Genomic DNA, 1,153,433 nt, shown 5'->3' with positions numbered 1-1,153,433 from the left:
ACGGAGACGTACTCGTACGAACGTGTCTTGCTATTTCAGTCAGTCCCGGTACAAAAAGTAGTGAGGTTGACTGAACTAGCATGATAAATACAAACGTTTCCGAGAAAATACGATGGAAAACAATTACCTAAGCACTACATCTGTAAGCATTTATAATAGGGTCTTGCCATGATGCCGAGTCTACGGCGCACTAGGGTTGTGCTAAGTTCGCGGCAACTTTCATTTTGTAAACGTCGACAAATACATGACACGTTACATGACCATACATATACATTTCAAACTATAAAAAAAGGAAATAAATTTTGAAAAATAAATGATGTTTAAGATAGAGCAATTTTTTTTACATTTTTATTAAATTGTACTGTTTTTTTGTTTGTGGGGCAGAATACACTGTGAATTGTTTAAATCAATAATAAACTATTAGTCGTTCTGTGAGTTGTACATATACCATATCCATGGCTCCATAATTTTGATAAATTCCAAAAACTGAATCGACCAAAGAATTCATACAATTATCGAATATGCTCTCAAAGTTTCAAAAGAAAGAGTGAAGTCGGGTCTACCGAGAAAAACGTAAATCGATTTTTTTAACTGCCTCTCACACTAACACCTGCCTAACACTTGATGTACATTCAAGCGATAGTGAGGCAGATTACAAAATTTCGATTTTTTATTTTCGCGGTAGACCTTCAGCCATACCATTTTTGTTTAAGTTGAAATTGAGACGCTTCGCTCGTATTTCGCGCTCGCTCGGTCAATTAAAGTCAACGAGATTTTTAAAGTTTCCATGCTCCTCGTGTAAAAAGTTCGGACACCGGTAAGTAATTGATATATTGCCATTTATCAAGTTTTACTTAATTTAACTTGTTACAGCACCCCTACTTCAATTAGTACGATATTGATTTTAACAGACTTGGAAATAAGCTATTGTATCATTTGCTTTCGGGATATTTACTGAAAGTGACACTAATAAATAGGTACGTAGTGTCAAAGTAGTGTTGAATAGGCAAGCTTTTTTGATATAAAACCGGATAAGTAACTATTTCTCGGACTACGTAAAAATGAGGGTTCTGTGCTTTTTTAAGATACGAAAAAGCAATAATAATCCGTCCCTGTATCTGTCAATATTTTCCTTGATAAAATGACTGACGTTTGCCGCCGCACTACTGCCGTAACTATGACGGTTCGTTCCGTCACTTATATTTTCTGTGGTTTGACCGCTCATCTTTAAAACAATTTTCGTCACCACTATAATAACCATTGTTTTCTCTTTTCGAAATATAAATAGAGCGACAAAAGTCAACATCTAAAACTTCCACTACATAGTCAAACAAAACGAAAAGACGATGTTCAAATCAAACTAAAAAAGTCAACCGAAATCGAACGATTTAGAATTGACCACCATGTGCGGGTGAGCACATTTGGAACTAATTCAACCACTCACTGATTTGAAGGAAGTTCGTCAAGGCAGCGCCATTTTGGGCGGCAAGTGTAAAGTTGTCGCGGCACAGAGAGGTACTTGGGAGGGAAAGACCAACACGCGTATTTGAAGGGAGCGAATTGAGTTTCCATGTCGGTTGTTGTCTGAGACATCATTGGGTATATGTGAGATTGGTTTGAATTTATTTTTTTTAATTTGAAGGGTAAATAAAGTAATACACGAAAAGGGACTAGAGTTGACCAAGAAAAGACTGCAACGATTTTGATAGCATACGCAGTGCAAGTGTTATTTATACGTCATAATTTCATAGAAGGCCTTCACTCGCTGAGAGGTCCTTGATAATCCCTACACGTTTAATTTGCATGTACTTTTTATTGATGTAACTTATATCCCATCAAAAACATTACATGTAAAAAGGTGCAAGTCTCGCAACGCTTTTACTACAAAAAAGTTTTGAGATGTAATGTGAAACCAAGTCGATTATTTTAATCAGTGCCAGGGGGTGTTAAAACCGTATCAATAAGATATCTTTAATTTGTAATACGTATAATGACTTGGCCATCGCACGGCTGCATAATGACAAAAGGATCATCGTCACATATTAAAAATAATTCTAATTGAACATAACGCTAGCGCTAATTGCAGTTTGAGCATTACACATATTTACGAGTACGGTACGAGTAAAGCATTATGTGCGATTGCCAAGTCATTATGGGTATTACAAATTAAAGATATCTTATTGATACGGTTTTAACACCCCCTGGCACTTATTAAAATAACCGACTTGGTTTCACATTACATCTCAAAACTTTTTTGTAGTAAAAGCGTTGCGAGACTTGCACCTTTTTACATGTAATGTTTTTGATGGGATCTCATCTCTTTTTGTAGGCAGTCCTTCTTTTCGGGTACCTACTCATACCCATACTATGTATACACATATCATAACTAAACATATCTTCATTCATACTCACATCGTACATCGTAGTGTACCTGTACTTTACCTACTATTTGTAGGAACTGCAACAGTAACTTTGTAATATCATATATTTATATGGGATTACAAACTTACTTATGCAGTTCTTAGATCTTTAAAACGTGACTGATATTGCAATATTTTTAGGTTTTCCCTTTATGTGGCCCTTAAACCCTAACTCTGTACCAAATTTCAGCTCTGTGAGTTTATGGGAAGTACTAAGTTCTATTCTGATGATCATGAGTGAGTGAATGAGTGTCATAAATGCGTAACTTTGCTTTCGCTTAACTTCGGAACTAAATGACCTACAGACTTGAAATTTTGGATTTTAAGTATGTGATTATAGCTTACTGGATGACGAAAATTTCTGCGTTCTGGTCTTATCCAGAGGTTCTCAAATAGGGGCCTGAAAATGCGGCGAAATGGTTCCAGTAAAGGATAGTACGGCAGTGTTTGCTTTGCGCTCGACTTGGCGGGGGCACTGCCGTGCCCCCAGATTATTAAGGAATTAAAAGGCTAATATAATATAATAATTAACCTAATATAATAATTTAATAGAAGTTTGACGTTTAAAATAACACTTGCACGGCGTGTGCTATCAATATCGTTGCAGACTTATCTTGGTCTAACTCTAGGCCAGTTGTCTTGTAAACGAACGGCATTTTTATCTGACTGACGAAAAAGAATGATCATAAAGTGAGTTTTAGTAGTTTTAATTAGGGTTTCGTAGCCAAATTGGCCAAAACGGAACCCTTAGGAATAAAATACCTACTTGACAATTCTTCCCAACGAGGGGAAACCGGCGGGACAAACGTTAGATTTTAATCGATGTGAATGATTTATATTTTACAATTCATTATTATTCGATTGTTCTTGCTGTTTCATTGTAAAATTTCCTTTCCCTTTCTCTGTTTTATTTCATACTTATCTGATGGTTAAAAATATAAAAGGGGTAGAGTAGAACGTAAAATGGTTACCTAAAGGTATAAATATAAGTTATAAGGGTCAAACACATTTCATAAATAGGTCTCTTCTGTAGACAATATAATAAAAATTAGCGTCTCAGGTACATTTTATTATGTTTTTCTTAGTTATCTTTTCTTAGCATCTTTCTGCATAAACAAAATGTATCCCGCCTGTAATGGTGCAGGCGGGATACATTGGTGTTTTTCAATGAAAAGACACCTCAAGATTGTTTAAGTACCTTATTTATAATGCAAAAAAAACTAACTATAGCCAATACCATGAGGAAATTTTGAACACCATATTTTATTCGCTAGAGCACTAAGTAACACGTATCAAAACCCGCCGGAAATAAAACCATTCCCGTCTCGTCAGGGGCAGCACCGTGACGGAGGGCCAGAGGGCCTACCGCGAACCACGTTCGACGTGTTGCCTCTCTGCGGCACTTGTAAATTCGTACGTAAGTGTGACAGGGAGGCAACACGTCGAACGTGGTTCGCGGTAGGCCCTCAGAAAGAGCGTTTCCACCCCTGACAGCAATTAATGCTTTATTTCACCTTTGCTGCTGGCTTAATAGTAGTCAGGTATTGATGGCTGCGGTTTTATTTTTAGGGTTCCGTAGTCAACTAGGAACCCTAGTTTTGCAATTATGTCCGTCTGTCTGTCCGTCCGAGGCTTTGCTCCGAGATCATTAATGCTAGCAAGGTTCAATTTTGCATGGATACATAAATAAATCATGGCAATATAATGGATGGTAAAATAAATATTAAAAAAAATTTTAGATACATCCGCTACAATTTATTTTTATTTTTTTTAGTTCTATTTTTATGATGTGGGATGTCGTTGGATAGGACTTTCAAATTTAATAGGGGTCTTCAAAAAACATTTTTTTGTTAAAGAGAACATTTATGTGAAAATTTCGTTTGAAAGAAAAAAACTGTGTCCCGAAGAAAGAAAAAGTGTCCGAAAGAAAAAGGGGGGAGCCATATGGGTCCAAAAATTAAGAAACCCTAGAAAAATGGAAGAAAAAATCGAAGGAAGGAAATATTTCGTCAAACATTTATGACAAATAGGCCAACATAAGAATATTTAACTAAAGTAATTAATGTTAATCATGTAAAATACACCTCTTGACACTATTTGGTGGAGTGCAGTTTTTAGTACGGTAAGTATAGTCCGACAAGAAATTGTAGAAAATTATCGAGGGCGCCACTTCCTACGTAACTGTCACATTTCTGACGTAAAATGCTTAACATGGCAACAATTTAGTATGTATTTTTTTTAGTTCCATTTTATTTAATTTCTACTATTTTATGTCGCACGTCGCACTTTATTTAAACTTTGTTTAAATAGCATTTTACACTTTTTACTAGTTTTTTTGTCACACTTATTTTTATCGGCAGTTATTTCTTCCTAGGAATGGCTTCCGCATCGGTCAGGGAATCGAAGGCACTTACCGTGCGCCATAAATGTCATGATGCTCTTAAAATGTTTACTGCGCTCGTCTTGTAGTTAAACGTTTTACGAGGATTACGAAACAAGGGACATTTGTCGTTAGAATAGCCCCCTATTAGACATTTTTAGTGGTAATCCGGCAAAATATTGAAAGCTTTTAGCCTGTTTAGAAAAAAGTAAGCAGTGGGATTCCCTCACTTATCTTAAGGTGACAGTCCATTTTCAACGACAGCTGCACTACTGTTCATTTTACTATGGAAATTTACAGTAACAGCGACGCGTTTAGTACCAGTAGTGCTGCGGCGGTCAGAAATGGAATGTTACCCTTAAGGTGACGTTCGGATTTAGACTGCACCAACATTACTGCAGCAGTATTGCAGTGCGACATTACTGCCGACTAACTTATTGCCGTAAATGTCAAAATCGATGTTGTTACCCGAAATTTTGACATTGGCGGCGGAAATGCAGTCGGCATTAACGAAGCGCTTCAGCGCAGTAATGTTCTCGAAAAATCGTAAAATACCCAATACACAAAACGACTTGAGAAAGTTGAGAACAAGCACGTTAAAGGCCGAAAAGTGTTCAGAATTTCAGAGCTAATTGCGGATAGAATGCAAAAACACTAAATGGCGTGCTTTTTTTAACTAAAAGAATTAACTCTCGCCACTTGGCAACTTTACAGACGGCTGTATTTAGTTCCAACCAGAGTACTTATAAATTTACGTGTAATTTGCTAGAAAAATAAACTATTTCTTTCATTGACATTTTTTGCCTGCAATGTTTAGGCTGTGCGGTCTAATAGTATTTAAACTGAAATATTTTACATTTGAACATTTTAACACAAGTGCGAAAAGTAGGAAATTCTCAACGGGGGCCGATAAACTATCCCTTTGGTCGTGTTTTAAATCGACACGAGTTGAAATTAACTATATATTCGCACTTGTATCGTACAACGTTTTACAGTAAATATGGCCCTTTAAGTTGTTGATATAGGCACGTAAAGGGCTAATTACCGCACTAGTGCGGTAAAGTAGCATCATATGTACCGTAAATCTACTTAAGTATAGTACTTTAATCAATTTACTCCTCTGTTTGTTACCGACGCTTTTTTATTAATTTAACTGGATAATTTCCAGGCAATTTTTTAACATTATCTAATGATAATCTGATGATAATTCATAGCAGCCGAATGACGCCCACGGGCACAGGGGCATAGAATTTAGTTGTTTTTTTAATGCTTTTTATTTACTTATCATGCGGTCACATGGTAGGTCATCAGACGGACAAAACATCCGTTTTAGATTATGTGGATGAGATTTGAAATCAACATTCCGATTGAAAATGCAATGTTCGTTTTAAACTTATTTTACATGCAATAAAGAGACTAATTCAGATGTGTCAATTTGTGATGGTTTTGATATTGTTCTAATACAATCAAAGCCGTGTCGTAGAATAATAATTGGTGCACATGAAATGCCTAATGACATCAACAACAAATTGTTAAAAGCAGCCTCCATGTCTGCTCTTATTGTAATGGGCGAAATTCTAACTAAGTATAAGTTTTTCTATTTACATGTAATCCAGTGACATATAGGCAAATATGCAATACGATAAATAAATATTGCAAAATGAAAAACAGTTTTTCGGCTTTGCCAAAAAAGTAGGATTTATCCATCCAGCATAAAACGAAAAAATCCTCTGACCAAATATCTAAAACCTTTCAAAGCGATATTTTCGAATATTTACACTAGATTAGAGGTGCCACGAATATTCGGCAACTATTCGGTATTCGGCCTATCTGTTGGACCTACCTAAAAAAAATTACACACTAAAAATAACCAAAAACAAGGTATATTTAAGAATTAAAATGTATTCTTGGAAAGTTGTTAAATACGAGGACCCTTTTTTAAGCATTTGTTGATTACAAAATACCAATATTTTAATTTTTTTGTGGGTCTTATTTGATTGACCCTAACAAATATATTAATTAATCCTGTTCAACAAAAAATATATCTTAGCAAACGTTGTGCTTTGTTGGCCAGCAGTTTTTATAATAATTGTGACTCAAAATGTTCGCATGTCATGCCGAATATTCGGCGCTTCGGCCGAGAGAGGGCCCGAATATTCGGTATTCGGCCAAAACCACTACTCGGGGCCTCTCTACACTAGATCTGTCAATAAAGGTGAGGACAAAAGGGCCCAGCAGAGATAAGGCACGCTGTAAACAATAATGTGATGGGTGATTGGATATAAGGTGATACAAGGTCGTATAGGTCTATAGATAGGTTTCATAGGTTAGGAGGTGATACTCTTTCTAAACACCGAAGTCTATATAAGTAGTCGAGCGATAAGGCGCAAGGTTTCTAAACAGGAGGTCACCGATCGATTCGAGAACTCTTAATTTGGAGACTTTACCAATTATTCTTTGGTAAAAAAAAATGCGAGGAAATCGGACTAATCTCATTAGCTTTGTTTTCCCATTTAGAAGGTCTAATGGCAGTCGCAATTTTTATCGGTTGGCTGTAACACTTAAAAAGGCAGCTACAGACCAGCTTTCTTTCCACCGCGATACTTTAACCTTCCTTTTACGTCAGTCGGACAACGAGGTGCAAACTACAACCATAAACCATACAAAGGTTCATCATCATCATACTTTTGCGGTTTAGTCGTAGTCGAGCGAAGAGGATCACAAGAAAAAGTTAATATAGGGCTTTTAATAAAATCGTTCTTCGTATTTTCGCAGTGTATTTTTCGTTCTGTCAAACAATTTACATTTCATATTTCAAAAAGGTTTGTTTAATCAAGTCTCTCTTCATTTGACCGGTGCTTCGTTTACGTTCGGAACTATTTGCGTCAGTTTTGTAATTTAATAATGGGAAATGCCGATTTAATAACAATAACGACCGGAACGAATTAACGACCGGTCTGGCCTAGTGGGTAGTGACCCTGCCTGTGAAGCCGATGATCCTGGGTTCGAATCCCGGTAAGGGCATTTATTTGAGTGATGAGCACAGATATTTGTTCCTGAGTCATGGGTGTTTTCTATGTGTAGTCACACATTAAATCATTAGAAATGACTTTTTTATAGGTACTAAATAATCAGTGCAATCAAACACATTTATATATTTATCTCTTACTTAATTATACATATAATTTAAGCAGTAAAGCCCTGGTAAAGCCACATTCAATTGCCTTTCTACCCACGCCACGTGGGAATTTATCAACTTTAAGTATTAGATTTGAGACCAGATAAGCCTAAAAAGCTTACGTATTAAGCCGATCCAATAAAAGTCTGGGCCTAAACCCTTTGATCCAAAAAACATTGCCAACAAAACTCCTAGAAGGGTCTCATTAAAAATCAAGTTACTGTAAAACTTAAAAGTACCTTTTAGACCAAAATGACCGGCCGAAGTGACTGGAAAATAGAATTATATATTAAAGAAGCATAACATCATAAATCCACATCTGTCAGACGTTCCCCAGGGATGATCTTTTTGCCCACTCGCTCTCGGATGGATAAAATATCTTGCCCTAGTATATCGTGACCTGATTTTGAAGCATTTTAAAAACGGCATTAATTTAAAGCTTTACAACGCTTCAGTTGAAACAAAAGAATATGCAAAGTGGTGTTGTTCAAATTTGAACGTTATTAAAACGGCTTAAAACTCATACTGAAATGAAAGTCTCTGAGTCGGCTTCTGCATGCATCGGCATTACTAGAGATGAATACTTTATGCAATAAAATTAAAAGACAAAAATACTTACGTTAACGTTTTAGCAAAACATTTGAAAGGAATCATCTGAATTTTAAAAAGCTTTAACCTCTAGCGTCCCACGTTCCCAATACTAATTGTACAAAATCATGATTAAAAAATCCTTATTAAATGGAATAGAGTGGCATTTGGTGTGTTTCGTTCGATTTCAAAACTTTCAACCCCGAGACCACCAGAATCTAAAGTGACAGTAATACTCAGGAGCAAAAAACACTTACCATCTTGTTTGACAGTGTTCCCCAAAGGGCCGCAGCTCGCTAGGCACACCAGCAGGATCCACCTCAGCATCAGACCCTGGCTGCCGCCCCGCTGCAGCTCCGGCTGGTTGTGGAAGTGTCTGACCGTGGGCTTGTGCCGACCCGCCATCTTGGATACGCAACTGTCATCGCCGGTCACATCACTAGCGGGACACTGGGCACTTCGAAATTCGAACACTTTTGAAAACTGGCAACACTTTTAGTTGATCACTTTAAACTTTATGTTTGATGCTTTTATATCACTTTTGTTATACTGTGGACAGAATTAATTCAGTATTATTACAAATGTTTTGTTTGTAAAGGAACGTAATGGTTTCGGGCGTTGTTTGAACGGTTTCGATTAAAGTTTAAATTATATTGTTTTCTGGAGTTTGATTCGTTTTAATAAGTGAGGGCCCAGATAATGATTTGATTATGCTTAGGTAAATTATGTTCGGAACAGTTGCTTCAAACGAGAAAGTTAATGTAATTTAATTTGAAACAGACGAGTTAATGTTTTATTTCGTCTTAACTAGAAAATAAACATTATTGATAAAATACTGTCTCATTTTTATTATAGATGAGATATATTATTTGAAAGAAATAAAAACGTTTTGGAATAGGCAAATATAACCTAATGAACCGATTGATGTCGACTAAATTTCGTCTACTGGGACAAGAGACCTACTTATATTATAATGTACTCTGAATATTGGTTCAATATTAATGTAATGCTCATCTCAGCTAAATATTGCGTATTAATTAGTGTCTAGGGATCGCCCATCGATCACTTTCAACTAGATTAACTTTATGCATACTCTGATATTTAATTTCGTATATTAAACTTGCTATATTGGTTTACGTTAATCGGTTAGAATTTAGAATATACTTTTGGTTATGGATATAATTTCGTTATTTGCTTATTATAAAATTAATTCAGCTTAGAAACAAATTAAGCGTGGTAAAATTCACTGTCTTGGGTGGGACTTGAACCCACGACCACCGGATCGCTAGCCCGAATCCATCTGAGCTACCAAGACCTTACCCAATACAGCGAATATTTGCACCATATATGAACCTTACAGGAAAGTTATTATTGGTCAATAAATCTTTGATTGGCATGTATGTAACGCCCGTGGCACACATAGTAATGTTTTTCATCACACTTATGAGGAAAAAAGGGAAATAAATAAAACTTCCGCCTAATTTCGTAAGTACATTAAAGCCCTAGGTCGAACTTTAGGATTTACGGACCGCACCACCTATCAAGTGTGATGAAAAAATATATTACAGCCCTAGGTCGAAATTTAGAATATATAGACCGTATCGCTTACGTGTAACACCTTTTACGAGCAACTGTGATGAAAATTGGTTCAACCGTGTATGTTACGCGACAGCAGAAAATACCAAGGTATTAAATTGGTGATTACAGGTAGCGTGCCCTATCGGCGAAGTGCCCTCTATAAATAAGAACCCTAAAACAGATCGCTGATAACCCAGCGCTTAGGTGACCAAAGTGCTTTCAATTTTTCAGCTTTTTAACCTGAACTCTTAAAGGTAATGGCGAATGGTCACTTACTATGATTTATTTTTAACTAGCGACCCGCCCCGGCTTCGCACGGGTTGACAAATTATACATAAACCTTCCTCTGGAATCACTCTATCTATTAAAATAAACCGCATCAAAATCCGTTGCGTAGGTAGTTTTAAAGATCTAAGCATACATAGGGACAGACAGACAGCGGGAAGCGACTTTGTTTTATACTATGTAGTAGTGATACAGGTTAATCAAGCATTATGCTTTATTTATTTTTGAAACAACGAAATACTTGTGGATAAAAACATAATAAAATATTTGGATAAAAATGATTGCCAGTTCACAATTTTTGCGAGTTGCGTTGACTTGAGAGTTTGCGAAATTGGAGAGATTTTGATTCCGTTCGGGAAGTGCAAGTTTTGCCTGTCACAGCCCGTAATTGATAAATTTTAAAGTACCTGACTATAATTAATACGACATATTGTAAGCAGTATGGTACAGTCAGCGCCAATTGTAATACCTACTCTTCCAAATAAAGATGTATGTAGGCATAGACTAGGAATCCTCTAGACGGAGTTTAGAGCAATTATTTCATGAAACCGATGCTGCCAAAAATACGGGGGTGCGGGGGGACGAGGTGAGCGAATCCCGTGCTGTGATTGGTCCGTTCAAAGACAGGGACCAATCACGGCACGGGATTGACTCGAAGATGCAGTAAAACTACCGTATACTTGGCAGAGGGGGTAGCGTTACTATGCTCAGTCTAGAGGATGTCTTGTCTGTGTATGTAGGTATTTCTACAGCTCGCGTTCAAAAGTATCTGTCACAGTCTAATTGTTCTACAGAGGCATATCTTTTATTGGTAAGTTATTAGAAAATGGTACGAGTATATGCTTTTGACTCGCAGTTTGATCCGTCACTTTTGATGCTGACTGATACAGTTAGGGTGTATGATATAATTATTCTTACTACCTACTTCGTATCACTTGTATTATTCGTTGATCGCTGACTTAATATCAATGAGAAAGCACCATGGTATAATAATATACTCCCCCTGGTACTCTCTTCCGACTTGACCTTGACCACGTGACTGACACAAGGCTACGTCATCATGCGACAGCGCTATATGATAATATGCGATAGCGCTATATAAAGTGGCAATGTTATTGTGACGTAGGCTTGTGTCACTCTGGGAAGAGAAGACCATGTTTTATTAGACTATGGGAAACACCAGATAAAACCTAATTTCTTACTAATCGTCGGTCGTTATTATGTAATAAAGAGATCATATTTATCTATAAGTTCTGAAATCAAAAATTCCCATCTCTCCACAAAATCGATTAAGGTCAAATCCAAGGTCACCCGTAGCGACCGATTGCCTATTTCAATGTCACAAAGTCCAAATTCCCATGACAACCGGCATGGCTACCTCCAATTTACATGGTTGAATACACCATAACCACATTTTCGACCCCGATTCCCCGGATAATATAGCTATTTTATTTTTCCAATAATCTGTTCGCGTGACTAAGGGTATAATCTGTACCGTGCAGTTCTCATGACCTTTATTTATGTGAGGTTTAGGTCAGTTTTCGCTTGTTCTGTGTGTTGGAGTGAGAATTTATCGAAAAAGTTGTGTAACTATGAGTTATCGGACTGTACCTACTCTGTAGGTAGTTCATTTGGAAATGTCGCGCGTTTTGAGTGTCTGGGCTATTATATCTGGTGTATGATGTTTAACGTGATTCTAGAAGTAATATGATTTCGTTTTGATAGGTCTCCTTTGATTATGCTGATTGGAGGTTGCTTAGAAACGAACACGTCTCTTTAAGAGGGCACTCTGAAAGTATTTTTAAGAAGTCGGTTTGCTTTTTGAAATCATACCTTTGTCCATTTAATACAACAATGTTATAGATGGTTAACCAAATCTTGTCAGTAGAAAAAGGCGCGAAATTCAAATTTTCTATGGGATGATATTCCTTCGCGCCTACATTTTTCAAATTTGCCACCTTTTTCTATTGACAAGATCTGCTTGACCAAGTATATAAACTTATTCATTGAGGAAAAATGCAGATACTGGCCAGCTACACGTCATAAAGAATATTGTCAAAAACATCATCAGTGTCATTCCATATTCTTTGAAAGAAATACGTATTCAGATGTAAAAACTAATCTGGTAAGTAATAAATAGGTACATAAAGTGTCGTGCAACATAAAAGACGTAAACTATTCAGAATACTCTGCATATGAAGAAAAAACAACAAAAACAGTAAGCCTGTTCATCAATCATTTTCTATTCCTTCTAAATTACCGTCCATTGGTGTTACCACTACTATGTCCAAATAAATCCAGTCTCGGAAGCTCACCTATTTGGAAATATGTTATCTGGTAATCATTTCTACGGGAATAAGAAAAAAGTAGGCGACATTGACTACGGCTTACCTAAATACCCAAACATTTGTTCAATGGATCTAATTAATATCATCTGTTTCAATATAATACTTAAAGCAAAGCAGCTAACCCTAACTAATTTCAAAAGTTCACTAATGAAGACATAATACAGTTCAAACCGTTCAATAAACCACCTTTGCTATAAAAAAACAACGGATGCAATATACTAATAAAAGCCCCTCAAAAAAGAACGTTCCAAAAAAACTCAGGTGCGCCCGGGATATAAACATCAAAATACCGAAACACCTTTACGTCATAATTAGATTTCGAAATCACTGGCCCAATACCCAGAAAAAACCCTCCAAATGGGCAGGTAAGAGGCACAAAAGAACGGGTTATTCATGCCACTTCAAGCCGGGTTTCATGCCGGCTTCGTCCATTCATGCCTTGTCAAAACGAGCGAGTGGACATTATTCGGGGCCGTCTGATCTTTTTACGTTTGAGGTTTTTGTGAAGGTTATATTTATTCGCATTTGATAAGTAGTTTACCTACTATTATTGAGTTTTTGGAAGTGAACAAATATTAGATTTATGTATGACTAACATTATTTTATAAAATATGTTGATTCGTAGTATTTTACGTAGAAATACATACTATTATGTTATTATCTCTAGACTCGAGAAATTTCGTAAAGCCGTAATCCGGGTAGCCTAGTGATTATGGCGTTTGCTGCGAATGCAGAGGACGTAGGTTTGAACTTCATAAAAAAAAACATTCATTCATTCAATCCCAGCCCCGGACACTGGAAGCCTTAGCTACTTTATCTTTATTAACTCACATTTACGAGGGGTGTTCAAAATATTCTCGGTATGAGAATGAAAACAAACAAGTACGAAAAGTTTGATATTTTTATTTTTCAATATACTCCCCCCCTATGTTCATACACTTAAAAGATCGATCAATTATTTTTTTTAATCCCTCGTAAAAATATTTTTTATTTTTCGTGTAAAAAAGCTCCTCCACTGCCGCCTTCAATGCTTCATCGTCAGAAAATTTATTTCCACGCAGATCCTTTTTAAGATTGGGGAGCAAAAAGAAGTCGCTGGGGGCTAAGTCCGGACTATACGGTGGGTGAGTAACAGTTTTAAACCCACATTCAACAATAGCTGCCTTGGCAATATGAGCAGTATGGACGGGGGCGTTGTCATGCAGAAGCAGAATACCTTTGGTTAACTTTCCTCGCCTCTTTTCTTTAATTACATCCTTTAATTGACGGAGAATGTTAGCGTAGTACTGTCCTGTGATATTTACACCTTTTTCTTTATAATCGATTAGTAATACTCCTTCACAATCCCAAAATATCGTGGCCATGACCTTGCCAGCTGAAGGGATGACCTTGAACTTCTTGGGATGAGCTGAACCCTTAATGTGCCACTGCATGGACTCTTGTTTACTCTCTGGGTCATAATGATGAACCCAGGTTTCATCTCCAGTAACTATTCTTTGCAGCACCTCATCAGGATTTTCACCGCACAGGTCAATAAAATCGGAACAACAAGCTACACGCATGTCTTTTTGAAGCCGAGTCAGCATTCGCGGAACCCATCTTGCACTTACTTTTGACATATTAAGATGGTCATGTATAATATCATGTACGGTACCAATAGAGAGATTGGTTACTTGTGCTATAGATTTTACCTTCACTCGACCATCTTCCAATATAAGTTTTTCCACTTTATCAATATTTTCTTGTGAAGTAGCTACTACAGGCCGGCCAGGTCTAGGGTCATCTTCAATACTCTCCCTTCCGCGTTTAAACGCGCTTGACCACTTTTGAATGGTAGATAAAGAAGGAGCAGACTCACGGTAAACACAATCCATTTCCTCTTTTATGGTTTTTTGATTTTTACCCTGTTTTGTCAAGAATTTTATCACGCATCGATGTTCTAATTTAGTTAACATTGTCAATTCGCACATGATGTTCATGTTTGTTCAGCAATTGCAGAAAAACAAAAGACTATCTCGGTTCGAATTATACTTTTTTTTAATGTCAATGAATAAACCTTAGCGGCCAGTAACGAAAGAAATTTTAGAAGAGGTCGTAAGATATCAATACCGAGAATATTTTGAACGCCCCTCGTATATACGGGTCAAGGTAATAAAAATAAATTTCGCGATAGACCCGTCTATAAATGTGAGTAATATGCGTTCAAAACGCGAAAGTTTTAAATATTATACTTTATCTTTATTAGAAGTTACACTCTAATAATAATGTATGTACTTTGGTTTTCGTCTACATAAGAGTCTCTATACAGGGTGATTCATGAGACGTGAGCAGGACTAAGCCTACACAATCAGTAAATGTAAAAGAATCGTTCACCACAATATTTAAGTAAAACAAACATGCTTTTTTTCTGTTGTTACACTTTTTGGTAAGGACAAATTTAATTATCTACAATCAATACCTACCCTACAACATTTAAATAACAAAGATAAAACCTTTTTAACCGTTATGACAGCACTTTGAGTATGAAGAAAATAAAATGTCACACTTGAGTGAGATACGATTTTTCAAAAGTAATAAGACCCCGATGACATTCAATTTGACACTTGTTATGGATAAAACAAAGAGGGTGACCATTAATGTCGTAAATAAATGAAAACTTCTTTTTTAAACAGGTTAAAATAAATTTAAGTTAATGTCACAATTACTGGTACGAAACAGTTCTTTATAACTTACTGTATGCGTAGGCTTGATCCTGCTCACGTCTCCTGAATCACCCTGTATGTCACATGATTTTAGCTACCTAAGTACTTTCTGCCAAAACCAAACATTTAAAAGGTTCGGAAAGAAGTTTTCCAGAAGGGCACAAAGGTGCAAAAAGTAATAAATAATTCGAAGGGACCCTGAGGGGAGGAATAGGGAGTAGAAATGTGAAAAGTGTGAAAAATTTACGCGAAAGCTCGTCATTAATATTATGGTTCTTTTAATATTAAATAAAAAGTAAATCCATTCAAGTCTAATGTTCATTAATGTATGTGTAATATAATTAATAAATCTTACGAAAATAATAAAAAAAAAGTTAGAATATAGATAATATATAACACTTTTATGTTATTTAATCGTATTGAAAATCGATTTACATTTGGTCATGTAATATTTTCCCAATATGTAAATCAGCATGAGTAATACCATCAAAGTAACTAGGTATACAGGGTGCCCAGTAATTAATGGATAACCTTCTAAGGCTTCTAACCACCGACAGGGCACCTTAGGCTGGTCCAGAAAATGCACTTATAGGTCTAGTAAAAGTTTTGGTGGTTTTCGAGATAATCGCACTTTTAGTAACTGTTAGCTGTTAAAAAAGACAGAAAAGTTCGATTATCTCGAAAACCACGAAACTTTTACTAGACCTATAAGTGCATTTTCTGGACCATCCTAAGGTACCCTGTTGTTGGTTAGATGGTTATCCATTAATTACTGGGCACCCTGTATAATAATAATCATTTTAGCAATAATGGTATAACGCATTTGAGTGTATTATTATATATAATAAATATAATAATACACTCAAATGCGTTACCCTTACACCCTTAAAGGTGAAATGGGAATGGATAAAATCTGTCAATTTAACGATTTAGGTATAATAAAAGTGTGTGTAGAGCATACATTTTAGACCAAAACAAATCTCTACTTGTAGAGCAAAATAATAAATCTCAACTGTATCTTTTGTTGTTTTGTATTTACCGTTCGAAGAACATTCGTTACCCGACTGCGGAATGCCAAAGAGGTTCATGTTTCGCTCCTTTTGTTGGGTGTTAAATTAAGCAGATGTTACTTGTGGGTTTTTGCTCCCGTTGCATTGACAATGAATTGAATTGTCTGGTATACTATTCTGTATGTAAAGAGTTTGTATGTTTGAGAATCCCATGGAGTTAACTTTTTAGGGTTCCGTTGTCTTATATATAAACAACGGAACCCATGGATTCATTGCTTTCTAATTAGGAATAGGAGAAAACAAAAATAAATGCAAAACATTAAGTTATAATGAGGTTTAGGTTTTTAATTAAAAATAACAACAGAGCCAATTTGATAATAAGTACAAAAGCAAGGAAATTTTATGTAGTCGTAGGTATATCAAGCCCCTTAGAATTGTAGAAAATACCGTTAAAAGAAGAAAATAATCTCATTAGTTGTAGTTTTCGCTAAAAGAAGTTTAACTTCTAAGCAAATTTTTTTTCTTTTTACAAAATTCATTTGTACCTACCTAATTCGCTTAAAAAAGCTAGACATCTATAGACACAGTGATGCACTTACATTCATTTAAAGTAAAATAAAAACAATATGTTTTATAATATTGGCTTATATTATTTTCATTTTAACATCCAATGAGTTTGCCGCAACCATTTTGAAATGAGTCGGTCACATGACAGCGACGGGAGCGCTGGGATCGACAGGACAATAGTATAGTTCAAGCCCGAAAATCAAATCTATCTTATATCTTTAAACGAGCAATTCTTGTTTATTTATTTATATATATATATATATATATATATATATATATATATATTTCGGCGATCTCGGAAATGGCTCTAACGATTTCGATGAAATTTAGTATATGGGGGTTTTCGGGGGCAAAAAATCGATCTAGCTAGGTCTTATCTCTGGGAAAACGCTAATTTTTGAGTTTTTATATGTTTACCGAGCAAAGCTCGGTCTCCCAGATATTAATACATAATTATAGTTAAATTTATTAATTTTGTAGGTTTTTACTAGCTTACGTAGCCTTTCTACGCAATGCGATGATGAGCTTTGACTCTGTTTCTGCAATTCGTATTGCTTTTATGTGGGTCTCATTTGTTTCCCTAAAAGTTTTAAGTCATAACGTATTGTTTGCCCGCATTTTCGTTAGTCATAATGCATTTGTAACGCGTCACTTTTCAGGATTGCCATACAAAAATCCTGAAAAGTGAACGGTTTCAGTTTTATGACTAATGATGATAATATAACAAACAATACATTAGGACTTAAAACTTTATGGGAAACAAAGCGACCACCTTTTTATGTACATAGTTGTTCGGAGAGATAGATATGACACCATGCGATGAAGAAATATTTGCTCTAGTCTTAACCCAAACCAATAGGGTATATTTCTGTTTTTTTATTGTTTATTCTGTCCTAGGGTACCAACCTAACCTACCAAACCTGACCACCAGTACCAGTTAAACCCCAAAACACAAAAAATACATCAGTCCTGAAAAATGTTTTTGTAGGTAATTAAAAGAACAACCTTTTTCCCAGTCTAGACATAGGATATTATCCCATAATATTTGTTAATTCATTATTTCGTTATAGTTGAGGTAAATAAATTCGTTCGTATGGCTGACATTTTCTACGTAGCAAAAAAGAACGTATACGAATACGCGTATTTACTTACCTCTTTAGGTGCCTACATAAAGTTTTTATACCGACACCCATTTTTCAAAATTTCAAACATTTTATTTTGAAAATCACGCAACAATAAATCCATTCGTAAAATCGCATCGCTACCAACTAAACATTCTGTTTCGAAAATTCGGCACTGTCCGTCCTAATGGAGTGATGGATACGTTGTCTCGGCTGTCACGCTTCGGATGAATTAAAAAAGGGCAGATATGCTTGCAATTAACTTGTCCTGTAACGTCTATCGATTGGTTATTTTTTTACATTTGACGTATTTTTATTTTATTTATTTATTTGTTTGTGAATGTATCAGGTACTTATTTATTTTAAGTGACCTAATGTAGCTTTGGCAAATATGATTTCATATAGTCTATCCAGCTCTGTCCATCTCTGCAGGTCGCATTTCTCAGCGAAAATATTCGTGAAGTTTTGTCGTGTCCTAAAGTCACTTGCCCTAACTGGTTTGTCCTAATGGGCACATCCCATAACGATCAATTGTCATAACGATTATTTTCCATAATGTAAGGTTCTGAAAAATGGTTAGGTTTTAGAACTTGCTGCCACAAAAGTGGGTCAGATTAGGGTTCAACTGCGACCCTCGCAAAAAAGAAAATATGCATAATAATATTAGGATAAGTAATCAATATTAGGATAACCAAAATTAGGGTTTTTAGTGTTAGGACAACTGATCATTATGACAAACACAATCAGGGAATGCATCGATAGGAGAAAAGACTTTAGGGATTTAGATATAGATCCAGCTTTTAGAGTCCTAATTTAAGATTTATGTCGGCATTATAAATGTTTGTCTATACCAAATTCAGCTTCCGTATTTCCGTAAGCGTTATAGAAAACAGTTAGTTACTGATATAACCCGCGGGAGGAGAGACCGACAGACAGACAGACGTCGACGAAACTACAGGACCTAGTCAAAGGTTCCATGCCGACTACGGAACCTTAAAAACAGTAGATCTTTCGATTGAAATATTATTACAACCCTTTGTGATCCTATATTCCACGCGGCAATTGTCAAAAATGTCACGGCCTTGGAACATCCATTAATTTTAGCCTAACAATCGCATGTACAAATAATATTTGTCTGGTGATAGCGACAAAGGACTGTCGGCTCATTACACTATCTTTGTACGGTAGCCTGAATGCCCTGGATGACCTCGACACTTAGCACCTAATTTATAACCTGAACTAAGCCTTCACGACAAGTGGGAAAGGTATTGCTACTCGTAGATTTTGGGCTGTAGACCTAATTTATGATGCTTCAGGTATAAGCACGAGCGACTTAAGCTAATGGGCAAGGTAAACATATACAATAATTGAAAAACTACTTTATTGTGAAGAGAATAGACATTTAAAAGAAAGCTTATTTAACACATTCAATACCGAAAACCCGACTATCGGATAATTTATGATTTCGTTCCCAGGCCGGACGACCCGATAGTCGGGATCGTGGTACTACAGCTTAATAATAATATTTTTTGTGGCCTGGCGCGGATGTCTTGTTTGGCTGGGTGGCAATGAATGTATTAAATTGTCAAAGTAACCAAATTTTTGCATACCCACGTACCTAATGTAATACCTAAGCGTTTTTATGCAAGTATTATGTTAAGAAAACTAAGGTAAACACGTTATAGATGTATAATTTTGCTGGACGTCTCAGCGTGATCGATCTGACGTCCAATTTCCCCGAAATGAGTATTTCCAAACTTATTTCCAAATTGCTTGCGTGCTGAACATCGTCCCTTCTGCGTATAACGAATACTAAAAATAGGTTATAATTAAACTTATTCCATAGCCTGCATTGTGTCAATCTTGGACACGCTTATAAAAATATGCCTAAATTGAATGCTATAAATAATTATAGAACCCCGCTATTAAGTGACGATTGAATAATTTTAAATCGAAATCGACCATACGGGTAAGCCAATGTGATTATGCAATATTGAGTAATTTATGTGATAATTTAAAATCAATTTAATATAATAAATGTATTGTGTAGGTATGTCGTGTATACTCGTAGTAACTCACTTGATTAACATTGAAGTTGTGCGGTTATTATGATTATGACACAAGTAAATATTTTAAGCATGCATCTTTATTTATACATATTGTCCATGAAAACCATTAGGATACTAAAGTCATTTTTTTTATTCGGTAGACTATAATAACATTTAATAGTATGAAATGACATGATGTTCATACTATGAAATGTCATTTTAGTCTACCGAATAAAAAAATAGACTTTACTTTATCCCCATACATGAATATTAAAATATAGAGTGTACGCGTTGCTTTGAGATAGAAATAATAATATAACAAAATAAAATGTGAAATAAAGATAAAAGATTTTTATTCGTGACGATCACAAAACATCTACGAACATGTACAGACAACAACAGCAAGAAAAGAAGAAATCAATAAGTGTGCATCACGAAATGGCCCAACTCAAAAATGCTTTGTTGATTAATTTGTTTTATACTCGAAAAACTTTAAGTATGTCCCCTCTCTGATTAGTGACAACGGCTAACTGGTGCAATGTTGGGAACATGCCGTCGGATTTATAAATAGCCCCAGAGGCTCATTAGTCTCATTACCCATTCAATCCCCACTTGGGTATTGACCCAACTAGGAAATTAACTTTTCTGAATTGTCTCGGGTTTTGCGTACCGTTCGTATCAGTTGCAGAATGCTGGCGACCGTTTTTAGGGTTCCGTAGCCAAATGGCAAAAAACGGAACCCTTATAGATTCGTCATGTCTGTCTGTCTGTCTGTCTGTCCGTCTGTCTGTCCGTCTGTCTGTCCGTCCGTATGTCACAGCCACTTTTCTCCGAAACTATAAGAACTATACTGTTGAAACTTGGTAAGTAGATGTATTCTGTGAACCGCATTAAGATTTTCACACAAAAATAGAAAAAAAAACAATAAATTTTTGGGGTTCCCCATACTTCGAACTGAAACTCAAAAATTTTTTTTTCGCAAACCCATACGTGTGGGGTATCTATGGATAGGTCTTCAAAAATGATATTGAGGTTTCTAATATCATTTTTTTCTAAACTGAATAGTTTGCGCGAGAGACACTTCCAAAGTGGTAAAATGTGTGTCCCCCCCCCCTAACTTCTAAAATAAGAGAATGATAAAACTAAAAAAAATATATGATGTACATTACCATGTAAACTTCCACCGAAAATTGGTTTGAACGAGATCTAGCGAGTAGTTTTTTTTAATACGTCATAAATCGCCTAAATACGGAACCCTTCATGGGCGAGTCCGACTCGCACTTGGCCGCTTTTTTTATGTGACGTCAAAGGCAAATAAGTTTACAGCCCACTAGATGGTAATATCACTGCAGTCTATGGGCGCGTGCAACTCTAATGATGCAGCAGACCCAGTAATATTCCTTTTTTGAAGAAACCCAAAATAGTGATTGTTTCACCTGACGATCTCAACGGAAGGTTAGCGCTGGAAGTCGCCAGCATCATACCGAGATCCTTTTTCGTGGCAGTTTCTCCTTGATATGTTTTTTTTCTTATTCTTATACCTTTCTTCTTTGTGCCTGTGATTAAGAATAAATACTTCTTACTTTTACTAGTCACTCCAGGAGATCTCAACATAAAGTTAATTCTTACCAGCAGCGTTCGCAAGAAAAAAAATCTCCTTCTTTATTAGATTTTTTTCTGCTTTATACGCGACAGCCACGCCCATCACGCTGTAAAATATTTTTTCAGGGTCGTGCACACACCTTTAAACCCCTACCTTATAGTTGTCATGACAAGTCTTTAGTCTATTCCCCAAAAAAGAATTTGTGCATACACGCAGTATCTTTTTGGCGATTTTACGGTACTTCGTGTAATGACCACTTAAAAAATATTGAATGAAATACAGTGTTGCCAACCTTATTTTAAATGTCATCTCTGATAAATAAGTGAACCATAGACATGTTTTTTTTTCAATTTCATACATTCATTCATTCATTCTTTTCCCGCCCGTACCCTCTATTTTTGCTACTTACTTGAATTAAAAATATTTGTGAAATTTACAATTTTATTTCAAAGTAAGTGCTTGGTCGTAAAAAAAGTATTGTATGCAACGCTGTTTAATTGAGTCAAAAAATACTCGTGGCGTCTTTATTAACAATTTGAGGCGAAGCCTCACGCCTCACACCACTCGCCTTTTTTGACCTCTCTTAAACAACGGTTGCATAAAATACTATTATTATTCTTCGTCGGTCCCCCATTACTGAGGCTAATATTGACCACTTGGCTCTGTAGTTCCTGCGATTCGTCTCTATCGGTCTCCCGTAGCCTCACCACTTGTTAGAGTTTGCCTGAGGTGGCCTTCTGAACTGAACATGGAACACTTTATTTATAGGTATGTTATTACATATTTCTATTATCCAGGCAGGTAAAATAAAACTTCTCTTGAGATAAAGGAAATTTTCAAACACATGCAGCACCTTAGAGAAAACTGACTGAGACTGTGTGCAAGTAGTAAACCTCCGTGTCCCAGTGAATATTCTAGCGGTATACAAGCCTTAGCCGAGCTGTTTGTCCAGCGGCCTGCATTTTATGATTCTCCGAAATACCTTGCACAGGACTTATGTGATACTAGGTCAGTGTGGGATTAAAGGCTAGGGCACACCGGACGCGTACAAATGATATTTTTGATGTGAAAACTTCTTTAGCGGCGCTGTGCATTTTTTGAGATGGGGAAAAAATGTTAAACTCGCGACAGATCACGTGACCGTAAGACGGACACGTGACCTGATCGAACAATGTCATTGAGTTTTTCTTTATTGATTTAAATGCCATCTAGTGAGTTTCGCTCTAACTGGTATTAATATATGTAACTCGAGTACTAACAGTGATGTGCTTAGGGGTTTCAAGTAATGCGACGAAATAACGCTAGATGGCGTTAACCTCAATTATACAGACATTTTGAACTAGTCATTGAGTTTTCACTTCTGCCGGCACTCCCGGAGTGCAACTCGTTGTTTTTTTTTACTTTTGGAGGCTTTATATGGTAAATAATTGAGTTTTTAATGGTATTATAATGAGTAAATTTATTTTATATTAACGCTGACGACCTATCCCAGGCTGTGGGAAAGAAATGGGTGGAAATAGCTTTAAACGAAGAAAATGGATTGAGTTGGAGGAGGCCTTCACCCAAAGAGTGGTTCACCACTAAGTAAAGGAAAATAATATTAAACCTACAAATGTAAACCACACTTGTGTGAATAAATGGCTTTTTTATATTATTTATTTATTTTATATTAAGCTTATTCATATTGATGAATTGCCATAACCGGGGCCAGTGGCCAGAACCGCCACCTGGTACTTTGCGTACGTTATGTACTCTGTGGTATCCGACGCATCGGACTATAAGCGATGCAGACGCCATCGGTGTGACAACTTTTCTGATGCATGCTGATGACGTCATACGGATTGTCGATCAGTGGACGCATCCCGTGATTTATTTTTACAGAAAATATTCACGTTTCCGCAGAATCAGGAATCTCTCCAGCTAATCCGAAAATAGCGTATTGCGGATCGGACATAATAGTGTGTTGTTGATAAGTAAAGGACATTCGTTGCCGCACTGTCGCGATTAGAATGTTCAATCCGTTGAATCATTTCATCAAGGATATTGACAGTGACAACGCTCGCATCAACGCCGCAGCAGTAATTAGCCGGCCTAGCCAAGGTGACAATCGCTATCGCTTCGCCATCGAATCGCTTTGTGTCTCTCTATCACTCTTCCATATTAGTGCGACAGTGACAGTTGCGTTTTGATCGCTACGGAGCGTTAGCGATTGGCATGTTGGCTACGCGGCCTGCAGTAGGTAATCAGCATCAGCAATACTGCGGCAGTCAATCCAAATGTAATATAATGACATTACATTTAAATAATTACATTACAGCACAGAATAACTAATAGTACTACCGTACAGAAAATTCACTTCTTCACAAAAGTCAGATTTAGGTATAAAATTACACCTATATCGCTGCCTGCAAGCAAAATTGAAACTTATAACCGCGCACGAACCGTGAATCTCCTTTCCGCGCCGCAGTTTTATGACCGAGCTGTGAGTGTTGGCACGGGGTTATCACTTGACAAGTTTTTATACCTAAAGTCTATTTTTAATTCGGTAGACTAAAATGACATTTCATAGTATGAAATGACACATGATGTTCATACTATAAAATGTCATTTTAGTCTACCGAATAATAAAATAGACTTTATACCCACCGATTTATTATTTTTAAGATAAATATGTAGGAATTACAAGCTTTGATTATGTAAACATACATTTTTTATCCGGAGATAGTATCACGGAAGTAAGTTTCGAAGCCATTGTGTATTTTCAATTTTGCACGAGCGCCACGTGACACGACTATCGTGCGAGCCGAGCGGCAGCCCACTGCCATACGCCTGTCCGATGGGCGATGACACCCCCCTGATTACAGTGTAGTGATCGGAACATGATAAATGAATAACATTCCTAAAAATTCAGGCACCTTTGATTTTGACATTTGCTGCAGCAATACAGTTGGCAGCAATGTCGAGCCGCAATACTGCAACAGTAATGCTGTTGCAGTCTGATTCCGAATATTACTATATCTGACAGTATAAAGTCCGTCCAAAGAAATTTCATCTACGCAATCTTGAAATTCTTAAACCATATAATGGAAATCCAGATGTTCCACATACATAAACCAATGCCAATACCATAAACTAGCAATTGCAATATTAACTATAATATCAACAGCAACCCTTTCCCTAGAAGCTATTGTTAGAAAACCCATTGTAAATGCGACCGCTATATATGGTTGTTTAGTTCTGTTTGTATTTGCTTAGCCGGGGCCTTTTCTAAATGGACATCGGCTGGTTTATTGTTGTTGCTAGTAAACCGTTCTTAATATTTTCTACTACGGTTGGGTTGTGCTTCACATGCAATTATTTTGGTATGATTTAGATTTAGATATTTATTCTCATAATATGAAGTACAGCCGTAATATAACCGTTTTTAATATTTTCTACTACGGTTGGGTTGTGCTTCACATGCAATTATTTTGGTATGATTTAGATTTAGATTTAGATATTTATTCTCATAATATGTAAGTACATATTTGTTATTTGAAAAGTGTATTTGTTATCTTTATTTCGTTTAGTTTTGTAAATTTAATGATCCGTTTGACCTCTGCTCTTTTATAGTTTGATTCCAAAGCTACTAAACTATACTTATCTATTAACATTTTTTCTTGAATTTACGAGGAATCGTTGTAGGTATCTATTTATACTGAATGGGGGATACAATAATACAAATCAAATTGAAACATGATATAAGAATATGTACCTACCTACATATAAATTTTACCGATTTCTTTTCTTAACATCATAAATATGCTTGTACGTACCTATACATAAGTTTAACATTTTAAACAAAATTAATTCAATACATTTTAATGTTTTTAATTTTCCAAATAAGAATATGTACTGTTTTCATGACCCTCCTCTAAAATGATCTCGCCTTGAACTCTGGTAGATTCGAGACACATAAAGTTACATAATAAAGATCATTGTTTCAATATTCCAACTTATTACCAAGGGGACTCCCAATACGTCACAGGCAAACGTCACAAATCAACGAATGTGACAAGTTTACACGCTCCGTTTGCTCCAGCTTTACTTTTACGTCTTTCCTTGACACGTGCCCCCATTAAATGGCACCAACAATATCTTTGCCGCTCTAAAAACCCTTATTATATAGGGTGAAGGGTGGTTATTGTGTAACTGGGATACACGATTTGTTTGTGAAACTATTAGCTGTCAGTTGTCTGTCACAAACTACGCGTGGGCACTTTTGCGCTCGACTACACACCTGTTTAGGGTGCTTGGGGAATGATCTTTTAAAATGGATCCATTGGCTTTGGAATTGAATTTTGTGAGCTTAAATGGCCATCTGATGGGGTGATCGATCACATGTAAAATTCATTATTCTGACGCTGATAATAGGCTGGTGTATAATGTGTATCCCTGCCATAATCTATTTGCGTCTAGCTTTAACCTTGAATGATAACTGTGCCTTGTTAATAAATGCATGTAGAATGATATTACACTTAGTTGGAAATAGTAATATGCAAGTTGCAGAGCATTCTCAAAATTTCCGCAATTTCTGAAAACTTTCATGAGAAAATTCTGGGTTTGAACTAAGAAAGGATTTTTCAAAATTCATCCCCTAAAGGGGGCGTGCGAAGCCGCGGGCAAAAGCTAGTAGAAAATAAATATGAATAAACCGTTTTTTTCCTTTTGAGGTACCTATTCAACCCTAAAAAAGAAGAAAGTATCAACAATTAGGTACATTATTATAACAAAATATTCAACGTACAAGCACGGCGTACATTTCAACTAATACCATTATGAAACCGGCAACGGATAAAATGAGCAGGTGCTGGTAAAAAACTAAAAAGAATTCAAAGAGATACATAATTTTACGAAAGAAGAATTCTTCGAGCTCATTACCCTAAATTGCGGTAAGATTTGAACGCATAAGGATGGAGTATAATAACTGAGATGGAAGGATAAATTAGAGTAATTGTACTTGTAATAATGAAATAGAGACATGCAGCTTTTACCTACATTATGAGGGGAGAACAGCGATGCAGTTGTGATAAGGCTTAAATTAATGAAGAATCATGATGCACGTAGAAAAGTAGACACGTAATGCTTTTGCTTGTGTTGTTGATTTCATAACTTTGCTGACTTTTCTAAAGCAAATTCTTATGTTTTTTTGTTCTAAAAACCACTAAAGATTATACATAAGTAACAAATATACGGGATAGTGGTCAGCGCTTGGACGTCATCCTTCATTCAATTTCATCTTCTTCTTATATACTTATAGTTTAAGTTAATTCAGGTCCGTTGCAACAAAAATATTAACTATAATCTATAACGTTCTCGGCACTGTATTGTCAATATTATATGTAACATTTTCCAATGCATCTTTTTTGTAATGACTGTTTGTGCCATAATAAAGAGAAAAAAATATATATATAGTGAAGGATGTCCCAAAAAGGACGCAAGATTTCAATTTGCCGCCATTTTTGTATTTTAGTGCTGGCAACCCTAAAAAAACTATTTGACAGCTGAATGTTTAGGGTTTGTAAAAATGGCGGGTTATACGAAAGATCAACGCGTTTTTATTATTGAACAATATTTCAAAAGTAATGAAAGTTTGGCGGGTATAGTTCGAAAATTCCGTGCATAATATGGTCGGAATATTGACTTGACTTCACAACTGTGAGCAGAGTGGTTGGAAAATTCAGGGAACTTTTTACGGGGTTATTTAAAGTCTAAAGTCTATGCCAATAAGCCCACAACCACTCATGCTTTAAAAGAGGAAATTCGACGCTGCATTGGAGAAATTCAGCCGCATCTATGCAAAATGTTCATAGAAAATGAATGAAAAAGAGTGCGTATGTGCCAGCAAAGCCTAGGTGGACATTTGCCTGACGTATTATTCCACAAATAACCCTATTTTATGTATTTCAAGATTTTATATACAAATATATTATAACGAAAAAAAAATGTGTTTTTCATCAATTTCAAATCTTGCGTCCTTTTTGGGACATTGGGTATTAGTCAGATGTGTCAGATGTTTTGAATAGAGAACAAAGCACATCGTAGCTGTATTTTTTTCAGCAAAATTCATTAATTTATACCAAAATCCTAGACTTCGTCCAACATCATTCAGGTTTCTAAGCTAGATGCTAAAATTAGACTGTACCTACGATACAGAACAATGGCCTTCAAAATTTATCGACAGACAGCATTTTGTGCTTTATAATGCCCAAGACAGAAAAAGGTACAATACAACAATTAATCAAGATTAAAGCAAATGTTCAAACAGATCTTCAAACATCCATAATATTGTACTTAGACCAAGGTGCAGTCAAGATCTTATCAATCGACCCAATGTAATATTCAAAAGACATTCAAATACTTTTAATTCCTCCAGAGCCAACGAACGCTACACTAAGCACAGAACCGGTCAAACTATTCTAAAAGATCTTATGTTCATGGGAATATAATAAATAGATACGTCTTTTTATACTAGTGAGACACAAAACCGGTCGAAATGTGGATAGCTTCCGCGCAAGAAATAAGTCGTGGACGAGATAGTTTTGTTCGACTCTTGTTCTATTTTGTTGAGTTCACATGCCTTTATTCTCGGCGTATTGGTTTTTCTTACAAGATTGTTTTATTAAGCCTTTTATTGTCCAAGTTTTTGGCATATCCTCCATTATTTTGGGAACATTGTCTTCTCAGGCAAATCGTAGATAAATTATTTAGGGAGATTTTAAAAGTGAGCCGTGTTTTGTAAGTTTTCTGTTTTATGTTTTTTTTTTCAAATAAGACAAATCAGAAGAAAGAACATTTACAAATTAAAGAATCATAACAAATGTGCGTAAAAAACTAGAACATATTGCAATATTCATTATTTTCATGTTGCAATCAAATTGATAATAGATTGTCAGAGAAGAAGTGAAGTTGATTAAAATCCCACAATAAAACGAACAAGAATAAGTCATTCGAGATTTTTTTCTTCAACGAACACAAATCAAACAAGAATAGACAAATTACCGATGATAAACCAGCAATGCAAAGGCAGGTTAATGTCAGGAATAGAGCAGGAAATTAGAGCAAACAGACCCATCTTCACAAAGGAAATTGGTGCCTAGCCCCTTCGGTCCGTTATGAACTGCGCTAATACAATTACTGGAGTACAATTTTCGAAAATCGAAATAGAAATGTCATTTAATGCGGGACAAATGAAAGCAGGATTAAAGATGTTGATGTTTTAAAAGCTTCAGAAGCTTAACTATAGAAATATGGGTTTCTACATTACGTTTATGGATTCTATCAAAGTAAATGCAGCATTAGCAACCGTTCGGAACAAAACGATCATAACAACCCCCGGAAACCAACCAACGACCAAATTTGCAACACAAATCGCACTGCAGTGTTAGTGCAGAGTTTTTGTGTACGGGTTAAAATGCTCTTATTAGCATATTCCATGGATTCCCCGTCAGTGCGGCAAAATCCATGAAAACATTAAACATTACACTATCTTACACATTACCGATTAAAGGACGATGTTACAGATTTATCGGTGTACGAAATATTGTTTCATGTCATTATTCAAGCGTGGGGGTTGCGAGCGCCACGCTTAACACGCTTTGAATCCAAAGCTCACTTACACTAGAGTGTGATTTTTACATATTTGTAGCACTGTTAACACTGTTTTTTTGTTGTTGGTTGTATTTATGTGGTTTTGTGTACGGGTCGCGGCGCGGCGTGGGGGCACGGCGACGGCGCGCAGTGGACTAGCGAACCCCGGCGAGGGTTTTAGCCCGGCCGGCAGACTTGTATGGCGCGTTCCGTTCCACGCAAGAAGCTATTGATTGAATTCGTTACTTTGAAATGGTGGTTTTATTAATTTTAAAGCGATTAAAGAGCTATTTTTTTTGCAAAAACTGCGTCAACTGAATTGTCATTATACAACAATAATGAGTGGTGTACCTAGTAAGTAATTAATAACCAAGAGTCCCGTGTTTGTGAGTAAATAAAAGAAAAGTATCCTTTCTTACTATCTATTTTTACTTTGAGTGCATTAAAATATGATAATATGAATATTATTAATGCAATAAATTAATTCGATTGTAAAAAGTATATTAGAAGAAGTATCCTTCATTTAAGTTGAAATAGCTTTATTGCAATTCTTATTTTTCTCAAATTTAAAATTATCTGCTTGTTTACGAGTAAATAAGTCATAATAATAATTATTTACTCCTCCCTTTATCAAAACCAAAACGACTACAAAACTCGAACCGATAGTTGCGCAAAACGAAACGCTAAAAAGAATGAACGGCTCTACACCGCTCCCTTTCTCTCAATTATAGACAGAAAGTGACAGAGAGATGCGTGTTCCAACCCTGTACCCTGCTCAATGCAGGGTTATCAAACACCCAATATACATGGACCCCTCACTCCCTTCAAAAGCCCGTTTACGCCACGGTACAAGAAGGGTCTGAGTAGAGTGGTTTTTAACTATAGGGCTGCTACTTTAGGGTTCACAAATTAGGAAGGGGAAAAATGCCCAAACATCAGGTTTATTGACATTTTGTTAGCGATCATTAAGGATAGCCCCTCGCAGTTATCGACGTGTTGTAAAAAAATAACTAACTTTTTTGTTAATGGCTACGAATTAAAGTTAAATTAGAATCTTAAGTAAGGGTCGTAAGTTTCGACCAACGTACCTTGTAGGCAGATGGTGTATTTTTCTTCGGACGTATTTCATAAATATTCAGTATTTATTTTAATTAGCGCAAGCGGTTGAGCGTACCTGCAATACAAAATTATTGGTAGGTATATTTCTGTGTAGGAGACCTATTTTTTTCGACGGCACCGTACTTAAACAAATAATATTATTTTTTAACCCCCGACACAAAAAGAGGGGTGTTAGTTTGACCGCTATGGCACCGTATCTTTTAAACGGGTGAACCGTTTTGGATGGGTTTTTTAAAGGTTTTATCAAGATTATCTCAATTTGTCCATCCGTTTCATTATATAAATTTTCGCGCTGCGTACATTGCGCCATAAACAGTGTAAAAATCTATATCATCTGATGATGGCACAAAGATAGAAAGATTTCTATCTTTGTGCCAGCTGGTTTACCACGACTCGCTTAGGGTTCGTTGGGTCCGCTCGCCAACCTAATCTCAAGTATCGGCGCAAGCGAAAGCCTGCCATGTCACCTTCCAACCCAGCCCGGCTAGCACATGATTGGCGCGACAGTATCTCGCGGCGAGAAAGACTACCCGTCCCTCTTTTATTAACACAGTTAAAAAAGACGGGTAGTCTATCTCGCCGCGAGATACTGTCGCGCCAATCATGTGCTAGGGGTGCTGAGGGGTCTACTTTATCTTAAGGTGACGGTCCATTTCCAACCGCAGCTGCACTACTGTTCATTTTACTATGGAAATTGACAGTAACAGCGACGCGTTCAGTACCAGTAGTGCAGCTGCGGTCAGAAATGGAATATTACCCTTAAGGTGACGTTCGGAGTTAAACTGCACGAGCATTACTACTTTTTATTTTTTTATTTTTTACTGCAGTATTCCAGCGCAACATTACTGCTGACAGCGCTGTTGTCGCAAATGTGAAAGTAGATGTTGCCCGTTCTTTTACATTTGCGGCAGCAATGCAGTCGGCAGTAGTATGCGCCGCATTACTGCAACAGTAATGTTGGTGCAGTCTGAATGTGAACGGTACCTTTACTCCGATTTACCGCTAGGCGACTAAATGCACAATCATCGGCAGGCTCAGCAAAAAGATTATTCAATTATTTTGATCCAGAAAACTTATTTTTTACTTCACCCACTCGTAAAGACTCTCTTTATTTTTCAAATTATTCTTCACTCGGGGGCGAAAGTCTTCGTAGGTAACTTGAAACCCACGCAACGCTCTTGATTCCACTTTAAGAACCGCTCGCTACGCTCGTGGTTCAATTTTGGAAACTTTAGTTTGCTCGGGTCGGGTATCAATATTAGGACGAGTAGTTAAACAACAACTTTGCCCCCTTGTAAAGTTTGACTGTTACTTGGCCTGGCTCTACCTAGGCTACCTACCTAATATGCGCACCGTCGTCTCTCTAGGCACTGTTTACGCCATCTGTTGCCATCAAGCGACATTAATGTCGGTCTCTTTTCGGAAGACTCTGAAGTAAGTAAGCGTCGTAGTTCATACGTTGTCCGCTAGCTGGCGCTCCTTTACTATTTCGAGAATAGGGTCTCATCTCACCCACGATTGGTTACGGTCAGAGTGTACCCGAGATTGAAATCGATACAAAATTGAATATATAGCTGGTCAACCAAATCTTGTTGGCGCGAAATTCAAAATTTCTACGGTACGATATCCCTTCGCGCCTACATTTTTCAAATTTGCCGCCTTTTTCTACTGTCAAGACCTGGTTGACCAAGTTTAATTGAAAATATCTGGGTGACCGAGCTTCGCTCGGAAAGCATAAAAAAACTCGAAAATGCGCGTTTTCCCAGAGATAAGACCTAGCAAGATCGATTTTTCGCCCCCAAAAACCCCCATATAGCAAATTTCATCGAAATCGTTAGAGCCGTTTCCGAGATCCCCGAAATATATATATATATATATATATATAAACAAGAATTGCTCGTTTAAAGGTATTAGATAGTACAACGATATAAGAAGGAAATTCGCAACGGGTGGCGATAAATTGAAACATGACTGAATGGAGTGTTTTAAAATTAAATCGACACGAGGTGCGAATTACCTTTTTGCAGGTGTATTGTACAACGTTTTAAAGTACATATATGGCCCTTTAGATTTTACATACGTACGTATTGTCCTTAATCCTAGGGCGGTAAAGTAGCACCATACCATACTGTAAAATAACTTCAATCTTAGAAAGTTTTATTTTTAAATTATATATCCCCACATTGACCTTATAATAAAAATGAAATAGTAACAGTGTAGTTAGGGTTTGCACGACGGATCTGAAATGTATGGGAAGATGCGCGGATTCGGATCCAGATCCGGATAATTTCATACACTTCGGATCCGGATTGCAAACCCTAAGTGTAGTAAAGTTGATAGGCTTGTTATTTGATACTTTCGTTTTAAATACAACTTTTTCGTAAAGTACTATCAAAATGTACTTACGTAATCAATAATCATGTAAATACAGGTGCTCAACAATGGGAGTGTTCAGATATTTTGAGCACCTCGGCCGCTCCGATATATTGATGGTGACTTTATACATAGGTACAGGTATGAAGCCCTCATCAACATTTTGAGAATGGCCTCATTTCAATTATTGACATGGACGTAACTTAATGGATGCTGATTAATGACAGCCCGTCTATTTTGTTAAAAACTATGTTACTTACCTATAGCTTTCTTTTTTGGGTTCCGTACCCAAAGGGTAAAAACGGGACCCTATTACTATGACTACACTGTCCGTCTGTCTGTCTGTCACCAGGCTGTATCTCATGAACCGTGATAGCTAGGCAGTTGAAATTTTCACTGATGTATTTTTGTTGCCGCTATAACAACAAATACTAAAATCAGAATAAAATAAATATTTATGTGGGGCTCCCATACAACCAACGTTATTTTTATGCCGTATTTTGCGTAATGGTACGGAACCCTTCGTGCGTGAGTCCGACACGCACTTGGCCGTTTCTTTTTACTTTGACGAGGAACTGACTAATAAAGAGCATTAGGATGATTTCTATGAAATTAGACTAGATTTGCACTTGCAGTAGTGGCATGAAGCAATAGAGTATAATTTGATTATTTTATTTCCAAAATACGGTAAAAAAGATATACACTTGCTTTTTACAGTATCCTTAAAACGACTTAAATTATCACATAGTTACAACACCTATATTATAAAATATAATTTCTCTAAACTGACTGGTATAAAACATTGGTATTCAATAGATGTACCAAAACGGGCATAGGCCCACTTCCACTGGGAGCTATAAAATATACTATAATATACACATACACGAGAAACACAGTAAAAAAAGTGCTTATACACAGTGATTAAGTGATTATGGTATATCCGACCATACTCTGAGGAGTGAATATGTTGGTCGTACTGAACAACTTTTACTAATAAGCCCAACCCGAAAACGCAATAAAAATATCGGCCGTCTCATACATTTCGTTTTAAAAAAATTTTAACGAGCACAAACGTCTGCAAACGATGCTATTAAGCTTAGAATAAATTTAAATGAGGAAAAATTACTGCCTTGGATGAGACTTGAACTCACGGCCTCTGGATCGATACTCCAGCGCTCTGCCATCTGTGCCAGCAAATCTTTCTACCATATGGGGCATTATCTATAAAAAGGGACCTTATTGTCGATGGCGCTTACGCCGCATAGCGTCGCGCGGCATTGTATTTATATCGCAGCATCATTAAACGTAACCGCCATCGACGATAAGGTCCCTTTTCATAGATAACGTCACATATTGTTTTCTAGTGAACGCCTGGATTTTTTTCGTGATTTCGGGGATGTCTTCACAGTAAAACTTGTTCAGCCTAACCTACATAACAAACTACATACAAAACCATCCTGTATGAAGGAAAAAGCAGGATTATTTGTAATATTTTTCAGTCGGTAACCGATGTATATTTTACATGTACAAAAAAATCAATAACAGTAAGGAATCAAAATTAAAAGTTCCTACCTGTGTGTAGGTACGTATTACAAATTATGTTACAATATTTTAAGTTTCTGTTGTTGTTTTATACAAAAATATGTACACGTTTTATACAAAAAATGTAGTTCTTATAACCAAACAAAATATCACATTGTAAAGTTATATCCTACGACAAAACAAACTACTTATGCTTGTCATAAATAAATATTTTTTTAACCTTTTCATCTATTATTATTCTGTAATTCCTAGAAGCAATGTATATACAATAACAGATCAGTAATAAATAAAAAAAATTGCATTATACGATGTGAAACGATTATAGATTCCTCTTACTGTCAACTCTAAATTAATCAGGATTTCATGAATATTAACCATAAAATATATTAACCACAAATTAATTATATTTACAACTACCTATCTAATTAATTGAGCATAACCATGGACGGAACTTATTTTTATTAATACGTATCAGTACTGGACGGAATATTGAGGTAGTTTGGTAAAACAAAAACTATATCCATTGAGCTTATACTATGGATATATCCCGATTCCACCCATTTTAATATCTGTACTATAAAATAACCGAATAAACTGTCGCACGGATGTTTCTATATTAATACGAGTAACGGTAACATTTTCGACTTTTATTTGCGCTTGCATGAGTTTGATGATCGTGCGGAGGTAGCAGTGCATGTTCTAACAAGAGATGACATTTGAACCGAGTGATGAGAGTATAGGCCTACCGCGTACATCGATAACCTATGTTTGGTTATCTGCCTCTCTATCGTTCTTGCATATTCGAGTGATAAGGATGTAAATAAGGAAATTTTGATATTCGCTGATCGCGTTCGCTCAGGCCAGTTATTGATTACTTAGGTGTACGGATCTGGAGGTAGCGCCATACTTATACGGGTCGGCCAAAGAATTAAAATACACTCAGGCAATAACAATATAGTTAACAGAGACCAACTAGATTCTCAAAACAGTACTTAAGTATCTACACATGCGTAAGTATTTCAAATTTCGACATCTAAGACTAAGTGTCTAAATACTTGTCTTATTATACGTAGGAATATAACAACGCGAGCGTCGTTCAGTGTTGGCCGAAAGTTAATGCAAATTGAAAATGCTGGCCATTAACCATTATAAATTGAATCGTAAACTATAATCGTCCGATACGGTTTAAGGTTCAATTTATAATGGTTAATGGCCAACATTTTCAATTCGCATTAACTTTCGGCCAACACTGCGTCGTATTCGTATCAATGTGTTTGATTGTTTTTTTTATGTAGCTACTGTGACTGTGACTACTAACATTTAAATTTTAAATCGGTTATCGTATAAATATAAGTTTTACGTACTTTCGAAACTGCATAAATTCAAGATCGCTAGAGTGACACTTGTAAAATTTATAAGAGTATCAAATACGCCTCTCATACAAAACGCTACATTAAATACAGCGACGGAGAGGAATAAAAACGATGTATTTTATTTACAGGTACTTATTTACAATACTACACCTTAAATTATATCAACCATAGCTCACAGTGGAACCAAAGAAAAATATGGTACACAATTTTATAAGTTATTTATAAGGAGATATTTCGGTACATACCCCAACACTATTCGTAATTTTCAAGATGGCGAATTTTATTCGCAAATTTTAGATACAAATCGACTGTTCGCTAGAAAAAAAAATGAAATACACGAGTATTCACATAAGTAAATACGGAATTCAAATGGTCACACAGATAAACCAAATTATAACCCTTAAATGCATAGTGTTGCCAAATGTCTACAAAGCATTATACAGCTCACAGATTAAGGGTTAAACAAATTCTATTTGTTCCTGTATATGATTTCAATAGTAAAACTAATAAATTTTCCGAATTATTACATAAATTTACGCAGTATTTTAATTTATAAAAATTACATTTGTTTATAGACGAAATGTCGGAAAACTTGGAAAAACCTGGAAGTTGATGATTTTTAGTATGTGATTTTGGGCAGATTTTTCGGGGTTTGTAATTATTTTATATTTACAAACTTTATCATAGGAACATAATAAATAGTGTACCTTTCTGATGGCAGTTAAGATTTTTCCTATACCCCTTACTAATAGCTATATATTTCCAAAAATATGATTTAGCCCATGCAACTTTTAACACTGATTTCGCATTTACTATTTTTCCTAGAAACGGCAAACAATTATGTGATACATATATTAATTTCGGGCAAAAAGAAAAAATCATGCATTTAAGGGCTAAATCCCACGGTTTGTCCCGCTCTTACAATAATAATAAAAAAAAAATGCAAATATGTCGATGCTAAATTTCGTCATACGCATAGGTAATGGTCTTGGCATTGGACCTTTCTTTTAGAATTCCTACGACCATGAGCTTAATAAGGGCCCTGATACAGTTAAATTAAGATAAATTAATTCAAAATGTCGTGACTGTTGACATTTTGAAGTCAAGGGCACGAAATTCTCCTTACGGAACTAAAGCAAAAAGGTGGCTGTAAATGATTGCGTTTTTATCATTTATCGCTGTGGATAAAACTACACATGCTGACAGGTAAGCCACACAAACTTATTTTGCGATAAAAACGCGACCATTCGGTCCACAAGTCTTATTGCACCTTTTGTTTTTCTCTGACATCACCATTTAGGCATCCGTTTTTGATGTGACCATTGCCATTCGGAATTTTGCCGTTCATCTGCAATCCATTTGGAATTTTCCCGTTCATCTCCTGGCCGTTGGGAATTTTCCCGTTCATCTCCTGGCCATTGGGAATTTTGCTGTTCAACTCTTGGCTAGTAGATTCCTGGCCATTAGGAATATGGCCATTTTTGGCGTAGCCATTAGTGATGGTGTTATTGTTGGTGGGTGGCTTGGGTTTTTTCTTGTAGGCCTGGATGTAGAAGTTGGTGAAGAGGACGATGAAGATGGTGGAGTGAAGCACGAGGCCGAAGGCGATGATCCTGGGGAAGTGACACATGTTTGGTTAGATTAGTAAAACAAACTGAATGAGTACCTACTTAATTTACTTATTTATATATGAAGATTCAGATTCAGAGCAGACATCACGACAATCTTCATGTTGGATATTAACATAGTAAAAGTATAATAAAAAGTATAGTAACCAGAGTTTTTTTTATATATATTATAAATGTGCTTACTCATCTACCGACTAGGCGAGGCGAAGACGTGGCCTACGATGGAGCGAGCCTGCCCAGAAGGTGCCTGCAGTGTACGCATTATGGACGCTTTTATCCCCGTGATAAAGTAAATATCATGACACTGTTTTTATCATGCTGTTATGTAGAAAACGGTGGCCGTGATGTCCATACCGATTATTTGTGCTATCCAATAGAAAAAAGTTGAGCTAGACCAATCAACGTAATGTCAATGTGTGGAAATCTATGAAATTATGACCGTTTTTATGACACCTCCACACTTTGTGATATCAAAGTGCGTGCAGAATTAGCTTATACAGACTCTATATAAAAACACCTTTCGTAAATTCAACCCAATTTTTACCTTAGTACAATGAAATAAAGTGCAAAAATGAACACATCTTTATTCTAGAGTGCACAGGCACTAAGCCCGCAAGGAGTGACCGCTCGCTCTCCTTGCTCGAGTGCGCATTGCAAGTGCATTCTCCATTGCAAGTATTGCAACTCTTTTCAACATCCTGATTTGTACACCTCGAGAGACAAGGGCATTTATTAGAGATTTGGAAAGGAACTGTTTTAGTTTAATTGAGCGTAAGACAATTATTTGAATCTATTCGTTTTTTTTACAATTGCACAAAAAGGAGCGTAATGTTTTCAAGGTTCGTGTCCGTAAATGTGTGAGTTTCGTTATTCCACCGTAACTTGTAAATTCCTTTATTAATCCAGTTGTATGAGGAATCTTTAAAATCCTTACTTTCACCCAAATGTCTTATAGGTAAGTTATGTATTGTGCCGTCATTATAAAAAATCTTCTGGTACAACCGGTCCTTATTCAATTTACTACCTACGGGTCTATTTAGCTATTATTAATTTGTGTACGCCTTTTTGATCCTTACCTTGGATACCCGCAGTCGAAGAAGAGAGCGCTAATGGAATGGAAGAGCACCATGTAGAACTGGATCTGGAAAAAGCAGATGAAAACGTCTTTAATTTTTTTTTATTGCTAGAGTTAGACCAAGATAAGTCTGCAACGATTTTGATAGCACACGCAGTACAAGTGTTATTTTAAACGACAAACTTCTATGAAAGTATGACGTAGGCATTAATATAACACTTCCACTGCGCAATTCGAATTAAATGAGAGAGTCGTACCGTCGCTTCACAGGGTATATAAAAAAATTAAAAATTTCTCGGTTTTATTTTTAATATTTCCCATTAAGCCTCGATTTTTTTACGTGACAATTTCATCCCATAAAAATAAAAAAAATAAAAATATATAATATTCCAATTTTGGAAACTTTCATCGCATCAATATTCAGTAATCGTACCTAGATAACGTAAAATGGAAAATATCGACGTCTTGGTACAGTTGGTACTCTTGGTTACTTAATTCTTCTAATTGGTTAAGCGATCGTAAATTGGTCTGTCAAAATTGGTATAGCTCATTATAAATACGACCTGCCAAAATGCAATACTTTATCTCTCTCCACAGATTGACATGTTGATCGATTACTTAAGAAAGAAAGTGAAACTAATAGTTTGGTTTGTACCATCGCCAACACTGTTAACTGTCCATCGGGAAACCTTATTACAAAAGACATAAGGTCCACCAGACAGTTAAGAGTGTTGCTGTGTTGTATAAAGCTGCATGTGTTAGTGATGGCGTTTAATTTATACAATACACATTTACTAGCAACTGGCCGACTTTGTCTGCGTCGAAATCATAGAGATAATATGTAAAGTAGAGACGCTATCTCGAACAAATTCTGTCCGCCATGTGTCCGCCATTTTCGGCGTTTGACGTCTGTCACTAAGGTGAAGAATAAGCGTATCTAGGCCAGAGGCGAAACTGTTATGACAGCTGCTCATATTCTGCCTACGTACAGCGTTTATTTTTAATGACCTGCAATATTATACGACGTGAATATATAGGTGATACCGAGCAACTTTTCTAATGAGATCAACCACTAAAACGCAAATTTAAATATAATTTACCTTATTTTAAATTACTTATATATCGCACGAGTGAAAACGAGGATACTTTCCTAAAATATTATTTCTATACAATATTCTAAGTACATACTAGTATCACAGACTATATTAAATTTTTTAACGAGTCATCACATTTGCTATTTGATTCTCGGTAACAATTTTGCACTTACCATCCTTAATGTAGGTACCTAACATAAATATATTATAAAATACGTTATTATAACTAAAACATTCAATAAATAACGAGAAAAATATATATTTCGTAACTTTTATGCAATTAACCCACAACGTATACAACCATTTCGTAGGTAGGTACCAATGTGTCACGTCTGTGAAAATTAATCTTTGCGCCGAAGAAAATGGCTGCCAGCCGCGAATGTTCGAAAGTGACGTTTCGTGATAAGCTAAATAATACTCATACTCATCAATCAAAGGTTTGGTAGGATTCCTCGAGGAGCTGGGCTGGCAGGACTAGTCCCTATCACGCAAAATAGGCGCAGGACGTCGAGTTGCGGAAAATCGCCCGTACTACAATACAATACAATACAATACTCATACTCATACTCATATTTTATTAATAATATAAATTACAGGTCAGGCTTACATGACTAATCTACATTGTAGGTAGATAAATACACAATTTTCATATTCAAACATTTGAGAAACATAATTAAATTAAATTTACAAGTCAATTATTGCAACATTATTTACTGCTATTAATAGTAAATCAACAGTTATTCCATTGCTTACCGGTGAAATGTTATTCCATTCCTTTTATTATATTTTCTTGTGCTATTGTTGCAACTTATTAACACGCACGAAGGCATTTTTTTTTAATTTTCTGTACAGCCAAAACCAAACTAACTTCCCTACAAATACTCCAAAATAAGATAATCAAAATTCTTTTTAACTATCACCGTCTAACACCTACCACATGTATATATGCAGAAACTGGCCTAATGAATATTAAACAATTGTATATGTATAGTACCAACATTCTAGTCAGAAAAATATTAAACAGTGCACTCCATACTAACTTAGCCTTTATGACGAAGAAGCAAATATCCAAACGAACTACTCGTCGTGCGAGTTTCATTGTATTACCAAAGATAAGAACACAATTAGGTAAAAAAATGTTTACGTATGAAGGTGCACAGCTTTATAATAAATTACCGTCTGATCTGAGAGGGGCAGGCTCATTCAATGAGTTTAAAGCTAAATTATCGCAGTACATTTTAAACCACTACCCACCTTAAAAAAAATAGTTGTGTGAGCGTGTACCTCTCGTCTCGAGCGACTTTGTATGCTACCGTAGATATAATTATTTTTACTTTATAACTCTGTTCTCGTGTAAGTGACTTGTATGTCTTTTATGAGAATAAATATCTTTAAACCTAAACCTACATGTGTGGCAAAAACTAAAAAACCAGTGCCTACGCCAATTCCTGGGATTAGTTGCCAAGCGGACCCCAGGCTCCCATGAGCCGTGGCAAAAATGCCGGGACAACGCGAGGAAGAAGAAGAAGATGTGTGGCATCTCGTCAGTGGTCGGTGACGTACTAAAAGCAAAGAAGTGCATGCACTTCTCTGAGGTGCGGAAACATTTTGTTCGAGATGTCGTCTCTTGTTATATAGGTACCTCAATGGTCGAAATTACACTAAAGGTGATATTCAGATGTCAACTTCACTTGCATTACTGATGCGACATTACTGCGATGGCAGTAAAGCCTGTAGCTATAAATTTTCTTTTTTTTCGCAGCATTAGGTACTTACCTTACCTATATTAATGCGGCAAAGGAAGAACGGAACGTTGCATTGGGGTAATTTCGGTAGATTTATCTAAAATTCTAACTGACAGGTCGATATCGTCTGGCAGACTATTAATCTGTCAGCTCCCACGGCTCATATATGAGCCAGAACGCTTATGGTGACGTGCCAGTGGGCCCCTTAATGTATACTATATTGGAAGCACTTCATAATTTGGCAACACTTAGGTACGTTACTACAACGCTTACCAAGGCATCTTGCAAACTCTTGCTATAGTAGATATTGCTTCTAGTTTAATATACCTTCCCGATTTAAAAAACAGAAGTTACTCCAAAGCACGATCTGTGTGTCAACAAATTGCTATACAAATCCGTACCGGTATTATTGCGTTAATGATATTAACAAGTAGGTATCTAAACATACAAAATTTCACATTAACGTGATTAGTTAGAAAACCGGATCCACATTAAAACACTTGGTTATGGAGTGAGTTAGTGGGTTTATTTGATAACAAGTAGAGACAGACACATAAAAAGCTCGTTTGATTACAAACATATCACGTTGTTTTGAATAAAAGTGACGTTCAGATGTCATCTGTTGCGGTGTCGTTGTTGCCGATGTTCGCCGCCGCATTATTTATTTATTATTTATTTAAACTTTATTGCACAAAATATATACAACAATCAAGTCAAGTGGCATTACTGCCGCGATTTGAAGTTCGTTCCTTCACTAATTTTATCAAGAAAATAGACAGATACAGCGGCGGCAACAAAGACGCTGCAACAGTACCTACCTAATGCAGCGGCAGTTCCGAACATCAATAGAAGTGAATAGAACAACGTGCCAACTAGAGTCTAAATATATGAGACCCACAACATTCTACGACTCTTCTCTTTCCGCACAGACTCTACATTAAAAATGTCTTCTACATTTTTAATTATTTATAAACGACGAAAAAAACCGAGGAGGTTCTCAAGTCGACGCGTATTTTTTTACATTTGTAAACCTAAAAAAATACACTTTTCACGCGTACCTAGTCTCACCCGTTACTGTTGAAGTTGACTAAACTACGATAAAATAAAATAAAACTGTAGATTATTAAGTCAATCACAATCGGTAAGCTGAAAGATTTGGCTATTGGTATGATGGTTGCGCTATTATCGCATATCGTGTAAATGAACATATTAGTAAGAACATAAGACGACCATCATATGCAACGCCGTTAGAGAAATGCCGTTCCAATGATGTGATTGATTAATAGATTTATTAGTAGTTGAAAGGATGTTATTCTTGAATGCTACGGCAGGGGGTGGGAGGGTGGAGAGGGGAACTGGGGAAAGGACGGCGTTCCGCCGAGTGTCGAAACCTGAACGACAGAGTCATACTGCGGACAGAGTGGTACTAAGCATTTTTATGTGCTTATTAGTGATTTCCAGTTTTTTATGTGCTGTTCAGGGATTTCCAGTTTGTGTACCTACTTAGGCCTACACACATACATACACAGTAAAACTGGCTATAAAGATTCTGAATGGACTAAAGCAGAGCGTATTAAATTAACCGTGAAAAATTTTGTGACAATAAGTTGCAGAGACGAGGAGGCGTATTCTGAATGTAATAAAAGGTTTAGAATTTGATCTGAACTTGCTATGGATATGATCTGTGTCAATAGTGACGTCACTTTGTTTTGTTTTTAACGCATCGTTTTTAATCCCTGATGGAAAAAAGAGGGGTGTTATATATTATGTTTTAAATGTAGTTATCTTACTGGGGCTTATCTGAGTCGACGAATGAAGACAAATGTTTTTTTTTTTTGGTTCGATCTAATCGAATGTTGGCGGTCAATGTGGATTGAATTCGATAGATGGCGCTGTTTATAACATAATAAAATATTTCTTGAGTTATTATACGTTCTGTTATCACTTATCACTGAACAAATTTATTTACAAATTTGACATTGCCTCACTTTGGTATTGCAAATGCCATGTAGAACTAGCTTATCGCAGTATGACTGACGCGTCTGTTCTCCGCGCATATCCTACTTGCGCAAGAGCAGATCCCGTCGGGCGGAATGCTAGGCGCGGTCTATCCTTATTGGCGGAGCGTTGAGAAACTTATCGCTAGATACTTCCAGTTCAAATAAATTTAATTCTTGGGGCATTCTAGAAAAGTTTCGAGTACGTCACGCTATTTTAACAATTCTGATAAAGCTAAAAAGCCGATATTTGGTATGATAACGTTATATATCGGAGCGGTCAAGGTGGTCACAAATATCTGAACATGCACTCTAGCGCCTTGACAATAGAGGCCTGTTTAGATGTTTGTGAACACCTTGGCCGCTCCGATATATCTGATGGCGATTGTACTGTATTTTCCTCCTAGATCTAGCTCGTTACCTATCAATTTTCCTGCGTAAGTAACTAAAACAAGGCTAGGTTGGCAAATCATCGTTTGCGAAATTTAGAAGTAAATGTCTAACGTACGTTTTACAAGAGCGCAATGGAAATTAAGTAGTCCTATTAGTATTGCGATAGGCTGCCTACCTATTGCTTGTATGTGTGTTGCTATATGATGCCAGGGTAACATTCGGATGGTAGCTGAAGCTGCATTACTGTTTCGACGTTGTCGCGGGTGCTGTTACTGACTAATAAAAGTTTTATTGGTTGGTGACTGGACCGATTTTGAAAATTCTTTTTTTGTTTGTATGTACATATATGCATACAGATTGGTCCCGTCTTTTTCAAAACCCAGTTCTGATGATGGAATCCATGAGGAATCGAGGGAACACCTCAAATCTTAAAGGCATACATATAGTGATATTTGTGTTTTTATTAACAAATCAAGCATATACATTTAAAAAAAGTGACATTTGAGGAAGTAGAACTGCTGATGATAATCAGAACGGAACTCTTCAACGACGCATAGTTCACGTTTGGCGATTTGTCCTCTTCGTTATGTTTGTTAAGCATGTTAAGTTTTTAAGCCACATTTTTGTCAAGTTTGAGTTCTGATGATAGTAGTTAGTGAAGTCGGTTTTTTTCTTTTAAAGATTATATCAAAGAAATTGACAGTGTCAGAAAATCGACAATTGACTGATCATATCCATAACCGTTTCTTCCTTGTCAACGCCACTGTAATGTCGCAACAGTAATGCTGCAACAGTAATGACGCAACAGTAATGCTGTCGTCATCCGAATGTCACCTTTAACGAGTCCTTTAATTAACTAATCTTTAAGTTATTATCGGGATTGTGAATCTCATTCATTGACGTAAGTATTTACGTTCTTTACGCGTCAGTAACTGAGAACATCTTACATAATGTGTGCAATTTAAGGAAAACGCAAGTACATTGTTCTTATGTACTTAGCTTAGGTACTCAACAAGCTCAAATAAATACATTTCATTTCATTTCAAAAGAAACACGGGTAGATACTCGTACACTTCACTAGCTCGTTCACTCGTTCACTAACTGTACTTACCATACACTTACTCTTTCCCATTCCCTAATATAGTAAAGACTAATAGTAATATTAGGTACTAGCAAGTAATTATAAGTAGTAGTATAGTATACCGACTTACTGAGATTATAAATGAACAAGATTATTTTCGAAAATAAACAAACTTAGGCAGTTACTGACGTGCATTTTTCTAAACGATCACTTCTCATCCTTGTGTTACTAAACATCCTCGCTGCTCTCGCCCGTTTAATTTAATTCTCAACTGGCCCTATTTCTTGCCCTCTATATAATGTAATAATATACCGAGTAAAATCTGAGCCAAGTTAACACGTTCACTGCGATAGAAGGTCTAAAGACCCCCTGCTAGTACTCCCGGGCTGTGCGGGAGCAAATATTGTGGTTTCGCTCTGGTGCGGACCTCGTAGCTTATAGAATTGTATAGGTAGAAAAGAGTCCAATATATGGTTCGATTTCTATTATAACGTAGAATTTTTTGACACTTTAAAACACGCAGGAGGTCTTAAGGCCTCTCATCGCACTGAGAGTGAAAAGTGTGCGTCCAGTGCGGATAGGGGGTCTAAAGACCTCATATAGGTAGTACGGGCTTATCCGCCCCCTACCGCACCTGTCTGTGTCTATGATAGTCGAACTACGACCCAGTGATATGCACGCGTCTATGAGCAATGTACGTAATATATAGCATTTGCTTGTGAGGTACGTACATTCTAAGTAGTAAGCGTCAATTGTGTTCAGTATTTAAGTTAAATACCCAAGAAGTGCTGTTGGTCAGTGAGTGATATTAAAAATAAGTACTTATCGAATGTGATGAATCATGGGTCGTGTAAACAAGAGATGTCGGAGAATTCTACAATTAGCACAGAATCAGAATGAAGTGCAAGACGAAACCTCTGTGCCAAAATATCGCCGAGTTTACCAAAAAGTTACTGCAAAAGCGAACACAGTAAGTGAGCCGTCTTCTAGTAGAATAAAAATCCTTGAAGATATTACTATACTTCCAGACGGGAAGCCAATAAAAAAATTAAGAAAATTAAATCTTACTGCAGTGATTGTACAAGCCACTGTGTCTTAAATGTTTCTATAACAGTCATATGTGATTCACTTACAGTACCTATATATATAATAAAGTTTTTTGATTTGTCGATAAAATGCATTTTTATTAGAAACATCACTAGAAGTTAATACAAATGTACCTCAAATTCAGTGCTGTAAGAGGTCTAAGAGCCTCCTAATTATTTTTTGTCATTATTCCATATTCTGACATCAGAATTTCGGGCGAAGCCAAAACAAGACAAAATAGTCCTTTAGAAACAGCATTATATAAGTATCATTCACTAATTTGTGAATTTCATGAGAATAAAAGCATTTTAATATTCTTGTTCCTTGAGTGGTCTTAAGGCCCCTAACCGCACCGGTGAAATGGTACAGTTAAGGCGTAAAGACCTCTTACAGCACTAGTTGAAAGTTAGCAATATTTTGAGCCGCAGTGAACGTGTTAATCAGGAAATTCATTGCCATAAGAAGAAAAGGCCACATTTCCGGTTATATCCAGTTCACCGACAGACCACCATTGCAACTTGATTACTGGCCCAAATAATATCCTTACGACCGTTGACAGGATCATTACACCTTCCGAAACAATAAAAGACAATATAAAAGGTGAGATTGTAACCTTCGGAACAGATTAAAAGAAGCCGCATTCGAAATTCAAATATCTCAACTTGATTTGATGTATGAAAAAGTCAATATTAATTCGCGATTTCGTGGTTGGTCCCATAACAAAAGCAGCTCAGTTAGCGGATAGAATCGAACCCTGTATTTGAAGCCCCATGGTGGGAAACACGCTGTATACTGAGTATTTTTCTCTACATTTAGCCATATTGTGCAAAATGATAAAATAGGACATTCTGAACATTTACTAAAGGACCAAATCAAAATCAAACTCGAACAATCAGATGTGCCGGAAATTACAAAAATACCCTATGCAGTAGTGCATGTAGTATTTCTACATGCACTACGAGACATGTCAAACCAAAATATACTGTGAATTTGTTCATTCGAATGTGACTGAAGTTGTTGACGACTTCACCCTATGATTATTAAGGTAAATAACACGAAATATCAATTTTCTTTCCTGTCAGTGTTGAGTTACAGTTATGGGCAGGTAATTGGTTTTCTGGCGTGATTCCGGTATCTTTACAGGCCATATTTTGAGTTTCCTTAAAAATTTTAATAGTCACACTGTTTTTGTAGCGATTAATCAATTTGTTGAAAAAAATATGGTTGCCTGTAAAGTCGGTTTACGGATGATAATTTTGCGTGATAACGTCATAGGAAAACATTGATGAAAAATTGCAGACTTTTATACGTTACCATGGAGATCTGTCCACAACGTTACCATGGAGATCTGTCCACAACGTGACACTTTTTTGTGCGTGCTACCGGTGCTCATCGACTTACCAATAAGACGTTATCACGTCAAAAATAAATATTGCGTATCAACGTAGTTCAATACACTTACCTACTTAAGTCAGCGTAAAAATTCCAAACATTATCAGGGCTGCGAAAGCGGGATATATGCGTAGTTTTCGTTAAGACTCGAATCTTTTAAGGCCTCTGCTGTAGAAAAACTCAGTTTTTCACGAAGTATACTGCCATATTGAATGCCAGCAACTCACTTGCAAATATTGGATATAATTCGAAATGGTGGAGCGAGGTCTACATCTCACAGAGACGTAGTAACTTATGGCCACAGACAGAGAGTGAAACACTTTGGAGCAGACTATCTGAATCCGAAGGAATTCAAAGCGCTGCCATGGAGCTCCATCATCTGACACATTGAGATGGTCGAAAAAGGTTGTTCTTGAGGGGGCACAAAAGATCCCGATGAGTCAAAGTGTAAGATAAGATAACTTATGGCCACAGGCTTAGAAACGGCATTGGACAGAGTAGCATGGCGGTCTTTGGTGTCGGAGGCCAAGATCCACTTGGCGTCGTAAGTATGGCCACCAGAAAATAAATATGAAGGTCACTTACCAGCTGAACGGTGGTGAGATGCTTCTTCCACCACAGATATTTCTGCATGTGTGGTCCCATCGCGGAGCACATGTAATACGTGTACATGATGATGTGGACCAGGTTGTTGACGATGTTGGAGAACGTGCCGTGGCCACCTAGAAACACAAGCGGGTAAGATCAGTGAAGGATCCAAGGAAACTATAACATATCTCAAGGGGCATTCGAGAAAAATGTCGGATACGTGACGCTATTTTTTAACACTTCTGATAAATGTAATTTTTTAACTAGCACAAACGTTTGCGATCGATGCTAGTAAGCTTAGAATAAATTTAAAAGTGGAAAAATTACTGTCTTGGGTGAGACTTGGACTTTATATAGTGGAAAGATTTGCTGGCTACGGATGAGGTCTTGGTGGCTGAGATGGCAGAGCGCTGGAATATCGATCCAGAGGTCGTCAGTTCAAGTCTCACCCAAGACAGTAGGTAATTTTTCCACTTTTAAATTTACTTCTGATAAAGCTAAGAAGCTGATATTTGGCATGATAACGTACGATACGCGTCGCTGTAAAAGTTATATGCGTCACGTCTCCGATGAAGTAACCTTTTTGTAAAATACCCCTCAATGGGAATAAGTAGGTAGGCAAGTGAGGAGGACTCACCAATGAAGGCTCTCCACATTTAGATTGCAACTGATAGAGCATTGCAACAGCGGAAAACGGGTGATGTCTTTATCAATTTCCTTAATAAATCCATTGCTGTTATTGCCATTTTGTCATGATGAGTTGATGAAGATTTTATAATAACTAATCACACTGGTAATAAATAATTTTCCATTGTACATGATTATCGATGCAATTATGGTAAACGTATTAACTGGTGCTGGACGCGGTCCCAGTACATGTCATCTTAAAACTTAAGTCATTGACAATAGAGGTGACAGCAGGGTGTCATCTATTGGGCATTGGCATGTCGAGCACTAGTACGTTTACCTTATCAGTGCCGCTTTGATTTTTGAGATTGTTTTTATTTTTGTTACCCACTATTCTCGCGCAGCACTAGACGTACCTACCTACATAATTATAGATACCGAATTTCTAAGCGTATGCTGAGACGCAGGCGACGCGTTGCAGTTCATGCATTGCAGCGCAGAGTAGATTTTGTAAAGTATGGAACGTCCTTGAGATACAGCGTGCGTAGCTAAAGGATGTTCTATACTTTACAAAATTTGCTCTGCGCTGCGCTGCGTGAACTGCGTCGCCTCATATGCTAAGCCTAATGGTGTGATAGTACAGTAAAGGCAGGAGACTTGGCTCTTCTTCCAAAGCATGAAATAATAAATGTTTCTTTCTTTATAAAGTGACTGAAGGAATTTTTGCTAACCAGCAATAATTTTGACAAGCACCCACGCCTCGAAAGGATTGAGGGAGTTGTGGTATAGATGAAGCCAGGGTGAATACGAAGAACCAAAGGATAAATGTACTTTTACAGTACATATGGGGCTACTTTTCCGCACTAGTGCGTAAAATAGCACTTTTCGTGCGTATGTCGAAACTTTAAAGTGCCATGTACTGTAAAACGTTGTTCGATACACGTAACACAACAACGTAACAATACAAATAACAAATAACAAGAATAACAAGAATGTGAAACGCAATTTTACCGTAGATGATACTTATTATTTCATCTTCATCTCGCAGTCAAATATATGCCGAAAGATGTATGTAAAATATCCTATAGGCGCAATTATTATACGGGCAGTATAATTTCATACCCGGGTTTAAATTTTTTTTCCTAGCCTATCTGAGTGTCCCACTGCTGGGCAAAGCTCCTGGTTCGGTGTTTCCTCTGGCCAGGAATCTGGTTCAGGAATCTGTCCAAGTCATCCATCCATCTCCGTTTGAGCCTGCGTCGTCCACGTCCCTCTACCGGCATCCACTTGGTGGCTAAGCTAGCCCACCTCTCCGGATGCATGCGGTAGACGTTGAATTCTAGATATTTTTAAATAATTTTTGCTTACCACACAGACCAACCCCTATAGACAGAGCTTATAGGACGACTCGCGGTCATCACCCGTATGGTGCATAGGTCAAATATAATATCGCACGCGCGCCGCTCCGATCAGTAGCGACCAAGCTTACGACCTGTTAGCAGTGTGCACGTGTCTAAGAAAATAAATCGTAAACTATTGAATTCTTGAGGAAATCATGGGATATTGCAGCGTAATATGGTGTGGCAAGTCATCTTAGACTTCTACTTACAAAACAGATGGAATTACCTTCGACGGGAAAGTCAATTTCATTATTTCGTTGAAAATTGTTTCTTGTCCGCGGGGTTCATTTTATAGTGGTCAATAAGCTCAGGGCGAAGTATGTCCGTCCCTTTTCGTCAACTTGAAAATGCAATGTGCTATCCCTTTCACATTACGACTAGGGATGCGACGATGATGGTTTCGTCAGTTGCGCGAACTTCGTGCCTTCGTTCGTACCTACCGTATTGTACCATTTTAAGAAATATAAAACAAAACTGTGATTCTCTTTTACTTTTAATTGAATATAATAATGTAATTAATCTGTAGTTTTAATATAATGGTAGTTTATCTTAAATATTAAGTAGGTATACGTATTTTCGTTTTTTGCTAGTAGTATAATCATTATAGAGTTCTAGTTTTAAAATAAGAAATGGGTGAGTTTTTTTAGAATCGCGTAGGTGCGCAGTTAGGTCTCATGTCACCAGATGGGCCTCATGATGAACTTCAAAGAAGTGCGAGGGAACTAGGTGTTGGTTTGTGATAGGCATATGTTGTGTGGGTTTTTTAGAATCCTCTAGGGGAGCAGTTAGGTCTCATGTCACGAGATGGGCCTGATCATGAACTACAAAGAAGTGCGAGGGAACTCGGTGTTGGTTTGTGATAGGTATATGTTATGTGGGTGTTTTAGAATCCTCTAGGGGAGCAGCTAGGTCTCATGTCACGAGATGGGCCTGATGATGAACTTCAAAGAAGTGCGAGGGAACTCGGTGTTGGGTTGTTATAGGCATATTTTGTGTGGATTTTTTAGAATCCTCTAGGGGAGCAGTTAGGTCTCATGTCACGAGATGGGCCTGATGATGAACTTCAATGAAGTGCGAGGGAACTCGGTGTTGGTTTGTGATAGGCATATGTTGTGTGGGTTTTTTAGAATCCTCTAGGAGAGAAGTTAGGTCTCATGTCACGAGATGGACCCGATGATGAACTTCAAAGAAGTGCGAGGGAACTCGGTTTTGGTTTGTGATAGACATACGTCATCATCTTCCCCGCGTTGTTTCGGCTTTTGCCACGGCTCATGGGTACAACTAGGGTGGCAACTAGTCCCGAGAATTGGCGTAGGCTCTAGTTTTTACGAAAGCTTCTGCTATCTGACCTTCCAACCCAGAGGGAACACTAGACCTTATTGGGATTAGTCCGGTTTCCTCACGATGTTTCCTTTACCGAAAAGCGACTAGTAAATATCTAATGATATTTCGTACCTAAGTTCCAAAAAACTCATTGGTACGAGCCGGGTTTCGAACCCGCGACACTACTCAGAATAACAAACCATTTCCATTTTAACTGAGAAAAAAACAATGCACCCAATTTTTTTGGCCTATTTCATTATGTTTTTAATAGAACACTCTATAATGACCGTAACAAAACGGAAAGTAAATTGTATGAACTTTCGGTGACAAATTTTGCTCGTATTAGGATTGAAAGAGAGCGCGATTTTAAGTGGAAATAATATAAAGATCTAAAGTTTAAAATGCAAGATGCGGGAACAACTTTAAATATAAATGCCATTATGTTAAGTAAAATTTTTAGGTTTTACCTACATTTTTACATTGCTAAAATATTATTAGTCAATAATATTCTTAAATAAGTTTACTTTAAGTACCTAAACTAAATGATAACAATTTTACCACAATAAATTACTGTACCACTGTACCACTGTCCGTAATGAACGTGTCCCATCCCTACGCTGACACGTGACATCGCGCCATATTTGAAACGACCAATCGCAACGCCGTGAGTACCCCTCCCGCACCTCACAGTTTGGTGAGTTGCGTCGCGAACAAAATGACCAATATTAGGTTTCTATAGGCGGTATTCTATGGCTTACCAGCAATGAATTTGACGAGCATCCACGCCTCGAACGGAGTGAGGGAGTGGTGGTACAGGTGAAGCCAGGAGACTTGGCCCTTCTTTTTCCGAAGCACGAAGAATATCGTGTCCGCGAACTCGGACAGCTTGGAGAAGTAGTACACCCAGCATAGATGCAGCATCTGTGGGAAAAAAGTAAAAAAGTTTTTAACAAACTTTCATTTTTGGTACAAGCTTTTATCGCTGACTGTACTTTTCTTTCCACATACAACTAATACCCATCGAGACATTTCTAAAAATCCCAACACAATTAGGTTGCGTTGTTTCATCACAGAGTTCCTATGGCCACCTCCTGTCTCCATCATCAAATCAGCTCTATGGTACCATAATATTGCATTGTAATCCGACTTACCGAGTATGCAAATATTCAACTTCATCGGAAACCGGGATGTGGGTCAAATTTAACTTGCAAGATTTGGCGCGACAAACATACATAGTTACATACTACAATGCAAAGTAAGTAAAAGCTTTAAAAAAGAGCTAGTACAAAAAAGCGTACCGTAAAACGGGGTGAGTAGGTTTCGCGGGGAGAGGTGGGTTATGAATGGGGAGAGAAGGTTTGAGAGGGGGGTGAGAAGGGATTTTAAGGCTACTGCTACAAAAATAATGTATTCCAATTTAAAATGGAGCTATAGTAATACGCATAATAAAAAAAAAGCGATCCAACAATCTTCCAAAATCACCTTTGTATGAAAACCCCTCTCACCCCAAATACGAGGCACTACGGGGTGAGGTGGGTTTTCCTCTTTATCGTCAAAGTTATGAAATGGAATAAAATAAAAACTAAAATACAAACGTCCAGAACACATATTATATACACCATTCAGTTTTCATATGTAAAAATAAAATGTTATCGAGGTTTAAATTTCATTTTTGACCCTACTCACCCCATTTACGGTACGGTACTACGGTATTCTTTAAATTAAATAAAACGCACATAGATTTATTTCATATCACATAAGATATACGTATTTTATTAAGGTGACTTGTTAAAAACTGCGAAGACAAATTCTTAACAATACCTAAGCAAAAGAAATGCATTAGGTAACTATTTTCTTATTTATTAAGTAGGTAAACAGGATTTTGAATGATGAAGAAAGTTTCTTCCAAAATGTCTTTTAAATAATGATGAAAACTCGTTTCTGTTACGCAAATGATTGCGAATGATCAATGAGTTAAATTTCACTTTTCATCCGAAGTCAAGTGACATTGTGGCTGAAACAGGTTTTATAGCATCCATAAATTTCATAATACCTATAATGATTTGCGCGGAATCCCGCTAGTTCATACAAATTATTTTTGTTTATAATGACGAGAAATATAAAATAAAGGTTGAGTGTCAAACTCACGAAATTATTCTAACTAACGCCGTAATTTCGCTTTGTACCTTAAGATATACGAAAAATGTTAACCCTTTTTTCTAACTTAAGAGGTTTGGCAACATTAGGTAGACTTAAGGACTTTTTTAGCGAAATAAATACATAGATTTTTTTTTTACTAAAAGTGGTTGCCCGTTTGTATGGTAGCCGCCTTGCAGCGCCAAGCCCACATCTTGATTCTGAGAAAGCTTTCTCTGTGCGTGAACTTGACAGAGTTTCATCACAATTGACAGGAAAACACATGGTCTACGTATGAACGTAAACCTACTAATAGTACTAATGTATGTTAATATATGAGAAAGTTTGTGTTTGTAGTATACTTATTTATTTGCATGTTTACATTTTTGGTTTTTTGTTACTAATTCACGCCAAAACGTCTAGACGAGATTTAGCAGACATATCCAGTATTGAGCACTAGGTACTATTATTTTTTTATAAATTTGAAACTAAATATTAAATATGAAATAAACCTATGGAATCGGATTATATCGTGTTTAACGAATTTAATAATAGGTACATCTCGACGTTTTATTTAAAACATATTTGGGTCAATTTCTGAACACGATTTTTTTTCTGTCCGTGATGAAAATCGCGGGTTAGCATCAGATAATACTTACCATTTTTTTTTTACATAAAGAAGTCACACTTTCACACCGAGTTCCATATGAATTCACTGATTAATTATTGGTTTTTAGAATACACTTAAAAATACCTAAAGGCTCAAATTACTGCTCCCGTGCCCTGTCCGGAATCTACTTTTGAGCATAATGAAAAATCCTACGAAAAATTCTACATTAGTATCACTAATTTAGTGTCAAATACTTAAACTAGATGATATTTACTATCACTGAGCACATACACTATTAACTTCATTGTGGTAAATAACTCGTGATCGATGTTTAAATTTTGTCCGAGCGCGCGAGTACAATTTCGTCGGCAAAACTCACAGGGCTCTGACAGCCGACGTCTGTATTTGAACCGCCTCGTGTCCCGCCTCACCTGTACTGGCAGTATTCGGCTGTCTTTCAAAGCAAACGGATGTACGTCAAGCCGTGGCGTGTTTGAGCAAATCGCGTAAGTATTTCGGAATCCGGGTGGGCGACAATTTTTTTGTAATTTCGATGCCCCTTATAAATTTTATTTTCCACATAGCTTTTCAATAACAATTGTCATATTTAGGAGCCCTTTATGTATCTTTATGTAAGCGATAACATAACAGTTTGGTCAAACACGATTTAAATTTTTGGCGAATTTTTTTATTACGAATTCTAATTTCCGTGCCCTAATTCCCATAGCAAATTTACCTAAAACAGCTGATTAAGTGGCACGGAAATTAGAAAGTATTACATTTATTGTCAACAAATCTTTTATTGGGGGCACTTTAAGTTAATTGGCAATGTTTACGTCATATTATTATTACATTGATGTATATTGGCATTGAATATATATTATATGTAATAATAATATGACGTATATCTTTCTATTTTGCATTTAAGGAAATCTTAAAGAATGCACAAAAATTTGTGAACGGTTTTTTAGTATAAGTACTATAGTACATACAGGGTGGACCCGAATAACCCGGGCAATTTTAATACGTAAGGTAAGGTGGGGTAAGACGACACCGGGGTAAGACTATCACTTGTATGGAATCCTTGTACTGTTAGTCTTGCCCCACCTTACCTTATTCATTGATCATATTATAACATTAAAATATTATATAAACATAAAACTATTTCTGGAATTATTACATATTATAATACCTGTACCTAAGGTTACATGAAACAAAATGAATCAAATTTGCAATGTTTTTTTTTTGTAAATTTGACAGCTGACAGCGTATACCGTATAAAGTTTAAATATCTGGGAGACCGAGCTTTGCTTGGAAAACATATACCTACCTAAAAACTCAAAAATGCGCGTTTTCCCAGAGATAACACCTAGCTAGATCGATTTTTCACCCCAAAAAACCCTCATATATGATCAAATTTCATTCGAAATCGTTAGAGCCGTTTCCGAGATTCCCGAAATATATACAAGAATTGCTCGTTTAATAGATTAGTTGTTATAAATTAGCTTTTCTAATACAAGAAAAAATAAATATATATCCTATTCTTACTATATTATAAATGCGAAAGTATCTCTGTCTGTCTGTCTGTTATCTCGTCACGCTTAAACCGCTGAACCAATATCATCTTGATGATATTTGGCATGGAGATAGTTTGAGGCCCGGGGAAGGACAAAGGATCTGGGGGCACGGCAGTGCCGCCGCCAAGTCGAGCAAAACAAAGTGGCACGGCCGTACCATCAAATCTCAATAACATTCTATCAAAATAACATTTAATGCACTTTACAATCCCTTAGTTTTGTCACTGACACAATCACTCACGATCATCATTATTTTAAGGTACTTCTAGCATACCCAAATTTGAAACGTAATTTGGTTTTAGCTTTTTAAGCCAATAAAAATCTAATAATACTGCAATATTAGTCACGTTCTAAAGATCTAATAACTGCATAAATAAGTTTGTAATCCCATAGAAATATATGCGATAACAACGTTACCTTTTAGTTCTTACAATTAGTAGGGAAAGTAAAGGTACACTACGACGTACGATGTGAGTATGAATAAAGATGTGTATACATAGTATCAGTATGGTATGGGTATGATTACCTGAAAAGAAGGACAGCCTACAAAAAGAGATGGGATCCTATCAAAAACATTACATGTAAAAAGATGCAAGTCTCGCAACGCAGTTCTTCTACTACAAAAAAGTTTTGAGATGTAATGGGAAACCAAGTCGGTTATTTTAGTCAGTGCCAGGGGGTATTAAAATCGTAATACTATTAGATACCTTATTAGGGTTCCGTAGCCAAATGGCAAAAGACGGAACCCTTATGGATTCGTCATGTCTGTCTGTCTGTGATAGTCTTACCCCACCTTACCTCATATGTGGTCAAACAATTTTTTGTGTTATGAATTTATGAAGGCAGCATATTCGATTTCTTCAGATTAACTTACACAATAACTTCTTCTCACTGTGCCCCTATTTACTTATTTCTTAGTATCATTTCCTATACGGCCATATACCAGATCATACACCTTGTACCTATCTACATGCAGATACATCATGACACTTTTTAATTTAATGAATAGTTTTGTATGTATGTATGTAAGTAGGTATTGTTTTGAAATATGTACATTTTACTAAGAAAGAGAGATTAGTTGCCATTAAAATCAAGGAAACGGTTAGTCAAATACGTAGTTTTTAGTGTATCATACTTTCGTAGATTTGTCGTCCGAAACTAAAATTAAAGAAGGTAAATATGTTCGATGCCGCTTCAGTATGGTTAAAGTACATTATTGTAGATTAAAATATACATAAATAATAGTTTTAACTACCAAAATAAGTTAAGAAAACAATTCCTGTGCCATGTTCTAATTTCCGTGCTAGTAAAATCTAATTCCCATGGACACACTAATTCCCGTGCCCTGACCAAATTTTTAAATTGAAATAACTTTTATAGCTTTATGAATATTTTTACCCCATAAGAAAATTAATGTTTATTATATTTTTTATCAAATTATCAGCATAATTATTTTTGTGTAATGTTAGTATTTCAAAATTCCATGGAAATTAGACAAAAATGCTCGTTTGGTGAAATTGACCCATTTCTTACATATATAACTAGAGTTTTTTCTTGAATAAATTAATTTACATTTAAAACTGTCAGTTTTTTGGTAATTTATTTAATTACCTCGATATGAAGTCCTAGTCCTAGCCTAGTCGGTAGTGACAGTGGGTATCTACGAAGCAGAAGGTCCCGGGTTCGAATCCTGCTAAGGGAATTTATTTTTGTTTATCAAAAATATTTTTTTTTCTGAGATAAGATATTTTCTATGTTTTTATAAGTATATAGGTACCTTCACATACATACATACATACATAGGTACATTATATGTACCTTCGTCTGACTAAAATCTACAACTCAAGCTTTATTGAGCTTACTGTGGGACTAGAGCGATCTGTGTAAATAGTCCTATAATATGTATGTATTACCTATTAATAATTATAATATGCCAAGCTTGGACCTCTAGCAATGGTAGGAATGTGGCTGGTGTCATTAGTGTAATTTAATTATTCCGTGTTAAGTATGTTAAATGCCGTAGCAACCGGCATTGCTATTATCACTCGAACTGCATCTTACGAAATAATTGTTATAAATAAATAAATATAAATATTACAGGACATTCTTACACAGATTGGTTAAGTCCCAGAGTAAGCTCAAGAAGGCTTGTGTTGTGGGTACTCATACAACGATATATACAAATACATAAATATATAGAAAACACCAAAGACTAAGGAACAAATATCTGTGCTCATTACACAAATAAATGCCCTTACCGGGATTCGAACCCAGGACCGCGGCTTCACAGGCAGGGTCACTACCCACTAGGCCAGACCAGTCTTCAAAAAAGTAAATAAGTTACGCATAAGCTAGTAAAAAAGATAAATATTTAATAGCGTAGCGGATTTTATCTGTAATGTTTTACAGTTCATTTTAATCAATAATCGTGCCTCAAAACCGTTGCGATGCTCAAGATACTACTTTTCGAACCACTCTTTACGCTCGTGGTTCAATTTTGTAATCTTTCACTGTCTCGGGGATATTAGCATAAGAGGTTAAACAACAACTTTGCCCCCTTGTTAAACAAATAAAGTAAAATTGTACCGAATATTCAGCTCTCTTGCACTCAAAGTCGTCACCTGCTATAAAATTCAATCTGAGTAAAACTAGATGAAATACAATTTACATTTCAAATAATTTAACTAAAATATTTACATAATAAAGACCTATCTTCCCTTATTAATAGTTCGTACCAAAGGCTCATCTTACACTGGTCAAATATGACAGGCGGCAACTACTTACGGTACCATAATAAAGACCTACCTTACCGTATTCGTAGTTCGTACCAAAGGTTCGCCGTACACTGGTCATTCGACATGACAGGTGGCACTTGACTTACTGCTTGCTCTTTTTAGGGTTCCGTACCCAAAGGGTAAAAACGGGACCCTATTACTAAGACTCCACTGTGCGTCCATCCGTCTGTCAAAGTTGAAATTTTTACAGATTATGTATTTCTGTTGCCGCTATAACAACAGAAAAAGTGATAAATGCGGTTTGGAGTTGACTGTGAGCCATATTTTAATTGAGTGTTTATCATATAAGGAAGAAAAAGAGATTTGTAAGTTGCCTAACAACTTAAATGATTGTTTAAATTTTAAACAATCATTTAAGTTGTTACGCAAATAAGTTTTAAACTTTAAATGATCGTTATTTACATGTACTTAGATTTATAAGATTAATAGATATATATAAAAAATTGTAATTCTCTTGTAGTCGCTAATGACCTTGTTGTTAAAAAGCGACCTTAAATAAATTAATAAAAAAAAATATATATATATACTAAACATAAAATTAAATAAATATGTATTTAAGTACAACAAACGTGATTTGTTTGCCGTTTTTTGCGTAAGACGTAGACGGCGCGCGAACTCGCATGCGATTCATAGTTACATTGCGTTGCGGACTGTTGGTTACCAATTAAACCGACCGATTGAAACCGTAATGAAACTCGCATGCGAGTTCTCGCATCGTCTAAATGAGCCCTAATGGTATGGAACCCTTCGTGCGCGAGTCCGACTCGCACTTCCGGTCTGGGTTTTATGGAATGCGGCACTTTCTTCCTTGTTTAAGGCTGGCGGGCCATAGTGTCGCGGCAAGGGCCTGTTTTTTTTATTTTTTAAGCCATTTCCGTGATTGCCGATTGTCTAGAATCCGGGGGCACGGCAGTGCCCCCGCCAAGTCGAGCAAAACAAACAGGCACGGTGTAACATCCTTTTCTCGAAGCGATTCAGGCCATTTTCGACGTCCTGTAATTTTGTGCTGGCTGAAGCTAGAACCCTGAATTTTCAGTGACATATAGGGCATGTTTTAGATATATTCTCAAAAACATTAAATCGGAACTTGTAGTTTAAGAATTATTGTACGTCAAAGTTCCTTAGTTTCGACACTGACACACTCATTCACTCATTCACTCACTTACGATCATCATAATTCTAAGGCACTTCTAGCATACCCACAAGCTTCAAATATTAAACATAAGTATTTTTCAGCTTATCAAGCCATAGAAAACCTAAAAATATTGCAATATCAGTCATGTTTTAAGGATCTAAGAACTGCATAAGTAAGTTTGTAATCCCATATAAATATATGCTATTACAAAGTTACTGTTGCAGTTCCTACAAATAGTAGGTAAAGTAAAGGTACACTACGATGTACGATGTGAGTATGAATAAAGATGTGTTTAGTTATGATATTGTATACATAGTACGGGTATGAGTACCCGAAAAGAAGGACTGTCTACAAAAAGAGATGAGATCCCATCAAAAACATTACATGTAAAAAGGTGCAAGTCTCGCAACGCTATATAATGACTTGGCCATCGCACGGCTGCATAATGACATAAGGATCATCGTCACCTGTTAAAAATAATTCTAATTGAACATAACGCTACTATAGCGCTAATTGCAGTTTGAGCATTACACATATTTACTTACGAGTACGGTACGAGTAAAGCATTATGTGCGATTGCCAAGTCATCTATAAAACTATCACAACTATACAACTATCGATTAGATTCAGGGCCAGTGCCACTTTTGCGATTTTTGTTCAAGCATTTATCTATTAATAATTATGTATAATATCTGGGAGACCGAGCCAGGACCGAGCTATGCTCGGAAAACATATAAAAACTCGAAAATGCGCGTTTTCCCAGAGATAAGACCTAGCTAGATCGATTTTTCACCCCCGAAAGTCCATATGTCAAATTTCATCGAAATCGTTAGAGCCGTTTCCGAGATCCTCAAAATATATATACATATAAATAAATAAATATACAAGAATTGCTCGTTTAAAGAGATAAGATAAGATACAACTATCGATTATATTTTTTTGGTTTATAATAATTTGTACATACAAGTCGCAAAATCAGGGCTAGTGCTACTCTTGCGAGTTTTGTTCAAACATTTTACAATGATGGGCTTTTTTACAATGATGCCAAAAATAGAAACCTATTTGATGGCTCTCAAATATCTTTGCTTGTGTGTGTGTGTCCAAATATAGACTCGACATTTTAGCTATGAAGTGCCAAAAGAAATCACCCAACAAAGCACGATGACACAACACTTTCGACCAGCGAGGTCTGAAAGAAAGTAAAGCTTGTGCCGTTGCCACTTAATTGACGGTCAAATCGTCGGTCATCGTCACAGTTAAATTTTGCTAAGAACGGTTCCTCGCCGTATGGCCCTGGCTCAGAGAAACCCACGTGTCATAGGACCTATCTTACCTTAAGTATGAACGACTTCCGGCCGTTATAAGAAGTGAACTGTGTGATCAAGCATTCAAACGCCGATTAAGAGATTTTTTGTTGGATAAACCGTTGTACTCTGTTAGCGAATTTTTATGAATGATGTATAGATTTTGACGATCCGCCACAGGAGATACTATCTTGACATTATTTTAAAAATCTTATCATTCTGTAAGTATTTGATTTTTAATTTAATATTGTATTGATTATATTCTGGTGACATCCTTGTTTTGACGATCAATTATAATGTAATCTGTATTATGAAATAAATAAATCTATCTAATCTATCTATCTATCTATTAAAAGTAGGTACTTGGGAAGACCGACTGGTGGCCGCCCGGTAGGTCGGCCCAGATACCGCTAGGGAGACAGTGTGGAAGCGGATCTGCGTCAGCTTCAAGCCGATAATTGGCATGAAACGGCGCAGGATCGGGAAAAGTGGTGTGCTCTTATTTCGGAGGCCAAGACCCTCTTTGGGTCGCTGAGCTTGCTTTTTGTCTACGTACAGTCAGCAACAATAGTTGCTAAGCGGGCGAGGTGTTCAAAATGATCTTGACGCGACTTTATTGTTAAGAGAATAAGAGCGCGTCAAGATAATTTTGAACATCTCGCCCGCTTAGCAACATCTGCTGCTGACGGTAGAACTCATTACCAATGTCCAATCTGTGGTCCAACCAGACGCAACACTTTCGAATCGCGAGTCTGCGCACGCGCGTTGGAAAGTGTAGAGCTTGTGCCGTTGGACAAACTTGACCCATTGATGCCCTTGCGCAGGTAGATGCGTCATTCATTTTCATAGATGGTAGGATCCTATAGATGTGCTATACGCGTGCGTGCGCGAGGGACAAAACATACGCATGCGACACTATGATTGGTCGGATTTATTTGTCGCCCACCATAACCTATACTAAATTTAAATGTGGGGAACAAAAAAATGTGAGACTGTGACAAGGACAAACAGTTTAAATAGCGCTTTCGCTGCTACTCCTACTCCTCCTAAAATGGCCCTAACGATTCCCGGATTGCAATCCGGATTGTTACCCGAGCAAAGCTCGCTCTCCCAGGTATTGCTTCTAAAACAGAAAATTTCATGATGACTTATCTACGCTATAGATGACTAAAACAAGATATATATTTGCGTAAGTACTTACATTTGAAATTCACACACACATAATATTGACAAACTTGAGTGTTGGAGTGTGTTCACGTGTTCAGTAACAATTGTTTAAATTCTTGTTTGTTATGGGTCAAATCTGGTGTTTACCTATACTTTCATTCATAGATGAAGAAGACAAGAATTTCTTGTTATGAAATACTTTGATTCTGAAATCATTCATTTTACAAACTAGAGAATACCTATAGGGTTCTTTAAAATAGCAATGTATGTGCAGGATTTGAAAGGCGTTTATAAATAACACTGCAGTTGGACAGGCGCTCATAGGTTACGGTAACTACTTACCATCAGACGGGCTGTATGCTTGCTTGCTACTGATATGGTGTAAAAAGTGAGGGTAGATTTGTCCATTTAGGGATCTGTGTTCATTCTTAGTTTGTTTACTGATTACTTCCTTCAAGAAAAAGTTATAGGTACCTATATAGGTATAGTTATAGGTATCTACATGAAAACATTCGAAATGGTAACTTACTCGTACCTACACTAGGTACACAAAAATATAGTTTGTAATTCAGGGATCGGATACCGGTATTTTTTGTATGGGAACGGAAACGGTATTTTTTCGTTCTTTGCTAATTACTTCATTTCTAATTGGGCAATCTAATAATACGAAGTCGTAACCTAAAAACACAACTGAGACCTACATTTCGAGTATAAAATAATTCGAAAAATATGGTTATTTCTAAGTTTTTGCAAAAAACCGGTTCCGATACCAACTTGGTAGGTATTTAAACAAATACTTATGAACTTGATAAAAATAAAAATATTAGTACGCGAACAGCTAACCCGCCAATGGACGGACGAACATTAGTGATGGTTGGTGACCAAAGTGATGGTTCCGTTACGCTAAGCGTTGATTATAATATGCCATTTGGTTACAAAATAGATTCAGTGAGTTTTCTTACTAATGAGAGAAAGATTAGACTAGGTAATGAAGATTGTTAAAATGTTCTTAAGATCTTTATACTAATTAATCTTTTATATTTAAATACCAGTTGCAGCGATACCTTTACCACATACACCGTAGCGATGATAGTTTTTTTGGGCAAAACCAAAAATTATCTTTTAACAATTTTCGTTAAATGATTTTTCTATTACCTACCTAAATGTTTAAAAGAAAACTTTAAAAAAAGGATGCCATAAAGCACTCTCTAGTAGCTGTTTTTCTTCAAGGATTATCGGAATGATTGGACAAAAACAGTTGGTATCTGATATCAGATCGGACAATGTAAAAAGGCTCTTAGATAATATAATTATATTTAAGTAATTATTTCATTTAACAAGAATTTGTTAAAAGATGATTTGTTGCACCGTCGGGATACAGTTTTTTTCTCCCATTACAATGGTCATAACTGCCGGGAGATTGTTTCGGGGTCCCAGAGACCCTTACTAACCCCAGTACAGGGACCCGTACTTAACAATTTTTTTTTTGAAATTTTGAAATCAGGCTATAGACGGTAGTCGGAAACCAAACTAACAACCAGGGTCGCAAACCTTCTCATTCACGCTCGCGTGGCCGAAGGTTAGGGTGAAAGAGATAAAGAGATGACCCCGGTCGTCAGTTTGGTTTTCGTCTACTATAATAGTAAAGGAGAGTGAGCTTAGAACTTACCCGTCTCGCCTGTTCGCTCTCACTGTAGTCAACAGGCTGACACGCCAAACTGTAGTCGCCCCACCATCCCGACATTAGGTGCTGGAACAAACACATATTATTTCTTTGATGCCTTAACACTAAGATTTGCACGACGGATCTGAAATGTATGGGAAGATCCGCGAATCCGGATCCAGATCCGGATAAGTTCATACATTTCGGATCCGGATTGCAAACCCTACTGAACACGAAAGGGGACGACTGCCCCGAAACCGCCTTTCGATACAAACGTATAGGTAGTCCTCATTTTCCTCTCTGGATATTAACATTATTAAAAATATTTTGACACAATTTCCCCTAGGTTTGATTTTTTACAAACTTTTATTTAGCTTCAATGCGTATATATAATTATCTCTTTGTACGTATATAGTGCTTCAAATCTTGTAACTTAAATTTGAACCACTTCCTGGTGTCTGATTTAGCTGAAATTTCGCATACAATGCAATGCAATAATAAATATGCTAACATGCAGCTGATCTGATGATGCCAAAGGTAGCCAAAGGAACTCTTCGGTGGAAAAACATAAACACCAGAGTTTAGGCTCATTTGTAAGGTCTCGAGAAGTACTTGATAGACATGCAAAGTTGAGAAAATACAGTCGGCAATAAAAATGTGTTAGAAAAATATTTTTGACGGTTACTTGTTTGTAAGTTAGAGTGCCTGTCAAATACGAATTTACCTTACAACTGTAGACAGCATGAGTGCATATAACTGCAGTTGCAAATTCAGTTTCGGTTGACCGAATGCAACGCCGGACGCGGGCAGCCGGTCAAGGCGATGGATAGTGCACGCACTGCCTATATGCCTATCCTATCGTAAACACTAGAGAACTGTGCTCTCGAGAAAAAACAGCCTGTCTAAAAAATTATATGATTTTAAAAAGCCGCTAATATAATTGAATATTTATTTGCTTCAGACAAACGCTGGTGGCCTAGCGGTAAGAGCGTTCGACTTGCGATTCGGAGGTTGCGGGCTCAAACCCATGAGTTTTGGGAACTTGGGTAGGTACATATTTACCAGTGGTTTTCGGTGAAAGAAACATCGTGAGGAAACCGGACTAATCCCAATAAGATCTAGTTTACCCTCTGGGTTGGAAGGTCAGATGACAGTCGCTTTCGTAAAAACTAGTGCCGACGCCAATTCTTGGGATAAGTTGTCAAGCGGATCCCAGGCTCCGATGAGCCGTGGCAAAATGCCGGGACAAGGTGAGGAAGATGAATTGCTAATGGTAATTTTACAGACGGCAGGCAAAACTAATAAAATGTGACAGTGAAAGTGAAATGGGCCCCGCCTGGTACTTACTAAATTCTTGTTAGAATAAAATAAATAAATTATAAATGGCCTCAATGAATAATAAAAATCTCCAAAGATCCAATAACCCAAGGGTTTAGAGCGTTACCCACGGATCGAGAACACTATGTCGTGTGCACAGTTCCGGTTTTATCAAATGGAACTAATGGAACTATCAACACAATCTTCTAACCATTGTTAGACCCTATTTCTTCACAATAAGGTTCAAGTTCGGTCAGAGAATGGAATTTGTCTAGCAGCATCTTCAATACAATGGCGCGGTTCGATGCAAACCAGTTCTCGATCACTTTCGCCCGAGCTCCAGTCAGAACGTGACCTCCTCGAACTTGGCGATTCTAGGCTATCATTACAGTGAATAGGAGCTGAAAAAAACTACCTACTCTACATTTAACCGCTTCCTAAGCTAAACTCAACAACAACTTTTTCCTAAACATCTTGGAAGGCAGAATTGAAAAGACAAGGGAAGAAGGGAACCTAGAATGACTTATCTCAGCCAAATAAAAAATAATGCGTCGTATGAGGAAATTAAAAGACTGGCACAAGAAAGAAATGATTGGCGATTACTCCACCAAAGCTCTTAAGTTATGATGATGATGATGATGATGATGCTAAACTCACAGATCTAGAATGACGATAATTGAAGCGTGTAAAAGGGAAGCGATGTGTGCGAAAGAGGCAGACTACAAATCAAATAAAAATGTGTCCAATGACACTTGACATTATTCCAATTTTGGTCACGCTTTTGATCATTGACAGGCAATATTGTACATTATGTATCTGTGGCTAAACTATACATGCATTAGTCGATGGATAAAGACGGATACTTGAATTGAACTTGTCATTATAATGCCATACCCACCCGTGTTCATACATAGTTGCACTCAAGGGCAAATACGGCATAGTTTGGTTTTCTATTCTTCTACTTAACTTCTGACAAATAGCTTCTGAATTGAAATGTGTATCTTTCTCGCTGGAAGCTTCTGCAACAAGTTTCTTCTTTTGTTTCTTTCTTCCTTTTAAGGATTCCGGTTCGTTACAGCCAAATATCATAATTCCCTTTTACATATTTTACTAAGTATCAAATGGTCTTAGTGTAAGGCCTGATTGGACGCTCGAAGCGGAGCGTTCGGCGGGGCGTGCAGCGTGGCGTCGGGCTCACGAGTGATTTCAGCAGCGTGCACTAAGGCCGCTCCTATACGCTCCTACACTTAGTTCCAAAATGCCTAAATTCCCAAATTGACTTATTTTCATGATAATAAAATGTCATAATAACATTTACACATTACATCCGATATCCAAATTGTATAGTTGGTAAAATGAACAATAAGTTCAAATACCGAATTATTATCAAGACTGAAAGTGAAAATGCATTAGTTTCATAAGTAATTACCAAAATTCAAAAAAGCCTTTTGTTGACAGGCCCAAACAGCAAAATGACACTGTCTCATAATACCTAAAATTATTTTAACCACGCAGTATTTTTAGTGTTACGTATTTAATGTACAGAATAAAAATAGTAACAAGACGAAAATTGGGATGACGTTGACAATTAATTTAATTACTTATTGCTTAAAAACTGTAAACTTCAACATAATTTTAAATATTTTCCATAGATACTGAGTTTTAAATATTTTGACAATGTGACGTTTTTGTATCTAGTTAATTTGAGTTTTAGACATTTTGGGAAATGGTATAATTGAAAATTCATCAAAACTTAATCAAGTCAAGTTTTAGATATTTTGGGAAATGGTAGAATTCAAAATGTATCAAAACGCGATAGAATCTAAATGAATTATAGTCATATTAAGTATACGGTAATTTAAGAAGTAGGCGTAAGTCATTTAGAGCTTTAGACATTATGAGAATAATCTGTTCTGACATTCTGATATTTTAGGAACACGTTATTATGATAATTTGGCTGTAACGAACCGGAATCCTTTTAAGTTTTTAATTTATTTTGTCTCACAGATATGACCTTAATGTGCAGCATTTCGCATTTCTAGTGATTTCTAGTTCAAGTTGCATCTCATGGATGCGGCTGAGAAGACTGGCATCCTTGACACCGCTGTGGTTAGAGACACGTTCATGACACGGCACTGCTAACCTCTAAACCAAACTAAGTGGTTTAGTGGCCGTAAATATTGTCGGTTGTGAACTGACATTTGTTTAGCAAAAACTTGTATGCAGATATAGCTAATATGACCATGGTTTATGGATAAAGGGGAATCGGAGATCGAAGGGTAAAAATGTATAGACAATTTACGTGATCATATCCAATATGCATTATTGGCCAACGAAGTGTACGTAGGGGCATAGCTGTGGTTGATATAATAAATTGCGTCAAAATATTTTCAATAATCTTAATAAATGAGGACTGCGTTTGTATGAAAAGGCGATTTTGCGCGGGTCCTCCACTTTCATCTTAATGCAATTGTGGGGGTTTTATTTTAGTAACTGCTGACTTTAAGTTAATGTATTATTGGATGCAAAAGATATAGCTATTGTTTAAAATAAAAAAATAGAAACTTGTTGTTTAGGTAACGAAACGAGCATTACAAGAGTTAGAAAAAACATAACTAAGTACATAAATAATCTTTGTTTAAATATTTTGTCATTTATCACTTTTACACTTAAGAACTTACAAAAGTAATGATGAGTTCTTATAAAAAATAAAAATCCATTATAAGATACAAAAACCTACAGTCATTGACACTAACGAAATCAGGCTATCATTTAATATTACAATTGGAATTATCAATCTAAATTATGCGATTTATTCTCTTTAAGCCTAAATTGATGAAAACGCAGTAAATACTGTCAAGATTGCTTATCGTATTGAATGCTCTCGTTGTACAATCTACTCTGTTTTACAGAAATCCTTGTCTACTTATAGTTTGTATACCTAAGGAGATAAAAATGGCGTTGAACGTTTTTAAATACTACGAATTGGTTAGCAGAGGCTTGTAACTTAGCAAAGTGCTCAGTTCCGTAAGATTCGTTCTTTAGAGTTGATATATATATTCGTTCATCCCTTTGGGCACTTCGCGGCCTAAAATAGTATCGCGTGTATCGTCTGTCATCGTTACTATTACATACTTTCAAACAAGTAAAAGTGACGATAAAATTGTAACCAACATAAATTTGTACAGCACTAGCGGAGTAACATAACTTTACATTTAACCAGAAGCTCAAAGAAAATGTCGCAATTGCATGAAAATTACGCAAATCTTATTGTATAAACCGCTACTGCTGTATGTCCTGAGGGGCTACCGCGAAAACCGAATTTCGCTAATTGCGGGGATCTTTCTCTTTTACTCCAATGAAGGCGTAATTAAAGTGACAGAGAAAAATGCCCGCAATTTGGAAAATTCGGTTTTTGCGGTAGCCCCTCTGATTTTACACAGGTCTTTAAAATTACCAAAAAACTCACCTCATAAAACATGTAAGATGACAGTAAAACTTGGAACGCATTATACGCCACCAAGGTATTCTTCAACTTAAAGGGCTTTTTGTTCTCCATCCATAGCGGGCCTATGACCATGACGACAGCCAGGTACGCTATGACCATGGCCAGCGTGGGGAGGGGCGTGTCGAAGAGGAACCATCCTTGGACCCGAGGATCTGGAAGAGAAGGCTTTATAAAAAAACAAAAAAGGTAATGATGGATTGAGGTTTGAGTTCTTAATATGTATAAAGTATGGTCCTAATTGGCAGCACGTATAACACTTGGCATGCATTAAGGTTTTTCGGGTACAGTAAAAATTAAAGAGGAAACAAATCTTCGTTAACGGTTGAAATTACAAGAAAACCAACCACTTCCATTTTTTGGTCCTTAGATACTAATGTTCATGGTTTCTGCCGGATGGGACTATAATTTTGGATTTTTTTAGGGCACAAAGCCGTACCAGTTCGCAATCGGGATTAAATGCGGGTACGTTACTGACCACGGGTACTAAGTAATTACCTTTTAATTACACAAAATATACTGAAGCAAAGATTTCTCATAGTTGTAATTACAGATGTGCAAGTTGCGGAAAGTTTCCATAAAATTCTCGGTTCATGAAACTTTCACTAGGAAATATGGGAAATTTAAATTTGAAATTGGAAAGTTTCAATTCTCTTACAAAAATGTAAGAAATTTTCCGAATTATTTCTACGTTAAATTTAATTTCCGAAACATTTCGCAATTTTGGAAAGTTTCCTTAGGCACATCAGTAGTTCTAATACTAATTAACCTAACGTTACATCTTTCCTGTACCCCTAGTGTAAATTGATTTTTATTTCAATATATAATATAAAGGTACATATAAAACTTAAGAACTAAAAGTGTAAATTACATTCGATAGGTAGCGTGACGTAACGTATGCGTTTGCGTTAAGTCTCATTTATATTTTGAGTTTCCAAAACGTCCCGCTTGGCGCGCTATTCAATATCCCATAAAAATTAGACATAACGCGAACGCACGTTCATCAATAAAATTAGGGGAATGAGTGTCAGTTGAATTTCTTACATATGCAGTATCGGTAGTTAGTAATTCAATAAATTATCTATCGATAAAGCATCATAAAGCTATCTCACAAACCAACCATGGCTAGACGTGAAAGTCACGGACGTAACGTATCTGCCCGCTTTACGTTTACGTAATACTGCGTAAAAAGATCAGTGAAATTGTGAGGTTTATATGTTTTATTATTCGCAACTAGCGGTTTGATATAACGGTGGTTATGTAGAATTTTACCTTTCTAGTTGAGTGAGACAGATTTCTGTGGCATTATCATAATAGGGCAAAATAAGGTTTATCGATAAGTGGTCGATAAAAACACATTTAGTGTCTATGGCGAGAAACCATGTGTTGCCTGATAAGCTATCAACACAGTCAATCTTCTTGTAGGTACAATAAGGTAGCATTGAAAGCAAAAAATTCATCATTATAACTACAGATTCTCTTTGTTTAAATGATCATTTCGCGCATACGAAAGTCTCTTTCACGAGCAAATTTATTTAAGTGACAACTTTTGGACTTATTTGTTAATCTATGTATTACATTTCTTAAGATCGGACACAGACACTGTGTCAGTACACGTCAAATCAGTGTTAAGAAATGTAACATCTAAAAGTAAATATTGGAATTAGAAGTTATTAAAGAAAACAAACCAAACTACGACATTATAATTTCCAAATTAAATAATTACAATACTTCAAAGTCATCATTAACGATTTTTTTATCACATTTTGAAAAGTAGACAATCAGGATTGTACATATGGAATTCCTAAGAGGCTTTCTCTAAATTATTTAAAAATATTTACATATCAATATACTTAAATGTAAACCTCAGTCCTGTTCCCACACAATATTCTTCCAGTAAATTTTCTTTAGTCTGGAAGGATGCTGATATTATTCCCCTATGAAATCTAATCCTTCTACCGTATTAGAATTCCGTCTCATTTACACTGTTCCTTTTGTATCTTAAGGTGACGGTAGAGGTGGGTAAATTTTCAGATTCTGTCAATTTACCCCATTTCACACACAAGCGCACTTCACGCACACTACCTCACTTTACTGGGACAGGTCACTGACCCATCAAGTTTTTTTTTAAGATAGCGTTTTGAGTTTAGTGGCCTCCTTTTAGGAAAAGCGTTCCATTGAAAGAAGAAAGAGAAACAATACATTTAATCTTGCTTTCCTTGTCTGTTCATGTCACACGTGACGTATTTAAATTCTAATAATTCATTTGGTTGTTGACAATTTTCTACATTATGGCTTTGTCGAGATACGCGTTTTCTAAAGTTAAACCGAATAAAACCAGATGTCATTAAGTCAGATGTAAAATTTTATTTACTACTCTATACGACTTTTCATAAGGCTCAAAATCAATTAAATAAGAATTTAAATAAATAAAGTTCCGGCAGGGTGCAAAATTTAATTAAGGCGGACAAAATAAAATTTGGAAACAGTGTTGGCTAATGTACCCCTAATATCTTTACCGATTTACTTTTATGTGGTATATTCGCCTTTTGTTTCACTATTAAATTAATACAATTAAAATAAAAAATATTATACCGGTATTCCACCGGTATTATTTCAGTGCTGAAGCGATTATCTTCGATCGTAGCCTTGATAATGTAGGTGTTGATAGTTACTTACGGCGGTAGGAGCGGCAATGAACCCCGTGCAGAGTAGAACGTGAGGTGCGTTGGGATAAGTGCATATATCTACTTATAATTCTTTGGCTGGTTGGTAACCCTCTATATTTTATTTTTTGTTTTACTGTTATTAGGTTAAGGGAGTTTTAGGGAGTGAAAAAAAAATGATTTTCGTTTTATGCGCTCGCGTGATTGCCGATGGATTATAATTACAAAAGAACTTGTTTTCCACGCATCGAATGTAGATCCCTATGACACTTCCTCCAAGTCTTCTCCAATAATGTTTATGCCGTATTTTAATTACCTACCTTAAATGTTACATTTCTAAATATTTTTTTTGTGCTATACATACTTCAAAAAAATCGCTGGAGGCCTAGCGGTAAGAGCGTGCGAATTGCAATTCCGGCTCGTACCAATGAGTTTTTCGGAACTTATGTACGAAATATCATTTGATATTTACCAGTCGCTTTTCGGTGAAGGAAAACATCGTGAGAAAACCGGACTAATCCCAATAAGAGCCTAGTTTACCCATAGGGGGTTGGAAGGTCAGATGGCAGTCGCTTTCATAAAAATTAGTGCCCACGCCAATTTATGGGATTAATTGCCAAGCGGACCCCAGGCTCCCATGAGCCGTGTCAAAATGCCGGGACAACGCGAGGAAGATGATGATGATGTGACACATACTTCCAAAAAAATCTACAAATATTTTACGTGACAACTGCTTATAAGTAAATATTATGTACGTAGGTACACTTATAAAGTATAAAGTAGAAAATATCTTAAAGGTACATAATATAAAAACCGATCATGTACGAGTAGGATTCACTATGGGTTCCACAGTTACACATTTTTATTGCATATTTTTTGTTTAAGACCAACTCACCTATTATAGGACATAGGTCTTCCATTAATCTTTTGGCGTTGAACTATTTTTAACCGACTTCCAAATCTAAAAGGAGGTTATCAATTCGGTTGTTTTTTTTTTATTTTTTATTTTTTTTTATTTTTTTTGTTTTTTTTATTTTTTTTTACTCCATATCTCCGTCATTACTGGACCGATTTTCAAAATTTTTTTTTTTATTGTATGTATATGCATACAGATTGGTCCCGTTTTTGTCAAAACCCAGTTCTGATGATGGGATCCATGAGGAATCGAGGGAACTCCTCAAATCTTAAAGGCATACATATAGTGATTTTTGTGTTTTTATCAACAAATCAAGCATATACATTTAAAAAAGTGACATTTGATGAAGTGGAACTGCTGATGATGATCAGAACGGAACTCTTCAACGACGCATAGTACACGTTTGACGATTTGTCCTCTTCGTTATGTTTGTTAAGCAAGTTAAGTTTTTAAGCCACATTTTTGTCAAGCTCGAGTTCTGATGATGGGATCCATGAGGAATCGAGGGAACTCCTCAAATCTTAAAGGCATGCATATAGAGATTTTTGTATTTTCATCAAAAAATTAAGCATTTTCATTAAAAACTGTCGCATTTGATGCAGTGGAACTGCTGATGATGATCATAACGGAACTCTTCAACGACGCATAGCTCGCATTTGGCGATTTGTCCTTTTCGTTATGTTTGTTAAGCAAGTTAGGTTTTTAGGCACATTTATGTCAATCTCAAGTCCTGAACATGGGATCCATGAGGAATCGAGGGAACTCCTCAAATCTTAAAGGCATACGTATAGAATTTTATATATCTTCATCAGAAAATCAAGCATTTACATTACAAACTGTGGCATTTGATGAAGCGGAACTGCTGATGATGATCAGAACAGAACTCTTCAACGACGCATAGTACACGTTTTGTGATTCTGAATTTCGATTTTGACTTGAACTGGGCCCCGGACTCCGGACTCGGACCCGTACTCGGACTCGGACCCGTACTCGGACTCGGACCCGTACTCGGACCTTGATCCGGAAAACCACTATGATACCTAAACTAAACAAACCACTATGATTACCATAAAATGTATACATATTACCAAATAAAGTATAAGCGCCGTTAAGTGGGTCCAGGCTAGTAGTTAGAGAAGTCGGTTTTTTTCTATTAAAGATTATTTGTATATGTATTTATGTAATACAATTCTGAGTTAGGTTATGGTACATTTTTGCTCACCTACTTATAATTATGTATTATATCTGATATGTCACATGATACCAAAAATCGCCGCAAAGTTAAAAGTTCATTTATTTACGTTACTCATCTTCGGATCACCGACTTACTACTTCCTTACTTGACATATGTGTACTAAATTTCAATTGAACTACTCCAGTAGTTACGGTGAAAATTGGCTTTAACAAAATGGCAGACACACGAGTGATCTTATAAGGGAGATTATTTTCCTTGAGTGAATGGTATGCATTTACCCCAATGCACCTCACGTTCCACGCGGCGCGGCGTAATCTGGCCCCTATTTCACCACGGTGACAGGTACGACAAAAACATCACTGTTATTGACGCCATAGGCATCCATGGACTACAGTTACCGCTAACACTGAATTAAACTTTCACGATTTTTACACATTATTAAATTGTACAACGGAACCGCAAAACGTTCAAGCGGATAAACAAGACCAAGTGCGGGTAGTTCGAAAAACTCGCGCGGTTAGAAGATGCTGATGTCAACTTAAGCCAGTCTTCTCCGAGACCACGGGGACAACGCCGTCCTCGAAACGTCGGAGGTAAATCTTAAAACTTAGATACGCGATTAAGTCCCGTTGTACAATTTAATAATACAGTTACCGCTTACCATCGGGCGGGCCGTATTCGTGTTTGCCACCGTCATTGTACCTATTATTAAAAAAAAACTTTATTATATCGGATAAAACAGACATTTCTCTCGCGAAAAAATCTTGTGACAATTGTCACAAGATTTTTCAAAGAATTTTCGGTAAGTCTTGACAGGAAATGAGTTCTGTGTCGCAATTTCGATACAGTTGCCGTGTTTCTTGTGACAATTGTCATTAGCTTCGCAAAATAACAATTTTTTAGTGGCAATATAATGGAGTTTATTTATTTATTAAAATGTTGGTGGCAAACAAGCACATCGCCCGTCCGATGGTAAGCGGTTACCGTAGCCTATGGAGGCCTGTGACGTCAGCAACAGTGATGTCGACAACTGTCGCACCTGTCACCGTGGTCGTGGTGAAATAGGGGCCAGTAAGTACCTAATAATCGCAGTGGTCTTAAGTGTCACAGACCCTACTGGCGCTTAAGTCCTTTATGACAATTTCTGCCTATTTTAAATTGTTCAAAAAAAAAGAAACCGAATAATTATATCGGACTACCGAATTTTCACGAGAATAAGTTGAGAAATGTGATATGCAAAGGAGAAGAATTCGGACATACGAAAACATTTTTGCCCAAACTGAAACGGAGACCTTCGCCAACGCTCGGTCAATGATGGTTTAGGTACAGCTAGCTGCAGAGAAAAGGTACCACCCCTGCATACAATTATCTATCTGGTCGTACCTTTTCTCTGCAGCTGACTGTACACCTATAAAAATGGTTGTCCCTGCTCTAATTTTATACCGGTGCCGTACTTTGTATTTCAACCGGTATAGTTTTACCTTCAAAACGAACCGGTATTGATAAATAATAACGGTACCATACCGCTTATACCGTAAAGAAAGCATGATGCAGTCTCTGCTTTGCACAATTATTGTGTGGACAAAATTCTTATAATCACCGAAACATACATACCTACGCACATAATGTCATTGAAATAAAACATTGTTATTTTATAGTAAATTTATATAATACTCGATATATACACATAACAATAACCAGACCGCAGCGGTATTAGCCTGTAAGCTTCATCTCTTGTCTCCAAATCCGCAAAAACTAGTTAGTACTAAATGCTGGTCTTGCTGTTATTTTATTCTTGAAGATTATGGCTTGTTTCTTGATTATTGAGAACAGCACGTAATCGCACACATATAGACGGAACGAACGGCAACAAAGTAGGTGTAGACACTAAGACTTTCAGGTATTAAACGAATTACGCTTCGTATTAATAGGTAAGTAATATTTAAATGAATATATAATATTCTCTAACGTAAATACAAGATTACAATTGACATCAAATGTCATTGACGTACAGAAGTCATATACTTTTTTTTAATGACGCAAAATTGATACCAGCATAATGAAAATCAATCCCAATCAGTAAAACGAGTCTTTAAACTTTTTTCATTTTAAGCGGGTTTTGAAGGAACAAGTTATTTAAATTCAATTGTAATCGTATTGTTTTAGGATAGTTTACTGCTGTTTTCGATCGTTACGACCTGTAAATAACAACAAATCAAATTTTAAATAAATTTATTTACCCTATTTTTTGAAATAAAATTTATCTACTGGTATACATTTTCGTATGCGTATATGATGAAATGTCTAAATAATGACAAAAACGAGCTACGACGACGTACACGTCTGCTTCGATCCAAGGCCAGCGGCCATCTGACTCGAAGAAGAATTTTGAGTGATGTCGTCAATGTATGGAAATTGTACGAAAGTTTACATTTGGGATTGAATTTCTGTGTTGTATTTGTGAGTAAAAATATAAGTAGATAATAATTTGCTAGTTTAGTTATCTAGCTTTCAAAATCACACAACAACTCAATTACTGTTAAAGGCAAAACTGTAATGCGTGTTGCTCAAACGGAACTCCATATTTTGATTTTTGGATACTTTTAGTGTCGATTTGTAGAGAATTACAGCAAATAAAAAATATTATGCCGTGAAGAGCCGGTACACGGCTTCTTCGTGAACAAATTTACGTATAATTTAATGCAGTTATTAAACATTTCTTGAACAAATTGATTGCACAAAGTGAGCTCTAAATCGAAAACGTCATATACCGTCCCCTTAAGTCACATCTTTCTTTACTAGAAATAACCAAAACTCTTACAAAATCTGGTTTCCTATTACACTTTCAAATTTTACGATTAGGCACTGTCGGGTTACGAATGTTAGCAATATGACAGTGGCTAGCGTTGTTGCATTTTAGCAACGCTTTTGACACTGTTCATTTTGACATTCTTCTGGCAATTTTATGTTATTTTAGCATAATATTATTATTTTTTTTTTTTTTTTTTACACAAGCATTATTATATCCTGCAGTTATTGAGTGATTTCGTAGTTATTGGTCTAACTAAAGGGGCCCACTGATTACCAGTCCGCCGGGCGATATCGGCCTGTCAGTTAGAACAAAAATTTGACAGTTCCGAACAACTGACAGGCCGATACCGTCCGGCGGACTGGTAGTCAGTGGGCCCCTTAACTGGTAGTTGCAACGTATAGCGATAAAATCTCGTTCTTCCGAGTGAAACATATTGGTTTGCGTACCGCAAGGCTGCTTACTGTCTCCACTTCTATTTTCTATACTTATATTATAATCGTTTACTCAAATGTTATCTTCATTTAAATAAATCACTTTTAGGCCGTACCTTAAAATTACTCTTCATCTTAAATGATCTGTACTCTGTTATCTCCATAACTAACAGTGAATTGGTGCGCATTTCAAACTGGAGCAGTAGTTATGGTCTGAAAGTTAGCCCAGTCACACAATCTATCAACATTGGCAGTGCGGCGTTAATATCTAACAAGAGTGGGCTTCGTAAACCTCCCACCAATTATGTTTAATGGTGTTCTGATTTCATAATCTCTGTAAGACAATAACCTTGGAATCTATACTCGCCACCATGCACTTTATCGTCTTGATAGTAAAGGCTTTTTGCTGGATTGCATAGATTTTTTAATATTATTATAATATGTAGTTTTTGTAATTCGACACTTAGAGACTTTATATATCCCTATGTAATTACTTTAGATTGAATTGATATTTGCGGTTAGATGTATTTTATTTTTGCTTGTATGTAAATTCCATGTTGACGTGTAAAAGTGCCCTTTTGGCATATTTGCTGAATAAATGTTGATGTTTGATTTCAGTCGGCAGTAATCTGTATCTTTAGAAGCCACAACGCAAGACGGTCCGCCAAGTTTTACGAGTATTTACGAGAAATCATAAATTGTCCCTACCAAGAGTGCCAAGTTGGTGCAGCAAACTTAGAGTAGTCTTACTATAGATTAGACTGACTTTAGTTAGTACATAGCGTGCTATATTTTTTAATGAAGTAACCCGAAGGCCGTCCGTCGACATTGCTAACATTGGCGTCATAATTTAGCACGCGGTGACCATTCATTCATTATTTTAATTCATTCAACTGAGGTAAGGTCATGGAGTAATTAATAAGTGACCTGAAGATATTGTTTGAGAACTAATGATAATAAGTATACTTTAATATACTTATGTATAATTGAAATTTACAAAAGGATACTAAGATTGTTTGATGCATGTGGAAATATCACACCGAGTTACGATTAAGTGGCGTAAGGCTCAGCATCCTTTTTTTAGGATGACTAAAGGTTAATCTATATACATATTTTAGTACTATACGTCGTTATACTCGTTATGAGAAAAGATATTTAGTATTTCTAACAATTTTTATTGTTTTCTGAAGTCTATGGGTAAAGACTTCAGAAAACAATAAAAATTGTTAGAAATACTAAATATCTTTTCTCATAACGAGTATAACGACGTATAGTACTAAAATATGTATATAGATACGGTACGGAACAATGGTGTTCCGGATGTTTGGGAAGTGTACGCGAGTTGAAGTCAACACGAAAAGCCTCTTTTGACACTTTAAAGAGTGCTCACTCCATACATCAGTTAGACTATTAATTTCAGTGTCTACATCTAGCATCGAGTAGCGGAACTATCAGTACTGCTACTTGACAATAGATGTAGCACCGACCGGAAAGTCTTATCTCAACAGCATAAGACTTTCCGGTCGGTGCTACATCTATTGTCAAGTAGCAGTACTGATAGTTCCGCTACTCGATGCTAGATGCTAATAGTCTTTTTGGTACTAAAACTGATGTATGGAGTGAGCAATCTGTGTATTTTTTTCTCTATGCTTTAATCAAATAGCGTGCTTTGGTATCGAAACCCCTAGTGAAAATTTCATACAATAGTGCGTGACAATGGCGTTTGCAATTTTTTGGCCTAAAATTGTCCAACTTTGATGCCAAATATCTCGAAAACTATGAACTTTGAAGTAAATATAGGATACTATATTGCTTAAAGCCGTTGCTGTTAATATGATAAGCTACAAAACACATTATAAAACTAAGGGATTCAGATCGAAGGTCATTGGCGTGGGGGAGTCCCTTAAGGCTTAACTTAACTGACATTCCTCCACTTCCATCTGTCAGTGAGTTAAGCTATTTTGAGTTCACGAAAGTTGCGGTCTAGTTGACTTGAGTTCACACACTTTTATAATGTTGGCTGCTTATTAAAATCACTTTCATTTTGCTTTTGGTTGAATTAAAAAATCTTAAATGGGTCTTCTTTAATGAGTCTTCATTTTTACGTTTATGATAGTAATTAATAGTGTAAAAGAAAAATTTAAATTTGAAGAATTGGTTGGCTTTTAAAATTAATAAATATTCAAACTAAATTTTAGACTCTTTTTAAACATAGCTGATAATTATGAAAAGGAAAAAGAAGCAAAATATGACTTAAAAGATTTATTCGGTGCTAAATCACAAAAAAAATATATATAAATATTTTCCGATATTATAATATTTTATTATTTTAGGTACAGTTTCAATTCCATATTTTATAGAAACTATCTCAAATCTATCTAAAAGTTTTGACAAATCGTACATCAAATGACACTAAAATCTCAAACCATCGAATAGGTATCTAATAGTTAAATTAATTTAACATCATATTCAAGAATCAAAAATGTAACCCGGTTTACGCCGCGCGCTGCCGGAAATGAACTGCGATTTGACTTTGATATGGTAGGGAAGTATGTAATATCACATAAAAATAAGATCGATAACAGATTTTTAAAACCCGAATGCCCGTGGGTAAAAATACATTCGTATTGGTTTGTGACACATTTTCCGATTGTACGTTATTCTACGTTCACAGACGAGATGTCTGAGGCATCTACGCTGTCCGCAAATTATTGGCAAATCTGTTTTTACAAAATTTAAAATGTAGTTGGAAATAAATATGCTGACCTTGCATTTATACTGGGTCAACCAAATCTTGTCAGTAGAAAAAGGCGGCAAATTTAAAAAATCGCGGCACTACGTTTGAATTATTCGAAAATCGTGTGTCATTTATATCTTATCTGTGGAACTGTTTTGTTTACATTTCATCGTTGTTCTATGTACATTGCTGCTTTTTGTTAGTTTCCTAGGGATACCATACTTTAGTTTGCTTTACATTGCTACTGACATATCCGGCTTGACAGACTATAATGACGTTGTTTTATATAGTGGCCATAGTGGCTTAATCTCGAAGCAACCAGTTATGAGAATAATTCTATAGTCCCTAAGACACAAACTTACAGATAAATAAATTTAGGCACCTATTTAATAGCACCTATAAGTAATTTTTAGAAACCATGACATGACATGACATGACTAAATACGATAGGTTCATACCTACTATGAAATAAAAGTGTTTTGGAAAATGAATGACCGAGACGTCATTCAAAAAATGAAATATTTTGCTGACATTTAAACAAATAAGGCGTATGTAATATTACAATTTTTACAAACAATAATTATTCAAAATAAATACCTGACACTTTTTCGGCCGCCAACCAGTATTTTTCAATAATGGTGGTCCAATTGCTGTCTGAATAGTAGTCGTCGATAGCGATTTTCACAAAACCCGACATTTTCGATAACTCACTACACTTGTTAGTCACTACACTGCACTATAAGCGAACGAATTCAATAATTGTCTCTATAGGTGTCTTGCTGTTGCCGGCAACAATTTGCCGTTCTGAAGTCGTCACCTGTAACAGAAAAAAGTTAGGTTACCTTTTTTGCTTGTATTGGTTATTACAATGAAAAGTTTGTTTTTCAAAAACAAAAGTTTTTTTTATATGATAGGGTTTTTCGGATATATGTAAAAACACCATTGTTTTTGAAGACAATAAGAATATTGATGTATGTAAGTTTAATTAATACTGTTCTTCATAATGCCGTTATAAATGTAATTTAAATATCGATTTATTGTTTAAAAAATTATTAAAGATCATTCGATCATAATAGTAATAATATTTGACACAATAGGTGTAATTATAAATAAAAAGGTTAGTTTTTGTAACGCAGAACACTTTTAGTTAAAAATTACATTTTCGCACCTATATTTCGCGACTGCGTAATTCAGCATTTTTACACTGATTTTACGAAGCCCATTTCACGCGCACGTCTCATTTCTCCAAATGAAAGCGAAAACTTGAGCTTCCCGCGAAAGTGCGCGCGCGCCGCGAACTCAACCACAATTGAATAGCCCGCCACCGCTCGACCAATCACGAGACACGTCACGCCATGCTACCACAAGGACGAATATCATTTGTTGCATCAAGCGGAATTGAATTCTATTACCGCTGTAAACAGATGATATTGCTGCGAGCGGCTGTGCGGGTCGCTTGACCGGTTTGGCGGTTGCATGTGTTTTCCAACTGCCCGAGTTTAATACTTTTACTGTGATTTTTCACGGTTTCTTAATTTAAAAAAAAACTTCCCGGCAAATTTACAAACTAGCAGAATATATTGATAAACTTTAAGATCACACAACTATTAAAAATAAGATAAAATAAGACTTGTAGTATCCTCTGTGTAGTACACAGTAAAATCGTGTCTGTACTTGGGAAGGTTGCGGCTGCACAAGAGATTGTGTCCGAACTCTGGGCCCGTCTTCAGACCTTCGCGTAGCCTCGGACAACGCGATTGTAATTGTGGTTTCGAAAATTAATTAAGGACAACGAATTACTATGAACTCGTTGTAGGGATATGAGTTATTATGTTATTTATGTTTAATATGATACGTTTTGAAATTGGTCATGGGATTTTAAGAAAACGTTAATGCTTTTGTCTTAACCTGTTCGTGGTTTCAATTCTTATACGATTTACGATAAAATAAAAGTTATTGTTTTCGGATTAAGTTTTCTTTTAATTTCTTGATTCAATAATGGAAAATATAGTCTTACAAACATGCAATCTGTTATTTTTACAATGTGAGATTTATTTATTTATTTAAATTTTATTGCACAAAATATATACAACAATGTACAAATGGCGGACTTAATGCCAAATGGCATTCTCTACCAGTCAACCATAGGGCCAAACAGAGATACCTTCAATTGGTGGTGGTGGTGAGAGAGTTATCTACATACATATTTTTAAAAATTAGATGCTATTCACAGCTCCTTTATTGAGTGGTTAATAAGTAGAGTATCGTTTATTCGAGTAATTCTGAAAAGTTCAGGATTATTAAAACTAGGGCAACTTCTAGACAGTAAGTCAATTAAATTATACAAAATAGCATCATCTAGAGAATCATCCATATCTTGAGACATATCCTCAGATATTCTTAACTTGCGCATCATTTTACACTAACAAAATAGACGCACAGGTGGCGCTACCGTCGGCTTTCACTTTTTTAATGATCATGAGTCCGTAATATTTTATTCTATTCTACAAATGGTATCGGATCATTCAGAGAGACTCCATTGTATACTTAACCCTACTTTTCTCATTTTTAAATTTATTCAATACCAGTAACTATTACGTAAGTATTTTGAGATGAAATAGTATATTTATTATCGCAATTTTCTACACGCATCTTAAGCATTTACCGTAACATCATCCGTAGTTCCGTACGTTCACTCGCAAAGTTACGGATGCAAGTCTACTTATATTATCGGTAATAATTAAGCACATATGACAATATTGAACTTGTATCTAATGCGATGTAATCACTCAGCAACTAAGCTACATACAGGGTGTTTCCTGTAACAGGAGCAATAAATTAAACTAAAGGCTGTACTCCTCAAGCTAACCAACATTTGTTCAGCAACTTTAAAAAATTATGAATCCTTTAGACTTGCTCTTTTCATACAAAATAAATATTGCCTTCAATGTACGCTGACATCAGTATGTTTGACGACTTTGACGTTGCTTGTCACGCTTTAAATATAACAAAATTTGCAATACTTACATTGCTTCTTAGAATAAACTTTAAAATGTAATAAAATTCAAAACATGAGTTATTTTCAAAAGTTGCTGAACAAATGTTGGTCAGTTTGAGGAGTACATCCTACAGTTTAATTTATTGCTCCTGTTACAGGAAACATCCTGTATATCTATGCCTATTTGCATATTTAGCTTGGGAAAGCTCACTGGCCGCATGGCAAGTAAGCGTAGGGATGGGCGTATGGCCACGCGTTGGGCGGACAGAATAACGCCTGAGATAAAGGTCACATTGCAGAGCCATAACCGCGAAAATCGAAGTTCGCAAATTGCGGGCATTTTTCTCTTCCATTCTAATTACGCCTTCATTGGAGTAAAAGAGACAGATCCCCGCAATTTGCGAATTTCGGGTTTCACGGTAGCCCCTCAGGCTAGCATGCACTGTGCCCAAGATAGAGCGGCATGGAGAGCACTGGTGAAGTGTCCACAGTCGTCACGTCCCGCAGCCATGAGGATACGACAAGGAAGAAGGGACATATTACGAGTATGATTAAAAAAATATAATTATATATCTTTCGGATTGGATGCAAAGATACAGGGATCGGAGCCGGTTTTGTGCAAAACCTTCGAAATAACCATATTTTTCGAATTATTTTATTCTTGAAATGTAGGACTCCGTTGTGTGTTTAGGTAACGATTTCGTATTATTAGATTGCCCAATTAGAAATGAAATAATTAGCAAAATAAAGTTACAGTTAACGAAAACCATAATTACTCGGGTTGACAATTGTCAAAGGATTGGTACCTATATATTTATTTACGTATGTTTTTAACCCGGTTGAACCTAAGCTAAGTGTCAACAACTAAAAAAGGTAATTATAATAAAACTGCACGTGTACCTATATGAAGGGGAATTCCTTACGTTTTTTACAACAATTACGCATTACAAGTAATTTTTGATCTCAGTTACAAAGATCATTATCGTTAACTATTATTTCCAAGATCTGCCGATACGTCTTCATTTCTGAGTCATAAGTGAAACGTAGATAATTATGCACGGGAATCGTCAAATGATTATTGAAATTTTAATATTATTATTTTTCCTGTCCCGGAGTAATGAGGTCCTGGGTTCCAATCCCGGTAAATGCATTTAATTGTTTGTTACCGTGGGACTATTAGGTCTGTGTAAGATTGTATGGAACTATACGTAATTACTAATTAGATACCTATTAAAACATTCGTGTGATGTTTTTATGAAACTTGCTTTCAGTTCGTTTCAAAAACCCACATTCTCTTTTAATGCCTTTTATTATGTAGGAACAGTGGTGTTATACGTACCACAATTATGATACATGTTACCATATTATGTCATAAACTAATATAATTTATATAGTTAAACAGCTAATGTTATGAATTATAGTATTTTATGCAACCGTTGTTTAAGAGAGGTCAAAAAAGGCGAGTGGCGTGAGTAACAATTTGAGGCGAAGCCGAAATAAAGACGCCACGAGTATTTTTTGACTCAGTTAAACAACGTTGCATACAATACTTTTTCTACGACCAAGCACTTACTTTGAAATAAAATTGTAAATTTAACAAATATTTTTAATTCAAGAAGTAGCAAAATTGGAGGGTACGGGCGCGAAAAGAATGAATGAATGAAATTAAAAAAAATCATGTCTATGGTTCACTTATTTGTCAGAGATGACATTTAAAATAAGGTTGGCAACACTGTATTTCATTCAATATTTTTTAAGTGGTCATTACACGAAGTATCGTAAAATCGCCAAAAAGATACTGCGTGTATGCACAAATTCTTTTTTGGGGAATAGACTAAAGACTTGTCTTGACAACTATAACGTAGGGTTTTAAAGGTGTGTGCACGACCCTTTAAATGACAAATAAAAGTACGGGAGTAGAAAATATAATTTAAATGTCTCCACCGAAAGTACGACACACAAAACAATTCACAACAGCATCACGGAAAATCTTTTAAACATTATAGCCGATTGAAAGTTAATGATGATCTTAAGTCCTTTATTAAATGCATACCCGTATTATTATATGTACTAAGAAGTACAATAAAGTGTTTAATCACGTTCGTAGTATAAAATAATGGCTATATATAATATGGCTAATGGTGGGCACTAAATGCAAACCCACGTAGTGATACGAGACCTTTGGATGGCAGTGTCAAGTGCACTGAGGAAGAAACTTAGATATAATTCATTAAAAACCTAGTATCTCAAGATAGTTATATAAGTACCTATCTTGATATGTTTATAGTGAGTTGATATGAACGCGATTCATCATACACAACACATTATCTTGTTATTAAGGTGTGGAAGAAATAATCAAAGAAATAAATAAATAAAGAAGAATTAAATCATCTACAGTCAGCTAGAAGTAGTCAGTCGACGTTAAAAATATGTTTACACTTTTCCACCTTACTCCCTTGTAATAAGGCGAAAATTGTAAACGTATCTTTGACGTCGACTGTATAAAACACAATGACACCGGTGTCATTGAATGTTGTACTTCTTGCTGGCTGTCCTGCCTTTTATATTAATAATTTAATATAATAATTTGCTAGAAGTGTGACTGTGGCTACCATGACTAATATGACTTTTTTCTGACTACCATGGTATTCAGAAAAAAGAAAACGAAATAGTGGATTGTCACAAGGGAGCAAAACGACATTATTACGGCGAGGGCGTACATTGAACCCTGAACAAAGCGAAGGGTTATATAATAGAATCCAGAGCGTAGAGACGAATTCAAGTGTTAACGCCCAAGGTGGAATTAATTTTGCTGTTATGTGACATGTATTGCTTTTCACATCACCTATGAGGAAATTATTATGTTTCAAAATAGTATGCAAAGATGTATGCAAAAAAGGAAAAAATAGTCTCCTAGAACAGAAAAGTGCTTCTTTGATCCCTCCTAGCACGGAAGAAAAGTGCCACTTTGATCCCTCCTAGCAGAGAATAGTTATTTGTTTTACAAGGGGGCAAAGTTGTTGTTTAATCGCTCGTGCTAATATAATGTTTCAAGCAACTCAAAATATGCATTTGATTACTTTGCCTCACATGTGAATAAAATGCAACTTTGCTATCGGTTTTTGAACAATCAAGAGAGCCTTTACCAGTTGGTGTGGTGAAAAGGGTTTTGACGCAAGTGCACCAAATAAATCCACACATCCGCACATCCGGACAATTTCGCCACACAGCCTTGCTATCAAAATATTTATACAAACTAACAATTTACCTTCACACACATAATCGCCGAACATGAATCCACGTTTTGCTAAAGAACCGAGGGTCAACTTTCATAAGTGTTGTGAAACTCATGTCAATATTGTGCTAGCTGTCAATGTCAATTTAGCTATAAAGCCTATCTGGGTTAAGGTGGCCGAGTTTGGGTGAGCTTTAATAGAATTGCAATTAATAAAGACGTTCGATACGGAATGTGTTTTCATTTCCCTAGATGTCGCTGTACTTTACTAAACTAGCTAACGATTGTCTAACGTAGAGCTTATAGGGACCGTGCGCGTTCAGGGCCACCTTGCGGCCTGAATCGGAAACATATGTGCACATGTACATTGCCAAAGCAAGTGCTGCCATCTACCGTTCTCGTCGGTATGTTTCCTTGTGCATATTAGGTTCTGCCATCTTGTGGGCTACATCGGAAGCATAAACGACACATTTACGCCTCGCGCCAAATCTGACAGCTCCTGTGCTGCCGCCTATAGTTCATGCACGGGGCCTATATCAAGTAAGCTTACTGATGTGCCTAAGGAAACTTTCCAAAATTGCAAAACGTTTCGGAAATTTAACGTAGGAAAAATTCGGAAAATTTCTTACATTTTTGTATGAGAATTGAAACTTTCCAATTTTAAATTTAAATTTCCCATATTTCCTAGTGAAAGTTTCATGAAATTTCCGAGAATTTATAGAATTTTATGGGAACTTTCCGCAACTTGCACATCTGTAAGTAAGCTCCGTAAAACCACCAGGTAGGGTTTGCACGACGGTATGTGAAGATGTATGGGAAGATCCGCAGATCCGGATCCAGATCCGGATAATTTCATACATTTCGGATCCGGATTGCAAACCCTACCAACAGGTGAATACTATAACTATGGTCTATAGGCTCTATACGTCTATAAAATAAATCTTATATTTTAAATAGGTAATGTACCTAAACAATAATTATTTACTAAACTATTGTGTTCGCGTTGACGTCAGAATATGCAAAAAACACTAAGTATTTTATTTAACCTCTAGCCTGTCTTGTACTAAATTATGCCTGAACAGTAGGGTGGAGCGTCGTTGTATGGGAAAAAATAAAAATTTGATTATCAATGTGGAACCAGTACAAAAACTTGCAGTTTGTCATGTAGATTGTAGTGATTATAATAAGTTTCAAAATAAACACTACTTTTAGCCCTCTACCCAGCCGCTAAAGAAATTAATAAAGGTAAATTTTCATCAATTATTTAAATATACTATTTCACTAATATATGTACATTTTATTGAAATTATATAATACTTAATAAGCGTATAATAAGTTATTGCCGAAAGTTTTGTGCCTTTTTCAATATTTATGAAATGATAAAATTTCAAACTTTCATATTAAACAGCAATTTCATGCAAAACAAGGAAAATGCTAGTGTATAAAAATTATATGAGTTATTTTTTTAGACGTTCTCGTGCCAAAGTAACGGTGTTATTTATTACGTAAAGTATCATTTTACTGCAAAAAATGGGTTACTTATATGTTTAAATGAGCGTCAAATTATGTCCTTCGGCGTCGCTTACGCCCTTTTTGGGTCATGTTCACACGTATGTTAGGCATATATTTACTTTTACTAGTAGTATTTTTATTATATTATCACGTTCAAAATAGTTTTCACGGTTCTGTAATAGTTGTAAACTCCAATTTGTGCACAATATCCGGGTTAAAGGGCCTTTTCCATAAAACCTCTATTTACGTGGTTTTCCGGTGTCATAAAAATATACGTTATGAACAAAAATAGGTATAGGAATCGAGTATATCTGTAACAAAAAGATGTTATTTAATGAATCAAACTTGTTATAAAAAAAATAAGCATAAATGAAATTTATTATAAATATGCATAATTATTGCTATATACATATAATCGAATAGTAGAGGGCTAAAAGTATATACCAATATTTTTTTTATTTTTTCCCTTAAATAATAAAAAAATTGACATCCTTTTAGAGGGGTTCCATTGCTATATTCAAGAATTTTGGATTTCGCTCCACCCTACTGAACAGTTATGCGTAAACAAACTAGGTACAATATTTCAATAAAAAAAAAACTGTACAAGAACACAGTTGAAGAGAAGAGAAACTGCCGTATTCGAACTTCGAGATATTCACAAGAGACGACACGTACTAGATCCATTCTAGATACGTTATAGTTTAGATATCAACTAGTTCTCTTTTGCAGCGCAATTCGTGCAACCAATGTCACTTTTACGTTAGATAGAGTTAGATATCTATTAGATGTGAATTGGATCTCTAAGTCATGTCTTGTGGAAATCGTTCAAGAGTATCTCCAGAATCGCGGAAATGTCAAATTTGACAGGTTAGATCTTAAACATATCGTTATCGTATCTTGTGACAAGTTTTTTAATGGTATCAGTCGATTCAGTTTGTTAGGACGACCAAATGACCAAGACGACAGCGACAGTCAAAATCACACAAAACGCCGTTATACGGTATTTGATCGTGATGTCACCATCACGACCACGAAGCCATCTTGAAGTATGGAAAACAAGAAAATTGCTATTTTGGCAGAGAATGCCATTTGGCATTAAGTCCGCTAATTGCAAGATTGACCAAAAAATTCGATGCATAACGTTTCAGGTACAGAAGACATCAACGGGAGCCCAAGGTGAACTTAAGTATTTAATTCATCAGAACCCCTAGGTGTAAATTTCATTCGATAGCGTGACGAGCGTTCGTGTTTGCGTTATGTCTATTTTTTCCATACAAAATGATACTTGACGAAAACGCGTACGTCACGTCGCGGTATCCAATGAAATTTACACTAGGGCAGGCGTGGCTCACTCCGCGATTTCGTCGCTTTGCAACAGGTGGCTACAAGTACATCCGTTCCACACCAATTTTGGTGGTTAGCCAGAAGCCGCGCGTGGCGCTGTCGCCACCTAGCGGCCATATCTGTCCTGATCGTAACAGACGCGTTTTGTTAGAGAGTGAGTCTTCTGTACCTAGTACTATTATTTATTCTGTGACTAGGGGTACCACTGTTGTAAGCAGGTTGGGTTAGCACTTGTTCTCTAATTATAACCAGTGACACCGTCGATTTAGAAATACTTAACTGGGACATAGTTCATGGCACCAGAGGGGTTACCATCGCATTTGTGAAGCGTTACGTTACGCGTAACTTAACTAGTTTTAAATAGTTTACTGTCAGTTATAAGAATATCGAAAGCATTACATTTTTGATACAAGCTTTTATCGCTGACTGGACTTTTCTTTCAACAAAACTAATCGAGTTAATTTTTAAAAACCCAAATACAACCAAAAAGTGAGCAAAATTAATGAAACTCAAGAAAATATTTTGAAGTTACGCGAATCCGTGCGTAAATCAGGTATTTATAAAACAAATGGGATCACGACCTCATCAATCAGTACTACAAGGAAATAAAAACAATGTATTTACTTTGCAATATTCATACCTACAAATTGACATTTTTCCATAATTCACGTGACGTTTTTTGCCACAATAGGCGACGTCAAATTTTGATCCCGAGCGTAAAATAGCAACTTTGACCTCATTAGGTGCGGATGAAAATTGTTTTTTTACTAACTACCTATTATATCTTTATTGTTTTTTCCTGTTGGGGCATTTTACTACGTAGAATGTTTTACCATTTTATTTTCTCGTCAAAACAATAATTGCGTTATTCTAAACGTCTGTCAAGCCTTTGCTAATCTTTTGTCCCTATCTGTCATTTCGACATTAGTGTTTCTTAGAAATAGCCAAAATTTAATAAAGGTTTGCTCATTTTTAGGGTTCCGTAGCCAAATGGCAAAAAACGGAACCCTTATAGATTCGTCATGTCCGTCTGTCTGTCTGTCTGTCCGTCCGTATGTCACAGCCACTTTTCTCCGAAACTATAAGAACTATACTGTTGAAACTTGGTAAGTAGATGTATTCTGTGAACCGCATTAAGATTTTCACACAAAAATAGAAAAAAAAAAATTTTTTTTGGCGGTTCCCCATACTTAGAACTGAAACTCAAAAATTTTTTTTTCATCAAACCCATACGTGTGGGGTATCTATGGATAGGTCTTCAAAAATGATATTGAGGTTTCTAATATCATTTTTTTCTAAACTGAATAGTTTGCGCGAGAGACACTTCCAAAGTGGTAAAATGTGTCCCCCCCCTGTAACTTCTAAAATAAGAGAATGATAAAACTAAAAAAAATATATGATGTACATTACCATGCAAACTTCCACCGAAAATTGGTTTGAACGAGATCTAATAAGTAGTTTTTTTTTAATACGTCATAAATCCCCTAAATACGGAACCCTTCATGGGCGAGTCTGACTCGCACTTGGCCGCTTTTTTTATTACAAGCTTTTTATTAAATTTCAATTTATGTATACTATGTATGTACGGGTCAAATCTTGCAAGTTTTTGACCCACTTCCCGATTTCAAAAATGAAAAGTACAGTCAGCGATAAAAGCTTGTACCAAAAATGTTATTTTTTTTACAAAAGCTTATTATGACAGTTAGTTATTGCATATAACCTCTAAATTTAATAGTCTTTGAAATATAAATATATAGCTACTATTTAATAGTTTTCTTTTTTGTCAAGAAAATTATAAACAAACCACATTACACTTTGTGCATAATCATTAATCAGCATAGATGTAAAACATTTTAGTACTTATACTTAGATAAAAATAATCACGGGAAAAAACATTTATAGTGGTTATAAACAGATTGACATCACATCCTCATGTGTATCCTGGAGGCCAATTCAAACTTACATTTTGACATAACAATGATGCCATTTTGTTCTCACTAGCCCATGCGTCTCACTCGCGCCAATACATGTACGGACATGTACGAGTGAAATGCACGCGCGAATGATAACTAAACGATAGATAAGATTAGATTTAGATTAGATTAGATCTAATATCTGGGAGACCGAGCTTTGCTACCCATATACCAAATTTCATCGAAATCGTTAGAGCCGTTTCCGAGATCCGCGAAATATATATATATATAAATAAATAAATATACAAGAATTGCTCGTTTAAAGGTATTAGATTTATTTCACAACATATGATTACAGTACAAATTACATTAATGCCAATTTATAAGAATCTATATTGTGATCGTCAGAAATACATTTAAATAATAGCAAGATACTTAATCCAAATAAATTCATAATATGAAAAATATCATTTTGATCAGCGCTGGAAGTTGCCAGCTACATGCTGTTGCTGAGATATTTGCGTGACACTTCATTATTTTTACGTTTTCTTAAGTATTTATGAATTAAAATATATGTTGTATTTTTAATGTCAAAGTGTGTTCGAGTTGGCCTTCGGTCTTACCCTGCTTAGTGAACAAAACACATAGTAAAATCCTCAAAATGTCAAGAGTCATTATACTAAATAATTTACTTAAATGTTATCTTGTTATCTGCAAGGTTTTGCAAGACTGCATACAAAATATGATGCTGATCATATCATGATGTACGTTTGTATTACATAAACAATGTGTATATGAGAGGAATCTAAATGTTTAATTACTGTTAATTAGTATTTGTGTAGTAAATGTAACGGCTCTAGAACGATTTTTAAGTGATACTGTACATTTACTGTAATTAATTGCTTTTAATAAGAAACTTTTTTGGAGCGACATTAGTCTTCATGGTTGGTTACATTTTTTTAGTGCTAATTACCCATATTTATTTCATACCAGCTGAGGTACCCGGCTTCGCTCAGAGAGTTGACATGTGATTGTGTGGTAGTTGTAAAAAAATCAAATGGCCCCAATATTCCAGCATATTCCACAACATTCGAGAGTGTTCTGGAATATTCCATAATGATCTGGGATGTTCTCGAACATTCTACAACATATTCTGGATTCTAGGCTATATCCGAATATTCGACAACATTCCAGAATATTCTGGGTCGTTCTCGAACATTCGAACCTCATGACGGATCTTGCTCTATATACCTACGCGTACCAATGGTAGCTCCGCTCCGACCCTACAAAAAAGGCTTCGAATGGTTCAGAATATTCCAGAACATTCGAAAGTGTTCTGGAATGTTCCACAATGATAGCTATTCTAGATCATTCTCGAACATTCGAAAACATTCCAGAATGTTCTGAAATGCTGTGGAGTGGAATGCTCTCGAATCCTCCCAAATGTTCTGGACTGTTCTAGAAATGTCTAGCCTCCGAGACCCGAGACACCACACCAGGTACACATTTTGTAGGTATATATTTCACGATCTATTCTGAACTTTCGTCTATTAAGTTAAGGTTCTATATTCAATAACAATACGACTGCTTCTGGGACTGGGTCTGGGCGAAACTTTCAGCCCTTATATCTTCAAAAGCACACGCTTCAGGTAAAAACGGGAAACTTCTTCATGGACGGAAGATAGAGGGCTACCACACCATATAACTTCCTTGATCGTATCGGGGCTCATTTCTGAGTTTTAGCGGCACGCACATTGTACACTTCCTTTTATTATATATATTGATTAAATATTATTTTTACCCAATGGCAGTATAAAATTTTATCAGATAAAAGTATATTGTTTACGATAATGAAAGAGCATGCACAGGTAAGTACCTACCTTTGTCATTGATTTTTTAAAGTGCATTTAAATAGTATTTTATATAATCGTGATATAATGGAGAGCTTTTCAGTCGAGTACCGTGTTTAGGCAACGAAGCTTACTGAGTTGCCTAAGTTAGGTACGAGATTGAAAAGCTTGATTATATCACTATTGTATACAATACTCTTTCTACGAGTCAACAAAAAAATACTTAAAACTAGTAGAAGAATCATATATGTAGGTAAAAAAACCAAAAGTATACAGCTAAGATGCGCGAGCAGCCGCGATACCTTCATACTCGTACGCGACACGCTTCGCGCTTTCGATTGGTCAATTTCATTATAGTTGACTAAACTGTATCGAAATGAATATTATAGTTGACTAAACTGTATCGAAATGAATATTATAGTTGAGTTGGGGTCCCATAGTGAAAAAAGTATGCGATTTCACTTTGGTATACGAAGTCTTAATTCAAGCATTGCAGTCGACGAGTAGAAAAAAAAGTTAAGTTATCCTTATAGATGGCGTGGCATACAAAAACGCTTGAAATATAATACCTAATGCAAAAGATTTGAAAAATAATGCAATAGATTAATAATAACCCACCGGTCCTACTAAGTATCCATTAAGAATGTGAATCTCAAAAATCATAATATTCATATTACAAGAGGTTTTGTAATTCGGCCTTCTGAGGTTGGCCAGTGGACCGGACGGCCTCGCGGTCGAATTTTACCAAACCCTAGCTACGAGTATAACGGTCACTGCCATCTCGTTCCAAATTTATAATCATAGTGTGTGTCCTTGACAGACAGATGGCGTGACCAAAAAAAATAAAGAACCGCTGTAATCGAACGATCTCATGTTTTTACGCGTCAAATACGATTGTCTTTGAGTTTTATGATACTGCAATTGCAATTAATGCAATTGCAATGCATTAGCCCTCGTAACAAATCGTATCGAATTATAGCATTAAAAAAAACAACGGGTTTCACTCCGGGAGTGCTGGCAGAAGTGAAAACTCAATCACTATTGCAAAATGTCTGCAGCACTATGTATAATTGAGGTTAACGCCATATAGCGTTATTTAGTCGCATTACTTGAAAGCCCTAAGCACATCACTGTTAGGGAAACTGGGGAGGGTTGATCACCCCTTTTGTTTTTAGCATACATTTTCTTAACTATTTGTAGTATTGAAAAACTTTATAGACCATACGATTCAGAATTTATCTCTTCATTAATAGTTTGAATTAGAACAGATTTGTGCAATAAATTAGACCATTATTTAATGAAAACCCATACTGTTGACTTTTACCATGTGTCCCCTATGTAAGGGAGACTTGTTTACCCCTGGTCGGGAGCCTTGATCCTAGGGGGATCAAGTGACCCTGGTTCTTGGGACACATGGTAAACAGATTTTTACCATGTCTCCCCATACCAGATTCTCATTGATTATATAACTAGGATCGCTATTAGCAATGCATCTATAATTTGTAAAATACACAGCAAACATATTTAAATTGCATCTTCCATGCTTTGAAGTTGTATTTCCGGTAATCAGAAGTCTAAGCCGAAGGGATCAAGTCTTCCAGATTTGGGGACACTTGGTAAAAAGATTTTAAGCGGCAATGTCATATTTCGAGGGTAGTATCTACATTAATTTATTCACTTTATCTACAGAAAATTAATATATGTAGATATCTAACACATATTAATCCATAATCTTATACTTTTAAAAAACAATGTAATCGTATTATCCATAAAACAACATAAAATAGGGAATCAATTTTTGAACCAAAAAAAAAGTTAAAAAAAAAACAAAAATCTAAGTTATTAACATAACATTTCTTGTAACAAGCTAAATTTTTTAAAGTTATTATTAAGGTATTTTTTAGCGTCAGATACCTACAGCAATTTTAAATTTTTTACCTATCTCTGGTCGTTATTGTTTACTATAATAAATAATTTTAGAAATATACTGCTCACGTTTCGAGGACGGTGTTTGAGCTGCATAATCCTAAAATCCTTTCTATGGACCGTCGGTTCTATAGTACATAAGGTCGGAAAGCCATTGAAATAGCATTTCATCCATAAAAATATTTATGATCTATGAATCATTTTGTAAGTACTTAAATTTATTACAATGTATATACTTGATCGCTTTGGGGGTGACATGATCCCGGAATCATATCTCCCCTGAAGAAAAAGACAAAGTCTCCCCATACATAGTAAGATTATAAAACGTGCCGTACTCGAAACGTGTGTTTGCGTATATCAATGTAATCCAAGTTAATCATCACTTCAATAAACAACAAATAAAATAAGCACACTCACTAACATCATTTCCATCTCATATTATAAAATAAATCCAGTTAAAGCTTACCGAAAATTTAATATAGTACGTAGAAAATCTTTCACCGTCCGCCATTTTTGAAACACTGACTTTTCCGATACAGTGCCATGACAGAACGTGAAGTTAGGAACGAATGAATGAGTGTTACCAGTGCAAAAAAATGTATCTCGTTTGGTTTGATTAAAAATGAAGTTTACCAAGTGTCCCCTAGGGATCGACCCTCCCCACCCTCACCTACTCGAGTTATATTAATACCAGTTAGAGCGAAACTCACTAGATGGCATTTAAATCAATAAAGAAAAACTCAAAGACATTGAAAAGTAACAGTTTTTCGATCAGGTCACGTGTCCGTCTTACGTCTTACGGTCACGTGACACCTCTCGCGAGTTTAATATTTTTCCCCATCACAAAAAGTGCACAGCGCCGCTAAAGAAGTTTTCACTTCAAAAAACTTGTGTTACGTTAAGTGTTAGGTAAAATGTAATATAACGGCTGTGGCCTGTAATACGAGCAAAAACGTACAGTACACTGTACTAATAAATAACGCCAGCAAAATTGACGATATTAACGCTTAATTAATTAACTGTCCATCGCCATATGTTTTGCGCGTGTCAAATACAGGCCAAGAATCTCAGTAATCGGCCAGTACATGCCCATTGTGCAACACGGCTCGCTCACGCAAACGGCAGGATATTGCGTTCGAAGGACTTCGAAACCACGAGACGGACTATTGCTACTTCCGATTCCTTTCGATTCAGGAACTGTTAAATTAGATAATCGGGTGTTACACAACTGTTACAAGAGTTTTGTAAGAACACCCTTGAATTGAAGAAAATCTGAGACCTAGACATTATTTCACGTTTTTATTGCGTTGTAATAATTTTTAAAGAGGATTTTAAAATACTTATAGGTTTTCTGTTGTTAAGTCTATTGAAATGTGGATATTATTCATATTATTTTTCAAGCATATTGAAACCTTGTAGGGGAGATGTGTGCAAAATGGTCCCCTTAATGGAAAAACTTTACTGTCTTCTTCCTCGCGTTATCCCGGCATTTTGCCACAGCTCATGGGAGCCTGGGGTCCGCTTGACAACTAATCCCAAGAATTGACGTAGGCTTTAGTTTTTACGAAAGCGACTGCTATCTGACCTTCCAACCCCGAGGGGAAACTAGACCTTATTCGGATTAGTCCGGTTTCCTCACGATGTTTTCCTTCACCGAAAAGCGACTGGTAAATTATCAAATGATATTTCGTACATAAGTTCCGAAAAACTCATTGGTACGAGCCGGGGTTCGAACCCGCGACCTCCGGATTGCAAGTCGCACGCTCTTACCGCTAGGCCACCAGCGCTTCGCAAGCGATACGCCCGATAGCTAAATAACACAATTTACATATTGGAAACGAGGAAACGCCGCCAGCGTAATGGGCACCATGCCACAGGCGGACCTGCTGGATGTGGTATTCTTTTTATGATTTGGTTTTTATTTTATAGGTAAGTTTCTTTTATTTAAGTAGGTAGGTATATTGTAGCCTAGCACTGTGTCTGTGTAAGATGTCCGCTAATATATATTATTATTTAAATATAATTCTAATGTCATTGTACGTTCGGATTGGTCTGTTACAAACGGTTAGGTAGCGATATATTTTACATATTTCATCAAAGAATGGGCTAAAACAAGCAGTATCTAACTGTGAACTCAAGTCCAAGTTCAAAACAGCTGCTTGACAACTGAGCCAGTACCATGAGTCACTGACAGTGTCAGAACTGACATATTCGCTATCGAGAACGTAATTTACTTTCTATACATCTCGCTTGCATTAATATGCGAGTACGAGTGAGATGCATAGAAAGTAAATTACGTTCTCGATGGCGTTTATGTCAGTGCGAAACTGGTGGTAGCCGCACTGCAACTATTTTGCATTGTTCTCTTACGTCAAACAAATTATTCACGAAAGTTTCACATTTAATAAAATAATATTTGGAAGAGGAAAGAACAAGAAATGATAATTAACATGTTGAACGTAGGGTTCAAATACAATACCTATTGTATGCGACCATAAAAAAATACAGTTATAAATATGAACAAGGGTTTTTAAGAGGTTTTGTAGTGATATTTAATAAAAACAGTTGAAATAACCCTATATGTAAAACAACTGAAAAACCTTGTTCAGTAGCTGCAGTGACGCTATTTGGAGTGATTGCCGCTAAAACAGCACAGGAGAGATATAAATTAACTATTTTATAAATAAACAATGAGTATAGTTAGACATATCTAAAAACGGGAAAAGTATACAACTTGCAAAAATAAGCAGTAAAATTTAAACTTAAAATGAAAACAAAAAATATTTATATTTAATAATATACAGTCAACAACCCAATTGGACTTACACCCTCATTGGCCTTAGCGTCTAATGCAGACGATTTATGGTGTAAAACCGGAGAAATATCCTATTACACCGCCTGGGACGAAATTAAGGAAACGCAGGGATGCGCAGCACCTGCATTACCCTCTCGGCTTCACTGTCTTATCCCACAGGAAAGGCGAGCCAATACGTGTAGAGACAGGTAGGCTGCAGGAATCTGCCGCTTATTTCAGGTTGGACCTTACTCGCGCCTTACGGAAACTCCATTCCGGGTTTTATTTTGGAGTATCCTTCTCCTAGATGGATTGCAAACCAATGCTAAGAGGACGACCATCTCCCCTGTAACGAAATACCTTCTTGCTTCGTGGGCTTAGTCGCCTCGTACGATACCCTTATCCTATGTGAGGGTTGGCGCTATTCTAAAGCCGGCCACCACACGGCTTACACCCTATTGCGTATATTATGTTATTATTTTTTTGCGACGGTAAATGAATTTTATTTTTATTTTGATTATATATTTTGTTACCTTAACATATCACTAAAATGTTGCGTGGTTCTTAATATTTCTTTTCAATGATGGTTTAAACTTGGTTAGCGAAGGTCAGGCGTTGTTTTTAAGTTAAATCTTGAATTTCATCAGCGGCCGAAGTTACTAAACCAAACTAAATTTCTTGAGCTGCTCAAATGTAAATTTAAATGAATGAGAATGAATTAATAATTTTGTTGAAATGATGTTGAATTCTTTAATATTTGTGTGAATATAATTATAATTTAACGCTATATTATTGCTTATTTTAAGTTACTTTCTTCTTTTGTTTAATGCTTGCACCTTCTACTTTTTCTGTTTGGCCTGATGGTATATAAGTAGTGGTAGTGAAAGAGAATGCCTTCTGGCATCAAGTTCGCCATTTGTACTTTTTTATATTGTGCAATAACTTTTTCCTGTTTTGCCTGATAATATATAAGTAGTGGAAGATAATGCCTTCAGGCATCAAGTTCGCCATTTCTACTTTTTATAATGTGCAATAAAGTTTAAATAAATAAATAACGTGTATGAAAACACTCAAATTAGAACAGATATTCGAATAAACGTCGGCCCTGCCGGGATCCAAACCTTGAACCGCCAGATAAACTAATGTACCTTCTTATTACTGCTAAAGTTTTCATGTAGAAACCCGGTTTAAAAGATTTAATTTAAAATGTAATAAGATAAAATGAAATTTTCTTTAAAAAAACTTTTGAATTTTGTTTAAATAAACTACAACAATAAAATTATTTAATGTCAAATTTAATCAAAACAAATTGATATAATTTGCTTGAAATGATTACCTGTTACTATAATCGGAGTTAATTCATGAAGAAAAATACCGTTTCACGGGAAACGATTTCACAATAATAACAACTACTAACTATACAACAATTATAAATTAAATTATACTTACCCAATAAAAGTCAAGACAATAATCACCTTCTCAAACTAATTTATTTCGCACAAACTAGCAGAGTCAATATATACATCGCACCATTAAAACCAAACTATCGATTTTCCATTTCTATAAACACACGAAAAAAACTATATTTATGTGTGTATATCCGCTACTAAATAACTACTAGCACACTTTAGACATTTAAAACTTCATATATGTGTAAGAGATAAATCAATAAGCAACCCTTGACAGAGTTGTATGGATGGCTTGCCACAGAGTACTGAACGATACCAGAGGCGTCACTCCTAATTACTCGTAGAGGGGATCGAGACTACGCTTCTGGCCTTGCTTCGTCCGTGTTATCGGAATTTCATTACTAATTTTTGCATAACTCTAGTTTTGCAATATTTAATAAGTATACTGAATAGCTGGTATAATAATTAAATGCGTGTTCATTATTACGAGATCGAGAGTCCGTCTTAGCGATAAACTTTGGCAGCGTCTTTCATACTATATCACGTGTTAATTCACTCCAGAGTTAGCTTAGACTGTCTCTACCGTTATTTTATTGAAGTGAAAATTTCTTTAGCGGCGCTGTGCACTTTTTGAGGTGGGGAAAAAATGTTAAACTCGAGACAGCGTAAGGCGTAAGGCGTAACCCTCTCTTTCTACCGCGCGGCGAAAATTTATGCTTGAGCCTGCTGTTTCGTTTTTATTCACCAAAGACCTTTAGTCATAACGTATCATAATCAGGTCAATTATTTAAAACTGGACTTTTATATTAAGCAATAAAGCTCAATGTTCTAACCTTGTACGGGCTGAGATATGAGGATCTCACAGTTACATTCTAACTTTATATCACTCCAATATAATTCAATAAAGCTACATCTTGATGAAATCGCTAATATAAGCGAACTCTAGTACTGGTGAATAAAACTCAAAATATCATGACCAAATATATTTAGATGCGAGGTCTGCAAGGTAACTTTACAATTTCTATTCGAATTTTAAACAATTAACGCTACAAATTTAAGCTCACTGCCGCCGAGTTTGTTGCCGGTCCCATATTGGGATACCCTCCTCCAATTGAGGGGGGATTTAAATCTTCTCGGGGCAGAGGTGTAGGGTTGGAGTCTACCTAGCTTTATTTGACGTTCATAAGCGTATTGTAATTATGCCTACTTGAATAAACTATCTTTTATCTTATCTTATCTTATCTGGCCAGCAATTTCGGAACTAAAGTTTTTCAATAGAAAGGAGGATGGGTCAAATTATACATAGTGTTGCAGACATTTTGGACTAGTCATTGAGTTTTCACTTCTGTCGGCACTCCCGGAGTGCAACCCGTTGTTTTTTTTATGTAGAAGTCAAACAACAAAGCATAATTCCAATAACATTAGACATCATTCCGATTTTGTGGTCGCACTTTCGATATTTGACAGGCAATCTTGTTCAATCATCTCACGGGATTGTTACGATATTTAGGGTCCTAGCTTAATTGGTTGATCCATACATACACTATGGAATGTCCAATTTAGCTAGAACCATAAATGGCGTAACAATCACGGAGCGTGACTGTACATTCTAGTCCTGTGATTCTTACAGAACTCCGACCATAAGTTTTGTTTTGGATCAGTGATTATTTACTGTTCTATTTACTTTCGATTTCGCGAGTTAGGTATACATAACCTTCAACTTGTTCAGGTTATGAAATAACTGGTCTTTTTCATTGACAACGCTTGATCAATTACTTGGCTAAGGAAATAGGTTCATTTGTGTAGTTTTAGCAACTGTATCGATTGGTTCATCATAGTGTAGGCGCTTTGCACTTGCAATGTCACGCTTGACCAGGTTTTTCCTTTTTTTGGAAACGTATATGAAAAGATACACATTTTTTTAAGCTGATTACCATTACTGCAGATATTTCTTGATTTACTTCCGCTTAATACTTTTTTTTTAAAGAGAATATACAAATTTATATTACAAGGCGACAAAATTGTTGTTTAACTTAACTCCTCGTGTTAATATTGATACAAGAGCAAGCGAAGGATTCCGGAATTGTACCACAAGCGAGTCCTCCTTCCCTCCTCAGTGAGAACGCACTCCTCAAAGCACGAAAAACACCGACGTGGAGGAGCGTGTTTATACGTATGTATACATACACGTCAGTAAGGCAGCGCCCTCTGCTGTGTGTAAAACACGTCTCCTCCTCAGTGGAAACGCACTCCTCAAAGCACCAGAGACACCCTTGACAAGGAGCGTGTTAATACGTAAGTATACTTACACGTCAGTAAGGTAGCGCCTTCTGCTGTGTGTAGAACACACGTCTCCTCAGTGAGAACGCACTCCTCAAAGCACCAGAGACACCGATGGCAAGGAGCGTGTTTATACGTATGTATACTTACACGTCAGTAAGGCAGCGCCCTCTGCTGTGTGTAGAACACGTCTCCTCCTCAGTGAGAACGCACTCCTCAAAGCACCAGAGACACCGATGGCAAGGCGCGTGTTTATATGTATGTATACTTACACGTCAGTAAGGCAGCGCCCTCTGCTGTGTGTAGAACACGTCTCCTCCTCAGTGAGAACGCACTCCTCAAAGTACCAGAGACACCGATGGCAAGGCGTGTGTCTATATGTATGTATACTTACACGTCAGTAAGGCAGCGCCCTCTGCTGTGTGTAGAATACGTACTCCTCCTCCTCAGTGAGAACGCATTCCTCAAAGCACCAGAGACCGCCGATGGCAAGGAGGAGCGTGTACACCGCGTAGTACACGAAGTATATCAGGATACTTAGCAACATCGCGTAATACCTGTAACATTAGGTAGAATATATTATTACTACTAGGTATGCTTCCGCCTATAATTTTGCTTTGGCCTATAATTATTAGCTTAACCTTAAATAATATTAATAAGTGGTATTTCAAAACACGAAGATACTATGCTTTATAAAAATGCCAAGAAAAAAATGGTTATAATTCAGAAGGGTCTGTTAATTCCTTTTTTAATGATATATAAGCGTAGAAAAAAAACTATTAAAACTAAAAATTACGAGTTGGAAATTGTATATGGGGAATAGAATGAAAACATACCCGCTTGAAACCTTCTTATTCGATACGATATTGTTGATCTGTAAAGATAAAAAAAACAATACGTAGTTTTAATTCAATTATCTCAAAGACTTCGCATGATAACACCTGTTTGCATAAACAGAGAAATTTAAGGGCGTAATGGACATTTCTCAAAACAAATTTAGTCCTCATTTCATCCCTGGATTACAATAAAATACTATATATTTATTGCATAGGTACCTATTGACCAGATATATCTTTTTCATGTATATTTTCTTGATTGTTGTATTGTAAATAAATTATTTTACACCATGCAAGAACTAAAGCACCAGAAGATTAATAGATAACATGGACATCAGTTATTTTTAGACACAATTTCTATTTTAAAATCGGTATATAACTATAAAGAGAACGTAATTTGATTGTGACGTCACATGCTAGTGTTTCATATAAATCCCATAGTAGCAAAATCGTTTTGACAGTTCGAAAAAAGAACCTGATTTGACTAGTAAGTACTCAAATACCTTATAAGAGGCTTCAAAATTTCCCGTTACCTACATCTACATTCATATCAAACTAAGTTTTTCGCAAATACTTATGTAATTTTAACAGCAAAAGCAAGACGAACCGCGTTTATTTGAAGAATTTTATTAGATATTAGTAAGGATTAATTCTTCTGTTAAATTATTAATCGGGTCAATCATTATTGTTGTTTTTTGCGTACCTATATAAAATCATATATTTTTATACATAGGTAAGTACATATGAATATATTCATTGATCCACTATCCTCTTAAGTGTTTTTTATTTCATTTTCAATAGGTTATCTGTAAATATTAACATATAATATATTTAGCTTTTGCGTCCGAGGATAATACCCTCATGAACATTGAAAATCGGTCAATTAAACGGAAATTTCCGTGTAAAGTGGTTTGTTTTCATTGTTTCTGAGTTAATATCCTAATCACCTCATTACTACCTACGGTAGTTTCCCTTATTATATTCCTTTTGACTCGTAGCCAAATTGCAGTGACTATCGACTTCGACTATTGATGCGTCATTTGAGACGTCAACATACAAGTAATTGCACTAGGTAATCTATAGGTATCATAGTAAGAAATATAAGGTATCAATTACTTAGCTTTAAGATGAGTAGTAAATTAACTTATGCCCGCGATTTCTTCAGAGTTGAATTAGTACTAATACATACATATAATCACGCCTATTTCCCGGAGGGGTAGGCAGAGACCACGGATTTCCACTTGCTACGATCCTGACATACCTCTTTCGCTTCCGTTACTTTCATAACATTCCTCATACACGCTCGACAGTTTAGGGTGGGTGCTCTTGACCTGGCCTTTTTTTTAGTACTAACATGTACATTCATGATAATTATATTTCATCCCCTTTTGAAGCTGTTACGGAATGATTAATTTTAGACAAAATTTTCTATTTTATAAATCGTATAGAACCTTCGAGCAACACCGGCTTCCGACAAGGAAGGGAGGGGCCCAAGCGATATCTTACCGTACAAATCTTTCTGCCATTTTTTGCGGGGGGAAAGGTGCACACAGTCGCACTTCTCACACACTTACATACAAAATCAAATCTGTAATGACGACACAAATACATAGAAAATGACACCCTACACAGACAAATCTTGCACACCTCCATCTGTTTTTGTGTACGGACGAGTCACAAGTGTCACAACACGCACACTAACACATTTTCATCAAAGAATTTTATTGTTTTCTGAGAGATGAGAATTCGGATTTGTCGCTCGACCGATCCGCAATTTGTACTGGGCGAACAAAATCGATAAATCCAACAATTACATGAGACTAAAATATAATAATTGTGTTTAAATGTAATTAAACGTATGATACGTAAAAAAATATTACATGTGAAATGTAACACCTTCATTTTGTAAATTTGATGTCCCCGACCTCTTTTAACAACAAACCGAGCAATTAATTAGGCATTTTTTCTGCTGCTGTGTTCACTCGCGCGACTGGACTCGGTCTAGTTCATGGTCTAATAAAACATGGTCTTCTCTTCCCAGAGTGTCACTTGCCTACGTCACAAAAACATTGCCACTTTATTTCAACATAACAAGTTACATGGGTACATTATATCTATGGTTAATAAGTTAAAATATTTCTTTATAATTTTATAATTTTCATTTATATGTATTGTATCTTAAATTTTACAATAACACGTCATTTTTAATTATTCGTTAGCAATATCTTCCGATTCACGAAATAAATTTCAGACGTTCGGGTAGTTCTGTTTACACTACTGGCAACACAGGATAGCGCTGTTACATTTGACAATCCGCCATTTTGTCCCTGACCGTCATCCTTGTCGAACGCGTGTTAATTGTTATTTCCTTCTCGCTCAGTGTCAGCAGTCGCAGTGTTTTCCAAACTTTTCACGTCGTAAGCTTGGTAATTAATGTTTTGTTACGAAAATGGTTGGCTGCTCTATTCGGAACTGTAAGAGTAGGAGTGAAAAGTGCAGTATAGATTTGTTTTATTTTACTATGTTTCTACATGAATAACTTAAAATTAATGCCGTTAAAATAATTTTCACCGTTGGTTAAAATTCTCCCACATTTTAAAGTTTGAGAACCTGTAAACAGCATGATAACGTAGGCAAGTGACAGTTAGGTCATTCGCGAATCTCGGAAGAGAGTACCAGGCGGAGTATATTATTATACCATGGTCTAGTTGAAAATCCGAGCGCAACTAGTTTTATTACCCACGCTAGATCAGTTGATCTTGTACCTACGCAGAGGGGAAATAGTGCGAATGCTGCCTCCCTTCCGTATTGCTTTAAGTATAGAACTATAAAGAGTAGGTAAGTTAACGGTGACGTTATTTGCTACCTGGTATTTCATATAAATTCCATAGTGGAAAATTGTTTCGACATTTTGAAAAAAGAAACTGAGCCCGTACCATGAGTCACTGACAGTGTCAAAACTGACATTTACGCTATCGAGAACGTAATTTACTTTCTATACATCTCGTTTGCACTAATATGCGAGTACGAGCGAGATATATAGAAAGTAAATTACCTACGTTCTCGACGGCGTTTATGTTAGTGCCAAACTGATGGTAGCCGTACCTACTGATTTCACTCGTAGACAAACTGTTTACTGTACGAGTATATTTCGGTAGGTAGGTACTTACGCATGAAATAAAAAAATGGAAAAACACATATAATAATTAACACGTACTTTAACGTAAAAGTGTCGAAGTAAAATAACTAATTGACGTAAATTAAGAAAACGTAATGCTCAAAATCTCTGTTACTGACGTAAATTTAAATACGTTTAAGTACCGAATAGTTAATTACAAGTTCAAAACACTCAGTCATAAATAATAAAAATGTTAAGTATTGTTTTCTTAAACAGGCTTTTGCAGACGCGTAGAAAAAAAAACGTTTTCCTTGCTTTGAGTTGGATTTAAAAATACATAGGTATTAGGTATACAATAATGGACATAAAGTATTTTTTTAACGATTACTCTGTGACGGTTCTCTGAGATAAAAACAAAATTTTTTTTCGCTGCCGCGCAGTTAAAAATACTGTACCTATTAAAGAGGCGGTAGAGATGACTTACACTGAATTCATCTTTTACTATAGTCTAATATTGGTATAAACTAGGTATAGGAGGAGTCCGGGAGACTTGCCCAGGAGGGCCAGACTTGAACCATTTTTACTTATTCAGATTCAGGCAAAAGAAAGACACATGCCTGCCAAAAAACAATATGGTTCGAGTCTCTCTGGACAAGTCTTAAAATGCCCAAATTCAATCGCGATATGTCAAACGCGAATTAGTGTGTCAAGGCTACACTGCTAATATTTGTATAAGTAATATAAGTATAGATATTTTTGCACGAAGCTCCTTGGCCCTTACGAAACGAAAAAGGTATTCGGTTAGGTATAATTGAGATGATCTTGACATTACGACGTTACGTAGCATTTGTTTTACTGCAACTAGTGCGGCTACCACCAGTTTGGCACTGACATAAACGCTAGCGTTTCAGTGTTACGTTCACGCTAGCGTGAACGTAACACTGACTCCGGTCCTGGGCAGCTTGGGTAACCCCCCTTCGACCCCATCCCCTATACACCCCAGCTCTTGCTCCACAGAACGCAAGGTAAATTTAGGGCGACCATGTTTCCGTCTGCCGGGTCAAGTCATACATATATATTATTATTATTTGTATCTCCTTTTTTGGAATCATGGGCCTATAAATCCCGGTCTTTTGATAGGCTTGCGTGGGGATATAGATCCAACACGTAAAGGCCCTTTGGAGAGCTTTAATGTAGATGTCATGTAGAACGCCTGCTGGGAACCGTTCACAGGTGCAACAATAGACACCCATGAACCGGTCTCAGATGGCATTGTCTATTGTAGAAAAAGTGAACAGTTTACCGGTCTATGGATTGAAGTTGGGTGGACAGTGAGACTGATGGGTTATTGCAAAGATGTCGGACACCTGCCATAACACTGTTAACTAGTACACGTTATCGAGGCAGGTATATTATTATTATTCAGAGCCCACTGTGTCCCACTGCTGGGAAAAGGCCTCCCCGACTTTTTCCACTGGTCTCTATTTAGTGCTATATCTGGCCAGCCTCTCAAAAAGGAGTCCAAGTTATCCCGCCATCGCCGACGAGGTTTGCCGGATCCCGATCATTAGATATATAGATATGTGACGTTATCTATGAAAAGGGACCTTATTGTCGATGGCGCTTACGCCATTATTAACGAAGCTCCGATATAAATGCCGCGTGACGCTGTGCGGCGTAAGCGCCATCGACAATAAGGTCCCTTCTAATAGATAATGCCCCATATAATGGTTGAAAAATTATCAAAAGTGTCCAACATCCAACATTTCCGGTAAAAAAAAACATTTTTGAAACTTCAAGTCCCTACTTGTTTTTAGAATAAATTCCAAGAGAAACGATAAGACGGTAATACGTCGAAAGATAAGTTTACAAGCATTGTCTCATTTCAAATATTAACATAAGTAACTGAACTTCCTGTGTTTTACCGACATTGACAGAATATATACATATTTAATAGGAATCTCTGTGCTTAAGAAAAAAACTTTAACGAAGTGTTATTGGTTGGTAATACCCAAAATTAAAACATAACTGCGCTCTAGAGTTTTGTCCGGTGACGTTCGGATGTCAACTGTAGCTGCAACTGTTGCGAGGTCATTGTTGTCGCCGCTGTATCTGTCAATTTCCTTGATAAAATGAGTGACGGAATGAACGTCACAATCGCGGCAGTAATGCGGCGGCGGACGTCAGTTGACCTCCGAACGTCACCGACATTTTTTCAGTGCATGCTTGTATGACATCTTCATTAGTCATTTTGTCATTAGGTAGTTTTGCGTCATCATTTTTTTATAATTCATTATATTTTCGGCATTGTTCAACAGAGTCGTTGAACGATGGACTGCGTTTACAAAAGTAGCTTAAACAAAAGAAATAAAGATAAAAATAAAAAATATATCCCTTTTTTTCACTTTTTTTCTTCTTCGCTTTATCCCGGCATTTTGCCACGGCTCATGGTAGCCTGGGGTTCGCTTGACAACTAATCCCAAGAATTTACGTAGGCACTAGCTTTTACGAAAGAGACTGCCATCTGACCTTCCAATCCAGAGGGGAAAGAAGGCCTCATTTTCACTATAACGTCACAATTATAATAGTATTTTATGCAACCGTTGTTTAAGAGAGGTTAAAAAAGGAGAGTGTCGTGAGTAACAAATTGAGGCGAAGCCGAAAATTGTTAATAAAGACGCCACGAGTATTTTTTGACTCAGTTAAATAACGTTGCATACAATAGTTTTTTTTACGATCAAGCACTTATTTTGAAATAAAATTGTAAATTTAACAAATATACTTTCATTCAAGAAGTAGCAAAGAATGGAGGGTTATGGCGGGAAAAAAATGAATGAAATAAAAAAACATGTCTATGGTTCACACATCTGTCAGAGATGACAATTAAAATTAGGTTGGCAACAATGTATTTCATTGAATATTTTATAAGTGGTGATTACACGAAGTATCGTATAAGATACTGCGTGTATGCACAAATACTTTTTTGGGGAATAGACTAAAGACTTGTCTTGACAACTATAAGATTGGGGTTTAAAGGCTGCACGACCCTTTAAATGACAAATAAAAGTACGGGAGTAGAAAAAACCGGCCAAGTGCGAGTCGGACTCGCGCACGGAGGGTTCCGCACCATCAACAAAAAATAGAGCAAAACAAGCAAAAAAACGGTCACCCATCCAAACAGTACTGACCCCGCCCGACGTTGCTTAACTTCGGTCAAAAATCACGTTTGTTGTATGGGAGCCCCACTTAAATCTTTATTTTATTCTGTTTTTAGTATTTGTTGTTATAGCGGCAACAGAAATACATCATCTGTGAAAATTTCAACTGTCTAGCTATCAAGGTTCGTGAGATACAGCCTGGTGACAGACGGACGGACGGACGGACGGACAGCGGAGTCTTAGTAATAGGGTCCCGTTTTTACCCTTTGGGTACGGAACCCTAAAAGGGTTTTAAGATTTTGTGGTAACGTGATATTCGTTCTGAATACATATTATTTAAGAACAAGCATAGGTAGTGAGATATAACATTTGGCTACCATTTTAGTTAGTTGGTCTACTAGCACACTTAGAAAATGACGTTTAAATAATAATAAATCAGGAAATTCATTTAACCCACTATGAACTGCGTTTAGTTCAAGACAACTTGAAGGGTGATACGAAGTAACGAAGTATCAATTTCATCTCATTTTGACATCATTCAGCCCAGTCAGAACTACGAGTAAAACACATTAATAACATAGCGAGACGAGCTAGACTCCTTTTTAAAGGAATGGCCAGAGACTGCACAGGATCGGGAAGACTGGAAAAAGTGCAGGGAGGCCTTTGCCCAGCAGTGGGACATTATAGGCTCCTAATAATAATAAAGTAAATAAAACCGAATTAAATGTCATATACGAAGGTAAAAGTGACCAATCCAGTGCCAAGGGCTAAAATCGAACCAGCGTCTGCTGCATTCGCATCAGATTCCTAGACCGGTCGACCACCCGGCCACTTTGGCATGGGTCGAAATTTTCCAAATAAATATGTATATGCTAATGCATATACATATTTATTTGAGGGCTAATGGCGCCCGCTGGCCATCCCTAAGGTAGAACAGTATGATTATCACATCCTAACCGAATCAATTCAGGTGATTCCGGGCTATAGATATTATATAGGGGAAGCCTTGGTCACTTTTTCCTTCGTTTATGACATTTATTTCGGTTTATAATTTATATGCATAGTAGTGTTTCTACTTGAAAAATAAAAATAGAAATATATTTATAGAAATTATTTTTTTAATTTTTCTAGGAGTGTCAATAACATAATTTTAAGTTCGAATGCATTCTAACCCGCCGTTAAACTTTGCAGCATGACTCGTCGTGACCAAACCAGTCGGTTGCTCAATTTGATTCAAAGTAAATATGTATATAAGTTTCCACGAATAGTTTAATTCAGTAAATGGCAAACTTTATGGCAAATATTTATATATAGTGCGTGATTGAATTTTATAAAATTTCGTGTGAGAGAATTTTGTTTCCCGTACAGTAAGCAAAACTTAGCTTTATATAAGTATTTATTTAATATTTATTGCACAAACGAAAAACTTATCGTACAAAACTTAATGCCAAAAGCATTCTCTACCAGTCAACCTTAAGGCAAAGCAAAGAGATTGTGGGCGGTGCTACCCTACTACTAATAAAATATAAAACGCAAAGCTATAGGTATTAAAATTTAACATACGCATGCATGACCATCAAAATATACACAATACATATTCATATATGAATATATATTATATTTTGTCATCATCTAGTATCTACCCACAAAACAAGCAAACGATGAAAAATTTGGAAAAGATTTAATTTTCTACAAAGGAAACCGGTCTCTTAAAAGTCAAGCTTCGCTTGTGTGCCTTAATGGTGAGGACTCTACAGAATTAAATCTTTATACCAACACTCATAGGCAAGTCTCAAAATTCAATGTCTAAATCACGTTTCTATGATATACCTGTGCCCATATGCAGCATTATTTGTAAACAGACAACTATTCATAAGTACAAAAACAAATTCTCTGAAAAATCTCTCTAGAGTACTCGGGTACTATGTATTTTGTATATATGTGTTTGTGTGGATTAGATATGCCAGTGTCAAATGTGACGTTTCTTCAAACAAAAACAACAATTTTGACACTGAGACATCTAATCCATATCGTTTCTAGATCTATTAATTGACGTATCTTAAAGTCGAATCCGGCCGCTAGACTTGACTCAAACCTCAGTCAAGTCTAAACTATAGTGGGATTATTCGTATTTGCATTATTTGACACATTATGACTGACGTACCTATATAGAGATGTAACTAACCCAAATCGATTGTCACAGCAAGCGATTACGATTGGATGGCACCTAGACTGAGGTATCGAATTGTGACGTTTAATGAATTTTTATTTGAGATTTAAATAAAGCTAGAATTATATAGTTAATGAATAAAGGAAAAGAAGATATAATAAATTTAATAATGCTTTGATATAAATATCTAATAACTATTGTAATATGAATGATTTATAACAAAATTTACCTAGATTTAATCATGTTTAAAAATTTGACGTGTAAAATGTATATTTTATGAATAAAGCATTGAATTGAATTGAATTGTTGCGACCTAAAATGAAAAATTTATATCGATTTACTTAGACGACTACGGATTTATAACGGTGGTGTCCGGTCAACCCTAAATTAAAAAAAAAAGACATAGAACGTAAACTTTCGCAGTGCAATTGTCTTCCTTTGTAATTTCGATGTGCAAGACATTTTACGTTGTATTGCTGTTGTGAGTGACATGTGTCAAATAATGCAAATACGAGTGTACAAAGTATAGTTAAACCTTTACCAACTGCGATAGTCTCGAACATTCAATTTCTAAATCACATTCCTACGACCTATTTGCAGCGTGTTTTAAGACAGATAAATTGAGACGCAAGCGCGTAGCGAGCGTGTCGAAATTTGCGAATGATGCAAGAAGTGGACACTGCTCCTACTGCCCGACGAAGGTTACTCTGTGGGCGCGGACCGTAATCGGGTTTTTACCCTACAGTTACTAAGTTCCGTACCTCAAATGAAAAAAAACGGAACCCTTATAGGATCACTTGTGCGTCTGTCTGTCCGACCATTCCCCCCCCCCCCCCCCCTTTATCTCCAAAACTACTGGGTCTAAAATTTAGAAAAAAATACAAAAAATTGTTATTTACATATAGATGACAGAAAAACTTGTGAGTCGGACTTAATTACTTAGTTTTTGATCCGACCCCTGGGTTTTTTAAAGACATTTCATTCACGTTCCACATAAAATAAATTATCAAAAATTGGGTAATGTACCCTTGGAACGCGAGTCCGACTCGCACTTGACCGATTTTTTAATGCCGGTGGCAGACAAGCATATGACCTTGCCTAGTCAGCCACCGTAGCCTACGGACGTCTACAACTTCTTACATTTCTCTTACATTTGGGTCTTACATTTCGTTGCCAATCTTTTAAAAACCTGTACTCCTTTTTTGAAGATCGGGAATTCTTGCTACAGTATAGGTACTGCTGTATCTGCAGTATAGGTGCTGGTGTGCTGTATGATTTGCTGGGGGGCTACAGTATGGGTACCTACTGTAGCCTCTAGAAAAGACAGGGAGTTCATTCCGCAGCTGGAAACTGCTGAACCGATTGAGATGAAATTTGGCATGGAGATAGTGTGAGGCCCGAGGAAGGACAGATTATAGTTATTTTTCAATAATTATCATCACCGTCATCTCACGCAAACAAAGTCGCGGGCAGAAGCTAGTATTATGTATGTATGTGTAAACAAGTTTACACAAAACATCAGAAACAACAGAGTAAAATATGTAAGTGTATGTACAAAGGCGAACATATCCCTAATAGAGATCTCTTCCAGCTAACCTTTGAGAATATGAGAGAGGAACTAAAAGGTGAAAAACAAATAAAAATTAACAAACTATATTAAAATTTTGGACATACATAAAGTAGTACATATTATTATTTGACTGTAAAGTCTCTCAAATCCAAAAACATTTAAAGTTTCCCATACCGATCAGAGTGGCGTCATTGTCACGCACAAAACGATTTATGGCAATGATGAAAACTTATAGAATTTTTTGACCTTATCACACATTGCAGATGATTTGAAACGATCTCAATAATATATGCATACCTAATGACAATGTTGTAAACATATCCAAATATAGTTACAAGAATTATGTAAGTAACACAGTATAACACATGTGTAAAGATTTAACGTGGAGTCTGTATGAAAGTAGTTGGTCTAATAACATATACGTTTGTTGCCTAAACGCTTTAAAACCTGTACTGCTTACCATATTTTGTAAGTCATGTAAGTCATGTTACACTTTAATTCTTTGTGCAGGTGTACAAGACTGTTATGCGCAACAATATCTTATTACTTTACCTACATTTATTTCAAAAAAATATTTATATTTAAGGAATTAGAAAATATAATTACAGTTAGAATCATGAAAAAGCACCTCTACATGATACTTACTTTTGACGTTATTACTTGAGTTGAGAAAAACATGGGTACCTAGTACCTACCTAACTAGATACCTATAAAAAGTGTATTGAGTAATAACGATATTAAATAAGCATATAAGTAGTAAAACAATACGAATAATAATGAATAATAAAGGATTAGGTAAAAGAAAAGATAGAAAATATAAAAAAAAAAAAATACTTTATAATACATTTATTATGCTATTTACATAAGTCATATTTTTTTTGATAAAAATTATACTATTAAATAATATACGTTACAGTACATATGGTGCTACTTTCCTGAACTAGTGCGGGAAAGAGCACTTTCCGTGCGTATGTCCAAAGTTTAAAGTGCTATATATAACCTACTGTAAAACGTTGTACGATACACGTGCGAAATAGTATATATCTTTTCCGCACTTGTATCATAAATAACTATAAAAATACATACACAAATAGCTGTAAACATATTAATTTATATTTGAATTTAAATATAAATATTTTAGGGAAAAGAATCTATAACCCACAGAATGTAAATAAAATTTACACTTTCTCTCAAAAATAAAAGTCATTTAAATCCTTTTCGCTTAGCCAGTGACACCATAATGAATTAAAACATAATGTAGGTATAATTAAATAATATTTATATAGAAACAGATTCCAGTTTGTTACAGCCAAATATCATAATAACGTGTTCCTAAAATATCAGAAGGTCAATACAGATTATTCTCATGTCTAAAGCTCGAAATGACTTACACCTACTTCTAAGATTACCGTATACTTAATATGACTATAATTCATTTAGACTCTATCGCGTTTTGATAAATTTTCAATTTTACTATTTCCCAAAATGTCTAAAACTTGATCATGTTTTGATGAATTTTCAATTATACCATTTCCCAAAATGTCTAAAACTCAAATTTACTAGAATACAAAAACGTCACATTGTCAAAATATCTAAAACTCTGTTGAAGTTTACAATTTTTAAGCAATGAGTAATTAAATTAATTATCAACGTCATCCCAATTTTCGTCTTGTTACTATTTTTATTCTGTACATTTATAAATACGTAACACTAAAAATACTGCGTGGTTAAAATCATTTTAGGTATTATGAGACAGTGTTATTTTGATCTTTGGGCTTGTCAACTATAGGCTTTTTTGAATTTTGGTAATTATGAAACTAATGCATTTTCACTTTCAGTCTTAATAATAATTCGGTATTTGAAGTTTTTGGGCCCGATTCGGATTTTGAAATAGACATCTGTTAGATATCTTTTAAGATACGATAACGATATGTTTAAGATCTAACCTGTCAAATTTGACATTTGCGCGATTCTAGAGATACTCTTGAACGATTTCCACAAGATATGACTTAGAGATCCAATTCACATCTAATAAATATCTAACTCTATCTAACGTAAAAGTGACATTGGTTGCCCGAATTGCGCTGCAAAAGAGAACTAGTTGAAATCTAAACAATGACCTATCTAGAATGGATCTACTACGTATCGTCTTTTGTGAATATCTTGAAGTTCGAATACGGCAGATTGTTCATTTTACCAACTATACAATTTGGATATCGGATGTAATGTGTAAATGTTATTATGACATTTTATTGTCTTGAAAATAAGTCAATTTGGGAATTTAGGCATTTTGGAAATAAGACAATTTGAGATTTATTAAAATAGGTATGTAAAAGGGTATTATGGCTGTAACGAACAGGAATCAAGAATTTTAATAAATATATTATAATAATCTAATGTTAGTAAACAAAAGCGTTTATAAATATAAAGGTCAATAAAAAGGGTGAAGGTCGTCAGTTTCGACGGCGACCTTGAAAGAAGCATTCAAGATATCATAAATGTGACGTCACAAACGTTAATGTAAGGTCATACACTAATAGGCTTGCATTTCTCGCCGTACATGGGTAAGTTGAATGCCTTCGATAAAAAATCAATAAGTGATACAATAGTTCCGTTAGGTACATAGGTAGAAGTCGGGCTAAACGATACTTTAGGGCAGGTGTAGGGACTTTGCAATGTCAAAGTGTGAAATGTTACAAACGTCAATTTCTATGAAAAGGTACTCGTGACGTATATATTGAGATCACTTTTTTCTGTGTTAATTATATAATTTCCTATATTTCAAAATTTTCTAGTCTTTTTAAATAAAATATTAAAAACCAAGTAGGTACACATATTAGCTTTAGCATAATACACACTCAATAAAAAAACTACCTACTCGAAACAATTATCAATGACGCAACAATGCATCCTATTGAATAGGTACATTTTTATTTATTTAACCAAATTGAGAACCTCCTCTTTCTTAAAGTCATAAAAAAAGAAGACTGCACATGTAACAAAGGAAGAATAATTATTTCGACATAATACTACACACAACTTATGACCAAACAGTATACCTATGTACCTATTAATTTTAAAATATTGTTATGAAAATTACAAGTCAAAGTAAGTCAATCTTCCTTAATATTAAAAAATATCCGGGTTTTATTATACATAAATAGTAAACGAATATTTCCTCAATAATTTACGTATTTTATAAAATGTACTATTCACAAATTCAGTAAATAGAATACATTACAATTAAAACATAATAATTATATGACAAATAATTAAGGAGAGCAAAAAAAATATATGTACATATATAGTCATAATAATATATAAGAGGAACATGTTACACGAATCTCTCGCGGCTTCCAATATATGGATAGACTCAAGGAATGGTATTCAAACGAATTTTAATAAAATTTACCATTAATAAAAACATTATTTCGAAATTATGAAATAAAATGTTATAATTATGATATCATCTGACTTCCCCACCTCTCCCCATCTATCACCACTAGCAATTAATGTCACTCATAGCTGTCATATCCTAAAGTTGGTCTCAAATCATTTTAAAGTAAACGTCACACACACAAGTCGGTCACACACATGCAATACCTACCTTTAAAATGCATTATCCTCTTTTGCATTTGAACCCTTTCTCTAAACCTAAGACAGAAAAAATATAAAATCATTTAAAATAAAAGGTGAGTCCTAAAATTTCTGGACCGCCACGAAACCTTCAGTCGCGAGAGGTTCACTGGAGGTGTAATGGAATTTTTGGGGGGTGTACTGAAATCTTTCAGACAAATCGGGATAGAATCTATCACTTATATATACTAATTGTATTTAGCACAAGGTTTATTTAATCTTACGAGTATAATATATAAAAATTATAAAATATAAATAATAAAATACACGAACAGTTTTAACTTGTAGGTCATGGTCGTACACAGTGGATCTAATATTCTTTTTCTGACCAAAAGTTAAGGACACTAAAGCAACATAAATGGCCACATTTTTAGTACAGTCCATCGACCTGATTCGAAATTAAAATACGTCAAAAGTTTGCTTAAGATACGACAAGGATCGGATGTCAGTGTCAAAAGTGACGTTTCTTCAAACAAAAACGTCACTTTTGACACTGACATATCCGATTCATATCGTCTCTTTAGCAAATTTTTGACGTATCTTTAAGTTAGGATCAGCCCGCAATTTTTTTTTAATCAGTTTAATATGACATAAATCACAAACAATAATATAGCACTATTATCCCTTTCAAAACCGAACGCTAAAATTAGTTTTCCCGAAGCCTTATTGTAATTTGTAATGACAGGTTACGCATTTGATCACCAGTGTCAAAAGTGTCATCAGCCTGAAACGTCACTTTTGACACTCGGTCCGCTTCAAACATTAATATACGTCAAATATTACGTTTAGATATGATATGCAAGTGTCAAAAGTGACGTTTCTTCAAACAAAAACTTCACTTTTGACACTGACATATCTAATCCATATGGCATAAGTAAGTACTATTTTACGTATGTTAAAGTTCGAATCGGGCCGACTGACAGATCACAACCATATAAAAAATAAGCCTTTCGCATATGTATAACTAAAGTGTCATTCTATGCAATTTGCTAACTATGTAAACAAAGCGCCATATTGAAATTGTCAAAAAATATGAATTTAGGTACTAGTGACTTTTGTTTACATAGGTAGCAAGATCCATAAAATGACACTTTATGTTAAAACTGTTCGTGTAAAAGCCGGCTTTCAATCTCAAGGTCAAGTGTAAGTTGCGCAACTCACCCCAAGGCCGCCGCGGGAGCAGTTGAGTGGTGGGCCGTGTGCGCGGCTCGCTACGGACTGAGAGCTCGCGGCGCCCGTGCAAGGGTTTCGCAAGTCTGTCTTAACTAGTGATTGCAGCGAGGGTTTCAAATGCAAGGTTGATTCATTTGAGGGGAGGGTGGAAGTTAATAATAATAGTAAATTGATCGACATTTCTTAATAAAATTTTAGATCGAGATAGAGTTTTATGTAAGGTCCTGGCAAAATATCAGCGATGTGGCTTGCCGCATCATCTTGCTGAGCCAGCGCTAATTCTCTGCCACGACACATGGTTATGTCCTTTTATGTATTTTTGTTCATAATCGTGTAATTATATTAGTTTTTCTTTTAATTTAAGCTGCATGCCAATCTTTAATAAATCACTCTTTGTAATTACCATGTATGTTGTGGAAATGAATAAAGTGGTTATCTATCTATCTTATCTAGTTAGACCGAGACAGTGATTTTAATAGTCTGATATGCAATAGCGTTAGCCTTCCACGCTCGTATGAGAAGCAGCTGACGTTCACGAGCCTTCATGATGCAGTTTCCTGAAACAAATCACGGTATATCACCTGTAGGCCTAGCACATGATTGGCGCGACAGTATCTCGCGGCGAGATAGACTACCCGTCTTTTTCTAACTATATTAATTAAAGAGGGACGGGTAGTCTATCTCGCCGCGAGATACTGTCGCGCCAATCATGTGCTAGCCTGGCTGAGAGAAATTTGGTTATGAACACTGAAATGACACGACTCGCCTCACAATGCATTTCGCGCGTGTCAAATCGTATAACATTTATGAAATATCAAATCGAGTTTTTGAAACTTCAAATAAGCCTTCGATTGAACTCTTTAAGTTTCAGGCAAAAATTTCGTTTTTAAAAACACATTGCATTATTGCCGCCTCTATTTTGGTACCGGCTTATTCTCGTGACATCTGTATTATTAATACTTGCAAAGTTTTAAAACTATACGGCTATTAGAAGTTTAAAATAGGTAAACTGACAAGATAATTATTATTATATTGTTCACAAGTGAAGTTAATAAATAGTATAAGTGTGTAAAAAATGATCATACACTTAAGGAAAATGCGCTTAAGTAATTTGACATGTACATAATATAACAATCATTACTTACAATAGATCGACGCGACCGAAGCCCTCGTATACCTACACCTACAAGTTCCAATACTAAGCGGTTGAATTTATATACCTAGAGATTTTCCTAGCACGATCTTCTTGTTGACAAAATAAAAACATCGACAATCGTGTTATCAATAAGTACCCCTTCAACGTTAATAAATAATAATTTCCCATTGTGTTTATATTGTAAAATTAACTTTATTAAATATACTTAAAATATTATTTAAAATATTTATACAAAACAATTATTCTTTATTGCTCACCAATAAAAAAAATCGTAACATACAAATAAAGCATAACTTAAACTATGGTAGACAATAGGGCTAAAATGGCCGGTTCTTTATCATTTGTCACCATGGCTGTCACGTTCTAACAAATATGTAAGTTGCGAATGTGACGCATAGCATGACAGGTGATAAAAATGTGACCATGGTAGCTGGTGACAGGAGGAGGATCGCAGATGGTATTTATGTATTTAATTACAATAGGTTGTTTTATACTCTCTTTGTAATCTAATATTCTTCCAAATAAAAACATTCTGAGGCCAGACACTGATCGCAATTAAGTAATTCCTATTAGAATATAAATAGTCTAGACTAGATCTAGCTAGACATAACATTACAGAATAGTTGCATCAAAGATTAACCTAATAATTGATGTGTAAGCCTAATCGTTATATAATCAAAACTGGTATCAAAGAATCTCAATTTTGTATAGTATGTCTGTAATCTTTTTAGGGTTCTGTAATTTAAGGAGCATATGAAGAATATGGTGGTGGAATTATTCGCAAAAAACGCGTCACTGCCGTATTCGAACTTCAAGATATTCACAAGAGACGACACGTACTAGATCTATTCTAGATACGTTATAGTTTAGATTTCAACTAGTTCTCTTTTGCAGCGCAATTCGGGCAACCAATGTCACTTTTACGATAGATCGTGTTAGATATCTATTAGATGTGAATTAGATCTCTAAGTAATATCTTTTGGAAATCGTTCAAGAGTATCTCCAGAATCGCGGAAATGTCAAATTTGACAGGTTAGATCTTAAACATATCGTTATCGTATCTTGGTGATGTCTAAAAGATATCTAATAGATGTCTATTACAAAATCCGAATCGGGCCCTCAGTCTCGGGTGCTTATTTGGCAGATCGGTGGGCTGGTAGCCCAGGGTCGCGAATTCTTTTCCTTTGTTTCTAAGTATTAGACCGAGTGTTAGCCACCGTCCCAGTGCATGTCAAGTCAACTTCAACAACTGTCATCACATGACTCACTTCGATAACTCATACAAATAATTACATGATGTAATTTACAGTTACAGATTTTTTACAGTTTTTATCATATTTAAAAATATGTTTCTTGGAATCAAATAATAAAATCTCCTTTCATATGGATTCATATTATAATAATACCAGTCGCACTTACTTTTAGGCTAGATTTTGTATCATATAACACACCAAAATATATCAAGGCTAAACTTGAAATCGAATATGACCTAGTGAGTACGAAATACTAACCTATGTATAGGGTGATAGTTCAGTATACTATGAAAAAATTAGTTCCAGTGAAATTCCGCAACATGGCGCGTGATCATTAGACCCCGATGTCTTGTCACACTGACATTGCTTTTCCGTAGAGCGTGAATGTTTTTTTTTATCGACCATCTCGATATCGATGTTGATATAATGCAATTGCATTTTCGCCTTTAAGTCTATGCTCAACACTGACCATCCAGCCTCTAGACTCAACTTAGGCCAATTCTTTCATGAAACCGATGCTGCCAAAAATACAGGGGTGCGGGGGACGAGGTGAGCGAGTCCCGTGCCGTGATTGGTCCGTTCAAACACACGTGGGCGTCAGACAGAAATATCTGCCGGGCGCTAGTGATGTGACACGTTGAATAATAACATTGTCAATCACGGTCAATAATGTAATAACAGTAATAATATGCAAGCATGTTTCGAATGCTATGTTGATTCGTTCGTTCGAAAACATTAACCCATAACGTTGTGGTTTCGTTAGCAGGTGTATCTGCTTTATATAATTAATTTAAAAATAAACTATTGGTAAAAAGGCGTCTTATGGGATTTAGAGAAGCGCGAGACGAGACGAGATACGGATGCGGATATTCGCAACATCCCTGCTTGGAAGCACTTCATTCACGCAGCTCGCCCTTCGGCCTCGCTTTAAATTACTGAGGGTTGCACGCTTGGGAGTCGGGGTGAAGGCTTCGGGCCTTCGGCGGGCCAGCCTTCGGCCTCCCAGCCTGATATTCGCCCTTCGGGTTCGCTTAACCTACTTGGAAATTTTCCTTTGCCCGTGTCCGCCGTCATTTTGAGTGTTAATAAAAAATAATTCACATACTAATCTTGGGCCCCCAAGCTCGCCGCATGCCAAATCTCAACGCGCTCAGACCAACGTGAAAAAAAAGACGGCCATTTTCATAATCATAATTCTTTATTGCAACCATGGTATTACAAGGTGTTCTTATGTTAGTTAGTACATTTTGAAACTTTTTAAATGCAATTTGTGTTGTCTCGGGCCCTCTATGGCATTTGGTCGAGCACCCCCCACCTATCTCTCACCTTTGAAGCTTTTCATAAAAAATAAGTGGCCATTTTTACCGCCATATTGGTTTTATTAAAAAAAAATCCATAGGAATACAGCTAGGTGACCCCGAGTTTTCGTGACCAAAATTTTAGCGCGCTGGGAGCATTTTGAAAAATGATCGCCATTTTGAATCCGCCATTTTGAAAAAATAATGGCGGCTTCAGAAACTGTCAGCGTCCCTCTATGACATTTGGTCGAGCATCTCCCACGTATCTGTCACCGTTTAGTAACCAAAAGTCGGATAATCCGGTAGACCAAAAGTCGGATTTTTCTGGAAGTCACCAAACCACACCCTCTATACGAACGTATCAAAGTCAAATACCCCAGGAACCCCCTTCTGGGAGAGCAATTATGTCAATTAATCAGTCGGGTTGCGGCTTTATATACAGGGTGGATTTTCTTTTTGGCTCAGTGAGGGCAGCTACCAGATCCCGTACTGCTACGAGAAATCGGTCTTAGGAGACCTTCCCTCGATTTCAAATTAGATCCCATTCCTATTGAGGATCAAAAGCTTGTATGGAAGCAAAAAAAAATTCCGGCTAGAAAAGCCACAAATCGAGGAAAACTTTTCCCATAATATTTGAATGAAAATGAAAACTTTTATTTTTCACATGCTACTTTTGTATGCCAATCGATTCCATTCCTATACAGTATCAATAGTTTCCTAGGGGTCGACTTACGGTAATGTACTAAAAAGCCACAAATTAATAAAAACTTTTTCCATACATTTACTATGGAGAAAATGTGAAATTTTATTCACAATTTTCTACCTCGCCCATCATTCGTACAGCAATGTCTTCATACAGTATTATGGTTCTTAAATTTAACAGGACTGGACTGATTGGCCAGATAGAAAACTGTGAATTAAATTTCACGTTTTCTCCATAGTAAATGTATGGATAAGTTTTCTTCAATTTGTGGCTTTTTAGTACATTACCGTAAGTCGACCCCTAGGAAACTATTGATACTGGATAGGAATGGAATCGATTGGCATACAAAAGTAGCATTTGAAAAATAAAAGTTATCATTTTCATCCAAATATTATGGGAAAAGTTTTCCTCGATTTGTGGCTTTTCTAGGCGGAAATTTTTTTTTGCTTCCATACAAGCTTTTGATCCTCAATAGGAATGGGATCGATTGGCATAAAAAAAAAGTTTGTCAAAAATGACCTTTTCTCGTATCCTGTATGTTTTTTCCAAAATCTGTAAATGCCAATCTTCATTAATTTGAAATCGAGGGAAGGTCTCTTAAGACCGTTTTCTCGTAGCAGTACGGGATCTGGTAGCTGCCCTCACTGAGCCAAAAAGAAAATCCACCCTGTATTCGCGGTATCCTACTATACCCACCCATTAAAAACATCCTGTATAATTCTATTAAGAGTTATTACATGGTTTAAATCAAATATTTATTTGTTATTATGTAAATGAAATGTTATTTAACACAATCTAACTGAATGAGGTTTAAATTATTTGGCCGAATGTTCAAGTATCATTGCCATGTTGGCAGTCGTACACAGAAAAAAAGCAAAAATTAAAAAGTTAAACCGACGCCCACTATTCTCAACAAAAATGGAATCAAAATAATGCATTTTAAATTGCAACCGTGTGTTTTTGTATAAAATTGGTCTTGTGATTAATCTTTGCAATGTTTTTATAATCGCTAAAAGTAATACGAGTACCTATGTAGTGCTGAATTGACAATATCGTTTATGTTCAAGGGAAAATTGTTACCTGACCGTAAGTGTAAATCTCATATTATTTATTTGTTTTATAGTGAATTTTTCGCAAATACCTATGCGATTTGAATTGAATTACCTTGTCAATAGTAAACAATCACATTCTATGGATATGGACATCACTAGTTTGGGCTTAGGAATGTCACGTAATAAAAGACAAGAAAGGATGTATACGGATGCAGCGCGATAGAAAGCAGGGCTTTAAATACCGTTAAAAAGTTGGTATCGTTACCACAAGGTGACAGATTTAACGTTAAGTTGTAACTAACGTTAGACCAGGTACCGTTAGTTATACTACTCTTTACCGGTAACAAAATGGTAACGTTAGCAGCTGTCAATTTGAGCTAACGTTAAGTCAAAGGTATCGATACACCATTGTTAACGTTAGTAGGTAACGTTAACAGCTGCTTGTTTACCGTTTGATTAACTGATAGGTGCCATCATCGTTGACAATCGAGCGAATGTTCATTCACTCTCAAGCAGAGATGGGCAATTTTAATAACAAAACTTCCGTGAGACAAAGACATATTAAATGGAGATGGGCATTTCGTAATTGATTCCTGGTTCCACGATTACTCGAAATTACTTTGTAATCTGATTACCGATTCCCAGATTACTTTGTAATCTAACAATACCGAATTACTAATAGTGGAGTCAATATAAAGTTAAAGTTACATTAATTGCACAGTAAAATGTTTCTACACGGGTGAATTATATATCATATTGAATACCCGTCTGCGAATTAACAACTTGATATCTGTTCCCGTTTTTTAGAAATAACATTTTTTTTATTTTATACTACCTAAACAGTAATTTCTAACTAGAATTTTTTTGAAGAATGGGCTATGAAGCTTACACGACTACACGGTCAGAATTTCTCCCGACAATAATATTAATTATAGATTTAATGAAAAAAACAATAATTTTGTAAGTTTTCCATGACCGAGAATATCCCACACTGAGAGAAAAGTTTACTATTGTGGTTAATTTAATAGTATTTGTTTCGATCATGTTTAATTTATCTGCCCGAGGAACTGCTATATTCGCAGAATAGCAGCATGATTTTGGAAACAAACAGCAAATAATGTTCTACACAATTAATGGACACTTCTAGTTTTTTGGCAGTACATAACTGTACAAGTTATTGAAGACTACATACTTATTTTTCTCGCAATAATTAAATCAATTTCCAGCATAAAAAGTCAATGAAGTATGCTGTATTTCCAGGCTTCCACAGAGGCCAAGTCAAACTTTGTTTAAGATGTCAAAAAGATATCATTTTGTTATCATTCGCCCAACCGTCTCGCTCGCACCAATACATATTTCATCTAGTTCGAGTGAAATGCACGCGCGAATGATATAAAATGACATCTTTTATAACAAAGTTCGAATTAGCATCAAGGTATATTAGGAAAATATACCTTATGACTTATGGCATTGCGTTAAGGTTTAATAATTCAATGCATAAAGTGTCTGTGTTTATGTGAAAAATGATAGGTGTCAATTTTTATATCTATTCACAAAACGTTTAGAATACAGGATGCACAGTCAGATATAAATAGACCCTTAAGAGCCAACAGGAGTGGTCATTTCTCCATACAAACGTACTCGACTGTTTCCACCGTGGGTTTTGAAGCTAGAGCAATGATTTTTTCAACACAGATTAATATTGTCAATATCTGTGTCGGACCGTTTTGCTTTTTTTGATATTTTTGTTTTTTAAGGCGCTAGAGCCCTTCAAAAATGGCCAAAATGGCCTAATTGACTATACCGCAATGAGAGGCGTGCTATTCAACTGACATCAATTAGTCAAAAAAGCAAAACGGTCCGACACAGATAATGTCATAATCATTTAGATTTCCAAATTTGGTTACGATTGGTTAGGTTTTGGAGGAGGAAACAGTCGAGTACGAAAGCTCGATTTTTGATATTTTTACGCAGGATTTTTCGCCTTGTCCTTATCGCACTAGTTTTAGGAGCCGCTTCCGTTAGCGAGACGGGTATATTTACCTAAAATATTTAAATCTTAGCTCCTGTTGGCTCTTAAAGTCTTACAACTATCTATGATACTGGATCTCAAGCTTATTTGGTTAGTAAGTACCGTCCACCAAGTTATACTTCGAATAGCCACCCGGACAAATTCCAAAGCTAATTTCGAATTTTAAAATTTGACAATTCACGAGAAGAGTAACGTAACGTCAAAGGATATGTTTGTCCCTTTTCAACGATCCTGTCATCGGATGGCTTGAGTAGAGAAACTAAAAGAAGCAAATGTCAGCAATTCGTAACGCTTAGTTTTTGTTAGCGATAGCGCATCGCGACATGAGAACTAGTATGAGCCTGGCCCTCGATTACGTATAATTGCAAGGAAACTTGGGATCAAGTTATCTTAGTCAATTTAGAGCAGTTGGAAATCAACTCATTGTGAAATTTTTGAACGTTTTCAAATAATTTGTTGGATTAAGTAGTAAAAGTGTTACAGTATGTTATATATTTGTGATCTACTCACAAGGCCCTTTCATTTGGTACCCCACATGGTATGTTTAAAAGAAAAATGGTAAAACTTTGCATCACAGTAACTACCCTCACCACTTTCGCGCTTGTCATCTCATATATTTGTGTTCAGGATATTATACTGAATGCACTGATACCAAATATACTCATATCCGAGACGACATGAGCGTAAATTTTTCTAGAAGACTTTTCGAGAAAAGGCCAGGCTACAATATCTTTACAGGTTGATTGATACTGAGTGTATTAACACCATGTTCACCCATATCCAAGACGATATGAACGAAAAGTAACCTAAAGCCACCCTACCAACATTTTCGTAACAATGAGAGATTACACTGATTTAAACTTTCACGATTTTTACACATTATTAAATTATACAACGATACGCGATTAAGTCCCGTTGTATAATTTAATAATGAGAGATTATTTCTTGGAAATAATGTTGTAATATAAACTCCTTGTAGAGCACCTACCTGCGAAGAGATCGTGCTGTCAAAGTTGTTAATGATTTAATATAATATTGTTAGTTAACTAAACTTTTATTAATGCATCATTTCATCTTATACACCGCGGGATTTAATAACCCGAAAGATTTAAACCACGTATTTTTGACGACAGTACGAGTAAATAATGTTATATGAACATGGGTCCAATTATATATTTTAATTAAACTACTATTTCAGTACAAATTAAATCATATTAATTTACCGCTTCTTTGTGAACAAACCTTTATTCAGAGAGTGAGCGAGTTTAATTAATCTCAAGTAGAGAAACAGAGAGCGAGCATGACATTTCACGAATCACTCCGATATCATACGATGCACGGCGAATGCAGTGACATGTGTTCCATGACAAGAAGTGTCAAGTTATGTCTAGGATCATGTTTACGTTGAAATTATTTCAATTGATTGGCACCTCAAAATACCACAAATTGTATCAAAACTTTATTAATTACTACAACAGTAGGTACAGTGCAGTTATTATTGTTGAAACTTTGCGATAAAATCTTTTCCTTTGAGTGAGATAACCAAAGCCATTAACCATGATTATATCCGAAAGAAATCATGTCTCTTATTGTTTTAACTCATACTACAGCTGGAAAGGGATGATTACTTTGTTAAAATCAATGAATGACCTTTTGTTAAAATATCGATTATGCTTATCAGTACGTATTTTAAATTCTCGATGTGTTGATTTATACTGAGTAAAGTAAAATAAACAACTATGTTAAACAATTACGCTTTTTTATTAATTTAATGAATTCGGTTTTCACACCTGAGGATGCCGAAGACCGGGCAAAGTGGAGAAGGCTGAGCAGGAAAGCGGACCCTGGCGCTAGACCGGGAAAACGCTAGGTTGAAGAAGAAGAATGAATTAGGTTTTCGAAGTGTGTACCACCGTTTTCAGCACAAAGATTTAATTTTAAACGGATTTCATTATTTAGGTTTACAAAAGTGTTCTTTATTTCTTCGGAAGCCGTTAGAATTTTTATTAATAATTCTTCTCCAGACTTCACTGGTGTTGAGTATTCCTTCCTTATCTTTCAGAGTTCCCCATAGAAAAAAAACCAATGGCGTTAAGTCGGGTGACCGGGCGGGCCAGGTTAGGACGTTGCTTCCACGGCCAATCCACCTCTCAGGGTATTGTTCGTCTAGCCAATTTACGAACTGGGAACGAGGCTGAAGTGGGTCCGTCGTGCCGGAAGCACATAGTTCTTCGGGTTTCCAAATCCGTACACAAAGTGAATATCCGCTAAATGAGCCGGAGGATAATGCGGCATGGCGAATTTTATTTATTACAGTCAATCAAATTTAAAGATTTTATCTTGCGCATATCTTGACATCAATTTCGTCATTTTCGTCAAACTATCAGCCAGTTATCGTGAAGGTAAATAGTTTGCACTCTCGTGATTGAGAACAGAACAAAATTTCGTTAGAAGTTCGAATTTGGCTAATAACCATGCAGTTAGTGCGTCTGCGTGTAAAATTAGTTGGTGGCTACGTCACGCATAAGGGTGTGTTAGAATTGAGATTTTTTAACTTGTGATTTGTTTTAAATAATTAATATCTCTTAAATTAAGGGTTTTTGGACTATGTGTTATATAACTTTATATACTCTAATTAGGATCTAAAATCGTTGGTTTAAATCTTTCGGGTAATAACCCCCGCGGTGTATATAACCCTATTACCCTTTGAATGACCTTTTTCACGTTTTCTACAGCAATGCAGTCGACTGCAGCAATTTTGAAGCGCCACATTGCTACCGACTGCATTACTGTGGTAAATGTCAAAATCGAAGTTCCTGTCTGGATTTTGGCGTCCATTAAAAATAAATAATCAAAGGAGGTCATCGATCAAATGGCCCGGAGGACAAGCCATCGTTAACTGGTAGAGAATGCCTTATGGCATTAAGTCCGCCTCTTGTACTATAAGGTTTTTCTTTTGTGCAATAAAGATTAACCACTTTATTCATAAACTTTACGGGCCTGATTTAGTTCAATTATGTTTATCCCTTACTTACAAATACATAAGTTAAAGTGACAGATAAGGACAAACGATTATTACTATTATTAGCTAATTGAAGTTTGTAGCGCGTTTATGAATAAGGGGTTAAAGAAATAAAATAAATATAGATGATGACAGTAATTATATACGCATTTTATTACGGAAAAAGATTTAATATTGGGTGTAAATGAAACGGGAATTGGAAATGTAAAATAAAATGATATTAAAATCTCGAGTGTCAGCAGGATGATACAGCCGACGCAATGTGGAGAGATTTTCAACTATACTGCAATGAAAAAGCAAAACAATATTTAGGAGTATCTAAAGGTGCCATCTATAATAACAAGGATACTAGCTGGTGGAATGAAGAAGTGAGAGAAAAATTGGAAACTAAGAAAACACTCTTCAAACTATGGCAACAATCGAAAGACGATGATGACCACCAGGCTTATAAAATTGCTAAGAAAATCGCAAAACGAGCCGTCGCACAGGCCAAGGCAACTACCAGGGATGATTTCTATGCTAAACTTGAAACTGCTTCACACGATAAAGAAATCTTTAAGCTGGCAAAACGTAAACACCAAAGTAGTAGGGATACTGTCACAAACAAATTTATCAAAAATGCACAAGGAAAGCTACTAACATCAAACGAAGACATCAGAGACCGCTGGAAAGAATACTACACAGAATTGCTAAATGAGGTATTCCCTAGTGAGGCTCTACAAGATATCCCTGCTACAGAAGGCCCTGTCCCATGTATAATGCCTGAAGAGATAACTCTTGCAATCAAACGAATGGCAAATAACAAAGCCTCTGGCCCTGATGATATCCCTGCTGAATTCTGGAAGCGAATAGGAGATACCGGCGTACTGTTCCTGACGAAACTTTTCAATAAGATCCTGGCTGAGGGAATTCCCGACGAATGGCGAAAGAGCTTTCTCATCCCTTTCTATAAAAATAAAGGTGATATAAGACTCTGCGGCAACTACAGAGCTATAAAGCTAATTTCACATTCCTTCAAAATATGGGAAAGAGTCATCAACAAAAGGCTACTTGAAATAACTAGCGTCACTGAAAACCAATGCGGATTCGTCGCCGGTAGATCCACAACTGACGCCATACATTCGGTCAGAACACTGATGGAGAAGTACAGAGACAACAAAACAGACCTGCACATGATATTCATCGACCTAGAAAAGGCTTTCGACCGGGTACCGAGAGAATTAATTTGGCACGCTCTAAGGGCCCAGAGTGTCCCCGAGCATTACATAATGACTGTCAAAGATATGTACCACCAAGTATCAACCAAAGCGCGAAGTCCTGCCGGAACAAGTGATGAATTTGATGTAAAGGTTGGTGTGCATCAAGGTTCCGCACTCAGCCCTCTACTATTTAATATTGTAATGAACCATCTCACCTCAAATCTGCAACGAGCGCCGCCATGGGACATTTTATATGCGGACGACGTCGTCATCGTAAGTGAAGATGTCAACAACTTACAGCAGATTTTAGAAAAGTGGAGGGAAGCTCTGGAAACATCAGGTGTGCGAATAAGCAGAGAGAAGACCGAGTATATGCACTGCAACTTCAGTGGCGTCAACAGCAAACACACCATCTGTCTGCAGAACACCCAGCTAAAAGAAGTGGACCATTTCAAGTACCTAGGGTCAGTCATCAGTAAAGATGGGTCAATAGACACTGATGTCACCCATCGCATAAATACCGGGTGGATGAAATGGAGAGAGCTATCCGGCGTACTATGTGACAGCCGAATGCCCGTGCGCATAAAGGGACGAGTATACAGAGCAGCCGTCCGATCGGCCATGACATACGGAGCCGAATGCTGGCCACTCAAAAAGCAGCACGAAAATCAATTACACTGCGCAGAGATGAAGATGCTCAGGTGGGCAGGTGGTGTAACTAGGCTGGATCACGTCAGAAACACACACATAAGAGGCACCTTCAAAGTGAGACCTATCCCAGATAAACTACAGGAGAGCCGTCTGCGGTGGTACGGACACGTTATGAGGCGACCATCCGACCACATGACCAGAAAAGTGCTAGACATCCAAACCAAACCCCGAGGACGAGGAAGACCCCGAAACACATGGATGTCCGTAGTAAATAAGAACCTTAACGAAGCCCAAATCAACCAAGAGACGACCCAGGACCGAGCTGCCTGGAGACGCATGATACGGAGGGCCGACCCCAAATAAAATGGGAAAGGGCCAGGCAAAGAAGAAGATTAAAATCTCGAGTGTCGGATTCATGTTTTGATATATTTTTTGTATTTTAATAATAGTTTGGATTTATTAAAAGAATGTGACATATTTTGTGGAGATTTCTTTTTAAATATAGTATTTGCAACATAGGTTATCACATCTCAAAAAATCTCTGGTGTGAGAATTCATGTAGAGCTCTCATACATTATGAACTGTGCTGACCAGACTATTTTACAAGCAAGCAGTAACATCAATAAATAGGTGTCTCATTTAATATAATCCGACTAAATTACATTTCAGCAACACCTCCATATTTCACAAAAAAAATCAAGACATTATCCAACCTATATAATCTTGACGTATATTATATCAAAGACGCCTGTACCTAATATAAACCGACCAAGTAACGAATTAGCTATACCATCATATTTAACAAACTAATTTATGACGTTTTGCAACCTTCTTATTTTGGCAAATATATTCCGACACAGCCGGGTGGTATTTTATCTGTCCAATCTCGGTCCATTGTGTATTTGCGTCTCACATTTTGCTTAATGAGAGAGTAAGACGCAATGCATATTGGACAAAGATCTTAAACAAGTAGAATACCACCTCTTTCATTTGATAAACATAAAGAATAATGACAAAAGACTATGAACTCTAACTACTAGAATTAAAGTTGAGTTTTACTAACGTACATAATTATCTTTAATGTATTTTGACTGATTCTATTTCAATTTGACAGAAGCCCTGCCGTATTTATGGTCAATAAGGTCTACTGGCCTTAAAATTGTGTATGAAATTACAAGCAAATAGCAGCTTAAAGAATGATAGTGTTAACGTTAGTTTGGTAACGTTAGTTTATAATGTGAATTGGGTAACGTTAACACGCCCTGCAATAAAAAGTAAAATTACCGGTAAAATTAACGTTAACTAGCTAACGTTATAATAATGTTAAGTTATCAAGTATCGTTACCATTTACTACCGGTAATAAGGTATTTTTATGATTTTAACGTTAAGTAACGTTACTTTATAATGTGAATTGGTAACGTTAACAAGCCCTGATAGAAAGAGACTTTCTTAAAAGACGTCATCGAGTTTCAAGCGCTGTCAAATTTGATGAGCCGCTTAAATTAAAATATTTTTTTATCCAAATCTCTAAAAAATCGGCTTACCTGTGAAATGAAATGCCATTTTTTTGTACACCAGAGTTTTTAGTGTTCTTGCCACACAATTTGACACAACAATAATGCATTTTTGATAGCAAAAACTTCTTCGAGCTACCGAAGTTTTTAGACCGAGCCCGGTCCGCCGACTGAAGTAAGCGGTGTAGGCGTGACTCGAAGATGGAGTAACGCTACCGTATGTGTGGCAGAGGGGGTAGCGCGACTATGCTATGTCTAGAGGCTGGATGGTCAGTGATGCTCAATCACAATGAAAACTTCTTGATTAAAAATAAGTAGATAACCTCATTGGCCTTACGTGAAGCGATAACCTGAGATCAATGATTTACCTACTTGGAAGCGCTGGTGGCCTAGCGGTAAGAGCATGGGACTTTCAATCCGGGGGTCGCGGGTTGAAACCCCGGCTTGTACGAATGAGTTTTTCGGAACTTATGTACGAAATATCATTTGATATTTACCAGTTGCTTTTCGGTGAAGGAAAACATCGTGAGGAAACCGGACTAATCCCAATAAGGCCTAGTTTTCCCTCTGGGTTGGAAGGTCAGATGACAGTCGCTTTCGTAAAAACTAGAGCCTACGTCAATTCTGGGGATTAGTTGTCAAGCGGACCCCAGGCTCCCATGAGCCGTGGCAAAATGCCGGGATAACGCGAGGAAGAAGAAAGAAATGATTTGTGTTGCAAGTGCAATTCAATTGCATTAGATAAACATCGATATCGAGATGGTCGATAAAAAAAAAGTCATTCACGGACAAACACTCTACGGAAAAGCAATATCTGTGCGACAAGAAACGGGGTCTAGTGATCATATATTCCTGTAGAGCTAAGTGTAAGGCCTGAGTGGACGCTCGAGTTGGGCGTGCAGCGGGGTGGGGCGTGCGGCGTGCATGTTAAACAAATGCAAACGTATAGGAGCGGCCTTAGTGCACGCTGCTCAAATCCTTTGAGAGCCCGACGCCACGCTGCATGCCCCGCCGAACGCTCCGCTTCGAGCGTCCACTCAGGCCTTACACTAAGATGGCGGCTCTTTATCATTTGTCACCATGCCTGCCACGTTGTAACAAGTATGAAAGTGCGAAAGTGACACATGACAGGTGACATATGCGACCATGATATCCGTGCTGGTCAGGCTTTAAACAACAAGTTTGCCCCCTTGTAAAACAAATAACAACTCATTATCTCGAGATGCTTACGCCATAACTGTCAATTTAGCGATTCTGACATTTGCGAAGTGATTTTATCGTGCGTATATGTCAGGGCTCGGATGACGGCTGTCAAGACATCAGGAAGGGCCGAAGGGCAACAGATACATCGCGGCAAATATTTAAAATGGATCTGGAGACGGAAGTTTTCCTATAAGAGCCAACAGGAGCTAAGATTAAAATATTTTAGGTAAATATACCCGTCTCGCTAACGGAAGCGGCTCCTAAAACTAGTGCGATAAGGACAAGGCGAAAAATCCTGCGTAAAAATATCAAAAATCGAGGTTTCGTACTCGACTGTTTCCTCCTCCAAAACTTAACTAATCGTAACCAAATTTGGAAATCTAAATGATTATGACATTATCTGTGTCGGACCGTTTTGCTTTTTTGACTAATTGATGTCAGTTTTGAATAGCAAGCCTCTCATTGCGGCATAGTCAATTAGGCCATTTTGGCCATTTTTGAAGGGCTCTAGCGCCTTAAAAAAACAAAAATATCAAAAAAAGCAAAACGGTCCGACACAGATATTGACAATATTAATCTGTGTTGAGAAAACCATTGCTCTAGCTTCAAAACCCACGGAGGAAACAGTCGAGTACGTTTGTATGGAGAAATGACCACTCCTGTTGGCTCATAACAAGTTATATTTACGTTGAAATATGAAAAACAACATGTGTGCCTTAAAACTTTTCTGCTCATTTTCACCCTAAGAGACCAACTTCTAAAATATTTAGATTCGAGGATAAGTATGTCTGCATGGTCCAAACCAGAAACTAACTAATAAAAAGTAGTAGCAATTAAAAACATTGTATTATGTATAGAGTTATAGGTGACACAGCTCAGGTAAGCAGGAAAGCACATCAAATATTATATGTTGGTAATTAATAATAATCAATCAGATTTATATAATATGTTTTCCCATTTCTTTTAATAACTTTATTTTCTTTTCTTTTTGTAAGAATTTGATATGTTTTCTGAAAGAGCTACGATTTTGTATGATTCCATGTACATATGTATATTTTCTAAATCAAATTTCTATTACACCTTATGTGTATAATTGCATGAATTCTATAGTAATTTAAATTGTATTTTTTCCCTTATTTTCTCGTAATGCATGTTAATTATAAGATGTAATTATTTTTGAAAAGATGTGTCCCGCCGAGTTTGTTGCCGGTCCCATATTGGGATACCCTCCTCCAATTGAGGGGGGATTTAAATCTTCTCGGGGCAGAGGTGTAGGGTTGGAGCCGGTCTACCTAGCTTTATTTGACGTTCATAAGCGCATTGTAATTATGCCTACTTGAATAAACTATCTTTTATCTTATCTTATCTTATCTTATCTTATCTAGGTTAGAAATATATGAATGTCAAATTCTGCCCACTCCCACCACGCGAAAGTCGCAATAAATCGTTAAAAGATTTGTAAAAAAATTAAATCATTAATTTATATATACATTTTCTAGCACGTATTTATTGTAGGGACCAATTGTGTTTCCTTACTTCCCATCTTATCTTATAGTTTTCGGGGGCCCTTGCGCATACACTTCGACCCATAGGGATCTCTTGTGCAGTTTCGTCAACTACCTACTCAAGAGCTTTTTCCACCATCTCCATGTGCCGAATGATGGAGCTCATAGTTGAGCCTTGCAATTCATTTTAAACAAATATGTAGTCATAAACTGTTTTTCCTTAAAAATAAATATTCCTTAAAAATAAAATAAAGTTGTGTCTGATAAAAACACGGCCTCTATCTTGTCCGATAAGGCTCGAAGGGCCCGGCCACATGTACGCGGTGCGGCGCCGCCGCCGCCGCGCGGCGCGGCACCGCAGAAATCTGCGGCGCCGCAAACCGCTCTGCGGCGACGCCCGCCGCAACGCAAAATTTTGCGGTGCCGCGCTGCGGCGCCGCAAAGCGGTGCGCGGCGCCGCGCGCGGTGCCGCAAAGCGGTGAATTTCGCCGCGCGCGGTGCCGCCGAGCGGCGTGCGGCGCCGCAGATTTCTGCGGTGCCGCGCCCGTATTTTCTTTTGAAATGATTTGCATCTTCATTCATTATACGAAGATATGGGTTCAGCCAAAATTTTCTTTTCAATTGTTTTTTTATTTCTGCGCCTTCTTAATAGCGCTGGCAGTACACCGAGAAATTCAGTAAAATGCTGCAAATGATGTTAAAGGTATGAAAATCGGTACGATTGATCTTTAGGATATTTGAAACAATTTGACCCGAAGCACCATTAAAAAAAAATGAGATGAGTTATCTTTTTCGGATTCCGTAGCCAAATGGCAAAAAACGGAACCCTTATAGATTCGTCATGTCTGTCTGTCTGTCTGTCCGTCTGTCCGTCTGTCCGTCCGTATGTCACAGCCACTTTTCTCCGAAACTGTAAGAACTATACCTACTGTTGAAACTTGGTAAGTAGATGTATTCTGTGAACCGCATTAAGATTTTCACACAAAAATAGAAAAAAAAACAATAAATTTTTGGGGTTCCCCATACTTCGAAGGGAAACTCAAAATTTTTTTTTTCATCAAACCCATACGTGTGGGGTATATGGATAGGTCTTCAAAAATGATATTGAGGTTTCTAATATCATTTTTTTCTAAACTGAATAGTTTGCGCGAGAGACACTTCCAAAGTGGTAAAATGTGTGTCCCCCCCCCCTGTAACTTCTAAAATAAGAGAATGATAAAACTAAAAAAAATAGATGATGCACATTACCATGTAAACTTCCACCGAAAATTGGTTTGAACGAGATCTAGTAAGTAGTTTTTTTTAATACGCCATAAATCGCCTAAATACGGAACCCTTCATGGGCGAGTCCGACTCGCACTTGGCCGCTTTTTTGTATGGAATTTAAAAAAAAGTGTTTTGAAACCTATCGTGTGTGGTATTAAACGAAAGGGCTTTCTGAGCCGATTCCAAAAATATCATATCATTACATTTCAGTCATTTTTTTTAGGGTTCCGTACCTCAAAAGGAAAAAACGGAACCCTTATAGGATCACTCGTGCGTCTGTCTGTCCGTCCGTCTGTCACAGCCTATTTTCTCCGAAACTACTGGACCAATAAAGTTGAAATTTGGCACACATATGTAAGTTTGTGACCCAAAGACGAACATGTAACGTAAATAAATGAATTTTAAATATGAAGGCCACTTTTGGGGGGTAAAAGAGAAATTTAAAAATAAAGTTTTTCAAACTATATCGTGTTACATATTAAATGAAAGAGCTCATTTTGAGAATCTCAAATATATATTTTTTTATAATTTTAAGATAAATAGCAGTTATTCAAGAAAATAGGCAAAAAATGGCCATTCCCCCCCCTTTATCTCTGAAACTACTAGGTCTAAAATAATGAAAAAAATACACTATATAGTTCTTAACCTATAGATGACAGGAAAACCTATTAGAAATGTGCAGTCAAGCGTGAGTCGGACTTAAGTACTAGTTTTTGATCCGACCCCTACGGGTTTTTTAAAGACATTTTACTCACTTTTCAATAAGTTGAAATTTGGCACACATATGTAAGTTTGTGATCCAAAGACGGACATATATGTAACGTAAACAAATGAATTTTAAATATGTAGGCCACTTTTGGGGGGTAAAAAAGCAAATTAAAAAATAAAGTTTTTCAAACTAAGATATCGTGTTACATATCAAATGAAAGAGCTCATTTTGAGAAAAGTTTGTAAATTTCTGTACCTAAAAGTGTTTCAAAGTAAAGTTTATTAATTTAATTATTAATTAAAATTTGGAATGATCATTTTAAGATAAATAGTTTAGCAGTTATTCAAGAAAATAGAAAAAAAAATGACCCTTTCCCCCTCTTTATCTCTGAAACTAGGTACTGGGTCTAAAATATTGAAAAAATACACTAAATAGTTCTTTACCTATAAATGACAGGAAAACCTATTAGAAATATGCAGTCAAGCGTGAGTCGGACTTAAGTACTTAGTTTTTGATCCGACCCCTACGGGTTTTTTAAAGACATTTTACTGACTTTTCATTAAAAAAAACATATTGTTAAAAATTGTGTATTGTGCTGAACCCTTGGAACGCGAGTCCGACTCGCACTTGGCCGGTTTTTTTTAATTATAATAAAAATAATTTTCAAAACATACCAAGTTTGGGCTTCTCCAGATACAATACCGTTCAATATTTTTTTGTAAAATATACCTCAAATTATACCTAATATCCTATTATTCCTATTATCCTATTAGGATATTAGGTATCTAACCCTAAGAAAGCAATTTTGAAAATAATTTCATCAAGTACTTTTTTTTAAATTTTTCAATTTTACAAAGTGTGATCTATGAATCTCTCAATTAAATATTTAAATAGAAAGCATAAAATTAATATAAGTATAACGGTTTTTCCAGAAAGTCGCTTATATCTCGGAATCTATAAGTCGTAGTAAAAATTATTTATGTAAGAATTAACTGAAAAATCTCACCTTTAACCCCCCCCCCCCCCTTTCCCCGAGTTCTCCACCCCCCACTTATGAGAACTTTTTCTTACTTAAAGCTTAGATATTACCAAAGGAACATGTAAACCAAGTTTCAATACTCTTATTTTACCCGAATGACATTATGAGTATAATTCGGCAGGGGTATTATTACACTTTGTAAAATTGAAATAGTATTTTATGCAACCGTTGTTTAAGAGGGGTCAAAAAAAAAGACGAGTGGCGTGAGTAACAATTTGAGGCGAAGCCGAAAATTGTTAATAAAGACGCCACGAGTATTTTTTGACTCAGTTAAACAACGTTGCATACAATACTTTTTCTACGACCAAGCACTTACTTACTTTGAAAAAAAAATTGTAAATTTAACAAATATTTTTCATTCAAAAAAAATAATACTTTAAACAAGTGGAAATTATATAGGACATATATGTAGGTAAACAAACCAAAAGTATACCTACAGCTAAGATACGCGACTCGGCCACCGCGCCCCGCGCCCCACGGCCGGATGGTCAGCGACACCTTCTAGTAACTCATGAGGCCCTGGTACTTGCTCTTAGTTAAATTACAATTTTGGATAGTTTTTTTTTTCTCGATTTTGGCCACAGTAGCCTATGGAGACTAACAAGCAACGCTAAGCGGTGTTCGTAGTCTATGGATCTTGCTATATTACGGGTGTCACATGCGCGTTTCTGACTTCTGAAGGAATTTTATTGTTTCTACTATAGAACCTAACGAATATTTTGTAAATTGGCAGCAATGCACTTAGTACTCATCAATCAATTAAAATTAGGTTTGCAACAATGTATTTCATACAATATTTTTTAAGTGGTGATTACACGAAGTATCGTAAAAGTACCAAAAAGATACTGCGTGTATGCACAAATACTTTTTTGGGGAATAGACTAAAGACTTGTCTTGACAACTATAACATAGGGGTTTAAAGGTGTGTGTATGATGACCTTTTAAATGACAAATAAAGATACGGGAGTAGAAAAAATTAAAACAAATATACTAAATGTAAATATTTTCAAAATTGCTTTATTAGAATTAGATATGAGGATATTAGGTATAATTTGAGGTATATTTAACAAAAAAAAAAAATTAACGGTATTGTATCTGGAGAAACCCAAACTTGGTATGTTTTGAAAAATATTTTTATTATAATTAAAAAAAAATGACTCAAATGTAATGATGTGATATATTTTTGGAATCGGCTCAGAAAGCCCTTTCGTTTAATACTACACACGATAGGTTTCTAAACAATTTTTTTTTAAATTTCATACAAAAAAAAAGATGACGTCATAACTCCTCTCGTTTTTTTTATTTGTTGGTGCTTCGGGTCAAATTGTTTCAAATGTCCTAAAGCTCAATCGTACCGATTTTCATACCTTTAACACCATGTGCAGCGTTTTTTGGCGAACCGCTATCGCTATAACAACAGCAAGAGCAGAACACGTGTGAAGGGATCCATGTCTGATTAAACAACTGGTAGTCGAATTTTATTCTTTACTATGCAGCTTGACATCGTACGCGGCGCCGCACGTCGCTTGGCGGCACCGCGCGCGGCGAAACTCACCGCTTTGCGGCACCGCGCGCGGCGAAACTCACCGCTTTGCGGCACCGCGCGCGGCGCCGCGCACCGCTTTGCGGCGCCGCAGCGCGGCACCGCAAAATTTTGCGTTGCGGCGGGCGTCGCCGCAGATTTCTGCGGTGCCGCGCCGCGCGGCGGCGGCGGCGCCGCACCGCTGACATGTGGCCGGGCCCGAACGGTCGCGAACTGTAAAAACTTGACATTTAAAGATCTTTATTAATTTCCCTGTCAACATAATTCCATCGCCTCTTTAAGATCAGGAAAAATATCCAAAATACTACAATAAATTCAGGACAAATTGAAAATAATTACGATCTCAATCGCACTATCGTAAATAAAGACAAGCATCCATAATTATTCTCACCAATTACGTACTGAATAGCAAAATGTCAAATGTGCCTGTTTATGTATGAAACTTACGCCCTATTGCTTTCAAGAGGCATCAGATTATCATAGCGTAAAACAGCGAAGACGTCGCGAAAAAAGCTGCCGGGTCGTTAAGATTACGTGACAATCCGTGTTGAGTGTAAACTTGACATGGTTTGAGAGAGGTGTGACCCGATGAGGTATGATTTGTGAAATAGGCAAACAATTAATACAGGTGGATGCAAGGTCGTTTAACTCTTTTTGAAAGGAAACATAAATCAAGTTATTTTAGGATACAAATGTCCAATGATAATGTATTTGACATTGACATCATTCTAAATAAACATTACTGTCGCATACCTATATTATAGTCGACGTCAAAGATATGATTACATTTTTCGCCTTATTATGAAAGAGTAAGGCGAAAAAGTGATTCCGGTTCGTTACAGCCAAATATCATAATAACGTGTTCCTAAAATATCAGAATGTCAAAACAGATTATTCTCATAATGTCTAAAGCTCGAAATGACTTACCTACTTCTAAAATTACCGTATTCTTAATATGACTATAATTCATTTAGACTCTATAGCGTTTTGAATTCTACTATTTCCCAAAATGTCTAAAACTTGACTTGGTCATGTTTTGATGAATTTTCAATTATACCATTTCCCAAAATGTCTAAAACTCAAATTAACTAGATACAAAAACGTCACATTGTCAAAATATTTAAACTCAGTATCTATGGAAAATATATAAAATTATGTTGAACTTGTAGTTTACAGTTTTTAAGCAATGAGTAATTAAATTAATTATCAACGGCATCCCAATTTTCTTCTTGTTACTATTTTTATTCTGTACATTTATAAATACGTAACACTAAAAATACTGCGTGGTTAAAATTTTAGCCTACATATTATGAGACAGTGTCACTTTGATCTTTGGGCCTGTCAACAAAAGGTTTTTAGGGTTCCGTAGCCAAATGGCAAAAAACGGAACCCTTATAGATTCGTCATGTCTGTCTGTCTGTCTGTCCGTCTGTCTGTCCGTCCGTATGTCACAGCCACTTTTCTCCGAAACTATAAGAACTATACTGTTGAAACTTGGTAAGTAGATGTATTCTGTGAACCGCATTAAGATTTTCAGACAAAAATAGAAAAAAAACAATAAATTTTTGGGGTTCCCCATACTTCGAACTGAAACTCAAAATTTTTTTTTTCATCAAACCCATACGTGTGGGGTATCTATGGATAGGTCTTCAAAAATGATATTGAGGTTTCTAATATCATTTTTTTCTAAACTGAATAGTTTGCGCGAGAGACACTTCCAAAGTGGTAAAATGTGTGTCCCCCCCCCTGTAACTTCTAAAATAAGAGAATGATAAAACTAAAAAAAATATATGATGTACATTACCATGTAAACTTCCACCGAAAATTGGTTTGAACGAGATCTAGTAAGTAGTTTTTTTTTAATACGTCATAAATCGCTTAAATACGGAACCCTTCATGGGCGAGTCCGACTCGCACTTGGCCGCTTTTTTTGAATTTTGGTTATTATGAAACTAATGCATTTTCACTTTCAGTCTTAATAATAATTCGGTATTTAAAGTTATTCTTCATTTTACCAACTATACAATTTGGATATCGGATAAATAAATTAATAAATATTATACAGGACATTCTTGACACAGATTGACTAAGTCCCAGAGTAAGCTCAAAAAGGCTCGTGTTGTGGGTACTCAGACAACGATATATGTAATATACAAATACATAAATACATAGAAAACACCCAAGACTCAGGAACAAATATCTGTGCTCATCACACAAATAAATGCCCTTGCTAGGATTCGAACCCAGAACCGCGGCTTGACAGACAGGGAATGTGTAAATGTTATGTTATTATGACACATAGACTAGGAATCCTCTAGATAGAGTTTAGAGCAATTATTTCATGAAACCGATGCTGCCAAAAATACGGGGGTGCGGGGGGACGAGGTGAGCGAATCCCGTGCCGTGATTGGTCCGTTCAAAGACACGGACCAATCACGGCACGGGATTCTGACACTTTGACTCGAAGATGGAGTAAAACTACCGTATATAGTGGCAGAGGGGGTAGCGTTACTATGCTCAGTCTAGAGGATGTCTTGTCTGTGTTATGACATTTTATTGTATTGAAAATAAGTCAATTTGGGAACTTAGGCATTTTGGAACTAACACAATTTGAGATTGAGTAAAATATGTAAAAGGGCATTATGATATTTGGCTGTAACGAACCGGAATCCTTTTCTCGAAGCCATCCAGGCCATTTTTATATCTTTGACGTCGACTGTACCTACATAGGTATTATCATAGTTTGCTTTATGTGTTCTATAAAAAAAGGTTATAGGTATTCGTGAGATTCACATCAACAAACCTGCATGGAATAACATCTATTACGAGTACGTACGTCGTACAATTGTGATGAAAATGTATATAATACATAGAATAATGATGAAACACCTCAATCAAACGACACAATACTTGCCCTTTATTTCATTGACTTCTCAGAAGACAGTTTCAAATGAAATCCTCGCAGTTTACCTAGGTTTCACAAGATGTTACATGTGCGAATCGAATTGTTCAACAACAGACGTCCTAGGGCTAAGATGGCCGGCTCTTTATCATTTGTCACTATGGCTGTCACGTTCTAACAAATATGTAAGTGCGAAAGTGACGCATAGCATGACAGGTGATAAAAATGCGACCATGATAGCTGGTCTGATTCGAACTTTAGGATACGTCAAAAATTTGCTAAAGATACGATATGGATCGGATAATGTCAGTTTGTAAAGTGACGTTTAAGTCTGAAGAGACGTTTCTTTTGACACTGACATAGCCGATCCAAGTCGTATCTTTAGCAAATTCTGATGTATCTTCAAGTTCGAATCAGGCCGAGAGTCGGCGTGTTTGTAAAGGGTTTATGGTGTGCGTATTAAATACCTAGATTTGATGGTACATACGTATTATATTTGTGGTCTTAGTTAAAGTTTGTAACTGGTGAAGGGGTAGGAGACATACCCAGAGTCAGAATGAAGCGTTTGTTTTTTAAAGTGTATAATTTTATTACTTAACATTAATTACATCTACATTTATTCAATTGTTCTTTTCTTTTTTTTTCTTTTTACTGAGGTGTGCCAATAACGAGTATTCTATCTATCTATAATTAGATAAAAGGGAAGACACATCATTTACCAAGTTAATAACAATATTATTCGTGTTAATTAATACCTAATTATATTGATGTTACATAAATAAGTTGGATTCGAATTCACGACCTCCGAACTCCGGGTTGGACACCACCTTTCCACTCAGCCACCAGCACTCACTATATTTAAAGTGCCTTCATGATAGTGAATAGAAACTAACTTCACTAGAGTAGTTAACATTTGCGTAGGCACTTTTTACCATAATTAAATTTACCACAGTACATCATGCCCACAAAGTGGTAAATTAAAAAGTAGAAAAAACAAAGTTTTGTACATAACACAAAAAAATGGTTACCTCGCCTTCATGTAAAGTGGGGATGATTTTATTTTATTTAACCCTGTGTTGTGGGGTGTCATTAGATAGGTATTTCAAAAGAAATAAGTTTTTTCAACAACCATAAAGTGAATAACTTCTTAAATGATACTCAATTCTATGGCTGCAGCTCGATGCAACGTTGGCGCATGCGCAGCGTCGCCATTGTCCATATCGCTGAATATAAGTTCGTTTTTTTTAACATTAGAAATAAGGTAAACAATCTTGACGTGTCTTTTAATTGAAAAACACATTTTAAAAATAAGTTACGGCAAATATGTAACAATTATGAATCTAATACGATCATTTATATTCTTCTGCTTTCATAAGTAATAGTTTTTGATTTTTAAAAAGCGTTTTTCAATTAAAAGACATGTCAAGATCGCTTACCTTCTTGCAAGTTCTTTCTAATGCTAAAAAAAACGAACTATAGACACCGATGCTCAAAATCAAAAGACGCTAGTGTGGGGTGACGGGTGACCCTAACTACGAAATTCTATACTCAGCCTGACCCGACATGCTCTTGACCGTTTTTTTTGTAAATTAAGTAAATATCAATTCAATTGTTTGTGACCAGTGTAGCATAGAATAAGTGAAAAAAAGAAAACTTTTAAACGTTTTACAATTTTTACTTTTCTGGCTAGTATGTTCAACTAGCAATGTAGAAAGGAATAAGTTTTACAGCCAGAGCATTTATATTTATTTATGTTAGTATAATTGGGTCATTCCGGAGAAGTTGCCACAAGGGAGAAATAGCCTACTGAAACAATTCATGGAAACGTTTAATAGATATCTCGAATTACTATTTAAGTATTTAGTAGGTTCCGTTTCGTACGGAGCTAAGCTACATCCAACGTTTTGAAACTGTAAGTTTCTTAAAAAAAAAATTCAATCAATAGATGATTGACGTTACACTCATAATAAAAAAAATAAACTATGATTTCTATTTGGATTGTTTGTCGCTATCGCTAGATTAAGCAATTATTTTCTGAATGTTGACTTTGAAATTATGTTGATTTAGACCAACACGATATTCACTCACGAAACAAAATGAAAAGTCAGGCCAAATATTTAAAAAAACGTAAGTTTACGCGATAAAGTCCCGCATTCGTTTAAAATTATGACTTTGAAATTATTTCATGTAAGTAGTAAGTTTTGTATAGGATTTTTATTTAAAAATAATTAAGATGTTTTCCCTCCAGAGAGAAAAAAATATAATTATTATTAGTGAAATCATAAGAAAATCTTACTTGTCTGTTACGTGACAAATCTATCTAAAAACCCCAATGCTAAATATAAAAATGGTTAGTTTTATATTATAAGGCGTTTTAGACAAACTATAGCCATTTATCCCAGTACGGTTACCATCAGTTTGTCACTGACATAAACGCCGTCGAGAACGTAATTTACTTTCTATACATCTCGCTCGCACTCCCACATTAGTGCAAACGGGATGTATAGAAAGTAAATTACGTTCTCGACGGCGTTTATGTCAGTGACAAACTGATGGTAACCGTACAGTATCACAGTACACAGGTACCAATTCCGTAGGCACAGTCAGCAACAGAGGTTGCTAAGCGGGCGAGGTGTTCAAAATTACCTTAACACGCTCTTATTCTCTTAACAATAATGTCGCGTCAAGATCATTTTGAACACCAGGCCCGCTTAGCAGCTTATGATGCTGACTGTACATGTCCGACAATGATAATAGATAATTAATTATTTACTTCCTGACCTTATGCATAAAATAACGCATTACAAATTTCAAAATCATTTAGTTAATTTTCAACCTTACATCTTAGTAGTACTAAATTCGAAATTAAACTGCACTGTATTTCGACTGTTATCCCTTTCTAGCGCATTGTTAGGTGTTAGTTAATAATATTAACATACAAAGGCGAATGACCACTGAAATCACTAATCAATCTACTTAAAAGTCAGCTAATGAGCTAGAAAACATTTCAAGTTTAATTTCAGTATAAAAGCAACCGTGACTATGTTAATAGGTATTTCGAAATTTCTCTGTTGATTTTCTGATAAATAAAACAGATAAATAAAAATAGATTATTGTTTATTTTAATAATGGATTATGTAAAATTAAAAACTGCATATGAAGTGAACAGTGAACAAATAAGTCTTATCGATGATAATGGTGAGCAAATTTATTGAAATTTTTAAATTAAGGTAAGGTGAAGTAAGATGGATAACGGGGCAAGATTATTATATGGAATTTCCACACTTCCTTTATGCTCTAGAAAACAAATAATTTTAGCAACAAAACTTCCGTGAGACACAGACTTATTAAATACACATAGACACATTTCCTCGATACGGAGTGAAACATGTCGAGCGTTTTCGACTTAAAATAAGTGAGTGACCCGTTTTTATATAATTTAATAAAACAAACAATTATAATATTGTTACTACCTATGCCCAATTGGTCTAATACGATTTCCTATAGTAATAAAATACTAATAATATTATGCCAGTCAAAATACGTGCTACCTGTTTATTATAATAGGATAGTGTGCTGACAGCCATGAAATTTTAATTACTTATAGCCATAGAGTGTTGGTGAATTTAGGAAACTAATAACAATAACAAACATGGGACCTTGATTTTTTTTTTTTTTTTTATACCACATAGGTGGCAAACAAGCATATGATATTTGTATTTAACGTCAACCGGACGAAATATAAAACTAAAATTATTTTTAACTAAGTAACTTACGTATTATCTTACCATGTACCTACGGTACGTTTTCTATCCGATTTTTGTCTCATCTTATTGCGTAAAAGGTGTTATTTTTCTGTAATCAATCCATTTTATGTAGTTGTGAAAATAAATGTATTTTGTTTTACAGATATCATCAAAAGATGGAGTCTCACAGAAACCTCAATAGGTTTAGGATTAGTTCTAGCTCTGTATCTATTGGTAGTTCTAAAGATATTGCCAAACTATATGAAGAACAGAGAACCATACAGCTTAAAGAGTATTTTAACCAAATATAACGCTTTTCAAGTCCTGTCTTCGGCGTACATCGTATTTCTAGTAAGTATATAACAATGTTATGGTAATTCCAGACATCAGTTATAAATACATACAACACACACTACCAAATGTAACGAGTATGTGACACCGGAAAGTCAGTAGATGTGTATCAGAATTGTATACCTTCTGTATGGAAGGTCATTGAGTATTCACTTATTATGTTTTTCAGATATAGACGGTCAAGCAGATCTTGTCAGTAGAAAAAGGCGCGAAATCTGGGGGCACGGTAGGGCCCCCGCCAAGACGAGCAAAGCGAAGCGCAAGGGCACTACTTACCTTTTCTCGAAGCGCTTCATCGTTTTTCTGAACCCTCTTAACTTGGGTTTGGATTATACCAGATAAACAAAACTCTCGGGATATGATGTCAAGAGTGGACTTATTAAGCATAAAAAATTTAAATTGCATAGCTCTTATACTTAAGATTTTATTAATGTCTAAAAAACCCCGATTTCGTCACTGACTCACTCACTCACTGTTGATCATCAAAACCTCTAGGGTACTTCCTGAAGTCCTAGGAAGCTGAAATTTGGTATGTGAGATAGTATTAGTCCACAAACAACAACAAAATTCAAAAACTTTAAATTATTAGCCCCTAAGGGGGTGAAAAGGGAGGTGAAATTTTTCATGGGAAATCAATAACCGCGGTACCGATTTAGTTGAAATTTGGTATGGTATGTAGATAGTTATTGTTATGGAGAAGGATATAAAATAGTTTCAACCCCAAAATCACCCCGTAAGGGTGAAAAGGGGTGGAAAAGGCGTTAGGGGAAAAAGGGGGTTGAAGTTTGTATGGGGAATCAGTAAAAAGCAGATTGTATATAAAATATGCCCCCAGGTACGTATTTCAGGATTTTTAATAGTAAATCACCCGCAACCCTTTAAATCAGAAGATTGTCATAAGCAACTTACAAAAAGATGTGAAATCCCACCAAAAACATTTTCATGTAAAATGTTGCCAAGACGAAACCATAAGGCTCGCACTGACAAAAAGTTATCAGATCTCTTGTAGAGCCAAGCTTCTAACTCTACAGGCCCTACCTTCACAGACTCTACACCTTAGTCAAAATATGTGGCTTGGCCGTTTCAATATTACAAGAACTATTTCATAATAAAAAATAATGAATAGTGAATACATTTTTCACCTAACGCCCATGTGACGAAACGGTCAAACCACATATTTGGACTAAGGTGTAGAGTCTGTGAAGGTAGGGCCTGTAGAGTTAGAAGCTTGGCTCTACAAGAGATCTGATAACTTTTTGTCAGTGCGAGCCTTATGGTTTCGTCTTGGCAACATTTTACATGAAAATGTTTTTGGTGGGATTCAAATTTTCTATGGGACGATATCCCTTCGCGCCTATTATTCAAATTTATTCAAATTTGCCGCCTTTTTCTACTGACAAGATCTGCTTGACCAAGTTTATTACGTTATTTAAATTTTTATACTATTTTGCTTATTCTATATTGTTCCATGTTGCCCGGGGTTCCATTTTGAAGACATTGTAAATTATGTCATTGTTTAAAACGTTGTGTTAAAGTTGTTATTTTTGTACTTGTTATTGACTAATTATTATAGTTATTTTTCTTCCGCAGTACGCCAGATATATCGTGAAACATGGCGTCATCACTACAAGATGTCCCCAAGGAGAGGACCTGCAAGGAGTATGTTTGTATTCAAGTTATTTACTTAACTAATCAAAGTCCCCCGCCGCGTCTGTCTGTTTGTGTGTATGTATGTTCGCGATAAACTCGAATACTACTGAGCGGATTTTCACCTATCAATAGTGATTCTTGAGAAAGGTTTAAGTGTAGGTATAATTTGTTAAGGTTTTGTGTAAGCCGGGGCGGGTCGTTAGTACCTAATTAATATACAAGGGCAAGAGTCCTGTATGATTTTGTAAATAGGTACTTACGATATGAAACCCCCAGCGTGCGTGGCTTACTCTACGAATTCGTCGCATCGCTACAAGTACCTACATGCAGCCCACACCAATTTTGGTGGCTTGCGTATAGCATAGTAGTTGCCACCCACCGCTACGGAATGGGGACGCCTGCTCGCGCTCGTCGTATCTGTCCTAATAGACGCGTTTTGTTAGAGAGTGCATCTTCTGTACCTAGTACTATTATTTATTCTGTACCCCCAGGTCATCAAAGAGATCTACCCCTACTTCATCGCGAAGCACCTGGACCTCCTCGACACGGTGTTCTTCGTGCTCCGGAAGAAGGACAACCAGGTGACATTCCTCCACCTGTACCATCATACGGCCATGGTGTCCTGGACGTGGCTGCATCTGATGTATCACCCGACTGACCACTTTGTGGTGGTGGGGCTGCTTAATAGGTAATTTTAGGTCTCATTATCTAAAATGCATGTCATATTTGAAAGGAAAAGTTACCAAGACCTATCTACTCGTAGGGCAGGAATGCAACCCAATGAAACAACACTGCAACAGCTCAAGTGTTCTTAAGAGCCAACAGGAGTGGTCATTTCTCCATAGAAATGTACTCGACTGTTTCCTCCGTGGGTTTTGAAGCTAGAGCAATGATTTTTTCAACACAGATTAATATTGTCAATATCTGTGTCGGACCGTTTTGCTTTTTTTGATATTTTTGTTTTTTAAGGCGCTAGAGCCCTTCAAAAATGGCCAAAATGGCCTAATTGACTATGCCGCAATGAGAGGCGTGCTATTCAAAACTGACATCAATTAGTCAAAAAAGCAAAACGGTCCGACACAGATAATGTCATAATCATTTAGATTTCCAAATTTGGTTACGATTGGTTAAGTTTTGGAGGAGGAAACAGTCGAGTACGAAACCTCGATTTTTGATATTTTTACGCAGGATTTTTCGCCTTGTCCTTATCGCACTAGTTTTAGGAGCCGCTTCCGTTAGCGAGACGGGTATATTTACCTAAAATATTTTAATCTTAGCTCCTGTTGGCTCTTAAAATGCCATTTCCGTCATTACATTAGTGTGATATTTCTTAAATTTTCTTGAAGTCTCATACTACGTCTCTTTTCCGCCCCATTTTAATCCGCCCCATTCGACAACATCAAGCATTCGTTATAATTATCATTATGTAATTATTTGCTTGTTCAACAGTCTCGTCCACGTGATCATGTACGCGTATTATGGGATCAGTTCCATGGGCCCAGAGTATCAAAAATATGTTTGGTGGAAGAAACATGTCACTAAGATTCAATTGGTAAGTCTAGTGTATTAAACGGCCACCGTAGCTTATACACATATACCTTATACACCAAATAAATCACACTCGTTTTTTGAACAAAATACTGTGACAGGAAACTCATTCCACAACAGTAGCGGTCGCGGAAGAATTTATTTTTTGAAATCGCACAGTGTACCTATTAGTATTTAGTTCAAATTACGCTATTATTTTAAATTACATAGCTGGTAAAAGCGGTAAATAAATTCTGTATTGATCGACAAATATCAGTCTCGTCGAAATTGCTAAAACAAAAATTACAGGCGTTTATTTACATTGTAGACTTACTCGTAACTGTTAGACAATGGTATTTTTGTAGTAGCAATAATTCATTGTGTACGATGTGCTAAGCCTAAATCTAATAATTTGGCCCTCGAGTTTGACAGCTGAAAATGTCCTTACAGCGCCATGTATTTTACCTAACTGAATACCTACCTGAACCTAGTACCTGTGGTACCTAACTGAATTGCCAAACATCAACTTTTTAAGTTTTAGTTACCGGATAATGTAGGTACAGTCACCTGCAATAATAATATTATGTTACTCTTCGAAGGCCGTATAAATATGTTACATGCTCTTATGCCTCTACAAATAAGATCGTGTCAGATATTTTTGCGGCCTTAATTATTGTGTAACATATTATTGCAGGTGACTATACAACGCTGTACAAATTCGAAGGACCAATATGTACTTTCGACCCTTTTCTAGCTAGCACTTTGGTATTATAGTACCAGTAGCTAATTAACCTATAATCACATATCCTCCTAAAGTGTCATTATATGGAACTTGCTAACTAATATAAACAAACCGCCATATTGAAACTGTCAAAAATATGAATTTACTAGTAATGACTTTCGTTTACATAGTTAGGAAGTTCCATACAATGACACTTTAAGGCCTACCATCTTGGAGCCTACCTATTCCTTGGAGGATACAACTAAACGGAGTAGCCATTAACAGGCTTTCCCCTCTGTCGAAGATAGCCGGCCAACGGTCATACACAATGTATGGACTGACGTTTATCTGACATGGCTATTTTTACGTTACGCATACATTTGACGTTCCCCTCCCTCGCAAAAATCGGCAGACTGTTTTGTACAGAAAATTACAGACATGGCGTCTCCGTTTGATTATAGATGATAGAGATGATATATATCCTCCAAGACCTATTCCCATATACTTAAAAAAAAATTGAAAGTGTAGGAAATTTGGTTGAATTTCTTATGTTTTAAAATCAAACATAATTAAAGGAATACAAACTATTACTTTGTTCCAATTTCCTATTCAAATTGCATTGAAGTATTTAGTACCACTGATAGGACCGTGAGCCTTATACAAGGTGTCCCAATAAGTAGTGATATACTGAAGCTGGGAGGTAGAGGATCTAGAGGGCTATCTGAATCACCCCCATGTATGTTCCGCGATTTTTCATATTTTCGGAGTTATGATTTTTTTTATTAGGGTTCCGTAGACAAATGGCAAAAAACGGAACCCTTATAGATTCGTCATGTCTGTCTGTCTGTCTGTCCGTCTGTCTGTCCGTCCGTATGTTACAGCCACTTTTCTCCGAATCTATAAGTACTATATTGTTGAAACTTGGTAAGTAGATGTATTCTGTAAACCGCATTAAGATTTTCACACAAAAATAGAAAAAAAAACAATAAATTTTTGGGGTTCCCCATACTTCGAACTGAAACTCAAAATTTTTTTTTCATCAAACCCATACGTGTGGGGTATCTATGGATAGGTCTTCAAAAATGATATTGGGGTTTCTAATATCATTTTTTTCTAAACTGAATAGTTTGCGCGAGAGACACTTCCAAAGTGGTAAAATGTGTGTCCCCCCCCCCTGTAACTTCTAAAATAAGAGAATGATAAAACTAAAAAAAATATATGATGTACATTACCTAGTAAACTTCCACCGAAAATTGGTTTGAACGAGATCTAGTAAGTAGTTTTTTTTTATACGTCATAAATCGCCTAAATACGGAACCCTTCATTTAAATAAAAAAGCATCAATCGTAGTATTTATTTTATTTATTTCCTTTTTCACCTATCGCCGAGTACGATACCATACAAATTACCCAGTATGTTTTATTTTTTTAAGCGCCCTTGAAGTTGTGAACATACTGGGTAATTTTATCTTTCTTGGCATTAATTTTTTTTTAATTCCATTCAAAGATCTAACGATGGTAAATGTTACCAAACTGAATTGGCCTATTTATCAGCTTAGCACACAAACAAAATCAAGCATCTACCGCAATAATTCACGTCACCATAAATAAAAATCTCATCGTACTCGGCGATAGGTGAAAAATTAAAAAAAATCATAACTCCGAAAATACGAAAAATCGCGGAACATACATGGGGGTGATTCAGATAGCCCTCTAGGTCCTCTACCTCCCAGCTTCAGTATATCACTACTTCTTGGGACACCTTGTATATGCAAAACCGAAATGTAGGTACCTAACTATTATGTGTCAAACATAAGGTGTATTCGGGTATTTCCGAATGACGAATAGTGGCGGATAGTTCCGAAAGCTGACTATTACTACAACGGAATATGAGTGATTTTACAATGATTTTGCGGGATTACCCGATTTCCGGAATTACCTGAATAAACCTTACTTCATAAATTTCATAATATTTATTTTATTTCCAGGTACAATTCATTCTAGTAATTTCTCACCTGTACTACCAACAAAAGTTAACCCCCTGCCCGCTGCCTGCTTTCTTCCACTACTTCTGCATCTTCAGCATCGGTTCATTCTTCTTCCTCTTTCTTAAATTCTACTTCAACAGTTATACAAACAAGAGAAGGAGAGAATGAAAAGATTAATAAAAGGGAATCTGCGATTGATTATTATTGTATGTTTTTTTATTATTATTCTCTTTATTTATTTATCATCTTAAGTTAGGTTAATTTATAATATGGATATAAAAATAAAATACAAAAACACTTACAAAAACAATACAAAATACTTATAAACATATTATAAAAAACCTAACCTAGGGTGCCGCCAGCAGCGGGGCAAGGCCCAAGCTGCCGGTGGTCAGGGCTGCAGAGAGAGGAACCGGCGGACTATCCGCGCCGTGTCCAAGATCACCGCCTTCTGCATCTGACCCTTGATCCAACCACCTAGCGAGAGTCTCTCAAGATGTTGGTAAAGACTCTTCGCTATTAGACCGTTCACTGAAACGACTATCGGGACAATGATCGTCGAATTATTATTATCTGTTATTATTATTATTATTAACCCCCTTTTTCATAAAACTTTACAGGCCTGATTTAGTTAAATTATGTTTTATCCCATTCCAACAAATACGTAAATCAAAATGACAGATAAGGACAAACGATTATTGGCTAATTGAGGTTTGTAACGCGTTTTTGAATAAGGGGGTAAGCCTTTAACATACCTCTTCACAAACATTAGTACCTATCTACACAGAAAATAATGTACCTAGACTTGTTCTATATTTTGTATTTTTTAAGTAAATACATATATTATATCATATATCAGCTTATATTATTAACACAAGGTTCCAAATTCAGTTAAAACCAAAGAAAATATTTGAGGTATCCAGGAGGTATTAATAGGAAAGAAATCTTTAGGTATTTAAACATTTTGAACTACTAACTTACCTAACAATTCCAAAAGTTCTTAACTTAAGCCCACTTGCAACATCCCACTAACCCGGGGTTAAGCGGTAACTACTTGGTAAGTAACAATATATTAAATGCTTTTCTACTTATTAATCTAAAGTTAAAATTTACCGATAACAGGTTTAGGTATCGATGTTTTAGTTATTGAAATATGCCAAGTTTGCAATTACGGGTTCCAGTAGGCATTCTACATGACATAAAAGCTCTCCAAGGGGCCTCTACGTGTTGGATCTGTGTTCCCACGCAAGCCTATCAAAAACCTGGGATTATAGGCCTGTTATATCCAAAGAGAATTGATTGTAATAGAGAGGGAAAGTCTAAATAAAACGTGCCACATCCAAAATAGATGGCGCTGTAAGTAATACCTCTTTAGTCTTTAATATGTTCTGTGGTACTACGCAATTATTAATGATCGGACACCGGTAGCATTATATCAATTATATGTCATTTTGACGTCCAACGTAATGACTAATTGCTCGTTTAAGGGTATAAGAGTATTACGTTGGAAGTCAAAATCACCCAAAAGAAAAGATGAGTATAGTTTATTTTGTTCTTATTTACTGACAAATTTGGTTTCACCAACTATATTTATTATATTATGAGTAATAGGCTTACCTTCCTTATCTGCTGTTTCCTGGATGCTTTTAATAAACTTCATCATGTCAGTTACTGGGACCTATCTTATAAAATTATAATATTGTCTTTGTAAATTTTGCGCAAGGGCCACTCCACACTAGCGTCTTTTGAGCGTCGGCGTCTAGTCCGCGCTATGGAATATGGCGGCAACCATAGAGGCTGTCTAGAGGCCGACGCTCGGGAGACGATAGTGTAGGGTTGGTCTAAATTTAACTTTTTAAACACTTTCGAGATAAAAATTACCAGCGTGGTTTGAAAATTAGTGTGATTTAACTTTATTTTAATTGTGTATCGCGTAAGCTGCCATCTAAGTACAATTTAAACTTTTTTAATTAGATGAAGCAGCTGTCACAGCAAATTTTTCAGTGAAAATGCTGTAAGTACTTACCTATTGTTTGTCTTGAAAGAATAAATGTCCTTGAAAAATCCGAGTAGCATATTTGGATAAAAAAGCACTATTCTTAATTCTGAGATGGTTCTGAGGAATAATATCCTTATTCTGGTCTTAATAAACACAAAATCCCACTTGGCGACAAAAAAAATATATATGAAAAATCCCATTGAGTTACGGAAAAATCCATACGGTTTCCGTAACTCGGTGGAAGATTTTGTAGGACATACAGTGAAATTGTATGCTGTACAGAATAAGGAACTCTATCTATCCACAAAATCATCATGCCAAGTATGTAGAAGTAATTAAGTATGGAGCTCATTCATAACTATGCATTCTTACTGCCAAGTTTGTGCAAAGTTAGCGTGGTCAGAGACTAGTAAAATTTCGAAGGGCCAAATGCGCGTTCTCAACGCCCAGCGTGCGCCAGCCTTAAGTCTGATTTAGACGGCGCACGAACTCGTATACGGTTTTAGTTACATTGCGGACCATTGAGGTTACATCAATTCAGCCGACCGATCAAATGACGGAATGTAATGAGTTCGCATGCGAGTTCTCGCACCGTCTAAATGAGCCCTAACAAAAGTTACAAGCACGCTTTCCATCTTGGCACGTAAGAAAACAGTCGCTCTCCGTCGGCCGAGAGGGCCGGGCGTCATTCGAAATTCAAAATTAAACTTTGTATTCGAAATTCGAAACTTCGAGTTCGAGCCGCGAGTGTTTTGTTTTCAGTGCTTCGAAGTGTTTGTTTTCGAGAAGGAGGCAAAGGTTGGTCTTAAAATTGAGGGTGAAGGTATTTTTATTGTAATTATTTGTATTATTTTTTATGATCATTTATTATTATTATACTGGGTCAAGCAGATCTTGTCAGTAGAAAAAGACGGCAAATTTGAAAAATGTAGGCGCGAAAAGATATCGTCCCATAGAAAATTTGAATTTCGCGGCTTTTTCTACTGACAAGATTTGCTTGACGATCTATAGGAATCCTATAGGTGCCTAGGTACTTTATTTCTACCTAACTATTTATAACACGATAACGTGATTTCTCAAAGGTATAAATATATTGTAAGGTAAAAATATAAAAAAACAATAATACCTATTAAGTATAAATATGAAATACCTATAGGGTATATAATATATTGGCATCAATCTTAACTTATTGGTGCGTTTAATCTTCATTTAAGTTTTGATTATCATAATTTCAAATAAAAATCAAATCTGCTTTTAAAATCTTAAAAAGTCTGCAAAAATCCTATCCTAAGGTGATCCTGGTAGGTATTTATGTGGGTGGCCTAGGAAAGTATCCTAGGATGTCAAGTGTCAGTACCTACTTAAAAACATTGTTTATATACCTACTTAGTCCTAAATTATTGCAGGTAAGCACAATAAAGTATGGCTTTTACGAAACAGAGTAATATTTATTAGCTATCAAATTGATTTTTCACACCACCTATTCGGAAAAGAGCTTTTTCTTCCCTGCTAGGAGGGATCAAAGTGACACTTTTCCTCCCTGCTAGGAGTGATCAAAGTAACACTTTTCTGTTCTAGCACACTATTTTTACATTTTTTTGCACATATTTTTTCAGCTTAAATAATCTGTTTAAGCATCAGATTGTGTCAACACTAAGATTTTTTTATTTTCCTCATAGTTGATGTGAAAAGCAGTATGTGTCACACGGTATCAACATCATTTCGTCTTGGGCGTTAAAACTTGAATCCCTCATTACGCTCAGGATTCTATTGTAGAATCCATCGCTTCATTCAGGATTCAATGTACGCCCTTGACGGAAATATATCATTTTGATCCCTTGAAATACAAACTACTATTTTTAACACACTGGCGGGAAAGTTGCTTTTAACTATTTCGACCGCTTATAATCATAAGAAATACTTTTCTACCTCGCAAAACGCGGTAATGTTTATCGGGGATAGGTATCTACACCTAGCAGAAAAAGTGCATGGCCGCTTTTCGAATGAATTCATTCATAATGTGTCTATAAAATTTTGCAGCTCTCAGGAATTTGATTTTGTTATTTTGGTACCTTGTCACTGTGACCATGGCAATATACACCGAGCTCGGTAATAATCGTTAAATTTAAATAATCACGATTATTTAGCAGCGGCACTAGTGTGCACGTTGATGGGTTGGGAGGCTGTATCTGAAAAATAATGAATATTAACATAGGTACATATATGTTTTTTGCTTTACTAAAATAAATAGTTTTTCTTTAAAAACTGCTTAAGTAACATCAATTTCAAGGGCTTTGGATGTTGACAACCCCTTAAGTTAATTTCTTAACTTAAAGACACCAGTATTCTAATTAATTCCATTTTAAAGATAATTCATAATTTATTTTTCACCTCAGCAGCTCGAACAAGGGTACTTTGCTACTTAAAAACAGTGAGCAAAATCGCATTTTGCTCACTGAGAGAGACAAAATGAGCAAAATGCGATTTTGCTCACTGTTTTTAAGTAGCAAAGTACCCTTGTTCGAGCTGGTGAGGTGAAAATTTAATTGTTGGTATACCTTAAGAAAACATGAGTGAATAGAGGTAAGTGATGAAGAAGGAATACATTTTTCGGGTTCTCTAATATGTTCTCACTGCTGAGGTGAAAAGTTTTGTGAACAACAAGAGATCAAAGTTTGATATTTCTTCGAGTGCTTATTTTGAGTCCCGTGCAAGCGAAAGATTCTATACTAGATTCACGAGCGTAGCGAGTGAATCTAATTTAGAGTCTTGAGCGTAGTAAGGGACTCAAAAGCGCACGAGATGTAAATAACTTTGATCTCGTGTACAAATAACTATTTATCTGAATAGGCCAATACGCGCTTGTGTTTTGCCTTAGGGCCTGTTTACATTTATTGATAAGTGTTTAGTTTACGAGTTCAATACATTTTTGCTAGTAAATAAACACAAGGACTATCAAGGACTATCGATTCTCGAAATGACATTTATATGTCAAAGGTTTCAATTGTTTGGTTGAGTTTAATACATTAAACAACAGTTTAATACATGCCTGAGTTACAACAACTTTTGTATGAAAGATAATCAAATTTACAAAAAATATCTTACGTGACTTAGATTCCTTAAATGTAGGTACCTACTTAGGCATACGCCGAAGTTAACGGAATTCAATAAAAACGACATGTTTATGATAGGCGTAGGTAAGGGCCTGCATAATAAGGTTAATGTGTTACTAAGTAGCACAGAGATCAAATTCGTTGACTACTCGGACAGGTTTTTGGGCGAGTTGAGAGAGAAATTTGTGATTGGACTAGAATGTCACAGGTTATAAATGTTTCCGTACAAAAAAGCCGTTATTTTTATTAGAATAATCACTTGATTATAAAAGTCGTTTATTTAAATAAGACTGCATGTTTAGGGCTCCGTACCCGAAGGGTAAAAACGGGACCCTATCACTAAGACTCCTCTGTCCGTCTGTCTGTGGCTGTTTGTCTGTCCGTCTGTCCATCACCAGGCTGTATCTCATGAACCGTGATAGCTAGGCAGTTGAAATTTTCACAGATGATGTATTTCTGTTGCCGCTATAACAACATACCTATACTAAAAACAGAATATAATAAATATAAGTGGGGCTCCCATACAACAAACGTGATTTTTATGCCGTTTTTTGCGCGATAGTACGGAACCCTTCGTGAGCGAGTCCGACTCGCACTTGACCGGTTATTTGTTATAGCCTTACCTAGTTTACCTACTAGCCCTTTGCTCGCATTGGGCAACACATATAAAACAAGTAACGCAGTCTGTCGTAACTGTATCCGTGAAACTAGCGAGGCCGTGCGTTGCACTTCCCTGATGAAAGAGCTCGCTCGGGCGCGACGGTGTTCAATGTTACCCACGTTACCCCTATGGCCCGATTTGAGTCAAGATTGTGACTTTACTGCCGAGTGAAGAGTCGAGAACAAATTGTGTTGTCAATTTATAATGCTGATAAACGGTGTTTGCCACGCGAAAGATAATTATAACGCATTTGCGGGCCCAGCATGGTTCCATTTTTATCGCCAGTCACTATGCCCGTCACTTTCGCACTTACATACTTGTTAGAACGTGACAGGGGTGACAAGCGATAAAAATTCGACCGTGCTACCGCCGCTGAGGACCTAGACAAGATGACAATCGACATTCTACAAACGCCAAACAGTAAGATATAGTCACATACGATTATCGTATGATGATACGATAATCGTATGATGATACGATAATCGTACCTTCGAAACTAGTTACCATATAAATAAATTTATGCCACAATAATTTATTTATTTTCCTCGTTGAACTACATAACTACCCAAGTCATAAATCGATCACTTTTGTGTTTTACTAATGAAAAATGTTTATTTATATACTGAAATAGATGCCGCATAAGAAAAAGTGACGAAGCCCTCCAGTGGTGAAGGCCGGATATAATGTATTATTATAGTAATGCGACTACTTAAAAACACACATCAAAATATTTAATAAAATAATTTGATTTGTTTTAATTTTTAACAAGCAGAAACGTCTGCGAACGATGCTATATATAAGCTTAGATTAAATTTAAAAATGGAAAAATTCACCCAAGACAATAAGTTTTTAATTTTATTCAAAGTTTAATAATTTGATTTGTTCCCAAAGTTGTGCAAATGTTTATTTGTTAACAATATAGGGTACAGTTGATAGGGATGTTAACAGTTGTAAGAAGCGCTGGTGGCCTAGCGGTAAGAGCGTGCGACTTGCAATCCGGAGGTCGCGGGTTCGAACCCCGGCTCGTACCAATGAGTTTTTCGGAACTTATGTACGAAATATCATTTGATATTTACCAGTCGCTTTTCGGTGAAGGATAACATCGTGAGGAAACCGGACTAATCCCGATACGGGCCTAGTTTACCCTCTGGGTTGGAAGGTCAGATGGCAGTCGCTTTCGTAAAACTAGTGCCCACGCCAATTACTGGGATTAGTTGCCAAGCGGACCCCAGGCTCCCATGAGCCGTGGCAAAATGCCGGGACAACGCGAGGAAGATGATGAGATGATGATAGGGTACAGTTGTAAAGGTTGGAGTCTTCTAGTAAGTTTGTAAGTATAAAATACCAGTGAAGACCCCGCTCTTCCATAACATCAGGTGTAGAACTTGTAACAAATATTATGCATATGTATATAACATTATTTACGGAAATATCATTCTTGCCTTCAACATAATGTGGATGCATCAGAACAACGGAAGTAATTGCATATTATAATGTATTATAATCGTTTTCCTCAATAAATAAATTCTTTTCCGAGATCTATTGATCTAACTGAATCCTGAATATTAGTAGGGATGATGGTACCAGTGCACACGGTACATAGACAGAGTCACAGGCTGGACATAATCATATAATCTAATACCTTTAAACGAGCAATTTTTATTTATTTATTATCTATTTATATATATATGTATATATATATTTCGGGGATCTGGGAAACGGCTGTAACGATAACGATGAAATTTGCTATATGGGGGTTTACGGGGACGGGCGAAAAATCGATCTTACTAGGTCTTATCTCTGGGAAAACGCTCATTTTTGAGTTTTTAAATGTTTTCCAAGCAAAACTCGGTCTCCCAGATATTCATACCTTTAAACGAGCAATTCTTGTATATTTATATATTTCGGAGATCTCAGACAGGGCTCTAACAATTTAGATGAAATTTGCTAAAATCGAGCTAGCTAGGACTTATCTCTGGGAAAACGCGCATTTCTTAGTCGTTATTTGTTTTCCGAGCAAAGCTCGGTATCCCAGATATTAATATTTAATTTCTGCTTGCTGCGAGAATCTTATTTATATTAAGGAAAAATATCTCCCACAATCATCTAATATCTGGGAGACCGAGCTTTGCTCGGAAAACATATAAAAACTCAAAAATGCGCGTGTTCCTAGAGATAAGACCTAGCTATATCGATTTTTCGGCCTCGAAATGCCCCGTATACCAAATTTCATCGAAATCGTTAGGGCCCGGCCACATGTCAGCGGTGCGGCGCCGCCGCCGCCGCGCGGCGCGGCACCGCAGAAATCTGCGGCACCGCAAACCGCTCTGCGGCGACGCCCGCCGCAACGCAAAATTTTGCGGTGCCGCGCTGCGGCGCCGCAAAGCGGTGCGCGGCGCCGCGCGCGGTGCCGCAAAGCGGTGAGTTTCGCCGCGCGCGGTGCCGCCGAGCGGCGTGCGGCGCCGCAGATTTCTGCGGTGCCGCGCCGGTATTTTCTTTTGAAATGATTTGCATCTTCATTCATTATACGAAGATATGGGTTCACCCAAAATTTTCTTTCCAATTGTTTTTTTTATTTCTGCGCCTTCTTAATAGCGCTGGCAGTACACCGAGAAATTCAGTAAAATGTTGCAAATGATGTTAAAGGTATGAAAATCGGTACGATTGATATTTAGGACATTTGAAACAATTTGACCCGAAGCACCATTAAATAAAAAAAAAACGAGATGAGTTATCTTTTTTTTGTACGGAATTTAAAGAAAACTGTTTTGAAACCCATCGTGTGTGGTATTAAACGAAAGGGCTTTCTGAGCCGATTCCAAAAATATCATATCATTACATTTCAGTCATTTTTTTTAAATTATAATAAAAATAATTTTCAAAACATACCAAGTTTGGTCTTCTCCAGATACAATACCGTTCAATATTTTTTTGTAAAATATACCTCAAATTATACCTAATATCCTCATATCTAACCCTAAGAAAGCAATTTTGAAAATAATTACATGAAGTATTTTTTTTTTAATTTTTCAATTTTACAAAGTGTGATCTATGAATCTCTCAATTAAATATTTAAATAGAAAGCATAGTTTTTCCAGAAAGTCGCTTATATCTCGGAATTATATATCAAGTTTCAATACTCTTATTTTACCCGAATGACATTATGAGTAATTCGGCAGGGGTATTATTACACTTTGTAAAATTGAAATAGTATTTTATGCAACCGTTGTTTAAGAGGGGTCAAAAAAGGCGAGTGGCGTGAGTAACAATTTGAGGCGAAGCCGAAAATTGTTAATAAAGACGCCACGAGTATTTTTGACTCCGTTAAACAACGTTGCATACAAATCTTTTTCTACGACCAAGCACTTACTTTGAAAAAAAATTGTAAATTTAACAAATATTTTTCATTCAACAAAAATAATACTTTAAACAAGTGGAATCATATAGGACATATATGTAGGTAAACAAACCAAAAGTATACAGCTAAGATACGCGACCCAGCCACCGCGCCCCGCGCCCCATGGCCGTATGGTCAGCGACACCTTCTAGTAACTCATGAGGCCCTGGTACTTGCTCTTAGTTAAATTACAATTTTGGATAGTTTTTTTTTCTCTATTTTGGCCACAGTAGCCTATGGAGACTAACAAGCAACGCTAAGCGGTATTCGTAGTCTATGGATCTTGCTATATTACGGGTGTCACATGCGCGTTTCTGACTTCTGAAGGAATTTTATTGTTTCTACTATAGAACCTAATGAATATTTTGTAAATTGGCAGCAATGCACTTAGTACTCATCTGTCAGAGATGACAATTAAAATTAGGTTGGCAACAATGTATTTCATACAATATTTTTTAAGTGGTGATTACACGAAGTATCGTAAACGTACCAAAAAGATACTGCGTGTATGCACAAATACTTTTTTGGGGAATAGACTAAAGACTTGTCTTGACAACTATAACATAGGGGTTTAAATGTGTGTGTGTACGACCTTTTAAATGACAAATAAAGGTACGGGAGTAGAAAAAATTAAAACAAATATACTAAATGTAAATATTTTCAAAATTGCTTTATTAGAATTATATATATTTATTTATTTATTTAATCTTTATTGCACAAATGAAAATACAAACGTACAAAAGGCGGACTTAATGCTAAAATGCATTCTCTACCAGTCAACCTTCGGGCAAATCAGATAACTTGTAGGCGGTGCAATATCATGTTATAATTACAAAACTAAGTAGGTACCTACTTTTACACAACTAAACAAATACAATGAATATAAATAATAAATAGATATAGATATGAGGATATTAGGTATAATTTGAGGTATATTTAACAAAAAATTTTTAACGGTATTGTATCTGGAGAGATTATTTGTTGGTGCTTCGGGTCAAATTGTTTCAAATGTCGTAAAGATCAATCGTACCGATTTTCATACCTTTACCACCATTTGCAGCGTTTTTTGGCGAACCGCTATCGCTATAACAACAGCAAGAGCAGAACACGTGTGAAGGGATCCATGTCTGATTAAACAACTGGTAGTCGAATTTTATTCTTTACTATGCAGCGTGGCATCGCACGCGGCGCCGCACGCCGCTTGGCGGCACCGCGCGCGGCGAAACTCGCCGCTTTGCGGCACCGCGCGCGGCGCCGCGCACCGCTTTGCGGCGCCGCAGCGCGGCACCGCAAAATTTTGCGTTGCGGCGGGCGTCGCCGCAGAGCGGTTTGCGGTGCCGCAGATTTCTGCGGTGCCGCGCCGCGCGGCGGCGGCGGCGCCGCACCGCTGACATGTGGCCGGGCCCTTAGAGCCGTTTCTGAGATCCCCGAAATATATATACATATAAATAAATAAATATGCAAGAATTGCTTGTTTAAAGGTATAAGATAAGATAAAGTCAAATAGAATGATACATCATACATGTAGATAGTATGAGGTACGTGGTTTCGAACGGAAGTAGGTATAGGTACACTTAGAAAACGAGGTAGTATTACGGGAAACCCACGTTTTGACGTAATCCAATCTAATCTCTAGTTAACGATGGATAATGACTGGTCTATGTATTACTGCATTAAGGTATATGAACTGCATAGCTTACAGGCGTAATCTAATTTTAATTATAGGATTAATAGGATGGATTCGATCTGGATTAGATATGGATGGGATCGGTCATTGTCAAAAGTGACGTTTTTGGTTGAGTAAATGTCAATTAGTGTCCGACCGAAGGTTCGGTTTCGGTTTCGGTTTCGGCCAGTTTCGGCCAAAAAATCATGTTTCGGCTGTAGTTTCGGTTTCGACCAAAAAACGGCCGAACCTTTCGGCCGGGCCGAAACTTACGAAATGGTACTTCGGACAAAGACCAAAAGTTGGGGAATAAGTAGGACAACAATATTAATACCTACATATACTGATTCATGTATATTAGGTACAGACATTAATTGGTTTATTATAAAACGAAACTTACGAAATGGTACTTCGGACAAAGACCAAAAGTTGGGGAATAAGTAGGACAACAATATTAATACCTACATATACTGATTCATGTATATTAGGTACAGACATTAATTGGTTTATTATAAAACACAATTCCACTAATGAGGGCGCCACTGGACGGTTGACGCAGTCTTAAGAGGCTGTCAATACCTATAAGTGAATGAGATAGCACTGTCGCATGTTACTGGGCCCTGGGCAAGATAATAATAAGATAACTAGCCTCACTTTTTACCTCAATTTACCATTGGTTTGTGTTCCACATGTCCTCTACTTCAGCTTAGCCTTTGGCCTCGCTGCGCCATGCTCGGCCTGCGGTCTCGCTTTTGAATACAATGGACATTGGTTGGAGTCTGTGCTCAACTACTTATCCTGAAGCCTTAAGCACGGCTTTGACTTCGCATGAAAGTTCGCCTCAATGGGGCACTTCGGACTTTTTGGCCCAGGTGAAGATCGGTACCCGGCCCAGGTGAAGATCGGTACCCGGCCTTGCGATATTGTTAACAAAAAATTTCACGCTCGCTGCGCTCGCGTTTTTGGTTGACCCTGTGTCTACATGTTAGCTTGACTGGTGAATGAATAGAGTTAGACCAAGAAAATTCTGCAATGATTTTGATAGCATACGCAGTGCAACTAGTGCAAATGTTATTTATACGTCATAATTTCATAGAAGTTTTGACGTTTAAAATAACACTTGCACTGCGTGTGTTATCAACTTATCAAAATCGTTGCAGAATTATCTTGGTCTAACTCTAGTAATTTTCATAAAAAACTGCTTAAGTAACATCAATTTCAAGGACATTGGGTGTTGACAGCCCCATAATATGTGTGTAAAAGCGGTTTTATGACATTTTTTCAACGATTTTAACAAGTCTACAAAAGTTTCGGTTTCGGTTTCGGCCGAAACTAGAGCCAAAGCCGAACATTCGGTTTCGGTTTCGGTTTCGGCAAAAAAACATGTTTCGGTCGGACACTAATGTCAATTGACACTGACAGATCAGATCAATAACTAATCCTTTTGGCGTCGACCCTTCCTCGCACAAAGAATAAGTAGTATAGCGATACAGCGAGGAAATGCTGCCAGCATATACGGCACCATGCCGCAGGGGAATAGTTTTTAGTTAAATAACTAAAACTATTTTAAGATTAGTTTTATTTATTTTTAGATTTAGATTTAGTTTTTAAGTTTTATAGGTAAGTGTATGGAATAAAAGTTACTAATTATCCAGATCTGATTCACATCATCTTATTAAAATGCGAATACATCTGTTAGACATGCACTCATACACCATGGTTTGTCAGCAAAACCAAAATCAACCGTCCTCCATTTAGGTACAATTCCTAATTTGTTGTTTGTAAATATTAGCCATTTACACTTGAAATCACAACTTAATTTCAATGAAACTGCAACAAATCAAATACTTGTTCCAATTTTCGACTTCTGACAACTCATCAATTAGTAATAATAATAAAACACATACAATAGCAAAATTAACCGCTAACACAATAAGTTATGCACTTTATACGGTGCATTTTGCATTAGTAGGTAATTGATGCTTATTTGTAGAATAATGCAGTCAAAGTTCAAATAAGTGCATTTTTAAAACTGCCAATCATTGCCTTCAAGCGGCCTCACTGTAAACATAACCCGAGTAGGTATATGTATTTCTAAATTCCGTACCTGAGAGGCATAACACTGTAAGTCCATTTTTTGTGATTTTCGGTTTTTTACAGTATCGTACATAATTTCTGATGCTCCATCGATCCATAAAACTATATTTATCGATAATACAACCAATTCCAAATTTTTCAAATGCATTTTACTGTAAGTATATAACCCTCTGGGAAACATTTTGATGTAGGTAAGTGAAATACAGTAAAATGCTACTAGGTTCATTTTAAGGTATGTCCAGAGAATTTACGGTTCTGAGTGCACATACACTATAATGCTAGGCATATTGTAAGGCATTTTACTGTATGTCCTGACTAAAATTGAAATTTCCATATAAAGTTGATTACAATGGTCATTTGCAAACGGACTTGTTATTGTTATAAAAATGATATTACAGTATTTTCAATCATGTTAAGGATCTTTAATATTACTGTAACTCCTCGAATTTGAAATAAGCTTCGAAGCAGAATACTGTATGTGGGGTAGTTTTTTTAGTTTTATTGAAAAATATATCTTCTAAGTACAAAATCATAACTCGAAAGTAACACATATTAATGTCAAGTATATTTACTGTTGATTAATTAAAAAAAACTGTGACACAAACCTCTTGTGTGTCATTTTATGTTGTTCGAAAATCCTTTTGTAACACAAATCTTGATGACACAAAATCGCTTCTCCTGTAAAATTACTAAAATGGCACTTACAGTGTTATGCCTCTCAGGTACGGAATTGTTAAATTGTACCTATGTATAGGTAGTCACACAACCGAAGCAAAAACGATTCTGTCACAGGGGAGATGGTCCTCTTAGCATTGGTTTACAATCCTCTAGGAGAAGGATACTCCAAAATAAAACCCGGAATGGAGTTTTCGTGTAGGATACAACCTGAAATAAGCGGCAGATTCCTGCAGCTGGCCTGTCTCCACACGTATTGGCTCGCCTTTCCTGTGGGATAAGACAGTGAAGCCGAGAGGGTAATGCAGGTGCTGGGCATCCCTGCGTTTCCTTAATTCCGTCCCAGGCGGTGTAATGTCTAAAAGGTCCCACTGATTAACAGTCCGCCGGACGATATCGGCCTGTCAGTTAGAACTAAAAGTTGACAGCTCCGAACAACTGACAGGCCAATATCGTCCGGCGGACTGGTAATCAGTGGGTCCCTTTACACCACAAATCGTCTGCAATAGACGCTAAGGCCAATGATAGGTAGTCAAAAAGCTTAGAAATTAATTTATTGAGTACCAAAGTTTGGCCTACGGGTAAGTGTGGCTGATGGCCATCACATTGGGCCTCTTTACACTTTACACATTTATTAGTGCTTATTGCAAGTATAAAACATTTACATACCACTAAACGAAAGTAGCAAGTGACACTAATCAATGTGTAAACAGGCCTCAATGTGAAGGCCATACACTTGTCTCTATGTCACATAGTCGTATAGTGACAGCAGCATGTTTCTCGGTGGTTAAATTCGAGGCACAACTTTTTCTTAAAATGTAAACTTCCAGAATTAATTAATCTTTAACTAAAACTTTAAAATTATCTTAAATCATTTTTAATTGACTATGTTGCAAGACGTCCATTTTGAATGTTTTACATAAAAATTCGGTTAACTGCATCGCATTATGCACATTAACCAAAAATACAGTTAGAAACAGGCGTGTCGAGTTATTAGGGCCCATGCTGTATAATGAAATCAAATTCGAGTTCTACAACGGTAAACCTGTGAAATTACGGAAGAAATACGACCCAAATTAAGCATTTTTAATAGATACCTACTAGAACTATAAAACTCATAATATATTATACATTCCGTGGCTCAGAATTCTAATAAACATGCATGCACCAGGCTGGCTAATTTCACTACCATCTTCTAATCTTACATATAATTACATCCACAGACAAGACATCCTCTAGACTGAGCATAGTAACGCTACCCCCTCTGCCACAAATATACCTACGGTAGTTTTTCTCCATCTTCGAGTCAAGTGTCAGAATCCCGTGCCGTGATTGGTCCGTGTCTTTGAACGGACCAATCACGGCACGGGATTCGCTCACCTCGGCCCCCGCACCCCAGTATTTTTGGCAGCATCGGTTTCATGAAATAATTGCTCTAAACTCCGTCTAGAGGATTCCTAGTGAAGTAGTCAATGATTACATCCCTAATAATTCCAATCGTTCACACCAGTATAATTAGACCTCCATTTACATATAGTTGTAACTGGCTTACCTATATATCTACTTAATTTCGACCTTATAACCATTGTTTTAAAAACACGAACAACAAAGACTAAGATTTCACTACCATCTTCTAACCTTGCATAATGCTACCTTTGCATAATTACAGCCCTAATAATTCCAATCGTTCACACTCGATCTAACTGACGCTATCACTTATATACCTACTTCATTTCGACCTTATAACCATTGTTTTAAAAACACGAACAATAAAAACTAAGATTTCACTACCATCTTCTAACCTTGCATAATGCTACCTTTACATAATTACAGCCCTAAGTTATTCCAATCGTACACACCAGTATAATTAGACCTCCATTTACATATAGTTGTTACTGGATTCAAGGCTACAATTTACTGACGTGCAGCGTTACGTAGTGTCGGCGCTGCGCAACGTGATGATCAAATCAGCAATTAGCGAGTAAATGACACTACGACACGCGAAATCTGTGATTGGTCCGAATGATATTTATTGTACGTAACACTGAAATAAGTACTCTTGTACAGATTATATAAATACATACTACGGTTTGCTGTTCGAGATTGATGTTTACAAAGTGCGGGAACAAATGAAACTTACTATAACCTCCTAAGACCCTGCGTACAATTTTTTGTACATATTCCATAAAATATTTTAAACTTTCATTGAGTACTAAAATATTTTAAACTAAGGGTTCCAAATTCAAAAACAAAACAAATGCTTCTGGATCTGAGGAGGATAAGTCGATATCGATAAAATTACGACCTTAAGAGCATTTAGTAACTGGAGACACCTTGTCTGTCACTTTCTGTACAAAACAGTCTGCCGATTTTTGCGGGGGAGGGGCACGTCAAATGTATGCCATGTCAGATAAACGTCAGTCCATATAAAAGTTTGCACAAACGTGCAAGGTTTTCGGCAGGATTACGACGTAAGACACAGGTGGTACCGTTGAAATTTTTAAATATTACTGTCGCTATTTACAACAGAATGAACTGAATTATTATTTTATGTAATTTTGATTAGTTCAAAATGACCAGTCAATGTCAGAAGTCAGGGTTTTTTACTTAACCTTCTTTACTTTCGAAGAAAAACTATGGAAACATTTAAATTTTGTGACAAAACGGCGCAAATCGCCTCTTTAACTTTAACTGCCAATAATGTTTAGAATGTTGTCAACTTTAAATAACAGTAGAATGATCTGACCACTGCGTACAATCGGACTTTGGCCGCGCTGCGCGAGCGCACGTATTCAAAGTGATTATTGACAAATTAATTACGTTATTCATAAACGCTTTACACAAGCCTCAATTGACTTAACCCTTCTTTGCATGGCGATGGAGTCCCACGAATTAATAGTACATACATTAATTACCATACAACTGCGAATTACCTTTTCGTACGTGTAGAACACACGTTTTACAGTACATATGGCCCGTTAAATTTTCGACATAGGCACGTATTGTGCTAATTACCACATTAGGGCGGTAAATTAGCACCATATTATTGTGTACTGTAAAGGTACTTTTGGAGGTGATTGATATTTAAGACTGTCAACTTTCAACACTAATCCATTTTCATTTATATTTACATAAATATTATTTAGCCTATGCAACTTCTAACACTGATTTCGCAGTAAAATTCGATGTTATAATTTATTAAAAAAATTCTCAGAGTCACAAACAATTACTTGACACATATATTTATTTTGGGCAAAAAGAAAAAAACATGCAAAGAAGGGTTAAGTATTTCTAAGAAAGGTATAAAATATAAATTAAAGGCTGTGTAATGTATCTGTCATTCTGTGACACGTTATGCGTCAGCGCCTCTATACTGCACTTTCACAAAAACAGGATACTTGAGTAAGACGGAAACTGATCTAATAATAAATTAACGAACAGCCATATTCGAACTTTAAGATGCGTCAAATATTAGATATAGAAACGATATGGATCGGATATGTCAGTGTCAAAAGTGACCTTTTTTTGTATCTTATATTTGGCGTATCTTAAAGTTCTAATATGGCTGGAAGTTTGTTACTGGACATTAATATTATCTTGTGAGTGTTTGAGGTCAATCGTAAGAGAGTTACTTTTATTCTCGGCTTTAATCGAGCTTATGTTTTGTAATTAAAAATCAAAAATCAGGAATTGTACCTTAAAAGTTGGGTACTCAAAATGCATCTGGCTAAAAACCGCACTGAGAAATAACTTTGTGATGAGGAGTATTCAACTAAAAAGTTAAGAAAATATCAATATGGCATTCGTTGTTATTTAATAACGACATGTTACAAAAAAACTAAAATGTTACAAACAGAAACAAGTGAAACCACGGATATTACCCGTTCATGGACATTTTCGACAGCTGGTAATAATGGGGAAAAGCGAAAGTAAGTTACGTGTGCACTATTAGATTATTACGATGATATAATCATATCATACACATATCATGCCGTTAAGTGAGGCCTTTATGTTTTAATACCAACGTTTCTTTTCTTTTGGCATTTTGAACACGAGATAGTTAAGCATCGCTTCGTGACAAAAATACCGCTGACGGAGTTGAAAAGCTGCAAGAATTGTGCTGGAAGCGTTATCTCCTCTCTGTACAAAATGGGATAGAAAGTAATCCGAAGCAGCTCTGGTCTTTTATAAAAGCTCGACGGGGCGGTTCTGCATATCCTAAATCCTTTGAATACCAAGGTCAAACTTTAGATGATAACGCTCAGATTTGTGAAGGTTTTAATAATTTTTTTCACTCCGTATTCAGCTTGCCTCTCACGGTTTATCCTGACACGCATCTTGCGCCACCGTATTGTAACAGTGAGCAGATTGTCTCGGCAGTAAATATTTCGCCTGTTGAAATAGAAAATTTACTTCTAAATTAAATCCCAATGGCGGTGCTGGCAGCGATGGGATCCCCCCCTTTTTTAGGGTTCCGTAGCCAAATGGCAAAAAACGGAACCCTTATAGATTCGTCATGTCTGTCTGTCTGTCTGTCTGTCTGTCCGTCCGTATGTCACAGCCACTTTTCTCCGAAACTATAAGAACTATACTGTTGAAACTTGGGAAGTAGATGTATTCTGTGAACCGCATTAAGATTTTCACACAAAAATAGAAAAAAAAAACAATAAATTTTGGTGGTTCCCTATACTTAGAACTGAAACTCAAAATGTTTTTTTTTTCATCAAACCCATACGTGTGGGGTATGGGTTATATAGGTCTTCAAAAATGATATTGAGGTTTCTAATATAATTTTTTTCTAAACTGAATAGTTTGTGCGAGAGACACTTCCAAAGTGGTAAATGGTGTGCCCCCCCCCCTGTAACTTCTAAAATAAGAGAATGATAAAACTAAAAAAATATATGATGTACATTATACATTACTATGCAAACTTCCACCGAAAATTGGTTTGAACGAGATCTAGTAAGTAGTTTTTTTTAATACGTCATAAATCCCCTAAATACGGAACCCTTCATGGGCGAGTCCGACTCGCACTTGGCCGCTTTTTTACTGCGCTGCAGCATAATTATTATTTTATTATTTGAAGCCTTACGTGTCCCACTGCTGAGCGAAGGCCTCCCCCTAATTTCTCCACAGATCTCTTTCCAATGCTGTGTCTGGCCACTCCATCAAAAAAGGAGTGTAGTTCATCCCGCTATCGCCGTGGGGTCTGCCAAATCCCCCATTTGAATTTTTGGGCTCCCACTCTGTCCTACATTGCATATTAAAGGGTTTAGATATCAGTTTGGCAACCCATTACCTCTTACCTGAATAAAAAAAATATATCTTCTTTTTCACACTTCCTAACATCTTTGCGATTTCTCGGCTGAAGTTGCTTCTAAAACCCTGAATCTTTTTTTATTTATTTATTCCACATGCAATTTCAACTGTTTATGTTTTTTAGTCTAAAACGATATTCGCTCATGCGGTAGCCATTATGCCGAGTGCGGTTGGCAAAACGGTTGCGGTCCTAAGTCCTGCGTTTAGTGGTTGCAATAATTGGTTACCCTACGATGTGTCATTGACCTAGATGTATGGAAAAATACAACGTGCGCCCGAATAACTTGACACACTTCTACCATAATTTTTGATGCCCAATTTCAGTGAAAAATTGTTAGGGAAAGGCAAAAACAATTAGTTTACGAGTTATTTTCAAAATTAGCAAAAATATTATATTTAGGCAAACAAATAAGTAGCTACTCTCTAATCATACGCTACGCGCTGTCAGTTGTAATTTTTTTATTGCAGTAAATCGGACTATACTCATAAAAAAATAACAAAAGTAGGTACCTACTTTAATGTTTATCATTAAAAATATTTATTCAGATTTAAACAAATAAAACTAAACATAAATAATTAAACTAAGAACTAAACAAACTAAACTAAAACTACCTACCTAAAAAGTAAAAGCCTACAAATAGAAAATTGGTAATAAAATAGGAAAGGTTAAATCTATCACAGTAATAACAAACTTTTTACAAGCCTTCTTAGGAATGTGCTGACATAGACATATCAGCCACCATATTGTCTGTTACAATACCTATAGTATAAAAACCTACCGTTAACAGTCACAAAGGTTGACATACAAACTAAATTACCTCTAAAGTACAGCTAGTATATCGTTAACTTTTAACGGTATTTAATCGACTTCGAAAAGAATTCGAGTTCTTGAGAATCATCTCCATCCTGATTCTGTTGGGACCTTTTTAGGAGGTACAGTCAGCTGCAAGAGTACCTGACCCCCCTCTACGTAAGAGTTTGTTTGCAGGGGGAGGGAGGATAACTATCTCTGCAGCTACGAGTAGCTGACTGTACCTATGTTTCCTGATTTATCGAACACGGCGGAACCGATTCGAAAAAATCTTCTTTATTAAATGGTTAGAATCTGAAAATGGAGGAAGCTCTAAATTACACGACACGGTATAGCGATTTGGATATATTATTTAACCGTTGTCTAAATTATTGTCTTGTTTATAAACCAGATAATTCTGAGAAATAGAGGGAACTCTTCGCATATTACAGGCATATATTGCGCTTTTAAATAAATGTGTTATTAATTTGATCGATACGATATGATATTAGCTCATAGTTCAGTAATACCACAGAATAAATAATAATACTACAATACGTATATTTTAAGCAAATTATTTCCTAATAACATATTCCATTTGGTTTAAGTATGTAGATGCCAATATTGACTTAAGTATTACGTTCGAACAAGTACCTAAATATTATATTTAACCAGTTAATCTTCGTCAGACTCACATATGGTATTAGCTTATCTTAGATTTGTTTCCAATTTAGTGATCTTAAGCGTGCACGGCTCACTAATCGATTACAGTTAGATCATTCATTTCATGAACATAATTTTTTTAAATCAAATTTCTATAAAGAAATGTACCTACAGTGTATAATTGCATGAATTCTATAGTAATTTAATTTGTATTTTTCTTATTTACCTACTCGTAATGCATGGTAATTATAAGATGTAATGTTTTGAAAAGATGTGTCCCGCCGAGTTTGGTGCAGGTCCCATATTGGGATACCCTCCTCCAATTGAGTTAAATCTTCTCGAGGCAGAGGTGAGGAGGTTGGAGCCGATGTAGATAGCTTTATTTGACGTTCAAAAAGCACATTGTAATATGCCTACTTGAATGAACTATCTTTTATCTTTATCTTATCTTTACTGATAAGCGCGAGGTAGATACAGTTTTTTTATGAGGCACAGGAGTAGACGAATCGCCCGATGGTGAGCAATTACCGCGACCAATGGACTCCCACAACACCGGAGGGGTGGTAAGTGCGTTCCCGCATTTAAGATGGGAGTACGCTCTTTTCTTGAAGGTTTGAAGGTCGTGATGGTCCGCAATTCCGCAGGCGGCAGGCGAGTGAGCCGCGCCCCCCTTAAAGTGCGCCCCCACTTTGAAAACCCCTGGTCTAATGTCTTCAATTAGATCTAATATTTACTCTCATAAAAAAAACCATCAATAGGTAATAGGTACATAATTAAAGTATATCGATTTATTGAAGCCCACGGTGTATGTTTTTAATTTGTGAGAACGTTATTTAACATTGACATTGATCGGTATTTATCTTTTAAATTAAGTAGTATCTGTTCGAAAAGAGAAGAGTCGTGGAATGTACTGGGCCCCATACATTCCACGACTCTTCTCTTTCCGCACAGACTGTACATTTGTATTACATTATCAATAGTTTACTTTTCAAACATAACGACGAGTTTTAGATGACTTTGGATTTGACATTGACTCGAGTTTACTATTGTGTTCATAAAGGCGTATTCTGATTGTAATAACAGATTATGAATTTGACCTATTACCAGTACAATTTGACGGTACGGTTTAACCCGTTAACCACGGGTTACTGGAATAGTGCAAGTGGGCCTTGGTGTTAAAAATATTCTTACAAATTCACATCCTCTTATTTCAATCTGTACCCATACCAAAAGTCACTGACACATCTTGCTCGCACTAATATGTCAGTACGAGTGAGATGCATACAAAGTTACGTTCTGGATAGCGTTTATGTCAGTGCCAAACTGGTGGTAGCCACACAGCAGCAGCATAAGCTAGCTCAAAAAGTATGTTTACAAACTGCTACCAATTTTTTGGCAATGCTCTTGGTCTAGTTTATTTTTATGTGACTGCTACATAATGCCTAATATAGTTATGTACAGTTACATATATACATACACTACTTTATCTACGCACATTATTACAAGCTCTTTATGATGTGTTTAGCAAACACAGCACCGTACCACAGAATAAATAATAGTACTAGGTACAGAAGATTCACTCTCAAACAAAACGCGTCTTTTACGAAAGATGTGACCGCTAGGTGGCGCAAGCGCGAGCAAGCGGTCGTTCCATAGCGGTGAGCGGCAACTACTGTGGCTAGACACCATGGTATAATAATATACTCCGCCTGGTACTCTCTTCCGAGATTCGCGAATGACCTAACTGTCACTTGCCTACGTCATCATGCTGTTTACAGGTTCTCAAACTTTAAAATGTGGGAGAATTTTAACCAACGGTGAAAATTATTTTAACGGCATTAATTTGTAGTTATTCATGTAGGAACATAGTAAAATAAAACAAATCTATACTGCACTTTTCACTCCTACTCTTACAGTTCCGAATAGAGCAGCCAACCATTTTCGTAACAAAACATTAATTACTAAGCTTACGACGTGAAAAGTTTGGAAAACACTGCGACTGCTGACACTGAGCGAGAAGGAAATAACAATTAACACGCGTTCGACAAGGATGACAGTCAGGGACAAAATGGCGGATTGTCAAATGTGACTGCGCTATCCTGTGTTGCCAGTAGTGTAAACAGAATTACCCGAACGTCTGAAATTTCTTTCGTGAATCGGAAGATATTGCTAACGAATAATTAAAAATTACGTGTTATTGTAAAATTTAAGATAAAATACATATAAATGAAAATTATTAAATTATAAAGAAATATTTTAACTTATTAACCATAGATATAATGTACCCATGTAACATGTTATGTTGAAATAAAGTGGCAATGTTATTGTGACGTAGGCAAGTGACACTCTGGGAAGAGAAGACCATGTTTTATTAGACCATGCTAGACACCAATATTGGTGTGGGCCGCATGTACTTGTTGGTACTTGTAGCGACGCGACGAAATCGCGGAGTGAGCAACGTCTGACCGTACGCGTACAGTCACCACACGGGATTGTTACGCCATTTAGGGTTGGGGTTTGATTAGTAAGATGCCGTGTTAACAAATTCTGAACCTAGTTTGGTTAAATAGTTTGGCAAATAAAACAGAGCCTAATAGTTTACTCGTAGTTCATTCTAATGTGCTTGCGGTCGGCCCGCTCAAGTTGGTGATTATCTCGGCACTCCTGCGCACTCTTAGGCCGTACAATGTCGCAACGCACTCGCTGCGCTAAATAGCATCATAGAGAAAATAAATATAAGTAAAGAAAGAGATGGTAACCCCATACATCCAGTTTTATATTAAAAACGGATCACTCACGTTCTTAACAGTTAAATATTAAGAACGTGAGTGATCCGTTTTAATATATTTCATTTGTCTGACTGACAGTTCTTAAGGCTGCGTTTCCACCAGAGATGTGCGAGGATGCGTAGCGAGAGCGAGGGATGTGTTTGTTAAGAACCAATACAATCACTACACGCTGAGCGAGGAAAACAAACGAAGTGATTGAATCCTCGCACATCTTTGGTGGAAACGCAGCCTAAAACTAAATTCCGAGATAAACGGACCGTGAAAAGCGTGGGTAAATCTTATTCACGATCCAATAAAGGAACAAAAAAAACCGGCCACGTGCGAGTGGACTCGCGCACAGAGGGTTCCGCGCCATCAACAAAAAATAGAACAAAAAAATCGTGTTTGTTGTATGGGAGCCCCCCTTAAATATTTATTTTATTTTATTTTTAGTATTTGTCATTACTTATAGCGGCAACAGAGATACATCATTTGTGAAAATTTCAACTGTATAGCTATCGCGGTTCATTAGATACAGCCTGGTGACAGACGGACGGACGGATGGACGGACGGACGGACAGCGGAGTCTTAGTAATAGGGTCCCGTTTTTACCCTTTGGGTATGGAACCCTAAAAATACCGAAGTCATCCCATAAGTGTTCCGTGAACAAAGTTTTGTACGGAACACTAAAAATTACTAAGTTTAAACATTTTTTTAAATCGAAGATCGCAAACAAACGACCTTGTAAAACATCAAACATCGCATGTAAAACATTGCATTGAACCACTTTTAAGTACATACTTAATACCTAATAAATAGGTGTAGCAATGCATTGCGTTGACTTTTGACCTGCATTATTAGCTGCATGTTACGTCTTCCTGCAATACACAGAAATAGTACAAAGTACGGACTGATTGTTTTAGAGATTTTAAATTATCTTTTAATGATAAAAGAATCAACTTTAGTTAGCAAAAAGGTCAAAGACGTTGAGAAAACCGTCTTTTCTTTGGACAATATACAGAGGGGCTACCGCGAAAACCGAAAATACAAATTGCGGGGATCATTCTCTTTTACTCCAATAAAGGCGTAAATAGAGTGACAGAAAAATTGATTTCATTGATCAAAAATTTAATCAACTTTTGATATCACAAATGTTCATACCTATTGTCATAATCATAATATTCATAAAGATAAAATAACAAAAAAAAATATTTGCTTGGTAAGGTTTTTTATAATTTTGGCATTTATTAAACAATACGTGACATTTAATTACCGGCATTTTTCTCTCAACGGCCCATTAGCCTAGATCATAATTAGGTTCGTCCTAAGCACTATAAGCTAACACCTGACGTTTCCCCCTGGTCTTTGGACCGAGGTATTCAGGCCAACAAGCCTAGGCATTTCGTCACAGTTGCCAAAACAAACAAAACTAGCCTGTATTGCGATAACGTCAAAGTGCATTAGAAACGCATGAATTAACTTGGCTTGTGTATATACGGTTAAATGGGAAGAGCCATGGTGTGAATGAAAGTGTATAGTATGGAGGGGTCTTCTTAAATTGGCAGTAGTTTTACTACATCAGGTATGAGCTGAGTTGCAAAATGTATTGGTTTGGTATTGGTTAAACAGGAGAGTATGTTATTGATGTTTGAAGTAAGATGAGCCTTTTTGGAGCTACAGTATTTTGTTTAGTTCATGTTTTGCTTGAGTAAGTGAGATTTTAATTGTTTATGCTAGCTTTTGACCGACTTCCGAAAACGAGATGTTACTCATCTTTAGGTAATGTATTGTTTGGAAATTTTTGCTCAATAGGTATTTCGCCATGGAGTGTTGAGTTTTTTTTTTTTTTGTAAACCGACTTAGCTATAGAGCCTATGTATGACCTGGTTTGACTTAAGATATGGACAATCATTCGGCTGACTCAACAGCACATTATAAGTACCTATAGTATTGTCATCCGAAATACAGAAATATACTAAATTTCAGCTCAAAACTGATGTTCTAAAGACTGTACAGCCACTGCAAAGTGGTTCAAATTTAAGTTACAAAATTACAAATATACACGGTGAAGGTAAACAGTGTGTAAAAAACAATATTGTATAAATCAGAGACATACGAATTATAATAATACACCGTAAACTTTATATCAAACCGTATACAAACGTCATAGCGCGCCCGAATTGGGTGAAAATCAAATAGGCCGCATTGCCTCCCTTATTAAACGGGAACCGTGACTTACCGAAACTAACAAACACATTTTTAATTCCAGCAAAATTAAGCTTTAACTCTTATTGTTAAAGTTCAAATTCAAAGCGAGGGAAAGCGAAAGTTAGGAGATTTTGAAAGTAATGTTTTTCAATATGGCCGTCATAGGGAGAGGAGGAAATTCTCCCACCCTCAAAGCTCGCTCAGTTTCATTCTGAACTTCGACACGGACGCACGCGAGTTATGTGCCAAAAAGTCCTAAAATACTTCCATATTGTGCTATGATTCGGTACATGTCTTCCTATATCCGTAGTGACGGTACGTATTTGTCCTATTTGTGTGCTTTGGAAAGGTCAAGGGTTATTGAGGCCTGCCATCGATTTGATGCGGATTTAAAATGTTCTATTGATAGGCATAGGGAAATGGGCTCACGTTTTGGTACTACAATACGCTCCAATACTTTACTTATTTTATTTACCATGTATATTTGTTTTCGTGAGTTCCCGATTTTGAGGCATTAGTACATAATTATGCCATAACAAATACTTACCATGCTATAATACTATTCGTTTGGCACCTTTGATTTTCTCTGCAGCTGACTGTACAGCATGGCAAGTCGTTTTATCTTCGTAGTATTACTGCAGCAGTATTGCAGCGCGACATTACTGCCGACTGCGTTGCTGCCGCAAATGTCAAAATCGTTGTTGCTGTCCGGATTTTTGATTTTATGGCAGCAATGCAGTCGCAAATGTCATAATCGTCGTTACTGCCCGGATTTTTGACATTTGTGTCAGCACTGCAGACGCAAATGTCAAAATCATTGTTGCTGCCCGGGTTTTTGACATTTGTGTCAGCAATGCAGTCGGCAGTAATGTCACGCTGCTATACTGCAGCAGAAATACGACGATATAATAATAAAATCCAAGGGCGCAAAATTTTGATAGGTATTTTTAATTTTTTTAGCTTTAGTTATTAGTTGTAGTTAATTTTAGTTTTATATTCATTTTATAACACTTATTACCTATACATTAAATGAGTTATTAATTACAAAATATAAATCGGGCCAAAAAAATAATAATCCAATTGCATATTATGTAAATGATTTTATAAAAACAATCGATTTGCACTAAAATTATATCAAAATAAGGTAATTATATCTTCCTAAGGCCCAAGGTCCTACCTATAGTACCTATTCAGATCGATGTAATTTAAACCATGTTCAATTGGAACAGAGTCGCTTTTGCTTTGTTTCGTTCAATTTTCAAACAACGCAAAATAAACTCTATTTCCTACAATTTAGGTTAAAATTTTGGATGTTTCGTTTGCCTCGCCTTGGGAGGATATTCGGATTCGGACTGAACCACGCACCGTTACTGTTGCAGTATTGCGGTGCGACATTGCTGCCTCAAATGTCAAAACCAATCAATGTTAATACGAACGATACCTTTAACTATTGGTTAACACCTTTTTCTGTCTGTCTGTAATTTCGCAATATACTTACCTAGTTGTTCCTTTCGTGAGTTTCGTGTAACGACGACTAAGCAAATATAATAATTACATGTTGTGTCAAAATTGGCAACAAACTAGCAAGTTAAAATAATGTATGTAAATATTATATGAGTAAACGTATGTAAGCGATATTTCTCTTTGCATTGACAACCTGTGCTACTTTAGTTCAAGATGTTTGTTTAAGCACACATATAACCTTTAGTATGTAACATAAGTAGAAGGTCACATTTTTTTAAGCGCTTGCTATTATATTTAGAATCAGGGATGTTGCGGATGCAGATTTTTTTTGGATGCGGATGTCCAGATTAGGTACTTAGAAAACGTAAAATATTACATTTTTAGTATTTTTTTATTAAAAAAAAACGAAACGTTTAGTATTTGAGCAAGAATATAGGTGCGTTATATTTAATAAACGGTAACTTGGCCGACTTTTCTGGATCTACCTAGACGATTTCGTTATAGGTAATGTCGAAATTACCTAGCACTTACGCCGACGCTAAGACGTTCCTGTACCGACTTGTCCGACATCCGCATCCGCATAAGCTCCGCATCGATTTTATGCGGATGCGGATGCAGATGCGGATGTTGAAAATAATGCGGAAGTTCCGCGGTTGCGGATGCGGATGTTCGCAACATCCCTGTTTAGAATAGCAACTTTGTTGTGTTAGAAATATAAGATAATTTATATCATTATTATTGGCAAAACACTTTTAGCCATCAAACTATTTATATTTTGATACCAGTTGTTAATATTAAATAAAAAAATACGGTCATTGATTAGCTTTTTACCACAGTATTGCATTGCGGCATCCGGTGTAATATATCCTGTGTTTTTGTGATACTAATTAACCTAATAAATAACGTATGTAAGATAAACATATATCATAACTAATTAAATAATAAGAAAAGAATTTACAACTGTTTAAAAGTGGTAATAAATGTGATCTTTGTTTAAATAGTTGTAACACCACGAATGGATTGACTTCCGCGGTCAATATGGCGTCATCTGTGTAAAATTACGGCTGTGTTGTTTTGGTTAAAATATATTATTGTACTAAGCAGTGAATAGTGGTTTAATTTTATTATCTCAGAAGTGTCACGGAACATCTACGTCCAATATAAAGGTGTAGTATTTGCAATTTAACCGTGTTTTGACCGGTAAGTGCCAATTGCATTGTTTATGTTTACATTTCTATGAACCGGCTGGATGCCGGCTAGTGCAACCGAAAACGACCAACCTTTTTCCCTTCTTCCAATGGTTTACATTTGTTTTGAATGAATATGCTGATTAAAGATACTATTTTATTTCATTATCTAAAACATACTTGTTAAGATTTGTATGTTTCTCTTGTTTATTTCGGAAGTCTAAATTTGGTCTAATCGTTTTTTTTTGTAAACAAAGTGTTCATGAAAAATGGTGGATCAAATTGAAGTTAAGTACATAGTGATTTGCATAATTTAATTATCAAACTGCAACGTATTGATAGTTTCAATTTTATGAACTATTTCCGAGTATAGCCGAGTTATAGCTAGATGCTGAAATTGCAACGTTATTGCTGGGAACGGAGAGTTCAAATTACAATGTCAAATAATTTTGATATCGCAGTTTTCACAATTTCGCATGACATTGTACTCGGTATGTTTTAAGTTTATTTACTTATTTTGCATTAATCTGTAATGTACAAGAAAAAAATCATCGAGGAGGCGGATTTAAATAGGTATTTATTCTTATCCAGTAATCCGTTTTCGATCAAAATTGTTGTTCGAATTACAAATTTTGATACATTTAATTTTGCTTGCATAATGATAACCGCGGACAGTATCATAGTTAAGCGATTGAGACAGATCGCGTCACCTATTTTACCGCGGACTGCTAGTTTAGTAAGTATTGTTTGAAGTTTTATCACGCGTAGTAAATGGGTGAACTTATACATTACGGACAGCGGGGAAGTACGTGCATTGTTTCCGTCGGCAGTCATGTTAAAAGTTGTAAAAGCTTATGGTTACACAGTGTTCCCTTGCTGTGGAGTGGACCTTATGCGCAGTATATACATATACCTATAAATATTATATATACCTATATATGTAGAAGCGAAGTTTGGAATACAGAAATATATAGGTACAGATATATAATAATTCTGTTTATCATTGGAGTTGATGCTGAAAATATGCTAGTACCTTTCATAGAAACATTTTAGATAATGAGGTACCTACCTATACAAACTCATTTTAAATTTATGTCCTACCCATCACTAGAAATCTATAAGTTGTAAATATAGTAGCAAGAAGGTAGTTCGTCTTCATTGTGTTGATTATGTTGAAATCCTGTCGACTACTTAAAAACTTACTAGACTAGCCTATGGCCTAGCATTATGATTGTGCATAGAAAAATAGAGTCAGCAGTCGCATACAGTTTTACGATTTTCATTATCTTTACTTTTAAATCTATGGGTATTACTGATAAGTGATAACTGATAACCATCTTTAAATTGATTTGGTTGTTGAAATAATTATTCAGATTTATATTTATACCTATAGTTTTTATCAGCTACAGTTACTTTTTGTCAGTAGACAAAGTTCCAGTTGAAAGTATATTGCAGTAGCGCCATGTTGAATACAAGCATTAAATATATTTTCAGTAATAATCAAGCTTAAATGATTAGCGAATACCTATACATACGTATGACATGTTTTAAAATAAAAGTTGTACTTTAATAAATTAGAATAGTACTTTTATCTCTGAGCTGTTCTATACCTATAATTTGTATCTTCTAATTTAAGTTTCGACAATTTCCACAAACAGTCAAGAGCTCATTTAGTTACCGTTTTAGGTGGTGTTAAGTTGTGTATGTGTGCGTAAAAACGTATGTGTGCTCTTTTAGGGATGTGAAAAGTCGAATTTAATCATGTTATATATCGATAAACGCTACACAGCGGAACGAAATAGCGATTAATTGAAGCTTCAATATCTTCGTTAAAAATAAACATAATTGAAATGCTAATGGATAATGAATATATTATAATATCATAATATAATTCAATTATTGCGGAACACATATTTTAGTAGGTATTTGTGTATTGTAATTAAAAATTTGAACTTTCCCTTTGTTCCCTGATGCGCGACGATAAAATCGTGATCTGATAACCTCCATAAAGAATAGAAGTGTTTTTTGTTTATTTTAGTTGTCGTTAAACCTTTCAAGTAAAATTAAAATTGCAAGAAATATCGATAGTTTATCGATATGACTTTATCGACATGGCTACAGCAAGGTGGATTCACATTGTTAATCGTACACTAAACAAAAGTGGTAACAGTGACAGCTCGCTTAGACTTTATCTTTAAGTACCTATATTATATCTATGGTAATGTCTATTTGAGCACAAATTTATAGTGCCAATAGAGGCGCACTATACTAGCATTATTATGGTCAAAGAAATTGTTACAACTGGAAATATAAAAGGCGTGGTCATTTGTAGGCCAATTTTGAGACTCAATAATAATCTAATTACAACAATTTTGACAGCGAATATATCTGAATTTGTGTGGGGATATGCAAACAAACAACAAAGATTTATTTAAACCAGTACTTTGGAAGATTACATGAGTTTACTTGAAATCAAAGCTTTTTATTTGAGTCTACGAGATCCTGACCTGCACGGCAGCTACAACAGGCAATTTTTACAGTACGACTATTTGGCAATTGTTCCATTACTACTAGTGCCTAGATCCAAATTGGATTTATAATATAAATTTTATACTTATAATGTTTTTTAGACTGAGGAATGGTTCTAGAGTTCTCGATCCGAAAATACATAATAATAATGTTAACTCAGCAGATAGATAAAACTGTGGATAGGACTAGCCTCTAATTTTGAGCCTGGTTCTGAAAATCAATTTCAGATTATGGTTTCGTAAAAATAGTTTGTATACATGAAATTCATATTCATGAGTTTGCTGCACACGTGTTTCATTTTAATTTAAGTTATTGCTAACGCAATTCCTACCAAAGTCTAACCGATATATATCAATATATCTTTGTGTATGTTTCGTAAGTAAAGTGTACTATGTTTAATGATTTACATGTCGGAATTGAGTACATACGTCTGAGTGCTGAGACAATATGGTTGGAGGCCGCTGCATCCAGTGTGTGTACGCGGTACCTGGAAGATAACTCACCACCACTTCACTGCGCTTAGTTGAACTGAGTGCATACATCCGAGTGCTAAGATGACATGGTTGGAGGCCGCTGCATCCAATCTGTGTGCGCAGCAGCTGGAAGATAACTCACCACCACTTCACTGCGCTTAGTTTGGCTGAGGCTGCTACGTCCAGCGTGCGTACGCGGTAACAAGATCTATTTGAAACGCTTGCTTGAGGCCGATACCCCCTGTGCGGGTACGCGGTAACAAGCGTTAGGACCTCTGAGGCCGATAGCTCCCTGTGTGAGAACGCGGTAACAGGGGTCACCCAATAAGCTCGCTTGAGGCCGATAGCTCCCTGTGTGAGAACGCGGTAACAAGCAGCACCACTTACGCTTGCATGAGACGGATGCTCCCTGTGCGGGTACGCCGTAACAAGTGTGATAGATCGCCTGAGGCCGATAGCTTCCTGTGTGAGAACGCGGTAACAGGGATCACCAAATAAGCTTGCTTGAGGCCGATAGCTCCCTGTGCGAGACCGCGGTAACAGTAAGTCAAAAGCATTTATTTGTCCAACAGGTATATATACATAAATACAGGCCCCATATACATCATCATTGTATCACTATGTTGCACCGTAAGGTGAACAATTTTTCATTTATGGACTGTGACTGCATGCTGTGCACAGTTACCATTAATTGTCAAAATCATTTAACAAAGTTCACTTACACTATAATATGTTTCTCAACATTTGTTACAATTACGCGCAAAGGGTCAATACTTGCCATATTGATGTGTGAATAAGTTATTTGTTTCAAAATGTCCATAAAAAGAGTTATTAATTTCTTTTGTGTAATTTTTGAAAAAAAATGGAAAGCAATGTCACAGATCTATAGCTGGCTAAATCTTGTCACCTTTTCTCTAAAAGTGGTTTTACGATACCTATTTTTAATCGTTCTGGGAATTCTCCCATTTCCCCTTCCTGTTTGGATTTACCAAGTTTGATTTGTAAAGTACTTGTTAAAAGCTTGCGCAATTTTCTTTCCTTTAAAATATATTTTATTCAATATAGAATATAGTATCCAATTTATTAAAAATATATCAAAAGTGACTATTGTTTCTCGGAACCCTATCTGAGGCCGATAGCTCCCTGTGTGAGAACGCGGTAACAGGGATCACCAAGTAAGCTTGCTTGAGCCTGATAGCTCCCTGTGTGAAAACGCGGTAACAAGCAGCACCACTTGCATAAGACGGATGCTCCCTGTGCGGGTACGCCGTAACAAGCTCACCATACAGCCTGTGTCTGTACACTTAATTTGCTACAACTTACCAAACACCCTTACGGCCTGTGTGGTTATTGTGGTATATAATGATAACAGTACAACTACAAATGTTAGTATACCCTGTGTGTGTACTTTGCTACCACTTACCAAACGCTCTTACACCCTGTGTGTGTATCGTGATATACGTAATGATAACTATACGCATGTTTTACACCCTGTGTGTGTACTTTGCCACGACTTAACGAATACTGTGACGTCCGGTCTGTATGACCTGTAATTGATAAATGACAACCTTTAAAATTACATCCTGTATGTATACTATGTGACAAAACAACCTTCGAGACACTGTTACATTCTGTGTGAGTCTGACACTGTTAATTTCTGTTTCTGAGGTCTACGTACTACGCGCCGAGGATGTTCCAGCTTCGATCGCGCCACTAGGCCACTACACTAATTTCAACTCTTTTGTGGCGAGCGTACCGCAACCGCTGCAGGGGACAATCGAGTGCGCCGATTTATGGTCAAAAGGTGTCGTGTTTCGGAGGTCCCGCGGAAAACTGCCGGATCCGACACAAGACTAGACGATTCAACGGAGCCACGCTGTTTTGTCCCCGAAATAGTGTTAACTTTTAAGTTTATAAAATGTTATGTATGTTAGTCTGTAAGGTATTTGTAATATAGCCTTGTTGCTTGTCTGATTTAAATTTTAAATTAATAAATAAATAACTGCCAAAGACTGTAAGGACAATCTAGTGTGTATGACTGGAGACAAGATGAAAAGTCACTAGATTCTACTTATGTTACGTTTACCCACATCAAGTTAGCGACTAATTTGTGTTTAAGAATAAGTGTGTAAAAGTGAAGGATTTTTTTTTTACCATTTAAAAAAAATAGAGACTATGTTATCCCAGTAGTATTTTGTTAAAATAATACTGAATGGCATAATACATAGACCAAAATGTATTTTTTTATTATAATTGTCAATATGTGTTTGTGTTAGCAATAAATAATGATATATAATTGAATGAGGACATCCAATCTGTTAAGGATGGCCGAAAAAGTAACAAGTAACTTAGTAAGATTTCTAACTTGCTTTGTTTTTGTTTTTTTTTTTTTGTTTTTTATGACATCAAAGAATGTAAAAATAAGTTTGTCGCTTAACAGATAAAGCTTTAACGCATGTTTAATTGTTCAAATTTGAACTTTAATAGCTGTCAATACAGTTGAATATTATAACTAACATATTATACTTACGGTTTCATGTGCGGTAAAGTGGTTAATTTCTGTTCGTAATTGTTATCTACTTATACCATACTTTATCATCTTCATGTTGTATGATAGATTGTTTGTTTTATGTGTATTTAGTAATAGATTTATTTCATCCTACTAACATTATGTACGTTTATCGATTTCTGCGAAAGGTAGTCTGGAAGAGATCGCTTTTTGGAGATAAGACCGCCTGCTGTTTACCTCTACTTCTTTTGCAGTTTTCTTTCTGTATTGTTTTATTGAAGTGTGTAATAAAGAGTATTTATATTGTATTGTATACAATACACAGTGCAATTGGGCAGCGGAATTGGTAACGCATTGGACCGGCAATCCAAGGATGTGGGTTCGAGTCCCACGTTGGCCAGAGTTGATCATCGTTAATATTTTTTTTCATTGTGATTGACATCTGTATTTACAATTTATAGAATACACAGTATTGTCTCATCCTCGTAATTGTAGGACACGTAAATTAATTGTATTTTGTAAGACAAAGATTTCGATTATTTTTCTTACCTACGAAGTCCGTGATAAGTAGCATATCATTGTCATGCTTTATTTTTATTATTATATTCTTAATTACTTATAATTAATTATTTAAAATTATTTATAATTTTATCAATAAATATCTCAATCTCAAATTCTTAGAAGATAAATAGCGTATATCTCTATTGCCTAGGGTCAGGCAAAAATTCAGGATGGCCGATTGTTAGAAATATAAGATAATTTATATCATTATTATTGGCAAAACACTTTTAGCCATCAAACTATTTATATTTTGATACCAGTTGTTAATATTAAATAAAAAAATACGGTCATTGATTAGCTTTTTACCACAGTATTGCATTGCGGCATCCGGTGTAATATATCCTGTGTTTTTGTGATACTAATTAACCTAATAAATAACGTATGTAAGATAAACATATATCATAACTAATTAAATAATAAGAAAAGAATTTACAACTGTTTAAAAGTGGTAATAAATGTGATCTTTGTTTAAATAGTTGTAACACCACGAATGGATTGACTTCCGCGGTCAATATGGCGTCATCTGTGTAAAATTACGGCTGTGTTGTTTTGGTTAAAATATATTATTGTACTAAGCAGTGAATAGTGGTTTAATTTTATTAGTTGGTAATTCGGTAAAGTGCTCAAAAATGTGATAACATCTTCTAACCCTAGTATAAAAATGTTAGGTAAATCAGATAAACATCTAAGTAATAAAAAGTTTGTCCAACATCAAGCATCATTTGAATAAGCAAGCAAATTTACGTCTCACTTGAAATAAATGTTACCTACTTTGACTTGTTCTAGGCGCCATGATTCCTTTTTATTTTGTTCCGCATTTATTTCCAAAAAACACGATAGAGTGTAAGCCGGATGTGTAACGTCATCACGGTGACGGTTTAAGTATATATTTTATTCCACTGACTCTAAAAAAAATATTTTTATTCTTTCCAGAGTTCAGCTAGTTCGTGCCATCAAAAAATGCGGGCCTGTTCAACGTGACAGTTCAAAAGGAACCACCAAGATGTCGTTCAAACAGCTCACAAACAACACTATCGCTAAGGTCTACAACCATCTGTTTGTGGAACTAGCAGGTATTTACAACAATAACAACAAAGAAACATAACAAACAACAGCAACAAACATCGACATACAAACAACAAACAACAAACAACAAACGAGTTCATGATGTCAAAAATACTTACTGGATAGGTATAAGTCACAACAAACAAAGAAACAACAACTAACAAAGAACATGATATAACGAGGACCTTCTAGATAGGTATCTATAGCTGTATATTTAGTTATAATTTCGGTTTATTTAGAAGATCTACTTTACTTCTACTAGGTTACTGGAAATGTGATCAAAATTATCTGCCACTGCCACTTTTACAAAAATATGTCCACGATAGTGATTTAGAAAAAAATATTTTAAAATAAGTAATGTAATAACGATTAACATTTTAATAAAATAATTATTAAACGAAAGTTCCAAATGGGTCTATTAAAATTTTGAGTAAATTAAAAAAAACTTCAAAAAAAATTAGTCAAGGAACAAATTTTTACCAAATTCTCCATCTAGATGTCCCTCAAACAGGACACGAACAACACTATCGCTAAGGCCTAAATACAATCATCTGAACAAGCAACATTAATAAACAGCAGCATACAAACATCAAACCAAATAATACGCAAACAGGATATACAAAATAGGTATTAAACAACAATATACAACAACAGAACAAGATGCAAAGATGGCCTACTAGATACGTATTTATAAGTACAGGTTATAACATTTCCGTAGATTAAATCTAATCTAAACATCTTAAGTGATTACGAACAAATTCAAACAACAACATGATTATAATATGTAGGTAGTAATTTATGTTGAGTTTATGTGACTGCTACATAATGAAAGGCATGAAAATACGAGTGTGGGCTTAAGAAGCGAACGAAGTGAGTATTATACTTACACGATGAAATTAAATCCCTGATCAGGAGATCAAAAATATTAATCACCTTCCTAAATCGAATTCAATGCGCCGTGATGCCGTGATTCCCTTCCTCTTAAGAAATGAAACAGACCGAAACCCACACAGGTGATTCACCTCGGTTCTAACACTATAATTTAAAGTCCAAAAGTCATGAAAATAATAGGCTAGGCTAGACAATCTAGGCACTCAGGAAACTATTAAAAGGTTATTGACATTATACTTTTTGATCCACTACGGTTGACCGTGATTACATAATGTCTTTTAACACAATGGTTGTAAAAAGCGTTCTTTGCCCACGTGTGAAGCGATACCTTTTGTTGGGTAACCATAATGTTCTAATAGGATTGTTTAACAATTGAACGCTAACTGGTTACAATTTGCAGCGGTTAGCATATCAGCCACGTCTGCACTTGAAAACTCTTTTAAATAAAATGCTTGATTCCTGCCATTCATACATCCTCTCTAGAATGAAAGATCAGATTTGACAGTTGCTTTCGTGAAACCTAACACAGTGTATTTTGTAGAAGTGTTTTAAAGGCTATTTTAAAAGTTTCTAACCCCATTCCAGTAAGACTCACTAAAACCGTTTCATGTAATCTTCCAGATCCTCGCACCAACGACTGGTTCCTCATCAGCAGCCCGATCCCCGGGCTGACCATCCTCTACCTGTACCTGAAGTTCGTGCGGACATGGGGCCCTCGCTACATGGCCGACAAGCCGCCCTTCCAGTTCCAGAAGACCCTGATCGTCTACAATTTCTTGCAGGTGCTTGTTAGCTGCTGGCTGTTCCATGAGGTAAGTTTATATGTACCTTCTAGACCCTTGCACTGACTGGTTTCTCATCACCAGCTCCCAGGGCTCATCATCTTCTACCTGTACTTGAAGTTCGTGGGTCGTTCGTTCTGTCGTTTTATGTAAGTAACTACATAATACTTTTATAACATATCCCTCATACACGCTCGCCGAAACGCTTGGGGGCGAAAGTGGTATGTCAGGATCGTAGCAAGTGGAAATCCGTGGTCTCTGCCTATCCCTCCGGGAAATAGTCGTAAATATGTAAGTATGTACTACAAAAAGTTAAATACGTACTAACAGTTTTTTTTTCAAATTTCAGGGGCTAGATGCGGGCTGGCTTCGGACATACAGTTGGAAATGCCAACCCGTCGACTTCTCAGATAGCCCGGAAGCGATGCGAGTAAGTCACACTCGGCGAGAGCCTCTATGTCATTTCTCAAACAAATAACGCATGCTACTTTTCTATTGGGCTACGTGACAAAAAATCTCAGTGTATCAATATCAATCGATCCTTTTGCAATTCCAGGTGGCCCGAGGAGTCTACGTGTACTTCCTCGCGAAGATGTCGGAGCTCCTGGACACGGTGTTCTTCGTGCTCCGCAAGAAGGACCGCCAGATCACCTTCCTCCACATGTACCACCACACCGTCATGCCCATGATATCCTGGGGAGCGACTAAGTAAGATATACACGTAGTACTTCCTAGCGACTATGTCGGAGCTCCTGGACACAGTGTTCTTCGTGCTCCGCCAGATCACCTTCCTCCACATGTACCACCACACCGTCATGCCCATGATATCCTGGGGAGCGACTAAGTGAGATATATTAACCTTTTAAAGGGCATTCCACAGAAAGGTCTACTTTAGATAAGACGAGAGAAGAGATAGATAAGAGCTTTAAGGTAAGACCTTAAGTACCTAATAACCTCCAGATATCTGTCTTATATTCGATTGAATTTAAAACAAGTTATCAAACTTTATCATGCCAAAGATCGGTTACTTAGCTTTATCAGAAATGGTTAAAAAAAATAATGTCACGTACGTAACGGCTCACCACGTTCGTCACGGTTCGTAAACGTATAAGCGAAGTCTTCATCACAAGTATTTACAATACTTACTAGGAGATTCCAAGCATAACTAATTATGAATTGTATAATGTTGTAATCCAAATACTTAAACAAATTTTCATTTTTTCATTGTTTAATTTTAAAGTTATTGTTTAATAGTACTTTAGGTTATGGAATAAGGGCTTTTTGGAGTAATTACCGCCCAGGAAATGTAAGTAAGTAATATTTATTAGCACAAACATTAACAAAATTTCATTGAGACGAACAGAACATTGTGCTAAAAGGTCCTCAGGATTTTTAGGGTAATGTTGGATAGCTATTCCATTTTCTCATATAAGTAGATGAAAAGTCACACTGGATATCAATAATTACAGATATTACCCTGGCGGGCACGGCACGCTCATCGGCGTGATCAACTCGTTCGTGCACATCATCATGTACTCGTACTACATGCTCGCCGCCATGGGGCCCAAGTACCAGCGGCTGTGCTGGTGGAAGTCCTACATTACTACTTTACAAATGGTCAGTATACTCAGTTTTATACTTCTACGGGGTCAAACTAGGTTACAGCGTATGGAAAGCAAATTGTTGTTGATATTCCACCCTGCCTAGAGTTTGTGCCGTGATCGAGAACATTTTCCATTTTCTATGGTTATGTGAAATCGAGAAATTTAACCAAACTATAAGGAGAATTTCAGCATAATTCCACCTCTTACTAGGCAGGAATATCGGTCGAGGAAACCGCTGGAACATTCCGCCATTGTCGCTCACGAACTCTATAGGGCATGTATGAACTGTAGACGGCAGCACAGAAGTTCCCTATTCATTGGCGCGAACCATTATGTCAAGTTTCCAGTTTTAGATTTAAAGCCAGATGGCAGAACTTACTATGCGAAATAGAGCCAGCTTGAAGTATAGGGGACAGCACGTGCTTAGAAAGCTCCTCCAACACGCATGGTCTCTATTTATCTAAAAATGCCGGAACCTGAGTTGTAATCTTAAGTATACCTTTAAATGAGCAATTCTTGTATATATATTTATTTACATATATGTATATTTCGGGGATCTCGCAAACGGCTCTAAGATTTCGATGAAATTTGCTATATGGGGGTTTTCGGGGGTGAAAAATGTATCTAGCTAGGTCTTATCTGTGGGAAAATGTTTTCCGAGCTTTCCCATATATTTAAGGATATTTTTTTAACATTCCATTACAACTTAGAGGCAGTAAACGTGTGGAATGCATTGAAAATATTGATATAATAATTAAAAATTGTTTTGTTCTTCTTCAGGTCCAGTTCTGCATAGCATTCCTCCACTCCTCCCAACTGCTGTTCTACGACTGCGGCTACCCTCGCTGGTCCGTTGTCTTTACTCTTCCCAACTCCATCTTCTTCTACTACCTCTTCTGGGACTTCTACGACAAAGCCTACAAGAAACCAGATGCCAAAGGTGCTAAATCTAACGGCCGATTGAAAGAAAATGGCGTCAAAGGTCATAAAAAAATTGAAAGCAACGGGATTAAGGACAGGAGTAATGATAAGAAAGTGAAGTGAATTGTGTCCAGGGGGGCGTACTGCGAAAACCGAAATTCGCAAATCTTTCTCTTTTACTCCAATGAAGGCGTAATAAGAGTGACAGAGAAAGATGCTCGCAATTTGCGAACTTCGAATTTCGCGGTTACAGCCCTGTTTATCGCGCACGAAAGAGCCAAGGCAGTTTAACCCTTGACTCTTGTCTTATTAAAAATAAATGCAAAAGGAAGGTCGAAAATCGTTGTTTCTGACCTAAATTGCGCAATAAAGGGTTCTATGCAAAAATTTAATGATACAAATTTCGTCTGCGTTGTACATGTACCATTTAATTTAAAATTATTTAGGGTCGATTACGACATTTACGACAAAAAATGTTTTCAGGGATTAATGATTTGATTTTTTTTTAGGTAAAAATTGTTTAGGCCAAATGCGCAAAAATATTAATTTAAAAGTCACCATTTAAATATTGCTTAAGACAACTAATTAAAACCTTAAAAAAATACTAATACACGCCATGTAGATTTGTAAATATGTTATTCAACAAGGTACATAATAATTAATAAAGCACAATTTTTATTTACATTGTACATAAAGGCATTTTAAGTATAATTAGAATGTTATAAATATAAACGCATGCTCATTGCTCAATGTACTTATTTAAAATGTAATATTAATTGTATAATTGATTATAATCATTTTCAATGTGAACGTATAACAATGACGTCAATGTCAAGTTTGAGAAATTAGATAGTTTTTGGTTTTCAAAATTGAGACGAACCTAATTCGAGCCCAAAAGTGTCATAAAGTGATGAGGTCGCTCCCGTATAATGGACATTATGACTTATTAATTGCGGGTCACTCACGTTCATAAATTCGACTTAAATTTCGTGAGTGACCGGTTACATATTTTGATTTGAGTCGCGAGGAAGTTTTTTAGACATGACACTCAGTTCTCTTATACATATTTTAAAATCCGTTCCTATTTTTCGGTAGCGACGTTATTTGTCATTTTCTCGAGTCAACTTGGGAACAAAATCGTCTAAAGCAGCGACCAAATTCACGTAAAATCATTCAAAGTGAACCAACGACACACAAATAAATAGAAATATATTTACTATTTGTGCCGATGTTACAAAAAAAAAATGCAAAAACTTAATCACGCTTACCGATGTGAACAAAATGCAAAAATAATTTGTAATGATAATTAAATTAGAGGCATAGACACTGTAGCCACTTTTGGAAATTAATGGCTCCTCTACACGATGGGCCAGCGCCAGCCACTCCAAGGGACGCAGCCATGCGGTAGAATGAGATAGCAATATCACTTGTTCCCTCTAACGCATAAATGCGTCCCTTGGAGTGGCCGGCGCTGGCCCATCGTATAGAGGAGCCATAAAAGTGAACTGCAATTGAAAAAAAAACATATAATGGAGTTACCAGGCGTATTGTGTGCTTATCTTATCATTTTGATAAAAAAACAGATAAAACTCTCATCTCACAAGCATTGATTTCCAGAGGGCCTAGCCAAGATGTCAATCGTTTGTGCCGTAGCGAACGAAATGGTAATGTCTCTCTATCACTCTTCCATAAGTGCGACAGAGAGACATTTCGTAACATCTATGACTAGCAAAACTTCCGTGAGACGCTGACATATTATATATACTAAACCGGGTCACTCATGTATATAAACTAGACTTATACGTATACACCTTATATATGTGAGTGACCCGATTTAATATATTGAATATATCTATGACTAACCTGCAACTACTGGTCTAGAATGCCTATTAGAATACAAATACACAGAATTCTTCTATAAATAAGTGTAAGATAATATTAAGAAATTGTAGATAGATTTTTAAATATACTATAATAATGTATACAAATTCTTCCAAAGCGGGATACAGGACTCTCTGCCTATAGGAATAAGGTGTTCTTTAGGGAATTGCTACTATTCAGAAATTATATAGGCGAATGGTGAACCAATGTCACTTTTATGGCTGGTTTTAGTTTTCTTTTTTTCCTGGAAGTCTTCTGTGCCTACCTATAAAGCCTGACAACATTATATTTGTATTCGCTTTAAGCAAATTATACGTATATGGCAATAATGTGCATTATGCGTACACCATGTACTTATAGTAACATAAAATGTCAGTAATTATCATCTGAACAAAGGACTAAAGTCTATTTTTTTATTCGGTAGACTAAAATGACATTTCATAGTATGGAACATCATGTGTAATTTCATACTATGAAATGTCATTTTAGTCTACCGAATAAAAAAATAGACTTTAATTTCAAAATTTTGTTCATTGGAACGCTACACAATCCTTAGTCCTTTTATTTATGTAAATATTTTATTATATTCAAAATAATTTTTCGCCCAACTTTAACCTTTTTTTGGCATTTTTGAGCTAAAATCGTTGGTGTGATGACTTTTAACGTCTGTCAAAGAGTTAACTTGCCACGTAGGGTTTGCAATCCGGATCCGGAATGTATGAAATTATCCGGATCTGGATCCGGATCCGCGGAATTTCCACATTTCGGATCCGTCGTGCAAACCCTACTTGCCAGTAAAATAAATTTGTACCGCTAAAAATCTGCAACATGGCGAAGGCTAAATCAAATCTTATAAGGGTAACTATAGGAATTAATACCATTACCATTTCGTACCTGGTCACAGTGACAATAGTATGAGGTCTCTAGCGCCGTCATATTGATTGTCATTGTGACAAGGTACGAAATTGTACGGAAATTAAATTATTTGACTCTACGATGCTCGGACCGTAAAAGGAGAAAAATAAAACAGGCCCATTTCAAGTAGGTATATTATTATTTTTAAGCAGTCTTCCTATTTATAGAACATTATTTAAATAAAGTTTAAAAAAGTTTTTATTTTATTTGCGAAGACAAACGTCAATTAGATATTAAAACGCTGCGAATCAAATTTTACCATATAAATTGTTTTTTATTTATTTATTTTGATTTAATCATACTTAATAGATTGTACACAAATGTTTTATCTATGTACGAATCTTTTAAAGCGATGTTCGGTATTAAAATGTTACGAGAAGACTTCTTGTTTTTTTATTATTGTAATTTTTGTCCTACTTATTATATAGCTGGAGCCCGTTTCTCAAAAGCTTGTAACTTGTGATACAAGCGGATATCACTTTTTGACAGCTTTTGTTACAAAGGGATTTCCACTTGTATTACAAGTTACAAGCCTTTGAGAAACAGGCCCCTGGAGCAGTTTCACAATAGCGTTTTTTTTCTGCGCGTATACGGTTGCTACAATTGGCAAAAGGCGCGCTAATACGCGCTTCCAATTACGAACTTATAGGCGCGTAAAAAACGGTAGTCTGAAACCGCCCTTACGTATAGACATGCTTCCATGCTCTGATTTTATTACCTATATACTTACTTAAAAAAAATATTGTACGGGTCACTCACGCCACGCAATAGTTCTCGACATGTTTGTTATGTTTGAGTTTTATATACTGGACCCTAGTTGGGTGGTTATACAGTAATAAAGTAATGTGGTACTGGTTTATAGAAATATACATAGATACCCCTTGGTCTTCGTACATTACTTAGTTACATTACCAGCATTGTACAAAGAAAAAATATTCTTCGTACACAACCGGATAATGTACCAAGAAACCTTCATTACTTGCTGAGCCACTGTTGCGGGTCAGGAGTATTCCCAACTGTCTTAACCTAAAAGCTGAGCTTTCAACATGAGACTAAGAGCGTTTTAAGAACTTTTAAGAAGAACGTTTTTGGACTGTTTTAAGATGAAAATTACGCTTATTTAAAAAAAAAAGTTTATTCACAACTAAAAGTTATTCCTTCTTCTTTGAATATGTTTTCATGTAGAAATGGCTGAAAAGCAGCAAGAAGAATACTGCATTGCAGACTACGAAGATATTGAAAGACTTCTGTGGGGGACAGTCGGAGACAAATATAGCCGTACTGTAGTGGATTATTACTGACACGAACTGTACCTGAAAAAGGGAATAAACAATTACCTAAGTTAAGTAATTACATACCTACTTTATACTTTCACTGAAGTGAACCCATCAGATGTGAAAATAAAACCATTTCCATACACAGTGATTAATAATATATTTTTTAAATTAAAAAGGCAAATAAGTGAAGTACCTATAACTAGAAACTGAAGATCCCACCAACAAACTCATTCTTGAGTTTTGTGGGGCTAATGTGTAAGCAAACATAACATGTATCATTATATCTGTCAGTTAGAGATATCTAATTGGTAGCTAATCTGATTTAAGTGTGTAATAAAACTGAAATAAAATAAAACAATAAATATATGTCCATATACATACCAACTGAAACGTCGTCAAATACTTCTTCCACGTCAAATACTTCGTGACATTCGGTCCGAGACCCGCCAGCCCGTAATACGTGTACATGACCACATGTACCAACGAATTGAAGAAACCGGCGAAGATCAAAGCGTACGTCGGCCAGTACTTGACAATCCCCCAGGTGGCTATGACCATGATCGTATGGTGGTACATGTGGAGGAATGTGACTTGGCGGTCTTTTTTACGGAGTACGATGAATACTGTGTCGGCTAGTTCGGTTATTTTGGCGATGAAGTACATCCAAATGCTGGTGATTATCTGGAAGAAAAAAACAATGATACAATCTGCACAAGTGTTATGTATCAGCACCAGCACTACCAGGGGCCCGTTTCTCAAAAACTTGTAACTTGTAATACAAGTGGAAGTCCCTTTCTAACAAAAGCTGTCAAAAAGTGACATCCGCTTGTATTAGAAGTTACAAGCTTTTGAGAAACTGGCCCCAGCAGGTATCCTGCTAATATAGTAGATATTACAAGTATGCGGCTTCCAAACTTGTAACTTATAAATATTTAAAATAAAGGGAAAATGGACCAAAACTTTCAGATTTGTAATATCGATAAGATTAATTTCGCTAAGACTAATGACATTTTAATATACCTGAACAACTAGATCATTACATTTGCAACTATTTGAATGCGATTGTTCGAGACCAATAATTAAAATTGTGTCAAGTCACGTACGACTCATTTATTCTAGTGAATTAAATCGCTGATAATATTTAAAACGGTTATTTATTCCTTAAGCACTTAATCTAGAGTTCTGCGGGTATTTTAACAACAAAACAGTTATGGTACAGAATAGGCGTTGACTCAGCATAAACGCTGCGGAGACCGCAACGCTGATCTGCCGTTAGTACAATCAAATTTAATTTCAGTACCATTTCGTACCTTGTCACAGTGACAATCATTAAGAAAGTCGCTATGGACCTCATACTATTGTCACTGTGACAAGGTACGAAATGGTACTGAAATTAAATTTCTTGACCGTACCTTTACACACTAATAAACGTAATGCTTACCTCTTTACGAGAATAGTCGTTTGTCATGAGGCATTTCTTCGGGGTAACGCCGTACTCATGGATATTCTTGAAAAACTGAAATAAAATTAGAATTTAACTATTATACTAAACAAATATGACTCCGCCTTGGCCACCGGTGGATTTTGTCACATTTTTTTTTGGTGTATGATATCTATTGCAGTTTATAGTTGCGTATCTGTTTCTCATTGTTTAACTATGACTATACAGTATATGTAGGTATAGTCTGTTAAGCTGGATATGTCAGTTGCAATTAGGGTATGCACGACGGATCCGAAATGTATGGGAAGATCCGCGGATCCGGATCCAGATCCGGATAATTTCATACATTCCGGATCCGGATTGCAAAGCCTAGTTGCAATGTAATATATGGTAATATATTACATTGCAAACTAATCTAATATATGGTATCCCTAGAAACGAAAAAAAGGCAGCAATGTACATCGAACAACGATGAAATGTAAAAAGTTCCACAGATAAGATATAAATGACACGCGATTTTCGAACCATTCGAAAGTAGTGTTGCTAACCCGCTTTTTCTACTGACAGGATTTGCTTGACCAAATAACTGTATTATTGATGTATTCAATTTCGCAATGATCAATCATTTACTAATGATTGAGAGTTAAACCAGTTGGACAACTTTTTTAATCAATTACCTATGCGTATCCAAATTCACTGTTATTCCAGTGACGGAATATTATACGGATCTAAGTATCAGTGACTTCGGAAAACGGACCATATGACTAATACTAAACAAAATTATCTGACACATATCACTAATTAGGTAATAATAGACATTTCTCCATAAATATACCCCGACCGTAGTTTTGAATATTACAAATCTTTTCGAGTGATGGCGCCATACCTTTGGCCTACTCTGGCTAGTCTCGAGTAGATGGCGACACTTTTTGGTATTTAATATGTAAATCAAACACATATCAGTGAAAGAATAAGGATCAAAGTCAAATCAAAGTTTTAATTTTCTGTCGAAAGATGGCAGTAAATTTACTGTGACTACATAATTTACCATCACAATAACTCTCTTTACACTCTATTCTCTTTGATATTAGGTACCCAATACACTTCTCGCTAAGGCGGTTTTCCGATATAAGGATCCGCATGACGCTCCGGTTTGCGAGCAGCTATCTTGCTAGCTAATCGCTATACGTGCATAGCGGTGTCTCGCTCACACACCGTACCCGCCCGTCAAGTCTCGTTATGGACGATCGACGGGTTAAAGATCAATGACTTAAATCTTTTACTCTTCATTAGACAATGGTTTCGATGACGTATCGGTTTCTCATTGTTTGATTTTAAGGTTGAATAGTAACAAGTTTCATTTAATGATAATAGTACCTAATACTGCGTATAGTTGCCATCAGATATATCGGAGCGGCCGAGATGTTCACATAATCTGAACACGCACCTTGACAGTAGAGGCGTGTTCAGATTTTTGCCCCGTAGCCAACATGCCAATCGCTAACGCTCCGTGGCGAACGAAACGCAACTGTCACTGTCACACTAATATGCAAGAGTGATAGAGACACAAAGCGATTCGATGGCGAAGCGTAAGAAATTTTCACCTTGGCTAGGCCGCTCTTTTTATTTTTACTCTTCCTCAAATCGTTCCCGCACCGAAAACCCTGATGTCTAGGTATTAATAATCTAACGGCCCGATTCGGATTTTGTAATAGACATCTATTAGATATCTTCTAGACATCGCCAAGATACGATAACGATATGTTTAAGATCCAACCTGTCAAATTTGACATTTCCGCGATTCTGGAGATACTCTTGAACGATTTCCACAAGATATTACTTAGAGATCTAATTCACATCTAATAGATATCTAACACGATCTATCGTAAAAGTGACATTGGTTGCTCGAAATGAGCTGCAAAAGAGAACTAGTTGAAATCGAAACTATAACGTATCTAGAATGGATCTAGTAGGTACGTGTCGTCTCTTGTGAATATCTTGAAGTTCGAATACGGCAGTAACTTTCTTACCATTTGTACTAAATACGCAGATATCGCCACTTGCACCGCATTGTACACCAACATAGTCGTAGTAAGCTTATAGGGATGTCGCTTCCTCATAAAAGCGGGCCCGACTCGTAGAACGAAGGCCAAATAAGCTGTCAGTATGACCAGCATAGACCCTGGACTTTCCATCAGGGGCAGCTGATCAATTTCCGGGTCTGAAAAAAAAGTAAATACACTGCAAAATGTCTATGTAAAGTTACCCATTTTTTTGGCCTGGAGGATATACAGGTGATAATATTAAAAATTTCCATCACGCATTTAAAAACCCGCGGAAACGCAGCAAGCGTGACACCGTTGTGTCGGGAGCTATGTGGGATGGGATCTTCGATTAGTTTTAGTAGGTTTTTTATAGGTTATAAGTTAGTGTAGGTTTAGTTTTCGCTAAATAATTTCTTAGTTCTCAGGTACCGTAAACTCGGGTTACTTTGACCCAATGAAGGGTAACTTTCACCCACATGAAAACCTCATTTTTCTCATAAAAACATAAAAAACGTCTAAGGTTAGCTAAAACCAGCATCATGGCACAGAATAAATAATAGTACTAAGTACAGAAGACTCACTCTCTAACAAAACGCGTCTGTTACGATCAGCACAGATATGGCCGCTAGGTGGCGACAGCGCCACGCGCGGCTTATGGCTTTCCCCAAAATTGGGGCCGAACGGATGTACTTTTAGCTACCTGTAGCAAAGCGACGAAATCGCGGAGTGAGACACGCCTGATCATGGCATATTTCCATAATTATAGAGCAATAATATAACCTGGAACGAGTAAATCTCAACGGCCAAAGTTACCCTCCAGGGCTAAAGTAACCCGACTTTGCGGTATTAATAAACATTATATATATTTTTGACATTTATATTTTCTAAATATATTTTTGACTTGTTAAAGCAATTGGTAAAATTGATGTTATCTATGTAGGTACTTATATAATAGTATTTTTTTTTCCTTTGGTGCAGCACCTTCCAAGTCTCACAGAAACTTACATGAACTTTTCCTTAAATCCCAATATAGGTTTCTGGCAATTGTTATGTTCTCCATGTTGTATGTTATTTATGTTGTGACCTAAAATAAAACATAGGGAAAACCGCTTATTTTTCTGGGGAAAGTACACAATTTAGGAAAAAAGTGTCAAAGAAAGAAATAATCCTTATTAAATTCCAAGGGATCTGGCGAGCGAAATTCACAAGTATATTTTCAGAGAAAAATCGACACGCCATATATTTTGTTTCCTTCTACTTTCCTGGCTGTACGCCCCTTCTTAAGAAACACTGCACTAAATAAAATTATCCGTAACCTACCTGTGGTGAGTCTCGGCTGATACTGAAGCTAATCCGATCTTGCAACTTATATCAGCCAAACTAAATCTCATCATAATTGACGCTAAATTATTAAATGTGTCCATCTTCTTTGCCTTAGTCATTTGAATAAATTTGGGTTTTTAAGTATAAAAACCCAAATTTAATTTGTCGTATGCTTGTGATAAGTATATCACAAGCATACGACAAATTACCGTCTAATAGTAACATTTCAAGAGAAACTTCGGATGTGGTTAACCTATGTCTATATTATTTCATATCATAACCTACCACATCACAGCCTTGAGACTATTGATCTTATACAGACTCCTTGTTTATTCTACGAGAACTGTATGACTAATACTTAGGCCCAGCGTAATCTAAATCATCAAAATCTTAGTATCTAGATGTGGGGGAAGTACAGTCACCACACGGGATCTACGCCATTTAGGGTCCTAGCTAAATTGGTTGTTCCATACTTACGCTATGGTTGATCCAATTTAGCTAGACCCCTAAATGGCATAACAATCACGGAGCGTGACTGTACATGAGTCCGCGCACCAAGTGCGTCGCTAGTGAGTGGCAGCTACCTCTCCCCCTAGAGAATAAAATGTGTAACTAAATGTATGCCCCTCCCTCTTCTTGCCATCGGCCATATCAACTGCCTCCCTCTAGTCCAGTGGGCAAACTTTCTTCATGGGGGGCCAGAAAGCTTTCTAAATTTCAGAGGAGGCCAAAATTGCAGCACAAATGCATTATTGTTATTTCGCGGGCCATATACGTAGTCTTTTCTTTTCTTTCGAAGGACCGGCAGGCCAGATAAAATTGTTTCGCAGACCGAAATTGGCCCGCAGGCTGTACTTTAACCACCACTGCTTTAGCCCATCAGTTGGCGACATCCTTGCCATGCACATTACTATTCCACCATTTATATATATTTTTATAATTAGGTGTAATTTTGCCACATCCTGTAGCTGCAGATTGCATTGCATTACTGTAGATTGTATTATGAAATTTATTTTGGAAAACCAGAATTACACTGATTTAATCTCAGCAAGTTTTAATGTGTCCACAACTAAAGTATACAAAAAAACTCGTTTTATTTATTTATTTACTTAAATAGTGTATAGTTCTTATTCTTACCCGTGCCTTCTTGCATGAAGCGGAGGTCGCGGGTTCAAACCCCGGCTCGTAGAAATGAGTTTTTCGGAACTTATGTACGAAATATCATTTGATATTTACCAGTTGCTTTTCGGTGAAGGAAAACATCGTGAGGAAACCGGACTAATCCCAATAAGGTCTAGTTTCTCCACTGGGTTGGAAGGTCAGATGGCAATCGCTTTCGTAAAAACTAGAGCCTACGTCAATTCTTGGGATTAGTTGTCAAGCGAACTCCAGGCTCCCATAAGCCTTGGCAAATGCCGGGATAACGCGAGGAAGAAGAAGAAGTGATTTGAATCGTAACAAAAATTACGGGAGAACACCAAATATTCGCACAACTGAGCACCGCAAAGAAGTTGAAATTTAGTAGGTACACATGAATCAAATAAGTTATTAATCGCAATTTTTATCAACTCACCAAAATCAAATAGATCCGATCCGTAAATAAAATAAATAGAAAAATGACACTTTTCCGGCCGTTCATGAATGACTGACGTGACTATGACGTGACGTTGATTGGTCATTGTCATGGCGATGGCCTACTTTTTAAGCATAGATTAGTATAAAATATGTTATTGTTTTTAAGTTAAGGCCATAGAAGTTAGGATCCTATAGAAGTGGTATACGCGTGCCTCCGTGAGGGACAAAACATACGCAATGCGACGCTATGATTGGTCGAATTTATTTGTTGCCCACCATAATCCTTACTAATTTACGGTGGGGAATAAAAAAAAATGTGAGACTGTGACAAGGACAAACAATAATAGCGCTTTCGCTGCTACTCCTACTGAAAGATACATAAGACTATCCCGTTCTGTCAGTTATCCTCACCACTCATGCCCAATCCAGTTTAATACTAGATTCATGGCGATGGCCTACTTTTTAAGTTAAGGCGAAAAGTTTTTTGGCATGTTATTAGGGCACTTAAGCGCTTTTTAAATAGATTGATCGAAAATTTGCAAACAACTCAATTTGCATTAAACTGAGATATGAATCTTGTCTGAAAATGTTACAGTATGTTATGTATTTGTGATCTACTCACAAAGCCTTTTCATTTGGTAGCCCACATGGTAGAGACAAACCAAAGAAAGTCTGCAGCGCTAGATTAAAAGTAGTTTTTAAAAATCAGTATGCGACAACACCACAGAAAATGGATTAAATAGTCTTGATACTTGTGAAATTTCTACCATATTTACCGTCTATGAAAAAATTAAGCTGTATGCACAGCTTAATTTTTATGGTACAGTAGAGTCCGGTTATAACGACGCCCAAGGGACCGCTCATATTACGTCGTACTAACCGGACGTCGTACAAAACGAACTGCCAATTTTAATCTATTTTTTAACCAAAATAATTACCTCATTTTGTATTTATTAATACTTTTGCGACAATCAAAGAAAAAAAAAAACATTTCCTTTAAAATATTTGTTTTCGTTAGTATTACAACACTTTGTCTTAAATGGAGAGACTTGTGTGTTTAGAAGAAGCCACTTTTCAAGGTACGTGTAGTCAACCCACTCGTCATCCGCAAATTACTCGAATCCCGTTGTAATATTAGGATTTTAAATAAACAACAACCATATCTAGTTTGGTCTAAGAATGATTTATTCTTCTGTTCAATCCATAGACACAAAAACATAAAGGTCAAAGACAAACTAAACATACTCTACATCTCCCTTTTCAACATAAAGTAAAATAATAAAATCTAAAGGTTGAAGAATTAAATAGTACACACATAATCGTTGAGATGCCTAGGAGGTCTAACATCTCTGTTAGATCTTCTGAGAGGCATTGGAAGAGCAGGTGCCTCAGTAGCACTCGTCGACTCCATCTCAGACTCAGGACTTGCAGCTGGATTCAAGTTAGTAGCAGGTGACTGCTGAACAGCGATCTGAGACCAAGCCGACTGTACATGCGGTTGGACAGGCTCTCTATTACTTTTGTCCACTTTGATGAACCACGAGTTCCTAGTTTTTAAGTTTCCATAAAAGTCTTTTATTGTTACAGATCGTGGATTGTTGGTGATTTTGTAAACCGTACCTGGTTTCCAAATACTACTATTTTCATTTTCTTTATATACTATCTTTTGCCCTTCCTCTAAAATGTCACTTCTAGATTTTGTGTGTTGATCGTAGTATGATTTATTTTTATTACAATTATTCAGTAATTTATGTTGTATATCATTATGTAGTTTTGGTCTTAATAAAGCTTTATTTATTGGAAGTTTGGTTCTACAGAGTCTATTGAATAACAGCTCAGAAGGGGAACAGTTAAGACTGACAATTGGGGTATTTCTATATTCTAACAAGAACAGCTCAATATCAGTTTTCGTTTCAGCAGATTTCTTTAGAAACCCTTTACACGTCTGCACTGCCCTTTCTGCAGCTCCATTGCTCTGGTGATAATGAGGACTTGAAAACACCGTTTTAAAACCCCATTCGACGCTAAAATCCCGGAATGCTAATGAGTTAAATGGCATGTTATCGGAGTATATAACTTCTGGTATGCCATGCGTTGAAAATATACATTTCAAGACAGAAATGGTTGTCTCAGCTGTTTTACTATTGAGTTTGTGTAACTCGATCCACTTTGAATAGTGGTCGAATAAAGTAAAATAATCATTGTTACCATATTGCAAAATGTCCACGGAAATATGCTGAAAAGGCAGTTCTGGTAATTCTCTCATAATCATTGGTTCTTTCATGTTGTTATTAGAATGTTTAAGGCACACACTACAGCCAGAAATGAAATTGTCTATATCAGAAAACATATTCTTCCAGTAGAATAATGTTTTCGCTCGAGCTTTGGTCTTAGACATGCCGAAATGACACTCGTGCAGTTTTGTCAGTATTAGTCTTTGTAGAGATGTTGGAACGTAAAGCCTATGGTCTATAAATATCAAGTCATCCTCAAAGCAAATGGTTTTTCGGATGTCGTAATAGAATTTCAGTTCAGTCGGTACCTTAGATACGGAAGTTGGCCATCCTTTTTTTGAAGAAATCAATTAATTTCGATGCTACAGGATCTACTTTTATCTCTTGTTTCAATTGAGATAGTATTGCATCTGAAACGTTAACACTGTGAATTACTACATTGAGATCACTATCACAGTCTTGACTAGCCGTGGAGCAGGCTCGACTTAATGCATCTGCTATGTGCATTTGTGTACCTGGTACATGCTTCATGGTTAAGTCGTATTTACTTAATTTTAATTTTATTCTCTGCAGGCGAGTTGACGGAATGTCATGTAAGTCTTTTTTCATTATGGAAATCAGCGGTAAATGATCTGTCAACATAATAACTTTTTGGCCATAAATAAATGAGTGAAACTTCTTACAAGAGAATAATACAGCAAGAAATTCTTTCTCTATCTGACCATAATTTATTTCAGTCTCTGTTAAGGATTTTGAGGCATAATAAACGGGTTTATTATCCTGCAAAAGTACACAACCTATGCCTGTCTTGCTCGAGTCAGTCTGAATCACGATCTCTTTACTGGGATCAAAAGTCTGCAGAACGGGATTCGTCGATAAGATAGTCTTAATTCGCTCAAAGGCATCAGTATGAATTTTTTGCCAGTCAAATATCGTGTTTTTCTTTAGTAAATCTCTCAATGGGCTAGTAAGCGAAGCGAGATTGGGAATATATGGTCGTAAATAGTTAATTAGTCCTAAAAGTCTTTGTAAGTCAGACTTGTCATTGGGTCTGTCAAAATTAGTTATAGCTTTAATCGCGTCGTCATCGGGTCGGACTGTACCATTTTCAAATATTTGCCCTAAGTATTTAACTTGTCTAATCATGTATTGAAACTTCTTTTTGTTGAAACGAACATTACATTCCCTCGCCTTTTCGAACACTTTAGATAAGATGTTATGCATTTCTTCCTCAGTTTCTGAAAAACATAGCACATCATCGATATAGTTTACAACACCATCAATTGAGCTAAACATGTCAGATAAGCGTTTCTGAAACACTTCTGACGCTAATACAATGCCAAAAGGCAGACGATTAAATTTGTATGTTCCAAACATTGTGGAAAATGTACAATATTTTGAGGAAGTCTCAGTCAAAGCAATGTGCCAAAAGGCGTCTTTCAAGTCTAATACTGAAAAGTATTTAGCATTCTTAATTTTCGCAGATAGATCTTCAATAGTAGGAATATAACAATAATCTTTTACTATCGCGTTGTTAAGATCTTTCGGGTCTAGGCACACTCTAATAGACTTATCAGGTTTTTCAATCACCACTAACCTGTTAACCCATTCCGAGGGTTCCGTGACTTTGCTTATTATGCCGAGACCCTCAAGTCTTTCCAACTCTTCTTTTAATTTTGGCCTTATTTTTAGAGGAACTCTGTATGGAGGTTTGGATGTAGGTATAGTATCAGCTTTTAATTTGATTTCATAAGGATCATTAAACTTACCCAAACCTACAAACAAGTCCTCATTTTCACGAATTAATTGTTGTTTTCTATCATCAGTAGCTTCGATAGATGAAACTCTTTTTACTAAATTTAAACGAACACACGTATCTCGAGATAGAATCGGTGTAGCGTCCTCTTTTCCCGCGATGCAAAACGTTTCAGAGTACATCTTGCCATTTACTTCTATGTTGAATGTTGCTAATCCTTTGACTTGCGTTTTGTAGCCATTCCAGCTCTCGAGTGTCGACACCGTTTTCTTGAGGGGAACAGGGTGTGAAGATATGACCTTTTCATAGATGTGTACTGGTAAGATGTTGACATCAGCTCCTGGATCAAGTTTGAATTGAACCGGATTGTTTCCAGGCAGTATTACCTTTTGGAACCACGCCAACGAGTCAACAGACATGTCTGATGTAACAGACTCTACATAGTAATCAGAATCATCTTGCAAGTTTACCTCATTTGATGCGACTTTGCTGGAACGACACATCTTAGCGAAATGATGTCTCTTCTTACAGTTGACACACGTCTTGTTATACGCCGGACATTGACCGTAGATATGATGGTATCCACAGTTCGAACAGGTCTTCTGGGTACTTTTAGGCACTGTGACCGCATTAACATCGGGTTTGTTGTCAGTTATATCTTTAACATGTACATTCGTGATCTCAGATATTCTGAGCGATGACACCACATCGTCCAGGGGTGGGTCTCCTTTCTTTATCATCTTTTTTTGACAATCCGTGTCACTCGAACCTAATACAAGACGGTCCCTTAGAATTTCATCTTTATTTTTGAAATCACAATCATTGCATAACTGTTTTACGTCAGTCAAATAATTGTCAAAAGATTCTCCTGCTTTCTGATTTCTATTATAAAATAGGTACCTAGAATGAAGTATGTTCTTTTTGGGGTTGCAGTATGTTTCAAATACCTTTAATGTATCTTCGAGAGTTTTCACCTCTTCCGACTTTACATCTAGAGTGTTGTAGACGGCAAGAGCCTCCTCACCAATTAGATTTAGCAAAAGTGAGATTTTCCTTGCCTCTGTCACTTCGGAAAGACCCGCGGCATTCAAGTATATATTGAATGATTGCTTGAATTTTCTAAAGTTTTCACTTAGATTCCCCACCAGGGATAACTTGGAGGGTAAATTATATCCTGTAGCCATACTTGACTGCGCCATGTAATATTAGGATTTTAAATAAACAACAACCATATCTAGTTTGGTCTAAGAATGATTTATTCTTCTGTTCAATCCATAGACACAAAAACATAAAGGTCAAAGACAAACTAAACATACTCTACACCCGTAAAATAAAAAGTCGTAATTCTTGGGGATCTAATCCAGCTGACGTTGTTTAATCACACAGCTCCTATGTCCATATCCTGTGTCCATAAATCAGTTCGAAGGTACCTACCAAAATATTGCATTGTACCTTACTTATATACATAATTATGTATGTAAAGTTTAAGCTCAATTGAAAAATGGGAATTGGGTTTTATTTAGTTTGCAAGATTACGAAAAGTCACATGACTATTTCTTCTTGCTGCGTATAGGCAAAAGGGGGAGGGGAGTTAGGTGCGCGGGACGGATTAAGCTTCATACCAACTATTTATTTGTAAAAACTACGTCGCTCGTCGTTGTAACCGGACTTGACGGACGGATTTTGAGTCAATTTCCGTCGTTAAAAGCGATCGGTCGTTATAAGCGGAGTCGTAATAAACGGTTGTACTTTCATAGTAGCTCGTACTAAAACCAAACAAGTGCCTATACTTACGTCGCTATAAGCGGTTGGTTCTTATATGCGAAGTCGTACTAATCGGACTCTACTGTAAAATAAATTTCATTCCAACAATAGATGTCACTATTAATATGTAGACATATACTAATATTGATAAATAATATTGGGAGAATGTGACATTTGGCTTCATCAAAATTAATAAGCTTTTGTAATATCCGCGACGGCGGTAAATAGGTACAGAGGGCCTACCGCGAACACCGAAGTTCTCAATATGCGAGCATCTTTCTCTTTTACTCCCATTAAGGCGTAATTAGATTGACAGAGAAATTGCCCGCAATTTGCGAACTAAAGTTTTCGGAAAAACGAAATAAACCATTAAAACAATAAACATATATTAAAAATTAATTTTAGCTTTAACTAGTAGGTACCCATGCCGTGAGCATAAGCATGGAGGTTGTGGGTTCGAGCTCAAAACCCGGCTAGTACCAATGAGTTTCTCGAAATGTTAGAGGAAGTTCATAAGTATGCCTATACCTATTAGGTGTGTTCAATTTGCTGTGAAACCTTTGTCTAAACCAATATTATATTATCTATCTTAATACTTCACCATATGTACCTACATATGGTGAAGTATTAAGATGTTTCATTCCACTTACCCGTCATCAACTCCAAATTTTGTAAACATTGTCGTTTTTCAGCTTGAATCGCCTCGTGCTGACTTTTTACAAGTGTAAAATTATTCGTCATGCGGAAACTCCCGCACGCCGGTTTTGTAAGGTTTCACCATGTTTATTCCGTTCATCACAAAACACAATGAATATTTAAACGATTTTGACAAACACATACCATAGTGCCTGACGTTTACTGACTGCTTAAAAACATTGCCATATGTAGTTTTTTAATTCGATGTCAAATTATTGCGCTGCAGACTTTCTTTGGTTTGTCTTTTTTTTTTCTACCTACCTATGTTTAAAAGAAAAAAGCAAAAAGTTTGTACTGCCGACTTTATGACGTCACAGCAACTACCCCCCACCACTTTCGCGCTTGTCGTCTCATATATTTGTGTTCAGGCATTACACTGAATGCATCGATACCATATTTACCCATATCTGAGATTGAGCGAAAATCGAGTTCTAGAAAACTTTTCGTGAATGGGCCGGGCCTCTAGTATCCCGTTGTGATAAAATAATTTTTGTATCACATTTAACGTGCGACAAGTTAGTAGACAAAGTCAGAACTGTAGCGAACCTCTTTGATTCGCTTACCTCCGCCTGCGAACGCAGGCCGGTAAGCCAATTTTGATGACTTGTGTCAACTCATGTACTGATCCATTATTCTTGTGTTTGTCAAATAAAAATATAATTCGTTTTTATCTATCGTAGATTTATTATTTAGTTTCTCAATATTAGTGTCCCACAACTGGTGACCCGACGTGATACTACAGAACTTCGCCTTAAAATTCTAAATTTTAAACCGTGCGCAAATAGAGTTACTTTCACTGCGCTTTGGATGGGTAAACACACAAAAACCATGGAGTAGATACTTATTACTACTTAAGGGGCCCACTGATTAACAGTCCGCCGGACGGTATTGGCCTGTCAGTTGTTCGGAACTGTCAAATTTTTGTTCTAACTGACAGGCCGATACCATCCGGCGAACTGTTAATCAGTGGGCCCCTTTACTTAGAAGTAACTTGACATAAAAAAACTACTTACTAGATCTCGTTCAAACCAATTTTCGGTGGAAGTTTGCATGGTAATGTACATCATATGTTTTTAGGGTTCCGTAGCCAAATGGCAAAAAACGGAACCCTTATGGATTCGTCATGTCTGTCTGTCTGTCTGTCTGTCTGTCCGTCTGTCCGTCTGTCCGACCGCATGTCACAGCCACTTTTTTCCGAAACTATAAGAACTATACTGTTAAAACTTGGTAAGTAGATGTATTCTATGAATCGCATTAAGATTTTCACACAAAAATAAAAAATAAACAATAAATTTTGGGGGTTCCCCATACTTAGAACTTAGAACTGAAACTCAAATTTTTTTTTTCATCAAACCCATACGTGTGGGGTAGCTATGGATAGGTCTTCGAAAATGATATTGAGGTTTCTAATATCATTTTTTTCTAAACTGAATAGTTTGCGCGAGAGACACTTTCAAAGTGGTAAAATGTGTCCCCCCCCCCCCTGTAACTTCAAAAATAAGAGAATGATAAAACTAAAGAAAATATATGATGTACATTACCATGCAAACTTCCAATGAAAATTGGTTTGAACGAGATCTAGTAAGTAGTTTTTTTTTAATACGTCATAAATCCCCTAAATACGGAACCCTTCATGGGCGAGTCCGACTCGCACTTGGCCGCTTTTTTAGTTTTATCATTCTCTTATTTTAGAAGTTACAGGGCACACATTTTATCACTTTGGAAGTGTCCCTCACGCAAACTATTCAGTTTAAAAAAAAATGATATTAGAAACCTCAATATCATTTTTGAAGACCTATCCATAGATACCCCACACGTATGGGTTTGATAAAAAAAATTGAGTTTCAGTTCTAAGTATTATGGGGAACCCCCAAAATTTATTGTTTTTTTTTTCTATTTTTGTGTGAAAATCTTAATGCGGTTCACAGAATACATCTACTTACCAAGTTTCAACAGTATAGTTCTTATAGCTTCGGAAAAAAGTGGCTGTGACATACGGACGGACAGACAGACAGACAGACAGACATGACGAATCCATAAGGCTTCCGGTTTTTGCCATTTGGCTACGGAACCCTAAAAACGGTACTCTTACGATTACGATGCGTCACTGCGATTCCGTACCGTCACCTGTTTTTAAGTAGCCGTATGGTCGCACCTTTATAAATGCGAAAATAGCTCTGTTTGTCTTTCTGTCTGTTACTTCTTCACGCTTAAACTGCTACACCGATAAGTAAGTATAAATGAAATTTGGGAGATAGGTTGAGGCCCGAGGAAGGACATTATTTGCTATTAAAAGTATTTTTTACAAGCTTTTATTTAACTTGCCCTAAGTAAATTACGTTCTCGATAGCGTACTTATATGCCAATCTTGACACTGTCAGTGACTCATGGTACGGGCTCTGTTGGTAACTTGGTTGGTTAGTTTGTTAATGTGGGTCAAATCATGGAAGCTAATTAAATTTGACCTATTTCTGATTTCCTATTGATCTGAAAATTTGCATTCAAATGTAAGTCAGGTGACAATGCAATATTATGGTACCATCGAGCTGATCTGATGATGGAGACAGAAGAAGGCCATAGGATCTCTGTGATGAAACAACGCAACCTAATTGTGTTTGGGGTTTTAGAATTGTTTCGATGAGATTTTTTTTTCCTGCGGTAAGAAATGTAGGTACAGTAAGCGATAAAATCTTGTTCCAAAAATGATTTTATGGCAAAAACTTTTTTTTTTAACTTATCGTTGTCTGGGTACCTTTCTTTCTTCCTTCCTTCTTCATGGAGCGTAGTCAATTTGTATAGGATATCCTAATAGCACCTACTTATAAAAAAGAGAAACTGCCGTATTCGAACTTCAAGATATTCACAAGAGACGACACGTACTAGATCCATTCTAGATACGTTATAGTTTAGATTTCAACTAGTTCTCTTTTGCAGCGCAATTCGGGCAACCAATGTCACTTTTACGATAGATCGTGTTAGATATCTATTAGATGTGAATTAGATCTCTAAGTAATATCTTGTGGAAATCGTTCAAGAGTATCTCCAGAATCGCGGAAATTTCAAATTTGACAGGTTAGATCTTAAACATATCGTTATCGTATCTTGGCGATGTCTAAAAGATATCTGATAGATATTTATTACAAAATCCGAATCGGGCCCAAAGGGCCTGTATTTGGACGATGACACAATATAGAAAAAGCGGCCAAGTGCGAGTCGGACTCGCCCATGAAGGGTTCCGTATTTAGGCGATTTATGACGTATAAAAAAAAACTACTTACTAGATCTCGTTCAAACCAATTTTCGGTGGAAGTTTACATGGTAATGTACATCATATATTTTTTTTAGTTTTATCATTCTCTTATTTTAGAAGTTACAGGGGGGGGGGGGGGGACACACATTTTACCACTTTGGAAGTGTCTCTCGCGCAAACTATTCAGTTTAGAAAAAAATAATATTAGAAACCTCAATATCATTTTTGAAGACCTATCCATAGATACCCCACACGTATGGGTTTGATGAAAAAAAAAATTTTTGAGTTTCAGTTCTAAGTATGGGGAACTCCAAAATTTATTGTTTTTTTTCTATTTTTGTGTGAAAATCTTAATGCGGTTCACAGAATACATCTACTTACCAAGTTTCAACAGTATAGTTCTTATAGTTTCGGAGAAAAGTGGCTGTGACATACGGACGGACAGACAGACGGACAGACGGACAGACAGACAGACAGACAGACATGACGAATCTATAAGGGTTCCGTTTTTTGCCATTTGGCTACGGAACCCTAAAAACATATTTCTAATATACTTTTAATTCTTTGAAACCAGATCATTTCATGACATTCAGTTTTAATTTTATGTTTACTTAAATATAGCTCACAGTTTTTATACATTAATTTTAATAACTAGCACACATTTACTCCAATAATGATGAAAAAAGATTCTACTGAACGTTTTTCGTACTTATAATAATTGAGCATAATAATTAGAAATTGACTAATCAGACTTAAAGTAATAGTAACACTTATAATAATAATAAAAAATAGAGAGCCTTTGATACAGGACTGCTACCGCGAAAATCTAAATTTGTACATAAACTATGTCCATTTCTCTCTTTCGTTATTCGAGAGACAGGGATGCGGATAGACAATTTTCGAATTTTTATTACTGCGGTAGCTCCCAGGGACAGCTAAAAAAATTTAAAAAGTCAGGTGGGTTAGTATTAATAGTGTGAAAAGTGAAAACTATGTAACAAGTGTCCCAAGGTTTGTTCCATTCCGTTACCATTTATCTTAGACTTTTCATGACGGTGACGGAGTGGAAAAAAGAAATATGTGTGCAAATTTTGCAGAACTTATTTTCTCCTGTTAGGAACTAAAGGGCTCGTGAATCGGAGTAGAAATAACTTATGTTTCCAAATTACAAAATCGGTTTCCTAACATAAGTATCCACTTTTATTTACAATAGGGAGTATTACTGCAATGTTCTGCCTCCAGAGTGTAGCACTAGTCCCTTTCGTAATTAATACTTAATAGAGTAACTTATACATACTACGCCTTAAACTATTTTGACAAGTTTTCACAGACAATAAAATATGAAATTGATGCATCAAGGCGGTTTGTTTACAAAGGGCCTACCGTGAAACGTGAAAATCGAAATGTAGTAATTTGCCTCTTTATCGCTCGAATATGCAAGAGTGATAGAGAGGTTGGATAACGAAATTTTGATTTTCTGTTTCGCGGTAGACCCTCAGATTGAGATGGATTGTGGTAGTGGCGCCCCATACGCAGAGTTTTGCGTAATATTCCCTATTAGTATGGCGATGTGGGTACTACTTAAGACCGGACAACGTCGTTATCTTTTAATTTTATATCACTAAAGGGGCCCACTGACTAACAGTCCGCCGGACGATATCGGCCTGTCAGTTAGAACAAAAAGTTGACAGGTCCGAACAAGTGACAGGCCGATATCGTCCGGCGGACTGGTAATCAGAAGGGCCGCTTTAGGGAGGGTTGCACCAAACTCAATATCATCTCAAATTTTAACAAAATACGACTACGTTTAGTGCAACCGGCCCTAAAACTTAAAATATACTGGTAATTTCAAAAGCTATATAACAATTCGATTAGAGTCTAACTAAGCTGACTCTGCATGTCTTCTGTAATGATAAAGTGTGGAAATGTCATCAGTAAAGTCAAATTTCTATGAAAATATGACGTTATAATGACACTCCCACACTTTCTTCTGTTCAAGTCGGTGAACATAGCGTAGATGGAATCTTATTGCACTTTAACATCTTTCTCTTGTATCATACAAATACCTAAAGGATTACTAACATTTAGTCTAGTCTTTGAATTTTTCTTAACATAGCTTTGCTTGTAAAAATTTGCGAAAAGGACTAGAAAGAATAACGTGTTGCAGACTATGAAAATGGCGACTCCTTTAGAAGGAGGGCATTCTGATAGTTTTACTGTTATAATGTACTGAGCGACGATGGAGACGAATTGTACCTGGAAAAAGGAAAAATAAATTTAAGAAACCAAGTAAATATAAAAGCAGCAGAAAGCGCAGAAATTTTAAAAAGTAAAAGTACCAAGGTAATAGGAACAACTCAAGCAACGCAAGCAACGACTAAAATTGTACGGTTAGTACAAACTAACCTACTTTTACTTTTTAAAATTTCTGCGTTTTCTAATAAAATCACCGTACACTGTCTTGTGACAGTGTACGGTGATTTTATTAGCTCTTGTAAAGCGATAGCTGGCCTTTACAAGAAGCACGTGGACTACCGGCCGTTGACTCCAAAATGGTGGTTAAACCCGCTTCAAGGTTAATTCTCCATTCACTGCACTGCACCACATTAGTTTACTGTACTAGCTATCGATATTACACTTTAAACAATATCAATGAGCAAAACTAACTATGAAGATGGCGCTCGAACCGGAAGTTCCAAAGGAAAACTGTTCATCCAAAATCTTAATTAAATTATACCCACCAGCTGAAACGTCGTCATATACTTCTTCCAAGTCAAATACTTCGCCACCTTAGGCCCCAACGCAGCCAAGCCATAATACATGTACATGAACACATGTACCAACGAGTTCAGGAACCCGATGAACAGCACCGTCTCTGACGGCGAGTATTTGAAGAACGCCCACGTCCCGACCATCATGATCGAGTGGTGGTATAAGTGGAGGAATGTCACTTGGTTATCCTTCTTTCGGAGTACGAAGAAGACGGTGTCGAGAAGCTCTGTGATTTTGGCTGCGAAGTATAACCAAATTCCGAAGACGATCTGAAAATATTTAGTTGTTGTTCAATTTGACTATAGTACTGGACGTATTTGGGACTTTTAATAATAAAACTTCCGTGGGACACAGACATATTACATATAGTAAAACGCGTCATTCACGTATTTTAAAGTTGAATATTGCTCGAAGTATTTCGCTTCATGACGAGGAGCTTCAACGAGAGCACGCGTTGGCAGACCGACGCAGACTAACCGAGTACCCGTTTTAATATTATTTAACATATTTAGGACATTTGTGGTGTAGCAAACAGTTATCAAAATAAATGGATAATTTGTTTTAATTGTAGTTGCAAGTCATGGAACATTTTGCGAAAAATACAAGTATTATAAGGTTATCTAAAATATGTTTACGGAGGATTGTAAAGACAAACAAATGAAAATAAATTATTAGTGAAGTTACTAATGTTGACCGACCGGTCTGGCCTAGTGGGTAGTGACAGTGACCCTGCCTGTGAAGCCGCGGTCCTGGGTTCGAATCCCAGTAAGGGCATTTATTTGTGTGATGAGCACAGATATTTGTTCCTGAGTCATGGTTGTTTTCTATGTATTTAAGTATTTGTATATTATATATATATCGTTGTCTGAGTACCCACAACACAAGCTTTCTTGAGCTTACCGTGGGGCTTAGTCAATTTGTGTAATAATGTCCTATAATATTTATTTATATGAAAATAAATCTATTACTCGTAGAATCGTAGAAGGTTAAGTGGAAGAGATCCCATACAGGGATAAGTTCGCCTTTGTTGTATTTAATTTACTCTGTAACTATGTTTCTCGTGTTTTTATTTCCATGTGCAATAAAGTATATACATACATACATACATTATTAGAAAAATAAGTCATTGCTCTTGAAAATTCATTAATACTGTGAACATATTTAATTAATTACTGAATAGAAGCAAACAGTTACAAACCTCCTTTCTCATCCTTTCGTTAGCCATATGACACTGTCTAGGCACCAGACCGAGTTCCAATATTGCTCGAAAATACTGAAAAAAAAAAAACTTACTATCATCGTGACTAGGGTGACTGTGACTGATATAGTTATTGGCCACTTTATAGTAATTGGCTTGTTTCTTTCTGATTTGTTAGGAAAGGCCAATATAGTGGCCAATGACTAGCATTATAATAAAAAGTCTGGTAAATCTGCACTGTTAAGGGCAGCCAGCAAATGCTCGATTCGAATGTAATCATTTTTAGGTACTTATAGTTTTGAACTGGTTTTGATACGACCTTGACACTCGATTTAGTGTTTGATACGCATCTCACGCACTTAAGTTCACATGCACCAATCAGTGTACGCTATCTTCAAAGTCGTATCAAAATCATAACACATTGTTGAATCCGAATCGGGCTCTAGGTCATCACAGGAATGCTACGTCTACGTACCTTCACCACCCACTCTGTCATAAATTTCATAAATTCATAGTACACTCTATAAACTGCACTTTCGTGACTTCGAATTAATTTCTATTTATCGTTTATCGACTTGAGAGTCCGCAGCGAGCTCGATTATCCATACAAACGTAGTTACTCTCTCATTTTAAAATTTATAATTAGAATTAAAATAAATTTAGATTGTTCTGAAACGTTGTACTTACAATAGGAAAAGGTTTAACTATGCCTGTAATTAGTTTATGTAGCTTCAGATGCCTTAAAAAAATAGAGTGAATTTTAGTTTCTCATACAAAATTTGAAATTTGTTTTTGCTCTATTTCATTCGTTTTATAAGCCGGAGTTAATAGTTATAAACTCAATTACAAGCATATGCTTGTAAGTAGTAAGTTGTGCTATGTTTATATCTTTATACCTCATTTCTTTATATGTGCAAAGTTTCCTTACAATCAAATACGTAGTTCTAAAATGAGAACGAAACTCCTTTTAATAATATTTTTGAATGATTCATAGTTAATTTCATTAGACTTATATCGACCGGGATATGAACCGTGATTACCTTTTGAAACTCCGTTTCTATGGGAAAGAAATCCGGCCGAGCTTACTGCGGCCTCTTAAGATATAATTTTGAAGTCAAATGTAAGTTTGAATTGGCTTCCCGTCCCACTATTGCCACATTCCCGCTCTTGACATTTACCTTTTGTACTAAATACGCCGAAATGGCCACCTGTATCATATTGTATGCAAATAGCGTGCGGGTTAGTTTGTACGGTGGCCTCTTCCTCATGAAGGCCGGCCCTAGCTTCAGCACGAAGAGCAGGTATACGGCCAGGATCATGAGGACTGGTCCAGGGCTCCGCATGAGGGGTAGTTCGTCGATTTCATCATCTGAAAAATTGAAAATTTGTTATAAACTGAAATAGATGTCAAATAGGGTTACTGGCTACAGTTATTGGCCACTCTTAACAATAAAGCTTGAATTAGCTTGTTTCTTTGTGATTTTTTTGGGAGTGACCAATTACTTACTATGGAGTGGCCAATAAATTATTAGGTTTTAGATACTATTTATATTGATCTTATACCGCCACCATTCTATTTTGTGCCAGATTATTTTTGTTGAAAAAATATTTTAACATGATAAGTATTTTTATACTCATTGCTACCGTAGTATTAGCAGAGTACTAAGTATCCATGGAATAGAAAAGTCTATTATTTGCTCTTGTTTGTTCATATACAATTGTTCAACACAAACCTTAATACAACACTGCTCATCTCATCAAAAAACCATGCCATCTTACCCCACATTACCTTATTATAAAATGAATAAAACGTGATCATAACATATTTCAATAGCTAATGAAATATAGTTTGCATTAGGAAGTTGTACTTACTAAGATTAACAGGGTACATTTGCAACGTCTTATTCATTATGGACTATAAGCCTTTAGATATGTTTGAACCAAAAAGAAAAAAATGTCCAGGTAGTTATTTATATTTTAGGTATTTTCATTTCGTCACCACCATATAAAGAAGATCTTTCTATGGGAAAAAGTAACGAAATGGGAAAACTTGGGACACTTTTTTTTTTCTTATCGTGCGATCGAAAGACAAGCAACTTAATGTTTATAACGATTTTAATTACACAATCTAGCAATAAATAATTTGAAACAATTAAAGGTAAGAACTCGACTGATTGAATATAGTCATCTTTTTAAAGTATTTATCTCTATGATTTCTACAAAAAAGAAAAATGCAACGTAAATATTTCTAGGAATCCGTACACGCAAAAGTTTCTAATGCAACACTATCTGTCCGTCTGTCTTTCAGTGGGCTGTATCTCAAAATTACCGGTAGATGTAAATAAAATCTTAGTAACTACTTCAATCCTTCGAACAATATATTTTTCTATTGCCGTTATAACAACAAATTATAAAAACAAAATAAAAAAATACGTAAACCACCCGTCAATACTTTTTTGTGTTTAGTTATACAAGTTACAATATCTATACCTAACTGTCAAATTCATATATGTAACCCATTAATTAGTTGTGATGATAAACTAAAATATACTGCATACAAAAATTTAAAAAATGCGGATAAGCGTCAGTTCTTCAAAAACGACATACTTAGGTCACCAGATAAGTTTTGCAATAGACAAACGTATGAAACAAAGATCACATACTTTTAAAAACTATATTTCCATAGACAATGTGTGGCGGGAAAATATTTACTTCCTTTTTAAATTTGCTTATAAAAAATAGATTTAAACTTTGAAAATATCGGCGAGGGATAAAGACAGAGACGACTTCAATATTTTATACAATATTTTCATTTTATACGAAGTGTGCAAAACTTATCACTAGATTCATAGACCTATGTACATTTTAATTGTACGGAACCTTTGCGGTGCGGGTCTGACTCGAAATCTTGATTAGAGCTATTCGGGAGTACCTACCTATCAATATGTTAGACAAGCAGAAATTACCCTCCCTCCATTGTCAGTTGGATTAAGTATGTAAAAACTCATGATTAAAAATAAAGGAAAAAGTACAAATATGAAATGCCAAGGCTAGATTTTGATGAAAAACTGCAAAATCAACAAACTGCGATTACGTGCAATCGTGAATTACAAAACGGCCTCCTAGCCCAGTGGGTAGTGTCCCTGCCTATGAACCAGGAGGTCCTGGGTTCGACTCCCGGTCAGGGCATTTATTTTTGTGTTTATCACTATATGTTTCTGGGTTATGGATGACTGGATGTGTTGTGTGTATATGCATTTATCTATGTATATTGTCGCCTTGTACTCATAGTAACCTAATTACAAGCTTTATTTAGTTTAGGGCTAGGTTGATCTGTGTAAAATTGTCCTCAAATATTTATTTATATACTCGTAACCCTACTAATTATAAATGCGTTACTTGATTTAAGAGATTCCTCTCCACGGTCAGGACAGGTCTCCACGGAAGACCAGCGTCAAGATACCTAAAGGCAACTTGACAATTGAGGACTTTGAGGAGAGACCTTTTCAGTGACGTTTATGCTTTGTATTAATATAAGTGTAACAATAGATCTAAAACATGACATCTTGACTCAAACACACACATAAAACATAATTATAGAATAGACCTACTTAATTTAAATACAAAACAATAGAATATATAAATTAATTTAAATAATTGACATTGAAATTAGTGGGCGTTTCGTAGAAAATCTACTTAGATGCAGAAGTTTCACTATTATGTTTCAGGGATGTTGCGAACATCCGCATCCGCAACCGCGGAACTTCCGCATTATTTTCAACATCCGCATCCGCATAAAATCGATGCGGATTTAATGCGGATGCGGATGTGGAACAGTTCGGTACAGGAACGTCTTAGCATCGGCGGAAGTGCTAGACTGCTAGGTAATTTAGTAATTAGCCAAAAAAACCTATTAGAAATTAGCAGTCAAGCGTGAGTGGGACTTATTGTACGGAACCCTTAGAACGCGAGTCCGACTCGCACTTGGCCGGTTTTTTGAAATAAAAATTACTAAAATGTAATATTTGACGTTTTTTATGTATGTACCTATCTTGACATCCGCATCCGCGGATGTGAGTCTTTAAAAATCCGCATCCGCATCCGCATCCGCGGATGTCAAAAAATCGGCATCCGCAACATCCCTGTTATGTTTACTCATAGATATTTTATTCAATTAAAAAAAACATTGTCTGAACTCGGAAATACGATAAAAAAATTGTTAGGTTTGTTACTACCTATTTTTTTATAATTAACTGGTCGGCGATTACGTAAAATTATCAAATCCAATAAAAAAAAACATACAAGTACAATAAGTTATTTCCGGCCTTTCCAAATATTTTTACTATATCACACTATATATAGGTATATTTTACTCACATTTGCTTTTCGAAAGGTCCCAAGTGGCGAAGTTTTTAAGATTGAGCGCGGTCGCCATCTTCCCACTCACAACTGTAAAAAGAAACTTTATCACTTAAAATATAATGACTAAAGTGACCAGTGACACGAGCGGTCAATACTACCGCCTTCTAAACTGTGCTCGTAAGAAATGGCGGATCACATTAACTTTTGCCTTAACATTATAACTGGTACTAGTTTTGGCTAGCGGCGTGAGTACTTTCTTTTGGAGGATTGGACTTTCAAACGACAGTAACGAACAGTAGACGGTCAGTAGGACTTCACTACATAGTATACTCGTACTTTTAAAACAAAGTCGCTTCCCGCTGTGTATGCTTAGATCCTTAATACTACGCAACGGATTTTGATGCGGTTTATTTTTTAATAGAATAGAGTGATTCAAGAGGAAGGTTTATGTATAATTGGTTAACCCGTGCAAAGCCGGGGCGGGTCGCTATTATATATTCTCAAAAAAATAAAAATTGATGGTAAATTTATTTGGCGTCTTTAAAAAAACAGTAAGTTTGTGTTTTTAAAATTCCGAGAAATTTCGGCTTCTTTTTCTTCGAGTGCTTCGGATATCTGAAAAACTAGATGGTACATGCAGTCTCAAATCCGCTTGCACGAAATTCCGTACATGAACGTACTTTATTTCAACCGTATGAACTAGAACCCATCTGCTTTTGACTGCTCAAACTAAAAGCATTCGCTGTTTTGTCGATGAAGTTAACAATCGTGTTTTAAATAAGCGCTCGTGTAGGGAATTTTCCGCAGACTTATTAACTTAGGAAAAAATAAACCAATTCTAGTTAAAATTCGACGTACTTGTACTTCCACATTGTTCAAATAGCAAAATGTAAAAAAAAGTTAAACCGCAGCTAAAAAACTGTGTGCCAATACCTTATAAGGCAGATTGTAAACATGGCGTTTTTAGGGTTCCGTAGCCAAATGGCAAAAAACGGAACCCTTATAGATTCGTCATGTCTGTCTGTCTGTCCGTCTCTCCGTCTGTATGTCCGTCCGTATGTCACAGCCACTTTTCTCCGAAACTATAAGAACTATACTGTTGAAACTTGGTAAGTAGATGTATTCTGTGAACCGCATTAAGATTTTCACACAAAAATAGAAAAAAAACAATAAATTTTTGGGGTTCCCCATACTTTGAACTGAAACTCAAAAATTTTTTTTTCATCAAACCCATACGTGTGGGGTGTCTATGGATAGGTCTTCAAAAATGATATTGAGGTTTCTAATATCATTTTTTTCTTAACTGAATAGTTTGCGCGAGAGACACTTCCAAAGTGGTAAAATGTGTGTCCCCCCCCCCCCCTGTAACTTCTAAAATAAGAGAATGATAAAACTAAAAAAAAATATATGATGTACATTACCATGTAAACTTCCACCGAAAATTGGTTTGAACTAGATCTAGTAAGTAGTTTTTTTTTACACGTCATAAATCGCCTAAATACGGAACCCTTCATGGGCGAGTCCGACTCGCACTTGGCCGCTTTTTTCTCGTTTTTGTGATTTTAAACATTCGTTGTTCTTATGAGTGACTCATGTTCATGTTTATTTTACAACCACTGACATTGTCACACCTAAAATGGTATTCAATAGAAATTGCAGAAAAAATAAAATTGCTGAGCATTTATTTTGCACATATTTTTTTTATAAAAAAGTGTCTCAGGAAAAATGGGCCGTGTACTTTTCAGGATGATCCTATCGCAAAGAAAATTGTTGTGCATTGTTAAAAAGAGTTAAGAAAAGGAACTATAAAATAAAAATACTCTGAAAAACCACGTTTGTGAATAGAAAAAGGCGCAAAACTAAAATTTACGCGACCACTTTTTTTCAGTTGCCTTTTTCTACCGACGCAAATGGCTTGCTGATGTCTACTGTAGTTCTATTACTTTTTGAGATTATAAATGTGTAGGTAACTTACTCGAGGTACGCCCTCTGATGCTGGGCGTAGAATGATAACGATTTACTATTCCATATAGGTTTATTCTATCTGAAATTGTAGTAGAGTGTAAAGGAACCTTAACATTGATGTGTAACGCTGCCTTAACAAGACTAACCTGACAGCTACGACATCTAGCCCCGCGCTCTTTGCTATTGACAGCTACATGCATAGGATCTATCTCTGTATCTAAAAATGTTAATTAATTAGAAAGGTGATATAAATACATAAAATAAACTACCATTGAAGATCTCAGACATTGTTTTATTGAAGAACAATACATAACGCGTAAACGCCATTATATATAAGCTAAGTTGCACGTGTGGGTAAAGGATGATTCACGCTAAATCGGGCCGAACCCGGGTCGCGTCCGACACGTCATTTTCTATGACGGCTGATCGGTGATCACGTGGTGCTATTCATAGAAAACGAAGCGCCGGAAGCTCTGACCCGGCCGCGGCCCGGTCTAGCGTGAGTCATCCTAAGGCATGGTAGGTAAGGCAAAGTAGGTACACACTACAGCTGCCCCATTGAGGAAAAAATACTTTATTACCTATTCAATAATATTTCATTAAATTGTGCATCTATTATACATAGCAAGCGTACACAACGCATTTATTTTCATGGCCTACGGTACAATACTTAAGTATTTATTAATTAGCTCAGGATACAAGGAAATTACTTATAGTCGAGAGTGGAGGCCCTAAACGACGGAGTTGCATGAACAAAAGATTTCGTTTGGCAGGATTGGTCCTTAGGACCCAATTTTTGATGTAAAATTTTATTGCTCTCAAATTTATTTTATTATCTATATTATTTAAGCTACTAGGCCAAGTTTGGTATCGTTTTCATATTAATCGGGGATGCCGAATTCATTTATGATATCATAATGACACCATTCCGAAGTAAAAATACATAAAATTATAAATACATACCTACTTTTTTCAAATTCCTCTTCACGCTTAAACTGCTGAACCAATTTAGTTAAAATTTGGTATAGAGATAGTTTGAGTCCCAGGGAAGAATATAGGATACCTTTAATCTCAAATATAATCCCTTAAGTGTGTAAAAAGTGAGGTGGAAATTTGTATGGGGATTCAATAACCGCTGAACCGATTTAGATAAAATTTGGTATAGAAATAGTTTGAGTCCCGGGGAAGAATATAGCGTCGATGCGAATCAAAAAATCGCTATGTGTTTTTTTTACGATTTTTTGATTTTGGCATATTTTAATTCCTTTTTCAATTTCCCGTCGACCTATATCAATATTTTTTTTATATCTATATTAGTTTTGAAAATAACTAACAAAATGTGTACAAAAAAATAGCTATGTCTTTTTTTTGCACATAACGAAATTAAATGCCTTGTTTTCCGTCGAGGGTGATGGCGATAATGTTGCACATGGCGATTTATTGACCCTAAAATCAGCTATGTATCATTTCTAGTGCTACGTTACTTTGGCAACAAATCGCTATGTGTAAACTTTACGCATGATGATTTTAAGTGAACCAAATTTAAGTCGCTATGTAGCAAAATTCTGGTTAAAATAATTTATATTGTAAAAATTTACGAATAAAACTGTTTATTTTCTACATAAGCATCATGTAAAAACCATTGATCTACCAGAAAAAAAATACAGGTGCAACAAATATATTACAAACACGAAAATAAACAGTTTTTTTCGTCTCCTGTAAAGTAGCTAAAAAATACATGGCGATTTTTTTATTCGCACCGACGATAGGACAGTTTTTATCCCAAAAAAATCCCTTAAAAATGAAAGGTACGGTGTAGGATAGTATGGGGAATCAATAAACGCTGAACCGATTTGGATGAAATCTATGTCTACATCTTTGATTTTGTTGAAAATGATACTAAACTTGACTTAGAATCTAAACTTATTAACCTCAGACGTCGCAGACGCTTAAAACCCCCCCACCCCTCACCTGCATCAAAAATCTGCGTGACTCTACTTCTTAAATCCATCCTTGGGTCCTAAGGACAAATCCTGCCAATGGAAATCTCTTGTTCATGCAACGCCGTCGTTTACCGTTTTTGTTGTTGAGCACACTCGACTATTACTTTAATATCCCACTAAAACACTCAAAAACTTAACCACATAACTCACACACAGTGAAATCTTCAATATATAAGATTTTCAGCGACTTTTAGTTGGTCTAGCTAATCGTCCTTTGAAAAATTTATCTGTTTCAGTTTTCCCAAACACTTTGCTATTGCACTTTTCCAATATCAAGTCATTATTTTTAATACCACTTAACGCAAACGCGTACGTCACGTCAAGCTATCCACTGAAATTTACACCGGTTACCATCAGATTGGCACTGACATAAACGCTGTCGAGAACGTAATTTACTTTCTATACATCTCGCTCGTACTCGCATATCTGTGCAAACGAGATGTATAGAAAGTAAATTACGTTCTTGATAGCGTATAATATATATCAGTTTTGACACTGTCAGTGACTCATGGTACGGTCGTTACTCCGAGAAGATCCTCGAATCCTCGAACTCGAAACATGTTAAGCGACTTAATAAATAGGTAGGCGAGTTTGAAATAATGTTAATGTAGCCGCCGTGCAGGTCAGGATCTCGACGACTCAAATAATAAGCTTCGATTTAAAGTAAACTGATGTAATCTTCCAAAGAATATACTGGTTACAAAGGGTTCTTGCCAAAACGGTTAAATGTAGAAGTGGTGTAGTTATTATATGGAGGCTGATGAGAGAGTGATTTGCAATATTTAATCAGTACAAAAGCTGGTTTAAATTTAGGTGCCTCTAATTGGCCGCGATACAAAGTATGTGGAGCGCCCCTAATTGGTGCTTAAGAAAAAGCTTCCGAATACTAGCCGAGCCCGATGGCCGCGTTTAGCTACTGCATTAGGAATATAGGTATTGAGATTTTATACAAATATAAAGGTTGCGTTCGCAACATTAATATGTCAGATCCGTGTGCGAGATAATGTCATTACAGAATACTTAATAAACAATTCAGTTTGTTTACCATTAATGCTTTTAACTGATTGTTCTTATCTGACTACAAAAAGGTTTTTGAATGGCAAATTAGCTGTCTCAACATATATCTACTTACAGAGTAACAGCCGTCATAAAATTAGTAGTAATAAAATTGATTAACATGTACAAGTAATCGAGGATAAGTCAGCAGGCTATTGATGTGTTTCTATTTTATTTTTATTTAATAAATATTCGAAAGTGTGAAACAAGTGAAAGTTTTATTCTGTGTATTTTGGAAAGTTAGTTTTATTTATGAGTATAATATTTTTTTTTTAGACAATAGCCTGTGTTCGATACCATATTATCGTGTTTTACCATACGCTTAAATATATGACAAACCAAAATCAATATTTTTATTCTTATCTTTTATGGATGGGTACCTAGTGATTGATTCTCAATTCGAATTGAATGTCAACGTGATAGTCAGGGGTCGGACAAAAAGTGCCGATGACGTAAAAATGACGTAATCTTGCACACAGGATGATGTTTGAGTTTGTATTTAAACTTCCGTGTGACATGTAGTAACAAAGTAGTATTAATGAAGTAACAAAATAATCGTAAATAAATCCATGGAATTAATAATACAGGTGGTAGGGTGATGTAGTGAATAAAATAAATGTCTTCGTTGGTATATCTTGATTACAGCAAGAGCAGGGGCCTTATTCGACATGCCACTTTTGACGTCGCATGTTGAAGTTCATTTGAATCTGAACAATCATGGGTTGTCGAATAGGTAAAGTGTGTCACCTGTCAGTGAATCTCATGTAAACAAATCATTTCATCGCTAGACTTGGTTGTCTATTGGTATGGCCGCCATGTTTGGATTTATGACATTTAAAAGGGGATTCTATGGCATAGAGTAAACTGCATTTCTATTTTCTATAGTTTTTTGATTCCCCTACTCGACGCAAGATGGAGTTAACAGTCAAATTTCGATCTTGGCGTTATAAAAATAAACCGCAAGAACATGACATGCAGTTGCGTTGGTGTAGATCTATCATGAAAACGAATATATGACAATTGTCCAGAATTAAAAAAAACTTGACAATAAACATACAGCAATACATATACCACTAAATGTCAAAAAGAAAACAGATTTAGTATAATTACTAGGTAACAAATTATATATAAAGTTTAAATTTTAAACCAATCGTCGTGGGTCCTAACCCCGGCTCTTAGCAATGAACTCTTGTAACTTGTGTGAAAAATATCATTTGATATTACACCAATTACTTTATGGTGAAGTAAAATATCATGAGTCATGAGGTAGACGGAGTAGCCAGTAGCCACAATAAGCTATATTTTTGTCCTCTGGGTTAGATGGCAGTGAAATAGGGAGAGATAGTGAAGAATGCGGCAAAATAAGCATTTATTGTGTTGTTAGTAGTTAGTAGACTAGTTTTTTTTTTCTAAAAATGAAAATTGACGCAACAGCAAGCTCATAGCCCCCTATGAGCCAGTCTGTTAGGTGCAGGCTTAAGGGCTAATCCCGGGGGAAGCGGAGCGTCGGCGACTAGCTGGTGCATCTGCTTATTAACCTCTTCTCACTTTTACCTCAGGTCCTTTGATTAATAAATTAAGGTAAAATTCGTAAGAACTAGTGCCTGTGTCATATTCTAAATTGGACGCTATGCCTAATTAGTTGTTATAAATTAAATACAATAATTATTTATTTAATTAAATTTATAACAACGCAACGTAGGGTTATTCATGATGAATTTTAATGGCTTATATAAGACAGCGGTCGTATATTGCCTCAGAAATTTGGATTTTGTCAGTTTGAATGAACAGCAAACTGGAGACATTGAGATTAATTTTAAACTTATTATTTTAGGTGTTCGTAACAAATATGGTATTGACAGACATTGACGGAAAATCGCGAAAACCCGGCCAGGTGCGTCGGACCACGCAAAACGGAGGAGGATTCCATACTTACTTTACTCATTTATGCCCTGAGAGAATTAAAAAAATCAACTAGTCTACAATCGGCAAAAATAGCCTATTATGCTTATGCCTACTCTTGGCTCAAGTACGGTATTATACTTTGGGGAAATAGCACAGACGCAAACGATTTATTTTTACTCCAGAAGAAATGCGTACGCATCCTCGCGAATATTAGGATTCCAGATAGCTGTAGACCATACTTCATCAAGTACGAAATTCTAACACTAACTTCGATGTATATTTTCGAAATTTGTAAATTCGTAAGAAAACATTCGGACCTATTTACAAAGTTAGTAGACCAGCCCCGACGCTTCGAAACAAGGCTTAAGCATGATCTAGCATTGCCGTCAACTTCTAAACTAAAACTTCATAGTACAAGTCCAAACGTCATGGCAGTTAAAATATATAATCACCTTAAAAACGACATCAAAGCTCAAACAAGTGACAAAAAATTTAATAAAATGTTGAAAGACTTTCTAATAAATAAATGTTATTACGACTTAAAGGACTTTTTCGATGATAATGTTACAGGATATTCTAAATAATTTATTATAATTAAAACAATGACATTTATAAATACTTAGCTAAATAATAACTAAAAATTAATCTTATTATATGAATATTGTACATTAATTATATAAGCTAATACATTTATTAGGAATTTGAACCTGATTTTGAGATAATGTAATACATACAATATAATTTTGTCATATAATAGAAACAAATTAATGATAATATGTAAATATAATAATATTGTTATAAGAAAGCTATGCTGTGCCCTTACAGGGTCCATGTGAGACATTGTACATTTATACTTGACATCTATACTGTACCATGGTTGCAATAAAAAATTATGAATTATGAATTATGAATTACTTCTTCTACTATGTATCCATATGCCAAAATAGCAACAAAAAAGCCGAACAAAAATACCGTTTCTTCGCAGCACTAGATTTCAGTCCTTTTTTTAGAAAAGTAATATGTTTAGGTACATAATATATATATATATATATATATATATATATATATGTAAGTAATTTTGTTATGTGAAACTTATATGTTGTGTTACGAGACTTACGAGTAGGTAACTTTAAACTTTAACAGCCTAACAGATCCCAATAAGGCCTAGTTTACCCTCTGGGTTGGAAGGTCAGATGGCAGTTGCTTTCGGAAAAACTAGTGCCTACGCCAATCCTTGGGATTAATTGTCAAGCGAACAATAGGTTCTCATGATCCGTGGCAAAATCGAGATAACGCGAGGAAGAATAACTTTGTCACAAGAATATTTGGCCAAATATAAATCCTTACTCTCGTGTATTTGACCTACCTACTCGTATTGAGTCGTATTTTGCCACCTAGTAGCCTCGAATTGGTTGTTATATGTGGCTTTCCATAAATTAAGGGTCCTTATGCTTCAATAAGGACGTTTTCATGGGGTCCCGTTGTTTCCCATAAAGTTTTAAGTCATAATAGATTTGTTTTATGGCAATCCTGAAAAGTGACGCGTTTCTGAACCAAATGAATTATGACTAACGAAAATTCGAGCAAACAATACATTATGGCTTAAAACTATTTGGGAAACAATAGAGACCCCGTTTTCATCTGAAGTTGCAATAGAAATTGAAAAAGCCACATTTTTTCAAGCTTTTACTTAGTTTCATCTGTCCCGTTGGTTGTCTGTCTGTTCCAATGTGGTTCCAATCAAATCATGCAAATTAAATCCCAACAAAAACATAAATGTGAAATGAGAGCCAAGTTCAATATTGAGAATACGTGTCGTTGTTGACTCGCCGACAAAAGAATTGAGATCTATATGGGTGCCAAGTTCTGTGCTGTGTAGAAAATCCTGAAATTATAAAGGATTTGTCTTGGCAGCAGCAGTTTGCCTAAGCTGAAAAGGAGACCCTCGCTAACGCGCGGTTAATTGTCAAAAAGTTTCAGTTTCACATTTTTTCTTTTGTATACGCCTTATAGTCTACTTTCATTCCAAATATCAAGTTTCTAAGTAATCTAGAAGTGGGTTAGGTTTTTGGTCTATAAGTATTTTTTTTTTTCCATCGATATATCAATAATTTCCAGTTTTCAGATTTTTCCCTCTATATGCACCTAATAGTCTACCTTGATGCCAAATATCAAGTTTCTAAGTCATCTAGAAGTGGGTTAGGTTTTTGGTCTATAAGTATTAATTATTTTTTTCCATCGAAATATCAATAATTTCCAGTTTTCACATTTTTCCTTCTATATGCACCTAATAGTCTACTTTGATGCCAAATATCAAGTTTCTAAGTGATCTAGAAGTGGGTTAGGTTTTTGGTCTATAAGTATTAATTATTTTTTTTCCATCAAAATATCAATCATTTCCAATTTTCACATTTTTCCTTCTATATACACCTAATAGTCTACCTTGATGCCAAATTTCAAGTTTCTAGGTCACCTGGAAGTGGGTTAGGTTTTTGATCTATATGTCAGTCAGTCACAAAAATGCCGGTTTTTAAACGTTAATTTATCAATAACTGTTTGAGCTATGTTTATGAAATAGTGTATTTTGAACAAGCTAAGGGACTTGAATACATGTGCCAAATTTCATGTGTGTAGGTTAAGTAGGTTTCAAGTTGTGAAGGGGTCAAAAGTAGCTCGAAATGGTTCGTGTAATATTACACACGGTTGCTGCGTCGCCAGTTCCTTTTTCTTCGAACTTGGCTGGACACGCTACCGCGTGTCTAGTTTGACCCACTTCTCGGGTGTTCAATGAAGCTGAAAATTTACATAAGTACATAATATGTAATATGGGTGACAATACAATATTTTTATGGTTACCATCGAGCTGATCTGATGATGATAATACAGACAGTGGTCTTTTAAGTCTTTTTAACTTTGTGATAAAACAACGCAACTTAATTATATTTGAAAATATTTAAAGAAAAATACAGTCAGAAATTAGAAATTTTGTTATCTAACCTCTCTATCACTCTTGCATATTCGAGCGATAAAGAGGCAAATAGCTGAGTTTCGATTTTCGCACTTCCCGATAGGCCCCTTTGTAAACAAACCGCCTTGATGTGTCTATGTCAAATTATTAATTGTCTGTGAAAACTTGTTAAAAAAAAGTTTAAAACAAAGGCGTAGGCAAAGAGTAGTATAATATGTATATAGCTGGTCAACCAAATCTTGTCAGTAAAAAAAGGCACGAAATTCAAATTTTCCATGGGACGATTTCACTGGGGACGATATCCCTTCGCGCCTACATTTTTCAAAATTGCCGCCTTTTTCTACTGTCAAGATCTGGTTGACCAAGTATACCTATATAGCGCTGGCGGTACACCGAGAAATTCAGTAAAATGTGCAAATGATGTTAAAGGTATGAAAATCGGTACGATTGATCTGTAGAACATTTGAAACAATTTGACCCGAAGCACCAACAAATAAAAAAAAAACGAGAGGAGTTATGACGTCATCTTTTTTTGTAAGGAATAAAAAAATATTGTTTAAAAACCTATCATGTTTGGTATTAAACGAAAGGGCTTTCTGAGCCGATTCCAAACATATATCACATCATTACATTTCAGTATTTTTTTTTTAATTATAATATAAATAATTTTCAAAACATACCAATTAAGTTTGGGTTTCTCCAGATACAATACGGTAAGTTTTTTTTGTAAAATATACCTCTAATCTTATACCTAATATCCTCATATCTAACCCTAATAAAGCAATTTTGAAATTATATACATTTAGGTTTTTTTTATTTTTCAATTTTACATAGTGTGATCTATGAATCTCTCAATTAAATATTTAAAAAGAAAGCATAAAATTAATATATAACGGTTTTTTTTCAGAAAGTCGCTTATATCTCGGAATCTATAAGTCGTAGTGAAAATTGTCTATGTAATAATTAAGAAAGAATTAACCGAAAAAACTCACCTTTAACGTCCCCCCTTTCCCGAGTTCTCCACCCCCCACTCATCAGAACTTTTTCTTACTTAAAGCTTAGATATTACCAAAGGAACATGTAATAGTATTTTATGCAACTGTTGTTTAAGAGAGGTCAAAAAAGGCGAGTGGCGTGAGTAACAATAACAACAAACAACAACCGAAAATTGTTAATAAAGACGCCACTAGTATTTTTTGACTCAGTTAAACAACGTTGCATACAATACTTTTTCTACGACCAAGCACTTACTTTGAAATGCAATGAAATAATAATAAAAATGGATGATGATGATTGTTTCATGTCCTAATGTGATAGGTTGTTCAGTGCGTGGGATTCTTAAGGGGAACGAAAATTTTATTATTTTTGCGCTACGACGCACGGTTTAGGAGATACAGCCCTATAAATATTTTTCTTCCTCTTTTTCTTTTTTTTTCTTTTTTTTTTTCTTTTTTTGTGTTTTTTAAATCTTACTTAGGGGTTTCTTAAAGGGGAACGAAAATTTGATTATTTTTGCGCTACGACGCACGGTTTAGGAGATACAGCATTATAAAGTTTTTTTTTGTGTTTTTTAATCTCTTTTTTGTGTTTTTTTTTAATATGAATTAGGGTTTCTTACAGAGGAATGAACATTTTAATATTTTTGCGCTACGACGCACGGTTTAGAAGATACAAAAAAAATTATGGTATTGTATCTGGAGAAGCCCAAACTTGGTATGTTTTGAAAACTATTTTTATTATAAATTATAATTTAAACAAAATGACTGAAATGTAACTATGTGATATATTTTTAGCATTGGCTCAGAAAGCCCTTTCGTTTAATACCATACACGATAGGTTTCTAAACATTTTTTTTATTTCATACAAAAAAACATGACGTCATAACTCCTCTCGTTTTTTTTATTTGTTGGCGCTTCGGGTCAAATTGTTTCATATGTCCTAAAGATCAATCGTACCGATTTTCAGACCTTTAACACCATTTGCAGCATTTTACTGATTTTCGCGGTGTACCGCCAGCGCTAGAAGTGGGCAGCAAAGAGTAGTATAATATATAGAACAGTCAGTCAACGTTTGTTCCTAATAAATATAACATTGATGAATCAAGGCGGTTTGTTTAAAGAGGGCCTGCCGCGATACCAATTTCGTTATCTGCCACCATTAAATTTCGCTCGTATATGCAAGAGTGATAGAGAGGCAGATAACGAAATTTCCCCCCACCCCCCTTTGGATGGTTCTTGTTTGAGTTATAATGTCACTGTATTGAGGACTCAACCTTTCCATTTTTAAAGTGTTTTTATATCGACATGACACTGGCTACTGTAGTAAATGCCAAAAAAGAAAAAAAAAAACGCTGTCATAGTAATCGTCAATCGAAATAAACAACGTAATATCCAAGAAAAATTTGCAAAATAGTATATGATAAATATGTAAAACATCATTAATTATCGAATTAAGATTACATACAACTTTGTGTAAAAAAAATTGAGGCAATTATACAGCCCGATTATACGGGTTACATTTTGAAAAAGATGATTATCTTGGAAAGAAGAGCAAATATACATAGGTGAACATAATGGTGAACAAAGGTATAGTAAAATAGGTAGGGACATAATTCAGGGTTTGCTTGTCTGGTCCACGCATGCTGTACCTATCACGACCACGGCACGGCCGTCTCCTGCTAACTTTTCGCTATAATAGTAAAATCATAGGTCTAATACCTATGATTTTAATATTATAGCGAACAATATTTCATGTTCATGATCTCGAATTTAAGACTTTAGCTTAGATTTATGGCGTGCGGCCTAACGCGCGTTGCCTCTATGAGGAGCTGTCAAAGCGCTTTATGCTTTTGATGATGCGGATCAGCATTCTTATCCAGCGGGGCAAGCGGCCAGCCTGCAGAAGGGCACCCTACCGCACTTGGTAGGTCACTACACTCACTACCAGGATTTAGGGCTAATAATTTATTTATAAGTTTTTAATACCTTTAAACGAGCAATTCTTGTATATTTATTTATTTATTTATATGTATATATATTTCGGGGATCTCGGGAACGGCTCTAAACGGATTTAGATGAAATTTGCTATATGGAGGTTTACGGGGGCGCAAAATCGATCTAGCTAGGTTTTATCTCTGGGAAAACGCGCATTTTTGGGTTATTATATGTTTCCAGAGCAAAACTCGGTCTCCCAGACATTAAGTTTTTAATTTAAGTGTTTTTATCATGTTTCATATTTAAACTTACAGATGTGAATCACCAGCAGAGTTTTTGGAGAGGTGTGGTTTTCTTATTTCCTGTTACCAACCTGTAACACCATACCTACCTAAATATCAGAAAATAATAAAGTGAAGAAAATTAAATAAAGTTGAATGCTTAAAAACTTTTATGTTTTATTAAAATTAAACGAAAAAAAATGTGTAAACTGAAATAGATCTAATTTTTTTATTTGTAGTTGAATAACATATATGTATTTAATCTCCTTTAATTAAAAATCATCTCTGAGTAGATACATATTAAACAATAGGTACTTTTAGGTCTTGGTAGTAATGTTAGGTCTTATGACCTACTGTATTTGATTATATTACTTACCAAGACCGGAGCCTAACCTGTCAGTCACCAACTATTTTGATGCTCTTTGTAGGTAGCATCAAAATAGTTGGTGACTGACAAAGTTACCAAGTTACTAAGGTAGTAGGTACCTATATAGTAGGTAGCAGTAGCGCAATATTTAGTCAAAATATTTTGACTAATTTAGATTATTTTTATGCCAAAAAAGTAATACAAGCTATTCATGTTCCACTTAGTAATAAAATACGGACTTTTCTGAATATGTGGTTTACGAAATGTGTTAAGGTACAACTTGTGGTTTATTAACGTGGTTTAGAAATAGGCAGCTTGAGTTGAGAGAGGTGATGAGTAAATTGTTTCATTTTTTTACGATTTTGAGCGTTTATAGGAGAATGTGTGGAGCAAGCATTATTTGACGTGTAGGTGTGGGTTCAACAAAAAGATCGCTTGTTAATAAGGCATTCTTGCTGTTAAAATTCAATTATTAATAGCCTTTATCGACCATCAGCAATGTAGTCCCTTTTTGATTGATGGAAATTGTCACGTAAGTTCCACTACTCGCCGCCGCATCGCCTACAGCGCATTCGTTAGTCTATCGCTCACAAGATGTCATTAATTCATGTAAACTTACGTACTGAAAAAAAAAAGTTTTACTCTTTGCTATAAATTACCCTTTCGCACGTCAAAAACTCCAAGATGGAGCCGAAGGTCATAGAGAAAAAAGTCTACATTTGGAATCATTACTTGTCAAAATTTGACATTAGCAATCCACAGTTAGGTGACAACCAAACCAAACCATTATAAACCTTAAAGTAATAATAAAACAAAGTTGTTTTTTGTTAAATTATTGTTTGTACCAAATGAACTTCAGCACTTGATGAACTTCAAATGAACTTCAACAGTTGAATTTCAAATGACGCGAAATTTGACAGTTGCACATGTCGAATAGGGGCCCTGTATACGTGTTTGTCACGTACCTCCAAAAACGGAAAATTGCCACAATATTCGAGTACAGATGACATTTTAGAGCGTTTTCTTATACATTAGTAAATATACATGTTAGCTAAATATAATCGTGAAGATACAATAGCTAAACAATAACGAAGTCAATTTATTGTTCATCTGATTGACAATGTGTCAGTCAAAAACGTACTTACTCATTTCAAGTGGGGATATCGTTTAATAAAGAGGTTGATAAATGATAAGTGATAATTGTTTATGAAAATCAAAAATACTATTTGAAATCATCCTATACTACTATAAATTACTGGGATTAGTTGCCAAGCGGACCCCAGGCTCCCATGAGCCGTGGCAAAATGCCGGGACAACGCGAGGAAGATGATGACTATTTGAAATCATCCTATAAGTGGTTTGACGTCATCCGCACTTTTTGTCCGACCCCTGGTGATAGTGAATATCTAAGTGCTGATGCCGGTGTAATGTGGGTTTTTATTTAGTTCATGCTTATATGTACAATTACCTAATTAAAATTAAAAAGTTACTTGATGGAATGTATCACTTAAAATATTGATTATCCCGTGTGCCGACCGGTTGGCAATAGTTATTTGTACTACAAGAGATCAAAGCTTGATATTTCTTCGAGTGCTTATTTTGAGTCCCGTGCAAGCGAAAGATTCTATAGTAGTACAGTAGCAAAATGCGATTTTGCTCACGGTTTTTAAGTAGCAAAGTACCCTTGTTCGAGCTGCTGAGGTGAAACATGAATTGTCAAAGAGGACAATTCAAACGTACAATTTGACATCTAAATGACATCAGAGTAATGTCATTTTGCTATCGCCCGTGCGTCTCGCTGGCGCCAACACGTGTAAAAACAAGTAGGTATGCGAAATGCACGAGCAGATGATAACAAAATGACATCATTTGAATTTCATTTAGATATCAAAATGTAAGTTTAAATAGGCCTCAAGTTCGTTATTGTACGGATGCGCCTTAAAACGAATTTACGGTCATTCGAAATGTGGATAGTCATTAATTGGCGCCTATATAGCAGTTGCAAATTACGTAACATTAATGTTTTAATAATGTCTAACTATGTCACTAAGTACTAAGTGCGCATAATTTGCATTATAAATCAAGTAACCATTTATTATGAAGTAATGCCGCTAATTTGGAATATTAACTAGTGATATTGCTTAATGGTTATATTTTTAAGTGTTTAAGGGCCACCGCTTAGCCACTAACTAGGAGTTAACCGTTAACACAGGGTTAAATTGTACCGGTAACTCCGGATTTATTATTATTAAACAAGTGCGAGTCGGACTCGCCCATGAATGGTTCCGTATTTAGGGGATTTATGACGTATTAAAAAAAACTACTTACTAGATCTCGTTCAAACCAATTTTCGGTGGAAGTTTGCATGGTAATGTACATCATATATTTTTTTTAGTTTTATCATTCTCTTATTTTAGAAGTTACAGGGGGGGGGGGAGACACACATTTTACCACTTTGGAAGTGTCTCTCGCGCAAACTATTCAGTTTAGAAAAAAATGATATTAGAAACCTCAATATCATTTTTGAAGACCTATCCATAGATACCCCACACGTATGGGCTTGATGAAAAAATTTTTTTTGAGTTTATATCTAAGCCAAAATTTATTGTTTTTTTTTTCTATTTTTGTGTGAAAATCTTAATGCGGTTCACAGAATACATCTACTTACCAAGTTTCAACAGTATGTATAGTTCTTATAGTTTCGGAAAAAAGTGGCTGTGACATACGGACGGACAGACGGACAGACAGACAGACAGACAAGACGAATCCATAAGGGTTCCGTTTTTTGCCATTTGGCTACGGAACCCTAAAAATACCTAGTTAAAATGAGAGGGCAGTGCACCGAAATCAATTACGGTCTTGTCTATTATGTACCTAAAAATTAAAAATTAATTTGTAAATAATTTAAGACTCCTTAACTCAAAAACCTTTTTAAGTTAAGATTACTATAGTTATATATAGATTAGTATACTTATAGTTAAGTTTAGTATTATACAATGTCTTGTTACTGAAATAAACAGTTTAAAACTTTAATTTTTTTTAACCGGTTACCGGCGCAGAATGTTTTCGGAAAACCACTATTCACCGTACAGTCAGCTGCAGAGAAAAGGTATCCCCCCCCTGCATAGAAGTTTGCATACAAAGGTGCTAAGCGAATAGTACTGCTGACTGTACATTTCTGGTGCTACAAGACCCGATCCGGATCATCATCTTCCTCGCGTTGTCCCGGTATTTTGCCGCGGCTCATGGGAGCCTGAGTCCGCTTGGCAACTAACCCCAGGAATTATGCTAATTCATGCGCGCTGCCGACCCTAAAACTCCGTACCCTCGTTGAGCTCTGGCAACCTCACCCATCGGCAGGATCACACTATGAGGTCTAGTGTTATTTGGCTGCGGTTTTCTGTAAGGTGGATGTACTTCCTCAGTAAGGCTCTGCTCTAGATCTGGATGACATCCGCTGTGCTGTCCGACCACACAAAGCGAGATGACATTAAATGAGGAATGAGTTGCCTCCTGAGGTATTTCCTTTGCACTACGACATGGGATTCTTCGAGAAGCGGGTATTTAAGGATGGCTCACGTTAAACCGGGCCGTGTCCGGGCCGGAGCTTCCGGCGCTTACTTTTCTATGACAGATGACAGGTGATCACGTGGTTCTATAGAAAACGACGCTCCGGAAGCTCCGGCCCGGACACGGCCCGGTCTAACGTGAGTCATGCTTTAGGGTTCTCAAGGGTCGGCAACGTTTAAGTGGCTCCTGTCATGTTCCTTATGTCCATGGGCGACGATGACCGCTTCCCATCAGGCGGCTCGTCTGCTCGTTTGCTGACTATTACAAAAACCTCTCGTTTGGGCGTAGTTTAAGGACATACCCCATACATTCCAGCATTTTTTGTAATACCATCTTGACTTTTGGGTACAGAAAAGCCGAATCTAGTATCAAACGCATGTATGACCTAGTCTAAACAAGCTTAAATTGAAATTTTTAACAGTATAATATTACACTTGACTTGATCCCGATAACATTTGAGTTATAACGGTCTTCGAGTACAATAGAGACACAAATATACTTTCACCTCTTGACCCACTTCGGAATGTAACAAGTGTTTGGATAGATCCAATGACTAGCATTTGATCTTTAATAAATTTCTTGATTTCTATAGGTTACTAGAACAGCTAACTTCTAGGGGGCTAAAGTTAGAATATACAGGGTGCTTCCTGTAACAAGAGCAATAAATTAAACTAAACGCTGTACTCTTCAAACTGACCAACATTTGTTTAGCAACTTTAAAAAAATATGAATCCTTTAGACTTCCTTTTTCATACAAAATAAATATTGCCTTCAATGTAAGCTGACATCAGTGTGTTTGACGTTGCTTGTCACGCTTTAAACATAACAAAATTTCTATGAAAATTAAATAAGGACGTAAGAATAAATAACACGTTTGCACTGCGTGTGCTATCAAAATCGTTGCAGACTTTTCTTGGTCTAATTCTAGCTTCTTACCGACTGGGCCAGTAAGGCTGCCTTACCAGTGAGACGGAGATGAGAGGAAACATATCGTCGTCTAGTACCTACATACAAACACATCAAGCCTTATTTGAGTTTACTGTGAGACGAAGTTGGTTTGGTTTATGTAAAATTGTCCTATAATATTTTTTAAATTTATTTATTATACGTACACATAATTATGTTTCCAAAAACTTATTTAAAAGAATAGGTAGCTAATAGGTTTCATTCATAATTCCGGCTATCGGTCATGCATAATGCAAATGATACAAGTACACTTAATATCATTACAAAATGGAAAGTTTGAACTACTTAAATAACAATTTGATGCTAATTTGAACGACATTCCGAAGTTCACGGTCATCATACATGACAATCGTTTTTTTGCGGTAATACTATAAAATTATTGTTTTTTGGCATATAAAAAAACGGGCCAAGTGCGAGTCGGACTCGCGTTCCAAGGGTTCCGTACATTAAGTCCGACTCACGCTTGACTGCACATTTCTAATAGGTTTTCCTGTCATCTATAGGTAAATAACTATTATTTGTATTTTTATCAAAATTTTAGACCCAGTAGTTTCGGAGATAAGGGGGGGGAGGGGGATTGTCATTTTTTGCCTATTTTCTTGAATAACTGCTAAAATACTAATCCTAAAATATTAAACAAAATATATTTGAGATCCTTACAATAAGCTCTTTCATTTGATATATAACACGATATAGTTTGAAAAACTTTATTTTTTAATTTTCTCCATAATTACCCCTTCTCCAGGGCTGTCACGCTGACGCCACGTCACCGAAGTGTCAAAAAAGAAATTGAACTTTATGCATATGCACGTAGGTCTATGTTGGTCTGCGATATGTGACCGATTAATCGGTCTTTGGCATTGAACCTATGGTGCGGATATATCGGTCATTGGCGTCCAAAAGGTTAAAATTCATTTATTTACGTTACACGTCCATCTTTGGGTCACAAACTTACATATGTGTACCAAATTTCAACTTAATTGATCCAGTAGTTTCGGAGAAAATAGGCTGTGACAGACGGACGAACAGACAGACGAGTGATCCTATTAGGAGTATGGGTTCCGTAGGGTTCCGTTTTTTCCTTTTGAGGTACGGAACCCTAAAAAACCCAAAAGATCTAAAATATGAGCCATTGGTATGTTAAATAAACGTAATTTTATTATTAGAAATCCTCTTTAAATATTAATTAGATACCTATAACGTAAATTTACTCCCAAAAGTTGCTTTTAATGCACTATATGTGTTTTTTCAGAAAGCGCATTATATTAAAGAAGTTAACAATGAACTGCAAAACGGTTCAAATTAAAAATAATAATAGAAAGTCCAAAAAGATTTACATCTTTTTAAGTAATTTTTTACTAGGTACATCTTTTTAAGTAATTTTTTACTTAAAAGAAAAGTCGAATTAATATTCGTTTCTTACCTACCTATGTGCACATCTGTCAAACAGCAAAAATTGGCAGCAATATTATAAAAATGTTCCTACTTTTTTGTAAACCATACACAATTAATTGTATGACTGTTAGCACTTTTGCAAAACAATACACTATCATTTGTAACACAACATATAATTATTAAAATAACGCTGTCCATAGTAATCCAGCGTGCAAATGCTACTAGCATAATGGACACCTTTGCACCAGGAACGTCAGCGAGCATTTTGTCTATAATAAATAGTATTAATTTAATTAAATGTAACTTACTTGCCAAAAATAGACGAATCAATATCTGTTTACTCGTAAGCAGAATTCCTATTTATTTTGTTGTATTATACTTGACACTAGTTTCATTTTACACGTCAGTTCCATAAAAAAAGATCACTCTATCTAAGGTATGACGAAATCCACTATCGCTTAAATCTGTTTCGTTTGACCATCAATCCCGGCCTTGGACAAAACAATTAGTGACCTATGTCACCCTGTATGCACTGGCGAGCATTTTAAGGTACACACTTGACTGTTAGCTAGCAATCTTGAACCTTATTGCGAAGGCTCAAAGTCCATCGATGGTCAGTTAATAGTTTTGATGTGTATTTGAATAGCCCTTGCGTCAACTTCCTCCGTGTTATCAGTGAGTTTTTAAACATGGTTGGTTTCTAAAAAGTTTGCATATTTTTGGGAATAAACTCCACTCTAAAAAAAATTCAAAATTAATATTTTCTTAAATCCTTTACGATTGTAAGTCCTCGGATTGAAGGTGACAAAAATAAAACTGTTAATAGAACTCATTCAAAATTTTCCAAATCGAACTCATCATAAGTACCTAGGTAACCTAATGGAAGGTAATTTTTTCAAAAATTGTGCTTATTTTCATTCATTTCATGTATACATTTTTTTGCGGTGATAATGGGTACCTATGATGGTGTGGTGTGTGGACGTTTTGACAGTTTATTTTATTTATTTCTAGAATACCTACACATAATAGTAGCTTAATGTTTTCCATTCATTTCTATTATTTCTAATACTTAAGGATGACTCACACTACAACGGTCCGGGACGGGGCCGGAGCATCCAACACTTCAGTTTTGTTTAGAAAGCGTCACCTGATCGCCGTCACCTGTCTTAGAAAAATATATGTCAGGCGCCCCGGCCCGGGCCCGGACCGTCCCAGCGTGAGTCATCCTTTAAGGGGGAGTTTCAGAGGTACTTTATAAACTTCTACGTAGACTGTTGAGGAAAAAAACGATTAACAATAAGTACTTACCTCAAAATATGAATGATGGAAACAATATGGACATCCTCAATTAATTACATGACGTCAACTGACATTTAATTGCTTTAAAATTGTGAAAATTTACCCGCGTTGGTCTGGCGTTGGTTTAACCCTGCATTACGAGATTATGTTCGATTAACAAGTGATTGTTTGAAACTGTTGGGGTTTTTTAAAATAACAGTTTTCATTTTGTTTTAACAGTAACATTTCAAAAATGTTGTGTGTAGGTTAACTGGAAGAGATCCCATAGAGGGATAAGTGCGCCTTTGTTGTATTTAATTTACTCTGTAACTGTGTTTCTCGTGTTTTTATTTCTATGTGCAATGAAGTAATATATAAAGTCTATTTTTTTTATTCGGTACCTAGACTAAAATGACATATTTTAGTATGAAATTACACATGATGTTCATACTATGAAATGTCATTTTAGTCTACCGAATAAAAAATAAACTTTACATACATACATGTAGTCGTACACACCTATGTTCCTGGTATACAAAAAAAATACAAAATACAAAATAGTTTATTTGGTTTAACTTATGATACACTTTACATAAAAGGCTGGAGTCTCCCATTAAGTAAAACAATACTTGTGTCGGGAGAGCCCGCTCTTCCATTAGGAAATAGGGTAATAACCAACAAACTGTACTTAACTAAATCAATATACAATTTACAAATTATTATATTGTACTTACAAATTATTATACTTGACTTACATGACGAACATGTCGTACTTGACTGTACATAAGTCCATTCCAACTTCTGGGCACTTGTCTCAATTGAATCGAACGACGGGATTGATTGAGTATAGTCAAATAAAATAAAATCAAATTTGTGACTTTATTTACATCTACTTACATACATTATAATAACTCACACTAACAAGCATAAATAAAAATTAAGTCTACACTTATTATCTTTCATACTTATTTCCTACCCTTTTTTGAATCCCGTTAGCAACATTACTTTCTTTCTCCTCCTCATATTCTTCTCTTATTCTCTGTAATTTGACGCCATTTTCTTTAGCATCAACTTTCACAGCGTCAACTTTAGGCTTCTTGTAGGCTTTATAATAGAAGTCGTAGAAGAGATAGTAGAAGAAGATGGAGTTAGGAAGAGTCATGATGACCGTCCAGCGAGGGAAACCGCAGTCGTAGAAAAGAAGTTGCGAGGAGTGGAGGAACGTCAAACAGAACTGGACCTGAGGAAGGAACAGATTTTTTTAAATGTAAACAAATTTTTATAATAAAGGAAAAATTTAAAAATTGCAAGTGAAAGACTCGAACTTGCGATCTATCGGTACACCGATCAGATCGCTCTTAACCGACTGAGCTACCGAAGCTTACCAGAAGCACAGAATAAATAATAGTACTAGGTGGGTACAGAAGATTAACTCTATAACAAAATGCGTCTATTACACCAGATATGACCGCTAGGTGGCGCAAGCGCAAGCAGGCGTCCGTTCCGTAGCGGTGCGCGTGTCTACTATGGCTAGACATCAAAATTGGTGTAGTCCACATGTACTTGTAGCGACTCGACGAAATCGCGGAGTGAGCCACGCCTGCCAGAAGCGTTAGAATCTTTCATTCCTATGATTCCTATCTTTTTGTTCACAAGCCTTCAGGGAGGCGCGTAGCGACATCTACCGTAAAAATGTTCTATCTTAACGGCACCGGACTTGGCAAGGCAATGCACTAAAGTTATTTTAAAATTTGCTTCCTCTAAATAAATACAATCCTGTTTATAAGCAAGTCCATTGTTTTTGCTCTCACGATCACACGATCAAGGTTTGAAAGCCCGATTTTAGGAACTAATACGAAAGTTCAATGTCTTGGCTTAGTGAATTGTCTTAATTAACAAAAATAACTGTAACAATTCTTAACTTGAAAGGTAATAAAATCTAAAATGAACTTTTAAATACTTTAGCTTACTTGAAAGGAAAATGAAAAAATCAACAACCATAATAGGCGATTAAATTTAGCTAGCTAGCGAGGTGAAACTTTTAACTGGCTTATAAGAAAATTCTTTTTATTAACAAGCTTTTATTAGGTCGACTTGTATGTAACTATGTAATGGAATCTAAGGTAACTAATTTAACCATCTTCCAAGGATCGTAGCGTCATGAAAATTGGCAGCTGTATGTTTTTCTGATGACAATACAATAACATGGTACTGTCGAACTGATCTGATGATGGAGACAGGAGGTGGCCATAGGAACTCTGTGATGAACTGATGAAACACCGCAACCTAATTGTGTTAGGGGTTTTTAGAATTGTCTCGATGAGTATTAGTTGTCTGTCGTAAGAAAAGTACAGTCAGCGATAAAAGCTTGTACCAAAAATTAATTTTTGGCCAAAAACTTATTTTAGGTTATAAGAAGACGACAAAAACGCATCTCAAGCGGAAAAGTGTGTTAGCCGTGATAATATGAAAGTTGCAAGTATTATCCTCCTAAGACCCTGCGTACAATTTTTTGTACATTTATCCCAAAAATATTTTGAAGTAACTAAGGGTTCCAAATTCAAAAACAAAACAAATGCTTCTGGATCTCAGGAGGTTATAAAAAAACAACTTACCATTTGAAGTGTAGTGATCTGCCGCTTCCACCAGTTCAGTTTCCTCTGGTACTCAGGACCAAGGGCAGCCAGCATGTAGTAAGCATACATAAAGATGTGGACGAAGGAGTTCACGAGGCCGATAAACGTGCCGTGCCCGCCGGGGTAGTATCTGAAGTAAGTATTTTTTATGATATAGGAGGCAAACGAGCAGACAGATCGCTTGTTGGTAAGCGATTACCGTCGCCCATGGACCCTCGCAACACCAGAGGGGTTATTAGTATTTTGCCGACCCTTAAGATAACCCTTCTCTAATAGTGTTAAAAAAATTGATATTATTCGAGTTCAGCACCAACTTTTGGCCGCGTTGTTCTATCCTCTATTATAGAAGCTGATAATAAGTAATTGTATGTTTAAGTTGTTATGATTTGTTTACAGATCAGGATCGTCTAAAACAATTGATTCTGGCAAATTTGTGCCAACTGTTTGGTCAGACCGCCATCGCCATAAAAAGAAGGTAATTACTTAGTCGCTCCCCAGGATATCATAGGCATGGCAGCGTGATGGTACAGATGGAGGAAGGTGATCTGGCGGTCCTTCTTGCGAAGCACGAAGAACACCGTATCCAGGAGCTCTGTCATCTTCGCCAGGAAGTATATGTAAACACCCCGGGCCACCTGCAATCAGGACAATTTGTCGACTTATTTTGGGAGAAAGAGGATCTCAAATCTCAATTCATTTCTCTCCAATTTCTCGAAGACAGCTCGACCTTTTATTTTGTTAGACAGATACACTTTTGATGATTTTGTTCAATGGGGTTGGCTGGTTGAACTAAGGTACCGGAAGATTTGAAGGTTTCGCCTTTATGTTTGTTACCCGATTTCTCTAAGGCTGGGCCATTTTGAAAAGTTTATTTTTAAAGATATTAAAACTTTAAATAATTCGTTACACTCACTCTCATCGCCTCGGGGCTGTTAGAAAAGTCCACTGGTTGGCACTTCAAATTATAGTGACGAAGCCATACCGCATCCAGACCCTGAAATAAAAAATACAAATCAATAAACAACCAATATCTACTTGCTTAATTGTCACCATAGACCGTCATTCCAGGTGATTTCAACAAATCGAGTGTGCCGTATGATTTTTGATTTGAATAAAAAAAATTGAGGATATACTTCATGGTGGCAGAAGTGCTGAACCACCACCAGTTTTTTTTTTAAATTTTTTAATTTCCAAGTTTTGCCCATTCGAAGTTAACAGTGGGGTTAAATTCCTGCTTGTACAAAATCAGACCTAACTTTTTTTCTATAAAAGGTAACGAAATAATTATTACTTTTTTTGATTAGGTAAGAAATGTGGATATTATACTGTATGACAAAATTTTTCTGAATTAACTACAAAAAAAATGGTGACCACCCGAAATGTATACCTAATTGGTCAATTATTGCAATTTTAAATTGGTTCTTGTGCCAACCCTGGTGCATATCAAATATTACTTTTTTCTGAAATATAAAGTACTTGCCGTGTTCATCTTGTAAAATAAATATAATTGTGTTAGATCAATTACTTCTAATAGAAAAATATAAGTGAAAATTGAGAAATTCGAAAAATGCTCATGTTTGACTCTAAAAAATCCATGTGGAAGATAAAATAAAAATTTTATTTTAGTCAGCAAATATAGCTGATATCTTCGTTAATTAGATTTAGAAAAAAAAGTTTTGTTATTTTGCCTATTTTTTGAAATATGATTTTTTTAACATGCTACTTTTTACAACTATCGATACAAAATGTTTTATGTTATAAATTAATAAAAATGGGACGGTAATTGGTCATACGGATATTATTTACGTTTTTTATGTTCAAATAATTTTTTTGACATGGCAATAATTTCATTTGTAAATTTAATGAGGGTAGAAATTCGACAATGCACTGTTACCTGACAAGGATTGTGAATCACTTGCGAATGTTTCTTAATTTAGCCGTGTAGTGAATAACCGACGCCTCAACCACGCCGTGGTACTGACAAATGGTGTTTATAATTGTAATACCTGTACGTTTAATAAGAAGACTTCTGTCGGTTTCACTTATTTCATTTATTGTTTTGAGCCATGATGACCTCGAAAAAGTCGTTTGATGACAATCTTCCCCTCCAAATATTCCAATTGAACAAGGCTCCATTGTCGAAGTAATTGAATTTTCAAATAAATACTTCTTCTTGTCAGTGATATATAACGAACAGTCAACTATTAATAACACAAGCACTTACTACAAAGAGTTTGCACCACTTCATTATCTCCTAGATAAATACGATTTCCTATAGAACTTCGATAAGGATTATTGGGCCGTTTACTTATGTTCGTAATTTAGCCATGTAACATGCAAATAAAGCTTGTTAACAAGTCAGGAGGCGTCGGTTATTCACTACACGGCTAAATTAAGAAACATTCGCAAGTGATTCACAATCCTTGTCAGGTAACAGTGCATTGTCGAATTTCTACCCTCATTAAATTTACAAATGAAATTATTGCCATGTCAAAACAATTATTTGAACATAAAAAAACGTAAATAATATCCGTATGACCAATTACCGTCCCATTTTTATTAATTTATAACATAAAACATTTTGTATCGATAGTTGTAAAAAGTAGCATGTTAAAAAAATCATATTTCAAAAAATAGGCAAAATAACAAAACTTTTTTTTCTAAATCTAATTAACGAAGATATCAGCTATATTTGCTGACTAAAATCAAATTTTTATTTTATCTTCCACATGGATTTTTTTAGAGTCAAACATGAGCATTTTTCGAATTTCTCAATTTTCACTTATATTTTTCTATTAGAAGTAATTGATCTAACACAATTATATTTATTTTACAAGATGAACACAGCAAGTACTTTATATTTCAGAAAAAAGTAATATTTGATATGCACCAGGGTTGGCACAAGAACCAATTTAAAATTGCAATAATTGACCAATTATACACTTCGGGTGGTCACCATTTTTTTTGGAGTTAATTCAGATAAATTTTGTCATACAGTATAATATCCACATTTCTTACCTAATCAAAAAAAGTAATAATTATTTCGTTACCTTTTATAGAAAAAAAGTTAGGTCTGATTTTGTACAAGCAAGAATTTGACCCCACTGCTAACTTCGAATGGGCAAAACTTGAAAATTAAAAGATAAAAAAAAACTGGTGGTGGTTCAGCACTTCTGCCACCATGAAATATATCCTCAATTTTTTTTATGCAAATCAAAAATCATGCGGCGCACTTTTTAATTCAAATTTGTTGAAATCACATGGAATGACCCCATAGGAAAATAACAAGTGGAGTTGACTCCATGGACTGGTCCGTACAAAATACGTGGACAGCTGGATTGAATCTAAACGTGGTACAGGAAAAACTGATGTTCTGATATGTCATGATCCTACGTACTTATAGATTTATTTTTAAATTTTTAATTTGAGTTTTTGAATAGATTCAAGGAAGAGGCAATACACTGCTGAATTACCTACACAAAAGATCGCCATGGGTCGAAGTGTATCCGCATGGGTCCGCAAATATTTAAGATCATTAAAAAACTAACTAATTTGGCTCAGCGACCCAAAGAGGGTCTTTGTCTCCGAAACAAGAGCACGCCACTTTTCCCGATCTTGCGCAGTTTCCTGACAATTATCGGCTGCCGCTGATCCGATTCAACGCTGTTTCAGCGGTCTCTGGGTCGACCCACCGGGCGGCCCCCAGTCGGTCTTCCCAAGTAAGTCCTAAATTAGGATAAGATTCTGCTAAATGTAAGTAAATTCATTATCGTTGCGCTAAAGCACTTAATACTGGGGGAATTCTGAAATCAGAAGAAATATGGCTTTCCATTAGATAAACCCTCAATTATGCTCCTATACCTTTCCGTCAAAAAGGGTCCATAAGGGAGCAAAAGCATAAGGAACTTTTTCTAATGGAAAGATACTGATGGTGATGCACATGGAGCATTATTATAAGGACCCCTGTCTGTAGAAAGCCACAAATGATAAAGAAATACCTCTAATCACCTCATATACTATCCAGCAACTGACGCAAACTTGCAGAAAATTGTACACCACCAGGGTCTTCTGAAGCTGGAACGGCGACTTGTTGGCCATATAGCGTGGGCCCCATTTGTTCACGAACTGAAGGTACAGGAAGATGATGATCAGACCTGGGATGGGGCTGGAGATGAGGAACCAGTCGTTGGTGCGGGGATCTGGAAATACAGGTGGAATTTCAATTGTTAACATTTCTTACTTCATAATTTGAATTGTGAACAATTCTTACTCCATAATTTGAATTGTGAACATTTCTTACTTCATAATTTGAATTGTGAACAATTCTTACTTCATAATTTGAATTGTGAACAATTCTTACTTCATACCTAATTTGAATTGTGAACAATAATATTCTTACTTCAATTAGCTCAAGTTGTAAGTGAGCGTTTTCCAAAAAAAAATTACATTTCATTCGAGTCAAAATTTTGTATGAAAAAATATTTTTCCAGTGCGTCACGTTCATACAAATAAAAAAATTATTCATACAAAAATGTGACTATCTGGAAAGGAAATCTTGGGACACATTTTTTCATGTATGAGGCGTGAATGTACAAATGATTCTGAGTAAAATGAGCCCAAGATGTCAATATTTTGAAGACATGAATGAAATGTAATTTTTTTTGGAAAACGCTCAAGTATTTTTTGATTTGCGTTTTTATTTTCGTATCTACGAGTAGAGTCTGTGTGGAAAGAGAAGAGTCGTGGAATGTATGGGGCCCAATACATTCCACAACTCTTCTCTTTCCGCACAGACTCTACCTACAAATTCACGTTTTGCGTTTTTCATGAAAATGAATAAGACCATTTTCACCACACCATTTCTCAAAAATTGATGTTATCCACAAGAATGGCAAGGTAATATGAATAATATGATGCAAATTTTGAGTTGTTTCCTCGTGTTGCCTGCTGGTACCTATAGGCTTTTAAATGATGATTTTGAATGGTAAATATTCAATTAGCGTTCATTTGAATCTGATTTGTAATTTTAGTCGTATTTTTCTCGCCTTGGTGTGGTAAAAAAATTATGTTTCACGGCAGCAAAGTTTGCTTAACCCTCGTGCCTAAACTGTCGCAACACTTTTCAAACCACTCGCTACGCTATTAATTCAATTTTATCAATATTAGCACGAGGAGTAGAGTCATTTGTTTTACAAGGGGGCAAAGTTGTTGTGGTTTTGCCCTCTTGTAAATCAAATGACTATAAACTCTTAGAAAATTACTGGCTGGATTTACGATTTAGCATTTACTATCAATAATTAGTATATCGAGTCAAGTGGTCAGGTGAAACCTACATCCTGTACACTTTAGTTGGCCAAATCTTTATGAGATCTTAGACTCCTGATTCAAGGTAAGCTGTGGTTGCCGAATGGATCTGACGTCCGACTTTCAATCCGGATGTCGCGGGTTCAAATCCTGGTGCCAATAAATTTTCGGAACATATCTACGGAATATCATTTGTTATTTACCATTAGCTTAAGTGGGGAAATCTGCATACATTCCCGAAGAAATTCATAGGTGTTTGTGAAGCCCCAAACCCCAAGCTAGCGTGGGAACTATACAAAGCCCTCTCGCGCTTGAAAGGAGGCCTGTGCCCAGGAGGGCTGTGGGAGGAGGCCGAAACGATATTCACAAAAAATAAGGTGCTTACAATATTTAAGTTTTTCCTACAGATTTTGTTTGCGAGAAATCTCGAAGCTATAATTTCAGATAATGATGAAACCACATTATTAGATTATTTTAAAATTTGATGACTAAGAGTACGACTAAGCGTTTTATAAGTCAATTTTTTTGAAACTGAAGGTCGTATCCTTCAAAGTTTTTTTTGTGATAAGACTAAAATATTCTTCAATAATAAATCAATACAACCTTTCCCCCTATGTAGACTGATGTGAAGTTTAAAGTACATACCCGCTAATTCTCCAAATACATATTTGTAATATTGAATAATAGAACTAGTTCGTATGCGCAGCATGTTCCTCTTGTTCGCTATATTGTGGTAATTCTAAAGTTTGCCCTGTAGCCTGTAGATAAAGAAACATTTGAATAAAAGTAAAAGGATAACTAACCTTTCAAGAAGCTATTGACCAGCATAAAGGATGTCTCACGCTAGGCCGGGCCGGGGCCGGGCCGGAGCTTCCGGCGCTTCGTTTTCTATGAAAAGCACCACGTGATCACCGATCACCCGTCAAAGAAAATGACGTGTCGGACGTCTCTGCCGGTCCCGGCGCGGTCTAGCGTGAGTCATCCTTAATTTGTGACATCATTGACACAAGGTAGCAAATATAAAAGTCACGTAGGTAGTTGAAAAATTAGTATCCGTATGAATAAAGTTACAGCTATAAGGTAAATGTGGCTAATTCCGTCCATTAGCGTTTTTCTCGAACAACGAACAAAATTGATAAATTCATCGACAAAGCAGCGATTGCTTTTGGTTTCAGCAATCAAAAGGAAATGGTTTTTTTTTCTTCGGTTGAAAATCAAAGAAATATACGCTCGTGGACGTTAGCCACATTGACCTTAGTCAAAAATATATTGACACATATCAAGGCTTTGGTTAAACTAGTGACAGGGGCCCATTTCTTAAATGACGCGTATTCCTCCAACTGTTTCCAAAAATAAGCAGGAACTCTAAACAATTTTTACAAAATTACATGTAACTTTTGTAAAATTTAAACCCCTAATGTTGACAAAATAAATAGTTCTCAAAACTTACTTACTCTTGTTCAAAAAAAGTCCAGTGTAACGAAAAAATATACAAGTTAACTAATTTCACTTATACCTTTATAAGATATTCATAATAAGGGTTATAAAACCGTTAATATTGATTAAAGTTTGTTCACATTTTAGTTACAAAAAAAAAGGAATTAAAAAAACCCTATACACGTCAATGTTTCCCGAATTTATAACGAAATCTAAAACCGTTTCGGTAATTCGTAATTGTTCCTCTACACATTGGCCCAATCTAGTGGTCCAATATGATGGGCCAACGTGTAGAGAGGGTAGTGGTGTCGGTTGGCTTATGGCGCGGCGAATGGCGATGGGATGGCCGCGGTGTCGGTTTTTCGGCACACATCAAAGGTAGTGGGCCAGCGCAGCGATGGCGGTACGCATCTACACGTGGCCCAATCCACAGTGCGCGCTAGAACGCGGTCGAGTGTAGACGTTTGCGCTCAGTATCAATTTACGGTTTTTTTATTAAAAATGATAAGTACATGGCCTCATTATGGAAGTAATGAAGGAATAGGAAATTTACGCAGACAGTACATTTACAATTTAAATAAATAAATATAACAATACATACTAATAGTTAAATAAATGAATATTAGATACATATATACATAGTAAGTACCTACACTGCACAATTTGCACAGCTATGTTGGTAAGTTAGTAACAAAATTATAATATGATCTAAAATAACTTAAGCAAATTGTATGGTAACATGAAATTAAAAAAGATATTTAATTAATTTAATTCTTTAAAAAAGTCTAACTTTCATTTTTTTTCGGGAAGTATGTATCATCAAAAAACTCCTGCAGCTTCTACGCCATTTTTTCTAAATTACTTGAAGAAAATATTGGTACGTACTATAGATAAATTGCTGCAACGGCTAATGCTTCCACGTCCATCTTGGAAACCGGATAGATCACAACTGAATGTCGCCATCGTGTAGTTGCGTTCCAACCATCGCATGGCCATCTCGCTGGCCCAGCGCTGGGCCATCGTGTAGAGGAGCCATAATAAGTAAGTTATTTGCGTCAAGATGGTAATGATTTCTGTGGATGACCTCTCGCGCCCTAGTCGGCGGACAAAAACAAAGAAGCAAACAGAGGTGTACAAGGTGCAAAAAGGCTTAAGAAAATTTACAGTAGTACGTAAATAGTTAGTTAGACCGAGGTAAGTCTGCAACCATTTTGAAAGCACACACAATTTCGAAGATTTCGGAAACGGCTCTAACGATATCGAAGAAATTTGCTATTATGTAGTCTTATCTCTGGGAAAACGCGCATTTTTTAGTTGTTATATGGGGCATAATGATGTGGTGATGATGATGATGATTGTATTTTATTACTTACTAACAAATTTTGTAAATTCAGCTGTAAGCGCTGCGCGCCGTATGGACGGTCTAACGATCGGCCTTCGGCTGCAGCGCTGACAGCCATGTATTGCACTCGCCGCCCGCTGGCGCATTGAGTCCCTAGAGACGCATGATTGTTATTCTTGCTGTCAATCTAAAATATTTTTTATTCCGCTATTTTTGCTTTCGCTCTTTCTCCTTCCCAATTTTATTATTAGAAGTATTTTAAAGGCACGTTTACCTTCCACTTCTACAATCTATAAAAAGGGACCTTATTGTCGATGGCGCTTACGCCGCACAGCGTCGCGCGGCATTGTATTTATATCGGAGCATCGTTAATAATGGCGTAACCGCCATCGCCAATAAGGGCCCTTTTCATACATAACGTCACATATAATCTAGTAGGTTGTATTTAACTTTTAAGAAATTATTGTGAATGATAAAATACTGTAAAAGTATAAAACTCTGCCCTTTAACAAATTTTACAGATACACTTCACTTTAACTTAAGTTTACTTATTTTTATTTTCACTTAACTTTACCTATTTCGCTTTTACTGAACTGTGACGAGGTGTGCAAAGTTATGTTGAAGGGCAAAGTTGTATACTTTTACGGTAATTAATTGATATCGCCACTAAGATACCGAGTCGAATCGGAACCGTTGTTAAATAAAGAAGATACCTGTTATAACTGTACCATTACTCATACAACCAAACTAATTAGTAGTTATAGGTACCTATTTAAGTCTTATTTATTTAAAACCTAATGGCCCAGACGGTCAATGTACTATTATAATTTTAATTGAATGAGCCGTCTTATAAAAATTAAACGAATACTTTTTTAAGTGAGTCCTAAACAGCTGTATATACCTACATTTCCTGTATATACTCGCAAGTATGGGCACCCTATGTTGTAAAAATAGCTAAATATTTCCTTTGGGCTAGGTATATTGTTTGAGTTAATGAAAACTCCCATAATTTATTAACATTTTATTTCATCTTATCATTTAATATTATTTTGTACTATATTAAACAACTTAAGTAATAAAACAAGGCCACATTAAACTGAGTGATTCATTAACTATACATAAAATTATTTTAAAATATATATACATAACATTATATTTTACAATGTGTCAAAGTTCATAAGAACTTAATTGCTTCCAAAAGAAATAGAATATAATATGCCTGTCTTTTTTACAACTTCTTTCCTTATCAAGGATGGGAACTCATTATTGTAGTACTACTAGGGAATGCTCCCGGTACTGAGTTTGTATGGCGAGAACCGGGAATTCCCGGTTCCGGTACTGTATTTGTATAGAAAACCAGTACCGGGAGCACTCCCTAAGTAGGTACTACTATACCTATCGAGGGCCGGAAAACATGAAAATTTCGTTATCTGCCCCTCTACCATTCAAGGATGCAAGATTTGGTAATACGATTTTACGCATCTTAAACAATGTATATTTGTTAATGTATACCAAACCCTGAGTGCGCACCATCGTTATGTACAGCCGCCATCAGATACATCGGAGCGGCCAATGTGCTCATAAATATCTGGACATGCGCTTTAGCTTCTTAACAATAACGCATTGTTCAGATATTTTTGAACTTTTACTAAACTCGATACGTTTTAAACCTTTAAAGAATAATTTAACCAATTATACAATATCGTTAAATTTTTCCTAAAAAAACGTGTTAATTTGGCAGTAAATACTTTGTTTACAACCAGCAAAGCTCGTTAAAAATTACGTCATTTCGACGTCATTAAATTATTCATGAAAAATCGGACGGTGTGTTTCAATTTAGGAGAAAAGGTGGAAATGGCGAGGGAGAAAAAAGTCTACTAGATCAAAACATATATAGTTATTTTTCCTTAAAAGATCCGCGGAAATTTTCATCTTCCATCCACAATATCCTCGCAATAAACAGTACAGTATATTACGCGACCCTTAATCTCCCTTTACCGAACCCTTAAACAAGCCAACGACCTGTAATGTTATATGACATTACTTTACAGCTCTCTTAACTCATAACCCCCTAAATGTAATGATTCAGAGTCTTTAATGATAAACCATCTTTTCGCGCACTTAGGGCCACCCCACATCTAGCGTCTTTCGAGCGTCGGCGTCTGGTCAGCGCTATGGGAAATGACGTCGCTGCGCAGTTGCGTCGACGTTGCATCGACGTTGCGTCGAGCAGCGGCCATGTTGTAGACGCCGACGCTCGAAAGACGCTAGATGTGGGGTGGCCCTTATTGTAAGCGTTTTTTTGCAAGACTTCCGCCCTTACGGCTTTTCCGAACGGCCAGTGTCTAATATGAATTATACATAAAAATCTATCAACATACAATAAGTCCTTACTTAGAAATATTGTGTAGGTACAAATAAACAGGAAAATTTCATAATTTGTACAGAACAGTTATTTTGGCAAGAAACTAAAAAGTACATTACATGCCGCAATGGCAAGATTCTTAAATAAATTTAATCTTGGTCATAATAACTAACCTATCTTAAGTACAGTATTCCGCTAACCGGTTTACCGGATCCGGTGAACCGCATAGTTTAATACTCAGATTAATTCTTACTTCAATTTGACTGTGCGAGTCACTTTTTAATAACGAATTAAGTTAGTGTTTGGAGTTACAGTTCAAATCATTTTCGAACTGTACTTTTCATGCCAGTCACGTTTTAATAAAAGCTAAAAACAAGATCTTTTAAACTAATTATAAGTAGGTAGTTTATTTTCATATGATACAGAAAGAAACTTATAGGGGGCAAACTCATTTCCCTTCTGCGGACAAAACAATTAATTTTAACGTCCTGGGTAACCGGTGATAGTTTTTGGACATTCATAAGTGCAATGTAATATACCTGAATTAAAGACTTTTACTTTCACTGTGGGTCTCAATAACTGAAAAAATATATCCCGCCTGTAAGAGTGCAGCGTAAAAATAAGCTTTTGATTAGCTTTACTTTGAAATACCTACAGGAAAGGCGAGAACAAAGTCAACCACACATTAAAATGTGTATGACCCACAAATAATCATTGTTAACCTGAAATGCTATTCGCTAAACAATAACTGCGTAAGCCTATCATTTCAACAATAAAATTCTTAGCATCTACATTATTTAAAATTGTGCGGTTGGCATATTAATATTAATGTAATTTAAATCTTAAAGCGTATCGTCTCACTGGTACGTTCAATATTTCAACAGCATTCAATATTTTCTGCACTTTAACTACGATATGCTGAAACATCTTTTCATCAATAAAATTTAATAGCACAATCAACATATTTTCAGTGACAGAATTGACACTAATTCAATTAAAAATAAAGTCCATTTTAAGCTCTATTTCATACGTCCTTAATTCTAAAACAATTTTTCCTATTTACTTATCAATCGCTCCTAAATTATTTCGTTTATCATCGCCATCACAAAATTCAGTCTCAAAAAACCCGGAACTAACCATATTGTTCAACCATAAGAATCATTTATTTATTATACTTTCGTAATCTAGTTCTTCACACGCTTTGGCTGTGCGCCTAGTAAGGAACACCTTGCCTTTCTTAATGTAATCTCCACAAGCTTTATCAACTGCACAAGGAACATCTTCTACATTGGAAATATCCTTACAATCATTTGTGCACACCCCTTTGTTCTTTCCCGCTGTGATTCCATTCGCTTCAACGCCATTTTGTTTGGTCCCGTTTCTTTGTTTCTCGAATTCGTTCTGTATCTCCTTTTCTCCGCTTTTCTTCTTTTTGTAGCTTTTGGAATAGAAATTGAGAAAGAGAAAGAGGAAAATGGTGACGTTGGCCGATATGAAGTAGGTGAAGCCGACCGCGTACTGACATCTTGGAGAGAAGTGAGTCCATATGCAGTAGGCGAGCATAATCACGAATTGTACCTGGAAGAAAACAAATAATTATTAGAAAAACGTTAATAGGAGCAGGGGAATCTAACATGGTAAGACATTGATCTATGAAATGCAAGGAAATTTTTCGAAGCCGCTTCAGTATCTTGCAGTGTTAAGCCAAAGCGGTCAATCGTAACTGTCAAAATCTTACCAGCTGCAAAGTAGTGACATATTTCTTCCACCACAAATACTTTTGGAACTGAGGCCCCAGTCCAGAGAGAAGGTAATAGGAGTACATGACGATGTGGACGGCAGAGTTTAGGAGGGCGAGTATGGTCCCTTGGCCGCCAGCGGCGAATTTGAGGTAGCTCCAGGAGTAGAGAGCCATGATGCCGTGGTGGTATACGTGGAGGAACGTCACCTGGGGAGAAAATAATTTGTTAAAGATATAATTTACCTTTCATTTATAGTGCAAATGCTTAAAATACTATGTGTCTTCATGTAGCCCAACAGCAAGTAGTATTTTACCTCTGGTCCCTATGACAATCATTTTTATGTGGAGTAGCTGTCACATTAAATCTTTGTAGACATTTTTTGGGAGTTTAGCACACACATTTATATAGAAATGTAACATATAAGTTGGTAGTAAAAACATATTCTTGAAATATTTTTTATATTAAATCCACCCAAAAGTGATGAAGGAACTGTCACAGGGACCATCATTCGACGCGACAGGTATAAGTGATGAAATATGTATATAGTGTGTCAAAGGACTGTCTTATTTCAAACATAGACAGAGAGAGTCATACTATCTTTGCCTGACACTAGTACTAGCACCCAAAAGAAAAGGATGAGTATAGTTTTTTTTGTTCCTATTTACTGACAAATTGGTTTGACCATCTATACTTAAATACCTAGCCCACACTCTGAACTAGCCCCAAGATGCCCCAAAGGAAGTTATGACTTATGAGTTATGAGGGTCCTTTATTGGGAAATTATTTAATCGTCTCGAGAACCATTTCAACAGAGCGTCACTAGTATCGATCGTTACTCTTATATTTTTCGGAATGCAAGTGTAATCTTTTAGAGTGTGAGATTTATTAAAGTGTCCTATTCTGCTAAAGGGATTTTATCTAGCTTAGTTACGTTACGCTAATGTCGAATTCAATTAATAATTCGCCTGTTCACATGTTTTCCATTTTTAGAAGTACTAAAAATTCAAAACTGGTGGGATGGTCGCTTGACTGGCTTACCTGTTTATTCTTTTTCCGAAGCACGAAGAACACGGTGTCGAGGAGTTCAGTGAACTTGGCGAAGAAGTACCACCATCCTAGCTCCAAAAGCTGCAAAAAACAATAATAAAGTCTAAAATAAATTTAAAAGTGGAAAAATTACTGTCTTGGGTGAGACTTGAACTCGCGGCCTCTGGATAGATACTCCAGCGCTCTGCCATCTGAGCCACCAAGACTTCATCCATAGCCAGCAAATCTTTCCACCATATGGGTCAAGGGGACCCGAGCGACATCTACCGTAAGAGCGGTACAAAAAAACAAAAGGGGGGCAAAATAATAAAGTCTACAAAATAGATAAAGGAATACAAATCTTATCATAAGATAATACAAATAGTACAAATCATATTTTGTAAATAATATGTTGTGACATATAATACGGATTATTAAGAATAAATATATGAATATGAATGAATATTAATAAATCTGTAATATCTGCCTAGCTTTTTAGGCCAACTTGCGCCTTGCAAAATAAATGAGCAATTGCGCTTTTATAATAAATGTAGCTTATTTATTTCTTGTGGCAACTGTGAAAAAAAAAATTAATGTACCTGTTTGTTTTGAGTATTCGATGGATATCTGCACCCTGCATAAAGGACACCATCTCGGAATATGTTCAAATTCAGAGCCTGGAAAGAAACCAACATAAAATTTACTAATTTTCCCAATGATTTATAACTCAAGATAGATTATTAGGCGTTCCAAAATTGAAGCGCTTAACTTGTGACAAATCGGACAAGTTGCCTTTAGTCGCGGCTGGACAAGTGACATATGTGCACGTGCTAACGAGCTCCCGCACACCGAAAAAGAAAGAGACGAGCTTATGTTTAACAACGAGTGTGACAAAGATGGATGGAATGAGAAAATTAATAAAAAATAACAGATTTCTTCGTAGGCACAGAAATAAATATGGAATTATTTTTTGTGCTCCTCAAGTATGAGTATAACCTATCTATGGTTATATAATATCATTGAATTTTCCCGTAAGTTCGGAAACGGATCGAAATAAATACCTACACCTTTTAAAGTAGCGATAGCGATAATCTCAAAACTACTGATCGGATTTTCATGAGGTTTTCGCGTATCAGTAGAGTTATTCTTGAGGAAGGTTTAGGTTAGGTTAGGTTAGTTAGTAGTTATACTTAATTTGTAAACCCGTGCGAAGTCGGGCGGATCGTCACCAAATAAATTGTACAAAAAAGACATGTAGGTACTTATTGTGGGTGTATCTAATATAATGATTTAACTTAAATGCCTTTTATATGGGACTCATCAGGATTACTGTATTGTAGAACTAAGAAGTTATATCAATATTTATGTAATACTTAAACAAAGTGCTTGGCTAGAAGGATCTAAACAGTGTAAACAATAAGTTCCATGGATTGGATATAATTTCAAAGGCAATCATCAGTTAACTTCTATAATTACCTAGTACTAGAAAGTACCTTGTAAACCATCATTACAGACAGCAACACCTTCGTGGCATTGTAAATACGTGATGAGTTTCGTGATCCTGAGTGGAGGCCTATTCTTCATCAGGCTGGGGCCGACGAAAGATTAGTTTATCAACTAGACTAGTACCTTGTAAACCATCATCACAGACAGCAACACTTGCGTGGCATTGTAATACGTGATGAGTTTCGTGATCCTGAGTGGAGGCCTATTCTTCATCAGGCTGGGGCCTACGCGTACAAAGATCAGGTACGCGATCACCACGCAGAGGATCGGGATCGGACTCGACATCATGAACCATGAATCCACTAGGGCACCTGAAATAAATAAATGTATGGTTATCTATACTATAAAAATTCAACTTAAGCTTTAGAGCTAACCAGAGGCCTAAAGAAAGTCCCGATAATACTTGACGTTGGCCAAGGTAACAGAAAGATGTCACGAAAAAAGTCAGCAGTCAAAATGGAATACTCAGTCGCGTGGTCGCGTGGTCGCTACTCGCTAATTGTATAACTCAGTAATAGGTAAGTAACTAGAACTTTTTCTAGCAAAAACGATGGATTGACAAAATAAAATAAGTTTTTGGCAAAAAATTCATTTTTGGTACAAGCTTTTATCGCTGACTGTACTTTTCTTACGACAGACAACTAATGCTCATCGAGAGAATTCTAAAAACCCCTAACACAATTAGGTTGCGTTGTTTCATCACAGAGTTCCTATGGCCACCTTCCAGCTCCATCATCAGATCAGCTCTATGCATTAATAATATTGCATTGTCATCCGATTTATACATGCATGCAAAATTTCAGCTCAATCGGAAACCGGGAAGTGGATCAAATTTAACTTGCAAGATTTGATTACAGACAACGGGACAGGTGAAACCACTGGGTGAAACTAAATAAAAGCTTGTAATATCGATATATTAATATGAATATGTATAATGGACAAAACGAAGTACTCACTTTTTCCAACTTTCAGGGAATCAAGGTACCGGTCCACCTTTTCAAGGTAAGTCATTTTGATCCCTTCACCTGAAAAACACAAACAAACTATATTTATTTTATGAGTCTAGCTGTTATGCGTCAATAGATTTAACAGTTTTATTCTAAAAATTGCGTTGACGTTATAATATATGTGGCCAGTTACATTTGAGGTGAAAAGGAAAAAGTTTGTTCGAGTAAAAAGCATACAGCGTGTATGTTGAAATTGAAAATATTTAATTTATTTACAATTTTAAATACACATCGTAACATGTAAATATGAAAATACAAAATAAATAAAAAATGCAAGTTAGTCTGAATAGATCCTTCATATGTCAATATTTTTTTTACAGTGTCATTATAATAATTACAACCAATAGCGAAAGAGCGACATTTGTAACTTATTTAACCATGAACCTAGTATTTTAACTGGATAAGGCATGAGGGGATTGAGGGGTGGGGGGAAATGACCGAACGGGATAGTCTTATGTACCTATCTTTCAGTAGGAGTAGCAGCGAAAGTGCTATTATTGGTTGTCCTTGTCACAGTCTCACATTTTTTTTTATTCCCCACCATAAATTAGTACCTAAGTATGGATTATGGTGGGCAACAAATACATTCGACCAATCATAGTGTCGCATTGCCTATGTTTTGTCCCTCACGTAGGCACGCATATAGGTACCACTTCTATAGGATCCTACCTTCTATGTATTTGACCTTCAACACAAGTGGTATAAAAATAATAATAATTGTAGGCTGATAATGATAAAATAACTTATTTGTGGAATTTTCTAATAACGTTCATAACACTCTAACCACTTGTCAAACAAAAAAAATTTTAATGTCGCTAGAGAAAGACCTGTGTTAATTTGTATATTAATAATAACACACGCTTTCTTATTTGGAGAACAAAAGATCCCTTATTTTAGTTGTATCCTATACACGTATTCAAAAGATTTAATACATTGTCAGGCATCAAATTTTATATGGACCACTAATATTTCAATAACATGTCATACACTTGTTTGTTACTCTTTATCACTTTCTGACAGCTAACTGTAACATCATTTGTATTGTCAATGTGATACCAAATCGGTTAATGTGTGTGTCATGTTTAACTATTGTCTTTGGGACAAAAGTTGACTATGAATGGAATGTATGAAAAAAACACTTTATTATTCGTTTCATACATGTTTTTAAAGGTTGAGCTCTCAAAAGGGTATAATTACTTATAACGGGACCATATAAATATAATAACATTAACCCGTGGAGCGCCCTACCAAGACACGTGGTACCTCCATACTATTCTTGGTTCTAGGCGCTCCACGGGTTAAGGACTCAAAGAAATGCTTTACCATGTACCTTAGAATAACCTAATCTTGATCTAAAATGTTAGTTTTGAAATTAGTACCCACAATACATTAGAGGACAGCACAGCAGTAGGACCTACCATGTTGTTACCAACGCTGTTATAGTTCGTTTTTTTAGCATTAGAAATAAGGTAAACAATCTTGATGTGTCTTTTAAATGAAAAACACATTTTAAAAATACGTTACGGCAAATATGTAACAATTATGAATCTAATACGATCATTTATATTCTTCTGCTTTCATAAGTAATACTTTTTGATTTTTAAAAAGCGTTTTTCAATTAAAAGTCATATCAAGATCGCTTACCTTCTTGCAAGTTCTTTCTAATGCTAAAAAAACGAACTATAACTGCACGAGACAGAGGCAGACGCAGAGGGGGACTTTGTTTTATACGGTGTAGTGATATTACAATTTGTCAAGTCACATTTTAATCAACCATGCCTAACATGTTGATATAGCAATTTAAGTCACTTAGCCACTCTAGACGCCCTAGGTAGCGGTCTAAGCCTATCGACCTGTACGTTTGTAGGTCAGTTTCCCTTTATCAAGTTGTTGTATTGACATTATTGTCCGTTTCTCAACAACATCTAAGCACGTTTGATTCTTATTCCCAAGGCGTAAGGTCCTAAAATGTGTATATATTTAAGGTTACTTTCCCTAGTGTATTAGGGAACACGGTCAATCGATGTGATTCAAAAGTGGGGAAAACTAACGGTACAATAGTCATTCAAACCCTTACAAATCAAGAGTGATGAAGAGGTTTGAATCAATTTTATTCTTGCCGGACATGACTAGAAATGTATACAGGTTGAAGTTATTTAGGTGATAATATTGTAAATTTGTAAGTAATGTACGAGTAGAGTATGCTAATCTAGCTCTGAGATAGAGAAACGCCAATATCAACGAAATATATGAATAGTTATTTGTTTCGCGAGAGGGTAAAGTTGTTGTTTAATAATCCTTCGCGTTAATTTTGATACCAGAGTATGCGAAAATCCCACAACTGAACTGACTGACTGTTAAATAAAAGCTAAAGTAAATAGGCGTTATTATACACCTATACTCATTATTCTCTACAGTCTACGTATACCGCTTTATCTCAATTACTCTGTACCCCTAGTGTACATTTGATTCGATAGCGTTACGTACGCGTTTGCGTTAATTATCATTTTGTATGGGATTTTGAGTTTCCAAAACGTCCCGCTTGGCACGCTTCAAAATCCCATACAAAACGAGACTTAACGCAAACGCGTACGTCACGTCACGCTACCGATTGAAAATTACACTAGGGTTTCTGTTAATTGGTCCCCCTTCCACCCTCATTTTTCTACACGCCCACTCACTATAAATACAAAGTACGTCATAATAAATTTAAGCAACTAGGAACTTATAGTTCGATGACGCACCAGTACAGATTTATTTATAGAAGTAATCACTTAGCGCTTATCGTGTTTTAAATATACAGGGTGGAATACCTTGGCCACCATTATCATATCAGCCAGAGGACTCTGCTGGACATAGGCCTCTCCCAAAGAGTGCCACAATGACCGGTCTTGCGCCACCCGCATCCAGCGGACTCCCGCAACCTTTACCAGGTCATATCAGTCCATCTTGTGCCATCCCTTGGCCATGATAATGACAAATTCAAGGGTGACTAAATGGGGTTGGCGACTGTCAAAGGTTTTTATAGATGGCGCTAGCATAGGTAAGGTTGTATCTGGTTTTGTTCTATGGGATTTGGCTTAAACGACTTCCAGGCCTTAAAAAAAGAAATTGATAGTATTCGTAGGATTGATAAGTACATGAATGAATGAATGAATGTAATTTCATTTGTCAACACCTGACTCGGCCAACCCCTTGTTTTTCCGAAGGGGGTCAGGGGTCCTTTTGTTTCCCATAAAGGCTTAAGTCATAATGTATTGTTGTGTTTGTCATATTATCATTAGTCCTAAAACTGAAACCGTTAACTTTTCAGGATTTTCGTAAGGTTATCCTATAGATAGGTTAGGTTAGGTTTGTTTTATGGCAATATTTATGGAAAAGTGACGCGTTTCTGAACCAAACAAATTATGACTAACGCAAATTCGGCCGAACAATGTATGTATGTATGTATGTATGTATGTATGTATGTATATACTTTATTACACATAGAAATAAAAACACGAGAAACATAGTTACAGAGTAAATTAAATACAACAAAGGCGAACTTATCCCTGTATGGGATCTCTTCCAGTTAACCTTTGAGGAAACGAATAAAACAAAACAGAAGTAACGATGAATGACAAACAAAACAATAGTGTACAATCACTAAAGTTAATGAAATGCAAGTTTTGAATACACATTGTTACAAATAATATATATAAACATAAATAGAAATACTTAAATAAATAAAAATAAAGCGTACATATATAAATATAACCTAAATTAAATAAATAAATAAATAAATACTCAATATATATCATAAAACAAATAGATATGAGCTCGAACCAGAAAAGTAAAGGAAACTAAAGAAGTACTAATCGAGGAAAACCGAATTACTTATATATCGGAAAGCCACAATTTTTTAAGCCTCTCCTTGAGTGATGCTACAGATTGGGATTGCCTCACGGACACCGGTATCTCGTTCCATAGCTTCACGGCGTGGACAGTAAAGGATTTTTTGTATGTGCGCGTCATATTGGGTGGAACTGCGAGTGAAAGGTTGGCGCTTGATCGAAGACGGTGACCACTACCAGCAGCTAAGTAACTAAATTTTTCGGAAAGGTAAGGTGGCGAAGCAGGATTAAATAGTACATTGAAAAGCAATGACAGGACATGCACATCTCTTCGACGACGAATCGGAAGCCAGCCAAGCTGAGATCGGAACTGGGATACATAATCAAACTTACGTAGACCGGAAATGTATCGAATACAAATGTTTTGCAAACGCTCGAGTTTGTCTAGTAGCTCCTCATTAAGGTCCAAAAAAGCAGAATCAGCGTAGTCTAACAAAGGAAGTAAAAGTGAACAAGCAAGAGTTATTTTAGTTTGAAGAGGAAGGAAATTTTGAAGACGTTTCAATGAGTGAAGAGATGCAAACAGTTTATTGCTAATGTCAGAAACATGAGCTGACCAGGACAACGTTTGATCAAAAATGATGCCCAGGTTCTTAACTGTCGAAGAAAAAGGGATAATTGTTCCGTCAAAAAGCACTTTGGGTACCACTATCTCCGACAATTTGGACACAAAGTAGGGACCACCAATGACAATCGCTTGCGATTTCTTTGCATTAACTCTTAGACCAAAATTACTCGCCCAGCAACGAATTGACTCAAGGTCGCCATTGATTTTATCAACTAAAGATGGGAGATCATCGATGCTGGCCGCCGCGTAAATCTGCAAATCATCCGCGTAAAGGTGGAAGCTACAATTTAAAGACTCAGTAATGCCATTAATGAAGATTGAGAAAAGGAGAGGAGATAGTATCCCTCCTTGGGGGACACCAGCAGAAAGGTCACACCATTCGGAGACCTTGTCGTCAACCTTGACACACTGGCGTCTCCCAAACAGGTAGCTACAGAACCAATACAAAGCTGCATGTGAAACATTAAACGTACGAAGGATATGAAGGAGAATATCAAAAATATCAAAATCAACCGTATTAAAGGCCCTACTAAAGTCTAAAAGTACGAGGACCGTGAGCTTTTTATTTTCAATGTTAAAACGAATGTCATCAGTGACCTTTACCAAAGCTGAGACAGTGCTATGCCCGGGGCGGAAACCTGACTGAAACCGACAATGCGTTATGACTTAAAACTTTTTGGGAAACAATAGAGACCCTTTACCGAATTCCCCTTTGGGTGGCTCTCCCTGTATGTTTACACTTTGACAGAATCTAGACAAATTAAAAATCAATTAATATTAAAGATAATTATCTTTTAAGGCTATTTATTTCAAGCACAATAACCCCGACTACAGGCTGAACTTTATTCAGGTCAAACCTAATAGGAAGTTACTATTTCAAGTTAAATAACATGTTAATTTACTATCATTACTATAACCTGTGATTAAAATGGTATTATTAACTACGAATAAAATAGAATAGGGGCCGGGGGTGGTTTACACCCTCAGTTGGCTATAGCTGGCTTTAAAAATATATGTGACGTTCCTAGAAAAGGTACCTTATGGCGGATGGCGCTTACGTCGCATAGCACCGCATTCGTATTGGAATGTTGTAACAGCGTAAGCGCCGATCGCCATAAGGTACCTTTAGAGATGGAACGCCACAAATGATCGACTAAAATACGAATAATACCAGCATGGTTGCCCATTATATATGCTCGTATTACTTGCATGCGAAAGCACTACCCTCCCCTGAGGAAGTTGGGTAAAAAACGGACCACATAGTCAATAACAGACCTAAAGTTTTAGGTCAAAACAAATCTAACCGCTCATTAAAAATGTAGGTTAAACAAGGGCTAAATTGCGCCAAAAATATCTACTCAGCTCCCGTCTTATTACCACGCAGTAAGGTCGAAAACGGTGTACAATCTTTGACGTTAACTTTACATCGCGTGACTTGAAAGAGCCATCGGTAAAACAAATGAAAAGCGATTGTTGAAAAGCCTGTTTACCGTATTAGCTGTAATTTGAGTCTTATGTTTATGTGAAAATATGGTTGAATTTAGTAACATGTTTAGTAAGAAAAACAACACCTTTAATTTTGTTTATATTATACATTTCTAAATCTAGTGCGGATTCACGACGTTAGTTACCTACCTACATTATAATAACATGATGTATGAAAACAGTTTAATATGTACTACTTTTCGCTAACTACTTATTATGGGTTATATTAAAATACGTTTTTTTTATCAGACAGGCCAATTCGAACGAACACCTGACATCAAACGATATCTGAATGGTGTCATCATTCAGAAGAGAATATTTTTTCTTTTACAGTAAACATTTAAAAATAGTGTCAATTTAGGTGTCAAAAGGTGAGACATTTATGACCTGGGTTTAGACCAGGGATGTTGCGGATGCAGATTTTTTGACATCCGCGGATGCGGATGCGGATATTCAAAGGATCACATCCGCGGATGCAGATGCGGATGCGGATGTCAAGATTAGGTACTTAGAAAACGTCAAATATTACATTTTTAGTATTGTTTTATTTTAAAAAAACGAAACGTTTAGTATTTGAGCAAGAATATAGGTGCGTTATATTTAATAAACAGTAACTTGGCCGACTTTTCTGGATCTAGACGATTTCGTTATAGGTAATGACGAAATTACCTAGCACTTACGCCGCCGCTAAGACGTTCCTGTACCGACTTGTTCGACATCCGCATCCGCATAAGCTCCGCATCGATTTTATGCGGATGCGGATGCAGATGCGGATGTTGAAAATAATGCGGAAGTTCGGCGGTTTCGGATGCGGATGCGGATGTTCGCAACATCCCTGGTTTAGACTATTGAAATGTCCGAAAGAGGATGCAGGTACTAAACATTATAAATATGTATAGAGAAATGTGTGCCCAGACATTTGATTGTCTTGTGACTATGTAATGTCATTGTAAATGTTTTTATGAAAGTCGTAAACCTTTGGTTTTCTTGTCTGACCCTTTCTTGGATAGATGCCATACTTTATGGAGCGCAAACTGGAAGTCAGAATAATAAATTACCTTTTTCGGGTTCCGTAGCGTAGCAACAATGAAAAATGGAACTCTTAAGGTGCGACTCTCCTCTCGTCTAAGATCGCTCAATCTTTCGAGAACTAGGTACAGTCGCCATCAGATATATTGGAGCGGCCAAGGTGCTCACAAATATCTGAACACGCCTCTATTCAAGGCGCTACAGGGCGTGTGCCGAGGTGCTCAAAATATCTGAATCTCGGCCGCTCCGATATATCTGATGACGACTACTTACTTACGATATCGATTTGAAATTTATAAAAGTAACGATGAAAGCAATTTATTTTACTCTAAATATAATACAGGATGTCCCAAAACAAGCAGACATGTAGTAAAGGTGATTCTGAACATGGTAACTTGTTTTTATTACTCACATATATATATTATTATTCACAACCTATAGTTATTTTTGTGTAGGTATTGGCAATTTTAGTTTTCATATCATTTAGCGTTTTGTCATTTACGTTTTTTTATTTGACTAATTTAGGATTTTCGCAAATACAGAAACAAACATATTTATTATGTTCTTTTTAGTTAAAAATTTGAATAAAAGTTCAAGATAAAGTAAAGTGAAAAGCATTATAACAGCTTACTTACTTAATACCTATAGGGTTCAGAAATGTAAATAGGCCGTCAAATAGATTTGTAAATACGTGTAAATAATTAAAGTACACTTTGAATAATCGAATAGTACACAATGGAGCGGGGTTAGCGGTTACGAAACGAAATAGATTAAAACAATGATTGATTACTTAGTCTAATGTTAATATTTAAGGAGAATCGCCTTGGATTCATTGATTTCAAGTTTCATGATTTTCACTCAGCCATTTTTACTCAATTAAAATAAAAATATTTTTTTTACAAGCAGAAACGTCTGCGACCGATGTTATTAAGATAGAAGGTGCGATCCAGAGGCCGTAAGTTAACTGACAGGCTAATATCGTCCGGCAGACTGGTAATCTGCAGGCTGATATCATCCGGCAGACTGGTAATCTGGCGGCAGACGACAATCTTTACATTGTACATGAAGCAATGGCAATTAGATCTGAAAACGGCCGTGAGGTGTTAGTTTATTTATACTTACTCGAAGGATTGGCGAGTTGTAGCGGCAACGGGCTGGCCATGTTTGCTTGGATGTCCGGAACATGTGAGTCTTCACTAGGCTGATGCCCAACGGAATGAGACCTGATAAAAGACGGGTAAAAGAGATGATAATGTGGAGAAGAATGTCTATTAAATAAAGTGTCATTCTATGGAACTTGCTAAGAATGTAAACAACCGCCATATTGAAATTGTCTCTGAATGACAATTTACTAGTAACTTTTATTTACATAGTTAGCATGTTCCACAGAATGACACTATAGGTAAGACTGTTTACAGGGTTTCTCGTCACTTCTAAGTCTTGCAGTTGTACAGGTGGGTAAAGGATGACTCACGTTAGACCGGGCCGTGTCCGGGCCGGAGCTTCCGGCGCTTACTTTTCTATGACAGATGATCACGTGATGCATTGCATAGAAAACGAAGCTCCGGGAGCTCCGACCCGGACACGGCCCGGTCTAACGTGAGTCATCCTTTAAGCACAAGGAGCGAATATCTTCCTTTATGACTCTGACTGAGAGAAGTATAAAAACACACTTTTTATACAGCTGCACCAATGCAGATTTCCTCGCTATGTTTTACCAAAGAGCGACTTGTAAAATATTAGGGCCCAGTTGCACCATTCCACTAACCCGGGGTTACCAGTACAATTAGACACTGGGTTAACGGTTTAACAGCTTAACGCCGGGTTATTGGGATGTACAAGTGGGCATATCTGATAGTTTCGAGAAACGCATCAGTTTGAGCCGGGAGTTGAACCCACGACCTCCAGTTCAGAAGCTCTTCATAATCGTATAGATATTTTGTATTGCGTGTTTGTAGCAAATAACCTCGCTCGGTATGAAAACCCTAGGATTTATCATTTGCATAATATCGCAGAGCCAGTACAGTCAACTCCAATAATATGTTACTCTTCGAAGGCCGCAATAATATGTGACACGGTCTTATGGCTCTACGAATAAGACCGTGTCACATATTTTTGCGGCCTTCGTTGTGCTACATATTATTGCAGGTGACTGTACGAGTAGGTACTCCAGTGTCGTTAATATTTTCTTGAAGAAGTTTCAGTCTTGACTCAAAACCATGAAATGACATCCTTTACTTTTGAATGGCTAAAGGATGACTCAAGCTAGACTGGGACTGGGCCGGGCCGGAGGTTTCGGCGCTTCATACTCTATAGAAAGCACCACGTGATCACCGATCAGCCGTCATAGAAAATGACGTGTCGGACGCCTCGGCCCGGGCCTGGTCCGGTCTAGCGTGAGTCATCCCTTATACTTCCACATGTTTTGTTTCCCAAAAAGGATTTTGGGTTAATATTTTCGTATTCAAATATTTCTGTTTATAATGTATTCCAGGTAACAATAGTATTCTTTTATTTATTTATAAATAAGTAGGTGAGTGTTTTCCAAAAAAAGTGTACATTTCATTCATGTCTTCAAAATATTGACTTCTTGGGCTCATTTTACTCAGAATCATTTGTACATTCACGCCTCATACATAAAAAATGTGTCCAAAAATTTCCTTTCCTGATCGTCACATTCTTGTATGATTTTTTTTTTATTTGTATGAACGTGACGCACTGGAAAAAAAAATTTCATACAAAATTTTGGGACACATTTTTTCATGTATGAGGCGTGAATGTACAAATGATTCTGAGTAAAATGAGCCCAAGAAGTCAATATTTTGAAGACGTGAATGAAATTTACACTTTTTTTGGAAAACGCTCAGGTACAAAGGTTGTTATAAGCTACGACGATAATACGCTTATTCCATAATTTTTAGCATATTATAGATTTTAGATAAAATCAGCGGAAAATGCCCTTCATATTGTATGTACCTATTATAGGTATTTTTATCTAGGTATTGTTTTATTTATTAGTGTTATTCAGAAACGCACCACAAGCCTTAATAATTAACCGTTTGTATTTGTGATTAATCTGTCATTGTGACATGTATTTGCATTTTAAAATATTTTAAAATAAGTATTTAAAATATAAATTAACTAATTGAGGCTTGTGAAGTTTTGGAAATAATGGGGTTAGACTTTATATCTGGCCGATTGAAATAGGTACTTAAGAAACATTTAAAATTTACTTCAAATTATCATAAAAAAACTTACCTAATTATTGACAAAATACAAAGTTTCTACCTATACTATATGTATATATACTAAATACTAGGTCTGACAGTGTTCTTTTTGTGAAAGTAAATTGTTTTATGATAGTTCTGTTAGTTTTGTCTCTACTTTTACAAGCTCGCATGTCAAATCAAATTCAAAGATCCATAAATATTAAACAAGTGAAATTACCTATACTAATGTTGTTGTTGTTTGATTACACTAAAGTATTTAAATAAATATTGCTTACTTTATTATTCAGGCTAAACACATTTTTCAGTTAAAAATTACGTAAGTTTTCCTTTATGCTCAAATTGAATTAAACGTTACGTAAACATTTCCAGCAATAATTTGGTAAACTCCAGTAGGTAACTGCCCTTTCTTCTAATTGTCTTTTACAACAACTTCCCAAATATAACAACACCTTTAAACAAAGATTATTGTCAAAACGAAAAACTGTTTCCATTATTACCCAAATAATTAATCAAAATTAAAAAAGTCACTGTTTCACGATCACACTTTACTAAAAGTACTGGCCGTTTTCAGCCATTACTTTTTACATTTAAAAATTATACTCACCGTTCAAATTTCGAATCAGCCGGTTGTCGAAATCGTTCGTAACGGGCACCGTGCGAGCGGTGCGGTGATGTAGCCGGCACTGCGGTACTATCGACCGGGCTGCTTATAAAATAAGCACGCGATAGACATAGTTCCTTCAAGACTACAGGAGTTCTAATTTTGAATTAATAATGTTGTTTTATTCTAAGGTAACCAAAATAAGGTTTTGTACTTATATAAAATGTCATTTTGTTCAGTTTTTATATAATATATAAGCTACATTTATTTAGGATAAAAATTAAGTAATAAATAGATGATTATCCATTTACTGATAATATGTAAGTAATAAGCCTTATATCACAAGAACCTTATAATAATATTATAAGTAACTCCTTTCAAAAAAACCTTAGTATTTCGAATGGTAAGCGATCTAAATTGGACCGTTTAACACAATAAAATTTGAAATAAGTACCTACTTATAAAATATCGTCAAAACGATGTTGTTGCCAGTATTTTTAAAAGTTAGTTTAACACACCAAAATTTGTGGAACATACCTACAATAAGTGTGCAATAATTACAATAGTAGTTTATTTATACTAGTGTAAGGTAAACGTCTGTGTTGGGCGTAATTAATTACTTGTGTAATTTGATTACTAATCGAATTACATGCCATTATATTTTTTGTAATTTAATTACATGGAAATTTGATTACATGTAATTCAATTTGCCGTGTAATCTGCAATTGCGATTACATTAATTCGTAATTTAATTATTCGATTACTTTTCGTTAACCTTTTTATTCATTTGCAAAAATTAACAAATTTACTTGGAGTATTATAAAGAAAAACTTTTTAAAAATCCTCTCTTACCTATCCAGGTACACAAACATTGTATTATGTATAGAGTTATATGTGACACAGCTCAGGTAAGCAGGAAAGCACATCAAATATTATATGTTGGTAATTCATAATAATCAATCAGATTTATATAATATGTTTTCCCATTTCGTTTAATAACTTTATTTTCTTTTCCTTTTGTAAGAATTTGATATGTTTTCTGAAAGAGCTACGAATTTGTATGATTCCATGTACATATGTATATTTTCTAAATCAAATTTCTATTACACCTTATGTGTATAATTGCATGAATTCTATAGTAATTTAAATTGTATTTTTTTTCCTTATTTTCTCGTAATGCATGTTAATTATAAGATGTAATTATTTTTGAAAAGATGTGTCCCGCACAGTTTGTTGCCGGTCCCATAATGGGATACCCTCCTCCAGTTGAGGGGGGATTTAAATCTTCTCGGGGCAGAGGTGTAGGGTTGGAGCCGGTCTACCTAGCTTATTTGACGTTCATAAGCGCATTGTAATTATGCCTACTTGAATAAACTATCTTTTATCTTTTATCTTTAAAACAGGTACCTGGTATCTGGTATCTGGTATTAGGTATCAGGGGTTGTGCACAAATCACGCGAGGTATTATCGGCTACTTTGTGACTTTGTTATTTTTCTATTTTCGTTAAATAGACTATATTCTTTCATCATCTTCATTCTTTATTCTTTATTATTTTCGTTATAGACGTATTTTAAAGTGCGGAGTGAAGGTTTATGTTTAAGGAAACCGAGAAAAAGTATCTACTCATGTGGTAGGTATTTCTTCCTAATTTCGTTCACTGTTAAAAAATTACACGTGAGGTCTCTTTATAAAAAAATGCTTGGATTTCTCATTAAATTATTTTCCCTTGTACAAATTCTTAAATATAAAATCTCTTTAAATATAAAAACATTGTCAATAATGCACGATTGACAAATTTAAAGTTCATTCGACATTTTCATCTGAATTTGGAAATAAAGATATTGAAAATTTGCATTCAATAAAAGTAATTGTAATTGAGAAAAGTAATTAATTTAAGAATATAAGAATATAATTTATTCGTAAGCACAGACAATACATAATATCAAGGAAAACACAAAATAAGATTAAAGTGCCACGAAATGGCCTCATCTCAGCATGTTGCTGGTGGCTTCCAGCGCTGGTCTTCCGATAAAATTGTAATTTCAAAATGTAATTAAAAATGTAATTAATAATTACATTTTGTAATTGTAATCGTTAATCGAATGCGCGATTACTTTCTACTAGGGCTCGCGGTCGCGTCCGGATTTCGTGCACCCGTTGCCGGGGCCCCGTTCTCGTGCTACACGAAACCGGATTTGTGGCCCGTTCGGAATGGGTAATTAGGGTCCGTGTAATTAAAGTCCGTGTACCCGTGTTACCCGTGTGTCCGGATCCACGGATATTAATTACACGCGGGTCCGGCCCGTTCTGGACGTACAATGACGATCGGACGCGTTCTTTTTAAGAGCGAAGAACGAAAATTAGTCTCAAGAACGAAAGATAAATATTTAATACTGCCCGCTGTTGCCCGCGACTTCGTTCGCGTGGATTTGTATGTTGGTGGTAATATATTTTACATGAGAATAAAGCGTTATGCAGCAAAAGATAGCAGTCTTCTTCTTTTTAGTAGTAGAGTAGGTACAACAGGCTGACTTAATGCCGCTAATGGACCTAATTTCAAAATTAGTAATTAAACTTTTTTTTGCGTTCCTCTAAATTTGTCCATGAGTGGAAAGAAATAAATATTTCATTTTTCACAGTTTATAATGAACAATAACAAGCAATACGAAAAAAAAACAGAACATCAACAACTAGGTAAAACTATAAATGCAATTCAGATTAAAAACGTTGACCGGCGGTGTGGCAAACTCAAACCTTATTAATGACTAATGACTCTAATGAGTACTTGTGAGTTCAAAAGCTGCCCCCTCTAAAATAACTGAATAAATACCACTCTTACCTTGTTTGTAAAACAGCACGGCTAATACTTCAACTTTCCAAACAAAAGGTATGCCTGGTAAAATACCAGTGTCAAAGGGAATCAGGGTGTCAGTGTCAATATTATTAGTAAAAATTGCCACGGGGAACCATTATTCTCTTTACCTGCACGTGCGACGTTAATCATACTTACTTCTTTACTACAAAACAAAAGGCTGCTGCCCTATTATGTAGATAACGAATAACTCAATAGTTCTTTCACTTAACATGACTTCAAAGACGTTTTATTTATTTTAAGTACCTATCTCTATCAATATTTAGTACAGGTAGTTAGGTACCTAAATACTAAATACCATAAAAATAATTAATAATTATGAAGACGATATCCAGTTGCATCTGTCTGCCTATAATAGTAGTAGTCGGGCTATTTGCAACATAATATACTGAGCCTTCTTAAACTTGGTAGTAGACAACCTAGAGAGGAAACCTCATATGATTAAACTTATACAAAAAACACTGTACATAAATAATAGGCGTTAAAGCTGTAACATAATTAAAAAAAAACCTTTATTATTCTCTTAGATAATCTATATATAACAATAAAAATCTGTACATGAGTTTTCTAAGTTGTAAGCCATAAAGTTGTACATATTTTTTTTAGTTTTCTTAAAATAAACTGTTTAATTTTTTTTATAAAACTAGTAGTGTGCCGAATTATGGTCTTACAATACAAGAATACTGTAGGTACTAGTTTTGTATTCAATAACGCCCTTACTCGAATATAATCATTATAAATATAACCGATGCAAAAAATATAACTCGACATTGATTCAAATATATTTAAGTACCTAACCCCTATTCGTACGCAATATAACATAATTTTTAACATTTTATAATGAATAAATGATACCTAGGTACTTATTTCTTTCAACTCAAAACTCAAACCGGCCCGCGTGGGTCGGTCCACTCGGTCCGTCGGCGCTGTGTATTCAATACCCGAACGGAGCCGAGATTCGGATCCGAACGCACTACACGGGGGAACGGACTACACGGGGAAACGGACTACACGGGAACGGACTTCGACGGGTTCGGGTAGTTCGGACGCTTAGCACCGCCGGGGCTAAGAACACGGGCGCACGGGTTGGCGGGTAGCACGGATATCGGGAGCCCTACTTTCTACATGTAATGGAAATTATTTGTTGAAATTACATTTTGTAATTGCAATTGTTAATTTATAATTTGATTACTTTTTGCCCACACAGGTAAACGTACTAGTGCTCGACATGCTATACAGGATGGATTTTCTTTTTGGGTCAGTGAGAGCAGCTACCAGATCCCGTGCTGCTACGAGAAAACGGTCTTAGAAGACCTTCCCTCGATTTCAAATGAATGAAGATTGGCTTTTACCGATTTTGAAAAAAAACATACAGGGTGCGAGAAAAAGGTCATTTTTGACAAACTTTTTTTTGAGGATCAAAAGCTTGTATGGGACCAAAAAAAATTTCCGGCTAGAAAAGCCACAAATCGAGGAAAACATTTCCAATACAATTTGTATGAAAATTAAAACTTTTATTTATCACTTGATATTTTTGTATGCCAATCGATTCCATTCATATCTAGTATCAATAGTTTCCTTGGGGGCAACTTACGGTACCTAATGTACTAAAAAGCCACAAATTAAAAAAAAAACTTTTTCCATACATTTACTATGGAGAAAACGTGTGTGTTTGGGCTCAATAGCTTTGCCCTGACGAGCACCATCGATCTAGAGTCCAGGGCACAGATTATATTATAGTTCTATTTGTTCGCGAAGAAGACATTTCTTTCGCATACAGTTTGGCATAGGTATTCGAGCGCCGGCGACAAACTAGCTTGCTTTTCTACCGTGAAATCCGAGCTCGCGCGAAGAGTTCCATTGGCCTGTCCGGGGTATCTTGATGGAGTGGAGCGAAGATGGCATAATATAAATAATCGGATTTCGGTATTGACCCCGACGAGGCCATCAAACAAAAAAAAAATATGTGGAAGGTAGTCAATGGTATCATGGTTTTAAATAAAAACAACTGGTTTTAACAGATTCAGGGCCAGTTGCATTTCACAAATAAAGAAACATGTTTATTTGCAGTATGGACGGGCCCCGACTTTCCCCTAAAAACGGAAATAGTACAAAAATACGACAATTTGTGGGCAGCAAAAATGTAAACAAAACTAATAACCGTATGTCATAAATTGAAAACTATCAAAATTATTCTTGCCTGCGTTGAAACGCGCTTAACGTTGCCGGCGCTCGCGTACCGAGCGCCAACGCCATCTATCGAGTGTTATTTCGCGAAATCGTTGAACGCTCTAAGGAATAAGGGCTCTTAAGTTTCAAGATGACACTTACTGGGACCGCGTCGAGCACCAATTGAGTAAATAAAAGCTGAAAATAGGTTGTAGACCGATGATTGTCGTGGGCGGTAAGCGGTACTATCACCAGAATCTCAAACAAGCAAACAAACTATAGTCGGTCAAAAATCAACAACGAAGAACCTACCTACCTATCTACTGATCAATCATTTGTACACTCTGCAGGGAAGATCGTCTTAATAATATGGAGAAGTTTCATATTTTCTGAACTATACTAGGGGAGACCGAGGTAGGTAGAAACAACATCAATTTTAAGACATGTATAACTGTTATTGAGATGGAAAAAAGTGAAAAAACGATGTTTAATCGCGTCCCACCGCTAGTCCCTCAATATTCGTTCTTGGCTCAAGACAATTATAACCTCAGGAAATATCTCAAGCGGTGCTACGGAATAACAAGAACTGCAAAGCCAAATGGTCACGATCCTCAGTAACGAGGGATCTAGGGATCTGAGGTGTGTCAATTTACTCAGTGTGTCAGATTACTCTTTAAGTAATCTATCTATCTATCTATCGAGGAAGAAGTCTTCTGTCAACGATTGTCATCTTGGTTGAGGATCATATTTCGAGGACCAATAGGGAGTATTACTGCAATGTTTTGCCGCTAGAGTGCAGCACTAGCGCCTTTAGTAAACCATATAGTCTGTGCGGAAAGAGAAGAGTCGTGGATATGGGGCCCAATACATTCCACGACTCTTCTGTTTCCGCACAGACTCTAGATTTATACATACTGTCCCTTAAACTGTTTTTGACAAGTTTTCACAGACAATCAAATATGACATGGATACATCAAGGCGGTTTGTTTACAAAGGGCCTACTGGGAAATGCGAAATCGAAACTCGGCTAACTGCCTCTTTATCGCTCGAATATGCAAGGGTGATAGAGAGGATAGATAACAAAAATTCGACTCTCTCGTTTGCGGTAGACCCTTAGATTGTGACTTATTGTGGGAGTGGCGCCCTCTACGCAAAGTTTCGCGTGATATTCCCTATTCCAATAAGGCCCAGTTTCCCCTCTGGATTAGAAGGGCAGATGACAATACGATGATTTATTTAAAAGGTCAATGCCTGAGCCAAATTCATTGCATTGTGACATATTCAGAGTTGCGACAGTATTTACATATGTAGACAGTCGCGGGGCAAGGTAATTCCTGCGGGAGCAGATTGTGGGGGGTGCGTATCTGTAATTGCTCTGAATGAAATGAGATAAGGTGTATTCGGGTATTTCCGAATTAACGCGAATAGTGGCGGATAATTCCGAAAGCTGACTCTTACTACAACGGAATATGAGTGATTTTACAATGATTTTCGGAATTACCCGAATAAACCTTACGTACTCGTAGAAACGAAATATTTTAAATAAAATAATAAAAGTTTTATAATGCATGTGGTTTAGTTTTATTGTTTAGTTTGTCTATTTATGTCCCATCATCATCTTCCTCGCGTTGTCCCGGCTTTTGCCACGGCTCATGGGAGCCTGGGGTCCGCTTGGCAACTAAAGTCTTTTTTTCTATTCCGTAGACCGAAATGACATTTCTTAGTATGAACATCATGATGTTCATACTATGAAATGTCATTTTAGTCTACCGAATAAAAAAATAGACTTTACGAGCCGGGGTTCGAACCCGCGACCTCCGGATTGAAAGTCGCACGCTCTTACCGCTATTAGGCCACCAGCACTTCCCTTGTCTTTTTATGTACCAATAATGAAATTTATAAATTTTATAATACATAACAATTTGTCAAATGAAAAACAAATACTGTCGGAAGAAACATTCAAAGGATGACTCACGCTAGACCGGGCCGGGCCCGTGCCGAGGCATCCGACATTTGTCATTTTCTATGACGGCTGATCGGTGATAACGTGGTGCTTCCACCACGCAAAATAGGCGCAATATTATGACGTCGAGTTGCGGAAACCAAGCCCGCGAAAACCTATAACCTATAACTAACGTGGTGCTTTTGCATAGGAAACGAAGCTCCGGCTAATAATAAATAATACAGAAATAGTACAGAAGACTCACTCTCTAACAAAACGCGTCTGTTACGATCAGCATAGATATGGCCGCTAGGTGGCGACAGCGCCACGCGCGGCTTATGGCTTTCCCCAAAATTGGGGCCGAACGGATATACTTTTAGCTACCTGTAGGAAAGCTACGAAATCGCGGCGTGAGACACGCCTGGCTCCGGAAGCTCCAGCGCGGCCCCGGCCCGAACTAGCGTGAGTCATCCTTTAAACGAAGTTAACAAAAAGGTTTTTAGCGTTAAGGCTTACTAAAATTATAAGGAACCGATGAAATTGTGATATATTTAATTGCAATATTTGATAAATTTCGACATGTATGTACAGTCACCTGCAATAATATGTTACTCTTCGAAGGCCGCAAAAATATGTGACCCACTCTTATGGCTCTACAAATAAGATCGTGTCAGATATTTTTGCAGCCTTCGGTGTGTAACATACAATACTCGAATACAATACTCTTTATTGCATACCTTACATAGTTCTTGTATGTAGTATGTAATATATTTTTGAGAGGGCACTCGATATAATATGTACTTAGGTAAGTGAAACAAAATCAGTAAATATATCATTATGTAAGAGCCGGTACAGACGGACTGCTATCAGACTGCAACTTGTATGGGAACTGCACGTGCACACCGACGTTGCAGTTGGCGTGCAGTCGGCATGTTTTAGTCCTCTGATGGCTTGTGGCTTGTGGCAATGGAAAAAAGCGGCCAAGTGCGAGTCGGACTCGCCCATGAAGGGTTCCGTATTTAGGGGATTTATGACGTATTAAAAAAAACTACTTACTAGATCTCGTTCAAACCAATTTTCGGTGGAAATTTGCATGGTAATGTACATCATATATTTTTTTTTAGTTTTATCATTCTCTTATTTTAGAAGTTTCCCCATACTTAAAACTGAAACTCAAAATAAATTTTTTCATCAAACCCACACGTGTGGGGTATCTATGGATAGGTATTCAAAAATGATATTGAGGTTTCTAATATCATTTTTTTCTAAACTGAATAGTTTGCGCGAGAGACACTTCCAAAGTGGTAAAATGTGTGCCCCCCCCCCTGTAACTTCTAAAATAAGAGAATGATAAAACTAAAAAAAATATATGATGTACATTACCATGCAAACTTCCACCGAAAATTGGTTTGAACGAGATCTAGTAAGTAGTTTTTTTTAATACGTCATAAATCCCCTAAATACGGAACCCTTCATGGGCGAGCCCGACTCGCACTTGGCCGCTTTTTTTTTCTATTTTTGTGTGAAAAACTTAATGCGGTTCACAGAATACATCTACTTACCAAGTTTCAACAGTATAGTTCTTATAGTTTCGGAAAAAAGTGGCTGTGACATACGGACGGACAGACAGACGGACAGACAGACAGACATGACGAATCTATAAGGCTTCCGTTTTTTGCCATTTGGCTACGGAACCCTAAAAATGGGTAGGTATGCAAAAAAAACATAGTACCTAAGTATATACTTAGGGGCTGTCCATAAATTACGTCATCCATTTTTGACGATTTTTTGAAATGACGTAATTTATGAATAGCCCCTTACCTTACATAATTTTATTATTTTCATTTACAATAGGTAAAATTATTTATTGTCACCTGGGAGCAATGATCCGATATAGGATGTTGAATACAACAACAGAACACTAATAAGTAAAAAAAGTACAGTCAACCAATTTGATTTCTAGGCCACTCTAGAACCTTGTCGCTTTAACTACTCGATAATTACAACATCAGATAAGTACAAGATAAACGAATTGATTCATTGTGACATGGTTCTATAGTTCAAATTAGTTAACCCTAACTTTTTGAAAGGCCATAGGTTAGGTTAGGTTAGGAGCTATAGGAGCACTTTTTTTCCAACGGTCATTCGATATCGGATCGGACAATATGAAAAACGCTCAACGCTCTGAGGCCCCACCCTTTGCCCGAACATGCTAATTGTGAGCAAAATTCAGCGCCTAAATTATTAAAACTGTTAATAAATACCTATTATGATACGTTGTCATATCCATACTTAATATGTGACGTTATCTATGAAAAGGGACCTTATTGTCGATGGCGCTTACGCCATTATTAAAGATGCTCCGATGTAAATACAATGCCGCGCGACGCTGTGCGGTGTAAGCGCCATCGACAATAAGGTCCCTTTTCATAGATAATGCCCCATATTATAAATCCGAAAGTCTTGTCTGCCTTTCTGTCTGGGTGTTAGGTACCTCTTCACGCTTAAACCGCTGAACGAATATAGTTGAAATTTGGCATAGAGATAGTTTGAGTCCCGGGGAAGGACATAGGATAGCTTTTGTGGAAGGATGTCGGAAATCATCCCTAAAGAGATTCCAAAGGCTTATAATGTTACAATTTATCTAAAGCAATGCTTAAATGATTGCTATTACATTTTATCCAGGCGCTATACTTACTCTAGCAGATGTTACTTACTGATTCCACCCAGACGAAGTGGCGGGCTTAAGCTAGTTAAACTATAAATGAAATACAGTCAGTATAAAAATATTTTAATAAACAATAAAATATATTCTTAGTTTACTGTCATATTAAAAAAGACTCAGTGAGACGTCGGGTGGCCATGGCTAGCTCATTCCTAGGCCAAGGAATAGGCATCGCTATGTAGCGAGAGAATGTGGCCAGCCTCATGGACACCCTTCCACAGGAGACATACATACAGGCCTATTATGGGCGGTTTTATCCACGTGACAAAATAACCGTCACTTTTTAACACCGTGGGACAGAAAGTGACGGACACCGTTTTGTCACGCTGTCACGTAGACAAGAACGACCATCATATCCGCACTGCGGGCTCAGCACGGTTCCATTTTTATCGACTATCACTATGCCCGTCACTTTCGCACTTACATACTTGTTAGAACGTGACAGGCATGGTGATAAACGATAAAAATGCGACCGTGCTACTATCGGAGGTGCATGGGTAGTAAAGTTTCTACTTTATTTTGTTAGCTTTCATTTATTTAGTTTATACCGAGCACAGACAAGACATCCTCTAGACTGAGCATAGTAACGCTACCCCCTCTGCCACTTATAATACGTTAGTTTTACTCCATCTTCGAGTCAATCCCGTGCCGTGATTGGTCCGTGTCTTTGAAAGGACCAATTACGGCACGGGATTCGCTCACCTCGTCCCCCCGCACCCCAGTATTTTTGGCAGCATCGGTTTCATGAAATAATGGCTCTAAACTCAGTCTAGAGGATTCCTAGTCTATGATACCGGGTGGGTTCTGTAACAAGAGCAATAAAATAAACTATAGGCTGTACTCCTCAAACTGAGCAACATTTGTTCAGCGACTTTAGAAAATAACTTGTGTTTTGATTTTTAGTACCTACACTTTAAAGTTTAGTACATTTTGTTATCTTTAAAGCGTGAGAAGAAACGCCGATTACAATGATGATAGCGTACAGTCACCTGCAATAATATATTACACAATAAAGAAAGGCCGCAAAAATATCTGACACGTACCTATTACTTATTTCAATTCAATTCTAGTCAATTTCAATTCAATTCAATATATTTATTTCAGACTGCATAGGTCCATAAAATTGTTAATATTACAAGTACTTACATTTAATTTTAAGAGTTAGTGCCTACATGCTAAACATACATTAAAATAACTAATAAATATATTATAATATCCACGGCACAAAACTAATTAACATGTAATAAAAATATGTCAAAATTAAAATTAAAACAATTAAATTCCTATTTATTTAAGATTAAAAATGAGAGGTCTGTCGCCTGTATGCAGATAGTTCCAACCAGGGATGTTGCGAATATCCGCATCCGCATCCGCAACCGCGGAACTTTCGCATTATTTTCAACATCCGCATCCGCATAAAATCGATGCGGATTTAATGCGGATGCGGATGTGGAACAGGTCGGTACAGGAACGTCTTAGCATCGGCGTAAGTGCTAGACTGCTAGGTAATTTAGTCATTAGCAAAAAAAACCTATTAGAAATTAGCAGTCAAGCGTGAGTGGGACTTAATGTACGGAACCCTTGGAACGCGAGTCCGACTCGCACTTGGCCGGTTTTTTGAAATAAAAATTACTAAAATGTTATACTTGACGTTTTTATGTACCTATCTTGACATCCGCATCCGCGGATGTGAGCCTTTAAAAATCCGCATCCGCAACATCCCTGGTTCCAACGCCTCATAATAGCTAGGGCACTCTCACTTTTCAATAACAGCACTCAGGAGGCTATTGGTACTCTCTCGCACTCGTGCACTCTGCGCATCAGGGAGGCAACACGTTTCCGCAGTAATTTCAATTTTTTTTTTTACTTATTATATATTCATGATTTCAATTAATTTTAATTTTATTATAAATCTTGATCTCATTGTCAAAATGTTGTGTTAATGATTTATTTTATTGTACTACTAACATGTAGCTGTAATGTATTATGGTACTAACAATATTGTATGGAATTTTTAATATTCTGAAATAAAGATTTTTTTTTTGTTATTTATAGATCCATACGAGCGTGTCACATATTTTGCGGCCTTCAAAAAGTAACATAGGGGAAACTGGGGAGGGTTGATCACCCCTTTTGTTTTTAGCATACATTTTCTTAACTATTTGTAGTATTGAATAACTTTATAGACCATACGATTCAGAATTTATCTCTTCATTAATAGTTTGAATTAGAACAGATTTGTGCAATAAATTAGACCATTATTTAATGAAAACCCATACTGTTGACTTTTACCATGTGTCCCCTATGTAAGGGAGACTTGTTTACCCCTGGTCGGGAGCCTTGATCCTAGGGGGATCAAGTGACCCTGGTTCTTGGGACACATGGTAAACAGATTTTTACCATGTCTCCCCGTACCAGATTCGCATTGATTATATAACTCGGATCGCTATTAGCAATGCATCTATAATTTGTAAAATACACAGCAAACATATATATATTGCATCTTCCATGCTTTGAAGTTGTATTTCCGGTAATCAGATGTCTAAGCCGAAGGGATCAAGTCTTCCAGATTTGGGGACACTTGGTAAAAAGATTTTAAGCGGCAATGTCATATTTCGAGGGTAGTATCTACATTAATTTATTCACTTTATCTACTGAAAATTAATATATGAAGATATCAAACACAAATTAATCCATAATCTTATACTTTTAAAAAACAATGTAATCGTATTATCCATAAAACAACATAAAATAGGGAATCAATTTTTGAACCAAAAAAAAGTTAAAATAAAACAAAAATCTAAGTTATTAACATAACATTTCTTGTAACAAGCTAAATTTTTTAAAGTTATTATGAAGGTATTTTTAGCGTCAGATACCTACAGCAATTTTAAATTTTTTACCCATCTCTGGTCGTTATCGTTTACTATATTCAATAAGTTTAGAAATTTACTGCTCACATTTCGAGGACGGTGTTTGAGCTGCATAATCCTAAAATCCTTTCTATGGACCGTCGTTTCTATAGTACATAAGGTCGGAAAGCCATTGAAATAGCATTTCATCCATAAAAACAAATATCGCCGGTTGAAAACCAAATATCGTTATAAGTGTTGTTTGTCGACCGAGTAACATCCCCTGTGTGCAAAACGTTTAACTTGATAAACAAGACCAAGTGCGGGTAGTTCGTAAAATGTTGATGTCAACTTTAGTTAGTCTTTTCAAAGGCCACGGGGATAATTCCGTTTTCGGAGTTCGGAGTCGGTTGTATAATTAAAAACTGAATTATACGCCATTAAATCCCGTTTTAATAAACAATAATGAGTCAAAAACCTTGAAAGTTTACATCAGTGTTTCTCTGGTCGTAATTTTGCGGCATGATTTACTAAAGAAAAGAAAATATTTATGATAGCTCTATGAATCATTTTGTAAGTAAATTTATTACAATGTATACTTGATCGCTTTGGGGGTGACATGATCCCGGAAACATATCTCCCCTGAAGAAAAATACAAAGTCTCCCCATACATAGTAAGATTATAAAACGTGTCGTACTCGAAACGTGTGTTCGCGTATATCAATGTAATCCAAGTTAATCATCACTTCAATAAACAACAAATAAAATAAGCACACTCACTAACATCATTTCCATCTCATATTATAAAATAAATCCAGTTAAAGCTTACCGAAAATTGAATATAGTACGCAGAAAATCTTTCACCATCCGCCATTTTTGAACCACTGACTTTTCCGATACAGTGCCATGACAGAACGTGAAGTTAGGAACGAATGAATGAGTGTTAACAGTGCAAAAAAATGTATCTCGTTTGGTTTGATTAAAAATGAAGTTTACCAAGTGTCCCCTAGGGATCGACCCTCCCCACCCTCACCTATTATTGCATGTGACTGTACATTGAAGTTAATAGTTAATTTGCATGAATAATAGGAAGTCTAAAGACTTCATAATTGTTAAAACAAAACGTTATTTTACAATATACCTATTACGAGTATGTTTTAATTATTTGCTAGTGGTACACGGCCCAAACGGTATTTATTTTAAGGCCCAAGATACACTTGTACTCGTAAGTCTTAGGTACTTACGTAAGTAGGGACACAGCTATAGTACAGAATGAGAGATAAATATCGTTATCTCATTCTAACAAATAGCTTTGTCCCTACTTACGTAAGTAAAACTTAAAAGTGTACCTCGGGCCTAACGGAAATATTTTAAATGTCATGATTTTATTGAAATAAATAGGTAGTATTTATCTTATTCAAATAAAACAGGTCAAGGAAAAATACAATAATAGTATGTTGTGTTTTGTTTCTAGGTGGAGTCATAATCAGGTGATATCATTTTGTGAATAGCTATAGCCGCTATAGGTATAATATAGCTAAATAGTGTTAAGTTAACGTTGGAGAGCCTAGGTCAATATAAGTACTAGGTAAGTATAAGTACCTACAAAATACAATAATATAATTTTATTGCAAATGTTATATGGATTTTTGTATCTTTAAGCGTGGGGACTATAGCCCAAGCCCTCTCGCGTATGAGGGCTGTGCCCAGCAGTGGGACGTATATAGGCTCAAATTAATTAATTTATCTTTATTACTACCAAATTAATTTATTATTTAATTTGTTTTAAATATTATTTAACCTACATACTTTATATTTTCTCTCATAGGCTATTGTGATACTTATTGTTTTAATACAAATTAGCTTAAGACGAACTCCGTTTTTAACACAAAGAGTACCGAATCGATAGGGCTCAACATTTACTAAAAAGTGGCTCAAAATTAAGGCCTCCACAGACATAACCGATAGATGCATGAAATTTGCGTTAAATTGCGTCATTTGATTTGCTGCAATGTGAGTGGAGCCCTTAAGCATCAGCTCGTATTCGCTATTTATAATTATAATTAACTTAAGAGTAAGTAAAGTAGCACTGGCGGCACACCGAGAAATTCAGTAAAATGCTGCAAATGATGTTAAAGGTATCGTACCGATTTTCAGACCTTTAACACCATTTGCAGCGTTTTTTGGCGAACCGATATAGCTAAAGAGCATAATAACTACGGAGCTATGTGGTAAACGTACTAGTGTTCGACATGCTAATGCCCAATAGATGACACGCTGCTGTCACCTCTATTGACAATGACTTAAGTTTCAACATGACGTCATGTACTGGGACCGTCTCGAGCACGATGTCTCCCCATCGAGTGCCGTAAAACGGGGTGAGTAGGTTTCGCGGGGAGAGGTGGGTTATGAATGTAGAGAGAAGGTTTGAGAGGGGGGTGAGAAGGGATTTTATGGCTACTGCTACAAAAATAAGGTATTCCAATTTAAAATGGAGCTATAGTAATACGCATAATAAAAAAAAATCGATCCAACAATCTTCCAAAATCACCTTTGTATGAAAACCCCTCTCCCCAAATACGAGGCACTACGGGGTGAGGTGGGTTTTCCTCTTTATCGTCAAAGTTATCAAATGGAACTACCTAAAATAAAATAAAAACTAAAATACAAACGTCCGGAACACTTATTATATATGACACCGTAAGATTGTGAACCCGTTAGTTTATAATCTAACGTAGGTTAGGTTAGGTTAGATTTTAATCTCCCTAGTGTCAGTTTATAATGTAACCAGCGAGGTTATATGACGAGTGTTTACAATTTTACGGTGACAGATACACCATACAGTTTTCATATATAAAAATAAAATGTTATCGAGGTTTGAATTTCAGTTTTGACCCTACTCACCCCATTTTACGGTACTGTACGTTTACTTGGCTATAATTTAAAATACAGGACCTAGGTGCTAAACTAAATTATTCTAAGATATAAAGTTAACAAAATCTACTCTATTTTTTTATGAACACCATTTTTCCCATTTTTAAGATGAACACCCTTACTGTGACCATTCTGGAGACCGTTATGACCATTTTGCAGACCGTTTAGTTTCGCTTTGTTAGGTTTGATGTAGGCTTTAATATAGAAGTCTATGAACAGTATAAGCATGAAGAGGTTCTGGGGTAGGAAGACGGCGGCTATCCAGCGGGGGTACGCACAATCGGTCTTCCAGACCAGGGTCGCCATGTGAACTACGATCATTAGGAACTGCAACTGCAAAAAAAATGGTGATGTTATCTTCTGTGTTATCGAATTATGCACATAAAAAAGTCGTCCTATTGCCGAGGGCACACTGAAGCCTATCTTCTGATTAATACTTGGCTAAAAATCGTTCTCAGCGACCAAGACGTTTAATTAACTTGAACTCAACTACGGGTTTTCTTTACGTCCTACATTTTGACCCATTTTCGTATAGGAGGTGTTGATCAAACTTCAAACTTCAACATTTATTCAGGAAATAGGCCACAAGGGCACTTTTACACGTCAACATTGAATTTACATACAAGCAAAATAATAATAATAATACATCAACAATTATTAAATACAACTGCAACTACCAAATCAAACTAACGTAATACAATTACTTAGAGATGTATAAGGTCTCATAATGTCGAATTACATAAAAAAAACTATAATAATAATATTAAAATAAAAACAAAACAGATACATACATGGAAAAATAATCAGATAAATCAAAACTTATTTAGAGGTGTAAATGTCTCTAAAGTCTATTTTTTAATTCGGTAGACTAGAATGACATTTCATAGTATGAAATGACATTTTATGTTCATACTATGAACTGTCAGTCTACCGAATAAAAAAATAGACTTTAAGTGTCAGAACTAAAAAATAACATAGTTAACAAATTATCCTTATAGACCGGGAGCCACGAACAGGTTTCCATGACCAATCGCCTCCCAGGCGATAACTCCTATAGTGGTTAACGGCTACGTATGATGAATCCTCGTGGACGTCAGCTGCCGCTCCGTTGGTGGGTTGAGGAATGGCAGCAACCGAAACACGTAAAAAAAAAAATATTTTCAGTCATCGCCTCCCGTTTGATACTTTGCCAGATGATAGTTTAGGTGCTATTGTTAATAAAAAAAATCGTCAGCCGGTTGTATCGCGGTGGAAACACCGTCAGCTGGTCACATGAACATGTAAAAAAAAATTTTTTTTTCAGTCATCGCCTCCCGCTTGATACTCTGTCAGATGATAGTTTAGGTGCTATTGTTAATAAAAAACATCGTCAGCCGGTTGTATCGCGGTGGAATCACCGTCAGCTGGTCACATGAACATGTAAAAAAAAATTTTTTTTTCAGTCATCGCCTCCCGCTTGATACTTTGTCAGATGATAGTTTAGGTGCTATTGTTAATAAAAAAAATCGTCAGCCGGTTGTATCGCGGTGGAATCACCGTCAGCTGGTCACATGAACATGTAAAAAAAAATTTTTTTTTCAGTCATCGCCTCCCGCTTGATACTTTGTCAGATGATAGTTTAGGTGCTATTGTTAATAAAAATAATCGTCAGCCGGTTGTATCGCGGTGGAATCACCGTCAGCTGGTCACATGAACATGTAAAAAAAAATTATTTTTTCAGTCATCGCCTCCCGCTTGATACTTTGTCAGATGATAGTTTAGGTGCTATTGTTAATAAAAAACATCGTCAGCCGGTTGTATCGCGGTGGAATCACCGTCAGCTGGTCATATGAACATATATTAGATTTTATTTATTTATTTGCTTGATATATGTTCATGTGACCAGCTGACGGTGATTCCACCGCGATACAACCGGCTGACGATGTTTTTTATTAACAATAGCACCTAAACTATCATCTGACAAAGTATCAAGCGGGAGGCGATGACTGAAAAAATATTTTTTTTTTACATGTTCATGTGACCAGCTGACGGTGATTCCACCGCGATACAACCGGCTGACGATCTCTTTTATTAACAATAGCACCTAAACTATCATCCGACAAAGTATCAAGCGGGAGGCGATGACTGAAAAAATATATTTTTTTTACATGTTCATGTGACCAGCTGACGGTGATTCCACCGCGATACAACCGGCTGACGATTCTTTTTATTAATAATAGCACCTAAACTATCATCTGACAAAGTATCAAGCGGGAGGCGATGACTGAAAAAATATTTTTTTTTTACATGTTCATGTGACCAGCTGACGGTGATTCCACCGCGATACAACCGGCTGACGATTTGTTTTATTAACAATAGCACCTAAACTATCATCTGACAAAGTATCAAGCGGGAGGCGATGACTGAAAAAAAAATTTTTTTTTACATGTTCATGTGACCAGCTGACGGTGATTCCACCGCGATACAACCGGCTGACGATTCTTTTTATTAACAACAGCACCTAAACTATCATCTGGCAAAGTATCAAACGGGAGGCGATGACTGAAACCAATTATTTTAAATTTTAGATTGTATTTATTTATTTGCTTTATAAATTCATGTGACCAGCTGACGGTGATTCCACCGCGATACAACCGGCTGACGATTTTTTTTATTAACAATATCACCTAAACTATCATCTGACAAAGTATCAAGCGGGAGGCGATGACTGAAAAAATATTTTTTTTTTACATGTTCATGTGACCAGCTGACGGTGATTCCACCGCGATACAACCGGCTGACGATTTGTTTTATTAACAATAGCACCTAAACTATCATCTGACAAAATATCAAGCGGGAGGCGATGACTGAAAAAAAAAATTTTTTTTACATGTTCATGTGACCAGCTGACGGTGATTCCACCGCGATACAACCGGCTGACGAGTTTTTTTATTAACAATAGCACCTAAACTATCATCTGACAAAGTATCAAGCGGGAGGCGATGACTGAAAAAAAAAAATTTTTTTACATGTTCATGTGTACAGCTGACGGTGATTCCACCGCGATACAACCGGCTGACGATTGTTTTTATTAACAATAGCACCTAAACTTTCATCTGACTAAGTATGAAACGGGAGGCGATGACTGAAAAAAAAATGTTTTTTTACGTGTTTCGGTGGCTGCCATTCCTCAACCCACCAACGTAGCGGCAGCTGACGTCCACGAGGGTTCATCATATATGGCCGTTAACCAGTATACGAGTTTTCACCCGGGAGGCGATGACTGACGAAATTTGCGCCTGGCTCGTGGACCATTAGAGATGTATAGGGTCTCCAAGAGTCAGATTTTTATAACATAGCTACATTATTAAATAATTTTCAAAAAAGAAGGAGGATTAAGGATGACTCACGATAGACCGGGCCGAGCTTCCGGTGCTTCGTTTTCTATGGAAAACACCACGTGATCACCGATCAGCCGTCATAGAAAATGACATGTGGGACGCCTCGGCCCGCCCGGTCTAGCGCGAGCCATCCTTTAGGGTGAAAAACCGTTGGAACACACGACAGAAATACTTTCATGACATGCTAAAATTATAATCATCGGGTGAAAACAGACTCCTTATTATTTATAAGTGACCATGCTCAGGAGATATGCCCATGTCCGTATATAATGACGAAGATGCATGTCTTCACTTATTGAACCATTTAGAAATGCAATGGCTACATCGAATTGCGTGAGAGAAAGACTTTTATTTGCTGCAATGCTTAAAATTGAGCGTATGGTCGCCATCCTAGCAACAGGACTGAAAGTTTCAAGAGTTGATCACCCCGATCCAATACCGTGGTCTCCTAAAATCAACGACGAATCGATCTTTCTGATACTTACAATTTGCATCTGCGTGATGTATTTTTTCCACCACATGGATTCCTTCATACTCGGCACGGCCACGGTCAGGAGATAGTACCCGTACATGATCACGTGGACGAATGAGTTGATCACCCCAATCAAGGTCCCGTGGCCTCCTCAAATTGATCAATAGAACATTCTCCACGTTATACTTACAATTTGCATCTGCGTGATATATTTTTTCCACCACATGGATTCCTTCATGCTCGGCACGGCCACGGTCAGGAGATAGTATCCGTACATGATCAGTGGACGAATGAGTTGATCAGCCCGATCAAATACCGTGGCCTCCTAAAATTGATCAACAGAACGATGTCCACGTTATACTTACAATTTGCATCTGCGTGATGTATTTCTTCCACCACATGGATTCCTTCATGCTCGGCACGGCCACGGTCAGGAGATAGTACCCGTACATGATCACGTGGACGAATGAGTTGATCACCCCAATCAAGGTGCCGTGGCCACCTGAAATTTGAGACAAATGTTTATGAATTTTGTACTTCTCTTCGGGACTCCGATTCAAAAGTTTCAAAACTACACGGAAGATGTATCTCACTCCAAAGTCCGTGTGTGTAAGTTTGTATTTATATATTTTTCGCTCTTATAATGAAGTGAAAGAAATTGAAACAGGCAAAAACGAAGATCGCGATAGATCCCCTAGGGAAGACAGAAACATATGCGGTATAAAGTGCTGAATTGGTTACCAAATGGACAGAGATGGTAAAAGCAGAAGTAAATGTCTTGTCACAATATTAACTGAACTTTCGACCAGTAAATAGATGGTGTTGAAAATTTAAGGAAAGCAATTTGTATTGTCCGTCATATGGTTTTATTCTTCCATAGTATATTTTTATAAATAAAATTACCTGGGAAGTATGTGACAGCGCCCCATGTCAACATAACCATGCCCGTGTGATGGTAGACGTGTAAGAAGGTCACGTGGCTGTTTTTCTTGCGGAGTACGAAGAATACCTGTAAAATACCAAACTTCAATACTGTACCCTCTAATATCATTATCTTCCTAGCTAAAACGCTTGGGAAAGTGATATTTTCTAGAAGTTTTGAAGGTCGTATCCGTCCGGAAATAGCGCGGGCAACAGTGCTTTCCTTAGTATAGTTGTCCGAGACAGGCAGTTGCAGTTCACGTGAGGAAACCTGGTGAACGCCCAGAAAACTTCACCCAAGAAGGGGTCATACCCTGAGTGGAAGAAGAGGAAACAACAAAATACATTCTCCTAGACTGCAAACAGGTAGAAGTATACAGGAGCAAATACCTAGGGACTCCGTGCACACTAAAAGAGGCATTTAGCAACCTAAAAACATTGCTAGGCTTCAGGGGGAGCTGGGGTGGTTAGAGTAGCGCTACCTCGTTTCACGCAAAATAGCACAATGGTTGTTGATTTGCGGAAAATGCCCAGAAGCACTAACTAACTATCAGCCATATTCGAACTTTAAGATACGTCAAATATTAGATATCTATTAGACATCACCAAGATATTTGAGTGTCAAACAAGTGTCAGAAGTGACGTGTCTTTAAACAAAAATGTCACTTTTGACACTGACATATCTTGGTGAAGTCTAATAGATATCTAGTTCAAAATCCGAATCGGGCCCTATGACCCCTGAGTTGTAAACCTTACTGCTGTAAACTTACGGTATCAGCCAGGTCGAGGATCTTGACGAGGAAGTACGAGTACACGTATCGGGCCACACGCATGGCCTTCTCGTCTGTGGTGTAGTCTACGGGCTCACATAGCCATTTGTAGTCAAACGCCCAGGCGTAGATTAGGGACTGGAAATAAATACATTCTTGATTATGCTACATTATATATTATTTATTTTTAGTTTGGGCCATATACAAATTAAGAGATTTAATATGGTCCAGTGACACAAAGCTACATTTAGCCAACTTTAACATTATATATTCATTAGGTTTTTTTAATGCGTCCTAATTTTCTATTCGGAACTCAGAGCATTTAGTAACTGGAGACATCTTGTTTGTCATTTTCTGTACAAAACAGTCCGCCGATTTTTGCAGGGGAGGCGCACGTCAAATGTATGTCTATTTGTTTGTAACGTAACCATATCAGATAAACGTCAGTCCATACAAAAGTTTGCACAATTGTGCAAGGTTTTCGGCAGAGGGCTGCTCTTAAAGGCAACTCGGGTTATTAAATGCTCTAAGATTCTGAAATATACACGGGTTATAGTGTTTAAACATATATGTAGAGTTAGACCAGAAAAGTCTGCAACGATTTTGATGGCATACGCAGTGCAAGCGTTATTTATACGTCATAATTGAAGTAATAGAAGTTTGACGTTTAAAATAACAGTTGCACTGCGTGTGCTATCAATATCGTTGCAGACTTACCTTGGACGAACTCGTATTTTTGAAGTGAAAACTTCTTTACAGGCGCTGGGCACTTTTTGAGGTGGGGAAAAAATTATAAACTCGAGACAGCGTAAGGCGATCATGTGACCGTAAGGGGCGTAAGGCGATCACGTGACCGTAAGGGGCTTACGCCCCTTACGGTTTAGATGGCCACTCATAATTTAGATGGCATTTAAATCAATAAAGAAAAACTCAATGTTATTTGACATTTATGTTGCGGACTCCTTTTCAAGACTCTTTACCTATGTTCAAATAATTTGACGTTGTCATGGCAGTATGTAAATAATCATGTCAATGAAAAAGTGTAATCTTATTTGAGAATGATAATAATATATAATAAATAAATAGAATACCTCCGCTAAACGTATGTATCGTGTTACCGGGCGTCGGTAACATAGTGAGGTGAGTGTTCACTTCTATCGGCACTCCCGGAGTGCAACCGTTGTTGCTTGTTGCTTGTTATTTTATTTTAATACTATAAACATATATTTCACTTACCCCTATAAATATCCGTGCACATATCAGCACCTGTAACGCATTGTATACAATAAGGACCTTATCCAAATTGTAGGCAGGCCGGTTCTTCATGTAGGCCGGGCCCCATTTCAGCACGAACATTAGATACAGGCCAAGCAGTGTCAGGCCCTGGTAGGGCCGGGCGCAGAGGAACCATTTGTTTGTTCTAGGGTCTGTAATTAATGAAAGTAATTACTTTTCTATTAGAGCAGGGGTCGGCAAACTTTTGGAAATAATAGGTAGTAGAGTCTCTACGGAAAGAGTCGTATAATGTAAATATGGGCTCCCTTACATTACACGACTCTATTCTTATTCCGCACAGACTAACAGTTTTGAATGATTCAATGATTTCACTAGACTTATTAGGCCTTAGATACGTCTTGTAAGTTTTACTTACGTAAGTAGGGCCAAAGCTATTTGTTAGAATGAGATAACGATATTCATCTCTCATTCTGTAGTATAGCTGTGTCCCTACTTATGTAAGTAAAACTTACAAGTGTATCTTGGGCTTTATAATTATCGATCGGGATGCGTCGAAATATCGGAAGCTCCAAAAAGACTAGAAGAAATACTTTACTACTACTAATATTTCTATATATCTCGCTCGCACTAATACGCGATTACGAGCGAGATGTAGATATAGAAAGTAACTTACGCACAGGCTAGCGAATATGTAAGTGTCAAAGGTGGTAGCCGTACAGGAATGTTTTTTACATTTAACTGATAACTGGCAAAATGGGACGGACAATTTGTAAACCTTATTACAAAGAAATAAAACCCTCCAATGGCCTGTTAGCAAAGTATTTCTCATGTTATAAGCATGATACTGCAATTACTTAGAAACTCGCTTTATAAGCGTATTCGCCGTTAAAAATGTATGCGTTTACGTCTTTTTTTATGTAGTATATGTATGACCCCTTCGTTGAACGATTAACCTTCTCGAGTGGTGTTTTAAATGTAGCTCATTATCATAGTTAATTGAATAAATGGCTACGTATGACTGTATATTTCAATCAGTTTACGTGCTTAGCCAGGAATGTTAAGGTTACGTTTCTATTGCGACTTTAATGTTTTTCAAACTCGAAGGGTAGGATGACACCTGGCATCTCCATATAATGGGGTCGGCAACTGTCAAAGCTTTACATAGATGGCGCCATCATAGCTTGCCCATTTTTCAATTAAATTTGGCTTACAGGGCTGGCATCTGGGGCATTAAAAAACAAAAATTTGACTCAATTCTAGGGATTGTCAGGGCAAGCTATGATGGCGCTATCTGCTAAATACTTCGATCGGCCAACCCCATTTAGAACCTAAAAAGCTAAAACTCGCAAAATTGTATTGAAGGGTCAATCAACTAGGTATTTCTTGTTGTTATTCTGTCCCATCAGCGAGGAGACAATAGTAGCATAGATTGTTAGAAAACTGCTGTACCATGTTCTACTATCATGTCCCGTTATGGAAAGGTCTTATAACTACCATAAAATGCAAGTTTGTTTCATTTAAATACGAAAAACCTAGAGTTTTAAGAGTGACTCGATCAGGAGAAAAGTTGATTAACCCTGAAATGACAGGTGTCATCCTACCCTTCGAGTTTGAACATAGTTTGAAAAACATTATACGGTGTTAAGCTGACGTTCGGATGTCAATTGCAGCTGCATTACTGTTGTGGCGTCGTTGTTGCTGCAGGAAATTGAAAGATACAGAACTGTCAATTTCCTTGATAAAATGAGTGATGGAATGAACGTCATAATCGAGGCAGTAGGTAACGCGGCGGCGAACGTCACTCATCACAAGGAAATTGACAGACACAGCGGCGGCAACAACGACGCCGCAACAGTGCAGTTGCAGTTGATATCCGAATGTTACCTTTATACGAACCAATGATGAATTGGTACCGCAAAATGGGGTGAGCAGGGATTACGACGGCAGTTGGGTTATGAATGGGGAGAGAAGGGATGACAGAGGGGTGAGTTGGTTTTACAGGCTACTGCTACGTAAATTATATATTCTAATAACAAATCAAGCTATTACAATGTTCATAATCCCAAAGTGTCGATCCAAGAATTTTCAAAACTCACCTTATAGTAGGAATTCCCTCCTCATTTCAACTACGGGGTTAGCTGGGATTTCCTACTATTTCGTGTTTATCTTTAAAGTTATGAAATGCTACTACGCAAAATCATAAAAAAAAAACCGGCCAAGTGCGAGTCGGACTCGCGCACGGAGGGTTCCGCACCATCAATAAAAAATAGAGCAAAACAAGCAAAAAAACAAGCAAAAAAACGGTCACCCATCCAAGTACTGACCCCGCCCGACGTTGCTTAACTTCGGTCAAAAATCACTTTTGTTGTATGGGAGCCCCACTTAAATCTTTATTTTATTCTGTTTTTAGTATTTTTTGTTATAGCGGCAACAGAAATACATCATCTGTGAAAATTTCGACTGTCTAGCTATCACGGTTCGTGAGATACAGCCTGGTGACAGACGGACGGACGGACGGACAGCGGAGTCTTAGTAATAGGGTCCCGTTTTTACCCTTTGGGTACGGAACCCTAAAAACAAAATACAAACGACCGGAACATAGGTAATAATACAGTTTTATCGAGGTTTGAATGTCAGTTTTGTCCCTGCTCACCCCATTTTACGGTATCTAATTATCCAGCCTTAAATTCAGTAAACTGATTTTTTTTCGTAAAATACTATCACTATCACAAAGGCGATATTAGGAAAGTCATTAAATCATTTAAATTTCGTAATAAGCAGATTTTCTGTCATTTACTGTTGTTTCACGAAGTAGGGCAGCAAAACATTGCGGTGTTCTCAATAAGCACCGCAAATGTCAATTTACCGTATGCGAATCCCCTCATTACCTACGGATAGTTGCACTTGTGGACGTGATAGCGCGCTAACGACAGTTTCTGTCTCTTTCTGGCGTTGGTAAAAGTGATGCTTTCTTTATCACGTAGATAATGCACTCAAATTAATGTATCCTTGAGGAGAAAGAGCCGATTTCTTCATACAAACGTAGTCCCCATTTTTTCTCTCTGGATATTATAATATTACAAGGGTTAAAAGCCTTTTTTTGAAAATTGTTTATGTTCCTAATTCGTATAGGTAATACTAAAAAAAAAAACAAAAAAGTCAAAAGAAGGGGCATAGCTATGGTTAATATACAATAAATTATAATGTATGTATGTAACTAGGAAAATGGGGACTACGTTTCGTTTGTATGGAAAAGCCATCGTCCGCTAACGTCTTAAAATTATACCTCTCGCATCGCAACCCGGATCATAGCCCGGTTTTTTGGGGGCAAAAACGAACCAGTGATGAGTTAAATATCTACTTAAAAAATGTTATTGATATCTAAATCATTTTAACAAACAATAATTAAGCAATTTCTAAATCATTTTAACAAACGTGACTCATAAACTGAAATTAATTGAAATTGGTTTCACAAGATGTGTCTTTGATGTGGTTAACCACATCGTGCTAATAATGGAATCTTGAGCGTTGCGAGCGTTTCAAGGCACGAGGGTTAAAAAAACTTTGCCACCGAGTGAAACGCAATTTTTTTTCTACATTATTAAAAATTTAATTATTTACAAATTCTCTGGTGTAAGTATATGCTATCTTTGAAAGGCTAGGCGCCTTTGACCAACGGCACTACTTAAAAAAAAACTTAATATAATTTTATTTGTTCTAATTTCAAGTTTAAATAGATAAAAACTTACCAGTAAGCTCTTCAAACACATATCTGTATCCCTGCCAAGCGGCTTTCAATATCAGCGCCATTATACACAACCTGCGCGTGCGCTCACCGTGAAGATTCTACCGCTAGCGGTTACCTTGCATCACGGCCCGAGCAGCTCAAAAACTATAATCATACTGAACTAACACCCAGCTTGATTGAGTGGAGCAATGATTTAATTTACATTACATTAGTTGACAATGCGTTTTTTTAAAGGACTTGTAGTTAAGGTTTTAAAGAAACGACTTATTGGTGGTGGTGCAATAGACATTTAATACCGATATTCGATTGAAAATCGACCTAGAAAAGTGTATACCAAAAATAGAAGAAATTCAGAATGGCGGCCATTTTTTACAAATTTGATCCTTTACCGTATCTTTCGGATCCTCAGATATCAATATTCATCATGATTACAGTAAATTTTCCGTCAGAAGTACCGTTTTCGAGCTACAAGCAGAAATTTATGCACGCCTCCTGGGGTTTGCGCATAGGTACTCGCATTACACACATTAATAGGACCAAATTAACGATTTCCATCTTGCTGGAAATTTATTTTTATTTCATTCGATAGCGTGACGAGCGTTCGCGTTTGCGTTATATCTATTTTTATATGGGATTTTGAACAGCACGCCAAGCGGGACGTTTTGGAAACTCTAAATCCCATACAAAATGATACTTAACTCAAACGCGTACATTACGTCACGCTATCGAATGATTTACACTAGGGGCACTGGGCTACTGAAACTTAACCGATAACAGCGAATATTACAGTATAATATCCTTCAGAATACACTTTGGGGACGCCTAGAACCTAAAATAAACCATAATTTGACAAATGTCTTCTTGATATCCTGTATATTCAACGCGTATTACCCTTTATATCCAACGGTTTATTTGCATAGTAGTAATGCCACATTAGTGTTTAATCCAACACGTGGAAATAACCTATATAATTTATGCAGATTGAAGTTTTATACTGTATGTTAATAAAAAAAAACGTTCGTCACCTTTCTAAAACCACCTTCACCTTATTGATAGAAATTATAGTCTGACCATGCTAAATCTGCATGCCATTTGCAAAGAATCAAAAAAACACAGCACGTTAGCCAAAACACAGTTTAAATTTGAATTTTGTTACGCAAGTACAGTGAACAATTGAATAGATTTTCAGCAGACAGTCCTATTCTATAAATAGGTATTGTTTCCATTATCGGAATTAGCAAAGACATAAATGATAGTACAATCCTTCGTCGATGAAAATAGCAGAAAAGTCGATGTCGATGAAAATTTTACGGATGACCCAAAAGCAGGGGAAAATATTGTTGCTTCAGCATAAAAGATAGTCAATTGTGAAGTACAATAGTTACTCTTAAAACAAACTGGAAGTTGAAATTCTATGTTCATGCGGTCCCAGCGCGCACAAGTTGTTTGCAGAAATCGCAAAGACTCTGGTTGACGTACCTAACTAGTGACCGAAGAGCTGGCGGCTTCCTCGCACAACGTATCAGCATTGCGATATAACGAGGAAATACAGCCAGCATCCATGGTACAATGCCTCAAGGGCCTATTTTAGATTTAAACTAGTTATTAATTTAGTTTAGTAGTACTACTGTATATATATTCATATTCATATTCCTTTATTAAATTCCTTTATTCCGTTTTTATATTTTACTAGCTGTTGCCCGCGACTTCGTACAGTTCGTACGCGTTGTTTTGTATATTGGTGGTTACATATTCTACATTAGCTTAGAACATTATGCAGCAAAAGATAGCAGTAGGGACTGTTAATCATTTGTTAATTATTATACACAACCTGGCTACGAAGTTTCGAGCCCCTAACTGAATAAAATTGTTCTAGATATAATCCCTCTCAACTTCCCGCATATTTTCAAGTCCACTATTTAGTAAAACCTACTACCTAACTACCTATTTACGAAGTTTGAAGTTCCTAGCTTTAAATAAAATTTGATCTCTCTACCAACTTTCAACCCCTTCTTAAACCTTTTAGGGGATGAAATTTTAAAAAAGCTGAAATTACTTTTCATGTATTCTAATAATATGCCTTTATACAACGATTTGAATCGTGCCGCACTCAAATAAATGTTTGACCTCCACACAAATTTTCAACCCCTTCTTTACCAGCTTGAGGGATGAATTTTCAAAAATGCCGAAATTACTTTTTTTGGATTCTTATAATATGCCCTTATACAAAGATTCAAGTCCCACACTCAAAAAAATATTTGATGTGCATACAAACTTTCAACCCCTTTTTCACTACCTTGGGGGATGAATTTTCAAGAACGCTGAAATAATTTTTCTTGTATTCTAATAATATGCCTTTATACAAAGATTCAAGTCCCGCACTCAAAAAAATGTTTGATCTCCGTACAAACTTTCAACCCCTATTTAACCCTTTTAAGGGATGAATTTTTAAAAACGCTGAAATCACTTTTTTTGTATTTTTATAATATGCCCTTATACAAAGATTCAAGTCCCGCACTCAAAAAAATATTTGATGTGCATACAAACTTTCAACCCCTTTTTCACCACCTTGGGGAATGAATTTTTAAAAACGCTGAAATTAGTTTTCTTCTCTTTTATTATAATACCTTTTTACGAAGTTTCAAGTTCCTAGCTTACAATAAAATTTGAATCCCAAGACAAATTTTCATCCCTTTTTTAACCCCCTTAGGGGTTGAATTTTTAATAATGTTCGATTAATGTAATTTTTTTATTTTATATTACGCGTTTATAAGAAGATTCAAAGAATTCGTAATGGATTCCATCTATCAACCCCGTTTTAACCCTGTTAGGGGATGAATTTTTAAGAACGCTGATATTACTTTTCTTGTATTTTAATAATATGCCCATATACAAAGTTTCAAGTCACGCACTCGAAAAAAATTTTGATCTCCATACAAACTTTCTACCCCTTTTTCACCACCCTAGGGGATGAATTTTCAAAAACGCTGAAATTAGTTTTCTTGTATTTTAATAATATATCTTTTAACGAAGTTTCAATTTCCTAGCTCAAAATAAAACTTGAACCCCATGCAAACTTTGGACCCCCATTTCACCCCTTTAGGGGATGAATTTTGAAAAATCCTTTCTTAGTGGACCCCTAGACCTTATAAGGAACCTAATACTTGCCAAATTTGGACTTTCTAGACCCAGCGGTTTGGGCTGTGCGTTGATTTAAGTCAGTCAGTCAGTCAGTCAGTCAGTCAGGTCTTTCACGTTTATATATATAGATTAAATAGGCTACGTCAGTCACCTGAGAGCTCACGATCGTCGTTCTCAGTAGCCAGTACATACTCAGTCGGAGGCCGAAACCGGCCTGGACAGGATGATGATGATGATGATTATATGTGAAGGAATTTAAGTAAAAGTTGACTAATTACCTATTTATTGTTTTCATTACGTAGTAAGAGGCCGTTCGAAAATATAAGACCACATTAGACTGTTACATAAATGGTTGAAAGGTCATATGTTGAAATGAATAAAAGTAGAGTCATTTACCGACCATCGACCTTCATTGTAACCGTTTAATTAAACTCACAAAAACAATTGATAATTATTTATTCACCATTTCCTACTTTATTGGTATCGCCGTCCGTTTGAAAAAAAATACGTTTTTTTGTTTTCTGAAAATCACTGTAAGTAACCAAACGAATACAATGATACGGAATGAAGATAAAAATCGCTTGAATCTATTTGGCATCATTTATCTAAGTCCTATTAGTACTTATATAGTCGCACTCATAGTCAATTACATTATTAGAATAAATATACTTAAGGCACAGAAACAGTTAATACATTTCATAAAGCAACACACTTAGATATTGACCATTGATATACTATATGTGATTGCAATAATATTTACGAATAGTTAGCTGTGTCGATAATTATTTAAAGACTGTAGGTAGTAAGTTTTGATCTAAGGGTCTATCGCGAATACCGGAGTTCGCAAATTGCAGGCATCTTTCTCTTTTAATCCAATTAAGGCGCCATTAGAGTGACAAAGAAAGATGCGAACTTCGGTGTTCGCGGTAGATCCTCTGCATTAATTAAGTATGATACTCAATTAATGTTTAATGTCCATCCGTCTATAAGCTAACTCTGCCCTGGCTATGAAATGACAAAGTCTGGAAGTACCGCTCTAATATTCATATTTTCATGGCACCTATTTTCATTTATGATGGCACTCAAAACTTTGTTACTACAAAGCTTGTGCAAAGTAGGCTTGGTTAGACTTAACATTTTCGACGCCGTGTCAAACACAAAAGCTGTCACTCACGTCACGTCACCGAAGTGGCAATACTGAAATTGAACTTTATGCATATGCGCGTAGGTCTATGTTGCTCTGCGATCTGTGACGGATTAATCCGTCTTTGGCGTCGAAAAGGTTAACTATAAATGCGACTTATAAACGTAAAACATGATGGTAGGATTGGATAATACAAATAGATCTGTCTCCGTTAAAATGGCTTTCTTGTCATACAAAAAATACTAGTAATACTTATTATATCTATTACAAAAACTACGCATTGTGCCTTTAGTACTTGTTCAAATTCAAATATAATATTTTGTCTTCAAATAGTTATACTTGCTTATTACTATCATCAAACAAATAAGACAACACAATGTATAAATAAATAATTTTGATGTCATATATAAATTGAGCAAATCGTTGATAGTAAAATTAGACTAAGAATAAAATTACACTTAAACTAAGCATATATTTCAAACATCACAAAATACAATTGTCTAAAATAAAACCTCGTTACAATATAAATGGGGTATTAAAATATCTGACTGACTGTACAATTAATTTAGATTGCCACCATCTTCGCCTTTACCTTAATTTTATTAGACTAAAGAATAAAAAACGAAGTAAGATTAACATAGCATCACAAACTGTATCCTTACGCTACGGCTTACGTAGGCGGACAACGCGCGAACGCGGCGGCGGCGCGGCGTGGCGCGGCGCGGCGAGGATGAAACAAACCGTTGATACGTGTATAGGTACCTATGTCCTACTCGTACGTGAGCGTTTAGACGCGAAGCGGCGCGGCGCGGCGCGCGGTGTTCGCGCGTTGTTCGCCTACGTAAGACGTAGCGTTACTTAAATAAGTCTTTTCGCTAGCAATCCTTTTTTCCTTCGGCAACATTAGTTTTTGTATCTACTTCACTTGTTAGTTTAACATGCTCATTATTTACATTGCTGTCTACATTTTTAACTTCTTTTTTGACGTCTCCGTTTTGAATAGGTTTTATGTGTATTTTAATGTAGTTTTGATAATAAAAATTTCCGAACATGTACAAGAAAAGTCCAGCGTTCAACGAGAGCAAAAAGTTGATACCCTTCGGGTAGTTGCAATCACCGAACATGACTGAGAAATTGTGGTAGAAAATAATGCAGAACTGGATCTGAAAAAATAACAAATATATTATTTTTACTTTGATAATTTTATTATTATGGTAGAATGGGGTTCGCTGGTTGAAGTATTTCAGTACAGATGGCGCCAGAATAGGACCTGTCAATCCACGAATCAAATTCTTGTTTTATGCCTCCTCTATACGATGGGCCAACGCCGGCCACTCCAAGGGACGCATGTATGCGTTAGAGGGAGCAAGTGATATTGCTATCTCATTCTACCGCATGGCTGCGTCCCTTGGAGTGGCCGGCGTTGGCCCATCGTGTAGAGGAGCCATTATTTAGCGTCCAGTTCAATCCAAGTATGCTCTTTTGACTGCCCGATCTTCACCCATCCTTTTGAGGTGGCCTAGCTAGCGAAGACGATGTGTATTGGTCTCGTCTTATATTTCGGCTAGATTGTGACAACCAAAACTTACGAACTACTACCACAAGTTTAATAGTTATAGTGAACCATATTAATTACCACCTATATAAGGTTGATTTTTGTTTCATTATTTTCTAGTAATAGTAGAGGAGTTGTATGAAAATTTGTATGTGAGGGTCAAAATAATTCCCACAAAGACGGGGTTTGATTTTTCTTTGTTTGTATCTTTTTGACATACTAAAAATATATCAAAATATATGCATGCAAAACGCGTTTTTTTGACCACCAAAAATGTTAACTTCGAAAATTAAATAAAAATTTTATATATCGTGTGTGGTATCAAATTACAGGAAATTAAATAGTGAAAAAGGTAATGACGTTGAATAACAATATGGTGGAAGAAAAAGTTAAAGCTTGTGTAGTGTTCAAAATCATAATTTTAATTGCGTTTTTTTAGTTTTTCGTAAATAACTTTTAAACGGTGGCGCATAGCAAAAAATGTTCTTATACATAAGTAATTTGCATAAAATTGCCTACAAGAAAGATTCAGTACAATTTTTAGCTAGGATCAATATTCAAAGAGATATTAACGCGGGAAATTTAATTGTAATCACTTCTAAGGTCCCTTTTTTTGGTTTTTCATAAATAACTTGTAAACGGTGGCCAATATAAAAAAAAATGTGAAATGTTAATAATCTACACAAAATTTTCTACAAAAAAGATTCAGTACACTTTTCGCAGGAATGAATATTTAAAAAGATAATAAAGAGGGAAAGTTAATTATAACAAATTCTAAGGTTCCTTGTTTTTATCTTTTCGTTAATAATTTGAAAAGTATGACTCATAGCAAAAAAATCTTATACATAAATAATAAACATAAAATATCCTACAAGAAACATATATAATACTTTTCGCTAGGATCAATATTAAAAAAAAACCAAGGCAGAGGGGTAATTTAATTACAATAAATTTTAAAGTCCCTTTTTAGTTTTTCGTAAATAACTCGTAAACGGTGCCCCATAGCAATATAGGTTTTTATGGATAAATAATTTACATAAAATTTTCTACGTAAAATATATTGAACACTTTTCTCTAGGATCAATATTTAAAACGATATTAAACGAAGAAAGTTAATCACAATCAGTACACAGGTCACTTTTTTTTAGTTTTTCGTAAATAACTCGTAAACGGTGGCCCATTGCAAAAAAATATTATACATAAATATTGAACATAAAATTGTCTACAAAAAAGGTTTAGTACACTTTTTCGCTACGATCAATATTTAATGAGGTATTAAAGGGGGTAAGTTTTTCTACATTGTATTTTTTTTTTCAGTTTTTCAGCCACCACTTGGTTTTTATTTTTATTATTTTATAAAATCAACCTCATAACCTTTTTAAGCGTGCATTTCCTGTAATTCGATACCCCACACGAATTTTAATATTTTTTTTATTTTTCTAATTTCAAATGTCAATAAATGCGTTTTGCATGCATATATTTTGATATATTTTTAGTATGTCATAAAGACACACAAAGAACTAAAAACATCAAACCCCGTCTCTGTGGGAATTATTTTGACCCCGAAGGCTATATCTCCTCTAGTATAAGTAGTGGGTTTTGGTTGTCCTTGTCACCTGACGATTTGTTCTATTTTAGCATTCTTTCAGATCCTCCAACTGCCATTGTCTCTTTGAACAAACAATAGTAACAACAGGTATAAAACAAATGCTTACCAATTGCAGTGTAGTAACATGCTTTTTCCACCACAGGTACTTCTGGTACTGCGGGCCCAGCCCCGAAATCAGGTAGTAGGTGTACATGATGATGTGGATGAAGGAGTTGATGACGCCTAAGAGCGTCCCGTGGCCTCCTGGAACATTTACATTAAGGTTGTATTTAAAATCACGGATATTGCTGGGTAGCCTTAGGAGGACATATAATCTTTAAAAAGAAATCAGGTAGTAGAAGTACATGATGATGTGGATGAAGAAGTTGATGACGCCTAAGAGCGTTCCGTGGTCTCCTGGAAGATTTATATGAAGGTTGTAAGATCGGACATTGCCGAGTAGTTTTAAGGTACTATTCGAATGCAGACTATATCAGCATTACTGCTGCAGTATTGCAGCGCGACAATACTGTCGACTACATTGCTGCCGCAAATGTCAAAAATCCGAGCACCCATCTTAGACTCTCCAGTAATCCCTATTACAATTTATCCAGTAATCCATTATCACATCCTGATCCCTGACGTACCGTACAATGGAACTATAATATAATATGTAGGTAGGTATATGTATTATAAAACAAAAATAAGGTTTTCAGAAACATTCCGCAACAAAAAATCCGGCGAATAGATGGTCAATGTCTCTCCCCTTTTTGGAATCAGTTAAAAATGAAAGTAAAAACTATTATAGAACTTTTTAATCAAGAACACGCCGTCCTGAAGTGTCGTAAATAGGAGAGAAACGGACGCGAAAGTTTTGTACCAATTAAGAAAATTTATACATTTTAATTGCTATTTTACCTCCCTAAAAAACAATAATACTTAATAAAATGCACGCCTTATAAATGACCAACCTTGAAACCCGAGAGTTTGTAACGGAGATAAATGTATAAGTATGTACATAATTACATATATATATATATATATATAAATGTAACGTAATATTTACCTGGCAAGAATTTCACCCCGATCCAGGCACAAATGGGCATCATGAAATGATGGTACAGGTGCAAGAAGGAAATTTGCCGATTCTTCTTCCTCAACACGAAGAAAATGGTATCCAAAAGTTCGATGATCTTTGCCATGAAGTACCACCATACTGCTGCTGCCATCTGTAAGATAAGTAGTGAAACTTAGTGACGTAGAAGCGAACTATCAGGGGTAAGCAGTAACTTCTTGATAGGTGTTAACATTGAGACTAAGATGGCGCTGTACATCGCATTACAATTTGCAGTATACTTAGAGACCGTGCGTGTGAAAGGTCTGCAATCTCGTGATTTGAATCGAAAAATAAAACAATTGACGCTTTTAAGCAGGTGCTGCCACCTACACTTCAAGCTGGCTCTATTTCGCATAGTAAGGTCTGCCATCTAGTGGCTTAAATTATAAATGGAAACTAATTGACATAATGGTTCGCGCCAATGAATAGGAGGCTTCTTTTATAGGTGCCGAACAGTGAACGCATATAAACCATGGAAGTATTCTGTCCGCTCAATTATGACCCAACGTAAAGTATTCGATTGTAGGCGGTGCTTACAGAGTGTTCGATTGGCAACTTCAGTGCGGCCGAGATGACAGTCAGTGACGGATGACTAAATTGGTTTATAAAAACTACGTTTTTTTGTAATTAAAAATGTCTTCATGTGTCGTGAAGTGGTGCAGAAGTTGTTTTAGTTCATATCAAGGACAGTGGAATCACCTTTCACTTGTAGTAAACAGATAACTTCAGTAAAATTTGGAATTAACATGACGACATTTTTTTAATACTACCGTGCTAAGCTAAAACGTAACAACTGCATACGACTTTCATAACAAATACGACTTTTTAAATTGCGAGGATAATAGGGATGGTTTTATGCCAAATGAAGTAGACTATTTTATTAACTTATGATTGGTTTAGGTATTTTCTATATACAGTAGAATCCGCTTATAATGACATTGAAGGGAAGTAACAAACATGTCATACTAAGCGGATGTCATATAAAGCATAGTTGATAAACTTTTTATTTTATTTTTTCCAAATTAATCTCAAACAATTTTGTGAGAGATGAGTTTTATTAACCTTATACCAATTATCAACTTTCACCGAGAGTAAAAACTAAAACAATTTAAACGCCACAGACGTCCTCGCAGGGAAAGATGTGGGGCCGGCCACGAAAACCAGCGAATTTGTCAGTATAACCGGACATAATTCCATAAAAATAGTATTTATAGGTCGAAGTTATCTTATCCGACTTTGTCACAAAGAATTTCATATGAAAACCAAACTTCGCACAGTAATTGCGTCATAGTAAGCGGTTGGTCAGTATAAGCGGAGTCATAATAAACGGATTCCACTGTAATTATAAATGTAGTAATAAATTCCTTCTTACAGATTTGTATTTTCCTTTTTTATTTCATGAGATGGAGCTATAAAAAAACTACCTAGTTATTTCAAATTAATAATCAAATTTGGTATTGTCATTTTACATTACTTTCCATTCAAATTCCCACAATATGCTATTCGCAGAGAACTATGGAAAAAAGCTGTCCAATTAGAGAGACATGAAATTGAGTGGATGCCTGGCAAGATATATAATGTTCTATTCATGAGATAACCCGTGAGATAATCATATCCGGTCTCCTATATGTAGATACATTTTTTTCTATCACGCTTTCACTGAATTAATTTAACAAATACACACATTATCTCAAAATATTGATCATTTTAATCCACCCTCTACTGTCACATATATGTAGGTTCTCTCTCAAGCCATTTCCGTCAGTAGAAAAGAGCGGCGAATTTAGAAAATGTAAGCGCGCGAACGGTTATGGTCCCATACAAAATTGTAATTATGCGCCTTTTTCTACTGACAAACTTGCTTGACCGGCTATATACATATAAAATATTTCCATTGGAACTGAAAGTGGGGATTTATTGTGACTCCGCCTGTTCAAATGTTTTTGACCCGATTCGTGTACCTACCCATGTAAATTTTGCAGGCTGTATAGCCTGTCCGATTTCTAAGATCAAGTTCGCCATACATTTACTATGGCGTACTTGATCTTAGAAAAACGGACAGACTATACCAGTACGGCTACCATCAGTTTGGCACTGACAAACGCCGTCGAGAACGTAATTTACTTTCTATACATCTCGCTCGTACTCGCATATTAGTGCAAACGAGATGTATAGAAAGTAAATTACGTTCTCGATAGCGTAAATGTCAGTTTTGACACTGTCAGTGACTCATGGTACGGGCTCTGAACGTGACTTCGCACTGCCATACAGATTGATAATAAAATATACAAAATACTTATTATAGCGGAATACATTTATACCTACAACAATGAATATTTAATTATGTTGAGTTAGTCTGTCATTTAATTTCATAACAACATTTTAACTAGTTATCTTTTAATCTGCATTAAATTATTATACGTGAATTATTTGACTGGTTCTTCAATGTATGGCATAAACCTATCCCTGTCCAAGTCATATTCTAATCAAATATGAACCGCGAATTCTCAGCGGCCAGTACGTACAGCAAGAAGGTTATTAGCGGATTAATGGCGCTGATTGGTAGTTATTGACATTATATGCATTTCATCTACACTTAGCTGTGTACGTTAGTGTAATAGAGACAGGCTCTGTAAACGTATCGTCTTATTTAAATGTAGGCGTAATTGTGTATGTGTGCTAATTTGGCCCGAGAATTTGAACGGTAATGTTCCCAAAGGCGGTTTCCAGTTATATGCTTTCACTGGTGCCGAATGATACCGTGGTAAGTTTAAATTAGCAAATTCCAAACAGCATGGCTTGGTTAAATTAGAGGTTTTTTACAGTATAAAAATCGTAATTTGTGAATTGTGGTAGGTAACCATAATTTTAGAGTCCAAAAGGTGCTGGTATAGGAAGGTCCGAAACTATTAGTATTTTAAAACACGGTGGGTACGGTGAGAAGTATCATTTCAATACAAATTTTCGAGACTGATATGTCACCTTACCCATTGTGCTCAAAAAATACTAAGGTTCATTTTTTTAAAGAATTCATAAGACTGGAGTTATATAAAATATTACTCTAGTCTTATGGATCCTATTCTTATGTCAATTTGTGTAAAAATGTCCTATAATATTTATTTATTTATTTATTTATGTTCTTATAGTTGGTCACATCAAATTTGTCAGTAAATAAGAACAAAAAAACTATACTCATCCTATTATTTTGGGTACTAGTACTAGTGTAAGACAAAGATAGTATGACTCTCTCTGTCTATCTTTGAAAGGAGACAGTCCTTTGTCAAACTATACTTACCCTTTTTGCTTTGGGCGAATCGGAATAGTCCACTGGTTGGCAAGAGAAGTTATAGTCATTCCACCACCCGGATACTAAACCCTGAAAAGAAAAATATATATATATTTTTTTTTAATTAAGGGTATTACATTTGATGTGCAATAAAGTTTTTAATAAATAAATAAACCAATGACGACGGTCTAGGTGGCTACGTTCTTAATCTAGTTTTTGGTCTACCAGCCAATCCGATATTTTTTTATCGTTGACTTTTGTTATTTTGATAAAATTGTATTTAATTACCTCCACACCGGCACCATGCCGCAGGGGAATAGTTTTTTTTAAATATTAGTTTCATTTATTTTTAGATTTAGTTTTTAGGTTTCATAGGTTAGTTATTTAATTTATAATAATTAGTTATTTATGCTTCTAATAAATATATTAAATGTACCCCTTTGTTTCCCATAAAGTTTTAAGTCGTAATTCGTAATGTATTGTTTGTCATATTATCATTAGTCATAAAACTGAAACCGTTAACTTTTCAGGATTTTCGTAAGGTTATAGATAGGTTAGGTTAGGTATGTTTTCGAGCTAGAAGACCCTCAAGTGTTCCGAGGTGTCTTCAGCGGAGTAAGCTGCTAGAGCAGCTCCATATGGTGAGCTCGCAAGAGCATCGCCGACGGGGTATCGGAGGTCTACAATAGAGTTCCCGAAACCCCGCCTACAAAGCGCGCGGCGGAACACCCCAGGGGGTTTAGTCCGTGGAAGTCGGACATACCCACAGGCCCTCTCCCGGGCCAGTGGGATCCATAAGGGATTCCCCCTGGGTCATCAAAAAAAAAAAAGGTTAGGTTTGTTTTATGGCAATCCTAAAAAGTGACGCGTTTCTGAACCAAGTGAATTATGACTAACGAAAATGCGGGCAAACAATACATTATCACTAGGAAACAATAGAGACCCTAAATATGTACACATAATTTTTTTTTAATAATTACCTCATAAACCAGGAATATAGACATCAGCACTTGCGAGATATTGTACACGACTATCGTGTTCTTGAGGTCATAGGGTTTGCGGTCCCTCATGTACCGAGGGCCCACTGAGGTACAGAAGTACACGTATGTGGCCAAGATGGTCAGCAGGGGTCCAGGGCCTGACATCAGCGTCCATTCCTCCGTTCGCGGGTCTGAAAGAAAAAACAATTAAAATTAATAGGGATGATGACACATGTTGAATTTTATAACAAAATCTAGTAAAATAGATACCAAACGAGAAATTTATCACAATAAAGTGGATATTAAAATAAAATATTGAAAAATTACAAAAATACAGGACCTGAAAGTTTCAAAATTTAAAATTTAAAAGTTTCAAAAATATTGTGTAGCAACTATATACATTTAAACGCAATATTTCACCGACAAAAACGCAATTTTCTTGTTTTGTCCATGCTACAAGATGGGCTCCCAGAGACCTTGACGTCACGTTTCCTTACCGTTTTTCTTAGGGCGTTTCGCGAGTGAAGTGCGACTGTCGGCTTTTGACTACAATTTCTGACTTTTGTGTTAAAAGTAACATTAAAGTAGCATTAAAGAATGCAATGGGTCCCATATAGACATTTGATCCTAAAAACAAACCCGATCGATTGATACCATAAATGAAAATTAGTCATGTAGCCTATTGTTAAAATGTACGTAAATACGTTTTTGATACAAGCTTTTATCGCTGACTGTACTTCTTTTTCCACAGCTAATACTCATCGAGACAATTCTAAAAACCCGTAACACAATTAGGTTGCGTTGTTTCATCACAGAGTTCCTATGGCCACCTCCTGTCTCCATCATCAGATCAGCTCGATGGTACCATAATATTGCATTGTCACCCGACTTACAATCGGAAACCGGGAAGTGGATCAAATTTAACTTGCAAGATTTGATTACAGACAGACAACGGGACAGGTGAAAGTAAATAAAAGCTTGTAAAAATAGTACAGGAGCCCGATTCCGATTAAATAACTATACGGTTTTGATCTTAATTTTATGAGCTATTGATTGATTCGTGCATGCGAAATGTAGTGAAAGTCGTCGTGAGATGCGCCAATCACCAGAGCCCGTACCATGAGTCACTGACAGTGTCAAAAGTGACATTTACGCTATCGAGAACGTAATTTACTTTTTATACGTCTCGTTTGCACTAATATGCGAGTACGAGCGAGATGTATAGAAAGTAAATTAAGTTCTCGACGGCGTTTATGTCAGTGCCAAACTGATGGTAGCCGTACAGGACAATCTTCAAGGTCGTATTAAAGTCATACCAAAACAAACAAATTGTTAAATTAGAATCGACCTCCTGGGCAAAACATGCACCTCGAGTAGACCGTGAATTTGGGATTCAGCAAATAAAAATGTTTAGTGTGTTTTCTGCAAACGACACGTTATTTGTTTTTACATCTTGGCGGGAAAAAAAAACATTACAACGAATAAGTATAGTTTTTTCTTCCTTTACAGATTAGAGTAGGCATTTGAACAAATTAAAGAATTTATTGAAAATATTTTAATTTGTGTTATTTCAAGTAAAACATTAATTTTTTCACTTTTTAACCGCCTTCAAAAAAAAGGAGGTTCTCAGTTTGACCCGTATGTTTGTGTTTACATATATCGAGTGTTCCTCCTAAGAATAAAATGGCTGTGACATACGGACAGATAGACGAACTAGCACTATACGTGCGTATGACGAAAATTTAAAGGGCTATATGTACTGTAAGATGTTGTACAATACACGTGCGAAAAGGTAATTCACAACTCGTTCGATTTTCGAATTAAAACACTCGTTGCGAATTTCCTATCGCACTTATATCGTAATGTACTAATTTGGCTGTGTTACCAACCTAAAAGAGAAACCGCCTTTTTATTCAAAACGGCCATGTACCTACCTAACAATTTCAGTTACCTATTCATACAACCTATTTTCGTCATAGTGAAAGCACATAACTTAATATTAGACGACCTTGTCACGCCAAATTTTGATGGTAGTAGATAAACACAAACATTAATTAAAGTACTCAAAACCGTGTAAAAACTAAATTCTAGGCAATCTTTATAATGACTATTATCTTTAAGACATCTAATGGATTCGGTGCAATGCCACAGGGTGTTTCATAATTGCAATTTAAATGATTGTTGGAAAGGCAAACACTAAAAAAATTGTTGGTAATAGCACTTTTAAGAAGGCCTTTATTTGAAGCCAGGAAATTAGAAGGGGACCTAAATTAAGGCGCACCGCGCGAAATTTGCGAGAGAAGAGATGGCCATCGCGCGGGTTTTGTCTTTTATCTCTATTACTCTTTATTATATTTTTAAACATAGGTAATTACATACGGTAGAATAATTGCAGCGATTAAATTGTGCTATCGATGGTTCTTCACGGTCAAGTGGGGTTAAAGTATGACGCTGTCATAAAATAACTATTATCTGCACATACATAGTATACCTAACTTCTTATAACTACGCTTTTCGTAAAGGCAACGTGAGAGCCTAGAGGCCGAGTCTGTTTTGACAATTTGTTATTGATTCCATTAAGAATGTCATGCGCACCGATAAACCAAAAATGTCTAATGAGTTTGTCAAGGCCGTATCAAAACAAAGTCAAAATCTTCACCAATTATCAAATGACAGTCGGCCTCACTGATATACTACGCTATTGTCGCTATTAGCTAGGGAGCTAGGCAGGCAAAGCAAAATGCGTAATGTATACGGCACCTGCGCTTCCTTGCGCAACGTGCGACCTTGACCGACGCCCGCGCATGCTCAAGCTTCGTAACGGTCGGGCGCACAAAACGCATAAACGCATTGACGTTATATATATCTCAGGACTGGCTTTACTGGCTTTGCCAACAAACTGTCCTGCAGTTTGGCAGAAGAAAAAAATATGTATGTTAGGGTTTATTTCATCTGAATAAACGTTTTTTTTTTACGGGCAATAAGAATGGGGCCAGTACAGCGGTGTGACAACGCTACAACGCGATTTGTTGATGAGTTCGCATCACGCGCGCGATTGGTCGCAACTAGTTGCGTTAGACAGCACGATTGGCTCGAATTCGTGAGTGATACCGCTGAACTAGTACCATTTTTAGTGCACAAAGCCAGTTCTGAGATATAAGTCAATGCATAACGCAACTGCGGATGCGTTATACCAAGTTATACTGAAGCTTCATGAGTTATTATATTAATCAATGACCTTGATATATGAAAGATTGCAATGAGATTGATACACTGTGATTGTGTAAGTGTAAAAAAGAGAAGGTTAAGGTTACAGTCGGATGGCGAGTGCAGAAGTGTAACAAAAAAAAAATGCTTTTATTTCGGACATGGTATCCATATTACACAACACAACGCAAATAAATTTACAAAACACAAAAACAATAAATTAACATACACATTCAAGTGATTAAAGGTACCCTTCACATTCCAACTGCACCAGCGTTACGGCTGCAGCGAATGTAGAGCATCAAAATTGAGTTTAACATTTGCGGCAGCAATGTAGTGGGCAGTAATGTCGCGCTGCAATACTGCTACAGTAATGCATTGCTTTCCATTGTTACATGAAAGCGTCAAAAAGGGGAATTTCATTTTCAAAGTATAATCATAGGTACTACGTATATAACTGGCACACAGAAAACCAGTATTTTGCGGCATGAGTAGTTGTTGTTTTGACAACGAAGCGTAAATCTCGCGACCAAAACGTGTAAGCGCCATGAATTTTCGGGGCTTCCGATGTTTTGGTCACGTGGTAGGTACAGGTTGCGATTACGACAATTTCATTGCATTGTATTGCAATAGCAGAAATTCATCTTAAATTAGACATTTGTGAACAGTGCCTTTACACCTATTGAACTGACGCTATTATTTGATTATGTCCAAATAAATCTTTTTTCTTTTCTATTATATTCTATTCTATTTTAATGCATGACATCGATCCAACACAGCCATCTAGATTGCATAAATTTATGTTTATCTAATAGGTTAATCAAGGAAGTTTTATTATAATAAGGATATTTATTTTATCCTCAGGTTACTCAAACTCACATCGTATTTAATTTTAATGTATTAGCAAAGATCGCCAGGTCACGTTCAATTCAAAATATCAGGAGAAATAAATAACTGTACAAAAAAGTATCTGAACAGGCTGGGTGTTCAAAATGACCTGAACGAGCTTAAAAATTGTTAAAGTTGAACACTAAAGTTGTGTTAAATTAATTTTTTATCAAGCAGAAACGTCTGCTAATCCCCCTAACGCTCATATATGGTGGAAATATTCGCTGTATTGGGTACGTTCTTGGCAGCTCAGATGGAAGAGCACCGGGCTAGCGATCCGGTGGTCGTGGGTTCAAGTTCCACCCAAGACAGTGAATTATTCCACTTTTAATTTCTTTCTAACCTTAAAGTTGTGTTAGCTAGGATTCAAAACTAACTTAATTTAACGGCGGCCTCCTAGCCTATACTCGTACCATGCGTCACTGACAGTGTCAAAAGTCAAAACTGACATATACGCTAGGTATCGAGACCGTGATTTACTTTCAACTTACTTATAGCTACATACATTGTCTCTACACTTGTACAAATACAGGTAGATATGTATAGAACTTCACATACTTACACTATTACTTGAATACAATGATTAGTTGCTGAAATTGAGGTTTACGAGCTTACCTGGTAATAAAACTCAAATCAAATGACTATGGCTTCATCATACTTTGTAATTTAGGCATTAAATCATAAAATAATAAGTGTAAAAAGGTTTTATCTTTAGTTTGTACTTGACATATAAATGAAATAAATCATGAAATCGCGAAGCGTCTAGTTGACGTAACTGGTGACCTGGAAGAGCTGGCGGCTTCCTCGCACAGCGTATCAGCATTGCGATACAACGAGGAATGCCGCCAGCATCCTTGGTACAATGCCTCAAGGGCCTATTTTAGCTTTAAGCTAGTTATTAATTTAGTTTAGTAGTTGTTGTTGTTGTTGTCTGTCCTAGGGCACCCCGGAGGTGCATAGGGCCTCCACAAGATCCTTCCACGCCTTCCTGTCTTGAGCAACCGTCTTGGCCTCTGTAGTATCATGTCAACCTCAACCTATATATCTTACTGTCAACCTCAACCTATATACTTACTTACTTTACTCTATGATGTCAACTGTCAATGTCATGTGAACATTCTGAATAAAACTACAAGAATAATAAATATGTTTTAATATAACATTCTGGCGACGACGACGGAGCTATGACCGCACGCGTTGATCGTTTCCAATTCGATTCGTTCGATAACAAAACAGAAGACTGGGATTATTATATCCAGCGCTTCGAAATTGAACTACAAATTCACGGCCTCGACAAAGAAACTTCTGAGGATAAACGAAAACAACTTCTTCTTTCTCGGATTGGACCTGCAGCCTTCAAGGTACTCGTAGATTACTATCGACCAGTTGTCGTTACTACGAAGTCGTACGATGACTTAAAGAAGGTGCTTAACGAATATTATGGGAAAAAAACGTACGTTCTCTCAGAAAGAGTTACTTTTGCGACTAGACACAGAAAAGCAGAAGAAACAATCACACAATTCATCCTCGAGCTAAGATCATTAGCGGGATACTGCGAATTCGGAACCACCCTAGACGAACGTATAAGAGACCAACTGGTAATCGGCATCAATAACAGCACATGGCAGCAAGAACTTATTAAAGAACACCCAACAAACAGTGCTAAACTCTCCGATGTTATAGCCACAGCAAACAAGCTTGAACAAGCAGAACTACAGAGCCAACGTTTAACGAACAACCCCCAGATGGGTACTGAACAACAAACCGTTAACAAAATAAGGCCCAAAACTCATCGGCCTACTCAACAACAAACTCCTAAAGTAAAAACATGTATGTTTTGCGGACGTGATTTTCACACGAACATGAATGACTGCCCGGCAAAAGGAAAACGATGTAATGCCTGCGGCAAAGAAAACCACTTTTCAAGCGTCTGCATAACCAGCGGTAGGCTCAAGTTAAAACAGAACAATACCACTAGACAAATAACAAGGCAAACAGACAGCGACGATGACAATTTTGATGAACAGAGCATACACACATTTGCTGTGAAGAGACACAACAACCCAACTACAAAAATTATGATACCAACTCAACTCAACGCAAAAAGGGTCGAAATGCTATATGATCCAGGAGCAGTGCATTCCGTAATTGGAAAAAACCTATGGAATTCTATTGGACGTCCACCACTAAAGAAATGCAAGAACCTTATGGCTTACACGGAAGTAGAAATCGAAACATTAGGAACATGCGAGATAACAGTTAATGCTTTTAACATTCAGAAGGTATTGACCGTTTACGTTACGCTACGAAACGACATTCCACTTTTTGGGCTGGATTGGTGCTTAAGTTTCAAACTACCTTTGCCCCCTGGAGCCAGGCTGTGCAATATAAAAACACCTGCAGCAATAACCTCAACCCAGCACGACACAAAACATAACAACGCAGTACAGAACATCCTTCAAGATTTCAAGTCACTCTTTGACGGTAAACTTGGAACTATAAAAGGGCATAGTGCTAAGATTCACATACCTAACGACGTGACGCCCAAAACATTTCGACCTCGCCCGGTACCACTCGCCTTACGTGAACAAGTGAACAGCGAACTACAACGACTAGTCCAAGAAGAAGTTATAGAACCAGTTGACACTATGTCGACTCCAATTGAATGGGCCTCCCCAATTGTCATTGCAATTAAGGCTAACGGAAGCATCCGCATTTGCGCCGACTTCAAAGTTACTATAAACCAACATGTCCAAACCGATGATTATCCACTTCCCAGATTTGAAGAGATTACATCAAAATTGTCTGGAGGACAACTGTTTACAAAGATCGACCTGAAAGATGCATACCTACAACTGATGATCCATCCAGAATCGCGGAAATACTTAACGATTTCAACACATAAGGGCTATTTTCGCTACAAACGCTTACCATTTGGAATTTCCTTTGCGCCGGCCGTTTTTCAAAGGACAATGCACCAGATCCTCAGTGGCATTGATGGTGTTGTTTGTTATCTTGACGACATTCTTATAACAGCCCATAACTTAGAAGAACATCTAACACGCTTAAAAACGGTACTAAAAAGGCTACAAGACGCCGGAGTGAAAAGCCAAGTAAATAAGTGCGCTTGGTTACAGGAAAGTGTCACCTTTCTAGGACATAAAATAGACGCCAGCGGTCTACACCCGACGGAAGAAAGAATCAATGCAATTAAGAACATGCCTATTCCGGCCAACACAACGGAACTCCGAGCACTACTAGGCTCGTTAACATATTATGGCCGTTTCATAGACAGCCTTCACATGAGATGCGCCCCATTGTACAGACATCTAAAAAAGAACCAAAGGTGGAACTGGACCGAAGAAGACACAAGAATAACGAACGAACTCAAAAACATCCTGACGTCATCGGACACGCTCGTACACTACGACGAAAACAAACCGATATATCTCAGCAGTGACGCATCAGAGAAGGGACTTGGTGCTGTTCTATTTCATAAAATCAACGAGACGATGAGACCCGTGGCGTATGCTTCGCGAACACTCTCCGACGTCGAACAACGATACTCGACTATCGACAGAGAAGCATTAGGGATCGTGTATGCTGTCACGAAATTCCACCAATATCTTTATGGTAGAAAGTTCATCCTGTTAACTGACCATAAACCCCTGGAAAGGATTTTCAGTCAAGATCGAGAAACACCCAAAATCGCTAGCAACCGGCTCCTTAGATGGGCCATGATCTTAAACAGCTATGAATATTCTATCCATTACCAGGCAGCACGAGAAAACACCCCCGCCGACGCACTATCAAGACTACCGATCGCATGCAACGACACAACACTAGAAGAAAGAACCGGGCTACCGCAATTCGCCCACTTACTACATCTGAGACTCGAGAACATTAAAGGAATGTTGAATGGAACAAAACACGAGCTACAAAAACAAACACTCAAAGACAAGACGCTCAACATTATCAAAAATTATATCATAACGCATTGGCCAGATAAGAAAGACCTTTCCAACGAGCTGCACACGTTTTATGAAAAAAGGGACCAGATATCATACGAAGACGGAATCTTACTTTGGAACGGAAGACTCGTCATACCAGAAACACTCCGACCACAGATCCTGGAAATGCTACACGACGGCCATAACGGCATCACAGCTATGCAGTCACTGGCACGTCTTCACGTATATTGGCCAAACATTGACAAAGACATATTAACTTTCTCAAAAAGGTGCAGTCTATGTCAGCAGTCCAGAAGCAACACGAATGAAGCTCCGGTGTTTCCGTGGGGAATACCAGTCGAGCCTTGGCACAGGTTACATGTAGACTACGCGGGGCCATTCTTAGGTCACATGTGGTTAATAGTTATAGACGCCTATACGAAGTGGCTAGAGGTTGTGCCGATGAACGTTACAACGACGAGGGCAACAGTGCAGAGATTAAAGAACATATTTGCTACATTTGGAACACCAAGATATATCGTAAGTGATAACGGGCCGCAATTCACTTCAGAAGATTTTAACCATTTTTGCCAAGTTTCAGGCATTACGCACATTAAAACAACACCCTATCACCCAAAAACGAACGGATTGGCGGAGCGCGCAGTGCGCACGTTTAAGGAGCGAATGCTAGCCAGTGACAGGAGCCTTGACCTCCATGAACGCCTTAACAGCTTCCTTCGAGGATACCGCAATACCCCACGGCGCTCAACAGATCGATCGCCCTACGAAATGATGTTCGGAAGGTCAATACGCACTACTTTCGACCTGTGGAAGCCTGACGTAAGAGAGAACATGGAAAAGGCACGCCTCAAACAGATACTGAGACCTACCAACAAAGTAGTTGTGCCTCCGGTATATAAACCTGGCGATAAGGTTTGGATAAACAAACCTATCGGTAAGGGGTCTGACCCTGGAACAATCATTAAATGCAACGGACCTTATTCTTACGAAGTAGAACTCACGAACGGAGTACATAAACGCAAACATGTAGATCAGCTTCGCCTAAGATATGAACAAGTACCAAAGACAGCCATCGACATAAACCAACAAACATCTCGACATGTGCCCGAAACTAGACAACCCGAATCTGAACAAGTCCCAAGGAGAACGATCAAGATCAAAAACTTTACATACTACAGACGTAACGTTAACACTCGAGAACAGAGTGGCGACCATGGCGAACAACCGGCCCCAGTAGCGCCCAACCGAGATCACCCAGACGGTCCCATGCCCCCACCGGCACCTGTGGCCTCCACCAGCAGGGATACAGGCGGAGGAGCGGCCGAGCCGCCTGCGCCACCCTCACCGCGCCGGTCGGGACGGAAGACGAAACCACCGTCACGTTTTGGCTTTTTCGGATTATAGACAAACAAGCCTTTTTTGTGAGAGGAGGAGTAATGTAGTATCATGTCAACCTCAACCTATATATCTTACTGTCAACCTCAACCTATATACTTACTTACTTTACTCTATGATGTCAACTGTCAATGTCATGTGAACATTCTGAATAAAACTACAAGAATAATAAATATGTTTTAATATAACAGCCTCGTTCCAGTTCAGTCCTACGGCTGTCAGCTCGTTCTCTACGCTGCGCCTCCAGGTGTGCACAGGGCGTTTACGGGCTCGCTTCCCGCCCTGAGGCCGCCACTCGAACGCGATACTGGCGTTGTTCGTATCTCCTCTTCGCAGGGTATGACCGATCCATCACCACTTCCGAAACGCTACTTCTTGGGCGATCGGAGGTTGTCGGCACATACTCCACAAATCCTCATTTCTTATGGTCTTCGGCCAGAATATGCGGAGGATCGACCGGAGGGACTTATTGACAAACACTTGTAGCTTGTTTAGTAGTACCACTGTATAAAATAATATGTTTTATATAAATAATTTGTTATTTTGATTTATATCATTCTGATGTCAGTGTACGTTCAAATTACCACTACGACTACGTTACGACTGGTCTGGCCTAGTGGGTAGTAACCCTGCCTGTGAAGCCGCGGTCCTGGGTTCGAATCCCGGTAAGGGCATTTATTTGTGTGATGAGTGACAGATATTTGATCTCTGTCTTGGGTGTTTTCTATCTTCTTGAGTTTACTGTGGGACTTAGCCAGCCTGTGTAAGAATGTCCTATAATATTTATTTATTTTATTTAAATTGACCTGTGACTGTGGTAGGTCTTATTCATATAATATTCATAACTACGTACATATAAGATCTTGTACAAACGTTATATTATTACTAATTAACATATTCAAACAAGTCACGTTTAACTAGGTGAATCACGGTAGAATGCATTATGCTCAGAGTGCATCAACTACATTTATCAGCTGGTCATATTTTGCATATTTATTCGAAAACAGAACCACCAACAAGGTACATGCATAATTATGTGTACAAGTACGACGGGTTCTAAAATTAATTATACCTACATAATTTTATACGTAATTGTATGCCATTAATTCAATATATTAGTGAAAAAAAAAGTATATTAGTAAACTACACCGTTATTAAATTATGTAAATATTTTTGCACAAAAGCAGATTTTAATGTGAAGACTGCTTCAAAAAATGCGATTTTTTTTTAGCGAACAGTCTATTATTTATATATTAATTCGTAGGTAGGTATGGCACAAATACAATCGTTCATATAAAATAAATAGCTAAAAGACGTATCTATTATACGCCAAATTGCTCGATCCATTGGGTAAATAAACAATCTAAAGGGGCCCACTGATTATCAGTCCGCCGGACAACATCAGCCTGTCAGTTAGAACATAAAGCTGACAGTTGCGGACGGAGTTTTTTTTTTTGTTAAGTGTACCTATAGTCTGTCGAATCGGAACTGGCCCCAAACTGCTTATCCTTTGTCTATTGTTAAGTGAAACCGCACGTGATTCTACCTGCCTAAAAAAATAATTGGGGCGCTTTTACCGGTTATTGAATTACCACTCTATGGAGATTGCAATAAGGTTAAAAATGAACGAATTGAAAAATAATTTGCCATTGCGTGTGGCAAGGACCACCCAAGAACTACGGATTTTTCGCAGGTAGCGGCACGTGCGGTTTCATTTAACAATAGACAAAGGATAAGCCGTTCGGGGCCAGTTCCGAATCGACGGACTACAACTAAATAACAATTATAATACGGGCTATCACGGGCAATGGCCGGGCTCAATGGAGCTGCCTTCGAAGAAGGACCTGAACTCACGGCGTCTTAAGCATTTTTTTTTGTCACGTACATAGCTTATGGGTATTATTGTTGTTACCCAATTTTATCGATCCGCGGACTGGCGCCATTTTGCTAACGACTCTTTAACGATCGTGGCAATTTATCGCATAACGGCGTCTAATATTTAATTCCAAGGACCATTATAATTATGTTATTATGTTTTTAAGTCATTTGACCTGATGATTAGCCATTGATGACAACCGCAAAATGCAGGTGCGAAAATGAGTCGAGTTTTTGTAAATGTTTGAATTTAAGCGCATGTATTTATATACTGGAATAGATGTGATTTTCGAAAGAAAAGTGACTAAGGCCAATTCCTAGGGCTGGAATCGAACCAGCGTCCTATCCATTCGTGACCGATGCCTAGACCACTCGGCCACCCGGGCCATGGCGGAATGAGTCAAATTTTCTCAAGTATCTCTTGCATGTATTTTGGTCTAAAGGGGCCCACTGATTAACAGTCCGCCGGACGATATCGGCCTGTCAGTTAGAACAAAAAGTTGACAGTTCCGAACAACTGACAGGCCGATACCGTCCGGCGGACTGTTAACCAGTGGGCCCCTTAAGGCCTTTCCTGACTTGTCGGTGGTAGTTAAGCCATCTTTTTATGACTGGTTAGATATCGAAGGTGCGGTCCCGTCTGACATTCAGCCACGATTGAAAATTGTGTAAAAATATTTTAAATGGCTATTAAATATTTTCAAACATAAACAAAACAAACACAAACAACAATTAATGACTTCATTTAAAATAAGCTACTTATAACTCCCGTGGGAGTAAAATGGACTTTACCTGCCGCTGCACATCATGCGTGAAATAGCAAGCTTACCGAGCAAGTGTTATGAAAACTAAGTATGTAATAGGATTACCTATGACTATGACTTCATCTAAGCAAACATACATAATACGTACCAATTCTAAATATTATGCAAATATTAATGTATGATGTACGATACGATGAGGTAGTAGGAGTTATACGCGAATCATTCACCCGGATTTTAATTTAAGCATTTAAAAATTTGTATGAAATCTGTTTTACGCTCCTAATTTTACAATAATCAAGAAATCGAAAAAAGATATTATAAGATCAAAGTCGGCACGTTTTACGGTATCTTAATAATCTTAATAGTGTTAATATTAAATTTGTTAACGCTGAACCAATCGGGTAAATCCATTATACAGGGTGTTTCTTGTAACAGGAGCAATAAATTAAACTGTAGGCTGTACTCCTCAAACTGACCAACATCTGTTCAGCAACTTTTGAAAATAACTCATGTTTTGATTTTTATTACACTTTTAAGTTTATTCATCATCAATATTAAGAGGGCCTGGCCCTCTGTCGCTGCAGCATTTTCCATTCCAGCCTATTCTGGGCTTTCGTTTTTACTTCCTGATACGAGTGGCTACAGCACCATTCTTTTATCTGTGTCATGTATGATATTCTAGGTCTTCCTCTTCCTCTTTTTTCCTCAATTCTGCCCTCCAATATGATTTTGTTTAACCCTTCGTGTCGGAGTATGTGACCTATACATTTGGCTCTACGTTTTTCAATGACGTGCATTATTTGTCTCTTCTCTTTTGCCTTCTCTAGTACCTCAAGGTTGGTGCGCTTTTCTGTCCAGCTGATTTTGAGCATCCTTCGCCAACACCACATTTCGAATGCTTCTAGGCGCCGGCGGTCTTGTGTTGTGATGTTCCAACTTTCACATCCGTAGAGGGCGGTGCTCCAAATATAGGTTTTAATTAGGTTTTTCCTTATGTTTATGTGGATTTTGCTGTTGTAAATATGTCTATTTGAAGTAAAAGCTTTCTTTGCCATTGCCACCCTAGTTCTTATTTCTTTCTCGCTTCTGCCTTTTTCTTCGATGATGCTTCCCAGATAAGTAAATGTGTTTACTTGTTGTAGTCTTTCCGAGTTGAGAGCGATATTTACTCTGGGAGAATTGGTTTTGCTTGTCACCAGAACCTTTGTTTTCTTGACGTTTAAGTTTATTCTAAGACGCAATAAATAAATAAATAAATAAATATTGGGGGACATCAAAAGAGGATTCATAATTTTTAAAAGTTGCTGAACAAATGTTGGTCAGTTTGAGAAGTACAGCCTTTAGTTTAATTTATTGCTCCTGTTACAGGAAGCACCCTGTATAATACGATGCCGCTTTTCCTTGTTCCTTATCATCTGAGTACCTATGTAGTATGTGCCTATATATATATCAGCCATATTCGCGTCAAATATTACCTATAGAAACGATATGGACATTTCTTCAAACAAAAACGTGTGAGTCTACCGCCAGTTTAGCACTGACATTTACTTGCGAGCGAGATGTATAATAGAAAGTAAATTACGTAGATTTTAGCGTATAAATATGTCAGCTTTGACATTGTCAATTACTCATGGTACGGGTACTGAACAAAACTTTATACTCCTAAGTCACGATGTACTTTTAAACGATGTGTTTTTGAGGTTCCTGGTTCGTCGTATTCCTGTTTCGTCGGATTCCTAATTCGTCTAAATGTGCTAAAAATGCTAGAAAAAGTACGATCACTGGTGATTACATTAAATCTTCATATTTAGGTAGTAAATACTGGTTTACTGCACGACATATTTAATTATATGTATATAATTCCGACGAAACAACAATACGACGAATCAGGAATCCGACGAAACAGGAATACGACGAAACAAGAATACGACGAACCAGGAACAAACCTTTTTGAGCTTGGAATAAAAGAAAGTTCTAAATTCAAAACTGCAAATATGACTGCGAAGTAGGATGTTAAGTATTGTTTAGATTAGAGAGTAACGTGTGCAGGTCATTTTGAAGTTTTTGAACACTTCAGCAGCTTAGCTACTTTTGCTGTACAAACTAAGATATTTAGTGAATAACTTACCGCTGTTTCGCTCCATAAATCGCTTGTACGAGTCTATTATAGACATGTTGAATGGAGGATTGGCCACCCCTGAAACAAAAAGGGTTATGAGTTATGAAACATATCCTTTTTTAATTGGTTTATTGAACGGATAAAAAGTTCATACGAATAATTTCGCAACGCTCGCAGAATTCGCAGATCGATCCCTGATCTCTTATACCAAAGAGAATAGATAGTATAGATTGTATAAAGGGTCCTGTCATAATTAATTTTGTAGTCACAGTAAATTTACTGCCATTAAAACACGATTAAAACTCAAAATGAAAATGTAAAAAACTACCATAAAATGTATATGTCGTAGTCAGATCGTATAATCCGCCGTATTACATTACGGCTAGCCGTTTTACAAAACAGGGGCGTTTTGAAATGCGGCGGTTCGACGATTAGCCGGATTGAATGCGGCTGAATGAAAATCCGCTATACATATCTTTCACTGATATCTTTGTGTTAAAATTGTTAAATATGAAACGGTGTTGACAACGCCATCGCCATCTAGCCGAGCATAGGCCAAAGGTGTGTGCGCCATCTTTCCGAGAATGACTTTTTCTTGATTTCCGAGGCACGTTTTTTCCTTACACTTTATTCATCTTATACGGAGTTACATATGTCTTTGCTAATACTAAATTAAACATTTAAGAAACAATTATTTACTTTTTGCGTTGTAAAATGCATTGCAAAATTGTATGCTCAATGCCAGACATGTATTTCACATTGAACTGATTGATAGGCAGTGAACGCATATAAACCATGGAAGTATTCTGTCCGCTCAATTATGACCCAACGTAAAGTATTCGATTGTAGGCGGTGCTTACAGAGTGTTCGATTGGCAACTTCAGTGCGGCCGAGATGACAGTCAGTGACGGATGACTAAATTGGTTTATAAAAACTACGTTTTTTTGTAATTAAAAATGTCTTCATGTGTCGTGAAGTGGTGCAGAAGTTGTTTTAGTTCATATCAAGGACAGTGGAATCACCTTTCACTTGTAGTAAACAGATAACTTCAGTAAAATTTGGAATTAACATGACGACATTTTTTTAATACTACCGTGCTAAGCTAAAACGTAACAACTGCATACGACTTTCATAACAAATACGACTTTTTAAATTGCGAGGATAATAGGGATGGTTTAATGCCAAATGAAGTAGACTATTTTATTAACTTATGATTGGTTTAGGTATTTTCTATATACAGTAGAATCCGCTTATAATGACATTGAAGGGAAGTAACAAACATGTCATACTAAGCGGATGTCATATAAAGCATAGTTGATAAACTTTTTATTTTATTTTTTCCAAATTAATCTCAAACAATTTTGTGAGAGATGAGTTTTATTAACCTTATACCAATTATCAACTTTCACCGAGAGTAAAAACTAAAACAATTTAAACGCCACAGACGTCCTCGCAGGGAAAGATGTGGGGCCGGCCACGAAAACCAGCGAATTTGTCAGTATAACCGGACATAATTCCATAAAAATAGTATTTATAGGTCGAAGTTATCTTATCCGACTTTGTCACAAAGAATTTCATATGAAAACCAAACTTCGCACAGTAATTGCGTCATAGTAAGCGGTTGGTCAGTATAAGCGGAGTCATAATAAACGGATTCCACTGTAATTATAAATGTAGTAATAAATTCCTTCTTACAGATTTGTATTTTCCTTTTTTATTTCATGAGATGGAGCTATAAAAAAACTACCTAGTTATTTCAAATTAATAATCAAATTTGGTATTGTCATTTTACATTACTTTCCATTCAAATTCCCACAATATGCTATTCGCAGAGAACTATGGAAAAAAGCTGTCCAATTAGAGAGACATGAAATTGAGTGGATGCCTGGCAAGATATATAATGTTCTATTCATGAGATAACCCGTGAGATAATCATATCCGGTCTCCTATATGTAGATACATTTTTTTCTATCACGCTTTCACTGAATTAATTTAACAAATACACACATTATCTCAAAATATTGATCATTTTAATCCACCCTCTACTGTCACATATATGTAGGTTCTCTCTCAAGCCATTTCCGTCAGTAGAAAAGAGCGGCGAATTTAGAAAATGTAAGCGCGCGAACGGTTATGGTCCCATACAAAATTGTAATTATGCGCCTTTTTCTACTGACAAACTTGCTTGACCGGCTATATACATATAAAATATTTCCATTGGAACTGAAAGTGGGGATTTATTGTGACTCCGCCTGTTCAAATGTTTTTGACCCGATTCGTGTACCTACCCATGTAAATTTTGCAGGCTGTATAGCCTGTCCGATTTCTAAGATCAAGTTCGCCATACATTTACTATGGCGTACTTGATCTTAGAAAAACGGACAGACTATACCAGTACGGCTACCATCAGTTTGGCACTGACAAACGCCGTCGAGAACGTAATTTACTTTCTATACATCTCGCTCGTACTCGCATATTAGTGCAAACGAGATGTATAGAAAGTAAATTACGTTCTCGATAGCGTAAATGTCAGTTTTGACACTGTCAGTGACTCATGGTACGGGCTCTGAACGTGACTTCGCACTGCCATACAGATTGATAATAAAATATACAAAATACTTATTATAGCGGAATACATTTATACCTACAACAATGAATATTTAATTATGTTGAGTTAGTCTGTCATTTAATTTCATAACAACATTTTAACTAGTTATCTTTTAATCTGCATTAAATTATTATACGTGAATTATTTGACTGGTTCTTCAATGTATGGCATAAACCTATCCCTGTCCAAGTCATATTCTAATCAAATATGAACCGCGAATTCTCAGCGGCCAGTACGTACAGCAAGAAGGTTATTAGCGGATTAATGGCGCTGATTGGTAGTTATTGACATTATATGCATTTCATCTACACTTAGCTGTGTACGTTAGTGTAATAGAGACAGGCTCTGTAAACGTATCGTCTTATTTAAATGTAGGCGTAATTGTGTATGTGTGCTAATTTGGCCCGAGAATTTGAACGGTAATGTTCCCAAAGGCGGTTTCCAGTTATATGCTTTCACTGTTGATAGGTAATGCAATTTTAGAGAAAGGATATCTGACTACTCGTTATGGTTTGATGACTCCCGAGAGATTATATTATCTTCGTACATTTGTCTCAAGGTTATTTAAAACTAGCTTTTGCCCGCGACTTCGTATGCGTGGATAAGTAATTCGGGTACCTTACTTTTGAAACAAATCTGTTTTTATTCATCCTTCGTTTCATCCCCAAATTGTTCCATTCTATAAATTTCCACCCCATTTTTTACACCCTTAAGGGATGATTTCGGGAATAAAAGCTATTCTATATAAGGATATCCCAACATCTCAAACTATCCGCATACCAAGTTTCATCTAAATCGGTTAAGCGGTTATTGATTCGCCATACAACTTTCCACCCCCCTTTTCACCCTCTTGAGGGTTGAGTTCTGGGATAAAAAGTATGTCCTTTCTCGGAACTCAGAGTGTCTGTATACCAAATTTCAACTAAATCGGTTCAGCGGTTTAAGCGTGAAGAGGTAACAGATGGACAGACAGACACACTTTCGCATTTATAATATTAGTATGGATTAGAGGTTTTTAACTTTTTATTAAAGATTAAAACAAGTAACAAACAACAAAATACCCTTAAAATAAAAATTATAACTAAAATTAAAAACTAAGTCTAAACTATAAATAAAAAATTTGGCCAAGCCCGAGTCATAGCTCGTGGCATTAAGTGTACCTACCGCACGCATCGTTATATTTTATTTACAGAGATTGTTTGCCTGTTTTTAGATACACTGACTACACTGAGCATGCTCTTGGCCGGTTTTTTAGCTTCTACGTTTAATATTGTCTTCGGTTACCGCGATAGTTACTCATAAAATAAATATATATCGCATATATTGAATGTATACTACATCAAGACAGACAAAAGTAAATAAATTCAATATACGCTATATAATCCGTTTTAATAGTTTTATTTTTACCGTGGCGGTAAGAGATTATTATTAATTTGCATAGCCTGCATTAGAAGTACATCGCGGGTTACGACGGTAATTTGTATTTTTGGAAAGTAGGTATCCTATGAAACTCAGTGACACATTCATCCTCGATGTAATCATTCGCAAGTATATACGAAAAAGCGAGCCATTGTATCCGACAACAATCTAGAAGATAATTTATCGCTACATAGTATAAAACATAATCGCTTCCCGCTGTCTGTCTGTTTGTATATATGCTTAGATCTTTTAAACTACGCAACGGATGTTGATGCGGTTTTGTTTAACAAATAGAGGAAGAGGAAGGTTTATGTATGAAATTTGTTAACCTGTGCAAAGCCAGGGCGGGTCGCTAGTAGGAATTGTAGCCATTGTAGGAGTCAAAATGGCAAAACTACAGTGCAACGTTACATCGAAGCGCTCAGACTCGATAGGTCCTTCCTTAGTATTCTACGGTTCACCATTATAGTTCGGTATTCTACATATACTACTTCAATTTGAATTAAAAGAACTTACTATTTTGATTTGATTTTGTTTCTAGTTCCATACCATATATACATAGACTTAAATGTTATATAGAACTGTTAAAAATGTAGAGTTCATCTAAGCTAACAAAGTGAGAGAGTGTAAGCAAAATTAATTTAAATTACATTTTATGGATGAATCCTTTTCGCTAAACTACGTTCAATTGATACTGAATTCAGTACAAGTTTTTGTAATTCAGTTTTTATAATGTACTTCTACTTCTAATGCAATATAAACCGAATTAATAGATTAATATCTGGGAGACCGAACTTTTCATGGAAAACATATATTATAAAAACTCAAAAATGCGCGTTTTCCCAGAGATAAAACCTAGCTAGATCGATTTTTCGCCCCCGAAAACCCCCATATAGCAAATTTCATCGAAATCATTTGAGCCGTATCCGGGTTCCCCGAAATATATAAATATACAAGAATTGCTCGTTCAATGTTATCTCTATACTATACGCCTTACTAACTCTATGTGCTTTATTGTGAAAAAACAAAACACAACGACAGTGAAGAATCGAATTCTTAATTTAAATTTTTACAGATAAACTCCAATAACAAATATGATACTTACTGAGCACATTGAGATAGTCTTTTGGTTGGAAAGCCCGTTCGAAATTTAAACTTATTAGCTTTTTAACAAGGTTGTATTTTGCATATCTTTTTCTCACTCATACTTGTAGTAGGCTATTCAGAAAAAAATTAATATCCCACAAAAATAAGCAAGGAGAATTAAACTTTGTGTCAAGCACATAAGTCATAAATTGTAAATGCCAAAGTTGGAAGTAAGGATCTTTCTCGCTAAAACTACTTCCTTATATGAAATGACCAGTGTTAGCTAGTAACCTTAACCCTAAGCAACCAAAGATCAGGCTGCAGTTGAAAAACTAATAAAGATAAAGTTAAGGTGATAATTTTCCCGCCGTCCCGTCGACTGTTTTAGTTGGGTATTGACTGGTCAGCTGCCTGTTAGCTATAGTTTTCGCGAAAATCGCCAGGACAGAGGTGAAATTTTTTGTATGAAAACTTGCAACTTTAAATGCATTTTTTAGCGAAACCACTGCACTCTAAAATGAATTCAAAATCAGTCCATCGGCTCAATTTTTTGCAAGCTTTCCAATGGTACCCGACACGATTCTTACAAATAAAAAATAATTTCAGCTGACCCCTTTCAAGCCCCAAATATCCCCCAAAAATAATAAGTAAGCAGTTTTGACTTATTCATAATGTTATTGCTGGTAATTACTATAACTGTTCCAAATTTTAGCTATCTACGTAAAACGGTTTCTGAGAAAAACACATTTAACTGATTTGCAAGACCGATGTGATCCCATAAGTGTACCGCGAACAAAGTTTGTGCGGTACACTAAAAATTTGGCCTAAATCGCCGCCTATTGGCAGCGTGCCCAGAAGGCTGGCAGCATTGCCACGTTGTATGGCAACGCTGATCCGCTGTGCTAGATATGACCCAGCCTTCATTAGAGGAGTATTAACAGCAACACTGTTATATTGAATTTTACACGTTTTATATAAGGGCAAACGACATGAAAAGATCGCACTAAAACTAGTAGGTATATGTTTGCATGTCAGTTGTAGGTATCAGAGTAGCTTCATTCGGGATACATTCCGTAATAACCGTATTAATAATAGTATAATTAAGTTTTGAGATTTACCTCCGACGTTTCGAGGGCGGCGTTGTCCCCGTTTTATAATTTAACACGACTTGTATTGCGTATTGTAACATCTTATTGTAACTTATAGGACAACCAAGGTAAATACGTCACTTGAGGTAAATGCGTCTTTTAAAGATTTCTTCTAAACGAAACATTTTACAATTATTGCAACCCTCTCTGTTTGAAGTGTAGTCACTGAACTTTTAGTGCAGGCGGCTATAATAGTTATACTATGTTGCGTTTCGAAGATATTCTCATTCATTTTATATTCAGTTCATTAATCTTAGCAAACTCTTAGAAACCTCTGTTAAATTTCGTCTCTTTCTAACAAACAGAAATGTTAAAATAGCGGATATGGACAAACAATTAACGGTTTGTTAGATTTGACAAACTTTTGTGCTCATAGGGGCCCACTGATTAACAGTCCGCCGGACGCTATCGGCCTGTCAGTTAGAACAAAAAGTTGATGGTTCCGAACAACTGACAGGCCGGTACCGTCCGGCGGACTGGTAATCAGGCCCCACCTTAACGCCGCTAATGACTTTTATTGACTTACCGATTTTCGTTACTTTTAAAACGACCAACGTTTTATTGTAAACTGAATTAACTTGTTATTTTATAACATTGTTTCACTTAAATACAAACAAATTTCACAACAGATAAATTTCCAACTTCAGCTAAATGTCAGACCCCGACTGCATCCAAATTTACAATGACCACAATGACACGTTGATTGATCAGGTGTCCCTAATAATTACACTATACCTACGTGACTTGCGAAGCATTTCAAATATAATTAAGAATTAAATCGTTAACTGCAATTAATAATAATGATACTAAATTCTCCTGAACGATGAGTAATTTATCTTGAACATGGAGCATTTATTTTCTAGGTTTTGTTTTACACTTACCAGACTGACTATATAGCAAAAACCGGACAAGTGCGAGTCGGACTCGCACACCGTGGGTTCCGTACTTTTTAGGTATTTGTTGTTATAGCGGCAACAGAAATATATCTGTGAAAGTGACAATTGTCCTAGCTATTACGATCCATGAGATACAGCCTGGTGACAAACAGGCAGACGGACAGAGGAGTTTTAGTAATAGGGTCCCGTTCTCCCGTATCTCACACGCACTAATACGAGTAGGCGAGTACTGGCGAGATGCATAGAAATTAAGTTAATCACACGCTAGCGAATATGTCAGTGTCAAACCGGTGGTAGCCATAGAGCTCATGCATGTTAAAAGTCACTTTAGTTTTTCCCCTCGAAACATTCCCAGCGTTACACTTACACCACGACGGGAAATGCTAACAAACGAATAGATAATTATCTTATATTTTGATTAGTAACTATATCAAACAATACGCCATTTCCCACGAAGGAAAAACTGAGAATTACCGCTCAAAGGAAAATAAAGCCTATGCTTCAGTGAAAGGGTTTATTTTCCTTGTAAAATTCCGGTGAGATATTGTTCCAGTATCGATGTAGAAAGATTACTGGAAATGTCTCATTAGTTTTTGCCGTAGTTTTAATTAGGGTTGCATTGGAGTGATTGGTAATTGTAGCGGTTTTGCATTCCGAATCAGTTTGTAACATTTTGGAAGAATGGAAGGAAATGGAACTTTTTTTTAACCTTTTTAGATTTACACATCACAAGTTTATTACCCTGTTAGTAAGTATGTAATTATGTATGTTAGTGAGTGTGGGTCAAATCCTAGAAGCAATTTTGACCAACTTCTCGATTTCTGATTAATCTGAAATTTTGTATTATGATTAAGACATGGAGCTGATCTGATGATGGAGACAGGATGTGGCCATATTGTGAGAACGATGAAACGAAGCAAAATTGTGTTTGGGGTTTTTAGAATTGTCTCCGTGAGTATTAATTAGTTGCCCGTGGAAAGAAAAGACAGTCAGCGATAAAAGCAAAAATAAAATGTTTGCCAAATACTTATTTAAATCGTTTGTCCTCCTGATTCTGAGTAGAAATAACTCAAAAATTAATGGTTTTTAAAATAGACGTTTGGTACCTACTCCTTTCTCTGAAAATGCTAACATAGGCGTATAAATAAAGATGGTATGTACCGTATGTACGTATCAGTAAAATGAAACAGCTGATCGTGGCCTTGATAACCTTATTGAGGCCAAGTCCGTTAGGCGTGAAACACATTACTCTCCATTTTCGGAGTCGGTTATCACCGGCGTGTCACTGACACGTAGTATTTTAATACTTTGTAGTTGTTATTGTTAGGTGGCACCCGCTAAGACTTTGAAAAGGAGTGGTGGTGATTTACTGCGCATGACGCGAGCGTTTTTTACATTTATAAATTTTTTACACACTTACCTAAAGGTTGTCTGGAAGAGATCGCTCTTAAGCGATAAGATCGCCTGTTGTTACCTCTATCCAATTGTCTTTGTTTATGGTACTGTACATTTATTGTAAACTACGAGTATGTGAGGTGTGCAATAAATAGTATTGTATTACCTATATTGTGGATCAATAGTCTTAATAATTTAAATAAATTATATTTTATTTAATTTGTATAGCTGTAGTATTATATTTAATTTAAATTGTATAGCTTATAGTTCCATTAGTTGCGCTGTCTCGAAAGGGTTTCCACGGAAGACCAGCGTCGGGGACTTCAAAGGTTCCTTGACATGAAGCTGAGTGGAGACCATTTCAGGAACGCTTTATAACCAATCTATGTCAGTGTTTTTATTAGTTAAGTTTAAATTAAGCGTTTTTGAATAAAGCTTTTTCTATTCTATTCTATTCTATTCTATTCTATTTAACATAAATTTATGCCATATCCAGGAGTTACTATAAATAGAGTATTTTCTATATAGTCTGGACTAACGTCTATAAATACTGCTATATTTGCTTCAGTTGGGACAGACATTCCGATACACTGGATATGTCGTTCACACGTTTAGTTAACTTTTCATAAAGAAATGGTCCCATTACCCTGGGATCATTTGTACAGTCAAAGATATGTTTACATATTTCGCCTTATTACAAAGAAGTAAGGTGCAAAAGTGTAAATATATGTTTGACGGCTACTGTACATAGAGCCAGCCTTTTACGAATGTTCGTGAGGCGAACAATAACTGTTCTATTTTACCTATTAGTGTCTGACGGACATTCAAACTTGCAAATAATAAGTTTTTTGCTTCTTACCAGGGATGTTGCGGATGCAGATTTTTTGACATCCGCGGATGCGGATGCGGATATTTAAAGGCTCACATCCGCGGATGCGGATGCGGATGCGGATGTCAAGATTAGGTACTTGGAAAACGTCAAATATTACATTTTTAGTATTTTTTTATTTAAAAAAAAATAAACGTTTAGTGTTTGAGCAAGAATATAGGTGCGTTATATTTAATAAACAGTAACTTGGCCGACTTTTCTGGATCTAGACGATTTCGTTATAGGTAATGACGAAATTACCTAGCACTTACGCCGCCGCTAAGACGTTCCTGTACCGACTTGTTTGACATCCGCATCCGCATAAGCTCCGCATCGATTTAATGCGGATGCGGATGCAGATGCGGATGTTGAAAATAATGCGGCAGTTCCGCGGTTGCGGATGCGGATGCGGATGTTCGCAACATCCCTGCTTCTTACACACGATTGGAGTCCGGGTGTATTGACCGTAAGGAAAACGTAACATAAGGTGTTAATTTTGTGAGTAGCTACATACAAAGTTTTGACTGATGACTATTTTTATTGTTCTTTAGTGTAATTGGTACTTATACAATTTATTAGATATTACAAATAAAATAAAGAAAAAATAGGGAGTTTAATTAGGTAAAATTAATCTTATCGTTTAATTTTTTTATACAATAAATTCCATATAATAATTAAATTAATTGAAACTATGTTTCTTACAATTTTAAATTAATTATATGCGGACCACATCAGAAATAATGATGTAATGTCTGTGCGTTTTCACCGTATTCTGACGAAATAAATTCCAAATTTGCCCGCATTTCGAATACTAACAGAAAAAAATGTAATTATAATTACGCAAGGGGTTTCCGGTTAGAGTTTTTATTTGCGGGTCATACATTTTAATGTATCGTTAATTCGTTCGCGTCTTTCCTGTAGACATCGCAAAAGTTAAGAGAATCAAAAGCTAATTATTAGGCTGGACCCTTACCGGTTGTATTTTTTCAGTAGGTACTGTATTCGAGCCTCAAGTATCTAACCTAGGTAGGTTAGGTAGGTACAGATCTACGCCTGGTTAGTTGAGTGTGATGGTGTCTCGTAAGATAGATTTAAGATACATACATATAAGTAAATTTATGTTCCTAATGCTAACTTAACTTGTTACTAATAATTAATGTACCTATTTAGCTTAAGATTATTTTAGAGCGCACCGCCAACAAACTGTCTCACAGTTTGGCGAAACATTAGATTAAGGTACTAAAATACTGTATTTTTTTGTAAAATTTCCAATAAAAAAAAACTTGAGACTCGAATAAACAAATCGTGATATAATGCACCCCGGATGTAAATTTTCATTGAATTGTCCACGGAAGGGACCTTTCTGAAATGTGTTTGAACCTTCCCGGATACGGCCTATCGTATCCGGGAAATTACGAGTAGGAAAAACTCGGACAGAAAAATCATTCCTAAGTGATTCCGATTATAACTAACATATACCCAATTAGTTAAATGACACATCTACTATATTTTAATTAGTATTTAATGACTTAAAATATTGAATTGATTGTGATACAAGTATGCGGTGGGAACAGATATGCCGACGACTTAAAAACCCATTTAACAGTGGCGGTGTCTCAAAAATATTCGCAGGCAAGCCGGAGATAACTTTGCTGTTGTATAAAAAGTGCTTAACCCTTAATTTGGCGCAGTCAAGTATACTTAACACTTACTTTGAAAAAATTTAGACATGTTATTTTTTACATAAATCCTAAGTTTTTAATTTCTATGTATTCTTTAATTTATAAAGAATAAGGAAAAAAATAAAATTTTACGGGCAACTATGGTATATGTTAGTAGTGAATCAACATAGCGAGTAGAAGCTCGACACGGCGTTCTATCCAGGTATTTGTTATTTTTTTTTCGATTTTATTACACGAAATTTTACTGCATATACTATTATTATATTTAATTATAGTATTACGTATACTTTACATATCATACCTATTCGTCAAGTCAAGTTATTTCAATGTAATAAGCAAGCGATCACAACTGTTAGCATTTTTAACAAATGTTTATGTTGCGATATTTTGACCGCGCCTGGTTAGTTAAGCATTATTGACAAAACGTTATATTACAGTTTTAATAATTTGACAAATTTCACTGCCTACCTTTATATTTTGCCATAATAGAAGAGATTGAATGCTATAGTTTGATTCGTTATACATTTATAGCTTAGTATGCAACAAAGCGAACGCTATACACGTTTATATACACGTTTTTTTTTTTTTATAAAACTCCGTTCACTTTGGCGTATGGATGTATATTCAAGGAAACTAAATGATAACTTAAAAATGGAGTTAATTGGAATACCGGTGGTCTTTGAAAAAATTACGTAAGTTAAGCTCAGAAATGCACCCCTAAAATTAACGTAATTAAAAAAAAAAACACTGTAGTTTGCATGATAATGGCTTACGCTGGAAGGTGTTTTTTTTTGCTTTTTAGGTTTAACGTTCGAAACGCCTATTAGATCTACTGCATTTTCCTATAACTGATTAAATAGTGTGATCTCGAGATCTTTTTGGCCTTTCGGGTTAGATTAAATTCCAAAAAAATGTTTTTATTGTCTTTGTTTCGATACCCTTTTTCGGAATTTGTTAAGTATATTTAACACACTAGGTTTGACGAGCATGCGTTTTTGTTAAAAATACTTTACATTCGATTTTCAGGAAATCTTACAGTAAAATATTTTTTAAACATTTTTAGGACATATTTAAAGGTATAATAATACATAAATGTGCACATAAAAGTCAAAATCAAGTTTTTTATTTTCTGCCAAATTAAGGGTTAACTTGCTTGAAAATTAGGCAAGGTGATGGGAATCGAGTTCGTAGAACTAGGCCCCTATTCGAGATGTACCTACAACTGTCAGATTTCGCGTCCACTTCAATTCAACAGTTGATTGAATCGCATGTTCATCAACACGGATAATATCATTTGGTACAACCAATAATTCAACAAAATTCAACTTTGTTTTATGAGTACTTTAAGGTTTATAATGGTTTGGTTGGTTGTCACCTAACTGTGGATTGCTAATGTCAATTTTGGCACAGGATAGTTCCGAATCAACGGGAGTACAACACGATACGTCAAATTCAACGTCGCTAGTCGAATACCCCTCCTGCGGGCGCAGCATGGTTCCATTTTTATCGTCTGTCACTATGCCCGTCACTTTCGCACTTACATACTTGTTAGAACGTGACAGGCATGGTGACAAGCGATAAAAATGCTCGCTCTACCACTGGTACAGTCCGCATCAGATATATTGGAGCGGCCGAGGTGGTCAGAAATATCTGAAGACGCCTGCCTACCTATATTATTGTCAAGGCACTAGAGTGCGAGCGGGTATTTATTTTTGAGCACCTCGGCCATTCGTTAAGATAATCATACAATAATAAACAGAGTTTATTCATTATTGTAAATATAAGTAGGTACGTAAATATAAGTAAGTGGTATAAATATAAGAACGATTAGCTGTCTAATGCTATTGATTATACAATTTTAATTATTATAGTACCTACGATGGAAGAGTATGAGCGTAACACAATCATGTTATGTTATGAATGTCAATACGCATAATTTGACCGTTTACATACTAAATATATGACGTTCACTGATCGCTTTGCGTATTTAAAAAGTAAACAAAGGCTTGAAAACTTTGAGATATCGCAGGGGGCTAAATTCGTCGAAATCATTTCTTTTTACAGAACCCCTAGTGTATGTCTGTAGGTATGTGTATGTCTATTTTTGTATAGGATTTTGAACAGCGCGCTCAGCGGAACGATTTGGAAACTCAAAATCCCATACAAAATGACACTTAACGCAAACGCGTATATACGAGTACGTCACGTCACGCTGTCGAATGTACACTAGAGGTAATACACAGACAGACAGAGTTACTGTCGTATTTATAATATTAGAGTAGAGATTTACAATAAATTACTCAATTGCGTAAGTAGCTAATACCTTACCTATAGGTATTTTTTGGTCAATCAACTACCTATCTATTAGTCTTTTCTTGGTCTTACTCTAACAAAATTTCGAGTCTTTCGTTTACGTTGACCCTTAGATTGTGACGGATTGTGGAAGTGACGCCCTCTGCGCAGAGTTTCACGTAATAAAGAATTGAAAGTGTTTGTAAAGTCCGAATCAGGCCGAAAGAAACGTCAGTAAGTAAGACCATCTCTTTAATCCACTGAGGACATCTAACAATGAATACCTGCCTTGGCATTAAGTAAATTGCTTAATAGCTGTTTGGCTAAGCCTGATTGCTACTTCGGTATAAGATTGAGTATCAAAGACACTATAATTTCCTATTTTGAAGTCTATTGAGCCTTTTGTTTTGTAATGTACCTATGAAAGAAACAATGCGGGTTTTCCATACGGATTTTTCTAGATGCTTTAGGGTTAGGTAATTAAAATGGATAATTATTGTTTGTGTCTATTTGAGAGTAAAAACGATTCTGCAACTATGAAATTTATATGAACACTAGCATGTGACGTCACAATCAAATAAACTACTCTTTATAGTTTTATACGGGTTTTAAAATAGAAATTGTGTCTGAAAATAACTGCCGTCTACGTTTGTCTAATAATCTTCTGGTGCTTTATTTCATGCATGGTGTAAAATAATTTATTTTAAATACAGACAAATACCCTATAGCAACAGAGATGACAGCAAGGTGTCATATTGGTCATTAGTACTCATTAGCATATCGAGCACTGGTACGTTTACTTTGCCTTATTTATGAAGAGTCACACGAACCCGCAGTCAAAAAGCCGCGCCCAAATAGGGAATTTGTCATTTTTTTTTAATGTTAGTCGATCGAGTTTTTTTTTATTCGAATGGTACCATTATTTTTTCATAATCATAATCATTTATTTGCACATAAAAAGGAAACCCTATTTTGAAGTTAAAGAAAAAAAAATTGAAACTTTAAGGTCTTATATTTTTTTACCCATGTGTTTTTTAAGTTTCCAATATATTGTGATAAATTGCTCATTTTCTATCTATTTAACTAGATCTAGTTTCAACATGTGTCAACCACCCTATTGAAGTTACGCTCTCATTTTAGAACAACATGTAGTTATTTTCTACCTTCTCAAGCCTAGAAAAAAAATTGGCGCCGGGTTTTCTCACTACTGCGCACGTAAAAATTTGAAATTTTGGAAAAAACTAAGTAACTGGCGTAGAGCTGAAAAAAAATTGCCTGCGCAATTTTTTTTTAGCTAGGCATGAGAAGATAACAAATTATTCAACCTATCTGCCATTTTAATTTGGTAAACGATGTACAGTCAGCAGCAATAGTTGCTAAGCGGGCGAGTTGTCCAAATGATATTGACATTCTTGACGCGACCCACTCTGGTCTTGCAAATCGGTTAAATGTGTTTTTCTCAGAGACCGTTTGACGTAGATTATAGCAATTACCACCACTAATATTATCGATAAGTCAAAACCGCTTATTGATGAGAATAAGAGCGCGTCAAGGTAATTTTGAACAAGTCGCCCGCTTAGCAACTTCTGCTGCTGACTGTACCAAACAGCCTGTATGTCTGGCTGGTATTAGAATTTGATTGCTGGACATTGTAACTCAAAGAAATTAATTATATTCAAATAAAAAATAAATACAAATGTATGGTGCCGTGATTCGTGGGACTTTTATTAAACAGGTTTTGCTGCAAATGCTTTTTACGTCGATTGTTAAAAAATAATGTACATGCGTTCTTAACCATTGTATGGGAGTTAATTGTGCTTGATTAAAGATAATTTAATTGCATACATGAAATGGCTCGCAGTGAAAAAACAGCCAGGTGGCGGAAGCCTAAAAAAGACCGGAAAATAGGTATTTTCCGGTCTTTTTTAGGGTTCCGTACCCAAAGGGTAAAAATAGGACCCTATTAGGTACTAAGACTCCACTGTCCGTCCGTCTATCTGTGTGCCAGGCTGTATCTCATGAGAGTCATGAGCCATGATAGCTAGATAGTTTAAATTTTCACAGATGGTGTATTTCTGTTCCCAATAAAATTAATATTTAATTGGGACTCCCATACCCATACAACAAACGTGATTATTTTTCCGTTTTTTGCGTAATGGTACGGAACCCTTCGTGCGCGAGTCCGATTCGCACTTGGTCGGTTTTTTTAATGATATAGGAGGCAAACGAATACTTAAAGGTAAGCGATTGCCGCCGTCCATGGACACCCGCAATACCAGAGGGTTTGTGAGTGCGTTGCCGGCATTTAAGATGGGAGTACGCTCTTTTCACTTGAAGCTCTTTTGAAGGTGGTACTTACCGGTCTGGAAATACCTACCGCAATCTTTAATGATTTTGGTTGTTAACCGACGATATGCTTGATATGCTAATTAAATGTTTAGATCACTCAAGTTATATCACATAATACGATTGTGGTAAAGTGACGCACACACATTAATTCAAGCATGCTTGATGTTGTTTATCCTCTATAACTTTGTTTACATAGTTTGACCAGTTGAAAATAAACCTTATTATCTATATCATACAGTTGTATGTTGATTATAATTTTTATCCACTTGTAACATTTTGAATTTATTATTTACATTGTTGAAGCGTTTAACCTAATCTGTGCAATATCATGTGTTTATGTAATAGAAGGTATTTTTCTGTATTTTATTTACTTACTACTTACATCATAAAAAATAACTAGTCAACTAAGCGCTTTCCTGGTTACATCTTAAGTTCGGGGTCCGTTGTGGCAGGCTAATCCTAAAGGATTGGTGCTGGCACTAGTTTTTACGAGAAAGACTGCTATCTGACTTTCCTACACGGAAAATTATAGACCATAAGTGTTTTTCTGAACCGGAAAGTGGCTAGTAAATATAAATTATGTAATGTTTTACGAGTCAGGGTCCGAACCCACAACCTTCAAATTGAAAGACCGACGCTTTCAAATTAGAAAATACCTAATATAAAACTTAATATCCGTTCTTTTCGTAAAAAACATGGGAATTGATTGAAAACATTTGAAATTATTAAAAAACACAAAGCATTAGGTACTACTTTGTGTTTCTATTTTTTATCCAAATTGAAATCGTTCTATTTACAAAAAAAAAAAAAATATTAGCAAAGCTTGTACTATAGGGATGCTAGGTGACGATATACATACCTAGGTACTTAATATACCTATAGATAAATACAAACTTATACGAGTATACGTAGAAAACACCCATGACTCAGGAACAAATATTTGTGTTCATCAGTTCATCACACAAATAAATGCCCTTACCGGGATTCGAACTCAGGAGTCTCAGGATCATCGGTTTCACAGGCAGGGTCACTATCTGCTAGGCCAGACCGGTCGTCAAATATTTATGAAGTCTGGTGTTTATAAATAGCTCCTGATTATTTTAGGGCTTAATGTTATGACGTAAATGGCGCAAGGCATGGTTAGGGTTAAGGTAACATTCCATTTCCGACCGCAGCTGCACTACTGCTCCGACACTACTGCAGCGGCCTGAACGCGTCGGTCTTATTGTCAAATTCCATAGTAAAACGAATGACAAGCCTGACTGCACGTAGGATGGTGATGTTTGCGTATTTGGTGTATCATTGCACTCATTGCAACTGCAGCCGCAGACCGCACGTCCAATCTGTCACTGAAATGTCTTTGGTTACAGATACTAGTAGTTTTAAGCAAAGAGGATATAACCACTATGTTCTAAGGAGTTTGTTACACCCACGGATAAACAACCCCGATAGTACCTAATGTTAAGGGTCTTCTTTTTCGTGTAGCATTAGCATTATTGTCACTAATTCTTCTCGTAAAATATGCAAAAGTAAATTAGTATTTTTATTTATACATCTGACACTGACACATTATTCATAACTTAACATTGACAGGCAACTTACGAATGCTGCTGCGACTGCACGTCGCAACAGCAGCAGCCGGCGTCGCTATCGCCGCTGCAGTACCTAATGTCGCACCAGTAACGTCGCAACAGTAGTGCAGCTGCGGTTGGAAATGGACTGTCACCTTTATACAAATAAACATTAGGAACAAGGTAGCAAACAAAAACTAAAAAGAATTATAAACAGTGGAAGAAAACTAAATTTTTATAATAATTGTTCTAGAATTGACGTATTTATAACACTATAGTGCGACACAATTCAAGGACGTTAATAGGAGTCTGTAGGAATTATGCAATAGCGTCGATTTCGCTCTGTTTTTTACTTTTATTTGTTTAATTTTTTACTTTTAATATTTTTTGTGAAATCTGCCGTGACGTTTTTCACCTGATTGCACTTTCCCATTTTGTTATTAGTATTTTCTATTGTTTGTTTATGTTTACGAATAAAGTACCTACTTCTCCTACCTACAATATTACCTTGTTTATTGCACATTATGGAAAATAACTCTAATACGGGGTTATCAACTAAAAATATCTATCGGCCTTATTCGAACTTTAAGATACCTTGTACGTCAAAAATTAGCTAAAGATACGATGTGGATCGGATATGTCTGTCAAAAGTGACGTTTTTGTATGAAGAAACTTCACTTTTGACACTAATGTAACCGACTAGGTAGATAATATACCTTATCTTGTGGCATACCTGGGTGTGTAAACTCTTCTCATTGGCTGTCGCCGTTTATATTTTCCATTAATTATAACTGCAATTGGGGCATTATCTATGAAAAGGGACCTTATTGTCGATGGCGCTTACGCCGCACAGCGTCGCGCGGCATTGTATTTATATCAGAGCATCGTTAATAATGGCGTAAGCGCTATCAACAATAAGGTCCCTTTTCATAGATAACGTCACAATTAATTATTCAACTATTCATACTTGTCGCCGGTTGATGACGTACTTATGTTCTAGAAAAACCTACAAACAGACTTGGTTAAAAGGGCAGAAAAATAAAAGGAAAGCGATATGGCGCGCGGAACTTGTGAGTTGAGACATGGTTGAGACGGAAGAAATGGCCATTACGCGGGTTACCTTTTGTCGCAATTACTCTGAATATAATATTTCTGTTTAAAATTTAGCTTGTCAGGTCCCTCGGCTATAAATCTAGCTATTTTAAATGTATGCAGTATGTATGTATGCAGGGTCTTGTTGCCTGAAATGAATTTTAAAATAAAAAATAAAATCAATAAATTTCTTCAACCAAACACGATATCGCACCGAAGTGATCTCTTAGAAGCATTGTTCGAATCGGGCCGCTGCATACTTACCAATCTAGACGCGATCTTTGAAACTTAACGATATAACAATGCAGCTATTAACCAAGGCCAGGTATTTAATTTGATAATGGGAATGGGCAGGTTTTCCTGTAAACTGTACCCCTAGTGTGAATTTCATTCGATAGCGTGACGTGACGTACGCGTTTTGTATGGGATTTTGAATCTCCAAAAAGTGAGCTTGGCGCGCTGTTCAAAATCCCATACAAAAATAGATATCGCAAACGCGAACGCTCGTCACGCTATCGAATGAAATTTACACTAGGGCAGTGGTTCCTAACCTGGGGGTAATTACCCCCGTGGGGATAAAACTGGTATTTTACGGGGGTAATAAGCTAACCTAATATAACAATACAAATACACGTTTAAATTTTTTTAATACCATTGGGAGGAGGGGTAAAATCAGGTTCCCTAGTTAGTCATAGGGGTGACTGGACTGAAAAGGTTAGGAACCACTGCACTAGGGGTTCTGTGATGTGTGGCAGGAAGCAGGAACATATACGTAGGTATATTTATCCATAGAAAATATTGGGTAATTTTTTTTTTACTTATTTTGACAAAAGCTAAGCAATTAATTAGTGTTATATTCCTTAAGAATTAATGATTCCGGTACCTGCATGTCTGCCTGCACATAATAAAACAGGCATAGGCATACATTAAAGTCAATGCACTAAAGTAAAATAAAAATAGGTCTCATTCCTGCAGTAATCCAGTTTGAGTCCGGTAACACAGCTGCTATTTTTATTACACTGAAAATTACGTTTTCTACAATATAATCAGTTCAATTATCGACCTTACCATTCACAGATTAAAGTTCAAAATGATTACGTAAATTGTGCTCGACAATGTAAACAACTTACAAACGTAAAAAAAAAACTTTGCTACGAGTTCTTGTAGGGTAAGTGAGTTGAGTGCATTTAGGTAAGACCTTTTACCATAGGTTGGGTCATTTTTTTTCTTTTATTAGACCTTGCCCTTTCAAAACAATATTCAAAATATTAATAGCAACATAAAATAAAATTAGTGGACACTACTTATTTACTACTTTGCAAGCAATGTTTTTTTTGCATATACTTAGGTAAGTATATATATAAAGGTTGGTAAAGTCTTTCACGCTAAACTAGGCCGGGGCCGGGCCGGAGCTTCCAGCGTTTCGTTTTCTATGGAAAGCACCACGTGATCATAGAAAATGACATGTCGGACCCCTTGGCCCGGGCACGGCCCGGTTTAGCGTCAGTCAGCTTTACGATTATTTGCAGCAGGTACATCTGATACTGGACTTGGGGTAGCTCCAGCCAGAAGTTCCTGCAAGGACTAGGAAGAAGAGACTACGAGGGGAGGCGAAGTTGAGGCAAAATAGTACTTGGGGCTCGCAGCATGACTCTGGTGACGCAGCTGTAAGGCCTGAGTCGACGCTCGAAGCGGAGCGTTCGGCGGGACGTGCAGCGTGGCGTCGGGCTCACAAGTAATTTGAGCAGCGTGCACTAAGGCCGCTCCTATACGCTTGCATTTGTTTAACATGCACGCCGCACGCCCCGCCCCGCTGCACGCCCAACTTGAGCGTCCACTCACACTTAAGCGACAGCGAGTCGGAGCACATTGTCAGCGTCACACACATGATAGATAAATTAAATTGAGCAAGTTATTAATATGTAAGTAGTTGTTAAAGAAAGTTGTAATGGATACTTCCATCCTGCCTTGCCTGACTTACGGCTGTCAAACCTGGATATTTGACCACAAAACTAAAACACAAATCCAAATTACACAAAGAAAAATGGAAAGAAGTTGTTTAGGCATCAAGCTCAGAGATAGGATAAGAAACACCGAAATACGTAAGAGAACTAACTTTAAAGATGCTCTACATTTTTCTCAAAGCTTGAAGTGGAAATGGGCCGGCCATATTGCAAGATACAGCGATGACAGATGGACATCAACTGCAACAAAATGGGCACGACCTCATGGCTCTAGGGGCAAAGGTCGGCCAAATAACAGGTGGCAAGATGTAATAGTCTCAATTGCGGGCCAAAATTGGATAAATGCAGCAAAAAATAGAGACAAATGGAGTTCTATGGAGGAGGCTTTTACCCGAAGGGGGTCCATATAATATAAGTTACCTAGGATTTTTTTGTAATTAATATTAGTTATCTAATTCAATTATGGCATGAAAATATGTTTAAATTCAACTTCTGCACGACATTCTAAATTTACTAATATTTATCTTATGTTAATGATTTTTTTTTTAATTGTCTTAATTTGTAACTTATTATTTTCTATGGAATAAATAAAGCTTTTTATTTATTATTTATTATAAGTAGTTGCTATTGTAGTTTTTAAAAGATTTTATTGTTGTATAAAATCTATCGCGGATGGAGTATCGAGACAAACCTTACTGGTTTACCGATACTTTTGTAATTAAGTTTAGATATTGTGTTGTAATTACCTGAATAAATGAAATAAAAAGTTGCAGAATTTACATCTTCATTATTTACCAAAATTATCTTCAGTGATAGTACCTTTTAGTTTTTTTCAATGAACAATTTTAATAGGGAACCTACCAAATATTTAAGGCGGAGGTGTGACAGTGCATGTGTCAGATGTTACGATCAATTAGAAGGTTGGTGCATTTTCCTTCGAAGTGAAATTACGTGTCTTTAACTATATATAAATAAAATAGTTTGAGATAGGTATTGCTTTGGTTAGTAGGTTCAATTGGAAGAAAATACTTAAAAACATACTTTTTTAATGCATAATATATCAACCTGGTGAAATTTAAGTCGCATCAATTTTTAAACATATTGTTTTTGTTATAACTTATCTTAAGGTAATTTCTACACTTGTATTTTATTAACAAATATATCAGAAGTTATTTTAAAATAAACGCGCAGCTATCCTAAGATTGACAACTACCCGCGTTTTTTGCAAAAACATTTTTTGTAATAAATAGGTAGTAGGTTGGTATTACCTACCTAATAGGTAGTGCCTGTTCCAGCGTAGATATAAAATAAAAATAAAAACTTACCATTCATTTTTGAAAATAGGTCAAAACACACTCCAAAAAATGTTCACTCACTCACACAACACAGTCACTGGCCGAAAACACGAAATTCGAAAACAAATAAAATTAAAAAAAAAAAACAGCCAGAAGCGAGCGATCAACGCACGGGATCCAATCAAAATGCTGCGACTTCGCTTACTGCCTGTTTTAATAAACTCAGGCGCAGGGTATATTATTATCACTTACATAGTACGAGCGAAGGCTTACATGACCATTTTAAGTGTGCTCTGTGACTATGCTTAGCTATTATGATCTGAAGGTCATGCTAAAATGGTTAAATCGAGAAATTATTTGTCCGCCGCTTGCGCACCGATGGAAATATTATGTAACCAAGTGCCATTCATATTTTGGCGAAGTACGATCAAGGACACAAGGAGTCCCATGAGAAGGTATTTTATTTTTGACTTATGATTTTTTTTTGTTTTGACGAAAACTATGTAAGTACTTATCTATACCTATTAAAATTAATGTTCGTTCATTCATTCATTCATTAATTTATTTATTCAATAACAATATTAAATAATATAACAAAATAAATATGATAACTTAAAAAGAAATATTAAAACTTAGTCAAATCATACACACCGCCGCAATTAGGAAGTCTAAAATCAAATAACATGACCAAAACATTTTTTACAGTACATATGGTCCTATTTTCCCGCAATAGTGCGTAAAATAGCACTCTTCGTGCGATGTCAAAAGTTTATAGGGCCATATGTACTGTAAAACGTTGTTCGATACACATACGAATAGGTAATTCGAAACGAGTGGCGATAAATTAAAACACGACCGAGGGGAGTGTTTTAAATCGACACGAGTTGCATATGGCACTTTAAAGTTTCGACATACGCACGAAAAGCTATTTTACGCACTAGTGGACATAATATGATCCTATTTTCCCGCAATAGTGCGTAAAATAGCACTCTTCGTGCGATGTCAAAAGTTTAAAGGGCCATATGTACTGTAAAACGTTGTACGATACACGTGCGAATAGGTAATTCGCAACTCGTGTCGATTTAAAACACTCTCTTCGGTCGTGTTTTAATTTATCGCCACTCGTTTTGAATTTCCTCTTTTTCGCCTATCCTAAATATCCTATCGTAAATAACTATTTTACCATAAAGATTAAGAAAGAGAAAAAAGTTATTTTATGTTAGGCATTTGAAAAGCGGATGTTAGATGTAAGTACCGAAAGGACTAAGGGCCGGTACAGACGAACTGCAATACAACTGCAACTTCATGAAAACTGCACGCCGACGTTGCAGTTAGCGTGCAGTTCCCACACAAATCGCTCGAATAAGCAAGAACGATAGAGGCAGACTTTTACCAAATAGATATGGATTTTCGATGTTCGCTCTAGGCTTTTATCCGACATGAATAGAACAAAGTGTTGGAGAATTTTAAACTTATATTTTCATATAAATTTTACACTAATGATGACCAGTGATCGTTAATTTTCCAGCAATTTTGGTGCAGCATAGTAAAAATAAAGGATTTTCTTGCATTCGCTCTAGGCTTTTATCCGACATGAATAGAACAAAGTGTTGGAGAATTTTAAACTTATATTTTCATATAAATTTTACACTAATGATGACCAGTGATCGTTAATTTTCCAGCAATTTTGGTGCAGCATAGTAAAAATAAAGGATTTTCTTCATTTTTTTTCTAGGGAGAGGATTGGTTAAGGTTAATATTACTGTTATTAACCCTAATTATCTATTCCACCTAGAGTAGGGCATGCACATGCTTTTAACCAACAATGCAGCACCAAAATTGCTGGAAAATTAACGATCATTGATGATGACACACTACCATGCAGAGTTAGGCTGGTCCATGTCTCATGAACACATCAACAAAACAATGATTCAACTTTTAACCGCCTTCAAAAAAAAGGAGGATCTCAGTTTGCATGTATGTATGTATGTACATATGTATGTATGTATATGTATGTTTGTCCACGATTATATTGATTGACATAAGTACATACTATGAAGGCGTGTTCCGATTGTAATATTAGGTTATGATATGAATCTGGATTTGTATTAAATTAAATTATGTATTTTTTATTTATTTATAGGTACTTTTAATCTTTATTTGTAAGCTTTAGCTGTAATTCAATTTGTAATATGTACCTATCCTTTTTTTAGTTTTATCAAATAAAATATGTAATTACATGAATTAAATTTTATTTGTAAGCTTTAGTTGTAATTCAATTTGTAATATGTACCTATCCTTTTTTTAGTTTATCAAATAAAATATGTAATTACATTAATTAAATTTTATTTGTAAGCTTTAGTTATAGTTGTAGTTGTGTTGTTTGTTTAAGTGGGGCGCCCGGGCGGAAAACGTCCGTCTGGACGTCCCAGATACCGCTGGAGTGACGAAACCCAAAAAGACCTGTCCGCCCTTGGAATACCCAACTGGCGCGAAGTGGCACAGAATAGGGTAGAGTGGCGCTCTCTTGTGTCAGAGGCCAAGATCCTCTTTGGGTCTCTGAGCCAGTGATGTATGTATGTATGTAGTTGTAATTCAATTTATAATATGTACATATCCTTTTTTTAGTTTTATCAAATAAAACATGTAATTACATTAATTAAATTTTTAGTGCCATAACAGAGTACCTAAATTGGGCACCTTGGCTAAACACTGGAATCGAACTTAGAAGGGCCGGATTGCAAAACTTTTAAATGCAACAATAACTCATGGTCAATTATCAGGAAAAATAAACAACAGTGTTAGTAAAGATTTATCATGTTCGTTGGCCACGGTTCTTAAATTTTTTGGGTTCCGTAGCGTCAACGGAATGCTATTACATATTTGGTTCCGTCCACAAGCTCTTAAAGCCACCCCACACTAGCGTCGCCCGAGCGTCGGCGTCTAGTCAACTCTATGGCAGTTGCTCGACGCAACGTTGGCGCAACTGCGCAGCGACGCAATTTTCCATAGCACTGACGCAGACGCTCAAAAAACGCTAGTGTGGTGCGGCCTTTACCGCTAGGCTACCAGCGCTCCTTCATCTCATTTTCATTAATTTCATTCTTTGTCGAACGAAAATTCCAAATTATGTCGGCCACGTTTGGTCAACGTTTGTTGACTTGCCGACATAGCAGCGAACCGTTGTCTCATTCTAACTAATCGCTCCATCTCTCTCTATTGGGCCGATATATCGAAAATGATCGCAAACGTATGTAAGGCCTTTACAAGTGTTCTGAAAGTCACTTTACGTTTACTACTCACTCTCATAATCAGAAGTTGTAAGTGAATCTGTTTTCGTTTTCGTTTGTAACGTTTTTACGGAGTTCAAACGGTCAATGACCCTGAATGAGCGCGTTCGCATCTTAGCCTTGCACTTTAAAATTACAAACTCACAAGTGCGGTTGGTAAACATGTTATAAGGTGTGTTGGGGTAAGTGCGGATTGTTTTTAACACGCTTTTATTAGGTCGACCTGTAACTATGTAACTATGTACTTGCAAGTTAAATTTGATCCACTTCCCGGTTTCCGATTGAGCTGAAATTTTGCATACACATGTAGGTCGGATGACAATGCAATATAATGGTACCATCGAGCTGATCTGATGATGGAGAGAGGAGGTGGCCATAGGAACTCTGTGATGAAACAACGCAACCTAATTGTGTTAGGGGTTTTTAGAATTGTCTCGATGAGTATTAGTTGTCTGTCGTAAGAAAAGTACAGTCAGCGATAAAAGCTTGTACCAAAAATGAAATTTTTGCCTAAAACTTATTTTACAAGTTAGTAGGCCTTCACAGGTTTTTTTCATTTTGCACAAGATGTCGTTTTTATTTTGGCAGAGAAGGAGCGGACGTCCCCGGGATAAATGTTACATCTTAGAATAATTTTAATGTTACAAAAGCAAATAACTTACGCAATTACTTTTTATTTCTGAATTATTTTACTTCTAATGACACTCGACAACATTTATTTTGATTTAATTTGGTCACACACTTAATATTTGACAGGCAATTTTGTACATTGTACTTGTAGATCTGTGGCTTGGGATAATTAACCTATATTTTATAATTTTTTTAGTACACAAAAAATACGCTTTGTAACTTTTCCCACTCTTGATTAGGACTCATTGACCCCTAACAGTAAGCTGGAGCGGTAGGCCTCCCCTCAAAGCCTGCACGGTATTAGACCGCGAGTCCAGCGACGGGACCCGCTGTGTGGTGGACCCTGGGGTCACACTGCACACCTGCAGGACCGCCGCCAGCCCGGCCAGCGACTGCATCTCGCCCAGTTTCGATCCTGCACACAGAACATTATAAACTTAGTTACTTTACTTCTTCTTATTTGCGTCTATCAAGTAGGTACCTACTTCTCTAGACCTTTCTAATGAACCTAAACTCGTTGAAGATGTGCAGCACCCGTAGATTGTAGGTACCTAATAACTCAATTATCACTAACTACACACAGACAAAGAGATCCAGACGCGGAAATAGCATTGGATTGGGCATATCCTCAGGAAACCCACCTATCCAAAGTGGCCCTGACCTGGAAGATGCCCGTCACACGGAAAAAGGGTCGCCCTAAATCTACTTGGCGCCGTTCTGTGTAGCAGGAGCTGGGTGTATTGGGGATGAGGTGGGAGGAGATTACTCAAGCTGCCCAGGACCGAAGTAAGTGGAAGGAAGAGATTCTAGCCTTACACCCCAGCAGAGAGTAACAGAATGGAAAGAAGAAGAAGACACACAGACAAGTTCCATTGACATACCTATGCATGCTCGGGGTCCATCTCCAAACGGCAAATACACATATTTATGTCGCTTTTTTACTTTTTCGGGATTAAATCGCTCTGGCCGAAACTCCCGCGGGTTGTCGAAGTACTTCTCATCGTTCTGCAGCGCTTCCAACGGGATTACAATCTTTACTCCGGGATCCACGGTCAGGCCCAGCTCAGGGAACGTGTAAGGCCGAGCACACACGCGATTCAACACGCCCAGCGGCGGAAACATCCTCATCGCCTCCTTGAAAGCCATGCTCAGTAGCGTCATCTCCGCCACGGCGTCGTAGCATAACTTATTATCATATTTCCGAAGCACTTCATCGATCTCCAATTGTATTTTTAATTGTAATTCAGGATTAAATGCAAGCTGGTGCAAAGTATAACTTGTGGCCAACGAGGACGTCTCAAAACCCGCGCCAAAGAATACGAACACTTGGGCCACCATCATTTTCAAATCCATTTCCATTTCCACAGTCACAGGCTTTCCGTCTGGGTCCCAGCGCTCAATTGATTCTCCTACGATTTTTCCCTTGCCTTCTAACTCCAGAAGCAAGTCTATGAAATCATGGCGGCCGGAGGGCTTGCACTGTCTAATTTCTCTTATATTCTTGACGAAACTGAAAAAAGCGTCTTCTAGTTTCCGATAAAATACATGAATGTAGGATCTTAGCGGAGGGAAAAGTTCCCACAGCATGTGCTTTATTATGACCGGGAGTGGTCTGAAAAACATGAGCCTGCCGATCTTTCTGAATTGGGAATCTTCGTTGCCAAGGGAGTCGGTGTCGACGCCGAAGCCGCAGGCGCCGATGAACTCGGTGGTAAAGCGCGCCATGAGTTCGTGCGCGTCGCAGGTGTCGGGGCGGGCCGCGGCCGCGCGGGCCACGCCCTGCAGCCGCTCCGCGCACCGCACCACCAGCGGGAACATCGCCTTCAGCCGCGCGGTGGTGAACGCCGGCGTCAGCCGCTGCCGCGTCAGCTTCCATAGGTCGCCGTCTGCGTGGAACAGACTCGCGTGCAACGGCTCCACCTCCGGGTTCCTGCCGAGGCCCCGCGGATAAAAATATGCAAAATTATTGCTTATTATATCCCTCACTATATCTGGGTCTCTTATGTATAGCTCGGGAGTGGAACCTCTGTAGTATCCGACAACTTTCTCGTTAGGGAACCGGTTATATAAGTTGTTAGCTATCTCTGTAGAGCTTTGTCGTCCGAAGAAGCCCTTGAAGTTATTTCCGAACAGGAACACGGGCGGGTCGTGCTTGACTTTCCTCTTGGCCCAGTAGTCGTAGTTCCGAGTACCGAAATAGTATACAAGAATTGCCAATAATACTAGCAATACAAAAATCATGTTCACTGCTTGCAAAACAAATGGTAACTGAGTAGAATGAATGGAAAATATCGATATAATAATTACTGCAAAAGATTATGCTATTTAGTGCCATAAGCCTTTAAAAAAGGCACATTAAAGGCATTATACACGTTTTGTTAAAGAAAGTCTTCGATGTAGTAGAAGATCCCGCTTTGAATCGGATCTAACTGTAGTTTTCTTGTGTAACAAGAAATCAGATAAACTGTTAAATAATTAAACTAAGTTATTTGTAATATTTCGCTTGCTCGGTTATCAATATTAGCACGAGTTTTACTCATGGCAAACAAATAACTATTAGAACGTGACATGAAAGATCATAAAATAATACTACCTAAATATAAAATGCTCACGACCAGGGCCCGTAAAATGCATAAATGATTTACAAATTCATATCCGCAACGTCATTTTCCTTTACTTTATGTTGGTTATTTTAAAACACAGTCATTTACAAAGGCCCACCCAGAATAGCACCCGGCCCAGAAAATCCTACGCTAGCAGTGTTTCCACTCATGTATCTATAGATAATGAAATCCCCTGCACCAGAGGACCTTACCGGGAACACCAGGCGTCTTTCCCTTTTACTTCAACTAAGGCGTAATTAGAGTGACAGAGAAAGATGCTCGCAATATTCGAATATCAGATCTATAAGTACCTACGACCCGGAGCATGGATCACCATAATATATATTATACATATATGATAGGCCCTATCCCTAAAGCTTTGGTTTCCTCCGAAAGCGGTGCCGTCATATAGCGGCCGTCTCCATACAAATACTACGACATCCATATTTTTAGCCGTATTATTTAGTATGGAGACGGCCGCTATATGACGGCACCGCTATCCTAGGAAAACCGGTCGTAGAAAACGTTACTCGGTCGAGTAAAAATTCCATACTTCGTTTTACTGTCTCGCTACTCTACTCGGTACGTGCGATCCTGGCATAAGGGCCCACGCACACAGAGATCAGAGAGCGGTCTAAGCCGTCTAAGGTCTAAGCCGGCGACCAAGTTTGGCGTTTTTTTATTGTTGGCACACATGTTGTGTGGCGACAACCTAATTGTTGTGGTTGTGGTTAGTTTTACGCTTACCGCGTCAGCTAAAATTGTTCATTTGCTAAAACCTTATTAGTTATTATCTTGTGCTCGACGGTAACAATACCTACCATTTACGCTTAAATGTTTATTTTATTTTATTTATATTTTCACGTTCTTATGCACAGGTACTTACAGAAACGTATTATGGCTCGTCCGTAATTTCAAAAAGAATAAAGTGTAAGAATAGTGTCGAGAATGTACAGGGTGGCCAAATACCTAAGAGGTATACACATTATTTTTGAAATTTTATTCTATAAAACATAAAAAATATTAAGTATTCCTTGTTAAATATAATATGTAGGGTCAGCAATTACACATGGAAAATAATGTCAGACAAATGTCCACCTCTAGCAGCATGGCAGATGCGAACCCTTTTCACCGCGTTTTTCATCACTTTTTCACACATTTCTGGCGTTATCTCAGCGACAGTGTTTCGAATATTTTGTTTTAATTGCTGAAGGTTCGTTCACTGAGAGAAAAACTAACAAAAATACACTTATAATTACAAAAATAAAACTTAATCCGGGGACAAGGAGAGTCAACTAATAGGAACAAATTGACTTTTGCAATTTCTATTAGTTGGATATACAACTTCTATATTTGTAATTTGAAGTATGCAAGAGTAATATCAGAAACTATGAAATTGTAATCACAAGTATGCATTTGTGATACCCGCAACTGCTGGTTTTGTTATTCCGAGAGGTGCTTTAGCAATATCGGAGGTGATGACGTCATGGGTGAAAACTAACCATTTTGTAATTCTGAGAGCGCTTTAGCAATATCGGAAGCGAACACGTCATGTGTGAAAACTAATAGTTTTGTAATTCTGAGAGTGCTTTAGCAATATCGGAAGTGATGACGTCATGGGTGAAAACTAACCGTTTTGTAATTCTGAGAGTGCTTTAGCAATATCGGAGGCGATGACGTCACAGGTTTTACTAACTGTATTGCGATTCCAAGCTAGCTGTTGTTATTCTAGAGATAATGACGTCACAGGCAAAAACTAAACTGTTTGCAATTCCACCGCCCCAAGCACAGGTGCGCCGCGAGGGCATGTCGGGCGCGTGGTAACTACCCGTCTCTATTTCTGTCTGTATGAATAAAAATGCAATTGGTAGTATATCTCTGTGCTAATAGAGGCACTATAAAAGTTTGTCGAGATATTGTACCCATTCCTTTCTTAATCATACAGTCAGAAAGAGACTAGTAGTTATTACGCGCGCAACATGCTCTCGCGGCGCACCTGTGCTAGGGAGATAGGAATTGCAAACAGTTTAGATTTACCTATGATGTCATTATCACTAGAATAACAACAGCTAGCTCGAAATAGCAGAACAATATTGTATGTATCTTTAAAAAATATACTCGAGACCTGTGATGCTATCACCTCCACAATAATCAAGGGTTTTATAATGATTTAATAAGATTTTTAAATATAAAAAAAAGGTAATTATAAACAGTGATAATTTTGGAATCACCGATCTGATATTTAATCTTATAGGTCTTTATAAAACCCGTAGTTTTAGTGGTAGGGTGAATTCTACTTAAACAAGAGATAAATGTCATTATTTATTATGTAAACATACAGTCATACACACGTAGGAATACAGACATAGTTATTATAAACATTAATGATTATAGATTACACTAACTAATACATCTAATGAAATTTCGTTGTCGCTGTTACACACACACAGTCATCATCACGGGCCTTTCCGTCTATTGCAGACGATTAATGCATTGCTGTTAAGACAACGGGTTTGGTGACTGTGGAGGTCGATGCGTGGGCGGCCCCACCCCCCCCCCCCCCCCAAATTTTTGACAGAGAAAGCTCATGCCACCTGAGGTTTCAGTCCCGGTTTGCTTTCTGCGACACCTTCTGCTATCTAAAGCATTAAATCAGGCTTGGTCGCATATCCTTCTCCCCTCCACAACACGCTTGCGCCATCCATCACGGTCTTCAGCTAAGGCTTCCCAGGCATGGTGGTCGATTACAAATGCTGACATGTCATGTCTCGCTTAACACAGTCTTTAAAGCGCTGCATCGGTCTTCCAACGTTCCTTTTAGCATACGCAACTGCACCAAGCAAGACACGTCGAGGTCTAGAGGGTTCCCATCCGGTGCACATGCCCCAGACACCGCAAGCACAGCTGCCCAGTCTTGCCGCTCTTCTTAAACACACACAGTAGGTCGCGGGTTAATATGTTCATGGCGCACAATATATCCTAAATGTATTATTTAACTTCAGTATATTTTAAACAAAGAAGACACGAGACACGCCCGACACAGCACTAACTCTAACCAAATGAACGAACGAATACTAAGATGGCGCCGCGTTGTGTGCAGTGCTGCCAACATTATAAACGTAGGAATCAATGGCGTTTTGTTAAAAATATTAAATTCATCCTTGAGTCAACTCTATTTTGTAATCACAGCAAAAGCTGTGTTAGAAAAGATAGGGTAATATTTATTTAGGTTTGCAATATTTATAAAACAAGTTCTCTGGAATAACATTATATCACTTGAAATAACAATTCAGTTGTTTAAATTGCGACATTACAAAGTTTACTGGTATTTAGTAGATATACTTGTTGTGTTTATATTCTTTGTTGTATCAATCACTAAACTAGTTTTGTAATGCCTACACAACGAATGTTACTGATTTTAGTAAAATTTACTAACCTCATTTAGCAATTGCAGTCAAAATAAATGTAAACACAACAAATATTTTTTGTACGTATCAAAACGTTCGTTGTGTTGGTATTACAAAACTCGTTTGGTGATTGGTACAACAATGAACATAAACCCAACAAGTCTATCTACTAAATACTAGTAAACTTTGTAATGTCGCTATAGTAACAACTAAATTGTTATTTTAAATGTGGTAATGTTATTCCCGCGAACTAGTTTTTTAAATATTACAAAACTATGTAATTGAGACATTTACTAAAATCATAACTTGAAATCACAGATGCTTTTTCCAAAAATCGAAAACTTAATTTGTAAAATTCGGAGAACTTTAATAGTAATGAAAATGGATTGTAACAAATACTGAACTTTATTTAATGCTCCATTTACTAAAGTCTGTTTGTTGAAATTAGATTTAGGATTACTGAGGTGTTTGTAGAAATAAATAAATTTTACAGAAACAGTGAAACTTCCATAATTATAACTAAAACTTCATTTTTTCCGCCAGTACAGAACTGTTTTTTAATTCCTGGTGATGATTTTTCTCTCAGTGTTGGCCTATTAGCATAGACACGTCCCTTTAGATAGCCCCACAGAAAAAAGTCAGGAGCTGTTAAATCAGGCGATCTTGGGGGCCAGTCAATGTCACCGTTTCTCGAAATTAATCGACCGGGAAACGTTATTTTTAATGTTTCTATTGTTTTTAATGATTAAAACACGTTGTTCCGTCGTAAAACGCTCCATAATAAATTTGCCGTATCTACACAAACTAATTTTCATGCAATAACTGTCATATTTACCGCCAAAATAAAATGGCGGCAAAAAAAAGTTGTATACCTCTAAGTTGGCCACCCTGTATTTAATTGTAGTGTTTCAAATTCTCTTTGGTAATTTGTACTGGCAGCGCCATCTATGCGATGCATTGTACACCACGTAGACTGCGTATCAGCGCTCTCGTTTAGTGTTCGACAGCAGAATAGGCGAACAGTCACAGTAATTTAGAAAGTAGTTCACCGGCTTTCAATTAGATGGCGCTGTTATTTAAAAAAATTAGTTGTAATTACTCCCACAATAAATTATTTTAAACATTACTTTATTAATGTACATACTGGATTGAATACTTGATTGATAAAAATGTTTTTAAATGTACATACTTAAAATAAATGTAAGTAGGTACCTATATCTTATAGGTGTACCTGCTGCTGTACCTATAGCAAACCTATACCTAGGTATAGTGCATTGGGATAAATCCGAAGGCGGGATAATTTTGAAAATGGCAAATATATATTAACCCTTAATCGAACACTTTTTATGAGATTTTTGAATTGAATTGAATTGAATTGAATTGAATTGAATTGAATTGAATTGAATTGAATTGAATTGAATTGAATTGAATTGAATTGAATTATCATTTATTCACAAGAACATATGGTACATGGGATGTTAAAATAAAGATACTGAACCTTAATACATTCGGCCGTTAGGCATGTGAAAATTAGAGTTGTTTTAACCTAGTTAACTACTTATTCTAGTGCATGCATATTATTACTTATTTAAATATGTAATAAAAATAATCTATATTATATAAAGCCGAAAAAAGTTTGAAAACTAAGAATGGTTTTTAGGTAATTTGGGTGCGTAGATTACGAAAAAATATATATAAAAAAAAATTAAGTGGGGAAAAGGGGGGTTTTGCGGTGGGAAATAATTTCCCGTTATCCGTTATGGAATAGCAAAATTTTGAATAAGTGGGAAATAGTTTCCCATTGTCCGATACGGTTACGAACTTTTTACTAGTTAGTAGCTCCCCCCGGCTTTGCTTGGAATTCAAGTATGATTTTTTAACGTTATCTTCAAAAATCAAAGAAATATATAAAAGAAAAAAGAAGATTCCGATTTTTTTGTGTAACAGACAAACGGGCATATATTTTTATATATGGAAACAAATTAAAAATTAGGTGTAGAACAAACACTGGAAAATAAATTCCCACTTGATAAAATCTACCAATTTTTTTGTAAATCGTATGTTCAAGAACAAACAATGGGAAATAGTTTCCCACTTACTAAAACCTTAAAATCATGGCTTCATGGCTAATTCATATCGTTATTTGACATATGGTCACAAATGGCGGCCATTAGAAAAGTGTTGCCATTTTTCAAATTCAAAATGTTACTAAGATTTTAAATCTGTATGGTTTGTATCGCTGAGTGCTGCCATTAAAAAGATAAAAAATATTTCGTAAATTAGAACGAAGTGGGAAATTATTTCCCGTTATTTGATTAAGGGCTAAACTAGAAACACGCTACTGCAACGCTTACATGGCATCTTGCGTACTGTTGCTACAGTAGAAAATGTTTTTAGTTTAGTAGATATTTGCTATTTTCAAAATTATCCCGCCTTGGGATTTATCCCAATGCACCCTAATTGTGTTTTTAATTAAGTTTACGTTTGTTCTTCTGTAGAGAACCTTCTCTATTACAAACTTTTATTTATTAAAGTCGATTAAAATGTAGATACGATAGGTACCTTACTTTGATCTAATTTATAAGAGACAAACACATAGGTACCTATGTTGCTAAAATAACAACCCTTAATTTCGCCGTATTCGTGTAAAAACCCTAATTAACCTCTTCTTAAGTCAGTTAATAATGACTTAATAAACCAATATGACTAGTTTAATCTCACCACCACTCACTTTTTAATTTCAAGGAGAGCTGTTCGTTAAATCCGAGGCAAATTGGGTTTCTTGGTAATTTAATCTGCCCCGAGTTGTTTTTTACGCTAAGACTTTCCCGCCGGCTTTAAAACGAAAGGTCGTAAGTGCTAGTTGTTTGTATGGACGATACGACGTTTTTAAAGGAAACTGTTGGCTATTAGGGGGCGCCTAACTGAGTTCGCTCGTTACGCCAGAACTGCGCTTAGCAAAACTTGAGTGAAAAAACCGGCCAAGTGCGAGTCGGACTTGCGTTCCATTTGACTGCACATTTCTAAGTAATAGGTTTCCTGTCATTTATAGCTAAAGAACTACCTACCTATTTAGTGTATTTTTTTCAAAATGGTAGACCCAGTAGTTTCGGTGATAAAGAGGGCGAATGGTCGGACAGACAGACGCACGAGTGAACCTATAAGGGGTCCGTTTTTTCCTTTTGAGGTACGGGGCCCTAAAAAAGGGAGGTTGTCGGGTGATGCTTAGTGCAGGGTTCCGTAGCAGCCGTTAAGTCTGACTAGAATAGTTAGGTATGCTAGAGTTCAAAAAACCGGACAAGTGCGAGTCGGACTCGCCCATCGAGGGTTCCGTACTTTTTAGTATATGTTGTTATAGCGGCAACAGACAGACTCTTCGTGCGCAAGCCGACTCGCACTTGGCCGGTTTTTTTAACATAATGCCTTGTAATATCATGTCTTACTAAAAAATAATTACCTAAACTACGCTTGTAAGTACCTAATTTATGAACAAATCTATCTACATGTGGATCACTATTAAGCATAAATAAATACATCTATTTTCAGTCCATAAATATATATTTATTTGAATAGCAACTTGAATTTAGAATTTATCACGCAAAAATACAGTAAGCGTTGATTATGCAATTAAAAATTAAATTAAATTAAATTTATTTAAGACCAACAAAGGATCAATTTCGTTAGTGACACATTTTAATGTAAAATGTGTCTTAAATCTTACCACTAAAAGATAGAATATTAAATGCCATAGCATTTCATTTTGCATAAGCAACGCAGGGTGTCGACAAAGCACAAGGGGCCGATTTTGAAATTCGACCGCTCGATTTCGTGTATTTCATTCAATTAATATCTCCACTACTAGGCATTTAAATTCTACTATAATTTAATTGAAAACAAGTGGCCACTAGATTCCCAATTCCCAAGATTAGCATTTCACCGTTTTCCAACGATTTTTGATTGACGAAATTGAGCGATCGAAATTCAAAAATCGCTCGCAGTCAAAAAGACAAGTCTAGTATTTTTTCAACAGCCATCAAAACGCTCGAAACCGTTTTGACCTCAAGTTCCAAAGGTCCACAGATGTTGACCCTCAACGAGAAAAAGTATCCCAAGATTCCCAAGTTTGTACCGAAATTACTGTTCCAAACCATTCGGGAATGAATTATGTGGCAACTTAGTTAAATGAACAAACAAATCGGGTTCGGTGGCAGTTAGGCCAGTGGAATCATCTCAATTTTGGGAATGAGTTTATAGGGCCAGGGGCAGCGGCTGATGAGTAAAACAAGCAAAAGGGTACCGTTAGATGGTAGACTTAGAGTAATTTACTCTGTAATTTTTGTGCTCCTTATACATATATGAGTATAACCTATTCATAGTTATATAATATCACTAGCTTTTGCCCGCGACTTCGTCTGCGTGGAATTAGTGACAGCAGTTGAAGTATCTAAGTATAGCGCCTGGATATTACGAATAGCAATCATTCAATTTGCGCATTGCTTAGGTACTTCAATTATCAGGCAATTCAACTCTTTCCATTCCACCCCCCAATGCCTTCAGGGATGATTTCCGACACATAATAACTATGTCCTTCGCCGGGACTCAAACTATCTCTATGCCAAATGTCAACTAAAGTTGTGTCTGTTCAGCGGTTTAAGCGTGAAAAGGTAACAGACACAGACAGACAGACACACTTTCGCATTTATAATATTACTATGGATTGCATCAGGATTAAATTTTCATATAGAAGTATGTTTGAATAAGTTTCGAATATACTTATCTATAAATCTAATTCTAAATGGAGTTAATATAATATAAACGTTGATGTATGGCTAATGGGAGTGGTCCGAGCAGCCCATCAGTCAGACCGTACTATTCCGTGATTATTACATTACGCGTAACCAGAGGCTGGTTAATAAAACAGACTGACAACCCCTATAACGCCGTGAGACTCGGTATTATTCACATTTTAGCCTTGTGCGTTGGGGGTAGGCGGATAGAAAAGAAAATGGTGGGATGACTAGAATGCAGTTTATCTACAAGAGAAAATACAAGTGACAGGTTTTCCTCGTCCTTCGCCCCGAAAAGCGTAGGAAAAAGGTAGGAAACTATACGATAGGCCAATGAAAAAACTTTGCGCGTCCATACGCATTGACAACTTTACTGATATTTATTACATCGAAACTAGCCCGATTGCTGTCTACAATGAAGGTAGAATACAAGCATTTTAACCCTTCGTATGTACAAGCACTGATCAGTGCGAACGAATTTAAACCTATTGTATTCAACAATGGATTTAAATTCGTGCGCACTGATCAGTGCTTAGACATACGAAGGAAGGGTTAAGCATAATAATTAACATATTTCTTAGTAAGGGTTCAAAAAAGTAAAGTACAATCGGAGATTACGGAAGTTAACGGCCCTATTCGGATTTTGTAATAGACATCTATTAGATATCTTTTAGACATCGCCAAGATACGATAACGATATGTTTAAGATCTAACCTGTCAAATTTGACATTTCCGCGATTCTGGAGATACTCTTGAACGATTTCCACAAGATATTACTTAGAGATCTAATTCACATCTAATAGATATCTAACACGATCTATCGTAAAAGTGACATTGGTTGACCGAATTGCGCTGCAAAAGAGAACTAGTTGAAATCTAAACTATAACGTATCTAGAATGGATGTAGTACGTGTCGTCTCTTGTGAATATCTTGAAGTTAGAATACGGCAGTATGGCTGGTTTTAGTGTCGCGCTGACCGTCGGTGCGGGGTGCGGAGTGATTCGCACAGCGTTTTAGAGTAAAGCTGATGATGGGTCATCCGCGCGGACAAGAACTTCATTCATACAGTCATGGTCACCGATCCGGTTCGACCGATGGTGGTGGAGCGATCCGCACCGATCGTGGTCAGCGTGACTATGGTCCGACCGACGGTCAGTGCGACACTAAAACTCTTGATATTAATAGTCTCTGGTCCCTATACCATTATTCAGCTGCCATATTCGCCGTAGAACCGATAATAATTATCGATAGCTAGCAGGTTTCTACACCTAGGATTAAAGTATGTTACGATTATAAGTATTATAAGTATGTTACGATTCATAAGTGCTTGTTGCTAGGCCTACATGAATAAAGATATTTTTGACTTTGACTTTGACTTTGAAAGACAACTTCAAACTCGTCAATGAAAGTTGATGCTGGGATTTTAGCAATTACTCTTAACTATTAGTTCGCCCCGAACTGAGAACTCGCGTCGGCAAACGATCAAAATCCGCGTGCGATTTATTGCAAGGTCTGTGGAGCCCTTAACTGATAGATTTCAGAAGTCACCATAGAGCATGGAGGATATAAGCAAACGGAGACGCCTTTTGTTTATAATTTTCTGTACAAAACAGTCTGCCGATTTTTGCGGGGGAGGGGCACGTGAAATGTACCTATACGTAACGTAAAAATAATCATGTCAAATAAAAGTCAGTCCATACATTGTGTATGACCATTGGCCGCCTATTTTCGACAGAGGGGAACGCCTGTTAAACGCTACTCCCAGTGCCGGCCCGAGTCCTTGATCAGGATAGAGCGAAATCGGGTTTTGATGGCGCCCTTCGTTGAAGTTTTCAAGCATATTTTGGGCCCCCGCCACACTCGCGTCTTTTAAAACTTTTTTTTTCTCCTTTGCCATTTTGGCGCCCCCCTTGCCATCCGGCGCCTAGAGCGGCCGCTCCACTCGCTCTACCCTAGATCCGGGCCTGGCTACTATCCGTTTGGTTATATTCTTTAAGGTCACGATCCTTATCGTTAAACATACACAGACAGGAGTTTAAAAACGGATTGCCGTTTTTACAACATTCTAATTCGTAAACATTTATTTTGCTCACCTAACGAAATCAACATTGTGTTCACGTCTATAGAATTGCACTAAAGGCTGCGACCTGCCAGCTGAACCATTTTAAAATATGAATACCTATTGTGAAACTTCTTGCCGGATACTGAACTGGCAACAATAACTTGTAACAGCTAGTTCCGGCACAGTACACGACATTAAACAGTATGCATAGTAATAAATTCCCCCAACAGGATAAAGATAAAGACTGCCTATATTTTTCAAAACGTTTCATCGTATTTTCAAACCCTAATAATTAAGCTTATTCGCAATACATTACCACATAGGTACATCACACGCTAAAAGAAAGAATAAAATTTTGGATTCCTTTAAATAGTTTCTGCTTAGTATGAAATTAACTATTTGACTACTTAAGGCTTAATTGTTACTGATTAATTCTCCTTGCCCCCTTCTTTCCTAAACCCAACAAAACTGGAAAATTCCTGCTCGCTCTGGCCAGGGAAAGCACGAGTCTCGTAAAAGCTAGGTATTGTAAGCAGGGATCGGATACCGGTATTTTTTGTATGGGAACGGAAACGGTATTTTTTCGTTCTTTGCTAATTACTTCATTTCTAATTAGGCAATCTAATAATACGAAGTCGTAACCTAAAAACACAACTGAGTCCTACATTTCGAGTATAAAATAATTCGAAAAATATGGTTACTTCTAAGTTTTTTCTAAAAACCGGTTCCGATCCCTGATTGTAAGTAATTCTGGTTACAATAAAAAAGATGGAGATTACAATCAGTATTACTTACGAACACTGAATACTTGAGTCGTCATCACAAGCCAAGCCATGGAATATCGCCAGGTCAAAAATATGCTTGCATTTTAAGATATTTACTGACTTCAACACTTTTAACTGACCCACCCATATGTATTTTATAATACTATAGATAGGTATATGTATTTGCAATAAAGTTTACGAATTATAAGTTTAAAGGAAATACAAAAATCACTATAATATACATAAATAGATATGCATAAGGTACTCTATGGTTTATGATAGGCGCTAGTGCTGCACTCTGGCGGCAGATCATTGCAGTTATACTCCCTAGTACGTACGCTGTGATCTTATCGCGATGTCTACACCTATACAGCGCAGAGAGCCACTATAGTATTATAATTAAGTATGTAGTAAAAAGTGCTAAAATGACAGCATCAACTTTCATTGACGAGTTTGAAGTTTGTCTTCAAGTTAAAACTTAACAATGTGGACGACGGTAAAGTTTAACCGACATATTAGTTGAACATCCTTTGACTACTGCTTTTGAACGGTTTACTGCTATGAAGCCAGTTTAGTAAATTAGATGGTAGCCGAAGTAACTCCGGCACTATGCCCCAGATAGCGGCGCTCGCAAACTTGGTGACTTCATTAAACGTCCTCAAAATGTCACGGAGAGTGGCTTCTACACAATTTTGTGTAGACACATTGAAATTCTACAGACTTGTGTTAGGTCATAGAGAAATATAGTAAGACAAGAGTGCTCACTCCATACATCAGTTCAGACTATTAATTTCAGTGTCTACGTCTAGCATCGAGTAGCGGAACTATCAGTACTGCTACTTGACAATAGATGTAGCACCGACCGGAAAGTCTTATCTCAACAGCATAAGACTTTCCGGTCGGTGCTTCATCTATTGTCAAGTAGCAGTACTGATAGTTCCGCTACTCGATGCTAGATGCTAATAGTCTTTTTGGTACTAAAACTGATGTATGGAGTGAGCACTCTATGTATTTTTTTCTCTATGGTTAGGTATAAGGATCAACTATTTCTTGTTTTATCCAGTCAGACAGTACCCCTAGTGTAAATTTCATTCTATAGCGTTGAGACTCATATTGTACCTATGGGATTTAGAGTTTTCAAAACGTCCCGCTTGGCGCGCTGCTCAAAATCCCCTATAAAATGAGATTTAACGGAAACGAGTACGTTATGTCACGTCAAATGAAATTTACACTAGGGGTTCAGATGATGTTTTATTCGAAATGAAACATAGTAGTATGATCAAAATGCTGCAATGCAGGTCATACCTAACATGTGGTTCCTAAACAACTCTTAGAGATTTTCAATAGGTGTATAGATAAAGCAGTTTGTCTATACATAATTAGGCATTAAACTCTCTTTCAGCTCATTTCATAAACCCACACTCGTATTTTAATGCCTCTCATTTTGAAGCAGTCACGTAAACTACTATATTAAAGTGAGATCACAGATGTAGTTAAAGGGTATAGCCGGGTAAGCATGGCCAAACTGCCCTTAGCGAAAAAAACAATTTCCTTTTACTGGATTATTAACTTATGTATATGTAGTGCTTTCACCAAATATTAAGCCTGAAATGCTTCAGATTTAAAAAAAAATGCAAAAAAAGAAAAATCATTTTTATTTTATTACAGCCAAAGTAATAATCCGATTTCTTTGTAATTTGGGTATGTTGTATATACAATTAAGGTCGCTTTCTGAAAAAAATAATATTGAATTATCTCTTAAAATAATAGTAAAAAATTGAGATGAAAATTTTCAGAAAAATAAAAAAAATACGTGCGAGATAGCGACAGTTACCAAATTTACATATTTTATGTAGAATTTAGTAATGTTTAACATATATTTTTTTCAAAAATTAAAATCGGGATTAACAGTGTGCTTAACGCGAATTTGTAACATCCCATAATACTCTCTCTTCATACAAGCAAAGCTAAGTAGTCATAAACGAATGAAGTATATTGTGAACGCAGTCTTTACGAATTTGAATTTAGAATGTGACGTATTTTATTCATCAAAGGAACAGACATTTTTCAATCGTTAACGCTCTGTATAAAATTCGTGCCTATTTTCCTGTTCCCGCGCTTTTTTTAGGGTTCCGTAGCCAAATGGCAAAAAACGGAACCCTTATAGATTCGTCATGTCTGTCTGTCTGTCCGTCTGTCCGTCTGTCTGTCCGTCCGTATGTCACAGCCACTTTTCTCCGAAACTATAAGAACTATACTGTTGAAACTTGGTAAGTAGATGTATTCTGTGAACCGCATTAAGATTTTCACATAAAAATAGAAAAAAAACAATATTTTTTTGGGGTTCCCCATACTTCGAACTGAAACTCAAAATTTTTTTTTATCAAACCCATACGTGTGGATGGATAGGTCTTCAAAAATGATATTGAGGTTTCTAATATCATTTTTTTCTAAACTGAATAGTTTGCGCGAGAGACACTTCCAAAGTGGTAAAATGTGTCCCCCCCCCCCCTGTAACTTCTAAAATAAGAGAATGATAAAACTAAAAAAAATATATGATGTACATTACCATGTAAACTTCCACCGAAAATTGGTTTGAACGAGATCTAGTAAGTAGTTTTTTTTTATACGTCATAAATCGCCTAAATACGGAACCCTTCATGGGCGAGTCCGACTCGCACTTGGCCGCTTTTTAAATGTCTGAATGCCGTTCGCCCTAGCCGCATACAGCCACGGAGTTTAAGGTCCGCGCTCAGCGAAATAAGTCGCGTTCTAAATTCAAATTGCGTTTGGAATATAACTCTCTAGTATAACGTACAAGTTATTTTGTATGAAGAGAAGGTATTATGGGATGTTACAAATTCGAGTTTTTAACACTGTTAATCCCGATTTTAATTTTTGAAAAAAATATATGTTAAACATTATTAAATTCTACATGAAATATGTAAATTTGATAACTGTCGCTATCTCGCATGTATTTTTTTTATTTTTCTGAAAATTTTCATCTAAATTTTTTACTATTATTTTAAGAGATAATTCAATATTAATTTTTTCAGAAAGCGACCTTAATTGTATATACAACATACCCAAATTACAAAGAAATCGGATTAGTACTTTGGCTGTAATAAAATAAAAATGATTTTTCTTTCTTTGCATTTTTTTTTAAATCTGAAGCATTTGAGGCTTAATATTTGGTGAAAGCACTACGTATACATAGGTTAATAATCCAGTAAAAGGAAATTGTTTTTTTCGCTAAGGGCAGTTTGGCCATGCTTACCCGGCTATACCCTTTATCTGAGTTTGCGGCAGCTATAATAAGTATCTACCCTCTTACAGTCGCCATCAAATATATCGGAGCGGCCAAGGAGCTCACACATATCTGAACACGCCTTTACTGTCAAAGCGTAAGAGTGCGTGTTCAGATATTTTCGAGTACCTTGGCCGCTCAGATATATCTGATGGCGAATGTACCATAAAATAAATTGCAACTTTAAATGATCCCATCCCTCCCCTAATCCCCTTAACTCTGTAAACCCCCAAACTCCAAAAGTGTCACAACACCATTGGCTAGAGCGATAGATTAATGGCCGTTCCACCTCCGACCGCGGCCATCATTAGTAACAGGAGCTTATAAAACTTTCATTATTCACGTTTTTGACAGTGATATGAGAGCATTAATCCTCTGTCAGGTTAATTGAAAGCCTTATTTGGGAGATAAGGACGACTAAACTTATATTGTAAAGACCCTTGTATAATTTTTACCTAGTCATCAAAGAGAGCGTGACGACATTGAATGAATTAATTTCGCGGGCAAAGGTGTCGAGCTAAGGAGTGCTCCCGGTACTGGTTTTCTATACAAATACAGTACCGAAACCGGGATTTCCCGGTTCTCGCCATACAAACTCAATACCGGGAGCATTACCTAGTGTCGACGGCTACAATTATTAAAGGTACTAGATACAACATAACTTAAAAATAACTTTTTCATCACACCAGTAAAGGATCTGTTTATTCTCCAAAAACTGATGAGAAAATTGCATTTTATACAAAAGGGTGGAAAAGTATAATTTTGAGTTGTTTCCTCATGTCGGCTGGTAGAATTTTATTGACTTTTATGTGATGATTTTGAATAATAAATATTTAGGTAACATCAATCAGGATTTTATATGTAATGTTAGTATATGGGTCCCTCGCGTTGGTGTGGTAAAGTTAACTTTTATAATAACTTGAATCATATTGCTGACCAATTAGCTCTAGTACCTAAAACATACGTGAAGGCTGAGGTTCAAATCTTTATTGATATAAATAAATCCTATATTTTTTTTGGATTTGACTTTTCTTGAGCTAGGCAGCTGGTGCCCTTTGCTCGTTTAATGGCTTTAGCGTCAAGTGCACGAGAGGTGCACCGAGCTTTACAAACTAACTTACAATTACTTAAATCTAACTGTACAGGTTGCAATTTACAATTTAGGCCCTTTTGAGTCCCTGAGCCTTAAGGGCTCAGAGCAAAAAACTCATAGGGGTCATCCAGTGAGACTTGAATTTGGGTGTTTTCCTGGACATTATTATTATTTACAACAGAATTACTAGCAATATTTACATTTTTTATGGAACGCTTTGGTGCAGATTTTTTCCGTCTCTTGACCCTGTTACACAGTATGTACTCTAGGGGTGACGGAACCAGTATAGGAGCAGTAGGAACGCTACCTGGAATACCCAATGTGCCTGGGGGTGAAATAGGTGATGGATGTATGGAGGGGGAGATTATGAGGGATGATCCTTAAATTAAAAATCTCATTTTATTAGTCCTTTAGGCCTTAAAATATTCATTCCATTTCCATCCGATTAAAGCATCAACAAATTCATGTGAGATTGTATTATCGACAGCGCCGCTTGACACCGCGTTGACGTGGTTTGATGAGGGTCTAGTCATATTTTGATTGTTATCTTTACTTGCCGAATTTATATAGCAATAACCAGTATAAATGAAAACCTTGACATCCGTAACAAAAGCCTACCCTACATCCTAGAGTAATTTTTGCAGTTTTGGAGTTGGGACCTTCTTTTATTCCATTCCATTATAAATAGTTCAAAATTTGATTTGATTTTGTCCTTTTAAAAGGGCATCGGGACTTAGGAGGAGATCCTCCTCCTCCTACTTGCTTTGTTCTCCTCATTGCTAAGGAGTGAGGGTCGTGACCTCCTATGTGGATCACATGATTCCGGATTGCAGATTTCCAGAGTCACTGACAGTGTCAAAACTGACATTTAATACGCTATCGAGAACGTAATTTACTTCCTATACATCTCGTTCGCACTAATATGCGAGTACGAGCGAGATATATAGAAAGTAAATTACGTTCTCGATGGCGTTTATGCCAGTACCAAACTGATGGTAGCCGTAGAGGCCTTTTGATCTCTTGCGACTTCTAAGTCACCCCGTACCAATACGTCATAATTTCATAGAAGTTTGACGTTTAAAATAATACTTGTACTGCGTGTGCATGGTTGCAGACTTATTTTGGTCTAACTCTAACTGCTTGATAAAATTAGCATACCTACAAATATACGGCTCGGCGATGGGAATATCAGTATTAAGGATGACTCACGTTAGACATTATTATAATCTGTGGTTAGACGCCGTGTCCGGGCCGGAGCTTCCGGGGCTTCGTTTTTAGGGTTCCGTGCCTCACTACGAAAAAACGGAACCCTTATAGGATTACTCGTGCGTCTGTCTGTCTGTCCGACCATTCCCCCCCCCCCTTTATCTCCGAAACTACTGGGTCTAAAATTTTGAAAAAAAAAATTACACAAAATACCTTTGATGATACCTATAGATGATAGGAAAACCTATTAGAAATGTGCAGTCAAGCATGAGTCGGACTTAATGTACGGAATCCTTGGAACGCGAGTCCGACTCGCACTTGGCCGGTTTTTTTATGGAAAACATCACCTGTCATCTGTCATAGAAAAGTAAGCGCCGGAAGCTCCGGCCCGGACATGGCCCGGTCTAACGTGACGTGAGTCATCCTTTATATTTCACATTTTTCCCCATCGTCCCTTTCCATTTGAGGAAACAAAACACCGAATATCAAAGCTCACCCACATCGTAGAGGTTTTAGACGTCACCTGTACGGTTACCACCAGTTTGGCACTGACATCAACGCCGTCGAGAACGTAATTTACTTTCTATACATCTCGCTCGTACTCGCATATTAGTGCAAACGAGATGTATAGAAAGTAAATTACGTTCTCGATAGCGTAAATGTCAGTTTTGACACTGTCAGTGACTCATGGTACGGGCTCTGCACTCTTTGGTGTATGTTCTTTCACATCGTACAACGCATCACTACATAGTATAAACAAAGTCGCTTCCCGCTGTCTGTCTGTCCCTATGTATGCTTAGATCTTTAAAACTACGCAACGGATTTAAATGTGTTTTTTTTTTTAATACATAGATAGAGTGATTCACGAGGAAGGTTTATGTATGTGTTAACCCGTGGGAAGCCGGGGCGGGTCGCTAGTTGAAGATAAATTAGTCGACCGTAATATACAGTGTGTGGCCTATAACGCGGGAGAATAATTAAAACGTAGATTCTACTCCTCAAACTAGACAATGTTTGTTCAGCAATTTTTAAAAATAACTTGTGGTTTGTATTTTAAAACACTTTAAAATTTAATCGAACACGCAATGTATCACGAAATTGATTATGCCTGTACGGTGACAAGACTGACGGGCGATGTCAATTAGACGGAATTTAAAGTACATTGAAAATATTATTTAGTTTGTTTGAAAAAGGGACAATTTTAAGACTACATAATTTCAAAAAGTTGTCGAACAAAAGTTTTATTGTTTGAGTAGTAGAATCTACGTTTTAATTATTCTCCCGCGTTATAGGCCACACACTGTATAAGACACTTTACGGAAAGTTGTATAACTCCACTTTTATACATGGTGTGGCCCGATTTAAGAGTTTCAATTAATGAAAAATTAATTTTCTGTTATTATACAGGATGTTGCCTGTAACACGAGCAAATAATTAAAACATATATTATACTCCTCAAACTATAAAGCTTTTTTTCTACTCCAGCACTTAAATGTGTCAATTAAATGACTGACAGTGATATCTAAAGCAATGTCATTTGAATGATTTGTCTATAGGCTCATAAGATGACTGCTAGCAGTCATCTTATGAGTATAATACAACTGCTTTATTTTTTTTAAAGATACAAGTTCCGATCATCTTGATTGAAAGAGGTATGTTTTCATTTACAATAATAACTCTTTTTTTTTAAATAATAACTCAATTTTTTTTAAATAATAACTCTTTTTTTTTCAATAATAACTCTTTTTTTTGCTGCAGCTGTCATAGAAAAAGTAATGTATGCAACAGCTCATAATTGGTTCTTAGACAAAGAACCCTTATTATATCACTGTTGCATAAACTACTATTGTTTAACAACTTTTAAAAATTATGAATATTTTAGACTTCCTCTTTTTCATACAAAATAAATATTGCCTTCAAATAATTCAATGTACACTGAAATCAGAGTACCTATTTGACGTTGCTTGTCACGCTTTAATCATAACAAAATTTGCAATACATTGCGTCTTAGAATAAACTTTAAAGTGTAATAAAAATCAAAATATAAGTTACTTATTTTTAAAAGTTGCTGAACAAATGTTGGTCAGTTTGAGGAGTACAGCCTACTGTTTAATTTATAACAAAATAAATCGAGCCAGCAATGTACTGCAAACATTATGAGTCCAGTCGGAATACTTATTGAAATTGACATTTACGATCGTTTTCAATAATACCGATTTAAACTTTCACGATTTTTACACGTTATTAAATTGTACACCGGGACTTAATCGCGTATCTAAGTTTTAAGATTTACCTTCGACGTTTCGAGGACGGCGTTGTCCCCGTGGTCTCGGAGAAGACTGGCTTAAGTTGACATCAGCATCTTCTAACCGCGCGAGTTTTTCGAACTATCCGCACTTGGTCTTGTTTATCAGCTTGAACGTTTTGCGCACTAGGGATGTCACAGATGATGGGATGTTGACAGAGGTCAAGACACAACACTAACGATATTCGATTTATCGACTGTCGATATATCATTAATACGCCATTAAGTCCCGGTGTACAATTGAAATGCATCAAAGACATAATAATGCAGCTCTTAATTAAATGTTAAGTTGTTAAGTAATGTAGAAATATGTGAATATTTCTACATTACTTAACAGTTTTCTTATCAAATAGGCCCGACGACGGACAAGGACGAAAAGAGTGAATGATCAAATGATCAAATCAAAATCAAATTTTGAAAATTTGAATACGCCTTCGGGTGACACTAGACATTTTACGACGACTACTTTCAGCTGTGAACAAGATTTAGTTAAATAAAAAGAGAAAAAGGGTGTAATCAAGATTCAAAAGGCCGTATCTTATCTTAAAGCACATTGAGACTGAGGGCTGTATAAGTGAGGCTTGTGATAGATCCCTTTATTTAGACCTTAATTTGAAAGTTACTTGAAGCAGTGTTTTTTATTTGTTTTAAATTCAGCAAGCCCATACCTACAGTATTTTTACTATTATTTAATGATGTCATCTCAACTAGGTACCTAGTGTAATTTTAACACAACTCAACGAAACGCGGAGAATTATAATTATAATAACAAAATAATAAAAAGAACTACAAAATGGTGGCATACATATTTTGTTAATTCAGTAGGTACGTTTTGTTTTCATGTTTTATTCAATATGAATTTGTACCTTATATTATTTCAAAAACGGGTCCAGGATGTAGAAATGGGAAAAATGTCGCCAGGGAAACTTGATTGTTAACACATTTACTGCTAGGTCCCCTCTAAGACGGGTTCTTTGTTCTGTTCATAAGCACTTTTCGCTACATACGGTTTTTCCAGTGTTATCGGCTACGCCTGTAGCGCGTAGCTCACGTTTACAGTAAATATATTGAGAGACCAAGAAGGTATTTTTGTACAGTTCTTATCTATTCTGGATCTAACCGTACATTCAATAACCTGCAATTCCCCATGAAACACTAGGTGTGAAATTTTGTTCAAAACTCGCAAAGCCATAACTTGCTCATTCTGTAACTATTCCGTACTCGTTATAACACCAAAGCGATATGAGAGCGTTTTCCAAATTCGAAACTAGCTGGATGCTTCGGAAGTTTAACGGTCAGTTCAGAATTTTGAGGCGAAGCGTGGAATAGTGAACGCTGACAACCACAGTAAGGGCCTGTACAGACCGACTGCAACCGGACTGCAAACTGTATGGGAACTGCACGCCGACGTTACAGTTGGCGTGCAGTTGGCGTGCAGTTCCCATAGAAATTGCAATCGGGTTGCAGTACGTCTGTATATGCGTATATTTTCGAATATTTGATCCGTTTACTAATGTTTGCATTATTCAAATTTCAAGTAGAAGGTTTGAACATACGAGTACCTATTATAGCCCTAATACCTAAGAAACCTTTGCTTTCAAGTCCATTTATTGTGTGATTTCCAGCATAGAGAAATAAGGACCTAGGCGTAGAGTGCTCACTCCATACATTGAAAAATAAATCTATTTATAGGTAAGTCCAAAAAATTAATCGACAAAATAAATCTATTTCATTATTGTACCTGCTCACAAAATGTCACGAAAGTCGGTAAGAATGAGACCTGTAGTCCCTGTAGAGGAGAACATCATCCGGACATACTAAAACATTTTTGGTCAAGCTGAACCAAAGACCTTCGCTAGCACAACTAGATATACCTACTGGAAAAACTACGACACTCAAACACCCACTGGTTTAATACATAAAATCTTTTGAGAAATGCACATTTCCACCCGCCATTTTGCTCAAATCGCCACAAATCTGATATTCAACTGCGCTGCATATTATTGCCTATATGGTCGTTGAGTACCTATGTTGCTTGGGCAGCCGCTACATGGTGAGTAGGCTGAGAGACGAAGGTAGTTTTAGGAACTTATCATGTACAAGTATACAAATATCAAAACATGTAATTATGTACCTAAAAAGTATGATGTTCAAAGGAAGTATTACTTTCTTTTTTCGAAAATATATATAGCCCACTATAACTTGGAACTTTTTAAATCAAGAGTGACTAGACAGTCATATCTTCTAGGTAATGCTCCATCCTAGACCATATAGGCAGTTACCATCAGGTGACAGTGTGGGCAAATGCTTTCCTTTAGGCAATAAAAAAAAGAATATTATGAACATCACAGGCAATTTAGTCAGGTTAATTTCGTATGCTGTGCCTTGTACCTTTACCAAAACATGGTTGGGCCTCGGTCTGTCGACTGATGGACATTGCCGGCCATTAAATCAGCACTTCTATAAAAGAAAGACATCCGTATTCGATTCGATATCTGTAAGTTACCCCCAAAATATTTAATACAGAGTAGCTGCCCGACTCCTTTACAAAAAGGTGGTCGGGTCTCGGTCTATCGATTGATAGACGAGCTGGCAATCGAATCGGCAGCCGGAGCAATCGTGGTTCTTTGGCCTCGTTACGAGCCAGTTGAAAATGCACTTGAATTCCGGATGTTATATGGCCATTTTGCGCCTTTTGCGGTACATTTTGCAGCAAGTTTGATGGTTTTGCTGTCCTTAGGTACAGGCGGTACAGTCACAGTATTAAATATCGACACGGACAAAGTGCTAAAAATATGTACACATACCTACACTCTACCTATAAGGGCAATAAGGTCGTGTATATCAGCCGTAATGTAATACGGCGAATTATACGATCCGACTGCGACATATACATTTATTGGCAGTTTTTTCGTGTCAATATTTAATACCTTGACTGTCATGGTGTAAATATAGATGATAGTCGCTGTTAAAAAACTAGATCCTGCACCGATTATACTTTAGATCCACATATACACTGCATTATTCGACTGACAGTGGATAAGTACATAAACAATTATTTATTTGATTATTATTTTGAATGGCGCCCCGTTGGCCTCTGGCCTCTACCTAATACTTATCTAATATTATCTATTCATTTCAGCAATTGACTTTATGTATTTACTTTAGATCAGTTCTAAACCGGACTCCGGAATCCTTCAGAAAGAAAGATGAAATATATAACGGATCTACCCAAGTGTTAAAACTTCTGCAATACCATGCAAATCAGCCAAAATGTATGAAACAATGAATTAATTTTGTAACACTGATTTAAATTTTCACGATTTTTACACATTATTAAATTGTACAACGGGACTTAATCGCAACATCCCTAGTGCGCAAAACGTTCAAGCTGATAAACAAGACCAAGTGCGGGTAGTTCGAAAAACTCGCGCGGTTAGAAGATGCTGGCCAGTCTTCTCCGAGACCACGGGGACAACGCCGTCCTCGAAAGGTCGGAGGTAAATCTTAAAACTAAGATACGCGATTGAGTCCCGTTGTACAATTTAATACTTAATTAATTTTGTGTTTTTGGTTTCATTAAAGTGTTACAATATCAGGTATAACTACGTATAAGTAGTAGACGAGAAAATTCTGTGTTTCAGAAACTATAAACTTTAGATATTAGTTAAATTTTGTCATTATTAACTTGGTAATCCATTTTAACATTCCTAAACTAACCGACTAATCAATTGATGCTCTTAACAGAGACACGTAAATAACAAAGATTGGTTACCATACAAAGTTACGGTCAGTACTCGTATGTCTAAGGGGAAATATGTTTAATGGAATGGTAAATATAGTAACTCAGGTAAGTAATACTCTAATGCATCACAAATGAAAACACAATTATAATGTACAGTTTTATGTACTTTGTAACAAATTTAATTATAAATCAATACACAGGTTACGCAGTAAGCAAATATTGTGCCCCAACAGCCATTATCGGTTCTAAGAGATTTTTTTTTTCAGATAACCTACTTCAAGTTTTAAAAGCGCTGGTGGCCTAGCGGTAAGAGCGTGCGACTTGCAATCCGGAGGTCGCAGGTTCGAACCCCGGCTCCTACCAATGAGTTTTTCGGAACTTATGTACGAAATATCATTTGACATTTACCAGTCGCTTTTCGGTGAAGGAAAACATCGTGAGGAAACCGGACTAATCCCAATACGGGCCTAGTTTACTCTCTGGGTTGGAAGGTCAGATGGCAGGCGCTTTCGTAAAAACTAATGCCCACGCCAATTACTGGGATTAGTTGCCAAGCGGACCCCAGGCTCCCATGAGCCCTGGCAAAATGCCGGGACAACGCGAGGAAGAAGAAGAACTTACTTCAAGTTTTAACTTGCTCAGGATGCCTAATAAACTTGATCAGGATCGCGCTTGCGCTGGTACGGCCATGTCATGAGAAGACCAGATGAGGGACAAAATCCACGTGGCAGACCCCTAACTACATGAATGTCAGTTATTAAAAAGGATCTCTCCAATAACAATTTAGATCCAGCGACGACCCAGAAACGATATCTTTGGAGAAGGAGGATTAGGAGAGCCGACCCCAATTAGAAATGGGACAAGGCCGGAAGAAGAAGAAGGATGCCTAAGGTAAGATGCTAATCATTTGTGCCGTAGCTAACGATACGCTAAAAATGTCTCTCCGTCGCATTAAAAGAAGAGAGATAAATAAAAATATATTACCGTTCCGTTCGCTACGGCGCGAACGATTGGCATCACGGCTATGCCCTCAGTTCTATTGATCATCGCTCGCTTTCGATGGTCCGATGGCGTTATAATATAATCGGCAGTTGTTATTACTAACACGTCGCTGTTTCCAAGTCCACCAAACTCAGATAAGCGTTCAGACATCGTTTCTTAGTTTGGCAACATAAGTTACGAGCGGACGCTGATCAATCGTACGTCAGCGTAAGTTATGGCCGATCTTAGGCCTCCGCAAATAGGTCGCCCGGCCAATGCATACAGATTTAAAACGTATTGTCACCTTAGTAGTGCTGGATGTGGTACTGATATACACTCTGAAAAAATTTATTTCAGTAATATTTAAGAATAAGATTGGCCCCATAGATGACCGATGTCACGTGCTGGCAAACATCTCCTAACAGCATTAGGTTAACCAGTTTTGTGATGCTTGCGGACAGATGTTCTCCAGCCACACTTTCGAAATCAAACGATACCGTTCTGGCAATTTTACAGGCCATCTTAAACAATTTCGGCGTTGCAATCCTCAACTTGCCATGCACTGCCATGTAACCCACGTTTGTTAAAATCAGTTCAAATATATTTATTTCTCTAAGATTATAAATCACTTATACGAGAAACAAACAGAGTTTTAGTAATATTAACATAAATTACAGGTAATCCATAAACGAGCATAACATTTTTTTTTAATAAAAATGGATGTCGGTATTTTTAAATTCACTTAATTATAACAACTTAGTAACATGTTGGTTAGCGACAGCATAGCCGATAGCGTGCGGCGGGCATGCATTGAACCGGTTGTAGCAACTATTATAAGGCGGGATGCATACTAGGGATAAGTGCATTGTTATGATACTTGTTTTGTGTAATTATATAGTTTAAGATGGCTTATACGTTATTAATAATATTTTAATAGTCATTGTTAATAGTTTAATTAGTAGGTTATATTATTAATGGTAATTAGGTATATACGATAAATATTATTATTGTAATTTTACTTGATTAGGTATTTAAATATATTTTTGCTTGATTTTTTATTGCATTTATGATTATTATGTTAAGTATGTCTGAAGTATTATTAGATATTAGTTTTTTTTTTATATAAGTACATATATTTATGAATAGCTAGGAAACGAGGTCTCATCTAGTCATCTTACATGGGGCCTTTAAAAATGTGGCATTTAAGTTTCTTTTTAAAAATAGAAATTGACTTAGAATTCGTTATATCCTTTGGTAGATTATTATAAAACTTAGCGCCTTCATAACCAGGGCCGGATTAACCCTAAGGCAGAGTAGGCAACTGCCTATGGGCCCCGCCTCGACTAGGGGGCCCCGCCTCGGCTAGCCGCGGGCCGCGCGCCAAAAAAAATGTGTTTCATATGGCCAAAATTCATAAATATTTTTTTATGGTACCTACTTATAGCTAATGTCTAATATCAGTTTCTCAGACACACAATCATCAAATGATTATGTAAATTATGTTATTTTATAGCTTTTAAGGTCTGTAAATCGAGCTCGAATTTCAGGCTCCCGAGGGCCTAAAACCTCATTAATGAAACTTCGGCCCTCCGAGCAAGTCTTGTCTGACACATATATTATTGTTGAGTAACATTTGACGATTGGTTCGACCTACGGCGTCGCTTTTTAACAAATGTAAACATTGATTTCAGAAGCTTGGCCTTTTGCCTCGCATGAAAGCTCACCTCGCTGGTTAATAAGTACGCTTCGGGCTTGTTCAGTAATGTGGAGATTGCTGAGCTCGACCTTCAGCCTCACTTTTTACCTCAATTTTTGGTTCGTCTACCAAATCTCTTCTTCAGCTTAGCCTTTGGCCTCGCTGCGCCAAGCTCGGCCTGCGGTCTCGCTTTTTAATACAATGGACATTGGTTGGCGTCTGTGATCTAGCTGAGCTTACCCTGAAGCACGGCTTTGACCTCGCTCGCCTCACTGGGTAACTTCGGATTTTTAGGCTTTTAACACGCTTTCACAATTTTTTCACAAAAAATTTCGCGCTCGCTGCGCTCGCGATTTTTATTGCTTTTCCGATTTACCCTGTACTTACATGCTAGTTTGACTGGTTAATGAATAATCATTTAAACACTTGTAAAATATTTATTATTAGGTTAATTTTAATCATGTGGCTCGTATGGTCGGACAATCGCTGTTCAGCCTCGCAAAATATTTAACTACTTATTGAAAAAAAAGAGCTCTCCCCACACTGGATGCAAGGAGGAATCGGCAAAAAGTAATATAAAAAACTTTTATATTACTTTTTGTCCAGGCAAGAGCGAAAAACTGAACTTATGTACCTATGCAAAATTAACTGTAAGGGGGCCCCGAGCATTACATTGCCTAGGGGCCCCGACATGCTTAATCCGGCCCTGTTCATAACCAATACTTTTCCTGCCATAGTTTGTTGTTCTTGGCATTTTCAGACAAATATGGTGAGCACGTCTCGTTAGGTGTTTTAAGATGTTTTTATTGTTAGCTTTTATTTCGAAATTAATTTGTGTGTGGATGCTCTTTTGCAATATTTTATGTACCAGGATGCATGTGTTGTATTGATAATTTTGGTTTATATTCAGAAGTTTTGTTTCTTTGTATATTTTATTGGTTGATGTTAAGTGATGATAGTGAAATAGTAATTTTATAAGTTTGTTTTGTGCTACTTGTACTGATTTGACATTTGTTTTCGCAGCTGTACCCCAGAGTTCAATTAGGTAGTCAATGTGGGGTTTTACTAAGCAATTATATATTGTGTATCGCACTTTCAGCGGTAAGCACCTGACTATTGGTCTAATGGAACCTCTGAGACTTGATATTTTTGTGACAATTTTTTCTAGGTGCGGTTTCCATGAGAGTTGCTTGTCAAGTATCAGTCCTAGATATTTGACTTCATCTACTTCTTTGAGAATTTGGCCATTTATACTTAGTGGGGTATGATCTAATATTTTTTTATTTTTGGCAGCGAATATTATGTAATCTGTCTTAGTTGCGTTTATAGTCAAAAGATTAGAATGAAACCATTTCTCTAGTAGGAGTAAATCCTGTTGAGCTTGACTGACCACCATTTCGATCGAACTACCGAAGTAGAACAGACAAGTATCATCAGCATACAAAATACAGATTCAAAATCGACTGGAAGGAAGACCTCTTTATAATATAGGCCCTTGGCTGGCTAGAGGCAAAGAGAATAGATAGTATAGAGGGGTCCTGTCATAGTAAATTTTGTAGTCTCAGTAAATTTACTGCCATCTAACGACGCACGATCAAAATAAAAATGTATAAAACTGTAAGAAAACGTCAACGCCATCTAGCCAAGCATAGGTCAAAGGTGTGTCCGCCATCTATCCGAGAATGACTTTTTCTCGATTTTCGAGCCACGTTTTTTCCTTAGACTTTATTCATCTTATACGCGGAGTTACTTATGTCTTTGCTGGAGGTTATATCAAACGTCCCTTCAAAAAAACGGGCGTTTCCAGTATTTTATACATATTCGCTATATCCGATACAACCCAAACTTGACTAATGGACAAAGGGCAGTTCGGTTATGAGTTAGAGCTCGATCCGATTTATGTGGGTTCTTGTTTATTTATGTATTAGATGAATTGTGTTTGGAACTTTCTTGTGTAAAGGGGTTTTGCGGCATTTACTTGTGAAGAACCATGGAATAAAGATTGAGAGAATTTGAGACCAGGGGGCCGATTTTTGAAATTCGAGCGGTCGATTTCGTGCATTTCATTTAGTAATAATATATCTCCACTACTAGGCATGTAAAATTCTACTAATAGAATTGAAAAAGAGTGGTCAATACCACTAGATTTTCAATTTCTATCGCTCGTATTTCAAACATTTGCATTTCGCCGTTTTTCACCGATTTTCGAGTGACAAAATCGAGCGATCGAAATTCAAAAATCGGCCCCCTGAACCCCTAGCGTAAATTTCATTCGATAGCGTGACGAGCGTACGCGTTTGCGTTGTCTATTTCTGTATGGGATTTTGAACAGCGCGCCAAGCGGGACGTTTTGCCGATTTCTGTAAAATTATCCCATATTTATTTATTTATGGGCGAAAAGGGGTTCGAATTTAATATGAAAGTGGCATATGGAAGTAAACTAATTCTACACAAACAGTATCACGAGTAGACGCTAGTAAAATACTATATTACGAAGTTTCCTAAAATTTGTAGCAAAATGCTCATATAATGAGTTTAAAAGTTGAGGTTAGCGCGGATTTGTTTAAACGATTTGCGCCAAAATGGCGAATGTAAGGCGAACTTCGCATTCGACTTGTTAAAGACACATTCTGAGATATGAGAAGCTGAACAGTTTTGGTCTAGCTTAGAACAAAGCAGTCACTGAAATGGTAGTTTATGCAACAGTTATGTAATAATGGTTTGTTGTTATGCAACATTGTGATACTGAACTGTGTTGACGACTATTGCTGTTTGTGGTGTTAATTAAAATTAGAGTAAGCTATAATTTTTAGACTCTGGTACTAATCAGATTTAGTATACTTATGAAATATAATAATTTTTGAGTTTACTTAGCATGACCAAAAAATATTACCAGCCAGCGAAATACTAAAAGTTTATTTAGATTGTAACTGCTTTGGCATTTCATTATTTTGATACCTACATAAGACACCGCAAGTTTTTTTTTAAATAGCCTATATTCTGTCCCACTGCTGGGCAAAGGCCTCCCCTGTCTTTTGCCTTTCGTCACGGCACGTCTTATTTACTGAGAAACAGGCCTTTAGCCTGGGCCATTAGTGGAACATTAGTGAATAAAGTACCTACAAGACCATTTTACGCTCTTTCCTTAATTTCATAAAAAGAGTTTTTTTAACCTATATCAAGCGTATGCGTAAGCGTACAATCATATCCATTTCTTGCTTAAAATATCATTTACAGTACATATGGGGCGGCTACTTTTCCGCACTAGTGCGTAAAATAGCACTTTTCGTGCGTATGTCGAAACTTTAAAGTGCCATATGTACTTACTGTAAAACGTTGTTCGATACACGTGCGAATAGGTAATTGGCAACTCGTGTCGATTTAAAACACTCCCTTCGGTCGTGTTTTAATTTATCGCCACTCGTTTCGAATTTCCTCTTTTTCGCACTTGTATCGAAAATAACTATTTAACGTGTGCCCGCTGTTCATTTCTGGCCGGTTTCCAAGCCGGTCCTCTTGTTCAGCGCTGATATCTGCGAGTGTAGGTACCTTACGGGAGCTCCCATCCGAAACTTTGCCGCGCCCTACATTCTGCTGAGAATGTTCAATATTACGAGATTTTACACTGCATTTAGCATACAAGTGTTCTAGGTATACAATTTATAATGTAATGTTTATTTACATTATAGGTATAGGTACAGTCGCCATCAGATATATCGAAGCGGCCAAAGTCTTCACTAATACCAGGGGCCCGTTTCTCAAAAGCTTGTAACTTGTAATACAAGCGGATGTCACTTTTTGACAGCTTTTGTCAGAAAGGGACTTCCACTTGTATTACAAGTTACAATAAGCTTTTGAGAAACGGGCCCCTGAACAAAGTCTCTTATTATTATGAAGTTCATGTTCAGATATTTTTGAGAACGTTAGCCACCTACTTGTATAAAGAATATGTTGACTTTTGACTTTTTTGACTGAGCGAACTCTGTGCGTACCATAAAAGTATAAAACTTTGCCAGAAACTGTATCTGTATTTTTAATTTATTTCGCTTTTACTTAACTGTGACGCGGTGGGCAAAATTTCATACTTTCACGGTACTAATACCTAATCTGTGATCTTACCGAACTGTCATATTCAATAAAGGTTTTTGGCAATGCTTTGTTCATGGACCAATCAAAGCGAGTATAGTACGGCTCTTCTGAGGTGAACTTTTCGCTTCAAACCGTAATCTTTCAAACAAAGGCCATTGTCTCTATTATCGCAAAAGCGCTTGCTCCCGACTTGGCACGTGCCAGTAGAACATTCATATTGAAAAACAACCGGTATCGTCATAGTATTAAGGTTCAAATTTAATGTCACTGATATTCTAGATATTACGTTTTGGTAGTGTAGGACGATAAACCGCCCCGAAGCGATACGGCGCTCATATTATTTTGATACTTAGTGTGGTGTTAAAAATGAAACGCGGTTATTTATTATATTGTTTTATTTAAATTATTAGCTTGCGGTGGTAAATGTAATAATTTACAAAGGTGCAGCTGCAAGCATTGTTATTTTTTCTTATCTTTAAAATAACGATACTGTGAAATTAGCACCTCTGATGTGATGCCGACGCATAGTAACAATAAAAACACTGATAAGGCAAACATGGAGCTTTGAAGCGTACAGCTTTTCTAACAAAACGTCACGTGTCAACGGTCAGAAGAAAGGTCGGTTATAATATAAGAAAGAAATTGATTATATCTGATTTTTTATGACACGATTTTATCTACAAATACAAATACAAATACAAATACAAATACAAATACAAATATCTTTATTTTCCAAATTGACATGACATGAAACCTTAGTAATTAAATTAAAATTAATTACAGAATATGTACAACAGCTTCTTAGAACAAACTAGTAGTACGTATAACTGTTTATATACCTACATGGAAAAATTTTGATTATACCTATGTTAAACTTATTAATCTTAAATTTAGATTTTGTTATATAACAAATATACAACGCTTTATCATAAATAACCGTGTTTCATTTTTAACACCACACTAAGTATCAAAATAATATGAGTGCCGTATCGCTTCGGGGCGGTCTATCGTCCTACACTACCAAAACGTAATATATAGAATATCAGTGACATTAAATTTGAACCTTAATACTATGACGATACCGGTTGTTTTTCAATATGAATGTTGTACTGGCACGTGCCAAGTCGGGAGCAAGCGCTTTTGCGATAATAGAGACAATGGCCTTTGTTTGAAAGATTACGGTTTGAAGCGAAAAGTTCACCTCAGAAGTGCCGTACTATACAATACGAGGAAATATACCACAAAGGGCTGCTTGAATCAAGTAATGAGTACGTCACTCAAGTGGCCAGTGCAGTGAAACCTGGGTAAATGGAACACTAATAAATAACGGTAAAATAAATCGTAACGTGGAAACCAAACTCAATAATAGCAAGAGATTGGTTGAGTGATTGGTGATGGTGTATAATCTCTTAAAATTAGAACTTTTAAAATAAAGTTGCAGGCGTCGATAGGCTACGGAGACTGCTTACCACCAGGCGGGCTGTACCTATGCTTGTTTTCCACCGACGTAGTATTCATAAAAAGAGGCCGGTTGTGATTAATGAAACCCAGTCTGAATCCACTGCTATTAAACTAGGAGTACCCCAGGGTTCCATTTTAGGTCCGTTTTTATTCTTAGTCTATATCAATGACCTTCCATGTATCGTAAATCATTGTGAAATTGTGTTATTCGCGGATGACACATCTTTAATTTTTAAAGTTAGTCGAAACACTGAAGACTATACAGACATAAATAGTACCATGAATATAGTCTCAAATTGGTTCACAATTAATAATTAGCTGTTAAATTAAAAAAAAAAACGAAATGGATTAGATTCACATTACCTAATGTAAAAACCACTAGTGGCAGTATATTTATAAATAATATATGTCTAGAAATGGTGGATGAGACTCTTTTCTTAGGTTTGACCATAGATAAAAATTTGCAATGGAGTCCCCATATATCTTCTCTAGCAAACCGATTGAGTTCAGCAGCATATGCAGTCAGAAGGATTAGGCAACTAACTAACGTAGAAACAGCCCGAATGGTGTATTTTAGCTACTTCCACAGCTTAATGTCATATGCAATTCTAGTCTGGGATAAAGCTGCCGATAATATACAAACCATTTTTGTATTGCAAAAAAGAGCAGTGCGGAACATATATAAGTTAGGGTCACGTGTTTCACTAAGAGAACGTTTCAAAGAAATAAATATACTAACAATGGCATCACAATACATTTACGACTGCATATTATTATGCTCTAAAAAATTTAGGTACAAACCTTTCAGAAAATGCACAGTGCTAGAAATAGTCACAAGATAGCAATAATTAGATCTCGTGTTAAAAGAGTGAAGAAATCTTTTCTAGGACAGTGTATACAGTTTTACAATAAGTTACCAAGGGAGACACTGGATTTACCATTTCCTGCACTTAAAAAATATGTCAAATCTAGTCTACTGCATAAGGCATATTATACAGTCGATGTTTATATGAACGATAGAGATGCATGGCCGTCTATTAATAAATGAAATGTATTTGTAATATTTGTATCGCTAGTAAATTGTAATTGTTGAATTTTGTATTTTGTAAGCTGTTATTTATTTTTTAATTTAATTTTAATTTATTTATAATGTAATTTGACGATGCAAAAGAGATTGTAAAATCCTACTTGATTAAATGAGATTCTATTCTATTCTATTGAAATATTATATTTTTATTTGGGACCTTCTGTTGTGGTATCTGAATATTTTCCTATTAACTCCTCCATTATAACAAAATTGAAAGTCCACTGAGATTCCATTTATCAAGGTTTCACTGTATAAATAACTTATTAGTTAATAATTACCTCACTAGGAAACAATCAGGCCTTGCAAATGATTAGGAAGGCTGTCAACTGCCTTTCCGACTTAACCCGTCAAGTTTACTGGACAATTACCTTAAGGTTGCATTCGAATTAAGACAGCACAGACCCACCGTTACTCTGCAGCGTTGCATGACTGCATTGCTGCAATAAATGTTCATCTAGGATCACGACAATGATCATGTTAAGTACCTATTAGTTTTCATCACTACATAGTATAAAACAAAGTCGCTTCCCCGTCTGTCTGTATGTATGCTTAGATCTTTAAAACTAAGCACCGGATTAAGATGCGGTTTTTTTTAAATAGATAGAGTGATTCAAGAGGAAGGTTTATGTATAATTTGTTAACCCGTGCAAAGCCGGGGCGGGTCGCTAGTTTTATAATATAGGTATCTTAAAAAATGTTTTACATGTTTCATATAATGAGTGAATTGCAAAAATTTTTTACGTAATTAAGCGCAGTTAAAAAGCTGTGATTAGTCTTAACTTAATTCATTCATTTGTGTTATTAAAATTAACTATGTAAATAGTACCTATTGTATTGTATTTATTGTACTTATCGTACACATATAAGTCTATAGCATACACTAATACACTTTCATGCATCTAACTTAAATAGATATGGCTTAACTGTCGTAACACAATGGAATCAATTAACTTTCGACTAATTACAGGCGCTTAACTATGTACCTAATTATTTTTTTAAGTGAAAACTTTAGCGGCGCTGTGCACTTTTTGAGGGGAAAAAATGTTAAACTCGAGACAGCGTAAGGCGATCACGTGGCCTGATCGAAAAACTGTTACATGTAATGTCATTGAGGTTTTCTTTATTGATTTAAATGCCATCTAGTGAGTTTCGCTCTAACTGGTATTAATATAACTAGAGTACTAACAGTGATGTGCTTAGGGGTTTCAAGTAATTAACGCTAACGCTAGACGGCATTCATCTCAATTATATATAGTGCATTTTGGACTAGTCATTGAGTTTTCACTTCTGCCGGCACTCCCTGAGTGCAACCCGTTGTTTTTTGCAATTCACTCTAATATTACTTACCTAAATTACTATTGCGTTGTAGCAATATAGGCGTCAGAAAATTTGATTTTTCATTTCGCGATCGATTTAAATAATCAAGTTAAAAAAATGAACTTGGAAAAGGGCGTAGTTATCGAATTACAGTAACTGCGCAGATAAATTCGTTTACCAGGTTTATTAGTATTCAAGTTGTTTCTTGGCCTTTTTAAGAAATAAAAGCTACGACTTCTTTTTATACTTTTGTAACAGAAATACCTACAGGGCATTTAAAAAAAAGAATCTAATATACTACGAGTATCTCATCAGGTGACAATCAAAACTCACTAGGTACTTAATTAAATTACAAAAAAAAATACAAAAACTGAAATAACTTCTATAGTTCACTATGGATCTGAACTTGTGGTAATAATTAGTGCGTTTGTAATGAAATTTGTTTGTTTAAATTTGAACTTTAATAGCTGTAAACAGAGTTGAATATCATATCGGTCATATGTGGCTTCGTATGCGGTAAAGGTCTAAAATTTTGCAAAGAAGTGCAAAGTCGTGATAGTCAGCGCAAAAGAAATCTTACTGTACAAAAGTTGAACTGAATCTAAGGCCCACTTGCACATTCCACTAACACGGGGTGAAGCGGTTAAACCGTTAACCCAGTGTCAAATTGTACTGGTAGCCAATGTGACTTCTGCCCTAGTAGCAAGGTCGCATTTTTATCATTTGTCACCATGCATGTCACGTTCTAACAAGTATGTAAGTGCGAAAATAACGGGCATAGTGATAGTCGATAAGAATGGAACCGTGCTGAGCCCGCAGGTTTAACCGGTTAACCCCGGGCTAGTGGAATGGTGCAAGTGGCGCGAAGCCTCATATAAAATGCAACTAAGAAAATATCTGATTGTAAGCGTATTAAATGAAATTTCAATTTTATAAAGAAACTAGCGACCCGCCCAGCTTCACACGGGTTAACAAATTACCTACACATAAACCTTCCTCTTGAATCACTCGAAGTATATATTAAAAAAACCGCATCAAAATCCGTGGCATAGTTTTAGAGATCTAAGTATACATACAGACAGACAGACAGGGAAGCGACTTTGTTTTATACTATGTAGTGATTCATCGCTAAAGTATGCCAACACAATTTGAATAGTTCCCTCGATGTCTTCAAAATCTCATCTTCATATTCTGACTTGATTACAATGGGACCAACTAAAAATCATACCTTTTCAACAAACACAATCGAAAACGGTCTGCAATCGGTGACATACATAAAACAAAAACCTTCCGATGAATTACGAACCTTCTTCTTTTTTTAAGTCGGTTTATAAATTATGTGCAAAAGCAGTAATCAAGTCAGTCTGCTCGCAGTAAATATTATAAAAGAACAGGCGAGTTATAAACGCTACCTTTGACTCAAAGCGGGTGGGAAAATCCAATAGGTGCAGTCCTTTGTGGCCCTCATCGGAATAAAACAAATTTTCGCAGCAATCCACTATAGGGGAGCCGCAAACGAGGCGACATGTTCCAAAAATTGTTTTTTGTTTATTTTTATTACATAGGAGGCAAACAAGCAGACGGATCACCTGATGGTAAGCGATTACCGCCGCCCATGGACACCCGCAACACCAGAAGGGTTTTGTTTAAATTACCAACGTTTTACGTCCACCTATTTATACGACGGTTGCTAAAAAACATTTATTACTCACTAGCGACCCACCCCGGCTTCGCACGGGTTAACAAATTATACATAAACCTTCCTCTTGAATCACTCTATCTATTAAAAAAAAACTGCATCAAAATCCGTTGCGTAGTTTTAAAGATCTAAGCATAAATACAGACAGACAGACAGCGGGAAGCGACTTTTTTATACTATGTAGTGATTATGATCATGATCATGGTAAGTAGTTTGACCACCATGGTAAAGGTATCTATTAGTCTAACTACATATCTATTTATAAGTACCTACCTACCTTAAAGAAGTTTTCACTTCAAAAATGTAGGTATGGATATTAATCCCTTATTATTAACCCCCTATTAACCCCTTTGAGACCGTAACTATTTAGTTGCTTCTTGTGTAGCCGGCCTTTATTAAAGTTAACCTGAATTATTCATTTTATCGTATAGAGAATTTTCATCGCATTGATTTTAATAATTTGAACGAATTATATGCAGATTGCTTATCATTACTATGGGATGAAATATAACTCTGCAGTCTATGCACGTTTTCATAAGGTCTTCAAGGTCCTTCGGTCCAAAAAAAAAAAGAATAAAAGTGCCGTACTACTATATCACGTGACCACATCTCCATACAAATCGTAGCCCCCATTATCCTCTCTGTTATATTAACATTAACATTATAGAAAATATTGATGTAGGTAATGAATCTTAATGTATAGTAACCACAGCTATGTCCGTTTTTTTAATTTACTAGATATAAGAGTTAAAATTTTGATTTTGTGGAAGAAAACTGTGTGGCGGGTTTGTGGAATTCGTTTTTTGCTCTTAACTCTTATAATAATAACCGAAGATTCTACATTACTTTTCAATAAACTGTCCATATCCAAAGAGGAAAATGGGGACTACGTTTGTATGGTGAAGCGGTCGTCCACTATCGTCTAAAAGGGCCCACTGATTAACAGTCCGCCGGACGGTATCGGCCTGTCAGTTGTTCGGAACTGTCAACTTTTTGTTCTAACTGACAGGCCGATATCGTCCGGCCGACTGTTAATCAGTGGGCCCCTTTAATGCGATACAGCCTATAGACTGCCCGTTCATCTGCCCCTCCCACATTCACGGAACAGCCTTAAACTACCACCCTATAAAGACCTCAACACATACGCACGTCATTTTTACAAGAAGACAGATAGTGCAACTCCTATATACATCTTCTTATAACACAAACTTAATAATACCGTTCTCAAACTAAGTTACACTTCAAATAGGGTCCTAATGGGAAGGTCATAGAGGTGTTAATAATGTCAAGGGGGTGTTTAACTTAGTTTGCGATGCAGTAGTTGGTATTCCGGCCACGGAGAGTTGGCATGGCCCCTGAATAGATATCTTGTGGAATGATATGGCCCTCTCGTTGCCAATAAGGAGTGATTTATATTTAAGTACTCGCAAATCCGCCGTAATTTTAAGATTGTAATCAAAATTTAGTAGGCAGATAAAACATTATGAATTTTGAGATTGAAGTTTATTTATTTTTTCTAAATTAAAATGCATAAGCCAATTAAGTAGGTGAAATAATTAAATTATGTAAATCTTTATTGATAACAATTGTTGTGTTTTGCATAGGTATTTATATAATTCATGGTGTATTATGTATAGAAAAAGAAGAAGGAATACATTTATAAGCAACTAAAATCATCAATAAATTACATGTTTGAAATAAATAATAAAAAACCAGCCAACCTAATAACCTACCTAAATGTATTACCTACATCGAACACAGGTAACAGGTTTTTTAGGTTATTAAAATTTTATTATAACCCAGATTGCAGAGCCGGAATTCCAAACCAGGTAAAAAATGTACGCCTTAAAATACTTGCAAAACGAATTGTCTATTTTCATTCATTCGCTTGTTTCCTTGCCAAAACTAAACGCGTACGTTTGGTTATTACAATTTAGCTATGATTTCATGTACCGCCTTACCAACTTATCCGTACTCTCAGTCTTTAGCAGTCTCGAAACACAATCTTAACACAAACGTTTTAAGGTTCAAAATCTCAAGAGAACAAAAAGTTTTTAGTTTAAAAGCGGCGCTTGGAACAGCGGAGCGTATAGGAGTATGTTGCGTTTTTCTTTTGAGGTCTCTGTTTCAAGACGTTAAGGCTAAATTTGTATATTGCATAAAGAACGTATTATACGATAAATACTAGAGATGCCACGAATATTCGGCAACTATTCGGTATTCGGCCGAATAGGTACCGCAGATATTCGGTACCTATTCGGCCGAATACCGAATAATTATTTGCACCTACTTAAAAAGAAAAAAATACACAAAAATAACCAACTAAGTAGGTATATTTAATGTTTTTAATCAGGGAAAGTTTTTAAAAACGTAGACCCTTTTTTAAACATTTGTTGATTACAAAATATGTTATTTTTATCATGGGTCTGATTGGATTGACTTTAACTACCTACATTAATTAATTCTGTTCAACAAAAAATATAATCTTAGCAAACGTGCTTTGTTGGCGAACAGTTTTCATAATAATTGTAACACAAAATGTTCGCATGTCATGCCGAATATTCGATGCTTCGGCCGAGAGAGGGGCCGAATATTCCGTATTCGGTATTCGGCCAAACCACTTTTCGGGACATCTTTAATAAATACCGTGGCTGCGGTGATATGGGCCCTCGTAACACTAAATGGGCCGTTTAAGTACGAACACGGGTTAACTTTATCGTGTGGATATGATTTGAGGTGTTGATACGAGTAGAGACGATAGTGCAAGCCATTTTATGTACGCCATTTGTATGCTGGGTATGCGGAAAAAAGATATAATGCTGTAATAACGTAACGTCGGAAATAAGTCGCATATCAATAAATCTTATCTAGTGATTCACGATAACGAGGAACGATGAGTCATAATTATAATAATATACTTTGTGTGACAAGTTATTTATACTTTATCTCTAAATTCTAAGTTCCTTCTTTAGAATATAAATAGGTACTATAAATTTAATACATTAACAGGCAAAAATCACATTATTATGTTTTATTAGATTTAGACCCTAGTTGAAAATGGGATCATTTAGATATAAATTTGATGTCAAAATGTAAGTTGGAATGAGCCTCCTTTTTTTCTTGAATATGTTTGTACGGGTCAAATCTTGCAAGTTAAATTTGACCCACTTCCCGGTTTCCTATGAAGCTGAAAATTTGCATACGTGTGTAAGTCGGGTGACAATGCAATATTATGGTACCATGGAGCTGATCTGATGGTGCAGGAGGTAGGAGGTGGTCATAGGAACTCTGTGATAAAAACAATGCAACTTAATTGTGTTTGTGGTTTTTAGAATTGTCTCGATGAGTATTAGTTGTCTGTGAAAAGAAAAGTACAGTCAGCGATAAAAGCTTGTACCAAAAACATTATTTTTGCCAAAAACTTTTCTTGAAGGTTTTTGATTAAAAGTGCCGCCAGTAATGCTCCTTGCGCCACTCTCCCCACGTTGACAGTTTGCGAAGTAACTACGATGGCAATTTCCGGCTGTACCGACTTTTAATATAAACGGGTTATTGAAAGAGCGGCGTCGCGGTGACAATAGGAATAACTATAGCGCAGCCGGCGACTCTTGATACTAGGTATCTTATTTAGGTTTACGGGAGCGAAAAGTCGATCTATCTAGGTCTTATCTCTGGGAAAACGCGGATTTTTGAGTTTTTTAATGTTTTCCGAGCAAAGCTCGGTCTCCCAGATATTAACACTTTAAACTCTCGAGTTGTTGTTATTGTACACATATTTCACTGTTGTTATTAAATATTAGGGTGTATAGGGTGTTAGGGATGATGTTGCAGTAAAATATCTAAGTGTGCCTTATAAAGGGTTATAGATTTAGATATTTATTCTCATAATATGAAATTACATTATAAATTATGCTAAACTAATCTACATGAATTTATATTATGATCGTCATTAACATTAACATGATATTATTTATTAGATACAAATTAAAAATGTCTTAAAAATAATCAATCTTCTGTCAACAATTTTATCAATTCATGTCAAAACAAAATACGGGAATAACTAAGTACAAGTATCTCTTAATGATCGTCATGTTCTAAAAACAATAAATACTAATCTATATACCGGGTGTGGTTTGTAATACGAGCAATAAATTAAACTGTAGGTTGTACTCCTCAAACTGACCAACATTTTATTCAGCGACCTATAATTCTTTTTAGTGTTTTGATTTTTAGTAGGTATAGGTAGGGACACTTTAAAGTTTGTTATAAGATGCAATGTATTGCGAATTATGGTTTAAAGCATGACAGGTTGACAGGAAATACAACGATAGTAGCGTACATTGAAGACAATATTTATTTTGTATGAAAAAAAAGAAGTCTAAAGGATTTATAATTTTTAAAAGTTGTTAGACAAAAGTTTTGTCGTTTGAAGAGTACAATATTTTTTTATTATTTGGTCGTGTTACGGGTTACGGGCCACATCCGGTATATTTTTTTTTTCATAAGTATTATACATAGCCACAGCCTGTGCTGTGGCAAAGTATCAAGAAGTTGGGATGAAATATAAAAATACTGAGTCATGTATTTCCAATAAATGGTCACCTTCGCAAACAGTTCACAAGAGGGTTTTACCTAGTGAAACATTCGAACGAATTCTGCCATTGATTTGATATCGATATGTTGTACCTACTCGCAGGCATCTCGCTCGCACCAATGTATTAAGTCCGAGCGTCCGAGCGAGTGATGTACCCCCCGCGATCGCGTGGAAAGATGGTCCCTGTCATAGGTCATTCATTTTTAGACGGAGTAAGTAGACAGACACGTAAATTTAATGACTATTTTTTTTTTGGAAATTTAGCATATTTATTTTATTAACACGGTAAAAACATGTGTTACTTTATTTAGCCCAACCAAAAGATATTTAAAGGAACTGTCATAGCTCATAAGCGATGTCAAATTGACATTAATTTGCGAATTCGAATCGGGCTTCTGGTATTGTAGGTATTTTTCCTGTCTATCCTTTCATGAAATTCTAAGACGATGTCTTGAACTATGAGGTAACGATTTAGTACGTGGAGACTAATAAAAAAGTGAAATTTATAATAGGGGAGAGTGGGACAAAATGGGTATGGCAAAAACATTCTTCTTCTTCTTCCTCGCGTTGTCCCGGCATTTTGCCACGGCTCATGGGAGGAGCCTGGGGTCCGCTTGGCAACGAATCCCAGTAATTGGCGTGGGCACTAGTTTTTACGAAAGCGACTGTCATCTGACCTTCCAACCCAGAGGGTAAACTAGGCCCGTATTGGGATTAGTCCGGTTTCCTCACGATGTTTTCCTTCACCGAAAAGCGACTGGTAAATATCAAATGATATTTCGTACATAAGTTCCGAAAAACTCATTGGTACGAGCCGGGGTTCGAACCCGCGACCTCCGGATTGAAAGTCGCACGCTCTTACCGCTAGGCCACCAGCGCTTCGTATGGCAAAAACATTAACAAAATAAATTAAATACATTAACAAAATAAATTAAATATCTGTACATTTACAGTCCGGCAAGAAATTGTAGAATTAAAAAGTGGCACTGGCAACACTCTAATGTCGCCCTTTCAAATCAATATAAGAAAACAGGACGAAACTACAATATTGCCACTTTTTAATTTCTAAAATTTCTTGTCCGGCTATACAAGATGGAACTCAGTAGCTCGAGGGAAAAAGATTTCATTCCCAACTTCGTCGAAACCTAACTGACTTAGAGTGTTTCGTAATTTGTTTGAGAATTGCTAAATGACTAAGGAGGAACTTTAACGATAGAAAAAAAAGTTTGAGAGTCTTTAAGGGCCTACTGCAGCCGCGTCTGGCGCTTCGTAAACCACGCCCGCTAGTTCTTCCCTCCCCGCTAACACGCACACATGGAAACGCTTCGCGCCGCACGTGAAGTTTGTTTTACCTTTTAGCACCATCTAACGTTACAGAAGTTAACTACCATTATACGCGGTCGCTGCGGTCGGCCAGAAACTTAAATTCGGAAAAAATTGAAACAGATGGCGTTGTTACTTGTTCATAATAGCAAACAATAAAATAATTAATTCATAAACCTGCATATTTATTGTTGTTTTGGAAGATGTTAACAGCATAGAAGCAGCAGCGTAGATAGCATATAAGTTAAGAGTACCTATTGATAATAAGAAAATAGCACAAGAACAGAAAAGAGATTATTTTTCATAAAATATGATGAAAACTTGATTACGCTCACCTGACTTTTCGGTCACTAAATGCAAATTTCAACCTTATTGTTATGGGGTTACAATACCCCTGGGGTTGCAGGCGTCCATAGTCGTTATTATTATAAATGCTTTTGAACCCTCGAATTTTTCATAGGTACAGTCACCTGCAATAATATGTTACTCTTCGACGGCCGCAAAAATATGTGACACGCTCTTATGGCTCTACAAATAAGATCTAACACGATCTACCGCAAAACGGCCTTCGGTGTGTAACACATTATTGCAGCTGACTGTACTCGTATTCATTGTATAGGTAGGTATTAATATCTTTTATCCGATCGATTTGAATTTATTTGAAATAAATCACAGTGTTTAGTAATTATATGTTTTATTGAATAAGAGATTATTTAGGTATGTAAGGAATACAGGGTGCCTTTTTGAAACACTCATTTTTAGGGTTCCGTAGCCAAACGGCAAAAAACGGAACCCTTATAGATTCGTCATGTCTGTCTGTCTGTCTGTCCGTCTGTCCGTCCGTATGTCACAGCCACTTTTTTCCGAAACTATAAGAACTATACTGTTGAAACTTGGTAAGTAGATGTATTCTGTGAACCGCATTATATTTTCACACAAAAATAGAAAAAAAAAAATTGTTTTGGGGGTTCCCCATACTTAGAACAACTGAAACTCAAAAAAATTTTTTTTCATCAAACCCATACGTGTGGGGTATCTATGGATAGGTCTTCAAAAATGATATTGAGATTTCTAACATCATTTTTTTCTAAACTGAATAGTTTGCGCGAGAGACACTTCCAAATTGGTAAAATGTGTGTGTCCCCCCCCCCCCTGTAACTTCTAAAATAAGAGAATGATAAAACTAAAAAAAATATATGATGTACATTACCATGCAAACTTCCACCGAAAATTGGTTTGAACAAGATCTAGTAAGTAGTTTTTTTTAATACGTCATAAATCCCCTAAATACGGAACCCTTCATGGGCGAGTCCGACTCGCACTTGGCCGCTTTTTCTGGATAATTTTGAATTTCAATTGTCAGGGGTGCCTACATTATTTTTTAATACATTTTACAACGACAACAAACAAAAGTTCAAATTCGCCGTATTTTTATTACCCGGGTCGATCGCAACAAAATAGAAAATCATGTTTTTCAAATCATGTTTATCTCAAATAACCAAAAAGTCAATGTGACTAGAACTTAAAAACGAACTGAATTATTTTAATATGTCGATTTTTCTTGGTGACCCAGGAGAATTTTTTTTTATCCCATACAAAAAGAGCGTCTCCCAATCGCGTATCGGTTTTGGTTTTTACTTATAAGTGTGAAAAATATATTCTACCATATACGAAGGATGTGTGTTTTTTCATGTTTTATGTGTCTTTTTGTACAATAAAGTGTTTTACTGCTACTAATATATCATATTAACGATTAACTAAAAAGGTATTTACATCTAATTTAACTGGTAAATTATTAAAGTCCGCTAAAATTCATATATATTCAAAAAATATTTGTTAATATGTCCCAAAATCATGGGTCATTTTTTAAGTCTCCTGACTTACCAAACATATCGCAACGAAGGCAAGGGTACAACGCAGCATCGTGAACCTAATAACGTAACGTTTCAGTTACTTTTTTAGTCGCCGACCATTTTATCCGAGGTACGAAAAGAGGTATTAGATCTATCCTGGGTCTAATATGTTATAAAAACATAGTTTTTTGAAAAATGTTCGTAGGTAGTACACAAAATTTACATTTTCTTTTAAATCTGATTTGGGTCATCGTTCTCCCTGGTGACTTTTCTGGTGACCCAAGAGACATCAATTTTATTATGACTCAGGAGACTTTTTTTCTATGCACTTTGATTTTTTTGATGCGCTAATTTTGTAATATAAAATAACTTTAAACTGCTGATATACTTATATCACTTTGCTGATGAGTGGAAGTGGAATTTAAACTTAATTTATTGTTCTCTCCCTTGACATTTTGGCATACATTTGACATGCTGCAGTGCACTCCTAACGTTAATAAAGACATAATTTTTAGAAAAAGCTTTAGGAAAACTCACTCTTGAGCTTAAAACGATTAAGTCCTTATCATATTATGTTAGATTTTTAGTACAGACCCCAAATCAGTGAAAATGTGTCTTAGCCAACTAAATTTGTCTCTGGGAAAAGTACGATATCCCTAAAAATTGTACGTACATTTCGCATTTTTCTGAAGGAACGGAATTCATAAATTGGGTTATTATTATTTTTTCAGATTATTTGATTGCATTGACATATCACCAAGATAGATAGAACATTTAAGTTACCAGAAGAAAAGCATTTGTGTTCTTTTATACAGTGTGGAAAAAGTAGGTTCGATTCCCGGGCGCGACTAAGCGAATTAAAAAAAAAACAACGTGTTGCATTCCGGGAGTGCCGACAGAAGTGAAAACTCAATGACTAGTCCAAAATGTCTGCAGTACTATGTATAATTGACCCATCCTCCTTTCTATTGAAAACTTTTGGTTCCGAAATTGCTGGTCAGTGAGCTTGTTTAAAATTCGAAATTCAAATTTATAGCGTTAATTGTTTAAAATTCGAATAGAAATTGTAAAGTTACCTTGCAGACCTCGCATCTAAATATATTTGGTCATGATATTTTGAGTTTTATTCACCAGTACTAGAGTTCACTTTTATTAGCGATTTCATCAAGATGTAGCTTTATTGAATTATATTTGAGTGATATAAAGTTATAATACTGTGAGATCCTCGTATTTCAGCCCGTACAAGATTATAACCTTTTTCATGTAATGTCATTGAGTTTTTCTTTATTGATTTAAATGCCATCTAAACCTTACGGTCACATGATCGCCTTACGCTGTCTCGAGTTTATCATTTTTTCCCCACCTCAAAAAGTGCCTAGCGCCGCTAAAGAAGTTTTCACTTCAAAAATCTTTGAATGCAGTTGTTTGTTTAAAAAACAATAATGTTTCATTTAAGTAAAATGAGCAAACTTAAGGTTTAAGGCACTTTCCCTCCAGGGCCCATAATTTTTTTCCACCCGGTAGTAGGCAACTATTTTTTTCGACTAAATGAAGTTTTATTAGATAAATCGTTGATCACATGGTTCGTTTCACACATCACATCAAATCGTTTGTCATCACAATCAAAATTTGTCAAAAGTAATGAAATTTATGCCAAAAAAACATAAATAAAACATATAAATTCAACAATTTTTTTTAATAAAAATCTTTCTCGATGATATAAAAAAGAACATCGACAAATTATGTTCAAAGAATTAATATCAAAACAGATGTCATAATTAGGATTGGCTACTTTAAGAAAGGGACAGAGAGATTTAATCCTCTCGCTCTGCACGTTTTTCTCATTCCTCCTTGTCAAGCCAAAATAAACTATAAAATGATAGTAACACAGTACATTGTAATATTCACTTTTTCCACGGTATCATGTCATTGTAAATTACTTATGTGAATAGTGGCGTGCGACTTTCAAACCGGAGGTCACGGGTTCGAACCCCGGCCCGTGCAAGTGAGTTTTTGTAAGTAGGGACCTTTTTTAGTGGTACTTAAATATAATAACTTTTCGTATTATTGAAATAAAATATTTTATTCAAACTTAATAATATAATAATTCAAACGAATAATATCTATTAGTTTTTAATATTTATTCAATTATTTTAAATTATTTGAGCATGAAAAATACTAAATAATTTTTATCATTACAATAGAAAAAAGCAAAAAATATATTCTTATAGATATTTTATTTTCAAACAAAAATAAAGCAAAAAGTTACGGTTAGATTCTGATGGCTAAATACCAAACAGCTACCGATACATTTCCATATCTGTCGAAATTTCCTAACCCGTTGTAACTGACAAAGAGTATAGATTTCGACGTAGCATGACGTAGCTAAGCAAACACGCACACATGCGTAACGTATAGGCCTGTAAGAAGGCACCATCATAGGTTTACCTCCGATTCCGTTACTACTCAATGGAGTTACGACTCAACGTTTATTGGATATTAAAATTTTACGTAATTCGGAGCGCTGCGCGAAGTGACATAGGTCTTACCTCTTTGAGGCACGACGGCCATCTAACATTACTGGCATAAAGGATGCATTTATGACTTTGACGCATGACGGAAAGAGAAACCGAACTGCGTAAAATGGGCGTTTGCTGTTGAATTCATAAAATCAAAAATCGATAATAAATCCATCGGTAAAGGATAATAAGTTAATATTTAGTTCTTTGAAAGTTAAGACGAGATGAAAACCTTTGCTGTAAGGTGGATTGTGCTGGATATGGATGTGTTTTCTAGTTGCACGAAGCTAAAACCGAAAAATGAACACGTAAGTTTGGATTTATTTTCTATCGAGAAAATTTTAAGCATTCGTGTTTCGACTACTACGAAATCACTTATCATATAGTCAAGAAACATATATCCGAAAATCACTACTGTTTGTTTCCGGGGCTAGCCACTGCCACGTTTCTAAGATCCTGTTATTTTTCGATGCACGGCCTTAAACCTGATAAAAACTTATTTGAAAAGGGAACCTTCTGAAATAATTAAGTACTTTAACGGTCTTCTGTAGCTGGCGGTTTTGAAGATTTTCCTTAAGAGGAAAGGCTTCTCCAAACAAACGTAGTCCTCATTTTCCTCTCTGGATATTAACCCTCGGTGGGCGAGTCCAACTCGCACTTTTCCGGTTTTTTAAGCTCCAGTTAGACTTTTATAGTTACTCTATAACGTTGCCTCCATATATGGTAGGATCCTAATAGATGTGGCATACGCGTGCGTCCGTGAGGGACAAAACATAGGCAATGCGACACTATGATTGGTCGAATTTATTTGTTGCCCACCATAATACATACTAATTTATGGTGGGGAATTAAAAAAATGTACCGTGAGACTGTGACAAGGACAAACAATAATAGCGCTTTCGCTGCTACTCCTACTGAAAGATACATAAGACTATCCCGTTCGGTCATCCCCCCCCTTCTCATGCCTGATCTAGTTAAAATACTAGAGTCATGGTTGCCTCAGAACATAAATGACAACACACATGCATCGATCTTTCGCGCAGATTCGTTCGGACGTTATCATCAATCACTCGCTTCTAATCAGCTAGCACGCCATGGGACTTAAACACATTAGGTGGATTAGGCTGACTTTACACTGAAAGCAATGATTTAACTTGTCTTGTGACAAATGTACAAGTTGCCTTTAGTCGCGGCTGGACAAGCGAGAAATGTGCACGTGCTAACGAGCTCCCACACACCGAAAGAGAAAGAGACGAGCTTATGTTTAACAACTATACGACAAAGATAGATGGACTTGCAAAATTTATCAATAATAACAGATTTCTTCGTAGGTACAGAAATAAATATGGAAGTATTATTTCTGCTCCTCAAATATGAGTATAAGATTTTCTAAGTATGGTTCATTATCTTCCTTGCGTTGTCCCGGCATTTTGATACGGCTCATGGGAGCCTGGGGTCCGCTTGCGGGGACTGCCATCTGACCTTCCAATCCAGAGGGTAAACTAAGCTTTATTGGGATTAGTCCGGTTTCCTCACGATGTTTTCCTTCACGGAAAAGCGACTGGTAAATATCAAAAATATTTCGTTAGTCCGAAAAACTCATTGGTAGTACGAGCCGGGGTTTGAACGAAGCGACCTCCGGATTGAAAGTCGCACGAAGAGTTAAAGAGATCTCTCCATTTCTCATGGAAACTCATCATGAAAACTGGACTTTGTCAAAAATAGCCATTAAAAACCTTACTTGCTAACAAACATAACGAACAGTAGGCCAATCAAATTAGATCCAAAAAACCTTTTTGATGAATGAATTCCCAGCAAGCTGGAAATCGTTCCTTCCTTTTGGGAGCCTTGGGAGATACATTTTTCGTTGGATTTTGGCAAACCACTCGATATGGAAGGAACCCACCATCAACACACGCACTACCAGCAAGGTATGATGAATCAGACATTGGTGATAAGGCGTTTTCGGATTTTAACATGATCATACCAAAAAAAAAATTAAAATGGCGGCCATTAAAAGAATAAAGAATAAAGAATAAAGAATAAAGATTAAAGATCAATTTATTTCAGCAAATAGGTTACAGATATACCAGGGGTCTCCGCACTAGGCAATGCCTGTATCGCGGGGAACCAAATTACAATTAAATATCGGAGCTGTTACATTACTTGTAACTTTGACTACGAATTTAAAATATTAAGCTACCTGTGGTGGTGGGTAAAATTATTTAATTGTGATTAGGGGGTGGGTTGTGATTAAAATGGGACCCATATTTACATACATCCAATAAAAAAGATAACGTTTGACAAATGACGGAGTTCTGAAGTACATACCTACTTTATTTATTTACTTGGAGGATATAATCAAACGGAGACGCCATGTCTGTAATTTTCCGTACAAAACAGTCTGCCGATTTTTGCGGGGGAGGGGAACGTCAAATGTATGCGTAACGTAAAAATAGCCATGTCAGATAAACGTCAGTCCATACATTGTGTATGACCGTTGGCCGCCTATTTTCGACAGAGGGGAAAGCCTGTTAATGGCTACTCCGTTTAGTTGTATCCTCCAAGTTTATTTATTTTGAAGTTGGCTACTGGTTGGTTTGAAGTTGGTTATTATTTTATGCATGCATTTTATCATATTGAAAACAAGTGTAAGTAATCGCCTAATGTGAAAACTCTAATGGATACCTTTAGTAGCGTCGGAACAATGAACTTTTGAATTCTGTAGGTACCATGGCCCACATTGTTAACAGTCCATTTGTTAAGTGTCCAGTCCAGCGCGCTGTTCAAAATCCAATACAAAAATAGACATAACGCAAACGCAAGTTAAACGCTCGTCATCGCTATGGAATGAAATTTACACTATTTACTTACTCTGACATATTAACAATGACTAGAAAGCAAATGACAACACAAATACATCTAAAGACCGAGACAAACGGCCTGTCATTCACTATAGCAGTCATTCATCAGCGCGGGAACGCTCATCGATCACGTGTCCCGAATCTCGTCTCTAATCAGGACAGGCTTACACACGTATCCTTGGTTGTTCATTTATTATATAGGTTTTACAATACCATCCTCAATTGTCAGTATTGTATGGCAATAATTACCTACCTACCGTAAAAGTAAATAACTTTGTCCACCGCGTCACAGTTCAGAGATAAATACATTTTCAAACACACATATATCTATTTATAACTCAGAAACATACCGACTAAACTAGGAGGCCATCAAAAAAAGAAAAATAAATTGAGCTTTTTACTCTTTACCTTGGTATAATAATTCCCAGAAATAATTAAATTTTCACTTCAGATCTTATTGAGATATAAATAAATTACCTTTCCTATTGCAATGTTGGAAACCAGTCAGTAGAAATATCAAATTACGTCAATTCAAAGCTAAAATTGGAAGACTTTAAGCAGGCCTCTTTTCTGTGGGCATTAAGAAAAAGGTACATTTTACTAAGGCTTTCAATAAATCGCAAAAAAGTTTAGGTGTTGCATACTAAAGTTCTATTTGACACAATGTATGGAAACAAGGATTTTTTTTCTGATTTTTGAGTTGCTGCTATAGTAAAACTTGATCATATAAATCGTTTTGTACAATTTCTTATATCACCTAAAAACTGTCCCCGATTATATTATCTTTGAATAAGAGGTTTGAACATGCTTACCAGCTAAACTTTGGAATTAACTGTCGTTATCGCCAACATTTTTACCTAAAGCCCTATGCGGCTACAATCAGTTTGGCACTGACATAAACGCCGTCGAGAACGTAATTTACTTTCTATGCATCTCGCTCGTACTCGCATATCAAGCGCGACGTTTTAGAAACTCAAATTCCCATACAAAACCATCCTAACTGTAATAATGTTTTTCTTACGCTATCGATTTATATTTGTACAGAAAGTTTGCTTCAATGAACAAAAGCGTAACTTTCCGTTGCCTCGAGCTAAGATCGAGTAAAGTACGTAAGTGAAGACAACGTTTTGTGTATAATAAAGGCTTTTGTTTTAAGAAGTAACGGCTTAATTATTATTGTTGGAGAGAAAAATAATGCTCCCACTAAGTAGTATAATATTATCCCAAAGTATGGATTCCACGGAAACTCCATTCCGGGTTTTATTTTGGAGTATCCAACTCCTAGATGGATTGCAAACCAATGCTAAGAGGACCATCTCTCCTGTGACATATCTCTCTACGAGGCGCGAGTATAGGGTCCAACCTGAAATAAGCGGCAGATTCCTGCAGCCGACCTGTCTCCACACGTATTGGCTCGCCCGTCCTGTGGGATAAGACAATGAAGCCGAGAGGGTAATGCAGGTGCTGGGCATTGGTCTCATGGGTGGTATCAGATGGGTATATTTAGGCGTACCGATTACATAATCTAGTTCATAACGAGTATATTATATTATTATGAGTATAGTTAATAACGTTACCTTTCAATCTCATTTACAAAAGCATTTAATTTGAAACGAAGATCAAAGATAAAATAATCAGGCTTTGTAACAATATCTCAGAATCCTGATATAATGGAGCTAAATCGGATAATTCAATTAAAGTCCAATTCAAACGAAATGAGCAGCCTAATCTCTCCGTTTCATTCGTACGGGAAACTGTAGTCTCGGGAGAAATTAATCGCGCGATTTGGGGTGCGATTCTTGGAATGCGCGACTAATTTGTGATTATAAATCTGGGTGATCTACTTCCCATTTGTGATTCGGCGTTTATTCATTTTTGACGGGGTTCATTTCTTGGTTCCAGATTTATCAAATATCAAGTTGATTTTTTGTTAATTTATAGAGTTCTCAATCTCGTCGCGCTAGAGAAGAAAGAGAAAGAGCGGAAGAAAGAAAGCGGAAAGAGAAGAGTCGTAGAATGTATTGGATCCCGTACATTTCACGACTCCTCTTTCCGCACAGACTCTATCAGCTTAATAGGGTAGGTTGGAGAACCTAGCAACATTAGGTTTCTTAAAGCCTGGGAGCTCTGCTAGAAGGATCAGAAGTCAAACTGCGGTCTCATAATTACGTTACGTGTTCGATAGGTATAGCAAAATTTAATACTTCAGCTATATTTCTCAGAGTTTATACATCTACTATTAGTAACTCTTTGCTACAAAAATACGTAGTCATCACAGGCCTTTGCGTCTATTGCAGACGATTTATGCATTGCTGTTTAGACAACGGGTTTGGTGACTGTAGAGGCCGATGCGTGAGCGGAACGACCTCCTACATTTTTGGCAGAGAAAGTTCATGCCACCTGAGGTTCCAGTCCCGGTTTGCTTTCTGCGACACCTGCTATCTAAAGCATTAAACCAGGCGTGGTCGCATAGCCTTCTCCCCTCCACAATATCACGCCATCCATCACGGTCTTCAGCTAAGGCAGTGTTTTTCAAACTTTATGGTGTCACGGCCCTTTATGACCACTAAAAATTTTTCGCGACCCCCAAACCCCGTTTCTACATTTTTCTATCTAGTACCTATAACAAATTTGGAACCACAGACCAGTGTTTGGAACGCACCTTTCTATCATTCACTCAGTTACATATGCGTTTTGGCTGAATATCCCCATCTAGCAAAAGAAGCCCTTAAAGTTTTGATCCTATTTGCTACTTCATATTTATGACACATACAGACAGACAGACGAGTCATCCTATTAGGGTTCCGTTTTTTCCTTTTGAGGTACGGAACCCTAAAAATGGAATTGCTTTCCATAAGTTTCTCTCAAAGCTGAACTTCGCGACCCCCTTGGACAAGTGCCGACCCACACTTTGAAAAACACTGAGCTAAGGTATGGTGGTCGATTTCATACGCTGACATGTCTCGTTTAACACAGTCTTGAAAGCGCATCATCACATACACTACATAGGTACATACTACATAGGTATTAGTACATACACACTAGTAGTCCCTGGGGAAAACCTCAGGAACATAATGGCGCCTGAAAGTTTTATCGCACGCTTTCAGAACAGCCCCCCGGATTAATATTTAATCCGCACCAAATTGTGCAGTATCTACCGATCGAGCTTTTATTTCACCTTGCGATTGGAGCTGTAGGAATAATTTCGGTTTTAACCCGTTTTATGTTTTTATCCTGTATATTAAAACCGTCGAAACTATTGAGCCGATTTTAATGATTGAAGTTTCTGTCTTTCGGGGTGACATATGATAGACATTATTAAACGACAATAATCAGAAAGAACACTGGTATTGATACTTTTTAAATACGCATCGCGTTTGTGGACCATAGTTGTGGTACTGTGGCCCGTTTCTCAAAAGCTTGTAGCTTGTAATACACCGCTTGAATGTCACTTTTTGACAGCTTTTGTTAGAAAGGGACTTCCACTTGTATTACAACAAGCTTTTGAGAAACGGGCCCCTGGACTACCTATAGTTGGGTAGTTTTATTATAGTATAATAATAATATGACATTAAAGCTCTCCAAGGGGCCTCTACGTGTTGGATCTATATCCCCACACAAGCCTATCAAAAGACCGGTATTTATAGGCCCGTGAAATACAAAATGGAGTTACAAATAATAATAAAAATATGTATTCTTTACTGTGCACAATGAAAAAATGGTTAAATACACACCTATACCTATACCTACCTATGCACCTATGGTATACCTATGTACCTATTATTATCAATGAGAAATCATCAAATCAGTAACATTTTTGTTAAATTTTGAATGTCTCTTTTTCAGTGTAATTAAATAAAACGTCTATTACGTTAAGGGTCCTTTCAATTCGGAAAAATTTATCCGTTATCGGAAATATAAGGTTTTATAATGCGTTTAAAAACGCATCATAGGTACTTAGTAGGAAGATTGAATTGAGTGAATTATTGGTATACGTACTGTCTGTTATTAATATTGCAGTTCATTGAAAATAAGAGTTGGCAAAATGATTTTTATGTAGGTACCCTAAATTCGCCTTTAATACATAACTTCGCCTTAACTAGCATTCAATCATGATTCCACTATAACTTGAATAATGGTGATTATGGATTAGTAATTTAGGTACGTAATATTTAGGAATAAGTTTTAAGACTAGGTACATTGCTGTCGTAAATGACATAAATTCGAGTATCAAAATTGAGTTTAACATTAGCGGCAGTAATGCTGACGAGTGGCGACTTACTGCATAAAATATTAAATCTAATATTTACTGCAGTTATTCAGACAACTGTGACATTGTTGCCAACTGCGTTGCAGCCCAAAATATCAAAGTCGACGTTTTTGCCCGAATTCTTGACATTTTAATTTAATTATTGCAGCAGTACCTAATGCTGGTGCAGTCTAAACCCGAACGTCACCTTTAATCCCAATCTGAGTACCGGCGTACAATCGCGTTTTGATCCAAATCATCTTATCCGTGTATCCCCAATTAACTATACAGGGTATACTAAAATCGGGCTTATTTCATTAGCCCTTAAATCAGGGATCGGAACCGGTTTTTTGCAAAAACTTAAAAATAACCATATTTTTAGAATTATTTTATACTCGAAATGTAGGACTCAGTTGTGTGTTTAGGTAACGACTTCGTATTATTCGATTGTCCAATTAGAAATGAAGTAATTAGCAAAGAACGAAAAAATACCGTTTCCGTTCCCATACAAAAAATACCGGTATCCGATCCCTGCCTTAAATCACTAATAAATCCCTCGGAGCCCGTTCCGATTGCGTCGCAGATTTATCTCACGGTCGGCGTGAGATGCCTTTTTTTGGACACCCGTTAAGGCTTATCCTGTATAAGCAGATACAGATAATTGCTTTAATTAACTTTTTGATTGAATGAATAATTAGAGGATTTCCTTATTGGATTCAAGACCGTCACTCTCGTTTTTACCTAAAATTATACACTGAGTATCTAGTTTAAAATCGTCGACGAAAAAGATAAAGAATGTCATTTAAGCGACCGATAGTGAAACCCGTCCTTGTTAAAGTAACAGTATTTGGATACTGAATGTGTTGAATTTATTGTTTATTTCTCTCATTATTTTTATATAATTTATCTTAAATCGCGTATAAAATATACGAAGAACCAGTCGATCGATATACAATTTGACTAATAAATAAAAAATAATGATTCTTCTTTTTTTTTCGCAAATAGAAAGCGCAAAGCGCATACGTATTCCGGCCAGGCCCTTTGCTTTACAATATTGGAGACCGTAAGTTTTGGTTTAGGCGGAGTATGTCACTTTCTTAGGAGGTCATTTTCGAGTTAGGTCACGTTCTGAGGACGTCACTTTCTGAGGTCGTCACATACTGAGTTCGTCACTTTCTGAGGTCGTCACATTCTGAGTACGTCACTTTCTGAGAACGCCACTTTTAGTGGACGTCACATTCGGAGTACGTCACAATCTGAGTACGTCACTTTTTCTAAATTATATATAAGTAGGTAAATAAATAAAAATGTGTATATAACTTTATTATTTCGAGTAAACAAAAGTGCGCAACGGCACACATTTCTTATGTTAATTTATTTAAAGTAGGTAAATGAAATAAAGGTGTAGCACCCCACGTGCAAAAACGGAACATCTAGGGTCACTATATTAAAATAATTATTAGAAATAATTAGTTGGGTCTCACTTAATAGCTGGACCCGAGTCGTTTGTTAGAAGAGGGTGTGACGATACCAGTATTAAAGTTCCTTATTTATGGTTGAGGGAGTTTGTTTCGTAATGTACTACCGTAAATACTATTTTTATTTTATTGACGACCGGTCTGGCCTAGTGGGTAGTGACCCTGCCTGTGAAGCCGCGGTCCTGGGTTCGAATCCCGGTAAGGGCATTTATTTGTGTGATGAGCACAGATATTTGTTCCTGTGCCATGGTTGTTTTCTATTTATTTAAGTATTTGTATATTATATATATCGTTGTCTGAGTACCCACAACACAAGCCTTCTTGAGCTTACCTTAGCTTAGTCAATTTGTGTAAAAATGTCCTATCATATTTATTTATTTATTTGTTTTATCCGCGACGCTAAAAGAGGTGTCTTATATGTTTGACGCTAATGTCTGTCTGTGTGTGTCATCGTAGCTCTTCAACGGATGATCTGATTTCGATGCGGTTTTAGCTGCGGGCTTATTATTATTCACTTTATTTTTTTTGATCTTAGGTTAGGTTATTTTATAATATGGATATAAAAATAAAATACAAAAACACTTACAAAAACAATACAAAATAGATATAAACACATTATAAAAAACCTAACCTAGGGTGCCGCCAGCAGCGGGGCAAGGCCCAAGCTGCCGGTGGTCAGGGCCGCAGAGAGAGAGGAACCGGCGGACTATCCGCGCCGTGTCCAAGATCACCGCCTTCTGCATCTGGCCCTTGGTCCAACCACCTAGCGAGAGTCTCTCAAGATGTTGGTCGAGACTCTTCGCTATTAGACCGTTCGCCGTTTATCATTATTAAAGACACTAAATTAAATCAGACAACCGAATGAAATGTCGCACTTTAATCCCACTAAAAAGGTAAAAATAAGGTATTTATAACATAACATGTAGCCCGTGTTAGCTTAAACAGACCGGTCTCTACAACTAATCATTACTTGCTATAAAAACTCGCACCAGGGGCCCGTTTCTCAAAAGCTTGTAACTTGTAATACAAGTACTTTATGCCTACTTGAATAAACTATCTTTTATCTTTATCTTTATCAAGTGAAAGTCCCTTTCTAACAAAAGCTGTCATAAAGTGACATCCGCTTGTAGGTATTACAAGTTACAAGCTTTTGAGAAACGGGCCCCAGTAGGTAGGTTTACAAGCGAGCAATAATTATCAATTTTTAGTTTTTAACAAGCAGAAACGTCTGCGAACGATGCTATTAAGCTTAGAATAAATTTACAAGTGGAAATTGAAAGAAAAGAAAGTGAAAGAAAAAGAAAGTGAAAGTTTTGAAAGTGGTAGATGTCGCTACGGTCCCCTTGACCCATAATATGGTGGAAAGATTTGCTGGCTATGGATGGGGTCTTGGTGGCTTGGATGGCGGAGCGCTGGAGTGTCGATCCGGAGGCCGTGGGTTCGGGTCTCACCCAAGACGGTAATTTTTCCACTTTTAAATTTATTCTAAGCTTAATAATTATCAACGAAAAATAGAAGACCCGCGGGCGGGCGGGGGCGGAGGCGGGGTTCAATCACAGACAATCCAACCTCTAGACATAGCATAGTCGCGCTACCCCCTCTGCCACACATACGGTAGCGTTACTCCATCTTCGAGTCAATCCCGTGCCGTGATTGGTCCGTGTCTTTGAACGGACCAATCACGGCACGGGATTCGCTCACCTCGTCCCCCCGCAGTCAGTGGGTTCAATATACGCTATATAATCCGTTTTAATAGTTTTATTTCATAAAAAATAGAAGATCAAATTAATGTTCATTTGTTTGTTAAAATCGGCTTAAAGCTTGGAGGATATAATCAAACGGAGACGCCATGTCTGTAATTTTCTGTACAAAACAGTCTGCCGATTTTAGCGGGGGAGGGGAACGTCAAATGTATGCGTAACGTAAAAATAGCCATGTCAGATAAACGTCAGTCCATACATTGTGTATGACCGTTGGCCGCCTATTTTCGACAGAGGGGAAAGCCTGTTAATGGCTACTCCGTTTAGTTGTATCCTCCAAGGCTTAAAGGATCAAAAGATAATTCGGTCGCAAGAGGACTGAGCCTGTTGCCAGACATTAATGATCCCAGCATCTAAATAAGGGATATATTTTCACGGAAATTTAACGCCCCCGTTATCGTCAAACGGGAGGTTGTGATTTTTTAACTCGGACCCTTAAACTGTGAGCTCAGTCTTCATTTAAATAATTGAAGTCAACACCCAGTCGTAGAATTTATTTTGTTAATTTATATAAAAGGAAAATAAGGGCAACGGGAGATGACCATTGACCGTATATTAAGGATGACTCACGTTATACCGGGCCGTGTCCGGCCCGGAGCTTCCAGAGCTTCGTTTTCTATGGAAAGCATTACGTGATCACCTGTCACCTGTCATAGAAAAGTAAGCGCTGGAAGCTCCGGCCCGGAACGGCCCGGTTGGCCCGGTTTAACGTGAATCATCCTTTGTAAGGTAAGACCGTCTACTAACAACTCTGTCATCACTCCACTTACTTACACAAGATCAGTTAGTGTAGAAGAAGCGAAGCTTTTCCTTTCTGACTATGTCTGAGCGACGTACGTAAAAAAATACAAAAGTTATTAAGCTTAGAAACAAATTAAAAGTACTTAGAAAAAAATCACCTTCTTGGATGGGACTTGAACCCACGACTACTGGATGGCTAGCCCAGTGCTCTGCCATCTGAGCTACCAAGACCATACCCAATACAGAGAATATTTCCACCATATAATGAGCATTAGGAAGGCTTTAATTTACTTCTCTTCCACTTGAATTTAAAGTGGAAAGTGTCATTGTTTGTGAAAAATATGGCAGTAGTCGCTAATGGGTCTGCGACTATAGAAAATAGGACGCGACTATCTGAGTGGTAATGTACAATTCATATGTATACGAATGTAAAAACTAATCCCGGTTTTATACTACACCACAGAGCTCCGAGATTAAACATAAGAAGAACTTAAAAAAACTTAATCAACTTTAACATACCTATTTAATTGACTAATTATTTGAATTCTATTATTCTCCATTTCAGTATGAATAGTTAATTATTTTAATTATCGGCCGGAAAACTGAAGATTAAGAAAAAGCGCCATCTACAATTTTACAATAAAAACATTGCGATAAAGAAATCTCATCAGACACTTGATAAGCACCAGACGTCAATACATTGTAACATCAAATTACATTTCTAACAAAACTACGAAACAGATAAAACACACTCGAAATAAGACCTTAGTATATTGAAATAAGATTACTTTCTCAATAACTACGTTCGTCCCTGAACGTAATGGCACAAGTACTTTAGCGGCAGTGCAAACAATTTAGAACACTACGACATTGGCAATAAGGTTTCGTTATTTTTTTTTAATAAAACCTGGCTTTTGTAGGGTATAATAATCCACTGATTCGACAGCTGTTGTGCGACTTGTGCGTTATTCGCAGAGTGAAATAATAATGTTCCTTTTGTTTTGATTTTGTAGTAGTGGAAATTTAAAAAAAAATGTGTTTAAAATAGTACAGTCACCAGAAAAAGATTTGTCATGCTACTTCAATCAACCTCAGTACTTTTTGTACCGAGACTGACTGAAATAGCAAGACATGTTCGTACGTTTCCGTGAAAATACGATGGAAAATAATTATCCACCGATTAATAATTATAACCGATCGAATCAGTAAAAAAAAAATGACCGAATCATGGCACAGATGCCATTTTTAGAGTTCCGTACCAAAAGGGTAAAAACGGGACCCTATTATTAAGACTCTGCTGTCAGTCTGTCCGTCCGTCCGTCCGTCTGTCTGTCACCAGGCTGTAACTCATGAACCGTGATAGCTAGACAGTTTAAACTTTCACAGATAATGTATTTCCGTTGCCGCTATAACAACAAACTAAAAACAAAATAAAATTAACATTTAAGTGGAGCTCGCATACAACAAACCTGATTTTGCAGTTTTTTGCGTAATGGTACGGAACCCTTCGTGCCCGAGTCCGACTCGCACTTGACCGGTTAAGGATGACTCACGTTAGACCGGGCCGTGTCCGGGCCGGAGCTTCCGGCGCTTACTTTTCTATGACAGATGACAGGTGATCACGTGATGCTTTCCATAGAAAACGAAGCTCCGGAAGCTCCGGCCCGGACACGGCCCGGTCTAACGTGAGTCATCCTTTATTTGATGCAGACATCAACAAACGATATTGACTGCATAACGTTAAATTTACTTATTGTCTGTATTGTCATACAAAACATACCCATCCATGTTGTCAATTCATCGTTCAAATTTAATATCGCTTGTTCGGCCAAATGAACCGATTAAACAATGCACTTCATATGATAAAGCGCACAATTTCAGGGATGGTGCACTGTAGTTTCAGACCGGAGGCTTTAGTCGTGTTAACGTGAAAATTCATGGGAGATTGAAACATAGGTATTTCATTATATCGAGTCACTTTACACCTCTAGCCAAAAGTATGGAAGCATAAGGCCAATGTGGCTAATTCCGTCATAGGGACTATTCCGTCCACGAGCGTATATTTCATTGATTTTCAATGGCAGGAAAAAACCCATCTGCTTTTGATTGCTGAAACTAACAGCAATCGCTGCTTTGTCGATGAATTTATCAATTTTGTTCGTTGTTCTGGATAAACGCTAATGGACGGAACAGTGCCTATGAAAATATGTAAGACAAAGATAGTATGATTTCTGGCTATGTTTGAAATGAGACAGTCCATTGACAAATTACGTATAACCGATCAAGTTACTTACTAGAGATAAAAAACAAAATATAGTTGACAACCCTATGTTAAAGAGGGCACTGTTGTATAAAACGTGAGTATGATTTTACCATTGTTAGTTGAAGTTATGGTTTATTTGCAGGCAGATAATATGATCATATTATTGTGTAGCTACTTTGCTCGAGACTTTGATCCATAATTCGAATTTTAAAATTCTGATGTTGTGATATGTTATGTTGATTATGCCGATTTATTCATCTCTCTTTGTTTAACTTAAACGATCAAACAAATATGTACTCTTATAAACAATCCTCAGTGAACCTCTGTAAAATTTGCGTATTTTTAACAATCAAAACCGTTGAAATTACAGATACTTACATACGAACTAACGGAGTGTTAGATTAGAATAAAGTTCCATTGAGAACTTAAATTTCCACAGGCAAAACCGTTGCGTAGAAGGTGTGGCCTTGAAATTGTATACAAATATTATTCAATTGTTATACTATTTCACTAAGAAAGTATTTATTGAAATTAAGCCAAAATGGGGGTAGATAATAATGAGTTTAATATTTTGAACTTAACTCCACCTACAAAATCCCGAATGGAGGCTAGTTAAAATAGATTACTGTACGTATTTTAATTCATTCCAAAAAGCTTGATAACTTAATACTCAACCGCTCGGCAACTGTAGCCATTAAATTTAATATTAAAGAAAACTTAATTTTCTTCCGCCGTCGAACAAATTTCGCGCGGAAACCCCCAACCACAGACAAGACATCCTCCAGACTGAGCATAGTAGCGCTACCCCCTCTACTACAAATATACGGTAGTTTTACTCCATTTTCGAATCAAAGTGTCTTTGTGTGACGTCCGTGTCTTTGATCGGACCAATCACGGCACGGGACTCGCTCACCTCGTCCCGCGCACCCCAGTATTTTGGCAGCATCGGTTTCATGAAATAATTGCTCTAAACTCCGTCTAGAGGATTCCTAGTCTATGCCCCCAACGCTCCCGGGGTAATATTTAGGCTTAAGTGGAAATTTATTTTCCCGGGTATTCGGGCCCAGTGCTAACTCACCGTGGATAAGGCGCTTTAGCGTACCTATTTGCCGAATAATGGATTAAATGAAAAAAATATCTTTAAATAGGTCTATTTGGGGTTAGGGTAAAGCCTTTCGATAAGCAAGTTGGGAGAATGGATGACGTTGATAAAATAGGGAAAAGTACTGAAAAGTACTGAAAATGTCTATATAACGTTGCCTGGCATTGTTCGAAGAAGGCTTATTGGACTATCCTAATCGATGATAAAAACATAAAACAGCATAAAATAAATTATGTAGTACACGAAAGAAGTAATTTACAAAATCAGTTAAGTAAGTAGATTCTACTAGATCAGATCAGAAGTACTCGTACTTCATACTTTGGCAGCACTTACGCTACTACAACGCTTACCAAGGCATCCCGCTTACGGTTGCTATATTTACCAGAAAATGCGTCTAGTTTATTAGATATTTCGTTATTTTCAAAATTACCCCGTTTTCGAAGTTACCGCCATACCATCCCGCTTACGGTTGCTATATTTACCAGAAAATGCGTCTAGTTTATTAGATATTTCGTTATTTTCTGCACTTTTATTTGTGTACTGTCCATTTTACTCAGTAACAACGAAATCCGTTTAAAAAGGGATTCACAACTGAACCAACTGAAATAAGATGAACTGAGAGCCTGTATCTAACAACTGTTGTGTTATTCACGACGGCTTACCGAATGAATGCCTGCAGTCGTGCGTTTAGGCAAACCAGTCTGTGCGGAAAGTGAAGAGTCGTGGAATGTATGGGGCCCAATACGCTCTTCACCCTTTATTCTTCTCTCTTTCCGAACAGACTCTCTCCAGAAGCATTTTCTAAAGATCATTGGTAAAAAATGAATTAAAAAAGGCTGGATAAATATTTATCGATGTAACGTAAAATTTTTTTGCACCACTATACTATACTAACTAACATTCATCCGATCTAAGACGACGAGGACGAGGACGAGACCAAAGTACAAAAATAGATGAACTAGGACAGAGCTCTCTCTGGCGTAAACGTACAAGGAGACCCGACCCCAGATGAGCTGGGAAGAGGGTTGGCCAAAGAAGAAGACTATAGTATACTAACATTACTAATCAAATCTAAATGAAGGCTTAATGCAAAATCATTGCTATCCACCAGACAACACGAGGAAATAACTCAAAATTTGCATCTAATTACTATGGATAAAATGCCACTCTCTCATCATTTTTTGAAGAATAAGGAGACTTGAGCCTAATCTTCGTCTGACTAAAGGATGACTCACGTTATACCGGGCCCTGTCCGGGCCGGAGCTGCCGACGCTTACTTTTCTATGACAGACGACAGATGATCACGTGATGCTTTCGATAGAAAACGAAGCCCCAGAAGCTCCGACCCGGACACGGCCCGGTTTAACGTGACTAACGTTAGTCATCCTTTATGCTCGCCCACGACACCGACACCGAGTGCATGTTAGGACTCTGTCTACGTAGTAGATAATAGGTTAAGGCTGTGGGTGGTCAGTTCAGTACCCAAGTTAGCTCTAACTTGTGTACGTCTGCAAGCATTTTAAACGACAGCGTATGCATTTCAGCCATTATGCCTAGCCACGGAGCGGTAATGAAGTGACTGTGCACGCACGGACACCGCTAACATTTCTACGCTGTTGATATTACATAAATAGAACCTTGTTGCAACGTGCTAAGGGCGTTAAAGGAGCACGTATAAGTTGGTCTGACCTATAACGCGGAACATACGGAGTGGTAAACCGCTGAGCTCCGCAAACTTATTATACGTGTTTATTTTGCTTTACTCTGTCATCATCAGAGATGTACAAAATGGTTTTAAAAAAGCATTTAAATACAAAATGCAAAATACTTTTCAGATTTACTATTTCAAATGCAAAATACCAAATAGTTTTGCGTTTTGTATTTCAAATGCTAAATGCAAAATAGGTATTTTCAAAATACTTTTTCAAAATAAAATACCTTTTGAGCAAATCTCAGATATTTTTATTTATTTTAGGTATTTATCATGAGAAATAGAGACACAATGCCGAGCCGAACAAAAACGTCTAATATCATGGCATGGCACCTTATGCATGACATTTTGGTCATATTTATCAGTACGCGTATCAATAAATTCTGTTATGGTATTAATAATAGTCCGTCGGTTCCTCTCTCTGCGGCCCTGACCACCGGCAGCTTGGGCCCTGCCCCGCTGCTGGCGGCACCCTAGGTTAGGTTTTTTATAATGTGTTTATAATATTTTTGTAAGTGTTTTTATATTTTAATTTTATATACATATTGTAAAAAACCAACCTAAGAAGAGAAATAAATAAAGGAAATAATACTCACTTAAAATAATGTAAAAAACTAGACTAACGAAAAGAGAGCCATGGCTCCATTTTGTGACTTGTGTGGCCATTTATTTCGGTTGATTGTGCATCTAGTTCTTATTTTATTATTATTACACTTTTCTTTTATTAATAACAACTGGACTGGTATTGTTAAAAAGTGAAAAAAACATAAGTTTTTATTTATTACGCTTTTTAACAATACCAGGGGGCCGATTTTTGTATTTCGATCGCTCGATTTCGTCACTCGAAAATCGGTGGAAAACGGCGAGATGCTGATTTTTGAAATACGAGCGATATAAATTGTGAATTTAGTGGTATTGACCACTAGTTTTTGATTCTATTAGTAGAATTTACATGCCTAGTAGTGGAGATATTACTGAACGAAATACACGAAATCGAGCGGTCGAATTTCAAAAATCGGCCTCCTGGCGCTGGCGCCAGGCGCTAGCAGGTGCCTCTATCGGTCAAATTCGGCAATACAAGCGTCATTCGTTCATTTCATTTTGTTTGACTGGTAATGTTGGCTAAACTTAATCACAAAGTATTTTGCATTTTGAAATGAATATTAAAAATGCAAAATACGTCTCGAAAAGTATTTCAAATAAAATACAAAATGGTTTTTACTAAAAGGCATTTAAATGCAAAATACAAAATAGGTATTTTGCATTTTGTATTTGCATTTTAAATAGAAGTATTTCAAATAAATCGCATCTCTGGTCATCATTACCTACTAAGATCCTAGTTTTTTTTGTGGCGGCTCACTAAACGTAACCTTCCAATAGCGACTGCATTGCAGCGTAGAGTTGCTGCAAGTTTCATTACTGCAAGAAAGGTAAATCTGAATATCAATGTTGATAAAAAAATGAAGAAGAATGTTTATTTTAATACCACGTCGGTGGCAAGCAAGCATACGGCCCGCCTGATGATAAGTAGTCACCGTAACCTATAGACGTCTGCAACTCCAGGGGTGTTGCATGCGCGTGGCCGACCCTAAAAAACTAGGATCTTGGATTTTATCTTAAGTAAAGGGAATTACATATTTCGAGTGATAGAGAGGCCGATAAAGAAACTACGATCGATCGATTTTTCGAGGTAGGGACTCTGTCTGTACTTATGCATTTCGTTTTACTACGTCATCATCAACTGTCAGCATTATCCCGGGTGTTTTATGGCTCACTAAAGGTAACATTCCAATGGGACAGCATTGCAGTGGGTAATGGCTCCATCAAGGATTAATTTGTAATAGATCTGATCTGTCAGCTGTCAAAAGTGACATTTCTTGAATCAAGAAACTACTATTAAAAGTTCTAATGCCGCCTTAACATTCAGCGCTAATCATGACACATTGTTGTTTTGCCTCTATGAAGCATTTCCGATACATACCGGGAAACCCATGTTATCAGCTACGACGTAGCTCAGCGGTGGATGTGTTAAAAATTTAAAAAGCCCAAGCAACGCCGCGATGCGCAGTGTAAAATTGCTTCGTGTGTTTCCGGGTACGCTGTTGGTTAAACGATTTCAAACTCTATGCCAAAGTATTAAGAGCATTCACACGGAAAATATTATGTTGGTGATTGTCGTGTAAATATGGCGCGCGAAGTGACAATGACAACACTGAAATGAGGCGACTATTTCCTTCTTTGAGGGCTATGTGTCTAAAGGTATTTTTTGGATTCAATTTTGATACTAATTGTAAGTTTGAATCCGAACGTGACCTTAACGCTAGAACGACGAAATTGGACTTGTTTTAATGTCAAGTTGTGACATGGCTTCCATTACTGGGAATAAAGTGTTTCTTTATAATGCAAATATAATGGAATTTTCCGTTATGAAATATAATTATAACAAAGTCTCTGATAGAAAGATGATTAAATTTATATAAGTAACTTACAGTCTGGAAAGGTACAAACTGTCGATATCTAATTAAAATAAAGCACTCAATAAAATCCTTGTAATATAGACTTTATGACTATTACCACAAGGTATAAATTTAATCGCAAACTAAAGATAGTAAGGAGGCAAAGTCTATTGTAAAAAATTGATAAGGTTTTCTCATTTTATTTTATCTGCCTCTGATCTGGTATTTGGCAGATCAAGAAATTTCTATTTTCATTTTCCACAGTAGGGCCTTAGAGAGCCAAGCCAAAATGACAATCGTTCGCAGAGAAACGTAATGAAACGCTATCTGTCTCTATGGCACTAATATGGTAGAGTGATAGACAGAAAATAGCGTTTCGTTTCGTTTCGTAGACGATTGTCATATTGTCAGCGTTAGCGACTCAGTAAATAAGTTTAAAAACATATCGAAATCGTTTAAATAGAATCGGGCTAAAGGTATATTTAATATTCATTATTTAGATGAGATAATAATATTATAATTTGGAAAGATTTCGTTTCATCTTAACACCGATATCGACTCAAGTTCAAACTGAACTTGACATCGTTAAATGACTTACCTACATACATTTAATTAAATAGTATACAGTCTCTAGGGTAAATTTATATCTGACACGAATTTGTAAGGTCACAAAATCGCGTCACATATTTTTGCGGCCTTCGAACAATAACATTTTATTGCAGGTGCACACGAGACCATATAAAAAGCATTTTCAGAGCACATGTTGGTAATTGTAAGAAAATACTATGTTGTAATGGCAGTTTTATGTTCTACGGGTAGCCTCACTAAGCTTCTTAATGGCGGCGTTACATTATGTCCTAATTACAGTAAGTACATTGTTGCCTTTCACGACCGTGCCAAAGGCTGGCTAAAGTTTTATTGAGTTTCCTTCAGGGGTCGGAAACCGGTTTATTTTTCAAACCGGTTTCGTTCATTCACCCGGGAACGAAAAGGATTTCGTTTCCGTTTGCGGTTACCGGTTTAAGAACTGTTCTATTGAGATACGATTTATGCCAAATTCGTTCGCCTTCCGTTTTCGTGGAACGAAATTAACCGGTTAAATTGAAAATATCGAAGCGAGATAGAACGAGTGAGTATTGCTATCTCTTTCACGTATGACAACGTGTTTAACCGAGAGTCTCCGAAAGCCAAGAGTAACCGGTATTTTATCGTTCCCTGCGAACCATACAATTCCGTTCCCTCTTCTTACCGGTTAGGAGAGAGAACGTAATTTTTTAGTTCGCGTTCCATCAATTAACCGGTTTTTTAATGAACGAAATAATGTAACCGTTTAGGAACGATACAGGTATTTCAATACCAGTTCCGAGCTCTGGTTTCCTTACTGTCTTAGAATCGAAGTGTAATAATTGAACAGCTGCCATTGTAGAAAGTTGCTGGTACGAAGTTGGATTGTTTTTAAGTTAAATTATTTTTTAATTTGTTGCGTTCAGTACGACAGTAAGAAATACTCGTTTATTTTTAGTTTTCTTGGCGATGTGAGTAAAAAGTTGTTTGAACTAAATAATAGCAATCCGCATTTTTCCAGTGTGGGGACTATAGTCAAAACCCTCTCGCGCATGAGAGAAGACCTGTGCTCATTAGTGGGATGTATATGTATAGGCTGAATTATTATGAATGATTATTTAATAGCATAAAGGATGACTCACGTTAGATCGGGCTGTGTCCGGGCCGGAGTGATCACGTAGGTAATGATTTTCATAGAAAACGCAGCTCCGGAAGCTCGGCCCGGACACTCCCGGTCTAACGTGAGTCATCCTTAATTCCATAATGTCTTTTGGGTAGGTATGAAATTTCGGTATATTGCAGTAATTCGAACTTCAGTAATTCCAGTAGGTACTTATACTTTTTGTACTTGCGCGTAAATAAAGTGATCACTTGATCAGCATCTTATGAAATCACAGATTTTTCTTAGCTTCCCACCGCTGCCTATCTTTTAAATCTGTGAAAAAAAATTCTCGGAAACAAACTCAAAGTTTAAAGTAAGGGGAAAGTATTTAAATGAGAGCCAGTAATTATGCGTAAAGTTCTTCTTTAGAAGATAAAGAATGATACAGCGTACTGTTTTTTTTTTAAATTTAATATACATGCTTCTGCCCGCAACTTGGCCTAAGTACATAGATTTCAATTGATACGAGTATTCTATAGTATATCCTTCGTCGGGACAGCCCACAGTTTTATTAGCATTGAAATATTATTATTAATGTATAGAACCGGAACAGAGAACTAGTATAATGAATCCAAACTCGGTTTAGCAGTACTCAATCCTTTTTATTCCAATCATTAACACTCCAAATGTAGATGGACAAGCTTTCACAATTATTCTTCTACACCACGTACTCAACAACTCCTCTCCTTCAATTCTCTACCCAGAATGCCCCCCCAGCGGCTGGGGCCCGGCCGCACAACCGATAAACTTTCTCACCGGTTGGTCAGCCGTGCTTGCACCTGATTGGCCGGTTTTGCAACCGACCAATCACGGCAGTCGCTGTGTTGTCATCATCAAATCTGATATTTAAAAGTATAAGAACTACTTTACACGATGCTACATGATAAACCATAGACAACGATTTGTTTTACAGTAAATACTTAAAACTGGTCTACACCATGCAACATAAGTGACAGCTAGCTGTATGTTTCTTAAAATAACCTACTCGTAATTAAAAATCATCACATTCGGCCATCCGTTCGAGTGCAACTCCCGGTGCATGGAGCTTATTACTAGCAAAGAAAGCCGAAAACTTGTTACATATTTATCGCAATTTACCACTTTACTATGAATTAAAATTACACTTAACAATAATCATCACATTCGGCCAATAATTACTTTTCATTTACAGTGGCCGATTGACACTGTTGTTGCAGTTTAGCCAAAGGGACATTATCGTCACTGTCGTAATCGGACGACTCCACAGAAGAATCACTTGATTTTTCTGCCGTGGTACTGGAGGATATAGTGTTTATCCACGGTCTGACTCGATCTGCGGCAACAACAGTTTCAAACGACTTACTTTTTTTGTTGAATCCTGGAACATTACTTATCTTGTACCTATCATTACCAAGAGCTTTTGTCACTTTGTAAGGTCCAATAAATTTAGACAATAGCTTACTACTATTACCTTTATTATAATAATTGGTACGTGTGATCTTAACTAGATCTCCCTCTTTGTAAACGGCAGCGGGTGCTCGACCACTGTCATGACGCAACTTTTGTTTTTGTTGAGCGGCCTCTATATTAGCGCTGACACTATTTCTGATTGATTGTATGTTTTCTACTGACTCGTCAGAACCGATACCGAGTTTATTAGCCAAACCATCTGGGAGCTTGCAGCCAAATAGAGCCTCCGATGCCGTTTTTTGAGTAGATGCACTAACAGTGTTATTTATACCCCACTGTATTTTACCCAGCCACGTGTCCCAGTCACGCTCATCCTTACCAGAATTGTGTTTTTTTAACGAATTTAAAATGGTCTGGTTGAAGCGTTCCGCCTGACCGTTTGACCTAGGGCACGCGACTGCGTTCAATACGTGTTTTATCCCATGTAGATCACAAAACTCTTTAAATGTCCTTGAAGTGAATGAGGTCCCTCGGTCAGATATGATTCGGGAAGGCAATCTAAAATCATAAAATGTGCTTTCGAGAACCTTTATCGTACTTTTAGTTTTTGTATTCTTCACGGGTTTTACAAATACATATTTGGTATAACCATCAACCACAGTCAGAATGTAAGCGTTCCCCCTTTTACTTTTAGTAAACGGCCCCAGATGGTCGATGTGAACTGTATGGAAGGGGACGTCCACCTTCTGAATGGGGTATAAATGGCCAGCTTTCTGATTCTTAGCACTATCCTTATTATATGCGCACTGTATACATGAACGTACATACTTTTTTACAAATTTGCGCAATTTGGGGAACCAGTACTGTGCCTGAACTCTCTCAATCGTTTTTGTTTCACCTAAGTGTCCGATGTCATCATGATTTGCCCGACAGATCTGAAACCGGGCGGCACGAGGAACTACAAGACATAATTTGTCTTCTACCCGTCTGTAAACTTTGTGCTCCTTCACGACAAAGTTTTTCTTTATGTCCTTCGACTCCTCGTCATTGCCAGGTTTTAAAATCTTAACTATCCTTGCGATATCGGGGTCTGTCATTTGTAGAGTTAAAAGCCAATGCTGGTCAGTGTTAATTTGATAAACTGTCATTGTCGAGTTGTCGTTAAGGTCCGTTAAGTTAGTATTGCGGCTTAATGCGTCAACGTGTGCCATTTGAGCACCGGGTCTGTATTCAATATCAAATGTAAACTCGCTTATCTGAAGCCACCAACGGGCAATGCGTGGTACGAGATCGCGTTTGGTTAGTGTAGTCCTAATTGCATGACAGTCGGTCACTACTTTGAAGTTGGTCCCTAAAAGATAAACCCTAAACTTTTTTAAGGAGCATACTATGGCTAAGGTCTCTAACTCGTAAGAATGCAGGTGTCGTTCCTCGGGCGTAGTTTGTCTACTGAAGTACGCGACTGGCTTCAGTACTCGAGGGTTCTCCTGCCATTGTAATAATATACCACCTACGCCCAAGGAACTGGCATCTGTATGGAGTTCGGTGTCTAAATTAGGGTTGTAGAGGGCTAAAATCGGACGCTCAACTAGTTTATCTTGCAACAATGTAAATGCCCTCGATTCTATCTCAGACCACTGAAAAGGAACATCCTTTTTTAATAGATTGGTAAGAGGTCGCGCTATCTCACCGAAACCCTTAACAAATTTTCTGAAGTATCCTGCTAGCCCTAAAAATTGACGGACTTCATGGACAGATTTTGGAACTGGGAACTCCTTAACGGCCATAATTTTATGCTCGTCTGGACGTATTCCATTGGAGGAAATCTCATACCCCAAATATTTTATGACGTCATCAAAAAATGTACATTTCGACAGTTTTAGAGTCAATCCATATTCTCGCAAAAGTTTCAGAACCTCCTCTAGTCTTTGGAATCCCTGTTCAAAATCTTCCGATGGCACAAGAATGTCATCTAAATACGCTAATGCTGCATCAAAACGTTTTGAGCCAAGCATCTTATTTATGAGCCTCTGAAAAACCGCGGGCGCATTAGCGAGGCCAAACGGCATCCGTTTGAACTCGAAATGACCGTCTGGAGTCACAAATCCTGTGTAGCGACGACTTTCCTGTGCCATAGGAACCTGATAATAACCTGAGGCGAGATCTAACGAGGTAAAGAAACGATTACCGCTAAGATTGTTCAACTGGTCCTCTATAAGAGGGAGGGGAAAACAGTCCTTTCTAGTCTTATTATTTAATGCCCTGAAGTCTATGCACAAGCGCTGTTCTCCGGTCTTTTTCTTTACCATCAAAATGGGGCTTGCAAACTCAGATTCGGATTCCTGAATAATATCATTTTGTAGCAGCTCATCTATTATACCACGCACTTGCTCCCTTTCAGAAAAAGACAGTCGATAGGGTCGATACACTACAGGCCTATCATCGTTCAGGTCAATGGTCATCTCAACGTCTTTTGCGAGCCCTATTTCACTGAGGTTCATAGCGAAGCAGTCGCGGTACGATTGGAGCATGTTATAAAGTCTATCTACATTTTCATCGCTAACACCTTTTCCGACTTTAATTTCTGCGCGTTCTAACGGCTCCATAGTAGTCACGTCTTTGATTATTCGATTGACCCTACAAAACGATTTTTCTACAAAAGGCGCAGCTCGAGCTAATAAGGTATCGTTAGAAATTACCAATTTGTCGGGTCGACAATTCGTTATGACCAGGTGACCCTTCCCTTGTTCGATGTGGTAAACTCCCTGATGCAAGTGATACTCTCTGCCCGGTTCTGTACAAGTATACCCTTCCATGTAAACATCACCAGAGTAAGCACCGTCGTTAGTACATACTTCAACCAGTCCTACTACCTCGATCTCATTGGAGCCTACACTCACAAGCTTAATGCTATTATCTTGTCGGGGTAAGTCCGCCGTAGACGGGCTTTTGTAAAATAAAAGCTTGCGACAGTCTTTCAATACAGCCACGCCGGGCAACTCAGTAAAATCTTGGCCAACGAGAAGAGGGGCGCGTAAGAATCCATCTGGGACTACAAGTACTTCAACCCTAGCTTCGACTTCATCAAGTTTTAACGTAATAAAACTCTTGTATAGTGGAATCACCGAGCCTTCACCAAAGCCTATAATTGCAGGGAGTTCACTAAAACATTTCGACAAATTTAACGTTTGGGCCTCTGTTTCGCGCATAAGAGTGCTCTCACTACCAAAATCGACGTAGGACACGAAGGTTCTATCGTTGACTAAAACCTTCCTATAGAATTTGTCATTAGGATTGTTGGAGGTGGATATCGTCAAAGTTTTTCGTTCCCCGCTAATAGTTTTATTGTCGTTCGACTGTGGTGGGGTTAAGGGATTGAGTTTGCATGCTGCGGAATCGTGTCCCACCCTAAAACATTTTTGACATTTAACTAAAGGATTTGGGCACTTATAATAGGTATGTCCCTTCGCTCGACAGTTAAAACAGGTTACTCCTACCTCACTGGATTTGGACGTATGATTAGAAGCACGACTAGGCTGAAAATTATCATTGCGTTTCCTGACATATGATGGCATTTCAGTGGCTCTCTGAGAATTAAGAAAGTTCAGGAGGTCCTCCGGTTCTTTACAGTTCAACGCTTGCGCGCCATTCCTAACGGATTTGTCTACGATTCCATGTATCACACAGTCTACTGCTTTTTGGCCTTTAATCTCGCAGCGATTTAACAGAGTAAGTTTATCATAGAAATATTCACGCAAATTCTCGTTATATCGAGTGGTGCGTGCAAGCATTTCCTCCAGAAGCCGACCATAATTTTGCTCATTGGGGAATGCCTTTCGAAGTTTCACTTGCCACTCATCCCAGCTATAATTAACCGAAGGCAATGCCTCAAACCACTTTTTTGCAAGGCCAGCAAATTTTTGGAGAGCAAAATGTATGGTCTGCTTCTGATCCCACTCATATATACTAGAACACTCATTAACCTTCCTTAGCCAACTCTCCGTACTTTGTGCTTTGCTAGACGGGTCGAACTCTGGTATTACGTTGTTCATATGATTATTATTCAGATGATGCAATTTCACTTTATCACTTCCGCGAAGGGTAGACACAAGTTTAAGTACCTCGTCAACAGTCAAGCCCGCAATCGGTGGCTCGCCTACAAGTTGTGTCGTCGTCTGTTCAGGCTGCGACGTCGTCGGTCCTGGCAGCGATGTCTCCAGCTCAAACGGTGCCAAGTCCTGCGCTCCTGTTGTGATCTTACTTGGTTCGACCTCTTCAATTACCCACGCGGTTGCAGCGACATCATGTGCGGTTTTGCGAACCCGTTTAGCGGCGGACAGCGGCGGCCGGCCGTAACCTCCCTTCCGCTTACGACTCCGTCCCTTTTGCCTCGCGTCATCGCCGTCATTATCCATTATCTCGGAAAAGGAAAAATGAAGTTAATAATATTGCGAATAGCATAATTGAATTAATTGATAACGGATGTGATGAGACACACATGGCCTCCCTAAAGGTTTGGAGCATACATAGCTCCAGCAGACATACATGGCTTGTAATAACTAAGGAACATACATAGCTCCCTTCAGACGCACATGGCCTGTAATAATTATGGAACACACATAGCTCCCGACACACATGGCCTGTAATAATTAAGGAACATACATAGCTCCCTTCAGACACACATGGCCTGTAATAATTAAGGAACATACATAGCTCCCTTCAGACACACATGGCCTGTAATAATTAAGGAACATACATAGCTCCCTTCAGACACACATGGCCTGTAATAATAAAGGAACATACATAGCTCCCTTCAGACACACATGGCCTGTAATAACTATGGAATCAATCAATCAATAAGTTATTTGTATTATAAATGAATATTTCGCAACAATTTGAATCGATTTAGCTAATCCCCTATATAGGTAAGTATCGTTTGAATGTTAAATTAAGGTTTCGAATAAATTTAGAACTAAAAAACATTTAGTTATTTAGTTTAAGTTCAGTTCGAGTTGAGTTTTAGTTACTTTATTTTATTTTAGTAATTATAGTTATTTAGTGATTTTAGTAATTTTAGTGATTTTAGTAATTTTAGTAATTTTAGTAATTCTAGTGATTTTAGTTATTTGGTGATTTTAGTTATTTAGTGATTTTAGTTATTTAGTGATTTTTAGTGATTTTAGTAATTTTAGTAATTTTAGTAATTTTAGTAATTTTAGTAATTTTAGTAATTTTAGTAATTTTAGTAATTTTAGTAATTTTAGTAATTTTAGTAATTTTAGTAATTTTAGTAATTTTAGTAATTTTAGTAATTTTAGTAATTTTAGTAATTTTAGTAATTTTAGTAATTTTAGTAATTTTAGTAATAATAGTAATTATAGTAATTATAGTAATTTTAGTAATTTAGTGATTTTAGTTATTTAGTTATTTTAGTTTAGTTTCGTAAAGTTTTAGTAAAATTTAGTTAAGTTTAATTAAGTTAAGACAGAACTCTCCAACCAAAGTTATTAATGAAATTAAGTATCATCAGTGAGGTGAGGAGACAGACACTCCTCACTTCGACAAAGTCGTTCGGCTCAGCATTACTCCGAGGAATTATTACGGTTGGCACCACTTGACGCCCTTTTGCATGCACGACCACAGATAAGATAATGACTTGAATTTTGACAACCATAAATAGCCGAAAGGGATAGTGACATACATTAGAAAGGGATAGCACGATTCATCCCTGAATGAATCGCTGCCAAACTTCGGTCATGTAGGAAGTGTCCTTTCCGCACAGTAGTACCATTATTTATTCTGTGGTATCATATAATATATAATTATTTTAATAATTTAATACAATTAAGGCCGTGCATCGAAAAATAACAGGATCTTAGAAACGTGGCAGTGGCTAGCCCCGGAAACAAACAGTAGTGATTTTCGGATATATGTTTCTTGACTATATGATAAGTGATTTCGTAGTAGTCGAAACACGAATGCTTAAAATTTTCTCGATAGAAAATAAATCCAAACTTACGTGTTCATTTTTCGGTTTTAGCTTCGTGCAACTAGAAAACACATCCATATCCAGCACAACCCACCTTACAGCAAAGGTTTTCATCTCGTCTTAACTTTCAAAGAACTAAATATTAACTTATTATCCTTTACCGATGGATTTATTATCGATTTTTGATTTTACGAATTCAACAGCAAACGCCCATTTTACGCAGTTCGGTTTCTCTGTCTGTCATGCGTCAAAGTCATAAATGCATCCTTTATGCCAGTAATGTTAGATGGCCGTCGTGCCTCAAAGAGGTAAGACCTATGTCACTTCGCGCAGCGCTCCGAATTACGTAAAATTTTAATATCCAATAAACGTTGAGTCGTAACTCCATTGAGTAGTAACGGAATCGGAGGTAAACCTATGATGGTGCCTTCTTACAGGCCTATACGTTGCGCATGTGTGCGTGTTTGCTAGGCTACGTCATGCTACGTCGAAATCTATACTCTTTGTCAGTTACAACGGGTTAGGAAATTTCGACAGATATTGAAATGTATCGGTAGCTGTTTGGTGTTTAGCCATCAGAATCTAACCGTAACTTTTTGCTTTATTTTTGTTTGAAAATAAAATATCTATAAGAATATATTTTTTGTTTTTTTTCTATTGTAATGATAAAAATAAATCTAGTATGTTTCATGCTCAAATAATTTAAAATAATTGAATAAATATTAAAAACTAATTGATATTATTCGTTTTAATTATTATATTATTAAGTTTGTTTGAATAAAATATTTTATTTCAATAATACGAAAAGTTATTATATTTAAGTACCACTAAAAAAAGGTCCCTACTTACAAAAACTCACTTGCACGGGCCGGGGTTCGAACCCGTGACCTCCGGTTTGAAAGTCGCACGCCACTACAATTTCACATAAGTAATTTACAATGACATGATACCGTGGAAAAAGTGAATATTACAATGTACTGTGTTACTATCATTTTATAGTTTATTTTGGCTTGACAAGGAGGAATGAGAAAAACGTGCAAAGCGAGAGGATTAAATCTCTCTGTCCCTTTCTTAAAGTAGCCAATCCTAATTATGACATCTGTTTTGATATTAATTCTTTGAACATAATTTGTCGATGTTCTTTTTTATATCATCGAGAAAGATTTTTATTAAAAAAATGTGTTTAATTTATATGTTTTATTTATGTTTTTTTGGCATAAATTTCATTACTTTTGACACATTTTGATTGTGATGACAAACGATTTGATGTGATGTGTGAAACGAACCATGTGATCAACTTTGTGTCTAATAAAACTTCATTTAGTCGAAAAAAATAGTTGTCTACTACCGGGTGGAAAAAAATTATGGGCCCTGGAGGGAAAGTGCCTTAAAACCTTAAGTTTGCTCATTTTACTTAAATGAAACATTATTGTTTTTTAAAGAAACAACTGCATTCAAAGATTTTTGAAGTGAAAACTTCTTTAGCGGCGCTAGGCACTTTTTGAGGTGGGGAAAAAATGATAAACTCGAGACAGCGTAAGGCGATCATGTGACCGTAAGGTTTAGATGGCCAATCATTTAGATCAATAAAGAAAAACTCAATGACATTACATGAAAAAGGTTATAATCTTGTACGGGCTGAAATACGAGGATCTCACAGTATTATAACTTTATATCACTCAAATATAATTCAATAAAGCTACATCTTGATGAAATCGCTAATAAAAGTGAACTCTAGTACTGGTGAATAAAACTCAAAATATCATGACCAAATATATTTAGATGCGAGGTCTGCAAGGTAACTTTACAATTTCTATTCGAATTTTAAACAATTAACGCTATAAATTTGAATTTCGAATTTTAAACAAGCTCACTGACCAGCAATTTCGGAACCAAAAGTTTTCAATAGAAAGGAGGATGGGTCAATTATACATAGTGCTGCAGACATTTTGGACTAGTCATTGAGTTTTCACTTCTGTCGGCACTCCCGGAATGCAACACGTTGTTTTTTTTAAATTCGCTTAGTCGCGCCCGGGAATCGAACCTACTTTTTCCACACTGTATAAAAGAACACAAATGCTTTTCTTCTGGTAACTTAAATGTTCTATCTATTTTGGTGATATGTCAATGCAATCAAATAATCTGAAAAAATAATAATAACCCAATTTATGAATTCCGTTCCTTCAGAAAAATGCGAAATGTACGTACAATTTTTAGGGATATCGTACTTTTCCCAGAGACAAATTTAGTTGGCTAAGAGACATTTTCACTGATTTGGGGTCTGTACTAATAATCTAACATAATATGATAAGGACTTAATCGTTTTAAGCTCAAGAGTGAGTTTTCCTAAAGCTTTTTCTAAAAATTATGTCTTTATTAACGTTAGGAGTGCACTGCAGCATGTCAAATGTATGCCAAAATGGCAAGGGAGAGAACAATAAATTAAGTTTCAATTCCACTTCCACTCATCAGCAAAGTGATATAAGTATATCAGCAGTTTAAAGTTATTTAAGATTACAAAATTAGCGCATCAAAAAAATCAAAGTGCATAGAAAAAAAGTCTCCTGAGTCATAATAAAATTGATATCTCTTGGGTCATCAGAAAAGTCACCAGGGAGAACGATGACCCAAATCACATTTAAAAGAAAATGTAAATTTTGTGTACTACCTACGAACATTTTTCAAAAAACTATGTTTTTATAACATATTAGACCCAGGATAGATCTAATACCTCTTTTCGTACCCCGGATAAAATGGTCGGCGACTAAAAAAGTAACTGAAACGTTACGTTATTAGGTTCACGATGCCGCGTTGTACCCTTGCCTTCGTTGCGATATGTTTGGTAAGTCAGGAGACTTAAAAAATGAGCCATGATTTTGGGACATATTAACAAATATTTTTTTGAATATATATTAATTTTAGCGGACTTTAATAATTTACCAGTTAAATTAGATGTAAATACCTTTTTAGTTAATCGTTAATATGATATATTAGTAGCAGTAAAACATTTTATTGTACAAAAAGACACATATAACATGAAAAAACACACATCCTTCGTATATGGTAGAATATATTTTTCACACTTATAAGTAAAAACCAAAACCGATACGCGATTGGAATACGCTCTTTTTGTATGGGATACAAAAAAAAATTCTCCTGGGTCACCAAGAAAAATCGACGTATTAAAATAATTCAGTTTGTTTTTAAGTTCTAGTCAGATTGACTTTTTGGTTATTTGAGATAAATTACAATAACGCTTAGATTTGGAAACATGATTTTCTATTTTGTTGCGATCGACCCGGGTAATAAAAATACGACGAATTTGAACTTTTGTTTGTTGTTGTAAAATGTATAAAAAAATAATGTAGGCACCCCTGACAATTGAAATTCAAAATTATCCAGAAAAAGCGGCCAAGTGCGAGTCGGACTCGCCCATGAAGGGTTCCGTATTTAGGGGATTTATGACGTATTAAAAAAAACTACTTACTAGATCTTGTTCAAACCAATTTTCGGTGGAAGTTTGCATGGTAATGTACATCATATATTTTTTTTTAGTTTTATCATTCTCTTATTTTAGAAGTTACAGGGGGGGGGGGGACACATTTTACCACTTTGGAAGTGTCTCTCGCGCAAACTATTCAGTTTAGAAAAAAATGAAGTTAGAAACCTCAATATCATTTTTGAAGACCTATCCATAGATACCCCACACGTATGGGTTTAATGAAAAAAAATTTTTTGAGTTTCAGTTCTAAGGGGAACCCCCAAATAAAATTTTTTTTTTCTATTTTTGTGTGAAAATCTTAAAGCGGTTCACAGAATACATCTACTTACCAAGTTTCAACAGTATAGTTCTTATAGTTTCGGAAAAAAGTGGCTGTGACATACGGACGGACAGACGGACAGACAGACAGACAGTCATGACGAATCTATAAGGGTTCCGTTTTTTGCCATTTGGCTACGGAACTCTAAAAATGAGTGTTTCAAAAAGGCACCCTGTATTCCTTACATACCTAAATAATCTCTTATTCAATAAAACATATAATTACTAAACACTGTGATTTATTTCAAATAAATGCAAATCGATCGGATAAAAGATATTAATACCTACCAATACAACAATGAATACGAGTACAGTCAGCTGCAATAATATGTTACACACCGAAGGCCGTTTTGCGGTAGATCATGTTAGATCTTATTTGTAGAGCCATAAGAGCGTGTCACATATTTTTGCGGCCGTCGAAGAGTAACATATTATTGCAGGTGACTGTACCTATGAAAAATTCGAGGGTTAAAAAGCATTTATAATAATAACGACTATGGACGCCTGCAACCCCAGGGGTATTGTAACTCCATAACAATAAGGTTGAAATTTGCATTTAGTGACCGCAAAGTCAGGTGAGCGTAATCAAGTAAATCTGTTTTCATCATATTTTATCAAAAATAATCTCTTTTCTGTTCTTGTGCTATTTTCTTATTATCAATACTCTTAATTTATATGCTATATACGCTGCTGCTTCTATGCTGTTAACATCTTCCAAAACAACAATAAATATTCAGGTTTATTAATTAATGATTTTATTGTTTGCTATTATGAACAAGTAACAACGCCATCTGTTTCAATTTTTTCCGAATTTAAGTTTCTGGCCGACCGCAGCGACCGCGTATAATGGTAGTTAACTTCTGTAACGTTAGATGGTGCTAAAAGGTCACACAAACTTCACGTGCGGCGCGAAGCGTTTCCATGTGTGCGTGTTAGCGGGGAGGGAAGAACTAGCGGGCGTGGTTTACGAAGCGCCAGACGCGGCTGCAGTAGGCCCTTTTATTTTATCTCATTTTTATTACTTTTACTTTTATCACGCATCTGTTACGATTAGGACAGATATGACCGCTAGGTGGCGCAGGCGCCACGCGCGGTCATAGCTAGTCACCAAAACTGATGTGGGACAGATGTACTTGTAGCTACTTGTTGCGACGCGACGAAATCGCGGAGTGAGCCACGCCTGACACAAGCCAGTTCGGCTACTTTATTGCTAAGACTGACTAAATTTGACTTAAATGAATATAGGGTTCAGTTTACATTATGCCTTCGTTGATCAATTTTGATGTTAATGGATTGTCACAGCCTGCGGCAATTGGTTTAACGTTGTATTTACTCATACTTGAACCGGATCGAATTGACCCGATCCTGTAATTAAGGTGAAATCAAAGAACCATTAATAAATATGAAAGGTTGTAGCAATCCGGTAAATCATAAGAATAACAGAACAATAAAATCACATTTCACAGTTTAACGAAATATTTTGAATGAAACTTTTCAGTAATGTACCTTATTGGCGCGTAGATAGTCCAACTTCTGAGTTATAATGAATCCAAACTCGGTTTAGCAGTACTCAATCCTTTTTATTCCAATCATTAACACTCCAAATGTAGATGGACAAGCTTTCACAATTATTCTTCTACACCACGTACTCAACAACTCCTCTCCTTCAATTCTCTACCCAGAATGCCCCCCCAGCGGCTGGGGCCCGGCCGCACAACCGATAAACTTTCTCACCGGTTGGTCAGCCGTGCTTGCACCTGATTGGCCGGTTTTGCAACCGACCAATCACGGCAGTCGCTGTGTTGTCATCATCAAATCTGATATTTAAAAGTATAAGAACTACTTTACACGATGCTACATGATAAACCATAGACAACGATTTGTTTTACAGTAAATACTTAAAACTGGTCTACACCATGCAACATAAGTGACAGCTAGCTGTATGTTTCTTAAAATAACCTACTCGTAATTAAAAATCATCACACTAGCATTTTGAGTTGATGTCGTTTTGACATCAAACCAATAGAAGCGGAGCGTGAATCTCGCGACCTATACGCGTATGCGCCAGGGATGTTGCGAACATCCGCATCCGCATCCGCGGAACTTCCGCATTATTTTCAACATCCGCATCTGCATCCGCATCCGCATAAAATCGATGCGGAGCTTATGCGGATGCGGATGTAGAACAAGTCGGTACAGGAAAAAACTAAGAAGGAAACTAAAAATGTAATATTTGACGTTTTCTAAGTACCTAATCTTGACATCCGCATCCGCATCCGCGGATATGAGCCTTTAAATATCCGCATCCGCATCCGCATCCGCGGATGTCAAAAAATCTGCATCCGCAACATCCCTGGTATGCGCCATGAATTTTGCGGCGCTTACGACGTTTTGGCCAGTTTTGACGATATTTCTGTGGGCAATTTATTCCGCAGATTGTGAATCTCATAATTTATTATAATTTTTATAAACGTCAAAAACCTCGATACGATTCGGATCTGTCTGTGTCAAAAAAGACGTATTTGTTTGAAGTAACGTCACTTTTGTAACTGACAGATTCGATCGATATCGTATCGAGATCCCATTTCTGACGTTTATTATTATATTATATTAGAATCAGGCCGTATAAAGATATATAAGTATAGATGGTCAACCAAATCTTGTCAGTAGAAAAAGGCGCGAAATTTAAATTTTCTATGAGACGATATCCCTTCGCTTCGCGCCTACATTTTTCAAATTTGCCGCCTGTTTCTACTGACAAGATCTGGTTGACCAAGTACCTACATGCCAACATAGATGTGCTATTCAACAACAAAAAAAAGTGGCTGTGACATACGGACGGACAGACGGACAGACGGACAGACGGACAGACGGACAGACGGACAGACGGACAGACAGACAGACATGACGAATCTATAAGGGTTCCGTTTTTTGCCATTTGGCTACGGAACCCTAACAAATCTTTATATTACAATCCCTCGATGTGTAACGCGTGAATTGCCTGTCAATAACAATTTATTTAAACGTACGCGGAATGACAGCCAAATCAGTGAGTAACTTCGATATTTGTATTTGTAAATATTCAATCGTTCACGAGTGTTATGAGTTGCTTATGGGTTTAGCTTTTTAGGATTTTTTTTTGGGTGCTAGTACTAGTGTAAGACAAAGATAGTATGATTGTCACTGTCTATGTTTGAAATGAGACAGTCATTTGACAAACTATAGGTATATACAAATATATACAGTGAAGCTAAATAAAAATATGTAGAAAACGGCAACATTGTACGTGTTATTTGCAAAACCAAATAAATCCTCGTGATTAAACTGTCCTTGTTATTTTAACTGCACAAAATAAATCCCTGCTATTTCAAGCTGCGAGGTAAAATAGGAGAAATTCATCTAAAAGTGTATATTATTCACACGCATGTCATAGCTTATGGTGTACGGTAAATGCGATGAAATAAATTGAAGGGATGTTTACAAAAACAACATAACTGCTTAAAGCGGTTGATACTTTTTTAAGAACATTGTTAATCGTTTCAGGTGTCAACCAGTGTAGTCAATTATGTTGTTTTTGTAAACATCCCTTCAATTGTGTTTGCTGCAACGTATGTTTTGGAGCAGAATGTTTGTAGTCGGAAAAATAACGTTGCTATGATATATTATCTATTTCAGTTTATAACGTTGCTATTAGTTTTGGAAAATAAAACCTTTGCACGTTTTTTATGGAAAATAAAAATTCCGTAAATATATTCTATTGAGTCACTTTTAGCTGCTTACTAAACACTACTTGATGGTGACGTCACGGTCACGACGTCGAACCAACGAAGTATTATGGAAAAAGAGAAAATTTTTGACTGTGCAGCGATTATGTATAAACATTATTTTCTAATAAAATGTTAAATTATGAAAATTTGAGGTCTTGTGTTCTTGCATCATTTTCTTGTATTTACAGCGTTAAATTGCCTACATTCTACTTGGATTTAGTTATGAAATGAAATACGTGTCATCATCTTTATTAGTAGGTAGATGAAACATTTAAAATATTTATAAGTTAACTCACGCCAGTCACTACAGATACTATTCTCATAGGTATACTTATTGAATCGGTCGCTTATTTAATAAATTGCGTCCATGTTTATGATTTTTACTCATGTAAATTATAATAATAAAAAATAAAGATTTCAGCAGGCGTATTATGGATAGTTATATCCACGTGATACAATAACTGTCACTTTTTAACTCCGCGGGACAGAAAGTGACGGACATCGTATCACGCCGTCCTGCTGCCCCTCCTGCTTACCTGCCAGGGGGTGGCGGATGGCTACCGGGCTCCATTAGCTTAGTTTTACGTATATTACATCTGTGCCAAGTGAATTGATTCGATACCAAAATTTGCACCTCCCATACATTGGGTGACACTACTTCCCGGAGTACAACCATCATATCCGTACTGGGGTCGAAAAGCCTGTTGTAGTATGTATAAAATAGTGTAGGATGCATCATTAGGTACATGGCCTTATATTGTGCAAAAGAAACAAAATTTCCCCCGTGTGGGGCAACCTTGCACCTGTTTAAATAGTGTCTAGGTACTGTAATTTTCTTACGCCAACTAGAAAATCGGGAAAACAAAAAAAGCTGTATTAAAAATACCACGTTTTATTGAATAATAACATTAACCTTAAAACATTTAAGTATGCTAATAATTTCTACTACCTATTTCAAAATCTCACCCTGCTATAAATATGGGCAAGTATAATATACTAATTATTTACATACGTCCTAGGCGATCGATGAGTCTTATACTATCAGTATTTTTTTAAATCTCTTATCTAACTTAACATTGGCAACTGCAGCTGCATCGAAATACTTGCCTGTTAACTCGGGTGCTGTCACTGTTCACGCAGTAATCTACGAACTTCACTCATATCCAGTAACCCCCTAGTGTAAACTTCATTCGATAGCGCGACGTGACGTACCTACGCGTATCCGTGAAGCGTCATTTTGTACGGGATTTTGAGTTTCTAAAACGTCCTGCTTGGCGCGCTGTTCAAAATCCCATACAAAAAATAGACATTGCTGGCAAAATGGCAAGTTCTTAGCGTCTCTATTTTGTTAGTTTCATCAGATTTCTTATGTATATGTATGTATATGTATTCTAATATGTTATATGTATTATATCTATTTATTACTTATATTCATTGTATTTGTTTAGTTGTGTAAAAGTAGGTACCTACTTTGTTTTGTAATTACAACATGATATTGCACCGCCTACAAGTTATCTGCTTTGCCCGAAGGTTGACTGGTAGAGAATGCATTTTAGCATTAAGTCCGCCTTTTTTAATGTGCAATAAAGATTAAATAAATAAATCAAACGCTAACGCTCGTCACGCTTACTAATGAAATTTACTCTAGGGGTTCAAGAAATTGATAGTAACAGCTCCGCAACAATAATGCAGCTACAGTTGCTATCCGAATATCACCATTATGCTCTAGATTCACAGATAACAGCACTAACATTTATTTGCAGGATAAAGGTAATGGATCAAGAAAATGATACAGCGGCAGAAACAAAGACACCACACAACGACAAGAGTATTGCAGCTACAGTTGAAATCCGAACATCACCTTTATACAAGCTTCTGGTGACCAGAAGACTGGGCACTACATTGCTCAACAGATCAGCACAGCTATCCAGCGTGGCAATGCGGCCAAGCTTCTGGACGCTACAGATGTAGTGCATAATAGGCTACATGATTAATTTTTTTTTTATGGTATCAATCGATCGGGTTTGTTTTTAGGATCAAATGTCTATATGGGACCCATTGCATTAAAGTAACACAAAAGTCAGAAATTGTAGTCAAAGTCCGACAGTCGCACTTCACTCGCGAAACGCCCTATACAAAACGGCCAGAGGCCGTGACGTCATCACCCACGTTGTAGTATGGACAAAACAAGAAAATTGCGTTTTTGTCGGTGAAATATTGCGTTTATGTATATAGTTGCTATACAATATTTTTTTTGGTGAAATGTAAGGAATCGAATGGTACCCTTGTAACAGGTATTGTCACTTTTGTTGAGCTGCAGACTATCGGTGGTTTTTCTCAGGGATCATAGGTTCGACGCTTTGCTGTCACACAACCCGTCTGTGAAATTCCTTAAGAAATATACTTACTAAACGTATTTATAACTAGGTATGGGCGCCAGCACGCTGTACAGCGTACAAAAAAAAGGTTAAGCTAGAATGAGATAAAGTAAACTATTTCTTTGAGCTTGAGACAGTTATGTATTCTAAAAAAACTATCAGTTAGTATAAGAAGGTAGTACAGAGGATAACCTTACGCTATTATTATGTATCTAAGCTTAATACTATTACAGTAGACTGGTTACGCAGTCTAGATTAAAGTTTATCAATTTCTAATCACTAAAGTATGCACCGAGCATTCAAAGTCTATAGAGAGGCCACTGTCGTGTTTGCTAAAGTTTTAAAATTAACTGAGAGATTAGATTGGACCACACCTGAGTCACGTGTCTGTAGCAGAAGGCAGTGGAGCCGTGGCCACGCTGTTCCAGTGGCGTGCCGAGGATGCAGCCAAAAGTCGCGGTGACACGCGTCGAAACCGTCGGCGCGCGTCCAGTTGGCTGACTCCCACAGTCACGCCAAGGTCGCGGTGAGCAGCATGGACCACGAGCCCAAGGCTACAGCGGCATCCAGCATTGACACGTGCCCGGAGAAAGAGTAAGCGTGCCCAAGTAACGGAGTGGACCGATGGGTGGATGGGTAGATAGGTAGATGGGTAGAGGGACCGGCATCAAAGCTAAAGAAAAGAATTATCATAAGAAACATGTGACACCTTGACTATGCATGTGCATTTCCTGCCATATTTTACAGAAATAAACCCAGCAATAATTAAAACTCCCATCTTACTTCATGAATTTAGAGGAAAACTTACAATCTGCCACGTGGTCATTTGCCGCATATGAACAAAGACGAAAAAAGGAAAACTACACTCCCTACAATAAATATGCGAATTCTTACCCGGATTTTCATTGAAACTGTCTGTGTGTATAAAAAATAAGTTTTAATTTGGCCCTTCAAGGAACCACGGTACACGACGCCATGCTTGTGTGTGCTGTAACAAAGGAATGGAAAATCAATAACGTTGCAGAGACTGAATTATATTATTGTAACACTAAACTTTCGAGTTGCTACTTACCTTGCTACACGAAGTGTGGGTGCATGTTTTTAAGGGATGCCTCCCAGGACGAATTGACTCCAGACCACGACGCTGTTCGCTCACATGCCGCCGGATCTCAAGTGATGAGAGGATCGCGTTCGACAATCGATTTCCTTTCATTATTTTTTAAAGCTTGCGTCTATGACGCGGAGTCGAGAAATTTTGCCATGTAGCAATCGATGTCCCAAAATATTACAAAACAACAAATTAAAAGACTAATTATATTGCGTGTCAATATTTTCGAACTATTAAACCTAAATATTTAAACTATTAAAGAAGATATCTAAAGTTAAAAAAAATAACCATAAACAATATAGAATTATAGTTGACTTTCACCTGATCGAGTATCTCTGAATGCCAACAGATGGCGTTAAAATTAATCCGTGACGACAGCTATTCCGCCACTAGATGTCGATAGGAGTATCATAACGGGGTCAATATTACCACAGTATTTTGAACCGTTACACCCTGACTTTTATCGTTTTTGGAAGTTAAAAAAAACTTAAATTTTGAAACTTGAAAGTCCTGTATTTTTGTAATTTTTCAATATTTTATTTTAATATCCACATTATTGTGATAAATTGCTCGTTTGCTATCTATTTTACTAGATTTTGTTATAAAATTCAACATGTGTCAACATCCCTATTGTTTTTAATCTTACTCTCTCGGAAACGTTTGTATTTATCATGCTACTTCAGTCAACCTCAGTACTTTTTGTACCGAGACTGACTGAAATAGCAAGACACGTTTTTACGTTTCCGTGAAAATACGATGGAAAACAATTATGCACTACAACTGTAGCGCACTACTGTGGAACGATTTATACTTGTGGTTGGATAATAGAATTTTCTGTATTTCGACGATAACTATTTATTGTCCTAAATGAAATGAAATGTATTTATTTGTCAGAATATGGTACATTGATGTGATCTTAAATTTGAATAACAAAATATTAATGAAATTTAGTCCTTACTAAATGTCATCTTGGGAATCGTTATAATGAAAACACAGAAAATTCTCATTTATGGCCCGCATCGGCCCACGGTGTGCCCATGCCCTTTAGCCAATTTTTTTAGGTTTAACTTAATATTTACATAGTTTATTGTACATATTTCATGTTTTGCTGTAATTGTACTCGTACATTCACCCCTATAAACTACATTCTCTAGGCTCTAATCTAACAACGTAATCTTCTACAGGTTTCATCATGATGTCGAACTTAACTCTTAAAGGCGTATCATACTCCGATTGGTCCAGGCCTTTGAACGGTAGAACCTTGTATTTTCTAAGTAAATTAGCTAAAGCAGTCTTCATTGACATCATTGCGTAGTTATAACCTGAAACAAGAGTAGAATCAGACATCAATTATAGACAGATAGCAAATAAACTGAAAAAGACGTCATATACGAGAGAAAAAGTGGCCAAGGCCTCCAGTATCCAGGGCTGGACTCGAACCTGCGGCCTCAGCATCCGCGCAGATGCCTCGACCACTCGGCCGCCCGGGCCACGGGATCGGTCGAATTTTATCAAGTATATGCAATCTCTTAAGGGCTTACGGTATACCTTCTGGCGGCAGTTAACAAAATGTCTTAGAGGACCAGAATCGAGAACGCCGATGAGTTTTTAACCGAGATTGGGAGAAATATGCAGAGCCGACTGTCAACCTTCACTAGTTTTTTTTATAGCTATTATTATACTTGTAGGTCCTCGCTTTCAATACGGGCGGCCTATAACTATTATTATATTCGTATTTATTTCTGGATAATTAACAATGTAGTACATCTCGCTCGCTTGCCAATGTACGCGAATTTAGAGCCGCCATAAAAGAAAAAATCACCAACTGTCACGATGACACTTCATATATTTTGCGCGCGCCGTAACGCATCTGTCGGGGTTATTCGTCGACCGCCATTTTGGTAACATCGCCTCGTGATTCATTTCTTTGTTTTTGCTTATTAATATTGTTTAAAGTGTAATATTGATAGCGTATTATGCAGTAAACTAATGTGGAAGTGTGCAGATAATGAAAAAATAATCATGAAACGCGTTTAACCACCATTCTGGCGTCAACGCCGGGTAGCCCACGCGGGTTCTTGTAAAGTCCAGCTATCGCCTTACAAGAACTGAGAACCCAACTACTTACCGAACAACGTCGTGCTCTAGAGCATTTATTTTGGTATTTCTACCTCTAACCGTGGCTGGCTAGAGCCCTAGAGGCCATAATTTTATACTTTTATACCGTACACTGGCTGAATTTTATTACAAATAATCAAAATAATAATAATTCGATCCCACGTGGGATCCACTTTGACGTTGGCGAAATCATCGACAGTATCGATGGAGCCATATTACCCAAAGATTGATTGAACGCATCTGTCGCATAGTTATTAAAAATTAAGTTTTATCGAGTAATTACTAGTTTTTTCCATGCAGTTATACCTAAAAGGTCTATATACAGTGCAATGTGTACATGGAAAATGAAATTTGTAAATATCGCAACGTAAGTACCACGGACTGTGGTAAGTACATTGTACAGCCTTGTACATCTTTACGGACAGCATTTGTCAGCTAGTAAACAAAAGTAGTTTTCATTTTCTAAATTCTTGCAGCTAGAAGGTGCTAAGAGTGCTCCCGTGGGGAAACTTGGACTTCTGATACAAGTCATGTACTTAACCTCACTTTATTATAGAGTACCTATACAAAGTTTTTATACATTCTCGTGTGACGAGTTTGTCTATGTCCGTGGGACATTGTTCGAGGTGTTGGCTTAAAGATATTTACATACTTAACCTCACTTTATTATAGAGTACCTATACAAAGTTTTTATACATTCTCGTGTGACGAGCTTGTCTATGTCCGTGGGACATTGTTGGAGGTATTCACATATCGCGTAGCGACATTTTGTGCTTCGTTCTATAGAGAACATAGACTTAGGTCCGTGGGACATTGTTTTAAATGTTGGCTTGAAAATATCCACATGTTGCGTGGCAACATTGTGCTTTGTTCGTGGAACGAAGGTCAGATCTTTTTCAACTCACTTTGACTATAATATAATGCTTATTGCATAGCAAGGAGCCCTTCGTCCGTGGGACGAGCACGAGTATCACTATTCAATAATAAAATGGATTAAATGTGAAGAAACACCTCATCCGTGGGATGATAATTTGTGAATGGGAAAAGTTTTTTATTTCAATAATATAAATACGTACATACAAAACTTAAGAACTAAAACCTGTTCTGAGCCATGCCGGGTCCAAAGGCCCCAATCACACTTGCAGCGTTACATTTGTGAATTGTTTTGTATTACCTAATAATTTCTTATAATGACATTAGCACTTGAAATTCAGTGCATGAATTTCGTCACACTCATGGATGTGATCCTGTATCATTTACAAGCATATTCTGATATAGATGATATTCTGTCATTAGCAAGCCCGCTAGCGGCATTAAACAAATTGTATGCTAATTAAGCATCTACTTACTGTTTACAAATAATAACAATATTCTGGATGCTGTTGGAATAATGCCTCTGGATTAATGTATATGCTAAGCATTTATAATATATGCTGAACCCTTTTAAGGCTTAAGAATGGCCTACCATTTTTATTATTTCTTTGCTAATCAAAACTTCTGTAACCTGCACTAATACAATAAAATAAATAAGTGCCGTGGCAGTGTACAGCACACACATACTAGTGTACAAAAGAATGCTATTTAACAGCCTTTATAAGGACTAGATCCAAACCACTGCCTTATTGTGAAGGTCATATCCTGGGGTTAATGGCTTATACTTTTTTCACTCTTACAAGTTTACTATAGCTTGAGCGTGTTTCATAATAATATATCATATTGTGTGAATATGGATAACTTGTTCCCTTTTCAGGCAGTTTGGTAAATTGCCATACAAGTTTACTAAAAAATTCTAATATCATAACATCATAACATAACCCTTCAAGGGCTACTAATTTATTTTAGCCAAAATGTCACAATTATAGTGTGAACAAAATTATGAAATGTCCCCGGATAGCTCAGTCAGTTGAGCATGGGAATTTTAAGTTCTTGAAGCCCAATTGCCTTCGGTGAAAATGTTCAAAAGATATATAAAGATATTATATACTGAATTAAGTGAGTTTATTATTACTTTCAAATGTAAGATAATGAGAAGTATGTTGTATAAAATACAAGACTGTAGGTGAACAAGGATACAATACCGAAACTATACCTACATATGAAATCTTAATCAGTCAGCCATTGGATGGATATTTAATATCAATTAAATTATAGCCCAACGCTTCAAACTCATTTATTTATCAAACTTTCAGACCTTTATAAGCCAGTGGTAACATTTATTTATTTTTTGGAACCCTTTTACAAAATGATAGGGTTCAGTTTAGCACAAGTTCATGCCCATTAAATGGCAGACTTGAATACATTTGTGATAAGAAAGAGAAATGGTTAGGTTGGTATGTAATATAATATAAGTAGGTAGGTAGGTAGATAATTAGTTAGGTTTATAGGTAAGTATGTAATAACTATATTACATTTCCCAACTTTTGAACAGTAGTGTAGTAACAAATCTCTATAGCAGAATCCTTGACTTTTTAAAACAGTAACGGGCTTAGCCAAATTAAGCCCAAAACATAAAATGAAGATAATATAATTACTTACGTATTTATTTATATTTGTGTTAGAATGTTTGATACCTCTTGGTACTGTAAATTTACTTTGAACGGTTGGGGGGCTAATGATAATGGGTCAGGTCCATCGGAGACAATTATCAATAGTAGAGCTGAAATGAAAGAAGGATTGGATTCCGAAAGTAAAATTATGCTTTATGCCCATTTTATGCCATAATGAGCAATAGATATTTTTCTTTTATCTCTAATGATCTAATTAATCAATTATAAATGTATAAATAATCAGTAGTGAATTGAAACAATTTCAAAAGTATAATAAAATGTACAACAGATCATTTTGTTGCATTTATATGCTTTTCTTTATACTCTCTGTACGAATATGATCAGAAAGATCCAACAGAAAGTGGATAGATAGTTACACCTCTCAGCAGTCTTACGACTGTTCAAGCTGATCTATGAAGATATTTTTGGGCACTTAACAGAGCATTATAGACAAACTGTCGATCCATAATAACTCATGACTATGTTATATAAATAGTCATTTTCTGTTTTTCTTAGTACCTATTTAGAATTCTCGAGGTGTATGCATATGTACAACATACGAAGTACGAACATATGTCACTTACAAGTGATTTGCGGTTTTTATTATGGGATAATACACGAAACGTCACAGACCGATCCACATACATATGTGTGGTTTTATAATTCACACAGTCCCTAAATAAATGTTTTACATTATTTTACCTAATTACATGTTGTTTTGGTTTAAACTGCTTATTTTGTTAGATTCTGTAGTGGTGAGAAATACTAGAACAAATAATTGAAAGAATGTTACCCAACAGGATCATCTTTTTATATAAGTACCTCTAGATATTTATAATAAGTACTTAAATAAAATATTCCCTATGCCCATGTCCAGCAGTGGACGTCCTATGGCTGATAGGATGATGATGATGAGGAAATAAATTATTAAAATATAATACAAAGTGAAACTTGTTGTAGCTAGGAAAGCAATTTATCGTATTTTAAGTGTAGGCTATATAATTGGTAATACCCCGTTTAGCATAATTAGCAAGTAAGCAAGTGAATACTTACTTAGCTTAGTTAAGTACTTAACAATATTTTAAATAAGGGTACTTAATCCCTTCTAACGTAAACTATCTGGTGTTAAGTCACCATGTAGTAACAAATTTACTATATTTAGTTTAAACAGCTCCAAACATGTCTCAAGATTCTCCAAACGGGGAAAGAAGAGTTTATTCGGATTAGAATATGGACATGCAATCAATTACGCTTAATTGCATGCATGAGAAGCAATGCGAGTATATTTAAGGGTGTATGACACGAATAATAAACAAGGATCGGAAATTCGGATGCTTTTATACCTAAACTTAGCAAACTCCCGGAAAAAGCTCAGCAAGTATGGAGTCGGCTTCTTAAAAATATTATTTTAATTATTTAAGTTCCGGGATTCCGGGATCGTATAAGACATCACGAAATAGCGATAACTGTCAAAATATTTAGTTTATGACTATTTTCAGCGATTTTGTTAACATACCTACACGTTGGTAAACAAATTTAACTACAAACAGGGTGTAACAAAAAAATTACCGCATACCGCATATTTTGTAAAAAGAAACAGCTGAAATATGTTATTTAAATACTTTAATTCGTATGTGTATATGTATCCTAATTGCCGGTATTCCGGGAAATCCCGGTAAATTTATTAGCAAAATTAAATTGAGTCCGCCTCCATACTACTCAACAACAACGCGGTGTAGGTACTGAGGCTAAAGTTTAGGTATAAAAGCATCCGAATTTCCGATCCCTGATAATAAATCAACTTGAGAATTTGAAACTAAGATTACAGGGTTAGTTACTTCGGTTTGTTAGCTGTACGTCCAATACGCAGTTCGTCCAAATGATATTTCAATTCGCATTTCGTCCAACACGTATTTGGTCCAACATGCATTTCGTCCAACAGCGTTTCGTCCAACGCGTATTACGTCAACACGTATTTCGTCCAACCGCATGCCGTCCAACATGGATTTAGTCCAACACACATTTTGTCCAGTAGGCATTCCGTCCAACTCGTATATGTAGAAGTCTTGTCAAGAAAAATATAATTATGCGTCTCTCATTACTGCAGCCACGGGTCATTTATGAAAATTCGAACCGTTTGTCCGAGTAACGTACGCCTTTGTACGACACACCTGTGCGTGAGCGGCGCGTTTTCGTGAACCTTGTAGGAAGACACGAAGGTGGACATTGGGCTTTGGGCTGTAGCCGCACGCGTCAGTTGACGTATTTGGCGGTCAAGGGGTTAATGGAATGGAAACAAAGATTCATTGATTAGCGAACGAGCGAGCGAAGCGAAGTTCTACCAATCAACTTGGAACACACGGCTGGCTAGAGAGAGGCACGTCCCGGCGTTTCGATATTTCTTGACTGAACTATCAGAGGATAGTTTGTTACGCTATAACTAAATATAGTATATTTGTTCTAATTCGAACGGTAATTTTACTCAAATGGTACCTTTCCCTGTCACTGTCACAGATATATGCCGCGTTCACACAACTTATTTACATGAACGCGACATTTCCAAGCATTCCCTTCGCAAAGTTGTCAGCTCGCTCGCAAACCAAAGAGTCTACCGCGAACACTGAAGTCCGCAAATTGCTGCATTTTTCTGTTTAACTCCAATTGTACGTAATTAAAGTGACAGAGAAAAATGCCCGCAATTTGTGAATTTCGGTGTTCGCGGTAGACCCTCAGGATGGAACTGTCGCATATTTGTTAATCAACATTACGTAACGAACGTCAATGAGGAATTTCACATGCTCAAATGTGTGTTGTGTAGGTATTTATTCTTATCCTAGTCTTCCTTAGTCTTGTCCCAGAGAGCGGGACGAGCTTCCACTAGTGAAATAAAAAAGTCGACATCTAAATTGTCAGCCATTTTTGTGCATTAATTAGCACGTGAGAACTATGCAACAGCAAAACAATAACTACCGAGCGGTGCGCCGTCCGCCGGTGTGGCGGCACCGTGCCGTCGCACCGTGCGCGGCACCGTACACGGCACCGTGCCGCGGCACGACGCCGTGCCGTTACACGGTGGCCGGCGCCGCACCGTGGATATGTGGCCGGGCCCTAACAACAGTAACAACCCGTTAACGGCTCCGACCGCGGGTCCCAGTAGCACCATATCATCGGCGTAGCTGATATTATTGACATTTTCTCATTTCCCATATCCTTTTAATAGACGAATTACGAAATGGACGAACTCCGTAATGATGAATCGCGAAATGGACGAAATGCAGAGTGACAAATCGCGAAATGGACGAACTGCGTATTGACTAATCACGAAATGGACGCATCACTTATGGACAAACTGCGTAGTAGACGAATGGACGAAATGCGATTTGGACGAACTGCGTATTGGACGTCCAGCTAACAAATCGTTACTTCATGTTTCAACAAATAGCTAGTACATTTATTTTTATGTTTACTTAGAATAGCAAAACTCTTTGAAGACCTTAGCTAAGAAAAATTAATAGTGTCAAGATTTTACTTACTGGGTGATGCCCAGAACCTATGACTATTGACACAATTTTAATAAAATGAAATTATGTATTTATTGGAATAAACGAATACAATATAAGAGAAAAATATGGCATCATAATGTCTTAAAACCTTGTCTTACGTATCTTAGACAAGTAACAAGAAAGTACAAGGTATTTTAGTAGCCATTCACATGTCTTCTTTCTTTTATGGAGGCTTTATATCATACATTACTTAGATGCTATTTAGTACTAAAAGAGGGGGTAATAATATTTCTATATTTTCTTTACATATGACAATTATCATGTCTCACATTGGATAAGGTAAAGATCATAAGGGCAGGTCTCACCAGTGAATTTAATGTTTTAATATAATGGAGGGATGCTTCAGATAACTAGTCTGCTACTTTTGTTAGATACTTATTTATTAGATATATTTACATGTTCAAAATTTTGTATACAGTAAATCTTTGATTCTCAAAGTATTTACCTATTAAAATAGCAGACTCTAATTTTATTGTTGATAATTCCCATGTCATAGGAAGGAGAATTTTTATTTTAACATTGATCAACTTTAAGATGTCTCATAGCAACTTATGTTTAGTTTACCTTTGATGATATATAGAGATAGGTATCCATTATATATATATAGATATATAGATATATATGTATATTCTTACCAAAAAGACAAGTGCTTGTTTTTGGGTAGATTTTTGAGATATTTGGTTTTTACAAATTATTTAATTCTCTTCTCTAAACATCTACATTGTTAATTATCCAGAAATAAATACGAATATAATTATAGGATTAAACGAACTTACCTGAAGTGAAGTTCAATCCTGATTATATGAAGTATTTATTTCTGGATAAGGGATATCCCCACCCTCCTCGAGTAACCATGGATCCATGGTTACTTCCCAATTAGTGTATGAATACTCTAAACTATATGAAGTGTCATCGTGACAGTTGGTGATTTTTTCTTTTATGGCGGCTCTAAATTCGCGTACATTGGCAAGCGAGCGAGATGTACTACATTGTTAATTATCCAGAAATAAATACTTCATATAATCAGGATTGAACTTCACTTCAGGTAAGTTCGTTTAATCCTATAATTACTTCGTTCCATTAGTTTCTCACCAACCTTCACTAGTTGAAGAGGCACTAAAGAGAGAGAAAGAGAGAGAGATAGAGAGAAAGACAGAGAGAGAGAGAGAGAGAGAGAGAGAGAGAGAACTTACCAAGGCAGTTTCTAGGAGCGTGACTGAACGGCGTAAACTGGACTGGATGCTTCAGAGGACCCTCGAGGAACCGCTCCGGTCTGAACACGTCCACGTCGTCTCCCCAATAGTGGTTGTTGCGGTGGATGCCCCAGATGTTTAGGAACACCGAGACACCTTCAACCAGGGTTGTGCCGTTTGCTGAAGAAAAATAGATCTTATACTTATACATACTATCCAATGTTCAAATATTGTATATGTGTTCAGTTTCATTTTTTAGATTAGTTTTCCAAAACGGATTGATCTTGTGCCTTTAACCTTTTGTACGCCAAGTCGTTAGTAGTCGTGCCCACCGCGTCATGGACTCCTACTTTCGAGTAGGGTTTACATTTAGGCCCCTTTCACTCGGGATCTTTGCGTTTGAGTGATGTTTGTGTTTATGACATAAAGCGTTCTAAGGGGTAATCGCAACGCATATAATTTGCACCAATAGTGACTTTCGCCGCCGCATATCTGACGCGTTATGATGTTAATTCCGTCACTTATTTTATCAAGGAAATTGACAGCGGCGGCTACTGAACCGCACGTCACCTTGAGTGACAGCAAGGCCCCCTTAGCATTCAGTTTCAAGGAAATTGGTTCTTGTACCACTTTATACCTTGTCATAGTAATAATTAATATGCCAGCTACAAGGGATCTCATAATATTGTCACTGAGACAAGGTACGAATACCGTAATATAAAAAATAAGAACTTACGCAAGACGACATCATGGTTGACTTCTCTTACGATGACGGGAACTGGAGGGTACATCCTAAGAGATTCCTTGATCACAGCTTCCAAATATTTTAGACTCGGTAGGTCCTGTACTGTCAGAGGTCGGTCTGAATCGCCAAATACTTCATACAGTCTGTGGGAAAAAAAAATGTGGTGTAAATCAACATACACAGTCAATTTTTATTCTTAATTTAATTCTTGTGATACTTGTGAAGGAAATTTATTCTTGTGATACTTCATAACTTGTCACAGGAAACAGAATGATAGCTGCTATTAACAATTTGCGACAAGATATGTATCATCATCATGGTGGCCTTTTGGTGATCCAATCTTGGATGTAGGCCTCTCCCTTTTCTTCCACTCCTGTCGAACATGTACCAGATTCATCCAGATAAGTACATTACACAGGATAGGTATACATTTTTATATTAAAGGAAAATTTTAAAAATTCACCGCTCTCTTGCGCATGAGAGTAGACTTGTGGCAGGAGTTGTTGGAGCTGATTTTTTATTATTATCTTGTACTCACTCTTGATACACTTTAGCTTGTATCTCCTGGAACCTGGACAAGAGGACAGTCGTGAACGCCGTGCCAACAGCAGAAGTGTCAGTTCCAGCCATGATGAGCACCATGGTTTCCTCGCAAAGCTCCAGGTCCGTGTATCCCTTCTCGCCCCCAGACTCCATTATCAGCATTTGTAGGAAACTGCGTTTATCATCTGAAAAAAAAACGGGGTCATTAAGGAAATGATCGTCCATGCTCTTTCGTCGCTTCTAACAGTTCTAACTCATATTTGACGACTGGTCTGGCCTAGTGGGTAGTGACCCTGCCTGTGAAGTCACGGTCCTGGGTTCGAATCCCGGAAAGGGCATTCATTTGTGTGATGAGCCATAGAGAAATATAGTAAGACAAGAGTGCTCACTCCATACATCAGTAAAGCCCTTGCTACACAGTCGCCGACAAGCGTTCAGACCGCGTGGCCTTGGTCCGTCCCGGACCGTGTAGACAGTTGTTTCCAACAAAATTTGACCAAAACTGACCAAGGTCAGACGGTTAGAAGGCTTGTCGGCGACCGTGTAGCAAGGGCTTTAGACTATGAATTTCAGTGTCTACATCTAGCATCGAGTAGCGGAACTATCAGTACTGCTACTTGACAATAGATGTAGCAGTACCGATAGTTCCGCTACTCGATGCTAGATGCTAAGCTAGTCTTTTGGGTACTAAAACTGATGTATGGAGTGAGCAATCTATGTATTTTTTTCTCTATCCTCGTGCCGCCCACCATACAAAATTATAGCCAAGGAAGTTTGAATCTTGTTGTATTTTCAATTGGGTTGAATTTCATTTGTTCGAAAATTTTACGAGACAAATGAAATGCTACCTACTTTGTAATGAATTATGGTTGGCATTCCATTGAAACCGAGTGTACATCCTGATGTACATTGGGCGGCACGAGGCTATGGAAGAGCACAGATATTTTGTTCCTGAGTCTTGGGTGTTTTCTATGTATTTATGTATTTGTTTGTATATCACTACATAGTATAAAACAAAGTTGCTTCCCGCTATCTTTCTGTATGTCTGTATGAATGCTTAGATCTTTAAAACTACGCAACGGATTTTGATGCAGTTTTTTTTTGTACCTAGATAGAGTTATTCAAGAGGAAGGTTTTTATATAAAATTATTATTAAATAAATAAATAAATTGTTAACCCGTGCGAAGCCGGGGCGGGTCGCTAGTTATACATATATATTATTATGGTTGTCTGAGTGTCAACACAAGCCTTTTTGAGCTTACTGTGAGACTTAGTCAATCTGTGTAAGAATGTGTGTTTATTTATTTATTATATGCCCGATATTTTGAAGTAATTGAGGGTCACATTCACATATATATGTGCATACGCCTTAAGAAACAAGAATAACAACTTTCTATGTTTTTGCAGCAAGTGTGAGAACCGTGTCAAGGACAGCAGCAACACTTAATATGACTTCGAGTTTATTAGTTTTACATGTTGTATTTTGTTTAAAACATACTGTATAAATTACTAAGATATTATGTTTTTATTACTAGCACGAAGTACAAGGTGACACAGAAATTAAATTCCTTAGCCGTAGGCTAATAATTTAAAAATCGAATAATTTAGAAAAAGTAGGCTAAATAGTGTAAATATTAAGGATAAACTTGAGTTGTGTTTGTTTATTAATCTACATTTTATTTCATTGGCAACCTACATATACTTAGGCCAAGACACGTTTTTAGAGTCGCGAACATACTTTTTTGTCGTAGGTATATGCGCGCACTGACATATAAACACATACGTTGTACTTCTGCGACAAAATTATCGCACGACTAAAAATCGTAGTGCCGCTTGGCCGGGTACAAGGTAGCCCAAAAATACATTCACAAAACATTTATAGAAATATTTTTCTTACACATCTTTTACAAAATGTTCATTTCACGGAAACGAAACGTATTGTCTTCAGAATATTCATTTGTTTTGATACAAACGCAAACATTTATTAAAATTACCAAATTTTTGTAAACATATTCTTGGGCTAACTTCATTAACAGTCGACTCCATAGGTATTTGAAATAACAATTTACTTACTCTCATCTACTCCATGTAAAGCCAGGTCATCCCTCTTCTTCTGAATGAGATCATTAATAAAGCCGTATATAATTTTTCTATGTTTCACAAATTCCTTATAAGTCGGTGTCGACTTATATATGATGTCCGGGTGTAGCCAGGGTGTGGCGATTCTCTGCGACACCATATCCGCCAGTTTTTCGAATGATTTAAGGAACGGATGGTCGGTATCGAATTGGGATCCTATTTGCACTCCCATAACGGATTCTGAGAAAAAAATATATAATTAGGTTTTGTTTTTTAAAACCGACAGTTTAGACGCCTTTGTATGTATTTCAATAGGGAAATAGGGAATATTACGCGAAAGTCTGCGTAGGGGGCGCCACTTCCTCAATAAGTCACAATCTAAGGGTCTACCGCAAACGAGAGAGTCGAAATTTTGTTATCTAACCTCTCTATCACTCTTGCATATTCGAGCGATAAAGAGGCAGATAGGTAGCTGAGTTTCGATTTCGCCCGGTAGGCCCTTTGTAAACAAACCGCCTTGATGTATCAATGTCATATTTGAATGTCTGTGAAAACTTGTCAAAAAACAGTTTAAGGTACAGTATGTATAAGTTACTCTATGGTATACTTAAGTCACTAGTGCTGCACTCTGGCGGCAAAACATTGCAGTAATACTCCCTATTGCAGTGCACCTTGATGTATTTAAATTTTCCCATTTAAAAGGTCATTCATTAAATTCACAAAATATTGTGAAACTGAATTCGCGGTTTAATCCAAAAAAACTGTAGTCGGATAAAAAATATGTGTGCTATCTGTAATTTTGGAATAACTTCAGAAAACATACATTATAGGGCCACTTGCACCACCCCACTAACCCGATGTTAGCCCCGTTAAACCGTTAACCCAGTGTCAAATTGTACTGGTAACCATGGTAACTCCTCGTTTAACCGGTTAACACCGGGATAGTGGGATGGTGCAAGTGGCGCTAGGCAAGGAATAAATGAAATGAAAACTTACCACAAATAGAATCGAACGTGTACGTAGTAATATATTTCCACACAGAGACATTTTCGTACACGGTTTCCTTCAGCTGTTTCGCCATGATGTGACTCTGTTTGTCGAACACTTCCACGAATTGGTTCAGATTCTTCATACTGAAGGTTGGGGCTAGAATCTTCCTTCTGGGACGCCAAATGCTTACTGCAATAAATATTTCAATATGTTAAAGTCGAATTCGGAGATTAAGTACTGAAAAGTCGGGTTACGTTGACCCAAGAGCGGGAAATTTTGACCTACATATTTATTTAGCACATAAAAAAATCATTTGTTTACATTACATGTCCGTCTTTGGGTCACAAACTTACATATGTGAGCCAAATTTCAACTTAATTGATCCAGTAGTTTCGGAGAAAATAGGCTGTGACAGACGGACAGACAGACGCATGAGTAATCCTATAAGGGTTCCGTTTTTTTCCTTTTGAGGTACAGAACCCTAAAAAGGGTGTAAATAATAAGGAATATAAAAACAGAAACTTGCTTGGAAATTGGGAATTCAATACTCGGGACGGGTTATACTGAAAATTTCTGGATCCATTATGAAATTATTATTATTTATTTAATTATGATTAGATATTATTTTTCCTGGGACTTTGAAAGTATTTGTGAAATAAATAACTAATTTTAATATATTATGAAAGTTTTAGTTAATAATTCCACCATATTATCTATACATTGTTTAATTTAAAAAAAAGGCACTTACCAGGTGCAAATATACTTCCGTTTCCTAAAACTGTCCTAATGAACTTCATTGTGAAGTTATCTTTCTCCACGCATGACTTCATAATAACTTCGGCTGATAATGGATCAGTTACGACTGAAACATACAAAGCAAAATAATATAGAATACCTACTTTAAATAAATTTCAATAAAAAAATAATTCAATACGCGACTTTTGTGTTCATCTAAAATTTTAGAGTCAGATGGCGAAGGGTGTATCATTTGCCCCTTAAACTGAAAACCTGACTTCTTAAGCTGCCTTACCACTGAAGTAGAGATGAGAGACGTGCGGAAATCAAACAATATTTTTAGCATTGTTTGTAACCCATATCTCTTCTCCGCTTCTCTCGATTTCAACCAATGCTACTGGTTGATCGTCTCTTCTTATCTCCTCATATTTGTGTCAGTGGAAAGGCAACGTAAATCGTTATGTATCATTTTTACTTACTTAAGTATAGCTTATGGACCAACCAAAATGTGGAAAGTCCGCCCTGAGCGGTGGCGATTCGTCCCGCTTTTTGAAATAACTGCATAACATCTGAGAAAAAAAAATGTTTTTTTTTAAATTAACGTTTCATATTTGTGTGGTGAGCATAAATCGTTGTCAATATACCGCAGTAAAAAAATGTTAATGTATTTTTAGGCCAATCTGTATAAGGCTGCGTTTTCACCAGAGATGAGCGAGTATGCGTAGCGAGGGATATGTTTTTTAAAAACCAATAGAATCACTGCATGCTGAGCGAGAGAAACAAATGAAGTGATTCAATTAGTTTTTAAAAAACACATCCCTCGCTACGCATACTCGCTCATCTCTGGTGGAAACGCAGCCTAAACCCTTTTGATTACGCCGGGCCATTCTGGCGCACCATATAAATCGCGAAACTCTGTGTTTTTTTTCTTCTTTAACTCCGTTAATTTCGGGGTATGGCTAAAGTAAAGTATGGGTAAAGTAATATTTAAGGAAACTGCTTAAGTTTAGTGTAAGGCCTGAGTGGACGCTCGAAGCGGAGCGTTCGGCGGGGCGTGCAGCGTGGCGTCGGGCTCACAAGTAATTTGAGCAGCGTGCACTAAGGCCGCTACTATACGTTTGCATTTGTTTAACATGCACGCCGCACGCCCCGCCCCGCTGCACGCCCAACTCGAGCGTCCACTCAGGCCTTACACTTATGCTACCTAAGTATCTAGCACTGAAGATAGAATTTGAATTAGATTGTTGTTTCTAATCTAGCTCGGTCATTCAACCGCGCTTATCACAGCATAATTATGTACTTAGAAATGTTAATTAACGTTTATTTCCTTTGATAAAATTATAGGGCATCATATTGCTAAGATAATTTATTAGATAAATTTAATCAAACGGGTCACTCACGTTTTATCACTAGCTTTTGTTTGTTTCTAGGCCAAATCTCGCGAAAGATAATTAAACCAGTTTGCAATGTACAGTCAGTCACATAATATTGTTATCGAATTTAAACTGTTGTGAGACATACTAACATTGAATAATTTTACGGTCTGGACTCACTTGTTTTTAGTCACTCGTGCGACATGTTTCGGAGAGCCTAGGTCTCCTTTTTCAAGCTCTAACGGAAACGTGACTAAGCACTAACGTGAACGCTGCTCGCACTGTTAGTGCTTGTGAAAGGAGACCTAGGCTCTCCGAAACTGTCGCGAGTAACTAAAAATAACTGAATTCAAACTGTAGAATTATTCAAAATAATTACGTTACTCTTCGAAGGCCGCAAAAATATATAAGATAAGATTAAAGATAACATTTATTTCATTGAAAAATATCCAAAAATTAAAGCAATCTTATGATAATTATGCTTCAATAGTTACTTAAATATTATAAATGTACAATCATGGTTTAGAAAAGTAAATAAAATAAGATCGTGCCAGATATTTTTGCGGCCTTCGTTGTGTAAAATATTATTACAGGTGACTGTACCATATAGCTGTTTGGGTTCAGACTATACCAGCATTACTGCCGCAGTATTCTAATCATAAATATACAAATGACGATATTAATGTTAATACCTACGATAGGATTCTTTTTTTCAAAAAAATAATTACATAATATATTTTATTCAAAAAAAATATACCTAATGTAGGTATTTTATTCAAAAAAATTATAATATGCGTAGGTACGCCGTGTTTCTTTCGACTTTCACTTACAAGTAGGGTTTGCACGACGGATCCGAAATGTATGGGAATATCCGCGGATCCGGATAATTTCATACATTTCGGATCCGGATTGCAAACCCTACTACAAGATATTGTAGTCTTAAGCCCCATGTAAGTAGACAGTTTACAAACTTGCATGCGGTTTTCGTTAATTGTAATTTCGTTTTTGTTAAAATACTGGTTCATTTTACTTTGTATCGAATATTGCATGCAACTTCTTCAACCTTCTAAATGGGGCTTACGTGATACAGGATGCTTCCTGTAACAGGAGCAATAAATTAAACTGTAGGCTGTACTCCTCAAACTGACCAACATTTGTTCAGCAACTTTTGAAAATAACTCGTGTTTTGATTTTTATTACACTTTAAAATTTATTCTAAGACGCAATGTATTGCAAATTTTGTTATGTTTAAAGCGTGACAAGCAACGTCAAACACACTGATGTCAGCGTACATTGAAGGCAATATTTATTTTGTATGAAAAAGAGGAAGTCTAAATATTCATAATTTTTAAAAGTTGCTGAACAAATGTTGGCCAGTTTGAGGAGTACAGCCTTTAGTTTAATTTATTGCTCCTGTTACAGGAAGCACCCTGTATATAGTTTTTTATATCTTTATTAGCATAATATATCACTGATATATTATGTAGTAAAGATATAAAAAACTTGCCATTTTATGACAGGTATTTATGTAAATGGTCGAATGTAACGACATTAATGTCCCTGACCTGACTGAGGTATACATTGACATTGATCTTTAGATTCCTTTCTATATGTATTTTTATTTAAATTTGAATAATTAATGTTATGTATTGAATATTAATTCCTTCGTTTAAAGAAAAGTGTGTGTTTAATATTTCCATGTCACTTACGGTTGTATTTTGTAAATATCAAAATAAGTTACATATTAAAATTTCAATTTAATAGTTCAGTTAAATTGAAATTTTAATATGTAACTTATTTTAGGTACTCAAAATTTATTTTTTTGTAAAAAAAATGTTAATAAAACTGTTTGAAGAATACCACTATTTCACTTGATGGTCTCATCGGAAGATCAGCGCTGGAAGTCGCCAGCAACATGCTGAGATGGGGCCATTTCGTGACACTTTATTTTCATTATGTTCTTTTTGTGTAATTACGTGTGTCGTCTGTGTGTTTACGAATAAAAAACTATTCTATTCTATTCTATTATTTTTAAAATAAAGCTTTAAATACAATAAAAAACCGGCCAATTGCGAGTCGGACTCGCGCACGGAGGGTTCCGCACCATCAACAAAAAATAGAGCAAAACAAGCAAAAAAACGGTCACCCGTCCAAGTACTGACCCCGCCCGACGTTGCTTAACTTCGGTCAAAAATCACGTTTGTTGTATGGGAGCCCCACTTAAATCTTTATTTTATTCTGTTTTTAGTATTTGTTGTTATAGCGGCAACAGAAATACATCATCTGTGAAAATTTCAACTGTCTAGCTGTCACGGTTCGTGACTCGTGAGATACAGCCTGGTGACAGACGGACGGACGGACGGACGGACGGACGGACGGACGGACAGACAGACGGACGGACGGACGGACGGACGGACGGACGGACAGCGGAGTCTTAGTAATAGGGTCCCGTTTTTACCCTTTGGGTACGGAACCCTAAAAACTTACCTTCATGGTTCCCTCCCAACAAATGCGCGTGCCCAATAACCGGCAGCTCCTGCAGCGCTCCTGAGGAGATTTCCTCATTAACCTTCCTTATCCTCCTCCTCTGCCATCTGAAGTACACCGCCCAGAACACACCAGCAACAGCCAGCAACTGCCAGAACATTTTAACACTTTCAGCGCCCCCTTCCCAATACAAAATGAACCCGCTCAGCGGGTTTTTGGCAGTGGATGTTTTAAATAAACACTTGCAAAAGTCACTGTTCTCAACCGGCACTTAACTTAACTTTATTAATTAATTAGCTCAAAATAATTTTCTCAATTTTTTTAACGCGACTGTTTGTGATGGCGTCTGTTGTAAGAATCGCTTGCGCCAGTCCCATTTCAGTTATAAGTATAGATAGCCGTCGTCTGCGTCCGTTACTGATGTTGACGTTGGCGTCTACGTGACGCATCCTGCGTAAATTCAAAAGAAAAAACATCCTTCTGTTGATGTTACTAGCTTCATTAGGAGTATGATGGATGGATTAGCCACGTGATAAAACATGTTACTGTTTAACACCGCGCGAAAGGAATAGACATTATCACCAGAGGTCAGCGGGGGTGAGCTATTTTCCTTATAATATGACGTAAGACATGTCAAATTATAAGGTAAATAGCCCTCTACGTGATAATCAGAGGTCGGCACCTCTGATTATCACGTATACGTAGACAATTTTATCACGACCTATAACAGTACTGAACAACTATGCTAGTGTAGAGTAATATTTTTCTTAAAAAACTATCCTATTATATAGTCCGCCTAGGCAAACTTTGCACCAACTTGAATATTATAAAATGTATGCCAATGTCATGCAGAGTTAGCTCTTGGTCTAACTCTAGCTGCCCGATTTGAACTTTAAGATAGGTACGTCAAACATTAAGTCTAGATACGATAATTTGGATTAGATATGTCAGTGTCAAAAGTGGCGTTTTTGTTTGAAGAAACGTCACTTTTACACTGACATATTTAATCCATATCGTATCTAGACGTAATAATTGACGTACCTGAAAATTCGAATCGGACAGTAGTAGGTCCTGCCCCGTTCAAATCATTTCCATGCTTTTTAGGGTTCCGTAGCCAAATGGCAAAAAATGGAACCCTTATGGATTCGTCATGTCTGTCTGTCTGTCTGTCCGTCTGTCCGTCTGTCCGTCTGTCCGTCCGTATGTCACAGCCACTTTTTTCCGAAACTATAAGAACTATACCGTTGAAACTTGGTAAGTAGATGTATTCTGTGAACCGCATGATGATTTTCACACAAAAATAGAAAAAAAAACAATGAATTTTGGGGGTTCCCCATACTTAGAACTGAAACTCAAAAAAATTTTTTTCATCAATCTATGGATAGGTCTTCAAAAATGATATTGAGGTTTCTAATATCATTTTTTTCTAAACCGAATGGTTTGCGCGAGCGAGAGACACTTCCAAAGTGGTAAAATGTGTGTCCTCCCCCCTGTAACTTCTAAAATAAGATAATGGTAAAACTAAAAGAAATATATGATGTACATTACCATGCAAACTTCCACCGAAAATTGGTTTGAACGAGATCTAGTAAGCAGTTTTTTTTAATACGTCATAAATCCCCTAAATACGGAACCCTTCATGGGCGAGACCGACTCGCACTTGGCCGCTTTTTATCTAAATCAGTTTCAGTAGTTTAAGCGTAAAGATTTATCGTAAAGGTAAACAATGAAAGCGCAATTTCACTGTATGCCCTAAAAAACCTTTCTCTTTTATTATTAGTTACGATTTCGTATTTATTCCGTCCAGAATGAAAAGCTTCAAACCAGCATAAATTTCTCCAAATCTGACAAAAAAAAAATCAATAAAATAAAAATCCACTCATCGAGGCCCAGTACCCACTACGGGCAAAGGATGACTCACGTTAGACCGGGCCGTGTCCGGGCCGGAGCTTCCGGAGCTTCGTTTTATATGGAAAGCATCACGTGATCACTTGTCATCTGTCATAGAAAAGTAAGCGCCGGAAGCTTTGGCCCTGACACGGCCCGGTCTAACGTGAGTCATCCTTAAGACTTTTTATCGTTTATCACATCATATGTATAGGGGAGTCGGGGGCGTAATGTAACAGGGGTAAGTATAGTAACGCTCAATTTTGACGGGGAATTAAAAACATTTTAATTCATGATTTCAATCAATTGAATATTAATATGAAAAACATAGGTATAGAAACAGAGACATTTATTTTATGTATACCTAACCTGAAACCCGTTCTGCCAAGCTCGGTCCAAAGGTCACCATCACGCACGTACTGTATGGCGATGGAGACCTGTCGGTTGACGGGTGTCATGGCCATTCTTCTTCAGCCGGTTGTCTAATAATTCTTTAAAAAAATTCGCGCTTCTCGGTTGGTCGTAGGTTACTTCTAGTGCAGAGTAAAGGTACTGTTCGGATTCAGACTCCAGCAGTATTACTGCTGCAGTATGCTGTGAATCAAGTGCAAAATAATTTTGATGGCGATATTATTGAGCCGAGGGGCTACAATATAGGTACCTACAGTATTCTTAAAAAAAAACCGGCCAAGTGCGAGTCGGACTCGCGCACGGAGGGTTCCGCACCATTAACAAAAAATAAAGCAAAACAAGCAAAAAAAACAAGCAAAAAAACGGTCACCCATCCAAGTACTGACCCCGCCCGACGTTGCTTAACTTCGGTCAAAACCACGTTTGTTGTATGGGAGCCCCATTTAAATATTTATTTTTCACCTCAGCAGCTCGAACAAGGGTATTGCTACTTAAAAACAGTGAGCAAAATCGCATTTTGCTCACTGAGTGAGACAAAATGACATTCAAGTGACCTTAATATTCAAATGTCATCTCAACATGCGGGGTCTAATACAAGTTCGAAATACTTGGATTTGATTATCTCTGTCCCTTTCACGTCGTTAGCAAAAAGAAAGAGACAAAAAATTTACAAACGACATTCAACGGTATATTGACGGTTTATAATAGACCCCCGAAAACCGTCAGAACGCATCGTTCCAAAACACATACAAGTATGAATTCTTAATATGTAATTAATGAAAATAAAGTTTCAGATTTGATAAAAACTGATAAAAACACTATATTTTACGTAATTTATTGTACGATTAAAATAATGAACTCAAAAAATACACAGTATATCACGTAAAATAAATAATTATACTTTTAAGAATCTCTACAATAGTTTACAAATAGTAAGTATCCGTAATTCGGACGGTATCTTACAATGTTTTTTTTTACAAAAAAAAAAGTTGCCGATTCAAATGTCAATCAATTGATGGTCGTTGTTTTCATATATTACCTATTTTACTGAAATTTACTACGTTTGTTTGTTTGTTTTTGTGTTTGATTGTGGTAATTATACTTAATTGTTAGTATATCTTAAAAAACATGACTAAATAGGTAAGTGATGAAGAAGGATTACCTACATTTTTCGGGTTGTCTAAATGTTCTTACTGCTGAGGTGAAAAGTTTTATGAACTACACGAGATCAAAGTTATTTACATCTCGTGCGCTTTTGAGTCCCTTACTACGCTCAAGATTCTAAATTAGATTCACTCGCTACGCTCGTGAATCTACTATAGAATCTTTCGCTTGCACGGGACTCAAAATAAGCACTCCAAGAAATATCAAACTTTGATCTCTTGTTGTACAAATAACTATTATTCTGTTTTTAGTATTTGCTGTTATAGCGGCAACATAAATACATCATCTGTGAAAATTTCAACTGTCTAGCTATCACGGTTCGTAAGATACAGCCTGGTGACAGACGGACGGACGGACGGACGGACGGACGGACAGCGGAGTCTTAGTAATAGGGTCCCGTTTTTGCCCTTTGGGTACGGAACCCTAAAAAATAGTGTACACAGGTTTTTAAAGGGTAGGGTTAAGGGTTAAGGTTGTAACATCTCTGGAGTTGCAGGCAACCATAGGCTACGGTGACTGCTTACCATCATGCTTGTTTGCCGTCGACGTGGTAGGTATATAATAAAAAATGCGGCAGAAATGCAGTCGCGCTACAATACTGCAGCAGTAATGCTGCAGACTACATTACTGCCTACACTACTAAAATATAATACAATACAAATCCCTACTCCTTATTGCTACTTTCTTGATAAAAAAATACCTTTTTGACGTTTTGTGCATTTAACGACCGACTGCTTTGCTGCTGAAAAGTCAAAATCGAGGTCGATGCCCGGATATTTGACATTTGCGGCAGCAATGCAGTTGGAATAAGTAGGCACGAGTAGCCTTAAGGTGACAGTCCATTTCCAACGACAGCTGCACTACTGTTCATTTTACTAAGGAAATTGACAGTAACAGCGACGCGTTCAGTACTTGGAGGTAGTGATGGGTAGGACATCAATTTAAAATGAGTTTGTATGAGTACCTCATTTTCTAAAATGAGGTGTTACAATGTCTTACTTCAAATGAGGTGAGGTACTAGCATATTTTCAGCGTCGACTATTCCATTAATTCCAACAGCGACATTTTTTTTAAATGTTACATATTTATTTTATTTATTTATTTTATTTTTATTTTTCAGGAGTACCAACAGCTACAAAAACATTATACAGATTTAGGTAACAATACAAAGCCAATTACAGGTACTCACAGATAGAAATGGAATAAAATGTATTCAACACTTCCGTTATAAATCAATAAATAGTTTATTTAATTGGAGTGTAATTCTGGAGGTTAAGAGGATATTTGAGGGGTTCATGTCACTGAGAGGCGGTGAGTGGTACAAACTCAACGCATTTCTCGGTGGACCTTTTGTCGTTGCAATAAGGTTTGTAGTTCGGTAGTTGGGAGTGTGGACCATTACTCGTTTCTTCATTTGAGACATTTGAGTTTTGAGTGTCGGCGAGCAGGCGAGCACCTAGCGCCTCGCGCGATCCAGTGACTTTCTTGCGAGTTGTGAGGAGTGTATGAGTTTTGAGGGTCGCGAGACTCGCGTGTGAATTTGAACGGATAAGAGTTTTTTTTTTAATTTGAAGTGTGTGATTGATTTGTGTGGCAAGAGGTGTTTGTGATGCGCGCGAGTAAATGAGTAAAATGAATAGAGGAGTGAAGTAAGACATTTTTGCGGTACGAAGTACTGCGACAAATTAACAAAATGAGTGGTACAAATGAGGTGCCTCACGAGTGAGCGACTCAACACTACTTGGAGGATACAACTAAATGGAGTAGCCATTGACAGGCTTTCCCCTCTGTCGAAAATAAGCGGCCAACGGTCATACACAATGTATGGACTGACGTTTATCTGACATGGCTATTTTTACGTTACGCATACATTTGACGTTCCCCTCCCCCGCAAAAATCGGCAGACTGTTTTGTACAGAAAATTACAGACATGGCGTCTCCGTTTGATTATATCCTCCAAGGTTCAGTACGTAGTGCAGCTGAGGTCAGAAATGGAATGTTACCCTTATAGTCAGCGCAGTGACGACGTGTGATTCGGATGCAGTGTGCCATTGCCATGTGCCTAAAACCATATTTCTTCAATTATTGAAGTGAAAACTTCTTTAGCGGCGCTGTGCACTTTTTTTAAGTGGGGAAAAAATGTTAAACTCGAGACAGCGTAAGACGATCACGTGACCGTAATATTTAGATGGCCACTCATTTAGATGGCATTTAAATCAATAAAGAAAAACTCAATGACATTACATGAAAAACTGTTACATGTAATGTCATTAAGCTTTTCTTTATTGATTTAAATGCCACCTAGTGAGTTTAGCTCTAACTGGTATTAATATAACTCGAGTACTAACAGTGATGTGCTTAGGGGTTTCAAGTAACTAACGCTAACGCTAGATGGCGTTAACCTCAACTATACATATAGTGCATTTTGCACTAGTCATTGAGCTTTCACTTCTGCCGGCACTCCATGAGTGCAACCCGTTGGTTTTTTTTTCCAACTTGGTAGAACTGTCATGAATGTATGTATCTATGTAAACACTATTGTACATAAGACAGGTTAAGATACAATTAAAAAGAAAGTATACAAAGTACAAAGGCGAACTTATCCCTATAAGGGATCGCTTCCAGTCAACCTTTGAGCAAACAGGCACCATAATTAGCCCTTTAACAGGTAGTGTATAGCACATAGCAAATGATAAATAAGTATTGATTGTTTGAGTGATATTGAGTAAATAAAACTACCACAAAATGTCATTGCCGTCCGTAAAGTCTATAAAGTGGGTGATTTCAGAACGTAAAAAAATGGGAGGTGTCAATACAAATTTCTTTGACATTTTAGTTGTCAAGTTCAAATCGACAAAAAATGCCAGATTTTGTACGTTTCTCTCGCTATAAATGTTCGCTACGCCGGGTAAAAATACTGTAAGTATTTTGTGTTGTATTTTTTGGTAAGTAGATTATTAGATAATGTAACATGTGTAGTAGGTCATAATTTACCGTAGTTATTGTTTACTTATAAAATATTCGCTCCAAAAGTTTGTGGTTCGTATGAACCCCTTGCCCGTTTGGGGCACGTTCTAGTGGTTTCTAAGTGGCCACTGCCCTGCAGGGAGTTTACATGAAATTTAAGGGTAAGATTTATTACTATGAATCAACCGTCATGGTACTAAAGTAATAAAGTATATTACTTTAATACTAGTGGTAGTAATTTATTTATTAAATTAAATACTTATTGAACTGTTAATCTTAAGAGCCACGACATCCGCGCGAGCCAAGCAAGTGCATACAGTTAGTGCATTCTGTGACGCAAGTGTAAATGTGACGTGCATGTTACTTACCTTTAAAACTACTCTGTATAGCTAACAAGGCAGTGGCCATATATGTACCACGTAGCACCGTTGGTAACGGGCAGTGGGCATATAAAAACCACCATTTTTTTTATTGAATAAATGATAAAAAAAACAAGAAATTACTTTTCTTTTAACGCTAATATCTACCCGAAGCAGTAATCAAAAGTAAAAAAATGCGTCAGGCCTGTTTACGGGTTAGACACGCGAAGTTTGAGACCCACGGTTTAACAATAGGCTGAGATGAGAGGTCACAGACGTCACAGTGACTCTAGTCAATTCTAGCAATATTTAATGAAAATGTAATATTCAAAAGAAAAATCATTTATTTACAAACAAGATATATACAATTATACAGTGTATTACTAAAAGAAATTAAAAACCAGCTTAAATCTAAAATAGGCCCTTGAGGCATTGTACCAAGGATGCTGGCGACATTTCCTCGCTGTATCGCAATGCTGATACGTTGTGCGAGGTAGCCGCCAGCTCTTCGGTAAAAGAGTAATATTCAAAATAGTAAAACGTCATCGATTTTTCAACTACAAGGTTATATGCTAACGCGAAATTCCAATGATTCCGCGAAAACGTAAATTAAAGTTTTAACAAATAAATATTATTAATATTATTCAGTATTCAGCCTACTGAGGTTATAATACTAGGTATTTGACCGGTTTTTTAGGGTTCCGTCCCCAAAGGGTAAAACGGGACCCTATTACTAAGACTTCGCTGGCCGTCTGTTTGTCTGTCTGTCTTTCTGTCTGTCTATCTGACACAGGCTGTATCTCATGAACCGTGATAGCTAGGCAGTTGAAATTTTCACAGATTATGTATTTCTGTTGCTACTATAGGTAACAACAAATACTAAAAACGGAATAAAATAAATATTTAAGTGGTCTCATACAACAAGCGTGATTTCTTTGCCGTTTTTTGCGTAATGGTACGGAACCCTTCGTGCGACAGTCCGACTCGCACTTGGCCGGTTTTTTTTTCCTATTATCTGTACGGTTACCATCAGTTTGTCACTGACATAAACGCCGTCGAGAACGTAATTTACTTTCTATACATCTCGCTCGCACTCGCATATTCGTGCAAACGGGATGTATAGAAAGTAAATTACGTTCTCGACAGCGTTTATGTCAGTGAAAAACTGATGGTAACCGTACCGGTCATTCTATCTATTTCATAAAACTAAACAAGTTTATATCCACACGCATAATTATCATAACCTCCACTGATGCATTCCAAAACTGTAAATTATTTTGGTCGATAAAAAAATCTTGTCTGTGAAAATGTTATTATTCCGTAAAACATAGATAGGTACTTATAGGAGATTCAAAAGATGAAGCGAAGTCAGCTGGGAGAAACACAAAACCGTGTTTGCGTCTTTCCTGTAGACATAGTTAAGGGCTATAAAGGTATGAGATAATTAATTAATTATCTCATTTAACCCTTACCAGGCGTGTCTCACTCCGCGATTTCGTCGCTTTGCTACAGGTAGCTAAAAGTACATCCGTTCGGCCCCAATTTTGGGGAAAGCCATAAGCCGCGCGTGGCGCTGTCGCCACCTAGCGGCCATATCTGTGCTGATCGTAACAGACGCGTTTTGTTAGACAGTGAGTCTTCTGTATTTAGTACTATTATTTATTCTGTGCTCTTATCCACATGAAAAGGTATGTACTCTTTTTAACCGACTTCCAAATCTAAAAGGAGGAGGTTATCAATTCGGTTGTATGTTTTTTTTTTATTTTTTTTTATGTTTGTTACTCCATATCTCCGTCATTACTGGACCGATTTTGAAAATTTTTTTTTGATTGTATGTATATGCATACAGATTGGTCCCGTTTTTGTCAAAACCCAGTTCTGATGATGGGATCCATGAGGAATCGAGGGAACTCCTCAAATCTTAAAGGCATACATATAGTGATTTTTGTGTTTTTATCAACAAATCAAGCATATACATTTAAAAAAGTGACATTTGATGAAGTGGAACTGCTGATGATGATCAAAACGGAACTCTTCAACGACGCATAGTACACGTTTGACGATTTGTCCTCTTCGTTATGTTTGTTAAGCAAGTTAAGTTTTTAAGCCACATTTTTGTCAAGCTCGAGTTCTGCTGATGGGATCCATGAGGAATCGAGGGAACTCCTCAAATCTTAAAGGCATGCATATAGAGATTTTTGTATTTTCATCAAAAAATTAAGCATTTTCATTAAAAACTGTCGCATTTGATGCAGTGGAACTGCTGATGATGATCATAACGGAACTCTTCAACGACGCATAGCTCGCATTTGGCGATTTGTCCTTTTCGTTATGTTTGTTAAGCAAGTTAGGTTTTTAGGCACATTTATGTCAATCTCAAGTCCTGAACATGGGATCCATGAGGAATTGAGGGAACTCCTCAAATCTTAAAGGCATACGTATATAATTTTATATATTTTCATCAGAAAATCAAGCATTTACATTACAAACTGTGGCATTTGATGAAGCGGAACTGCTGATGATGATCAGAACAGAACTCTTCAACGACGCATAGTACACGATTTGTGATTCTGAATTACGATTTTGACTTGGACTGGGCCCTCCTCGGCCGGACTCGGACCCGTACTCGGACTCGGACCCGTACTCGGACTCGGACCCGGATCCGGACACGGACCCGGACCTTGATCCGGAAAACCACTATGATACCTAAACTAAACAAACCACTATGATTACCATAAAATGTATACATATTACCAAATAAAGTATAAGCGCCGTTAAGTGGGTCCACGCTAGTAGTTAGAGAAGTCGGTTTTTTTCTATTAAAGATTATTATCTACCTACTTACTGCAATGCCCACAAGCTGTTAACTACTTATTGCCAACAGGAGAGAAAGCTGTACAGTTAGAACGAACACAAGTTTACTCACCGTAGCCACTTGAATTTTATGTGATGAGAAGAACTGATGTAATGTGGAGCGACGCTTCGCAGGTGCTATGGGTGTTGTCCTCGTATAGAGATCCGGTTTGCGGAGATGACGTGCTAGGGCCATCATTACCTAGGGTAATGTTGTATTAAAAACCCTTGGCAGCGTGTCACACTACAGTTGTCTGATTATCACGAATTGGCAAGGTGCGAAGTAGGAGGAGGGGGAAGTGGCGCTGATCGTCACAAACATAGGTAACCTTATGGAATGTCCGACATTAGTACTAGCGGCAGCCGATTGAACTAATTTTACTCCATCTAATACCTTTAAACGAGCAATTCTTGTTTATTTATATATTTATTTATTTACAGGGTGCTTCCTGTAACAGGAGCAATGAATTAAACTGTAGGCTGTACTCCTCAAACTGACCAACATTTGTTCAGCAACTTTTGAAAATAACTCATGTTTTGATTTTTATTACACTTTAAAGTTTATTCTAAGACGCAATGTATTGCAAATTTTCTTATGTTTAAAGCGTGACAAGCAACGTCAAACACACTGATATCAGCGTACATTGAAGGCAATATTTATTTTGTATGAAAAAGAGGAAGTCTAAAGGATTCATAATTTTCAAAAGTTGCTGAACAAATGTTGGTCAGTTTGAGGAGTACAGCCTTTAGTTTAATTTATTGCTCCTGTTACAGGAAGTACCCTGTATATATATTTCGGGGATCTCGGAAACGGCTCTAACGATTTCAATGAAATTTGCTATATGGGGGTTTTCGGGGGCGAAAAATCGATCTAACTAGGTCTTATCTCTGGGAAAACGCGCATTTTCGAGTTTTTATATGTTTTCCGAGCGAAGCTCGGTCACCCAGATATTAAGATTTAACGTAGAAAGTCCGACAAAATGAGGGCAGCACCAGTCGTGCACCTAGCGAATAGGTATAATGACAACAGTCCGCGCATGTTTGAAACAAATATACTTAACATTTAAGGGCCAACGCAAAATTATAATACTACGGAAATCGTTTGACTATCTATATACTTATACTTGATCAAGCAAATCTTGTCAGTAGAAAACAGCGGCAAATTTGAAAAATCGCGGGTTAGTAACAATACGTTTGAATTGTTCGAAAATCGCGTGTCATTTATATCTTATCTGTGGGACTGTTTTGAGTACATTTTATCGTTGTTCGATGTACATTGCTGCTTTTTGTTCGTTTCCTAGGGATACCATACTTTAGTTTGCTTTACATTGCTACTGACATATCCGGCTTGACAGACTATATAATATATGCGCACGTTAGTTAGTTGAAAATGTTTTGATGTAACTATGAGCAACGTGGTTCTTACCAGAACCCCTAGTGTAAGCCTATTTTTGTAGCCTATTTTTGTATGGGATTTTGAACAGCGCGCCAAGCGCCAATGGAAATTTCAAATCACATATAAAATTAGACTTAACGCAAACACGTACGTCACGTCACGTTATCAAAAGAAATGTACACTAGTACCACTACTACCACCAGTTTGGCACTGACATAAACGTCATTACGTTCTCGAAAGCGTTTATGTCAGTTTTGACACTGTCAGTGACTCATGGTACGGGCTTAGGGGTACAGAAAAAGTTGTTATATACGTACTTGACATTCACAAGCACCCATATTTGGCACAATACAATATTTTATTACACTTTAATATCCTCCTAAGGCACAAGGTCCTACCCATAGTACTTATTAACTTTGTTATTCAGACCCAGCTCCTTCAACAATTGTGTAGTCATAGCGTACCACGACCACGGTCCTACCAGTAGGATATTCGACTTAATAGAAAACCCATCATTTTGTTTTCAAATTTCGCGCTTGTCGAAATTGGCGAGTACGAACTTCTAAAGGACTGTTTTGTTTTGTCTGTGAGCCGTTTAACAAGTTCGTAAAAAAAAACAAAGTGCTGTACAAGGTGCTGTATAAGTACAATAACATTAAAAAAAGTCTTCTAAGTACTTGGGTCTGAATGAGTATAAAACAATAGTACTACCTGGTAGGACTAGGGGCCGTACTGACTACATACTCAATTTTTCATTGGGCCTTAAGGGTTACCAGATACAAATTTAGAATTTCCTGACAAAATTCCTGATTTCCGAATATTTTTCCTGACATTCATATTTTGACGAGGGGGTCCAGTTGAGCCGATAGCCGCATCAAATCGGTACACGGCCCTAAAAGTGCAATTGTATTATTTTGGTGAGTTAGTAGTTAAATTTAGTCCGATTAAACAAGATGTTTTACCTACATTAATTTTAATCACAGAGGGAGAGGATAGGTACTTCTTATTATATTGTTATCTTTGCAAATGCGAATATTAGACATGATTTATCATTTATTATTTTTTTACAATGTTTTTGGATTAATTTAAGTAAATAGAAAGGTACTTTATAAAAAAGTCTATCAATTCAAAAAATTCCTGACATTTTCGTGTTCCGTCCCCATTCCTGATAAAAGGCCAAAATTCCTGAAATGTCAGGAAAATTCCTATCATCTGGTAACCCTACCTTAGGAGGATATAGTATTTTGAAGTTTCTGTGTGTGAATTCTGTCACTATGCTGCCAGTGCTGCCGCGGGCGGAGTGAAGCAATTCTACTCAGGGCGTTGTGGAGCGTGTCCTTACTTTATGACTACTAGTGGCTCTTACTACTGGCTGTTAGCTGTGGGATTTATGATCATAGCTTAAAACCGATTAAAATATGGCTACACCATTTTAAAATTTTCAAAACTTTCAAAATTTTGAAAGACATTCGTTAACGGTTAGCATAATATTCGAGGGGGTCAAATACCTATGAGTACCTATGTTATGACTAAGCATATTTTTTCAACGAATTTACCTATATGTATGATGACGATAATTTTGTTTACCTTTTTTGCGATGTTTGTTGCCGTCCGGTCAGGTGGTGGAGGGGTAGTAAAAAAAAAACCTGTATTTCTGGTTTGAAATGTTTCCGGGACGTCTTTGTGACAGACTAGTGCAATCTGCGTCGAAGCTTTGGATTAAAAAAATGTTTTATACCCCTTGCATAAGGGCCGATAGCGATACAGATGGACTGCAGTTTACCTGCAGTAGTAGCAGTTGGCGTGCAGTTCACATAGGTTGCAGTCGGGTTGCAGTCCATCTGTACCGGCCCTAATGGTCCCTATGACAGTCCATATTCACGCAAAATGTTTGTAGACATTTTCTTGGAAATTTAGAATAGTATAGTTTGTAGCTTTCTAATAGAGCCCGAAGGCTAATCCTATTGTCTATTGTTCAGTAAAACCGCACGTGCTACTTACCTGCAAAAAAGGGTCCTAATTATTCTATTTGGCACCTGAGCGCGGGCTAGTCCAACGCTCAAAAAACCAGTGTAGGTGCGCTTTCCGATAACGCGCCTTTGTTACGCATCTCGATGACACATTTTAGACTGGTTCTGTAGCGTTCGACTCGCCGGCACTCAGTAACCGAAGTACCGATTTTTTATGCAGGTGGTTGTGGCACGTGGCACGAGCGGTTTTACTTAACTATTAGAAAGCTACAAACTATAATTTATTTAGAAATTTAACATTTAATTTAATTTTTTTTTTAATTATGTCCAATCAAAAAAGACTTGAAATATTGTCATTGCGACCATCATTCGACGCGTGCGGTAAATTATGAAAAAACATAGTTACACTTTAGCTAATAGGTATCCAAAGCCGGCTAGACAGCTTTTAAGAATTTCCCTAATGGCCAGCAAAGTCCGTATCCGGGACCGGTCTTTTATTTATTTTATTGAGGCTACATTCAGATGTCAACTGTAGCGTCTGGAGTAGCATAAAGGATGGCTCAAGTTAGACTGGGCCGTGTCCGGGCCGGAGCTTTCGGAGCTTCGTTTTCTATGGAAAGCATCACGTGAAGACCTGTCATCTGTCATAGAAAAGTAAGCGCCGGAAGCTCCGGCCCGGACACGGCCCGGTCGGCCCTGTCTAACGTGAGTCATCCTTTAAGGATCCGGAACGGTCCGGGTCCGGGCCGAGGCGACCGAAACTTCGGTTTTGATAGAAAGCATCACGTGATCATCGAACATAGAAAACGAAGTGTCGCACGCCTAGGCCCGGACCCGTGCCGTTCTATCGTGTCATCCTATAAGGTGACATTCGGAAGGCAACTGCTGCCTTACACATTGATGCGGGCGACATCACTGTCAATTTCCTAAAATTAATGACGTTCGTTACCGCATTACTGTGATTATATTATAAACTTCAACCGGTCACTCATTTTATACAGTTTATACACCAGGCGGTCTAGCATGAGTTGCGTTCTCACGCGCGACTCCATACTTGAAGTCGCGCAAGATGTACCGTATGGAGAACGCGAGAACGCAACTCATGCTAGATCCCCTAGTATAAATTTAATTCGTTAGCGTTTGCGTTAAGTCGCATTTTGTACGGGATTTTGTACAGCGTGCCAAGCGGGACATTATCGAAACTCAAAATCCCATATAAAATGAGACAACGCAAATGCGTACGTCACGTTACGGTATCGAATGAAATTTACAAGGGGTCTACCTAGGGGTAGGTACAGAGGCGATGTGTATATTATTTTTTCTACTCGTCGACTGCAATGCTTGAATTAAGACTTCGTATACCAAAGTAAGATCGCATACTTTTTCCACTATGGGACCCCAACTCAACTATAATATTCATTTCGATACAGTTTAGTCAACTATAATATTCATTTCGATACAGTTTAGTCAACTATAATGAAATTGACCAATCGAAAGCGCAGAGCAAGTATCAGGGCCTCATGAGTTACGAGAAGGTGTCGTTGACCAACCGGCCGGTGGCGCGGGGCGCGGGGGCCGGGTCGTGTACGAGTATGAAGGTATCGCGGCTGCTCGCGCATCTTAGCTATATACTTTTGGTTTTTTTACCTACATATAGGTATGATTCTTCTACTAGTTTTAAGTATTTTTTTTGTCGACTCGTAGAAAAAGTATTGTATACAATAGTGATATAATCAAGCTTTTCAATCTCGTACCTTACTTAGGCAACTCAGCAAGCTTCGTTGCCTAAACACGGTACTCGACTGAAAAGCTCTCCATTATATCACGATTGTATAAAATACTAGTTTAATGGCAACATCATTGGCCTTAGCGTCTAATGCAGACGATTTATGGCGTAAAACCGGAGAAATATCCTATTAGGTACACCGCCTGGGACGAAATTAAGGAAACGCAAGGATGCCCAGCACCTGCGTTACCCTCTCGGCTTCACTGTCTTATCCCACAGGAAAGGCGAGCCAATACGTGTGGAGACAGGTCAGCTGCAGGAATCTGCAGCTTATTTCAGGTTGAACCCTACTCGCGCCTTACGGAAACTCCAGTCCTAGATGGATTGCAAACCAACAACAACAACAAAGTAAAAAAGCGGCCAAGTGCGAGTCGGGCTCGCCCATCAAGGGTTCCGTATTTAGGCGATTTATGACGTATAAAAAAAAAACTACTTACTAGATCTCGTTCAAACCAATTTTCGGTGGAAGTTTACATGGTAATGTACATCATATATATTTTTTAGTTTTATCATTCTCTTATTTTAGAAGTTACAGGGGGGGGGGACACACATTTTACCACTTTGGAAGTGTCTCTCGCGCAAACTATTCAGTTTAGAAAAAAATGATATTAGAAACCTCAATATCATTTTTGAAGATCTATCCATAGATACCCCACACGTATGGGTTTGATGAAAAAAAAAATTTGAGTTTCAGTTCGAAGTATGGGGAACCCCAAAAATTTATTGTTTTTTTTCTATTTTTGTGTGAAAATCTTAATGCGGTTCACAGAATACATCTACTTACCAAGTTTCAACAGTATAGTTCTTATAGTTTCGGAGAAAAGTGGCTGTGACATACGGACGGACAGACAGACGGACAGACGGACAGACAGACAGACAGACAGACATGACGAATCTATAAGGGTTCCGATTTTTGCCATTTGGCTACGGAACCCTAAAAAGGTCATAATAAATATATTTCCTGTACTTTGACTTCTAGTATGCAGGTAACGGAACCGTTTTATAAATTCCGATAATTATTATTTACTATAGAAAAACATAGCAAACACGTGCTATGAAACCGCAAGGCCAGCCATGTTGAAATACTTAAGTAATTAAACAAAGCGTAGACTTGTCTATAATAGTATCAATACCTACTCGTACCATAATTAAATACTAGGAAATAGTTACCTAATTGTTGTTATTAACCAGCTTACACTAACAGACATACCTACCAATTATTGACCGAAGCGTAGCGAACTAACAAGTTGCCGTTATCCCTTAGACAGTCCCAGTCGGTAGCATCACTCAAGACTAAATTGCATAAACTATGGCTATCCAATGACTTGTGTTCTGGTTGAGTACTAAGTATTTTTATTTAATTATGTTTATGTATATATTTATTTATATGTATGTATTCATATTAATATGTATTATATAATTTATATATCTATCTATCTATCTAATACCTTTAAAGGAGCAATTCTTGTTTATTTATTTATTTATATATACAATATATATTTCGGGGATCTCGAAAACGGCTCTAACGATTTCGATGAAATTTGCTATACGGGGGTTTTTGGGGGCGAAAAATCGATCTAGCTAGGTCTTATCTCTGGGAAAACGCGCATTTTCGAGTTTTTATATGTTTTCCGAGCTTCGCTCGGTCACCCAGATATTGTGTATTTATATTAGAATGTAGGCTAAAGGTTTTAATTATTTACTTGGGTAATAATTGAACCATAATTTGCTTTTCAGTACATGTGTTCGTTTGTCTGTCATTTTCATTTGTCTACTCTCAATTGCTCAAAGGTTGACTGGAAGAGATCCCTTATAGGGATAAGTTCGCCTTTGTACATTGTATACTTTCTTTTAATATAATACTTACTTTTTTCTTTATTATTTATTATAACTTTATTATTAATTAATTTCTTTTAATAATAATTTGGCGCCCTTAAACGTGTTCTGGTCTAGATTTGCCCCGCAGAATTTGTGTGTTTGTTGTTTTTATTTTTGTGAAACGTTGTTTTTTTTTGGTTGCATGTAACTAAGGTGTACCCCAATAATAATAATAATTTTAATTATTTATTGTTAATCAAATTGTAATTTTAACATTCTATAATAATATAATTCATTTTGTGTGTCTTAATTTATATTGGATTTTTAAATCATCCTGTGCTAGTGCAGTGTAGTCTAGTACAGTCAGTCACATATTTTATGAATATTTTTTTTGTTGTGCAATATTTTATTTTGTTGTCTTGTGGTACACACTAGTTGCGATAATTAATGCTTTTTCTGTTTTTATTTTTGTGAATGTATATTTTTATTTTTTGATTTTTGAATTTTTTTTTGCCAACCAAAACGTTACGTAGTTTATTATTGTAACAGGCGGAGTAGTGTTAGTTAAAACTAAGCGTTCAACACTTTCCACGGTTGCCATTTTGCACGTTATTTTTATTATATTTATTATTATTATTTTGTAATTTAAAAAGATATGGAGTTTCCTGTCGAAGTTTTGTCTTGTCAAAAGACCGGAGACTCTGGGGTTTACTGTCTAGGACTTGCGGAAACAAGGTTCTACATTTTAGGATTTTTGTTTCTTTCCGAGGACAGTTAGAGAATTTTCGTTTTTAGTTTATGTCGTCTAAAATTGTTACATTCATTGCCAGTTCGCGCTTAACACCTGTCATTTAGTGCACAAAATTTATTTGTATTGGTTTCCAGTTGAACGATAGCTGGTAACCTGCAAATTTAGACGGGCCTTGACCACCCACGACCTTATTCAAAACTTAGTTTTTTTATTTAAATAAATACTTAATTTGTTAACGAGTTGGTAGTACTTCTTTTACCTTCCCTACCAACAGGGACGTACTTCCCCCTTAACGTTACATTGGCAAATTATTAATTAATAATACATACATACTACGTTTTGACACGGGCATTTTGCTTTTGTATGTCCGGATGTTCTCCTCTACAGGTCGCAATTCTTAACCGATTCTACAACAACATTTGGTAACATTGGCAATGCTCCCAAGGTTGCATTGTGTGTTGCAAGGGACTTGCATTTGCCTCTTGCACGAGAATAACACGAATCCTTATGTATAGAAGGCCAGAGAACGCATATTAATATTATAAACTGCTTAAGGTACCATTCGAATTCAGAATATGTGTATGTGCAAAGTTTCATTACAATCCAACACGTAGTTTTAATAAGTATATGAGAAGTTGCTGGGGACTCAATACGTCAATTCTTTGGATTAGTTGTCAAGCGGACCCCAGGCTCCCATGAGCCGTGGCTAAACGCCGGGATAACGCGAGGAAGAAGATACTACTATAGGTACTACAAGCAGACTGTAACAGATACTTTAGAACGCGAACTGTAGATATATAGTTAGAATATATTCCAGGGTGGCCATTGTAATATACCGTTGTGTGCAATAGGTATAATAGCAGTCAATAGGAAAATGAAAATTAGGGGAAAACTATAACTTTAGATCAAATTGGATATTTTTAATTGGATATTTTCTTATAATTCTTCTGCATTACTTGACATTGTTTCAAAATTAGTTGTAGGCTTCCCTTAAATAATATGTTTGTTGTTTAAGGAGATTCAAAAAGTCTATGACAATCTTCATCACTGCTATTATATTGCACACAACTGTATGTATAATATGCATGTAATACCTAGTTATACTATTCATAAGTTGCTAGGCCTACATGAATAAAAATAAAGTATATTTGAACTTTGAACATTGTTTCATTCGCTACTATTCACGTTGACTGTACATATACAACCGTACGTCATGTTTTGATAAACCAGTTTGATTGAACTTGGATTTTATAGCGCATTCAGTGACTTTGCATTACTTAATATTGATAATAAATGCGGTAAATAACCAAACGACTGATTTAAACTTTCACGATTTTTACACATTATTAAATTGTACACCGGGACTTAATCGCGTATCTAAGTTTTAAGATTTACCTCCGACGTTTCGAGAACCGCGTTGTCCCCGTGGTCTCAGAGAACGTCGGAGGTAAATCTTAAAACTTAGATACGCGATTAAGTCCCGGTGTACAATTTAATAATAATAACCAAGCGAGTTCTCAAATTTGTCACTTACGGCCTGATTCTGATTTTAATAAACGTCAAAAATTAGATCTCGATACGATATGGATGGGATCTGTCAGTGTCAAAAGTGACGATTTTGTTTCAAGAATCCGATTGACAAATTAAGGCTTGTAGGCTTTGGCGCACATTTATGAATAACTCCATGAGTCACCTATGTGACGTTAGAATATGTTCCCATGGATTTTTCTCTCCGAGAATCATCTTCCTCGCGTTGTCCCGGAATTTTGCCACGGCTCATGGGAGCCTGGGGTCCGCTTGGCAACTAATCCCAGTAATTGGGCACTATTTTTTACGAAAGCGACTGCCGCCTGACCTTCCAACAGTTCCAACCCAGAGGGTAAACTATTAGGCCCGTATTGGGATTAGTCCGGTTTCCTCACGATGTTTTCCTTCACCGAAAAGCGACTGGTAAATATAAAATGATATTTCGTATATAAGTTCCGAAAAACTCATTGGTACGAGCCGGGGTTCGAACCCGCGACCTCCGGATTGCAAGTCGCACGCTCTTACCGCTAGGCCACCAGCGCTTCGCTTTTCTCTCCGAGAATATTCTCACAATTTAACAATGTTAAAAAAACAAGATAGCGACATATAGCATCTGTTGACAAATAGGTACCTACATAACGCCATGGAAAACCCGGCCTTTGTGCTGTGTTGAACGACGACAACATGGGAATTTTATAAATGACTAGATTCTGCCCGCGACTGTTCGCGATGATAATGATTGAAAAGACTATCCTGTCCCCGGGCACACTATCATAGTCTGCAGCACAAGAGAACGCCATTTTGCTCGGTCTTGCGCGGATTCACCACAGCTTTCGCCGAGCTCACGGAGATCTACCTCCACTATCTGCCGAACGCTATTTAGGATTACTCCATACCAAATCTCATTTAAATCGGTTCAACGGTTTAAGCGTGAAGAGGTAACAGACAGACAGACAGACAAACAGACTGACTGACAGACAGACAGAGTTACATTCGGATTTATAATATAAATATAAGTATATGGATAGTATAAAACATACAGGTCATGTTTGTTGGCTTCTATAATGCAACATACACGTGAGGACAGAGACTTTGACCTGCAGAAAACAATAACATTAATTAGAATGTAGGTAAAGGTAATATTCTGACAGCAGCAGCATTGCTGTTGCAGCGTTACTGCTGCGTAAGTGAAAGTGTAATGCTTTATTCCTCAATTTAGGCATCACTACATATAGTAGTATAAAACAAAGTCGCTTCCCGCTATCTGTCTGTCCCTTATGTACCTATGCTTAGATCTTGAAAAGTACGCAACGGATTTTGATGCGTTTTTTTTTATAGATAAAGTGATTAAAGTTTATGCATAATTTGTTAACCCGTGCGAAGCCGGGGCGGGTCGCTAGTATTACATATACATGAATGTTATAAGTCACTATGTTCTAATCCTACACCCCCAGAAGATACCAGTAGACCAGTACCCATTGTGTAAATTTCATTCGATAGCGTGACGTGACGTAACCCGTTTGCGTTAAGTCTCATTTTGTATGGGATTTCGAGTTTCCAAAACGTCCCGCTGTTCAAAATCCCATACAAAATGAGACTTAACACAAACGCGTACGTCCGTCACGCTATCGAATGAAATTTACACTAGGGGTTCTGATCGGATGTAAATTACCTATTCATCATCTTCCTCGCGTTGTCCCGGCATTTTGCCACGGCTCTCGGAGCCTGGTGTCCGCTTGGCAACTAATCCCAGTAATTGGCGTGGGCACTAGTTTTTACGAAAGCGACTGCCATCTGACCTTCCAACCCAGAGGGTAAACTAGGCCCATATTGGGATTAGTCCGGTTTCCTCACGATGTTTTCCTTCACCGAAAAGCGACTGGTAAATATCAAATGATATTTCGTACGTAAGTTCCGAAAAACTCATTGGTATGAGCCGGGTTCGAACCCGCGACCTCTGGATTGCAAGTCGCACGCTCTTATCGCTAGGCCATCAGTACGGCTACCATCAGTTTGTCACTGACATAAACGCCGTCGAGAACGTAATTTACTTTCTATACATCTCGCTCGTACTCGCATATTAGTGCAAACGAGATGTATAGAAAGTAAATTACGTTCTCGATAGCGTAAATGTCAGTTTTGACACTGTCAGTGACTCATGGTACGGGCTCAGCGCTTCCATGTAAATTACGAGTAGGTACCTATTTAACTAATAAAATGAAAAACAACAAAAATGGAAATGGAACCAGTTTTAATAATTCATTTGAACAGGATTCAGAATGAAATGCCTACATCATTTACGTAAAATACAATAAATTATACGACTGCCAAATAACTTGTTTTAATATGACGTTAAGATGTCAACTGTAGCTGTATTACCTGACTGACTGTTGACATTACCTTGACCCGGGCGGCATTTAAGTATATTTTTCTACTCCAGCACTTAAATGTGTCAATTAAATGACTGACAGTGATATCTAAAGCAATGTCATTTGAATGATTTGTCTATAGGCTCATAAGATGACTGCTAGCAGTCATCTTATGAGTATAATACAACTGCTTTATTTTTTTTAAAGATACAAGTTCCGATCATCTTGATTGAAAGAGGTATGTTTTCATTTACAATAATAACTTTTTTTTTTTAAATAATAACTCAATTTTTTTTTAAATAATAACTTTTTTTTTAATAATAACTCTTTTTTTTTAATAATAACTCTTTTTTTTTAATAATGACTTTTTTTTTAATAATAACTTTTTTTTTTTTTTTTTTTTTTTTTTTTTTTTTTTTTTTTTTTTTTTTTTGCTGCAGCTGTCATAGAAAAAGTAATGTATGCAACAGCTCATAATTGGTTCTTAAAATTCTCGGGTCTTTTTTTACAAAACTCGACTACGTCTCGTTTTGTAACTTCGACCCTTGAATTTTAAGAACCCTTATTATATCACTGTTGCATAAACTACTATTATTGCTGACATATATGAATTATTTTTATTAATGTTTTAATTACTTACATACTACTCGTGATGCTAGTCAAATTTGTAAATTAAATGTAAGGAGAAAAATAATTAATTTGTTTTACTTATATCAAAGTGTATGGCTCACCCGGTATTGTATTATCTTAGTTATAAATAGGTATACTGTCTTGCGTGGTAGGTTTTAATGAAAATTGTACTCTAACATTAGTATTTAAGTCCTGTTACTAACACTTATATGGGTCTTGCCTGAAATAAACGATTATTATTTTTTATTTTTGAAGTGAAAACTTCTTTAGCGGCGCTGGGCACTTTTTGAGGTGGGGAAAAAATCATAAACTCGAGACAGCGTAAGGCGATCACGTGACCGTAAGGGGCGTAAGGCGATCACGTGACCGTAAGCCCCGTAAGGTGGCCACTCATAATTAAAATGGCATTTAAATCAATAAAGACAAATTCCATGTCATTTGACATTTATGTTGCGGACTCCTTTTCAAGACTCTACCTATGTTCAAATAATTTGACGTTGTCATGGCAGTATGTAAATAAACATGTCAATGAAAAAGTGTGATCTTATTTGAGAATGATAATAATATATAATAAATAAATAGAATACCTCCGCTAAACGTATGTATCGTGTTACCGGGCGTCGGTAACATAGTGAGGTGAGTTTTCACTTCTATCGGCACTCCCGGAGTGCAACCGTTGTTGCTTTTTTTTATCAATCTGCTTGATAAAATGATTGACAAATTGAATATGTATACTGTATCTGTATATTACTGTATGTTTCCCGAATAAATAAATAAAAAAAAAAATAAAAAAAAATATCGTAATCGTGGCAGTAATGCGGCGGTGTACTTCACCCATTTTATCAATGAATTTGACAGAAAAAAATCACTAGGAAACTAGACTATATTTGCGAGGGTACTAGACTTTGGTTTTTTTATTTATATAGAAAAAAATAATACGAAAACATCTCTAACATTCATTTATTTTTAATTATATTATGTCGCTACCCTCCATACTATACCAGTATAATTTTAGTATTAAAATAGCTAATGATATAGCCTAGGGATTTGGCTAGCAAAATTATAATCAGAAGTTTAGGTACAATACAATACGAATCCTCTTTATTGCGGAACCTCAACAAACATTTACACTCAACTGAGACACACATAATACATGAAGACAGAGTATAATTTCAGAGTTATTGAGGTAAAACCTTAAAAACCACACAATCGCCAAATCTTCCGTCGCAATATTCGCCGATTGGACCGTGAGTCATCTAATTAAGGGTTTCTTTTTACCTTTTTCGCACGGAACTCTAAAAAAATGTTTTTTCGTATTTGGTCGCTTACATAATAGCTTTTTTATGATTGTTTTGACCTTAGAAGTGTGTTGTGTAATATAGAAAAACTATCAAAACAGGATTAGATAACCCTGTAGTGTGTTGATCTTGAATTGCGAGATCTACAACAATTTCGCAATATATGACGCAGCCAAACTAGTATTGACTAGTACCCTCACCATGAGTTTGACGCGCAACTTAAACGCAGTGCATCTCACTTGCAGCAATATGTCAGTACGTGGGAGATGCATTTTGAGTTAGTTTACGCAGTCGCTAGTGAATATGTCAGTGTCAAACTCGTGGTAAGGGTATAGGAGGCGTATTCTGAATTTAGTAACAGGTTTTGAAATTGATCTGGATTTGTTATTATATTATGATCAGTGTCGAAAGTGACATTTCTTTAACGATATTTGCAGTAAGTTTAGTAGAAATTTTGCTAGTTTTACACTGGGGCAAAGTTAGAGGTTTCTGAACATTGAAAAAGGTAATTTAATAGGTAGTTATTTTTTTGTATCTATGACATTAAGAAAGAATGTGTCTATATCATATAATATATTTACATACTTAAGTGAACTTTGTTTAGAAGAACTTTTAATAGAAATGTCGCTATATTCAGTTAAAGAATATAGCGAAAAATAATTTATTATGTAATAATTTTATATTGATTTTATACCTACTTTATTATTGTAACATTTAATTTAATTTGATATGAATTTTGACATTGCCATTAATATTATTATTATTTTTATCTACCCAAATATCATAAACCCTCCATGATGCGTCCAAGAACCACACATTATGACCACCATAAAAATATACTGTTTTGTTAGAACAAATTTCTTATCTGTAACAATGTTATTATTGCTAAATAATAACATCGATTTCGATAATATTATGCATTCAAATTTCGAACATCTTTGAAAAACAAAGAAATTTGATTTGACCTCTATTCTAATATCAGTCGAGATGACGTTTAGTTCGAAATGAATTGTTAATTTTCAAACAAATTTGACAAATGTCGCACGTAAGTAAGATATCGAACGATATGATAGTTGGGGCCGACTCTAGTTTGTCTCTGAATTAAAAAAAAAACTATGACAGCTGCCAGAAAACTTTTCAATACTGCCATTACAGGTTAAAATTTGTTTTGTTGCATAAAATTGTTCAATTTGTTGAATTTAAACCATAAAATGAGCGATCAAGGTGATATAGATATTTCGGCGACGCCTCCTGATATCCGTGACAAAGCAACTAACGTTATAAATGACTTATTACCAGCTAAGTCAAGGAAACAATACAAAGGAACATACTTCTGTCCGAGCTGGGCAAGTGAATTATAATAATTGCACCATCCAAACTGTAGGTAAATAATTATTATTCTTCTAAATCAATTTCTTCATTTTCGCATTTGTTTTCTGTTTTATTTTACTAATAATTATTGTTAGTGGCCCTGAACAACACCACGATGCCGGTCATAATATGCGGCTCCTAAATGCATCATGAAGGCTTATGATATGTGGGTAGATAAAGTAGTGTATGTAACTGTACATAATTAGGCATTAAAACACTCGTGTGATCCTTTTAAGAAACTCACTTCGTTCGTTTCTTAAACCCACACTCGTGTTTAATGCCCTTCATTATGTACAGTTACATAAACTACTATTTTCGCTACCTATTAAGATCGTTGACATTTAATATATTTTTATTTTATTTTTGATTTAAATAATATGATAAAGTTATATATTTACAACTGAGTATTTTTTGAAATATTTTGTTTTTAGTTCTTGTTCTAGGTTGGCCCTAGCTATGTATACATTAACATTTCTTTTTATTATGACATTGTTTTACTTATTTGTCAATTTTATATTCTTTTTTAGGGTTCCGTACCCAAAGGGTAAAAAACGGGACCCTATTACTAAGACTTCGCTGTCCGTCCGTCCGTCCGTCCGTCTGTCACCAGGCTGTATCTCATGAACCGCGATAGCTAGATAGTTGAAATTTTCACAAATGATGTATCTCTCTTGCCGCTATAACAACAAATACTAAAAATAAAATAAAATAAAAATTTAGGGGGGGCTCCCATAAAACTAACACGATTTTTTTGCTCTATTTTTTGTTGATGGTGCGGAACCCTCCGTGCGCGAGTCCGACTCGCACTTGGCCGGTATTTTTTTCCTGTTTTTAATGTTAAATTTCCGATCTTTTAATGAAAGCCTTTGTTTTATCCTGTTGTGTAAAATACTGTCTTTTTCTTTAAAAAATAAATATATCTAATCTAATCTAATCTAATCTAATCTAATATAATCTAATCTAATATAATCTAATCTAATCTAATCTAATCTAATATAATCGAATCTAATCGAATCTAATCGAATCGAATCGAATCTAATCGAATCTAATCGAATCTAATCGAATCTAATCTGATCTAATCGAATCTAATCGAATCTAATCGAATCTAATCGAATCTAATCGAATCTAATCGAATCTAATCTATATAGATAGAGTGATTTAAGAGGACGGTTTATGTATAATTTGTTAACCCGTGCGAGCCCGGGGTGGGTCGCTAATAAATCATAAAATTACAGCCAAAAATCAAATTATTATCATAAGTAATTATTTTATATTTATGGGCAATTCCACTTAATCATAATTTAACGTAAGGATTGCAGAATGATTTGCTTCCTTATTTACCTAGATACCTAGAAGATGTGATTAGTTATATGAGTTATATCCACTTATAATTTCTTATTAAGATTGAACAAGTATGTAATTTATGGATTACTAGCGACCCACCCCGGCTTCGCGCGGGCGCAAGCATGCAGAGATCTACTTAAGGCCCGATATACACTTGTCTTTTAAGTTTTATAAGACATTTTTACACAAATTGAGTAAGCCCCACGGTAAGCCCAAGAAGGTTTGTGTTGTGGGTACTCAGACAACGATATATATAATAAATATAAATACTTAAATACATAGAAAACATCCATGACTCAGAAACAAATATCTGTGCTCATCACACAAATAAATGTCCTTACCGGGATTCGAACCAGGACCATCGGCTTCACAGACAGGGTCACTACCTACTAGGCCAGACCGGTCGTCAAACCGGGGTCGGTCGGGACCTATCCGGTGGCGAATGCACTAGTCCCAAAACGCACTATTAGTCAATACACTCTAATTTCGAAAGCCCCTCTTCTCATAAGAAACTAGGCCCAAAATACCATATTTCCAAAAAGGCTCATTCTCGATTTACACGAGAACCATTGAGAACTAGTCCCAAAATACACCTTTCCCAAAATACCCCAAATTGTGTTCACCTGTGCGTGGCGTAATACTTTATTCTCATAATGCGTAGGTCTCAAAACACTCTAGTTCCAAAATACCCTATTTTTTTGGAATGTCTCTTTATGACTGCTTTCAGCCGTAATCATTACCCGTTTGATGCCTAAAATATTTTTTTCAAAAATAGGATTTATTTAATTATTATTTTGAGCTATACAGGGTGTAATCGTTAAGTGTTGCTCGGCGATAGTTCCGTAAATATAGCAGATATCAGAAAATTTCAAATTGATATCGAAAGTGCATATAGTGAAAGTGAAGGGCAATATACACACGAGTGTTTTAATGCCTGTGTTGATAAAGCAGTGTATGGAACTATCATAATTAGGTGGGCGAGAAACTACCCTCATTTATGGCATTATTGGCATTATTTATCTTAATTTTCTGATATCTGCTATATTTACGGAACTATCGCCGAGCAACACTTAACGATTACACCCTGTATAGCTCAAAATAATAATTAAATAAATCCTATTTTTGAAAAAAATATTTTAGGCATCAAACGGGTAATGATTACGGCTGAAAGCAGTCACAAAGAGACATTCCAAAAAAATAGGGTATTTTGGAACTAGAGTGTTTTGAGACCTACGCATTATGAGAATAAAGTATTACGCCACGCACAGGTGAACACAATTTGGGGTATTTTGGGAAAGGTGTATTTTGGGACTAGTTCTCAATGGTTCTCGTGTAAATCGAGAATGAGCCTTTTTGGAAATATGGTATTTTGGGCCTAGTTTCTTATGAGAAGAGGGGCTTTCGAAATTAGAGTGTATTGACTAATAGTGCGTTTTGGGACTAGTGCATTCGCCACCGGATAGGTCGGGACTTGTGTTGTGTTTTGATATTGCGAATTTTGTTATGTTTAAAGTGTGACATTCAACGTCAATTACAATTATGATACACGTAGCATACTCGCGTAAGTTTTACTTACGTGAGTATACAAAGCTATTTGTTAGAATGAGATAACGATATTCATCTCTCATTTTCTAGCCTCCTAAGGCCTAAGGTCCTACCCATAGTACTTATTAACTTTCTTATTCAGACCCAGCTCCTACAACAATTGTGTAGTCATAGCGTACCACGGTCCTACCAGTAGGACTTAATAGAAAACCCATTTCAAATTTTGCGCTTATCGAAATTGGCGTGTACGAACTTCTAAAGGACTGTTTTGTTTTGTCTGTGAGCCCTTTAACAAGTTCGTAAAAAAAAATCAAAGTGCTGTAGAAGGTGCTGTATAAGTACAATAACATTTAAAAAAGTATTTTAAGTACTTGGGGCCGAATGAGTATAAAACAATAGTACTACTGGTAGGACTACGGGCCGTACTGACTACATATTCAATTTTTCGTTGGGCCTTAGGAGGCTAGTATAGCTATGTCCCTTTAGCTAGTAAGTTATTTTACAAAATTGCTATACAAATGCTGGTCAGTTTGAGGAGTACAGCCTACAGTTTAATTTTCTGCTTGTATTACAGGCCACAGCCGGTACGAGGGGCGTTCAAAATATTCTCGGTATTGATATCTTACAAGCTCTTCTAAAATTTCTTTCGTTACTGGCCGCTAAGGTTTATTCATTGACATTAAAAAAAAGTATAATTCGAACCGAGATGTTCTTTTGTTTTTCTGCAATTGCTGAACAAACATGAACATCATGTGGGAATTGACAATGTTAACTAAATTAGAACATCGATGCGTGATAAAATTCTTGACAAAACAGGGTAAAAATCAAAAAACCATAAAAGAGGAAATGGATTGTGTTTACCGTGAGTCTGCTCCTTCTTTATCTACCATTCAAAAGTGGTCAAGCGAGTTTAAACGTGGAAGGGAGAGTGTTGAAGACGACCCTAGACCTGGCCGGCCTGTAGTAGCTACTTCACAAGAAAATATTGATAAAGTGGAAAAACTTATATTGGAAGATGGTCGAGTGAAGGTAAAATCTATAGCACAAGTAACCAATCTCTCTATTGGTACCGTACATGATATTATCCATGACCATCTTAATATGTCAAAAGTAAGTGCAAGATGGGTTCCGCGAATGCTGACTCGGCTTCAAAAAGACATGCGTGTAGCTTGTTGTTCCGATTTTATTGACCTGTGCGGTGAAAATCCTGATGAGGTGCTGCAAAGAATAGTTACTGGAGATGAAACCTGGGTTCATCATTATGACCCAGAGAGTAAACAAGAGTCCATGCAGTGGCACATTAAGGGTTCAGCTCATCCCAAGAAGTTCAAGGTCATCCCTTCAGCTGGCAAGGTCATGGCCACGATATTTTGGGATTGTGAAGGAGTATTACTGATCGATTATAAAGAAAAAGGTGTAAATATCACAGGACAGTACTACGCTAACATTCTACGTCAATTAAAGGATGCAATCAAAGAAAAGAGGCGAGGAAAGTTAACCAAAGGTGTTATGCTTCTGCATGACAACGCCCCCGTCCATACTGCTCATATTGCCAAGGCAGCTATTGTTGAATGTGGGTTTGAAACTGTTACTCACCCACCGTATAGTCCGGACTTAGCCCCCAGCGACTTCTTTTTGTTCCCCAATCTTAAAAAGGATCTGCGTGGAAATAAATTTTCCGATGATGAAGCATTGAAGGCGGCAGTGGAGGAGCATTTTTACACCAAAGATAAAAAATATTTTTATGCAGGATTAAAAAAAATAATTGATCGATCTTTTAAGTGTATGAACATAGGGGGGGAGTATATTGAAAAATAAAAATATCAAACTTTTCGTACTTGTTTGTTTTCATTCTCATACCGAGAATATTTTGAACACCCCCCGTATATGTACCTATTTAAGTATTTTACCGATATATCACTGTGTTAATCAGATTAATACCTTGACTATCTATTGGACATGATTAACTTGACCCATATTTTTTGTTTACTAAACTTGGCGTACGTAGCACGAATCACGTAGCTTTTGTGTACAGTCGCCATCAGATATAACGAAGCTGTCAAGGTGCTCAAATATATCTGAACATGCGCAGCGTCTTGGTAATAAAAGCTCAGATATTTGTGAACACCTTGGCCGATCCGATAAATCTAATGGAGATTATACAAAAAAATAGGTGTAAATATAACTTCTCCTCGTTTGTTCCTTGGTCTACTTGTTATAAATAAATCAATAATAAAAAAATATTAGGAGACATCTTACACAGATCAACCCAGCCCCAAACTAAGCAAAGCTATTACTATGGGTGCTAGGCGACGATATACATACTTATATAGAAAAATACACTTACATAGAAACCACCCATGACTCAGGAACAAATATTTCTGTTCATCACACAAAATAAAGCCCTTACCGGGATTCGAACACAGGACCATCGGCTTATATTACTACGAACGCTAGGGTTAAGTAGGGTGGCAAATCTGGTATTAGGTTACTTTCCGTTCAAGGCATATCGGATATGGGTATATTTGGTATCAATGCATTCCGTATGATGTCCTGAATACAAATATATGAGATGACAAGCGCTAAAATGGTGGGAGTAGTAACTGTGACGTCAAAAATTCGGCGGTACAAAGTTTTTTTTAAAGATAGGTACCATGTATTAAATGAAAGTGCTTAGTTAGTAGATTATAAACATAAAAAAACACTATAACATTTTTACTACCTACTTGGTCTAACAAAATTGGATAAGAAAACGTCAAAAATGTTCACAATGCAGAGTTAACTTTGAACTGCTCTAGATTGAAAATAATTGAATGGATTATTCCAAAATAAAGTCTGTCAAGCCGGATATGTCAGTAGAAATTTAAAGCAAACAATAGTATGGTATCCCTAGGAAACAAACAAAAAGCAGCAATGTACATCGAACAACGATGAAATGTAAATAAAACAGTTCCACAGATAAGATATAAATGACACGCGATTTTCGAACAATTCAAACGTAGTGTTGCTAAACCGAGATCTTTCAAATTTGCCGCCTTTTTCTACTGACAAGATTTGCTTGACCAACATTACCAAGTGACTGTGAATATCATCTATTCAGTGCTGGTGCAGTATGAATCCGAACGATACCTAAGGGTAACATTCCACTTCTGACCGCAGCTGCACTACTGGTACCTACTGAACGCGTCGCTGTTACTGTCAATTTCCATAGTAAAATGAACAGTAACAGTGCAGCTGCAATGGACTGTCACCTTAAGTCTGAAAGCCAGTTATTCGTCTAAAGAAAATTATACAGAAACAGAAACCTCTAGAAATAAAAACAAGTAGACATGAATTAGCATGAACTAGTAGGCATGTTAAAAATGTCATATATTAAGTAAATATCCGTTTTATGTTAAATAGTAGTTCATTGGTTATGTTAAATGATTTTCTATGCAAATTTTAAATACTTTAAAGATATTGATGACTAATATACCTCTCACGCAAAAAAATTACGGTGAGATTGGTTCTTATAAAAATGTATAAGTACCTGTATATAATTATAATTATTATAATTATTTGATAATTTGTGTGTAAGCTTCTGCAGACTGAAAATCTCTCTAATAACTAAAACTGCAATAGGCTTGCTAGTCTAGAATAATGTTTTGTGAACTAAGTAGCTGATGGAAGCTGATATTGTAAGGGCGAGTGCACAAAGGCGGTCTGAGTCAGCGATTCAGATGAATAGCGAGCGATAAATCGATGTTGTGGACTGTTCTTTAGAGTCGGAGCTTTGGTCGCGTAACGGTTTATAAATGAAATGAACTAAATTGTGATTCTGTTTTTTTGTCATAAAATAATAATACTCTTGCACATTTCAATAAAAGAAAACGCCGCAAACTTAAGTAGAGGTACCAAAATGGAAGGAGCGACCACATCCAGATAACCTTTCATAGTTGGGCCGATTATGGGATTAGGGAACAAATTAAATAAAACTGGCCAAGTGCGAGTCGGACTCGCGCACGGAGGGTTCCGCAACCATCAATAAAAAATAGAGCAAAACAAGCAAAAAAAACGGTCACCCATCCAAGTACTGACCCCGCCCGACGTTGCTTAACTTCGGTCAAAAATCACGTTTGTTACAACAAACCCCACTGGAGCCCCACTTAAATCTTTATTTTATTCTGTTTCTAGTATTTGTTGTTATAGCGGCAACAGAAATGCATACACGGTTCGTGAGATACAGCCTGGTGACAGACGGACGGATGGACGGACGGACGGACGGACGGACAGCGGAGTCTTAGTAATAGGGTCCCGTTTTTACCCTAAAAACGTACCTTCTAGTTTTAGTTGCTTTAAAATTGCTAAAAATAGATGTTTAATTTATTTGTATTACAATTTCTGGCAATAAATAGTCAAGTGTAAAAATATAGGTGCACACATCATACTCAAAAATATGTCCCATAGCTCTTATGTCAGCGAATAGAACTATGGGACATATTTTTGAGTAAGTTATTATGCACCCATATTTTTACACTTGACTATACCTGACATAAATTTATGTTACTTAAAATGTTAATGATAAATTCCATGTTATCTCAGAATGTCGTTTTAAAATGAGCACGTAACTTCGATTGAACGGTTCGTGTGATTATTGACTCATAAAGGCGTTATTATTTCTAAGTACATACTTTTAAATTTTTTAATAACCCAAAGCCACCTTGAAACAAAAAAAAATACATTTTTTCCTTCTATAAACAAAACGAAGAACGAACGTAGCATCCTTGTCTGTCTTAAGCAGGCCACTGACGAGCCTTCCAAATGGATGCCGTTATAATGGATTCATCCAAATGGACGGCATCCTAATATTAAACATTGTACGTTTTTGACATTCACGGACCGATTTTGGATTGCAGCCACGCTATTTGGACTTTTGAAAGGCTCGTCAGTGGCCACCTTTACAGTTAAATTACAGTTTGACCCTAAGACCTCAGTAATAAAAAGAGGCATTTTGCTATAATAATAAAAGAACGCAACTTTGTATGATAATAGTATTTGTTAGCCTTCACCGGTTCACTGAAAAAGCGCTTATGGCCTAGCGGTAAGAGCCTCGTCTTTCAATCCGGAGGCTGCGGGTTCAAACCGCGGCTCATACCAATGAGTTTTGTATTTGTGTACGAAATATCATTTGATATATTATTTACCAATCGCTTTTCGGTGAAGGAAAACATCTTGAGAACTAATCTCAATACGGTCTAGTTTACCGTCTGGGTTGGAAGGTCAGATGGCAGTCGTCGCTTTCGTAAAAACTAGTGCCTACGCAAAGTCATGGGATAAGTTGCCAAGTGGACACCAGGCTCCCATGAGCCGTTGCAAAAATGCCGGGATAACGCGAGGAATAAGAAGACAGTACCACTACCACCATCGTTTGGCACTGACATAAACGTCATCGAGAACGTAATTTACTTTCTATGCATCTCGCTCGCGAGTACTCGCATATTAGTGCAAGCGAGATGTATAGAAAGTAAATTACGTTCTCGAAAGCGTTTATGTCAGTTGTGACACTGTCAATGACTCATGGTACGGGCTCTGGTCCACAGATTGAACATCTACGAATATTAGGTAGGTACTTAACTAACCTAAACTAACTAAATGTTGATGGCTTCGAGCAACACCGGCTTCCGACACGTCGGAAGGGAGTACCCCAAGCGATATCTTACCGTACAAATCTTTCTGCCATTTTTTGCGGGGGGAAAGGTGCACACAGTCGCACTTCTCACACACTTACATACAAAATCCAATCTGTAATGACGACACAAATACATAGAAAATGACACCCTACACAGACAAATCTTGTACACCTCGATCTGTTTTTGTGTACGGACGAGTCGCAAGTGTCACAACACGCACACTAATACATTTTCGTCGAAGAATTTTATTGTTTTCTGAGAGATGAGAAGTCGGATTTGTCGCTCGACCGATCCGCAATTTGTACTGGGCGAGCAAAATCGATAAATCCAACAATTACACGAGACTAAAATACAATAATTGTGTTTAAATGTAATTAAAACGTATGATATATGTAAAAAAAAATGCTGGAAGTGCTGGTGGCCTAGCGGTAAGAGCGTGCGACTTGCAATCCGTAGGTCGCGGGTTCGAACCCCGGCTCGTACCAATGAGTTTTTCGGAACTTATGTACGAAATATCATTTGATATTTACCAGTCGCTTTTCGGTGAAGGAAAACATCGTGAGGAAACCGGACTAATCCCAATAAGGCCTAGTTTACCCTCTGGGTTGGAAGGTCAGATGGCAGTCGCTTTCGTGAAAACTAGTGCATATGCCAATTCCTGGGATTAGTTGCCAAGCGGACCCCAGGCTCCCATGAGCCGTGGCAAAATGCCGGGACAACGCGAGGAAGATGATGATATGTAAAAAAAAATTACATGTGAAATGTACTAACACCTTCTTTTTGTAAATTTGATGTCCCCGACCTCTTTTTACAACAAAAGACCGAGCAATTTGGCATTTTTTTTGCTGCTGTGTTCACTCGTTGAAAATCCGAGCGCAACTATACTTTTATTACCCGCGCTAGATCAGTTGAATCTTGTACCTAGGCAGAGGGGAAATAGTGCGAATGCCGCCTCCCTTCCGTGTTGCTCGAAGGTTGATGGCAAAATTTTGACATTTGCGGCAGCAATTCAGCACAGCAGCAATATCACGTTGCAAGACTTTAGCAGTAATGGTGCTATAGTCTGAATCCAAATGATAACGTAATACTATCTCCATATTAAATTCCATCCATCCATCTAAAACTTTTCAGCTATTGAAGCGTGAGGTAACAGACAGACAGACAGACACAGTTCATTTCTCTTTTATAACACATAGTAGGAATTATCCTGACCTTTCTCAGAATATATTTTTGTAACAGGATACACTTTTATTCAAGGTGAAAAATAAATGCATCTCTATATTTTTTACGATAGTCTGCCCTGCAATTATTAAAATAATACCTAGACAGGTAAATATTTAAATTAACATGTTTAAACTTATTTAAATTCCGACTTCACCTATACCATTAAAACAAAATATATACCTATAATTATTGTCAATTTTAGTCTCATTTTCTTGTCGGGATCCATGGGCTCCGTGTTACTAAACTGGAATGCTACGTTTAAATGGGAGTTTAAATCAAACTAAATAACTATTACGGCTCAGCGACCCAAAGAGGATCTTGGCCTCCGAAACGAGAACACACCAGTCCACTTTTCCCGACCCTGCGCCGTTTCCTGCCAAATAAATCAATGTAATTAATTACAAAAATATTACAGTAGATCAGATACGTAAAATTTCTAAAGGGTGGGGAATCCGCTTGTAACAGCTATATAGATGGGCCTGGAGTCGCAGGCATCCATAGGCTAATTAAATGGTGACCGCTTTTTTCCTGCGGGCCGTATGCTTGTTTGCTATAATGTTTGTTTGTTATTAGCTAGTATAAGAAGCACCCATATTTTTACACGATTTTTACTTTATACGACTTTAACTAAGTCTAATATATTAATAAAGTCCGGAGTACAACAACAGTTTTTCCTACCTAATTGGAATAGGTTAAGAGTTGTCGTAAATAGTTTTCATTTAATAAAAGGTTTCTAAAGGCTACGTAAGGTATGTGAAACATAACGTCAGCAAATACTTACAATAGACATTCTTAGAAAAATGTGTTTAGACATTTGGCCTTTCTTAGAAACATTAACAACGTGAAGTCATGCGTATTTTATAACTTACCTAAGACGAGGAGCTGATTCTGAAATTATACGGTTTAAATCTCATTTTCAAAACAACCATGACTCAGTAGGTAGGTAGTGTTAACTTTCATTCAAAAGCGTGAAGTGACGTACCTACTACGCGTTTGCTTTAAGTGTCATTTTGTATGAGATTTTGAGTTTCCAAAACGTCCTGCTTGGCGCGGTGTTTAAAATCTCATACAAAAATAGACGCAACCACAGAATAAGTAATAGTATTATCATACAGAATGGCTACGCACCGCCCCGCCCCGACTCGCATTACCCCGCCCCGCGACATGAATCTGGCGGACTTCTGGCGTACTCTCAGTAAAGCCACAGTATAATAAAGAGTACTAGCGTATGGGCACTCCCTGCCTCCCGTTGAAACTGCCGCCCACCCGCTCTCGGTTATCTCACAGTTACCCTACAATGTCTTATCTCACTCACACAAGCATGGTACGCGTTCACCTACACGAACTTAGGCTGTGTGCGTAGGAACGCGTTTGTTTCATACATTTGATCGCCAGTGTCCGAGGTGTGGTAAAGCGACTTACCCACACATACACAATGACGCGTGTACAGATGTGCCGTGCACACATATATACGCAAATGATATTTGATGCATGGCGTGTCCGCCCTGTGACACAACGCAAACGCGAACGCTGGTCACGCTAGGTATCGAATGAAATTTACACTAGGAGTTCAGGAACAAATATCTGTGTTCGTTACACAAATGAATGTCCTTACCGGGATTCGAATCGTCGGTTTCATGGGCAGGGTCACTACCGACTAGGCCAGACCGTTCGAATCAAACCAAGATCAAACAAACTACAAAGTGTAAAATCAGAATCGGCCCCAATGAAGATGACGATGTATGTTGTTGACATGCTGCAACAAAACTTTAGTTTTCTGACGTATTTCGCGTACCTACCTATTTAATTGTTATTGCGGAAATTTTGGTCGCAACTTTTTATCTTATTAGCAGTTTTGTGTGAAAACCTCACACGGAATTGTAGGTACTCGTACCACGAGACACTGACAGTGTCAAAACTAACATAATTATACGCTAACGTCTACGTAATTTACTTTCTATATATCTCGCTCGCACTAATATGCGAGTACGAGCGAGATTACATAGAAAGATAGCGTTTATGTCAGTGCCAAACTGGTGGTAGCTGATCCAAACCCATATAGGTAGGTATACAATTAGTTATTACGCTCAAGTTTTAAAACGATATTCTGAAATAACACTAAATTTGGCATGAACATTTCAGTAACATATATATGTCACCGTAAAATCGTAAACACTAGTCAGTTTATAATCTCGCTAGTTAAATTATAAACTAACGGTAGTATAATCATAAACTAACCTAACCAACGTTAGATTGTAAACGAATGGGTTCACAATCTTATGGTGTCATCTATCGGTATTGGATCAATGTGGCCATTGATAATGACTTTGGTTTTATCCAAATTCATGCCAAGACCGATGCGTCGCGAGGCTGAAGCTAGGCCGCCCAGCATCCGGTTCAGCTCTTCCAGCGACTCCGCCATTAAAGCCCTTGCTACACGGTCGCCGACAAGCCCCTCAGACCGCGTGGCCTTGGTCTGGACGGACCGTGTAGACAGTTGTTTCCAACAAAATTTGACCAAAACTGACCAAGGTCAGACCAAGGTCAGACGGTTAGAAGGCATCTCGGCGACCGTGTAGCAAGGGCTTAAGACTAAGTATGTCATCTGCGAAACGTATAATCGTAGAATCGTATCGATTCAGATTTGAAAATATGTTATGGGTTTGAACTGGTTTTAATTCGACCTTAACGATGGTCATTTTTATTTTTTGTCAGATTTTGATAAAAATTGGTAGGTTTGAAAATTTTTTTTAACAAGCAGATACGTCTGCGAGCGATATTCCAAATTTTATATTAAAGGAAAAAAATTAAAAACACACGGATTGTGGAGGATGCGGGTTCAAGTCCTGCCGGAAGCGTAACTTTTTCCATTTTTTCCTTTAATATAAAACTCCTTATTCTAGTCGGAATAATCACGTAATCCAAATTGGGGACAAAAAAAATGTATGAAAATTCCCACTGACTTACGGAAAATTCCATAAGTTTTCCGAGAAAAATTAAAAAAATCGACAACAAAATTAAATATGACCCAAAAACGTAAGTAATAAATTGTTAAATTAGAATCGGGCCCCCGTTTAGTCTAAGTCCCAAAAACCCTCTTTTTCCAATTCCAGTATATTTCCGGAATCCCGCGAAGAATCGAGTTCCGTTTAATTCCCACTTATTTATACCGATCCCGTAAACCGGGATTGCCGGAGTCTTTATGCCTAACAGCTGGAAGCCGGTTCTGATTTCACAACTGGTTACGGTTTTGGTCTAATTTTCATACGACCTTGATGATCGCTCACGCTGATCATCAACAACAACGACCCTTACTACGTTCGGGATTCTATTGTAGAATCCATCGCTTCATTCAGGATTCAATGTACGCCCTTGACGGAAATATATCATTTTGATTCCTTGTAACACAAACTACCAGTGGCGGATTTGCCCTAAGGCCCAGTAGGCCTGGGCCTAGGGCGGCAAGATATAAGGGGCTGCAAATTGTGACAAAAAATTCGCTAATGATACAGTTTAAATCATTTGAACTGAGCTAGTTTACTCGAAGAGTCTCAAGAATACAATACCATTGAGTGGTAAACCACGAATTAGGATAACTACCTCGTAGTAAAAACAGATTATAACCTTGAAATGTTAGTATAGATTAACGACTCTATTTCTTTAAACAATAGACTTCAAAATACACTAAGTAATAGCTAAGATAACTTTTTTTGCATTTTACAACCGTCGACACTAAAAAAATTCACTCTGTAGAAAAACGGCTATGGGATACCTACCATACAATTTCATTATAATATAATATTATCGCAAGCCAATAATATTATCGGCTCTATAGTCTTTTCATAAGAATAAAAATGCTTTGAAGGAAAAAATAACACTTCACACGTTTGGCATTTAGAGATAACAGATGTGCCGCCAGGGTCGTACTCGCATTATTACATTTGATAAGTGGTAAGATATTATCTTTTTACACCATTTTAATCCCATTCAACAATGAATAAGGTTAAAAATTCAATATACAATGCAATGTACTTCTAACTTGTTTTGTAAGTAACTACGAGTATTTGGCGGCTACGAAAACAATAGCAGATAATAGCATTGTTATAATACAATGCTATTATTAGTGCAGATAAGTGAACAAGCTCAGTTCAAATGATTTAAACTAGGTATAACAAGAAATAATTCCAAATGTAGTCAATATGATTTAGGCTTTAGGGCCTGGGGCCTGCAAATACCGCAAATCCGCCACTGCAAACTACTATTTCACGCTTTACAAACGTCACCGGTTAAGGTGACGTTCGGGTGGCAACTGCAGCAGCATTACTGTTGGGAAATGATTATATTGATGACCTAATGTCGCTAGCAGGCGTATCTGCTTGATAAAAACCGGCCAAGTGCGAGTCGGACTCGCGCACGGAGGGTTCCGCACCATCAACAAAAAACAAGCACTAAAACGGTCACCCATCCAAGTACTGACCCCGCCCGACGTTGCTTAACTTCGGTCAAAAATCACGTTTGTTGTATGGGAGTTAAATCTTTATTTTATTCTGTTTTTAGTATTTGTTGTTATAGCGGCAACAGAAATACATCATCTGTGAAAATTTCAACTGTCTAGCTATCACGGTTCGTGAGATACAGCCTGGTGACAGACGGACGGACGGACGGACGGACAGCGGAGTCTTAGTAATAGGGTCCCGTTTTTACCCTTTGGGTACGGAACCCTAAAAATTACCGTATCAAAGGCACAGAATAAATAATAGTAGGTACTAGGTACAGAAGATTCACTCTCTAACAAAACGCGTCTAATTACGATTACGACTGATATGACCGCTAGGTGGCGCAAACGCCACGCGCAGCTTATGGCTAGCCACCAAAATTGGTGTGGGACGGATGTACTTGTATTAGGTACTTGTTGCGACGCGACGAAATCGCGGAGTGAGCCACGCCTGTCACAGGTACAGAATCGGCCTAACAGCTGTGCTATATTTCGGAAGCCTCTTTAATACCTAATCATTAATTAAAGCCCTTTCACGGCGCTGATCCGTCGGTTCTCGTGCAATTAACTGCCTGTTGGTAATTTATTCGACACTTATATGGCAGGCACCTTAGTGATTTTATAGGTATTATGCTAAATACGAATAATGTACTTATAGGAAAATGGGAAAGCACAAAATACATCACATTTTGTGCCAATAAGTAGCAGAGTTGTGCACAAAATGTGCCAATATTGGTAATAACAGGAATAATAAGCTTAACTCTGTTCTTACCTACTAAGTAAAGTGTTTCCTGCTATAGATATAATATAACACTTAACTTAATTTTAAGCGAGTAAAACAGACACACTAAACGCCACTTGCACCAACCCACTAACCCGGGGTTAACCGGTTGAAACCATAACCCAGTGTCTAATTGTACTGGTAACCATGGTAACTCCATGGTTTAACCGGTTAACCCCGGGTTAGTTAATGGTGCAAGTGGCCCTTAATTAGTTCTTAATTCCAGGCGGTCTAGCATGAGTTGCGTTCTCGCGCGCGACTCCATACATCTTGCGCGACTTCAAGTATGTAGTCGCGCGCGAGAACGCAACTCATGCTAGACTGCCAGTTAACATTAGATTCTATAGAATACCACAGAACCCCTAGTGTAAATTTCATTCGATAGCGTGACGGACGTACGCGTAGGTACGCTTTTGCGTTAAGTGTCATTTTGTATGGGGTTTTGAGTTTCCTAAACGTCCCGATTAGCGCGCTGTTCAAAATCGCATACAAAATGACACTTAACGCAAATGCGGGGTTCGGTGGTATTCTATAGAATCTAATGTTATCTGGAATTAAGAAAACATCTAATTAAGGGCCACTTGCACCATTAACTAACCCGGGGGTAACCGGTTAAACCATGGCGTTACCATGGTTACCATAATATACATAACGCAAACGCGAACGCTCGTCACTGTATAGTTTTATCTGGAATGGAGTAGGCAAAGCTTAGCTAATTACTAGTATATACAACTTGTATTATCTTGTTGTGTTGTTGTATTTGTATTGTCACCACGAAACTTTGCCTGCCTGTGGTAAGTGGTAGCCTTCATGTTTTGATCTTTATTGCTAACATATTAGACAAGGCTTTCATTAGATACCTATTGGATAAGATAGACAGATAGATAGAATACTTACTCTTTATTGGCACACCCTGAGGTGAGTAAGTATTCAGTAAAAATAAGTTATTATTGAAGTTTTGAATTTTGAACCTTCCTGTATTCCATTTTAATTCAAAATTCGATTTGAATTAAATCCTTTATACAGTCTGTGCGGAAAGAGAAGAATCGTGGAATACTTGGAGGATACAACTAAACGGAGTAGCCATTAACGGGCTTTCCCCTCTGTCGAAAATAGGCGGCCAACGGTCATACACAATGTATGGACTGACGTTTATCTGACATGGCTATTTTTACGTTACGCATACATTTGACGTTCCCCTCCCCCGCAAAAATCGGCAGACTGTTTTGTACAGAAAATTACAGACATGGCGTCTCCGTTTGATTATATCCTCCAAGCGTGGAATATATAATATAGCCCTATACATTCCACGATTCTTCTCTTTCCGCACAGACTCTAAATGCCTCGGGGACTCGGCAGGGTAGACCGGACAACCCCCTATCCAAGCAGGGTCTCCGCTGGCAATCGACTGGCAGTAGACGGCTGGCACATGGAGGCGATCAGTTGAGAAGGAGGCTGGCTCAACTGGACTCGGCTGGAAAAAGCTGGAAGTGGCCGCTCAGGATCGCGACAAATTGAAAATTCCTCTGCGAGCCCTACGAGGGGTATTCAAAATATTCTCGGTATGAGAATGAAAACAAACAAGTACGAAAAGTTTGATATTTTTATTTTTCAATATACTCCCCCCCTATGTTCATACACTTAAAAGATCGATCAATTATTTTTATTAATCCTGCATAAAAATATTTTTTATCTTTGGTGTAAAAAATGCTCCTCCACTGCCGCCTTCAATGCTTCATCATCGGAAAATTTATTTCCACGCAGATCCTTTTTAAGATTGGGGAACAAAAAGAAGTCGCTGGGGGCTAAGTCCGGACTATACGGTGGGTGAGTAACAGTTTCAAACCCACATTCAACAATAGCTGCCTTGGCAATATGAGCAGTATGGACGGGGGCGTTGTCATGCAGAAGCATAACACCTTTGGTTAACTTTCCTCGCCTCTTTTCTTTGATTGCATCCTTTAATTGACGTAGAATGTTAGCGTAGTACTGTCCTGTGATATTTACACCTTTTTCTTTATAATCGATCTGTAATACTCCTTCACAATCCCAAAATATCGTGGCCATGACCTTGCCAGCTGAAGGGATGACCTTGAACTTCTTGGGATGAGCTGAACCCTTAATGTGCCACTGCATGGACTCTTGTTTACTCTCTGGGTCATAATGATGAACCCAGGTTTCATCTCCAGTAACTATTCTTTGCAGCACCTCATCAGGATTTTCACCGCACAGGTCAATAAAATCGGAACAACAAGCTACACGCATGCCTTTTTGAAGCCGAGTCAGCATTCGCGGAACCCATCTTGCACTTACTTTTGACATATTAAGATGGTCATGGATAATATCATGTATGGTACCAATAGAGAGATTGGTTACTTGTGCTATAGATTTTACCTTCACTCGACCATCTTCCAATATAAGTTTTTCCACTTTATCAATATTTTCTTGTGAAGTAGCTACTACAGGCCGGCCAGGTCTAGGGTCGTCTTCAACACTCTCCCTTCCACGTTTAAACTCGCTTGACCACTTTTGAATGGTAGATAAAGAAGGAGCAGACTCACGGTAAACACAATCCATTTCCTCTTTTATGGTTTTTTGATTTTTACCCTGTTTTGTCAAGAATTTTATCACGCATCGATGTTCTAATTTAGTTAACATTGTCAATTCCCACATGATGTTCATGTTTGTTCAGCAATTTCAGAAAAACAAAAGAATATCTCGCTTCGAATTATACTTTTTTTTAATGTCAATGAATAAACCTTAGCGGCCAGTAACGAAAGAAATTTTAGAAGAGGTTGTAAGATATCAATACCGAGAATATTTTGAACGCCCCTCGTATGTCCCTAATGAGGGATAACAATGTTACATCATTCTACTTGTTGCCTAAACTCTCTCCCTGTTCATTATTTTTCTGTAGGTAAGTGTTGATACGTTAACCAAGAACCATCTTGTTTATATCCTTCCCTAAAGACCTGTGATTGCAGGGCTTCTTTAACCACAAAATGACGTAACAGCCATAAGTATCCTATACTCTTACGCCGTTTTATTTGCACAGTGAAATACCAGCCGGTAAACAACTGACCTCTGCTTAACATCCATCTTATATTTTATAAAAACCGTCCCAAAATGAACCTTAAGCTCATACTCATAAGCATCAATAGCACGAAATAGTAACTGAGTCTGAAACCACGCTCTTTACGTACAGCGGCCATCAGATATATCGGAGCGGCTAAGCTGCTAACAAATATCTGAGCACGCCTTTATTGCAAAGGCGTTAGAGTGCGTGTTTAGATATTTTTGAGCACCTCGGCCGCTCCGATATATCTGATGGCGACTGTACATTCGAAATTGAGCCTTATTTTCAAGCCATAAAAGTGTTGGAATGCGAAATTTTATATTGGTATTTCGTAAGCGCAGTTTTAGAATTCTAGGCACGCTTCCGCGACACGGGGAGTTTGGGGGGAGAAGGGGGTAATGACCAGTGGGTATAGAGAACTCAGGAGGGAAATCATTGTACTAAAACAACCGGAACTTAGGAAACGTTGTAGTCCCCTGAAACGTGTAGGTGGGTAGTCTTAGTCTCATTCATTATGTTATAGGTACTCACGGATTAGATGAGCGTTTTTCTTTTATTTTTTGCCATTTTTAGGGTTCCGTACCCAAAGGGTAAAAACGGGACCCTCTATTACTAAGACTCCGCTGTCCGTCCGTCCATCTGTCCGTCCGTCCGTCCGTCCGTCCGTCCGTCTGTCACCAGGCTGTATCTCATGAACCGTGATAGCTAGACAGTTGAAATTTTCACAGATGATGTATTTCTGTTGCCGCTATAACAACAAATACTAAAAACAGAATAAAATAAAGATTTAAGTGGGGCTCCCATACAACAAACGTGATTTTTGACCGAAGTTAAGCAGCGTCGGGCGGGGTCAGTACTTGGATGGGTGACCGTTTTTTTGCTTGTTTTGCTCCATTTTTTTTTTGATTGTGCGGAACCCTCCGTGCGCGAGTCCGACTCGCACTTGGCCGGTTTTTATATATTGTGACCTTTTTTGCCACTTTTGTGTTATTTATAGTCAGCATCGCGAGACCTTTTCATCCTTATAGGAGAAAAAAAGTGTCCTGGAATTTCCATACATTTTCCAAATTTTCCTGTTTTGTTACCGCTATACAAAGTGTATGGGGAAATGGTAACACAATAGGAAAAAAAACTCTGGGATATTTTTTTTATCCCATTAAGATCGATAGAGCTTGTGATTCTGAGTAGAAATAACACAAAAGTGGCAAAAAAGGTCACATATATAACAATGGCAAAAAATAAAAGAAACGCTCAGATGGGTCCCTTAAGATAAATTTGTGACTCACTTTCGCATTTGAGCTATTAACCGCAAAATTGACGTGGTATGATTTTTAGGGTTCCGTACCCAAAGGGTAAAAACGGGACCCTATTACTAAGACTCCGCTGTCCGTCCGTCCGTCTGTCCGTCCGTCTGTCACCAGGCTGTATCTCACGAACCGTGATAGCTAGACAATTGAAATTTTCACAGATGATGTATTTATGTTGCCGCTATAACAACAAATACTAAAAACAGAATAAAATAAAGATTAAAGTGGGGCTCCCATACAACAAACGTGATTTTTGACCAAAGTTAAGCAGCGTCGGGCGGGGTCAGTACTTGGATGGGTGACCGTTTTTTTGCTTGTTTTGCTCTATTTTTTGTTAATGGTGCGGAACCCTCCGTGCGCGAGTCCGACTCGCACTTGGCCGGTTTTTTATTTTATTTTTGTCTTCAAAATCTATGTGTACTTAATTATTTATTTATTTTAACATTATGAATATAATTTTGTCGCTGCTGACTATAATTTGAAATATTTGCATATTTAAGTTTTCTGTGTAATTTAATATTTTGAAATTCCGTGTTGTTGAAAAATAAACAATAAACATAATACCTACAGTTTTGTCTTAGCGATAAGTACTACCTCTGTCTATTTTTAATATATATGTATAAATAGGTATACCTAAACAAACATGCCCCATAATTTAAGGGACTTGATTTATGTATGCCTAATTTTAAAAACCTGACTTATGCGAGTCGGACTCACTCACAGAGGGTTCCGTACTTTATATTATAGTATTCGTTGTTATAGCGGCAACAGAAATACATCATCTGTACAAATTTAAACTGCCTAGCAATCACGGTTCATGAGATACAGCCTGGTGACAGACGACAGACAGACGGACGGACAGCAAAACCTAAAAAACATTGCATATCATATTTACTTTAGTTACTCTTTGGTTTGATCTATGAAATTTTGCTATACCGAACGGGTTAGGCGCTAATGGTTAATACCTTTAAACAATTGAATTACGTTCATTAGGGGAGATCAAGGAGAATTGATCCAGTCTTAACAGCATAATAGAATTAAAAACTAATTAATGCAATGTTTAAAATTGAAATAAAATTGTTCGACGAGTCAGGTATTTGATACAACTGCAATAAATAATAGTTGACGTTGACAAATAAAATAATTGTTATTTCGTCTTTTTTGACCACCTAAACGGGGAACTCAGGAGGAAAGAATAATGCAGTTATTCAGAATTCACTTAGAATAAGAATAATAGGTAACTTATTACCTAAAATAAATAAATACGAAGAAGGACAAAACGCATATATACCTTTGCATAATATTAGTTCTCAAAATATTTGTACGGATGTATCACATCGATTTCCTCACATTTGAAACAAAACCATTCATAAATTTACCAACTAATATTTAACTTTGCAAATGTTCACGTCCTAACCCTAAACTAAATAAATGCAGAATTCGAACTTGGAAATTTTGATTTTGATTTGCTTACGCCAATAAACATAGGTCATAAATAAAGCCAATGTGGGCACTCCTTCAACTAGGAAAAGTTCGACTGAGTATGGTCATAACAGGTCATGGACTTTTTAACAAACATCTTTTTATAACAGGTGTCACAGACAGTCCCCTATGCCGTGGAGGCATGGAGAAGGAAGAAACAGCCTCTCACGTGGTGCTGGAATGCAGCGGAGTGGCCCCATACAGGGCAAAACATCTCGGATCCCCGAGAGATCTCCCCGAGTTGAGTAGGAACTCAACATCAAAGGTCGGGTAGGATTCCTCGAGGAGCTGGGCTGGCAGGACTAGCCCCTATCACGCAAAATAGGCGCAGGACGTCGAGTTGCGGAAAATCGCCCGTACTACAATACAATACAAAGTCAATGTGGAGAACACAATATATATATTTTTTTTGTTGGGAAGACCTTCATGTCATATGTCAAGAATAGTTCCATGCTGGAAGGGGGTGATTTGGGGGAAGGTTTTTATATTTAGGTTTTGTTTTTAGCATACTCCGACATAGCAGTGGACACCGAACATAGTGCGGCGTAGCGGCAAACCTCGAAGGAGATGGTGGCACGATCTTGACGTCTTTAGGGAAGATTGGCCTAATATTGCCCTAGAACGAGACGCGTGGAAGAAAGAGAGGGAGCCCTTTGCCCAGCAGTGGGACACAACAGGCTAACAAATAAATAAATTAAGCATAATTTTAAATTGTACTTTATTGTGAATCTGTTAAATGTGATTTATGTGACTGTGTTTGACATTAAAATAAACCAACTATGTATATGTGATTATCTTATTAAGTACATACATAATATATTAAAATTGAGATGAAATAATGTCAATTAAGTTCGAATGTCTCCCTGGTCCTTGTTCTAAGAAAAGCCGCAACAAAGTATTGACAGTTCACAAACACAATTAGAACACTTCCGTTAAGTGCAAAATGTGCTCAGAATAATAATATTGGAAGGAAATGTCCTTGTTTACTTATTTACCCGACTGGTGTAAAATTTTACCAAAAAAAGCGCTGGTGGCCTAGCGGTAAGAGCGTGCGACTTGCAATTCGGAGGTCGCGGGTTAAAACCCCGGCTCGTACCAAACTTTCGAAACTTATGCACGAAATAAATCATTTTATATTTACCAATCGCTTTTCGGTTAAGGAAAACATCGTGAGAAAACTGGACTAATCCCAATAAGGCCTAGTTTACCCGGGTCACAGATTATATAATAGTTCTTACGAACAGATACTTATCTCTCAAAGAAAACGCAAATACCTACCGTTTTGATACCTACACAAAAATACAATGGAATGGACTGACCTTCAGCGCGCCGCTCCCCGCACCGCGCGCACCGGCACAACGCTAGGGTTGCCGACGCGATGCTTAGAAATTTTAATACGTGTGAAGACCGGTGTCTAATTCGATTGATCAAACTATCAAACTAACATTAGAACTTGCCATAAAGTATATAACAGCATAGGCTATGGTGATGGGAAATTGCAGAGAATATTTCCGATCGAGAGAATATTCTCGGAAAGATTACGGTAATATTACCAAAAATGGCAATTTACTTAATAACTTTGTTTTTATATATGGGAATCTAATTTTTCGTAATAACGAAAGATGTACATATTCCAAAGTACTTTATCCTCGCGCCAAGAGCCATTACTTTAAACATGATTAAAACGTAAATTTCCATAAGTTACCGTAAATTACCGTAAGTTCTCTTAAATGGCATAGAAATTTCCTAGGGAATATATGTTAAGTGTCTGAAACCTTTACAGTTACTGATGAAAATAAAAGATTTACGCATCATTATTACCCACATTACATGTTATTACACTGCACCACATTATGCATTATGCATTTTCGGCCAGGCGGCGTGTATTCCCGATTGAGTTTATTCAATGCTATTACCCAAAGAGGATGTTCGAGCATTGAGAGCGGCGAACCAGACACATATATCGCACGTGCAATAGCAGTGTCTATTTCTTCTTTTTCTGCGTGTTCATTTTCAATATGTAAGGCCACTGACTCAGGCTCTGCTTCAATTCGGTTTGCTGCTTTAAACAATGTTTTTACGTTGTCTGGGGCTTTTTTGCATGTTAATATGTGACTTTTCATCCTTGTAGCATTCACTGAACGGTATTTTAAATCACAAAATTTGCACTCGTGGACATCTTTTCCTAGTTCTTCTTTTTTTCGGAAATATTGATGAATAACTGACTTTGGTTTCATGGTGAACCATTCGGTTACAAACTGACTCAAATCACAATATCGCGATTACTAATTTACTATTTGCTAAGATGTTTTTGCCACGGTGGTTAAAAAAGAACTGAAGTAACATTAAGTTTAACCCTTTTGTTTTATCCTTATCTATCCCTAGCGTGGGATTTTTGACTAGGTACCTGCGCATACCTGACGCCCGAGCGCTTGACCCGTGCCATGCATGACTCAAAATATTTAGGTACATAATACTATTATTACTTTTATGAAACTAGACTAGAACAAACACCTTTTTAATTCTCTTATAATTCTATATTATGTAGTAAATACCCAGTTTTATTTTAATTTGCATGGTGAATTGGTCGGTAATTTACGAGAATTTATGGTAATTTATTCGGAATCTTTTATTTAGTTCAGTAATGATATTTTCTTGTTGTGTTATAACTTTAGAAGTCATTTATATAATAATATGTACTTTGACCATCAAAAAACATACATTTCCATATCTTTCCCATCACGAGAATATTACGGAAATATTCTCGGTAAATTACGTTACCGAAAGTTTCCCATAACGGAAACTTTCCGGTCGCCCATCACTACATAGCGTTAAATAACTACATTTAAGCAAGTTAAGTTGCAATAATTTATAATATTCCGTTTATGCGTTAGGTTAGGTTAGTGTTTGCGAAATACTCATTTTAAAAGGTCATATGTCCCTGCAGTGACCGCAGTGTTTACGCCGTTTTATAAACCACGCAATGAACCCAGCAAGAGTTCGTTTTAAAACTTCGTGTAATTTAAAACCAGATTTAGATTAATGTTACACAATAAAGAAATATAATAGAGAACCCATGATTACAGGTAATTCATTATAAGATAACCAGAGCATAAATGAGTACCTATTTTCCGGTGTAAAATTAAGATCTTACTGTCGATAAAATGATCATTTACTAAGTTAGCTACCTATTTCAAATAGATATGTAACTATAGGTACATTTGTCGTAATAACACTACATGTTTAATTAAAGTAATTCAATAGTACCTACGTAGCTTGTAACTATCGTAAAAACTGTCAGTGCGGCACGCGGTAACGTGCGTGCGTGAGCGCGTGTGGCAACCAACTGGCTTTCTTTTCTACCGTGAACGGGAACAGAATCGTAGGATTCGTAGGTATAAATCCGAGCTCGCGCGGAGAGTTCCATAGGCCTGCCCGGGTGAAAGGGTCAGATTGCAGTCGCTTTCGTAAAACTGGTGTCTACGCCAATTTTTGGGATTAGTTGCCAAGCGGACCCCAGGTTCCCCTGCGCCGTGGCAAAAAGTAGGGATAACGCAAGGAAGATGACGATGATATATTTCTCGTCCATTAACCTCCCATAGCAAAACTCTTAAAGCTGGCAAAAGAAAAGCAATAGAAAGTTATTAAATAAATAATAGGATCCTAAAAATATTTCCTTTTCTTGAACCCAAAAACTTAAATAGAAAAGTTTTTTTAGCAATAGACTTTTTTTGGGATAACGCAATATTTTCACGTAGGTATGTTAGTGATTTCCCATAGGACAGTGTTTGGAATACACTCTATTATTACCCTTACCTGTATCGCAATAGGATTGTTTATGTGATCTGTTGAAATGTTCTATCAATTTTCGTTTTGGTTGTGTGTAAATTGAATCGATCTAAATTGGGTGTTGATTTAGTACCCCGTGTAGGTTAGACAATACAATAACTAGTAGTTCGCCCCGAACTGAGAACTCGCGGTTCGCCAAAAATATCAATTGAATGCAGTCGTCAAAGGATCGAAAACCGCGTACGATTTATTGCAAGGTCTTTGGAGCCCTTAACTGATACTGTATCTGTGGTAAGCCGAAATATTTCCTGTCAAATGACAAATACCTATATTATGTTTATTTTATTTTATTTTTATCTTGCTAATTATTTCAAAATGGTAAATTTAAAAACGATATTATAAAAGTGTAAGCCGAGCACTTTCATTTAATACCAAACTCGACCATACTTTCTTGCAAATAAAATGACCAGAATAGCAAGACACCTCACAAACAGCTTTTTGGCCTTCTAAGCTCTTCTAACTCAATAACCCCTTGATCGAGCCTGCTCATAATTTAATGACTAAAATATAATGCCCTGGACTAAACGTTTACCCAATTTCATTTAAATTAGAACAAATTTACTTAAGTTATTGTGTATCAAACTATCTTCTGACAGTTCAGCTGAAAAACATCGAAATGCCGGGACGTGCCGCTAGCCAGCCGCGTGTTCAAAGTTGAATGTAAGAACTTCGCTTCGCTTCGCTCGCTCGTTCGAAAATGTTTTGCGATATCGTTTAAAATAAGAGAATAAGGAGAAATGGGGTCAGAGGAGTTCCGCAGGAAATTGACGATTCCCAATTCAATCAGGAAAGCTATCAATTATCAATTATTTCGTGTTTTTATATCTACCTACTCATGCAAACCGCCGTATTGAAACTGTCAAAAACTATGAATTTACTAGCGACTTTTGTTTACATAGTAAGCAAGCTCCATAGATTGAATTGGCAAACTCAGTTCGTAAAAAGTTGAGTTTTCACAATTCAAGGGCCTTATTCGACAAGCGACGTTTGACGTATCGTGTTGAACAGTGTTGAACTCTCGTTGAATCTGAACAATCCTGGGTCAACATTTGACATTAGCAATCCACAGTTAGGTGACAACCAAACCATTATAAACCTTAAAGTAGTAATAAAACAAAGATGATTTGTTGAATTATTGGTTGTACCAAATATATTATCCGCACTTGATGAACATGCGATTCATTCAACTTTACTGTTGAATTGAAGTGGACGCGAAATCTGACAGTTGTACATGTCGAATAGGGGCCCAGGTACACCTACTTTTCATTCCTTTTTTCTCTATCTATAGGTATTTTCGTTAAATACCGGTACAGTATTAGGTGCTCCATCAAGAGTGTAGCACGTAATGATCGTGCACGGGCACACATATTTTACCCGCTAGATGGCGCAAATAGTCGACTCGCAGTAGAAGTCGCGTCGGCTTCTGGAATTATAGTTTTGTTTAAGCTCCAAAACTTCTAGCTTAGTGTTACAATATAAATCCTTGGGTTGTGTAATAAAAGGTAAACTTACTTTTGGTGAAGATTTTAATTCATTTATTACTAAACGTCCTGCATAAGCGCATCTACGAAGGCGCATTGGTGACCTGCTATCTCAGTGGTTCCCAAAGTTGTGTTCAAACCCATCTAACAAAAACTGCCAAATACGGGACCCACCTCGTGGTCATCTTAAAAGGGGACATAAAGTATTATAGATAACGTTCAGATAGCCCGATCGGTCGGAATGCCATCTTATGTTTCAGGGCCCACTCAATATACGCTCGCGACCCACCAATGAGCCGCGACCCATAGTTTGGGTAATGTTGTACTAAGCTTCGTGAATCCTGATGCAGAGTCTAAAATGTATGTGAAGTGGTCTATTATATACACGAGTATACAATAAAAGGCAGGCGTCGGTTGAACCCATTTATCATTTCATTGTGTCTTTTGTATAAATAAAGCTTTTTATTCGTTACCATTCACGGTAGCTATGCTGTAATGAACAGGTATTTTATGCATTTTCACCTGGGAGCGACAGCTAAGACAGGAGTTATTAATCAATGATGTATTAAGGCATTTAAGGCCCCATGGGTTCAGGTTCTCCTCTCACTCTCACTGAGCGAAAGCGTGAGTGAGATGGCTGCGCGCGTCGCAAATATCATGTTTTTGAATTTTAGGTTTGATTATCATTTTAACTAGTACCACATACTATATAACAGTTTTTGCCTACATAGGTCTGTAAGTTTATTCATTTAGGCGTTTTTTGTTTTTGTTGTCCCCTACACTTTTTTTCAAATTTTGCAATATTTTATGTTATTTCATTTCTACTCAGAATCACGAGCTCTTTCTATCCTAATAGGAGAAAAAAAGTGTCCCAAAATTTCCATACATTTTTCGATCTTTCCATTCCGCGACCGCCATACAAAGTCTATGAAAAATGGTGACGTAATGGAAATAAAAACCTTAGGACACTTTTTTCTCCTATTAGGATAGAAAGAGCTCGTGATTCTGAGTAGAAATAACATAAAAAATCCCAAATTTGAAAAAAAAGTGTAGGGGACAACCAAAAAAAAAACGCCCAGGCATTTATCTCTAGTGTATATTTCATTCGATAACGTGACGTGACGTATGCGTTTGCGTAAGTGTCATTTTGTATGGGATTTTGAGTTTCCAAAACGTCTTGCTGGCGCGCTGTTTAAAATCCCATACAATAATAGACTACGCAGACGCAAACGCTCGTCACGACCGTTATCGAATGAAATTTACACTAGGGGTTCAGATATGAAGAAGAATGCCAACTTAATAGGGTATTTGACTACTAGTCAAATCAGTGTCCTTTTAAGAACTGTCAAAACCATTTTGCTACTAAGACATTTCTATGAAACACTATAGCATATAGTAACGGCACCAGTCATGGGACATTTAAGAGGAAATCTGGAGTATTTGTGATATTTCCCTGACACATGTAAAAGTACTACCGCTTAGCTTGTTAAAAGATGAATATCCTATCCTTCTTTCATGTTTAAGGCGTGTTGTATCAAAGATACTGCAATTAGTTTCCACATAATTAATAAATTAAAAGTATGTTTTTTTTCTCCAGTCATGGACAGCAAAGCTCCAGTAATGGGCCCACCATAATGGACATACCCGATCAGTATAAGATATTGGAAAAGGGAATAAGTTTTTGGCAAATAACTAGTTATTAGTCATTTTTGGTATTTTAAGCTTTTATGTAAGAATGTATTTTTCTTTCGACAGCCAACTAATACTCATCGAGACAATTCTAACAAACACAAACACAATTAGGTTGCGTTTATCACAGAGTTCCTATGGCCACCTCCTGTCTCCATCATAAGATCAGGTCCGAGGAGACCTCCTGACATAGTTCGTAACTACATTATACTTCTGTATTGTTTAAACATGAAATTACGCCATGGCAAGCATCATTATGTAAATTGTCCCATCATAGGAGGTATGCAGTTTTACAGCTCCTATAATGGGATTGGGCAAAATACCACTATTTTTTATACATATCTAGAGTCACAACATAGTGTGTTGTATACCTTATCTCATGGTAAATGCAATTAACAAAACACATTCTAGTTTACACCAAGAAATATTTAATTACAATTTAATATATGAACTCACCTCTCTTAGCGAAGTTGTTAAGAATTCTTACTGGTTATTTTTTCAGTGACACGGCAACTTTTGGGTTGGCGCCAATTTCTTAAAAAGTAACCGAAATTAATAAAAAGTCAAACTTAAACAGCTCTAATATGACTCTTATTTATGGTTAAATATTGCCAGTGTTTATAAACTACTTTTACATACTTATTTTAGAGGATTTGTGGTTTTATGTCCCATTACCGGTTCCACGTCCATTATAGGGTCCATTACGTTATATATGTGACGTCACAATCAAATTACCTACTCATTGTAGTTTGATACGGGTATTAAAATACTACGTTTCTCTATTAATCTTCTTGTGCGTTATTTCATGCATGGTGTAAAATAATTTATTTTAAATATATAGTCAAATACCCTATTCCAAGTATATTTTTGTATGAATTGTATGACTTTAGTAGAAGGCAGAACACAGAAACATAGTGAAATAGTTTTTCCTAAAATCAAATGAACACAAATCTAGTGACTAAAGTGTGAATCTCAGGTTAGGTATAGTTTCGGATTCGCACGAGGCTCTCAGTATGAATAATTCAAACTGAAAGTCAGATCACGGGGGCTTGCTTTAATATTAAACCTAAGCATCGATGCGATCAAACTATGGGCCTTTCGGATGAGGTACGATACAGTAAAAGTAGGTACTTGTAAGTATAAAGCGGTTATATGTAGGTATATCCACTCACATGATTCCGATTTTAACAAAAGGTGCCCAGTACGGATATGATGGTCGTTCTTGTCTACGTGACAGCGTGATAAAACGGTGTCCGTCACTTTCTTTCCCACGGTGTTAAACAGTGACAGTTTTTTTATCACGTGGATAAAGATGGATAAAGCTATCCATAATAGGCTGGCTGAACTGCTCTGCCATTTCGCAGATACGACGGCACAGTGTCATGATATTTTCAAAAATCGATAACTTTACTTCTGCTAAAGCATTTGCAACGATTCTTTTGGTTTTTTAATGATAAAGAAACAAAGAATTTATTTTACTACTATAGCATTGTGCTGTTATAATAAAAATAATTATTAAAAATTCACAAAGTTGACCCAATGAAATAATGTCCGCGTTATAGTAGAAAACTATTTTTAATTAAAAATCTAAATCGATAACGTATCTTTTTTTTGTATTCAATTTAAAGAAGACTTAATAAGCTTTTAATTGGTACTAAACATCTTGATAGCTCACCTATGAAATTGCCGAGTAAAACTAATTCAAATTCCGATAAGAAACTTTCGAATTGCTCAATCTGCTGTGAAACTATATATTATGTTCATGATTTTTTTGTGGCTAATTTAGACACTGAAGTACTAAAATATAGTAAAAAACAGTTTAAGACACTAATAATCTTGAAATAAAATGCATAACTTATGCAATTATAACGATGATAGTAGCTATATAACTTAAAATAACAAAAGAGTATCTACGTACCTACTAAATTTTGGTGTTTTTATAATTGCCGATCACCAACAACCGAACTAACTTATAACTACACTAATACGTTTAATACATCCACCATAACACACACTTCACAACATATTAAGCACAATAAACCAATAATAACTATTAACACATAAAATTATACTGATTACAAACGTAAATAAGCCGGTAAACTGACTTCTTCCATCTCAAAAATAAAGATGGCTACCCATTTAGGGTGGAGACACAACAGCGCGCGGTGCAGATGTTCAACAGAAATAGGAACTTTAAAATTGTAATACCTAATTAATTATTTATTTAATCGTATAATTATTTAGTTTATTCAATGTAAATAGCAAAGAAATATTAGTAAATACAAATTATAAGTAAGTAGTAAAAAAAATCCCAAAACGCGTATGCAACGCGTCTAGTACACCACATGCCTTACGATATGCAGAAATGCTTTAAGCAACCACAGTTGCCGGGTTTGTACTTACAATTTACCGTCACATGTTTTGATCGCTAATCCTGTGTAATACACAGTGATTTAATACATTCTATGGTTTATTAATGTAACTTAATAATCGAACTAGTTAATGTCTATTGGTTGCTCAAGATATATTTAGTAATCTTAGAAATGTAGGGCATTCAAATAAGAAACACGTCAAGAATCTACAGAACTATTGTTTTGAAGTGATATTATTTGGTCATCAATATTAAGTAGGTCTAAAATATAGTTTTAAACTAATAGACCAATAAACGCGGAGTAGTTTAATATACATTACTAATAGATATATCTAAATTTGAATACTTGAGGCATTTTAAAACACGCAGCAACTTTTTACACATCGCACTTCCTGAACAACTTGCAAAGTAAAATAGATAAGAAATACTGTGGTTGTGTCTATATGGTTGAAACATTTTTTAAATATTGTCACGTTGGTAGTCTGTGTTTTAAAAATTGTTTATACCGTATCTGTGCAGCCCTTCACAGATAATAAATAAAAAACCGCATACACTCCTTTTGCAACTCGAGTTGCGACGATCATTTTAGAGGTGCGCAATCTTGAAACTCTAGTTGCTGGAATCATGTGAGTGGATAGAAGGAACTAATTCATATTTTTTTGAGGCACGGTAAAAAGTACTTACCTCGTTTTTTTTCCCTAGCCGATTTGAGAGCCCCACTGCTGGTCAAAGGCCTCTCCCCTTTTCCACGAATCTTGATTTAGTGTTTCCTCCGGACATGTGTAAAAGACGCTGTGTCCATTGTCCATGTCATCCCGCCATCTTCGTATTTCTATAGCTTTACAAAAATACGACACGTAAAGATGACTAGGTACATCTTATAAAACAAAGTTCCCCGCCGCGTCTGTCTGTTGGTCTCTATGTATGTTCGCGATAAACTCAAAAACTAATGAACGAATTTAATTACATGCGGTTTTCACTTATCAATAGAGTGATTCATGAGGAAGGCTTTAGATGTATAATTAGTTAAGGTTTACCCGTGCGAAGCCGGGGAGGGTCGCTATTATAGGGGTCCGGGGAGGGGTACTATACAGGGTCATTTTTGGACCGTTAGCCATATTGTGCGAGGTGATTATGTAGGTCATACTGAACAACTTTTTCTATGGGACCAACCCCGAAATCTCAAAAAAAAAATTTGGCCTTCCCATAGAAAACGTAGACAGTATCTACTAGACCAAAATGTATGAAAAATTTTTTTTGTGATTTCGGAGTTGGTCCCATAGAAAAAGTTGTTCAGTATAGCCTACCTAATCATTTCGCACAATATGGCTAACGGTCCAGAAATGACCCTGTATTATCTTAGAAACCCCTAACCCTAATCAAAACATGCAAAACCCTAGTCTGGAAAAATTGCCAAATAAGCGCCTGTAGTAAATATACAAGCAATGTTTGACTTCCTATTTGAATCATTGCTTGTGGTTTTACAGCAGGCGTTCATTCAGTTTGCGTTTAAATATTTCTGTCTGAAAAGTTGTCTTCCGCTACGTAATTGATTTAGAAATCGTTAGCGCGGATACAAAATCAATTAAGTTATGCTCTTTGGAATAATTGTAGTATTTTTAGTCAAAACTACGTAGGGTGACTGCTATAGTAATTGGCCATTCTTATCAATAAGGTTTCAATTGGCTTTGTTAGAAAAGGCCAATTACTATGTACGTATGTGTTTATATGCCAGTGCGCGCACATGCGACAAGAAAATATGTATTACAGCGCGATTTTAAAATCGCGTCGCACGATTTAAAATCGTGGTGCGCGCTTGGCCTATAATATGTTTAACCAATTTGAATCATTTAAATTAGGTATTAATCAAGTTAGTTATAAGTTATAAACTGAAATAGAAGTCATATATTTAGTGATGTTAGTTATTTAAGTCCTTTTCTTCTTCTTCTCGTATTAGATTGTAGGCGCTTAAGCTGCCTTTCCACTGAGGCAAAGATGAGAGGAGACGACAGGACGTGCAGGTATCAACCAATAGCATTAGTAGTAAATTACATCCAGCGGAGCGGAGAAGAGAACCAATCGCTACGCCCTTTAAACCTTCAAGAAAATATCTTAAAATTCCGGCAACGCTCTTGCGACCCCGGTGTTGCAGGTATCCCTGGGTAACAGGATTTGCTTACCATCATGCCGGCTGTACACACTCGTCGAGAGCCTTTTCACCACGAGTCTCGGCACCGCTCCGATCCAGAGGAAGCACAAGACGAGACAAGTAAGAGCGAGACGGGAAGGGAGTATGTACACACTCGTTCTCGGCCTGTCTCGGGGTCTCTCGAAGAGTGTGTACAGCTGGCATCAGATGATTTGTCTGCTCCTTTGCCTCCCATATCATAAAATAGTTATTTACGATACAAGTGCGGAAAAAAGGAAATTCGAAACGAGTGGCGATAAATTAAAACACGACCGAAGGGAGTGTTGTAAATCGACACGAGCTGTGAATTACCTATTCGCACGTGTATCGTACAACGTTTTACAGTCCGTATGGCACTTTAAACTTTCGACATACGCACGGAAGTGCTATTTCCCGCACTAGTGCGGGAAAGTAGCACCAAATTTACTGTAAAATACTATTTTAATATCGTTCCTCAAAATACGCTCTTTCCAAAGCTGAAGATAGCAGGCTCTGTAGCAGGTATCGAGTGTGTAAACAGAGGCCTATTGTTTCCAACACTTGTTCGTATTACATTTTATCCTTTCGCATTGATATTGGCGATATTGCTATGGCAAATAGACGATAACTTGATAATTTTGCAAAATAATAGCTTTCGGCTTCGTAGCCTAGTCGGTAGTGACCCTGCCCAGGTTATTCTACTCTCATTCCCCTGGAATCTAATTCCCCTGGTATCTCATTCCTCTGGAATCTCATTCCCCTGGCTATACCTATTCGCAAATTCCCAAGAGATTCCGCTTACCGTCTTCTCCTTAAACCTGTCTTCTCAAACGTTCCATTTTCGGAATTACGTCACACGTGCAACAGTATCCTTGAGGTTTCGCAGAAAAACTTTAACCAAGTTGTCAGAAAGGACACTCCTATTGCGCCGCGCGGGTAGTATAAGAGTCTGCAACAAGCTTGGCCGAATTTCATCTTCCCACACAAACGGAGCTTCGTTCTCATTTTAAAACTACGTGTTGGATTGTTTATTGTAATGAAACTTTGCACATACAATGACATGAGGTATATCTATGCCCGTAATTAGTTTATATTGCTCCTGCTTAATTAAACAAACTAAATAGAGCAGGCCGGGCCGCTCAGCCAACGTGCCAATCGCTTATGCTCCGTAGCGATCGAACGGCAACTGGCACTGTCGCACTAATATGGATGAGAGATAGAGGGACACAAAGTGTTTCGCTGTCGAAGCGATAGCGATTGTCAACTTGGCTAGGCCGGCAGAGCAGAAACCAGTTTTGTATGACAAACTTAAATTCGCTATGGTATCTGAAGCTACCTTGCGTCCGTTGCGAAATCCTGAAGATTTCGGGTCACTTCTGATGAGATTAGCTAAGGACCGGGACGAGTGGCGTACTAGAAGTGAGGCCTATGCTCAGCAGTGGGCGATAAAGGGCTGATATGATGATGATGATGCTATGCTTTTCGCTGCAAGAAAACATCGTGAGGAAACCGGACTAATTTCAATAAGGGCCTAGTTTACCCTCTGGGTTTCAAGGTCAGATGGCAGTCGCTTTCGTAAAAACTAGTGCCCACGCCAATTCGTGGGGTTAGTTGCCAAGCAGACTCCAGGCTCCCATGAGCCGTGGCAAAATGCCGGGACAACGCGAGGAAGACGATGATGATAAAGCTAGCTAAATGATGATAAGAAAGCTAGCGGCTAGCTCTTGGTCTATGGAATAGGTACCAAGAGCGCACTTGATCAGATATTCATTGGACACGTCTCTGCCTCTCAGACGCCGGATATACCGATTTAGAATGCATGCTGTTTCTTGGAATGGTAACTTATACTTATTGAACTAGGTTTGGAACGTTCCCCAGATTTGTACCTCCGGCTAAACTCCGTCAAATCATCACTATCACTATCACTATCATCACTACATAGTATAAAACAAAGTTGCTTCCCGCTGTCTGTCTGTCTGTACCTATGTATGCTTAGATCTTTAAAACTACGCAACGGATTTTGATGCGGTATTTTTAATAGATAGTGATTCAAGAGGAAGATTTATGTATAATTTGTTAACCCGCGGGGAGCCGGGCGGGTCGCTAGTTCTAAATATATGAAAAGCGTTATTCATAAACGTCTGCTAAGTTAATCAGCTGATGCTCATCGTTTGTCCCTCTCTATGGCATAACGACGGATAGGGACAAACGACGATCATCAACTGATTAAGTTAGCAGCCGTTTATGAATAACGCCATTAGTGTTTTATCCTTTCTCATTTTCTTAAAGGTTAGCTAGAAGAGATGTCTTTTAGGGATACATTAGCTTTGTACATAACATTTTGATATTTGTTTTGTTTTGTCCGTTTTATGTAAACCTGTTTATGTGCAATAAAGTGACATACGAGGGGTATTCAAAATATTCTCGGTATGAGAATGAAAACAAACAAGTACGAAAAGTTTGATATTTTTATTTTTCAATATACTCCCCCCCTATGTTCATACACTTAAAAGATCGATCAATTATTTTTTTTAATCCCTCGTAAAAATATTTTTTATCTTTCGTGTAAAAATGCTCCTCCACTGCCGCCTTCAATGCTTCATCGTCAGAAAATTTATTTCCACGCAGATCCTTTTTAAGATTGGGGAGCAAAAAGAAGTCGCTGAGGGCTAAGTCCGGACTATACGGTGGGTGAGTAACAGTTTTAAACCCACATTCAACAATAGCTGCCTTGGCAATATGAGCAGTATGGACGGGGGCGTTGTCATGCAGAAGCAGAATACCTTTGGTTAACTTTCCTCGCCTCTTTTCTTTAATTACATCCTTTAATTGACGTAGAATGTTAGCGTAGTACTGTCCTGTGATATTTACACCTTTTTCTTTATAATCGATTAGTAATACTCCTTCACAATCCCAAAATATCGTGGCCATGACCTTGCCAGCTGAAGGGATGACCTTGGACTTCTTGGGATGAGCTGAACCCTTAATGTGCCACTGCATGGACTCTTGTTTACTCTCTGGGTCATAATGATGAACCCAGGTTTCATCTCCAGTAACTATTCTTTGCAGCACCTCATCAGGATTTTCACCGCACAGGTCAATAAAATCGGAACAACAAGCTACACGCATGTCTTTTTGAAGCCGAGTCAGCATTCGCGGAACCCATCTTGCACTTACTTTTGACATATTAAGATGGTCATGTATAATATCATGTACGGTACCAATAGAGAGATTGGTTACTTGTGCTATAGATTTTACCTTCACTCGACCATCTTCCAATATAAGTTTTTCCACTTTATCAATATTTTCTTGTGAAGTAGCTACTACAGGCCGGCCAGGTCTAGGGTCATCTTCAATACTCTCCCTTCCGCGTTTAAACTCGCTTGACCACTTTTGAATGGTAGATAAAGAAGGAGCAGACTCACGGTAAACACAATCCATTTCCTCTTTTATGGTTTTTTGATTTTTACCCTGTTTTGTCAAGAATTTTATCACGCATCGATGTTCTAATTTAGTTAACATTGTCAATTCGCACATGATGTTCATGTTTGTTCAGCAATTGCAGAAAAACAAAAGACCATCTCGGTTCGAATTATACTTTTTTTTAATGTCAATGAATAAACCTTAGCGGCCAGTAACGAAAGAAATTTTAGAAGAGGTCGTAAGATATCAATACCGAGAATATTTTGAACGCCCCTCGTACATACATACAAAAGTTTGACGGAATTGAGGCTACCGGTGACCGCATTCATATAATTTGAGAACGACCTGTTTTATAGTTCGTTTTTTTAGCATTATAACAAAGGTAAACAATCTTGATGTGTCTTTTAATTGAAAAACATGTTTTAAAAATAAGTCATGGCAAATATGTAACAATTATGAATCTAATACGATCATTTATATTCTTCTGCTTTCATAAGTATTTAAAAAGCGTTTTTCAATTAAAAGACATGACAAGATCGCTTACCTTCTTTCTAATGCTAAAAAAAACGAACTATAAGATTGGTGAACAAAATGCTAAAAATATTATAGTAGCTTTTGCCCGCGACTTCGTCTGCGTGGAATTAGTGACAGCCGTTAAAATAAGTATAGCGCCTGGATAGTGCTGATAGCAATCATTCAATTTGCGCATCGCTTACATCAATTATTAGGCAATTCATTAACTCTTATCTTTGACATAAAAATTATGTCTAAATGGTCACACAGGTATGACTTAAGTAATGCCATAGAGAAAAAAATACATAGAGTGCTCACTCCATACATCAGTTTTAGTACCAAAAAGTTTTATGCTGTTGAGATAAGACTTTCCGGTCGGTGCTACATCTATTGTCAAGTAGCAGTACTGATAGAACTATCAGTACCCGCTAATAGCGGAACCGCTATTAGATGCACTGAAATTAATAGTCTGAACTGATGTATGGAGTGAGCACTCTTGTCTTACTATATTTCTCTATGGTAATGCCCTCCTCTCTCGGTCGTATACCTACTTTACCGGACCCTCGATAAAAACTTTTTTACCTCTTTCGTAACCGGTTCCCAGTAGTTTTTCCTGGTAAACACATTCTAATATCGAATGAACTTCAATCAATAACTATTCACATTAATATACCTAATTTGCATCGTTAGTCATGGTCATGCGGAAGGTAACTGTTTTTATTTGGCTATAAATAAACCATTTAATATCGTAGATACAGTCAAAGAATTTTAGTACCATTTCGGACCTTGTCACAGTGACAATCAATATGAAAGTCGTCGGGACCTCATACTATCGTCACTGTGACAAGGTACGAAGTGGTACTGAAATTAAATTCCTTGACCGTACTTACAGATAGTTTGATTTGTTCAAATGGTAGGTATATACAAGAGCTGTATGTTATATGTAGTAGTTTATGTGACTGCTATATTATGAAAAGCATTAAAATACGAGTGTGAGTGTATGTACGAGGGGTGTTCAAAATATTCTCGGTATGAGAATGGAAACAAACAAGTACGAAAAGTTTGATATTTTTATTTTTCAATATACTCCACCCCTATGTTCATACACTTAAAAGATCGATCAATTATTTTTTTTAATCCCTCGTAAAAATATTTTTTATCTTTCGTGTAAAAATGCTCCTCCACTGCCGCCTTCAATGCTTCATCGTCAGAAAATTTATTTCCACGCAGATCCTTTTTAAGATTGGGGAGGAAAAAGAAGTCGCTGGGGGCTAAGTCCGGACTATACGGTGGGTGAGTAACAGTTTTAAACCCACATTCAACAATAGCTGCCTTGGCAATATGAGCAGTATGGACGGGGGCGTTGTCATGCAGAAGCAGAATACCTTTGGTTAACTTTCCTCGCCTCTTTTCTTTAATTACATCCTTTAATTGACGTAGAATGTTAGCGTAGTACTGTCCTGTGATATTTACACCTTTTTCTTTATAATCGATTAGTAATACTCCTTCACAATCCCAAAATATCGTGGCCATGACCTTGCCAGCTGAAGGGATGACCTTGAACTTCTTGGGATGAGCTGAACCCTTAATGTGCCACTGCATGGACTCTTGTTTACTCTCTGGGTCATAATGATGAACCCAGGTTTCATCTCCAGTAACTATTCTTTGCAGCACCTCATCAGGATTTTCACCGCAGAGGTCAATAAAATCGGAACAACAAGCTACCCGCATGTCTTTTTGAAGCCGAGTCAGCATTCGCGGAACCCATCTTGCACTTACTTTTGACATATTAAGATGGTCATGTATAATATCATGTACGGTACCAATAGAGAGATTGGTTACTTGTGCTATAGATTTTACCTTCACTCGACCATCTTCCAATATAAGTTTTTCCACTTTATCAATATTTTCTTGTGAAGTAGCTACTACAGGCCGGCCAGGTCTAGGGTCATCTTCAATACTCTCCCTTCCGCGTTTAAACTCGCTTGACCACTTTTGAATGGTAGATAAAGAAGGAGCAGACTCACGGTAAACACAATCCATTTCCTCTTTTATGGTTTTTTGATTTTTACCCTGTTTTGTCAAGAATTTTATCACGCATCGATGTTCTAATTTAGTTAACATTGTCAATTCGCACATGATGTTCATGTTTGTTCAGCAATTGCAGAAAAACAAAAGACTATCTCGGTGCGAATTATACTTTTTTTTAATGTCAATGAATAAACCTTAGCGGCCAGTAACGAAAGAAATTTTAGAAGAGGTCGTAAGATATCAATACCGAGAATATTTTGAACGCCCCTCGTACATTCGAAGGCTTGACGTGACGAACGTTTGCGATAAAGTATGATTTTGTATGGGATTTAGTTTCCAAAACGTCCCGCTTGGCGCGCTGTTCCAAATCCCATACAAATATAGACCATGACATTTAGACTAGGGGTTCAGGAACCGCATGTTATGCCCATTGAGGCATGTGATCACATTGTTTGCAACTGACATTTCCTTTAGAAGAAAACGTCATCTCGACTGATTTAATGAGGTCAAATCTAATTCCTTTGCTTCGCAATATAATAATATCTACTACCTACTTATTACTTATTTATTAGGAAAGGAAATGGAATGGAAAGGCAGCCTTATGGGCCCACGGTACCTGCGTTAGGAGCATTATCGCGGCATGCAGCTTGCGATTATGACGACATAACCGTAAAATTTCACTTTTAGCGTAATGAAGCTATATTGTAAACCATATTTGCCGAAATTAGGGCCAACCGCGCGGGAGTAAATTGGTCTGGAGGACATAATTAGCACATATTATTATTATCTTTGTTTTTAATATAAATAATAATTATAAATAAAGCTTAGAATAAATTTAAAAGTGGAAAAATTACTGTCTTGGGTGAGACTTGAACTCACGGCCTCTGGATCGATATTCCAGCGCTCTACCATCTGAGCCACCAAGACCTCATCCATAGCCAGCAAATCTTTTCACTATGTTATGGGTAAGAGCGTTACACTTCTTAGGCCCACTTGCACCAACCCACTAACCCGGGGTTAAGCGGTTAAACCGTTAACATAGTGTCAAATTGTACTGGTAACCATGGTAATTCCAGGTTTAACCGGTTAACCCTGGGTTAGTAGAATGGTGCAAGTCGCGCTTAAACGGCTACCGGAGTTCCAAGTCATATTATTGGAAATTCATCAGTTACGATGTGCTACCCATACTAATTTAATTTTACAAGCAGAAACGTCTGCGACCGATGCTATAAATAATGGTGGAAAGATTTGCTGGCTATGGATGAGGTCTTGGTGGCAGTGGCAGATGGCAGAGCGCTGGAATATCGATCCAGAGGCCGTGAGTTCAAGTCTCACCCAAGACAGTAATTTTTCCACTTTTAAATTTATTTTAAGCTTTATTTATAGCATCGGTCGCAGACGTTTCTGATTGTAAAATTTAATGAATAATAATTTAATGTATTATGCACAAATCGACCTAGTCTCACAGTAAGCTCAGTAAGACATGTTTTGTGGGCATTAGACGACGATATATTATAAGTGAAGAGCACACAAATAAATGCCCTTACCGGGATTCGAACCCGGGACCTCCTGCTTCATGGGCACCTTCTCCAGAGGCTGTAATATTGTTCTATTATCTCTATCGCACTATAATTTGAAACGGAAATGACGATAATGTGAATTACTTATGATTAAAAACAAGATATATACAGTGGTATTACTAAAAGAAATTAAAAACTAGCTTAAATCTAAAATAGGCCCTTGAGGCATTGTACCAAGGATGCTGGCGACATTTCCTCGCTGTATCGCAATGCTGATACGTTGTGCGAGGTAGCCGCCAGCTCTTCGGTCACCAGTTACGTCAACCAGACGCTTCGCAATTTCTGCGAACAACTGATTAAAATAAGACACGAAATAAAACAGGGCTATTACTTATTGAAAAAAAGTCAATTAAACGAGAGCCCAAGTGCAAGTCCCTTGAAACTGTGAAAAATTCAAACTTCTAAGTTAACGAAAAAAAAGGCTTACGGCCGTTCATGCCGCAAAAAACGAATATTTCGACATTCTCAAGGGAATCAAAATTTATATGGTACTTCCCGTCGACCTAGAACTATGAAATTTTGCAAGTAAAATTGCCTTACACTACAAGTATAGGGAAAAATCTGAAAACTATAAAATTAGAAACTTTGGGAACAAATCAAATTATTTTTTATTAAATATTATGATTTGTGTTTTTTTAAGTACTCACACTACTATATATAAATTATAAACTGAAATAGATGTCATATATTAAAGAAAAAGTGACGAAGCTCTCCATGGTGAAGGCCAGATTACTCACTCACTTCACTTCACTTTTATTTTTAGTTTTCGTCACTATTTCTTTAATATATGACATCTATTTCAGTTTATAACTATAAAATTAAAAAAAAAAATGTACGGAACCGTCCCACTCGCTCTTGTCCGTTTTTTTATTATATCGCCAAGTGTTCAGTTTCTTATACTTTAGTCATTATAAAGCACAATCGTTGGACAAGGCTATATAATTTGATTAAACAGGGAAAATAAGACAATCTATTTAAGACAAAGCCGACTTTAACGCGAATAACGAAATTAAATCTTGCCCAAGATACTTACTGTCTGTTTCGATGAGGAAGGAAGGACTTTGTTTAAATGAAATCCAATTTAGGAGCAAGTTAGATGTTACTTTGAGCTGATCGGTGGACCAAGAAAAGCCAAATTAAACCTTTATTGAAATATAAATAAATAATTGAAGAACAGAAAAGATTGAGAACAGAAGGGGAAGCATATTGGGGCACTTGATACGGCATGATACTTACATAAAGACTATAATTGAAGGAAGAATAGAAAAAAAGACAGGCAGAGGAAGGCCGAGACGTGCGTTTTTGGACCAAGCCAAAGAGAAAATCAACGTAGTGACGTATCAGGAGCTCAAAACAATGGCAGAGAGAAGAACAGAATGGCGATTACTCCACCGACAAGAGCCAGGCTCCTAAAATTGTGATGATGATGATGAATTAAATAGGACTGGATAAATGAAATAGGTGATGGGTGGGATTAAATAGGTAAAATTAAAGGCAATGTTATACTGTATTCATTCTATCGTTTTTCTTATTTCGCCCACGAAACATAAAACCACAATATAAAAGAAAATTAGATTTGCCCACAAGGTTGAGGGCAAATCTAATTCGCTATAAATATACCTAAGCTAATTTAATCGGGATGAATGTAAGCTTATTACGCCTCCTGATATTTTAATGTAAAATAATTTCTGTCCTATTTTTAGGACATACCTATAATCGGTAATTGTTGTAATGTGTGTTAAACTATGATATAGCAAATGAAAAACTTGCAAAAGATTTAGTATCACAATTTATTAATTTACTCGTATGTAATTCTTATCAATAAATAACATTAAACTAGCATAATCTCTATATTCTCCTCACATCCCTTTAACTTTAATTGTTTGTTCAGCCACACCATCATTAATTATTGAAGTTATGTAACCTTTTTTATCTTCAACGACTTCTTTTTTCTCATTTGATTTTAAATTTACTTTTTTTACAGTATATGCCTTAATGTAAAAGTCACGGAAAAGATATATCATCAGCCCCAAGTTAAAGAAAATAGTGAATAGCAGGACGTATGACGTTTTGCAATTTGAAACTAAGGCGCTTAGGCTGACTTGTATGGTGATAAGTCCAAATTGGATCTGAAACAAAAAAAGGCAGTGTTAAAAAAAATCGAAAATCCCTTCTGGTCATAGGCTACTTACAATTTAGGATTTAAATGCTAATTCCAACTTTGATACTAACAAGCCACAATAACATTTAATTGATTTCGTGAAAAGAATATCTTAGTAGGTACCTAACTAAATATGAATAAATCTTTAGCTTTGTTAATCAAGAAAGTGGCCAACTCGTACTCTAGTTGAACCCGTTGAACCCCGCTCTTAATTTTGCATACTAAAATCGGTCACATGTGCCCCGCGCGGCAGCGAAAGGCTTAAGATACCTACATTTTTGAATGCGTAGTGGGCTGAATAAAGGGGTTTTCGAACATCCACTATAAACATAGTAAAAATAACTGGAAATTTTAGAAATATGTTCAAAAAAGAGAGACAATTTTATTGAACCACTCGAACAGTGTTCTGATAGGTCGCAACGTCGTATCTTAAGTGGCCCACTGATTACCAGTCCACCAGACGATATCGGCTTGTCAGTTGTTCGGAACTGTCACCTTTTGCGTTTAACTGACATGCTCTATCGTCCGGCGGACTATTTATTAATCAGTGGGCCCCTTTATCTGAAAGTTTGTATTTTTCCATGTTTTCTTAATAAAGAATAATAATAATAATTCCAAAAACAATACTCACCAACTGAAACGATGTTATATATTTCTTCCACCACAAATACTTCGCCAGGCTAGGGTACGCCGACAACCCATAATACCCATACATGACCACATGTACCAGAGAGTTAATAGTCCCCAAGAACACCACAGCATCAGTCGGGTTATATTTGATGGCACACCAGGTACTCAGCATCATCAGAGAGTGATGGTACACATGGAGGAAGGTCACTTGGTTCATCTTCTTCCGGAGGACGAAGAATACTGTGTCAAGGAGTTCCGATACTTTGGCAAGAAAATATATGTAGGCTCCGCGTAAAATCTGAAAAATATAGGTATAGCTGGTCAAACCATTTGTCAGTAAATAAGAACAAAAAAAACTATACACATCCTTTTCTTTTGTGCTAGTAGGTACTAGTGCAAGACAAAGATAGTATAGTATGATTATCTCTGTCTATGTTTGAAATGAGACAGTCCTTTGACAAACTACTTATATGATTTAAGTGGATAGCTGATGATTGCTTTTCCCCTTTTAGTCCCCATTTTCCTTCCTGGATGTTGACGTTATGGATAATATTTTTACATGAATTATTGTATATTAACCAAAGCTTCGTTTAACTTTATCGAGGTAAGGTTGGAGCGAAATATAAAATGCATTTTTTTTTCTCAAAATAATTAAAGAAATCAAAGGTAAGGGCGGAACTGTGGTTCAGATACATCCAATTGCATAAAAGTATTATTTTCTACAATGTAAATTTCCAGAGAAGAATATGAGGACTGGGTATTTGGGTAATTCTCCAGATTTGTCCCTGCGTCTAAACTCCGTCAAACCATACAAAATGTATGAAAATTTGATGGAGTTGAGTCTGACCACAGTCATATAAAGAGAACGACTCGACTACCTACGTTTATATGTCTTTAGTCTTCACTTGAATGTTGAAATAGGGTGTCTCTATTGTTTCCCAAAAAGTTTTAAGTCATTATGTATTGTATGCCCGCATTTTCGTTAGTCGTAATTTATTTGGTTCACAAACGCGTCACTTTTCAGGATTGCCTTATTTAAAACAAACGTAACCTAACCTAATATCTATAGGATAACCTTAAGAAAATCTTGGGTTTTAGGACTAATGATAATAATTATGACAAACCATACATTATGACTTAAAACTTTATGGAAAACAAAGGGACATAAAGATACAAGATTATCTTGTTAAAATTGCTAATACAATGTAAATAATATATGTACCTATATTTATTCATTGTGTTTCTCAGCACGGGTTATATCAATTTGACCTTTTTATTGCTCTTAATTGTAGGTAGGTATGTTATGTAGCGGTAGTTAAGTTACAAACTGTGTGAAAATTATAATTGTGTTACTCATAAATATCTGTCAAATCTAACAAGGAGTTGATAATCGTTTATTGTTATCCGTTATTTTGAGAATTCCGTTTGTTAAAAAGGAACAAAATTTAACATTAAGATGTTATAGTTCGTTTTTTTGCATTAGAAAAAACATTTTATTGATAAACACTTTTAAAAAATAAGTCACGGCAAACAATTATGAATCATATACAATTATTTACATTCTTTTGCTTTCATACACCTTTCATAAGTAATAAATACTGTCCGTTAAAAAGCGTTTTTCAATTAAAAGATGGGGGTGATAATTATTAAGTATGTTAGTTTATTAATAGTAAAGGTAGTTTTAGTGTCTTTGTATTTTTTTAAATTGTATTATTGTATTTATTAATTTATGAAATAATGTAATAAAAGATTTTGAATTAAAAGACACGTCAACATCGCGTAGTCTTATTCTAATGCTAAAAACGAACTATAAGTACTAAGTTTTATGAATAAAGGGGGTACTTAATAAGAAGCTACTGCAGTAACTGCAGATATTAAGTATCACGAAACTGTCAAATTAAAAGAAGATTTAAGAAAAAATATAGGACTTACATAATGCTGCGAATCCTTTCCTTCGGTGGCGCACTGCGAGCTCACCAATCCCCAGTTATTTAAAATATCTACACCCTGCAAATATATAACATCATTAATTACTATTATGGGTAGATTAGGGCGTCACCGTATATGAGACGCTGAATAACGCTGACGCTGCTGACGCTGTTTTTGTATTTTTTTGTGTTTGTAAGAGAAGTTTTGTAACAAGGGTAGATATTAAGGTTGTCACCGTATATGAGACGCTGAATTTGAATTTGTATTTTTTTTGTATTTGAATGATGCCGAATCGGTTTAAGCAGAAAAGTTTTATACCTCCTTCAAAAAAAAAATCTGCAACGATTTTGATAGCATACCCCTTGAAGTGACAAGAACCGGCTCCCTCACAATTTAAGTCATTGAAATTTTATTAATTAAAATAAAATCGAAATTCGAACAATTCAAAAATGACGTATGCCACTTGAAAGGATACGCATTACAAGTGTTATTTATTTATACTCGTACGTCATAATTTCATAGAAGTCTTTGCACTGCATGTGCTATGAAAATCGTTACAGACTTTTCTTGGTCTAACTCTAGGAATGTATGTATGTATGTATATATGTACTTTATTGCACATGGAAATAAAAACACGAGAAACGTAGTTACAGAGTAAATTAAATACAACAAAGGCGAACTTATCCCTGTATGGGATCTCTTCCAGTTAACCTTTGAGGAAACGAATAAAACAAAACAGAAGTATGAATGACAAACAAAAACAATAACCGGTATGGATTATTCTATCACCAAATGAAGTTTTTATCATTCTGACATGGACATCAACATGCAACCTCCTTTTTTGCGTGAACCGATTCGGCGTCGAAAAGTTATGGCTATTATACAAATACAAATCCTTTATTTACAACAGATTGAACTTAACATAAATTAGATTTTAAAATTAAGCTAATATCCTTCGGCCCCAATCAAGCCAGATGTATCTCGGGAACCAGGAAAAATATATTTTACTAAAAGATTTTAACTAATCTGAGTATGATTTATTTTTTTATTAAATCCTTATGAAAAACGTAATATCTACTTGTAACTAGTACTTGTACTAATTTTAACATTAGACTTACAATATATTTGTCTCCGGAGATCGGAAGGAGATTAAACTCGTTAATTTAGTTTATAGGCTAACATCAGATTAGCAAAAAATAACTTTTTATACTAATAGGATAAGAATTGATGTTTTGTTGTGCCAATTATAGTTTTTAGACTTAGTTATTTTAATAATGATAAAAAAAAGAAAAAATCTAATCCTGTCTACGTTTTCTCCTATGTTTTCTGGTTTTCCTTCATGCCCCTTTCATTCATTCCCTGCCCCATTTTGGTTAAATATTTAGTAGTTAAATATCCGGTACAGAAAATTGAAAAAAAAAAACAGCGATATTTGATTAATATAATATAACAGTACCTATCAATATTATAATTCTGTTGTCATAACCCATTAACCTTGTTGATTTTTAATTCGTTCCACATCAAAACCGGTTAAGTATCTAAATATTTATTATTCGTATTTCCTACTGATGACAAATAAAACCTTGTGCATTGACTACACCGGAAAAAGCGGCCAAAAAAACACAATATAACTTACATAGTTAAAAATGTAGGCAGACAGCACCACTTGAGATATATTGTATAAAAGTAATGTGTTTTTGAGTTGGTAAGGGGGCCGCTTCGACATGTAGGAAGGGCCCAATTTGAGTACGAACGCGATGTACGCCAGCCATATGGCTGTCACTGGCCATGGGGAGCTCATCAGAAACCAGTTGTCTACGTAGTCCACTGTAAATGAAACAAATTAACTATTAGTTTGACGTATGTAAAAAAGTATAAACACATATTAACTCACATTTATAGACGGGTCTAACGATAACGCGACATATATTTTGCTGTTTTGACATTTTGCTGTGGGACATCACTCATCAGAGCCCGTACCACGAGGGCATGGCATGAGTGGTGGGGATAACTGACAGAACGGGATAGTCTTATGTATCTTTCAATAGGAGTAGCAGAGAAAGCGCTATTATTGTTTGTCTTTGTCACAGTCTCATATTTTTTTATTCCCCACCGTAGTTTATGGTGGGATACAAACAATGCGTAAACGTCAAATTGGTGTGAAACATATGAACAGTGCAAAGATTATCAGGAAAAATATTGAAATCAGTGTTTCGTGTGCATGTAGTAGTACTTAACAATTCAACAAATATGGTGAATTGCTCAGTTTTGCGCTGTACAAGTGACTGCCGGCAAAAACAGGACAACGTAACATTTCACAGGTAAATACAGTATTTTATACTTCGGTCACATTATCATGCTTAGTAACAGCATCCTACAATCTATATCAATTAAAATCTGAGTAGAAAAAGCATTTACAGTAAATAATAACTCGGGTAAAAAAATTAACCTATAAATATTTCCTGATAAATTAACCGACCAAATTACGTACGCATATTGACAGTAAGCCGTCACCCTTTTAATAACGTGTATTCAATTTAGTCGCATTGCTATTATTCGAGGGATACCAGCCCTTGATGCATACAATTACCCCAAAATTCGGGTATTTTGTATTTTAATAACATTTTTATAAATAATTTTGCTGTAGAACTGGACATATACGAACAATAAAATTGAACTGTGTTTAAATTAGAATGTAAATTATATTAACGTTATAGGGGGTTTTGCCACGACTCAGAGAATCTAATTCTATGATATGCTGCAGGCACTAATTCTTAATTTTGCAATAAGAGTGACAGATTACAAAATGAATATTTCGTTTATTACCTCCAGATTTCCACAAGATGCAGGCACGCGTGCTAAATTGATTTTAGCAACCGGAAGGAGAAACTGGACACCGACGGAAAACTGCCGGATATGCTCAAAGCATATTACGAAAACCTACCTTTTCTATTTCTTCCTGTGGCACACAGTATGCTAAAAATTCTTTCTTTAGGCGTACTTGTACTATGTAGTCTATGTATAATGAATCGCTTAATGATATAGACATTTTTGTTCATAGTTTGTCCGTTTTCAAGAACAAACTTCGGCATATTTTGTTTACTAGTAATTGAAAAATTGTTTCAAGTAAATATTTTGAATTGTTTTCTTACTTTATTTGCTTGTTGCACTCACAACTATATCTACGGGTAATTTATAATTAAGTAACCTATTTACTTTTCATTGTAATAGTCAACTTAGTAACGTATGAAACTTTAGGCCTATTTTTAGTCATTTTTGTAAGACTTATTTGTAAAAGGCTGTTTGTTTTCTAAATAAATAAAAAAAAATTGGCCCATTGATATTTTATTTATCGCTGCGTCTTACGTAGGCGAACAACTCGCGAACGTGATTAAAATTACCCCAATATTTGATAATATTGGGGTAATTTTTACCTATATGGTATCCCCGGGTTTGTGACGTCATCTATGTCTATCCCTTATGGGGGCACGCGGTAGGCCACATCTATAGAAATACTACCATCTATGCCGTACCATGAGTCACTGACAGTGTCAAAACTGACATTTACGCTATCGAGTACGTAATTTACTTTCTATACATCTCGTTTGCACAAATATGCGAGTACGAGCGAGATGTATAGAAAGTAAATTACGTTCTCGACGGCGTTTATGTCAGTACCAAACTGATGGTAGCCGTACAGTTAGCCGCGACTACGACCAGTGAAACCTGTGTCGAAACGTCGGTAAATAAAGGTAATTGAATAAATTTCGCGTTAGACCCGTCTATAAATGTGAGTTAATAAGTATTAAACACCATATTTATAAAACAAGTTTTTACCAAATCTAGATTTCTAGGTCATTTTGTATTTTTTTCGAATTTTAATTTGATGGTTAGCTTTGAAAATATCCAAGTAGGTACCAAAAACCGAATACAATCTTTTTTACACACAAAGTAAGAATTAATAAGTTTTTGGCAAAAATATCATTTTTGGTACAAGCTTTTATCGCTGACTATACTTTTCTTTCCACAGGCAACTAATACTCATCGAGAAAATTCTAAAAACTCCAAACACAATTAGGTTGCCTTGTTTTATCACTATTTCCTATGGCCACCTCCTGTCTCCATCATCAGATCAGCTCGATGGTACCATAATATTGCATTGTCACCAGACTTTCTTATTATGTATGCAAATTTACAGCTTTTATGGAAGTCGGGAAGTGGGTCTAACTTGCAAGATTTGACCGGTACAAATATAGTTAGGTACATTGCAAGTTAAATAAAAGCGTGTAGTAAAAGCTTGTAGAGTCTGTGCGGAAAAAGAAGAGTCGTGGTATGAATGGGGTCCACGAATCTTCTCTTTCCGAACAAAATTTAATAATAATAAAAAGAGAAACGTGTTTATTTTTAACACAAACACCCGATTCAAGGTCACGTGCCTTGTATGAAAGTGTATTGACCCTGTAACATGCTAAAAATGGGCGGCGCGTTAATAAATTATGTAAGTGTTTGGGCAACGTTGACGACCGGTCTGGCCTAGTGGGTAGTGACCCTGCCTGTGAAGCCGATGGTCCTGGGTTCGAATCCCAGTAAGGGCATTTATTTGTGTGACGAACACAAATATCTGTTCCTGAGTCATGGGTGTTTTCTATGTATATAAGTATGTATTGATATTACAATTTTATTTCAAAGTAAGTGCTCTTGCTCATAGAAAACGTATTGTATGCAACGTTGTTTAACTGAGTCAAAAATGCTCGTGGCGTCTTTATTAACAATTTTCGGCTTCGCCTCAAATTGTTACTCATGCCACTCGCCTTTTTTGACCTCTCTTAAACAACGGTTGCATAAAATAGGTACTATATTATAGCACAGAGTGTCATAATGGAGCACCAGATGCACTGTAAAATAACAAACAGTTACATATATTTTTGAAACGATGTTTTTCTTTTTAATCTTTAACAGTTTAATTTTACCAGGTATATGTAACATTTAGGTAAAAGCTCGTATCAAAATAATATCTATTAATAAAATAATATACCTTCTTCGAATACATAACGGTTTTCTACAGCCATTACAAAAATAGAAAGCATGCAAATTATTATAGTAATTACTCGTTGTTAATTACCGATTGGTCATCACGATCTCGTTAGACAATTAATGAACATAATAGTTAACTATATTATTATCATTAACAAATGTATGCACTATTATTAACAAGTAAGTACTACATTTTGCTAAGTTGCGTCATAAATAATTGTACTATTACATCAGTAATAACTTAATAACATAAATTATTTTAAAACCGGCTCATAACCAGTTTATAGCAAATTTTCCATTTCAATCTGATATATCGGGTGGAACAGTCCAATACGGGCCTAGTTTACCCTCTGGGTTGGAAGGTCAGATGGCAGTCGCTTTCGTGAAAACTAGTGCCCACGCCAATTACTGGGATTAGTTGCCAAGCGGACCCCAGGCTCCCATGAGCCGTGGCAAAATGCCGGGACAACGCGAGGAAGATGATGATATCGGGTGGAACAGAACAAAAGACTTTTACGCAAAAGGGGAAATGTTTAGGCTACGTACCTACTTTATGTTTTACTTATTAATCACGTTAATACGTCTATCCGTTTTTGAGATACAGTTTGTTAAACATTAGTGCAAAAATCTGTATGTTTCAACCCTAGCAAGCAGATCCTATTGAATGACATGACATACTGTGTCAATTAAAAATGTAAATCACTTTGTAGGGTTGTCACTGATAATATCAGATCAGGCTGATTTTATATTACATAGGTATAAAAATATTTCATTTTAGTGTTTTGGTTTTACTTTTTAATTTAAAATGTAAATAACTTTGTAGGGTTGTCACTGATAATATCAGACTGATTTTAGGTATATTATAACAATATTTCATTTTAGTGATTTGGTTTACTTTTTAATCCAGCTTTGCGATTATAGTAACTCCATTGTAGATCACATAGAAAACGCTATACTTTCAGCTCAGTCTCTAGAAATATTCCACCCTGTATAGTTACTTATACTACTATACTTGGTCAACCAGATCTTGACAGTAGAAAAAGGCGGCAAATTTGAAAAATGTAGGCGTGAAGGGATATCGTCCCATAGAAAATTTGAATTTCGCGCTTTTTTTACTGACAAGATTTGGTTGACCAGCTATAGTTACTTATGTCAGTACAATGTTGTTAAATTTTTAAGTCAACAAAGTATAAGTCATACGTAAAGCTAAACAAGATTTTATTTAGCACTGAGTAAGAGGCCAATTCGAACGTGCACTTGACATCAAACCGATATTAGAATGATATTGGAATCATATCAATTAGCTGACAATGGCGCGGGCATCTCGCTCGCTCTCATACCTTGTGCGGACAAGTCTGAGAGAAATGGACGCGCGAATGACTGAGCTGATTGAACATTGCTGTATACTGGTATATTAGTGTGAGCGAGATATATAGAAAGAAAGTTACCCAGACGTTAGCGAATATAATTATCAGGTTGAAACTGCTAAGGCATCGTGGTAAGTAGAGATGCCCCGAATACCTAGTGGTTTTGGCCGAATACCGAATACCGAATATTCGGCCACTCTCTCGGCCGAATACCGAATATTCGGCGACCGAATATTCGGCATGAGATGCGAACATTGCGAGTCACAATTATTATGAAAACTATTCGCCAACAAAGCACAACGTTTGCTAAGATATATTTTTTGTAAAACCGAACTAGGTAATTAATGTAGTTAGAGTCAATCAAATTAGACCCATGATAAAAATAAAATATTTCATAATCAACAAATGCTTAAAAAAGGGTCTTCCTATTTAACAACTTTCCAATAATACATTTTAAATATTAAATATAGCTAATTTTTGGTATTTTTTTGTGCAATTTTTCTTTTTAGGTAGGGACAACAGATATTCGGTATTCGGCCGAATAGTAGGCAACATGCCGCCGAGTACCGAATATTCGGCAAAGTGGCCGAATAGGCCGAATACCGAATAGTTGCCGAATATTCGTGGCATCTCTAGTGGTAAGGCTACGAGTATATGTACTTAGATGTTTTATATTTGTGATATTTGTCGTTTTTATTGCTACGGCTGTCGCGGTTCGTTTTCGCGAGAGTTCGTCCACGTGAAGTCGCCCGCCGAGTCACAGAATAAATAGTACTAGGTACAGAAGGTTCACTCTCTAACAAAACGCGTCTATTAAGACAGATATGGACCGCTAGGTGGCGCAAGCGCGAGCAGGCGTCCGTTCCGTAGCGGTGCGCGGCAACTACTATGGCTAGACACCAAAATTGGTGTGAACCAGGGATCGGAACCGGATTTTGGCAAAAACTTAGAAATAACCATATTTTTCGAATTATTTTATACCCGAAATGTAGGACTCAGTTGTGTTTTTAGGTTACGACTTCGTATTATTAGATTACTCAATTAGAAATGAAGTAATTAGCAAAGAACGAAAAAATACCGTTTCCGTTCCCATACAAAAAATACCGGTATCCGATCCCTGGTGTGAACCGCATGTATCTACTTGTAGGTACTTGTACCGACGCGACGAAATAGCGGAGTGAGCCACGCCTGGCCGAGTTACAGATGTAGTAGTCAAAATTTTATTATTAATTATTTTTCATCGTATTTTCACGGAAACTTACGAACGTGTCTTGCTATTTCAGTCAGTCTTTGTACCAAAAGTACTGAGGTTGACTGAAGTAGCATGACAAATACGAACGATTCCGAAAAAATACGATGGAAAAAAATTATGCACTCCACCTGTACGTGAAGTTTGGCGCGGCTCTACAAGTCAGTGCAAAGTTAGCGCGGTTGAATTCTATGTCGATTTAGTAAAAAACAAATTGTATTAAAAAAAAACTCGCGACTAGCGGTCGTTAAAGAATAATTAATTGCTGGTGAATAACCGATGGTAGATTATCTATCGGTAAACAACAAGTTTTTATAACATTGACGTTGGTGGTAAAAAAACATATTTATTTATTTTATTTTATTAGTCAAATAAGTAACACAGCATTACAGTAAAACCAAGGCACTGTGAAACTACAAAATAAAATACAAAACAAAGAAACAATACATGGAAACTATACATGAGAATAAAATACAAGTTTTAAACATATGAGTCACTTTGATCAATTCCATTGAAAAATACCATCTTCCTCCGTTATCCCGGCATTTTATGAAAGCGACTGCCATCTGACCTTCCAACCCAGAGGGGAAACTAGGCCTAATTGGGATTAGTTTGGTTTCCTCACGATGTTTTCCTTCACCGAAAAGCAACCGTTAAATATCAAATGATATTTCGTACATAAGTTCCGAAAAACTCATTAGTAAGAGCCGGGGTTGAACCCTCGACCTCCGGATTGTAACTCGCACGCTAGAACCGCTAGGCCACCAACGCTTATTTGCATTGGAAAATACCATAATATATCAACTAAAAATAAAACTAATCGAAGTGTTTTTTTGCTATCGATTAAAGCAAATTATGTTCAAGTAAAACTATCAGGCCAATTCAAATTTACACTGACTTCAGATTGATATTTGAATTATCTTATCTAGTTATCGTGCGTCTTGCCTGCGCCAGTACATGTACGAACAAGTACGAGAGAAATGCACGATAACTAAACAACGTGATTCAAATAATATATCATGATGATAGTGTACGTTTAAATTGGCCGGTATAGCGGGTATAGTCATGTAACTATCTATGTATAACTATGGTTAGCATAGGTTACGAAAAACGACAGAGTTTCCCCAGTGATTTTATAAGCTTTGCGAAACGGTTTAAAAGGTTCCTTAACCAAGAAAAGTCGTCATACATAATGTCATAGAAGTTTGACGTTTAAAAAATCACTTGCGTGTGCTATCAAAATTGTTGCAGACTTATCTTGGTCCAACTCGAATTGGCTTTTTGCGTTAAAAACGGGTTTTGGAAAAAAATAGTAGGTACCGTAAAATGGGGTGAGTAGGGGCAAAACTGACATTCAAACCTCGATAACATTTTATTTTTACATATTCAAACTGAATGGTGTATATAATATTAATAAGTGTTCCGGATTTTTGTATTTTAGTTTCACAAACAGGAAATCCGACCTCACCCCGTAGTCTCTCGTAATTGGGGTGAGATGGAATTTCATACAAAGGTGATTTTGGAAGATTGTTGGATCGATTTTTTTTTATGAATATTACTACTTATAGCTCCATTTTAAATTGGAATACATTATTTTTGTAGCAGTAGTCTTAAAATTCCATCTCACCCCCCTTTCATCCCTTCTCTCACCATTCATAACCCAACTCTCCCCGCGAACCCTACTCACCCCATTTTACGGTACCTAAGTAGAACGTGCCTCGAAAAAGTAGCAAGTAATAAATTTTTGTGGATAGATAGAGCTCTCTATTCTCTACAACAAAAGCTCAATGTCATCCTACAAAATCTTACATTGAGTTACGAAAACGTAATTTTAATTTTTTTGTTGAGTTCAACGCAAATTTTTTTTCGTCCCAAATTGGGATTTTTGTTTATTCCGCCCAGAATGAGGGACTCTTCAAACTTACCAAATGTTATCAAAATGTAACAATAAAAACATTTATGGCCTTCAATAGCTAAACTATCAATTAATGTCATTACTTGAAAGTAATGCTATAATTTGATACTGATAATGACTTTTCCCCTGTCAATGTAATTCTATCGGAAGAGTCGAGAAAAAGATGTACCTACATAATTACCTATTCTGTCGTATGGTTAAATAATTAACACAAAAAGTTTAACCTAATAAAGATTATTTGTCTACTTTATTCACGTAGGTACCTCTGCAAATATACATCTACGGCTTTATTTGCTATCGTAGCGTAGTACCAACACTCTTGGACTTAGGACCTTATGTAAATTAAAATAAGGTTTATCTTTGTACGTTAACAGTATTGACGGAGTTACGAACAACATTTAACCATATATGAACCTTATATTCTTTATAATAAGGTTTACGAATCAGTGAACTGTGTGACTATAGTAAAATCAAGCACTAGTTGCACGCTAATTACGTAGTGTGCTCTCTGTCACACATACACACGGAGGGTAGGTGTGACAGAGAGCACATTACGTATTCGCGTGCACCGAGTGTTTGATTTGACTATACTCCCGGAGATAGCAAACATGGTACAAAGTTCACTCTAGTAGCCTCCAATACTTAAGTTTTGGTCGATTTACACGTGGAAGCCTAAATACACACTACAAGTTCCATATAGGCATGAGTTTGACGTAATTGACATGTCAACATTTTTTTGGTGGTTTTTTGCATGTCAATGTGGGATTACAGCGCTAATCGGTCATTCAACATAAATCTCGTTCCTCTGGCTATTAGACCAGGATCTCTAAATACATCACTAATATTTAAAAAAGACTTCAAGGTCAGAATCGGTTTGGAATACAAAATGCCTATTTATATTTTTAACTTAATTAAAACGGTTAAAAACGTACCTAACATTCGAACGATAAAACTGCCGTGCAATAGGTACTGCACGGCAGAAAAATAAGTATTCATCTTAAATTTTACGTGTGTGTGTGTGTGTGTGTGTGTTTCGTGTGTGTGTGTAGTGTGTAGTAGGTACATCACTCGTCAGAAAATAATTCATTGCTTTTGTCCCGCATACAGAGACACGTTTAATGACCCAAAACTAATGAAAATCTGCAACTAGGTATTTTCTAACATTTTTGAAAAGGACCATTATTTATTTTAACGTATAATTTTAACATGCGTTTTATTGCCCAAATGTGTAGTGAATATGAACGAATTATGTCGAGCTATTTTCAACTAAAAAACCCGACCTGCACGGATATGATGGTCGTTTTTGTCTATACGTGACAGCGTGATAAAACGGTGTCCGCCACATTCTATCCCGGGGTGTTAAAAAGTGACGGTTATTTATAAAGTCATCCATAATACGCCTGCTCTTTCAATATAATATTTTTTTAGAAGATACATTAAACTGCCGTATTCGAACTTCAAGATTATCACAAGAGACGACACGTACTAGATCCATTCGAGATACGTTATAGTTTAGATTTCAACTAGTTCTCTTTTGCAGCTCAATTCGGGCAACCAATGTCACTTTTACGATAGATCGTGTTGACGTGTTAGATATCTATTAGATGTGAATTAGATCTCTAAGTAATATCTTGTGGAAATCGTTCAAGAGTATCTGCAGAATCGCGGAAATGTCAAATTTGACAGGTCAGATATTAAAGATATCGTTATCGTAACTTGGCGATGTCTAATAGATGTCTATTACAAAATCCGAATCGGGCCCCTTCTCAGCATTAACCTTAGCCGTAGCGGATAGAACAACACACTCATAAGTTTCTGCTACATTCTACTAGTTATCCTACGTATGTATAATTATTTTTTTGTAAAGCTAAAAGGAGAATGGTAAATATTTTTGTCGAAACTTCATCTGTTAGTACTGTCTCATCCAATGTTGACTATAATCCTACCACACACGTATTATGGGCCGTATTTTATCCAAGTGTTAAAATAAGTGTCATTGTTTAACACCAGGTGATTGAAAAATACTAACGACCATCATAATCTGTACTGGGTGCGTAGCCAACGTGAAATCGTTAACGCTCCGTAGCGAACGAAACGCAACTGTCACTGTCGCACTAATATGGAAGTGTGATAGAGAGTGACTACGCTACGGAGCGTTAACGATTGGCACGTTGGCTACGCGCCCTGTAGTGAGAAATTAACGCGGAAGGAGCGCTACATGACATAGCGATATCGAGGATATTTATAAGATAAAGAGAGATTTTTTTTATACCACATCGGTGGCAAACAAGCATACGGGCCGCCTGATGGTAAGCAGTCACCGTAGCCTATGGACGCCTGCAACTCCAGAGGTGTTACATGCGCGTTGCCGACCTTTTTAAAAACCTGTACACTCCTTTTTTGAAGACCCCCATACTGTAGACCCTCGGGAAAACCTCGGAAGGGAGCTCATTCCACAGCCGGAGCGTCCGCGGGAGGAAATTTCTCTTAAACCGCACAGTACGCGACCATTTAGGTTCTAGGGTGTGTGGATATTTTCAAGTAGGCATATTACTATGCGCTTAAGAACGTTTAGAATTCCTTGTTGTCAAAACTCCTTTATTTATTTATTTTAAAATTTAATTCAGGCAATTAGCCCCATATTACATATACCGTATAGACTAACATACATATTAATTTCATAAACTCAAAAAACTAAACACTACTTTCGCGAGAGAACGCCAAAACCCGTATTATACAGAGACCCGTTAACACCATCACATTGATAAACTGCCGTATTCGAACTTCAAGATATTTACAAGAGACGACACGTACTAGATCCATTCTAGATACGTTATAGTTTAGATTTCAACTTTTGTAGCGCAATTCGGGCAACCAATGTTACTTTTACGATAGATCGTGTTAGATATCTATTAGATGTGAATTAGATCTCTAAGTAATATCTTGTGGAAATCGTTCAAGAGTATCTCCAGAATCGCGGAAATGTCAGAATGATAGCTTAGATCTTAAACATATCGTTATCGTATCTTGGCGATGTCTAAAAGATATCTAATAGATGTCTATTACAAAATCCGAATCGGGCCCAGAGTCAGGTGGAAAAGTAGGTAAGTACTTAATATAAATTCAGGGGAAACACCAGATGGCTAATATACTAGTGAATTATTAAACAGTAATGATATCGATTCGCTTGTCAGTTTTTGTATGCATTTACGTGCTAGGTTTATCTTTATAAAGATACTTTATATTCCAAGTAGACATATTACGATGCGCGTGAACATCAAACAAAGGTACGCCGGCACTAACCCTGCCCGAGAAGATTTAAATCCCAATATGGGACCGGCAAGAAACTCGGCGAAATATATATTTTCATACATCTCTCATATTTTTTTTATAACTAACTTGCATTAAAATGATGAGAACTGCAACAACTGTCATGTCATTTTATCTTATATTAATTACTAGCGACCCGCCCCGGCTTTGCACGGGTTAACAAATTATACATAAACCTTCCTCTTGAATCACTCTATCTATTAAAAACCGCATCAAAATCCGTTGCGTAGTTTTAAAAATCTAAGCATACATACAGACGGACAGACAGCGGGAAGCGACTTTGTTTTATACTATGTAGTGATGTAAGTAGTTATTTATTTATTTTTACATACCGTCAGCACTCATAAAATAAATTCAAAAATCCCTGGTTTTAGAACGTAGGTAAATCGTTTGTATGCACATATAATATTTTTATTAATATTGATTTAGTTTTACGTCAAGTTTATGTTGGCTCTGTAAACAGGCCAATTCGAACATGGCATCAGAATGAAATTTGAATCTTGTTATTTAGTTATAGTGCGTCTCGCCCGCGCATATACATGTACAGACAAGTACGAGCGAGATGCACGATAATTAAGTAACAAGATTGAATTATCATTTTGATTAGTAGATGAGAGGCACTACAGTTAGTTTCTAGATCTAGTTAGATTATCTTAAAATACCGTTTTATGAATTAAAGTTACTTTTATTTTCATGATTCTATTATCTTCTCATTTATATTTAGGTATCTTATAATGTCTAAAACATAATAACATATAATATACACCCCATAGGTCAAGCTAGGTGTAGTTTATTTTTAATTTGTATTAAGTCTGTTTTGTTATTGAGATTCTACATTTTTGAATAAAATTAAGTTTGCATACCTACATAATATATTCATGCAATTACCATTCTTATTAGCATAAACTTCGATAATGCTCTGGCTTATTATTGATTGACATTTGAGTGCCATCATTGCCATCAATCCTTTATATTAAAGGACCAGATGAAAACATACACGATTCAAGCCGATCTTCGCCTCTTTGCAGTCCTAACAATTTGGCATAAGAAAAACATACAAAAAAAAATATACGGTCATTTTTGCCGTATTTACTTCGTAAGACCCAGGCAATTTTGGCGCTTTTGAATTTGGAACTTTCTTTTATTTCTATATGAGTTCAAAACTCGAATTTAATTTGGTCCAGTACAAGTACACGGGGACTTACGAGGTTATATCTAAGTGTGCCCTATAAATTAAATTTTTACAATTTCACTCACCAACTCCTTTAGAATACCACGCCATATTGGAATGGTTGTCAGTTATATTGTCCATCACGTATAAAAGTTATAAATCCTTTGAAATCCTTGTCACCGACCGCACTATAACGCTTCTCGCGTCCGAATGACGGGTCAAATCATATAATATCCGTAAATACTTACCTAAAACTGGTTTCCGTAATTTGCGACCTATTAAAATTGTTCAATGTCACGTTACCGCATATTTACATTGATCTCATTTACGTTTTGCGAACTTTGTACTCGGTTCTAAAACGGAGGAAGCTTAGGAATTTTAAGTAAGTAGGGTAATTCGCCAGTAACGGCCAGGCCCCTATTTCACCAAGCTGACAGGTACGACAATTGTCAAAAAAATGACAGACCTTTGTTTCACCACGCCGACATTTGTCAGTGACATATGTCGAGTGACAATTGTCAAGTGACAGGTGACAGATGACAATTTCGTAAATTGTTTTGTATAGAACTTCATATAAACATGACAGGTAGTTTAGTACAATTGTCCATCTTAAATTTAATGACAATTATTTTGTGAAACAAGGGTAATGTTTACTAGTCGACATATTTGTCAATTCTTCACAAGAGATCGTTAATTGCTTTCGATGTGCCGTGTTGTCATCACTAACATGATATTGATTGAGATCCCATCTGTGTCCCGACCCCATTTAATGCAGCGTATACCTACATTATATGATGAGAGAAACCTTGGATAAGTGGACAAGAGACCTTGTAGAGTGGTGCCCTAGATATAATAAAAGAAAGAGTGGCCCACAAAAGTTTAGATGGTCGAATGATTTAACAAGAATAGGAGGTAAATGGATGCAAACAGCAAAAGAAAGAAACAAATGGAAAGCTATGGAGGAGGCCTACGTCAAAGGACGAGTTGAAGCTAAAGTTGATAAATCAAATTAATATATGTTATGTACCAGCTTCAATAATAAATGCTAATTACTATTACAATTACAATACCTACATTATTTGTTGACAAGGCGTCAAAGCATTATTTTTTTGTTAGTTTTAAGTATTTTTTTCTGCAAATGCAAAGTCAGTGACGTCAAAGTAGGAATCTATTCGTACTTTATATATTCCCTTGTATAAGAATATCACCACTATTGCTTTCGCGGAGATTCATTTTCTAACTAACCAAAACCCTAACTTTACTGTTAGTGCCCAACTTCGCCCAAGTAAATTATTAAAAAAACAATAAGATAAGATAAGATAGTTTATTCCATAACAACTTTACAATCATGTCCGAAATTTAACTTACAATACCTATCTAAACATACCTAATTTCGCTACCGGTCCCCAACTTCGCATTATATTTTTTTTTTTATTATGAAAACTATACTGAGACTTATTCCAAATCCTAAATGTTGAATTACTAAACGCCTTCATAGGCAACAATTAAAATTTATAATGGAATTATGATTTAATGCTAGTTAAGAAGAATTTAAAAGCGATTTAAAGCGATTTTTATTTGTACCCTAAAGGCGAATTTAGGGTACACAGTTTTGCGAACGTTTATTTTCAATGAACTGCAACGATGATAACGGGGTTTGCTAACAACGAAAACACTACAATTGTCACCCAAGCCTGACACAGCTCCGATCTCATGTCAAGAATTACCGACAAATTGACAAATATGTCGACTTATAAAAACTACTCTTGTTTCACCAAATCATTGTCAATTGGACAATTGTAACTAAATGCCTGTCATGTTTATAAGCACTTCTATACAAAAACAGTTTACGAAGTTGTCACTTGTCACCTGTCACTTGACAATTGTCACCCGACATATGTCACTGACAAATGTCGGCGTGGTGAAATTGGGGCCAGCTGTTAGTAACTGGCCACCCTAAACTAAATATGAATTCTATTACCTATAAACAGAATTCATTTTACTATAAGGTGGCTAGTTATTGAAAGCTGGCCAGTTACTGAATCCTTATACTAAAATGAATTCAGTTCATAGGTATTTAAATAGAATTCATTTTAAGTTTAGGGTGGCCAGTTATTGGCCAGTGGCCAGTTACTGGCGAATTACCCTAAACACTTTATTGTATGAAAAGAAAGGAATATTGGTTACATCAGATAAAACGTTGTGTACTACAAAGGCAAACTTATCCCTAGCAGGGATCTCTTCCAGTTAACCTATATCTAAAGAAGTAATTAAAAGCTGATATAGCATAAAAAAATAGATTTATACTTTACATCAATTCAATAGGTAATAAAAAACCACGAGTAAAAAAGGAAGGCTGTGTGTAAAAAATATAGGTAAAGTTCATTCGTCTGATGGAAAAATACCAAAGATTTTAGAAAGAATTTTGAGTAAATAATAAGCCCCCGTTAATAGCCCCCGTTCATCCTATTGTGATAGAAGGGTAACTACGGAACCTACACTGAGGATGTTGGCCGGTTTTTAGGGTTCCGTAGCCAAATGGCAAAAAACGGAACCCTTATAGATTCGTCATGTCTGTCTGTCTGTCCGTCTGTCCGTGTATGTCACAGTCACTTTTCTCCGAAACTATAAGAACTATACTGTTGAAACTTGGTAAGTAGATGTATTCTGTGAACCGCATTAAGATTTTCACACAAAAATAGAAAAAAAAAACAATAAATTTTTGGGGTTCCCTATACTTAGAACTGAAACTCAAAATTTTTTTTTTCATCAAACCTATACGTGTGGGGTATCTATGGATAGGTCTTCAAAAATGATATTGAGGTCTCTAATGTCATTTTTTTTTAAACTGAATAGTTTGCGCGAGAGACACTTCCAAAGTGGTAAAATGTGTCCCCCCCCTGTAACTTCTAAAATAACAGAATGATAAAACTAAAAAAAATATATGATGTACATTACCGTGTAAACTTCCACCGAAAATTGGTTTGAACGAGATCTAGTAAGTAGTTTTTTTTTTAATACGTCATCAATCGCCTAAATACCTTCATCGCCTTCATGGGCGAGTCCGACTCGCACTTGGCCGCTTTTTATTTATCAAGAAAATTGACAGATTCAGCGGTCGCAACAACGCCTGGCCGCGTAGCTAAGACGCCAATCGCTTACGCTCCGTAGCAATCGAAACGCAATTTTCACTATCACACTAATATAGAAGAGTGGTAGAGAGACACAAAGCGATTCGATGGCGAAGCGACAGCGATTGTCACCTTGGCTAGGCCGCCTGAACAGTAATGCAGCTGCAATGGGGTTGGCCGGTATTTAGCAGATGGCGTCTTCATAGCTTGCCCCTGGAATTGTGTAAAATTTTTGTTTTTTTAATGCCCATCCTTGACCATGCCCATGACAGTCCTTTAAGCCAAATCTCATAGAAAAGGGGCAAGCTATGATGGCGCCATCTATGCAAACCTTTGGCAGTTGCCAACCCCATTGATATCCGAACGTCACCTTGAACGTTGTCTGTGTAAATTGGTGTTTCCTAATAAAAAACGAATTTTAAGTTTCTCACAACTTTTATTTTTCTGTTTTTGTCTTGTTTTTGTATGGTAGAGTCAGCAGCAATAGTTGCTAAGCGGGTGAGGTGTTCAAAATAACCTTGACGAGCTCTTATTCTGTTAACAACAAAGTCGCGTCAAGATCATTAAATTATGAACACCTCTCCCGCTTAGCAACTATTGCAGCTTACTGTAAATTAATATACAGCCTTGGCTTGGGACTGATCAGATAGATTTCTTTGCATCAGTACTGTTTGGTTCATTCAAAGAAATCATAAAACTATGACTAAGTCTCCTAATATCCAGACCTTTTTTGCTACTTTTATTTTTGACATATGATTTTATGTAAAAGTCTCGGAAAAGGTATATCATTAATCCCAAATTGAAGAAAATAGTTATTAGCAGTACGAATGAGGTCTTGCAGTTTGAAACGAAGGTGCTGATGAAAGCATGTAGTGTTATACATCCAAATTGTATCTGAAACAAGACGATAATTGGAATTATTCACACACAATCATACTTATTTGATTTTGAATCATAAATATACATTTTAATCGGGTCTCTATTGTTTTCCAAATAGTTTTACTTAAGTCATGATGTATTGTTTGCCCGCATTACCGTTAGTCATAATTCACTTGGCTCAGAAACGCGTCACTTTTCAGGATTGCCATAAAACAAGCCTGACCCATCTATAAGATAACCTTACAAAAATCCTAAAAAGTTAACGGTTCCAGTTTTATGTATAATGATAATATGACAAACTTAACTTAAAACTTTATGGGAAACAAAGGGATCATTTTAATCACTCCATATTATAGTTTTTGTAGACTGACATCTGACCTTCCAACCTATATCTACGTTGTTGGAAAAAAACTAAGCCTCATTTGTAGTAGTCCGGTTTCCACAAAAGATTTTCAGTTACAATCATTTTTTAACAAGTAGGTATGTGTGTATGTAGTTATGTATGAGCGAGAAAGATACCTACATGACGCGTTAGAAATAATGACAAGTTAAAATTTCATATATTTAGGCCACAAGATGGCAGATTCTACAACGCGCATGGGACTGTGCGTGTACCAGTGTAGGTACCTACTGACCCTACTGTAGGGGGCAACACATGCTTGTAAGCGTTTAGTGTTTATGTTATTAATTCATTTCGCTAAGTATAGTACCTATTACGACCTACAGTCAGCAGCAGAAGTTGCTAGGCAGGCGAGATGCTCAAAATTACCTTGACATGCTCTTATTCTCAACAATAAAGTCGCGTCAACATCATTTTGAACACCTCGCCCGCTTAGCAACTTCTGGTGATGACTGTACATATATAGTTACTTTTTTAAACAACAATTTCGTAAAGATACTCACCAATTTTAAATTTTAACAAGCAGAAACGTCTGCGAACGACGCTATTAAGCTTAGAATAAATTTAAAAGTGGAAAATTACTGTCTTGGGTGAGACTTGAACTCACGGCCTCTGGTTAGATACTCCAGCGCGCTGCCATCTGAGCCACCAAGACCTCATCCATAGCCAGCAAATCTTTCCACCATATGGGTCAAGGGGACCCGAGCGACATCTAAGATTTATTTATTCTAAAATACTCACCAACTGAAACGACGTAATATACTTCTTCCACCACAAATATTTCGTCATACTTGGATACGCCGACAACCCATAGTACCCATACATGATAACATGCACAAACGAGTTCAGCGTCCCTAAGAATATAAGGACATCCGTGGGATTATATTTCAAGGCAAACCACGTGGAAATCGCCATGAGGGAATGGTGGTATACGTGTAAGAAGGAGACTTGGTTCATTTTCTTTCGTAGTACGAAGAACACAGTGTCAAGCAGTTCAGATATCTTTGCTAGAAAGTATATGTAGACGCCGCGCACCATCTGAAATAGAGTATTTGACAATTTTTTATGAATGGTATCGATTGATAGTCGATCAGGTTTGTTTTGAGGATCAAATTTCTGTATGGGACCCATTGTCTTAAAGCAATACAAAAGTGCTAAATGATGGTCAAAGTCTGGCACCCGCACTTTAATGATGAAACGCTTAAGAAAATGGCAATACATCGTGACGTCACCATATTGTAACGATATAAGCCGTTTCGATGTATTATGGAAAACAAGGAAATTGCGATTTTGTCGGTGAAATATTGCGTTTATGTATATGGTTGCGGTACAATTTTTTTTAAATAAAATGTAAGGAATCGAATGACTTCATTATTTTTTTCCTATTTGGAAGTAAAAAAAAATATAATAACGTTCGCTGACGTATCTGTTTCTTAAAAAAAACTTACGTAAGCTTTACTTTCTTTCGCTTCAATCGCACAATGCGAGCTCACCAGTCCTTCTTTGCTCATTATATATGTACCCTGTGAATAAATATTTTATTTATTGTAATGTATAGGAAATCCTTTGTAAAGCAGAGCATATGAAGGGTACACGGACAGAACATGTCTAGTCACTCTGACAACATTTTGAGTTATCGCGTTTTGAAAGGAAGGATGTACATAATTAACATAAAATTGATATTTATGATTTAGCTTCCAAGATTTGACTCACACTAGCAGAACTAACGGGGCAAGTTAAATAAAAGCTTGTAAAAAATACACATGACATATACACACACATATTATATATGTAATATGATATTACATATATACTTTACCACTTACCATGTAAACAATATAACAAGACAGTCCAACTTGAAACAAATTGTATAAGGCTAAAGTGTTTTTCAGTTTGTAAGCCGGTCTTGTGGACATATAAGAAGGGCCCCATTTGAGCACAAAAGTGATGTATCCAATCCATATCGCGAATAGTGTCCACGGTGTGCCCATTAAGAACCAATCGTCTACGTAGTCCACTGAAAAAACAACACTTAGTGTATTATTTTAGTGTCTGAGACCACATTTATTGTCTGAGGTTTAGTGAGATGATGGATCAAAGGCTTCCCCGCACTTGCATTTGTGACTTAATGACTAATCTATTTTACTTTTATATATACTATTTTATTTTATTTGTTAACCTGTAATTCTTAATACTCGGTGCTTTGGCACATGCTGTGATGCCGTGTAAATGTACATATTTAATAAATAAATTGTGTACAGTCCCCACACTGGATTGTTACGCCATTTTAGGTCCTAGCTAAATTGTTTGTTGCATACTTACGCTATAGAATGTCTAATTTAGCTAGAACCCTAAATGGCGTAACAATCACGGAGCGCTATTAATTAAAATATGTAGGGTAAGGGGCTAAGGGCTCATTTAGACGGCTCGCGAACTAGCATGCGATTTTAGTTACATTGCGGACCATTGAGGTTACTCGTACAACAATTCAGCCGCCCGATCAAATAACGCAATCTAGTGAAACTCGCATGCGAGTTCTCACACCGTCTAAATAAGCCCTTAGGGAGCAAAGTGACTTATTTACGGCGAGGACGTACATTGAATCCTGGGCGAAGCGAAGGATTCTATAATAGAATTCCGAGAGTAGCGAGAAATTCTAAAATATAATCCTGAGCGTAGTGAAGAGATTCAAGTGTTAACGCGTGGAAATAATTGATTTGATTTCCACATCACCTATGAGGAAATTTTTAATTTCGGGTTATTAGTAGGTATGTATCTACCCTGCAGCAATTTGTACTCACTTAGGCTCTATTGCCTATTAAGTAATAAGGGTGACGATATTTTGACTAAAATACCAAAATCTCAGTTTTGCAATGCTATTCCGCTTGGTGCCCATAGAACGAAATGAAGTACATAGAAATACCTATCTAATGACCTAACTTTCATTTCTGTTGGTTTTTGGACCAGGCTCCAGGTATACAAAGTTGCTCATAGTCCTTTCTAGATGTCTATTTAGGTAGGTACTAGGTAGGTAGATTACTAATATGCGCTTACCAGCTCCTTTAAACCAATCCATGTTGTAGTATATGTATAGCACAATTTTCAGTGCTTTTTAACACATAACACTAATTTAAGTTCTCTGAACTTGATCTGGGCACCACCACCGCACGGCCCTTTTCACGCCCGTATGCCAAATCTATTACATATTTAATTAAGTAGGTAATAAAAAACTACGTGTACGCAGGGAATTATATTATTTACGCAATCAATATGCGTATTTAAAACGGTGAGTTGACCCCTAGTCTAATCATTAATTAGACTAAGGCGAATTTGAACGTACACTGGTCACTCACATCAGAATAATAATTATTTAAATTTTACCTAATTTATTTGGTTATGTAGCATAATTTAGAAAATCAAATATCCTAAGTACGAAATTCCTAAAGACAGAACATCGAAAATCAAATTGTCTAATGTACGAAATTCCTAAAGCTGCATGTCCTATACACTTTAAATCGAACGATCTCATCTTCGAAAATCAAAATTCCTTTGTACAAAATGCCTAATGACAATACTTTGAAAGTCAATATGTCTAATAGTGCTCAAAATAGCTACGTCCAAAAAGCCTAATGACAATACTTTGAAAGTTAATAATATGTCTAGTGCTAAAAATAGCTACGTGATAGCCTAATGACAGTACTTTGAAACTCAATATTTCCGAGAACATTAAATTTCCTTCTGACCCTGAGTTCACTTTTTCTGGTTTCCCTTCGGGCATCTGAAGCTACCTAACGAACCTAACCTACCTATTGATTTAAAGCCATATTCGAACTTTAAGATACGTCAAATATTAGATATTAGATTGCGATTAAATGATTATGATTATGATATAGAAACTATAACTGGTCAACCAAATCTTGTCAGTAAAAAAAGGCGCGAAATTCAAATTTTCTACGGGACGATATCCCTTCGCGCCTACATTTTTCAAATTTGCCGCCTTTTTCTACTGTCAAGATCTGGTTGACCAAGTATATATGGATCGGATATGTCAGTGTCAAAAGTGACGTTTTGGTCCGAGCCGGAGGTACCGGCGCTTCGTTTTCTATGAAAAGCATCACGGCCCACGGGATCACTGGTCATGTCATAGAAAAGTATATAAGCGCCGGAAAATCCAGTCCGGACCCGGCCCGGTCTAACGTGAGTCATCCTTAAACCCACTACCACTACATAGTATAAAACAAATTCGCTTCCCGCTGTCTGTCTGTCCCTATGTAGGCATATATGCTTAGTCTTTTACGCAACGGATTTAGATGCGGTTTTTTTTTAATAGAGTGATTCAAGAGGAAGGTTTATGGATAATCCATTGACATATATATATATCTTAGGAATAGCCTTACGGGCAATAAGAATGGAGCATGAATGGGGCCAGTACAGCGGTGTGAAAACGCTGCAACGCGATTGGTTGATGAGTTCGCTCCACGCGCGCGCGGCCGCGCGATTGGTCGCAACTACGTTAGACTACACGATTGGCTCGAATTCGTGAGTGACACCGCTGAACTAGTGCCATTTTTAGTGCATGTAAGGCCAGTCCTGAGATATAATAACTCAATGGTATAATCTGTTAACCCGTGCAAAGCCGGGTCGCTAGTACTGAATAAAATAGCACAGCAAGTAATATCCAAAATTTACAGCAACATGAACTAACAACAATGGCCAGTGGCTTCGTTAATACCTATAAAATTGGCCAGTGCCTGATAAGCCTCCGATTAGGCCCTGTCCGGGATCGAACGCGTGACTGCGCCACTAGCCACCCGTGAATTTTGGGCGGTGAAAATTGGAAAATAGGTGCTTCGGCAATAAACGGGATGTGTATAAGTGTTGGTGGTCGCATTTAGTGACTAACTTTGTACGCCTCCACATTAGTTTACTGTATAATAGCCATCGGTATTAAACTTTAAACGATATTAATGAGCAAAAAAACAAAGGAATTAATCACGAGGCGTGACTATCAAAATGTCGCTCTAACCGGAAGTCCTGTGTGTTATTTGAATGATTTTAATGTATACAGTGTGTAAGTCCAATACGGGCAATAAATTAAACCAGATATAAGAATTTACCCGTCTAATCATTAATTAAGAAGTTTTTTAAAGTTACACTTAATATGACTCCGTAATGAATTTTTTTCACATGTACCAAGCAGCAATGTACTGCAAACATTAAGAATCAGAAGATGACATGACATTACGAGATACGAGCTTTTTATTGTAACTGCTAACTAACAAACGTAGACAGTTACTTTAAAAAGCTCGTATCCCGTAACGTGTGGTGTATTACATTGCGGGCCGAATTATTTTGTATGGTTAAAATTTTCATTGCATTTCTAAGTAAAATGTATCTTAATATACTTTTTAGGTCCTATACTAACCACCGTTTAAATATTCGCCCGTATTGGATTTACACACTGTATGTCATAATATACATTCTGATTCCGAAAGCACCAAGCAAGACTACTAACAGCATATTAGAACTTTAAGATAGGTCAAATATTAGATATACGTTTCTTCAAACAAAAACGTCACTTTTGACACTTGTTTGACACTGACATTATTTTTTATTTATTTTAGTTACTTATTACACAAAAGTTATAACTTTTTTGTTACCTAAGGACAAAGCTCCACAAAACTACATTTGTTTGACTGTGGAATTGCACTATTCTATACTTAATTAAATTTATATTATTAGTAATGACTTACATTGGGAATAATACTTAAGTAGGTATGTCATGAATACTCTATCCGATCCATAGGTATCGTTTTCATATCTAACATTTGACGTATCTTAAAGTTCGAATATGGCTGTTACTCTACCCATAAAAATCTAAAAATGATAATCTTACCGTTCCATAAACACCCTTATCAATAATACAGCTTGATCCTCATTAAAAAGTAATAATATTCTCCTCACGTCTTGCAAGCACTTTTCAAACACTTGCGGGCTACCAACAACAATAAGTAAAACTAACCACTCTTATTCAGCTGTAATAAGTGTCATTTTCGTTTGGCTAAGGTATCTGAGCTTGCCAGGTAGTGTGTGTTAGGGGTTGCACAAAATTTCCATTTTCCAAGCGATTTCACAGAAATTAATGCTCCGAATCCGTCGTCGGCTGGCAATATATTGCGGATTTGCATCACTGGGGCACTTTTTCCCGGTCGAATGGGTTGCGAGGTCTTACGCAAGGTTCCGTCACAGGGCGGACACGCCATACATCAAAAATGATTTGCGTTTATATGTGTGCGCGGCACGTCTGTACACGCGTCATTGTGTATCTGACGGACTTCTGGCATGCTCTCAGTAGAGCGACTTACGCACACATTCATGTCGCGGCCAGTCGCGGGGCGAGGTAATCCGAGTCGGGGCGGGGCGGTGCGCGTCCGTTCTGTATGATAATACTATTACTTATTCTGTGGTTCCGTATTGGCACAGAATAAGTAATAGTATTTATTGGGTCGCATAATAATTGATTGTCCTAATGTAATGTTAAGCATAAAACTCATTTCGCATAATTGTTATTGTGCTGAAACTATTAACATTTCTGAAAAATTATAAAAGAAACCTAACCTAACCTACACAATCTATGCAAAATATTTTCAAAAACTTTCTGTTTCAGCTGGAGAAAAAATATGCGAAAAGAGTTTTATGCGTAACATTATATTAGGACAATCAATTAGTATGCGATGAGATACGACCCCCTTACGCAGCGTACTATGTAGGATTGTAGGCGAACAACACGCAAACGCGAAGCGAAGCGATGCGGCGCCGGGTGAATCAATCCTTTGATAGGTACCTATAGAAATGACCTACGTGGGCGATCTCGTAGCGAACGCGAACGCCGATAATAAATGCGAAAGTATTTTCTATCTGTTACCTTTTCACGCTTAAACCGCTGAACCGATTTAAATGAAATTTGGTATGGATATTTAGATGAAATTTAGTATTTGATTTGGTATGGAGGCGCGGTGAAAGCCCTAGGGTAGTTTTTATAAATCATCATCATCATCACCGAAGTCGCAGGCAGGAGCTAGTTTATTCTGATAGCTATCCTAATTCATATGTCCCGTCCCGGGCCTCAAATTATCTCCATACCAAATTTCATTTAAAACTGGTTCAGTGGTTAAAATGCGAAGGTAATAGGTTTAACTTTGTAAGAATATAAACCTATTACCTCAGTCATTCGGTCATTACATAATTAGTCAGTATTCTGTAGGTAAATACTCTTACTAGGTTTATTTTATTAAAAGCGTGTACTTAGGTACAGCAATTTTATTCGTAATCTAGATATTTACTTAGCTTGAAGTGTATATAGGTACTAAGCCGGCTGGAATACAAGTCATCTCTAGGGATTATGGGGTAAAGAAAATATTGGCCTATTTTCTTTATTATTCAGAAAATGTAATTCATTACTTAGGTAGAAATAGGCTGAACCTTTCTATTTCAATTTTATTATAATATTTGTGTTATTCGTTCCCATCTCTCAGCCGTACCTACTTACTTCGATTTTAATAGTTATCATTTAAGTATTATTACTTAGAGAAAATATTGTGTGCGGTACGCGTAACGGTACATAATTTGTGACTATTTTAATGGAAACTATTGAAATATGATAAATAACACATACCCATATATCTTAAATTAGGATATAAAACAATCATGATTGAAACTACGAGCTATTATTGAAACTAAATACTTAAATAATTATAAATAAAGAATAAACAAGTCGATTTTGCCTCCCAATTGAAGTTTAATGAGTAAAAAACAAAGTTATATTCACGCATATTTGTTTATTTGGTATTTAGGTCTGAATTCTAGAGTGTCTAGTTAAATTAATACATTAATTGACAGTTATAAGTAACGCTTACAACGAGGGGTACAAAAATAAAATATAAAAATGACTATCTATGACAGTGGTTCCCAAACTGGGTCTAGACGGTCTTAACCCGTGGATTTTCCGAAAAGGAGGTAAAAAAGGTTGGGAACCCCTGGTCCCACTTAACTCAGACGACCTACTTACCGTAGTGAGTGTAGCTCAGAACCCCTAGTGTAAATTTTATTCGTGACGAGCGTTTGCGTTTGCGTTATGTCTATTTTTGCATGGGATTTTGAACAGCGCGCCAATAGCGGGACGTTTTGGAAACTCAAAATCCCATACAAAATGACACTTAACGCAAACGCGTACGTCATGTCACGCTATCGAATGAAATTTACACTAGGGGTACAGTAGTTAAAAACACATAAAGAAGTACATCATTTAGTTTCAAACTGAGCTGCCTTCTGCTAGTAAATAGCATCGTAAATACCTTAGTAACCGCCTGAGTTAAGCAGTACGGCTATCTACAGAACATGCGCGCAATTTATTTCTATTTTTTCGGAGATTGTTTGAGGTAGGCAGCAATGGCGGCTAAATGCAATAGTGCCATTATTCAAAATTATTTATATCCGTTTTGTTTGAAAGTAACAGGGCAATTCGAATGTGCACCTGACATCAAAACGATATTTGAATGATATTGGAATCTAGATATCATCAGTTAGCTGTCATTCACGCGTTCATTCTGCTCGGACTTGTCCGTAAGGTCAATGTGGCTAATTCTGTCATAGGGATTATTCTGTCCACGAGCGAATATTACTTTGATTTTAAATCGTAGGAAAAAAATACCATTTCCTTTTGATTGCTGAAACTGAAACTAAAAGCAATCACTGCTTTGTCAATAAAACTATCAATTTTATTCCTTGTTCGATAAAAATACTAGTGGACGGAATAGTCCCTTATGACGGAATTAGCCATATTGACCATACAAGAATTTGTGGGATATTTCACATCAGATTCTCTTGCACATCTTGATAATCTTGCACGTCTTTACTTCGGTGTCTGTCAGTCTGTCAGTTTTTTTAAATAACTTCCTGAGTAAAATAAAGAACTGTGTAAATTGTATTGTACTATTACATTAACAAGGTCAATGCTTTGGCGAGTAAATTATTTCGCAAATATATTGCAAAATATAAATCAATGTATACAAAATTCACATACACTTCGTTTAACAATATCGTTTTCACCTCAGCAGCTCGAACAAGGGTACTTTGCTACTTAAAAACAGTGAGCAAAATCGCATTTTGCTCACTGTGTGGGTCAAAATGAGCAAAATGCCGTTTTGCTCACTCAGTGAGCAAAATCCGATTTTGCTCACTGTTTTTAAGTAGCAAAGTACCCTTGTTCGAGCTGCTGAGGTGAAAATTTAATTGTTGGTATATCTTAAGAAAACATGAGTGAATAGAGGTAAGTGATGAAGAAGGAATACATTTTTCGGGTTCTCTAATATGTTCTCACTGCTGAGGTGAAAAATGTTGTGTACTACACGAGATCAAAGTTATTTACATCTCGTGCGCTTTTGAGTCCCTTACTACGCTCAAGATTCTAAATTAGATTATCTTTCGCTTGCACGGGACTCAAAATAAGCACTCGAAGAAATATCAAACTTTGATCTCTTGTTGTACAAATAACTATTTCCAATTTACAAGACACAATAATGTTAATAACATATTAGCAAATCAACGTTGCACACTCAAGAGAAATAATTAAAATGTCACCGTCTTAAGGGCCCCACTGATTATATACCAGTCCGCCGGACGGTATCGGCCTGTCAGTTGTTCGGAACTCTCAAAATTTTGTTCTAACTGACAGGCCGATTCCGTCTGGCGGACTGTTAATCAGTGGGCCCCTTTAGATTTTGTTTTGACAATGTTAAGACAAGTGGAATAGCCGCTGAATATTTATTTATTAAATATACAGAATAAGTCAACGAAGTTTCTGAAGCTGACGTTCGGATGTCAACTGCAGCTGCATTACTGTTGCGCCGTCGTTGCCGCCGCTGTATCTGTCAATTTCCATAGTAAAATGAACAGTAGTGCAGCTGCGGTTGGAAATGGACTGTCACCTTTATTTGCGGCCGCATTACTGCCACGATTATGACGTTCATTCCGTCACGCATTTTACCAAGGAAATAGGCAGATACAGCGGCGGTCATACTAATAATAACAACGATGCAGTTAAAATCCGAACGTCACCTTTAAGGGGCCCACTGATTATCAGGCCGCCGGACGATATCTGCCTGTCAGTTGTTTGGAAGTTCTGTCCACTTTTGCTTTTAACTGACAGGCCGATATCGTCCGGCGGATTAATAATCAGTGGGCCCCTTTATACAGAGAACGATGCCCTACTGCGCATAACAACCGTTATATTATTTGCCGTGTATGAAAATCCAAAGCCAAACTGATTTTTCAATCGTTGTTATGCGTGATAGGGTAGAATGTAGTACATCAGAACTGTATATTTACAAAATATAAAGTTTGACATTTTGGTTTAGGTATTGATAGACAGGTAAATAATCGTATAAACCTAGCATTTTAACTTTCAATCATAGGTCAACTCAACTTCAAAATAGAGCATTTAAGATAACTTTCGATTACAACACAAGCGCTCATTATAAAATTCATTTAAAAACATATTTTATATGTTTACAAAATGGAGATTCTAGTGAAGAACATGAACTATTGCAGTATAAAAAAAATTGCAGGATGTGTTTATCAACACATCTTATGAGTATCGCGTATATTTGGTGACATCGCGTTTTTAGGGTTCCGTAGCCAAATGGCAAAAAACGGAACCCTTATAGATTCGTCATGTCTGTCTGTCTGTCCGTCTGTCTGTCCGTCTGTCTGTCCGTCCGTATGTCACAGCCACTTTTCTCCGAAACTATAAGAACTATACTGTTGAAACTTGGTAAGAAGATGTATTCTGTGAACCGCATTAAGATTTTCACACAAAAATAGAAAAAAAACAATAAATTTTTGGGGTTCCCCATACTTCGAACTGAAACTCAAAATTTTTTTTTTCATCAAACCCATACGTGTGGGGTATCTATGGATAGGTCTTCAAAAATGATATTGAGGTTTCTAATATCATTTTTTTCTAAACTGAATAGTTTGCGCGAGAGACACTTCCAAAGTGGTAAAATGTGTGTCCCCCCCCCCTGTAACTTCTAAAATAAGAGAATGATAAAACTAAAAAAAATATATGATGTACATTACCATGTAAACTTCCACCGAAAATTGGTTTGAACGAGATCTAGTAAGTAGTTTTTTTTTATACGTCATAAATCGCCTAAATACGGAACCCTTCATGGGCGAGTCCGACTCGCACTTGGCCGCTTTTTTAGTAAACACTTCATACTACGATGTTTACGTGACTGATGAAAACATCAACAGACATAAGTAATTGTAAAACAAGACGTCATAGTATGTCGTAGTAGTATGAATAACTGAATGCAAATCAGAACACATTGTTACCCTATTTTAATTGTTAATTATCTACATTCAAACCATTTCATTGCGGACACACCAAATATATTATGTACTTTGAACTATCGCACTGATTGACGTCATACTTGTTGTTGAAGATGAGAATTTTCTGTTTTTCGACAATAAAATTTTATTTCTATATGAACATTTTTGAAATTTAGTAAAGATCTTGGGAATCTTTCCAGGACTATCCCTCACAAACTTTACTATTCTATGTTAACACTATGAAAATGTATCCTTGATCGACAGAAAAATTCGGGGTCCCGTTGTTTCCCATAAAGTTTTAAGTCATAATGTATTGCGTGTCATATTATCATTAGTCATAAAACTGAAACCGTTAACATTTCAGGATTTTCGTTAGGTTATCCTATAGATAGGTTAGGTTAGGTTAGGTTTGTTTTATGGCAATCCTGAAAAATGACGCGTTTCTGAACCAAATCAATTATGACTAGCGAAAATGCGGGCAAACAATACATTATGGCTTAAAACTATTTGGGAAACAATAGAGACCCCAGAAATTTTCATGTCCACCCACAAGTATGACGTCACTCCACAGTGTGTCGGTACAAACATCAAAGGTGGCAAGAACAAAAGGGCTGCAATCCCATCAAATGTTTTTCCTTTTCATAACACTCGGAAAATTATGTAAATTGAATTTATAGGGTTCTCCCTGGGAACTAACTTAAACCTTTGGAATAGCTCAATTTTCTGAAAGGAAAGTCTTTTATTTTCATAACTATAATAAGTTTTGCAGATTGTATTGGTACACCTGTATTTTTTTCAGTGTCTTGATCTTTGTTAGAAATAAGATAAGATGGATAAATACCTATCTGAATGCTGGTTGTGGCTATTTAAAAAATGTGATAAATTACAGCAATGGGTACAGAGTGGCTACCGCGAAAACCGAAATTCGCAAATTGCGGGGATCCTTCTCTTTTACTCTAGCGAAGGCGTAATTAGAGTGACAGAGAAAAATGCCCGCAATTTGCGAACTTCGACTTTCGCGGTTATAGCCCTGAACTTACTTGAGTAAGTTATATAGAAAATTGTAATAATCGTAGATACAGTTATCCTATAGTTAGTGTTTGGTAGAATAAGAACTATAAGAACCATGTTTTTTGTAATAAGTAGGTAAATTGAACTATTTCAACGATTTAAAGTCCCTTGCTGATTCCAATTAATTCTTCCACAGTGTATATAGCTATATCGTTTATTTAGTCCATCCATTTGTATAATTAATAGATGTAGCCATTTTTCAAGTATGATTGAAACGTCACGATCAGGTATATCCGCGTCGCATGGTCCCTACGGCAGTATTTTGAGGCTTAATTAAAAAAAAGTAATTGAAGAAATATGTTTTGTATCGTATTTTTTAATACTGACTCAAATATTACACTTCTAAATAAATTAATATGTAACTTACAAAAATGCATACACAGGTATTTTACGTGGCAGCTACTCTATATAAAAATGAACTGTCATGGAGACCATCATTCGACGCGAGAGGTGTACAAACACAAATCTTATTACAAAAGGCATAAGGTCCATCGATGGACATCAGCTAACAGTGATGGTACGTCAACATAACATGACAGCCATGTCGCTTGTCACTTTGACAATTCACGAATACCATTATTTTATTCTTTGTTCTCGCCGCTTTGGTTTCAGTGTCAATATTTAAACTGTAAATGTATTATCTATTTAGCTATAACTATAACAGTAGCTACTATCAGTCTGATGTCAACAACATTAAATCTACCTAATTATAGTAAATCTATTTTATTTACATCCTCTATATTAACATTTAGAAGTTTTTGGAGTTATAAATACATATCTGTGTGAGGATTTTATGACGCTAACAACAGCTAAGAAATTTAAAAAGGCTCAATATGACAAACAACTAAAAGAGGCTAAAAAAATAATTTAAAGGGTGTTCGACCCTCCCCACTTTCCTCTATTTGGGAACTCAGATTTTTGTGATTTAGATTTTTTAAATAAATTTGCTATTGTTAGTGTTAGCATTTCAGGTGAATTTAAAACGTAAAGATACAAACTTTTTAAAATTCACTTCTCGCCAGAGAACCCCACATTATAAAGGGTAGTCTTTTAGACGAAACGCCCACGGATACAGAAAAAGTCTATAACTGTATGAGGTTGTGCCCTAAAAGAGTGTCTATTTTTAAAATGTTTTATCTCGAAATTACATTGAGAATAGATTTATATGTATTTATATAAATCAATTTAATAAAGTATAACATACCCCATAAGTATAACAAATATGTAAGAGTTTTCTTTATTTTAACAACGTTGAAAACTTTTCAGATTTAATTTGCGATAAGATCTCCACAGTCTACTTTAAAACAATGTTGTTTAAAATAACTTGAAATAAAATATGGCTCTGCATATCAGCAAGTAATTTTTGGAAACGTTCCAACTGAAATAAAATACGCAGATAATTCTTGGTGACTTTCATTTGGAAACATTGCCGGTATTTCGATTTGATAAATCTCGCCCATATGTTGTTTTTGTAAATTGTTTGTGCCGTGAACGTATAAATTTGAGGCTTTAAAATTATAGTTTGAACGAAAACAGTTTGTAGATTTTGTTGAATAACTGGAAAAAAATATTTAAAATGTAAAAAAATATGTATGTAAATTTAGTAACTGAATTATGATCTGTATATTTACTAATGAATAAAAAAACATTATATTTATTTATAAATTGTCAGATTTTTCAAATATATTTTTCATAAAATTGGCTATAAAATAATATATTTTTCAAACAAAAACTTGCTCGTTTAACTTTATTTTGTTTACTAACTTAAAGGATGATATTTTATATTTAATACCATCTCAAGTCTTCTCCGTATCGTATGAACAAATTGTTAGTAATAAGACCTACTGACCTGACTAAGATAACTGACCCCCTGCATATCAATTTGTTTTTAGGGGGGTCAACATCTCTGTAGCTGACTGTACATGTTAACCAAATCAATTTATTAAATCTATCTGCTCAATAATCTCATATCAATTCTGTAAAAATGTTCTGTATCGATGTTCTACATAATTTATAAAAAAAAATATTTGAGACCTAAATCGTATGAGCTCCATTTTGGTAATATCTTGCAGCTGCTTTCCAAGAACTGACGTTTAAATCAACTAATTATTTAAACAAAATGTAACGGGCGCTTTAAGACACCTAAAAGTAGATAATGAGTATTATTTCAGATTATCAAAATGCTGTTCTTGTTACCCAAAAGAAAACACAAAATATTCAGAAACCGATAAGTTTCACAAGATCTGTGTTAAGTAGCGAGTTTTTTTTGCGTGATCCTCGTACAAAAAATGATGTAGGCACATACGGGATTAAAAAACAATTTTACACAACATACCAACACACATTCCTATCTATTAATATTTCACTAAATCGACAAACTGGCGATTGTATCACCATCTATCTACAATCTTTAAAATTATGTTTAATTATAACTACATTAATTTTATAATCAGTTAAACCCTGATGTTTTTCTATTCGTTAGTTTTCTACCTTCAAACAGTTCTGCTTGCTATTTATTATTTTCTTGTATACCAATATTAATAAGTATGCTCTAGTTTTTTTAATATACACTACTTATATTATAACCAAACACTGTATTACGATTGTCTTTAAAATTAACTTTGTCAAGGCCTTCGGTGGAAATTCACTACAGCCGAGTTATGCACTAAATGGTCTTAGTCACTATATTACTGTCACTTGGACTTGGACTTCCATCCAACCTTTGGAGTTTTAGATCCTGAAACAATAAAATAAATTATTTAAAAAAAGTTAGACGTAATACTGATAAAAGTTATTTTAGATACTAGTGCGGAAAGTAAAAGTGGCGTTATTTCAAGCAGAGTTGAACACGAGTTGAGATTTGCCTTTCCGCATGTATATCATAACAGTTTTAGAGAGAAAATAAGAAACTTGTGAAAACAAAAACAAAATATTTTACACAATCATTCAAGATTTTCAAATTATCATTGATCAGTTAACTAACTTCTAAAGTAATAACCAAACTTCCTTAAGACAAGCCTGTACTCAACCGATGTTTGGCATCTTCAATAAATTTTTTAGGCGGCAGCAAGTGGTGACTCAACTACAAAAATAGGTCCCAATGACTGGTATTCAGGGCCAAACTTTGGGAAGCTTGCTGTTATCACTTACACTAATCAATAGACAATAAATCAAACTTACTCGCGAGGAAGCAAGTCGTTGTACAACTATCTCAAGCCGGTCGCCTGCCGCCGCGATGAGTGGCACTGTTAGACAACAGTCGTAGTCCACTGTCCTGGTTCCATTTACCTGGGAACAACACAATTTGTAAACGTCAAAAGGATAATATTTTATTTCAGAAAGACAACACTAGGAAATAAAAAAGCAGTTAATCAAAAAGAATGAAAAACTTAGGCACGGAACAAGCAAAAAAAGGAACAAAAGAAGAAAGATGAATATCAAATATCGAAAATGGGATCGAACTAGCGCCATACCCCAAGGATTCATAAAACTTTGCAGGCATGATTTAGTTAAATTATGTTTTATCCCTTTCTTACAAATACATTAAGTCAACAGGATAGATAAAGTCAAACGATTCATAGCCATGCTATCAACGCCATTAGTATTTGCGGTTGCCACAATACCTGGGCCATCAGTCTGGTCACTGATTCAATCGCCCCAACCTAATGCAATCTTCACCGGCTCATCGTCCCGGCCATTAATAAAGCTTTATGCTGTCCTTGCTTCCGTCTTACCCAGAGAGTCCTGCGGCGGTAGCACGATCGCACTTTTATCGCCACGCCTGTCACGTTCTAACAAGTATGTAAGTGCGAGAGTGACGGGCATAGTGACAGGCGATAAAAATGGAACCATGCTGCGCCCGCTCGTATATTTTGTTAAGAAATGCTTGCTTTCTAATTACATTGGCCTTAATAATAAATTAGACGCTAGATAGAATATTTGACATCGAACCGCATAATTAATTCTTAATTAACTTTGAAACTGGCTCTTTACAAATTCCTTGAAAGCGACGATCAAATCTGCTTTTACAATTTCAACACGTCTCAAGAACGTTTGTTGAACTTTACTGACCTGCAAAATCCTATCAAAAGGTCTCAGCAGTCCGACAATGTCAGCCGGACCCCCCTTCCTTATCCGATTGATGTAGACGCCCCTCTCGTACAAACCATCGGACACGGAGAACCCGTAGTCGTCGTAAATGGCGTCTTTATACAGAATGACGTGGTGGATGGAGCCTTTGGCGGGAGAAAGGGTATCGCTGCTGTACAGACCTGTTTAGAACAAACAAATAAAATTGAATCCAACCTATTCCCACTTCCTATATTACTTTTACCCTATCCTTTATTTTTAATCCTATTTTTTTATATACATGCAGCCATCCAAAATTTAATTAAACCTAATTTTGGTTATTTTATGGTAAAAGAGGGATGCATGCAGGATTTACATGCGCAGCGACGATTTATTATACATTAATGCGTCCCCAATGATTGCTGAATATTTGTTCTAACACTCCTAACGTGTATTATCCATTATCTGTTTCGTTTTATTCATGTAAAAATGTTTATTTGCTCGGAGATATTATTAACCATTATTGACTTGTATGTCCTTATAATTATATTATATTCTTCATGAAGGTGTTAAAGTAAGCTTTGAAATCAAATATATGTAAACAATCAAACTTACTTGGTACATCATTCTCATATACAGGACTCGTAGAAAATTGAAAACTCGTACCAGGTACATTTGGTTTCAAAGGAGATTTTTGTGGTGTCGTTACTGTATAAATTCCATTATTTAAGTAATCATTATCCCAGTTAGGCCTTCTGCTTTTAGGTGAAACAATTCCATATGGGGCCATTTGTATGTAATCACATTTGCAAGAAGCCTTTTCCATATTATGCAACTGACAATCCTTCATATTCGTAGTAAGTATTTCTATTTGCTGTACATCATCCTCTCTAGTTATATTTTGTTTGTTTTTCAACGTATTTTCTGGGATTATGCAAGTGTTTTCATAATGAAAGGTCTTCAGAGAATTGTTTAATGAATAATTAGGCAGAGGCAGATCATTTACTCCGAATGGTGCAACGGAGTTATAATTTGATGCCATCAACTTATCTTCATCGGTGGGTGAATATGGTTGCTTGTCGGTAAGTCTATTTTTGTCAGGTACAGCGTATTCTATGACTTCAGAGTTACCTACAATATAAACTGTATTACAATGTTTAGAAAATCCACTATTACTATTATTAATCATATCATATTTTAATTTTATTTACAAATAATTCTCTTACCACAACTTGCGCTAGATCTGACAGGCGTGTTTTGATCCCAGGATTCAACAGCGCTGTCATTGGATAGACCAGGGCTGGAGGTTGAGTGACTGGAATCCCTTGCACTGGATTCTGCACTCTCAACCGAACCTGAATAAAACAAATTTAATTTTTATCTACATTTACTACATTTGAAATTGAATTGCCCAAAACCTTTTTGTTGAAGAATTAACTTACCGGTCATTTTTCTACACAGCTGTAATTGCACTCTCTGGCCACTCTGTTGTAACAATTTAATGGCTTCTGAAAGCGGCTTATTTAAAACACTCTCTCCATTTATTGTTAAAAGTTCGTCACCTATTGCTAATTTTCCACATTTTTCTGCCACACCACCTTGAAACAGATACAATCATTTTAATACAATTCAAATTATTTTGCTATTTATTTTTGACGGTGTAATTATTTTTCTTACCTTCAACAAGTCCACTAAGTAATATTGGCTGAGTTACATCTTCGCTCCCAGCAATAGTTAAACCAAGAGGTCCATTTTCCTGCTTAATCAACTCAATAGTAAACACTGCTGTATTATCATTACTGCCGTGACTTCTTTCACTTTCTTTCGCACTGTTATTAGGACTGTCAGTGTGGTGTCCTGAATCATCACCATTGTGTACTACTGCTTTAATTTCTATGTTACTAAAGCTCTGTAAAGCTAATTTTGCATTGTGTTTATTAATATTAGACCAATCTTCTGTTAGGTCACGTTTTCTTATTTTGAGGGTAATTATATCGTCTGGAGAATTTTGGAGAATGTTGAATGCAGTGTCCTGAAATATGGTTAAAATGTTACTTATACTAAAAAGAAACAAGTCTTATAATGAGCATTTTGTTTGAATATACAAAAAAAAAATGCAAATTAATAGTTAACCATCCACGACGTAGGCTTTGCCAATCTCAATTACTAATTACAAACCTAGTCACAAATCGCAGCTGCATGAAAGTTATCACTCTGAATTGTCAAGAAAATTTGTTTAACTAGATTATTTTTCTAGTACGTCTAGCAGTAAGACTACTTACTAAAGACAGGTTGTGTAGTGGCTGTCCATTGATCGCTAACAGTTGGTCTCCGGGTGCGAGGGCGCCACTGCGGTGCGCCACTGAGCCCGGTTTTATGTCTGATATAACCATTGGCTCCTCGTTGCTTAACAGCTTTTGTTTGCACCCTGAAAATGTCATTCATATTTATTCATAAACGTCTGTAACTGCCATTACTAGAAAGAGAAAAGTTTACAAAGACCTAAAATTATTTCTATAACTGCACCGCTCGCCGTCGGCAGGGTGTTCATCCTCACACCCTAGAACCTAAATGGTCGCGTACTGTGCGGTTTAAGAGGAATTTCCTCCCGCGGACGCTCCGGCTGTGGAATGAGCTCCCTTCCGAGGTTTTCCCGAGGGTCTACAGTATGGGGTTCTTCAAAAAAGGAGTTTACAGGTTTTTAAAAAGTCGGAAACTCGCATGTAACACCTCTGGAATTGCAGGCGTCCATAGGCTAGATTTCTCAACTTCAATTGTTATTGTTATAATACGACCTTAAGAGCCCATCAACGTGCACACTAGCACCACTGCTAAATAATCGTGATTTATTTAAATTTAACGACAGGTATTTAAAAAAGGGGGCCGCTACGTACTGTGTTTTGTATTTAAGTACCTTTTGAATACATTAAACTAGTTTTTATGTTGCTGGATTCGTACTTAGCGGCCCCCTTTTTTAAATGCCTGTCGTTATATTGAAACAATCTCGATTATTTAGCAGTGGCGCTAGTGTGCACGTCGATGGGCTCTTAATATGACTCGCAATGCATCAATATCAAAGCCATAACTAAATTTGAAAATCTGTATAACGTTCACCGTCTAAACAACTTTATTTCTATACAAATTTGTCTTTCATTTGTCTTTTTAAGGTTCCGTAGCCAAATGGCAAAAAACGGAACCCTTATGGATTCGTCATGTCTGTCTGTCCGTCTGTCCGTCCGTATGTCACAGCCACTTTTTTCCGAAACTATAAGAACTATACTGTTGAAACTTGGTAAGTAGATGTATTCTGTGAACCGCATTAAGATTTTCACACAAAAATAGAAAAAAAAGACAATAAATTTGGGGGGTTCCTCATACTTAGAACTGAAACTAAAAAAAATTTTTTTTTATCAAACCCATACGTGTGGGGTATCTATGGATAGGTCTTCAAAAATGATATTGAGGTTTCTAATGTCATTTTTTTCTAAACTGAATAGTTTGCGCGAGAGACACTTCCAAAGTGGTAAAATGTGTGCCCCCCGCCCTGTAACGTAACTTCTAAAATAAGAGAATGATAAAACTAAACAAAATATATGATGTACATTACCATGCAAACTTCCACCGAAAATTGGTTTGAACGAGATCTAGTAAGTAGTTTTTTTTTTAATACGTCATAAATCCCCTAAATACGGAACCCTTCATGGGCGAGTCCGACTCGCACTTGGCCGCTTTTTCTTCTCTAACAATTATGTGTTAGGTACCGTTTAAATATGTAACGTTCAACCGCTAAATAAGAAGATTTACAAACCAAAATCAGATTCAACGTCCGATTTAATTTGGTAAATACTTTCTTCTTTCAGCAATGAAAGAAAATGTACATGTCACTGTTATTGACAGGAAACAAGACTGATGATATTTAGCGCTAATACTGAGTGATTTCTTGCGGGGAAGTGTTTTTGTGACATTTGGGGAGAATATCAGATTATAAAAATATACATTAGAGAGAAATTCAAACGTACCTATCATTTAGTATTCTTCACTTTGCGTACCTACACATTTATTTTTGATTTAAACGTTCAGAATGATGTACTCTATTAAGTATATAAACAACAATATTTATAAGAAAGTAATGTCAGATAATTATTAAATAAATAGTCTGACAAGAAATTTTAGATTTTTGGTTGTTCATTGTTGACTGCCTTACCCTACCTATAGCGGCATTTTAGTTATTATAATAATCTAACTAACACCAATCTAGGTCATGCACTAAGTGTAATAAATATCAAACTGCAATCCCAAAAAAAATTACCAAGGTATTTTTATTGTTGTCTGACCATACACTTTTTATAGGCGAATGCAAAAATTAGCTTTTTCATACATTTCGCCGAATGACATTTCGTTTTTTTTGTACTTATATTTTTTAATTAGTATTAAACTAAAACTTACCAGTAATAGTAACACCAAGCCCCGCCGTCGTCTTCGCCAACTTCACATTGAACACCCCACTAGATGCCTCAATCGTGTTTGGCATACTAAATTCCACGTTCAAAGTTAGGTACTTCGGGTTGTGGGAATCGTTCCGTCGTTGGAGGATCTCGTTTGCAATGTCTAGGGTTAGGTTCTCGTGGCCATTGATTGACATTACTCGATCTCGCATTTGGAGGCAGCCGGATCTAAAATGGAATAGAACTATTTATTTCAAAATTCTGGATCGAACGAAAGGTTTTGGAATCGATCTTAAAGGGATTATGAAAAAAAAAATAACAGAGCCATTTTTATTTTATTTTCATTTAATTTAAGATTTGTTTCAGTTTTTAAAAAATCTGCAAAGAAATGTATGACCGGCGACTGCGCGGCTACAAACAATATGAGGAGTGCGCAGTTCACATGGACTGTCTCCTTCTCCTTCTATTGCAGCATGAAATATGAGACATATACCACAGACCTGTAAGCGGGTGACAGTACGGCTACATGTGATATGAAGAGCGCGCAGTTCTCCTCACAGACAATGGACTGTTTCCTTTTCTTTCTAATGCAGCATGAAATATAAGACATATACCTGTAAGCGGGCGACTGCGCGGCTACATGCGATATGAGGAGTGCGCAGTTCTCCTCATGGACGGCTAAACCGCTACTGTGTCCTGGTGGAACCTCTAGCTGGATGTTCAGGGAGTCTGTTCGGCAGACGCCCATGCTCATGTAGTTCTGTTGGCTATCTGTTGAAAAAAAAAAACTATTACTAAGACTCCAGTGTCCGTCTGTATGTCTGTCTGTCACCAGGCTGTAACTCATGAACTGTGATAGCTAGACAGTAAACTATAACAACAAATACTAAAAAGTACAGAACCCTCGGTGGGCGAGACCGACTCGCACTTGGCCGGTTTTTTTCTATGCTGAGTAAAAAAGTAATAACTGTTAGCTAAACAAAGTAATCACAAAGGGCTCATATTGCAAACTTTATTAGTACCAGCCGACGTCAAAGATATGTATACACTTTTGCACCTTACTCCTTTGTAATAAGGCGAAAAGTGTAAACATGTCTTTGACGTCGACTTTACCAGCGGACGTGATTTGTGGGATCTTCTTCAACACCGTATTTATGTGGTAATAAAATTAATTAATAACTATTGTTGTTCGAGGGAGAGCGGGGAAAATGTATGGTTTCATTTTTCACAATAAATGGTTTGGTTTGGTATTTTATTTTTATTGCTGCAGTTGTTACAAACCCCGACGGTTAGATTTTTGATACAAATGAACTCAACTTTGGGAACAAATCATATTATTCCTAACCCTAAATTACCTAAATTACGCCTAGTCTTAGTAGAGCTCTACATTTTGAGATTAAAATCTCATTTTTTTTAATTGACTGAACATGTTCTTTCCGTGGACCCTTCATTTAGGTCCGAGATACACTTGTGTATGTTTTACTTACGTAAGTAGGGACAAAGCTATTTGTTAGAATAAGATAATGATATGCATCTCTCATTCTGTAGTAAAGCTGTGTCCCTACTTACGTAAGTAAAATTTACAAGTGTATCTTGGGCCTTAGTCACAGAATAAGTAATAGTATTATCATACAGAACGGCCACGCACCGCTCCGCCCTGACTCGCATTACCTCGCCCCGCGATTGGCCGCGACATGAATCTGGCAGACTTCTGGCGTCCTCTCAGTAAAGCCACTTACCCACACATACACAATGACGCGTGTACAGATGTTCCGCGCACACATATAACCGCAAATGATTTTTGATGTATGGCGTGTCCGCCCTGTGCCTTAGTCAAGCGCAATGTATGAATGACCTTGTTTTTCCGCTGACCGCGCCGCTCGCTGCTTGCGTCCAATCCGCAGCCCGTTTTATGCAATGTGCACTACCCGTTAGTACTTACCATAGTCATCCTGTAAACCTAGTTTCGGCATGGAGCTTTGTCTGTAGTTTCTTTGGCGATGTTTCTTGGCGTTCAATGTCGAAGTTCCTGACATAGAATTTTCTGAAACAATAAAAAAAAATTAGGAACAATCTTACACATATCGACTGACAGGCGAATCCGAGTTTTAGGTATTAGATCTGTTTCCATATACTGATCTAATAAAAACTCGAATTGCCATGTTACCCAGTCCAGTCCAGTCCAGGGCCGATGCAGTCCGTCTGTATCGTCCCTAAAAGTAAAGGTTGCGTCACACAGGCGCGTTTTCCGGGCGGGGCGTGAGTGTTTGGTATGTAAAAGCGGCGCGCCCCGCACACGCCCCGCCCGGAATACGCGCCTGTGTGACGAAGTCTTAATCGATCTATAAATAATGGCCAACTTTTGCATATTCACCTTATGAAACGTGACATGTTTTAACTTATCTATGTATGAAATAACATGAGATTTGGCTTCAGATAAAACGAACACAGCTCAATATGAATCTCACTCCACACTTACATTGAAATAGAGAGCTTAAACTTAAAGCAATAAGGTCGGGTATGGCATGTATGTACCGGTAACACTTTGCCAATGCTGTATGTTACAGTTTGAGGGTTATAATGATTATGGAGTTAATTCTTAGCGGGCCCCGGGCGAAACTGCTCTGTAGCGAACTTGAAAACAGATGTGTGGTGCACGTCACAAGCTTGAGTCGTTTAATACTTCGTTGCGTTTTATGGGTATTATATCCGAAATTAAACTTTCGTGAGACATAACAATATTTTAAACAGTTTAGATGACCACGGTTTCACTCGCTTAAATTAATTTATGGTCGCTATTTGGCGACATGTTTCGGGCCCGTCGGGGGTCCTTCTTCAGGCTCGAGTGGCCGCGGCGGCTGCACTTCGTATAACATCGTTTGATAATGTCGAGATATAATAATATCATACATAATAATGTATGCTGTGCATAGACTATCGGGCCTATTCGAACGTACACTGACATCAGAATGGTATTTGAATCATGTTATTTAATTATCGTGCATTTCGATCCTACTTGCCTGTAAGTACATGCAGGTGTACGTTTGAATTAGCCTGTATGAGTAATAATGTCATTAAAATTGTCATTCGTCAGTCTGTAAGTGGAGTTCGTATTCAAACGCAAGAGTTACAAGCGACGAAAGGGCATGTAGACCATTTTACCCGTTAGTCGGTCTTCTCCGCATTGACCTCACTCTAATATCGTAATTCGTAATCCCTAATTGTCTATAATTATGTTATTTCATTTGTGCTTGTAACGATCATGTCACGTGTCTCTTTTGACAATTTAGAGAATATAATATTTAAAACTTTCGTGTTTTGAACACATATTAACGGGTAGTTGCACAAATCTCTGTTTAGACATATTGCTGGGACATCAGTTAGCCGCGACCATGACCAGTGAAACCTGTGTCGAAACGTCGGTAAATAAAGGTATGTGAATAAATTTCGCGTTAGACCCGTCTATAAATGTGAGTTAATTTAGAGAATATACTCGCTGCCGCTTATGCTTTGTACCAACCCTATAATAAGTAAGAGCGTATAAACGGCAACTTGGGCCGTATAACTCAAAAGACTTAAGTTTTGATGTTTATAACGCGTGCTGGCCAGAGACCAATAACTTAGTATCTTTGATCGCGCGCTCTAATTGTTGTTTTCAACAACATCATCATCATATCGGCCAGAAGACGTTTAGTGTTAGGCAAAGACTTCAATCTCCTCAACGACTATGTGCGCCAGCTGGTCCTATCAGCTTATCTTGACCAGACCATCATTCTACTGTATAAAAAACATTAAGGTCAATGTGGCTAACTCCGTCATAGGGACTATTCCGTCCACGGGCGTATATTTCTTTGATTTTCAATCGTAGGAAAAAGTAAACCATTTGCTTTTGATCGATGAAACTAAAAGAAATCGCTGCTTTGTCGATCAATTTTGTTCGTTGTTCGAGGAAAACGCTAATGGACGGAATAGTCCCTATGACGGAATTAGCCACGTTGCCCTTACATTGTGTTTTCACCTTCCACGGCAAATGCCATAACCAAAATCAAAATGTTAAATAAGTATAGGTACATAATACCTATAACACAAAAATGTTCACCACACCAATGCAAGGAAAATGCATACTGTAAATGTAAAATATTACCCATAAATCAAATCAAAATTCGAATCTGATTACTAGGCATCGGAGTTTTTGTCGCATGGTAAGACTAATAGCAAGCTATGGAGTCGACATTTGCTATAAATGTAAACTCTTATTCATACTCATACTCATGATTAATTTTATTTAACATGAGAACGGATTACTAAATAGTTACTACCTACGTATATGAGTTTAATTTATTAAACCTCATTTGTTGCAATAGAGCCGAAAGTGAATGGAACTGTCACCTAAGAAAATAACCTTCCGCAATTAAAAAAGTTATGAATTAATTCTATCACTACTGTCATTGATTAGTTGTTTACTTGAAAGATATTTTACGTTTCAACATGTGTCCGTCTATACTTTCATTCTTATTTAAACGAGAAATTGGAAAGATTAATCAGATGTGCGATTTGGTCGAATCAATTTTATCAGCGGTCAGTACCTACATGACATTAGGTCTTTCGCAGCGATGTAGTTTGTATAGTTGTATGTTAAAATAGTTGAAGTTATGAATTCATAATGTAATAGAAATATATTTTTTATATAGTTTGACTAAGATAATATACACGACTGACCGCTCTAAAGGCATTTTAAGATAAATTAAATAAATGAGTATGAGTATGAATAAGAGTTTACATTTATGGCAAATGTCGACTCCATAGCTTGCTATTAGTCTTACCATGCGACAAAAACTCCGATGCCTACTGATTACTTTGTCACTCTTGTGGATCAAATGTGCAAATTTCTCTTCAGTTTTTGACGAAAAAAGAAAGCATTAACGAGCTGATGTGGTGAAAATATTTGTGTTTAGAACATGAACTGCTGTTGAACATACTGTTGTTAGCATTATAGGCGCTTTGGTACTACTGTAAGCTTATAATTGTAATTATATAAATAAAATAAATAAATGAATTAGAATATTTTTCACGTGTTTTTATGATTTTTTTATACCATGTCGGTGGCAATAAGCATCTGATGGTAACCAGTCACCGTAGCTTATCCTGCAATCTATATTTTTTACAATTTAGTATCTATCGTTCATCAGCTGCATACCAATTTTTACCGTTCAGAAAGCTGGCCAAACAAAAATAGCTAATATACTTATCATAAAACGAGATGTAATTAATACAAGTCGAATAGGACCGTCAGTAATCCCACTGGACTTATTTCCATTTAAAGCGACTTCTGAAAAATAGCTTCCTACTTAAAAGTCGCGAAGACGATTTGTAACAGACCCCCGGGCAGACCAATTCATTACATACTGGCAAAGAAATCACCTAAGCTAGAAACTCAGACCAGTTTCACGGAAGTAAAACTTCTTAAACAAACGAGAACCATTTTCTAATCAACGAAGTTTAAAGGAAAGTAGACACTAAGGGCCACTTGCAACATTCCACTAACCAGGGGTTAACCAGTGAAACCGTTAACCCAGTGTCAAGTTGTACTGGTAACCATGGTAACTACAGATTTAACCATTTGACCCCAACTTATGCTAGACCAACCGCCAGTTGTTCTTTAATGGTCCGAAAACATATAAAAACTCATAAATGCGCGTTTTTCCAGAGATAAGACCTAGCTAGATCGATTTTCGCCCCCGAAAACCCCCATATAGTAAATTTCATCGAAATCGTTAGAGCCGTTTCCGAGATCCCCGAAATATAAATCTAAATAAATAAAAAAGAATTGCTCGTTTAAAGGTATTAGATAGATAGATAGATTTGTACTTACCTCTAGTGTACCCGCCAAGAGCTATATGCCTAGGAGCCACATGTAGCCTAGTGACACCATGCTCGCAATTCTCAAGGTAACACATGACCTCCTCCGCCGTGTAGTTGTTTCCATCGATGACGTGGTCATCGAAGGCGAGGATCTGGTCGCCAGGATGGAGGGCACCACATCTGGAAAACACGAAAAAATAGAACGGTTGGTAAGTTCAACTGGGGACCTAGCCAAGATGACAATCCTTGTTAGAAACGTCACGTGAATTCGTAGCATACTCGTATGTCATCATATAATTCAGCAGCAGTGAAGTAAGGGAAACGTACTAGTGCTCGATATGCTAATGCCCAATAGATGACACCCTGCTGTCACCTCTATTGACAATGACTTTTAAGTTTCAAGATGACATGTACTGGGACCGCGTCGAGCACCAGTACGTTTACCTTAGCTCCATTCATTTTTCTTAGCCTACTTGAGACCGGTTGGAAACCGCCGGAGTGTCCCACTGCTGGGCAAAGGTCTCTTCCCTGGTTCTCCATAACTCGATTTTGTGCTTCCTCCGGCCAGTTGTAAGTAAAGGAAGGCATCAAAGTCGTCTCCCCATCTCCACCTGGGCCTACTCCGCCCACGTTTCTTTATCAGCATTATAATTTAGTGAATGAAACACATTAAAAGTACTCCTCCAAACATTCAAATTAATCAACTTCAACAAGTGCTAAAAAGAACTTAAAGTGTAAAACAACTCAATATTACATTAAAAAGATTTGTAAGACTGTCCGGAACCAATGAAGAAAGTTTGTTATAAAAGGATTTGCCTCTTGATTAATAGCTCCTGCAAAGAAGCTTTCGTAGAAGCCGACATAGCTTGTTAAACCGTGATCAGAAGTATACAGAATGGCCCTGGAAGAGAATCTAAAATATGATGGAGTCAAATTATAAATGACAAGTTAATTTTGACTTGTCTACTATCGGTATGAAAATGTCTATTGGTTTCACAGTGCTTTGGAATAATGCTATGAAATATAATTAGTTAAATTTTTTTGGCGCTTACACAATACAACCTAATCCCACAGTACGCTCAATAAAGCTTGAGTTATGGGTACTAGACAACGATAGGGCCTAGAATAATAAGAGGACGTTAATTTGAAAATGATGATTATAAAATACTATGTATAATTATTCTCTTTATTTATCTTTTCTCTTAAGTTAGGGTTTTTATAATATGAATATAAAAGTAAAATATAAAAACACTTACAAAACAATAAAAAATACATATAAACACATTATAAAAAACCATTCTATGTATAATTATTATTAAATCGGGCGTAAAATTATAGCAGCGGTTTTTGTGTTAATAGAGATTATTTTTTTGACTTTGTATTCAAAATAATCCTGGACGACCAAACAAGTGCATGAACAAAAACTCCATGTCAATGAGATGAAGATGCTGAGGTGGGCGGCCGGTGTGACGAGACTCGATAAAGTACGTAACGAACACATCAGAGGAAGCTACAAGGTCGCCCCCATCACCGACAAGATTCAAGAATCTCGCTTGAGATGGTACGGGCATATCATGAGACGCGACGAAGACCATGTCGTGAGGAAAGCCCTTGCATTACCGAATAATAAGAGAGGCAGAGGCCGCCCGCCTGCTACGTGGTGGTCCACCATATCAATGGATTTGAAACAGACCCAGTTGAACAAAGAGACAACCCAGGATCGCCCGACCTGGCGCTTGAGAACGAGGAGGGCCGACCCCAAATAATCGGAAGAGGCACGGAAAGAAAAAGAAGATTCAAAATAATCCCTTTAAGATATACTATAATTCGTTATAACCACCTCAACATGAATAATTATTAATTGGCTTAATAATCTACCGTCAAATTTTATGTTCATGGTCGTGTTACACTGGCCCACGCTGTATATAGAGGATATTAATTAAGAATATTAATAAGGAAAACCTGCTGAAAACCGGCATATTTAAATTTTAAAAATATGATTGTGACCGCTTCTCAATACAAACATAGTCCCTACTTTCCTCCCTGGACTTTACTGAATTAATTGACTTAATGGATTTTTTTTTAAATAATTGACTGTATATTCAATTGCAAGCAGTGGGACACAGTGGGCTCTGAATAATAATATAATAATAATATTCAATTCACCATAGCGCCTTCTTTTGACTTTTATAAGTTTTTGATTACTATAAAAGTTACGAGCGAAAAACAAATTCTATACAAATTAAAAGCTAACACTTTCGCCCCTTTTCTCTTAAGCATCAGAATTATGATTTTGGTCGACTAGGCAGGCGTCACCCTGTATGCCGAATAGTTGTCCCGTGGCAATAATCATAATTAAGCTGATGGAGTCGAGCATTTGATCCTCCAATGAGATGTTACAGGAAATCTATCAATAAGCCGAATTCGTGAAATCGGATTGTTATTAAGTACCTATTATATCGATCTTAGTTTGCAGTGGATAATGGCGTTGTACGACTAAAAGGCGAATCCGTTTAAGGGCATATTCGGTATCATGTTCTGATTAGGAAAAATAAAAAAATTATGACGCGAAACTTTTTTAGCCTTTGTATGGCGAATTGGCCGACTTGGACGACCTACCTCATAGAAAAAAAAAATCACCCAAAAAAGGTCTTCTACTTTTTCCTAATCCGAGAACACGACACTGAATATGGCCTCAAACGTCCTTACTAGTTTAGTTACACCTTGTATATACAAATCGTGTTTCGGGCCGGGCCATCTATAATATTGAACGGAAGTTGACTCATCTAGGTATTGAATGGAAATTGAGTTATTTTTAATACCGTAAATACCATCCAACTATAGTCCAAAAGCTTTGCTTAGTTTGAGGCTAGGTCGATTTGAAGATTGTCCCCGAATATTTATTTATTTATTTATGGTGTTTGTAAAGTCGCCATCAGATATATCGGAGCGGCCACAATGTTCACAATATCTGAACACGCACTCTAACGCCCTGTAAATAGAGGCGTGCTCAGATATTTGTGGGCGCCTTAGCCGCTCCGATATATCTGATGGCTACTGTACGCGCGGTATGTCTTCGTCGTCCCGCTGTCTGTCGTGAACTGGTGTATTTAGGTCCTTTAATTGTCATGTCCAATTTTAAATTTAAATGTCGGTCGTTCCAAATATGTATGTCAGTCAGCCAGTCAGTCAGTCGGTCTACGCCAGGTCGCCACGAAGGTTGGAGTCACGACAGTGTTATTTTAATTTTTTTCGCATTTCCTCGCATATAAGTTTTATTTGTCACTAAGTTATGCGAACCAAAGGGTTTAAAATGCATTCTTTTGCAATTTAATTTTGTAAGAATCACAAAGCGGCAGGCGCTTAAGCGAGAGGTCATAAAATTTTACACGAAAACGTGTTCAACGATTATAATATTCTTCTTGCATCATAGCAAAAATTTAATCAAGGTGCTTTAATAAGTTATAAAAAAACTCATTAAATAACGTTTAACCTACTATTATTATGAAACTTTATATTTCTATATGGAAGATAGATTATGTTATCAATCTGGCTTAAAAGTCGTCGTCTACTGGGTTTAGCCTCTAAAGAAAAACACACTTCAAAGTATCTACTTACATACAAATGAAGTACACCTAACACTAAAGTTATATATGTATATCGTGTAGGTTTTTTTTTTCTTGCTCGTTAAAACTACTCGCAAAACTACATGCAACGCTGAGCTCTATAGGCCATCGCATTTAGACACTTACTATTGTCCTGTGTTTAAGCACTAACCTCCGGAAGCTCGGCCTTCGGCCTCGCGTGTTTGCGCCCCGTCACCGCCGCCGGTCCTACTTGAAGACTTCGGCCTTCGCAATCGCTGTCCTCTACAAGTTTCATGTAAACCATTGCTCTGATCCTGATACAGCCTACCTGCATTTTTTAGTGTCAGTGTCATACGATATATAGAAAAACATGAACTCACCTATCACTAATACTGGCCGGCAATATGCTGTCAATATAGACCGCATTGCAACTCCCGACCCTCTGGTACGTGTCGGATCCCGAACTGTACACGTCGTCAGAATACCTATGGTTGGCCAGGAACAGGCCCAAATCTTCATTGCACGGCCTCTCTATCTCTATTAGAAGAGGCCCAGTAGCCAGTTTCACGGACTCCATGATGGAAACGTCATATTCTATAGTCAGGCTGGTCATCTGAGGGCAGTTCTGGAGGATCTGGTGGACCTCTGAGAGAGTCTTGTTGGTGAGGGAGATCTGTGGACAAAATGAATAATTTAGTATGTAGTACCATCGCCCACACTGTTAACTGACAGTTTATAAACCTTATTACAAAGGGCATAAGGGCCAACGATGGACAGTTAAGTGTTGCCGTTTGTACTCTTTAGGGTAACCACAAAGTTGCAGATTTTATATTGAATCTTTACACGCTTTAATCAAAGACCAATGTTATGAAATAATCACTCGGAAACTAGACTATATTTGCGAAGAGCACACTCTAAGCAGAACTGTAAAAGAATAAAGTTGACTGAGTTGGTAAACAACAGCTAGAGATATAGTCGAGGGTTTAGACTTAAAAAAAAATAAATTTTTAAACTGCCCGAATTCAAATTATGTTTAGCGTGCGATGTAGCTAGCGACCCGCCCCGGATTCGCATGGGTTAACAAATCATACACCTAAACCTTCCTCAAAAATCACTATGAATAGGTGAAAAGCGCATGAAACTCCGGTCAGACGCAGCGGGGACTTATAAAATGTCATTCTATAGAACTTGCTAACTATGGAAACAAAAGTCACTAGTAAATTGACATTCAAAGACAATTTTAATATGGTGGTTTGTTTACATAGCAAGTTCCATAGAATGACACTTTAAGATGTAGTGATATATATAAGCCAGACTAAAAGCTGCCAAATTGCTAAATTCAATCTTGCGTACAATTATAACATTAATAACGAATAAATTCAATACTCGTCTAAAATTATCAAGTAATTTATGGTTGAAAATTCAATTTAGTTGTATAATTACTTCGTAAAATAACTGGAATTCATATTTCATAAGTTGGGCTTTACCAATTATGGTTGTTATTAATTGTAATTGTGACGCTAAGGTGAATGTTACAAGCTACTGCGATTAATATTTCAACTACATCTAAAATATTATGTTTACTAGAATTTTGAGACGAGTTATGAATTATATTATTTTAGGTCTATGCACTAATACTAAGAATGGTTTAAGATTGCCCTATTGTAGAGTTTTATTTATTAAGACTTAATAAAATAACATGTAAGTAATATGTTTGTCAAACGTTTCTAAAATAAAGTAGTAGTAGAAATAGCAACTTCAGTTATGTATCTACTTAAAAGAAACTCAAATGTTGATTTGATTCGTTTAAATATTTTTAGTAGGTATTATATATTTTTAGGAGACTAATAGAGCCGCAATCTTCCCCCCGATCGAATTACCTACAAATACTACTTTTCAGACCTACCTACAAAATTGAAGCAAATATTTGGCAAGTTTTCTTTGACTTCTATAACCGAATAATCAAACCTAACCTTGTAAATATACTTTTTAGTTTTTACATGCGCCGACATAGTTAGTCCTAGCTCTCCTATTAAATTAGTTCTTGTTATCCAAGTATTGATTAATACATTTGAACTGCAACTGTAACACCGCTCAGTGGAATTACGTCATAGACATTACTTAAGGCGAATTGGAACATCGGTTTGGTATCTGGCTGTAGATGGCATCAATCCCTAAGGAATTCTCCGTATATTTGATTCATTAGAGTACTTTAGACTCCTGTGGGCTAGTTGGCTGAGACACCGTCTGTCAGTCGCTTTGTTTTCAAGTGCAAATGTAAATGACTTTACTATAGGTACTTGCACAATGACATTTTACGGGAGACTTTTTTGAGAAAATGAAATTCCAAAGGCCCTTTAAGGAGTCATGTTTTGCGCAAAACATGACATTCAACGAAGAACATATTTCTAAAAGGCGCAAAGACACTTTAAACAATAAACGTTATGCAGAAAGGAGTACGGTATCTTTTCGAAAGGGATGTTCTATAAAAAAAAGTTTAGTAAAAATGGGACATTACTTATACTTGTGGCAAGTTTCCCTTCTTACACTCCTGTAAGTCAGCTATGGAATATTACGAGGCCAACAGGAGGTCCAACTAAAGATATGATCTTGACCAAGATTACCCGATAACGGCAACATAAATGCCCTTAAAATTAGGTGCCATTTCGCGGAGCAAAATAAAGGTGAATTGAATAATATAAGTAACTCTCACACATAATTTTTAAGTAAGGCTTAGTTTATCCAATGTCCCAAGATACAGGCTCAGCCTAGTTTGGGGCTGACCGGACACCTTTGTGCATGCTACTGTATTCTTAGTTATTATACATAAATTTATTCTTATTCTTAAGTAGGAAGAAAGTGGTCGTAACGTTAATAATATTATTCTAGCGCTAAAACAAAACATTCGTCGACACATTTCATTGCAAACAGATCAAGATGAGTAGGAACATATTGAAAAGAAAACTTACATGGTCGACCTTAAGCAACCGGTCGCCCGGTTTGACCCTGGACGTATTATACGCGGCGCCTCCCGGCCTCACGTGCGTCACCACCAGCGGCTGCGCGTCCAAAGACCTGCTGTTCAGCACCAGGTCTGCGCTCCCAGAGTTCTCAGGTAGACCTCCTCGGATGGTTATGCCGAGGGAGCCGTTGATTTTCTCCATCGGCACCTCTGCTAGCTTTGTCGTGATGTATAGCGAATTTTGCGATGCTGTGGACAAAGAAAATTGCAATTATTTTTATTCAAAACTGACGAAAAATCAGTGATGGCCATTGATAGTTCTGATAAATTTATAATGTAAGTATAAGGTAAACGTACTAGTACTCGACATGCTAATGCCCAATAGATGACACCCTGTTGTCACCTCTATTGACAATGACTAAGTTTCAACATGACATATACTGGGACAGCGTCGAACACTATTGCAGTACGTTTACCTTATTCCAAGTTAAATCCCATATTAACTGATAGGTACTGACTGGTCGTTTTTACCCTTTATGGAAGCGATTTCCCTCTGACTTTCAAACTCCGATGTAAAAGCCATCGCCAGAGTTTAGTCCACTGTAAATCAGTTGTACCGACTTGGAGAGATGTTTGGCTTGAAAACAAACATGGTCGATCAGCACGACCTGGTCTGACATGCGAAAATGAGACCTATGCAAATAAATACAAGGACGTTTTAGAACAGTTACCATAATTAGACATGTAGTATTCCAATGACGCTCGCTTCTACGTATTATCAGTAACCGAAGCAACTCCTCATTGGTAAGCCGAGCAGTAGAGATCCCCTTTACACTACAGATTCGATCAGCACGACCTATGCAAAACTGAGATATATGCAGATAAATACAAGGGCGTTTTTAGAACACTTACCATAGTTAGGCATGTAGTATTCCACCTCCAACGACGCTCGTTCCTCCACATTATCCAGTAACCGAAGCACCTCCTCATTGGTAAGCCGAGCGGTAGAGATCCCATTTACACTGCAGATTCGATCGCCAGGAGCTAGCCGGTCCGATTCGTGGGCAACCGAGTCTTTGGCGAAGCCGACTATGGACGGGACGATACCGGGTTCGGAGCGACCTGTGGACAAACGGACAGATTTAATAGTGACAATATGAGTAGCTATATTTTATTCTAAAATTACGAGTACATACTGCTATGGTATACAGAGTAATGATATTAAGGGAAAATAAATGAAAATGTATGACATAACAAGTCTTTTCGTGATTTATAAGCCGAGATTTAAACTGCTAATTGAGTTTCCCTTAACAACAATAAACAACCTCAAAGCTACCCCTACAAGTAGGTAAGGTTATTTTTATTTATATAAACAAGGTAACCAACTTTTATTGCTATCAAATGTACTTACAAACACCGACAATACCACAGCTATTAGTTCTAAATGGAGCCAAATTTCCGCTCCGATAAAATAACCATTAGTTCAGTAATAAATGAACATAACTTGCATATAAATAACGGATTGTACGTGGGCTAGTTAGATCTGAAAATTTGATATTTACTGTTGTTGAACCCACAACCGAAAATACAATGTTACAAATTTAGTTTACGATAATATGGGGAAACAGAATTAACAAAATTGGGGATTCGTCCGACTCATAGATTTGGAGGAAAAAAATAAAATAGTTTTGGGGTTTATCGGGTATTCTGGATCCCCAGGGGGTTGGAGGGGGTTGAAATGTTGCGCAGAGTATTATCCTCTTAAAAGGCATCGTTTGGTTATAGTTTCGAAACCAAAAGCTCTGGGGCAATTTTTCAAAAGCTATCCTGCTACACCCTTTGGGATTTTTATGTTATTTCTACTCAGAATCACGAGCTCTTTTGATCTTAACAGGAGGAAAAAAGTGTCCCAAAATTTCCATACATTTTTCTATCTTTCCATTCCGTGACCGCCATACAAAGTCTATGAAAAATGGTAACGGAATGGAAATAACTTAGGGCACTTTTTTTTCTCCCTTCAGGATAGAAAGAGCTCATGATTGAAAATGAAAAATGAAAATGAAAATATTTTATTTACATTAATAAATGTTACATAACAAGGTAACAGGTTGGGACTCCCTATTAAGTATATTATACCTGTATCAGGAAGCCCCGCTCCTCCGTAGCAACAAGTTGTAGATTTAAAATTGTTGATTCTGAGTAGAAATAACATAGAAATTCATAAACAAAGAGAAAATACAAATTAACCTAAAATAATTTTAGATCGACTTAAGCTTAACGCTAAAGTACATTATTGTCGAGGCTCGGAAGTAGCTACTTGCTGGCTGAGGATTCGTTTTAAACGGACGACCTTGGGAGTCCGTTTAATTGAATCCGAACCCAGCAAGTAGCCTTCCAGCCGAGTCATATGTAGTGCTTTTCTCAAAAATGGTGCAAGAAATAGAAATATTTTACAGAGTCAACAATGTTCTAATTTTCACAGAAATAAGTAAAACCATTAACAATATTTGCTTTGCCGCCTTTAAAAAAAAATAGAAGTGTATTTTTCTGCTGAAAATACGCCAACCTTGAGACACCTAAATAGCCGCGGTACCAACATTAAAATAATATGTACTGACCATCTGTTTGGCTGTGGCTGTGGACCTATGCCTTCCTTTGATATGGCCATTTCAACTTTTAAAAAGCTTGGAACTCGACTAATAACTGGACTTTGTATGCAACATTGCAGTCCCGAAATCGAGACTGCAATGTTTTTAACTTTTTAATTTTTGACTGACCATAAACTACGCACTTCGCGACCTATTTTTAACCGGCAACGTCAACTTTGCCGTCCCTTTTTGAGAAAAAATAATTTCATATGTTACTAACGGCCTAACTTCCCTAACGACCAGAACTAGTATTAGTTACAATGTCACCGTAAATTATTACATCCACAATGTAAGTTGCTAAAAGCCATAAAATATTCCGAATTATCCTTTACGCAAGCTAATATCACTATCATCTAAATGAGCTTTCAAAGGCAAGTGCCATTTCATATTTTACGATCCATTTCTATACTTTTATGAAGGTAGTACTCTGTTTTATAGTCGTGTTACTGGGTGAGTGAGAGATCCCGCTATTTTGTTGTATGGCAAAATGTTTAAGGGCATGGCGAAAGGTTAGGGCCTATTAAGCTTACTTAGTTTTTGCGCGCGTGTCTTAAAGTGGTACTTATTCAGAAATAGAATACTAAAACTTAGTAAGTGTGTGTAAAAAGTGTGTTTTAGTTACTAACGAGACTAACGACCCGCCCCGGCTTCGCACACACACAAAACCTTAACATATAATAATATATACCTAAACCTTCCCATGAATTACTCTATATAGGTGAAAACCGCATGAAAATACACACAGATAGACGCGGCGGGGACTTTCGGCTCGATTCGGGAAATGAATTAGAGATTAACTAGATACGATATAGTAAAGATATGTGACGTTCCACGGGAAAAGGTACCCTATGGCGGCTGGCGCCGCGATTCGGGAAATGAATTAGAGATTCACTAGATATGAAATAGTAAAGATATGTGACGTTCCACGGCAAAAGGTACCTTATGGCGGCTAGCGCTTACGTCGCATAGCGCCGCAATAATATTGGAGCGGCGTTAATAATAGCATAAGCGCTAACCGCCATACGTACCTTTTCTCGTGGGATGTTACATATCTTTACTATATCGTATCTAGTTAATGTCTAATTCATTTCCCGAATCGCGCCGTAGTTTTATAAGGTGTAGTGATAGTCAAAGTGGCAGAGCCGATTTGTTATTATTGTTTTGTTATTTTATTTTACTCTCTTCATATTTGGTCCCGTTGTCATCATCTCATCCATCACATCAGTCATCACATCGCCAACATCGAAAAATCGAAAATCGTTATCTGCCTCTCTCTCTATATTTTGCATATTCGAGCGACAAAGATGCAAACATTTTTTTAAGTTTTTCGATGTTGGTTTGGGATCCTGGGGATATCGAGAAATTTTTCAATTATTATTTTATTTGGATGAATGAATATTTTTAGGGTTCCGTACCCAAAGGGTAAAAACGGGACCCTATTACTAAGACTCCGCTGTCCGTCCGTCCGTCCGTCTGTCACCAGGCTGTATCTCACAAACCGTGATAGCTAGACAGTTGAAATTTTCACAGATGATGTATTTCTGTTGCGCTATAACAACAAATACTAAAAACAGAATAAAATAAAGATTTAAGTGGGGCTCCCATACAACAAACGTGATTTTTGACCGAAGTTAAGCAACGTCGGGCGGGGTCAGTACTTGGATGGGTGACCGTTTTTTTGCTTGTTTTGCTCTATTTTTTGTTGATGGTGCGGAACCCTCCGTGCGCGAGTCCGACTCGCACTTGGCCGGTTTTTTTATAGTAGGCAACTCTCGGAATTTCTGTGATGTGAAGTCAGTGATGCGCGAGAGGGTTTGGGCTATTATAGTCCCCACGCTGGCCCAATGCGGGTTGAGGACTTTACATATACATCTTTTAAATTTCTTCGCGGACGTATGGATTCCTCACAATGTTTTCCTTAACCGAAAAGCTAATGGTAAATATGATATTAGTACGAAAATCTCATTGGTACGAGCCAGGATTTGAAGATTTGAACCCGCGACCTCCGAACTAAAAGTAAGACGTCAGATCCACTCGGCCACCACCACTTTTCTCCTGTCCCTTTTTCATTCAAGAATTGTTTTTGAAGTGGCAAGTATGAAGTGGGTTTAATCCAAAAGTTATTTAGTAAGTAAGTTACCATTTGTCATGATACAATATTTTAAAACTTTCGCGTTTTAACACATATTAACTCACATTTCATTTAATTTCATTTATTTTGTTGTAAAGTCATGTACATAGTAAATCCAGATGTTATACAATAAATTCAATTCATAGACGGGTCTACCTGACGGATAGACGGGTTTAGAGACCCGTCTATAAATTCAGTTTAGTCTATCGTGACATTTATTTTCATACCTTTATTTACCGTAAAACGGGGTGAGTAGGTTTCGCGAGGAGAGGTGGATTATGAATGGGGAGAGAAGGTTTGAGAGGGGGGTGAGAAGGGATTTTAAGGTTACTGCTACAAAATTAATGTATTCCAATTTAAAATGGAGCTATAGTAATACGCATAATAAAAAAAAACGATCCAACAATCTTCCAAAATCACCTTTGTATGAAAACCCCTCTCACCCCAAATACGAGGCACTACGGGGTGAGGTGGGTTTTCCTCTTTAACGTCAAAGTTATAAAATGGAACTACCCAAAATAAAATAAAAACTAAAATACAAACGTCCGGAACACTTATTATTGATATTTGATATTGATATTGATATTTATTGAAAACAAATTTTACAGCATTACAGCTAACACCAATGCACTGTAAAATTAAGTATTAAAATTAAGTAAGTAATAATAAAGCGATTAATAAGCTACCTATTGCATGTTTAATTCGCAAAAACGTAAAATATCTTTAAAAAGTTTACGACTTTGGTCGGCAAACAAGTCGCAGTCAGGTGCAAAAGATAAAAGATTATTAAGGAGTGTCCGGGAACGGACAATTGGAGAGTACTGGTGTGCAGTCGTGTGAAAGGTTCCATTATCTAGGAGGCGATGGCCACGACAACGTAGGTAGTTGTCGGGAACAAACAAGGTAGTCGTTTTCGCCACCAAGTCTAAGCAGTCTGACTCTCCCCTTAATATTTTAGATATAGCAGACATTAGATTAACATTACGCCTTATCTCGAGGGAGTTAAAGCGTAGCATACCGAGTAAAAATTTGGTTGGGTATAAAAAGGGGTAATACCCGTAAGTTTTTTTATACAAGAAGCGGAGAAAAGCTTTCTGTACCTTTTCTAAAAGCAAGGTGTAGGATTTTTCATGCGGGTTCCAGATTAAAGAGCCCGATTCAATTTTAGTTCTAACTAATGTAATGTATAATAGCTGAACTACTTTGGGATCATTAAAGTTTTTTGAATTACGGATGATGAAGCCCAGTTTTTTATAACAATCTTTAGCGAGAGATGTTATATGCTCGTTAAAAGTAAGTTTAGAGTCAAACATTATGCCAAGATCTTTAACTGTGTTAACCCGAGTGAGTGGAATATGGTCTAGCAAATAATCATTATGAAATGGAGAGTGAGCACGGCTAAAAGTCATTACGCTGCACTTAGATAGATTAAAGAGTAATTTGTTTTTCTTACTCCAGTGGAGCAGTGCATCAATATCTTGCTGTAGTAGGTCACAGTCGGTGGAGTTATTTATGCAACGAATTAGCTTCAGATCGTCAGCGTAGAGTAATGTGCGAGAGTGTTGAACTACATTTTCGAGGTCGTTTATCATTAAAATAAAAAACAAAGGACCAAGAATCGAGCCTTGGCTTACTCCAGAACGGGTATGATATGGAGGTGAATCATAACATCCGTGACGAATAAACTGTTTTCGATCTTTAAAATAGTCAGCAATAAGCTTAAGTAGTTGCGGAGTGAAGCCAAACGCGGTGAGTTTCTCCAAAAGGATGTCATTGTCGACACGATCAAATGCTTTTTGAAAATCAAAATATATTATATCTACTTGTAAACCTAGATCAAGGTGATGGGAAATAAAATCTGTTAGTGATAATAAATTTGTGTTAATCGAACGTTTAGGGCGAAATCCATGTTGACTGTCGCTGAGGTATGGGCTGATTTGGACAGAGATTTTTTGATGTAGAATAGATTCGAAAACTTTGGCTAAAGAAGAGAGAATAGCAATAGGACGGTAGTTTTCAACTTTGGAAGAGTCTTTAGTTTTCGGAATGGGTTTTACACGTGAGATTTTCCATGCAGTAGGATATGTACCGGTAGTTATGCTAAGTTTAAAAATGTAGTAGATAGGATGAAGCAAGAATTTCTTGCCAGCTTTAATGATATACGGAGGCACATTATCTGGACCAATCGCGGATTTGGGTTTTAATTTATTAATTGCTTTATTTATATCATCCAAAGATATTTCCTTAATGTCAATTCGAGTAGCTGAACAGGACGAATATATATGTCACCGTAAGATTGTAAACCCGTTAGTTTATAATCTAACGTAGGTTAGGTTAGATTATAATCCCCCTACCGTCAGTTTATAATGTAACTAGCGAGATTATAATATGACGAGTGTTTACAATTTTACGGTGACATATATACCATTCAGTTTTCATATGTAAAAATAAAATGTTATCGAGGTTTGAATTTCAGTTTTGACCCTACTCACCCCATTTTACGGTACCGATGTTTCGACAATGCATAAATTGCGCGGGTCTATCGCGAAATTATTTTTATAAATGTGAGTTAATATTTGTCATGATGTAAAGCGGCATTTATGCGTCTCTAATCAGTAAAACTAAGTGACTAATTAATTGTAAGTAACGCATGCCTAGCTCGCTAACTAATCAGTACAGTTAACCTAGTTCCCCGAAGCGGTACAGTCAGCATTATCGGATAGGACGCATTTAAAAGTATAATTTTTTTTACTGCAAAACAGAAATTTTCCTATTTTGTTGCAGTGAGCATAATATTGCAGAAAACAACTACCTATTAACTATTCTATTCACATTATATAGTGTTACAAACTATCAAATAATAATGTACAGTCAGCAGCGGAAGTTTCTAAGCGGTCGAGGTGTTCAAAATGATCTCGACGCAACTTAATTGTTAAGAGAATAAGAGCGTGTCAAGGTAATTTTGAACACCTCGCCCGTTCAGCAACTTCTCCTGCTGACTGTAACCATGTGTTATCTGTCTACATCACTATAATAAAGAGATAATTACTTACCTATGTATTTTTGTTCATAACAACTGTTAAAACTGTTGTAAGTCCTTTTTATCCTGATATACTATATTAACTGATTGTACCTTACAAAAGCAGTAGGTACAGTCAGATACAAACATATATCTTATCTTAATCTTATCCGTGCAAATGAAAAAGGGCTAGCTTCATTCTCATACTAATAAGTAAGTACCTATCCTAAAACAAGACGTGATGTCATTTAAATAGACTAAAAACATTACTTCCGACGTTTCTAACGCGACATCGGACGAATCTTTCTTATCCGACTGTACAGTACACGTAAACTGACAGTACAATTACGGCGTACAACTTCATTAAATTACCGCCACACGCCAGCATTGACACAGTACATAGTATACACGGGTAGAAACAGTACTTAACTCGGACATTTATAAAATAGATAGCTATTTACGATACAAGTGCGAATTTTACTGTATTTAACTTTTATTTTTAATTTTTATTATGATTATTTGATTGTTATATATGTTTTACTTAATTCTTAATTATTTTAATGTATTGTTTACAATCTGACGATCTTTTTGTGAATTCATATTATTTGGAAACATTGTGACATTGTTAAATACCATTAGATTTATTTATTTCCAATAAGAAATAAATAAATCTAATCTAATCTAATCTACCTATTCGGACCTGTATCGTACAACGTTTTGCCATACATAGGACCCTTTAAATTTTGCTTGTTGTAATGTGCTTATTATAGCACCGGGTAGGGTGTCGTAATGGAGCACCGATGTACTGTAGGTAATTATTACTACAGCAAAACCAAAGTACAACCATTATAAATATTACAACAATCACCAAAAAACAACCATATTAATGCAAAACCTATAGGTACTTAGCCCTTTTAATTGCTCAGGCTTTAATCAACAATTTATGCAGCCAATTCGTCACGCATTAGATGTCAAAATTATATCTAAATTATGTCATTTAGTTGTCATTCGCGTTCATTTCGCTCGTACATATCCGTAGATGTATTAATTAGCGCAAGCGAGACGCACGGGTGGGTTACGATAAAATTACATGTGTAAGTGATATCACATAGATATCAGTTTGAGGTCTGAAACTAAGTTTTAATTGGCCTCTGTGATGTTTTCAGTTAAATATTGGAAAGGAATATTGAATTACCGTTCGGATTATTCCTTCTCTGACGTCACACAAGTATGCAATTACAAACACGTATCGAAAAGGCCCATTTACACTTCAAACGTCCCTCCAGATATTCAAATGTAGCTGCAGACATTTACATGTGAAATGCCCTGGATGTGAATGAATTGATATGCTGTCCTTGGTTCAACATGGTTCTATTCCGTCTTTGGGTACCTACTACATATATAATGTAATTCTAGCATGTGAATACAGGTTGGAACATTTCTAGAGACTGAGCTAAAAGGATAGTGTTATCTAAGTGATCTACAATCGAGTTATTATAAACGTAAAGCTGGATTAAAAAGTAGAACAAAATCATTAAAATGAAATATTTCTATATCGGTGACAACCCTACAAAGTTATTTTCATTTTAAATTGACACATGTCATGTCATGTCATTCAATAGGATCTACATGTTAGGGTTGAAACATACAGATTTTTGCACTGACACCCGAAGTAAGTAGTTACCCAGGCCCCTATTTCACCACGGCGACAGGTGCGGAAATTGTCGACATCACTGTTACTGACGTCACAGGCCTCCATAGACTACGGTAACCGCTTACCATCGGACGGGCGGTGTGCTTGTTTGCCAACAATATATTAACAACCTCAAAGCTGTACTCTGATTGCCTAATAATGCAAGCCATACAATTAAATGAAATAAAGTAAAATGTCTCATTTCAACGTAACAAATTCCTAACACACTACAGGTAAGGTAACTAGTTTGGTAATTACGAATCAGAGCCTCTAGCAGTACGTCGCATATATGCTACATGAATATGAATCAGGCTTGTGTTAGACCGCCCGCAAATTGGCTGGTGTGAGGTATTTAGGAGTGGACAGAGGACCTAAGTGGTACCGTGTGATGGTAATTATCGTTTTGTCCGTGAGGGCAATTCAATCTTACATTGTGACATCTAAATGTGGCTTTCGATCAGTAAAGGGTCCTTAAGAACATGGTGCAGCCTTTAATATGGAAGACACCAATGATCCGTTTCGCCCGTTCTTGTCCGTTCGCTTATTGGTAAGAGCGATACGCCCCGTGTTGACATCATTTAGAATTTAGATCATAATTGATGTCACAATGAAAGTTTGAATTGGCCTTCGTGTCCTCTCATCCTTTGAAATTCAAAGAAATATCTATAATAATCGGTAATTTCCTAGTTTCCGCGTAGAAAAAAGGTAAAGAAATCGATAGAGAAAATGTTAGTTACCTATAGAAATGGCGCTTTGATACAGTTTCATTTACCCGTGGAGCGCCCTACTGTCACACGTGTGATAGTAATTAGTATAGGAGTTCCATACTACGGTAATACTGGGGCGCTCCACGGCTAAATTAAGAACCAATACTTAATATATTCTTACATTCAATAAATTGAATAAATACCTACTCTGCTAAAAATCTGCAATTTTACTTTCCCGAAAGGCAGACTCATTAGGCTCCCCCTAATGGTGTCCAAGGATTATAAAAATTATACCAAAACAAAAGGTTAAAAGGTTAAAATTATTCAAAAGCTTCCTTTGTTATACCCACGCGGTTTTGACGTGAAAAATAGCCAATATTCATAGCTTTGGTACCAAAATTTATGAATACGCAATTTCATGGTAACACCTTGAATACATAATGCTGTGCCATACAAGTAATATGTCAACATTTTGATACCAAGTTAAACTTTTGTCACCTGGCATTTTTTTAGGTACGGAAACCTCAAAAGGAAAAAACGGAACCCTTATAGGATCACTCGTGCGTCTGTCTGCATGTCCGACCATTCCCCCCCCCCTTTATCTCCGAAACTACTAGGTCTAAAATTTTGAAAAAAATACACGGAATGGTTTTTTACCTATAGATGATAGGAAAACCTATTAGATATGTGCAGTCAAGCGTGGATTTAATGAACAGAACCCTTGGAACGCGAGTTCGACTCGCACTTGACTGGTTTTTAAGGTTCCGTAGCCAAATGGCAAAAAACGGAACCCTTATGGATTCGTCAAGTCTGTCTGTCTGTCTGTCTGTCCGTCCGTCTGTCCGTCTGTCTGTCCGTCCGTATGTCACAGCCACTTTTTTCCGAAACTATAAGAACTATACTGTTGAAACTTGGTAAGTAGATGTATTCTCTGAACCGCATTAAGATTTTCACAGAAAAATAGGAAAAAAACTATAAATTTTGGGGGTCCCCATACTTAGAACTGAAACTCAAAAAAAAAAATTTCATTAAACCCATACGTGTGGGGTGTCTATGGATAGGTCTTCAAAAATGATATTGAGGTTTCTAATATAATTTTTTTCTAAACTGAATAGTTTGCGCGAGAGACACTTCCAAAGTGGTAAAATGTGTGTCCCCCCCCTGTAACTTCTAAAATAAGAGAATGATAAAACTAAAAAAATATATGATGTACATTACCATGTAAACTTCCACCGAAAATTGGTTTGAACGAGATCTAGTAAGTAGTTTTTTTTAATACGTCATAAATCGCCTAAATACGGAACCCTTCATGGGCGAGTCCGACTCGCACTTGGCCGCTTTTTTTGTATTAAGCTTTCTCTTTTATAAAAAGTTGATTTAAAATGTTACCCATGTCACCCATCATCAAAAATAACATAATAATAACATGTTAACAATAAACAAAGAAAAAAGTCACGGTATTTTTGGCCATAATCAAATTATTTTATAACTAGCCTTAAGGCTAGTTGGTAGTGACCCTCTGCCGTATTCGAACTTCAAGATATTCACAAGAGACGACACGTACTAGATCCATTCTAGATACGTTATAGTTTAGATTTCAACTAGTTCTCTTTTGCAGCGCAATTCGGGCAACCAATGTCACTTTTACGTTAGATAGAGTTAGATATCTATTAGATGTGAATTGGATCTCTAAGTCATATCTTGTGGAAATCGTTCAAGAGTATCTCCAGAATCTCGTAAATGTCAAATTTGACAGGTTAGATCGTTATCGTTATCGTATCTTGCTGATGTCTAAAAGATATCTAATAGATGTCTATTTCAAAATCAGAGTCGGGCCCCCTGTCTACGAAGCAGAAGATCCCGGGCTCGAATCCTGGTAAGGGCATTTAATTGTGTGTTTATCACATATTATTTTGTTCCTGAGAGGGCTCATTTAGACGGCGCGCGAACTCTTATACGATTTTAGTTTCATTGCGGACCATTGAGGTTACGTCAATTCAGCCGACCGATCAAATGACGCAATGTAATGAAACTCGCATGCGAGTTCTCGCACCGTCTAAATTTTTCCTTTTAGGGATGTTGTCTATGTACATATTTAAGTAAATATTCATCTGTAATTATACATATATCATCGTCATCCCATAACACAAGCCTTATTAAGCTTACTGTGTGACTAGTAGTCTACTCAACAAACTGAAATCGATGAAAAATAGAGATACCTACCTATTACTCCTAAAAATACGTGTGAAACCTACCTCATTGGAATTAACTGACTCACTCATTTATATCTATCTATCTATACCTTTAAACGAGCAATTCTGTAGGGCTATGATGGTCGACTGTATAAATGATATAGCTGTATAAATGGTGATAAAACTGACATTTTATCCAGTTTTTATTGATTTGTCGTCTTTTCCACTTTTGACAGCGATAGTCGTTAAATGATTAACTGCATAACATGGTCGTTGGATAATATGTCATTTGTCTACTTTTCCAACTTAAACTTAGTTGATAAGTGGATAAGTTAAATGATATAAAAGACACTTATCTAGATTTATACATTTTTATAACATTCATACCGTTTTGTCCACTTTGACAGCGATAGACGGTAAATGGCTACGTTTGTTGGATAATTAGACATATAGTCGATTTTTGACGGCTAGCCTTTGATTAATTTATCGTAGTGCTCACTGGGTCACGATAAGGTGCTCTCGTGTTTTAAAAGTGGTGAAAAATATTTATTTTTGGAATTACTTAAATATCAGTAAGTATCTGTTTTTTTTTTCAATATAATATATAGGTACAATTTGAACTCCATTTGTTTCCATATAACAATATCATTACATTATTTGTAGGAATGGCAAGATATCACTTCTTCTTGGCCGCGGCTGTCATGGAAGAAAAGCAACAAAGGAAAATCCAGCGACGGGCCATAAGGGACATATGCAACCCCTTTGATATGCCCAACGAAGAGTTTCGGCACATATATAGAGTGCGCAAAGAGTTGGCACTCTATTTGTGTGCCGAACTCGACGCCGACCTCAAACCTAACCATGACGATGGATTGCCGGCACATCTTAAAGTAAAGATATAATGTTGCACTATTCCTCAAATCATTATTGTCACTTTTACCACCACCTTGATCATAATACTTATTTAATAATGACATACCAACTTACAACTCTTTGTTTTAGGTTCTAACATCACTGCACCTATTGGCTGACGGTAGTTACCAAAGGGGAACTGGTCAAGACCATGGCTTGTCTATTGCTCAGTCCACTGTCAGCAAGTACCTGGACCAATTTGTTACTGCAGTCAATAGAAGGTATGTCTATTTTGGTACTTAACACCACTGAAACAGGGGGTAACAAGGTAAAAATATAAGAGTGCAGTGAGATATTTTTTCTATAATGATGTTCCTTTTATACGGCGTAATCACTACAATCAGATACATTGGAACGCAAAAATGACTCAGTCAGTAACATCATATTAAATCTTTTTTCTTACGCAGAATTTTGGGGACTAGAGCCCGTACCATGAGTCTCTGACAGTGTCAAAACTGACATTTACGCTATCGAGAACGTAATTTACTTTCTATACATCTCGCTCGTACTCGCATATTAGTGCAAACGAGATGTATAGAACGTAAATTACGTTCTCGACGGCGTTTATGTCAGTGCCAAACTGATGGTAGCCGTATAGGTATGAAATAGAAATTTATTAGGCTTGAACGTGTTATAATTTTTTTTTTTAATTTTGTACTTTTATAGGGAATTTGAATTGTTTCAAAATATTTAATTGCATAATAATCATACCTAACTTTTGTTATTACTTCCATATTTATGTAAGTATTATTCAATATTAGCTACATGTAGCTAAGGTACCAAATCATTAAAGTGGTGGATTGTTTACAGACTCAAGGACAAATGGATACTCTTCCCCAGGAGACGAGCAGTCCCGGCAATCCATCGCCAGAGGTTTTCAGGAGGCATATGGGGTTGCTAACATCTTGGGTACAGTAGACTGCACCCAAGTAAAAATATTTCCACCTCCGTTACCACACGGTGTACAGTATTTAAACAGAAAAGGAAATCATGCACTCAACGTTCAGTTGGTATGTAAATAATAACTTCAAAATCATAATTTGATAATTTTGAATAAATCTAATGCATTTTGTTTGCTTGTAAACCATAAGATCGCCAAAGTAAAGTAATCCCTATTAGCGTTGCTTCACCACAGACTGGTACGTTTTGTTACAAATAACTGGTAAACATCTTATTTAATTAAGTACACGTTTTTAGATTGCGGACGTTAACTGCAAAATACTGTCGGTGAATGCGAGGTTTCCGGGCCGGGTACATGACTCGTTCATTTTCAATAATTCTTCAATAAAAGACGAGTTACGAAGATTGCATAACGAGCATATTGGAGAATACTTTCTTCTGGGTAAGCAGCAAGTTATAATATACTCGTATTATCATGGAAATAAGTATTTTTTCATAAGTTTAATCTTTTATAAAAGCCTTTATCTTTCTGTTCCTACTGTTATTTAATAAAAAAACACCTAATATTCATTCAACTAAATTAGGATATAAATAGGTGGTCGAGTATTTTGTTATTTTGAAGATAATTAAGATATTACATATAATATAACCATTGTTATAATGTTTTAGTTTATACTAAACATAAATTGTAAATAAATAAAAATTGTAAATGAATGAATTAATTAATTAAATTCGTAAAGTGACCATGTAATATTTCGGCAGGGTTACATCGATTGCCACGGCCAAGACTGACTAGTTGGTGTAAACTTAGCGTGCTAAAATATATATAGGTATGTCCGAAAACGTAGAACACCAAAATAAAATATAAATATAAACATTTCAGGTGATTCGGGGTACGCTCTTGAGCCATGGCTCATGACGCCCGTGATGAACGCTGCCCCGAATAGTCCGGAACAAAGGTTCACGGCCTGGCACTGCCGCGTGCGAAACACAATAGAAAGAACAAATGGATACTTAAAAAATATATTCCGCTGTCTGGGGCACGACCGTGTGCTCCATTATAGCCCGGCTAAGGCTTCGGCTATTATTTATGCTTGCTGTACACTATATAACATAATGGAGCATTACAAGTAAGTGAGCTCTAGCATTTACATAGAGAATCAAGTAGATATGTTACAAAAATGTTTTAAAATACAGTACTTGTACCTAGGTAGTAGGTAGGTACACATAATGAACTAAAACAAAGGTTCAAGAAAAAATAAGGTTTGCCTACCGCAAATAATAAGGTTTGGCTCCGCTGCTCAAAACTAAAGAACCTAATACCTATATAGTAACCCTTGTATGATCACTCGAATCTTTCTATCCGTCCGGTTGTCGCGTAATTAAACCACTGACATATTTTTATGAGAATGACCCATTTAAGATTTAGGAGGATAACACTTTATAAAAACATTAAAATTACTCAACAATTAGACTAGGGTAGACGGGGGTAAATTGAAACATTTATTGTTTGATGGCCTGTAACTATTTTATTTTTACAGTTAGCTATGAAGGAAAACATCGTGAGGAAACCAGCATACATCCGCAAAAAACATTTAAAGGTGTTTGAAATTTCACAAATTTAACACATATCAGTGAAAGAACAAGGTTCAAAGTCAAATGGCGTTCTACAAGTTTTAATCATGTGTCTAAAGATGGCAGTAAATTTACTGTGACTACAAAATTTACTTTGACAATACGCCTCTTTACTAAATTCTCTTTGATATAGGTATTTCCTTGTTCCAGAATTCTGCCAGTAATAGAACCAGAGGCAGTATTTGAAGAAGACGCTGCTCAAGGTGGGATGCATTATCCGCAAAACGGACTTCTGTTAAGGGTGGCACAGGAAAAACGTGCCCAATTAATAAACGATTATTTCGCCTAGTTCCGTTCCACGGGGCCTAGGGCCGTTCCACGACCGATGCTGCTTCGGTACTCATTAAACATATTTATAATATTTGGGAAATTCTTGTGATGCAATTGGCATATTTTGTGATCTTTCTAAAGCATTTGATTGTGTGGATCATGGAACGCTCATTTTGAAATTAGAACACTATGATCTGTCAGAAAATGCCCTAAACTTTATGTCTTCTTACCTTAGCAATAGAACACAAACAGTTGTTGTAAACAAAACCCAGTCTAGCGGAGCTGTAGTCCAATTAGGAGTACCAGAAGGTTCTATTTTGGGTCCATTCCTGTTTTTGGTTTATATAAATGATTTGCCATGTATAGTTGAAAATCTTTGTGAAATAGTCCTTTTTGCTGATGACACATCATTACTTTTTAAGGTTGATCGTAAATCTTCCGATTACAGTGTAATTAACAGCACACTCGTTGATGTAGTTAACTGGTTTACTGTGAATAATTTGCTTCTTAATGCTAAGAAAACCAAATGTATTAGATTTTCTATGCCGAATGTTAAACCAGTCGATACTAAAATACTTTTGAATAATGAATGCTTAGAGATGGTAGATCAAGCACTGTTTCTTGGTTTAACATTGGACAAAAATCTACAATGGAGTCCTCATGTAGGAACACTGGCTAACAAATTAAGTTCGGCCGCTTACGCCGTGAGGAGAATTAGACAATAATGACCTACATAAGTATGTATATTTGCACTGGATTTAGTATTTTCGTACCAAATAACATTTTTAGGACTTTGATATTAAAGTACAGTTAGTGTTGTTATGGTTGATTTCAATATGCTTCACGATCGGATCAAGAATGTTTAATCCATCATTGTAGTGCGACCGAGGGAAAATGCGGTGGAACGGATCGGCGTACTGAGCTCGCGGGGCCTGCCGCAGCGCGTAAAATACCTAAACTCGCTCATCCCCGAAATGTAATAGCACTCTTGCCGCTTACGCCGTGAGGAGAATTAGACAATTGACTAATGTTGAAACAGCTCGCCTTGTTTATTATAGTTATTTTCATAGTGTAATGTCATATGGTATTCTGATTTGGGGCAAAGCAGCTGATATACAGACTATATTTGTCTTACAAAAGAGAGCCATTCGTTCTATATATAACTTAAAAGCGCGTTAATCATTAAGAGAACATTTCAAAGAAATTAATATTTTAACTGTAGCTTCCCAATACATATATGATAGTATTATTTATGTTATTAAGAATCTAGACTGCTTCACTAAGAATTCTGATGTCCATAACTTTAACACTAGAAATAAAAATAAGCTTGCTATCAGAAAGTTTCGTGTCCGTAGATACCCCATACGTATGGGTTTGATGAAAAAAAAAATTTGAGTTTCAGTTCTAAGTATGGGGAACCCTGGGGGAACCCCCAAAATTTATTGTTTTTTTTTCTATTTTCGTGTGAAAATCTTAATGCGGTTCACAGAATACATCTACGTACCAAGTTTTAACAGTTAGTTATAGTTCTTATAGTTTCGGAAAAAAGTATCTGTGACATACGGACGGACAGACAGACAGACATGACGAATCCATAAGGGTTCCGTTTTTTGCCATTTGGCTACGGAACCCTAAAAAGTCATTGATGTTGAAGGCTTATTACAGAGTCGAGGACTAAGTACTTGACAGACAAACGTGCATGGTCCAAACCAGAAATTAATAAAAACTAGTAGCAATTAAAACATTGTATTATGTATAGAGTTATAGGTGACACCTTAGAGGATATAATCAAACGGAGACGCCTTGTCTGTAATTTTCTGTACAAAACAGTCTGCCGATTTTTGCGGGGGAGGGGAACGTCAAATGTATGCGTAACGTAAAAATAGCCATGTCAGATAAACGTCAGTCCATACATTGTGTATGACCGTTGGCCGCCTATTTTCGACAGAGGGGAAAGCTTGTTAATAGCTACTCCGTTTAGTTGTATCCTCCAAGGGTGACACAGCTCAGTTAAGAAAGCACATCAAATATTTTATGTTGGTAATTCATAACAATCAATCAGATTTATATATGTTTTCCCATTTATTTTTAATAACTTTATTTTCTTTTCCTTTTGTAAGAATTTGATATGTTTTCTGAAAAAGCTACGTATTTGTATGATTCCATGTACATATATAAATCTGGGGGCACGGTAGTACCCCCGCCAAGTCGAGCAAAACAAAGAGGCACGGCCGTACCATCCTTTTCTCGATTTCTATTACACCTTATGTGTATAATTGCATGAATTCTTTAGTAATTTAAATTGTTTTTTTTTTCCTTATTTTCTCGTAATGCATGTTAATTATAAGATGTATAGTTTTGTTGCCGGTCCCATATTGGGATACCCTCCTCCAACTGAGGGGGGATTTAAATCTTCTCGGGGCAGAGGTGTAGGGTTGGAGCCGGTCTACCTAGCTTTATTTGACGTTCATAAGCGCATTGTAATTATGCCTACTTGAATAAACTATCTTTTATCTTTATCTTATCTTATCTAGTACTATTTTGTTTTGTTATGTTAACACTGCCTTCCTGAAAACATTCTAAGGAAACCGGGCTATGCCCAAGTAAAGTTTCTCCCTGAGTAAGAAGGTCAGATGGTAGCTTATGTAAGACTGCCTGTGCCTTCTCAAGTGAAACGTGGCAGAATATTGGACCAGTGGCTTCGCGTAAACCAATCTAACCGTGGGCGAAAACCACTACTGCGAAACCCTTTTCAACGTGTTTTCCCAAGGTATTAAAAAGGTTGGCTTTGAGAGCCCCCCCTAAGTGCGAGGCCGTGGGCGAAGCCCCCGTTCGCCCACGCCTAGCCACGCCACTGTGTTGGACTTATTACAGCCCGATTCGAATTTTAGTAATTCGATCCGTTTCCAATATGCTCCTGATCTGTCCAATAACCAAAATTCGAATCGGGCCGTCAGGATCAAACCTCTGTCCTTCTCTCTCTGTCTGTATGTGTATGTTTGTGTCTTAGGGCCACCCCACATTTAGCGTCTTTCGAGCGTCGGCGTCTGGTCAGCGCTATGGAAAATGACGTCGCTGTGCAGTTGTGTCGACGTTGCGTCGAGTAGCGGCCATAGAGTTGTAGACGCCAATTCGCTTGAATAAATAAATGTACAAGTATTTAAAAAAATAATTTATTAAAACTTAAAATAAACACTTTGTCAGTCAGTAAGCTTCAGGAAAACTATACACATCCCTTTCTTTTGGGTGCTAGTACTTACTAGTGTAGGTAATTCAAAAACTGTATGAAAATAAACACTTTTTACAAGAAAACGAAAACCGACTACATAATCATTGACAGTGCTTTTGACAATTTGTTCAAAAATGTGCGGCAATGATGACATTTGTCAAAAGTCAGAATCTTATTAGTGTCATGAATAAAAATGATAATTGGTATAGCTTTTAGTGTTAGTGTCTACTAAAATTATTGCAAGTAATTTTCTACCAAAATTTCCGTGTCGTCTAGTCCTGTCGTTTGCCTGAAACAAAAAACGCGAAAATAAAAAAAAAACGAAGTTATAAGTCCCTAGCCCTAATCCCCTAGCTATATATATATATATTATGGCTTTAGGAAAGTGCCTAAGGCTAGGCTACCGACCCCTAGGAAACTATTGATACCTGATAGGAATGGAATCGATTGGCATACAAAAATATCATGTGAAAAATAAGAGTTTTCATTTTCATACAAATTGTATGGGAAAAGTTATCCTCGATTTGTGGCTTTTCTAGCCGGAATTTTTTTTTCTGTTCCATACAAGTTTTTGATCCTCAATAGGAATGGGATCGATTGGCATCAAAAAAAAGTTTGTCAAAAATGACCCTTCTAAGCCAATCTTCATTAATTTGAAATCGAGGGAAGAGGGAAGAAGAAAAGAATATATTATTTATATACATATATAATATATATATATAATAAGCGCTGGTGGGCTAGTAGTCCATGGTGCAGACTTACGGCAAATGATGATGATGGAATTTCCTTTTGCAGAGTTGCTCCTTTTGACTCACAGATTGATTTAGGAAGGGGAGCCAATCGAATTTTTCATGCAAAATTTTGACTTCAGGGGCGGTGCCCCCCGAAATTTGTAAAAAATCAAGTTTTGCTATTTGGTCAAGTTTGGTACCATTTTCGTGTAACTCAAGGATGCTAAATTCATTTCTGATAGTTAATTTAAATGGTTTCATATAAATAATTTGAAAAAAATAAAAAATAAAAAAATGCTATAACACACATCGTTGTATACTATTCGGTGAGCTTGTGGTCGAAAGGTCTACATTTTTTTTCTTCACATTTTTTAGAAATAAATATACCATGTGTAAACTTTTTATAACGAGGAATAGTAGGGCTATTTCATGATTTTTTTATTTTTTGTGTATATATTAAAATAAGAAAAATTTTGGCATTTATTCGGAAAAAAATAAAATAGCATTTTTTTATTTTTTTCAAATTATTTATATGAAATTATATAAATTAAATATCAGAAATGAATTTAGCATCCTTGAGTTACACGAAAATGATACCAAACTTGACCAAATAGCAAAACTATTTTTTACAAATTTCGGGGGGCACCCCCTTGAAGTCAAAAATTTGCATCAAAAATTCGATTGGCTCCCCTTACTAAATCAATCTGTGAGTCAAAAGGAGCAACTCTGCAAAAGGGAATTCCATCATCATCATTTGCCGTAAATCGCACTTTTTTGTCGTGTGCGCCAGGGACTATAGCGGTAAGAGCGTGCGACTTGCAATCCCGAGGTTGCGGGTTCAAACCCCGGCCACCCCCGCCTCGTACTTACCAATGAGTTTTTCGGAACTTATGTACGAAATATCATTTGATATTTACCAGGCGCTTTTCGGTGAAGGAAAACATCGTGAGGAAACCGAACTAATCCCAATACGGGCCTAGTTTACCTTCTGGGTTGAAAGGTCAGATGGCAGTCGCTTTCGTAAAAACGTGCCTATGCCAATTCCTGGGATTAGTTGCCAAGCGGACCCCAGGCTCCCATGAGCCGTGGCAAAATGCAGGGACAACGCGAGGAAGATGATGATAGCTTAGCCTAATGCACCAAACATCCTGTCTATATATAAGTACAGTTGTGTGCAATATAATAGCAGTGAAGAAGATTGGCATAGACTTTTTGAATCTACTTAAACAAGCAGTCAATAGTAAAATGAAAATTAGGGGAAAACTATAACTTAAGATCAATTATATGGGATCTTTTTTACAATTTTATGCATTACTTGACATTGTTTCAAAATTAACTGTAACCTTTACTTAAATCATATTGGAAGTAAAAAAAGATCTTCTTATAGAAATTAGTTCGCGTTTATGTCAAAACTCTTACCTGTTCGCCAAAATCCGATTGCGTTCTCTTAAAGCTAGAAGTTTTTGTTCCTCAATAGTGTTCCTTTTGACCAACTGTTGTAGTATGTCCTGTGAAAATAAAGTCATTAAGATGAAAGGGGACAACCGTCAGTTTCCGGTCAGTTTACTCTTGCTTATTCTGTATAAGGGTGTAATTACTTTTAAAATTCCGTTTTGTTCTTTCTGCATCTCCACGAAATTTGTGGTTGTAGCAGGCTCTGCACGGTTGCGGACGGAAGGACGGGCGGGCTGCTCTGGTTGAGCTGTGCGTGGGAGTGCGTGATGTTGTGGGACAGCCAGCTGGGGAGGGGTGGCGGCTCGGGGGGCAACATATGAAGAAGCGTGAGCTGCACGTGCAGGGGGAAGGCGTATAGGCTGAGTGGGAGGGTGAGCGGAAATGAAAGGTGCGGATAGAGTAGGGAAGGAATATGCAGGGCTGGCCGGCGAGACGTAGGAATGCGTAGTAGTGGCGATGGGTGTGGACGAGGGCGCAAAGAAGTCCATGCTATTTAAGGTAGTATCACTGCACCCAGCAGCGATAAAGTGCAGGCAGTCTGTCAACTGGGGTCATCAGCACATGCAAGTTTAAAAGATAATTATTAAAACCTAACAAAAAAGAAACAGTTTTATATAGGTTACAAACAAATAATGGTTGTGTCGTTTCGTTTATCATTTTCATATAATTTAGGGCTGAAAACATTATATTCATACTTTTAAAACGCAGAGTTGTTTTTTTACATTTGTAATCATTGGCTTAGGCCATAATTTTACATATCTATGGAAATCGCCACTCAATCCTTTGAAGTGATACTTTATAGAATAAGGAATCCCTAAATTATTTATGTAGCATGTATGTTTTGAACAATAAAGATTTATTTATTTATTATTTATTATTATTTATTTGAAAATTATAACTAAAGTTACTGGATTATTATTATTAGTTGAGGTCTGGCCTAGTGGGTCACTACCCACTAGGCCAGACCTCAACTAATAATAATAATCCAGTTACCCTGCCTGCGAAGCCGATGGTCCCGGGGTCGAATCCCGGTAAGGGCATTTATTTGTGTGATGAACACCAATATTTGTTCCGGAGTCATGGATGTTTTCTATGTATATAAGTATGTATTTATCTATATAAGTATGTATATCGTCGCCTAGTACCCGTAGTACGTACAAGCTTTGCTTAGTTTGGGGCCAGGTTGATCTGTGTAAGATGTCCTCCAATATTTATTTATTTATTGTATGTAAGCAATGGATTCTCTTTTGTTTTTGTAGGTAAGCCTTACCATATATAGATATTATACTCAATTAATCACATTCCCAATTCCAGTTTCTCGAGGGCCCACTCCCTCCGAGCTCGCTGTCCCGATTGCTGATAACACCAGCTGGTCCTCTTCACTAAGCGCTGGCACCTCCACCACATTGCCCGTCCTTCCGCGAGCACGGTTTGCGGCCGCATTGTTTTGCCTCGTTTTCCTTCTTATGTCGCGCCATGTCTGACATTAAAAATATGCTAATATTTAAACCTACACATTTAGTAGTATTGTTAGCCTATCTGCGGTATTAATCTTAATAAAAGGACAAATGTGTGATGTGTGATAAACACAAACGTAATTTAACTCTCAATTACCTTTCACTCTGGTAGGCCACGGGCAGCGACAGCTACCGTTAAACAAGTGAAGAGCGAAGTTAAGAAAGGAGGGAAAACGGCAGCGATTGGTTGAAGCTTCTCGTAGTATGTTGAGATGAGACTATGGCAAAGACTGGATGCAGTAGGTACCTACTCCAGTTGCCATGAGTGGCCATTTTAAGCCTGTGCGTTTTATTTCACAAAACTTTACTTTTCGTTTTTACAAGTTTGTGTAGAAGTTGCGTTTGTATTATTTTATTTCGATTCTAAAGTTTGTTTACTACTTAAAGTAATTCATAAATAACGATATATTTTTTCAAATACTTTTATTCATTTCAAAAGGCTTAGGCGTCGGCCACTGGGGGACTTCCCCCTAATATAATAAATTACACCGTAATTACTTACCACCTTCCAGGCCTGTACCGATTTTTTTGGCCCATAGTTACCCAGCTCTTGGGCTAGTTTGGCCCACTGGGCTTCATGCCCTGCTGCCCCGAGAGGCCCGCTGTATTCACCATTGGCGAATAAGCGGTGGTTCGACATATATTCGCACAATATTCTTTTTTGTTGCGCAGTGCATCGGCTGAAATAAAGAAGCTCATTGCCAAATTTGATCACAACCAAGTTAACGAACTATACTAGAATTGTACCTATTAATAGTTACCTATTTGTTTTACAAGGGGGCAAAATACCCGAGCAAGCGAAAGATTCAAAAATTAAAAAAGAAAATGTAATCTTGAGCGTTGCGACGGTTTCAAGGCACGAGGGTTAAACAAATTTTGCCACCGAGTGAAACAAAATTTTTCGCCATACCAATACAAGGGAAATACTAACTGTAAAATATCAAACAAAATAGAATCATCGAATTTAAACTGTTGTGAGACATACTAACATTGAACCGCACACTGTCGTCAGTCCCACGTGCACCGATTAACAGAGCTCTACGTCTCTGTGATCCGCAATATATACAAGGCGAGCTGCGGCATGTACGACAGGCGTTAGAGAGGAATGGGTATGGTTGGAGACAGAGCCAGCGGGCAGCAGGTTCGTCATCGGTTCGAAAGAAGCATACAGCGGAGAGAGCACCTGCTTACCTACGCACCTGCTTACCTACCGTACATTAAGGGAGTGACGGATGAAATTGGACGCCTATTACGCCGGAGGTTTAGCATTAGGACAATGTTCCGTCCTCATAAAAATTAGAAGTGTGCTGCGCTCTCCAAAGGACAAGGATCCGCTGGGTAACCCGGGCATCTTCGAGATATCATGCGATTGCGGTGTCCTACATCGGAGAAACCGGATGCAACGTGTCCACTAGACTCGTAGAACACATACGGAGTGTAAAGAAGATGGACTGCAGCATCTCCGCAGTGGCAGAGCACGCCCTAGGTACAGGCACGTCGCACTATCTTCGATTCGACAAAATTAAAATCATTCAAAATTTAGTACATTCTACCAGCAAACATAAGAAAACAACTCAAAATTTGCATTTGATTGCTTTGCCTCACATGTGAAGAAAATGTCACTTCTCGAACTAGTGCGAGAAAGAGCACTTTCCGTGCGTATGTCGAAAGTTTAAGTGCCATACGTACTGTAAAACGTTGTACGATACACGTGCGAATAGGTAATTCGCAACTCGTGTCGATTTAAAACATTCGCTTCGGTCGTGTTTTATTTTATCGCCACTCGTTTCGTATTTCCTCTTTTCCGCACTTGTATCGTAAATAATTAATGTCGTGCACTTACATTTTCGGAGGCATGCTTATATAGTAGTATAATAAGTATACCAAATTTTCTGCTAATATAGTTGTACATACACGAATTAACATGAACGAATGTCAATATTGACAAAGAAAATCAACCGAGTACCAGTGTCAGTAGTATACATTTTTAAGTACTTACCTTCATAGACATTGCCTCTGTAGACGCATAGGTACGTATTAAGCCGGAAACCCACTGCTGCGCACGCCACGCACGGTGCACATCAAGTGTTTGTATCCACATTCCCCATTTAGCACGCGGCCCGCGCTACGCACGAAAAGGGCCTTTACATGTGCACGTAAACTTTTTTTCGAATTGATACTGTCGTGAGACTCGTGAGTCATAATAACTTCAGCCACAAAATAAGTGTACCGCGAACAAAGTTTGTGCGGTACACTAAAAAAATGACCATTGTGAAGGAATATAGGGAATATTACTGCAATGTTCTGTCGCCAGAGTGCAGCTCCTAAACCATGGAGTAATTTATACATACTATATGCCTTAAACAGTTTTTTGACAAGTTTTCACTATGACATTGATGCAACAAGGCGGTTTGTTTGACAGGTGGCCTACCGCGAAACGCGAAAATCGAAATTTCTTTATCTGCCTCTCTATCGATCCAATAAGTGTGATAGAGAGGCAGAAACAAAAATTTCGATTTTCGTGTTTCTCAGTAGGCCTAGTGATTGTGCTAGTGACGTCCTCTACGCAGAGTTTTGCGTAATATTCCCTATTGTAATCTTATACAGTGTGTAAATCCCATGTAAATCCAACACGGGCGAATATACTTACCTATATATGTACTTACTTTACTCTTTGGTTTGACGTATACAATTCACCGTATTTGAGGTTAATAAGATCTACTATCCTTAAAACTTTGTATGAATTTACAAGCAAATATCAGCCTTCGTTAATTAAGTATTGCAGCCGGGTCTACCTTAATCGGTTTCACTTTAAAAATCACCTTAAATAAACGCCATTAGAATTTATATTTCAAAAGCTTTAACCATGGATAACTTTTAACTATAAATGTCACATGTGGATAAGTGGTGATAGGATGTCATTAATTAAAATACGCTTTAAGTAAACTTGTTTAGAATTGATTTTTCAAAAGCTCAAACCACGGATGATGTTTATGATCAATGGCAAAAGTAGATAAGTGGTGGAATGTGATTAAGTAATCTATTCTTTAAAATAGGCCTTAAGTCATCGAGATTAAAATTGATTTTTCAAAAGCTCAAATCATGTCAAGCTATCATTAGTCACTTGTACTTTATCCTCGCGTCTTTTTTACCAAATTTAATCACTTATCAGGTATTTCACATATCACGCAATAAATGATTAATGATTTGGTGACAAAGCATCATAGCCCTCCTGGTTTGTTTATTTATTTATATATAATATTTCGGCGATCTCGGAAACGGCTCGAACGATTTCGATGAAATTTGGTATATGGGGGTTTTCGGGGGCGAAAAATCGATCTAGCTAGGTCTTATCTCAGGGAAAACGCTAATTTTTGAGTTTTTATATGTTTTCCGAGCAAAGCTCGATCTCCCAGATATTATTGGGTATTATAAGCTTCACAATGCAGAATCTATGCATCAAGAAGTTTGAGAAGACCGTCCGCCGTAAGCCAATGATTTATAGGTAACTCAAGATATGTTATAGGTGTTCCAAAATTGAAGCGCTTACCTTGTGACAAATTGGACAAGTTGCCTTTAGTCGCGGCTAGACAAGCGAGAAATGTGCACGTGCTAACGAGCTCCTGCACAAGAGAAAGAGACGACCTTATGTTTAACAACGAGTGTGACAAAGATGGAAGGAATGAGAAAATTAATCAAAAACAACAGATTTCTTCGTAGGCACAGAAATAAATATGGAAGTATTTTTTGTGCTCCTCAAGTATGAGTATAACCTATCTATGGTTATATAATATCATTGCCTTAAGCCAGATAATACCTACATGCAACCTTAACGGGCAATGCTGCTTTATGCGACATGCAGTTTGAGCGCACCGAGTCGTTTGAACGCGGTCCAAACGAGATCGAACACGAGTCAACGAGCGTGGAATGTTCGTCACGGTACCGTAATGATCTGTTTACAAGCGAACGGTTGCCATATAGGAAAATATGGGATATCCTGACAAAAGATATCCAGGCACCTTCTGGACAGGCTCGCTCCATCGTAGGCCACGTCTTCGCCTCGGCTAGTTTGTGGCCATGAGAAAGCCTATTAATATAAAAAAAAGTCCAACTTGAGCTTAAAAATTATTTTCACCTCAGCGGCTCGAACAAGGGTACTTTGCTATTTAAAAACAGTGAGCAAAATCGCATTTAGCTCACTGAGTGAGACAAAATGACATTTAAGTGACTTTATTCAAATGTCATTTCAGCCTTACTATGCTCAAGATCCTATAGAATCTGTCGCTTGCACGGGACTCAAAATAAGCACTCGGAAAATATCAAATTTTGCTCTCTTGTTGTACAAATAACTATTCCTGGAAGATCATTTCTCCAAACCTCACTGGGGTCTCGTTAATTAGGTCTCTGTATCTCGAGTATAAAGGTAATCTTGCCCAGTTAATTATTAATCGAGAGCACGAGAAAATTACCGTTTGCGTAGTGTATTGTATACTTTTTAAGGTTTAAGTTTAAGTCTACCCATATACATAATATAGTCTAATTTCCGTGTGAACTTTTTCTTGGCATTTGCCTTTGATAAAAGCGTATGAAAATTTATTATAAACTATAGTTCGTTTTTTTAGCATTACAAATAAGGTAAACAATCTTGATGTGTCTTTTAATTGAAAAACACATTTTAAAAATAAGTTACGGCAAATATGTAACAATTATGAGTCTAATACGATCATTTATATTCTTCTGCTTTCATAAGTAATAGTTACTGATTTTTAATAAGCGTTTTTCAATTATAAGACATGTCAAGATCACTTAGGCTTTCTTTCAAGTTCTTTCTAATGCTAAAAAAAACGAACTATAGCGACCCGCCCCGGCTTCGCACGGGTTAACAAATTATACATAAACCTTCCTTTTGAATTACTCTATCTATTTAAATAAACCGCATCAAAATCCGTTGTGTAGTTTTAAAGATCTAAGCATATATAGGGACAGACAGACAGCGGGAAGCGACTTTGTTTTATATTATGTAGTGAAACAAAAAATTGCGCTAGCCCTCTTGTAATCCATATCCATACTAAATATTATAAATGCGAAAGTGTGTTTGTCTTTCTTTCTGTCTATCTGTTACCTCTTAAACCACTAAACGGATTTAGTTTAAATTTGGCATAGTTTGAGTCCCGGGAAAGGACATAGGATACCTAGTTTTTATGTCGGAAGTCATCCCTAAACAGGGTGAAATGGGGGGTGGAAATGAGAAAATTAATGAATTGCCTGTTAATTGTTGTAAGCAAATAAGCATATTCTGCTCAAAATTATTGCCATTAGATTTCATCCAGGCGCTGGTAGTCAGGTACTCTAAATGCTGGTACTAAGTCCACGCAGACGAAGTCGCGGGCAAAAATAAAAATAAAATAAAAATCATTTATTTTGGACCACAAAAATCCATAATAATTATGTTAGTCGAACATGTACATGCAGGAACTTGTAATTTAGGCAAAAGCTAGTCTCATATATTTAATTTATCGCAGGTAAAAATAAAGTAACCGACATCATAAAACACACATACAATTTCCTTTCTGCACACTTAAAAATGGACTCACTGCAGTTCCTACTCTCTCAATGCACCTAGTTTCGCTTGCACATGTCCCAAGACTGTTCGATTCGAACTTTAAGATACGTCTAATATTACGTCTAGATAAGATATAGATATTCATTCATTCATTCTTTTAAAATGATGCGTCAGTCCAGTGGGGCTATTTCGCCAGTATCGAGGTGTTAGGAGCAAGGTAATACGATTTATGGTTAGTACAAGACGGTGTACGGTGATTTTATTAGCACTTGTAAAATGATAGCTGGCCTTTACAAGAAGCACGTGGACTACCGGCCGTTGACTCAAAATGGTGGTTAAACGCGCTTCAAGATTAACTCTCCATTCACTGCACACCACCACCTTAGTTTACTGTATAATAAGCTATAATATTAATGAGCAAAAAACAAAGGAATTAATCACGAGGCGTGACTATCAAGATGGCGCTCGAACCGGAAGTCGATATCTAATCCATATCGTATCAAGACGTAATATTTGACGTATCTTAAAGTTCGAAATTTAAGATACGTCACTTTTGATACGGACATATCTAATCGATATTATCATATCTAGACGTAAAGTGTCATTCTATGTAACTTTGTTAAAAATATAAACAAAAGTCACTAGTAAACTCATCGTTGAGATTCAATTTCAATATGGCGGTTTGTTTACATAGTTCGCAAGTTCCATAGAATGACACTAATATTTGACGCATCTTAAAGTTCGAATCGGGCCAAGTGATCGATCTTTAATTCAAGACCTCTCCGCTCAGTTAAGTGGTTCTGCAGTGTCAGCGCTTTTCAAGTATTTCAGCGAGTCCTGAAATGTTTTCACGGTTAGCAAACTAATGCTAAATGTCGTTAAAGTGTGAAGCTTTCAGGACGTCTGCAGTTAAATAGATATCAGAGGATTGTAGAATCGATTTAGAGACGCGGAACCACAATTTTTGTATTAGTTAAAATGGAGTGCAATGCAAGTTGAAATGGTTATTTATGTAGACATATAATAGTGGTTTACAGTATATATCTGGTGTTATATTACGACACCGGTGCTATAATAAACACATTACGTAACTACGTCGAAAATTTAAAGTGCCATATATACTGTAAAACTTTGTACGATACACGCGCGAATAGGTAATTAGCAACTCGTGTCGATTTAAAACACTCCTTCCGGTCGTGTTTTAAAATTCGCCAATCTTTGCGATTTTCCTATTTTTCGCCCTTGTATCGTAAATAACTATTACTGTAAGTTTATTAGTATGTGAGCTGGCCAATGATGATATGAAAAAAATTCACCCCGCAACACCAGCAGAGGGCTTGTAAGTGATACACTTATGAATCTAGTTAGCTATTTTTTTCGCGTTCTAATTTCCTTGTCAAGTCACATAGTCTGGTTCATATGTCTGAATTTAACATGCAAACACATTATCTACCTTAAATAACACATCATATCAATTAGCACTAATCAATCAGGGATTTAGAATTAGCGGATATTCCCCAGTGTAACAATAACTTTATAATTCATGAGGTTTTGTGCCATTAAACATATTAGAACATGTGTGTAGCTTTAAAACAACGGACAACTGATAAGTTATCATTGTATAAAGTTATATTATATGTAACTAGCGACCCGCCCCGGCTTCGCACGGGGTATAACAAATTATACATAGACTTCTTGAATCACTCTATCTATTAAACAAGTGCGAGTCGGACTCGCCCATGAAGGGTTCCGTATTTAGGCGATTTATGACGTATAAAAAAAAAACTACTTACGATCTCGTTCAAACCAATTTTCGGTGGAAGTTTACATGGTAATGTACATCATATATTTTTTTTAGTTTTATCATTCTCTTATTTTAGAAGTTACAGGGGGGGGGGGGGACACACATTTTACCACTTTGGAAGTGTCTCTCGCGCAAACTATTCAGTTTAGAAAAAAATGATATTAGAAACCTCAATATCATTTTTGAAGACCTATCCATAGATACCCCACACGTATGGGTTTGATGAAAAAAAAATTTTTGAGTTTCAGTTCGAAGTATGGGGAACCCCAAAAATTTATTGTTTTTTTTCTATTTTTGTGTGAAAATCTTAATGCGGTTCACAGAATACATCTACTTACCAAGTTTCAACAGTATAGTTCTTATAGTTTCGGAGAAAAGTGGCTGTGACATACGGACGGACAGACGGACAGACGGACAGACAGACAGACATGACGAATCTATAAGGGTTCCGTTTTTTGCCATTTGGCTACGGAACCCTAAAAAACCGCATCAAAATCCGTTCCGTAGTTTTAAAGATCTAAGCATACATAGGGACAGACAGACAGCGGGAAGCGACTTGGTTTATACTATGTAGTGATAAAATATTTTTAATTACTAAATAATAAAACTAGAGTTAGACTAAGACAAGTCCGCAACGAGTTTGATAGTACACGCAGTGCAAGTATTGTTAATAGGTCATAATTTCACAGACGTTTGACATTTAAAATAACACTTGCACTGCCTGTGCTATCAAAATTGTTGCAGACTTATCTTGGCCTAACTCTAGACTATATTTCCAAGGGTAATTATAATTAATAATGTTGTATTTTGTAAACAAACATTTATTGTCACTTAACAAATGTTAGATAATATATAGTTTGTCAAAGGACTGTCTCATTTCAATCATACTATCTTTGTTTTACACTAGTACTAGCAATAGCACCCAAAAGAAAAGGATGAGTATAGTTTTTTTGGTTATTATTTACTGACAAATTGGTTTGACCAACTATAAAATACAATACAAATCCTCTTTATTGCACAACATCAGAATAAATGTACATGGAAACACAAATAAATATATGGAGACAGGGGTAAACAACAGGCGGCCTTATCGCTAAGGAGCGATCTCTTCCAAACAACCTTTAGGATTTGGAGAAATGAAACTCATATTAACCAATTAGGATGAGGTTAGATGTTAAGCGACCCGCCCCGGCTTCGCACGGGTTAACAAATTATACATAGGTAAATCTTCCTCTTGAATCACTCTATCTTTTTAAAAACCGCATCAAAATCCGTTGCGTAGTTTTAAAGATCTAAGCATACATACAGACAGACAGACAGACAGCGCGGCGGGAAGCGACTTTGTTTTATACTATGTAGTGATATTATCGACAAGAACAATTAACTTATCACCCCTTTATACTTTAATGAGTAAAAACGCACTGACTCACAGAAGTCACGCAATGTGACTCACAATGCAATGGGGTTAAACACAAAACACCCCTTTTGTGGTTTATTTGTGATATGCTAATTTGATTAGAATCTACGCTCGTGAGTCATATTCTAACTTGAAAACGACTGTAACTTGAACGCAATCTTTGCCTAAAAATTTAACTCTGATCAACGTCAGAATTTCATAGAAGTTTGACGTTTAAAATAACACTTGCACGTCTGAGCCATATAAATCGCTGCACAGGTATCTTGGTTTGACTCTAGTATATAATATATGTCATCAAGCTAAACTTTACTAGCCCCGGAATGATACTATCAATACTATGAACAAAACAGCTTTCGATATAATTTCGCAAATAAATGAAATGAACACATATTAACTCACATTTATAAACGGGTCTAACGCGAAATTTATTCACATAACTTTATTTACCGACGTTTCGACACAGGTTTCACTGGTCATAGTCGCGGCTAACTGAAACCAGCGAAACCTGTGTCAAAACGTCGGTAAATAAAGGTATGTGAATAAATTTCGCGTCAGACCAGTCTATAAATATGTGAGTTAATATGTGTTCAAAACGCGAAAGTTTTAAATATTATAAATGAAATGAAATAAATGAAAATGGATATTTTCAAGATGGCGAACGAGAAATGTTAGAAATCAAAATCTAAATTTCAAACATCACTCCAAATTTTACGCTTCTCAAACACCAGCGGTGCTCAAACTTAACATTCTAGTAACAAGCGGCTATTAGCCAAAAGGAAATAACCCGAAAACCTCGAATATCCCCGCACCATTCGTCATCCCGACATTTTAACGGAAAACGTTGGTTAAGTACCTACCGCCGTTGAACGTGAATTTTAATATCCTAGTAAAGGAATTCCTTCCTAAGAAAACTCATATTGGGCCGGTTATGAAAAATTAACTATGGAATGTAATATTCAGGTGAAATTGCTTTTTAAAGTAATATGATCCTGTAATTTTCGTTGGATAAAAAAAGTTAATAAGAAAGTAATAAAAAAAGATGGGTACATGCGTACCCATAATGTTTAGATACCTAAAGTTGACATTCGGATGACAGCCGGAGGCGAATTAATTAAGGGGCCTAACGCAAAATTGTAGTTTTATTTTGATTTTCTATACTCTATTTAATCAAGAGCAAATAATGCCATAATTATAACAATTTATACAGGTTATGAACTATATTTGATAGGACAGACCAATCAAAACCTTAAAAGGTAAAACGTTGGCTCTATAGAAAAAAATCATCAAAATTGAGTTTGACATTTGCAGCAGCAATGCAGTACATATAAAAAAAGTGCCGAAATACTGCAGCAGCATGATATTTTTATATGTTATTATGATATCTATCTTGTGGTTGAGGTGAGGTATAACGTAAACCCTCTATAATGCGGGTCAACACCTACTGTGTGATAGACACAGTAGAGCGACGGGTGAATAGGCCCTAATCTACATAAATTACGTTTCTACAGGTAGTACAGTCGCCATCAGATATATATCGGAGCGGCCAAGGTGTTCACAATATCTGAACACGCACTCTAACGCCCTGACAATAGAGGCGTGTTCAGATATTTGTCAGCACCTTAGCCGCTCCGATATATCTGATGGCGACTGTACGTTACGAAGAGAAGCATCAATAACACCTAGTTCCCACCGGCTCATCTATGTGAAGCTATTTGAGCTATAATCCGACTTGTTGACAAATGTATAAGGCTAGTCCTGGCGGGAACAATTTTTCGCCAATCTGATTAAATAAAGCCAATTTAACGCCGCCCGCTCGCCGATTTTAACCGCCGGTTATGACCGATATTACCGATAAAATGGAGGTGCGGACGCAAGAATACCAATTTGTGATGCTAGTATTCGCGTTAGGGGCATGCATTTATTTTAATTTAGAGCGCTAAAATGTCCGAAATCTAGAATTGATTAAATTGGAAATTGACGCCAATTTATTTTCTGATTAAATTTGATAGATTTGATCAACCCGTCTGCACATACAGTTTTAATACATTTCATAATTTGTGACGTCGTGTCGTGGCACATATGACGTCGTGTCACGTTGCGACGTCGCTCCGTAAAAATCTATGATATTTTGTATTAACGCCCATGTTTACTTAATGAACGCGACTCGGAAAGTAAATTGGACAAATATTTTTATTTTATTTTGTCAATGATTGTACCTACTTATTTACAAGGAAAAAGGTGTATGGGTAAAAAAAACCTTTAGATTTCGATGACACAACATCGCAACTCAACACGACGACGCGACGTCGCATCGTGCCATGACACGACGTCGCAACGTTACAGGACATCGCAACGTAACACGACATCGCATCGTATAATTGTGTGGCCCTTAAATACAAAGTGGAAAAAAACGTCCTGTAAGTTTTTTACAACCCCGACGGAATGGAGAATGAGAGAATAAAGAAAAACTACTCGTATCATGGTTCCGAACTGTCAACGAATGGCTAGCTTTATCGTTGCCACACGCGATAATATTTTTAACGAAAGGAAAAGGGTGATCCGAATCCATTTTCGAGGAACGGTCGTAATTTACTGCATTACTTATACATTAATATCAGCATGCTATTGCTCCCAGGTTTTATGGGTGCCGGCGGTACGTTCCGTTTATCGCCTTTCGACTTACTTTATATTTACGACCTAAATTCTTTCCTGAAATGGTGTGAAGTGCACGGCGTTTTTAGCCTCTGAATTTGAAAGAAAGTTTTTGTAAAGGCTCATGGTGGAAATATTCGCTATATTGGGTGAGGTCTAGGTAGCTCAGATGGCAGAGCTCGGGGCTAGCGATTCGGTGGTCGTGAGTTCAAGTCCCACCCAAGACTAATTTGTATCTAAGCTTAATAAAATCGTGCGCAGACGTTTCTTCTTGATACAAAAATAATTTAATATGCGATAGCGGACCATTGCTGTTGAATTTCTTATTTTACAGTATTTTTATTAATTAATTGTTAACATTAATATTAATTTTGTAAATAAATTAATGTGCTAAACATCCAAAAAAAATCTATAAACACTTTACATACAGCTACTCCGTATAAAAATGAACTATAAATAATCGAATTAAGTACCTATACCCATATATCTTGGACCGTTTCTCGCCTCAAGAAACAAGTGACAATTACTAGGACGCCGCTAGCTGGGATCAGGCTGGGATGAACCAGGATTTGTAGAGATGAGTAGTAGATTCCGAGATTTAAATGAAATAGGTTCAGTGGAGAACCGGCGCCCGGTTCAGATTTAACAACTTGTTAACGTTTTGATCGTATTTCGATACGACCTTGGAGATCGCTCACACTGATTGGTGCATGCGAAACGAAGTAAAAGTCGTGCGACAGTAGGCCAAAGGTTGGCGCTCGAAAAGATTGCACCATACCTTGGGCCTAGTCTCGAGTTAATGGCGTTAATTTTTGATGTTTAACAAATTTTACACATATCAGTGAAAGAATAAGGATCAAAGTCAAATGGCGTTCTGACAGTTTTAATCTTCTGTTGACAGATGGCAGTAAATTTACTGTGGCTACATAATTTACTTTGATAATCCGTCTCTATTTCAAATCCTTTTTGATGGAGGGCAAGATAAAATAGTGCTTGGAAATGTTTTGCTCTGCAAAAAAAAAAACAATTGTCATTGCGCTTGTACATTTCGCAAGGTGATCTGTCAAATTTTCATGTCAAAAACCCATAGAATTAGAATAGACAAGAACAACTGTCAATCTTCAAAAGTGCGACCGAAAATGAAATGCAAGTGTGTGCGTAAATTGTCTATGTGAGATCAAAAATAGTGATGTCATGTTACAACATATTAATAACCTGTCGGTGTTTGATTGCTTTATCGACTACTTTTTCAAATGTGTTATTTTGAACGTTAATATTCTACGATATTATGACGTATAAATAACACTTGCACTGCGTGTCCTATCAAAATCGTTACAGACTTATCTTAGTCCAACTCTTACTGTGTTGGAAAGTGAAGTTTAAATTTACTGCTAAACATGTGCGCCTTCAAAAAGGTATAACAATCGTTATTATTTGAAGTCGATTATAAAGCTTAATGTCTTAATGATGTCTTGTGAAGAAATGATTACATAGCTATTAATATACCGACAAGTTATCGATACTGTCATCTGAACATTTTGTCAAGCCCTAGCGTAAAGTATCAGTTTATGTTTTTACACAAAATATTTTAAATTATTGAGTAATATGATAAAATATTAGCACACAAAGGAAGAAAAACTTATAATTAACTGTATAAACCGGCTTCTTACACTCTTTATGCTGTTAATTTGACAAAATATCATTAAGAAAATTTCGCTCGGAATATCATAATTCCTCTGAAATGAGTACTTGCTAGGTTTATTTGGCCCCGTGACACTGAAATCCGGTACACTACAAGACACTATCATCATTGTATTACTTTATCAAATAGTTTTCTTCCGAATTTGTGTATATTTTTCAAATTGAAAATTACGGTGATACGCTCTTGGCCGTCCGCGGCCGTCGTCAAACTCAAAAGTGGTCACGTTTTCTCATTGGTAGTCTGACTCTTTCGCACTTATAGGATGTTCATATACGTGATGGCTTCCCTTTCGCACACTTAAGCTGTCTGTCAAGCGCGAGCGCGAAAATTTTATGTCTGTGCAAAAACCTTATGCAGTGCTTAGGGTTTCATTTCGGTTTTCAAAAATCAGAACTAGTTCTTTAGATGTTCCTTACACAAATGTAGCTAGAAACGAATTTGACTACGAGTACGTCTGGTCTCCGAAACACCTAACTTGTGCCGTAACGACGTCACTATAATAATTACTGTAATTACCAGCTGAAAACTATGGTAAGGCTGCATTCATGCGTTACGCGCAGCGATTATTATACCGTCAAATGGCCAACTTTATTGTCACGCGTGCAATATAAATAGTATTTTAGAGCAAGTTCGGCCTGGCCAGCCACATTAGACAACGTCCATAATGTTTATTCAGGGTCGCCGTCATCGAAAACTATGAGAAGGACTATATATATTGTTTCGAATTCGGACTACACCTGCATTCTGCAGTATTGAATCGCAACATTACTGCCGACTGATACATGCTGCCGCAAATATCAAATTGAATATAAGTTTTGCGATAAGATTACTGTTCTAGTTTTTCCTGCTGCAATGCAGTCAGCCAAACTAGTGCTGACTGCATTGATGCGGCATGTGTCAATAATTCAAGCATAAAAAATGACTTTGACATTTGCGCCAGTAATAATTACGCGTTGATAATCGTCAGTCTAAAAATGTTAACAAAAAATACGTAGAAATACATAATAAATTAATAATTGAATGTCATGTTGCCCTCAGAATGTCATACTGAACCTAACCGCTCAGCTTGTCGCTACGCTTCACGCCCCGCTCGATCATTAGCATAGCCCTAACAGCGTATGCGAACTTTCCGCCCCACCATTAAGCCCTCTTGTTCAAGCCCCGATTAAGCCAATTCAAGCCAATTCACTGGCAAATATGGATTGTGCCCAAATCATATAGAAATAACACACTATTTTCCTGGTAATATATTATTGGATATTAACTAGGATTGTGTGAAATGAACAATAAACCTGTGACAGCGGAATATTCTGAATGAACATAATGTGTATTGTGATATAATATTATTAATCAAATGAAACATTATTATTAATACAATAGAAGGTTCCATATCTTTATGCCAAATCTGGCCAAAGCTTAATACGATAGAAAACTATGCAATGCCAAAATTGGAGGATAGACCCAATTTCTTTTAGGTACTTCTGCAGCATTTATTTAGTTTTCAAAAACTTATTTTTAAACCTTTACAATAACGACTTCGCGAATGATGAGACTTCTCATAAATTTACTTTTTATTATTTTCAATGACTCTCACATATTTTGAGCCCCTTTAAAACGTGTACAGGACCCTAATTAGCGTGCTCAACAGCGGTTATACAAAATGACAGCTGTCATTGTCGCGTTTCGTAATCCATGAAAGTGTATGGGTATAGAGAAAAACTACATAGATTGCTCACTCCATACATCGGTTTTTATACCAAAAGACTATTAGTTTCAGTGTCTACATCTAGCATCGAGTAGCGGAACTATTAGTACTGCTACTTGACATTAGATGTAGCACTGACCGGAAAGTCTTATGCTCAACAACATAAGACTTTCCGGTCGGTGCTACATCTATTGTCAAGTAGCAGTACTGATAATAGTTCCGCTACTCGATGCTAGATGCTAATAGTCTTTTTGGAGTGAGCAATCTTGTCTTACTATATTTCTCTATGGTATGGGTTGCGGTCGCGATACGTAGACACAGTTATAGTAAGGACAAACACATAAATAATTCCTGATGAAATACAACGTATATGCACATAACAATGAAAACTAATTTTTATTCGGTTAAAAGGTTAAAAGGTAAATTTAAATGTCATGGGCTATCCAAACCCGGTGTTATTTATTGATCAGAAACATCGAACAGAAGTGGATGGTTTAAGAATAACTTTTGTATATGAAGGTTTTGATTAGAATCTGCCCTTGCGAATAAATTAGTTTCTGTCCCTTAAGTAAAACGTGTTAAATTATATATAAAAAACCGGCCAAGTGCGAGTCGGACTCGCGCACGAAGGGTTCCGTACGATTACGGAAAAAACAGCCAAAGAATCACGTTTGTTGTATGGGATTGGGAGCCTCACTTACATATTTATTTTATTTTGTGTTTAGTATTTGTTGTTACAGCGGCAACAGAAATACATCATCTTTGTAAATTTCAACTGTCTAGCTATCACGGTTCATGAGTTACAGCCTGGTGACAGACAGACGGACAGCGGAGTCTTAGTAAAGGCGGTAAAGGATCCCGTTTTTACACGACTGCCCCAAAAAAAGAGTGTATTGTTTTCAGGGTTCATGTTTGTATGTGGGTATGTAAGTTTCTTTGTTACACCGTAACAGCTAAGTGCCTGAACCGATTTAGGTGTTTGAGATATCATTGGAATCCTTACGTCATCCCGAGTAACATAGGCTATGTGACGTCATCACAAAACCAATATGGCGGATTAGGCACTGCAAATTGTGCAACCGAAACAAAAATAAAACTTATAAACCTATCGAGTTGGGTATTAAAATAAAGGATTTTGAAAGACGATTCTAAAACTGTACACAAAATATGGTTTAAACTATTCATTTGGTAGGACAAGATTTTACAAAATATAAGTATAACGCAAAGATAAATGAATTGTCTAAATCTATTGAATGGGGTATTAAAAGAGAGGATTTTTTAAGGCGATCATACGAATATATATAAGTTATATGTTTAATTGTATCGTTGGAGAGAAAATACGAAATGTTCTACATCGCGCTAATGACATTTCTCTTTGCAGCTATATACGACAACGTCATACGTGGCGCTTACGTTATTTTCAATTGCGAAAGTGTCAAATACGAAAGGAACGGTTTGAACGATTGACTAGGTAAGCATTTCTCAAAAAAGTTGTACATTTCGATTTCTATAAAATTGGTATGCTGGTAAAGTACATGAAGCTGAACAATTTCCACCATATTTCCCAAAATGTCCAAGAAAGTTTGTATGAAACATCCTTTTTTGTTACCAGATTTCCTTACACATTTGGTAACAAAAAAGGAATGTTTAATACAAACTTTCTTGGACATTTTGGGAAATATGGTGAAATTGTTCAGCTTCATGTACTTTACCAGCATACCAATTTTTATAGAAATCTAAGATGTGATCGAAATGTACAAATTATTTGAGAAATGCTCAGGTACTCTGAATAAACATATTGTGCTGTTTATTATAAATTATAAGATTTAACTTGAGACTTTGAATAGAATACACTATTATCATGACTGTAGAAGGCAGGTCTTTGATGATGATTTTAATTTTGCACGACAAATTTTGCAAATCCCGGAGTACACGTGCTACTGTTGTCAAACAATATTTTACGAGAAGCAAAGACTGGGAGCTTAAGATAGATGGGCTCTTCCTGCAACTTCCACGAGTATTTTAATAACGAAAGCCGAAGGCCGAACTCCGCATAGGGTCGACGCTCCGAAGCGTAAGGCAGGTGCGTGCTTCCTGTAAATTCCCCAAGTATCTTAATTGCGAAGGCCGAAGGCCGAGCTCCGCGTAGGGCCGAAGGCCCGAAGCGTAAGAAAGGTGCACGCTTTTTGCAGTTTCCCCAAGTTTCTTAATTGTAAATACCGAAGGCCGAGCTTCGCGTAGGGCCGAAGGCTCGGAGCGTAAGAGAGGTGTATGCTTTCTGCAGCTTCCCCAAGTATCTTAATTGCGAAGGCCAAAGGTTCGCGTAGGGCCGAAGGCCCGGAGCGTAAGAAAGGTGCACGTTTTTTGCAGCTTCCCCAAGAATCTTAATTGCGAAGGCCGAATGCCGAGCTTCGCATAGGGCCGAAGGCCCGGAGCGTAAGAAAGGTGCACGCTTTCTGCAGCTCGAAGTATCTTAATTGCGAAGGCCGAATGCCGAGCTTCGCATAGGGCCGAAGGCCCAGAGCGTAAGAAAGGTGCACGCTTTCTGCAGCTCGAAGTATCTTAATTGCGAAGGCCGAAGGCTGAGCTTCGCGTAGGGCCGAAGGCCCGGAGCGTAAGAAAGGTGCACGCTTTCTGCAGCTTTTCCAAGTTTCTTAATTGCGAAGGCCGAAGGCCGACCTTCGCGTAGGGCCGAAGGCCCAGAGCGTAAGAAAGGTGCACGCTTTCTGTAGCTTCCCCAAGAATCTTAATTGCGAAGGCCGAAGGCCGAGCTTCGCGTAGGGCCGAAGGCCCGGAGCGTAAGAAAGGTGCACGCTTTCTGCAGCTCGAAGTATCTTAATTGCGAAGGCCGAAGGCCGAGCTTCGCGTAGGGCCGAAGGCCCGGAGCATAAGAAAGGTGCACGCTTTCTGCAGCTTTTCCAAGTTTCTTAATTGCGAAGGCCGAAGGCCGACCTTCGCGTAGGGCAGACGGCCCAGAGCGTAAGAAAGGTGCACGTTTTCTGTAGCTTCCTCAAGATTCTTAATTACAAAGGCCGAAGGCCGAGCTTCGCGTAGGGCCGAAGGCCCGGAACGTAAGAAAGGTGCATGCTTTCTGCAGCTTCCCTAAGTATCTTAATTGCGAAGACCGAAAGCCTTATGTAGTTGCAGAGATATTAAGCCATAGCACTTTTCAATACGTCTGATTTTCGGGTCCGATCTATTTAGGTTTTTAAGCACGTTTTATGCTAACATATCAAAATATCAACATGATGAAAGCTCCTTGAAGTAACTTAAGTGCCTTAAATCATATAAAAAATGTGGTTGGTTTGTATGGTCACTAAAATGTATAAAATAAAATAAATTAATTAAAAATTAAAAAACACGACTGCAATTTAAAAGCGAACTGAAAAGCTAAAAATAATTTTTAGTTATGTTAGGTACTCAACTTAATGAATGTAAAATATAATATATAGGTAAGTGTTCTGTCAGGGTCGTAAACAGCAAACGGAAAAGTTTAGGCTCATTTAGGATCGTGACTGTACCTGTATATTTTATTTCGATGCAGTCGGGGACCTGTGAATGGGAAAAATTCAATATATCAAGGTCCCCGACTGCAATCGAAATAAAATATACAGGTACAGTCACGATCCTAAATGAGCCTAAACTTTTCCGTTTGCTGTTTACGACCCTGACAGAACACTTATAGTAACGGCACCAGTCATGGGACATTTAAGAGGAAATTTGGAGTATTTGTGATATTTCCCTGATACATGTAAAAGTACTACCACTTAGCTTGTTAAAAGATGAATATCCTATCCTTCTTTCATGTTTAAGGCGTGTTGTATCAAAGATACTGCAATTAGTTTCAACATAATTAATAAATTAAAACTATGGTTTTTTTCTCCAGTCATGGACAGCAAAGTTCCAGTAATGGGCCCCCCATAATGGACATACCCGATCAGTATAAGATATTGGAAAAGGGAATACGTTTTTGGCAAAAAACTAGTTATTAGTCATTTTTGGTATAAGCTTTTATGTAAGAATGTATTTTTCTTTCGACACATTCAACTAATACTCATCGAGACAATTCTAACAAACCCATACACAATTAGGTTGCGTTTATCACAGAGTTCCTATGGCCACCTCCTGTCTCCATCATAAGATCTGGTCCGAGGAGACCTCCTGACATAGTTCGTAACTACATTATACTTCTGTATTGTTTAAACATGAAATTACGCCATGGCAAGCATCATTATGTAAATTGTCCCATCATAGGAGGTATGCAGTTTTACAGCTCCTATAATGGGATTGGGCAAAATACCACTATTTTTTATACATATCTAGAGTCACAACATAGTGTGTTGTATTCCTTATCTCATGGTAAATGCAATTAACAAAACACATTCTAGTTTACACCAAGTAATATTTAATTACAATTCAATATATGAACTCACCTCTCTTAGCGAGGTTGTTAAGAATTCTTACTGGTTATTTTTCAGTGACACGGCAACTTTTGGGTTGGCGCCAATTTCTTAAAAAGTAACCGAAATTAATAAAAAGTCAAACTTAAACAGCTCTAATATGACTCTTATTTATGGTTAAATATTGCCAGTGTTTATAAACTACTTTTACATACTTATTTTAGAGGATTTGTGGTTTTATGTCCCATTACCGGTTCCACGTCCATTATAGGGTCCATTACTATATCTATATATTATATTTTACATTCATTAAGTTGAGTACCTAACATAACTAAAAATTATTTTTAGCTTTTGCAGACGAGGTCTTTAGATGCACGAGAGCCGCAGGCTCGAGTTTGCAATATTCTTTACGTCACCCTAGGCCCGACATACCCGATCAGTATAAGATATTGGAAAAGGGAATACGTTTTTGGCAAAAAACTAGTTATTAGTCATTTTTGGTATAAGCTTTTATGTAAGAATGTATTTTTCTTTCGACACATTCAACTAATACTCATCGAGACAATTCTAACAAACCCATACACAATTAGGTTGCGTTTATCACAGAGTTCCTATGGCCACCTCCTGTCTCCATCATAAGATCTGGTCCGAGGAGACCTCCTGACATAGTTCGTAACTACATTATACTTCTGTATTGTTTAAACATGAAATTACGCCATGGCAAGCATCATTATGTAAATTGTCCCATCATAGGAGGTATGCAGTTTTACAGCTCCTATAATGGGATTGGGCAAAATACCACTATTTTTTATACATATCTAGAGTCACAACATAGTGTGTTGTATTCCTTATCTCATGGTAAATGCAATTAACAAAACACATTCTAGTTTACACCAAGTAATATTTAATTACAATTCAATATATGAACTCACCTCTCTTAGCGAGGTTGTTAAGAATTCTTACTGGTTATTTTTCAGTGACACGGCAACTTTTGGGTTGGCGCCAATTTCTTAAAAAGTAACCGAAATTAATAAAAAGTCAAACTTAAACAGCTCTAATATGACTCTTATTTATGGTTAAATATTGCCAGTGTTTATAAACTACTTTTACATACTTATTTTAGAGGATTTGTGGTTTTATGTCCCATTACCGGTTCCACGTCCATTATAGGGTCCATTACTATATCTATATATTATATTTTACATTCATTAAGTTGAGTACCTAACATAACTAAAAATTATTTTTAGCTTTTCAGTTCGCTTTTAAATTGCAGTCGTGTTTTTTAATTTTTAATTAAAGGATCCCGTTTTTACCCTTTGGGTACGGAACCCTAATTGACCGAAGCTTAGCGAAGGTCTACGTTTTGACTCGGGCATTTTGCTTTTGTATGTCCGGATTAGGGTTTGCACGACGGATCCGAAATGTATGGGAAGATCCGCGGATCCGGATCCAGATCCGGATAATTTCATACATTCCGGATCCGGATTGCAAACCGTAGTCCGGATGTTCGCCTCTACAGGTCGCAATTCTTAACCGATTTTCGTGAAATTTTGTGACCGAATTCTATGACTAAATAATTTTTTTTTGTCGATCCGGATTTTGGAAATTTTTCAAAATGGCGGAGTCGTGATAGCTCCCGCCAAAACAAATAGTCGTATCGGTATCATAAGAGTTTTTTCTTTTTGAGATATGTTTATAGATTAAATGGCCAAAAATTCAGAAAATTTGTAAAGCTGGTTTTGGCGGTATTTAGATATTTAGTTTTTACTTGAGAATGAGTAGCTAAATTTCGTCAGCTTTACTAAGAACTATAATGGCGTATTTTGCAAACGTTCGCTTTTTTTGTTTGCATCGGCAGGTCCCTGGTTCCATCCCCAGTAATTGTATACTGCTACATAACTTTTTGTATTTTTTTTATACTTAAATTTCGTATAGTTGTTTTTTATTTTATTTTTTTATTTTGAAAAAAATTAAAAATTTCGTATTTTTTATTTATCATGCGCGGGTTAAGCGTATTGGTTTAATTTTTGTTTGTAGCTTTATGTAGTTTTTAATTTTTTGTTTATATTACATGTACCTACTATACCTATATTTTAATAAATATTTTTGCCATACATTTATTCAGTTTTAAGCTCTGCTTGCGAGGTCTACAGCTCAGCTCACTAGTAAGAATAAAATATTGCGTCAACCCCCTCTTATTAATAATGCGAGTAACCTCCGCACATAGACATCGCGAATCTCTTAACCTAACACGGCTGAGACGAGATTTGAAAGTAGGTATACTAGATCCGACGAGTCAGAGAGAACGTGTGGTATCTTAAATTCAACGGCTCAGTGTAACCTATTCCTAGTGCTTTCAGGCAGAGTCGATCGCTCAGTGTGTATGTTACCTTATTTTTGAGTGATTAATAGTACATTACATACCTAGGGAGGTGATTCATTCGTGAATGCTCCAGATCGCGGGTGCTTGTGCATAAATATGCGATCTGGGGCTTTACGAATTACCGCCCGTGGTTTGTCTAAAGTTTTACGTCTTACCTTGGCCAGGAAGTGAGATTTTCTCCTCGCGTAGCGGGGAGAAAATCCCACTTACGGGCCTAGGATGACGTAAAAACATAAACTTTACCCATAGTGTAAATTAAATTCGATAGCGCGACGTGACCTACGCGTTTGAGTTAAGTATCATTTTGTATGGGATTTTAAGTTTCCAAAAGGTCCCGCTTGGCGCGTTGTTCAAAATCCTATACAAAACTAGACTACGCAAATGCGAACGCTCATCACGCTATCGAATGAAATTTACACTAGGGGTTCTGTACGGTTACCATCAGTTTGGCACTGACATAAACGCCATCGAGAACGTAATTTACTTTCTATGCATCTCGCTTGTACTCGCATATTAGTGCGAACGAGATGTATAGCAAGTAAATTACGTTTTTGATAGCGTATATTTATGTCAGTTTTGAGGTGCATTGTTAATAATTTTACCGAACGATTTACTTTGCGTATCAAATCGAAATGAGAATATTTTAAGAAGGAGAAGAAACGTTTTGTTTCAGTTAAATGATAGTTGTTTTATTAATTATATCATTAAAAAAAAAGATCTGTTGTAACCCAACGTATTTTTTGGGCCACTGACCCCCCTGCAAACAAGTTTCTATGCAAGGGGGTCAGTTATCTCTGGGGCTTACTGCACATGTGTTTCACAGCGTCAAAAAGACTATGTCGTTTTTCATAAATATAGGTTTTTATCTTAACTACTTAAATATAAAAAAAACCCGTAGTCGCTAAAGTTTCTAATGTACGAATAGAATGAAAATTGGATATTATAGGAACATAATGGAAAACTATAACATATATTTTGTCGATTGCAAAATTATACAAAATGAGTTCATTTCGTTTTCTCCAATATCGAGTCGAATGCTAATGGTCTTCATTTAATCGAAACTGTTCTCGATGCATCGCCACAGTATAAGAAATTAACAGTGTTCTATAAACTAAAATTACCTATGCATTTAATAGTACATTGTGCAAAGTGAAATTTTGCAGACGAGGTCTTTAGATGCACGAGAGCCGCAGGCTCGAGTTTGCAATATTCTTTACGTCACCCTAGGCCCGTAAGTGAGATTTTCTCCCCGCTACACGCGGAGAAAATCTCACTTCCTGGCCAAGGCAAGACGTATAACTTTAGACAAACCACGGGCGGTAATTCGCAAAGCCCCAGATCGCAAATTTATGGCCCTCATCTTTGGTTCGGGCCACAAACACCTGCTATCTGGAGCATTCACGAATTCACCTCCCTAGGTACGTATTAATGTACTATACCTCGAGAGTTACACACATTGTTTTTCATCACACTTGCGAAGAAAAAACTAAATTTTAAGCGAAATACAGTGACATTTCAAACATTCTGCCGCAATATTCTTCATTTTATAGGTACCTTGAATTTTTACAAGTAGGTATTTTACTTACAACCTACATGGTTCTTATTAGTTAGTGACCGAATACGTGACCGAAGAGAGTGTTTTAAATCGACACGACTTGCGAATTACCTATTTACACGTGTATCGTACAATGTTTTACAGTACATCATCATTGGCCTTAGCGGCTAATGCAGACGATTTATGGCGTAAAACCGGAGAAATAGGTATCCTATTACACCGCCTGGGACGAAATTAAGGAAACGCAGGGATGCCCAGCACCTGCCTTACCCTCTCGGCTTCACTGTCTTATCCCACAGGAAAGGCGAGCCAATACGTGTGGAGACAGGTCAGCTGCAGGAATCTGCCGCTTATTTCAGGTTGTACCCTACTCGCGCCTTACGGAAACTCCAGTCCGGGTTTTATTTTGGAGTATCCTTCTCCTAGATGGATTGCAAACCAATGCTAAGCACATACGGCCCTTTAAATGTTCTACATTGATGCATAATGTGCTTATTATAGCACCGGTGTTATTAATGTTGCACCAGATGTACAGTCGCCATCAGATATATCTGAGCGGTCAAGGTGTTCACAATATCTGAACACTCACTCTAACGCCCTGACAATAGAGACGTGTTCAGATATTTGTGAGCGCCTTAGCCGCTCCAATATATCTGATGAAGACAGTACTGTAAAATTATTTTATATTTCGACAGTACTGTTATATTTTCTGTACTCAAAGCATTGCTCCAGCGAACTTACGTTAACGTAACTACTGACATTACCGGCCGTTAGTCTGGTGCCAAACTGTCCCCTAATTATCGTAAATACAACGAACCCAATCAAGTCGGGCCGTCAAATGACCCCTTCGCCATTACTAACGGTTATTAAGCAGGCGAGATTCGCCTCATAGATATTATCTTCTGAAAACAGGGAATATTACGCGAAACGCGCAGGGGGCGCCACTATCACAATCCATCACAATCTGAGGACCGCAAAAGGGAGAGTCGAAATTCTGTTATCTAACCTCTCTATCACTCTTGCTTATTGGAGCGATAAAGAGGCAGATAGCTGAGATTTTCGCGTTTCCCAGTAGGCCCTTTGTAAACAAACCGCCTTGATGTATCAATGTCATATTTTATTGTCTGTGAAAACTTGCCAAAAACAGTTTAAGGCACAGTAAAAGTTACTCTATGGTTTACGATGGGTGCTAGTGCTGCAATCTGCCGTAATACCCCCTATTGCATGTAACTGATGCGACGTAAGTTTTCAAGTTTCTTCAGCCAAGCAATAATTATGTGAAATGCGAAGTGAAACACACCAACAGTAGTATAGGTACCTATACAGTCAATATCCTTGAGAAAATGAGTGACGCAAACGCAACTTACGAAACAAATCAAATAATTTTATTTAAAATGTTCGATTTGTGTTTTTTTAAGTATGTCAACACAGTACCTACCTAATTCCGCAGTAATGTAGCTGCAGTCGTCATACGACTGTTACATTCACTGGTTAATCCAAAGCGAAAGCTCGCTTGCGATCGGAATAAGTAACATCTTTGGAATTTAAAGCTCGTCTCAGACAATAGTCGGGTGGAGGTTCGGCCAAATGTAAAATTAGTTTTAGTTTCACAAATAAATTTAAATTCTTCGTGTAAACAAGAAATACCGACGATTTAAATGTTTACGGGGTAAATCGAGAAAATACATAATTTTCGTTTGCCAAAATTAGGTAAATTGTGGTTAATATAATATAATAATATACGAGTAGTTATTTGTAGTAGCACCGACTGCCACATAAAAAAAAGCGGCCAAGTGCGAGTCGGACTCGCCCATGAAGAGTTCCGTATTAAAAAAAAAACTACTTACTAGATCTCGTTCAAACCAATTTTCGGTGGAAGTTTGCATGGTAATGTACATCATATATTTTTTTTAGTTTTATCATTCTCTTATTTTAGAAGTTACAGGGGAAGGGGACACATTTTACCATTTTGGAAGTGTCTTATTACACAGAACATTTTTTTTCAGCAGTTTCTCTATTTATGGTAAAATTACGCCCAATTTCATCTGACAACACTTTAAAAATAAACAAACAAAAAAGGGCATAGTTCCTTAAATTCACCAGCGTAAACAAAAGTTTAACCTGCTTCAATCAAACCAGTCTATCTCGCTCCCACACATAAAACCCCCAATGCTTAAAAATTCATTCTTAAATTACCGTCCCGTTCCGTTTCACGATACGCCGAGCGTGACGGGACAATGAATAGTAATCCGTCTGAAAATCGTCAGCGTTTTAAATGGAAATGACGTGGAGCGATCCCCTGTGTTGCCATTGGTTACACGAGTCGATCTCGAGAGAACTAGAGGCCAATCCATTACATTTGACATCAAAATGATATCTAAATTATGTTATTATGTTATCATTCGCCCTTGCGTCTCGCTCGCGGACTACGTTGTGAAATAACGTGCCAATAAAAAAATTAATATTATAAGACATTATTACACAAATTGACTAAGCCCCACGGTAAACTCAAGAAAGCTTGTGTTGTGAGTACTCAGACAACAATACAAATACTTAAATACATAGAAAACAACCATGACTCAGGAACAAAATTAAATATATGTGCTCATCACACAAATAAATGCCCTTACTGGGATTCGAACCCAGGACCGCGGCTTAACAGGCAGGCACTACCCACTAGGCCAGACCGGTCGTCAATACGAGTGGGACAGGTGACGAGTGAGGGCCCGATTCGGATTTTGAAATAGACATCTGTTAGATATCTTTTAGACATCACCAAGATACGATAACGATATGTTTAAGATTATGATATGTTTATGATTTCCAAATGAATTATTAAGCTCATTAGAAGATCGAACATGTGGGCAAGCTAGATACATTATAAAGAAACACATGCTTAAAATAAGAGAACAATCGAATCCCTATCTTGTAACAATATAATAAAGATGTAATAGTAGTGTATAATTAATTCTATATGACTACCTAGACTCCTTAACTCAAAAAATCTTTTTAATTTAAGATTAGTAGTTAAGTTTTGTAAATATGCATGCTTATTTTATGAAATAAACAGATTAAATTTTTTTTTTTTTTTTTAAGATCTAACCTGTCAAATTTGGTTCTGAGATTCTGGAGATACTCTTGAACGATTTCCGTAAGATATGGCTTAGAGATCCAATTCACATCTAATAGATATCTAACTCTATCTAACGTAAAAGTGACATTTGTTGCCCGAATTGCGCTGCAAAAGAGAACTAATTGAAATCTAAACTATAACGTATCTAGAATGGATCTAGTACGTGTCGTCTCTTGTGAATATCTTGAAGTTCGAATACGGCAGCACCGCTCCTGTGCTAAGCCTACAGTCTTAATTAATAACTTGTCTTTTACCTAATTTAAGCTTAGGAAACTTATCAATTAAAATTAATTCCAACTCAGTAGGCACGTTGGCAGGTTGTTGTTTATGTTAAGTAGTTCAGTTTTGTCATTGTTCATTAACATAATTTAAATTGTGGCCAGAGTTTATGAAATTTTAAATAAATGGCTTTATTTTGCCATCCAGCGTGGCAATGCGGCCAGCCTTCTGGGTACACCGAGCGACCACGACCTAGGCCAAATTTTTTATTTAAAAGTTTTTATTTTAAGTGTTTAAAAAAAAATGTTCTCTATTATGTTAAAAAAAAACTAATTACGGTCCTTGTATCTACCCTACGCCAGCGGCCAACCACATCACTATTCCGTGACCAACATCATTTCGAAACTACCCCAAAATGATTTAAGTTCGCCAAACTGCTTTAAATTCACCCTAATTGCGCTGTAATTACAAACTTTTCTCAACTCGTAATAAATGCGGGACTAAACAATGGAATACGGCCACTGTCAACTTTCGGGCGTGTTTCAATTCTGTGTACTTTAGAACTAACTTGCCGAGTTTTGGGAGTGACTGTATTTTGAAAATCGTTAAGCTTATTATTGCAAGAGCTTCCGTTTTTATATGCAAGTTTCTCGATCTCTATCTGGGCAATATTATTTAAAGTAAGTTTCTTCAGAAAGTGTATTTGTAACTAGGTACATTAATAAGTTATTTCGCTTTTACTGAACTGTGACGCGATAAGCAAAGTTAAGTATGCTGTTATGTTAAAGTGTAAAGTTTTATACTTTTACGGTACACTAACTTGGACGTGGAGCGTCATATTTTCATAGAAATTTAAAATTTATTGACGTTGCCATCACACTTTTGATTGCAATATGTTATGGTAGCTCTTAGCTTAAAGCAAGTGCGAGACGGTTTCGCGTTCCAAGGGTTCCGTACATGAAGTCCGACTCACGCTTGACTGCACATTTCTAATAGGTTTTCCTGTCATCTATATATAGGTAAGTACTATTTTGTGTATTTTAAGTATCTAAGTACTATTTTGTGTATTTCTTTTTGAAAATTTAGACCCAGTAGTTTCGAAGATAAAGGGGGGGGGGGGAGAATGGTCGGACAGACAGACAAACGCACGAGTGATCCTATAAGGGTTCCGTTTTTTCCTTTTGAGGTACGGAACCCTAAAAAAAACCTTTTTACAAGAAAGAACAGACATGCTGAGCACCTTACCGTTAGACGAAGCTTGGCAAAGTTGACGCTATTTAAAATTAGCGGTGCGTCAAGTTGTAGAGGCCATTGAAGTATATCTCAGGACTGGCCTTACGGGCAATAAGAATGGGTGTGACTGTGACATCGCTACAACGCGATTGGTTGATGACTTCGCATCACGCGCGCGATTGGTCGCAACTAATTGCGTTAGACTGCACGATTGGCTCGAATTCGTGAGTGACACCGCAGAACAAGTACCATTTTAGTGCCCGTAAGGCCCGTCATGAAATATAGTTCAATGGTAGAAGCCTAAAATTTCGGCCAGTAAATATTTCAGTCCGGGGCAGTCGCGTGATAAGGGTCTATGTAGCGTCATGTACTCGAATAGGGTACACTGCTGACGAGAAGATTTTAAAGATAACGGTAATAAATTATATTAAACAAATAAAGTATTCCCATTCTGAGCTAAGCCTGTATTTGTAGTGTAAGACGATATTACTTGCCTAATTTCATAGTTCTAGGTCAACGGGAAGTAGCCTATTAAGTAATTTAGATTCCCTTGAGAGTGTTGAAATATGCGTTTTTGCGGCATAAACAGCCGTATATATTTTTTACGTTATATTAGAAGTTTGATTTTTTTTCACAGCTTCAAGGGACCTATAATTTAAACTATATACAAGGGTCTACACCTGAGTATATAGTTTAAATTTCAACTCGATACCTCCACATGTTCCCGAGATATGATCTTGACAGAGAGACGGACGGACGGACAACAAAGTGATCCTATAACGGTTCCGTTTTTTTTTCCTATTCGAAACTCTAAAAAATTGGTTAGATAAGCGGTGTACACGTACAGTAACCGGCTAGCCAAGTGTCCGAAGGAGAGAAATTCCTAATTAAATTCTGTCCCCGTCGTGTCAAAGGGTTTAAAGCTAATAGCTTTATTTAATGTAATTTGTACTGTAATCATATGTTGTGAAATAAATCAATCTAATATAATCTAATTTATATCCCTGGTGCTAGTGCAAAAGGATGCCACCTGTGTCGTGCCATATAATAAGTACCTAATAAACTGTATAGTCTGTTCGGAAAGAGAAGATCCGTAGAATGTATGGGGGCCATTACATTCCACGGCTCTTCTCTATCCGAACAGACTATAATAGATGTTTATACCAGGTGTAACAAAAATAGTGGGGATCCGATTAAGGGCATTTCGGTACAAAAAAATTGTTTTGTATCAAACATTTTTGTTCTTCTACTTTTTTTTAAATAAGAATACGACACCGAGTATGCCCTTAGATGGATGTGTGGCGTGACGAGAATGGATAGGATAAGGAATGAGTATATAAGAGGAAGCCTGAAAGTTGCACCCATAACAGAAAATGTAAGGGCAAACCGCCTAGCGTGGTACGGGCATGTGATGCGGAGGGATGAAAGTCATGTGACGAGAAAGCAGAAAGGTATTGCGAATGAATGTGGAGGGAAGTACGCCTGTGTGAGAGATGATATGAAACGAACGCAAGTAAATGATGAGATGATGGGTGAGAGAGAGGTATGGAAGAGAAAGACATGCTGCGCCGACCCCAAGTGAATGGGACAAGGGCAAGAGAATGATGATGACAGAGTATGCCCTTAAACGGAGCCCCACTATTTTTTTTACACCTTGTATGTTCTCTAGCTAGTATTTATTGACCCCATACGGTGACTCACAAAGAAAGTAAAATTAATCAATTCACTGACACGCATACACGCAACATTAAATCACATCCCCATAAAATATCCATCGTAAACCACTTACTTCAACCTCCCATAAAACTCAATCGGCAGACAAAACGCGCAAATGGCGACTTTTCGATTTCGCGTTCATTGTCGTGCCACAAATGCCACAATCAATTAATCGGTGTGCCACGTAGTGCCACATGCCACGAAACGCGTGAGCTCCGCGTTAGTGCCAAGCTAGTGCCGGGATTTGAATGAGTGACAGAGCAGCCGTGTCCTGAGCTTAAATTTGGAAACGAAGTGTACTAAGCTCGTTTTTGAACGGAATAGTTTGAAAATTGTGCATGCAATGGAAGGCATTGAAGCATGTTTTACGTATATGTTGAGGCATATTATTTATATGCTGTAATTAAAACTAAAAGCTTCAGGGAATACAGGTTGTTTTTACCCTTCGCCATTGTACGAGGCGAATGTCCCATAACAATTTTTATAAAAAAAATTGGAAGTCAATCAATAAAAAAAAAACATTTCACTAAGGGAACGCGTCCAGATATTAAAGTATTTTTTATACATATAAATACAACATTGACTTAAGGTGAAGTGAGTTCAGAAAACGGAGTTTTAAAATATTCGTAGCGCTTTTTTGGATCACCGTACAGCTGCCATGAGTTGTATAAGCAATCTTGAGGCCTTTTTCTAGGGAACTCAATGATTCGAACCGTAAGTTTTTGACTTTCGCTCGATAGAAAACAATCACGAACATAGGTCTAAAACGGACTTGAAATATTCGTAACAATTTTGGCACAAAAGATAAAGATATGAAATTTGCTTCTAATAACGCGCAATCTTATTCTTGATGGAACTCAGTGATTCCTTTTTTTTTAAATGAACATTAAATAAATATATTCAAAGACATGATATCAGCGGTCCCGTGCACGCAACTTCTTTGATTCAGATGGCCGCTGGCCTCGGACGAAGGCGGACGCATCGCGCTTTGGAGCTCCATGACAGCTTACTCTTGACAAATAAATCATGTACGTATACGAAAAAGTATACCAGTAGACAGTTTGCATTAAAAGAAATAGGGTAAATAATTATCATCGCGTAGAGCTCGAGTCTCATTTTAAATTTGATTTGCTGTTATTTACGGGGCATAATGGTTGAAAAACGCAGTAAACTATCTTAAAACAATACGATTACAATATAATTTAAGTAATTTGCTCCTTGAAATCCCGCTTAAAATGAAAAAAGTTTGAAGACTCATTTTTACTGATTGGAATTAGTTTTCATTATGCTGGTATTAATATAGCGTCATTTTAAAAACGTTCCTACGTGACTTCTGTACGTCAATGAACTGTGATGACAGATGACAATTTTGTGATTTTGTATTTATGTTAGAGAACTTTTGTTCTTCAAATATTACCTATTAACATTCAGTGCCGATAACCCGACTATCGGGTATTTTATGATTTCGTTCCCAGGCCGGACGACCCGATAGTCGGGAACGTGGTACTACAGCTTTATATGATGACATTTTTACGGCCTATTTTGTTGCGGTTAACCAAGAAAAAATAAGCGGCTATGGTCTAGCCTCAGTCCTAGCGAGTTTTTGCGGCTTTTGAGACCGAGATATACTTACCTACGAGGCTTACAAGCCAATACCGGTGCGGTCTGGTTTGTGTTTGTGGTTGTTTGGATACATATAAACAGTATTATACAAATTGACTAGGTACCAAATAAATGCATATACAATGTTTGCGTAATTTTAAGATTTTTTTTCAGATTAGTTTACTTTTTACTTTAGTAATAAATACATACAAACATGAACATGAAAATACTAGATGTTATCCTGTTTGGTATACATCTGAAATTATTAAACTCATTTCCAAAAAAAGTTACCAACACAAAATGTGGAAGTCTACAAATGATTTGAAGTTTTATAATTCATTTAGCCAGCTAAGAACTCGCGTAAAGGTGCTCTCAGATAAAGCTTACAAAGATCACATTCAACTTCTTCAAAAAAACATCAGAGTTAATCCTCAACAATTCTGGAATCATATCCGCAGTTTGAAAACAATGGGCGGATTTGAAACCTCTGTTTCATACAAAGGCGAAGAGTGTAAGGGTGTTGACACTGCGTTAGCTTTCTCCCACTTTTTCTCTAGTGTCTTTTTACCAGATATCCCACTTTTAGACTCCGCTCTTACCATAAAAAATGATTCGTCCTGTTCAGCTACTCGAATTGACATTAAGGAAATATCTTTGGATGATATAAATAAAGCAATTAATAAATTAAAACCCAAATCCGCGATTGGTCCAGATAATGTGCCTCCGTATATCATTAAAGCTGGCAAGAAATTCTTGCTTCATCCTATCTACTACATTTTTAAACTTAGCATAACTACCGGTACATATCCTACTGCATGGAAAATCTCGCGTGTAAAACCCATTCCGAAAACTAAAGACTCTTCCAAAGTTGAAAACTACCGTCCTATTGCTATTCTCTCTTCTTTAGCCAAAGTTTTCGAATCTATTCTACATCAAAAAATCTCTGTCCAAATCAGCCCATACCTCAGCGACAGTCAACATGGATTTCGCCCTAAACGTTCGATTAACACAAATTTATTATCACTAACAGATTTTATTTCCCATCACCTTGATCTAGGTTTACAAGTAGATATAATATATTTTGATTTTCAAAAAGCATTTGATCGTGTCGACAATGACATCCTTTTGGAGAAACTCACCGCGTTTGGCTTCACTCCGCAACTACTTAAGCTTATTGCTGACTATTTTAAAGATCGAAAACAGTTTATTCGTCACGGATGTTATGATTCACCTCCATATCATACCCGTTCTGGAGTAAGCCAAGGCTCGATTCTTGGTCCTTTGTTTTTTATTTTAATGATAAACGACCTCGAAAATGTAGTTCAACACTCTCGCACATTACTCTACGCTGACGATCTGAAGCTAATTCGTTGCATAAATAACTCCACCGACTGTGACCTACTACAGCAAGATATTGATGCACTGCTCCACTGGAGTAAGAAAAACAAATTACTCTTTAATCTATCTAAGTGCAGCGTAATGACTTTTAGCCGTGCTCACTCTCCATTTCATAATGATTATTTGCTAGACCATATTCCACTCACTCGGGTTAACACAGTTAAAGATCTTGGCATAATGTTTGACTCTAAACTTACTTTTAACGAGCATATAACATCTCTCGCTAAAGATTGTTATAAAAAACTGGGCTTCATCATCCGTAATTCAAAAAACTTTAATGATCCCAAAGTAGTTCAGCTATTATACATTACATTAGTTAGAAATAAAATTGAATCGGGCTCTTTAATCTGGAACCCGCATGAAAAATCCTACACCTTGCTTTTAGAAAAGGTACAGAAAGCTTTTCTCCGCTTCTTGTATAAAAAAACTTACGGGTATTACCCCTTTTTATACCCAACCAAATTTTTACTCGGTATGCTACGCTTTAACTCCCTCGAGATAAGGCGTAATGTTAATCTAATGTCTGCTATATCTAAAATATTAAGGGGAGAGTCAGACTGCTTAGACTTGGTGGCGAAAACGACTACCTTGTTTGTTCCCGACAACTACCTACGTTGTCGTGGCCATCGCCTCCTAGATAATGGAACCTTTCACACGACTGCACACCAGTACTCTCCAATTGTCCGTTCCCGGACACTCCTTAATAATCTTTTATCTTTTGCACCTGACTGCGACTTGTTTGCCGACCAAAGTCGTAAACTTTTTAAAGATATTTTACGTTTTTGCGAATTAAACATGTAATAGGTAGCTTATTAATCGCTTTATTATTACTTACTTAATTTTAATACTTAATTTTACAGTGCATTGGTGTTAGCTGTAATGCTGTAAAATTTGTTTTCAATAAATATCAAATATCAAATGAACGCTGAAAACAATACACTCTTTTTGTTTGGGCAGTCGTGTAAAAAGCGGTACCGTACTGCTTACACCGTAGCTAAATCAGTCCCCGCATAGTGCAACATTCTATGTATATCAAATTTATGTGCAATCCTAATATATACAGTAAGTAAGTAGGTAGGTTACATTTCTACATGTATAAAATACCTATTTTCCACCCACCAATTTCCACCCTGCCAGGACTTTATTTATTAATAAAGATAAAGAAATGTTTATTTGCAAAAATGTAGTGATGGATAGGTATGTAGTAATTCTGGATGCGTACAGTTCACTTGTAGAAGCATGCAATTTTTTCTTATTAGCTAGGTACAGTCACCTGGAATAGTATCGATACCTTTGGGTTCAGTTGGCGTAAAGGACAAAATTTTAGTTTCATAAGACGCGAAAAACAGCGATTTTTTTTAAATGTTGATATTTATATAATATTTTTGTTGTTTATGAAGCTACATTTTTGATGTGTATTAGAAAAGTACTCAAAATTTTAGTAACTTTACCCTGAATTAGCGGCCATTGTATGAATTAAATACGAAAGAAGTTACTCAATGTCCTTTACAATTGGTCAAAAACACTATGAATGTCTTTTACACCCATACATTTTTTGGTAATTTAGTGTATCTTGTTTAGTAGGGGGTCGTAAGTGACATTCTCAGACTATTTTATTCCAAATTCGGGGTGTATTAGTTACTAGTCACGGTAGTCATGTTAATGAAGACGGTAAACTAAATATCCCAGTGCTTAATGCTAGCCGCCTTATACAGGGTGGATTTTCTTTTTAGGTCAGTGAGGGCAGCTACCAGATCCCGTGCTGCTACGAGGAAACGGTCTTAGAAGACCTTTCTTCGATTTCAAATTAATGAAGATTGGCTTTTACAGATTTTGGAAAAAACATACGAGGGGTATTCAAAATATTCTCGGTATGAGAATGAAAACAAACAAGTACGAAAAGTTTGATATTTTTATTTTTCAATATACTCCCCCCCTATGTTCATACACTTAAAAGATCGATCAATTATTTTTTTTAATCCCTCGTAAAAATATTTTTTATCTTTCGTGTAAAAATGCTCCTCCACTGCCGCCTTCAATGCTTCATCGTCAGAAAATTTATTTCCACGCAGATCCTTTTTAAGACTGGGGAGCAAAAATAAGTCGCTGGGGGCTAAGTCCGGACTATACGGTGGGTGAGTAACAGTTTTAAACCCACGTTCAACAATAGCTGCCTTGGCAATATGAGCAGTATGGACGGGGGCGTTGTCATGCAGAAGCAGAATACCTTTGGTTAACTTTCCTCGCCTCTTTTCTTTAATTACATCCTTTAATTGACGTAGAATGTTAGCGTAGTACTGTCCTGTGATATTTACACCTTTTTCTTTATAATCGATTAGTAATACTCCTTCACAATCCCAAAATATCGTGGCCATGACCTTGCCAGCTGAAGGGATGACCTTCAACTTCTTGGGATGAGCTGAACCCTTAATGTGCCACTGCATGGACTCTTGTTTACTCTCTGGGTCATAATGATGAACCCAGGTTTCATCTCCAGTAACTATTCTTTGCAGCACCTCATCAGGATTTTCACCGCACAGGTCAATAAAATCGGAACAACAAGCTACACGCATGTCTTTTTGAAGCCGAGTCAGCATTCGCGGAACCCATCTTGCACTTACTTTTGACATATTAAGATGGTCATGTATAATATCATGTACGGTACCAATAGAGAGATTGGTTACTTGTGCTATAGATTTTACCTTCACTCGACCATCTTCCAATATAAGTTTTTCCACTTTATCAATATTTTCTTGTGAAGTAGCTACTACAGGCCGGCCAGGTCTAGGGTCATCTTCAATACTCTCCCTTCCGCGTTTAAACTCGCTTGACCACTTTTGAATGGTAGATAAAGAAGGAGCAGACTCACGGTAAACACAATCCATTTCCTCTTTTATGGTTTTTTGATTTTTACCCTGTTTTGTCAAGAATTTTATCACGCATCGATGTTCTAATTTAGTTAACATTGTCAATTCGCACAGGATGTTCATGTTTGTTCAGCAATTGCAGAAAAACAAAAGACTATCTCGGTTCGAATTATACTTTTTTTTTATGTCAATGAATAAACCTTAGCGGCCAGTAACGAAAGAAATTTTAGAAGAGGTCGTAAGATATCAATACCGAGAATATTTTGAACGCCCCTCGTACAGGGTGCGAAAAAAAGGAATTTTTTGACAAACCTTTTTTTGATGCCAATCGATCCCATTCCTATTGAGAATCAAAAGCTTGTATGCAATCAGAGAAAAAATCCCAAAAAGCAAGGAAAACTTTTCCCAGACAATTTGTATGACAATGAAAACTTTTATTTTTCACATGCTATTTTTGGATGCCAATCGATTCCATTCCTATCCAGTATCACTAGTTTCCTAGGGGGTCAAGTTACGGTAATGTACTAAAAACTACTAAGCCACAAATTAACTGCAGCCTATGGATCAACTACACTAAACGGGCTCTCAGCGCCCTACGCGTCCAATATAATAATAGCTTTAGGATGCTGTTGGGGCTGCCGCACCATTGCAGTGCATCGGGGATGTTTTGCGAGAGACGTACGGATGGCTTCCATGCCATAATGCGCAAGCGCGTTGCGTCCTTGGTGAGGCGCCTGCGCGGCAGCCCGAATAGCCTCCTTCAGACGGTGGCAGAGCGCCTAGACGGCCCTTTCCAGCTACACTGGGATTTGCTGCACAGGGCGTCTAACTGACTGTTTTTATGTATTATTAGTTTTAATTTTTAAAATTATATTTTTTACTTATTGTTATTGATTTTAATTTTAATATACCTACTTATATTGTTTTTATTATAATTTTGTTAATTAATTTGATTATTGTGTAATTAATAACCTTTACGATACTATCTTTGAACTTATAATTTATAACTAACTGGTCATTTACGCCCCTTGAGCTAAGCTGTTTTTGCAAGCTCATAGTGTAAAAATTGGGTCGTAAAAGCAACTTTTCTCGAGGTATCGAAATTTTAACTATGCAGAACGCTTAGAATTCTGAAAAAAACTGTATAACTCATTTTCGTCAAACTGTCCTTTACGCCAATTGAACCCAAAGGTGTAGATATCTATCTCTTTGCAGGCCGCAAGAATATGTGACACGCTCTTATGGCTCTACAAATAAGGTCGTGTCAGAAATTATTGAGGTCTTTCGTTGTGTAACATATTATTGCAGGTGACTGTATTAATAACTAAATAATAGTATATACAATTTGAAGCTAAGGTAAGTCATATATAATAATAACATCATCGGAATACACATAATTATGAGTTCATTGAAATTGTCATTGAATTGATTTTGCGCCTTATCGAAAGCCGGACAGAATACAGTTGGTACCTAAATAACGTATTACCTACATCTGAAGACTTCCGTATTTATTCGGTTTATTTAGTATGCGCAATGCGCATCTCAACAATAATCAAATGAATTAGATTATTTACATTTAAGTACGTCACGTTTGACATTAACAGACAAGGAAAGCAAGATAAAATGTATTGTTTCTCTTTCTTCTTTCAATGGAACGCTTTTACAGTTCATGTTCCTCTAAAAAGGCCAATGGTTAACACTAAACTCAAAATGCTCTCATCTGCATCTTAAAAAAAAACAGCTTGGGTCACTGATCTGTCCCAGTAAAGTGAGGTAGTGTGCGTGAAGTGTGCTTGTGTGTGAAATGGGGTAATTTGACAGAATCTGAAAATTTTCCCCGGGCATACCTCGCCTTAACTCAAAGTTGGAAAATGTATTCTACTATTAATTACTAATAAGCCAATTCCGAAGTCGCGAAAAATAATCAGGTGTTCCATATAAACATCATCACCAAAATAACAACAAACAGCTGTTTTCTTTGTTATGAGTATGATCCGACAAAACAAAATCCCCCTTTATATAAACAGGATTAAAAGAATCTTGAATGACGACAATTGCATTAAATCCGTCCTTTGAATTGTTGCACATGCTGTATGAAAAATAGGTAATTCTTTGTGTTTTTCATCAAACAATAAATATAAGCGGACACTTGAAAGTCTTTACTCGTACCAGCACTAACCTATTTTCAAGCTATAAATTTATTTTGTACAGAAGGAGCTTTCAGAAATTTCATTTCGCTGAATCCAAAATTGAATTCTTTCCCCACTGCTCCAATAATCGAATGAATAATCCATTTACAGTGGCATCGCGGAGTGTCCGGGCAAATCAAAGAAAATATTTCGCTAAACGAAAACCTTAAGTTAAGTTAAGGTTCCGTTAGGGTTTTACGTCGTTTTTGCTGACGCCGAAACGGTAAAAGCAAATCTAATCTCTTTTTAACACTGTACATTTGAAAGGGACAAACACTCTTATTTGCGTTGTCATGATGGATCAAGCCAGCGCTTTGTGTGTTATCACATTTTTGTGAATGCAAATTAGGCTGAAGCCCGCCAGGAAAGGTTTTGTGTTGAAAAAGCTCAAGCCAAGGCTCTAATATTCATGTTATTTAAATCAATCAATATAGTATTTTATGAAACCGTTGTTTAAGAGAGATCAAAAAAGGCGAGTGGCGTGAGTAACAATTTGAGACGAAGTCGAAAATTGTTAATAAAGACGCCACGAGTATTTTTTGACTCGGTTAAACAACGTTGCATACAATACTTTTTCTATGACCAAGCACTTACTTTGAAATAAAATTGAAAATTTAACTAATATTTTTCATTCAAGAAGTAGCAAAGAATCCTCAGGGTACGGGCGGGAAAAGTATGAATGAAATAAAAAAACATGTATATGGTTCATGGTGGTTATTATTATTATTTATGGTTCACTCATCTGTCAGAGATGACAATTAAAATTAGGTTGGCAACAATGCATTTCATACAATATTTTTTAAGTGGTGATTACACGAAGTATCGTAAAAGTGCCAAAAAAATACTGCGTGTATGCACAAATACTTTTTTGGGGAATAGACTAAAGACTTGTTTTGACAACTATAAGATAGGGGTTTAAAGCTGCGTGCACGACCCTTTAAATGATAAATAAATGTACGGGAGTAGACAAAATTGTTTATTGCACCATGGTAAAAACAAAACTTGTTTTGAATTTGACTTCAACTTGGACGACGCGACCTGATATCAGTATAATATATTATGAACTCTGAAGTAAGTAATGTAATTTGCTCAATCCGATACGGTGATAATTATAGTGGCACCCAGAGATTACAAAGTTTTGTCGTTAGGAGATTACGGTGTAAATAAATTTTCAATGCGATGAAAACTATATCAAATTGAAAAAACAAAATTAACCTGCTGCCCTGGGCGAACCAAGACTGAAGTACTTGACTTAAAAATTGACATCTCCTATAGATGACACGTGATTTTGTTCTCCTTAATGCATATCAATATAATATAAAAATTGTATATAAGAATTAGATCCACACTTCTTATACAGTTGGTGCCGTGACCAGGATTATTACAATAAATTCAATCTAACTATTTTTTTTTATGTAACTGTTTGGCCACATAAATTATTGTCAAAGAATGCCATTTGGTATTGAATCCTTCATTTGTAGATTGCTATACTTAGTGCAATAGATAAACAGAAAAGAATAATGAAATAGGTCTGTATCCAACCGGTTGATCTCCGGCGCGACAATGTTAACACGGGCCTCGGAAATAAGCAAAATAAATTCATGCTCCGGCGAACTCCGCCTAAATTGCGTTTTTATTCTACCCGTATTCGCCAGTCCATTACTGTAGGTGAAAATTGAGCGTCAAGTAGAATTTTTAATACATTTAATAAACGAAATTCGTTGGAGTATACGTGAGTCTCATTCTTTATGAGGAATTAGGGGATAAAGCATTATTGTTTCGGTTTGGGTAATCTTATAAATTGGATATTGTAATATTTTTTAGGAAAAAGATTGTGACTAAACTTAAAGAATGGTTGCAAAATGAATGTCTTTAGGAATTGCTTTTTTGATATCGGTCCCTGGGGAAGGGAAGGAAATGACACAGATAAAATTCCGCAGTCACAATACTCACAGCGACCCTTTGAACCCTTAAGTTTATGAACACTAAATATATAACTTTTAAGGTGTCATGATACGTCTAAACCATTGTAAAACTACTCCCGCCATCGCCAACAACTTCGTCTAGTATGACTACCATGAGTTGGTATTTGATATTTGCGCTAACCACTGCGTGAATTTGATCGCAGTCCCACTCAATTGCACATATTACATCAGTGCGAGCGAAATGTTAACTCGTGGTAGTACAACACAGGGGATCCAGCCTTCACTACTGGAGGGCTTCGTCACTTTTTCTTTAATATATGACATCTATTTCAGTTTCTTTTCATGTATAAATGGGTCCATTAGATTCCTATAAATTTGATTGAAAAATAGATTGTAAAAAACATATAGGTATGTTTTTAGGGTTCCGTACCCAAAGGGTAAAATCGGGACCCTATTACTAAGACTCCGCTGTCTGTTCGTCCGTCCGTCCGTCCGTCCGTCCGTCCGTCCGTCCGTCTGTCACCAGGCTGTATCTCACGAACCGTGATAGCTAGACAGTTGAAATTTTCACAGATGATGTATTTCTGTTGCCGCTATAACAACAAATACTAAAAACAGAATAAAATAAAGATTTAAGTGGGGCTCCCATACAACAAACGTGATTTTTGACCGAAGTTGTTAAGCAACGTCGGGCGGGGTCAGTACTTGGATGGGTGACCGTTTCTTTGCTTGTTTTGCTCTATTTTTTTTGATGGTGCGGAACCCTCCGTGAGCGAGTCCGACTCGCACTTGGCCGGTTTTTTTTGTACACGTAGTATAGTGATATATATGAGTGTTGCCCGTCGCCTCTGAGAGCTTTAAATATAGCCGTTGCGTAAAGTATAGCTGACCTTAATTATGGATACTTTGGACAGGGGCCATGCGACGTAAACGTAGCGAAGGAAGTGAAAATCAGGGCTTAGAAATAAAGAAAAAGTGGAAAAACACTGTCTGGGGCGATACTCGAACTCTACTCCGGGATACCAACTGAGCTACCGAGACTTACCCGTTGACAACGAATATTAATATCATTTAATTTAGCTTAGCCTCGGTCTCGGCTTAGTCTCGGTAGCTTAATTAGCAAACAATATTGAGAAGAAATTGGGTAAGCATTGTTGTGACGTTTCTGCTTAGTAAAAAATATTTTAAAATTCAGGGATAAGATGAAAATATCCATTGATTAACGTAAAATCTCATCAAAAAATATTAAAAAGTCAAGGCTCGCGATTAAAATGTTCTGAAATCAGTATACCCCATGTTCTATACTTTATTCTTTATTCTTTATTATCTATCCCACAAAGTCATACATATTTATTTAATAATGCTTAATGTATAACTATTTTTTACTAATAAATAAATAGTTCAAACAAATTATGTGCGAATAAAATTCTTCACTTTTTTTGCAATTAAATAATTTTCATTTTACTCAAAGAAAAACTCGCGAATTTTAATGCGATTTAATTTTATTCTGTTTTCCACTGTTTTACGCATTAACTGCTATTTGCCATTCCTGCAAAATACAAGTATAGAAATAAATTATTTTTATCTTCCAAAAACTGAAGGTGTTGATGCGAGAAAGTCGGCGGGCCATGAAATCAGCTGAAAAAGTTATTCAAGCCTGTTTAGGGTCGTCACGTCTTTGGACATATTCCAATACCTTGCTGAGCCGAAAGGCTTGGTGAACTGTACCCCTAGTGTAAATTTCATTCGATAGCGTGACGCGTTGGGGTTAAGTATCATTTTGTATGGTATTTTGAGTTTCCAAAACGTCCCGCGCGATGTTCAAAATCCAATAAAAAAATAGGCATAACGCAAACGCGAATGCTCGTCACGCTATCGAATGAAATTTACACTAGGGGTTCTGGTCAAAATACGTTACCTAACAGATTATGACGAAACCGAAAACGAGTTTATTTGAAGTACCTATACGGGACTAAATCACCTACAAATTACAGAGCCCGTACCATGAGTCATTGACAGTGTCAAAACTAATATAAACGCTTTCGAGAACGTAATTTATTTTCTATACATCTCGCTTGCCCTAATATGCGAGTACAAGCGAGATGCATAGAAAGTAAATTACGTTCTCGATGGCGTTTATGTCAGTGTCAAACTGGTGGTAGAGGTACAGGCATCAAACTATTTATTTACCCCGCCTATTCAAACAAGTCGGACAGGCACATGGGCGAAAAAAATTATCAATATCGTCTTAGTGGGACCTACCCCGACCAGATTTTTTATTATTCACTTTCAGGCTAGGGTTGGCAGTCATACGCAAAACTCAGGACATTTAAAAGAAAACCATCACCAGAAAAACAAATGAAAGTTGTGAAAGTTAAAATCTAAATAATAATATACCTAAATGTCAACACAATTCTTAGGCCACGATTACACTGGTCGTCTGTGTTGGACTTGTTTGCATTCGCAATAGAAAAACGTCTTGAACCACGTTACTCACGGGCCAAGGGTATTTTTGGATGGGTAGATAGAATAAGAATGATATGAACCCAGTGGCCGTAAAAAAGGCAACTTACAGGCCAATTCGACCGTACACCGATATCAGAATGACATCTAACTGATGTCATCGCGCTCGTACTTGACCGTACATGTATTGGCAAGGGCGAGACGCACGATAACTAAATAGCATGATTCAAATATCATTCTGATTCTGAATTGGCCTGTTAGAGCGGTTTCACACTACGTCCGATCCGAATCTGATCCGAATCCGTGAAAATATGGTCCGAAGTAGCCGTAGAACTATTTCTATGGTAATTTACGCACTCCGTCATCCGATTTCGGAAAGAAATCAGACGGATCTAGTGCGTAAATTACCATAGAAATAGTTCTACGGCTACTTCGGACCACGGATTCGGATCGGATTCGGATCGGACGTAGTGCGAAACCGCTCTTATTAGGCTATCCGTAGTTGCCCGTATAACGCGCCATATGGCTTATTTTAGGCCTTATGAGAGAATAGATATACTACATACATGACTGTCAAACAAAATTTGGAAAGAAGCAATTACGAAGATTTCCGAACGCCGGTGTTAACATACATATACCTACTTGGTCAACCAGATCTTGACAGTTGAAAAAGGTGGCAAATTTGAAAAATGTAGGCGCGAAGGGATATCGTCCCATAGAAAATTTGAATTTCCCGCCTTTTTTTACTGACAAGATTTGGTTGACCAGCTTTACCTAATTTTCTTCCCGAATTCTAATTTATAACTAAACTAGGGCACTTTATAGCCACTTAAGAAAAAGTCGCGTCAATTTAAGCAATTATCAGAGATTCTGGATTACTGTGTCTTTCTGAATTCAGGATTCTAAATTTAAATTTATTTTTTGCACGAAAAGTTCGTAATCATAAGACAGGGAATTAGGTAATTGTCTTAATGTCGTTTCTCAAATGTGCGTACCGCGAGTTTGGCCCCTCTTTTAACCCAAGCATTTTCGGTACTGGGTATAAATTACCCCAAAATGGTTAAGTTTGATAATTTTTCTTAAATTCTGGGCATTTTGTGATTTTCGGTTTTTAATACCAGCAAATAAATTATTTCGAACACAAAATTGATAACAACAAACTTTGCATGTAAAAAAACCCAATATTTTCTAGGTAAGTATATAAATATATTATATGAATGCTGAATATTGCAGAAAGACATTCTTTGCAAAATTTAAATTTTGAGTGGTCAATAGTTTATTTAAAGAATTTTAGTAACATTTTATTTCCCTCCTTAATTCTTGCATTTTTCGAAACAAGATCCAAATGAAAAATTAACAATCTTAAGGAGATTTTTAGTTTTTATTTTATCAATTCAACATAAAGCAGTTTAAGTAGAATACTTATTTATTAGAATTCCGTATCAAAAAGGTAAAAATGATTTTTTATAGTGTGACTGTCCATCTGTCTATCTGTCAAATCGCTAAATATTTTTATTTTGCTACGCCTTTAAAAGTCGCTGGGTATTTTTGACCCAGTAACGAGTGTTACGTTAGAAACCAAGCGAGTACCGGGTTAAATTATACAAGGAGGGTAATGAAGTATGGTAATTGCTTGATTGTCGTATTGTCTTTGAGATTAACGGAATTTAAACTGAGGTTACTCGTGGATGTAACTTGTGTGTTCAATTTGAGGGTAATTTTTGGTAAATATTGCTTTGGTAATTCAGTTTAGGAATGAACAATGTTTAAAGTTCGTTCTAGTATTTGACAGCGTAATTGCAATAGCTGACATCACCTTTATTACTTGGAATTTATATTGGAGGTGGCAACAATAAGAACTTTGACGTCATTCTAAAAGTGCACTAAGTAACTTACCAAGTTTAGTCTTTAGTTTTCAAGCTGGCCTTTACGGCTATCTCATTGTCTATTGTATGTAGTAAGTAGAGAGTTTGTCCTTTAGTTCCATTTTATAAAATTTCTTATAGGCCTTATAGCACTATAATTTAAGTGACATTCGAAAACTCATAATATGTGTCTCGAGCAATACATTCCAAACAAAACTGATGTTACAACGTCACTCTCGGTTGTAGCGTAGTTGGACATAATATCACCTATATTATTTACTATAACAAATTGTATTATTCTAATGCGTGACCCACCCATCTCAAATATTCGCATATTCGCATAATCTTATGCGAGCTACGCTCGAACCCAACGAATCTCATCAAATTTTCATCAAGGTTCCGAAAGCTCAACTACCTGATGAATCACAAAGTTCGTTCTAAACTCGTTTCCAGTATAACTTGTCCTTAACATCATATCAAATTATGCATGTTAGGAGATCATACTTAAAGTGGTCCTGAAGCTCAGCGATGAGACCGTACTGCAAAGATACCTATACCTCTTTTCCTCGTTGAAATTTGAATTATAACCTGTACAGAACAAGGTAGATATTGCTATCATTTGCGAAAGACAAAGTTGCAAGGGGTTTAAATCCTTGTATTTGCAATCTAAACGGTATTCCTCTTGGCAACTAATTTTGAGGCTGCGACAAACATACGGCTCATTAAGTTGTTTATATTTGCGAAGGAACTAGCTGCGTTGATTGGCTGAGAGCAAATAAAAGTTGATAAACTCCAGGCTTGAGTCTTATTTGATGGCTCGTGAAACTATACGTACTTATAGACTGTGGGATCGAATGTCTGGTGAGATAGAACGAAAATGGTACTTCTTGTTTGTGTTATTAAAATAATTCATATAATCAGGCGTTACTTTGCGGAAATCCATATTAATTCAAACAAATATTGTGTTATATTCAAAGTTCCCTATGAGTTGATTATCTCCAAATTGTTTAAATTAAGATTTTTCGTTCTTACGGCATACATAAGCCTCCCAAAGGAATGTAAACAATATGTAGAAATGGAAAAAAAATCGCGTTTTTCTGGTAATCTTTGACTGCTCAGTTGGTTCACAGCGATTGGTCTGGTGCTGGTATTCCCAAAGGTCACAAGTTCGAGTCTTGTCTGAATCGGTAATTCTTTTTTTTTTTTTTTTATTTAAAATATTTGTAGAATCGCTTGCAGAGGTATAGTTTGTCAAAGGACTGTCTCATTTCAAGCATAGACAGAGAGAATCATACTATCTTTATCTTACACTAGTACTAACACCCAAAAAAAACGATGAGTATATAGTTTTCCTGGTTCTTACTGACTGGCAAATTGGTTTGACCAACTATATCTGTTTGATAAAATATAGGTGACTCTCTCCGTTTTGAACTTAACCAACTTCGACACATAAATGTTATATGTAACACTACCTATGGGTAGTCAACTCCATTTCATTGTTTTCAATATTTGAGTCAGATAACTCTTGCCAAACAAAACCCCAAACCACATCCGCTTTTCGTAAACTCATATAGGTACAGGAGAACCCCGATAACACGTGTCTCAAGAGAAACACCATAAAGTTTCTTTAAAGACCCCCCTAACCTGGAAGAGGACTTAGCGTAGGTAACTTACTTATATTGAGTGTTCTTGTACCAAAATATGGTTACTAAGTAGGTACTAACATATGAAAAATTCGTGTTAACGAGTTTTCGTCTTATAGGCGGACTTAGAGAGAATCTTATGGGTTTTTGTCAGTCTAAGAGGTTTCGATTTACAAATACAAATTATAAAGGTTTGTCTATAAATAACTTTGAGATATTTGAGGTGATAAAACACAATACATATATATTATATTTACAATATTTACAAAGGTATTATAGGTGAACCAGGATCTATTGAGGGTGCGCCATGTTACGGAAATTTGTCGGTACTAATTTCTAGCAATGGCAACAATTTTAATAATAGACAACATCTACTCTCTATGATAGTTGTCAATATTGACAATGTAAACATTGCTTTGTCTAGTTTCGTGTGAATTATTATTAGACTGCAATAATCATGCCGCATAAAGTTTTAGATTTTACAGAGAAAAAAGTTGTAAATAGTGTATATAGTTATTTATTGAAAAAAAAAAACGTGCGGGAGAGAAATTTCTTCCATTACAAAACATAAGGAAATTAGCATCTGAATTGACGGGTAAGTTTCAAACTTATGGACAAATGTCACTATAGTCAGGTCGTCACGATTTGGTTGATGTCTTGTAATAATTTTATTTGTGTATTAGGTGTATCGCATGCATCGGTATCACGGATTGCTAGCGAAGGGCGGCGTTTATCTAAATCGAGTCAGCCATTTAAGCGTAAAAACCGAAGAAATATCCATACATCAAACTTCGCACTTATTAAAGTTGTCGGAATAAAACAAAAATCATCTGCCAATTTCCATTGTCCCCACTATACAAATTGTTGCTATATAAAATTCAAAACGAGCGCCCTCTTGACAATACTCCTAAAGTTCTGGTTTACCTATACATCAATTTTAGACGAAACCTAATGTCACCTAGGGCATTCCCCAAGACACTGGCCGCATAAAATAATAAAATGTTTAATAAAACAATTTTTTTTTTTGAGTTATGGAAATAATAATTGCATTGACAACAATGATGAGAATCGATTAGGTTTTATTTAATACCTACTTCGAGCTACGGAAGTTTTGGGTTTTAAAGGGAGGGGCATAACATTTAATTTGATGTTCAAGTTATCGAGATTTCACTATATTAATATTATACACTTACGCCTTTGATGTCTCTTCGAACGCAAAGTTGGCGTCTTCGGCGGTTTCGTCTTCACACTTCTGTAGCAATACAGGGGCTCTTCCTTGCTCCCCTTCTGTTTCATTAAGGGCAGTTTGAGATTTCCGAACATATTTCATCACAAACTTTTCATCATCATCATCAGCATCTCAGCCGAAGGACGTCCACTGGAGGATCTCCACAAGGAACGGCCATTTGCTGCCCTCAACCTTTTCACTTTACATATATTAAACTAGTTGTTTATCTATTGTACAAATTACACTATCATATCCTCAACCTTGTACACATTTATTTTCTTCGCATTTTACATAAACACTTTCAGACATTTTGGTAAACGATGTTTCACTTCCGCAGTCTAAATTTGCGCGTTTTTAAATCCCGAACGTTCCACTTTTCTTTCTCCGCTTCAAATCCGTTAAAATGCAGAGAAAGACTCAAAACTTTGCACTTTTTACTCAACTTTGCACTTCTGTAATGACACTTTTTGATGCTTTGTTGAGTTTATCAAATATGTCGCGTTTTTTTGTTTCCATATTATGTTTCACTTTCTACATTTAGATATTATATACAAGCGTCTTCTTTTTAATATGTCACTAATATAATATGTTACTTTTCAAAACAACACAACTAGTTAGACATATTATTCACTGAATCACTCGTCTCAGTATCATCAGACGTGTGTAGCGGCTCTCTTTCACAATTTTGTGAGATGTTTGTAACAGCGATGCGCACGCGTCGGGTGTAAATATAGACCAGGCATCTGCGCGCGTCCGCTCCGAATATTACTAATATAATAAGGATTGTTTGTCTGTTTTACAATGTTTGGTTCAGTGTTTCAGACGAGTTCATTACGTTTATTAGGTTCAGTCTTTATTAGGTTTTTAAACAAATGACTGTATAATTAATTTTACAATTTCATTGCCATATTTGGAAATGTAAAGTAAATATTGAAAATATTTTAGAAAATAAATATATCAAACCTATCTATGCTATCTAGAGCATAGTGATGGTGAAGGAGTTGGTAAAGAGCACTTATTAGAACTCAGATAATATTTTCTTAAAAATAATTTGATTTGTTCCCTAGTTGGTCAGATAAATAGATTTGGTTTAAAACAATAACAGTAAGTCAAGAAATGTATTACTGTGTCACAGTGACAAAATACGGAGAGGCACAGAAATCAAATAGCTTGATCGCATAAATAAAATATTGTATATTATTATTGTTAGAATCATACATCTATGGACAAAGGCTACCAAAGAATCTGTAGGTAAATCACCTTTTCATAAAAGCTTGAGCTTACGTTTCAATACCATCATAATCTAACCTATCAATATTAGCTTTAAGCTTTAAAAAAGGTAACGAAAGAAAGAAATTAGCAATATTACCCTTAAACTAGTTCAGAGCTAGTAAACGAATCACGATACAAATATTACATGCAATAAAACATTTATAGCGCAGTGTACATCTTTTATCTCTATTTAATGGGTACAAATGCATCTGGGACATGTGTGCATTTATAAATAAGCTAGAGTCGAGAAATAACTTCAAATAGAGTAAGGGGCCGATTCCGTTTCAAGAGTTCGATATGGCTTTTATCTTGATACGACCTAGAGTCGTCTCATCACCACCAGCCACCAGCACCAATGAGAATAAAAATGACATTCAGATGAGTTTATAACAGCCGCATTACTGTTATGTCATTACTGCACCGGCCATCGCCGCTGTATCTGTCAATTTTCTTAATAAAATTAGTGACGGAATGAACGTCATAAGGGCGGCAGCGATTGTCACTCATTTTATCAAGCTACAATTAGCTTTCTGTCAATACAGATACAGTGGCGGCAATAAAGACGCCGCAACAGTAATGAAGCAGCAATTGACATACAAATGTCACCTTTAGGGGCTCACGCTGAATGTCACGAGTTTGACACTGACATATCGCTAGCAAATGTGTAAACTAGGCACCTAACTCGTCACAATGCTTCTCCTTCGTACTCACATCGGCGCAAGCGAGATGCACTGTGTTTAATTTGTCGCAGTCGCTAGCGTTTAAAGCCGCGTAAATTACATAGTGAGGCTGAGGATAAAAGTCGTCAAAATAAGATGAAAATCATATCAAATCGCCAAATCTGAATCTGCCTCTAAAGCTAAGATATGGCAGAATTTTAAAGCTAACTTTAAAAGTTTTGACGAGTATGATAACTTTTGGAATAAGTTCTTAAGCTTCAAAGGCTCTCAGCAGAGCTTAGAATCTTCAGACTTATTTAACTCGTAGGTACGTGCAAATAATTATACACTAGAGGAGAATACGAAACATACAGACTTTCATATTGATAATAAAATATATGAACATGATTCCCATGATTCGCATGATTCTGGCATGATTCGAATTCAATATCGTTTTTTAGGGTTCCATACCCAAAGGGTAAAAACGGGACCCTATTACTAAGACTCCGCTGTCCGTCCGTCCGTCCGTCCGTCCGTCTGTCACCAGGCTGTATCTCACGAACCGTGATAGCTAGACAGTTGAAATTTTCACAGATGATGTATTTCTGTTGCCGCTATAACAACAAATACTAAAAACAGAATAAAATAAAGATTTAAGTGGGGATCCCATACAACAAACGTGATTTTTGACCGAAGTTAAGGAACGTCGGGCGGGGTCAGTACTTGGATGGGTGACCGTTTTTTTGCCTGTTTTTTTTGCTTGTTTTGCTCTATTTTTTGTTGATGGTGCGGAACCGTCCGTGCGCGAGTCCGACTCGCACTTGGCCGGTTTTTTGTAATAGGTATCGCTAACAAACGTGCAAAACTGAAGTATAAAAATGTAATAATATATTGTTTTAACCGCCATATTTTTGTTACAATTTCACCGTCTGAAACGAATAAAAAAAAATGATTTAAATATCCATCAACAATTCAGGAAAAAAGTGCAACGCTGCCAACTCATCGAATGAAGCGCTCTCAAAGTTTTATCAGAATTCAGAGCTAATAGTGAAATGGGTTGCGAGTCCAAACGCTTCACGACCACTTGTCTAAAGCCTTGGTCTGTGGACGATGTCGTACGCTGCGTACAACATCACATTCTAAACATATAGGTAATGTGTGTAATGAATAAAATGTTGTTGTATTCCTTTACAATAACAAATTATAAGAAAGAAAGAAAGAAAGAAATCGTTTATTTCAGGCAACTAGTGGCCCATACATAAATACCTTAAAACTAGCATACATACTATAAAAATATAACTAAACACTAAAAAACACATTATGATTGCGATGCATTACGCAACCCCGCAGTGTCAGGGAACCGGCCGCGGAACCGCCGAAACTTGACACCCTTCGGCCAAAACTCCTCCTTGGTGAAGGTCGCTAGATGTTCAGTCGGAACGGTCACCACAAACGAATTAAAATTCGCATTGTGTCGAGATTCCAACTTCGCGACCCTCAGGATGAATCCGGTTTTTGCTTTCACATACTTTACGATATCATCGACCTTCGTAAGGTAGTGTAGACGGGACACATACAGCAGCGTCGAGGGTGTTGCAGGACGCAGCAAATGGTTGGGTCCGGTCGGTGCGGTACCGCACTGATTGAATTATGCTTTAAGCTGCTTACATCGTCAACCAAGACCATGTTGTAACAAAACGCAGCCAACACTACATAGTGTTGCCACATTAAGAAATCGGCTTCCTTATTTTATTGGATAAAAATTTAAGTGTCGGGACTTGTCTCTGTCTGTCACCGGTGCTACTACGTTATTAACGCGCTGCCATTTATCTGAGGCCTACGCTCTTTAAGCGATAGAAATGACAGTTGCGGATAGAAACATACTTACACACCGCCGGTCTATTTCCACGGTTTCCGGAGTGAATCATATATAAACTTTTTAATCTGGATGGACCGCGATGTTAAAATAGAACTTTATTTAATTAGCCATAATGGCGAACAAATTTTTAGTGTGTGTTTTTATTGAGCATAATATCGACAGTAGAAAGACAGAACCCTTTAAGTGACAGTTTCGTTCAAACTATGCAAAAACCTTGCTTGATGCGAGACAATTTCATATCAAAAAACACTCGTGTCAATTAGGTAGACGTTACCACAATTTCAAAGGGTTTTTGCCTTTCCAACGTCGATATAAAGGAGATTCGTCATTAATGTTGAGTAAAAACGGAAGAAAAAGAGTGAAGACAGTGGGGATTTATTACTAGAAAATTTATAGGTTGAAGTGGTTGAAGTTTGTTTCGAAGAACACGATACTTAGCAAGTCTCAAAGATCCTTACTACATCGACGTACGACGTACTACATATACCTAACTTTGACAGTTTAAAGTGTTACATAATAAATTTGAATAAATATGCGGTTCGGGGAACCAAAGTCAATAAATATGAAATTAAACTTGAAACCTCATTCCAAAATTACAATGCAATTCATTTGCATAGCAACGTTATCAATCTGCATTTCATAACTGATCATAAGAATGCAACAAAGAATAACAAAAGTAAACGACAAACTAATGGAAGACGGAGCAATAACTTTTCATAATAAATGGATGCAGCAGGAAATTTTACAACTATCCCTAGTCGACTCGGATACTTGTAATCTTTTTATAATTTAAATGTAATAAACTGTTTTTAATGGCAACATTTGTTATCTTTTGGTTACGTAAACAGGTTTGCAGTTTCAGCTTTTCTGCATCAACACAAATCAACACTCAACCAACAATCTCACTAAATATTCTTTATAAATTCTTCTTCTCGAAGCAATTGCAAAAAAGTGAGCGGTTGAAAAAAGCTTACTTCAGGGTCCGCTCGGCTACTTAAATCCCAATTTTTTTACTAAATAACATTTACTTAGATTCTAATACATCCAATACTAAATAAACTACTCGCCTTTTTTTCGTTTAACTAGTCTACAATTTTACTGACTAGCCAGTTGATGCGAAGTTTTCGTGGTGGATTTTGTATATTTACCTGAAACAAAAAAAAAAATTGTACATTGTACACGGAAATTGTGAAGTCATTTGGAAACATTCATAGAAAAAACCGGTCAAGTGCGAGTCGGACTCGCGTTTCCAGGGTTCCGTACATTACCAAATTTTTTAAAATGTATTTTTTGATGTGGAATGTGAATGAAATGTCTATAAAAACCCCGTAGGGGTCGGATCAAAAACTAAGTAATTAAGCCCGACTCACGCTAGACTGCACATTTCTAAATTTCTAATAGGTTTTCCTGTCATCTGTAGATAAAGAACTACCCATTTTGTGTATTTTTACAAATATTTAGTTCCAGTAGTGCTGAGATAAAGGGGGGGGGGGGATGATCGGACAGACAGACAGACGGTTTCCTTTTGAGGTGCGGAACCCTAATTAATCGATAAAATCTTTTTATCGATTTTGAGGGTTAAAATATATTTCTACAGTCAGCAGAAGTATAGACAAGCAGGCGAAATGCGAAATGACTTATTGATGCTCTTATTCTCTTGACAATAGTTAATGGTGTCATCAGATTTGAACATCTTGTCCGCTTAGCTACTATTAGCTTCTTAGTGAATCCTACTTATTTACCTAAGTGAGGAAAAAGTGAAAAAGTCTACATACTTTTGTTTGACAAAAGGTAGACATAAATGTACCTAACTAATAGATACACGTAGTGTATTACAGGTAGTTTCAAATTCGAACCCGTTGCAGAAACTAATGCGAGGTCGGAACGAGGCCATTTAACCTGTAAGTACGATTAAAGCCTGCGTAAGACGGTTCTGGTCCCTGTAGCTTTGTTAATGTACTCTATGCTTTCAGTCCTGTTAACTTATTGCTGTTAACTTATTGAGAACATACGGATTGTATACTTAGGACGCGTCTGCTGTAATAGATCATTCTCATTTTTCTCATACAATTACTTACGTGGAATCAATCACTTCTTTCATAGTGTGTAAAAACTTATTGATCTTTGTAAAGCATTGGATTGCGTGGACATTATGGTGTGTCAGTAAAGGCCCGAAATCCAGCGCGGGAACGCTGCCTGCGTGATGGGCACCTTACCAAAGGCGCAAAATTTTGATAGGTATTTTTAATTTTTTAGCTTTAGTATTAGTTGTACTTAATTCTAGTTTTATATTCATTTTATAACACTTATTGTGCAATAAATGAGTTTTTGCCCGAAATCTCATCAACTCATATTTTAGCAATACAAAACAAACACAAACAGTTGTTGTAAATAAATCCCAGGACAGCGGGAATATAGTCAAATTAGGAGTTCCACAGGGTCCTCTTTTTGGTCCATTCCTGTTTTTATTTAAATTAAATTTCGTACAGAAAACTGCATAATTTCAGGGACATATTATGGTCGCCTTATTTTGCGGCTGGGTGTACATTAATGGGACTACGTGCATAAAAATGAGAAAATACTTTTAAGCTGCGTTTCGTTACGGCTACAATTATTGGGCTGCAGTTACTCCTTGTAAGATACCTCAATATAACAAAGACATATTATCCCATCGCACAGGGAAGTTTTACATTGCCCTTATGTTGTTCGAGCACTAAAACTGCTTTCATGGCCTGCGTAGAAAGTGTCAATGTAGTAAAATGCCATAATCCAACGCACCAGCTCGTTTTTCTCTCCCGTATGTTACTCGAGCACTACGCCTGCTTCCATGGCCTGCGTTTCGTTACTGCTACATTTATTGGGCTAGTTATGTTCCGGATAATGAACCGACCCGGACGTATGAACGCGGCCGGTTATCATCCGCACAATGCAGCCACGAAACGTTTTAGATTCAAATTGTTGAGTTGAGATAATGTTAAGTAAGTTTAGTTATTTGCGTGGTGTTTTTAGGGTTCCGTAGCCAAATGGCAAAAAACGGAACCCTTATAGATTCGTCATGTCTGTCTGTCTGTCTGTCCGTCTGTCCGTGTATGTCACAGTCACTTTTCTCCGAAACTATAAGAACTATACTGTTGAAACTTGGTAAGTAGATGTATTCTGTGAACCGCATTAAGATTTTCACACAAAAATAGAAAAAAAACAATAAATTTTTGGGGTTCCCTATACTTAGAACTGAAACTCAAAATTTTTTTTTCATCAAACCTATACGTGTGGGGTATCTATGGATAGGTCTTCAAAAATGATATTGAGGTTTCTAATATCATTTTTTTCTAAACTGAATACTTTGTGCGAGAGACACTTCCAAAGTGGTAAAATGTGTGCCCCCCCCCCCCTGTAACTTCTAAAATAACAGAATGATAAAACTAAAAAAAATATATGATGTACATTACCGTGTAAACTTCCACCGAAAATTGGTTTGAACGAGATCTAGTAAGTAGTTTTTTTTTAATACGTCATAAATCGCCTAAATACGGAACCCTTCATGGGCGAGTCCGACTCGCACTTGGCCGCTTTTTTAATAGAAGCTAAGGTTTTATTCGACAAAATCTACTTTAATTAGTGTGCGTGTGCACCTGTATGTATGTGTAGATAATTTAATGTTTTTATTTTTATTCATTAGCAGCTTTTTTGTAACTTTAACCGTTTTTCTAAAAACAATGAATAACTGTAAAATGGATCACAAACCTGGGGAAAGGGAGGAGGAGGGGGACATTTACTATCATTAAGTTTAAGTCGCAAAGTTTTTTTAAGTCAGCTTTGTCTAGGTATACAATATTTTTAAATAATTTTAATATTTTAAATTTAAAATAAAAATTAAATCAGATCAAGATGCAGATTATAATTAAGAATATAATGGATTACAATAAATTTATTTATATATATATTAATTATCCCGCCGCTGCCTGAATAGCAATTCAGTAGGTTCATGTGAATCGTACATTACTCCGCTAGTCTGTAGGGACAGACCCGATCACTTGAACGACAGGGAGGCTGTAGAATCGGTCCATTTAGACTAATTACGGTCTAGGGTCACCGCCAATTAAGAAATAGGAATGGGAAAGGTAGCCCTAATGTCGAATTGATGATTAGGGTTACCTACTATAGCTTTTTGATTCTGAAAGACGGAATGAAAACCAATTAAATCCATTGATTTAATTGGTTTGCATTGATTTAGTTTATATATTACTTATCTTTATCTTAGGGCATTCCCTAAGATAAAGATAAGTAATATATAAACTAATTTTTAAAATTCGTTATTCAATCATTTTCAATAAAAAAGACACGTCAAGATTGTTTACCTTAATGCTAAAAAAACGAACTATAATAATGGCAGTGACCAAACGAACGGTCGAGTCATATTTTTGCCCGAAACAGCAAACCTCGTCAATTTTTTATGATATCACGGTAAAAAAGGTATTTCTTACGGATCCTTACACAAGTTTTCTTAGTTTTTCACGGAGTAACCCGGGCAATTTCGAAGAAAAAGCTCCCTCTTTACGTAAGTTGAAGGTTAAGTAATATCCCGAAACTAACGGGCCAATTCGAGTTAAATTTATGTGATCTGATTCCGATACGACAATTGATCTGTCTGTGTCATAAGTGACGTTTTTGGTTGAAGAAATGTCACTATTAACATTGACAGATCAGTATCGTATCGAAATCGGATTGCACAACTAAAACTCGAATTGGCCCGTAAATATTAAGGGTTCTGAATCAAGGAAGTAACCTAATGGAAAAACTATTTTTGGGTTCGGGATAGATAACTGGATATTAACTCGTAACGAGTATACAATTTTTCCTATTGCCACAGATAAAAATAATGTCTAATACAAAATTCGGAAAGGTTAGCAATCATTTTACACACGTCAGGGGCCTTAGCATGATGTCCTTATTGCGATTCTGTTTAGGACCTAAACTGAATCGCTAAAAGACGGAGCTATATAAGTCGCATAACTCCGTCCCTTAGAAAATCAGTTTAGGTCCTAACCAATGATTTATAACTCAAGATAGGTTATAGGCGTTCCAAAATTGAAGCGCTTACCTTGTGACAAATTGGACAAGTTGCCTTTAGTCGCGGCTGGACAAGCGAGAAATGTGCACGTGCTAACGAGCTCCCGCACACCGAAAGAGAAAGAGACGACCCTATGTTTAACAACGAGTGTGACAAAGATGGATGGAATGAGAAAATTAATCAAAAATAACAGATTTCTTCGTAGGCACAGAAATAAATATGGAAGTATTTTTTGTGCACCTCAAGTATGAGTATAACCTATCTATGGTTATATAATATCATTGGTCCTAATAACCAGAATCGCAATAAGGACATCATAGTAAGGCCCCTGAGGTGATTAGGTGACTTACCGAAGAAAAATTGACAATAAATAAGCACCGCATTTATTGAAGAATGTAAAGAGAGGGCAATAGAGAGTACTTTCTCCCGTACCTATAGTGAAAATCTCATACGACAGCGCGACGTGGCGTACGCGTTTGCGTTGTGTCATTTTGTATAGGATTTTGAGTTTCCAAAACCATTCGCTGGGCGCGCTGTTCAAAATCCCATACAAAAATAGACATAACGCAAACACTCGTCATGCTATCGAATGAAATTTACACTAGGGGTTCTAGAGGTGCTATTCCCGGGGAGCGAAACCATTTAGAACTCCGTTAGCGCGATGTAGGAAATATATGGTGCTTGAAAAAAGGTTGCACTCTTTGTATGGAAGTAGCTCTACTAACGCCATCTGTTAGATCTTGTGGCAAGACGTTGACAGTGAATTATTTCTCAGTTTTATGAGTAGATAATTCCTTCGCCTACCTGCAAAAATTGTCATGTTTTGATGGCTCTAATTTTTTTTTTCTATTATTAATAACTAACTTAAACATTAATTATATACTCCTAATTTTTTTCATTATATAAGTTTGTACCTTAATGTTTGATTTTCAGCTAACTTTGTAATAAATCTATAAGATTTTTGTTTATAACCAAATCAACATACATATTTGTATGTAGGGTAGGGGTGTTACCCTAATAACTTTGCTGATTGTACATGTATGTACGCGTGTACATATTACCTATGCTTGAAACAAAACTACTCGAGCGTCCTTTCACATTCACAACAACAAACCCTTATTCCATTACCCATTATGTCTAGAGTTAAAACTAAATGTTCACAAGTGCGTATACAAACTTGGAAGATATCCTGTCCAAAGTAATAACTTTCATGGAGTTAATTAAAGTTGTACGAAGATTATTCAGTGATTTAATAGACCCTCGTGCTGTAGTTTAGAAATTAATTATACAATTTAATATGAATTAGATATAACTGGGTGTTTTGGACTTTAGGTTTAAAATGGTTTTGAAATAGCGTCAATTACCTCTAACGTTAGGTAACCCTTTAAAGGATGACACGCTAGACCAGGCCGTGCCCGGGCTGAGGCGACCGACTTGTCATGTTCTATGACGGCTGATCGGTGATCACGTGGTGCTTCCATAGAAAACGAAGCGCCGGAAGCTCCGGCCCTGCCCCGGCCCGGTCTAGCGTGTGTCATTCTTAAATTAAGCTCCTATTTTGTAAAAAGTCATCTATTACTGCCTTAAAATTTTGTTTAAACAGTCCAATCATCCGAGGATAGGTTGCTAAAATTAATATACATTACCCTGGTTTGCTTCAAGCTACACTGAGAGAAAAATCATCACCAGGAATTAAAACTGTGAAACTACCACGGGCCCGTTTCTCAAAAGCTTGTCACTTGTAATACAAGCGGATGTCACTTTTTGACAGCTTTTGTTTGTTAGAAACACTTGTATTACAAGTTACAAGCTTTTGAGAAACGGGCCCCAGGTTACTGTTAGGTTAAAGGGCCCACGGATTACCAGTCCGCCGGACGATATCAGCTTGTCAGTTCTTCGGAACTTTCACCTGCGATTAACTGACAGGGTGATACAGTATCTTCCGGCGAACTAATAATAAATTATAACCACCTGGCTTCTTAACCAATTTAATATTATATACCTACCTGTAGACTGTTGTGTTGTTATGTAACTAACCGCCTTCATTTAGATATAAATAGTTGTAAATATGAAATGTACCTAACTGACGTGTAAAACTATGTTTTATAAAGGAATAAATGAATGAATGAATGAATGAACTGGGCCCCTTTAGGGTACTGCTATCCTATCTAAAGGAGCCCACTGATTACCAGTCCGCCGGACGATATCGGCCTGTCAGTTAGAACAAAAAGTTGACATTTCCGAACAACTGACAGGCCGATACCGTCCGGCGGACTGGTAATCAGTGGGCCCCTTTAACTTTGAAAAATATTTCTCCTATTTTTCAATTGCCAAAAACGCTTTCGGTCAATCGAAACACCGGATCAAAAATGTTTCAAGGATACTTACGTATTGTATTGTCTTTATTACGATATACATTAAAATAGAATTCCTTTCAAAACTGTGCGTACAGTCTGACTGCAAGCAACAATACGACAGAAATGTCTAAGAGTTAGCATATTTCTGAAAGCTACTTGTTAATTAATAGCCAGTTGACGTCAACGGGGAACAATACCATGTTGTTTTCATTGTATACCGAGAGCAGGGGGCCGATTTTTGAAATTCGACCGCTCGATTTCGCGTATTTCGTTCAGTAATATCTCCACTACTAGTCATGTAAATTCTACTAATAGAATTGAAAACGAGTGGTCAATACCACTAGATTCCCAATTTCTATCGCTCGTATTTCAAAAATCTGCATTTCGCCGTTTTCCATCGATTTTCGAGTGACGAAATCGAGTGATCGAAATTCAAAAATCGGCCCCCAGGCGACTTTTCGCCTTTATAATCTGTTATGGCCACAAAAAACTTCAAAACGCTTGAAACTTTTAGTATATGACTGATGATATAAATGATATTGTTATTAATCTCAAATATATACTTATAATAAGACATGGGCTGGGCCGGCCATGTCTGCCGCATGCACCCACAGAGGGCCAATCACGACTTTATTTGATTTTTACACTTTTAATAAAAACATATTTTTACAAGAAAACCTTTGAGTGGTCACTAGTATATGGAAGGAGCATAGGAAGTCCCTAGTGTCCCTACCTGTCAAGAAAATTTGCCCCACGAATTCCTATGTCTGCTTATATAATATAGCGCTGGTCTTCCGTGGATTGGTATTGAAAATGAAAAATGTTTATTTGTGTTAAAGAATACAGGTTAATTAAAAAGGTTGAGATCTCCTATAGTGTGTGTGTGTGTGTGTTTATGTGTGAAGTTATGTTGAATATACGAGTCCTTCGACGTTTTCATAATTTAGGTATTTTAGCCATTCAGACACTACTTTTTTAGGTACACAATTATACTGGTCTACTTACGAGCGCTCGCTAAGAGAAAGAAAACATCACCACTATCACCAGGACCGTTATTAAAGGTAAGAGGTACCATCTCGCCTAAGTTTTCTTTTCTCCTTCCTTTGAAGAAAATCACGAGGTTTTTCTGAACAAATCTACTTCAACGGTAACACAATTAGACTTCTTAGTGCAACTGTAAGGAAAAAGGAAACTTCAGAGAAAATAATACGTCTGTGGTATTGTGAGTTGATCAACCGTGAAAAGAAATTGTTTTTGATCACAAAGGTATTAATATAAATATAAATAAGTAAAAAAACTACTTGGTATAACAGATTTCTGTGAATCTTTTTATAGCAACTTTACGAGTAAGATAATGATCTTATAGAAAAGTTATTATTAAGTATATCTTATATTAAGTGAAGGAAAATTACGACTATCTTCATCTCTTTCACTTTAACGAGCATTAATGAAATGTATGAAAATCTTATAAACTGAAAAAGATTTCACATATTAAAGAAAAAGTAATGAAGCCCTCCAGTGGTGAAGGCCGGATAAAATATAAAATAAAATAATATTTAATAAAATAATTTGATTTGTTCCCAAAGTTGTGTATAAAAATCTTGTCAAAATAAATGGATTTACAGCAAAATTCAATAGGGTTCATTGCGGCACTAATGAAGCTGCGAACGTCAATTTAGTTTTATCAAGGAAATTGACAGATACAGCGACGTCAGCAACACCGCATTAGGGTAACATTCCATTTCTAACCGCAGCTGCACTACTGGTACTGAACGCGTCGCTGTTACTGTCAATTTCCATAGTAAAATGAACAGTAGTGCAGATGTAGTTGGAAATGGAATGTCACCTTTAGTAACACCTACAGCTGCAGTTAACAACGAAGTCCACCTTAAAACTGGAAATACTTATAAAAAGGATACCTCAGTTTTACCGCAAATATTCCAATAAACATTGCGCAAACACGGTAAAATTCCTCTATTTTCTAGAATGTAAAACGCAGCACTATTTACGAGTCTCCGAAGGGATGTTATTATCAATTTCACTGGAAATGCTCTCGTCAGTAAAACCAGTAAGAATCCCTCGTGTAAATTTAATTCGATAGCGTGAGCGTTCGTGTTTGCGTTATGCCTATTTGTGCATAGGATTTTGAAAAACGCGCCATGCTCGTTTTGGAAACTCAAAATCCGCTATCGAATGAAATTTACACTAATAAATAGGAGTATGGAAGGCCAATCTCCAGAAATGACGGAGTTATGGAGTAACAAACATTAAAAAACAAAAAAAAAACATTCAACCGAATTGAGAACCTCCTTTCCAGATTTGGAGATCGGTTAAAAATAGCCCACTTAAAAAATGAAATGCTGTCAAACTAAGTGTCGCATACTATCCACTTTTATTGATGATTGTATTTCTGTCCTAACACGAATCTGCCATAAAAAGAATCTACCATAACCAGAATCTGCCGTAACCAGAATCTGTCCTTAACCGAATAAAGGGTTTCTTTCTATATCTAATATTTGACGTATTTTAAAGTTCGAATATGGCTGCTAGAGAGTAAGTAAAGAGTGTTCTTCTGTCGCGCATAATCCAATAAAATACCTAACCAGTAGGTACCTAGGTTACCTCAAACCACAAGTCCGCAGGAACCTACATTTCATGCTCGTTTAAATTTACTACCACATACAATGTTGTGTGATTTATTATATTGTTTTCGAAGTCTCGCTCCGACGTTGTGAAACAAAAGAAAGGAAGCAGTATTTCAGATATACGGAAATAATGTGAGACGAATTGTTTTGTCTTTTAAACCGTGTTGAACAAAAGATGGAGTAATAGTTTTTTACGTCACCCTAATCCCGTAATCTCATCACTTCCTGGCCAAGGCCAGACGTAAAACTTTAGACAATCCACGGGCGGTAATTCGTAAAGCCCTAGATCACATATTTATGGCACAAACACCTGTGATCTGGAGCATTCACGAATTCTCCTCCCTGGGTATGTAATGTACTACCTATATTATATTTTTAGTAGCCCATTTTATTAAGAGTTGTACACACCACTTAAAATATTATTTCTACTTAGAATCACGATCTTTACTTCTGCTTGTTTGGTGATGTGTTGTAAATTTAGGTATGTTGGAGATTATGAGACTGAGAAATACGATTAAAAATTTAAATTACAGAAACTAAGAAATTAAGACCCAACGTGCTCCAAAAAGACCACTACCTATATATTATTACATGTTTTTAATTCAATTGCTCATCCATAAATAAGGACATTAACACAAAGTCAGATAGCTAATACGGTACATATTTTAGCCACGACAGCCAATCCGCAAATCCTCCGTCTGTTTGCGATATTAAACCAAAAGTTATGAAATTTTAATCAAATTTGTTCGCGTGGAGCCAGAGCAAACTGTTACTGGAACAAACTGGAACCGGAAATAAAAAACAACATTTCTTTATGAACACGAACTCTCGAACGGACTCAATTCTATCTATATCATGGGGGTTCTGTACGCCTAGTTCTGGCGTTCAAAAGTGCATGGACATGTTTCAACCGTAATATTAAGGCATATATTACGGTCGACATCTATCTATTCATTTTTCAACGCCACTGTTCATTTAATTCGATGGCTTGATGGACGAAGTCACATTTTGTATTGGGTTTTGGTACGCGCCAAGCGGGACGTTTTGGAAACTAAATATCCCATAGAAAATGAGACACTGTAAAACATTACCAATAAAATCCATATAAACACTATTTATTAAATAATTATCATTCAAAATCATCACTTAAAAGTTAATTCTACCAGTCGACGTAGATAAGATACTCAAAATTTACATGAAATTAGGTACTTTACCACTTTTGTGGATAAAATGCACCTTTCTCATTCTTGAAGAATAAAGAGAACCAATGAGCTTGTGTGGTGAAATTACAGTACATATGGTGCTACTTTACCGCCCTAGTGCGGTAATTACCACAATACGTGCTTCTGTCGAACATTTAAAGGGCCATAATGTTCTGTAAAACGTTGTATAATGTGCACGTTGTACACGTGAGAAAAGGTAATTCGCAACTCGTCTCGATTTAAAACACTCCCTTCGGTTGTGTTTCAATTTATCGCCACTTGTTGCGAATTTCCTACTTTTCGCACTTGTATCGTAATGTACTTACTATTTTTCTCCTGAAATGAAAACTATTTTTAACCTTATTGAACAAAACCCTAAAAAAGCAGCGGAACCCTAAAAAACTAAGCGATCTTGTTTACAGAGCTCGCACGCCGGAAAAAATTTACAACACTTGGCCGCGACAGGCACTTCGAGCGTGCATGATAAAATCACCACGCTACCCGTGCAGGTTTAAGTCCCTTATCCCAATAGCAATAGAGTTAAATATACCTTGTTTTGATGGAAGAATAAGTGGTGGAGGTTTAGGGATGCCTCAGTAATAAACTAATATCATTTAACTATATCTATTACAATAGTGTTAGAGTTCAAATTGCCTTGTTTTGATGGAAAAATAGATGGTGGAGGTGTAGGGATAGTAATAAACTAATATGAGATTTCTCGCCTCGTCGCGTATTGGAGTGTTTGTTCGCTTGTTTTCGATGGTTTTATTGGTTTAATGGGGTTTTTTAGGGTGTGACGCGGGAAATCGCAAGTCGTATGAGATAGTAATTTATTAGACCGTGAAGGAAATATTATTATGGAATATCTGACAAAACATATAAGGCCATACATATAAAACGGGACATTTTATCGACTTTCAGACATACCTGGCGAGGTAAATATGTTACTTAATATTTTGGAAGTTTTGTTATTATACTGAACATTATTTACTACGGGAAAAACTCCGAAATTACGAAAAAATAATTCCTTGCAGAAATTAAACACGGAGTGAAAAAAAAAATTCTACATTTACCTTCATGAAATTTAATACGAAGTATACAAATTTATGTTTCATTGTTTCTCCTCGAACTAAATCCGATCTCTCTTAGTTTTTCTTTGGATGTCATTCATACATCTTTTGGTTCACTGACTTTCTTTTACCGATTAGACTCATCCATTTTGTGACGCACTTTGTCTCTTATTTGTGGTCCGTAGGTTATACACGTAACGTTATCTATGACTAGGGACCTTAATGTCGATGGGACTTACGCCATTACTAACGATGCTCCGATATTAATACAATGCCGCGCGACGCTGTGCGGCGTAAGCGCCATCGACAATAAGGTCCCTTATCATAGGTAATGCCCTTATCATAGGTAATAACCTTATTTTGCTAAGCCCTATCCGGGTCCTAGTAGTTATGTACCTATATGCCTACCTAGCATTAAGTTGCATGTGCCCACTGTACCTACTTGGTTGCAAATAAACATTGAAATTGAAATTGAAATGCCCCATATGTCCATAAATAAATTTCAGGATCACATTACGAAAAAGGACTGCGACTATATTTCTTAAAATGGGCAACAGTGAAGCAAAATTAACACAGCCGGCCATGTCGACCTAAAAACCAAAATGTACTCGTAAATTAAGCAATATAAGCAAACCGATGGTTTACAACTCCTGAAATCCCGACGCTCCGATCGCATCCTAAAACCAGTATAAACTAGCGGCCTGATTCTAATTTCAACATACGTACAAATTAGATTTAGATACGATATGATCGGATCTAGATCAAATTTTTGATTTATATTAAAATTAGAATCAGGCCGTAGAACTTCGTAGAGGGGCAGCAATCAATCATAATTCCGCTATAAATTGTATCAAAGGATTCATGGGCGTACTATTCAAACTTTAGGATTTGTAATAAGTTTTAGTATAATTTTATAATATCTGGGAAACCGAGCTTTGCTCGGAAAACATATGAAAACTCAAAAATGCGCGTTTTCCCAGATGTAAAACCTAGCTAGATCGATTTTTCGCCCCCCAAAACCCCCATATACATATAAATAAATATACAAGAATTGCTCGTTTAAAGGTATTACATTTTCATAATAAAAGACACAAACAAGTGGCGAACGTAGGGTACCTACTTACTCGTATATAAAAACTTTCTTTTACTTTGAAACTATTTTTACGCTGCTCTTTTTTGTGAATTCAAATAGCTGGGAGATATTGGTAGAATACATTTTCCAATAATAAACCCTACTTAGAATTCCTACTTATCCCTGCTAAGTGCTAATATTATAAATGCAAAGTAACTTGGTCTGCCTGTCTGTTACCTCTTCACGACCCGATTATGATGAGTATAGACAAAAGTTTGAGACCGAGGAAGGACATAGGATAGCTTTTATTATCATCCCATTCAGACAAAGTCGCGGGCAGAATAAGTTTTCTATATGTTAATGGCGTTATTTATAAACGGCTGCTAACTTAATCAGTTGATGATCATCGATTGTCCCTATCTGTCGTTTTGTCATAGAGAGGGACAAACGATCATCAGCTTATTAACTTAGCAGACGTTTATGAAGAAGAGGGTAAGTATATAAATCTTGAGACCATTTTACGCTGGTTTTATATAATACGAACTTGCTCGTTCTCATTTGGCGAGTAGGAATATTTAGCCTGTTTTCCTTTTTACCCTAAAAAAGTTCACATAAATGTGATTTATTTGTACACAGTCGAACAACCCAAAGGTTATTATTGCCATTGTTTTTTAGCGCATTGCTTCAGCCAAACTATTATACATTACCACCCAAATTATTATTAAGCATTTTTATTTCTGTTTTTAAGTAAGTAGCCACGCTACTATATATAAATTATATTTAATTATAAACTGACATAGATGCAGAAAAAGCGATCAAGCTCTCCAGTGGGCTAGGCCGGAATCGAGCCAGCGTTTTCTAACCCTAACGCCCTGAGTTTACCGCGAAAACCGAATTTCGCAAATAGTGGGCATTTTTCGCTGTTACTCTAATTACGCCTTCATTGGAGTAAAAGAGAAAGATCCCCGCAATTTGCGAAATTCGGTTTTCGCGGTATCCCGTCAGAACACTAGGCCACCCGGCCATGGTGGTTTCCGTCCCAAATTCTCTAGTATATGATGCAATCTTTGAAAGGCCTTTGACCAACTCTAACGGCCCGGCGACGACATTGCGTGACCGGCGGTGGCGGCAGCGGCCACCATAGGTTGGAGACACAGCAGCTATCGGATCTTTCGTTCCCACTTATGGTTGCCGCCGACGCCGCCGCCGGTCGCGCAATGTCGTGGCCAGGCCATAAAGCGCGAACAGTCCTAGACGAATCCCTTAAGGGACCCACTGATTAACAGTCCGCCGGACGATATCGGCCTGTCAGTTAGAACAAAAAGTTGACAGTTCCGAACAACTGACAGGCCGACATCGTCCGGCGGCCTGGTAATCAGTGGGCCCCTTTACGCCGATAGCGAGAGATTTTTGAAGTCTTATGCAGATTTTTTACGTGCTATAAGTTTTAGTGGCTAGGGTCTGTGCGGAAAGAGAAGAGTCGTGGAATGTATGCGGCCCAATACATTCCACAACTCTTCTCTTTCCGAACAGACTCTTGTAGTATACCGACTTTTCACAGAACTCTTTAAAACTGTTGGGGGAGACTGTATGTCAGCCTTTACGGCTGTCTGTCTCGCCCTTGCCCCCGGACCAAGATGGCGTCTAGTTAGTAAGATAAAAACACAAGGAATACAGCATTAATTAATTGTTTAACATGCGTTTTTTTTTTTCAAGATTTTACAACTCTATAATTCGAATTTCAGTCATGGGACGGATTTTTTTTTGGCTTTCCAAACTTAAATGACATAATACGGTTTGTTAAGTTTTATAAATAAAGGGGTAAGACACTCAAAAATAAATAACACAGCCGCGGTAGCTTTGGGAATAGTTCCAAGTTCTTTTGGTATTTCATTGTAACATCCACATTTACATACACTTCATCTCACACGAATAAAGACCTATCTCCCTACATTCTCGTAGGCACTTACACTCATGTCACACTAAGCATAGGAAATGTATGGAGTATTCAATTATAAATGTTGTATTTGTGTAATGTAATAAAGGATGACAAGTATTTAGGAAGAGTTTTTGCTATCTGAATTGTTAGAGTTTGTTGGAACCCTTTTGGAGAATAACATTTTTGTTATATTTATATCAAAATAGACGTCGCTATTCTCAGTTAGGGCCAATTTTTATTGTGTTGTCTATTTTTGTAAAAAAAACGTAATGTTCCGTTGAGTTACGAGAAGATCACACGTTTTTGTAACTCGGCCGAAGATTTTTCTAGATGGCGGTGAAACTGCGCTTGTGCCAAATTTGATCGCTGTGTGTTTTTCAGGATGATCCTATCGCAGAGAAAATTTCTACACATGTGAGAAAGAGTAAGGGATGACTCACGCTAGGCCGGGCCCGGGCCGAGGCGTCCGACATGTCATTTTCTATGACGGCTAATCGGCGATCAAATGGTGCTTTCCATAGAAAACAGCATCGGAAGCTCCAGCCCTGTCTAACGTGAGTCATCCTTTAAAAAATGAGTTATAAAAGAAAATGTTCATAATATAAATCTATAGTTTGTGAAAGGGCTGTCTCATTTCAAACATAGACAGAGAGAATCATATATACTATCTTTGTCTTACACTACTACTAGCACCCAAAAGAAAAGAATGAGTATAGTTTTTTTTGTTCTTATTTACTGACAAATTAGTTTGACCAACTGAGATTATTAGGAACTTTCAGTATGACCTAATTTCATACAAAACTGCACGTGTGTTTGCATAAAAAAGGGTTAGATAAAGACAAAACACATGCATTTCAAGACAAAAAAGGACAGAAGCAAATCCAAGTAGCTTTGAGAATCTCTCCAATATCCGGCTCGTTGCGATTCCGTTTGAAACTATTGGAAGTGGAAAGTTGAAATTTGGCACAAAGAACGGCGCTGATTACGGGGAACTTGGACGGTTGTTTCGCGGATTATTTTGCTGGCACATAATATATACTCGTATTCAACAACTTTTTCACACTTATAAACGATTATGCATAACCCGGCTATAATAGACAGAATCCGTAATGAATATAAGTGGTAGCTTCAAGGTTGCACCATGCAATCGCAGACAAACTTACTGAAAACCGCCTTCATTGGTATGGCCTGCACGTTAAACGATCACGTAGTACAAGTAGCCCTCAATCTACCAGAGGCCGCAAGAGGCCACAGCCACCCGCCATATGGTGGTAAAATATAGAAAGAGACCTCAAGAAAGCCCCGCCCCAACAGACAACCCAAGATCGTAGGACTTGGCGCAGAACAGTGAGGAGACCTGACCCCAAATAATGGGACCAGGAGAGAACGATTATGCATATCATCATCACCATCATCATATCAGCCTTTATCGCCCACTGCTGAGCATATGCCTCTCTTCTAGTACGTCACTTGTCCCGGTCCTGAGCTAATCTCATCCAGAAGTGACCCGCATCTTCCGAATGTCGTTCACCCAACGAGCCAACGGACGCCAGGCACTCCTTTCGTCTGAAAGCGGCCACCATTCCGTTAACATTTTGATCACTCTGCCTGGCAACATTATGCATATGTCGGAGGCCGATCGTAAGATCAGGCAGATCGTAATGTTCCTGTGTAATGTTTTGACGATAGTGACATTAAACCAATATAGGTAGGATAGGTTCGTTAGGTTGCTTTAGATGCCCGAAGGGCAAACTGCCCAGAAATAGGAACGGATCAAAGATTTTCACGTTTCACTACGATATGCCTAGGAAATTCACGATATGCATCAGGCTTACGATCGGCCGCCGACACATATACGGGTATTGTGATTTACGCTTCAACCAATGAGTAGTATAATATATAGGACAGCTCCAACTCAAAACATTGCATTTTATTTGCCAGTAGTTGGAAGATGGTATGTGACGAATGTAAAGGGGTATGTAGGCGATGGAAGATCGTCCGTCTTCAGTTAGTATTTAAGATTATTGTTATTGTATAACACAACTTTATGTTAACGTTTTAGGATAAGTAATAATCATATTGTATGCATTCCACAGTGCCTTAGTGTCTCACTGTAATACTGTGTAATATGTTTGAATAAATAAATAAATATAAAATAAAAAATATTTTCAGCATTTTTTTGATTTCAAAGATGCTCACTGGTAAATCGACGTAATGTCTACACTTATGTTACAAAATAATAATTTATTATGAAGCTATGTTTCTAAACAAATACACACCACACACTCACAGTTTTAAAGTTCTTATATCCTCTAGCCGCCCTATAAAAGGGTCTCTCATCCCATTCTATTTTGAATATTTATTTTGATAAATGAAAATTGCATTTGGTTTGGCAAGTTTTGATGTAGGCTACTAGATAAAATATAATAAAATCAAATATCATTTTTTATTACCTATATTACGAATCATACAACTTGTAGTATGGACAAAACAAGTAAATTGCGTTTTTGTCTGTGAAATATAGCGTTTATGTATATAGTTGCCATACAATATTTTTTTGGATGAAATGTAAGGAATCGAATGGTAAAGGTACCTTTTATCGTTTTTGGAAGTTAAAAAAAAAACTTAAATTTTGAAACTTTCAGGTCCTATATTTTTGTAATTTTTCAATATTTTATTTTAATATCCACATTATTGTGATAAATTGCTCGTTTGCTATCTATTTTACTAGATTTTGTTATAAAATTCAACATGTGTCATCATCCCTATATTAATATAAACTTCACCACGTCACGACCATACTATATATTCCATCTATTTATAGGTAATCCAACGCGCACGTCACGTACATAATGACTTAACCGAGACGTGCATAATCGCTCTTTTATTTCGCCATCTACGTAAATCGGCCGAACTCCGCCTTAACAACTTTTTGATAATGATGACGGGCCTTTACCCTCTCGTCGAGGGTAAATTTACTGTCGTATAAAGTAAATGCACGTCTTTTGGGAGGAAAGTTACGTCATATTTGCTTTTTAGGGTTCCGTAGCCAAATGGCAAAAAACGGAACCCTTATGGATTCGTCATGTCTGTCTGTCTATCCGTCCGTCTGTCCGTCCGTATGTCACAGCCACTTTTTTCCGAAACTATAATAACTATACTGTTCAAACTTGGTAAGTAGATGTATTCTGTGAACCGCATTAAGATTTTCACACAAAAATAGAAAAAACACGATCAATTTTGGGGGTTCCCCATACTAAGATCTGAAACTCAAAAATTTTTTTTTCATTAAACCTATACGTGTGGCATATCTATGGATAGGTCTTCAAAAATGATATTGAGGTTTCTAATATTATTTTTTTCTAAACTGAATAGTTTGCGCGAGAGACACTTCCAAAATGTTAAAATGTGTGTCCCCCCCCCCCCCCCTGTAACTTCTAAAATAAGAGTGTACATGTACATTACCATGCAAACTTCCACCGAAAATTGGTTTGAACGAGAGTCTAGTAAGTAGTTTTTTTTAATACGTCATAAATCCCCTAAATACGGAACCCTTCTTGGGCGAGTCCGACTCGCACTTGGCCGCTTTTATTAGTTAAGTACAAACAATTCAATTCAATTAAAATACTTATTTATTTCAAACTCTGGATTCATAAAAATATTAGTTTTAGGTACAATAGTAAGATTTTAAAGCAATAATATGAGACAATCTTAGTGCAAATTTCATTCGATAGCGTGACGAGCGTTTGCGTTTGCGTTAAGTTTACTCTTGTATGAGATTATGAACAGCGCGCCAAGCGGGACGTTTTGGAAACTCTAGATCCCATACAAAATGACACTTAACGCAAACGCAAACGCTCGTCACGCTATCGAATGATATCTACAATAGGGATTCTGATATATTCTCGAAACAAAATCAAACCCATTACTAACCCATTTAAACGTTCTGCAACGCATTAAATGTACAAACTTCAACTATAAACAAAATACGATCACGATACGTTGCAGCCACGCAGCAATTCTCATGGGTGCTTAAATTATGGCCCTGGTAACTGCACTGCCGTGCAACGTGCAATATTATTGAAATAGGAAATGCAGCCGTATTAAAATTTGCCACCAAGTGTACGCGAGGGAAGATCGACATTATAGTTCGCAAATGTACAGTGGCGGACATTTGAACGTTAAGTTTGATAGCGTTGGTTGTGATATTAGAGAGTAAATAAAGAAGACTTACAATCTATGCAACGCAACTTACGTAAAGAATCGCCATTATTGTAGATGGCGCTAAATATTATATTCATTTTTAGAATTTGCATATGAAAATTGTCACCTTGCTGCTATTTGTTTCAAGCTTTTATTTAACTTGCAATGTTTGTATGCATGTATGTTCGAATCAAATCTTGCAAGCTATATCAGCCCCACTTCCCATTATTCGATTGAGCTGAAACTTCATATGTGACTGTAAACTTCATATAATGATATGAATATTTGCTATTCACTGTAGAATTTGGGTAGCGATGGTTCTTTGACATTTAGAATATCGAATATTCATAGATGGGCCTAAAGAATAATGATAAAAGACTCTTCTGAACTCTAAGTACTAGAAATAAAGTAGAATTTTACTAATGATCGTGCCAAAATCGGTCGGCTGTAATGCGACATGCGATTGAGGAAAAAATGTAAGCTGATAAGTTTCACTTTAAAAATAAAATTGACTACTAAAGTGTTATTCTATGGAACTTGCTAACTATGTAAACAAACCGCCATATGAAAACTGTCTCTAAATGTCATTTTACTAGTGACTTTTGTTTCTATGTAAACAAGTTCCATAGAATGACACTTTAGGTACATATGGCGGTTATCCGTCTTGAACATTAACTAGTCTCATATGTGTGTCAAAGCCAACAAGTGCCAATATAGTACAACATCATCTAATTAAAAACGATCTCGATGGTTCATCGAAAGAGCTTCATACAGTTAGACTGAGGTGATCCTAGCCTAGAAGTGTTGCTAAAGATAGAAGTCTTGGCGCGAGCTTATCAAACCACCTCCCATCATAACAATCACCCAGTATGACAATAAGTTAAAAAAACATCTGTCAATAGAATCGCAATCTAACGCACGTCATTTTGCGGAGGACTTCCACCTTCAGTTCGGTCCCACATTTCAACTATCATCTGACAAATCTTATTTCACTATAATTGATTGATAAACTCAAAAACTAGGTACTGAGCGGATTTACATGCGGTTTTCACCTATCAATAGACATTTTTGAGGATGTTTTAGGTGTATAATTTGTTAAGTTTTTGTGTAACCAGTGCGAAGCCGGGGCGGGTCGCTCGTCCAAGAATAAATGTTATATTTTCTTTGAAAAAAGAAAACGTGGTGAGGATACAGTTGTAAACTTTTACTTTTCAAGGAATATGTCGTTGTCCAGAGAGTAAATATTTACTGAGTATTGTTACACGTACATGTCCGACGTGTCAGTCCCCAGACGCATCATAGCAAAATACAATTTGAATACAGCATTTCTAGGTTGGCTTAGTTGAACTTCACTGTAATGTTGACCAATGCTAGTCAAAGTCCAAAACTAATAATCTGTTTGACTAGCAAATTCTGGGAATGACTTACTAAATCAAACTCTACATCGTCAAACGATTAAATCCAATTTGGAAATAATAGTAAATGGATGATAATAAGTCAAGTTCTGTTTTCATTCTGGGGTCCATTTATTAAGCGAATGTGTTAGGGAGGGGAGGGGGTCAAGTCAAATCTCACTAAATCCCACGCGGGGAGAGGGTGGGTTTTGGCAAATATCACATTTTTTCGGGCATAGGTAATATAGTGTTAAATTAAGAGAATCAGATTAATTTAAAGTAAAATATGTTTCTAGACTAAATTTTGCCAAAATTGGACAAAAAAGAGTCTTCTTCTTTATATAAAAATCCATGGATAGATGTAAAATGATGACTGATGATGAAGATGATGATGAATGAATGATGAATGATGATGTGTGATGATGGCGGGTTGACCTTTTTGCTGCTGAAGCTTTTTGCAGCGACTGGCGGAAACATACAACAAACCGTAATAAGTGGTGGAAGAAAGGGGAGGCCTTTACCAGCAGTGGGACACAAAAAAGGCTATATAAAAAAAAGATATAAAATAATTTGGTATTTAATAAATTAAATTATCCCGCTTCGACATTACCCCAATGCACCATCCATATACATATATTGTGATTTCCATATGAATAATGTTCGCGTATTAATATGTTCGACATTACCCCAATGCACCACATCCATATATATTGTGATTTCCATATTAATATGTTCGCGTTCGCGTATCCATCTCTGCAATATTTATCAGCCGTTTCACCGGAAGTTGCGTGTAAGTAAAGCAAATATGGCTGCCGGAAGTGGGTCGTAATTCACGCCGCGGCGCCCGGTCGACTTCCGGCGCCTGATTCTCTGGCACAGCCTCCCCAAACGATTTAAGTAGCTTACGTATTTCCTATTATCGATAATATAAAAATGTGTATTTTTAAGGCTTGAGTTTTCGTTGAAAGGCTTTTCTACAGATCTTCTTTTTCCTGGCTCCTTCCCATTTACTTGGGGTCGGCCATTGACGTATATCTCAGGACAGGGCTTACGGGCAATAAGAATGGCGCATGAATGGGACCAGTACAGTAGTGTGACACCGCTACAACGCGATTGGTTGATGAGTTCGCATCACGCGCGCGATTAGTCGCAACTAGTTGCGATACTACGATTAGCTTGAATTAGTCAGTGCCACCGCTGAACTAGTGCCATTTTTAGTGCCCGTAAGGCCCGTCCTAAGATATACGTCAACGGGGTCGGCCCTTCTAATCGTTGTCGTCTCTGGTCTTAAGTTTCCATCCATCATATATTTTCTTACAACTGTCATCCAGGCTTTTCTAAAGATAATGGCTAAAAAGTTTTTACCTCACTTTTGTGTTTCGATGATACTTACTTATTCTTCAAGTACTACCGTTTACAATTTTCATAAGAGTATAAGGCTCATACAACTCAAATCACACAAACTCGACCTTTCTAAGGACCTTTCCCAATGTCGGCATATTTTATGAAAGCCGTCATGTACTTATATTATCGCTGGCGAATGAATTTAGTACAAATCGGACCACTGTCCGAATCCTATTACGGTTTATAAAGGATAAGTCGATCCCGAAATGGTTTTACTCGTATTTGACAACAATGTTTTATTAAGATAAACGCCGTCTTTTGTACCCATGACTTCTATTTCATGAATAATAAAATATTGCGTAGTTCGATCAGTCTATTACCAAAGAGAATTTGAAATTACTGCCAAAAGTAAATTTACTGCCATCTTTCGATAGAAGATTGGAACGCCATTTGACTATGATCCTTATTAATTTTGTTATTACACTGATATATTATATATTGTTTATTTGTTAAATATCAAAAATTACCAAAACATGAAATACTGTTCATCAGGGTAGTTATACTACCCTTAAAAAAGTACCTATGTTCATATATAGGTAGGTACATACTCGTATGATTCTTCTACATCTATATATATAAATGCAAGTGTCCTGACTGACTGACTGACTGACTGACTGACTGACTGATTCATCAACGCAGAGCCGAAACTACAAAAGCTAGAAAGTTAAAATTTGCACACTAGGTTGCATTTATAAAGTGTACAAGAGATAAGAAGCGATTTTGAAAAATTCAACCCCTAAGGGGGTTAAAAAGGGGATGAAATGTAGTATGGGGTTCAAGTTTTATTTTAAGCTAGGAATTTGAAACTTTGTAAAAATGTATTATATTAAAAAACAAGAAAACTAATTTCAGCGTTTTCGAAAACTCATCCCCCAAGGTGGTGAAAAGGGGGTTGAAAGTTTGTATGGAGATCAAATATTTTTGTGAGTGTGGGACTTGAAACTATGTATGTGGGTATATTATTATAAGACAGGAAAAGTAATTTCAGCGTTTCTGAAAATTCATCCCCCGAGGTGGTGAAAAAGGGGTTGAAAGTTTGAATCCATTCAAATGCTTTGAAACTTCTTAGAAAGGCATAATAGCCGATTACAAAAAAAAGTAATTGTGACGTTTTAGGAAATTCAACCCCTAAGGGGGTTAAAAAGGGGATGAAACTTTGCCTTGGGGTGCAAATTTTATTTTAAGCTAGGACCTTGAAACTTCGCAAAAAGGTATTAAATTAAAAAACAACAAAACTGATTTCAAGGTTTTTAAAAAGTCATCCCCCGAGGTGGTGAAAAAGGGGTTGTAAGTTTGTACGGAGATCAAATATTTTTGAGAGTACGGGACTTGAATATTTGTATAAAGCCATATTATTAGAAATCAAGGAAAGTAATTTTAGCGTTTTTAAAAATTCATCCCTTAAAAGGGTTAAAAAGGGGATGAAAGGTTGTATGGGGTTCAAGTTTTATTTTAAGCTAGGAATTTGAAACTTTGTATAAATATATTATATAAAAAAATAAGAAAACTAATTTCAGCGTTTTCGAAAATTCATCCCCCAAGGTGGTGAAAAAGGGGTTGAAAGATTGTATGGAGATCAAATATTTTTGTGATTGTGTGACTTTAAACTTTGTATATGGGTATATTATTATAAGACAGGAAAAGTAATTTCAGCGTTTTTGAAAATTCATCCCCTAACAGGGTTAAAAAGGGGTTGAAAGTTTGAATCCATTACAATGCTTTGAAACTTTTTAGAAAGGCATAATAGCCGATTACAAAAAAAGTAATTGCGACGTTTTAGGAAATTCAACCCCTAAAGGGGAAAAAACGGGGATGAAACTTTATCCTGGGGTGCAAATTTTATTTTAAGCTAGGACCTTGATACTTCGTAAAAAGGTATTAAATTAAAAAACAAGAAAACTAATTTCAGCGTTTTTAAAAATTCATCCCCCAAGGTGGTAAAAAAGGGGTTGAAAATTTGTACGGAGATCAAATATTTTTGAGAGTGCGGGACTTGAATCTTTGTATTTGGGGATATTATTAGAAGACAGGAAAAGTTATTTCAGCGTTTTGTAAAATTCATCCCCTAACAGGGTTAAAAAGGGGTAGAAAGTTTGTATGGAGTTCAAATTTTATTTTAAGCTAGGAACTTGAAACTTCGTAAAAATATATGTTATTAAAATACAAGAAAACTAATTTCAGCGTTTTTGAATATTCATCCCCTAAGGTGGTGAAAAATGGCTTGAAAATTTGTATGGATATCAAACATTTTTTCGAACGCGGGACTTGATTCTTTGTATTTCGGGATATTATTAAAATACAGGAAAAGTAATTTCTGCGTTTTGTAAAATTCATCCCCTAACAGGGTTAAAAGGGGTTGAAAGTTTGAATCCATTACAAATGCTTTGAAACTTCTTAGAAACGCATAATAGCCGATTACAAAAAAAAAAAAATTGCAACGTTTTTGGAAATTCAACCCCTGAGGGGGTTAAAAAGGGGATGAAAGTTCGTCTTAGGGTGCAAATATTATTTTAAGCTAGGATTTTGATACTTCGTAAAAAGGAATTAAATTAAAAAACAAGAAAACTAATTTCAGCGTTTTTAAAATTCCCCCAAGGTGGTAAAAAAGGGGTTGAAAATTTGATGAAACTTTGCCTTGGGGTGCAAATTTTATTTTAATCTAGGACCTTGAAACTTCGCTAAATGGTATTAAATTAAAAAACAACAAAACTAATTTCAGCGTTTTTAAAAATTCATCCCCCGAGGTGGTGAAAAAGGGGTTGAAAGTTTGTACGGAGATCAAATATTTTTGAGAGTGCGGGACTTGAATCTTTGTATAAAGCCATATTATTAGAACCCAAGAAAAGTAATTTCAGCGTTTTTAAAAATTCATCCCTTAAAAGGGTTAAAAAGGGGTTGAAAGATTGTGTAGGGTTTAAATTTTATAAAATAAAATTTGTAACCTAGCTACGAATTTGTAACTTTGTAAAAAGTTACTTCATTAAAAGAGAAGAAAACTAATGTCAGCGTTTTGTCAAAATTCAACATTTAAGGTGGTGAAAAAGGGGTTGAAAATTTGTATGGAGGTCAACATTTTTTTTAATGCGGGACTTGAATCTTTGTATAATGACATAATTATTATTAGAATACGAGAAAAGTGATTTCATCGTTTTTAAAAATTCATCCCCTATAAGGGTCCAAAAGGGGTTGAAAGTTTGTATAGGGTTCAAATTTTATTTAAAGCTAGGAACTTGAAACTTCGTAAAAAGGTATTTTATTAAAAAAACAAGAAAACCTATTCAGCGTTTTTAAAAATTCATCCCCCGAGGAGGTTAAAATGGGGTTCATCCTGGTAGAATGTTCGCGATCCCAGGACGCCTCCCCAAACGGCATATTGTGGGAAACGCCGGTGTGGGTTTAGTGGGTAGGCTCCTTCCCTTTTTTCATAACTGAAAAGAGCTGGGAGGCGAGTCCCATATACCCCCCATTATGGGCCCACGTCGGGGCCAGGGGGACGATGCGTAACAGCATTCTCACATTGACAAAAAAAAAGGTTAAAATGGGGTTGAAAGTTTGTATGGAGATCAATTATTTTTGAGAGTGCGGGACTTAAATCTTTGTATAAAGCCATATTATTAGAACACAAGAAAACTAATTTCAGCGTTTTTTAAAATTCATCCCATAACAGGGTTAAAAAGGGGTTGAAAGTTTGTATAGGTTATAATTTTGTTTAAAGCTAGGAACTTGAAGCTTCATAAAAGGTAACAGAAAAGAAAACTAATTTCAGAGTCTTTGATAATTCATCCCCCAAGGTGGTGAAAAGGGGGTTGAAAATTTGTATGGAACCCAAATATTTATTTGAGTGCGGGACTTGAATCGTTGTATAAATGCATATTATGTATTAGAATACAAGAAAAGTAATTTCAGCGTTTTTAAAAATTCATCCCCTAAAGGTTAAGAGTTGGACTTAAACAGGGGTTGAGAGTTGGTAGAGGGTTCAAATTTTATTTAAAGCTAGGAACTTCAAACTTCGTAAATAGGTAGTTAGGTAGTAGGTTTTATTGAATAGTGGACTTGAAAATCTTTTAGGGGTTGAGTGAGATTATATCGAGAACAATTTTATTTAGTTAGGGGCTTGAAACTTCGTAGCCAGGTTGTGAAAGACAAATCTCATGCGTTGTATAATAATTAACAAATGATTAACTGTCCCTACTGCTATCTTTTGCTGCATAATGTTCTAAGCTAATGTAGAATTTATAACCACCAATATACAAATCCACGCGTACGAAGTCGCGGGCAACAGCTAGTAAACTTATATGTAGAAGATTGCATCAAAACTATAACAATTTTAAAATGTGCACTGGCGGCGAATTCGCTCCGCTCGCATGCCGGCTTAAACCATGAGGCTGTCATCGCACAACTTCTCAACTTTTGCGGCAACCGAGTTATCTTATCTTTTATTTTATGAAAAAAGGAACAAAGTAAAATGCATTCAAGTTGCCTTTAAAGGCAACCTAACAAAACTTTAGTTTAACCTTTTCGACGCCGTATCAAACACAAAAGCTGTCACTCAGACGCCACGTCACCACAGTGTCAAAACCGAATAGGGAATATTACCAGGCGTGTCTCACTCTGCGATTTCGTCGCTTTGCTACAGGTAGCTAAAAGTACATCCGTTCGGCCCCAATTTTGGGGAAAGCCATAAGCCGCGCGTGGCGCTGTCGCCACCTAGCGGCCATATCTGTGCTGATCGTAACAGACGCGTTTTGTTAGAGAGTGAGTCTTCTGTACTTAGTACTATTATTTATTCTGTGATATTACGCGAAACTGCGTAGGGGGCGCCACTTTCACAATACGTCACAATACTCACAATCTAAGGGTCTACCGCTCTAGGTAAATAAATGACATCATTTAGATATCAATATATTAGTACATTAAAGCTAATATCATATTACAATTAGTTTAAATTCGAAGTACATTAGAATTGGCCTCCAGTTAATGGGTTTTTGATAAATACATGATATTTATCAATTTCAACATATTTTCCAACGTTAATATCGTACACGTGATTCAAGAGTAAATAAAATTTAATAGCGCCATTACACACATTCGTTACATCGGAAATAAAGGCTTTAAACATAAATTGGCTGATTGCGAACATATCTCGCCGTACGCAAATAACGACATAATTGTTCATAATTAATAAAGCGTACAGGTGTGTTACAAATTAAAATAAAGCTGTTTGAAGCCTTCAAATGTGAAATGTTAATTAAATGTAAAACAACGCTTTATTCTAAATTAAGAGACCATGCGGACTATTCCAAATTTATTATATTGTACAACGGGACTTAGTCGCGTATATCTAAGTTTTAAGATTTACCTCCGACGTTTCGAGGACGGCGTTGTCCCCGTGGTCTCGGAGAAGACTGGCTAAAGTTGACATCAACATCTAACCGCGCGAGTTTTTCGACCCGTTGCGCAATTTAATAATGTGTAAAAATCGTGAAAGTTTAACATTTTCGACGTTCGTGTCAAACACAAAAGCCGCCACGTCACTGAAATGTCAAAACCTAAGACTTATACCTAGATATATACCTAGATGACGCAAATGCATCTACTTTGCGTGTCCGAACCCCGACCAAGCGTCGAGGTTGGCCGTCGCTATTGACATTCCACGCGCGCCAGTTGTTGCAGCAGGTAGTCCGTAAAAAAAAATTGCAAGCACCCAAGGGCAAGGACATATTTCCTATCACAGGTAAGTAATTTTAAAATTATATTATGCGTAAATTCATTTTAAAACAATTTTTTAAGTATTCCAAGTTGTGATTCCAATAATATACCTAAGTAACTATAGATTAACGTTACAAAACTATATTTACATTACATTGTGCGTTTGCTTTGAGCGTTTGATCTGACGTTGTGAGTTAAGAGACGATGAATATCGGAACTAGCGATACTGTCGCGCATCGCTTCGACTAGTGTTGAGTCGCTCACTCGTGAGGCACCTCATTTGTACCACTCATTTTGTTAATTTGTCGCAGTACTTCGTACCGAAAAAATGTCTTACTTCACTCCTCTATTCATTTTACTTGATTCTAAAATTATCTTTCTCCTAAAAGTTCTATTCTTAACCTCCAGAATTGCACTCCAATTAAATGTTACTATTTATTTATTTATAAAGGAAGTGATGAGTACATAAATTTAATATGTATATACATTAAATATTTTTGTCGCCGTTGGAATTAATGGAATAGTCGACGCTGAAAATATGCTAGTACCTCACCTCATTTGAAGTAAGACATTGTAACACCTCATTTTAGAAAATGAGGTACTCATACAAACTCATTTTAAATTGATGTCCTACCCATCACTAGCTTCGACTTCGTGGTACAGGCGGCCTAGCCAAGGTGACAATCGCTTGCGCTTCGCCATCGAATCGTTTCGTGTCTCTCTATCACTCTTCCATATTAGTGTGACAGTGACAGCAGCTTTTCGATCGCTACGGAGCGTTAGCGATTGGCATGTTGTCTACGGGGCCAGGCCGTTTATCATTCGTCCGTCAAATTTAGCGACTAGTGGTGTTCGTTCTACCGATCGCTTCTAATAATCGATTTTTATCGATATCGGACAGATTAATGATATTAACTATTTAAAAAAAACTATAATAAAATATCATATCCTAATTTTACACGACACCTTTAAAAAGAAGGGTAATTTAACTACATATGTCTGCCTACTTATACGTTTAGTAGGGTTATAAATTTGTATTGTGTTAAAAAAACTTTTATTATTTTTGTTTTCCACATGATCCAGTCATAGATTTTGAAAATACCAGTTTCATTTAAGGGAAAAGTTGGGAAGAAAATCATTTGTCTGTTTTTATCATTCGTCTGTCAGAAAATCCATGTCATTCATGACAATCGATTTGTGATTTTTGGCGTGGTTCGCGGGGGAGCGGGGAGAGAGCGAGCGAGACCGCAGATATAAAATCTATGAGTATGAGCAAGACAGTTGAATCGTAGCGGAGCAGAGGGGCATCGGTGTCTTTGAATCGGTTAGGATTTCCCATCACTAAATTGCGGCTGTGACGTCACAGTAGGTGGTAAAAAGTCGGCACGCTTGGTTTCAATACAAATCGTGATATTTGCTTGATCTATGGTATATTTATGTCTGTGGTCAAAACTGAAATTGAACTTATGTGAACGTGCATATGCACGTAGGTCTATGTTGCTCTGTGGTCTGTGACCGATTAATCGGTCTTTGGCGTTGAACCTACGGTGCGGATATATCGGTCATTGGCGTCCAAAAGGTTAAATCAGTGTTATTCCAAATTTGAATGTATGAAATTGATTTGATATTATTTTGACCCTAATGGCATTATTGTTTCGTAAAGAGAGTGTGTCAAGGTAATTTTGAACACCTCGCCCGCTTAGCAAATTCTGCTGATGACTGTATGTGTCGAATTGCGCGCGAGATGCACTGTAATAGGTACTTAATATCAATTGAAGTTGAGATTTATAGACTTAAAAAAAAACTAGTTTTCATATTTTTGTAAAATGCTCGTAAATTAATTATTTACATCTGCCATAAGCGAATAATTATTATAGTTTCATATGAAGTGAAATCTGCAATGCGGTTTTATGTGATAACAAAAAAAATCTAACTGCATTTTAATTTCAGTCAATACTATGATGTCACATAGCAGGTACGGGTATTCAAAAAGATAGATATCGTTGTAAAAAAAAAAACATTTTTTTCACAAACTGGATTAATCCTCTAAAGCTAAGCTAGACTGAATGTAGCTGCTCTATGCAAAGTTTAGATTTTCAATATTTTAATATTACACACAAATAAAGTAAAAATATATAACAATAATAATACTTACCCAAAAATATAACTAAGCCCCCGCTGTCCGTCCATCCGCCTGTCTATCAGTATTAGTTATATCTCCTAAACCGTAACAGGAAGGCAGGTGATATTTTCACGTACCGTGTATAATAAAATAACGTAGAAGAAACATGATTACTCGGCATTATATCTCCATTTTTTTTTCTCCAGAACGGTAAGACAGCGTCTGTCACTGAAGAGTTTGGTAACTGTTTATTTAGTTATGACATCTGTTTCAGGGGCCTTACCATGATGTCCTTATTGCGATTCTGTTCAGGACCTAAACTGTATCGCTAAAGGACGGAGCTATATAAGTCGCATAACTCCCTCTCTTAGCAATTCAGTACAGGTCCTAAACGAATCGCAATAAGGACATCATGGTAAGGCCCCAGTACATAATTTTTATACAGTGACTACTCTTACAAAAACTTTAAATCAAAATATTTAATTATTTACTTAATGAAGTAATTTTATTTGTTCCCAAAGTTGTTGTAAAAAGTAACAGTAGGTAGTTTTATACCCGCGTACCGAATTTCTTTCTTAATATTAAGACAAAAACACCCAACTTTAGATTGGACATAACGAAAACTTCGGTCACCCCAACCGTCTTTAACTAATCTGATAATCTGTTTACAACAAATAACAAACAAGGTAAGAACTCGCCGCCGGGATGGCAGCCAAAAATTTACAGAGATTTATTCACAAAGTTGCAAACCATATCAGTTTTGACACTGATTTACATTCCCTACTAAACTCAAAAGGTCTTAACTGCTGTTAACTTTGTAGTAAGTTAAGTCTTTTTATGTTAGGAACTTCTTGTTTTCCAGAAAAGTCTGATAATGTTGCGTTGAACTTAAAACGTTTGGTTAAAATTCTGATGGAAGTTGCGATAGAGCGTCAATCTAATTGTTTTGAGTTCGAAAATGGCTGTTCTAAAATATGTACAAATGCTTTAGCATTATTATTTATATATTTTATGTATGTAGATGGAACAACTTTTTGTCTTGCCAACCATTTTCCAAAATAAATGTTCAGTCAGCAAGTCAGCACCGATAGCAAAAACAAAACACTAAAATATATGTCACCCTGTACTTTTCCAATTATAAGTAGGGATAAATCTGTACCACAGCCAGAAATACAGTTAATTTTTATGCAAATACAATTCGTTTAGTTTATTAGGGTTCCCTACCCAAAGGGTAAAAACGGGACCCTATTACTAAGACTCCCCTGTCCGTCTGTCATCAGGATGTATCTCATGAACCGTGGCAGCTAGTATACATATGAAATTTACACCCATGATGTATTTCTGTTGCCGCTATAACAACAAATACTATAAATAGAATAAAATAAATACCTAATTAAAATATTTAAATATTCCCATACAACTAACGTTATGTTTTTTCCGTTTTTTGCGTAATGGTATGGAACCCTCCGTGCGCGAGTCCGACTCGCACTTGGCCGGTTTTTAGGGTTCCGTAGCCAAATGGCAAAAAACGGAACCCTTATAGATTCGTCATGTCTGTCTGTCTGTCTGTCCGTCTGTCCGTCTGTCTGTCCGTCCGTATGTCACAGCCACTTTTCTCCGAAACTATAAGAACTATACTGTTGAAACTTGGTAAGTAGATGTATTCTGTGAACCGCATTAAGATTTTCACACAAAAATAGAAAAAAAACAATAAATTTTTGGGGTTCCCCATACTTCGAACTGAAAATCAAAAATTTTTTTTTCATCAAACCCATACGTGTGGGGTATCTATGGATAGGTCTTCAAAAATGATATTGAGGTTTCTAATATCATTTTTTTCTAAACTGAATAGTTTGCGCGAGAGACACTTCCAAAGTGGTAAAATGTGTCCCCCCCCCCCTGTAACTTCTAAAATAAGAGAATGATAAAACTAAAAAAAATATATGATGTACATTACCATGTAAACTTCCACCGAAAATTGGTTTGAACGAGATCTAGTAAGTAGGTTTTTTTTATACGTCATAAATCGCCTAAATACGGAACCCTTCATGGGCGAGTCCGACTCGCACTTGGCCGCTTTTTATTATCTAATACCTTTAAACGAGCAATTCTTGTTTATTTATTTATTTATATATATATATATATATATATATATATATATATATATATATTTCGGGGATCTCGGAAACGGCTCTAACGATTTCGATGAAATTTGCTATACGGGGGTTTTCGGGGGCAAAAAATCGATCGAGCTAGGTCTTATCTCTGGGAAAACGCGCATTTTCGAGTTTTTATATGTTTTCCGAGCGAAGCTCGGTCACCCAGATATTAGAAATACTTATCTGTACATGCTCAGAATCAGAACGTTTCTTTGGTTGCCGAAACGTACTGTATAATATCATCATAACCTCCTAAGGCCCTGTCATAAAAATACACAACTTGCCACCAAAATTTGCCACTGAAAACTGAACCTATGGTTCAGGGAATAGAGTTGATTTTTATTTGTTTGAAAATATAACGAAACAATAAATGCAAGTCTGTTCCAATTGATTATGGTTTAAATTTCACCGAACTGAAGATGTACTATAGGTAGGACCTTGGGCCTTAGGAGGATACATATATTAGGGCGATGATAACAGAGAACCTTTAAAAATAAACGTCCAACATTTATAAGCTTCAAATAAAGCTTGCTTAATAACAATATTTACTGCTGTAATTTCCTCAAATACACACACTTTCCTCAATTTGCAGTAAAAATGGAATCGCTTCAATGTAATTCTATATCTTATTACGAGCGGTAAAACGTGCAATTTCCTGCAGCAAGTTTGTAAGGATATTTTGTTTAACAAGCTATAATTCCTTTTGCTAAAAATGATGTTTGACGTACGGGAAAAGCATTTTTATTTCATCACAATTTAAATGGCGTTTCAGAAACTAATAACATGTACGTCAGCAGCATGGAAAAGTCCCCCCCCCCCTAAGAATGTATTAGAAATGTAATAAATCAGTAGGTACGTCGTTGTACGAGGGGCGTTCAAAATATTCTCGGTATTGATATCTTACGACCTCTTCTAAAATTTCTTTCGTTACTGGCCGCTAAGGTTTATTCATTGACATTAAAAAAAAGTATAATTCGAACCGAGATAGTCTTTTGTTTTTCTGCAATTGCTGAACAAACATGAACATCATGTGCGAATTGACAATGTTAACTAAATTAGAACATCGATGCGTGATAAAATTCTTGACAAAACAGGGTAAAAATCAAAAAACCATAAAAGAGGAAATGGATTGTGTTTACCGTGAGTCTGCTCCTTCTTTATCTACCATTCAAAAGTGGTCATGCGAGTTTAAACGCGGAAGGGAGAGTATTGAAGATGACCCTAGACCTGGCCGGCCTGTAGTAGCTACTTCACAAGAAAATATTGATAAAGTGGAAAAACTTATATTGGAAGATGGTCGAGTGAAGGTAAAATCTATAGCACAAGTAACCAATCTCTCTATTGGTACCGTACATTATATTATACATGACCATCTTAATATGTCAAAAGTAAGTGCAAGATGGGTTCCGCGAATGCTGACTCGGCTTCAAAAAGACATGCGTGTAGCTTGTTGTTCCGATTTTATTGACCTGTGCGGTGAAAATCCTGATGAGGTGCTGCAAAGAATAGTTACTGGAGATGAAACCTGGGTTCATCATTATGACCCAGAGAGTAAACAAGAGTCCATGCAGTGGCACATTAAGGGTTCAGCTCATCCCAAGAAGTTCAAGGTCATCCCTTCAGCTGGCAAGGTCATGGCCACGATATTTTGGGATTGTGAAGGAGTATTACTAATCGATTATAAAGAAAAAGGTGTAAATATCACAGGACAGTACTACGCTAACATTCTACGTCAATTAAAGGATGTAATTAAAGAAAAGAGGCGAGGAAAGTTAACCAAAGGTATTCTGCTTCTGCATGACAACGCCCCCGTCCATACTGCTCATATTGCCAAGGCAGCTATTGTTGAATGTGGGTTTAAAACTGTTACTCACCCACCGTATAGTCCGGACTTAGCCCCCAGCGACTTCTTTTTGCTCCCCAATCTTAAAAAGGATCTGCGTGGAAATAAATTTTCTGACGATGAAGCATTGAAGGCGGCAGTGGAGGAGCATTTTTACACGAAAGATAAAAAATATTTTTACGAGGGATTAAAAAAAATAATTGATCGATCTTTTAAGTGTATGAAGATAGGGGGGGAGTATATTGAAAAATAAAAATATCAAACTTTTCGTACTTGTTTGTTTTCATTCTCATACCGAGAATATTTTGAACACCCCTCGTACGTTACTTTCATTGCCACAATTGATTGTTTACTCATTTTAATAAGGAGATTGAGTGAATCGAAATATAACCTTTACAGTAGGTACATCTGGCCCCTATTTCACCACGGCGACAGGTGCGACAATTCGACAAATGTCACTGTTGCTGACGTCACAGGCATCCATAGGCTACGTTTACCGCTTACCATCGGGCGGGCCGTATTCCTGTTTGCCACCATTGTTGTATTATTTAAAAAAAACTTTATTATATCGGCAAAAAACAGGTATTTCTCGTTCGAAGTTTATGATGATAATGATGACAATTGTCACACGATTTAATAGAACTTTCGGTAATTCTTGACAGAAAATGAGTTCTGTGTCGGAATTTCGTGACAATTGTCGTGTTTCTTGTGACAATTGTCATTAGCTTCGCAAAATAAATACCTACTTATTTATTGGCGATATAATGGAGTTTTTTTAAATTTAATATGTTGGTGGCAAACAAGCACATCGCCCGTCCGATGGTAAGCGGTTACCGAAGTCTATGGAGGCCTGGGACGTCAGTAACAATGATGTCGACAATTGTCGCACCTGTCACCGTGGTGAAATAGGGGCCTGGTGCTACATTACGACACCGGTGCTATAATAAGCACATTACGTAACTAATACGTCGAAAATTTAAAGGGCCATATGTACTGTAAAACGTGGGAATAGGTAATTCGCAACTCGTGTCGATTTAAAATGCTTCCTTCGGTCGTGTTTTCTAATTGGCCACTCGTTGCGAATTTCCTATTTTTTGCACTTGTGTCGTAAATAACTATAATATGCTCCCAGTGCAAAAAGAATTTTTCTACTCCCGTACTTTTATTTGTCATTTAAAGGGTCGTGCACACACCTTTAAACCCCTCTTATAGTATACCCATCTTGTAGTTGTCAAGAAAAGTCTTTAGTCTATTCCCCAAAAAAGTATTTGTGCATACACGCAGTATCTTTTTGGCACTTTTACGATACTTCGTGTAATCACCACTTAAAAAAAATATTGTATGGAATACATTGTTGCCAACCTAATTTTAATTGTCATTTCTGACACATGACATGAGTGAACATGTTTTGGTTAATGGTACGATTTTTTTTTTCATCTTTATAGGGCTGTATCTCCTAAAGTAGGTAGGTAGGTTTAGGACCTAAACCGTGCGTCGTAGCGCAAAAATAATCAAATTTTCGTTCCCCTTTGAATCCCCTAAGTAATAAACACGAAAAACAAAACAAAAAAATAAAGAAAAATGTTTATAGGGTTGTATCTCCTAAACCGTGCGTCGTAGCGCAAAAATAATAAAATGTTCATTCCTCTGTAAGAAACCCCTAATTGTTATTTAAAAACAAAAAAAAACTTTATAATGCTTTATCCCCTAAACCGTACGTCGTAGCGCAAAAATAATCAAATTTTCGTTCCCCTTTAAGGAACCCCTAAGTAATATTTAAAAACACACAAAAAAAGAAAAAAAAACCAAGATAAATATTTATAGGGCTGTATCTCCTAAACCGTGCGTCGTAGCGCAAAAATAATACAATTTTCATTCCCCTTAAGAATTCCACGCACTGAACAACCCTATCACATTAGGACATGAAACAATCATCATCATCAATTTTTATTTTTATTTCATTGCATTTCAAAGTAAGTGCTTGGTCGTAGAAAAAGTATTGTATGCAACGTTGTTTAACTGAGTCAAAAAATACTCGTGGCGTCTTTATTACTCACGCCACTCGCCTTTTTTGACCTCCCTTAAACAACGGTTGCAAAAATATAAGTACTATAAACCATGCTTAAACAAACGAAAACCCTCATTAACACCTCTTTGTTCAAATTACCTACGTAAAATTCTCTAAAAGCGCACTTTTAGTACGAGCACTGCATGACAGTCGCAAGATATACTTATTCAAAAAGTCATTCAAAATTCTATCGTATTCCCGCGTAATAAAGTACAAGTTAAAACCAGTTCTGCAATATCACATACGGTTGTTATGCTTCGTAGGAGCACATACGTTTAATTTAAATTACACTAGGAATCCTTTGCTTGCACTCATAGACGAAATTATCTGAGCGCGCCAGACAGACTCGAGTGGTGTTTGTCTTGTGTTAAAACGTGGTAAGTAGTTTTTTAATGTTTTTGGTAAATGCTTGGAAAATTGAAATTACTTTCTAGGGCTCCGTAGTGTTGGGTAGAGATGAGAATTATAATTTCGACATGTCCGTCTGCCTGTCTCTCTGTCCGTCTGCAGATTAGCGTAGTTACTGTTAATACTGAAAAGCTGCAGATCAATTGCAATTTAATTACAATATCACAAAAAATCGTTAAACATTAAAAATAAAATATGTATAAAAAATTGAGTACTTAGTCTAAAAAGTTTCTCCCTCTATTACTCAAATGTAGGTTAGGTTAGGTTAGTTTTGACCTTCTTTTTGTTTTTTTTTTCCGAACCAGAATCATTAGGACATTAAAATTGAGCGACAAGGAGGTTTGAACTTACTATAACTTGGCCATTTTTTGCGCTTTAAAGTGTTAATAAAACCAGTGCTATTAAATACTAGTTAGCTTTTGCCCGCGACTTCGTCTGCGTGGAATCAGTGACAGCAGCTAAAGTAAGTATAACGCCTGGATAATGCTAATAGCAATCAATTTATGCCAAATTTCAACTAAATCGGTTAAGCGGATTAATCGTGAAGAGGTAACAGACAGACAGACAAACACTCTTTCGCATTTATAATATTAGTATGGATTTCTTATGAAATGTCTAATCATTAATCTCCTTTATTGAATAGTCGGCTTGAAATGCCATATACAACGTTTTAATTCAAAGCGGTACACCGTCTTGCATAACGTCTTTCTCATTGCCGACCTTTGCCCGTGTCTCCCCTGCTACCCTTTCCTCCTAACAAATTGAAACTGCGGCATTCTACGATGAAACCTGATTATTATGTATCTAGGGCACAGAGAGGAGCAAAATTTGTCACCTGATTTTCTCAGAGGACATAGATTTTGCTCATTAGACAAAGCAAAAGGTGGGCGAGTGCTCATTTCAATTGCTTAAAACCTGTACATCGGCAAATTTAAAAAGATTTAGGCGTGAAGGGTTATCGACCCATAGAAACTTGAATTTCGCGCCTTTTTCTATTGACAATATTGTTTGACCGGCTATATATGTAGGTATTCCCATTACTTCCGCCCTTGTATGGCGACATACATGAAGCGGGGACGGATGAGAATGATTCATATGAGCATTCATATTCACATATCTGTGCCCGTCGGGGACAAATGGGAACACACCAAAAAATATCCACATCATCTTCCTCGCGTTGTCCCGGCATTTTGCCGCGGCTCATGAGAGCCTGGGTCTGCTTGGCAACTAGTCCAAAATAAATATAATGAACGAAAACCGATTTCTGCAAACAAACAAGGCCAGTTGCTTAATCGTAGCATCTTACAAATAAAATTGGATCATAAATGAACCAACAAAGAAATCACAACAAACAAACAATAAAGAAAGAAAGAAATCTTATCTTATCTTAAATTATCTTATCCAGGAGTCTGCTAGGCAATTCATCCAATGTTCCCAGCCGGGCGTCTGCTCTACATCTACATCTTGACTCTTGGTGACAAGTGTCCAGAAAAATTTGGTACACGTTTTCATAATGCGGAATCTACTGGAAGTAATCTATAATAATCTTAGGAGTTATTAGGTTGTGAAGTATAATGTGACGGGGTCGTTCAACTTTTTTCATTCCATTGGAAGTGTGATGACAGTACCGTAATCAAGTTAGACGGTGTGTCTCGAAAAGTCTGGGTATTTTTGAAGTGTAATAGACTGGATATAGTGAAAATGACACTTTCAGTCCGCTGTTCAGACGTTTAGCAAGTACATACATTATTAAGAGCTATGAAGGTCATATTGTATACATATAAATTATATACCTAGGTATTAAATATATTACGAGCATTATGAGTATTATAAAGGCTCCTCTACACGATGGGCCAGCGCCAGCCACTCCAAGGGACGCAGCCATGCGGTAGAATGAGATAGCAATATCACTTGCTCCCTCTAACGCATAAATGCGTCCCTTGGAGTGGCCGGCGCTGAACCATCGTGTAAAGGAGCCATTATATACGGGCAGGACAATTTTATTGGGAGTGTTACTGCAATGTTTTGCCGCCAGAGTGCAGCGCCTTTCGTAAACCATAGAGTAACTTAAACATTACTGTGCCTTAAACTATTTTTTGACAAGTTTTCACAGACAATAAAACTTGACATTGTGATACATCAAGGCGGTTTGTTTACAAAGGGCCTATCGGGAAACACGAAATCGAAACTAGGCTCTTGCCTGAACTGCCTCTTTATCGCTCGAATATGCAAGCAAGAGTGATACAGAGGTTAGATAACAAAATTTCGACTCCCTCGTTTACGGTAGACCCTTAGATTGTGACTGATTGTGAGTGTGGCGCCCCCTACGCTGAGTTTCGCCTCGGCCCGGGCCCGGCCACTCACTCTAGCGAGTCATCCTTTAGTGGACACAGGACCATGAACTTATAATATTACGGACAGAGTTTCGCTTACAACAGAACTGTGATTCCAACATCCACCAGTTTCTAAGTATTTACGCGTGACACACACACATTGACAGCCCACATCCACCAGTTTGCCGTCAGACGAATCGAAACGTCATTGAAGTAAACATGTCGAAGAAAAATATAAAATATGCCGGCATGCGTAGTTAAATCCTGCTAGAATTGTACCAATCGAAAGAAAAAAAGTCACGGAATAACTTTTCATACTTAAGTTTATCAATTAGTACGTAAAATCACGATAATTGTTGTTTATAAATTATCAAACTGCAAAACAGGAGTGTGACCAGTAACATGAATAGGGTAATTTCCCGAAAGTAGGGTAATTGATACCCTTCTTGATTTGACAGGTTAAATCATTATGTATTAAGAGATCATTTAGGTAAATGATTAAATTATTGATTGTGCATTTCAAACTAGGTCGGTATGGTAATTACCCGATACTAAGGAGCGATACTTAACGTTTGTTTGTTATGTATTATAATTTTTTTGTTGAAAACCAGATATGTTTCAAGTTAAATGTATAAATTAAAAAGCGGCCAAGTGCGAGTCGGACTCGCCCATGAAGGGTTCCGTATTTAGGCGATTTATGACGTATTAAAAAAAAAACTACTTACTAGATCTCGTTCAAACCAATTTTCGGTGGAAGTTTACACGGTAATGTACATCGTATATTTTTTGGACACACATTTTACCACTTTGGAAGTGTCTCTCGCGCAAACTATTCAGTTTAGAAAAAAATGATATTAGAAACCTCAATATCATTTTTGAAGACCTATCCATAGATACCCCACACGTATAGGTTTGACGAAAAAAAAAATTTTGAGTTTCAGTTCTAAGTATAGGGAACCCCAAAAATTTATTGTTTTTTTTTCTATTTTTGTGTGAAAATCTTAATGCGGTTCACAGAATACATCTACTTACCAAGTTTCAACAGTATAGTTCTTATAGTTTCGGAGAAAAGTGACTGTGACATACACGGACAGACGGACAGACAGACAGACAGACAGACATGACGAATCTATAAGGGTTCCGTTTTTTGCCATTTGGCTACGGAACCCTAAAAAACATGACGAACTGATTTCATTACGATGCTAAATATCATTAGGTATTGAAAATAATGTTTGCACAAAGTAATTGTGCAATATTGCGCATTTTCAAGACCTATAAAATCAGATACACACCTTTTTTATTGTCTAACGTAAAACTGTCCTAATTTTTTTATTTGAAAACAAGGACGATATTAAAAATAATTGTTTCACCATTAGGGGAGAATTTGTGTGACATGGTAACACTCGTCTACACGCACACTATCAAACCGTCCGCCATTGCAGTGTCACAGTTTGTCTTAGGTGACAATCCGTCCGTAATATTCTAGGTCCATGCACAGGACAATAATTATCCAGAGAGAAAAATAGGGACTACATTTGTATGGAGAAGCTATCGACTAACCTTTTATGCACTCAAACATTTCAACAATAGCCCTATTGACTGTCATAAGAACTTTTCTCAATCCCGCAATCGAATCTAATACTGTTCCAATATGGATAAGGCTTAAGTTTCAGATTATCCCGCAAGTATATCGAATGTCTGAGAACCTACTTTATACGTTTGCTGAGTAAATTGTAGACTGAAACGCTTAGTGCTCTGTCAAAGGTTTGGAAAGCTCTTAGATGAGGTTACCAGTACCACTGATTACGTAATACAACTTACAATACATTTACCACTATTATTCACAACGACGGGACTTAATCGCGTAAAATTACGTTTTTTAGGGTTCCATACCCAAAGGGTAAAAACGGGACCCTATTACTATGACTCCGCTGTCCGTCCGTCCATCCGTCCGTCCGTCCGTCTGTCACCAGGCTGTATATCACGAACCGTGATAGCTAGACAGTTGAAATTTTCACAGATGATGTATTTCTGTTGCCACTATAACAACAAATACTAAAAACAGAATAAAATAAAGATTTAAGTGGGGCTCCCATACAACAAACGTGATTTTTGACCGAAGTTAAGCAACGTCGGGCGGGGTCAGTACTTGGATGGGTGACCGTTTTTTTGCTTGTTTTGCTCTATTTTTTGTTGATGGTGCGGAACCCTCCGTGCGCGAGTCCGACTCGCACTTGGCCGGTTTTTTTTAGCTCCAACGTTTTGAAACGTGACGAGCGTTCGCGTTTGCGTTAATGTCTATTTTGTATTGCATTTTGAACAGCGCGCCAAGCGGGACGTTTTGGAAACTCAAAATCCCATACAAAATGACACTTAACGCAAACGCAGTAGAAGTTTTGTATGTAGGTAAAACTAAATTTAGGATTAAGTTTCAGTATATCCTAACTTGACTTCTAAAGAATATTAAATCAAGTCTGAAGTTACTTAAGATTACCTACCTATTACAATTGGGTCACATCGTAACAACTTTTTATCTTTTCTTTTTTTTTCTTTGTATTTCGCTTTTACTTTCCTAATATAACCGTCCCTGGATATCGCCTGAGGCAAAAAACCTTAAACACACTCCTCTCTTTACTTACAAGACTTCCGGTTTATTATTAAAATGTTATAAGGGTAAAATACGCTTTACTAAAAGAAAATTGTTATATTATAAGCACTGGTTCTTACCAAAGAGTTAGTATAGATAATTAAGTACAAAAAATCTTTTAAATGTGTGTTTCTTCGGCTTTTCTACTGTAAAGGTCGTTTATATCTCAACAGATTCTCATGAAATTTTGTTTTTTCAAGTTGTTCCGGACCGGTTCACGAGCGTGTATACTCGTACACTCTACATTTCATGGCGCGTATTATAATTGTTTATTTGTATCATTGTACCTCTAATTTTTCTGTTAAGGTATTTTAGGAACTTAAAAAACATCAAGATATAATTACAGTTCCAAAAAGTATCGTTTTCCGCTCTCGGCCGAAATGGGCCCATTTTTCGAAGCCACTTAGGGTACATAAAGAGGCCATACTGGGCCAACCCTCGTCCTATAAAACTAGGGACGAAAAGGCCCGCGTTTACTCTTGTTTTACAGTTTTTACGATGAGTAAGAAGCCTTTTTGCTGCCTGTAGTGATGGCGAAAATGTAGGTTGTAAGTCCGTTTTACTTCTTGTAGATGAGTCAAATAAAGTTACCCCACAATTGCTAACAAGTATATGAAAAAATCAAACCCTCATTAAACTCAAGAAAAAGTATTGAAAATGTATATCATATTTTGTTTGTTTTTGCGTATTTATTTATATTTTTATTTATAAGAGCTTAGTCCAACTGCTGGGCAAAGGCCTCCCTCCTCCTCTTCCACGTATCACGGTCTTGACCCGCGTCCCACCAGTTTCTATCAAAGGCGTCAAGGCCATCGCCCCGTCGTGGTTTGTCGCGACCCCGCATAGCATATTTGCGTATACGCATGCTATAGCATTAAAAAATGCTTATCAGTATTATATGCGGTCATTTTGAGACTTACACCAAAAAGTTTCAGAACCCGCTTAAAAGTTAAACATTAAAAATTCAAGCGCAACTTTTTATAACTTCAATAACTCAAAGATAAAGCGTGTTCTTGTTAACAAATGGACCGAGCAATTACAATTAAAAGTACGTGAAGACAAAAATAAATCCGCCTAATGAAACACAGAAACATTTTCGGGACTAGACACTCGCAAAGTACACTCGGGTGTATTTAATTGGGAAAGTTTTAGAGAAAAAAAAGTTTAATGAATACGGACTGTTTTGTTTGGCATAAATGTACATTCTTTGATTGTTTCGAAGTTAAATTTGCGAGTAAATGTATATAACAAAGTACTGACATTTGGAGCCTGGCAGCTATTTAGGTATTTCGTCTGCTCGTTTGCGTATGCCTATGCCTATGTCATATAAAAACTCGCCCACCGAGGGTTTTAGTATTTGTTGTTATAGCGGCAACAGAAATACATTATCTAATCTGTGAAAATTTCAACTGTCTACATAGGGTCCCGTGTTTACCCTTTGGGTACGGAACCCTTACGTTTCCGTGAAAATACGATGGAAAATAATGATGCACTACATCTGTACAATGTACACGTTTGTTTATTTTCTTTCTATTTTAATTAAGTAAGTATCTTTTGACGGAGTTACGGACTATTAAGACCAGTTTTTCTTCTCACAATTCATTTGTGGCACAAGGACTTCCGTCTTATACGCCGCGCAATAATTCAAGAAAAACGCTTGTATTGCCAACCGCTTTTAATAAAGACATCATAAATCATACGAAGACATATCCTGGGCACAGAGCAGGCCGATTCCGTTATGACTATTTGATATGGTTAACATTTCATTTTGATACGACCTAGAGCGCGAGCTCTAATATAGGGAGTATTACTGCAATGTTTTGCCGCCCGAGTGCAGCACTAGCGACTTAATTATACCATAGAGTAACTTATACATACTGTACCTTAAACAGTTTTTTGACAAGTTTTCACAGACAATAAAAAGTATTGATGTATCAGATCAAGGCGGTTTGTTTACAAAGGGCCTACCGGGAAACGCGAAAACGAAACTCAGCTATCTGCCTCTTTATCGCTCGAATATGCATCTCTATCGCTCTTGCATATTCGATAGGTATTCGATATTCGGTTAGATAACAATATTTCGACTCTCTCGTTTGCGGTAGACCCTTAGATTGTGATTGTGGTAAGTGGCACCCTCTACGCAGAGTTTCGCGTAATATTCCCTATTGCTTTAGTTTAGAGTGTCCACTAGCTGGCAACGGGTGCCATTGTAGGTCAAATCCACAAAATCTGCCGCACGCAGTCGCGCCAGTTAGTTGCTCATACATGTACTATTTTTCTTCAACATGCTCACTCGCTCCGTGCAACGCCCGCGTCAGCTACGGACGCCCTTGGCAACAAAATGTTAGACCTCAAACCTGACGCAAGCTGCGTTGAAACCGGCGTCCTAATTTCTCGAGTATTTCCAATCTTAGAAAGTCTAGGCGTCTTTGATCAAATCTAAGGGCGAGCAATACCTGCTTGCAACTCCTATACGAATCCCCGGGATCACGATAGAGCGAAAGAAATGTTGCTGCCACCTGTGCCACTGTTTTGTTTGTTTTCTTCATTTCTCTTATGTACTTCAGTAATATAATTACTTTTTCTTAATGTATATTTATATTTTTGTTATTTTAATATGTATCTTTATGATCTGTCGTGGCTTCACCAAATGGGCCCTACGGAAGACCAGCGCTGGCTTTATACTTAGCTACCATTATGCTGAGTTGGGTCGTGACGCACACTTAATGATCTGTTCTTTTCGTTGTTGTTTGTACATAAGTATTCGTACATGTTTTGTAATCGTCACGAGAAGGTAAATGTATTTTGCATTTCTTTGTCTTTATCTATACACCGTTGGGATCATATCAAATTCTTAATGCAGAATTGGCCTTAAACACGTATACTGAACCACAGAGTAGTAATTTCAAGTACATTCCGAGTTCTCGTGATAACTCCTTTCTGCATTAATTTTTTGCTCAAGAATAAAGCAATAGAAAAGATTTATACTGGATTTAAATCATTAAAACTTCAGAATGCATAACTACATTTAAGCGAAAAGGAATTGCGTTTGCGTAATAAGTTCCTAATTTGTGAATTGCGCTGCATTTTAAGATATTAAAGTTTACTTAAGTACTACAAAACTATGTGGTATTGAATTTGACGATCGGTCTGGCGATGGTTATGTGTTCGAATCCCGGTAAGGGCATTTATTTGTGTGATGCTGATGAGCACAGATATTTGCTTAGTTGATATATGTATTTAAGTATTTGTATATTATACTCGTATGTATATGTATATCGTTGTCTGAGTACCCACAACACAAGCCTTTCTTGAGCTTACCGTGGAACTTAGACGTTTTGTGTAAGAATATGTCGATGTTTAGAAAATAGAAAGAAGAAAGAAAATACATTTATCACATCAAGCCAAACCAGTTAATTACATAGAATACATGGATGAGATAGACGTTAAAAATAACCCCCACTCAGCGTAATGCTACGGTAAGCCGCAGCTCTGATTTTCAGTAGAGACCTAACTTATAATTAACTTAAGGCTAAGGAATACAGACAAAAATTAACACATAGAGGAAAAAAAATAGATAAAACAGTAATTAAAAGATGAGAGTCAAGTTTCATTTTGACAAGCTTAAATCTATTTATTTATTTTATTTATTTATTTAAACTTTATTGCACAAAATACAAATAAAATGTACAAATGGCGGACTTAATGCCTAAAGGCATTCTCTACCAGTCAACCATAGGGCTAAACAGAGATGTAATAAAACCGGCCAAGTGCGAGTCGGACTCGCGCACGGAGGGTTCAGCAAAACAAGCAAAAAAACGGTCACCCATCCAAGTACTGACCCCGCCCGACGTTGCTTAACTTCGGTCAAAAATCACGTTTGTTGTATGGGAGCCCCACTTAAATCTTTATTTTATTCTGTTTTTAGTATTTGTTGTTATAGCGGCAACAGAAATACATCATCTGTGAAAATTTCAACTGTCTAGCTATCACGGTTCGTGAGATACAGCCTGGTGACAGACGGACGGACGGACGGACGGACGGACAGCGGAGTCTCAGTAATAGGGTCCCGTTTTTACCCTTTGGGTACGGAACCCTAAAAAATGGTGCGAGAAGAAAAGTAAGAGAATTTAATTAGGAACTATTGCAAACAACTGAAAAACATAATAAACTACATATACAATACACAGACAGAAATAATAAAATATATACAATGAATTACTACTACATAATTCTCACATACTCGTACATATTAATATATTACGATGGATACTACCTACTCATATCTCTATCTATCTATCTAATACCTTTAAACGAGCAATTCTTGTTTATTTATTTCGGGGATCTCGGAAACGGGTCTAACGATTTCGATGAAATTTACTATATGGGGGTCTTATCTCTGGATAAACACGCATTTTTGATTTTTTATATGTTTCCCAGATATATTTGCTTCTAAGTATAAATATTTTACTTATAGGAAACGTAAAAATTGCCACTGTCAGCACGAACCGTGAGCTAGTCATGCGTAAAGGAAAACTCCTATCAGAACGAAATTCAATATCATCCAAGCATTTTCTCAGTTAACATTCTTTGCCTACTCGAATAATCACAACGCGGATATAAAAATACTTTGATGCTTAAGGCCCAGCAGGTTCGTGTTGTTTTTTTCTCTCACTGAGCGTAAGCGTGGGCGAGATGGGTGCGTGCTCGGGACCGCAGACAAGTATCGTGTATTTGTAAGCTTTAACAAAAAAAAAACAACGGGTTGCACTCCGGGAGTGCCGGCAGAAGTGAAAACTCAATGACATTGATTGTAACAGTTTTTCGATCAGATCACGTGTCCGTCTTACGAATCTGTCGAATCTGTCGCGAGTTTAACATTTTTTCCCCACCTCAAAATGTGCACACGCCGCTAAAGCAGTTTTCACTTCAAAAAGTAATCGGAGCAACTTCCATATTTTTAGCTTTCCTTATTATTAGGTGCGTTTCGGACCTAGGTTTATGATTTTATTATCTAGAGCGAAGCGATGAAGTTACTAAAAAAAGGTCTCAAGATTACTTATTAACCAACTACTTAACTTAACTAAGTACCTACATAAGTTGCCAAAGCTTAAGTTCGAGTCTTGCCAAAGCGGTGAAACTTTATTTATTTATTTAAACTTTATTGCACAAAATATATACAAAAATGTACCAATGGCAGACTTAATGCCGAATAGCATTCTCTACTAGGTAACCATAGGGCCAAACAGAGATACCTACAATTGGTGCAAATTTTCTATTTGTCCTATAATTCAATCATAATAATATGCGGTTGATTTGCGTGCATTCGTAAAAAAATAGTGCCTATGCCAATTGGGGTACGGAACAGACCCCAAGGTCAGAACTTATCACATTCAAATTCAAATCCAGCGTGTGCTACGCGCTACGAGCGAGAGTAGCTGATAACATGCGAAAACCCGTATGTAGCGAAAAGAGACTACGAATAGGAACCCGCCTGGCGGGTTGCTGGCAGTGAATGGGTTAAATTAAAGCTTTTGGCTTGCTCGCTAAGATCTTAACCCTAATTTGCGCCTTCGATTCTCTTTACATCCTTGTCGCTTATAAAAAAAGTGGAAAAACTCCGTAATCGAAGTTCCGGGCCGGTCGTAACTCCGGACTGTCACCGCCAACGAGGGGTTAAAGAAGCCCGATCACAGATCACTTGCCTTATAGACAAACACAACTCACAACTGAGCTGAACGAGGCCAAGACGGTTGCTCAAGACAGAAAGGCGTGGAAGGATCTTGTGGACGCCCTATATGCACCTCCGGGATGCCCTAGGACAAACAACAACAACTCACAAGACCCAGGAGATCTAGCCAAGATAACAACCGTTGATAGAAAACACCAATCTAAAATTAAGTAATGTATTGAAATAGTTACGTGACTTTTGGTAGCATCTGTCATCCCGATATCTTTTTCTTATCGTTTGAGATCTGTCGACAAATGTACACGGGACCCAGCCAAGATGACAAACATCCAATGCAAATTTAGTGCATGTTCTATTTCAAGCCTTCGCTTCAAGTATAGTCTAATTCATATGAGTATGAGTCGGTACCGCATTTTTACACGTTTCGCGTAGTCTATGCGTGTGTGTCTGTGACCCGCTTGTAAACTTGACGCTAACTTATTACAGCTCGTCGAATATCGTCTCGTCGAATATACGGATCGACGATTTCCCGAATGACGCTCTGAATATTTGCTGACTTCTTAAATAACACCCTACTTTAGTAACCGAAGCTAAATATACAGGATGATTTCTGGGCCGTGATCCAAAATCACTTTTTCTGACTCTGTAAATTATCCACATTATCATAATATGGTAGTATTTGAGTAAAAGATAATTCGTTTTTTTATTTTAAGTAAAGTTAATCTACTCAGTAATCATGGTCACCCTATGATTTTTGACATACCTACGCTGTATGGAAAGCGACAAGACGTCACGTTGAGTAGGGTGACCAAATTGTATGCAAAAACGTCAGGATAAATAAATTCTAAAGCCCTAAATGGGTTTTATTGTGCTCCTTAGTATTACCTATCTATTATTATATAATATTCGGAAGTACTTACTTATGGTTTTTTATTGCGGCCAAGAAGGTAATGACATTCGAAACGTCAGGAAAAATGAATAAATGTAACTATATTATTCATAGTTTTAATGTCTTGAAAAGACATACAATTCGACAGATTCACACACTAACAATATTAGTCTAATACAAACCCAGAATCCTACTTGTAGGTATATATTATGTAAGCTGTTGCCGCGCTAATAATATTACCTATGCAGGCAAATTTGAATAGTGTAACAGCACCTAATATCCATATTCTCTGTACATATTATATGTAGATATAAAGGCGTTAATATATGCATTCTCCAGTTACCTCGTGTCAGTGCAATATTGCACTTTATTACATGGTAATAAAGGTATTTTTGACGTAGAGTAATATTAGATGGTCTCATAAAGTCGGAGTGGAAGAGCAAATTTATTAAAGTTTAACATGCTGTTGAAAACTATATTTTACTTGACGGAGATTCCTGGTTGGTACGAAGGTTTGTATGTATGTATGTATGTGTGTATGTATATACTCCACTGTACATAGAAATAAAAACATGAGAGGTGGTCGAAACCCTCACACACGCTCGTACCCTTAAGAAGAATACATATAAGTGAATCGTTTTGAACACTTTCTTGGCTCTAGTATGCAGGTTTCCTCACGATATATAAGATTGCGTTGCTTTATCTCAGTTCCTATGGCCACCTCTTGTCTCCATCATTAGATTAGCTCGTTGGTACCATAATATTGCATTGTCACCCGTCCTACATATGTATGCAAATTTTCATTTTCATCGGAAACCGGGAAGTAGGTCAAATTTAACTTGCAAGATTTGACCATTACAATAATTACAATAGGTGTATATTGCAAGTTAATAAAAAAGCTTGTAATAAAAATAAATACGAATGTTATATAATATATGCTACTATCAGTACAACTCAGCGGACCTAAGGAGAAACTACAATATTTACTGGACAGAAGGAAGTTCGGATCCAACTCACTAACAAACCCTTAGAACAGACTGTTGACTACCTCCTATAGACAGATTGTTGTGAGGGGCTGAGGTATAAACTTTAGGTATATACACCTTTCTCCCATCAGCGTACCTACCCCCAGTATAAAGGCGGCCTAGATAAAAATCACAAAAACATGTCTAATCTTCATTTATTTTCAATTGTATGTCGTTACCCTGCATACCACAGCAATATTAATCTTAGTATAAAATAGCATAGTGATATAGCCGAGGGATTTGACTAGCGAAATTTTTATCAGAAGCTAAGATAAGATATAATACAATACAATACAATACCATACAAATACTATACTCTTTATTTCACACCTCAATAAAATAAAACAGAAACACAAGCACAGGTAAACAACAGGTGGTCTTGTCGCTAAAAGATACCTTTTTATTTCAGTACGAATTCTAAATGCTTCATCTAGTGTGAGCTACAGAGCAGGCCTATTCAAATACACACGCATGGCCGTTGCCGATAGCCCCCTCAAATATTTGCCGACGCGAGCGGCTGAAACTAATGAAATCGGATGTCATTTAACCGTTTTCAGGCTGAATTAGACTTGAACGCCGTTTTCAGCATTTCAGACTTTGGAGTTTCTAATCAATGGGCCTTAAATGTGCTATCGGGGCAAGTAGAAAGTTTTTGACCACGCCCGCTTTTAAAGGCCCTCTTTATTCTTAGAAATCAGTGCGTAAAGTGCATTTTATTATCTAGATTCTAGAGTTCAAAGTAATCAACGAACGTCGTTGGATACTGTACTCGTTTTTATTTAACTACTTATTAATTTTTAATTGTTCTCGCCCTACTTTATGAGTATCCAAAATTCGAATATTGTTACCTTTGTAGTGTCGAACTACAGGATGATTCATGAGACGCGAGCAGGACTAAACCTACACAATCAGTAAATGTAAAATAATCGTTCACCACAATATTTAAGTAAAACAATCACGCTTTTTTTTTGTGTTATACTTTTTGATCAGGACAAATTTCACTATCTACAATCATGGATACCCTACACCATTCAATTAACAAAGATACAACCTTTTTGACCGTTATGACAGCACTTTGAGTATGAAGAAAATAAAATGTCACACTTGAGTGAGATACGATTTTTCAAAAGTAACCAGACTCCGATGACATTCAATTTGGCACTTGTTATGGATAAAACAAAGACGGTGACCATAAATGTCGCAAATAAATTAAAACTTTTTTTTAAACAGTATAAAATAAATTAAAGTTATTATTACAAATACTGGTACGAAACAGTTGTTTATAACTTACTGTATGCGTAGGCTTGATCCTGCTCACGTCTCCTGAATCATCCTGTATATTCCCGTTGGCAGTGGAGATGGAGACGTCCGGGTGTTGGTGTGCTGAGGCCAAAATTTTGTTGAGCGAATCTGGGCAGCGTTTAACCTTTTGGACGCCAATGACGCATATATCCGCACCGTAGGTTCAACGCCAAAGACGGATTAATCGGTCACAGACCACAGAGCAACATAAACCTAAGTGCATATTAAAGTTCAATTTCAGTTTTGACACTTCGGTGACGTGGCGTCCGAGTGACAGCTTTTGTGTTTTACACGGCGTCGAAAAGGTTAAGGGAGAGAGGTCATGACCCTCGGTCCGGGTCATTCCTGACGGAGAGGCTGTCTATCGCGGTTCAGCTTTGCAATGCGGCGAGCTTGATGGGCACCTTTGCGGAAAGGCGCGGGACGAGTTGTTTGACTAAGTTGTGGCCTTGTTAAGTTTAGATTTAATTTGGTTTGGTTTGGTTTAGATTAATGTTTTTTTAATGTAATATTTTTATGTAAAATATTGTTACCTTGTATATTGATCATGTCATATATGTATTATATTTTCTCCGCAGTGGTGGGGATATTCTTTTTCCTTCGGCTGCAAAGTTTTTTTACCTATCTCTTGCCTTGACACTCTTTCAACTTCGACTTTCACGCACTTCCACTTTTTCGCTTGCTCGGGTTAAAGATTAGTACGAAGGGTAGGTAAACAACAAATTCGGACCCTTGTTGAACAAGTAACTTCCCTCTGAACAAGTAGGTTCAGAGGGTGTCAAACTTAAGTGGTAGGATAACCGCACTTTCGTTTAATAGCGCTCTTATTCTTTTAGCACCTCTCAAAATACTAATTCAAACGCCGAATTTAGGTCTGGCACAGGTAGGTAATTTTCTAAACCAGGAGTGGCTCACTCCGCGATTTCGTCGCGTCGCTACAAGTAATAAGTACCTACCTAAAAGTGCATGCGGCTCACACCAATTTTGGTGTCTAGCCATAGTAGTTGCCGCGCAACGCTACGGAACAGACGTCTGCTCGCGCTAGTGCCACCTAGCGGTCATATTTGTCGTAATAGACGCGTTTTGTTAGAGAGTGAATCTTCTGTACCTAGTAGGTACTATTATTTATTCTGTGTCTAAACGAAGCTACAAAACGTCACTAGACCATTAGAATGCGATGGTTCTTACATAAGTTTTCAATTAAAATCAAAAGAAACAAAGTAAATAAATAAAATAAAGAAATAAAATGAAAAATAGATGGCGCTGTTATTTTTGTGGAATTTTTAAAACTTAAGCAAGAAGTTCTCAAGGCACATTTGTCAAATGGAAAACTGAGACAGTAATAGCGTTCCCTTTTATACAATCTTACAATTCTTACAGTTTTCAATATTATAGTCTCTAAAAAAGATATTTCCTTAAAATAACTCTATGCAGTATCGGTTGCTCTCTTGAAATAATTCCAAACAAATTTAAGTTTCCTAAGAATGGGAACACAATGCAGCCGAGTTTACGAAAACACTTTAACACTATTAATTTAAGTTAAAAGTGTTAAAACAAAAGCTTGGACTTTCTTGAGAGGACAGTGGAAGGTGTTAAATGACTGGAATTCTGCGCTTAACATTTTAATTAATGCAAGAAAATAGTTCTGAAGCGATGCTCGGAAACCGGTTTTTCCAAACCGTTATCATGTATTTGGCGCAAAACCGTTTAATTTCGGTTTCGTTCGTAAACCGGTTTTTAGGAGAACATATCTACATTTTAGTTATCTATATACACGTATGTTTATAATATTAGTAGTAAGGATGAATTATTAAGAAAAATGAGAACACATCTCACAACATTCAGCGACGAGACACGTCGCCATTTTCTCTCGGAACTCTGTTAAAACAAAGATATGTAATATTTTTTCTTTCCATTATTGTGCTGTAGTGTCGTCGGATTTATGTTGCCGTTATTACCCTGTACAGTCAGCGACAAAAGTAGCGAATGAGCTTCAAAAGTATGTACCTAATAGTTGCACGAAAACAATTGTCTGCAAAAGTAAAACAATTAGGGATACTCGTATAACACTTTTAACTTTCGCGTTTTGTACACATATGTATTTAATTACACTAATGGGTCTACCCAATACAACTAGGGATACAATTATGGATATATCTGTATTTGTAAAATTAATGGGATCTGTGGAAAGTTTACAAAGGGCTAAAAAAATATCAAAAGCTTTAGGAATTGACGATAATAAAGGAAGCTTCCATTTTGGACATGGAAATTTTCGATAGGAAATTGACCTTTAATTTTCGAAATGGGAATTTTGCAACTTCTAAATCTTACCAACGAATCTGGCCGCGTAGCCAACTAGCGTAGCGAGCTGAGAATAGCTGGTAGCGTAGCGATCTAATCGCTTACGCTCCGTAGCGATCGAAACGCAACTATCACTGTCGCACTAATATGGAAGAGTGATAGAGAGACAAAGCGTTTCCTTGTCGAAGCGATAGCGATTGTCAGCTTGGCTAGGCCGGCGTAGTTCTTTTATGCGCTAATATTAGGGATGATGACACATGTTGAATTTTATAACAAAATCTAGTAAAATACATAGATAGCAAACGAGCAATTTATCACAATAATGTGGATATTAAAATAAAATACGGAAATGTTACAAAAATACAGAACCTGAAAGTTTCAAAATTTAAGTTTTTTTTTAACTTTCAAAAACGATAAAAGTAAGGATACCATCCGATTCTTTACATTTTATCAACAAAGTATTGTATAGCAACTATATACATAAACGCAATATTTCACGGACTAAAACGCAATTTTCATGTTTTGTCCATACTACAAGATGGGATCTCAGCTCAGTGACCTTAACGTCACGTTCACTTATCCTTTTGTGAGGGAGTTTCGCGAGTGAAGTGCGACTGTCGGACTTTGACTATAATTTCTAACTTTTGTGTTGCTTTAATGCAATGGATCCCATATAGACATTTGATCCTAAAAACAAACCCGATCGATTGATATGATAAATGAAAATTAGTCATGTACTTAGCCTATTTCGATGCCGACTGTACTTATCCCATGCATCATCGCACGATTTACGATGTGTACTAAAACGTTCTGGAACTTACCGAGAGGGATATCCGTCACCTGATGCTGAAATGATTTGGTTGTTTTATCTTCATCTTTCTCACATTAAGGAACATCTTCATAATATGTCCCATATTTCGAGATGTATTTCAGTTTTATTAAGTGCTGGCTTTTGCCCGCGACTTCGTCTGCCTGGAATAGTACCATCCGAGTAAGATTAGCGCCTGGATAAAATGTAATAGCAATACTTCAATTTGAGCATTGCTCACATAAATTATTAGGCAATTAATTAACTCTTTCAATCCCCCCACCCTTTGAAATATCTTTAGGGATGATTTCCGACATAAAAACTATCCTATGTCCATCCCCGGGACTCAAACTATCTCTATGCCAAATTTAAACTAAATTTGTCCAGCGGTTTAAGCGTGAAGAGAAAACAGACAGACAGACACTTGACTCCTTATTAATGTATTGTCTATTTCGTAACTTCAACTTACTTTAAGATGACAAAAAATATTAAAACTTTACTAAATATTTGAACGTGTCACTTTTTTTACATTGATTTTGTATATTCGAATAATTATTAACAGAAGTATGATCTTTAATAATATTTCTAACAACTATGCCGCCCAGATACGTCGAAATAAATCAGAAGTTTAATGATCATTATAATGACAGTGAACACTTTCAAACTTTGTTATTTATAAACTGTAAACAAGGTAAAGTTATTGACTTTGACATTCATTTAATGTTAATTACCTATACAAAGTAAATTGTGTTTTGTCTTGGCAGAAAATAATTAACATTTCTCTAAGTGATTAACATGTCATGAAGTTTTTGTAGGCACGATCTAATTTAAACGTACTTATTTATGTACCTACTTACTTATAGTTTGTAGCTTTCTAGTAGAGCCCGAAGGCTTATCCTATTGTCTATTGTTCAGTAAAACCGCACGTGCTACTTACCTGCAAAAAAGGGTCCTAATTTTTCTATTTGGCACCTGAGCGCGGGCTAGTCCAACGCTCAAAAAACCAGTGTAGGTGCGCTCTCCGATAACGCGCCTTTGTTACGCATCTCGATGACACATTTTAGACTGGTTCTGTAGCGTTCGACTCGCCGGCACTCAGTAACCGAAGTACCGATTTTTTATGCAGGTGGTTGTGGCACGTGGCACGAGCGGTTTTACTTAACAATAGACAATAGGATTAGCCTTCGGGCTCTATTAGAAAGCTACAAACTATATGTGGTCGCATTTTTATCACCTGTCATGCTAGCTATGCGTCACTTTCGCACTTACATATTTGTTAGAACGTGACAGGCATGGTGACAAATGATAAAGAGCCGGCCATCTTAGCCCTACAGCAGGCGTATTATGGATGGGTACGTGATAAAACAACCGTTAATAGGCTACATGACTAATTTTCATTTATGGTATCAATCGATCGGGTTTGTTTTTAGCATCGAATGTCTATATGGGACCCATTGCATTAAAGTAACACAAAAGTCAGAAATTGTAGTCAAAGGCCGACAGTCGCATTTCACTCGCGAAACGCCCTAAACAAAACGATAAGGGAACGTGACGTCAAGGTCTCTGGGAGCCCATCATGTAGTATGGTCAAAACAAGAAAATTGCGTTTTTGTCGGTGAAATATTGCGTTTATGTGTATAGTTGCTATACAATATTTTTTTGGATGAAATGTAAGGAATCGAATGGTACCCTTACTTTTATCGTTTTTGGTAGTTAAAAAAAAACTTACTTACATTTTGAAACTTTCAGGACCTGTATTTTTGTAATTTTTCAATATTTTATTTTAATATCCACATTATTGTGATAAATTGCTCGTTTGCTATCTATTTTACTCCCTATTAGTAGGTAACGCAACACCACGGGATTAAGAGTGATGGACACCGTTTTATCGTTTTATCATGCTGTCACGTGGATAAGAACGACCTTCATGTACGAGTGTCCGTACTGAGCGAGTTAGTTTTGTATTTTGCTCTAAGTATACAGCGTCTTCCCATCAGGCCAATGCAAAGTAACATGACAGTTTTTGAAAGAAATGGGTATAAAATAATTACTTTTCGACCTGTTCGTATAATTCGTATTATCTGACAAAAAAAAACAACAAAATAAAAAATATAGGTACATTAGTTTATTTTATATACATGTATTTATCTTTGACTTTATTTGCTTATCGATAACAGGTTTGTCGATGTTTCGATTTCGTCAATCCCTTTTTTTGCTAGAAAAATTCTAGATATAAATATTATTTTACCGCTTACATCTCGAAACTCTGAATAAGAGTATTATTAAATAAATCCCTCCTCTTCAATTCGCAATTCAAGTATATATTTTCTCGCGCGCGGCATAAAACTTCAGCACAACACTCAAGCAGTGACATACGGCATTCAATATTATGTCGCTATAGAAGCATTAGGTGACGTCACGTACGTTTCACCACCTCTCTGTCTTTGTCGTGTGGGACAAGAAAGAGACGTACAGCGAATTAGATATAAAGTACCGATCGTCTCACAGCCTGCTGCAGTATTGCAGAACGACATTGCTGCCGACTACATTCCTATCAACCTACTTCATCATTGTCTCTAAAAAATTTTATTATTTTTTTTGTTAGCCTGGTTTAGTGTCCCACTGCTGGGCAGGCTTCCCCTCCTTTCCTTCACTCAACCTTGTCGTTTGTATTTTCCCGCCAACCCGGATAAAATACATCCAAGTCGTCCCGCCATCTCCTTTTCGGTCTGCCTGAACCCCGGCCTAAAATATTAGTAAAAAAAACACTCATAAACAAAGCTGGAAGCGATCACTAGTATATGTGGTCACTAGTATAATTGGGTTTATCGATATTTGAACTGCCTACCTGTCATTTAATTTGCCCCCTAAAATCCGATGCCTGGCACAAAATTGTTTATTCGCCATTTCGTAAATGCAAACGAGTTGGTTGCTTACCTGTAACAATGGGAAAACAATAATTAAGTACACATATTTATTTAACACACATATTTATCATTAAACACACATATATTATTTATCTATTAACATCTAATCATCACTTTTAACGGGCTTTACTACGGGAGTGCGACACACGCTTGTGCGAAGTATTGTTAGTGCGACGTATGATTAGGCGATGTACGATTGTACGACATGTCATTTGTGGGAACTATTGTTCGTGCGAAACATTATTAGGCGATGCACGACTATACGATGTGCCGTTTGAGCGAATCATCGTGTGTACGAAATATAAATCAATATGTAGGTTAGGTTCGTTAGGTAGCTTCAGATGCCCGAAGGGCAAAGCGCCCAGAAATAGAAGCCCCGCGAAGCGGGGCTCCGTCTAGTTCAGTTGTAAAGGAAATGTTTTTTGAGAAGAAACAGTGTAAGTACTGAGACCATGTTAAAAATAAATTACCCGTAGACCCACAAATACTGTCGTGCACTAGAAGTATTGTCGAGCCGTAATATGTCGCAAAATTTAACTTCGATCAAAAATACTGCCGGACTATTGTTTGGTCTAATAGTGATATGTCGCACAATATCACTTCGCAGAATTGCAGTGTCGTTAAAAAAAATTGTCGCACAATCGTGCATCGCACACTTGGGGTCGCACTTATGTAATAATCCCCTTTTAACGATGTATCTAACTAAATAATGTGTTTAGCGTAGTTATACCACAAAATAATATATAATTATATTATTCGGCCAAGTGCGAGTAGGACTCGCACACTTGCTTAATAAAGGAGGTTCCCTTTAGATGCACTACAAAACAATAAACAGATGTCACTTTTTACAGAAATTTTCAAACATATTGACCCAATTTTGCTCGGTTATCTGTCTACTATAATAGACGTATACAGTCACCACACGGGATTGTTACGTCATTTAGGGTTCTAGCTAAATTGGTTGCACCATACTTACGCTATTGGAATGTCCAATTTAGCTAGAACCTTAAATGGCGTAACAATCACGGAGCGTGACTGTACACAAAAGGGTATTCTCATAAATTCCGCTATTATTTCCGATAAACTTTCCATTATAGCCACCAGGGCATAAATAATTAAACCGTCACGACACAGGGATGTAGGTTCCATCCATCATGCTTAGGTCACCGCCGCGGACAGCTTCCAATCTGTGTCAATTTACATATTTTTTACGAACGATGCTTTATGGAGCTTAAGTTATGGGAGACAGCGGTTTTCAAAATAAAACATTTAAAAAAATCCGAATACAATATACCTAATGGATGAATTAATTTTCATAAAACGCGTGTATAAACCAACGGTAATAAATAAAAAAGTCGCATCGAAATCGGTTAACCCGTTTAAGAGGTACGGTCCCAGACAGACACACAGATAAACACACCAAACACACATACGAGAACTTATAACACCCCTCTTTTTGGCTCGAGGGTTAAAAACGAATAGTTTATTTAGATAACCGCATAACCGCATTGAATATGTACAGTTAGCAAAACATGTAACCGGCTAACTAGAGCGGTAGAAAATGAAACTAGGTTCATATAGTAAAACAATATAATATTAAAAATATGTACAATAAAATAAAGTAATTTTCGTCAGTACGTAAGCCTAAACAAATAAAATATCGTCACTGGCCTTAACGTTCTTGCATCCCGATCTTTGTCGAACCAAACGATCAATTCTGGCCGCGGGTGCTACCGCATCAGCAAGGTCCACGCAGAGAAAAACTTCAGCAGCAAATATCCATCAAAAGAAACAGCAACAGTAATAAGTACCTCTTCAGTTTTAAGGCAGAAGTAAAGGCTGCATTAGTGGCAGCCTTCGTATATAGTTTTTAGTACAAATCATAAGCATCGAGTCTCATTTAATAAATAAAATCAAAGTTGTGCAATTTGCAACAGAATTCCAATTGAATATTGATGAGAAAAAACAAAAGACGGGCGAATGGCTTAGTTTTTATTTTACAACCGGCCAGTGCGCGCGGTGGCTGCACTATGCAGGTTTGCCATGTTACAAACAATTAGCTTAGCAGAGTCTGTATAATAAATGCGAAAGTAAATCTGTCCGTCTATCTGTTATTACCTCTTCACGCTTAAACCGCTGAACCGATCTAGAAGAAATTTGAACAATAAAACGACCGTGTCCGCCCTGTGCCTATAACTTGACCCGGCGCTGTCTACAAACAACACACGGTGCCCCCGTGATAAACGGACCCACTGATAGAGGCTGATCTGTGTAAATTTAATCGAAACGTAAATTTAGTATGATTTTTCGAGCAAAATACTAGAGAGAGAGCCCAATTAAACCTACCTACCTCCGTCTCAACCGCTCTTGACACAGCGTTGCAACATTCATCCGTCAGGGATTCAGTGGCCATTGATGTCACAATGACAATAGTCGCTAGGGACCTCATACTATTGTCACTGTGACAAACAAAATGATATCTACTGAAATCAAATTCTTTAACCGTACATTGGTGCTGCATTGGTTGACCAATTTGGTTGGCAGGACAAGGACAACCCTTCACCTACCTACCACTCGCGTCAAATGATGATCCCTATGACTATGACATAGTTCGTTTTTTTAGCATTAGAAAGAAGGTAAGCGATCTTTTTATTAAAAATCACCATTTAAAAATAAGTCAACCACCCCTTTTATCACTTTTTCTTTCAAGAGTTATAAGTTCACAACTTTGGGAACAAATCAAATTATTTTATTAAATATATTGTTTTGTGTTTTTTAAGTAGTCACACTACTATATATAAATTATAAACTGAAATAGATGTCATATATTAAAGAAAAAGTGACAAAGCACGTCCAGTGTTGAAGGCCGGATTTGAACCGGCGTCTTTAGCAATCCGGGCTAACGCCTTGAACCCCTAGGCCACCCCGCCACGGTGGAACTCGTCCCAATTTCTCGACTATATGCCATCTTACTAAGACTAGACGTCTTTGACCAACTCTAAGGGAGAGTCATATGCAAGCCATATAAAGACGCCGGTTTGAATCCGGCCTTCACCACTGGAGGGCTTCGTCACTTTTCCTTTAATATATGACATCTATTTCAGTTTATAAGTTATAAGTTCGCCTTTATATTTAGCTTTTCCTAATTGCAAAGTTACTTATATTACGTGTTTTTGTACAACAAAGAGTTTATTACTATTACTAACTGCAACTGCAAATACCGTACCATCAACAACCCGTAACAAGCGAACAAATTGGAATCTAAAATAACCAATATACCGCAAGTTGATAGTTAATGCAAATATTATGCCACCGCGTTTCCGCGCAAACCTAACAGACACTGTTGAGCCAGTTTTCAATTTCAACATTATGTTTCCTGCAACCGACGTTGAAAAACTCGTCTCCATTTCTTTCCCACTACAAAGCAGCGCTTTTATCACTATGTAGTAGAAGCTATAATCGAATGGAATACAATTTAGCAATGGAATTACAACTTTTCTGTTAAGCTAGTGGAATCCAATTGTGCTAGACAATGCCGGAATTAACCGTTCTCGGCACTCTTGTGTGAACAGAGCTTTAATTTTGTGCAAATTGTTTTTTTTCAAAAGACTTAGGGAGTTCGAATGAGCTTTGTGCTAACCTGAATAACTTAGGTCAGGCAGTGCGTATTTAGGAACCTATTTATCTTTATTTGAAGTCTTCTAAGATACTTAATACAGGGGATTTTGAGGATGCGGCATATCAAAAAGGAAAAAATATATTTGTAAGAGCATTGATATATATATATTTGACCTAAGGATGAGCTGAAGTCCGTAGGTTACGATGATAACTTGCGGTCAGTAGGTTGGTGTGTTTGTTTGCCACCGCCCTGGTATTAAAAAAAGCGGCCAAGTGCGAGTCGGACTCGCCCATGAAGGGTTCCGTATTTAGGCGATTTATGACGTATAAAAAAAAACTACTTACTAGATCTCGTTCAAACCAATTTTCGGTGGAAGTTTACATGGTAATGTACATCATATATTTTTTTTAGTTTTATCATTCTCTTATTTTAGAAGTTACGGGGGGGGGACACACATTTTACCACTTTGGAAGTGTCTCTCGCGCAAACTATTCAGTTTAGAAAAAAATGATATTAGAAACCTCAATATCATTTTTGAAGACCTATCCATAGATACCCCACACGTATGGGTTTGATGAAAAAAAAAATTTTGAGTTTCAGTTCGAAGTATGGGGAACCCCAAAAATTTATTGTTTTTTTTCTATTTTTGTGTGAAAATCTTAATGCGGTTCACAGAATACATCTACTTACCAAGTTTCAACAGTATAGTTCTTATAGTTTCGGAGAAAAGTAGCTGTGACATACGGACGGACAGACAGACGGACAGACAGACATGACGAATCTATAAGGGTTCCGTTTTATGCCATTTGGCTACGGAACCCTAAAAAGGCAGAGTACCCGTATAATATAATAATATAATGTGAGCCTATATACGTCCCACTGCTGGGCACAGGCCTCCTCTCATGCGCGAGAGGGCTTGGGCTATAGTCCCCACGCTAGCCCAATGCGGATTGGGGACTTCACATACACCTTTGAATTTCTTCACAGATGTATGCAGGTTTCCTCACGATGTTTTCCTTCACCGAAAAGCTAGTGGTAAATATCAAATGATATTTCGTACATAAGTTCCGAAAAACTCATTGGTACGAGCCAGGATTTGAACCCGCGACCTCCAGATTGAAAGTCGGACGTCATATCCACTGCTTTTTACCCGTATTTACCTTAAACCGCCATGTATCAAAATGATATCTAAACCGTAACAAAATGAAAAATCTGAATCGAGCTCCTGATCAATGGTCCATTTTGTCATCCCTTTATAAGGCAGTAAGGGTATTAGGTATATAAATTATAAACTGAAATAAATGTCATATACTAAGAAAAAGTGACCAAGGCCTCCAGTGCCCAAGGCTGGAATCGAACCAGCGTCCTCTGCTATCGTGGCAGGTGCCTGAGCCATTCGGCCACCTGGGTATATACTTGGAAAAATTGGACCCACGCCGCTGCATGGGTTAAATTTTTCCAAGTATATGCATTTCTTACTGAAGGCTTATGGCGCATGGTAAAACAAATTAAAATATTTTTTCTACTCCAGCACTTAAATGTGTCAATTAAATGACTGACAGTGATATCTAAAGCAATGTCATTTGAATGATTTGTCTATAGGCTCATAAGATGACTGCTAGCAGTCATCTTATGAGTATAATACAACTGCTTTATTTTTTTTAAAGATACAAGTTCCGATCATCTTGATTGAAAGAGGTATGTTTTCATTTACAATAATAACTCTTTTTTTTTTTAAATAATAACTCAATTTTTTTTAAATAATAACTCTTTTTTTTAATAATATTTTTTTTTTTTTTTTTGCTGCAGCTGTCATAGAAAAAGTAATGTATGCAACAGCTCATAATTGGTTCTTAAAATTCTCGGGTCTTTTTTTACAAAACTCGACTACGTCTCGTTTTGTAACTTCGACCCTTGAATTTTAAGAACCCTTATTATATCACTGTTGCATAAACTACTATAAAAAAAATGTTCTAATACTTCTAATAGCATAAGGATATTAGGAATTATGCCAAATTGAAACCTATCACTTTGAAGTGAAGTTCATAATCAGGTGGGAAATATATTCCCTCTGCTATATACATAAAGGCTTTAACGCTTAATGTCTTTTGTTCTGCAAAGATTACTTCAAGGATTATGTAGCTTTTGGATTGAATCTGCACGATCGAGCGACCAAAATAATACGTTAATTGAAACACCAAATCATTAAGTAATTGAGTTTAATAATTATAATATATGTTTGCTTTCGCGTTAATTGTTTGCTGGTTACAAAGTCATTTTGGTTAATAACATAATAATTATTACTCAAGTAATTTAAACTTGCTTGTTTACTACAATTTAATAACTTAATTTACTTATCCTCTCAAAGGTGTCCTTACTTTAAAAAGGACAGAGGGCTGGCCGTGAATCCACGTTAGATTTATTTTCCATAATTGCATGTAAACGAGGAAACAAGGCACTTTCAAGTGTAAGGACCATTATTTATTAATAGCTTATATTTTCATCATTTTTCCTTTTATTTAAGTACCTATGATCAGCTTAGCTTATATACTTCGTTTTTTTAGCATTAGAAAAAAGGTAAACAATCTTGACAAGTCTTTTAATTGAAAAACGCTTTTTAAAAATCAGCAACTATTACTTACGAAAGCAGAAGAATATAAATGTTCGTATTAGATTCATAATTGTTACATATTTGCCGTGACTTATTTTTAAAACGTGTTTTTCAATTAAAAGACACATCAAGATTGTTTACCTTTTATCTAATGCTAAAAAAACGAAGTATAATTATAAAAGAGTATCAATTGACTTTTACTTGTCCCTGGTTCCCGCCATCTTGACTTGTTATAAAAAGGCGGGTATGCAAGTGACAAGTGGCCAGTTCGAATACGAAGTATAGTGAAGACGTCTTGGAATATTTATAGTATATGGATTGTTATTATGTTTGTAGCAAAACGAATAAAGTTAAAATATTATAATACCCCACAAAAGTCAGCACAACATTCGCTCTCATTCACCAACTTGTTTTGTTTCCTTTTTTTTGTAATTGTATAAGGCTGTAATACTTACTGTATTAGGTTTCAAGTAAATAAATAAAGATTATTATTATTATTCATTTATTTATCTTTCCTCTTACGTTAGGTTATTTATAATATGAATATAAAAGTAAAATATAAAAACACTTACAAAACAATAAAAAATACATATAAACACATTATAAAAAACCTAACCTAGAATGCCGCCGGCAGCGGGGCAGGGCCCAAGCTACCGGTGGTCAGGGCCGCAGAGAGAGGAACCGGCGGACTATCCGCGCCGTGTCCAAGATCACCGCCTTCTGCATCTGGCCCTTGATCCAACCACCTAGCGAGAGTCTCTCAAGATGTTGGTCGAGACTCTTCGCTATTAGACCGTTCGCTGAAACAACTATCGGGACAATGATCGTCGAATCAACATCCCACATGGCGGTTATCTCGTGAGCCAAGTCTAGGTACTTACTGGACTTGTCCTTCTCGGCTTTCACGAGATTCTCATCATGGGGGATGGTGATGTCAACGAGCACGGCCCGGCGTTGCGCTCGATCTATTATCACAATATCAGGCTTATTGGCTACAATAGTCCTGTCAGTGATAATAGATCGATCCCAATAGAGCGTGGCACGACCATTCTCAAGAACTGGCACAGGTGAATACTTGTAGTACGGTACTTCGCGGTCCACAAGACCGTATAGAAGAGCAAGCTGTTGGTGAATAATCCTGGCTACGAGATTATGTCTGTGCAAGTACTCGCCGTTAGCAAGATGAGAACAACCGGAAATGATATGCCTGAGTGACTCTCCGGGACGGCGGCATGCCCGACAAATGTCGACCGTACCGTCCTTCAGGATATATTTCCGATAGTTGTTCGTCATCATTACTTCGTCCGCAATTGCACAGGCAAAACCCTCGGTTTCTCCGAAGAGGTCCCCGAATCGTAGCCAGTTCACCGACGCGAGCAGGTCCACATCGGGTCCCGTGAGGGCCTTGTAGAACCGCCCGTGTAGCACCTTACTCTCCCTTATTATTATTATTATTTGTATCTCCGTTATAAAACTCTCGGGTCTTTCGAGCCCGGTCATTTATAAGGCGTTATTATTATTATTATTAAACTTCCCAAAACCTTCATAATCTTTAAACTGACAGTATCAGATCTTCAAAACTTCTCAAATTACCTCGACTGACGTCGGTTAGACGAAGGCTCAAAACCTCCGCAACAAAACACGCTTGCGGCGCGAATCATAAACACATATACTTCCTTTGATGTTCGTTTCAACGCTTTTAACTCTGACACCCGTAACTTTGTTAAACTACTTCCCGAGTCGTTGGATTTTGAACCTTAATCCAAGGACAGAAAATATATTTCGATGTACAGCAGTAGTATTGCAGTTATGAGTCGTTTGTCTGTCATTAAGGTTTTGAAACGGTCTAATGAGGATGAATCTCTGTTGGTGCTTCTTTAGAATCCGTTACTCATCAATTTTAAAGCGTGTGGTGTTCAGCGAGAGTTGCGGATTTAGCAATTCCTTTATGAAATACAGAATTGATTATGTGCTAATTTTGGCAGGTAGTTAAGACAATTGTGGTGTGACGGTTTCAAAGGGAGAATTAAATGAAGTGTGAATAATTAAATTTATAAGTAGGTAGTAAATAATACGCAGGTAATTTACAAATATAACTGTGTAACTAGGGTTTGCACGACAGATCCGAAATGTATGGGAATTTGCGCGGATCCGGATCCAGATCCGGATAATTTCATACATTTCGGATCCGGATTCCAAACCCTATGTGTAACCATTGCCTCAAACCTGAGGAGACACACACGCTAACAGCTTGACGTGTATTCGCGTTTGCGTTATGTCTATTTTTGTATAGGATTATGAACAGCGCGCCAAGCGGGACGTTTTGGAAACTCGAAACCTCATACAAAATGAAACTTAACACAAACGCGTACGTCACGTCACGCTATTGAGTGAAATTTATTGTAGGGGTACAGTAGTACAAAACAAAAATCTGAAAAAATGTAAGTCAATTATTAAATTGCACAACGGTACGTAAGTATTGAGTAATCAATCGCGTATTTAAGATTTACCTCCGACGTTTTGTAGACGGCGTTGTCTCCGTGGTCTCAGAGAAGACTGACTAAAGTTGACATCAATATCTTCTAGCGGCGCGAGTTTTTCGAACTACCCGCACTCGGTCTTGTTTATCCGCTTGAACGTTTTGCGCACTAGGGATGTCACTCTGTCGACACACAACACTAACGATATTCGATTTATCGACTGTCGTTATTTGTTTCCGCTTACTAATGACTGGATTCCATGTGGAGGTAAAACAATTTAATAATGTGTAAAAATCGTGAAAGTTTAAATCAGTGTTTGTAAGTCAATATTTATAATAACTATTATATAATAACTACTAGTCAAATCAGTTTCTTTTATCGAACTGTCAAAACGATTTTGCTACGATGGAATTAATATGAAACACTCGCATGTGACGTCACAATAAAAAACCTACTCTTAAAGCCCTTGCTACACGGTCGCCGACAAGCCTTCAGACCGCGTGGCCTTGGTCCGTCCCGGACCGTGTAGGTAGACAGTTGTTTCCAACAAAATTTGACCAAAACTGACCAAGGTCAGACGGTTAGAAGGCTTGTCGGCGACCGTGTAGCAAGGGCTTTATAGTTTTATACGGGTTTAAAAATATAAATTATGTCTACGTTTCTCTATTAATCTTCTGGTGCTTTAATTCATGCCTGATGTAAAATAATTTATTTTAAATACAGTCAAATTTTCGGTGAAGGAAAACATCGTGAGGAAACCTGCATACATCTGCGAAGAAATTCAAAGGTGTATGTGAAGTCCCCAATCCGCATTGGGCTAGATAGCGTGGGGACTATAGCCCGAGCCCTCTCGCGCATGAGAGGAGGCCTGTGCCCAGCAGTGGGACGTATATAGGGTCAATTTATTATTATTATTATTACAGTCAAATACCCTATTTAATTATTGTCGTAAATTTGTGCCTTTAGTTGCTATGTATTTAATGAAGGATAAAAACGGTGGTTTTAAAGTCTCCGCCTTTAACAGTAAAAATAAACTTTAATAAAAAGCTCGACTGAGACATCTAACACAAGAAAGGATGCCTTTGGCGATGAATGTCAAAGGACGAGCAACCGTTTTAGAATGAGCAGTTTTGCAAAGAAATAAAATAAGGGTTTTAAAAAGGTTGTACACTATAAAGCATATAATAGAAAATGCTAATGTGTGAATCGAATTAAATATGCGACACTAGGTAGTAGCTACATATTTGCGGCGTTTGGGGTGGAAACCCTGGGGCCGTGGGGACCTAGCGCACGTAGCCTCTATAAGGAGCTCTCAAAGCGCCTTATAGAGGCTTCTGGCGACCAGAGGGCTGGCCAATATTTTGCCCAGCGGATCAGCATTGCCATCCAGCGGGGCAATGCGGCCAGCCTTCTGGGTACCCTACCGAGCGACCACGACCTAGGCCAAATTTTTTATTTATAAGTTTTTATTTTTTAAGTGTTATTAAGTTTTTCATTAATAATTATATGTGTTTATAGATTAAATTAAAACTTATTAACTGTCAGGACCAAATGCAGGGATTGTAAAAATTACAATACAGAAGATTGGCCAAAAGTTGTTTAGTACCTAACTAGTTAACATATTGGATAACACAGCGTTCATAATAAAATTTCTTCTTTACCATACGAATATAGTATTACTTTACAAAATAAAGAACCACCTTCATAAAACAGTATGTACCATTATTTTTGTCACCTTCATTAGCAGTTCTGCTTCCCCAGATGCCACTTTCCTAGAGAAAATGCAAGAAATACTATAAAAAATATACTAATCACTATAAATGTCACCAGATCCTGACGGAATCGCATCAAATCACTCTTACAAACAAAAATGAATTTATACAAGTCGGCTCAGCCAGCAACAAAAACAAATATCTCGACAAATTGAAAACCTCCTACGAAATCTTGGATTCGGTAAAGATGTTCGAAGAGAGATTACTATTCTAAAAATACCCCTCTTCATACCGTTCACATTTTTCCTTATATTTCACTACCACAGAATCAAATAACAGGCATCAATACGCAAAGCTCAAGCACCTCCGTGCTCAAAACTGCTGACACAGTCCTTCCAGAGCCAAACTCCTCAAGCTGTGACGTCAGACGCTCAAGCACCGGGGGACGTGTCTCGCCGACTCAGTGTTATGAGCACTTGAGTGGTTATTGATTAAAGTATTAGGGTTCGTTTCGTGATTTATTATGCCGTGTTACCTGGTTCTTTTATTGAAGACGACTTTGAGAAATTGATGTGAGAGCTTTTTGGTATCGGTAATCGCGGTACACATGTAAGGCGCTAAAAGAACATTTTATTTATTGAATTCTGAGGTCTCAAGAATCATTTATTGGTATAGGTACTCGAAAGCAACGAAAAGCATGGCATTTCGTAGAATAAAAATTAAAAAATATCTTTAAAAATTCGTTCTTCCAATCACATAGTTACGTAACTTATAATCGGGCATTTATGTGAGATTAGCAATTATTGTAATAGTCAAAAAACACTTTACTTCTCTGAAAGCAATATTTGAATAATAACTCAATACACCGACTATCCTTTGTCGTTTTTTACGTAAAAATAGTTTCAAGTTGCCTCAAGGACAAGTGAGTACAGGGTACGAAATTAAATAAGTTTGCTTAGTTACGTGCACACAGACAACGGAACCCAGCGTCCTTTAGAAAGGTCAAATGGATCCGAGGTTAAATAAATTGGAGTGCTTGTTTGGCGTGAGGACATTGCCATCCGTTTCATGTTGGCACTTTGAGCAGAAACTTCGGCGTGATGACGATGACTCCATCTAATTTTATCTCATTTTAGTTTCTAGTATCTTTATTTTCCCTTTTTATTTCGTAAGGATCATTTCATTAAGAGTATAATTTCGTAATTTACAAGTCGGTCACTGAAAAACATTGAAAAAAGACTTTCACAGACCAACCAAGATGGATGTTGTGTTTTATTAATATTTTGAATGACAAAGATGAATTATTATTTCAGAACGCCCCTCCCTCGCACCAATATAATACAAGATAGCACAAACATGCGTTAAGTAACAAAGATTTTTAGGGTGTTTTCTTCTTCCTTTAATGACCTTTACATTATGGCATTAAAATTTAAAACAACAATCATTTAACTAACTAAACAAAACATCAATATGCCGACCTTTAACTTTGAAAATTATCAACAATACGGAGCCGTAAAAATGTTTTTCGGCGTATTTTTGTGCAACCTACATTTTAGATAAGTGCGATCAATATGCATTGAGATTCATTTTAATTCTTTAGTAATTTATAACATAATACTTTTTGTGGAGCGTTAATAGCGCCGTATTGAACTCATGATGGTTTTTTTTTGGATTTATACTCATTAAGCGGTGCGGCACGGTTTTAAGCGGTGGTGGCCGAGTGGATATGACGCCCGACTTTCAATCCGGAGGTCGCGGGTTCAAATCCTGGCTCGTACCAATGAGTTTTTCGGAACTTATGTACGAAATATAATTTGATATTTACCACAAGCTTTTCGGTGAAGGAAAACATCGTGAGGAAACCTGCATACATCTGCGAAGAAATTCAAAGGTGTATGTGAAGTCCCCAATCCGCATTGGGCTAGCGTGGGGACTATAGCCCGAGCCCTCTCGCGCATGAGAGGAGGCCTGTGCCCAGCAGTGGGACGTATATAGGCTCAAATTATTATTATTATACTCATTATAACTTACTTTTTATTAAAGCAAGTACTTTCAAAGAAACCGGTAGTTCGTTTTATTTGATTGAAGTATGTACTTGCTAGAAAAATATGTAGAAAAAAATCAGCTTAAAAAAAACTATCCAAAAATATTCAGTTTAATATAAAATAAAAAAGTTACGTTCAAAGCATACCTGTCCTCGGATACAAATAAAATCAGAACCAGAACCAAACACCGCACGAATTCCATACGTACTTTATATAGGCACGCCGGATTTAGGCCGCCACTCAATACCCGCTTGAAAACTCTGAAGAGTGAGGGTCTGACCGGGCCAGAAAACACGCTGTCGGAGACACCTCTTCAGTTTGAATAGACGGCTGATATCAGATTTGAGCGTGCTTCAGCTGAATTATGAAACCCAATTCATTGCTGTAGAGTCCTTGATTATTTAAATAATGTTGACTTGTAGAACATCTAGATTTATAAAACATTTATAAAACATTTATGTTTTAATGACAGACAATGCGCAGACTAAACGAAGGTAAGCCCAGAGCTATATTCATATTTTTAAATCGATTTTTTTACGGTTTTGTTATTATTAATACGCGATGGCTTTGTCATGGTCGTATCATAACATTATCAAAGACATTAACAAATTGTATAATTATTAAATTGTACAACGGGACTTAATCGCGTATCTAAGTTTTAAGATTTACATCCGACGTTTCGAGGACGGCGTTGTCCCCGTGGTCTCGGAGAAGACTGGCTTGACATCAGCATCTTCTAACCGCGCGAGTTTTTCGAACCGCACTTGGTCTTGTTTATCAGCATGAACGTTTTGCGCACTAGGGATGTCACTCTGTCGACACAACACTAACGATATTAGATTTATCGACTGTCGATATTCGTTTACGCTTACATTTACTAATGACTGGATTCCACGTGGATGAGATCTTGAAGCCCTCGTCCCGATTGAAATTACTATATTTTTTGATTTCCTCGTTGTAAAAATCGTGAAAGTTTAAATTGTAAAATTATCTAATAAGTACTGCTACTTGAAATATAAAAATGATGATGAAATATTTTATAAATCACTAAGTGAAAGAAATCGTGGACGCTAGTACCTAAGTAATAAAACAGTGAAATACGGTAACAACGCAGAAAGTTGCCAAATGAAATTTGTACAATGTGAAATGCTAAGCGGAATTGGAAAAGTGGTTTCAGCTTTTCGCTTGATTAATCAAATATCATAAAATATTTTCAAACTTTTCTAGTTATCGTATTTAAACTGTTGTGAGACATACTTAACATTAAATAATTTTGAGATCTAGGCTCTCCGAAACATGTCGCGCGAGTGACTTAAAACAAGTGAGTCTAAGTGTAAGGCCTGAGTGGACGCTAGAGTTGGACGTGCAGCGGGGCGGGGCGTGCGGCGTGCATGTAAAACAAATGCAAACGCATAGGAGCGGCCTTAGTGCACGCTGCTCAAATTACTTGTGAGCTCGACGCCACGCTGCACGCCCCGCCGAACGCTCCGCTTCGAGCGTCCACTCAGGCCTTACACTAAACCGTAAAATTATTTTATTTATTTATTTTTTATTTAAACTTTATTGCACAGTAAAAATATACAGTGACAAAAGGCGGACTTAATGCTACACGGCATTCTCTACCAGTCAACCTTTAGGCCTTTATTATTCAATTTTCTATAGTTATGTATAAATTGTATAATTGAGCAGTTGAATTTAAGCTGAGTTTTGTAATATTTATATAGAAGTAAGGGACTTCTTAATAGTGTTGTGATATCTTCGAAAATGCAATAAAATATTTCGAAATAGTATGTAAAACATAAATTACTGATTTTAATAATATTTAATTTCCTTTTTTTCATACGATTCATTGTCACATGAAGATATAACGTTAGGTTTCCACATGTACTAAATGTACTAAATGTATTTTTTTGTAGTGTTTCAATGCTACCAAAATAGTACTTTTTAGACTCTCATGCCTGGCTTTCATACTTTTAGATGAATTACGACCGCTAACCTTTGACTGATTTATAGGGTAAATAAAAACATCCTATAACGTAATCTTTTTTTATACAGGCTATTTTAGACTTTAAAGAGGCGATGAGCTTGACTCGTGTGTTTTAATCTGGTCTGTTAAAAGGCTAGAGCCGTATCCAGATGAGCTGGGCAAATCGACCGATATGATCAGGAATGTAATTGGCGTCAATTTCATCTAGCGTCCACACGTACACAATTTAATCACCAATTTGCATTCCATATATATACTAACTTCGAAAATTGCCATTTTTGTGTCAGCGCCTGTTGATTTGACCGGGGAATCAAATTGGCCTTTGCGTCCGCACGGCCTGATTCGATCGGACAATTTCATCAGATTGGCGAAAAATTGTCTCGTCTGGACTCCACATATATAATAATGCATTTGAATCCTTAAAAAACATTATCGATACAATTAAAAAGCTTAGTCCACATCCACAAAAAAAAACTTATTTTATGTTAAGTTTGGTCCTTTATAAAGAACAATGGGTTTCGGGTAGCACTAGTAATAGCCCGAAACGTGTCCCATCGGAGCCGCTCTGATGGATGTGTTCACCTTTCACTGCAAAATTACAGGTCCTGAGTTATGGCCACCGTACGATGCTTCAATTTGGGATGAATAATAAATAGATCCGGGATATATAGGGAATCGTGTCTTTATTTTCGTTACAGAAAGTTACCAGAAATGCGACATTTTCACATTTAAGTAGACAAACGACAGGGATGAGTGGAGGAAAGGTGGGGAGGCCTTTGCGCAGCAATAGGACACTAAAACAGGCTAACAAAAAAAACAACGGGTTGCACTCAGGGAGTGCCGGCAGAAGTGAAAACTCAATGACTAGTCCAAAATGTCTGCAGCACTATCTATGTATAATTGACCCATCCTCCTTTCTATTGAAAAACTTTAGTTCCGAAATTGCTGGTTAGTGAGCTTGTTTAAAATTCGAAATTCAAATTTGTAGCGTTAATTGTTTCAAATTCGAATAGAAATTGTAAAGTTACCTTGCAGACCTCGCATCTAAATATATTTGGTCATGATATTTTGAGTTTTATTCATCAGTACTAGAGTTCACTTTTATTAGCGATTTCATCAAGATGTAGCTTTATTGAATTATGTCATTGAGTTTTTCCCCACCTCAAAAAGTGCACAGCGCCGCTAAAAAAGTTTTCACTTCAAAAATAAGTAGGGCTCCCATACAACAAACGTGATTTTTTTGCCGTTTTTGCGTTAGTGTACGGAAGCCTTCGTGCGCGAGTCCGACCCGCACTTCGCCGGTTTTTTAACGTATTTAGGCCATCCCGTAATTCTGTTTCATTATACCTAGCACGAAGAACTAACAAATCCCCATTTATTGATCAAATTAGTTTTTCTATCGTCCTTTATGTGGGCAAACTAAGGCACAAAAAGGTGTCCTTTGAGAAGGCATTAATCATAGCGTAATCCAGGATCATCCCCAAGTAGGTTATTAAGGGGGAGTATTCGATACGACTTATAGCGACTTTGGGATGAAAGGAAACTGTTTATTTGGCTTTGCAAAGGCCTTTGAGACAAACGTACGAAATTAAGATAAGAATATTAATAGTAGGACGTATTTCTGAGGACGTGTGTGTTTTTGTAGGTACCTTAATGTTTTACTTATGATTGTGTGTATAGGTATGTTAATATTGCTGCGATAGTTGGTTACCTATAAAACATTTCTTATTACATTATGAATTACGATACAAGTGCAAAAGTTAGGAAATTCGCAGAGTGGCGATAAATTAAAGCAAGGCCAAAGGGATCATGTTAAATCGACACGATGATTTAGAACTAGAGTTAGTGTTAAACAAAAGCAATGAAATTCATACAAAAATACTGTACTGAAATGAAATGAAATTCTGCACGAGTTAGGAATAAAATCCGTAAACAATTTCCATTTAGTCGAATTCTGTTTAGGAATTTAATAACTTCCTACAGTCTGAATTTTGAAACTATAGGACTGTTTAAGACACATCCATTCAAAGTACTTTGATTTTAAACCTAGGATTCTATTTTGGTCAATTTAAGTTTGATCAGGCGTGGCTCACTCCGCGATATAGTCGCTTTGCTACAGGTAGCTAAAAGTACATCCGTTCCGCCCCAATTTTGGGGAAAGCCATAAGCCGCGCGTGGCGCTGTCGCCACCTAGCGGCCATATCTGTGCTGATCGTAACAGACGCGTTTTGTTAGAGAGTGAGTCTTCTGTACAAAAGTACATCCGTTTCGCCCCAATTTTGGGGAAAGCCATAAGCCGCGCGTGGCGCTGTCGCCACCTAGCGGCCATATCTGTGCTGATCGTAACAGACGCGTTTTGTTAGAGAGTGAGTCTTCTGTACTTAGTACTATTATTAATTATTCTGTGGTTTGATTAATAAAGTTTTTCGTTCGTTTTCGGTTCAAAGATCTCATTCTTACTTATGCACGTCGGATCGGTATAACAGGTTATGGGGCAAATTTTCTATTTTTAGTTTATTTTTTAGTTTTTTTGCAATTTTCACGTAAGGCCTAATTTTATTTATTGTTGTTTATATTACTTGTTTTTAGTTTGATAAATAAATGGATATATTTGATAGTATAACATACTTAAATAGTAGTTATAGTTATAGTATAACATATTTAGTAGTAGGTATTATAGTATGTCGTATGTGGGACTCCGATAAGTATTTAAAAAAAACTAATTTTTAGTACACTTCCTGATTCAAAAACCGTTTTACTAACTGTTTTACCTTGATTTTGTATTTTTAAATATGAGTAGAAAAAAATTAAAATAGTATTGTGAAGTGTAAAAGTGTCATAATAAAGTGGACTTTATGAGAATAGCTTTAAGTCAGGTTTTGAAACGACCAGATGCGACCAATTTCAGATTTATTTTTGTGGTATTGCTTGCACAAAATAGTTGGCAGTTCCGATCCTGATGCAAAATAGAAAATGTCCGTTGCGTTGCGTGACGTAGTAGAAACAAAAGAGCATCTTTTTAGGGTTCCTTACCTCAGTAGGAAAAAACGGAACCCTTATAGGATCACTCGTGCGTCTGTCTGTCTGTCCGACCATTCCCCCTCTTTATCCCCAAAACTTCTAGGTCTAAAATTTTGAAAAATATACACAAAATAGGTCTTTACCTAATAATAGATGACAGGAAAAACCTATGTATTAGAAATGTGTAGTCGGACTTAATTACTTAGTTTTTGATCTGACCCCTACGGGTTTTTTTAAAGACATTTCATTCACGTTCCACATAAAAAATACATTGTTAAAAATTTTGTAATGTACGGAACCCTTGGAACGCGAGTCCGACTCGCACTTCACCGGTTTTTTACTAACTTAGTCTAAAATGCTTTGAGAAGATCTAAAATAGTTATTTTCTCTGGAAAAACAGATTGTCAGTTCATTTTCAATATTGTTACAGATGTATCTATTCTATATCGACTCAATTCACCCTTCTATAGTGCAAGACCGAATTGGTTCGATAAACCTGCAACTCCCACGCCGTCATATGCACTTCGGAATACAACTATTGGTTGGGCTTACGAATAAATTGCCAATTTTCTAGTTCACTAGGTCACTACTTTAGTCTTTGTTGGAACAGAGGCTAATAATACAGAAGACTGACAACTTACAAAAGTCCGTTATCGTCCTTTCGTAAACCATAGAGTAACTTATACATACTGTGCCTTAAACTGTTTTGACAAGTTTTCACAAACAATAAAATATGACATTGATGCATCAAGGCGGTTTGTTTACAAAGGGTCTACCGGGAAACGCGAAATCGAAACTCAGCTATCTGCCTCTTTGTCGCTCGAATATGCAAGAGTGATAGAGGTAAGATAACAAAATTTCGACTCTCTTTTGCGGTAGACCCTTAGATTCTGACTGACTGTGGGAGGCGTAGTCATTTGTGACCCATGCCTGCAAAGCTGCGGAGTCCTGGGTTCGAATCCCGGTTAGAGCATGTATTTGTGTATTTATCAGGAATATTTCTTCCTGAGTTATTGATTTTTCCATGATATAAGTATAATTACATCAATACCTATAGATAATATTTATCGTCGTCTAATACCCTCAACACAAACTTATTGAGCTTACTGTACGACTAGATCGATTTTTGTAAGATTTTCCCTTTTATTTTATCAGTCTTGATTAATTTACTACTCTCTGGTTGTACGTAACTTGCTAAATTTACTAAAAAAGTTCGCGAATGGTATGAGCAACGTACGCAAGATCGGTAACTTTTTAAATCTACTTGGCTCGCGCTTTTCCGAAAGTGGCCAGGATGTTTTAGAGAACATGTCTGAGCTTATCTGTGGAAGCACTTTAGTTTTCTGTCCAATCTGCATTATTATCATGTATCTAGTATAACTGGCAGCCATATTCGAACTTTGAGATACGTCAAATAAAAGATATTGAAACGATATGGATCGGATATGTCAGTTTCAAACAAGTGTCAAAAGTAACGTTTTTGTTTGAAGAAATTTTACAAGTGCGACAGAGAGGCAACACGTCGAACGTAGTTCGCGGTAGGCCTTCTGAACTTACTGGACCTTAAGAAACCATGTAGTCCTTCGAGAAAACCTCGGCAGGGGTCTTATGAGAAAGTTAACTGTGGGTTGCTGAAGGTACATGTTTCTGCCATGTTTGAGTCATGTTAACTAAATCATACTTGTAGCAAACTACCGTATATCTACATACATAATTATACACGTTACTCGTATTTCCCTAATAGGGGTTTCAGATTTCAGCCATACGGTTTTAAATACATTTTTCTCAATAATGGACGGCAAAGTCGACGTTGCCGGTTAAAAAATAGGTCGCGAAGTGCGTAGTTTATGGTCATTCAAAAAATTAAAAAGTTAAAAACATTGCAGTCTCGATTTCGGGACTGCAATGTCGCATACAAATTCCATTATTTAACGAGTTCCAAACTTTTTAAAACTTCAAATGGCCATATCAAATGAAGGTCCCTTAAACAGCCAAACAGATGATCAGCACTTATTATTATAAAGCCTATAACAGACTATCGCACCGCACCGCGACCTTGGAGCGTCGCACCCATAAGTGAGAGCGAGAAACAGATATCTCTCTCTCGCTCTCACTTATGGGTGCGACGCTCCAAGGTCGCGGTGCGGTGCGATAGTCTGTTACAGGCTTAATGTTGGTACCGCGACTATTTAGGTGTCTCAAATAGGTTGGCGTATTTTCAGCAGAAAAATACACTTCTTTTTTTTTTTAAAGGCGGCAAGCTAATTTTTTTAATGGTTGTATTTTTTTCTGTGAAAATTAATGGAAAATTAGAACGTTGCTTCTGTAAGTTCTGTAAAATATTTCTATTTCTTGCACCATTTTTGAGAAAAGCACTATATATGACTCGGCTGGAAGGCTACTTGCTGGCTTCGGATTCAATTAAACGGACTCCCAAGGTCGTCCGTTTAAAACGAATCCTCAGCCTGCAAGTAGCTACTTCCGAACCTCGACAATAATGTACTATTGTTTCTACTACGCCACGCAAAATATATTTTGTGCAATAAAGTAGGTATACTTACTTACTGCTGTGGCGCAACGACCCGAAGTGGATCTTGGCCTCCGACGCCAAAGACCGCCATGCTACTCTGTCATGGCTCCTCTACACGATGGGCCAACGCCGGCCACTGCAAGGGACGCAGCCATGCGGTAGAATGAGATAGCAATATCACTTGCTCCCTCTAACGCATAGATGCGTCCCTTGGAGTGGCCGGCGTTGGCCCATCGTGTAGAGGAGCCATCAAAAGCCGTTTCTGTCCAGTCAACGGCGCCGAGTTCGCTAAGGCGGTCTAGCATGAGTTGCGTTCTCGCACGCGACTCCATACATCTTGCGCGACTTCAAGTATGGAGTCGCGCGCGAAAATGCAACTCATGCTAGACCGCCAGAGTACGCCCTTCAGACTGCGCGATATTCTCCCATCCGGACTACGTGACATCGGAGTCTGGCGGCTTTCGTAATAAAGTATAGGTAAAAAAATAAATACATTTAATACCGTACTAGTGGAAGTTTTTTTTAAACAAACAAAAAAGCTTTAACACTTAAAAGTACCAACGTAGTAAATCATTTATATTAACGGGATTTAATCGCGTATAGTTATAGTATAAGATAAATAACGGTCCACGTGTCTTTCATTTCAGGGTAATGTAATTATTTATATTTCCCTGAAAGAACTCATATGTATTAGTAGTTCTTGTTTCCTCATTCATAGAGGCATATTCTTCGTATACCTAATCGTTTTCCAATAAATCGCACAATGATAACGCACAATTTTTCGTATTTTAACAAACGAAGTGAATAATCGTATTAAATGGCTATAAATAGAGAAAGCTTACACAATTAGATGAAAAATATCTGAGAGAAAACATATAAAAACTCGAAAATGCGCGTTTTCCCAGAGATAAAACCTAGCTAGATCGATTTTTCGCCCCCAAAAACCCCCATATAGCAAATTTCATCGAAATCGTTAGAGCCGTTCCCGAGATCCCCAAAATATATATACATATAAATAAATAAATATATAAATAAATATGCAAGAATTGCTCGTGTCGAATTGAAATGTAATTATCAATAAAAAGGTTGTCCCCATTTTCCTCTTTGGGTATTAATACAAAATGTTAGATCAAGACAAGTCTGCGAAGTCTGTGGTTGGTCAGTTCAGTGCCTCCGAGCTGGAAAACTGTTTTGGGTATTACGTCGGTGGACAGTGTGGACGAACCTTCAGCGAATGACGTAGTGAGTGTTGTGTGCAACCCACCAAATGACAATAATAATAATATACAGGGTGGATTTTCTTTTTGGGTCAGTGAGGGCAGCTACCAGATCCCCTGCTGCTACGAGAAAACAATCTAAGAAGACCTTCCCTCGATTTCAAATTAATGAAGATTGGCTTTTACAGATTTTGGAAAAAACATACTGGGTGCAAGAAAAAGGTCATTTTTGACAAACTTCCCATTCCTATTGAGGATCAAAAGCTTGTATGGAACCAAAAAAAAATTTCCGGCTAGAAAAGCCACAAATCGAGGAAAACTTTTCCCATACAATTTGTATGAAAATGAAGACTTTTATTTTTCACATGCTATTTTTGTATACCAATCGATTCCATTCCTATCCAGTATCAATAGTTTCTTTGGGGTTAACTTACGGTAATGTACTAATAAGCCACAAATTAAAGAAAACTTTTTCCATACATTTACTATGGAGAAAACGTGAAATTTAATTCACATTTTTCTATCTGGCCTATCAGTCCTGTTACATTTAAGGACCATAATACTGTATGAAGACATTGCTGTAGGTCTGATGGGCGAGATAGAAAATTGAGAATAACATTTCACATTTTCTCCATAGTAAATGTATGGAAAAAGTTTTTATTAATTTGTGGCTTTTTAGTACATTACCGTAAGTTGACCCCTAGGAAACTATTGATGCTGGATAGGTATGGAATCGATTGGCGTACAAAAATAGCATGTGAAAAATACGTTTTCATTTTCATACAAATTGTATGGGAAAAGTTTTCCTCGATTTGTGGCTTTTCTAGCCGGAAATATTTTTTTGGTTCCATACAAGCTTTTGATCCTTAATAGGAATGGGATCGATTGGCATCAAAAAAAAGTTTGTCAAAAATGACCTTTTTCTCGCATCCTGTATGTTTTTTCCAAAATCTGTAAAAGCCAATCTTCATTAATTTGAAATCGAGGGAAGGTCTTCTTAGACCGTTTTCGCGTAGCAGCACGGGATCTGGTAGCTGCCCTCACTGAACCAAAAAGAAAATCCATCCTGTATATATTCTTTATTGTGCACCACATAATGAAAAAGAATACAGAAAATGAACAGACATTACATTAGGTAACAACAGGCGGTCTTATCGCTCAAAAGCGATCTCTTCCAGACAACCTTTGGGTAGCAGGAAACCAATAACTTACAACAATGAACGGGTAGTGCTGATAAGAGATTACGTAGAATACTATAATAGAATAGCCTCACATATCAAGAATAAATATAAAAGATATATTGAAGAATTATTTTAATAATGCCGTGAATGAGGGTAGTTTCTCGCCCCCCCCCCCCTGCCGCCGGTCCGTAACCGTTAACGCAAGCTCTTGATGATACTCCTCGGTACGGAGTGAAACATGTCGAGCGTTTTCGACTTAAAATACGTGAGTGACCCGTTTTTATATTTAATAAGTTTGCGACGATTTTGATAGCACACGCAGTGCAAGTGTTATTTCAAACGTCAAACTTCTATGAAATTATGACGTATAGAATATGTAACACTTGCACTGCGTGTGCTATGAAAATCATTGCAGACTTGTCTTGGTCTACGTGATTTCATGTATAATTAACTATAGCTGCTTATACCCTTTCGTTTGATGCGCAATGAAGGTTAACATTGCGCAAAATAAGGAAGTTTTTTAATGGCGGATTTGTCTACTTGTCGACCATGGGTCTATTTTGTCTTTAAGCGCCACTTGCACCATCCCACTAACCCGGGGTTAACTGGTTAAACCGTTAACCCAGTGTCAAATTTTACTGTTAACCATGGTATCTTTAGGTTTAACCAGTTAACCCCGGGTTAGTGAATGGTGCAAGTGGCCCAAAGTCATACAATTAACCCAACATTGTTAAACCTTACTGTTAATCGTACCTATTTTAAGTTGCCTAGCCAAGAAAACTTTACTAAATTACACGAATTTATATTTATCAAACATTCCCAGTCAAGCATGTAAGGAAGTTGAACTATTCCTTCCGTAACGGAACCCAAAAAAAAAAACAATAACAAAAAACAAGAGGTCGGATATCCGGAAAATGTTATGATATTATGTTATTGGCGCGTCGCCAGGAAGTCAGTTGCACACTGAAGGGACATTTATAAGGTACGATTACTGAACGAACTTTCGGCTAAAATCGTAACATGAAAAATTATATGAGTAGGTAACTTTCGTTACGCAAATGGTTGGTAGACGAGGATTGTCCTTCGTTTTGCCAATATTAGTACTCTCCCTAGTGGTAACATACTTAACATAGTTCAGATTCGGAAATCACTTTTACCGTCAACCATATCTACCATCCATTTGAGTAACGAAAGTTACCTATGTACTCATATAAATAACTAGCGGCTCTGTGAGCTGTAGACCTCGCGAGCAGTTTATTGGGACCGTGCACGATGACAGCGCCACACAGCGGTTTGATCAATCAACAATACAAAGATTTTAATTTATTAAAAAAAAATACGAAGTTTAAGTGAACAAAAAATACAAAAAGTTATTGTCTTACTGGGGATCGAACCCAGACTTTCTGTGTGCAAACAAAAACAGCGATTGTTTACAAAATGCGCCATGATAGTTCTTAGCTAAGCTGACGAAATTCGGCTACTCATTCTCGAGTACAAACTAAATATCTAAATACCGCCTAAACCAGCAATACAATTTTTCTGCATTTTTTGCCATTTACTATGTAAATATGTCTCAAAAAGAAAATACTCTTATGATATCGATACGACTATTTGTTTAAGCGCGAGGTATCACAACTCCTCCATTTTTGAAAATTTCCAAAAACGGGATCGACAAAAAAAAATTATTTACTCGTAGAATCTGGTCACAAAATTTCACAAGAATCGGTTGAGAATTGTGACCTGTAGAGGAGAACATCCGAACATACAAAAGCAAAATGCCCGAGTCAAAACGTAGACCTTCGCTACGCTTCGGTCAATTACCTATGTATTCATATAAATAAATATGTTATTAACAACTAACTTTGTTACAAAGTAATCAACTAAATGGCGAATTAATTAAATTAAGACTCAATTAAGACCTCAATGTACAAAAAAAATCACTATCCCTACGACTTCTCGCCTAAAATCGTCCGACAAACTCGTGTCATGTAAATGGGCCTTAAGTGGATGGTCCTGGCCGGATCTGAATTTCTTATGGCCTGCAAAAACGGCCTTAAGTGCCAGTGATATAAGTGGCATTGTATATTAACATAGCGTATATACTTTGGCTTTGTTTGACATGGTTTTGTTGTGAGATATACGGTGTCCTAATTTCATGGACAAATACAATTAGGACACGGCTAGTACGGATAAATATGTATAGTCAAGAGAAATTAACGGGTGTATTGAAATTTACGTAGGTAAAAAGTAAACAATTTTAATTTATCTTTTTTTTTTGTAATAATGTTTTGAAAAGATGTGTCCGTCCGAGTTTGTTGCCGGTCCCATATTGGGATACTCTACTCCAATTGAGGGGGGATTTAAATCTTCTCGAGGTAGAGGTGTATAGGGTTGGAGCCGGTGTAGCTTTATTTGACGTTCATAAGCGCATTGTAATATGCCTATATGCTTGAATAAACTATCTTTTATCTTTTTAGGGTTCCGTAGCCAAATGGCAAAAAACGGAACCCTTATAGATTCGTCATGTCTGTCTGTCTGTCTGTCTGTCTGTCTGTCCGTCTGTCTGTCCGTCCGTATGTCACAGCCACTTTTCTCCGAAACTATAAGAACTATACTGTTGAAACTTGGCAAGTAGATGTATTCTGTGAACCGCATTAAGATTTTCACACAAAAATAGAAAAGAAACAATAAATTTTTGGGGTTCCCCATACTTCGAACTGAAACTCAAAATTTTTTTTTTCATCAAACCCATACGTGTGTGGTATCTATGGATAGGTCTTTAAAAATGATATTGAGGTTTCTAATATCATTTTTTTCTAAACTGAATAGTTTGCGCGAGAGACACTTCCAAAGTGGTAAAATGTGTGTCCCCCCCCCTGTAACTTCTAAAATAAGAGAATGATAAAACTAAAAAAAAGATATGATGTACATTACCATGTAAACTTCCACCGAAAATTGGTTTGAACGAGATCTAGTAAGTAGTTTTTTTTTTATACGTCATAAATCGCCTAAATACGGAACCCTTCATGGGCGAGTCCGACTCGCACTTGGCCGCTTTTTTATCATTTTTAATCCATAATGTGGATAAAAAAGGACAAATGAAATTATGGGAAAATTAGCTAGGTATGCCTGGGCCGACCCACCGGATGGCTACCAGTCGGTCGGCCCAAGAACACTCTCTTGACAGCCCGGTCCTCTCCTATTCTGAGTAGGTGACCGAACTAACGAAGCGAAACGAAGTTTAATTAAAACATTAAATCGCCTTTGAAATTGTTAGAATTATCACAATTTATTAGAGACCTACTTTACTTTGTTGCCAAGTTTTTCACAAGTTTTCTAAAGAAGTTCAGACTAAGTTCAATTCTTCAAGTTTACAATTTACATACCAACAAACGTACTTAAAACAATTAGGTTTCTGTGATCAAACACCGTTTAAATGTTTGGTCACATCTATTTCATTAAAAGGGATTTTCAATCTTTGTATTTTTAAGAACTAAGTCTGGTTTGAATGGATTTAGGAAAAAAACTGAAACTATTTAGGGTGACATTCGGCAACCGCAGCTGCGTTACTGTCAACGCCGCAGCAGCAATGCCGTAACAGTAATGCAGCCGCAGTTGCCATTTGAATATCACCTTTAAATTACACTTTAAAATATGCTTCGTCGCAGCATTAAAAGTGATTACTCATTCATAAGATATTTAAAATGAAGTAATTTTCAGAAATTTAAGTATCTAGCCTGCGATAAGATTATACTTCTACACGCTTGCCGAGACTTGGCAAACTTCTACACGATCTAAGCCTGCACGAACGCTTGAACGCCATGTACACGCTTGCAAGTACGTTATTGTATTCTGGAGTCCAGAATCTGGACAGGTTGTATTGTATTCCTTTGATCTGTGTTCAAAAACCGACACTGGCCCGGATCGGCGACAAGCTCTTGCAAGCTTACGCAAGCCAAGCCAAACACCCCCTTGTGTTTATGTTAATTATTACTCAATAGCAACTCAAACCTATTAACATAAGTATCTCGGGTTAAAGATATTATATTCTCTCTCTCTCTCTCTCTCTCTCTCTCTCTCTCTCTCTCTCTCTTTCCTTCTTATACACGTGTTATGTCTAATCTGTCTTGTTTTGGTTCTATCGGTTTTGGGTATGTATTCGTTTTAAGTTCTAGCTTTTAATTTTGGATGCCCCGAAAAACAGCGCAGTGTCTTACAGACATTGCTTATGCTGAGCGGCACCCTATTTGGTGTACCTTTCTTTAGTTATTTTTCTGTTGTACCTAATGTAGGTATGTTTTTTTACGCCAAATAAATATTTTAATTTCTATTTAACTTATTGAGATAGGTCGATACATACAAATCTTCCGTAAACGTTGCACTAAAAATGTAAAGCGAAGCAAACTGCACCAGAGTTCCTACTGACCCGGACATTATACTCCCAGATTCAGCAAATATTATGTGAAAGCGGTCAGAGCAGGTATTTGCGGAGCCCTCTGTTGGTGAAAGATTTTAGAGTAGACGCAATTGGCAATGCCTTGCGTACTGGCAGCTAGGGTTGCCAAGAGGCAAGATTATCTTTCTATTTGCTGCGTATTTTGCTCACTAATTTATAATAGATTATAAGACAGTTTATAACTTATAATGCATTATAAGTTAAAGACTTAGGAATCTGATAAAATAACTTAAAATTGAGTTCAATAGAGAGTATTTAATTGCGACTTGATCTTGATTATATATATGTATGTACCTGTATATATTGTATATTATTGTTTAAATGTATATCACTGGCAATGTATTAATGGTTTCAAAAGCTGTTTAGCCATAAAAAACTTAGTGTAGGTACCTAATTTACGTGATGTGGAATATTTTTCACAAAGAAATAAGAAGACATTTCTAAAATAATTATTTTAGAATACTGCAAAATAAAGGCGATACTTGTTACAAATAAAACTCAAGTGATATACAATAATTCAGATGTCAATTTAAGAGTAATATACTAATAAAACATTATTTTAACGTAGGTACTCTCTAAATACAAGTCAAGAAACGGCTTTGAAAAATTAACTCCCATTCTAGAGTTTCAACGCCATTTTTTCTCATTTTAAACCCCAGTAGGACTTTAAAAATGAAATCATACACTGCTCACAAAACCTTTTATCTCGCGCGACCACCATAATCCTGACAAATCGCCAGCCCTGCGATGAATAAAATTGCAATATTTTTCCACGATCCGCGCAGCAATTCGGCAAATTGAAAAACTAGCATTCGACTGGGACCCACTTGCTTTGCCCACCGTGAAATTAACCGGTTCGGCGGAGCTTTTGTGTCTATTGCATGGAGAATGGACGGGGATGGAGATGTCCATATTTAAATAATAAATATTATATGACAACTTTACACAGTAAGCTCAATATATATGACAACTTTACATAGTAAAGCTCAGTAAAGGCGAGATTCCACCATTGTGTGGCACTGTGCGGCACAAGCATAGGTACTTATATTATTCAGTAGAAAAATGCTGGTGGAATCCCGCCTTAAGGCTTGTGTTGTGGGTACTAGACGACAATGAGACAAAATCAATATTTTAAAACAGCGTGGCACTATATACATAATATTTCACAGGTCATCTATATTATAAGTAAAAGTAAATCAAAATTATACTAAATAACTTATTTACTTAGGTGGCGCGATGACCCAAAATGAGTCTTGGCCTCCAACATAAGAGCACGCCACTTTGCTCGGTCCAGAGCGGTATCACGCCAGCTTTCGCCGACGCCGAGCTCACGGAGATCTGCCTCCACTCTGTCCGCCCAACGGTATTTAGGATGACCAACAAGACGGCATCGAGAACGATATTTAGGATGATCAAATTTACACAAAACGGAATCATACGATAAACGATGTGAATAAAACCAGCTTCGCTCCTCGCGTCCACGTTGTCCAATCCTGAATAACACATTCCGTGGTAGTGGACTGGCATTCGATTAAAAATGTAGCGGACTCGAGCAATCATAAAGGGTATCGATTTCACACGCAAACAGAACAATATACAAGTATTTAAGTATTCAATTTGTAATATTTTACATTTTTACTTCAAAAAAATTAAGTAAAAAAGATTTAAGTTAAACGGTTTTATTTTAGTCAAAAAGTGTACCAAAAACTAGAAAATATTATAAAAAGTCATTGTCACGGGGGCTTGATACGCATGCCAAATTTCATTGAAATCGGTTAAGCAGAAGTGGTCGAAAAATCAATTGCAAGATTTGAGCACATATATCGTGGGTGCGAATAAAAAAATCACCATGTACTTTTTAGCTACTTTACAGGAGACAAAGAAAACTGTTTATTTTCCTGTTTGTAAGTAATATATTTGTTGCACCTGTATTTTTTTTTTGGTATATCAATGGTTTTTACATGATACTTATGCAGAAAATAAACAGTTTTTTTCGTAAATTTTTACAATATAAATTATTTTAACTAGAATTTTGCTACATAGCGACTTAAATTTGGTTCACTTAAAATCGTCATGTGTAAAGTTTACACATAGCGATTTGTTGCCAAAGTAACGTAGCACGAAAAATGATACATAGCGGATTTTAGGGTCAATAAATCGCCATGTGCAACATTATCGCCATCACCCTCGACGGAAAACAAAGGCATTTAATTTCGTTATGTGCAAAAGAATCACATAGCTATTTTTTTGTACAAATTTTGTTAGTTATTTTCAAAACTAATATAGATATAAAAAAAATATTTGATATAGGTCGACGGGAAATTGAAAAAGGAATTAGAATATGCCAAAATCAAAAAATCGTAAAAAAACACACAGCGATTTTTTTATTCGCACCGACGATATGTAGATATGTACATACATACAAAGAAGATACGGGGTCAAGCTAAATAAAACCGTTTAATAAAAACGGTCCATGTGACTGATACTTATCTGACACATGTCACCGAAAGTTATTCCTTCTCCTTAAATATACCCCGCCAGCAGCTTTGAATATTACCCTATAATCAATTTTTCGCTAATTAAAAATAAGTTGTGATTGGTCAACAAAAGTTTTGATTGCCTAAACATAATTGTTTATTTTTGTAAAATATAATAAATTGAAAACTTACGGTAGGGTGCCTATTAGAAGGCTGGCCGCATTGCCCCGCTGGATGGCAATGCTGGTCCCATGGGCAAAATATTGGCCAGCCCTCTTGATTAAAATCATATCATGGGCGACATTACCACATTTGACATTGTCAACATGCGCCCAATTCTCTTGAGGTAACAGAATTGTTCGAATTGGGCCAAACGTCATCCCGAATGTTCTATCTAAGAGTCTGTTCGGAAAGAGAAGAGTCGTGGAATGTATTGGGCCCTATACATTCCACGACTCTCCTCTTTCCGCACAGACTCTAACTAGGTACTTATCGTGTGTGTTTTAACGTACACGCGTTTTAACCCTTTTACATCGGGGTTTAAAAATAGAAATACAAATAAATAAATGCAATATGACCTCCGCTAAGAGCAATAACCCCAGGATTCGCTTAGTATTTCCAGTGCGCTAAGGCATATATATTTATAACCTAGGTGTCACGAGATGACCGATTCCTTTGAAGTGGTTGAAGGGAACATCTTAACGGCCGACGTCTAATGATGACTGAGTGGGCTGGGACTTTGAGATCGTAATAAAGTTTGCTCAAATGAAAGGCAGACATTGCGCGTTTGCGTAAAATGAAGTTGGAAAAGTTGTGAATGCGACCAAGAGCCGTAACCTGAACACGCCAGTTCGGTTTGGGCCTCCGACACTGGACTGGGGCCCATCCCATTTTGAACGATATTAGTCTAATATTGGCTAGGTTCACACGGCGTTATTTTTCCCGTATACCGTATACGTATATGCGGGAAAGCCGTCTAGCGGTGTGAACTATTTTGAAAGTTACTACAAATTTTGCTGTCACTACGTATACGATAAAATCCCGTATACGGCGGTATATGCTGTGTGAACCTAGCCTTAGTGTGTTGTCATGGCAAACCATACGGTTTAACAGGGGCCCATTTCTCAAACGGTATTAGACTAATATTATTAGTCCACGAACTGTCAAATTGTATGGGTTGCCATGACAACACACTAATAATATTAGACTACTATCGTTCGAGAAATGGGCCCCTGGTGGGCTCGGCGCAAAACCTAAACCAGATTACCAGAATCAAAACCATTAAAATAAAAAAAGAGTTGGAATACGAGTTGTAAAAAGTCCTAATCTTTTAAATCGTCAGGGTTGGAAAATAAGCAAACCTTGCATTTAAATCCGAAAGCTTACTCGAAACATGAATTCATTTCTTAGTAATAATGTAGTTATTTGCCTAATTGAGTTGAAGCGATGAAAGGGAATTTCTGATCTTCAATTTAAATCCGCTGAGAGAGGGAATCGAATGATTTGATTAAAGATTGAATCGGCAATTAATTTGAGTGCTGATTTATAGGACAGATGATAGATAATCCTGTAAAGGATAATTGTATGTGATAAAGCAGAATAGACTTTAATACATAGGTTTAAATAACTTTCTATTAATATGCATTACCAAATGTAGTACCACATTTTTCGCGATTTCGGGGTTGGTCTCATAGTAAAAATTGCTCAGTATAATCCCAAAACCTCCGCTGCAACGGGAATGCAGTTATTTTTTAGCCACCGTGATTACATCCCAAACGTGCATGAGCATCAGGCCTGCTCTTATGCACTTCGGGTGCCTCTGCTGGTTAGGGACTTCACATAGTACATCCATAGATTAATCCAGGTTTCCACACGATGTTTTTCCTTCACCGAAAAACTAGTAAATATTGAATAATATTAATATAGTCAAGGCGTTAGAGGGTGTGTTCAGATATTTTGAGCACCTTGGCAGCTCCGATATATCTGATGGCGACTGTACATAAACTAAAGATTCTTTATATCCCTTCTTTTTAAAAATCGGGCCAAGTTTAGTCCAAACAGCGGTTTTGTCAGTTCGACCAATTTAAAGACTTGAAAAGGCGCCAAGTTCTACGTACCTAGCTAATAATAAAGCTAAGATGTTTTATAGAGGTGGTAAAAACATTTCGCCTTCAATATAATTTCGTCAGGTGACAAGCAAAAGTCACTAATTACTATAAAATATTTAAACAAAAATCACCCTTCTTTCCGTACTAATATGGTTCACTGCTATGAACTTGTGGAGGTACTTAGTGACTTTTACTTGTCACCTACTCACCTGATGATTTAAATATAAATTTTGCACGGTAAATAGCTTGTAGACTTTTCTGTCACGCTAATTCGATTGCGCATGTTAAAGGTAACATTTCAATTGCAACGGCATTGCAGCACAGCGTTGCTGCAGTCTTCAATCTTACAAAAAATGACAATTATCCAAGAAATCGACATTTAAATTGGTATTTCCGTTAGCAATACAGTCGGCAGCAATGCAGCGCTGTAATGCTGCAGCCTTCTTGGTGCAAGAAAAGGTCATTATATGTATCATGGAAAGATGTCAAATTGACGTTTCCTACAGCAATAGTAAGACAGACTGCAGCAACGTTGTCTGCAGCATTACAGCACAGCATTGTGTTTACTAAATTCTTCCAGAAAATTTAATTTTCAATCGACAATTGAATACAAGAAGTCTGCAATGCTGTCCCAAATGAGACATTACCTTAACTTATTTTGTTAGCCTTTTTCCTGTTAATTACTTACGAGTATTATGTTAACTTATTTAGCTTGGCGCGTATTCAAAGTTAATTACTCACATGTAAAACTAAACCGGCACTTTCTTTATACTAACTTGGCTTTTTTACATAAGGTAAAAAGTGAGCGTATTACTACACTTTAGAACTTGAGAGCAATTATAAGGAGTCATTAATATAGAATCTCTTTTCATCTGTAGGTACCCTTTAGGGCCCAACACTCTCTACACAAGATTTGATTATGTACAGTTAGAAAAACCAGCCAAGTGCGAGTCGGACTCGCGCACGAAGGGTTCCGTACTATTACGCAAAAAACGTAAAAAAAACCGGCCAAGTGCGAGTCGGACTCGCGCACGGAGGGTTCCGCACCATCAACAAAAAATAGAGCAAAACAAGCAAAAAAACAGTCACCCATCCAAGTACTGACCCCGCCCGACGTTGCTTAACTTTGGTCAAAAATCACGTTTGTTGTATGGCAGCCCCACTTAAATCTTTATTTTATTCTGGTTTTAGTATTTGTTGTTATAGCGGCAACAGAAATACATCATCTATGAAAATTTCAACTGTCTAGCTATCACGGTTCGTGAGATACAGCCTGGTGACAGACGGACGGACGGACAGCAGAGTCTTAGTAATAGGGTCCCGTTTTTACCCTTTGGGTACGGAACCCTAAAAATGACGTTTGTTTTATGGGAGCCCCACTTAAATATTTATTTTATTTTGTTTTTAGTATTTGTTGTTATAGCGGCAACATAAGTACATTATCTGTGAAATTTTTAACTCTCTAGCTATCACGGTTCGTGAGTTACAGCCTGGTGACAGACAGACGGACAGAAGGGCGGACGGACAGCTGAGTCTTAGTATGATAGGGTCCCGTTTTTACCCTTTGGGTACAGAACCCTAAATAAGTCTAAACATAATTTACTGATAAGAGTTGTGTGAATATTTTTACGGTTTTGGAGGACTCGCATTTTTCTTTTACTTTCGAATTTTCAAAGTAAAAGTACTTTGAAAACGTGAAACACTAATAAATCCAGAGTATTACGCCATAATTCTACTCCGAATCTACTGTAAGGGTAAAAACACCAGAGCACCATTTATAACAATATTTATTAGAGAATCACAATATATGAGAGTTAGGGACTTAGGTAATACGCGACGCCGTTTAGGCGCAAAAACCGATCTTCTAGATGACAGACGTCATAGTGCTGTCGCAGAGGTTATTGTAGTGATGTGAAGACCGCTAAATTACGATACCGCCTTTTAGCTCGGCCATCGCCTGACCCGACCAGCGCCCCGCAGGTCACTGTCATCAGTGCAGCCACTGAAGTCTGCCACAGCCAACGCAGTCGCAGCAAGCTGGGTCTTCACCAGGTGGATGTAGCCTCCACCAGTTCAATATTCTGCGAATTGAACAAGCACCTTTTACGCTCAGCCGATATACAAGCCTTGGTCCTTTTGAGTAATTCGACTCGAGTTCCGTTGAAACGGTCTATTTCGTTATTGTCAACTTACACCAAGATATTTAGTTCTATTTCAGTCGAATTGGAGTAAGGGCTTAAGCCGACTGAACCAAATGTAAGAAAGCATGACCAGGCTAGGTACCAAATAATCCGTGGTATGAGAGGTGTTAGGATATGCAAGTCTGCTCAGCACTTGCTTGAAATACACAAAAGGCTTAATTCACGTGCATATGACACCAAGAGGATATAAATACCAATTAATTATGCAAAATAATAAAATATTGCGATGAGCGTGACATCTAGCGGCAGGTAGATAAACCACCCCCTTTTTTTGTAACACCATCTAACATAAATTATTTTCTTGTGAATAACGTCATATAACTTTCAAGGATTTATTAGATTTTGATAAATTTCTAGCATGTATACCCATGCAGCTAGCCCAAACCTTCCATTGAGCGGTGCGTTCATACTGACCGCTTAACGTAACAATGACTATTTGTGTCGTTTTAAAAGCAAAGACTTGGAACAAACTCACAATTGGCTTCTCCGTTGTAGGATGTAAGACTCCCTCGCATGCACGCACAAAAATGCGTACAACTCGTGAGAGGCTAACATGGGACACGTCTCATGCATGTGCGGAGCTGCCTAGGCTAGGACACCACTGCCCTTGTAGGCGCAACGACCGTAGAAGTCGGCCCTTCACGATAAGGTTGTCACGGAGCCCGGTGCACGCACTCGCTCCAACTGGGTATTTCGAACAGGCACTCCCTCCAACTCTACTGGATCCGGTACTTCGCCAGCGATCCCTAGAAGGTATAAGTGCAAGCAACCCTTTCAAGGTAACCTTGAGATCATCAGTCTTAAGGTCATTAAAATATCCTTTTGTAAACAAGGTCTCAAGCCAACCTCTCAAGGTCAACAACAAATAGTACGATACGATATAGATAAAACATTCATCGGTAGTAGAAATAATGGTCCTCTTAAGGATAATATCATATCACATGCAATGGTCCGCCTCTTAAAGCCTGCACTGCAGATACCAGGAACAAACTAGCCTGTTAAAGATAGTCTTGTATCACATGCAATGGTCCACCTCTTAAGGCCTACACTGCAAATACCAGTAACAACCATCCTCTTAAGGAAAGTCTTACATCACATGCAATGGTCCGCCTCTTAAGGCCTACACTGCAAACACCAGTAACAACCATCCTCTTAAAGATAGTCTTATATGACATGCAATGGTCCGCCTCTTAAAGCCTACACTGCAAATACCAGTAAACAACCATCCTCTTAAGGATAGTCTTATATCACATGCAATGGTCCGCCGCTTAAGGCCTGCACTGCAGATATACCAGTAACAAAATTAGCCTATTAAGGATAATCTAAGCTCACATGCAACGGTCCGCCTTTTAAGGCCTGCATTGCAGCAAATACCAGTAACAACCATCCTCTTAAAGATAGTCTTATATGACATGCAATGGTCCGCCTCTTAAAGCCTACACTGCAAATACCAGTAAACAACCATCCTCTTAAGGAATGCAATGGTCCGCCTCTTAAAGCCTACACTGCAAATACCAGTAAACAACCATCCTCTTAAGGATAGTCTTATATCACATGCAATGGTCCGCTTCTTAAAGCCTACACTGCAAACACCAGTAAACAACCATCCTCTTAAGGAATGCAATGGTCCGCCTCTTAAAGCCTACACTGCAAATACCAGTAAACAACCATCCTCTTAAGGATAGTCTTATATCACATGCAATGGTCCGCTTCTTAAAGCCTACACTGCAAATATCAGCAACAACCACCCTCTTTAGGATAGTGACAAGCAACAGGCCGCTCCTTAAAGCCTCTGTTGCGATTACCGGCGCCAGGAAGTAGCCTATTAAGGATAGCATCCCTTGCCAAGACTAAAGTAACAGCCCTTCTTAAAGAGCACATAATAATTAAAGCTCTATAGCAGACATTGAAGAGAGTAAGTAATATAAATAAAATAATCACTCAGTTCTCAATCCGAGTGTCTAATAAAATTAATCAAGCACAATGTGTTTATTTTAGTCGGCAAACCCGTTAACAAAACACATAAGTATGACAACAGTAACCCAGTTCTAAATCTGGGATAAAATAAAATCACAACTCGATTCCAAACTCGAGAGTAAGTAATATAAATAAAATAATCACTCAGTTCTCAATCCGAGTGTCTAATAAAATTAATCAAGCACAACGTGTTTATTTTAGTCGCCAAACCTGTTAACAAAACACATAAGTATGACAACAGTAACCCAGTTCTAAATCTGGGATAAACAAAATCACAACTCGATTCCAAACTCGAGAGTAAGTAATATAAATAAAATAATCACTCAGTTCTCAATCCGAGTGTCTAATAAAATTAATCAAGCACAATGTGTTTATTTTAGTCGGCAAACCTGTTAACAAAACACATAAGTATGACAACAGTAACCCAGTTCTAAATCTGGGATAAAACAAAATCACAACTCGATTCCAAACTCGAGAGTAAGTAATATAAATAAAATAATCACTCAGTTCTCAATCCGAGTGTCTCATAAAATTATATCTCAGTTCCTAATCTGAGAATATACTCGTAGTCAGTTCTTAATCTGAAAACGGTACCTGAAATAACAGCATTTGCCCTTAACATGGGAAATATAAAATAATAAGCAGTTGCTACTATGCAACCAATTGTAAATGATCATGTGCAACTTGGCTTGCCTCTTCCGTGCCCCTAAATAAAGGCAACACTCTTACTATACCAACATTGAACTACAGTAGAGCCTGAACAGAAGTTCATGTTATCGAGGTTCCTCTCTTACCCAGGTTCGCCTTATCGAGGTTTCACAAATTGTATTTTTCAACCATCATGAAGTGTATATTGATAATGACCAATCAGTCAAATCATGGCACATATGCTTAAACCATAAAGCTTCCAATCCCAAGACACACATGGTTGATTTTCTCCAGCTGTGCATGTGCATTTTATGTGTAGATAACTCAACACATCATCATCCAGGTTAACTTATACCTGCACAAAACTAAATAATTTTGTTAAATGCCATGCAAGCACACATTGTAAGATAAATGAGTTCATAACATAATAAACCACAATTTATGCATTTTTCAAAACAATGAAATACATACTTAGTGAACCCACAAAATTTGTGAAACATATTATTATTTATAACTTCTGATTTATGAAACCCAGAAGTAATAAAAGTGTACTGTTTATTAATGCAAACGGTACCATAACACACTACAAGTTCAGACGAAAACCGTCAATAACTTCAAACAGTAGCTCATGACATGATATTCTTCGGTCAATGTTCATTAGCAGTGAATGGGTTAAAATAGTTATTTGGAAAGCTTTAACCAAGCTATTTACCTTCGTTTAATATTCATCCATTTAACACTTAACTGACCGGTACGTTTAGAGTCCAGTAGCACTTGTATGTAAAGACATGTATATCATATAGACCGTCAATATTCATATTGACTCCTGAAAGTATTCACCTCGCTTACCATTAGCAACAACCTGCTTTACCAGTGTCATACTCAGCTCAGTAAGTATCTAGTTCAATATGTCCATCTCTTTGACAAGATTAAACCTTGGAAACACCTATAATCATACTTCATCGGTGCAAGTATTATAAAATTATGGTCAAAACTTCACCAGCAATAAAGTTTTGTTATAAGGAAATGCATCTGAAACATACTGTTAGAACACAAATGATTATCATTGTCAATAACTCAAACACTTGACAATGTCATGCCAATAACTTTCATTAGTTTGGTAAGTCTGTTTAAATATATGTCTTTGGTTCATTTTATAACATGACATTTTGTGAAAAATATTTGCAATGCAAACTTAAACCAACATCCCAATGAACAAAACAACAACCACAACATACTATAAGCTGTATGCAATTAATTTGTATAAACATTCATAAGATTTTTCATACATAGAACCAATCAATAATATATACAGACAGAAATTTTCTCAACATCTCAAATGATTTACTGCCTTATTTATCAGTATGTCTGCAGCTTAATGTTAATTGCAAAGATGCAGGAGGTTAAATGTGATATGAACTGTCTTTTAAAATATTCAGTCCGAGGAGGCTCCGGAAACATGGAGTGACTACATTTGTCACAGACACTACTAACCAGCTTGAAATAAATGTCACCTTTCGCTTATTCACAAAGCGCATTTTACTAACCACACACAGTCAATGTAACACATACTGACCGTTAGTATACATGTACAACATGAACAAACATTTTATTTCTAAATAAATACCTCATTTTCCATGACATCGGAGAATAGCCACTTATCAACATATTTTCTCCATATATGAATTATGAGCACTAGGACATAATATACCTGGCATCCATAACCAATTAACTTTGAAATATTACCCATGTCCATTTGGGTTCATTATAGAGGCCTGACCCGATAGTCACTCTAGTGCGTTCAACGGTATGGTCGTTCAATTCAAGAATCATTGCTGTCAAATTTCTGGAAATTACACAAACCAAAAACACACCAACAAAGCATTATGTCAGTTGCAATAAGCATGTGTAATATCATACACACACACATATGAAACAACAAGTAATTTCTCCTTATTGTTGTTGTAACCAATATTCCAGTGTTTTTGAAAACTTGTAATCTATTTTAATTTGACTGAAAGGATAAAGTATTAAATAGCACTCATTGTTAATCATGAAAGCATAATACCACCATACATATAGCATCAATCAAGGCTAAATTTACATTACCAAACTTGTTTTATAATATGCTTTTTACTTGAATGTAAATTTCACCATGACACAAACTTTAGAAAATGTTCATAGCATTTTTTTTTAATATGTCATGTAGACATACTTAATCACATTATGTTATGTATCTGAAAGCACATAGATTACAAAAATAACACAACATATAAGTGAGGCAGCATTTACCACTATGGCCCGGAGCACTGTTAGGTGTTGGATCGACAGACTTCTTACCTGAGTTAACTTTTACCTGAGTTACTCTATAATCCCAAGGATTTATTTCATTCATACCAATATCAAAATTCAATTGTACCTAATGGTATCTGTCAGCTTATGTCTTGTGATCTTCTGCTGTGAATATTGTAATACATACATGCCAGCAGCTTTATTGCACTGTCAATATGTTTTATTTTTGACAGTCATGATCATTGGTGTACATAAACTGAAATAGGTATCTGAAATCAAACACAAAACACACAAAACACACGGCAAAGGTACGATACGCCAGCCAATAGCCGGCACGGGTTAGTTTTGTAGGCTATTCTTGTAGGTATGATTTTGACACCAATCTTGGACTTTGTATATTTAAGTCCCTAACTGATGAGTGGTGTTGGTGCATTTACTCATTACAATCAGATTAACGATCAGAACAATGAAACAAGGAAGGACTACGCGCGGTAAATTTCGTAATGTCAATTTCGACAAATTATATCGTATTAGCGGGAATCCACTATCGCACTTCTGAAGCTGTAAGGGTAAAAACACCAGAGCACCATTTATAACAATATTTATTAGAGAATCACAATATATGAGAGTTAGGGACTTAGGTAATACGCGACGCCGTTTAGGCGCAAAAACCGATCTTCTAGATGACAGACGTCATAGTGCTGTCGCAGAGGTTATTGTAGTGATGTGAAGACCGCTAAATTACGATACCGCCTTTTACTACCTTTAATGCAGAATTCTGTAATTTTATATTATAGCACAACGCTCATGTACTGCCCATTAATCTAAAAAGAGTGCTATTTTACGCACTAGTGACCGCACAAAAGTAGCCCCATATGTACTGTAAAACCGGCCAAGTCCGAGTTGGACTCGCGCACGGAGGGTTCCGCACCATCAACAAAAAATAGAGCAAAACAAGCAAAAAAAAATAAGCAAAAAAACGGTCACCCATCCAAGTACTGACCCCGCCCGACGTTGCTTAACTTCGGTCAAAAATCACGTTTGTTGTATGGGAGCCCCACTTAAATCTTTATTTTATTCTGTTTTTAGTGTTTGTTGTTATAGCGGCAACAGAAATACATCATCTGTGAAAATTTCAACTGTCTAGCTATCACGGTTCGTGAGATACAGCCTGGTGACAGACAGACGGACAGACGGACGGACGGACAGCTGAGTCTTAGTATAATAGGGTCCCGTTTTTACCCTTTGGGTACGGAACCCTAAATAAGTCTAAAGGAACATAATTTACTGATAAGAGTTGTGTGAAAATGTTTACGGTTTTGGTCAACTTTTAGAGGACTCGCATTTTTCTTTTACTTTCGAATTTTCAAAATAAAAGTACTTTGAAAACGTGAAACACTAATAAATCCATAGTATTACGCCATAATTCTACTCACAATCTACCTTTAATGCTGAATTCTGTAACTTTATATTATAGCACAACGCTCATGGACTGCCCATTAATCTAAAAAAAGCATAGATTTTTTGCTAGTAATGATTTTTGCTCACAAAAATAAGAGCAAATGTATTATTATGTATTATTTTGTATGTATTGTATGGTGAGTACTAACGTATAGGTAGGTATATGAACAAGTTTTTAACTGAAATTGGCATGAAGTCTTGTATTCCTGATGGCAACAGAATCATTTTACGTGCTTTTCCCGTACAGTTCAATGTTTCTTTGTCTATTTTATGAGAAACTCTCTCTTTGTTTCATAAATTGTTCTTTCTATGCATGTTTTATTCCGTTTGTCGCTGAAAAACAAACTAATATACTTACCTATCTAAAATTCCACGAATAAAGCTTTTTCACGGGACACACGGTTAACGATTCTGGGAAATGCACTAGCAAAAAGGAAAGTGATTTGTAGGGTTCCGTACTAAAAGGGTAAAAACGGGATCCTATTACTAAGACCACTATCGTCTGCCTGTCTGTCTTTCTGTCACCAGGCTGTGTCTCATAAACCGTGATAGACAAACTAGACCGTTGAAATTTTACATTACCTACTTCGTAATTCGAAATCGACTTATACATTACTTCGTAAAGACGAGTCTCACGGGCATTAAGAATGGGGCCAGTCGTGCAATCTAACGCAAGTAGTTGCGACCAATCGCGCGCGTGATGCATTCTCATCAACCAATCGCGTTGTAGCATTCCACCCAAGCTCACTAAACGAGAATTTTCAATCGAAGTTATATGAACACTATCTTTACTTTTGAAATCATTGGTCGTAGAACTTTTCCTGGCAAAATGAAACATGGACAAACCTGTATTTATAAGCAAAGCCGGTGTGCGTTGGCGCTTATATTCACCACCACAGCAATTAATAAACGTAAACTGTTATCACGGTTTCTGTAAATAGGAGGCACTTCGTTCAGGCAAACTCAAGTATTATAATAAAAGATAATAGCAAAGCTTGTAAAATATGCGAGGACATACACACCCCTGCTAATGTAATTAGCTGGTACAATTTTAGAGTTAGGCCCGCATCACACGAGGCGTAGGCGTGAGCGTCGCGAAAGCGTGGCGTGAGCGTGGCGTGTTAGTTTTGGGCACCAAAACGTCGCGTAAGCGTCTTTCTGTTTGCATACAAGTTCTTCACGCTTACGCCTGTCGTAATGACGACAGACATCTATATTCGAACTTTAAGACACGTCAAATATAAGATATTGAAACGATATGGATCGGATATGAGGGTCCGTATCTACACAGTGAAGCAGTTAATGAGGTATGAGCTGCCCTAACTCTTGTCCTCACAAAGGGATTCACGAGTATTCTGGGGGTCGTACTAGTTTCCCGTCTGGCCGTCATGTATAGTGCCGCGTCCTACGTCCGGGCCTAGTCCCGTGAAACTGCCTAGGTTTATCCTAAGGTCCTGAGGTCTATGAGTTCCCTCCGCTCCGCGTCGTTGCAGTCAATGTCAGTGTCAAAAGTGGCGTATTTCTTTGAAGAAACTTGCACACACTGACATATCCTATCCATATCGTTTCAATATCTTATATTTGACGTATCTTAAAGTTCGAAAAAGGCTGAGAGATCTCACGCTACGCTTCGTGCGCGCACTTGTTTGAACTTGTACGTGCTCGTAGCGCTCTCATTCTACGCCACGCTTACGCTACGCTCACGCCTACGCCTCGTGTGCTGAGGGCCTTAACGTGTCATCCTCGTGGATAACGACTGGGACAATTTATATTCGCTCCTTGAGTTACTGTTATGGCTGGCTTAATGTGCAGATAATGTTGCAGTTCCTGCACTCTTCTAGAATTATCTCATAATCTTGTTTATCCTTTTTTAGATGTCTTCAGATATAACAGGCTGGAACATTTCTAGAGACTGAGCTGAAACGATAGTGTTATCTAAAAGTCGGTTGCACCAAACTGTTTGTCTTCGTTAAAGTTCGCTAAATTTTATTGTATGGAGAGTTTCATAGTAAACCGCCGCGGCGCGCGGCTGACGTTGATCAATCTGTCAAGTACGAATGGTGCAACTGGCACTAAGTGATCTACAATCGAGTTATTATAATCGTAAAGCTGGTTAAAATACAAAACAAAATAATTAAAATGAAATATTTGAATATCCGTGATAACTCCCTAACCTAACCCTACAAAGTTATTTACCTACATTTTAAATTGTCACATGTTATGGTCAATCTTAGGTACTACAGGACAGGTAGGTATTTAATGTAAAGTGAGAGAGAGAAAAGTTAACGAGAATGATGGACAGAACAACATAATATGGGCCCGATTCGGATTTTGAACTAGACATCTATTAGACATCACCAAGATACGATAACGATATTTTTAAGATCTAGCCTGTCAAATTTGACATTTCCGCGATTCTGAAGATACTCTTGAACGATTTCCATAAGATATTATTACGATATTTTAACGTAAAAGTGACATTTTGCCCGAATTGAGCTGCAAAAGAGAACTAGTTGAAATGTAAACTATCTACAACGTATCTAGTACATATCGTATCGTTCTCTATTCTAGAACGGATCTTGTTTTCCGAATACCGCGGTATATATTTGTAAATGTTTTATTCATTTATAAACACAGTATAAATAAGTAAAGAGTAGTACTATTTACTAGTGAAACATAGCATAATATAACATAAGCACTGCATTAGAGTTTCAGGTGAGTATTTCCCCGACTGCAAGCGCGCAGAGCATTTTGTACGTAATGAAAATTTATGACGACAACAGCTTCTACTAGCTTTACTGTTGTTATGTTGTTACTAAAAAGCATATCATATTTAAAAAATACGATACATTTCTTCTACTAATTTAATTCAAAATTATTATAATAATATTATGGGTCACCCGGAGGTCGCAGGTTCAAACCCCGGCTCGTACCAATGAGTTTTTCGGAACTTATGCACGAAATATCATTTGATATTTACCAGTTGCTCTTCAGTGAAGGAAAACATCGTGAGGAAACCAGACTAAGTATAAACCCAATAAGACCTAAGTTTCCCCTCTGGGTTGGAAGGTCAGATGGCAGTCGCTTTCGTAAAAACTAACGGGTTATTTTAGTAGGTAGGTACATATCTAAAATATATTTTGTTCTGAAATGTAATACTTACCTAAGTACATATTTCATTTCAGACATTTATTGGAAGATCAAATATTCTTTCTCGTCTGGATTTAAAATGTTTTTAATTAAAATATTACTTACTTTTATATATTTTGTAGATAAGTTTTTAATTAAAATTAAAATAAACTATAATTTTGTGTCAGCTTAACTTAAAGATATAGACGACACGACTGATATTTAGTATAAACTGAAATATGTAGATACCTTACACTAAAGAAAAAGCGGCCAAGTGCGAGTCGGACTCGCCCATGAAGGGTTCCGTATTTAGGGGATTTATGACGTATTAAAAAAAAACTACTTACTAGATCTTGTTCAAACCAATTTTCGGTCGAATTTTGCATGGTAATGTACATCATATATTTTTTTTTAGTTTTATCATTCTCTTATTTTAGAAGTTACAAGGGGGGGGACACATTTTACCACACTTTGGAAGTGTCTCTCGCGCAAACTATTCAGTTTAGAATTTTTTTTTTATTAGAAACCTCAATATCATTTTTGAAGACCTATATCCATAGATACCCCACACGTATGGGTTTGATGAAAAAAAAATTTTCGAGTTTCAGTTCTAAGTATGGGGAACCCCCAAAAATATTTTTTTTTTCTATTTTTGTGTGAAAATCTTAATGCGGTTCACAGAATACATCTCAAGTTTCAACAGTATAGTTCTTATAGTTTCGGAAAAAAGTGGCTGTGACATACGGACGGACAGACGGACAGACGGACAGACGGACAGATGGACAGATGGACAGATGGACAGACGAACAGACGGACAGACGGACAGACGGACAGACGGAGAGACGGACAGACAGACAGACATGACGAATCTATAAGGGTTCCATTTTTTGCCATTTGGCTACGGAACCCTAAAAAGTGACCAAGTCCACCGATGTCCGAGGTGGGAATGTCTTCAGCTTTCGCGGCTAACGCCCTGACCACTACAGCCATATTCGAACTTTAAGACACGTCAAATATTAGATATCGAAACGATATGGATTGGATATGTCAGTGTCAATAAAAGTGTCAAAAGTGATGTTTCTTCAAACAAAAACGTCACTATTGACACGTCTTGTTTAACACTGACATATCTTGGTGATGTCTAATAGATATCTAGTTCAAAATCCGAATCGGGCAGAGGCCCGATTAACATAAACATACTGAATAAGACCGCCGGCCGACCAGTGGCCGGGTGGTCTAGAGAGACCACCCGGCCACTGGTCGGCCGGCGGTCTTATTCAGTATGTTTATGCGATGCGCCTAGATCCTGGATTGAGGCTGGCACGCGGTGAAAGCGTGCGATAGCATTGTCATTAGCCGTATTGTACTAACATCAACTGTTAACTGACCAAAAGTGAGTCTTAAGTCGTCTCTATAAGGTTTACAAATTGTCAGTGAATATGGACCATGGATTATCACTATCGAGGCGTATAGACTTTACTTTGGACGTAAGCTTTGTTTGAGTACACGATAGTCGTGTTTATAGCACTTTAGGTACGTAGGCTTTTAGTTAGTCATAATAAGCACTTTTTGTATCGCATTCGTGTTGTCCGAACCGATATCAGATGTCGGATACGACCACAAAGAAGCAGAAGTAGAAGCAAGAACTTTAATTATACGTGATTAAGTCCCGTTAAAGTACCTAAATAAAAATGCAAATCTATGCATCTAGATTGTTAGTGCTCCGTACAAAACTTTATTCACTTACTAGCGATCCGCCCCGCTTTGCACGGGTTAACAAATACACATTAATTAACCTTCCTCTTGAATCACTCTATATATTAAAAAAAAACCGCAGCAAAATCCATTGCGTAGTTTTAAAGATCTAAGCATACATAAGGACAGACAGCGGGAAGCGACTTTGTTTTATACTATGTAGTGATTAATATTTCTTGGACATTGCATAACTAACAAACGTACTTTTTCGTACCAGTAAATAAAAGCAAACGTCGTCGGTAAGCAAGCCGTCTCGCTCACACCGGAATCAGTAAGTGGATTATCGTCCGGCGCTTGGCTCGCGCCGGGAAAGCTAACTAGTTAATGGAATATATACGGGATTACGGGGCACCAGGGCGGAAAGCATTCTCGGCCTTGGGAGATACTGGACAGGCGAGGATTGGATAAATTGTGTAGTAGCATACATGAAGATATGATGCTCCTTTCATTTCACAAAAATCTTGGGTTCGGTTGTGTTGTATATTAATGTAGAGCAGAAAAAAACATTCTTGAAAAAAATGCAAAAAGATGACCAAAATTTGGTCAGGATCCTAATCATACACGTGTGAAAGTGGCACCATACATGCACACCAAATTTATAGGTATGTGGCTGTCCAGTTTGTCCATCACAGAAGGGTCCTTATGCTTCAAGTACAATAAGGACGTTTTCGTCTGAATTTTTGTTTTGTTTCGTTCGATTTTAAAACAAAACTAATTCAATTCTATTTTCAAGGCATTAATGTAGTAATTTTCTGGCGCATTTCATTTTCTTTCAAAATTCATCCTAAACCAAAATAAAATCGATGATTTCGATTTTAAAATGGAAATTTAGCTTCATAATATCAGATAATAACTAAATTTTACGCTGTGTCGGCTAAAGCTTATTCTCAAAAGCATGTGCAAGCTGCTGTGTTCGTGTTGCAACATCCTGTATAATGAGCTTATTATCTTTTAAGAACAAAAGCGTGAAACTTCATGAACAGTTAAATCGGTAACGCAAATTCGGTTTCTGAAAATCTGTTTTCATTATCGCCATCATTTAAACTTGCACTTTAAAGACTGACTTAAGCTTGATTAATTTAATTCAACTTTTCATATTGTGATGACAAGTATGAATAGAATAGAATAAAATAGAAATATTTTTATTCGTGAGCACAAACACAAAAAAGAAAATTAAAGTCTATTTTTTAATTCGGTAGACTGAAATGACAGTTCTTTGTATGAAATGACATTTTATGTTCATACTAAGAACTGTCATTTCAGTCTACCGAATTAAAAAATAGACTTTATACAAGCAGAGAAACATAAAAAGGAGAAAGTGCCACGAAATGGTCTCACCTCAGCATGTTGCTGGCGACTTCCAGCGCTGATCTTCCGTTGAGACCATCCGGTGAAACAATCACGACAGGTAACATGAATATAACAACAAAATTAATATAATACAAACAAAAGACAAAGATAGACATTAGTTAAAAATACATGGCAATAAATTACTATGTATGGTACAAATGGTACAATACAACTATTATCTGGTCAAACTCATCTTGGCCGTACATTACGCCTGATATCTACAGCTAGCGCCATACGGCCGCTACGCAAACTAAACTAAAATGACAAACAAGGCAGGTCGATTTGTTACGAACAAAAGCAAATCTTTATCGATCTTACAGATTTGATTGCTTACAGACAGTCAAAAGAGGACAAGGACAATATATTTACAAGTAGTGTGCTAAGGCAGTGCAAAGGGAACGTAATCTAAGTGGTAAGTAAAAGCAGAAACTACAGGCAGCTTGTATCGTGTAAGCAGGTTTCCTGGCTAAGTTGGTGGCTAAACATGTACTGTTTAAGCTTCGTTTTAAAACTATAAATACTTTGCAGATTCCTCATTGGCGGCGGCACGTTATTCCAACATTTTGAGGCAGTATAGCGATAGCTGCCCCGGAAGGCTGCCGAAGCGTGGCGTGGCGTCAACAATTGGATCCCACATTTACGGCGGTCGCGGAGCGTAATGCAAGATAACTTGTTAAAAAGATAAGATGAGGTTTGACATAAAATAGTTATTTACGATACAATGCGGAAAAGGGAAATTCGAAACAAGTGGCGATTTAAATCGACACGAGTTGCGAATTACCTATTCGCACGTGTATCGTACAACGTTTTACAGTACATATCACATTTTAAACTTTCGACATACGCACGGAAAGTGCTCATTCCCGCACTAGTTCGGGAAAGTAGCACCATATGTACTGTAAAATCTCATTATGACCGCTATATGGCTTTTGATATTCATAATGAGTACCTACCATACTATTTTGAACCAATGCTCATTATGATCTCACAGCGATACGATACCGATCTGTCAGTGTCAAAAGTGTCATTTCTTCGATCAAAAACGTCACCATTGATAATGACAGATCTGTATCGTATCGCTGTCGGTGTACTTCCGTTTGGCCCAAATACATTTCGCCAAATTTCACTTCCCAACAAACTTATCGCAATAGTTTCATTTCCCAAAGGAACCTTTAGCAAAGTTAAACTTCGCATATAACTTATTTGGTCAAATTATCATTTGGCATGATTTTACTTTGTCAAATGTTATTAGGACAAAAACTTATTTAGCAAACGTTTTTTATTGGCTAATATTATATTCCAAAAAGATGTTTGCTCAAATTGTCACTTCGCAAATTTGGCAAATAGGCATGCCTCTATATAAATTTGAACCTAAATTCGTTATGTTAGAATTTTGAATTTATATAATATTTCTACTCAGAATCAGTAGCTTTCGCCATTCTTACTGAGAAAAAATGTCCACAAGTTTTTGGTGCATTTGTATGAAATTTTGGGGACACTTTTTTTTTCATATTAGGGTCGAAAGAGCTCGTGATTCTGACTGGAGATAATACAGAAAATCACAGTTCTGTGTAATGCAGATTGGGCGTAATCTTCATAAATTAAGTTATAGTAGGTACAATGCAGTACCAAAAAAATTACTGTTTTTAAAATTTTTAATCATCAAAATGTCAAAATCATAATATAATTTATTTACATCAATTATCGTATTAGTTCGGCAAACGTGAAACGACCCACACATAAATACGTTTTAAAATTGGAACTTTACGGTTACCATCAGTACCCCGAACCGTGAGTCACTGACAGTGTCAACACTGACATATAAGTACCTACATCTCGCTCGCACTAATATGTCAGTAAGAGCGAAATGCATAGAATTAAGTAAGTTACGTAGACGTTAGCGTATATGTCAGTTTTGACACAGTCAGTAACTCGTGGTAAGGGTACCTACTGTTGACGCTTGACGTTTACGTTTGGAACTGCGTAAACTCGATCGCGTAAACACTACACTGAATGGGATTGGTAACTGTCAATGGTTTGCATAGATGGCACCATCATAGCTTGCCGGGGCTTGCCCCTTCTCTAGTTGAGTTCTATGAGATTTGGCTTAAAGGGCTGGCATCTAGGGCATAAAATTCTATATACAAAACAAGAATTTGACACAATTCTAGGGATTGACAGAGCAATTTATGCTGGCGCCATCTGCTAAATACTTTGACCGGCCAATCCCATTGATTACCGAATCTTAATTACTTAATTTTTATTTTAGGTCCTTATATAATTGTAAAATATTATTGCAGATATGTTCATGGTTCAACAAATTACATCCGTTTGCGTAAAACATAATGAAAATTATAAAAAGACCAAGGTCGGGATAAAGTATTTCAAATGAAAGCAAAAATAATAATCTTTAATAGAAAAAAACCGACTTCTCTAACTACTAGCCTGGACCCACTTAACGGCGCTTATACTTTATTTGGTAATATAGCTGGTCAACCAAATCTTGTCAGTAAAAAAAGGCGCGAAATTCAAATTTTCTATGGGACGATATCCCTTCGCGCCAGTGTTGGCCGAAAGTTAATGCGAATTGAAAATGTTGGCCATTAACCATTATAAATTGAACCTTAAACCGTATCGGACGATTATAGTTTACGATTCAATTTATAATGGTTAAAGGCCAGCATTTTCAATTTGCATTAACTTTCGGCCAACACTGCTTCGCGCCTACATTTTTCAAATTTGCCGCCTTTTTCTACTGTCAAGATCTGGTTGACCAAGTATATGTATACATTTTATGGTAATCATAGTGGTATATTTAGTTTAGGTACCATAGTGATTTTCCGGGTCAAGGTCCGGGTCCGTGTCCGGATCCGAGTCCGGGTCCGAGTCCGAGTACGGGTCCGAGTCCGGAGTCCGGGGCCCAGTCCAAGTCAAAATCGAAATTCAAAATCACAAAACGTGTACTATGCGTCGTTGAAGAGTTCTGTTCTGATCATCATCAGCAGTTCCACTTCATCAAATGCCACAGTTTGTAATGTAAATGCTTGATTTTCTGATGAAAATATATAAAATTCTATACGTATGCCTTTAAGATTTTAGAAGTTCCCTCTATTTCTCATGGATCCCATGTTCAGGACTTGAGATTGACATAAATGTGCCTGAAAACCTAACTTGCTTAACAAACATAACGAAAAGGACAAATCGCCAAATGCGAGCTATGCGTCGTTGAAGAGTTTCGTTATGATCATCATCAGCAGTTCCACTTCATCAAATGCGACAGTTTTTAATGAAAATGCTCGATTTTCTGATGAAAATACAAAAATCTCTATACGCATGCCTTTAACATTAGAGGAGTTCCCTCGATTCCTCGTGGCCACATGATGGGAATCATCAGAACTCGAGCTTGACAAAAATGTGGCTTAAAAACTTAACTTGCTTAACAACCATAACGAAGAGGACAAATCGCCAAACGTGAACTATGCGTCGTTGAAGAGTTTTGTTCTGATCATCATCAGCAGTTCCGCTGCATCAAATGCGACAGTTTTTAATGAAAATGCTCGATTTTCTGATGAAAATACAAAAATCTCTATATGCATGCCTTTAAGATTTGAGGAGTTCCCTCGATTCCTCATGGATCCCATCTTCAGAACTCGAGCTTGACAAAAATGTGGCTTAAAAACTTAACTTGTTTAACAAACATAACGAAGAGGACAACTCGTCAAACGTGTACTATGCGTCGTTGAAGAGTTCCGTTCTGATCATCATCAGCAGTTCCACTTCATCAAATGTCACTTTTTTGAATGTATATGCTTGATTTGTTGATAAAAATACAAAAATCACTATATGTATGCCTTTAAGATTTGAGGAGTTCCCTCGATTCCTCATGGATCCCATCATCAGAACTGGGTTTTGACAAAAACGGGACCAATCTGTAAGCATATACATGCAATCAAAAAAAATTTTTTCAAAATCGGTCCAGCAATGACGGAGATATGGAGTAACAAACATAAAAAAATAAAAAAAATAAAAAAATAAATAAATAAAAAATAAATAAAAAAAAACATACAACCGAATTGATAACCTCCTCCTTTTAGATTTGGAAGTCGGTTAAAAATACTGCAGGCCCTCTATTATTGCTATGTAAATTGTATGCCATGTAATATTTTGGGACATGTAAGTTATGCTTAATGATACATTTGACTAAATAATACTTGGTAAAATGAAACTTGACCAAGTAATTATTTGCTAAACAATAACTTGCCAAAAAAGACTATTGCTAACTGAAAAATTGCGATAAGTTGTTTTGCCAAACATTTTTTTGGGAAATGATAATTTGGGAAACATAGTTTGGGATGTGATACTTTGGGAAACGTTTTTGGCCCATTCATTAGTAAACCATCGCTGTCACTTAATAAGCGATGTTGGAATACGTCCGTAGGTCATTTTTAAAAATCGATTAGGTAAGACTTACCTTTAGAATGATTAAAAATGACTATGTTGATTTTAGTAACACCACTCGACTTAGAAGATTTTCCGTTACTAATTTTGGTACTGCTACTAAATTATCAGCTAAAACTCCAGTTTACATTTATGTCACGTTTTGCCTGATACACTTTATGTTTACGACAGTAATAAGTCTACCCCGTGTTCGCAATATTTATCGGTATACATCATTTACTTTTACACCATCAAAATTTTACTGAGACCATTTAATTTTAAGGCCAGGCCACAAATCTCTTTCAATATATATTTTGTTGTTATGGCTGAATTATTTTTATCTGATACTTAAAATACTACAAAGCTAAATTAAGGATAATCTAGACTGGCAATGTTGTATGAAATTTCATTGTCAGCGGACAGCGTGTTTTATTAAAGCGCCCGCAAGATTAGCAGCAGCCTATTAACCAACACGAATATAAATACGTTGCTGTCAATAAGTTCAGTTCATTTATTCATATATCACACGACTTATTAAATAACGTGATGCACCAGTAGATTTATTCTTAAATTATACTAACTGCTACGATGATCAATATACCTACCTATAAGTATAGGAACGTGTGTAATTAATAATAATTATTCATACAATATTAAATAGTACGCCGTACAGCCCGTCTTCAAAAGATATTCATTCCTGACTAGGTCTACTCACATTTATTCCTCTTTAATTGCGCAAGATCGTAACTTGTTCAACAGCGCGCCCCAAAATTCATCCTTTTGAGTAGAGGACCTAGTATACTCCCCTGCGGAACTCCGCACGTCGTTGCGTAATTTTTCACTGAAGCCAACGTCTAACAAATGGCGAGGCAACTTCCTACATCTTTTCAATTACCTCTTCTTTATGTATGCTCTTAAGTTTTAAAGTATGCTCTGAAAGTAATGAAGTTGCACAGTGTCGATATATTGTGCTGGGGAGTATAGTGAAACTAGAACGATAGAATGCATTTGAAAGAGTTATGAGCGAGAGATTTTGAAAATGTGAAAAGTATTCTAACTTTTAAGAATGGATGAGCAGATGATTATATTTTTTAATTTGTTTGATTTTTGTTTTAATTAATTGAAGTTATTGAATTCGTGTCATATTATTGTGTCGTGATTCTAACATTTTACTACATACCTAAATCAAAATAAAGATGGCTTGCTACTTACCACCATCTTTGTCAATCTTCTATATAATAAAGTTTCATAAATCATAAATCATTTATTCGTAAAACATAGGTACAATAATTTGGTCTTAGAAAATAAATATGTTGTGGAACACTATGTTTTGCCTGTAGGCGTACCTACGATTGTTTTATAATATTTATCATGCATAATTATATTTGCAAGCATAATTCATGCATAAATAAATTAATTAAAATACAACATTTCATGCAAATAATATTAAGGAACTAGAAAATAATGACTAGGTAACATTAAAATGATTTAAATAACAAAAGATTAATATGAATGTCAAAGAGAGATCAAAATAAAATAAATATAATTGTCAGCACAATAAATTATAAATCAATATCTCAAATCATTTCTTAATTCAATATTGTTTAATTGTCTGAGAACCCCCCCGCCCCTCCGTTATTCTAGACCTTAACATCAGGATAATCAGTATAATATATAATTAACAGAACTCCATTAATCGCAATATCAAAGTTGCGCGGATCGTGCAGCATTTGAAATTCAGATGCGGAGTCTTGTTTGCACTAGTTGGAGTGTCGCTTTGCGTGAATCTTGCTGGGAGTTTAACTAGTACCCGCATTTTATTTGCTCAAGAAACGAAGGAATGTATATGTCACCGTAAAATTGTAAACACTCGTCATATTATAATCTCGCTAGTTACATTATAAACTGACGGTAGGGAGATTATAATCTAACCTAACCTAACCTACGTTAGATTATAAACTAACGGGTACACAATCTTACGGTGTCATGTATAACACGTTTTGCAAACATACGTGGATACAATTTTGAATGATTCACGGTTATAGTTATATTAAGGGGCCCACTGATTATCAGTCCGCCGCCGCCGGACGATATCGGCCTGTCAGTTGTTCGGAACTGTCACCTTTTGCGTTTAACTGACAGGCCGATATCGTCCGGCGGACGGTATCAGTAGGCCCCTAGACATTAAGTCCATACACAAGACCATAGAGAAATATAATAAGACAAGAGTGCTCACTCCATACATCAGTTCAGACTATTAATTTCAGTGTCTACATCTAGCATTGAGTAGCGAAACTATCAGTACTGCTACTTGACAATAGATATAGCACCGACCGGAAAGTCTTATCTCAACAGCATAAGACTTTCCGGCCGGTGCTACATCTATTGTCAAGTAGCAGTACTGATAGTTCCGCTACTCGATGCTAGATGCTAATAGTCTTTTTGGTACTAAAACTGATGTATGGAGTGAGCACTCTATGTATTTTTTTCTCTATGACAAGACAGAAGTTTCACTAGATATGTTTCACTATGCGTGACAACATTTTCATTAGGTACATTCGTAAAAACCATACCGCGGTTTGAGGAAAATGCACCAATTGCTGTCTAAGTTAATTCACAAGCTCTTCTATTTTACTTGAAATAATACAACGCCAGCAAAGTCAAATATGGTAGATATTTCAAAAATATATATACGTTTGAGTATCTGAACATGTTCAATTGTGATAAATTCTGATAAAAATACATGTCCGAACATGATCAAAGAGCAAATTCAAAATATTTCTTGCCGGGAATAAGCGAACAAATACAGATCTGGAGGCCGATTCTGATTTAACAATTAGTTACGGGTTTGAACTGGTTGTGATATGACCTAGACTATTGGTTTGTATCTCACATACGACTTTCATCTCATTTCGCATGCAACAATCAGCGTGAACAATCTTCAAGGTCGTATTAAGTTATTGTCAATGTGCGAAGTCGGTGGAGGGAGAAGTGGCGCTGATTGTCACAGACACAGGTAATCTTATGGAATGTCTCACATTATTAGTACAAACGGCAGCCGCTTGAACTAATTTTACTCCATAAGATTTAACGTAGAAAAGCCGACAAAATGAGGGACAGCACTAATCGTGCTGAAATAGATACACTAAAGAAAAAGTGACCAAGTCCACCGGTGGTCGATGCGGGAATCGAACCCGCTTACGCATTAAGCTTCAGCTTCGTATTAAGTTAACAAACATCTCTACCAGTTATTCACGCAATTTTATTTCAGAATAATCGACTACTTGGTGACATTTATTTTCAAGGTCATATCAAAATAAGATCAAAACGGTAACAAGTTGTTGAATCGAATTCCGGGTTTGAATTTCAAATTTGCGGTTGCACTGTTTGTTTTGTGTGCACGCGACACTCGTCGCCCGACGTGTTTGATACGACATTACATTTGATATTGCAATAATAATGTGGAATGTCGAGTGCAGCTGCATTATTGTTGCGTTCGTTTCCACCGCTGTATCTGTCAATATCCGAGATAAAATGAGTGTCGCTGAATCTGTCAATTTCATTATGAAACGTCACTCATTAAACAAAGAAATTGACAGATCTGTTGATACAACGGCATAGAAGGTAGCATCCTATAGAAGTGGTCTACGCGTGCCTCCGTGAGGGACAAAACATATAAATTCGACCAATCATAGCGTCGCATTATGGTGGGCAACAAATGAATTCGACCAATCACGGTGGTCAATTTACGGTGGGGAATAAAACAAGATGTGAGACTGTGACAAGGACAAACAATAATAGCGCTTTCGCTGCTAGTCCTACTGAATGATACATAAGACTATCCCGTTCTGTCAGTTATCCCCACCACTCATGCCCAATCCAGTTATACTAGATTCATGTACAACGGCGACATCAACACCGCAGCAGTAAGGTAGTAACAGTAATGTAGCTGCAATTGATATCCGAATGTCACTTCTACGTTGGCACGTCCGAATGTAACCTTTAAGTTGACATTCAGATGACTAACATGAGTTTTACGGTAGAGTTTCTATAATGAAGATTATTTATATCACAAAGAATCAGATTAAGTTAACCATTTGTAGATTTAAAAAAATTACATTGTTGAGGAGCTGTAATTAGTCTTAAGTTAACTAACTCCATTGTGTTACGACAATTAAGCATTATTATTTAATCTATATGTTTTGTTTTAATTCACTGTTAACCTTTCGTTATCCGCCATATTTCATCTGGTATCGCCGATAATGAAAGGCCAGAAATTAATCAGAAGCCTATAAATACTGATTGCAAAATTTAAATTTATTACACCTCGGATAATTGGTTGAGGTGACAGGTTATTTACTTCTGAAAGTTAATATGTATTTTGAAACTTTTACTCCATTTATTTCATAAAAACGAGTTAAATGGGTGAATTGCAAAAAAAAATTAGGTAGTTAAGCATAGTTAAGGAGCTGTAATTAGTCTTAAGTTAATTGATTCCATTGTATTACGAAACTTAACCATGTAAATTGTATTGTATGAATTGTAAATTATCGCTGCAATTCACTGCATTGTTGCAGGAAACGTCAAATCGGACCTTTTATCGAAACATATTCAATTTGAACATTTTATTGTGACCTTAATTTCTGTGACATAAATGCTCAATTTTGTGTATTTATTTTAAAGCTTAATAACGATCCATTCCTGGTGAATTAATTTTTTAAATATTTGTTTTTAATTTATTGTGAAACTGCTTACATACGATTTGTAATTTAATACCTACATTTTGAATGAAATTTTGATTATCACTGTTATTCTTCATACTTATTCAATTATTCGTAATGTAAAAAACTGACAATCACAATATAAATCTCTGACAATCTACCATGTGTAATTTTAAGTGAAATTGTATATTGTGAGATAGATAAATCATATCAAATCATATCATATAAAATAGCTCAAATTTCATTTTAAAATACAGTTAATTTTTTTTACCTATAGGTACATTTTTTTGTCTTTATTTTTCTTCATCTTCCTCGCGTTGTCCCGGCATTTTGCCACGGCTCATGGGAGCCTGGGGTCCGCTTGGCAACTAATCCCAGTAATTGGCGTGGGCACTAGTTTTTACGAAAGCGACTGCCATCTGACCTTCCAACCAAGAGGGTAAACTAGGCCCGTATTGGGATTAGTCCGGTTTCCTCACGATGTTTTCCTTCACCGAAAAGCGACTGGTAAATATCAAATGATATTTCGTACATAAGTTCCGAAAAACTCATTGGTACGAGCCAGGGTTCGAACCTGCGACCTCCGGATTGCAAGTCGCACGCTGTTACCGCTAGGCCACCAGCGCTTTTTTTTTTGTCTTTATTTTTCTTCTTAGGCATTATCTAAGCCAAAGAGCCAAACGTGTAACGCGCGACGTTATACAAAGGCAGCAGTCGCGTTTAGAAGAACATTGAGTCAAAGCATATGAAAGTATATTTTCCCTTTCGAGAATTCTTACAATACGTAAGTACAGTCACCTGCAATATATTATTGCAGGTGACTTTACGTTACTCTACGAAGGCCGCAAAAATATGTGACATGCTCTTATGGCTCTACAAATAAGATCGTGTCAGATATTTTTGATGGCTTCGTTGTGTAACATATTATTGCAGGTGACTGTACGTCTACGATAAAAATATAACCATAGTAACTAGGTACATATATATGTAGTTCATGTTTAAATTCCGTGGTAAAGCAAAAGCTGTAAGCTCAAACTCAGCTGCCGCTGACCGCCCGGGGACAGTATATCTAAATTTTAAATCGATGCAACTTGATTAGATGAAAGTTCTCGGCACCGTGTAAAATCCGATATTGCTGAGCTGCTTCATATACCTATATGTAAGTATGATCGCAGTGAGCGAAAGGTTTGTACATTAGGATCCATTCCACAAGGTGTGATCCGAAAGTTTTTGTGGCAAGGCGTTTTAGCTTAAAACGGGTTTTTATGGTAACATTTATTCATCATTATCATTTATATACATTTTACCGCTAACTTCTTTTTCACAGATGGTTAAATTTTTCCCTCCAAGTAATTTTTTTCAGAATGTCCATTTAGGTCTTCATATTTAATATTAAATACGACAGTGTACAGTCTAAAAAATAGGCGCACACAACTTATTACTCAAAAATATGTCCCATGGCTCGTGATTCGCCGACTTTTTTAAGAGCTATGGGACATATTTTTGAACTGTGCACTCATATTTACACGGTACAAAATACTGCATAAAATCCTTGGTTGTTTTCTTTTTCTTAGATAGTGCCCAGGTATCAGTTTACTATTTAAAGCCAAGGAGTTTTGAATTCGCCTCCTTTTTTTTGTGTAAGCGACATATTTTGCTTGTCATAATTATTTTAGTATTTTTGGTAAAACAAAAGCTGTAAACATTGTAATTTTCAAACGTGAACTCGAACCTAGCTGCCGCCGGCCGCCACGGGACAGTATATCTAAATTTTAAATCGGTCTGCAACCTGATTAGACGAAACTTTACGTCGCCATGTCATATCCGATATTGCTGAGGTAATACATATTTAAGAAGCAGTGGGTTCAATCAGCAGTTTTTGAAAAATTGTAGCGCGTTTTTAGGTCATAATACGGTAGACAAAAATATGAATGAGAAATCTAATCTTGACACCTTATTTTAGTAACTTCATTGATTCGAAAGTTTTCGCATTACAATTCCACATTACAAAAGTAGATAGGTAAGCCATAGGATTATATAAGAGGTGTGCTCTAAAAGTTTCCGACTTCATTATTAAAGGATCCAATGACCTCGATGTGTAAAATGATTGAATTTACTTATTGACAAATCCTATCTTCACTTGTATACATAATTATTAATTAAGACTTTCACCCAAGCAAGTTTTCCGGTCTGCATCTTTCATTCATTACTAATTCAGAGTCATTGTTCCTTCCCTTAATTTGTTTGTTTTGTTAGTTAAATGATATAAAAAAGGATTCAAATGTATCTCCTTCCGAGATGAAAAGCTTTATATTTACAAGGTTGTTTATGCTTATGTTCACATACTTAATTAATGATGCCACTTGGAAACAAGGTGGTATTATTTTCATCTCGCTCGTATAAAAAGATGAAAGAGGATGGTAATGACGCATTCCGCTTATTAGGCACATCTAATGATGTGGCCCAAAAAATTCAGATTCTGGATTTTTTACCAAAAAGTAAGAACATGGAAAACAAAATTAAAACCTTGTGTTTTTTCTAAACATTTTACCTACACTCTAGTTACTCATATTAATTAAATAAGAATTGAGACGCCATTTGCAACACAATTAAATTATATTATATTTAAACAAGTATACATGTTAATAGGAGAAAGAATATCGCAAAAATAAAAAGCTTGATAATCAAATGGCCGCTGCTTATTTATTTAGGTTGCAGGAAACTATATCGCGCGATGTGTGCAGCGCAGCGCCATCTACCAGGAAATTGGGTAAACTTACATTTTTATAAAAATAATGTTCAATGTTAAAAAGGTATCAAAATGTTTGTTTTTCAAAATTACTTCCTATATTTTAAGGTTTATGGAATGATCATTAAGTAATGAAAAGCATGTCAACAAATTATTGAATAACACTGTTGGAATCATTAGAGAATTCCCCCTTATTCGTGAAAATTATGAAATTAAGGTACCGACCTCAATTAGATTTATTAGTTTTTTCCCTTTCTTACAAATGTATAAATCAAAATGATACGATTAATGTAGCGCGTTTATGAACCTACTTTTGTGTAATATGACCTACAATTAAATTTACCATGTAACAACGCAAGTGCCAAATTGCCAAGAAAAAATGTGTGACATTTGTAGGTATGTAGAAAACATAGAAGGTAGGATCCTATAGAAGTAGTATACGCGTGCCTCCGTGAGGGACAAAAAATACGCAATGCGACACTATGATTGGTCGAATTTATTTGTTGCCCACCATAATCCATACTAATTTATGGTAGGGAATAAAAAAAAGTGAGACTGTGACAAGGGCAAACAATAATAGCGCTTTCGCTGCTACTCCTACTACTGAAAGATACATAAGACTATCCCGTTCGGTCATTCCCCCCACCCCTCATGACTGGTCCAGTTAAAATAAGTTAGTTAAAATAGGGTTCATGGTGGAAAATCAAAATTCTCGAATGTTTCTTACACAATAAGTTTTTGGCAAAAATTTAATTTTTGGTACAAGCTTTTATCGCTGACTGTACTTTTCTTACGACAGACAACTAATACTCATCGAGACAATTCTAAAAACCCCTAACACAATTAGGTTGCGTTGTTTCATCACAGAGTTCCTATGGCCACCTCCTGTCTCCATCATCAGATCAGTTCGACAGTACCATATTATTGTATAGTCATCAGAACTACATACTTACAGCTGCCAATTTTCATGACGCTACGATCCTTGGAAGATGGTTAAATTAGTTACCTTAGATTCCATTACGTAGTTAGTTACATACAGGTCGACCTAATAAAAGCTTGTTAAAAATATTCTCATATTTATTACCCCGAATATTATCGTCTAAGAAATGGCGTATCAATAATAATAATTAACTGATAGTAAACAAAAACCAACCAATGAACCAGCAAAGCTGACATAATTAAAAAAACTTTAGCAGTACAATCAAGTGGGGAAATGGTCTCATTTCACTTGAAAGTCTTTTCAAGTTTCCTGCGAAAGTTCAAAGTGGTTTTCTTCTTTGATGTTTGAGATAAAATTTCATATGCAAAATAAAATTAGAGGGCGACGTACATTCAAGTGTAGGTACGCTACAAGCATAGAGAAATAAGTGAGCGTAGAGTGCTCACTCCATACATCAGTTTTCTTACCAAAACATTTACGTCAAGTAGTGAATTTATCAGTAAAAACGGCAACACTCTTAACTGTCCATAAGGTGGACCTTATGCCTTTTGTAATAATGTTTACGAACTGTGAGTTAACAGTGTGGGCGATGGTATATACTGCTACTTGACAATAGATGTCGCGACGAACGAAAAGTCTATTGCTCAACAATTTTCTGCTAATATATTAAATTATTATAATCGGATTAACCGGAAATCTATTTTCAACTCCTTCTGCTTGAAATATTAGTTGTAAATTGAGTAAGACACTTTTCGTCAGTCGCGACACTCGTGACATCTAGTGTCAAGTAGCGGTACGGATAAATCCGCTACTTGACGGTAGATGTTGGCTATGAAGGTAATAAGCGTTTTGGTAAGAATACTGAAGTATGGAATGAGCGCTCTATGCTTACTTCTTTCTCTATGGCTACAAGCGTGTCGTGTGTAATAAGCATGCAAAAAGAGACGGCTGTTTGAAGAGCGCCGTACTAAGGAAACTCATTATTTCGTGGGTTCATTGCTTCGTTTTTGACAGGAGAATTGCGGGAAACATTATCATTAAAAATGTTTAGTACCTGCATGGGGGATGACAAAGTAATATTACAGAATTTTTGCTTCTTTGACACATCTGGTGTTGCAAGCGTCCATAGGCTTCGGTAACTGATTAACTCAAGGCGGGAAGTATACTTGTTTGCCACGAAACGGAAGTGGTGTAAAATAACACAAGTAAAACAAAAAGAGCACAAAACGCCGCTAGCACAGCAGCCCCTATATTAGCAAATAAATAAAACTGTTTCAAACTGTTTAGACTGAAACCATTGTCGGTTTCACTCATTTGAATTTTTAGTCGCTACTGGCGACATATTGGGCCCCGACGGGCTCGAAACATGTCGCCAAATGCGACTAAAAATTCACAAGTGAGTGAAATCGTTGTCGTCTAAACAGTTTAACCTTTTAACGGCCAGCAATTTTTGGTCGAGCGTGCTCGTGTCGCCAACTCGCCACCGACAGTAATTGTACCACGCAGAGTAAGGTTGGCATAGTTACGGGAGTTATAAATGTGCTGTAAAAACTAAATCAGATCTTTGTCTTATTTATCAGACTGTGGCGAAATGAGCTGGATATGTAATGACATAAGTATATCACACTCTGGCGGTTAAAGGGTTAAAATATGTCTAACGGAAGTTTAATTTCGAAAACTGTTTCAATTAAAAAATGGAGGAAGCCTTTTTTTATTAAAATATATGTATCATAAGATTGTGATATTTAAGATAGCAATCGTTTGCAAGTCAAACTTTTTTACCGCCAAATAATATAGTGAATTTAAAATCGACCATTTGGGACTATTATGTTGTAGTGTTACTTGTTGTTTTCTTTTATTTTTAGTCACGAATAAACGTTCTCTATTCTATTATATTCTAAAATGTAAATGATTTTTATGGTAAGATCCTTATCATTTCAAGAAAATAACTTAAAAAGTACTTCCCGCGGTACTTTTCCTCGGATGTTGTGTATTGTGAAGCATAATTTACATGAGCGAGCAACTCCGTAACATATGTGAACCCATTTGCATATTCTTTTGCGCTTTTTCAAGCGACCGGTTAATATGTGACGTTATTTATGAAAAGGGACCTTATTGTCGATGGCGCTTAGGCCATTATTAACGATGCGCCGATATAAATACAATGCCGCGCGACACTGTGCGGCGTAAGCGCCATCGACAATCAGGTCCCTTTTCATAGATAATGCCCCATATGATTATTTCATGATTTACTTCTTATGTTTTGTGCGCTTTTATTTATTTGTTTATTTTGTGAAATTTTGTCTCAGAATATACAATCTACTTTTTAATAGTGTAACTGTAATGTAAGGAATCGGATGGCACCATTTTTTTTTTTAATTTTGGAAGTTATAACTTGTACTTAAATTTTGAACCTCGGGAGTTTGTATTTTTTTTATAATTTACATGTATTTTTGTGTATAGGTACAGTATAATTATTGTGATAAATTGGTCATTTTCTAGAGTTAGACCAAGATAAGTCTGCAACGATTTTGATAGTACACGCAGAGCAAGTGTTATTTAAAATAACACTTACATTGCGTGTGCTATCAAAATGGTTGCAGACTTATCTTGATCTATTTAACTAGACCAGCACCTCGCAGACAGTATCTCGCGGCGAGATTGACTATCCGTCTTTCTCTAACTACGTTAATAAAAGCGGGACGGGTATAGTCTATCTCGCCGCGAGATACTGTCGCGCCAATCATGTGCTAGCCCAGGGGTGGCCAACGTACGGCCTGACTACGAAGGATTTTATCTGGCCCGCGGTCCTTCTAAAAAAAAGAAAAGACTACCTTCTTATAAGTATGGCCCGCAAAATAATGTCAACACGTGTTATCATTCCCATTGAACACATTACTTATTTGTTCTCAAAAATAACGCTAAACCATATCCCGATTTCTAGAAACCTCTACAAAGGTGAACCATCAAAACCAATCACTATCACTAGATAATAAATTAAAACAAAGTCGCTTCCCGCTGTCTATCTGTCCCTATGTATGCTTAGCTCTTTAAAACTACGCAACGGATTTTGATGCGGTTTTTTTAAATAGATAGGCTGATTCTAAAGAAAGGTTTATGTATAATTTGTTAACCCGTGCCACAGAGAAATATAGTAAGACAAGAGTGCTCACTCCATACATCAGTTCAGACTATTAATTTCAGTGTCTACATCTAGCATCGAGTAGCGGAACTATCAGTACCGCTACATCTATTGTCAAGTAGCAGTACTGATAGTTCCGCTACTCGATGCTAGATGCTAATAGTCTTTTTGGTACTAAAACTGATGTATGGAGTGAGCACTCTATGTATTTTTTTCTCTATGCCCGTGCGAAGCCTGGGCGGGTCGCTAGTACATAAATACATATAAAATACAAGAACCTTTTTCTCAATTGTGGAGGGACATCAAAACAGATCATTAGGGTCATTACGGAGCTCATGACGATAATGGAACGGAATAGAAACTTCTGAGGGATAGTATATAAATGATTGATCTAGAGGCCGATGTTGATTTAAAATTTGATATGGTTTTCATATTACGAACTTAAGAAGAAAGGGGGCGAAGAGTTCTCTGTTTCGTAGTCCCCATTTTCCTCTGTAGATATTGACATGTAAGGAAAACATTTTTATAAAATATACATGTTTATTAATTGTAACTATTAGCAATGCCCCTTTGATTAGATATTTTTCGATTTTTATTTTATTAGAAGAGGTAGAACGTAAAACGAATTGCATACATTTTTTTTTCATTTTTAAAAATTTTGTAATATTAAAAAAAAAATCTAACGAAGGAGCATAGCATTGACCATTGTTCAATATACAACAAATTGTGTATCAGTAATGCTGGCAGAGTCTGAATCCGAACGTCACCTTTAGGGGCGTATCAAAACGAGATCAAAACAACATCAAATTATTTAAGCAGAATTGGCCTCTAGCTATGAGGATAACTAGCTTTGGAGCAAGTTTCTGTTACGAAGCTTTTTATTTGATGTTACTTTAGTTAGAAAAGTAAAACGGATTTAGTGAGGCGTGTAAATGAAATACTCATACAGGGTGAAAATTGTTAATCGATATAATTGTTTGAACTAAATAGATAATGTCTTCTTTCGTAATGCGGGGTTTATAACGGAATAACATCTATTATGTCTATAAGGAATTGAATCATTGATTAGGTACAATTTTTTTTATAACTTACTGGTAGCTAATACCTACCTATGTTATTGGAATAAATACAACGCAAGTTTCATTCTTCGTTTACATAAAATTTTCAGTAATACTTGTTTTTGATTTTTTTTTTTCATAATTTAGTGAAATCACGCTATCAGAATTTAATCAAAGTTATTAAACCAGTTATTTACCAGATATTAAATCACTACACCTTATAAAACAAAGTCCCCCGCCGCGTCTGTCTGTATGTGTGTATTTATGTTCGCGATAAACTCGAAAAATACTGAACGGATTTACACACGGTTTTCACCTATCAATAGAGTGATTCTTGAGAAAGGTGTGTATATTTTGTTAAGGATTTTTGTAACCCGTGCGAAGCTAATGCGGGTCACAAGTCAAACATAAAATTAAAGACCACGTCACAATATTCACCTGTATATATCGCTGCTTAGCACTACAGAATACACGTGTATGTAAATACTTAATAACAAGGTTCATAAGGTAACTTCAAAAGATTTTTATATGCTAACGAAGGAAAGAAGTCCCAAGTTTTTCGAGACTTTTCTAAAACAAAGTTTAATTTGGCAAGAAACCTTTTGGAGTTTGAAAGTAGATAAGTAATTTTCTAAACGAACTGATTCAGATTTTTTACATACAACAGTTCCGTTCCTTAAGTGTCACAAACCCTTCGCCAGAATGCCGCTGCCATACAATTGAAGCTACGCTCTCATTTTTTAACCCTTTACCGCATACGGAGCTATATATTTATGGCGGATATGATATTCAACTCTATTGACAGCTGTTAAAGTTCAATTTTTTTTACAAACATTATTTATTAAATGAGGAGGTAACAGACGGACGGACGGACAGAGTTACTTCAACATTTATAGTATTAGTAGGGACTAGCGTCCCGCACCGGTTTCGCACGGGTTAGGTACTCAAAACCTTAACAAATTATACACCTAAACCTTTCTCAAGTATCACTCTATTAATAGGTGAAAACCGCATGAAAATACGTTCAGTCGGATTTGACTTTATCGCGAACATACATACAAACAGACAGATGCGGCGGGGACTTTGTTTTATCACTACATAGTAGTCGCTTCCCGCTATCTGTCTGTCCCTATGTATGCTTACGGATTTTGATGCGGTTTTTTTAATAGAGTGATTCAAGAGGAAGGTTTATGTCTAATTTGTTAACCCTTGCGAAGCCGTTTCGGGTCGCTAGTAACTTGTAAGGTGTAGTGATTATATTTTCTTCGACAAATTCAATAATCGCCTGTAATTTTGTGGAAGATAATCGCAGGTTTAAATTAGAAACTCTTCACGAAACTGCTCCATTGTTTAAAAACATGATACAGATGAAACCAAATATTCCTTTACTTGAGTATTATCAATAACAGATTGTGAAATCTGAGTCGGGAGCCGGGAGTAACATAGTCTAACAACTTTGTCAGTAGAAAAAGGCGCCAAATTCAAATTTTGTATGGGACGCGAACCTTCGCGCCTACGTTTTTAGAGTTCCGTAACCAAAGGGTAAAAACGGGACCCTATTACTAGGACTTCACTGTCCGTCTGTCTGTCTGTCTTTCTGTCTGTCTGTCTGTCTGTCTGTCTGTCTGTCTGTCTGTCTGTCCGTCTGTCTGTCCGTCTGTCTGTCTGTCTGTCTGTCCGCCGTCTGTCTGTCTGTCACCAGGCTGTATCTCATGAACCGTGATAGCTAAGCAGTTGAAATTTGCACAGATGATTTATTTCTGTTGCCGCTATTACAACAAATACTAAAAACGGAATAAAATAAATGTTTAAGTGGGGCTCCCATACAACAAACGTAAACGGAACCCTTCGTGCGCGAGTCCGACTCGCACTTGGCCAGTTTTTTCTTTTAATTTGCCGCTCTTTTCTTCTGTAGGATTGGCTTGACAGACTTTATAAATACAAAGTAACCAATATACATTGCTCTTGTATACAATGTAAGGACACCAGTGTCCGTTTAAATTTCAAATGAAGAACCCAAGAAAATCAGGTTCTTTGCCATTTGTGGCATATAAATGTCCCTTTTCCAGCACTCCACCTGTAAAACCCGAACCAGGTCTACAAAGTTTGTAAACGCTGCAATTCAATCCACTTAGACCCATTTTTAGTGATGTGACGAAATGGGGCCATTTTTTTTGTAGTCGATTTTTTTCCCTCGATTAGGATAAAGAGGGTTGGAAGAGCTCGTCATTTTTAGGATAAATACTAAATCCCAATTTGGACAAAGACAATGTCTATGTTTCCGATGAGTTACTAAATGAGTTACCATACGTTTTCGTAATTCAGAGGAAGATTTTTTAGGTCCTACGGTGAAATTTCGCGTATTATGAATAGAATAGGGAACTGTATAGTATTCGTAACCTCTAGCCACCCATACGTCAAACATTGCCAAGCAAAATGAAATTTTATTTTGTCAACACAAAGTTCAAATTAGAATGGAACAGGAGACCTTTTTATAGGTCTCTGGGCGGCTAGAGGATAAGGAATTTCGAATGTTTGCCTGAAATACCAGTCAGAACGTTTTTTAGTAAAACATTTTCGAAAATTAACAAATTAATGAACTAGTTAAATCATCTTAAATGATAATGGCAATAACAAACAAAAAAACCGGCCAAGTGCGAGTCGGACTCGCGCACGGAGGGTTCCGCACCATCAACAAAAAATAGAGCAAAACAAGCAAAAAAAGCGGCCAAGTGCGAGTCGGACTCGCCCATGAAGGGTTCCGTATTTAGGCGATTTATGACGTATTAAAAAAAACTACTTACTAGATCTCGTTCAAACCAATTTTCGGTGGAAGTTTACATGGTAATGTACATCATATATTTTTTTTAGTTTTATCATTCTGTTATTTTAGAAGTTACAGGGGGGGGGACACACATTTTATTTATTTATTTATTTATTTTAAACTTTATTGCACAATATAACAAATAAAGTACAAATGGCGGACTTAATGCCTAAAGGCATTCTCTACCAGTCAACCACCAGGCTAAACAGAAACAGTAGGTGCAGGCATTAAACAAAAAAAAAACGCAGAATAGGTAACTTAAGACAAAAAAAATATAGCGATATATAATACATACTAACGAAAATAAACTTACATATACATACTATAATTAAATAAACTTACATATATATTAATTTATGTACCCAGTGCAAAGAATACTATGCCTACGATGGACAATTAACCAGTGAGTTTGTCGAAAAAATGCTTGCGTAACATGCGCTTAAACGAAAGCTTCGTTTGAGCCTGTCTGATGTTGAGTGGGAGATCATTCCAAAGCCGGATCGCCTGAACGGTGAAGGAGTTAGAGATAAAACCGGTACGATGAGAAGGAAAAGAAAGCTTGAGACTACGGGACTCACGAAGGGTGCAACCTGCTCGGGCGGTAATAAAATGAAATTTGGATCTAAGATAGTCTGGCGCATTTGGATCAAATAAGAGAGTGTATAGTGTGCACAGAATACGTAAGGACCTCCGTTCACGAATAGGAAGCCAGTTAAGTCGACGGCGATATGCAGATATGTGGTCATATTTACGGAGTCCGAAAATAAATCTGATGCTGTTGTTAAGAAGGCGATCTAGTTTGCTCAGAGAGACTTCTGTGATATTCGCGTAACACACATCAGCATAGTCTACAATAGGTAACACAAGAGCCTGAACAAGGAGAACCTTGGTGCCAGTCGGAAGGAAATTTTTAAGCCGGTATAGGGCTCTAAGAGTGTTAGTGACCCGACGACATACGTCAGACACCTGCGGTTCCCAAGTCAGGCCGCTGTCAAGAATCAACCCCAGGTTTCTCACTTGCGATGACAGCGGCACAGGTATGTCTTCGTACACGATAGGAGACAAGTGAGTGAGGTCAGCTACGGCGAGTAAACGGGGGCTACCCAGTACAATCGCCTGGCATTTGGACGGATTTACAGAAATGCCGAAACAACGGGACCAAACAGAGATGCGATTCAAATCGTCGTTGATTTTTGCTATGGCACAATTCAGATCGTTAATGCTACTGTGGGTGTACAATTGCAGGTCATCGGCGTAAAGATGGTAAGAGCATGCGATATGAGATGCGATCAAGTTAATAAAAACGGAAAAAAGAAGAGGAGAGAGTATGCCGCCCTGCGGAACACCGGACGTGAGGTCACACCAGTCGGAAAAAGAGGAACTGTCCACGCGAACCATCTGACGTCGATCTCGAAGATATGAGGCGAACCATTTAGCCGTTGATGACGTGATATTTAAGTGGTTCAATGCGGCTAACAAGAGGTCATGGTTGACTGCATTGAATGCGTTTGAAAAGTCAATCAGTACCAAAACCGTCAGCTGCGTAGATTCCATAGCTAGCCCCACATCTTCAACTATCTTAAGCAATGCCGTGGTAGTGCTGTGGCCTGGACGAAAACCTGATTGAAATGGAGTGAGAACAAGGTTGGAGTAGATATGAGCTGATAATTGTTTGTGTACAATAGCTTCCAAGACTTTCGACAAAAAAGGGAGAATAGAGATGGGACGGAAATCTTTTAATGAACTGGGATTAGAAACTTTTGGTAAAGGAATGACATGTGCTTTACGCCACAACGACGGAAAAACCCCAGTTGAAAGTGAGAAGTTTATAACGTGGGTTATAATTGGGAGAATACATTCCAAGATACATGTTAACATAAGTCTACTAACCTCGTCGTGGCCAACTGCATTGGACTTAATAGAGCTAATAACTTTAGCAACCTCATCATCAGTAGCCAAGGTAAACGAGAAAATTGTATTAGAGGGGCAGGGCAGGGCGGAAATGAGAGAGAGACTATGAGATTTAGTGACAGGATCTAATATGGTCGATTTAGAAAAGTGGGAGTTCAGGTCATTTAGAGAAAAAGTGGAGAAGGACATGGCCTGCAGATTCTGTTTTTTACCAACACCGATAGAATTCAAAAATTTCCAAGTTTCCTTAGGCGATGATGGAACGATGTTTTTGAAGATATGTTTCCGCTTCGCTGCTCTCACCACCTGATTACACCGATTCCTTGCAATCTTAAACAGGTGCCAATTTTCCTCGGAACGATCCTGCTTATATTTTCGGAATGCCCTATCCCGCCTAGTCATGGCCATGCGAACCCCATTCGTAATCCAAGGCGCGGGAGGGCGCTTCAGTCTTACTGAACGAATAGGCGCATGACATTTTACCACTTTGGAAGTGTCTCTCGCGCAAACTATTCAGTTTAGAAAAAAATGATATTAGAAACCTCAATATCATTTTTGAAGACCTATCCATAGATACCCCACACGTATGGGTTTGATGAAAAAAAAATTTTTGAGTTTCAGTTCGAAGTATGGGGAACCCCAAAAATTTATTGTATTTTTTCTATTTTTGTCTGAAAATCTTAATGCAGTTCACAGAATACATCTACTTACCAAGTTTCAACAGTATAGTTCTTATAGTTTCGGAGAAAAGTGGCTGTGACATACGGACGGACAGACAGACGGACAGACGGACAGACAGACAGACAGACATGACGAATCTATAAGGGTTCCGTTTTTTGCCATTTGGCTACGGAACCCTAAAAACGGTCACCCATCCTTCGGTCAAAAATCACGTTGGTTGTATTCCCATACCCCACTTAATCTTTATTTTATTCTGTTTTTAGGATTTGTTGTTATAGCGGCAACAGAAATACATCATCTGTGAAAATTTCAACTGTCACTGTTGTATCACGGTTCGTGAGATACAACCTGGTGACAGACGGACGGACGGACGGACGGACGGACGGACGGACGGACGGACGGACGGACGGACGGACGGACGGACGGACGGACAGACAGCGGAGTCTTAGTAATAGGGTCCCGTTTTTACCCTTTGGGTACGGAACCCTAAAAACGGGTTTACTAATATACATATACTTAACATAAAGACGAGTATATATTTGTATTTACAGGTAAGAAATATTGCACGAAAACTTTTTAAGTAGGTAGTTTTAAAAAATCGAAATCGAGTTCCAATAGATAAAGCTAGTAAAAACGAAAATCACGGAAACACGAGCTTTAGTAAATCAGATTTCGGATTAAAACAACTTTTCCGGAATATTTCCGGAACAGAAATATCCGTGCGGCAATCACTAACGCTGTTTGTCCATAAAAACCCGGTCCATTGTGAATGGTGGCCGCAGCCGACGAAGAAAAGACACTGCAGTTGCTGCAGAACTATTATACTCGTATACCTACCAAATCTGTGCCATGTAACGCAATTTTATGTTTCCAGATTTGCAGCTTGTAGTTGAGATGAAGATTGTAGTGAGATTTCTGGGAAATTTGTATTTTATTCATTTGAGTTCTAGGTAGTTTTCAAAGGCAAAAAACTTTCTGCAGACAGTGCAGAACGTGCCGTGCACGCGCTCGTCATGCAAGTAATATGTTGTGTCTTATTAGGATCTGTATATTACAACGCGAAAATCTACTAATGATATCCAATTAAACTGCTTAAGTATATATATGAAATAGTTATTTTTAATACATCAAACCGAAAACGGAAAACTTGTCTAGGGGCTATACATAAATTACGTCATTTCAAATTGGGACATCGGATGATGGTAGCATGACGTAGGAGAAAACGGGGTCATTCGAAGCATGATTTTTGGTTGTTTTTTTTTTGGGGGGGGGGGGGGTCAAAAATCGTCAAAAATAGATGACGTAATTTATGAACGGCCCCCTAGATTTATCCCTAAACATAATAAACATCGATTCAAATGCAGTGTCTCATCTGTCCCCCACAACTACGGTCCACGCCAAAACTCGAGACTTACGAAAACGAAAATTCGCGCTGTCCAAGCGTCAAAACGATTCCGACACACGTCTCCCATTTCAACCGTATCTCCAAGCAGTTAAGCCCATTTTGCTTTGTCTTATTGCTTGTTTTGGCGAAACGAAATTCGGTTGAGCCTTTTCCGAATGTTTGGGTGAGCCAGTGTTGGTCTTTCATCGTTTGTTGGTTAGATAATTCTGTTTCACTTCTGAACCCCTAGTATAAATTTCATTCGATAGCGTGGCGGAACTGGCAGACGTACGCGTTTGCGTTAAGTCTCATTTTGTATGGGATTTTGAACAGCGTGCCAAGCGGGACGTTATGGAAACTCAAAATCCCATACAAAATGACAATTAACGCAAACGCGTACGTCACGTCACTAGGCCTTCTGCAGTGCAGCCCTACTAGCACGGTCGCATTTTTATCGTTTATCACCATGCCTGTCACGTTCTGACAAGTATGTAAGTGCGAAAGTGACGGGCATAGTGATAGTCGATAAAAATGGAACCGTGCTGAGCCCGCAGCTTTCTGACAGTATCTATATAATTATAACGGAACTACGTACTACCTAGATAATAAAAAAGTGTGCAATTTTATATTCCAGTGAGTAAATTGAAGTTACGAAAACCAATTTCCTATGAAGAAGCCACATACTAACCACTTATAAGACTTATAAGGAAAATGTAGCAATAACCAAGCTAAAATTGTCCCCTAAGAGGGAAACGGGATTTAAGTTTCGTGTTTCCATCAAAGGGAAACGCGGCGAAACATTAAGTTATATAAGTTTATATCTTCCTTATAATAACGTTTTTCTTGGTTACCACCCTAAGGCATAAAATATACACACTTGTAACTTAAAGAGTCCTTAGCAAGCTCGGCCAAACTTCACCTTCCCAGCATGGATAGTACGGCTACCATCAGTTTGGCACTGACATAAACGCCGTCGAGAACGTAATTTACTTTCTATACATCTCGCTCGTAGGCGGGCGGCGCGATCATCAGTGCACGAGTTGCAGTCGCCGCGAGCACTCGAGCCTGAAGATGGACCCCCGAAGGGCCCGAAACATGTCGCCAATAGCGACTAAAAATTCAAGTGAGTGAAACCGTTGTCGTATAAACAATCTCACTCGTACTCGCATATTAGTGCAAACGAGATGTATAGAAAGTAAATTACATTCTCGATAGCGTAAATGTCAGTTTTGACACTGTCAGTGACTCATGGTACGGGCTTAGTTAGGATACAAACGGAGTTTCGTTCTCATTTTAAAACTATACGTGTTTGATTGTAATGTAACTTTGTACATACAATGTAAAGTATATCTAGTTCTGTAATAAGCTTGCTTATATAGCTCCAGTTTATAAAACCTAAGAAATAGAGCAAAAACAAATTATGTATGAAAAACTTAAATTAGCTGTATTTTTTTTTAACTATGGTATCTGAAGCTACACTTTCTAGCAATAAATTTTATATGCCCTCCTTCTCCACAAAGAACTTACCTCACACATGAAATAAATTCCTCTTGCAAAACTACACGTTTCGCACCTAATATTACACACAAATATACTAGTGACCCGCCCCGGATTCGCAGGGTTACCCTTTACAAATTATACACCTAAACATTCCTCAAAAATCACTCTAATGTTAGGTGTAAACCGCATGAAAATCTGATCAGTAGTTTTTGAGTTTATCTCGAACAAACAGAAGCGGCGGGAGAATTTGTTTTCTCAAACTGTATTTTTAATGCCCTATCACCAGAAGTAAAACCGTATTAGGTACAACCCACAAAGCAAGCTAAATTCTCTTACAAAACTGCATTTCCCCCCGTATTCGCCGTATAATCCCGCCACAGAATACATGAAACAAGCTATGTTACTGAACAAAAAAACTAAATAGCTGCATCACGAAAAAATACCTTGAATTTCCGTGAAATTTTTGGAAAAAGCGGGGATTATATTTTGGTACGTGAGATACCGGGCTTTAGTTAACATGAGCTTTTTCAGCATTTAGCACGTTTAAAGGTTAGGATACTAATTTAAACAAAACAAAACTACGAACCAAACAAAACTTAGTAGGTACCTACATATACTTAGTCAAGCAAATCTTGTCAGTAGAAAAAGGCGGCAAATTTGAAAAATCGCGGGATAGCAACACTACGTTTGAATTGTTTGAAAATCGCGTGTCATTTACATCTTATCTGTGGAACTGTTTTGTTTACATTCCATCGTTGTTCGATGTACATTGCTGCTTTTTGTTCTTTCCCTAGGGATAGAGTCTGTGCGGAAAGAGAAGAATCAGAATCAGAATCAGAATCAGAATCAGAAAAATATTTATTGCCACAAAAAAAAATCCTTATCAACTAAGTACAATATATAAAACTTAAATACTAAAATAGGTTCAAATTAATTAAAAAGATAGGTAATTATAATAATATACGAATGATTGGGCAATGGGCTCCAATCTCAGCATATGCCAAGCACTCCAAGCAGAGGGCCTAGCGCTGGTTTTCAGACTGGACCCTTGAGAAGAGTCGTGGAATGTATTGGGCCCCATACATTCCACGACTCTTCTCTTACCGCACAGATTCTACCATACTTTACGTAGTTTGCTTTACATTGCTACTGACATATCTAGCTTGACAGACTATAATTAGATAATTGAGTTTACGTTAATCCTAGGTCTGCCAAATAACCTCTGAATACTAAAATCACTTGAAACTTGGGTTTTATTGAATTCTAGACACGTTAGTGAATTTCAATTTCCCTTTCCGGTCAAAGGGGTGATGGCATCCCGTCATTTCGCGGCCAGTTTAACTTTAGGTCATTACCAACTTATTGGATTCCTTGATCGAATAAATTTGAACCGATTACGTATGCGATATAGATTTTTGATATATTTAAGTGTCACGCAGAGATTTTATTTAAGAGTAACTAGAGCGAGTAGAAATTTTATATAATATAACCAACTACTATGTTTCCGCCATTTTAAAAAATATCTATATCTTAATGGGCGAATTAAAGTATAATTATCGAACCTGCTCACAAAATGCGATATGCAGAGGAGACCATCGCTTCGCTCAGCCAATTAAAGGAAAGCGAGCAAGGTACGCTGAGATTAATATAAAATCTTCTCAATAAACCTTTAGAAAAACTAATATTAAATTTGAAAATCTCCTTAAGATTCACTCAATAAATATATTCATAGACTCACTCCAATAGACACCCTTTTACCGAAGATTTTTAGCGCGCTCCTCGCTCCCCAGTCAGCGTACAATATTCATAAAGCAACCCTTTTCCGCCGGTAACCGCACGGAAGACAAGATGAGGTGTTATTCTTTTTTAATATTGAATCGGGTTTTAGGAATATAATAGGAAAGGGTTTATGTAACGGTTTGGGGTTGGATTTCTATTGTACATTCATTTTATTATAATTTAAAAACTAGAAAAAGTATGAAGTGAATAGGTACCTATTTTATATGGATTTTAACTACATCATCAGCAGTCTGTATGGGTTTGTCCTGTAGGTAATAAACTTAAAAAGGGCTGTATTATTTACAGTTTAGAGAATCGCAAAAAGATAATTGTACAGGCTAAAGCTTCATCATCATCATAACTTAAGTGCTTTGCTTGTGGAGTAATCGCCAATCACTTCTTTCTTGTGTATAAGGCTAGCTTATGGGTCGAATTTTATTTTTCTGTCGAAATTTTTTAGATAGATGGAGTTTCCTTTTCTGTAGGTACATTATAAGCGTATTTTCACCGTATGTCCTAAAAAAAATCTTCCTCTGAGTTACGAAAACGATTGGTATTTTCATATTAAGTATCTCAAATTTCAACGGAAAATCTTATAAATTGTTTCGGTGCCTGTTTTATTATTATCGTATTTATTTCCTCGAATGAGCAGCTCTTCAAACCAACCGATTAAAAAAAAAGTCGATAACAAAATAAAAGGTGGCCCATATACTAACCGGATTAATCAAATTCTGTTTACCATAAGTACCACCTATATTATTAGGGTGTCCCTTATTTTGCGATTTTTAAAATTAACAACGCATACCCCCTAAATATAACGATACTACTCCAAAACACCCTGAATTTTTTTATTCAGGATATTCCAGTAACAAGAACCCGTGCCGACTTACAACTGAAATTCCCATACAAATTACTATGGAGAAATTTGACCAGACACTAATTTGATAATTTTTCATTGGTTTTGTGTTCGCGTCGAAATTTTTTTGTTAAGTAAGTAAATAAAGTTTATAAATATGGAAATATTATATAAAATCGATATGAAAAAAAAAAGAAAAAAAAAAACATTTTCATACATTGTATGGGAAAATCTCATGAAAGTCGGCACGGGTTACAGTTACAAGAATGACCTGAATTTTTTTACAGAGTGTTTTGGGATAAAAGAAACTGATTTAGGGGGTATGCGTTATTTATTTCTGAAAATCGTAAAATAAGGGACACCCTAACCTATATACAATTTTACCTCAATGAAAAGGTAAGAAGTGGTTTTCATTTAGTTTTGAAGAATTGTCCCGCACATAATACCATCGCCCACACTGTAAAAACTGACAGGTCGTAAACCTTATTACAAAAGGCATAAGGTCCACCGATCGACACAGTGTTGCTGTTTGTTTTGTACTAACAAAAAGTCTAACAAATAACACAGTAGGTTAACAAAAGACGGGAAAAACCGTATTTGGGCTACAATTCAAACCGTTTTACCTGGTATCTGCCTATATACCACTTTAACAATGTTTAGTGTTGTAACATATTGGAGATCAAAGCGTATTTTTCGAATACCTCCAGGAGGCCTGCGGGGTTGAGATTACAAAATAAAGGGGAGGTGGGAGGCTCCCGTATATAGCCTTCTATAGATTACTTTTCTGAGACTCCGTATTATATGGTTCTAATTCGCTACAGAAGGTTCAACTTTAGCTAAAACATAGGTTAGCTGATTATCGCGGTTTATAATACCTACATATTTTACTTTACAGTAATTTTATTGGCCACTCTGCGATGTTAAGTATTTAAGCAAATATGTATATCTAGTGTTGATCTAAAAGTATGTAAGAACACAAGCTCAGTCCCCAGTAGACATTTTTCAGTGATGCTTGAAAAGTATAAAGTTTCTTCCTTTAATTTTTCCATGAAGTTTATTTATAAAATTCTACTCGATGAGAAACCAAACTTAGTATCCTCAATAGCCAAACTAACCTTTAGAACTCAATTTACATGAACAGTTTTACATACATACCTACAGAACCCCTAGTGTAAGTAAATAGCGTGACGAGCGTTCGCGTTTGCGTTATATCTAAATTTTTGTATGGGATTTTGAATAGCGCGTCAAGCAAGAAGTTTATGAAACTCAAAATCCCATACAAAATGACACTTAACGCAAACGCGAACGCACGACACGCTATCGAATGAAATTTACATTAGGGGTACACAGGTCACACTACACGTAGCCGCATCTGAAATAAGCAGTCGCGCTCTAATATTAAATTAGTATAGGAGGGCCTATTATGTGTACCTAGTGACCGCAGGTACAGGGTCTCTGTATTTGCAAGGTAAGTGATCTCTGTACCCACCCAATAATAGCGTTTCTCAGAAAAATATGTTATTCGAGATGGAATTTTAAAATGTGTAAATGTGCCAGAGTTGGCAAGATTCGCTCGCAAACAAGCAATGGGGGGTCCCAGGAACGTCCCCAAGCGGAGGATGTTCAAAATGATGGATTCAAATCGAATTGAAAGGTATTTTTACAGAGATATCGTGAGTGTTCAAAAATATTGAATTTCAAATTGATCCAGCCCACTTCCATTGGGAGCCCAATTCCATTTATATGAGGTACAAGAAAGGCGCATATCCTTAAATCGTACTAAAAAGTTGTTTACCCATTTGGTTTTCTGTTCTAAAAGAGATGTTGAAATTTTCACAGTTGATGTATTTCTGTTGCCGCTACAACAACAAATACAAAAAAAGTACAGAATCCTCGGTGGGCGAGTCCGACTCGCACTTGTCCGGTTTTTATTGAGCTCTATATAGTCAGACTTCTATAGTTATTCTGGTCCGTTGCTGTCAACTTTATAATAAAATTAGCAACGAGGCAACCACAAGGTGTTAGTACGTTATTGGGCACTAGAATGTCGAGCACTGGGTTTACCTGTAAAATCTATAGATATATTTGTGTTTGTGTGAAAAGCATACGTCTTCGGAAGATGGATGGTTGCCGTACCTGAAAAAAGGAAAGAAACGTGAGAGTAATGTACTCGTAATACAGGAACTATTATTAAGTAGGTAGTGCGAAGAAAATGTGTTTTTTTTTGTACGGTATAACATAAAAATATGATTATATTATAGAAATATATTATTTCGCTTAGGCGCTCATATCACCGCAATATTTCAAATAACAAAATAAATTTAATAAAATAAAAATAATCTTTAACACGTTCAATCACTGTAACTATTTTTATAAGAGTCACTTCGTATTTATAGACTTACCTACTCCTACTTGAATAAAGTCTAAAGTCAAAGCAAAATGTTTTATCTAATGGTTTCAGAAATATTCTAGTTTTTATTAGAAAATATCTCTTTAGCCGCATTTACAGAGTTCTCGAGTCAAAGAGGTATTTATAAACAATTTTCTAAATAAGTAAAGCTTAGTAAATATCTATATGTAAAACGAGTAGACTGTGACTAATGCTTTTGAACGAGGACTGTATTGTATACAGATATATTTATACTTGTAAAACTAGGTATTTATCGAGCAAAGTGGCGTGATCTTGTGTTCGAGACCAAGACTCATTTTGGGTCATCGTACCGGCCAACTAAGTAAGTAAGTATTTACATGATGGCAGATATTTCTGCTTTCTTTTTTTTTAAGGCTGACTGTAACACAATAAAAAAAGAATAACAACAGTCGAGTGAGCTCAATTTACTTGACTATTATTCATAAGATTCTGTCGGCATTCGGGTGGCAATTTTCTTTGATACCATAAATTAGTAAGCCATTTACGAACGCTATGAAAAGGTCCAATGAAATTTTTTTTTTTAAACTTTATTGCACAAATTTACACAAAAAGAGTACAAATGGCAGACTTAACGCCTTGAGGCATTTTCTACCAGTCAACCATTGGGCTAAACAGAGACAGTTTGGTGCAGGATTGTAAATAAGTGGATATGAAAATAGACAAAAGCCGAGACTTTACTATACTATCTACTCGAGACTAGGCCAAAGCTATGGTGCAATATTTTCGAGCGATGGCGCCATACCTTTGGCCTACGATCGAGTAGATGGTGTTAAATTATGATATTTAACAAATTAACACACATCAGTGAAAGAATAAAGGTGACAGTCCATTTCCAACTGCAGCTGCACTACTGTTCATTTTACTATGGAAATTGACAGTAACAGCGACGCGTTCAGTACCAGTAGGGCAGCAGCGGTCAGAAATGGAATGTTACCCTAAGGGTCAAAGTCAAATAGCGTTCTAACAGTTTTAATCTTCTATCGAAAGATGGCAGTAAATGTACCCACTGCCTGTGGCTACATAATTTGATGATGATGATCCTTCCGACCGATCTCGGCCATGGCGACCACTTCGACTCCTAGTTTGCTCGGCGCTCGTGCGCCCGAAGATGGCCGACGTAGCCCATCTAACATAATTTACCATGACAGTAACTATACCTACACTCTACTCGTATTATCTTTGCTATTGACATAAAACTGCTATACAGGTACGTATTGTTATAAAACTGTTAATGTACTGTTGATCCGTGTCTGAATAAATAAATATTGACTTAAACCGCAATCATTCATTTCATAGGAAACAGTAAAGCCTCAACGTAAAACAAAATTAAATTCAGCTGAAATCGATTAAATTCCCCTTTTCAAAGGCAATAACAACAAAAGCCGTTGTAAAAGTAAATATAATTATCGCTTTCAAACATAATGCATGTCCTCCATTGTGGAATAAACAAAGATACCTAGGGTATTTGTTATAATAAAGGGTATTTGTTAGGTATATGAAAGTGCGTCCTAAGAGGGGGCATAAAGTCAAGCAATTAAAAAGTAGCACAATCAAAATAGGACAAACCTCAAAACTGTTGAAGACTTTTTGTGTAGAATTTAATCGGCTTCAATGTCGCCTTACATCATATTGTCATATTGTCAACTTAGATGCCGAGTAAAAAGCAAATTCCTCCAAGATGGTACACATTTTCCAAGATGGCGGCGGTTCCTCGAGATTCCCAGATATCAAATAGTGAATACATGAATGAAAAAGAGACGTTATATTAATATACCAAATTTCAGTGTTCCAGAGATTTCGAGGTTAGTTCTCCTAATCCGATTGTGCTAAAGAAGCTATTATTTAGACATTTTTTCGCGAGTTTTTTCTACCAAGCCATCTTTAACCTTTTGAGGTTTTGCTTAAGTCTGTCCTCGCAAATATAGTCTAGTTTCGGTGTGAATTTTTGTCATGGCATTTTCCTGTGATTAAAACGTGAGTTAAGTGTCTTGAGAGAACGGAGGTCTTCTTATAAAACACCGATGAGGAGGTATTTACTTTATTTGATTTTACAATTACGAGTTTAATTCAATATAGTTTAGAAGCGCGAGGGTGTACCGGTACACCGAGCGATTCGGAGCTCACGTGTAGCCTGGTCGCTGGATGCGAACTAGATGAGGACTCGATGAGAACTCGATGAGAACTCGATGAGAACTGTCTTCCGCTGGTCGGGATGGCCGCTTATATTCATCCCGAAACCGTGGGGATGCGTTGTCTGGAGTCACGTAGGCCATGAGAAGTTTCTGGAGCGTTTATGCTGTCGCTGCCATTAAGATAATGAAGAGTCGATCCCGTGGGAGCGGCATTAATTGACAACCGCCATAAAATAGGTGATGCATTACATACGCCTGTACTTGTATCAAAGGGTGCGTTTGTTTATCCCATTAGGTGCGTCTGCATTCCTTCTATCGACGCTGAAGATAATCTTTAATGTCTTGCCGTCGGTGTGTTGCTGGAGGTCGGGGATACGTGGGAAGCGTTCCTTAACTCCTCCCCCCTTAAGAGAGAACTAAGGGTGTAGCTTGTTACGCCCGTGTTCTCGATGCTGCTGCGGCGTTGGGTGCACTTGAGGTATATGGCGCACCCGATGAGGCACATAAATATGCTTATGCTCCACACGCTGGGTATCCAAATATGTTGATGTATGTTTGATTTGATTGTTGATTCTAATGGCTTCAGGTGTATTTGTAAATCTTCATCCGTATATTGGATCTTATCTGTTTTTTGTTCTAAGTGCATCTGTATCTGCTGGACTTCTTCTTTGAATAGATTGTTGGTTTTCGAGATCACTTTAGTATATAGGTTCGCCATCTGTAGTTCACAGCCGGGATTAAGGTGTAGTTTATATGGCCCTTGGATGACTTCGTAAAACGTTTCATTGCAATTGATGGTTACTCGTTGTGGTCCTCTTGAGTATAACAGGAAATTGCCGTCGTTTATTGTTGTGATAGCTTCCTCTTCTTCTAGTTTCGTCGTAAGGCACGTGTGGTTGTTTTTGAGAAGCAGAGCTTGATGGATGCAGTCAGGTGTTTTATTGGAGTCCTTCCACCAAACGTGTTTGCAGACCATCATGGTTTTCTTAGCTTTGCATTGTTCAGCACTTGGGTAGGCGTACCATGAGTTTTTAATGAGGATTGAAGGTTTTTGGATTTCGAGGATTAGACCATCATGAGTCGGGAAAGGGATGAGGTTGTATGCATTACCACTTTTAGCTTTAATTTCCGCTGTTTTTGCAACAAAGTGTATGACATTACTAACAGTGTAAACCATAATACGATCGACTTCTACATTGTTTGCCTCCTCAAAAATGTCTTTACAAGGTATTCCTGGCTTAGCTAATGTTATGCCTAACTCTAAGATATTAATTATATCTTCCATTAATATAAAAGTAGTTAAAATATCAATATTTGCCTTATTAGTAAAACTTACTTCGTACATAGTGTTTAAACGTTTTGTAATGCTTTTAAGCCTTAAGTCAACTTTGTTAATAGTTTCGTTTAAGTTGTTAAGTAATGTTTCTTGGTTATTTGTAAGGGTTTGAATATTGTTATTAATTTCTTTTAAATCATTCGCATCAGGGTTTCCAGCTATAAATTTAACAATTGTTCCAAGACCATCAATAAGGCCGCGTTTGGATCGACCAACGTTTTGGTTCATTAATCCTTTTAATCTTCCTAATAAATGGGTATAAAGACTGTTAATGTGGTAATTATCAGTTTGAACTCTATTAGACATTAATTTGTTAAGGATGTTAAGGATTTCGGTTAGATTACATCTTTTGGTTAGATATCTGTAGCCTTCTATTTCTGCAATTGGTCCTATTTTTTCGAGGTATATGCCATTGGGATTTTCTAACTTCTTGATTTGGTAGGGTTGACTACCCTGGACTTGGAGGAACCTGTAACAACAACAGGCCTCAATTTATTTGCTGCTCGTCGTTTACCTCGACTATCCAAATATATTTTTGGGGCTTTTGTGTCGCGAATGTAGGTTTTTCGGCGAGTACAAAATACGTTAGCTTGTTTATTAGTGGTTGGGAGTTTTTCGTGAGTTTCGACTATTGGGGCTGGTAATTCGGTATTCTTATTATATTCGTCTGTTCTTTTTATTTGAGCATCCCGTTTTATTTTGTATATATAATCGTAAACCGTTTTTAAATGTTCTCTATGTTTTTCCAATAGAGTATTTAACAACTGTGAATCATGGAGAAAGTTAAACAAAGGTTCCGTTTCGATATGTCCAAATAAGATTTCATGTGGAGTTAATTTTGTGTCTGATTGTATCGAGCTGTTGTATGCTATTAATGCGAGTTTCATTTTGTCATCGTGCGGTAGTTTATTTTTATATTGTTCACTAAGCAATCGACAATGTTCTCTCAACGTTGAGTGGAATCTTTCGACGATCCCGTGTGATGCTGGATTATAAGGCGTAGTGAAATTAATCTTAATGTGATATAAATTAACTAATTCCTTAAGTAGTGCGAATTCTTTTCCTGCGTCAGTCGTTATTTCTGCAGGGACACCATAGTGTGCAAAGTAAGAAAGAAGTTTTGACATAACTGTTGAGCTATTTTTATCTTTTAATCTTTTAACTACTGCGAAACGAGAGAATCCGTCTACTATAGATAAGTAAAGCTTGCCTTCAATATCAACAACATCGCAAAAAATATGATTAAGTGGTCGCAAAGCTATTGGTGGCAATAACATTGGTGGACGCATTGGATGCCGTTCGTATTTGCCTGCCTTACAAATAGAGCAGTTATTAATATATTCGCGGATATCGGACATAATATTTTTCCACCAATATTTCCTACTAATATGCATTAAAGTTTCGGTAATACCGCGATGATTCGTTTTTCCTTCGTGATAACTTTTTATGATATCGATTCGCTTTTCCTTTTCAACTACGGTTTCCACTATTTCAGTACAACGAGTTATACGAATTTGAGGATTATGTTCTTTAGTGAGGATCTTTACCATTTCTTGATATAATTCATCTACGTAAAAGAAAGCGTAATAGTGAATACCTGGTTTTAAATACTCGCGTGCAAGTTTCCTGAGTGCTTCTCCTGGTCGTTTAGATGTATACAGGCTAACTTCTATGATTTCGTTACCGTCTTCCTTTCGCACGTTTATATTATCTAATTTATTGTGTAGTTTAAAATAAATTTGATGTGGCTTTTTATTTATGACATCATTCATAATAGGAATTCCCTGGTGTATGTTGTCATCTTGTGAGTGCTGTGTTTGGATTTCTTCGCGGTTATCATTGTAGTTAATTTGTTCATCCATGTCGCTACCGTTCTGAGCTAATATTGATTCATTATCGTTAAAATTAATTTTTACCCGTGACAAAGCATCTGCGTTCGAGTTAATAGAGCCTTGTTTGTATTTTATTTCGAAGTCGAATTCAGCTAGTCGAAGTCTCCACCTAGTTAACCTAGAATTGGGGTCTTTTAAAGACATTAACCAAGTTAAAGGTTTATGATCGGTGTAAATGATGAACTTACGACCATATAAGTACGGTCTAAAGTGTTTGCAAGCCCAAACTATCGCAAGTAGCTCTTTTTCAGTTGTAGAATATTTAGATGCTGTATCAGATAAAGTTCTAGATGCATAAGCGATTGGTTTTTCGACATTATCTTCTTTCTGAGACAAAACCGCTCCTAACGCTATGTCACTAGCGTCTGTGGTAACAATAAATTGTTGATCAAAATCTGGATACTTTAAAATAGGTTCGTTGGTAATTAATTCTTTTAGCTTCTGTACTGACTTTAAAAACTCATCATCTATTATAATCTTGGCGCGTTTTTTTAAGCATTTAGTCAATGGTTTTGTTATTTGAGCATAGTTATTAATGAATCTCCTATAATAGCCTGTCAATCCCAAAAAGGATCGTATTTCTTTTTCGGTTTTTGGTACTGGGAAATTAACTATGTCTTGTACTTTGCGTTGGTTAGGTGTTAGACCGTTAGGTGTTAACTCGTGTCCTAAGTACTCTACATGTTTTTGAAGAAACTCAGATTTATCTGGTTGTATTTTTAAATTATGTTGTCGCAAGCGTTCAAATACTTTTCGTAATTTTTGTATGTGCTCGTCCAACGAAGTTGAGTAAATGATTATATCGTCTAGATATACGAGGCATGTATTATATAAGAGGTCGCGTAATATTAAATCCATTAATCGTTGAAATGTAGCCGGAGCGTTTTTTAAACCAAAAGGCATGCGTAAAAATTCCCAATGTCCGTGATTAGTTGAAAACGCAGTTTTTTCGATATCTTCCTCGTGCATTTCTATCTGATGGTACCCACTCGCGAGGTCTAGCGTAGTGAAGTACGTAAGTGAAGCTCTACCTAATTTATCCAATATTTCCTCTATATTTGGCAGAGGATATTTATCTTCGATTGTCTTTGCATTTAATTGCCTATAGTCTATGACCATGCGCCATTTAACCTTACCGGATGCGTCAGGTTTTTTAGGTACAATGTGAACAGGACAACTCCAAGGGGAATTAGACTCACGGATAATGCCATTTTTAAGTAACTCGTTAACTTGTTTGTCTATTTCCTCTTGTTGTTTTGGTGGTTTCCTGTAATTGCGCACATAAATGGGTGTATCATCTGTCAAACGTAATTTATGTTTAACTGTATGGGTAAAGGTAAGTGGCTCTTGACCCGTATGAAACACGTCTTTAAATTCGTGTACTAACTTGGTAATTTTAGCTTTTTCTTCCATATTCATGTGATCCGTTCGAATCGTTAATTTACTAGCTTCCGTTTTGTTTATTTTAACATTGTCTAATACTTCCGATACAGATTTTAATCCATTCGGTATTGGTTGTAAGAAATTATCAAAATTATTTTTGAATTTTTGGGGCCTAGGACTTAGGTTTGTGACACCTAATCTATATTTGCCATCTATCACTGACACTAATGCACAATTAATGAGGACGGTGTTTGTCCCGATTTCAGGGATAAAGTATTCGCCGTCCGGTTTGTTAGATACACATGTAATTAGATTATCCGAGAGCGGATCGATTTTTGAGATTTTCTCCGGATAGTCTATGCTAATTGGAATTATTTTGTTTGGCATGATAAGTTCACACTTTTTTGGATGAATTATTGCGTTAAGCTTTAAAATCAGGTCCCATCCTATCATTCCCGCATATTTGGGGTCAAAGTCATAGATCAAAAATTCATGTTCTATGTCTTCGCCTAACGGGTATAATTTTAAATTAATAGCTCCTCGATGTTTTGTTTTACTATGAGCAGTCGTAATTGTAAACTCTTTATCGATAACTTTATTATTAAAATTCCTATTAGACTTCAATATTGATGATCCAATAAGGCACCTATTACTACCAGAATCTATTAAGATTTTTCCTCCCCATTCATCTATAGTGATATATGGGAGATGATCTTTATCTAAATAATTTAATTTTACGTCAATTCGTTTTGTGGTCCTGTTTCTTGAAAAAAATCATCGCCATCATACGTGTTGGGGTCATAATTATGTTCGTAATTACCATTATGTTCATTGGTATTTATTTGTGTATTAAAAACTTCTACCGGTCGCGGTCTTGGCGGACGATTTACAGGTCGCCTACTAGTCGCGGTTCTCATTGAAATATCACTATCTAAATGGTCAGTTAATCTTTGAGGTTGGTGTTTTGGCGGGTATGTTTGTCGCCATTGTTCCGGAGTTGGTCGCGGTTGGTTGGCCCAATGCATTTGATTGTTGTTGTTATTTAACTGCAGATTAGGATAAGATATTTGTGCGAATTGGTTAGATTGGTGTTGATTTACGCGGTTTTGATTGAAATTCGGTTTTAGTACAGTATGTTGATTATAGTTTTTATTATTATAGTTAAATCTTGGATTAGATTTAAATGATTTTTCTTGTTTTCTCTGGAAGTACTCGGGGTGGACTTCTAACTCGTGTTTTAATTGATTATACGCGTCATCAAAAGTGGTGTGTTGCGCGGAACGGATTAATCGATCAGTCGCGATATCCAAGTGTTTACATAATTGGTCGATGCAAACGTTCTCCAAAATGGCTGTTGCTTGCGGTGAATCCGCTTTATTTTTCGCTGCGTACAAAAGTTCTTTTATTTTATCAGCAAATCCTAGAGCACTTTCGTTAGGGAACCGTTTAATGCGAGTGATTTCAGAAAGAATTTGTTCTATACTTCTAGTGTCACCAAATTTAGACCTTAAGGAATTTACAATTTCTTCTACCGTGTTGTTTGGCATGTGAGCAATTGCTTTAATTGCTTCCCCGCGTAACTTGCTTTTTAATATAATTGGAAACAGGGCCCTTGCGTCAGCGTCTGCTGCTCTAGCTAACATAGTAACTTGATTTAAAAAGAAATCTAAAGTTTGTCTATCACCTTCATATTTGGGCAAATATTTTTCGATCGTAGTATGATTCAGAGCCATTTTGATATTAAATTAATTAAATCCTATCAAATATGAAATACAGAATGGAACTCTTCTTTTTTTTTTTTAAAGAGAAAAAAAAAAAAATAGTGGAAATGCGTACAAAATAATTAGGAAAATGAAAGGAAAATGTAGGAAAACTCACAGGGTAGCCGCCAGTGCGATGAGTACTGTGGTCTTCATAAGGCAGTGGTCGAATCTCTTCAGGTTGAAACCTTCCAGTTCGCGCCGACGATGTGTAGCCGCTGCTCGCTGGGAGACTCGCCCGTCGCTGTCACCAGTTAAGTGTCTTGAGAGAACGGAGGTCTTCTTATAAAACACCGATGAGGAGGTATTTACTTTATTTGATTTTACAATTACGAGTTTAATTCAATATAGTTTAGAAGCGCGAGGGTGTACCGGTACACCGAGCGATTCGGAGCTCACGTGTAGCCTGGTCGCTGGATGCGAACTAGATGAGGACTCGATGAGAACTCGATGAGAACTCGATGAGAACTGTCTTCCGCTGGTCGGGATGGCCGCTTATATTCATCCCGAAACCGTGGGGATGCGTTGTCTGGAGTCACGTAGGCCATGAGAAGTTTCTGGAGCGTTTATGCTGTCGCTGCCATTAAGATAATGAAGAGTCGATCCCGTGGGAGCGGCATTAATTGACAACCGCCATAAAATAGGTGATGCATTACATACGCCTGTACTTGTATCAAAGGGTGCGTTTGTTTATCCCATTAGGTGCGTCTGCATTCCTTCTATCGACGCTGAAGATAATCTTTAATGTCTTGCCGTCGGTGTGTTGCTGGAGGTCGGGGATACGTGGGAAGCGTTCCTTAACTCGTGTAAAAATTCAATACAAAACTACATTTTTGCGTTAGCCTCCTCTTAAAGCGATCTAGAGGTACTTTCACTAACGCTACGGCTTACGTAGGCGGACAACGCGCGAACGCGGCGCGGCGCGGCGCGGCGCGGCGAGGATGAAACAAACCGTTGATACGTATAGGTATGTCCTACTCGTACGTGAGCGATTTAGACGCGAAGCGGCGCGGCGGCCGCGCGGCGTTCGCGCGTTGTTCGCCTACGTAAGACGTAGCGTAAGCGCTTTCCTTACCGCCCTTAATACGGAACAATTTACATATTTATTGGCAGTGTTCGGGACAGATGCGATATACAATCGGTACCGAACTTTTCGGGTAATTAAAGACACCGTTACCGTAAACTCAGAAAAGAAAACAGTCAAGGTTTAATAAAAAAGTTTATTGAATGATAATAAGGTGTTTTAAAAGTGTGTTTTTAAAGGTGTTTTAAGGTGTTTTAAATAGGTCGTTGTACACGTTAGTGCGAGCGAGATGTATAATTATAGACAGTAAATTACGTAACTTAGACTTCATAATTTATTTATTTATTACTCAAATAAGGCTAACATTCCATTTCTGACCGCAGCTGCACTACTGGTACTGAACGCGTCGCTGTTACTGTCAATTTCGATAGTAAAATGAACAGTAGTGCAGCTGCGGTTGGAAATGGACTGTCACCTTAAGTGACACAGCATTACAGTAAAAACCAAGGCACTGTGAAACTACAAAACAAGATACAAGGAAACAAATAAAACTATAAATAAAAACCAATGACAAATGAACTAAACATTAGATAATAACTCTTTATAACTATAAAATGTGCAGATAAAATTATTTTTTAAAGCTAAAGTTTATTTTTAAACACAAACTGCGAAAATCCACTCCTGCTTTTACGGAATTAAGTATTTATGTACAACTTTTCTAGTTGGGCTTAAAACTTTATGCAGATTATTTTGAATTATTTATTACAAAAATACTCGTACAAAAGTCCTCAACTGTGCGTTTCTCCAGAAACTTCCTGCCTCGCACAGCCAAACTGTGGAATGAACCTGCGGTATTTCGGGACCCATACGACCTTCAAACCTTCAAGAAAAGAGCGTACTCCCATCTTAAAGGCCGGCAACGCGCTTGCAACCCTTCTGGTGTTGCGGGTGTCCATGGGCGGCGGTAATCGCTTACCATCAGGTGATCCGTCTGCTCGTTTGCATCCTATATCATAAAACAAATTTAAAAAAAATACCGGGTTGGTTTCAGTACACGTTTGAATTGGCCTGCATGTGCCTACTACAAATCTGGCCCTAAATCTTTATTTCAACACCAAACTTCGCACATACCATAAATACCTATAAAACGAAAACATCGAGGTCTTACCCGTATAATTCGTGTTTGCCCGTACACACAACCATTACGATGTTTGATACATAAATTTAACGTAAACGTATGCTATCCGACTGCAAACAAGAATATAGGCGTTCCCCAAGGTACACCGCAAGGTGATAAAGCTTCGGTAAAGATTTATTTGATATATTACCGTGGAATTCTGGTTCATCATTTACCTTAAATTTTTTATAGGATTCTCATATTTTGCGCGTTTTAGCATATTGCGTTAGAGATAAATAAATTAATATTATACTTAGGACAAAAGCCTACTACTCGTGCGTCCGTCTGTCTGTCCGACCAATCGGCCCCCTTTATCTCCGAAACTACTGGGTCTAACATTTTGTTAAAAATACATAAAATAGTTCTTTACCTTTAGGAAAACCTATTAGAAATGTGCAGTCAAGCGTGCGCACTTGGCCGGCTTTTCACGAAATGTTGGGCATGCCAGGTTTAAAATAAAATTAAGTTTAAATCAAAACGAATGTCTAAATCGCTCCAATAGGGAATATTACGCGAAAGTCTGCGTAGGGGGCGCCACTCCTACAATAAGTCACAATCTAAGGCTCTACCGCAAACGAGAGAGTCGAAAATTTTGTTATCTAACCTCTAGCAAGTATAGCAGATAGCTGAGTTTCGATTTCGCGTGTCCCGATAGGCCCTTTGTAAACAAACCGCCTTGATGTATCAATTACATATTAATTGTCTGTGAAAACTTCTCAAAAAACAGTTTAAGCTACAGTATGTCTAAGTTATTCTATGGTATACTTAAGTCACTTGTATGTGCGTGACATAGTGGAACGTATAATTTTCATACAAAATGTGCCATTTTTTTATCATCGGAATTGAATATGCTAGTGAAAGAACCCAAAATCACCACGATTTGTGAGAATCAGGTTTTCAATATTTATTTTAGAAAACGCCATACCAATAACTGTAGCAGTCACCCTACATAGGGTACCTACGATGTTATATTTCGTCACAGGTATCTAATGATTTGAAAATTGATTTTCGTTTAAATAACGTCTTATCGACGGTTAATTGAAGCGTCCCAAACTTTGCCATCGGCATTTACCAACAATTAAACTGATCAAACTAAATTCTCGTCCGCCAATCAAGTCCTCGCATGTGACCTAAAGGGTCTTGTATCCACTAATTAAATAATACTTCCCAATTAAACTTCAATACCAATTTATCTTTGCGGGCGGGGACGGCGCTGTCAACTTGAAACTACGAACAGCGAAGTATGCGGTTACTTAGCTTCTTGTTTTATCCACCGGCAAACGTTAAGTTTGTAACGGGCGGACCTGACAGAGTAATTGTTTAAGGAAACAAAACTGTACAACGGAGAGTCGGAGACGTTTACTTTGCAAGGGATATTTGGGCTGAATGTTAATCTGGAATTCTTGCGAGGAATATGTGATGAAGTAGGTACTTACTCGTAGTTTGAGTCTAGTGTTAGTTAAAACTCGAGTCCTTTAAGTACTCTGCTTTAAGGCTCGATTTTGTTTAAGTCGAGACTTGAGTTCGTTTCAACTAGTTCGAGACCCGAGCATTTTGTAGAGACTTAAGCGCTTTTCAGATAACTGTTTTTACAAAAATATTCAAAATGTATTGTCTTCATGTATTATGGGTTACTACACCATACAATAATACAAGTATTTTCTTTATTACTATGTACTAGTTAGTTGAAACCCACTATATTGTTGACGGAGTCTTTATTCAGAGGCTCGAGTCCTTTTGAGTTGCACTTAAAAAATATTTAATAAAGTACTCGACTCGGGACTTAAAGACTCGGATTCTTTAGCAGACTCTCGTAAAAACGAGTCGAGTTCTTCTTAGACTCAAAAGACTCGAGTTCCTACCGTCACTAATGTCATGTCGACATTTATCTTTTTAACCCTTCTGTGACCCGTTGTTCTAATTAAGCCGAAAGCGACGCGTCGTAAGGTCGTAATCAAATATGTATTGTACCTAAGACTGATAGTTTGGAAACGTAAAATGCTCCGAGGAATTGTTCGGGTTGTGTACATAATTTTATCTTTATTTTGCCGTTTTTAATTGAAGGGATGTTTACAAAAACAACATAAAACTGCTTAGAGCGGTTGATACTTTTTTAAGAACATTGTTAATCGTTTCAGGTGTCAACCAGTGTAGTCAATTATGTTGTTTTTGTAAACATCCCTTCAATTATTTTCTGTTTATCTTATTTCTTTTATCTTATTGTCCTGTCCTGTGTATGTGTGCTTTATGGAATAAATGTCTTTCTTCTCAATCCCTGTCGCTTCTTTCCGCCATCGCGACATTGCTATCTTCAACACTTAGATAGTTGGCAGTCCTCAACTGTGCGTTTCTCCTGCAACTTCTTGCCTCGCACAGCGAAACTGTGGAATGAACTGTCGCCCGCATTATTTCCGGACCGATACAGCTAGTATAGTGGACGGTATCGATTAAGGGTTAAGACCTTTAAAAAAAAGATTGTATTCCATCTTAAGCCGGCAATAAACTTCAAGAAAAGAGCGTACTCCCAACGGCAACGCACTTGCAACCCTTCGGTGTTGCAGGTGTCCTTGGGCGACGGGGATTGTTTCCCATCCGAGGATTCGTCTGCTCGTTTGGGCCCTATATCCTGTTGTCTGCCTCTACATTTAATCAATTGTTCTTTTCTTTTGTATCTTTTTACTTAGGTGTGCCATTATTGGTGGTACAGAGTATTCTATCAACAGGGTGTCCGGTCACCGACGTCGGAGCCGTTAAGGGCGTGTAGTACAATCGATTTCATCGATAAATCACCACGTGTTTTTTTTTACGTCAACGGCAAAAAAATGGCGGCATTTTTAATTTTTCAAACAGCTGAGCACGGGTGCACGTGGTATTTTTGGCCAATTTTTCGTCCTACGAATACAAAAAATATCTTACTGGATAGCTAAATATGTAAGCAATCGATTAAAGCTAATAATTGTACCCAAAAATTTCAATAACAGGGCAAAAATATATTAAAAGTATATAATTAGGACAGAAACGCATTAATTTCTCAGTTTTTATTTTTTTATGAAAAAACTAGGTACCGGTTTACATTCCCTAATTAACTCAATAGGTACTCATGAAATAAAACTATTAAAACGGATTATATCGCGTATATTGAATTTATTCTACATCCCGACGTTTCGAACCCTACAGCGTTTGTGGTCAACGGGTGAATAACTATCGCGGTAACCGAAGACAATTTCAATAGGTACTATTTTTATTATTATGTTCTTTCGTTTCATTCGCCTGTTCTAGCGGAGCGTAAGCAAGTACATTTATATAAGACATTTTCGCGAGTTCCTTAAATTTTACCGCACACTTAATCGTAAATATTAACGCATAAACAGGGGTTTTCCAAGTGAGTGCCGCTATAATATGAGGGTCCTGTGTGCAATAAATCGCGTGCGGGCCGTAAATCGGCGGCCGCGGAATTCTTCGGCCGCCATTTTGGAATTAACGCGCCATTTTGAGGTTGCCGCGGTTTTATATTAATAATAAAAAGGGAATTTGAGCCGTGATTGGTGGTGAAGATTTGTGAGATATTTTGTAACGTTGTTGTTGTTTTAGTAGCTGCTAAAATGGTGAGGTTATACGGCAGTATAATCGGGCTTTAAATGTTTATATAATTAAGAAAGTTCAATTTGAACAATTTAAAACGACATTCTATAAAAATTGATAGCATAAAATTTGATATAAACATTCAAGTACCTAACTTATACATATGTACGTGTCTGTTACTAGTTTTCGTTGCTAGAAATTGTAAAACAAAGATTACATAGAGTAAAAGTTCTACGTCTAAATATTTTAGATATAGGTATGTAACCTATTTATTAAATGGATCCCCACTATTTTTGTTACATCCTGTATAACTGTGTTACTGTTGTGATGGAAAATAGTTAACAAGGCATAGTTCAAACTTTGACCGTATTATCGTGACCATCTAACCCACAGTGCGGTGTGAAATCTGCACTGCATACCAAGCGTACAGTCAGCAACAAAAGGCGGATCAGACTACGCGTCTATGATAGTTTAACTAAAATATATGTGTCTGTATATAGAATAATAAGACTCGTACATATACTTCTAAACGCGAACTGTAGAGATATACCTCTACTAGCTTTTGCCCGTGACTTCGCCTGCGTGGAATCATTACAGCGCCTGGGTAAAATCTGATGACAATAATTTCGAGCATAATGTGCTTGCTATTGCTTACACCAATTAACAGGCAACTCATTAATTTTGTCATTGCCACCCCCCCCCCCCCCCTTTTCATATTCTTTAGGGATGCTTCCCGAGATAAAAACTATCCTATGTCCTTTCCGGGACTCAAACTATCTCTATGCTAAATTTAAACTAAATTCGTTCAGCGGTTTAAGCGTGAAGAGGTAACAGACAGACAGACAGACACACTTTCGCATTTATAATATTAGTATGGATATGGATTAGTATGGATCTGAAAAATAATTCAATTCGACCAGGATGGCACATAATTTGGTGCATAAAACACTATATGCTACAATTGATGTCGACTATACTCGGCGCTCGCCAGTACGTGTGCTAATCAAGTGTTTATTTGAGCTCTTGGATTAGAGGGTTCGTAGAACTTTGGTTACGAGTTTCGACTGTAACGCCCTCTTTAGCCTAATTCAGAGCCAGCTGAAATGACTATTGCCTACCTATTTAGGTAGGCAACCTCAGGCGACCTTTTTTCATATAAAGACCCAGATACACATTTTGTACACATATTATTATTCGTTGTCTATCTTTCCATATCACGGGACCATGGGGTCGCGGACTTTTGGGAGGCATGCGTGGGCGTGGGGTTGAAGTCAACAGCGCAGAGGCCCTTTAAGACAAATTAATCTAAAAGCAAGGGATACACGTGGCGGATACCATTCCCGAACGCGCAATGTGATACATCCGGAGATGGTCCCCGTTATTGTTATATCGCGGTAGACCCGTTTGTGTAATTAAATAATTATGTTATGAGGTATAATAATTTATTTTATTTAGATACATAATTTTCTCTTGGAACCTTTATCCGGAAAAAAAGGATTTTTTTATATTCACTTACTTGTACATAATCACGCAAGCTGTTAACTAATATACCTACTGCCTAGAGGAGTAACAACTTTTGTTTACATCAGCGTTTGACCCATATGACCCTGACCCTGGCAATATCAACTATATGTGGGTCAACAAAAACAACACACGCCCGGACCCAAACAAATATTCTTACCCTTGCAAAGTTTATTTTGCTCGTTCATTCAATTGAGGTCGACAGCAATACCATATGGTTTTACTTCTATACTTACCCATAAAGATAGATATAGAAGAAACCCATATACATAGGGGTACCCATACTCTATGGGTACCTATCCTTGTGACCCGTCCCTTGTTACTTCCTTCCCTTATTCATTTACGCACCCAGCCATCTTAAAACTGGGAACAGAAGAAACATAAGTATTTTCGTATCGGAATGGGATTTCAAAATGTTATTATTCAAAATAATGAATTTCCTGTGGAATTGTGTAGATGTCTTTCTAGAAAAGCTGTCCCCCAATCTAAATGCCCCAATCTTCCCCTATGGTCACTATTATTCATGGCAAGTCTACAAAAGGTTAAAAACTAGTAGCTCCATAATTCCACGAGATCATAACGCGAGCAGGGAGTGGCGTGGACAGATTTAAGGCATCAATTAGTAAAAAGTGTATTGAAGTATCCTCATCTTCCCCTACGGTCATTATTATTCATGGTAAGTCTACAAAAGGTTAAAAATTAGAAGCTCCATAACTCCACAAGATTATAACACAGGCGGGGAGTCGCGTGGACAGATTTAAGGCGTCAAATAGTAAAAAGTGTATGAAATGTCCCCTACGATTACTGTAATTTCATTTATTTTTATTTTATTTTTATTTTATTTGAAATATGTTTACATGACCTTACAGACAGATCTAATACGCCATGAAACTTAACATTAACATATACCAAGCAGGTACATATAACTATTACGAATAACAATCAGGTACAAACAAACAATTACAAATAAAATAACACAATTACAAATCACTATAGTCCCTTATCACATCCACAATTACACCTTAACGGATGTAGGCCTCGCATCCATCACCTCACAGAATCTCAGGCATTCATTTCTCACAGACACCCAACGCCACGCAAACAGGTCGCACTCGGGTGCTGATGCCAAGAGTGCATTCAACTGTGTGAGGGCACGGAGCAGCGGAGAGTTCATTCGTGACACGGTGCGTCCCGCTGGCAAAGCCAACAGATCGCGTCGCCGCGGTCTGAGGGCTATCCTGGGGATGTCTGGCACATGTAGTCGCACAAGTCGACTCACCAATTCTGGACAGTCCGAATCACCGCGCAGGGTCCGACACGCCAACGTCAATAAGCTAAGGTTACGTCTCACCTCCAAAGAGTTGTAACCTAAGGTCCCAAGGAGATACTTTGTCGGATAAAGAAACGGGTAATATCCAAACATTTTCTTGTATAAAAACCTTAAAAAGGCTTTTTGTACCTTTTCAAGAAGCAAACTGTAGGTAGATTCGTGGGGATGCCAAACGATCGATGATGTCTCAAGCTTGCTTCTTACAAGTGCATTATAGACAAGCCTGATAGCAACAGGATCGTTAAACTGACGAAGGTTACGTGTAACGAAGCCCAGTCTTCGAAAGCAGTTGGCAGCAAGCGTCGAGATATGCTCATGAAAAGTGAGCCGCATATCGAAAACCACACCTAGATCTTTAATAGAAAACACGCGGTTTATAGGCTCGGACCCCAGCACATATTGTGCATGCAACGGCATATGAGCACGGCTGAAAGTGCAGACGCAACACTTAGCCGGGTTGAACAGCAGCTTGATTTCGGTGCTCCAGAGAAAAACCGAGTCGATGTCCCTTTGTAACGACTCACAGTCAGTACTTTGCTCCACTCCATACACCAACTTAAGGTCATCTGCATATAGAAGACACTGAGCCGATTGAAGGACCGAACCGAGGTCGTTTATCATGATCCCGAACAAGAAAGGACCTAATATGGAGCCTTGACTGACCCCAGACCGGGTATGGTATGGGGCCGAGACAAAACATCCATGCTTGACGTACTGCTGCCGATCGCGCAAATAACTAGCGAAGAAAGACAACAATGCGGGAGAAAAACCAATCCGATCCAGTTTCGCCAACAACACATCGTTATCCACGCGATCGAAAGCCTTACTGAAATCAAAATAAAGGACATCGACTTGGATACCTCTATCCAGGTGCTCAGATAAACTATCAGCCAAGATTAATAGGTTGGTGTTAACCGAGCGACTATGTCTGAATCCGTGTTGTGCGTCACATAAAAACGGTTTTACCTGTGCACATAAAGTTCGGTGGACTATTGACTCAAAGAGCTTGGCCAGAGTGGAATAGAGTCTTCAAAGTCTGCAAGTGGAAATCCGTGGTCTCTGCCTACCCCTCCGGGAAATAGGCGTGAAGGCGTGATTATATGTATGTGTGTAGGTAGGTAGGAAGAAAGGTTAAAAACTAGAAACTCCATATCTCCACGAGATCATACAAAAAACGTAACGTGTATGAAAGTGGAAATCCGTGGTCTCTGCTTACCCCTCCGGGAAATAGGCGTGATTATATGTATGTGTGTAGAACTCGAATCCATATATCCACGAGATCATACAAAAAACGTAACGTGTATGAAATGTCCCAATTGTCCCCTACGGTCACTTTAATTCATAGTAAGAGTCTTCAAAAGGTTAAAAACTAGAAACTCCATATCTCCGCGAGATCATAACGCGAGCGGGGAGTCGCGTGGACAGATTTAAGGCGTCAATTAGTCCGGGCTAAATTTGTAGCGGGGGAGGTAAAAATAGTTTTATTATGAGCGCGTGTCGGGGTTTTACTAGATGTGACAGTGCCGTTCTATGGAACTTGCATACATTTTGTTTACATAGCTAGTATGTAAACCATAGACTATCCTCTAGACGGAGTTTAGAGCAATTATTTCATGAAACCGATGCTGCCAAAAATACGGGGGTGCGGGGGTACGAGGTGAGCGAATCCCGTGCCGTGATTGGTCCGTTCAAAGACACGGACCAATCGCGGCACGGGATTCTGACACTTTGACTCGAAGATGGAGTAAAACTACCGTATATAGTGGCAGAGGGGGTAGCGTTACTATGCTCAGTCTAGAGGATGTCTTGTCTGTGACTCTAACACTCAATTCAGACCGTGACCGCAACTCATAAGGCTAGATCCGTCTAATATACTTTGTCAAAGGACTGTCTCATTTCAAACAGACAGAGAGAATCATCTCTATCTTTGTCTTACACTAGTACTAGCACCCAAAAGAAAAGGATGAGTACCTATAGTTTTCCTGGTTCTTACTGACTGACAAATTGGTTTGACCAACTCATCATCATCCTGGCGTCAATCCCAGCTGTGCCCCCGCGCGGGGCGCGAGGACCCGGGGTCCGCCTTCCGACTCCTTCGTGTCCACTTTGCCCGATCTTCGGCGTCCCTGGTGGTGAGTCCGTTGGCACGCATGTCCTCCTTAACGACATCAAGCCATCGCTTCCTGGGCCGGCCTTTTCTTCCCGTACCGGGAGGAGCCGGCATGGCCAGGCATTTGTTACCCACGTAACTTGCCGGTCTGCGCGAGACGTGGCTATACCAACGAAGGCGGCACTCTTGCAGTTTGTCAGCGATGTCACGGACGCCAAGACTACCCCGGATGTGGGCGTTTCGGACGCGATCCTTGCGTGAAACTCCGCACATCCACCGCAGCATCTTCATTTCCGTGACACGCAGTTCCTGCTTGTGCCGCTCTAGTAAAGGCCAAGTCTGGTTTGACCAACTATAGGTACGTAAATGATTTGGCCGAAACTAAACTGTACATTTCTCATTGTTCAAAAGCAATTTGTCCTATAACCTCCAAAACTCCGTATCGACGTGTGCCTTACACGATTCAAATCAAATATCCAAATTCTAGCCGTAGTTTCCCCTGTCCTAAATTAGTTTGCACTGTTGTTGTCACAAAGCTACGCTTACGTGATTGTTACTTGATATTTGGTACAGTTAATAACACCCAAAGTTAAGGGGGTGAGGTTTCAAAACGTTCTGAATTATATTGTTTAGGTAAGTAATAAGAATATGCATTTTGAACACTTCGCCATGTTTCTGCAGGATTTTACATTGCATGACAATTTATAATTTAAACCGCTTTCGATATTTTAGGCGCTTTTTGGTGTAGGAAAATATCGCCAGGAAACAGGACTTCTACCAATACCTGAACTGATATTTTTTGTACATCACAGTCATACAAAACTAAGTATTATCGAAATAAAACACCATATTCGCAACCCGCCATACATTCAGCCGTGCCACTTCAACTATCATTTGCTCCTTGTAAAAAGTTAACACCACACAGCTGTCGTGACGTTTCAGTTTCGGTCTTAAAACTCCACCCGCAACAGCCACTCAAAACAAAACCCTCACCCCCACTAACAAGGTCTATTTTACATCGGCGCCTACTTTGTTTACGAGTCTCACACCGCTTGGCGATGTTTAGCAACGCTTCGGGTTCCGACTGTACTAAATGAAAGATCGCAACCCTAATAACAGTTACAACTCGTACGCCGTTACACAAATGTGAACCTTATATTAAGTAAATTAGGGTTTAAAATAGTTCGCTTTAAAATGGTGGTTGTTTTGTTTTGTAACAGGGCTGTCCAAATGCGGGCTTTACTTGAAAGACAACATTATGTGTGATTGTGGTTATGTTGGCACCTAAGTATTTTGTCACAGATATTTAAGCGTTTGGTCGCGGTGTATTTTTGGAGCGTCAACCCTAGCCAGTAAGTGCTACGGCATGATTTATTGTTTTTTACTTTGTTAGGACAATACCTAGTCCGTGTTGTGAGTTGTGAGTGTGAGTGACATCCAGTACGGCTACTCAGTTTGTTACTGACATAAACGTCGTCGAGAACGTAATACACTTTCTATACATCTCGCTCGTACTCGCATATTAGTGCAAACGAGATGTATAGAAAGTAAATTACGTTCTCGATAGCGTAAATGTCAGTTTTGACACTGTTAGTGACTCATGGTACGGGCTCGGGTTGTGTTGTGAGTGACATTACCTAGTTAAAGTATAGTCCGACCAATCATCTGTGTCACTAACAAATTGAGAGGTTGTGAATTTCCAATTACCTCAAAATTGTCCAAATTGGCTTTACACATAGGTACTGTCTTTTTTCTGCATTTTAATTTCGAATATCATAGTCAAAGCAATAAATCTATGGACAATTTTATCCAATCGTAAAAAGAATACAGATACGATCTTTATACAGATGTAGTGCATAATCCTTTACCATCGTATTTTCACGGAAACGTATGATCGTTTTGAATGTGTCAAGCTAAAGGTTCCGTCACACAGGTTTCCGGGCGGGGCGTGAGCGTTTTATATAAAATGTAAAAACGGCGCGCCCCGCTCACGCTGCGCCCGGAAAACGCGCCTTTGTGACGGAACCTTTAATGAGTCAGTCTAGGCAGGCCTATGGAACTCTCCGCGCGAGCTCGGATTTATACCTACGAATCTGTTCCCGTTCACGGTAAGCAAAAGCAAGCCAGTTGGTTGCCACACCCGCTCACGCACGCACGTCACCGCGCGCCGCACTGCCAATTTTTACGATAGTTACAAGCTACGTAGGTAGGTACTATTATGACAGATTTATCGTTCGATATCGACATAGTTGAAATAGGAAACAAACTTTTAAGTTCTTTTGGTAGGTAAAGTTTATTTTAACGACAGTACGTTCTTAACTTTACAGCGGAAAGTATAGGTAAACCAGAACTTTGGGAGTATTGTCAAGAGGGCGCTCGTTTTGAATTTTATATAGCAACAATTTGTATAGTGGGGACAATGGAAATTAGCAGATGATTCTTGTTTTATTCCGACAACTTTAATAAGTGCGAAGTTTGATGTTTGGATATTTCTTCGGTTTTTACGCTTAAATGGCTGACTCGATTTAGATAAAATGAATACCATAAAGTCAATTTTCTTTTTTTGGTTTCTTTTTTTTAGGTTTGGTCGTTTAATTACGCCCTTCGCTAGCAATCCGTGATACCTACCTACGAGGGGCGTTCAAAATATTCTCGGTATTGATATCTTACGACCTCTTCTAAAATTTCTTTCGTTACTGGCCGCTAAGGTTTATTCATTGACATTAAAAAAAAGTATAATTCGAACCGAGATAGTCTTTTGTTTTTCTGCAATTGCTGAACAAACATGAACATCCTGTGCGAATTGACAATGTTAACTAAATTAGAACATCGATGCGTGATAAAATTCTTGACAAAACAGGGTAAAAATCAAAAAACCATAAAAGAGGAAATGGATTGTGTTTACCGTGAGTCTGCTCCTTCTTTATCTACCATTCAAAAGTGGTCAAGCGAGTTTAAACGCGGAAGGGAGAGTATTGAAGATGACCCTAGACCTGGCCGGCCTGTAGTAGCTACTTCACAAGAAAATATTGATAAAGTGGAAAAACTTATATTGGAAGATGGTCGAGTGAAGGTAAAATCTATAGCACAAGTAACCAATCTCTCTATTGGTACCGTACATGATATTATACATGACCATCTTAATATGTCAAAAGTAAGTGCAAGATGGGTTCCGCGAATGCTGACTCGGCTTCAAAAAGACATGCGTGTAGCTTGTTGTTCCGATTTTATTGACCTGTGCGGTGAAAATCCTGATGAGGTGCTGCAAAGAATAGTTACTGGAGATGAAACCTGGGTTCATCATTATGACCCAGAGAGTAAACAAGAGTCCATGCAGTGGCACATTAAGGGTTCAGCTCATCCCAAGAAGTTGAAGGTCATCCCTTCAGCTGGCAAGGTCATGGCCACGATATTTTGGGATTGTGAAGGAGTATTACTAATCGATTATAAAGAAAAAGGTGTAAATATCACAGGACAGTACTACGCTAACATTCTACGTCAATTAAAGGATGTAATTAAAGAAAAGAGGCGAGGAAAGTTAACCAAAGGTATTCTGCTTCTGCATGACAACGCCCCCGTCCATACTGCTCATATTGCCAAGGCAGCTATTGTTGAACGTGGGTTTAAAACTGTTACTCACCCACCGTATAGTCCGGACTTAGCCCCCAGCGACTTCTTTTTGCTCCCCAATCTTAAAAAGGATCTGCGTGGAAATAAATTTTCTGACGATGAAGCATTGAAGGCGGCAGTGGAGGAGCATTTTTACACGAAAGATAAAAAATATTTTTACGAGGGATTAAAAAAAATAATTGATCGATCTTTTAAGTGTATGAACATAGGGGGGGAGTATATTGAAAAATAAAAATATCAAACTTTTCGTACTTGTTTGTTTTCATTCTCATACCGAGAATATTTTGAATACCCCTCGTAATACACAAATCAAATGATTACAAGACATCAACCAAATCGTGACGACCTGACTATAGTGACATTTATCCATAAGTTTGAAACTTACCCGTCAATTCAGATGCTAATTTCGTTATGTTTCGTTATTTTTACTTTTCAGTTTTTCACACTTTTTAAAATCGAGTGTCTATTAAACATAAGTATGTTTTATGCATATAAAGGATATTATTCTTTATTTAATTGATTCATTAACTAACTACCAGGCTATCGATATCGGTATCGGTATCGCCGATTATTTAATTACTTTAAATATCGGTATCGGTATCGTATCGGCAAAATCATGTATCGTTACATCCCTAGTAATAATATATAGGTAGGTAGGTATTATTAAGTAACCTCAATTTGAAGATCCACTAGGTACTTTCAACGATTAAGTAATTTTTAGGGTTCCGTACCCAAAGGGTAAAAAACGGGACCCTATTACTAAGACTTCGCTGTCCGTCCGTACGTCCGTCCGTCTGTCACCAGGCTGTATCTCATGAACCGCTTAACTAGACAGTTGAAATTTTCACAAATGATGTAGGTATCTCTGTTGCCGCTATAACAACAAATACTAAAAATAAAACAAAATAAATATTTAAGGGGGGCTCCCATACAACAAACACGATTTTTTTGCTCTATTTTTTGTTGATGGTGCGGAACCCTCCGTGCGCGAGTCCGACTCGCACTTGGCCGGTTTTTTTGACTGATGCATCGCGCTTAAAGTTCCAAGACTCCAAGTAAATCTAATTTCTAACTGTATTTCAAATGCATATAGAATTGGGAACTAGTTCCATACTAATTATGTGCATTTGGAGCGCCACTGAATTACTTATGTCATGAATATATTGAGTGCAGTGACTGCAATGCAGCATTTAATGTCTAATTTAAATTCTGACCAATTTGGACTTGGACTGTGAAATTCATTAAGTATTACGACTTTAACGACTGGTCTGGCAGGGTAGTAACCCTGGCTGTGAAACCGCCGTGCTGGGTTCGAATCCCGGTAAGGGTATTTATTTGTGTCATGAGCACAGATATGTTCCTGAGTCTTGTCTCAATACAGACTTATCGCAGTCATACCCAAATAAAGCATATTTCTCGACATATCATCAATTAATTTATCACAGTATATCGTTCCCAATTTACTCCCAAAGTCGTCATGGTAGTCATTTCCGAGAATTTCGTGGGTGCACATTTAAAAAAAAATGATGTCCGTTTTGGATTTAAAGATGGCGGCCATGTTATTTTTTCGTTAAAGTCATCATGGTACTAGGGTGTGGATTTCGAAAATGGTGACAAAAATGGTTACCCGTTTGATTTTTGTTGAAGATAAACCTTTTCATTGCTCTTGGGTCTATTTCCCCACAAGACTTGTGTTAAACAGTATTCTTTATTTACTTACAGCAAGTTAAACACGTTACTGAACTGAGTACGATTCGAGGTGACCCACAAAAGTTTTGGGATGAGGGAGGCCTTTAGAGCTCCTTCGACGTTGTATTTAAGAAGAACAGTAGGTGATGATAATCACATTTGTTTCAGTTAAAAATCTTGAGGTTTAGAAAACATGAAAAGCTATAATTCTTGCGACATATAGTTGCTATACCATCTTGTAATTTGTATAATATGAGATAAGCTAAAATTATAACTACTAATAATTAATTCCTTATCACGTATGTAAAATGATTTTATTTTTAATCAACATTCCACCAGGTTTTAAAAACCGATTTTTAGTATGAAGGATTATATTACTTACATAGTTTGGACATGGAATAGGTTCCTACTTAGTGTCAAATCTAATCTCGTTTATCAATAAATATATTTTAAGCTCTTAAATGCTGAAAAAATCAGATTGCCCTATCACGAATATCCCTACACAAAAACGATGCTATATTCATGGGCGTACCCAGAATTACCCAGAATTTGTTAAGGGGTGGGGCAGAAGTAAAAAACTTATAAATCTTGGTCCAATTTAAAAAAAAATCTTAACTTCGGGTCAGACAGCAGGGTTGGGCAACTGCCCCACCTTGCCCCACCGTGCGTACGCCCATGATGCTATTAAGCTTAGAATAAATTTTAAAGTGGAAAAGTTACTGTCTTGGGTGAGACTTCAACTCACGGCCTCTGGATCGATACTCCAGCGCTCTGCCATCTTAGCCACCAAGACCTCATCCATAGCCAGCAAATCTTATATGAAATATCCTCCCCTAATCACAATAATGAAACAGGAGCCAGCAACTTTCCTAACATCCACTTAATCTTCTGCATTACTATTCATACTGCGTACCGACTGGCTTATGGCACAGTTGTTTTACGCAGCGTAACTACTACGTAGGCGAACAACACCCGAACGCGAAGCGAAGCGATGCGGCGCGGGGTGAATCAATCCTTTGATACCTATAGAAGTTTAGTGTTCTACGTGGGCGATTCCGTTGCGAACGCGAACGCCGCGGGTCCGCCGCGCCGCGCCGCGCCGCGTCGCGTCGCGTTCGCGAGTTGTTCGCTTACGTAAGACGCAGCGTTATATGATGGATCGCAGTTCTTCTACAAAGCCCTTTGGAGAATTTATCGGAATCCGTATTGCTGATGTTCGGTTATTTTATTATTGTTGGTTCTCCTTGGAAATGTCAAAAGGAAATTCGGTATGCTGACTTTATTCAAATAAGGATTTATGATTATTTAAATAACAGGTTTGTCATCTATCATATCATGGTACGTTGTTTATTTTTCTTTATTCGATGTTTTTCTTAGGCTTGGTTATTTATAGTATAAGTATGTATAAGACTCTCGGAATACATAGCAGCTGTAATAAACATCTGAAAAGGATGTAAAGGCCAATGATGATGATGATGTATAAGAGTATAATAGATAAACACATACAAAATACATAGGTATACAGGGTGCTTCCTGTAACAAGAGCAATAAATTAAACTAAAGGCTGTACTCCTCAAACTAACCAACATTTGTTCAGCAACTTTTAAAATTTATGAATCCTTTAAACTTCCTCTTTTTCATACAAAATAAATATTGCCTTCAATGTACGCTGACATCAGTGTGTTTGACGTTGCTTGTCACGCTTTAAAAGTTTAAACATAACAAAATTTGCAATACATTGCGTCTTAGAATAAACTTTAAAGTGTAATAAAAATTAAAACATAAGTTATTTTTAAAAGTTGCTGAACAAATGTTGGTCAGTTTGAGGAGTACCGCCTACAGTTTAAATTATTACTCCTGTTACAGGAAACACCCTGTATAACATCATTCGCTTGCCCTTATCCCATCCACTAAGGGTTCTAGGGGTTCTAAAGTAATGGTTGAGAGGTGCGTGAATATTTAAAAAAAGTTTTGTGCGGAACACTAAAAACAGCGTTGTTATTTTATGTTAAACTAGCGACCCGCCCTGGCTTCGCACGGGTTAACAAATTATACATAAACCTTCCTCTTAAATCACTCTATTTATTAAAAAAAACGGCATCAAAATCCGTTGCGTAGTTTTAAAGATTTAAGAGCCAACGCTTACGTTACAACGTTACGCTTCCGGCAGGACTTGAACCCGCATCCTCCACAATCCGTGTGTTGCTCTTAAGGGCCAACAGGAGCTAATATTTAAATATTTTAGGTAAATATACCCGTCTCCCTAACAGAAGCGGCTCCTAAAACTAGTGCGATAAGGACAAGGCGAAAAATCCTGCGTAAAAATATCAAAAATCGAGGTTTCGTACTCGACTGTTTCCTCCTCCAAAACTTAACCAATCGTAACCAAATTTGGAAATCTAAATGATTATAACATTATCTGTGTCGGACCGTTTTGATTTTTTGACTAATTGATGTCAGTTTTGAATAGCACGCCTCTCATTGCGGCATAGTCAATTAGGCCATTTTGGCCATTTTTGAAGGGCTCTAGCGCCTTAAAAAACAAAAATATCAAAAAAAGCAAAACGGTCCGACACAGATATTGACAATATTAATCTGTGTTGAAAAAATCATTGCTCTAGCTTTAAAACCCACGGAGGAAACAGTCGAGTACGTTTGTATGGAGAAATGACCACTCCTGTTGGCTCTTAAGCATACATATAGGGACAGACAGACAGCGGGAAGCGCCTTTGTTTTATACTATGCAGTGATTGAATTTTTTTTGGCGGCAGAGAATACATTAACCGGTTGTCCCTTGGAAAAATAACTGACGAAATAAGGACCACCCTATTAGCCGAATACAACTTTATAAATACGAATCTATTAATATTAATATAATAATTGGATGTGTACGAGGGACGTCTGAAAACTTCTAAGCCTAAGGTATTTCGAGGTTGTATATGTGTTTATGATACTGGCCGCTAGAAAGGCCATTTAAAAATAAATTATTAAGAAAACAATATGTCAGATTTTTATTATTCTGTTTCGAGATATTCAACTAGAAACTACATAATGTGTGAATTACCAGCGAATATTACGAAAATTGAGCATCGTGCTGTAATTAAGTTCCTTACAAAAAGTGAAAAATCACCGCAGTGTATTTTTGAGGAAATGGCTATTATTTACGGTGCTTCTGGGCCTTCTTATGCCACAGTCAAAAAGTGGAGTCGCTTATTTAAACTCGGGCGGGAATCCATCGAAGACGACCCCCGCTCAGGGCGGCCAATATCGGTAGTGACCGAAGAAAACGTAGCCAAAGTCAAAAAGTTGGTATTGGAAGATAGAAGAATTAAGGTTTGGCAAATAGCTGAGGTCCTAGGTATAAGTAAAGAACGAGTCGGAGAAATTTTACACGAACATTTGCACATGAGTAAAGTTAGTGCTCGTTGGGTGCCGAAAATGCTTACTGCCTTCGATAAAGAACGTCGTGTTGAAACTTCCCAGGCGTTTTTAGACTTGTGCGAAGATAATATAGACGAAGTTTGTTCCCGAATAGTAACTGTCGATGAAACATGGATCAGACAGTATGACCCGGAGTGTAAGTCCGAATCAATGCAGTGGATTGAGAAGGGGGAACGGCCGCCGAAGAAATTTAAAGTGCAAAAGTCGGCCTCTAAGTTAATGGCTACGGTGTTTTGGGACTGTGATGGTATTCTTTTAATCGATTATTTAGAAAAGGGTTCCACAATAAATGCACTTTATTATGCAGATCTTGTAAGACAGGTACGACAAGCAATAGTTGAAAAAAGGAGAGGTAAACTAAGGAAAGGAATTTTGTTTTTGCAAGACAACGCACCCGTCCACACCGCTCATGTTGCGAGGCGTGCTTTGAAGGAAGTTGGCTTTGACGAAATCGACCACCCACCGTACAGCCCCGACCTAGCCCCTAGCGACTATTTTCTATTCAATAATTTGAAGAAAGAGTTGAGGGGAAAGCGATTTACTAGTGACGAAGAGATGAAGGCGGCCGTAGAGGAGCATTTTGAAGGGCAAAATAAAGAATATTTTTTTAATGGGCTAAAAGCACTATATAAAAAATGTAAAAAGTGCATTGATTTGGGAGGAGATTATATCGAAAAATAAACAGTGATTTACCTTTGAAAATTGTGTTTTTGTATCTTAGGCTTAGAAGTTTTCAGACGTCCCTCGTATATCCAAATAGGAGAAGATATTATATCATAAGGGTATCATATAGCACTAAGTGTATGCTTGTATACAAAATTAGACGTGTGTAGGAGTGAATTTAATAATAAATCATGTATTACATTGACCTATATTTTATTATGAGATAAGGATATTTCCTTACATCTTAATATAGAAAGAAAAGAAAAGAAAAGAAAATATTTATTAGTAACATCGTTACAAGTCGGTTTATAAATTTACATTTAAAGCATTATATAGTTATAACACTTATAACTAACATATCGTTATTAGTGTATAAATAACATCAACATTAATTTAGATATTACATTTTGTACATATATTTCATACATTTATTTATTGTTTAATAATTCATTTACATCATAAAATTGCGCCTGTAGGAGCCATTTTTTAAGTTTGCTTTTAAATACATGTGAGGAAGGTGCATCCCTGATACTGTCCGGTATCTTGCTGTATATTAGAGGGCCGAGGACGTAGACTGACCGTTTGGATTTCGCGAGCTTTCTTATAAATTTGTTATTAAAAATGATCTTGAATTATCCTGTTAATATACAGGATGGCCCATTTAGATCGGTCAGTATGGGAAAGTCTGAAACTATAAGACATACGAAGATCTGTTCTTAGGAACCATGTCATCGATTTTAATAACAAGAAAAACTGCATTCATACATTTAAAAAAAACCTGTACCTACTCAAAATAATAAAAAGGCGGTGGTCATTTCGAAAACTTACTAAAATAAATTAAAGAGTTTGAAAACAATTTATCATTTTAGACATCATGTTTCATAGTAAAATTTACTGCTTAAGACCTACACAATCGATATCTAAATAGAAAAATCTAAATAGAAATAGTTTTAGTTTTATTTTTCAAAACGTCCGGGTTCGATTCCCGAGCTGAGTACAGGTTTTTTTTAAATGTATGAATGCAGTTTTTCCTGTTATTAAAATCGATGACATGGTTCCTAAGAAGAGATCTTCGTATGTCTTCTAGTTTCAGACTTTCCCATACTGACCGATCTAAATGGGCCACCCTGTATAACTTGTGTAGACGTATTCGTTATTTTATATAAAGTTGTACATAAGTACTGCCACATTTCAACTACAATAGATCGTAAACTTGTACCCATTACGTGAAAATAACGTATCGTTACGTTACGTAAATTACGTAAATCGTTTGAAAATAAATTATCATAAAGAATCTTGCGCCACTTCTTCAAATGCTTCAAACACATTTTATGGGTTTCTCTTCTCATATCGTTGGTATTAAAATTTTTAAATTTTCCGAGTAGCATCGCATCTTCATGCCTCAGTGGGTTGAGTCACTTCAATCGCGTGATCACTGAACCGACTCACGATAACGTTTTATACACTCGTTGTAAAAATGTACGCGTAGCTAAAATATAGGGTGTTATTGAACGATCTCAGCCTATTTGATGATAGTGACTCTGCCGAGGTTGAATCCCGGTAATGGCTCCTCTACACGATGAGCCAACGCCGGCCACTCCAAGGGACGCATTTATGCGTTAGAGGGAGCAAGTGATATTGCTATCTCATTCTACCGCATGGCTGCGTCCCTTGGAGTGGCCGGCGTTGGCCCATCGTGTAGAGGAGCCATAAGGGCATTTATTTGTGTGTTAAAAGCCCGAACCCATAGAGAGCGACTTTACTTAATACGAAGTTACATATAGTCTGTCAAACAAGTTTTTCAGCAAATAAAGGCGCGAAATTAAAATTTTCTATGAGACCATAACCCTTCGCATCTAAATTTTTCTAGATTTGCCGCTTTTTTCTACTGACTAAAATATAATAGAATAGAATAGAATAGAATAGAAAATGGCTTCACATACTATATATTACTACATAGTATAAACTATAAAACAAAGTCGCTTCCCGCTGTCTGTCCCTATGTATGCTTAGATCTTTAAAACTACGCAACAGATTTTCATGCGGTTTTTTTTAAAGATAGAGTGATTCCAGAGGAAGGTTTACGTATAATTAATTAACCTGTGCGAAGCCGGGGCGGGTCGATTTGATAAAAATGAAAATCTTACCTGCCAGTTTGAGTCCGATCCTCTTCCCGGGGGGTTTTATCAGCTCTATGTGAGTCCGACGCAGCCCACGCTCCGTGCACAGACCACTGTCGGTGGACAGAGATGTCTGGGATTTGAACACTGCAACAAAAAAAAGCAAAATCATAATTTATAGTATTTTATGCAACCGTTGTTTAAGAGAGGTCAAAAAAGGCGAGTGGCGTGAGTAACAATTTGAGGCGAAGCCGAAAATTGTTAATAAAGACGCCACGAGTATTTTTTGACTCAGTTAAACAACGTTGCATACAATACTTTTTCTACGACCAAGCACTTACATTCAACATAAATAATACTTTAAACAAGTGGAATCATATAGGACATATATGTATGTAAACAAACCAAAAGTATACAGCTAAGATACGCGACCCGGCCACCGCGCCCCGCGCCCCACGGCCGTTTGGTCAGCGACACCTTCTTGTAACTCATGAGGCCCTGGTACTTGCTCTTAGTAAAATTACAATATTGGACAGTTTTTTTCTCGATTTTGGCCACAGTAGCCTATGGAGACTAACAAGCAACGCTAAGCGGTGTTCGTAGTCTATGGATCTTGCTATATTACGGGTGTCACATGCGCGTTTCTGACTTCTGAAGCAATTTTATTGTTTCTACTAATTAGTACTCATCTGTCAGAGATGACAATTAAAATTAGGTTGGCAACAATGTATTTCATACAATATTTTTTAAGTGGTGATTACACGAAGTATCGTAAAAGTACCAAAAAGATACTGCGTGTATGCACAAATACTTTTTTGGGGAATAGACTAAAGACTTGTCTTGACAACTATAACATAGGGGTTTAAAGGTGTGTGTACGACCTTTTAAATGAAAAATAAAAGTACGGGAGTAGAAAAAATATATTAAGAACGAGTCACTCAGGTATTTTAAGTAGACAAACGCTCGGCAAGATACGAGAAGGTAAGGGTCTGATAAGTTGACATTAAGAATATTTTATTTGTATTTATAATAAATACCTATAGAATAATTGCATTTTTTTTATTAGAAGTACACTTACTGATAATTTTAATTTTTCTAATGATCAATCATGCAATTTATTCATAAATAATCAAATACAAATAGTAAGGTCTGACCTTCCCACCCAGAGGGGAAACTAGGCCTTATTTGGATTAGTCCGGTTTCCTCACGATGTTTTCTTTCACCGAAAAGCGAATAATATTACGTATATAAGTCCCGAAAAACTCATTGATACGCTCCGGGGGTTGAACCCGCGACCTCCGTATTGAAAGTCACACGCTCTTACCGCTAGACCACCAGCGCTCTCTCAAAACGTGCCACATATATTCTTGCGCAAATGCAAGCCATATCATAAAACTATAAAACACTTCAACTTGTCCACGCGAAATCTCACAACTTTTGCTCACTACTCTTAGAAGAAGCGCCACAGACCACTTGCACGTACGTTTCGAAATCGTATTCGGGGGCTGAGCCCGTACCATGGGTTTCAGTGTCAAAACTGACATATACACTAACGCGTCTCCGTAATTTACTTTATATAGGTACATCTTGTTCGCACTCATATGCGAGTACGAGCCGTCTCGATAGCGTGTATGTTAATGCCATACTGGTGGTTGCCACACTGAGAAAGTGGAAAAGTTCGCTACAGACGCTACATTGCTAAAATTTGACACTCGCTACGCTTGTATAAGACGAGGCAAATGCAAAGTTACAGATTTTATATTGAATTTTTGGTACACTTTTTTAATCAATTGCAAATTGACATCTCTCGTGTCAACGCCGCAACAGTAACGCTGCTGCTCTCATCTTTCGAATATTGCCTTGCGGAGTCTAAAACAGCTAGTCTAAAGACTGTTATAGCGTTTGAAAGCTGTTTAGCGTGTGATATAACGCCTGCATCCCCGATTTATCGATGTTAACTGTCGCAAATAGAACGTTCTAACTTCTATCCGTCACTCATCTTATAAAGGAATTTGACAGTGACATCTCTCGTGTCAACACTGCAACATGCTGCTGCTCTCATCTTCCGAATTTTGCCTTGCGGAGTCTAAAGCAGCTATTCTAGACTGGCATAGCGTTTGAAAGCTGTTTAGCGAGTGATATAAAGCCTGCATGCTCGATTTATCGATGTTAACTATCGCAAATAGAACGTTCTAACTTCTATCCGTCACTCATCTTATAAAGGAATTTGACAGTGACATCTCTCGTGTCAACGCTGCAACATGCTGCTGCTCTCATCTTTCGAATGTTGCCTTGCGGAGTCTAAAGCACCTAGTCTAGACTGGCATAGCGTTTGCAAGCTGTTTAGCGAGTGATATAACGCCTGCATGCTCGATTTATCGATGTTAACTATCGCCAATAGAACGTTCTAACTTCTATCAGTCACTCATCTTATAAAGGAATTTGACAGTGACATCTTTCGTATCAACGCCGCAACGGTAACGCTGCTGCTCTCATCTTTCGAATGTTACCTTACGGAGTCTAAAGCAGCTAGTTTAAAGACTGGTATAGCATTTTCAAGCTGTTTAGCGAGTGATATAACGCCTTTATCGATGTTAACTATCGCCAATAGAACGTTTTAACTTCTATCCGTCACTCATCTTATAAACGAATTTAACAGCGACATCTCTCGTGTCAACGGCGCAATAGTAACGCTGCTGCTCTCATCTTTCGAATATTGCCTTGCGGAGTCTAAAGCAGCTAGTCTAGCTGGCATAGCGTTTGCAAGCTGTTTAGCGACTGATATAACGCCTGCATGCTCGATTTATCTACACCTTTATTGTTCTGCGCAGCTTCGTATTTACGAGTTCCAGCTTGAAATTTAACTTAATGTACTGTACTTTAGTGCAAAACTGTGCTTCAGGCACAGAATAAATAATAGTACTAGTTACAGAAGACTCACTCTCTAACAAAACGCGTCTGTTACGATCAGCACAGATATGGCCGCTAGGTAGCGTCAGCGCCACGCGCGGCTTATGGATTTCCCCAAAATTGGGGCCGAACGAATGTACTTTTAGCTACCTGTAGCAAAGCGACGAAATCGCGGAGTGAGCCACACCTGCTTCAGGGCTAAATTTAACTTAATGTACTGTACTTTAGTACAAAACTGTGCTTCAGGGCTAAATTGTCTTAGCTCCACTTGCACCATTCCACTAATCCGTGGTTAACCGGATAAACCTGGAGTTACCATGGTTACCAGTACAATTTGACACTAGGTTAACGGTTTAACCGCTCAACCCCGGGTTAGTGGGACGGTGCAAGTGGGCGTTAGAGATTTTAGAGGGCCAGGAAAAAAGGTAACAAACTTTACTCTCAAAATATAATTCGTTTTTTTATGATGGCTGATCGGTGATTACGTGATTTCTATAGAAAACGAAGTGTCGGAGGCCTTGGCCTGGACCCGGACCGTTCTAGCGTGAGTAAAGGATGACTCACGTTAGACTGGGCCGTGTCCGGTCGTTTTCTATGGAAAGCATCACGTGATCAGTGATCACCCTGTCATCTCTCATAGAAAAGTAACCGCCGGAAGCTCCAGACCGGATACGGCCCGGTCACGGCCCGGTCTAACGTGAGTCATTCTTAATCCTTGCTTTTTAGGGTTCCGTACCCAAAGGGTAAAAACGGGACCCTATTACTAAGACTCCGCTGTCCGTCCGTCCGTCCGTCCTTCCGTCCGTCCGTCTGTCACCAGGCTGTATCTCACGAACCGTGATAGCTAGACAGTTGAAATTTTCACAGATGATGTATTTCTGTTGCCGCTATAACAACAAATACCTACTAAAAACAGAATAAAATAAAGATTTAAGTGGGGCTCCCATACAACAAACGTGATTTTTGACCGAAGTTAAGCAACGTCGGGCGGGGTCAGTACTTGGATGGGTGACCGTTTTTTTGCTTGTTTTGCTCTATTTTTGTTGATGGTGCGGAACCCTCCGTGCGCGAGTCCGACTCGCACTTGGCCGGTTTTTATTTTTTCAGTCCTAATTTTAAAATTCATTACTAATTTTGTGCAAAAGTTCAAACTGCAAAGTATTTTGTATGATATCTCAATGTATGTTTTTTGTTATCTACTTTAATATCTAACATTCTCATACAAAAGCTTCCCTGTGCCGAACAATGGAAAGTTTAAACACAAAAGCCTTCATCAAGTGTTCCCGGGGGATTTTAAAATAAGATACCGTGATGCAAAATGTAGAGCTTTTTCCAAAATTTTCCGTTTCTGGTAGGTTTATTTATTTATTTTTAGACTTTATTGCACATAAAAAAGAGTAGGTACAACAGGCGGACCTAATGCCGCTATAATAAGCATTCTCTACCAGTCAACCATAGGGCAAAACAGAAAAGCGTACCTTGACAGTGAGAAATAAACAGAAAAAAATTAACTATTGAGCGAAGTAAAATATCTAAATTTTACGAACATATTAAGTAACAAAATATGAAGAAGAGAAGGAGAAGCGCTGGTGGCCTAGCGGTAAGAGCGTGCGACTTGCAATCCGGAGGTCGCCGGTTCGAACCCCGGCTCGTACCAATGAGTTTTTCGGAACTTATGTACGAAATATCATTTGATATTTACCAGTCGCTTTTCGGTGAAGGAAAACATCGTGAGGAAACCGGACTAATCCCAATACGGGCCTAGTTTACCCTCTGGGTTGGAAGGTCAGATGGCAGTGGTCGCTTTCGTGAAAACTAGTGACCACGCCAATTACTGGGATTAGTTACCAAGCGGACCCCAGGCTCCTATGAGCCGTGGCAAAATGCCGGGAAAAACGCGAGGAAGATGATGATTAAGTAACAAAATATATTTGTAGGGAAGTACATTGCAAACTGAAGTGCCTACAGTACATAACAACATAAAACAAACATATCTATAGGTACTCGGTTTCAATTTCGGCCTATGAAACCATTCCAATCCTAACAGAATCAACGAAAAAAGGATCAAATGTCACTCTTTGTAACAAAATATTGACGTAGCTGGGATCGCTTCATGATATACCCGCCACAGTAGAAGTTAATACAGTAGGACAAAATCAAACCAGACTGTAACATAGGTTTCTGAGCAATTATTATTGAAGGTGAAAGTGACAACGGTACTCATGGTTTTAACATATAACAAACAATTACAATCCAGAGAAAACAAAAAACTAACTTAAGCGCAAACTAGCCCCGCCGCGTTGGCGCGCTGTTAATACCTATTAGTTACAGCTTTCTGTTTCTACATGTGTTCATGTAGAAACAGAAAAGGCTCTATCCACATCGGGTAGTCTAGAAGTACCCGTGAACTATTTTAAAACCGTACTAATAGTGTACCTACACCGATGTCACCGATTGTACCTATACCGTGTAATCCAACTTCAAAGAAAATAACCGATTTCCAAGACTGAACAGATCCCATAAGTGTTCCGTGAACAACGTTTTGTACGGAACACTAGAAATGAGCGGATCTCGGGTAAAAACAAGTGACGACGCGACAGATTTAAGAAGGGTTTCTAAGGCGCCCGGGCGGACCGTCGCGCGCAAGCAAATGTGTTCGAGATTTTGAATTTCGAACGAGAATTATAAATTGTTCGAAGTTGGACTACTGAGGGGCTACCGCGAAAACCGAATCTCGCAAATTGCGGGGATCTTTCTCTTTTACTCCAATGAAGGCGTAATTAGAGTGACAGATTGCGAACTTCGATTTTCGCGGTTATAGCCCTGGGTCTCAATACTCAATACTCAATACTCAAATTCTTTATTGCAAATAAGGAAGAGTCCATGCAGTAGCGAGACCAATTTAAACAGAACATGTCAATAATATGAATAATAAATAACACATAATTAGAATTAAAATTGATGACGTTATCAGATTAACACAAGACATCAGAAAATTCTACAAATAATAATAATAACAGTCTAAAACAATTAAAATTTAAAGTAAATGAGTGTGTTCAAGGTTAATCAAATATCTTACCAAAGTATTCGTCCAAGTTATAGAATGATCTACTTATTAAGTATGTCCTAAGATTTGTACTGAACTCCTTAACATTACTGGAATCCTTAATTTTTACGTCAAGACTATTATATATTTTGATTGCGATATGGTTGATGCTCTTCTTATAGTATGCAAAGTGTGATTCAGGTAGCACAAGATCTAAACTGCGGCGAAGCGGGTATCTCTCACATTCTTTTTAACAAGCCTTTATTAGGTCGACCTGTATGTAACTAATGTAATGGAATCTAAGGTAACTATTAATTTAACCATCTTCCAAGGATCGTAGCGTCATGAAAATTGGCAGCTGTATGTAGTTCTGATGACAATACAATAATATGGTACTGTCGAACTGATCTGATGATGGAGACAGGAGGTGGCCATAGGAACTCTGTGATGAAACAACGCAACCTAATTGTGTTAGGGGTTTTTAGAATTGTCTCGATGAGTATTAGTTGTCTGTCGTAAGAAAAGTACAGTCAGCGATAAAAGCTTGTGAATAATAAATAGTTCTCAGAGTTTGCTACCCATTCCTTATACTGTGGTAGTACTGTTTTAAAGCCTACTATGATTCGGTCACTGTGAACGTAAAACGCGAAATCGCATCGGGTTTCAGGGTGAGTCATAAAAAGTTACCAATATTGATGTTTACAGACAGACAGACAGCCATAAATCATAAAAGAATAAATGGTTTACCGGATTCAGAACAGAGGTCGTGTCTTAACGAGTAAAACATCTTTTAAATGGCGGAGAATTAATAGTCTTTAGAAAAAAGGATTCAAAGGATGAAGATGTTTTTACTTTTTACTCCCAACGGAATGAAGATGGTAAATGAATTTCGTTTGAGAGACCGTTTGTACGAACGTGTCTTATTGCTATTTCAATCAGTCTCGGTAGGTACAAAAAAAAGCGGCCAAGTGCGAGTCGGACTCGCCCATGAAGGGTTCCGTATTTAGGAGATTTATGACGTATTCAAAAAAAAACTACTTACTAGATCTCGTTCAAAACAATTTTCCGTTGAAGTTTGCATGGTAATGTACATCATATTTTTTTTTAGTTTTATCATTCTCTTATTTTAGAAGTTACAGGGGGGGGGCACACATTTTACCACTTTGGAAGTGTCTCTCGCGCAAACTATTCAGTTTAGAAAAAAATGATATTAGAAACCTCAATATCATTTTTGAAGACCTATCCATAAATACCTCACACGTATGGGTTTGATGAAAATAAAAAAAATTGAGTTTCAGTACTAAGTATGGGGAACCCCCAAAATTTATTGTTTTTTTTTCTATTTTTGTGTGAAAATCTTAATGCGGTTCACAGAATACATCTATTTACCAAGTTTCAACAGATAGTTCTTATAGTTTCGGAAAAAAGTGGCTGTGACATACGGACGGACAGACAAACGGACAGACGGACAGACAGACATGACGAATCCATAAGGGTCCCGTTTTTTGCCATTTGGCTACGGAACCCTAAAAAGTACTGAGGTTGATTGAAGTAGCATGACGAATTCGTATACGTTTCCAAGAAAGTACGATGGAAAACAATTATGCACTACATCTGTAGCAATATTGATGTTTGCAGACAGACAGACAGCCAGATAAATCATAAAAGAGTAAACGACCTATTTTAAATGGCGGAGAATTAATAGTCTTTGTGAACGTTTTTTAACAAAAAGGGTTCAAGGGATGAAGAAGTGTTTTTAATAATTTTATTTTTACTTCCGATAGAATGGAGATGGTATATGCGTTTAATTTGTGTGTTAGTTTATGTACAACATATACATATTAACCTTTTCGACGCCATTTCAAACACAAAAGCTGTCACTCATACGCCACGTCATTGAAATGTCAAAACTGAAATTGAACTTTATGCATATGCACGTAGGTCTAAGTTACTCTGTGGTCTGTAACCGATTAATTGGTCTTTGGCGTTGTATTATGTAATAAACTTTATCTTATCTTATCTTAAAAAAACCTACGGTGCGGATATATCGGTCATTGGCGTCCAAAAGGTTAACATTCAATATTTATCCCAAAAAGGATCGACGTATTAAGTCTCGTATTAAATATATTAAAACATTAACCCCACTACAGATAGACTGGTGTTAAAATCATAAAACCAACAAAAAAATTGGACCCGGAAATTTCCACCATAAAATCTACTCATATCTGCATGATTTTTCAAAACAGAACAAAAAAATATATGGTTTTCTGTAAAGTCGGTTTACGGACGATTATTTTGCGTGATTACGTCACAAGAAAACAAGAAAAATTGCTACTTTTGTTTATGAATTGAATTGAATTATTATCACTGAATTATCATTATTTTGTATAATACAAAGAAGGAGTTAATTGTAAAGTTCATTTTTTTCAATAAATTAACATTTATTCACACGTGGAGATCTGTCCGCAACGTTACCATGGAGATCTGTCCACAACGTGACACTTTCGTGCATGCTACCGGTGTTCATCGATTTATAAGACATTATCACGTCAAAATACCCGTCAACTTCACTGTTAACATCACTTTTTATTATATTTTCTTTCATAATTATCCAAAGAGCACATGTTTTCCTGGCTTTAATTCAAATTTCAGCATAAAATTAACCCCACTACAGATCGATTCGTGTTATAACGAATATTAAACGTTGGTTTAATATTAGTTAATATTCGTTAGTTGGTTTAAATTTGCGGGTAAGTACAATTTTTCGTTGGAAAACGAAAAATTTTACCCGCAAATTTCCACTATAAAATATACTCATAACTGCATGATTATTCAAAAGAACAAAAATACCCGTCGCGGGCTCGGTCTAGTCCATTCATCAACTTTTTGTTTGCGCTCGCTGATTACTTTAATTCTTGTTTGCGTCGTTAGTAAAACTTGACGTTTCATTTTGAAACGTAAAAAGATTCCCTTCTATTTGTTGTGGAAACTGTTTTTGTGGGTTTGTTTGTGAGTTTGTGGTAGTATTGGGTTGCTGTAGTATTTGGGAGCTTGTGGTTGTATTGGGGAGTGCTTGGTTGTTATGTAATAGTACTCAAGGCGATATTGTGCAATAAGAAAGCCAATGTGTGTAATGACCGAAGCACATGTGTTTCATACGACATTTTTCAACATACTTTTAATTTCAATTGTTAAAACAGTTCGTAAACAGTGTTTTAAGAGTTGCGTACCTAAAGGGTAAAAACGAGACCCCATTACTAAGACTCCTCTGTCCGTCTGTCCGTATGTCTGTCCGCCTATCTGTCCGAACCTGAACCGTGATAGCTAATAGGCAGTTGGAATTAACAGTCTACACAGATAATGTATTTCTGTTGCCGCTATAACAACAAATACTAAAAAGTACGGAACCCTAGGTGGGCGAGTCCGACTCGCACTTATTTTTTTAATCCTAAGCCGTATGACATATATATGTTGATGATGTATACAATTTCACTACGTAAGCGAATTTTCATCATACTAAGTGTTTAATTATTATATTGATATTAATGCAGCCTCGTAAAAATAAGGTTTTGCCAACAAATAAGAGCATAGAGTACTCCCCAAATGGAAATGTGCATCATAATTTGAATACATGTTGCACTGCATCGCTTTCATTGCCCGAGGTGCGCTTTTTATAAAGATGTAGGTTATTTTTTGGGAGCTTGAGCTCTTATGTTTGGTGCTAGTTAATAAACTAGAGTAAATATCTACCTGCTTTTCTACTTCACTATTTTTAGGGTTACGTAACAAAAGGGTAAAAACGGGACCCGGGACTAACACATACAGGCTGCTCCAAAGTAAAAAATCGTAAGTTAATATCTTCGTAACCGCTACACCGGTTGTTATCATTCTTTGTATACTGGTTCTTAATAACCTAAGGGCCTATTTAGACGGGGCGAGAACTCGCATGCGAGTTTGATTACATTGCGTAGTTTGATCCATCGGCTAAATTGATGTAACCTCATTGGTCCGCGATGTAGCTAAAATCGTATACGAGTTCGCGCGCCGTCTAAATGAGCCCTAATGCGTATGTATATTTCGGATTTGTCCAATGGCTAGGGTACCCTGTATAAACGAAACACACAGCTACATAATAAATAGTAACTACTAGGTAGGTACCAATGAAACTAGACATATCCAAAAACGATTTGTTCAATTCTAAGGCACACATATAAAAATATACAGACATTTAACGAAGCATCAGAATTCTTGAAAAGTATATTTCATGATAGTATCAAAAATCATGTATTTTACGTAAAGGAACGTGTCTCACAGAGCCAGACAGATTTTAACGAGAAGCGATCAACCAAGCATATAAAAGTAAATATGTAGATTTATATTCTAGAATTTTAATGACATGCTTTTGACATGACAGACGATCGACCACAATGGAAAAATTCAACAAAAAGGCAAGTACTCCAATTAGAATGTGATGTAAAAGATGTGAACGTTCAACTTTTACGGGAACAAATATTTTTATCAAACATTTTGATTTGTGTTTTTAAAGTAATCAGACTACTATACACAAATTATGAACTGAAATGGTTGTCATATATTAAAGAAAAAGTGACGAAGCTGTCCGTCCGGTGGTGAAGTCGAACCGGCATATCGCCGCTATACTTACTCAACCTCATATCTGCAACAATAATTTGATGGAAATGTCGCTTTTCTTTCATTCGGAATACAGGTGTTTTTGTCATCAAATGAGTGTTGCAGATACGAGGTTGAGTAAGTATAGCGACGATATTTAGCCGCTAAGATCGCGGCGAACGCCCTGACCCCTAGACCACCCTCGTCGCGGCGGAACCGCGGTCCTATAATACTATAAATTGCAAAGAACTGTATATCACTTTCATTTATAATCTGTAAAAATCTGCAACGATTTATAAGACGTAGATCCTATGTGAATAAAATTATGGATGATTATTGAATACCAGTGGCTTTTCCAAAAAACGCGTTCGCAAAGAAAACCTCAGCTTCTCGCTTCTCGTGCTTAGCAAATGGCATACAACAGCTTCGCTGCATCTGATATTCAGTTAAAAATCTATCTACTTATCTATGATATCTATCTTTATCGATTCCGTCGTCTGGTACCCACACTACAAGCCTTTTTGAGCTTACTAGGTCGATTTGTGTAAGATTGTCATAATATTTAATTTTTTTTTTTTAATTAGCCTATTGGTGTGTCCCACTGCTGGGCAAAGGCCTCCCCTCTTTCCCTCCACTTGACTCTGTCCAATGCACACTCCCGCCACTCCACACAGAATGCATCAAGGTTGTCCCGCCATCTCCGTTTGGGTCTTCCTTTGCCCCGAGATCCATCCTGTGGGATCCAGTCCGTGGCTAATTTGGCCCAGCGTTAATATTTAATTATTTAGTGATAAAAGTAATGACGACAAAATAATACCAGGGAGACATTTTCAAAACACGTATCCGCAAAGAAAAAGCATAAGCTTCTTGCTTGTCGTCTGTGCTTAGCAAATGGCATACAAACGCTTCGCTGCATCTGACATTCAGTTTAATTCCGACAGCAGAAATTAGCCAGCGCCGGCGAATCATTTATCAACGGGCGAAATAAGTAAACACAAGCATTAGGGTTGTGCCGTTCTCGAGAGCGTTCTCCGTTTTACATAGGGAACGTTCTCGCTCGAGAATATTTCCTCGTTCATATTTATTTCGTTCTCGTTCAGACAGTTACATTGAATAGCGAGCTCGCGTTGAATCCACAATTAGCAGAGATCGGTGCTTTTTTAGGGTTCCGTACCTCAAAAGGAAAAACGGAACCCTTATAGGATCACTTTGCTGTCGTCCGCCCGTCTGTCTGTCTGTGAAGACCCTTCATCTCGGGAACGCGTGGAGGTATCGAGTTAAAATTAAAACCATATATTCAGGTCTACAGTCCCTTGAAGCTGTGTAAAAATGAAACTTGTGAATTAACGTTAAAAAAAGATACAGCCGTTTATGCCGAAAAAAAATGTATATTCCGACACTCTCTATGGAATCTTTTATATGGTAGGTGTAGTATATGTGCAGGGTGCATAAAGGAAAGTCACACGTCCGTTCAGTAGGCGATTTATTATGAGACTGGCGGTAGGTCCATAACTCGTTACGTATATACATATCATTACTCTCTTCTTAAACATAAACATAAATAGTCTTAAAAAAAAGAAAAACTTCAATCTCAGTCGGCCAACAAAACTCTTATCATTTAAGTACCTATCCACCATTATCACCGTTATACATTTTAACAAATAAGTAACTATCTCTTACTCTCTTCTTAATATGTACTACATAAAAAAAAACTATATCTACACGTCACAATGCTAAACTGGAGTGCAACATATGTAAATAGTTAACATCTTACTTTTTATCGGTAACTAAACAAGGTCATCGTAAATCGGAATGCAGATCAGCTGGTGAGCTGTAGGCATAGGAACGTACATAGGTAAGTATAACATTTAATTAAGTTGTTTACTCTCGCAGAAGGGTTACTGACCTTCCTGTAGATCAACGTATTTAAGTATGGCATTGATTCTAAACAGTAATATAGGTAGTATAACTTAAACAATTTAAATATAGGTAAATATTCATCTACACACATGTAACAAAAGAAAAAGTTTTAACAAAGAAACATTTATTTTATGATACCCAATTAACAACGTATCAGTAGGTTAACCTAAATAATTAATTATTTACTTACTACTATTTAGATAGGTAATTTATTATTGTCACACAACTAACTATTTGTGATCCTTATTGCCACGAGGTAAGGTAGGTATATCAATGGTAAGATTACTTATTGCTTGTAATAGGTATCGTGATAAAATCCTAAAAACAAAATTACCTAACTAAAATTTATATTTCGGTGGATTTAAAAGCCGGCACTCCCTAACATGGCGGGGTTGAGGCGGTTCCGGTGTCGGCAAGGGCGACGATTGGGGATCATTACTGGGACCAGCGGTAGGTGATGGCGGTGTACTGTGTCGCGTGCTTCCGGGTGTGATGACCTTGCGCGCCGGAGTATCTGGCGGTGTCGCCGATGATCCCGCTTGACCTGGCGTACTTGGAGTGACTGCAGCCTCTTTAGCCGTGCTCCCTTGTTCCGATGGTCTGCCCTGTGGTAAGAGTAAAGCTGATGGATCTGGTGGACACACTAAAACACCTGAACGCCGCTTTAGCTGATCGACGTGCCTATGGGACCCCCTGCCTAAGCTATCTAACACTGTGTAGTCGGTTGTTCCCTCTCTCCGTAATATCTGGCCCGGTGTCCATTTGGTGTCGCCCTGGTATTGCCGTGCCCAAACGAGTTCGCCCGGCTGAAATACACGTTTTATACCTGCAGTACTAGACATTTGTTTCTTTTGGGACTCGCGCGCCTTTTTCTCACAATCTGGTCTAATAGCATCTAATTTTGTACGTATTTGCCTACCCAGCATTAATGCCGCCGGACTTTCACCCGTTGTGCAGTGTTCGGTGTTCCGATAATGTAATAAAAATGTATTGATTGCAATATTTATATTTTGCTTTTGCCTAACAGCTTTTTTAATAACCTTTTTGATAGTGCGCACGGCATTTTCCGCTGCTCCGTTCGATGCCGGGTGATATGGCGCAGAAAACAAATGTTCAATACCATTAGTTGTCAAATATGCCGCAAATTCCCTACTAGTAAACGGCGGTCCATTATCTGATACAAATTGTCTTGGCAGACCCCAACGAGCGAAAGCTTCGCTTAGTTTTTCAATTGTATTACACGCGGAAGTGCTACATCGGGGGAAGACCTCCAACCATTTTGATCGTGCATCCACCAAAATGAGATAAGTTTCCCCACCTATAGGGCCTAAAAAATCGGCGTGCACCCTGGACCACGCTCTCGCCGGGAATGGCCACGCCGCGGGCCCGTGCCGGGGCGGCGCGTCGGCCTCGGCCGCGCACACCGTGCATGCGCGACACATGGCCTCCACGGCCTCATCGACGCCGGGCCACCATACATAACTCCTTGTGAATGCTTTAGTTTTCACAATCCCCATATGACTTTCATGCAATAGGGCCAATACTTTTTTCTGACAGCTCTGTGGTATTACAACGCGATGGCCCCACATAACACATCCTAATTCCTCATAAAGTTCGCCTTTCCTGTTATGATAAGGGCGTAAATTATCTATTTCTATCTCAGGTGGCCAACTCGATCGTAAATAACTTAAAACCCGACCTAAAATTGGATCTCGTTGAGTTTGTGTTTTGATTTCGTGGTAGTCCAACAACATTTCATTTTGTACAAAATGCAAATAGGTTTGCTCTGGAGGTGGGCCATCCATAGACGTCGCATTTTTAACCGGTACCGGCAAGCGCGATAACCCATCGGCGCCGTTCGCGTCTGTCCTCACGTATTCTATGTCGTAGGTATAAGCAGACAGCTTGATCGCCCACCTTTGCAATCTACTCGCTACCATAGCAGGGATACCTTGTTTTGGACCAAATATACTAACTAGGGGTTTATGATCAGTCCTTAACACGAAACGCCTACCATATAAAAACTGATGCAATTTTTCAAAACTAAACACAATCGCTAAAGCTTCTCTGTCGATTTGCGAATAATTACGCTCCGCGTCGTTAAGTGAGCGCGAGACATAAGCGACCGGCCGCTCCGCCGCCGCGCCCCGCCGCGCGCCGACGCCGGCGCCGGCGCAGGGTTGGGTCAACACGCCGGAAATTCCGCGCGAACTAGCATCTGTCGTAAGAATCAGGGGTTTGTTTTGATCGTAATGCATCAATACTTCGGCGCTTACTAATACCTGCTTAATTGTTTTAAATGCATTTTCACATTGTTTACCCCATTTCCACGCTACACCCTTCCTAAGCAAGTCATATAAAGGCGACAATATGGTGCTTAACTTTGCCACGAACCTAGCATAGAAGTTGACGACGCCTAAAAATGATTTTAACTCTGTTATGTTCTGTGGTCGTGGAATTTTAACAATTGCCTCAATCTTGGCCGGGTCGGCTTTAATGCCATCTTTAGAAATAATAAAACCTAAGTACTTCACTTCTTCAGTAAAAAAGAAACATTTACTTTTTTTTAGTTTCATGCCATGACTATGCAATCTCTGTAAAACCTTGTCCAATGTCACTAAATGCGATGCCACGTCTGGTGTGCCTATTAAAATGTCGTCTAAAAATACCTCTACGTGTGGAATATCCTTTAGTAAATTAGCCATGATTCTCTGAAAAATACCTGGACTAGAAGATAGACCGTAGACCAACCTATTGTACTTAAACAATCCCCTATGCGTGTTAATAACCGTATACTGCTTCGAATTATCTAGTTCTACCTGATTATACGCTTGAGTTAAATCAATTTTCGAGAAAACGCGAGCCCCATTCAGCCTTACTAATAAATCATCAATTTTTGGAAGCGGGTACCTATCGATCAGCAAATTCGGGTTCAGAGTTATTTTGTAATCGGCACAAATCCTTAATCCACCATCAGCTTTACGTACCGGCACTAGGGGCGTGGCCCACTCGGAAGTGTCGACGGGCTCGATGACTCCGCTGCGCAGCATCTCGTCCAGCTCGTGGTCCACCCGGTCGCGCAGCGCGTACGGCAGCGGCCGCGCGCGACAGTACACCGGTGCCGCGCCCTCCTTCACGCGAAGAGTCGCCTTGCCGCCCGTAAACCGCCCCAACCCGCCGCTGAATAGCTCCTTATACCTGTCGAGTAATTTACACAGTTCATCATTACTCACAGTTTGACAGTTAAATACTGGGATCTTAATCCCTAGCTCCCTTAGCCATTGTCGGCCTAACAAAGATGTTGTACCCCCTTGTACAACAAACAGTTCTAAGGTTTTTAATTTCCCTTCGTAAACAACATCTGGTCTTATAACTCCTAACGGTTTAAATTTACTCCCATCAATAAATGTAAATGTCAAATTGAATGGCTTAATCGGCCTATGCCTAAAATATTTATAATAGTTTTCCTTGCTAATGCAGGATATCGGGGAACCTGTGTCTATTTCCATTTCTAACATGATGTTGTCTACGTGCATAGACATGCTTACCGCACTGTAGTCGTTCAAGCAGAGATGATGCAAATTTTCTTCAAAATCAGTTTCCGACGAATTGTCCTCGTCGGCCCCTGGAGTCTCATTTTGTGCCGCCTGGACGTGGTGAAAGGCGCGCCGAGAGCCGCGACCGCCTGCGCCCGCGCCGCGCCTGGCGCCGCCCGAGCTGCGCCCCCTGGTAGCACCCTGGCCGCTAGCTGCGTCCCAAGACGGGCACACCCGCCTTAGATGCCCCACGCACCCACACTTGCTGCACGTGAACTTTTTATAGCGGCAACCAGCTTCACGGTGGCCTTCCCGTCCACAAACTGCACATCTGGAGCCATTGTTAGGCATATTGCTGGTGCTGGTACTGTTATTCTGTCGGTTATTGCCTCTATTTCCGCCACGTGGTCCCGGTGTGATTGAATTTACGGCCGCCATGTCCGATCTGGCAACGTTGCTCTCGCTCGCACTTGGGCGTTCTACAGTCGCTGCGTCCCTCTCCGCCGCTTCCAACGAGAGCGCAAGGCTTACCGCTTTTGAATAGGTCAAACTTTTCTCGGCAAAAAGGCGTTGTTTGATAGTGTCGTTTTTTAATCCACACGTAAACTGATCACGGAGATTGTCCTCTAATGACGTATCAAACTCGCAATGTTTGGACAATTTCTTGAGCTCCGTGAGGTATTGAGCCACGGTTTCCTCTTCGCCCTGACGCCGCAGCCGGAAACGATACCTCTCGGCCATAAACGAAGGCTTGGGTTCCACATGATCTTGCATGATCTTAACGACATCTGCGTATTTCATGTCCGCGGGCTTCTTAGGGCTAGTTAAATTTCTCAATAACTCGTACGCGTCCGCGCCCATGACTGCTATTAACGTTGGTAGTTGCACCTCCGCTTTAATGTCGTTTGCTTTAAAATACATCTCCAAACGCTCGATGTACTGTGTCCAACTGCCAGAAGCTACTTCGAAAGCCTTAATCTTCCCAACCGACATTTTTTTGTACCACGTGTATTATCCACCACAAACTAATCGCTCTCAAATCAGTTAAATATTTACACACCACTATCACAGTAATAAAAACAATATTGTATTTTTGCACGCATCAATAGTCCATATTATTTTAATCGTCGATCGCCAATGTAGTATATGTGCAGGGTGCATAAAGGAAAGTCACACGTCCGTTCAGTAGGCGATTTATTATGAGACTGGCGGTAGGTCCATAACTCGTTACGTATATACATATCAGTAGGTACTTCCCGTTGATATTTTCGTATACATACATTTGATGACATTGCCTCACTTTGTTATTGTAAATACTATCCTGATTTAGCTTCTTGGTTCAAGTCTACCAACTATCGGTTTGGTTCGATTGTATTTTCTGTTCCAATACCTACCATTTTCCATTCAGAGGGGCTACCGCGAAAACCGAATTTCGCAAATTGCGGGCATTTTTCTCTGTCACTCTAATTACGCCTTCATTGGAGTAAAAGAGAAAGATCCCCGCAATTTGCAAAATTCGGTTTTCGCGGTAGCCCCTCTTGGTTATTCTGGATCGTAAAATCCCCGAAAACCTATGTGACTATTCCGTTTTATATCTTTAAATAAATAAACCAAAACGCGTGCTACGAGTAACCGAGGGTCAGACCCATAGCTTGATGTGACGTAACCACAGATAACTTGAAAGAATAATGTAAAGCCCCTTCTGACTTGGCAATGAGGATCTAGTGGGTTACTATAGATGGTCAAGCAGATCTTGTCAGTAGAAAAAGGTGCGAAAAACAAATTTTCTATGGGACGATATCCCTTCGCGCCTACCTTTTTCAAATTTGCCGCCTTTTTCTACTGACAGGATCTGCTTGACCGTCTATAATATCCATGGCTATAACCACGAAAACCAAAGTTCGCAAATTCCGGGCATTTTTCTCTGTCACTATAATTACGCCTTCATTGGAGTAAAAGAGAAAGATCTCCGCAATTTGCGAATTTCGTTTTTCGCGGTAGCCTCTCAGACATTGGTTTCTAGGGGGCAAATTTTAACGATAGTTTGAGATTTAGTTAAATTCGCGGGCAGCAGTTAGTATTTAATAAAATATTTATATTTAATTTAAATTTTTAACAAGCAGAAACGTCTGCGAACGATGCTCTATCTATGATATTTAGATTTGTTCCCAAAGTTGAGGTTTAATACTACTTTATTCCCTCTTTTTATAAATCTACTCTGCCGAGGATAACACCTATCCCAAGGGTAAGTATATCAAGTAAGTTAGCGAACTTCGCCAGTAAACTCTACGGAAACAGGTGAACTTAAGAGCCCATCAACGTGCACACTAGCGCCACTGCTAAATAATCGTGATTATTTCAATTTAACAAAAGATATTTAAAAAACGGGGGCCGCTACGTACTGTATCTTGTATTAAAGTACCTTTTGAATACATCAAACTAGTTTCTTAGTGGCTGGATTCGTCAATCTATAAACTCAAAACAAAAACGGCCGTTTTAACTTTGGACGCATAGATTGACGAATTCAGCGACATAGAAACTAGTTTAATGTATTCAAAAGGTACTTTAATACAAGACACATGCAGTCCGTAGCGGCCCCCTTTTTTAGGGTTCCGTACCCAAAGGGTAAAAACGGGACCCTATTACTAAGACTCCGCTGTCCGTCCGTCCGTCCGTCCGTCCGTCCGTCCGTCCGTCCGTCCGTCTGTCACCAGGCTGTATCTCACGAACCGTGATAGCTAGACAGTTGAAATTTTCACAGATGATGTATTTCTGTTGCCGCTATAACAACAAATACTAAAAACAGGATAAAATAAAGATTTAAGTGGGGCTCCCATACAACAAACGTGATTTTTGACCGAAGTTAAGCAACGTCGGGCGGGGTCAGTACTTGGATGGGTGACCGTTTTTTTGCTTGTTTTGCTCTATTTTTTGTTGATGGTGCGGAACCCTCCGTGCGCGAGTTCGACTCGCACTTGGCCGGTTTTTTTTAATATATTTCCTTAAATTTAAATAATCACGATTATTTAGCAGTGGCGCTAGTGTGCACGTTGATGGGCTCTTAACTTTGGGGTACAAGTGCAAAGTACCTGCCATAAATCAGGTGATGAGATTTCAAGGAACTAATGTTTCGCGGATTTTGTATCGCAGGAGAATAGGTAAAGTGTGGGATACGGGTAAGTGTGGCCTTCACATTGGGGCCTGTTTACACTCTGATTAGTGTATATTGCGAGTTCATACATTTGCTACTTGCGTCAGTGTCACTAATTCCTCAGCCACACTTATCCCCTTACCTATTGACCTTATTACAAATATTATGCAAGTACCATTTTTTCGATGATGTTATAAATATGAGTTTTAATTTTACCGATATCATAAGATAAATTGCTTATAATTCTATATAGAACTTTATCCTTTTCGAAAGTTTTCTATACCTAGTAAAAAGTTTTTCAGAAATAAGGTTTGTACAGCCACAAGCCTATACAATTCCTTATCTTATGGCTGTAAAGAATAACGCATGTGATAAAATTCAGCTGTGTGGAATTCATATTGTGCAGAATCGCGAATAGGAAGAAACAATAATGGCCTAAACGTCGAACAATCCTTTAATTTTAATCCTTTGAGGACAAATCAAAATAAAATTGTATTTGCGTGTAGATACCTACACAAGTCTATTTTTATCATCTAGCCACCTGGCTAGAAGATAAAAATAGACATCACACGTGTAGATATCATTTTCGCAATTTCGCAATTGCCCCACCTATGCAAACGTAATAATGCTGACTGAAAATTGAGCTTGAGCGTTCACACGTTTGAGAGCCATTCGCACGATCCTCTTCCTCAAAGGCAGATAAGTAAATAAAATTACGGCAAAGGTGTTATTTCAAATGCGTTTCGAATAAAACGACAAGGAGGATTAATTTGGCAACCAAGTGCTGCGGAATGTTCATTTTTATACTCATAATACAATCACAACTTAAAAAAAATCTAGAAAAATATATATTACAGTATTATTAAGGATCAATTCACTAACACTTTTTGAGCATGTTTTGCTACTGGCCACCGTTTACGAGTTATTTAAGAAAAACAATAAAAACGGACCTTTAAACCCCCATTGATCGCTCCTATCAATTCTATTATGTGCAGTCGCCATTGGATATATCGGAGCGGCCAAGGTGCTCACAAATATCTGAACCCGCCTCTATTGTCAAGGCGGTAGAGTGCGTAGGTACTCAGATATTTTTGAGCATCTCGGCCGCTCATCTGATGGCGACAGTAAAATCATAAGAACATTAGGCGCGCTTGCACTCGTTACACAATGGGAATGTAAAGCCTGAACCCCATGCGGCTTTTGCTCCAGGAATTTAAAAAAACACTTATTTGCGATTTTATAGCCCCTCTTGACTAGCTTGTTTGGCCTTAAATTGTTATGACATACACAATTAGGTATGTCATAATAATATTTTTTGTAACCTTAATGATTAAGCAAAGGGTACGTACGTAGTCAAGCGGAAACCTAAACCTTACCTTAATCTAAGGAGTGTTAGTCTGAGTGGACGCTCGAGTTGGGCGTGCAGCGGGGCGAGGCGTGCGGCCGACTGTGGCGTGCATGTTAAACAAATGCAAGCGTAGTACACGCTGCTCAAATTACTTGTGAGCCCGACGCCACGCTGCACGCCCCGTCGAACGCTCCGCTTCGAGCGTCCACTCAGGCCTTACACAAATAAAAAAGCGAACAAAGTAAATTTTTTAACGTGTTTAAAAACATAAAACTTTCACCCCCGGCAGGTTCGAGTGTGTTTCGGCCTTTACCCCGTCGGTCCAAGAGTCAAGAGTCACGCGCACCTAGTAATGGATTACGTGATCTTTTCACTGCCGATACCTTCCGTTCCCATTGTAGGTATTTTCACTGGCATAGCATTTTTGAGTCGCTTTAAATTTTGTATGGACGTGAGGTTGGTTTAAATGAGGTGAATCTTTTGTAGTGTAGTTTAAAATCTATGAAGTGAAATTTATAAAATATTGTCTTCGGAAATATTGACTCGCTATAAATTTTGGATGAAAGTGAAGTTTATTTAAATGAACTGGGGTCAACCGCGAAAACCGAAATTCGCAAATGGCGGGGATCTTTCTCATTTACTCTAATGAAAGCGTAATTAGAGTGACAGAGAAAGATGCCCGCAATTTGCGAACTTCGATTTTCGCTGTTATAGCCCTGCAGATAAATCGTTTGCAGTTAAGTCTCTAGCCTATTTTTTTTTCTAGATGTCTTTGCAATGCTTTTAATAGCGTTTTGGCAAGTGATTCTAGAATTTCTAGAGATTCAGTGTGCTTTTTAGGGTTCCGTAGCCAAATGGCAAAAAACGGAACCCTTATAGATTCGTCATGTCTGTCTGTCTGTCTGTCCGTCTGTCCGTCCGTATGTCACAGTCACTTTTCTCCGAAACTATAAGAACTATACTGTTACTTGGTAAGTAGATGTATTCTGTGAACCGCATTAAGATTTTCACACAAAAATAGAAAAAAAACAATAAATTTTTGGGGTTCCCCATACTTAGAACTGAAACTCAATTTTTTTTTTTCATCAAACCCATACGTGTGGGGTATAGGATAGGTCTTCAAAAATGATATTGAGGTTTCTAATATCATTTTTTTCTAAACTGAATAGTTTGCGCGAGAGACACTTCCAAAGTGGTAAAATGTGTGTCCCCCCCCCCTGTAACTTCTAAAATAACAGAATGATAAAACTAAAAAAAATATATGATGTACTAATGTACATTCTGTACATTTATCATTCTGTTATTCCATGGTAATCCATGTAAACTTCCACCGAAAATTGGTTTGAACGAGATCTAGTAAGTAGTTTTTTTTAATACGTCATAAATCGCCTAAATACGGAACCCTTCATGGGCGAGTCCGACTCGCACTTGGCCGCTTTTTATTTCACTTTCAAGACCTCTAGCCCCCATGGTAGGTTTTCTCTGGTACCTATGTATAGCGTTTTGGACTCTTTAAATTTCGTTTTAAATGTTGGATGGACGTGAGAACTATTTAAATTAACTTCGAAAATAATCAATCAGAAACACTTTAAGTTAGCAACCCTTACTAAACTCTGTTACACTCTGGGTCCCCAAAATCATCAAACATAATCAAATCAAACCCAAACAAGTTACCGTCAAATGGATATCAAATTTGATCATGAATTGGTTTGATTATCTCCATTTGGACAATTCATCGAGTTTCTCTTGAGCCAATAGAATCAAGTACCTGCTTCAGGAAACTTAAATATTGACTCAAGTTATAAGTTGACTAGTTTAAGTACGTCATTTGGAGGCCAATTTTGGAGGATCATTTCGATATATTTTTCTGATAGCCCATGTCTTTCATAAATGAGGAGATTTTTTGAAGTGAAAACTTCTTTAGCGGCGCTGGGCACTTTTTGAGGTGGGGAAAAAATGATAAACTCGAGACAGCGTAAGGCGATCACGTGACCGTAAGCCCCGTAAGGTGGCCACTCATAATTTAAATGGCATTTAAATCAATAAAGAAAAACTCAATGTTATTTGACATTTATGTTGCGGACTCCTTTTCGAGACTCTTTACCTATGTTCAAATAATTTGACGTTGTCTTGGCATTATGTACCTAAATAAACTTGTCAATGAAAAAGTGTGATCTTATTTGAGAATGATAATAATATATAATAAATAAATAAAATACCTCCGCTAAACGTATGTATCGTGTTACCGACCGGGCGTCGGTAACATAGTGAGGTGAGTTTTCACTCCTATCGGCACTCCCGGAGTGCAACCGTTGATGCTTGTTTTACCTAATGTCTCTTCATTGAAAAAGAAAATAAATTTAAAGATATTTGTAATGAATTAATGATTGACTGAGTGAAGCGAGGTTTTAGAGTAATCTAGGTAAGGAAATAATTTTTTTTTCATTGTTAGCTGTATAGGAATAAGCTAACAATTATCCTAAGTCACTAATTGTACCTATACTTATTCTTTGCAAATAAATTATAATTTAGTATAGGTTTCACTAACATAGGATTAGGTAACCTTTTCGACGCAAACGATTAGGTAACCTTTTGTGTCAAACACAAAAGCTGTCACGCTGACGCCACGTCACGTCACCGAAGTTTCAAAACTGAAATTAAACTTTATGCATATGCACGTAGGTCTATGTTGCTCTGTGGTCTTTGACCGATTAATCGGTCTTTGGCGTTGAACCTACGGTGCGGATATATCGGTCATTGGCGTCCAAAAGTTTAAGGGAATGTACACTAACACTATGGATATGGTCTGGAAATAAAATATATTGTATTGTAAATACTTACTTACTTAAATTTCTGTGTCCCAAATAGTTATCAGATGGTATTTTGAGTATTCGTTAGTAAAAGTTATCTAAGTAATTACTGCTCCTTGAACGTCATCTTTTAAATGCCTGAATTATGCAAAGTTAGACTTAACAGAATGTTTAAGTGGAACAATTACGGCGAAACTTGCAAGCACATGTCGGAACCACTTTTAAGTATTTAAGTGCTTCCATAATTTCAAAGTCGTAAGACAGTGGAGTTAATTTATTTCTAACGTAAGAGCTGCTCATTTTAATTTGATGCTTGTAAGTCACATTAATATAAAAGTTAATTATTCACAATGAACAACCATATTCGAATCTCAATTCTTCAATATTCTGAATATATATCAGTGTCGTTTTCTTCCCAAGTTAATCAAATTGTATTTTAATAGAAGTGTTTGACTAGTGGCTCTGTGTACTGTAGACCTAGCAAACCCCCGTGGCTCCGCCATTTTGAAAAATTTTCATTAACTGAATCAACAAAATAAATCTATTTATTTCTTGAACCTGCTCACAAAATTTCACGAAAATCGGTTGAGATATATGAGACCTGTTGAGGAGAACAACACCCGGAGATACGAAAGTTTTTTGCCCAAGCTTTTCAGTTTCGCTCGGTCAATTATCACTTAATGGCACAGAGGTAATTCTCAATTGGGATACCCTCCTCCAATTGAGGGGGGATTTAAATCTTCTCGAGGCAGAGGTGTAAGGTTAGAGCCGGTGTAGCTTTATTTGACCTTCATAAGCTCATTGTAATATTTGTAATATGCCTACTTGAATAATAAACTATTTTTACATTTATCTTAATTAATACGTCAAACATCAAAATTCCTCACATACCATATGTGGTCAACTGTTGATAAGCGCCGATTCGACAACAAAACGATGACCTTTCACCAAATGTTACCGAAAGGGTTCCAGGACTATTAAACAAAAAATACATCAGTCAGTGAAACCAGTATAACTTCAGATTTTGACTTGATACTAAATTACAGTAAGTCACACTCTTAATTGAGTGACCATCGGTGAGCCTTATGTCTTAGCAATATGGTTTACAAAGTATTCCCATCTTTGCCCGACCGGGGGGAGATTTTTTTCTATCTAGTGAAAGTCAAGAAATCATGTTTCGAATCAATGAAGTCACTAGAGAAGGGCCTTAAGGTTGCTAGTTAAATTTTTGGCAACCATATTGTGATCTAAGAAAACGCTACGATTTTTTCAAAAAATCTGCTGGCTGAACTTTAACGGTGTGAATAAAGGAACCCAATCGAGGAGTCTCCAATATAGTTGGTTCTTAAGTTGATGAGTAACAGATTTTTTTGAATTTCTCTACGGTTGAAAATCATTACACGTGCGACGTTTGTCCCTGATAGGCGCTTAGTGGGTGATTTTCGCAGACGGGGTGAATTCGAGTGCGGTGAAAAAAAGGGTACTCTTCAACCTGTCGCCTAAAACGGGTCACGAGAAAGATCGATGAACGACAAATCTTACACCACAAAAATCACTCTTTTTGCATATAGGCACCCTCAACTCTAAACACATTCAGTGCCATAAACACGACTATCGGGTATTTTATGATTTCGTTCCCAGGCCGGACGACCCGCATAGTCGGGATCGTGGTACTACAACTTTATATGAAGAAATTTTTGTGGCCTGCCGCGGATGTCTTGTTTGGCGGTGTGGCAATGAATGTGGTAATAGAAAAATACACTCTCAGCAATTATTAACTCTCTATCTCTAACGGTTCTTTAAATTAGATGGAGCACTCTGACAATCTGACAGCGGAGGTTTAATATAATAGAGAATAGAATAGAGATAGCAAAATAATCAAAGAGTTATCAATTTTATCGTATTACCTAGGTAATATTTTTAATAATATTTTTGCCCTATTTGAAAAGACGCTTCGCGCTCACTCTTTCTAGCTAATCTGTGGGGGTTTTCGACCCTATTAAAATCAAAGCCCTCATTACATTTTATCTTCAGCTTAACATATTACGCACACTTGTCGATGTAAAAAGTTATTTTCCCGACACGTGCCACGGAAAGCCTTAGCAGAAATTTTAATTAAAAAGAGCGCGTCACGTACAGCATTAAACCTTGTAGTGCGGAGCGGTACGTATAAAGAGATTGTCTTGTCTTCCTATGTTTGCTTATTATTAGTTTTCTTTCTTTTCTTTAGGTCTTTTACGAGCAGGGTCAAGAAGGGAACAGTGGCTCGGAAAAAATAGCCGGGCACAGTGACTAGTGACAACCTAATTCCAACATGAGAGAGGCTATGAGCTTCCCTACTAATACTACTACCGAAATATTCAGTAATCGAACAACTTCAATTCGACAAGCAATGGTTATTCTAACAAGTAAGAATGCTACAGTCGTACAGTGCATATCGATTTTTTGGCGACTGAGCCACTGTTCCCGCTTTGACCCTATAGGTAATGGAGTTATGATTTATGGATTTGGACAGGTATCAAGAAACATAAACTGGGTCGTCGGTAGTATCAGAAGGAGTCCCTAATATGAAATCGAGATTTTTTTTACGCTAGCCCTGTAAGTAGTACCGAGCTACTAACTATGGCGATAGATGCAGCTCGGGTGCGCGCGACCCACCCCTCGCTCCTCACGATTGCCCTGTCTAGATGGCTTCGTCGAATGACTATATTGTTTTAAAGACTGTTTTAAAGAAGTAGCAGTAGGATCTTTATAAAGGTAATAAGGAGTTGTGCAGATTTTGCATTATAATGCGAAAACAAGCACAAGTAGCAGCAGCCCTTTATTTTGCAATCACGTTGCCTTGCAATTTCATGCAATCTTATTTCTAACTACCCCTCCTTCTTAATTAATAAGTATGTTAATTAGAGTCTTTGCGCAAAGCAACAAGCTAGAAAGTATTTTTCCAGTGTTGCGTTTAAGTTATTTTTAATGAAAATTTATTTTGAAAATGTTCCCGTTTTACTTCTTTGGAATTTTTGCTGTTGAGCGGTTTCCATATTTTTTTTAACTTATTATTTTGGGCTTTTTCAGCTTATCCTTGGCCGTTTCGATATTTTGCTTCATCTAGGCAATAAGACTAATAAGAAACTTTAATTTTCTGTTTTTTACCGAGTATTTATAATATCAATAAAGTATGAATATGAGTGTGAGTTATAAACTGAAATAAATGTCATATTATTATATTTACTAAGAAAAAGTGACCCAGGCTTCCAGTACCCCAGACTGGAATCGAACCAGCGTCCTCTGCTATCGCAGAAGGTGCCTGTTGCCATTCCGGCAACGGGCCACAGCGGCATAGGTCGAATTTTTCCAAGTATATGTACTTCTTACTAAAGGCTGGTGCCCCCTGGCCACTATATAGTAATGTGTTTACTTGGAATAAAAACAAATTAAAATATTTTCAGAAAAAAAAAAATGTTCTAATACGTATGAGTTTGCCAAGAACTTGGTCAATTTGTGTAATATTGACCCACAATATTTACCTATATGTATTTAGACGTAATTACATTTATATTTAAACTTGCAAATATGCCACAATATAAAAAAAAACGAAAAAAAATATGTTAGGTATGTAATTGGCATGTTAGGTAGCGTTGATAACCAAGTAAATAACTGTTGTTATAGCGGCAACAGAAATACATCATCTGTGAAAATTTCAACTGTCTAGCTATCACGGTTCATGAGATACAGCCTGGTGACAGACGGACGGACGGACAGCGGAGTCTTAGTAATAGGGTCCCGTTTTTACCCTTTAGGTACGGAACCCTAAAAACGACATGAATTGAATTGCTATATTTTGATGTTATAGGGGGTAGTTTTTACCATAGAATAATCTAAGTATGCTCTATTTGTATGTTTAGGTTAATTATATATTTTCACATATATAAAATATCACAAACTCGCAGCCAGACCTTCTTCCGAATCATAACCAACAAACCGTCAGTTAAGTAAGTACCCCTAATAATAGCAAACTAATAATCTAACGAATATATCTCACAATGATTTAGCGGTCTCAACCGAGACAGAATACCCCAGTTAGATCGTTTGAAGTGCGAGACCGCGTTATAAACATTATAATTAGTCACTCATGAATCATACAAACATCCTGTGAGACTGAATATACATACATATATAAAACTATCGTTGACTAACAGGCCTATTCTGATTTGAATAATAGGTTATGAATAGGTTATGACTTTGGTGCCGTGGCAGAGGGGTAAGTGCCTGCTATGGGACGCCACGTGGGTTAGCACTTTCGCAGCCTCACACCTCGGCCGAACTGTGCGAACGGCTGGTGCCGCTGCAGATTTTGCCGCGGTCAAGAAGCGGGATAAGTACGCGAACCTGGCCAGTAATTATTATTTTGTGCCCCTTGCGTTTGAGACTACTATTGGGTGCTGGGGGTCGAAGGCTATTGCCTTTATTAGGGAAGTGGGACGTCGAATTAGGGAGAGGGGTGCTGACGCCCGCGCGGGTTCGTACCTGGCGCAAAGGTTGTCCATCGCCATTCAACGTGGTAACGCTGCTAGTGTGATGGGTACCTTTGCGTCAGGGACAACACGCGGGGGACCATTTGACTAGGCTTAAGTTAGTCTTATTGTTTTTTGTATGTGTATTTTGATATTATTTGTTATGAATTCGATCTGGATTCTGAATCTGTCAGTGTCAAATGTGACGTTTTTGATTGAAGAAAAGTCATATTTATCTCCAGAACCACTAAACTGCAAATTTAATTTACCGTAAGCATAATAATACCTTGAACTTCACGATTACTTTCAACCCACAGCAGGCGTGGCTCACTCCGCAATTTCATCGCGTCGCTACAAGTACAATGCGGCCCACACCAATTTTGGTGTCTAGCCATTGTAGTTGCCGCGCACCGCTACGGAACGGACGCCTGCTCGCGCTTGCACCTAGCGGTTATATATGTCGTAATAGACGCGTTTTGTTTGAGAGTGAATCTTCTGTACTTAGTATAATACTATTTTATTCTAAGCTAAGTTACTATAAAACAACTAAGTACCAAGAACAGTTCCTATAAGATACTATAATTTCGCCAAAAAACTTGTCAACCTGCCAATATTACTAAAACATTTAATTTTTTGGCAAAAAAGGAAACCCATTCACGCGCGACCGTGTTCTGCGATTACTCCCCGGCTTTACGACTAATAAATCTGCTGCGGATAATTTCAATTTTGCGTTTTATTGTTGCTAAATTGGAAACGCAACGGCTTGGAAGACGGCTCTGTTTCGCGGGTAATCTATGGTCCGTATTGCGCTTTTTCAACAGATGGAAAGTGGATTTTTTATTTATTTATTTTATAGAGTCGGTTTAGCTGTTTTTAGTTACTCGTACTCGCACGACATGTTTCGGAGCTTAAGTCTCCATTTTCAAGCACTAACAGTAAGATGGCCGCGCGCCACGTACTGCTGCACGCCCCGCCGCGCGCTGGGCGCACGTTTTTAACCGACGAAAATAACGGAGGAGGTTCTCAAGTCGACGCGTATATTTTTTTTTTATGTATGACCACGCATAACTTTTTACAGAGTAGTTCGATTTTGATAATTATTTTTTTATTGGAAAGGGTATACCCCGAAGTTGATCCCATATAAATTTGGAAAAAAAAATCCAACCTTAAGGGTAGGAAAATAGGGGATGATTGATTTTTCACTCACCGATTGAAAGTAAAAAAACTGGAAAAATAAAACTTTTTACAAAAAAAATTAAACCGACTTCAAAAAGGATGAAATAAAATATTATCCTTTTTGAAGTCTATGCGTTACCAACTGATATGTTTGAAGTCGGTGCCAAGCCAAGTAGTAACAATACCAGTCAAAAATAATCAGCTTTATTATGGCTATAAATCCCATTTTTGTCTCATATTGTTACTACTTGGCTTGGCACCGACTTCAAACATATCAGTTGGTAACGCATAGACTTCAAAAAGGATAATATTTTATTTCATCCTTTTTGAAGTCGGTTTAATTTTTTTTTGTAAAAAGTTTTTGATATTACCGGTTGGGGATGTCTTGCGCTGTCGTTGTAGTCTCTCGATGTCGCGCGAGGGACTTAAAACAAGTGAGTTGAAAGTATGTCTCAAGACAGTTGAGAGTGCATGGTATCGCCAGTTTTATACATTACGACACAACATTTTTGTTTACCTACAGATAAACATAATGAACTTTCTAAAATACTTTTCCGAAAATTCCTTATATATTATTAACACTGTATGTACTGTGAGCTGCTCACTGAAAAAGTCCCCATAATCCTGTTAATAGTCAGGGTAGCGACTGTAACGTCGTGAGCCAAAAATATTACTGTCATGTACGAAGTTTTGATCCGTAACAACCGCCATTTTAAGCACAATTCGCCCATTTCGAGGTTTAACACTGACATTTATGACCAAAGTTCCGTTTTTGGACGTAAATTGCGTGTTTTTTCATATTTCCCTTTCACGCTTGATTTGTAGCAAGTTATTGCTAATCGATTTTCCTAAATTGCCATTTTATCTTTTGTATAAGAAAACATGTTAAAAAAGCTTTTTACTTTGAGTCTTTGTTGGAATTAAAATGTAACTTTTTTAAAAGCTACAGACTGAAGTCTGCTAATTTAATTTATTCTTTTTAAGTAAAAGCCTAAGGTCGAGGCGTCTTAAGTATTTTATATAATTCGTTTAACTTTAATCGTTCTTCTCGTATTTATATACCTAAGCCGTATATCAATAAATATTTGAAGAGCATATGAAATACCTTATCCCATCAAAAACATTACATGTAAAAAGGTGCAAGTCTCGCAACGCTTCTACTACAGAAAAGTTTTGAGATGTAATGTGAAACCAAGTCGGTTATTTTAATCAGTGCCAGGGGGTGTTAAAACCGTATCAATAAGATATCTTTAATTTGAGATAATTAAAGATATCTTATTGATACGGTTTTAACACCCCCTGGCACTGATTAAAATAACCGACTTGGTTTCACATTACATCTCAAAACTTTTCTGTAGTAGAAGCGTTGCGAGACTTGCACCTTTTTACATGTAATGTTTTTGATGGGATCTCACTCTTTTTGTAGGCAGTCCTTCTTTTCAGGTCTCATACCCATACTATGTATACACATATCATAACTAAACACATCTTCATTCATACTCGCATCGTACATCGTAGTGTACCTTTACTTTACCTACTATTTGTAGAAACTGCAACAGTAACTTTGTAATAGCATATATTTGTATGGGATTACAAACTTACTTATGCAGTTCTTAGATCTTTAAAACGTGATGACTGATATGGCAATATTTTTAGGTTTTCTATGGCTTGAACATGATTTTTATTTCAATAATATAAAGGTACATATAAAACTTAAGAACTAAAACCCGTTCTGAGCCATGCCGGGTCCAAAGGTCCCCATCACACTTGCAGCGTTACCCCGCTGTATGGCGATGGAGACCTGTTGGACAAGCCATGACTCAGAACGGGGGTCATTCCCCTTTTCCCTTAGCCGCTTGCCCAGCTCTCTAAAGAGCTCACGCGCCTCCCGTCCCCAGGGCCCGGCTGTCTCGACGGCAACGGGCACGAAGTCGTAGTTGGCTCCCAAGGCAAAGTATTTTTGGTGTTTGTTATGGCTTGATAAGCTGAAAACTACTTATCTTTAAAATTTGAAGCTTGTGGGTATGCTAGAAGTACCTTAGAATTATGATGATCGTGAGTGAGTGAAACAGTGTCGAAATTTAGGAATTTTGACATACAATAATTCTTAAACTACAAATTCAAATTGAATGTTTTTGAGAACATATCTTAAGAATGTTAAGCCCTATAGATTACTGAAAATTCAGGGTTCTAGCTTCAGCCAGCACAAAATTACAGGACGTCGAAAATGGCCTGAAACGCTTCGAGAAAAGGATGGTACGGCCGTGCCTCTTTGTTTTGCTCGACTTGGCGATACATAAATATTTTTATCTGCGACAGTATAAGGAAATACGTATACGTAATATTACTTCTTGAGTTTTATTCGTTTTATACACAGATTTTTGCTTTTTATTATTTGTCATGATATTTGCCATAAGAATACTTGTCTAAATATAGTACCTATAATTATAACAGTCGTGTCATTCAAGTAAAAAATCGTATATCATATTATGTTCAAAAGTACATATACTACATACCAGGGATGTTACGGAGCTCCGTTTCCGTTTCCGTTAAGTCGGAACTTCCGTTTGGTATTACACATCCGTTTCTGTTCCGGTTCCATTACTTTTAAAACGGAAGTTATATCGGATGTCAATGCTTAGCGCGGCAGCGGGACATGAGCGATGTACATCAAAAACAAACAGGTTTATACCAGTCATTCGCTCATAGCCCCGCTTGCAACGTGCTGCAGTAATTAGATGTTCTGGTATATCCGTGTTTTTGAATTTAAAGTACCTATTCGTATGTGTTGTGTTGTGTAATGTATACCTACTGATATGCTGACTCAGGCTCCGGTTCTGGTTCCGGTTCCGTTTTCGGTTCTGATTCCGTTTCTGGTTCCGATAAACTAAATTTAAACATCTGGTTCCGCTTTCGGTTCCGATAAAACCACATCCGTTACATCCCTGCTACATACTCGTATATGCCTGTATGTTAATTACAACCTATTCTGTACCACGTTGTCATGGTTACGACAGAATATTTTCACCTACGGAACCCTCACACACATTGATACGTTTACGCATAGTTAGGCACTGACAGTAACAACCCCCTCATACATTAAACCTACGGCCCAATTCGAACAATGCTTCTAAGAGATCACTGCGGTACGATACCGATCTGTCAGTGTCATTACTGACGTTTTCGGTTGAAGAAATTTCACTTTTGACACTGACAGATCGTTATCGTAACGCAGTGATCTCTTAAAATCATTGTTCGAATACGGCCGTTAGTAAACCTCTGTAAAATGTTGTCCCCTTCTAACAAACACAAATGTTAAAATGAAGGAAAAGGACAAAGATTATCAAGGGTTTGTTAGATTTGACAAGCTTTACGCTATAAACGATTTCCGCACTATGGGGTGTCCCGCCCCGTGAGCCCGTGACTACCAGGCATATTCTAATTTTAACAACCGGTTCTGAATCAGAGCCATAACTACATAATCCAGATCCTATTCATAACCTGATATTAAAATCAGAATACGCCTGTTAGTCATCCAATCAGCATCATTAGTAGCGGGTGCGCGTGTGAAGATTAACCCCCGTATTCATAAAACTTTACGGGCCTGATTTAGTTAAATTATGTTTTATCCCTTTCTTACAAATACATAAGTCAGAATGACAGATAAGGACAAACGATTATTAGTTAAGTAATTGAAGTTTGTAGCGCATTTATGAATAAGGGGGTAAGTATATATTTTCAAATAGCTTTATAGAAAAATATTGGTCTCTATATGTATCACAATTAGAGTTTGGTAAACACTTCTGTACCCATACCATGAGTCACTGACAGTGTGAAACGCTAACGTCTACGTAACGCTAACGGTATACGCTAACATCTACGTAATTTACTTTCTATACCTATGTACATCTCGCTCGCAATATAATGCGAGTACGAGCGAGATGCATATAAATTTACGTTCTCGATAGCGTTTATGTCAGTGCCAAACTGGTCACTGGCCACACTGAATTCAAGCTAGTATATGTATATGTCGAAAAGGGAGAGGGCTAATTGTGTGGGGCTATTGATAGCGGGTGGTGGGCATGGTACCTCGATGTATTACTTCACAGCCAAAATAGTAGGTATGCTAGAGACAAACCAAAGAAAGTCTGCAGCGCAATAATTTGACATCGAATTAAAAAACTACATATGGCAATGTTTTTAAGCAGTCAGTAAACGTCATGCACTATGGTATGTGTTTGTCAAAATCGTTTAAATATTCATTGTGTTTTGTGATGAACGGAATAAACATGGTGAAACCTTACAAAACCGGCGTGCGGGAGTTACTTTTCCGCATGACGAATAATTTTACACTTGTAAAAAGTCAGCACGAGGCGATTCAAGCTGAAAAACGACAATGTTTACAAAATTTGGAGTTGATGACGGGTAAGTGGAATGAAACATCTTAATACTTCACCATATGTAGGTACATATGGTGAAGTATTAAGATAGATAATATAATATTGGTTTAGACAAAGGTTTCACAGCAAATTGAACACACCTAATAGGTATAGGCATACTTATGAACTTCCTCTAACATTTCGAGAAACTCATTGGTACTAGCCGGGTTTTGAGCTCGAACCCACAACCTCCATGCTTATGCTCACGGCATGGGTACCTACTAGTTAAAGCTAAAATTAATTTTTAATATATGTTTATTGTTTTAATGGTTTATTTCGTTTTTCCGAAAACTTTAGTTCGCAAATTGGTGAGCGTCAGGATGACAGGACCATGATGGCTATTTATAACGAGTGTTACTCCAAGATTTAGTACCTATTTAGTACTATTTGGTACCTGACATCAAATATTTAGTACCTCAATAGAAATCGAGAAATATTGAAAATAAAGTGGCCAGCCATTCTGACGTCAGGTTGACAGGACCAAGTCGAATTCCCCTATTTGTAGGCGTTATATCGAATCCATCTTTTGACAAAGATTTAGTACCTAATTAGTACTTTTCATAATTATTCTTCTTATTTAATTTCGACTTACCGTAAAAAAGTTACAGCTAGAATAAACTTTGTATGTGCACAGTGGTGCAGCCAGTCAATGTGAACCGGGCCTAAAAGTTTGTTCAAAAGTTATTATTTTTGATTACAACATTTACTTTACGTTGTTTGGCCAATCCAAAATGAACCACGAGCGTAGTGAGTGGTTTGAAAGTGGAATCTTGAGCATTGCGAGGGTTTCAAGCCATTGCGGTTTAAACAATTTTTCTACCGAGTGACACAACATTTTTGATTTGAAAATCATCACTTAAAGTCAATTTTACCAGCCAACATGAGGAAATAATCATCTTCCTCGCGTTGTCCCGGCATTTTGCCACGGCTCATGGGAGCCTGGGGTCCGCTTGGCAACTAATTACTGGGATTATATATATTACTTGGCAACTAATTATTGGCGTGGGCACTAGTTTTTACGAAAGCGACTGCCATCTGACCTTCCAACCAGTTTAAACATGGCCAGTATTGGGATTAGTCCGGTTTCCTCACGATGTTTTCCTTCACCGAAAAGCGACTGGTAAATATCAAATGATATTTCGTACATAAGTTCCGAAAACTCATTGGTACGAGCCGGGGTTCGAACCCGCAACCTCCGGATTGCAAGTCACACGCTCTTACCGCTAGGCCACCAGCGCTTAAATGAGGAAATAACTCGAATTTATTACAGAATTTATTACATATAATCACGCCTATTTCCCGGAGGGGTGGGCAGAGACCACGGATTTCCATTAAACGGTCGCGGTGCGGTGCACTCTCTCACTCACTTTCATGAAAAATCACAAAATTGAATATTTTTGACTAAAATTTTACCCACAATCAATTTTTCTGAGCACATATGAAAGAAATTATGTCATACAAATGAAATAAATCCTAAAACCGCAACTAAATACTATATTTAAAAAACCTCTTATGCTACTTTAAACTTACATAACAATAACGGTACTTGCGAAAAGAAACACATACATTTAAGAAAAGGTACCTTATGAAAATAAATTTAATAATACATCACTACAAAACATCAATTACATTGAAGTTTATTTTTTATGAATTTAAAATATTAATTTACACTAAACTGCTTCAAATTTAATTAGTTCCTCGTCATAATAATCTTAAAAGTACCAATAATTTATATGTAAAGAAAAGGTACTTTGTGGTTAAGTTACATGATGAGGCATGATGATGATGGAACAGTTAAGATAAACTAATCTTATTTTGGGGTTAAGATACGAGGGGTGTTCAAAATATTCTCGGTATGAGAATGAAAACAAACAAGTACGAAAAGTTTGATATTTTTATTTTTCAATATACTCCCCCCCTATGTTCATACACTTAAAAGATCGATCAATTATTTTTTTTAATCCTGCATAAAAATATTTTTTATCTTTGGTGTAAAAATGCTCCTCCACTGCCGCCTTCAATGCTTCATCATCGGAAAATTTATTTCCACGCAGATCCTTTTTAAGATTGGGGAACAAAAAGAAGTCGCTGGGGGCTAAGTCCGGACTATACGGTGGGTGAGTAACAGTTTCAAACCCACATTCAACAATAGCTGCCTTGGCAATATGAGCAGTATGGACGGGAGCGTTGTCATGCAGAAGCATAACACCTTTGGTTAACTTTCCTCGCCTCTTTTCTTTGATTGCATCCTTTAATTGACGTAGAATGTTAGCGTAGTACTGTCCTGTGATATTTACACCTTTTTCTTTATAATCGATCAGTAATACTCCTTCACAATCCCAAAATATCGTGGCCATGACCTTGCCAGCTGAAGGGATGACCTTGAACTTCTTGGGATGAGCTGAACCCTTAATGTGCCACTGCATGGACTCTTGTTTACTCTCTGGGTCATAATGATGAACCCAGGTTTCATCTCCAGTAACTATTCTTTGCAGCACCTCATCAGGATTTTCACCGCACAGGTCAATAAAATCGGAACAACAAGCTACACGCATGTCTTTTTGAAGCCGAGTCAGCATTCGCGGAACCCATCTTGCACTTACTTTTGACATATTAAGATGGTCATGGATAATATCATGTACGGTACCAATAGAGAGATTGGTTACTTGTGCTATAGATTTTACCTTCACTCGACCATCTTCCAATATAAGTTTTTCCACTTTATCAATATTTTCTTGTGAAGTAGCTACTACAGGCCGGCCAGGTCTAGGGTCGTCTTCAACACTCTCCCTTCCACGTTTAAACTCGCTTGACCACTTTTGAATGGTAGATAAAGAAGGAGCAGACTCACGGTAAACACAATCCATTTCCTCTTTTATGGTTTTTTGATTTTTACCCTGTTTAGTCAAGAATTTTATCACGCATCGATGTTCTAATTTAGTTAACATTGTCAATTCCCACATGATGTTCATGTTTGTTCAGCAATTGCAGAAAAACAAAAGAACATCTCGCTTCGAATTATACTTTTTTTTAATGTCAATGAATAAACCTTAGCGGCCAGTAACGAAAGAAATTTTAGAAGAGGTCGTAAGATATCAATACCGAGAATATTTTGAACGCCCCTCGTAGTATGTATATATCGTCTATTTCTTATCAATAATATATTTTGGTTGCCATTGAAGACAAGCGGCTTTGAGGTTGGATGACCTATAGCAATGCGTTGGATGTTGGCATTTTTCAGCAAAGCAATGGCAGATTTATTGCACCAAATGAAGATTATTCTAGTCAAGAAAGACTTGACGAGAGTAACTTTGGTATAATAGCAGGCTACTTGGATTTGTAATGTAGGTCGATGTACGGTTATAATATTGGCTAGGCCCCCCGACCAGAACTGAAATTATCAAATTAGTTTTTCAGAATGCTAATACAGTTCTTTACTAAACTTCTTTTCGCGTATTGCCTAGGTATTTTTGGAATTTTCAGTCACTCCTCCATAAGCTACCTTTTCTACTAAACTTCGAGAAGACATTACTAGGCTTAGTAGGCTTATAACTTACTTACAACAAAAATAAAAATATGTAAACCAACGTTAAGCATTAAGGTTTTAGATCACATAATAATAAAAAAATAGCATTACTTCAACTTTTTACAAAACATTATCTCCGAAACTAGAAACCCTCATAACCCTTACCTTACCTTTTCCCGTGGAACGCTACAAATTGACTTTAAGTGATGATTTTCAATTTTAAGTGAGTATTTCCCTCAAGTTGGTGTGGTCAAAAAGGTTGTGTGTCCCTCGGTAGAAAAATTATTTAAACCTCATGCCTTGAAATCCTTGCAATGCTCAAGATTCTACTTTCAAACCACTCACTACGCTCGTGGTTCATTTTGGATTGGCCAAACAACGTAAAGTAAATGTTGTAGTCAAAAATATTAACTTTTGAACAAACTTTTAGGCCCGGTTCACATTGACTGGCTGCACCACTGTGCACATACAAAGTTTATTCTAGCTGTAACTTTTTTACGGTAAGTCGAAATTAAATAAGAAGAATAATTATGAAAAGTACTAATTAGGTACTAAATCTTTGTCAAAAGATGGATTCGATATAACGCCTACAAATAGGGGAATTCGACTTGGTCCTGTCAACCTGACGTCAGAATGGCTGGCCACTTTATTTTTAATATTTCTCGATTTATATTGAGGTACTAAATATTTGATGTCAGGTACCAAATAGTACTAAATAGGTACTAAATCTTGGAGTAACACTCGTTATAAATAGCCATCATGGTCCTGTCATCCTGACGCTCACGCAAATTGCGGGCAATTTCTCTGTCAATCTAATTACGCCTTAATGGGAGTAAAAGAGAAAGATGCTCGCATATTGAGAACTTCGGTGTTCGCGGTAGGCCCTCTGTACCTATTTACCGCCGTCGCGGATATTACAAAAGCTTATTAATTTTGATGAAGCCAAATGTCACATTCTCCCAATATTATTTATCAATATTAGTATATGTCTACATATTAATAGTGACATCTATTGTTGGAATGAAATTTATTTTACCATAAAATAAAGCTGTGCATACAGCTTAATTTTTTCATAGACGGTAAATATGGTAGAAATTTCACAAGTATCAAGACTATTTAATCCATTTTCTGTGGTGTTGTCGCATACTGATTTTTAAAAACTACTTTTAATCTAGCGCTGCAGACTTTCTTTGGTTTGTCTCTACCAACGCATGAAATAAACATTCAGACTCGTTAACCATACTAGTGCCTACTATATTTCAGTACTAAATAATCAAAACGACCAATCACTATTTGGATTTGATTTAAAATAAAAAGATCACATGAAAACGTTCAAATCTTTATTTCAGTCAAACTAAACCGGTTCCAACCCTACACCTCTGACCCGAGAAGATTTAACCCGGCAACAAACTCGGCGGGACACATCTTTTCAAAACAACACATAGTTTCTTTATTTTTACAAAAGTAAGCTTCTAATGGCACATAAGAAATCAAAATAACACTTAGAATAAAACACTTAGTGAAACGGTTAAAGAACGTGAGAATCTATAAGCTTTAAGAATAATCCTTCAGGTATAAGCCTTCAGGAACGTAGCGAATTAGGCACGAGCTTGGCTAACGTCCGATCTCTAGCGCGGTCCGATCCAGAAGAAGGAAGCCAGTTCCAGCGGCGGAGCCAACCGCTCCCGCCTCCAATTCAAGTTGGTAAACCTGCCTGACCAGTCTACCAACATAACGACAAAAATGCCCACTCGTGCCTACGTTCACTCAAGATACACCTCTTGACGTTCCAAAGCCTTCTACCTGTCATATTAGTTCAACAATACGCCAATAGATGGTGGCGTTATTCACTACGCAACTTTATTATTTCGTTACAAGCAAATAATACGTAGCCAAACATTGCTAATCGACTTTATACAGGCGTTTAAAGCTATGAACTGTAACACTGCAATACGTCTTTCTGGTGTCTCGCTCCGACATATATATATATATTATATTCAGTTCTTGCGGCCAGTAGGTACGATCCTCATTAATTAATACGAAATGCGCCGAGACTTGATCTAGAGGCGAGTTCAATAGATCAAAAGCTTCACACAGTTTCCTATCTATTTATAAAGTCAATTAACATTTAATTAAAGCTAGCTTGGATCTCGAATATTCTCTGGAATATGCTTAAATGTGGTTTTATAACTTTCACAAATATATTTTCATAGACTAATATGTAATTTATAAAGCTAACCTTCGCTCGTGAATGATTGTAGATACCTATAAAAATATAGAACACAAGCAATTAATTTTATTGTGAATTAATTTGTATTAAGAGGATACGGGAGCTGAGATGAGATGTAAATATTTCAGGTAAATATACCCGTCTCGCTAATGGAAGCGGCTCCTAAAACTAGTGCGATAAGGACAAGGCGAAAAATCCTGCATAAATATCTCACAAAACGAGGTTTCGTACTCGACTGTTTCCTCCCCCAAAACTTAACCATATGTAACGAAATTTTGAGATATAAATTGTAATGAAATTATCTTTGTCGGACTGTTTTGGTTTTTAGGCTAATCGATGTCAGTTTGGAATACCATGCTTCTCTTTGCGGCCTAGTAAATTAGGCCGATTTTGCCAATATTTGAAGTGCTCTAGCGCCTTAAAAAAACAAAAATATCATATAAAGCAAAATAGTTCGACACAGATATTAATAATAATAATATTAATAATCTGTGTTGAAAAAAATCATTGGTCTAGCTTCAAAACCCACGGAGGAAACAGTCGAGTACGTTTGTATGGAGAAATGACCACTCCTGTTGCCTCTTAATTGAAATGAGCTAGCTAATTTGGTTATTGTTATTGTGGTCATAATATTGCTATATGTTTGTGTTTGTGTACTTCAGTCGCTTCCCGTCGTTATGCCAACGATTGAGGTTGTGACGTTACATATGAGTGATATGAGCACATAACTGTGCGAATAAAAGTGCTGGGGTAGAATAATTATTTTTTTTCTACTCCAGTACTCTTATTTGTAAATTATGTACCTGTTGCATAAAATACTATAAAAAAATACTTTTTTATCGAGAAAAAAAACGTGTTTATATTTTAAACACCTAGCTCGTTCTACTGCCGTACTAACAAACGTCTGTCTACTCAAGTCAATGAATCCCACTTTGCCGAAATGTTCTGTAGGTACGTCCTTTGTTACTAACACCTTATACACCCGAGTTGATTAAGACACATTTAACTCGTAATCCGGCTGAGCGAAGTTGTCAATGGGACTTTAGAACGATTTGGTTCTTAGATGCATCATGGAGGCGTTTGTATTTACCTAGCTTCGAAAAGGATTAGTTAAGTGTAAGGCCTTTTTTTTTTGACGGAGTGGGAATGCGTTTATGCACGGTGTGTGGGACTCACCGCTCCTTTCCTCTCTCCTGGCAAGAGAGGGGGAGAATTTGGCCCTACCCACTAAACCCACTCCGGCGTTTCACCCTCTCTGCCGTTCGTGAGGGCGCACTGGGACCGATGACACTCCACCACGGCGCCCTCCGGCAGCCCCGGCTTATCGCCAGGGCAAGTGTAAGGCCTGAGTGGACGCTCGAGTTGGGCGTGCAGCGGGGCGGGGCGTGCGGCGTGCATGTTAAACAAATGCAAGCGTATAGGAGCGGCCTTAGTAAACGCTGCTCAAATTACTTGTGAGCCCGACGCCACGCTGCACGCTGCACGCCCCGCCGAACGCTCCGCTTCGAGCGTCCACTCAGTGTAAGGCCTGAGGAGAGCCTATATTTTCACCAAAAAATACAGTCACATTAGTGTTTCAAACCAAAAACAATAATTGAACCTGTAACCAACGTTCAATTATTATTAATAGGTAATGTTTATAAAGCTTAGCTTTATACAGTGACATTTGTGTTGCTGACAAACCGCTATTATTATTACTTATTCATTTAGGCTATTTAGTGGTTTCCAGTATTTATCTGCCATTTGACAATTAACTATGCACAAAGGGTATCAAATAACTTCGGGATTCAATGACATTTAATTATTGTGGTTGTTTAATTTATATTAACCGGAAACATCAAAACTTAAAATACGTGAGTGACACGTTTTAATATATAATGTTTAATGAACCGGAAACATGTTAACATAATTAAAGTCAGTAACGGGTTTATACGACAACGGTTTCACTCACTTGAATTTTTAGTCGCTATTGGCGACATGTTTCGGGCCCTTCGGGTCTAAAGTGATTTAATTTCATTGTTTTAACTTTTTCCCTTTTTATTAACTTTTTTTTCTTTTTGTGTACAAAACGCGAGAGTTTAAAGTGTTATATTGGAATCATGTTTTTATAAAACATATTTACTCTTATCATTCATTACCACTTTATATATTGTGTAAAACGGAGGTTCCGCTATTGGACACAGGACTCTTACTTATGAAACCCCAGCCTAATGGTGTATGGTGTTAGTAAGTAGGTATTTTAAATAAATTTGAGAGATATATTATAAGTTTACAGTTCAATCAACCGCTGAGCAGAATTGCATTATCAACTCCAAAAGCGTTGAAAAGTGAAAACCATAAAAATAAACTTTCCAAAATCCAATAAAGTCGGAATGTTCTCCACGCTATTAAGTTAGAACATCGTAACTGAAAATTTATAACTTTGACGTGGTGCCAGGTCGTAGGTCTACTTTTTTCAGCGGGGCCGTTCGTGCGTGGATTTTGTTGGAAAGTTGCCTTTAAACGAGACGGTCGAAATGATAAATGACTTCTGTTGCCATCTTGTAGCATTTACCTTTACTAACTAGTCATGGGGTACTTTTACCACGGAATGGATAGGTACCTACTATAAAAGTTGCCGTCATTAGAACTTGCAAACTATGTAAACAAACAATGTAACTTTGTTTTGTGACTGTTTCTCCTTGAATGTTCACACTACCCCATCAAACACAATTCAAACTATACTATAAGGATCTAGGTAATACATGATTGAATAAAAATTGTTTTATAAAGAAAACCGTTTAATTTAACATCTACAACAATAACAATTGCTTATTCCTTTGCACTTCAAAAATCACAATCAAAAATATATGGCTCACGCGACCCTCGACTACGAGTAATTCTGGAGATGTCCGTCTGCCTCAAGCGCCACGAAGTCAATGCCGGGCGATAGCTGTGCGCGCCGCGTGCTCACCGATCCTATAGCTAGGTAGATAGGTACTGGCAGGTCGTGACGTCAGGAGTGACAGCTAAAGGTGGTGGTAAACTGGTTGCGCTTATACGGCCTGTCCTGACAGCGTGTCGCCCTCGACACGTGCTCGCGTAGCGTCGCTCTGGCCAGGGGTATCCACCATAGGCAGTTCAGGGTGAGAGTCCACTTGCGACACAGATGGACCAGCTGCTGCAATAGAAGAGGATGTTTCACCATCTTCTAAGTTTTTACCTGCAAACAACACTAAGTTAGAAACACGCTTAACAATCTTATGCTTCTTCACACAGACTATCAAAACTTGCGCTCATTCATCATTCAATTAATTCACTCATCAATCAAAGCAGAGCCCGCACACATTCTTCATTCTCAAGGTAAACAGAGACGTCTCTCTTTAAAAAAATCGAACCCAGAAGTCGATATTCGTCGCCAGTAGAAACTGCCATAGTCTCTGGTCCCTGGCGAACGAAAGCTCACAGCCTTCATCTGAAACATACTTGACGCAGACCATAATCGTACGTCAAGTTGCTTGACACGCAGACCGTATTCATACGTGCAAGCCCAGTCTACACGCAGACCGTTATCATACGTGTAAACTACATAGCACACAGACCGTAATCATGTGTAGATCGTTCAACACGCAGACCGTATTCATACGTGTGAACACTAAACAGCACCACACGCAGACCGTTATCGTACGTGTGTGCAGTCCGACAATCGGACACCTCGCCACGGCACCATGTGTTGAGCCGCAGCCTGCGTTGTCTTGCCGCAGCCTGCGTTGTCTTGCCGTAGCCACCGCTAAGCAATCGAAGCGCGTAGCGTCCACTCGGTAGTACTTCTGGTAAGGGCCGCGCATACCGGAATCGAGCTTTCCTGTCGACTGAGAAAACTTTACAACGAACACTAAGTCATGAAGTTTATATTGACGAGGCGGATGTCGTCACTGGTTGAGTCGTTCGTCTTGCTGGGCCTGATTCCTTTTCAGCAAGTGTTGGGCCCGGCTCCTTGTAATCTCGCGCAGAGCCTCTCGGTTTGGAGAAGAACCTTCAATAGCCACATCTCGCATTAAAATGCGAATGGTAGGCGTTCTGTTAGCTAAGGCTTCAACTTTCCTTGGGCTCGGTCTAACCTGACCCTGAGATATATAACCTTACCCAAGTATTCAACCTCAGTTACAAGAAACGAACATTTACGTAGGTATGATCGAAGTCGCAGTCTTAAGAGTCTAGAACCTTTTCTAATAACTGGATTCCCTCGCTTACGGTATTACTCAAAAGTAGTAAGTCGTCAACTTAAACTAGGACGATCCTTTCATTAATAGGATGATGCAAAGTATCGTTAATTATACGTTTGGTAAACGATAGGCGAATTGGCCAAATCATACGGCATCTTAACATATTCAAAATGATCTCCCGGAATTACAAAATCAGTAAGACATACATTCACTTTAAAATTTATTGGTAAGCGCCTCGCCCGTACGAACGGTACTTAGTTGTTACAGTACCTACCAGGTATCAATAACTGAAAATTTGTTAATGACAGTCATAAGGCTGGCCAAGTCCTCGCCCAGAAGAGGCGTGTTTACTTTAGGCTGATTAGCTAACTCAACGTTGTTAACGCTAATTAGAGGAGCCTCCGTGTGCGTAAGATACTGCTCGTGTTTATCGCTCGTGTCGAACGTAAGTTACTCCCTCCTGATTCAGTACGTCGTCGGTGCCTATTATAATGGGTATGTTCATATATCGCGGCAGCACAACTAAAAAATCAACCTCAAGAGAAATGTTACTAAACTCAACCGTTAGCGTTTACATAAGACGTGCTGAGAAGCAGAAGTTTTTCAGTAAACCCGCCTTTCAATACTACGGCTGGCAAGAAATGTATTTAAGAAGGTCTGAAGAAATCAAGGACGCATCAATGGCACCGCTATCAATGAGTACGTCAACAGGTAATCCGTTTATTACTGCAGTAGTTATATTTTTGTTGTCAGAGGTACCTGACCGCTGAGAACAAATATTTAAAGATTTAAAAGAAAAAAAAAAGATTTAAGATCCGATTGCGTTAAATTGTTCCGACCGTGACTTCGCAAAACATTTGTCCTCGGTGTGTCCTTGTTTTTTGCAGAATGTACAAAAATTGCTAGGGCTTGAACCGGAGCCTGAACCTGTCCCGGACTGTGCGTCAGTTTTACCACTAGGAGGTTTTTGTCGTTTACAGTCTCGACTAAGATGTCCTACTTGATTACAATTAAAACATTTTTTACCCAAACTAGCGTTATTTTTTGTTTGAGGACGATTTTTATTGTAATCTACGTTGTCACGCTTTGGTTTTGTATAAATCGACAAAAAGGAAACAATGTTTTCAGGCACAAGGTTCGCGTTAGCTGCCGCAGCGCGCACTTGGGGATCGTCTAAGCCGCGAATGACAATTAAGGTCCTCAGCTCATCACTCAAACCTTCTACAATTTTTAAACGCAGTAGCGTACGCCGCGCATATTCCGCGAAGCTAGAGTATTTATCTGACGTAGCATTCATCGAATCAAAAAGAATGTTAGCGTAATCTAACTTATTAGGACATAATGATTTAAATTCCCGTTTAAAATTTGACCACGTCCTATCATTAGTGACCCATTCGCTTAGCCAAACTTTAGCGTCACCCTTTAAGCACGAAGCTACGCGCGATAAACATTCGTGATCGTTCCAGTTGTTGGCAGTTCTGGCGCGGTCCACTTCTTCGCACCATGCTTCAATGTTATGTAACGCAGGATCAAAATTTGACACATAATAATGTTGTGACCTGATTGGCTGCACAGATTGAATAGCCTGCATCAAAGCATGTGCAAGAGTAGACGCCTCGGAACCGGGGGCGCGAGATTCCAAAGAGCGCTGTCTAGGCGGTATGCTGGGAAAATCTGATAACGGTGGCGTTCTAGGTGTAGGTACATGTTCCGTTTCCGTACGCGCTTGCATCTCCCTATCGCGCGAGATATTACGCAAAACCTGTCGCGACACGCCACGTAAGCTACTTCGCGAACGGTCGCGCCGTGGGATACGCGAGACGTCATGCGAATGGCTACGCCTAGCCCTGCTATTCGACCTAAGTTGGGTTCTACTACGCGACCGACGCCTGTTCCTACTGTAACGCGAGCGTCGCCTAACCCTACTTCGTGAAGGGCGTTCATCGGTGCTCCGCGAATTACTCCGATCCAGAACGCGCGAGCCATTCCGCGGATCACGCTGTTCATCACTCGAGCTACGTCGTGAGTCATCACTGCTATACGCACCAGATCTACTACGCGAAACCCGCCTATTTCGAAAATGACGCCGTTTGCGGACGCGCGACCTACCTCGAGTGCCTGGTCGCTCTCGGCTACGAGATCGTGATCCACTACCCGTCATAATAAAATTCACTCACAAAATGAATTCACACAAAAGAATAAAACACAGTAAGCAACAATAAAGGAAAAAGCAATCGCTGGTGTTTAAAACACAACACACTTGAGTATGTAACGGTTTTCTTAATTTAAATTTTAGCACAGAAATACACTCATGTGGGCAAACTAGTTCTTTATCCCAATACTGATATAAGGATCTAGGTAATACATGATTGAATAAAAATTGTTTTATAAAGAAAACCGTTTAATTTAACATCTACAACAATAACAATTGCTTATTCCTTTGCACTTCAAAAATCACAATCAAAAATATATGGCTCACGCGACCCTCGACTACAAGTAATTCTGGAGATGTCCGTCTGCCTCAAGCGCCACGAAGTCAATGCCGGGCGATAGCTGTGCGCGCCGCGTGCTCACCGATCCTATAGCTAGGTAGATAGGTACTGGCAGGTCGTGACGTCAGGAGTGACAGCTAAAGGTGGTGGTAAACTGGTTGCGCTTATAATACACATACTATTGAAACGGTCCGTTCCGTAAAATACAAAAATATATAACTGTATCTTGGATATTTAATTAAAAGTTTAAAATGGTTTCATAAGTTAGGTTATTCTGATGGAATGACGTTTTTGTTTCTTTTAAATTTTAGAATTGTCTATGATGGGTAGTGTTGTGACTAAAGTTTGTGATATAAACCCGTTACACACTACCCAACTCACGCTCTGTACCTACCGCCGCGGTTGTAAAATACATCAATACATCATTCTTAAGTACCAATTTGTCTTCTGATCGTGATTAAACAAATTAAAAATAAGTAACTACTTGTTTTTTAATTTTGGTATTTTATTACTCGATATGGTTTGACATTAGTAAAGTAGTAAGTAAGAGTCTTGCCCATCACTAGTAAATTCGTCATTCAGAGACAATTTCAATATGGCGGTTTGTTTACATAGTTTGCAAGTTCTAATGACGGCAACTTTAATATTTAAAACCTTCGCGTTTTGAACACATATTAACTCACATTCGTCGTTTTTTTCATCGGGTAGTTGCACAAATCTCTGTTTTGACATTTTGCTAGGACATCAGTTAGCCGCGACCATGAGCAGTGAAACCTGTGTCGAAGCGTCGGTAAATAAAGGTAATTGAATAAATTTCGCGTTAGACCCGTCTATAAATGTGAGTTAATATGGATAGGTACTGTGGTATAATTAGTAGAACCGACTAAATGTGTGTATTTAAAGTTTTACCAAAAATGTATGTGTTAAAATTGGGATGACTGTCACATTTACGTACGAAGTTACGTGCGAGTGCGACAGAGATCCAACACGTCGAACGTGATTCACGATAGGCCCTCAGAGTAATTACCGCGTAAGGAAAACCTACAGATTTCCTCCATTTTACATAAACAAGGCAGCCCGGGACTTCTAAACTCGCAATGTTCCTTGGCATAATTTACTTCAAACCACTGGAAAATTAACGCCATACCCAGATTTCTCTTAACCGTGAACCGTTTTTTTTACTCGATTGCAAACCCGAAACTCGCTGGGGCGGTGGGAAAGTTTTCGGAAGTTTTAATTCAATGACTACGAAACGAACTTTTTGAGTTCGGCGAAATAATGAAAGTGACTGGAACGGCATGAAGTTTTGAAGGCGGTGTACCGGAAAAAAATATAGGAAAATGCAATATGGATACGTGATTCGTGAACCTACTAAAACGACGAGTTCTATAATCGTTTTCGTTAAGAATATTACGAAAAGGATTCTTAAAAAGAAAGACCCTCCTTTAAAATATACCTATATATTTTTCACCTCAGCAGCTCGAACTTACTTACGTATTTTGCTTTTTAAAAACAATGAGCAAAATGCCATTTTTCTCACTCAGTGAGACAAAATGACATTCAACTGACCTTTATAGTCAAATGTCATTTCAACAGGCGGGGTCTAATACAAGTTCGAGATACTTGGGTACTATTATCTCTGTCCCTTTCACACTGTTAGCAAAAAGAAACAGACAAAAAAAAGTTAAAATGACATTCAACGGTATATTCACGTTTTATAATAGACCCCCGAAAAACTTCAGACCGCATCGTTCCAAACCACGTACGAGTATAAATTCTTAATAATTAATTAATAAAAATAGAGTTTAAGATTTGATAAAAACTGATAAAATACTATATTTTAGGTATTTTATTGTACAATTAAAATAATGAACTCAAAAATACACAGATCATCACGCAAAATTAATTATTTAACTTTTAAGAATTTCTACCATGGTTGACAAATAGTACGTATCCGCAATTCGGACCGTATCTTACAAAGCTTTTTTTTTACAAAAAGCTTTGTAAGATACGGTCCGAATGTATTATAGAATCTTTCGCTTGCACGGGACTCGAAATGAGATCAAAGTTTGACATTTCTTCGAGTGCTTTTGTTGTACAAATAACTATTTTATATTGGATAATCCATGACCCTTTGACCCTTCTCTGAACTGAAATATTAATTTTTTGCATCGGGGGTTAAAAAAGTATTCAATAGTGACAGAATTTTTAGTGAACCTTTTTTAGTTTAAGATTATTTTAGAGCGGCGCCAACAAACTGCTTTACAATTTGGCGAAATATTGGTAATTAAAACCAAAATTAAATTTGTTTGGTAATTAAAAAATTGGTACATAGAACGTAATTATTAGCCAGTACTCAAATTGAAAATCTCTATAATATACATGTAGGCAGTTGGCCATAATTGCATAAGATACTACTATGTGTACGTAGGTACACAAATAACGATTGCATAAAATAGGTAGGAACTACATACTAAATATATGTACGAATACATATACAAATAGCGATGAAAGACTGAGCTGAAATAGGTACAAAAAAAAACGTTAGTTGCGCAGAATTTCGCTGAAAATAGTAACAACAAACAGTGACTATTTTTCAACGTACATTTTATATGTTTGATTTACATATAAAATGTACGTTGAAAAATAGTGCAAAAGAATTTTGGGTGCACACAAAAGTTTTTAATTTCATTCTGCGTCTGACGGAATGGCTGCTGGTTTGATGCATTTGAAATATTTTGATGTATAAAATAAACTGTTAAGGATGACTCACGTTAGACCGGGCCGTGTCCGGGCCGTAGCTTCTGGCGCTTCGTTTTCTATGGAAAGCATCACGTGATCACCTGTCATAGAAAAGTAAGCCGCGGAAGCTCCGGCCCGGACCCGGCCCGGTCTAACGTGAGTCATCCTTTAAGTGCGGATTTAGTACAGCTAGGTGCGAACACCCGCATATTTCACACGTGTAGCTAAAGCTCTAAGCGTTTTCATTGCTTAGGCATTCTAACCTAGCCTTGGCAGTCTAGACTTGATCAAAAGACTGTTATCTCCCGCAATTCGACCTGTCATGAACAGGAACGTGTGTTATCGTCACAGATCACTTGCGTCATAGAACGAGCATACGGGACTCCACAAAATACTGCATCGTCGGCGTGCAGTTCCCATACAAGTTGCAGTCCGTCTATAATGTAGGTAATGTCGTAGTAAACCAAGGTGTAGGGTACAATACAACCGCTAGGAATGGCTTATTGTGTAGTGAGTAATTATAATACTTAATAATTTTTTTAACAAGCAGATACGTCTGCGAGCGATATTCCAAATTTTAAAAAGATGTAATCGTCTTTCGGTACATGTCGCTATACGCCACCCCAAAGGCGTGTATGCATAATGGAAGACCTCACCGCAGCCTATGATACCGTCTGGAAGAAGGGACTACTTTACAAACTCCTTAAGGTCATCCCATGTATCAAACTCTACAGGATAATTGAGGACACACTCACAAACAGGACGTTTCAGGTGTTTCTTGGTGAATCGGCCAGTAAAGTGAGAGTGCTCAATAATGGTCTCCCTCAAGGCTCTGTCTTAGCTCCAATGCTGTTTAATCTATACATACATGACATCCCCGGCACTGTATCACGCCAATTTGGATATGCCGATGATCTTGCCCTCGTAACCCAGCAGCGGAGCATGGAGTCATCGGAGCCCATACTGGAGAAGGATCTGGCGAAGTTGGACGACTTCTTCACCCGTTGGCGTCTGTGCCCAAATCCCTCTAAGACAGAAGTCTGCTGTTTTCACCTGTCCAATAGGCTCGCACATAAGACCCTGAGAGTTAAATTCCGTGATACCACCTTACAGCACAACAATGCCCCAAAGTACCTCGGTGTCACACTCGACAGAAGCTTGACATTCCGACTGCACACTGAGAAGCTGAAGAGTAAAATAAGGACCAGGAACAACATAGTCCAAAAACTTACTGGAACCTCTTGGGGAGCTTCTGCATCCTGCTTGCGTACTACGGCGCTAGCCCTGGTTTATTCTACGGCCGAGTACTGTGCCCCTGTATGGATGAACAGCGCACATGCTGGTTCCGTGGATGTACAGCTGAACGAAACCATGCGGCTGATCACTGGTTGCCTCAAACCCACTCCAACATTCTGGCTCCCAGCTCTTAGCGCGATAGAACCACCACACCTGCGACGAATAAAGTGCCAGCTCCGAGAGGCTATAAAAACCAAATGTCAACCCACACTGCCTATCCATAAAGACCTCACTGACTTTGGAGAGAAACGACTCAAGTCTCGTAACCCGCCAGCTCTTGGGATGGTGCATATTGACAACGAGTGGGACATACACGACTCATGGATGACCGAGTGGAGTGCCCAACAACTTAAGGGTGAACAACTTTTCACACTCAACCCAAAAGCACGTCCACCTGGCTTCGACAAACAGCGCCGGGTATGGAGCCAATTGAACCGCATCAGAACAGGCGTGGGAAACTGTGCCTACCATTGGCATAAATGGGGCTGGTGTGACTCCCCCCAGTGCGCCTGTGGTGACCCTGAGCAGACAGTCGAACACATTGTTCTAGAATGCCCTTTCACCAAATTCAACGGACGGATCGAAGACCTCACGAACCTCAGTGAAAGGGCCATCGAGTATCTGAAGAGTGCAAACATCAATCTCTAGGATAATATTTAAATTAAATCCAGTAACTTTAATGCCATACGATAAATAAATAAATAAAGGAAGGAATAGAAAGATTTGCGATGTCCTGGTAGGCTTCCGTAGCTCATTTGGTTAAGAGCAACACACGGATTGTGGAGGATGCGGGTTCAAGTCCTCCTTTAATATAAAAAATATATATAATACTTATATACTAGTGGCGTTTTTCATAAACGGCTACTAACTTAATCAGTTGATGGTCGTCGTCTATGACCTATCTGATTGTCCTATCTGTCGTTATGCCATAGAGAGGAACAAACGACGATTATCAGCTGATTAACTTAGCAGACGTTTATGAATAACGCCGTTAGAATAAAGTCCCCGAGGTATTAAAAAGTGACACTGACACCTCTGTATTTGCAAGTGTCCATAGAATACGGTAACCGCATACCACCGAGAGCGCCTATAGTCATCTAGATGACTTCAGTTTTTGTAAACGCTTTACAAAGCATAGGTATTCTAAAACGTAGTCTATGTTTGGTAGTCTGTGGTCATCATATATCGTTCCTTTGAAACTGGATGGCGTAATCTATTACTTCTGGCTAGAGACATGTGTCTTGGTACGGTCTAGTTTACAATAGTAGATTGTGTCACAAGGGAGCAAAATGACATATTTACAGCGTGGGCGTACACTGAATCATGAGCGTAGTGAGGGAGAGCGGTATGGTGTATCAAAAGTATGTTTTTTATGTCTTTTTCTTCTTGTCTGCTACCTTCCATGATTCTTCTCACTTGATGGTCTCATCGGAAGACCAGCGCTGGAAGCCACCAGCAACATGCTGAGATGAGGCCATTTCGTGGCACTTTAATCTTATTTTGTGTTTTCTTTTATATTATGTATTGCCTCGTATGTTTGTGCTTAAGAATAAGTTTTATTCTATTCTAAAAGGTCGCAAGTTCGAGTGGTTAGTTTTTCCATTTTCCTTTAATATAAAAATCATCAATACCAATGAGTTTTTCGGAATTTATGTACTTACGAAATATCATTTGATATTAACCACTAGCTTTTCGGTGAAGGAAAACATCGTGAGGAAACCTGCATACATCTGCGAAGAAATTCAAAGGTGTATGTGAAGTCCCCAATCCGTATTGGGCTAGCGTGGGGACTATAGATGTGGCTCAGCCTCAATATCAATGGTCTTAAACTAGCTGTAGGTACTGCATATCGGCCCCCCTGGTTTGACGTTGACACATTTCTGGATGCTCTCAGTGATTCCCTGTCCTCATTTGCGATGTTTGACTATATTAGTCTATTAGGCGATTTTAACATCAATATTCTAAATAGGCAGGAATCAAACTCTAAGAAACTTATCAATTTTTTGAATTGCATGCATATGACACAGTACGTAACTCAACCAACGCACTTCACTGAACATAGTGAGAGTCTTATAGATGTTATATGTTGTAATAAGGCTGTTTCTAATGTGTCCGTTACCCATATCCCTGACCTAAGCAGCCATGCATTCATCACCTGCCAAGTAGATATCAAAAAAGTAAAACCACCCCCGAAAATGTTTGTATATAGGCCAATTAAAAATATTGACATTGACAATTTTAATAACACTATTAATATTATTCGGTGGGAAGAACTGGTCAAGGGCAGCGTCGACGATATGGTGACACAGTTTAACTCCTGCTTAATAAATGTTTTTGATATATATGCACCCTTAAAAGAAGTTCACATTAAATCAAGCTCTTTCCCTTGGATCACTTCCAATATTAGAGAGATGATGAGGTTGAGAGACCTAGCACATTCTAAATATCGTGACACTAAACTAGATACACACAAATAGTATTATAAAGATCTGAAAAAGTTAGTAAACGTATCACTTTATCACGAGCAAGCCGCTTACTTCCAGTATCACATAAACAGAAATATCAATGACCCCAAAAAACTTTGGAAAAATATTAAAAACAACCTAGTAGACTTCAAGTCAAAGGAATTAGAACTCCCATCACATCTCACAGATCCTAACTCTATTAATACTCACTTTTTAAATATACCCGGTAACGATGTGGTAGACGTCTCTTACATAACTTTTCTAGAGTCCAATCGATATGGCCCTGCGGTGTTTAACCTAAAAACTGTCAATGAAACTTTGGTGGCCAAGATTATTAAATCGATATCAACTAATGCTGCAGGGGTCGACGGTCTATCCTTGGACATGTTGATAATGACTCTCCCAAGAACATTAACCATAATCACGAACATAGTTAATAAGTCAATTGAAACAAATGTTTTTCCCGAACTGTGGAAAATAGCGACAGTTAAACCTATTCCTAAAACGCCCCACCCCACCGATTACAAAGACCTAAGGCCAATCAGCATACTACCTCTCCTATCTAAAATACTTGAGAAGGTGGTATGCATGCAGCTAACTGATTTTCTTGAAAGTAATAACATACTCCCATTAAGGCAATCTGGCTTTAGAAAAGGGCATAGCACCTCCACAGCCCTTCTTGATGTGATAGATGAAATTTTGTCCTCACAAGATGTAGGTGAAGGAACAATATTAGCCCTTCTAGATTTTTCTCGTGCCTTTGACTGCATTAACACACCTACTCTTCTATCTAAACTAGCATACTATGGTTTCAGCAGCAACTCGATAAAGTGGTTCGCAAGCTATATGAGTAACCGATCGCAATTTGGTCAAGTGCATGGCGCAGATGGCTTAACTGTAGCATCAGGATTACTTCCGGTATCCAGAGGGGTGCCGCAGGGCTCTATTCTTGGCCCAGTGTTGTATAGTCTCTACAGTGCGGATATCATACATAATATAAAACATTGCAAATTCCATATCTATGCCGATGACATACAGCTTTTCATATCATTCAAACCAGAAGATACGCATCGAGCGGTCGATAGACTAAATGAAGATCTGCATCGCATTGACCGCTGGTCAGAAATGAATAGTCTAGCTCTCAATCCGACAAAATCCAAGTTCCTCGTTTTGGGCTCAAAAAAACAAGTTAACCGAATTACTGCTGCAAATCCGCAAGTTAATATTTCAGGAAAATATGTCGAGATGGTATCGGAAGCCCGCAACCTAGGCCTGCTTATGGATAGCTCTCTCCACTTTGAAAACCACATCTTAGAAACTGTAAGAAACTGCTTCTATAGACTAACAGTCCTTTACAGAGTTCGTAATTATCTCAGTGTAGATATGCGTGTGAAATTGTGCGACACACTCATCCTGTCCAAACTGAATTACGCGGATACGGTGTATGGTGATTGCCTACTCTCTCGCACCAAGAAAGTCGTACAACGACTACAAAATGCCTGCACACGCTTCTGTTTCCCAATACTCCCAAGATCTCATATTACTCCGTATCTAAACGATAACAAACTTTTAAATATGAATGGTCGACGTACCCTACATTTTGCCACGCTTTTATTTGGTATCGTTAATAGTAAAAAACCCACATATTTGCATGATAAGTTGGCCTTCTATCAGCGTCGTATCAGGCGTAGTCCCCGACTGATTAGCCCGCAGCATTTCGTGGCAGTTTTCGTTATGCTGCCACGAAGTGCTGGAATAACCTTCCGCCACCTATCTGGGAGAGCATGACTGTTAGTGGGTTCAAATCCATTCTGAAAAAACACCTATTGGCTCAACAAGGTATTGCTGCCCAAGGGCATCATCAGTATTAACTATAGCTCCTTAACCTCAAAGTCGATGCTTACTTAACCGCCATGTAATAACTTCTATATGTATAATATTTTTTGTAATATATAAGTATTGGTATTTCCTATTTAAAACATATTACGTTATTTAATTATCTTATCTCACTCATAAACTACTATTACTTACTACTGACGTACAAGTCGCGCAGTATGCTGTCCCGCACTGCACACCTCGCTGGCTCCACAGAAAACCAGCGCCGTTGGCAACGCTAAGTCGTGCTAACTGCATTGCTGAGTGGAGACCATTTCAGCCTCACATCTTTATCTGTGTTTTGACTGTTTTGTATACTTCTCGTTTCACATTTTTGTTATGTAATGTCAAATGTTTATTGTTCTGTTATTCTGTAATGTAATGATGTGTTGCCTGAATAAATATTTTTCTATTCTATTCTATTCTATTCTATTCTATAGCCCAAGCCCTCTCGCCCATGAGAGGAGGCCTGTGCCCAGCAGTGGGACGTATATAGGCTCAAATTATTATTTTATTATTAGGTATATATAGAAAACATTACGCAAAATAAGAGCATGTTAAATAATAAGTTTTTGGCAAAAATTTAATTTTTGGTACAAGCTTTTATCATCCTCATCGAGACAATTCTAAAAACCCCTAACACAATTAGGTTGCGTTGTTTCATCACAGAGTTCCTATGGCCACCCTCCTGGCTCCATCATCAGATCAGTTCGACAGTGCCATATTATTGTATTGTCATCAGAACTACATACAGCTGCCAATTTTCATGACGCTACGATCCTTGGAAGATGGTTAGATTAGTTACCTTAGATTCCATTACATAGTTACATACAGGTCGACCTAATAAAAGCTTGTTAAAAAGGCGAACTTTATGCCTTTCGGACAATCCGTTTTATTACCAGTCATCGCATTACGCTAATTACGTTTACAATTATGCGTGTACATTATCGTACGTCTGATTGTCAGATTGTGCCATTTGCGGTGCTAATTGGCTCCAGTATTGGCTCAACAATCAGCAAATGTAACGACAGCGGCCATTGGAGTAATGTTATACGTGTTTACAGAACGGAATTATCCACAGACCATTGGTTGAACTAGATATTGCATGCGCCCTTATTAGTACCAAAGAGAATGAAGTGTATAGAGAGTTACTGTCATGGTAAATTTACCACCATTTATTTATTTATTTATTTACATAATTATGTAGCCTCAGTAAATTTACTGTCATCTTTCGACAGAAGATTAAAACTGTTAGAACGCCATTTGACTTTGATTCTTATTCTTTCACTAATATGTGTCAATTTAAACTGTTTATACGACAAAGGTTTCACTCACTTGAATTTTTAGTCGCTATTGGCGACATGTTTCGGGTCCTTCGGGGGTCCATCCTCAGGCTCGAGTGCTCGCGGCGACTGCAAATCGTGCACTGATCGCGCCGCCCGCCTCGTCGCTCGTTGCGTGCACGCTGACGGGGGCGGGGGGGGGGGGGGGGGCGGTGCACTCCGCATCCGGAGTTTTAAATATGTCTCACGAGAGTTTAATATCGATGTGTCAATTTGTTAAATACTTATCAAAAATTAACATCATCTACTCAACAGTAGGCCAAAGGTATCGCTCAAAAAGATTGCACCATACCTTTCGCCTAGTGTGCCAGCCTTCTGGGCACCCTGCCCGTTGACGGCGACTAAGGTCAAATTTTTTACCTGTAGCATAAGTAAGAAGCAATTAATTAGGGTTGACACAACCTTGACGTCCCGCGTGCACGATCACAATAAGATAATGATTTGAATTTTGGCAACCCGAAATAGCCGAAAGGGATAGTGCCATAAGTTAGAAAGGGATATCATGATGAACCGACATCCAACAACAAACTTCAAGTTTTGTAGGAAGTGTCCTTTCTGTGCGGTAGTACTATAATATTACTCTGTGGTTTAGTTCAATGTATGGTCTGTAGAATTATGTTAAGTCCTTGATAATTAGTTCGTATTCATAATAGTATTGTATATCGTCGAATGTACTGTATTGGTATTGTATTTGTGCGTATTCAGGATTGTAAATTGTATTTGTGGATGAGTTAATGATGGTTTAACTTGATTTACCTAATGTTAGCTAGTTATATGCCACATCACATACCACGAGATTAGCGTCACGTCAGCGTTAGCGTATGAAAAGGGACCTTATTGTCGATGGCGCTTACGCCGCACAGCGTCGCGCGGCATTGTATTTATATTGGAGCCAAGCGTAAGCGCCATCGACAATAAGGTCCCTTTTCATCGATAACGTCACATTTAACAATTACAATGTGGAATTCTTGGCCATGAAATTATCAAAAAGAATAACACTTTAAACTCTCGCGTTTTGTACACATATTTCATTATATGAACGGGTCTACCGCGATATAATTTCATTGTTTTCACTGTCTTTCCGTGACCATAGCTGATGCAACTCAGCTGTAAAGCCGGAATTTAAGGTAAAAACAATGAAATTATATCGCGGTAGACCCGTTTGTGTAATTAAATGTAGATATATATTGTATATCCGTAAAGGAAGGAATCTTCGTTCTATCATGAGTTAAGACTGCAAAAAGATAAACAAGGATCGAATCAGACAGTAACAGCCCACCGTTAAACCAAAGATCGTTAAACGAACATTAGATCCCTCAATTCAACCACTGATTGCTAAGCTCCTATTACCCATTCAGTTTTACTACGGTCTAAATATGACATCTATTATAAAGGAAAAGTAATCATCGTTATCGGAAATCCCCGCGTTTTGTAGATTAAGAGCCGACCCCGAAAAATGGCTGGCCAACAAAACTTTTTAGTTGGAAAAAAGGAGAGCCAAAGTTGTCTCAATTATAATAGGCCGGTCCTTTATTTTATGATTAGAATAATCAACATTGCGCATTATAGAAATGAAAACCACAGGCGATAACAATTGGCGTTATTCATAAACGGCTGCTAAATTAATCAGTTGATGATCGTCGTTTGTCCCTAGCTGTCGTTATGCCATAGAGAGGGGCATACGATGATCATCAGCTGATTAAATTAGCAGACGTTTATGAATAACGCCGTATGAAATTACTAAGATATCATCTGGCACTTGTATAATAACGTCTGACCAGTGTTGAACGAACGTTAATGCCAATTACCATTAAAAATTAACCATTGAAAAGGTTAATTCGAATTAACCATTAACCATTGAAATAAATTTAATTGTCAATTCGCATTAACATCAATTTGCATTAATATTAATTTATTTCGAACCATTAAAAATTAAAAAGAATTAATGGTTAATGCTTTACAAACCATTAAAAATTAAATCAATTTTTAATGACAATTAAAAATATTATAGATAAATATCAATTAACAAAAATATATCGCAATTTTATAAAGGCGCCCGTAATTTTTGTCTAGCTAGCGGAACTCAGGTTTGGTGCAACATATAAACACGCCGTTTGGTCATACGACTCGTCTTGATGAGCACTTGGGAGACCAGTACCCAAGATAGAGCTGATGATGCTGAACCCTGGGTGTACCTAGTGGAATTCAGGTTTGGTGCAACATACACACACGCCGTTTTGGTCATCCGACTCGTCTTGATGAGCACTTGGGAGAGCAGTACCTACCCAAGATAGAGCTGATGCTGAACCCTGGCTGTACCTAGTGTAACTCAGGTTTGGTGCAACATAAACAAACTCCGTTTTGGTCATCCGACTCGTCTTGATAAGCACTTGGGAGAGCAGTACCCAAGACAGAGCTGATGCTGAACCCTGGCAGTACCTAGTGGAACTCAAGTTTGGTGCAACATAGACACACGCCGTTTTGGTCATCCGACTCGTCTTGATGAGCACTTGGGAGAACAGTACCCAAGATAGAGCTGATGCTGAACCCTGGCAGTACCTGATGGAACTCAGGTTTGGTGCAACATAGACAAACGCCGTTAACACAAAAGCTGAAGCTTGTATTCATATGCTTATTTTTAATTTTAATACCTAGCTCCAAGTTTCTAAGCAATAGTAACATTAATTATTAGTTTATGAAAAAAATGATTTAATTGTACTAAACGTTAATTTAGATTGACAATCAATGTAATTAAACGTCTGAAAATTCAATTCTAATTAACTTTAACTAAATTGATGCGTAATGCAATTGATTAATTGCGGATTTAATGGTTAATGGAAATTATTAATTGTTAATTAATAATTTCCAATTTCCGTCTGACAATGTTATATTCGAATTCCCCTTAATACTACACCGCCTTCTTCCTCGCACAGCTAAACTGTGGCATGAACTGTCAGTTGTCGCCCGCGATATTACCTGACGTATCGGTCCGGAAGATCTTCAAATCTTCAAGAAAAGATGGTACTTCTATCTTAAATGCCGTTCTGGTGTTGCAGGTGTCTATAGGCGACGATAATAGGGTATTTTCCTACTAGTCAAATCAGTTTCTTTTTTAGAACTGTCAAAACGATTCGCTAGTATGGAATTTATATGAAACATTACATCGTGACGTCACGGTCAACTCGCCTACTTTTTATATTTCTTTCCGATTTATTAAGAAAAAAAGAACTCTAAAACTCGCATTCAAGTGGCTCGCATTCTCTGATTTCCACCAATGAACAGCTGCTAAATGCCAGTAACCAGTAATATCCCAGTACACAACAAACTGTCAAGTTTCGTTGCTCACATGATAATGTACAATTTTCCGTTGGCGGCTCTCGGTCTATTGGACCTCATTTCGGCTAATTTCGAATTTTGTTTCGACATTTCGTTGGAGCATCCAATATAGTCGTATTGCTGCCTCAGGCCACGACTGAGATTGCAACGATTTGGAAATTTGGCTCAAGATTGTTACTTTTGAATATGCCTTTTGTTTTTCAGATTCTTAGTGGATTTTTGTTATTTATCTTTGTTAATAATTGAGAACCTTTTATATTTTTTCTCGTGGTACGAGAGGAAGTACCTCTGTAAGTACGCGTGGAAACTTATGTACACACATACATTAATTACAAAACTGATACATATATGCTCATATTGCTAGTACCACACGTGTGATCGTGAATCGCCACGGCCCAAATTGAGTTAGTATCACGCGTGTGTTACTAGGTCGTTGGATGGATTAAAAATGAAATACTTAAGAAATTATTTGATAGCACTTATAATATTTTTTTTCCAGTTTTTCAACGTATGCCGAATCTACCTTTCATACTTTTATGTCAAACCTAAAACAAAATGGCGGACTATGACTGTAATTATACCGTATTGAACATTAAAGAACGAAGAACCACATTTGATGTAACACAGGTGGTATTGGAATCGTAAACTCGTGCCATAAAATCCTCTACCCAATGTAGTATAATTTGAATAATTTACAGAATCAGGTGTTACATTGAGGAAACTTATATTAATTAAAACAAAAATATTGGTTGTTGATCTGAAATAATAAAGCGTTTTGCGGTGGGAGCAAATTATACGTAACGTAACGTAAGTAGATGTAACGGGTTAGCATTGATTAGCAGTTTTCACGTTATTATAGGGATGTTGACTGTATTTAAAATTAGTTATTTTTAGTTTATTAGTTATTAGTTAGTTTTATACACGTGCGAATAGGTAATTCGCAACTCGTGTCGATTTAAAACACTCCCTTCGGTCGTGTTTTAATTTATCGCCACTCGTTTCGAATTTCCTCTTTTTCGCACTTGTATCGAACAACGTTTTACAGTACATATGGCACTTTAAAGTTTCGACATACGCACGAAAAGTGCTATTTTACGCACTAGTGCGGAAAAGTAGCCCCATATGTACTGTAAAAATAGTTTCAAGCACCAGAACATTAATATGAATTCGTAGACAGCAGTTACATGCATCTTGTTCACGGGTAAAATGTAATCACGGTTCATATCCCGGTCGATATAAGTCTAGTGAAACTAACCGCGAATCATTACAAAACTGTCTTTGTAGACAACAGTTATTTTTAGACATATTTTAACCCCCGACGCAAAAAGAGGTCTACTTATACGTTTATTAAAATTTGTTTAAGAATGTAACAATGTAAATTTATAATTGTTGTATCAACATTTCATTCAAATCCGCTTATTAAAGTTGAGATACAAACATACAATTACTTAACACTGATTTAAACTTTCATGATTTTTACACATTATTAAATTGTACAACGGGACTTAAGAGCCAACAGGAGTGGTCATTTCTCCATACAAACGTACTCGACTGTTTCCTCCGTGGGTTTTGTAGCTAGAGCAATGATTTTTTCAACACAGATTAATATTGTCAATATCTGTGTCGGACCGTTTTGCTTTTTTTGATATTTTTATTTTTTAAGGCGCTAGAGCCCTTCAAAAATGGCCAAAATGGCCTAATTGACTATGCCGCAATGAGAGGCGTGCTATTCAAAACTGACATCAATTAGTCAAAAAAGCAAAACGGTCCGACACAGATAATGTCATAATCATTTAGATTTCCAAATTTGGTTACGATTGGTTAATTTTTGGAGGAGGAAACAGTCGAGTACGAAACCTCGATTTTTGATATTTTTACGCAGGATTTTTCGCCTTGTCCTTATCGCACTAGTTTTAGGAGCCGCTTCCGTTAGCGAGACGGGTATATTTACCTAAAATATTTAAATCTTAGCTCCTGTTGGCTCTTAACACCCCTAGTGACATCCCTAGTGCGCAAAACGTTCAAGCGGATAAACAAGACCCAGTGCGGGTAGTTCGAAAAACTCGCGCGGTTAGAAGATGCTGATGTCAACTTAAGCCAGTCTTCTCCGAGACCACGGGGACAACGCCGTCCTCGGAGGTAAATCTTAAAAACTTGGATACGCGATTAAGTCCCGTTGTACAATTTAATAATACAATTACTTACCTACAATGTAAATGCCTATATCTCATTTAATAATATACGTGGGGTTTAATTTTAGATTATTGGCTGATTAGATCAAGTTCATTTCGATATCTGGCGTCTAGACATTGACCTTGCATTGTTATTAGTAATACTAATCGATCTGTGAGCTGTAGACTAGAATTTACAAATATATTGTGTCGACGATAAAATCTACATAATTATCTCGACCTGGGAAAACTAAAATTCGAAAATTACGGGGATCTTTCTTTTTTACTCCAATTAAGGCGTTTAGAGTGACAGAGAAAGATGCCCGAAATTTGCGAACTTCGATTTGGCTACAGTTAGATTAATTTATTTATAGACTTTTGTTGTAATACTTAGAAACTCGACTGTAGAAATTTAAATATTCAAGAAGAACAACACGAAAAATATACTACTCGTATTATCGTATTTAAATGTATATTTAAATGTATCATTTTTTCCCCACTTCAAAAAGTGCCCAGCGCCGCTAAAGAAGTTTTCACTTCAAATAAAATGGTTCTGTCACTTTAACCGGTTATTGAACGACAACTACTATGGAAATGGATACAGGCACGTCAACAATGTACGAAATTACTCGTGTTAAGCGTCCTTTTCTATCAGGAGTAATCTCGTAAGGCATCTCGCTCGCACTTATTGGTGCGCGTCAGATGATGACACAAATCAAAGTCGTATCAAAACAAAATGGAAACCACGTCAAATTGTTAAATCAGAATCAGCCCCATTCGGTTCTCTTAATAATTCCTCATAATTAACAGTTTCCTATAGTCTTGTCGAAGTAATTTCAATTATTCGCTCACGTGAAACATGCTGATATCGGAATTCGTTAAAATCCTTTTGTTGTGGCTTTCCTTTTTGTCATTACCGAATGTGGTATCTCTACTTTGATCTTTTTGTATGAGTTCAATGGTTGAATGGGTTTTCAAATGAAGACTACTTATTCAAAAGATTTTTAAATAGAAACGATATTTTCGATGTCATATTATAATTTTATTTATTTCCTATATAGCTTTAGTACTTAATATGTAGCTCCCAGAAAAGAGAATAGTGGCGATTACTCCACCGACAAGAGCTTAGATAGCTCTTAAAAATATTGATGATGATTGATGATGTAGTTTTCCACATCAAAATGAAATTTATGACAACTGAAGTAAATTTGGCCATAAAAGGCCGCATTTAATATACAAGGAACAATACATACAGGGTCTTTCCTGTAACAGGAGAAATAAATTAAACTAAAGGCTGTACTCCTCAAACTGACCAACATTTGTTCAGCAACTTTTAAAAATTATGAATCCTTTAGACTTCCTCGTTTTCATACAAAATAAATATTGCCTTCAATGTACGGTGACATCAGTGTGTTTGACGTTGCTTGTCACGCTTTAAACATAACAAAATTTGCAATACATTGCGTCTTAGAATAAACTTTAAAGTGTAATAAAAATCAAAACATGAGTTATTTTCAAAAGTTGCTAAACAAATGTTGGTCAGTTTGAGGAGTACAGCCTTTAGTTTAATTTATTGCTCCTGTTACAGGAAGCACCCTGTATAGTAAGCATAGAGTGCTCACTCCATACATCAGTGTTGGTACCAAAACGCCGATTATTTTCGTAGACAACATCTAGCCTCGAGTAGCGGAATTATCAGTACCGCTACTATTACATGGATGGATGGATAGGATGCCGATGGATGAATGGATGGATGGCTGGATGGATCGATGGATGGATGGCTGGATGGATCGATGGATGGATAGGACCGTCTGACTCAGCAGCCATCAGTTCTACGTGGAATGTGCCCCCCTACTATGTATTAAATATATTATGTTTGGATGTTTGTTGCTCAATCACGGAAGCACAACAAAGAGGATTGTCACTAACCTGGGTTACAGACAGGTTATATTTCACCTGGAATTCATCCAAGGGATGAAATATGAATTGAAAGTGACGGGATTAATAAGAGGGAATGGGAATCAGTTTAATGAATTCGACCAGTAGAGAAAGACTATAGGGGTAACTTACCGTCAAGCTAAGCCCCTGGCTCCACTGCGGTAAAAAAAAACGCCTTGGAGTCAGCTCGGCTGTCGATGGAGATCTTGAGGCTCATCCACAGCTTCATGGTGACATCGCGTTGTCACTGAACTTTGCTGGATTGATGGATGGATGGATGATTGGATGGATGGATGGGTGGAAGGACGGATGGATAGAAGGATGGATGGATGGATGGACGGATGGATGGACGGATGGATGGATGGTATGAAAATTACGGGATTGTGAGGAGGGAATGGGAAGCAGTTTGATGGCTTCGACCAGTAGAGAAACAAACTATAGGGGTAACTTACCGTCAAGCTCATACCCCTGCCCCCACTGCGGTAAATCCTGGCTAAACGCCTTGGGGTCAGCCCGGCTCCCGATGGAGATCTTCAGACTCTTCCACAGCTTCATGGTGACATCGCACTGTCACTGAACACTGCACTACACAAGGTCATATCTGGAACAAGCAGAAAATGGTTTTTATTGTTGTTTTTTCTGTCCGTGTTCCTTGTTTTAATTGTTAAAACAAGGAAGGTGTTTTGTTGTTGTTGTGTTAAAAATTGTGTTGGGTCTGTGTTTGTTGTGTTGTGTTGTTTAAGTTAGATCCCTACCGAAAATCAGCGCTATGGCTTGCCGTGGCAATACGCTGATCCTTTCCCTTAACCTAACAACACTGAAGTTTATTTGCCATAAAAAAGTCATGAATTTATTTCACAAAGTATCAGAAAAGATGTCACAGGGCACAGTATCTGGGTACGTAGGTAATAAATGAAAATTACAGTCTAATTTGTCACAAAACAATGTCAAAAATGTCTTCAAACTTCCTCGAAACTTTATGACATTAATGTTTCCTTTTGTCTTAAAGAAACCGATTTGGAATGAGCGTTCGAAACTTAATACAAGCGAGGCCGCAAGCCATATAATAATTCAAATTTCAAGCTCCAATTATAAGTTTATTCCTAACTCTACCCTTTGGCGTCGGCGGTGAAAAATAATTGTTTCTTTGAAGTACAAACTGTCGACGCGTTCGAAATAAGCCGAAATGAGATGTTACTGAAAAAGAACGGTTTTAAAAAAAGAGTCATAACATTTGGTGTTTAATTTCTTGTATGTTGCAAAATTCGTAAAGTGTTGTACATAGACTACACCTTTTCTATTTGGGGAAGTTTATGTTTTTGCTACTTTAGCTCTTTCAATCCTAATAGGAGAAATAAAGTGTGCCAAGAATTGTCTTTCCTTTCTGTCCATTTTTCCATAGAGTTTGTATGACGGTCGAGGAATGGAAGAAACGATCAATTTATAAGGAAATTTAGTACACTTTATTTCTTCTATCAGGATCGAAAGGGCTCAAGATTCTGAGTAGATATAACATATAAATTCCAAAATTTGGGAAAAAAAGTGGCTTAAACAGAAAATTTTCACCTATACCAAGAGTTCGGATCTATATAAGCAGACATGCAATGCAATAGAACAGTGTGAATGTGTCATTATAAACGACACATAGGTATTAGAAGTTTGACGTTTAATGATGATTTTGTCACTGAAGTTAGCTTGATCTTATCGGCCTTCCTCGTTTATGATATTTTTTATAAGATTCGCGTTAAATTGGCAGCTGCAATACATGCGAATAAATTCCATGTAAAATCGTGCTCAAGTCACATAAAAGCTAATAGTATGCGTATAATAATTTATCGCCAAAACTATATTCAGCATGTCCTCTCAGCATAAAAGGTAAAAACATAAGCAGCAATTAAAATAACTTGAACATTCTGCAAACATTCCAAAACCGTTCGTAATTGAATAACGCCCAGCGGAAAGTGCTAAATTCAGCGGTGCCGCTACCATGAAGCATCCGTAGTTGCTAGCGTTTATCGGAACTCGCTGTGCATCTCGCTCGTATCAAGGTATCAGTATAGCCAGCAGTCAGTATTAATAGTAGCATATGAAATAACGTGACTCACTACATAGTAATTGGCCACTTTTAATAATAAGGCTTCAATTGGCTTGTTCCTTTCTGATTTGTTAGGAGTGGCCAATAACTATAGCAGTCTCCTACTCTCCTCTACTTCTCCTGCCAAAAGTATTTGCCACCTTGAAATACTTTTCTAAATAAAGATTTATCTATACTGGGCCCCTTGTGCTTATCGAGATGCACAACTGTCAGATTTAGCGTCCACTTCAATTCAACAGTTGAATGAATCGCATGTTCGCAATCGCATTCGCAGTGCGGATACTATCATTTGATACAACCAATAATTCAACAAAAATCTACTTTGTTTTATTACTACTTTAAGGCTTATAATGGTTTGGTTTGGTTGTCACTTAACTGTGGATCGCTAATGAATGTCAAATTTTGACACAGGATTGTTCAGATTCAACGGGAGTTCAACACGAGACGTCTAAAGTCGCTTCTCGAATGAGGCCCCAGTATGAGTATCTCAAAATTATCTGTCTTAACCTAATTATTTTACATAATTTCTAAGGTATTAAGAGGTAGTTAGATACTTTTGACGTGTTCCTAGCTCTGTACAGCTTCCTTGTACAGTCGCCATCAGTCACATCGGAGCGGCCAAGGTGTTCACAAATATCTGAACAAGTATCTGTTACGAAGACGTTAACGTGCATGTCTATGTATTTCTGAGCTCGTTGGCAGTTCAAATATGTTTGATGGAGACTGTACCACGAATCACGCAACGACAGTCATCGAGGTCCTATTTACCCGACCACATACGCGCCAATAGAATTTCAAATTTAGGATTCCGCTTTAAGGTTTAAATTCGATTAGACTTTCGGAAAATGTGACTTGTCTTCAAATTGGAATAAATTTGGGTTTTTTGGGAAAACGGGAGATTGGTGCAGCCTGGAAAAGGTGCTCTGAGCAGTAAACTCGTGGTAGGGGTACAGAAAGCACCGGTCGTTAACATAAGCCGTTAATGTCCGCCGGTAGGTATTTGATGATGCCTAATCATTTTAATTTTAGTTACGAGCGAGGGGAGCGAGCCGTAAATAATTCCGTCTCACAGACTACACAGAAGCGTTTTGAAGCGTTTACAAGCGCGATGTCGCCACATAAGCGCCATTTTGTGTGTACAATGTATTGTACAAATATTTATAAATAAACATGTCCCGGTTTTATAAACAAATTACAGTGTCAACTGCACATTCTGTTGTATTCTGCTTCGGTTTTGTTTTTATGTTCTGTGTTGTTTTGTGTTTGTTTTAAGTGTCAATGGGTACACTGAAAATCAGCGTCGTAACACAACTCATGTGCTACGACACATGCTGAGTGTTATCCTTTTCTGGAACCCCTCGCAGCACTGTTACTTACCTACTAATTTACCTAGATTTAAGCCTATTTTAGTGTTGTTGTGTATGTGTGTTTCGAATAAATTATCATTCATTCATTCATTCATTCATTCATTCATTTTACTTGTAAAAGCTGCGATTCGAGTGGCACATCTAACAAGGAAAGGTACCCAACACTGTCCGGCTCCGATTTGATTAATTTTTAGGGATTTGTACCTCAAAAGGAAAAAACGGAACCCTTCAAGGATCCCTCGTGCGTCCGTCTGTCTGTCTGTCTGTCCGACCATTCTCCCCCCATTCTCTCCAAAACTACAAGGACTAAAATTTTGAAAAAAATACACAAAATAGTTCTTTGCCTATAGATGACAGGAAAACCTATTAGAAATGTGCAGTAAAGCGTGAGTCGGAATAAATTATAGTTTTTGATCCAACCCCTACGGGTTTTTTAAAGACAATTCATTCACGTTCCACATAAGAAAATACATTGTTAAAAATTGGGTAATGTACGGAACCCTTGGAACGTGAGTCCGACTCGCACTTGATCGGTTTTTTATATATGTTATATGTATAGTCGTTTTTTTATATAGTAGCCTAAAAGATTTTTTTAGCTGCCCAAACTAAAAAAATCTTTTAGACTACTGAACCTACTGGGAGCAATCGTCCTCCAAATTACTGAAAAGTGACCAAACCCTCATTTCTTTAAAGAGTTTTGTTCAAGCAAATTGCTAGTTAATTACTGGTCTGATTATATGTTGGAGAAAATGAAAAAATAATGGACACGTGTTTTTTCGGGTCAAACGCATTTTTTTATCAAAAAAAACATCAAAATTTAATTCGTCGGATACTTGTTTCCCTCGTACTAATATATCATAAAAAACATTTAAAAAAAAGGAAAACTAAAAATCTATATCTAAAGAGGGCCTCTGGGGCATATTACCAAAGATAAAAATACATTACCTATTTCTGTTTTATATACCTACATATTTTCACAAATCAATAATAATCATATTTTTATCTTGAAATTCTTACAAATAGAAAATATTGAGATGAAAGTATTTCCCGGAATACCACAAGGATGAAACGAAGTGGAACAAACAAGTATGTAGTAAGCTTGGATTTCTGTTACGCAGAAATTACCTTGAATCGTTTGATAGGTACATACATCGATGGATATATCGGTTCGTGGTAAATTCTGGGATATGCGTGGTAAAGCTATTCTATTGAAAAAACTAAATACATTTTCCTTTCCCTGACCTCAAACTATATACAGAAAAAGAAACGTGTATCTCGTAAAATTTAAACGTTTTCAACTGAACACGAAATTTTAACCAAAATAATGAGTTTACCAATTAATTGGGTAAACCCAATATTTTCGTGACAAAATTACATTACCATTGACAATATTATCGAAAACGTTCACTGTTCAAATTCGAACTAGCAATTATTTTACCGAATTTATTTGGAAATTGTCTATGGAGCAATCAGCTCTATTGGGAAATGGGCTGTTTATAATTTTTTGTTCGTAAATATTCCGGATTTTGAATATCATTAGGTAATTCAATATCTGTATACATTATGTTTTTTAGGGTCCCGTACCTCAAAAGGAAAAAACGGAACCCTTATAGGATCACTCGTGCGTCTGTCTGTCTGTCCGTCTGTCACAGCCTATTTTCTCGGAAACTACTTACTAGACCAAGTGAGTTGAAATTTGATACACATATGTATATTAGTGACCCAAAGATGGACATGTAACGTAAACAAATTAATTTTAAACATGAGGGGTACCTTTGGGGCACCAATATGTTGACCTGCGGATGTTCCATTTTTATCGACTATCACTATGCCCGTCACTTTCGCACTTACATACTTGTTAGAACGTGACAGACATGGTGATAAACGATAAAAATGCTACCGTGCTACTAGGGCTGTAAGACATATAGTTTGTATGATTTGAGAATAACCTCTAACGGCTCTAACCACCGATTATTTAACCCTTCGCAAAAGTAAACCGACGCTTTCCACTCCAACCTTCGATAATGCTCCCCCTTTCACGCATACCTACCGCTCTTGCAAAGTAAAAGAGACAGCACAAGGTTCCATTGTCCCTAAATATCAAATAACCACGAAAGCTTAACGTCACCCTTCATTACTTAGCGTTGTACGGTTAAGAAATTAATGGCGGTCTTCACGCTGGTGCGAGGGAGACAACGCTATACAGGTCGTTATTGAATTACTGACAATATTTTGCGATGAGAATATCCTATTATGATGGTATAGGTCCTACTCAGGAACTGATACTATGGGACTAATCCCGAAATCGCCAAAAATAAGATTGGCACTCCCATAGAAAACATCAATTTGTCCAGCTAACATGTATGAAACAGCCAATTTAGGATTGATTTTGGAGTTGGTTCCTGTAGGGTTTGCAATCCGGATCCGAATGTATGAATTTATCCGGATCTGTTGTCTGTGTCTGTCATTTCTGGTCCGTCGTGCAAACCCTAGTCCCATAGTAGAAGTTGCTTAGTATGACCTATATTATAATATGTTCATCTCGCAAAATATTACAAGTACTTAATTTTAAAAAAAACCTGTAAACGTGTATAGCACTGTCTCGCTCACACACCGGAGCGGCGTCCGGTTAAGATAAGTGATGCTGAAAGAAGATTGGTGAAAAGGGGGGGAGTTATTCGGCCATTGTATAATGTTGATTAAGTGCTAGCCAAAAGGTTTTAAAAAGGAAAGAGGGTTTTTTCTTTTTTTTACATAATTGAATCGAAGGGTTAAGGCCCGCGATAATCTATAAACATTTAATGCTGTATTTTGAGGAAACAAAATACAACTGATTTTTTTTTTCGTCAAAAAAAATACACAATCAAAATCAAATCATTGTTTTACCATTGAGTCAGAAGGCTAGGACTTATAAAATTCCCTTTTATAAATATGTATGTATGTATGTAAATAAACTATAAACTCTTTATTGTACAAAACACAGAACACAAATATATGGCACAGGATAGGCAAATATTATAGGACATTCTTACACAGAATGACTAAGTCCCACAGTAAGCCAAGAAGGTTTGTGTTGTAAATTTGGCTTGTTTTATAAATTCTCTGAAAGGTTTAACTGTCATAATTTCATTCATTTTGTGTAGGTAACGAAAATTAGTTTTAACTACATTAAATGTGTTAGGATATGATTCAATGAAATAGTTGACGGTAGGTAATCCTAACAATATTAAGAAACTAATAAAATTGTATTAATTCAATAAATCAATGTTGTACAAGTATTAAATAAGTCTGACCTAACGTTAGTTTATATAATATTTGTCTTTTAGAAATTACATAGTTTCGGATTTGAAGTTTATTATTCAAAAATCTTCTTTTCTATTCAAGAGTACCTATATTTCCCGATACTTACTTATTTGTAACATTAGTACACGTAGTAATTTCACATACAACGAGACTTATCCAAACCATTCAACAAAAACTAAACTAGAAAACAAATTAACAAACAATCCTAGTGCAAAACTGTAACGTTTAAATGTACGAAAGTTGTAAGTTAAGACTGAACGGTTCAACTTTGCCAATAACAAGGGAAATAGTTTCCAATGCAATGCACCAGGCAAATGCAAGGGATGCGACACACTCGATATTGACGCTATCGATAAAGTTTTCGATCGTTTTCTTGCTCTATCTACCTCTCTCTCTATATTTTCCCATAAAGAAGACATATTTTATTCATTTATTAAATACCTACACAAAATATATGATGGCCATAATGTCTCTAACTTTGGTCTGGTCACACAAATGATACAAATGTAAAAAAACGTCTCTCGCTGTGGTAACCGGCCCAAGAGTGGAGTTTTGTAGTTACTCGACCGTGTCAGATTAAGATATGAGTGATATCTTGCTACCCGTGGAGTCTACCTTAACCACTTGTACTTCTATGTCTGTCCGTTGGTTATGATGATGAGTATGATCAATGTATTCACCTTTCACTCTCTTTAAAAACCTTTGTCCAATGCCCCAACCGAGAATAAAGACTAACATAAACTTAAACGGCGGAAAAACATCGATAAAAACGTACGAAATCGCGCCACTATGATTTATCAAAGCCGTTGAAGAAACCGTTTTATTACCGGGCCATAAAGCTGATAATGGATAAGTTATTGCCGGGGAACTATTTCAAATAGTACCTACACTCGGGTTAGATTCGATTTTTGAACAAATGTAGCTTTTGTCGGGAGTTAAAAGCGTTTATTCCTGAGGAGTTAGTAGGAATGTTACAAACAATTTTTATTTTGCCCAGCCGATCAGCATTGCCATCCAGCGGGGCAATCCGGCCAGCCTTCTGGGTACCGAGCGACCACGACCTAGGCCAATTTTTTTATTTATAAGTTTTTATTTTAAGTGTTTTAAATTAAATACATATATGCTTTGATTTGGAAATATTTTTTTATTTTATTTTATGATATAAAGTAGGACGAACGTGGACACACGAGGACGACTGAGGACACACGAGGGTCTGTGAAGGTCGGGGTCGAGAAGTGTTGGACGCCTCGGACCGGACCCCGACCATTCTAAAGTGCATCATTCATAAAAGGGCCCAGATACACACTCTAAACATCAAGAGATCATCATCATCATCTTCCTCGCGTTGTCCCGGCATTTTGCCACGGCTCATAGGATCCTGGGGTCCGCTTGGCAACTAATCCCAGTAATTGGCGTGGGCACTAGTTTTTACGAAAGCGACTGCCATCTGACCTTCCAACCCAGAGGGTAAACTAGGCCCGTATTGGGATTAGTCCGGTTTCCTCACGATGTTTTCCTTCACCGAAAAGCGACTGGTAAATACCAAATGATATTTCGTACATAAGTTCCGAAAAACTCATTGGTACGAGCCGGGGTTCGAACCCGCGACCTCCAGATTGCAAGTCGCACGCTTTACCGCTAGGCCACCAGCGCTTTTCTAAACATCAAGAGATAAATTGCATAAATGCATGATCTCTGATCTGAGCCCTCTCTTGCATCAAGTTTGAATGACACCCCAAGAAATCCTGAAGCGAGCTGTGTAGGACTGTAGGTACCTACCTATAATAAGGATTCTGATTGCATTTTTTGTCATTATTATTTATTATATTATTATTTATGTATATTACAAGAACGGTTTACACCAATTAGACTTGCAAAAGTTGCAAAACACACTTGAATACAAGTAACATCATCATCTTTCAGAATTTATTACGAGAACGATTTTTTCTGCTCTGAGATTCGAACCCGCGATTTTTGGCTATCAAATCACACACATAATCAATGCTCAATTTCAAAATATGTTATTAAAATCTTGTTTTTAAGATTACTTAAAATCGCTTTAGAGATCGCTCGTTAGCGATAAGGCCGCCTGTTGTTTACCTCTGTCTTCATGTATTATTTGTATTTGCATGTACTTACATTTATTCTGAGGTTGTGCAATAAAGAGGATTTGTATTGTATTGTATTGTATTCTTTACCCACCCTGATATATCGCGTACCATTTTAAACTAAAACTTTATCTCACGCAGCGGAACTGCAAATCGACTTACTTATTCATTCGGTCAGACTAAAAGAACTCAAGACTGAGCATAGCGAAACTTTTCGCTATCTCGTTACTCCACATAAATACAGACACAGTTCTTAATTTCTGTTTAAAACCTTAACAACTGTCAAACTTGCAGCGCCAAGAAACAGGACATTAATCTTGGACGTACTTTTGTAGCTTGAACACGGTGCTGTTATTTTAAACAGTATTCTGACTTTTTTTTTAATTTTACAGCGACTCTCACGCGTTTGGTCAACGGGTAACTGAGGAAAAATATACTCACCGTTGTCAAAATTACAATGTGGCAAACTACCCACATATAGAAATTATAAACAAAAACTATAAATTTTACTAGCGACCCGCCTCGGCTTAACACTTTATACATAAACCTTCCCCTTGAATCACTCTATCTATTAAAAAAAACGTCATCAAAATCCGTTGCGTAGTTTTAAAGATTTAAGCATACGTAGGGACAGAACAGCAGGAAGCGACTTTGTTTTATACTATGTAGTGAAGCATATTAGCCCTTAAATTTATAGTTTTTTAGTTATACATCCGAATAGGCTCAAAAAATAGTTATACATTAAAAATTATTAAAACTGTTTTTTTTGTCAAGAAGACAATATTAAGAAGAAGCGTAGTCAAAACACTGTTTCCCAAAACTAAACTTTGTTACTCCCGACGTGCATTAAAACTTCCGTTAACTTTTACATTATTTTAACCCAGCTATGACGAGCTGGCTAACCCGACTAATGTCAGAAAACGTCCGATTTAATTGTCATTTGAGGATTTTAACCGAAAGACTTTTTAATTGGCTCGGCTCTTTCATTTGCGTGACTGATCAGTAAAGTGAGAATTACTTTTGAAATCTGTGTGTTTCCTTTGTGAGCGTTTTGCAAAGATATCAGCTAAATTACATTGGAGGTATTAACAGAGGGCATTTGTTACGAATGGCGCAGCGACCCAAAATTAGTCTTGGCCTCCGACGCGAGTACACGCCAGTTGTCTCGATCCTGTGCCATCTCCCGCCAGTTATCCGTTTGGAAATCGCGCAAGTCCGCTGCAACAGCATCACCGCTCCAGCGATACCCCATCGCAGCCCAAGAGCATAGAGCCAGAGGGGCTTAGAGCCAGGAAATTAGGAGAGAAAAGATTGCGACGGAAGAAATATCCATCGCGCGGGAGAGATAGCCGAGGGATCTGACGAGCACAATTTTCAACAGAAGTAATTATATTTTTAGAGTAATTGAGATAACATTTTAACTTTTTAGAATTGTCTCTTGCAAATATGTATATTCTAGTTCCGTGTGTGCTTTTTTTTGGCATTTGCCCTTGATTACCTAAAATGTGTAAAAATTATATTATAAAAACTACGGTATTCCGTTAAGATATAAATTAATTTCCAGAAACGTTTGCAGACGATGGTATTATTTATGCTTAGAAATAAATTAAAAGTGGAAACATTCACAGTCTCAGGCGAGGCTCGAACTCGCGAAACTGGATCGCTAGCCCATGCTCTGCCGACTGAGCTACCAAGATTTCACCCGAGGACAGCGAATATTTCCACCATATGCGCCTTGTATATGGAGCGCCACATGGGAGCGGCTTTTTGGCGGTGGGTTCGTCTGACTCTTAATTAGTATTAATCTCTGCCAAGTCCGAAATAATAACAAGTCGTCTAAATCTGTTTCTAGGGCTTCACTAATCCTTTTAACGGGCAAGTTTTCTGCAAGCGCATAATTGGCAGCTCTCCAAACGCCTAATTCCAATTGCTAATCGAGCGATCGCGAGTCGATTTCTTATAGACCACGGGCTAGCAACAGATTTCCATGTTAAAACTCGTCTGATGTGTAATGAACCCTCGTCGACGTCAGCTACCGCCCCGTTGGTGGGTTGATGAACTGCAGCCACACAAATAGGTAAATAATTTGTCATCCCGATTTACGTCTGGCCCGCGGCAGGCGTGTCTCACTCCGCGATTTCGTCGCTTTGCTACAGGTAGCTAACAGTACATCCGTTCGGCCCCAATTTTGGGGAAAGCCATAAGCCGCGCGTGGCGCTGTCGCCACCTAGCGGCCATATCTGCGCTGATCGTAACAGACGCGTTTTGTTAGAGAGTGAGTCTTCTGTACTTAGTACTATTATTTATTCTGTGCCCGCGGTTTATTAAAACCAGTAGAGAGACGTTTATATTTGTCTCTTTCGCTATGTTTCTATCTTGCTTGTATTTGCGTTTCATCCCGATTGCAACCTCGAACCGTTTATGACTTGCGTTGTCGCGCGCGACTGCATGGTGTCAAGTGCGACTTCAAGTATGGAATCACACTCAGTCAGTTGCTGCAGTCAAAATTCGCCCTTATATTTAAAGGGCCGGTGGTCGTCGAAAATCGAAATGTTGGTATCTGCCTCTCTATCACTCTAGCACGTTCGACCTATTAGAGAGGCAGATAGGGAAATTTCAATTTTTATTGTTCGCGGTACGCTTGTAGTAAGAAGCGATAGTAATAACAGCTAACACGAAAGCACTGAATCACCTTTTGTGTGGCCGCAATCAGTTTCGCCCCTCGTCACGTATTCTTGTCATTTGATCTTGAACCTTGTTAAAAATAGCGCAAAGTGCTTTATTGCTTGGTTTGTTTAATTGCGTTTGACCTTTCTTAGGACTATATCGAGGATAAGTGTTGCTAGAAAAAGAGAATTGAAATCCCGATTGAGCAATTATGGACCGAGTTAACATGGAGTTAGGATTTAAATTTGTACGGGTTTTAAAAAGGGTATTTTAAAGTACAACATATTTGCAACTTGTTGTAATTGGTGTGGCGCGAACTAAAAGTAGAGATGTTTTACTTTAAGACATACTGACTAATAATGAAATAAACTTTGCTCATTTGGATACATGCCAGAGTGCAGTGATCATATTTTACTCGAGATATTAAATTAGAAATAAGAACTACAGAAAATAAATAGTCAGCTCCACTGTAAGCTCAATAATTAAGGCTTGTGTTGTGGGTAGTGAGATAACTATACATATAATAAATAAGTAACTAATTATAAATATAATATATGTATAGAAAACACCCACGATTCAGGAACAAATATCCGTGCTCATCACACAAATAATTGCCCTTGCCGGGATTTGAACCCAGGACCATCGGTATTATTAGGCGGGGTCATACCTACTACTTACTGGGCCAGACAGGCGGTCAAAGGAATCATTTTTTACTTATACGAAACGGTAAACTTTCAAGTGGTCATATGTTCGCCATGTTTGAATTATAAACAAATCGATTAATCCACTAACAAACAACTATTAATCGATAATCACCCGCCTAATACACATAAGTAGTCCCGTTTCAAGTTTCGAACCGATTTGTTTAGACAACTGAATGCCCATTATAAATATTTTAATATACTTACTGTCAAGAACCTTATTCCAAAGAATTAAAGTCCATATTTGAATAGCTCACGGTTGACATAGAACATGCATGAAACACGATACTTCTAAATTCAAAACAAGACGATCTCTTACGCTACGGATGCACAAATCCGATAGTTGGGATCAGAGATTAGTTCCAATAGACAACGCAAATGCTGGCTGAACTTGGATTTATCGCAGATCTATACTAAAGTGACTGTAAATAAAAGTTAATTTTAAACTAAATTATGTGTATTAACAAGCGTGTCATTGTCATTAGCCACCCCCGGGAACCCACATCTGTCAGCGCATTAATTTTGACATATTCACTTTTTAATTTCTTGACGCAACGGGGTAAAGACACATGTGTGGTTTTGGTTAACTTTGATCACTACCGAAATCGTGAGAATGAGATTCTTTTTAATAAATACCTATTGTCTAGTTTTCAGTAGTTATAGGTACCTACTTATTCGTCGTATATTTTTATGACGCTAGATGTCGACTACAAAATAACCCGCGTTTTGGTAATAAATAAAACTGATGTATGGAGTATAGACTTATATCGACCGGGAGATGAACCGTGATTACCTTTTGTATTGTTTTCGAGCTCCCGATATTTTGACGCAGTTACATGCATCTTGCTCACGGGTATAAGTCTAGTGACTAGTAAAACTAACCGTGAATCATTCAAAACTGCTATATACTGACGTATGGAGTTGATACTATTCAAACTACTTATTCTGCCCCTAAATACTGTTGACTGATAATTCGTAAACCTTATAACAAAGCCATTAGGGTTTACCGACGGTCAGTTAAGTGTGTTCTACGTTATAGTAATTATATTTTAATCATCCTCCAGCGACAGTGACAGGGGGCGGCTTGTGACGAATATAGCATTCTTATAATTAAGTACGGGAGACAAGGGATTTAAAAACTTAGACGAGCTGTAAACCAAGCCCCAATGGATCCGCCATTTTTTTAAATTTCCATAAATGCTTAATTATTTAATTATTGAACCAGCTTACAAAATCCAAAGTGAAGGCCAGTCAAATTTTGCCGGCAGCCACGCTTACCTTATATGTATATATAATTGGTCCAGTAGTGTCGGAGAAAATAAGCTGTGACAGACGGACAGACAGTTTTTAACAAGCTTTTATTAGGTTGACCTGTATGTAACTATGTAATGGAATCTAAGGTAACTAATTTAACCATCTTCCAAGGATCGTAGCGTCATGAAAATTGGCAGCTGTATGTAGTTCTGATGACAATACAATAATATGGTACTGTCGAACTGATCTGATGATGGAGACAGGAGCCATAGGAACTCTGTGATGAAACAACGCAAACTAATTGTGTTAGGGGATTTTAAAATTGTCTCGATGAGTATTAGTTGTCTGTCGTAAGAAAAGTACAGTCAGCGATAAAAGCTTGTACCAAAAATTAAATTTTTGCCAAAAACTTATTTTCTTTTTAGGTACGGATCCCTAAAAAGGTACTTAAATAATCCACGCAATTTAAAATAACAGCTGAATAAACTCAAATCTGAATTAATTGCTGTATCCCTTCATCTACTCGTTAAACTTTAAACATCACTCATCGATATTTAATACAATACGTTACCTACAGATGTGCCAAATTTTGATAATGATTATTAATTAAGGTAATTCGTTCCAACGGTTAATACGGGGTGAAATATTTGGCACTTAATTTGTGAGACAAATGAGCATTAAGAGGGTAATTGGGATTCTTGATAAATTGCCAGATATAAATAAAATGAAGATCTGACGACTAAATAAAGTAAAACAAGTAATCAAGACATAAGTATAAATAAATGTTCTCCTTTGGCATTATTTATTTATTTAAGCAAAGCAAAGTCCCCGGCAAGCTTGACCGAATTTCACCTTCCCATTCAAATGGTCTCATTTTAAAACTACGTGTTGGATTGTAATGAAACTTTGCACACACAATGACATTGGGTATATCTAGTCCTGTAATAAGTTTACATAGCTCCAGTTTATAAAACAAACTAAATAGATCAAACACAAGTTTTGTATGAAACCTGAACTTCGCTGTATTTTTTTAACCACGGTATCTGAAGCTAAATTAATTACAGGACTAGATAAACCTTATCCTATTGTAAGTACAAAGTTTCAGAGCAATCTAGCTAGTCGTTTTAAAATGAGAGCGTAACTACGTTTGCATGGAGAATCGAGCTTACTGCGGACAATTAAGGTGGTTCTCTTTCCATACAAAAACAATAGGCTACATGACTAATTTTTTTTATGGTATCAATCGATCGGGTTTGTTTTTAGGATCAAATGTCTATATGGGATCCATTGCATTAAAGTAACACAAAAGTCAGAAATTGTAGTCAAAGTCCGACAGTCGCACTTCACTCGCGAAACGCCCTATACAAAACGGCCAGAGGCCGTGACGTCATCGCCCAACCTTGTAGTACCTATGGACAAAACAAGAAAATTGCGTTTTTCTCGGTGAAATATTGCGTTTATGTATATAGTTGCTATAGAATATTTTTTTGGATGAAATGTAAGGAATCGAATGGTACCCTTACTTTTATCGTTTTTCGAAGTTAAAAAAAACTTAAATTTTGAAACTTTCAGGTCCTGTAATTTTGTAATTTTTCAATATTTTATTTTAATATCCACATTATTGCGATAAATTGCTCGTTTGCTATCTATTTTACTACATTTTGTTATAAAATTCAACATGTGTCATCATCCCTATTGCGTCTTATTAAGTCATTACACCAACACTATTATTGCATTAAATATGTGCGCATTTATCTACTTTCGAATATTCGTTTGCGCTTAAATTGATAGTAAAACATTGTTTTATACAGAAATCACGCAAAAAATTTTTGTGTTACATTGACAAAAAATATAGCGTTTTTAAAAAAAAAACGCTATTGTTTTTTGTACGGAAAGCGATAAGAATAATATAGAATAACCAAATAATAATTATCCCGCCTTCTGCTCCCAAGGGAGTAACCAGTTTGGAATGCTGTTTATATAAAGGTAAGTTTAACCTTCATATTTAATAACATTTATGCTAAAAATAGGGTAACTCCAAAATTTGATGGTAAGCCGGAATGTAATAATAAGAAAGTAAATGAGGCTGGTAATAGGGATCGGAGTAAGGTAAATTTGTATGTACGAAAATAGCAAATAATGATAATAAAATAATATTTTCTTCTGTTTATGTTAATTGAAGATATTATCTACCTAAGGGGTTTAAACACGATTTCATTATTTGCCTAAATTATAAAAGAAGCTTACGCCTAAGTATATGCAACATCCAAATCATAATTAGGAAATTTAGGAACTAAATACATGTATGAATAAAACTAAATTAAATCTAAGAACCCTAAATAAATATAAAATTGAAAACGCACTGAAAGAGGCCTCCCGTATCGCTTCACTCTAACGAACCTTTTTACAAATACTCCCCATGAAAGTGGAAACGTAGTAAATTCACAGCGATATCGACGATAAACGATAAGTAATAACCCAAACGATGACCCAATAGTCCAATAACAACTAACAATCTATAACAACTGCCGATCTATAATCTATATAAGTATCGGAGGACGACGCACACCGCTTCCGAAATGAGAATAAGATAAGATAAGATAAAAGATGGTTTATTCAAGTAGGCATATTACAATGCGTTTATGAACGTCAAATAAAGCTACATCGACTCCAGCCAGAGGATACTTGGGGGTCCAAATAATGACGCAAGTCTTTGCCAAGTCGAAGTATGTTTTCAGAACCCCTAGTGTAAATTTCATTGGATAGCGTGACGGACATACGCGTTTGCGTTAAGTCTCATTTTGTATGGGAATTTGAACAGCGCGCCAAGCGGGTCGTTTTGGGAAGTCAAAATCCCATACAAAATGAGACATAATCGAATGATATCGAATGAAATTTACACTAGGGTTACTGTTTGATTATGTATCTGGAAAACATTAAACTAACTAGTTTAGGTATTGTATTTCTTACAACTACATAGTATCACAGATTATATAATAGTTAGTATGCATATCTGCCAGTAAATAAATGAGGTAATTACGCAAGAACAAACTTTTATTTTGTTATAGATTTTTTCCGTTAGATTTGGAATAAACTTGGTTGGTTTGAAGAACTCTTCGTTCTGGACGGAACAAGTACGAAGACAATACTTGTTCTCAAAAAAATTACGTATGTAATTAAGGACATACGGTGAAAATGCGCTTATATTATACAGAACAGGGAACTCTATCTATCCACCAAATTTTATCTAAATCTGAGAAAAAATAAAAATAATTCGACAACTAAATTAAAATAAAGCAAAAGTTACACTTATATTTAATAGCAAATAAATTAACAGAATTTTTCAAACTTTGGAGTAAATTTTAAATAAAATGTAAGCCTAAGATTGAAAACGACTAATTAACTAATTTAATTAATCAAGAACCTCTTCCAAATCCGAGACCAAATGTTGTATTCCGGTAACACTGTGCGATGTCGCCATTATGGCGACAAACGAGAGAATCTCGTCATCCCATAACGTGAATGCGCGACCCTAATAACACTAAGGGTTCCGTGATAATATCTCGGCCATTTCCGTTGGACTTGGACTTAGATTGGTATTGTAAAGTCCCGGATTTATTTTAAGGGTTGGGTGTCACATTCTATTTAAGTTTATATATAAAGGTATTGTCAGATTTATTTTGATTCATCCGTAAATTCGGTATCCGTAATTCAGGTAGATAATAAAGTAATAAATTTACCGCACTTCTATTTTATTGATGATAATATAATTCGTATTTTGTGCAACAGGTACATAATAAGGGTTCTTAAAATTCAAGAGCCGAAGTTACGAATCGAACCGAAGTGACGTGACGTACGCGTTTGCGTTAAAGGCCCCGTCCCCCCTCTTCTGTTCGTGATGTGGCGTTCCAAAACGTCCCGCTTGGCGCGCTGTTCAAAATCACGTACAAAAATAGACATACTTAACGCAAACGTGAATTCTCGATCGTCACGCTATCGAATGAAATTTAAAGGGCCCACTGATTAACAGTCCGCCGGATGGTATCGGCCTGTCAGTTAGAAAAAAAAATTGACAGTTCCGAACAACTAACAGGCCGATACCGTCCGGCGGACTGTTAATCAATGGGCCCCTTTTCTCTAGGAGTTTTGAAACGTAAATAGACCCAGACTTAAAAAAGCGGCCAAGTGCGAGTCGGACTCGCCCATGAAGGGTTCCGTATTTAGGCGATTTATGACGTATAAAAAAAACTACTTACTAGATCTCGTTCAAACCAATTTTCGGTGGAAGTTTACATGGTAATGTACATCATATATTTTTTTTAGTTTTATCATTCTCTTATTTTAGAAGTTACAGGGGGGGGGACACACATTTTACCACTTTGGAAGTGTCTCTCGCGCAAACTATTCAGTTTAGAAAAAAATGATATTAGAAACCTCAATATCATTTTTGAAGACCTATCCATAGATACCCCACACGTATGGGTTTGATGAAAAAAAAATTTTTGAGTTTCAGTTCGAAGTATGGGGAACCCCAAAAATTTATTGTTTATTTTTTATTTTTGTGTGAAAATCTTAATGCGGTTCACAGAATACATCTACTTACCAAGTTTCAACAGTATAGTTCTTATAGTTTCGGAGAAAAGTGGCTGTGACATACGGACGGACAGACAGACGGACAGACGGACAGACGGACAGACAGACAGACAGACAGACAGACAGACATGACGAATCTATAAGGGTTCCGTTTTTTGCCATTTGGCTACGGAACCCTAAAAAGCGGCCAAGTGCGAGTCGGACTCGCCCATGAAGGGTTCCGTATTTAGGCGATTTATGACGTATTAAAAAAAAACTACTTGCTAGATCTCGTTCAAACCAATTTTCGGTGGAAGTTTACATGGTAATGTACATCATATATTTTTTTTAGTTTTATCATTCTCTTATTTTAGAAGTTAGGGGGGGGGGGACACATTTTACCACTTTGGAAGTGTCTCTCGCGCAAACTATTCAGTTTAGAAAAAAATGATATTAGGAACCTCAATATCATTTTTGAAGACCTATCCATAGATACCCCACACGTATGGGTTTGATGAAAAAAAAAATTTTGAGTTTCAGTTCGAAGTATGGGGAACCCCAAAAATTAATTGTTTTTTTTCTATTTTTGTGTGAAAATCTTAATGCGGTTCACAGAATACATCTACTTACCAAGTTTCAACAGTATAGTTCTTATAGTTTCGGAGAAAAGTGGCTGTGACATACGGACGGACAGACAGACGGACAGACAGACGGACAGACAGACATGACGAATCTATAAGGTTAGAATAAATTTAAAAGTGGAAAAATTACTGTCTTGGGTGAGACTTGAACTCACGGCCTCTGGATCGATACTCCAGAGGCCGTGAGTTCAAGTCTCACACAAGACAGTAATTTTTCCACTTTTAAATTTATTGTAAGCTTAATAGCATCGTTCGCAGACGTTTCTGCTTGTTAAAAATTAAAATTAAGAATCTATAAGGGTTCCGTTTTTTGCCATTTGGCTACGGAACCCTAAAAAGGGCTCTGGTACAAGTAGTATACAAGTACCTATGTATTTATTATTTCAAAATAAACACTGAAATTTCCTTATATTGCATTATAAACTCCATCATCATCATCATTGGCCTTTACATCCTTTTCAGATATTTATAACAGCTGCTGTGTATTCCGAGAGTCGCATCTTTTCTTGTGACTGAACAAACCGATGCGGGCCCTGCACTGCTTCCCACAATAGTCACAAGTAAATTTGGCGGTAGCTGGAGGTGCCCGTAGTTGTCTCTTTAGACGACGCTCCTTAAGTTTTTCAAACCACTGATCGTCGTGATTTGTTCTACCTTTGCGTAGTAAGTGACGCCATTCCAGTCTGTCCAGTGCTAGGAGTTCCCGGTTTTTTGGCTCAATTCCAAAGTCCTTCGTGTCACGCTTGCACGAGTCCTTAAACCTGAGCATTGGACGCCCAGTAGGTCTTTTTGCACCAGCTATATTGCATTATAAAATTTATAAACTCCATAATACTTGAATAATCACTAATACTTATCTACAAGTATTCTTTGACAAAGCCATTAGCATACATCTTTAATGATTGTTTCCATCAGTATTACCAAGTATTACCATTTCATTAATATCTCCCAAGTATTTACATAAGGAGTGGCCATTAAGCTTTAACGCTCCCAAATTAGTGGAATCAAGTATCAACAACGAAATAACGGCAAATTATAATACAAAAGGACATAAGTGATCATCACTTTGTATTGGGGCATTTTCACTTAGTGTACCATTTATTTTTTTCGAAAATCCATCAAATTTTGGGTTGTTTCTACTCAGATTCACAAGGACTATCGATTTAAAATGAAAAAAAAAATGTGTCCCAAAAAAAATTACAGTTTTGTAACGCATTTTCACAATGGACCGTTACTATACTGACACCCAAAATTTGTATGAAAACTGGGGACACTTTTTTCTTTGTCTCATTCAATAGTACTCGTGATTCTGAGTCTAAATAACAGAAAAAAGTTGATGGTTTTGCGAAAAAAAATATGTGGTAGGTACCATTTTTAGGGTTCCGTAGCCAAATGGCAAAAAACGGAACCCTTATAGATTCGTCATGTCTGTCTGTCTGTCTGTCTGTCCATCTGTCCGTCCGTATGTCACAGTCACTTTTCTCCGTAACTATAAGAACTATACTGTTGAAACTTGGTAAGTAGATGTATTCTGTGAACCGCATTAAGATTTTCATACAAAAATAGAAATAAAACAATAAATTTTTGGGGTTCCCTATACTTAGAACTGAAACTCAAATTTTTTTTTCATCAAACCCATACGTGTGGGGTATCTATGGATAGGTCTTCAAAAATGATATTGAGGTTTCTAATATCATTTTTTTCTAAACTGAATAGTTTGCGCGAGAGACACTTCCAAAGTGGTAAAATGTGTGTGTCCCCCCCCCTGTAACTTCTAAAATAACAGAATGATAAAACTAAAAAAAATATATGATGTACATTACCATGACAACTTCCACCTAAAATTGGTTTGAACGAGATCTAGTAAGTAGTTTTTTTTAATACGACATAAATCGCCTAAATACGGAACCCTTCATGGGCGAGTCCGACTCGCACTTGGCCGCTTTTTTTAATGGTACCACTGAAAACCCCCATAAAGACGAAGTGGAAGACTCGCGCGAAATCGCCTTTTCATACAGACGTAGTCCTCATTTTCCTCTCTGGATATTTACCTTATTGAAAATATTTTGACACTCGGTTAGTTCTTCAGTTATTTCAACAAAATTCCCCGAAACCTCCAAATATTCCCGAAGCACACCACTCGCTCACGATTACAGGAAAAAGGAAAACTTTCCCGAAACTTTGCGAACGGCCCGGAATCTTTGGAACACGAAAGGGAGCATGTAATTGCCTAATGCGAGAAAAGGACAGAACATTAATGTCCCCAGTTTGCACGTGACGCTTTTTTATTTCCCAGAACTGCTTTTGCTTTGTCTTGGAACTAAATTGGGGTTCCTGGGAGCAGTTTTCGGTTTGATTGTGTTTCAGATGTCAGATGTAATTAAAGTACGAGATGTTTCCCCTGGGCTATTTCGAGTTTTTGGAATGATTGTGGACATATTTTTGTCCGTCAGATCTATTTGGCAGATGTGTCTGACAAAACTGTCAGTACCTAAACTCGACTATAGGGTCATTGCGCTAGTTTTCATCCACTTGACGAAATTTGAATATAAACCTACGTTGCCGCACAAATTGGGACTTACTGCAAAATTTGAAATATATCTCTTCTTTATGTTAACCCTTCCTATCCTTGTGGTAGGACTTATAATCCTATCTATAGTTTTATTTTTATTTATATAATATGGGGCATTATCTATGAAAAGGGACCTTATTGTCGATGGCGCTTACGCCGCACAGCGTCACGCGGCATTGTGCTTCTATCGGAGCATCGTTAATAATGGCGTAAGCGCCATCGACAATAAGGTCCCTTTTCATAGATAACGTCACATATAATTGTCAACGTATTGAAGTCCCCTCTGTACATTTTTCGAAATCCTAACCTCATTAATCCATTCGTATTACGTCAACGCAATTGCCGAACCTACGTTAATTACACCACGCCAATCAATCAGCCAATCAGCGACGATGGGGGCCAATTGTCACTACGATACGATCCATTACGATCAAGATATTTATTAAATTACGTAATAAAACGCATAAGGGTTGATGGATCTATAAAGTTGATTATGTCTATGGGTAATTGAATTATATGCTCCAGGATTGCCGAGCACTAGAGGGCTTTTCAACTAACTTCAAAAAGTCAAAAGCATTTATTTGTCCAACATGGGGCATTATCTATGAAAAGGGACCTTATTGTCGATGGCGCTTACGCCGCATAGCGTCACGCGGCATTATATTTATATCGGAGCATCTTTAATAATGGCGTATGCGCCATCGACAATAAGGTCCCTTTTCATAGATAACGTCACACATAGGTAATATATATGTCGGCGGCCGATCGTAAGATCAGGCAGATCGTAATGTTCCTGTGTAATGTTTTGACGATAGTGACATTAAACCAATATAATAGGATAGGTTCGTTAGGTTGCTTTAGATGCCCGAAGGGCAAACTGCGCAGAAATAGTAGCCCGTCGGCTCAGGGAACGGGTCAAAGATTTTCACGTTTCACGATATGCCTAGGAATTTCACTATATGCCTAATCTTACGATCGGCCGCCGACATATATACATAAGTACAGGTCCCGCATACATCATCATTGTATCACTATGTTGTGCCGTAAGGCATACAATTTTTCATTTATGGACTGCAACTCCATCTAACTTCTAATAATAAATATTTAGAGGCAATCTTAGGGCGGACCGGTAGCTGCGGTTGCACGGAGCGGGTGAGCGGGTTAACGAAAAATTGTATGACGCAGCGTACTACGTAGGCGAACAACGCGAACGCGAAGCGAAGCGATGCGGCACGGGGTGAATCAATCCTTTGATACCTATGGAAGTGTCCTACGTGAGCGATCTCGTTGCGAACGCGAACGCCGTGGGCCCGCTGCGCCGCGCCGCGCTGCGCCGCTTCGCTTCGCGTGTGGAGTTGTTCGCTTACGTAAGACGCAACGTGAGCAACGCTTGGCGCGGACGCGTGCGACGGATTTTACCATTGGACCATGTCGATTTGTGTAAGATTCCCATAATAATATTTAATATAATATTCTGACCCTAAGGGACAGGCATAATGAAAATCGTCTGCAGACCCTTTGATGTGCCGCTCACTGAACTGGACACAAAAACAAGTGAGGAGTGTCTTTTCAAAAGGGCTTATTTTTGTTTGATTCTCATTGAAAAGACACAATGAAGACAGAATGCGAACGGAGGAATTGTCAACAACCGGTGTACAGTCAGCAGCAGAAGTTGCTAAGATAAGGTGTACAAAATTATCTTGACGCGATTTTATTGTTAAGAGAATAAGAGCGCGTCAAGGTAATTTTGAATACCTTGCACGCTTACCAACTACTGCTGCTGACTGTACTTAAGTGTTTCTCCTATAAGTTCAGTGGGGGGAGCGACAGCATTTAAACACTTGGGACCCTTAGGGATCCACTTTCTTGATTATTTAAGCAAAGCTAATTTCTAAGGCACTCTTGTAATTAACCCCACTGTTACTGGGCTTTTCTTTTACTTTACCTAACCAACCTTTCGGTCTTGTGTCATATTAACTTAATTAACTAATGTTTAACCTTTGCAGTAAAGACGGGCCGAATATGGAATTTGCGAATACGAACGTTCAACCGAATTTTCGGTTCAGATCTTACCGAACCGAATACCATGCGGCCGTTCGGTTCATCTGTATCATTCTATGTAGTCAGTTGCTTGTTATTTGATAGGTAAGTACTTAAAGTTCTGGAGGACCTTTTACAGTGTTGCCACAAGACAAACATTTTTGCCGAATATTCGGCACTATAACCAAATAAGTAATGCGGCCCATAATAATAAAATAAAGCACCAGAATATTAGTAGAGAAACATAGACAGCAGTTATTTTTAGACACAATTTCTATTTTAAAACCCGTAAAACTATAAACAGTAGGTAAATTGATTGTGATGTCACATGCTAGTGTTCCTTATAAATTCCATAGTAGCAAAATCGTTTTGACAGTTCGAAACAAAGAAACTGATTTGACTACTTAGTAGTATAACCAACGCAACAGTAATGCAGCTGCAGTTGATATCGGAACGGTACCTTAAGCTAAACTAAATGATATTTACATGATGCAAAACTAAACAAACAGTATTATGTTTATCGGTAACGGTCAAGAAAACATGCTTAAACAGGAATAATAAACAAGAGAAACCAGCGTAAAAAGGTACAAAAGGAAAATATAAATAAACCCTTAGTGTAAAAAGGAAAATATAAATATATCAAAGGATACAAAGCTGTTATTTCATCAATACCTAAAGGAAAATACATTACTGACTGAAACAGGTAATATTTCTCAGAGAACAGAAGCAGAAATATTTTATTCTTTGGCAATAAAAAACGGGGAGACTCTATAAAACTTAGTCACGTGAAAGATGAAGTATCGCATGTTGTGTTGGGGCCTTAAAAGGAACGGTTTATGTACTGCTAAGAATATTTAAGACCTCCACTTGGAGGCCTTAATTTTACATTCTTCGTTGCGCGTTTGATTTAATTCATGTTAATAGCTTTTGTCGAGGAAAAATTATTTCAACCAAATAAAAGAAAAGGTTCAGGTAGTGTCATACCAGAAGGTTAAAGAGCTGGCAGAGGACCGGATGAGTTGGAGATTGCTCCACCGACAAGAGCACAGCTCTTAATTAAAAAGAAGAAGAAGAATAGCTTTTGTGTAAAAATATTTTTTAATGGAGCGTTTTAGAACTATGCTCGTAATTTTATTCTAATGGAGCGAAAGATGAATGTCCCAAACAAACAATAATTTTGCTTGATTGTTTATCAACATCATATTATGCTCCTCAAAACTGCTAATCATTTTTTTGTTCTACGATTCTTCAAGAGTCTGAACCCACTGGCTATTACATATTCTGTGCAATTGCACCTTGACCGTATTCAGCAGCAATTTCCGACCAACCATTACGGAGGGTCTACCGCGAAAACCACTTCGCAAATTGCGGGGATCTTTTTCTTTTACTCCAATGAAGGCGTAACTAGAGTAGAGACTGTAATTAGAGTGACAGAGAAAAATGCCCGCAATTTATGAACTCAGATTTTCGCGATTACAGCCCATAGAGCGTTAGCGAGTACATTATCGCCATTTTCATGGCCACACATTAAGACTTATCGGAATTCAGAGTTAGTTTCCGTTTCCGTCCTGTGTCCGAGCGTGTGTACATAATATATGGAAATTTTTGATCTAGCGCGGGACAAAGTGAGATTCACCTTTTTCTTTTAGTTCTTGGACGGGTTTATGTATGTATGTATATTCTTTATTGTACGTAGATAAACAAATACGAGAAACACCGTAACATAGAGAATTAGATACAACAAGGTTTTTATATTAAAGTAGCAATTATACTTAATTAAAAAGATAATTAAATAATTATTAAAAAAAATCTGACATTTTATTTTTTTGGGAAGAATCATCAAAAAACTCCTGCAGAGAATAATAACTTGTATCTAATAAATAATTATTCAATGCGGTTTCAAATGATTCAGATTTTGCTATTGATTTTATTCCTTGTGGAATTTATATTGTAATGCACATCATGTGAGCTACTGAGTGATTGGAAGAGTTAGAATTGTCGTATTTTTTCACCCTACATTCGCTAGCCGTACGCATTTACGTCTAACGCTGCGTCTTAAGGGGCCCACTGATTAACAGTCTGCCGGACGGTATCGGCCTGTCAGTGGTTCGCAACTGTGAAAGTTTTGTTCTGTCAGGCCGATACCGTCCGGCGGACTGTTAATCAGTGGGTCCCTTTACGTAAGCGAACAACTCGCGAACGCGAAGCGGCGCGGCGCGGTGCGGTGTGGTCCCACGGCGTTCGCGTTCGCAACGAGATCGCCCACGTAGGACACTTCTATTAGGCATCAAAGGATTGATTAACCCCGCGCCGCATCGCTTCGCTTCGCGATCACGTGTTGTTCGCCTACGTATTTAGTACACTGGATAAAGCTAAGCTAATCCTATAGCTATACTATAAGTACTTATCCACGTCTCCACAGTTTCGACTACATTAATTCCCTCCCTTATCGGCTCCACTAACTCCACTCTATCCAATTTGTAAGGATTAACGAAAACCAACTAAGAATTACTTGAAAAATCGAGGCCATTAGTCGTGGCGCGGCTCGTCGAGACTAAATACTGGAGGTACGTCATTGGTCTGATTAAGTCGTTAAATAATGTTTAAAATAAATGATTATACTTTATGAGGCTTTCAACAAATCAAAAGTAAATATACAGTCATTGCGTCATTTTACTTAAAACTGCTGCTGGCGGATAAAATCATCCATAATACGCCGGTATTATGGATCGTTTTATCCACGTGATAAAATAACTGTCACTTTTTGACACCGCGGGATAGAAAGTGACGGACATTGTTTTATCACGCTGTTTACGTAGACAAGAATGACCATCATATCCGTACAGGACGATCATTATTGGATCATTAATTAATGAATAAGTACTTTATTTTCGTATAATTCTGACCTGATCTTTCATTATGTTAAGCTCATTAAATACTGAGCCATTCAATTTATTTTATCTTTTTTTTACATCCTTTTTCTAGCTGCTTGCGTTATAGACTAAGAGCTGGCCCCAAAAAATCTAATACCTTTCTACCCTTCCTTAAACGAGCAATTCTTGATTATTTATTTATATATATGAAAATTACTATTTGGGGGTTTTCGGGGGCGAAAAATCGATCTAGCTAGGTCTTATCTCTGGGAAAACGCGCATTTTGGAGTTTTTTATATGTTGATATTATTAAGTATAACAAGGAGAGCAATGAAACCGCTCTATACTGGCGCGTCAAATTTAATGAATAATGATGGTCCATATGCCAATGCTAGTTCATTTTTATATAAGGTAGCTGTCACGTAAAATGTTTGTACGCATTTTTTGGAAGTTTGGCATATTAATTACTTTAGAAATGTAACATTTAAGTGATAAAAATATGTCAAAAATATATTTCTTCAATGTTATTTTAAATTAAGACTACAATCAAATAACCAATGACCATCATTCGACGCGAGAAGTACGAGAATAATTAGTTTATTATACTATCCTTATTACTAGATATGTATGGCAGCTGGCAGGTGCTCATTGGTGGTAAAAATGCGGTTTTCTAATAATAAAATAAAATAACCTATAACTCCTATAAGGCATATCCCTTTATAGGTAAATGAGAAATCTTTGTTATTTTTCATTTCTTAGACAATCCTTTTTTCCAACTGAAAAGTTTTGCTGGCCGGATTTCCGATTTAGTAATTACTTAAAGGTTAGTAAAGCAAGCTAAGTTTCTTCTCTCTTCTTCTCTCGCAATCCTGAACCATTTTCCGACACTAGCTCTTCGTCTATTAGATTTTTACGTTGAAAATAGCTGCTGCATAAATACTTGGAGGTTATCTAGAGCAGTGGGAAAGGAATATTGCAGAAAACGCAAGGAAATTGCGAGGGAAACTTAATAATAAAGGTCGTCCGTAGGTAGTTTTATCGCATCAGACGATTTATTTTTATTAACGGAAAAGTAGTAACGCGTCGTCGACTACTTTAAAAAGCGGCCAAGTGCGAGTCGGATTTGCCCATGAAGGGTTCCGTATTTAGGGGATTTATGACGTATTAAAAAAAACTACTTACTAGATCTTGTTCAAACCAATTTTCGGTGGAAGTTTGCATGGTAATGTACATCATATCTTTTTTTTAGTTTTATCCTTCTCTTATTTTAGAAGTTACAGGGGGGGGGGACACACATTTTACCACTTTGAAAGTGTCTCTCGCGCAAACTATTCAGTTTAGAAAAAAAAATGATATTAGAAACCTCAATATCATTTTTGAAGACCTATCCATAGATACCCCACACGTATGGGTTTGATGAAAAAAAAAATTTTTTTGAGTTTCAGTTCTAAGTATGGGGTATATTCTTACGGTTCCTCTATAAAAAAATGTATGGGTACTATCCGTTCCTATACCCAACCAAATTTTTGCTAGGAATACTGGGTTTCAACTCTCTGGAGGTAAGACGTAATTTTGGACTTCTTACTACTGCTTGCGGTATCCTGCGCGGGGAGTCGGACTGTACTGAGCTGGCGGGGCAACTAGTACGTCTGTACGTTCCCTCACGGACCAGAATCGAGTTCAGACCTCGTGACCGTTGTCTCCTGGCAGTCCCGGCTTCGCGTACTGTAGCACGTAGGAATTCCCCTCTGGTTCGTTCTTTGCTCCTTTTGAATGCGCTCCTTGCATCAGCCTCTCAGTGTGATTTGTTTGCAGGCAGACAGGTGGTTGTGCGTGATGAATGTTTGAGGTTTTGTGAGAAGATGGATGCACGACCTTCTACAGTTTAAAATGGTACATTATCGTATGTTAATATTGTGTAATTTGTGATTAATTGTATACTGTTCTTTTTCTTATAATATTCTGTGTAAGTTAGCAGTGGTTTGGTATTTATACTGTTATGCTGTATAACTTATTTTGAAATAAAAATAAAATAAAATAAAATAAATGACGAATCTATAAGGGTTCCGTTTTTTGCCATTTGGCTACGGAACCCTAAAAAACCGGCCAAGTGCGAGTCGGACTCGCGTTCCAAGGGTTCCGTACATTAAGTCCGACTCACGCTTGACTGCACATTTCTAATAGGTTTTCCTGTCATCTATAGGTAAAGAACTATTTTATATCATCATCTTCCTCGCGTTTGTCCCGTAGGCACTAGTTTATACGAAAGCGACTGCCATCTGACCTTCCAACCCAGAGGGTAAACTAGGCCTTATTGGGATTAGTCCGGTTTCCTCACCGAAAAGCGACTGGTAAATATCAAATGATATTTCGTACATAAGTTCCGAAAAACTCATTGGTACGAGCCGGGGTTTGAACCCGCGACCTCCGGATTGCAAGTCGCACGCTGTTACCGCTAGGCCACCAGCGCTTTTTTTTTAAAGAACTATTTTATGTATTATTTTTTTCATTTTAGACCCGTAGTTTCGGAGATAAAGGCGGAGAAATGGTCGGACAAACAGACCGACAGACGCACGAGTGAGTGAGTTTTGAGGTACGGAACTCTAAAAAACCGGCCAAGTGCGAGTCGGACTCGCGTTCCAAGGGTTCCGTACATTAAGTCCGACTCACGCTTGACTGCACATTTCTAATAGGTTGAAATAACTATTTTGTGTATGTTTTACAATATTTTAGACCCGGTAGTTTCGGAGATAAGGGGGAATGGTAATTTTTTGCCTATTTTCTTGAATAACTGCTAAACTATTAATCGTAAAATTATAAAAAAAAATATTTGAGATCGTAACAATGAGCTCTTTCACTTGATATATAACACGATATAGTTTGATAAACTTTATTTTTTAATTTTCTCATTTACCCCCCTAAAAATGGCCTCCATATTTAAAATACATTTATTTACGTTCCACGTCCATCTTTGGCTCACAAACTTACATATGTGTGCCAAATTTCAACTTAATTGGTATAGTAGTTTCGGAGAAAATATGCTGTGACAGACGGACGGACAGACAGACGAGTGATCCTATTAGGGTTCCGTTTTTTTTTCTTTTTAGGTACGGAACCCTAAAAGTAATAAAACGATAATATCGTTTGCCATAAGCTAAACGATATGCAGTAAAGCAGTGAAATATGATGGACGAGTGAATAAATGGATGAATTTCTAAAATTGCCTATATCAATCAGTTGTCAATTTGTTTTGATACGACCGTTGAGCACCAATCAGCATAAGGCTGCCTTTCCACTGAGGTAGAGATGAGAGAAGACATATGGGAATCAATTAGTGCTATTGGTTATAATATAATCCACATATCTTCTTACAATACAACCAACTCTTAATAGTGGAATTCCATATCACACAAAAGCTCCAAATTCGTTACATTCTTCAAATCCTCTAGTTCTAACGCACGATAAAATTTCAAACTCTAAACAAAAAGTTAGCGGGCATCTGACGGATGCGGAGGGAAAAGGCAATTCTTCTAACAAATCATGTGTAAAACCTGCCTCTGTGTCCCGGACAAGGAATATAAACAAATACGGGACGTGAGCGGATTTAAAAAGCGGAGTAAATTTTAAATAGGACCAAAGGTTTATGATCCCGTCTTTATACATTTTAATTTTAATAACACCAAAGGTTTATAATCCCTGCTCTATAGACATTGCTTTTAATAGTAGTTTATGCAACAGTGATATAATAAGGGTTCTTAAAATTCAAGGGTCGAAGTTACAAAACGAGACGTAGTCGAGTTTTGTAAAAAAAGACCCGAGAATTTTAAGAACCAATTATGAGCTGTTGCATACATTACTTTTTCTATGACAGCTGCTATTAAAAAAAAGAGATTATTAAAAAAAAAGAGTTATTATTTAAAAAAAATTGAGTTATTATTTAAAAAAAAAAGAGTTATTATTGTAAATGAAAACATACCTCTATCAATCAAGATGATCGGAACTTGTATCTTTAAAAAAAATAAAGCAGTTGTATTATACTCATAAGATGACTGCTAGCAGTCATCTTATGAGCCTATAGACAAATCATTCAAATGACATTGCTTTAGATATCACTGTCAGTCATTTAATTGACACATTTAAGTGCTGGAGTAGAAACTTCGACCCTTGAATTTTAAGAACCCTTATTATATCACTGTTGCATAAACTACTATTATGCAACAGTGATATAATAAGGGTTCTTAAAATTCAAGGGTCGAAGTTACAAAACGAGACGTAGTCGAGTTTTGTAAAAAAAGACCCAAGAATTTTAAGAACCAATTATGAGCTGTTGCATACATTACTTTTTCTATGACAGCTGCAGCAAAAAAAAAAAAAAAAGAAAAAAAAAAAAAAAGAGTTATTATTAAAAAAAAGAGTTATTATTTAAAAAAAATTGAGTTATTATTTAAAAAAAAAAGAGTTATTATTGTAAATGAAAACATACCTCTTTCAATCAAGATGATCGGAACTTGTATCTTTAAAAAAAATAAAGCAGTTGTATTATACTCATAAGATGACTGCTAGCAGTCATCTTAAGATGACTGCTAGCAGTCATCTTATGAGCCTATAGACAAATCATTCAAATTACATTGCTCTAGATATCACTGTCAGTCATTTAATTGACACATTTAAGTGCTGGAGTAGAAAAAAGATATTAAAAGGTGTTCTAAGTACTTGCCTTGGGATCAATTACGTCACTCTGGTAGAACTTCGGAATTTTGTGACTTCGCAACTTTCGTATTTGTCATGCTACTACAGTCAACCTTAGTACTTTTTGTACCGAGACTGACTGATATAGCAAGGGCGGTTTCGCACGACGTCCGATCCGAATCCGATCCGAACCCGTGAAAATATGGTCCGTTGTAGCCGTAGAAGTAGAACTATTTCTATGGTAAGTTACGCACTACACCCGATATCCGTCATCCGATTTCTTTCCGTCATTCTAGAATCTCCATTCCGGAGGAGATTTTTGACGGACCGAAGTAGCCTTAGTATTATTTGTATGAACGCTCGCGCACTGCGTCCGAGTTAAAGCCGAGCTGCGTACGAGCATAGGGGCAGCGGGGCGGGCGGGGTTTGCGGATAGGACTAGTGCATAAGCGAATATCCGAATTCGGTCCGAGTTAGACATATTTTCACGGGTTCGGATAGGATCATAGGACTAGTGCGTAAGCGAATATCCGAATTCGGTCAGAGTTTTCTAGACCCATATTTTCACGTGTTCGGATCGGATTCGGATCGGATGTAGTGCGAAACCGCTCTAAGACACGTTCGTACGTTTCCGTGAAAATACGATGGAAAAGTACATCGTAAACCTTTTTAATAATTACTTTGTGTAACGAGTTGTAAACACATTTAACTGATTTGTAAGACCGAAATGATCCCATAGGTATATGTATAAATGTTCCGTAAACAAAATTTTGTACATTGGATAGTGGGTCATTTTTAATTTTTCAGTACACTATTAGGTACTGAAAGTTCTTCAAATAAAAACGTCACTTTTGACACTGACAGATCCGATGCATACCGTATCTACATCTAGATCTCATTTTAGACGCATCTTAAAATTAGAATCAAGCCGATAGAGTACGTAATGGTCAGACATAACAAAATCACTCTGTAATATAAATTATAGACTTCACTATATTAATGTTTCCCGACTGTCAGGCTAATTCGAACGTGATGCACATCAAACCAAATGACAATGGAATCACCAGTTAGCTGTTATTCGCTCAGACTTGTCCGTGCTTGTATTAGTGCGAGCGAGACAGCTAACTGATATGATTCCAATATCATTCTGATGTCAGTTTACGTTCGAATCGGCCTGTGTATCCCGACTATTTTACCGTGCGGCCACAGAGGCCAATTTGTGCGGATTACTGGTACGATTGCCCGCAATATGGAAAGCCGGCGGCGTCCATACTGATATTGCAAAATACCTCATTTAAAGCGCTTCCTTCGCAGAAATTTGTATTTATTGGCAGTGGAATATTGTACGATGTATTGGTTTAGATATTATATAGGTACCGTAAAATGGGGTGAGTAGGCGCAAAACTGACATTCAAACCTCGATAACATTTTATTTTTACATATGCAAACTGAATGGTGAATACGTAAGTGTTCCGGACGTTTGTATTTTAGTTTTTATTTTATTTTGGGTAGTTCCATTTCATAACTTTGACGATAAACAGGAAAACCCACCTCACCCCGTAGTCCCTCATAATGGGCTGAGTTGGGTTTTCATACAAAGGTGATTTTGGAAGATTGTTGGATCGATTTTTTTTATTATGAGTATTACTGTAGCTCCATTTTAAATTGGAATATATTATTTTTGTAGCAGTAGCCTTAAAAATCTATCTCACCCCCCTTTCAACCCTTCTCTCCCCATTCATTGGGTTATGAATGGGGAGAGTACTCTCCCCGCGAACCCTACTCACCCCATTTTACGGTATTTGCCCCAGTGAACTTCCTATCTACCAGGGAAAAGTTAAGAGTCACACGAACCCGTAACCAAAACGCCGCTCCCATACAATTAAAACGATATACGTCTAAATCTACGTGAATCTTGGCACATTCAAGGAACATATATCTGTCTGGTACTAGTTTTCGTTGGCATATCTAATCCATACCGTATCTAGACTTAATATTCGACGTATAGGTATCTTAAAGTTCGAATCGGGCCGTAAGTCTCTAAAACATAAATTTACTAGCGACCCGCCCCGTCTTCGCACGTGTTAACAAATTTTACATCAAAATCCGTTGCGTAGTTTTAAAGATCTAAGCATATCATACAGACAGACAGCGGGAAGCGACTTTGTTTTATACTAATGTAGTGATGATGCACGTTTTATAAAGAACAATTGTTTGCAGTTGATTACGATTATAATGCTTAAATTATTATATTACGACAAGTAATATGAGACCTTAGTATACTCTTTGCTCCTGGATAGTTAGTTTTAATTAGGTTTCAGACATGCTAAACCACTCGGTTTTGTTGAACTTAGTGTTTTCATATGCACTTCCATAATTAATCTGTAATTAATAAAGTTGAAGACTGTGAAAACACAAACTTGATATGCAGCGTAATTATTTTCTAAAAGCTCAGGTGGAGTAAGAGAAAATAGTTAATTTTGCTCGGGGCAAGAAAAAATATATCAGGAAAGTCCTTCTGCATATGTATTTACACGCTTTTATTTAACTTACAATATATGTTCGGGTAAAATAATGCAAGCTAATAAATTATCCATTTCTCATTATTCAATTGAGCTGAAACTTACATACCTATATCACTACATAGTATCAAACAAAGACGCTTCCCGCTGTCTATCTATCCCTATGTATGCTTAGATCTTTAAAACTACACAACGGATTTTGATGCGGTTTTTTTTAAATAGATAGAGTGATTTAACAGGAAGGTTGATGTATAATTTGTTAACCCGTGCGAAGCCGCGGGGGGTCGCTAGTACTAGGTACATACAGTATATGTTGTATATGTAAGTTGGGTGACAATGCAATTATTATGATACCTGAGCGTTTTCCAAAAAAAGTGTACATTTCATTCATGTCTTCAAAATATTGACTTCTTGGGCTCATTTTACTCAGAATCATTTGTACATTCACGCCTCATACATGGAAAAATGTGTCCCAAAATTTTGTATGAAAAAATTTTTTTCCAGTGCGTCACGTTCATACAAATAAAAAAAAAATCATACAAGAATGTGACGATCAGGAAAGGAAATTTTTGGACACATTTTTTTATGTATGAGGCGTGAATGTACAAATGATTCTGAGTAAAATGAGCCCAATAAGTCAATATTTTGAAGACATGAATGAAATGTAGGTACACTTTTTTTGGAAAACGCTCATCTACCATCGAGCTGATCTGAAGATGGACACATAAGGTGGCTATAGGAACTCTGTGCCATGGGAACGTAACCTAATTGAGTTTGGTTTCGTTAAAATTGTCACGATGATTGGTATTATAGTTACCGGTTGAAAGAAACGTACGAAAAAATGAGATTATTGAGCGAGATTATACATATACATATATGTAGTGCATCGTATTTTCTCAGAAACGTTCGTATAATTGTCATGTTACTTCGTCAACCTCAGTACTTTTTGTACCGAGGCTGACTGAAATAGCAAGACACGTTCGTACGTTTCCGTGAAAATACGATGGAAAACAATTATGCACCACACCTGTACAAAAAACTTATTCTCATGAAGTAAAACATTTTTTTAAATATATTTTCTCATAAATATGCCTGTGCACTTTACCTTAATGTTAATATTTTATTACACAACACTAGTGGCCATTTTCTTTACACGACGGATACAGAGAAAATAATTTTCCTTGAATCCTCTGAACCCAATGAAGCTAATAACAATACCAGCAAGTCGTTAAGCCGACCTAAGGAACCCAGAAGCCTTTCAGGCGAAACTAAGCGCCGTTATCCCACTGTGTGCATTAAAAACACAAAGGTTGTGATATTTCACTCCTAAGGCACAGTCTAATGGGCGAGAAGAACGCGACAATGCGTTAGAGGGGGACAACGTGACTGGCTGTCAAGGATAGGTTTTTTAGACAGGATTCTGTACGGTAGTACTATTAGTTATTCTGTGATTCTGTGCAAAGCGCGTCTTTTAACGCGCGGGTGTATAATATATTGCGCTAGCGACCCGCCCCGGCTTCGCACGGGTTAACAAATTATACATGAACCTTCCTCTTGAATTACTCTATTTAAAAAACCGCATCAAAATCCTTTGCGTAGTTTTAAAGATCTAGGCATACATAGATCATTGTATGTTTGTGTGTAAACAACACGAAATAAATATTTTTGAATTTTTTGAATAGGGAAAGACAGACAGCGGGAAGCGACTTTGTTTTATACTATGTAGTGATAAAAATAAACCGTTTGGGACAATTCGTCACCCGTCATACAATCCGTTACACAATCGACAGAGACGAAATATTTTTCTTACAGCATTTTCTCTTACCAATTAAGGCAATAACAATTCCAGCAAGAAATCCAGCTTTTCAGGCGAGGCTAAGTGCCTTTATCCCAGTGTGCATTAAGCACAAAGGTTGCGTCGTTACCCGTGCGGTGTCTAAATGAACCGTTACTACTTACTAACGGCCGTGTTCGAACAATGCTTCTAAGATGTCGCAGCGATACAGTAATACCGATCTGTCAGTGTCATCGGTGACGATTTTGGTTAAAGAAATGTCACTTTTGACCCTGACAGATCGGTATCGCATCGCTGTGATATCTTACAAGCATTGTTTGAATCGGGCCGTAAGAAGTCCAGAACAGTGTAGGACTTACTGCTTATGGCTGTATCATGAAGTCTTATTCGGTTTCATGGTTACGTTCACCTGAGTCACTTTTTACAACATGGTTGTCAAGAATGTACATTGGTACAGTCAACATCAATAGTAGAGGATGAAACAACGCGCTAACTAAAAGTAACTGCCATCCTGGGATACTTTTACAAGTAGAGATATAGTTTGCGTTTGTAGGTATCTGTCACAACCTAATTATTCTACATATACAGACAAATATCTCGTTTTGTTAAGTTTTTAGGGCATAGTAGATACTAGACATATATGTCGGAGGCAGATCGTAAAATCAGCCATATCGAGATATTCCTAGGCATACCATGAAACGCCGCCATTTCATGATCTGACCAGCGACTACCAGCCATATCGTTCAAACATCAACGTTTGACGATTTGCCTAGCGACGTTTAGGCATATCAAATAAGTAGGGTGTGATATTCCTAGGCATATCATGAAACGCCGGCATTTCATGATCTGCCTAGCGCGACCATCAGCCATATCGTGCAAACTCAAGGGGTGATATTCCTAGGCAGATCATGAAACGCCGGCATTTCATGATCTGCCTAGCGACGACCAGCCATATCGTGCAAACCTCAAGGGGTGATATTCCTAGGCAGATCATGAAACGCCGGCATTTCATGATCTGCCTAGCCACGACCAGCCATATCGAGCAAACCTCAAGGCTCAAAAGGAACGTAAACTTGTATTAAAAGGTACGATCTGGCAACACTGGACTCGGACGCAGCGCCATATAGAATGCAGCGCCACCAGTGGCAAAAAATGCAATTATTTTACGATGCGATCGGTATGAATGAAGCTAGGAATTCGACGAATACATTGCTCCCATCGATCTGCCGAATCTTTTATAAGACAGATCGTGATATGCCTGAGTTAATTTTAGTCAGATCATGAAATGGCGGCGTTTCATGATATGCCTAGGATTATCTCATCAATTATTTTACGATGCGCCCGGTATGAAGCTAGGAATATCAACGAATACATTGGTCTGACCGATCTGCCGCCTCTTTTATAAGGCAGATCGTGATACGCCTGGGTTAATCTTAGTCAGATCATGAAATGGCGGCGTTTCATAATATGCCTAGGAATATCTCGATATGGCCGATTTTACGATCTGCCGCCGACATATCGACCGGGATATGAACCGTGATTATCTTTACCCATGAACAAGATGCATGTATAACTGCGTCGAAATATCGGGAGCTCGAAAACAACAAAAGGTAATCACGGTTCATATCCCGGTCGATATAAGTCTAGTGAAACTAACCGTGAATCATTCAAAACTGTTATAAGTATCTACTTTTGACGCGTAGTCTGATCCGCTACTTTTGATGCTGACTGTACATAAAATTAAGCGTCCACATCGTTACCAGAAAACGGTTAAAGGAGTTTCAGACGGCAACAATCGTTTGAGTCATCTAACGCCGAGTCAGGGGGGCTCCCGCAAAAACCGTAATTCGCAAATTGCGGGCATTTTTCTCTGTCACTCTAATTACGCCTTCATTGGAGTAAAAGAGAAAGATCCCCGCAATTCGCGAGAGTCGGTTTTCCCGGTAGCCCCTCAGAGCAGTTAGATTCGGATTTCTTTAATAAAGCAGCAAAGCTCGCGGAATCAATGTTGCAGAATGACCCCCTTCCGCTTTCATCTTTTTTTCATTAAGCCGGGATTCCGCTGATTCCGCCAAGTCTGTTACTAGTGAGGTGCTTTGGGGTTGAATTTCGAACCTCAAAAAAAAATCGTTTGCAGTACCAGGCGTGGCTCACTCCGCGATTTCGTCGCGTCACTACAAGTACATGCAGCCCACACCAATTTTGGTGTCTAGCAGTAGTGGTTGCCGCGCACCGCTATACGGAACGGACGCCTGCTCGCGCTTGCGCCACCTAGCGGTCATATCTGTCGTAATAGACGCGTTTTGTTAGAGATTGAATCGTCTGTACCATCGCTCTAGTGCGGGAAAAAGCACTTTCCGTGCATATGTCGAAAATTTCGAAAAGGGCGAAAATACATGTACATATGTGTTCTGTAGTATAAAATAAAAACTATGCTCATACTTTTTTTGGGGTTTTAAAACTAGTATAAGAAAATACTAGATTGTTATGCTACATTATTAATTATACACTGTACTTACATGCATTTTGGACTTTAGTTAGTTGCACGTACATGTCGTACATGTCAGACGCGATTATAATCCGCATTGGAATCGCACGTTCTTCACGTCAATGATTTTAAAACGGACAGAAATTTCTGAAACGTCAGACTTAAGGTGACAGTCCATTTCCAACCGCAGCTGCACTACTGTTCATTTTACTATGGAAATTGACAGTAACAGCGACGCGTTCAGTACCAGTAGTGCAGCTGCGGTCAGAAATGGAATGGGTAACTTAGACAGCTCTATGACTCTTGTTTATGGTAAACTAGCGACCCGCCCCGGCTTTGCACGGGTAAACAAATTATACGTAAACCTTTCTCTTAAATCACTCTATTTATTTTAAAAAACCGCATCAATATCTGTTGCGTAGTTTTAAAGATCTAAGCATACATAGGGACAGACAGACAGCGGGAAGCGACTTTGTTTTATACTATGACGACCGGTCTGGCCTTGTGGGTAGTGACCCTGCCTGCTAAGCCGATGGTCCTGGGTTCGAATCCCGGTAAGGGCATTTAGTTGTGTGATGAACACTAATATTTGTTCCGGAGTCATGGATGTTTTCTATGTATATAAGTATGTATTTATCCATATAAGTATGTATATCGTCGCCTAGGACCCATAGTACAAGCTTTGCTTAGTTTGGGGCTAGGTTGATCTGTGTAAGATGTCCCCCAATATTTATTTATTTATTTATTTTATTTATGTAGTGATTGTAGCTACTCTACATGATTTGTGATTTACCTGCCCTAGTAGCACGGTCGCATTTTTATCGTTTATCACCATGCCTGTCACGTTCTAACAATTATGCAAGTGCGAAAGTGACGGGCATAGTGATAGTCGATAAAAATGGAATCGTGCTGAGCCCCCTGGTCTCTCATTATTTGCACCGCGGTGTTTACTATAATGCAAAATTTATAACACCGCAATTCGGTTGATCGTACAGCGTTCATGTATAAAAATGTCTGAAACATCTGAAACTCACACTCAGCAGAAGTTTCTGGAAACATACAACCCAGCTCCGGGCTTGGATCAACAGCTTCCCACTATCTATCTTTCTAAGGCTGCTATCCGACCGATGGCGATAAGCGTGACGGCTCGGCCACGACTGGCGACGGCGGCAGCGAGAACCATAGGTGGGAACGAAATGTCCGATCGCTGTGTCTCGCTCCAACCTATGGTTATCGCTCCGTCGCAAGTCGCTCAATGTCGTGGTCGAGCCGTAAGTGTCAAGAGATGAGCGAGTTTTCTTTGTGAGTGAGGGTATACTCTGGGCAACTCACCGGTAGTATGAACAGTCAGCGATCGTTATAAATTTGCTCCATACCTAGTTACCTATTGCACAATACCTACACTGTAATGGATTTTAATTATTACGAATTCTTTCTTACTCAAATAACGTTCTAAGCACAACATTGGACGTAGCTTAGCAAAAAGGATTCATCCTCAACATTTTGTCAATGAATGGCTGTTGACAGAAAGTTCAAATTTTATAATCAAATTCTTGTGGAATAGATCCCTTTCCCTCCTTTTTTCAATTTTGGAAATCACTTATATTATATGGTACCCGACCCATATTATAAGATGCAATAAAAGACTTAAGGTTAGACACGCGGCCAAGCCAGCTCCATCCGTTTGGCCAAGTAGGTGCGAATATTTCAAACGTGGGTCTTAATAGGCACTGCGCCTTACTTGGGTCAGGTACCTTATCAGTTACTATTTATGAACAGAAAAACTACATAATATTGTCTTCGGTTACCGCGATAGTTACCCGCTTATGAAATAAATCTATTAAAACGGATTATATCGCGTATATTGATTTATACTATACATCCCAACGTTTGGAACCCTTTACAGCGTTCGTGGTCAACGGGTGACTGAGGAATAAACCGGCCAAGTGCGAGTCGGACTCGCGCACGGAGGGTTCCGCACCATCAACAAAAAATAGAGCAAAATATCGAGCCAAAACAAGCAAAAAAACGGTCACCCATCCAAGTACTGACCCCGCCCGACGTTGCTTAACTTCGGTCAAAAATCACGTTTGTTGTATGGGAGCCCCACTTAAATCTTTATTTTATTCTGTTTTCAGTATTTGTTGTTATAGCGGCAACAGAAATACATAATCTGTGAAAATTTCAACTGACTAGCTATCACGGTTCGTGAGATACAGCCTGGTGACAGACGGACGGACGGACGGACGGACGGACGGACGGACGGACGGACGGACGGACGGACGGACGGACGGACGGACGGACGGACGGACGGACGGACGGACGGACGGACGGACGGATGGACGGACGGACAGCGGAGTCTTAGTAATAGGGTCCCGTTTTTACCCTTTGGCTACGGAACCCTAAAAACTACACTGTGCAAATCTACCCACTTACAAAATAATGAACCGTCATAAAATATAAATATAGAAAAACTACATGTTCATGTTTTACGCGAGAATATAAAGCGTATAGAGCCAGAGCCATAAAAAAGACAATCGGTAGTTGGTTTACCGCTTCTAGTCGAGCATTTTTCTAAAACGGACTGAGGGGCTACCGCGAAAACCTAATTTCGCAAATTGCTGGCATTTTTCTGTCACTCTAATCACGCCTTCATTAGAGTAAAAGAGGAAGATCCCCGACAAATCAAAACCGTTCATACATTTGATTTGGTCGAGCGCAATAAGGTATGAATGGCCTTGATTGGCCGCTCGCCGCTTGCGTCCAGTCCACAACCTAACCCAGTTTCACGTTATTAAGTCGCCGCACTGTTTTTAATCGCGCCTTATTGTGTGTCCGTCCGTCCGTCCACGTACAGATAAGCCATAGCTGATTCGTTGCACTGTTTTCTTTTTGTTTTCGCAAGTCAGTGCAACTCCGATAAGGGGGATTTAAGGCTTGTTTGAGGTAACTATTTTGTGGGAAATAAGTTAAATGTTTGGTTTTTCGAAGATAGCTTTCACAATGGAGATTAAACAGTCTTTGCTATTTAGGTACACTTTGATAGGATTAAAATAAATTAAATAATTATAAGGGGATGTCTTACATAGTACCCCTAGTCCCAAACTAAGCAAAACTTGTATTATGGGTACTAGGCGACGATATACACATACGTATATAGATAAATACATGCTTATATATGACACTGTAGGATTGTGAATCCGTTATTTTACAATCTAAAAGTCGATTTAGACTCTCGCGCGAGCCACGAGACGAACCGCGAGCCGCGCCACGAGACGCGAGTCCACCGCTTACACTCGCGTTCGGCTTGTCATTCGGTTATAAACCTTATGCCGTACCGTTAGTGTTTAAATTATATTAGCTCGACGAGCTTGCGAGCCACGAGACGAGCCGCGAGCCCACCGCTTACACTCTCGTCTCGTGGCTCGGCACGCGGCTCGTCTCGTGGCTCGCGCGAGAGTCTAAACCGCTTTTAACGGTGTCATATATGTTAGCGGCTTTCCAAAGATAAGAATAATAAAACATCGCATTTTTATTTACTTGTGTTCATTTATAAAAAGTAATGTGATTGAACTTGCCAATTCAACTTTAGTTAAAATAATTAAGTAATTGTGACGTCACTACCGGTCGTCTACCCCACCTGACGAACAGGTAGAAATGGTTAGGATTGGAGGGGTGATAATCTAATAAAAGGCGTTGCTCCTCATTGAAGCGACCATTATTATCTGAGCAGCCTTAGGAGTAAGACCTTAACAGCCTATGCTGACAAAAAAAGTGTCCTAAAAGTGTATTATTGTTATTTACTGTACGATGGTGCTACTATAATATTACTAAAATAGCTAAAGTACTGATAGTTTAAAAAGTGTGCTGCATAAAGTTATAAATAAACGATAAATATGAGTATTATACAACGAAGTTTCTTTTCTACACCGAAAACCTCAGCCCTCCCTACTACGAGTTACTACGATTAGCGCTCAAAAGGAAGCAGAGTGCTAACATATATGTACATAGAAAACATCCATGACTCAGGAACAAATATCTGTGTTCGTCACACAAATAAATGCCTTTACGATCGGTGGCCTGTGCCCAGCAGTGGGACATAAATACAAGCTGAATTATTGTATATTTATATTATCTTCTTTAAAATTATATTTTCAATCCACACTTAAAATTGCTTACTAAAGAACTCTAAACCCCTCTGCCGCAAACCCAACCTGATTCAAAAACATTCTACGTTTCCAACTTTTGTTTCTTAATTTACAAAGTTTCCGAAGCGTCACTTAATAGGGATTTGATTTACAAAAATATGCTTCGTGTAAACATCAACCTTATAGACGGGGAGCTGGTCACGGAAAACGGTTGACGATTTCAGGAGCACCGAAGTTATAGGTTTACTATTTAACTGAGACGGTTTCTAAGAAGGTATGGTCGTTATTGGTCGCTACAGACTAGCTGAAGGCTTGGTTGCATGAAGTTGATATATGTATTATATAATAACTAAATTATTAAACTAGTTTTTGTCTCAAAACTCAGCTACTCTGCCTACTATAAAATCGCCGCGACACTTATTTTATTTACCAACCGCTTGAGACAAGTGGCAGACGTAATCGACCAACATTTTCCAAACTATGGGTCGCAACCGACTATTGAGTAGGCCCTGAAACTACTAGGGAATCTGAGCGTTACCAATAATATTTTATGCCCCCTTTTTAAGACGGCCAAGAAGTGGAGGTCCCGAATTTGACAGTTTTTAGGGTTCCGTACCCAAAGGGTAAAAACGGGACCCTATTACTAAGACTCCGCTGTCCGTCCGTCTGTCACCAGGCTGTATCTCACGAACCGTGATAGCTAGACAGTTGAAATTTTCACAGATGATGTATTTCTGTTGCCGCTATAACAACAAATACTAAAAACAGAATAAAATAAAGATTTAAGTGGGGCTCCCATACAACAAACGTGATTTTTGACCGAAGTTAAGCAACGTCGGGCGGGGTCAGTACTTGGATGGGTGACCGTTTTTTTGCTTGTTTTACTCTATTTTTGTTGATGGTGCGGAACCCTCCGTGCGCGAGTCCGACTCGCACTTGGCCGGTTTTTTTATTAGATGGGTCGGAGCCCAGTCAACTTTAGGAACCACTGCCACATGCAAATAGTTTGCTATAATATGCAGTTTTTCATCGGTGGAGAATGAAATTTAAAGATATTCGTTTTAGGGTTCTGGGTTTCACTGTTCTCTTTGTCATTATGTATTACTAGCGACCCGCCACGGCTAAACGCTAACAAATTATACACCTAAACCATCCTCAAGAATCACTCTATTGATAAGTGAAGACTGTATGAAAATCCGTTCAGTAGTTTTTGAGTTTATTGCGAACAAACATACATAAAAACAGACAGACGAGGCGTAGTCTTTGTTTCATAAGATGTATAGATCTATTGGGGCTAGCTCCTTAGTCTGTTATTGTACTTTTATGTGATTTTGTATGCTCATGTTATTGTTCAGAGTTACTTTGGTTGAATTTTGAATCGTGTTGCTTTGTGCCTTTGCTAATTAGGACTCATGTTATGAGAAGAACTTTGTTATGTAAAATTTTGCACGAGTCTGTTAGCAGTTTTAAACATGTGTGTACACAATATGCTTAAAAGTTTGTAAAAATTTAGAGGTAAAATGAACAGATAGAATACTCTTTAGACCTCAGTAAAAGATACAGCTTAAAGATAGAGGCAGACAACAGGCGGTCTTAATGCTAACGAGCGATCTCTTCAGGCAACCTTTAGATAGCGGATACAAAACGATTAATCAAAAAGAGTAGATGTTGGCAAAAAAGTGTATGTACTAAGAAAGGATATGTTTCAATTTGACACATAAGAAGGTGGAAATGATTTAACGACTAAGGGCCACTGGCACCATTCATTAACCCGGGCTTAACCGGTTAATCCTGGAGCTACCTTGATTACCAGTAAAATTTGACACTGGGTTAACGGTGTAACCGGTTAACCCCGGGTTAGTGGCATGATGCAAGTGGCGCTAATAGGCAACATTTTTGAGGCTAGCTAGTTTTACAACTTTTACATGATAATTCCGGTATTCAAATATCGTAAAAATTTGTCCGATAATCCGGTATTCGGGATTGCGGAATTCCAGTATTAATGCTCTAAGAGCGACCAATCCCTGTTTGCAAACTGTATCGTTATATTACAGCAAATTTCAATTTGATTTTGTGCAACTCGCCCCACCTGAGCAAATATGGGTAGCTATTACCAGCACGAATTTAAATTAGACCAAAATACGCAAAGGTTTTCTACAAACATGGCGATTGCCTTTCTATTTATATATTCCTGGAATTAACATTAAGCTTGGCTATTGGGTAATACATTAATTAGTGCACAAACGTTTGGTTAACCATTAATTCAATGGTTTCATTGATACCACATAATTTATGACGTGTGACAATAAATTCTGTATTTCTGTTTTTCTATAATATACCTATTTGCCTTTTAAAATGTAATTGTTGATTCTGTATTTATATATTTGTCTTTAAAAAATTTAATTGTTAGTGAAAACGTGGACAAGGGCATTAAGAAGCATAATTTTATTTTGATGCCAGTTAAAAAAACTTAATAACAAGTATACAAACATATAGGTATGTATATGGGCGACGACGGTATAATCGGACGAACTTAACTTGAGTAATTCCAAAAACAACAGAACTTACCTAAGTAACAAAGAAATACATTTTGATCAAATCCTACAACAGATTTTGCTGTCACAAACCGACATATTGGCCGGTGTCACAGTTCGCAAATCCGAATTTATGTGTTAGTAAAACGGAATATTTTGTTAATGTTACGCAAACATTTCTACAAGTGTATGTCAGGGAATACATACAATATGGGAGCGATGTTTATTTGCAGATCGCATATCTCAAACAGCAATACGTAATATGCTACAGCAATCCTCTTAAACGCTTTGGTGGGAAATTAGCGATTTTGCGGCCTATAAATCCGGATCGAACCGGATATCCTGCGAGCGACACGCGTCAGAATGATTGGTCCAATCGGCTCAAAGTTAACGTTTGATTATTTGTCATTTAATCTGGATATCGACAGGTTTATGTGACAGCTTTTACATTTTCATTTCTCCATTTAAATAGATGGTTGGCAGTCCTCAACTGTGGGTTTTCTCAGAAACTTTCTGACTCGCACGCTAAACTGTGGAATGAATTGTCGCGCCGCGCGCGGGATAATAGGGATGATGACACATGTTGAATTTTATAACAATATCTAGCAGTTAAAATAATACATATATATATATGGATTTGATACAAAAATACAGGAGGAGAGTTTCTAAATTTAAGATTATTTAACTTCCAAAAGGAATTGAGTAAGGGTACTCGATTCCTTACATTCTATCTAAAAATATATTGCATATTGCATAATAGCAACTATATACATTATACGCAATATTTGACCGACAATATCGCAATTTTCTTGTTTTCCATACCTCAAGATGGGCTCTCAGCGACCGTGACGTCACATTCACTTATAGTTTTGTTAGGAGCGTTTCGCGAGTAAAGTCGGACTTTGACTATCATTTCTGCACAGATGCAGTGGCCATTGATGATGAATGTTGCTAAAATTTGTCATGCCTATTCCAGACCGATACCATCATACGACCTTAAACAACAAAAGAGCTAATCTCAAAGGTACGAGCAGAAGCTAGTTGGAAATGTAACATTACAATCTCCTAACACATCAAACATTTCCAAAATCCCGGTGAGACCGGACAGAATGTGGACTCTGCGGCGAACAGGCGTCACAGCCACGCATGATTGGAATCCGCTCAAACGGTGCTTTGATTATTTGTCGCAAAATCTATAGCAAAATGTAGAGAGATATTTGTAAAAAGGGTCTCTATTGTTTCCCAAATATTTTTAAGTCAAAATGTATTGTTTGCCCGCATTTTCGTTAGTCATAATTCATTTGGTTCAGAAACGCGTCACTTTTCAGGATTGCCATAAAACAAATCAAATCTAACCTATCTATAGGATAACCTAACGAAAATCCTGAAAAGTTAACGGTTTCAGTTTTATGACTAATGGTAATATGACAAACAATACATTATGACTTAAAACTTTATGGGAAACAATGGGACCGCTTGTAAAAAATGTGCGTCGCCGTCGTTAGGGATTTCAATTTGTCGTCTATTTTTAATGGTTCCATTGCGTAAGAAAGGGGTAAACTTTAATAAATACTAACAATACCAGCACTGACACTGCGGGGTTGCTAACTGCATTGCAGCCATAATTGTGTGTTTTTAGTCTTAAGATATATTTTATAATAATATACTGTACCTATGCTAGGTTTAGGGTAGGTATTTATCTATGGGCCAATAGTTGCCTAAAAATAAAGTTTTTCATTCATTCAATACATTTAAGATTTTCTTTTATAAGGCTTAAAAGGATATCAAGGGATAGGTGCACAATGAGTTTCTGCACCTATAAACAACCTTTCTTCTTTTTAAAAGGATTAAAGCTCTAACATAAATGACCTAATGAACTGTGCTGCGCTTGGTTCAGAAACTTAAGAATCAACCAATCAGGAAGAAGATTTAGACCATCTTTGAGGAGGAGAGAACAAAGTGGCGCTTTGATCACTCCTAGCAATGAAGATAAAGCCCTTTTTCGAATAGGTGATGTGAAAAAGTAGGGGCTTTCCTTATTTTTTAACTTTAACTTTATGAAACTAACACAACTTTAGAAACAACCCTTAGAGTTGGTCAAAGACGCCTAGTCTTAGTAAGATGGCATATAGTCGAGAAATTAGGACGGGTTCCACCGTGGCGGATATTCATAGTTTATAGCTAAGGGCAAGTTCTAAGTACAAGTTGGGCCTTCTTATTTATAACTTAACGTGACCCTATTAAGGTTTATGACCCACATTAAGTTTCACTTTCAGGAGCTCAAGTAAGTTATATTTAAATAGGTTAGTTTCCTCGCAAATTTCAAACAGTGTCGCCATTATCTAATCTATGTTATAAACTTGTGTAAACCACTGACTGGCTAAGATCAGTAAAGGTAACATTCAGGTTGCGACAGTAGTGGTTGCAGCAGTAAATTGGTGATTTAATTGTCAAATTTCCTTGAAAATTGTGTTCTGTTCGGATTCAGACTACACCAGCATCCCTACTACTGCAGTTTTGCAGCGCGCCATTGCTGCTGGCTGCATTGCAGACGTAAATGTCAATCCGGGAAACATCAAACAACATCGTTTTTGACATTTGCGGCAGCAATTCTGGTGCAATTTCCATTACAATTATACCTTTAGAACGTTTATCTACGCACATGTCATTAGTGCTCTAATGCGTTCAGAAACCGTAGGAAATGACAAGCTTTATTACAACCAATTTTACTATGAGAACTTTCTTATCTGTGGTAGTAGGTAAAATTTGTACTTTAATGTTATTACATTACAGATTTTTGTAACGTTATGAGTTTAAATTTGAAACAGCAGTCAAAACTTAAGTGGGTCTCTATTCTAGTATTCATAGATATTAAAACAGTTATCGATACGAAACATCAATTTAGTATTAATTGACCGAAGCGTAGCGAAGGTCTACGTTTTGACTCTGGCATTTTGCTTTTGTATGTCCGGATGTTCTCCTCTACAAGTCACAATTCCCAACCGATTCTTGTGAAATTTTGTGACCAGATTTGATGAGTAAATTTTTTTTTTTTGTCGATCCCGTTTTTGGAAATTTTCAAAAATGGAGGAGTTGTGATACGTCGCGCTTAAACAAATAGTCGTATCGATATCTTAAGAGTATTTTCTTTTTGAGACATATTTACATAGTAAATGGCAAAAAATGCAGAAAAATTGTATTACTGGTTTAGGCGGTATTTAGATATTTAGTTTGTACTCGAGAATGAGTAGCCGAATTTCGTCAAATTAGCTAAGAACTATCATGGCGCTTTTTGTAAACAATCGCTTTTTTTGTTTGCACACAGAAAGTCTGGGTTCGATCCCCAGTAAGACATAACTTTTTGTATTTTTTTCCCTTAAACTTTGTATTTTTTTAATAAATTAAAATCTTTGTATTGTTGATTGATCAAACCGCTGTGTGGCGCTGTCATCGTGCACGGTCCCAATAAGCTATGCTCGCGAGGTCTACAGCTCACAGAGCCACTAGTATAAACAGCACGATATTTGATCTCGAGTGACATGAGAATAGGGACTTCATTCGTTTGTCTAGGATTAAAAAAAAACTACGGATGCGTGACATGCGTGAAAAAAGTTTTCATTCACCGCCATTTGACGTACAGTTTAACTTTTAATTAGTTTGAAGTATGTGTTTAGATAAAGTAGTGTATGTAACTGTACATAATTAGGCATTAAAACACTCGTGTGCTCATTATGTAGCAGTCACATAAACTACTATTCCATCACTTATTTTATCAACGAGATTGACAGTTACATCGCCCTCAATGCCGCAGCAGTAATGCTGCTGCAGTCGCCATCCCAATTCAACCTTTAGTCGAGTTTTTTCTTAAGCATGCACCAAATAGAAAACGTTTCTACTCAATCTACAGGACCACTTTACTATCCATCCCAAGGGAATGAAAAGGGCCAATCACAGCAACGGAGTTCTCTCACGATTTCCATTTGGACCAATCAAATGGCTCGTGTAATGGACTAATGTCTCCGCTGGGGCCCGATACCAATGTGAAGTGACAGTACAAAACAGATAGTGTACGGCCACAGAGTAGATAATAATAGTACGTACGTACTAGTTAAGTACACAGAACAAAACAGCTATATATATTGTGAACTCTATAATAAGTTACCATACAATATTAAAAATATAGAAAGCGAAAGTTTATTCCGTTTACGGGTGAAAACACTACTGTTGTCTCGCACATTGTACAGCGTTAAAGAGTACATGACTAATGATTATTCCGAATTTGATATTAATTCAAACAATTAAATTATGAATTTGTATAGAACTGATCCTAATAATAATTGTAAGATACTATGCTATAAGAATAATAATTATACATAATTGTATTCCTTTGCATGAACGTAATCTCTGACGATCATTATAGTAATGCGTTTTAGGTTTGATTTAAGCCAAATTTATAATGTATTTTATAATGAAATAAATGTATCTTATCTTATCTTATCTTATCTTATAGTCAAGGCCACAGAGTAGAAAATAATAGTGTGTATAGTTTGGCAAGCCATTTCCGCCATTTGAAATGGCGGCAAGTTTAAAACTGTAGGCGCGAAGGGTTGGATGCCATAGCAAATTTGAATTTCGCGCCTTTTTCTACTGACAAAGTGGGTTTGCCAGAGTATACCTGCTAAGTAGGTATACAGTTATCACTGTGACGTCAAGGTATCACGATCGAAGTAATATTTACATAAACATAAATATACGCAATTATATTTTACAACAACACATTTTAGATGGTTCAATTTCTAAAATCAAACAATTCGGTACTTTCCTCTACTTAAAATACATTATTTCATTTCACACCGTGCACGAAATAAAGCACCAGATAATTATTAGAAAAATACAGATAGCACTTATTTTTAATTTTAAATACTATTTCTATTTAATAAATTGGATTGAAACATAAAAAGTAGGTGACTGGTGAGTTGACCGTGACGTCACTACACACGTTTTCATATAAATTCCATATTAGAAAATCGTTTTGACAGTTCTAAAAAAGAAGCTGATTTGACTAATGACTAGTAGGAAAGTAGCCAATTGCTCCTGGAACTCAGGAGGTTAAATCCCGTTTAATTAAAATAATACTTCTCTTGAAACATTTGGCAACCGTTTGAATTTGGAATTCGTGGTAGAAAACGGTAAACTAAGTCGCAAATCGCCGGTGTGGTAACTGGTGAGCATGTGGTAAGGCTAAACAGCACAGCGCAAGAAAATGTAGAGCGAAATTATTCCAATTTGTAGAGCAAATTCAATCCTTGCTGTGGAAATAGTTTGCAGTAAGGTCAATGTGGCTAATACCGTCATAGGGACTATTCCGTCCATTAGCGTTTTTCTCGAACAACGAACAAAATTGATAAATTCATCGACAAAGCGGCGATTGCTTTTAGTTTCAGCAATCAGAAGCAAATGGTTTTTTCCTACGGTTGAAAATCAAAGAAATATACGCTCGTGGACGGAATAGTCCCTATGACGAAATTAACCACATTGACCTTATGTAGTTTCTCGAAGGGTATACTTGCCACCGACGTGTCTGAAATCAGCAGCTCACTTTTACGGTGTATTCATATTACTAGATTGTGTCACAAGGAAGCAAAATGACATATTTACGAGGGCATACATTGGATCCTGAGCGTAGTGAGGGATTCAAATGTTGACACATCACTGCTTTCCACATCACCTATGAGGAAATTATTATGTTGCAAAATATTATTTAACAAAAAATTTTTATGCAAAAAAGAAAAAAAAACCTGTCCTATTAACAGAAAAGTGCCAGACCTGTATGACATCAAAAGACAGACTTACCTCGGTCCAACTCTACTATACTTTAATTAAATAGATATTTGATACTAACTTACAGCTAACGGTCACGCATACTCCCATAATCCCAGCACATACGGCTCGTACGTCATTGTCCTTGATGATTGATATCTCAAGACGTCACGGATTACGTATGTTTTTGTTACATTAGGAGCGGGAAGGATATATGTAACGATGTGGTTCGTTACGCTCCGATCTGTTTTTATTGACCGTCTGAGATCGTTCTTATGTAATCACTAGCTTTTGCCCGCGACTTCGCGTGGTGTTAGTAATTTGGGTAGGTAGCTTATTTTTGATCCAATCTGCTTTTTATCGATTCCACGTACAAACTTCCACCCCCATTTTTACCCCCTTAAAGGATGACTTCCGGGATAAAAACTACCCTATGTCCTTCCCCGGGACTCAAACTATCTCTACTTATACCAAATTTCAACTAAATCGGTTCAGCGGTTAAGCGTGAAGAGGGAACAGACAGAGAGACAGACACACTTTCGCATTTATAATATTAGTATGGATTGTACACTTGCCATCAGATTAATCGGAGCGGCCAAGGTGCTCTAAAATATCTGACGCATTCTGACGCCTTGTCAATAGAGGCGAGAGGCGTGTTCAGATATTTTATGAGCATATTGGCCGCTCCGATATATCTGATGGCGACTGTGTTTGGTTGTTTTTATACCAACTGAGCTGCCGAGACTTACTCGTTGACATTGAATAGGTATTTCACCATATCCTTCATATGCCCGGACTTGGGTCTCTATTGTTTCCCAAATAGTTTTAAGCCATAATGTATTGTTTGCCCGCATTTTCGTTAGTCATAATTCATTTGGTTCAGACACGCGTCACTTTTCAGGATTGCCATAAAACAAACCTAACCTAACCATATAGGTTATCCTATATGGTCGTTAGGAGGTTATCCTAACGAAAATCCTGAAATGTTAACGGTTTCAGTTTTATGACTAATGATAATATGACAACTTTATAGGAAACAACGAGACCCCCCGGACTTATAAACTCGTATTAAGTATCAAAACGTTTGGTGACATCAATCTACATACATACATACTAACATTATCTGAAAATGTCATACAATGAAAATAAATCAAAAACTGTATCATAATACGTCATAATACGTAAAAGAAAGGTAGTAACAAAGGTAAAAGAGGAAACCGAACCGTAGCAAGGGTCAACCCATAAATTACGTGAAACCGTATGGCCATTATTCTCAATGACACGGCTCGTTTTCTCATTTTATTTCTATTATTTTCGTTACATATTTTAGATTCTCGCTTAGGGAAATTATTTTAGGAGTAATATAGTATTTTTCTATCGAATGTTACGAACCCCGAAGACACACATTACTTATATTTAAGTAAAGAAATGAAAAAAAAATGAATATTTTTTCACCACACAAACTGATAAAATTAAAGGCTCTATTGACTGTTCAAAAACTCATAGCAAAGTTGCATTTTATTCACTGAACGAAACGCTAATATCTCTGTCGCACTAATATGGAAGAGTGATAGAAAGAGATTACCTTTTCGTTCGCTACGGCGAAAACGATTGGCATATTGGCAAGGCCCTCAGTACCTTATATCTAAATCTAATTTCCTAAAATCATTATCAATTGTACACCACATGTTCTCCTTCAAAGAACAACCATGTAACCCAACCTACAGACCCCTTAATTAACAATTAGTGGATCTTATGCCTTCGCAATAAGGCTTACGAATCTCTGCAAATGCGTGTCCAGAAAAATGGGGAACAATGCGAACGGGATCGACAAAAGTGACCCAATGACCCTTTATCTTTCGCGTCCCGGCTTTCGTCTAAGTCCGGGATAAGGGCACGTTGATTTGAATTAGAAACGTGAATGTTGTGATAGGAAATGAATATATCGCGCGGTGGATAAGTTAAACTTATGTGTCCTTGTTTCAGCATCAGAAGAGGACGAAACAACGCTGCCACCCTGCATAAGAAGAAAGAAAGAAGAAGAAAGAAGAAGGAAAATACATATATAACACCACAACATATTACATAAAGAAATACAACACAACATATTACATATAAAATATTGACATTTCCATCTATTTACATCTATGAAGTAGCTTTATTTGTTAGCAATAACCCTACCTACCTATTTCACAGGCAAAACTCAGTGTGTGCTTCATTAAGAGAACGGGATAATAATAGAATTCACAATCAAATTGCTAATACTGCCCTGCTGAGAAAGAGTATACTTGGTATAAATCTATAATAAGATACCAATGGAAATTAGGAATAGTAGTATTAACTTGTTTAAGCGACATTTAAAGAAATTATTATTGGAAAAATGTTATTACAATGTCAATGATTTTATTAATAATATTAGTTTTTAAGTCCAATGTCTACCTATTAGTAGTAATAATTGTTAAATTTATATTTTAATTTTAAGGAGTGCCCATAGGTTAAACTGTATATACTTAGATTTATTATTTGATAGGTTTACTATATTTTGTACGCCGAAAGGCAACGCATGAAGGACAACTTTGTACAATATTTATAACATCTATATACTGCTTAACTCATGTTTGACAAATAAATAATCTTTATCTTTATCTTTAAGAAAACAAGACATACATACATAAACAAAAACATTGGACGCTAAAATACGACCCCGGCATGCCGTGTCACGCGCATCTCGTGTAACTTTAAAAGTTGAGTTTCGAGATAATTACGTTTTAAGTTTTAAAGATTCAAATGCTGTTATCGATGACGGTTTATCGTAATTTTTTAATTTTTTCTGATCTACATGTAGAAAAAAATGGTCACAGAATAGGATCTTTAAATTTTTTTCGCATAATTGAATAGTTTTCATTTTATTCTAATTAAATGGTTCCGCATGACCAACTCTTCCATACTACAGTGGTCACACGAAGTCATGTAAGTCAAGTTACATGACATACGCGTGATCAGACGTGCCACGTATTAAGCGAAATAATATTGTTGTCGTATAAACCAAGCGCTCGGTCAGTCATGCCAAATTGCCTAACTCCGGTAACTTAAGAACATATATCATGCAACTCAAGTTAACTGAGTTGTGTCTGACGCCATCGGCAAAAAAATGAAGTTACATGAGTTAGTCATATGCTTTTCTCAGTAAATAATGAAGGTTTTTAAAATGTTCTTTTAGAAGATATATATTTAATGGTTTTTAATACGATTTAGACTGGATACCCGTAACTCATGTAACTCGAGTTAACGGAGTTTGGCGTGACACGGCAGCGCGGCCGCGGCAATCCGTGATGCTGGTTTTCAGTAGGGACCTGACTTAAAACTGTGAGACAACACATGCGCCAACGACACACAAAAAGCAGACATAAACATCCAAATAGAGTAATCTCTACACACGACATTATATGACTACAGTTTGCGTCCAAAATTATCCAAAACAGCGAAGTTTTCCTATTTTAATTAGGACTGGTCACTTTTTTGTAGGTATGTTTTCCATTCTTCTTTTCTTCATCTATAATAGAAACTTGTTTTATTTCTCATAAAATTAAGATTTTGAACCTCATGCGGATTCCCCTCCAATTAAAAGTCTCGCCAAACTAATTAAAGATAAAAACTAAAGTATAGCAGTGCAGTGTCCACGTACCACGTACAAACAGCAACAATCTTAACTGTCCATCAGTGGACCTTATGCCTTTTGTAATAAGGTTTACGAACTGTCAGTTAACAGTGTGGGCGATGGCATCTCTGTACTCTTTTTCTGCTCTTAGAAGTTTTATATGGGAACGAGTCTTATAAATCAAGTAACTTCTCAACAGTTACCCGTCCAATGACGTACGTTCTTATTGCTACACAAAGACATTCCACGTCACGCTTCTGCGACAAGCAACAATGGATGTGACTGACACGACATATATGAATAAAGGTTACGTTCGAATCGCGACTGCAGCGTTGCTGGTGCGCCGTTAATGCAGAAAATGAGCGGTGTGTAAAGTGAGTGACAGATTGAAAGGTCTTCTCGCGAAATCAATGAGGCAACCACAGCAATCCAATTTATCTTGGAAACTAGCTTCTGTTTGCGAATTCGTTTAAATGTCATCTCAGATTCGATGGGGTAAGATAAACACTAAGGAAAGATTAACTTGTAAGGAATCCTCATACTGTTTCATTTGTCCGAGCAAAATAAACTAAGTATATTGCTCTTCTCCCCACATGACCTTAAATCTTTCATCTACTTAATCGTGAAGTACCTAGTAAAAGACAGAATTACAAATGCAGTAAAGCTACTTACTGCCTGATTCGAACTTTAAGATACGTCAAAAATGTCACTTATGACACTGACATATCCGATCCAGATCCATCCATATCGTATATTTAACAAATTTTTGACGTATCTTAAAGTTCGAATCGGGCGGACAATCGCAATTCGAATGAATGCGTCGACGACAACCACGTTATTTATCAAGAAAATTACTTACTAGTGACCCCCCATTTCTCGCGGCTGCACCAGCAACGCTGCTGCAGTCGCCAACCGAATGCAACCTTAAAGGTATGTCGACTGCGAGTTAATATCGGGCTTGTACTAAAGGTTATATTATAACTCAGATATACGACTATTTAGATGAGACTTTCTGTGTCGGAAGTGAAGTCAGTCAAGCGTGAACGTTAGCTTTATAATGGTAGGTACAAAGAAAGATTACGGTTTCTTGATTTGTTTACCAATTAGCTAATATATATCTTATCTTGATAATTTACTATACTATCATAATTAGAGATAGATATAGACAAGTCTGCAACGATTTTGATAGCACACGCAATGCAAGTTTTATTTATAATACATCATATTTTCATAGACGTTAGACGTTAAAAATAACATTTGCACTGCGTGTGCTATTAAAATCGTTGCACACTTATCTTGGTCTAACTCTATTTCAATTACCAATCTATGGGCTAGTTCATTATTCAAAATCCCCTACCTATAGATGACTCTCAAAGACGGAAGAGAATAAAATTAAAAGAAGAAAATAAAGACAAAAACAAAATAACACTAACATACTCGTAAAAGACACAAAACAATGACTAAAAGAAATTAAACTCAGAAGTACTAAAGAAAACCGCAATATATACAAAACACGTCGTAGGTACCATTGCCCACACTGTTAACTGTCCAACGGTAAACCTTATTACAAAATGCATAAGGTCCACCGATGGACAGTTGCTATTTGTACAGAGATGCCCAAAATGCCGAAGGCCAGGGATACTTTCATTGCCCACCCTTAATCAATCCAGTATTATTCGACCTCAAGCTTCATAACAACTTTGACCTATCAAGGACCAACATATACTGGATCATCCGTGTAGATGGTTCGGTAAGGGATGCCACAGGGTACGGTTCTCGAAAAGGCAATTTATTTGCTAATATGTATTTCGGCCAGTGAATTTAATCCACAGGGCGACATGGCCTTTGCAAGTATAATCGCGTTACTACACTTGATTTTAATGTTTATAAAGTAGCGGAAAAACTTTTCCTCATTTTTGTGCCTTTTAGATTTATGGTCACCGAGATAAGTATTGAAAAGACTTTGATTTAAGTTTCATAATTACTGTGACTAAAAAATAAAAAGGCACAAAGAAAAATTCTTATCTCAATATTAGTTTTAGTTTAGATTGTTTAATTAATGTTTTTAATTAATCAGTAAAGTATGGAATTGATGAGCAAAATATAAAAAATAAAATACAGCGTTGTCACAATTTATTAGTGAATGCTCGTATAATGTTATGAAGTTAAAGCCTGACCAGAATGTGACCGTGCTATGGCCGCAGGATCACGCACCATGTTGCGGAATTTCACCGGAACGGATATTTTCATACTAAACTGAACTGTCACCCTACATGAGAATTGAGAACAAAAGCGCCCTCTTGACAATGATCATATATTTCTGGTCAGGCTTCAACAATAATGTCCTCAGTTTTTAATTTAAGATACTATATCAAGCATTGGATTTTTACAAAGTTATATGTACTTAGGTAGAAATAATAGAATAGGCAGATCCTTAATTTCACAAATTGTTGCTTATTCATATCTCAACTCACAACTTGGCAATCAAAATATTATAAATGTTCGTAATGTGCAAATAGAATAAATATAACAATGAAAACGGTCTAAAAATTACGTTGCAAATAAGCCAAACAACGAAGAGCGAAAACCTAAAATCCCTATATTGCGAACAGAATCCTGTAAATAAGAAATGATACATCTCATTGGGCAGACTTGCTTTCTCGCTGTACAACAATTTTCTCCGTACGTTTTTTGCTGAATAACCTGAATTTCGAGCCAGACATGATTGAAATGACAGCAACATCCTGCTTATAAATAAATCGGTTGAGGAACGAGTTCCCCTAAGGACTTGCAAGCATTAAACTGCTGAAGCATAACACCTTCTTATGGACCGTGACTATGTATGCTTTAAAATTGTTTTGCGCTTCTACCAAACAAATATCAACTCTAACAACTATGCAACAAGGATGATAACAAGTGCTAGCTTCTGAATGATCGTTAGTGATAGTTTATTTTGCAGTTGCATCAAACGATTTTCGACTTTGACACAAGAGCAGAAGAACTTTAAGAAGCGTTTGATGTTTGTTCGTTTTGAGTTGGGAGTGCAGATATCCAGGAACGGATTCTATTCGCGCGGAGTGAAGGATTAAGTGTATGAATAATATTATGATGTATCGGTCTGCAATACAAACTACAAATGTATCCATAGGCATAGGCAAATAAATCCATTACGGTGTCCCGCAGGGTTCCGTACTTGGTCCTATTTATTTAAACGGTAATGTTGGGTCTAGGAGTTGCCAACTTGTGGTTGGGTCGGTTTGCAATACATATATTATTGTCAATAAAATGGACCTGAAGGGTTGCCATCAAAGTCGAGAGATCCTGGAGAGGCTTTAGAAACTTTAAGAAACTGAATTTGTTTTGATATTACTTACAATGCATCTCGCTCGTACTTGTGTTGTATAGTAGCTAGTTGAGATTATTTAAAGTTCTATTGCTGCTTTTGGTCTTGCCCTGCCCAATGGCATTTTTGGATATAATGACAAAATGATGGTGCCAATTTGTAGCATATAAGAACCTTAGAAGCAGCATATATGAACCTAATCCTTAGAATTCATTCAATAAAAAATAAACTAAGACTGCGCACGTAAACACTATCCTAAACATACCACCTCATTTCTCTCGCACCTCATATCAGAGTTTTTCAGTTGATTTACCACCAAACAAGTAAAATTTACTTTACAACAAGTCCTTTAAAAGGAAGGTAATGTTCTACCTACACAATCTTAGAAGCGTAGAAGTAACTTCAGACCCATATATCGTACTAGACTACTTCGCGTTTTATTGTTACTAGGCAGTAACCTGACCTATAAATAATCCGGACTGAGTAAGTCGACAAAAAAGTGTAACCGAAAGGAAAGTCAAACTACAGGATTGCGTCTCGTTTTGATTAAGATGGAATGATGTCATTAGACAATAATTTCAACATAACATTAATTATGTCAACAGTGCGAGTGGGACACAATCCTCTAGCTTGATCTTTCGGACTGTTTTTTCTAGTTTCCTATGATCACCTGTCTTGCTCGGTGACGGTCAATGTTGATTAGCAAAAAAAATAACTGTTCCATCCAGTATCTAATATAAACCTTCGGTGGCGCGCATTGAATCCCCTAATTGCGCCGTAATCAACGGTAAAAAGTCAACCAAATATCAAAAACCGCCTTTCCCAATAAGAAATTGCGCTAGCGACGTCATAATTTACAAAATATACACGCTTGATTTTGATACTGAACAATTTCTTACGGCATCTATTTCAATATATGATCTGGGGGGTCATCCATCCTTATTCCTGCTTTTCTCCGTCTAGATCCTTTTACGAGTATCGTTACTGTCCAAACACCTCCACAGCTCCACACATTGCCATATATTCCTGCACAAGATCTGTTTTAAGACGGTTATAAGACCAAAATAGAAACACACAATCTTTAATTACCTCCGTTACTATGTTCCTACAATAGATCAATAGATCAGAGTGCTCGGACAACACAGACAAAACTTAACCTTAGTAATATTGATATAAAGTCCGAAATTACATAGCTTCATTTTTTTCTTTGTAAGATACGTTTGAAAAGTAATTGTGTTGCGTTAAAAGTAAAGTTTGGAATGGATGGGAAATGTTTTTACTGACATTGGTATACTCGTAGTTCCTTCTTGGTAAATCGGTGACCTATGTGTAATTAAATGTATTGTTAAGACTTCAAAAGACGTTAGTATTTATTTATTTTGTAGTAACGGAATGGTTAACGTTATAGTAATCATATAAGTAATTTTCATTTTATGTGTTTCACACTAAATCTGAATTACATAACAATTATAGTGTCACTTCGGTTTCTGTTACAGATTAGGACATCCAGTGTCGGACGATTCTCATATCGGTATTGAAATACGATATAGGCTCTGAATACCGGAATTCCGAAATTCCGAAAAGTTAATGTTTTGTTACATATTTAATAACATAGGTAATCTATACTATTTCTGTAACAGAAGGTCAGTGAAAAGAAGAGTCTAAAATGTACCTAACTAAATATTTGCAAACATGGCAGTTATACTAGTAATTTCATATTTTTTTATAAACAGAACCCAAACATTTTCAATACAGATTTTGATATTTCAGTATTGGTCCCCATCAATTCCGGTATTTCTACAACAAATGGAATGCCCCGTTTAAAGTTATCCAGTGCTTGACAATTTTAGTTGCCATCTTTCTTCAATCTCAGTCTCAGAGATGGAATAATGGATTATGTAGGACGTTTACCGTATAGTTTTTAGGGTTCCGTAGCCAAATGGCAAAAAACGGAACCCTTATAGATTCGTCATGTCTGTCTGTCTGTCTGTCTGTCTGTCTGTCCGTCTGTCCGTCTGTCCGTCTGTCCGTCTGTCCGTCTGTCTGTCCGTCCGTATGTCACAGCCACTTTTCTCCGAAACTATAAGAACTATACTGTTGAAACTTGGTAAGTAGATGTATTCTGTGAACCGCATTAAGATTTTCACACAAAAATAGAAAAAAAACAATAAATTTTTGGGGTTCCCCATACTTCGAACTGAAACTCAAAAATTTTTTTTTTCATCAAACCCATACGTGTGGGGTATCTATGGATAGGTCTTCAAAAATGATATTGAGGTTTCTAATATCATTTTTTTCTAAACTGAATAGTTTGCGCGAGAGACACTTCCAAAGTGGTAAAATGTGTGTCCCCCCCCCTGTAACTTCTAAAATAAGAGAATGATAAAACTAAAAAAAATATATGATGTAGATTACCATGTAAACTTCCACCAAAAATTGGTTTGAGCGAGATCTAGTAAGTAGTTTTTTTTTATACGTCATAAATCGCCTAAATACGGAACCCTTCATGGGCGAGTCCGACTCGCACTTGGCCGCTTTTTTACAATAATAATATATTCCGAGATCTCCGAAATATATATATATTTATAAATAAATAAATATACCAGATTGCTCGTTTAAGGGTATTAAGATAAGTTTATCCACATGGAATACTGCGATACGATGTCGTAAAGTTTCTATATCTACGTCAGGTTTAGGAAACACGACATGAGAAAAAACCAGTTAAAAGTTGGAGTATTTTACTAAAGTTTGTTTCACTCCTTTCCGAGTTTTTAAAGTTCTTCTGCAGCTACCTAAAACGTGAAACTTGCCTTAACTTGCTGTGGAAAAAGAAGTTAAAGAACGAAACCACGAATTACAGTCAAATGCTGATATTTTTTCGTAACTAAATATGTTGGATCACATACATCTGAATCTAGAAAATCTATTTAGCTAATCTATTTAAGATAATAATTTTGTATTCCATAAAAAAATTGACCTTAAGTTATACGAAAATTAATCGCATACATAAGCAGAAATCTTAGAGCATTTTAGTAACTGGAGACTCCCCAAGCCTAGTCTGTCAGTTTCTCTACAAAACAGTCTGCCGATTTTTGCGGAGGAGGGGCACGTAAAATCTATGGTTATTTGTACGTAACGTGTTAATAGCCATGTCAGATAAACCGTCGGGTGAGAATACATTTGTGCCATACGCCACTTACGTTGGTTTACAGGAGAGCGAAAAGAAGCAAAAAAAAATGTTTCTCGAAAAGTTTTACATTTAGGAAATATTGAACTTATTTAACATTTAGGCACATATGTTTACTATTTAGTATCATATAAATATTGTGAATACAGTGGTAATCATGAAATTAAAGCATTTATATTATTGTCATATCCGTTTTTGATGAGTAAATGTTAAACGTACAATGTATGATATGACACAAAAGTGTTGGATATGTCACACTTTTGTGATAATTTTCTGTATCCTATACTAAAATGCGGATATGGCACATTTTTCTAAAATATTATTTTTCTAAAATCGATTAGTGTCAATTATAGCATATTTTTTGTTATTTTAGAAATCTCTATAAAACGGTTTTGCCCAAAAATGGATATGGCACCAACGTATTCTCAGCCGGCGAAACGTCAATATGCACAATGTGCAAGGTTTTCGGCAGAGGGGTAGACTTTTAAAGGAGACTCCGATTATAAAATGCTCTAAGGCAGAAATTGAGCGCAGACTAAACGGTTGGTTCCCTCTGGATTGGAGATGGGCCCTTTTGCTCCTTATTTAGGGGATTATAGTTATAGTAGAATGATGGCGTTGCTGGGGTACTTGATCAACTAAGTTTGATCCTAGATCCTAGAAATTAAGCGGCAGCCTCCAAATACCTAGGTATTTTTAATGTCACTACTATATGTATATGACATGTTAACGATGTCACTGTAAATGTTGTACAGATATAGTGCATAATTGTTTTCCATCGTGTTTTCACGGAAACTTACGAACGTTGCCGAGAAAATACGATGGAAAACAATTATACACTACATTTGTATTGAGTTGTAAAATAGCCGTTGAGGCCTAATTCCACAAAAGATACATTTTTGAATTTTGTTTTTTTTTTACACCATGTTTTAAAAGTTGAATAGTCGCTCTAGTACATTAGGTACTTTAGGGCATTAAACAATGCTGTGACCTAGATAGACATGTGTGCAATGGCTATCAATTAATGCTTGTAATCGACAAACCACTAATGGAGATGCATCTGTTGCAACATGCACCATAGATGAGGCCGACAGACATACTCGTATTAGTAAATAATATCTGACCGAGCTTTGCTCGGAAAACATATAAAAACTCAAAAATGAGCGTTTTCCCAGCGATAAGACTTAGCTAGATCGATTTTTCACCCCCGAAAACCCCCTAATAGCAAATTTCATCGAAATCATTAAAACCGTTTCCGAGATCACCGAAATATACAATATAAATAAATTAACAAGAATTGCTCGTTTAAAGGTATCATAGCGGCAGAGAGAAGAACGGGATGGCGATTACTCCACACTCCACAGACAAGAGCCAGGCTCTTAAGAATTATGATGATGATTATGATGATAATCATAGTGAAATAAGTAAGCGACTCTAGTCTAGTGCCTCATAACTACATAAACAATGAGTTGTATGGGAGGCATGGTAAAACATATTATTAAAGATTGTTGTTATTCATATTTTTGGCAACCGTATTATAATCTAAGCAAGCGTTGCTGCCTGAACCCACTGCACCTTAGGTTATAGAGTTTACAGTACATCTGGCCCCTATTTCACCACGGCGACAGGTGCGACAATTCGACAAATGTTACTGTTGCTGACGTCACAGGCATCCATGGGCTACGGTTACCGCTTACCGTCGGGCGGGCCGTATTCCTGTTTGCCACCATCATTGTATTATTCAAAAAAACTTTATTATATCGGCAAAAAACAGGTATTTCTCTTTCGAAGTTTATTATGATGATGATGACAATTGTCACACGATTTAATAGAATTTTCGGTAATTCTTGACAGAAAATGAGTTGTGTCGGAATTTCGTGACAATTGTCGTGTTTCTTGTGACAATTGTCATTAGCTTCGCAAAATAATTACTTATTTATTGGCAATATAATGGAGTTTTTTTTTTAATGAATATGTTGGTGGCAAACAAGCACATCGCCCGTCCGATGGTAAGTGGTTACCGTAGTCTATGGAGGCCTGTGACGTCAGCAACAGTGATGTCGACAATTGTCGCACCTGTCACCGTGGTGAAATAGGGGCCAGGCTCCATTACGACACCCTATGCTATTATAAGCACATTACGTGACTACGTTGAAAATTTAAAGGGCCACAGTAAAACGTACGATACACGTGCGAATTGAAAATTTCGCACTTGTATCGGTTTGAGACAAGCAGCGATTGTCATACCTAAATATGCCTATGCCTATTGCTCGTAGTTATATACAATCTCAAAGTGCAATGTTGTCATAAATTAAAACTTAGGTGAAGAACCAATTTAAACAGTGCCAAGAACTCGGCGGCAGACGATTAATTCCCACTGTCCTGTTTTTAGTACATTCCGGCAGCGCACGGAACTGTTGTAAATGCGCCTTTATTTAGTCTATTTGCATACTTTACGTGGCAATTACGTTAGATTGGTTTCTTTGTGGTTGCTTTTTGGTGGTTATTTGTTCTTTAAGAAGCCGTAAAGCCAGGAAATTAGAAGGAAACAAAATATGTGGCGCGCCGCGCGAAACTTGCGCGGAAAATATGGCCGTCGTGCAGGGTTTAACTTTTATCTAAGTACTTTTATTTAAAATTATGCTCGTCAGATCCCTTGGACATATCACTAGTTATTTATACTAAAATTTCTGTGAAATACTATACCTACATTAAAAAAAACTGCATAATACAAAGTTATGATAAGCATTTACGAACCCCTTTTCATACGAGACATTTCTTTATCTAAACGATTCCGAAGTTGGTCGATTTATTTTAAAAGGGTGTTCCATCATTTTTTTACAACTAAGTTATTATTTTATTACCGTATCAGAGATGCGGGCGGACCCTTCGGTGTGAAATCGTATTAGTTCTTGAATATCACGATGGTTACTGAATTACGAAATAAAACTTTAACGTGATAAGAATAAGAGTTAGAGTTAAATTAGATTTCGCGAAACGCCCCTAAACTAGTAAAATTACCTCCAAAAGGGTTTAACCGACCGCATTTTCGTACTGGAAAATGACATTTTAAATAAATAATGAGAGTGCACTTTTACAGAATGCCTGTTTTGAGACGCAAGTGAATTTGTACCTTACTATGCTTTACTTTAAATTCAAATTGCATTGACACGTGACAAACTCAAGTCAGTGGTGACAAACTTTAGGTCTATATCCAACAACTTAGGGTCGATAAAATAACAAATAATACGTCATGGTGATTTATTTTATGCATCATAAAATGGGAGATAAACAATAAAGCTATAAAATATACTGTGAGTCGTAAGAAATCATTATAGGTCTTTTGAGGAAATTGTCTTTATGACTATGTTCGCGCGGATACTTAGGGGGGAATAATAAAATTATATCAATCGGAAATTATATAGATTGTTATTGATTTGAGGGTCAAAAGATTGAGGAAAGACGTAGTATATATACTATACGACCCGCCCCGGCTTCGCACGGGTTAACAAATTATACATAAACCTTCCTCTTGAATCACTCTATCTATTGAAAAAAACCGCGTTAAAATCCGTTGCGTAGTTTTAGAGATCTAAGCATACATACAGACAGACAGACAGACAGACAGCGGGAAGCGACTTTATTTTATACTATATATAGTGATACCTACGTCTTCGCTATACCTACTTATTTACAGATAGGTATACATTTCAATATTTACAATAACACCATTACAACTATATCATACAATTATTATAGCAGAAATGTTACATTACCACAGGAATAAAACGGTCACCAAATAGATGCCTTACCTGAAGAAAGATAAAATAATGTTAATTTTGTAAGCCTATAAAATCTGAAAGCGGACTCAAAATTAGGGTGACCAACACAACACACATCAAGACACAAAACGATTTAATTTATCAATAAATAATTCTTATATGAATAAAAAACAACATTTTATACCCGGGTACCGATATCGGATCGGACAATGTGCAAACGTTCTAAAAAAGTCCCGTGAATCTAGAGTTAGGACAAGTCTGCAACGATTTTGATAGCACACGCAATGCAAAAAGTACCTACCTATTATTTATACGTCATAATTTCATAGACGTTTGACGTTTAAAATAACACTTGCACTGCGTGTGCTATCAAAATAGTTGCAGCTGTTGGTTATCTTGGTCTAACTCTAGCCACCATCACACAGTCAAAGTTTCGCTCCCATAATAGCTTAGAAATAGGTAATACGACATGCTAAAATGACATGAAACTTTGCATGGACATTCAAGTAGGTAACATATTTAGGACTGAAACCATGTAGGTACGAGGAGATATTCAAATAAGACACATACACAAATGTTCGTTTTATCTCAATAATCTTAAGTCTCTTTGTAAGTACCGCGATACCGCTCGCAATAAAATTATTTATCTAAGAAACAAGAACACGCATTTTGTTGTTTTACTGCGGCGATGTTATTGTGGGGTGTAAAATAGGGGTGCGTTATTTAATTTTGTGGGGTTCCAGCCATAACATCGGGACCCTAAAATGGGATGCGTTTTAGGTGTCAATTTGAACATCGTATCTTTGATTTATTTGCTAACTTTGTTGTTCGGTTACCTATGTATTTAAGAGCCCATCAACGTGCACACTACCGCCACTGCTAATTAAATAATCGTGATTATTTAAATTTAACGAAATCTATTTAAAAAAAGGGGCCGCTACGTACTCTATCTTGTATTAATGTACCCTTTGAATATCAAACTAGTTTCTATGTTGCTGGATTCGTCAATCTATAAACTCAAAACAAAAACGGCCGTTTTAACTTTGGACGCACGTTGATGGGCTCTTAAAGAAACTTATCGTGAACAAGAAATGGTGACAGTGTACGCGATTGAAGTGAGTATATGTAGGTACATATGTGTTTATGGATACGAACGGATATTTTAATATTTTAATACGTAATAGCAGGGGGGCGAAACTGTTCCTTTCGGGTATTCTCGGCTCCGTTCGGCTCAGCATTGCTCCGAGCAATTATTAGGGTTGGCACAACTTGACGTCTACTACGACTTACGACTTGGCCTAGTGGGTAGAGAGTCCTAGGGACCCTGCCTATGAAGGCGATGGTCTTGGGTTCGAATCCCGGTAAGGGCATTTATTTGTGTGATGAGCACAGATATTTGTTCCTGAGTCATGGAAGTTTTCTATGTAATTAAGTATGTATTTGTACTTATATTATATATATCGTTATAATATTTAAAACTTTCGCGTTTTGAACACATATTAACTCACATTTATAAATTGAATAAAAAAATAACGTGAATAAAATTCGCGTTAGACCCGTCTATAAATGTGAGTTAATATATATCGTTGTCTGAGTGGTAACTCAGACACAACAACACAAGCCTTCTTGAGCTTACCGTGGGACTTAGTCAATTTGTGTAAGAATGTCCTTATAATATTTATTTATTCCGCTGCAGCAAGATTTCCTTAAAAACAAAGTACAAGATTGTAAACTGCAACAGTAGAAAATTAAAGTAAAACACAAAGGGAGCTCGCACGCAATAAATGTAAACTGTGCAGTTAGCGCTGCAATTTGGCAAATGCAACTGCCGTGGACTACAATGCCTTTATTTTCTTATTAGATAAACTTGCGAATTAACTGGACGGTAGTCTTTGGACATTAAGACACTGTGCTATTAAAGCGACGTACGTGATAAATTTATCGAACGCGACAGGGACCAGGGACCAGCCCTAGTAGCAAGGTCGCATTTTTATCGTTTATCACCATGTCTGTCACGTTCTAACAAGTATGTAAGTGCGAAAGTGACGGGCATAGTGATAGTCGATAAAAATGGAACCGTGCTGAGCCCGCAGGGAATCGAAATTTGCTATGGTTTTGAACAGGTTTTGATAGAGTTAGACCAAGATAAGTCTGCAACGATTTTGATAGCACACGAAGTGCAAATGTTATTACGTCATAATTTCATAGAAGTTTGACGTTTAAAAAAAAATTAAAAATAAACAAAAATAAAACCTAAATAAAATAACTTATTATAATATCTTTTTTAAAAAAAGGGAACCGCCTTCAAAAAACCAACCCACTGAAAAGTACAAAATAATTTTTATATAGCACCCCTTTACGTGTCCAGTCCCTATCCCGTTGTAAAGCAAATTTTTGCCAAAAAGTAATTAATACCTAATAATAAGAAAATTAATAATCATCCGGGTAATTACTTAGTTTTTGAAGTCGGTGCCAAACCAAAATTTTTGAGAACCGATATTTTAGACAACGAAGAACGCTGCACTTACTTGCATTATAAAGACATACTTAGATTGCTCATTAATTTAGTTCTTGTAGGTACTACGTACTCGCATTTTTTTTGTGATTGGTAGTAAAGACTGTTTTTGTTGGTTTGGCACCGCCTTCAAAAACTAAGTAATTACCCGGATGATTATTAATTTTCTTATTATTAGGTATTAATTACTTTTTGGCAAAAATTTGCTTTACAACGGGATAGGGACTGGACACGTAAAGGGGTGCAATATAAAAATTATTTTGTACTTTTCAGTGGGTTGGTTTTTTGAAGGCGGTTCCCTTTTTTTAAAAAAGATATTATAATAAGTTATTTTATTTAGGTTTTATTTTTGTTTATTTTTAATTTATTAATTATTTTTTATTTATTTTATTTTATTTTTTCCTTTTTAGTGATAGGTAGGTACTTCATTTATTTTAGGTTTTGGGCTAAAATACTAGTTTGTTAGGCTCTCCATTTAGTTTTGGGCTCGGGCAACTCGATGATAATCGCGACACAACATATGAACATAATATGACGTTTTGGTGCTAAACGATTTGTATGTATATTGCTCCCACTTCCACTCCCATTCCCAGTCCCAGTCCGAGTCCGACTCCCACTCCCACTATTTTATCTAAATCGGTTTCAGCAACATAAATTTGTTGGTAGGTATACCGATAGCATGGCCACCTACCGGGTCCAATTGGTTTTTCAAACCATCCATGTACTGTACACTAAAACCTTCTCCAGAATGTAACAAACACTTTTCTGAAAACCGCATCAAAATCGGTTCAGCCAAACGCGAGATAATCACGAACAAATATACACACATACATACGTACATACATACATACGGGTCAAACTGAGAACGTCCTTTTTTTAAAGGCAGTTAGAAAAAAGTTCATCGACCCACCTAGTGGAACTCTGCAACATAGGCACACGACGACAAGTCGGTTAACCAAAACAAAGTGTGCCTATGTTGCACCAAACCTAAGTTCCACTAGGTACAGCAAGGGTTCAGCATCAGCTCTATCTTGGGTACTGCTCTCCCAAGTGCTCATCAAGATGTGACAGATTACCAAAATAGCGTGGGCCTATGTTGCACCAAACCTGAGTTCCACTAGGTACAGCAAGGGTTCAGCATCAGCTCTATCTTGGGTACTGCTCTCCCAAGTGCTCATCAAGATGTGACGGATGACCAAAATAGCGTGGGCCTATGTTGCACCAAACCTGAGTTCCACTAGGTACAGCCAGGGTTCAGCATCAGCTCTATCTTGGGTACTGCTCTCCCAACTGCTCATCAAGATGTGACGGATGGCCAAAATAGCGTTGGCCTATGTTGCACCAAACCTGAGTTCCACTAGGTACAGCCAGGGTTCAGCATCAGCTCAATCTTGGGTACTGCTCTCCCAAGTGCTCATCAAGATGTTACGGATGACCAAAATAGCGTGGGCCTATGTTGCACCAAACCTGAGTTCCACTAGGTACAGCCAGGGTGAACCCTGCCAGCCAGGGTGATTTGGTGCATCAGCTCTATCTTGGGTACTGCTCTCCCAAGTGCTCATCAAGATGTGACGGATGGCCAAAATAGCGTTGGCCTATGTTGCACCAAACCTGAGTTCCACTAGGTACAGCCAGGGTTCAGCATCAGCTCTATCTTGGGTACTGCTCTCCCAAGTGCTCAACAAGATGAGACGGATGACCAAAATAGCGTGGGCCTATGTTGCATCAAACCTGAGTTCCACTAGGTACAGCCAGGGTTCAGCATCAGCTCAATCTTGGGTACTGCTCTCCCAAGTGCTCATCAAGATGTTACGGATGACCAAAATAGCGTGGGCCTATGTTGCACCAAACCTGAGTTCCACTAGGTACAGCCAGGGTGAACCCTGCCAGCCAGGGTGATTTGGTGCATCAGCTCTATCTTGGGTGCTGCCCAAGTGCTCATCAAGATGAGACGGATGACCAAAATAGCGTGGGCCTATGTTGCACCAAACCTGAGTTCCACTAGTGTTAGGTTCCAACATCGCGTTCATAGTTAATTTTAGTTTTATGGTTTTATCTTTATATCAAATTGTAAGTAAATGTGAACGCGCCTTATTAGTGGGAGGCCTTTAAAAAAAAACTAAAGCGCGATGCGCGGGAAAATGTGACAGCTGTCAGAACTAAAAAGGTTATTAAAAAAAAAAAGGACAGAGGACAACTAGGTAGACGACGCGGTGATCATGGTGTGATAATCTAAAGAGTTTTATGATTTATCTCATGTGAATTAGCTATAAACTACATGGATGGATATTGTGTGAAGCGGAAATGAAAATGTAAAACCAATAAATCAAGGAACCCTAAGAGAGTATTTAATTTGAACCCGAGCTGTCCCAATAGTTCAGCAAGTGGGAGCGTAAGGCTACATGGAGCTACTCTCATGTGAATCGCCTTAAATCACGTCCACATCCCGGAGAACAGCAGGTAAACAGTCTTTATTTTGGAATACATACTTTGTAATGGAGTGAAACGATTCAACATGATAAAGATTCTCGGATATTGTTAAAAATAAACTGGAAAGGAAAGTGATTATAAGATAAACTATTGATTGTTTTGAGTGCTTTTATCAATATAACAGATTGAAGTACAGGCTTATACTAGTGAATAATTGCAAGAAACAGTTTTTTTTCCTTACTGCACTTTCTTACATTCCAATTATGCATTAACTTGTACCTGTCATTGGGACTGGAAAGATTTGTAGGTAACTAAAATTTACTTGTTATTTAATTCATTTTGTAGAATTAATAGGATTCATTTCATGTCAACAATTTCTACACATGACATGCCTGCATGCTTAACATTGCCTTATAAAGATGAGGACATAAGATAGTTTCTTTTGGGAGCAAGAGTCTTGTTGTCCAACTTGATCAGTTATTGCAAAAGCAGTTTTGCAGTTTTGGCCCCACATTTCAATCAAAGGTAAACAAATCACAAGGTACTTTGAGTTGGTTACTTATTTTTTTACCCATATGTATTATCTTACAAAATTAGCCTCTCATATTTGGCAATAAAAGAAAATGATATGATGATCTACTACTTCATGATTGACACTATAACTATGTTGTTATTGTTTAGTTAAAACATGCAATGAGTCAAGTACAAGTTACCCACCCATGTTACAATTTATTAAAGGTACCTAGTCGAATTGATTAAATTTCATATTTGACATTCTCACCGTCCAGGTGTCCAACATCCTGGTTCACACAGTTGAGATTCTTCAGTTTCATAAAAGGATACAGAAACATGATGGCATTATGAGATGATATTATTATAGTGTGTACCATGTATGTGTGTGTGTGAGTGTGTTACAGATTATTTTTGTAATAGTACAATGTTACTACAAATGTATTTATTGTTCTAACACTTCTAACATTGCCAGTTTAACATCAGTCATCTGGTGTTGGATTGAGTCTTAAGTTACCATATTTACTTAGATTTTGATAATGCTGCACTGGCAACATGTAATTGAAAATGAATTAAACAAAGGTACAGGCACAGCCAAGGAAATGGATTTGTATTTTAAAAATACACAAATATTAAGTGACATCCCCTGACTGAAGAAGTGGTCTTTGTATGTATGTGTTCATGTGAACACTAGTGACTATTATATTTGATTCTTAATTTTTATCTGTCAAAAATAATTACCTAGTCTTTGTTTGAGTAATATATGTAGATATATAATTTTTGTATAATATACTTATGTAGAAAGAGTAAGAGACTGGAAAGTGTGAAAAAAAATACTAGAGGTTGACATATGCTTGGAAGTTTCAGGATGGATGACGGAACTGACCAAGGAGGAGTGTCAGTACGTCAAGGAATGGATACTGGCGGAACTGACCAAGGAGGAGGGTCAGTACGTCAGGGACTGGATATTGGTGGACTTAGTCGAGGGGAAGGGCTAAGACATCAGGAAGGCCAAGGCCATGAACATGTGCATTGGGTTCAAGGATGGAGAACCCGGCACTAATGGATATGGATAAGGATGGATTAATTGAGGGGAAGGAGGGGAGGGAGGCCAAGGACTAGGCCGTGAATCTTATTTTCAGATAATGTGGAGGGCAATGGGTTCAAGGATGGAGAACCCAGTACTAATGGATATGGATGAGGATTCAAGGATGAGTCAGTCGCTGCAGTGCTGTCAGAGCAACAACAACAACGACAAGGCTGAGGGATTATTCAACATCTTCATCGGGATCATCACTACCTTGATTGAGGAACAAGTAAACAATCAGAGACTAATGCTATATTAGATTAGTTTATAAGTATTTGTTACAAGGTCAGGGTTTTGGATAAATATAAGTTACCCTATAATACCAATGTGATAGACAAAAGTACAGACCGGGCTAGATTGGCTAAGGAAAGCGGAATGTGCCGAAACATATGGCCGGGCTGAAAAATATATATATAATGATAAATAAGGCAACAATCCACTATGCGTTACCCAAACTATGCGGGGTAGCTAATACTTGGTACCAGGGGTTACCTAGTCTTTTATTCTATTTGTTAAATCGGTCTAAGTATAAAGATAAGGAAGATATCTTAGGAATTGAGGATAAAGCAATTAAAGTAGGTGCACAGTGGTGCACAGGTAGCACAGAGCGCAAGTGTTCAAGTATTTCAGTACTGACAATATGGCGAATGTTCGTAGCATTATTATAAATAATAGGTTACCTCAAATGACATACGTCTGTGGTAAAATGCATGCTTTGTGATTGGTCAAGACGTTTGACGGCAGAATGTTTTTGGAAATAAAAATACTAACATCATATGAATGACATTCACATAGCCAGTAAAGTCAATCACGTTAAGTTTACGTAGTGACTATTAACAATAGCGACCCAAAAAGAAAAAAAACTTATGAATGACAAAATTAATTTAACACATGTCTCATCGATCTGGAAAGTGAGTGCTCCTTCATTAGAGTTACTACAACAAAAGTTCTAGGGATCCTAATTCATTATCTTGATAATTTGCCTTTGTAGAGGGGTGTAGAAAAGAGTTTGACGCTTATAGGCATCTCTATTGTAAAGCTGAAGTCCAGGGAACACAGGAAACACATTGAAGTATAAATTGTAGATGATTACGTTTCAGCTCTCCAACTTTATTAGTGCACTCCTTTACTGAAAAACCGGATGTTATTATTGCTATAATACCGGATTAACTTACACAAGACCGCTTATATGTTGGCTGGTAAGGCTGGTAACAGATACGTCAGAATACGATACGTCACGGAAAAACAAAACTAGGGAAGCGACTTGAGTCTGAGTCTGGGTTAGGTGCAATGATTTAATATTACAGGTCTATGGTTAGGTACTATAAGAACCGGTGTCGCCAAAACTTGGCCCATACTATCTTATTACAAAAGAAATTAGAAGCCATCGCCCGCCATGATAATTGAACTTTATAAACAAAGAAACATTGTGGAAATTGCACTACACACTTTTGGTTTGAAAATAGCGACATCTAGCATCAAATAGTTGATCTATACACACGCTGCAGTTCCACTACTCCACAAAAGATGTCACAACCAGCGTCTATGCTTCATCTCTTTTACACTTGGAGTTTTTGGTACTTTTCTCGCACGTTTGAGTAGCGAGCAGTAATGGTTAAGATAAATCGATTGAATATTATTCAAGAACTATCGACGGTTTAAAGCTAAATAGATATCGACCTTATCGTATACACATAAAATTAAATTTTGTATTGGGTAATAAAATAAAAAAAGTCAGATGCAGAAAACTGATTACGAAAAAAATATATTTAAAAAAAAGTTAAAGAAATAAGACTGATCGATGGCATGCAACGCCTTCATGGGTGATATTTGTGTTATTAAGCTAGCTTTTCCCCTCGTGAACAGAGCACAACTTCATTTTTTATATTTTAAAATGGATTAGTTACACGCATAAACTTTCGTAGTGAACTGACAATTATTTTCTGTGATCCGATTACGAAGCTAATCTTACTCATGCCACTCGTTTCAAGCGTAAGTTACATTTCTATAGTTGTTTGCTTTCTGTGGTATACGTGAACGGCCCGCTGCGGGATGAAGATAATCTATTTTAGGTACATTGTACCAGTAGTACCTACCTGGTATATATGTATGAGACAAGAAACGAAGTGACGCTCTCTTAGTTTGTAACTACCAAATATGACTACCAAAAAAAGGGAACCTTATTAATCGCCGACATTAATGCATAACTGCATTGTAACCAGGAATTGCCTGAGATTAGTGTTCAAAACTGAAACAGGTACTCGTATACATCATAAGAATGGCTTTTCTGTTTGGCCTGAAGACCTAGGATTCACTGACAGTGCCGAGATGGTAATCGATCTAGAAGACTCCTAACCAGTTGTATACGGGTATATTGTCAAGAGATTTGATTCAGGAAAATGGTCGTCAGTGGTATTGTCAGAGAATTCTCGTCTTATGCTAACCTTAGTAGTAGCTAGTATTGTATTAGACTACAAAAAAATATTACCCCGAATTGATGTTAACTTCGCTGGACCTTGAATGGATCTATTCACAAGATACTCCGAGACGCTCAGGTTAAATATGCAAAAGTTTATATAGACATTTTTAGTTCACGTGGATGACATGCGAGTCCAGAGTACCTACTTTACCGAAGGTAATCAGAGATTGGAGGAGAGGTGCTGCAATTTGAAGAAAGGTGGTCTCATTCTAAATTGAGTACATAAATGTTATTTGTTCCTCACTGAATTCCTAGATTTAGGGTAAGTACTCGGGGAATCTGGCTTGTTAGTAGGAAGACAGATTGTAGTCTCTGAGTTTCCCCAACCGACTAACCAACCTGAAAAACGCCAGTTTCTCTAAGTACCTGGGTATTTCAGGCATTTCATTAGGGGATATGCTGTTAGAACTGCACCTAAGACGGATCTCCAGAAGAAAGCTAATAGTTATATATTTGCTATAGTTTGTCGACGGATCCACTAAATTTGTGAGTATAAGAGCTGTGTGGGACACCAAGCCTGGGATGACCGTTCGAGTAATGAGAGCGCATAAGCTGCTTCGGTGTTCCAGTTTGTCTCACATCACCGATGTACTGGTGCGTATATACGACCAAACATAAGACTGCACCAAAGAGTCCCGTGGAACGGCTAAGAGGGTTTGCTTCATATCACTAGAAGAAACTCCCCACCAGGAATACCAGTACCAGGGTCCCTGGGTCACTACCGTATTCGAAGGAACGGTAGAAAGTATGAGGCTATTGACAAAATACAACCATGTATGGGACCTTAACGACTTGTGTATTAATTAGTAGTAGTAACACATCCTATTCATAAAATCATTTTGCACTCTTATCTAAAGTATGGTGTTTTCTCGTGATTTAGAATCGGATGCATCCGATCATAGCGCTACTGAAAGTGAGTAAGCATGTTTGCACATGAAGATGGGGTATTAACAAAAATATATTTTGCATTGTAATATCTACCTACTAATAATATATGTTTGTAACATTTGCAAGATTTCATAAACTGTTTCATATATGTTAATGTCTATTGTACTTACCAGTTATACAGGTTGGAACATTTCTATACACTGAGTTGAAAGGATAGTGATCTAAGTGTTCTACAATTGAGTTGTTTTAATCGTAAAGCTGGATTAAAGAGTAAAACAAAATAATTAAAATGAAATATTGTATATCAGTGACAATCCTTCCACTACAAAGTTATTTACATTTTAAATTGACACATTAATTTGACTACATTCGATACTTGTAGATCCAAGTTGCTAGGGTTGAAACATGCAGATTTTTGCACTAATGTTTAACAAAGTGTATGTCACAAACGGCTAGAAATATTAACGTGATTAGTGAGTGAAAAATAACGTACATACCCTAAAGCTAAACAATGCCCTGTTTGCATAAAAGTCCTTCGTTCTGTTCCACCCGATATAATCGTCGTTATGATTATCGTCTGAAATAGACATCGAATGTTGTTTTCATTTGTTAAATGTATGTTGATGTGTATGTAGACGCAAAGTTTAAGTGCTGAATTTGTTATCGTTGATTTCTGAGCATAGTATGTATTATACTTGGGTAGTTTTCTTTGTGAAAGTATTCTAAGCGAAGGGACTCGCTTAAAGAGGATGGCCGATGTAGTTATTATACTACCTGTTGTATGTACCTCAGCGAATGCTTATCGTCTGAAACAGACGTCATTTTTGTTGATTGTTGATAATTTTTATTTTTATTTCATTTGTTTTAGGTAACGTATAAATTGTATGTTGATGTTATGTTGTCATTCGAAGCAAAGTTCAATCATTATACCTATGTTGAACGTGTCGTCGTTGATCTCTAAAAATAGTATTATATAAAGCTAGATAGTTTTGCGTTGTGACAGCAATCTAAGCGAAGGGACTCGCTTAAAGAGGATGGCCGAAGCTGTTAGGTTCCAACATCGCGTTCATAGTTAATTTTAGTTTTATGGTTTTATCTTTATATCAAATTGTAAGTAAATGTGAACGCGCCTTATTAGTGGGAGGCCTTTTAAAAAAAACTAAAGCGCGATGCGCGGGAAAATGTGACAGCTGTCAGAACTAAAAAGGTTATTAAAAAAAAAAAGGACAGAGGACAACTAGGTAGACGACGCGGTGATCATGGTGTGATAATCTAAAGAGTTTTATGATTTATCTCATGTGAATTAGCTATAAACTACATGGATGGATATTGTGTGAAGCGGAAATGAAAATGTAAAACCAATAAATCAAGGAACCCTAAGAGAGTATTTAATTTGAACCCGAGCTGTCCCAATACTAGGTACATCCCGAGTTCCACTAGGTACATCCAGGGTTCAGCATCAGCTCTATCTTGGGTACTGCTCTCCCAAGTGCTCATCAAGGCGTGTCGGATGACCAAAACAGCGTGAGCCTATGTTGCACCAAACCTGAGTTCCACTAGGTACAGCCAGGGTTCAGCATCAGCTCAGATCTATGTATACTAAAACCTTCTCCAGAATGTAAGAAACACTTTTCTGAAAACCGCATCAAAATCGGTTCAGCCAAACGCGAGATAATCGCGAACAAATATACATACATACATACATACATACATACATACATACATACATACATACATACATACATACATACATACATACGGGTCAAACTGAGAACCTCCTTTTTTTTTAAGGCGGTTAATAACACTTGCACTGCGTGTGCTATCAACATCGTTTCAGACTTATCTTGGTCTAACTCTGACTTTGACATCTCACGCACGATTTTCATTTTGCATGCACCGATCAGCGTGAGCGATCTTCAAGGTCCTATCAAAGATCAAAACCGTAATAAATTGTTAAAATTTAAACGGTTTTTATTAACTAAATATGTAAAAAAACTTATAAAGTTCTAAAATTGTATCGAACCTAAATTTGAACTTAATTGCTAACTTTTTAAGCCTTTATACTAGAGACTTATAAAACTCGACAGACTATATAATTCAATTTAAAGAATTTAACAAAAAGTACCCTTCATTAATAAGTTATTTTGGATTTAATTGACTTCTGAATTTATGAGACAAACGACTCTCGTAGGTCAATTATAAATTATAACACAAGGAACTACCTAATAAAAAAGATTTACAGCTTTCACCTCATCACCAAATATGTAATAGTCATACCAAAACCCAAGAATAATAAATAATTAATGATATAAATAAATACACACAAAATGATAGAAATACAAGTATTTATACATACATACCCCCTTATTCATAAAACTTTACTAGCCTCAACTAGTTAATTTATGTTTTATTCCTTCACATTCACATTTTTAGCGTTCCGTAGCCAAATGGCAAAAAACGGAACCCTTATAGATTCGTCATGTCTGTCTGTCTGTCTGTCCGTCCGTCCGTATGTCACAGCCACTTTTTTCCGAAACTATAAGACCTATACTGTTGAAACTTGGTAAGTAGATGTATTCTGTGAACCGCATTCAGATTTTCACACAAAAATAGAAAAAAAAAATTTTTTTAGGGCTTCTCCATATTTAGAACTGAAACTCAAAAATTTTTTTTCATCAAACCCATACGTGTGGAGTATCTATGGACAGGTCTTCAAAAATGATATTGAGGTTTCTAATATTCTTTTTTTCTAAACTGAATAGTTTGCGCGAGAGACACTTCCAAAGTGGTATAATGTGTGTCCCCCCCCCCCTGTAACTTCTAAAATAAGAGAATGATAAAACTAAAAAAAATATATGATGTACATTACCATGCAAACTTCCACCGAAAATTGGTTTGAACGAGATCTAGTAAGTAGTTTTTTTTAATACGTCATAAATCCCCTAAATACGGAACCCTTCATGGGCGAGTCCGACTCGCACTTGGCCGCTTTTTAAAAAGCAAGCAATTAAGCAAGTGCCATGTAAAGTTTTCGTAAGTTGTCTTGTGCATAGTAACTTCTGCCATATTGTGGGCTACATTGGAAGCATAAACTTCACATTTACGCCTCGCACCAAAAATCTGACGGCTCCTGTGCTGCCCACTATAGTTCATGCACGCTCCCTATAGAAAACATTAATTACTCAATAACAATTCGTAGTAAACCACAAATAAAAAATATGTCGTTCATAATATGTTCTAATTTTCTACTTTAAATTTGCACTTGCTTAAAACTGTCCAAAAAACATTAAAACTGCGTCTTTTCCTACCACTTTTATTCAAGCTATAACGCAACAATAACAGTAACAACTTTGCCAAGCTAAAGAGCTTGTTAAGTATTACACAATGAAAATTTCCATCGTTTCTTAAACTCGATTATATCGTAGATGGAATGGGAAATGACATTTTATGTTGAAAGGAGACATGGTTGTGACAAACGTGACCGGTAATGAGACGCACATGTCATTACCGTGGTACGATATATTTGTGATTTTTCATGCGTAGGTACATAGCACCTACAAAGTAAGAGGAAAAGAAAACCGAGGAAACTGCATCATATCGGTGGACTGCGTAAGAGATGTTATTTATTAATCGAACACAAGTGAATGATGAGATGACGAGCAACATAAGTATGGAAGAAAAAGACATGTTGCGCCAACCTCAAGTGAATGATGATAATGACATGGTAATGACGTTTGCAATTTGGATAATAAAGGAGTTTATTAGTCCTTACATTAAACAATATATAGCTATGTACTTACTTCGGTTTTTTTATTACAAAGTCCGAAGATACTTATATACTGATAATTTCGGACACTTTGTGCGGTAATATACCTAATTAAAATAATCTCAAGCAAATTATTAATATGATTATATTTTCACGTCACTTTAAGTTTTTCTAACATTTTAACACGCCTATCTAAATTTCGAAACTGTGTCAAAACCGAACCTTCAGTTCCGGTTTCCGCATAAAATCCGGTCGGACACTAACAAATACATAGTTTGCTATATCTAACACACGTGTGTATGTAGGTATAGGTACACATAGCGAAGTGGCAACGCTGCCAACCTTCGGGGCACCATATCTCATGAAGGTGACATGTGGAACATATTTTATAAGTTAGTAAAGTTAGGAGTGTATTATGGTGTAGTTTTATTTGTAGTCCTTTATTTAGTATCGTTAATACAGTCAGCAGCAGAAGTTGCTAAGCGGGCGAGGTGTTCAAAATTACCTTGACACGTTTTGAATGATTCACGTTTAGTTTCACTAGACATATCGACCGGGATATGAGGGTCAATTTTTGAAGAGGGTGTTTTTTCGACATTTGTATGGCAATTTTTTATTTTTGGAAAATTAGATTTATTATCATCGATTTAGGAAGGATTTTTAACAACAAAAAATATACTGTACGAGGCACCACTCTACTTTTTATAGTTAGTTAGATATGGACGTCTAAAGATTGACATTTGTATGGCACTATTTAGCAATTTTTAAGGCGCTTTTGACATGTATTTTTTAGACATTGTATGGCAGTATCAAAATGTTTATGTCACTGTTTATTAATTTTGTGGCATTTGTAAGACCCTGACGACATTTGTATGACGCCTTTTCGACATTTGTATGACGCCTTTTCGACATTTGTATGGCACTATGTCGACATTTGTATGCCACAATCGACATCTGTACGGCTTGGCGAATTTTCTTACACCATATAACTGATTCAATTATTTATTTTACTACATATTTTAACACTATATTTGCAACTATTATTATAAAATACACATTTTTATTTCGACTGTGTACCAACATATGAAGCGTCCATACAAATGTCATTGTAGTCGTACCAAAATATATCGAAAGATATTATTACCTGTTTTAATATAAATAAAACTGTTTCCGCGTGCATATTTAATGATGATAGACGCCCAACTAACCGCACTATTGCGTCGTAAAGTTAATCTAATCATTATTCGATAGACAAAGAAGATTTTGGGGGGGTATCTTTAAGTCATAACAAAATAAGTGCCGCGCGGGACAACGATAAAAAGGCTTCCCTTGTTTTATTAAATAAAGCATTAAATTATCGAAACGATTAAATAAATTCTCTAGAAAATGCTCTTTATAAAAATATAAAGCTATTAATAATACTTTGCTTACATCCAAAGTTATGATTTTTTTTATTGGGCTATGCCGCCACTGGGACACGCGCAAAACGGCAAATTTCGCCGTATATACATATCTAGTCTTTAAGTCCTATGGACTTCGAGTTTTAGCCGTGGGACAGCAAAAAATGCCTATTTGAAAATTGACCCATGAACCGTGATTACCTTTTGTATTGTTTTCGAGCTCCCGATATTACCCGATGCGATCCGATCTGATGTTACCCGTGAACAAGACGTACCTATGTAACTGCGTCGAAATATCGGGAGCTCGAAAACAATACAAAAGGTAACCACGGTTCATATCCCGGTCGATATAAGTCTAGTGGTACCTTGACACGCTCTTATTCTCCAATAAACTACTTAGGTATATTAAAACTGTATTCTTCATACTTGTATAACGCAATACAAATGGCGGAAACTGGAAAGAAAAATCTCAATATCAGTAAATAAAATAATCCAATATAAAATATATAAAGCCGTATCTACGAAACGTTATTACATTATTCCCTCGCGTAGGGTAAGCGCTCCGATTGTTGACTGGCTACAAATAACATTTCAACAGTTAGCTCATATACCCTGTTTTGCTTTTATACCCCCAAGTCATTGTGTATGTAGGGCAAACAGTGAAATAGTAAACGTTCAATCATGGACCTTATTACGGGGGGATAGGGCATATTTTGTTTTCTACGCTCTGGATAGGGGATAGCAAAAAAAAAGAATTTGCACAAAGAAAATGAAACATCTTCGCTGACTTGCAGTTTATTATTTATTTTATTATACTTCGATAAAGTCAAGGGCATGTTTATAAGAGAAAAATATTACTTATATTTAAGGGGGGAGCTCTCTATAGTAAAACATCTGCAGGGTAACGATATACATCTGAAAATAAATTAAAATTGGATATATTTTCGTGATTGTATTCTATCGAGCCAATTTAAACATTTTCAGTCTGCCCCTAATATAAGTGTGCGTGTGAATTTTTTCATGAATTTTTCCCCTGATTACAATGTATAAAAAATTCAATATAAAAACTATAACTTTGCGTTAGCGCCCTCTGAATTACTTATCTAGATTTTGAGCAATTAATGTTGGTAGGTACATGTCTAAAATATCGATATCGAAATAAATATATTTGGTACCAATACGTATAAAATCTAGCCTCCTAAAGGCCCAGCCATACTAAATGCAAAACCCAAAATTTGCCACTGAAAGAACCTATAGCGCAGGTAGGGCATGCAATCCGGATCTGAAATGTATGAAATTATCCGTATCCGCGGCTCTTCCCATACATTTCAGATCCATCGTGCTAACCCTAAGCGCAGGAAATAGAGTTGATTATTGTTTGAAAATTTAACGAATCAAAAAAAATGCAACTCTGTTCCAATTGAATATGGTTTAAATTTCATCGAACTGAAGATGTACTATCTATAGGCCCTTGGGCCTTAGGAGGACCTAAAGAAAATCCGCACGTGTTAGCTCCGCCAAAATAATCCGAAAATAGCAGATTCCACACAAGAACGTACAGGAACGCGCTCCCAAATTCCGCTTGAGGTCGGTCCAGGAATTTTTATTGTCAATATAACAGTGAGAAGCTATGAGCTTATTTATACGATTATTTGTTATGAGCGACCCGCCCCGGCTTCGCACGGGTTAACAAATTATACAAAAACCTTCCTCTTGAATCATTCTATCTAGGTATTAAAAAAAACGCATCACAATCCGTTGCGTAGTTTTAAATATCTAAGCATACATACAGACAGACTGACAGCGGGAAGCGTCTGTCTGTCTGTCCGTCTGTCTGTCCGTCCGTATGTCACAGCCACTTTTTTCCGAAACTATAAGACCTATACTGTTGAAACTTGGTAAGTAGATGTATTCTGTGAACCGCATTAAGATTTTCACACAAAAATAGAAAAAAAAATTTTTTTGTGGGTTCCCCATACTTAGAACTGAAACTCGACATTTTTTTTTTTCATCAAACCCATACGTGTGGGGTATCTATGGATAGGTCTTCAAAAATGATATTGAGGTTTCTAATATCATTCTTTTCTAAACTGAATAGTTTGCGTGAAAGACACTTCCAAAGTGGTAAAATGTGTGTCCCCCCCCCCCTGTAACTTCTAAAATAAGAGAATGATAAGACTAAAAAAAATATATGATGTACATTACTATGCAAACTTCCACCGAAAATTGGTTTGAACGAGATCTAGTAAGTAGTTTTTTTTAATACGTCATAAATCGCCTAAATACGGAACCCTTCATGGGCGAGTCCGACTCGCACTTGGCCGCTTTTTTACTTTAATTTAAAAAATGTGTAAGTTAGAACTATACGGCTAGTTCTATTTGTAGCCATAGTTTTTCAAAGCACTGTCTTATTTTAAACATAGACAGATATAATCATACTTTCTTTGTCTTACACTAGTACTAGCAACCAAAAGAAAAGGATGAGTACCTATAGTTTTTTTTGTTTCTATTTACTGGCAATTTGGTTTGACCAACTATATTTCTCATTCCAGTTAAACATATTATACTACTCTTTGAGTAAAACCCCTATAACATAGGATAGGCTGGCAACTTAATAAGAGCACTCGTGAGCAAGATGGCGCTGACAGCTACTGTCATCGCGAAAACGTCAAACTATCCAAGCGAAACTTTCACGTAACTCGGTAGGTTTAGTGAGGGGTATATCGATATATCGATAAACTAATGTGACGAGAAAAGTTTCGGAAACATCCTATATAGGTACTATTCGACGAATATTTTCTAATTGTTCCTTTAATAAATAGGTATGTTGAAAATAAGTTTCATTTAATTTAAGCATGTTGATTGTATGGGATCGGCTTTATTCTAATTTTGATGTAAGTAGGTATAAAATACTGAGCTACAAAAATCGCCGCAGAGTTATCTTGGTCTCACTCTAGAATAAAGTGTTTCATCGAGCAGGACGAAGTACAAAATAAAAAAATAAAAAGTCATTTATCGTCGCAAAAAAACAACGGACAAAGGAAAATAACGCAAAATAAGCACAATAAGGTTGCAGACTGTAGCTCTTTAAATAAATGACAAATATTTTACATCAGTTACATCACGCATCAATAACACTAAAACATGCCTTACGTGCACTAAAAAATGGTACTAGTTTAGCGGTGTCACTCACGAATTCAAGCCAATCGTGTAGTCTAAAGGGGCCCACTGATTACCAGTCCGCCGGACGACATCGGCCTGTCAGTTGTTTTTTTTAACATGATATTTTACTGTTTGGCCGCTCCTGGCAAAGAGAATATAATCACTACGTTTTAGCTCCTGGGGCCAGTTACAGCTTATACTGTGAGTGGGGTCAGTGCCGCGGGTTGTTGCGACCGCGCGCGCGTAGGGTTTGCACGACGGATCCGAAATGTATGGGAAGATTCGCGGATCCGGATCCAGATCCGGATAATTTCATACATTTCGGATCCGGATTGCAAACCCTACGCGCGCGTGATGGGAAGTCATCGGCAAATCGCGTTGTACCAGTGTCACACCGCTGTACTGGCCCCATTCATACCCCATTCTTATTGCCCGTAAGGCCAGTCCTGAGATATATACGTCAATGCACTAAAAGTTATCGAGGAAAAACAAACTGATGTAGCTCTGTAGGTATACCGTAAAATGGGGTGAGTAGGGTCAACACTGAAATTCAAACCTCGATAACATTTTATTTTTACATATGAAAACTGAATGGTGTATAGGTATAATAAAGGTTCCGGACGTTTGTATTTTAGTTTTTATTTTATTTTGGGTAGTTCCATTTCATAACTTTGACGATAAAGAGGAAAACCCACATCACCCCGTAGTGCCTCGTATTTGGGGTGAGAGGGGTTTTCATACAAAGGTGATTTTGGAAGATTGTTGGATCGATTTTTTTTTATTATGCGTATTACTATAGGTCTGTTTTAAATTGGAATACCTACATTATTTTTGTAGCAGTAGCCTTAAAATCCCTTCTCATCCCCCTCTCAAACCTTCTCTCCCCATTCATAGCCCACCTCTCCCCGCGAAACCTACTCACCCCGTTTTACGGTATAGTTGTTTTTGGCCCAATTTTTATTTAATAAAAATATCAAAATAACCCAAATAGAATGAAATAAAGGGTGACGTGGCTTTATTAAATCAGTCTGTCAAACGCATAAGGAACAAACTCCTTTGAAATCAGATCCAAGAACAAAAGGGACAATATTCTATCAAAATATAATTAATAAATTGTTTCAACGGTGTAATCGAATTTTCTTATACAATTTAATATTCAAATCGACTGGGCTTTTTGTCCAATGGTAATAATTCCGAGTGAAGTATTGTATGCTAGCTAATATACCTAATATTAGCTAGTTAAAATGGATTTTGTGAGAAATGAGATCTAAGTAGAATGATACTTAGGTACTAGGTTTGCAAGCTTTATAGCTTTTTGGTCAGTGGCTGACAGCTAGGCCACTTTTAAATTTAGAATCTGATCTCGCTGTCAGATGGCACGGGTGTGTGGATCGGCATTCCGAAAGAGGCAGCCATCAGGGCTAACCAAATATTATTGTAATTTAGCTGAAATTTATAAAAAGAATATACAGAAGACCATCTTAGCGTGTTTATCTATCTTCTACATCCGTATAGGCCGTATCCCTTTACAGTACGCATAACGAATGAAGTGTGTAAATGCAATGGTAAGCCATCGCGTATTCGCTAGGTGCACGACTGGTGCTGCCCTCATTTTGTCGGCTTTTCTACGTTAAATCTTATGGAGTAAAATTTGTTCAAGCGGCTGCCGCTAGCATTTATGTCAGACATTCCATAAGATTACCTGTGTTTGTGACAATCAGGACTACTTCTCCCTCCACCGACTTCGCATCTTTCCAATAAGAACATTACAAATTTAAGTGCGAAAACTCCTACAAATGAAAAAGCGGCCAAGTGCGAGTCGGACTCGCCCATGAAGGGTTCCGTATTTAGGCGATTTATGACGTATAAAAAAAAACTACTTACTAGATCTCGTTCAAACCAATTTTCGGTGGAAGTTTACATGGTAATGTACATCATATATTTTTTTTAGTTTTATCATTCTCTTATTTTAGAAGTTACAGGGGGGGACACACATTTTACCACTTTGGAAGTGTCTCTCGCGCAAACTATTCAGTTTAGAAAAAAATGATATTAGAAACCTCAATATCATTTTTGAAGACCTATCCCTAGATACCCCACACGTATTGATGAAAATTTTGGTTTGATGAAAAAAAAATTTTTGAGTTTCAGTTCGAAGTATGGGGAACCCCAAAAATTTATTGTTTTTTTTCTATTTTTGTGTGAAAATCTTAATGCGGTTTACAGAATACATCTACTTACCAAGTTTCAACAGTATAGTTCTTATAGTTTCGGAGAAAAGTGGCTGTGACATACGGACGGACAGACAGACGGACAGACGGACAGACGGACAGACAGACAGACAGACAGACATGACGAATCTATAAGGGTTCCGTTTTTTGCCATTTGGCTACGGAACCCTAAAAACGTGACCACTTTTGGTCTCCATAGCGGCCGCTTGAATGTACCAAAACATAAGGTTAGCGGGCTACCTATATAATGGGATAAACGTATTCAGGAGATACGATGGAAGGTTATAGGTATCTTGGAATATACTGTTACAAAAGCAAATTATTTACGCAATCACATACACTCACGAGCAAAGAAACGGAATCACTTCATATTCCGAATTTTTCGCTCAATAACTTTTGCAATTTTCATGCTGATAATATTACAAAGAAAGCATAAAATTAATATATAACGTTTTTTTCAGAAAGTCGCTTATATCTCGGAATCTATAAGTCGTAGTAAAAATTGTCTATGTAAGAATTAAGAAAGAATTAACTGAAAAAACTCACCTTTTCTCAAAAATGAACGGCAAAGTCGACGTTGCCGGTTAAAAAATAGGTCGCGAAGTGCGTAGTTTATGGTCATTCAAAAAATTAAAAAGTTAAAAACATTGCAGTCTCGATTTCGGGACTGCAATGTCGCATACAAATTCCATTATTTAACGAGTTCCAAACTTTTTAAAACTTTAAATGGCCATATCAAATGAAGGCATAGGTCCCTTAAACAGCCAAACAGATGATCAGCACTTATTATAAAGCCTATAACAGACTATCGCACCGCACCGCGACCTTGGAGCGTCGCACCCATAAGTGAGAGCGAGAAAGAGATATCTGTTTCACCCATAAGTGAGAGCGAGAAAGAGATATCTGTTTCACCCATAAGTGAGAGGGAGAAAGATATCTGTTTCTCGCTCTCACTTATGGGTGCGACGCTCCAAGGTCGCGGTGCGGTGCGATCGTCTGTTACAGGCTAAATGTTGGTACCGCGACTATTTAGGTGTCTCAAATAGGTTGGCGTATTTTCAGCAGAAAAATACACTTCTTTTTTTTTTTTAAAGGCGGCAAGCAAATTTTTTTAATGGTTGTATTTTTCTGTGAAAATTAGAACGTTGCTTCTGTAAGTTCTGTAAAATATTTCTATTTCTTGCACCATTTTTGAGAAAAGCACTATATATGACTCGGCTGGAAGGCTACTTGCTGGCTTCGGATTCAATTAAACGGACTCCCAAGGTCGTCCGTTTAAAACGAATCCTCAGCCAGCAAGTAGCTACTTCCGAACCTCGACAATAATGTACTATTAACGCCCCCCCTCTCCCGAGTTCTCCACCCCCACTCATTAGAACTTTTTCTTAAAGCTTAGATATTACCAAAGGAACATGCAGTAGTATTTTATGCAACCGTTGTTTAAGAGAGGTCAAAAAAGGCGAGTGGCGTGAGTAAGTAAATTTAATAAAGACGCCACGAGTATTTTTTGAAAGTTAAACAACGTTGCATACAATACTTTTTCTACGACCAAGCGCTTACTTTGAAATGCAATGAAATAATAATAAAAATGGATGATGATGATTGTTTCATGTCCTAATGTGATAGGTTGTTCAGTGGGTGGGACTTTTAAGGGGAACGAAAATTTTATTACTTTTGCGCTACGACGCACGGTTTAGGAGATACAGCCCTGTAAATATTTCTCTTCCTTTTTTTCTTTTTTTGTTTTTTAAATCTTACTTAGGGATTTCTTAAAGGGGAACGAAAATTTGATTATTTTTGCTCTACGACGCACGGTTTAGGAGATACAGCCCTATAAAGATGAAAAAAAAAAATCGTACCAGTAACCAAAACATGTCTATGGTTCACTCGTCTGTCAGAAATGACAATTAAAATTAGGTTGGCAACAATGTATTCCATACAATATTTTTTAAGTGGTGATTACACGAAGTATCGTAAAAGTGCCAAAAAGATACTGCTAACTATAAGATAAGAACTATAGGGGGTTTAAAGGTGTGTGCACGACCCTTTAAATGACAAATAAAAGTACGGGAGTAGAAAAACCAAGTTTCAATACTCTTATTTTACCCGAATGACATTATTACTCGTATTTATTCATTCGGACATAATATTCGGACATTATATTCGGCAGGGCTATTATTACACTTTGTAAAATTGAAAAATTAAAAAAAAAATTAAATGTAAATAATTTCAAAATTGCTTTATTAGGGTTAGATATGAGGATATTACGGATAATTTGAGGTATATTTTACAAAAAAAAATTAACGGTATTGTATCTGGAGAAGCCCAAACTTGGTATGTTTTGAAAACTATTTTTATTATAATTTAAACAAAATGACTGAAATGTAACGATGTGATATATTTTTAGCATTGGCTCAGAAAGCCCTTTCGTTGAATACCACACACGATAGGTTTCTAATTATTTTTTTTTCATACAAAAGAAACATGACGTCATAACTCCTCTCGTTTTTTTTTATTTGTTGGCGCTTCGGGTCAAATTGTTTCAAATGTCCTAAAGATCAATCGTACCGATTTTCAGACCTTTAACACCATTTGCAGCATTTTACTGATTTTCGCGGTGTACCGCCAGCGCTAGAAGTCGGCAGCAAAGAGTAGTGTAATATATAGGACAGTCGGCAGTTGGTCGGCAGTCAACGTTTGTTCCTAATAAATATAACATTGATGAATAAAGACGGTTTCCTTCCGCGAAACCAATTTCGTTATGTGCCACCATTAAATTTCGCTCGGATATGCAAGAGTGATAGAGAAGCAAATACCTATCGCAATTTCCCCCATTCCCCTTTGGATGGTTCTTGTTTGAGTTATAATAATGTCATTGTATGGAGGACTCAACCTTTCCGTTGCATTTTTAAAGTGTTTTTATATCGACATGACACTGGCTAAATGCCAAAAAAAAACCGCTGTCATAGTAACGAAAATAATAAACACGTCAATCGAAATAAACAACGTAATATACAAGAAAAATTGGAAAAATAGTATATGATAAATATGTAAAACATCATTAATTATCGAATTAAAATTACATACAACATTGTGTAAAAAAATTGAGGCAAATTATACAGCCCGATTATACGGGTTACATCTTGAAAAAAAAAATGATTATCTTGGAAAGAAGAGTAAATATACATAGGTGAACAAAGGTATAGTAAAATAGGTAGGTAAATAATTCAGGGTTTGCTTGTCTGGTCCACGCATGCTGTACCTACCACGACCACGGCACGGCCGTCTCCTGCTAACTTTTCGCTATAATATTAAAATCATAGGTATTAGACCTATGATTTTACTATTATAGCGAACAAATATTTCATGTTCATGATCTCGAATTTAAGACTTTAGCTTAGATTTATGGCGTGCGGCCTAGCGCGCGTTGCCTCTATGAGGAGCTGTCAAAGCGCTTTATATCTGTATGCTTCTGATGATGCGGATCAGCATTGTTATCCAGCGGGGCAAGCGGTCAGCCTGCAGCCTTTCTGGGCACCCTACCGCACTTGGTAGGTCACTACCACGATTTAGGGCAAATAATTTATTTATAAGTTTTTAATAATATATATCTTATACCTTTAAACGAGCAATTCTTGTATATTTATTTATTTATTTATATGTATATATATTTCGGGGATCTCGGGAACGACTCTAACGATTTAGATGAAATTTGCTATATGGGGGTTTTCGGGGGCGCAAAATCGATCTAGCTAGGTTTTATATCTGGGAAAACGCGCATTTTTGAGTTTTTATATGTTTTCGAGCAAAGCTGGGAAGACATTAAGTTTTTAATTTAAGTGTTTTTATCATGTTTCATATTTAAACTTACAGATGTGGACCACCAGCGTGGTTTTCTTATTTCCTGTTACCAACCTGAAACACCATACCTACTTGAATATCAGAAAATAATCTATAGTGAAGAAAATTAAATAAAGTTTAATGCTTAAAAACTTTAATGTTTTATTAAAATTAAACGAAAAAAAATGTGTAAACTGAAATATAGCTGGTCAACCAAATCTTGTCAGTCAAAAAAGGCGCGAAATTCAAATTTTCTATGGGACGATATCCCTTCGCGCCTACAACTACATTTTTCAAATTTGCCGCCTTTTTCTACTGTCAAGTTCTGGTTGACCAAGTATAGATCTAATTTTTTTATTTGTAGTTGAATAACATATATGTATTTAATTTCCTTTAATTAAAAATCATCTCTGTGTAGATACATATTAAACAATAGGTACTTTTAGGTCTTGGTAAGTAATATAGCCAAATACAGTAGGTCTTATGACTATATTACTTACCAGTATTTGGCTACATTACTTACCAAGACCGGAGCCTGACCTGTCAGTCACCAACTATTTTGATGCTCTTTGTAGGTAGCATCAAAATAGTTGGTGACACAAAGTTACCAAGTTACTAAGGTAGGTACCTATATAGTAGGTAGTAGTAGTGCAATATTTAGTCAAAATATTTTGACTAATTTAGATTATTTTTATGCCAAAAAGGTAATATAAGCTATAGCTGGTCAAGCAGATCTTGTCAGTAGAAAAGGCGGCAAATTTGAAAAATGTAGGCGCGAAGGGATATCGTCCCATAGAAAATTTGAATTTCGCGCCTTTTTTACTGTCAAGATCTGCTTGACCAGCTATATTCATGTTCCACTTAGAAATAAAATACGGACTTTTCTGAATATATAGTTTACGAAATGTGTTAAGGTACAACTTGTGGTTTGTTAACGTGGATTAGAAATAGGCAGCTTGAGTTGAGAGAGGTGATGAGTAAATTCTTTAATTTTTTTTACAATTTTGAGCGTTTATAAGAGAATGTGTGGAGCAAGCATTATTTGACGTGTAGGTGTGGGTTCAACAAAAAGATCGCTTGTCAATAAGGCATTCTTGCTGTTAAAATTCAATTATTAATAGCCTTTATCGACCATCAGCAATGTAGTCCCTTTTTGATTGATGGAAATTGTCACGTAAGTTCCACTACTCGCAGCCGCATCGCCTACAGCGCATTCGTTGGTCTATCGCTCACAAGATGTCTATTCTGTATATTCCATGACGTCGTGTCACCAAACTCAGGACGCGAGTAACACGAGTAATTAGAGAGGACTCCAGAATGTGATGTGACTGCTCCAATTCACTCCACTTGTTTCGCTTTTGCGGCTGCCGCCCCCCCGCCCCCCGCCTACCTATCTCTATCTATCCTGTTCTGTTCAATGAGAAAGGTAGAATCGCCGCCTACGTAGAAAAGAGACGGGAAAAGGGTTACCCTATAAAGGGGTAAGCGGTAAATATTATAGGCTTAACTACCTTATCTACACCCTATTTGATTTGGTAACCACATCTAATATGATTAATCATATTCAAAATGGTTTCCATAACGATACGGTAAGCCAAACGATAGGGTAACCATGACCTCTGGGTAAGCATTTAATAGGGTTACTTTATCGATACGATTAATCTTTAAAAGGGGTTTTCCGGTCCCTGTGTAGAGGGTGTATATGCAATCGACACTGGCTTGACACATTTAATTTGAATACAGAAGCTCAAGTTTGAATGATGTTTAATTCAAACTTGAGAATGTCAATTACTCTACTTCCAAACGCCGTCATGTAATGTTGTGTTTATAAAGTTTATAAATTAAATAATAAATAATGTATTGACAAACTAAAGTGCCTTCCAGTATTTATAATAAACCTCCAAAGACCTCCTGCAACCAATTAAGAAATTGTCAAGCGAACCATAGGTTCTCATGATCCGTGGCAAAATCGGGATAACGCGAGGAAGAATAACTTTGTCACAATAAAGAATATTTGGCCAAATATAAATCCGTATTTTATTACTCTTATTTGACCTACCTACTCGTATTGAGTCGTATTTTGCCGCCTAGTAGCCTCGAATTGGTTGTTGTATGTGGCTTTCCATAAATTAAGGGTCCTTATGCTTCAATAAGGACGTTTTCATCTGAAGTTGCAATAGAAATTGGAAAGCCACATTTTTACAAGATTTTAGTTAGTTTCATCTGTCCCGGTTCCAATCAAATCATGCAAATTAAATTTGACCCACTTCCCGGGTGTTCAATGAAGCTGAAAATTTACATAAGTACATAATATGTAATATGGGCATAGAAGGTAGCATCCTATAGAAGTGGTCTACGCGTGCCTCCGTGAGGGACAAAACATACGCAATGCGACGCTATGATAGGTAGAATTTATTTGTTATGGTGGGCAACAAATAAATTCGACCAATCATCCATGCTAATTTACGGTGAGGAATAAAAAAAATGTGAGACTGTGACAAGGACAAACAATAATAGCGCTTTCGCTGCTACTCCTACTGAAAGATACATAAGTCTATCCCGTTCTGTCAGTTATCCCCACCACTCATGCCCAATCCAGTTTAATACTAGATTCATGAATATGGGTGACAATACAATATTTTTATGGTACCATCGAGCTGATCTGATGGTGATGATACAGACAGTAGTCTTTTAAGTCTTTTTAACTTTGTGATAAAACAACGCAACTTAATTGTATTTGAAAATATTTAAAGAAAAATACAGTCAGAAATTCGAAATTTTGTTATCTAACCTCTCAATCACTCTTGCATATTCGAGCGATAAAGAGGCAAATAGCTGAGTTTCGATTTTCGCACTTCCCGGTAGGCCCCTTTGTAAACAAACCGCCTTGATGTAATTGTCTGTGAAAACTTGTCAAAAAAAAGTTTAAAGAAAAGGCAAAGAGTAGTATAATATATATAGCGCTGGCGGTACACCGAGAAATTCAGTAAAATGCTGCAAATGATGTTAAAGGTATGAAAATCGGTACGAACATTTGAAACAATTTGACCTGAAGCACCAACAAATAAAAAAAACGAGAGGAGTTATGACGTCATCTTTTTTTTTTATGGAATTTAAAAAAATATTGTACCTATCGTGTGTGGTATTAAACGAAAGGGCTTTCTGAGCCGATTCCAAAAATATATCACATCATTACATTTCAGTATTTTTTTTAAATAATACAATAAATAATTTTCAAAACATACCAAGTTTGGGTTTCTCCAGATACAATACCGTTAAAAAATGTTTTGTAAAATATACCTCAAATTTTATACTTCATATCCTCATATCTAATCCTAATAAAGCAATTTTGAAATTATTTACATTTAGGTTTTTTTTTTAATTTTTCAGTTTTACAAAGTGTGATTATGAATCTCTCAATTAAATATTTAAAAAGAAGAAAAAACACCACCATTTCATTTGTTTCAGGTTCGACAACTGCAAAAATACCTGTTTTCTAAGAACAGACGAAAGTGAAGTGATTTCGTTTCTTTGATTTCCTGAATTAAATACTTCCAATGATAACTGACATCATTCCTATTTCGCATACATTTTAGATCAGGAGCCTTACCATGATGTCCTTATTGCGATTCTGTTTAGGACCTAAACTGAATTGCTAAGGGACGGAGTTATGCGACTTATATAGCTCCGTCCTTTAGCGACTCAGTTTGGGTCCTAAACAGAATCGCAATAAGGACATCATGGTAAGGCTCCAGGTATTTTCACAAGCACACTCGCAAAATCAGTTCAAAGTGATGCAGGCAAGATATTACAAACTCGGGTACTTTTAAGTCGGATACACGTAACTTATGCCGCAAGAAATGTTCTTATCCAACAGCCAATGATGCGAAACTCTCGTAGAATCTTCATTTTACCCTGAAATACGGCTCGAGTCAGCCAACGTTCAACTTTCCAGCTGAAACTCCGGTCGCCGTTTGAAGTTTCAAACACTTGAATTATTGTATAATATACGGCAATAAACGCCGATTGTTCGGTTCAGTTATATGGGTGTGTAAAGAGTTGTTTTACGGTTTTATAGAGCCCTCGAACTAACAAGGCTCGTACGGTCGCAAAATTCTCTGACAGCAGCTCGTTCTGATTGCTTAAATAATTATAGTTCCCGAACTGACTGGTTTAAGGTGACCTCCAGTTCTTTAACGGCTGTAAGTGATTCAAGCAAGCATTTAACTGGTCGGCTTCGACTTTTCCTATCAAATGTATCCTGGTAAGCGGTGACAATGTAACAGCTCGCACAAATTGCGTTAGTGAGGTTTGCGAACTCTTTTAGACGGTTTATGGACTAACTAAAGGGCTCGTAACTTAATAACTTTGTACGTGCGAAAAATGTGAAAATACCGGTTGTAGTGTTGCAGTTAGCCTTATAGGCATTATTCACTTTATAACTTGGCATTTCTACTAAGTGTTTTTGCAAGCCATATTGTGTGCACCCGAGCTGCATACATCGCCATTGTTAGTAGCTCGTACTACTTATAGGGCCAGCGTTTCTCTTCTAAGAAATGTTTGTAAATTTCGGGTAGTTGTGTAAAAGTCTGTGACAACTCAACTGTTTTCTTGTGCGGTGTCGGAATTTACTCAAACATCAAAGGCGTCGGTCCACTGTTACTTTTTACTGTGATATAGGCTGCGTGTAATCATTCACCACAACTCTCCTGCCGATACGTATATTATGTGTTATGGACCAGAATGACAGGTTACTGACGTAAACCGTAATGATTGCGGGTTATTGAGACGGGTGATGAAAAGCGCTAATGGAGGCCAGAAATGTATAAATGTGTACAAATAAATGCTGGCAGAAAATATTCCAGTCACGTAATGCGAAAATAATTGACACACCCCGGCACTAGGTTTGTTATTTGTTTTTGGAGACTTATTTTTATAATTTTCTTTTTTACGGCATGGACGTTTGAGTGTTTATTCTAAAATTTGTATTTGCTTTTTCATAGAACTCAAATAACTGGATCGATCCAAAGTCGAATATAGTTGGTCAAACCAAATTGTCAGTAAATAAGAACAAAAAAACTATACTCATCCTTTTCTTTTGGGTGCTAGTACTAGAGTAAGACAAGGATAGTATGATTCTCTCTGTCTATGTTTGAAATGAGACAGTCCTTTGACAAACTATAGCTGCTAGACATTGTAAGCTGCTAGTAGCAACACTATCTTAAGGGGCCTACTAATACCAGTCCGCCGGACGAATCCAACCTGTCAGTTGTTCGGAACTGTCACCTTTTGCGTTTAACTGACTGGCTGATATCGTCCGGCGGACGGTAATCAGTGGGCCCCTTTAGGGCCACAAATTTACAGGCTTTATATTTGTTTGACAACAAATATATGTTTGCACAGATTCAACCATAACAGTTGATTCAGAAATCTGTGCAAATCAGGTACATTTCGAGAGCTACATATATGTTTCGATATGATCTAAGCCAAGACCGAAAACTATAATTTTCTAACAACTGTTCTCACCAGTCCCAAGGGTCGACCCTCTATGAATCTATTAGGTACCTTTACATAATCATTCAACATTTGAATAATCCTGCCGTCCCTTACTTTTATCACATAAATGAATATTATGATATTATCTGATCTGAAGCCTTTCCAATTTCCCTAGAGTTTTTCCTTAAAAATGAGTTTGCGTTTCTGTTGTAATAAGGGAAAACAAAAGACAGTGTTAATTCCAATTCATTATGTTTAGAACAAAGGATTAGCCGTGTTTCCTTTTTTCCAAATGTCGGTAAATGGGTCATTTCAAAGTTGTAGTCACCTGCAATAGGCCGTAAAAATAAGTGACACGCGACGCGACAAAGGCGAATTTGTAAGATATGTATGGCCCTTAGTTGCCTAAAAATTAATGATATATTATTTGATTTGATGTTATTCCACTTTCCTCTTAGAAGCCAGAGGGATGTACTCTATCGTATTTCTTTCTGCAATCCAAGCTAGTGAGCAAAATTGTTATAACGAAGCTGAAAAATACATTAGAAACAGTTCAGGAAGTTATCGTTCCTGTTGGCGGAGCTAGAATAAACTAGAAATTCTCATGAGAATATCTATTAAAGTCGATATTAGATATATCGGAGCTACGCGTTACAAGGTGGTATTAACCTCCTAAGACCCTGCGTACAAATTTTTGTACATATTCCAAAATATATTTTGAACTTTCATTGAGTAACTAAGGGTTCCAAATTCAATAACAAAACAAATGTTACTGGGTCTCAGGAGGTTGTGACCTTTATCAGCCGTGGCTCACTCCGAGATATCGTCGCGTCGCTACAAGCACATGCGGTCCACGCCAATTTTGGTGTCTAATAGTATTAGTTGCCGCGCACCGCTACGGAACGGACGCCTGTTCGCGCTTGCGCCACCTAGCGGTCATATCTGTCGTAATAGACGCATTTTGTTAGAGAGTGAATTTTCTGTACCTACCTACTTTTATTTATTCTGTGCCTTTATGATTAAACAAATATTTTAAAAACAGACTTTAATGATCATGAAACTGACAGTTGGTTCCGCAGCGCAGAAAATTTTCCGTGTGCTGCACTTATGCACTTGTTGTTGTTTTTGTCGGGTTTTAGATTTGAAAAGTTAATTAAAATCCGCTTTGAATCAGATACTTTGAAAACGGTAGCTTTGATGACAGGTTATTTGGTAGTTCTCTTGCTACGTTAAAATTTTTGATAGAACGCGCATGTGGAGTGAGGTTTTGTTTAGTTTTTTTTTTGTTTTATAAACAGTTTTTACTGGATAACTTTGGGGACAAATCGAATTCTTTTATTAAAAAAGTTTGATTCGTGTTTTTTCCCTGGGTACTTTATAAATAAATACGAAATTAAATAAATAAACGAAAAATAAATTAATTAAATTTACCTAAATTATAAACTGAAATAAGTACAAGCCCTTCTCTATATATGATGATTTCGCTAATGTCAATAGTTGTTTTTAGCAAAGTGATAGCTGGACTTTACAAAAAAATTAAAAAAATCGTACTTGGAAAGTAAAATGCTCTAGTACAGAAACGTATCACTTTCTGCACACTTTTTAGGGTTCCGTACCTCAAAAGGAAAAAACAGAACCCTAATAGAATCACTCGCGTGTCTGTCCGTCCGTCTGTCACAGCCTATTTTCTCCGAAACTACTGGACCAATTAAGTTGAAATTTGGCACACATATGTAAGTTTGTGACCCAAAGATGGACGTATAACGTAAATAAATGGATTTTAAATATGGAGGCAATTTTTGGGGGGTAAATGAGAAAATTAAAAAATAAAGTTTTTCTAACTATATCGTGTTACATATCAAATGAAAGAGCTTATTGAAAAAATCTCAAATATATATTTTTTTATAATTTTTTAATAAATAGTTTAGCAGTTATTCAAGAAAATAAGCAAACAAAATACCCCCCCTTATCTCCGAAACTACTAGGTCTAAAATTTTGTAAAAAATACACAAAATAGTTCTTTAGCTATAGATGACAGGAAAACCTATTAGAAATGTGCAGTCAAGCGTGAGTCGGACTTAATGTACGGAACCCTTAGAACGCGAGTCCGACTCGCACTTGGCCGGTTTATTAAACAACAATGACGAATTAAACAACAAATATGACCCTCTTTCAGAGCATGAAAAATTAAATATATAATTTATTTATTACATAAAAGTTATACAGCATAACAGTTATAAACTAAAGCACTGTACAATTCAAAATATAATTAAAGAAAAAAGAAAATATTCAACTTCCATCCATCACCTCACAGAACCTCAAGCATAATAAAATATAATTTGTCATAGGACTGTATCATTTCAAACATAGACAGAGATAATCATACTATCTTTGTCTTACACTAGTACTAGTATCCAAAAGAAAAGGATAAGTATAGTTTTGTTTGTTCTTATTTACTAACAAATTGGTTTGACCAACTATAAGCTAAAAAAAGGCGCGAAATTCAAATTTTCTATGGGACGATATCCCTTCGCGCCTACAATTTCAAATTTGCCGCCTTTTTCTACTGACAAGATCTGCTTGACCAACTATATATTATAAAATATTCCCGCCATTTTGAAGTTCGGTAAATGATTTGGCCCCTTTACGAAACCTAATACAACGTTGTCAATACGTGTTAAATGTAATCGGATGCTGTGTAGGTACAGTTGCCATCAGATATATCGGAGCGGCCAAGGTGCTCAAAAATATCTGAACACGACTCTAACGCCTTGATAATAGAGGCGTGTTCAGATATTTGTGAGCACCTTGGCCGCTCAGATATATATGATGGCGACTGTACACAGCATCCGATTACATTTAACACGAGGCCTAAAATCGATGCCCCGTTCGAGACGACTTAAAATTAGAAATTGATTTGACAGCTTCCCCAACCCATATCATTACAGAAAAGGGGGGTAGGGGCCTCAAACATCCACCAGTATAATCTAGAACCCTCATCACATAGATTTTGTATGAGTAATGTTATTAAAGTATACTGGTTTATAAAGAAAAACAGAACTTTGGGTTAGACTATGAATAATTAATACCGTAATCCGCTGATTCATAAGGAAAATATTAAATTTTATTATGGAGGATAACGTAATCTATTCCGCGTTTTTTTAAGCGGGTAATTAATGTAACCATCATAACCAATATATAGGTTAATGCGTCAATTACTGGCCTCTGAATTCATTATAGTACCTATAAGGTGGCTAGTTGTTGAAAGGCGGCCAGTTATTGAAACCTTATACTAAAATAAATTTAGTTTATAGGTGAATAGAATTCATTTTTAGTATAAGGTGGCCAGTTATTAACCGGTGGCCAGGAATTGACGATTTACCCTCTGTCTACGTTTCTCTACTTGGTACAAGCGACTATAATTTTTTCTGTAATAATTCTTGAACTGTTGAAGGAAAAATGGAAGTCAAATTAATATTATAGTGATGATCAGTTAAGTATTATTGTTTGCTTTGCTAAAATTTGGTTTGTTGGTAAAAACTAGCCAAGACAAATACTTTATAAATTCTGGATTTTCTACACATCACAGAACTTGGCACCCATATAGATCTCAATTCTTTTGTCAGCGAGTTAACAACGACACATATTCTTAAGGGGCCCACTCTGATGATATCGGACAATATCGGCCTGTCAGTTGTCCGGAGCTGTCACCTTTTGTTTTTAACTGAGTGACTTTACTGATATCGTTTGGCGGACTGATCATCAGTGGCCCCTTTAATATTGAACTTGGCACTCATTTCACATTTATGTTTTTATTGGGATTAAATATACATACATATACATACCCTAGTAATACTTGGAAATTAATATTCATTAAAACTTACTCCCGTGTACGCGACCGTGGTTTTATAAATTTTATAATGAAACGTTACCGCGAAAACCTTTTATTATGAAAACAGTTTGGAAAGCCTGGGATTTTCCTTGTCAATTAAAAGTTTGAAATAAGGATTAAACTATTAATAACTAATCTTCCTTGTTCCACTCTGGTCCATTGGTTTTTAATCCCCCTTGGCAGCAACTGAAAACCTCTGCGAATTTAAAAACAAAACAACCCCGGCCAATAGGCGGCGATTTAGGCCAAATTTTTTATTTATAATTTAAGCTTAGTTTTTAATTTTAGTTATAATTTTTATTTTAAGGGTTTTTGTTGTTTGTTACTTGTTTTAATCTTTAATCTGTCAGCTCCCAGTGGCTCATATTTGAGCCAGAACGCTTATGGGTGACGTCATATCGTGGGAAACGACAGGTTAATACATATAAACAACCCATATTGTTGACTTTGTTTATAGCTTCCAATACGAGTGTAAAAATAAGTCGACTCTTAAGAGTCCGCATCTTCCCATACAAAAGGAGTTTCGTTCTCATTTTAAAACGACGTGTTGGATTGTAATGAAACAATGCATATACAATGACATGAGGTATATCTATGCCTGTAATCAGTTTATATAGCTCCAGCTTAAAAAACAAACGAAATAGAGCAAAAAACGGTTTGTATCAAAAAAATAATTTCGCTGTATTTTTTTAACAATGTTATCTGAAGCTATATACACTAATTACAGGCATAGATATACCTTATCTTATTGTAAGTACAATGTTTCAGAGCAATCTAGCTAGTCGTTTTAAAATGAGAGCGTAATTACGATTGTATGGAGAACCGAGCTTGCTGCGGACTCTTAAGACGAAACAGGAGCTGAGATTTAAATATTTTAGGTAAATATACCCGTCTCGCTAACGGAAGCGGCTCCTAAAACTAGTGCGATAAGGACAAGGCGAAAAATCCTGCGTAAAAATCTCCAAAAACGAGGTTTCGCACTCGACTGTTTCCTCCTCCAAAACTTAACCAATCGTAACCAAATTTGAAAATCTAAGTGATTATGAAATTATCTGTGTCGGACCGTTTTTCTTTTTTGGCTAATTGATATCAGTTTTGAATACCACGCCTCTCATTGCGGCATAGTCAATTAGGCCATTTCGGCCATTTTTAGGGTTCCGTAGCCAAATGGCAAAAAACGGAACCCTTATAGATTCGTCATGTCTGTCTGTCTGTCTGTCCGTCTGTCTGTCCGTCCGTATGTCACAGCCACTTTTCTCCGAAACTATAAGAACTATACTGTTGAAAAGTAGATGTATTCTGTGAACCGCATTAAGATTTTCACACAAAAATAGAAAAAAAAACAATAAATTTTTGGGGTTCCCCATACTTCGAACTGAAACTCAAAAATTTTTTTTTCATCAAACCCATACGTGTGGGGTATCTATGGATAGGTCTTCAAAAATGATATTGAGGTTTCTAATATCATTTTTTTCTAAACTGAATAGTTTGCGCGAGAGACACTTCCAAAGTGGTAAAATGTGTGTCCCCCTCCCTGTAACTTCTAAAATAAGAGAATGATAAAACTAAAAAAAATATATGATGTACATTACCATGTAAACTTCCACCTAAAATTGGTTTGAACGAGATCTAGTAAGTAGTTTTTTTTTATACGTCTTAAATCGCCTAAATACGGAACCCTTCATGGGCGAGTCCGACTCGCACTTGGCCGCTTTTTGAAGGGATCTAGCGCCTTAAAAAAAGCAAAACGGTCCGACACAGATATTGAAAATATTAATCTGTGTTGAAAATATCATTGCTCTAGCTTCAAAACCCACGGAGGAAACAGTCGAGTACGTTTGGAGAAATGACCACTCCTGTTGGCTCTTAAGGGGCCCACAGATTATCAATCGGTCGGACGATATCGGCCTGTCAGTTGTTCGGAACTGTCACCTTTTGTGTATAACTGACAGGCCGATATTCCCCTTTAAAGCAGAGGTCTCAAAGCATTCAAGTCTTATGCTTTGAGACCTTATGGTAGTTATGGTTATGGTAGTTCAAATAAGATAAAACTTAAATCTCGGAAGCAGTACTCTAAAGTCTAATCGATAGTAACATGAGTAATTTTCTTGCTCCAAGACGCGCGAAACGACGTACCCGAACAAAACTTCGACGGTTCAAAGGTTCTCAAACTTTACGGTCTCGTTACCTCAAAACCGCTGACCTACTCAACTCAAAACGTGCACGAAACTACTCCGAAGAAAAAAAAACCGGCCAAGTGCGAGTCGGACTCGCGCACGGAGGGTTCCGCACCATCAACAAAAAATAGAAAAAAAAAGCAAAAAAACGGTCACCCATCCAAGTACTGACCCCGCCCGACGTTGCTTAACTTCGGTCAAAAATCACGTTTTTTGTATGGAAGCCCCACTTAAATCTTTATTTTATTCTGTTTTTAGTATTTGTTGTTATAGCGGCAACAGAAATACATCATCTGTGAAAATTTTAACTGTCTAGCTATCACGGTTCGTGAGACGGACAGCGGAGTCTTAGTAATAGGGTCCCGTTTTTACCCTTTGGGTACGGAACCCTAATTATCCTGGAAAGCACGTCACTCCGTGCGTACAAGGATGTGCGCGGACCATTTTACATACATATTTGTTTACAGCTTTATGGCGTATTTGCTAAGTATTTTTTTCTTATAGAGTATTTGACTGTATTTAAAATAAATTATTTTACACCCTGCATGAAATAAAGCACCAGAAGATTAATAGAGAAACGAATACAGCAGTTAGTTTTAGACACAATTTCTAATTTAAAACTTGTATAAAACTACAAAGAGTAGGTTATTTGATTGTGACGTCACATGCTAGTGTTTCATATAAATTCCATAGTAGCAAAATCGTTTTGACAGTTCGAAAAAAGAAACTGATTTGACTAGTAGTCAAATACCCTATTATTGTTTCAATTATATTAAAAAAACACTTGATTATGTCAGTGTCAAAAGTGACATTTCTTTAACCAAAAACGAATTAAAAAAAAAACTAATTGGCCTGTAACTTGCGAAAACATTAACTCATTTGCGCGAAATTGATAAAATTTATAGAACGCGTTGAATATCTTATTTTATAAAAATTTCATACAACACGAATAAATCGAAAATAAATGTAAAATCTATCAAAACGCAGATCTATTAACATGTATTCGCGCAAATAATTCCGCTTTGGCCGTAATAACATGAAAATCTTCCCTAAATACTTCAAAAAGCAGAATTTAAATATTATGAACAGTCAGCAGCAGAAGTTGCTAAGCGGGCAAGATGTTCAAAATTACCCTGACGCACTCTTATTCTCTTAACAATAAAGATGCGTGAAGATCATTTGAACACCTCGCCCGCTTAGCAACTATTGCAGCTGACTGAACATTTACTTGCGCACTTCCGCCATAACAAGGCAAAAGTAGGTAGTTGTTCCGTATTTTATTAAAGTCTACGTGTAGGAAAGGAAATCATCCGAAGACACGTGGGACCTACTTTTATAGAGGCTGGATGTGCTTTTTCTTTTTCTTTGTATTTTCTTGGTCATATTTGACCTTTTACTTGGCAAAATTACTTACAAAACACGTTTTTCTAACCTTTTTTGTAATCCAATTTTTATGAAATTTTTTTGATGTTTTTGGTAGCCTTGTGGTCTAGTGGTCAGGACGTTAGCCGCGTAAGCTGAAGACGCGGGTTCGATTCCCGCCCCGGCCACCGGTGGATGTGGATTTGGTCACATTTTCTTTCGTGTATATTTTTTTGTAATTTTTCAGTAGAAACCCGTTTAAACAATAAACGCCGTATCGCCTTAGTGAAAACGCATTTTCACCAGTGTTTTCACTAATTATTCAAAATTAAATTCAGATAAAACTAATTATGTCTAGGAAAAATAAATCAGAAGAGAGAACTGTTGTGCTGTTTTCTTTGGAAAATTAAATGTTAAAGACATGTAACGTTGTAACAATATTTTTTTAGACCTCATAGGACATCTAGCGTTGGGCGATGGTAATACTTGCATTGATCGTATTAACGTCGGTCCGAAAGCTAATTAGTTGCTGAAAATATCGACAGAGGGCGTGAGTAGCTCGCTGTCTGATTTTTCTTCAATAAAAGGTTTACTTTTATTAATTTACAAATATTAAAACACAATTAAATATTTTATAACTTTCTTCTTTCCTTTTTTGGAAATTATTTTTTTTATTGAAACGAGTTTCGGTCGCTGTATCTGCGTCGTACGCGCAACGAGACGCAGCGGTGGGAGTATCTGTGATTCGATCTGTCAGCTGTCATCGGCATTTCGGATGAGATGTTGTAGCGAGAGGATTCCGTTTTCTTCAAAGGCCAGTGTGCCACATTGTTTTTTAAATCGCGGCTTAAACCGCTTAATCGTAAGTATTTTTCTTGATCTACGTATCAAATTGTTCGAGACGTGTTCAGTGCTTATTGTTTTATTACTTATTTTCAGGGAGAATATTATGTTCTACTTACCATAACCTCTGAAGGCCCCATGCATAGACATGAAGGCACGGATTTACAAAGCCGGCTTCTGCATTGGGTAAGTTGCTCAACCGTTCTTGCGAATTTTAACCCTCGTCGAGGATCGGCAAAGCCTCATACTTATTGTTTTTAAATTATTTCCAGGGCTTTCAAGAGGAGGTTTTGTTTACCCCTTCAGTTCCCTAGTTAGTCAAGGGCGTCGGCATGAGCGAGGTTGTGCTCCAGGCCGCGCTGAGCTGGTGCTGCCCTTGACCACTTAACTGGCATGGACGTTCGGTGGCGGCTGCTGTGGCACCGGGGTGGTTGAGCTCACCACCACGCGGCTGCAGGGCCCAACTCTCGTGTTTTTTTTTTAACCCGAGGTCAGAGTGTTCCCTATTACATATTTTATTAAGGCGCCCAACATTTAATTACCTTTACCAAATAGTTTACCGAGGTCTTCCAGCATCCTGAAACACAGACTCACCCCTGTGCTCTAAATTAAATACATATATGTAAGTTACGACTGAGCTAGCATAGCTATTATATAGTTATTACCTGCTTAAATTTCTAAGAAGAAAATTAAATGTACTTGTTATTACAGATTTCTTTATTTTATTTTATACCACTATAGGGCTCCCCCGCTGAACCCGTAAAAGTGGCAGCCCTACGTGTGGCTCTAGTGTGTTCAAGCTGGAAGACCATTATTTTATTAATTATTTCCTTTTGTACTTAACGCGGTTAAGTACGATGTGATGTGTAAAATGGAGGTTATAAAGTTATAGCCATCCTTGTATTATTACAAATACCTATTAATTTACCTTAGAGTGTTGCGGTACTGTGTAATTAAAACTAAATATTTTATTTGTACTTTTGAGGGTGTAATATTATAAATCTTAAAGCTTGTAGTTATAAAGGTAGCAAGTTAAATAATCTCAAGTAGAATGTTATGAACAGTGTATTACTAGTATTTCTGTACCTATTTTAGTGTACATTTATCCTCATTGGTATGGTTGGCAAAATAATTGTTTAAAAATAATGGTTTCTCGTGTTAAAAGTACAGTCAGTTGGAATTATTAACCCTTGTTTAGTAAGTTACCAAATATAATTAGTGAATTTTATTTATTAATTGCTGAAAGTGCTAACCATAACCTATATGTTATTCCTTTACCGAAGTGAAGTGTAAGCAAATGATACCTACAATTTTCTTTTAAATAGTACCGCAAGCTTGTCCATTCTTTTTATACTTAGTAGTTGAAGATGAATTTGTCTTTTTGATGTGAACGATGTACAGTCAGCAGGTTATTTTTTTTATAATGTTGTACTAAAATTATTACTGTTGTTCCGGAAGGTGCTTAATTTAATATTAAATATTATTACTTACTGTAGATGCGTAGGAGAATAATTAAGTACAGTCAGGCACATTATTGGTGCTGTATATATTATTACTAACTTAACGATAGTGAATTGGGGTTTTGTAAATGGTAGCACAATATATTCATGTAAAATACTTATGGAACCTTAACACAGTAAGTTAAACATGTGAAGAGCATACAGGGTGATTCTTTAAAAAAAAAAAATTCAACATTCCTTTAAGTTTTAAATAACTGGGTAACCTCTTAGTTCTTTAATAGTTTAACTTAATCCAGCGTGTGCATTTAACAATAACCGGGTTCATTTCTTTGAGGGTTATCTTTAACTTGAGTCTTATTGTAGTGATATTAGAGTTGTTTCGTACGGGAGTTATGTTTATTACCTACTTTTCCTTATCTATTATCTCGACTTAAATCGAGTTTTTTCCTTATCGTTGTTACTTTAGATGGAGTAAATATTTACCTTATTAGTTTACTATCGGTGATTGCGCGTTAGTTTTTGTTGTTGATGTTCGGTAGGAGTTTTTTTTGTGGTTGCGGGCAGGAGTTTATGTACGTAGTGTCCGGAGGGGAAAATTACCTTTCGAACACGCGTATTACTTTCTTTCGATCGTGTCTGAGCAAACGTAACTCAGGCAGGTGGTTTGTTTGAGTGGTGGGTAGAGAGGACGATTTAAAAGTCTCTTCGCGTATTTTACCGGGGTGCTGGCGCTTTAAACCAGCATTCCAAACGGCACTGGCTGGTCGGGTTCTGGCGGATTTTAAACCGTCAAACTCTTAATAGCAGTGTCGTATTCCTTGTTAACGCTTTGCGGTATGACTTAAATCATATGCGTGAACGTTAATGTTGATGTTAGGGGGTTGTTCTGTGGTACACGCCTTAAAGCGTTATCCGCAAACATCGGATTTTTGTGTATCAGACTGACAGACTTGCATTGCCGGAAATGGAGTCTGTACAGTCGACTTCCTTGTGTCTCGTGTTGTTTCGAACGTTACCGTCTGCCTGTCGTTCAGACACAGCTGGTTAACGTATCGTTGTGTTGTGGTATTGTCTTATAGGTATTAGCGTCCAGACCTGTGTCGACTTAAGGCACGGCCTGATAAGCGCGCGTTACTTAAATAGTGTAAAGTAGCAGTCACCGATCTTAGTTAAGTAGTTTAATTTCACTTGGCTATATGCCGTCTTCCGCTGTATCTCTTGGACGCATAACCCGCGGCTTGGGCCGTTCGTTATGTCACCAAGAAATATAAGCGATGCGACGTTTCGTAGTAATGTAGCTTAGAGATTTACTTGCGAACGTCTAGTCTTATAAATTAAGTTTGTGGTTTAGTGCGTGGGTACGATTTGGGTGGTTGTTTTTTATTTTTTTTATTATTTTTTATTTTCTGCAGATAGATGTTTGGAGCTGGAGACCAGCTCAAAATTTTGCCTACGTCAAAATTTTATTCGGGAAGGGATGTACTGTAACAATATTTTTTTAGACCTCATAGGACATCTAGCGTTGGGCGATGGTAATACTTGCATTGATCGTATTAACGTCGGTCCGAAAGCTAATTAGTTGCTGAAAATATCGACAGAGGGCGTGAGTAGCTCGCTGTCTGATTTTTCTTCAATAAAAGGTTTACTTTTATTAATTTACAAATATTAAAACACAATTAAATATTTTATAACTTTCTTCTTTCCTTTTTTGGAAATTATTTTTTTTATTGAAACGAGTTTCGGTCGCTGTATCTGCGTCGTACGCGCAACGAGACGCAGCGGTGGGAGTATCTGTGATTCGATCTGTCAGCTGTCATCGGCATTTCGGATGAGATGTTGTAGCGAGAGGATTCCGTTTTCTTCAAAGGCCAGTGTGCCACATTGTTTTTTAAATCGCGGCTTAAACCGCTTAATCGTAAGTATTTTTCTTGATCTACGTATCAAATTGTTCGAGACGTGTTCAGTGCTTATTGTTTTATTACTTATTTTCAGGGAGAATATTATGTTCTACTTACCATAACCTCTGAAGGCCCCATGCATAGACATGAAGGCACGGATTTACAAAGCCGGCTTCTTTTCTGCATTGGGTAAGTTGCTCAACCGTTCTTGCGAATTTTAACCCTCGTCGAGGATCGGCAAAGCCTCATACTTATTGTTTTTAAATTATTTCCAGGGCTTTCAAGAGGAGGTTTTGTTTACCCCTTCAGTTCCCTAGTTAGTCAAGGGCGTCGGCATGAGCGAGGTTGTGCTCCAGGCCGCGCTGAGCTGGTGCTGCCCTTGACCACTTAACTGGCATGGACGTTCGGAGGCGGCTGCTGTGGCACCGGGGTGGTTGAGCTCACCACCACGCGGCTGCAGGGCCCAACTCTCGTGTTTTTTTTTTAACCCGAGGTCAGAGTGTTCCCTATTACATATTTTATTAAGGCGCCCAACATTTAATTACCTTTACCAAATAGTTTACCGAGGTCTTCCAGCATCCTGAAACACAGACTCACCCCTGTGCTCTAAATTAAATACATATATGTAAGTTACGACTGAGCTAGCATAGCTATTATATAGTTATTACCTGCTTAAATTTCTAAGAAGAAAATTAAATGTACTTGTTATTACAGATTTCTTTATTTTATTTTATACCACTATAGGGCTCCCCCGCTGAACCCGTAACAACGTGTATGACATAATCATATAATCATACATGAAAGAGAAGAAATATAAGACAAAGAGTATAAACACAAACGATGAGTAGTGCTGTAACATAACTAGGTCACGAAGGGATTGTAAATTATAAAGTTCAAGAGCTTTGACTTTTACGACGTGTGCCCGTATCTTTAAAGTTTCACAAAATGGTTCGAACATTTTTAGTGTAAAATTACTATAATAACTGAATTTCAACGTTATCTATCATGTAGCAAAAGGCATAGAGCAACACCAAAGATTTAGGTAACCTTCCAAATACTACTTTAGATAGGTACGCTTTCGTGAGTTAATTAAGAAATTTGCAGCATTGCAATGAAGCATTTCTGCTGATTGTATTGCCACAAGAAATGTCGATGTTCTAGATGATTGACATTTCTTGCAGCAACGTTGCACTTAGAAAGGTAGTTACCTCAGGCACACAATAATTTGACCATCGGTAAACCTTGTCTATTGCAATTGGATTTAAAATGATTCAGCTCAGGGACAGACAGCCCATCCCACTTCATAACAAAATCAGCACGCTTCATAACAAAATCAGTACCTACAAACATATTTCCTATTTATTTTATTTTAAACCCTGGTTGGTTTAAGACACTTGAAGGAAATGTCATAGGGTATCATCATTCGAGACGAGAGGTACCTATTAAAAATATGTTAGCGTAACCATGGCAACGAGGTAGGTACAAGAAAAAGTCGTTATTTCCATGAAATTGGCAAGCACCCACAGACTTGGTATTTATTATACACGGCCACTTTGAACTTTCCGTCATTGCGTTGCTAACTGAACTGAGATTTTCTACCTGATTCGAACTTTAAGATACGTCAAAAATTTGCGAAAGATACGATATGTCAGTGTCAAAAGAAACGTTTTTGTTTGAAGAAACGTCACTTTTGACACTGACATATCCGATCCATGTCGTATCTTTAGCTTTTTGACGTAGGTACCTTAAAGTTTGAAGCCGAAAGTCTTGTACCGCGGGGTGAGGTAATCGCATTTGGGGCGGGCTAGACTCAGTTCTGTATGATAACACTTTTACCACAGAATAATAAATAATAGTACTAACTAATAATAGTAGGTACCTACAGAATGTTCACTCTCTAACAAAACGCGTCTATTACGACAGATATGTGACGCAAGCGCGAGCTGCCAGCCTATTATGGATAGCTTTATCCATCTTTATCCACGTGATAAAATAACTGTCACTGTTTAACACCGTGGGAAAGAAAGTGACGGACACCGTTTTATCACGCTGTCACGTAGACAAGAACGACCATCATATCCGTACAGGCGTCCGTTACGTAGCGGTGCGCGGCAACTACTATGGCTAGACACCAAAATTGGTGTGGGCCGCATGTACTTGTAGCGACGCGACGAAATCTCGGAGTGAGCCACGCCTGCTATTACTTATTCAGTGTTAATACCAGCCACATCTAGTCTCACGCCTCACGTTGCTCGACGACGCGCGGTTTAATAAAGCGAGCCACGCCACTCCGCGCGACAGCCAGCGTTCTCATTTTGAAACTAAAGTGTGTCTTGTGCACTATGTTCGATTTGTTTGCTTTTTAGTGTTCCGTACAAAACTTAGTTCACGGAACACTTATGGGATCACTTCGGTCTTGCAAATCAAATCAAAAGTTCTTACATTCAACTTGGAACACGCGGCTAGCTAGGGGCACGTCCCGGCATTTCGACGTTTTTAAACTGATAGCTCACAGGATAGTTTGATGGACAATAACTTAAGGGATGTTTGACCGTTTGAATCGTAACTCCTACAAAAGTAGGAGAAGCACCACAGATAGAATTATAAGACAAACGGCTATCAGTTCATCAATCTTTTATCTCTATTTTTGTCGACCGGATTTTGAAAGAAATGAATGCTTATTTTTTATGATTTTTTTTAAACATTGTCTAAATACCTAAACACTTTTTTCGTTAACCCTGAAAACCAGTTTTTTGGCCTAAAATTGTTCAACTTTGATGCCAAATATCTCGAAGACTATTAGACAGGTGGAAATCGGCCTGTTTCGAGAAAAGTCGTCGACATCTCTTCTAAATACCTAAAACTGGTATGGATGTGTTCCTCGTGATCTCTAGAATACGAAATGACCGGTTTTAGTTTATGGAGTGGGGGACGGGTCGAAAAAAAGGGGGGCAAAGATGGCGGCCGACCATTATTGATATTTGTTCACATCTTGAGTCCTATGGGACCGATCGGTTCGTGTGAGGTGTCGTTTGAAAGAGTATTAAACGTGCTATTATTGTTTCATAATAACCGTAGTCATAACTGTAGTCGTTTACAAAATATTTTAAAATATTTGATTTTATACCGTGCATGGATGGCATAAGTACTGATTAAATATGCGCCTAACTCAATAAATTACAACAATACCGCAATTATTTTATTACAAAATATACGAGACATTTCATTAGCTTACCAAAAACATAAGTTTTATTGGCGTATGATATTATATAACCAATTAATAACGAATTTTGTTCAGCATGGGTCACTACGCACCGTCACGTAAATGGCGGGCGACCGACGTAAACTTTTCATTATTTCTCGGGTTCTATTTTATTGATCAATTGCTGATAGGTACCATTTGAAAGGTTATTAAACGTACAATAAATGGTTTCTAATAGCCGTAGTCATAACTTTAGTAATTTACAAAATATTTTAAAATATTTGATTTTTTTACCGTGCATGGATGGCATAAGTACTGATAAAATATGCGTCTAACTCAATAAATTATAACTTTACTCCAATAATATTCTTACAAAATGTACGTGAAATTTCATTAGCTTTCCAAAAATATAAGTTTTATTGGTGTATGATATTATATAATCAAGTAATTACGAATTTTGTTCAACATGGGTCACTAAGCGCCGTCACGTAAATGGCAGGAGATCGGTGTCAACTTTTCATTATTTCTCGGGTTTTATTTTATTGATCAGTTCGTGATAGATACCATTTGAAAGAATATTAAACGTACTATAATTGGTTTTCAATAACTGTAGTCATAACTTTAGTCATTTTCAAAATAATTGAAAACATGATTTTTTACCGTGCATGCACATAAGTACTGCTAAAACATGGTTCTAACTTAATAAATTATAACTTTATCGCAATTAATGTATTTACAAAATATACGAGACATTTCATTATCTTTCCAAAAACATAAGATTTATTGGTGTAAGATATTATATAACCAAGTAATAATGAATTTTGTTCAGCATGGGTCACTGCGCACCGTCATATAAATCCCAACAAACAATTAGGCGACACTTAGCACCTATTTTCTTACCTAAAGACAGCCTGGCTCTAGAATAGCTATATCTATAGTCTTAGTTTACAGTTTACAGGCTCTGGTGAGATAAAAGTGTTTAAAAGGTTCATCTAAAGATTTAAGATCTACAGTAGCTGTTTTGGGCGCTATATTGCATGTTAAGCTGCTAGTATTATAGCTTATAGCTCAAAGTGAATTGAACAACCTTAACATCTATATGAGTAATAATCTGCAATTTGCACTTAAGGTTCTAAACGCGTGATAAAGCCTTCTACTTATAGCTTTTTATATCGCAATCGCTACTTAACTCTCTTGTATGACTTACAGTCGAACAGAGAAGTTATGAGTCGCTATTATAGATCTAAGATCATGTAGTTACAGACGAGCGTTATTTAAATACCGTAGTACATCTTATAACTGTCAATAGAGTCATACTTACAAGCTAAAACTACAATGCCAAACGCCAATGAATCAATAGGTAAGCAAAAACTATAAATTAGACCGTAAAATAAAATAGTAAATAAATATAATATAGATAGTTTACTCAATATTGACCTTATCTTACTATTACTATACTTAAAACCGGACTTCACGGATAGTTATTATGTGGACATACGCTGCTACTCAAATAGTAGTCACTTATTTTGCATCCTGGAGCGTGCGGCGACAAATATCTCTTTAACGCCACAAGCCTCAGATCTCACTAAAAAGGTGATTTTAAATTATTAACTACGGAGTGGGTTTGAAAACGTTTTACGTGTAGACGCGTGAGTCAAATAACAACACAGATATTAAGTACTTCATATGCAGTGGTTTTGCAATCATGAAAGCTACGAACTTAACGATGTTATGAACCTAGAACTGGGCTTTTGTCAAAAGAGTCAAACTATACTTAAGTTTCCTGTGATAAAAAAACAAAACAAACAAACCATCATTTATATCGATATTTTATCATTTTGGATACCTACATTATAAAATTTACTGTCAAACAATAATAGAATGCTGCTGGTCTACCAGGCGCTCGCCGCGCCGTGTGTTTGCTTGCTTGGCGAAATTGGTCCTGGCATACCTACATATATGTTTATAGTTGTACGGTAACTAAACAATATTTTTGGAAAGTTAATAAATAGTTTGCTCATTTTACTCTAAAAATTTCACGCTATATTTACTACATTATCTCTTTCTCAAATTATTTCAGTCACTAAGCAAACCTCTAAGGTAAAAATTAAACATTTTCTTTAATATTTTTAAAATGGTTATTTTGGGCCTCAGATTTCAAACAATCGAGTATTCACAGAAAATTTAATATGCTTGCAAATGGTATCCACCATGTATCAGAAAAATAGAACCTGAAATATAATGAAAACTCAACGATGGCCGGGCTCCATTTACGTGACGGTGCACAGTACCCATGCTGAACAAAATTCATGATTACTTAGTTATACAACATTATAAAGCAATAAAACTTATATTTTTGGATAGCTCATAAAATTTCCCGTATATTTTGAAAATATTTATTGCGGTAATGTTATAATCTATTGAGTTAGAAGCATGTTTTACCAGTACTTATGTCCATGCACGGTAAAAATCATATATTTTCAATTATTTTGTAAATGACTACAGTTATGACTACGGTTATTAGAAACCAATTATTGTACATTTAACATTCTTTCTAATGGTATCCATCACCAATTGATCAGTAAAATAGAACCCGAGAAACAATGAACAGTTGTGGTCGGTCGCCCGCCATTTACGTGACGGTGCGTAGTGACCCATGCTGAACAAAATTCATCATTACATGGTTATATAATACCATACACCAATAAACCTTATGTTTTTAGAAAGCTAATGAAATTTCTCGTATATTTTGTAATAACATTAATTGCGGTAAAGTTATAATTTATTGAGTTAGACGCATGTTTTGTCAGTACTTATGCCATCCATGCACGGTAAAAAATCATATATTTTAAAATATTTTCTAAACGACTACAGTTATGACTACAGTTATTATGAAGCAATAATAGCACGTTTAATACTCTTTCAAACGACACCTGAAACGAACCGATCGGTCCCATAGGACTCAAGATGTGAACAAATATCAATGCTGGTCGGCCGCCCACATTCCTTCCCTTTTTATCGACACGTCCCCCTCTCCATAAACTAAAACCGGTCAATTCGTATTCTAGAGACCACGAGGAACACATCCATACCAGTTTTAGGTATTTAGAAGAGATGGCTACGAAAATCGTGAAGGAGACGACTTGTGTTTAATTTAACGCCTGACTATATGAACTTTAAAGTAAATATGGGATACTTCATTGCTTAAAGCCTTTGCTATTAATATGATAAGCTACAAAAACATTAGAAAACTAAGGGATTCAAATCGAAGGTCATTGGCGTGGGGGATCCCCTTAAGTAAATTTGTTCCAATTTAAATGAAATTGGGTAAACGTTTGGTTGTTGGCTTTATATTTTACCTAGTCATTTATATATATATTATGATTAGGTGCGATTAAAGGGCTATTATTGAGATAGGAGCTTAGATGGCTAAAAAGCTATTTGTGAGGGGTCTTGCTATTCTGGTCATCTTATTTGCAAGAAAATATGGTCGAGTTTGGTATTCACACATTTATAATATTGTTTTTAAATTTACCATTCTTAAATAATCTTTACCACTCACAACTTTTTTTTTTCAAATCCTTTTATTCAAATTGTCAGTGCGATACTGTACTAAACTAATATGTATGAGTAATTTTAAATCAATGATTAGATCAAGTTATTTTTTTTATTACAATCCGCCTCTAGTGTCGAAAAAGTGACCGAAAAGTAGTTCAAGCAAAGAGAATGACCCAATTACTGACAACAATGGGAATATCCGTTTAGTACGTAAGTGGGGTATCGCTTATGTAATCCGTGACTAAAGGTTAAAGGTACAGACAAAGAGATTGTTTCGATATTAATGCTATTCTAGTCGATATATCGAGTAAGCGAGTCGAACGCTCAGTAGCAGTATAAACAATAAATATGATATGATATCTATTGGTAAATATTTACATTTACAAGTCATCTTATTTACAATTATCTTACGTATAACATTACAATTAATAATAACATTTTATTATATTCCTATATAATTTAGTAGGTACGACGCGATTGAGCCAATGACCCGTGGCCATCGTGGAACTCGTCAATGGTAGGTATAACAAGCCATTTATAGTAGGACGGTTTTTAGTTTGCGGACAAATATTGCATCGCTAGAAGCTTGCTTTATTTCATCGTCGAGTACCGTAAAATGGGGTGAGTAGGGTTCGCGGGGAGAGTTGGGTTATGAATGGGAAGAGAAGGGATGAAAGGGGGTGAGATGGATTTTTAAGCTACTGCTACAAAAATAATGTATTCCAATTTAAAATGGAGCTATAGTAATACTCATAATAAAAAAGAACGATCCAACAATCTTCCAAAATCACCTTTGTATGAAAACCCAACTCACCCCAAATACGAGGGACTACGGGGTGAGGTGGGTTTTCCTGTTTAATGTCAAAGTTATGAAATGAAACTAACCAAAATAAAATAAAAACTAGAATACAAACGTCCGGAACACTTATTATATACACCATTCAGTTTGCATATGTAAAAATAAAATGTTATCTAGGTTTGAATGTTAGTTTTGCACCTACTCACCCCATTTTACGGTATGTTGTACAGTCTGATTCCCATTACATGCATAGAATTCCTAGTTTTCGCGAGGCGACACGCGGGCGCGACCAACTGATTACGCCTGCGCCTGAAATTTATAGATTATCTTGGAACAATTAAAAAGCTGATGGCGGTATTCATAAGCGTCTGTCAAATCTAACAAACCGTTAATAATAGTGTCTCTATCCGTCATTTTGATATTTCTGTTTGTTAGAACGAGACAAAATTTAAAGGTTTGTAAGAGGCTGCTAAGTTTTATGAATTAAAGGGGGTAAGACAACACGTCGTGTTAAACGCGCTCCCGTGCTAATTTAGTACTTAGGTTTTGCTAGCTATAAAAAATATATTGTTTTTAAGGGCAATGAGAAACAGGGCCGGATTTGTCCGGCCGACTCTAAATTCTATGTTAATAAAAAAAAAGCGGCCAAATGCGAGTCGGACTCGCCCATGAAGGGTTCCGTATTTAGGCGATTTATGACGTATAAAAAAAAACTACTTACTAGATCTCGTTCAAACTAATTTTCGGTGGAAGTTTACATGGTAATGTACATCATATATTTTTTTTAGTTTTATCATTCTCTTATTTTAGAAGTTACAGGGGGGGGGACACACATTTTACCACTTTGGAAGTGTCTCTCGCGCAAACTATTCAGTTTAGAAAAAAATTATATTAGAAACCTCAATATCATTTTTGAAGACCTATCCATAGATACCCCACACGTATGGGTTTGATGAAAAAAAAAAATTTTGAGTTTCAGTTTGTACGGATGGGGAACCCCAAAAATTTATTGTTTTTTTTTTCTATTTTTGTGTGAAAATCTTAATGCGGTTCACAGAATACATCTACTTACCAAGTTTCAACAGTATAGTTCTTATAGTTTCGGAGAAAAGTGGCTGTGACATACGGACGGACAGACAGACGGACAGACGGACAGACAGACAGACATGACGAATCTATAAGGGTTCCGTTTTTTGCCATTTGGCTACGGAACCCTAAAAATTAGTACCTATGTGAGCGCGACCGCTTCAATCAGTTTCGACACACACAAAAGTGTGTGGCTGAACAAGGGTTGTTGTAGTCAATCGACGATAGTGTTTGCGAACAAGTAATATTATAGTGTAGGTAGTGACTTCACGCTCTTCATAATACGACGTCTGTTTAATCTGTGGACATCGAGTCCACAGATTAAACAGACGTCGTGCATGCTAGTGAAATAAGGCCACATACCTACCGGTCCATTCTCCCCTGTACTCTAAACCAGGACAGCCCCTCGAACACCCAAGTTTAAACTAAACGGGGAAGCCATAACACTTGCCGCCGTGGAGGGCACTCATGTGTGGAAGGCGAGGTAATGTGTTAGCTGACACACTACATTTGGCGGGAACGTCAACAGCTTTAGTGTTTTTAGTGTTTGAGGGGTCGAGGGGTTACCGTGAACATCGGGATTCAAAGATCGTCTCTCCCTTTCGTTGGAATAAACAACCTATAGAATGGATAGATAGATGGACATGGACTATTCCATTTTTGGGCGGTTTGCCGCCTGCATCCTATTATGAATATTGTCGAGGACTATATAAATATAGGTTCTGTATGATTTATATTTTTTATACCTTTTTGTCTATTATTATTTGTCACTCTATTTTTATGAAACACTTTTGTTTTAGTTGTCATTAAAAGATTGAACTGGAAGCCAGCTTTTTCGTCTCCTCAGCTATCGAATTGGTAAATGTCCTCAATTCCCGGACATATATTAAAGCCGTCCGTAATACGCTTCGTATAATCATTGTGTGGCATCTATCTCGTAAACAACAAATAAATTTGATATATGTACTAAGAAAAATTGACCATGGCCTCCAGTGCCCAAGGCTGGAATCGAACCAGCGTCCTCTGCTCGGCGGCTTTCTTACTGAAGGCTTATGGCGCCCCCTGGCCATCCCTAAGGTAGAACAGTATTGTTCGACCTTCTATCTGGATCATCTCAGGTGATACCGAGTTAGCGAGAGAGATGGCGCTTATTTTGTTCTAATACATATCTTTTTTAATGCTCTTACAGAATAGTAGAATTAGACACAGTGAATGATCATAACTATTGATGCTGACTGTACACACGTTGAATATATTGAATATTGGCAAATACCTAACTCGTCCAATACCCGTTAAAGAATTCAATTCATATTCGGCGCATTTTTGCACTAAAACGAAATTTTAACGAACGAGACAGGTTCGAAAAAGGTTTTTTAGTGTCACAAAAATGTGTGAAATAGTGTTTTCTGTAAATCCTATTATCGATAAAAGCTGTTATTTTATCACTCAAAGCGGGATTTAATGTGTTAGTATTGAACGAGTCTGATAGAGCCCTAAGTGTAAAAATATAAATTATTTATTTAAGTTCATTTTGGGCTCTCTAAATAATGCGATCTCGTAGTAAGAAGGTAAGAGATTAGGGTTTTATTATAGTGGCTATGATTTTATTTAGTTGCCTTTTAGGTTTATTTATTTTAGGATATTTTGAATTTAGATTTTTATTTCATTCGAAATTCTAAACTTTTTATCAATTAAATCGCCAGCATCCTTGGTACAATGCCTCAAGGGCCTATTTTAGATTTAAGCTAGTTTTTAATTTATTTTAATAATACCACTGTATTATATATTTTTTGTAAATAAATGATTAAAACTACATGTAGGTATTTTACAAAGTACAGTCTTCATCAGATAATATATATAAAATGAAAACCTATCCTAAGCGGAGTAATTACAAAGGCAACCTCATGTAGAAACACAAAAGTACCTAATAGAAAGTAGGTAATACATTTAGCTTATAAATAGGTTTTTGTAATTGGGACAAAGTAGTAATTAATTGGCGCGAGAGAGAATAATTATCGGGTTTGGGATTATCCGGCGGCCCGTCTTCTCACGGGTCTGGAAATAATTGCGAGTTTCGTAAAAGAAAATATTTTCTGGTGAGTATTTTCTAGTATTTGCTTTTATTTTAGATAGAATAGACCTCTAAAATGCTGAATTTTTACAAGCTTTTACTTAACTTGCATTGTATTTTATAATCTTACACAGTTCTCTTCTCACCATGAGGAAGTGCGAGCTATAAAATCGCTGTCAGTTTTTGGCTCCTCTACACGATGGGCCAGCGCCGGCCACTCCAAGGGACGCATTTATGCGTTAGAGGGAGCAAGTGATATTGCTATCTCATTCTACCGCATGGCTGCGTCCCTTAGAGTGGCCGGCGCTGGCCCATCGTGTATAGGAGCCATTTGATGCTTGCAATCGGGTTGGCAACGATTTAATTGCTTACATTTCAGCATTGTAAGCTCAGCGTAAGATAACAACGCATTATCACCGAATTACCAAGTATCACCAATAAGCCAAGGTTTTCCCTAGCTATGCCTATCTATGTATGTATATTTGTACGGGTCAAATCTTGCATGTTAAATTTGAGCCACTTCCCGATTTCCGATGAAGCTGAAAATTTGCATACGTATGTGTAAATTTGTAGTCGGGTGACAATGCAATATTATAGTACCATGGAGCTGATCTGAATTTTTCCGGTGGGAAAAATCCTAAATGTTATCTTTTTTTCTTTGTTTTCCTTAGCTTATTTAAACCATACAACTTTAGGAAAAATAACTAAGTAAAATACGGTATTGTCAAAAAAAAATCAAAAAAGGTTTATTGTTTAGTACAAGTTTTACATAAAAGAAATGTCTGGCGGAACCCAAACTAGGCTGAGCCTGTATCATGGGGCCCTTGAGTGCAAAGCAAGTTTGACATTAAGATTATCATGCTACACTTATTACTTACACTTAACAAAGAGCATTAACTATAATATTTATAAACTAATAAAATTTATAAAATAATAATTGTGATTTTCAAAAGTCACTAAAACGAAATCAAATAATCAAAACAACAGATTTGCTCAAAAAACCTGCTAAAGAGCGTTGCATCTCTTTATTTCGTGATTAGTTTCGTTCCGTTCGTTTCGTTCTTTATCTCGACCATTCCCCATACAAAACGGAGAACGTTCTCGAGAACGGCACAACCATGGGCTTAACCAAATGAGCTTTAACAATGTGGAAGACACTTCCAACCGTTTAAAAACTCACAGTAAACAAATACTTATACCCATTAAGTATGCAAGCGGCACCAGCAAACTTCTTAACCGCGTATCCTTTTAAAACTTTAAAATCCACTGAATGGGCCCCAAAGTTGCACTCTATAGTCCTTGTACGTGACCCATTAAGTGTGCAAATATCTTTTTAAATCTCCGAGACGTGACAGTAGCGAACGCATTTGCAAATTAAATGTGGCACTTAAGCATTGTAAGATAATGGTTCAGTGTTTCCGATTGAATTACTGGTACGACTTGAACAGTAGTTGGATTCTTTAGGGTTCCGTACCAGAAAGGTAAAAACGGGACCCTATTACTAAGACTTCACTGTCTGTCTGTCTGTCACCAGAATGTATCTCATGAACCGTGATAGCTAGACAGTTGAAATTTTCACAGATTATGTGTTTCAGTTGTCGCTATAACAACAAATACTGAAAACAAAATAAAATCAAAATTAAACTGATTTCTTGCCGTTTTTTGCGTAACGCGGCGTACGCGATTGCGTTAAGTGTGATTTTGTATGGAATTTTGTGTTTACAAAACGTCCCGTCCCGCTTGGCACGCTGTGCAAAATCCCATACAAAAATAGACATAACGCAAACGCGAACGCTCGTCACGCTATCGAATGAAATTTACACTCTGGGTTAGATTAACGCCTTAAATTACAATAACAAGCGCCCTCTAGGGCCTAAACCGCTAGTTATTCCGTTTTTACCGTATAACGAGATGATTCAGATTCTGTCGCCGCTAACCGCTAAGTTATTACTTACTGGCCTCTTGTCACCCTTCCCGGGTTTCACGGGTTTTTGTTTCGAACGCGTGGGGTCAGTTAGGGCTTGACCCGAGCGTACAAGGTATAGGCGAAAGCGTTTTGCTTCGCGCGGTATTTCCGGACCGATACGAGTCATACGAGTGATATATACCACCTTCAAACCTTCAAGAAAAGAACGTAGGTAAGTATAGTGTAGTGTAGTGTCTTATTTTTCTGTTTTTAACACATTCATTGCCACCCAGCCAAACAAGACATCCGCGCCAGGCCACAAAAATTTCGTCATATAAGCTGTAGTACCGTAAAACGGGGTGAGTAGGTTTCGCGGGGAGAGGTGGGTTATGAATGGGGAGAGAAGGTTTGAGAGGGGGGTGAGAAGGGATTTTAAGGCTACTGATACAAAAATAATGTATTCCAATTTAAAATGGAGCTACAGTAATACGCATAATTAAAAAAAATCGATCCAACAATCTTCCAAAATCACCTTTGTATGAAAACCCCTCTCACCCCAAATACGAGGCACTACGGGGTGAGGTGGGTTTTCCTCTTTATCGTCAAAGTTATGAAATGGAACTACCCAAAATAAAATAAAAACTAAAATACAAACGTCCGGAACACTTATTATATACACCATTCAGTTTTCATATGTATTAATAAAATATTATCGAGGTTTGAATTTCAGTTTTGACCCTACTCACCCCATTTTACGGTACAACGATGCCGACTATCGGGTCGTCCCGCCTGGGAACGAAATCATAAAATACCCGATAGTCGGGTTTTCGGCACTGAATGTGTTAATTTGTAGGTACATAATTTTATCATGTTTTGCTGTTTTAATAATTTTCTCTTTATTCTATTTCTTTCATCTTATTGTTCTGTGAATATTTGCTATATGGAATAAATTTCTTCTTCTTTTTCTTCTCACTAGGTACTCATATCTTACATTCCGGCAACGCACTTGCAACTTTGTGTTTCAGGTGTCCATGAGCGACGGTTAATTGCTTACCATCAGGCGATTCGTCTGCTCGTTTGCCTGCTATATATTTTTGTATGGACGATCACGTGCTACGAGTATACTTCCCTCTTCAACGGTAGCGATGGCGTCAACTCAAACGCAGTACATCTCGCAGTACCTATGTATATCAGCACGAGAGAGATGCATTGTGAGTTAGTTCACGCAATCGCTAGCGAATATGTTAGTGTTAAACTCGTGGTAAGGATTAAAGATCGTATCAAACCCTATTCAAAATCATAACACCTTGTTAACCTTTTCCAAGCCGTGTCAAACACAAATGCTGTCACTCAGACGCCACATCATTGAAGTGTCAAAACTGAAGTTGAACTTTATGTATATGCACGTAGGTCGATGTTGCTCTGTGGTCTATGACCGATTAATCGGTCTTTGGCGTTGAACCTACGGTGCGGATATATCGGTCATTGGCGTCCATACGAAATAATCAAAATACCTTACCTACGTATAGGTAGGTACCGACTTGTTAACACAGGACCACATCGCACTCCGCCCTTATTTGCCCCCCGTTTTGAGTAGGGTCCGACGGGGAGCGCTGGGACTCCACTATGTTAAAGTATCTTGTTTTCGTCTCGTAATAAAACATTATAAACATTATATTTTAGTTAGAACATAACATAGTATATTGTGATAGTAGTACAGACATACAGACACATAGCTTTTGACAAGGGAGCTCTATATCACTTTGAACATTAAGCATATGTATACTCTTGGTATCGACTATTTCTGATTTAATAACACAAATATTTTTGAAAAATGCAATGAAGGGTTCCGTGCTACCATATAGGAATTAAAGTCATGAAATTTCTACTTAGTAAATTCTAGGAACATATATGTACCTACTTTTATACCCAATGTACAGTTAGCTGCAGAGAAAAGGTACCAACGCCTGTATAGAAGTTTGTATGCAGGGGTGGACTGTTTGTACCCACGTTTGTACCTAATAAATTACTAATATTGATCCTCAAATTAACTATTGATATGGCGAAATTAGATTTAGGTACCAGGTAAGTACTTTCATAACATTATTTCCTCGTAAAATCCTCAGAAATTTATATTATGTGCGCTTAAATGAAAGAAAGAGACATCAAATCATTTTGTATACGCTTCTATTTTTTTAGGTAAATAACAAATTAATGCACTGCACCAATCTGCCAAAGAAAAGCACAGAGTCACAGACTAACTGCAATGGCACTGCGATATTTATAAACTGTTCTTTCTAACGCCAAAGGCTAAGGTTTTTTTTTTACGTTTTATCGAACGGCACCGGATGCTTTCAAAATAGACGGCGCGAGTCCCCAGAGAGTTGCAAAAAGAAACGCAACGGGCGGTTTACGCTAAAGAACAAAAGAACATCGGGCAATATGTTTTTGAGGTTTAACTGTTCATTTTATACATACACGAACACAGAATAAGCAATAATATTTCATACAGAATGGCCACGCTTCACCCCGCGGCGGCAGATTGACTACAGATTGACATAATCTCAGTTTGATCAGAGGGCCTACCGCGAACACCGAAGTTCGCAAATTACGGGCATCTCTCTCTTTTACTCCAATTAAGACGTAATTACAGTGAGAGAGAAAGATGCCCGCAATTTGCGAACTTCGGTGCAAAAATACGCTGATATAAAATATTACGAATAATTTCCTTACTTGCACATCTCTTACAAAATATTTTTTAACCCATTAAATTCCCGTCAGCTTTTATAAATTCAGTTTTTGCCGTCGATTGACTCGATGAAACGCAGTCAAATCGTGGCTCAACAAAAACGACCCGAGAGCTGTTTCTAATATATCCCCTCAAAAAGGATAGCTTTTGGATTCCCAACGGTTGACGTAGATTACCTCCAGCAGACGCTGCATCAAAGGCAGGGACAAACTGAGCCCATTACTCGTACGCAACACGCAACGTATGTAAGACGTTATGGCAACGTGACAAGTATGTTTCAAGCATATACATTTCAGAAACGTAAAGAGTGTACCTAAACGTTGATTCAATTGAAATACATGTTGCCCCCTCTTTAACGCATAAGTCACATCAAGCGTTATCTTTTTCATTTTCACTTACTAAACTGCTCCGTAATACCGGCTCGGATGGAGTAGTCGTGAACCGCGCGCCCGATCAATTCAGTAAATTACCAACCACTGCTAATGCGCATTACTTTGGTAATGAGTCTAATATGCTCTATCTACAGACAAGTGATCTGTGCAGCTTACCGAGTTAAAAGAGCATTGTATCCAGTTCTTTGATTCGAGGGCTTCGAGCGCTCAATCAGAAATGGATTTACAAGGGAATGGGTATAAAACGGAATAAGGACTTTTCTTAGTGCTTTAAGTGGTGGGTATGGATTAAAAAAAACCCCTCTTTAAAACCGGCCGAAAACATGTCACATCACGTAATATTGCAGAAATTGGGACCGCAGTGGCCGGGTAGCCTAAAGGTCCAAGGTGCCTAGCCAAGATTTGGCGTGGTGGTTTGATGAACGATTGGTCGTTTGCGCTACGAGCCTACTTAACTATCAAGTATCAACGAAGCGCTATATGTGTCTGTCTAACGCACTAGGTTATATGTAGAGTGGCAGCGAGACAGAAAGTATTTGTCGTAGCGTAAATGATTGGCATTTTGGCTAGGCACCCTGGGCGAGCCACGTAAGGGGTTGTGCACAAATCACGCGAGGTGTTTTCGGCTACTTTTTGAGGGATTTATGTTTAACGAGACCGAGAAAAAGTATCTAATCATGATGTGGTAGGTATTTTTTCTTAGTTTCGTTCACTGTAGAAAAATACACGTGAGGTCTTCTTATACCACTCGCCTTTTTTGACCTCTCTTAAACAACGGTTCCATAAAATACTATTCCTTTGGTTCTACTTTAACCCACCTTTGTAACAGACTTTGAGGCAATTATTTACATATTCGACTATACCTATGTACCGTGACCTGTAATATTATGTTGATCTTCGAAGGCCTCAAAAGTGCCGCTTAGTGGTGACAGATCTACAAATAAGATCGTGTCAGATTTTATTTATGCTAATTTTTGCGGCCTTAGTTGTGTAACATATTATTGCCGGTTACTATACTAAAGAGCAGTGAAAGTTGAAATATATTGGTGGTATTTCCGGACCGATTCGACCCTCGAGGAAGAGCGTACTCCCATCTTAAATTTCGGCAACGCACTTGCAACCCCTTTGGTGTTGCGGGTGTCCATGGGCAACGGTAATTGCTTACAACTTACAATCACTCCTTTGCCTCCTATATCATAGAAAAACATAAAAATGAGATATCTGGGGGCACGGCCGTGCCCCCGCCAAGACAAGACAAAGGGCAAAAGGCAGTGCATATTTTTTCTCGGCACGTTTCGTCGTATTTTCGAACCCTCGTAGTTTCTTGTTCAACCCTCCAACTGCAAGTTCGATAAATGCAAGTGACGCCATTTTGAATGAAAGAAAATGTCCTTGTTCGAACTCTGGCCAGACGGATGGGTGTTTCGACCCTGGGCCGACCCCAGTCAATGACCTGGGGCCAAGGGTTTGAATTAGCAAATTTGTAACCGTTTGGTTTTTTTAACGTCCTTAGGTTCACGGTCCTATACCTAGAACTTTTTATTTTATTTTATTTATCAGGACTTGGCTTATTCGGTTCGATGAGATTTAAACAATTTGCAAGTTGAATAGTGACTAGGGGTTGTTTCAATTAGCAAATTGCTAACCATTGGTTTTGTTTTCAGTAAATCTTGATAATGTTATTGGGTCAATCTGTCTCCGCTGCGTGGGTGGCGGTTGTGTGAAGTGTTTAAGTAAATGTCATAATTTCATAGAATTGAATATTTAAAATAACACGTAAATTTTCTACAACGTAAAAAAAAAGATACCTTGGTTAACTGTACCTACTAAAAAAAAATCTACCTTAATGTAAAAATTATAAAAAAAAACTGGCCAAGTGCGAGTCGGACTCGCGCACGGAGGGTTCCGCACCATCAACAAAAAATAGAGCAAAACAAGCAAAAAAAACAAGAAAAAAAAAACGGTCACCCATCCAAGTACTGACCCCGCCCGACGTTGCTTAACTTCGGTCAAAAATCACGTTTGTTGTATGGGAGCCTCACTTAAATATTTATTTTATTCTGTTTTTAGTATTTGTTGTTATAGCGGCAACAGAAATACATCATCTGTGAAAATTTCAACTGTCTAGCTATCACAGTTCGTGAGATACAGCCTGGTGACAGACGGACGGACGGACGGACGGACAGCGGAGTCTTAGTAATAGGGTCCCGTTTTTACCCTTTGGGTACGGAACCCTAAAAACAGTAGGTAGGTATAGGTTTTTCAGGTAAGAAATTTATTATTTTTTAACTCACATCACAGACATTTTTTTTCATCATATTTTTCAGATGTTTAGAAATAGAAATATATTTATTTGCCATTAAATGTGGTATACAATGGTGTTACATTATTATTTATAGAGCCATACACATTTAGGCTTTAAAAAGCCATGCAAAGTGAAATTATACTAAATTTAAGTTTAATTTACATTATTATTTTTAAACAAAAACATGCATTATTAAACTAGTTATAAAAAACTATTAAGTCTTAAAATTCTAAAATTATGAAGTTCTAAAATTATGAAGATACAGTTTTATCTAAAAATTCATTCAGACTGTAGTAACACTTGTCAACAAGGAAAGAGTACAGTTTGTTTTTAAAATTTTTAAGCGGTAGCTGTTTAAGCTCATCAGGCAGTCTGTTAAATATTTTAACGCACATTGCGTAACAGCTTTTATTTTTCATGACTGTATGCATATTAGGGAGTACTAGTCTGTCAGGATATCTAGTGTTAAAATGTGTTATATCTCTTTTCATGACGAACATATCGGGGTGCAATTTAACAAATACACAAACTTCATATATATAAATCGAGTGCACCGTTAACAATTTCAACTTAATAAAAGAACTTACACATGATGTTCTTTGAGGCCAGTTTTGAGGGATGTTACATAATGCTCTAATGCATTGTTTTTGTGCTATAAAGGCCTGATTTATACATGATGAATTTCCCCAAATCAATATACCGTACCTTAAATTGGATACAACATAAGCATGATATGCCATTATAGCAGTTTTCATATCAGTTATGCGTGTCAATCGCCATAAAACATATACAAATCTATTAATTTTTGAGCATACCTTATTCACATGCGTTTTCCAAGTACATCGATCATCTAAAGCAAACCCTAAAAACGTAGTGGTATCACATTCTATGAGAGTGTGTCCATTATAGGCTATATGCAGTTTATCCTTCTTTCCTTTTCTATTAATAAATTGAATGTACTTTGTTTTATCAATATTAAGTTGTAAATTATTATTATTTAACCATTTAATTATGTCAGCAATAGCAGTATTAATAATATTCTCATAATTTTCATTATCTCTATCGCAAATAACGATTGAGATATCGTCCGCAAATAAGGTACAACTGTGACTTGTAATTAGAGGCAGATCGTTAATGTATAAAAGGAACAATAAAGGTCCAAGTATAGTCCCTTGAGGTACGCCAACCCTATTACATAACATGTTTGATCTATAATTCTGTTGCATTTTCTCATCGTCTACACCTACTATTTCTACTATTTGGCGTCGATTGCTGAGATAGCTCTCAATCCACGAGTTTATCAGTCCTCTCATGCCATAGGCTTCACATTTCCTTAATAATAACTTGTGCGATACATGGTCAAAGGCTTTGCTCATGTCAAAGAATATGGCAACAGTTTTGTGACCCTTATCTACATTATTAACTATCTTGTTTATTAAATTAAACGTGGCCAATGTGGTGGATTTGCCTTTTTGGAAGCCATTTTGCTGGTCACTTATTATTTCACTTGTTTTAATAAAAGACAACAGCCTTGTATACATTGCTTTCTCTAAGATTTTAGCGAAAATTGGTATAAGCGTAATTGGTCTATAGTTTCCAGGAAAGTTATTGTCTCCTGCTTTAAAAATAGGTTTAACAATGGAAATCTTTAACTTGTCAGGAAACACTGCCTGTTGAAAGGACATGTTGATTAAATGTGAAAGTACAGGGGCAATAATGTCGCTAGTTGACTTAACTATATGTGTAGGGATGTCATCATATCCAACCGAACGGGTGTTTCTCAGTTTATTTATTATATTTACTACTTCTATTGGGTCAATGGGGAAAATGAACATGTTTGAATTGTTGAATTGAAGAGAATGGTCATATTGACTAACCTTATTATTAAAATTAAAATTATTATGAGTGGTGTCGATGAAAAAATTATTAAATATATTTGCAATGTCACTTGGTTTATCTATGATTTGATTATTATATGTAATTTTGTCAATCAGTTTATTCCTCTTATTCACTTTACCTGTGTCTTTATTTATAATTTCCCAGCTAGTTTTCGAGATATTCCTAGCATTATTCAGCCTTGCCTTATTATTTAACTTTCTAGATGTTAATATACACTTTTTTAACAATTTATTGTATTTGTTATAATTCAATTTATTTTCCGATGTCTTATCTTTGTAAAACTTATAACTTAGTTGTCGTTTAGTCTTTATAGCATATCTCAAACCCTTAGTAATCCATTTAGTACAATGCCGTGTTTTTTTAACTCTGACTTTACAAATAGGAAAACACAAATTAAAGAATAACGTATACTCATCATAAAATTTGTTAAAAGCAACATTAGCATCCGGTTCAGAGTACACGTCATTCCATGATAGACATGTTAAAGTGTGATGAAACTTTTCCACGAGTTCATGGCTAAAGTCTCTTTTCTTGACATATTCATATGGGGAGGGAATATATTTTCCAGGCTTCAGTATTCGAAGTATTTGCCCTGTGTTATGATCAGATAGATCTAATGGAAGCACTTCACCTACTGCATCCGAAACATTTGATAATATCTGATCAATGCAGGCATTCTGTCTTGTAGGCAAATTGATAAGGGCTTTAAAATTGTAATTTTTGATGAGGTTGTTAAATTCATCTAATTGGTGAGACGGCTTCAAAAAATCAATATTAAAATCGCCCGCTATGATTATTTGTTTTCTTGTTTTTGTTATAACAATTTTTAATAGAGCGTCCAATTTACTTAAAAATGAAATATAACTACAATTCGGAATTCTATAAATACAAATTACGATACAATTGAGATGTTTAATTTCTACTCCACAAACTTCAAAGTAAAATTCGGTTTTTATTTCATTAAGAAAGTTAAGAGGCTTCGTTTCCAAATGATTTCTACACAAGATGCAAGTTCCTCCTCTTCGTTTTGACCTTGTGAAATATGCTGCTAATTCAAAACCCTCAATGTTAACATTTGCTTCGTCTCCTGTTCGGACGAATGTCTCAGACAAGCATATTACATCTACATATGTACTATTGTAGGCATACATGTCGTTTAAAGCTAATTCAAGCAAATCTTTTTTGGCCAATAGACCTGCAATGTTTTGATGCAATATTACAAGGGTGTTAAATTTACAGTTCAATTCCTCCGAGTCGAGATGTTTAGGCTCGAAAAAAACTATTATCAGTTTGAGTACTATTAGATACATATTTCGTTTGCAGAAGTGGTGTACCTAATTTTTGACAATGTAATTCATCTTCCTCAGTTACATGGTAGCTGTTATGATATTCCTTATGATTATAACAATCTATTGTCAACATTTTTGCCTTTAAGTCCCTAAATATAACTCTCATTGCAGTATTATTTATCATACCTGATCGACTATTAAACATTTTATATGTGTAATCTAGATTTTTATTGCTGTCCAACAAGTAAGCGTATTCATACCTACAGATATCCCTACCCAGGATCTTATTGAATAATTCAATTCGCTTGTTGAATATTCCTGAATTATGCAGTCGGAAATTCGGTGAGCATATAATTACATTCGTATGATTAATTTTTTCTAGCTTTGATCTTATAAAACTAACAATTTTGTGGTAGTCCATAGTGTTTTGAAAATCAGCTTCACCAATCAGTATTACTACGTAGTCTTCCATTGAAAAGTCTTGTGCTTTTAATTCAACGTCGTTTAGTAGCTGGCGTATTCCGGCGCTTGTGTTGATGTAGTGACAAATTTTATAGCTTTCAAAAAAAGCGAGCGCAGTTTGAAGTAGCTTGTTAGTGTTGTTACTACTAATAATACATAATTTTCTCTCATATACTTCAGGAGCGTTGCATGTGATTTCTTTGTTTTCCGTTACATTTTCTGTAGTATTTCTAATTATTGTGTCGCTATAAGTGTTTGGCGAATTCGGTTCCAATACTATGGGCATGTCATTGAATGGCTCATCAATGTGGTTTTCTTGTTCCTTAAGTGAGGAACGAGCTGGTGAAAGAAACTGCGGTGTGTCATCATCACTGTCAATGACATCTTCCTTATTTCGCGTTATTTAGGTAGGTGAACATTAAATAAATGTCATATACTAACATATATGTCATATATATGTCATATATATGTCATATATATATGTAATATATATGACATATATTGTCATATAATGTTAGGTAAGTAGATGTTTCAGAAGACTAGTCAAAATACAACTAGATAAAGTACCTACAGATAGGTAGGTAAAACCATTTTTATGTTTCGTATATTTTATAAGTATGTTTACATTTCTATTGAAAACTATATGAATAAGTATTTTTAACTAAAACCACTGTTGATTTTACATTAAGTATAAATATCCGCATATTAATATTCACTTCCCAGCTGTGCTAAACATTTTACGGTTAATTCACAAAATCAAATTTTATCATTATATTTTTTAAGAAGCTAATTGGTTCGTGGAAAACGGTCAACGTTCTAATTATATCAAATTTGTTTATAATTAAATTAATATTTGCCACGGACAACCTCGGCAACCTTTGATCGTCAAAATAACACTAAACAAGCGCCAATACCAAATTAACGATTAAACAAACCCCTAAAAATCCTGATACATCTACTCCAATTACGGGAAACTCACCAATATAGCAAAAATCCCAGTGAAAAGCTCCACAAACTGCCACTCAAACCATTTATTTCACTGTCACTGAACCGCGTACTATTTTCGTAATACCGAAGTTCGCTCGACAGACCGCGAAACACACGCGTTCCACCCGAACGCCGGGAGTCAACTGACGTACTCTACTCCAACCCTCCCGCGTTCCAGATGTTTTGAATTTCGAATTAAGGAGGGATTTGATTGAGTTTGATTTATGACAGGTGACGGGAATTTGGAATTGTTTATCGTTTGTTTTTTACGCTTCCTTACGGTTTCTGAAAACGTTACTTGAGTTCCAACGTCTTACCGTTTCCTGACAAAACAAGCATACAGTGGGTAAGCGGTTTAAGTAGAGTCGCCATCAGTTATATCGGCTAAGGCGCTCACAAAATATCTGAACACGCCTCTATTAAATTGTCAGGGTGAGAGTGCGTGTGAACACCTTTGCCGCTCCGATATATCTGATTCTGATGGCGACTGTACCGTAATTTAAAGACGGTGGGTATCACATTCGCATTGTTGCCACTACTTTCTTGAAAATATCCGCTGTATATAGATATTTTTTGGAAATTTGACAAGGAGTTCATTCTAATTCCACAGCCGGAGGGTTTTGAACCCCTGCCACAGAATAAATAATACCTCCAACCGTACAGAATGTTACACGACATATTAGTCAGAGTCAAATCGATTATGTTACACGACATATTAGGCAAAACAAACTTGCAAAATTTATAAATTAGGTATCAACAATCGGTGTTTCTGTCTTTTAAAATGTTGAGGAGACGGATCCATTGGATAGCTCACCAGAAAACAGAAAAATACAAAATTTAAATGACAATAAAATGGAAACTTGGAACATAATACAGACAGCGCGCGTTTTTAATTAACTTTAATTAACATACATACCAATTTTCAGGACTGATGGTTTAGAGATTTCGAAGTTAGTCCTAATCCAATTGTGCTAATAGGTAAATATCGAAACCTTTTATGGACGAAAAGTGAAGAGAAGTTTGATTAAAGGCCTGATTCGAACACAAACACACACACACACACACACACACACACACACACACACACACACACACACACACACACACACTTTCATTCAACGCAAGTGACATATTAAACACAATAACGTCCCCTGCCTGCTATACGGCCACATCTCAAAATTTATGATTATTGGAAACTTAACCTTATTATTTTTAACTAAGATTGAATTTCCATCATCATCATTATCATCATATCAAAAATTAAAAATTTCTTATTTACCTAAAATGTTATTGCTTTGACATTTATAGTGGCAAATTTATTATTCGTTAGTTCTCTTAGATTCCCACAATACAGGCTGTGCCTAGTGTGAGGATCACTGTACTACTTTTATTTGGTGTCTGTATTTCCTGAAATAAATATATTATTTAGATTTTTATTTTATTTTTGTGTATCAGCCTTTTATCGCCCACTGCTGAGCATAGGACTCTTTCGAGTGCGCCACTTATCCCGGTCCTGAGCCAATCTCATCCCGTGACTTGCTATCTTCAGAATATCGAATGATATAAATATAATATCGAATGAATATGAATGTCCATAAATTTTATTGAGATGTGGCCGGCAGGGGACGATAAACTTTCAAGGCTATAAGTATATTAAGTTCCTTCTGGATTATAATAAGCATTATCTATGATAGGTACACGACTACACGTGTAAGGGTAACCACGTGTAGCGTTGTTCAGTCATATTGTTGACTTACCCATCCGTAACACCCTTCGACCCCCTGTCAACCAGGAGGCCGATTCTAATTCAACTATTTGTAATGGTTTTGATTTAGTTTTGTAGCCTTACCGTGAGTTGAGACTTGACGCAGTCGCTAACGTAAACTGCGTAAACTCGATCGCAGTCCATCTCGCTCGCACTGATGTATTAGTGCGATAGAGGGAATGCGATCGAGATAAAAATGCCAATTCGTTGTAGCCGGTGAGATACTACCTACCAAGAGTCTAGACTTAATCATTCTTGCTGATTGGCGCGCATCTCACGCGCGACTTTCACTACATTTCGCATGCACCAATCAGCGTGAGCGATCTTCAAGGTCGTATCAAAATAAGATCAACCGTAACAAATGTTTTAATCTGAACCGGGCTTCAGATTTCTAATTCGATCTGCTCTACGTTAACACCCTAAACTCCCTACAGTGACATTGAAAAACTTTGAACTTGGAAATTGTGTTAGGATAAGGCATTCTGATTATTCAATTTATTAAATGTTTTGATCTTCGTTAACTGATTTCTTGATTTGGGCATTTTCACTCAAAAGTGTTTTACTTTTTTTCGAAAATCCATCAACTTTTGGGTTATTTCTACTCGGAATCACGAGGACTATCGATTCAAAAAGCACTTTTGTCCCTTATTTAGTACATACATACATACATATAATCACGCCTATTTCCCTGAGGGGTAGACAGAGACCACGGATTTCCATTTGCTACGATCCTGACATACCTCTTTCGCTGCCGTTACTTTCATAACACCCCTCATACCTACACGCTCGCCGGTTTAGTTTAGGGTGCTCTTGACCTGGCCTTTCTTCAGGATTTCCCCGATCTGATCAGAGAAACTCCGCCGAGGTCTGCCCCTTTCAACTCCCTCTTCTACTTCTCCCTTCTTACTAAGTCCTTTGTAAAACGGTGTACTGTGAAGGTATTTTTCAAGTTAAATCTAAAACTGAATTGAGACGTGTCCCGTTTTTTTGTCCGGCAGTACAAGGCATCGTCCGCGGACTTGTAATGCTGACAAATCGGCCGTGGTCTGCCGGAGCGTTGGTGAAGCTTGACGAGACACAGCGATCGGACCTTTCGTTCCCACCTATGGTTTCTGCCTTAGCCGAAGCCGGAGAAGCCAGTCGCGCAATGTCGTGGCCAGCGTGTAACGGCCTGCGCGACTGGCTTTGGCCAATTTGGCTAAGGCGACAACCATAGGTTGGAGCGGTCGGACCTTTCTTTCCCACCTATGGTTTTAGCCTTAGCCGAAGCCAGTCGCGCAATGTCGTGGCCAGGCCAGGTTAGCTAACAACATGCCGCCAGTGTGTGTCATACGGCGCGTGATGTTGCCAAACATGTCAAGTCCGACAACCGGCACCCGACGTCGCTGGGACAATTGACGCTGGTGTATTGAGCCAGGGGGCTACACGTACTTCTAACCCAGGGTTAAGTGGTTAAACTGTTTACCCTGTGTAAAATTACACTGGCAACCATGGTAAGATAAGATAAAGATAAAAGATAGTTTATTCAAGTAGGCATAATTACAATGCGCTTATGAACGTCAAATAAAGCTAGGTAGGTAGACCGGCTCCAACCATACACCTCTGCCCCGAGAAGATTTAAATCCACCCTCAATTGGAGGAGGGTATCCCAATATGGGATCGGCAACAAACTCGGTGGGACACATCTTTAAAAAAAAATACATTTTATAATTTAACATGCATTAAATACGAGACTCCAGGTTTAACGGATTAACCTCGGTGTCATGGCTTCCAACCTCCGTGGCGACCTGACATAGACCAACTGACTGACTGGCTGACTGACATTCATATAGAACTACGGACATTTAAATTCAAAATTAGACATGACAACGACACGACAAAATAAGATCAGTTCACGACGAACAGCCACCAAGACCAGACAGACTGTTCACTCGGGTTAGTGGAATGGTGCAAGTGGCGCTAAGTAGTGTAAAATGCAGGTTTTCAAACTTATAACCTCATGTGACTATTAGCCGTAGGAGCTTTATGCGGTGTACTGCAGCCGGGGCGCTCTAAGCGGCTCAGACACCCAATGCCCATGTGGGACGGCCCCACAAACGATGGAGCACATGATATCTTGTCCAGCGTGCCCGCATGCCTGCTCTGAGCGGGACCTCCGTGATGCGACAGACAGGGCGATAAGTGTCGCTACCTTCTGGTCCCGCACAGTCTGAAACCATCGACACGAGAAGAAGAAGATGTGACTATTTCTCTGTAAGCGACGCGTAATAAAACCCCTGTGTCGTGATGATTCATGGCGATTGGCGGTCTGCCAGCCCCTCGGACGACGTTGGGCTGTCAGGCCAAAGTTTGACAAACATTGGCCGAACATTAGTCACTATAAGGTGTGTCTTAACACGTACGATGTCTTGCTTAGAATAATGCTTGTTTACAGCGAGTGAGCGAGAGATTTTATTTTGATCTAACAGGCCGATTCGAAGGTACACTGACATCAAAATGATGTCTAAAAGATGTCATTTAGTTATCGTGCGTCTCGCTCCGTACATAACAAAATGCACTTTATTCAAACTCAATTTTGCTGCCCGGTTTTATTTACATTTCTGGGAGCAATTTCGCGCTTCAAAACTTCAGTTTTCTATAGAAAGCATCACCGTCACCTAGGTATCATAGAAAAGGAAGTGTCGGGCGCCCCGGCCCGGGCCAAGACCGTTGTAGCGTGAGTCATCTTTAACTGTAGCTGCTACAGGTACTTTAGTTTGCTATTGCTTACTGCTGCAGTAATACCGGTGTAGCCAAAATATAAAAGGCGGCACTACACAATAAATATTTCATGGTAGCATAATTTTGAAGATTATGCTGTATCTTGTGAAATGTAATCTATTGGCACAAAGTTCAAGTAATCGGTTGAAATCGATTCTGTCTTAATTTGATTTTGGGGCGATTTGAAATTGTATTGGAGCAAGTTAAATATTTAAGCGCGGCGTGGCTCCTCTGTTTCGTTGTTAAATTGATTACAGTAACCAAAAGGATCAAATTTGGCGTTAATTTAACATTTTCGTAGGTACCGTAAAATGGGGTGAGGTGGGTTCGCGGGGAGAGTTGGGTTATGAATGGGGAGAGATGGGATGAAAGGGGGGTGAGATGGATTTTTAAGGCTACTGCTACAAAAATTATGTACTTATTGCAATTTAAAATGGAGCTATAGTAATACTCATAATAATAAAAAAACGATCCAACAATATTCCAAAATCACTTTTGTATGAAAATCCATCTCACCTCAAAAACGAGGGACTACGGGGTGAGGTGGGATTTCCTGTTTATCTTCAAAGTTATGAAATGGAACTACCCAAAATAAAATAAAAACTAAAATACAAACGTCCGGAACACTTATTATATACACCATGCAGTTTGCATATGTAAACATAAAATGTTATCGAGGTTTGAATGTCAGTTTTGCGCCTACTCACCCCATTATACGGTACTACTTGGGTGAAACTTGAAATGATGGCACCACCATACCTCTTTGGCCTGTATCTACTCGAGTAGATGGCGACACTTTTAACACATTATCAGTGAAAGAATAAGAATCAAAGTCAAATGGCGTTCTAAAAGTTTTAATCATCTGCCGAAAGATGGCAGTACTGTGACTACAAAATTTACTATGACAATAACTCTCTATACTTACACTCTATTCTCTTTGCTTTAACTCAACAACGCTGCCATGAAATTAAACCATTGTTACCGATCACTATACTGATTATAGATGAATAATTATCTTTATCCTCTAAGGCCCAAGGTCCTACCTATAGTACCTCTTCAGTTCGATAAAATTTAAATCCTATTCAATTGGAACAGAGTCGCTTTTACCTTCAATTTTTCAACAGCGCAAAATAACTCTATTTCCTACACTATAGGCTTAAATTTCAGTGACAAATATTGAATTTTTATTATATAGCTGGGCTTTAGGAGGTTATAACAACTTCTGCATATGACTAATTCCTATTCCAATTATGTTCTTGCTTTGCAATACATTTCAAGAATTACCTTCCACATTTTCAAATCGTATTTATAAATTGAACTTTATTAACGAGCATTAAAGTTCACATTTCTAGAGCTTATGGTATTAGTTCGATCTTCGCATTTACTAATAAATAATGTAAGCTACTTACTTATGCTCGGATTAACTTAGAACATATTGGCGTATGAATTATGTTAGCTTATGAATCTTTTGATGAATGTTTTTTTTACTATTCGTATTATAAGATATGTTTGTGTTTTCAATACTTACCTACTAAGGGCGTTATTCATAAACGTCTGCTATATTAATCAGCTGATGATCATCGTTTGTCCCTCTCTATGGCATAACGACAGATAGGGACAAACGACGATCATCAACTGATTAAGTTAGCAGACGTTTAAACGCCATATATATTTACGTCACCCTAGGCCCGCTCCCCGCTACGCGAGGAGAAAATCTCACTTCCTGGCCAAGGCAAAACGTAAAACTTTAGAGTCTTTAGACAAACCACGGGACAAACCACCAAAACACCTCACCTTCGGTTCGGGCCACAAATACCTGCGGTCTAGAGCATTCACGAATTCAGCTCCCTAGGTATAGTACGGCTCTTCTGAGGTGAACTTTTCGCTTCAAACCGTAATCTTTCAAACAAAGGCCATTGTCTCTATTATCGCAAAAGCGCTTGCTCCCGACTTGGCACGTGCCAGTACAACATTCATATTGAAAAACAACCGGTATCGTCATAGTATTAAGGTTCAAATTTAATGTCACTGATATTCTAGATATTACGTTTTGGTAGTGTAGGACGATAAACCGCCCCGAAGCGATACGGCGCTCATATTATTTTGATACTTAGTGTGGTGTTAAAAATAAAACGCGGTTATTTATTATATTGTTTTATTTAAATTATTAGCTTGCGGTGGTAAATGTAATAATTTACAAAGGTGCAACTGCAAGCATTGTTATTTTTTCTTATCTTTAAAATAACGATACTGTGAAATTAGCACCTCTGATGTGATGCCGACGCATAGTAACAATAAAAACACTGATAAGGCAAACGTGGAGCTTTGAAGCGTACAGCTTTTCTAACAAAACGTCACGTGTCAACGGTCAGAAGAAAGGTCGGTTATAATATAAGAAAGAAATTGATTATATCTGATTTTTTATGACACGATTTTATCTAGTAGTACGTATAACTGTTTATACAGTGTGGAAAGTTAACTCGGGCCCTGGAGGGAAACTACCTTAAATCCTTGAGTTAGCTCATTTTACTTAAAGGAGACATTCCTTTATTTTTAAAAAGAAACAAAACTGCATTCAAAGATTTTCTAAAACTCGCTTGCTTCGCCCGGGACTCGAACCAACTAAAATTAAAAAAAACACACTCTCTATTTTATTATACTAATCGATAGTATTAATACTCAGGATAAAATTTATCTAACAAACATTTGGTTACTGTTCACTTTTAACAAGTAAAAGACACGTAACAATTCTGTTATCTCTCTCATAACAATCATTACTGGTGTCGTCAAAATCCATTCCGTGTCCGTGAAACGAACAATCAGGTCAGATTTTCGTTTAATGTTTGGTGTGGAATCAAAAGTAATATGGTTGTTTTGGTGCACATTTACGAAGGACATCTGAATGCAGCAAAATACATTGAAATATTGGAGCTTCTACAAAATCAATTAAACCTTCTACCAGAAGAGGAACGAAATAATATCATTTTTCAACAAGATGGTGCACCTGCCCACAACAGCAGAATTGCCAGGGCTTACCTCAATGAACATTTCAATACCTGGATAGGTACAAACGGGACGATTAGATGGCCTGCAAGAAGTCCAGACCTGACGCCCATGGACTTCTTTTTATGGGGTCATGTAAAAAATGTTATTTATGAAACTTGCTATGAAACCGTTCAAGAGCTAAGGGTTGCGGTAGAAAATGTTATTAGGAGCATACACCACAACACTTTGATGAAGGCTACAAGAAATGAATTTCAACGGCGACTAATTTTGTGTAGACGGAGCCACGGGGCTCATTTCGAACAATTTATCAGTTAAATAATTTAAGTGTAACAAATTGATAGTAAAATAAAGTTAATGTTAGATTTAACGATTGTTTTTATTTTTAAGACCAAATGTTTGTTAGAGAAATTTTATCCTGAATACTATCGATTAGTATAATAAAATAGGGTGTGTGTTTTTTTTAAATTTAGTTGGTTCGAGTCCCGGGCGAGGCAATCGAGTTTTAGAAAATCTTTGAATGCAGTTTTGTTTCTTTTTAAAAATAAAGGAATGTCTCCTTTAAGTAAAATGAGCTAGCTCAAGGATTTAAGGTAGTTTCCCTCCAGGGCCCGAGTTAACTTTCCACACTATATACCTACACGGAAAAATTTTGATTATACCTATGTTAAACTTATTAATCTTAAATTTACATTGTTACCTTAGATTTTGTTATATAACAAACAACGCTTTATCATAAATAACCGTGTTTCATTTTTAACACCACACTAAGTATCAAAATAATATGAGTGCCGTATCGCTTCGGGGCGGTCTATCGTCCTACACTACCAAAACGTAATATATAGAATATCAGTGACATTAAATTTGAACCTTAATACTATGACGATACCGGTTGTATTTCAATATGAATGTTGTACTGGCACGTGCCAAGTCGGGAGCAAGCGCTTTTGCGATAATAGAGACAATGGCCTTTGTTTGAAAGATTAGGGTTTGAAGCGAAAAGTTCACCTCAGAAGAGCGGTACTATATGTAATGTACTATTATACCTCTACTTATTATAAAAGCTCTAACTGTAATTATTATTTTCGAAGAATCATAACTCATTTTTTTTATACATTAAACACATAATTATAACCGTTTATTACAAACTGGGGAACAAATATCTCGTCACACAAATATTTGCCCTGCCGGCGATGCAGCAGGGATCACAATATTTGTGCAGCTAGCTGGCCGCTGGCTGTGTGATGTGATATTACACTGAAAATGTAACAAATAGGTACAATGTAACATAAAGTATGTATTATATATACATAATTATTTATGGAACGGTCCACTCCCCGTTCCATAAATAGTGATGTGTATATGATACATACTTTATGTTACTTGTCCATTTAAAACCAAATTTTAATTGCTGATCAAAAAAAACCGGCCAAGTGCGAGTCGACTCGCGCACGGAGGGTTCCGCACCATCAACAAAAAATAGAGCAAAACAAGCAAAAAAAACAAGCAAAAAAACGGTCACCCATCCAAGTACTGACCCCGCCCGACGTTGCTTAACTTCGGTCAAAAGTCACGTTTGTTGTATGGGAGCCCCACTTAAATCTTTATTTTATTCTGTTTTTAGTATTTGTTGTTATAGCGGCAACAGAAATACATCATCTGTGAAAATTTCAACTGTCTAGCTATCACGGTTCGTGAGATACAGCCTGATGACAGACGGACGGACGGACGGACGGACGGACAGCGGAGTTTTAGTAATAGAGTCCCGTTTTTACCCTTTGGGTACGGAACCCTAAAAAAAGATAAAAACGTGCATGGAAAGTAAAATGCCCTATAGCGGAAACGTATCCCTTTCTGCACACTTCATGGATAAACAATGACCCAGTTTCAGAGCATGAATGAAAAAAGATAATTCCACCAACATTCCAGTGGGTTTTAAAAAGTTTATGTAAAATCAGCAAATAGACGTAAAAAATTCCATTGCACTCCGACTCTGTCCTGGACTCTTTATGCAAATTAGTTTCGTCCAATACTCAGTATTCCAACTCCGCCACTACAAAAAGGCATTTCCAGTAAAAAGTAGTCAAAATAAGTTTGTCAGCTCACATTAACGAGTTCACGTAGCGCGGGATCGAATTAGGCCTCGTAGTGTTGGTCACAACAGCTACAGATGGCGTTTAAAAAGGGTTCTGTATCTGTAGTTACAGTTGAATTACAGTTCAAACCCTGGCTCGCACCAACGAGCTTTCCGAAACTTGTGTACGAAAATAATTTTATAAATACCAGTCGCTTTTCGGTGAAGGAAAACATCGTGAGGAAACCGGACTAATCCCAAGTCAACAAGGCCTAGTTTCCCCTCCGGGTTGGATGGTCAGATGGCAGTCGCTTTCGTAAAAACTTTGGATTAGTTGCCAAGCGGACCCCAGGCTCCCATGAGCCCTGACAAAAAGCCGGGACAACGTGAGGAAGATGATGATGAATAGTTTTTTTACATTCATAGGCAAATGACCGATGAATATCGCCTGATGGTAAGCATAATAGTCGCAAGTGTATTGCTGGCCTTGAAGATGGGAGTACGCTCTTTTCTTGAAAGTTTGAAGGTCCGAAAATATCGTGGGCGACAGTTTATTCCACAGTTTAGCTGTACAAGGCATGCAGTTTCTGGAGACACGTACAATTGAGGACTGCCAATCGTCTAAGTGGTGAAGATGGAAATGTTAGAAATGTGTCTTAGAAAGTTAAGAATCATTGTTGGAATAATTTTTACAAACCGACGGGGGGACACAAGGAGTCGCGAGAATAAAAGACATCGCTTAATTTTTATCATGTAGGTACTTAAGGTAGAGTCAGCAGCAGAAGTTGCTAAGCGGGCCAGGTGTGATCATGACGCGACTTTATTGTTAAGAGAATAAAAGCGTGTCAAGGCAATTTTGAACACCTCGCCCGCTAAGCAGCTTCTGCTGCTGACTGTACTTATTATCATTTTTCTCGGGTATTTAAAAAAAAAAGGTTTTCGCCGGTATATCGGCACGGAACCCTACCAGGGCAGTTCCTAATTCAACCCACACATGCATGTCGCCTCCGATGCGCAAATAAATGCAATTAGAAGGAGCGAGACATCTTTAACGGGGTAGGGTGTAAGCTACAGGTCGTAGCGTTTTCTATGGGTTTTGAATTTTTTCAGTTTACAACTTATTATGTACTGAAGAGGGAAGTATAGCCACTGACAAAAGGTAGGTACTTTTTTCATACAATTTCCATTTCGGGAGAAAAGGTTTTTCACTAACTAAATCTTAACATACCTATCACTTTGATTTTGATGTCGATCGCTTCAGCATAGTATATTCTAGGTTTATAGATTTCACTTAATTTCTTTTTGTATTGCAAATTTTGAATAAAGGAAACTCTTTAAACCTAGTTTTTCATTGTGATACTAAAACATCATGGAGAATGGAAAATATTTAGAATTGAAAAAACGTTTTCTCTTTTTGTATGGACGATCACGTGCTATATCTACTTCCCTCTTACCTAAATCAAATATTCAAAATATTTAATAAAATAATTCGCATTGTTCGCAAAGTTGTCTTTCATCTATGTCCTTTCACTAATTTCATTGATACTGAGATATATATGATAGAGTTAGCGGTCAATTTTATCTACTTAGAAGTTTTTTGTAGCTGATTTCTCATTTCTGATCACATCTCATATTTATTCTGTATATAAAACATATTCCCTAATCCGAAATGCATTGCCAAATCCTGCATATTTTTCCGTTTCCATATCTGGGGCTATAATAAAATAACCAACTAGCTTTATTCCTGTAGCAAAAGATCACAGACTATTTACCAGCGACTCTACATTGCCAAGCATTCGTCACATAACGATTGATGCTTCTTTCCGCCATAGCTCTACGCGATAACATTTCCATCTTCACCACTGCACATGGGTGGCAGTCCTCAACTGTGCGTCTCTCCAGAATCTTCCAGCCTTTCGGCGGTATTTCCGGACCGTTACGTCAAACAAAAGTTCAAGACACTAGCGTATTCCCACCTTAAAAGCCAGCAACGCACTTGCAACCCCTTTCGGTGTTGCGGGTGTCCATGGGCGAAGGTAATTGCTTCCCATTAGGCGATTCATCTACTCGTTTGCCTCGTATATCATAAAAAAAATCTAGCTTACTGTTACTACAGTAAAAAAAGTGTTTTTAGTTAGGAAGATATTTTGCAATTTTAAAATTACTTACTCAGTTTTCGAAGTTAACACACCTTACCTTAATTTATCAAAGCTGAGATTGGACCTGCGTCTGATACAATTAGGGCCGCTTGCGCCAGCCTAGTTTAGCCACTAACCCGGGGTTGACCGCTAACCCAGTGTTAAATTGTACTAGTAACTCCAGGTTTAACCGGTCAACCCGGGTTAGTAGCTTAAACCTGGCTGGCGCAAGTGGCGCTTAAAATCAGTTGCGCTCTCATACTAAAGCGTGCATATATTATATATACTACATATATATGTTGATGTTAGTGACCGTGATTCGCTTGCTTCACCTATGAGGTAAGTAATCAGTGGCCGTCGCTCGGGACAAGCAATCTGCAGTAAACTTTAGGCAATAGAGGTCTTTGTTCCGCTTTCGAGAATTATTAGGAAATATATGAAACAATGCACTCACGCAGGAATTTAAACGAAATTTGGTAAAATCATTTTGAAATTACTCGCTTGTATGTTTAGTATACCTAACTACTAATATCTAATATCGATGAGAAAGAGTGGTAGCTCTATACATCAGTTTTCTTACAAAAACGCGAGTTATTTCGTCGAGTAGACATCTAACGTCAATTAATGGAACTATCAGTACTGCTACTTGACACCAGACACAAGTGATATCGTCAGTACAAAAATGTACTACTAAAACAATTTACAACTAATACTTCAAGCAGAAGGAGTTGAAAATAGACTTTCGCTAAAAGTTGTTGAGCATTAAAGTTTTACTTTACCGCGACATCTATTGTCAACTAGCCAAACTGATAATGTCCGCTACTTGACGCTAGATGTCTATGTTAATATCTAAACTAGCCTATTAGCCCTAATAATTTATCGCGCGAACTAGTAAAAGTGTAGGCGTTGCCGTTGACTACTAGAAATAATTGTACAATTTCCTGGCCGGGCTAAACGAGGATAAAATTAGTTTCTATTGGCAATCGACAGCGCACTCCACTGGTCTGCAACAGTACACAGATATTTGGCTTTTTTTTAATTTATTTTATTTGCGGAACCAAGGTAGACAGACTACGCCACCACGGCCTGAATGCAGCTGGAGTGCTGGGACTGCTGGAAGGATCCCTTGGCACACGCCAGCATCAACGACGTCATCCGAAGGGCCCTTGTCAGTGCCAAGGTGCCGGCTGTCCTTGAGCCTTACGGTTTACGGTCTGGCCAGGCGCCGTAGACAACATGCCAATCGCTAACGCTCCGTAGCGAACGAAACGCAAATGTCACCGTCACACTAATGGCTCCTCTACACATTTATGCGTTAGAGGGAGCAAGTGTAATTGCTATCTCATTCTGCCGTATGGCTGCGTCCCTTGGAGTGGCCGGCGCTGGCCCATCGTGTAGAGGAGCCATAATATGGAAGAGTGATAGACACAAAGCAATTCGATGGCGAAGCGATAGCGATTACCACCTTGGCAAGGCCGCCAGGTTCGTCCCCCTCGATAAATAGTACGTAGCTACATATTTGCGGCTTTTGGGGTTGAAAGTGTTAAAACACTGCCGTGAGGGCCTAGCGCGCGTCGCCCCTATACGGAGTTAGCAAAACGCCTTATAGAGGCTTCGGGTGAGCGTCATTTTGCTCAATGGATTATTAGCATTCTGTACAGAGGTGCTATGCGGCCAGCCTTCTGGACATTAACCTACCAAGCCATAATTTTAGGGCACATATTTAATTTAGGTATAAGTGTTTATTACGTTTTTTCTCTTTAATTGAGCCTAATTTACTCTCATACTACCCAAAAACACAAAAAAAAATTTACAGTACATATGGGGCTACTTTTCCGCACTAATGCGTAAAATAGCACTTTTATATACACGTGCTTTAATTCGGTCGTGTTTTAATTTTTCGCCACTAGTTTCGAATTTCCTCTTTTTCGCACTTGTATCGAAAATAACTATTTTGACCATTTAGCTTGCATTAAGTTTGCATTTGATACTGATGAATTTATGCCTCATGCAAGCTTAAAGATCCTTGGTATTTGGTATCGTACCTACTGTGTGATGCCGATACTGTGACGTGGTGCAAGACCTGCTCGATATAAAAGAGGCACTTACTTACCGCTAATCGTACGCACACAGAAAGAAATCCGCTCGTCTGAACTTGGGTGAATTAACTTTTTTTGACACTCGTTGCTCGTTGCCATGGTTACGACCGCCTAAGTCACTCGTCATCATCTTCCTCGCGTTGTTCCGGCTTGCCACGGCTCATGGGAGCCTGGGGTCCACTTGGCAACGAAAGCGACTGTCATCTGACCTTCCAACCCAAAACGTAAACTAAGCCTTATTGGGATTAGTCCGGTTTCCTCACAATGTTGTTCTTTACCGAAAAGCGACTAATAAATATCAAATGATATTTCGTAAGTACATAAGTTCCGAAAAACTCGTTGGTACGAGCCCCGCGGCTCGGTTTGAACCCGCGACCTCCGGATTGAAAGTCGCACGCTCTTACCGCTAGGCCACCAGCGCTTCCACTACCTAGGTCACTAATAATAACAAAAGTGATCAAGCTTTCGCGCCTAACGCCCTGACCACTAGGCTATCCAGCCACAGTGGCAGTGGTGGACAGCGTGACTAATCAAAAACTTAAATCAAAAAGGCCTAATAAAATCTTGTCAGAGTTATAAAAATGAATTGCAGAGCAAACCAGAGTGAAACCAGTAGTGCAGCCAGCCCCACTTACCTCGAACCGGATAATATGGAGCCGTGGATTGCATTTAGAGATAAATGGGGATAATCCGCTTCACTTCTACACTTTTTAATGGCTTTAGATCTTTACGAGTGTTGTTCCTAACTTTTCAGTGGCATAGGAGGACTCTAACTTTGCTAGCAAATTGACAAAAATTATATTCGACGCTATTTAATATTTATTTTTCAAAATCTTCACTTAAAAGTCAATTCTACAACATAATAAGGAAGGAACTCAAAATTTGCAAACAACTTATACTTACTTACTAATCAGTTTAACACTTTAAACTCTCGCGTTTTGTAGGTACACATATTTCATTACACAAACAGGTCTACCGCGATATAGACAATGAAACTATGTCGCGGTAGACCCGTTTGTGTAATTAGATATGTCACTACCAGGCACCTAATCAGTTTTTGAAGAATAAAAAGAAACTACGAGCTTGTGTGGTGAAAATGGTGAATAACAATTAATAATTAGATAATGAACAGAAAATACGATGAATTTCGACAAAATACGACGCTTTTCACCTAAAAAACTAAAAGATAAGCTAAGAACACTACATTATTTTCGAAGCCTTTGGCGCTATTTTATCCTCCATACACTATACTACACAAACCCATTGTATTTTCATAAAGAAGAAACATCTTTAATGTTTCAATCTATCCCCAACATAAAATATTGTTATTGAATGGCCCACAACAATACAATACTGATTCATCTTCCACGGTTCCGTAAATTGACAATCACTTCGCGAGGGTTCCGGCGTGCCAATACAATATATGGACCCCTTGGGAGCTTTTTACTTAAATCAATGTTGTCCTAAATAGTGGTGCGAAGTGCATTTATTTTAGCTGTTGACTAATGATTTTGGCTCATCTATATCAGCCTGTCTATAATATGAAAAATAAATAGACTCTTATGTCATAGAGTCATAGATCAACTAGTCCGTCTAGGCTAACTCTGCACCAACTTTAATAGAACAATGTAGGTAGGAGGCCGCGGGTTCAAATCCCGGCTTGTAGTTCCATACAGACATTTGATCCTTAAAACAAACCTGATCGACTGATACCATTCTTGACTGATCGACTAATACCATACTCGACTGATACCAAAAATGACAAATAGGTACCCTATTACATCTGCCACTGAACTCAGACTATACCAATAGTCTAAGTTCTGTAGCAGACGTATAATTTAGTGACATGTCCCTATCTACGCATTATAATCAAGCTAAATCAAACCAACGTCAAATCGAGCAAAGACCCCAAACGCCAAAGAGATCTCATTTCGATGAATGCTCCCCTCATTAGGTGCATTTTGATTGATGCGAGCGATGACGGGAGCTCGGACCCCGGGACTTGTGACACAGTTTACACGGTCTACAGTAGCACAATCACACACAAAAGTTGAGCAAAACAAATTCATTATAAATATAAATATTATAGGACATTCCTACACAGATATACTGTCCCACAGCAAGCTCAAGAAGGCTTGTTGTGGGTACTCAGACAGCGATATATAGACAACACCCATGACTCAGGAACAAATATCTGTGCTCATCACACAAATAATTGCCCTTACCGGGATTCGAACCCAGCAGGGGAAAACATAAAAACTCAACAAGCGCGTTTTCCCAGAGATAAGACCTATAGCTAGATCGATTTTTCGCCCCCATCGTAGCAAATTTCATCCAAATCGTTAGAGTCGTTTCCGAGATCCCCGACATATATAAATATATACCTATGGATATAATTATGTTTACAAGAATTGCTCGTTCGTAACCGCTTTATAGGAGACCCAGAAGGCTGCACCTCTGGATAGTAATGCTGATCTGCTAACTAAGCGAAATATTAGCCAGCCCTATGATCATCCGAACCTTCTATATTTTCTATAGGGCGCTTTGCTAGAGTCTGTGCGGAAAGAGTACTTATACCTATTGGTTTCCCTTCCCTCTGGGACTCTTCTCTTTCCGCATAGACTAACTCCTGATAGAGACGACTCGCACTAGGCCCCCGCGGCCCCAGGGTTTCACTCAACCCCAAACATCGCAAATTATGTAGGTAGCTAAATACCAAGGGTGACTTGCCGAATTTTTGTTGTCATCACTTTTAGCTTTTAGTTTCTCCCCCAACGGATTCACAAAGTTTGTCTTATCTTAGTTGACCTACTGGACATAAACTATGTTTATACTGTGACACGAGATACCTCTACCACATATTGCAATTTCATGTTTGTAATGCGTGGGCGGATTGATGAATGACTTTGAAGATCAAATAATACCTCTTACTGCCGTATTCGAACTTCAAGATATTCACAAGAGACGACACGTACTAGATCCATTCTAGATACGTTATAGTTTAGATTTCAACTAGTTCGTCTCTTTTGCAGCGCAATTCGGGCAACCAATGTCACTTTTACAATAGATCGTGTTAGATATCTATTGGATGTGAATTAGATCTCTAAGTAATATCTTGTGGAAATCATTCAAAAGTATCTCCAGAATCCCGGAAATGTCAAATTTGACAGGTTAGATCTTAAACATATCGTTATCGTATCTTGGCGATGTCCCGATGTCTAAAAGATATATCTAATAGATGTCTGTTACAAAATCCGAATAGGGCCGTTCGTCATTATTTTATTATGCTAAATGCATTTCCTATCTGTTTGGGTTAAGGGAATATGAACTCTATTTTTCAAAGACCTATCTGAGAATCAAAATTATTAAGTACCTATTCTCTTCGTGTCAGCCGAAAGATGTCCATTGCTGGCCACAGGCCTCCTTAATAAAGGGTACCTAAACCGTGTGCATACAAAAATATGGATGTAGTCTTGAAAAGTAACCAAAGATAGACACTTTCTATGAAGTATAGGAAATTCTTATATCAGCGCCATCTAGACTGAAAACGTTGCAACTGAATGAACCTTACAAAACTGAACTAGGACCTTCCTGGCAACATCGTGCTTGCAACGTAGTTATTATAATTTCACAAAGATAGCACTACTATAATATTCTTAGATAAATGCCAATCTAGGCGTAAACCAAGAACCAAGGCAACTGAATTAACCTTACAAAGCTTAAAGTACACTGCTCCTATGCTCGGTGAGTGTGGTGCATGAATCTAGTATAACTGGATTGGGCATGAGTGGTGGGGATAACTGACAGAACGGGATAGTCTTATGTATCTTTCAGTAGGAGTAGCAGCGAAAGCGCTATTATTGTTTGTCCTTGTCACAGTCTCACATCTTGTTTAATTCCCCACCGTAAATTGACCATCGTGATTGGTCGAATTCATTTGTTACCCACCATAACAAATAAATTCGACCAATCATAGCGGCGCAATGCGACGCTATGATTGGTCGAATTTATATGTTTTGTCCCTCACGGAGGCACGGGTAGACCACTTCTATAGGATGCTACCTTCTATGGTGTGGTGATATCGCGCTTGCAACGTAGTTATAATAATTTTACAAAGATGGCGCTATTATTAATTTTTACAAGTTACGTATAATAGGTATTTTATTTGATTTTTCCAAGGGCGAAGTAAATTAATGCTCATCTTCTTGAGAAATGTACCTTCACGCAGAAACGTTTTGCAACACTCCAAGAATCCAATGAGATCCATAATTATCTGTATTTTAAAAGTTCCATAATATTAATAAAAAAATTATAAGTTTAACAATTTATTTCCAATTTCCACATTTTCCACTCCTTTTTTAGTCGACGAATGAACCAGTAAAGATAATTTCCTTCCTTATTTTGAGAATATATTGAAATGGCCGGTTAGCGTTGAATATTATTCTTTCTTTAAAACCTCCCGGACGGGCGCTTTTCTTAATAGCCATAACTGAAAAGATTTAAGATATTTACATAATAAATTGGAGGTGAACCTACGGAAAAGTGTTACTATCACTACGACAACAATACTGTTAAAATAGTCATACTGATTTTATATTAACCTGTCACGAATGTCACGATTTCCGACTACTCATATAGCAAACGGACCGTGCGCGTTGGAGGGTCTGCCATCTTGTGGCCTGAATCGGAAACATAAACATGTGCTTATTGTCTTTTTAGGGTTCCGTACCTAAAGGGTAAAAACGGGACCCTATTACTAAGACTCCGCTGTCCGTCCGTCCGTCCGTCCGTCCGTCCGTCCGTCTGTCACCAGGCTGTATCTTACGAACCGTGATAGCTAGACAGTTGAAATTTTCACAGATGATGTATTTCTGTTGCCGCTATAACAACAAATACTAAAAACAGAATAAAATAAAGAGTTTAAGTGGGGCTCCCATACAACAAACGTGATTTTGGACCGAAGTTAAGCAACGTCAGGCGGGGTCAGTACTTGGATGGGTGACCGTTTTTTTTATTGTTTTTTTTTTTTTGCTTGTTTTGCTCTATTTTTTGTTGATGGTGCGGAACCCTCCGTGCGCGAGTCCGCCTCGCACTTGGCCGGTTTTTTTTTTGTTATGTTTTCTTTGCTTTTCTTTTTACATGTTACCACTACAATATTATTGTCCCCTGGATAACGGGGCAGAACTAGATAAAAAAGTTGATCCACCTTAATAATAATCCTATAGGTAGGCTATAGAAAAATGATGCCATCAAAAATATTGGCAAAATCATGGAATTTGACTATAAATAAAAAAACAACTTTTATAAATTATAACATTTATTTTACATAACTCATTCTTTTTATCTAAATGTCTTATGTATAAGAAATATAAGAATATACATAATGTAGGCGCCTTATCTTAAAGTAGGTAACTAATATTTTTAATAAATTCAAAATGATGTGTTAATTGTAAACACCCGTGAAAATCTTCTCCTTTCTCACTTTGATAAAATAATAAAAAGGTTTATTGGCATCGAAAACTATTTTGTTTATAATCATCGAGAATAATGCCAGTTCCACCACTGAAACAAACAATGTTTTTTTTTTTCAAATACAACATGTTTAACTTATCAGATAATATAGTGATTCTATATCTACTACATTATCTGATAAGTTAAACATGTTGTATGTGAAAAAAAAAGAAATGCAGAGAGTAATGCAGGAGACAGGTATTATCAATATATTATTTATAATATAGGAAGGAAAACAACTTGTTCGGATACATGCAAAGCTCGTACTTTATTTTTTATTTTATTACACGTAATTTAAATTTAAGACCAAATTATAAAGATACAATACATACATGAATGTAGCTGAACCTACGGGACATATCTATTGCAGTAGGACTGTACCTTATCCACTAGTTGCCCACAAATAATCTCATTATCAAATGTCACATTTATTTTTCAGTCAACATAGGAACCGCTAAAGTACATCTCCTTCATAATTTTGACACTAAACAGGAATGGGCGGATGGCGTTGAATATTATTGTTGTTTCTTATTTAAACGCCGGTCGCCTAAATTCGTTACAACTGAAAATATGTACTCCTATCAATATTTAATTTAAGGGTGGATCCACTATTTCTTGTTGTTATTCCGTCCCGTCAGCCAGGTGACAATGATAGCATATTTGTTAAAAAAAACTGCTGTAACAAATCTTACCAAAATGCTTGGCAGACGAGTCATTATGAAAAAGTCTTATACCGTAAAACTAGGGTTTGGTGAGTGACTCAGGAGAACGGAGCCTTAGCAACGATTGCCAGTAAAAAGAAGTTTCACTCTTAATAAACAAAAAGGGTCAACTGAAGGGTTAGTTAATACTGTCAGACAGGACACAACAACATTTAAAGATTCTACTAATCATATTATTGATTTGAAGAGGAACACAGGGGACATAACCATGGCTAAGAAAGACAAAAAAAACACCTAATCAAAAAATTTATACATTCGTAGTTTGACTTTAAAAAAACAATATTACATATGTTTTAACATTTATTTGACATAAATTACTTCATGTATTCTATGAATATGTATTTAAATTAGGCCGGTGTAAATCAAGCACTGTTTAAAGTGTGGTAAGTTGTAGATGATGTTGGGTCGAAATATCATTGGGGATACGAAAGCCGCTATACTTGTCGCAATACCAACTGGCGACTGAGATAATAATGCTATCTCCCTTACTCTTGTTAAGGCCAGCCAAGAGTGAAAGAGATGGCATTATGACCTGACTCGCTACTTAATTTTGCGGCAAGTATAAAGTCTATTCTTTTATTCCGTAGACTGAAATGACATTTCATAGTATGAACATCATGTGTCATCTCATACTATGAAATGTCATTTTAGTCTACCGAATAAAAAAATAGTCTTTAGACTCCGATGGCTTGGGCACGTAGTCTGGTTGGGTGACGTGACAAATTAATAGGGTTTGCAATCTGGATCCGAAATTCATACAATTATCCGGATCTGGATCAGGATCCGCGGATCTTCCCATACATTTTCGGATCCGTCGTGCAAACACTATAGAAACCTAGACGAATGTCACATTGGTGCAGTGTGTAGGGCTGGCGTATCAAATGGCCGAAGACCTTCTGGACATCCTTGATACCGCTAGAAAGACGAAGTTCAAAAATACCTTAGCGAAATCGGTGCCTTTGATTTGACAGAAATGGTTTTGGACAGAGAAGCATGGCGCTCTTTAGTGTCCGAGGCCAAGACCCACTTTAGGTCGTCACGCCATAGCAATAAGTAAACTGTAAGTTGTAGATGATCATACACGATGATTATTTAATTGTAAACACCCGTAAAAATCTTCATCTTCCGTACTTTAACCAAGAGTAACACAGGAGACATGAAAAAGATTAAATCTAATTTTCAGTGGCAAATCTGTGACTTACCTACACATGAGGCAAAATTCAAGTCGTGGACTTGTATGAAAGTCACACTTTAATTATATTTTTTTGTATAACCCTCACCCTAAACTTAGCAGTGTATCTAATAAAATAATGAACGTTTTAGTAGAACAAGAATTTTTGCTCTATTAGGCACTGCACAGCCGAGGCTGGAAAACACTTTTTTTGCGAACTTTAGGGACATGAAAGGAAACGAATAGAATATGCCCATTTATTTTTTCATTTTTATTACAAATAACAGAAGCACCACAGATTCGTTTATTTAATTGTAAACACCCGTAAAAATCTTTTCTTTCCTCACTTTGATAAAATAGTAAAAAGGTCTGTTGGCATCGAACTTTATATTGGTTAAAATTAATGACAATAATGAAATCTCCACCGCTGAAACAAAAGATGTTATTACAATTATTTCTTAATTTTTAAGAACTACATATAATATTTTATAAATATTTTGTAAAAATTTGAAAAAAACACCAAAAGTAACGCAGGAGACATAAAAGATTAATTTTTCAATAATAAATATAATTTTAAAACAAGTATTGATAAGAATATCTGGGAGACCGAGCTTTGCTCGGAAAACATATAAAAACTAAAAAATGAGCGTTTTCCCAGAGATAAGACCTAGCTAGATTGATTTTTCACCCCCGAAAACCCCCATATACCTACCAAGTTTCATAGAAATTGTTAGAGCCGTTTCCGAAATCCCCGAAATTATATATATAAATAAATAAATAAACAAGAATTGTTCATTTAATTAAACGTATATGATTTGATGGCGGGCGGGACTCATTTATTCAAATGATGAATAATTATTTGAAAAATGAGTCCCGCCGAGTTTAATGTGCTGATATCTTCTCGGGTGGCGTTGGTGTAGGTTAGAATCAGTAATTTTAGACGTTCAAAAATGCAATATACCTAATATGTTTAAATTACAAATCTGTTTAATTTTCACTGATCAAGAAATGTGTGACTTACCTACTGGTACTGGTATAGGTACATATATCTTGCACTTTAAATAATTATAGAAAAACCAAGCGCAGCCTAGCTAGCTCGTTTTAATATTGCAAAAAAGTAACTAGAGTCTGTGCGCCGTGCGGAAAGAATGTATTGTATCCCATACATTTCACGACTCTTCTCTTTCCGCACAGACTCTGTGTATTTTGACTAGGCAGTACGATCCTCTTTTATTTGGGGGTGGATCAACTATTTCTTGTTGTAACATTCTGTCCCGTTCTCCAGAAAATAATATTAGCAAAGTTTGTAAGAAGAAATGTCGGGTTCTACTAGTACTAACATGTTTAGTGAACATTAAGAAAATGGCTTATACCTACCTACTCGTAATGATTAACTACCTACCACAGAAATGCATGTTTGGTAAATGTAAATTCCATAAAGTCAAAATTTTAAGGGTTGTCCAGTGTCACGTACGTAACCATAGCAACGAGTGACTAGAAAAAGTTGGTTCGCCCTTTAGAGGCTTTTTAAAATTTCAGCTGAGCAGACTGAACATTATATAATAGACAAAGTTCGAAATAAATGATAATTCCTTTTTCGCTTTACGTTGTAAGTAAATGCGTTGTAATAATGCAGTATCCCAGAGGAAATTTTACACAGGATCCAAAATAGCATAGAGGATAGTCTATGCGGAGGTTCTAAAGAAAAGAAAGATTAGACCAGATTTTTTTTTTTTTAATTTTGCACAAATCTTTCAGTGTTACCTAAGAATACAAAAACAATAAATTACTTGCAGGTTGAACATTTTTTGAAGTACTTACGACACCCCATTTTGAAGCATCTTGAAGTTAGTTAAATGTTTAAACAAAGTAATGTTAAATATGTATGTAGATAGACGAGATTTCTACAATCACTGCTAGCGACCCGCTAGATGAGTTCCGTGTTCTTAGTCTTTTATAGCTACAAAGCGGAAAAAACTTGTAACAACTACAATCGTAGCTCGGAGCTCGCGCTAGCAGTGAACGCGTTAACAGTAAATAATTGCAGTATTTTGTTTTCTAATCGTCACCTACAAATGTACCAGTAAAGATTTTTTCCTTCCTAATTTTGATAAAATAATAAAATGGTTTATTCGCGTTAAATATGTTTTTTGTTATAATCTTCATTACATTCGAAATTTCCATCCCTGAAAACAAAATATAGATATTTAATATTTATTAATGTAATATCCAAAGATTTTCCATGAAAAGAAATAAAATTAAACCACAAAAATGCTGAAAGTGTGCCAAGAGTAATGCAGGAGACAGGAAAAGTTTGGTTAAACTTTGCCTTTTCAAACATAATTGTATATTTAAATTTATTTACTACTTATTGCATTTGGGCAAGTATGTTTTACTAATTTTTACATTAGCCATAAGAGGTAACATTACCTATTACCCACATAAACATTTTTAATGGTGAATAGTTATTTGTACAACAAGAGATCAAAGTTTGATATTTCTTCGAGTGCTTATTTTGAGTCCCGTGCAAGCGAAAGATTCTATAATAGATTCACGAGCGTAGCGAGTGAATCTAATTTAGAATCTTGAGCGTAGTAAGGGACTCAAAAGCGCACGAGATGTAAATAACTTTGATCTCGTGTAGTACACAACATTTTTCACCTCAGCAGTGAGAACATATTAGAGAACCCGAAATAGTTATTTGTACAACAAGTGATCAAAGTTTGATATTTCTTCGAGTGCTTATTTTGAGTCCCGTGCAAGCGAAAGATTCTATAATAGATTCACGAGCGTAGCGAGTGAATCTAATTTAGAATCTTGAGCGTAGTAAGGGACTCAAAAGCGCACGAGATGTAAATAACTTTGATCTCGTGTAGTACACAACATTTTTCACCTCAGCGCAGTGAGAACATACCTATTAGACAACTTGAAAAATGTAATCCTTCTTCATCACTTAATACCTGCACTCATGTTTTCTTAAGATATACAAACAATTAAGTTTAATTACCGCAATGGAACACAAAAACAAAACGTAATAATAAATTCCAGTAAAATAATATAGAAATAACAAACATTAACTGACACTTCAATCGCCAACTTTGACAACAAAAAAATCTTTGTAAGATACGGTCCGAATTGCGGATACGTACTATTTGTCAACTATGGTAAAAATTCTTAAAAGTAAAATAATTAATTTTGCTTGATGATCTGTGTAGTTTTTGAGTTCGTTATTTTAATTGTACAATAAAATACCTAAAATATAGTATTTTATCAGTTTTTATGAAATCTTAAACTTTATTTTTATTTATTAATTATTAAGAATTCATACTCGTACGTGGTTTGGAACGATGCGGTCTGAAGTTTTTCGGGGGTCTATTATAAACCGTGAATATACTGTTGAATGTCGCTTTAACTTTTTTTTGTCTGTTTCTTTTTGCTAACAGTGTGAAAGGGACAGAGATAATAGAACCCAAGTATTTCGAACTTTTATTAGACCCCGCATGTTGAAATGACATTTGACTATAAAGGTCACTTGAATGTCATTTTGTCTCACTCAGTGAGCAAAATCGCATTTTGCTCACTGTTTTTAAGAATCAAAGTACCCTTGTTCGAGCTGCTGAGGTGAAAAATGTATTCCTTCTTCATCACTTACCTCTATTCACTCATGTTTTCTTAAGATATACCAACAATTAAATGTTCACCTCAGCAGCTCGAACAAGGGTACTTTGCAACTTAAAAACAGTGAGCAAAATCACATTTTGCTCACTGAGTGAGCAAAATCGCATTTTGCTCATTTAGTCTCACTCAGTGAGCAAAATGCGATTTTGCTCACTGTTTTTAAGTAGCAAAGTACCCTTGTTCGAGCTGCTGAGGTGAAAAATAATTTATTAAATTCATTACAGTCACATTATGTGATTAATTCGTTCGGTAATCATTAGGTGTCGATTTAAATAATTTATTATTTGAATAAAATGGTATTTTATAGGTGGGTAATGTTACCCTCTAGGGCTAATGTAACCCGACTTTACGGCACTTTAAATTTTTAATGTTGTTAAAACAAAATTGGCACTTAAAATAAGTAAACATGTAGAACAAAATTATGCACTTACCTCTTTATGTCTTTTATTAAAAACACAATAACCACCAAAAATACATAACTCGACATGTCTCTCGCCTCTCTAAGGGTAACATTCCATTTCTGACCGCAGCTGCACTACTGGTACTGAACGCGTCGCTGTTACTGTCAATTTCCATAGTAAAATGAACAGTAGTGCAGCTGCAGTTGGAAATGGACTGTCACCTTAATAGTCATCATCGGGAAGTGCTGGATGCCGGAGATGTTGTCGGTCTGGCGTCCAGGAACGGAATGAGAATATAATAAAGAAAACAACACGTGACACAACTTAAGGCCCGAGATACACTTGTAAGCTTTGCTTACGTAAGTAGGGACAAAGCTATGTGTTAGAATGAGATAATGCTATTCATCTCTCATTCTGTAGTATAGCTGTCTCCCTACTTAAAGATGTGTCCCGCCGAGTTTGTTGCCGGTCCCATATTGGGATACCCTCCTCCAATTGAGGGGGGATTTAAATCTTCTCGGGGCTGAGGTGTAGGGTTGGAGCCGGTTAACTTTATTTGACGTTCGTAAGCGCATTGTAATTATGCCTACTTGAATAAACTATCTTTTTATCTTTTATCTTACGTAAGTAAAACTTACAAGTGTATCTTAGGCCTAACATGTAAACCGCGAAATGGTCCCGACTCAGCATGGTACTAGCCTAGCTGGGCTAGCGCTAGTCTTCCGCGCTGAGCTGCCTCGAATGATAGCCATATTTATACGTACCCTGCCTTCCCCCAGCGAGGAAGTGTGATTAAGACAGGAAAAAATATAATGACTATTCAAATATTTCAAATAAACCCATGATCATCATCATCATCATAACTTAAGACTTACTTTGCTCTTGTCGGTGGAGTAATCGCCAATCATTTCATTCTTGTGCCAGTCTTTTAATTTCCTCATACGACATATTATTTTTTATTTGGGTTCAAATAAACCCAAATTAACCAATTATATGGAAATGCTAATTTTGTGGTAATGTCTCCTGCGTTACTCTTAACAGTTTTGAACAAATAAGCCATTATTCCTTTGCGGACTATGCTAATAAGTAATCACCATTTCACTACAGCCCTATAAGATTTTTTAGATTTTTCTGTTGTCTCCTGAGTTACGAGACAGAATAACAACATACACACAACATACAGCACATACATACAATCCATGTCCGTTTTGTTTCTGTTGTGTTTTAGGTTCATTGTAGGTAATTTGTTTCTTCTTCATTTTATATTACTTGAAGACAGTGTTATTATCAGAAGACATTATTATGAAGACAGATTAAGACATTATTATCAGAACCTATAGTATAAACGTTCAGGTTTTGTCAAAAAATCTAAGGTATTAAAAATTACTAAGAAAAAGGAAAACTACATGATGCTAGCGAAAGACCCGATTTACCTAACTAAACATTTAAACGTAGTATTTTTGGGCCTGTAGGCCTAGCACATGATTGGCGCGACAGTATCTCGCGGCGAGATAGACTACCCGTCTTTTTCTAACTAATATGTTAATAAAAGAGGGACGGGTAGTCTATCTCGCCGCGAGATACTGTCGCGCCAATTATGTGCTAGCCCGGCTGTAGTTAAAATGTATCAGGCTAATCAGGTCCTTCCTGTACCTATAGCCCTCTCCACACTCGTGCGCGAATCGCGCCGCGAACGAATTTTCGCAGTCAGCGAAATCGATTCCACACTCGCATTCGCGGCTTCGCGCCGCGATTCACGCACATAGTCTGGAGGGGGCTTATAACATAAAGTACTCACCACTAGCAGCAGCGGCCTCTGTACCGTGTTCGTTTACGTCTATAACTGCCTTTTGTATGGCTTTCGATACGTGCAAGTGATTGTCTCCTGTCACTATTTCGTTTAAACCAGACTTTTCGGGTTTTAACATTTGATTTAATCCCAACTGAAACGAATGATTATTCAATTATTTTAGTTTAAAGTATTCAGAAATGAATATCTTCCTAAGATTTGTACGGCCGCAATCCCGACCGGCACCGGACGGACGCCATCGCTTCTGCCATACTTCCTTCTGCTTCCGCGATTCGTGCACGAGTGTGGAGGGGGCTTAATGTATGGGCGTATATTAGCCCCCTCCAGACTATGTGCGTGATTCGCGGCGCGAAGCCGCGAACGCGAGTGTGGAGTCGATTTTCGCAGACAGCGATATAGACTCCACACTCGCGTTCGCGGCTTCGCCCGCGATTCACGCACATATAGGGTTTGCACGATGGATCCGAAATGTATATGGGAATATCCGCGGATCCAGATCCGGATAATTTCATACATTTCGGATCCGGATTGCAAACCCTACGCAAATAGTCTGGAGGGGGCTTATTGAAAATGCGCTCCGGCGCGGCGCGGCCCGAATCAGCCAGTCGGTGGGAATCGTACAGTCTAACTATAAAGAATACATCGACCCTTTTTCAAGTCCCTTTGATAGGATGTTCCACGGATTTCCAATGGATGGTTTCATTTTGGTTTGTATTTATGGTTGGTATTTACCTTCTCATATGAAACTTTCAGATCTAATTCCGTAGTAGTTTTGAACTTCGGAATGGACAGTATTATATTCTCCACTCGCATTTTATTAATGGCAGTCTGCATCAAATCTGGGGCTAGTTTCAATTTGTATAGCAGCAATGGCAACCCGTCCTTTGTATTTGGTAGGAATATGATAAATGATGCTTGCCCTCCGACGTAGGGGATTTCTATCAGCTGTAAAGTGAATTTTATATAATATAAAGTACCTAATAGGCCACCAAACGAAGGAATTACAGCGGAAATAATACATGTGTGAGCCAATTTTGGCATACTTGTTAGGAAAGGTGTATTAAACAAGATACTAAAAGTACCCGGGGGTGGGGGTGAAGCTAACGGGTAGGGGGGGTTTTAAGGTCCCTTTTAAGTTTTATGCTAGCCCGGCTGGTATTCGTTTGGTAACCCATAATACTGTACGGTTACCATCAGTTTGTCACTGACATAAACGCCGTCGAGAACGTACCGTAAAACGGGGTAAATAGGTCCAATATTCACATTCAACTGGAATTTTAACCATCTTCCGTAAGTCATAGAGTATTTTATAGTACTACATAAACATGTATGGTAAGCTCTTTTAGATGCTGAGTAGCCTTAAATTCCCGACTTATTGCCATATTTTGATATATTTTACAAAAACCCTATCGGATTCCAATTTACCCCTGACGGGGTAAATAGGTTCGAAAGTGAGGTTAATTGGAATTTTCACTAGGGTTGTCACTCAATCTATTCAAAGCTAGATAGGTACCTACCATCATCATCATCATCATCAGATACCTTCAAAACTAGTCTCGGAAAATCTTTACAATAGGCACTAAATTAACATTGCATTAGACATATAATACCAAGGTCTCTAGGTAGGGGCACAGTAGTAGGTAGGTACCTACCTAGTAGGTACCTAAATAAAATTTCCTTAAATTTACTAAGATTTTAATTTTTGACAACCCTATTAGGCAATGCCAATTTTCCCCATTAACAAACCAAATAACCCCCACGTTGTTCCAATTAGACCTGTTGACGTGCCAATTTCCCCCTTCACCGTTCCTATTATCTCAAAAATAACCTAAAAACGAGTGGTTATCGAAAAACTAAGATTTATAATGAAATATTACAATTATTTACTTACTTTTTGATTTATATAAACCACAATACACTATTATGATCGATATTACACAAATTTCAACACTTTTCACAATATTACTTACCTAAAACTTGAAGTTAAAACGCACCATGCACACGTGTTGACGACTACCCTGACTTTAAATGTGTTTTTCTTACTGAAACGCCATTGGCTGATTTAAATGCTCAGTGTAGCCAGTAGCAAAAAATACCATGTTCGTTCAGAAATTAATAAGTTGACCTCCTGTCTGGTTGTAATGGAACTAACAGACCAGTTTAGAAAAGCAGACTTTTATTCCAATTTACCCCGCGATTCCTATTTTCCCCGTTTTACGGTAATTTACTTTCTATACATCTCGCTCGCACTCGCATATTCGTGCAAACAGGATGTATAGAAAGTAAATTACGTTCTCGACGGCGTTTATGTCAGTGACAAACTGATGGTAACCGTACTGTTCTTACCTGACAATCGAGCGCATCGTTTTTAGTATATTTGTATTTGCCCTCCCTCGTCATCATAGGAACCTTGCGGATGTCAGTAGCTGTGTAAAAGTCTCGCATTTCGATGTTGTGGAATTTATTCATCCAGTTACCCTGAAATGAGAAAACAAACTTGTTTCAGTTGAGTTCGAACACGAAAATTATGAGTAGGTAGTAGAGTTAGACCAAAAAAAGTGTGCAACGATTTTGATAGCACACGCACAAGTGTTATTTTAAACGTCAATCTTCTATGAAATTATGACGTATAACACTTGCACTGCGTGTGCTATCAAAATCGTTGCAGACTTTTCTTGGTCTAACTCAAGGTGCACGTTTGAATAAGGAGACATTTCGAATGACAGAGAAAAAATATGGTTTTCTCGCCTTGCCCTTACAGTGGCAATAAATCTATATAACATTAAATGTGTCAGTTAAATTAATAGTTCATCAAAATCATGTGCCAAGGAGGTACGGTACGGTACGGTACGGTAACCAATTTAATCAAAGTTTGACAAAAAAATCGTCAACAATCAACAAAATAGAAATCGGTCCATATATTTGGTGTAGTGCTATGCATATTATGATTATCAAATTATAGTTTGTCAAAGGACTGTCTCATTTCAAACATAGATAGAGACTACTATACTTGGTCAACCAGATCTCGACAGTAGAAAAAGGCGGCAAATTTGAAAAATGTAGGCGCGAAGGGATATCGTCCCATAGAAAATTTGAATTTCGCGCCTTTTTTACTAACAAGATTTGGTTGACCAGCTATACTACTACTACTATCTACTTATCTACTTATTGTCTTGCACTAGTACTAGCACCAAAAAAAAAAGAATGAGTACTTATTATAGTAAGTTTTCCTGGTTCTTACTGACTGACAAATTGGTTTGACCAACTATATATACAAACCGAAAAATACACCGCGTTGACTAGTATCACCGAAGCGTGCGGAGAAATACTATTAGGCTGTATTATTTCCGGTATCAGGTTTTTTGTTTTTTCTTTTACCTGAAAGTAAATTCCACATTAAAACCATAATATGCAATGAACTAGAATAGAATACTTTATTGCATATCACATTACAAACATGGATGGAATGGAACATAAAGCTTAGTACATGTGACACCCTGCAAGGGCGCGGCACGGCAATATAAGAGGGCTAAATACAAGTAGGTGATTTATTTGATTACAATTATTGTACACATTTAATTAAATTAATATTATACATACATTCACACATGATCATTTGATAGCATTATTACATTATTTCCTTACCTAAACAAAACACGGTAATATTTTCATTGATCAAAAAATTCTTTAATATTATAAAAATATCCACTAATTAAAAACAGTTTCAGCTGTTTTTTAAATTGTCTTAGATTTTCCAGATCTTTGATAGAGTTTGGAAGGTGATTATAGATTTTTATAGTCATGTAAGGGGGCCTACATGTGACAAGTTTTAATTTCGGAAAAGGCACTTTTAGTTGATTTACTATTAATAAAAGTAGCACTATTTTATTTACCCAGCTATTAATTTTACGGGCCACTTTATCGGGTTTATTCATGTTAATTCTTTTGACGGTAGATTTGAAAATGTCTTTAGCATCGCCTTTGAATTCAGATTTCAGCGTGTGATCTTTGGAGACGTATATTCTACTGCAAACTGTTAATTTCACGCCAGACAGTGATTTCAGTCCAGCCAGTAAGGATTGGAAGCTCTTTTTCAGCTGTGGAAAATATATACAATTAATATTAAGAAGTAATAATCCAGCACGCAAGGTTTCCATTACTTACACTTATCTACTAAGATCAAGATTACCTTAACTGTAAGGGGTTTATAATACATAATAGATGTACCTACTATTTTTTCGAGAACGACAGAGAAAGGTATAGTTATTTCCCTGTTCTAACCTACTCAGCAGCAATACAGCAGACGGTATCCAAATATGCCTTTCGGCCAGGCCTTTAGCTTTCTAAGCGCCACTTGCACCATTCAACTAAACCCGGGTTAACCGGTTAAACCTGGAGTTACCATGGTTACCAGTACAATTTGAGACTAAGTTAACGTTTTAACCGCTTAACCTTGGGTTAGAGGTATGGTGCAAGTGGCCCTTCTGGGTAAGGTTGACGAAATAAAGTTAGCATTGCGTATACTAGCAGCAGGGCCGGATCTAGGGTAGAGCGAGTGGAGCGGCCGCTCTAGGCGCCGGATGGCAAAAGGGGCGCCAAAATGGCAAATGAAAAAAAAAACTTTTAAAAGACGCGAGTGTGGCGAGGGGCAGGGGTAGAAAATACGCTTGAAAACTTCAACGAAGGGCGCCAAAATCCGATTTCGCTCTACCCTGATCAAGGGCTCGGGCCGGCACTGACTAGCAGGGTAGCAGGTAGGCCTGTATTTTTCAATAGCGTTCACCCGCTCCATGCACAAGACAGCGGAGGCTACTATGTATCTTTTTATGGGCCGTATTGTATGGATTTCGGCTCTTCCTTTCCGCAAGTCAAAAGTAGAAACTTACGCGATGGTTTGGGTATCCATTTTTTAAAGAAAAGTCAATCAAAGTAATTAGGTACCTACCTCCGCCCTCGATCGTACGCCAACAGCCTCCTCTAACTGACTTTTACAAGTGCCTGTTGCCCCTAGAGCTAGCTTCCCTATCGGCATGAGGGCCGAAATGGGTGAGCAGACGAAACTCTTGCCTGGTTCTGCAATGGCGCCATTCTGCAACATTCGTATAAATATATCCCATCAAAAACATAAATGTGAAATGAGAGACAAGTTCAATAGGTATTAAGAATATTCGTCGTTGTTGACTTCGCGCGCCGGAAAAATAATTGATATCTAATATAATAATATATGGGTGCCATGTTCTAGTTTGCTTAGCCCCCATTCGCACGGCAGCTTTATCAATGCGCGTTAAAAAAGCGTTTGAATGACACAAATGGATACATGTGTATTTATTCACACGACAGCGGTGGCGCTTTTTATCAAGCGTTTTTGGATTATCGACTTTAAGCCTTGGTCGTTAAATCGAATTTAGAGTGCGGGCAGATTCAAGCGCTTTTTTAACGCGCATTGAAAAAGCTGCCGTGTGAATGGGGGCTTACTCAGGGCTTAGGGTGTAATTAAAGTTCAGGATTTGACTTGTCTATATAGTTTTTACGTACGTACGCTATATTATTTCTCCTGTTTACTTTTCTAAAATTTAGTTTTTTGGCTAGACTCACCAAAGCCAAACGTTGTCTTATAGATCCTTCCAAATTAAGAGGATAATCTCTTGAGTCATATAAGGTATCCTGATAAGATAGTCCATCCTCCTCTGAGGTACTTCCAAGATAATAATCATCATCGTCATCATCACATATTACTCTACTTACGAGTACCAACAAAATACCTGAAATAGCAAGTGGTCAAGCCATTTGTCATTGAACTACATATAAATATATACATATACAAGAATTGCTCGTTTAAAGGTATAAGATTTTTTTTTGTATTAAAAACAAATATATAGGTACCTACCTGGAAAGAGAAACTAAATCTTATTAGGGATAATTTTATTCAGTTTCGCGATGTTTTTAGGTAGGTACTTACCACTAATTAAAATGCGTATCATTTTTATATAATAAATAACGTATTTTTAGCCCACTCATATATTAAAAATTATAGATTACAATAGCACGTCCATATTATTTAAGAACAAAAAAATCCTTAACAGTTTTTTCAATTACACACGGCTTTTCAGTTATTTATTGTGGTACGTAATCATGTTCAAGAAATATTACTTAAATTGGAAAACCATTTTATTATTCAATTAATTTGGCTGCTTATTGATTTCGCGTGATAAAAATAATTAACTTGCCTACAACATTCAGTGAGAGTGATGGTATAGGTATTGGGATATTGTTTTTTTGTTGGTGGAACATTACTTGGTCAACCAGATCTTGACAGTAGAAAAAGGCGGCAAATTTGAAAAATGTAGGCGCAAATGGATATCGTCCCATAGAAAATTTGAATTTCGCGCCTTTTTTTACTGACAAGATTTGGTTGACCAGCTATATGATGCCGCGAACCTCCTTAGGCTACGGTATTTGCCTTCCATTCCATTAGGCTCGTCGTTTTCTTGTCTAATGTCTTGCTGGGATGCACTTTTTGAGCCATAATAAAATTGTAGGTTTTTTTATATTGAATCGAAACCAATTGCAGCGTCATTAAACACGACGAAACGAAAATATAAGACGAATAGGACTTTCATTTTTTAGCGCGCAATGAGGCAGACATTTTAAGGCCCCAGTACACATTGGGCCATCGCCGGCCACTCCAAGGGACGCAGCCATGCGGTAGAATAAGAAACAATATCACTTGCTCCCTCTAACGCATAAATGCATCCCTTGGAGTGGCCGGCGATGGCCCATTGTGTGTACTGGGAGAAGAGAAGAGTCGTGGAATGTAGGGGGCCCAATACATTCCACGACTCCTCACTTTCCGAACATTCTATTAAGAATACCTAATTACCTACTCCAAAATTTATCCGTTTCATACACTCAAAATTCAATTTTTCTATGGACATACAAGCCTTCGTGCCTACATTTTTAAATTTGCCGGCTTTTTCTACTGACGGAAATGGCTTGTCAAACTATAATAAAATTAGCAAGCGGAATTAACTTAACTTTTACCGGTTTCTTACATCACTATTTAATTTACGTTTGTACTGGTAACACTGCGGATATCCGCCATTGTCCCGGTCGATCAATGTCAAATTGAAAATAAATTATTTGAGAGTGTGATGAAAATAAACAACAAATCAAACTCTATTTGATTTTACGTACTCGAAACTCAAGATATATAAAAACATCATACATTTGTATTTAGTGTAAAGTGTGTAAGACGGAAAGTGCCAGAATTAGACGTTTATTGATCGTTTCTTATTGTTCGTCTAAAGTTAAGAATCGATGATGATACTGAGCGAGATTTTTGCTGAAGATCTGATGAGCACGGTGATAAGATATGGCCTATACCTTGGCGCAGCTTTTCAACTGATGTGTCTACTAGCCTGCATTACGTTGACCGACGAACAGTGTGAGCCGATTGTTTATGAAAGGGTGATTAATTTAATGTTTAAGCATCCCACTGTAATTATAATAACACCATCCTTCCGTGGGCCTCAAACTATCTTCATACCAAATTCCAATCAATCAGGTTTAACCATAAAGAGGTAACAGACGGACTTTCACGTTTATAATATTACTAGGGATATAAAAGTTAAAGGCAGGGGATCCCAAACTATGAGTTGCTGTTCCAAACTATGAGTTGCTGTTCCAAATTCAAATAATATAAAAAAAGTTTAGGAACCCCTAGTAAAAGGTGTGAGCAGGAATGATTAGGCCATAAAAAAAACAGGAATGATTGTGTTATTTATTTAGCGCAATTGGTTAAGAGCTATAATACCGGTGTTCCAAATGCTCGCAAGTATAATCCTGGCCGAGGTGGTGAATTTTTCCTTTAATTTAATGCAAATTTTTTTAGTATCATTGTGCTGCCCTGCTTGATAAAAAATAGTTTGTAGATGGTATTATAATTATTACTATTTATTTCCAGCCTTACACGGACAGTGATGAGTGCAGCTCGGAACAGTCATCTCCAGGACACCGCGGTAATCGTGCACGGAAAAATGACAAGAAGAAGCGACGCTAGTTAGGTACATCACCTAAATATTACCTAGTATGTAGCTATTGCTCAGCACAACTTGCCAGTGGTGGATTAGCCACGTGGCAAAAGTAGAAAATGTCATAGGCCCCGCGCACCTACGCATTGTGGCCGTAAAAAACTTAAGTTTCACTTTGTCCGTCAACATCAAAACAATCCATGGGCTCCATTATAGAATTTGCTACAGGCCCCGCGCTGGCTTAATCCGGCACTGCAACTTATGTAGAAATATATATATATACGCTATAGGTACATTCCATAAGTGCAAGTCGATAAGTACTGCCCTGTACCATGCATAAGAACTGTGTTAAATTGAAAAACCATTTTTACTGGGAATTCTTTTTCCTAGTTGGGTTAGGTGAGAACAAAATTCTCATGTGTTGTATTGTAACAACTGAGAATGTTTCGCTGTGGTAAGTAGTGGGAATAATCCTTCATTATGCATGGTGGGACAAAGTAGCAACATTCATGTTGGGTTACTTAACTCGTTTATCTATTAATATCTGAAATGTATTATTAATATATTTGATCTCTAATGTTTATTATAAGTAATGTAGATGTAACTGTATACTTATGTATTCGTAAATAAAATACAAACATATCTAAAAAGCGTTTATTTACTACACAGACTAGAGTTATGGCATTATTATTGCTTGTTACACTTAGAAGTATTAAAATCTCATAAATCCAACACAGTATATTTTTATCTACATCAATATCATAACCTCCCTATAATATATTCAGAAACGACAAGCTAACGGCCTGTATTAACAAACCTCTATCTGTGGGTGCATCGTAATTCTAACTTTACATTATCAATAACCAACACCTTTATACACTCAAATTTCGATCAGCTTTGAGGAACAAAGAAATTTGATTTGGCCTCTATTATAATATCAGTCGAGATGACGTTTTATTCGAAATTTAAGTGTCTGTTGCAAACAATTTTGACTAATTTCCTATGTTACTTGATGTCGAACGCAGTGAAAGCACGAACGATATTGCAGTCAGCCCCCGACTCTACTTTGTCCCTGAATAAAAAAAAAACAGATGCGCGAAAGGCGCGAAAAAGTTTGTATTACCGCCTTTGACGTTTGATTAGTTTGTAAGTATAAAATTACTTTGTTTTGTGGAAGCTTATGATATTGATGTAAATAAAGCAGTGCATGTAACTCTACATAATTAGGCCTTAAAATACTTGTGTCTTTCATGAAACTCATTTTGTTCATTTCATAAACCCACACTCGTATTTTAATGCCTTTCATTATATAGCAGTCGCATAAACTACTATTATACACAACAATTAAGTACAGTAACAACATTGTAAAGGCACCACTTTTCTGCTTAAATTGAGTACAAATAGAATATATTTTTAATACAGATATAAAATATCTTTCAAAAATTACATTTCATAATAAACTACAAATGTATTTTACAACAACAACATGTACTATAAAACTTGATATTGACGGCAGATATTTGGCATTAATATACTAGATAAATATTTAATAAGGATTGTGACAAGGCATCTTTGGGTATTATTGCACCTAATATCACACAATTCATTCATGTGTAAAAACTGCAGTTTTTTTGAGTTTTGTGACTGTCGAGTCTTATAACACTAATAAGGCCAATACAGATAGTAAAATAAAACTGTTTTAGGCCTAAACTTAGGGCATGCATAATGCTTGTGACATAATATTGGCGTAATTGAAATTTAACGCAGCCAATCCCATAAGTTTCTCTAACATACAAAAAAAATACTAATTAGAAATTGTGTAGGTATAGCCATAATAGAATTAGTTAAAAGCATCACTTTAATTCATGGTATTTTACCTAAAACCCATATTGCATTGTTAAATGTAAGCGAAAAGTTGGTATAGTATGAATTATCTCAGATGATTTTTTCGGGCTCGGGCCCTAGTATATTAAACAAAAGGTATTGTTTCCTTTATGCAGTACTTACACCTGTTTTCTGCTAATAGACCCTACATAAGTAACGGGAACAAACCCGTTTAAAAGGCAAATTTACCATTCTATTGATATGGTTCAAATTCATGAAACAACCCATTTGGAGATAACACGTTTTGTTATCTCCAAAGAAAAGACCACCCCGATTGTTCTCAGAATGAGCTGTCACATAAATTTGAACCTTAATACTATCACGATAGTTGCTTTTTAAACGACATGGTTACTTTGGCACGTGCTGAAGACCGCTCTTAAAAGAAACAAAGGCTTTTGTTTAACAGATTAGGGCTCGAGCCCGAAAAAAACATCTGAGATAATTCATACTATAACAACGTAAAATTAAATGCATCACATCGAAGTGAAATCCAAATTGTGCGCTTTCAAGGCACCCAGTAGTTCATGGTCTGACAAAAACTGCTTGAATGCTTCCAACTTCTTAATGCAAATCGTAACACAACACTTATCTTTTGTACTATCTGAACAACCTCCATTACCTGAACATTGGTTGCTGTTGCTTTTACTTTTGCAAGTAGACTCTTGCCTACCCTCACAAAGCTCTTTCTTACCTTGGAAAGTAGATTCTTTCTTGCCTTTGCAAGTGGACCCACTTTTACTCTCACAAGAGTCTGTTTTGCCCTGGCAAGATTCTTTTTTACTCATGCAAGAAGACTCCTTTTTGCTCTGGCAAGCGGTTTCCTTCTTACAAGTGGATTCTTTCTTGCCCTGGCACACAGATTCTTTCTTGCCTTCAGTTTGAACACCCTGACAACCAGTTTCCCAATTGCTACTTTCTGAAAAGCCTTCTAATTTCTTATTAGAGGATGTAGATTTCTCACAAGAACAAGATAATTGCTCAACTAATGTTTCAGTTGGTAGATCTTCGTCGTGAACGGTGTATACTCCTAGTTCTTCCAAACTTGTCAACTTATGTCTCCGATGGTAGTCCAAGAAGGTATTATGGTTTGTGTCGGTAGCTTTACCACAACCTACAGCACATTTCATAGCTTGATGGTCGCATTGGCAATCTTCGGCGCAATCACAAGTATCCACAGGGCATTTACGTTTCTCTGGTTGTATCGGTTCTTTGCTTTGACAATCACCCCTACATTCTCCTAGTGTAGGATCACATTCGCATGTCATGCAATTGCAAATTCCAGCGTCTGCTGCTAATTGTGCCAATGCATTTCTCTTTGCTATTTCTTTCCCAAATATATTCTCAGTTCTTACCACATACATGTCTGATATAGGTTCATTGTCGAATAGCAATGTGTCTTCTAGATCTAAATCAGAATTGAAGAGTACTGAATTGGCCGGATTTATTTCGATATTGTGATGAACTCTGCAAGGTGGTGGAGTATTTAAAGATCTGTCATCTTTTAGGAAGTTTTCAATGTCATCTTCAATTTTAGTTGAAGATAGATTCGAAACCAGCTCGCTATCATTAAATACTTTGTCAGCTACGTCTAAAATGTTTGGAGAAGCCAAATCAAAGGCGCTTTGAGTTATTACATTAGCAGTTTCAGGATTTAAGTCCATATAGCTTTGCATATGAGTCGGTACAAAAGTCGCCATAGTGAAAATGCTCTCAGGAGTTTTTTCTTTAATGCTAACCGGGGTTTCTGAAATGGATGCCGCTAAAGCGCTCACATCGACCCATGGGGCTTGAACTTCGATTTCATTCGCTAAAGCCAGTTGCATAGCTTTTCTCTTGCCTTCAACAAGCGGAGGTTGTAGATTATTAGTCCAGGAGTTTTCCTTTTTCTTGTCAAATTGTAAGTTAAGGTCGTAGTCTAAAGTGTTAGGGTTGGCGTTGTCGAATAGTAAGTCAGTTATGTCTACAGTCGTCGTCGGGAGAGGGTCGACTGTGTTGATATCTTCGAGGCTTCCGTCTGTGGAGTTGGACTCCGTGGTGATTCGGCCGAAGGATTCGAGCAGGCCCTCCCAGTTCATGCCGTCCCTCGGTTGCGGTTTGGCGGGGAATTCTAGAAACGGCTCCGTTTCGACCTGTGGATAAATGAGACGGTAAGATCTCGAAAAAAGAGACAATAAAATGAAGGGTTGTAAATTCAATTTATAAGATGAAAGAAATGGTTACTTGTGTAGGGAATCAAATACCAATAGATATTTTTTACACAACTTTTTACAAAGACGCCTAGTTTTAGTAAGATGGCATATAGTCGAGAAATTGGGACGGGTTCCATCGTGGCGGGGTGGCCGAGGGGTTCAAGGCGTTAGCCCGAGTCCCGGATTGCTAAAGACGCCGGTTCGAATCCGGCCTTCACCACTGGAGGGCTTCGTCACTTTTTCTTTAATATGTGACATCTATTTCAGTTTATAATGATATTTACGAGGTTTCATCGTGCATTTTCTTTACGAATTATCGTCCGGGAAGCTTCGGCTACCGGATTATTCCTCGCTTCGAGTTCATTGAACTCTTGCAATCTTGGGTCCAATTGGTACAGCACATACCCTCGTTGGTCGCGGCATGGCATGCGCGTGCGCGTGCTGGTGCTGGTGGCGCGCGTGCGTGCGCGCGTGCGCCTTGAGGTGGTGCGAGGCGGTGAACGACTTGCCGCAACCTTCTCGCACACATCTAGAACAACACCGGCAACGTATTATATGAAGACTCTTTAAACAACACGATATGCAATCCTAGTTCCGCAAGTGAGGTAAGACATTAGTATATTACATGTTTAAAAAAAAAACGAGTACTAGTTACCAGAGAGATCAATATTCAATGAGGATAAACTAGGTTGAGCTATCTTGGGATAGGTAAAAGGATTGCAAACATTGTCAAACTCCGGTTACGTAGGCGACCAAAAGAAACTTAAACATTCCTTGATCAAAGCCAGTTACGTACACACGAATGAAACAGTGCTTGAGCCAGTTACGGAGAAGTAAAAAAAAAACTTCGATCAAAACCAGGTTACAAAGCCCCGGTTACGTAGGCGGCCGAAGGGCCCTTCGGACATCGAGTTTCATCATTTAATATAATTGCACCTACATATGCTGAAAGAGACCACGCAGCAAGCATCTAGTTTGCTAGTCTATCCACCATATTTAAGACTAACTTGTAAGGCCGCTCCTGCGTGTGCGTTCGTATGTGTTTCTTCAAATCGCTGTGTGTCGTGAAGAACTTAGTACATCCATCCGCCTGACAGTTGAACGTGTCGCCACTGTGCAGCCGTTGGTGAGCTCGCAATCTGAAGTTTACAACAAGGTTAGCAAAGAAAAACATAGATGATTGCGCCATCTATGTTTTTCTTGATGAAACGGTAGCAAATGAGTCAAATAACGGATTTTGGGAGTTCGAATTACGACTTTGACGACCTATCTGGCTTAGTGGAAACTTGGATAGTAAACTTGCCTATGAAGCCGATGGTCCCGGATGGAAATCTTGGTAAGGGCATTTATTCGTGTGATGAACACGGATATTCAATTGTTCCTGAGTCATGGGCCTTATTGCCCCCGAAAACCCCATAGAAAATTTCATTGAAATCGTATTATGTTCGTTTACCGCGATAGTTACTCATGAAATAAAACTATTAACACGGATTATATCGCGTATATTGAATTTATTCTACATCCCTTGAAATCGTTACATTCATTGAAATCGTTAGAGCCGTTTCCGAGATCCCCGAAATATATACTGTAGCTCTTGACGAATTTGTTTTGAGAAAACTCATCATCTTCCTCGCGTTGTCCCGGCATTTTGCCACGGCTCATGGGAGCCTGGGGTCCGCTTGGCAACTTATCACAGTAATTGGCGTGGGCACTAGTTTCTACGAAAGCGACTGCCATCAGACCTTCCAACCCAGAGGGTAAACTAGGCCCGTATTGGGATTAGTCCGGTTTCCTCACGATGTATTCCTTCACCGAAAAGCGACTGGTCAATATCAAATGATACTTCGTACATAAGTTCCGAAAAACTCATCGGTACGAGCCGGGGTTCGAACCCGCGACCTCCGGATTGCAAGTCGCACGCTCTTACCGCTAGGCCACCAGCGCGTTTTGAGAAAACTGACAATACGAAAGTTTTACCAAGAGCGTAAACAAATCCTTGACATTTGAGTCACGTACGAAAATAAATTATGATTCAGTCTCGTTCAAATGATCGGTAATCTAGCGTAAACATGTTCCAGAAACTAAAGAAAATAGCATCGTTAAGACATAATAAAATTAATAAGCATATTTCGATTCATAATGTATTTTCAAGCTTATCTCAAAGGTATACAGTGCACATTATAAAATTGTTGCTGTACAGTTGAGTTCACAAACTTTTCAAGCCAACGTTCCAAAAATATATATTTCCACCTGTGAGACACTGACAATACGGTCGTGTAAATATATTTTTGGAACTTTGGCTTGTAAGTATATTATTTATGAACTCGACCGTACAGTCGCCATCGGATATATCGCAGCAGCCAAGGTGTTCAAAAATATTTGAACATGTACTCTAGCGCGTGGAGTAGAGCCGTGTTCATATATTTGTGAGTATCTAGGCCGCTTTGATATATTTGATGGTGACTGTACTATCATAAACTTAAACTGTCTATCGATGGATCTTATGCCTTTACAAAAGGGTTTATTTTCAGTCAGTGTCGATATACGCTTGGCCAAGTTCCAAATGGACGTAAATTGTAGTGATTTGTGGGCGTAAATGTCGTGTTGTCATTATTGGGATTCTGTTGTAATACTTGTTGTGTAAGGACATGATTTAGTGTGCATGATTTCATCAATTTAGTTTTCTGTTGATACCTACATTTTATCGCTGTTCTATATTTCCAGCATTCAAATCTTTTTCTATTAAATTCTCGATTTTTAGTTCCCTTAGACTGATAACCTCCATACAACGCCCCGTCATTATGTGGCCCTCTGATTTAACACGTTTGGCCCTCTGATTTAACACGTTCACTGTCCCGTGCCCCACATATGGGTCACCGCAATCCTCTATTAAAAGGCCGTAAGGTTGACAGTTAACAGTTGGGACAGGGAACGTGTTAAAGGGGGCACTGATTACCAGTCCGCCGGACGATTTCGCCCTGTCAGTTGTTCGGAACTGTCACCTTTTGCGTTTAATAAAGTCTTGTATGTCGTAACTCGTAAGGTCATACAATAATATTACCTGTATAAAGTATTAAATGCCTTCCTGCAGCCGCTGATAGTGCACGCGAACGGCTTTGCTTTCGTGTGTGCCCGGACGTGAATCTTCAAACTGTACGACGTGAGGAACGCCTTGTTGCACGACGACATGGAACATTTGAATCTGTATTCACCTGGAAATTAAAATATACTCTTTAGTGCACATTTCAAACAAGTCAAACAACAAGATTATGGCGCTTCCTTACCTACAACACGTTATAATATCGAGTGTTTAATTATTTTATATATTGTCTCTGTCACACAATGTTCTATACTGTTATATATCAGGTTATCACACAAATTCACCCCTCAGAATATGGTGAAACATCTCAAAATCACTGTACATATAAGGAGTGTCTTTACAAAAGGGCTTATTTCTCTATGAAAATCATACAAAAATAAGCCCTTTTGAAAATACACTCCTTCATATGATATGGTACATTACACACCTTTGTGCGTTTTCATGTGAGTGCGCAGATTTCCGACGGTGCTGTAAGTCCGCTCGCAGCCGTCGTATTCACACTTGTATCGAGCGTCATCTGATTTCCTCTTTTTATCCGGGTCCATTTCGATTTTTTTCTCAGTCTCATTTTGGCTGTAAAGAGAAAAGACAAAATGATTTATTTTTAACTGCCATTAACTCTATACCAAAGACATATGTAACTCCGTATAAGATGAATAAAGTCTAAGTCTAAGAAAAAGTCATTCTCGGATAGATGGCGCACACACCTTTAGCATATGCTCGGCTAGATGGCGCTGACTACACCGTTTCATATTTAACAATTTTAACATATAGGTAACATACAGTGAAAGAACATGTAAATCATCATTTATCCATATATTTGACTTAAATGAGGTAGTGTGTGCATCTGTTGGTGCACAATATTTTACTAACTATGATGTGTAGGTATAGTACATCAAACCTGCTCCCACATTTGACTAGAATCTGCTGAGAAAAGTGACTAGTAGAGAAGAACAGCATTCATGACCAAGTTGAAACGGAGTCCTTCAATTTCCCTTGGTCAATGACCGGAAAACAAAATAATGAGCCATAAAAATACCAAGTGTACTTTTATCTCACTTTTATGTTTAACTCATAATTTAATTTTTTATTACCTTGTAAATAGTTTGCCCAACCATTTGCAGTGTCATGAAAGAAATTATGTCGTCATGGCAACTAAGCGCATTATTTTTATAATTTATAATAAACTGAAAATATCACCTTGAATTGTTTTTTTTAAGAATTCATGTTGTGTATTTGTTGTTAAGAGGACTATGGAATTCCCAGAAAGAAGGGGACTGGAAAATAGCTAGCAATAAAGATTAAATAAGAAGATAATATATTCGGTCAGGATTTTTATCATACACAGACATGTACCTATGATAAAAAACTGGTTAATCATAGTACTATTGAGACTTTTCTTAGCATCAGGAACTATAGACTGAATATATTTTATAACAAATAATGTACAAAACATTTGCATATGGGAATAGTCATTTTGTTGTAAAAATGCTTACCTTTCACAGCCTTATCTATACCACAGGGATACATTTTTATCTATATTTGTGGCTAAGAGCTTCAATCCAGTTGTGAAAATAAAGTTTTAGATTAAATAAATAAGTGACGAAGTGATAATATTTAAGCTAAATTTTTTTGGATGGTAACAAACCCAATATTACAAGTATCTAACTGATATAACGCTTTAGGATATTAGTATCATGTAAGATGGTAATGGACGAAAATAGCATGCCCAAAATTGAAATTGTCGAAAAAGGTCAGAGATACGCAAACGTACCAGTGCGAACGAGACAAGTATATATTGACAAACAGCTGATTGAATAATGAGACACTCGAAACAAAAGGCGGCAAAGCGGTAAAACGAAATTTTGTTATGGGAAGTAATTCACTCTTAATAAAGTTTATAAATTAACTTACGGTAACAATCTTTCATATTTCTCCGAATTCCCGTCCTTGGGAACTATTGCGCTTTCCGATGTCACTTCGCTTTGAATCACTTTATCATATTTAAACTCTGACACTTTACACGCGTAGCTACCATTATCGACATTTAAATTAAATTCAGCGTTTAGGAAACTTGTTAATTTATTGTTTTGAGCGCGGTTATCGAATGCGATACTGTCACCGGGCCATGCGGCCATGTTTGTTTCGAAAGTAGTGTTGTGTTTCCGCCATAACAAAAACCGGTAATCGGTAATTTGAGTCGTGTCAGTTACAGCGTGTGTTGATAGATGGCGCTTTTATCAATTTGGTTCGAGGAGAGAGCGACCGCTTTGAAGGCGAAGTAGGCGCCCGCAGTGAAGACTCCTGGCCGAACTCCCGTTATAATGAACACCACACTTGTTGTCTTGTGCGGGCAGTGCGCCGACCGCACGCCCTTCCATACGCGCGAATGTGTCATACCACACTGAAACAATTTCGAATATAAAAAGTGTGCCACTCGATTTAATTATCATTATTACCGGTGCAATTGTTATTAATTAATATTTAAAATGTGCTCAAAGAATTTATTAGTATGTTTGCAATTGGTAAGTTTTTTAATTTTTATACATCCATAGTTTACTTTGTTTTACTTTTTTATTAATAAAATAGTTTAGATTATAACGATACATACCTACCTAATTTTTTATTTATCTAACTTTGACGTTAGTTTAACATAGCAACTTCAAATTGTAAACAAACGTTTTGTCTGACAGTTGAATGTGGGGTAGTTAAATAATTTTATTCAAGATAAGTATTGCAAACAAATGTTGTCTCTAGTATCCTAGTTATAATCTCATTTTACTAGCGTTCATTCCGGCTTTTTACCATGGCTCGTTAAAGAAGCCGAGGGTCCGCTTGGCAACCTAATCTCACATTAGCGACAAATTTAAATCTCTCAATGCAAAAGTTTTTTTTGTATTGACCTATCTTAGTTACTACCTACGGAATGTGTGTTACTCGCATACATTCATACCTATGCATGTACATATATTAAATAGGTACTATAAGGAATTCTATTAATTGGCCTGATAGTCGCAAATTACATCTCATACACTATAATTTCTACATAAAAAGCAATCATTTTCCAACATCCATCCTACTGACAGGGAAGCAATGTAAAAAAGTTAAAAATAATCAATTGAACATCGTTAAAGATAAAATTATACTTAATAGGGTACTGGTTGACTGACTCATTGCCTATGCATTCAGAGTAAACGGACTGTTACGAGGAAAAAAAGGTATGAAACAGTGGGCAAAGTTTTATCTGTATTTTACTGTTACCCAAGGCATCCGTTGGTCGTCTAAGCGCATTAACGTGTCATTAGATGAAGGTTGCTGACCGGGTCTTCCATATTCATGCGATCATACGCAGGCAGAAGAAGCTATAAACATAACAGCACAGTACGAATTCGCAAAGCTTCAGTTAGCACCTAAATGTTTGCTAATTTCACTGGGTCTTATTTACCGTTACGTTTCAACTTTTTTAATGATAGGGACCAGTTATCTGAATGAAAAAACAGAGGAAGTAAATTCATTGGACGTGTTGCCAAAAAGTTTATTTAGTAAGGAAAACTGTAAATACAACGAATTTTATTTTGATGTAGGCACTAGGCACCTACTTTTATCGGAGTTTGTTTTAAATTTATACAATTTAAACAATAAAAAAAATGTCATTTTTGCAAATGAAGTCGGTTTTCTAATTAGGTGTGTGCGACACCTGGTGTGACATAATTATGACAGTCAAACATACTTCTCTAACTAAGTCTGAAGACACTAAGGATCGGTTAAGGCGAGGTGGGCTGAGGCTTATATGTCAAATGTTCAATATTATTTTCTACCAAGTTTTATTAAATTCTAGAAATAAATGTCTCTCTTTTGGAAGTTGAACTATAGCTGGTTAAGCAAATCTTGTCAGTAAAAAAAGGCGCGAAATTCAAATTTTCTATGGGACGATATCCCTTCGCGCCGACATTTTTCAAATTTACCGCCTTTTTCTACTGTCAAGATCTGCTTGACCAAGTATAGTTACGTTGCTGCAGTATGCTAGAGTCTAGTCTAGTAGCTAGACAGCTCAGTTTTGTCACTCACCTTATACCGTAACGTAACGGTAATTTTATAAAAGAGATTTATGAAATAAACAAACCTTTAAACCTTGTTGTTAACAGCAAGGACTAAACTCTGGCAACCTTTTACCGAAAATCTCTCCAACTGGATAAGCAACTGCATATGGGGTGCTAAGGTCTTATATATTATATTTTAATGTCTATCTAGTTGGCTGTTGTATAAATTTATGAATGTTGCTATGTCTTTGTTGTTGTTGAAGGTCGCTGTGTCTTCATGACACTATTTATAATGTCACTGTAAACGTTGTATTGACTCGTGAAAGAGCCATTGAAGCCTATTTGTAGATACTACTAGCTTAGCTATTTATATACTAGGTAATTACAACAGGCAGCCAAATAGCCTAAAGTCTAAATTGTGTTCCTAATGGTAAATTAATCTCTCATTTATTTTTTTATGAACTAGAAACGTCCGCGAACGATGCTATTAAGCTTAGAATAAATTAAAAGTGGAAAAATTACTGTCTTGTCAGTAATTTTTCCACTTTTAAATTTATTCTAAGCTTAATCTCTCATTACTATTAGTTTTGTCTTGCTTGTCAAACGATTTAATGTTGTTGGTTAAGGCTTGTAAAATTGTAGCTTTTGGCTTCGAGAAAGGAAACACTCGAATAAATTGCATATAATTATTTATTGAATTTACAGCATTACTGTATAAGAAGAACATTTATTACCAATGGCCCGCTAAATATACGGTTGCGCAAAACATTAAATTACAATATGTAGGTAGCCAGTTTTTTAAAAATATCATTACAATAAGAAATGTATTTACAGATATAATATTATGCAGGAATCCTACAATTATTCTACTCGGAAGTAGGTAAATAGGAAAAACGTAAACTCTGTTTTTTGTTTCAAACAATATTATAAATATTTGCTTGAAATCAGTAAAAACGAAATCAAAGAAAATGAATACATATAGGTACATGTAAAGCTAATAAATCTACAAATGTACGGTGCGAGTGATAGAGTGATACTAAGATAACTCTGCAACAATTTTGACAGCATATGAATACGTCAAGAACGTTCATATTTCATAGAAGTTTGACGTTTAAAATAACACTTGCACAGTCTGGGCTACCGAAATCGCTGCAGGCTTATCTTGGTCTAACTGTACATGTCTTATTTTGCTAGAAATAAATAGTAATAAGTAGTACTGTTTTGATGCGAATTAAAAAACCTAGAAAATATATTAAAAAAAAATCCTGTTTGCTTAATGTGAAGTCAACATCTGTAAATGCCCCACCCAGCCCAGCATTTCGTTTCAACGAACGCTAACAAAACCATCCAACTTCTTTTATCGGAAGATGAAAAGCTCATATGGAAAGGTTTAATCGCCGAAATAAGCGGTCTTAACGAAATACGATATTAATTCCGTACCTACTTACATAAGCACCCTAAACTGTCACAGGCATTTGTTAGCTTAAACTGTTTATCACATTGAAAACTTACAGAGAAATGCCATAATTTTCATCCGGTTCGTTATTAATTCTGACAGTTTTGATATAAAAAAAAGTGTTGTATTTGACCGTGGCTTATCTCCGCTGTTATTGTCGTGAACAACAAAAGTTTTCTCCGTTTACCTAAAATCACGTACTATGTGATCATTGTACCTCGGAAATTGAGTATTTAAATGTCGTCCAAGAACGTGATGCTCATACAATGGACCTTTGAGACCACTGACCACTTTCGCTGCTTTTTCTTTATACAATTTCACTTTTGAATTATTTCCTAGATACACCTTTGAGACCGATAATAGACGACGTAATGACATAGTAATTTATGTATCCCTTAAGACAGTGTTGCGTCAAATGACGATAGAATCACATTATTCATATTTATTACAGTTTTACTATTGAAAATTGATTATATTGTAGTTTATTTAACCATTAGACATGCTTTATTTAAAATTATTTGTCTTAAGGTCTTTTTCATTAAGTTAATAAGAAACAAATATAGCTATAATTCATTTTCTGCCTCGTAAATATATAAAACTAGATAGCTCTTGCTTTAGTAGCTCTTTGTGTTGTCTTAACTAATGTAAACTGGAAAAGCAAATGTTTTAGCTTATTGGAAAGTAGCTTTCCCTCTATTTAGCCCGTATTGAGTATCCTATAATATAATAGAAAGCTTTAAAACAGATGACTAAATTACACCTGACACTGACACCCATCTGTTTAAAGGTTCCTACAAAGTTCAATGACAGTTATACGCGAATGACCCAGAAAGTTGATACTGACACTTTCTTGTTGAGGATCTTTCCGATTCGCCACACATCACTACTGTTTGTTTTTAACAAAGACCGGAAATAGAATAAATTTTAGCTCTACATGTATACATGTAAATAACTTACTTTTTTCTTATCACTTTAATTTAAAAAAACTTGCTACCTTAAATTCGTAGAAGAAGTTAAACAAGTTTGCTATCTTTTTCTAGTCCAGCTTATCTGTATCTATAACTGATTCACCAGTTCGTGACCAGGGAATGCCGGATCAAGGGTACTAGATTCGTGCAAGAAAGGGGGCAGGTTTCGTTGTTGATAGTGCCAGTGGCCACGGAGCCCACGGAAACTATGTCATTCGGCCACGACGCGACACACATACCGCTCACGCATTCTATGAAGTGACAATCGATCATTTTTGTCGGTTATTGTCCTAGATAAAGCTTTATTATTATTATATCAAATGCAATCATGACCGCTTGACGTCGATCATTGATCGGATCATTTGAATCTGCGTGGATTATTACCTGATTGCGGTGAAGCTAAATAGGCGGGTTATGTGTATGTCGGTTCCTTTCCTAACTTTCTTGGAGACTGCGTAGCCCGGTTGAATTGATTTCGATTAACGATGGGATAATATCCTATATGTCACTGCTATGGGAGTGTTAATGGGTATTAAGTTCAAAATAGTTGAAATTTTGGCACTAAGATGTAGGTAGGTACGGGTGGATAGACCAACATCACGAAACTATAATGCTTTACCATTTAGCCTACGGAAGCCTAAAAACCACCTGGTTAGTTTATAGAATAACTTGAGTAGCTGCTTATTTTGTTACTTCCTTGCTGTATAATAAAATTCAACAAACTTGTTCTCTTGTTTCAGGCTCTGTTAGCCGGGTTCGTGTCCGCTGATTGCGGTCCAAGATTAAAATATGCTTGGGGCGATGCTCTACAAAGCACAGAATGTCCGGGTCCGGACGGCTCTCCTTATCCAAGGTAGGGATGCTCTATAAGTAACAATCCTACTTAATCGATTTATCGGTTTTTGCATGCAAAAAATATAATTATGCTTTCCCTGTTTTAAAATAAAATAATTACCTGCAGGGACAAATGTGTTCTTGCGAACAATTCTTTTATGGATTTTTGGTCAAGCAAATCTTGTCAGTAAAAAAAGGCGCGAAATTCAAATTTTGTAAGGGAGGATATCCCTTCGCGCCTACATTTTTCAAATTTGCCGCCTTTTTCTACTGTTGAGATCTGCTTGACCAGCTATAAATGTTTTTTTTTTTATTAAATAAAAGAAAAGAAAAATACCAAAAAAAGATAGATAATTATTTTCGAAACATTGAAATAATGGACATTGGACAATGGACAAGTCGATCGACGACTAAATAAAAAAAAGTTAATTTCTTATAAAGTTAAAAAATAAAAAGCGGCCAAGTGCGAGTCGGACTCGCCCATGAAGGGTTCCGTATTTAGGCGATTTATGACGTATAAAAAAAAAAACTACTTACTAGATCTCGTTCAAACCAATTTTCGGTGGAAGTTTACATGGTAGTGTACATCATATATTTTTTTTAGTTTTATCATTCTCTTATTTTAGAAGTTACAGGGGGGGGGACACACATTTTATCACTTTGGAAGTGTCTCTCGCGCAAACTATTCAGTTTAGAAAAAAATGATATTAGAAACCTCAATATCATTTTTGAAGACCTATCCATAGATACCCCACACGTATGGGTTTGATGAAAAAAATTTTTTTTAGTTTCAGTTCGAAGTATGGGGAACCCCAAAAATTTATTGTTTTTTTTCTATTTTTGTGTGAAAATCTTAATGCGGTTCACAGAATACATCTACTTACCAAGTTTCAACAGTATAGTTCTTATAGTTTCGGAGAAAAGTGGCTGTGACATACGGACGGACAGACGGACAGACGGACAGACGGACAGACAGACAGACATGACGAATCTATAAGGGTTCCGTTTTTTGCCATTTGGCTACGGAACCCTAAAAAGCGGCCAAGTGCGAGTCGGACTCGCCCATGAAGGGTTCCGTATTTAGGCGATTTATGACGTATAAAAAAAACTACTTACTAGATCTCGTTCAAACCAATTTTTGGTGGAAGTTTACATGGTAATGTACATCATATATTTTTTTTAGTATTATCATTCTCTTATTTTAGAAGTTACAGGGGGGGGGGGACACACATTTTACCACTTTGGAAGTGTCTCTCGCGCAAACTATTCAGTTTAGAAAAAAATGATATTAGAAACCTCAATATTATTTTTGAAGACCTATCCATAGATACCCCACACGTATGGGTTTGATGAAAAAAAAATTTTTGAGTTTCAGTTCGAAGTATGGGGAACCCCAAAAATTTATTGTTTTTTTTCTATTTTTGTGTGAAAATCTTAATGCGGTTCACAGAATACATCTACTTACCAAGTTTCAACAGTATAGTTCTTATAGTTTCGGAGAAAAGTGGCTGTGACATACGGACGGACAGACAGACGGACAGACAGACAGACATGACGAATCTATAAGGGTTCCGTTTTTTGCCATTTGGCTACGGAACCCTAAAAAGGCTTCGAAAATATCTATTACTTATTCTGTTAACTGCTAATACACATGTGCTATTTAGATTTATTTAATATGGAGTTTAATTACAGCGATGGAATAATGTACCTACCTAAATGCAATTACTGTAATTACATAATAGATGCAGGTATTTTAGATAAGACGTATAACAATGTCTGTGCCATGATACAGAGGTTACCGGTTAATTGCTAAAATGCTCTTGAGTAGAACGTTTAGTAATGCGTAGTTTTTTTTAGTTTATGAGCGATATATAGAAAAGGCTAACTTAGATGTAAGTAATTTGAAACAAATTTATTGATGTAACACATTAATACTTCAATAATATATTCATTATAAACGCTAAAAGCTTGCCAAAGGTAACGAGATTAGCGATAAGCGTCGATGACCTTAGTACTCAATTTGTTCTTAGTTGAGTTAGGTTCAGGTTCAGCACAGCACAATCAATAGTAGGTACGCGTCTAACGAGTGCGCAAGCAAATATAAAATCGGTAAATCGGTAAATGTGACAGCGGGGTTCAACCGGTCGGCCGACGCGGGCAATCTGCGCTTCGACTATAGAGCGACTAGAGCGAGACGCGGCGATTATTCGGCTTTGTCCAACGCGCGTTCGGGCAACATCGGACATTTCCGTTACATCGAGGGTCAGAACTCGACGCCATTTCTCTCCGGGCATAGTGTGTACCTAGCGTTTATTTGTGGAATGCGTTGACGGAAAATTGTTGTAATTGTATGGATTTGTGTGTTGTAACTTATAAATAATGTCGGAAATCGAAGAAGACGTCAATAGAGAAGAATTCAATCGAAGAATTGAAGAAATGTTTACATCAAAGAAGGCTCCAAACACATTTCTACTGTCACATTCCAGGTATAACTTGCTTATCCAACAAGTAAAAGCGGCTAAGTTAAAAACTAAGAAGACGCCCGCGGACTATCGACGTGCGAAACGATATGATGTGATCAAAACACCAGAAGGAGAAAGGCTCATAATGGCCGCCAAGCCCGGTCAAACTACGCAACAAGTATTCGTTACTATGGACGAAATATACGACGTTGTACGTGTTAACCATTTGAAATTAATCCACGGCGGCCGAACGAGGATGATGGAAATTATAAAACCTATGTACAAAAACGTCACCGCTGAATGTGTGTCGGTTTACTTATCTCTGTGCAAGGGTTGTAAAAATAAAAGTTTTAAAAGAGGAAAACGTTTACCTAAAAATACAAATGATAATTCGGAGTTACAAGACGGAGTTTCGCATAACTCTGATGAAGACGATGCGACAGAAATTGACCCCTTCAAAATTGGCAGTTCAGAAACACTAGTTGAGATTCCCGTTCAAGAAAGACAATCAAATCCTATTTCAGAAGAAACTTACCCTGAACTTTATTCTAGAGGACAAATAGATATACTAGCGGTGACAGGAGAAGAAACGGAAGAATACAAGTATATGCTGGTTTATAGAGACTTTATATCTAAATTTACTCATCTGAGAGCATTAAAGACGACTTCTATCGATGAGTCCGTTGATAATCTACTTGATATTTTCTTGGTATTTGGTGCACCGAACATTTTGCAATCTAAAAACGGGACCGCCTTGACAGCCCCGATTTGCAAACGAATAACGGTATTATGCCCCGATATTATAATTCTCACATCCGAATCTAATTTTAGAGCTCAAGACTTGGAAGGAAAGACAAATGAAGATATTCTTAAGAAAATGAATACGTGGTTGTCGAGAAATAAGAAAGTGAAATGGCAAAAGGGCTTGAAATTTGTTCAGCATTCGTTGAATACGAGATTTCATACTACTTTATGTAGGACGCCTAGTGAATTAGTATTTGGCGTAGATCCAAGGAAAGGTATAGCCTCAGTTTTGCCAATGGATGTATGTCAGGCTTTATCATCTGATACTGATTTGAAAAGAACTTTAGTAAAAAAGGAGGATCAAAACACAGAACAAATAATGTCGGAAGAATCGTTGATATTGCCATGCGATTTTATTAAAATTGAAGCTATGGAAGATGAGAATATTGAATAATTTTGGTTTACAAAGCATTTGAGGTTGTAAATCCTAAAAAATTAACGTGTGGAAATCTGATTGTCTTTTTCATTTATTTTAGTGTTAGGCATTTCTTTAATTAAGTAATGTGCCTATAATTTTTTGATACGTGCAGAATAAACAGATCCAACCAACCTGCCAATCCACCTGTCCAATCGACCTGTTTTAATTTAATATTTCGGCTATGAATAGCCCCAAGTATCAAAATACTAAGAAATACAATTGCTACCTTTGCTCCTCTAGGCTCCGAGCGTTGACCCGTAACATAGCTAATGTCTCATAAATAACCATAGATACATAGACAACAGATTCCCGTTAATAATTCTACTTATAAGCAAGACGTTTATCTATGGCACACCTAAATACCATGAGAATTTTCCCACCGCGCCGGGACGTATGCAAGCAATTTTCTCTACGCTTGCAATGTAATTTCAAAATGATCATTATTATGTCTCATTACATTATAATAACGCACAACGGTATATTGGAGTTTAATTTTATTTCACGCCATCTTCAGAGTCGTAATGCATTTTAATGTTGTGTAGAGTGAGAGAGATTCATGACTGTGCGTGGTTGTTAGGTTTTTGTTTTCTAATAATTGGAAAGATGGCGTTGTAGTCAATTGGCCGACTTCTTGTAGTAATAAAGAGACGTAAATTAAGAAAACGTGCGCTTTTACTTACTATAGATAAAGAGTTACCCGTAAAGGGCCTGCTTGAAAGCTAGCAACTAACAACTATTAGGTACACTCTTAACCTCCATATCCATACAACGCCGTATGCCTTACAATTGTTGTAGGTGGCGCTATTTATGTACATATTATGTTTACATTTTTGGTGCGACTCTGTCCGTCCGTCTGCCTGTCTGTCTGTATGTCACATTGCTAAATATCTAGAGAACTACTAAAGATATCGATTTGAAATTGGAATAGTTATTTATTAGCATAATTTATAATGTAATTTCATATTATGAGAATAAATATCTAAATCTATGAACAACGCATTGAAAGTGTATTTTTTTATTATGGTGTGTATGCTTAGCTACGAACCAACTACGAACACTCATCTTACCTTACCGCTGTATTTTTCACTTCTATTAAGTAAGCATAATATTGGATTAGGCATAGAAATGTACAACCAGCATCAAAATTGCATTGACACCATAGAATTCATTCATAAGTGGTTAAGCACTTTCGTACAGCGCCATCTAGTTCTATCTTTGACAGAATTTAAGTTAGATCTTGTTTGTCTGTGTCTAAACTCTGACTACTATATCTGTTTTCCAGGCACTTGGTAAACCGAGCATTAAAATCCGGAGCATGGGGGCAATCTTCACGTCAAGCACGAAACGTGCGGACCGTAGACCCGGCCATCATGCGACGAGCACTGATGGACGCACATGTCGGATATTCCGAGGGATTGACGAGGCAGAATGGCAGTAGAACTGGTATGTAGCTACTATTGTAGTAATAAGAATAGCCTAATGTCTCAGGACAGTCTTCGGGACATCTGGTGGTTATAGCGCTTATATACGTGGTTATAGGTTACTTCGAGAGTTTGTAGAACTGGGTATTACCTCCTACTCCTGGTAAATAATATAGTAAGTTAGTAACTCAGTAAAAGAAGAGAGACATGATGTCGGATCTGTGCGTTTTCTATTTAGGTTATAACATAAATATAGGCTAGCCTTTTTCCTCATGAATATGAAGGTACGACTTACATTACCATACTAAACGATTTTTCTACGAAACCAACGCCGAAATGGCGAAACGAACTCCGCTTTATTTTATTAAACTTCTAAATCTCATCCTTAATCAATAAACGTCACGATTTTTTTTCGTGATTCTGAATTTGGTCTGATTGATCGTGAATTGAAAAAACATTCTGTATAAGTAGGTACACAAAATATCGAAGTTTTGTACAAATTTATAAAAATTCGGGTGAATCAACAATTTTTTGCAAATTGTTGCCATACTTAGCTTCGATCCCTTCGGTCACTCGGGTCACTCCTTAAATCATATTTTTATGGCATTTAAAGTAGTTATAAGCCCTTTTCTTAATAAGGTCATCTTCCAAAAAATTAGTATCCCAACAGTTTTTCTAACAAACTGAGCTGATATTATCCCCTGAGTCACGGGACAGAATAACAACAAGAAATAGTCGATCCGCCCACTTAAGTATTTCAATTCTTTCCGATACTCATTCTGAATCACAATTAGGTGAAAAAGGTCATTATTATAAAATGTCCCACGCTCGTGCGATCCACTTCCCAAACAGTCATCCCATGTGTCCTATAAGGAGACTGCGTTTTTAGTCCATTGTAGTTAAAGTTGACTATGGCGTGGGTATATACTCCAGAGCAATGGATAGGGATAACTTTGTATCGGAAATTTCACACGAAGCGAACAGTTTGCAATGCTTTCAAGTTTAGTTGCCGGTAAATGAACTTTACGAGTATTATCCACTATTATTAAGTCATTAGCTTCGGGAAGTATGCCGTAAAGGTGGCTATGATGAATAATATTCTCAAAAACTTGCTTAACAGAGGGTGAAGAGACTTTCGAATATTTCTAGTAATCTATCAGACCTATCAGTCATGTGCTCATGTGATATGACTCATATCAGAAAGTTTTGTATAAACATAGTCAAGTATTTCTCCTTTCATACGAAATACATGTGATGCACGGCGAAGCACAAATATGCATATCTCATGGGCCAATTTTAACTTTTTATTTATTTTGTTTAATTTTTTTTATTTAATCTTGCCACTTTAAGTCCTTAAAAATGCTGCGAGAATAATGGCACTTCTTGCTGTGTACACCCTGGAAAGGCACTTTGTCAGTAGAACTTGAATAATTTCGAATTTCGCGGCGTTTTCTACTGACAAAGTTGACCTGTCGACTATATATTTTATATATTACACTAATATTCATGTTTATCATACATTTCCAGGTCGCGCCAGCAACCTCCCCGGCCTGTCCCCGACCACGACCAACTCCTGCGGCGGCGGTCGCCTGTGCCGGACGCGGTACAACACTACAGCGCCGATGTACGGCGTGTCACTGACGTCCGGACAGCCTGTCACTATTGTGCAGAAGTTCCCGGATTTACTGCAGCAAGTTGTATTTGAAGTTTGCGAGTGAGTATCATCAAATGAATGAAAGTCTCATCATCATTAGTGAGTCTAACAATTGCTTATTTTATGGAGGATCTGCGCCGTTTTTGGGGAATACTTCGTGCTTCTTAACTGCTGTTTAAAACGGTACCCGGTGGTCTACTCCGTCTACTAGATTAGCTACTCAACCTTTTTTTATGAGGGCCACAAAGACGGTTTTGTCTTGTAGTCCCGGGCCGCAAGATGTTATGTATCAGGATCACGTGGCAGGCCACCTAACCAGCCACCGGCAACCGGCGGCCCGCTGTTTGAATACCGCTGTACTAGATCGTCGGCTCAAACGACCGAATATATTTCCCTAAATATTTTCGACGAAACAATTAATTTTGTAATAATGATAACAGTAACGGACCCTGTCACCAATGTTTACATACAATCGTTTACGTTATGATGAAAACTTGCAAGATGTGAAAGCGTAAGTGACCTTCCGGGGTCAAATATTCTACTTCGAAATTTAACAATAGGTACGTTAGCGACCAATTCTAAAATAGTTTTAATAGTAGGGGAGCCCAAGAGGGGATTGTTGTGTTTACTCGAGCGCGTCAGATTAGCGCTTTAGATATGAGTGATATCTTGCTACCCCGTGTAGTCTACCTTTACCCCTTTTAGCCATCTATGATGAGCCCTTGGTTGGTGGGGGGTTGGTGGGGGGTTCAACAAATTGTTAAGCAGATTGTGGATTTGGTCATATTAGTCCAAATTAACGCTATAATTGTGCTACTTATTACTAAATCTGATAATTATTTGCACGCATTTCCTTAATCTGACGGTTACAATGTAAAAATTAGGCGTCAAACTTGTGTTCGTCAGATTAAGAAAATGCCTACAAATAAGTGTTATATTAAGTTATAGACAAAATATAGCATTAACGTGGACAAAAACGACCAAACTCACAAACTGTATATAACTTTTTTTCTTCTTATCATCTAATATTTCGATTCCAATAGGTCTGTACGACGCTCGAGTAAGTAAACATTTAGCATCGTCGGCTCCCCAACTATAATTTTTGTAAATATAATATTACGTTGATCGACTCTAAACTAAAAAACCGGTAATATGGAGACTTTTGCTCATCTCTAGATCATTAGGTACCTACTGTCAATCAATATAGCCGGTTTAAACTCTCGCGCGAGCCACGAGACGAGCCGCGAGCCGCGCCACGAGACGCGAGTCCACCGTTTACACTCGCGTTCGGCTTGTCATTCGGTTATAAACCTTATGCCGTGCCGTTAGTGTTTAAATTATATTCGCTCGACGAGCTTGCGAGCCACGAGACGAGCCGCGAGCCCACCGCTTACACTCGCGTCTCGTGGCGCGGCTCGCGGCTCGTCTCGTGGCTCGCGCGAGAGTCTAAACTAAACCGAGTGATAAGCCCCCACATATGTGAATTTTATTAAGCCATCTACACATGCAACAAATCACTGCAATTTATCTTTGCGATCTGTCATTAGTGTTAGGTATAGCTGGTCAAGCAGATCTTGTCAGTAAAAAAAGGCGCGAAATTCAAATTTTCTATGGAACGATATCCCTTCGCGCCTACATTTTTCAAATTTGCCGCCTTTTTCTACTGATAAGATCTGATGTGTGTTTTGTATCACCAATTTGAAGTCATCGTGTATATCCACATCTCTGTCTGTATATTTATAAATCACTGCGTCTATGTAAAATCTATAAAACAGTAGAGCGTACCTACAATACGTGAAATTGTTTTGAAAATCTGACGTCTTTATCTTTGCAAACGGTCTTGATGTATCGATGTCATATTTTATTGTCTGTGAAAACTTGTCAAAAAACCGGCCAAGTGCGAGTCGGACTCGCGCACGGAGGGTTCCGCACCATCAACAAAAAATAGAGCAAAACAAGCAAAAAAACAGTCACCCATCCAAATACCCCGCCCGACGTTGCTTAACTTCGGTCAAAAATCACGTTTGTTTTTATGGGAGCCCCACTTAAATCTTTATTTTATTCTGTTTTTAGTATTTGTTGTTATAGCGGCAACAGAAATACATCATCTGTGAAAATTTCAACTGTCTAGCTATCACGGTTCGTGAGATACAGCCTGGTGACAGACGGACGAACGGACGGACGGACGGACGGACGGACGGACGGACGGACGGACGGACAGCGGAGTCTTAGTAATAGGGTCCCGTTTTTACCCTTTGGGTACGGAACCCTAAAAACAGTTTAAGGCACAGTATAAGTTACTCTATGGTTTACGATGTGTACTAGTGCTGCACTTTGGCGGCAGAACATTGCAGTAACACCCCCTATTTTAGATTAAACTAAGTCACTAACAACACTTTTTCTCATTCCAGATCAAGCGAATGCTCAGTCATCCGCGGTTCGTGCACACAGACGTACGTCCCGTACTTGTTTCTAGTGCTGCCGCTCGGGCCCGTCACACTGACGGGACAGGACTATGTGCTTGTTGAGTCCGGGTGCGTCTGTCGACCGGATCCTTAAAACAAACTTTATTGGTAAGTAGTAAAATGAGGTTAAAACTTAAAACCCACTGGTTATTAATGCTTCAAACTCTCGGAAACATAAATGAGGCGTCTTATTATGGCTCATTTAGACGGCGCGCGAACTCGTATACGATTGAAGTTACATTGCGGACCATTGAGGTTACAACAATTCAGCCGACCGATCAAATTACGCAATGTAATGAAACTCGCATGCGAGTTCTCTCACCGTCTAAATGAGCCCTTATGATCCATGTTATTAAGGACCCTTTAGGGTGGAACATCACAAATAAATAGTCTGTATTCTGTGGTTTACGTTTCAGTGGATTTGACATCTAATGACATGTATTTTTCTTGACCGATTGCAGCGCCATCTGCGTTAAGCTTTAAAATTTAGAACCTGTTGTGTGTTCGAATAATGAATTAAAAGAAATAGTTTGTGACACGATTTGCTAGCCAAGCTTTTAAGGCCTTCACTCACGTCACCCATAATTGCATGAAATTTCGCGTTTTTTTTGCACATTATTTGCGGCAATGGTCTAAAATCGCATGCAATTTGTTGCGACGTGAGTAGAGCCCTTTACGGCTACTATCAGTTTGCCACTGACATAAACGCCATCGAGAACGTAATTTACTTTCTATACATCTCGCTCTTACTCGCATATAAGTGCAAACGAGTTGTATAGAAAGTAAATTACGTTCTCGATAGCGTATACATGTCAGTTTTGACACTGTCAGTGACTGGTATGGGCTCTTAAGAGTTGAGCGCTAAACGCGACTGAAACTTAACATGAAAGATTGACTAATTAATATTGATTTATATTCTTAGAACTTTCGGCGTTGCCTAAGGATTTACCTAAATGAATTATCGAGTTATAATTTTTCAAGATAATGGCAATGTTATTAGAATCATAATACTTTCAATAATATATTCTAATGAATTCCCTTCACGTTACTTTTTGACGTACCTTCCCTGGTAACGGAATGGAAAGTGGCAAAATAAGTGACATAGGTATTACTTGTATTCTATCGGAATTGAAGTAATGCTAACTAACTTAATATGCCTATCTACTATGAAAATGTGCATTGCTAGTAAATATATAGGTACCAGTAGTTTTTGAATTTCATATACAATTTGATATTCTCAAATATGACTTTGAAATTATCGCGATTAAAATTATGCTTTGATGGAATGGACACAAAAAAATTGTTTTGATATTTACGTATTTAACGTATGTATGAGTATATTTTTGTTTGAGTATTAAATCAAAATTACTAGTTAGATAGGATATTAAAGTTTAACTGTATTATTACGTACCTAACGAATTTGTTAAAATTATGAAACTGTTTCCTCGTTTTATGTTGCATTTAAATTAATATTAATTTGCATTTATATAGGAATGACTTTGGGATATTGTTCTAAAATACTGTAAAATTGCCGACGAATTAATTTCATGAATTAGATTTTTTATTCTTCGGCCATTTTGCGGTTGAATGGTTGGATTTATTGTTTAATTGACTTTTTTATGTTTAATAGACTGAATTTATTAATGTTAATTTATAAAAATTGTATTTATTATTTTTATCCTTTGTTGTGGTGCAAATGTGTTTGAAATTGAATGTAGTTTATGAGAAGTATGTTTAAGATTTTAAATTATTTTTGGTTTGTTAGAATCTGTCAGAAATTTTCTGTAATATACTAAACTTACGAATGATAAATGTATCAAAGATAAATAAATTGTAGAAATAACTTAGTCTTTCACTTTAAATATTAAAGCGTAAAATATCAAAACCCGTCCTAACGCGCCTACTTTCTTGAATCAATTTACGTAATAAGTATTGAATACTAGTTAAGTACTGCATTGGAAGGCAATAAGTGTTTCATTCCCAAAACTTAGGCTAGCCCAGGTATAGAGTTCGTTTTATAATTATAGCGATCTGCACTCGAATACATTCTATAAATAAATAAGAAAACAAAAGTATATTTTAAATATTTTATTAGGTCACTCATCACCTTCTACTTAACTATTTACACAATAGTTTATTAAAGTATTAAAATAAAATATAGTTAACTAAAGTATATAACTTTACTAAGAGGAATAACATTTTTTAAATAACTTTCTATGTTACCAAACATTTGCAATGAGAATTGAGTAAATGTCGTTTACCTATATGATTTTTCAACATTTTGGCACACTAAAGAAAATCATCAGGGTATTTTATGTCAGAAAATTATAAGCCTTTAACGGTAGATCATAGTAACTAATTTTAAATAATATCAGCAAATATTAATAACATATAATTGTATAAAGCTTTTACTACTACTGCTGCTATGTATTATCAAAGGTTCGTAATTTTTTTTGCTACCTTCTGCAGGTTAAACATTTCTGTAGAATTGAAAATGCCAAATAAGCATACAATTTTACTTTGATAATATATGCAACACCAGATTGTGAGTCGACAGGATTGGCCACAGCTAAAAACATGTATTTTTGAGCGAGCATTTATGTTTATATTGCATTTCTAAAAAAAAAAACTTTCCTATTTTGTAACCATTTTTTAAATGAATACAATATCTATCTGATCTATTTTTCACAAGCTTCTAACTATAAAAATAACAAATAATATTGTTTTAATTCATTGAAAAAAAGGTAACACAATAGGAATATCAACGGCGTTTTAACTACTGGAGTACAAAGTTTTTTTTTACAAATGCTCATTTAACTTTCACCCTTGGCAGTTTTCAGGTTATCTTTTTGTTATTCGGCCATTATTTTCTACGTTATGATTACTGTTGGTAACGGTAGTACTGCGGCTGCTGCTGTTGCTGCTGGTGTTGCTGCTGGTGCTGCTGGTGCTGGTGCTGGGGTTGAGGCTGGAGGCTCTGCAGCTGAGGTTTCGGCGTGGGGATCTTTACCACGATGTCGGTGGGCTGTCGGGATACCTACGAGAAAATACGGGGTTGATGTTTATTAATCTGTTATATTTATATTTAGGAACTACATAGTTCCATTAAATTAATTGTTTTTGGGGAATGTGCCATATTATGTTGTCCAGTTGTTACCTAATATGGCCAAATGTTAATAGTGCGCCATTGTCATAAAATCCTAATGCGAATAATCTGAACAAAACGTAGTAATATTTGGTAGGTACTTTTAAAATAATCAATAGAGTTATTATCAAGCTACTTAAGGATTTTGCAGTGAAAAAGTGTGGTATTATCACCATAGACGGCAAATTTCTATGAGACAACTCGTTTATAGTGACACTTCCACACGTTTTGTCCTGTCAAAGTTGGGGATGAACTTACCTTAGAAAGACTTTAGAAATTGAATTTAATAGAACCCAAAATTACTTAATACATACCTACCCACATATTTCATTTCGTTACCTTTTTGACATACATGTATGAAAAAGTAACAACATGGATGTTTACAGAAGTTCATTCACCGTTCAGTGACCCAAAATTACTTAATAGTCTTAATACATACCTACATATTCCATTTCGTTACCTTGTCGACATACATGTATGAAAAAGTAACAGAAGTTCTAATTTTGAGCAGAAAAAGTACCTATGTTTGGTTCGTTGCCTCACCTCAGCCTTGAATCCTTCCATAGGGTCAGCAGTATACGTCACGGTCCTGATGAACCCATCGCTGTCCACGACGGAGTACGAGCCTTTGATGAGGTCACTCTGTTCTTTAATTTTTTGGTGGTCTACTGGCAGCCTTAAAGCTAGGTTTAAACAGAATTCCTTCTTACCTCAGCCTTGAAGCCTTCCTTAGGGTCAGCAGTATACGTCACGGTCCTGATGAACCCATCGCTGTCCACGACGGAGTACGAGCCCTTGATGACGTCACCGTCTCTCTGTTCTTTCCTGTTTTGGTAGTTGGTGTACTGATCGTCGTTCACGTCGAAACCGAACTGGTAGGATGGGTGAGGCTGTGGAAAAAATACTAGGTTAAGTCCAATAAGGAAACAATTGGATATTGCACCGCTATATTTTTTACGATTTGGGCTCGTACTGTTTTGGAACGCTGACACACAACGGTCTGATTCTAATTTTAATATACCGATATTCAAATTAGATATAGATACGATATCTTTTTTGTTTGAAGGAACGTCACTTTTGACACTGACAGATCCGATCCACATCGTATCTAGATCTAATTTTTGGCGTACCTATATTAAAATTAGAATTAGGCCGTACATAGATAATACCTACTGCACAATATTATCTATGTACGGCCTAATTCACTACGCATAATATCCATTGGAAAATTCATTAAATATGCAGATTGCTTTTGCAAATTCAATCCGATCTTGCATTCCCAGAGACAAGACCTATTTTAGAAAGTATCTGAATGCAATTTTATATCGTTGCTAAGTTGCTATAAAGAGCTTTGTCGTTTACTTCTGGACCTCATTATAAGCCAGGATTACTCAATAAAATCAAATAAAACGACTGGTCCAATTGCAAAAGTCCTTTTTTCGGAATTCTAGATCACCACTATTCCGTCAACACTACCATTATTCTGTCGATGTTCGTGACCAAATACTTAATCTTACCCAAGTTAATGGAAGAAATTTAATAGGAAGTATGTACTAAAACCATTGCAACACCACGTAACCCAAACCGGAGTTACACAAATCACCTCAGATCCGATTCCCTGTATCAAGCTCGGTCATTGCCTTCAGATCGAGTTGCTTGGCCACTGGTATTATTAACATCGTTCACCAAGAGGCGACTCAGAATAACCAATATACGCAACCTCACCGACTATTTAGATCATTTTTAGTGTCCTGTTTATGATAAAACGTATATGCTATCGATTATTTCACTTATTTTTTAAAGTTGTACAGTACTTAAGTAGGTGTGGGATTTTTAGTATTATTTCTTTTCAGAATCACGAGCTCTTTAGATCTTACTAGGAGAAAAAAGTGTCAATGAATAAAAATGTGAAGATGTTTCTTTCCATTCCGTTACCATTTTTTAATCGATATAGGTATGACGGTAACGGAATGGAAGGAAAAAAAAATGCAGTACTTGTATGTACAACTACTGTTCTTTAAATTAATTTGCTATTCTTTAACTAAATACCCTCATAAGTATTTTTGTATCATTCAAGATACCTAAGTCCAAGTCCAATTTGCTACGGATCTCAGTTTACTGGTTTCGTAAGTCTCGACTCGTTAATCGCTCGTAATTGGTAATACACGACCACTTTAGTCTAGTCTAGTGAAAGTTGTCCGTGATATGATACGATTACGTCTACAATATTGAAGGACTGCATTAGAAATGGAGCGGAAGGGCCTTAGGGAGATAGTCAATTAAGTATAGTTACGTAATTTACATATGCGTTGATCTGATGAAATAAGTATACTTATGTATAATGGTTTTGTAATAGGTCTTATTAATTGGCTTCACTACACGTGCGTGTAATGTTAGTTAGTGGACAATTAAACATTAATTGACCGTCCACAGTGGAGGCTTACTGTGAAGCCAGGCGATGCTCTGAACTGAACTCGATACTAAGCGTGACGAGCTAAAGGCCAGACCACCTGTGGCCATCACATATAATTACGTCGGAGGGGTGCTGACCTGCAGCTAGTGAGGCCGCACATTTTCTGCAAGATTGGCTACGTCTGTCACCTAAGAGCGCACCAGCGACGCTCTCAGCGGTAAAAAGCAGTCGCTGTGGCCGAAAATGGCTAGGAGATAATGATGATGATGAAACATTACCCATTTATGTTGCTACCTATTTATTTATTGTATAAAAGCAGTTGTGGCTGAGTGCATCTGACGTCAGACTTTCTATCCAGAGGTCGCGGGTTCAAATTCATGCTCGTTCCAATGAATATTTCGAAACTTATAAAATCATTTGATATTTATCATTAGCTTTTCGGTGAAGGAAAATATCGTGAGGAAACCAGACAGCCTATCCAAGGTGGCAATCGCTTGCGCTTCGCCATCGAATCGCTATGTGTCTCTCTATCACTCGTGCATATTAGTGTGACAGTGACAGTTGCGTTTCATTCGCTACGGAGCGTTAGCAATTGGCATGTTGTCTACGGGGCCTGGATATAAGAAAGAAGAAATTCAAAGGTGTATGTGAACTCCCCAACTCGTATTGGGCCAGCGTGGGGATTAATAGTATAGCTATAGTATAGCCAAAGTCCTCTCGAGGTGTCGTAGTACCTATTCAGGCTTGCGCGTATCCTATTGAGTCGCGGGCTCGTATATGGCAGGTTGAGGACTGTACTGTAAATTAATATTGCTACTACTATACTCGGGCCATTTTATTTAAAGTTGTCCTCTACACTTTTTTTTTAATTTGTGAATTTCTATGCTATTTCTACTCAGAATCACGAGCTCTTTATATCCTAATAGGAGAAAAAAAGTGTCCCAAGGTTTTTTCCCATTCCGTTACCATTTTTCATAGACTTTGTATGGCGGTCACGGAATGGAAAGATCGAAAAATGTACTTATGGAAATTTTGGGACACTTTTTTTCTCCTATTAGGATCAAAAGGGCTCATGATTCTGAGTAGAAATAACATAAAAAATCCCAATTTTGAAAAAAAATGTGTAGGGGACAACTTCAATAAAATGGCCCACTTACGTAGGTATCTTCAGGATCGCGCGGCCTGCTGTAGACGTGTACTGGTCAGGTTGAGGCCTGCACTGCTGTTGAGGTTTGTACTGGTTAGTAATTCCTAGTACTTACATCGTAGTCTTCAGGCTCGCGGGCGTCCTGTTGTCTCGCGGGCTGGTACTGAGCAGGTTGAGGTCTGTACTGAGGTTGAGGTTGAGGTGCGGGTCTGTACTGCTGAGGCGCTGGTTGGTACTGCTGGTACTGAGGCTCGGCTTGTACTTGGTATGGCTGTGAACATATTTCGGACTTGAGTAAGAATTTGTTCTTGACAGCTGTCGATGGAAGTAATGATAATGATAGAAGAAAACTTCAATAAGAAGAACAAATAAAAAGTCTTACACTAGATGACTGGAGTAAAAAATGGAAACGGCTATAGATCTGTGTCCCTAGACATATCTTACTGATGATTGTAGGTTTTTTTTTCGATGTGGTGCGCGCACAGTTCTTGTGAGCAAGGACCCCGCTAAAAGGATACGGGCGAGCCTTGCTCATATGCATATCTGTCGCCAGTTTTCCCTTAGTCGCCTTATACGACACCCACGGGACGAGATGGGGTGGTGCCATTCTTTTCTGATGCCGGCACCACACGGCACGATGATTGTAGGTTATAGTCACCATCAAATATATTGAAGCGTCCGAGGTGCTCAAAAATGTCTCAACACGCACTCTTACGCCTTGACAGTAGAGGCGTGTTGAAATATTTGTGACCACCTATGCCAAAATATGTATTTCAATTTTAATGCCAAAATTAACAGAACTTTGATTATCGAAACTTGAATTATCGAAGGTTTGAAATATTTTATAATATGTATTTCAATTTTACTAAGTCGTATTAGTATTTTTTAAACTTCGGTAACAAAATGGAAAATAGTGACTACAAAATTGAAAAGTTACTCACCAGTCTAGCGGGTGCTGGTTGTGGGCGGGCTATGACCTGCGTCTGCGCCGGTGCTTGTTGTGCCAAGTACTGTCTCAGGAGGTGTGGTGGGATTTCTGGCTGTGGGGTTAATATGGGAATTAATCACTAAGGCCCACTTGCACCATGCCACTAACCCGGGGTTAACCAGTTAAAACGTTAACTCAGTGTCAAATTGTACTAGTAACTATGGTAACTCCAGGTTTAACCGTAGTACAAAACAAAGTCGCTTCCCGCTGTCTGTCTGTCTGTATGTATGCTTAGATCTTTAAAACTACGCAACGGATTTTGATGCGGTTTTTTTAATAGATAGAGTGATTCAAGAGGAAGGTTTATGTATAATTTGTTAACCCGTGCGAAGCCGGGGCGGGTCGCTAGTTAAAATATAAAACTTTTTTAGAATAAAATTAATATTGGGAAAATTTTATCTTTAACTAGACTGAGCCATCAAAGTTCAACCTCGGTGAATTTTTATATATACTGCATAATTTAATTACTTAAGTAAAATAGTTTAGTAGTGAGCTAGGAGTTAAATCAATATGAATACGCCAATCATTTATATAAGAATCAATAACAAAAATACCTAGGTAATTAATTAATTATACATCTCGTTAACTACATATATCATCTAGATTTTCTGATATATCTTTGTGTTTATATTATTATTACTCAATAAATTTATTTAGTTTATAAAAAAGAACATATACATTCACTTTTATGTAGAATAGAATAGAATAGAATCTTTTCACCTCAGCAGCTCGAACAAGGGTACTTTGCTACTTAAAAACAGTGAGCAAAATCGCATTTTGCTCACTGAGAGAGACAAAATGAGCAAAATGCGATTTTGCTCACTCAGTGAGCAAAATGCGATTTTGCTTACTGTTTTTAAGTAGCAAAGTACCAAGGGTTCGAGCTGCTGAGGTGAAAATTTAATTGTTGGTATATCTTAAGAAAACATGAGTGAATAGAGGTAAGTGATGAAGAAGGAATACATTTTTCGGGTTCTCTAATATGTTCTCACTGCTGAGGTGAAAAATGTTGTGTACTACACGAGATCAAAGTTATTTACATCTCGTGCGCTTTTGAGTCCCTTACTACGCTCAAGATTCTAAATTAGATTCACTCGCTACGCTCGTGAATCTATTATAGAATCTTTCGCTTGCACGGGACTCAAAATAAGCACTCGAAGAAATATCAAACTTTGATCTCTTGTTGTACAAATAACTATTATAGGTACAATAGTTACAACATGTTACCCTGCAAGGGTATTGCAATTACAAAATATAAAATATACACAATAAGAAAGGTACGCTTTATAAACATCTTTTTCTTTTTTACCGATGTTCATAAAACAAGTAGGTACCTACATTTTAAGCACTAGGTCACCTACATACGCAAAACAAGAGCATGAAACAAGTTCCAATACTAAACCATAACCGGACCATATAAGCATAACCATCGGTCAATTACGTTACGTAACGTACTTGCAAAAGTAACACAGTGGACTCGCCTGATTTGACTTGTTTTACCACACATCGTTCTTGTGCAAATTAGTTTGTTGCACATTTTCCGGTCTATTTTCTCATGCCAATTGTAGTGAGGAAATAAGTAAGTACCTAATTAAGGTAATTTGTAAGTTGACAGATATTTTTAGTGTATTTATTCAACTGATGGAGGAAGGGTAAAGATTTTTTTCTATTCCCGTACTTTTATTTGTCATTTAAAGGGTCGTGCACACATCTTTAAAACCCTACCTTATATGTAATAGTTGTCAAGACAAGTATTTCAGTCTATTCCTCAAAAAAGCATTTGTGCACACACGCAGTATCTTTTTGGCATTCTTTCGATACTTCGTGTAATGACCACTTAAAAATATTGTATGAAATACATTGTTGCCAACTTTATGTCATCTCTGACAAACAAGTGTACCATAGACATATTTTTTTAAGTTTCATTCATTCTTTTCCCACCCGTACCGGATTCTTTGCTACTTTTTGAATAAAAAATATTTGTTAAATTTACAATTTCGGCTTCGCCTCAAATTGTTACTCACGCCAATCACCTTTTTTGACCTCCCTTAAACAACGGTTGCTCAAAATACTATAAACTGGGATGTACTTTGAATTGCGGGGGATTTTTGAACGCAAGCTTAGATTATTATGTCGTGGTTGGTGGGTAACCTTAACAGAAATACACGATGAAAGCTTTCTAAAACCAATTCTTTATGGTTTAAAAATCGATGATAAAGGTTTTCCTGCGAATGAAATTAGGTATATGCTTACCTAATATTAATGCTTAGAAGGTGAGTATAATTTTTTTTATTACGGGTACCATTTCAATTAATTTTGGATGTTCAAAAACTAAAATTTTCAAGACTTCAACAACTTGTTTTTTTATCGTTTTCATATTATTGAAATTGCCAAAAAGAGTAATAGAAATCGGTATATAACAATATCAGTGTCCGTGATATCAAAGAGTTAAAAATGTCTACAATCATACAATGTCATTAATTTCAAGAAGAGCCGGCGGCGGTTCTCTGCCACGGCACGGTATTCCGACCTTTGAATTTGTACTATGTAATTTTAAGTTTACGACGACGGGAAACTTGACGTAATTAATTATAATTAATTATTAATTATGTCGGTATTTAATATATTACATATATAGGTTACTACTTGTTAATTTTATTGTGATAGTTGTGATTGGTTCTAATTAACCAAAAAAATAAAAGACAAACATAATTTGAGCCTGACAGTTTTTGTTAATTGTTTTGAACTAAATGTAAACGGGGCCTACAATTTAAATTTAAGGGGCACACATATAGGGTTACGTCATAGCACAGACAACATATAAATTATAATTATTTTATGGTCATAGTGGGAAATATTAAACAAACACAAACCTAATCTATTTTACAATTAAATCTATTCAAAATTTTAACTATATCTAGTGGCGATGAGTCCAGTTATTTTCCAAAATATTATGAAATATACTTTTTTCTACTCCCGTACTTTTATTTGTCATTTAAAGGGTCGTGCACACACCTTTAAATCCCTACCTTATAGTTGTCAAGATAAGTCTTTAGTCTATTCCCCAAAAAAGAATTTGTGCATACACGCAGTATCTTTATTGCAATTTTACGATACTTCGTGTAATGACCACTTTAAAAATATTGAATGAAATACAGTGTTGCCAACCTTATTTTAAATGTCATCTCTGGCAAATACGTGAACCATAGACATGATATTTTTTTAATTTCATTCATTCACTCATTCTTTTCCCGCCCATAGCCTCCATTTTTGCTACTTCTTGAATTAAAAATATTTGTTAAATTATAATTTTATTTCAAAGTGCTTGGTCGTAGAAAAAGTATTGTATGCAACGTTGTTTAACTGAGTCAAAAAATACTCGTGGCGTCTTTATTAACAATTTTCGGCTTCGCCTCAAATTGTTACTCACGCCACTCGCCTTTTTTGACCTCTCTTAAACAACGGTTGCATAAAATACTATTATACTAGTAGTTCGCCCCGAACTGAGAACTCGCGGTTCGCCAAAAATATCAATTGAATGCAGTCGTCAAAGGATCGAAAACCGCGTACGATTTATTGCAAGGTCTGTGGAGCCCTTAACTGATACTGTATCTGTGGTAAGCCGAAATATTTCCTGTCAAATGTCAAATGCCTATATTATGTTTATTTTATTTTATTTTTATCTTGCTAATTATTTCAAAATGGTAAATTTAAAAACTCGACCATACTTTCTTGCCAATAAAATGACCAGAATAGCAAGACACCTCACAAACAGCTTTTTGGCCTTCTAAGCTCTTCTAGCTCAAGAACCCCTTGATCGAGCCTGCTCATAATTTAATGACTAAAATATAATGCCCTCGACTACACGTTTACCCAATTTCATTTAAATTAGAACAAATTTACTTAAGTTATTGTGTATCAAACTATCTTATGACAGTTCAGCTTAAAAACATCGAAATGCCGGGACGTGCCGCTAGCCAGCCGCGTGTTCAAAGTTGAATGTAAGAACTTCGCTTCGCTCGCTCGTTCGATAAGTAACTAACCTAATCTAAATATAAACACAGCTTTGAAAATATAATATAATAAGCACTTTACACCTGAATTAATATAATTTTATTTAACCTATCCCAAATTTTAATTTTCCTAAATTTCACACACACACACACAAACTAACCTGTTCCTGTTGTTGAACTTGATACTGCTGATGCTGCGCCCTAGGAGCGGGTCCCGCCAAAACACACCCCAATGCCGCCAAAGCCACGCACTTACGCAACATTTTCACACACTTTTTAAAAAGTAACAAAATAAGGCCACTACACACACGCGTCACGTATCGTATGGTGCGTGTGCAGTCTCTTTCACCTTATATAGAGGCACCCCTTCTAGTGGTTGTGGCGGGACACGGTGCGGAGCGGTTTGATTTTGGAACGGGCTCGGATTTGAAATTGGAACAGTTTGTGAGCTTGGGGTTTTGGGGAACACTGGCTGGTTATGGTGGAAATAAAACATAAAAGCAATAAGTGTCAAAAAGAAATAGTTGAATTTTTTAACGGAAAATTCAACTGGGTTCACGTTCAACAATAAAATTGGCAAGCTGTGCTTTAATTAAATTAAATTAATGGTTATGGAACTAGGTCCTATAATACTTATGTGTTTTGTGAAAATAATGTTTTCACTTCAAAAACTCTATCAAGTTTTGATGGTTGAAAACAGTGAGCAAAATTCAGTTTTGCTCACTGACACATTTAAGACACATTTTCAGCCGGGGGGACAGGGACATAGGTAAGGGAAAAATTTACATGTCAATTTGCATAGAGATGGAATGTTCATATTTTTGTCTCATTGTTCTCGTTAATAAACTCATTTATGGAGTAGGTAATAGGCCTTCTAAATCAATAAACATTTTAAGCCGAAATAGCCGAAAGGGATAGTACCATGCATACGAAAGGGACAGCCAGATTCGTGCCTGAATCGCTGTCAAAATTCGGTTTTGTAGGAAAGTTGCTTTTCTGTACGGTAGTAGGGTAGGTACTATAATATATTAGGTACTTATACGGGTGCTTGTTACATCTTGCGGCAGTGCTAGTCCAATATATGGCCTATGTATGTACCCATGTGAAGCATCGTTGTCCGTGAGCCTATTCTCAGGTGAGCCAATAATTACCGATAGCCCGAGATAACCCCGCATTGGAGCCAAATGCCACGAGATCTTGTCGACGTCAGATATATCGGAGCGGCCGCGGTGCTCACAATATCTGAACACGCACTCTAACGCCTTGACAAATGACAATAGAGGCGTGTTCAGATATTTGTGAGCACCTTTGGCCGCTCCAATATATCTGATGGCGACGGGGCATTGTCCCGCTAATACAAAACTATAAAGGAGTCGTAGCTAATCATTATTAATTTTATGATTTCATAAGTTCGATCGGAAATATGTGACGTTATCTATGAAAAGGGACCTTATTGTCGAAAGCGCTTACGCCATTATTAACGATGCTCCGATATAAATACAATGCCGCGCGACGCTGTGCGGCGTAAGCGCCATTGACAATAAGGTCCCTTTTCATAGATAATGCCCCATATGAAGTAGGTATTAAATTTAAAACATTATAATAGCTATTTTGTAAGGAAGATATTAATCGTTGTGATTAATGTTTTCCTTATGAAATAGTTGAGCAAATGGAAGTTATGTGAAGTGCATAGAACTTAAATAAGAGGGGGTGCAAGGGAAAAAAACCGGCCAAGTGCGAGTCGGACTCGCGCACGGAGGGTTCCGCACCATCAACAAAAAATAGAGCAAAAACACGGTCACCCATCCAAGTACTGACCCCGCCCGACGTTGCTTAACTTCGGTCAAAAATCACGTTTGTTGTATGGGAGCCCCACTTAAATCTTTATTTTATTCTGTTTTTAGTATTTGTTGTTATAGCGGCAACAGAAATACATCATCTGTGAAAATTTCAATTGTCTAGCTATCACGGTTCGTGAGATACAGCCTGGTGACAGACGGACGGACGGACGGACGGACAGCGGAGTCTTAGTAATAGGGTCCCGTTTTTACCCTTTGGGTACGGAACCCTAAAAACGGCAATAACTTAAAAGGGAACAAAAGATATTGCAAGAAATAAAAGGAGTACTGGCCTTAAAATTTATGGTTTATGATGGTTCATTGTTTTGTAAATGGGTAGATTTGCACAGTGTAGTTTTTCCTCAGTCACTCATTGACCACGAACTCTGTAAAGGGTTCGAAACGTTGGGATGTAGTATAATTTCATGAGTAACTATCACGGTAACCGAGGACAATATTAGGACTTTTTTTTTTAATAGGGGGTATTACTGCAATGCTCTGCCGCCAGAGTGCAGCACTAGCACTTACCGTAAACCATAGAGTAGGTAACTCATACATACTGTGTCTTAAACAGTTTTTTGAAAAGTTTCCACACACCATACCATATGACATTGATACATCAAGGCGCTAGGCGGTTTGTTTACAAAGGGGTAGGAAAACGCGACATCGAAACTCAGCTATCTGCCTCTTTATCGCTCGAATATGCAAGAGTGATAGAGAGGTTAGATAAAAACAAGCAACAACGGTTGTGTCGGGAGTGCCGATAGAAGTGAAAACTATTAGGAGGATAGGAGGTATATTCTATTTATTTATTACCTATATATTATTATCATTCTCAAATAAGATCACACTTTTTCATTGACATGTTTATTTACATACTGCCATGAGGCCATGACAACGTCAAATTATTTGAACATAGGTAAAGAGTCTTAAAAAGGAGTCCGCAACATAAATGTCAAATAACATTGAGTTTTTCTTTATTGATTTAAATTTAAATGCCATCTACATTATGAGTGGCCATCTAAACCTTACGCCCCTTACGGACACGTGATCGCTGATCGCTTTACGCTGTCTCGAGTTTATCATTTTTTCCCCACCTAAAAAGTGCCCAGCGCCGCTAAAGAAGTTTTCACTTCAAAAAACAACAGGTTGCACTCCGGGAGTGCCGGCAGAAGTGAAAACTCAATGATATTGTAACAGTTTTTCGATCAGGTCACGTGTCCGTCTTACGTTACGAATCTTACGGTCACGTGACCTGTCGCGAGTTTAACATTTTTTCCCCATCACAAAAAGTGCACAGCGCCGCTAAAGAAGTTTTCACTTAAAAAATCGACTCTCTCGTTAGCCGTAGACCCTTAAATTGTGGGAGTGGCGCCCCCTACGCAGAGTTTTGCGTAATATTCCCTATTCACGTTAACTGTAACTGATACGTGTCATAGGACCTACCTATTATGAACGACTTCCGGCCGTTATAAGAAGTGAACTGTGTGATCAAGCATTTAAACGCCGATTAAGAGATTTTTTGTTGGATAAACCGTTGTACTCTGTTAGCGAATTTATGAATGATGATACAAGATAGTAATCTTGACATTATTTTAAAATCTTATAATTCTGTAATTATTTTATTTTAAATTTAATATTTTATTGATTATATTCTGGTGACATCCTTGTTTTGACGATCATAATATGAATTCTTGTAGATTGACATGCCTGCAATTTATAATGTAATCTGTATTATGAAATAAATAAATCTATCTATCTATCTACTTTCAAGAAGCATTTGTTAATCTTAAACATTTTCTATCGACTCAAAAAAGAGGCTATTAATTTATAAAAGTACTAACTGTATTGCTAAAAATACCTGAGTGCATACAGGGCTATTCTGACACAATCGCAACCGGTCACAAAATGTCGAGCACGGTTTGGGAGCACTTATGAAATAATGTCCTTTCACCGAGATAACGAGGGTAGTAGGCGTAAGGAGTAGGTCAAAATTCTTTTTGTATCGTTTTCGACCTTTCTGTCAAACTGATATCTGTTATCTACATAGAAACAGATTAAACATCCGGAACTATATGGGTTCATCTACATATTACATCACAGCACAGCAACAGGAGGAGTGGGGCGTCATGCAAAGTGTGACAGTACGTATCTTTTTCCTGTGAAAAAGTGTGACAAGGAGACTAAATAAAATCGAAATTTTGTGTAAAGTAATTAATGGACGACCCCTTTCTGGATTCGAATCCCGTTTATATTTATTCCTGAATTATGGATGTTTTCTTAAGGTTAGGTCGACCCGGATCCCATTTTATAAAAATACAAGTTACAATTTTATATTTATATATACCTTACCTACCTGCTTACCTAAGGCCGGTACAGACGGACTGCAATCCGACTGCAATTTGTATGGGAACTACACGCCAACTGCAACGTACTTTAAGCCAGCGAAGGTGCGGAAAGTTTCAAAAAGTTGGAAAAGATCTCGAAAACTTCAGGTAGGTACCTATATTTTACAGAACACAATTAAAGGAAACTTAGTTTTACAGAATGGAAATTTAGATTTGGAGATTTAGAAATACAAAACTAAAGAATCCCATCCCAATCCCATTTTTTTCATTTGAAAATTTTGACATTTTGGAACATTTCCGACGACTCATCAAGTCATCAGTAAACAATTGTAACTTGCCTCGTTTTACAAATTTTACAATCAGGTTTCTATGGGTACATATGGGTAAAGTAAACGATAAGGTGTACATTTAAAGTTTCAGACCTTCACTTTTTGTACCTTTTGTACTTTTATGGTGTAACTAAGGGTTCCAAAAGAAACCAAGTGTTTCTGGGTCTCAGGAGGTTAAGTTCAACTCTACACGATGCATTAAACCATTCATTATGTAATACGCATGACTTGTACAGTTGGCATTAAAACACGTTAATCCACAGCCGGATCCTACGCTAATGCCACTAGTTCATTGCTACCACGTACAATCGCCATCAGATATATCCGAGCAGCCGAGGTGTTCACAAATATCTGAACAAAGCCTGTATTATCAAGACGTTGAAATGCATGTTCAGATATTTTTGAACACCTTGCCCGCTTCGATATCTGATGGCGACTGTACAGCAGAAGTCGATAAACAGACGAGGTGCTCAAAATGATCTTAACGTGACATTTCCGCCTCAAAAGTTTCGGGAATTATCTAAAAATTTTGTCTTCTCATAGTAGATTCTGAAGACCTTTCGAATGATGTCAATTCATATTGTAAGCCTATATTGTTCCACTGCGGGGCAAACTTTTGTTAACATACTTACGCCTCATAAATAGTTACCTACATACCTAGTAAACTAGCTGTGACAGACAGACGGACATGGCGAAACTATAAGGGTTCCCTTTTAGCTATTTAGCCTGTAAAAGGCAATAACTTTCATTCTATCAGCGATAAAAGTCACACATGCTAGTAATTGGCGAAGTACTTACCTAAAGGCAAAGGCCTGTCCAGACGAGAACGATTTTTCGCCAATCTGATTAAATTGTCCGATCAAATCAGGACGTGCGGACGCAAACACCAATTGGGCCACTTTCACCAATTTTATATTTATGGTGATTTTTTTGACCGCTCTAAATTAAAAAAAAATGCCCCAAACCGCAAATACTAGCGTCACAAATTGGAATTCTTGCGTCCGTCGTCCGTATCCCATTTTATCGGTAGTATCGGTCACAGTGAGTCACAATCGGCGGTCGAATTCGGCGAGCCAAATTGGCGTTTGTGTCTGATTTGATCGGACAATTTAATCAGATTGGCGAATAATTGTCCTCGTCTGGACAGGCCTTAATGCAACGAGTCACTGAGCACATGTTTCAAGTGTTGCAACTTTGTGTCACACCCGTGCACGTGTCACAGCCGTGCACTGGCGCGGAAAACCACACCCTTACATGTTACACTTGCTACAATCTGTGTACGCCCACGTAGGGCTACTCTCATTGGTAATCATTGTATAATACTCGTAAGTGTTCCGTGAACAAAGTTTTGTACGAAACACTAAAAATTACGAGGAACAAACATGTATGTTAACAAATACACCTAGTCAAGGAATTAAACATGTGTGCCACTTCTCGTACTTTGCCACAGTGACACTCAATTTGAAAGCCGCTGGTATCTTATATTATTGTCACTACGACAAGGGTATACGAAATAATGACAAATGATAGAGATTGCTTTTGAGCTTAAAATGGAGTTCTGGTCTAATTATAGGCACACTAAATTCAATAATATTCAATTAGTTTTTTACTTAATTTGTTACCTAATTTTAAAATTAATCACACTGCTGCTGTTGCTAAGCAATTAAAACGGGCATAATATTCCGTCTACTAATTAGGTATACTTTTTATATGCAGAATGTACAGGTATCAACTGACAAATTCACATACTTATTAGGACTAGGATAAATAAAACAAACAACAACACTTAACTCTTAATCCACAACCAAAACAACTATTAAATTAACCATAAAAACTATATAGATACCAAAGCAAAACTGCTCCACATTACGAAGCGTATTTATTTCCAACATGGTGTCTGACCCCCCACTTGTAGTTGGCATTTTTGTCTGTCTTCACGAAAGTGTGGATGGGCCCGGTCACACCCCGGGTCTGATCGTGGTCGTGGTCATGACCGTAGAAGTCGTGGTCGTGACCGCGCTTCGGCCTTTGGTATTCTTCGGTGGTCTCGTGAACTGGAACTAAGATCACGTATTAGAATCGAGTTTAATTAAAGTTGATAAAAGCTGCGAAAATATGTAGGTATTCAGAAGTAGGCAATTGGGTCCAGTACTCCAGTCATAACAATCGTAGCAACGATTGGAAAACTAATTAGAATTTGAAATTTATTGCGTGGGAATAAAGTAAAAAATTTAATGATTATTCCAATGCGAGGTAAGTTGCAGAATTCATTAGTTTTGGGCTTATATTGAAAAGAAATTGAAGATCGATTTTACGCCTCATTTAATTTATTTCATTGTACAATAGTACAAAGAAAAGAAAGTATGTAGTATGTTTAGATGGTTTCAACTTTCGACATCTACTCAACGTGGATTTCTAATAAAATAAAATTTGCACGATTTTTTGTATATGACGTTAGGAAATAGATATTGACACTTAAATAGAGAAAGAAACTAGTTTGCAGCGGGGTCTCCGGATACGATCCATTAAAATTAAAAAGTTTGTTACTACATATATATTTATTATCAACAATTGTCGAAGTAATAATGTTTGTCAACGAATTTTTGGCCCACGCTCTTGATAAGGTAGATCGTTTTGTCGCAATTGAAATATATAAGCATCACTACCTACATAGTATAAAACAAAGTCGCTTCCCGCTGTCTATCTGTCCCTATGTATGCTTAGATCTTTAAAACTACGCAACGGATTTTGATGCGGTTTTTTTAAATAGATAGAGTGATTCAAGAGGAAGGTTTATGTATAATTTGTTAACCCGTGCGAAGCCGGGGCGGGTCGCTAGTACTAAATAATGTGATGACCGCGAGTTGACTTGTATGTTTATTTTAAAAATTGAGGTGATTTGTGAGTTTTGTGACACAAACTGCCTCTCACGATAATTGAGACCGTTCTCTTCCATCTATTATCTAGATTGGTATTATCTAGATTACTTACTAGGAATCCTGTGTGGTTGCGGTGGCGGTGGTGGAGGGGCGTATCTGGTGTATCTCATCCTCATTGGGGCCCGTTGCACTGGGTAGAAGGGGACAGACCAGGCTTGGCATGCTACTGCTAAAGACAAGAGAATCTGTAACAGCAGAAATTTAAATAACACATTTTTACAAGCGCGAACAGTGTGGCTACCACCAGTAATTGGCACTGACATAAACGCCATTGAGAACGTAATTTACTTTAGCTATGCATCTCGCTCGTACTCGCTTATTAGTGCGAGCGTATTAGAAAGTAAATTACTTACGGCACTTTTTGCTTCTTTGTAGTCGTATCCGACATACGATATCGGTTCGGACAATATGAAAAAAATGCTCTTAGAGCGTCAATTTTTATTCTAGAGTAGGTAAACGTCCATAAACTATACCTACAGTACAGTACCACCATAGTTAAGTATGTTGTATCAGGCGAGCTGTCAGATTACAATTTCGAAATACGAAAGAACTAAATTAGACGATTAATGTAACAATACATTTTCTATGATACGAATCTGATTGCATTGCGTCAGTCAAAAGTTTTAGGACAAGTATATCAGGCCATATACTATATTCTAATAGCTTACGTAACACAAAGAGCCTAGGTCTAGCGACCAGTGTAACATGAAATCTTAATCTGACAACGTAAATTATACCGGATAAAAACTTTGACCCTCTTTTTGCATTATTTTCCTAATCAGAAACATCACGATTATTGACCTCTGATGTGGTTCACGACCTTTCCCTGTTTTGTATCGAATTAATGACAAAGAAACCTTTAAGGGAAAGTAGGTTATGAGGAGCATCGCAAAAAATATTCAAGATAATCAAAACAGAATGATTTTTCTTTATGTGCTATATAAAAAAATCGTTTATTAAAAGAAAAAAGAGAAAATAACATAACTAGCTCAGTGGTTCCACACTAGGCTAGGGCTGTGTCGTGGTGACCGCTCTACAGAATTCTGTAGAAATTTTATGTTTTTAGTAATTACTAAAAACATAAAATTTTGGGGTATCCTCTAAAACTAGACTAGGTAGTCTTGAATATATTTTTTATATTTCTATGGAACAGAATTTGTCTAGTCGTTTTTGTCAAATGGCGAAGATAGAAAAAAATGTATAATTTTTTTTATTGATAGGTATGTCATGAATCATATTGAAAAACACCATAACCAAAGTTAAGACCTTTCTCTCTATTTTGGACTCGGTTAAAAAATATAAGTACCTATAGGTAGGTATCGTTATACCTAGGTTATTACCTAGGGTTACTACCTAGACCAGTGGTGGGCAAACTATTTTCATGGGGGGCCAGAAAGCTTGAGAAATTTCGGAGGAGGGCCAGAATTGCAGCAGAACTGGAAATTTTAATATTTTACGGTTTTATATAAAAGTGCAATTATGCTGCAATTCCGGCCTTCCTCTTGAAACTTCTCAAGCTTTTTTTTACAGATAAAAAAAAACAAAAATATATGTAAATATATATAATTTCAATGTATCCGCGGCGGGCCGGATAAAATGGTTTCGCGGGTCGGAGTTGGCCCGCGGGCCGTACTTTGCCCACCACTGACCTAGACCTACCCTTACGCATTTTATATAGTCTGTGCGGAAAGAGAAGAGTCGTAGAATTTATTGGATCCCATACATTTCACGACTTTTCTCTTTTCGCACAGACTACCTATAGCCATTCATTGAAGCCTTAGCTCGGCAAGCAATTAAAATTATACCTACTACAAATCTCTCAACGTAAAAGACTTAATTATGAAGCTGATAAACTACCATAATACCATTTTGATTTAGTTTTACACTCGTATAAATTCTAATTTGACAGGTTCAGGTTATGTAACTGATTGAAGCACAAAATGAGCTCATTATACCTCTGTTATGTAACAATGCTATAGTAGCCATTAGTCTCAATATACGCATAACAGCCGTAAAACTCATTCAGTTGTTTACCGTATTCTCGTGCACCAAATTCCACATAAACAGTTTTTTCAATGGCTGTTTGGTTAACTTTAAATTGCTATAATTAAAATTAAACAGTAGGTTATTGGTGTTAAACTGTATGGAAGGTAACTGAGCAGATAAGCTGGTAATTAATTTGAATAATTCGTGATAATTATGCATTCAGCAAGATTATAAAACAATAAATATGCACCTAAATATATACAGGCGTATTGTGATTTTAATAACAGGACATAAATTAGATCTAGATTCGTTATGTATCCGATCTGTCAATGTTAAAAATGTAACTTTAGACACTGACAGATCAGATCTAATTCATAACCTGTTATTAAAATCAGAATACGCCTGTTAGTCATGCACGCAACTGTAAGCTATGCTAACCACATTCCCAGCAAGCTCCTTAGGGATGACTCACGTTAGACCGGGCCGTGTCCGGGCCGGAGCTTCCGGCGCTCTGTTTTCTATGGAAACCATCACGTGATCACCTGTCATCTGTCAAAGAAAAATAAGATCCAGAAGCTCCGGCCCGGACACGACCCGGTCTAACGTATCATCCTTTATGCTTGTTTGTGACCCGCGTGACATAAAGAATTTTTTTATTCCTTATTTCACTTATCTTGTGAATCGTTTAAGCTTTTACTATGTGTATAAAATCTACCATTCAATACTACTTATGTCCAAATTTCCATGTACTTACAAGAACTGTTCTGCCCATTTCTTTAAATTATGCTCCTACGTTCGACTGTCAATTCACCAATGGCGTTCAAACTATAGATCGATCTCTTATAAGGGAAGAAAACGATTTTAAACACTTTCTATTGACGATTTCATGCTCTGATGCCTCTGTCACCTATTCGGCTAGTATTTTGTTATTGCAGGTAACTTCATGCTAGTATAAATTGAGCTATAAATTTATAGCAACCATGCGTTTTTGGAAGTTCGACGTATACTGGCCAGCAGTGAATGGAACGCTTAGTTAGTTTTACTGAGAATTTTCCGCAAGTACTGTGTCCATACTCCATTGTGCCTATTTTGCATGAAAAAAATGAGGTAGCTCTATTCTAGCCACCCCAGCTCTTCCATGAAACCTAAATAGCAGTGTCTTCAGGTTGCTAACTGCCTCCTTCAGTGTGCACGGAGTCCCTAGGTATTGGTTCCTGTGTATTTCTACCTGTTTACAATGTAGGAGAATATCATCTTCCTCGCGTTGTCCCGGCATTTTGCCACGGCTCATGGGAGCCTGGGGTCCGCTTGGCAACTAATCCCAGTAATTGGCGTGGGCACTAGTTTTTACGAAAGCGACTGCCATCTGACCTTTCAACCCAGAGGGTAAACTAGGCCCGTATTGGGATTAGTCCGGTTTCCTCACAATGTTTTCCTTCACCGAAAAGCGACTGGTAAATATCAAATGATTTTCGTACATAAGTTCCGAAAAACTCATTGGTGCGAGCCGGGGTTCGAACCCGCGACCTCCGGATTACAAGTCGCACGCTCTTACCGCTAGGCCACCAGCGCTTTTGTTGTAGTGTAGGAAAATGTTTTGCTGTTTCCACTTCTTCCATGCACGCTCTGCACATGGGGCCGTCTGTTTTATCCATATTATGTAGGTGTTTGTTTAGTGTGTTATGTGCTGTAATTAATCCTACTATTTTGCGTAGTTGGTGTCTGGGTGTTTTCAGTAGTATTTTGGTGAGCTTGTAATTTTCTGTTTCTGTTTTCGTAACTCAGAGGTATCTTTTTTTTAGGACTTACTGCCGTATTCGAACTTCAAGATATTCACAAGAGACGACACGTACTAGATCCATTCTAGATACGTTGTAGTTTAGATTTCAACTAGTTCTCTCTTGCAGCGCAATTCGGGCAACCAATGTCACTTTTACGATAGATCGTGTTAGATATCTATTAGATGTGAATTAGATATCTAAGTAATATCTTGCGGAAATCGTTCAAGAGTATCTCCAGAATCGCGGAAATGTCAAATTTGACAGTTTAGATCTTAAACATATCGTTATCGTATCTTGGCGATGTCTAAAAGATATCTAACAGATGTCTATTACAAAATCCGAATCGGGCCGTTAGGACACACGGTGAAATTGTGTTTTTATTGTACATAAGGAACTCTATCTAATCTTTCTATCCACCAAAACTAAAAAAAACAGGCCAGATGTAAGTAACATATTTCAACGATTATAGCATTTTTTCGTTAGTAGTTCGAGTAGGTAGTAAAAACAAAACACACGCCTGTGAATTCATGTTTATTCTATCTAATTGTGAATACAATTGTACGTGAGTTTTCCACGGAACCGATTTTTAATGTAGGTATGTAATTGTTGCATTTTACACCCGATTTGTTATTATAAAACAGATGCCTAAACGTGTTCTTGCCTAACCTAAGTTTTAATGACTGCCACATAATCGGCAAAATTGATATGTTACGCTACTAAGATACCTAATTGGGATATTTGGAATACCACTGTATTATTGGCTCTTGCCATATCGCTATTGCTACTCGTACTTTTGTGATATTATCTAAATATTAAATGAATTATTAGTTTTTAAAATAACATAGGTAACATAAATTCTGCACGGTCTATTTTATTTTTAACCTCGCAATTGCCCGTGTACTAGTACAAGAACAAATTAAATTCGAATTTTGAACTCATAACTCGAATTCCAAATTCAAAAGTGCCAAAATTACGCCTGGGACGAGGGTATAACTATTTTTAGCAATGAAAACTAGTACCAGACATAGATCTATATATCTTTATGTTGTATAAATGTACATGCCAAGCTTAATGTAATTTAAGGATGTCGTTTTATACTTCAATTGTACGAGAGCGGCTTTTAATGCTTACTAGGCCCACTCCTTTTTTAGTCGACAAACTATCAAATCATATGGATTACAATGAATACCCTTTATAATATTTAGTACGAGCGACCCGCCCCGACGTCGCACGGGTTAATAAATTATACAGAAACCTTCCTCTTGAATCACTCTATCTATGAAAAAAAAACCCGCATCATAATCCGTTGCGTAGTTTTAAAGATCTAAGCACACATAGGAACAGACAGACAGCGGGAAGCGACTGTGTTTTATATACTACTAGCGACCCGCCCCGGCTTCGCACGGTTTAACAAATTATACAAAAACCTTCCTCTTCCTCTTAAGGTAGAGGTCAAAATGTAAGGAAAAATAATATGCGACTTACTCTAATGATTCATCTTCATCTTCCTCGCGTTTGTCCCGGCATTTTTTGCCACGGCTCATGAGAGCCTGGGGTCCGCTTGGCAACTAATCCCAGGAATTGGCGTAGGCACTAGTTTTTACGAAAGCGACTGCCATCTGACCTTCCAACCCAGAGGGTAAACTAGGCCTTATTGGGATTAGTCCGGTTTCCTCACGATGTTTTCCTTCACCGAAAAGCGACTGGTAAAAATCAAATGATATTTCGTACATAAGTTCCGAAAAACTCATTGGTACGAGCCGGGGTTTGAAGTCCGGATTGCAAGTCGCACGCTCTTACCGCTAGGCCACCAGCGCTTCTCTTAAATCACTCTATCTATTAAAAAAAAACCGCATCAAAATCCATTGCATAGTTTTTAAGATCTAAGCATACATAGGGACAGACCGACAGCGGGAAGCTACTTTGTTTTATAAGTGATAAAATGCCCGTTTGAGCAATATGCGTTTGGTCTTTTAATGTACTATGTATTAAGTGCCTTCCCTAACGAGCTGGTAACAATCTCTAACAAAAGCTTTTATTTACATAATCCTAACATGTTATGATGTTACACGTTGTTTGTTTGTTATATTGTATCTCAAGAGGCCCAAACTGACATACTTTCTCGCACACAATACGTTGCCTAACGTCTATTGTCCTCAAATATAGAGTTATCAATATCATTAGGTGATAATTTATAATGATCTAGTATATACCTACGTGTAGCTAGAGTTGCTCTAATTAAGTATTTTTGTAATATATTCTTGCTTTATGTAATGACGAAATGAATTAATGATTTAAAGGCTAGGATAAACTAAAACTAAATGATTCTGCCGCTGCATAAAGATCATATTTCGTTTTTAGGGTTCCGTACCTCAAAAGGAAAAAACGGAACCCTTATAGGATCACTCGTGCGTCTGTCAGTCCGACCATTCCCCCCTCTCCCCTTTAGCTCCGAAACTATTGGGTAGGTATAAAATATTGAAAAAAATACACAAAATAGTTCTTTACCTATAGATGACAGGAAAACCTATTATATAGAAATGTGCAGTCAAGCGTGAGTCGAACTTAATGTACCCCTTGTAACGCGAGTCCGACTCGCACTTGGCCGGTTATTACAAAGTATTATAAAGCTTCGGCTTCAATTTTCCATGTTACTAATTAGGGCTTGCAAATATTCGAAACTTTCAGATATTCGAATATTCGACTTTTTTTGACGACGTATTCGAATATTCGAATAATAATTATTCGAATATTATAAAAAATAAGAAAAGGAACGAGAAATCGGTTTATTATCGTTTTATTCAAAAGCTTTTTTCACATATTGCTAAAACTAAGGATATTTGGCAGAAATCTACTTAATTGACTTGATTTTATCATCCTACTATTTATAAGATGCCCACATTTATAAAAACAAGTAAAACGCCAAAATTAGACGTATTTAATATTTCTAGATAAAACTTATTATAAATGCGTCGTTGCGTGAAATAATATAACTTTAACCATCCAAACACCTAGGTATGTAAGATATTTTTTTTAGTAGGTAATTATTTTCCGATTTAAATTAACTTGTAATCACTCAGAGGCCTGTAAAAAGGCCTTTAATTTAATTGTATTTTGAATCTTTATTGACTTTATTTGTTTTGGCAAGTTATTATTCCTAATGGTCGGCTAATAATATTATATAATATTGGAATATTTAAGGGAAAAAAAGTTAGTTGAGTACTGGGTGGATTATTCGTCAGCTAAAGTGCATGGTTAGATTACCAAGTTGGGCAGGTTTGGTATGAATAAATTTGAGAATTGCGATAAGTGGCAAGGTTTAGACTTCAAAAATTCGCTTAACGTACGCTTGTACTGAATAAACAGAATGACCCTTTAACTTAAAACTTACGCACCGTAAAAATAACATACTTTTTGATTTCGTTTTCTTTTAAATTGAGTTAGGTTTCACTGTATTCACGAAGTCTATCAAGAGGAATACAGTAAAAATATTATTTCCTTCGTATTTGGGTACCTACCGTTCCTCATTCACTGTAAATACCCGTAAAACACACAGAAACTGTAACTACAGCGGATGACATAGATTTTTTTATAGTAATAAAAAATATTCGAATATTCGAAACCTGAGCGGCCGAATATTCGAATATCAAAACAGGTCGAATATTCGACAAATTCGAATATTAGAATATTCGAATTGCAAGCCCTATTACTAATGTAAAGCCACACCATCCAAAAATAATACAAACCCAACCTAAGTCTATTTTTTTATTCGGTAGACTAAAATGACATTTCATAGTATAACACTAGTTTCATTTCATAGTAGTAGTAGAAACACGACAATTGTCACGAAATTCCGACACAGAACTCATTTCCTGTCAAGAATTTACCGAAGGTTCTATTAAATCGTGTGACAATTGTCATCATCATCATCATAAATTTCAAAAGAGAAATCCTACCTGTTTATTGCCGATATAGGCGATATAATAAAGTTTTTTTAAATAATACAATGATGGTGGCAAACAGGAATACGGCCCGCCCGATGGTAAGCGGTTACCGTAGCCCATGGATGCCTGTGACGTCAGCAACAGTGACATTTGTCGAATTGTCGCACCTGTCGCCGTGGTGAAATAGGGGCAGGTGATTGAAACTTTAATCGGTAGTTTCTCAAGCCTATTCTTATCTAAGTTCCGATATAATTATCTAATCTCAACAGGTGCTATAGTCGTAGTTTTCTATTTAACACTAAAAGTGTTGCAATGTCTCGGAAGTCTAGTTTATTGAGACACTATGCTAGCCTAACAATGGATATGCAATTTTGATTCTTGTTGCAATGAGATAGGTTTCATAATTTCTTTACAGCAAGGTGTCGCACAGGAACATTGATCACAGTGAATTTGTAGGTCTTCTCTCGTAACAAATCTTGTACAGTCGCCATCAGTCAGATATATCGGAGCGGCCAAGGTGCTCACAAATATCTGAACACGCCTATATTGAAGCAACTCTTATTTTTATATTATAGGTTAGGTTTTTGGTCTATAAGTATTAATTTTTTTTCCACCAAAATATCAATAAATTACAGTTTTCAATAATTTAAGTTATATAATAATATATATTTTCGTTTCTCGAAATAAATTAATTGAATTGAATTATAGCAAATTTTAATTTTATATGGACTTATTGTCTGAAATAAAGTGATTTTTTTATTTTTTTTATTGTCTAGGCTTTAGAGTGCGTGTTTAGATTTTTTTTAGAGCGCCTCGGCCGCTCTGATATATCTGATAGCGACTGTACAAGATTTGTTGTACCTACTTGGCTTTAAAAGGCGATGACACCTTTACACGCTTGAATATCAGCTACTTCCCTTGTTGGTAGGTATTTTATTATAATTTTGAACAGTTAGGTACCTACCCCGTGAAAAGCAAACGAACGATCTAGTATGATATGAAGCAATTAACCTACGGACTTTTGTATCTTCTGTACTCCTAGTGTAAATTTCATTCGATAGCGTGACGTGACGTACACGTTTGCGTTAAGTGTCAGTTTGCATGGGATTTTGATTTTCCAAAACGTCCCGCTTGGCGCGATTCAAAATCCCATACAAAAACAGACATAACGCAAACGTGAACGCTCGTCACGCTATCAAATTTACACTAGGGGTTCTGTCTCTGTAATTTTAGTTTTTTTCGCTAAAAGCTTGTATAGATAGGCGTCGTATTAAGGTTACAGAGGTGACATGTCGTATAATAGCGTTTGGCAACATCTTTTTGCTCAATAGGCTTATACATGTTGGGGTCGTTGTAAGTTAGTATGTGAGCGCTATACGTGGTATTTATATACGTGGTAACCGCAAGTTGTTAGTTGAGGTCTGTGGGTGACACTGACAGTGTCACTGTCTCTGTTCTGTCATTGTGTAAATCTGTGATCTTACCGAGATTTAATTACTAATCATTACGTAACAGATAATTACACGGCATCTGCCCCGGTAACACAGATCACTTGTCGTAAAACGGGGTGGCATACAAATTGTGGGGAAAGTTTGAGTAAGTAAAATATTCTTTATTGTGCACCATAAAGTTAAATATACAGAAAGCGAAATACAAGCTTAAGACTAGGTAACAACAGGCGGTCTTATCACTAAAAAGCGATCTCTTCCAGACAACCTTTGGGTAGCAGGAAAGTTACGGAAAGTGAAGTTTAGAGTTAGACCAAGATTACGTTGGCAGCGATATTAATAGCACTGACTGCGCAAGTGTTATTTAAACGTCATAATTTCATAGTAGTTTAACTGATAGGCACCTAAACGCCTAGTTTAAATTTCATTCGATAGCGGGTAGCGTTGGCGTTTGCGTTATGTCTATTTTAGTATGGGATTTTGACAGCTCGCCAAGCGGGACATTTTAAAATCTCAAAAATGTACGGAATGTACCCCTATTATATATTACGTATTAAGTGAAACCTCGATTTAGTGTCCGTCTCCTTATTTGCTGCGCCCAACATACTGTGATCTACAATATATTATATTTATATTCCACCCGTGTAACCATTATGTGAATATAATCACATAATGTCACAGCGCACTCGTAGAGTCAGATCAAGCTAATTTGGCAGCGATTTTGGTAGCACAGACTGTGCAAGTGTTATAAAAATTTGACGTTTAAAATAGGTAAGTCAAAAATTTGACACTGACATATCCGATCCATATCGAATCTTTAGCAAATTCTTGACGTACCTATCTAAAAGTTCGAATCAGTACCCATACACACTGACAGTATCAAAACAAAACTGACATATACGCTAACGTCTACGTAATTTACTTTATATACATCTCGCTCGCACTAATATGTGAGTACGAGCGAGATGCATAGAAAGTAAGTTACGTTCTTGATAGCGTTTACGTCAGTGCCAAACTGGTGGTATATAGCCACTAGCCACACAGGCCGGGCCGGTACCTAGTCTATTAATGGTGGTCTGTGTCTCTTGTTTTCTCTCAAGTCGCACCCCAGTGAGCCGTGATGCTCCACTTGCTATTACGTTCCGTTTTAATTGAGGACGTTATGAAATTCGCGTAACACTTACTTAATTGATATCGTTATCTTATCAGATTTTGGAATGTTTAGTACCACTACCACCAGTTTGACACTGACATAAACGCCATCGAGAACGTAATTTACTTTCTATCCATCTCGCTCGTACTCGCATATTAGGGCAAGCGAGATGTATAGAAAGTAAATTACGTTCTCGAAAGCGTTTATGTCAGTTTTGACACTGTCAATGACTGATGGTACGGGTTTAGGTTTCGGTAATGATAACGACACTAATGGCTGCCGTGTTTGTTGAATAACGATCGAGTGTTGAAAATATCACCAACTTACTTTTCTGGATGTACCTATCGTACCTACAGTCAGCAGCACTAGTTGCTAAGCGGGCGAGGTGTTCAAAATTATCTTGACGCGACTTTATTGATAAGAGAATAATAGCACGTCAAGATAATTTTGAACACCTCGCCCGCACTAATATGCGAGTACGAGCGAGATGTATAAAAAGTGATTAACGTTCTCGATATCGTGTATGTCAGTGCCAGACTGGTGGTAGCCTCACTGTTACACCATAGTGTAACCGCATTTAATAATTTGTAAAACTAACTATAGTTTGTCAAAGGACTGTCACATTTCAAATATAGACAGAGAGAATCATACTATCTTTGTCTTACACTAGTACTAGTACCCAAAAGAAAAGGATGAGTGTAGTTATTTTTGTTCTAATTTACTGACAATTTGGTTTTACTAACTAAAAATTACTAACTATGTTGTCAAAAACCGTAGGTAGATATTATGCTTAAGGGGCCCACTAATTAACAGTCCGCCGGACGATATCGGCCTGTCAGTTGTTCGGAACTGTCAACTTTTTGTTCTAACTGACAGGCCGATACCGTCCGGCGGACTGGTAATCAGTGGGCCCCTTTCAACTTTTGAATTCCTTTGATTGGATCACCGAGGTGCCTAGTATATGTCAACCCTCCACAAGAAAACTTGGACAACCCCAAGGCATTCTCATGCTTGAGGTAAAACTAAATATCTTTGACCTTGTGACTATTAGAAAGTGTTATTAGGTACTAAAAATAAATAAAAAGTAGATAAGTATGTATAGGTATTGTATGAGCTTATGAAATTACTGCTATTCATATCGGACGTGAGATTATTAACATATAATTATTGGATACCTATATTCATGGATTGTCAACATTTTGTTTTAAAAATGTATACAAATATCCAACTAGGATATTTCGGTAGATTTCAATCGATAGCGTGACGTGCCGTACGGGTTTGCGTTACTTAAGTGTGATTTTGAGTTTCCAAAACGTCCCGCTTGGCGCGTTGTTCAAAATCCCACAAAAATAGACATAACGCAAACGCGAAAGCTCGTCATGCTATCGAATGAAAATTACACTAGAGGTTTTGTAAGTTGTAAGGGGTGTAAGGTATATATAAGTAAGTAAATATTGGTACCCAACCTACCCAAATACCCATTGAGACCATGTAATAAAATAAAGTTTAAAGCAAGCTTTGCTGAGTTTGGACTGTTTCGTTCTGCGATCTGTGGTAAGATTGCACCCAAAACTTTTGTTTATTAGGCAAATGTGTTTTAATTAGATCTGTTGGTTTAAATTACATTTTATTAATCATTAGACTAAGTTTCCACACGCGTTTAGACACGCTTTGCGGTGAAGGAAACATCGTGAGGAAACTGGACTAATCCCAATAAGGCCTAGTTTACTCTCTGGGTTGGAAGGTCAGATATTATGTCACTTGGCAGTCGCTTTCGTAAAAACTAGTGCCTACGCCAGTTCTCGGGATTAGTTGCCAAGCGGACCCCAGGCTCCCATGAGCCGTGGCAAAATGCCGGGACAAATGAATCATTAGCGTAAGTCGCATATTATTGTTTCCTTACCTTTTGACCTCTACCTCTCTATCTATGTCAAAACAAAAGTGAGAAGCAACCAAACTCCCCGAAGTTTACTGGAATCGTAGTAAAAGAAACGGCACTTGAATCAAACTTCAACACCTTTGCTCCTCTCATCATAAAGTCCAATTTCACCGAGCAACAAGAATTAATTCACCGATTTATGTAGATCGAACCATTCGGTTCCGAGCATCTGATAACGTCGGCAAGTTGTGTTTTCTATAAAAGAACATTACTCGGACCGTTCACTTACACCCATTGTCAATCACTCAAGATGTCACAACGTCCGGCTTTTACGGTACCTACCTGACCATTTATTAACAAAAATAACCTTTTATAATTAAAAATCCTTGAAAATGTACCTACTTGAAAACCAAGTAAAAATAATATAGAAATGTAAATTTTAAGTGATTGTGATTGAATGGAGTTCAGTGATTGTGAAAGTGATGAAAGTGTGATTTGTAAAAGTGATTTAATAATAATAGGATCCAATTGTTTGTGACGAATGATTTTTTGTATGTTATTTTAAAATTCAGTAGTCCAACTAGCAAATATGCAAATACAATGCTGTAAATGTTGTTACGTTTGTGAAGTCCCAAACAAAAATAATGCAAGCGTTAAAAGTATAAAAAAATAGGTTCCGTTCGAGTACAAATATTTACTGATTATTTCAGAAAAAAATAATAACCGCGACCGGCGAAATTAAGTTTTTTAATAATTAATGTAGGTAACAAAAGTGTTATTTTTTTTTATTCAAGTACATCCACACCATATACAGTGTGGAAAGATAAGTCGGGCCCTGGAGGGAAACTACCTTAAATCCTTAAGCTGGCTCATTTTACTTAATGGAGACATTCCTTTATTTTTAAAAAGAAACAAAACTGCATTCAAAGTATTTTTCTTTTTTTCTTCGATTTGGCTTGTCTAAAAAATCTTGAGTACTAAATATTACATTTTATGGATATTTTGTACGACAGACGAGTTTAAGACCTAATGTTTCTAGGAGAAATGTTATCATTAACATTAACTGTATCGACTAGAAGAATAAAATTGCGAGTTTTTATTTTTTGTAATTTTTAGTCGGTTCTAGTCCCGGGCGAGGCAAGCGAGTTTTAGAAAATCTTTGAATGCAGTTTTGTTTCTTTTTAAAAATAAAGGAATGTCTCCTTTAAGTAAAATGAGCCAGCTTAAGGATTTAAGGTAGTTTCCCTCCAGAGCCCGACTTATCTTTCCACACTGTATATTTACATATTATAACAGAACTTAAACATTTTAAAAGCTGTTAGGAGTGTTAGGAATATATATGAATTAAAAATATAGTTGAAATGTAACATCATTCGATCCTTATTTTATGAAGATGAGACCGAGTTTAAGTGAAACTTTAGTATCAAACAAAGAATAGTACGAGGGGTGTTCAAAATATTCTCGGTATGAGAATGAAAACAAACAAGTACGAAAAGTTTGATATTTTTATTTTTCAATATACTCCCCCCCTATGTTCATACACTTAAAAGATCGATCAATTATTTTTTTTAATCCTGCATAAAAATATTTTTTATCTTTGGTGTAAAAATGCTCCTCCACTGCCGCCTTCAATGCTTCATCATCGGAAAATTTATTTCCACGCAGATCCTTTTTAAGATTGGGGAACAAAAAGAAGTCGCTGGGGGCTAAGTCCGGACTATACGGTGGGTGAGTAACAGTTTCAAACCCACATTCAACAATAGCTGCCTTGGCAATATGAGCAGTATGGACGGGGGCGTTGTCATGCAGAAGCATAACACCTTTGGTTAACTTTCCTCGCCTCTTTTCTTTGATTGCATCCTTTAATTGACGTAGAATGTTAGCGTAGTACTGTCCTGTGATATTTACACCTTTTTCTTTATAATCGATCAGTAATACTCCTTCACAATCCCAAAATATCGTGGCCATGACCTTGCCAGCTGAAGGGATGACCTTGAACTTCTTGGGATGAGCTGAACCCTTAATGTGCCACTGCATGGACTCTTGTTTACTCTCTGGGTCATAATGATGAACCCAGGTTTCATCTCCAGTAACTATTCTTTGCAGCACCTCATCAGGATTTTCACCGCACAGGTCAATAAAATCGGAACAACAAGCTACACGCATGTCTTTTTGAAGCCGAGTCAGCATTCGCGGAACCCATCTTGCACTTACTTTTGACATATTAAGATGGTCATGGATAATATCATGTACGGTACCAATAGAGAGATTGGTTACTTGTGCTATAGATTTTACCTTCACTCGACCATCTTCCAATATAAGTTTTTCCACTTTATCAATATTTTCTTGTGAAGTAGCTACTACAGGCCGGCCAGGTCTAGGGTCGTCTTCAACACTCTCCCTTCCACGTTTAAACTCGCTTGACCACTTTTGAATGGTAGATAAAGAAGGAGCAGACTCACGGTAAACACAATCCATTTCCTCTTTTATGGTTTTTTGATTTTTACCCTGTTTTGTCAAGAATTTTATCACGCATCGATGTTCTAATTTAGTTAACATTGTCAATTCCCACATGATGTTCATGTTTGTTCAGCAATTGCAGAAAAACAAAAGAACATCTCGGTTCGAATTATACTTTTTTTTAATGTCAATGAATAAACCTTAGCGGCCAGTAACGAAAGAAATTTTAGAAGAGGTTGTAAGATATCAATACCGAGAATATTTTGAACGCCCCTCGTAGGTAATTTGTTCTACAAGGGGGCAAAGTTGTTGCTTAACCGCTCGTGTTAATATTACTAGGGTTTAAACAAATGTTGCAGCACAAAACACAAAACTTTTCACCACACCAACGCGAGGAAAAAACTAACTGTAAAATATGAAACAAAATCAAACCAAATTCAATCCAAATAAACGTTAACTTATCATCCAAAATCATTATTTATTTAAAAGTAAATCTTACCAGCAAATCCTTGTAAGGAAACACCTCAGAATTTGTATCAGAGAACTTTGCCACACATGTAGATAAAATCCAACTTTCTCATCAGTTTTTGAGCAATCAAGAGAGCTTTTATCAGCTGGTGTGGTGAAAATTTCCAAATCTGTTCAGCGAACATCATCATCTTCATCTTCCTCGCGTTGTCCCGGCATTTTGCCACGGCTCATGGGAGCCTGGGGTCCGCTTGGCAACTAATCCCAGTAATTGGCGTGGGCACTAGTTTTTACGAAATCGACTGCCATCTGACCTTCCAACCCAGAGGGTAAACTAGGCCCGTATTGGGATTAGTCCGGTTTCCTCACGATGTTTTCCTTCACCGAAAAGCGACTGGTAAATATCAAATGATATTTCGTACATAAGTTCCGAAAAACTCATTGGTACGAGCCGGGGTTCGAACCCGCGACCTCCGGATTGCAAGTCGGACGCTCTTACCGCTAGGCCACCAGCGCTTCTGCTAGCGACAGCAACGCTACAAAAAGTCGCCATGGGCGAGGGGCCTTAACCAAATAAACAAACAAACATAACGGATAAATCTCTAATAACCTTGATTTTGTCAGTCAAGGCGCGTTGTTGAAACATCTTGCGGTTTCTTGTTTTTAAACCTATCAGATCTAAAAAACCGGCCAAGTGCGAAGGGTTCCGTACCATTACGCAAAAACGGAAAAAATCACGTTTGTTGCATGGGAGCCCCACTTAAATATTGATTTTATTTTGTTTTTAGTATTTTTTGTTGTTATAGCGGCAACAGAAATAGGTCATCTATAAAAATTTCAACTGTATAGCTATCACGGTTCATGAGTTAGGTACAGTCTGGTAACAGACAGACGGACAGCGGGGAACCCTAAAAACGCCACCTTAAGGCTCCGTTAACGATTTTAGAGCCAAAATGTAAAATTGATAGATTTAGTCGTTGAAATTGTACTTCTTTTGTTACGTAATATCTAAATAAGTAACAAGTATTGGTTTCTATTAACACGTCTTCTCATCTTGCCTTTTAATAATAAGGTCCCGAGCGTGTGTCACCGGCAACGTATATGACGAGAAGGGGCAGTTTTTAAAAAAATATCAAAAAAATATAGTTATAAATTATAAAAAATGATGTATAAGAATATGTGTGTGTGTTTCAGGAAATGTAGATTGTTTAATTATCAAAATGACGTTGAAATTAAGTCGATTTTCACGAAAATTGTTCACTTGTTTTGAAGTAATTTCTGGTGAAAATTGATTTCGTCTAACTTTCATTTAGGTACTCTTGTAAAGATAAAGATAAAAGATAGTTTATTCAAGTAGGCATAATTACAATGCGCTTATGAACGTCAAATAAAGATAGCAAGTCTATGCAAGTTGGAGTACAGGATATGTGTAAGTAATACAAAATTACCATTTTTAGCAGTCCAAACTTTACGAAATTTACAAATAAGATCTACTAAATCAGTGCTTTACACGCGTTTATCTAAACGTCTATCAGAAAAAAAAACATTACTAATTTAGTGAGTCAGTTTTCAAAAAAATGATCTGTACAAATGCAAGATAAGAAGACCTGCTAATAGATACCAGTACTTGTTATTTCTATTATGTAACAAAAGGTGCACAATTTCATCGACTAAATCTATTAATTTTACATTTTTGCGACTAAAATCGATACCGGCCTCTTAATGACAATTTGTGAAACTAGTAGGTAGGTATGTCAAGGACCATGTTCCGTCAACTATTCATTTGTTTAAGTATCTTCATTTGTTTTAGTATTGTTCTAGCTAGTGAGAATTTTAAGAAGAGTTGACTAAAGCTATTGTAGACTAGTTAATGCAATAATGAGTAATTTTAGAGTTACACTATTGTTTTTAGTGTGGAGCAAGTTTTTAACAGGGTCTATTAAAATAAAGGTTTATTTACATTTGGTTATGTGTAGACCCATTTCTTAAACGGTGTTAGACTAATATTATTAGTGTGTTGTCATGGACACCCATAAAATTTGACAGGGGTCCATTTCTCGAACGATATTAGACTAATATTATTAGTCCGCAAAGTCAAATCATGGTCCTATTTCTGGAACGATATTAGACTAATATTCCCCGAACTGTCAAATCGTATGGGTTGCCATGACAACACACTAATAATATTAGACTAATATCGTTTGAGAAATGGGCCCATGGTTTGCCATAACAACACACTAATAATATTTCAGGAATATATTTCGAGATTAAATATGTGCCTTAGTTGATGGGCTATATATACATTTTAGTTAATACCGATACCGTTTCAAAAATGAGCCCTAAAGTACCTACTTGCAGTGTTCGGGTCACATCTGCCAAGCTAAATTAGAACTACCACAGAATAAATAATAGTACTAAGTACAGAAGACTCACTCTCTAACAAAACGCGTCTGTTACGATCAGCACAGATATGGCCGCTAGGTGGCCACAGCGCCACGCGCGGCTTATGGCTTTCCCCAAAATTGGGGCGGAACGGATGTACTTTTAGCTACCTGTAGCAACAAGACGAAATCGCGGAGTGAACCACGCCTGCCACTACATAGTAATTGGCCTTTCCTAACAAATCAAAAAGAAACAAGCCAAAATAAGTCTTATTGCTAAGAGTGGCCAATAGCAGTCAAGAGTCACCCTATAAGTTGGGTGACAATGCAATATTATGGTACCATCGAGCAAATCTCAGCGTTTTCAAACATTTTTGAATGTTTTTCCAGAAATGGCTGTGGTGTCTGTTTGCCGTTTACGCAGGACCAGGCTGGGGCAGAGCCGTGTCCTTTCGGAACCCACCCAAGAACCCTACAACAATCGAGGCTCAGGCGAAATTCTTCCAGTACGTATCTAATTTATTTATGGCATCGATATTCAACTTTTGTGAGACATATTTTAAACTGTTTATGGCTCCTCTACACGATGGGCCAACGCCGGCCACTCCAAGGAACGCAGCCATGCGGTAGAATGAGATAGCAATATCACTTGCTCCCTCTAACGCATAACTGCGTCCCTTGGAGTGGCCGGCGTTGGCCCATCGTGTAGACGAGCCATTAGTCGACAACTGTTTATAGCATGGCACAAAACACGAAAACTTGTATGCTCAAACCTACCCGACGTTCCTTCGTTGGAATGATTTATGTAAATTGTTATGAAAATTTAACAAAATGGTGTCCAAGGTTATGTGCAGTCTAATTTGGACGTTTTCGAAAAGTTACTTGTTTCTGTTTACGGCAAAAATAGAAACAACTCTCTGAATATAACAGCTGGGACGGTAAAATTGAAATATTTTATAGTATGGAGTACTTTAAATAGGAAAGTAGGTACAGGTTTTACAAGAGTTTGCAACGCGCATCCATAATAATCAGAGATCGGACAAATTTGCGACATTGCTCGCAATAATGTGGACATGACTCCAAAATTGATTAAATAATTAATCATTTAATTAATTTCTTACCTGAGGTTTAATTTTGATTCCTAATCAATAAATAACACAAAGAGTTCTTATACTTAATGTAAATTTATTTAAAAAAATAATCAGTATGTTTGCCAAATTTTCTGTAGGTACTTATTTTTTTATATAAAAAATATATTTAAGTGCTATTTATTGATTAGGAATCAAAATTAAACCTCAGGTAAGAAATTAATTAAATGATTAATTATTTAATCAATTTTGGAGTCATGTCCACATTATTGCGAGCAATGTCGCAAATTTGTCCGATCTCTGATAATAATGGACGCGTCCATAGACTGGTAAAGTGGTAACCTCATTCTGACAGGGCTGTATGTTTGTTTGTCACCGCCATAGTTTAAACGAATCAAATTATTTATCTCTTTCCGTCAACGCAAACTTACATTATTTTTCATAGATAGATGATTGAACAAACCTTATGTTTATAGGGATTTTTTCTCAGTACAGTTGAGTCCGTACAAGATAGAATTCGGGCACGTGTGCGAGGACCCAGACACGTGGGAGCAGCGATACGAGAAGAAGGACTTTAAGAACCACAGGGACATGGGCAAAGTAACGCACCCTCTGTTAAGAGGGACGACTCTATCTCCTTCTGTCCTCCAATTTCTTGTTCTTGCTTCTTCTATCTCTAACATCCGCTTGTTTGTATGAAGGTATAGGCATCTCCCCAAGCTATGTGTAATATATTTGGCTGACTTTGACAAAAATATGGATGAAGGTGACATATTCGCTCAGTCGCAACAAAAGTCGGTACTATCTGGACACGCGTGTTCAGCCAAGTTCAAAGATAAAGCTGGCAACCGTATGTAACATAACACAAACCATTTCGAGCTACTTTTGACCTCTTTAAGTATTACATTAGGTACCTTCTTAATCTGTCGTGGCCAGAGATCATAAAATATCGATCATGAAATAATCAATTCTAAGATCTCTCCGCGAGATACTTAAGTACTTAAAAGGACCAATTTTATTGCTCGCACTTTTATAGTGACTAGTGACTCTATCTCTGTCTGTCGAATCTTCACCTGTCCTTTAACTCCTCATTCTTGCTAACCTCTTCTATCTCTATCTTTCGCTTGCATGAAGGAATAGGCATCTGTTCACGCATGAGAATTACGAGTAGGGACACAGTAGGGAGCTAGGGAGTGCTCCCGGTACTGGATTCCTATGCAAATGCAGTACCCGGTTCTCGCCATACAAACTCAGTACCAAGAGCATTCCCTAGGACACAGGCAGTTGACTGATGGTGATGACCACCTTGACAATACACTTTAACAAATCGACGAAGGTGAAATGAGTCGCGAAGTCGCAGCAAAAGTCGGTACTGCCACCTTATTCACGAATACAAGAGAACTTTTGTTTACACAGCTAACAGTTTCACTTATCTTAAAAACCTTGAGTGTGCGCTCAAGTGACGTTTCGCAACCCGCGGTCATTGACCTCGATCCCTGATCTCTCTGTCTGTCCAATCTTCTTCCTTTAACTTTTTGTTCTTGCCTCTTCTGTCTCTAACTTTCGCTTGCTTGCATGAAGGTATAGGCATCTGCCCACGCATGAGGACTACGAGCAGGGACATAGGGCGGGCAGCGAGCGACATTTCACCGAGAGACACGAGCGCGCCAAGCCTTCTGATGGACTGTTTTCTGCTAAAGTATGCTTTGCTTCAATAATCAACAGGTTATACAGAGATTTAAGAAAATATGGGTAGCGACTGATATAAAGAAGCCCACTGATTATCAGGGCGCCGGAAATCAGCCTGTCAGTTGTTCGGAACTGTCAACTTTTAGTTCTAATTGACAGGGTTTCTGTTCCTAAACATTTGTGTCAAATTTAAGAAAAGTTGCCGACTAAAAGTTTGTTGTTTGACCTCTACTGAGGTCATAAGTACCTTTATCTAGTATCTGACCTAACATTAAGCACCTAAATCTCTGCGTAATCTTGCTTACTAGAAAACATTTTATCCATCAAGCGGTTAAAAAAGCGGAGAAAGCGTGTTAAAAAGTTTACATAAATGGATTAAATGTTTTCTTAACATGTTCAAAAATAAAGTAAAAAAAAAATTGTTTCGCGTATGTCTTTATTAATAGTATGCTTATAAGAAATGATCACTAATACCTAACTGCAGGAAAGCGACTTTAACCACTGGTATTGCCGTCTTCAGTGTTCTTTCCGTTTGTAACTTTCTCATTTCTCTTAACTAATATGAAATATTTATGTTTAACCAAAAACTTAACCGCACTGTCAAACATTACCATTTCATTGTCTAACCCTTTTTATAACTCAGGTACGTTGGGGTGACAAACATGGGGGATACGGAGAGCATTACTGGGACTTGAACCATGCTGGTCACGCTGCTAACCATGGCAATGACGGATATGATGGTTCAGATGATGATGGGTCATATAATCACGAATTAGACCATGCTCATGATGACCATGACACATATGATGAACCTACTGAACAACAACCCACGTATGGCACAGAAGAATATGACCCTGAGCAGGCAGCGAAATATGATGAAAGCGGCAGAGCTAAACGAGCTCAACCTAGAATCAAAACTGAAAGAAAATTTGTACGGCATGAAGAGAGTGACGAAGAGTTACCAAAAGAGAAGTATCAGCGAAAACCCAAACAACGGCAAGGTCCTCAAGAAGATAAAGTAAAAGAAGCTGAACAAAATCAACAACCTAAACGTAAAAGAAGGCAAAGAAGACCAGAAAACCTAGAAGATAATGCCGCAAAACAGGCTGCTCTTAATCAAAAGGAAGAAGAGAAGCAAGAATCGCAATATTACGTCAAAGATAATGAGGAACAAGGTCAATCAGAGAAAGAACCACAGTATTACGTAAAGAATAAAAGCGAAGAAGAAAATGAACAACAACCACAGTATTACGTGAAGAATAAAAACGAAGAGGAAAATCAACAACCACCGCATTACGTGAAGAATAAAAACGAAGAAGAATATCAACAACAACCACAGTATCACGTGAAGAATAACGAAGAACATAATCAACAGCAACAACAGTATTACGTGAAGAATAAACACGAAGAAGAAAATCGACAACAACCACAGTATTACGTGAAGAATAAACACGAAGAAGAAAATCGACAACAACCACGGTATTACGTAAAGAATAACGAAGAATATACTCAACAACAGCCACAGTATTACGCGAAGAATACAAATGAGGAACGAAAAGAACAGCAACCACAGAATTATGCGAAAAGGACAGAAAACCAATTTGTTCCGTACGAACAAGGTGCAGGAGTGAGACAGCATCAGCATCCTGAGCTGACACCAGCCGCTTCAGCCCCAAGACTCTTCTTAGAGCCCACCACTGGACATGTTGTGGACAGAGCCACAGGACAAGCCTATGTTTTACAGCCGATAGCTGCCAATAATTATAATTAGATTATTTAGTGTTAGTGTTACAAATAGGTAATTTATTTTGTTAATAAAAGGACTGTTGAAATAAACTTTCTATTTTGATCTAAAATCTGTCACACAGGAATCCCTTTAACTATTTATTTATTTATTAACATACCTATTATAATATACCTATTATTTTGTGACAATACTTACATTAGGTATTGTGACAAAAAATAACTTAAAATTTTCATACGTGTTACTAGCGATATGTGCTGTATAGACAGAATTGCATGTTACCACCATTTCATACCATATTGACAATTGCCAACCCCATTATTGCTTCATTATGTTGTACTGAAACATCCCACTATGTCGAGAAAACGTGTAATAGAATTAGAAAATGATGACCGTTAGCATAGCTGCATCCTTATAAGGAAGTCTAGTAAAACCAGTCTGATCTAATGTACATAGTTGATTTCAAATAGGATTAAATGCCTACGCTGTGCTTCACCGTGTAACATTCTGGTAGCATTCTAACTAGATTATTTTATGGTAACCAGGCAACCTATTCACATACCGATTTGTACGTCTTATATGATTCATATGCTCACGCCAACTATAATTAGACCTCTAGTTTATTTTTTTCTACTCCAGCACTTAAATGTGTCAATTAAATGACTGACAGTGATATCTAAAGCAATGTCATTTGAATGATTTGTCTATAGGCTCATAAGATGACTGCTAGCAGTCATCTTATGAGTATAATACAACTGCTTTATTTTTTTTAAAGATACAAGTTCCGATCATCTTGATTGAAAGAGGTATGTTTTCATTTACAATAATAACTCTTTTTTTTTTTAAATAATAACTCAATTTTTTTTAAATAATAACTCTTTTTTTTTAATAATAACTCTTTTTTTTTGCTGCAGCTGTCATAGAAAAAGTAATGTATGCAACAGCTCATAATTGGTTCTTAAAATTCTCGGGTCTTTTTTTACAAAACTCGACTACGTCTCGTTTTGTAACTTCGACCCTTGAATTTTAAGAACCCTTATTATATCACTGTTGCATAAACTACTATTTGACAATCATTATAAGATAATTGTCAAGATAACTCATACACAATAACATATCAATAAATTACCATCGAAATCTTAAAGCCTTCTTCGAGCGGCATTTAGACTAATATTATTAGTCCACGAACTGTCAAATCGTATGGCTTGCCATATGTGACAACACACTAATAATATTAGACTAATATCGTTCGAGAAATAGGGCCCTGGGTTCCATTTCTCAAACGGTATAGACTAAGGGTCAGTCGCACATGAAACAACGCAAACTAATGTCATTTTTACAAAAAACTTATTTTATGTTTTAATATACCAAAATGGTAGATTGGTTGGACAAATTAGGGTAATGGTGCTGTACTTTTAGTATCTCACATGAAATCAAGGTACCTATTTGATATTCAGGGTGTCAGGAAGGTTTTGTATTTAAAAAAATGGTCTATACTGGTTTTAAAAGCGCAGAACGAGGTTTTATGAATTGCCTACGCACTGTGTCCAGATGAAAACGCAAGTAGTGGCAATGCACTTGGCAATTCGCTTTGGTTCCTTGAAACGATTTTGCTCGATTACATTACAGCCAAAGGGCTTGGAATATTTTTGCTAATTTTAAACCTTACACCACTCGCATACGGCTTACTTAAATTTGAATGAGCTATTTTGTATTAGTGATAAATTTAATGGTGTATTGAAATATTGATATTGCTGATAATTTAGCTTTTGAGTAGTATGTACACGGATATAGTTAGCGAACAAGTGAAAATGTATTCCGGAGTTGAAATGCTTTAGCAACAGATAATGTTTCTAATGTTTGACTCTATTGCTACGAATTAAGATTAAAGTAAATAATTTAAGCAATATTAAATAAAATGTTATTGCAAACTTTTTTATTAATGTCAACTTCTTCTTTTTGAATTGCGAATTAAGATTAAAGTAAATAATTTAAGCAATATTAAATAAAATGTTATTGCAAACTTTTTTATTAATGTCAACTTTTGAATTGCTAAATTTAATCGCAATTGAGAGTGTTTACATGTAGAGTCTGTGCGGAAAGAGAAGACTAGAAGAGTCGTGGAATGTATTAAGGGAGCCCATACATTCCGCGACTCTTCTCTTTCCGCACAGACTCTACCCACTCTAACCTATAGTCAATTACAGTACAGTACAATACAAACTTGGAAAACATTACCACCAATTTTTTGGCCAGTCTATTACAAACTTTTAACTTCTAAAGATTTCACGAAGGTCAATACCACCCCTTTTCCCACGCGTCATCTGAATATTCTGTGACAGGTTCTGGACAGAAGGGTGCCAAATCTTCATTTGTCTGTCTCTAATTGTCCTACAATACAACAAAGGACGTATGAGGGACAAACGGGGTAGCTATCTGTGGCCGGATCAGTAGTAACCGTTACTGATTTAAGATAGAGTCTGTTCGGAAAGTGAAGAGTTGTGGAATGTATTGGTCCCCATACATTCCACGACTCTTCTGTTTCCGCACAGAGTCTACAAGTTGATAAAAAGAGGAGGACTTAGGGCCAGTTGCACCAACCACAATTAACAGACTGCTAGACGTTACTCAGCAGTGAACTATGGAACTTCCCATATAATAAAATTTAGCGAACGGTTTGACGGTGACAGAGGGTTTGGTGCAACCGACCCTTACATATAGCAAAAACGTCTTAAAGTATATGCTGACGCCACACATTTGTATTTAAAAATTATACTTTGAGGGGTCAAAACACAGGGCTCTTTTCATTTTATAAATATGCTCAGTCCCCAGGCTGTGAGGCCCACACTAAAGACTATTTTTTTATTCGGTAGACTAAAATGACATTTCATCGTATTAAATGACATTTTATGTTCATACTATGAAATGTCATTTCAGTCTACCGGATAAAAAAATAGACTTTAATTGAGCTTTCATACACACGGCTTAGTTTGTTTTCGCTGCAATGTGTGTATGATGTTTTATATCACTACATAGTGTAAAACAAAGTCGCTTCCCGCTGTCTGTCTGTCCCTATATTGTATGCTTAGATCTTTAAAACTACGCAACGGATTTTGAGGCGGCTTTTTTTAATAGATAGAGTGATTCAAGAGGAAGGTTTAGGTATGTATAATTTGTTCACCCGTGCGAAGCCGGGGCGGGTCGCTAGTAAACTATAAACCCTTACGGTATTTTTACCAACAGGCACTAATACAGTCGCTTATATAGTTGAACTAAATATATAGAACTTGCTACTTTAACAAAGTTGCCAATAATATCATAATGTATTTAATTACAGTACATTATGTAAACGAAGACAATGCAGCCAATAGCCGCATTATGTATCGGTTCAGATACATAAGAAGTGAAAGGAGGATCTGTTGGGCAACGAGTTCTGGTTCCCACAAAATTTTATGGTCTGTTTATAGGTACTGTTCTCAAAGTGTGCAATGGAGCTTTTAAACCCATCACCTTTTCAAGGATTACTTAAAACAACCACACTTCTCCGAGACAGACATCATCACTACAGTATATTATAAAACAAAGCCGCTTCCCGCTGTCTGTCTGTCCCTATGTATTAGCTTAGATCTTTAAAACTACGCAACGGATTTTGATGCGGTTTTTTTTAATAGGTAGAGTGATTCAAGAGGAAGGTTTATGTGTAATTTGTTAACCCGTGCGAAGCCGGGGCGGGTTGATAGTATAAATAGTATTAAATATATGAAAACTGGTCACTAACAGTGTATTCTTCTAAAAACTTTGTACTTATGCACCAGAAGTGTTGGCATTAGGGAATGCAAAATAACCGATAACCGAGTATCGGTTTTGCTTCGGTTAAACTCGTACTCGAAACCGAAAATCGGTTAAAAACCGAGTAATCTCTAGGGTCCTAGCTAAACTGGTTGTTAATACTTACGCCATGGAAAGTCCAATTTAGCTAGAACCACTAACCAAATAGCTCGAAGCGTGACTGTGTACATTGGTGACACTGAACTATTACAGAAATACATTTAATAGTAGTTTATGTGACTGCTCTACATAATTAAAGGCATTCAAATACGAGTTTAGGTTTATGAAATGAACGAAGTGATTTCCTGAAAAAGATCACACGAGTGTTTATTCGCTAATTATATATACAGTTACATATACTATTTGTGTCGTTCTCAAGTAAAAGGTACCACATCCTCGCTTACCATAAGGGTGAAATTTGCTTGCACCTCTATACTAATCACCTATCAGAGCGTCCTTGTGGTAAGCGACAATGTGGTATATTTTACTTGAGAACGACACATTTTATCTAGGTATAATACATATTATGTTCTCTACGATGTATTCTCTAACCATTCCTGAAGCCGTTCCCGAAGCCTTCCAAATAAGAGAACAACTCTTCATTTCGCCAAAGAAAGGCTTAAAAACCTATCAGCTCATGTGTCCCTTACTGTGTTACGGTCCTGCTTCGCCGTTCCCAGACTAACATATTTTCTCCGCACCGTACCAACCTGGCTATACCCCGAACATATCGCCTCCTTCGACCGTACACTAAAAGAATCGGCTGAGTGTCTGCTTGACGTATCCCTTAACACAGACCAATGGGATTTGGCATCGTTGCCTATTCGGAATGGTGGCCTAGGATTACGCCGCGCTCGTGACGTGAGTCTTCCAGCCTTCTTGGCGTCTGCGGCAGGGGTTGTAGAACTTGTCTCTAAAATTTTATCTTTGGATGGAGACAGGACTACCATACCCTATGCCTCTGACACTCAGTTGGCCTGGATGGCTCTCAACTCGGGTGCGTCCGTACCCGAAAAACCGTTCCTCCAACGTTGTTGGGACGTCGTGGGCATCAAGCGGATCATCGATTCCCTAATGACAGACGTTCTTGGTGCAGATAGGGCCAGACTAAACGCAGCTTCGAGGCCTGAAAGTGGTGCTTGGTTACACGCCCTCCCATCTCCAAATCTTGGCACTCTGCTCGACAACGACTCACTGCGGGTGGCCGTTGCTCTTCGTCTGGGCTGCGATGTATGTCAACCTCATTTGTGCATCTGCGGCTCTATGGTGGAGAGTAATGGTCATCACGCACTGAGCTGTTGCCGCTGCGCCGGTAGGTTCCCACGACACCATGTCTTGAACGACATCATCCGCAGGGCATTAGTATCGGCAAACATCCCCTCCACGCTAGAACCGCCAGGCCTCAGCCGGTTGGATGGTAAAAGGCCTGACGGCCTGACACTGGTGCCATGGGAAAAAGGCAAGTGTCTACCATAGTCTCATAGGACGCTACGTGTGTAACTGTAAGCGCTTTTGCCCCCTCACACCTTTGTCGCACCATCCGGACGGCGGGCGCAGCCGCTGAGGTGGCGGCCCTAATACATAAACATCACAAGTACTCAGCACTCACTAATTACCTTTTCGTCCCAGTAGCCGTGGAGACGTCCGGTTGGTGTGCACAGGCAAAAACCTTCCTTAGGGAAGTAGATCGCCGCCTGCAAGAAAGGGGCCTTGACCCGCGCTCCGGGTTTTTCCTGGTGCAAAGGCTGTCCATCGCAATTCAATGCGGTAACGCAGCGAGTGTGATGGGCACCTTTGCGCCAGGGATAGCGCGGGGAGGCATCTTTCAGTAGTTTTTATATTCCTTGTTTTATTTTAGATATATTTAGGATTGTTACTTTTAATTTAGTATTATTCATAAATGTATTTAGTTCATAAGTTATTTATTTGTCTTTTTACTGTCTTTTTCAATGAAATAAATTGTAACTATATGTTACGGCCGACATTAGAATTTGAGCCCGGGCCCTTCTACATAGTAGGCAGGGTCAATATCGACTAGGCTAAAGAAAAACAATTTCAACATCATCATTTTCAGTATCTCTTTCTAGAATCAGGTAACCACATATACACTTAAAGATATCGCAAATTATTGATTTTGACACCTGGATTCAAAGAAAAGTTTGATTTTCGATGAAATATTAAAAACTCGAACTCGCGGTTTTTAACCGAAACCGACCCCGGTTTTGCATCGGTTAAAAACCGACGGTTAAACTCGATACTCGGTTTTTTCATTACTCGGTTGCATTCCCTAGTTGGCATATTAGTAGGTCCTTATATAAATACTGGATAAACTCTACGTTTCATAGGTCTAGTTATAGCTAGATGATTGTAATTTGGACAGGTCAGGGGCCCATTCCTCGAACTATATTAGTCTAATACTATTGTGTGTTGCCATGGTAACCCATACGACTTGACAGTTTGTGGACTAATAATATTAGTCTAATACCGTTCGAGAAATGGGCCCTATTAATAATGGGTCTATTTCTCGAACGGTATTAGTCTAATATTTTAACATTTTGTCTGAATATAACGGTATAACAATATTTAAATAATAAACGGTCCCCGCGATGTTTTACTTAACCCACAGCGGCTAGTAAATATCAAATAACATCATACCTACATAAGTTCCGAAAAAACTCATTGGTATGATTCGGGGTTTGAACCCGCGACCTCCGGATTGAAAGTCGCACGCTCTTACCGCTAGGTTACCACTTATCAGCGCTTTAGGTATATACATATCTAATTTAAGTGCTTAGTTTAATTTTCTCCCAGTACTTTCACTAAGATGCCGTCACGTTGCTAGACCGAGCAAGGCAATAAAACAACTAAAAGTAATTGGTAGTTCAAGCTACAATTGCTACAAACATAATATATACCTACTATTATACTAAATACAAATAACGAAATAACTAATCACAGAGAGCAAACTACAAAGAAAGTAAAAATACTTACAAGAGAAAAAACCGGTCGAGTGCGAGTCGGACTCGCGTTCCAAGGGTTCCGTACATCATTACCCAATTTTCGATAATGAATTTTTTTATGCGGAACGTGAATGAAATGTCTTTATTTATAAACCCGTAGGGGTCGGATCAAAATCTAAGTAAGTAATTAAGTCCAACTCACGCTTGACTGCACATTTATAATAGGTGTAAAGAACTATTTTGTGTGTGTTTTTAGGGTTCCGTACCCAAAGGGTAAAAACGGGACCCTATTACTAAGACTTCGCTGTCCGTCCGTCCGTCCGTCTGTCACCAGGCTGTATCTCACGAACCGTGATAGCTAGACAGTTGAAATTTTCACAGATGATGTATTTCTGTTGCCGCTATAACAACAAATACTAAAAACAGAATAAAATAAAGATTTAAGTGGGGCTCCCATACAACAAACGTGATTTTTGACCGAAGTTAAGCAACGTCGGGCGGGGTCAGTACTTGGATGGGTGACCGTTTTTTTGCTTCTTTTTTTTAAATAAATAAAATAATAAAAACCGACTCCGTCCGACTCGCACTTGGCCGGTTTTTTTTTTCAAAATATTAGACCTAGTAGTTTCGGAGACAAAGGGGGGGATGGTCGGACAGACAGACAGACAGGCGCACAGATGCTCAGGAAGCTATCCAGGAGAAATTTATAATAAAAGAGAATGTGAAAAATTAACGACAATTTAAACATTTTAAACAAATTAAATAAACTGACACAAAGACAGGTCCAAAATGAAAGGGGAGATGACAATAGTATCCAATAGAGCCCTGGTCCATACGGGGTCTATAGAGATGCAAATTTGACACGCGCCAAGAAAAAAAACAGGTAGAGATGCTGGTAGCGTAAGTAAATGTTTTCATCGGTGTATTGAGATAGAGTATGAATGCGGAAATATGGGGTAAGTATGATGTTGATGTTTTGAGCGGTTAAACTTTAAACAGGGCCATCCGAGTTTTAGTTATTCGATGTGTTTCCAATATGATACTGTCTATAGGTAGGTATGTCAGTAGACCCGCCTATAAATGTGAGTTAATATGTGTTCAAAACACGAATTATAGGTACCTATCTCAGTGTCCAAAGTGACATTTCTTCAACCAAAAACGCCACTTTGGACACTGACAGATCGGTATCATATCGAAATCAGATCGAATAGGTAACTAACCCCCCACACGTTTTGCAGAAAGTGCAATAGCTACAAGGGTCATATGGTACTCTCATACTTACAACAGTCCCAACACCACAGCCTTGAGACTCTTAGTACCTACGGTTAGTCTTGTCTTACGATCTTTCTAGTTACCTACCCCAGCGTTTGACCCGGAGAACCGTTGCAATACCCCTTGAAACCAGTTTGACCGGATCGTCCGTGGGAACCATTGTCCACTGTCACTTAAGCTTGAGGGTTGAAATGCACTTGTTAGGGCTCCAATACAACGGGTGTCCTGTTCCGGGTTCGTGGTATACGGGTGCAGTGGATGGCGAGATTATAACGGGGTTAGAAATAGGGTGTCGAAAAACTTAGGATTTTGTAGAAAGTTTGAAATTTTTGCACTCAGCTGATGCAGCGATTGGAAAGCAATGCTTATTAGTAAGTATTTAATGAACTCACAGGGCTTACAAAACTGAAGTTTAAAGGTAGTTCAAACATACCTACTATTATTTTTTCGAAAGTTTAGGACAAGTAAGTGGAGCAATTCCCGTCCGTTTATCGTCAAAAACCGCCTCTGACGCAGTTTATCATGGCATTTTAGGTATACTAACCAGCTTACATGTCGTATAAAAGTAAGCGGTTATCGCCTAAGGAAGCTCGTGTCACAAAACAGAACCATGATCCAAGTATCTCTGAGTCACAGAATAGCGCTGAACATATTCGCCGAATGCACCGTCTCTGTGTCCCCTTCCTGCAACATGCAAATAAAGGGTCATTCCTTACTGTCCTTTCTCACGAGGTCAAACCTGTTTTTGGACGAACCCCTTTCGCAATCGCACAGACAGAACAATGGTAGTGTCTTTTGCGTCCTTTGTCCAAAGTGGTCAAACCTGTTTTTGGACGAACCCTGTCATGTGAATCTTGGGAATTTAATTGACATTTTTAAAGACGGTTGGATTAGGATTGGGATGAAAATAATATAGTGATAAAGATTATAGAAACGATATAAGACACAATTAAGATTAAATGAGAAGATTTAGCAAAAAAAAATTGTCCATGCTACATCCATCCTACTATTAGCCTAAAGGCGCCTATTTCTCGAACGGTATTAAACTATTGATATTATTAGGCATCAAGCGAAAAACGAAAATACAAAAGACCCCCAGTACCTATGTATAAATATTGTTAGTCTAATACAGTTCGAGAAATAGCCCTAGGGCTAAAGACCATGCCGATTGATCGCGATGAATTAGCATTTTCAGCAGAAATTCAAGCACGAGACCTCATTTCCTTTAATTTTGATAATTTATTTATCTTCATAAACAATAAACCTACTCTTGCGTTAGAAATTATAAAACATTTAAATGCAGATTTTAAATAAACAGATACGGGTACGTTAGGGGAGATGACATTGGAGCTCCTAGGACCCATGGGGTCCAATGGAGTCCATAGAGATGCAAAAACGGCACGCGACGAAGTAAAAACAGGGAGAGATGCTGGCATTGTTAATGTTTTCATCAGTTCATTGAGAGAGAAGTGTGAATGCGTGAAAATGCAAAAGATAGATATCAAGTTACTGGAAACATCAAAATATATGTCAAGACAAGTAAGTAATAAAAAAATATTGGAATAAAAAATGTGGGTTTTTCGGGATCTTATTTACTGACAAGTTTGGTTTGACCAACTATTATATATCCCAGGATAGGTACTGAAATAGCAGATAGGCAACCGAACTGCCATCTTAGTATCTACCGAATAAATGAACAAGACTGTACTGTACCGTCTGTACCTAATTAATGTAGGTATTCGTATGACGATTTAAGAACGTAACTACCTATACAAAATAAAAGACTACAACAAACGTCAGCAGATATTGTTTCATTTATTTATTTTAGGAATACATAAGAGAAATGAGGGGTCATCCATTAATTACGTCACACGAATTTCTAGGTTTTTTGACCCCTCCCCCCTCCTTGTCACACTTGGTCACATTTAGCAAACCCCTCCCCCCTAGTGTGACGTCACATTTTTTCTACGAAATCGCCAAATCGAATTAAGTAAGTACCTAAGTATTATTAATATTTTATCAAAATATTTTTGACGATATAAATATTAGCAATTTTATAACCCAAAACTGCTTAGGAAAGAAAATTAAACGAATAAAAATGATTATCGTTTTAAAAACTTGTTATAGGTACAGCGAATAAAAAATAATTTAAATAGATTTTCGGTTACTGATGAAGTTAAAGTGACGTCACAAAGTTTGTGTCTCCCCCCTCCCCCATGTCACAATATGTCACATTTTCTTGACCCCCTCCCTTCCCCTAAACGTGTGATGTAATTAATGGATGACCCCTGATTAGAAACCAATGTTACCTATTAAAGAAAACAACATTACAATTAAAGATAAGTAAGGATAAAAGGATAAGTTAAGGAAAAGTAACAATATTTACCTTTAAATTGTAATAAGTCGACAAACAAATCCAAATTTAAAAAAACTACTCATTTTTGAATCAACCGTCCGTTACTTCATTCTTGTCTACACTGTTACAGCGAATTCCCACCAATACCTAATCCTTGCAAGACGACCGTCCTCACGTTTCGCAATACAGATTATGCAATACCCGCAAGGGCAGCAAGGGTCACAACTGGAAACCTGCCTGACCAGTTCCGTGGGAACCATTGGCCACTGAACCCCTTGGGGTGAATATGCACTTGTAGGACTTGAATACAATGGGATATGTTCCGGGTTTGTGTTATACTGATGTTAGGGGTGGCTAACTTATAATATGTGAGTTATAGCTCGTTTGGAATTGAATATCCACAACGATGTGTAGGTATGTGACCACTGATCACGTAATAACACAGTGGAAAAATAAGTCAGATGAGCTCAAGTTTCCCCATCGAAAACCTTTCAAGCTACCATCACCTAGATACCTAAGTTCAATCGTCAATGTCACTACTACTATTATATGATCTGTGCTACTACTACTACTACTTTTATCATCACCAGCTATAAATAGCTGAAAGCCTCCCACTCCTACACATGCCTCATCTTAAAGTACCTACAAGAGAGTTCAGGGCATAGTCCTAATTCAGAATGAAGTCTTCATACATAGACATAATGTACCTACGTTTAGAATTTTTTGCTGGAGATGAATAAATTCCATATTCATTCCTGATTAGGGCAGACATTGACGCGAAAGTATGTTTAGACGTACCTATATTTACTCTAGAAAATCTATTTAATACATAGTTACAAAACAGTGCATCATTTTCTGAACGCACCAACAGTGTGTCCCCCTTTTTGCACTCTCATGCAAATAAAGGGTCATTCCTTACTGTCCTTTCTCACGAAGGAAGTGGTCAAACCTGTTTTTGGACGAACCCCTTTCGCAATCGCACGGACAATGGTAGTGTCTTTTGCGTCCTTTGTCCAAAGCGGTCGGACCAGTTTTGGGTCATGAGAATTTTGTTTTTTTTTTAAGATAGATATTTTAAGATTTGGACAAAGATTTGATGTCTGTTGCAAACTTATTTACTTGTGCCTTTCAGCAGAAAAATGGGCTAAAGGGCTAAAGTATCCAGAAAAAAGGATGATTAAATACTTAACCTTAAGCTAGGGTTCAACCAAAAAATTATGCTTACTTTAGGTAGGTACCTACTCGTATCTATGTCAGCAGGAGTGATGTGAACCGAATTAAATAAATAAATGAATATTATAGGACAATCTTACACGAATCGACCTAGATCCACAGTTCAATAAGGCTTGTGTTGTGTGTACTAGGCGACGTTATAGTACTCGTATACATACCTATAAATACTGAAATACATAGAAAACATTGATACTTAACTCAGTGCAGTGTATGACCAAAATCGTGTTGGATTATAATCTCATTTGCTTAATCCGTACAAGTATAAGTAATTTTGTTAGCGGTACTCCGGTTAATCGAGTAAGTAGCTTGTACTTTATAGGATAGGCCATTGACGTATTATAGTCAGCTTTCCCTTAAAGTACTTGCCGATATTTTATCTTGTACAGGACGCACTATAAATACATTAGGTACAAGATAGAGTCGGATTAAACTACTCGAAAGTTGTTAACATGCCTTACTGTGCGAATTGCGTGCGGTGTGAAGCTGAGTTGATCCGCACACACAATGACGGATTTTTCTCGTCTTATTCAAAGAAAGTGGAAGCTTTAGGAACCTACCTACTATAAAGTCATGTGGAGCTTTGTGCTGCATAAGGATCAATTGCTTAATAAATAGTTGTCTGACGGGTAGGACCGAGATTTCACTGTACAGGCTTGTAGTTGAATAACGATAGTTTTTAAAAAAGGTAGGTTAGGTGCGTTAGTTTTCGTCCAGCTCTAGTTTTCGTCCACTTGAGGAAATTTAAATATAAACCAACATTGCTGCACAAATTTGTACGTATTGCAATCCTTATTGTCAATACAATATATCATCAAAATGATATTTCGGAAGTAGAAAATTAAAAATCAAATATATTTTTGCGAATCTGTCAAGTGGACGAAAACTAGAGCATGGACGGAAACTAGCGCAACGACTCAATCAGTTTCCTGGCACGATACTCGCGCTTACTGTGGAGCGGGCTTTGAGAAAGCTAGTTTAATTCTTGAATTAAAGTTCTGCCACTTTGCCAGGCCGACTTTCTAAGGTTTACGCACGAAGTCCAAGGAATCGTAGTGTGTAAGAAGTAGTCTATGGTATCTCTCAAAGCCTCCCGCTTCTATTTTTACTCATTACCTATAGTTAGGCAGTTATTTTAAAACTCTACTTACCTTCCCGGCTTCCCAGACTTACGTTGGACTACAGAACGTACGGTGTGTAGTTTCGTGTTAACGACTGTTAAAAGTAATGGATAAGTATTTATATAAATATCTTATGGCAACAGAAAATTACTTAATTTAAATACACAAACTTAAAGAAAATGCAAAGAAAAGAAGCCGCCAGAAATCCCCCTCGTTTAAAACTGCAGTGCTTTCTTATCTGTGGGTCAGTTCGCTGCGTTCACAATAAGACGCCTTTTCATAATCGAACGCCGCAACCGTATGAAGGAACGCAAATAGGGCGGGGAAAGAGCCCTTTCGCTACCTGTGTACCCTTATAATCGAATACAATAGAATATGCAAATTGCGACATGACTTATAGAGCATCTTTATTTTGATGTCAGTACAGCACAGGTCCTACGACTGTGTACTTCAAAACAAATTTGAATGTTCAAATACAGTTAAGTGAAATACAGTGTCTTTCTGGTGATGTTTATTTTTAAATAAAATCGAGGAACAATAATTTTAGGAAAGGTAAGTGATTATAATTTTCCCAAAAGTTATATAAATAAATGTTTTTTCCTAATGATAGTAAATAGTTATACATTTTTAATATACGTATTTTTTTTCTTAATTTGCCTAAATTTTATCTCAAAATGTAGTTACATTACATTTAACAATGAGATGATTAGGTATCTAGTACATAATTAAGACACAGGAAAAAAGAAATATTGATATACTGGGTCAACCAAATCTTGTCGGTAAATAGGAACAAAAAAAAACTATACTCATCCTTTTCTTTTGGGTGCTAGTACTAGTGTAAGACAAAGATAGTATGATTCTCTCTATGTTTGAAATCAAACAGACCTTTGACACCCTATAAATAAATTGGTTAAAAATCAAAAATAAGTACGTAAGTACACAGGAAGGTAGTTTCATGGTCGACACTTGCTTAGTTACGATATTTTTGTGTTTTTAGTATGTTTTTCTATTTTTTTTTGTTAGTTTTTAAAGTGTGTTTATTCCGGCTCGTTCATTCGGAGGCGAGCGAAGTCTTCGAAGACAATGTTGTCCTCTTCCTCATTGGTGTAGAGAGAGTTCTCGTAGCGGTGTCTCTCGATACTCTGCATCTTCTTCATCGCATTGAAGCGTTGGCGTTCGACAGAGCCTAAAGAATACATAAGTAGTTGAGTCCATTGTATTACAATTTATTTTATACTAAGTCAGAATAAGAAAAGTTACTCTATGGTTTAGGATATGCACTAGTGCTGCACTCTGACGGTAGAACATTGCAGTAATATTCCCTATTGGCAATGTTTGATAATGCCATATCATATTTTGTGTGGGTTTTTGTCTTTTTCCTTGATATTACTCTAACAAAACTCTTTTGCATAAAAACTATGTCGATTGAGTCCATCGGCCTAAATAGTATTCGTACCTTCAGCGGGATGCAGCAGTTTGAAGGGCACATCAGTGACCAGCTCGCCACCCAGGGTCCCGCAGTTCAGCTTCACACGCACGGAGTAGGAAACCACGATACCAATGGCCTCAGTCGGGCACTTGCCATCAGCCACCAGGGTCGAGCTCGCCAAGTTAACGTCATCTTCCTTCAGGTGACCGTCCAAGGCCACACCTGTAAAAATTTACATAATTTAATCTCCGTATCAAGTGAGCACGAAGCGTGAGCAAAGCGCCTCTGTTTTAACTTGGGAAAAAGTTAGAATGTTCTCTTACCACGAATGTCCTTGTTGGTACGCGCCAATGGCACCAGATAGAAAGTCTTTGACAGACTAGCCCCAGGGGTGATAGGGCATCCTTCACGGCTCTCCAGCGAAGCAACATGACGGCTGAACTGAGAGTTGATCATCGTTATCTCAACATGCTGGACGACCATGCAGCGGATGTTGCGAACAGACTTCCGGGAGTTGTTTGACACGATGACGTTGGCCGCTAGCTTCTCGCCATGGTAGTAAATCTCCTTGTCCAGGGTCACTTCCAGATTGATCTTTCCGTTGCTGAAAGTGAAGCCCTTGCTCACGAGAGAGCTTGGAAGACGGCGGCCGCGATTAGCAGGAGCGTGCTGCAGCTGTAGACGCAAAAGTGTTAAAATTAAACACATATATAGGTAGAAACAGTGACATCTAATATGATAGGCTACGGTGACACCGAGTTCATTATGTCCATCAGGAGGAAAAAAAAACGTTACATGAGTAATTCTGTTGTCTTTGTCCAGTAGTGGACTCAAAATTAATAACGATGTTTTAAAAATCGTTGCCTTTTTTCAATACTTTTCCTTACCTTCTTGATAGCAAGAGTCACTGAGCTTCTCTTGTGGCTCTTCTGATCTTCGGTCTCAGCCACATAGGTTCGGACGCAGTAATCCACTCCCATTGGCTTGCCCTGATCTTCGTCAGAAGCTTGCAGAGTGATCTGAATTATTAATTAACATTATTAACGCTGACAACACAAGTAGGTATTTATTAACGCGCACTCAATTTTAGTTAGTTTTACCGAGCTAGGAGCCATGTCAGGGAAGTTGAAGGTGAATGGATAGGCATTAGGGCCCAGCTTCTTAATAAGTTTCTCCTGGACCGAAGTAAGCTCCATCTTCGAGTTGATCATGGGCACAACTTGTTCTTGACCGATCACCATTTCCTTGGAAAACTTCACTCCCATCACTTCATCTTCCTCCCTACCATAGCGGTACGTTGTCACGAGCTGGAGAAAGATAAATAAATAGTTTTTATAGTTCCAAAATCCAACAACATTTGCCGTAGGCTAGTGCTAAAAATCAATCTGATTGTTTTGTTGATTGAGTGGTTGAAAAGCTGACCTAATACGCTGGAAGCTGAACAACTTTCAGTCACAAACACAAGTCGAAAGCATTTTTTTTATCCCTTGATCATTTTATCTTTATTATCAAGCTCAGGAGGGTCACGGGGACCCAACAATCCTGTGCAAAACATTGAGGGCACAGGATAGCGAATTTTTTTTTTCCTGCCAAAGGGATCGCGTCATGAAAGAGTTTGAGAAACACTGCGTAAACCAGTTAATAAATCCTTTGAACTTCACTTCACCGTATCGTATTCACAATAACACTTTACTTATGTACCTGACAGTAGACCTTCCTTCCTTTCAGGTAATCGTTGTCAACAACCACCACTCCATCGACAGGATCGCAGTAATCCATATGATCAATGAAGTCCCGCTTGCCGAGGTAAACCGTAACTTTGCCATTTGGTGTAGTTTTCTTAAATACTTTAACAGCGACGACCATTTTTATTAGGTATTTGGATGTAACGGATTAGGGTTAAATAATATGAGATTCTGTCTCCTTATGGAGTTGTGATGTCTCTATGAGGATTGACCAGAAATGATTAGTAGCTGGGATATATTTGCTTTTATATAGGAACATGTGAGGTTTCTTGCGGAACGTATTCTAATAAGATTAAGTATGTGGGCGTCCAAATAGGATTAAAATCGTGTGACGCATTGTAATATCGATTTTGATGTCACACCACTATTTGAAACGGAGCAAAATGTCGTAGTGAAACGAAACGTCACACTGACGTTTTGTTTTGACAGAAAAACTAGGTTAGGCTCAGATTTTATCGGATTATTCTTATTAATGCTGTTTTAGGGTTTGTTTATGCTGATAAACAATGAAATTAGCTTATAAGTATCTAAATAGACTCATTACTGATAAGTTGTCAACGTGTAATACGTAACTACGTGAGTTTATACTCAAGTTTTTAATTTCATTTTGGATTCAAGTATCGTAGTTTTACAGAACTGTTTTGTTTTAGCTATACGATCAGTATGCCGACGTTCCTGACGCCGGGCCGGCACGGGTATGCCGTCCGGTTCTCCCGGACGCGGCCGGACGCGCTTGCGGTGGCGACTAGTCAATATTACGGCCTGGCTGGCGGAGGCACTCTTTTCTTTTTGGAACTTGCTCCCGACGGGGCTACGATAGTAGAAGTACAGAAATTGGAATGGAACGACGGGCTATTTGATGTGGTAATCATCTTTATTTATTCAGGCATGACAATGCTTTTTACTGTGGACTTTCTATTCTTTGTTTGTGATTAGGTACTGATGTTTTACTGTCAAACGGTAATCTTTCTGTCGAATTTTACTGGTAGAGAAGGCCTAAAGATATGATATATCGTCAGGTGACACGCAAAAGTCACTAAGTACCTCCACAAGTTCATAGTCATAGTAAACCATATTAGTACGAAAAGAAGGTTGATTTTTGAAATATTTTATAGTAATTAGTGACTTTTGCTTGTCACCTGACAATGTTATTTTTATTATCCTTTAGGTACTATTTCCTACAGAAAGAATACCAGATTGATAACTATCCATATTGACAACTTAGAATTTATTTATAATAGTGAGGTTTCATAATGAGATTTGATTTTCCGGGTTTCCTTCACAAGACAGTGGCAACCCTAAATGCATTAACTTGTCCACTGCCAGGAAATTAGGCGCTTGGCACTGAAAGTGTAGGAAATAATAATGTAAGTAGCCTTTATTATGAAGTTTGTAGTTACCCTTATTTTTTGGATTAAAATGGAAGTGTTGGATTACTAGTTCCCTGTCGGTCACTATAGCTACTAAATATGTTACCAATAATTAAACATTAATAAAGTCTTTATTTTATTGGGGTATTTAAATCATTGTCTTATTGTGTTTGTGTAAGCCACATATAAGCTCAGTTTTTATATTTCATTCTGTCATTTAAACTGTCATTTTAATATTCGTCTTTAGCAAATATTTCATTTTTGGTACAAGCATTTATTGCTGACTGTAACTTTCTTTCCAAAGGCAATTAATACTCATTGAAACAATTCTAAAAACCACAAACACACAATTAAGGTGCATTGTTTTATCAGTATCACAGAGTTCCTATGGCCACCTCCTGTCTTCATTTTCAAATTAGCTTGATGGTAAAGTCATATATATCGAAGCAGCCAAGGCGCTCACAAATATCTGAATGCGCCTCTATTCTCAAGGCGTTAGAGTGCGTGTTCTGATATTTGTCATCACCTTGGCCGACCGTTATATGATGGCGACTATACCATAATATTGCATTGGAAACCGGAAAATGGGTCAAATTTAACTTGCAACAGACTGACAGTAAGACCAGTGAAACTAAATAAAAGCTTGTAATAAAAACAGGCCTTACTTTACTGAGAAAGTAATTTAGTATCGGAGCCACACCTTCAACCTTGAACTAAACGAACTTAGCATTTACACATTCAAATACGCGCCGAAGACCCGCAAGCGCGCAACGTCACTAACAGGCTTATATCTAGTTGGATCTGTTTATTTATGGGTTGACTTAAGACTTGGTGGCATGGTCTTTAAATTATTTGCTTATGTAAGTGCAGTAGTGGGTCTTTGCTTGCATAATTTATTTATGTTTGTGGTAGGGCTGCGTCGTAGATGACGCTGTGGTGTGGTGATGTACACACGTGGCACAAAAAGTTTGAAAGATGATATAAATGATATTTTTTGCCCGGACATGAAAAAACAAAAGTAAAATTGTTGGTCCCTGGGTCTGCTGAGCCAAATATAATTCACACTTTACCGTATGCTTTTCTGAGGGGCTCCAAAATGGGGGCTGATCGGGAAATCTGCCTAAATGGATGGCAGCCAAATGGCATAAAGAGAAAATATGGAAGAAAATGTTTTTGTAAATAACATGAAATAATTTACTTTTGCATACTTATATCTATGCGACATTCACCGTAATTTTAACTTTAATTTTTTTTATTGGTAAATCATTACAGCATCATTATTATTTAAATTTAATCTTTTTGGGAGGGAAGTAAAATTAGTCTATTTTCTTACCAAGTGAAGTATTTAATACATACTTAATTGCTAATATTTTATGTTTAAAGAAAATACATTTAGCTATTCGTAATTGACACATAATCAGAGTTGATACAGGTCTTACATGGGCAACCTTTTCTCAGTATCAATCAATATCAGCTAAAATATATTTTCTGCTGGATGTAAGCCTTCCCTGTAGTATACTACCCTCGTTTAACGGTTTCCTGCAATCTTCAACAACATTTTACTGCTTCAAAGTTGTGTTAGTCTAGTGAAACCAACCATTTATCATCAAACAAGAAAAAAAAAAGATTAATCTGTCAGCTCCCACGGCTCATATATGAGCCAGAACGCTTATGGTGACGTCATATCGTGGGATTCGACAGGTTAATTGGTTTTTTTCTTGTTCCAGACATGGTCAGGCACGACGGACGGCGCGGCGGCGTGCGGGGCGGGGGACGGGGCCGTCATAGTGTTCCGCGTGGGGTGCGCGGCGCCCTTACGGGTACTCCGGGCACATACTAGTGAAGTGTGCTCGGTGGACTGGCCTAGGGCGCATCTGCTTAGTGCTAGCTGGGATACTACTGTTAAACTGGTGAGTTTTAGGTTACATACTGTTTAGGATGGCGTGTGCGGCGCCCTTACGTTTACTCCGGGCACACACCAGTGAAGTGTGCTCGGTGGACTGGCCCAGGGCTCATCTTCTTAGTGCTAGCTGGGATACTACCGTTAAACTGGTGAGTTTGATGATTCTAACGTCGTGTTCACGATATGTGGTCCCCTTGCGGGTATGGGCACACATCAGTGAAGTCTGCTCTGTGGACTGGCCCAGGGCTCATCTGCTAAGTGCTAGCTGGGAATACTACTGTTAAACTGGTGAGTATTGAGTAACATAGTATTCAGGGTACAGGGTAACTTCGGCATTTACTAGCGAGGTGTGTGTGGACTGGCCTAGCTGGGATACTACTGTTAAACTGGTGAGTTTTAGGTTACATACTATTTAGGATGGCGTGTGCGGCGCCCTTACGGGTGCTCTGGGCGCATACCAGTGAAGTGTGTTCTGTGGACTGCCCAGGGCGCATCTGCTTAGTGCTAGCTGGGATACTACTGTTAAATTGGTGAGTACCTATTGAGTAACATAGTATTCAGGGTACACCCTAGTATGCGGCGCCTTTACGGCAACTTCGGCATTTACTACCGAGGTGTATGTAGACTGGCCTAGGGTTAGCTTAGTGCTAGCTGGGATACTACTGTTAAACTGGTGAGTTCGATGAATCTACCGTCAGTTATTTAGTGTTCACGGTATGTGGTCCCCTTGCGGACAATTCTTCCCTTCTGCTTGTGTGGACCCATACAAGCTTCTAGGTGTAGACTGGGCAGGGCAAAGGCTCATTGTTTCGTTATAGTTAGCCTTTCCTTACATAGTTTTTGGGATTTGCCAAGCCCTCACGGGTACTCCGAGCACATGCTAGTGAAGTCTGCTCTGTGGATTGGCCTAGGGCTCATCTACTTAGTGCTAGCTGGGATACTACTGTTAAACTGGTGAGTAGGTTCGTTAGTTACTTAGTGTGACCCTTAGCCCAGCTAAAGTTGCTGACATTACAAGCTGAGGCTCAAGTTCGAATAATAACTTACAGGGTGGCCCAAAAATACGTTGACAACGTTTTTTTGTAATTATTTTATGAAGTACTTAAGTAACAAGTACAAAATATTAAAACTACAGTATTTTTATGCAACAAAAAATAATTGACTTCAAAATAGCCTCCTTTCGCTTTGATACACTAACGCAAAAGTTTGTTAAAATTTTCAACGAAATGCCGCAGCTCCTCCAAAGATATTTTGTCCATTCTTTGGTAAGTGTTGCTTTTAGAGCGTTTACACTTTTGTGTTTAGTAGTACAGGCCCTTGTATCTAAGACAAACTATAATACATTTGATTTAGATCAGGTGAGTAGGGTGGCCACTCTTTTGAACTTATGAATCCGGGACAATTAGCAGTGGTGCAAAGATAATTTTCTCTCTTGAGAGTCTCGAGACATCGTAATTTTACAGAAACACTGTTCTTCTCATTGGTGAACTCTCAACCATATGTCACCCATCTTGTGTTGTACCTAAAACTAATAAATAATCTTTCCAGTGGGACCCCGAATCCGAGACGTGTATAAACACGTTCTCCGGCCACTCGGCGCTGGTGTACACGGCCACGTTTTCGCCGCATTCGCCAGCCACCTTCGCATCTGTATCCGGCGACGGTCACCTCAAGCTATGGTCGTGTACCGACCCGTCTCCCAAAGCTGTTGTTAAAGCCCATGATGCTGAGGTAAGTCATATATTACACTTTACAGTTCAAGTGCATTTAAAACAGGTCACTTTTTGAAAAAATCTTAGTTAAACTGGATCAGTGAAAATGGGTCACTTTTATACAAATCTTCTTTACTCTGATTCAGTAAAAATGGGTAATTTTTCATATTCATTATGCTCGAGAGCCGTGAAAATTGGACATTTATTATGGAATTGGTATTAAAAGTGACTCATTTTCATTGCTCTTGAGTTTCTTAAAGTGTCTATAAAAAGTTTACCCATTTCGTTGCTCTAGACTTTAAAAATATATATAAAAAGTACCCATTTTCGTTTCTCTTGAGTGTAATAAAGACGAGAATGGTGGACGTGTATAAGCACGTTCTCTGGCCACTCGGCGCTGGTGTACACGGCCACTCGGCGCTGGTGTACACAGCCACTCGGCGCTGGTGTACACGGCCACGTTTTCGCCGCATTCGCCAGCCACCTTCGCCTCTGTGTCTGGCGACGGTCACCTCAAGTTGTGGTCGTGTACCGACCCGTCTCCCAAAGCTGTGGTTAAAGCCCATGATGCTGAGGTAAGTCATATAGTCCACTTTACAGTTCAAGTTCAAGTGCAATTAAAACGGGTCACTTTTTGAAAAATCTTAGTTAAACTATATGACTAAAAATGGGTAATATTCATTATGCTCGAGAGCCGTGAAAATTGGACATTTATTATGAAATTCGAATTAAAAGTGACTCATTTTCATTACTCTTGAGTTTCTTAAAGTGTCTATAAAAAGTTTACCCATTTCATTGCTCTAGACCAGTGGTTCCTAACCTGGGGGTAATTACCCCCGTGGGGGTAAAACTGGTATTTTACGGGGGTAATAAGCTAACCTAATGTAACAAACAATACAACAAACGTACACGTTTTATTTTTTATTACCATTGGGAGGAGGGGTAAAAAAATCAGGTTCCCTAGTTAGTCATAGGGGTGACCGAACTGAAAAGGTTAGGAACCACTGGTTTAGTGGGATCCGCAGGGAATTAATTCTACAATCTTAGTGTTCACAAAAGGATCGCAGAAGGTCCGCCATCTTGTGATCAAATCAAAAATTAAAATAAATATAACGAGTAACATATATCATGCCAATAAGCAGCAATAAGGCCTAAATGTACCTACAACTTATGGCGTCACTACATAGTATAAAACAAAGTCGCTTCCCGCTATCTGTCTGTCCCTATGCTTAGATCTTTAAAACTACGCAACGGATTTTGATGCGGTTTTTAGGGTTCCGTACCCAAAGGGTAAAAACGGGACCTTATTACTAAGACTCCGCTGTCCGTCCGTCCGTCCGTCCGTCCGTCCGTCCGTCGGTCCGTCCGTCCGTCCGTCTGTCACCAGGCTGTATCTCACAAACCGTGATAGCTAAACAGTTGAAATTTTCACAGATGATGTATTTCTGTTGCCGCTATAACAACAAATACTAAAAACAGAATAAAATAAAGATTTAAGTGGGGCTCCCATACAACAAACGTGATTTTTGACCGAAGTTAAGCAACGTCGCTCGGGCGGGATCAGTACTTGGATGGGTGACCGTTTTTTTGCTTGTTTTTTTGCTTGTTTTGCTCTATTTTTTGTTGATGGTGCGGAACCCTCCGTGCGCGAGTCCGACTCGCACTTGGCCGGTTTTTTAATGGATAGAGTGATTCAAGAAGTAGGTTTATGTATAATTTGTTAACCCGTGCGAAGCCGGGGCGGGTCGCTATAGTTATTCATAAACGCGCTAAAAGTCTCAATTAACCAACAACACAATGGTCGGTTGCCCTAAACCGTCTGTCACCGTTAAAGCGTTCGTTAAATTTTATTGTATGGGAAGTTCCATAGTTGATTGCTGAGTGACGTTGATCGGCACGTCAAATGTGGTTGGCGCAAGTGGTGTTATTTTGACTAATGTATTTGCAACAAAGGGAATACAACATAAATTAACCAATTGAGGCTTGTAAAGGTTTAACCTTTTGGACGCCAATGACCGATATATCCGCACCGTAGCTTCAACGCCAAAGACCGATTAATCGGTCACCACAGAGCAACATAGACCTACGTGCATATGCATAAAGTTCAATTTCAGTTTTGACACTTCGGTGACGTGGCGTCAGCGTGACAGCTTTTGTGTTTGACACGGCGTCGAAAAGGTTAAACGTGACGTTTGACATCACTCCAATATACGGTCCATGCACGTTTCTTATTAACGTAATATTGTTGTTTCAGGTGTTATCGTGCGATTGGAGCAGGATAGAGACACACGCCATCGCTACCGCGGGGTCCGATGGACTAATCAGGGGCTGGGATCTTAGGAGGCTTACTTCGCCCATGTTTACTTTAAAAGGTAACTAATATGTAATATGTAGGGTAATTTTTCAACCCATAGCTAACCTAACCTAACCTACCTATATTAAGCTTGGAAAGAAATTACTTACTTGGCTGGCGCGATGACCCAAAATGAGTCTTGGCCTCTAACACAAGAGCACGCCACTTTGCTCGATCCAGAGCGGTATATCACGCCAGCTTACAGCGGTAGATGTCGCTAGGGTCTCCCTACAGCTCATGCTGGAAATATTCGCTGTATTGGGTAAGGTCGTGGTAGCTCAGATGGATGAGTTGGATGGATGGTCGTGAGTTCAAGTCCCACCCAAGACTCAATTTTTTTTTAAATCTTAATAGCATCGTTCGCAGACCTTTCTGTTTGCTGTGGTGCGATGTACGGAATTTGCCCTAGACGGATTTGGCCGTATTGATATTATACGTAGGTACCTATAAGTACATGCGGCCCACACCAATTTTGGTGTCTAGCTACAGTAGTTGCCGCGCAACGCTACGGAACGGACGCCTGCTCGCGCTTGCGCCACCTAGCGGTCATGTCTGTCGTAATAGACCCGTTTTGTTAGAAAATGAATCTTCTGTACCTAGTACTATTATTTATTCTGTGACTATACTTGGTCAACCAGATCTTGACAGTAGAAAAAGGCGGCAAATTTGAAAAATGTAGGCGCGATGGGATATCGTCCCATAGAAAATTTGAATTTCGCGCCTTTTTTTACAAGACCTGACAAGACTGTACAAGACCTGGCCCCTATTTCACCACGGCGACAGGTGCGACAATTCGACAAAAGTCACTGTTTCTGACGTCACAGGCATCCATGGGCTACGGTTACCGCTTACCATCGGGCGGGCCGTATTCCTGTTTGCCACCATCATTGTATTATTTAAAAAAACTTTACTATATCGGCAAAAAACAGGTATTTCTCTTTCGAAGTTTATGATGATGATGATGACAATTATCAAACAATTTAATAGAACTTTCGGTAATTCTTGACACGAAATGAGTTCTGTGTCGGAATTTCGTGACAATTGTCGTGTTTCTTGTGGCAATTGTCATTAGCTTCGCAAAATAAGTACTTATTTATTGGCGATACAATGGAGTTTTTTTTAAATTAATATGTTGGTGGCAAACAAGCACACCGCCCGTCCGATGGTAAGCGGTTACCGTAGTCTATGGAGGCCTGTGACGTCAGTAACAGTGATGTCGACAATTTTCGCACCTGTCACCGTGGTGAAATAGGGGCCTGGTTGACCAGCTATATTGTCTAAATATTTTTTTTTCAGGATGCGAGTGCGCAGTGAGAAGAGTGCAGTTTTCCCCGCACGCGCCGTCCGTTATAGCGGGGGTGTCATACGACTTCACCACTAGGTATGTAGTTTGTATAGATCAGGGATGTTGCGAACATCCGCATCCGCATCCGCAACCGCGGAACATCCGCATTATTTTCAACATCCGCATCCGCATCCGCATAAAATCGATGCGGAGCTTATGCGGATGCGGATGTCGAACAAGTCGGTACAGGAACGTCTTAGCGGCGGCGTAAGTGCTAGGTAATTTCGTCATTACCTATAACGAAATCGTCTAGATCCAGAAAAGTCGGCGAAGTTACTGTTTATTAAATATAACGCACCTATATTATTGCTCAAATACTAAACGTTTGGTTTTTTTAATAAAAAAATACTAAAAATGTAATATTTGACGTTTTCTAAGTACCTAATCTTGACATCCGCATCCGCATCCGCGGATGTGAGCCTTTAAAAATCCGCATCCGCATCCGCATCCGCGGATGTGAAAAAATCTGCATCCGCAACATCCCTGGTATAGATACAGATGTAGTGCATAATTATTTTTCATCGTTATTTCACGGAAACGTACGAACGTGTCTTGCTATTTCAGTCAGTCTCGGTACAAAAAGTACTGATTGAATGAAGTAGCATGACAAATACGATAGTTTCGGAGAAAATACGATGGAAAACAAATTATGCACTACATCTGTATGCACTTTCAACTTAGGCGCCGCTTGGCACGATTTTTGCGCAGTAAGTGTACAGTCTTATTACTGTACATCTACCGTCTACGTTGCAATCAACCATAGCGTAAGCTCACGTAGGCATATACGTCACGAGACATTTAGAAAATGAAAAATGATTTAATCAATAGCACAGTAAATGTCAAGAGCATGATTCATCTAAAAAAATTATAATTATTAGTAATATTGTTAAAGGTCACCTAAATGCCATGCACTTAGCTAACCACTATATAAACCCTGATTTCCATCAATTAATCGTTCAGTAACCATCCAATCTTCAGTGTATTATTACTACCTCCGCCACCAAAGCAGCCAACCACATCAAGCAAGTGTAAGGGCCACTGACAATCCAACCTCTAGACTGAGCTTAGGCCAATTCTTTCATGAAACCGATGCTGCCAAAAATACGGGGGTGCGGGGGGACCAGGTGGGCGAATCCCGTGCCGTGATTGGTCCGTTCAAAGACACGGACCAATCACGGCACGGGATTGACTCGAAGATGGAGTAACGCTACCGTATGTGTGGCAGAGGGGGTAGCGCGACTATGCTATGTCTAGAGGTTGGATTGTCTGTGGTAAGGGCTAACGGCTCCTACACCCCTACTGTTTGATTATTTAAGATGTAATTTTTTTTGAAATGATGTGTCCCGCCGAGTTTGTTGCCGGTCCCATATTGGGATACCCTCCTCCAATTGAGGGGGGATTTAAATCTTCTCGGGGCAGAGGTGTAGGGTTGGAGCCGGTGTAGCTTTATTTGACGTTCATAAGCGCATTGTAATTATGCCTTCTTGAATAAGCTATCTTTTATCTTATATTTATCTTATCTTTGATCTTCTTGTTCTTGTTGTTGTTATTTGACTGTATTTAAAATGAATTATTTTACACCATGCCACAGAATAAATAATAGTACTAAGTACAGAAGACTCACTCTCTAACAAAACGCGTCTGTTACGATCAGCACAGATATGGCCGCTAGGTGGCGACAGCGCCACGCGTGGCTTATGGTTTTTCCCAAAATTGGGGCCGAACGGATGTACTTTTAGCTACCTGTAGCAAAGCGACGAAATCGCGGAGTGAGACACGCCTGACCATGCATAAATTAAAGCACCAGAAGATTAATAGAGAAATGTAGACAGCAGTTATCTTTAGACTCAGTTTCTATTTTAAAACCCGTATAAAACTAGAAAGAGTAGGTAATTTGATTGTGACGTCACATGCTAGTGTTTCATATAAGTTCCATAGTAGCAACATCGTTTTGACAGTTCGAAAAAGAAACTGATTTGAATAGTAGTCAAATACCCTATAATATTGTTTTCACCACACCAGCTCGGAAAGGCTTACTTTGCACTTGAAAAACTGATAGCAAGTTGCATTTTATCCACATGTGAGGCAAAGTAATCAAATGCAAATTTTGAGTTGTTTTCTTATGTTTGCTGGTAGAATTGACTTTTAAATGATGATTTAGGATGATAAATATTTAATAACATCCATTTGGATTTGATTAGGTTTGATTTTGTTTGATATTTTACATTTAATATTTGCTTCGGGTTGGTGTGGTGAAAATTTTTGTGTTTCACTCGGGGGCAAATTTTGTGTAACCCTCGTGCTTTGAAACCCTCGTAACGCTCAAGGTTCCAATTTTGGAATCTTTCGCTTGCTCTGGTATCAATATTAGCACGAGCGGTTAAACAACAACTTTGCCCCCTTGTCAGTGTGGGCCGAATCGTTAATGCAATTGAAAATGTTGGCCATTAACCATTATAAATTGAACCGTAAACTGTAATCGTCCGTTACGGTTTAAGGTTCAATGTATAATGGTTAATGGCCAACATTTTCAATTGCATTAACGTTTCGGCCAACCATAGACTAGGAATCCTCTAGACTGAGCATAGTAACGCTACCCCCTCTGCCACTTATACAGTAGTTTTACTCCATCTTCGAGTCAATCCAGTGCCGTGATTGGTCCGTGTCTTTGAACGGACCAATCACGGCACGGGACTCGCTCACCTCGTCCCCCGCACCCCAGTATTTTTGGCAGCATCGGTTTCATGAAATAATAGCTCTAAACTCCGTCTAGAGGATTCCTAGTCTATGACTGTGGCTACATATAGCCTGACCAGTAATATATGATAATTGTCAAGAGGGCGCTGTTATTCTCATGTATAGGGTGACAATTCAGTGTAGTATGAAAAAATTCCGCAATATGGCGCACCCTCAATAGATCCTGGTTCACCTATAATTTGCCATGACAGTAACTCTATTCTCTTTGGTTACAGGATATGGGATCTGAAGAGAGGTTGTGACCCCCTGGAAACGATTCGGCACCACTCAGAGTTCACATACGGCTTGGACTGGAGTTCATTACGGCCGCACCAGATAGCCGACTGCGGTTGGGACTCGCTAGTACACGTGTTCACGCCGCGGTCTCTCAAGTGAGGTGAGCATTTAACATCACTACATACACATACATACATACATACATACATACATACATACATACATACATACATACATACATACATACATACAGACATACATACATACATACATACATACATACATACATACATACATACATACATACATACATACATACATACTATAAAACAAAGTCGCTTCCCGCTGTCTGTCTGTATGTATGCTTAGATCTTTGAAACTACGCAACGGATTTTGATGCGGTTTTTTTTAATAGTGATTCAAGAGGAAGGTTTATGTATAATTTGTTAACCCGTGCGAAGCCGAGGCGGGTCGCTAGTATAAAATAATATTTTTTTAAAAAACGGAATTAACCAAAAATCTTCCTGTAAAAAACTCATGGAAAAATTTGGAGGAACGCAAAAACAAATTTAATTACTAATTTTGAAATTACTTTAGGTGCTGTAATCTAGTAATTAATATTTTTTTTGCGTTCCAAATTTATCCACGAGTATATTAACAATAAATTCACTTTCAAGTACAGTCGCCATCTATCGGTACCTACTGATAAATCCGCTACATGACGCTAGATGTCGACTACTAAATAACACGCGTTTTGGTAAGAAAACTGATATATGGAGTTAGCACTCTACCCTTACTTATTTCTCTATGGCTACATCCTATTCCAATCTATCGTAAGGGTCATTTGCAATTTTTTTGTACCTTTGTCAAATTTTTTCTTAACATTCTCAGTTTTGTAACGAAAATTAACCATACACAAATGCAAATGTTTATAGCTTTTTTCTCAGTTTCGTTACGAATGTTAGCTATACAAATTTGCATTTTTGTATGGTTAATTTTCGTTACGAAACTGAGAATGTTAAGAAAAAATTTGACAAAGGTACAATAAATTTGCAAATGACCCATAAACATTGTTTTAATTTCAGATGAAATGGACTACTCAATGAAAGGAAACAAGATGCTTGGAGGTGGATAAATTTATGCCAAGACAATGGCTGAAAGCTAATGGTAAACGGACACCGTAGCATACGAACGCCTGCAACTATAGCAGGCTTATTAATTTATTTTACGTACAGTCAGCAGCAGAAGTTGCTAAGCGGGCGAGGTGTTCAAAATTACCTTGACGCGCTCTTATTCTCTTAACAATAAAGCGTCAAGACAATTTTGAACACCTCGCCCGCTTAGCAACTATTGCTGCTGAATGTATGAGGATTGACGAAGTTGACAGCTTAAGGGACATTATGATAACTGGGGCCCGTTTCTCAAAAGCTTGTAACTTGTAATACAAGTGGAAGTCCATTTCTAAAAAAAGCTGTCAAAAAGTGACATCCGCTTGTGTTACAAGTTGCAAGCTTTTGAGAAACGGGCCCCTGATCTCTATTTTTAGGGTTCCGTACCCAAAAGGTGCCAAAGTGTCATGAACAGTAATAATTAAATTATCACATTCCATGTATATGCCGCCTGAATTACACGTACAGTCAGCAGCAGATGTTGCTAAGCGGGCGAGGTGTTCAAAATTACCTTGACACGCTCTTATTCTCTTAACAATAAAGCGTCAAGACCATTTTGAACACCTCGCCGCTTAGCAACTATTGCTGCTGAATGTACTACTATTGCCAACTGTACTATTTATCAATCTGGCATTTTGGTAACAAGATCAGACACAATTATGTAGATCGACTGTACCGATCTGTAGTATCGGAGATTTAAAAACGACTTGGTTAAGCAGTGACATATGTTCACATCATTAGATAGTATCTGGGTTAATCAACTTTTTCTTGTCACACGTTGCTATGGTTACGGTTTCCTGAGTCGCTCTTAAAATTCTAGGTTTTTCGTATTTAAATAAACCAAACTTGCATTTTGTGGTAGTTATAAGCAGAGATCGGACAAATTTGCGTCATTGCTCGCAATAATGTGGACATAACTTCAAAATTGATTAAATAATTAATCATTTAATTAATTTCTTACCTGAGGTTTAATTTTGATTCCTAATCAATAAATAAACCAAAAATTTCTTATAATGTAAATTTACTTTAAAAAAATCAGTATGTTTTCCAATTTTTCTGTAGGTACTCATTTTTTATATCAAAAATATATTTAAGTGCTATTTATTGACTAGGGAACAAAATTAAATTTCAGGTAAAAAATTAATTAAAATAATTAAATGATTAATTATTTAATCAAATTTAGAGTCATGTCCACATTATTGCGAGCAATGACGCCAATCTGTCCGATCTCTGGTTATAAGACCTTTCCATAATGGGACATCTACTGAGCATGTTAGTAGAACATGGTACAGCAGTTCTTCTAACCATCTATGCTACTATTGTCTCCTCGCTGATGGGTCAGAATAACAACTAGAAATAGTTGATTGACCCATCTACAGATGTAGTGCATAATTGTTTTCCATCGTATTTTCTCGGAAACGACACATATTTGTCATGCTACTTCAGTCAACCTCAGTACTTTTTGTACCGAGACTGACTGAAATAGCAAGACACGCTCCTACGTTTCCGTGAAAATACGTGAGAAAATAATTATGCACTATATATACATCTGTAATGTATTAAGGGTGATTGTTACAACGCAATATATTTATTTCTAGGTATTAAGTCTTGTAATCTTTGAATAATGTAAAAATGCATTGGTGGTTGCACTTTCATATCTGTGTTGTCTCTCGCATTTAACTTGTTATAAATGACAAACTATAAAGCGCGACCAGTATATGTTATTGATTGAGGAAGATGCGTAAAATGTAAGACAATTTCGAGCTGCGAATTAGACAGGTAAACGAGATGGCGCTGTATAACTCCATACATTTTGCGGTAACTCTGATTGTCAAAAGCTGACTTTTGACACAGAGAAAAAAATACATAGAGTGCTCACTCCATACATCAGTTTTAGTACCAAAAAGACTATTAGCATCTAGCATCGAGTAGCGGAACTATCAGTACTGCTACTTGACAATAGATGTAGCACCGACCGGAGAGTCTTATGCTGTTGAGACAAGACTTTCCGGTCGGTGCTACATGTATTGTCAAGTAGCAGTACTGATAGTTCCGCTACTCGATGCTAGATGTAGACACTGAAATTAATAGTCTGAACTGATGTATGGGGTGAGCACTCTTGTCTTACTATATTTCTCTATGGTTTTGACAATAGGGAATATTACTGCAATATTTTGCCGCCAGAGTGCAGCACTAGTGAATTAAGTATACCATAGAGTAACTTATACACACTGTACCTTAAACTGTTTTTTGACAAGTTTTCACAGACAATAAAATATGACATTGATACATCAAGGCGGTTTGTTTACAAAGGGCCTACCGGGAAACGCGAAATCGAAACTCGGCTATCTGCCTCTTTATCGCTCGAATATGCAAGAGTGATAGACAGGTTAGATAACAACATTTCGACTATCTCGTTTGCGGTAGACCTTTAGATTGTGACTTATTGTGGGAGTGGCGCCCCCTACGCAGAGTTTCGCGTAATATTTCCTAGTCAGTGACCGTGTGACCGCAAAACATGGGCAGTACAGCGCCATCTATTTTGGATGTCAAACTAAGGGGCACGTTTTTTCTTAGACTTTACCTGTATTGGTTTTGAACATTTGATTAAATTATTATTTCAACAAAGTCTTAGACATTTATAATAAGTGATGTTTTGTTATTTTAGTTATAAGATGCAATTTTTATTATTTTGTACATAAAATAATATTTTAAATCTGTAATGTAAATATATATGATAACTTATTCAAAAGCCATATTGTAATTGGCAGGTAATATTGTTTTTTTATGCTTCATCACATAAATACATAAATCTTGTTAATAAAGTGTATCAAAAAACAAAAAAAAACGTTATTTCATTTTCAACATGTAAATAATGGTAAATAAATAGGCAGGTACAGACCAAGATAAGTCTGCAACGATTTTGATAGCACACGCAGTGCAAGTGTTATTTAGGTATAGAAGTTTAACGTTTAAAAAATTTCAATTTGGCATTTTCAAAATTACCCAATGTAACCTATATTATTAACAATGTGACGTAGAAAAACATCACATCTCATCATCTCAAACATGACATCTCTGTTTAGCCCTATGGTCGACTGGTAGAGAATGCCTTTAGGCATTAAGTCCGCCATTTGTACATTTTATTTGTGTTATATGCAATAAAGTTTAAATAAATAAATGTGACGTTATCTATGAAAAGGAACCTTATTGTCGATGGCGGTTACGCCTTTATTAACGATGCTCCGATATAAATACAATGCCGCGCGACGCTGTGCGGCGTAAGCGCCATCGACAACGACAATAAGGTCCCTTTTCATAGATAACGCCCCAAATAATAAAAAAGCCATGATGCTACGACGAGATCAATAATTATTTATTATCACCACAACGTTACCTTAACTATTACGAGTATGTATATATTCACGAAATTATAAGACATAATTTACATACAGACGGATAAAATGTATCAAATACAGTAATTACATTATAACCAAGACAGTAAAACTTATGCGGTAGATACACAATAACTAATTTCTGAACAATTTAGGTGCCAATTTTCATACAAGCTGATAGAGTTAGACCAAGATAAGTCTGCAACGATTTTGATAGCAATTTCACTGTATGTGCTATCAAAATCTTTGCAGACTTATCTTGGTCTAACTTTATCTCTTTTGGCAAGAAATTTATAATAAGTAGTCGATTTTAATATCAGCATCACTTTTTTTATGCCTAAAGTTAAACATCCGACTCGGGTGAGACTCGAACTCACTCAAATTCTTCGTGCCTAGGGTCCTTACATTAGCTCAATTGATATGAAGCGGCATTCTGGTACCCTGATGGAACCAAGAGTCAGAGTTTCGCCCGATACAGTGCTTATTTTGTATATTCCATTTAGTGTAACCAAAGAGTATTTGAAATAGAGGCGGATTGGCAAAGTAAATTATGTAGGCACAGTAAATTCACTGCCATCTTTTGACAAAAGATTAAAACTGTTAGAACGCCAATTTACTTTGATCATAGAGAAAAAAATACATAGATTGCTCACTCCATAGATCAGTTTTGGTACCAAAAAGACTATTAGCATCGAGTAGCGGAACTATCAGTATTGCTACATCTATTGTCAAGTAGCAGTACCTACTGATAGTTCCGCTACTCGATGCTAGATGTAGACACTGAAATTAATAGTCTAACTGATGTATGGAGTGAGCACTCTTGTCTTACTATATTTCTCTATGCTTTGACCCTTATTCTTTCATGACAGTAACTCTCTATTCACTCTATTCTCTTTGGTGGACAGGCCTTATGTCTATCTCTGGCAAAATTTCAAGAAAACAACCTATCCCCGACCCGTCTAACTCTCCCTTCCATCGCCGTTAACAAAAAATACGCCAATCTAAGTTTCTCCATCTCCTTCCCACTGCAAATCTTCGTCACGCTGAAGACGCGGTTGACCCTGCTCTCTCCCACTCTAACACACCAAGTTTGGGAGTCGCGGCTGCCCTCGCTGTCGCCGTTGACGCTCTGTCCCACTCTGACACACCAGGAAGAGGACTCGCAGCTGGTTTCGCTCTCTTTTATTTTGCATGTGGTGCAGATAGCGGCGCGCCATAATGAAATGGCGTTGGGTTCGTGTTTGTAAGCATTTGTTTTAGGTAGAGTAACTGAAACCAAGACACATCATTTTACCGCCATTTCACGGTGTTTACCCGTATCTATACTTGGTCAAGCAAATCTTGTCAGTAGAAAAAGGAGGCAAATTTGAAAAATCGCGGGTTAACAACACTAAGTTTGAATTGTTCGAAAATCGCGTGTCATTTACGAGTATATCTTATCTGTGGAACCACAAACTGTTTTGTTCATATATAATTCATCGTTGTTCGATGTATTGTATATTGCTGCTTTTTGTTTGTATCCTAGGGATAATATACACTGCAGTTTGCTTTAGGTACATTGCTACTGACATATCCGGCTTGACAGACTAAAGGTCTACCCAACACTGAGAGGGTAATGTCAGAAGTGATGATGCAACAGCCAACATTACCCACCCAGTGTTGGGCAGACCTAGATGTGTACGGGTGAACGCCGAATACAAAGTAATGTTGTTTTTATTTTCGGGCTTAAAGGGGCCCACTGATTACCAGTCCGCCGGACGACATCGGCCTGTCAGTTGTTCGGAGCTGTCAACTTTTTGTTCTAACTGACAGGCCGATATATTATCGTCCGGCAGACTGTTAATTAGTGGGCCCCTTTAGCCAAAGGGTTTGGTTGGCTTGGCTTGGCTTGGACTAGTTAATACACTTTTTATAAACTAATTTCGGGTAGTTCAGTGTTGTTTTATTTATATCTTCGTTGACATTTGCTGGGACGTCAGCTGAAACGTCGGAATTTAAGGCAAAAACAATGAAACTATATCGCGGTAGACCTGGTTGTGTAATTAAATATAGGTAGGTACAAGGTGTTACATCAGCCACTGAAATTGGGTAGGTTACACGTTGTACGGGTCATACTGAGCAACTTTTACTATGCTGCCCTCCTAAGGTAAAAGGCCGTATTTTCAAAGAACACTAAGATATGAAAATACGGCCTTTTACCTTAGGAGGGCAGTATGGGACCAAACCCGAAATCGCGAGAAAAAAATGTACACTCCCATACAAGATATCAACATCAGCCAGCCAAAATGTATGGGAGAGTACCCATCCCACTTTCAGTGGCTGGTGTAACACGTTGTAGAGGCCATCTTATACAATGTATATAGGTACTGTATTTACTTACCCAAAACGCGGTTCATTTGAATAGGGGGCTTCATCATGTATACTTGGGGCTTCATGTCATCTCCCGACGTCTGGCAGCACATGTCGTCACGCCCTGCATCAGCGTTCATACGCCTTAACAATACTTGGAAACGCGTTTCTTCAAATACTGCGTTAACAGAAAATTAGGTTAACACTGATTTAAACTTTCACGATTTTTACACATTATTAAATTGTACCAAGTGCGGGTAGTTCGAAAAACTCGTGCGGTTAGAAAATGCTGACGTCAACTTAAGCCAGTCTTCTCCGAGACCACGGGGACAACGCCGTCCTCGAAACGTCGGAGGTAAATCTTAAAACTTAGATACGTGATTAAGTCCCGTTGTACAATTTAATAATTAGAAAATTAGGTTATTAAAAACACAAAGATGTTCTGCCGCCAGAGTGCTGCACTAGCGCCTATCGTAAATCATGGAGTAACTTATCCATACAGCCGGCCTAGCCAAGGTGACAAACGCTTGCGCTTCGCCATCGAATCGCTTTGTGTCTCTCTATCACTCTTCCATATTAGTGCGAAAGTGACAGTTGCGTTCCGATGCAACGAAGCGTAAGCGATTGGCATGTTGGCTACGCGGCCTATGCCAACTCAAAATTAGCATTGGATTACTTTGCCTCACATGTGAATAAAATGAAACTTTGCTATCAGGTTTGGAACAATCAAGAGAGACTTTACCAGTTGATGTGGTGAAATAGTACATTACTGCAGACGCCGGGAAAGAAGGGCTTGCCGGGTGAGTACGTATAGCCGGCCGACCGTAGGGAGGCCGGATAGTGATACGAAGCCGGCAAGACCTTTTCACGGCTAGGCATGTATAGTGCTTTTCTCAAACATGCAATGAAATAAAAAAATACACCACTCAAAAAAACAAATTTATAATCTTTATAATAAAAATCCAACTTCACAACAAAAGTTTTTTAATTTTCCTTCCAATTCCGCCATAATTGTTTTTTTTTTACGGAAGTCGTCCGTATTTCGCGTGTGTAGTGTTCGAATAGACCTTATTAGGGCCATTATACACAATCTGATAATAAGAATCTCAATTTCTATAAATAAAATAAATGCAGAGGATTTTAAATGTTGTCTATGGTCTCTGGTGACTTACGTATAGACAAAATTTTAAATTTATTCATCAACACATTGAATCATACAGATTTGTATTCTTAATATCAGTACGTTCGTGTATAACAGGCGTTAACACGGATATTTTGGTCCGATAACCATTCATTCACCAAAAATAAAAAATAAAAAATATATAGCTGGTCAAACCAAATTGGCAGTAAATAAGAACACAAAAAACTATACTTATCCTTTTCTTTTGGGTGCTAATACTAGTGAAAGACAAAGCTAGTATGATTATTTCTATCTATGTTTGAAACGGGACAGTCCTTTGACAAACTATAATTCGGCTGTTTAGTCTGTTCATGGACATAGACCCCATGTTTACATTAGAATTTAAAAAAAAATTACTTCCCGGCCTAGGCCTTCAATTTCGTATGAAATTCCTTTACAGTTCTCTGGAGTTGCTCCGCCCTAAACGTGATACTTCGAAGCCTGATATAACGCCCGGAGCGACGACATTTCATTGCATGTTTGAGAAAAGTATTTTTTTTAGTTACCTATATTATTAAGTCGTGTGATTAAATGTATATAGTTTGTCAAAGGACTGATGTCTCATTTCAATCTTTGTCTTACACTAGTACTTACTAGCACCCAAAAGACAAGGATGAGTATAGTTTTCCTGGTTGTTACTGACTGACAAATTGATTTGACCAACTATACTTATATTTCTTACTTACTGCACTTGAGTTTTTTGCTGAATAGATTGCCAATGTACTTAGCACATGACAATGTCGTTGGTTTTTCTGAAAAAATATTTAGGTAATCGGTAAAACTAAGAGTAATAGGCTAATAGGCAATACCTACTCTAAAAATAAACCGGACAAGTGCAAGTCGGACTCGCCTGACGAGCGAGGGTTCCGTAAAAATTTCACTATTTTTTTTACCAATTTTTTTAGTTTTTAGATTTTTCCCTGTAGGTAATACTTAAAATGTCATTCTATGAAACTTGATGCTAACTTATGTAAACAACCCGCTATATTAAAATTTGTTTACCTACATAGTTAGCAAGTCCTATTGAATGACACTTTATTATAGTATACCTAAGACGATATTATTTGTCAAATTTAGAATAGTTCTAGGTCAACGGAAAGTACCATATAGGTAAATTGATTGATTCTCTTGAGAGTGTCGATCATAATTTTTACGTTAACTTAAATTAAGTCTAATTGGGCGAATCAACTTTTTCTTGTCACTCGTTGCCATGGTTAAGTTCTCCTGGGTGACTCTATAAAACCTGATTTTTAGGCATCTAAATTCACCAAACACGCTTTTTTGTGATACTTATTATAAACCCTTTCCATTGAGGATCGTCTACCAAGCGTGTCAGAAGAAAGTGGTGTACAATGTCTTCTAACAAACTAAGCTACTATTTTCTCTTGGCTGACCGGACTTCACCGGACAGAATAACAACAAGAAATAGTTGATCCACCCCTTTAGTACTTAGTTAAGCAAATAATAATGAGTATAATAGTTAAAGGTTAAGTCAGTAGGATCAGCCTCCTTCTTTACCGCTAAGCCACCAAGTCTTTCGCGATCGAATGAAATTAAAGCTACATATTTAGTACAATACAATACAAATACTCTTTATTGCACACCTCAATAAAAAAAAAACAACACAAAAAGAAAACAGAAACACAAGCCGAGGTTAACAATAGGCGGTGTTATCGCTAAAAAGCGATCTCTTCCAGACAGCCTACCTGTACAAGTACCTTCTTCAACGGGCTCTTTCGTCTCATCCTTGGTTGATGAGGCCCCTGTGGTCGGTGGGGCCTCTGTGTTTGGTGGGGCCTGTGCGTTTTCCGCTAGGCATTTCATTTTCGTCAAGGATATTTCTACCACCATTTTTCCCGCTGAGAAAGGAAATTTATTATAAATCTTGCGTGAGGCGTGGCTCACTCCGCGATTTCGTCGCGTCGCTACAAGCGATTGGCGTGCTAGCCATGTCAGTTAGTATAACAATACTTAAAACTCCAAAGTCGATACAGGTAGAAAATAATATTCACAACTAAAACAACATTTAATCAGCAAATCATGCTATAGCATTCAATAATTCTTAAGTGAGAAATAGATTCAGTTGTATAAGTTAGTTGATATAATTATTGTGATAATTGATGACTTATTAAGATTTTAGTTAGTTCATTTTGTTTACGCATATTTAATGTTGCTTACCCTCTCAGGGCTCATGTTGAGACTTTACTTAGCTTTAAGCTACATATAAGCATCAAATGTACACATGAAACGCAATAAAATATTTGACTTGACTTGACCTACCTGTACAAAGTGTACAAGTACCTGCTTCAACGGGCTCTTTCGTCTCATCCTTGGTTGATGGGGCCTCTGTGGTCGGTGGGGCCTCTGTGGTCGGTGGGGCCTGTGTGGTCGGTGGGGCCTCTGTGGTTTGTGGGGCTTCTGTGTTTGGTGGGGTCTGTGCGTCTTCTGCTAGGCATTTGATTTTCGTCACGGACATTTCCACCACCATTTCTTCAGCTGAGAAAGGAAATATATTATCAATGCTGTGTTAGGCCCGCGGTAGGCCCTCAGTGATCCTGATTAACGACAACAATTATAGGTAGTTTGTCAAAGGACTGTCTCAATCGAATGTCGAATCATACTATCATTGTCTTACACTAGTACTATCACCCAAAAAGAAAAGGATGAGTATAGTTTGTTCTTGTTTTTATTTACTGACAAATTGGTTTGACCAATTATATGTATCACATATTTGCATGGAATGTCGTGTAACTCGTGTAGGTAGGTAAGTTTCTTGCGCAAAGAATAGTTGAGCGCTGCTGAAAAATAAGACAATATACTAAAATAATAAAAAAGCTTAATGCTGTCTTCCTGGCCCCGTAGACAGCCAATCGCTAACGCTCCGTAGCAAACTAAAGGCAACTGTCACTGTCACACTAATATGGAAGAGTGATCTCTATCACTCTCACACACAAAATCGAATCGCTTTGTGTCTCTCTAGACACAAAACCATTCGATGACGAAGCGATAGCGATTGTTCGCGACAGTACTATTTGAATTCATACGTTTTTTACATGTACAGTCGTTACTATTCTGGCAAGGCGGCACTATAATATCCTCTTCCTGGGTTTCGTCGTAGTTGCAGCCACCTACAAGTAATTATTAGTAAGATAATTCGCCAGTAACTGACCACCGACCAATAACTGGCCACCCTAAACTAATAGTATTTTATGCAACCGTTGTTTAAGAGAGGTCAAAAAAGGCGAGGGGCGTAAGGTATAATTTGAGGCGAAGCCGAAACCTATAAACAGAACTCATTTTAATATTTAAAACTTTCGCGTTTTTAATACATATTAACTCACATTTATGTATGTATGTATGTATGTATAAACTCTTTATACCTCTCACTTAGCTAATAATCTATTATAGTGTAGAAAAAAAAAAACTCTTTATTGTATTTATAAACGGGTCTAACTCGAAACTTATTCAATTACCTTTACCGACGTATCGACACAGGTTTCACTGGTCGTGGTCGCGGCTAACGTCTATAAATGTGAGAATTCATTTTAGTATAATGTAGCTAGTTGTTGAAGGCTGGCCAGTTATTGAAACTTACTTATACTAAAATCAATTCTGTTTATAGGTGAATAGAATTCATTTTTAGTTTAGGGTGGCCAGTTATTGGCCGATGGCTAGTTACTGGCGAATTACCCTATTTCACATTAATTAAAAAAGTTTTCGGATACATACGTTTTTTACATGTACAGTCGTTACTATTCTGGCAAGGCGGCACTATAATATCCTCTTCCGGGGTTTCGTCGTAGTTGCAGCCACCTACAAGTAATTATTAGTAAGGTAATTCGCCAGTAACTGACCACCGACCAATAACTGGCCACCCTAAACTAATAGTATTTTATGCAACCGTTGTTTAAGAGAGGTCAAAAAAGGCGAGGGGCGTAAGGTATAATTTGAGGCGAAGCCGAAACCTATAAACAGAATTCATTTTAATATTTAAAACTTTCGCGTTTTGAACACATACTAACTCACATTTATAAACGGGTCTAACTCGAAACTTATTCAATTACCTTTATTTACCGACGTTTCGACACAGGTTTCACTGGTCGTGGTCGCGGCTAACGTCTATAAATGTGAGAATTAATTTAGTATAATGTGGCTAGTTGTTGAAGGCTGGCCAGTTATTGAAACTTATACTAAAATGAATTCTGTTTATAGGTAAATAGAATTCACTGGCGAATTACCCTATTTCACATTATAAAAAAGTTTTCGGATACATACGTTTTTTACATGTACAGTCGTTACTATTCTGGCAAGGCGGCACTATAATATCCTCTTCCCGGGTTTCGTCGTAGTTGCAGCCACCTACAAGTAATGATTAGTATATTACAATATTATACTACGTCTAGCCTCGTTCCGCCCACCATACAAAATTATAGCCAAGGAAGTTTGAATCTTGTGTAATTTTAAATTGGGTTGAATTTCATTTGTTCGAAAATTTTATGAGACAAATGAAATGACCTACTTTGTTATTCATTAAGGTTGACATTCCATTGAAACTGAGTGCAGGGTTGGGCAAAATACTGGCTTCCACGTATTTGAAATACAAATTACAAAATACATTTTTAAAAGTATTTGAAATACAAAATACAAACTACTTTGGTGACGGGTATTTGAAATACAAAATACAAATTACAGTGTTTAAAATAATGTATTTCAATTACAAAATCCTATACCTTTATTTATTTTTTTGTTTAGCATTTAGTTTTAACGTTAACGAATATCCTTTCATATAAACTTATAGGGTCATTGCGCTAGTTTTCGTCCAGCTCTAGTTTACGTCCACTTGACGAAATTTGAATATATACCTACATTCCTGCACAAATTTGGACTGATTTCAATCCTTATGTCTAAGGCGTCTAAGCAATATATCTGTCTACATATAACAATGATATTTCGCAAAAAGGAAGCGCTGGTGGCCTAGCGGTAAGAGCGTGCGACTTGCAATCCGGAGGTCGCGAGTTCGAACCCCGGCTCAAACCAATGAGTTTTTCGGAACTATGTACGAAATATCATTTGATATTTACCAGTCGCTTTTCGGTGAAGGAAAACATCGTGAGGAAACCGGACTAATTCCAATTACGGCCCTAGTTTACCCTCTGGGTTGGAAGGTCAGATGGCAGTCGCTATCGTAAAAACTAGTGCCAACGCCAATTACTGGGATTAGTTTCCAAGCGGACCCCAGGCTCCCATGAGCCGTGGCAAAATGCCGGGACAACGCGAGGAAGATGAAGATTTCGCAAAAAGTAGTAAATTAAAAATGAAATATATATTTGATAATCCGTCAAGTCATCGAAAACTAGTGCATGGACGGAAACTACTGCAATGACCCTATCCCCTAGATTTAAACGAAAAGTTCCACGCAGAAGTTGACCTAATATAGATCCAGTATCCAGCCAATGAAAATTGTATCTCGGCTGAATCGGAGGTTCGCGGTCGGCTCACAGCTTGTGCGAGAGATTAGACATTTTAGGATTATAGAATTTAATAAAATGTATTTATAGAAATGTATTTTGAAGCTTGAAGTATTTGAAATACAAAATACTAAATACATGTGAGTGCAGTATTTGAAATACCAAATACAAAATACTTTTGAGGTAGTATTTGAAATACAAATACAAAATACTAATTTGTATTTCAAATACGTATTTCAAATACATGTAATTGAAATACTGCCCAACCCTGACTGAGTGTACATCCTAATGTACATCGGGCGGCACGAGGCTAGGGTAGCAAAGTAAGAAATGTCCCAGATCATATAAAATATTTGGCCGAGGCAAAGCCGAGGTCGACAAACATGCCACCTGAGGATTTCTTATTACTGACCGGAGTGTATATCGCCGCTAATACTTACTCAACCTCGTATCTGCAACACTAACAAAAACACCCGTATTCCGAATGAAAGAAAAGCGCCATTTCCATCAAATGATTGTTGCAGATATGAGGTTGAGTAAGTATAGCGACGATATTATACTATTGTTTGGTTCGACGGAGCTTGAAAGCGGCAACTTCGTTTAGCGCAGTCGAAAGTTGACGCTTTCCGCGCGGAGAACAAAAAAGGTTTTACAGTACATATGGCCCTATTTTCCCGCACTAGTGCGTAAAATAGCACTTTTCTTGTGTATGTCAAAAGTTTAAAGGGCCATATGTACTGTAAAACGTTGTACGATACACGTGCGAATAGGTAATTCGCAACTCGTGTCGATTTAAAACACTCCCTTCGGTCGTGTTTTAATTTATCGCCACTCGTTTCGAATTCCTCTTTTCCGCACTTGTATCGTAAATAACTATTTTAAGCTTAAACAAAGATTTTTTTTTATACCACATAGGTGGCAAACAAGCATACGGGCCGCCTGATGGTAAGCAGTCACCGTAGCCTATGGACGCCTGCAACTCCAGAGGTGTTACATGCGCGTTGCCGACCTTTTTTTAAAAACCTGTACACTCCTTTTTTGAAGAACCCCATACCGTAGACCCTCGGGAAAACCTCGGAAGGGAGCTCATTCCACAGCCGGAGCGTCTGCGGGAGGAAATTCCTCTTAAACCGCACAGTACGCGACCATTTAGGTTCTAGGGTGTGTGGATGAACACCCTGCCGATGGCGAGCGGTGCGGTGATAGAAAGCTGCCGTTGGCATCATGTCAAACAATTCTTCAGAGCACAGCCCATTGTACAAGCGGTAGAACACACATCAGGAGGCAAGGTCTCTCCTCAGACTTAAAGGTTCAATACCGCTTGTGAGTTTGGGATCATCGACGATTCGTACAGCGCGCCTTTGGATTGAGTCGAAGGGTCCAAGCTGGCATCCAGGTGCTCCTGCCCAAAGGTGACAGCAGTACTCCATATGGGGTCTGACTTGCGATTTATAAAGCAGCAGTCTTTGCCCCGGAGTAAAGTATTGAGTTCGTTGCATCTACATACCTAACTCACGGCAATGTATCGAAAAGATTGCTCCTGGTGAAACAATTGGTCAAGATACAATACCTAGAAGTCCTAGAACACCAAAGTTATCTTTGCATTTGCCACTTAGGACTTATACGTTACTTATACGTTATAACAAATCGCATCCCAATGTAAATGACATTACGGAATTTGATAGATTGAGTTCGTTGCATCTACATACCTAACTCACGGCAATGTATCGAAAAGTTGCAGGCGATTTCTTGTAAGTTCCATAGAGCGATTAAGTTCACGCACCTTGAACAATGGCTATCGAATCGCTTTTTGTCTCTCTATCACTCTCTCTTCCATATTAGTGTGACAGTGACAGTTGCCTGCTAGTTGCTAGCTAATAACAACAAGAAATAGTTGATCCACCCAATGGTATTTTTCTTGGTAACCTTCTTCAACAGGGGAAATAATTGTGATTATTATGTAAATTACCGATTGGACAAGTTTCTTTTCTGAATAGACCCACAATCTCATTTTTCCCTTCAGTTTCGGTGATGGTGATTGAAAGTTGGCTATTAGGATTCCCACCTAGAAAATAACGATAAATAAACTTATTACGAAAAACGGTGTGCTACCGACATTTGTTGAAAAAAAAAACGTACGGTCATGTTTGCCATCTACTGGCTTAAATTGGAAACTTAAATTTGACATTATCACCTCACGCCAACAAAACGGGGGGGGGGGGGGGGGGGACGGAAGTCACAACGGAAGTATTCTAATATAGGGTATTTGACTGTATTTAAACCTTTTGTTGGCCCCCTGTACTCAATAAATCAGTTCATGGAAATGACATTTTAAGTCAAAAATTGTTTTATTATTATTGTTTTCTTATTGCCATTGTTTCCGTTTTCATAGACGACCCTTATTGGGAGATACTAGGTATTTCATTTTTTTTTATTGTTGATTTGTGTGTTGACGATTCTTATTGGGAGATATTATTTTATACCTACTCGTATTAACGACTGTTCCAATTGGAAATTAATTGACTTTTATTCATTGTTTTTATTTTTTTATTTTGTTTTTTTTTGTTCTTGTATTCTCGTAAGTTTTGACATTGTAAATTTATATTTTGGATTTGTAAGTATTTACCTACTTACTCTTATTCTAATTGTGTTGACAATCCTTATTGGAGCTATAATTTTATTTCATTAGTATTGTTATTATTTTCATTTTATTTTGACGATCATGATAGAAATTCTTATATTTTTGACATCAATGCAAACTTATTATGTAATTGTCTTTCATGAAATAAATCATCAATAAATCGAATCTAATCTAAAATAAATTATTTTACACCATGCACGAAATAAAGCACCAGATTCCAGAAGATTTATAATAGAGAAACGTAGACGGCAGTTATTTTTAGACACAATTTTTATTTAAAAAGGCGTATAAAGAGTAGGCAATTTTATTGTGACGTCACATGCTAGTGTTTCATATAAATTCCAATATCTTTGTGACCAAGCTTCGCTCGGAAAACATATAAAAACTCGAAAATGCGCGTTTTCCCAGAGATAAGACCTAGCTAGATCGATTTTTCGCCCCCGAAAACCCCCATATAGCAAATTTCATCGAAATCGTTAGAGCCGTTTCCGAGATCCCCGAAATATATATATACTTCTATAAATAAACAAGAATTGCTCGTTTAAAGGTATTAGATAGTAGCAAAATTGTAAAATAGTAGCAAAATAGTAGTAAAAAAAGTTTGACAGTTCGAAAAAGAAAGTGATTTGACTAGTAGTCAAATACCCTATTGTAACCATGCATCACAGTAAAATAGAAATGGTGTCTAAAATAGTAGTAGTAGTAGTAAAATACTTTATTGTACAAAGAGAAACATAAAACATGAAAGAACACACATCATTAGTACAAAGGCGAACTTATCCCTTTCAGGGATCTCTTCCAGTTAACCCTTAAATAACTGCTGCTGTCTACTTTTCTCTATTAATATTCTAGTGTTTTATTTCTTGCATGGTGTAAAATGATTTATTTTAAATAGAGTCAAATACCCTATTAAAAAAGATTTTTGGATACATACTCTTTTTACGTGTACAGTCGTTAATGTCCTGGCTAGGCGGCGCTGTCATATTCTCTTCCGGGGTTTGGTCGCACTTCCAGCAACCTATAAGTAATTATTAGTATATATTATAATACTATGTGTAGGGTAGTAAAGTAAGAAATATCCCAGATCACATATAATTTTTGGCCGAGGCGAAGCAAAAAGAAAGTTTCCGTCCAGAGAACAAAAAAGGTTTTTTAAAGCTTAAACAAAGATTGTTCCTGCTAAAACAAGACCTATAAAAACAAAGTTGTCTTCGCCTTTGCCAAATGTTAAAGGGCTTATAGCTTGCAACTTGCAACGAATCGCGTGCGATTCTCGATACATTCCGGCATTTGATCAATTGAGTTCGTTGCATCTACATATAATCTCAGCAATGTATCGATGTATCATGTATCATGAAACATGGAGCGAAGTACGAGGAGAGGAAAACCGAGGAAAAGATGCATGGACTGTGTAAGAGATGGTATCAAACGAACCCAAGTCAATGATGAGATGACGGGCGACAGAGAGGAATGGAAAAATAAAGACATGCTGTGCCGACCCTAAGTGAATGGGACAAGGGAAAGCGAATGATGATGTATCACGAAACAGCCAATTCGGAGATAAACAGTTTTGTTATCTCCAAATTAATACGCTACTACGCTTTGCATTCTATTTTAGAATTCCTCATTACGCTCAGGATTCAACTATAGAATCCTTCGCTTATCGCGCTTCGCGTAAATGTGTCATTTTGTTCCCTTGAGACAAAATCTACTATTTCTCATTCTACTGTTACCTACTGACTAAATAGTCTTTTTCAGACTATAGCTCAACAATCGTAATGACTAATGAATTTACTTTCTCTGTTTCCAGAATGTGGCCGTTTTGATTCTTTTGAAGCTGCTTTCAGCCTCTCCACTTCGGTCGAGATCTGTGTCGCTAATTTGTGTATCGCATGACCAAAATCTAGAACAAATTTTATCTCTTAGATTAATTTTGTATCAGAGTGAATCAACTTTTTCTTGTCACTCGTTACCTACCATGGTTACGTTCCCCTGGGTCACTGTTTAAAACCTGATTTTTAGGCATTTAAATTCTCCAAACACGCTTTTTTTTTAAACCGTTTCCATAGAGGGTCGTCTACCAAGCGTGTCAGAAGAAGGTGGTGGACAATGTCTTCTAACAAACTATGCTACTATTGTCTCTTGGCTGACCGGACAGAATAACAACAATAAATAGTTGATGTGGCAAAGGAAACCAATAAAATGTACCATCTTCGGTCGTGCCGGTGAGCTTAATACGACATCTTGCGATCCTAGAGCCTTCAGAATACGCAGGCCACAAATTCAACTTCATCGGTTGAATATTTATTGAATCTGTGACAAAAAGAAAAATTAAGTGTTTTAAAAACAAGGTGTTAGACAGAATAATAATTGATTTTTAAACTTAACGCCGACGTTAAGACCTGTTGGTGACGTCTTATTGGTCATCCTAAATATCGTTGGGCGGACAGAGTGGAGGCAGATCTCCGTGAGCTCGACGTCGGCGAAAGCTGGCCTGATACCGCTCTGGACCGAGCAAATGGGCGTGCGCTTGTGTTAGAGGCCAAGACCCATTTTGGGTACAAGTTTACTCACAAGTAAGTAAGTACCTAATAAATACTAATAATAAAACCCTTAATAAATAAACCATTTATTCACAGAAACAGCATATTCTTACATAGGTACAACCTCCGCCAAACTGTATAACAGTTTGTTGGCAGAAATAGGCTCCTCTCTTTACATACTGTTTTAGGCTATTTTACTTATTTCTAGGTGTTTAAACTATTGTTAGATACTAAACTTAATAATGCAGTTTTTTTGCTTTTGAAATGACTCACGTGGTTCAATTCCCGAGTTCAATTTGAGTTTAGGCATGGACTTTGAGCGGACAGACTCTTGCGAGCGCTGATGGCCAGCGCAGCAACTAGGCTTGCGAAGTAAATCTGACAAAAACACAATAAGCTTAAAATCAAAGAGAATAGTAGAGAGTTACATTTGTTAAACATCATAAAGTGTCGCCATCTACTCGATACTTTTTGACATTTAACACATATCAGTGAAAGAATAAGGATCAAAGTCAAATGTCGTTCTAAAACTTTAAATCTTCTGTCGAAAGATGGCAGTACATTTACTGTAGCTACATAATTTACTTTGACAATCCGCCTCTATTTCAAATTCTCTTTGCTTAAAATGCATTATGACAGTGTTAAAGAATGAGCGAAGTAATTGATAAAATAGCTGTTAGAATGATTGTGGGTTAGAACGATTTCTAGATGGTATTCTTTCCTGTCAGCCAGGGGACAATTCTGTGATTACGTTCCCCTGGACAACTCGGTAAACTCCGATTTGAATGGGTTGATAATGTTAGTACAGTCTAGTGTAACACTTTGGTCGCACACATCATACTCAAAACAAAAATATGTCCCATGGCTTTTATGTCAGAGAAATTAAGAACTATTTAATGCGACATATTTTTGAGAAGTTAAGTATTATATGCACCCATACTTTTACACTTGGCTGTAGAACATGATACATCAGCGGATACTATTAACAAACTATGCCACTATTGTCCCCTGGTCAATGGGACAGAACCACATCAAAAATTGATCCATCCACGTAAACCAAGTCGTAGGTATCATCATCATCATTTTCATAATTTAAGAGCCGGTATGTAGCGAAAACGATTCGTAGAGGCAAAACGACAAAGTTTGTGATTAGCGCTGACTGGGTTAACGAAGGTGACCTATCATTTTACCGTTTATTCTGAACTAGCGACCCGCCCCGGCTTCGCACGGGTTAACAAATCATACATAAACCTTCCTCTCACTCTATCTATTAAAACCGCATCAAAATCCGTTGCGTAGTTTTAAACATCTAAACGACTTTGTTTTATACTATGTAGTGATGGTCCTTAGTAAAAGTTGTAGTCTAAATTGAAATAAAATAAAGAATTCGTACTTGTATCGTTCTTCAAATCCGTTACATTGAGTTTGGAAGAATGATTCGAGCTATTAGAATGATTTTCTGATTTAGTAGTGGCCGAGGAACTCCTTGGTACTTGTTCAGATGATTGAGAAACTTGGCATTCTGCGACAAAAAGAAAATATTGTTGCATTTTTTTTGTTCATTATTAAATTGACTTGAACGGGTTTATTCACATCAGCTATTCGGATTTCGGCTTTTTCTTCTCTTGTTTGATATTTGATATCCATCAAATTATGTAAAAATATTTTCCATAGTGTCAATATCCAGAGAGGAATATGTGGAAGTAGGTACTACGTTTGTATATATGGAAGCGGCAGAGGAATGGGGGATCCTTTCCTCTTAATCGTGTAGAAAGTACCTGCGTTCTCCTCTGGTGTCGTGCATTTAGAGAGCTTTAGCGATTCGCTTGAGCGCTGGGAACCACTGCGCTGTGTCTCCCGTACAGATAGTTGCTCGGCTCCCAGTTGGTGTATCCCACATTCTGAAGGTAAGCAAAGGCAAAATTCATCAAAAAAAACTTTACTATCCTCAAAGTCAGCTATCCTACCATACAAGTTTCATGATGCTATTTTTCGATGAGGTTTTTTTTTGATGAATTTTTGTACCACTTTTTTGCCATTTGTACAAAATTTGCCAAGTTAAGCCGAAGCTGACCAAGAGCAATGGAAGCTACTAAATGTCACCTCCTCCTCATGTACCTCCACAGGGTAGGCATTTTCTATTTTGAAGTGAAAACTTCTTTAGCGGCGATGTGCACTTTTTGTGATATAAGGAAAAAAATGTTAAACTCGTAACAGGTGTCACGTGACCGTAAGACGTAAGACGGACACGTGACCTGATCGACAATACTGTTACTTCAATGTCATTGAGTTTTTCTTTATTGATTTAAATGCCATCTAGTGAGTTTCCCTCTAACTGGTATTAATATAACTCGAGTACTAAGTGATGTGCTTAGGGGTTTTAAGTAATGCGACGAAATAACGCTAGATGGCGTTAACCTCAATTATAGGTAGGTACATAGCGCTGCAGATATTTTGCAATAGTGATTGAGTTTTTACTTCTGCCGGCCTGTGTTTTATCAGGTGTTTTCCATGCAGCCGGCCACCGGACTAAGGCTGGTTTTAGTGTCATGCGGACCGTCCGTGCGGATCGCTCCGCGCGGAGGTGATCTGCGCGGATCGTCCGCACAAGTCGTTTACCAGCCTAATACCTACCAGTCGCTACGTCCGCACAACGTATATTGGTTGGCCACCCCAGCTTATATCTAATGGGGTTCTGATTAATATGTGTAATGATTTTCTCTGCGACTTTCTCAGCTAAGTCGGAAGGGCAAAATGGTAAACTGCCATCATCTGAAAACAGTAAATCTTCATTAAATCAGTCATACTCATCATCGTCCTTATCCCGGCATTTCGCCACGGCTCATGTGAGCCTGGGGCCGCTTGGCAACTAATCCCAAGAATTGGCGTAGGCACTAGTTTCATAGGTACGAGCCGGGGTTTGAACCCGCGACCTCCGGATTGAAAGTCGCACGATCTTACCGCTAGGCCACCAGCGCTTTTCAAATCAATCATACTATAGACTAAAGTGTCATTCAATAGAACTTGCTAACTATGTAAACAAAAGTTACTAGTAAATTGACATTCAGTGTCAATTTTAGTATGGCGGTTTGTTTACATAGCTAGCAAGTTCTATTGAATGACACTTTAGGTAAAGACATATCTACATCACTGGCTCAGTGACCCAAAAAGGATCTTGGCCTCTGACGCAAGAGAGCGCCACTTGCCCTAACCTGCGCCACATCACGCCAGGGCTATAACCGCGAAAATCAAAGTTCGCAAATTGCGGGCATCTTTCTCTGTCACTCAATTACGCCTTCATTGGAGTAACAGAGAAAGATCCCCGCAATTTTCGAATTTCGGTTTTCGCGGTAGACCCTCAGTTGGGTATTCCGAGGGCGGACAGGTCTTTTTGGGCTTCGTCACTCCAGCGGTACCTGGGACGCCCAGACGGACGTTTTCCGCCCGGGTGCCCCAGAGTAGGCAAAGTAGAGTAGGTAGAGTAGGTAAAGTATGTGCGATGAAATTAAAAACACGGGGCACATAGGATTTTGTTTAAGTAGGCAAACAATAATAGATCAAGTTAAACCAAGGGCAGAGCAGTGAAAGAGTTTCGTCATAATTTCATAGAAGTTTGACGTTTAAATAACTCTTGCACTGCGTGTGCTATCAAAATCGTTGCTTGGTCTAACTCTAGCTCTTTCTCTGCTACTCCTACTGAAAGTTACATAAGACTATCTCGTTCGGTTGTATCTATATCTACATTATTGTATCTCTATGGAAGGCATTCACCTTTTTCCATGCTGCAGAGAGTAGAGGTATTACAATCCCGAGTCTTTTTTGAGGATATTAATCTTAATCCATGGTTAGGCATAGTAGCCATGAATGATGGGAACATGCTTCTTGTGTCGTTCCAGAAAGAACAAGTGGTAACTGAAAAGAAGACAATAGCTAAGGTCATGTGGGGAAGATCGGCTATAAAGAAAGACCGTCTAGCTCTTTCTTCGCTTTTAACTCATGTGGTGTGGTGGTGGTGGTAGTCATTATTATATTGTATAGTTTATAGTATCTTCTGTAGTATCGTCTGCTAAGTTACTCAGATGATCATCGTTTGTCCCTCTCTATGGCAAAAGTCAAAACGACAAATAGGGACAAACGACGATCATCAACTGATTAAGTTAGCAGCCGTTTATGAATAACGCCATAAGATACTAAAACTATACATATAATAATGACTTGGATACTATAGCGAACGTGATCAGTTAAGCCGTTTTTGAGTACTGCTTAATCGCAAAAGGTATTTCCATACTCGTAGTACCTTATTGTCTGTATTTTCCCACCAATTTGGATGGAATGCATAGAACTCGAATTGTAGATATACAATTGGAGTTCTGGAGCGCAGTTCTGTGTTTTTGATAGATCATTTTGACATTAATTCAAATTTATAGTGTACCTAATTTTTATCGTGAAATAAAGAAATCGAGTCTAATCTAATCTATTAATCTCAAATTCGTTTGTGAGAGACGAGTTTTATTAATCTTGCCCCATCAACTTGAGGAAAGACATACCTGGAGTTTTCGATGTCCCACGAGATTCGACAGTCAGTTTCTTATTGGCGACAATGTCGTCACATTTAGATGGGCTAACCTGGGGTGGATGTTGAAGGGTTGAATTTCCTGAAAACCATAAATAAATAAATATTATAGGACATTACACAGATTGACTAAGTCCCACAGTACGCTCAAGAAGGCTTGTGTTGTGGGTAGGTACTCAGACAATATATATAATATACAAATACCAAGATACATAGAAAACAACCAAGACTCGGGAACTAATATCTGTCCCACAAATAAATGCCCTTACCGGGATTCGAACACAGGACCGCGGCTTCACAGGCAGGGTCACTACCCACTAGGCCAGACCAGTCGTCAAAACCATAAGAGTTCTAATATAGTTCTACCACGGTATTTTGTCAGTAAAAGGTCTAGTTTTGAAACTAAATCTTCTTTAACCTTTTAACCGTCATATAATTTGTCATCGAGCGTGCTCGTGTCGCCGGGGAATACGAAGTTACACGAAGTTTTGTCTTATCCTCCTAGGGCCCAAGGTCCTACCCATAGCACCTCTTCAGTTCGATGAAATGTAAATCCTATTTAATTGGAACAGAGTCGCTTTTACATTGTTACGTTCTATTTTCCAACAACGCAAAATCAACTCTATTTCCTACACTATAGATGCAAATTTCAGAGGCAAATATTAGATTTTTTATTTGTATGGCTGGGCTTTAGGAGGTTCATTCAACACGACGAACGCGGTTTGCGGTAGGCCCTCAGGTTTATATGG

At 37.1% G+C, this 1,153,433-nt stretch overlaps 22 protein-coding genes, 2 long non-coding RNA genes and 2 other non-coding genes across 34 annotated transcripts in view; 9 read left to right on the top strand and 17 right to left on the bottom strand.

Moving 5' to 3' along the window:
* Positions 1–9,348, bottom strand: part of LOC134649959 (uncharacterized) — a 102,613-nt gene extending 93,265 nt beyond the window's left edge. For both annotated transcript variants that reach the window (XM_063504763.1, XM_063504764.1), the window contains exon 1: positions 8,824–9,348. In XM_063504763.1, the coding sequence (XP_063360833.1) occupies positions 8,824–8,971 (148 nt within the window). In that variant the 5' untranslated portion in view covers positions 8,972–9,348. The remainder of the gene's footprint in view (positions 1–8,823) is intronic.
* An 11,841-nt stretch (positions 9,349–21,189) lies between these two features.
* On the top strand, positions 21,190–89,828 carry LOC134649994 (uncharacterized). Its single transcript, XR_010097018.1, has 2 exons — positions 21,190–21,455; positions 89,543–89,828. It is a non-coding gene; the product is annotated as an uncharacterized LOC134649994 (long non-coding RNA).
* LOC134649972 (very long chain fatty acid elongase 7-like) lies at positions 36,828–181,264 on the bottom strand. Of its 2 annotated transcripts, none has more exons than XM_063504784.1 (8): positions 181,254–181,264; positions 79,857–79,985; positions 68,467–68,657; positions 63,687–63,767; positions 52,052–52,214; positions 47,941–48,077; positions 38,569–38,633; positions 36,828–37,477 (listed from the first exon to the last, which is right to left on the bottom strand). In XM_063504784.1, exons 2-8 carry the CDS (start codon positions 79,954–79,956, stop codon positions 37,126–37,128), a joined length of 1,089 nt encoding a protein of 362 aa, XP_063360854.1. In that variant the 5' UTR covers positions 79,957–79,985; positions 181,254–181,264; the 3' UTR covers positions 36,828–37,125. The 2 variants fall into 2 exon arrangements, with proteins under 2 accessions (XP_063360854.1, XP_063360853.1); XM_063504783.1 differs by lacking the exon at positions 181,254–181,264 and adding an exon at positions 88,576–88,580 and having other exon boundaries at positions 79,857–79,971.
* On the top strand, positions 144,137–150,393 carry LOC134649984 (very long chain fatty acid elongase 7-like). Its single transcript, XM_063504799.1, has 5 exons — positions 144,137–144,326; positions 145,917–145,985; positions 146,468–146,664; positions 147,426–147,528; positions 150,212–150,393. The coding sequence occupies exons 1-5, from the start codon at positions 144,237–144,239 to the stop codon at positions 150,377–150,379; spliced, it is 627 nt and encodes a 208-aa protein (XP_063360869.1). The 5' UTR covers positions 144,137–144,236; the 3' UTR covers positions 150,380–150,393.
* On the top strand, positions 152,858–189,677 carry LOC134649976 (very long chain fatty acid elongase 7). 2 transcript variants are annotated; one of them, XM_063504789.1, is made up of 7 exons: positions 152,858–153,008; positions 185,224–185,363; positions 186,868–187,058; positions 187,378–187,458; positions 187,585–187,736; positions 188,498–188,645; positions 189,413–189,677. In XM_063504789.1, the coding sequence occupies exons 2-7, from the start codon at positions 185,294–185,296 to the stop codon at positions 189,674–189,676; spliced, it is 906 nt and encodes a 301-aa protein (XP_063360859.1). In that variant the 5' UTR covers positions 152,858–153,008; positions 185,224–185,293; the 3' UTR covers position 189,677. The 2 variants fall into 2 exon arrangements, with proteins under 2 accessions (XP_063360859.1, XP_063360860.1); XM_063504790.1 differs by lacking the exon at positions 152,858–153,008 and adding an exon at positions 175,764–175,882.
* Trnaa-ggc (transfer RNA alanine (anticodon GGC)) lies at positions 184,063–184,129 on the top strand. Its single transcript has one exon. It is a non-coding gene; the product is annotated as a tRNA-Ala (tRNA).
* Positions 189,678–211,735: 22,058 nt separating the features above from the next.
* LOC134650368 (very long chain fatty acid elongase 7-like) lies at positions 211,736–215,062 on the bottom strand (the record flags this gene model as incomplete). Its single annotated transcript, XM_063505320.1, has 4 exons — positions 211,736–211,966; positions 212,452–212,751; positions 213,681–213,755; positions 214,859–215,062. Coding segments are annotated over 4 exons (810 nt in total), but the record flags the coding sequence as incomplete, so codon positions are not given.
* A 24,619-nt stretch (positions 215,063–239,681) lies between these two features.
* LOC134650402 (very long chain fatty acid elongase AAEL008004-like) lies at positions 239,682–247,397 on the bottom strand. Its single transcript, XM_063505358.1, has 6 exons — positions 247,315–247,397; positions 245,374–245,564; positions 242,279–242,359; positions 241,849–242,000; positions 241,345–241,495; positions 239,682–239,969 (listed from the first exon to the last, which is right to left on the bottom strand). The coding sequence occupies exons 1-6, from the start codon at positions 247,376–247,378 to the stop codon at positions 239,682–239,684; spliced, it is 927 nt and encodes a 308-aa protein (XP_063361428.1). The 5' UTR covers positions 247,379–247,397.
* A 5,127-nt stretch (positions 247,398–252,524) lies between these two features.
* Positions 252,525–268,007, bottom strand: LOC134649971 (very long chain fatty acid elongase 7-like). Its single transcript, XM_063504782.1, has 8 exons — positions 267,904–268,007; positions 265,192–265,292; positions 257,044–257,112; positions 256,211–256,398; positions 255,181–255,258; positions 254,594–254,683; positions 253,552–253,761; positions 252,525–253,391 (listed from the first exon to the last, which is right to left on the bottom strand). The coding sequence occupies exons 2-8, from the start codon at positions 265,229–265,231 to the stop codon at positions 252,972–252,974; spliced, it is 1,095 nt and encodes a 364-aa protein (XP_063360852.1). The 5' UTR covers positions 265,232–265,292; positions 267,904–268,007; the 3' UTR covers positions 252,525–252,971.
* A 15,403-nt stretch (positions 268,008–283,410) lies between these two features.
* LOC134649978 (very long chain fatty acid elongase 7-like) lies at positions 283,411–294,134 on the bottom strand. Its single transcript, XM_063504791.1, has 6 exons — positions 293,924–294,134; positions 290,175–290,365; positions 288,939–289,076; positions 288,151–288,256; positions 287,613–287,749; positions 283,411–283,728 (listed from the first exon to the last, which is right to left on the bottom strand). Exons 1-6 carry the CDS (start codon positions 293,982–293,984, stop codon positions 283,462–283,464), a joined length of 900 nt encoding a protein of 299 aa, XP_063360861.1. The 5' UTR covers positions 293,985–294,134; the 3' UTR covers positions 283,411–283,461.
* Positions 294,135–299,061: 4,927 nt separating this feature from the next.
* Positions 299,062–342,813, bottom strand: LOC134649952 (very long chain fatty acid elongase AAEL008004-like). Its single transcript, XM_063504751.1, has 7 exons — positions 342,648–342,813; positions 320,962–321,030; positions 306,734–306,924; positions 305,763–305,843; positions 302,417–302,579; positions 301,478–301,614; positions 299,062–299,370 (listed from the first exon to the last, which is right to left on the bottom strand). Exons 1-7 carry the CDS (start codon positions 342,652–342,654, stop codon positions 299,083–299,085), a joined length of 936 nt encoding a protein of 311 aa, XP_063360821.1. The 5' UTR covers positions 342,655–342,813; the 3' UTR covers positions 299,062–299,082.
* Positions 342,814–346,763: 3,950 nt separating this feature from the next.
* On the bottom strand, positions 346,764–348,830 carry LOC134649951 (cytochrome P450 6B6-like). The gene is made up of 2 exons (XM_063504750.1): positions 347,419–348,830; positions 346,764–346,952 (listed from the first exon to the last, which is right to left on the bottom strand). Exons 1-2 carry the CDS (start codon positions 348,776–348,778, stop codon positions 346,780–346,782), a joined length of 1,533 nt encoding a protein of 510 aa, XP_063360820.1. The 5' UTR covers positions 348,779–348,830; the 3' UTR covers positions 346,764–346,779.
* An 85,492-nt stretch (positions 348,831–434,322) lies between these two features.
* On the bottom strand, positions 434,323–451,769 carry LOC134649965 (cytochrome P450 4C1-like). Its single transcript, XM_063504771.1, has 9 exons — positions 451,610–451,769; positions 448,229–448,318; positions 447,763–447,876; positions 447,021–447,203; positions 446,019–446,264; positions 443,941–444,130; positions 443,394–443,545; positions 442,658–442,837; positions 434,323–434,559 (listed from the first exon to the last, which is right to left on the bottom strand). The coding sequence occupies exons 1-9, from the start codon at positions 451,767–451,769 to the stop codon at positions 434,372–434,374; spliced, it is 1,503 nt and encodes a 500-aa protein (XP_063360841.1). The 3' UTR covers positions 434,323–434,371.
* A 937-nt stretch (positions 451,770–452,706) lies between these two features.
* LOC134649995 (uncharacterized) lies at positions 452,707–664,851 on the top strand. Its single transcript, XR_010097019.1, has 2 exons — positions 452,707–452,789; positions 664,776–664,851. It is a non-coding gene; the product is annotated as an uncharacterized LOC134649995 (long non-coding RNA).
* On the bottom strand, positions 515,468–515,540 carry Trnad-auc (transfer RNA aspartic acid (anticodon AUC)). Its single transcript has one exon. It is a non-coding gene; the product is annotated as a tRNA-Asp (tRNA).
* On the bottom strand, positions 517,965–542,561 carry LOC134649979 (very long chain fatty acid elongase 7-like). Of its 2 annotated transcripts, none has more exons than XM_063504793.1 (5): positions 542,444–542,561; positions 541,216–541,406; positions 540,838–540,912; positions 540,131–540,427; positions 517,965–518,322 (listed from the first exon to the last, which is right to left on the bottom strand). In XM_063504793.1, the coding sequence occupies exons 1-5, from the start codon at positions 542,463–542,465 to the stop codon at positions 518,053–518,055; spliced, it is 855 nt and encodes a 284-aa protein (XP_063360863.1). In that variant the 5' UTR covers positions 542,466–542,561; the 3' UTR covers positions 517,965–518,052. The 2 variants fall into 2 exon arrangements, with proteins under 2 accessions (XP_063360863.1, XP_063360862.1); XM_063504792.1 differs by lacking the exons at positions 540,131–540,427; positions 540,838–540,912; positions 541,216–541,406; positions 542,444–542,561 and adding exons at positions 518,986–519,282; positions 520,917–520,991; positions 522,550–522,740; positions 535,066–535,202.
* Positions 554,374–1,001,877, bottom strand: LOC134649957 (glutamate receptor-interacting protein 2). Of its 2 annotated transcripts, none has more exons than XM_063504759.1 (18): positions 1,001,724–1,001,877; positions 873,884–874,032; positions 810,364–810,483; positions 573,691–573,900; positions 572,786–573,027; positions 570,197–570,489; positions 566,240–566,409; positions 562,310–562,411; positions 560,982–561,138; positions 560,369–560,595; positions 558,205–558,350; positions 557,600–557,954; positions 557,365–557,520; positions 557,149–557,277; positions 556,538–557,065; positions 555,926–556,125; positions 555,035–555,142; positions 554,374–554,591 (listed from the first exon to the last, which is right to left on the bottom strand). In XM_063504759.1, exons 2-18 carry the CDS (start codon positions 873,984–873,986, stop codon positions 554,520–554,522), a joined length of 3,318 nt encoding a protein of 1,105 aa, XP_063360829.1. In that variant the 5' UTR covers positions 873,987–874,032; positions 1,001,724–1,001,877; the 3' UTR covers positions 554,374–554,519. The 2 variants fall into 2 exon arrangements, with proteins under 2 accessions (XP_063360829.1, XP_063360830.1); XM_063504760.1 differs by having other exon boundaries at positions 556,538–557,053.
* Positions 567,630–568,017, top strand: LOC134650484 (uncharacterized). The gene has a single exon (XM_063505441.1). The coding sequence runs from the start codon at positions 567,669–567,671 to the stop codon at positions 567,993–567,995; it is 327 nt and encodes a 108-aa protein (XP_063361511.1). The 5' UTR covers positions 567,630–567,668; the 3' UTR covers positions 567,996–568,017.
* A 19,597-nt stretch (positions 1,001,878–1,021,474) lies between the features above and the next one.
* LOC134650478 (antichymotrypsin-2-like) lies at positions 1,021,475–1,034,893 on the bottom strand. 3 transcript variants are annotated; one of them, XM_063505434.1, is made up of 9 exons: positions 1,034,823–1,034,892; positions 1,034,459–1,034,625; positions 1,033,809–1,033,952; positions 1,032,757–1,032,960; positions 1,032,143–1,032,241; positions 1,031,210–1,031,341; positions 1,029,596–1,029,808; positions 1,028,852–1,028,996; positions 1,021,475–1,021,643 (listed from the first exon to the last, which is right to left on the bottom strand). In XM_063505434.1, exons 1-9 carry the CDS (start codon positions 1,034,842–1,034,844, stop codon positions 1,021,597–1,021,599), a joined length of 1,173 nt encoding a protein of 390 aa, XP_063361504.1. In that variant the 5' UTR covers positions 1,034,845–1,034,892; the 3' UTR covers positions 1,021,475–1,021,596. The 3 variants fall into 3 exon arrangements, with proteins under 3 accessions (XP_063361504.1, XP_063361503.1, XP_063361501.1); XM_063505433.1 differs by lacking the exon at positions 1,021,475–1,021,643 and adding an exon at positions 1,023,249–1,023,401 and having other exon boundaries at positions 1,034,823–1,034,893; XM_063505431.1 differs by lacking the exon at positions 1,021,475–1,021,643 and adding an exon at positions 1,024,996–1,025,160 and having other exon boundaries at positions 1,034,823–1,034,893.
* A 4,357-nt stretch (positions 1,034,894–1,039,250) lies between these two features.
* LOC134650401 (uncharacterized) lies at positions 1,039,251–1,046,233 on the bottom strand. Its single transcript, XM_063505357.1, has 6 exons — positions 1,045,981–1,046,233; positions 1,044,494–1,044,639; positions 1,044,028–1,044,178; positions 1,041,974–1,042,105; positions 1,041,372–1,041,495; positions 1,039,251–1,040,894 (listed from the first exon to the last, which is right to left on the bottom strand). Exons 1-6 carry the CDS (start codon positions 1,046,202–1,046,204, stop codon positions 1,039,251–1,039,253), a joined length of 2,421 nt encoding a protein of 806 aa, XP_063361427.1. The 5' UTR covers positions 1,046,205–1,046,233.
* Positions 1,046,234–1,046,277: 44 nt separating this feature from the next.
* Positions 1,046,278–1,060,694, top strand: LOC134649983 (uncharacterized). The gene is made up of 5 exons (XM_063504798.1): positions 1,046,278–1,046,591; positions 1,051,271–1,051,383; positions 1,056,331–1,056,491; positions 1,057,997–1,058,183; positions 1,060,535–1,060,694. The coding sequence occupies exons 1-5, from the start codon at positions 1,046,556–1,046,558 to the stop codon at positions 1,060,680–1,060,682; spliced, it is 645 nt and encodes a 214-aa protein (XP_063360868.1). The 5' UTR covers positions 1,046,278–1,046,555; the 3' UTR covers positions 1,060,683–1,060,694.
* Positions 1,060,695–1,063,469: 2,775 nt separating this feature from the next.
* On the bottom strand, positions 1,063,470–1,072,614 carry LOC134649981 (cuticle protein 19.8). The gene is made up of 5 exons (XM_063504796.1): positions 1,072,456–1,072,614; positions 1,068,235–1,068,333; positions 1,067,409–1,067,564; positions 1,064,444–1,064,623; positions 1,063,470–1,063,625 (listed from the first exon to the last, which is right to left on the bottom strand). Exons 1-5 carry the CDS (start codon positions 1,072,555–1,072,557, stop codon positions 1,063,470–1,063,472), a joined length of 693 nt encoding a protein of 230 aa, XP_063360866.1. The 5' UTR covers positions 1,072,558–1,072,614.
* Positions 1,072,615–1,078,542: 5,928 nt separating this feature from the next.
* Positions 1,078,543–1,080,241, bottom strand: LOC134650400 (uncharacterized). Its single transcript, XM_063505356.1, has 3 exons — positions 1,080,236–1,080,241; positions 1,079,801–1,079,933; positions 1,078,543–1,078,869 (listed from the first exon to the last, which is right to left on the bottom strand). Exons 1-3 carry the CDS (start codon positions 1,080,239–1,080,241, stop codon positions 1,078,676–1,078,678), a joined length of 333 nt encoding a protein of 110 aa, XP_063361426.1. The 3' UTR covers positions 1,078,543–1,078,675.
* Positions 1,080,242–1,092,101: 11,860 nt separating this feature from the next.
* On the top strand, positions 1,092,102–1,101,861 carry LOC134649950 (putative uncharacterized protein DDB_G0271606). Of its 2 annotated transcripts, XM_063504747.1 has the most exons (4): positions 1,092,102–1,092,273; positions 1,097,639–1,097,754; positions 1,099,918–1,100,035; positions 1,100,669–1,101,861. In XM_063504747.1, exons 1-4 carry the CDS (start codon positions 1,092,250–1,092,252, stop codon positions 1,101,794–1,101,796), a joined length of 1,386 nt encoding a protein of 461 aa, XP_063360817.1. In that variant the 5' UTR covers positions 1,092,102–1,092,249; the 3' UTR covers positions 1,101,797–1,101,861. The 2 variants fall into 2 exon arrangements, with proteins under 2 accessions (XP_063360817.1, XP_063360818.1); XM_063504748.1 differs by lacking the exons at positions 1,092,102–1,092,273; positions 1,097,639–1,097,754; positions 1,099,918–1,100,035 and adding an exon at positions 1,098,785–1,098,936.
* Positions 1,101,862–1,115,559: 13,698 nt separating this feature from the next.
* On the bottom strand, positions 1,115,560–1,117,859 carry LOC134649969 (arrestin homolog). The gene is made up of 6 exons (XM_063504781.1): positions 1,117,667–1,117,859; positions 1,117,066–1,117,272; positions 1,116,853–1,116,984; positions 1,116,289–1,116,640; positions 1,115,993–1,116,187; positions 1,115,560–1,115,722 (listed from the first exon to the last, which is right to left on the bottom strand). The coding sequence occupies exons 1-6, from the start codon at positions 1,117,829–1,117,831 to the stop codon at positions 1,115,574–1,115,576; spliced, it is 1,200 nt and encodes a 399-aa protein (XP_063360851.1). The 5' UTR covers positions 1,117,832–1,117,859; the 3' UTR covers positions 1,115,560–1,115,573.
* Positions 1,117,860–1,118,120: 261 nt separating this feature from the next.
* Positions 1,118,121–1,129,525, top strand: LOC134649975 (peroxisomal targeting signal 2 receptor). The gene is made up of 7 exons (XM_063504788.1): positions 1,118,121–1,118,286; positions 1,118,361–1,118,574; positions 1,120,808–1,120,990; positions 1,122,532–1,122,714; positions 1,124,950–1,125,067; positions 1,126,345–1,126,429; positions 1,129,366–1,129,525. The coding sequence occupies exons 2-7, from the start codon at positions 1,118,374–1,118,376 to the stop codon at positions 1,129,523–1,129,525; spliced, it is 930 nt and encodes a 309-aa protein (XP_063360858.1). The 5' UTR covers positions 1,118,121–1,118,286; positions 1,118,361–1,118,373.
* The last annotated feature ends 23,908 nt before the right edge of the window (positions 1,129,526–1,153,433 follow it).

This window comes from Cydia amplana, chromosome 8 (genome assembly GCF_948474715.1).
Source record: "Cydia amplana chromosome 8, ilCydAmpl1.1, whole genome shotgun sequence".
Classification (NCBI taxonomy): domain Eukaryota; kingdom Metazoa; phylum Arthropoda; class Insecta; order Lepidoptera; family Tortricidae; genus Cydia; species Cydia amplana.
The sequence above is the reverse complement of the archived record's forward strand: the minus strand, read 5'-3'. Positions and strand labels throughout refer to the sequence as shown.

Coding starts and splice junctions, on each gene's coding strand:
- LOC134649965 (XM_063504771.1), bottom strand. CDS start 451,769: ATGTTCTGGCAGTTGCTGGCTGTTGCTGGTGTGTTCTGGGCGGTGTAC. Junction 447,204..447,762: donor CGGAAGTATATTTGCACCTG/GTAAGTGCCTTT, acceptor TATTTATTGCAG/TAAGCATTTGGCGTCCCAGA. Junction 443,546..443,940: donor CAAGCTAAAGTGTATCAAGA/GTGAGTACAAGA, acceptor TTTTTCCCACAG/ACTGTATGAAGTATTTGGCG.
- LOC134650400 (XM_063505356.1), bottom strand. Junction 1,078,870..1,079,800: donor GCAACCACACAGGATTCCTA/GTAAGTAATCTA, acceptor ACGTGATCTTAG/TTCCAGTTCACGAGACCACC.
- LOC134649969 (XM_063504781.1), bottom strand. CDS start 1,117,831: ATGGTCGTCGCTGTTAAAGTATTTAAGAAAACTACACCAAATGGCAAA. Junction 1,117,273..1,117,666: donor GAAGGAAGGTCTACTGTCAG/GTACATAAGTAA, acceptor ATCTTTCTCCAG/CTCGTGACAACGTACCGCTA. Junction 1,115,723..1,115,992: donor ACTGCTGCATCCCGCTGAAG/GTACGAATACTA, acceptor TGTATTCTTTAG/GCTCTGTCGAACGCCAACGC.
- LOC134649972 (XM_063504784.1), bottom strand. CDS start 79,956: ATGTCGGGTTTTGTGAAAATCGCTATCGACGACTACTATTCAGACAGC. Junction 63,768..68,466: donor CATCTTACATGTTTTATGAG/GTGAGTTTTTTG, acceptor TGTTTGTTCCAG/CACCTAATGTCGGGATGGTG. Junction 48,078..52,051: donor GCTCGTCAAATTCATTGCTG/GTAAGCCATAGA, acceptor TTGTGTTTCTAG/GTGGCCACGGCACGTTCTCC.
- LOC134649984 (XM_063504799.1), top strand. CDS start 144,237: ATGAAGAACAGAGAACCATACAGCTTAAAGAGTATTTTAACCAAATAT. Junction 144,327..145,916: donor CGGCGTACATCGTATTTCTA/GTAAGTATATAA, acceptor TTTCTTCCGCAG/TACGCCAGATATATCGTGAA. Junction 146,665..147,425: donor GTGGTGGGGCTGCTTAATAG/GTAATTTTAGGT, acceptor CTTGTTCAACAG/TCTCGTCCACGTGATCATGT.
- LOC134650402 (XM_063505358.1), bottom strand. CDS start 247,378: ATGCTGCGCATACGAACTAGTTCTATTATTCAATATTACAAATATGTA. Junction 245,565..247,314: donor TGTATTTGGAGAATTAGCGG/GTATGTACTTTA, acceptor CTGTATTTCCAG/ATCCCCGCACCAACGACTGG. Junction 241,496..241,848: donor ATATCCTGGGGAGCGACTAA/GTAATTACCTTC, acceptor TACTTACTTCAG/ATACTACCCCGGCGGGCACG.
- LOC134650484 (XM_063505441.1), top strand. CDS start 567,669: ATGAAGATGCTGAGGTGGGCGGCCGGTGTGACGAGACTCGATAAAGTA.
- LOC134650401 (XM_063505357.1), bottom strand. CDS start 1,046,204: ATGGCCGCATGGCCCGGTGACAGTATCGCATTCGATAACCGCGCTCAA. Junction 1,042,106..1,044,027: donor GCATTTAATACTTTATACAG/GTAATATTATTG, acceptor TGTAAACTTCAG/ATTGCGAGCTCACCAACGGC. Junction 1,040,895..1,041,371: donor CCATGCCGCGACCAACGAGG/GTATGTGCTGTA, acceptor GTCGAAACGGAG/CCGTTTCTAGAATTCCCCGC.
- LOC134649975 (XM_063504788.1), top strand. CDS start 1,118,374: ATGCCGACGTTCCTGACGCCGGGCCGGCACGGGTATGCCGTCCGGTTC. Junction 1,120,991..1,122,531: donor GGGATACTACTGTTAAACTG/GTGAGTTTTAGG, acceptor TAATCTTTCCAG/TGGGACCCCGAATCCGAGAC. Junction 1,125,068..1,126,344: donor GCCCATGTTTACTTTAAAAG/GTAACTAATATG, acceptor TTTTTTTTTCAG/GATGCGAGTGCGCAGTGAGA.
- LOC134649971 (XM_063504782.1), bottom strand. CDS start 265,231: ATGGCCAGCCCGTTGCCGCTACAACTCGCCAATCCTTCGA. Junction 254,684..255,180: donor CGAATACTCAAAACAAACAG/GTACATTAATTT, acceptor TGTTTTTTGCAG/CTTTTGGAGCTAGGATGGTG. Junction 253,392..253,551: donor ATGTCACTACTTTGCAGCTG/GTAAGATTTTGA, acceptor GTTTTCTTCCAG/GTACAATTCGTGATTATGCT.
- LOC134649957 (XM_063504759.1), bottom strand. CDS start 873,986: ATGAAGCTGTGGAAGAGTCTGAAGATCTCCATCGGGAGCCGGGCTGAC. Junction 558,351..560,368: donor GCTTGGTGTTACTATTACTG/GTAAGTTTTAGT, acceptor TGACATTTTCAG/GGTGCAAACAAAAGCTGTTA. Junction 557,278..557,364: donor GCTGTGTAGAAAAATGACCG/GTAAGTTAATTC, acceptor TGTTTTATTCAG/GTTCGGTTGAGAGTGCAGAA.
- LOC134649951 (XM_063504750.1), bottom strand. CDS start 348,778: ATGATTTTTGTATTGCTAGTATTATTGGCAATTCTTGTATACTATTTC. Junction 346,953..347,418: donor TGGACCCCGAGCATGCATAG/GTATGTCAATGG, acceptor TTCTGTGTGCAG/GATCGAAACTGGGCGAGATG.
- LOC134649983 (XM_063504798.1), top strand. CDS start 1,046,556: ATGTGCTCAAAGAATTTATTAGTATGTTTGCAATTG. Junction 1,051,384..1,056,330: donor GACGGCTCTCCTTATCCAAG/GTAGGGATGCTC, acceptor TCTGTTTTCCAG/GCACTTGGTAAACCGAGCAT. Junction 1,058,184..1,060,534: donor GTTGTATTTGAAGTTTGCGA/GTGAGTATCATC, acceptor TTCTCATTCCAG/ATCAAGCGAATGCTCAGTCA.
- LOC134650478 (XM_063505431.1), bottom strand. CDS start 1,034,844: ATGATACGCATTTTAATTAGTG. Junction 1,034,626..1,034,822: donor GATACGCATTTTAATTAGTG/GTAAGTACCTAC, acceptor TTGCTATTTCAG/GTATTTTGTTGGTACTCGTA. Junction 1,031,342..1,032,142: donor TCAACGCGGTGTATTTTTCG/GTTTGTATATAT, acceptor TTCTCATTTCAG/GGTAACTGGATGAATAAATT.
- LOC134649952 (XM_063504751.1), bottom strand. Junction 305,844..306,733: donor CTATATTCCTGGTTTATGAG/GTAATTATTAAA, acceptor TTTTCTTTTCAG/GGTTTAGTATCCGGGTGGTG. Junction 299,371..301,477: donor ATGTTACTACACTGCAATTG/GTAAGCATTTGT, acceptor TTATTTTTTCAG/ATCCAGTTCTGCATTATTTT.
- LOC134649978 (XM_063504791.1), bottom strand. CDS start 293,984: ATGGCGCTGATATTGAAAGCCGCTTGGCAGGGATACAGATATGTGTTT. Junction 290,366..293,923: donor TGTGTTTGAAGAGCTTACTG/GTAAGTTTTTAT, acceptor CATTAATTACAG/ACCCTAGAACAAACAAATGG. Junction 287,750..288,150: donor CGCTGTCACATACTTCCCAG/GTAATTTTATTT, acceptor CTCAAATTTCAG/GTGGCCACGGCACCTTGATT.
- LOC134649981 (XM_063504796.1), bottom strand. CDS start 1,072,557: ATGTTGCGTAAGTGCGTGGCTTTGGCGGCATTGGGGTGTGTTTTGGCG. Junction 1,068,334..1,072,455: donor AAGTTCAACAACAGGAACAG/GTTAGTTTGTGT, acceptor TTAACCCCACAG/CCAGAAATCCCACCACACCT. Junction 1,063,626..1,064,443: donor AGGAAGGCTTCAAGGCTGAG/GTAAGAAGGAAT, acceptor ATTTTCTCGTAG/GTATCCCGACAGCCCACCGA.
- LOC134649979 (XM_063504792.1), bottom strand. CDS start 535,120: ATGGACAATATAACTGACAACCATTCCAATATGGCGTGGTATTCTAAA. Junction 520,992..522,549: donor CTGCCTACATTTTTAACTAT/GTAAGTTATATT, acceptor ATATATTTGCAG/GGTGTAGATATTTTAAATAA. Junction 519,283..520,916: donor GAAAGGATTCGCAGCATTAT/GTAAGTCCTATA, acceptor TATATTTTTCAG/ATTTTACGCGGAGCCTACAT.
- LOC134649950 (XM_063504747.1), top strand. CDS start 1,092,250: ATGTCACAACGTCCGGCTTTTACG. Junction 1,092,274..1,097,638: donor CACAACGTCCGGCTTTTACG/GTACCTACCTGA, acceptor ATGTTTTTCCAG/AAATGGCTGTGGTGTCTGTT. Junction 1,100,036..1,100,668: donor ATGGACTGTTTTCTGCTAAA/GTATGCTTTGCT, acceptor TTTATAACTCAG/GTACGTTGGGGTGACAAACA.
- LOC134649976 (XM_063504789.1), top strand. CDS start 185,294: ATGTCGTTCAAACAGCTCACAAACAACACTATCGCTAAGGTCTACAAC. Junction 185,364..186,867: donor TCTGTTTGTGGAACTAGCAG/GTATTTACAACA, acceptor GTAATCTTCCAG/ATCCTCGCACCAACGACTGG. Junction 187,059..187,377: donor GCTGCTGGCTGTTCCATGAG/GTAAGTTTATAT, acceptor TTCAAATTTCAG/GGGCTAGATGCGGGCTGGCT.